This window comes from Bos javanicus, chromosome 20, assembly GCF_032452875.1.
Source record: "Bos javanicus breed banteng chromosome 20, ARS-OSU_banteng_1.0, whole genome shotgun sequence".
Lineage (NCBI taxonomy): Eukaryota > Metazoa > Chordata > Mammalia > Artiodactyla > Bovidae > Bos > Bos javanicus.
Genome location: NC_083887.1, coordinates 53043122 through 54196554, shown reverse-complemented (window position 1 = coordinate 54196554; position 1153433 = coordinate 53043122). Strand labels below are relative to the sequence as shown.

Sequence of the window (1153433 nt, the reverse complement as noted above, 5' to 3'; positions counted from 1 at the left end):
GTGCTTGTGTATTTGAAAAGTTGCATGTCTCATTGCTAAATGTATATAGATATCTATTTGCATTTTGTTCACTGGGTAATGATTGAGTATCAGGGTGTCAGGGAGGAAGAAATGTTCCTCTAGCCTTTTAGGTTCTCCTGACTGGCCTAAGAACTAAATTGATACGTGACAGATTAACAGCAGAAAATCAAGAAAATTTTTAATAACATGTATACATATGAGAGACTCAGGAAAATTGAGTAAGTCACCAAAATGACTGAAACTTTCCCCTTAAACACCATTTTCAAATATAAACAAGAAAGGTTGTTTGCAATAATGGTTTGGGGCTTCAAAGGTGAGATAGGGGAGAACAAGATGGCAGAGGAGTAGGTGGATGTGGAGTATATCTCTCTTCATGGATCCATCAGGAATACACCTTCAGACACAGAAGTGCATGGAGAACACCAGCTGAGAGTGGACAGGAGTACCTGACCAGTGGAAAAGAATATATAGAACTAGGCAAAATTTGGTAGAATGAAGGAACTAGGGGGAAAAACAGGAGTGTTAATAGGACTGGACGTGTCCTCAGGGGGTGGGGGAAACTGAAGTAGGGGTCTGATCTCCACATTGGGGCAATTGTTTGAGTCAGAGGAGAAACATTTAAGGCTGAGAGGGAAACAGCTGATCTGTGGCAGCCTAAATGGAATGAGAATCAGACAGTCCTTGCCTCAGCCATACACACCCCAGACAGGAATACTGGTCCCCTGGAAGGTGCAGCAGCTGGGAGCTGGACTTGAGGGATTATGGAACAATCCCAGGGCGAAGGCTGATGTTGAGTGCAGAAAGACGGATTGAGGGGATGTGAGGGAAGAGATTATGGTGTGAAATGCTGGTGAAGGAAAGCCAGGCAGCCATGGAAGCAAGGTAATATTGCTGAGTCACCCGTAGAGGGTGGAACATTACCATAGACTTTCTCTCCCCACACACCAGTGTTGGCAGCTGAACAATAGAGAGGATGGCCCATCAAATGCTTGATGCACTGAACTACAGAGTAGGACCCCACCCAGAGTGCCCCTTTAAGTGCCTGATGCACTGATCTACAGAGTAGGACCCAGCCAGGAGGGACCCTCTATGCTCCTGACGTGTAGAACAACAGAGACGGACTCCAGGCAAGGGAGCCCTCTAAGTGCCTGAACAGGCAGAGCTATAGAGCTATGGAGAAAAGACTAGCCAAAGAGGCCTTCTGGTTGCCAGCTATAAGGTGGTGGTTTAGTCACTAAGTCGTGTCCGACTCTTGCAACCCCATGGACTGTGGCCTGCCAGGCTTCTCTGTCCATGGGATTCTCCAGGCAAGAACACTGGAGCAGTTGCCATTTCCTTCTCCAGGGGATCTTCCAGATCCAGGAACTGAACCCAGGTCTCCTGCATTGCAAGCAGATTCTTTACCGACTGAGCTACAAGGGAAGAGCCAGCTACAAGAGGCTCAAAAAAGAACTCTGATAGGGTCATAATTCCTGAGGCAGAGGCAGTCCGTGTCCCTGCACACTTGGCATCACCAGAGTCCCCACAAACCAACAAGCTGCGCCACCGTCAGGCTCAACTCTCACTGGGGCAGAGCTGCCACAAGCAAAAAAAGTCTTGTATCTATGCAGAGAGGGTTGCTTCAGTCGTGTCTGACTCTTTGTAACTCTGTAGACTGACCTGCCAGGCTTCTCTGTCAGGGAAGGGTGGGTTCTCCAGGCAAGAACACTGGAGCCTATTGGCCAATCCTGGTTGCCATACCCTTCTAGAGCACTGTATTTCCTGCTGCCCTAGCCACCAACTCCCCTGAGTACCTGGTGCTGCCAGAACCCCTGTGACTCAAGCAGCTGCACCACCTCTACACCTGGCCCTCACAGGGGCAAACCCAAGTCCTCCAGGGCAGCCTCAGGAGTAAACCTCAGTGGACGACCCACATGTAGAGGTGGAAATAAAACCATAATTGAAACCCAAGGGCAGTGTGGGTAAGGAAGAAGATCCAAAACCTTCCCACAAGCTGTACAAGCTGCAGATTAAATCCACATGATCAACTAGGCAGACTCTGTGTCTATGGAATATATAAAAAGGTCATTGAGAGCTCCCACAAAAGACAACACACTAGTTCTGATAGCTGTGGACATGGGAGACAAGAACACACAGGAGTAGGGTCAGATTAGAGTCTGAGCTGCCCCCATAGCAGGTCTAGAGACCACAGCACAGTGTTGGAGGGCATCCTAGAGAGATGAGGTGGACTGTGACTCCCAGCGAGGGAAAAGACTCTGACAGCAGTGACTCAAGAAAAATATTTATTATTCTTATGTTTTGGCTTGTTATGTAGATTCTTTTGGATTTTTTTACCCTTTATTCTCACTCTGTTGTTGTTGTCAATTTTATTGGCACTATGAAATCCAGTTAAGCTTTTGAGCTTTTTTCTTTACTCAATCACATTTTTTATTGTTGTTATAAACCTCTGCCTCTACACTGGGCTTTTACAGTTCTGGGGAATTATCCTTTTTCTTTTTGTCTCTTTTTTTGATTTTAATTTTTTAAACCTATTATTATTTTTCTAATTTATTCCTTTGTTTGTTTTTCCTACTATTCTTTTCCCCTTGCAGTTAATGTTTAATGTATATAAATCTTCTTTATCTACCTCTATTTAACTTTGTATATCTATTCTTTCTTTTCTTTCTCTCCTTTCCTCTCAAAATATTTGTGAGTTTTTATTTTCATTGCTTTATTCTCTTCTTGGCACTTTGCTTTAGTTTTGTTTCCAGTTTCTGCTTTCATTAGTTTTGTTCTGATAGATACAATTTTTGTTTTCTTTTGTTTGCTGGGTCAATCTATTGTTCTTTATTTTTGTTGGACAGTTTTGATTTTGCTTATGGGTGTATATGCATATTTATTGTTGTTTTAAACCTCTACCTCTACGTTGGGCTTTTGGAGTTCTGAGGAGTTTTCTTTTTTTTTTCCTCTTTCTATAATTTTTATTTTTAATCTTTTAAAACCTATTATATTTTTTCTACATTTAATCCTTTGTTTGCTTCTCCTACTGTTTTTTTCTCCTTGCAGTTAATCTTTAATGTATATAGATATTCTTCATCTACCTCTATTTAAATTTGCATACATATTCTTTCTTTCTTTTCTTTTTTTCCTTTCCTCTTAACATATTTGGTAGTTTTATTTTCATTGCTTTGTTTCCCTTTATTTTGCTTTAGTTTTATTTTTCAGTGTGTGCTTTAGTTAGTTTTGTTCATAACTGGTAAATATAATTTTTGATTCCCTTTCTTCACCAGGTCAATCTACTGTACTTTATTTTTGTTGGACCAGTTTTACTTTGCTCATGGGTATATATGTATGTGCGTATATTCCATTACTTTAATTATCATTTGACTCATTTTATAACTGTCATTTGTCTGGAGTTCATCTTTGGTTTCTCCTTTTTGGATATTTGTTTTAATCTCACTTAATGTCATAACAAACCACTTGTGGAATCTTTTTCCCCACCAGAGATCAAGCCTTGAGCCTTTGGAGTGTGATCACTGACTCCAAGGCCCTAGACTACCAGAGAACTAACCCTGCTGCTGCTGCTGCTGCTAAGTTGCTTCAGTCGTGTCCAACTCTGTGTGACCCCACAGACGGCAGCCCACTAGGCTCCTCTGTCCCTGGGATTCTCCAGGCAAGAACACTGGACTAACCCTAGAGAGTATCAAATAGTGAGAACTCACCCAAAGTAAACCACTTGAATACAAGACCTACCATCACCCAGCCACCAGTAGCACCCTGTGCAGGACACCTCATCTAAACAACAACAACAACAATCATCAGCAGACAACATTACCACTTCACACAGCTTGCCCATCAGAGGAAAAACAAACAAACAAACAAAACTCAGCACAGCTCTCACTCTATAAGAAGCTTACACAAACCATTGGACCAACCTTAGAAGGGCAGAAATCAAAAGGAAGAAAGAATTCAACCTTCTTCAAGGAAAGGATTCAGCTTTCCTTGAAGCCTGGGAAAAGGAGACCTCAAACACAATAAGTTAAAAAAAAAAAAAAAAGCGAAGAGGTAAAGAAATACTGCACAAGTGAAGGAACAAGCTAGAACACAGAAGTCCAAATAAAATGAAGAGGAAATAGGCAAACTACCTGAAAAAGGATTCAGAATATGATAGTAAAGATGATTAAAAAAAACCTTGAAAACAAAATGGAGAAAATGCAAGAATCAATTTTTTAAAAAGACCTAGAAGAATTAAAGAATAAACATATAGAGACAAACAACACAATTACTGAAATTAAAAATAGTCTAGAAGGAATCAATAGCAGAATATCTGAAGCAGAAGACTGAATCAGTGAGCTGGAAGACAAAATGGTAGAAATAACTTCCAAAGAGCAGATTAAAGTAAAACGAATGAAAAGCCTTGAGAATAGTCTGAGAGACCTCTGGGACAATACCAATCACACCAACATTAGAATTATAGGAGTCCCAGAAGAAGAAGAGAAAAAGAAAGCATATGAGGAATTTTTTAAAAGAGATTATAGTTGAAAATTTCCCCAACATGGAAAAGGAATAGTCAATCAAGTTCAAGAGGCACAAAGAGTTCCATACAGGATAAATCGAAAGGATAAACATGCCAAGACACATACTAATCAAACTAACAAAGACTAAACACAAAGAAAGACTATTAAAAGCAGCAAGGGAGAAGCAACAAGTAACATACAAGGGAGAGCCCATATACTTAACAGCTGATCTTTCAGCAGAAACTCTGCAGACCAGAAGGGAATCTACAACAAAGATTATTGTACCCAGCGAGGATCTCATTCAAAATCGATGGAGAAATAAAAAGATTTTTAGACAGCAAAAGTTAAGAGAAGTCAGTACCACCAAATCAGCTTTACAACAAATGTTAAAGGGACTTATATGGTCAAGAAATATATGAGAAGAAAAAAAAATATATGGTCAAGAAATATATGAGAAGAAAAAAAAACCCTACAAAATAAACCCCAAAAAATTAAGAAATGACAATAGGAACATATATATCAATAATTATTTTAAATGTAAATTGATTAAATGCTGCAACCAAAACACACAGACTGACTGAATGGATACAAAACAAGACCCATGTATACACTGTCTACAAGAGACCCACTTCAGACATAAAGACACATATAGGCTGAAAGATGGAAAAATATAATCCATGCAAATGGGAAGCAAAAGAAAGCTTGAATAGCAATCCTCATATCAGACAAAATACATCTTAAAATAAAGAAGATTACAAAAGGTAAGGAAGGACACTACATAATGATCAAGGAATCAACCCAAGAGAAAGCTATAATTGTAAATATCTATTCGCTCAACATTGGATCACAGAAAAAAACAAGAGAGTTCCAGAAAAAAAAAATTGCTTTATTGACTACACCAAAGCCTTTAATTGTGTGGATCACAACAAACTGTGGAAAATTCTTCAAGAGATGGGAATACCAGAACACCTGACCTGCTTCCTGAGAAATCTGAATGAAGGTCAAGAAGCAACAGTTAGAACTGGACATGGAACAACACACTGGTTCCAAATCAGGAAAGGAGTACATCAAGGCTGTAAATAGCCACCCTGCTTATTTAACTTATATGCAAAGTACATCATGTGAAATGCCAGGCTGGATGAAGTACAAGCTGGAATCAGGACTGACGGGAGGAATATCTATGACCTCAGATTCACAGATGACACAACCCTTATGGCAGAAAGAGAAGAAGAACTAAAGAGTATCTTGATGAAAGTGAAATAGGAGAGTGAAAAAGTTGGGTTAAAACTTAACATTCAGAAAACTAAGATCATGGCATCTGATCCCTCACTTCATGACAAATAGATGGGGAAACAATGGAAACAGTGACAAACTTTATTTTTTGGGCTCCAAAATCACTGCAGATGGTGACTTCATCCATGAAATTAAAAGACACTTGCACCTTGGAAGGAAAGCTATGACCAATCTAGACAGCATATTAAAAAGCAGAAACATTACTTTACAATAAAAGGTCAGTCTAGTCAAAGCTATGGTTTTTCCAGTAGTCATGTATGGATGTAAGAGTTGGACTATAAAGAAAGCTGAACACTGAAGAATTGATGCTTTTGAACTGTGGTGTTGGAGAAGACTCTTGAGAGTCCCTTGAACTGCAAGGAGATCCAACCTGTCAATCCTTAAGGAAATCAGTCCTGAATATTCATTGGAAGGAATGGTGCTAAAGCTGAAACACCAATTCTTTGGCCATCTGATGCAAATTACTGACTTATTGGAAAAGACCCTGGTGCTGGGAAAGATTGAAGGCAGAAGGAGAAGGGGAAGAAGGAGAATGAGATAATTGGATGGCATTACCAATGTGATGGACATGAGTTTGAGTAGGCTCAGGCAGTTGGTGATGGACAGGGAAATCTGGTATGCTGCAGTCCATGGGGACACAAAGAGTCACACATGACTGAATGACTGAACTGAACTGAACTGAATGACTACTGAGCATCACAGCTGTCTAGATGCATAATAATAATTGGGGCAAACAAAAGCTGATGAAACACTTAACACTCTATCTGTGTACTGAGAGCTTTGAAAAGCTCTAACATAGACCAAGAAATCTAAAATATCACACACACATATGTAGAGTTCTGTGCATATCCAAGATTATCTTAAATATTTATAATCTACCATTTCTGGCTGATCATGAGGCTTTGCTCAAACAGGAAGAGAAAGCTAAGGCTGAGTTTTACAGTGCCCACAGAAGATTGAAGGTAAACTTTCATATAAACAAACATCTCCTGGACTAGGAATTGGCAACCCAAACCAGTATTCTTGCCTGGAAAATCCCATGGACAGAAGAGCTTAGTAGTCTACAGTCCATGGAGTCCGAAAACAGTTGGATACAATTTAGTGACTAAACAAACAAATATACAAAGTCCCCTCAGACAATTGCAAATCTGAGTTTGATTTCTAGAATTATGGAACAATTTTTGATGCTGATAATTTTTAGTATTGTTATTGCTTTTATGGAATGTTGGATATTCAAAGGTTCTTACTCTACTATTTGCAGTGGCATCATTCATTTCCTTTCCTTTTAAAAAGAAAACTGTTTTACTTGGTATTTTCTGTTACTGGTCTTTCTGACAATCTGACCCCATATAGACAGTTTTCAATACAATGCCCACACAGTTTCTTATCTTTGATCTCTCTCCTTTTTCAAACTTCACTAAAATATGTTTCTCCAATTGGTACTCTTAAAATGATTTTTTCTACCAAATAAGAATTCAATATCTGGGTTTGCTTTTTCTTTTCTTTCTTTCTTTCTTTTTTTTTTTTTTTGCTGTTAATAACCAAGAGCATTTATCAGTTCAAAAATAAAGTCACTGGGAAAAGTGCAGGCACTGGACCCTTTGGAAAGGATGGGAATCTGGGGTTTGTTACGACCCTAATCAGAAGTCTGATTTAAGAAATGAGGCAGATAATTAAGTCATTCTCTTTGTTCACCTAAAATCAAGTTACCATAAGAGTCAAATTTTGAAAGAAATTGTCTTAGCTCCTGTAGAATAGATGATGGTGAAGCCTGGCACTGCGACATGAAATGCCATTTTTGAAAGCGACTGGATAGTTTAAGGAGAACGACAACCCAGGAGCCTTGTATTCCTGGCTGAATACATACCAAAGCCCAGGGCCTTTCTTGGACAGTTCAAAAAGAATGTGTTAGCTGCAGCCACAGGCCTGAAATAGCCAAAAACAAAACATCAATTTTAATCAAAGGGTTAAGAATAAGAACATTTGAAGGCAGATTCTTATAGGAAAGTTGTGTGAAAATGAAAGCACATAAGAGATTCTTATAATAATCTTGCAGGTGTGGAAATAAGGCTGCTCTGAATGCCAACTTTCACTGTACTATTTGTGACAATCAAAGTCTCTCTACTGTCTACTTAAGGAGCCTGTTCCAAAACTGTCCCTTAATGAAAGCACCACAATGCCATTGAAAGGGGGAGTTCTCTTCCCTTTGCTCTGTCTCAACAATCTACAGGTGTCTCAATAATAAAGAATCCTCCTGGCAATGCATGAGATGCAAGAGACGCAGGTTCAATCCCTGGGTCTTGAAGATCTCCTGGAGTAGGAAATAACAACCCACTCCAGTATTCTGGCCTGGGAAATCTCACAGGTAGAGGAGCTTGGCTGGCCCATGGTGAGGCAAAGAGTTGGACACAACTGAGAACAATAGACAACCTTATTGGATTCTTTAGTAAAAATATTGGAGTATATTATTTATGGGCATCCTGGCACTAATTGCTGGACTGTGTCCTCTAGTAGTAGTAGATGTTGTTCAGTCACTCAGTTGTGCCCAACTCTTTGAAACCCCATGGACTGCATCATGCCAGGCTTCCGTGTCCTTCCCTGTCTCTGGGAGTTTGCTCAAACTCATGCCCATTGAGCCAGTGATGCCATCCAACCATCTCATCCTCTGTCGCCCCATTCTCCTACTGCCTTCAGTCTTTCCCAGCATCAGAGTTTTTCCCAATAAGTTGGCTCTTTGCATCAGGTGGCCAAAGTACTGGAGCTTCAGGTACAGCATTAATCCTTCCAATGAATATTCAAGGTTGTTTTCTTTTAGGATTGACTGGTTTGATCACTTTGCTTTTCAAAAGACTCTCAAGAGTCTTCTCAGTACCACAATTTGAAAATTCAGTAGACACTACTTTTGTGAAAATCTTCAGAAATACTTTGGTAAAAGTGACAGTATATTCTAATGGTTTGGAAGTTCAGCAGAGCGCATTGTGTTTGAGTTGGACTGTGACATTTCTGGGGATGATAGAGATCAAAACTTGTAAGAAGCAAGTCAGATAGAGTTATCATAGTGTGAATTTAGTATTGTATAACCAGCATAATTTTTTATGTTAAATAATACATTTTGCTATTTTGTTGCTTAGCCTCTAAGTCATGTCTGGCTCTTTGTGACCCCATGAACTGCAGCACGCCAGGCTTCTCTGTACCTCACAATCTCCTGGACTTCATGATCATTGAATCATTGATGTCATCCCAACTGTCTCATCCTCTGTTGCCCTCTTCTTCTTCTGCCTTCAATCTTTCCCAGCACAATGAGTATTCAGGGTTGATTTCCTTTAAGATGAACTGGTTTGATTTCCTTGCTCTCCAAGGGACTGTGAAGAGCCTTCTCCAGCACCACAGTTCAAACGTATCAATTCTTCAGTGTTCTGCCTTCTTTATGGTCCAGCTGTAACATGACTACTGGAAAAGCCATAGCCTTGACTGTGAAGACCTTTCTCAGCAAAGTGATTTCTTTGTTTTTTAATATACTGTCTAGGTTTGTCATAGCTTTCCTGCCAAGAAGCAATTGTCTTCTAATTTCATGGCTGCAGTCACCATCTGCAGTGATTATAGAGCCCAAGAAGAGGAAATATTTCACTGCTTCTTTTTCTCTTTCTGTTTGCCATGAAATGATGAGATCAGAGGCCACAATCTTAATTTTTTTAATTGAGTTTTAATCCAGCTTTTTCACTCTCTTCTTTCACCTTCGTCAAGAGGCTCTTTAGTTCCTCTTGTTTTCCACCATTAAGCAGTATTATCTGCATATCTGAGGTTGTTGGTATTTCTCTCAGCAATCTTGGTTCCAGCTTGTAACTCATCCAGTCCAGCATTTCATGCGATGTGCTCTGTGTATAAGTTAAATAAACAGAATATCAATAAACAGCCTCGTTGTACTCCTTTTTTCAATTGTAAGCCAGTCAGTTGTTCCATATAAAGTTCTAATTTTTGCTTTTTAACCCACATACAGGTTTCTCAGGAGACAGGTAAGATGATCTGGTATTCCCATGTCTTTAAGAGTTTTCCACAGCTGCTATCATCCATACAGGCAATGACTTTAGCATAGTCAATGAAACAGAGGTAGATGTTCTTCTGAAATTCCCTTGCTTTCTCTGTGATCCAGCAAATATTGGCAACGATGTGCAAAATTGGATAGGCTGCTTCCCAAAATTGACTGAATGAATGGAAAAGTGTCTAGACTTGATAGGGTTCCAAAAGAAAGAAGTTTATTTATTTAAAGTAGAAATGTATTCAGCTTTAAAACTCCATTCTTTGAGTTAGTAGATTCAATGTTGCAAGGTACATCTGAGGCAGAATAGCTTACTGTGTGGATCCTGTAATAAACCGTGAAACAAGATTTGTAAAAATAGTCCTCTATTATTTTATTCTAAAGCTATGCCTTTTTTGCAAGTAACTATTCTTCTTTGAGACATAACTCACAGAGTGCTAGCTTAGATAGATTCAATTGAAATAAATGTTGGGAAACAAGTAGCTATGAATATGAGTTGTCTGTCATGAAGTAGACTCTATCTTATATGAAAGTGAAAATGTTAAGCACTCAGTCATGTCCCACTGTTTGTGACTCCATGGACTGTAACCTGCCAGACTCCTCTATCCATAGGATTGATTCTCCAGGCTAGAATACTGGAGTGGGTTGCCATGCCCCTCTCCAGGGGATCTTCCCGACCCAGGAGCTGGATCTAGGTCTCCTTCATTGAAGGAAGTTTCTTTACCTTCTGAGCCCCCAGGAAACCCCCTATACCCATCCCCCAAATAATATATGGGCATTATATACAAGTCAAGTATTAGTGGCAGCTTGCCAAATCAAGTACTGGAGATGAGTTGTGGTTTTAGCCACCAGGCATCCTTTTGGTCAAATCTCTTAAACATCTAGGGCATTCATTTCAGGCATTGAAACATGTATGATATCATATAAGAAATGAATCGCCAGTCCAGGTTCGATACAGGATACAGGAAGCTTGGGGCTGGTGCACTGGGATGATCCAGAGGGATGGTATGGGGAGGGAGGTGGGAGGGGGGTTCAGGATTGGGAACATGTATACACCTGTGGCAGATTCATGTTGATGTATGGCAAAACCAATACAATATTGTAAAGTAATTAGCCTCTAATTAAAATAAATAAATTTAGTTAAAAAAAAAACAAAACAAATAGCTTGGGATGCTTTTACTATTATGGCTGCAGTCACCATCCACAGCAATTTTAGAGCCTAAGAAAATAAGCCAAGTTTATATCTAAATTTGGTGAAAGAAAGCATTCCAGTTAGAAAATCATGTAGGTTTATGAATGGAAGGAGAGAAGGAGAAAAAATCACAGAGTGTAGACAGAAATGTAAATATCAAGGCATATAATTCCCCCTGATGATAAACATTGACTTGACTGACTCTTCTGATTCAAACCAAGCTAAATTTGGGGATAAAATGTTGTCAGTTTCATCCAGTATTGACAAATATTAGTGATGTTTCATTGTCTTTTTTGTCTGAGCCATCTCATTATTTGTTATTCCTTGGAGCTTGCTGTGTTTTGCTTAGTTTTGAGAGATTTTACAGAAAATATTTACTCCATCATTTCTAAAATGTGCAGATGCTTTGACAGGGATAAAAGTGCTATTAAAAAGGCTGTAGCTATAATGCTATTGGAAGTAAAATAAATTAAACTGATGGAAAATGATTAAATGTGCCCATGTGAATGAAACAAATTATTCGGTAGGAAGTATTCTAAAGGACAAGAGATAAATAAAAGAGAACACAGAAACTTCTGTGAGTATATCATTGACAACAATCATCAAGACAAATGAATGATGAAAAGGAAAATATAAAATAAGAAAAAAATACTGTATGGTTAGACATATGTCCTAGAGTTTTACTAAACCAGACAAAACACCAAAAATATTGGCTACCCATTAAAACAATCAAATGGAGGCATAATACTGCAACTTTGCTCCAGGTGACTCTGGAGATATAAAACTTGTACTCTGCATAGTTTTTCTGTGTGTTATTGATAAAGATAAATATGCATGATCTTTACTTGGGTGAATTGATTCATCTCTATATGTATCATTTTTAACAACAGGTCACCCCCACGAGATAGATACTGTATGTTTTCTATGTTGCACCATCTTTTATGTTTAATGTCATCCATTAATTTCCTATATCAGATTTTCTTTATTCTACTTTTCCCATTTTATGTTAATCATTTTGATATTTGTATAACAATTGGAGTGATTTTATAATTTTTTCAAGTGGATTATCAACAGTCTTCATGCAGCTGACAAATGATATAGCCAGGATTTGAACCCAGGCCACTGGACTTGGTCTTGGTCAGTGTCTTGGTCTTTCTACATAAACAACACTTTGCAAGTGTATATATATATATATAGTAATCCATATTATCTTTCAGCACCCTTTGATGGTGTAGAGCTCATGTCTAAAATACTCTATTTTTTTTTTAATCATAAGGAAAATAACAGAAGAAAAGCTCCCTACTTGTTTTTAGGGAAAAAACAAATTCTCAGAATATTTGTTGTTGTTCAGCTGCTAAGTCATTTCCGACACTTTGTGACCCCATCAACTGTAGCACACTAGGCTTCCCTGTCCATCACTATCTCTCAGAGTTTGCTCAAACCCATATATATTGATTCGGTGATGTCATCCAACCATCTCATCCTTTGCTCTCCCTTTCTCCACTAGCCCTCCATCTTTCCCAGCAACAGGGTCCTTTCCAATGAGTCGGTTCTTCACATCTCAGACTCTATTTCTTCACTTTTCCTTTTATGTGTATTGATTATTTTTTCACATACTTAAATATTTTTTAAATAACTTTTATTTTGTACTTAACACTTTTTATTTTTAATGCAGAGTCTTCACTTTCCAATGAACAGTGTGGGTGAAGTGCCATTTGCTCATCTGTTGGCATGTGAAAACGAGCTTTCCTGTCTCAGAAGGCTATAGTCCATAGGGTCACAAAGACTTGGACATGATTGAGAAAGTACACACACCTTATTTCTACTATTAGAAATTAAATCAGCTTTGGAGTGTTCCATTTAAATAACACATTTGCCCTGAGTAGTGGGAGCTCCTCTAATGGATACATATGCCAAAGCTTTATTTCTACAATGTACACACAACTTTCCCCATATTTATTTCACATAACAGAACAGGCTTTAGTATATGAATTATGTCTACTGTTTAACTTTGATGTACATTTAAATTTAAGCTTCTTATTCTTTGTTGTCTTTAATGCATGTACTTCACTTATCACTTTTGGGAGAAATATTTAAATTTTCCTGAATCATATTATTTTTGGCTAAGTTGCTTCAGTTGTGTCCAACTCTTTGTGACCCTATGGACTGTACCCCACCAGGCTCCACTCTCCACAGGATTCTGCAGGCAAAACTGGAGTGGGTTTCCATTCCATTCTCCAGGGGATCATCCCAACCCAAGGATAAAACCAAGTCTCTTATGTCTCCTGCATTGACAGCCAGGTTCTTTACTACTAGCACCACCTAGGAAACCCAGTGTTTTAGAGAACCATGTAAAGGAAAGTTTCAGTTAAGGAGGGGATGGGATAATCATGTCCTTTAAATGCATGTGAATGCACATAATGTATACAAATTAATGCATGCAAATGTCTCATACTGTGATATAAAGCCCAAAATATAAGGAGGGGTCCCCACTCCTGAGACCTGCCTTAGGTACAGGAATTTATGATAATTATAAAGATAATGAACCCTATTACTAAGGAAATCTGGTGAGAAAAAACTGAACCCATCTAAACCTGCAGAATTAGAGTGATTTTGGTAAGGTCACTTTTTTTACTTTCATCTCTTACAATAACTCAGTGTCATGTTGACCCTCAAATTTGCCTTTAATTTTTAAAGATGTAGTCATGACTCTCTAGCACAGATCTTTATATGTTCCTTAACATATTCTGTCACCCAGTAGATGTTATAAATATGATATGTGTGTCCTAGTTGCTTTAGAAATGGGTAAATTAAAGAGACATTTTTCTGGGTTCTCAAGTGTGATTTTACTGAACATTCACAAAATATTTTAAATCTAATGAGAGAGATAGAAATAGAGATAAATAAAAATTCTAAGTATAGGGACTTCCTGATGGTCCAGTGGATAAGACTCTACACTCCGAATGAAAGAGCCCAGAGTTCAATCCCTGATCAGGGAACTAGATCCCACAGATTGTGACTAAAGAGCCCTTATTCCACAAGGAAGATCGAAGATCCCACATGAAAAAAAATTAAGAGCAGTGAAGTCAAATATATAAATACATATTTTAAAAGTAAATAAACTCTAAGTATAGAATAGTTCTACTCTGGGAGTTTAGAACAACTAAATGGTACAGTACTGGTTCAAATCTGGGAAAGGAGTATGTCAAGGCTGTATATAGTCACCCTGTTTATTTAACTTATATGAAGAGTACATCATGAAAAATGCCAGGTTGGATGAAGCACAAGCTGGAATCAAGACTGCTAGGAGAAATATCAATAACCTCAGATATGCAGATGACACCACCCTTATGGCAGAAAGTGAAGAGGAACTAAAAAGCCTCTTGATGAAAGTGAAAGAGAAGAGTGAAAAAGCTGGCTTAAAAATCAACATTCAAAAAACTAAGATCGTGGCATCTGGTCCCATCAGTTCATGGCAAACAAATGGAGAGAAAATGGAAACAGTGGCTGACTTTACTTTCTTGGGCTACAAAAACACTGCAGATGCAGACATGAAATTTAAAAAGATGCTTGCTCCTTGGAAGAAAAGCTATGACCTAGATAGCATATTAAAAATCAGAGGCATCACTTTGCCAACAAAGGTCCATCTACTCAAAGTTATGCCTTTTCCAGTTGTCATGTGTGGATGTGAGAGTTGGTCCATAAAGAAAGCTGAGCACCAAAGAACTGATGCTTTTGAACTGTTGTCTTGGAGAAGACTCTTGAGAGTCTCTTGGACTGCAAGGAGATCAAATCAGTCAATCTTAAAGGAAATCAACCCTGAATGAATATTCACTGGAAGGACTGATGCTGAAGCTGAAACTCCAATATGTTGGCCACCTGATACAAAGAATGGTTCATTGAAAAAGACCCTGATGCTGGGAAAGGCAGGAGGAGAAATGGATGACAGAGGACGAGCTGGTTGGATGCCATCACTTGATGGACACAGGTTTGAGCAAGCTCTGGGAGTTGGTGATAGACAGGGAAGCCTGGTGTGCTTCAGTCCATGGGGTCGCAAAAAGTCGGACATGAATGAATGATGAAATAGTACAGGAGGATTTTATTTTTAGAGATAATACCTGAGTTTTCTCCTGGTAGATAGATTGAATTTGAATATATGCCAGTACCAAATGACATTCCTTGTGGCTCAGTGGAAAAAGAATCCACCTGCAATGCAAGAGACAAGGGTTCAATCCCTGCATCAGGCAAGTCCTCTGGAGAAGGAAACGGCAAACCACTCCCTTATTTTTACCTGAGAAATCACATGTTCAGAGGAATCTGGCAGGTTAAAGTTCATGGGGTCAAAAAAAGTCAGACTGGAGTTAGTGACTAAACCACCATGCTGCTGCTGCTAAGTTGCTTCAGTTGTGTCCGACTCTGTGCGACCCCATAGACGGCAGCCCACCAGGCTCCTCGGTCCCTGAGATTCTCCAGGCAAGAACACTTGAGTGGGTTGCCATTTCCTTCTCCAATGCATGAAAGTGAAAAGTGAAAAGTGAAAGTGAAGATGCTCAGTCGTATCTGACTTTTAGCGACCCATGGACTGCAGCCTTCCAGGCTCCTCCATCCATGGGATTTTCCAGGCAAGAGTACTGGAGTGGGTTGCTATTGCCTTCTCCAATAACTAGTGTCAAATTAGACATTCCAAGTTGGTAAAGGGTTGATGACAATGAAAACAGTTTGTTTAGCATGCCTTATATTTTATCATTTCTTCGCTTATTCATTTTGCATTACATTAGACATAAACAGCTAAAATAGGTTCAGAGTTAGTGTACATAATATTAAAAATTGTATAATCTTCCATTGTGTAATTTTGTTTGTTTGTTTTTCACTTTTTATTTTGTTCTGGAGTATAGCTGATTAGGGCTTTTCTGGTTACTCAGACGGTAAAGAAGCCCCTTGCAATGCGGGAGGCCTGGGAAGATCCCCTGGAGGAGGGCATGGCAACACACTCCAGTATTCTTGCCTGAAGAATCCCCATGGACAGACGAGCCTGGCAGGCTACAGTCCATGGAGTCGCAGAGTTTGACATGAATGAGCGACTAAGCACACATAGCTGATTCATGATGTTGTGACGGTTTCAGGTGATCTAGAAGACCTCCTAGAACAATCATCCAAAAAAAAAAAAAGATGTTCTATTAATCATTGGGGATTGGAATGCAAAGGTAGAACATCAAGATGTACCTGGAATAATAGGCAAGTTTGGTCTTTGAGTACAAAATGAAAAAGGGCAAAGGCTAACTGAATTCTGCCAAGAGAATGCAAATACCCTTTTTCAGTAACACGAGACACAACTTTACATGTGTTCATCACCAAATGGTCAATACCAAAATCACATTGGTTTCATTCTTTGTAACTGAAGATGGAGAAGCTGTATACAGTCAGCATAAACAAGACCTGGAGTCGACTGTGGCTCAGATCATCAGCTTCTCATAGCAAAACTCAGGTTTAAATGAAAGAAAACTAGGGAAAACACTAGACCAGCCAGGTATGACTTTAATCAAATTCTGTATGAATTCGCAGTAGAGATAACAAATAGATTCAAGGGACTAGATCTAGTTAACAGTGTGCCTGAAAAATTATGGACAGAGGTCCATAACATTGTATAGAAGGTGGCAAACAAAACCATCCCAAGGAAAAAGAAAAGCAAGAAGGCAAAGTGGTTGTCTGAGGAAGCTTTACAAATAGCAGAAGAATGAAGAGAATTGAAAAGCAGAGAGAAGGAAAGATTCATCCAATTAAATGTAGAGTTTCAAAGAATAGCTAGGAGAGACATGAAGGCCTTCTTCAAGTAACAGTGCTTAATAATAGAAGAAACCAAAAAAAAAAAAAAAAAAAAAGTGGTGGGGGGGACGAATACTAGAGATCTCTTTAGGAAAATTGGAAATATCAAGGGAGCATTATGCCCAAAACTGGCACAATAGAGGATAAAAATGATAAAGACCTAGCAGATGCTGAAGAGATCAAGAAGAGATGGAAAGAATACACAGAAGAACTGTATAAAAAAGATCTTAATGAACCAGATTACTACGATGGTGTAGTTAGTCACCTAGAGCCAGACATTCTGGAGTGTGAAGTCAAGTGTGTCTTAAGAAGCACTGCTACTAATAAAGCTAGTGGATGCAATGAAATTACAGCTGTTGCTACTGCTGCTAAGTTGCTTCAGTCATGTCTGACTCTGTGCAACCCCATAAACGGCAGCCCACCAGGCTCCCCCGTCCCTGGGATTCTCCAGGCAAGAACACTGGAGTGGGTTGCCATTGCCTTCTCCAATGCATGAAAGTGAAGAGTGAAAGTGAAATTGCTCAGTCGTGTCTGACTCTTCGCGACCCCATGGAAGCAGCCTACCAGGCTCCTCCGTCCATGGGATTTTCCAGGCAAGATTACTGGAGTGGATTGCCATTGCCTTCTCCGGAAATTACAGCAGGACTATTCAAATCCCTAAAGGAGGGTGCCGCCAAGGTTTTGTATTCATTATGTTAGCAAATCCTGGAAGACCCAGCACGGACCACAGTACTGGAAAATGTCAATTGTTATCCCGATTACCAAAAATGGTAGTACCAAAGAACGTGCTAACCATCAGACAATTGCACACATCACCCATGCTAGTAAGATCATGCTTAAAATCTTGCATGCTAGCCATCAGCATTATGCAAACAAAGAGCATCCAGATGTCTAATCTGGGTTTAGAAAAGGAAGAGGAACTAGAGATCAAATTGCTGACATTCACTGGATTATAGAGAAAGCAAGGGAATTTCAGAAAAACAAACAAACAAACAAACAAACATGTATCTCTGTTTTATCAACTACGTTGAAGCCTTTGACTGTGTGGATCATGACAAACTGTCGAAAGCTCTTAGAGAGATGGGACTACCAGACCATCATACCTGTCTCCTGAGAAACCTGTATGCGGGTCAAGAAGCGACAGTTAGAACCCTCTATGGAACAACTGATTGGTTCACTATTGAGAAATGAGTATGACAGGGTTATCTGCTGTCACCCTGTTTGTTTCGTCTATATGCTGAACACATCATGAGAAATGCCCTACTGAATGAGCTACAAGTTGGAATCAAGGTAGACGTGAGAAACATCAACAACCTCAGATATGGGGGTGGCAGCATTCTAATGGCAGAAAGCGAAGAGCAACTAAAGAGCCTCTTGATGAGCATGAAGGAGGAGAGTGAAAGAACGGACTTAAGACTAAACAAACAAACAAACAACTAAGACCATGGCATCTGGCCCCATTACTGCATGGCAAACAGAAGGGAAAATGGTGGAAACAGTGACAGATTTCCTTTCTTGGGCTCCAAAATCACAGTGAATGGTGACTGTGGCCATGAAATTAGAAGACAATTACTAATTAGCAGGAAAGCAATGACAAACTTAGACAGTGTATTGCAAAGCAGAGATTTTACTCTACTGACAAAGGTCTGTGTACAATGCTATGGTCCTCCCAGTAGTCAAACAGAGTTTTGAGGACTGGACTGTAAAGAAGGCAAAATGCCAAAGAATTGATGACTCCTGTATGTCCCTTGGATAGCAAGGAGACCATACCAGTCAATCTTAAGGGATATCAACCCTGAATGTTCACGGAAACGACTGATGCTGAAGTTGAAGCTCCAGTATTTTGGTCATCTGATGCAAACAGACAACTCATTGGAAAAGTCCCTGATGCTTGGAAAGATGAAGGGCAGAAGGACAAGAGGATGAGATGGCTGGACAGCATCACTGATGCAATGAACATGAACTTGGGCAATCTGTAGGAGATGGTGAGGGACACGGAGGCCTGTGTGCTGTAGCTCATGGGGTTGCAAAGCGTCAGAAACGACTGAGTGACTGAGCAACAGCAATATAGCCAATTAATGATGCTGTGACAGTTTCAGATGAACAGCAAAGGGACTCAACCCTACCATTTGTGTAGTTTTAAAACACTTAAATGGTGTTCTATGTTCATATGTGCTTACCAATAATCATATTTTCTGAGAACAAACTGAAACTCTCATAACAAATAACCTTGAAAAATAATTATTTCATAATCAATCAGCTTATCCCACATGGTCAATTATTGTTTCTCTAGTCTATTTGATAATGAAGACTAATGGGTGCTTTGTTTTTAAGTTGTCCTTTCTTTTTTTATTCTTACCTATGAAAAATTACATGAAGGCAAATAGTTTATGGCATGTAACATTTGTCTGGGCCTATATCACATTTGAAATATAAATGTTGTCAATTTTAGATGGCAATTTGATGGTGATACTTTAAGGGTTAATGCCAGTGAAGAAAATAACAAAATGTAATTCATTCCCATCACTGTCACTGTTAAAAACACATCCTTGTAAATTCCATTGGAAAAAAAAAATTTGATGATCAAACCCTTAGAGGAAACTAGATTGTCTCCATTATAAGCAGTTCTGTGGAAACAAATTTGAAATGTACGCACTTTGTTCTACTGGGGCTTCGAATAACTCAACTGAATATTTCAGAAGAAGCCACGAGTGTGTTAAGAAAAGAAACTAATGCATGATAGAAGCCAGACTAATCAAGGGAAGCAGTGCTACAGCATATGTTGTTTTCTCTAGAAAAATCCAAATGGGACATTCAGATGACTGAGTCTGAAATTAATTTTATAGGCATTAACATTGTGGGTGTTTCACACACGCAAGTTCAGAACATTTCCCTTGATGGTAAAACAAAATGTGGGTATCAAGAGGGACATAAATTGAAACTCACAGCCCCTTACAATCAATCGAGTTTTACATCAACTTTGTTTTCATTGTTCTTAGAAAATTTATACTGTGCTTCTCTACCAAAATGTTAGTTAAAATAATGCTAAATATTTACAGACTAAATGGGTACTAATATAATATTTCTCAACCATATATTTAATTTCAAGAAGGGTCATACTGGCATACCTGAAAGAATTTGCTTTCCAGTCTCCAAATTTTCATACTGCTTTATAAAAGTAAAACATGAATCAATATTAAAAGATTTCCATAAATTTAAGAGGTTAAGAATTTAGTCTGAAAAAAATAACCATGAGATAAAATGAATCATACATCTTAAATGTTATTCAGTGTTCTATGTAATGATCAGTTAAGGAAAAAAAAACAAATAAAACATTGTTTATGAAAAACACTGTGAGTAACATCTTGAGCACTACAGTTAAAGCTCTGATTTAAAACCTATAATTCATGTCCATCATCAGAAGTCTTTGCTGAGTAGACAAGTAAATATCTGTAAAAAAAAATAATAATATGAGCAACTCTGCTAGAGATTCAGACACTTTTCCAGTCCTCTAAAATCCTTTTAAAATAAAATTTACGTGGCATTCCAATGGTTGACCTAATAGCGTGAACTATATTTAAGTAAGGTCCATCCTCGTGGGGCCATAAGTTTTGCAATGTATAATGTGTTGTGTACTTTGAATTAAGCAATAGAATTCATCTTAAAATTTCTTATAATTTATTTTATTGAAATTTCAAAAACATGACTGTTACTCCCCAAAATCCAGCCATAAATCACTTGCCTAAGCTATAATTGGACTAAGTGACATTGAAGGCAAATATATGAGGAAACAGTAGAAATAGTGTCAAGACTTTATGTCTTTGGGGTCCAAAATCACTGCAGATGGTGACTGCAGCCATGAAATTAAAAGACAATTGCTCCTTGAAAAAAAATTATGACCAACCTAGACAGCATATTAAAAAGCAGAGACTACTTTGCCAATAAAGGTCTGTCTAGTCAAAGCTATGGTTTTTCCAGTAGTCATATATGGATGTGAGAGTTGGACTATAAAGAAAGCTGAGCACCAAAGAATTGATGCTTTTAATTGTGGTGTTGGAGAACACTCTTGAGAGTCCCTTGGACTGCAAGGAGATCCAACCAGTCCATCCTAAAGGAAATCAGTCCTGAATATTCATTGGAAGGACTGATGCTGAAGCTGAGGCTCCAATACTCTGGCCACCTGATGCGAAGAACTGACTCATTTGAAAAGACCCTAATGCTGGGAAAGATTGAAGGCAGGAGGAAAAGGGGACAATAGAGGATAAGATTGTTGGATGTCATCACCAACTCAATGGACTTGAGTTTGAGTAAAGTGGAAGTTGGCAATGGACAGGGAGACCTGGCATGCTGTAGTCCATGGGTTCACAAAGAGTCAGACACGACTGAGTGACTGAACTGACTGACTGAAACTATAATTTGACTAAGTGACATTGAGGGTCTTTTATACTTGAGAATTTTGATAACATAGTGGACCTATTTTATAGAAATACATAATTACAACTTGATTTTAGTTTTAATTTAATTTAGTATTTTTTTTAAGCACAGAATACTTTTTTGATGTACCTATCCATATTTCCATGATGCTTTGTACTCACAAGATTTATTTCTGCTTCTAAACTTCCTTTTTCCCCTTAACATTTGAAGATACATATGAACAACCAAATATGGACTCAAGAAAAATATTGCAAATATTATATTATTAGGCCAAAAAAAATTGCTTGTCCAAAATAGAAGACCAAGATAACCTAATGACTGTCACAAATGTATTTTCCACATCAGAAGCTAAACCAATAGAGTCTAAGATTTTAAGAATGAGCATCATGGTGGTGAGAGACCACAGAATTTGAAAATACAAAAAAATGAAGAACAAGTTGTCTAGTGGAGCCAAGGTCAGTGCTCACCAGGTGTCAGCCAGTCAACCTTGGATTTAGGTCATCAGTTTTAGTTTAGTTTTAATATCCTATAAATATTGTTTCTTTTAGCTTATTTCATATTTCTTCCTATTTTATTCTCTTCTTTCTCTTTGTTTGTATTAGAATGTACAATACATTTTTACCTCTACTTGTTAAAAAATTATGCAGTCTGTTAAAAACACTTTATTTAGCCTATACATTTTAATAGGCTTATTTAGCATATGAGATGAAAAGGGATCATAATCTCTGGTATACCCAGATTACATCACCCAATTTAGAATACTTAAGCTTAGTTTCTTTCTTTCTGTAATATATATGCTGTTGTTGTGATGCATTTTAGCTGTATTCTGTTCTTTTTTTTATTTTATTTCATTTTTTAACTTTACAATATTGTATTGGTTTTGCCATATATCAACATGTGTTGTTTTTATGGTCAATGTTTGCTTAGAATTAGCCACATGCTACCATCTTCATTGTTTATCCTCTGTCTTGTAGAATTTCATGCCTAAAGAGTACTTTGAAATATTCTTAATTAGGCTTTATTTTTGGAAATCTCTGTCTATTTTTCTTCATTTTTGTCTACATATGCAATGTATGGAAACACCACTGAGACAAATATAATTCATAACATAAAACCAGAAAGGAATTCTTATCAGAGACAAGATATCGAACGTGAATAAAGTGTGAGGAAAGAAATATAGACCAATGAAATAAGACAGAGAGTCTAGAAACAGGTCAACAATGTATATCAACTTGTTTTTAACAAAGTACACAGGCATCATTGTAATTGAGGGTGTTAATAAGGTAGTTTTGGCTTATTTGATTATCCATGTCATTTGAGGTAGATTATATACTTACATGTTAAAGTAGAACAGTAAATCATCTAGCTAGAATTGAAGGGAAGTATATTTACAGTTTTGAGTAATAAATTCATAAATTCTCTTTAAGTTGAGGGCATTCATTTCCAATTGCTGTTGTAAAAATTATCATAAATGTAGAAGCTTAAAACAACACAAATATATTGTCTTATAATTCTGGAGGATAGAAGTCCTAAAATCAAGTTATAGAAAGGATTGTTATCTTTTGCCATATTCTAGGGAGGAAAATGTTTCCTTATATATTCTTGATTCTTGTGGCTATTTGTATTACTTGTCTGATGGGAACTCCGTCCATCTCCAAAATCACTAGAATAAAATTCTTCAACTAGTATCTCTTTTTCTGACCACTTGAATCCCTCTTATATGGTCACTGATTATTTTATTGTGCCCACCACATTATCTACAATGATTTCTCAATCTGAAGACACAATTTAATCACATCTGCATTTTTCTTTCTTTCTTTCTTTCTTTTTATGCATCATAAGGTAACATTCACAGCTTTGAAAACTTGAATGTGAACATTTTTGTTGATGACTTCTGGCACCTAAATATCTATACACATATAAAGTGTATTAAATCCATAACAATATCCTCAGAAGTTTCAACTCATTGGAGCACACACTCATAATCCAAGATTTCATTTAATATTCATCAGCTTAAAAGGCTTAGTTTAGTTCAGTTAAGTTCAGTCATTCAGTCGTGTCCGACTCTTTGCGACCCCATGAATCGCAGCACACCAGGCCTCCCTGTCCATCACCAACTCCCGGAGTTCACTCAAACTCATGTCCATCAAGTCGGTGATGCCATCCAGCCATCTCATCCTCTGTCGTCCCCTTCTCCTCCTGCCCCCAATCCCTCCCAGTATCAGGGTCTTTTCCAATGAGTCACCTCTTCACATGAAGTGGCCAAAGTATTGGAGTTACAGCTCCAGCATCAGTCCTTCCAATGAACAGCCAACACTGATCTCCTTTAGGATGGAATGGTTGGATCTCCTTGCAGTCCAAGGGACTCTCAAGAGTCTTCTCCAATACCAGAGTTCAAAAGCATCAATTCTTCGGTGTTCAACTTTCATCACCGTCCAACTCTCACAACCATACATGACCACTGGAAAAACCATAGCCTTGACTAGATGGGCCTTTGTTAGCAAAGTAATATCTCTGTTTTTCAATATGCTATCGAGGTTGGTCATAACTTTCCTTCCAAGGAGCAAGCATCTTTTAATTTCATGACTGCAATCACCATCTGCAGTGATCCTGGAGCCAAAAAAAATGAAGTCTGTCACTGTTTAAATTTTTTCCCCATCTATCAGTCATGAAGTGATGGGACTGGATGCCATGATCTTAGTTTTCTGAATGTTGAGCTTTAAGCCAAATTTTTCACTCTCCTCTTTCACTTTCATCAAGAGGCTTTATAGTTCCTCCTTGAGAGAGTCATTTCCTAGGCAGGTTGATAGGGAGTCTAGGGGTCCCCAAGGAGAGAGGGGTCTGGAATTCTCAAGGAGGAAGAAAGGACAAACTTTTTTTCTTTCTCCACATTCCTTAGGATTATATAACAATAATGTATCCTACCTAAGGACAGTCTTTGGATTCAACCTTCTGTTATCTAAAAATGTTAATTATGGGAGTAGACCTGGTCTTTACAAGGATGAATCTTGCCTGAGGACAGTGTTGTCTTAAAATGTAAATTATGGGAGTAGGTCTGATGAGGTCTTTACAACCTCCAGATATTCTTTGGATTATATAACTTCATTGTTAACACTAGCAAGCAGGTACTCTTTCTGCCCCCTTCTGATGCCTATGTCAGAAGCTTTCTCTATCTCCTTTATACTTTAATAAAACTTTATTACACAAAAGCTCTGAGCGATCAAGCCTCGTCTCTGGCCCCAGATTGAATTCTTCTCCTCCGGGGGCAAAGAATCCCGGTGTATTCGCGTGATTCAACAGCAACCTTTCAACTTTCTGCCATAAGGATGGTGTCATCTGCATATCGGAGATTATTGATATTTTTCCCGCAATCTTGATTTCAGCTTGTGCTTCTTCCAGCCCAAGGTTTCTCATGATGTTCTCTGCATATAAGTTAAATAAACAGGGTGACAATATACAGCCTTGATGTACTCCTTTTCTTATTTGGAAACAGTCTGTTGTTCCATATTCAGTTCTGTTGCTTCCTAACCTGCATACAGGTTTCTCAAGACGTAGGTCAGGTGGTCTGGTATTTCCATCTCTTTCAGAATTTTCCACATTTCATTGTGGTCCACACAGTCAAAGGCTTTGGCATAGTCAATAAAGCAGAAATAGATGTTTTTCTGGAACTTTCTTGCTTTTTCAATGACCCAACGAATGTTGGCAAGTTGATGTCTGCCTTTTCTAAAACCAGCTTGAACATCTGGAAGTTCACGATTCACATACTGTTGAAGCCTGGCTTGGAGAATTTTGAGCATTACTTTACTAGTGTGTGAGATGAGTGCAGTTGTGCAGTAGTTTGAGCATTCTTTGGTATTGCCTTTCTTTGGGATGGAATGAAAATTGACCTTTTCCAGTCCTGTGGCCACTGCTGAGTTTTCCAAATTTTCTGGCATATTGAGTGCAGCACTTTCTCAGCATCATATTTCAGGATTTGAAAGAGCTCAACTGGAATTCCATCTCCTCCACTAGCTTTGTTCATAGTGATGCTTTCTATGGCCCACTTGACTTCACATTTCAAGAAGTCTGGCTCTAGGTGAGTGATCACACCATCGTGATTATCTGGGTCTTGAAGATCTTTTTTGTACAGTTTTTCTGTGTATTCTTGCCACCTTTTCTTAATATCTTCTGCTTCTGTTAGGTCCATACCATTTCTGTCCTTTATTGAGCCCATGTTTGCATGAAATATTCCCTTCGTATCTCTAATTTTCTTGAAGAGATCTCTAGTCTTTCCCATTCTGTTGTTTTCCTCTATTTCTTTGCAATTGATTGCTGAGCAAGGCTTTCTTATGTCTCCTTGCTATTCTTTGGAACTCTGCATTCAGATGCTTATATCTTTCCTTCTCTGTTTTGCTTTTTACTTCTCTTCTTTTCACAGCTATTTGTAAGGTGTCCTCAGACAGCCATTTTGCTTTTTTGCATTTCTTTTCCATGGGGATGGTCTTGATCCCTGTCTCCTGTACAATGTCACAAACATCTATCCATAGTTCATTAGGCACTCTGTCTATCAGATCTAGTCCCTTAAATCTATTTGACACTTCCACTGTATACTCATAAGGGATTTGATTTAGGTCATACCTGAATGGTCTAGTGGTTTTCCCTACTGTCTTCAACTTAAGTCTGAATTTGGCAATAAGGAGTTCATAATCTGAGCCACAGTCAGCTCCCAGTCTTGTTTTTGCTGACTGTATAGAGTTTCTCCATTTTTGGCTGCAAAGAATATAATCAACTTGATTTCAGTGTTGACCATCTGGTGATGTCCATGTGTAGAGTCTTCTCTTGTGTTGTTGGAAGAGGGTGTTTGCTATGACCAGTGTGTTCTCTTGGCAAAACTCTATTAGCCTTTGCTCTGCTTCATTCCATAGTCCAAGGCCAAATTTGCCTGTTACTCCAGGTGTTTCTTGACTTCCTACTTTTGCATTCCAGTCCCCTATAATGAAAAGGACATCTTTTTTGGGTGTTAGTTCTAAAAGGTCTTGTAGGTCTTCATAGAACCATTCAACTTCAGCTTCTTCAGCGTTACTGATTGGGGCATAGACTTGGATTACCGTGATAATGAATGGATTGCCTTGGGAACGAACAGAGATCATTCTGTCGTTTTTGAGATTGCATCCATATACTGCATTTCAGACTCCTTTTTTAAAAATTTTATTATTATTATTATTATTATTTTACTTTACAATATTGTATTGGTTTTGCCATACATCAACATGTATCTGCCATGGGTGTACATGTGTTCCCCATCCTGAACCCCACTCCCACCTCCCTCCCCATACCATCCCTCAGGGTCATCTCAGTGCACCAGCCCCAAGCTTTCTGTATCCTGCATCGAACCTGGAGTGGTGATTTGTTTCTTTTATTGTATTATACATATTTTAATGCCATTCTCCTAAATCATCACCTCCCCGCCCCAGGGTCCAAAAGACTGTTCTATACGTCTGTGTCTCTTTTGCTGTCTCGCATACAGGGTTGCCGTTACCATCTTTCTAAATTCCATATATATGTGTTATTATACTATATTGGTGTTTTCCTTTCTGACTTACTTCACTCTGTATAATAGGCTCCAGTTTCATCCACCTCATTAGAACTGATTCAAATGTATTCTTTTTAGTGCCTGAGTAATACTCCATTGTATATATGTACCACAGCTTTCTTATCCATTCATCTGCTGATGGACATCTGGGTTGCTTCCATGTCCTGGCTATTATAAACAGTGCTGCGATGAACATTGGGGTACACGTGTCTCTTTCAGTTCTGGTTTCCTTCATGTGTATGTCCAGCAGTGGTATTGCTGGGTCATATGGCAGTTCTATTTCCAGTTTTTTAAGAAATCTTCACACTATTCTCCACAGTGGACTCTTATTTTGACCATCATGGCTACTCCATTTCTTCTAAGGGATTCCTGCCCACATTAGTAGATATAATGTTCATCTGAGTTAAATTCACCCATTCCATTCCATTTTAGTTCGCTGATTCCTAGAATGTCGACATTCACTCTTGCCATCTCCTGTTTGACCACTTCCAATTTTGCCTTGATTCATGGACCTGACATTCCAGGTTCCTATGCAATATTGCTATTTACAGCATCAGACCTTGCTTCTATCACCAGTCACATCCACAGCTGGGTATTGTTTTTGCTTTGGCTCCATCCCTTCATTCTTTCTGGAGTTATTTCTCCACTGATCTCCAGTAGCATATTGGGCACCTACTTACCTGGGGAATTCTTCTTTCAGTATCCTATCATTTTGCTTTTTCATAATGTTCATGGGGTTTTCAAGGCAAGAAAACTGAAGTGGTTTGCCATTCCCTTCTCCAGTGGACTACATCTGTCAGACCTCTTCACCATGACCTTCCCGTCTCGGGTGGCCCCACACAGCATGGCTTAGTTTCATTGAGTTAGACAAGGCTGTGGTCCTAGTGTGATTAGGTTGACTAGTTTTCTGTGATTATGTTTTCAGTGTGTCTGCCCTCTGATTCCCTCTTACAACACCTACCGTCTTACTTGGGTTTCTCTTACCTTGGACATGAAAGGCTTAGTTCAGTTCAGTTCAGTTGCTCAGTCTTGTCTGACTCTTTGTGACCCCATGAATTGCAGCACGCCAGGCCTCCCTGTCCATCACCAACTCCCGGAGTTCACTCAGACTCACGTCCATCGAGTTGGTGATGCAATCCAGCCATCTCATCCTCTGTCGTCCCCTTCTCCTCCCGCCCCCAATCCCTCCCAGCACCAGTGTCTTTTCCAATGAGTCAACTCTTCGCATGAGGTGGCCAAAGTACCGGAGTTTCAGCTTCAGCATCATTCCTTCCAAAGAAATCCCAGGGCTGATCTCCTTCAGAATGGACTGGTTAGATCTCCTTGCAGTCCAAGGGACTCTCAAGAGTCTTCTCCAACACCACAATTCAAAAGCATCAATTCTTCAGTGCTCAGCCTTTTTCACAGTCCAACTCTCACATCCATACATGACCATTGGAAAAACCATAGCCTTGACTAGACGAATCTTTGTTGGCAAAGTAACGTCTCTGCTTTTGAATATGCTATCTAGGTTGGTCATTACTTTCCTTCCAAGGAGTAAGCGTCTTTTAATTTCATGGCTGCAGTCACCATCTGCAGTGATTTTGGAGCCCCAAAAATAAAATCTGACACTGTTTCAACTGTTTCCCAATCTATTTCCCATGAAGTGATGGGACCGGATGCCATGATCTTTGTTTTCTGAATGTTGAGCTTTAAGCCAACTTTTTCACTCTCCACTTTCACTTTCATAAAGAGGCTTTTTAGTTCCTCTTCACTTTCTGCCATAAGGGTGGTGTCATCTGCATAGCTGAGGTTATTGATATTTCTCCCAGCAATCTTGATTCCAGCTTGTGTTTCTTCCAGCCCAGCGTTTCTCATGATGTACTCTGCATATAAATTAAATAAGCAGGGTGACAGTATACAGCCTTGACGTACTCCTTTTCCTATTTGGAACCAGTCTATTGTTCCATGTCCAGTTCTAACTGTTGCTTCCTGACCTGCATACAAATTTCTCAAGATGCAGATCAGTTGGTCTGGTATTCCCATCTCTTTCAGAATTTCCCACAGTTTATTGTGACCCACACACTCAAAGGCTCTGGCATAGTCAATAAAGCAGAAATAGATGTTTTTCTGGAACTCTCTTGCTTTTTCCATTACCCAGCAGATATTGGCAAGTTGATCTCTGGTTCCTCTGCCTTTTCTAAAACCAGCTTGAACATCAGGAAGTTCATGGTTCACATATTGCTGAAGCCTGGCTTGGAGAATTTTGAGCATTATTTTACTAGCGTGTGAGATGAGTGCAGTTGTGCAGTATTTTGAGCATTCTTTGGCATTGCCTTTCTTTGGGATTGGAATGAAAACTGACCTTTTCCAGTCCTGTGGCCACTGCTGAGTTTTCCAAATTTGCTGGCATATTGAGTGCAGTACTTTCACAGCATCATCTTTCAGGGTTTGAAATAGCTTAAGTATCATCTAAATCAGATGTGAATGAGACTCTGGTAAGATTGTCCCTGGGACAAAACTCCACTCCATCCGTGGGCTACAAAACTAAGGGAAAAATTCATATGTTCCCAAAATACAATGTTGGGCCAGGAATAGTAAACAAGGAATAGACAATGCCCTTTCTAAAGTGAAAACAATGAAAAATAAAAGGAGTCACTTGTCAAAACAATTTCAAATCAGTCTAGGCTAACAGAGTTAAACTTCAAGGTTTAATAATAATTTTCTATGTTTCATGGGTCCATGCTGTGACTCAAGGTTTCATTCTTAGAATCTCCTTCCTTTTTTATGAAGATAGCATGCATGTATACCAAAGAAATTTATTCACCTGTTTCCTTCCTGTAGAATTTTGTGAATCTTATAGCCTGCATTTGTTTTCCTTCTGTACCTTATAGTTCATGCTGGCAGTGTTTCTATTGGTGCAACATTTGCAATAACCCTGTAGGTTCCCTGTTTCAGGGGAATTCATTGCATTAGGCAAAGGCTCCTTCACAGATCTTTCCAGAATGATCCTACCTCCATTCTTGGTTTCTATGTTGATGTGGCTGAGGGAATCCATGAATCACATGTTTAATTTGTTCATGGAGCATTTCTGTAAATAAATAATCTTTTGACCTTTCTAAGATATTCAGTCATATCTCCAGCTTTCTGACTGTAATTGCCTAATTTTATTATTATTTATAGTGGCTTTCCTGGTAGCTCAGATGCTAAAGAATCCACCTGCAATGCAGGAGACCTGGGTTTGATCTCTGGATTGGGAAGATACCTGGAAAAGGGAGTGGCTACCCACTCCAGTATTCTGGCCTGGAGAATTTCTTGGACTGTATAGTCGATGAGGTCGCAATGAGTCGGACAGGACTGAATGATCTTACTAATCACTGCAGTTTGGCTAAACTGAGAATTTTCATTATCGTGAATTCATGGCTGCTTTTTACTTAACATTTCTTCCTTCCTATTCTATGTATGCAGCATTTTACTATAAGCAGCAACAAGAAATTACTACACACCCTTTACAATTTACTCGGAAATCTCCTCAGCTGGATATCCAAATTCATCATTTATAAGTTCTGCCTTTTATCCTTTAACTGCAGGAAGTAATTCAACTAAGTAAGATTTCTCCTACTGTATAATAAAGAATTATTTTCACCCAGTTTCCAATAACATATGCCTCATTTCCTTCTAAGTCCTCACCAAAACTTCCTCTAATATTCCCATTTCTACCAAAAGCTTGTCTATGCTGATGTAATTATTCCAGTATAGATTTTTTGCTAATTACTTCTTGAGTTCTCACTAGCAAGGTTCTTAATATTCATATTTTTGCTAAGAATCTGTTCAAGTAAAACTAGGCTTTTTCTATCATGCTCCTCAAAATTCCTCATGCTCTACACATTACACAGTCCTAACCCAAATTCCAAATGTTTAGATATTTATTATTTATTACTTCCAGGCACAAAAATATTTTCTATTACTGCTTAATAAATTACTACAAATACAGTAGCTTAAAAATTACAGCTTTGTTATCTTGCTACTCTAAGGGTCAGAAGTCTTCTAACCAGCATGTCAGCACAGCTGTTTTCCTTATGGAGGCAACAGGGAGAACTGAAACTCAGCATTTTTCAGTTCCTACAGGCTTCCTACAACTTTGACTCCTGGCTCCTTTCTACATTTTTAAGGCCAGCAACACAACATCATCACAGCTCTCACTTCTGTGGTCACATCGCCTTTTTCTGACTCTTACATTATGTCCTAACTTTATGATTTCATTTGATCCATCCAGACATCCCAAGATAATCTTCATGTTTCAAGACCTTTAAATTAACCTTTAAAATAACCACATCTGGAAAGTCTCTGCAAGTAAATGATATACGTTGCAAGGATTAGGTGTGATTTTTTGTGTGTGTGAGGAAAGCATTTTCTTCCTACCATACAGCCTAAGTATTAAAATAATTATGAGTAAGAAAGAATTGATACATTCAAATTTATTATAAGTAAGAATTATGTTGATCTAAAGACATCATAAAATGAATGAAAAAGAAAGAAACCAGAAAAATATATGTTAAATGAATATACCTTAGAGAGGATTCATATCCAGAGTACATAAAAAGTTCTCACAAATTAATAAGAAAATACACAGATTCTTCACAAAAGAATATTTTCAAATAAAAAATAAATAAATAAGAACCACTCAACATCATTATACATCAGGGAAATGCAATTTCCACTTTGAGATAACCTTGTATATGCACCAATCTAGCTAAAATTCAATGGCTTGATTGACAATATAAAATCTGAGGCTTTCATAGTTTGTCATTTTCTTCACTATGGGTATTTTTCAATAAATTTTCTTTTTTAAACATATTGTATTAAAATATCTTTGTTATCTTCATTGCTGAGTTATTTGGAGCCCCAGAGCTTCATTTCCACCTCTCTAATCCAATTCCTGATTTAAAGGACAAAACCGGACAAAACCAATCAATAGTAATAGAGGTCAGAATACTGGTTATATTTTGGGAAGGTGGTATTGATCAGGAAAAAGCCTTTGGGTGCTGGAATTATCTGTACCAGTACTGTGGGTGTTGGGTTTTGGGTGTATAACAATGAAAGAATTTGTCAAACTGTTCAATCTGCATACTAAACTAAATTTATGGGTCAAAATAAGTTAAAAAAGTCATTGGCAAGAAATCCCATCTAAGAAACTGATTATAAAAAAAAAATAGTTTGACAACCTTTCTCTTATTTTCAGTTATTTATTTTATAGCTCCAAAGAAGTTAATCAAAAATTTCATGTCTCCTATAAAAGAATACAATTATATTTTAGCTTACTGTTATACTGAGAAGGTAGAAATGTAATCATATTTCTGTGGGAGGTAATTTCTATTAGACTCCAAAATGTGTATGGACTCTGAAGTTTGTTTCATGTTCCATGCTTCTAACAAGATCGTGAAACTCAAAATTTCTTATGGTGAAAATTGACTTTAGTATTCTTCATGCTTTGTAATGTTATTGATCTCCTTTAGTTCTTGGCATCTAAGAAATTCTTACTTTCCTCACATTTTATTCCTGCATTTAAAAATAACTGAAAACCTGCACATCTATCTGATATGGACTGAATTGTGTCCCCTCAACACTCATATATGGAAGTTCTAATCCCCAGAACCTCAGAATGTGATTGCATTTGGAAAGAGATTTTTAAGAGTTAAATAAAGATGAATGAGTTCATATGGGTGGGTTCACAACCAATATCGCTGGTATTTCTTTAAGAAAATTAAGAGAGAGCAGGATTCTGTGCACGTAGAGAAAAGAGCCCCTGAGGACACACAGAGAGGAGAAATAACCAAGAGAAGCCATCCCTGCCAACACTTTGACCCTGGACTTCCAGCCTGCAGAACGGTGAGAAATAAATTTCTGTTGCTTAAGGGACCTAGTGTATGTATTTTGTTATATCAACTCTAGAAAATTAATACCACATTGTTTTTCATTCTTCTTAAAGAAAAGTGTTTTGACTATTCAAGTGCTGGACTTACGTGAAATTATGAAGTCTCCACTTTGATAGTAGATATTCACTAAGGCCTGTGCTATGACTGTGTTCAGTAAAGAAGCTATGGACACTCTCCAAGAGGATGAGGAAAGGAAAATATCATTCACTGACCACAGGTTGGAAATGTGTGAAGCTGTGTGTAAATGCAGTGTTAGACATTGCTCACTCTGTGATATGATTAATCATTAATGTTCCCCACAATAAACAGCAAGGCAATGATGGCAAGGTCCATTGATCAGGTATTTTATTTCCCCTCAGGCATATGAGTATATTTATAAAAGACTCATTTTACTATGCTTAAATAAAAATGAATAAATTTAACTCTATGTTCTCTTAAAGACTTACCTAGGTTGTTTCTTATTTTAATTCCTACCATGCTATAACAGCTAACAGAAAATATATTTTCTAACAGTGAAACTAAAAAGATAAAAGCTCAATCTCTGATTCCATTTTCCTCGGAGTGATCCAGATGCAAGATCATCTGAAGTAAATAAATTTAAAAAATCATAAACATATTTCAAGAAAAAAGAAAAAGGATAGAAGTGGTGATTGCTTGTCCATCAAATGGCAAACAATGTGTGAGAAACTGAAAGTGAACATGTCAGTTTTTAGTCTACTAAATGCCAGCAAACCATCATGTCTAACTTTATGTTATTTATTCTATTTTCAGAAGTAATCAATTCTTTCAAAATGTCTTAAGTTTTTGATCTATGAGATTAACTGTAAAGGTTTGGTTTCATAGAAACATGTAAACCAGAGCCTAAGGTCACAATAATATTTTGGTTTGTTTGTAGAAAGTAATTCTGTGTTATACAAGGAAACTAGAATTTTATCCTGTACCTAAATTAGTGGCTAGCTATGTAAACATGTGTCATTCTACACTATTTCATAACCCTTTTAGTTCATAAAAAATAATATAGAAAAGATTTTCCCTAATATTTACAAATATAACCATGAATTGGAAAGTATCTTGACACTATTGGAGGTAAAGTAACGATCAATTTGCAGAATAAAATATTAACATTAGATAGATAGGAACATTCATAGTTCCTTTAATAAAGTTACAGCCAAAAATGTTGTGACTGGATTAAAAATATTCTTAACATCACTAATCAAAATTACTAAGCTACAGAAAACTGACAATAACAATTTCTGGAACAACACAAACTCTCATTCATGTGGGTGGAATTGTAACATGGGACAGCTGGAAGACAGTTTGCCATTTTCTTGAAAGAGTTTTGATTTACTATATAATCCAGCAATCTCACTCCTAGGTATTTACCACATAAGCCAAAATCTTATGCTTATGCCAAAACCACCCAGAGGCAACCAATATAACTTTCATAAAGAGAATACACAGCATTAAACCTGTGCTATGGAATCCTATTATTCCATACATATAAATGAGCTTTTGATTCACACAACAACACTGACAAATACATTTTAATATAAATTTATTTATTTTAATTGGAGGCTAATTACTTTCCAATATTGTATTGGTTTTGCCATACATTGACATGAATCCACCGCTGGTATACATGTGTTCCCCATCCTGAATCCCACTCCCACCTCCCTCCCCATACCATCCCTCTGGGTTATCCCAGTGCACCAGCCCTGAGCATCCTGTATCATGCATCGAACCTGGATTGGCAATTCATTTCACATATGATAATATACATGTTTCAATGCCATTCTCCCAAATCATCCCACCCTCACCCTCTCCCACAGAATCCAAAAGACTGTGCTATACATCTGTGTCTCTTTGCTATCTCACACACAGTATTATCATTACAATCTTTCTAAATTCTATTTATATGTGTTATTATACTGTATTGGTGTTTTTCTTTCTGGCTTATTTCACTCTGAATAATAGGCTCCAGTTTCATCCACCTCATTAGAACTGATTCAAATGTATTCTTTTTAATGGCTGAGTAATATTCCCTTGGATTGCAAGGAGATCCAACCAGTCCATTCTGAAGGAGATCAGCCCTGGGATTTCTTTGGAAGGAATGATGCTAAGGCTGAAACTCCAGTACTTTGGCCACCTCATGCAAAGAGTTGACTCATTGGAAAAGACTCTGATGCTGAGAGGGATTGGGGGCAGGAGGGGAAGGGGACGACAGAGGATGAGATGGCTGGATGGCATCACCAACTCGATGGATGTGAGTCTGAGTGAATTCCAGGAGTTGGTGATGGACAGGGAGGCCTGGCATCTGCGATTCATGGGGTCGCAAAGAGTCAGACATGACTGAGTGACTGAACTGAATATTCCATTGTGTATATATACCAGAGCTTTCTTATCCATCCATCTCCTGATGGACATCTAGGTTGCTTTCATGTCCTGGCTATTATAAACAGTGCTGCAATGAACACTGGGGTACACGTGTCTCTTTCAATTCTGGTTTCCTCAGTGTGTATGCCCAGAAGTGGGATTGCTGGGTCGAATGGCAGTTCTATTTCCAGTTTTTTAAGGAATCTCCACACTGTTCTCCATAGTGGCTGTACTAGTTTGCATTCCCACCAGCAATGTAAGAGGGTTCCCTTTTCTCCACACTCTCTCCAGCATTTATTGCTTGTAGACTTTTGGATAGCAGCCATTCTGACTGTTATTAATGGTACCTCATTGTGGTTTTGATTTGCATTTCTCTGATAATGAGTGATGTTGAGCATCTTTTCATGTGTTTGTTAGCCGTATGTATTATTTTTCTGGAATTGAGATGCAGAAGTTACTTGTATATTTTTGAGATTAATTATTTGTCAGTTGCTTCATTTGCTATTATTTTCTCCCATTCTGAAGGCTGTCTTTTCACCTTGCTTATAGTTTCCTTTGTTGTACAGAAGCTTTTAAGTTTAATTAGGTCCCATTTGTTTAATTTTGCTTTTATTTCCAATATTCTGGGAGGTGGGTCATAGAGGATCCTGCTGTGATTTATGTCGGAGAGTGTTTTGCCTATATTCTCCTCTAGAAGTTTTATAGTTTCTGGTCTTACATTTAGATCTTTAATCCATTTTGAGTTTATTTTTGTGTTCTGTTGCTGATACAGCAAATATCGCAAAGTTACCATCATCTTAAAGCAACACAAAATTATAATCTTAAAGTCTAGGAGATCAGAAATTCTAAACAGTTCTCACCAGGGTAAAATCAACAAGCCATAAATGCTTTGGGGAAGAATACTCTCGCATTTTCCAGCTTGCAGAGGTTGATCACATTTCTTGAGATATGATTCCTTTTCCATCTTTGAAGGTAGACCTGGTATTTTAAAATCACGTTAGTTCTGTCACTATTCAAATTGATTCACTTTAAAATGAAGAAGGGCTTCCCAAGTGGTGTTAGAGGTAAAGAACTCACCTGCAGATGCATGAGACATAAGGGACACAGGTTCCATCTCTAGGTCAGGAAGATCCTCTGGAGCCAGGAAATGGCAACCCACTCCACTATTCTTGCCCAGAGAATTTCATGGACAGAGGAACCTAGCAGGCTACAGTCCAGAGGGTCGCTAGGAATCGGACAAGACTTAGCATGCACACAAGATTGAAACACAAGGGACCATCCAAACAAAACAAGATGATGAAGTCTACAGACTGGCAAAAATTTATATAATAATGACCACTCATGGTCACTTTCATTGCTATAAACATTTTCATTGGTACAAACATCTTTGAAGGGAACTTGCATGCTTAATAGCTCATTAGTTTCCCACTCTTTGCAACCCAATGGGCTGCAGCTAGCCAGGCTCCTCTGTCCAGGGGGATTCTCCAGGAAACAATACTGGAGTAGGTTGTCATACCATCTTCCAGGGGATCTTCCCAACCCAGGTATCGAACCCAGGTCTCCTGAATTGCAGGTGTATTCTTTACCCTCTGAGCTACCAGGGAAATCCCAAAATACTGGAGGGGTAGCATATCCCTTCACCAGGGGATCTTCCCCACCCAGGAATCAAACCAGGGTCTCCTGCATTGCAGGTGGGTTCTTTACCAGTTGAGCTATCAGGGAAACCCAAAGGGAACTTGGTAGTGCTAAAAGTCTTTAAAATAAGTTTAACTCTGTGTAAGAATTATATTGGCAAGGTGAGATTGCATATTACACAGCATTATGAAAGTGGTTGTCCTCCATTTAGCCATTAGTAGAGTTACTGGCATGAATGAATGGTTTGATTTATTTATTTCTCTCCCATATAGATATTCTGTTTTGCTGTTTTGGTCCCCAATTTTTTTTCAAGTTATTTTTTCTTTCTTTCTTTTTTCTTTTTTTGTAAGTTATAGTGTTCTCAGTAAGGTCTATTATGGAGCAGCAGTAAATACAGTGCATGCTGATGAAAACCTGTATAAATCTTTTGGTTAAAAATGTCTAAATATATGTGTCTTAGTTTCTCATGTCTATCATGCACCTCTGAATTCTTCTAGCCTCCACCCATTATCAGTTCTAAAGACATTTTAAGTATGTATTATAGCAGCATCCCAGTTGCTGTTACTAAAGATGAGGTAGCTTGAAAAACAAAAGAATTTTATTCTCTCAAGTTCTGAAAGGCAGATCTCAAACCAAAGTGTTGCGAGGCTGCATACCTTCCTGAGGCTCTCCGGGGGAATCCCTTCTTTTTATCTTCCTGGTTCTGTAGGCTGCTGACATTCCTGGGCTACAAGACACAACATCCCAATAACTGCCTCCAACTTCACAAAGCTTTCTTCTGTGTGAGTGTTAGCCTCACAGAGTTTGCCTTTGCGACCTGGCAACCCACTCCAATATTATTGCCTAGGAAATCCCATGGACATAGGAGTCTGGTGGGCTACAGTACATGAAGTCACAAAGAGTTGGACATGACTGAGAAAGTAACACTTTAGTTAGCTATTGATAATATAGGGGAAATTCCTACTCTCAAAAGTTTTAGTTTAGGTACATCTTTTCCATACAAAATCATCTTTACTCTCGTTCTAGATCAAATCAGTTCAGTTCAGTTCAGTTCAGTTGCTCAGTCATGTCCAACTCTTCGCGACCCCATGAATCGCAGATGCCAGGCCTCCCTATCCATCACCAACTCCCAGAATTCACTCAGACTCACGTCCATCGAGTTGGTGATGCCATCCAGCCATCTCATCCTCTGTCGTCCGCTTCTCCTCCTGCCCCCAATCCCTCCCAGCATCAGAGTCTTTTCCAATGAGTCAACCCTTTGTATGAGGTGGCCAAAGTACTGGAGTTTCAGCTTTAGCATCATTCCTTCCAAAGAAATCCCAGGGCTGATCTCCTTCAGAATGGACTGGTTGGATCTTCTGGCAGTCCAAGGGACTCTCAAGAGTCTTCTCCAACACCACAGTTCAAAATCATCAATTCTTCAGTGCTCAGCTTTCTTCACAGTCCAACTCTCACATCCATACATGACCACTATATCAGATACTATTTGCCAATTCTGAAGATTTGAATGTTGCCATATTTTGGGGGTTATGATTAAGCTAACTACACACATATATAGGCTTCCCTGATAACTCAGTTGGTAAAGAATCTGCCTGCAAAGCAAGAGACCCCAGTTTAATTCCTGGGTTGGGAAGAACTGCTGGAGAATGGATAGGCTACCCACTCCAGTATTCTCAGGCTTCCCTTGTGGCTCAGCTGGTAAAGAATCCGCCTGCAATGTGGGAGACCTGGGTTTAATCCCTGGGTTGGGAAGATCTTCTGGAGTGGGGAAATGTTACCCACTCCAGTATGCTGGCCTGGAGAATTCCATGAACTGTATAGTCCACGCGGTTGTAAAGATTTGGACATGAATGAGTGATTTTTGTTTTCACTTTCATATCTGTACATATATATATATGAGTAAATATAGTAAAAAACTAATAACTAGAATTTGCATTTTGCAATGAATTCATAACACTATGTATTTTTTTTTGACCCTGTGGCATGTGGGATTTTAGTTCCCTGACCAGTGTTTGAACCTACACCCCCTGTGTTAAAAGGGCAGGATCTTAACCACTGGACCTCCAGGGAAGTCCCATAGTCCTCATTTTTAATGCATTTTACTTTAATGTATTGAAAGTCAAGTGTAAAAATGAATTTATAATAATGAAGTATAATTATTTGTTGAATTTTGATTCATTGAAGTTATGCCAGAATTAATATTTTATTACCAGTTTAGAGAGCAAATATTTAATTGTTGAATTTGTTACAAAATCCAATCATTTTGCTGTGCACTTTTTAAGGGATGTAAAATAGTCACTATCATCCTTTGTTGTACTTCCAGCAGCAAGTTCTGATGTTACACCTCCAGCAGTAGTTCTCCACTGCTTCCTTATGGCTCTTGCCTGAGTAAACTGGCTTCATGGTCTCCACGTCTGATGTTCTTCTCAATATAACATTTTGTCACTTCCCAGAGGCGCAAGGCAGGCAATTTATTTTCATTTAAAATATTTATTCTGCTGCTGCTGCTGCTGCTGCTACTAAGTTGCTTCAGTCATGTCCGACTCTGTGCGACCCCATAAACAGCAGCCTACCAGGCTCCCCTGTCCCTGGGATTCTCCAGGCAAGAACACTGGAGTGGGTTGCCATGTCCTTCTCCAATGCATGAAAGTGAAAAGTGAAAGTGAAGTTGCTCAGTCATGTCCAACTCTTAGTGACCCCATGGACTGTAGCCTACCAGGCTCCTCTGTCCATGGAATTTTCCAGGCAAGAGTACTGGAGTGGGGTGCCATTGCCTTCTCCGAATATTTACTCTAAAAGGAGCCAAATACTTGTAACAAGTTGAAGGCAAAATGCAGAAGAGTGCTTTAAAAGTGTGACATGAGCCAGGTGGGCTAGATGGCATCATGAAAGAGCACAGGTTTTGAAGTCAGAAAGACCCTTAGCTGGGGACCCTTGGGCATATAGAGAACTCTCATGAGCTTCAGTTTTCACTGCTGTACAGTTGGTGTGGTTATCCAGACAATGCACATGATTGTTATAAGGAAACATTACAAATGCATGTCCTGAAGTAAATCGTTTATCATTAGGGAAATGAAGTGTAGAAATAGCTTAGCACAGGGTCTGGTGCATTTTTTAAATTTTTCCTAGTGTATTTTTCCAGTTTTATTGAGGTTTATATTTATATATAGTTGACACAAAGCACAGCATTAATGTTAAAGTATATAGCATAATGAATTGATTTATACATATGATAGCCATGATAAGTTTAGTTAATATCCTTTGTAGTATATCAAAACAAAAAGAAAAAAATATATTGTAATGAGAACTCTTAGGATCCATTCTTTCAACATCTTTCATACAGCAATGTTAAGTATGGGGCTTCTGAGGTGGTGCAGTGGTAAAGAATCTGCCTGCCAATGCAGGAAACTCAAGAGTAGCAGGTTTGATCCCTGAGTCAGGAAGATTCCTTGGAGTATGAAATGGCAACCCACTGCAGTATTCATGCCTGAAAAACTCAATGGCCAGAGAAACTTGGCAGACCTCAGTCCATGAGTTTACAAAGAGTTGGACGTGATTGAGAGACTGAGTACACATAATATGTTAACTATAGTTAGTCATCACACTGTACATTGCAACTCCAGTACTTATGTATTTTATGACTGGAAGTTTACACCTTTTGATCACCTTCACCCAGGAGTGGCAAGTGGGGGAACTGAATGAAGGAGATTTGTTAATAAGTAGTGTCTCTTACTTTATTAAGTATAGGGTAGGATATTCTTCCTTACATCATAACAGGCTATAGTAACAACTCTCAAATCTCAGGGATGTAGCAAAATGAAGGTAATCTCATTTTCATATTATAAGTCCACTGCAAAGAATCAAAATGGCTTTGCTCATTAAGATTAACTCTGGGACCTCAGGGACCCAGCTAGTTGGAAATTCAAATACGACTGATACAACTTTTGAGGCAGGGTGATGAGAATATAGTAACTTATTTTCTGGCTTTAAAATCTCCACTTTAAAATGACACATGTTATTTCCAATCTTGTTTTATTACCTGTACAGGTCACCAGAAGAATGCCTAACTTCAAAGAGGATCAGAAAGTACAGTCCTATCACACTTCAGGGAGAGAACAAAAATATTTGTCTCCTGCTCTTGTGATTAATTCCAAGAATATAAGTAAAGGACCTAGTGATTAAACTACGATTTCTTACTAATTAAATCCCAAATGTTTGTAAAATAGAAAAATGTTGAAGTGGAAATAACACAGTGGGGTTTACTAGAATATAACAGTAGTGACTTCATTAAATTTGTAAAATGCTCTGATATTTCCCCAACCTTTCAACCTCATTTTAATCAGTGGGAGATCTGACCAGAAATAAGTATGCACACATAATGAGAAGATACAAAGTTGTAAGTGTTAAAATGAAATTTCCAATGGATAAATTACTGATCTAGTAGGTATATATTTAGTAAATTATGAATTGAGCAACATCCAATCTAGTAGATAAAAAGGAACTCCAATAAGCTATACAAGACGAGAGATTTTTATAAACCAAACTGAACAGAAACAAGAAAAATATGCTGAGTATTTGCTAGCTGATTAAAAAATAAATAAATAAAAGGATACCTTCCTTACATGGAGCAAAGGGAAGTCTTGGAGCCAGGTCAGGTAACTTGTACTGAGCAGCCAAGCTCTGATTGGTTGATCTAGGGCTTCCTTTTCCAGGAGATTAGAACATAGTTATTTAGTTAAGTTTGAATAGCTGACATTGGGCTTGGCATGAGGGACTTCATCTTGAGGCTAATTTGGTTACTTTAGTAAAAGTGACAGACCAACAGCCACCTGAGAAACTAGCAGCCTGGCAGTGAAACCCAGAGAAAAACACTATAAAGTATTATGGAACAATTATATGTGCTGGGCATTGTCTTAGGGTGGTGTAAAGAGAGTAGTGAAAAAAGCAGACACAAAATTCTACTTCTCATATTTTAGATACATGTGTTAATGTTGGTTTTTAATATTAAAAAAAGAGTTTGTCTTTTTGTGGTATGGAAGACACATTCCAAACCAATTCCATGAAATTTTTCTTGTGATAAGAAGAGTATACCTTAAACTCTAGAGCTTTTGAATTTTGTGCGGAGGGAATAAATCTGATTTCATATTGGATTCATTTATTTTACTTTAACCTTTGTATTTTATTCTTTTTGCCACAAGTTAATCATTAAAGGGATGTGCCCTATAGCTTAAAGTACACATAATGGTCCATTTCTGGGAACTCTGCCTCCCATGCCTGAGTGTTAAGCTAAAATATCTTTGTTTAAGCTCATGGGAAATATCCTGACCAGGCCCCACTGTGAATAACTGCAGAAAATAAGAAATTAACACATGCCTTCTGGAGTCGAGCTGGAACAAGGAAATATTTACATCAACATATTGCCTTTTTTTACTTTACCTCCTCATCTTCCCCTCTTTGTTCTAAAAATAAAATAAAATAAAAATAAATAAATAAATAAAAATTAAATTGAGTAAAAACAAAGCGAAGCTTTCAAATCCTGTCAAGATGGTCCTTTGGGACACTAGTACACCATCTTTTCAGTCTGCTGGCTTTCCATATAAATACACTATTCCTTGCTCCAATGCCTCCTCTCTAGATTTATTGGCCTGCAATGTAGTAAGCAGCAGGAGCTTGGACTCAGTACCATTTTTCCTACAACCATGTCTCAGATGGCCTTACTGTGAATTGTATCTGAAAGGATATAGCCTTCCTGCGAAGGTACATAGAGATAAGATACAGAGCAGGCATACATAGGCTCTGGGACCAGGCTACCTGAAATCAGGGGCCTACACAGCTACTATGAGCTAAGAGGCCTTTGGTAAGTTACTTTACTGATCTCTGCTTTAGTTTCTTCAACTGCCAAGTTCATTCATTGAGGAGAGGGACATCTTCTTCACATTATAGTCTAATGTATGTGCAATTGCTGAGAAAAGCACCAGACATATAATATTATTAATTTTACTTCTTGGGTATTGGAGAGGATAGTGGATATGTAAAATATGAGCTTCTTATCCAGAAATAAGATGAACAGACTTCCATCACTCTCTCTTCAATTCACCGTAAAGACAATTTTCCATCATCCTTTAGGGTAATATATTGATAATGCAGGACTTCCCAGGTGGCTCCAATATAAAACAATCCATATGCCATTACAGAAGATATAGGAGATGCCTGTTCAATCCCTGAGTCAAAAAGATCACCTGGAGAAGGAAATGGCAACCCACTCCAGAATTATTTCCTGGAAAATCCCATGGACAGAGGTGCCTGGCAGGCTACAAACAGTCAGATATGACTAACACACAGTCACCTCATACTGATAAGGAGTGCATGTGTACTCAGTCATGTCTGACTCTTTATGACTCCAAGGAAATCTGCCATTCTCCTCTGTCCGCAGCATTTTTCAGGCAAGAATACTGGGGTGGGTTGCCATTTCCTCCTCCAGGAGATCCTTCTGACCCAGGAACTGAACCTGTGTCTCTTGCATTGGCAGGAGAATTCTTTACCACTGCAATACCTGGGAAGCAATGTTGATAATAGTTTGTTGATAATCACCAATAAAACTGGAAAAGGTCAGTTTTCTTTCCAATCCCAAAGAAAGGCAATGCCAAAGAATACTCAAACTACTGCACAATTGCACTCATCTCACACGCTAGCAAAATAATGCTCAAAATTCTCCAAGCCAGGTTTCAACAATACATGAACTGTAAACTTCCAGATGTTCAAGCTGGTTTTAGAAAAGTCAAAGGAACCAGAGACCAAATTGCCAACATCCGCTGGATCAATGAAAAAGCAAGAGAGTTCCAGAAAAACATCTATTTCTGCTTTATTGACTATGCCAAAGTTTTTGACTGGGTGGATCACAATAAACTGTGGAAAATCCTGAAAGAAATGGGAATACAAGACCACCTGACCTACCTCCTGAGAAATCTGTTTGCAGGTCAGGAAGCAACAGTTAGAACTGGACATGGAACAACAGACTGGTTCCAAATAGGAAAAGGAGTACATCAAGGCTGTATGTTGTCACCCTGTTCATTTAACTTATATGCAGAGTACATCATGAGAAACGCTGGGCTGGATGAAGCACAAGCTGGACTCAAGATTGCTGGGAGAAATATCAATAACCTCAGATATGCAGATGACACCACCCTTATGGCAGAAAGTGAAGAGGAACTAAAAAGCCTCTTCATGAAAGTGAAAGAGGAGAATGAAAAAGTTGTCTTAAAGCGCAACATTCAGAAAAGAAACATCATGGCTTCCGGCCCCATCACTTCATGGCAAATAGATGGATAAAGAGTGGAAACAGTGGTAGACTTTATTTTTGGGGGACTCCAAAATCACTGCATGTGATTTTGCAGTCACCACTGCAGCCATGAAAATAAAAGAAGCTTGCTCCTTGGAAGAAAAGTTATGACCAATGTAGACAGTATATTAAAGAGCAGAGACACTACTTTGTCAACAAAGTAAGTCTAGTCAAGGCTGTGATGTTTCCAGTAGTCATGTATGGGAGAGTTGGACTATAAAGAAAGTTGAGCACGGAAGAATTGATGCTTTTGAACTGTGGTATTGGAGAAGATTCTTGAGAGTCCCTTGGACTGAAAGGAGATCCAATGAGTTCATCCTAAAGAAATAAGTCCTGAATGTTCATTGGAAGAACTGATGCTAAAGCTGAGACTCCAATACTTTGGCCACCTGATGCAAAGACCTGACTCATTTGAAAAGACCCCCATGCTAGAAAAGACTGAGGGCAGGAGGACAAGGGGACAACAGGGGATGAGATGGTTGGATGGCATCACCAACTCAATGGACATGAGTTTGGTTAAACTCTGGGAATTGGTGATGGACAGGTAGGCCTGGCATGCTGCAGTCCATGGGGTCACAAAGAATCATACATGGCTGAGCAACTGAACTGTCTGTACTGAATCACCAGTAAAATTTGAAAACTTCCCAGAGATTCTATTGATATACTGATAATTTATTTTGAGGATGAAAACCAGTTCCTATTCCAGTGATAGTAGTTGAATTGATGCTCTGATATAATTTTTTTTCAGAAGCTGATTTTGTGTTATGTTTTACTTTATTAGTTTCCACATATCTTCTCCACTGGAATACAAGCTGTAGGAGAGCAAGAGTTTTAACATGTTTTCTTCTTTGTACTCAGAATCTGGAATGAGGTCCAACAGATATATGCTAATTAACATTTTAGATTAATGAATTAAGGACTGAACTAATCTTTCCACTTATCAGCCTCTTACAGAGACAGTGTGTCAGTAAAAATTATCTGGAAAATTTGCTTGACTTGAGAAATTCTTAATCTGACAATTGTCAGACTTTGGACTCCAAGTGATTATGATTTTTCTTCCTTTTTAAGATAGATAACCACCAATGCTAATGACACTTTAACTAAAAAAGAAAGCTGGATGCACAGGCAATTTACATTTTGTAAAAATAACCACACACATACACGTTTTCACCTGATTTAATTTTATTTCCTTCCTGAGAGTGGATATATATAATAAACTACACTTTTAACCCAAATTTAGGTTTGTAAAGTGAACCTAATAATCCACATACATTGAAATTAACTTTTAGATGTAGTTTTGACAAATGTATAAAGTGGATAACCATCACCATGACCAAAATGTAGAATATTTCCATCACTCCAAATTTCCTGTGTCCTTTTTTGTTCCATTTTTTCTTCCCACAGAAACCCTTAACCTCTAACCTTGTAGCTGTTCTCATAGTTTGCCTTTCAGTGTATCATAAAAATGGAATCAAACAGTATGTTCATTATATTTGCATTTTGACTCTTTTTGGACTTCTGATATTTGCTTTTTCCTATTAGTAGTTGATCATTTTGCATATGACTCCTTTGTATGTAACCCTGTATTATTTGATTTAGCAATCTATGACTAAAATATTTGAGGAAGAGAATGAAAAGTGAAAAATATAATGAACTTATATTTTTTTCTTGACATATAAAAAAATAAACAAAATGTTCCCAAGCCCTTCAACTCCCAATAATAAACTCCTTGCTATGTTAATCATTCTTGTTTACACAATCTTGCCTATTTTTTAGTGAACATTGACACCATTATCTTTCATGATCAATCATTTGCCATTATCATTCACCTTCACTTATTCCCAGAACTGTGGAAATATAATAGAAAATGTGTTTGTTTTGTTTTGTAATCTGCCCTTTTTCTGCTTAATGATACTGCTTAGTAAGTGGGATGATACAAGGAGAAAGAAATCAAATTACAACCGGTACAGTTACAAAGTGCCATTTTCTCTGCCACCATTCTAAATCTTCCCTGTTCTACTGTAAGGTTCCTAACTGGTTAATTCTTCTAATCTCCCCTTGCTCCAAATTTGTCCCTTGCCTAGCTCTTAGTTTTATCTTTGTAATACATAGTTCTAATCCTATTATTTCTCAGCAAAATTTTTCTCAATTGTCTCTCACCATGAACCTAATTAAACTCAGATTTCTTATCCTGCCACTTGCAAACTTCTCCAAGAATGCTGTAAAATTTTCTTTGTTTTATCTTTCCACTTCATCCCTATATAATCCTTATACTCGCTTTGCATTGTGTTTTGTGCTATTTTGGAATGAGCTCAAACTAATTTTGCCCTCACTTGGAAGGTCCTGACACAATTGTACTGCAAAGTAAATATTAGTGTACTTTAACAGACCAGGAGGAAAGCAAGCAGTATCAAATCTGCAATTTATATGCTGCTTTAGAGTTAAGAAATAAGTAAATATATCATTATTATTTATTTAGCTATAATAAATATAAGGCCACATTACAGCTAATTTTATTAAGCATTTCTTGTATGTCAGAAATTATGTTTGGTAAATTCTCATTGTTAACACTTTCAAACAATAATTAAAGTATTGTAAATATCATTATTTAGTGGACTGAATGTAAATAGCAATCATTTTAACGATAAACTACAAAAGAATTCTCTAATTATCAACACTTTGAGTCAGTTCAATAGCTCAGTCATGTCCAGCTGTTTATAACCCCATGGACTGCAGCATGCTATTGTCCATCACCAACTCCAGGAGCTTGATCAAAATCATATTCATTGAGTTGCTGATGCCATCCAACCACCCCATCCTCTGTTATCCCCTTTTCTTCCTGCCTCCAATCTTTCCCAACATCAGGGTCTTTTCAAATGAGTCAGTCCTTTGCATTACAGGGCAATGCAATACTTTGCAATACTTTGGTATTGGAGCTTCAGCTTCAGCATCAGTTCTTCCAATGAATATTCAGGACTAATTTCCTTTAGGATTGACTGGTTTGATCTCCTTGCAGTCCAAGGGACTCTCAAGAGTCTTCTCTAACACCACAATTCAAAAACATCAATTCTTTTGTGCTCAGCATTCTTTATAGTCCAACTCTCACATCCATATCTGACACTGGAAAAATCATAGCCTTGACTAGACAGACCTTTGTCAGCAAAATAATATCTCTGCTTTTTAATATGCTGTCTAGGTTTGTCATAGCTTTCCTTCCAAGGAGCAAGCTTCTTTTAATTTCATGGCTGCAGTCACCATCTGCAGTGATTTTGGAGCCCAGGAAAATAAATCTGTCACTGTTTCCATTGTTTCCCCATCTATTTGCCACAAGGTGATGGGACTGCATGCCACGATGTTTGTTTTCTGAATGTTGAGTTTTAAGCCAACTTTTTCACTCTCCTCTTTCACTTTCATCAAGCGGCTCTTCAGTTCCTCTTTACTTTCTGCCATTAGGATAGTGTTATCTGCATATCTGAGGTTATTTATATTTCTCCCAGCCATCTTGATTCCAGATTGTGCTTCATTCAGACAGGCATTTCTCATGATGTACTCTGCATATAGTTTAAACATGCAGGGTGACAAAAACAGCCTTGAGCCTTGAGGTACTCCTTTCCCAGTTTGGAACCAACCTGTCGTTCCATGTCTAGTTCTAACTTTTGCTTCTTGACCTGCATACAGATTTCTCAGAAGGCTGGTAAGGTGGTTTGGTATTTCCATCTCTTTAAGAATTTTCCACAGTTTTTTGTGATCCAAACAGTCAAAGATTTTGGTGGAGCCAATAAATCAGAAGTAGATATTAATGCTTTAAATTTATTTAAAACTAAGATTGGAAAAAAAGCAGGTCATCCAAAATTTTTTCATGAAAATTAATATATAGATCTAGCTCTTATTTTGTTAATAAAAAAGTACATGATAATTTAAAATGATGAAATCTAATGAGCCTCATTTTTTCCCCTCTCAAATGAACTAGTATATATACAAAACATGTATTTTAAAATTTTGCATATGGTGTTAGAGTATGTCTGCAGAAATTTAAGGTCATCCATGTGTGTGCTGTGCACTGATGAATTCCAAAATCCATGCAAAATATTATGCTAAGACCTCAAAATTGCTTTGCCGACAAAGCTATGGTTTTTCCAATCTAGTCAAAGCTATGGTTTTTCTAGTAGTCATGCAGAGATGTGAGAGTTCAACCATGAAGAAAACTGAGCAATGTAGAATTGATGCTTTTGAACTGTGGTATTGGAGAAGACTCTTAAGAGTCCCTTGGACTGCAAGGAGATCAAACCAGTCAATCCTAAAGGAAATGAGTCCTAAATATTTATTGGAAGGACTGATGCTGAATCTGAAACCACAATACCACAATCAGGCCAGGTGATGCAAAGAACTGACCCTTTAGAAAAAGACCCTGATGCTGGGAAAGATTGAAGGCATGAGGAGAAGGGGACAATAGAGGATGAGGTGTTTGGACAGCATTACCAACTCAATGGACATGAGTTTGAGTAAGTTCCGGGAGTTGGTGATGGACAGGGAAGCCTGGCATGTTGCAGTCCATAGAGTCGGAAAGAGTCAGACGTGACTCAGCTACTGAACTCAATTGAAAATCAAGAAGTCCTTAATTAATCACATATGTTATATAGTTAATTTCATAGTTGTTAAATTTAAACAAGTATAGCTATTTTTCTGAAACTAAAGAACATAAGGGCAATGAACTAATCTTCCATAATTTAAGGGAAAGAAAACAGATGTATTTCAAGTGAATGAATATATGCAATTTACAAAGCATTTTGTCTTCTCTCATTATTTATATATCTCTGCACACATGCCATGTCATTTCAGTAGTGTCCCACTCTCTGTGACGCTATGGACTATAGCCTGCCAGGCTATTATGTCTATGGGATTCTCCAGGCAAAAATATTGAAATAGGTTGCCATGCATTCCTCCAGGAGATCTGCTTTACCCAGGGATCAAACATACATCTTTTATATCTCCTGCATTTATATGAGGGTTCATTACCATTAGCACCACCTGGGAAACCCTTGCATATCTCTAGACTGAACTATAAATGCTCCTATGCAAGTGTGTCTGTGTGATTCAATAAAATATTCTTGCTCTGAAGAAATTTGCCAATTATTGTGAACATAAATATAGAAAGGGACAAATGTGTGCATAAGGTCAAATTAAATACTAATCCATTTATTATATTTTCCTCTAAATTTATATATCAAATATTTTTATTTCACTATTTATATATAGACATGTATATCTATATGATTGTGTACATGTTTGCATATGTATATGTATATATACTTGCATAATTTCACAGTGGATGTTACTGCTGCTTTAATGCTTTTGATTTAATTAGTCTGCTAAAGACCAAGGTGACATCAGTTTGAAACAGTGCACAGTAACGTGCATTCATATTTCACATCACTAACTTCCTTATAGTGAGTTGACTTAGAAACAGCATGCCAATTCACCAGGTGAAAAATCAGTTGTTCGTTTTTTGTTAAAATATACTGCTGTCCATGATATATCATATAAGCAATCACGTGGTGTCTGCATTGCTGGGTTCTTTTGCTTTAATATTCTGTGTTTAAATACTCATTTAGGGCAGTGCAGACTAATGGTTAAACATATTTGAATCTAATTGCCTAAGTTCAGTACTGGCTCCAACACTTACTAGTTGTATAACCATTAACAAGATACTTAAACCCTCTCTGCCTTAGTTTTTTCATAGTGTTTTATGAAGTCTAAATGAATTAAAATTTGCAGCAAGCTTAGATCAATGACTGACTCATAGTAGGCATTGTTACATATACAGTTAGTCATGTTGGGCTTCTCAGGTAGCAGAGCAGTAAAGAAACCACCTGCCAATGTAGGAGATGCAAGAGAATCCAGTTCAATCCCCAAATCAAAAAGATACCCTGGAGTAGAAAATGGCAACCCACTCCAGTTTTCTTGCTTGGAAAATTCCATTGACAGAGAAGCCTGATGGGCTACAGTCCACAGGGTCACAGAGTTAGACATGACTGAGCACACACACACACACATGCACACACACATATTACATATATATTTTTTTAATAAAATAAAATTATCCATTTTATTTGTTGTAGATGGAATGCTTATGGAACAGGTTGAAGTTTTTCTGTGCTAGCCATATAAATTATGGGATTAATTTTTTCTAACTCCTACACTTCTCCTTTTCCTTTAGCTAAAATTTCTTTTCTAATTGTCCCACTTAAAAGTAAAATAAATGTATACATTTAGAGACAGAAGACCTGACTATATTTGTTGTAATATTTAATTTCTTTGTGTACCTGTGACTAAGAGAGAGACAAATTTTTAAATCTGAAGCACTTGTATTCCCCAAATAAATGGAAATATTTCTCATTGAAAAAATGAAAAAAATCTCTAAAGTGCTCATTTGGTAGATATTTGTTGATACCCTATTCAATGCTTTCATGAGGAAGAGATAAATAATAAATAGAAACATAGTTCATGATTTTAAATAATTTAAATTCTAGATATTTTGTGTAATCTATTTAACGTGAAGGCATAAAATGAAATAACATCCCAGAAATTATTATATCAGTCTCATTTTATCTTTATTACTATTTAATGCATAACTTAAGGTACTATGTTGCTCTTAATTAAAAAAATAAAAATATAGCATTGCCAATTTTTTTCAAATTGAGTCATATAAAAATCAATGTGCCATTAGTATGACTTTACAGAAAGGTAATACAGCTTATGCGAGACAGCAAAAGAGACACAGATGTATAGACCAGTTTTTTGGACTCTGTGGGAGAGGGTGAGGGCGGGATGATTTGCAAGAATGGCATTGAAACATGTATAATATTATCTAAGAAATGTATCACCAGTCCAGGTTCGATGCAGGATACAGGATGCTTGGGGCTGGTGCACTGGGGTGACCCAGAGGGATGGTACCGGGAGGGAGGAGGGAGGGGGGTTCAGGATAGGGAACACATGTATACCTATGGTGGATTCATGTTTGGCAAAACCAATACAATATTGTAAAGTAATTAGCCTCCAATTAAAATATATAAATTTAAATTAAAGAATATATATAGCTTAATGAAATGACTGACATGAATTAAGAATAAATGGCAATAACAAAGTGGCAGTTCAGTTCAGTTCAGTCACTCAGTCATGTCTGAGTTTTTATGACCCCATAGAAAAGCAGCATGTCAGGCTTCCCTGTCCATCATCAACTCCCAGAGCTTGCTCAAACTCATGTTTATCGAGTCAGTGATACCATTCAACCATCTCATCCTCTGTTGTCCCTTTCTTCTCCTATCTTCAGTCTTTTCCCGCATCAGGCTCTTTTCTATGGAGTCAGTTCTTTGCATCAGGTGGCCATAGTATTGGAGCTTCAGGTTCAGCATCTGTCCTTCCAATGAATATTCAGGGCATAGTTCTTTTAGGAGTCGCTGGTTTGATCGTGTAGTCCAAGGGACTCCCAATAGTCTTCTCCAACACCACTGTTCAAAAGTATCAATTCTTCAACGGTCAGTTAAGAAACATCAATTTTAAAAAAAAAATCAAAATTGTGATAGAAGGCAGAGAAAGAGGTGATGCTTGAAGCTAGAGATTTGATGAAAGTCCAGATTCATGTGCTTATGGAGCAAGTAAAAGCAGGGGGCTAACCTAGTATCACTGAGATACAGAAAAGACAAGGAGTACACAATAGCAGTTAAATTTTCTATTTGCTTCTAACATAGAATTTTCTTCTTGCCTGTTCTTGCATCAACCCAAAGAAAAGAAAGCTGGTCAAGAAGCACCAAACCTGTAATCATAGCTAGCATAAGTCTGGTTAGTGCCATTTTCCAAGTAAGTAAACAAGATGGATCCACTTTGATTGATTCAGATAAAAATGACCAGTTCTTTGGAGACCTTAAATAAGTAAAATTTCAATTATCATATTTAATATAATGAAAACATTCATAAATAATCTGAGAATAATGAGAAAAACTTGGAAACTGAGAATTTTTATGCTCAGATTTAAAAATTCATTAATACCATTATAATATAATATTAACTTGCTATTAAGAGTGCCAAGATCACAGCTACCACCATCAGCAAAGGCAGAATTTTATAAAAGAATAAGAATAAAAAAGACAGTGGATTGTTCAGTAGGAACACTAGGTACTGAAAAACAATGGAAAGTTGATTTCAATTTTGAAGAATATTTTCAATGTAGAATAGGTATCCAAGAATATTAAGTGATTGTAAGTGCATAACAAAATGCTTTCATTAAGAGACTGCAACAATGTGACTTTAAAAAGAAATATTTTTTTTATTTTATTTTTAAACTTTACAATATTGTATTAGTTTTGCCAAATATTTTGAATCAGTGGTGTCAGTCTAAGAAAACCAATGAGGGAAATCAAGACACTAGCCTTAATGAATAGAGTAGGTGGCTCAAATTAAGGGATAGCATGAAGAGGAACTAAAAAGCCTCTTGATGAAAGTGAAAGTGGAGAGTGAAAAAGTTGGCTTAAAGCTCAACATTCAGAAAATGAAAATCATGGCATCTGGTCCCATCACTTCATGGGAAATAGATGGGGAAACAGTGGAAACAGTGTCAGACTTTATTTGGGGGGGCTCCAAAATCACTACAGATGGTGACTGCAGCCATGAAATTAAAGACGCTTACTCCTTGGAAGGAAAGTTATGACCAACCTGGATAGCATATTCAAAAGCAGAGACATTACTTTGCCAACAGAGGTCCATCTAGTCAAGGCTTCATGTATGGATGTGAGAGTTGGACTGTGAAGAAGGCTGAGCACCGAAGAATTGATGCATTTGAACTGTGGTGTTGGAGAAGACTCTTGAGAGTCCCTTGGACTGCAAGGAGATCCAACCAGTCTGTTCTAAAGGAGATCAGCCCTGGGATTTCTTTGGAAGGAATGATGCTAAAGCTGAACTTCCAGTACTTTGGCCACCTCATGCGAAGAGTTGACTCATTGGAAAAGACTCTGTTGCTGGGAGGGATTGGGGGCAGGAGGAGAAGGGGATGACAGAGGATGAAATGGCTGGATGGCATCACCAACTTGATGGATGTGAGTCTGAGTGAACTCCGGGAGTTGGTGATGGACAGGGAGGCCTGGTATGCTGCGATTCATGGGGTTGCAAAGAGTCGAATACGACTGAGCGACTGAACTGAACTGAGTGTGAGTAAAGATTGCTTAGAAGAGAACTGTTGTTCTTAGTAAGCACTTTATCCGTTCCTTTTAAAATTTGAAATCCTTTGTACCTACATCAGATTACAAAAGATCTACATCTTTTGCAATCTCTTCATTATAATTGGATACACAATTACCCATTAATATTATTCATAATAACTTCTCTCATCAAATTGTCTTTCTTATCATTTCTTGACTAGTATCTACTGAAAGATTAGGAATTAAACAAAAAATAAAGGATTTTCAATAATGATCTCAGTCTAAATAAAAATGATAATATGGAATTCACTTGCATTACATACTAAAAATAGGTATTTGTTGACTCACATACTATCACTGTTCTTAACAAATTACCACACATTTTGCAACTCAAACAGCATAAATTTATCATCTCAGAAGTCCAGGCAGGGATTAACTGGATCTTCTGCTCAGGCTGTCTCCAGGCAGAAGTCAATTTGTTGGTCAGGACTGTGGTCCCTTCTGAGCATCTCTATCAAGCTCATTAAAATTGTTGGCTGAATTCAGTCCCTGGCAGCTTTAGTACAGAAGTCTCATTGCTGTTGTCGATTTGTGGTCTATTGGCAGGGTTTTCCCTCAGTTCCTAGAAGCTACCTTCAGGTCTTAATCACAAGCCCTTCTCAAAACATGACAGCTTTTTTTTTTTTTTTTAAGCTAGAAGGAGAATCTCATTTGCTTCAAATCTCTACATCCAGTCTCCTAAATTGAAATCTGAGATAAGTTATTCAAGAGAGTGAAAATCCCATTATATTCACAAGTTCTGCCATTACTTAGGGAAGGAGACTATAACAGGATGTTTATACGGGTTCTTAAGAACCAGTTAGAAATTTGCCTGATAGAATTCAACAAATATGCCTGAATGTCAACAATATTTCAGTAATTAAAGACACATTGCTATTCAGTGTTAAGTCATGTCTATTTTGTGAACCCATAGACTGTAGCCTGCTAGGCTCCTCTGTCCATAGGATTTCCCAGGCAAGAATACTGGAGTGTGTTGCCATTTCCTTCTCCAGGGGATCTTTCCAACCCAGGGATCAAACCTGAGTCTCCTGTATTGATAGGTGATTCTTTACTGCTGAGCCCCCAGGGAAGCCCAAAAACCATATTAATACCTTTCTAGTAACCTTATTGGTTCTCAAATCTGGTTTCTATCTGAATTAAGTGTTAAGCTTTAAAATATAGAATTATGAGGCTCCAGACCATTTAAATTAGAATTTCTGTTATGTGGCCAGACTATGATATTTTTAATATTTATCAAGAGATTCTAACATTTAACTGGGGTCAAAAGCCACATTTCTTAATAGAAAAAAGCACATGAAAGTTTGTGTTAAGATGACTTACATAGCCCCATGAATCTTAAGTTTACTTTTTACAGGCATGCTTCAGAAATATTTCAGGTTTATTTCCAGACCACCCCAATAAAGCTTCCCTCATAGCTCAGTCAGTAAAGAATCTGCTTACAGTGTGGGAGACCTGGGTTCGATTCCTGGGTTGGGAAGTTACCCTGGAGAAGGAAATAGCAACCCACTCCAGTATTCTTGCCTGGAGAATCCCATGGGTAGAGGAGCCTGGCAGGCTACAGTCCATGGGGTCACAGAGTCGGACACGACTTAGTGACTAAACCACCACCACCATCACCAATAAAGCAAATATTGAAAGAAAGCAAGTCACACAAAGTTACTGGTTTCCCAGTGCAAATCAAAGTTATGTTTATACCACACTGTAGTCAAGTAAGTGTGCAATAGTACTATGTCTAAAATTTGCACACATCTTAGTGAAAAAAAAAAAACAAAAAAACTTTACTTGGAAAAATTTCCAGCCATCATCTGTCAACACAAGGTTTCCACAAACCTTCAATTTGTAAAACACATTGTCTGTTAAAGTGAAACTATGCTCGTATTGCATGTCTGCCTATCTGGAATTTAAAGTGCTTTATATGGTACAAATTACCCAGTTAGATTAAAAATTAACACAAAGATTGGTATTTATAAAAATAAATTACATACTTGCTGGATAAATAGCTAAAGAGTATTATTTAATTTATAGTAAGTTATTGGCATGTGGGCTTCCCAGGAGGCACCAGTAGTAAAAAACCCACTTGCCAAAGCAGGAGACTTAAAAGATGTGAGTTTGATCCCTGGATGGGGAAGATGCCCTGGAGGAGGGCATGACAACCCACTTGAGTATTCTTGCCTGGAGAATCCCATGGACAAAGAGCCTGGGGACTATGGTCCATAGGGTTGCAGAGAGTCAGACATGACCGAAGCAATTTAGGAAGCACAGAGCATATTGGAATGTGGTACAAGCCAATGGTGGTGGTTTAGTCACTAAGTCATGTCTGACTCTTATGACCCCATGGACTGTAGCCTGCCAGGCTCCTCTCTCCTGGGATTCTCCAGGCAAGAATTTTGGAGTGAATTGCCATTTTCTTCTCTAAGGGATCTTCCTGACCCAGGAATTGAACCCAGGTCTCCTGCATTGCAGGCAGATTCTTTACTGACTAAACTACAAGGGAAGCCACAAGCCAATGGATTTCATAATAATAAGAGGGTGAATTTATTTCCCATTACTTCATGGGAAATAGATGGGGAAACAGTGGAAACAGTGTCAGACTTTATTTTTGGGGGCTCCAAAATCACTGCAGATGGTGACTGCAGTCATGAAATTAAAAGACGCTTACTCCTTGGAAGGAAAGTTATGACCAACCTAGATAGCATATTCAAAAGCAGAGACATTAATTTGCTAACAAAGGTTCGTCTAGTCAAGGCTATGGTTTTTCCAGTGGTCATGTATGGATGTGATAGTTGGACTGTGAAGAAGGCTAAGCGCCGAAGAATTGATGCTTTTGAATTGTGGTGTTGGAGAAGACTCTTGAGAGTCCCTTGGACTGCAAGGAGATCCAACCAGTCCATTCTGAAGGAGATCAGCCCTAGGATTTCTGTGGAAGGAATGATGCTAAAGCTGAAACTCCAGAACCTTGGCCACCTCATGCGAAGAGTTGACTCACTGTTTCCAATTTTCATACCCTGATGCTGGGAGGGATTGGGGGCAGGAGAAGAAGGGGACGACAGAGGATGAGATGGCTGGATGGCATCACTGACTCAATGGACGTAAGTTTGAGTGAACTCCGGGAGTTGGTGATGGACAGGGAGGCCTGGCGTGCTGCGATTCATGGAGTCACAAAGAGTCGGACACGACTGAGTGACTGAACTGAACTGAAGAGTGTGAATAAGAAGAGGATAAGAATATTATTGAAATATGTGTGCATGTGTGTGTTATAATATTGGGAACACTCAATATAAAATAAACATCAAAATTAAATAATTAATTATTAGCTTCAACAAATGTGTACTATGACAGTTTTAGGAATTAAGTGTACTGCTCTGATCTTGTAATTAATGAAGGGTAGAGGGGTATTGAAACTGAAGGCTTTCCTATTGCAAAGCCTGTGGGTTTTGATACACTGGCCTTCATTGACCTTACATTATATGGGAAGTTATTCTCTGCTTTTCTACAATCCTTATGTACAGTTTGTTCTTTACTGCTTTGTTTCTACATTAGGTAAAAAAAAAATAAGCAACAGCTAATTTTGCTTTTCTGCTGAAGACTTGGTAGTATTAATGAAATAATGTGATTGGAATATGGATTTAAAATTGTATATATGAGTTCATGAATGGAAAGCAGAAGACATAATTTTTAATGTTTCAGAAAATATAGCACTTTATATTTTGAGAAAAAATATTACATTTCATGTTTCAGGAAATATAGCATTTTATGTTTCAGAACATGTAACAGGGAAATAAAAGTAGCTATAAAATCATCTACAGGTTGATGTTTAAGTTACAGGAGATATTACTACAGAATGTACAAATTCAAAATCTACATAAATTGAACTGAATGGTATCTCAAGATGTATAGGTGTGAAGTGAAGTGATGGGTGTGGGAGGTGTTAATTATTTTGTATGCATTGGTACCCTGTTCTGACTTGACTTTAGCCAACTGATAGCTAGGTTTGGGTATATCTTTTTATTGACTCAAAATAATCAGGTCCTTAAATACTGCAGTCTTATATTAAAAGGTATATAAGAATATTGTAGCTCAGAATCTAAATAAAATTCTGAAGTGACTTTCCAAGTATATCTTACCATTTTGGAGAAGGAAATGGCAACCCACTCAATTTTCTGCCTGGAAAATTCCATGTATAGAAGGCCTGGCAGGCTATAGTCCACAGGATCACAAAAGTTGGATACCACTGAGCATGCACACTTCATTATCACTTAGTTTCTAATGCAGGAAAGTAGGATGTAATTTACAGAAAGAGGTATAGTTTCCAGTCTGAAAACAGCATCCATCAGTAATAGTAAATATAGCTGCTTTTGGGGGGATTACTAATAATACAGAAAAGCAAAATGCCTGGAGGCAATCCATAAATTAAAATAATTTTATTTTATTTTTTTAAATTTTATTTTATTTTTAAACTTTACAATATTGTATTAGTTTTGCCAAATATCGAAATGAATCCGCCACAGGTACACCTGTGTTCCCCATCCTGAACCCTCCTCCCTCCTCCCTCCCCATACCATCTCTCTGGGTCGTCCCAGTGCACCAGCCCCAAGCATCCAGTATCGTGTATCGAACCTGGACTGGCGACTCATTTCATACATGATATTATACATGTTTCAATGCTATTCTCCCAAATCTCCCCACCCTCTCCCTCTCCCATAGAGTCCATAAGACTGATCTATACATCAGTGTCTCTTTTGCTGTCTCGTACACAGGGTTATTACCATCTTTCTAAATTCCATATATATGTGTTAGTATACTGTATTGGTGTTTTTCTTTCTGGCTTACTTCACTCTGTATAATAGGTTCCAGTTTCATCCATCTCATTAGAACTGATTCAAATGTATTCTTTTTAGTGGCTGAGTAATACTCCATTGTGTATATGTACCACGGCTTGCTTCCATGTCCTGGCTATTATAAACAGTGCTGCGATGAACACTGGGGTACACGTGTCTCTTTCCCTTCTGGTTTCCTCAGTGTGTATGCCCAGCAGTGGGACTGCTGGATCATAAGGCAGTTCTATTTCCAGTTTTTTAAGGAATCTCCACACTGTTCTCCATAGTGGCTGTACTAGTTTGCATTCCCACCAACAGTGCAAGAGAGTTCCCTTTTCTCCACACCCTCTCCAGCATTTATTGCTTGTAGACTTTTGGATCGCAGCCATTCTGACTGGCATGAAATGGTACCTCATAGTGGTTTTGATTTGCATTTCTCTGATAATGAGTGATGTTGAGCATCTTTTCATGTGTTTGTTAGCCATCTGCATGTCTTCTTTGGAGAAATGTCTATATAGTTCTTTGGCCCATTTTTTGATTGGGTCATTTATTTTTCTGGAGTTGAGCTGTAGGAGTTGCTTGTATATTTTTGAGATTAGTTGTTTGTCAGTTCTTCATTTGTTATTATTTTCTCCCATTCTGAAGGCTGCCTTTTCACCTTGCTAATAGTCTCCTTTGTTGTGCAGAAGCTTTTAAGTTTAATTAGGTCCCATTTGTTTATTTTTGCTTTTATTTCCAATATTCTGGGAGGTGGGTCTTAGAGGATCCTGCTGTGATGTATGTCAGAGAGTGTTTTGCCTCTGTTCTCCTCTAGGAGTTTTATAGTTTCTGGTCTTACATTGAGATCTTTAATCCATTTTGAGTTTATTTTTGTGTATGGTGTTAGAAAGTGTTTTAGTTTCATTCTTTTACAAGTGGTTGACCAGTTTTCCCAGCACCACTTGTTAAAGAGATTGTCTTTAATCCATTGTATATTCTTGCCTCCTTTGTCAAAGATAAGGTGTCCATATGTGCATGGATTTATCTCTAGGCTTTCTATTTTATTCCATTGATCAATATTTCTGTCTTTGTGCCAGTACCATACTGTCTTGATAACTGTGGCTTTGTAATAGAGCCTGAAGTCAGGTAGGTTGATTCCTCCAGTTCCATTCTTCTTTCTCAAGATAGCTTTGGCTATTCGAGGTTTTTTGTATTTCCATACAAATTGTGAAATTATTTGTTCTAGCTCTGTGAAGAATACCGTTGGTAGCTTGATAGGGATTACATTGAATCTATAAATTGCTTTGGGTAGTATACTCATTTTCACTATATTGATTCTTCCAATCCATGGAAGAATTCAACATCCATTTATGATAAGAACTCTCCAGAAAGCAGGAATAGAAGGAACATACCTCAACATAATAAAAGCTATATATGACAAACCCACAGCAAACGTTATCCTCAATGGTGAAAAATTGAAAGCATTTCCTCTAAAGTCAGGAACAAGACAAGGGTGCCCACTTTCACCATTACTATTCAACATAGTTTTGGAAGTTTTGGCCACAGCAATCAGAACAGAAAAAGAAATAAAAGGAATCCAACTGGAAAAGCGAAGTAAAACTCTCACTGTTTGAAGATGACATGATCCTCTACATAGAAAACCCTAAAGACTCCACCAGAAAATTACTAGAACTAATCAATGACTATAGTAAAGTTGCAGGATATAAAATCAACACACAGAAATCCCTTGCATTCCTATACACTAATAATGAGAAAACTGAAAGAGAAATTAAGGAAACAATTCCATTCACCATTGCAACGGAAAGAATAAAATACTTAGGAATAAAATAATTTTAGTAATTTAAAATTTTACCTATCAAAGGACATTTTAAGACTTTCAAGATATTAATTTCATATATCACATAATTTATTCATTGATAATTTTGAGTGGTAGTTGAAAACTGTATTAAGAGGATTGAATGTGACTGGTTAATATAAAAAAGACATCAGTATGATGCAAAAGTTTCATTGCTTAATAACTTATTTTTCCCAATTCACTAACATTTGTCGCTATTAAGTAATATCAGGTGAATGCAGAGTCCATTAAACAACTAAATTAAACAAACAGCCACAAAACACAGTAATTTGTACGTTCATTTTCCTTGTATTTCTTATATTGTGCTCACATTGGCCTTGAGCTTTGTCTTAGAAATGGTTTTTATGGAACCTACACTGTTTATTAAATCTTGTGCTTTTGTTCCTCAGAGCTTGGAAATTTCAAGTAGTTTTCCCTGTGTTTTAAAGGTAAAATCCTGTAGTACAGTGTTTATGTACTTATTAGGAAATTAACATGTTAAATTTTATTAGGGCTGGCTGTTTTGTTTTACTTTGCACCCTGGTTACAAATTTGCATCTTTTCTTTATTGGTCTTTTTCTAAGTCATATTTTCCCCATAAACCTTCCTCTTTTTACAGCAAATTATGCTGAATGCATCATTTATAGGAATTTTTATTTTGCATTCTGCCAGAAATGTTTTTATTTGATTTCCTGTTATGTACTGGACAAGTTTCATTAGAAAACACATTCTGACATTATGAAAAAGCAGATACAGATAAAAATGTGACATTTATTATTTACATGTTTGCAACTTTGTAAATTATCCAATTCACTAATAACTGCTTGCCAGAGCCTAATTTGTGCCAGTCACTGTATTATGTGGCAAGATTAAATTTTTGAAAAAAGAGGTTATATTCAGTCCTTGCCTTGTGAAATCTATATTTTGGTTGAGGAGATAGAGGTAGGAAGTTACAAAACAATACTATAAGGGGATCTCAGGAGTCATGCAATGTATTCAATGGAGTATAATAGAGTGATACACCCAGCCCTACATTTTGCATGATGTACTCTGCGAGGTTCTTACTGCAAGAACACTGGAGTGGTTTGCCGTTCCCTCCTCCACTGGACTACATTTTGTCAGAACTCTCTACTATGACTCATCAATCTTGAGTGGCCCTACATGGTATGGCTCATAGCTTCACTGAGTTACACAATCTCCTTTGCCACAACAATGCCAAGAGAATTATCAACAACGGCAGATATGCAGATGGTATCACTCTAATGGCAAAAAGTAAAAAAGAAATTAGGAGTCTTTTGATGAGGGTGAAAAAGGAGAGTGAAAAAGCTGGCTTAAAACTCAACATTCAAAAAACTAAAATCATGGTATTCAGTCCCACTACATTATGGCAAATTGAAGGGGAAAAATTGAAAGCAGGGACAGACTTTATTTTCCTGGGCTCCAAAATCACTGCTGACAGTGACTGAAGTCATGAAATTAAAAGACACTTGCATCATTGGAAGAAAATCTATGACAAACCTAGGCAGCATATTCAAAAGCAAAGGCATCACTTTGTCAACAAAGATCCTTATAGTCAAAGCTATGGTTTTTCCAGTAGTCATGTACAGATGTGACAGTTTGGCCATAAGGAAGGTTGAACACTGAAGAAATGATGCTTTTGAATTGTGATGCTAGGGAAGACTCTTGAAATTCCCTTGGATTGCAAGGATATCAAATCAGTCATTTCTAAAAGAAATCAGTCCTGAATATTCATTGGAAGGACTGATGCTGAAGCTGACGCCAACACTTTGGCCACCTGATGCAAAGAGCTGACTCACTGAAAATGACCCTAATGCTTGGAAAGATTGAAGAAGGCAAAAGGAGTAGTGGGCAGCAGAGGATGAGATGTTTAGATAACCTTACTGACTCAATAGATGCGAATTTGAGCAAACTCTGGGAGATAATGAAGGACAGGGAAGCCTGGCATGCTGCAGTCCATGAAGTCACAGAGTCAGATATAACTTAGCAACTGAACAACAACAAAGAGAGTTATGCTATTATTACTTTTGAACTAAAAATAATAAACTCACAACTAGGCACTTTTATGGAAGATACTTATTAAATGACCATTAAAGTTACTTGCATATTTTCAAGGAAATCCAAGAGGATCAAGTTTACCAGCTACACAGCCAAGAATGTTGACTAATTTGCATCACAGTCCTATTACACAGAAGACTTTTCAACTGTTTGTTCTGAGCACTGACATCCTTCAGAGTAGACACTGAATATGATAACACTGTTGCTATGGTCTTCAGAATAAGATTGGTGGAAGACTTGTTTCTATGTGACCCTTGGTTCTGAATAGAAGATCTATGAAGAAGTACTAACTGAAATGTTTCATATATCTGAGCCACAGCTAAATATTAGAAAAGTAACATCCTGGTTTCTGTTTTTGAACATCATAGGACTTCATAAATTAAACTTTGCCCAAACAGAAGTGAAGTCGGTCAGTCGTGTCTGACTCTTTGTGACCTCAGGGACTGTAGCCTACAAGGCTTCTCTGTCCATGGAATTTTCCAGGCAAGAGTACAGGAGTGGGTTGCCATTTCCTTCTCCAGAGGATCTTCGTGACCCAGGGACCCGGGTCTCCCGCATTGCAGGCAGAAGCTTTACCATCTGAGCCACCAGGGAAGCCCCAAACTTAGGCTTAACCATATACAAAACTCTTTCCTCAGGGTTCACTTTTCACAAACCTTATCACTTTTTGTACCCATTACTATGGTCTTCCATCCTAAAAAGCCACTTGTAAGTCAGGCTTACTTCCTTTACCCTTCTCAAAATGCAATTTCATTCCTCATACCCTTTTTACCGAAAACACACTTCCTACTTTCCCTTAAGCAACAAAGAACTGACTTTTATATTAGCATTTTATAGATTGGTGAGCATAAATTCTAATTTATGGTAATAAATAGAGATAATTTCTAAAACCTTTGTTTTCTTAGAAAGAAACAGAGGAAATGTGTATATATTTGTTGATCAACCAATACACTGACAGTTATCCAGTATAGATTTCACAAAGATAGAAACTAAATCTAACATCTTTTTTTTTTTTTTCAAAATTCTAATCTTGCCACACAATACATAGACTGGCACAAGTTAGGCTCTGGAAAATATTCATTAAATGAATTAGATTCATAGGTGACTCTAATGGAAGAACCCTCCTGCCTATGCAGGAAACATAAGACTTGGGTACAATTCATGGGTCGGGAAAATCCACTGGAAGAGGGCATTTCAACCCACTCCAGTATTCTTGCCAGGAGAATCCCATCGCCAGAGGAGCCTGCTGCTGCTGCCGCTAAGTCGCTTCAGTCGTGTCCAACTCTGTGCAACCCCAGAGACAGCAGCCCTCCAGGCTCCCCCGTCCCTGGGATTCTCCAGGCAAGAACACTGGAGTGAGTTGTGATTGCCTTCTCCGATGCATGAAAGTGAAAAGTGAAAGTTAAGTCGCTCAGTCCTGTCCGACTCCTAGCGAACCCATGGACTGCAGCCCACCGGGCTCCTCTGTCCACGGGATTTGCCAGGCAAGAGTACTGGAGTGGAGTGCCATTGCCCTCTCCACCTAGAAGGCTACAATCCATAGGGTTTCAATAAGTCAGACGTGACTGAAGCTTCTTAGCATGCACACAAGTTTTCAAAGACATGTAAGTAATAAATGTCACATTTTTATTTGTATTTGCTTCATCATAATGTCTGAATGTGTTTTCTAATGGATAATTACCTATCCAATATATAGTAGGAAGTTAAATTTAAAAATTCTGGTATACAATGGAGAAAAGACAATCTCTTTAGCAAGTCGTGCTGGGAAAACTGGTCAATCACTTGAAAAGAATGAAACTAGAACACTTTCTAACACCATACACAAAAATAAACTCAAAATGGATTAAAGATCTAAACATAAGACCAGAAACTATAAAACTCTTAGAGGAGAACATAGGCAAAACACTCTCCGACATACATCACAGCAGGATCCTCTATGACCCACCTCCCAGAATATTGGAAATAAAAGCAAAAATAAACAAATCGGATCTAATTAAAATTAAAAGCTTCTGCACAACAAAAGAAACTATAAGCAAGGTGAAAAAACAGGCTTCAGAAAGTCAGAATGGCTGCAATCCAAAAGTCTACAAGCAATAAATGCTGGAGAGGATGTGGAGAAAAGGGAACCCTCTTACACTGTTGGTGGGAATGCAAACTAGTACAGCCACTACGGAGAACAGTGTGGAGATGCCTTAAAAAACTGGAAATAGAACTGCCTTATGATCCAGCAATCCCACTGCTAGGCATATACACTGAGGAAACCAGAAGGGAAAGAGACACGTGTACCCCAATGTTCATCGCAGCACTGTTTATAATAGCCAGGACATGGAAGCAACCTAGATGCCCATCAGCAGATGAATGGATAAGAAAGCCGTGGTACATATATACAATGGAGTATTACTCAGCCATTAAAAAGAATACATTTGAATCAGTTCTAATGAGATGGATGAAACTGGAACCTATTATACAGAGTGAAGTAAGGCAGAAAGAAAAACACCAATACAGTATACTAATGCATATATATGGAATTTAGAAAGATGGTAATGACAACCCTGTATGTGAGACAGCAAAAGAGACACGGATGTATAGAACAGTCTTTTGGACTCTGTGGAAGAGGAAGGGGAGGTATGCTTTGGGAGAATGGCATTAAAACATGTATAATATTATCTAAGAAACAAATCGCCAGTCCAGGTTTGATGGATGATACAGGATGCTCGGGGCTGGTGCACTGGGATGATCCAGGGGGATGGTATGGGAAGGGAGGTGGGAGGGGGGTTCAGGATGGGGAACATGTGTACACCCGTGGTGGATGCATGTTGATGTATGGCAAAACCAATACAATATTGTAAAGTAGAAAAAAAAAAGTCAGAAAAAAAATTGTGGTAGAATGCAGTGTCATTTTTACTGCTGAATAGCTGTACTAGCTTCCATGGTGTTACAGCATATGAGTGTTTAATTGCTAAGTTATGTCCAACTCTTAGCAACCCCATGAACTGTAGCCCACCAGGGTCCTCTGTCCATGGCATTTCCCAGGCAAGAATACTGGAGTGGGTAGTTATTCCCTTCCCCAGGGGATCTTTCTAACCCAGGGATCAAAGTTGAGTCTCCTGCATTGGCAGGCAGATTTTTTACTACTGAGCCACATGGGAAACCCCTCATGCTATTGCAGTACAACTTCCTTAACTTTTGTTTCTCATTAGATTTGACAGTGCATGGAGTATTCTCAGCATTCTAGGTTTCCAAGCATTGTGATAACTCACACGTATTGTCATCATTTTGATGTCTGTTCATGCAAACTGTGCTATGGTATGAATACTTGTATCCTCCAAAATTCATATGTTGAAATCCTAATATCTGATGTAATGGTGTTAGGAGATGAAGTGTGTGGGAGATAATTAGGTAATTAAGGTGGAGCACTCATGAATGAGACTGGTCTGTTGTAAAACAGATCCCAGAGGTCTTTCTAGTCCCTTCCACAATTTGCGGATACAACTAGAAGGTGCCAGCTATGACCCAGGAAGAGGATCCTCATCAGAATGCAAAGATATGGTATCTTGTTCTTGGACTTCTCAGCCTCCAGAACTGCGGGAGATACATTTCTGTTTTTTTGTAAACCACTCAGTCTGCAGTGTTGTTTTTTTGTTTTTTTTTTTTGTTTGTTTTTTTTTTACATCAGTTTGAACAGACTAAGAGAGATAAATAAATATGTAGATAGATAGATAGGCATACAGATGGATAATTGCTGATTTTTTCTCCAGTGGCATAAGATGCTAAAATATCACTCTGAACTTCTCTGAGCCATTCTTTTGGTGGCATTATTTCTTCTGAGGAAAACTCTGCTTTTCAATTCAGTAAAGATTATAATGGAGTAAATATGATGTTAAATTTCTTGTATTAATTATAATACTTGGGGGACCATCCATATGTTCTGACTGTCAGAGAAATAAAGATATATATTACTTCTTGGTTCAGAATGTATTATTCATGCAGGACTTGACCTCAAACTTACAAGGATTTTTGAAATTTATTCCCATTTCATAAACCCAGCTTCATGTAGATGATATACGTGTTAAGATCAGCATATCCCAAAGAAATTACCTGTTTCCCAATTATCCACCACAAAAAAATATTTTAGAAATAATACAATATTGTAAAGTTTAAAAATAAAATAAAATTTAAAAAATAAAGAAAAGAAATAATAAAAGTTATGCATAAAGTGTGTAGTGATATGACATTTTTGTAATGAATGACATTATAGACAAATGCATAGGAGCAGAGAAGACAAAATCAAATTACAGCACAAGTACCTGTTTCATCATCTATGATGGACAGGCATCCGATGGGTCAACTGACTTCCATTAGCTACTGGTCCTATGATAGTGGGTAGCATGGCCTTGGCTGTTGGCAGTATTGGACACTCAACAGGACTGGTAGAGAGATCGTTATTGCTGAAAAAAAATATATATTGATGAGCACATAACAGCAAGGTCATGCTGTTTGCACATTCATTTTAAAGGCATTAAGGATAGGGGGAAAGATTCATTGATTTCTACAGGTTAGATTATCTTACTGATCTGATTTTTCAAACCCTTGTGTACAGCAGAAAGATTTAGACAGACATTCATATTCAGTCACACTTATTTTAAATTTGACTTCCTATGCCATTTTTTCTAAAAATGTCTTTTTAACTAATCTTATAATAGCTTTTGTTAAAAATTCCTAAACATTGACAAAACCATTAACCTTCCCTGATGACATTCCATAAATCTTCATTTCAGATTATCTTTTTCTCCAGACAAAGAGGATAAGTTGTATCCATTATCCTCCCCAATTGTCTACAGCTCCTCAAGTGAAACTACTACTGGTATAATGTCCAAAATTCACTTTTGCTTCGTCACCAAATTATGCAGAAACATCTTGTACCATTAACCACATTTAAAAACATGTTTAACCCAGTTAAATAATTACTTTAAAATACCAAAGTGGCTAAATGTATGTGCTTTGGCAGTGGGGACATCCTGATAGGAGTCAATACAGGACCTACAAGTTCATTACCTTAATTTTGCCTTCAGGTTACTGTCTTTTCCCCTCTCCATATATCACTTCAACCCAGTAATGAAATGCTGCTAATGATGCACTATTTTAGACCCTGATGGATGAGTAACACCAGATTCATGACGGGAAATTCAGTTCAAATGGTTACCTAATGTTCTTTGTCAATCATTCAGTCCTTCTATGCTCAGTTGCAAGACAAGAGCAGTTTCTCAAAATATCAACAGAATAGCTACTAAAACATGGCCTTCCTTTAAAAATAATAGGGTCCTCCACTATGTCTTTCTATTAATAACTTTTTAAGTGGAATATTCCAATATGGAAAAGCTAATAGGAACAGTTAGTATCAAGAGTCTATATATCAAGGATGCCAAACCAAACTATAGAAATGTTAAGGAGCACACACATACACACACACACATGGCTTCCATGTATCCTAAATGTGCATCATTGTGGGTCCCAGATCTTTCCTGGTAAAAGTTGAAACTGCTTCCTGTATGTGGAAGGCAAAGTGAGTCCAGAAAAAAGAGAATGACCACTCCAGATTGGTAGGCAGGGGCTATAAGAACTCAGGGGACTTACTTACAAGGCTTGTCTTGGGCCACTGCACAAGTAGATCCAAATACTTGCCAGCCAGAATCTTAAATTTATACAGAGGGCTTAATGGGATTCAGTTGACTATACCATCCATATAGTCTCCAAAACACATTGCTCTCTCAAGACTGCCTCCTTGAAAATGGCTCCCACTGTGGGAACAGTGGGCAGAGTGTACATTTCAAGGACAAGGGAGGGGGTGAAGAGCCTCTGACTGCCAGGGTCTGGATTGAGGGTCAAACTCAATGACCTCCTCCAACAATTACGTCTGTATTATACAAGCAAAGGCAAATATAATGTGAATACAATTGATGGATATAGTCACCTCCAACATTTCACCCCTCATAATCAGTTCTTACACTCTTAAATGCCATCCTTAGGCACACAAAGCGTAGAGTGGTCAGTAAGCGATTTCTTTACTGTGGAGGTGGCTTGTTTGGTAAGTATCTGGCTGTCATTGGAAGCAGATATTATAGTAATAATATGGGCACCTACAAGAGAAAACATTGCAAATTCCAGCAGATAATGCCTTTCCCAGGCATGCTGGGGCTTGATGTTCTCAGCTAGCAGCATATCATGATGATCCACCCTGAGAGTTGAAGCGATGGCTGTCTTCCCAATTCCATACCTTCCCAGTGCTGAGTATTTTGGCAGGGCTCTCCAGTCTGGCATATGGGGCAAAAAACCCTACTGGTTGATCATTCAAATGTATTAAAGCCTGGAATAGTACTTTGATTTACCAGTTCGTGATTTAATCTTCTGTTTTAGTATGCCATTCTTCCTTTCAATGTATTATTGAAAACATGAAGACTCCCTTCAGTGTCATGTTCTTTTGCCTAGCCTGCCATATTATGCCAATTGAAAAGGGTCTCTCTCCCCCAGTTACTGTCTATTTGATGAGAGTATTCCTACATGATACTCAGCTTCTCTAATTCTGGTGGCAACATGGTTTATTTGGTGACAAGGGAAAGCCTGGGTTAAGCCAGATGTGGTGTTCACACACACCAAGGCACATTTACAACTCTCTTTGGAAAGTTAGGGCCAATATAATTAATGTATTAATCCTTCACTGATTGAAAACTCAGGTGGATGACCTCAGATTTCTTTGGTATTCACCTTGTCCAACGTATTCACCTTGGACGTTGTTTAGAACACACAGGACATGATACTGCATTAACACAATCACTGTATTTCAAGAACAATCCTACATTCTTGGCAATATATCCTGAGGATTATAGGGGCTGCTCTTCCTTTGTACCCAACCTCCTGTATTTCCTGATGGGTCAGCTGCTAAGGCTCATGTGTGTGTGTCAGTCATTCAGTCATGTCCAACTCTGCGACCCCATGGACTGTAGCCCAACAGACTCCTCTGTCCAAGGGATTCTCCAGGCAAGAGTCCTGGAGTGGGTTGCCACTTCCATCTCCATGCTAAAGATCATACCGAAGTTAAAAAATATTCCTGTTTATCTGACGGTATCGGTGTCTTGGGGCTTCCCTTGTGGCTTAGCTGGTAAAGAATTCACATACAATGTGGGAGACCTGGGTTCAATCCCTGGTTTGGTAAGATCCTCTGGAGAAGGAAAAGCCTACCCACTTCAGTATTCTGGCCTGGATAATTTCATGGACTGTATGGTCCATGGGGTCACAAAGAGTTGTACATGACTGAACAACTTTCACTTCACTTCATCAGTGCCTTTAGGATATGAGGCAATGGAGACTGGCTCTGGACCTTACAGGAAAACCCAAATGTCTTTCCTTATATCCCAACTCCACAGGGCTTATTCATATATATTCACCCCCCAGCTTCCCATTGTCTGAGCTATAGGGCTCATCACATTAGAACAGCCTAACTGTCAGTGCAGAAGGATTAATGACCAGGGCTCCTGGATCAGTTCAGTTCAGTCACTCAGTCGTGTCCAACTCTTTTCGATTCCATGAACTGCAGCAAGCCAGGTCTCCCTGTCCATTGCCAACTCCTGGAGTTTACTCAAACTCATGTCCATTGGGTGGGTGATGCCATCCAACCATCTCATCCACTGTCATCCCCTTCTCCTCCTGCCTTCAATCTTTCCCAGCATCAGGGTATTTTCCAATGGCGGCCAAAGTATTGGAGTTTCAGCTTTAGCATCAGTCCTTCAAAAGAACACCCAGGACTGATCTCCTTTAGAATGGACTGGCTGGATCTCCTTGCAGTCCAGGGGACTCTCAAGAGTCTTCTCCAACACCACAGTTCAAAAGCATCAATTCTTCGGTGTCAGTATCAATATGTTATCTAGGTTGGTCATAACTTTTCTTCTAAGGAGCAAGCGTCTTTTATTTTGCATGGCTGCAGTTACCATCTACAGTGATTTTGGAGCCCCCCAAAAGAAAGTCTGTCACTGTTTCCACTGTGTTTCCCCATCTATTTGCCATGATCTGCCTCTTGAGAAATTTGTATGCAGGTCAGGAAGCAACAGTTAGAACTGGACATGGAACAACAGACTGGTTCCAAATAGGGAAAGGAGTTCGTCAAGGCTGTATATTGTCACCCTGTTTATTTAACTTATATGCAGAGTACATCATGAGAAACGCTTGACTGGAAGAAGCAAAAGCTGAAATCAAGGTTGCCGGGAGAAATATCAGTAACCTCAGATATGCAGATGATACCACCCTTATGGCAGAAAGTGAAGAGGAACTCAAAAGCCTCTTGATGAAAGTGAAAGTGGAGAGTGAAAAAAGTTGGCTTGAAGCTCAACATTTAGAAAACGAAGATCATGGCATCCAGTCCCACCACTTCATGGGAAATAGATGGGGAAACAGTGAAAACAGTGTTAGACTTTATTTTTCTGGGCTCCAAAATCACTACAGATGGTGACTGCAGCCATGAAATTAAAAGAGGCTTACTCCTTAGAAGGAAAGTTATGACCAACCTAGATAGCATATTCAAAAGCAGAGACATTACTTTGCCAACAAAGGTCCGTCTAGTAAAGGCTATGGTTTTTCCTGTGGTCATGTATGGTTGTGACAGTTGGACTGTGAAAAAGGCTGTGCGCTGAAGAATTGATGCTTTTGAACTGTGGTGCTGGAGAAGACTCTTGAGAGTCCCTTGGACTGCAAGGAGATCCAACCAGTCCATTCTGAAGGAGATCAGCCCTGGGATTTCTTTGGAAGGAATGATGCTAAAGCTGAAACTCCAGTACTTTGGCCACCTCATGCGAAGAGTTGACTCATTGGAAAAGACTCTGATGCTGGGAGGTATTGGGGGCAAGAGGACAAGGGGACGACAGAGGATGAGATGACTGGATTGCATCACTGACTCGATGGACGTGAGTCTCAGTGAACTCCGGGAGTTGGTGATGGACAGGGAGGCCTGGCGTGCTGCGATTCATGGGGTCGCAAAGAGTCGGACACGACTGAGCGACTGATCTGATCTGATCTAATAGGCTCATGGTTACCACCAACCAAACTGCTCCGGGTTTAGCTCACTGCCTGCTGTGGTTTCTTCCTGTTTTTGTCCAGATGGTGGCAGTGTTGAGCTGAATAAGGACTTTGTTCATGGGGACAGGTGGCCCTGACCAGACCCATGAGTGAAAATTTCCCCTCCTCCCTCTGCACATGCCACGGGGACTGTGAGAGGAATAAGGATGGTGTGAGAATTTGGAGGATCTACACATCCTATGAGGACTAGCTGCACCCACATTTCTAAGACAGAGGATAGAGTGCTCATCTGCAAGCAAGGTGACACGTCACTGACTGAAAGGGGGATTTGAGCTCTTGTGGAAGTGAATTCAGGGAAAATATTCTCAACATGTCACTTGATAGAAAGGAAAGTTCTTACTATGTCATTTGTTCCTTCTTTTTTCAACTACTTATGGTATTTTATGCCCCCAGGTTTGGGGGTAGAGGGAGTTCGTTGTTTAGCAATCTCCATAGAATCTAGGTATTTTCTTTCTCCAATTAATTGTTTCCCTCAGGAATATCCTGACAGCATATCATGTGTTAATAAGATCATCAGTGCATGGTTTTAATATTATTATAAGATATTTTCTCAAATATTCCCAGTTCTCCCTTTGTCAAACGACCCTGGATCTGAGAATTGAGTTGAGTTTGGAAAATGGAAGATCATTGCCTTTCTTTAAGGTAACTCAAATTTGCACCAGAGTTGTTTTCCTTATTAAGCAGATCTAGCATCACTATGTGGGGGTGGCATCATATTTGCAAACTAGGCACCTAATCATCCATTATCTACCCACCAGAGGTCTCAGCAGTGGTCAATCTGAATGTGGACACCACGCTCCTCATGCCTCTGACAGCTCAGTGCTGTCAGCTGGCCTCAACAGCTCAATAATCCCTTATCTTTGCTGAAATAAGAAACCCTGTTTCAACGACAATATCTTTTTCTTACAGAAAACAGCCACAGTGGCGCATTGCAAAGATGCTGTCACTCCTCTCGCCAATAAATTTATCAACTTTAAGGTTGAAATGGGACCTTCTGGACCTGTTTGAGAGATATATTAAGGACTGAGGTAACAAGGCTACATCCCTAAGCACTTAGATTCTTTCTTCTCCTCTCAGCAGGTAGGTTCTATCTTTCAACTTCATATGTAGGAGGCCACAGTTAAGTAGAGATTTCAGCTAATCACCCAAGCAAACAATTAGAACATCTGTCTATGTATTGAACTAGTGGATTGCAATCACAATCTTTGCTAAGTGCATTTGTGTTAAGTCAGATGCTCTGGAAGCAGTTTCTGAGATGGGGACTTATAAATATTTGATTTATTAAAGTAATATTCTTAGCAAAAATTGATAATGGAATGAGATAAGTAAGATGATAAAGGTAGAATCTATATTTCCATATACTATAAAAATGTAGCTTCAAATTCAATTTAGAACAATTCTGATGTAATCAACTTGCTGACCATGTCTTGCACACCTCTGTGATGTAGAGATGATTGGGAGCTCAGGTTTATTTTTCCTGGCAGATCAGAAATTCAGGAGAATTCATAGCTGGAACAGCCTTGGAGATCAACACTCTAATGAGCATTAGCATAAATTTGATGTCTCCTCACTGTGTACTCCATTGCCCAATCTGAGAGTCTGAGAGGTGACTGAGAAAAGAAACTTATGAACCTAATCAAATCATTCTGTCCACCACTCCCTGCTCCAGTGTAATTTTTTTTTTTCCACAGTGGGTGCCTTCTGGCATGCGTAACTGTGCAACACAAAAACACCTACAAGTTGTACATTCTTCCCTGTGTGCCATTCCCTTCTCCAGAGGATCTTCCTGACTCCAGGGACAGAATCCACATCTCTTGCATTCTCCTACATTGGCAGGTGGATTCTTCACCACTGAGCTACCTTGGAAGCCCACATTGTTCCATAGGTCTGTCTATATCATTATTTCCCAAACATCTGGCCCACAATTTTAAGTCTGGCTTCTTCCAGGTGAGAACTGGAGTATTATTTGCTATATCAGAAAACAAGGATGTCATAGTCATCAGTGATTCCAGCCCTCCAATGTGAGATGATGAGTCCCAAGGGCACTCTGGAAGGAGAAAAATACCTGTGATCTAGCAACCATCAGGTTACAGCCACTCCCTACAATGAGCCCCAAGGGACACAGGATCCTGGCCCAGGATAGCTGAGATGCATATGAAAAGAATGATCTCAGTAAGCCCAGCCTTTTGAATCTTCTCCTACATAGAAAAACACAGAATTCCTTAACTTGGATATCTGGTTTTATTTAATTCAATAATCTTTTGAAGTTCAGACTGTCTTTTGTTGCAAAACTTCTGTATAATCTGGCTCCTTCCATCCCCTCCTTGTAGCAGTTCTCTCAGGGTTACTTGAGATACTGTCTCCTGGGCTTGAAGTCCTAAAAATTCTCATTGAATAAAACATAAATCTTAACTTTTGTTATTCAGTTGCTAAGTCATGTTTGATTCTTTGCAATCCCTGGACTGTAGCACACCAGGCTTCTTTGTCCTTCATTATCTTATCTCCCAAAGTTTGCTTAAACTCAAGTCCATTGAGTCGGTGATGCTATCCAACCATTTCATCCTCTGTCTCCCACTTCTACTCCTTCTGTTCCTGCCTTCCATCTTTCCCAGAATCAGGTTTTTTTTTTTTTTTCTTCTTTTTCTCAACTTTAGGGGTTGTGACTATTTTGAGGGTCGACTCAGGTTCTTGATGAAGCAGTGGAGCAATTTGTAAATTCACACAAATCCATGTCCCTCCTAAACTCAGGACACTTCTCTGTACACAACAAGTGAGTGATCAGGTGTAGTCCCCAAATTTCCAACCACTAGAGAATAGAATAGCCCCAGTGGTTTTTAAGACTATATTCAAGCATGTCAGTAGCATAGCAGCAGATCCTTATCAGGCAAATCAATTCATTTAAAAATCATGTCTACAATAAACCGTGTTTATTCTATTCCCAGCTTTTATAAGTAATAGTCCATGAGTTCATTTTATTGCTGTTCAGTCACTAAATTTTGTCTGACTCTTTGTGAGCCCACTGATTGCAGCAGGCCAGGCTCCTCTGTCCTCCACTATCTCCCAGAGTTAGCTAAAATTCATATCCATTGAGTCGGTGATGCCATCTAACAATCTCATCCTCTGCTGCCCTCTTCTTCTACCTTCAGTCTTTCCCAGTATCAGGGTCTTTTCCAATGAGTCGACTCTTTGTATAAGTATTGGAGCTGTAGCTTCAGCATGCATCCTTCCAATGAATATTCAGGGGTGATTTCCTTTAAGATCAACTTGTATGCAGTCCAAAGAACTCTCAACAGTCTTCTCCAGGACCACAATTCAAAGGCATCAATTCTTCTACAGTTAGCCTTCTTTATGATCCAACTGTCACATCGGTACATGAGGTATGGCAATAGTGTTTGTACAACCATGTTCACTGACATGAGTATTTGAATTATCTGTTTAGATAGGTTACATATGTCTAGTGGCTTCCTTTGTGGTTCAGCTGGTAAAGAATCCATCTGCAATGCAGGAGACCTGGGTTCAGTCCCTGGGCTAGGAAGATCCCCTGGAGAAGGGCAAGGCTACCCACTCCAGTATCCTGGCCTGGAGAATTCCATGGACTGTATAGTTCAGACATGACTGAGTGACTTTATTTTATATGTCTAGTGCCAAGTATATGATTTTCATCTTATTCTGGATTCTACTATGCTGACTCAACTACTCAATGATGTGACAATTCTGAAAGGATAAGGCAATGGGATGAGAAATGATTTACAAAATAATTTGTAATCCATGGCCAGAGGCTCAGTTTCTACTAAGGTTCATCAACATGATGAAGTACCTTTGAATATTGTTTGGTTTTCTGTTGCAAGTGTTAATAGAATCCTGTAACTCTGCAGTGGGCTTCCTAGGTGTCTCAGTGGTAAAGACTGGTAAAGAAACCATCTGCCAATGTAGGAGACGTGGGTTGGATCTCTGGGTCCAGAAGACCCATTGGAGGAGGAAATGGCATCCCACTACTCCAGTATTCTTGTGTGGAACATCCCATGGACAGAGTAACCTGGTGAACTATGGGATTGCAAAGAGTCAGTTACGACTAAGCACAAATAGCTCTGCGTTAAAACACTTTTTGTGGATTGCCAGAGATACTTTATAAAAAGTTTCTCTACCACAGATACCTCTACTACTATGGTATCTGATAAATCATATGGCCTAAGTGACATTTTGCTTGCACTTTCATTGGATTCCACTGAAAATCTACAGACATTCATGTCACTTAATAAAATGATATGAGAGTATTTTTAATTGAGAATATACTGCCTCGGAACTGCAGAGATTGATATGTTTGTACTTCCTTTTTAGTGGTAAGGAGTTTAATTTCTGGTACTTTATCTTGGAAGAGACACCCTAAAGGCACCCAAGAATATTAGAACGCTAAAATATTCACCAATATGGCAAGCGACCAGAACTTCCTACTCAATCCACTGTATGTCATTGGCTAAAGCCTGAGGGGTGAAGGATTATAACTCCCAAAAGTCTTTAGACAGCATGGCTTGTATTTGCCTATGGGCAACATTTCAGAGAAGTGTGTACTTTTTATTCATTAATGTAGGCTGTCTGCTCCAGCATTGAAGTAAATATTTAGTCTAATCTAAAATTAGATTTTTGTTCCTGATTAAGCTTATTGGGAATTCATAAAATTTATACACATAAGTTCATATTTATGTGTACATTTCCTGGTAGGATTTTCACAAACATACACACAAGCATACATATAAATATATATAAGGAAATCTTTTACTTACTCTTTTTGTGAATAAGCTATCTTTTCATGGTCTTGACTTTGCAATTAGTCCCCAAGGACAAATTCTGGTCTTATTCTTATTATAGGTTCAGGAAAAATGAGACATTAGGGGGAGGTAAAATCAAGATATTTGGATTCTCCTTGTGAGTTAGCTGCCTCTGGTGTGATGAGTTCAGCATTCTAAAGCAATGTAGAAATGACTTTATCAAATGGCTAAAAGGATGAATGCACAGAACTGCTTTGGCTGGCAAAATATGATCAGTGGGGTTTCTGGATTTTTTCTTATGACCCCTGTCCAATGTTCAAGCTTCATCTTTACTGATAAGTGATTTCCCTTTCACGGACTAAATTCAGTGAGGCTGGAAATTCAGCTAATCTAATTTGGCAGCCCTCAAAGGCAATCCCTTAGTGTGATTGGCTATTTGAACACTATATCTAAAAGAGATAAGATTCTTTAAGAAAAGATATAATCTCTTTGACTTTTTTTTAGCAGATAATTAAGAATTCATGTTTTCTTTCTATTTATTTAACTTCTCTGTACAGTTAGAAATAGTTAATTCACCTTTCATTTTGAATTCTTCACATCCTTGATTCTATTCCTTGTCAGTTTATGTGTGGCTCCCAAAGTCTTACCCTCATTTTGCATATCATCTGAACACCATACGTGATAATTTAACTGCTAACTCCTTGAGATGGATTCATCATGTCCTTTTCTGTAATAAAAGCATGGTTTTCTTTGTATCACACAAGCAGGTCCAAAAAACAATTCTCCATTTCCTTTATTCTGGAAAGTCTTTTACCTGCATTATTCTTGGTACTAATTTATTTATTAGTCACTGTTCTCTACTGAAGACAAGATACATCATTTTATTCAAATTAGACCAAAATTATTTTTAAATATTTGTACTTAATGAATTTTTACATTGTCTCAAAAATCAAATAGAATGTTAATGAATTAAAAAGATTATTGCACCATAGACTGTTCTGCTGGTGACATATATATGCTGTCAAGGAACATGGGCATTAAAATTCCATTACTGGTACTGGACTCAACTTTGCCACTAATATTGCTGCTGCTGCTAAATATAAATGCTGAACATTCCTGCTGCTACCCCATCAGGAAGAAATCCCTATATGCCTATTTTATAGGTTCAATAACTTCTGAATTAGGTATATCTGACTGGCATAGTTACATGGGAGGCTGGGGAAGAACGAATTTCGGGTCCCAGTCTTGCAAAATTATTCACTCATAATATGAAATTTTCCAATATATGGGGAAATGTATTTAAAAAATGATTATTGACCAATGAGCATGCAAAATGGTCAATATGTTGGAAATGTAATCAGCATTTGTAAGTGCCTACAAGATGAATCTATCAAAGGTCATTCTCATTCATTTATAAGTAAAATATAAAGCAGAATGTATAAGGAGAAAGGAATAGTAAGTAAGAGGAGGAGAAATGAAAGTAGGTCAGAATAGCAGGAATATAGATGTATAAAGCATAATTATGGTGAATCTAGTTGGGGGAGGGTACCAGAACAAAGGATCAGACTGGGTAAAGCATCAACAACTAAATCAGGAGAGACTTTATAAGCCTTGTTAAGGCAATAGATTCCCAGCACTGGGTGGTATTGAGAATGATGAGTTGTCTGAAAATGTACCCCGCTTACAAGGTCAAGTCTCATAGATGCTGTTTTTGTGGATACTACTATAAAATACAAAATTTCTGAGACAGACATCTCTACTATTCACAGCAGTGACAGTAGTCAGAGTTATCACCATTTCTATGCTGTTTCCCTAAGCTTCAATTACCATAAAACTATGTAAAGTCCAGAAGACACCTACCCGTGTAGTGTGCTGAATTACAGAGGAGCAGTACTGAATTTAAAGGGGCAAAATGTTTTGTTTTGGGAGTAAGCTTGCCTGTTTTGCTCTGGAAGAAGACATTATCTTTATTTTACTAGCGTGCCTGTTTCCACCCCCTCCCCCAAAGGAGATATTATTTCTACCAAGCAATGGTTATTCACTACACAGATAACTTTGAAAAGAGTAAGACAAAGAGTATCTTGTTGGAAGGCATGAAGAAATGTGAAAGAGCCAGGGAGGATCATTAAATATTTCCCACTTAAAAATGCTGGATAGATACATCTTCTTCTCTTTTTTTTTTCATCACCACCTCCCTCCAAATTTGCTGTGGAATATGAAGAATGACTTGTAAGTTGTTGTTTTTGTTCAGTTGCTAAGTCATGTCTGATTCTTTGCAGTCCTGTGGACTGCAGCACAGTAGGCTTTCTTTGTCCTTCACTATCTCCCATGCTGCTAAGTGGCTTCAGTCGTGTCCGACTCTGTGCGACCCCATAAACGGCAGCCCACCAGGCTCCCCTGTCCCTGGGATTCTCCAGGAAAGAACACTGGAGTGGGTTGCCATTTCCTTCTCCAATGTATGAAAGTGAAAAGTGAAAGTGAAGTCCTCAGTCATGCCCAACTCCTAGCGACCCCATGGACTGCAGCCTACCAGGCTCCTCCATCCATGGGATTTTCCAGGCAAGAGTACTGGAGTGGGTTGCCATTGCCTTCTCCGACTATCTCCCATAGTTTGCTCAAATTCTTGTCCATTGAGTCAGTGATAGTATCTAACTATCTTATCCTCTGTCTCCCCCTTCTCCTCCTGCCTTCAGTCTTTCCCAGCATCAGGATCTTTTCCAATGAGATAGTTCTTCCCATCAGCTGGCCAAAGTATTGGAGCTTCAAATTCAGCATCAGTCCTTCCAATGAAAATTCCGTGTTGATTTCTTTGAGGATTAACTAGTTTGATCTCCATGCTGTCCAAGGGACTCTCAAATCTTCTCCAGCAGCACAATTCAAAAGCATCAACTCTTAGGCACTCAGCATTCTTTATGTCCAACTCTCACATCTGTATATAACTACTGGAAAAACCATAGCTTTGGCTATACAGACCTTTGTCAGCAAAGTGATGTCTCTGCTTTTTAATATGTTGTCTAGGTTTGTCATAGTTTTCTTTCAAGGGGCAAGCATTTTTAAGTTTGGGGGCTGCAGTCACAATCTGCAGTGATTTTTGGAGCCCCCCAAAAATATAATCTGTCACTGCTTCCCTTATTTCCCTTTCTATTTTGCATCAAGTAATGAGAAGAGATGCCATGATCTTAGGTTTTTGAATTTTGAGTTTGACTTGAGACTATCTTTCTCAAATAAAGTAAACGAGAGTACTAGATAACAACTTTTAAGAGAAGGGGTAGTTGCACATTGGGTCAAGAAAAACAAAGCACAGAACTGTATAGAAATGGAAGTATGGATAAAATTATACCCTGATATTTTACCTAGATATATGGAAGTTTGTTAATTACGTACAATAACATCTCTTTCTCACATGTATTCAATATATACTAATACCAAAAATGCAAAGACCTATTTGTATTATGTTAAAAAGTAATAAACACACACTGCCAAATATATAATACAGAAACTGCAAGTTTGTAAATAACACTAATGTATATCTATATGTAAATATATATCTGTATACATATATATAAACATATCTACATATATGTGTGTGAGTATGTATACTTTACAACTCTGTCTTTACTGGGGGAAAGAAACTTGGTTTAATTCATCTATATTGAGTTAAATGCTGTACAAAACATCTTATTTCACTGTGAATGAAACATAAGTGACTCGAGCATGCTGTACAATTATCTAACTTTATTTTGTACATCAGGTATTTCCAGGAGGAAATCAAGAAAACCAGCTCAGCTAAAGGTGCTTTCTTAAACTCTAAGATTTATTTTCTAGCCATTTCCACAATCACAGCTGAAGTTTTAACTATCACGGCTTCTGTGATGCTGATCTCTGGTGCTTTCTTCAAGTTCTTTGCTGTTATTAAAGTTATTGGTACTTCCCTTATTCTCTATGCTTCTTCTAAGGATGTTTATCTTATGTGTTAAAAATACAGATTTTTTTAAACAAACTAAATTTTAAAAAGTTTTAAAATATAGATCTTTTACACTCTCCACAGGGAAACTGAACAATTAATAGTTATGATCCCAAAAGCTCGGTTTCTCTGCACTGGTGCCAGATCGAATCTCAGAGAGAGTTTGGGGTGAAGTAGAAAAAAACTTTATTGCTTTTCCAGTCAAAGGGAGACAAGGTGAGCTCCTGCAAACAAAATCTATGTGTACCAACCCCAGAGAACTTGATGCAGATTTTATAATAGTGGTTTAGGGGTGAGGTCTCTGACAAACTCAGGCTTGCAGTCCTTTAACCTCCCCTCAGGTTGTCCTCCACTCTTGATGACTTTCTCTGGTCCTTCTAAACTTGCCTCAGATATTTCCTTGACTCTTCCTGCATTGATTAGCAATAGTTGGAATCTGCCCTTTGGAACTCAGGGAATATCATGGAGGCTGGGGTCTTGCCTAGAAGAAACAGGGGGCTAAAGGGCCTCTTGGCCAGGAGCCCCAAAAAAGCACCACTAGATTTCAGTCACATGAAAATAAATGTAAATTCTAAGTAAAACAGGAGGGAGAGGGACAGGGTACAAACTTTAAAAGGATGACATAGCCTGAGAAAATGACATAAATTGATTAGAATAAAATAGGTCCAAGATGGTGGACAAGTCAACCTCCACTAGACCTTGAGCCTCAGTATATGCTCAATGTAATACATCAGCAAGCTAAGTGACAGTCTTACCAGCTCCATGATAACTCTGAAGCCACTCATCAAAGATCCATGTATGAAACGAGATGCCAGTCCAGATTCAATGCATGATACTGGATGCTTGGGGCTAGTGCACTGGGACGACCCAGAGGGATGGTATGGGGAGGGAGGAGGGAGGAGGGTTCAGGATGGGGAGCACATGTATACCTGTGATGGATTCATTTTGATATTTGGCAAAACTAATACAATTATGTAAAGTTTAAAAATAAAATTAAAAAAAAAAAAAAAGATCCAAAAGTAGGCGGTGGCCCAATTCCTGGAAACCCTCACCCCTTCCCTAAAACAGCTGGAATACTCCTCCCACTTTTTAACATAGGGATTTATCCACCCCAATAAAAACTGACCCAATATCCAGGTACCACTATTATCTTCTAAGATGGCACACACTATGTTGGTGGAATGTGTTTCTCCCTAAATAAATCCACTATTTACCTATCACTTTCTCTCTCACTGAATTCTTTCTGCTATGAGATATCAAGGAACTGAGCTTCATTAAGTTTTGAAATAAGATGTGATCTTAGTAAAAAGACAGTTTTACTGAGTATTTGCTTTAAGTTTCAAGCTGAGTTACATGGTTTTATAAGTATTTCATTCATCCCAAGGTTTGGGAGTGCAACAAAGTGCATCTTTTTTTTTTTCTAATCCATGATTTTATTATTGTTATTTTTCTTGCCTCATTTGCTAACAAAGAATTAACAATGCATCAAAATCCTGAGACGAGTAAACCCAGGGTCATAGAATTCTACTTAAACATTTTCTATTTTCCTAATAACATATAAGAATTAATGCAGATATTTAAAACCTATGTTTCCTTTCTTAAATTTACTTTTTGATTGCCCTTTATTCTCAACACATCTATCATGCTTCTAAATGAAAACCTTGTTTTTATTAAATGGAACAATTTTCCTTAATGTTTATTTCAATGTTATAAATTCATTACATTGATAATTTATTTGAATCTTCTTTCTATTTTCTTGATAACTTAGGATGTTACTACTTACATACTTTGATTTACTTTTAGAAACAATGTGATATTTTTCAAATGTTGTATGTTCAAAAACATATGTTTATTTTACATGCTTGTTCTGGAACCAAGAATAAGACCTTTAAAATTAATATTCAAATGATAACACTTAAATAAGATGAAGTGTAGAGAATCCTACAAGTAATTTCTTAGGGCAGATGATATGACAAAGTTGTACATTATAATTAGCTTTCAGAAAGTTTTATTTAAAATTTTGAAGACTATAATATGTATGTCTGAGGTGCATATTTTAATCTAGAAATTCTTCTTTCTGGAAACCAACAAAAATAACTTTTTTTTTTTTCTAACCACAAAGGATCTTCAACTACTGAAATATTTTTAAACTATTACTTCACTGCAGTTGCTTTTTGGCAATGCCTTTTGCCTGAGCAGGAGGGAACATCTGAGTGAACTTGGTTGCCTCAAGCACTGAGCTGACACACAAAGTTACATGTCAGGTTACATAATTTAATTGGACCTGACTCCCCTTGGCTCAATTTGTCTTTGTCCTCCAGCTTTTTCCCCCCTTATTTTTAAAAGATGACACATATGTAACTAAAGTCAGAAATAAAACATCATACTTATTCAAATAATGTTTTAGGTATTTTTCTTAAACATAGTTTGCTTTTTAAACAGCAGACCTTAGGCAAATAGTGATATTTTACATGGTTTTTCCGGCCTTATATCTGCAGCATCGCTTCTCTTAGTAGGATCTAGCTATCCAGCTGGAAGGTTTGTCATTCCTAGGACATTAGTTGATATTACTTAAAATCTTCATACCCTCAGAAATTGTACAAATTGAATAGGACACTCGTAATAAACAGAGTCTGAAGACCAAGAACAGAGAATCATTCATAGTAAATAATCTGAACTAAAGAGCCTCTTGATGAGAGTGAAAGAGGGGAGTGAAAAAGCTGGCTTAAAACTCAACTTCAAAAAACTAAGATTATGACATCTGGTCCCATCATTTCATGGTAAATGGGGGAAACGTGGAAATAGTGACAGATTTTATTTTGGGGGGCTCCAAAATCACCATGGATGGTGACTGCAGTCATGAAATTAAAAGATGCTTGCTCCTTGGAAGAAAAACTATGACAAACCTAGACAGTGTATTAAAAAGCAGAGACATTACTTTGCCAACAAAGGTCCATCTCGTCAAAGCTATCGTTTTCCCAGTGGCCATGTATAGTTGTGAGAGTTGGACCATAAATAAGGCTGAGTGCCTAAGAATTGATACTTTTGACTTCTGCTGCTGGAAAAGATTCTTGTTAGTCCCTGGACAGTAAGGATATCAAATGAATCAATTCTAAAGGAAATCAGTCCTGAATATACCTTGGAAGGACTGATGCTGAAGCTGAAGCTTCAATACTTTGGCCATCAATGCCAAAAGCCTGCTCACTGAAAAAGACCCTGAGGCTGGGAAAGTTTGACAGCAGGAGGAGAAGGGGTGACAGATGATAAGATCGTTGGATGGCATCACCAAAACAATGAACATGAATTTGGAGAAACTCTGGGAGATAGTAAAGGACAGGGAAGCCTGGCATGCTGCAGTCCATGGGGTCACAAAGAGTCAGACACAACTTAGAGACTGAGCAACAAAAAAATAATCAGAGAAAATTGCAAGTAGTGATGATACATGGTAGAACTCTCTTCTTTAGGACTGGTAGATACTAATTTAATTTAAAAAGTAAAGTGGAAAATTAAACAAAAACCTCAATTAAATGGAGCTGAGAGACCAGCAGGGGGAGTTCTCATTCTCTGAAATACTAGCAGAGCCCAGCAAGAAGCATCAAGACTCCTCTTCTTTCCTTTCAAGGACTCAGCCAATGAAAAATCCTAGACTCACAATTTACTGTAGTCTTCCCAACTTCCTTTTCTCCCCTGCAGAAACATTCTCCTTCTCTTGCCTTGTGAAGACTTGCACATGGCCAAACCCAAACTGAAATTCTCTGATGATCCCAAATAAAACCATGTTGTGTTCTTTGGCTGGAGAAATGATTTGTAGTCTATCTATTTTAAACCAACATTTTGTTTGCCCATACAATGACCACAGAAGATGCTCAAAGGCTCCAGAGCTTGTGAAGAAACAGGTACAATAAGCACAGTTGGGCCCATTGAACCCATTGTTTTTCACACTGACCCATGAGTTTGAAGATATGTCTTTCTCCGAGATTCCAGTTTACTCTCTCTTTGCATTTGAAGTTCTCCAGGCTTTATTCAGGATATGCTTAAAGATTTTGTGTTTTCAACCTTGTCCTGTGTGTGAGTACTCATTTGGCACTTGGTCTGATTTTGAGGTGAGACTGTATTAGCTGAAAGTGGCTGGAAACCTTTAGACCGCTTCTTTGGGAACATGGCTCATTTCACTGAAAAGGTGATATTTTTCAGCAGCTGGTCCATTCCTTTGGAATAGGTGCTATACTATCAAAACTGGCTGAAAAGCCTTCAGCCATATCCTTTCAGACCAAGCCATTTCCTTGGAACTGGCTGGTATTAGACTTACAGGCTATTATAGTAGCAAACTGTTTGAGGTGTTTGAAAACTCTTTAAATTTGAGATGCAAGTTGCTTGAAAATTATTCTTTTATTCTGAAGAAAATCCTCTGATAAGTGGGATTCCTAGTTACTTAAATTTTTGAAGTCACTTCCCTCCACACACAATATCTCTGATCAATTTTCTGTTTAAAAACTGTAATTCTGCCTCATGTACATTTCTAACAATGGACTATCTGACCTAAGGCAATTTAAAATATCAGTGGCCATTATGGGTTATTTTTGAAATTCTCAACTAAATTAAAAAAGAAAAAAGAAAGATCTAACTGGACTACAGTAACCCTAAAAGTGTCCAGAAATAAATGGAATGCTTGTTATAATTGAAACTTTGAGGCTTCTCAATGTTGTCCAAAGCAAAAAATGAAGCTGAATTGTGAACCATAGTCAGAGACTTTTCCAAAGTAACATGATCCTCACAAATACGCTGAGGAAAGCAACACAGTCATTCAAACTTACTAGCTTGATTTTTGTGACATACCAGCTAGTTCATATGCTTGTTGGTGAAGATTAGGTTCAGTATTGGATGACAACAGCTAACTGACTGGAAATAATCAGATTTGAACTCAAAAATATGATGAACCCATTCACGACTGAAACAGTTGACTTCAGATTGTTTTTAAAGAACATTTTAGTCTTTCTTCAGATGTTGATTCTACCTGAGTTGTTTATTGAAAGGCTGAAGGTCCTTTTCCTTCTACTAAAAAGGACCAGAATAGAATGGGAAACAATGTCCACTCCAAAGTGGGTTATTCTGACAAACCAGCTTTGTCTCACTCAAGATGAGTCCCCTAAAAGGAAGACTACAAGAATTCTTAATTTTCAGCTTCAGCAACCAAAGGTTCCTAAACAAAACCAAAGCACTCCTAGTTTCTGCTATTACTGCAAACAGCCAGGTTGTTAGAAAAATGATTGTTAAAAATTAAGTGCTTCAGGTGCATTTAGCCCTTTAAACACCCTTTCCAATATCTCCCTAACTCACAATGACAGAGCTCTGAAGAACTACAGGAGATCTTCCAATTCTCCCTCTCAACTGGCTTGAGCAAACATTTCACTAGATTGAGAATGAATCTCTCCCATGCCTAACTGACACTGGAGCCACACTTTTGGTGTTCAACTTCACTACTATATGGCAGCTTCTTGCATGTGGAAGAGTAGTAAACTATTTCAGAGTACTAAAACAGTTCAAACAGTGGGGATCAATAATGACCCTTAAGAGAATCTTGTCTCTGAACCTATCTCCTATTTGTTTATGCCCTTTGGGAGATACACATGTTTTCTACATAGTTTCTCTGCCACTATCTACTTACTAGGTCAAGACTTCTTAGAAAAGTGTGTGTTGGAATTTATTTATTCCAAGAGAGAAATAATTCTAGAATTTGACAGCAGTTATCAAAGCAGACAACCAGATGATGTAAATGAATCTTGTCAACGTTTAGCTATCTGTTCCATCTATGATGTTACTAGACTTGGTTCTGGAAACACGGACCATTTGTCTCTATTGAAAAAGTTAATATCCTCATTATGGGCAAAATCTTTAAATGACATTGGCAAAATTCAGAGCACAGCCCTTGCCTGCATGTGTGTGCTGAGTTGCCTCAGTTGTGTCTGACTCATTGTGACCCTGTGCACTGTAGCCCACCAGCTCCTCTGGAGAATCCTACAGATTCTCCAGGCAAAAATACTAGAGTGGGTTGCCATGACATCCTCCAGGGGATCTTCCCAACTCAGGTATCGAACCCCCCTGTCTTACGTCTGCTGCATAGGCGGGCAGGTTCTTTACCACTAGCACCACGGGGGAAGACCAGCTCATGTCTAATTGAGTCAAACATCCCTCAAAACTTCTTTCTAGAGTTAGTATATATCCTGGAGGAAGCACAAGATGGAATCAAGATTGCCAGGAGAAATATCAATAACCTCAGATACACAGATGACACCACCCTTAAGGCAGAAGTGAAGAAGAACTAAAGAGACTCTTGATGAAAGTGAAAAAGGAGAGTGAAAAAGCTGGCTTAAAGCTCAACATTCAGAAAACGAAGATCATGGCATCTGTTTCCATCATTTCATGGCAAATAGATGGGGAAACAGTGGAAACAGTGTCAGACTTTATTTTTCTGGGCTCCAAAATCACTGCAGATGGTGACTGCAGCCATGAAATTAAAAGACATTTACTCCTTAGAAGGAAAGTTATGACCAATCTACACAGCATATTAAAAAGCAGAGACATTACTTTGTCAACAAAGGTCTGTCTAGTCAAGGCTATGGTTTTTCCAGTGGTCATGTATGGATGTGAGAGTTGGACTATAAAGAAAGCTGAGCACCAAAGAATTGATGCTTTTGAACTGTGATGTTGGAGAAGACTCTTGAGAGTCCCTTGGACTGCAAAGAGATCCAACTAGTCCATCCTAAAGGAGATCAGTCCTGGGTGTTCATTGGAAGGACTGATGTTGAAGCTGAAACTTCAATATTTTGGCCACCTGATGTGAAGAGCTGCCTCATTTGAAAAGACCATGATTCTGGGAAAGCTTGAGGGCAGGAGGAGAAGGGGACAGCAGAGGAAGAGATGGCTGGATGGCATCACCAACTCTGAGGACAGAGGAACCTAACGGGCTACAGTTCATGGGGTCACAAAGAGTCAGACCAACTGAGCATGCAGACACAGACATATAAAAAGGAAGACAATGCTCTTAGGGTATCGCACAGAGACCACCGTTGACCCATAGCGTATTATAACCAGAAACTGGACCCTGTGACATGAGGACCCCATCCTGTCTTAGAGTAATTATTGTCATTGACCTTTTGGTTAAGACCAGCTCCAATACTCTGGCCACCTGATGCAAAGAACTGACTCATTGGAAAAGACCCTGATCCTGGGAAAAATTCAAGGCAGGAGAAGAAGGGGATGCCAGAGAATGAGACGGTTGGATGGCATCACCAACTCGATGGACATAAGTTTGAGCAAGCTCCAGGAGTTGGTAATGGACACAGAAGCCTGGTGTGCTGCAGTCCATTGGGTCGCAAAGAGCTGGACACTACTGAGAGACTGAACTGACTGAGGAAGTCAGTGTGGGATCGCTTTTAAGCAAGTCTGTACTTCATGCCATAGAAGCACTCCTAAATTCTCATCACACATTTCTCATATAACTTTTCTTAGTCACCCACAAGATCCCTTACAAGTGCTTAATGCTGCCAGATTACCTCCTGACTTCTAATAATCTAGAGGAAACCCCTTTGGGTAATGCTAACTTCTGATGGCCTCTATTGAAAAGATACCAATAGCAAATATTGCATGATGTAAGCTATTTTAGTGCTTCCTTTGTGGCTCATCTAGTAAAGAATCCACCTTCAATGCAGGAGACCTGGGTTTGATCCCTGGGTTGGGAAGATCCCCTGGAGAAGGGAAGGGCTACACACTCCAGTATTCTGACCTGGAGAATTCCATGGACTGTATAGTCCATGAGGTCACAAAGAATCAGACATGACGGAGTGACTTTCATTGACTGGAAGCTATTTTAACTCCATTTGATCTTGCTAAGGCATTCCCTTTATTTATGGTTATTTCACTCTGACAGGCAGAATTATATGTTCTTACATGGGCTTGTACTTTTTCAAAGGACAAAACTACCAATAGGGGTGCAGTGTTAAATAAGCTGCCTGCAATACAAGACCCAGGTACGTTCCTTGGGTCTGAAAGATCCCCTGGAGAAGAAAATGACAACTCACTCCAGTGTTCTCGCCTGGGAAATCCCATGGACAGAGGAACCTGGTGGGCTACAGTCCATGGGGTCACAAAGGGTCAAATACAGCTGAGTAACTGAGGACACAGACATACTTTCAGATAGTTCATTATTTTGGAAGCAATGTGATTTCCAGAAGAAATAAAATAAAATGGACCCCTATGTTTATGACTTATTGGATACAATATTTCTACTTTAGCTATTATTAAGATTCTGGGACATTCCAAGCTTCTCTGGAAGCAAGGAGAAATCACCTTGCTGACATTTCACAAGTAATGCTTCCCTTAAAGGAACCATAAGCATCAAATATCTGTCTTAGTCCAAAAGGATATTTTCCCAAATGATTAGAAAAGCTGGCTAGATAAGCTCAACATTTGGCTTCAGGAAATTAAAAAAAAAAAAAAAAGATGGAAAATTAAACAAATGTTGATTTAATAAAAAGAAAAAGCTGTGATTAGGACCAAATAATAACCCAGTTCTACTAGAGAGTCTAAAATTTCCACTCTTCATCATAGTGCATGCTTGAAGTCAGTGGTCTACTGACAAAATAATACCCTTCCTTCATCTATATTGGTGGGAAAACTAATACAGCCAGAAAAAATATTTACCTTATTTTCTCATTTATCCAAAGTACAAACCAGGGAAGTCTGTTTGTACTGCTCCTAGACTTTTCAAACTGCCTAATGGATCATTCAAAATCTGGTAAGTAGATTTTATATAACTTAGTCCATCCTAAAAGAGATTGGTCCCGGGTCTTCATTGGAAGGACTGAAGTTGAAACTCCAATACTTTGGCTACCTGATGTGAAGAGCTGACTCACTTGAAAAGATCCTGATGCTGGGAAAGATTGAGGGCAGGAGGAGAAGGGGACAGCAGAGGATGAGATGGCTGGATGGCCTCACCGACTCAATGGACATGGGTTTGGGTAGACTCTGGGAGTTGGTGATGGACAGGGAGGCCTGGTGTGCTGCCGTTCATGGGGTCCCAAAGAGTCAGACACGACTGAGCGAATGAACTGAACTGAACTGAATTCAATCTTGTAGATGTTAATATACTTTACAGGAAAACTTGACTTGATCATCAGTACTTTCAGAGAAGTATCTTGATCAAAAGGGGAAAATGCAAAAAAAAAAAAAAAAAGATAGAAGCCTTAATTAAATGTGGTTGGGAAACTTGAAAAGTAAGCTCTCATTCACTCGCAATGTTATCAGAGACCAACAGGAAGAAGAAAGACTCCTCTATTTTCCTGGCAAGGATTTAGATGATGAAAAATCATGGATGTTTTGTTTACTATAGTCCTCCTAATTTTCTTTTCACCTCTGTAAAAGTGTTCCTTGTTCTTTTCATGCAGTAACTTGCATATGGCTTTTCATGGATGCAAACCTGAATTAAAATTTCAATTTTCTGCTGATCCTTGACCCGCCTTTTTTTCCTAGAGAAATAAATGGCTGGCTATTTGTCTTAAGTCAACACTTCAAACATTTTTTTTTTTTAAACACATATGACTACATTTATTCAGTAGCAATTTGATATGAAGTCAAAGCATTTTCTCTGGAATAGACTGTTAAACAAATGATTACAATAAAACAAACAAGTGGCATGAATAGTTGTGAAAACAACACAACTGACCTCTTTTAATCAAACTACTCAACTGGTGAAAGAAAAATATGCAGATAGCTGTAGAAAGCAGTCTACTAGCCACAAGTGTCCATTGTTCCATGGGTAAATACAATTATTTTCTTTCCTTCCTTCTTTCTTTCTTCTTTCCATTCTTTCTACTTTTATTTGTTTCTATTTTTCTTTTAGTAAGGCCTATATTTTAACCAAATTTTCAGTGAACAATACAGTTTTATTAACTATAGGCACAATGTTGTACAACATATCTCTAGAACTTATCCATTTTACATAAATATAACTTTATACCCATTGAATACTAGTTCCCTATTAACACTTATCACTAGTGGTAAAGAACCCACCTGTGACACAAGAGATGTGGTTTCAATCCTTGGGTTGGGAAGATTCTCTGGAGGAGGGCAAGGCAACCCACTCCAATATTAATGCCTAGAGAATCCCATGGACAGAGGAGTGTAGTGGGATACAGTTTATGGGATCACAAAGAATCTGACAAAACTGAAGCAACTTAGCATACATACAGCACACACAACCCTTATCCCCAGCTGCTGGCAACCATCATTCTGCACTCTGGTTCCATGAATTTAACTACTTTAGGTACTCCACATAAATGAGATAATGAAGCATTGTCTTTCTGTGACTGGTTTATTTGACTCATGCATGATGTCTTCCAGGTTTATCTATGTTGTTGCATATGACAGGATTTCCTTCCTCTTTAGGTAAAATAATATTACACTGCATGTATATACCACACTTTTTCTAATCCATGTATCCACTGACAGACATTTAGGTTATTTTCATTCCTTGTTTATTGTGAATGCTGATGCAATTAAAACCAGGGTCTCAAAAGATAACTGTAATCCCATATAAGTGTTTTTCAAAGAGAATGGATGGCAATAATTATTCAGTTGACTAAGAGACAGGCTAAGAAAACTGTGTCAAAGTCTTCAAAATATACTACTCAGTTCCTAGTGATCATTTCACAGGTTAACATAATAAAGAGTCTGCTCTACACAGTATTTCAGCACCTGACTTGAAGAGGTTTAAAATAAAATAGCCAGAAGAAGATTGCAGAATAAACTACACTCTAGATAGTTAAACATAAACAACCAATCCCCTCAAAACCAATTTTTTTAGAATGAGTTATTCTGGTTTAATCAGTGCTCACCAACACATTATAAAATATGAAGAATGTTAAGTGATTTAATAAATGGTGATTTAGACTCATACATTCATTTTAGTGTTGACTTAGAAACCTCAGGGACCTACATGGCTCCTATCACCTTCCTTCCATTCATCGTGCTGTGGCTACACGGGCTTCCAGCCTATTCCTTACATAAGAAAGATATCTTTTCCTTAATATTCCTTCTATGTGTGACTTCCCTCCTAACTCCCATAATATGGCTAATCTTCCCTATATACTTGGTCTTTGCTTTAATGTCTTAACCCTGTAATTTACATCCTCACTATCTTAGAGATACTTTTTATTTTTGATTAAGTTTCTTTTCTTTACTGTCTACTACTACTAGAAGTTATCCTCCATTAAAGCAATAGAGTTATATCCCCAGTGGCAAAACTAGTACACAGTAGAGCTTTGGAAATATTTCTTGAATGAAAAACCTATTCCTGATTTTTCCTATTATAGTCATAGTTCTGAAAGAAATTTTAGCTGATTATACCTATCTGATTTGTCTCACTTAAAAAAAATCACTATTTTAACTACATCTCCAAGGAGCGGTGGCTGTGCAGGCACATGAGGGCCTAGAGGAGCTATTCTATGTTCAAGGTCAGAAGGGGCAGTGGTGAGGAGATACCCCTCGTCCAAGGTAAGGAGCAATGGCTACACTTTGCTGGAGCAGCAGTGAAGAGATACCCCACATCCAAGGTAAGAGAAACCCAAGTAAGACGGTAGGTGTTGCAAGAGGGCATCAGAGGGCAGACACACTGAAACCATACTCACAGAAAACTAGTCAATCTAATCACACTAGGACCACAGCCTTGTATAACTCAATGAAACTAAGCCATGCCCGTGGGGCCACCCAAGATGGGTGGGTCATGGTGGAGAGGTCTGACAGAATGTGGTCCACTGGAGGAGGGAATGGCAAACCACTGCAGTATTCTTACCTTGAGAACCCAATGAACAGTATGAAAAGGCAAAATGATAGGATACTGAAAGAGGAACTCCCTAGGTCAGTAGGTGCCCAATATGCTACTGGAGATCAGTGGAGAAATAACTCCAGAAAGAATGAAGAAATGGAGCCAAAGCAAAAACAATACCCAGTTGTGGATGTGACTGGTGATAGAAGCAAGGTCCGATGCTGTAAAGAGCAATATTGCATAGGAACCTGGACTGTCAGGTCCATGAATCAAGGCAAATTGGAAGTGGTCAAACAAGAGATGGCAAGAGTAAACGTTGACATTCCAGGAATCAGTGAACTAAAATGGACTGGAATGGGTGAATTTAACTCAGATGACCATTATATCTACTACTGCGGGCAGGAATCCCTCAGAAGAAATGGAATAGCCAATTCATGGTCATTTCATAGCCATTTCATGGTCAACAAAAGAGTGCAAAATGCAGTACTTGGATGCAATCTCAAAAACGACACAATGATCTCTGTTCGTTTCCAAGGCAAACCATTCAATATCACAGTAATCCAAGTCTATGCCCCAACCAGTAACACTAAAGAAGCTGAAGTTGAGCGGTTCTATGAAGACCTACAAGACGTTTTAAAACTAAAGCCCAAGAAAGATGTCCTTTTCATTATAGGAGACTGAAATGCAAATGTAGGAAGTCAAGAAACACAAGGAGTAAAAGGCAAATTTGGCCTTGGAATACGGAATGAAGCAGGGCAAAGACTAATAGAGTTTTGCCAAGAAAATGCACTGGTCATAGCAAACACCCTCTTCCAACAACACAAGAGAAGACTCTACACATGGACATCACTAGATGGTCAAACCCGATTTCAGATTGATTATATTCTTTGCAGCCAAAGATGGAGAAGCTATATATAGTCTACAAAAACAAGACCAGGAGCTGACTGTGGCTCAGATCATGAACTCCTTATTGCCAAATTCAGACTTAAATTGAAGAAAGTACGGAAAACCACTAGACCATTCAGGTATGACCTAAATCAAATCCCTTATGATTATACAGTGGAAGTGAGAAATAGATTTAAGGGCCTAGATCTAACTGATGCTTTTGAACTGTGGTGTTGGAGAAGACTCTTGAGAGTCCCTTGGACTGCAAGGAGATCCAACCAGTCCATTCTGAAGGAGATCAGCCCTGGGATTTCTTTGGAAGGAATGATGCTAAAGCTGAAACTCCAGTACTTTGGCCACCTCATGTAAAGAGCTGACTCATTGGAAAGGACTCTGATGCTGGGAGAGATTGGGGACAAGAGGAGAAGGGGAGGACAGAGGATGAGATGGCTGGATGTCATCACTGACTCGATGGATGTGAGTCTCAGTGAACACCGGGAGTTGGTGATGGACAGGGAGGCCTGGTGTGCTGTGATTCATGGGGTCACAAAGAGTCGGACACGACTGAGCGACTGATCTGATCTAATCTGACCTGATAGATAGAGTGCCTGATGAACTATGGAATGAGGTTCGTGACATTGTACAGGAGACAGGGATCAAGACCATCCCCATGGAAAAGAAACACAAAAAAGCAAAATGGCTGTCTGGGGAGGCCTTACAAATAGCTGTGAAAAGAAGAGAAGCGAAAAGCAAAGGAGAAAAGGAAAGATATAAGCATCTGAATGCAGAGTTCCAAAGAATAGCAAGAAGAGATAAGAAAGCCTTCTTCAGCAATCAATGCAAAGAAATAGAGGAAAACAACAGAATGGGTTGTTTCTGAAGAGATCTCTTCAAGAAAATCAGACACCAAAGGAACATTTCATGCAAAGATGGGCTCGATAAAGGACAGAAATGGTATGGACCTAACAGAAGCAGAAGATATTAAGAAGAGATGGCAAGAATACACAGAACTCTACAAAAAAGATCTTCACGACCCAGATAATCACAATGGTGTGATCACTGACCTAGAGCCAGACATCCTGGAATGTGAAGTCAAGTGGGCCTTAGGAAGTATCACTACGAACAAAGCTAGTGGAGGTGATGGAATTCCAGTTGAGCTATTCCAAATCCTGAAAGATGATGCTGTGAAAGTGCTGCACTCAATATGCCAGCAAATTTGGAAAACTCAGCAGTGGCCACAGGACAGGAAAAGGTCAGTTTTCATTCCAATCCCAAAGAAAGGCAATGCCAAAGAATGCTCAAACTACTGCACAATTGCACTCATCTCACACGCTAGTAAAGTAATGCTCAAAATTCTCCAAGCCAGGCTTCAGCAATACGTGAACCGTGAACTTCCAGATGTTCAAGCTGGTTTTAGAAAAGGCAGAGGAACCAGAGATAAAATTGCCAACATCTGCTGGATCATTGTAAAAGCAAGAGAGTTCCAGAAAAACATTTATTTCTGCTTTATTGACTATGCCAAGCCTTTGACTGTGTGGATCACAATAAACTGTGGAAAATTCTGAAAGAGATGGGAATACCAGATCCCCTGACCTGCCTCTTGAGAAATTTGTATGCAGGTCAGGAAGCAACAGTTAAAACTGTTAGGACATGGAACAACAGACTGGTTCCAAATAGGACAAAGAGTACGTCAAGGCTGTATATTGTCACCCTGCTTATTTAACTTCTATGCAGAGTACATCATGAGAAACGCTGGGCTGGAAGAAGCACAAGCTGGAATCAAGATTGCCAGGAGAAATACCAATAATTTCACATATGCAGATGACACCACCCTTACGGCAGAAAATGAAGAGGAACTAAAAAGCCTCTTGATGAAGGTGAAAGAGGAGAGTGAAAAAGTTGGCTTAAAACTCAACATTCAGAAAACGAAGAACATGGCATCTATTCCTATTTCATAGGAAATAGATGGGGAAACAGTGGAAACAGTGTCAGACTTTATTTTTGGGGCTCCAAAATCACTGCAGATGGTGACTGCAGCCATGAAATTAAAAGACGCTTACTTCTTGGAAGAAAAGTTATGACCAACCTAGATAACATATTGAAAAGCAGAGACATTACTTTGCCAACAAAGGTCTGTCTAGTCAAGGCTATGGATTTTCTAGTGGTCATGTATGGATGTGAGAGTTGGACTGTGAAGAAGGCTGAGTGCTGAAGAATTGATGCTTTTGAACTGTAGTGCTGGAGAAGACTCTTTAGCGTCCCTTGGATTGCAAGGAGATCCAACCAGTCCATGCCAAAGGAGATAAGCCCTGGGATTTTTGGAAGGAATGATGCTAAAGCTGGAACTCTTGTACTTTGGCCACCTCATGTGAAGAGTTGACTCATTGGAAAAGACTTTGATGCTGGGAGGGATTGGGGGCAGGAGGAGAAGGGGACAACAGAGGATGAGATGGCTGGATGGCATCACTAACTCGATGGATGTGAGTCTGAGTGATCTCTGGGTTTTGGTGATGGACAGGGAGTCCTGGCGTGCTGCAGTTCATGGGGTCACAAAGAGTCGGACAAGACTGAGTGACTGAACAGAACTGAACTGAAGAGAATAATTATATTAATTATAATTATTATTATTCAATTTTACATAATTATGAGAAGAGATGAAAAGAATTATCACCTGCCTAATGTGTTCCAATAGTCTCCTTATTTGTTGAACTCATTGCACCTGAAGTACACAGTTCATTCTTCTACAATTTTCTAGTCAAATAAGTGAGTCAATTTTCTGTGGAAATAAAGTTCAGAAGTCTCTGACTAAATGAACTTCATAGAAAGGAAACATGAAGAGTGGACAACTAAATCTTCCAATTTTATCTCTTTCCTGTTGTCTTTAGCATTGTTCCATTTAGATTTTTTTTTTCCCTGTCTGGTTAGCTCATCAAAGGTTAAAAGGATAAAATCCTTGCTCTGTTACATTAGTGACTTTCTTGATTTTAGCATCATCAATCATGTTAAGTGAAAAAGAGCTGGCTTTATCACCACTAAATTCAGATAAAATGACCCAATAGATAATTGGGCTTTTGAAATTTTGAAAGAAGCATATTCTATACCTGGGAAGAATATTATAGTCCCTACACAAAATTATTAGCATTTGGCAAACTTCAATGAAATTCTCTGCAATAAAAAGGTTCAAACACAGTTTAAGCAGCCAGAAAACAATCCTGTTTTGTCCTTCAGGTGTTATGAAGTAACAGGTGTCTTAATACCAAGTGTGAAACATTTGTTAATAAGATTCTGCTAATAATTTCCAGTCTCTTTAATTTGTACAGAGACTTCTGGAAGGTACTAAATTCTACAAATATACAGTTAGCCACCATTTCTAGAATATTACCGACCCTTGATACAAACAGACTGTCTCAACAAAAGGTGCATTTGCCTGTTTGACTCAGAATGTATATCTTGCAATAAGATCAGTTTTTCCCAAGTTGTGCTGGGATCCAGAAAATTCCATTGTGAAATGGAAATAGATTGTTTAATCAAGTGCAAACTTCCGCTCCGAAGACCTTAACTAACTTCACAAAAAACCATGGCAAATCAGACTCTGGTCTACCTAAGCCCCTGGCTCCCTTTAGTTCTCATTTGTGAGACTTGTCACATAGTCATGAAGCATAGTTTACTCATGACACAGCTATCCTCCATAATGAAAGTAAATTATGAGTATGTTATTGAAACTGAGGGTCAAGGATTAAATAAAATATGTACTATTTTAGTAGAGAGAAATTTATTTTAAATTGACTGAAATTCATCTTGGGTTCAGGGAGTACTGCTAAGAGCCTCATTTTATTATAGGTTTAATGTGTCACCAATTACTAGAATATTAATGTTGGATAATCTATGAAAAAATATAATAACTTATTTTATATAATATGTATACATGCTAAATCACTTCACTCATGTCCAACTCTTTGTGATGCTATAGACTATAGATCACCAAGTTCCTCTGTCCATGGAATTCTCCAGGGAAGAAGACTAGACTGAGTTGCCATGCCCTCCTCGAGGGAATCTCCCTGACTCAAGGCTAGAACGCACATCTCTTATGTCTCCTGCATTGGCAGGCAGAGTCTTTACCATTAGAGCCACTTAGGAAGCCCATTTTATATTATATTCATAATATAATATAAAATCTTTTGGAATGAATCAGGTGATCAAGAATGCTTTGTCATCATTTCTTCTCTATCCTGCTGGATTCATTCTTGAACCATACCTTGAACATGAAGACATCAGGAAGGGACAGGATTCAAGAATTTATTTTAAAGATCTGTCCAAGAGCAGGGTCCATGGGCACTGAATTGCTATCATGTGCCCTGCCTGCACACTCTTGCATCACATGGTCTTGCACGTAAAGTTGATTTAGTGAACATTTTGAATTAGCAGAGTGTGATGCAATGCACAATTCTAGAAATTCATTGGCTATTTTTCACAGTCATTGCTTCCTGCCTATTTTAGTTCTAAAATCCCAAACTGCTATACTGTTTTTGGTCAAACTTCTTTTGATCATTCTCTTTCTAGATGCTTCCTCCTGCCTCCTTACAAGTGGTATCACAGGCAACTCTCTATTTTCTATCACTGTCTTAACAAAATAATAACTTTTCTTGGTTTGTATCTTTTCCAATTACATCATGCTCAAAGGAGCCTCACTAAAGAATTGTGGGGTTTTATTCATTTATTTTGTCTTGCTTTCTGAATAAAGAAGCAATTCATTCCCTCAGGGAAATTATTTTAGAATTTTACAATATTTTGCTCTTGACATTTGTATTCCAGGATATGAATGGAATGATACTGATATGGAAATTCAAAAAGATAAATTGTTGATTCATAAAGAAAATTGAAAAACCCTCTGTTAAAACTATATTGTAGATTTTGACTACACATTCTGACAAACAAAATGGCAGGCTATCTCACATTCACTGTCAATAAATATTGTTTATTGAAGCTGTTTAGTTTGAGTAGCCTCCTTAAAATGTTAAATGATCACTTCCATTGGAGCTTTATGAATGCACTGCTTATCTATTCTATGAGTACAAATGAAATAGCCAAGTTATTCATCAATGATGTGATTAACCAGGCTCTAAAATGCTTGTAATTATGTTTAGAAAATAATCAGAAAATTTTCTGTAGTGACGCAGAAGCTTTTATACATCTTTGTAACATTTGTAAGGTCATGGAATGGTAATAGTATGTGAGAAAGCTCTTCAAGTTGAATTTCATAACAATATGGTTTCTCGTGTTTAAGGTAAAGTAAGAAGGAGAATCTGAGAGAAAGAAATGCAGAAAGTGACACTAGGTATCTTTATGAGTGTTTCTAAAGCTGTAGGCAGGACTTCTCAGGTGGCTCAATGGTAAAGAATCTCCCTGCTAATGCAGGAGACTCAAAAAGGTCAGGTTTGATCCCTGGATTGGGAAGATCCCTGGAATAGGAGATGGTAACCTGCTCCAGTATTCTTGCCTGGAAAATTCCACGGACAGAGGAACCTGGAGGGCTACAATACATGGGGTCACAAAGAGTCAGACATGACTGAACAACTGAGTGTGCAAATACACACACACACACACACACATAAAGCTGTAGGAAAGGTAGGTTTCAATATTTACTTTTTGTTTCCTTTTAGTTCCTTTCCTTATTCCTTATCAAACTTACATGTAAAGTGGAATTTACATAATAAGAGAAAATTTGCCTTCCTGCTATTAAAAGAAAAGAGAAGCAGAGACTTTACTACTCAAGATCTGATTCACAAATGTTCATAAATTTGGGATACCAAAGATGCAAATATACATTTTTATTCATTTAAAATTCCAGTCTTAGTTTCTTTCCCTCCACTTATCCTGTAAACTAAAAGGAAAAGCAAATTAATAATACAATATATCGGTTTACCCAACCATCTTACCAATAATTTAACCCATCAATAAACATTTCAACTAAAGAAGTAGTTTTAGTTTTGTTTTCTTTTTTTTATATTGTGTGGAATGTATCAGAAATAAAACAATTTGCCCTAAATCTTATTTTTTAATGAATAAATCAATAAACAGACAACACCAGTGTGAGTTCTTACAGATCTCGTGAAAATTGCTGCTACACTCACAGAATAAGCCCATGTCAAGTAGTAAACCTTCAGAAAATGAAATACTGTTGCTTGAGGAGTGTAGTTAGCATTCTAACTGTCTATTTTGCTACAGTAAAGTGTTCTTTATTATAGCAAAATATCAAACAGAGGAAATTCATCTCAGAGCAAAGTTAACTGGAACTTTTTGCTGACTCTGGTTGGGAAATGCTTCTGCCTGAAATGGAACTGTTGCTATTTCTCCACCCAGACTAATAACCCAGGCTGCTCTCGGTTATCAACTGCTCTAGGCTTGCATGTCAGGATCCTTCAGGTTTGTCTCAGCTATGGCTGGGATAGCACATGCCAGAATTCCAGGGCTTCTTCATCACTGCTGGTAAGGTCCACTGGTTTCCAGACTAGCTTTGGTCTTCTTTGCAGATCTTCTTAACTCTTTGTCTCAATCTGGGACCAACTAGCATACAAACACTACAATTTCTATGGATTTTCTGATTCTTTGTTGTGTTTTGTGGAGTTTGGACTTTTGAATATCTTCTTTAAACAATTTTATCCCAGTTAAAGCAGTTTCCTCTGCACGAATTCCACCCACTCTTCTTGTGTTTAAAATCCCCAGTCTCTGGTAAAGATTGTCCACCTGTGGAATAAGAATTCCACTCACTGTAGCAGAAAGCAGACTGTTACAGCCATCAGCCACTATAGCTCACTCCCACTCTGAGGAGGGTGAGCCCTGAGGGAACCCAGGGTGGAAACAGGATGCCCAACAACCCATTCTCCCAGGCAGTGTACCCTGAGGAGACTCAGGATAAGAAAACTCTGGATGACTGGTCCAAGATAGCTGAGGTGCACACCAAAGGAATGCTTTCTGTGAACCCAGACACTTGCATCTTCCCATACATTTATTGTTCAGTCGCTCAGTAATGTTTGACTCCCTGTGACCCTGGATTACAGCACACCAGACTTCCCTGTTCTTCACTGTCTCCCACAGCTTGCTCAAATTCACATCCATTGAATCAGTAATGACATCCAACCATCTCATCCTTGGTCACCCACTTCTCCTGCCTTCAATCTTTCCCAGCATCAGAGTCTTTTCCAATGAATCAGCTCTTCGCAGCAGGTGACCATACCTATGTATAGCTAAAAGTGCTACATTCTTTAATGAAACCATGTAACTCAGATTGGGACTTGGACACAAAGTCATTTAACTGAGATCTCATCTGTCTCAGGATTTAACGAAACTCAGGTTCTTGGTGTCTCATCACAGAAAGAGTTCAGTGAGAGACAAAGAGATAGTAGGTAGTATATTTATTTAGAGAGAAATACACTCTACAGAGTGTGGGGCTACTCACAAGTTGAAAGCAGCACCAGGGTTTGGGGTTCTCAGTTTGTGTGTGTACTCATTTTTATCTATTTGTGTGCTCAGGCTTAATCATGTCTGACTCTTTGCAACCCCATAGACTGTAGCCCACCAAGCTCCTCTGTCCATGGGATTATCCAAGCAAGAAAACTGAAGTGAGTTGCCATTTTCTCCTCCAGGGTATCTTCCTGACCTAGGGATTGAGCCCATGCTTCCTGCATCAGTTGTTATAGGGATTGGTAATTTCATAGGCTAATAAGTGAGATGAGTATTCCAGAAATCTTGGGAAAGGAATGAAAATTTCCAGAAATTGAGCCATTACCCATTTTTTGACCTTTATGATCATCTTGGAACTGTAATGGTGTCTGTGGGTGTGTAATAGGAAGGAAAGTGGTAGGGCACAACTTTTGAAAGAATTATATAGCCCAAGGACACAACATAAAGTGATTAGAAACAAATGGGTCCAAGATGTCAGACAAGTTGACTTTGATTAGACCTTGAGCCTCAATCAGCAAGCTAAATGACACACCCAGAGGAGCCATGACAGTTCCAAGTCATTGTCAAAAGACCAAGGAGTGCTGTGGCCCAATTCCTGGAAATCTCCACCCCTTCCCAAAAATAGATGAAATAATCCTTCCACTCACTGTCATATGAAATTACCCAGCCCATAAAGACTAACCACATCACACTTTGTAGCCACACACGCCCTTTGTGATGGCCCACACTTTGTAGAGTGTGCTTCTCTCTGAATCCACTTCTTACCTATCACTTTTGGTGATATCTGGTTGTCTCTCACCGAATTTTTTCTGCGATGAGACATCAAGAACCTGAGCTTCATTAGGTCCTGAAACTAGGTACCATGGGTTTCAGCTGGGTCTGAATCCCAGCACATGGGTTCAAGTTCCAGTCTGAAGCAAATGGTTCAGGTGTGCCATTTAGCATGCTGATGTGTTACAGTGAAATTGTACGGAGGCTCAAAGTCTAGTGGAAGTCGACATATCCACCATCTTGGACCTATTTGGTTCTAATCAGTTTATGTTGTATCATTCTTTTAAAGGCTGCACCATGTCCCCTTCCCTCCTTTTTCATTGAGATGTCTGGTTTTCTTTAATTAAAAGAAATCTTTTGATGTCTGACTATCTGGTCTTTGTTGCAAAAACTGCTATATATCCTGGCTCTTCCCTTGCCTCTTTGGAGCATGATCTCAGAACTATCTGAGTGCTGTGTCCCAGGCATAAGTGCTCAGTCCACTGAAAAAAAATATAGCTCTCAACTTTCAGTTCATATACTTTTTCCAGTTGACACTTGCCATCCACTTTGCACTGAACTCCAGCTACATCTTATCTGGTGACTGTTTCCTGATGACACACTTAGAGTCTTTATTTGAGCTGTTTTAATTGCAAATCTTTCTTTTTAACCTTGGATAATGATGACCCAGATCTTCCTCATCAAAGTGAAGGTTTTTATCTCTAGTTGGGTCTTTAACCCAACCAAAATCTAGATTTGAACTTGAACCCATGGTCTTTTCATTAGAACCACTTACCTGGTGCCTGGATTTTCTGAGGCTCAGGTTCTTTGTGTCTTAGTACAGAAGGAATTCAGTGAGAGGCAAAGCAGTAGGCAAGCAGTAAATCAATTAATACAGGATACTTGTGAGGGAGGCAAGTGGGCAGGTGAGGGAGGTGTGTCCCCGGGATTAAGTAGGCTACATTTTTATAATTTTCCCCATTCTTTATGTAGATGTCAGGCTTACGTCACTAACTCCTTCCTTGTATCAGGTGGGAGAGTGTTTGACCCTGTGAGATCAAATTGAGACTGCAACAGCACTTATTCAAATCAGCACAAGGCTGATAACACATGCTAAAATATATTGAATCATCTTCAGTTCAGTTCAGTTCAGTTCAGTCACTCAGTCATGTCTGACTCTTTGTGACCCCATGAATCGCAGCATGCCAGTCCTCCCTGTCCATCACCAACTCGCAGAGTTCACTCAGACTTACATCCATCGAGTCGGTGATGCCATCCAGCCATCTCATCCTCTGTTGTCCCCTTCTCCTCCTGCCCCCAATCCCTCCCAGCATTAGAGTCTTTTCCAATGAGTTTGCTCTTCTCATGAGGTGGTCAAAGTACTGGAGTTTCAGCTTTAGCATCATCCCTTCCAAAGAACACCCAGGGCTGATCTCCTCTAGAATGGACTGGTTAGATCTTCTTCCAGTCCAAGGGACTCTCAAGACTCTTCTCCAACACCACTGTTCAAAAGCATCAATTCTTCGGCGCTCAGCTTTCTTCGCAGTCTAACTCTCACATCCATACATGACCACTGGAGAAACCATAGTCTTGAGTAGATGGACCTTTGTTGGCAAAGTAATGTCTCCACTTTTGAATATGCTATCTAGGTTGGTCATAACAAGGGTCTCCCACTTTGGAATGTTACACTTTCCTTAAAATCCTGTCTGTGGTCCTACGGATCATTTTCTTGCTGAACTCCACTAGAGAAATGCAGGAACCTCATCTTCCTCTCCCCACCCACTTTGACTTAATGACCTCGGGTATATCTAGTGCTTTTATTTATGACTTTATAGTTAAGCAAGCCTGCTTCCTTCTGTGATATTCCAATAGCTTTCCTGAGTGGTCATTTACTTACAAATTATCTTCCAAATTCCCCAGGTTTATTATCTATAATCCCCTACTGGGACTTCTACAACTACCTGTGCATGCATGCTCATCCACTCAATCATGTCTGATTCTTTGCAACCCCATGTACAATAGCCTACCAGGCTCCTTTGTCCATGGAATTTTCCAGGCAAGAATACTGGAGTCGGTTGCCATTTCCCTCTTCAGGGACAACTGCCTGTGCAAATGTCTTAGTCTACCCTTATCAACAGCAACCAAAAACCCATCTCGGCCCATTCTCACACCAGTCAAGGTCGGGCCCCAGTGCTCTAGCTTGTCATGCAAGTGAATTTGGATATGTGTTCTCTGTGCCAGAAGCATTTCCTGAAATAATGGGGCAAGTTTTCATTACTGCAGTCTGCACTTATCAGTTGCAACTAAATGGGGGTGTATCTGAGAATCTCAGTTATTGGAGATAAGCCTGAAGACTCTGACTCTGGGCTCACTTGAGCCCCTGGGCACTGTTGATAGGCTTATAGTGACACTACTGTGTTTTTATAACCCATTAATCAAGATGGAATTCACATACTATAAAATTCACCCATTTAGTGTAAATTCAGTGTTTTTTCATATATTCATAGAATTGGGCAATATCATCTGAATCAATTATAAAACATTTTCATCACTACCTTCTGCCAAAGGCCCTTATGCCTATTTTAGTCACTCCCTAGTTCCTTCCCACCCCTTCAGCCAACCACTAATCTTATTTGTCTCTACAGATTTGTCTATTGTGAATCTTTCATATACATGAAATTATATATATGTGTATATATATATATATATATATAATTTGTGACTAGTTACTTTAGATTAGTATATTGTCTTTAAAGTTCATATTGTAGCACAGAGTAGCATGAATCATGCCCTATTCCTCTTTATTGCCAAATAATATTCTAATATATGGACATACCATAATTTATTTATCCATTACTTGGTTGTTGGGCACTTGTTTTTCACTTTTTGGCTACTTTGCAAGACACTCCCATGTACATGAGTGTCCATGAACATCCATGTACAGGTTTCTGTTATGGGCATATATTTTCATTTCTTTTGAGTTGTATGGTAACTATGTTTAAGCCTTTGAGAAACTGCCAGACTATTCAAAGTGTCTTACTCTATTATTTTACATTCCCATTGGAGCTATATAAAGGTTCCAATTTCTCCACATCCTTACCAACAATTTTTACCATCAGTGTTTTTTTTTTTTTTTTTTTTGGTAGCTCTCCTCAAATGTGAAAGTGTTAGTCTCTCAGTTGTGTATGACTCTTTGTGACCCCACGGACTGTAGCCACCAGGTTCTTCCATGCTTGAAATTCTCCAGGCAAGAATACTGAAGTGGATAGCAATTCTCTTCTCCAGGGGATTTTTCCAACCCAGGGATTGAACCCAGATCTCCCTCTCTGCAGGCAGATTCTTTCCCATCTGAGGCACCAGGGAAGCCCTAGTGAGTATAAAGTGATAACTCATTCTGCTTCTGTTTGTATTCGTCTAATAACTATGCTGGGCTGGAAGAAGCACAAGCTGGAATCAAGATTGCAGGGGAGAAATATCAATAACCTCAGGTATGCAGATGACACCACCCTTATGGCAGAAAGTGAAGAGGAACTAAAAAGCCTCTTGATGAGAGTGAAAGAGGAGAGTGAAAAAGTTGGCTTAAAGCTCAACATTCAGACAACGAAGATCATGGCATCTGGTCCCACCACTTCATGGGAAATAGATGGGGAAACAGTGGAAACAGTGTCAGACTTTATTTTTTGGGGCTCCAAGATCACTGCAGATGGTGACTGCAGCCATGAAATTAAAAGACGCTTACTCCTTGGAAGGGAAGTTATGACCAACCTAGATAGCATATTCAAAAGCAAAGACATTACTTTGCCAACAAAGGTTCGTCTAGTAAAGGCTATGGTTTTTCCTGTGGTCATGTATGGATGTGAGAGTTGGACTGTGAAGAAAGCTGAGCGCCAAAGAATTGATGCTTTTGAACTGTGGTGTTGGAGAAGACTCTTGAGAGTCCCTTGGACTGCAAGGAGATCCAACCAGTCCATTCTGAAGGAGATCGAATGATGCTAAAGCTGAAACTGAAGTACTTTGGCCACCTCATGCGAAGAGTTGACTCATTGGAAAAGACTCTGATGCTGGGAGGGATTGGGGGCAGGAGGAGAATGGGACGACAGAGGATGAGATGGATGGATGGCATTACCGACTCAATGGACGCGAGTGTGAGTGAACTCTGGGAGATGGTGATGGATAGGGAGGCCAGGCGTGCTGCGATTCATGGGGTCACAAAGAGTCAGACATGACTGAGCGACTGATCTGATCTGATCTGATCTGAATGACTAATGATGTGAGCATCTTTTCAGGTGCTTTTTCACTATTTGCATATCTTTCTTGGGAAAATATCTATATGAATCATTTTTCTATTATTAAATTATATTAACTTTATTCATTTAGTTGTGCCAAGTCTCAGTTGCAGCAAGAGAGATCTTCGTTGCAGTGTGTGGGCTTCTCTCTAGTTGTGGTGTGGGAACTCCGGAGCACATGGGCTTGGTAGTTGTGGAACACAGGTTTAATTGTCCCTTTGCCTATGGGATCTTTGTTCCCCGACCAGGGATCAAACCTGTGTTCCCTGCCTTGGAAGGGGTATTCTTAACCATTAGACCACCAGGAAAGTCCCTATATTAACTTTTTCTTGGTGAATTATGTTTTTATATATTTTAGATACAAGTCTTTTATCAGATATATGATTTTCCTGAATTTTCTCCCATTTTATAGATTTCACTTCATTAATGGTATTTTTTGAGGCACAAAAGTTCAAACTTTGCGAGAAATTCATCTTTTTTTTTCCTTTTTGTTGTGCATATCATTGGTGTTCTTAGTGACTTTTCATGAAGATTGATGTTTCATTCTTTCTTTTTTTGCCTAAATGTTACCCTCTAATTAAAAGCAATCCTGAGGCAGTTGAAATAAATAAAAGGCTAAGTTCATGGCCCAGTGACTGTTCATCATCTTTTCTTATGCTTTTTGATTTATTTTTGTTTAATCTTGAACATGAAGAATCTAAATGTGTACAACTTCTTTGGAGGCATACAATTTATCTGAAATCCAAAGACAAACTTAAAACAAGATATCTGTGTATTATTTCTGGGCTTGTTTTAGAAATAAGCAGTTATTTTTCCCTTCATGCCTCATACTCACCATGATAGCTTGATCTCTCATTTGCTACTTCTAGGTCATTTTATGAGATCTCTAATTTCTCCTCACATTTATAGAATTATTTTTAACATATTCCAATTTCTTATTTTTTAAGGGAGATAACTATTACCGTATTCTTAACCTAGTTTTATAAGAAAAATGAAGACTATGACTTCTCTCCTCTAGTACGACTGGATTTTTTATGAGCTGCTCAATATGCATCATCAAATATGGGGTACTGTGAGATAAGATGAGGACTCTAGTGCGATCAGCCCCCACACTCATCATCAACAGATATTCAGAGGCATTTATACTAAGTTGTGGGAAGCTGAACTTTTCCTGTACCTTTTTTAGTCGCTACTCTTTCCACAGACATATACACTCTGTGCTTGTATGGATCCATGGTCTATGAGAGAAATACCATGTCACTCCAGGATACAGGTGAGCTAGGAAAAAAAAAATTACATAAAATAAGAAATAAGGTTTCATTTCATATTCTATACAGAAATCAGTGCAATCTAGATTATAACTTAAATCTTAAAAACTAAAATTTCAAATTTTTGATAAATAGTATGTTGAAATCTTTATAGTTTGATAAAAGGAAGGATGAGACACAAACATTATTAAGTATAAAAGAAAAAACTAAATTATTTTGACAAAGAGAAGGATGAGACACAAGCATTATTAAGTATAAAGGAAACAGTTAATTAAGTTTGACTATATTCAAATTTGAAAATGTGTTCATCTAACTATAACTTAGTGCAAATGGAAGAAAAGTGTTAATATACAGGATATAATCATGATAAAAAAAGGCAACAAAGGATTAGCAGGTATGATACATAAAGAAATACAACTTAATAAAAACCTGCAAACTGCTCTTTAAATTAGGAGATTGTCTACTTTGCTTGTTACAGTCTGTACTCTGGAGTTGAGGTTGCCAAATATGGAACATAAAAACACTAATTTAAATATGAATTTTAGATAAGTGGTTAATATTTTTTTTGCCTGAACTATCTCAAAAATATACAGGGCATACTTAAATGAATCATTAGTCAACTAAAATTTGAGTTTAACTGGGTGTCCTATGTTTTAACTGGAAACTTTAATTTTCAAATTTGTATTGAAAATAACATAAAGAGTCTACCCAAAGAGGAGTCTCTTCTCAAAGCCTAAGGAAACTAATGCATTACACAATTAAATTTAATGTACTGTTAGTATATTGCTATGCAGTTATAGATATTTTACCTAGTACCTGGGAAGAACACATGCTTTAGGATGAGACATTTGCTCAGTCACTCAGTTGTATCTGACTCCTTGCGGCTCCAGGGACTGCAGCCTGCCAGGCTCCTCTGTTCATGGAGTTCTTCAGGCAAGAATACTGCAGTGGGTAGCCACTTTCTACTCCAGGGTATCTTCCAAACCCAAGAATCATATGTCATCTGCATTGTCAAGCAGATTCTTTACCACTGGCACCACTTGGGAAGCCCAATGTAGATATTATAAAATAAAAAATATATTGTTCATTATATTTCTATGGGTAGCTATGTGAATTACTTTGAAAAGGTTAATAACTTTTAATAGAAATCTTAATGTTTTCATTTACTAAACAAAAGAATTATATGATGTTATTACAAGAGCTCACCTCTCTCTAAAGTGTGATTTCATGAAGCTCCAGTCTTACTGATTTAAGTTAAATCTGAAGATGGATGGTGTACACCATAGTACCAACCTGTAGTGACATAATGATTTCATTTCACATCTCTCTTCTCCCCACTTGTGCCCAGTGCCCCAAGACTACCAGCTGCCACCACATTAATGCTCTTGAGGTAGCCCTTTTTCATTAAAATAGTGACATATTAAAATGTATTGTAGATTAGATTCTTGTCATATAAAATACCAAATCCAAAGAGGTAACATAAAACAAGCTAGCTGCCTTATTCTTGGTGCAAAGTTGGTCTGCTTTGCATTCTAATAAAATGGGAAAGAATGACAAGTGACCTGTCAGAGAACAGAACTCATTTTACAGAGTTTGCAAATGAAGCAGAAGAATGTGAGAATGTACCTCATCAGCAAGTTAGCGGCCACTTGGCTATTATCACCACTCCTCATATTTCAGTTGGAATTTTTAAACCATAAATAGAATTAAATTCAACTGACTAGAAGTAAAATATCCAAATGTACGTTCTCCAGAACATATTCAATTTCAGTGTTTTATTTGTATTCGGGCAGATTAAAATGGAAATGATGTGAGGCAAAGAATTCATCATTTATTTCAGTTTCAGTGACTCAGCCATTTATTCTGAAAGTCACCTGCAATACCCCCTCCTTATATTCTTTTTGCTATAGATTTTTCACAGCTCTCCTGTGTTGTACCACGGGAAGACGGACTGAACCAACCCAGCTGGCTTCTAGGAGGCTGTTTTAGATTTTGCCAAAGGAATCCGATACAAATGTACAAAATAAGCATGACTGCATGTGTGAGAAAACACCTTTACATTTCTTTTTCTTTTCATCACATTAAAAAGAAACCTCAAAACCTTAAATTAAATTGTCTAAATTAAACCTAAAATAAACCTGTATTAGATCCACGAGGAAAGAGAATATGTTGAGTAAGGGAATAAACAATGATTACGTTAACTAAATTTTTTCAGTGTTGAAAGTGTTGTCTAAGAAGCCAGAAAATATAAAAGGCACTAAACTGAAATAAGGAACAATTTTGATAAATTACACATAGGTCACTTGAGACAATTAAATAATTGGTGTCGCTAATTTTTAAGATGTCTAAACTATTAACATTTCCTCTCCTGACATTGAGGATAAAATTATATTTAAGAAGTTATTAAAGAATGACAGACAGATGAGACTGCAATTGTCTCCAAAGCTTATGTTCTTAATATCTTACTTATCTTATATCTATATTTAAAATACACAGTTTTAACCCTTCAGTGAATATACCTGTACACTCATCATGTACCCATTCTGCCATTAATCTTCTCCTTTGATGTATTTATACACACATATGCATATAAAGTAAAAGCACACATAAAATTATAGCCCTTTTGTCCACTTTCCCTGTTTCACACCATTACTCTGTTCTCCAGGGGCAAACATTAGGATTCTGTTTTTCACTGTTCATTCACATATGTATTCATATATGAAAAACATAGTATTTATTCATAAGTGATTCAGTTTCCAGTAGTGTTGTTATCCACTTATTTGTTTCTCGTGTAACATCCTTGTGTGCTGAGTCATATCCTCACTGATATAGAATAGAGATAGATTCACACGTATATAATGATGTACCTATTTGCATACATAAATAAAGATATAAGTGTAGGTAGGTGTAGAGTTAGATGTAGACATGAACAAAAATGTATAAGCATGTTTTTATTAATGGGTCCAATATTATGACATACATTTATGACAAGCTTTCAGTATAGATTATTACCCTTGATTTAAAGTTGCATTAATTTCAATAATTTATATGTCAGACAAATATCTCCTGGTACAAACATACTAGTGTATTTGCTGAGTCAAAGAGAGGTTATATGATGTGTGATTAAAGACATGGCCTTCTGATCCCAGTCAGAATTATTCAATCCAATCTCTTAAACGTGGGTGGACTAATCTTGGGCAGATAAATAAGTTAATAAATCCTCAAGTTAGGTATTTCAGAAACACAGTTTTCTTCATTGATAGGAAATCCTTCAATGCATTTCAATATGAGATAAAATATTATACTTTTCATAAAATCAAAAAATAAATAATATTCAGAATACTTCAAGCTAGTAACTCTTAACAAGTTTGAAATAGAATAAAAAAAATCCTTGATGATAAATTATGTTATCAGAATCTATGTCAAAAATAGATTGTGAAAGTGAAATGTTAAATCCATATTCTTTAAATCTGGTAATGTGTCCAGGGAGTTGGCTATTATCTGGCATATATTTCCATATATGCCATATATGGCATATATGGAGCATGAAAATTAGAACATAAATAAAGTAATAACCATTGGAAAGAAAGAAATTAAATGTTCCTTATTTGAAGGTTATTAGACTGATTGTTGTTGTACCACTGTTAAGTCATGTCTGACTCTTTGCGGTCCCATAGCCTATAGCACACCAGACTCCTCTGTTCTCCACTATATCCAGGAGTTTGCTCAAATTCAGCGGGAGATCTTAAAGTTAAAAAATACATATTTTAAAATTAACAAAAATTATGTTCATCATAGGCAGCTAAGATAGATATGCAAAAGTCCATTGCATTTTTATAAACCAACAGATAGAAAGAACACAATACCTAGGAATACATCTAACAAAATTTTCCATCTTGTATATCATAAAATTATATAACTTCAGGGTCTTCCCTGATAGGTCAGTTGGTAAAGAATATGCTTGCAATGCAGGAGACCCCAGTTCAATTCCTGGATCCGGAAGATCCCCTGGGGAAGGGATAGGGTACCCCTTCCAGTTTTCCTGGGATTCCCTGGTGGCTCAGCTGGTAAAGAATCTGCCCGCAATGCGGGAGACCTGGGTTCAGTCCCTGGGTTGGGAAGATCCCCTGGAGAAGTTCATAAACAGCTTGGAGGAAGACTAGTGATTAGAAAGACATTCCATGTTCTTGGATAGGAAAACTCAAATTGCCTTTAATAATGCTCTGATGGCATCCCATTTCCATCTGAGGATTTTAAAGGGGAGGATATTCTACTCTTGCTCAAACTCTCTTGTCACACATCCTACTCTCAGCTGTCATGAAAGCCCAATAATGAAGCTTTTCCAGGAGTACCAGGTTTCAACAGAACAAAAGTTAAAACTAGCTAGAATCTGCTTTAATCAGTGATGTGTAGACAGACTTTTCATCTAAGAGTCTAGTCATCTTCTGTCAAGTATAACATATTTTATTTCATTTTTAATAAGAAATTATGGATACAAATATTACCAGCCTGCACTGAGAAACAGTTCTAAAACAAGATGCTTCATAGGCTACTAGTTGTAATAACATAAAATATTTTAAAATTAACATAATACTGATGTAATATGAAAGTGCTCAAGAAATTCGATTAAAGTTCACTTTTTTCCAAATTGTATCATCATCATAACATTTATTTCTACACAATGATTTTTTTTTTTTATTTTTTAAGTTACAATTGCAGACTTAAACATGACAAATTGAACATGGCTGAGTCAGCTTGGACTGGTTATTTTAAGTTACTCAAGTGCATTTACTCAATCTTTACTTATTTGGTATCAGATTAGTGTATTCGTTCATAACACTTATTGAATATATCCTAGTTCACTGATTTACAGAATAACATTAGACTGAGAACTAGAAGCAGTGATGGAATTCATTATTCGATTTCATATTCTTGTCTGACCAAATACAGTTTTGTTTTTTGTTGTCATTGCAGTTTTACAGGTTGACTTCTAAATGAAGTCCCTTAACAAGTTAATTTCTTTCTGTATATATATCCAAATCTATGTATTGAAGCATTGCCTCACAGCTAAATCTTCCTCCAGATGTCAACAACATTTTAGATTCATTCATACAGTGGCATTTATAACAAACAAACAAAAATTAGAAATGTGTGAATGAAGTTAGCATATATTGTAAGCTTCAGACTTAGAGTAATTGCCTGACATGCAAGGAGACTTCTTAAAATCAATTTCATATTGACTTCCTGGGTAACCATGCATAAAGAGGTGGCATCATGAAGACCATTAGACCATTGATGAATTTAACATTGTCATAAGGAGAACTAATAAATTAATGAATTTAAGATTGTCATAAGGAGAACTAATAAATTAATTCAGCATCGACCACAGCAATGTGTCAAAAATTAGTATATTGGCAGAAAAAGAGAAGCTTTTTGTTGGGTTGGCCCAAAAGTTCATTCAGTTTTTCCCTGTAAGAAGTTATGGGGAAACCCAAATGAACTTTTTGGCCAAGTCAATAAATACAGTTAAAAGTTCAGACAAGACCTACAGAAGAAGACTTTCCATGCATTTGTATATCTCAGTCAGTTATGTATATTCTTTCTTATGTCCACTTGCATATATTATTACCATCACTTTGCATTATCCTGGTGGTTAAAATGGTAAAGAATTTGCCTGCAATACAGGAGACCTGGGTTCAGTCCCTGGGTTGGGAAGATCCTCTGGAGAAGGAAATGACAACCCATTCCATTATTCTTGCCTAGAGAAGTCCATGGACAGAGGAGCTTGGAAGGCTACAGTCCATAGGGTAGCAAAGAGTTGGGCATGACTGAGCAACTAAGAACAGATACAGAGGCAATTCAAGGGCCAGTTATTAATGACCAACATTAATTATGGGAACTATAAAACAAAGTAAATGTTGCAAAATAGTTTTTGAAAATTCATGAGTCAAAGCATGAAGAAGATAGAAATATAGGCCATGTTCTGTTCTTGCTCACATTATCTCTTATAACCACAAAGTCATCACTGGAATGGTTGAACAGCTGGGCATGAGACAGATTGTTAAGCAGAGAAAATTCATGGCTGGCTTTATTTGCATAACTTAATGTATGTTAAAAACAAAATAATTTCTGCCATTTCTGTCTATTTCTTCTCTTTAGTTGTCAGCCTCTTGGTTCTTCTTGACAGCTCCTTATAGAGTTGGTCCTGATCTGTAACTTCAGTTTGGAAGACGTCTGGAAGGTTATTTGATTTTGTGCACAGTACATCATGTGAAATACCAGTCTGGATTAATCACAAGCTGGAATCTAGATGGCCAGGAGGGATATCAATAACCTCAGATATGCAGTTAACACCACCCTAATGACAGAAAGTGAAGAGGAACTAAAGAGCCTCTTGATGAAAGTGAAGAGGAGAGCAAAAAAGCTGGATTAAAACTCAGCGTTCAAAAAAACTAATATTATGGAATCCACTGCCATCACTTCATGGCAAATAGATGGGGAATCAATGACAGACTTTATTTTCTTGGGATTCAAAATCACTGTGAAAGGGACTGCAGCCATGAAATTAAAAGACACCTGCTTCTTAGAAGAAAAGCTATGATAAACCTAGACAGTGTATTAAAAAGCAGAGACCTCACTCTGCTGATGAATGTCCATATAGGCAAAGCTATGGTTTTTCCAGTAGTCATGTATGGATGAGAATTGGGCCATAAAGAAAGCTGAGCACTGAAGAATTGATATTTTTGAACTGTGGTGTTGGAGAAGACTCTTGAGAGTCCCTTGGACTGCAACAAGACCCAACCAGTCCATCCTGAAGGAGATCAGTCCTGAGTGTTCATTGGAAGGACTGATGTTGAAGCTCTAATACTTTGGCCACCTGATGCAAAGAGCTGACTCATTGGAAAACACCCTGATTCTGGGAAAGATTGAAGGCAGGAGGAGAAGGGGATTATGGAGGATGAGATGGTTAGATGGCATCACTGACTCAATGTACATGAGTTTGAGTAAATTCCAGGAGTTGGTGATGGACAGGGAGGCCTGGTATGCTGCAATTCTTAGGGTCACAAAGAGTCGGACACAACTGAGCGACTGAACTGAACTGATGGTTTTTCCAATAGTCATGTATGAATGTGAAAGTTGGACCATAAAGAAGGTTGAGCACCAAAGAATTGATGATTTCAAAATGTGGTGCTGGAGAAGACACTTCAGAGTCTCTTTGGAAGTAAGGAGATTAAACTAGTCAATCCTAAAGGAAATCAACACTGAATATTCATTGGAAGGACTGATGCTGAAGTTGAAGCTCCAATACTTTGATCATCTGATGCAAAGAGCTGACTCACTGGAGAAGACACTGATGCTGGGAAAGACTGAGGGCAGGGGGGAGAAGGGGCTGACTGAGAATAAGATGTTTGTATGGCATCATTTACTCAATGAACATGAGTTTAGCAAACCCAGAGAAACAGTGAAGGACTGGGAAGCCTTGCTTCCTGCAGTCCATGTGGTTGCAACAATTTCGACAACAGGACTGGGCAACTGAACAACAATCTACATAACTGTATCTGTTCATCCTTCTCAAGTACTTAAGCATTATGTGTCAGCTTATTGCTTTTCAGATTAATTTGAGTGGTTTATGGAAATGGAACTAAGTATCAGTTCAGTACAGTTCAGTCACTCAGTCATGTCTGACTCTTTGCGATCCCATGAATCACAGCATGGCAGGCCTCCCTGTCCATCTCCATCTCCCGGAGTTCACCCAAACTCATGTCCATTGAGACCGTGATGCCACCCAGCCATCTAAACCTTTGTCATCCCCTTCTCCTCCTGCCCCCAATCCTTCACAGCATCAGGGTCTTTTCCAATAAGTCAACTCTTCACATGAGGTGGCCAAAGTACTGGAGTTTCAGCCTCAGCATTAGTCCTTACAATGAACACCCAGGACTGATCTCCTTTAGGATGGACTGGTTGGATCTCCTTGCAGTCCAAGGGACTCTCAAGAGTCTTCTCCAACACCACAGTTCAAAATCATCAATTCTTTGGTGCTCAGCTTTCTTCAACAGTCCAACTCTCACATCCATACATGACCACTGGAAAAACCATAGCCTTGACTAGACAGACCTTTGTTGGCAAAGTAATGTCTGTTTTTGAACATGCTAATGAGGTTGGTCATAACTTTCCTTCCAAGGAGTAAGCGTCTTTTAATTTCATGGCTGCAGTCACCATCTGCAGTGGTTTTGGAGCCCCAAAAAATAAAGTCTGACACTGTTTCCACTGTTTCCCCATCTATTTCCCATGAAGTGATGGGATCAGATGCCATGATCTTAGTTTTCTGAATGTTGAACTTTAAGCCAACTTTTTTTTTTTTTCTTTTTTTTTTCTCTAATTTTATTTTATTTTTAAACTTTACATAATTGTATTAGTTTTGCCAAATATCAAAATGAATCCACCACAGGTAAGCCAACTTTTTCACTCTCCTCTTTCACTTTCATCAAAAGGCTTTTCATTCCTCTTCAGTTTCTACCATAAGGATGGTGTCATCTGCATATCTGAGGTTATTGATATTTTTCCCAGCAATCTTGATTCCAGCTTGTGCTTCTTCTAGCCTAGTGTCTCTCATGATGTACTCTGCATATAAGTTAAATAAGCGGGGTGACAATATACAGCCTTGATGTACTCCTTTTCCTATTTGGAACCAGTCTGTTGTTCCATGTCCAGTTCTAACTGTTGCCTCCTGACCTGCATATAGGTTTCTCAAGAGGCAAGTCAGGTGGTCTGATATTTCCATCTCTTTCAGAATTTTCCACAGTTTATTGTGATCCACATAGTCAAAGGCTTTGGCATAGTCAATAAAGCAGAAATAGATGTTTTTCTGGAACTCTCTTGCTTTTTTTTATGATCCAGCGGATGTTGGCAATTTGATTTCTGGTTCCTCTGCCTTTTCTAAAACCAGCTTGAACATCTGGAAGTTCACGGTTTACGTATTGTGAAGCCTGGCTTGGAGAATTTTGAGCATTACTTTACTAGCGTGTGAGATGAGTGCAAATGTGCGGTAGTTTAAACATTCTTTGGCATTGTCTTTCTTTGGGATTGGAATGAAAACTGACCTTTTCCAGTCCTGTGGCCACTGCTGAGTTTTCCAAATTTGCTGGCCTATTAAGTGCAGCACTTTCACAGCATCATCTTTCAGGATTTGAAATAGCTCAACTTGAATTACATCACCTCCACTAGCTTTGTTCATAGTGATGCTTTCTAAGGCCCACTAGACTTCACATTCCAGGATGTTTGGCTCTAAGTGAGTGATCACACCGTTGTGATTATCTGGGTCATGAAGCTCTTTTTTGTACAGTTGTTCTGTGTATTCTTGCCATCTCTTCTTAGTATCTTCTTCTGTTAGGTCCATACCATTTCTGTCTGTTATCAAGCCCATCTTTGCATAAAATGTTCCCTTGGTGTCTCTAATTTTCTTAAAAAGATCTCTAGTCTTTCCCTTTCTGTTTTTTTCTTCTATTTCTTTGCTTTGATTGCTGAGGAAGGCTTTCTTATCTCTCCCTGCTATTCTTTGGAACTCTACATTCAGATGCTTATGTTTCCTTTTCTCCTTTGCTTTTCACTTCTCTTCTTTTCACAGCTATTTGTAAGGCCTCCTCAGACAGCCATTTTGCTTTTTTGCATTTCTTTTCCATGGGGATGGTCTTGATCCCTGTCTCCTGTACAATGTCACGAACCTCTATCCATAGTTCATCAGGCACTCTGTCTATCAGATCTCATCCCTTAAATCTATTTCTCACTTCCACTGTATACTCATAAGGGATTTGATTTAGGTCATACCTGAATGATCTAGTGGTTCCCCTACCTTCAGTTTAAATCTGAATTTGGCAATAAGTAGTTCATGTTCTGGGTCACAATCAGCTCCCAGTCTTGTTTTTTCTGACTGTATAGAGCTTCTCCATCTTTGGCTACAAAGAATATAATCAACCTGATTTCGGTGTTGACCATCTGGTGATGTCCATGTGTAGAGTCTTTTCTTCTGTTTTTGGAAGAAGGTGCTTGCTATGACCAGTGTGTTCTCTTGGCAAAACTCTGTTAGCCTTTGCCCTGCTTCATTCCATACTCCAAGCCCAAATTTGCTTATTACTCCAGGTGTTTCTTGACTTCCTAGTTTTGCATTCCAGTCCCCTATAATGAAAAGGACGACTTTTTGGGTGTTAGTTATAAAAGGTCTTGTAGGTCTTCATAGAACTATTCAACTTCAGCTTCTTCAGTGTTACTGGTTGGGGGATAGGCTTGGATTACCTTAATATTGCATGTTTTGCCTTGGAAATGAAGAGAGATCATTCTGTCATTTTTGAGACTGCATCCAAGTACTGCATTTCGGATTCTTTTGTCGATCTTGATGGCTACTCCATTCTTCGAAGGGATTCCTGCCCACAGTGGTAGATATAATGGTCATCTGAGTTAAATTCACCCATTGCCATCCATTTTAGTTCTCTGATCCCTAGAATGTCGATGTTCACTCTTGCCATCTCCTGTTTGACCACTTCCAATTTGCCTTGATCGTGGACCTAACATTCCAGGTTCCTATGCAATATTGCTCTTTACATCAGACCTTGCATCAGACTTTGCTTCTATCACCAGTCCCATCTACAACTGGGTATTGTTTTGCTTTGACTCCATCCCTTCATTCTTCTGGAGTTATTTCTCCACTGATCTCCAGTAGCATATTGGGCACGTACCGACCTGGGGAGTTCCTCTTTCAGTATCCTATCATTTTGGCTTTACTCCATGAACAGTATGAAGAGGAGCTAAGTATAACTCTGATTAATTATAGGGCTAAAAATTTGATATTCTAATACCGGTTTTATCAGTGATCTAGAATATTTTTTCAAATTCACTTAGTATATTTCACAATCAATGAGATAACTTAGTAACACTCTTTGGAAGCATTGCTTTTACTGTGTGTGTGTGTGTGTGTTTCCTTTCCTTGACTATCCTTTATTTCTTACAAGAAATCAATCTTCTTATTTAATCAATAGAATGCAAATGCAAAAATATCTATATAATAATCTACCAGGATGTAAAAGATTTTAAAATTACAGAGAATCATACTTAAGATCTATTTCTTTCCCCAAAAGCCTGAGGCAGGAAAAAAAATATACCCCAAATGTCACAAAGAATATGTGATTTTAGCAGCTAAAGAGAAAAAAAAAATTCTTCTAGAAATGTGAGAAAAAAAATCTAACATAGTGTCAGCCAAGAGAAGAAAAGGTTCACGTCAGAGGATATGCCCTTTTTAACACAACATTTTTTCTTGGCTTAACCTCTGCAGGAAAATATTCTTCATGTATCTGACCCATCAAATGCTGTAATTCCGTTTCTGAATTGAAAGTCTGACATCAGTATGCCCAGCAGCAGAGCAAGGTTCTAAGGACTGTTATTTTTTATATGCAACTGCATAATCAATACAGGATAACATAGTTGTCGCAATTGATTCAATATGTTATTTTGGGATGTGGCATTTCTTTTTGCCCCTAGTACTTAAAAGGAAGAGCTTTGGGTATCAGCAGAATATTCTGTAATTAACTGTGGGTCTTACATCTTGTTATTTCATAGTGCTAGTCCATCTTCAAATCTATATACTCTCATCTGAATACATGTAACATTTGTTGTTGTTCAGTCATCCAGTTGCATCCGACTCTTTGAGACCCAATGGGCTGCAGCACACCAGGCTTCCCTGTCTTTCACCAACTCCTGGAGCTTGCTCAAACTCATGTCCATTGAGTTGGTGATGCCATCCAACCATCTAATCCTGTTGCCCGCCTCCCCTCCTGCCTTCAATCCTTCCCAGCATTAGGGTCATTTCCAATGAGTTGACTCTTCACATCAGGTGGCCAAAGTATTGGTGCTTCAGCTTCAGCATTAGTCCTTCCAATGAATATTCAGGACTGATTTCCTTTAGGATTGACTGGTTGGATCTCCTTGCAGTCCAAGAGACTCTCTTGAGTCTTCTCCAACACCACAGTTCAAAAGTATCAATTCTTTGGTGATCAGCATTCTTTAATCTATATGTGCAAGATTATTTTTTCTTTAAAACATTTTCATTGTGGCACTGTTTTGTCATGTATTTATGTTGTTGAGGAAATTCTGATTAGTAAATGCTTTTTTTTCTCACTTGTATGTGACATATTTTAGAATTTTTTGGCTAACTGAAGGTCTGATTTTTCAATTACATTTGAATTTCCTTATTTTATAAGTGTATGTAAGGGAAAAATGGAGTTTCTAACGAAGCATTCTTGAAAGCAGTGTTTTCTTCTTTTTGTATAATTTTGTTTTTCTTTTCCTAACTAGGGACACTACGTATACTTTCTTATCAGTTGGCTTTTATCCACAATTAGGTATCGATTTATATGTATAAAAATTTGGGTATATATATATATTTATATTGTCATATTTTTATCAGAATTAATTTTATTTATATCAAGCTTTAGCTCTATGTCTGAAATTCAATGTTCTACTGTATCTGTTCTGTTCCTTAAGGTTCCTAATTTTTATAATCTCTGGAATGTCCTTGGCCACTGAACTTGATTCCTGAGATCTGCTACTTGCTGTTTACTCCATTCCATTTATTATGTCTCATTTATTGTCTCATCTAATACTCTTAAGTTGCTCCATATCTTGATGCTGTGAGAAACTTCCTCCTCTAGTTCTGCTCCATTATCTTCTAGAATAAGTTTTTGCCTGTCTTTTGTATCTGTATATATGTATAGATAGATAGACAGTTTTACATTTTGTAAACTCTGTGTAATTATTCTCCCATCTTTATATGTAATCTCACTCACTCCACTCTGCTTGTAGAGGCCTGCCAGTCGCTTTGATATTGTGTTGGTAACTCTTTGACTCACCAGAAACCTGTTTATTTCACTGGTAAAAGTGAAAGTGAAGTCGCTCAGTCGTGTCCGACTCTTTGTGACCCCATGGACGGTAGCCCACCAGGCTCCTCCTTTCATAGGATTTTCCAGGCAAGAGTACTGGAGTGGGTTGCCATTTCCTTCTCCAGGGGATCTTCCCGACCCAAGAATCGAACCCTAGTCTCCTGAATTGTAGGCAGATTATTTACCATCTGAGCCAATAGGGAAGCCTAGGATAAATAAGTGCCAGAAAATAAAGAACTCTAATAATGTGTCTGAAAATCCTTTGCAAAGATACACTAAACAAAGGCTTTAGATCATTCCAAACACTAGTCCACTATTAATAACCAAGAAATTCTAATTAATTCCCTCAGAAAAATGTATAGAGATCAAAGCCAAGTAAAGTTGTACATCAGTGAGTTTTGCTTGGATGAAAAAATAATACAACTTTGCACCTCATTGTGTATGGACACAATACATTTATTACTCTTACAGTTTATTTTATATTTGTAAATGTTTGTACAGCTCAGATCAGAAAGAAGAGCTGACAAATATTTAACATGTAAGTTTAAAACAAATATATCCTGACAAGATAACTGAAGATACATTAATTATCATTAAAATGTTGAAGGAGAAACCAAACAGTGATTTTGCAGCAAAAGTACAAAGCACATAAAATATGCTGTGAGCAAGAAATGAAATTTTACACATCAAAAATTATTCTATATTAAAGTATGAATTTAATTTGTTTCTAATAAATATGCACCTATGGCTGGGGAAAATAGCAAGCTGATTCTAAAGATCTTGTGGAAACACAGGTAAACTATGAATGATGAGAAAAAATAGTCATGATCATAATGAGAAGAAGAAGACAGTGATGGACACTACATGTAAAGATATGGTAGTATACTATAAATTATATATTTACATTTGTAATATAAGTGATAAAAGTTGCTGCAAGAACATAAAACTTCTGAAAATATAAACAGATTTCACATGAAAAGATATGACTTTACATCAGTAGAGGTGAGGTGATTTGTATAGTAAAAGATTTGTAGCAAAACTAACTAATCAAAAATAATAAAGATGAAACAATAAACACTTTTTATCTCTTGCATCCAAATAAGTTGCATTTGGATCAGTATCTAAGTGAATGCTATTGAATAGTAGCATTAGAAAGGATAGAATACATGTGATTGTCTTTAAAAATACTTTCAGAGTTAGGAAAGATTATGTTTATTAAAAATTCCCAAAAGTCTTAAAAAATAAGAATAAATATACCTGCTATATAAATACACAACATTCTGCAAAGGAAAATTCAAACTCACCACTAACAAATTAAAAAAAAAATGGTATCAAAATAGGGGGAAATGTGTACACTACTTGTCATGGGAAAAAATGAATTAAAATTTAGTTTAAAACTAATTAAATTTTCTTTAAAGTAGAAATAGTACAAATAATTAAAAAGTAACATTTGATAGAAGAAAAAGGCAGTAAGCTCAATTGATTGAAAAAGGAAGTAAAATGTCTCTTCAAACATATAAAAATATTTCTAATATCAAAGTAAAATGTAAAAAATGTTTTTCACTTATTTGTAAAGGTCAGAAAATATAACACACTTTCCTGGTGAGGCTTTGAGAAAATGTATTTCCTGATGAGAGTTCTATCAAAAGAAATCAGATAATATCCATCTATTTAAACTGATAGCTTTTGATTATAACATTTCAATGTATCTCTATTATCCAAAAGATACAGTCAGATATGTGAAAAAATACATTTAAGTACATAGTATTAATTTTAAAGTTGGTAGTAGTAACACCATCTTAAGATTAAAGGGTAAGAAGATGAATGGTTTGTCTTAATTATTATTTACCTGTGCAATGAGACACAAAGGTCTTTTAAAAAGATTAAAGGAGTATCTTATCAAATAATAAGAAATATTTTTGACCTTCATTGTAAATAAAGGTAAAAGGAAGGAACAGGATAACATATATACTGTATACTGCTCTTTATGTAAAAATAAAAAAGAGACAGCTCAGGTTTCTTCCTTTTCTTATGAAAGTGAAGTGAAAGTGAAAGTCACTCAGTCATGTCCAACTCTTTGCGACCCCATGGACTATACAGTTCATGGAATTCTCCAGGCCAGAATACTGGAGTGGTTAGCCTTTCCCTTCTCCAGGGGATTTTCCCAACCCAGGGATCGAACCCAGGTTTCCCACATGGCAGGCAGCTTCTTTACCAACAGGGAAGCCCTTACTTCCTTTTCTTATAAGGACAATAATTCCTTAATGAGCTTCCCATCTCCATGATATCATCTAGGCCTATGTAGCTCTCAGAGGTCCTGTCTCCAGATACCATCACAGTGGGGATAAAGTATTCAACATTGAGCAGATATATTGAGTTCATAATAGCCTATAATACATTTGAAAAATACTCAGAATACTTAATGGTGTTTACTTCCACCCCAGTGAACTTGGAGAATAGTAGTAGTCATGGGAGGGGAATGTATAACTCACAAACTCTTTCATATAATTGGAATTTTGTACAACACTTTTACCACCAGTACATAAGATATTATTATTACTAAAATAATAATAGTGATAGTAATAAATGAAGCTCAAAATAATCTAAATTAAAAACAGGATTAAAAGAAGACAAAAATCCAGAAGTTCATAAATGGAAGAATTTTATAATATATATATATGTATATATATAAAATATATCAATTGCCAGTCATCCCAGGTACATATGTTCATTCTTGAAATAAGCACCTAATTCCAACTAAATCATGTGGACACAGACTTATAATGTTCTTTCAAAGTGTTTAAATAGGTATATTTTCCAATATTAATTAAAAAAAAAAAAAACCTACAAGGATCAGAAAAAGGGGACCAAATAGAGAAGAGAGAGTTAGAACTCAAATTCAGGGAGAGAAAAACAGAAGAATGGTGTATGAATCTTGCTGGCACTGGTATCAGCATCTCAGCTCAATCTTCAGTGCCTTTGCATAGCAAAAACCTCCCCACCTCTTTTGTACTAAGATCCCTTCTTGTCTGGTGACAAATAATCTCTTCTACTTTAAAACACCAATACAGTATACTAACACATATATAAGGAATTTAGAAAGATGGTAACAATAACCTGTGTACGAGACAGCAAAAGAGACACTGATGTATAGATCAGTCTTATAGACTCTGTGGGAGAGGGGGAGGGTGGGAAGATTTGGGAGAATGGCACTGAAACATGTATAATATCATGTATGAAACGAGTCGCCAGTCCAGGTTCAATGCACGATACTGGATGCTTGGGGCTGGTGCACTGGGATGACCCAGAGGGATGGTATGGGGAGTGAAGAGGGAGGAGGGTTCAGGATGGGGAACACATGTATACCTGTGGCGGATTCATTTCGATATTTGGCAAAACTAATACAATATTGTAAAGTTTAAAAATAAAATAAAATTTAAAAAAAAGAAAGAATAGACAAAAATTGTTATATTTTTAAATAGAGCTTAAAATATCAAATTACCATCTTAAAGAACTATCATAAAAAAAATAAAAAAAAGTAAAAAATTAGCTCCATATTATTTTTCTTACTTGCATACAATGAAAGCATCCCAACTAGTATGTATCAATTATGCAAATAATTTTCCTGCTGCTGAAATGAAATGTTATTTTTATAAGATATTAGTGTGAAATAAGGAAAATCAAAAGTTGAGGTACTTAGAGAATAAGATTATACATCAGATCAGATCAGATCAGTAGCTCAGTCGTGTCCGACTCTTTGCAACCCCATGAATCACAGCACGCCAGGCCTCCCTGTCCATCACCAACTCCCAGAGTTCACTCAAACTCACGTCCATCGAGTCAGTGATGCCATCCAGCCATCTCATCCTCTGTCGTCCCCTTCTCCTCTTGCCTCCAATACCTCCCAGCATCAGAGTCTTTTACAATGAGTCAACTCTTCGCATGAGGTGAGCAAAGTACTGGAGTTTCAGCTTTGGCATCATTCCTTCCAAAGAAATCCCAGGGCTGATCTCCTTCAGAATGGACTGGTTGGATCTCCTTGCAGTCCAAGGGACTCTCAAGAGTCTTCTCCAACACCACAGTTCAAAAGCATCAATTCTTCGGCGCTCAGCCTTCTTCACAGTCCAACTCTCACATCCATACATGACCACAGGAAAAACCATAGCCTTGACTAGACACACCTTTGTTGGCAAAGTAATGTCTCTGCTTTTGAATATGCTATCTAGGTTGGTCATAACTTTTCTTCCAAGGAGTAAGCATCTTTTAATTTCATGGCTGCAGTCACCATCTGTAGTGATTTTGGAGTCCAGAAAAATAAAGTCTGACACTGTTTCCACTGTTTCCACTCTTTCCCCATCTATTTCCCATGAAGTGGTGGGACCGGATGGCATGATCTTTGTTTTCTGAATGTTGAGCTTTAAGCCAACTTTTTCACTCTCCACTTTCACTTTCATCAAGAGGCTTTTGAGTTCCTCTTCACTTTCTGCCATAAGGGTGGTGTCATCTCCATATCTGAGGTTATTGATATTTCTCCCCTGCAATCTTGATTCCAGCTTGTGTTTCTTCCAGTCCAGCGTTTCTCATGATGTACTCTGCATATAAGTTAAATAAACAGGGTGATTATACATATTTACTTATTAAAATCAGGGCAATTATCGATGTTCAATTTAATTATGTACTTATCGGCATGCTCTATCATACTAACTTGTAAACTCCTTAAGTACAAGCTTCACATTCAGTCTGTTTTCACGTGACGCATATGCGTATCAGTGTGGCATTTGTGGACACTTTTATATACATAAAATGAATAAACATTTCAATAATAATGTACTCATTTCATAAATTTGGGTTCTTTTTAGTGATGCAAGAAAAATAAAAAGTAGCCTATAAGTAAGCAGAAATACTTACCTTTGTGAATTTGTGTGAACATCTAACATTTATTGATCATTAGAATTTATGCTGACAGATAAATATATTTATATATTATTTTACAGAAAATGTACCAACTCATACAACACATACATGAATGTTATTTAATATTATGCAGAAATTTTATATAAAATTATAATAAACTTATCAAAGCTAGCTTATAATTATAAGACATAATACTAAACTGCTTCAGGAGAAGATGTGTTTCATCCATAGCTTCAAACCATAATACTTCCCAGCTTGAGCTATTCTGCCTGCTCATTTCTCCCTTAATGCACGTGGCACTTAATGCACTTTAAATGGAACAGGGAAACAAATGGTTCATTTGTCTGTTGAAATTCAAGGCAATTTTTTCAAATAAACTTTTGCAAAATTTCCGTATCTTGAAACATTATATAAGAAACAAGACAAATGTAGCTGTGATGTGAGATGCTCTGGACAAGAATTAAGATCAAAGTCACCTCCAAAGATGTAAGGTTCAGGCTGTGCAAAGAGCTGAGTAAGGATGTCTTGGAGATTCTGCTGTATTTTTATCTGTATAATGATCTTGGCACAGCCATAAATCTATCATTACTATCCCTTGACCTGTCCTAAAAATGAAATATTGCTTCTTATGATATAAAATGTCAATGTCACATATGAATGCCTAAATGAAGCAGAAAAGAAGTTCTATGGCACAACTTTAACAAAAATTAAAATTCCCTGGGTAACTTTTTTACTGACTTTTGCAAGCTACTTTATTTCTTGTTAACTTATTTGTGTATATCCAAAACTCTGCAGGAGAAGGCAATGGCACCCCACTCCAGTACTCTTGCCTGGAAAATCCCATGGATGGAGGAGCCTGGTAGGCTGCAGTCCATGGGGTCGCTAAGAGTGGGACACGACTAAGTGCCTTCACTTTCACTTTTCACTTTCATGCATTGGAGGAGGAAATGGCAACCCACTCCAGTGTTCTTGCCTGGAGAATCCCAGGGACGGGGGAGCCTGGTGGGCTGCTGTCTATGGGGTCACACAGAGTCGGACACGACTGAAGTGACTTAGCAGTAGCAGCAGCAGCAAAACTCTGCAATGAATTGTATACCAATATGTTATATGTAGAGATGATATGGTAGATGGATAAAATAATATATTGATAAATTAACTGACTCTACTTATCCTAATGATAACATTTGAATGAACCTTGACTTTGACAGCTTTAAGTAAATTAATATACCTGACACTAAATTTATAATGCTTACATCATAAATGTCTGTATTTATTCAAATAAAACTCATATTACTGACTATACTAGGCTATCTTTGTTAATAGGTTTCTTCCTGGAAGTTTCACATTCACTATTTCTATTCAAATGTCTATTATGCTGTCATGACATTTTTCATACTAGTGCTTTTACACACAAAAAAGGATCTAAAGTAGACCCCAAATAAATATTTTTGTGTGTGCGTTAAAATACCTTTGAAAGTGAAAGTTGCTCAGTCATGTCTGAATCTTTGCGACCCCATGGACTGGTCCATGGAATTTTCTAGGCCAGAATACTGGCGTGGGTAGCCTTTCCCTTCTCCAGGGAATCTTCCTAACCCAGGGCTCGAACCCAGGCCTCCAGCTTTGCAGGCAGATTCTTTACCAATGAGCCACAGGGAAGCCCAAAATGCCTTTAAGGTGAAATAATCATGAGGATTTGACAACTTTTTATGCAAATCTGTTTACATTATAGCATTAACTTATTAAAATGATGAAAACCAATACAATATTGTAAAGTTAAAAAATTTTAAAAAAGAAAGCTAAAAAAATAAATAATTTTTAAATATTTAAAAATAAAAATTTAAATAAAATAAATTTTTTAAAAAATGATGAATTATTATTATTGTTACGTATTTTAGTGAACATTTTTATTTCAGTAAATTCAACTGTGCATTGTAACTATGAATGTGCAAAATGAAGTCTGTTTCCTTACAGTAAAGTCACTGATTTCTGTTTTCATTTCTGTGTGTGTTTTTCTTTGTGTTTAGTTTTTCCCCATGGCTTTCTAAAGAACTTTTATTTTAGTAATAAGGAAAAAGAGCATTGTATAATGAGCAACACAAGAAAAATATGCACTATTGTTTTCGTAGTTAAGAGTTGGATCATAAAGAAAGCTGAGCACCGAAGAACTGATACTTTCGAATTTTGGTGTTGGAAAAGACTCTTGAGAATCCCCTGGACTATAAGGAGATCAAATCAGTCAGTCCTAAAGGAAATCAACCCTGAATATTCATTGGAAGAACCCAACTCCAATACTTTGGCCACTTGACATGAAAAGCTGACTCATTAGGAAAAAACTCTGATACTGGGAAAGACTGAAGGCAGGAGGAGAAGGGAGTGGCAGAGGATGAGATGATTAGATAGCATTGCTGACTCAGTGGGCATGAATTTGAGAAAACTCCTGGAGAAAGTGAAAGACAGGGGACCCTAGCATGCTGTAGTCCATGGATTTGGCAAATGAGCAAAAACAAAATGAGTGAAAATCAAAAGATATATATTACAATAAACAATGATGTCATTCTGTATATGGCTGCACATTTATTGTCAATTACTAACATTCATCTGAGCCATAAAGTATTCCAGTTCAGAAGTCCCCTTTTCCCCTTACTCCTTTTCATAAAATCCACACTGTCAGTTCAATGCCACAGTAATATAGTAATCCTTCTAATAAGGAGTAATGGATCCATCTTTGAAATAACTGAAAAATAAAAATTGGAATAAAAGACAATGATCCAGAAGAAAATTTATTAGGAAATTATTTTAAAAATTTTGAAACTATTTTTCTTTTCCTACTGTCAGGCTGAAAAATATATCTTCATCTCAATGATTTAAATTTAATTTCTTTAAAAACCAAAAGCCTTACTTTCTTGGAGAATATAATGCAATGACACAGATAAACTGTGAGACAGGGGTCTGATATGACCTTCGAATAAGCCCGCCAGGAAATTAAGATTCACAATAAAGATGGAAAAATTACTTCTCCATTACATTATCTTGGGTTGGATTATCTATGTAAATCTCTCTTGGTGTGGGTCATGGACCACTACGATAAATATCATTTAAAGTTGGTTAAAAGTAAAAGTTCTCAGCCTTCTTCCAGAATTGCTGAATCTGAATCCCTGGCAGTAGGGTCCCAGTGCTCGTATTTAATTATCTCTCCAGGTGATTCTTTTTCTCTAAAATTGGACCCCGGGATAAAAGTACCTGTAAAAGTTGGTTTTGTTTGTTTGTTTTTAAGGAACTTCCACCAGAAGAAATCAGTAAGAGAGCATGGAAGACAGAATAGATTAGAGAAAGAAAGACACAAAGCAAAAGAACAGTTTCAGGTGAAGTTGCAGCCTTAGCCTGGACCTGGGAAGATCTTGAATAGAAGTAACACTTTATAGTTAGTCCCTCTGGGCTATCTAACAAGCACCACCCTTCACCTCTGCCCAGGCACCTTCAACTCTATGAATTCTTGGGGAAGCAGCTCCAGTAGCCCAAGTTCATTTCAGTTCAGCCGCTCAATTGTGTCCGACTCTTTGTGACCCCATGGACTGCAGCATGCCAGAATTCCCTGTCCATCACCAACTTCCAGAGTTTGCTCAAACTCATGTCCATCCAGTTAGTAATGCCGTCCAACCATCTCATCCTCTGTTGTCCCCTTCTCCTCCTACCTTCAATTTTGCCCAGCATCAGCATCTTTTCCAATGAATCAGCTCTTTGCATCAGGTGGCCAAAGTACTGGAGTTTCAGCTTCAGCATCAGTCGTTCCAATGAATATTCAGGACTGATTTCCTTTAGGATGGACTAGTTGGATCTCCTTACAGTCCAAGGGACTCACAAGAGTCTTCTCCAACACCACAGATCAAAAGCATCAGTTCTTCGGCCCTCAGCTTTCTTTATAGTCCAACTCTCACATTCATACATGACTACTGGAAAAACCATAGCTTTGGTTAAGTGGACTTTTGTTGGCAAAGTAATGTCTCTGTTTTTAATATGGTGTCTACATTGGTCATAGTTTTTTTGTTTGTTGTTTGTTTGTTTTTTCCCAAGGAGCAAGCATCTTTTAATTTCATGGCTGCAGTCACCATCTGCAGTGGTTTTGGGGCCCAAGAAAATGAAGTTTGTCATTGTCTCCACTGTTTCCCCATCTATTTGCCATGAAGTGATGGGACTGGATGCCATGATCTTAGTTTCTTCAATGCTGAGTTTTAAGCCAGCTTTTTCACTCTCCTCTTTCACTTTCATCGAGAGGCTCTTTAGTTCCACTTAACTTTCTGCCAAAAGGGTGGTGTCATTTGTATATCTGGAGTTATTGATATTTCTTCTGGCAATCTTGATTCCAGCTTGTGCTTCATCCAAGAGCAGCCCTCTAATGAATTATGCAGAATGAAGCTACTGGAAATAAAGTACCCAGAACTTGATGTATGAGGGTGCAGAACTGGCAAAAGCCACCCAAGGGACTATGATGGAAGAAATCATGGACTGGACTTGGACATATAGGGCTTTGGATCAAATCCTCACCGGGCCTTATTGCTTGCTTTTTAGTGCTGAATAAATTATGTGCTTATTTGAGCTCAAGTCCCATCATTACACCTGGAAAAATTGGGATAAGAATGTACCGTAGTTTTAAAAACTTAAATAAGATAATGCTTAGACAAGTAACTAAGCCAATAGACTTATGCATTGTAGGTATGTTTTAAATAGTGGGACTAAAATAGTTCAGATTTTTTTCTTTCCTCTGGAGATTTCTAAATGATTTGCTTCTGTTAACTCAATATAACTTAAAAGTAGTACAGTGAAATAAGCTGGAAATATTGATATTTTCTCAAATATCAAAGAGCCCAGTTAAACCCATTTTAATATGAAGACAATTCTTAATGATCCATGATATGACAACTCCATTTATTTTTTATATCAATAACATATTTAAATTATTGTTATATGGTCAATTAATAAACTTTCAAATGTAATTAAACTAGGTATAAAGAATATAGATATATATCCTACTCAACATTTGCATTTTTGAGGAAACCACTATATAATAGCTCAAAATACAGGACTGTTATTTTCTTTTGCTCTTCATATAATATTTTTGTTGCTATTCACATTAGAGAACATTGTGGAATATGAACAGTAGAATCAATGTTTCATGAAAATAAATGCATTTGTTTCATCACAGATAATTCTAATCCTTTGTGTGTGGAAGAAAAATTGCATGTCTCCAGGTTACTATTCTGTAGCTACTAGTCTATACTTTCATAGAAATGTTAGATGTAGTTTTCTCCTATTCACAGATTATGAAGTGAATTGCATTTTAAAAATTTGCTAGAAATCATAATGCAGAAGGAAATGGCAACCCACTCCAGTATTCTTGCCTAAAGAATCCTGTGGACAGAGGAGCCTTGTGGACTGCCATCCATAGGATTGCAGATTCAGACATGACTGAAGCAACTTAACATGTGTGCATTGGAGAAGGAAATGGCAACCTACTCCAGTATTCTTGCCTGGAGAATCCCAGAGACAGAGGAGCCTGGTGGGCAGCTGTCTATGGGGTCGTACAGAGTCAGACATGACTGAAGCGACTTAGCAGCAGTAGCAGTAGAAATCATAACATTTTATAATATGTGAAATAATTTGTCAGTTTTAAAGTTGTTTAATAACATTAAATACATTATACTATTATCAGTTCAGTTCAATTCAGTTGCTCAGTCGTGTCCAACTCTTTGTGATCCCATGAATCACAGCATGCCAGGCCTCCCTGTCCATCACCAACTCCCGGAGTTCACTCAAACTCCCGTCCATCGAGTCAGTGATGCCATCCAGCCATCTCATCCTCTGTCGTCCCCTTCTCCTCCTGCCCCCAATCCCTCCTAGCATCAGAGTCTTTTCCAATGAGTTAGCTCTTCGCATGAGGTGGCCAAAGTACTGGTGTTTCAGCTTTAGCATCATTCCTTCCAAAGAACACCCAGGGCTGATCTCCTTTAGAATGGACTGGTTGGATCTCCTTGCAGCCCAAGGGACTCTCAAGAGTCTTCAACACCACAGTTCAAAAGCATCAATTCTTTGGTGCTCAGCTCTCTTCACAGTCCAACTCTCGCATCCATAAATGACCACTAGAAAAACCATAGCCTTGACTAGACGGACCTTTGTTGGCAAAGTAATGCCTCTGCTTTTCAATATGTTATCTAGGTTGGTCATAAATTACCTTCCAAGGAGGTAATTAAAGCCACCTTTAATTCTGTGGCTGCAGTCACCATCTGCAGTGATCTTGGAGCCCCAAAAAATATAGTCTGACACTGTTTCCATTGTTTCCCCATCTATTTCCCATGAAGTGATTCCGGATGTCATGATCTTCATTTTCTGAATGTTGAGTTTTAAGCCAACTTTTTCACTCTCCTCTTTCACTTTCATCAAGAGGCTTTTTAGTTCCTCTTCACTTTCTGCCATAAGAGTGTTGTCATCTGCATATCTGAGGTTATTGATATTTCTCCTGGCAATCTTGATTCCAGCTTGTGCTTCTTCCAGCCCAGTGTTTCTCATGATGTACTCTGCATATAAGTTAAATGAGCAGGGTGACCATATACAGCCTTGACGTACTCCTTTTCCTATTTGGAACCAGTCCATTGTTCCATGTCCAGTTCTAACTGTTGCCTCCTGACCTGCATATAGTTTTCTCAAGAGGCAGGTCAGGTGGTCTGGTATTCCCGTCTCTTTCAGAATTTTCCACAGTTTATTGTGATCCACACAGTCAAAGGCTTTGGCATAGTCAAAAATGCAGAAGTAGATGTTTTTCTGGAACTCTCTTGCTTTTCTGATGATCCAGTGGATGTTGGCAATTTGACCCCTGATTCCTCTGTCTTTTCTAAAACCCGATTGAGCATCTGGAGGTTCATGGGTCACGTATTGCTGAAGCCTGGCTTGTAGAATTTTGAGCATTACTTTACTAGCATGTGAGATGAGTGCAACTGTGTGGTACTTTGAGCATTCTTTGGCATTGCCTTCCTTTGGGATTGGAATGAAAACTAAGGCTTTAAAAGCAAAGCAAAGGAAAAATCTCAAAGGAAAATCTTGTCACATTTTTGCTCTCCTCTTGTGCAAATGACACTCTAACACAGCCTATATAATAAAAATTAATGCCTAGTTTTATTCAGTGTCACCACTGCCAAAAAAAAATAATTCAGAGACTATAGTCAAGTTTGCAAGGTAAATAATAATAAATATGTCATTTTATATTAAATATCAACATAAGATTTAACATAATAATAATTAAAGAGGAATATATTTGAGCATTCATTTAGTCTAAAGTATCTTGTACACTAAATGAAATCTAAATGCAATTGGCAAAAAACACTGTACAAGTAGATTTTTTTAAAAAGTAGCCAAGTGTCTTTTAAATCAAACATTCAAACATGTATATAGGCATCTGTGGTGCTGTTATGCATTTTGTGCTCCTAAGGACCCATTACAAACACCAATTTAGGATTTGTGTATACATTTATTTGGCCGCTTCTGAAACTGACCTTCCCTGATACTCTAATATGCAGCATAACTCAGAGCAATTCTTTGATGGCTAGGAATGAAGTGGTACATGCTGACTCTAGCCCATGCATTATTTAGCATTTTTCATCCTAGCACATAAAGTCAGCATGTCTGAAGCAAATAAGCAGGACCTAACACTATCCTTATAGAAGCACAGAGCTACTGATGCATATAATTTTTTTGTTGTTCTTTAGTACACATTAAGTTCAAGTCTTCAAAGCCAAGATGACATAGGTTGTATGCCAAAGGAGTCTAATATGGGATAAATGGCTAATATCAGTTACTATTGTCTTTTACAACATAATTTTTTTCTCATTAAATTACATTTTCTGGTATAGTATAAAATTTATTTGTGAATTTTATAAGGAAATAATTTATTCCTTTAATTTGATCAGATCAGTTCAGTCGCTCAGTCATGTCCGACTCTTTGCGACCCCATGAATCGCAGCACACCAGGCCTCCTTGTCCATCACTAATTCCCAGACTTCACTGAGACTCATGTCCATCGAGTCAGTGAGGCCATCCAGCCATCTCATCCTCTGTAGTCCCCTTCTCCTCTTGCCCCCAATCCCTCCCAGCATCAGAGTCTTTTCCAATGAGTCAACTCTTTGCATGAGGTGGCCAAAGTACTGGAGTTTCAGCTTTAGCATCATTCGATCTCCTTCAGAATGGACTGGTTGGATCTCCTTGCAGTCCAAGGGACTCTCAAGAGTCTTCTCCAACACCACAGTTCAAAAGCATCAATTCTTCAGCACTCAGCTTTCTTCACAGTCCAACTCTCACATCCATACATGACCACAGGAAAAACCATAGCCTTTACTAGACGAACCTTTCTTGGCAAAGTAATGTCTCTGCTTTTGAATATGCTATCTAGGTTGGTCATAACTTTCCTTCCAAGGAGTAAGCGTCTTTGAATTTCATGGGCTGCAGTCACCATCTGCAATGATTTTGGAGCCCAGAAAAATAAATTCTGACACTGTTTCCACTGTTTCCCCATCTATTTGCCATGAAGTGATGGGACCGGATGGCATGATCTTCGTTTTCTGAATGTTGAGCTTTAAGCCAACTTTTTCACTCTCCACTTTCACTTTCATCAAGAGGCTTTTGAGTTCCTCTTCACTTTCTGCCATAAGGGTGTTGTCATCTGCATATCTGAAGTTATTGATATTTCTCCTGGCAATCTTGATTCCAGCTTATGTTTCTTCCAGTCCAGCATTTCTCATGATGTACTCTGCATATAAGTTAAATAAACAGGGTGACAATATACAGCCTTGACGAACTCCTTTTCCTATTTGGAACCAGTCTGTTGTTCCATGTCCAGTTCTAACTGTTGCTTCCTGACCTGCATATACAAATTTCTCAAGAGGCAGATCAGTGGTCTGGTATTCCCATCTCATTCAGAATTTTCCACAGTTTATTGTGATCCACACAGTCAAAGGCTTTGGCATAGTCAATAAAGCAAAAATAGATGTTTTTCTGGAACTCTCTTGCTTTTTCCATGATCCAGCAGATGTTTGCAATTTGATCTCTGGTTCCTCTGCCTTTTCTAAAACCAGCTTGAACCTCAGGAAGTTCACAGTTCACATATTGCTGAAGCCTGGCTTGGAGAATTTTGAGCATTACTTTGCTACCATGTGAGATGAGGGCAATTGTGCGGTAGTTTGAGCATTCTTTGGCATTGCCTTTCTTTGGGATTGGAATGAAAACTGACCCTTTCCTGTCCTGGGCCACTGCTGAGTTTTCCAAATTTGCTGGCATATTGAGTGCAGCACTTTCCCAGCATCATCTTTCAGGATTTAGAATAGCTCAACTGGAATTCCATCACCTCCACTAGCTTTGTTCATAGTGATGCTTTCTAAGGCCCACTTGACTTCACATTCCAGGATGTCTGGCTCTAGGTCAGTGATCACATCATCCTGATTATCTGGGTCGTGAAGATCTTTTTTGTACAGTTTTTCTGTGTATTCTTGCCATCTCTTCTTAATATCTTCTGCTTCTGTTAGGTCTATACCATTTCTGTCCTTTATCAAGCCCATCTTTGCATGAAATGTTCCTTTGGTATCTCTGATTTTCTTGAAGAGATCCCTAGTCTTTCCCATTCTGTTGTTTTCCTCTATTTCTTTGCATTGATCACTGAAGAAGGCTTTCTTATCTCTTCTTGCTATTCTTTGGAACTCTACATTCAGATGTTTATATCTGTCATTTTCTCCTTTGCTTTTCAATTCTCTTCTTTTCACAGCTATTTGTAAGCCCTCCCCAGACAGGCATTTTGCTTTTTTGCATTTCTTTTCCATGGGGATGGTCTTGATCCCTGTCTCCTGTACAATGTCATGAACCTCATTCCATAGTTCATCAGGCACTCTATGTATCAGATCTAGGCCCTTAAATCTATTTCTCACTTCCACTATATAATCATAAGGGATTTGATTTAGGTCATACCTGAATGGTCTAGTTGTTTTCCCTACTTTCTTCAATTTAAGTCTGAATTTGGCAATAAGGAGTTCATGGTCTGAGCCACAGTCAGCTCCTGGTCTTGTTTTTGTTGACTGTATATAGCTTCTTCATCTTTGGCTGCAAAGAATATAATCAATCTGATTTCGGTGTTGACCATCTGGTGATGTCCATGTATAGAGTCTTCTCTTGTGTTGTTGGAGGAGGGTGTGTATTATGACCAGTGCATTTTCTTGGCAAAACTCTATTAGTCTTTTCCCTGCTTCATTCCGTATTTCAAGGCCAAATTTGCCTGTTACTCCAGGTGTTTCTTGACTTCCTACTTTTACATTTCTGTCCCCTTTAATGAAAAGGACATCTTTTTTGGTGTTAGTTCTAAAAGGTCTTGTAGGTCTTCATAGAACCGTTCAACTTCAGCTTCTTCAGCATTACTGGTTGGGGTATAGACTTGCATTACTGTGATATTGAATGGTTTGCCTTGGAAACCAACAGAGATCGTTCTGTCATTTTTGAGATTGCATCCAAGTACTGCATTTCGGACTCTTTTGTTGACCATGATGGCCACTCCATTTCTTCTGTGGGATTCCTGCCCGCAGTAGTAGATATAATGGTCATCTGAGTTAAATTCACCCATTCCAGTCCATTTCAGTTCTCTGATTCCTTAATTTGATGTTCTTATCATTTAAAAAAGCCATAAAAATCAAAATCATCTTTACCTAATCCTGTATCTTCTAAGTAAAACTACATTTGGGGTATTTTCATTTTTATGCATAAGCTGTTATTTAAGTTTATCAATTTTAAAGCATTCATCTTCATTTTTTATTAAGGGATCTGTATTTTCTTAGTAGACTCTCCATTCTTTGAGGCCACATTCCATAAAAATTCCTCTTTAATTTTAGATGTATGAAATTGGAATATGTTGGCTTAATTCTTTATTTTTTCCTTTTATCTACTTTAGCAGTTTGAATATTTTTTACTATACATCACTCTTTATTATAGTTGAAAAGTCATTTGTTCCTACTCATTTCTGTCACCCGAGATGAAATGACCTGACTAGAAAATATACTTGAGTTAATAAGAAACTTTGATGTGACTAGACATAAAAGAGTCAGAAAACATTAACTATTCTCTATAGTTATTTAGTCACTAAATTGTGTCCAACTCTTTCGCGACCCCTGGGACTGTAGCCTGCAAGGCTCCTCTGTCTATGGGATAGAGGATTTTTCAGTAAAGAATACTGAAGCGGGTTGTGATTTCTCTTCTCCAGGGGATCCTCCTGATCCAGGGATCCAATCTTTTCTCCTTCATGACAAGGGGATTCTTTATCACTGAGTCAGCTGGTAAGCCCATTTCTATACTAATAGTAACCACATTAGCAACTAAACTAGAAAATGTCCAGGAATAAATTAAAAATAAAGGATATATATGACAATCCAAAGCAAACATCATGATTTAATTATGTAAATTGGTAGATGTATATTGGTATATACAATTATGTGTATTTTAAATTAAAATTTAAAAATGAGAGTATGTAAAGTTAATGATTATTCTCTTGTGATGTTGTACCAATTTTCTTTTACCAAATTTACTGTTGGCTGACTTTACAGTGGTAATAATGGTTGTGTACACAAAAAAGAAAAAGAGAAACAATAAATATATTTACTGACCTGATGAATGTTAATATCAAGATAAAGAAAGACTGTATAACTTAAATTTACTCTTCCATAATGGGGACTGACTAGATGCCCATCTTTCTATTTCCTCTTTCTCAGTGTAGGAGGACTGGAGCTGGGTTTGTACTGTTGAACATGGCTGATGAAATATCCTAAGTGATGTATGCTATTTTTCATGTTGGATTCTCCCGTGAGACTCTTGGCTCATTCTTTCTTTCTTAAAATGTAGCTGAATGCAGGATCCAGCAGAGGACACTGAGTAGGCACTTGGCGGAGGTGGAGCCACCAATTGGAAAAAACCACTGTTTCCTTAAGCACTGCTTGGTTGACTACTCATGAAATGTCAATCAGGTTATGATAGAAGTAGATCAGATCAGATCAGATCTGATCAGTCGCTCAGTCGTGTCCGACTCTTCATGACCCCATGAATCACAGCATGCCAGGCCTCCCTGTCCATCAGCACTCCTGGATAGAAGTAGAACTAACCTCAATCCCTTAAGCTACTAAACTTTTGGAGGTTTTTCTTTGCTTGTGTTTATCACCTATCCTAGCCTGATTAATATGGATATATGCAATGTGTCTATAATAAAATGTTTTCATTTCTTTTTTTTGAATGTTTCTTTTGATTTTAAAAGAGGAATTAATTGACAGCCTATATGCCCCATTTTCCTTTCTTCACATTATGCTTTCATCTCCAAAGGTTTCTTAGTCCATCCTTTCAACCACTATCTTAAAAATATGTTAAAATGAAGAAACCTCAAATGCAGATTTTTATAACTGTCAGTGGCTAATTTTGCCTGAATACTACTACATTATCGTATATCTCCAGCCAATGCATGATCCCATTTTCTGAATAGTCTTAAAATCTCCATTTTCCTCAAATTCCAAATCTACATCTTTACTTTGCCTTCAGAATATTGATTTGCCATGTAATGTCTTAAAAATTCCGAAGCCATTAACTCCCTCATCCTCCTTCTACCAGAACTGATATACATGTCTGCCTACATTTGTGTGTATATTTTCCCCATTGCCTCTTTATGTCTCCACTTCTTTCCTGCCATGGTAATTGTTAATTGTTTCCTCTGAATTGCATTTCCTTTTAGCTTTCTGGGAACCGTTCACCTCACAGAACATTGTCTCTCTTGTCACTTCTTATTGACACTCCTGCTTATGCACTGCCATTAACATTTTCTGTTAGTGATTTTTTTGTTTGATTTTACTTGGCTTACCCCCTAAAAACAAGTAGCTCAACCTAATTATTGACAAATTATGTTTCCCCCTATCTCAATCTTCTGTTTCTGTGACTTTAAATTTGTTCTTAGAAAAATTATTAATAATCACTATAGTAATTTATATAACACATTCAATTTATAATTGCTTTATCCCATAAGCAGCATTTCTTGATTTTGAACACTTACTTATAATAACACCTTCAAAGACTAAATCTAGTCATTTTCTATTCTTTACCTCTGGACATCTTTTCCAAATTATTTAACACTTCTTTCCTGTTTCTTACTCTTACATATTCAGAATCTTTAGGATTTGAAGTCCTCTTTACTTGCTACACTCTCTCCCTGAGATAGCACATCTTTTCACACAGCGATTTTCCATGATTTTGTCTCATGTTCCAGTTTTATTGGTAATCCAAATTTCTCTTTTATTTTTTAAATTAATTTATTTATTTTAATTGGAGGCCAATTACAATATTGTAGTGATTTTTGCCATACATTTACATGAATCAGCCATGGGTGTACATGTGTCCCCCATCCTGAACCGCCCTCCCACTGCCTTCCCCATCCCATCCCTCAGTGTTGTCCCAGTGCACTGGCTTTGAGTGCCCTGTTTCATGCTGCGAACTTGGACTGATAATCTATTTCACATATGGTAATATACAAGTTTCAATGCTGTTCTCTCAAATCATCCCACCCTTGCCTTCTCCCACACAGTCCAAAAGTCTGTTCTTTATATCTGTGTCTCTTTTGCTGTCTCACATACAGGCTCATCATTACCATCTTTCTAAATTCCATATATATGCATTAATATACTGTATTGGTGTTTTTCTTTCTGACTTATTTCACTCTGTATAATGGCTCTAGTTTCATCCACCTCATTAGAACTGATTCAAATGCATTATTTTTAATGATTGAGTAATATTCCATTGTGTATATCTACCACAGCTTTCTTATCCATTCATCTGCTGATGGACATCTAAGTTGCTTCCATGTCCTAGCTATTGTAAATAGTCCTGTGATGAACATTGGGGTACACGTGTCTCATTCAATTTTGGTTTCTTCAGTGTGTATGTCCAGTAGTGGGATTACTGGGTCATATGGTAGTTCTATTTCCAGTTTTTTTAAGGAATCTCCACACTGTTCTCCATAGTGGCTGTACTAGTTTGCATTCCCACCAACAGTGTAAGAGGGTTCCCTTTTCTCCACACCATCTCCAGCATTTATTGTTTGTAGAACTGTTGATAGCAACCATTCTGACCAGCGTGACATGGTACCTCTTTGTGGTTTTGATTTGCATTTCTCTGATAATGAGTGATGTTGAGCATCTTTTCATGTGTTAGCCATCTATGTCTTCTTTGGAGAAATGTCTGTTTAGTTCTTTGGCCCATTTTTTTTTTTTACCTTTATTTATTTATTTATTTTTTAAAACTTTACAATATTGTATTAGTTTTGCCAAATATCAAAATGAATCCACCACAGGTATACCCATTTTTTGATTGGGTCTTTTATTTTTCTGGAATTGAGGTGCATGAGCTGCTTGTATATTTTTGAGATTAATTCTTTGTCAGTTGCTTCACTTGCTATTATTTTCTCACATTCTAAAGGTTGTCTTTTCACCTTGTTTATAGTTTCCTTAATTGTGCAAAAGCTTTTAAGTTTAATTAGGTCCCATTTGTTTATTTTTGCTTTTATTTCCATTACTTTGGGAGATGGATCATAGCGGATCCTGCTGTGATTTATGTTAAAGAGTGTTTTGCCTATGTTTTGCTCTAGGAGTTTTATAGTTTCTGGTCTAACATTTAGATCTTTAATCCATTTTGGGTTTATTTTTGTGTATGGTGTTAGAAAGTGTTCTAGGTGGTTGACCAGTTTCCCCAGCACCACTTATTAAAGAGATTGTCTTTTCTCCATTGTATATTCTTGCCTCCTTTGTCAAAGATAAGGTGTCTATAGGTGAGTGGATTTATCTGTGGGCATTCTATATATCTTCCACTATTATTGTGTTACTGTGAATTTCATCTTTCATACTTGTTAGCATTTGCTTATGTATTGAGGTGCTCCCATGTTGGGTGCATATATATTTATAATTGTTATATCTTCTTCTTGGGTTGATCCTTTGATCATTATGTAGTATCCTTCTTTGTCTCTTTTCATGGTCTTTATTTCAAAAACTATTTTATCTGATATGAATATTGATACTCCTGTTTTCTTATGGCCTCCATTTGCATAAAATATCTTTTTCCAGCCCTTCACTTTCAGTATGTATGTGTCCCTTGATTTGAGGTGGATCTCTTGTAGACAGCATGTATAGGAGTCTTGTTTTTATATCCATTCAGCCAGTCTTTGTCTTTTGGTTGGGGCATTCAACCCATTTACATTTAAGGTAATTATTGATGAGTATGATCCCATTGCCATTTACTTTGTTGTTTTGAGTTCAATTTTATAAAGCTTTTCTGTATTTCTTGTCTAGAGAAGATCCTTTAGCATTTGTTGAAGAGCTGGTTTGGTGGTGCTGAATTCTCTCAGCTTTTGCTTGTCTATAAAGCTTTTGATTTCTCCTTCGTATTTGAATAAGATCCTTGCTGGGTATAGTAATCTGGGTTGTAGGTTTTTCTCTTTCATCACTTTAAGTATCTCCTGCCATTCCCTTTTGGCCTGAAGAGTTTCTATTGAAAGATCCTTATGTGGATCCCCTTGTGTGTTATTTGTTGCTTCTTCTTTGTTGCCTTTAATATTTGCTCTGTGTTTGATCTTAACTTTGATTAACATGTGTCTTGGGGTGTTTCACCTTGGGTTTATCCTGTTTGGGACTCTGGGTTTCTTGGACTTGGGTGTCTATTTCCCTCCCCATTTTAGATAAGTTTTCAACTTTTATCTCTTCAAATATTTTCTCATGCCTTTTCTTTTTGTCTTCTGTTTCTGGGACACCTATGATTCTGATGTTGGGGCATTTAATAATGTCCCAGAGGTCTTTGAGGTTGTCCTCATTTCTTTTAATTATTTTTTCTTTTTTCCTTTCAGCTTCATTTATTTCCACAAGTCTGTCTTCCACCTCACTTATTGTATCTTCTGCCTCATTCTACTGTTGGTCCCTACAAAGTGCTTTTGATCTCAGTTATTGCATTATTCCTTGTTGATTGAAGCGTCTTTATTTCTTTTAGGTCCTTGTTAAACATTTCTTGCATCTTCTCAATCTTTGTCTTTAGTCTATTTATCTGTAACTCCATTTTGTTTTCAAGATTTTGGATCATCTTTACTACCATTATTCTGAATTATTTTTCAGATAGACTCCCAATCTCCTCCTCTTTTGTTTGGTGTGGTGGATATTTATCATGTTCCTTTACCTGCTGAATATTTCTCTGTCTTTTCATTTTGTTTAGATTTCTGTGTTTGGGGTGGCCTTTCTGTAGGCTGGAAGTTTGTGGTTTCTTTTTTTGTGGAGGTTGCTCTCTGTGAATGGGATTGGACTAGTGACTTGTCAAGGATTCCTGGTTAGGGAAGCCTGTATCAGTGTTCTGGTGGGTAGAGCTGAATTTCTTCTCTCTGGAGTACAATGAAGTGTCCAGTAGTGAATTTTTGGGTGTCTATGGGTTTGGCATAACTTTGGGTAGCCTGTATTTTAATGCTCAATGCTGTGTTCCTGCATTGCTGGAGAATTAGCATGGTGTGTTTTGCTCTGGAACTTGTTGGCTCTTGGGTGGAGCTTGGGTTTCATTGTAGGCATGGAGGCCTTTGGATGTGCTCTTGTTGATCAATGTTCCCTGAAATCAAGAGTTTTCTGGTGTTCTCAAGTTTTGGATTTAAGCCTCCTGCCTCTGGCATTCAGTCTTATTATTACAGTATCCTCAAGACTTCTCTATCCATACAGCACTGATGAAAAAACATCTAGATTGATGGTGAAAATATTTTCCACAGAGAGGTCCACAGAGTTACATGGAGAAGAGAATAAGGAGGAAGGAGATAGAGGTGACCAGGAGGAGAGGCTGCTGCTGCTGCTAGGTTGCTTCAGTCGTGTCCGACTCTGTGTGACCCCATAGACAGCAGCCCAACAGGCTCCCCTGTCCTTGGGATTCTCCAGGCAAGAAAATTGGAGTGGGTTGCCATTTCCTTCTCCAATGCATGAAAGTGGAAAGTGAAAGTGAAGTCACTCAGTTGTGTCTGACTCTTCGCGACCCCATGGACTGTAGCCCACCAGGCTCCTCCGTCCATGGGATTTTCCAGGCAAGAGTACTGGAGTGGGGTGCTGAGGGGAAGTCAAAAAGAGAGAGAGAAATCTAGCCAGTATTCAGTTCCTTAAGTGTTCTCCGCAGCCTGGAACACCCAAAGAGATTCACAGAGTTAAGTAGAGAAGAGAAGGAGGGAGGAGAAAGAGTTGACCTGGGCAGAAAAGGGAGAGTCAAAAAGGGAGAGAGCAATCAAGCCAGTAATCACACCCCTAAGTGAAAATGGATACTGAAGATTTTATTCTTAAAGGTACAAAATTGAAAACAAATACCAAAAAGCAAAGATTAAAAGTCTAGAGTGGAGGTTAGACTCTCAAAAATGCAATATTAGAAATATAGTACAAAATCAATCACAAAAATTATAACATATTATATATAATTATATATTATAATATATAATTATATATTATATTATAATCAATATAATTATATAAATATAATTATGTAATATTATATTATGTTATATTATAATATTATATATTAAATAATATATATGATGTGTATAATATTATATATTATATAATATATTTATATAAACATACTTTATATTATATATTTATATTATATTTAATATAATATGCAATATATTATATATAATATATAAAACTTTATAAATATAATAAATAAATGTACATATTTATTTATATTTATATAAATATATTAATATATTATATATAATACATATTAATATGATATATATTTTATATAACAATTATAAAGACACATAATTATATAATTATAATAACATATATAAATTATGTTATATATATAACAATTATATATAATTATAAATATATACTGTATATATTCTATATTCCATATATATATAATTATATGATATATTATATTATATATATATGAAATTTGCTTTAAAACAGAGTTTTTTTTGGCAAGGTATAAATGAAAATTAATGGAGTAATAAAGAACTTAAAAATAAAAAAAATTAAAAATGTTAATAATAAAAATATATCTAAGAATTTCTCTAGAGCTGTTGTGGGCATTACAGGGGCAGTTCAGTTTCAGACAGTTCCTTTTTCAAGCTTGTACTTCTTCTTAAGGTCTATAGCCCCCTTCCAATGCTTAGTCATTGTTAACTACAGGGTTTTAATCTGTTCCACCTGTCACTTCCAGAGAAGTTCCCTCTTTGTTTATTTTGGCTGCCTCTGTTTGCAAGTCTCATCAGTGTCTAATTTCTGCCCTGACACAAGGAGACAAAGATGGTCACTTATTTAGGCTCACTTGTTCAGTTGTGTTGTGGGGAGGGATGGTGGTGGTTTAATCGCTAAGTCATATTCGACTCTTGTGACCCCTTGGACTGCAGCCTGCCAGGCTCCTCTGTCCATAGATTCTCTAGGCAAGAGTACTGGGGTGGGTTGCCATTTCCTTCTCCAGGGGATCTTCCTGACCCAGGAATCAAACCCGGGTCTCCTGTACTTCAGGCAGATTCTTTACCAGCTGAGCTCCAGGGAAACTCAGGGAGGAACACTGCAAACAAATATCTCTGGCGTATGTAAAGAGTCCTTTCAGTATATAGACCACACTGGGTTTGCCCCAGCTCACAGCAGTGTGGGCTTTCCCAACCTACACTGCTCAGGCTCCAGGTTGCTCTGCAAGGGTACTGTCCAAAGTGGGCCCTGCATTTTATGTACTTCCCAGGTCTGAGCTGCTCAGATTCGGGATCTTGGGTACTCCGCAAGGGCACAGACTCAGTTGGGCATGTGTTTTTTGCCTTTCCCAAGTCCAAGCAGCTCACATGAACAGGTGCTTGGCAAGCACGGTCCCAGGTGGGCCATGTGTCTTAGTCACCTCCCCGGGTGCACCGGGAGAGCATCATCTCAGGTGTGCTGTGTCTCCTCTGGGGAGCTGATCTCTGGCTGCGACCCTCTTGGCAGATGTGAACTGTCCAGGATCCCAGGAAGACTTGATTAGCAACTGGGAGCCTGCTCACAGTTTGGTGGAGGATGCCAGTCTCTGGGGCTGAGATTGCCCCTCACCTTCCAGATCTGGCTATCGCTCACCTGCCTCTCTGCCCCTGGCATGTGGAGGGGCCTGTACGCAGCCAGCTAGCTCTCCTTTGGTGTTTGCTTAATCCTTTGTTCTGTGAGCAGGCCAAGCTGTGTCTTAGGTTAGAGCTTTTCGCAGGAAAGTTCTCTCTCTCTTTTTTTCTCTCTCTCTGGTTATCCCACAGTTTGGGTTGCTAGCTCCTTCAGTTTGTCCTCAGGGTATTCAGGCCTGGTGCTTACCCTAAGAATGCAACCCGCACCTCCTTGTCCAGCTCTCTGGTGGATGCAAGCACCTGGGCTACTTGCCTGCTGGGAGTTGTGCTTAGGCACTTTTTTTTTTTTTCCCCTCCCAGTTATGTTGCCCTCTGAGATTCCAAAACTCCCCACAGACCTGCTGATTAGAGGGTTTCCTGATGTTTGGAAACTTCTCCTTCATGACTCCCTCCCCAGGATGAATCTCCATCCCCAAGTCTTTTGTCTCTCTTTTTGTTCTTTATAGTTTGTCCTACCTCTTTTCAAAGAGAATGAGCTGCCTTTCTGGGTGCCTGATGTCCTTCACCAGCATTCAGAAGTTGTTTTGTGGAAGTTGCTCAGCATTCAAAGAATCTTTTCATGAATTTGTGGAGGAGAAAGTGGTCTCCCTCTTATTCCTCTACCATCTTTGGACACCTCCCCCAATTTCTCTTTTAAAATAAAGCTATCTATATACTATAAAGAAATATAAACCCATTTCAGTATTCTTGCCTGGGAAATCCCATGGACAGAGGAGCCTGGTGGGCTATAGTCCATGGGGTTGCAAAAGAGTCAGATGACTTATCAAAAAATTAATATTAAAAGTATTTGAATTTAGCCATCTGTATGTCTTTTTTGGAGAAATGTCTATTTAGTTCTCTGGCCCATTTTTTGATTGGGTCGTTTATTTTTCTGGAGTTGAGCTGAAAAGATGCTCAACATCACTCATTATCAGAGAAATGCAAATCAAAACCACTATGAGGTACCATTTCACACCAGTCAGAATGGCTGCGATCCAAAAGTCTACAAATAATAAATGCTGGAGAGGGTGTGGAGAAAAAGGAACCCTCTTACACTGTTGGTGGGAATGCAAACTAGTACAGCCACTATGGAGAACAGTGTGGAGATTCCTTAAAAAACTGGAAATAGAACTGCCTTATGATCCAGCAACCCCACTGCTGGGCATACACACTGAGGAAACCAGAAGGGAAAGAGACACGTGTACCCCAATGTTCATCGCAGCACTGTTTATAATAGCCAAGACATGGAAGCAACCTAGATGTCCATCAGCAGATGAATGGATAAGAAAGCTGTGGTACATATACACAATGGAGTATTACTCAGCCATTAAAAAGAATACATTTGAATCAGTTCTAATGAGGTAGATGAAACTGGAGCCTATTATACAGAGTGAAGTAAGCCAGAAGGAAAAACATAAATACAGTATTCTAACGCATATATATGGAATTTAGAAAGATGGTAACAATAACCCGGTGTACAAGACAGCAAAAGAGACACTGATGTATAGAACAGTCTTATGGACTCTGTGGGAGAGGGAGAGGGTGGGAAGATTTGGGAGAATGGCAATGAAACATGTAAAATATCATGTAGGAAACGAGTTGCCAGTCCAGGTTCGATGCATGATGCTGGACGCTTGGGGCTGGTGCACTGGGACGGCCCAGAGGGATGGTATGGGGAGGGAGGAGGGAGGAGGGTTCGGGATGGGGAACACATGTATACCTGTGGCGGATTCATTTTGATATTTGGCAAAACTAATACAATTATGTAAAGTTTAAAAATAAAATAAAATTGGAAGAATAAAAAAAAAAAAAAGTATTTGAATTTAAATACTTTTGATGTACACCATGGAGGGTCTGGAAGAGTTTATCTCTCTTGTGAGTCAGGAAATGTAAGTTCTGATTTCTGCTTTATTTCAGTTCCCCTCCCCCCCATAACACACTTGCAAGTGAAACTTTTCAGTTTATTATTTTAAACCTCGTTTCACAAAGATATTTCACATTTGAATACTTTGTTGTTGGTGTCATTTTTAATTAATTTATTTCAATTGGAGAATAATTACAATATTGTGATTCTTTTTGCCATGCATTGACAACAAAACCAATGAAAATATAATTTTTTTCTCTACTCTTCCCCTTCTCAGTAAATGACATTACTCTCCACTGAACCATTAGAAACATTTTCTAGTCTCTTGATTTTTTTTTCTTTTTTTCATTCCCATGGACGTTTTATCAACAAGTCTTCATTTATAATTCCAAAATACATTTCAAATTTTCCAGCTCTCAAATTGCCATTGTCTCTACCCTATTCTAAGTCTCTCTTTTGTTTCCATGCATGAAAGTGAAGTCGCTCAGTCGTGTCCGACTCTTTGGGACCCCATGGACTGTAGCCTACCAGGCTCCTCTGTCCAAGGGATTTTCCAGGCAATAATACTGGAGTGGATTGCCATTTCCTTCTCCAGGGGATCTTCACGACCCAGAGATCGAACCTGGGTCTCCTGCATTGTAGACAGATGCTTTACTGTCTGAGCCACCAGGGAAGTAAGCATTTCCGTGCATAGCAGAGGCAAATTAAATCTGAAAGTCAAACTTGTCACTTTGATACTTAGTCTAGTCAATGCTTTCATTTTACTGAAAATGAAACCAACACTGCTTCAGTAGACCAAGAGGCTCTGTTTACTTGGGGTTTACCTCTCTGTGAAGCCTCACCTCACTCTCCATATTTACCTCTATGTATTTGCCCTATATGGTCCTTCTTTCAATTATTTAAAAATGCCAAACTTTTAAGTAGTGACTGCATTTTTCTGTGTCATTCCTCAGCTTGATCTGCTGTAGCATTGAAAAAATTTTCTAACAGTTAATCTCCGCCTTTTCAGATTTCTACTTAAAGGAAACTTTCTCAAAAAGAACTTTCATGAACACTTTTTTTATGAATCATGCTTCACTGATAAGTCTTGAACACTTTTTTAAAAATAAGAAATACTTACATGTTTTATTGTAGTTGTGTGTGGAGGGAGACTAGAGTGTTGGGTGTTATAATCTCCTCTAAATTTTAATATAAAAAAGCAAGTATCATGCCATTTTTCTAGTACTGTGAATACAGTACTGACAATAGTATTTGTCATTAAGTAGGTTTTGATAAATGTTGGTTGTATATAAGAATAATAGTAACAATATTATTATGAGTATAAATAAAACAAATTAATAATACAAATTTGTAAAACTAATGGGACTTCCCTGGTAGCTCAGTTGGTAATGAATCTGCCTGCAAGGCAGAAGGACCTGGTTCAATCCTTGGGTTGGGAAGATCCCCTGGAGGAGGGCACGGCAACCCACACTGGTATTCTTGCCTGGACAATTCACATGGACAGAGGAGCCTGATGGGCTACAGTCCATGGGGTCACAAAGAGTTGGACACGACTGAGAGACTAAGCACAAGCACGTAAAGAAAATAAAAACCTGACTAGGATCCTACGTTAAGTTCCTAAGTCTATCACTAAAGGTATTTCTATTTTAGCATAATGCGTCTCTTCAAATCACTATTTTCCAGATGATTATAGTTAGTTTATTTTACTTGTATGTCAGTTTCCTTCAAAGTTTTGCTTAAAAAGAGATATGTCTAATAATATTCTGCAACAATATATTGAGTCATTTAACTTCAATACAAAGACTAGAATATTACCCTGCTATAATGCTATTCACAGCAATACAGATGGACCTAGGGGTTGTCATACTGAGTGAATTGAGTCAGAAAGAAATAGGAATATTATATGGTATCACTTATATGAACAATTGAAAAAGAAATGATACAAGTTAACTTATTTACAAAACAGAAACAGACTCACAGACTTAGAGAATGAATTTACTGATACCAGGGGGAAGAATGGAGAGGAAGGATAGTTAAGAGTTTGGGATGGGCAAGTATATATTGTTATATTTAAAATATATGACCAGCAAAGAGCCACTGTATACCACAGGGAACTCTGCTCAATTTTATATAACAACCTAAGTGGGAAAATAATTTGAAAAAGAATAGACTCATGTATAACTGAATCACTTTGTTGCACATCTGAAGCTATCACAACATTGTTAATCAAGTGTAAGCTGATATAAAATAAAAAGTTAAATAAGAAAAGAAATAAAATGTTAGTAGAAATGACTATATTAAAAAGTAAATATATATATATATATATATATGTATTCTGTCATTCATATATGTCAACTTCATTTTGATTCATCTTATACATTAAATATTGATTTCATCTTTTTATGTTCATCACATATATGTGCATTCCTTTCACATTAACCTGTGTGCTTATGTTTTTACTCAGTTGGATCTTATTTAATATATGCATTGAATTCATACATTGAATATCTATTTGGAGTGATGCTATATATATATATATTTACATGTAGAAGTAAAATTTGGCACTTTTAAAATGAATCTTCTTATCTTTATTAAGATTATCATGTTTCTTATTCTTAGTGATTAACTTTTGTATATGTATATATATATATATAAATTTTCCATATTCTCTTTGATTATGGCTTATTATAGGATATTGAATATATTTCCCTATGTTATACTATAGGACCTGTTGTCTATCTTTTTTATATAAGGTAGTGTGTATATTTTAATCCCAACCTCCTAATTTACCCTTTCCCTCACCCTCTCCCCCCTTTAACCAAAAGTCTGCCTTCTAGGTCTGAGTCTATTTTTTGTTTTGTAAATAAGTTCATTTCTGTCATGTTTTAGATTTCACATATAAGTGATATCATATAGTATTTGTATTTACTTCACTTAGTATCATAATCTCTGTATCCATCCATGTTGCTGCAAATAGCATTATTTTATACTTTTAAATGGCTGAGTCGTATTTCACTGTGGTTATATATACCACATCTTCTTTATCTGTTCATCTGTCAGTGGATATTTAGCTTGTTTCCTTGTCTTAGGTATTGTAATCAGAAAAACTTATTTTTTTAATTGAAGTATAATTGACATACAATATTGGTTTAGTTTCACATATACAATATAGTGATTCAACATTTGTGTATATTGCAAAATGATCACCACAATAAATCCGGTTACCTTCTGTCACCATACAAAGTTAATACAATATCATTGACTGTATTCCCCATGCTCTGCATAATATCCCCATAATGAATTCTATAACCAGAAGTTTGTATCTCTTGATTTTCTTCACCTTTTTTGCTCCTCACCATCCTCTCTCCCTTCTAGCAACTATTGATCTATTCTTTGTATCTGAGTCTGAGTTTTGCTTTGTTTTGCGTATTTGTGTTGCTTATTTAGGTTCCACATGTGAGTGAACTCATGTGATGTCTGTCTTCGTCTATCTTTGAAGCCTATTCTTAATAAGATTGTCCTTTTGGCTCATTGGCTCCTGTGGTAGACATTTTCCCCCCAATACTAACTTTGTTCATGCCCATCCAAAATTACTTTGTGCTCCTAAAGCAGTTTTCAATCAAAAATGCTATCTTCTAGTCTACTGAAATTAGCAAATTCCTCTGGCAGTTCTACTTTTTATTTTAGTTTGTAAATCTGGTTTCCATGTCTTTTTTTCAGTCTTGGTTATTGCTCTTATTTTTAATATCAGAAAATGATCAAGATATTTTTAATTTAATGTGTTTTTTACTTATTTTTGTGGTAACTTTTTATTTTATTTTTTTTTATTTTTAGAATACTGATTTTCCAGAAACATACATCTAGCTATTAATTTTCTATTAAAGAATATTGAAATGAATGTCCATGGAGTTTTCCAGGTATGAATACTGGTGTCGGTAGCCATTCACTTCTCCACGGGTTCTTTCTAAACCAGGGATCAAACCTGTGTCTCTTGCATTGAAGGCAAGTTCTTTACAGTCTGAGCCACCAGGGAAACCCCTATAAAGTATCAGTAAGCTTCAAAAAGTCCTCAAATGTTAATTGGAATTTTTTTCTTTTAAGGCTAGAGTTCATCCTATAATGCTTCTGCCAGATAATTATCTTTTATCTGTTTAGATATCATGAAAGACCTCAGTTTCATGGTAGAATATAAATATTTCAATTGTTTTCCACATATTAAGGCTCAATCTTTCTCCCAATAAGTTGCTCTTTTGAGCTTCTTATTGTCTGTTTTTGTGTATGTGAAATTCCTTCAATTTTGAAGTCAATTTTCATGCCCACAATCCTGTTCTGGGAAACAAGTCATAGAAACATATGTCTCCTTTTTCATGTCATAAAAAAGGAACAAAAAAAAAATCACAAAAATTAAAAGGTGTAACTTTAAACTTATCACCAAATCTTTCTCAGGGACCAGGGACAATTACAAAATTGTTGACTCAAAGAATACTATAAAAAGCAATGATCAGCATTCTAGAACCATGTTTTAAACATTTTAAAGGTGCTTTAAAATAGGCCTTACGAAATAGAGTCTCTTTAGAAAAACTCAATTAAAAAGAATGTAGAATTCTTGTATATTTTGCTAAGATAAACAAACCAAGGCTCAGATAGAGCAGTGAGTTTGAGGACCGCCTTAAAAATGGATGTTCTCTAAGGAAAACTCCTGAAGATAAAAATAGAGAGCTGTCAGTAGGAAACTCAAGATTGATTCTAATTACATTTTGGATCACAGAAGAAGCTGATTTCTAGGATAACCTTAAGAAAGGAAGAGAAACAAAAAATAATACACACGTGTTTCCCCGGAGAGACAGAGAATAATAAGAAATAAAAGGTTGTGTCATTTAAACTATATGTAATACATGCATTTAGACATTCATAAAGCAAAATTAATCCTGGATGTAAATGGAGGAAAAGATGAAGAAAAAAAAAAAACAGGAAAATATTTTAAAAAGTAGAGATTTCTGTAACTTAAAAAAAAAAATGTTCAAACTGAACCTTGCCTGTGGATATTTATGGAGTATATGTTGGCTTTCATTCAAGGTCCTGCTCTTAGTTCCCCTAGGATCAATTCACTTCAAAATAAATTTAAAAGATGGCTCACATAGTATTTTAAAACATCTGTCAAAATGGAAGTTGAAGTTTTCATATGTCTTTACAATGCTGAGTATTGCAAGGTACATTCACAGTGCTTTTGCTTTTTTAAAAAAACATCTCAGGGTATTTATTTTATTTAATTTACACACATATTTTATTAAATGCATTTGTCAAGTTGGGGCTTCCCAGGTAGCTCAATGGTAGCAAATCTGCTTGCCAATGGAGGAGATGCAGGAGATGTGGGTTCAGTCCCTGGATTGGAAAGATCCCCAGAAGGAAATGGCAACCCACTCCAGTATTCTTGCCTAGAAACTCCCATGGACAGAGAAGCTTGTGGCCTACAGTCCATAGAGCTGCTGAGTTAGACATGACTGAGCTATTGACCTGGAGAAGGCAATGGCACCCCACTCCAGTACTCTTGCCTGGAAAATCCCATGGACGGAGGAGCCTGGTAGGCTGCAGACCATGGGATCTCGAAGAGTCAGACACGACTGAGCGACTTCACTTTCACTTTTCCCTTTCATGCACTGGAGAAGGAAATGGCAACCCACTCCAGGGTTCTTGCTTGGAGAATCCCAGGGACAGGGGACCCTGGTGGGCCGCCGTCTATGGGGTCGCACAGAGTTGGACACGACTAAAGCAACTTAGCAGCAGCAGCAGCAGCAGCAGAGCTACTGAGCACAATACATTCTTGAAATACCAGATGCATATTTAATTTTTCTCTCTCCCTTCCACCTATGTAACAAATATAAGCTATGCTAAAAAATGGCAAACATATTTTAAAGCACATTGGGAGAAAATAAACTCATGTATAACCAAATGGATTTATCTTTCATGTTCCTAGGGCATTTTTTTTTAATCCATCTTTTAGTCAAAGAATATCTATTCCTTGAAACTACCTTCTCTTTAATGACATCAGCAAGATCTGAAATATCCTCTATCCCTTCCTGGTTTAAATTGCTATAAAGGAATATAACATTAAAGATCAGATTAAATTATCATGGATCAAAAATATGTGTTTCATGTTGAATTGTTTACACTATAATGTAAATGGGACTTCATTATTGCTATTGACTTTATATCCTAACATAAAACAATATCAGTAAACCAATAAAGAACTTTTCTTTATTCTAATTCTCCATTTTTTCCCTCTAATCTATAGCATATCAACACAGGTTTGTGTGTCATTAAATGAGTATCTGTGACCGAGTATCTAATGATTATTTTTATTAATCAGTTGAAATAAACTAATAAGTTGTTTTGATACTCTATGTTCATTTATTAGCCAGTCTGTTTCTCATCAAGAAATAGTGTAGTATTATATTCTGTGATCATATAAATTTGGGAAAATCTTATTTCTTCTTTCCATGGTGCTTTTTTGTTTTAAGACAATAAGGACCTTTATCTTAAAGATATACATATTTAAAAACTTGTTTAATCTAGGGTTTCCTTAATTTATTTTCAGTGAAAAACAGATTATTTCATCATCTAAAGTTTTCCAAACTTGGGAAATGACATATTACAACTAATAAAGGCATAAGTTATTAATAAATTATTTATTAAATTAATAAAAACATATACTGTATAAAATGTGTGTATATATATATGGATATTTTAATAGTGTTTTATGAGTTAATGCACATGAATAGTGGATTAAGACCTCAGGAAAAAGAATCATATCTATATAGGAGAGAAAGTAAGACAGTAAAGATGGATAAATCCATAAGGTGAAAAGTTACTTTAACTAACGTTTTTATGTAATCCATTTTTGTGTGAAAGGCAGTGTTCTATGACTCAGTTCAGTTCAGTTCAGTTCAGTCGCTCAGTTGTGTCCAACTCTTTGTGACCCCATGAATCGCAGCATGCCAGGCCTCCCTATGCATCACCAACTCCTGGAGTTGACTCAGACTCATGTCCATCGAGTCAGTGATGCCATCCAGCCATCTCATCCTCTGTCGTCCCCTTCTCCTCCTGCCTCCAATCCCTCCCAGCTTCAGAGTCTTTTCCAATGAGTCAACTCTTTGCATGAGGTGGCCAAAGTACTGGAGTTTCAGCTTTAGCATCATTCCTTCCAAAAAAAATCCCAGGGCAGATGTCCTTCAGAATGGACTGGTTGGATCTCCTTGCAGTCCAAGGGACTCTCAAGAGTCTTCTCCAACACTACAGTTCAAAAGCATCAATTCTTCAGTGCTCAGCTTTCTTCAGAGTCCAACTCTCACATCTATACATGACCACTGGAAAAACCATAGCCTTGACTAGATGGACCTTTGTTGGCAAAGTAATGTCTCTGCTTTTCAATATGCTATCTAGGTTGGTCATAATTTTTCTTCCAAGGAGTAAGCGTCTTTTAATTTCATGGCTGCAGTCACCATCTGTAGTGATTTTGGAGCCCAGAAAAATAAATTCTGACACTGTTTCCACTGTTTCCCCATCTATTTCCCATGAAGTGATGGGACCAGATGGCATGGTCTTTGTTTTTTATGACTAATGGAAATATTAAATACATACACACATATACAGACACAAAGGGCTTTTATATATGATCATAGCTCAGTTGGAAAAGAATCCACCTGCAGTGCAGGAGACCCTGGTTCTATTCCTGCGTGGGGAAGATCCCCCAGAGAAGGGATAGGCTACCCACTTCAGTATTCTTGGGCTTGCCTTGTGATTCAGCTGGTAAAGAATCTCTCTGCAATGTGGGAGACCTGGGTTCGGTCCCTGGGTTGGAAAGATCCCCTGAAGAAAAGGCTACCCACTCCATATTTTGGCCTGGAGAATTCCATGAACAGTATAGTCCGCTGGGTCCCAAATAGTTGGACACCAATGAATGACTTTCATTTACCTATAGTAAGTGTCTTAGAATAGGGTAAGTCAGAAATGTATGTGTTTGAGTATGCCTGAGAGAGAGAGTTTTCCAAATCTGGGGGCATACTGAGAGCAGCACTTTCACAGCATCATCTCCCAAGATTTGAAATAGCTCAACTGGAATTCCATCACCTCCACTAGCTTTGTTCGTAGTGGTGCTTTCTAAGGCCCATTTGACTTCACATACCAGGATGTCTGGCTCTAGGTGAGTGATCACACCATTGTGATTATCTTGGTCATGAAGCAAATTTGGAAAAATCAGAAGTGGCTATAGGATTGGATAAAGTCAGTTTTCATTCCAATCCCAAAGAAAGGCAATGCCAAAGAATGCTCAAGCTACCACACAATTGCACTCATCTCACACGCTAGTAAAGTAATGCTCAAAATTCTCCAAGCCAGGCTTCAGCAATACGTGAGCCATGAACTTCCAGATGTTCAAGATGGTTTTAGAAAAAGCAGAGGAACCAGAGATCAAATTGCCAACATCCGCTGGATCATGGAAAAAGCAAGAGAGTTCCAGAAAAACATCTATTTCTGCTTTATTGACTATGCCAAAGCCTTTGACTGTGTGGATCACAATAAATTGTGGAAAATTCTGAAAGAGATGGGAATACCAGACCACCTCACCTGCTTCTTGAGAAACCTGTATGCAGGTCAGGAAGCAACAGTTAGAACTGGACATGGAACAGCAGACTGGTTCCAAATAGAAAAAGGAGTATGTCAAGGCTGTATATTGTCACCCTGCTTATTTAACTTATATGCAGAGTACATCATGAGAAACGCTGGGCTGGAAGAAGCACAAGCCAGATTCAAGATTGCCAGGAGAAATATCAATAACCTCAGATATGCAGATGACACCACCCTTATGGCAGAAAGTGAAGAGGAACTAAAAAACCTCTTGATGAAAGTGAAAGAGGAGAGTGAAAAAGTTGGCTTAAAGTTCAACATTCAGAAAACTAAGATCATGGCATCTGGTCCCATCACTTCATGGGAAATAGACGGGAAAACCATGTTAGACTTTATTTTGGGGGGCTCCAAAATGACTGCAGATGGTGACTGCAGCCATGAAATTAAAAGACGCTTACTCCTTGGAAGGGAAGTTATGACAAACCTAGATAGCATATTCAAAAGCAGAGACATTACTTTGCCAGCAAAAGTCCATCTAGTCAAGGCTATCGTTTTTCCAGTGGTCATGTATGGATATGAGAGTTGGACTGTGAAGAAAGCTGAGCACTGAAGAATTGATGCTTTTGAACTGTAGTGTTGGAGAAGACTCTTGAGAGTCCCTTGGACTGCAAGGAGATCCAACCAGTCCATTCTAAAGGAGATCAGTCCTGGGTGTTCTTTGGAAGAACTGATGCTAAAGCTGAAAGTCCAACTGAACTGACAGAGAGAGAGGAAGAGTGTATGTATGTTGTATATTTGTATATATGGCCCTGGAAGGAGCTTCCCTGCTGTCTGGGATGGTAAAAAAAAAATCTGCCTGCAATTCAGGAGACCCAGGTTCAATCCCTGGGTTGTGAAGATCCCCTAGAGAAGGGAATGGACCTTCTAGAAAAGGGTATACCTGGAAAGAGATCTTAATGATGGACAGAGAGTTGACAGATCAGTAAACCTGCCTCCTTGGTCTGGTTGTCCAGAGCAGCCACTGCCCCTTCTATTGTGTTTTTCTCCCCATATCTTTTACAGAATATCATCCCAGTGATGTTTTCTGAATTTTCTAGAATAAATCAGTTCAGTTCAGTCGCTCAGTCATGTCCGACTCTTTGCGACCCCATGAATCGCAGCACACCAGGCTTCCCTGTCCATCACCAACTCCCAGAGATCACTCAAACTCATGTCCATTGAGTCGGTGAAGCCATCCAGCCATCTCATCCTCTGTCATCCCCTTCTCCTCCTGCCCCCAATCCCTCCCAGCATCAGAGTCTTTTCCAATGAGTCAACTCTTCACATGAGGTGGCCAAAGTAAATTCCTTAGGGCAGTATTTTCTTATGTACAAAATTTATAGTGCATCCATGCTATATAGGTGGCTTCCCAAGTGGTACAGAAGGGGAAAAAATGGAAGCAGTGGCAGATTTCATTTTGGAGGACTCCAAAATCACTGTGATGTGGCTTCAGCCTTGAAAGTAAAAGATACCTGCTTTTTGGAAGGAAAGCTATGACAAACCTAGACAGTATATTAAAAAGCAGAGACATCACTTTGTCAAGAGAAGTCTATACAGTCAAAGCTGTAATTTTTTCAATAGTCATGTATGGATGCGAGAGCTGGATCATAAAGATTGAGCACCTAAGAGTTGATACTTTTCAACTGAAGTGCTGCAGCAGACTCTTGAGTCCCTTGGACTATAAGGAAATCAAACAAGGGAATTCTAAAGGAAATCAACCCTGAATATTTATTGGAAGGACTGATACTGAAACTGAAGCTCCAATATTTCGGCCACCTGATGTGAAGAGATGACTCAGTGAAAAAGACTCTGATGTTGAGAAAAATTGAAGGCAAAAGAAAAGGGAATGGCAGAGGATGAGTTGATTGGATAGTATCACCAATTAAATGGATATGAATTTGAGCAAACTCCTAGAGATAGTGGAGGACATATGAGCCTGGTGGTCTATAACCCATGGGGTTGCAAAAGTAGCCACTGAACAGCATCCTATACAATTTACCTAAGCCACTATTTCATTTAAGCTGTGTTTATTCTCACATTTTCTTTTTGTGTTATGACCATAGCTGGGTGGGTTTAAGTGACAGAGAAAAAGAAGTAATTAATCATCCCTTATTTCAGAATGGACATTTGGGTTCTGAGTATTTTATGTCGATCACAGATCTTAGGAAAACTTACCATCTATTGGATTGTACTTTCTGTTCTGAATTGTTCCTCAATCCTGATATGATTTGTCTTTTTCTTAAAGCTGGATCTTAAAATTTTAGGTTATATATATATTAATATTTATGTCCATACTTATATATACACATATATATGTTAGTGTGTAATGTGTAGTGAGTTGATCACATGATTTAGTTTCATCAATTAACTAATTATGCACATAAAATAATCAATTACAAGAGCTATTGATACCATGTTTTATTAGTATTTTGACACTTCTATTTGAAGCTAATCCTTCACTATGGCATTTTAATTCTTATTAATATTGATTGATATTCATTGACTATCAAGAGAATTTTTTTTCTGTTTGTGTCATCTACTTTTCTGATGCTTTACCTTATACGCTAAGACCAAACTAAATAGAAGATGTTTCATATGCCCCTAATATTGAATAAATTCTAACAGGCATCCCAGGAGATGTAATATGTTGTTTCTGCTTGAAACAACAATATTTCAAATATAGTAAAAAGAAAACAAATATAACTTTATTTGTATTTATTGAAAATATTTGAGTTCTTTAAAAATTCAAAATTGTTAAAGAAGAATGCATCCTTATCATATATATGATGTTAAAATTTTAAATATATATATTTTCAGAAATTAAATAAATTATTTAAAAGCAGTTTTCTCCCTCTTTCTCACCAAGTCTCTGTAGGGATTTATGTTCTTAAACAACATACTACCTTTTGCCAAAAGGAAAATCTATGACTTAAAGCATTAAACAAAATGGTTAGAAAACATGATTCTGAACTTATTCCTTTTTTTCTCAATTGATTTTGTACATTGCTTTGAAGTGTAATGTAAATTGTATGTTAATTTTAATTATCATTATTCAGTAGTGTTATTCTTAATTCCCATCATGAAATGCTGTGATAAAATTCATAGAAGACAAGCATAAACATAAGAGTCTCTCTGGGTGGCTCTTATATTTTTTGTACATAAAAAGAACAACTTCAGTTTTATCAATTTTTCTATCTTTCCCACCTTAAACATATCATATGAATTCAGCATCTTCTGATTCATAAGTTATTTTGCTCCCATCAACCTATGATGCAATGCCCCTCCAGCACAATGAAATATTAAACATTAAAATTGTATTAAATATGAACTATTATTCCATTACACAGATGGGAAAACTAACATCTAGGAAAGCTGAGTTGCGTCCTCAATGTTATATAGAATATCAATTTAGGAACTGAATGAAGAAAAGTATTGGAACTGTATATATCCTTTCTATTACTATTCCAGTGTTATCAGTAAAATAGAAGGGGTTTAGGATTTTATAAAATCTTCTGGGGACAAAGTCTATTTAAGCAGCATTGTGAGTTCATGTTGGTGCTTAGTAATTAAATTTAACGTGAACTTTAGAAAGCATATTTTATAGCATCATTTCCCAGAAAACTGCTTCAAGAAGCATAATAGTCCCTGAACCAGAATACAGAAAACATGGGTTCAGTTCTTAACTCTTTTTTTTTTTGGTTAATAAAATAAACTGTCATTTAGTAATGGCCTTCTATACCACATAGTGGCTATGCCTATCAAAACAAATCATGTGCTTGGAAATCTACTGAAAATTTTGAACCATTTATTTATATTTTTATATTAATTCTACTTTAAAGTTTTTTTTTTTTGTAGTTCTTTTTATCTTTTTGTTTGTTTGCTTTGATTAGATGTTGTGATGATAACAACTAGAGTCTCATTCTAATGCTGGAGCAATGATCATCTTTTCTAGTTGATACCAGGAGAGGCTTTAGAAATTTCATAGCTCCACAAGAAAAAATTGGACACCTTTCATTTTGTTCCATTGTACATATAAATTAGCCTATTTCCTATGCTCTTCAGATATTAGTGATTATTAATATACTAATCAGAGAAAGAAGAAGAAAACAAGAAGCAGAGGATCTGATGATGCATAAGTACATTAGGCATTTAAATTATGAAAACTGAGCTTTAGTATGTGAACTTGATCTCCCCAGGCATATGTGAGTGAAGAACACGAAGTTTAGAAGCAGGAGACTATTTGTTAAAACACTCCCTGCAAATGTACAACCTTGCCAAAATGTGGAATATTTCAACTAAAGGGTTTAGGCATTTTTCCAAAATAAGTTTAACAGTGACATCGTAGAGCTGAGTATTTGATGTAATGGACAGGAGATAAGTTGTGCTGACTAAGAAAGTGGAAAGAAAGAATCAAATCATCTAACATATATATGAATAAATATGTGGACAATGGAAAGGAGAAAAGAAGTTTCATTCTTTTTTCTATAGTATTATTAATTATCAGGAGAGTTGTAAGCAGCACTGAGGATTTTAAATATACAGAAAACCTGAGAGTGTTCCCTGACACAGGATGATGTGTGTAAGAACATGGTAATGAATTTTTAAACGTATATAAGCTTTCGCTCTCATGGTCGGCCAGTAATACTCTGATGTCACCCTAGGGTACATCACTTTCTCCTGTGGACTTGAAAGAACAATGAAAACAAATAGTTTCATTTCTGCCCTCCAGGAGTGGTTTGTATTCTGTTACTTTAGTATATGGTCTAATGATGGCCTGGGAGAACAGAGTTTTACCACTAAATCACTTGGATGAGTTTTGCTTTCTAGCTGCCCCAAAATAAATATGACAAAGAGAACCATTCTCCAAGTTACTTTTATATTGCACAGACTTTCTTGAATTAGCAACAAGCTGTAGATTACTTTTATCTATACTGACCTGGCAGAGAAGCAATGTTATTATACTTTATCAAATATATTATTTTTATTATCATTATAGAACTTGCACATACCTAATCACATCCCTTGAGTCAAAGGTTAAGTTGCTTCAGTTGTGTCCAACTCTTTGTTACTCTATGGACTGTACCCTGCCAGACTCCTCTGTCCATGACATTTTCCAGGCAAGAATACTGGAGTGGATTGCCATGCCCTCTTATATGGGATCTTCCTGATCCAGAAATCAAACCCAGTCTCTTACATCTTCTATATTGGCAGGCAGTTTCTTTACAATTAGCATTACTGGGGAAGGCCTTGAGTCAATTAATTGTGTGCAAGACACTTGTTCTTATCATGTTGACTAAGTATAACAATTTATAGCATTACATTCTAGTTCCTGGTCATCTGTAATTCAACTTAGCATCACATTTTAAGAAAATCTCCTGAGGAAAAATATTTTAATTAATTCTATATATGTACATGTGTGTGTTTATAAAAATCAAAGTAAAGAAATATGTTATTGTCAATATTATATACATTCTGTATGACTAGAAAGGCTTGGACCCATGGTGATTTTTGAACAACTTGTAATTTGAGGATAGTCAAAGGATTTTTTTTTCCTTCACATAGTGATCAATGGTGTTTTTAATGGATTGTAGTCAGTTAGCCTGATTTTACTGCTTTTTTATTTAAAATTGATTTCCTAGAAGTGGAGACTTATAAAACAATTAAATCAATAAAATTTTGTTTAAGGCCTGCCTTTGGAGATAAAGTATTTCTAAGCCTATATAAAATTGTCTTCATTTCAATTTGTCTTAGTTGCTGCTAAGGAAAAATGCTTTACCTAAGACATCAGTTCCAAAATATTTCCCTCAGCCAACCATTTCATATTTGTAAACTATGAGATAAACAAATATATATCACAAATGTTTTGAAGCTTAAATGAAATTATTTACATATAAACAGTGGTAAAGAATCTGCCTACCAAAGCAGAAGACACAGGATATGCAGATTTTGATCCCTCAGTCAGGAATATTCCTTGAAGAAAGAAAGGCAACCAACTCTATATTCTTACCTGGAAAATCTCATCAACAGAGGAGCCTCGTGGGCTAAAGTCCATGGGATCACAAACAATTGGACACGACTGAGCAACTGAGCAGGCACATAAGCGTGGTGGTGGTGATATCTAACATTAAATTCCTACAAATGAATTATTACCATATGAAATATCAGAATATTAAGTCATAAGTGATTGAAGTGTCAACTTATTTTTATAACTATTTCACATTAGATTTTATGGAAGTGTTAAAGATGCCATAGGAATAAAATATTTTGCTGACCCTAGCAGGACTCTTGGCTCCTTACCCTTCCTTCTCATCACTCTTGCTAAGCCTAGTTTGACTAACCAACTGATGCTAAAACCACAGCCTTGGTCTAGCAGACCCTCTATAAGGACCACCTGAGTTCTCTGTCCTCTAGAAATCTGAACAGTTAAAACTGAACTTTAGCTGAGCTTCCCCATCTACCATAAAAGGGCTTTGGGCTTTCTGAACTATCATTTGTAACTCTCTTCACATTGTTTGTAAAGTTATGACAAACCAAGACAGCATATTAAAAAGCAAAGACAGTTTTTAAGGAATCTCCACACTGTTCTCCATAGTGGCTGTACTAGTTTGCATTCCCATCAACAGTGTAAGAAGGTTCCCTTTTCTCCACACCTTCTCCAGCATTTATTGCTTGGTGTTGAAACATGTATAATATAATATATGAAACGAATCGCCAGTCCAGGTTCAATGCAGGATACAGGATGCTTGGAGCTGGTGCACTGGGATGACCCAGAGGGATGGTATGGGGAGAGAGGTGGGAGGGGGGTTCAGGATGGGGAACACGTGTACACCCATGGCGGATTCATGTTGATGTATGGCAAAAGCAATACTATATTGTAAAGTAATTAGCTTCCAATTAAAATAAATACATTTAAATTTTAAAAAAATTTAAAAAAATGATTTATTAAAAAAATAAAAAAGCAAAGACATTACTTTAACAACAAATGTCTATATAGTCAAAGCTATCATTTTTCCAGTAGTCATGTATAGATATGAAATTTGGACCATAAAGAAAGCTGAGTGTCAAAGAATTGATGCTTTTGAACTGTGGTATTGAAGAAGACTCTTGAGAGTTTTCTTGGGCAGCAAGGAGATCAAACCAGTCAATCCTAAAGGAGATCAGTGCTGAATATTCATTAGAAGGACTGATGCTGAATCTGAAGCTCCAATACTTTGGCCCCTGATGAGAAGAACTGACTGATTCCCTGATGCTGGGAAATATGGAAGGCAGGAGGAGAAGGGGTTGACAGAGGATGAGCTGGTTGGATGACATCACCAACTCTGTGGACATGAGTTTGAGCAAGCTCCAGGTTGCTGATGGACAGGGAAGCCTGCTGCAGTCCATGGAGTCACAAAGAGTCAGACACGACTGAGCAACTGAATTCATGCTGTAATATTTCTAATAAAGCCATCTGACTTCCACAGATGTTAACAAGTCCTCTTTTGCCACATTTCACAAGACAGCATTCTTCTAACTATCCAGAGGTAATTTTTCTGGGATAACAGACTTGAGAAACTAAAGTAACACCAGAAAGACCCATAGCTCCCTTTATTGTCGGCCAACCACATAACTCTGAAAAATGCAGTGAAGAAAAGTGAATCTATTACTTTAAATGTTAATAGACTGACACTCCTCGACACCTCAGTCATTTTTTAGCTGAACATAGAGATGTCCTTCATATATAGAGACAAAGTTCTCCACTCTGGATTAGTGGTTCTCAAATGTTGCATGCTGTGTGTGTGCTAAGTCACTTCAGTCATGTCCAACTCTTTATGACCCCATGGACTATAGCCTATCAGGCTTCTCTGCCCATGTGATTCTCCAAGCAATACTGGAGTGGGTAGTCATGCCCTCCTCCAGAGGATCTTCCCAACCCAGGGTTTGAACCCAGGTCTCCCACATTGCAGTCGTGTCTGATTCTTTGCAACCCTATGGACTGCAGCCCAGAAGACTCATCTTTCCATGGGATTCTCCAGCCAAGAACAATGAAGTGGATTGCCATTCTCTCTTTCAGGGAATCTTCCTGACCCAGAGATTGAACCCAAGTCTCCTCATTGCAGGCAGATTCCTTATCGCTACTGCTACCTAGCAAGTCCCAAACTACTTGCACTTGAATCCTAATATCAGGTTCTTTTTCTTAGGAAATTGATGCTAAACATGTTAAGTCCCTGAAGTCATGTCCAACTCTTTGAGACCCTATGGATTGTAGTCTGCCAGGCTCCCCTGTCCATGGATTCTCCAGGCAATAATACTGGAGTGGGTTGCCATTTCCTCCTACAGGCTATCTTCCCAACCCAGGAATCAAACCTGCTTCTCTTATGTCTCCTGCATTGTCAAGTGGGTTCTTAACCACTAGTGCCACCTGGGAAGCCCCTCTCAAATGTTAGCACACAGCTAAATCAGCTGGAGGGTTTCTCAACATCTCCAGAGCTTGTAATTTAGCATTTCTGGGGTTGAACCTGAGAATTTACACTCATAACAAGTTCCCAAGGGCTGTTGATGTAGGGGACACACTCACAACCACTGCCCTCAAGTATATTTTACTCCAGAGGAATGAAATGAACTGGAAGATTGGGATTCATATATACACTATCACATGTAAAATAGATTGCTATTGGGAACAGTCTGTATAATGCAGGAAGCTCAGCTCAGTGTTATGTGGTGACACAAAAATGTGGGGGAATGGGGAGATTGGGAGGGAGGGCAGAGAGGGAGGTGATATATGTATAGCTGATACACTCTGTTGTAGAGCAGAAACTAACACAACACTGAAAAGCAACTATACCCTAATAAAAACATAAAAAAAAAACTAGAGGAAATTTAGAATTTTCCCTTTTTTTTCTTAACCACCTTATCTGGGTTATTACTGACAAATAAAAGACTGTACATATTTAACATAAACATCTTGATGAATTTGAAGATCAATATACACGAATCTTTACCACAATCTATGCCATAAAGGTTCATCAGCTCCAAAAGTTTCTTCCCACTCTCTTTATTTCTGCTTCCTCCTTCATCTTCCCCCTCATTCTCCTCTTCTCCCCCTTTTCCTCCTCCTCTTTCTTCTCCTCTTTTTCTTTCCACTTAATAAAAGATCTACCATCATAGTAAGTTTTTATGTATACAATATAATGAAATATAAAGTATAAGCATTATGCTGTACACTAGATCTCTAGAATTTATTCGTCTTGCATGACCTAAGTTTTTTAACCTTTTTTGCTCTGTTTCAGAAATCTTACTTTAATGGAAAATTTGTATTATGTTCCTATTTTACACTGAGGCAGTAGTTAAAAGCTTAACACTTATACACGTGATCTGTGCCTCCAAAGAAGGATGAGGCATGAATATTTTGAGTAGATATTAATTACTTGAGTTTAGTTACCTTATTGTAAAATAGTGAAGAGAGTTTTAAAAATTTTTGATGATAATTGTTTTATGATGTGATTTTACATAGAAGCATCTTAATTGTATGTATCAACTCATGTTTCTAGCTAAAAAGGCCATCACTTATTTTCAAAATCAAAATCAAATAAATGCTATGCATCTGCAAAATAAAGCCATGTTATTTTCAGGGGGCAAACTAATGCTGATTTTACCATGTACAAGTAAAATATGTTGAATAAGTTAGCTTTATAAATATAATCAAATGTCAAAATAAGTAAGTGCTATATCAATGCAGACTCCTTTTCTTGATATTTAAATCACTTCTGGATCACTTAAAATATTTTTTATAATATATATTTTGTGTACCTGCTCATTTAAATCACCTCTTGGAAAATGCATTTACATAATTTTATATGGAATATGCAGAAACAGCCATCATTAACTGAATGAGGCTAAGTTTCTCTCACCTCTCACCTCGTGAGTGTGTAGCTCCACATTCTTAGTGAAAAGTTAGCCATGTATTTTACATGAGCTTGAGAGACTGTTGCCCATTCCTCACATACCCTGCTTTTTTCTTAAAGATGAATAAATAGCCTTTATTCTCATGAACATTTTATAAGACAAACATCTTTGAGTACATTATTCAGTTTAGTTCTCTTGCCCTGTTATACACAATATGAATATTCTATTTCCTAATGGATTTCATGCCAACCTTTCTTCCAGGGTATGCATGAGAGCCCCCAAACTATTCAACAGTGAAAATCAACATAATATTTTTTCTCAAAATATTATAATTGGAAAACTCTCCAAGACCTTATTATTTTACATATTATATAAAAAGAAGCAAGCTGCAGAAACTTTAAGTTATGCATTTTCTCAAACACACACAGCATGGTAATAACTTATACCAGACCATAATGCTCCTGCCTCAGGCTTTTTCCTGCTTCACTCCCCAGTCTATGATGGAACTAAGTATTTTTCCCTGAGAAAATACATGCAGCAGTTCTGTCAATTGGTAACAAACAAAAACAACAACAAAAACTTCAGCATTTTTTGCCACTCTATCCTGTAGAACGTACTAACACATATGATGATGATGTTAATGATGTACAAATTGTCATCACACAGGGAAATTGTAAACATTTAAAAGTTAGAATAGACCAAGCACAGTACGATTTAAACTCCAAAGAGAAAAATCTTTGTTCTATACTACAAACATATTTAAAATAAATGGTGTTACTATTTTATGAGTTTATCCAAATAGAACATTTCTATGAATCAGCTTCCATTTTTTCATGTGACACATTATGTATTAAGTAAAGATTAAATTCCTTGTCTCTCAATTCATTTTCATGTCTGTCCTACACAATATTTCCTATTAATATTACTTCATATAAGAATAAAGTAAATGTACTTTTCTCTATACCCCATAAAGTTTGAAGGTAAAATTGGTACCAAGTCTGCATGTTGCAGAGTCAGCTTGCTGTTTTCCTTATTGTTATAATTATTATTATTTAATACAACTGTTTCCAGGATGGGCTTCCAAATTTGGAGAGCTGACTAGAGGAATTTAACTTTAAAATGCAGAGTACATTTAACAACCTCTTGGGCTTCCCTGGTGACTCAAATGGTAAAAATCTGCCTGCAATGCAGGAGACCAGGGTTTGATCCCTGGATGAGGAAGATCCCCTGAAGAAGGGAATGGCAACCCACGAAAGTATTCTTGCCTGGGGAATCCCAGGGACAGAGAAGCCTGGCAGGCTGCAGTCCATGAGGTTGCAAAAAATCGGACACACCTGAGCAACTAACATTTTCACTCCATCCTATCAAGACACAATCTTTAAAGGGTTAACTGAACATGATTAATATTTGGAAAGCAAATTCATGTCTAAAAATATTTTTATAGATTATGTGTTTTCTCTAGGAGTTCAAATACTTTTCATGTGTGTGTGTACTAAGTTGCTTCAGTTGTGTCCGACTCTCTGCAACCCCATGGACTGTAGCTTGCCAGGCTCCTCTATGGGACTCTCTGAGCAAGAATACTTGAGTGGGTTGCTATGCCCTCCTCCAGGGGATCTTCCCGAACCAGGTACTGAGACCCTGTCTCTTACATCTCCTGCATTGGCACGCAGGTTCTTTACCAGTAGCACCACTTGGGAAGCCCCTCTTCATGTGATTGTGTATAAATCTAAACTCATTAAGATACCTCAGTAGCAATGCCTCTTTTGAATGGCAGACTTGACTGAAGTCTGTTTGTCTTCAGTAAAAAGATTCACGGCATGGACTTTCAAGGTGGGTCAGTGGTAAAGAATCTACCTGCCACTGCAGGACACACAGGTTCAATCCCTCATCCAGGAAGATCTCACAAGCCACAGAGCAACTAAACCCATGCACCACAACTGTTGCACCTGTGCTGTAAAACCCAGGAACCACAACTACTGAGCCCACATGCCGCATGCCGCAACTACTGAAGCCTGTGTGTCCTAGGCCTGTGCTCTGCAATAAGAGAAGCCACCACAGTGAGAAGCCCACACGTCGAAACGGAGAGTAGACTTCGCTCACCACAACTAGAGAAAAGCCCACACAGCAATGCAGACCTAGCACAGCCAAAATAAATAATACTACAAAAGAATCACTGCAGTGTATCTAGGATGCGTATTATATTATGGAAATAAGTGAAAACCACCCAAATGAGAACAAGCAAAGGCTATCTGTTCAGAGTTTGCTATAGTAAGAAGTTAGCCACTGTTATGCATTTGGCAGATATAGATAACAGGAAGCTAATGGGAAAGTTTTATTGTGGGGAAAAAAAAGAAAGACTTCAGGTGTGCTCTGATTTGGAGGCTGTTAGCACAGGGAAAGGGCGGGGGTGGTGGTGGGTGGTGCTTGTTAACTAGAACTGGGGAAGCTTGTGTGATTGGTTGGAGGAACACATTTGACTTTTCTGATTGGTCCTAAATTGGAAGTGGGGGTAAGAGGTAGACTAAAATGGATTCTATTCGGATCCTGGTGGTATTCTCTTCTTGTTTGAGATATAGATGTATTCCTGAAGATCTTTTTTTTTTTTTTTTTCATTTACTTCAGCCCCAAATTCTACATTGAACAATGACTAGTTGCATGTTCATTTCTGTTACTCTGTTAGTTTAATTAGAGCTCAGTGATAAAATATTTTCTTAGAAATCAACTTTATTTTTCATAGCATAGGTTGGCTTGTGAGTTTTCACAACTAGTTCTTATATAGGATATCAAACCCTTCTAGCAATCCAACTTAGGCTAGACTCTCAATTCTATTTCCCTCTTTAGTGCCGGTAGAAGACAATATCTCTTTTCTTGTGCAGCCATGAAGTCCTGTTCTTCAGGCTTTAGGGACTATATTTGTCTGTATCTTTCTGACTCTTGACAACTGGATATGTGTTAGGTGGATTTATTGTTCTGCCTATATATTTTTTTCCTCCATCTTTATTGAGTATTGGTGGTTTCTCTTTGTGTTTAATTTATTTGTGATAGTTGTAATTCAGCCACTAATTCATGTCTGACTCTTTGTGAGCCCATGGACTGTAGCTTACCAAGCTTCCTTGTCCTTCACTATCTCCTAGAGTTTGCTCAAGCTCATGTTTGTTGAGTCAGTGATAACTTCCAACCATGTCATCCTCTGTTACTCACTTCTCCCCCTGCCCTCAATCTTTCTTGCATCAGAGTCTTTTCCCACAGGTAGATTCTTTGAACCAGGTGGTCAAAGTATTGAAGCTCCAGATTCAGCATCAGTCCTTCCAATGAATATTCAGCATTGATTTTCTTTAGGAATGTGTGTGTAATTCACTCAGTTACCACTACAGATATGTCCACATCAACTCTGTGACTAATTCTATTTAAATATTTTACCTAAACCCCAGATCCCTTTCTGCACTATGTTTAAACCAAATTCAGTTCTGAAAGTCATATGCTATATTTACCTTCCTCTGATTGGCAATTTGGTTTATATTTGTGAAAAAAAATGAAGTTGCTCAGTCATGTCTGACTCTGTGAGCCCATGGACTGTAGCTTACTGCTGCTGCTGCTAAGTCGCTTCAGTTGTGTCCGACTCTGTGCGACCCCATAGACGGCAGCCCACCAGGCTCCACCGTCCCTGGGATTCTCTAGGCAAGAACACTGGAGTGGGTTGCCATTTCCTTCTCCAATGCAGGAAAGTGAAAAGCAAAAGTGAAGTCACACAGTCATGTCTGACTCTTCGCCAACCCCATGGACTGCAGCCTACCAGGCTCCTCCGCCCTAGGGATTTTCCAGGCAAGAGCACTGGAGTGGGTTGCCATTGCCTTCTCCAATAGCTTACTAGGCTCCTCAATCCATGCAATTTTCCAGGCAATAGTACTGGAGGGGATTGCCATTTCCTTCTCTAGGGGATCTTCTCGACACAGGGATCGAACCCAGGTCTCCCACATTGCAGGCAGATGCTTTACTGTCTGAGCCACCAGGGAAGCCCTTTGGTTCATACTGTGTTTATATTAACTTATTATTTATTATTAAATAGAGGGTCAGTCCTAACCAACAATTTGGGCCTTCTTTTCATACTGTAAGTTTCTGCTGGGAATTGGCAAAAATTGGCATTGTGTAGGTAATGGTGACGTTTCCAAAATGTCATGACATCTAAGTGAGACCGTGGGTTAGAATATGGGACTATGGGACAATTAAACATGACCAGAAGTGATGCATTTTATTCTTGATGGGCTAAATAAAATATTCTTTGGAATCCCCCATTTATCTTTTCCATTTTTTTAACTCACTGGATGTAAAGATTTGTTATGATTGAGATAAAAGTAGATTCATAACACAGAAGAACCTGAGTTCCTGAGTATCCACATGGAATAGATAGTAGATAGTTTCTACTCTGGGTCAGAAACTCTTCTATGAAACTGTGTGAGAGAGATATATTTTTATATTAAATTAGTAAGAACCCAAGGCTTATATTGTAAATTTTACACAACTTTAAATATTTCAAGTTATTTGATTCTGTGATGACACTTTCAAATTTTTAAGTCTCATGGGATTTGGAAAATAAATAGGAATTTTCACATTTCGTACTATTGGTTACTGAATTCATTCTTCTCTATTTTCCTGACTCTTCATTTCTTATATTTTTTGTTAATACTGATTGTTTTCTGCCACTGACTTATCTTTTTCTTACATAGAAGTGAGACTGAAGACCCAGAGCCTTGTCGTTTAGATCATTCTGTTCTACATGAGAGTACCTGCCATTAGAGACATTGCTTCTGAAACTATTGCTGAACTCTTGTTTCAAAATTTAAATTTTTATCTTCTATTTTAAACTATATATTATTTTCAACTGTATAATGCAACTGCATAGCATTCAAATCTAATTTGAATGCTAGAAATATGCACAGTTGGAAAACTGTCTTAAAACCAACATTCAGTATTTACCCACAAAATCACTTTGCCTTAGAAATACCCAATTCTGGTTTCCTTGGTGTGTATGCCCAGCAGTGGGATTGCTGGGTCATATGGCAGTTCTATTTCCAGTTTTTTAAGGAATCTGCACACTGTTCTCCATAGTGGCTGTACTAGTTTGCATTCCCACCAACAGTGTAAGAGGGTTCCCTTTTGTCCATATCCTCTCCAGCATTTATGGCTTGTAGACTTTTGGATCACAGCCATTCTGACTGGTATGAAATGGTACCTCATTGTGGTTTTGATTTGCATTTCTCTGATAATGAGTGATTATCAGGAATGCCATAACTACTGCAATAACTCATGCTAACAGTATCTAATCTAGCATTTGCTGCTGCTGCTGCTGCTAAGTCGCTTCAGTCGAGTCCGACTCTGTGCGACCCCATAGACGGCAGCCCACCAGGCTCCGCCATCCCTGGGATTCTCCAGGCAAGAACACTGGAGTGGGTTGCCATTTCCTTCTCCAATGCAGGAAAGTGAAAAGTGAAAGTGAAGTCACTCAGTCCTGTCCGACTCTTCGCGACCCCATGGACTGCAGCCTACCAGGCTCCTCCGTCCATGGGATTTTCCAGGCAAGAGTACTGGAGTGGGGTGCCAATGCCTTCTCCAAATCTAGCATTTACAAATATTCAATTAGAATTTCAAAATATTAATTCCATCATAATAATATGGTTTCAATCTGTGATTCTCTCTCCATTATCACTTAAGTATTTCAAACAAATTCCAAATTCAATATATATACAAGATGAATTCACACTTTGTCCATAATCATTATTATTCTTTCATTCTGTCTTCTGTTAATATGAACTGAATGATGGTACAACCAGTTTCCAAGTTGGTAACCTAGGAGTCACTTAGAACATTATATATTATTAATATGAAAAATCCAGGCAATCAGTGGAGCTCAATATTCTATATTTTAGAGTCTTTTGAACCTATCCACTTGACTCCATCTCCATCTGTGCAACAGAGTCTATTACTGTATTCATCATGCAGTATCGTGGTGTTTATTTACTGTGTGTGCTCTATGTAAGTTCTTTCAGGGTAGAGGCTGTAACTATTGTCAAAACCATTCTATTATCAGAACTTATCACATTGTCTCAAGTACAATCGGTCAGTTAACTCTTTGTTAAATTAATAAATAAATATATTTTCACTAGGGGTACTCTTTTTAAGGGCCATCTCTGATTTGAAAGAGTGTAATAGGTCGTACAAGTCTACAAATATCCACTAATAGGTCTACAAATATCCATTAACACATTCTGGGAAAGCCATATTGGTCAGGTAATTTGTCAGTGAAATTGGTCATGAGCACTATGATAATAGACAGAGGTTGTAAGAGGAGCAGTGTTGTGTGTAGAGCTACGCTCTTTTCTCTTTGCCTCCCTGTTGGCCATCTTTCAGATAAAAGCTGCTTCACCAGATGGGAAGTGGAAAGGAAAAAAATATATATATGGGACAAATCTGTGATAAAAATGAAGCATGAGAGAAAGAAGTTGTCAAAAGCCTTTGTTATTTATGAGATCGTTTGTATCCTCACCATGGCTATTCTAAGCTGACAGAGACAGTAGCTAATATGTTATGTATCAATATATCTTTTCAGTTTGAAGTTATCCTATTCCCATTCTAGTTTAATCTTTTTTCCTCTCTCTCTCTCTCTACACACACATACATGCACACACACACAAAGTTAAATGTCTTCTATTATAACCTATACACTTCAGATCAGAATATTATATAACAGTACAAAATACAATCCATAGCATAACCTATAATGACATTGATGTACAATTATTAAAATGTAAGAAATATTTATATATTTGCACATTATATATATATATTATCTACATACATGATCATTCAATGTAACTTTGTCACCAATAAGAATGATAAATACTGCTCTTATATATAGGTATCAAAACATGAAAATTATAGTAGTTATTAGACTGCCATAAAATCTTACTATTTCATACAGAATATTACTACTAAGGATTTTACCTATGCTACTGTTTTAAAAGAAAATGCTACTTCTCAGTTAGAGGGCAGTAAAACCAAGGAAAATAATTCTCACCCAAGTTTGAAGGAACTCGGAGTTCTTTCACACCCAAGGAGGTCTGTGGCCTAAATATAGAGGACTTCTGATATGATAAAAATTACACTATCAAGGAAAACACAATATACAGGCTATAAGCATAACTCTGAGGTTCATTTTTAGAACAGGAATCTCAAAAGACTGGTTGTGGTTTATCTTTCTTTATAATTATGCATAAATTAGAAAATATCCATTTTTTAAAATAATATTAAAAAGAGTAAGAAGAAACTACCTTAAAACTATTAAAATAATTTTCAGAACTTTTGAAATACTGCCAAATTAAGATGATAAAGTAGGTCTAATATTTAAAGTTTAAGAAAAAAAATTAAAAAGAAAATAAGGAATGAACATAACATTAATTTTTAAAAGTTGGCATATGGTCCTGAGACAGATTCAGTGCTGAACTCCTGTCTATTTCACAGCAGTATATTATTCATCAGCTCATGAAAGCACTAAGCCTTGCCATGATTCTATCACACCTAATACATTAAGAATATTGAACTGACTCTGTATTCGGCTTGGGGGCACTTCTAGTTTGAAGTGGCAACTGAATTCTTAGTTGGATCTGAAGAGTTATTAGGGAAAATACTGAAACTATTCCAAATTTTTCATTTTTATTTTCTGTCTTGAATGTCATACAACATATGATAGCATTATTATAAACTTCATCACTTTTTTCATACCTCTAATGAAGAAAACATATAACAATTAAAGTGTGGCACAATATTTTTTCTTTAATTATCTTCCCAGCCCACCATTGGTGTGAATTGCACTGATACAAAAGATCTTACTATTCCCTATGCTCTCAGTTGCATTTCATTTTATGAGCCAAGCAATCCTTTTGCAACCAGCTTGATTTATATGCTTGTATTTTCCATTCTTAGGTTCCACAAAACACTCAACTTATACTTTGCAAGGAATTAAGAAATTGCAGTCTTTCCTCCAACCATAAATATTTGTTTCAATAATGTCAAATTTGTGTCACTATCTTTGCTTCCAACACAGTGAGATTTTCCTCTAGTTTCCTGCTAGGAGAGATATAAAAGTCACATTTAGTTTTGTTTTCAAACTATTTTGTAATCTTTTTGAAAACATTTAAAGGTAATTAATTCCACACACATATGGTGTCAATAATGTGAATGAATTAACTGTAAAGACAACTACTTGAACAGCTATGACCCATTTGTATACTATCAGAAAATGACATCTTTGTCGTGATTGCTTTATGCCTGACGGCAATGAAATGATGGAATAAATTCAAAGCCCTGATGTCTCAGCAGGTAAAGAGTCTGCTGGCAACCCTTCCCTGGGTCAGGAAGATCCCCTAGAGAAGGGAATGGCAACCCACTCCAGTATCTTTTCCAGAGAATTCCATGGAAAGAGGAGCCTGGCAGGCTACAGTTCAATGGAGGTCACAAAGAGTCAGACACAACTGAGCAACTAACACTTCTCCTAATTTAATTTGTCTTCATTATTTATAAATTATATGACCTATGTTTGTTAAAGGCTTCAAGTTCCATGAAAATTAAATTCCTGAAGAATCGGAGAGTCTACTTTTAAAAGAGAAACAAAATACCCTTCTGAGACTGTGACAAACAGAAACCTAGGATACTATTTTTAATATTTTTCTTGTTAGATCTAAGTTGAAACACAAATACCTGAAAAGGAAAAAAGGTATATCTGTTTTTAGTACATATCTATTATCCGTTGACAGTTAATGTATTTTGAAAGAGGAAATTAAAAAAAAAAATCTGATGAAAAAGGCCAAAATTATTCCTCTGGCCATTCAGATAGCATTCGAAAGTTATCCTGTCAAAAGCATATCCCGTTTGTATAGTTTGTGCTGATTATTTAATTAGTTAAAGGAGGAAAGTTTGAACGAATAATCCTTAAATGCAGCAAGAGAGTTGGCTTTTATAATTGTCTATTTAAAAGCCTAACAAGAAAATACATACACTTTGGGGTTTAAAATAGAGGATGTGTGTTCTATAAGCTAATTAGGCAGCAATTCTCCATCTTTACTCCTTCGGAATTTGTGAGTTGTTTACATTCCCCAAATACTCTAGAAACAGGAAGAGTTTAGAGCTCAACAGGGCTTCCCTGGTGGTTCAGACAGTAAAGAATCTGCCTGCAATGAGGGAGACCTGGATTTGAGCCCTGAGTTGGGAAGATACCCTGGAAGAGGGCATGGCAACCCACTCCAGTATTCTTGCCTGGAGAATCCCCATGGACAGAGGAGCCTGGGTGGGCTACAGTCCATGGGGTCACTAAGAGTCAGACACAACAGAGCGACTAACCATGCACAGGGGGAAGAATGGAGGAAAGGATTTCTACCAGAAGGGAAAATGGAGCTTTTAAGACGCAAATAGTAGCTCTCTAAATTCGGAGAAGGCAATGGCACCCCACTCCAGTACTTTTCCTGGAAAATCCCATGGATGTAGGAACCTGGTAGGCTGCAGTCCATGGTGTCGCTAAGAGTTGGACACGACTGAGCAACTTCACTTTCACTTTTCACTTCCATGCATTGGAGAAGGAAATGGCAACCCACTCCAGTCTTCTTGCCTGGAGAATCCCGGGGACAGGGGAGCCTGGTGGCTGCCGTCAATGGGGTCGCACAGAGTCGGACACAACTGAAGTGACTTAGCAGCAATAGACCTAAACAAACACCACAAAATGTTTACTCATTTCACTTCTGATGATGAATACATTTTATTTCTTCTTCTTATAAACAATCAGCTGTGGGTACTTGTGTTTTCTTTTGTTTTTGTATTATTTCTGAAAGTAAAGTAGCTATGCCAATGAGAGCAAGGGTTTATGTATGATTTGTAAGTGTTTTATGAATAGTACCAAATTTATTTTCACAAATGATGAAATATTTTCTCATTTCCAAAGTGTCTTCTCATAGGTTTTGCTATTTTTATAGCAGCAGCATTTACAATAGCCAAGACATAAAAGCAATCTAAGTGCATGTCAACAGATAATTGGCATAAGATGGTTATATATATATACACACATACACATATATGTAATGAAATATTTCTCAGTCATAAAAGAGAATGAAATACTTCTATTTGCAGCAACATGAAGTAACCTAGAAAATTTCATGATTAGTGAAGAAAATCAGAAAGAGAAAAACAAATACTGTATGACAGCACTTGTATGTAGAATCCCCCAAAAATATACAAATGAATCTATCTACATACAAAAGAGGAACAGACACACAGACATAGAAAACAAGCTTATGATTATGGAAGGGTAAGCAAGAGGGGTGAACTAGGAGTATAGGATTAACAGATAAAAATTACTGTACATAAAGAAACAAGGATTTAATATATAGCATAGGAAATTATACTCAGTTATACTCAGGAGGGTATTATCATAACTTATAATGGAATACAATCTGAAAAAATAACTGAACCACCAGGCCATACACTTGAAACTAAAACAATATAATAAATAAATTATAGCACATGTAAAAAGATAAAAAAGAAGCAAAACCACAAAATGAATATAAATGAAAAAAGTGACTAAAAGTAACAATTCTAAATTGATTAGAAAGTAGACTTAAATATAGAACTTAAAACTGAGTTTTTATACTTGAGAAACAGCACTGACGTTTGTATGTTTCATGTGTCATGAAAAAGGTAAGAGTGGAAAAAAGATGAGAAAGCTAGCAGGGAAATACAATGTTTATGACCTGTGGGGACTTGTAAAGCAAATGCCAGCATTGAAAGGTTTTAAACAATTTCTTTCTGATTTGCAGATCATCCGGTTTTTAAGATGAGGAAAAACAATTTTCTTTAATGGAGTTTTTATTCAAACCAATTTTTAAAGAAAACTCAATTTTTAGAGAAATCTACAAAATAAATCAGCAAAAAATTTTAAACACTATTACTATATATTTAGAGTTATACAAAATAGTAATATTATTAGAACTACAATAATAGGTAAAAAAAAGTAAAATAATTATAAAGAAACATCTTTTTCAGTCACATGCTAATAATTTTGAACACCTGGAAAAGTTGACTAAAATTTCTTAAGAAAAGTTTAAGAAGTAACAATATTAACTGATTCAGGATTACTGCATAGATATGAAAGTCACTCAGTCCTGTCCAACACTTTGTGACCCCCATGGAATTCTCTAGGCCAGAATACTGAAGTGGGTAGTCTTTTCCCTTCTCCAGGGGAATCTTCCTAAACCAGGAATTGAACCCAGGTCTCTTACATGGCAGGTGGATTCTTTACCAGCTGAACCACAAGGGAAGCCCAAGAATACTGGAATGGATAACTATCTCTTTTCCAGCAGATCTTCCCCACCCAGGAATTCAGTCAATCCAACCTGGGTCTCCTGCATTGCAGGTGGATTCTTTACCAGCTGAGCCATCAGGGAAGCCCTATGTTTACAAAAGCAATGAGTTCTTGTGCAGCATTTCCTGAACTCAGGTCCAGATTTTCTACACAAGGCTATAGCATGAAAAAGTGTTGGTTAAAAAAAGAAAGGAGAAGTAGAATTCATAAAGCTTATAAAATTAGCCAAAATTTTTCAAAGATGTTAGTTTTTTTTTTAACCTGTGCTTTATTTAATTCTAAATAATATTTTAAAATTTATATTACAAGATGGAGAAACATTCCATTCCATTTTTATTTTTATTTTACAAATAAAGATCCTTAATGGGTATGGCAATTTTCTCAGGGCTACAGAGTTATAAATGATTGATTTATGTTTCGAATCATATTGTCTGACTCCAATATAGCAGGTAAATAAGGTAAAATAAAACCAAAAGGTACAATCGCAACTTATCTATGCAGGACAGTTTCAGAAGTGAAAAGGAGATACTGAACTTCACCTCAAAATATCTATCATCATTTAAATCCACATATTTATTAAAATGAAACTACTCATGCTCAAATAGTCACTTGATAAAAATATTTGAGAAGAGGAAGTTCATTCTCCTAAGCAATAGATATTAATAAAGAGAATGATTTTGTCATGTTCGTTAAGCTCCTTTAGGATTTTAGGGTTTAGGAAAGATCAAATATTAAGAAACTACCATTGGTATAACCTGGAGTTTGCACAGCTTTTCTCTCTCAAGAAATGTATTCATGAATGTGTATGAAATAATTGAATTTACTAACGATTACTTAAAAAAGAGAAGCAATTTTCAACAAATAAAGATAATCTCTTTATTTGCTCTATAATTCAATTTTATTTTACACACATGAAACAAGGTTGATTGCTCTTGAATTAGACTTCTCTTACAGTTCTAATATGTTATTAAGTATTTATAAACTTGAAAGATATCAACTAGGATTGCTTACCTTGCTTTAGGCTGGCATAATTAATGCCTACATTTTGTTTCCATGTAAAACAAACACTATTTATTTATTAAACACTATTTGATGATGCTCATTTAACCTATGTGTTTTAAAATTGTGCCATATATGACTTAATTAAATAGGAGTTCAAGAAGTCAGCCGTTTCATTATCTCAAAGGGAAACCTGTACAATATAATTTACACGTGCAAAGATGAGGGCAAATAGCTGAGTGCTTTAGGCCTGAAGATACTCATAATGCTGAAAATAAAATAACTTCAAGTTTGAAGTTATCTAAAAGATTTTCTTCTTTAATAACTCAACTGATTATCATGTACTTGCAAGATAGTTTGCCTAACAGGCATTCAGGCTACCCTAATATACAACGAGTAAAAGAAAACCGTTTTTTAATGATGCTATGGAATCTTCATAAAGCTCTCATTTTCCTTATTTTGAGCTGTATTTTTCTCCTAGAAAAGTGTTAAACTGTTGCCATATCTATCAGTTTGTGCATGCATGCTAGGTTGCTTCAGTCATGTCCAATTCTTTGCGACCCTATGGACAGGCTCCTCTGTCCATAGATGATATAAAATAATTTACTCTTTATGTTTTTAAATAAATACTGCTATCACAAGCTCCTAAATCTTGGTTTCCTGTCTTTAAGTCAGAGATTCTTTAGTTGCTCCTAATATAGCAAATAAATGTTTATTAAAAACACTATAGGCTTTTTTTTTTTTTAGTATTAGTCTTTTAAAATAAGTGAATTTTATCCAGTCGATCATATTATTTTCTTTTTTTTTTTTGGTTTCAAAACATTTTATTTTTTTTAATTTACTTATTTTAATTAGAGGCTGATTACTTTACAATATTATATTGGTTTTGCCATACATTAACATGAATCCACCACGGGTGTACACGTGTTCCCAATCCTGAATCCCCCTCCCACCTCCCTCCCCATACCATCCCTCTGGGTCATCCCAGTGCACCAGCCCCAAGCATCCTGTATCCTGCATCAAACCTCAGTAGGGCCAAAGTACCACAACCTATTTGTCATATCTCTCAAAAACATACAGACACTAGCCACCTTTCCCATTTTTTTTAAGCTTTTCTCCTATGCTCCCTGAGTGGCTCAGAAAGTAAAGCATCTGCCTGCAGTGCAGGAGACCTGGGCTCAATCCCTGGGTCAGGAAGATTCCCTGGAGAAGTAAATGGCAACCCACTCCAGTATTCTTGCCTGGAGAATTCTGTGGACAGAGGAGCCTGGTAGGCTACAGTCCACAGGATCTCAAAGAGTCAGACACAACTGAGCAACTTCACTTCACTTCTTCCTATGACCTTTAAAATAAATCATTGGCATTAAAAGGTATGAGGAATTTCTTTTTATAACAGAGCATATTTAAAAATTTTCAATGTCAACAGTATCTCCAATTTCTGGTAATTTATAAAAATAAATTCTGGGACCTGCTCCAACATATAACCTATGAAAACAGCATTACTAATCACTGATTTGACAGGTTAAAGGACCGGAATTTCTTTACAACCAAAGGACACGATGCCCAAGTTATTATACTTGAGAAACAGCACTGATGTTTGTATGTTTCATGTGTCATGAAAAAGGTAAGAGTGGAAAAAAGATGAGAAAGCTAGCAGGGAAATACAATGTTTATGACCTGTGGGGACTTGTAAAGCAAATGCCAGCATTGAAAGGTTTTAAACAATTTCTTTCTGATTTGCAGATCATCCGGTTTTTAAGATGAGGAAAAACAATTTTCTTTAATGGAGTTTTTATTCAAACCAATATGTGTTCATCTTAAATACATCTATAAAGTTTGGCAATGTAAAGCCACGGTAACTTTCCCCAGATTAAACTGGCTGTTCAGTATTTGTCTTCAGCTTATTCGTATGCTTTAATGCATTCCCCTTATTAAATATTGCTTTTAAATTTCACTTTACAAAGTTATTTCTACATATGCTTCAGTGGTGCCAGTTGTATGGCTTTGTTTAAACCACTCTCCTCTTTGTAGACACAGCCAGAACATAATTATAACCTATTAAGATCTCATATTTAACATGTGTCAACCATTGGTAAACAGCGAGCCTGGAGTGAGCCAGTGGGATGCTGACTTTTCATAAGAGACTCTCCTTCAGAAGTAAAATATATGAGAATTTTGTCAGGAAGCACTGCTAGAACAAAGTCTGCCCATTTGGAGGCAACGCTAATTTCTTCTTAACTTTTAAAATAAAAGACCAAAATGGTGGTATAGGAATTTCTAGTGTCCATCTCCTCCCAGAAACATTAATTTGAGTAATTAATCCTTTACAAGTCTAAGGACACCAGGTGAAGGGTTATAGCACCTGAGTGAAGCATAAAAATAAAAAAAAAAGATGCACTGAGGAGGGTAGGAAAGATAGATTCATATTGTGTCTGTCACTCCTCGCCCAAACCCAAGCAGCCTAGCCCTGAGACACCTGTCTGGTGGGAGGAGGATAGTGAAGTGAGCACCGTCCTTCAGCCCAGACCCTGACACTAAGCCTCCTCTCCAAGTAATAGTGGTTCCTGGAGGGCTTCCGTGAGCAATAGTCCCCATCACCCTCGGGTGCCTGCTAGGTTGCCTAATCCCAGTTGGCTCCTGTGACATTAGGTTCCTGGTACACTCCAATAACCCCAGTTCCAGTGGCCACAGACTTTTAGCTCATCCCAGTACTAGCCATCTCTCATGGCATCAGGTGACAAATGTGGCCCCACAGTCTTAGCAGTTTCCAGGAAGCCAGATCCCCAGCCAGACAAAGGCTGATTACCCCAGAACCAGGCTTTTCCTGTATTTCATCACCAGATTGACTTCTGCTGGTGGAAGCCCCTGGCACATTAAAATACAAGGGCAGCCCCTGCCATCTCAACCTCCTGCCTGGACCCCATGCTTTCACCCCAGTGCCAGATCTAATCATGAATCTGGTCCCTGAGCCCCCAGTTTACATGCTGACTCCTAGGGCCTAGGTGCCAGGTCACCCACATGGTCCCAGCTCTGAGGCTGAATTCAGGAAAGCCAGGCAGCAGCCCTCCCTAACGATAGGTTGGCCTTCACAGACCCAAACACCAGGCCCACCCAAGTTATTCATTTTATAACTTTTGCCATACGTGTGGTTTGCCATGTGTTTATATTTATAAAATTTTTTAAAGTTTGAAGAAAAAATAATATATGTAGAAAATTAAGTACTTATTGATACCTAAGTGAAAAAGTGAAAGTTGCTCAGTCATGTGTGACCATTTGCAACTTCATGGACTATACAGTCCATGGAATTCTCAGCCAGAATACTGGAGCAGGTGGCTTTTCCCTGCTCCAGGGCACCTTCCAACCCAGGGTTCGAACCCAGGTCTCCCACATTGCATGCGGATTTCTTACCAGCTGAGCCACAAGGGAAGCCTGAATTCATCAGACTTAAATTGAAGAAAGTAGGGAAAACCACTAGACCATTCAGGTATGACCTAAATCAAATCCCTTATGATTATACAGTGGAAGTGAGAAATCGATTTAAGGGCCAAGATCTGATAGATAGAGTGCCTGATGAACCATGGAATGAGGTTCGTGACATTGTACAGGAGACAGGGATCGAGATCATTCCCATAGAAAAGAAATGCAAAAAAGCAAAATGGCTGTCTGCGGAGGACTTACAAATAGCTGAGAAAAGAAGAGAAGCAAAAAGCAAAGGAGAAAAGGAAAGACATAAACATTTGAATGCAGAGTTTCAAAGAATAGCAAGAAGAGATAAGAAAGCCTTCTTCAGTGATTAATGCAAAGAAATAGAGGAAAACAACAGAATGGGAAAGACTAGAGATCTCTTCAGGAAAATCAGAGATACCAAAGGAACATTTTATGCAAAGATGAGCTCGATAAAGGACAGAAATGGTATGGACCTAACAGAAGCAGAAGATATTAAGAAGATATGGCAAGAATACACAGAAGAACTGTACAAAAAAGATCTTCATGACCCAGATAATCACGATGGTGTGATCACTCATCTAGAGCCAGACATCCTGGAATGTGAAGTCAAGCGGGCCTTAGAAAGCATCACTATGAACAAAGCTAGTGGAAGTGATGGAATTCCAGTTGAGCTATTTCAAATCCTGAAAGATGATGCTGTGAAAGTGCTGCACTCAATATGCCAGCAAATTTGGAAAACTCAGCAGTGGCCACAGGACTGGAAAAGGTCAGTTTTCATTCCAATCCCAAAGAAAGGTAATGCCAAAGAATGCTCAAACTACTGCACAGTTACACTCATCTCACACGCTAGTAAAGTAATGCTCAAAATTCTCCAAGCCAGGCTTCAGCACTACGTGAACCGTGAACTACCTGATGTTCAAGCTGGTTTTAGAAAAGGCAGAGGAACCAGAGATCAAATTGCCAACATCCGCTGGATCATGGAAAAAGCAACAGAGTTCCAGAAACACATCTATTTCTGCTTTATTGACTATGCCAAAGCCTTTGACTGTGTGGATCACAATAAACTGTGGAAAATTCTTCAAGAGATGAGAATACCTGACCACCTGATCTGCATCTTGAGAAATTTGTATGCAGGTCAGGAAGCAACAGTTAGAACTGGACGTGGAACAACAGACTGGTTCCAAATAGGAAAAGGAGTTCGTCAAGGCTGTATATTGTCACCCCGTTTATTTAACTTATATACAGAGTACATCATGAGAAACGCTGGGCTGGAAGAAACACAAACTGAAATCAAGATTGCTGGGAGAAATATTAATAACCTCAGATATGCAGATGACACCATCCTTATGGCAGAAAGTGAAGAGGAACTAAAAAGCCTCTTGATGAAAGTGAAAGTGGAGAGTGAAAAGTTGACTTAAAGCTCAACATTCATAAAACGAAGATCATGACATCCAGTCCCACCACTTCATGGGAAATAGATGGGGAAACAGTGGAAACGGTGTCAGACTTAATTTTTCTGGGCTCCAAAATCACTACAGATGGTGACTGCAGCCATGAAAGTAAAAGACGCTTACTCCTTGGAAGGAAAGTTATGACCAACCTAGATAGCATATTCAAAAGTAGAGACATTACTTTGCCAACAAAGGTGTGTCTAGTCAAGGCTATGGTTTTTCCTGTGGTCATGTATGGATGTGAGAATTGGACTGTGAAGAAGGCTGAGCGCCGAAGAATTGATGCTTTTGAACTGTGGTGTTGGAGAAGACTCTTGAGAGTCCCTTGGACTGCAAGGAGATCTATCCAGTCCATTCTGAAGGAGATCAGCCCTGGGATTTCTTTGGAAGGAATGATGCTAAAGCTGAAACTCCAGTACTTTGGCCACCTCATGCAAAGAGTTGACTCATTGGAAAAGACTCTGATGCTGGGAGGGATTGGGGGCAGGAGGAGAAGGGGACTACAGAGGATGAGATGGCTGGATGGCATCACTGACTCGATGGACGTGAGTCTCAGTGAACTCCGGGCATTGGTGACGGACAGGGAGGCCTGGCGTGCTGCAATTCATGGGGTCGCAAAGAGTTGGACGCGACTGAGCTACTGATCTGATCTGATCTGAAAAGAAGGAAACTAGTGGGGACTTCCTGGTAGCTCACTGCTTAAGATTCTGCACTCCTACTGCAGGGGGCGCAGTTTCAATTTCTGGTCAGGGATCTTAGATCACACATGCCACTCAGTACAGCTAAAAAATAAAAAAGAAGAAAACTAGATACATTTACTTTCTGTCCGTTTCAGTTTATTTATTAAATAAACCAAAAACTTCCTTATGTTTAATTAATATAATTGTCCTTTGTTTAATATTAATACTATGGTTAAATTTCATGTCTTGACTTTAAACCCTAAAACTTCAGATTCCTTAAAATATTTTTGTAGCCTGAGGTTGTTTCAGAATCAGTCAGTTCAGTTGCTCAGTTGTATCCAACTCTTTGAGACCCCATGAACCACAACATGCCAGGCCTCCTTGTCCATCACCAACTCCCGGAGTCCACCCAAACCCATGTCCATTGAGTCAATGATGCCATCCAACCATCTCATCCTCTTTTGTCCCCTTCTCCTCCTGCCCTCAATCTTTCCCAGCATCAGGGTCTTTTCAAGTGAGTCAGCTCTTCGCATCAGGTGGTCAAAATTTTGGAGTTTCAGCTTCAGCATCAGTGCTTCCAATGAACACCTAGGACTGATATCCTTTAGGATGGACTGGTTGGATCTCCTTGCAGTCCAAGGGACTCTCAAGAGTCTTCTCCAACACCACAGTTCAAAAGTTTCAATATATTTGCAGCGGGTTGAAATATGGCTACCCAGGAAATATGTTTACTTCCTCAACCATAGGGGCTCTGAATGTGACCTTGTTCAAATAAAGACCTTTTGAAGATATAATTAAATTAAGGACCTTGAGATGAATTCATCCTGCATTACCTGGGTGGGTCCTATACCCAATGTAGTGTCCTCAAAACAGAAGAGGAAAAGACACTGACCACAAAGGAGGAGGCTGTGTGGATGGAGGCAGAGACTGGAATTCCTTAGCCACAAACTAGGGAATGTTTGGAACCACCAGAGGCTGGGAGGGGTAAGAAAGGATCCTTCCTCACTTAGATCTTTTGAAAGAAAGATGCTAACTCCTTGATTTCAAACTACTGGCATCTAGAAATTAAAAAAACAAATTGCATGGTTTTAAGTTTGTTGCAAATGGTTACAGCAACCCTTAGGAAACCAGTACAATCCACTTGAAAAATAAACTATTTCATTCTTTTTGGTTGAAAATTACCTCAAATTTTTACTTTTGATGATGTTGGATTAGGGATTGCAGGAGAACAAATCTTCTGAGATCAATTTGAAAAATAGGGATAAATTATGTAACCAAGATCTCTTGAGGGAAGGAATTACAAAGAAATTAGATTAACATTTTGGGTAGCTTATCCCAGGAAACATGGATAGATTAGAAAAAGACATACTTGAGATATATCAATGTGTGGAGTCTTTTATCGCATCATATCTAGGGACAGACACTTGGAGTTCATCGTTGTTGTCCAGTCCCTCAGTCAAGCCCAACTCTATGTGAGTTGGGACTGTAGCATGCCAGACTCCTCTGTCCTCCACTGTCTCCTGGAGTTTGCTCAAATTCACATCCGTTGAGTTGGTGATGCTATTTCAGCCTGTATTTTTTCATTTAATCATTGTCAGTCAAAATAATAGGGCCCTACTATTTTGGTAAAGAATAGGCAAGTGGTAGTGATAAAGAATCCACCTGCCAATGCAGGAGACTCAAGAGACATGGGTTCGATCCCTGGGTTGGGAAGATCCCCTGGAACAGGAAATGACAACCCACTCCAGTATTTTTGTCTGGAAAATTCCATGGACAGAGGAACCTGGTGGGCTACAGTCTGTGGGGTTACAAAGAGTTGGATCCTATTGAGCAACTGAGCATGTACACATCCAAAATAATAAGGAATATGAAAACATAAGGTGATGGGAGAAGAAAACAAAGAAAGAGCAAAGACTAAAATCGATCTCTAAATAAATTTTGACAATGAAGTCACCTGACTTTTTAAAAACTATGCAGTTTTTATGCAGTCCAAAAAATAATATTAAGAATATCTGTACAGAAAATAACCAACATAAATTTTAGAATTTAAAAATGCAATTACCTAATTAAAAGCTTAATATATATGTTTAATAATTGACCAATTTATAGTAAAGAGGGGTTTCATGAACTGGAATTTAGGTCACATTAAAATATCTAGAATGGCCAAAAATTATTTTATGTATTCCAATTTCCCTTTGACGGGTGAATTATAATAATATCCATGTTTGGATTAGAAAGTTGAAAGAGTAAACAAGAGGTAAATTAAGGACCTCTGGAATGTTCAACATAGTTTATGTGGTGATTTCCCTTGTAACTCAGCTGGTAAAGAATCCCCCTGCTATGTGGTAGACCTGGGTTCGATCCCTGGATTGGGAAGATCCCCTGGAGAAGGGAAAATCTACCCAGAGCAGTAATCTGGCCTGGAGAATTCCATGGACTGTGTAATCCATGGGATCACAAAGAGTCGGATGTGACTGAGCAACTTTCACTTTACAGTTTTACTTTTATTAATTCTTTTAATATATCATTATTTAGCATACTATTCCTCATGAGTAATGATTCACTTTTCCAAAATTAAACTAGTCTTAAAAAATTCAATTCCCCTCTTTCCTCGTTCTTTTTTTAGCACTGTCCACATTTCCCTGTGCCCTCTAGAAACTCCTCTAAATCTCATGAACCCTTCCACAAACAGGATGGACTATGTAGAAATTAAAATAAGAGTTTATGTCTAACTGAGAATGGCTTCTAACCACTTAAACAACCAAGTCCAATGAAAGAAAGAAATCTGCTGTCACTTAAAGTCGCTAACTTATTACTTCAGCTAGATACCATCTTTCCATCAGTCTTTTCTTCTCTACAAATATAAACACAAACAAGTCAAGAGATGTGAAGACAATGAAATTTTACCCTACTGATGAGCAAAGAGATCAGTTTGTCACAGTTGCAAAGATACTGGCAGAAGACAAGAGACCTCTGGTTCAGAAACAATAGAGTTCATTGCTCACATCACAGCTGGAAGCCCGCCATCATATCTGCATTCCTTGGCTTTATTCTCCAGTTCCCATAGGAATGTTTCCCACAAAGCATTCAGGTGGATTTTTGCACAAACAGTACATTTGAACCACATCTGAGGAATCTCAAGCTCAGACAAAAAAAAGAAAAACTGTATGTGGGCAAATAAGTAAAAAATTTGAACTTTTTCCCTTGAGGAATATATTACCTTTCTTGTCTTGATATCTTGGTCAGGAAATGAATCTGTCCTCTGCCTTGAAGTAAACCCTACCGCTAATTCCCAAAGCTGATTTCTAGCCAAGTATCCTTGAAAATCTGGAGCAAAGACTTTTACAGGATGTATAGAAATCCCATGGAAAATTATTCTCCAACATAAATATACAGTATTCCTTCTCATCTTGTTTTTTTTTCTTTTCAGTCTCATCATGCATTTGAGAATAAATGTGTCATAAATTATTTGCAAATAATATTTCAAAGGTATATTTACAAAAATGTATCTTAATTATTTGTTAATATAATTCACTAGCATAAGTTAAAAAATCAATGTTAGTGTGTTAGTCACTCAGTCGTGTCTGACTCTTAGTGACCCCATGAACTGTAGCCTCCCAGACTCCCCTGTCCATAGGATTTTCCAGGCAAGAATACTAGAGTGGATTGCCATTACCTTCTGCAGGGGATCTTCCTGACCCAGGGATTGAACCTGGGTCTCCCACATTGCAGGCAGATCCTTTAATATCTAGGCCTACTACTTACAAAACCTTTTTCTTTTTAATTATTTTTAACAAGATTTCTAATAAAAATACATTCCTTAATTTAAAAAATTCTCTATTAGTAATTGTTTAATAGTTCAATAATGGAAAGAAATAATCTATTGTTATATGATTAAAGATTTTGGTCTTGAACTGCTTCAATAAACATCATTTTAGCTCATCTTCTCTGAATAAGTTATTGGATAAATATACCATAGATGTCATTACCAAAAACAAAAAGTAACAGTGCAGAGCACTGCTCTAAGCATGTTACATCCATGAACTCATTTAATGGAAAAGGTGCCATTGATGTATATAGAAGGAAACAAGACACGTGACTTACAAATTGCAGAACAGATTCAACCCTGAGTCCTCTAGTTTCATTGCTTGTGCTCATTGCACTGTGATATGCTGCCTTTACATAAACATTGTTCACTGAGGAGCCGAGTATTGTTGTTATTAACTTTTCTTTTTCTTAGACTTAATTTTGCTGAATTATTGCTTCCCTGGAATTTTCCATTTTATTAGTGTTCTGTATACCTTTTTCTCGGAGAAGGCAATGGCACCGCACTCCAGTACTCTTGCCTGGAAAATCCCATGGACGGAGAAGCCTGGTAGGCTGCAGTCCATGGGGTCGCTAGAGTCGGACACGACTGAGCGACTTCACTTTTACTTTTCACTTTCATGCATTGGAGAAGGAAATGGCAACCCACTCCAGTGTTCTTGCCTGGAGAATCCCGGGGATGGGGAAGCCTGGTGGGCTGCCATCTATGGGGTCGCACAGAGTCGGACAGGACTGAAACGACTTACAAGCAGCAGCAGCATACATTTTCCTATATTATTTTCAGGCTTACCAGGTAGCTCAGTGGTAAAGAATCTGCCTGACGGTGCAGGAGACATTGGTTCAGTCCCTGGGTCAGGTAAGAGCTCCTTGGGTAAGAAATGGCAACCTTTTCCAGTATACTTGCCTGGAAAATTCTATGGTGAGAGGAGCCTAGTGGACCTCATTTCATAGGGTCGCAAAGAGTCAGCCATGACTGAGTGACTGGGCACCACATTAATTTCACATTATGCTCTAGTAGACTTCTTGAAAATCTACTATGCAATTTTTTTTTTTTTTTTCTTGTAGACTTCTTCCTCACAGCCTCACAACTTTCTGGTTTTATCAGAACTCTTGACTCCTTGATTGAGTGGAGATTTAACTTATAATACTTTCCATGACTACTTGGCTGGGCTAAACCTCTTTATCTTCTTAATATATCCACTTATTCTTTTGCAGTATCATGACTTTGTGTGGGCACATTCTGGATGCTCTCCCTAATTGAAAATGATATGTGAGGTTATGAGATACTGGTGTGCTTTATAAATAAGACTGTATGGAGTACATTTCAAAGATCCACTATGTATCTTTTATGTGTGTGACATCTCTGTTCCCTGACTGTTTTTTAAATGTCTCTTTTGATTTCTAAACATAAACATGAACCATATATTTAGCTTGTTATTCTCCATTAAATATCTAACAATTAACTAAAGAAAATCTCACCTGAAAACAGATGCAGATTTGAAATATCTGGATGTTTTTCTGTTGAAAGATTATGAATTAAGGTGTCAGAAGAAAATAGAAAATATTTTATCATGTGCTTTTATTTGTGTTTTTGCCCATTGACTGATTCATCATTTGTCTTGTGACAAAAGCATCATGGAAACATAGAGAAATGAGAAATTACTTAATGTACTTCGGGTACTTTGTAAGAGACATTAAACTACCAGAGAAATGGAGCTATGTGAAGGTCAGAACAAACATCTTTCAATTTGATAATCTATTAATACTTACAGTGCTGGAAGAAACCATTAAATAAAGATATAAAAGTTTTTGAAAATGCCATTTGGTTTAGATGAAATTTCACTGACATATACTTCCAAGTGATACATGGACTCTTCTTCAAGAGATATTTATGAATGAGTTGTGAAATGTCATCATTTGCACACAAAGTTCTGTGCAATCTTTGAAGCGTTCAACTTTCCATTAAAATTAATTGGAATATCCAGACTTTACTTACAGGAATGGCAATATTTTCCATGCTATAGTTTTTTCACTCACTCCTTAGTTAATTTAAAAAAATGTTTTTTGACTTATTTTTATTTTTGTGCATGTGTGTGCTGAGTCTCCCAGTCATGTCCCACTCTGCGCAACACCCTGGACTGTAGTCTGCCAGGCTTCTCTGTCCGTGGAATCAGGAATGGCGTTTGAGAAGTGGACATTTTTTTTTTTTTTTGGTACTTTAGAAAATACTGTGTTTGTAGCATGGACATTAAATTTGAATTGTCTCATAGCCAATTAGTTTCTTAGAAAATATATGAAATACTTTTAAGTCTGTTTTCATTGAAGGTTTACCTTTATTTAAATAAAATATAAAAAATAATACTTTTCAGTGTCTTACTCAAACAAAGGCTTTATAAATATTCTAGTTTAATCTTCTCTACAACACTTGTCAATATGCATTATTGCCACTATTAAAAAAAAAGAACCCTGACATTCAGACTGAATAAGTAATTTACCAAATTCAAATACCAGATAAGCCAAGGAGGGAAAAATTAAAACATTTTCTCTCTAAATCCAATCCCATGCTGCTTTCATAATCCTACATAATGATAATATGTGATTTGAATGCCTCAAAAGATTTCACTTTTCAATGTTTAGCATGATGCTGTGACACAATTTCATTAAATGCACACTGATTGAAAGTCTGTCTTAAAAAGCAATTATTTTGAGATCTTAAGTGATTCAATGATATTCAGTACTTATGAACCAGGTACTGGTATTATTTAATCCTTATTATGTTTAATTTTTACATCAACCCTTAAAAGTTAGACTTTGTTTCTTATTTTATTTTTCAAGAAAGGAGGTCTGAAAATTTTAATACTTTAATTTACTCAATAAACAATATAAGTTCTGGATATTATGCTAAAACCTAGACATGTGTCTGGAAAAATGGGATGCTTTCTGCATATGAATCCTGTAGTCAAATGAAGAATTATTAAGTCATATGAATGTTTTAGAAGTCGTATGAATAATTTAAATGACTTATAGTCCTTCGAAGCAAATACCAAATAAACTTTAAACATTCATAATAGGGGATCTAAGCTAATTTAGGTACGTATACTAGGACTTCTGGTGGGCTGGTTTGATTTTTTCCTAATTGTCCAACTTCCTTTTTGTGTCCTTATTTCCCTGGTTCCCTCTCAAAATATGAAGTGTCTGATTCCTACAATAAAGCGCTTACTCCTTAGAACTGATTCCCTGATTGGATCCTGATACAAACATGCTATTTTATTTCTACAAGCTGTTATATTCCTACAGGTTACTTTCTAACACCAAAGTGAAAAATTTCTTCTCTCACTGAAATGACTCGGTCTTCTCCTTTTGTTTGTTTGTTTGTGTTTTACTTTTTATTTGCAAACTATTTTAGACATTCAGAACAATTGTAAACATGGTATGGAGAACTGTTATATACTGTTCACCCAGCTTCCTCTAATGCTAACATCTTATATAGGCGTATTAAAATGATTAAAACCAGGAAATTAAAATTGCTAGAGTACCAGTAACTGAAGTGCAGAAATTATTCAAATGTCACTACTTTCTCTCAAAAGTTGTTATTATTATTATTTTTTCAACAATCAAATCTGGGATCCCACATTGTAATCAGATGCCCTCTCTCCTTAGTCTCTTCCAGTATGTGGGGATTCCTCACTCTCTTCTTGACTTTTGTGACATTGATACTTAGAAGAGTTATTGTGAGGATGTCCTTCAATTTGGGTTCATTGTATGTTTTCTCATGTCAATCTCATCTCTTCTTCAGTGTATCATAGGTCTCACTCACTAACTTGACTCTACACAGCTCTTGCACTCTCTCTCTTGCACCCCTTTCCTAAGATCTCAAACACTTTCCTGTCCCTGGTATTCTGCAGTTGCTCTTCTGTTCTGTAGAATAGTCCCTTTGAAAGTCTTCAAATATCTAACTCCTTTTCATCTATCAGGTTTCACTGGAGATGCCGGCTTATAAAGAGAGTCCCTCCTTCACTTCTTTATCCAATATTTGTCCCCTCATCCCATTGCTTACTCACATTACATTTATTATTCATTTTCTTTCACAAACATTGCCATTAATGGTCATTCAGTTGGTTATGAGACATCTCATCTTGTAAAGAAAAAATTCTTCTCATACATCAAAATGGAAAGGAAGACTTTATGCAAGGCTATTACAGAAGACTATGCCAAGAAGAAATCAAGTAGATTCTGACTGGCCTTGAAGAAGCTAACTAAATTCCACATCGCAATCTATGGAGGACCAAAAAAGCTCTGGGGAACCTATGGGTGCTGATCGCTTCCCCAACTCCCTTACAGGTAATAAGAAAGCAAGGGCCTCAGTGTTACAGAAGCAATAACTGAATTCTGTCAATGACCTGAATGATCTTGGAAGCAAGCCTCAAATTTCAGATAAGAATCAACAACTGAGCTGATATCTTGACCAAAATCCTGTGAGATCTAAGATGAGAGCCTTCAAGAAGCTGTGACCAGACTTCTCACCTATAGAAACTGTGAGATAACAAATGGGTGCCATCTGAAGCCACTAAATTGTTGGAAATGTGCTATATAGCAGTAAGAAACTAGTACAAACACAAAACTCTCACTTTGATTTTCTTCCTCCATTTTTGGTCAAATTAGTTACCATTTTAAGTAACTATTGTTACAGAACTCAGTGCAAAGCTAAGTCCTTGCTTTTACATTGAATCATGTCTTTGCTTTGAATCGAACTGTAATCATTTCTTTTCATTTCCATCTTATTTCCTTGCTTATTTTCATCTGTAAAAATGAATTTGACAGATGGACAAACATCCTTTTTGGGTTTTTTGGGTTTTTTTGTTAATAGGATTACCCAGATAGCAAGTTAAAGACTTTTGATAACTTGCTTTCAGGAAGATTTTATGTTGTTCAAGCCACTGCAAATTTCCAACTCTCGGACTGACATCCTTCAGCTATGCCATCTCTTGTAGATGTTTAGTGTGAGGCAGATTCTCATTTTCAATCAACTCCAGGACACTGAAAAAAACAAACATTTAACTCAATTTTCAGGGCAGGAAGTTTAATGCCACCCTGTGTCAAATTGGCTAAATTTAATGTTGACTTGCAAGGCTTCTTCTTAGCTGTTTATATCAGTGGATACCACCTTCTGGAAAAATATGTGTCTTTCAAATAGCTGATGACTAAGATTCCTGTATCTATGTATCATCCAGTTTTGAAACACCATTTCCCTTAGCAGAGCAGATTATGGCTGCATTCAAAAAATATGAATTAAAGCTAAACTGGTCATTTAGTTTAATAGTTTAATATTTTTAAGAATTAGATTTTAAGTTTGCAATAACCAAAAAAATCCCACAAGATTGGAATTAGTGTATTTTACTCAGGAAACATATCTTCACATTTTGATAAAACCTTGGGTGTTGTTAGTTAAATATCTGTAGACTCTAGAGTTCTATAGTGTGTCTGAGGATTTTATTTTACTTATGTACAAAATCATTTTTGTTAAATACATTTGCTTTGTATTTGTTCATAGAATATATTTTCCAATAATGTATTTTCCTATGTTCCCTTCCTAAATTATAGGATTATCTAATAAAATTGCAAAATGTAGAGCCACCCTGCTTGACATTATTTTGCCTCAGCTACTAAAGATAATGCTGAATTATCTTGTTGAAATAGTGGTAACATTAAGATCAACAATGTTCATTGAGAGCCTTCTTTAATTAACTAACCAGATAGTGTTCTGCATAAATGACCATGGATAAATGGATAATTACAAATCCCTTTGAAGACTAGTGAGAAAGAGAGCAAGAGGAATTGTGTTTGGCTGTGAATGATGGTACGGGCTATGATGAAATTGAAGAAAAAGCAATGTGGAGACAGAAAGCCTGGAGGGCATAATTTTTGACAGAGAGGTCAGGCATCTCAATGAGAAGATGACATTTGAGTAAGGCTTCAAAGAGATGAGGGGGTGCACCACATGGGTTTTTGATGAAGAGCATTCCCAGAAAAGGGCATAAAAATGTAAGTATATATACCCTGACTGACAAGCCAGGTGAAGATTGTGGGAAAGGCGATCTCAAAGGTAACAGGAGCTAAATATCATAGGATTTTGTAGGTTATTGAAAACTCACAGGTATTTTACTGTGCGGAGGTGGGGGTCACTTAATGGTTTCTATGGTAGAAATGAATTGACAGGCTTCCCTTGTGGCTCAGCTGGTAAAGAATCTGCCTGAAATACCGGAGACCTGGATTAGATCCCTGGGTTGGGAAGATCTCCTGGAGAAGGGAAAGGCTACCCACTCCCATATTCTTTCCTGGAGAATTCATGGACTGTATACTCCATGGGGCCACAAAGAGTCGGACATGACCAACTTTCAAGTAAACACTGGCTACTCTGTGGAGATGATCCTGGAAGGGATTAGGGATCCCTCAGAAATTTACTGCAAGTACCCAGGAAAGAAAGAGATGATGGTTTGTGAACCGGGACATTTGTGCTAAAAGCTTTTGAATTTTGATTACTTGAATGCAGAATCAACAGTTTTGCTAATGCATTGAATACACGATAAAGGTAAAGAATGGCTTAGAAATGACTATATTTGATTCAAACCACTGAAAGGATCAGTGTGCCGTTTTTCTAACAATGTGGGAGGACCAAATTTTGAGGGCTGGAGAGAGAAAGAATTTAGTTTGGGACATTAAGTTTGCAATAATGGTTACATATCCTTCTGAGAATACAGAGAAGGAATTCAGTGTGAAATTCTCAGACAGAAATAGACATAAGAGAGTGATCAATCTAGAGAAGACATTTAAATTCAAATGAATGGATAAAATTGGCTAAAGAAGAGGTTCAGTATTTATGGAAGAGTTGACCCTAGACAGACACACCACACTGTGTGTCCCTGGTAACAGGAAGAGTGGCAGTTTATGGGCACAGATGTAGCTCACTGAATGGATGGGACAATGGGAAGTCTTGAACGTTATTTTCTGAAGCTTCGATTTACTCAAGGAAATAAAAGAAAAGGAGATTAGGTGGGCCTGAGCAAGGAGAGAATTTGTTGATGTTTGGAGGGAAGATAATTGACTAACAGCATGATTAATGACTCACTTGAGATAAATCGCCATTCAGTGGCACAGCAACCTTGATTGTATGCTATTTACTGATCAGATCCCACTATACTTAAGGAAGATGCAGAAAGATGGATTTAGCTAACACTGGAATTTTGCCATCGGAATACAATGAAATGAGAAAGAAGCAAAAGAGTTGGAACTCTATGCGTTTTGTTTTTTTTTAATTAAAAATTAACATTTGAATTAGGCCTGGTAAGAATCCCACAGGACGGGTCTCTTAACATTTGCCACCTGATAGGCGATGGGGGGGGAGAAGGCAATGGCACCCCACTCCAGTACTCTTGCCTGGAAAATCCCATGGACGGAGGAGCCTGGTAGGATGCAGTCCATGAGGTCGCTAAGAGTCGGACACGACTGAGCGATTTCACTTTGACTTTTCACTTTCATGCATTGGAGAAGGAAATGGCAACCCACTCCAGTGTTCTTGCCTGGAGAATCCCAAGGATGGGGGAGCCTGGTGTGCTGCTGTCTATGGGGTCGCACAGAGTCGGACACGACTGAAGCAACTTAGCAGAAGCAGCAGGCAATGGGGGTTTTCAACCAATCCTACAGTTTCACATAGTATGCATTAAGAACAAAACTTTCATTGAAGAAACTTCAAGTCAAGATCAACCAAAAAGAGAAAACTTGGGTCTTAGACTTTTATTTTTATCAGAAAAACTTAAGTAGGGGCTGTTGTTGTTCAGTTGTCACACTGTGTCTGACTCTTCATGACCCCACGGACTGCAGCACACCAGGCTTCCCTGATCCTAACCATCTCCCAGAGTTTGCCCAAATTCATGACCACTAAATTGGTCATCCATCTCATCCTCTGTTGCCCTCTTCTTTTGCCTTCAATTTTTCCCATCTTCAGGGTCTTTTCCAGTGAGTTGGCTGTTGGCATGGGGTGACCAAAATATTCGCGCTTCAGCTGCAGCATCAGTCCTTCCAATGAGTGTCCAGGATGGGCTTAAAGTATGCTTATGGACAAATAGCAGGGATTTGTATTCCAGAAAAATGGGCCCAGCCATTGGATCCTTTCCTTTATCATAGTTCAAAAAGCTAGCATCATTTTCAGTGTGGACAAATATATTGTCGAGGTAATATCAATCTTGATTTAGGTGACAGCTGTACTGCTTCTGTGAATTTAGGAGCTTGTCTGCAGTTGGATTTAGGTGCAGACAGGGGAGGGAGGTGGTCACGAGTCATATGGGAAGCTAGCTTTTCAGTGAGAATGGAAGTACTTCTAGCTAGCTATCCAAGCAATGCAGATATTTTTCCATAGCCATATTTGGGCAGCCCTGAATGTCATATCACACTAAAGAGTGAAATGAAGGGCTTCTTCAGTGTTCCAATGGTCAAAACTCCACACTCCCAATACAGGGGGCCTGGGTTTGATCCCTGGTCAGGGAACTAGATCCCACATGCCACAGCTAAAGACCTTCATGCTGCAGCAAAGATCGACAATCTCATGTACTGCAAATAAGACTCGGCACAGTCAAATAAATAAATAGTGAAGTTATACCATGACATATTAAAAAGACATGAGCTAAAAGGTCAAGACAGTACATATAGAATAAAATACTGTGAACTCATTTAATCACTTCAGTCAGTCAGTTCAATCGCTCAGGCATGTCTGACTCTTTGCAACCCCATGGACTGCAGCATGCCAGGCCTCCCTGTCCATCACCAACTCCCGGAGTTTACTCAAACCCATGTCCATTGAGTCGGTGAGGCCATCCAACCATCTCATCTTCTGTCGTCCCCTTCTCCTCCTGTCTGTAATCTTTCCCAGCATCAGTCTTTTCAAATGAGTCAGCTCTTCGCATCAGGGGGTCAAAGTATGGGAGTTCCAGCTTCACTGGAAGCATCACTGCCAATCACTTCAGTCCAGGATTTTTCCAGAGGTGATTCTGCATAAAAATAAATAAAAATTAATGATTAAAAATACACGGATCCTTTAATGCCTCTGTAAAAATTTTAAGCACTAGTGGTATTCACTATCTAAATAAATATGAACCAAACGTAACTGGCACACATGAAATAAAATGGAATAATATTGGGAAAGTTTCATATATATATATATATATATATATATATATATATATATAATTTGACACAGAGAAAATTTCCTGTAAAAGAAAATATTAAAAAATGTAGAGTAAATTGCAGTGGAAAACAGAATTAATGGTATTTAACAACCAAGAATAAACGAGAGCCTGGGCACACATGGTATCAAATTCTCAAAGGCTACTATAACTTTACAGCAAAATGAAATGATAAACTATAAAGCAAGGGATTTACAAGAAGGAATCATTTTCATTGATCTATTTCATTTTAATTTCAGAAAGAAGCTTTTTGATCTTTTTTACATTCCTCTTTGTGAAATATTTAACTGCACCCTGAGATATAAAGTTGATGTTCCAGAGGAGTCAGAAGAAACACAGTTCTGTTAAAGAAATATCAAAAACAATGGTGTTTGCTCTCTACTTCTATCTTTTTTCCCCTCCCTCCCTCCTTTCCTTTCTTCTTATGTTTCTTTAGCTTTGAAATGCTGTAATAAGACTTGCCTTTTTTTTTTTTTTTCCTAGCTATTGACAGATTTGTGTTCCCTATTCTGTTACAATCTTTAATCGGTGACTAAATGATAATGCAAGCTTTTTATTTTCAATAAAATTACAAAAAATAAGGCACTTTGATTATATCCTAACATCTTTGAATTGAAAGGTAATTGATTTAACAAAGTAAGTATAGTCATTTGAATTGGAAAGAAAAAAGACTTCAGAAAAAATATAAAACCTGGATTTAGTAAAGATAATAAATTATTTGTATTATGTAGGCTTTCACTTTTGTGTCCTCCATATTCAGACATCTAAGAAAGTAAATTGGACAGTGGCTTTAACATCTGAAGGAAAAATCCGGAAGAATTTTTGGCAAACCCAATCAATAATATTATTTGTTTCATGGAAAATGTTTACTTTAAAACTCATGTAAAACCTTTTAATCCAATCTATCCAGCCACTTGGTTCCTTAAAGGAGCTTTTCTTATGACTTATGATTTAAAATGAACTCATCAATAATTCTGTGAAGATAAGAAATCATCTGTATTGATACATTTAAACATTTCCCCTGTAGAATAATAAAGTAGGGCTCAGTAGGGTCAGCACTGACCAGCTGTAGGGACAGAGGCTCTGGCTACAGCAAGCCTGGGTCACCCAGCCTGTGAAATATGCCCTCTGAGAGGAGGTGGCTGACAGGCCCACCATAGTATTGTGGAGTAGTCAACACAAAAACCGCAGAAAAATTATACGAAGGAAATTCTTACACTGCTAAGAAAATCTAGGACCCACAACAGATTTCCCAACGTGGGGATCCAGCAAATAGACTGAGAACACCCAGGGAATTTGACTTTGGAGGCCAGTGGGACACTGAACCAGAATTGCCTATGAGTGTCAAGGAGTCTCCAATGGAGACATGGGCCAACAGTTTGACCTCAGGCCAAGCAATGGGGAGGGAACATTGCCGCACCCTTCCACAGAAAATTGGATTAAAGATTTACTGAGCATGGCCCCGCCCATCAAGATAAGATCCGCTTTATTCTACAGTCAGTATCTCCCACCAGGAAGCTTCTATAAGCCTCTTATCCTCATTCATCAGAGGGCAGACAGGAAGAAAACCACAATCACAGAAACCTAACCAAACCAATCACATGTACTGCAGCCCTGTCTAAGTTATGAGCCACACCATATAGGGACACCCAAGACTGATGGGTCATGGTGGAAAATTCTGACAAAAAGTGGTCCACTAGACAAGGGAATGGAACACCACTTCAGTATTCTTGCCTTGAGAACCCCATGAACAGTATGAAAAGGCAAAAAGATATGACACTGAAAGATGAACTCCCCAGTAGGTGCCCAATATGCTGCTGGAGAAGAGTAGAGAAATAACTCCACAAAGAATGAAGAGACAGAGCCAAAGCATAAACAACACCCAGTTGTGGATGTCACAGGTGATGGAAGTAAAGTCTGATGCTGTAAAGAACAATATTGCATAGGAACCTGGAGTCTTAAGTCCACGAATCAAGGTAAATTGGAAGCGGTCAAACAAGAGATGGCAAGAGTGAACATCAACATTTTAGGAATCAGTGAACTAAAATGGACTGAAAGGGTGAATTTAATACAAATGACCATTGTATCTACTACTGTGGGCAAGAATCCCTTAGAAGAAATGGAGTAGCCTTCATAGTCAACAAAAGAATCCAAAATACAGTACTTGGCGGCATTCTCAAAAATTACAGAATGATCTCTGTCCATTTCCAAGGCACACCATTCAATATCAGAGTAATCCAAGTCTATGCCTCAACAACTAATGCAGAATAAGCTGAAGTTGAACGATTCTAATGAAGACCCACAAGACCTTCTAGAACTAACACTCAAAAAAGATGTCCTTTTCTTCATAAGGGATTGGAAAGCAAAAGGAGGAAGTCAAGAGATACCTGAACTAACAAGTAAATTTGCCCTTGGAGTACAAAATGAAGCAGGAAAAAGGCTAACAGAGTTTTACCAAGAGAACACACTGGTCATAGCAAACATCCTCTTCCAACAACACAAGAGAAGACTCTAGACTTGGACATCACCAGATGGTCAACACTGAAATCAGATTGGTTACATTCTTTGCAGCTGAAGATGGAGAAGCTCTACACAGTCAGCAAAAACAAGACTGAGAGCTGACTATGGCTCAGATTTTGAGCTCCTTATTGCCAAATTCAGACTTAAATTGAAGAAAGTAGGAAAAAAACACTAGACCATTCAGGTATGACCTAAATCAAATCCCTTATGATTACACAGGAGAAGTAACAGATTCAAGGGATTAGATCTGATAGAGTGCTTGAAGAACTATAGACAGAGATTCTTGACATTGTACAGGATTCATTGATCAAGATCATCCCCAAGAAAAAAATTTAAAAAAGGCAAAATGCTTGTGTGAGGAGGCCTTACAAATAGCTGTGAAAAGAAGAGAAGTGAAAGGCAAAGAAAAAGGGAAATACATACCCATTCGAATGAAGAGTTCCAGAGAATAGCAAGGAGAGATAAGGAAGCCTTCCTCAGTGATCATGACAAAGAAATAGAGGAAAACAATAGGATGGGAAAGACTAGAGATCTCTTCAAGAAAATTAGGGATACCAAGGGAACATTTCATGCACAGATGGTCACAGTAAAGGACAGAAACAGTATGGACTTAACAGAAACAGATGATATTAAGAAGAGATGGCAAGAACACACAGTAGAGCTAAACAAAACCATGATGGTGTGATCACTCACCTAGAGCCAGACATCTTGGCATCTGAAGTCAGGTATCCCTTAGGAATTATCACTATGGACAAAGCTAGTGGAGTTGATGGAATTCCAGTTGAGCCATTTCAAATCCTAAAAGATGATGCTGTTGAAAGTGTTACACTCAATATGACAGCAAATTTGGAAAACTCGGTAGTGGCCACAGGACTGGAAAAGGTTAGTTTTCATTTCAATCCCAAAGAAAGGCAATGCCAAAGAATGTTCAAACTACCACACAATTGCACTCATCTCACATACTAATAAACTAATGCTCAAAATTCTGCAAGCCAGGCTTCATTAGTTCGTGAACCGTGAACTTCCAAGTGTCCAAACTGGATTTGGAAAAGGCAGAGGAACCAGAGATCAAATTGCCAACATCCATTGGATCATAGAAAAAGAGAATTCCAGAAAAACACCTACTTCTGCTTTATTGTGGATGCCACAATCTTAGTTTTTTGAATGCTGAGCTTTAAGCCAATTTTTTCATTCTCTCTCCTCCTTCACTTTCATCAAGAGGCTGTTTGCTTCCTCTTCACTTTCTGCCATAAGGGTGATATCACCTGCATATCTGAGGTTGATATTTCTCCTGGCAATTTTGATTTCAGCTTGTACTTCATCCAGCCTGGCATTTTGCAAGATGTACTCTGCATATAAGTTAAATAAGCAGGGTGACAACATACAGCCTTGATGTACTATTTTCCTAATTTGGAACCAGTCTGTTATTCCATGTCCAGTTCTAACTGTTGCTTTTTGACCTGTATACAGATTTTTCAGTAGACAGGTAAGGTGGTATGATATTCCCATCTCTTTAAGAATTTTTCACAGTTTGTTATGATATATACAGTGAAAGGCTTTGGCATAGTCAATTCATATACAATCCATTCTCCATTTTTAGCATGTATGAACTTTTTTTTTTTGCTTCATCTTTTTACATTTAATGAATTAGGCATTGCAATTAAATTTATCAATTTATGACTAATAGAATAGTCAAATTTACATTCTCAGTTTTAAAAGGCTTCTACCTTTTCTTTTTCCTTGACTTGAAGTTTTATATTTAACCCAAGGCTGAAGATCCAGGCAAAGTGGACTGTGTTTGTATTTCAAGGACATGATAAGCATTGACTTCAAAATTTCTCCTAGGCATATTTTTGTTTTCCCAGGGTCTGATAAAAGAGTTTTATCAAACTTTATTTCTGTAACTACATATGCAAAAACAATTCCATTTTTAGCATGTATGAACTTTTAAAATTAGTCATCTAATCATTTAGCCTTCTTGTATATTTTGATTATCTACCCAATGTAACAAAAGTCCTCAGTATAATTAAACGTGACTTACAATGTATTACTTGGAATGATTCTTGTTTAATTATCCAGCCTGACTCTTGTTTCTTTTTACAACATTCTCAACATTTGATTGAAGGTTGAGTGTATCACCATATCATGAGAGGAAAAGCACTCATGTATGTTGTCAACCTAGATACACTGTCACTCACTATCTCCACTGAGTGTCCAAATTAATACATGCATTTCTGAATTCTTGCCATTTGTATGGAAGCAAATTATTTTCTAATTAAAGCTCTTTACATAATATGTCTGAACTATCAGGAACACATGAAAATAAAGCAGGAGGTGTCAAGAAATATATGCATATGGTCAATAAATATTTGAAATTATTCTCAACCATTTTATACATTAAAAATGTAAATTAATACACAGAAAAAACTTTCAAACAGAAAATATTGGCAAAACTCTTCCAAAAAACAGAATGCACTGTTGGGAAGACATTAGAGGCAGAATTAGAAATGTCTGTTATTGCTGATGAGTATAAACTAATGCCAATTTTGAAAAATAATTGATGTGCATCCCTTAAATGTTATTTGCATTTTTTTTTAGTGTTTGGCAGAAGCAGAAGATATTAAGAAGAGGTGGCAAGAATGCACACAAAAGATCTTCACGACCCAGATAATCACGATGGTGTGATCACTCATCTAGAGCCAGACATCCTGGAATGTGAAGTCAAGTGGGCCTTAGAAAGCATCACTATGAACAAAGCTAGTGGAGGTGATGGAATTCAAGTTGAGCTATTTCAAATCCTGGAAGATGATGCTATGAAAGTGCTGCACTCAATATGCCAGCAAATTTGGAAAACTCAGCAGTGGCCACAGGACTGGAAAAGGTCAGTTTTCATTCCAATCCCAAAGAAAGGCAATGCCAAAGAATGCTCAAACTACCACACAATTGCACTCATCTCACACGCTAGTAAAGTAATGCTCAAAATTCTCCAAGCCAGGCTTCAGCAATATGTGAACCGTGAACTTCCTGATGTTCAAGCTGGTTTTAGAAAAGGCAGAGGAACCAGAGATCAAATTGCCAACATCCGCTGGATCATGGAAAAAGCAAGAGAGTTCCAGAAAAACATCTATTTCTGCTTTATTGACTATGCCAAAGCCTTTGACTGTGTGGATGACAATCAACTGTGGAAAATTCTGAAAGAGATGGGAATACCAGACCACCTGATCTGCCTCTTGAGAAATCTGTATGCAAGTCAGGAAGCAACAGTTAGAACTGGACATTGAACAACAGACTGGTTCCAAATAGGAAAAGGAGTACGTCAAGGCTGTATATTGTCACCCTGTGTATTTAACTTATATGCAGAGTACATCATGAGAAACGCTGGACTGGAAGAAACACAAGCTGGAATCAAGATTGCCGGGAGAAATATCAATAACCTCAGATATGCAGATGACACCACCCTTATGGCAGAAAGTGAAGAGGAACTAAAAAGCCTCTTGATGAAAGTGGAAGTGGAGGTGAAAAAGTTGGCTTAAAGCTCAACATTCAGAAAACGAAGATCATTGCATCTGGTCCGATCACTTCATGGGAAATAGATGGGGAAACGGGAAACAGTGGAAACAGTGTCAGACTTTATTTTTTTGAGCTCCAAAATCACTACAGATGGTGACTGCAGCCATGAAATTAAAAGACACTTACTCCTTGGAAGGAAAGTTATGACCAAACTAGATAGCATATTCAAAAGTAGAGACATTACTTTGCCAACAAAGGTCCATTTAGTCAAGGCTATGGTTTTTCCAGTGGTCATGTATGGATGTGAGAGTTGGACTGTGAAGAAGGCTGAGCACCGAAGAATTGATGCTTTTGAACTGTGGTGTTGGAGAAGACTCTTGAGAGTCCCTTGGACTGCCAGGAGATCCAACCAGTCCATTCTGGAGATCAGCCTTGGGATTACTTTGGAAGGACTGATGCTAAAGCTGAAACTCCAGTACTTTGGCCACTCATGTGAAGAGTTGACTCATTGGAAAATACTCTGATGCTGGGAGGAATTGGAGGCAGGAGGAGAAGGGGACGACTGAGGATGAGATGGCTGGATGGCAACACTGACTCGATGGACGTGAGTCTGAGTGAACTCCGGGAGTTGGTGATGGGCAGGGAGGCCTGGCATGCTGTGATTCATGGGGTCGCAAAGAGTCGGACACGACTGAGCAACTGAACTGAACTGAACTGAACTGAATTTCCTTTAGATATACTTATTTGATATAGACTAGAGCATAGCATGTATGCATAAATACAGTCAATGCAGCATTTTTACATAGCTAATTTGTGCAAAAAGCTAGTGCCTTCCCCAAGAAGAGTGATGACTTAAATCAATCATATCTATGCAATTGAATGTTAGGCAGGCATTGGAATAAGACAAGGCAGCTTATGTTTATTAGCCTAAAAATTTCTGTGTTAAATCTGGGAGGAGATAAGGCCAAATGTCAACCCTAAAGAATAATGTGATTACATTTTAGTAGCAAAATGTGTAAAACTTCTTGTGAAATGTGATTCACATTTTATATAGAATATATTCCTTTGCAAACAAATGTGTGTCTTGATAGATACATAAGCACAGGAATGAGTCAGGGAGAGTGGTTATTAACAGTATGTGACCATTTACTCTGCAGAATACATTAGAAATATTGCTACCTTTAAAAAAATAAAACTCTAATTTCACTTGGAGTATAGTTGATTAACAATGTAGTGATAGTTTCAAGTGTACAACAAAGCTGTTCAGTTACACATATACAGAAATCTATTCTTTTTCCAATTCTTTTCCCATTTAGATTGCTATATGATATTGAGCAGAGTTCCCTGTGCTGTAGAATATGTTGGTTGTCCACTTTAAATACAGCAGTGCACACATATCCTTTTAGAATTTCTGGTCCATGTTTTCATTAGAAAAACAGGATGTTGAAAAGGTGACTTATCCAGAAGAAGTTTCTCTTTAAGTCCTTGCTTTTAGTGAAGGGGGATGAGAGTAGACATTGTCCAGAACAAAATATTCATTTAATCAGCATATTTCCAGGGAAAATTAGAAAGAAGAAAATGTCATTTTAGCTTTAGTTTCTAAGCTCATAAAATTTTCCTCCTAGTGCCCTAGATGACCTTATCCCAACGTCTGGCCCATTGGTTAGGATCTGTAGAATGCAGAGTTCTTCTGGCTCTGTGAACTATAGCTCCTAAGCTTTAAACTTACTACTACAGCAGGACATTCTCCACAAACTCTTTGCTAATTACCCTTTGTGAGAGATGGAGACTAATTTGCATCCTTTTGAATCTTGGCTGAACTTAGAAACCTGAGTGAATATGGCATGACCCCTATGTAGTGTTGCAAGGAATATTCATTTGCATATTTTCCACAACTAAATAAATGACTGTTATCTTGGAAAGTTTTAAAATCTTAAGGCTAACTAACTAGGATTTTATTCTAATTTTCTCTACTTGTCATCTTTTCTAATGATATCATTACTAACTAAATATTCCTAGCTATCTGACCCTTCAAATATTCTCCCATGAGAATTCACTAAATACAGATTTCTTTCCCATCTGTGAAGTTCTAGCACTAAGATGCTCTAATACAATCAAGCACTAATTACCTTGTCCCTTGGTGTAATTTCCCTTCAGATTCTGTCAATGATGAACTAATCCTCTTCTTTATTTTCCCACTTTCCCAAATCACAGATTGATTTCTACTAAATAAATTAAGTCTCTATACACTTAGGAATTTGAATACTATAGTAATAATGATATCACATATATTTAACGGCCAAGAGTTAACAGATTACATTGCTTTTTAAATCCTGATAATATCTCTCAACATATGTTTAATTGATGAAACTGACATTCTGAAATTATGGTGAGAGTGGAGGAAAAAATGGACAAACACATGATAAAATAAAAGAAAATACAGATAATTCCACTTACTATACCTTTTAATGAGGGTTTGTATGAGATTGTAATGAGTTATATGAGCATAAATGAGATCAGACTCATGAGTCAATAGAATCCTCAGCTGATTTTAGCCCCAAGGATATTTAATAGCTGGAAGGAAAAACACATTCTTAATCTGACAGTTAATTCTATTGCTTTTCGTTACTTCTCTTGTTTAATATGGCTACACACCACAAATGAATAGCTTCATCTATTTCTCAAGCATACACACACACACACACATACACACACATACATTACATTCTATTTGATTAATACAGAAAACCTGGATGGATCAGATTTTCTGAATTATTTTAATCTAATGTGTTCATGGAGAGGGCAATGGCACCCCACTCCAGTACTCTTGCTTGGAAAATCCCATGGATGGAGGAGTCTGATAGGCTGCAGTCCTTGGGGTCGCTAAGAGTTGGACACGACTGAGCGACTTCACTTTCACTTTTCACTTTCATGCATTGGAGAAGGAAATGGCAACCTGCTCCAGTGTTCTTGCCTGGAGAATCCCAGGGACTGGGGAACCTGGTGGGCTGCCGTCTATGGGATTGCACAGAGTCGGACACGACTGAAGTGACTTAGCAGCAGCAGCAGCAGTGTGTTCATATTCAAGAATAGTTTCTATTATAGGTGATTTTCACTTCAAGAGTTGAATTCTGAAATGAAAGCTTATGTAAGATGTATTGGGCCTGATGAGCTGAGACAAGTGCACATAAGCCCTGCAACACAGAGGACAAGCTCAGGGGGCTGATAGAAGCCCACACACGTATCTGTGAACAGAGGACACAGTCAGGGAGTCGAGAAAAGATCCACACAAGCCCCTACCTAGCAAGATTTGGCCTGCAATGAAGGGTGGGACTAGGGAACAGAAGCACTGGCAAAGATCCCAGGGACAAGTTTTGGGCTGGCAGCAGTGAAAATATCCTGAGAGGGACACTTTGAAGTAGCTGTGGAAATAGACACGTCTAACACTGCCCAAAGACACACTGAACCCATAGACACCCCAAAACCTACTACTGGACACTGCCCAGCCCTTCATAGAGACGAGATCCAGCTCCATCAACCAGAACACAGGCATAAGCTGCCCCAACCAGGAAAACATCAAAGGACACCGAAAACATCACATAATCCAGTCTCATCCATGGGGGCAGACTCCACAAGCAAGAAGAACTATGACCTTTAAAAGTTTTTTTTTTTTTTTTTTTTTAATAAATCAGTGTGTTTTCCCTCTACATATTTCTACCTTCATGGTAGCCTTTTGCAGTGCTGTGGAGTTTTCCTTTTTGTTTTTGTCAATTTTTTTCTCTTTTTTTCTTTTTCACCATTTTGTGTGTGTGTGTGATTTTTTTCTGATTTTGTTTTTGATGTATTTTACTGCTTTTCTTATAGCTCTTTATTGGCTATAGCTATTCCTGAATATATGTAAATCTTTTTCATATATGTCTATTTATCTTTGCTTTGCTATTTTTTATTTTTCTCTCTCTCTTTTACCCTCTTTTCCACCCCTTTCTTCTCTCTTTTACCTCCCTTCTATTCTTTTTTCCTCTTTTTTTCTTCTCCCGTTTTTTCCTTCTTTGTTTTTTCACCGGGTAAGTTAAATTGTTGAACTCTCTTTGCTATATTCCCCAGCTGGCACACTGTACAGACTGTTTTCCAGATTGAGCATTAGCTAGCTCTGCTTTTTATTGGTTAATATCACTTTGGGTTTCCCTGTTCACCAAGTCAATTACCTGCACTCTTTTCTTGAGAATATTTTGGTTACAACTGTGTGTGGAAGTGTGTGTATGTGTCTCATTATTTCTGTAATTACTTGCTTGATCTCCTCCCACTAGAAACACAGGCACAAGTCACCCCCAACAAGAAGTAAAGACAAACTGTTCAACCAACCTTTCCCGCCAAGGACAAAAACCAAAAAGAAGAAGGAATATAACCCTAAATCCTGGGAAAAGGAGACCTCCAGGGGAGCAAGTTATGAAAAAAGAAATAAAGAAAAGACAGAGAAATACAGCACAAATGAAAGAACAAGGCAATAACTAACAAGACCAAATAAACAAAGACGAAATACGCAATCTACCTGAAAGAGAATTCAGAATAATGATAGTAAAGATGCTCCAAATACTTGGAAATTGAATGAAGAAAATTCACGAAACTATTAACACAGTTAATACAATCACTGAGGACATAGAAGAAATAATCATCAAACATAGTTAAATAATGCAATTACTGACATTAAAAATACTCTAGAAGGAACTGAGGCAGAGGAACAGAAAGCCAAGCACTGAAGAATTGATGCTTTTGAACTGTGGTGTTGGAGAAGACTCATGAGAGTCCCTTGGATGGCAAGGAGATCCAACCAGTCCATTCTAAAGGAAATCAGTCCTGAATATTCTTTGAAAGGACTGATGCTGAACTTGAAACTCCAATATTTTGGCCACCTGACCCGAAGAACTGATTCAGTGGAAAAGACCCTGAATGCTGGGAAAGATCGAAGGCAGGAGGAGAAAGGGACGACAGAGGATGAGATGGTTGAATGGCATCACCGACTTGATGGACATGAGGTTGAGTAAGTTCTGGGAGTTGGTGATGGACAGGGAAGCCTGGTGTGCTGCAGTCCATGGGGTCACAAAGTGTCAGACACGACTGAGCGACTGAACTGAACTGAACTGAACTACATTTTATTTAACTCAGAGTAGCTTTTACTTTGAGTTAAATACGTTGTCAGAGCCGGGTTGTTGAATAGAGAAGTGACATCATATGACTTAGGATCCTAAATCATCGTTTTTGTCGGGGAACAAGGATAAAAGCTGGAAAATCAGTTAGTAGTCATTGTAATTGTCTAGGTGAGAATTGATGATATCTTACATCGGGATGATTTTATAGCTAATGAGAAAAAGTCAGTATTTCATAACAAGAATAATTTCCATGTACGGAAGAACTTGTCTAGAGATAAGACTACTTGAATTGTGTTCTAAACTGCCCAAGCTGTTGAACAGGGATGAATTCTTGGTAAACTTTCAGGTAAAGCTGAGTCATGACTAGGCAGTTTTAGTAAGCTCGTGTATCAGATCATCAATGAACCTTAAGGAATAATTTATCTGGCCAATGAACAATGGGACTTGATTGAACTAAGCATGTAAAGACTATGGTACATTTTCAACCCCATCTAAACTGCAAACTTTTCAACTCTGATTAACAGAAACTTCATCTTCCTGTTTATAAAATTTTTGGCATTTCTCCCTTAGTGATACACTCAGTGAATCTCTTTATTGTTTCCTTGCCTGATAATTAAGCAAAGTCAGATTTAACTTTTAATTTTTCCATAAATTTATATGATACTTTATTCATATTTAGCTTTATAGTTATCTATTTACAACTATAGGAACATATTTTAAAAGCAGTGCTAAGAGGATTTCTTGATGAAATTGGATACAGTGTGAGGAAGATAGAGGAAATAAGATTTATGAGTTAGTTTTATTTTGTTTCAATATGCTTGCAACAAAAGCATAGTATAAAATAATTATATTTTTTATAAAATATAATATTTTATAAAAAATAAAAATATTTATATTTCAAGAGGGAAGCTTATGCATAAGGATGTAGGAATATATATTAATCAAAATCAGATATAACTCTAACAAAGCAAGGTGAGTTCAGACAAGTGAATATAAATATTTATTAAACAGGTTTGCTAATATTAATGAAAACAGCATTGTGCTCCTCATTTATGAATTCATCACTTCCTACCCATCCATCAAAAGTTTCTCCATATGGTATATTTTAGAGACTGAAATCATGGGCTCAGGAAGAGCCTTATTGCTATGACAGAGTGAATGTGTTGAAGCTGAAAATTCAGAAGAATGCAAATACAACTCAGATTTCTTAACCATAGAAAGGTCATAGTATTATGTATTGGTGGTTTGATGGTTTAGTCGCTAAGTCGTGTCCAACTCTTGGCACCCAATGGACTGTAGCCTGCCAGGCTCCTCTGTCCATGGGATTTCCCCAGGCAAGAATACTGGAGTGGGTTGCAAATTTCTTCTCTGGAGGATCTTCCCAAACCAGAGAGCAAACCCACATCTCCTGCATTGACAGGTGGATTCTTTAGAGGCTGAGCCACCTATGCTGTGCTGGGCTGTGCTTAGGCTCTCAATCATGTCCCATTCTTTGTGACCCCATGGACTGTAGCTTGCCAGTCAACTCTGTTCTTGGGGATTCTCCAGGCAAGAATACTGGAGTGGGTTGTCATGCTCTCCTCCAGGAGATCTTCCCAACCCAGGGATCAAACCAGGTCTTCCACATTGCAGGTAGATTCTTTACCAGGTGCACTACCAGGGAAACCAAGCCACCTATTACATAGATCTTATTTAAGTTATAATTTAAGAAATACACACACATACACAAAAAAAAACCTCTTAGACAGCTCTTAGCCAGCTTAATCCTTGTCATTGTCAAGAAACAACTAACTCATTTGATATTTATGATATTAAAAACGAATCAAACATCTAAAATCTTTAGGATTTTTTTTAATTTCAGAAGTAACATATTACTATTTAGAAATTTTATTTGAACTCATTTATGCCTTCACTTGCAAACCACCCCTACTATCGAAGGCTCTAGAATGTGCCCAAAGTGCCATAATACAGTTATTCTGAATAGTATCCCCAGAGACTTCTTCATTGTACACATTTTAGCAATCTTGTTTCATGCCTTTGGGTACTTCCTGACCATTATGATGGCTGTAAGTTGCTCAAGAATTTTTAGTGAAAAAAACTACCCTCCTCCATATATAAGCCTTCAGAGTGACTCACAGACTATTCTCCTGCAACAGAATTTCCCAGGCCTTGAGACACTGAAGCTCCATATTAAACTTCTTTTATTTCACTTTGGGACGTGAAATCAATAGTATGTAAGCATCCAGTACCATCATTTCATGGCAAATAGAAGGGGGGAAAGTGGAAACAGTGACAGACTTTAATTTCTTGGGCTCCAAAATCACTGTGGACAGTGACTGCAGCCTCAAAATTGAGACACTTGCTTCTTGGAAGGAAAGCTATGACAAACCCAGACAGTGTATTGAAAAGCAGAGACATTACTTTGACAACAAAGGTCTGTATAGTCAAGGCCATGGTTTTTCCAGTAGTCATGTAGATATGCGAGATTTGGTCCAAAAAGAAGGTTGACGGCCAAAGAATTGGTGCTTTAGAACTGTTGTGTTGGAGAAGACTGCAAGAAGATCAAACCAGTCCATCCTAAAGGACATCAACCCTGAATATTCATTGGAGGGACTGATGCTGAAGCTGAGGTTCCAATAATTTGACTACCTGATAAGAGTGAACTCATTGGAAAAGACTCTGATGCTAGGAAAGATTGAAGGGAAAAAGGAGAAGGGGGCAGTTTAGATGAGCTGTTTAGGTAGTATCACATACTCAGTGGACATGAGTTTGAGCAAACTCCGAAAGGTAGTGCTAGTGGTAAAGAATAGCCTGCCAAAGCAGGGGACCTAAGACAGGCAGGTTTGATCCCTGGGTAGGGAAAATCCCTTCCCCCTGGAGAAGGAAATGTAACCCACTCCAGCATTCTTGCTTGGAAAAATCCTATGGACAGAGGAGCCTGGAAGGCTACAGTCCATGGGTTTGCAGAGTTGAACATGACTAAAGCGACTTAGCATAAATGCACCAAGTGATGGTGAAGGACAGGGAGCCTGGCATGCTGCAAGTCATGGGGTCCCAAAGAGTCAGACACAACTTAGCAACTGAATAGCAACAAAGATGACACAACCGTCAGGTGTTTCTTGCTAAAATGTAAATTGAAATTACAAAAAATAGAGCCAAATCTGGCCCTTCTGCAGATCCCATCTCCAGGAGGACATGATATCTCTTACTTTCCATTCTTTATGAGATGCCTTAGTGCTGGTGGTTGAAAGTCCTCACCCAGACCTCTTGCTAGTCCTTTGGGATCAACTCACAAAGAGTCAGACACAACTGTGACTGAACAACAACAAAAAAAGTGAACTGCTGTAGAAATGTGTATAATTAATGGACAACAGTGCCATAATCATATGTGATAGACCCTGTTGAAGAACTAAGTTTCATTTCTTAACTGGATGAGATTCCCCTGATAAATTGGCAGTCAGCAAAATTTCCCAGACTTCAGACACTCATCTTAGCACTGGATGCCCTGGCAAAGAAATCAGCTTTGCCTGCAAATTTTTATAGATTTAAACCATTGCCGATGGTCTGGCTGTGTTAGTCTGTCTGGTCAGCTATATTTATTTCTTACCTAAGTTTGCAACCTGTGGGGTAGAGAATTCTGGAAATCTCTTGCCTTACAGATACACAATATCTAAATCTAGGTCACACAACTCTATACATTCTAACACAGCTATACAAGTCCTTATCAAGATGTCATTTATCCCCCTTGGAGTTCTAGGCATTTTTGATAGTCACTGAGCCACTCATTTAACTTTCCAAAATATACCATGGTGAGCTCTCAAATAAGGTAGTCAATATGACTTTCACCTCCTGTACTCACCTCAGGATCCCAGCCTCATAGAGTATCATAAGGGCTTAAATAAATGAGTTCAAATTCAATTAAATGAAACATGGCATCTTTCAACCTTTTATCAAACAATATGGGTTAATGCTAATCAATTGTCTAGTTCTACCATTAACGTTGGACTATTTACAGTTTCCAAGCCCCATCACTCCTCTTCCCCTTTTCTCCCACACATTTTGACAAGCTGATAAGAAAGTCTGGTGGGATTATTATTATTATTATTATTATTTTTTGGTGCTGGTGGGAATTTCACACCACAGAAGCCAAGATCCACATAAAGGGAAGCTTACTCTAATCTTATTCTAGTGTCACCACCCTAGAAACATAAAACCATAAGCTATCACCCCTTCCTGTTTTCTCAAGCTGTTTTTAGACAGGTTGGGGGCCTAGCCTGCTCTCCCCAGAAAGCCTTGCTATGTGGCTAATTTTAGGACTTATTCTTCATGTTCACTGCTGCCTAGGTCATCATGATGAGAATATTTCTTAATGATGATGATTATCTCAATGTGTACACTGTTCATTCCAAACCATCCTTCTTACGTTACCAGTTCAGAATTGAACCAGCATCATCATCTGGGAATAAAATGTTAACAATATCAAACAAAAATGAGGAGCAATTTTAGACTATGCTTATATATATATGAAATTATTTGATTAAGTAGAATAAATAATAGGAATTAACAGAGTTTTTATAGAAAAATTAAAAGTAAATATTAAATAGCCATAGGGCGTCCCTTGTAGCTCAGTAGGTAAAGAAGCCACCTGCAATGCAGGAATCCGTCTGCGATGCAGGCGACCTGGGTCTGATTCCTGGGTCTGGAAGATCCCCTGAAGAAGGATGGCAACCCACTCCAGTATTCTTGCCTGGAAAATCCCATGGACACAGGAGCCTGGCAGGCTACAGTCCATGAGGTCCCAAGAGTTGGACAGGACTTAGCGACTACACCACCACAAGTAGCCATAACATTTTTATATATTATTGTTTATCCTAAAGATTATATGTAAATATGTAACATTTTCAAGATATTCTTTTATTGGGAAGATGATAGAGTCACTGAACATTTTGGTTTTAGTGTTAACTCTATTATCTAGCTCAGTTTTAAAGAACATTAGTTGAAAAACTACCCAAATAACTTTTGGGGACATCATGAGAACATATAATAAAAATAAATGTCTCTTTCATAAGTTTTATTTTATTTCACAAACAAGGTAGTGACTTCTGAGAGCGTAAGTGGCATAGTTTATGTAGTTTATAACATATATTATAAATTTATATTTATTACATTTATTGTCAATAAAAATTACATTTAAAATGGCTTGCTCTTCTCATGATAAATTTTGTAATCATTGTCAAAGTCAAGAATATGTTTTTAATCATTCATTATGCTTTGCACTCAGTCATGTCTCAGTCTTTTTGACCCTTTTGACTGTAGTCTGCCAGGCTCCTTTGTCCATGGGATTTCCCAGGCAAGAATACTGGAGTGGGTTGCCATCCTTCTTCAGGGGATCTTCCAGACCCAGGAATCAACCTAGGTCGCCTGCATCGGAGGCGGATTGGGCTGCCACTTCCTCCTCTAGGGTATTTTCCTAACCCAGGGATCATTACTTATACATATACTAAACTAATAATTAATGTTAACCACAGCCTAGTGTATATTTTCAAATTTGTCATTAGATAAATATTTGAAATAAAACTCAAGACAAAATAATGCTAAAAATAGAATCCCAGAAATTAGGATGAAATGCTAACTCTGAGAATCTGTGTAAAATTATAACAATCCTTCAGCCTCCTCCATAACACCACAGTGCCCCGAAAATCATAAAGTACAAATCCAACAGAAGAGTGAAATTAAACCAATTTCAAAAATACTTTAGAATGCACAGGAATAACTTTGCTTCTATGGGTAATAAGAATTAATTCTATGATTGAAATGAAGAAGAACATTCATGGGCTTTGCTAGCAGTAGTGCAGTTTTCCACTGTAAAAGCTGAAAAACATAACACGTTGATCAAAATCATGCATTCATTCATTTATTTGTTCATTCTTGCATCTATTGTTTTAATAAATACTGAATGAGAATTTCTTAAATACAAGACTTAATTAAATACAGAGGATGAGATGGCTGGATGGCATCACTGACTTGATGGACGTGAGTCTGAGTGAACTCCGGGAGTTGGTGATGGACAGGGAGGCCTGGCGTGCTGCGATTCATGGGGTCGCAAACAGTCGGACACGACTGAGCGACTGAACTGAACTGAAATGAAGTGAGGAAAGTTTAAAAGGTGGAGAGGTTATAGATCTTTATCTCTAAGAAAAAACAAGCAAGTAAAAAAATATTTTACCATCGAATTGTTTTACAATCTACACATTCTTTTACAAAAATATTTCAGCTGTTGTAAGGGTTCTATCAATGCAGGGCTTCCCTTGTGGCGCGGCTGGTAAAGAATTCGCCTGCAATGCAGGAGACCTGAGTTCCATCCCTGGGTTGGGAAGATCCCCTGGAGAAGGGAAAGGCTACCAATTCCAGTATTCTGGCTTGGAAAATTCCATGGATTCTGTAGTCCACGGGTCGCGAAGTGTCGGACAGGACTGAGCGACTTTCACTTTCACTTTAATCAACGTAGGGTAGTTATTATTCTTCCCATTCTATATAAAATGAAACTGCAGCTCTTGCAAAAAGGGTCCCATGTATGAGTACACAAATAGTAGCAGCACTGAGAACCCCAAAACAATTTTTTAACACCATGATATCATACCACGGAGTCTCACTTAAACATTGCTTACATCAGGATCCCAGAGATTTGCAAAGAGATAAATTAAGCCTCTCGATAATTAAGGTATGCTTTGGCAGCCTCTCAATTAGTCAAACAAGGCAGACTTTGTAGAGAAGAAATAGTCCATAATGCCTTTACACCACACGATCTTGTTTACAATTTCATATCCAATATACTAATTCCTTACTTCATTTTATTGCAATCTGTAAATAAGGCCTTAAATATTAAAGTGCAACAATAGCTAGAAATGTAGTTAATATTCGCCATATGGATGCCAGCTCATTCTTCTTCTTGTCAGCATTGAATTAAACACCAAAGTAATGTATTATTTATAACCTAAGGGAAAATCTCATACTGCTATACTTTAGCAGTGTTTCCATTAACCAGCTAGGTGCTCTGTGGGATGATCTTGTGTGCAAACTCAACACCATAACACCTCCCTTGACACATTTAAAAAAAATTATTATTATTAATAATGAGACCCTATGAAAGAAAAAGCAAATATGTCCTGGAAGGACTCACTGATTTTTTTCAAAAGCATAGTGATTGATTTCTTAAATTGTTTCTAGCATTAATCCAGAGACCATTCAGTGAAAAGCATTTTGTTTCAAGAAATTTTCCTTTTCATGGAGTTAATTTGCAATAAAATTCTTTTAACTTATTACCACTAAGACTAATAAATATAAAACACATTTTGTTTATATTAACATTCCCAATTAATATAAGAACTATGATATGATTTGAGGATAAGTAAACTCATCCCCACTAGTAATTCAATGGCTTTATGTTCTTCCTGAAAGAATTAAAATATAGTAACAAAATAGTGTCTTATAATTTCTGAAGACCTACTCCACCAATGATCACATGGAGCATCCAGACCATCTTGTGAAAGATGAAGTAGTCACATAACTATGCTCAAAGATTTTCTGAATAGCATAATAAATAGCTGTCCAATATATTCCTAAAGATTGGTAATAATTGAACAGCTCTTTCTAGTTACTTTTTCTTCTACTTTTTTGTCCCTTGCTCTCTATGACCTGAGCCTCCTTTGTTGCAACCAACTTTTTGGGGGGATATTTTTTAAATTCAAGTAGAGTTGATTCACAATATTTCGGGTGTATAGTAAAATGATTGGTATGCATACATATGTATGTATATATATGTTGCTGCTGCTGCTGCTAAGTGGCTTCAGTCGTGTCCGACTCTGGGACCCCAGAGACGGCAGCCCACCACGCTCCCCCATCTCTGGGATTCTCCAGGCAAGAACACTGGAGTGGTTTGCCATTGCCTTGTCCGATGCATGAAAGTGAAAAGTGAAAATGAAGTCGTTCAGTCGTGTCCAACTCCTAGTGATCCCATGGACCGCAGCCTACCAGGCTCCTCTGTCCGTGGGATTTTCCAGGCAAGAGTACTGGAGTGGGGTGCCATTGCCTTCTCCAGTATATATATATGCATTCTTTTTCAAATTCTTTTCCATTATAAGTTATTACAAGATATTGAATATAGCTCTCTGTGCTATTCAGTAGGTTCTTATTTATCTTATAGACAGTAGTATGTATCTGTTAATCACAAATTCTTAATTTACCCCTTCTGTCTTTTTGTCCCTGGGTAACCATAAGTTTGTCTTTATGTCTGTGAGTCTATTTCTGTGTTGTAAATAAGTTCATTTAAATCATTTTGTTTATATTCCACATATGATATTTTCCTTTCTCTTTCTTTTTTTTTTTTTTTTTACCTTAGATGGTAATCTCTATAAATCTATCCATGTTATTACAAATGACATTATTTCATTTTTTATGACCGAGTGATATTCTATTGTTTGTATATATATACATATACACACATATATACATACCACATCTTCTTTATCTTCTCATCTGTTGATTGACACTGAGGTGCTTCCATGTCTTGGCTATTGTAAATAGTGCTACAATGAATGTTGGGATGTATGTATCTTTTTGGATTAGAGTTTTCATCTCTTCTGGATATATGCCTAGTAGTGGTCGCACCAATTTACATTCCACCAACAATGTAGGGGAGCTCTCTTTTCTCCACACCCTCTGTAGCATTTATTATTTGTAGACATTTTGATGATAGCCATTCTGACTGGTGTGAGGTGATACCTCATTGTAATTTTTATTTGCATTTCTCTATTAAGATACCAAGCATCTTTTCATGTACTTTTTGGTCATTTATCTGTCTTCATTGGAGAAATACCTATTTAGGTGTTCTTCCCATTTCCTTGATTTTTTTGTTTTTTATATTGAGCTATAAAAGTTGTTTGTATATTTTGGAAATTAATCCCCTTAAGCTTCTCCTTTTCTCATCCTTAGTTTTTTTTTTTCCCTGAAAGCTATTCTATGTGAATCGAACATTTCAAACTACTACCACCTCAAATTTATTTCTATTCATACAATGCCTCTTTTTATAAAAATGCATTTCTACAAATTCACATGTCCTGTTAATATTGTAACTGTACAAAGCTGTATTGGATATTTATTCCCAGGTATTAAATATTCTTGAAACCAAGTAAAAACAAAGAAAAATAACTGACAAATCACATAGTCTAGGGGCTAAGAAATATTATTAAATAAATTACTGAACAAATGTTCCTTTTTATTTGATATTTTGTTATGTTTATAATGGGGAAATCATGGTCTTATAAACATACATGACTTAGGTTATTTGATTAATTTATTATCCCAAACCAGATTTTGTTAAAATCTTTGTTTGGTGGCGTAGGCAACATCACTTTCTTTCTTTTTAGCCAGTGTCTTTAATATCCAACAATTCTTATTCACTTATCTATCAGGTTTACCATGGGTCAGACACTGAAGTCCTTGGTTACCAACTGTTACTAGAGAATAAACTGGTTTCTAGTATAAAATAAAAATGTAAATAATGTGAGTATATTTTTGTTATTTTGTATATCATGTTATTTTGAAGAGATATTCATCCAAAGAGATGAACTCTATATATATGTATTTTGGTATAGAACTCCCCTCATCTTTGTTTTTTCTTTTTTTTCCCCCTCCACTACAACTATCCAACACATCCTGACAGAAATGTTAAAAAACATATTTATTTATGAGACAAATTTTTAAATGCTAATATAGTGATTAATATTAAGCAAATATGTTAAATATCTTCTCCATTGTCATTTAAGTATAACTTACAATTGTTTTCTAGTCAATATCAGACGATGACATTGAGTGAAATTTCCCTCACCTTGTTCCTTTTATCACATACTATTTTTCATTTGCTTTGGAGTTTACTCTAGGTGAACTCTTTTCCTATGAAACCATGACCATAATAGTAATTGAAAGTGTAATGAAACCAGGTACACTAATATAAACATTATAATAAGATGCAAAAATGTGAATTTGAAATATGAAGTTGCAAAAGTGTCCTTGCTTTCATGATCTTTGTCGGTTTTATGATCATTGTGTGTTCTATAAACACCTTTGAATACATAGCCTTTTCTTGTGGAGGATGAAATAAAGTTATTTGTTTTTCAAGAGTCTTCCAGTTAATCCTCAAGTAAATATACAATCCAATAAAATCATTCTTACAATGAATATTTATTTGACAAGTGAGAAAAACTATTCCAGGTTTAGAGGAATAAATATATGAATGAAACAGAAAAACAAACAAACAAAAACTTACCTAAACTATTTCTTTGTAGGATGGAATAATGATATAAAATATTTAATTTAAATATTATATATTATTTTATTCAGTGGTAGTTGCTATGGGAACAAAATATAAGAAAAGGAGATGGAGACTGGGAGATCTGTAACTTTAAAGAAAAAATTTCAGGAAAAGTATCATTAGCAAAGAAGTAAGAGGTGAGGGAGCCACCCAGTGGCTATGGGATGAGATTATTCTGCAATGAGGGGCTAGAGACCAACAAGTGCAAAGGCATCAGAAAAAGATCATGTTTTCATGCCCAAGGCACAGCTTGAAGATCAGCCTGGCTGGTTGGGAGCAAGCCAATAGAAAAGTAGTAGATGAGTTTAGAGAGGTAATCTAGGGGACACATCGTTAAGCATTTTGAAGGCATTGGTTTTTATTCTGAGTGATATAGCATACTACTAGAAAGTTGAAGTAGAGGAATGGCATTATAGGTCTTAGTTTTTAATCAGAACCATTCTGGATGCTGCAGAGGGAGCTATGGGAGAACGCGACAGGCAAGTTAAAAGCTTGTTGCCACATTCCAGCTCTGAGAGTGGTCACCAAGGAAAGGGTGAACACTGAGTTCAATTCAGTTCAGTTGCTCAGTCGTGTCTGACTCTTTGTGACCCCATGAATTGCAGCATGCCAGGCCTCCCTGTCCATCACCAACTCCCGGAGTTCACTCAAACTCATGTCCATCGAGTCGGTGATGCCATCCAGCCGTCTCATCCTCTGCCGTCCCTTTCTCCTCCTGCCCCTAATCCCTCCCAGCATCTGAGTTTTTCCAATGAGTAGACTCCGCATGAGGTGGACAAAGTATTGGAGCACTGAGTAGAGATGTGTATACACAGAAAAGGCTCCACACTATGGTGACAGATTTTATGGGAGGGGAGAATGAGAGAATAGGAAGACTCGGAACATGTCCAATCTTGTTGGCCTAAGCAAATACAATGTTAGAATGGCCATTTTATGAAATGGGGAAATTGCAGGAGAAATAAATGTGGGACGTACATTTTAATGAGCATAGTGTTTGTGATGCCTTAGTGGTAATGGTAAGAGGGGATACAGAATATGGGCCAAGAGTTTAGAGGTGGTAACTAGATTGGTGAAAATATTGAGAGAGTAGTAAATGCTACTGATGCCTCAGCCATTTGCCTTATATTTACAATATGCAAGCAAATTCACCTAATTTCAGACTGTAGGCAGCCATGATTTTCTGCCTTCAGTTCTTTGGTGGCTGGAAGGAGAATATCTGACTGGTCAAAATTGCTGGGGAAAGAATATCCTCTTGGAGGAGCCCTACACTAAAGATTGTTCAAGGTGGATAAATATTCTTGTGTCTCACCCATTTGGTGGGACAACCCAGACATACGTTCTTCCCTGATTTTTGTGGTCCCTCAGTGTGATTTTAAGCTCTTATTTCTACTGATAACTTGTTTAATAACATTTATTTGCCTCCGTTAGTTTCCTGACTGGACTTCCCTGGTGGCTCAGATAGTAAAAAATCTGCTTGCAATGCAGGAGATCTGGGTTTCGTCTCTGGGTCGAGAAGATCCCCTGGAGGAAAGCATGGCAACCCACTCCAGTATTCTTGCCTGGAGAATCCCCATGGACAGAGGAGCCTGGTGGGTTACAGTCCATGGGATCACAAAGTGAAACACAACTGAGCAACCAAGCACACACAATTTCCTGACTAACTTTCCCTATTTGTCTAATAGTGTCGTGCAAGATTTTTTCTCCCAGATATACTACTTGCATGCATGCAGGCATGATGAGTCACTTCAGTCATGTATGACTCTTTGCAACCCTACGGACAGAGAAGACTCCACTGTCCATGGGATTCTCCAGGCAAGTGGAGTATTACTCAGCCATTAAAAAGAATACATTTGAATCAGTTCTAATGAGGTGGATGAAACTGGAGCCTATTATACAGAGTGAAGTAAGCCAGAAAGAAAAACACCAATACAGTATACTAACGCATATATATGGAATTTAGAAAGATGGTAACGATAACCCTGTATACGAGACAGCAAAAGAGACACTGATGTATAGAACAGGCTTATGGACTCTGTGGGAGAGGGAGAGGGTGGGAAGATTTGGGAGAATGGCATTGAAACATGTGAAATGTCATGTATGAAACGAGATGCCAGTTCAGGTTCAATGCACGATGCTGGATGCTTGGGGCTGGTGCACTGGGACGACCCAGAGGGATGGTATGGGGAGGGAGGAGAGAGGAGGGTTCAGGATGGGGAACACATGAGAAATAAAGGAATAAAAAATTAAAAAAAAAAAAAAGAATAATGAAGTGGATTGCCATAGTCTCTTCCAGGGAATCTTCCTGACTCAGAGATTGAACCCAGATCTCCTTCACTGCAGGCAGATTCTTTACCACTAGTGCTACTTGGGAAGTTCCAAACTACTTGCTCTTGAATCCTAACATCAGGTTCTCTTTCTTAGTGAACCAGTGCTAAGTATGCTATGTCCCTGAAGTTGTGTCTGACTCTTTGAGACGCTATGGACTATAGCTCACCAGGCTTCTCTGTCCGTGCATTCTCCAGGCAAGAATAGTGAAGTGGGCTGCCATTTCCTCCTCCAGGCGATCTTCCCGACCCAAGGATCAAACCTGCTTCTCTTTTGTCTCCTGTATTGGCAGGCGGATTCTTTACCACTAATTCCACCTGGGAAGCCATAAAGACACTGTCTACTGTAAAGACAGCATTAATACTAGGAGACTAAAGTAAAACCATTAAGTAATAAATGTATACAGGAAAAAAAAAATCAGTGTCTTAAATTTGAGGACTATAGAATTAAGTAGCTGAAAAAGTGAGGGTGAATCAGCAAAGGAGAGAGACTATTAGCCAGAAATAGTATCAGGAGTCTGTAATATCCAAGAAGCCAAATAAGAAAATTCTTCAAGATCAATGGAATTAGTTTTGAGACATGCATCTGGCTAGTCAAATAAGCTGAGGCCTGTAAGTTGCTGAATTTTACAGTTTGGATATTGAGAATCATTAGATTTGTTAGCATGTTAGAGGCAAAAGACAGTAACTAGGAGAATTCTAATCACTCAGTCATGTCTAACTCTTTGTGACCCTATGGACTGTAGCCTGCCAGGCTCCTCTGTCCATGGAATTCTCCAGGCAAGAATACTGGAGATCCCCTTCTCCAGGAGATCTTCACAACCAAGGAATTGAACCAGGGTCTCCTGCATTGCAAGTGGATTCTTTACCAGCTGAGCTACCAGGGAAGCCCAAAGAAAACAGGAGGAGAGGAATTGGAGACAGTGAACATACATAAAATGTGGAGGAGTTTGAATATTAAAGGAACTAAATAGATGGGGTTGGTGGCTGTAAGGGGTAGTGGAGACAGGAGAGTTTATTTTTAAGATAAGGCAAAATATTATCATTTTATGCTGTTGCAAATTAATGAGAAGAAAGAAAGAAATGAATCAGAAGAAAGAAATCAAGAAGAAATAAAATGTGTAATGAAATACAAAGCTCCTTGCTTCTCATCAGTATGGAAGACATAAGACTTAGTCTATAAGGAAATAGATTAGCCTTAGGTAGGAGGACACACATTTATCATAGAAGATACAGAAAATTATCTGGATACAGATGCTTATGGATGGGTAGGCATATGGGAGCATCTTGAAAAAATTCTCCTCTGAACTCATTATTTGGAGTTCTTGCTTTTAGGCATCATGTCATCTGTAAATAAGTTTAATGTTTTCCTCTTCAACCTGAATGTTTTTATTCACTTGTAGGCCTCATTGATGCAGCTAGAAACTTCTAGTACTTTGTTGAATAAGAATAGTGAAAGTGGATGTACTTGACTTGTTCTCAAGCATTCACTCTTTTCCTATTAAATGTGAGGTTAGTGTACTTTTTTATAGATGTTCTTTATTAATTTGAGTTAACTCCTCTCTGTTCTTAAATTGGTGAGTTTTTGTTTGTTTGTTTGTTTTTTCAGTAGGTGTTGAGCTTTGTCAGCTGATTTGTTTTTGAGATCATTCCTCATGTGAAGAGTTGACTCATTGGAAAAGACTCTGATGCTGGGAGGGATTGGGGGCAAGAAGAAGAGGGGATGACAGAGGATGAGATGGCTGGATGGCATCACTGACTGGATAGACGTGAGTCTGAGTGAACTCTGGGAGATGGTGATGGACAGGGAGGCCTGGCGTGCTGCGATTCATGGGGTCGCAGAGTCAGACATGACTGAGTGACTGAACTGAACTGATGCAATTGTATAATTTTTTTTCTTTAGTTTATTGATATGGTGAATTCCATTGATTTTTCAACTGTTAAACCAATCTTGCATCAAGGAGTAAATGCTACCCTATCATGCTATACAAACTTTATACATGACTGACTTCAGTGAGCTAGTTTGTTGAGAATTTTTACACCTATATTCATAAGGATGCTAAGCTCTAATTTTCTTTTGTCTGCCTTTGGCTGATTTTGGTATCTGGGTAATGCTGTCCACATAGAATGAATTGGGAAATGTTTATCCTCTTCTGGATTTTGGAAAAGTTTGTAATGAGCTGGTATTAAATTTTCTTGAAATATATCCAGAATACATCAGTAAAGTTATCTAGACCTGAATTTTCATCTATTGCAAATTTTGAGATTATGTTTCTTTCTGTCTCTAGTCATAACCATCCACCATCACTGGTTAAACAACCATTGATTTATATGGATGTAATTTTCTATTATTTCTCTATGTGTCTATTTATAAATAGTAAAATATTTATCAAAATGCCTCACTGATTTTTAGTTAAAATATTTATCTTACTTATCAATATTTGTTCTGGTTCTCTAATTACTTGTCTTTGTTTTGTAAATGTCACTTAAAATCTGTATTTAAGCATAAATATTTTTTCTTTATCTCCCACATTATGATTGCCTTTAATAAATTGTATTTTGTAATTGAGACATAAAATATATGTCATAAAATTCACCCTTTTAAAGTGTACAGTGTCAGTTATTTTAGTTTATTTACAAGATTGTGTGTTTGCTTGGATATCTTGGTAATAATGGCCTCATAGAATGACTTACTTCCTTATTTTTTCAAGCATTTGTGTGAATTGGTGTTGCTATTTATTAAAATGTTTGGTAGAATTCATCATCTATACTTGGGCTTTCCTCTGTGAGAGTGATGCCTATTTGCTCTCTATTATGAAAATCCATTTTCCTGTATGTAAATTGCTTTAAAAATAAAGTCTGTTAATTTTTAAAATAATTCTTGGAAATACACAAAATTCAAAAATTACAAAAAAGTTTTCAATGAAAGTTATAATTTCTTAATCTAGATACGTTGTTCTCGTCTTCAGAGGCAGACTGGGTATGATTTCTTTTTAAGCAGTTCTGAAGATCTCTGCAAGTAAAAATATATGTAGCTGCACATTTTTCACACAAAATGCTACCAACCTTGTTGTAAAGCTTGCTTTTCTATTTAGCTACATCCCTTGGAGGACAGTCCTCATCAGCATGTGTAGATCTACCTAATTTTAAATAGATGTGGCATGATTATTTGAACCAATTTCCTGTGCTTTTGCCAATTTTTGCTACTATAACTCTTAAGATTTAGTATTTGGGTAAGTTTCAGTATCAACATTAGAAAAGACATCTGTTCAGTGGTTACAAGTGCAGCCAGTGCTCCCTGGCTTTGGATCCTGCTTTTCCCACTTACTATTGAACTGTGTGGCTTTATCCAGTTCCTACCTGTCTTCATATTTCAATTTCCTTATCTGCAAGATACCACCTGTCTCATAGGAAGGATGTAAGCGTTAAATACCCCGTTATATAAAAATCTTATAGGCTATTGTCAGGTATCTGCATAGATCTGTGTGTATGTGGGTGTATTTTCTAGTTATAGCATCTAAAAAACATATATACGTGATTATTTTTCCTAAAGACTATCCCTGCATTGTTTGTTTGTTTGTTTGTTTGTTGACAAATCTTAATTGATTTAGAAGATGACTCTATTATGGAATACAGGTTTACACCTAGGTTGTTGTTTTTTTAAATTTGTTTCTTCTTTCTTTCTTCTTATTTTACTTGCTGCTTTTGTATAATGTTCTGGAGGAGAAAGAGAAAAATTGTGTTCAGGACACTTCATAAATATATATATATATAGTTATATATAGTTATATGTATAATATATTGTATATATGCAGGAGCCACAGGAGACACAGTTTCGATCCCTGGGTTGAGAAGATCCCCCGGAGGAGAGAGAGTATAGCAATCCACTCTAGTGTTCTTGCCTGGAGAATCCCATGGACAGTGGAGCCTAGTGGGCTACAGTCTATAGGGTTGCAAGGAGTCGGATACAATTGAAGCGACTTACCACACAAGCACCCATATACACATACACAAGTCCTTTTAAGGAATAAAATAAATTGGTATCAGTCATTACTTCATAACAAAAGATTGTGCTTTTATCTTGCATACCTTAATTAATTTAGAACACAGTTATCTTTTAATGAATATGAAGATCATTTGTATGTATATATTCATGCAAAACTACATCAATATTTATTAAATGTGGTTTATAAGGGCTAAAAATGGAAGCTATTATTACTACCTCTTTGTTGTGCACCTTTGGCCTTTTCAAACTTTAGTATAATTTTTACAATTATATATTACTTCTTGAAAATAGAGAGGAGAAAATTGATCATAAACTCAAATATCAACATTTGAAGGATTTTCTTATTTTCACTTGACTACTGTTAATCCAAATAGTTTTTTCTTTTTGGTTTGTTTGTTTGTTTTTTCTTTTTCTCCCTAACCCTAGTAAGATATATATACTAATAAGAAGTATATCCTTTGAAAACAGAAAGCACACCACTACCTCTCTTCTAAAGGGCTAGGGTTAGAAATAAGGTATTAATTTAGTGTTTTTCCCCTCTTATTATCTTGCCATGTTCTTCAACATCTGAACATAGTTTGAGTGAATGGTTTAACTTCATCTCACCATACAGTCAATTAATTATCAATTGACTATATAAAATAAAAACTTATTAATATAAGGCACAAGCTTATCCAAAGTACTTTGAAGACTAAAATCTTAGATAGTTTGAAAACTGTACTAATAAATTACTCTTGTTTCCAAATTAGTACCATATACTTACCAATGGATCTTAAGGTAACAAATGGAAAAATCTTGTTAACACAATTAATACTAAATAAGGGATATAAAAGTGTTTTGAGCTTTATAATAGGATGGCTTGATTAGAAAGAAAGAGAACCAACTAGGGTGGACTGGGGCAAAGGTTTCAGTCAAAGGAAAAAATTCTTCAAGGCAGTGAAGGTTTTCAAAGTGCATATATTTTAACTGATTTTTTGATTTACTTTAGACTAATAGCTTTCTTCTTTCTTCACTTGTAATTTTGACATAAGAAAGGACTGTAGTTTTGAACTCTTGAGGATAAAAAAATTGACCTTTAGGATTTATCTGATAGATACATAATCTGGTAGTAACTCTCATTTGTATAGTTATTACTTGCCTAACAAATGTCAAACATTGTAGCACATGTATGACTTAATTGTTCTTATTGTAGTTTAAAAGCTAAATCTAACATAAAGGAAAGTTTACTTTGAAGTATCCATTTTTTATCATTACATAAGAGTAAAAACTGGTTTAGAAAATAAATATTAGAAAAAGCTAAGGTTTTCCTTTTTTAAATTTAGGTTAAAATCATAAGAAATGTGTTTGGTTTGGGTATCAAATCTTTGGAAAAGTATGGCCAGATAATTTATTTAAGGAAGCCATTTATCTTAGTAGATTTAAGTCTGAAATGAAAGGGTTTTGAAATGTTTCATTCTAGTGCTATCTAGGTGGCAAAATGCTCGGTATCAGATTTCTTAATTTTTCTGGGGATTGCTTTTATAAAGTAAAATATATTTTTTCATTCAAAAGGAATAGCTTATTTTAATGTCATCTTACCGACTACCATCTTAACTTTATGATTAAGTTGTTGTTGTTCAGTCTTTAAGTCATGTCTGACATTTTGTGACCCTATGGACTGCAGCACTCCAGGATTCCCTGTCCTTCGCTATCTCCTGGAGTTTGCTCAAGTTCATCTCTGAGTCAGTAATGCCATCCAACCATTTAATACTCTGTCTTCCTCTTCTCCTCCTGCCTTCAATCTTTCCCAGTATCAGGGTCTTTTCCAATGAGTCAGTGCTTCACATCAGGTGACCAAAGTATTGGAGTTTCAGCTTCAGCTTCAGTCCTTCTAATGAATATTCAGGGTTGATTTCCTTCGGAGAAGGTAATGGCACCCCACTTCAGTACTCTTGCCTGGAAAATCCCACAGACAGAGGAGCCTGGTAGGCTGCAGTCCATGGGGTCGCTAAGAGTCGGACACGACTGAGCAACTTCCCTTTCACTTTCTACTTTCATGCATTGGAGAAGGAAATGGCAACCCACTCCAGTGTTCTTGCCTGGAGAATCCCAGGGACAGGGGAGCCTGGTGGGCTGCCATCTATGGGGTCACACAGAGTCGGACACAACTGACGTGACTTAGCAGCAGGTTTGATGTCCTTGCTGTCCAAGGGACTCTCAAGAGTCTTGTCAATCATCACAATTTGATAACAATTGGGAGGAATTGTAAAGAAGAAAAAAAATAGATAATTATGTTATTTCCAGTTCACTAAACACATGTACTTATGTTGAAATCTTGGGGAAAATTGAAGAGAATTTTTTGAGTAGCAAATAGCAAATAATAGGTTATCATTAATATACCTTTCAATTATTTAAATTAATTGTTTTATCTGACTAGCATTTAATTCACAAATTTTATATGTGTGCCTTTGAGTTAGAAAAGGAAGACTGAACACATATGATTATTCATTCTAAGCCCCTGGTAATCAGCTAAAATAGTAAATGAAAAGAATTACAAAGACCAGAAAACAGAATGAGAGGCTGTGGCAGATGAGACTTAAATATTTATCAGAATGAAAGATGATGAAAGAGTTAATCAGCAAGAAGAATGAAGTCACAATGGAAAATATCTGTAGAGAGAGGCTGTATAAGAAAAAGCTCCATTCTTCAGAACTCTGGAAAAAGTGAAACTCAACAGATAAGGGGGAAAGTGAAATGAAGAATTGCTATGATCACTAAATATTTAAAAGAACCAACATACATTTTCACAATATATTTTTGTTGATGTGATGTTCTTGGCATGGAGCATTGCTCTGAGCCAGTCTGCCATTGGTCAAAATGGGAAACCCTCTGTGGTATTCTCTGTTTCTTTCTCAAATTGATGCAGTACTCAAGTATTTTAAAAGTTTAGCTCTTTTAAAACGAGAAATAAATGCAGAAAGCTGAACTGTTTAATTCTTTTTAATGCTTGCCACTGCCTTCCCCCACTCTGCCATGTTAATAAAATAATCACAAATGGCAAATTGTATCAGTAGTAATTTCCACTGAACAAGCTCAGCATGCCGTTTAGAATAAATTAACTCCTGGATCGCTTGTTTCAGAAGTGTAAGAAAGTTAATTGCTAGGACTTTTTCTATTTTAAACCCATTTGAAAACTTAAAAAAACAATTAAAAACTATACAACTAATAATTCTTTTAAACACCAAAGTAATTTTGCTAGGAATTGAGCTTTCTCATGCCAAAATCTCCCACACTTACAAAATTGTAAAATATGTACTGACTTCAGCAATTGTAATTATGTATCATGAGGCTCAAAAATAAACTATATCGTTTCTTGATCTACGTTTAAGGTAATAATATGATTTTCATAATAAACTTTCATAATCAATTCTTATGCAAACTTGGTTTTGTTGTTCAGATGCTAAGTTGTGTCCAACTCTTTGCAACCCCAGGGACTGCTGCATGCCAGGCTCCTCTCTTCTGCACTATCTCTTGGAGTTTGCTCAGATTCATGTCCATTGAGTTGGTGATGCTATCTAATCATGTCATCCTCTGCCACCCCCTTTTCCTTTCGCCTTCGATCTTTTCCAACATCAGGGGCTTTTCCACTTAGTCAGCCCTTTGCATCACGTGGCCAAAGTACTGGAACTTCAACTTCAGTGTCAGTTCTTCCACTGAATATTCAGAGTTGATTTACGATTGACTGCTTTCTTCTCCTTGCATTTCAAGGGATTCTCAAGTCTTCTCCAACAACATAATTCAAAAGAATCAATTCTTTGGCACCCAGCCTTCTTTATGGTCCAACTCTCACATCTGTGTGTGACTACCAGGGAAACCATAACTTTGACTATATGAACTTTTGTCAGCAAAGAGATGTTTCTGTTCTTAATATGCTGGCTAGGATTGTCATAGCTTTCCTTCCAAGGAGAAAGCAAATAAGTGTTCCCAATTTTGTTATGAGAACCTTTTTTGATCTATTATTTATTGCAGGTTTTTTGTTTTGTTTTATTACAGCATTTAAAATTAGATGACTTTAATAAATATTTCATTAGAAATATCCAGTTCAGTTCAGTTCAGTCGTTCAGTCGTGTCTCACTCTTCACAACCCCATGAATCGCAGCACGCCAGGCCTCCCTGTCCATCACCAACTCCCGGAGTTCACTCAGACTCACGTCTATCCAGTCAGTGATGCCATCCAGCCATCTCATCCTCTGTCATCCCCTTCTCCTCCTGCCCCCAATCCCTCCCAGCATCAGAGTCTTTTCCAATGAGTCAACTCTTCGCATGAGGTGGCCAAAGTACTAGAGTTTCAGCTTTAGCATCATTCCTTCCAAAGAACACCCAGGGCTGATCTCCTTCAGAATGGACTGGTTGGATCTCCTTGCAGTCTAAGGGACTCTCAAGAGTCTTCTCCAACACCACAGTTCAAAAGCATCAATTCTTTGGCGCTCAGGTTTCTTCACAGTCCAACTCTCACATCCATACATGACCACTGGAAAAACCATAGCCTTGACTAGACAGACCTTTGTTGGCAAAGTGATGTCTCTGCTTTTCAATATGTTATCCAGGTTGGTCATAACTTTCCTTCCAAGGAGTAAGCATCTTTTAATTTCATGGCTGCAGTCCCCATCTGCAGTGATTTTGGAGCCCCCAAAATAAAGTCTGACACTGTTTCCACTGTTTCCCCATCTATTTCCCATGAAGTGATGGGACCAGATGTCATGATCTTCGTTTTCTGAATGTTGAGTTTTAAGCCAAGTTTTTCACTCTCCTTTTTCACCTTCATCAAGAGGCTTTTTAGTTCCTCTTCACTTTCTGCCATAAGGGTGGTGTCATCTGCATATCTGAGGTTATTGATCTTTCTCCCGGCAATCTTGGTTCCAGCTTGTGTTTCTTCCAGTCCAGCATTTCTCATGATGTACTCTGCATAGAAGTTAAATAAGCAGGATGACAATATACAGCCTTGATGTACTCCTTTTCCTATTTGGAACCAGTCTGTTGTTTCATGTCCAGTTCTAACTGTTGCTTCCTGACCTGCATACAAATTTCTCAAGCGGCAGGTCAGGTGGTCTGTTATTCCCATCTCTTTCAGAATTTTCCATAGTTTATTGTGATCCACACAGTCAAAGGCTTTGGCATAATCAATAAAGCAGAAATAGATGTTTTTCTGGAACTCTCTTGCTTTTTTGATCATCCAGCAGATGTAATTCTCTTTCATAACAACATCAGGTATCCTATAAGATTTACATTTTAATTATTTTATGAAAAATAATAATTATCAAAACATTCTAAAGAGGTGGCTCAATTTTGTTAAGTTCAAATGTCTTTACAAAGCAAAATATGCCATTCCACAGCCATTCTACATATATTTAAACTCAATTTTAAGTTTTGCATGCCTTTGCTGGAGGGTCACTGGATATCCTTGATACAGGAAATTTAGGCATCTTTTTCTAGTACAGTTGTCTCAAATTCTAAGTGCAAGACAAATGTTTTCAGATATACTATGTTGTTTTTCCAATTACCTCCCTTATTTCATGTTGTACTGATAAGGTAATTCCCACATATTTCAAAGATAGCAACTAGAAAATTACGTGTCTATGCCTAAACTTTCAAGAAAAAAAACTAGAGATGAAAATTATATATCACCCAACTTTTCAAATTTTTTAGAAAATCCCATTTGAAAGGTAGACATGGGGATACTAGAAAGGATTCACAGTTTACATGTCATGGTACTGATTTTTATAATGATTTAATCAATCTGTGGAGAAGGAAATGGCAATCCACTCCAGTAATCTTTGCTGGGAAATCCCATGGACAGAGGAGCCTGGTGGGCTACAGTCCATGGAATTGCAAGAGGCAGACACAGCTTAGCAACTGAACCATCACCGACACCAATTAATTTTAGTCTCTTTTGGAGTTTAAATTTGATAACATATTCCTCACATTCTTTTTCTCTTTCTCCTCTTTCTCTCGCTTCTGCCTTTTCCCAATCTCTCACATTTTAATGAAAGAGTAATATTGAAAAAAGATAAATATATTCATGTTAATACTGCATACTTTTACAATCTATTATGCCAAATAATTACTTCATATTCTTGAAAACTATGCAACTAATTAGTGGCAAAATTGAGAAGAAAAAAAAATCTATGAAATTGTAAAGATAATTTAAGTTCCCAATAAATAGAAAGTGCCACGCTTTGGTTAATAAAACAAGTTCTATGAATTTCATTTTCTGCATTTCTGCTAAATTTGTAAGTGTTTAAAAGCTCAAGTGAATCTTAGAATAGAAATAAATTAGCAATTGTTGCAGAGACCTGAATCCTATATCAGTTATAAGCTTGGGTGAAGTTTTAAGTTATATAAATTTGAATGACTAATGTGGGCTAGTTAACTGACTGACCTTATTCCCTTGCTAATGATGCAGCTGTGAAATGCATGTGATTCTACACCAACTCAATTAGGTTTTTTCTTGCTGCAGATTAAACTTTTTATTATATTCATCCATTTATATTTTTTTGTTTTCCTTGAGATTTGTGAAAATATTAATTCACTTTTCTTAAATTACTCCATCTATATAGACTAAATTTTGTAGGAAGTTTCTTTAGCATAGACTCTAAAATCCTGAGTGTAGAGATTAAAAAAAAAAAAACAACCAAAACTTGACAATCAAAGTATGTAATGACTTCATATGAGATGTTGTACATAGTGCAAATAACAAACTTATCTCTATTAAACTGTCTCAAATTGTGCTGTTATGTAAAATATCATTTACATCATAGTAGTAGTTCGTTTTCCTTATCACCCACATAACATTTGTATGTATAAATGAATAAAGACATTTTCACAGGACTAATAGTAGATTGCTTAAATATAAGATACCAAAGAAAAAACTCAATAAAATTGTCTTTATACAGACTTACATTGTATACAACAGTCTAATTTTTGGCAGTGGAAAAAAAAAAAAGGCAGCAAACCTAAAATGGTAACTTAAGATGGCTTTTAAAGGGACCATTTATAGAATTATGTACCAGCAAGGGTATCCTGTGGATAGTGCTTAACAGGAAGCCATTAATACAACCAAACCTGAAGGAGCAAGTGATGAAAGAGGTTACCAGAATCTGGAAGGACCTGCATGAAGAAGCACAGTTACTATGACTGTAATGGCCTGATAGGAGAAAGCATGGAAAACCTTCTCTCTCTTTTTTTCCCTCTCTATCATCTTCTAATCCCCTAGTAGTGCCTCCCGTTGGCCCAATCTAACTGAAAGCTAGACAGACATTGGGTGATACACTCTATAGGAGTCGGTCTACAGGATGCTGGACATTGACCAGAATGAACAAGAGTAGAGAGAGGATCTGAAAGAGTAAATAGAGATTACTTAACACAGTATTGATTTTAAAACATACATGAAGAAGACTGGCTTCTTTTTAAAGAGATTATTTGATATAAAATCTCCTATCAATAGTTTTATTGCCATACATTTTTGGAGTATGAACTACAATTCAAATGAGCTACAACTTCAGAGTTTTTATATATGTCAAGCAAGAAAGTAAATCCCTTAAACTCAGTTAATTCTTATGAGATTATTTTATATAAAAGGTATTTTGACAGAATCCACATACCCCACAATCTTCACAGCTATAATGAACAAGCTGAATTTGACAAGGTGAAATGTAACACGTAAATTCTGTTGGTCAGACTGAAGAAACTACAAGCTCAAAGCGCAGTAGGGTACTTAGCAGGAATAAAGGTAAGATATTCTCAGGAAGTTCTGCCCGTGGTCAGTCAGCAGCTGGGGATTCAACAAAAGCTTGTGGTTGTTTGATATGGAAATCAAGTCCAGGGTTAGAGGCAGTGTCTTGGGATATAGTGTTCCTCTTCATTTTGGCTTCATAGTGATATACCAAACATCCACTGTCCAGGTACTTCAGCTCTTTATATGATGACTTCTTCCAAATGTTAATTCTGTGAGTCTTAAAAAACATGGTGAAATAAACTTTTTGAAATTATAAATCACCTGATTCCCCAAGGATCTATTGAACAAGTGCCATAAATAAGTCACTGTACTAGAGAAAGTGAATATAAAAGTAGGTATTTATAGCTAACGCCTGTAGGTAATAGTGCAAAATTAATGACTGACATATGCTTAGAATGTACTCTGAATTAGAACTATCTTTAGCACATTTTGTATATTATGTAATTGTTGCAATGAGCCTAATAAATAGGTATTCTAGCATTCCCAGTGCTAGAAAATGGCCTAGAGAGGAAAGTACCTGGCTCAAAATCACAGATCTCACCAGGAATCTAGTATCAGAACCCATATTCTCACCACTATATTATACTGTACCCCACCAGGGCTAGTAATTCTAAAACAGATTAAGTCAAATTGTTGGTATGTTGGACTAGAAGTGCTTTCTGTGAGATTAGAATTCTAATATGATTTTTGAAATATGAAGTAGACAATGAGGGTCTTTTCCTGACTCTTCTACAATTCCTTCCCATACCATATTGTCTTGAAAACTCAGTCTTTCCACTGCTTTTATTTGGTGAGAGAAGAAAGTTCTACACTTTCCCTGGTTGTTCTGAACCCAAATCAGGTCATCGACAATGCAGTAAAAATCATTATCCTCAAATCTGTGTTTTCAGCCTAAGCTTAACTGCTGAGCTCCATGTTAAGACCCTCAGGACGCCACATTTTGATGTCTCAATAGTTCTTTGTTTTCAGCGTGTCTGGAACTGAAATACCAGCAGCTTCCTCAAACCTACTCATAATTCACAACTATAACAATGACTGCCACTATTACTACTCTTTATACAAGTAATAAAAAGGCATAGAGTAAAATTCTGTTAAATCAGAATCTGTGTCTATTAGTCTCATTTCTGTATTTATACCATTCAGCTTAGATCCTGAAATATATTCTGTATGTATTGAAAAACATTTACTGAAATAAAAATAGAAGAATGCATAAAAGATGAAAGAAACAGAATGTATGCCAATAATATTCATAACTAATATACATTTCACATACCTAATAAACAGTTTTACCACTCAAGTTTCTTCTTAGCAACCCATACAAGTCAACTGAGTACTCTGACTCACAACACCTCTTTTTAACCCCATGCCTGCTTAAAAATATGTGGTGTAGTTTGCTTTCTTGCTATACTGTACACAGATCAGTAACTTAGGAAGAGTTCAAAGAAGTCTGGATGAAGATGACACTTCTGGAACCTTTACACTTGACATATTGTCCACTTTGTCTTCAGTATCCCAAAGAAGCATTGAGATACTAGGAGACACAGGTGGCTGACAACACCAATGTAATGCCGTTCTGTTGGATATACCTTAATACAGAGTTTGGCATATCATTTAAAACCCAATTCTTGATAGGTAACTAATTTCATATGAATTTTTTTCTGATATTCAGTTGCTTATTATCTATCGGAGTCCAAGAACAAGCCAGAAGCAGTTTCTGAAAAGAACAGATCCTTTTTTTTTTCTTTTTTTAAATTAAAAAACAGTATTGCTTTTCTGCCAGAATGTAGGCACCTGAACTATGACTAGTCTGTTATTCTATTGCAATTTACTGCAGATTTCACACTTATACAACACAGCTCTTTGCCACATATAATTTGAGAATTGGATCTAATAGGTCATAAGAGGCAGTTAGTGATAAAGTTCTTTGTATTGTAGCCTTATATATTTAAATGCATTTTTATTACCCTGGGAACGATTCAACTCCTTAAATGGATTAGAGCTGCACAAACAAACATCATGAACATTCCTTTTAAAATCAGTGAGAATGATTCCTTTTTCTTAGTGGCAGGAGAGTCAGAGTACAAAGTGTTGCATCATGCTTTTAACTTTGGCTTGAGCATTCAGTCTCCAACTTGGTAGCAGGTCCATTCATGTTCTTGGGGTATACCTACATTATCTGTCATGCATGTCCCCAACCAAAGCAGCTGGAGAGTCTATTTTTTTTGCCTATTCTGCTCCAAGATGTCATCTGCAAAGGGAATCCTATGTTGTTCGGTTCAGTTGCTAAGTCATGCCCGACTTTTTGCAACCACGTGGACTGCACCACGCCAGGCTTCCCTGTCCTTCACTATCTTCTGGAATTTGCTCAAATTCATGCCCATTGAGTCAGTGATGCCACCCAACCATCTTGCCCTCTGTCATCCCCTTCTCTTTATGCCCTCAATCTTTCCCAGCATCACGGTATTTTCCAGTGTACGGAAAAGTTTGCTAAAAACCAAGTTCAATAAATATTAAAGAAAAAAAAAAAAAACCTGCCAAGATTAAGCACCTCAGAATATTGTTGCTGTCCAGTTATTCCTCACCACCTCTTCCACTGGATAACTGTGGTCTGGACACTTGCCACCTTCCTGCTGGGTTCCATTTCCCTTTGACACTTCGTGTTAGTCCATTAGACTCTCCATTCTGTTGATTCTGCTATCAAAAATATCTAAATGTCATCCTGTTTTTGCTTCATTTACTCAAGAAGCAGTCTTCACTGGTGGGACAGAGGGGCAATGTGACTGGTGAGTTTAGATTACTGGCTGCCAAAGGGAAAGGGAAGGGATTATCCACGTGTCTTCAGCTTCCATAGCAGATGGCTTGGTTGGCTTACACTTTTCTTGAGATTTCTCCCAAATCAAAAGGGTAGCCAAAACAGGAAAAAAAAAAATGTCCAATGAACCTGCTAAATAACATGTGAAAAATACAGGAGGTAAAAGATTGAAGTTAAACATAAAATTAGCAATGACTGAAATCTTTACTGAGCCAATGCCATCAATGTAGTATATTTTATGAATTAATTTTTTTTTAGTTTTAATATGACAATCATTTGTTTACTTTTTAATGGTTTATGCTATATATTTAAAATATGTTAACAGAAGTGATATTCTCCATGAATTTTGGTATATAACCAAGTAATAAACAAGGACAGGAAATCCTAGCTTTAGGATCTATGAGAATAAAGGATCTAATGAGGCCTTTATGCAACCAACAGTATATATCTGTTGGTTATATACATACAGTGCCAACAGCAAGTGAGTCCTTAGCACATTCTTGGTATAGTCAGTGGGTAAATGGGCACTATACTCATGATCCTCTCTAAAACTTGACAAGGTGTCTTGTTACAATTTAACTAATGAAAAGGTAAGTAAATCTGCATAAACTCACATAAAAGCGGGTAGATTAGAAACTGACTTTACTCTTTCAGATCCAAATGAAACTTTACCCTGATATATGTGCATATTTGATGACAATATTTGTCTAAACTACTTAATCCCCAATGTTTAGTGTTAGGATTCAGGAGACAGAGGAAGAATAATGCTACAACTAGTATTTCTTCACATTCTTCCTTTTTGGGGGACCTCAATGAAAGTGAAACAAAACTAATATAAAGATATGCTGCTGTTTTCAAATACGATGAATGGCAATTTTTACTTTTTAGAAAATATTATTAACTATTTTAGTGTATTTTTATTATGCCTACAAAAAAGGTAAGTTAGTGAGAAATCTTTTAGTATAAGCATAGAGAAGGATGTTACATCTTTCTACCACTATGATAAGATCTGTGTATCCAACTGAAGAAAAAGCCCAGTTTTGCCTTTACTTTCTCTGATTTGGTTGCATACAATAAAATTCTTGTGAAAAAGAAGAATAATTTTTGCAACATAAGAAAACCAAGTTTTATTAGGTGTTTGAAGTATTCTACTCCAAGCACAAATGATCTTGGAAGATAATTATCACCTAAGTATTAAATTTTAATAGTTGTAGCCTTAAAAATTTTTGCTTGATGAGACAAAAATCAAATTTGTTTATAAAAAGTATATAAGTGATAATATTCATAGAATCATTATATTAAAATAACAGAAGTTTGATTTAACAAACAGTAATTTAGAAAAACAGGTTCAACCAGAAATTAAAATTTGAGAAAATAAAATTTGATAAAATAAGAACAGTTATCTAAAAGAGGCATGAAAATAATAATGGCATGGACATATGCAGAAATAAATGAAGCTTTATTTACTCATTCATTAAAATTAATATTTATTCAGTGCTTGTTTTCCAGGAGATGCTACTCTGGGTGCTGGAGGTAAGGTGCTAAAATTCAGACAAAGACAGTCACTGACCTCAGTGAGCTTACATTCTCAGGTAGAATAAATTAAAAACCCAAGTAAGCGAACACAAAATTAAGCTAATTTCACATAAAAAATACTGAGACATAAATAAAGCTGGATATAGTAAGGGGCTTGTCAGGTGACTCAGCTATAAAGAATCCACGTGTAATATAGGAGATGTGGGTACAATCCCTGGGTCGGGAAGATCCCCTGGAGGAGGAAATGGCAAACCACTCCAATATTCTGGCCGGGAAAAATACATGGACAGAGGAGCCTGGTGGGCTTCAGTCCATGGGGTCACAGAGAGTCAGACACAACTGAGCACACATAGTTAAGAGAAAGACTTAAGAAAATTTGCAATTAGGAATAGGCAGCCATGAGGTGATTTAGAAGCAATACGTTGCATGTTCAGACAATGGTGGTTATAGTGATAATACATCCGTACTGGGTGTCAGGAATGAAGGTGAGTGGTGGGAGACAAGGTCGCTGAAGGAGAAAACCTCATATCCCATGTGATTGTGTAGGCAGGTTATGGTAAGACATTACAAATTCACTCTAATTATAAGGAAATCTTTGGCAAACTTGGTTCAGGGTATTCACAATCTAAATAAGTTACTTTGGCTGCTGTATGAAAACCCTGGTACTCAAGATGGACAGTAGAGTAAAAAGGAAAACCAGGAAGAAGACTACTCATGATACCCATGTGAGGTAGTGTCTTAATCCAGCATAACAGTTGTAGAGGTATTGGAATTCAGTCAAATGCTGTGAGACTTTGAGAAAAGAGATTTCTAGTCATTTATATATGAAAAGAAAGAAGGAAACAAACACCAATGGTTTTAAGCTGAGAAAAAATGTGATGCTATTACATGAGAAATACTGAAATAGAACAATTTTGGGAGTGAATCAAGACTTGGGGCTCTAATGTTTGGAACCTCTGGGATATCCAAGTGGACATATTATTCAAATATTTGGACATATAAGCCAGACAAGAGTATGTAACAGACATATTAATATTTTTATTAATTTAGGAATTGTTACTATGTACATATAGTTGAAGTCATGCAACTATACTAGAGATCACATAAATGTATGAGACACTGAGTTAAAAGTCTGAATTATATCCCCAGATATTATAGTATAGTTTGCTATTTTGTACAAGGTAACTATAATTCAGTTCAATTCAGTTCAGTTCAGTTGCTCAGTCATGTCTGACTCTTTGTGACCCCATGGACTGCAGCATGCCAGGCCCCCCTGTCCATCATCAACTTCCAGAGTTTACTCAAATTCATGTCCATTGAGTCGGTGTGATGCCATCCAACCATCTCATCCTCTGTCATCCCTTTCTCCTTTTATCTTCAATCTCTCCCAGCATCATGGTCTTTTCAAATGAGTCATTTCTTCGCATCAGGTGGCCAAAGTATTGGAGTTTCAGCTTCAACAATAATAATTCAGTGATGAGCAAACAAAAAATATAGTAAGTTTTACATATATTGAGAATTAATATAATTGCAACAAATTTCTATTTTTCCTCTGTAAATTTCAAGATTATATAATGTAACAGTTTTAAAGATCATTTTATATATGTGTATATATATATGTATATATATATGTATATATATATATATATATGGATGGACAGATAGATAGAGATAAAGCCCTATTTAGATTCAGTACAACATAAATGTCTATAATTGTCCAGAGGGAATGTTTTTTTCATTATCACATACTGAGATGCTATAATCCCTACATGTTACTGATTCATAATCCAGGGCTTCCCTGGTGGCCAGCTGGTAAAGAATCCACCTGCAATGTGGGAGACCTGGATATGATCCCTGGGTTGGGAAGATCCTCTGGAGACAAGAAAGGCTACCCACTTCAGTTTTCTGGCCTAGAGAACTTCATGGACTGTATAGTCCATGGAGTCGCAAGGAGTCGGACACCAGTGAGCAACTTTCACTTTCATACTTTTAATCCATCCAAACTGTGTCTGTGAAGTCCAACCAAAACAACAGGGGAGGACTCATACAAATGTAAATTCTGTTAGCACAAATTCTTAGGCTTAAAAATGATCTAGGAATCATCCAATTAAAGTATATCATTATACAATTTAAGCAGCTGAGATTCAGAGAAGAACTAACTTAAAAAAAAAAATACGGGGCTAAAAGGTGAGAATATAATGATGAGTAAAGAATGCCTGGGCTTCCCAGGTGGCACTACTGGTAAAGAACCTACCTGCCAATGCAGGAGACATAAGAGACAAGGGTTTGATCCCTGGGTCAGGAAGATCCCCTGGAGGAGGGCATGGCAACCCACTCTAGTATTGCCTGGAGAATCCCATGGACAAAGGAGCTTCGTGGGCTATGGTCCTTAGGGTCACAAAGATCAGACACAACAGAAGTGACTTAGCATGCATGCAAAGAGTAAGTCTGGCCTGGGATTGCACAAATAAGAGTCAAAGGAATTAAAACCCAGAACTCGGTGCACTCTGCATGTGTATTTTCAGTGTTATAACAGGTTTGTATTGCATTGTCCCCCTGCACTCCCCACAGTCTTTAGTTGGGTGGATCCTATCCCCAGTGCTCTTTGAAACTGCTTTGGTCCTCACGTCAATGTGACAGTCCTTATAGTTGCAAATGATGAAATGGAAACACTACCAACCAAGGAATTGTCAATCTATATGGGAATGGTGAAACTAGTATTGAAGGATTTTATTAAGTAGTTTTTTATTCATCTTAATTCATAGTTATAGAATGTACATGCCAAGTCGCTTCAGTCATGTCCAACTCTTTGTGACTCTGTGAACTGTAGCCTAGCAGGCTCCTCTCTTTTTGTGCGATTCTACAGGCAAGGACTCTGGAGTGGGTTGCCATGCCCTCCTCCAAGGGATCTTCTCAACCCAGGGAATGAACCCATGCCACTTACCTCTCCTGCATTGGTAGGTAGGTTCTTTATCACTAGGGCTACATGGGAAGCCCCAGTAATAGAACCTTTCCCCCCAGTTCCTCAATTGAAAAAGTTGCTGTTACATTTTCTTTGTCTTAGATGCCACCAACAATCTGACAGTATTATAGAATTTTCAAACACTTTCATCAGCATGTGGGCAAAGAATAGCTAAATGACATGATATACCATATATAGGTGTGTGTGTGTGTGTGTGTGTGTGTGTGTGTGTGTATTTATTGGACTTTTATTTGACAATCATAAAACAACACACAATGCCCAAATCTCTAGACAAGCACAGTAGCCCCTGTAAACAAGATGGTCTGTCAAGTATGAATTCTATAGGGCACATTGCCTGGATAAATGTTCAGAAACATCCTTTATAACCAGATCAAAGCATAGTAGATTCTTTATACAATGGCTTCTCTGTTTTCATTATGAAAATGGAATACTTACCCCAGTATAGTCTTATTTGTTGTCTCTCTGTACAACACTCACGTGAGAGGCAACTTTTAGTTTAGGAAATAGGAAAAGGAAATATGACTGTTCCATTTACATTGTGCTAAGGGATGCATATGTCTTTTAATTCAGAAAATTGTTCCACTCCAAAATTCTTTGCCCAGTGGATAACATATTTTACTAAAATCTACTACTTATGATTATATGCACTCTTTCTACTTCTTAAAGTAATATTTTAAAGCAGACACATAGTAGAAATGTAAAAACTAATTACACGAAATGAAGAATTTGATCTGTTATGAGGCACTGGTAATTATGAAAAGAAAAGCAAAGATTTTAAAGGTCAAGGAAGCAGCCATCTGCTTAACAACCTGACCATCTGTTAAAAATATTTCAAGGCCAGTTAAAAGCTCACATGGCTCTAACCGCCACCCAGAAAGATGTCTTCTATGTTCATCTGTATGTGAATTCATGTTATAAAGCACAGACTATGTGAGCACTAGTATCATTCATTTTTAAAATCAATTTAAATGTGCCTTGTTAATTATAGAGTACCTAGCTTCTTTTAATTAAATTCCTATGAAGAGGCATTAAAGTTAAGTGAAGAAATCATTTTAATTTGCACATTCATTGTGATGAAAAACAGTGTATACTATCTCTGATATTTTTTATTAAATTGGATGTTTTCAAATGTCTGCATTTCATTTCTATGCAATCCTGTCTTTTAATTTTCATTATTAAAATGTGTATAACACATTTTAAAAAGCACTTAAATGGAAACTGAATTATTCTGATAGCAAACTTTAAAAAATTACCTTTCATTCATTATTAAAATATATATTAATATAAGATACTTTTAAAGCATTAAAAGAAAAAACTGAGTTACTCTGCTAGATAAATTTTAAAAAGCAACACTCTCATTCATTCTGGATAAAGGAATGGCAACCCACCACAATATTCTTGCCTGGAGTATCCCATGAATAGAGGAAACTGCAGGTTACAGTCTGGGGTCGCAAAGAGTAGGACACAACTGAGCGACTAATACTACTCATTCATCCCCTCCCAGTATAATCTTTCAAAGAAAATAACAGTTTAAACTCTAATATATGTGTGTGTGTGTGTGTGTGTGTGTGGCTAGTATTGTGAATGGCTGGATTTGAAATTATAGATGGTTTTGAAACATCTTGAAAACTTTAAGAATTTTTATTCAAAAATAAGATTCAGTCATTCATTTATACATCTTTAAATTTTAATTAAAAATGCATTTCTACACATTTCCTAAATTGATTCCCAATATGTCTAAAGTTTATTTATCTCTTGCAAATATGACTTTTCTCCAATTATTTAGTCCAATTATTTATTGATGCTTTATGATATTTATGTTTCATTTGATGGTGAACTATTGTAATAAATAAGCTTATGAATTATTGCACAGTCGTTAGCTCCTAGGTGAATCTTAGATTTTGCAAACAACAGAATTACTCCATCTGAAAGTGTCTTTCAGCATGAGCAAGTTTTAAGCACTAAGTTGGCAATGGCTGAAGTTCTGGACTTTGAGGATGCAGGAGTGAGCAAAGGATGAGATTCTTGTTTGCATGGAAATTACATTCTAACATTAAAAATGTAGGAAACAGATTATTTTTTCAGAAATGACCTTACTATATCAACATTGTATATGTTTCAGAATTGTCTTATTAAGCTCCATGAATTACTGTGCTGTGGGCCCCATGGACTATATTGACTGCATTTACATTGAACACACAATGGGTGCATAGTTTCACGTTATATATTGTTCCTATTTATATATAATATGGCCTATGTCTCTCAAATTACATCTATTATAATGTATTTTGATAAAGGTTTATAATTTTATTTGATAGAAGTCTTACAACTTGCACTATATTCTAGCAAGTAAAACAAAATAGCAAGAAACATATCTCTGAAGTACTGATTTTATATATTTTGATTAAGTATTTGTCATACTTAATTTGTGAAAATCTTTGAATGTTTCTGTGGCAGATAGGTAGTGGTAGTAGGCAACTTAAATTTATATTTTATTTTCATGAAAGACTTTACGTAAAACTGTATATATTTAGATATAAAAATATATATAAGAAAATAATGAGGAACAAAGTTATTTTAATAAAATGTATTAGGAAAATGAAAGTCTACTGCCAGTTAAGTGTAGGAAATAAGTTATTCGGGAGAACATTACTTTAAATAAATAAATATTTGTTTATTTGTGCCAAGTCTCAGTTGCAGCATGTGGTATCTAGTTCCCTGACCACAGATTGAACCCAGATGCCCTGCAGTAGGAGCATGAAGTCTTAGTCACTGGACCGCCAGGGAAGTCCCAGAACATTAAGTTAAGGAAAAAAAAATGATATGCATCTGGGAATGTATAAACACACATTTATCTATTTTTGCATTATTAAAATGTATTAATTTGATGAAAAAATGTATAGGCATACATTTGAGATGATAATCTTGAGATGATAATCTCTAGATAATAATCTCAAGGCTCTTTGCAAAAAGTAAGTAACAGCTGACAAAGCATGTTTATGACCTAAGAGTGACACTGTCACAGGTGATTAAGACTTATAAGACGAGCTCATGCCTATAATTTGAAACTTCTTTGAGCATCAGATAGCTTTTATTTGTGTAGAACTGCTGAGAAGTAATTGGTTCTACTTATAGCAAAAGCAAGTTCAGCAGTTTGAGGTTTCTTGTTTGTTTTTTTCCCCCTTTCCCTAACTGATGTACAGTTTATCTCTGCTCAGCTGAGAGAAATGAAAAAAAGATCTGACTCAGCATGTGTGCTTAGATTCATTAGTGTTGTAAACTAAAAAGGGGGAAAATCCAAGCCTTTTCTCCTCTACTCTCCACTTAAAAATACAAATGATATAAAATAGGGATATTTCCAAAGTATGCTACAGGAAACCAGGAAAAAAAAAAAAGTAGTCTTTATTAAGCTAAATTCTTCCTAGAATTAATGCAGTGGTTTATAATAAGATCTCTTATTTCATTAAGATCTAGGTAATATTTGGGGAAATTTCAATTCATCTAGAAAGCATTTTAGAAAATACTATTCCTGGGGCAAGTCCTCAGAGATTATAGTTTAATTGGTCTGTTATGAGGACTGTATTTCTATGAACTGCCAATGCATTTCTACTGCATAGCCTAAGATCAGAACCATGATTTTTAACATATCCCCTCACTGTTCTGACTAATTTTGGAAGTCATTAATTTCCTTATGCCACTGGGGCATTAGAGTGAGCTGCAGATTATCTAAACCCACATGCCTAATCTCTGATAATGAATAAGTGAAAGACTATTTGTCTTTGGATTCAGAATTTGAGATTCCTATTCAAACAGAGACGTGAGAAAGAGCCTTTGTGTAAAAGCAATTGTATGATTGATCTAACTTCCAGTTCTGAATAAGTCTTACTGTCAGCAGTTTGAAACACACTTTGATGAGGAGAGGAAGCCATAGATCATCTATAAAATTGTTATCAGTCTTATTGAGCATACTTGCTCCCCAATGAGATCTGCTTTCCTTCTCATTCTGGGTAAAATGGAGTATGTGGGAGAAGAATCACCATTGTATCCCCTCTGCAGAATCACAATTTCCCCTGTATCATCTGTGTATTCTTCAGACAAGGTTAGCTGGATACAAGGAAAATGTTTAAAAGAACCTCAAATTCTGGGAATCCTAGAAGTATTGATAGAAATAGTATCCACATCAAGTGCTGAGAAACGACTACAAGAATATGATGAGAGAGAAAACATTTTCTCTTTTAAACTATAAAAAAGGCTTAGAAAACAAAGATAAGAGTATTTTCCTCTAAACATGATGGAAATGAGTATATTGTCTGGTATTTCTTGCATATTTCTGTACTCGTGTTGCAGTGGACATGGACAGTTCATTTTCCCAGAACCCAGCTTGAATATACAAATACAATTCAGAGAACACACAGATCTACATTGAAGTAGTTGTTTATCCCTTCCCTCCAGCCATGTGGGCTTATCAGGGACTTCCGGCCATACTGTATACTACAGTATTCTAGCCACATGGTCTAGGACCCAAACCAATGTGCTTAGAATTCTCTGGACTAACAGTAAGCAGTCAGGCACATGTAGGCAGGCTATTATTTCACTCCAGGGATTGCTAATCCCTAGGTATACTCTTGGCCTAGCTTGTGAGTTATCAACCATGATTCTATTACTTGATTCTATTATTTGCAACCCAAAGTTTCCTGACCACTGGGTACTAAAAATGCATGGTGCTATTTAATTCTACATTTACATCTATGATAAAGAGGATAAGAAAAAGAATCATGGCTTTGTCATTTACTAGCTGTAAGACTTTTCAGAAAGATGTTTATTAATAATTACTACTAAGCCTATATGACTCCATCTCTAGAATAGCAGTTGTATCAGCACTTTCTTCATGATATTATTGTGAGACTTAGATGGAATTCTGCACATAATGAACACAGACCAGCATATTAAAATATGTAAAAACATTAGTAATTTTATAATTCACAGATCTTTTAGTTCAGTAATATAGTCCTGATTTCACACACGAAAAGACACATTCAAAGAAGTTAAAGTAATTTGTCCAATGGTATAATAATGTATAAATGGTTAGAAATTAAAACTGTACTTGGCAAGTGCAATTTCAAAGTCTATACATTTTGCTTATAATTTGAACTAAAGCATGGATGTAGACAAATTGATGTAAACACATTGTTGTTCAGTCCCTAAGTCATGTCTCTTTGGGACCCCAAGGACTGCAACACACCAGGTTTCTCTGTCCTTTACTATAGTCAGTGATGCCATCCAACCATCTCACCTCTGTCGCCCCCTTCTCCTCTTGCCCTCAATCTTTCCCAGCTTCAGGGTTTTTTCAATGAGTCAGCTCTTCGCATCAGGTGGCCAAAGTATTGGAGTTTCAGCTTCAACATCAGTCCTTCCAATGAACACCCAGGACTGATTTCCTTTAGGATGGACTGGTTGGATCTCCCTGCTGTCTAAGGCACTCTCAAGAGTCTTCTCCAGCACAACAGTTTGAAAACATTAGTTCTTTGGTGCTTAGCCTTCTTTAGGGTCCAATTCTTACTTCCATACATATAGAAAGTAGCAAATCATTCGTGCCATTGTACACTAATACGCAGTAACAATTTCTAAATGTTTATGTCACTTCTTTCCCTATGAAGAGATAGAACAGTTCCAATTGCTTTATTTCCTCACCAACACTTGGGATTTTCAGCTCCCATCCCACCTCACCACACACATCACATGTTCCAACGATTGTGCAGGGACACACATGTTAAGTGTAACTTTTCTTCTCACTTGTTCATGGACATTTTAACTATCCTTGTTGGTGGAACACCATTTCAAGATTTTTGGCCCTTTCATGTAAGAAACATGTATTCCAAATTTTTTTTCACTCCTCATTGTTTACTTTTAATTTCCCTAACTGTAATTTTATGAACAGTAGTTCTTAATTTTAATATTCAAATTTATCTTTTTTTATTTTTGATGCCTTATTTAAGAAATCTTTGTCAGTTCTATAATCAGAAGGCATTCATTTTCTTTAAATATCTACAATTTATTATTTTATATTTGATATTTTGTCCCATGGTGTATTGGGTTTAATGTTTTCCGTCTATGTGTGTGCTGTGGCATCAAGTATCTTTGCATTAATATGGATTTATAATTAATATAGATACACTTATTGGTGAGATTATTCTTCTTCACAGTTGTTCAGTATCCCCTTTTTACAATAAGTCAAGGACTTACATCAGTATGGGTCTATTTATGAAGTAGTTAGTCTGACTTAAAAAAATATTTCACCTATTTTTGTGCCAATGTATACTCTCTTAATTACTGCTGATTTATATTGTCTTAATATATGTCAGTGTACATCATATCCAGCATGATTCTTCTTTAAAGACTTATCTAAGATATTATCCTGTGGATCATAACTAAATCTCTTCTACCTGCATAGGAAACCCTGGATCACAATATTAAATAGATACTGATTAGACTGATATAATTTAATTACCAGAACCAAAGACCTTCAGCATCATTAAACTCCTACAATAAGTCTAAAATATCAGAAGCACAAGCTGAGGGAGAAAACAAACACATTTTTCTTTAATTGCACTTTTAAAAATCCATGTCACTAAAATTAATTTTGTTTATCATATGATACATCAGAAATTTAATTTTTAGAAAGTGAAGGAAAGCTTTAATACTTTCACCTACCATAATTTGATATTTGAATTCCACAAGAGTAGATGCATTCTCTAGTTTACTCTGTATTTCATATGGTTACAGTGGAAAACAGAACAGGTGCTTTATAAATATTTGTTCAAAAATGAATAAACATCTAGTAAATTTTTAAAATATATTTTTTTCATTTCATTTATCTCCTTATGTATATAAAAACTTACCAAATGAATATGCAAAACTGCTGATTTATTTTATATATGTACAAGTGCTATTTAATGGGGAAGGCAATGGCACCCCACTCCAGTACTCTTGCCTAGAAAATCCCATGGACAGAGAAGCCTGGTGGGCTGCACTCCATGGGGTCCCTAAGAGTCGGACACAACTGAGTGACTTCACTTTCACTTTTCACTTTCATGCATTGGAGAAGGAAATGGCAACCCACTCCAGTGTTCTTGCCTGGAGAATCCCAAGGACAGGGGAGCTTGGTGGGCTGCCATCAATAGAGTCTCACGGAGTCAGACACAACTGAAGCAACTTAGCAGCAGCAGCAGCTATTTAATGACAAGAATTCTTACAGTACATAGCTCTAATAGTTATGTAACACAGTGTGTAGACTGAGTGAATGATTTCCCTGAGGCATATACAAGTATGATTGATACTCTGTAGGATGCTAACTTCAGTCTTTCTAGAGTGTATAATGAAATGCAGAAGATGCAAATTATAATTTCAATTACATCACCAGATAGGGGAAGGGGAGGGGACCCTAATTACAGTACATTTTGGTTTTAAAATGCTTGCATATATATGTGTGAGTGTGTGTGTGTGTGTATTGGCAGAAATGGTCCTCCCAAATATGTCCATAACTTAATTTCTGGAACATGTGAATAAATGACTTCTTTTGGCAAAGGTACTTTGAATGAACTTAAAAGACAGGATGCATTTACCCTGGATTATCCAGTTAGGCCCAGATTAAGTACATAATCTCTTAAAAGCAGAGAACTTTCTCCTTCTGGAGGCAAGAGAGATGATGCTGAAAGGAAATGACTTGCTGTTGCTAAACTCAAAGATGAAGGAGGCATGAATCAGGAAATCAAATAGTCTCTAAAAGTTGAAAATGACTCCCAGCAGACAGCCAGCAATGAAATAGAGACCTTGGTCCTACAACCCCTGCAACTGAATTCTGCCAACAATCTGAATTTTGTTGGAAGCAGATTCTTCTTTAGAGCTACTGGATAAGTGAAAGTGAAAGTGAAGGTCACTCAGTGTTGTCCGACTCGTTGCGATCCCATGAACTATACAGTCCATGGAATTCTCCAAGCCAGAATACTGAAGCAGGTAGCCTTTCCCTTCTCCAGGGGAATTTTCCCAACCCAGGGATCGAAACCAGGGTCTCCCGCATTGCAGGTGGATTCTTTACCAGCTGAGCCGCAAGGGAAACACTGGATAAAGCCTAGTCCAAATAATTATTCATATCAATCTTGAGAGATCCTGTCTGTGGAACTATGATAGTATAAGCTGACCTCATTTCATGAATTTTCATATTTTATATATTTAAAAATGTATCTTAGAATTGATTGCTTGCCAGAATTTAATTAATAGACTTAATTTCTTTCTTAGTAATAAATAAAACACTGGCATGGATCAAAATCAATGTTGTCTTAGACTTGATGTAACACAGTCCATGCATGAATGTGTGTTTTAATAGATGGTGAAGACATGCATTAAAATGTATATATACATACATGCCAGTCCTTGTGGCAGATACTTCACAGGAAGAATTAACACACATTGATAACATAGCAGAAGCATCTGCTTTCAGTTTTACCCCCAGTAACTCCCCCAGTACTACTTAACAAATGTAATAGAATGATCAAGGCCAAGGTTTTGGTGTTGTGGTAGTAGTTGTTTTTGCTCTAAGAAATATTCTCTTTAGCTGTCATTGGATTTATCCATTTCTAAACAAGTTGTTCATGTAGAGTGTTGGACAACATTCTGAGACAGAAGGAAGAGCTAGTCTTCCTATTACTGTAAAACATGCATCCACAAAGAGGCAATGATTAAACATTTGAACCCAACATAGTTTCTAGCTGAGAGGAGTAGAGATGCAGATAGTAAAGAACATAACCGAGAACTAAATCTTTAAGGAAGAGGAAGAGAAAGCCAATCAGGAGAAGAGCTAGTTGCAGTGTCTAAAAAGGAAAGCTGTGTAGTACCAGAGAAACCAAAAGAAATAGGAGTTTCTAAGGAGGAATGTCAATTATAAGTTATATTTGCATGCGTGCTAAGTCGCTTCATTCATGTCCGATTCTTTGTGACCCTATGGGCTGTAGCTTGCCAGGCTCCACTGTCCATGGGATTCTCCAGGCAAGCATACTGGAGTGAGTGGCCATTTCCTCCTCCAGGGGATCTTCCTGACCCACAGATCAAACCTGCATCTCTTATGTCTCCTGCATTGGCAGGCAGGTTCTTTACCACTAGTGGCACCTGGAAAGCCCAAAGCTATATTTAACTTGATTTATTCTTATTAATATCCTTAATTAGAAATCCAATATCAATTATCACTTATTTTTGTTAGGGACAAATGTCTGATAGAATTCTAATAGTTATTAATGCAATAAAACTTAATAAATGTACAAAATACATAAAAGCTTATAGCATTGACTTCTGAATGCTGTAGTTTCTGAAACTAAAATTGACAGCTTAAACAAGGAACACTAGTTTCAAGTTTCTAAAATATGTCATTTACTACAGGGAATAGAGTAACCCCAAAATGCTTTAGACAAAAATCTTTAACACAGTAATTTTGTTTAAATACATCATTTATCCATTAGGCTGTCAGACAACACTCCCACACACAATGAAATGCCTGCTTTTTGACAGTTGGGAGTTGTGTGGGAAGATCTCTGCACTGCACAAGCTAAAATACATGCCCTAAATATATCCTACAGAAGGTACTTTCAGTTAGGACAAACAATATGGGACTAATGTAAATAAACTCCACATCTGAACTTGTGGATGAAAAAAAATAATAATCATCTACTCTTAAGCAGCGTATGTATTAGTGAAAGAAAAAATCTAAGTCAGGATTAGATAGCAATAGAGTGGAAACTAATACAATTGAATAAATCCATAGCAAGTAGTTCAAATGAAAAGAGAAAGATATGATTTGATTAATTTCTCTACATAGGATTATTCAATTTAGAAACAAACATATAATTTATTTTGGTATACAGAACCACACTTTAAACATGTGGTAATAAAATGCAAATTAATTTTCTTATAAATCATATGTAATTCATTTCTGGCACAATTTTACAAGATAGCCATGCTGAAAAATATGAAAATGTGATCCACTATTAAAGAACTAATTTATAGAAAGAATGTTTCACCAATTATAGCCTCTTGAGCTCAAAGTAGCTGTGATAACCAAGAGCAACACCAGAAAACTATCACATATAAAATTGAGGCAACATGTCTCCATCATCAGCTACTTCCCATATAGAGTTGATAAATCTTGCCAAATATTTGCTAGGAAAATGTAGTTATTATTATCTAACAGATTAAATAACTGAGACTCAAAATGTTTAAATGATCTTCCCAATACCTCATAGTTTAAAAACAGATGGTTAGATACATTTAGTCAGATACATTTTATTCCATAGCCTAAGATCTTTCCACTCACATACATACTGTGCTTAATCATTCAGTTGAGTCCAACTCTTTGCACACCAGGCTCCTCTGTCCATGGGATTCTCCAGGCAAGAATATCAGAGTGGGTTGTTAGGCCTTCCTCCAGGGGATCTTCCCAACTCAGGGACTGAACCCAGGTCTCTCACATGGAAGGCAGATTCTTTACGGTCTGAGCCACATTAAAGATATATATGCATATATATGTTTCGTGCATTATATAAAATAGTACAGGCTTGGAATTGAAAAATTGCTTAAGGCCAGGCTATGAGATAATTTGTTAGGGTCCCCAGTGGCTCAGTGGTAAAGAATCCTCCTGCAATATGGGAAAGGCAGGAGATATAAATTCAATGCCTGAGTTGGGAAGATCCCCTGATTCAGGAAATGGCAACCAAATCCATTATTCTTGCCTGGGAAATCCCATGGACAGAAGGGCCTTGGCAGGTTACAGTCCAAGTGTTGTGAAGAATTGGACATGACTGAACATTCAAATAATACAATATGAGATAATTTGGTTATATTAAATATGTTGCCTATTTTCTCCAGGCTTTTCTCAACTGTAAATAAAGATGTAGAAATCACCCTCATTTAATTATTTTCTACCATTTTCTCTAAGTTCAAATGTAATAAACTGTCCATTCTTTCAGTCAATCATTGTTTTAAAATCATGTACTTTTTCAAAACTATAGGTGTTAAAGATTCTTGTTAAAAATAATAATCAAAAGCCTGGAGTCATTCAATTATAAATATATGAAATAAATAAATAGAGTAGTTATTATATTTATAATATTTATGTGTGCGCCACTAGCACCACCCGGGAAGCCCAGTGTTTGTATGTACATGAGCATATATTAATGATATCATATGTAATGATATACCCACCACATTTGTGAGATAAATAAAAACATGTTGTGTAACAGATTGTGATTGGTGGGAAGTATTTAAAGATATCCCAAAATGGCTTCTCTTAGGTGATGTTTAAATAAACTGTTAAGAAAGCAAGTGATACCCTGAAAAAGAACTGGAGAATATTGTCAAAGTCAAGAGAGCAACAAAGGGAAAATTTCTAATGCAAGAGTCAGTTCACTGTATTTTAGAATATGAAAGAAAACCTGTGTGACCTGATTGGAATGAACACCTGGAGGACTAGCCACCTCTCATCTATTCTACTGCAATCACCCAAGTCTGGACCAGTTTTTAATTTCCCTCTGATTTTGAAATAGGCATCCTCCCTCCCCCGCCCAGATCTTCCAACTTCCATTGACTCTCCACTCCGGCCAATTCTCTACGGATTAGCAACAGGGCTGTGTTCAATGGTCAAATCCTTTTCAAGATTTAAAAACTTTTAGTAGATTCCAATTATTATCAGAATAAAATATAGACTACTTAAAATGACCTAAAAGCCCCTATGTGTCTAGCTGTCATAGAACTTGCTGATGAGTAGGGTATGAAGTTAGCAATGTGTCAGAGAAGGTCCCCAGATTCTGACTATGCTAAGAAGTGATGAGGCCATTAACTGAGAAGTAGAAGATCAACAAAAACAATGTAGCAGAGAGTGTTAGGTACATAAGTCTGGACCTACTTCATAGGAATGCCTAACTGTAATTCAGGTGTGCTGGAGTCATCATGAAAAGACAGTAAATCAAAAGAGCAAATATTTTATGAAATAAATGAATTCTGGAAATATCATAGATTAGTGCAGCCATGAGAGAGAGTACACATATCATCTCATGTATACCCTTAAGGAGAGTAAAATCACTGGAGATAAATAATGTCCAGGAAGAAGCAATGCATTGTAAGAAATTTATGCCATCTTCAGCTACATGGAGAATAATATATATATATATATATATATATATATACACACACACACACACTCAGACACTTACACTTCAGAGAAAGGGAATGTGGAATAACTAGTTTCACTTAAAGCAAATCTTAAAGGGGGCTTAATAAAAGATATAGAGATAATGATAAGAATTTTAATTATAACAAAATTTAAGTCCAAGAAACCAGAAGGCAGTTGCTTGTTTGTTTTTTCACTGGGGAGAGTGTGCTGGGGTGGATGGTGTTAGATTGTATCAAACTAAGAAACATAACCCCTTCAAGGATCAAAGCCTTGTGGGCTTCATAACTCAATGAATCTATCAGCCGTGCCATGCAGAGTCACTCAAGACAGATGGGTCATAGTAAAGAATTCTGACAAAACTTGGTCCACTGGAGGAGAAAATGGCAACCCACTCCAGTATTCTTGCCATGAAAACACTATGAACCGTATGAAAAGGCAAAAAGATATAACACCGGAAGATGAGTCCCACAGACCAAAAAGTGAAACTGAGAGTCTTTCAGTCAAGTCTGCCTCTTTGCAACTCATGGACTGTAGCCCATCAACTACTTCTGTTCATGAAATTTTCCAGCAAGAATACTTAAGTGGGTTGTCATTCTCTTCTCCAGGTCATTTTCCTGATCAGTTCCAGGGACTTGATCCAAGTCTCCCCATCTATTTGCCATGAAGTGATGGGACTGGATGCCATGATCTTAGTTTTCTAAATGTTGAGCTTTAAGCCAGCTTTTACACTCTCCTCTTTCACTTTCATCAAGAGGCTCTTTAGTTCTTCGTCACTTTCTGCCCTAAGGGTGGTGTCATCTGCATATCTGAGGTTATTGATATTTCTCCCAGCAATCTTGAATGATGTACTCTGCCTATAAGTTAAATAAGCAGGGTGAAAATATACAGCTTTGATGTACTCCTTTTCCTATTTGGAACTAGTCTATTGTTACATGTCCAATTCTAACTATTTCTTCCTGTCCTGCATACAGGTTTCTCAAGAGGCAGGTCAAGTGGTCTGGTATTCCTATCTTTCAGAATGTTCCACAGTTTATTATGATCCACACAGTCGAAGGCTTTGGCATAGTCAATAAAGCAGAAATAGATGTTTTTCTGGAACTCTTTTGCTTTTTCGAAGGTCCAGTGGATGTTGGCAATTTGATCTCTGATTCCTCTGCCTTTTCTAAAACCAGCTTGAACACTTGGAAGTTCACGGTTCACATATTGCTGAAGCCTGGTTTGGAGAATTTTGAGCATTACTTTACTAGCATGTGAGATGAGTGCAATTGTGTGGTAGTTTGAGCATTCTTTGGCATTGCCTTTCTTTGGGATTGGAATGAAAACTGACCTTTTCCAGTCCTGTGGCCACTGCTGAGTTTTCCAAATTTGCTGGCATATTAAGTACAGCACCTTCACAGCATCATCTTTCAGGATTTGAAATAGCTCAACTGGAATTCCATCACCTCCACTAGCTTTGTTCGTAGTGATGCTTTCTAAGGCCCGCTTGACTTTACATTCCAGGATGTCTGGCTGTAGGTGAGTGTGAGTGATCACACCATCGTGATTATCTGGATCATAAAGATCTTTTTTGTACAGTTCTTCTGTGTATTTTTGCCGCCTTTTCTTAATATCTTCTGCTTCTGTTACGTCCATAACATTTCTGTCCTTTATTGAGCCCATCTTTGCATGAAATGTTTTATTGGTATCTCTAATTTTCTTGAAGAGATCTCTAGTCTTTCCCATTCTATTGTTTTCCTCTATTTCTTTGCATTGATCACTGAGGAAGGCTTTCTTATCTCTCCTTGCTATTCTTTGGAAGTCTGAATTCACATGGGTATATATTTCCTTTTCTCCTTTGCTTTTTGCTTCTCTGTTTTCACAGCTATTTGTAAGGCCTCCCCCAACAGCCATTTTTGTTTTTTGCATTTCTTTTTCTTTGGGATGGTCTTGACTCCTGTCTCCTGTACAATGTCACGAACCTCCATCCATAGTTCATCAGGCACTCTGTCTATCAGATCTCATCCCTTAAATCTATTTCTCACTTCCACAGTATACTCATAAGGGATTTGATTTAGGCCATACCTGAATGGTCTAGTGGTTCCTCTACCTTCTTCAATTTAAGTCTGAATTTGGCAATAAGGAGTTCATGTTCTGAGTCACAGTCAGCTCCCAGTGTTGTTTTTGCTGACTGTATATAGCTTCTACATCCTTGGCTGCAAAGAATATAATCCGTCTGATTTTGGTGTTGACCATCTGGTGATGTCCATATGTAGAGTCTTCTCTTGTGTTGTTGGAAGAAGGTGTTTGCTATGACCAGTGCATTATCTTGGCAGAACTCTATTAGCCTTTGCCCTGCTTCATTTTGTACTCCAAGGCCAAATTTGCCTGTTCCTCCAGGTACATCATAGTAATCCAAAGCTAATCCCCAATCACTGATGCCAAGGAAGCTAAAGTTGATCAGCTCTATCAAGACTTACAAGACCATCTAGAACTAACACCAAAAAAGATCACAGGGACTTGGTATGCAAAAGTAGGAAATCAAAAGATAAGAAATAGGCAAGTTTGGCCTTGGAGTTCAGAATAAAATAGGGCAAAGGCTAACAGATTTCTGTCAAGAGAATACACAGTCAGAGCAAACACCCTTTTACAGCAACACAAGAGATAACTCTACACATAGACATCACCAAATAGTCAATACTTAAATCAGATTGATTCTGTTCTTTGCAGTTGAAGATGGAGAAGCTTTATACAGTCAGCAAAAACAAGACCTGGAACTTATTGGTTCAGATCATGAGCTCCTTATTGCAAATTCAGACTTAAATGGAAGAAAATAGTGAAAATCACTAGACCATTCAGGTATGACATAAATCCCTTATGATTATACAGTTGGAGTGACAAAGAGATTCCAGGGACTAGATCTGGTAGAGAGAGTGCTTGAAGAACTATGGATGGAGGTTCATAATATTGTACAGGAAGCAGTGACCAAAATCTTCCCAAAGAAAAAATAATGCAAGAAGGCAAAGTGGTTGTCTGAGGAGGCTTTACAAGTAGTTGAGAAAAAAGAGGGGCTCAGTGGTAAAGACTCTTTCTGTCAACGCAGGAGGGTGAAAGTGGCTTAAAACTTAACATTAAAAAAAAGAAAGAAAAGAAAAAACAAAAACCTAAGATCTTGGCTTCCAGTCCCATCACTCCATGGCAAATAGGAGGGGAAAAAGTGAAAACAATGACAGTTTTATTTTCTTGGTCTCAAAAATTAATGTGAATGGAGACTGCAGCCATGAAATTCAAAGATGCTTGCTCCTTGGAAGGAAAGCTATGACAAACTAGACAACATATTAAAAAACAGAGACATCACTTTGTCAACAAAGGTCTATGTAGTCAAAGTTATGGTTTTCCAAGTAGTCATGTACAGATGTGAGAGCTGGACCTTAAAGAAAGCTGAGAACCAAAGAACTGATGCTTTGGAATTGTGTTGCTGGAGAAGACTTTTAAGAGTCCCTTGGACTGCAAGGCCATCAAACCAGTGAGTCCAAAAGGAAATCAACCCTGAATATTCATTAGAAGGACTGATGCTGAAGCTGAAGCTCCAATACTTTGGCCACTTTATGTGAAAAGTTCACACATAGGAAAAGACCCTGATGCTGGAAAAGATTGAGGGCAGGAGGAGAAGGGGATGGCAGAGGTTGGGATGGTTGGATGACATCACTGAATCAGTGGACATGAATTTAAGTAAACTCTGCAAGATATTGGAGGGCAGAGGAGCCTTGTGTGTTTCAGTCCATGGTGTCACAGAATCAGATACAAATTAAACACTGAACAACAACAAGAACAAAATACGTAATAGCTCTACAGGGAAAAATGTCTTGGATATCTGCTCAGAACTGTGTTAAATGAACATAGGTGTACTCTTGGGTTGAGTATTCCAGGGCATATCACACACTGTAGACTTCTTAGGAAGTTGACCTTTGGGTGGAAAGAGGGAGGGATAAGTATATAAAGACTTAACTGCATACCTAACTTTTTTTCCCCTCAGTTGTCCAAATTTCCTTTTCGTGGTATAAAAAAGAAATGTTTTTACTTCAATGAACCAACAATATATGGGCTTTTCAAGACAACCAGAAAATGTTGAAGGTGGAAATTAGCATTGACTCCAACCTGGTATTAGGTTTATAAATAGAATAAATGCATCTTTCAGTGTGAATTGAACTTTACATTTTTGTGCTTCTCTCTTTTGTGTATTTTTGTTACTATAGAAACTTCCTTCATGAGCCATATATCTATTTTAATCACGTCAAGTCTTTTCTGAGGTAAAAATGATCAACCATCTTAAAAAAAAAAAAAAAATCCAATGGAAAAAACTTCTAGTGTTACAAAGGAAGATCCAGTTAAGTGGGTATTCTCTCTCCAGTCACATTTACATGTTTTCCTATGCAACCACTATGTGGAAATGAACTGAGCACTCAATATTTTTATATGAAATGAGTACAGTAGTGATTTTCCTTTCTTTAAGTCATTTGTAACATGGGATTTTCAAAAGTTAGTTTAGTTTAGTGGCTGATTATGATGTGAGAAAACGTGCCAGAAAGGTAAGCATCTCTCTTTAAGTAAGATAAGTCAGCAATTTAGAATCCAGCATAGTTTACCAGTAGAAGCAGTACATTACAGAACCAGATCTCTTTGACTTGCCAATGGTGGGGTCATGGTCTTTACTCAATCTCTTTCTGCCTCAATGCTGTAATTAATAAAATTAATGTAGCAGTAATATCTACACCATAGGCTTAATGTGAGAGCTGATAAACATAAATCACTCAAGACTTAATTGTAATAATAAAATCTCAATAGTAATATTTGCCTTTACTGCAGATAGTATTCTATTTAAAAATATCTACAGTGATAATAGATAATTTTATCCTATATATAGAATAAAATGAATTTGAATATTTTAGCTGGGTTTCACAACAATAATGCACTAAAAATGCCATATTAAGAATACAGAATACTGCATCAAAGTCTGAAAAGAACCAAAAATGCATGGCATTTAATCATGTTCTGAATGAAAAGATAAGGCATGTGTAGTGAGCTACTTCTTTTTAAATTGTCAGATGGCAGTAAATTGAATATTTTTGGTAATACTGTGAGAGACACATCATTACCATTAAGAAGGAATCTAAAAATTAGATGAGCTGTCAAAGGCTGAATGAAATTCTGAAGTAACAATTTTAAAAATAATGCAGTTTTCCAGAAGTAAGTAACATAAAGAAAATGAGAGGGAGAAAAAGCAGTCACCAAAAGCTTATAAATAACTACAAAAATGATAGTAAATCTTCAACTACAGCTATTAATGTGGGCCAATGTGCTTTATCCATATTTTTCAGAAATTTTCTAATGTAATAGACCACAAGTTGAACATTAAATGTATAGTTATCCTTTTACTTAACAAGCCTTCCCAATGCTTGACCATTTACAGTCCAGGCTTGGGAAAGAAAGGTAAGAATGGGAAGTTTCATGTGACAACAAAAAGTCTTAGCAACCATATAACTCACTGGCTGCTGTGTTGTAAATATTATAGATGCCCATGGGGAATGTTTTCACTTTGAGATTGGATCTTTGATTTCTTAAACTGTGTCTTCTAAACCCGTTGAGTAAATACCAAAATGCACTCAATAGTAAAACAGAAAATCACTTTGCACTGTTAGAAATACAAAATTAAATGACTTGGGACATTATTAATTTTTAATCTTTCTGTTTGAAGATGAGACTGAAAAGAATGAAATACTTCTTCCACTTTGATGGAAAAACAGAGTCTCTGAGTTTGTTCTCTTGTTCACTGCCCTTTTCCCAGCACCTAGAACAATGATGAAACAAAATAAACAAGTTGGCTTAATACAATTTCTTGAAAGAAAGGAATAAAATAATTAAAATTTCAAAAGTATAAGAAAAAACATAGAGGAAGGAAGAAGGATTTCTTCTTCAAAACAGAACACACACAATTTTTCTAGCTTTCATGAAGTTCGAATACTATTGTCTAAGTCACAGCTTTTGAATCCAACCAGAGACCTAGGGAACATATCTGCCATGTAATCCTGGACGAACAACTTTGCTACACTTAATTCCTTCATCCCTAAAATGTAGTAGTTAATAAAAATACATAAATAAATCATAGTTGTACAAGTTTCATGATGTATGAAAGTCAAACCCTTAAGTGTGTACAGCACTGTAAATCAATTATATCTCAATAAAGCTGGAAAGAAAAAAAAAAGTAGTAAAATTCACTTATGTTTTTATATTTTAAATGCTCTTTAAAAACAAGAGCAATACCTATTTAAGATATTTTTATATTGCCTTATACAACCATATGCTGGCTGTTTTTTTTCATTGATTTTATTGTTATTTCATAATTTCTGTTTGCTGCTGCTAAGTTGCTTCAGTCGTGTCCGACTCTGTGTGACCCCATAGACGGCAGCCCACCAGGCTCACCGGTCCCTGGGATTCTCCAGGCAAGAACACTGGAGTGGGTTGCCATTTCCTTCTCCAATGCATGAAAGTGAAAAGTGAAAGTGAAGTTGCTCAGTCGTGTCCGACCCTCAGCGACCCCGTGGACTGCAGCCTTCCAGGCTCCTCCGTCCATGGGATTTTCCAAGCAAGAGTACTGGAGTGGTCACCATTGCCTTCTCTGAATTTCTGTTTAATGATAAAGTTTATTTTTTAGGTGTGATAAACTTAAGGGAATCAATCCAGTGCCTATCCCATCTCTGATTTGTCCATTAACACTAATATATCCCATAGTTTTGCCCCTAAAGCATCTATATGGGGTAGTAGGAGCAGCTGGAAAGCAGTGTTCAACATTAAGTAAAGATCTGGGTCAGCACGTTAATACAAATAGTGAATGTGCTGTTTCCTGTGCTTGCATTTGATCCATGATTGCCATAAGACAGCCCTGTGAGAATTCTATTGCAATTCATTCTTTTCACATAGCAAATCCTGAAATGCTTCATAAGCAAGAACATTTTTATATTGATGACTTTGCATTTGGTGACTGTTCTTTGTCATTATATGGATGAGAGAGTGATCATATGTGATTAATGATGCAATCATGAGAACAAATGAGCTTAGTACACTTTACAAAGGTATTTTTATTATAAGTTTCAGATTGCAGGTTTTCTATAATCACTCAAGTCAATGCCACTGAGCATACAAAATATTATATGTAGTGTTTATGTGTCTTAAAACACAAATATCCAGCCAGCATCCTTTATTCAAGGAATATACGGAATGTTAAAGTTTGTTCTAATTTATCACAAAGTAAATGGGAATTATGCTTGAGCAAAGCACAAGCATATGCTTTGATATGATAACATTCTAAGGTTTACAGAGGCCGTATAGTATCTGTAAAAGAAAAAAAATGTCTTTATTATTTAGAAAATGGAGTCTCATTGTTCTACTTTCCAAATGAACACATCCATATATCACTTGAATTTCACAATATTCAAGTTTCAATGGTAAATAAAAATGAGGTGGTATTAGAAGATGATTGTTGTTTTATAGTGACAAATGAAAGCTTTGTGAAATATGGTCCACTCAAACTGTATTGATATAGTGAATTATATATTATTTTTCTCCCATTATTTATTTCCATAGAAATATAGTACATTTAATTATTTCTTGAAGAGGAACTAAAAAGCCTCTTGATGAAAGTGAAAGAGAAGAGTGAAAAAGTTGGCTTAAAGCTCAACATTCAGAAAACTAAGATCATGGCATCTGATCCCATCACTTCATGGGAAATAGATGGGGAAACAGTGGAAACAGTGTCAGACTTTATTTTTGGGGGCTCCAAAATCACTGCAGATGGTGATTGCAGCCATGAAATTAAAAGACGCTTACTCTTTGGAAGGAAAGTTATGACCAACCTGCTGCTGCTGCTGCTAAGTCGCTTCAGTCGTGTCCGACTCTGTGTGACCCCAGAGATGGCAGCCCACCAGGCTCCCCTGTCCCTGGGATTCTCCAGGCAAGGACACTGGAGTGGGTTGCCATTTCCTTCTCCAATGCATGAAAGTGAAAAGTGAAAGTGAAGTCACTCAGTCGTGTCTGACTTTTACCGACCCCATGAACTGCAGCCCACCAGGCTCCTCCGTCCATGGGATTTTCCAGGCAAGAGTACTGGAGTGGGGTGCCATTGCCTTCTCTGATGACCAACTCAAGAGTCTTCTCCAACACCACAGTTCAAAAGCATCAATCCTCACATCCATACATGACTACTGGAAAAACTATAGCCTTGACTAGATGGACCTTTGTTGGCAAAGTAATGTCTCTGCTTTTTAATATGCTATGACCAACCTAGATAGCATATTCAAAAGCAGAGACATTACTTTGCCAACAAAGGTCTGTCTAGTCAAGGCTATGGTTTTTCCCATGCTCATGTATGGATGTGAGTGGACTGTGAAGAAAGCTGAGTGCCAAAGAATTGATGCTTTTGAAATGTGGTGTTGGAGAAGACTCTTGCAAGGAGATCCAACCAGTCCATCCTAAAGGAGATCAGTCCTGGGTGTTCACTGGGGGGACTGATACTGAAGTTGAAACTCTAGTACTTTGGCTACCTCATGCGAAGAGTTGACTCATTGTAAAAGACTCTGATGTTGGGAGGGATTGGGGACAGGAGGAAAAGGGGACGACAGAGGATGAGATGGCTGGATGGCATCACCGACTCAATGGACGTGAGTTTGAGTGAACTCTGGGAGTTGGTGATGGACAGGGAGGCCTGGAGTGCTGCAATTCATGGGGTCACAAAGAGTTGGACACTACTGAGCGACTGAACTGAACTGAACTACTAGAGTTAAATAGTAAAAGAAGCAAGTTTTCTGGTCACTAAAAATTTAGGTTTAGAGGTTGTTAAACAAAAATTTTGAGATTCAAATAACCAAAAATTAATATAAAATAAATTAAACACTCAAATATTTAATATAAGGAAATATTTTTTACTGTGAAAGTGAAAGCCGCTCAGTCGTGTCCGACTCTTTGAGACCCCATGGACTATACAGTCATACAGTTCTCTAGGTCAGATATTGGAGTGGGTCGCATTTTCCTTCTCCAGGGGATCTTCCCAACCCAGAGACTGAACCCTGGTCTCCCATAATGCAGGCAGATTCTTTATGAGCTGAGCCACCAGGGAAGCCCAAGAATACTGGAGTGGGTAGCTTATCCCTTCTCAACCAGATCTTCCTGACCCAGGAACTGAACTTGGTCTCCTGCATCACAGGTGGATTCTTTACCAACTGAGCTATCAGGGAAGCCTTTCTCTACTCTATGGACCAATTAATATTTAAATATTATAAACCTCTTTTGTAGTTTGATTAAACTATTTTAACAACTTTTTGTTATTTCCTGTTTTATGGTCAGTCTCCTCAGTTACTTGAATTTATTCTGTTATCTTACTTCATGATTACTAGATGACAATAGTAATTGCAGCATTATTCATAACAGCCAAGTTATGAAAACAACCTAAATGCCCATCAAGACATGACGGATAAAGAATATCTCTCTCACTCTGTCCCTCTGTCTCACACACAGACACATAGCCAGTCATGAAAGAGAAAAAACCAATCTGCCATTTGTGACAACATGGATGAATGTTGAAGACATTATGCTAAGTGAAATAACTCAGAGAAGGACAAATATTGTGTGATACCATAGCACATGTAGATTTGGGAGAATGGCATTGAAACATGTAAAATATCATGTATGAAACGAGATGCCAGTCCAGGTTCAATGCACGATACTGGATGCTTGGGGCTAGTGCACTGGGACGACCCAGAGGGACAGTATGGGGAGGGAGGAGGGTGGAGGGTTCAGGATGGGGAACACAGGTATACCTGTGGCGGATTCATTTTGATATTTGGCAAAACTAATACAATTATGTAAAGTTTAAAAATAAAATAAAATTAAAAAAAAAAAAAAACAGAGTAGTGTGGTGGTTACCAGGTGCTGACAGGTTGGGGAATTGGGAAGATGTTGATTAAAGAGTACAAAATTGCAGTTAGAAGATGAATAGGTTCTGGGGATCTGATCACAATATTGTGATTATAATTGATTCCATATTATATTGGGCTTCCCAGGTGACACTAGAGATAAAGAATACACCTGCCAATGCAGGAGACATAAGAGACATATGTTCAATTCCTGGATTGAGAAGATCCCATGGAGGAGGGCATGGCATTCCATTCCAGTTTTGCCTCGAGAATCCCATGAACAGAGAAGCCTAGCAGGCTGCAGTCCATGGGGTCACAAGGAGTTGGACACAACTGAAGTGACTTAACACACACATAATGTATTATATATGGGAAAGACTAAATATTAAGTGTCCTATCAATTATCACAAAAATTTTTAATTATGTAATATGATGGTGGTGTTAATTAATGCTATGGTTCATTGGAAAAGACCATCATGCTGGGAAAGTTTGAGGGCATGAGGAGAAGGGAGCAACAGAGGGTGAGATGGTTGGATGGCATCACCAAATCGAAGGACATGAGTCTGAGCAAACTCCAGAGATGGTGAAGGAAAGGGAAGCCTGGCGTGCTGCAGTCCATATGATCACAAAGAATTGGACACAACTTAGTGACTGAACAACAAGAACAATGGTAGAAATCATATGCAATGTAGAAGTGTATCAAATCAGCATGTTGTAACCATAAATTTACACAATGCTATATGCCAATTATATCTAAATAAGACAAAAGAATGGAAAAAATAAATAAAATAGTTCACAGCCAACTTCAGAAAGATTTTATCATGCTAATTTTTGCCAATTTTCTATCCTTGAATTCAGTTCAGTTCAGTTGCTCAGTCATGTCTGAGTTTTTGCAACCCAATGAGCCACAGCACACCAGGCCTCCCTGTCCATCAACAACTCCTGGAGTTTACCCAAACCCGTGTCCATCGAGTCAGTGATGTCATCCAACCATCTCATCCTCTGTCGTCCCCTTCTCCTCCTGCCCTCAATCTTTCCCAGCATCAGGGTCTTTTCAAATGAGTCAGCTCTTCACATCAGGTGAGCTATGACTGTTACTAAGAATGCTGTAAAAAAAAAAAAAAAAAAAAACAGTGAAGAGATGAAATAAAGGGTTTACTCCCAAGATAGTATGGAGCATAGAGTCTGAGAGCTAACAAAAGACATCATCAAAAGAAGAAAGAACTGCAAATAATCAGATAGTGCTTAGCATTTTGTAGCCTGGAAGCAAAGTGGTGGTTGAGGCAAAATGCATAAATCTCCCAAATATTATTCCAACAGGAGAGACCCACTTTCAAAGTCCAAGTATCGAGTTAGGTGCCTCTTCCATTATTGCTTCTTTTGTAAGTATCAATAGCTCATCAACTCTATCTATAAAGATACCTGTCCTATCATTTTTCTCAAGGAAAAGAGATTTGTGGACTTCCCTGGTGGCTCAGTGGTAAAGAATCAACCTACCAATGCGGGAGATGCAGGTTTGAAGATCTCTTGAAGATCTCCTGAAGATCTCCCCTGGGTCTAGAAGATCTCCTGAAGAAGGAAATGGCAAACCACTCCAGTATTCTTGCTGGGAAATACCATGGACAGAGGAGCCTGGCATGCTATAGTCTATGGGATCACAAAAGAGTCAGGCATGACTTAGTAACTAAAAAACAAGAGCAAAAGAGATTTGAATCCTGAAAAACTAAAACTAGTGATGGGAATTCACATGTGAATTCAGATGGGAATTCATATGTGGACCTGAAACTAATGCAGGCTGAATTAAAGATTCCTGAGACTTTCTGAACTGAGACAATGGTTGATGGCACCTCATCAGGGCTAAATATTGACTTATATGCCATTTTTCTGAAAGAATTCAAAGAAACTTCAAAAACCAATATAACTGGCATGATAAAATTAAGAATTATCTGGAGAAATTAAAATTAAGTCTGAAAAAATTAAGATGAATACAAGAAAGAGAAATACGCACAAAATTAATGAAGGTGTGAATAATAAAAATATCCAAAAGAACATACGAGCTGCAGTAAGGCTAGCTTTTACAAATTATCTCTGGCTTTTGGCTTATGTACATGTGAAGATATAAAATGTTAAATTATTATTAAAATCTGGGCAGTTACAGTTATACTTTATTCTTAATAAAGGTGTCTACTCATTTGAACATTTTTATGCCCTTTTATCTTTTGAATAAGAGTGTTCAGACATAAAATCACTGCGCAAAATTTGTTTCTAATAATAAATTCTCTTTTAACAAATCAAGAAATATCATCAAAAGTTGTGTTTTGTTAAAATACAAAATGAGTCAAGACCTACGTGGGCTCAAAACCTAACATGTGTATAAAGGATGTGATTTTTCACCTATTTTATTTCCAGCCCTTCTCTTGAATTTTCTTTATGAAAATTTTTGCCTCTACATTTCCTGTTCTTTTTTTCAGTAAGAAATTTTTCTAATTTAAATTGTTTAGTCTGAAATTGATGTCATTTTAATAATGATCATAAAAGTATATACAGCAACCACCTGCATGATTTTCATCAGAAATATTAATAGCATTCAGCACGGTGTAAGCATTTACTACTTTAAAATAATCCATATATAAAGTAAAATACAAAAAAATAGCAATAAAGCTTATGATTCTAGATAATCTTCATTAACTTAGTTTCATTTCCAATAAGAAAACCATATATGTTATTTACTATACTGTTATTTACAAAAGTTTAATTTGGAAACATCCAAATAGTCATGCAAATGAATCATTGTATAGCTTCAAGGTAGAATTTTATGAAGTCATTTGTGAGACATTGTTAGGGTGATTATTAGAGAAAGTTCTGGAGTGAGATAATATGGACTAAAACCTGGGATTTGCTACTTATATGTGACCTTGATGAATTGCACATCCTTTTTATGCCTCAGTCTCTTTGTCTTAAAATGAGAAGTACGCACTCTCACAGATGTTGCTAAAGGTTGCTTATTAGCAGTAGTGATGGTGGTAGTTAGTAGTAGTAGTAGTAGAAGTATTAGTAGTAGTGTTAGTCATAAAAATCATGTTATCACAGATTATTTAATGACAGAAGAAAATGCTCATGTGGGCATCCCTAGTGGCTCACTAATAGCTCAGTTAGTAAAGAATCCACCTGCAATGCAGGAGATCCCAGTTCAATTTGGGTCAGGAAGATCCGCTGGAGAAGGGATAGGCTACCCACTCCAGTATTCTTGGGCTTCCCTTTGTGGCTGGTAAAGAATCCACCTGTAATGTGGGAGACCTGAGTTTGATCCCTGGCTTGGGAAAATCCCCTGGAGAAGGGAAAGGCTACTCACTCTAGTATTGTGGCCTGGAGAATTCCATGGACTGTAAAGTCCTTGGGATCTCAGAGTTGGACACGACTGAGCAACTTTCACTTTCAGTTTTCAGTGGCTCACTGGTATAGAATCTGCCTGCCAATGCAGGAGACACGGGTTCCAGCCCTGCTCCTGAAAGATCCCACATGCCATGCAGCAACTAAGCCCATGTGCCACAACTATTGAGCCTGTGCTCTAGAGCCCAAAAGCCAGAAAAACTGAGCCCATATGCCCCAACCTGTGCTAGAGCTCATGTTCCACAAGAGAAGCCATCACAGTGAGAAGCTCACTCACTAAAACTAGAGAATAGCTCCTGGTTGTGGCAATGAGAGACACCCCTTCCAGCAACAAAGACCCAACCCAACCAAAAAGAAAGAAAGAAAGAAAAGAATTGCTCATGACAAACTGTTAGATGAAAATAACAGATAATGACACAGATTGCGATCGTGTCCAATTTCAGTAAGACTTAGTTCTTTAAACCAAGATATACTTCTTTGAATAGGGCTTCCCTTGTGGCTCAGCAGTAAAGAATCTGTCTGCAGTATAGGAGATGCAGGGAACGTGGGTTCGAATCCTGGGTGAGGAAGGCACCCTTGGGGCGGGCATGGCAACCCACTCCAGTACTCTTGCTAGAGAATCCCATGGACAGAGGAGCCTGGCGGGCTATAGTTCATAGAGTTGCTAGAAGTTGGACATGAATGAGTGCTCACAAACACACATACATGTATATGCATATATATCATATATACTATCATATATAAAATATAAATGTATAAATATATTTAAATATAATAAGGAAGCATAATTGAGAACATAGAAACCAAGCCCTTGAAGAGCTTGTGTGTTTATTTCCCTATTACCCAACATGTAGACATCACACATTTTTCAACCATCAATTAATGATAGGATTTGATCACATGTCTAAGCAATACAGTGCAACAAAGTATAGCTCATTATTTTTCCTAAATGTTTACTAGGAATTCACAGCCAAGCTTTTTGCTAACAGTTGGTTTTTGTAAATCATGTTTTGAGACCATTTACTACCTCCAGTGGGGCATAAACAGTGGACCACAGAGCCATCTAAAACCACAACTCTATTAAACCTCTTCAGGCAAGTTCAGTGGACAAATTACCCTATATTCTCAATGATAAAGGATAAATATAAAGAAGAATTTCTGGAAAAAGGTGTCATTTCACAAATATTATACAAACATTTCATTTAGTTAAATATATATAACAGTTCTGTACATGAGTTTGGGTGGGCACCGGGAGATGGTGTTGGACAGAGAGGCCTGGCATGCTGCAGCTCATGGGGTTGCAAAGAGTCGGACATGACTGAGCAACTGAACTGAACTGATATAACAGTTCATGTGATTTGTGTAATAATCACAGTTTTTAAAAAAACAAAAAACAACATGTTTTATACTCACCTTCTCCAAATTAAAAACCTGGTAAGTCTCATGGAAACTTCAGGGAGATTTGACAGGGAAATCATTATCTATATATGTAAACAACCGGAGAAGGAAATGGCAACCCACTCCAGTATTCTTGCCTGGAGAGTCCCATGGACAGAGGAGCCTGGTGAGTCAGACATAACTGAAGCGACTTAGCATGCAAACACTCATACATAAACAGAGACAGAAATACACCCAGGAATGTGGCATTTTTGTGATAGATGCAAAACTGAATACTTGGCTCAATTCAAAACTTTCATAATTCAAAGCTTATCTTAATAAAGTCTGTCAGATGTTTCTCTATTTCAACTTAAGTAGTGATATCATGTCTCAACAGTATAAAAACATTTTGCAATTTGTTAAGTCTGACAACTTCAAAATTATTTAGTTTTTGACAAAATTTTATTCTGTGTGGGGATTCATAGTATTTGGAACTTTATGCCTAGAAATGTGATTGATATTTTGTAATATATTCATGAAAACTGGCATGTTAATTTCTCATAAAATGCCCCTGGCATTGTGTATGAGCTTGACCAAAAGTAAAAGAGAAAATAAATTAACAATGGTTATATCTGGAAGATAGGCTTAAACATGGCTTCTATTTTTTATATAGCTTTTTATTTTCTTGAAGGGGGTTATTGTGTAAAATGTACATTAAGACATTTTCTTAAGTGTTGGCTGTATAGAAAGATAAAACTAATGGAATTTGAGAGTAGTATGACTAGGATATTCAATATATGATAATGTGTAAAATGCATACACACACATACACACACAGAAGCCAGCATGCAAGGAAAGATGAGTCAATTATCAATGATGATTTTGGAAATATTCATAAATCTACAATTATGATGTTCATACTTCACTTATGGTAAACATTGCAATCCTTAATATCTTTTGTATTAATACCTTTTGTAGGTCTCTGAAATATTTTCTCTACATCAGATTCCATATACACTGTCCTGTTTCCAAAGTAAGCAAGTTCTACCTGTGAATAACACTTCTAGTGTGAATGTCAATGGTAATTACATGCTACAATCTGAACATTTTAAGACAGGTGCTTCTTTTACCTCTTTCGTAGCTTTTTTTTTTTTTTTTAAGTTGAACACAATTAGAGAAGCTTTCCAGACATTCACAAATTCCTAGACCAAGACAAGTTTCTCCCTTTGATTCCCTCCTATCTGCAAACCTACACATCTACCCTACTTTCTCATAGTCCTATCCTGGACCAAACATCTATTCTGAATTAAATAACTTCTCTTTTGTTCTCCAATAATAAGGAGAACTTATTATATACTATATAATTATATTATATACTATATATTACTATATATACTATATATTTTATATATATATATACTATATATTAAATTATATAAGAAGTAGTCACTTTTTTCCCCCTTCCCAGAGGAAGCTCAATCCAATGGGCTGACAGGGGAGTTCTAGGATGAGAAGTACCTGGGTGTCCCTGGAACCAGAGGTCCCTCATCCCTGACTCTAGCCTGTAAAAAGTATGGGTCACATCACCTATCACACAAACTGCAATATTTCGGAAGTCCCATCCTGCCTCCACACGGCCCAGAAATCACAGTGTGGTGATTATTTTACATGGAATTAGAATTCTCCAATTATAGAAGTATGTTATAGCAGGGAGTTGGGAGGTGCTAGGAATAGATTCAGTTTCACAATGCTGGGGTTTCTTCTGCTGGTTTCATCAGTACTCAAAAGTTCAGCTTAAGACTTTCTGGTGGTACAGTGGATAAGAATCCAATGCAGGAGACATGGATTCCATCCCTCGTCCAGATTCCACATACCATGGGCAAATAAAGCCCATGGGCCACAACTATTTAAACAAGTTTATTTGGCTGTCAGATTTACTAAATCCTCAAGTTTCCTTTATACTCATCCTTGGACTGTTGTTGTTCAGACACTAAGTCGTGTTTGACTCTTTGCAACCCCATGGACTGCAACACACCAGGCTTGCCTGTCCTTCATCATCTCCCAGAGCTTGCTCAAACTCCTGCCAATACAGTTAGTGATGCTGTCCAACCATCTCATCTTCTGTCATCCCCTTCTCCTCCTGCCTTCAATCTTTCCCAACATTAGGTAGAAAGCCAAGAGATACTTGGAGTAACAGCAAATTTGGCCTTGGAGTACAAAATAAAGCGTGTGGCAAAGGCTAACAGAGTTTTGCCAAGAGAACGCACTGATCATAGCAAACACCCTCTTCCAAAAGCACAGAGGACTCTACACATGGACATCACCAGATGGCCAATACCAAAATCAGATTTATTATATTCTTTGCAGCCAAAGATGGAGAAGCTCTATACAGTCAGCAAAAAGGGGAAAAAACAACAACAACAACAACAACAAATATCAGGAGCTGACTGTGGCTCAGATCATAAACGCTTGATTCAAAAATTCAGATTTAAATTGAAGAAAGTAGAGAAAGCCACTAGACCATTCAGGCACGACCTAAATCAAATCCCCTACGATTATACAGTGGAAGTGACAAACAGATTCAAAGAATTTGATCTGATAGAATGCCTGAAGAACAATGGATGGAGGTTCGTGACTTTGTACAGGAGACAATTATCAAGACCATCACCAAGAAAAAGGAATGCAAAAAGGCAAAATGGTTGTCTGAGGAGGCCTTACAAATAGCTGAGAAAAGAAGAGAAGCTAAAGGCACAGGAGCAAAGGAAAGATATACCCACTTGAATGCAGAGTTCTAAAGTATAAAATATTAATCATATGTAAAGGTAGATATAAGTTAATAAAGTGCACTCACATGCATGCACACTGACAATAAAATTTATTTTATTTGCCTCTTTTTCTACTACACAGCAGCAACCAGAATTTGAAAAGGGTGCCCTTAATTGCAATGAATTCTTTACAGACAAAAGCTTTTCAGAACAGCATATGGCACTTTAATTCAAATTCACTACAAAGTAAGGAAAGTACTTCACAGTGGAGTATAATGGAAAATAAAGAGGTACCTAGGGGTTTTTAAGGCTAGAAAAAGACTTTCGGATAAGAAGATAAAGCTATACTTAAATACACCAGGCACATTGCATATCTTTTCCCCCTTGGGTAAAAGAATTCTAGGCATATTTTAGTTTACATTTAGCCTTCCTTCCTTTCCTCACCATTCTTTATTTCATTTTTTTTTTCCTTAATTCTTTCTCTGATTTTCCCTAGTAGCTCAGTGGTAAAGAATCAGCCGGCCAATGTGCGAAATATGAGTTAGATCCTTGGGTTGGGAAGATCCCCTGGAGAAAGAAATGGCAACCCAGTCATGTATTTTTGCTTGAGTAATCCCCTGGACAGAGGAGCCTGGCGGGCTATAGTCCATGGGGTCGTAAAGAGTCTGACACAACTTAGTGACTAAACAACAACAACATTTTTCTCTCTCTTTAGCTTTTGTTCTCCCTGGACATATTTCTAGGTGCTAGAGATATAGAAGCACCTACCCTCAGAAGGTATTTATTCTGTTAGCCAATAACAAAGATTTGTATAAAGTGAGTAATTTAAGACTTAAAACTACAGTAGTATCCTCTGTCCACGGGATTTTTCAGGCAAGAATGCCATTTTCTTCTCCAAGGAAGTGAGGTTATAAGTATGCTATTTAAAATTTTTATTAATTTTTTATATGGAAAATGAGGTTGGCCCCTGCCCTACCAACTGGAAAAACATCATTCTATATAAATATACTGTGGGTAACTAGAAGTTTAATATAAAAGTAATACGTTATAATCATAAATAGCTATGCAGCATGAAATACATCCCAAGCATTGTGCTAAAGGTCATAGGAAATGCAAAATTTTGTTCTTTCTTAGTCATTAAACTATGTCCGACTGTTTTGTAAACCCATGTACTGTAAAACGCTAGGTTCCTTTTCCATGGGATTTCCGAAGCAAGAACACTGGAGTGGGTTGCCATTTCCTTCTCCAGGAGATGTTCCTGACCCAGGAATGGAGCTCGAGTCTCCTGCATTGGCAGGCAGATTTTTTACCCCTGAGCCACCTGGGAAGCCCAAATGCAATACAGGGATGACTAGTTTCAATACAGTCAGGAAGAAAAATATAACCATATTAAGTTGAGAACTGTCACAAAAACATATAGAAAAAAATAAATTAGATCTATGAGAAACTATATCATCTGCATAAAAATCACCTGTTTTCTGGTTAAAATGCAGGTTCTTAGGCAATTCTAGATTTACAGAGTCAACATTACTAACAAGATCATCAATAGCCTTATGAATGAAGAACTGCTTTGTTAAATTCTAGGGGCTTCATAAATGTCCTAGGAGCTCTCATTGTGGAAAACAACCCTATGAATGACCTGTGAGGACTCACTTCACATCCCCCTTGTTCATTGTCAGAATTCACACTGGAAGAATTCACAGAATTCTCCAGGAAGCACCTTCCCTTTCAGTAATTGTCAGTCAGGACCTCGGCTGGACCCCTTACTGCATCCAGATAGGAAAGGGCAGGCCTTGATGGACCTGGGCTCCTAGCAGGTCAGCCTTTTCTTAGTGACTCATGTTCATTTCATCACCCTTTTTTCTCTTTTGCTCTGAGAGACACCTCTGCTCAGTCCTTCAGCAATGTCTTTCTATGGCTTGTGGATTAAATTTTCACTCCTCTATTCCTTCTGTAAACCTGTTGACAATTTTATAGGAACTTTCTTCTGCATCATCACAGTATAATTACTACCCTCAGGAATGTAATATTTACATTATCTGATAAATAACACACATTAGTATATTGTATTTATATTTATATGTGTGTGTGTGTGTGTGCGCGCGCTCATTCATGTCTGACTCTGCAACTTCCTAGACGGCAGCCTGCCAGCCTCCGCTCTCCATGGAATTCTCCTGGAAAGAGTACTGGATTGGGTTGCCATTTCCTTCTCCAATTATACAATACTACAATCTAATATGCAGTCTGAACTCAGATTTATCTAACTATAATAATGAACTTTGTAGCCTTGGCTTGTTTGATTCAGGAACTGAGCAAGGATTGCACATAATTTTTATTTGTCATGCCTTTTTATTCTCCTTGAGTAGAGATCAGTTCTTCAGCTTCTTTTTCCTTTTTTTCTTTCATGACAGTGACATTTCTGTAAAGTCTAGGTTCCTGTTTTGCTGAACAGTATGACTGAATTGTTTATTTAAAGTGCAGCTTGTCAGACGTGTGTAATCCTGTCAGCAGTGCCCTGAAGTGCATTGAGGTGGAGCAGCTGAGCAGGAGTTCTGGACAGTTAGGTGTAAGCAAGACTGTAATTTTACTGACTGCATATTATTGGGGGGAAAATGAAAGAGGAAGTTGGGCTCATCTTAGGCCTCCATGAGATGCAACCGTAGAATGTAAGCTGGTCAGGAGGAAAATGAGAACACAGGGCGTTGGTGGACAGGGCTAAGCTGATAGAAGACTTACCTGGCATTCTTCAGAAAATGAAAGAATTTAATATCAATTCCTTTTGTACTTGGGGATTTTTAAGACATTTCTGGTTAATTTATATTTTATGGTGCTTTACTTGCTAAGTAGTGTCTGACTCTTGAAACTCCACAGCCTGTAGCCAGTCAGGCTCCTCTGTCCATGGAATTTCCCAGGCAAGAATACTGGAGTGGGTTGCCATTTCCTTTTCCAGAGGATCTTCCCAAACCAGGGATAGAACCCTGGTCTACTGTATTGCTGGTGGATTCTTCACCATCTGAGCCACCAGGAAAGCCCTTATATTATACACACACACACACACACACACACACACACACACACTTATATGCTATGCTATGCTAAGTCACTTCAGTCGTGTCCAACTCTGTGTGACCCCATAGACGGCAGCCACCAGGCTCCCCGTCCCTGGGATTCTCCAGGCAAGAACACTGGAGTGGGTTGCCATTTCCTTCTCCAATGCATGAAAGTGAAAAGTGAAAGCAAAGCCGCTCAGTCATGTCCAACTCTTAGTGACCATGGACTGCAGCCTACCAGGCTTCTCCATCCATGGGATTTTCCAGGCAAGAGTACTGGAGTGGGGTGCCATTGCCTTCTCCAACACATTTATATAATTCTTGCCATTTAAATGAGATTTTTATACATAGTGATAATTCTATTGGATACATATTAGTAGTGGTGGTGGTGGTTTAGTCACTAAGTCGTCTCCGACTCTTGTGACCCCCATGGACTATAACCTGCCAGGGTCCTCTGTCCATGGGATTCTCCAGACAAGAATACTGGAGTGGGTTTCCATTTCCTTCTCCTAACTGAGCTACAAGGGAAACCCATATTAGTAGTAGTACTTTATTATTATTACCATTATAACTACTTGCAGTTGAGGATATGTGACTATTTCAATCATTTGACATTCCCAATAAAATATTTCAGCCCTCATAGCCCTGTTTTGGAACTATGTGAACTTTTTTTCCCTTTCATTGATTAATAAAATATTAAATCTCTACAAATAAACCAGGAAAATAGCAATCAGATTGGTAAGGATGTTTATGTTGTAATGCGAGCATCCATAGAAAATTGAGGTTAAAATAGTTACTCTCTGGCCTTCTGGCTATATATTGTCCTGGAACACATTTTTAATGGGTGCCTTAACACCTATCCTTGGTCAGGGAGCTGACCTTTAGGAGTATATGAGAAAAGAATATTGCCTGGAGAATTCCATGGACAGAGGAGTTTGGCAGGCTACAGTCCATGTAATCACAAAGAGCTGAACACAACTGAGTGGCTAACATACATACATACTAAAAGTGTTTAAGATTTAGCTAACCAAGTAGAAAGCATTAAAATATCAACTAGTGCCCAATCTGGCAACTTCTTCAGTTGGTTTGTCTCTTTAAGATATTTGCATAAAAGAGAAATATTTCCATACCATCAGCTAGTTTGGAGCACATGATAATATAAACTTTCAAATCAGCTGTCAGTAATTAAATTTCTTATTGTCTGAGCTTCAGGAAACAGCAATAAACATTATCTCTGGATTTTGTTACTGTTCACCATGGAACTTCCAAAAACTTTGTCATAGCTATTAATTATATTTTTCTTACTGACTGAGAAAGAGTTAGAGAGATGCTAGCAAGCACTGCTGCTGCTGCTGCTAAGTCGCTTCAGTCATGTCCGACTCTGTGCAACCCCATAGACGGCAGCCCACCAGGCTCCCCTGTCCCTGGGATTCTCCAGGCAAGAACACTGGAGTGGGTTGCCATTTCCTCCTCCAATGCATGAAAATGAAAAGTGAAAGTGAAGTCACTCAGTCGTGTCCGATTCTTCGTGACTCCATGGACTGCAGCCTACCAGGCTCCCCTGTCCTGGGATTTTCCGGGCAAGAGTAGTAGAGTGGGTTGCCATTTCCTTCTCCGGGCTAGCAAGCACAGTTGAATGCAATCATAATAATTTCTGCAAATTGATTTTATCTCTGCCACTGGACTTCATTCTTGGTACTTGAAGGCATATAGATATTTTCTCAGAAAGTAGAAACTCAGGAATATGCTGAAGCAGACATTCTACATAGTCACGGCCATGTAGAAGACAGCAATTAAGTGATCTTTCACCTAGTTCACATGTTTTATACACGTGATTTCAGAAAATTAAAAAAAAAAATCCTAATTTTTTTCTCTTTTCCAGGGGATCTTTTTCTCTTCTCTGCCAGAAGCCATCCTAGATGAAAACGAAAGTGACGGAAGACAGAAACTCTTGCTCTGCTGGAGTCTATCTTCTAGAAGAGGGGAGTGAATCAATAATTTAACTTCAAAAATATGGTGTTAATAATTTTTCATTATTAATAATGAAATGTTAATAATAAGATGTGGGTATGTGAGATGCAGCAAGGACCAGTACAGTGAGAGCTGAATAAGCCATGCAGCATAGAGTTTGACACACTTTAAGTTATCCTAACTGCGAAGGGGGCACATTTGATCCTGGTGTAGTGTTTTATGTTTTAGCAAATAAGTTGTAGTTCAGATGGTAAAGAATCTGTCTTCAATGCAGGAGACCCAAGTTCAATCCCTGAGCCTGGAAGATCCCATGAAAAAAGGAATGACTACCAACTTCAGTATTTTTGCCCGTAGAATCTCATGGACAGAGGAACCTGGTGGGCTACAGTCCATAAGGTCACAGAGAGTCAGACATAACTAACAATAACATGGAATTTCTCTTTCAAATAGACAAATATTGCTAGTTTTAAAAAGGGAAGATTATTGTGACACTATTTTTGCTATGTGTTAGCAAAGTAAGACACCCCACTCCAGTACTCTTGCCTGGAAAATCCCATGGGCAGAGGAGCCTGGTAGGCTGCAGTCCATGGGGTTGCTGAGGGTCGGACACGAATGAGCAACTTCACTTTCATTTTTCACTTTCATGCAGTGGAGAAGGAAATGGCAACCCACTCCAGTGTTCTTGCCTGGAGAATCCTAGGGATGGGGGAGTCTGGTGGGCTGCTGTCTATGGGGTCCCACAGAGTCGGGCATGACTGAAATGACTTAGCAGTAGCAGCAGCAGCAAAGTAAGAGCTGGATCTGTGTTCTTGGTTGGTAAATGTAGAATGCAATATAAGAAAACTATTGCAAGATAGATTATGGAGTTTTAAGCCAAAGGTATTTTTTCACTCTCTTTTTTCTTACCCTAGTTTATTTTTTTAACTTTTTATTTTATATTGGAGCATAGTTGATTAACTATGTAGTATGAGTTTCACCTGTACAGCTAAGTGCTTCAGTATATATATGCACGTACCTATTCATTTTCAAATTTGTGTTGTTAAGTAATATTGAGTAGAGCTCTCTGTGCTATAGGGTAGGTCACTGTTGGTTACTGGTTTTAAATATTGCAGTGTGAACACGTCAAATGTATTAGATATGGGTCTTAGAATGATTGGGGAGAGAGTGGAAACAAGAATTTCAGGTTTTAGGTAGAAAGCAACTGAATGTATAATCTTGCTACCAAAGAAACAGGAAATACTGGAATTTGAGGGAGGTATTTGGAGAAAGGAACCATACATCTGAGACCTGACTTCTCAGAAGAGATATTAATAGGAAATTAAAGAATAGTCTGGCAGATGGCTATATTAAATTAAAGCCATTGATATAGTATATGAAAAAATACATATGGTGTGTGTTATCTTTCTGGATATAAATAATTACATTAGAAAGATGACCTCTTACTCTGATATTATATTATACAAATACATTCCATCAAAACAAAAAGAAAGCCCTCCTTTCCCTTTATAATAGGGCAGCTATTGGCAAGAATTTCATCAGGCTGCCGGATTATGTGCTCAGCCCTAAACTGATCACAGAGGTGGAGGATGGAGTGATGACTCTTACACCTTGCTTGAGTGTTTGCAAGAAAAATGTCCTACTGAAGGAAGGTCTCCAATAAATAGATGGTGACATTATACCTGTAGTGATATGAGAGGAAAAAGTCTTGAGCATCCAAACAATGGCTGTGGTATTCAGTCAAGTTGACTCAATTTTTTCATCTTTAAGCCAATAATCTATCTCCACAGAGTTCACCAAGAAATTAAACTGTCAACCACCACTATTATTGGCTGAAATGGTGGATTACCTCAAAGAATAAATATCATATTAAAATTAGAAAAAGAAACACTTCACAGAGACAAAGCACTGCTTCCTCAGATAAGCACAGTAAGTGCATATTCATCTTGAGACTATTATTTTTAATAATAGGAAAGAATTCAAATAGAATGTAGAGGTGGAACCATATAGAAATGGCAGCAGAAAGCAGTATGTATAGCATGCCTGGAATAGAGTTAATTGTTCCAGAAAAGCTAAGATTAAGAACTCCATGACAGCATGGATCTAAATGAGTATATAGATACATATTGACTAGTAGTTCAATTTTAACTGTAGAAGGGATTGCTTAAATAGGACAGTAAAAGGGTTATACTTCCTGAGCCATTTAAAATGCTTTTGGAGTCACCAGGCAACACTGTACTCTGTATTTCCTAAAGGACAAGGCATTTGTTTGACAGAGGATCTTTAAGTCACAAAGCAGTTGCCAAAGTTAATAGACTGGCTTCAGAAACAAATCTGGAAAGTAGTAGTCTAAAAGTGGATAAGTAGATGGGGCCACCCACTCAGCAGTTCATTCACACTATACAATTCAATGTTTTTTCTTTCTAGAAGATAGATGGAAACATATAATTGAGGACAAAACATCTTTTTTTAAACTTTTAAAAGTCCATTATATTTGATTTACAATGTTGTGTTAGCTTCTTCTGTACATCAAAGTGATTCAGTTATACACACACACACACACACACACACACATATATATATATATATATATACACATTCTCTTCTCTATTCTTTTCCATTATAATTGAATATAGTTCCTTGTACTATACAGTACGGGAGCTTCCCAGATAGCACAGTGGTAAATAATCCACTTGCCAATGCAGGAGACTCAAGAGATTTAGGTTTAATCCCTGGGTGGCGAAGTTTCCCTGGAGTAGGAAATGGTAACCCACTCTAGTAGTCTTGCCTGGGAAAGTCTATGGACAGAGGAGTCTGGCAGGCTACAGTGCATGGGGTCACATAGAGTCAGGCACCATTAGGCACACACACATAAACACACACACACACACACACACACACACACACTATAGTAGGACCTTGTTGTTTATCCATTTTACTTGTAATGGTTTGCATCTACTAACCCCAAACTCCCAGTTCATTCCTTCCCTCCCACCTCCACCCTGGTGACCACAAATCTACTCTCCAAGTTTGTGAGTCTGTTTCTGTTCTATAGATTGGTTCGTGTCATATTTTTCATCCCACATATCAGTGATATTATATGGTATTTGTCTGTCTCCTTTGACTTCCTTCACTTAGCATGATAATCTCTAGCTGCATCCATGTTGTTGAAATTGCATTATTTCATTCTTTTTTATGACTCAGTAGAAATACTTCCTTTTTAATATCCAAAAATATATTGTATATAAAGTGGGTAATGCACATTAAAAGATATATTTCTATGGCTCTTAGTTTTAAGACTATTTTCTTTTGCTCTATTTGACCTTACATCTCACAGTCACAACATTGCCATGACTAGCAAATGGTCCTTCTTTATTGCTATAATCATTGAGGCTTTCTATACCATATGCTTTCTGAAGGATGAACATGAAAAAAGTAAAACTAATCATTTAAATTAGTTTCAGGGATACTGTTCTTGGCACAGAATAGAGTTTATGAATCTTTTGCAGCTATTTCAACTCACAATGTACCAGCTTCTGTAGATTTAACTCTCAACCTATCCTATATTTTCTTGACCTTGAACACTTATTAACGTTTTATGATTCTAGAATAGTCCTTACTCCATAATGGCCATATTCCTATGATCTATTACAATAATAGATTACACAATTATTTTACAGGATAATATATTCAAATCCCCTGAATTTTTAGAAAGCCTTTGAGCGAAATGTGAATAGGTCTAACAGGGTAAAAGAAATGACCTAGTTACATTCACTTAAACTCTGACTTACCTCTATAAAAGGAAAACCTGACTCAGCAAAATCCATCAGCAAGATCAAAGACTCCTTCTTCCTTCTATCTTCAGGCTGATAAGGGAATAGTTTCTCTATTTCTACAAAAACACAAACATTCCTTCTTATCTCTATTCTGATAATTAGCAGACAGATATAACACCAATATTACATTTTCTTTTGACAAACATTCCTTCTTATCTCTATTCTGATAATTAGCAGACAGATATAACACCAATATTACATTTTCTTTTGTTTTAAATATAAAGTTCATTTTGAAACAAATATCACAGCCTCATTACTATACTTAGCCATTTCATATTATATACTGCTTCTAATGGTGAATTTCAGTAGTCTCTTTGAAAGAAACATAAATCTTAGAAGTCAGATAAAATTCTTTTTGGCTTCATGGTTGGGTTTCAGGAAAGTGAAATGAAGTAGGTTCGAAGTCCTCTCTGGAGAAAACGGAGCAACACAGCTGTTAATCATGTTTGCGGCAAGCAGAAATGCAAAGCCTCTAAAATAATCAGGAGACTTACATCTAAATGAGCATAAAGATGAAATAGATAGAGGTGCATAAAATATTGCAGGGACTTTTTACTATTATGTTCATTAAAGTTCCAGCTTAATGCATGCTTTATTGCCCAGAAATTCATTTCATTTGCATTTTAACTGGGTTTTAGTCAAGTTAATCCTTTTTCTTCCCTTGCAAAGAAACTATTCAGCAACTACAGCAAAATACTGAAAGAGGAGAAATAAATTGGAATATTCTACTTATACTAAAATTTTAATCTGTCATAGTTTACTAAAGAAAAAGAATGTCTATACCAAGTTCACTAGATCACATTATTTTAACAGGAAAAAGTATCTATGTAACATCCAGTAAGCTCTATTAGATAACAAAAAGAAATGTATTCATTTATTCTAAAAATCTAACATTAAGGGAGATTCAGCAAAATCAACATCTTATTTTTACAGTAATGAAAAATGATAATCACCCATTTACAAGCATGCAATTAATTTTCATAAGAAACTAAAATATGTAATACCATGAATCATTTAAATGGTAGTGTAAATTAAATAGCAACTCAAGTTGTATTTTGAAAGTGTGAGCATTTAGCTTAGTAATATCTTAACCTAACAGAGAATGCTTTCTTTGTAATGAAGAAAAGTAAGTTTATTTCCTAAATCCTAGTGACTATAAGCTCCACATGAAAACAATTGAGATTTGGCTGTGGGTTAGTATTTTAAAAACGCAAACTGCTGATAGCCCTTAGTAAAATGGTCTCTTCAGGCAAACAGAAACCTTAGCAATTCTCGAAGAAAAAGAGGTGAGATGAAGGAATGAAAAAAATATGGGAACAAATAATGTCCTCAGACAAAAGGAAACTTTCTTCATTTTCTATTTTGAAATATTTAACATACATATGTATTGATAAAATACAGTATTTTGATCATAACCATTCAATATCTATTGAGACCTATCTCTAAATTTTCTTTTAGTAACGTGTCTTTTAAAAGTTTGTGCTCTTAGGAAAACCTGAACATTAAAAAAAAAAAATACTGGAGTATAGTTGCTTTGCAATACTGTGTTGTTTTCTGTTGTACAGCAAAGTGAAAGGTGTATATATATGTATATATAAATATATATATATATCCCCTCGTTTTGAATTTCCTACCCATTAAGGGCACCACAGAGCACTGGGCAGAGAGTTTCCTGCACTACACATTTCAGTTCTCATTAGTTATCTATATTATACATAGTAGTGTAAATTTGTCCATCCCAATCTCCCAATTAATCCCAGCTCCCTCTTTACCCTCTTTCTGTCCATGGGTTTGTCCTCTATACCTGTGTCTCTGCTCCTGCTTTGCAAATAGGTTTATTTATACCATTTTCTAGATTCCACACATTAGTGTTAATATACAATTTCTTTTCTTTCTGATTTCATGCTGTATGACAGTATGTGTAAGTGGCACAATGTTATTTCTTTTTATAGCTGAGTGATATTCCATTTTATATATGTGCCACATTTTCCCTCACTTACCATCTGGGACCTTTTTTTCATAAAGTGCCCTGATTACTCGTTTGCTCACCTAGGGCTGTGCTTAGCTGCCCAGTCACGTCCGACTCTTTGTGACTCCGTGGACTGTAGTCTGCCGGGCTCACCTGTTCATGGGGATTCTCCAGGCAACAATACTGGAGTGGGCTGCCATGGCTTCCTCCAGGATTACTCATATTACTGTAAGTCATATTTTCAAATTTGGGGTGACTTTTTGTGATGTTTGTTGATAGTCTATTTAGAAGATTTGCTGCTATGAACTACTATTTTTTTTTTAAAGCGTTTTAGTGTCAATTATTGGAAGTATTTAACAAGAAAGGTAAGGTGCAGGAAAAAGCCCTATGTTTGTTTCAAATATATCCTTGTCTAAAGAAAATTGAGAACAATGATTTGGAATAATTAACAGAAATTAAACAGAAAACCATGTTTTTTTTTAACCCATCTTCATTTCTGCTGATTAATGCTAGATATAAATACAAGGAATTTAAACAGAAAACCATGTTTTTTTTTTTACCCATCTTCATTTCTGCTGATTAATGCTAGATATAAATACAAGGAATTTAAAACAATCTTATCCACTAAGAGTTAGATGATCTTTATAATCAATTAAGTTCTAGCACATTCCTGCTTAAAAGGTAAGCATGTTCAGTCACTCAGTCATGTCCAACTCTTTGTGAACCTATGGACTGTAGCCCACCAACCTCCTCTGTCCATGGGATTCTTCAGACAAGAATACTTGGGTGGGCTGCCATTTCCTCCTCCAAAAGGTGAGACATAGTCCTTATTTTAGTTCTAGCTCTATTTCTACTGGTATGCTGATGGAAACATTTATTTTCCAAAACGGAAGTATCTCCAGTTTAATTTATGAAAGGATGGTCTTCTACAGATGAGTGATACAATTTATTATTTAAAAATCCTTTTTCCTCTGCTTTTGTTTCTGTGATACAGGAATGAGTTCCATGTACAAGCTGCATAATTGTCTTAGTCAATAAAGATATATTATCAATGTAATTATTATAAAATTCTGATTGAAGTACAGCCTATACTCTAATGATCAGTTCAAGCTGGTTCCATTTTAAAATGTTTTATCTATATAGTCTATACTATGGAAAATTCTGAAAGAGATGGGAATATCAGACCACCTGACCTGCCTCTTGAGAAACCTATTCAGGTCAGGAAGCAACAGTTAGAACTGGACATGGAACAACAGACTGGTTCCAAATAAGATAAGGAGTACATCAAGGCTGTATATTGTCACCCTGCTTATTTAACTTATATGCAGAGTACATCATGAGAAATGCTGAGGTGGAGAAAGCACAGGTTAGAATCAAGATTGCCAGGAGAAATATCAGTGACCTCAGATATGCAGATGACACCACCCTTATAGCAGAAAATGAAGAAGAACTAAAGAGCCTCCTAATGAAAGTGAAAGAGGAGAGTGAAAAAGTTAGCTTAAAGCTCAACATTCAGAAAACTAAGATTATGACATCCAGTCCCATCAATTCATGGCAGAAGATGGGGAAACAGTGGAAACGGTGGCTGACTTTATTTTTCTGGGCTCCAAAATCACTGCAGATGGTGACTGCAGCCATGAAATTAAAAGACGCTTACTCCTTGGTAGGAAAGTTATGACCAACCTAGATAGCATATTCAAAAGCAAAGACATTACTTTGCCAATAAAGGTCCGTCTAGTCAAGGCTATGGTTTTTCCAGTGGTCATGTATGGATGTGAGAGTTGGACTATAAAGAAAGCTGAGCACCGAAGATGCTTTTGAACTGTGGTGTTGGAGGAGACTCTTGAGAGTCCCTTGGATTGCAAGGAAATCCAACCAGTCCATCCTAAGGGAGATCAGTTCTAGGTGTTCTTTGGAAGGACTGATGTGGAAGCTGAAACTCCAATACTTTGGCCACCTGATGTGAAGAGCTGAGTCATTGGAAAAAACCTTGATGCTGGGAGATATTGAAGACAGGAGGAGAAGGGAATGACAGAGGATGAGATGGTTGGATGGCATCATTGACTGGATGGACATGGGTTTGGGTGGACTCTGGGAGTTGATGATGGACAGGGAGGCCTGGTGTGCTGAGGTTCATGGGCTCGCAAAGAGTCAGACATGACTGAGGGACTGAACTGAACTGATCTATACAGTCAGTCCTCCATACCCAAGGCTTTCACATCTGTGGATTCAAACAAGTGTGAATTAAAAATATTTAAGTAGATTTGAAAAAACCCAATGGAATGCTATACAACTCAGCCATCTGAAATAATGAAATTTTGGCACTTGTGATAACATGGATTAACTTAGGGGGTATTACACTAAGCAAAATAAGCCAAACAGAGAAAGACAAATACCTTATAATTTCATTTACATGTGAAATCTATAATATAGAACAAAGGATCAAACATAAAACAAAAATAGACTCACAGACACAGAGCACAAACTAATGATGACCAGCGGGGAGGAAGGAGAGGGAGTTTATGAAATAGATGAAAGACATTAAAAGGTACACATTTCCAGTTTCAAAAATGTGAAGAGGTAATCTTCAGCATAGGAAATATATTGAATAATACTGTAATAAATTTGTATTGTGGCAGATGGTAACAGCTTACTGTGGTAACCATTTTTGCAGAGTATATTAATGTTGAGTCACTATGTTGAAAGTCACTAACCAATAAAATATTGTAGATCAACTGTAATTCAATAAAAACATAAGTTTGGCTAGGAAATATGTATATATATCCTTTTGAAGTCTATAGCCTGAAAGAGACTTGCTGGTATTCTATCAGAAACAGAATTGCTGGGTTTTAGCAGTCTGTTTTGGTAATAGAGAGGAGATAGACAGCAGAAAGAAACGACAGTAGTCCCAGACAGGATCTAAATCTTGTTCAAAAATACTTCATTATTAAAAAAAAAAAAACAAACACTTCATTATTTGCCTAATTCTGTCCATCTCTGTGCCATACATGGGTGAGAAATGCAGTGTAGAAATATGGTTTCTTTACAAATTAAACAAAACATGCCTTGACATCTAGATAGTACTTAGTACAATCACATGTATAATCAAATTATTTTCTTATGTATTTAAATAATTAATTTCTCAATTTTTGTTTTTGTCTAGTTGCTAAGTCACTAGGTCATGTCTGATTCTCTTGTGACCCCAGGTACTGTAGCCCTCCAGGCCTCTCTGTTCATGGGATTTCCCAGGCAAGAATACTAGAGTGGATTGCCATTTCCTCCTCTAGAGAATCTTTCTCACCAAAAGATCAAGCCCACATTTCCTGTATTGCAGATGGGTTCTTTATGGCTGAGCCACTGGGGAAGCCCGTTTTCTCTAAACTCAGTGACTAAAAATTCAATGTGTATTTCAGTCAGGGAGTAACCCAATTCCTAGCAGAATGGGCTCAAATATTTTATAATAAAAATTAAGCAGTAGAAATGTGATAGTAAAATAATGATAATTTAGACAGAATCTACATCATAGGACCAACGAGTCCTCACATAGAAAATAATCTCATACTCTTGTGCAGTAGTTTTGCAGATACTTTTAATCTTCAATTTTTCTGTGCATCTTGGTGGCCTATGTTTCTCATCCCCTTTATAGCTAATGGGGCACTTGCCCAGTACCCACCGATGATACGCAAGAAAAATGAATTGTCTCATTTTTGTGAGGCAGTATTTGAGAAGAAATGTGAGCTCTCTCTATGTTCTTTCTTAGGCCTTGTAGGGTCTAAGAGTCCATGTGTTTTAGGTGGAGAAGCGTGGTGGAAGCAACTGATTTCCTGGAGTAACATATGGAAGACCACTCTCCAAAAAGTTAGGAAACTCAGGTTGTATTCAATATGAGCAAGAAGCACACACCTCTTCTAAATTTGGCCACTGATATCTGATTTTGCATCAGAACCTAGTCTTTCCTGACTAATCAAATGGGTCAATTCCAGAAGAGTTTACTTGCGTCTCACAATTTGTTTTGCACACTTGTGGGCCCCCAATTTGTTGAGCTTTAATATGTGGCAAGAAGCATTAATGCTGTTACTGAAAATATATTCTGCAAAGCACAGCCATCACAAAGGCAACTCTTTATAAAGGACAATGTTTATGATGAAACATCCAGAACAAATTATGGTCATGACATGGAGCTGTTTTCAGGTCTGTGGCCATGTCAGTACTTACTGAGAAATAATTTATTCCACAACCTTGAAGAGAATATCCTTCTCCATGCTTATATTTACTAGGATGGTTTCTGACCATTAATCATAAAAGGTTTCTACAATAGCAGCAGGCTAATATGATGATTTTAGTGATCCATGGCATGCAAATACCATGGAATGTTCAACAGATAAACTAGCTGAGGGATCTGTCTGTTACAGCTTTTGAGTCTATCAATCTCCTTCCATGTTATTTGCTCAGCTCTTGAAATCTCATCATCCATTACTTGTAGCAGATCTGCCTTCATAGGCAGAGAGAAGCACTTCTACTCATAGGATACCTCATCTAGTCTTAAAAACAGGATTCCTGATTTTTAGCCATTAGTGTAAAAACACACAAATCTGATTTGACAGTAACAAGTGTGCCTCTGTAAAGGATATTTTATCTCTGAAAAATCAGGAAGTTTGATATGGAATTTTAAAAGTGACTAAATGGTGGAAATATTCCGTGGTGAGAGCATTTCCAAATTTATCATGTTTAATACATACAGAACTTCTAGAGAAGCAGAGCTGTTGCTGGATAAATGTGCTGTTTTTCCAGGAAAGCTGAGAAGAACTTAGGCCAGAACATTGCTGTGAAGGTTTTATATTTTTGAAGAATGAGCATGTGTGCATGCACACAGGAGAGAGATAGAGATAGGAGTTTTTGGGAAAATATTTCTCACCATCTTTTGCCCTCAGCTGTAAGAAAAAACAATAATAATGACAAAAAGATGATCATTAGGAGCCCTGTAACTTAATGAACTCTGTGGCCTGTAAACTGGAGTTCTGAGATAAAGCATCAGATTTCACCTGAACTATTGAACGTTCCTTGCACAACTTACATGGACATAGTGGCCCTGTGTCAAAACAGAAATAGAATAAATTTCACATTTGCTCATCTTTGCCAACAGAAAGGGGCCCAAAAAGAAGGTGATAGTGCCATGATTCTGTGCCCTTACTGGACTGAAGTGGCATGGCTCAGTGCAGACAGGAAGGCCACTCAAACAGCCCGCATGGGGTTAATGGCACTAATCAATTTTGAGGCAAGTCAGCCCTAGGAGCCTAATGACCACAAAACATCCCATCATTTTGGGACAAGGAAGACAGGTACTCTAAACTGAGGACTTCTTGGAATTGTGCATGTGGTAGGATGTGATTCTTCTGTTTTGGTTAAGCCATCTAACTTCTGGGAAATGGGAGATAAAAATCTAGTTTAGAGTGACTAGCCTTGAACTGTTGGATCAGGGTGGCAAGAAGAACTGAATTAAGAAGATAGATTCAATTTCCCCATAAATTGAATGAGTTAGGAAATCAAACAAAAATTTTATAAGAAAATAGATATAGAGTATTAATATAACAAGGTCAGATATATTCATAGATCTTTGGAATAGTACATTTAAATCCAAACATTCCACAGTTTTAGGGAAAAATTTAAAAATAATCCTCAGAATTGATTCAAGATTGGTGCTGGGTAGGCAAGTCTTGAGTATGTAGTGAAAAGATCTTAATATTTGAAAGAACCAACTGATCAATTAAGGCTTTTCAAAATCTAGGTCATCAAAACTGACGGAAGTCCTATTTAGGTAAAGTAAGTCCCCAGATATGCAGTACATGAAATGAAAATTTCCAAAAGATACTAGATACTAGAGAAGAGGACATTTTTAGTAGCAAAATGAAATTGATACATTTCCTCAAGTTCCTAACTATGCCAGGAAACTAATGAGACATACCTATAAAACTAGGTTTATTTCATGACTCAATTTTGCTTGTATCTATTATTTGATAATTACATATAGTTTTAATTTACATCCTTCCTCATTATAAAATAGATTTTAAAGTGAATTGCAAAGACATATAAAATAAAATGGAATATCCTAAATTTAGGTGCAGGAAAATATGAGCAACTGAGAATTAGGGCAGTCTGAGTTAAAAAGATAATTTATAGATGATAGATGATCCAGGCACTTCAGTAGACTGATAACTTGTATCTTAGCTCTAGGCTTTCTAGCAAGTATCTCATAAATTTTATAATCCATACATTTCACCATATTCATAATATAAAAGTAAAATTATTTGCCCTATATCATTATGCTTAAACTAAGACTCAGAATGAATTTCTCACAAAAGTCTTCAAGTAGATATGAATAATGTAAGAAACAATGTGCTCAACTGACATGATAAGAAATGTGTTGATGGATTTTAAACATAAAGTGCCTTTATTCTATATAGGACCAGCATTAATCGTAGAAATGATACTATTCAAATAGAGCTGGTATGATCCAAACAAGTAGAATGTGTAATGCTGTCCTGATTTCCATTTTTTCTGAAGGATATGACATGTCTCCTTAAGGATAATTAATGAGGAAGAGATAACATATTTTCCTATCACATTTTTTGGGCCCCCACTAAAGGGTTTTCTATGACAGGAAACCCTTACATTTACTGTCCATTAAAATACAGGTAGGGCTTCCCAGGTGACCCAGTGGTGAAGAATCCACCTGCCAATGCAGGAAATGCAAGGGACATGGGTTTCAATGCCTGGGTTGGCAAGATCACTTGTAGTAGGAAATGGCTACCCACCCCAGTATTCTTGCCTGGAAACTCCTTGGGCAGAGAAGCCTGGCAAGCTACAGTCCATGGGGTTGCAAGAGTCAGAAATGACTGAGCACACACACACACACACACACACACACACAATATGGGTAGCTTGAAGTGTTTGATGCACAATATAAAATTTGATGCCAAACCAACCTGGCATTATCTGATGCTCTACAATAATAAAAAGTATATAGGGTTTCATCCAAGTTTTGGGGGGTTTAAAGCTTTTACATGCTTGGGATCTTATTTACACAAATATATTTTAAATGTCTCATTTTTAAAATTATAAAAATGTGGTCAAGTGAACCCGTTGCTAGAACACCACACAGGACTTTGGGAGAGGGTGATGAGGGTAAGGGTGAAGATCAAATTTTATTAGCTCTAGACTCATCCCCAAATTATATTAACAGTCGTTTTGACATTTTTGTCTTCAGAAACATATTCTGCTGTCTTTTCTTGTGATGAAGTTGTGGGGACTCAGAGGAGAAGGAAATGGTTGAAAAAATGATGTTGGTATTTTAATACAGATGTCAAAGGTTGAAGATGTTAGGTAAAAAATAAAAAGAAAAACAATAAAAGCCTGAATAAACTATGAGCTTTCATGAATAATAATATATCAATGTTGTTTTATTAATGGTAGCAAAATGGCCATACTAAGGCAGGGTGTTAAAAACAGAGAAAACAATTTGGAGGAATATGCAAACATATATGAGAACTCTCTGTACTGTCTGGTCAATTTTTCTATAAATCAACAACTTTCTAAAAAGCATAGTCTATTAATAAAAATATTAAAGTTACAGTCAATAATAAAAAGATAAATAAAATTAAATTTTAAAATGTCAAAGTGTCTGAATAGAAATTTCTCTAAAAATGTACAAAAGGCTATAAGTATGTGAAAAGTTATCTAATATTAGCAGGGATGATGAAGACAAAAATCACAATGATACATACTTCACAGTCACCAAAATGCCTATAACAAATGAATTTCTGTACTGCATCTACCAGAGATAATGTATGTCAGGAATTCAGTTTATAGATTATGAAGAGATTTAAGAAAAAATCAATGGCAGTTAGAATAAAAAGAAAGAATAACTGTGAATAACATTTAGCCAAAAAATAACTACTTGACAATGTGGAGCGAGTCAGAGGAAAGCAAAGGGGATAACCTTTATGTTTCTATCTTAAGCAGATCAGCTGAAAAGTGAAAGTAAAAGGCACTCAAACATGTTAGACTCTTTGGGACCCCATGAACTATACAGTCCGTGGAATTCTCCAGGCCTGAATAATGGAGTGGGTAGCCTTTTCCTTCTCCAGGGATCTTCCCATCCCAGGGATTCTTTACCAGCTGAACCACCAGCGAAGCCCAAGAACACTGGAGTTGTTAGCTTATAGTTTCTCCAGCAGATCTTCCAACTCAGGAATCGAACCAGAGTCTCCTGCATTGCAAGCAGATTCTTTACTCAGATCAGCAGAGGTTATATCATTAACAGACACAGCATACAAAAAAAGGACAAGCAAATGTGGTGGATTACCACTGTGGATATTTAGAAAACTGTAAAAATAAACGATTGAAATCAAAAGAGAAAAAACTCTCCATTGCAGATTGATGAAAGACTGTGATGCAGTGTTATGGTTTAAAGTGAATATGTTAAGATATAGAAAATTAATTTTTTCTGTATTCAATTTTCAAAAATTAACTTTGCAAGTATGAAAGTACTTTTCACTTGTTAAAAATTGGGCGAAGTGATGAAAAAGTGGGAGTGATTGTATTGAAGTGAATGAGAATATTGAAACTTTTATGAAAAATCAGATCTTCAAGTAAATAAACACACTTCTCTCCAACAAGCATTTTAACAAGTGAATTCTTTGTTTATTCTTTAAAGCATAAATAATGTGGATATTACACGATATAGTCTGTTTTGGCTATCTAGTGCTATGTGACAAAATACCCCAACATTTAGTGTCTTAAAGCAAGGGATGACAACCTATGCTCATGGGCCAAACCCTACCCCAGGGTTTTTCTTTGTTTGGCCTATGGGTGAAGAGTGGCATTTACATTTTCTAAAAGATTGTAAAAATTTCTTTAAAGTTTGAAAAAAAGTTGTATGTAGCTCATATATATATATATATATATATATCTTTACATAAATATTTGCTGATAGATGCCCTAAAATAGGGAGAAGGCAATGGCACCCCACTCCAGTACTCTTGCCTGGAAAATCCCATGGAGGGAGGAGCCTGGTGGGCTGCAGTCCATGGTGTCGCTAAGAGTCGGACACTACTGAGCGACTTCACTTTCTCTTTTCACTTTCATGCATTGGAGAAGGAAATGGCAACCCACTTCAGTGTTCTTGCCTGGAGAATCCCAGGGACAAAGTAGCCTGGCGGGCTGCCTTCTATGGGGTCTCACGGAGTCTGACACGACTGACGTAACTTAGCAGCAGCAGCCCTAAAATAATCTCAAGGCTTTGTCATGATTTTCCAGTTTAGGCAGGGCTGGACAGAAATGGCTCCTCACTGTTAGAAAAGTGTTGCCTGGAGTATTTTTCAAAGTGGCCTCAATCACGTGACCAGCAATTGATTCTTGATCTTGGAAGGGTGCTTAGCCAGAACTGCCAGCTGGAAAAACTGGAGACTGTGAGCTCATTTGTATCTGTCAGTTGAGATGGTATGTATATCTGGCCTCCTCTCTTTCCATGAGCTTTTAGGGTCTCTTCATGTTGCTGCTTGAACTTTCTTACAGCATGGTGTTGTTTAAAAAAAGCAGCATTCTAAGAGAACTGCCAGCAGAAGATGTAGGTCTCTAAAGATCCAACCTCAGAAGTTACAGAGCATCCTGTTAGGCCATTTCTATCAACTGAGGGCCTTCACATTAGCAGCGATCTTCAGGAGAAAGGGAAATAGAAACTACATTTTGATGGAAGAAATGGCAAAGGATATCCCTCTTTGATTTACTAGATAGTCCTCGGAATACAGCTACTATTGCAAACTCTCAAGTAGACCCTCACAAAATTTGAGAAAGAAAGGTGCAGTCTATTTTTTATGAGAAGAGTCAGAATGTGCAAGGGTAATTTGAATATTATGCTGTTATGTATTTCTAGACTTTCAAGCTTATTGTATATTTCTGATTCTAAACAAAGAATAAAAACTAACCCAGTATTTGAATTTATAAAATAATTTGCTTCAGCAATTTCTCCATTTATTTATTTATTTTTCTTATTTAATCTAATGCAATGCAAAGGTTAAACTGAAGTATTTGGAACTATAACTTTATATGGCGATAACAATGAGGTAATTCTATCAAGATTTGATATAACATTTGAGAGTTAAAACTATTTTAGGGGTGTGTGTTAGCTCAGGAATTAGTTCAGATAAAAAATATAAGTTTAAAAAAATTACCAGCATTTTGTAGTACAGGTTACAGAGATAATCACGTGAGACAAATTAATAAGGACAATTAAATATCCTTATAAAAATCAAAGTTTTAAAATTAAATTAATTTAGCAAGTTAATTTGTTAAATGTCTCTAGCAAATATATATATGTTGTTCATAGACTTTTCTGCTTTTCTTTAAAATATGTAATTTCTCTATTAATAGAAGTGGTGATATCCTTTGTAGAAAGGATATCATTTTATACTTGTGTGAGGTCTAATTTCTATTTCCTAGAGTTGTGGAGTAAAACACATTTTTAATCATATAATTTACTTTAAAAACATACATTGCAAACACACACACATCCATATACATCGCTAGAAGACATGAGTGCCTATGCACAAAAAAATAAAACGCCACATACAGAGTGTTAATGTATATTTCTTATTATGTTTCAATGGAGAGAAATTTACTGAGTTGCTTGGTAAACAATTAGACTGTCACAATTTCATAAATGTTAACAGAAGATTCAAGAATCTTAGGTAACAGACAAAGGGCTTTATTACTGTAACAGAGCAGGCACTGTGAGTTTTGCATTTATGTTTTGCTTCTTGCATCAGATATCCCATGGAGGTAGTGCAGGTGGGCCTAGATGGATGCTGCAAATGTGATTTGCACCACAACTGAAGAAACCTGAATTCAGGAAACACCAAGCTTTTATAATGAGATGCCAGCAAATCTGTCTAAACTTTGCCCAGTGGGAAGACATTATCTTTACTAAATTTAACACACCTGCCTTTTGCTCTGGAGGGAGACACTCTGTCTTGTAAGGCTATTCATTATGTGAACACTCTTAAAAAGATAGTCTAGAAGGCTATCAGTGTCTCTGGCAACCTGATGTGTAGAAATGCAAAAGGTTCATAGATAAATTTCTTCCAACATAAATTATTATTCCTCTTACTTTTCAGTTTAAAGTATGAAGTTTGTATGTTTGTGAAAATAAATACCTCATACAGTTGTAAAGATCTGATGAAGAATGGCAGCAGTATAACTCATTAATTTAAAAGCAACCCTGATACTGAACTTTTCACATTAAATTTTATTACCATAGAAATATAATTTTGGAATATCTACTCTGGATCACTATTATTTTTTTAAATCTTCCTTTATGAGTTGAATACCTCGAAACTCAATGAACTTTTTGTTGTGGGTTCATGAATTGGAAGTATATTGACTCTGAATATTTGATATGGAAGCTTTTAACAGAAATTAGGTTGCCAACAATAATGTTCTATTAATAGATCATGATTTGCAGGCAATTAAATCTAATAGTCACATAGACTAACTGAATTTCTGATTAGTGAATAAATATATGCATTTTGTATAGTTTGTTTCAATCTCTCTGTGGAAAATGTGCTTAAGGAAAAAGAAAATTGAGAGTTTGGAGAATGTTTATATGATTCTACATCTTTAAAAGAAGTATGACCACATAATTTATTATTCAAATCAAGCTATTTTGAGAATGCACAAGGATGCTATTAATTTTTTCACATGATAGCAAATATGAAGCTCGATTGTACAAGATCAACAAGGATGTATAGCCACCATTCTTATAATCCCCAAGTTTTATCACCATCCATAAGATTTGATTTTTTTCTTCTAAAGTATCATAGGCATATTGATGGATATTCAGTTCTTATTAGAGAAGGTTGGAAATGACAATGTTTTAAAGGATGTCCCATCTTCAGGAGTATTGAAGAGCTAGGTAGATTCAACATTTTCTTATTTCTCCCTGTCCAAGTTTATTTCATTACTTTTTTAATATTCATAGCTTATATCGTGAAGTTCCATATTTATTGTCCATTTTTTCCCCCAAGCACTGTGCTGTGAATTTTCCATCAATTATTTTATTTATTCTTCACCCCATTCTGTCCTATATGTTCCAATATTCTCACCATTTTATAGGTGAGAAAATTAAGCCTATGGAAATTATGACATGTGCAAATTCCCAGTCTGTATGGGGTGGAGTCAGGTTTTGAACCTGGCTAATCTGACTCTTTATTTGTAACAGCTGTGCCATTTGTGATTATATATAGATTTAGTATCAGCAGGTTAACTCTATTACTCAGCTATGTATTTGATTTGAGTTAGATAATCACTAGAGAAAAACACTAACAATTTTAGGAAACAATTACTGGGGGATGGGGAGATAGTTGGCAATTTAAAGCTGCTCACTTTGCACAAATGGAGAAGGAAATGGTAACCCACTCCAGTATTCTTGCCAGGAGAATCCCAGGGACAGAGGAGCCTGGTGAGCTGCCGTTTACAGGGTCACACAGAGTTGGACACGACTGAAATGACTTAGCAGCAGCAGCAGCAACTTTGCATAGAACAGGTAGTGACAAAAGATGACCTGTTCATGGATATCGATGAGCCAAAGTGAGTTGTTTGATTTCTTTAATCGATACAATTTTCCAAGATTCTGAAATACAATCTCATTATTTAGGTTTACCAACTGAACTATAATTTGATACTGAATATAGAAAATTTAGACAGTGATGAATGGATAAATTCTATCCTTGGGGGATATAAAAGTGAAATTCTCTTGAAATCACTCATAAGTTTCCTTCCCTTTCTATTATCCTGAAAGTGAGTTGCTCAATCGTGTCTAACTCTCTGTGACCCCATGGACTATAAAATCCATGGAACTATCTAGGCCGGAATACTGGAGTGGGTAGATGTTCCCTTCTCAAGGGAATCTTCCCAACCCAGGGATCAAACCCAGGTCTCCTGCATTGCAGGCAGATTCTTTACCACCTGAGTCACAAGGGAAGCCCTCTATTAAGATGACTTATACCTTAATCTGCTGCTGCTGCTAAGTCACTTCAGTCGTGTCCGACTCTGTGTGACCCCATAGATGGCAGCCCACCAGGCTCCCCCGTCCCTGGGATTCTCCAGGCAAGAACACTGGAGTGGGTTGCCATTTCCTTCTCCAATGCATGAAAGTGAAAAGTGAAAGTGAAGTCGCTCAGTTGTGTGTGACTCTTAGCGACCCCATGGACTGCAGCCTACTAAGCTACTCCATCCATGGGATTTTCCAGGCAAGAGTACTGGAGTGGGGTGCTATTGCCTTCTCCATCCTTAATCTGCTAGATGAGATCATAAAATGAGAATGTTTTCAGTTAAGCCATTCAGTCATGTGTGACTCTTTGTGACCACATGGACTGCAGCACACCAGACCTCCGTGTCCATCAGCAACTCCTGGAGCTTGCTAAAACTCATGACTATTAAGTCAGTGGTGCCATCCATCCATCTCATCCTCTGTTATCCCCTTCTTCTCCTGCCTTCAATCTTTCCAGGCCTCAGGGCCTTTTCCATGAGACAGTTCTTCCCATCAGGTGGCCAAATTATTGGAGTTCAGCTTCAGCATCAGTCCTTCCAGTGAATATTCAGGACTGATTTCCTTTAGGATGTACTGATTGGATCTCTTTGCAGTCCAAGAGACTCTTAAGAGTCTTCTTCAACACCACAGTTCAGAAGCATCAATTCTTCGTTGCTCAGTTTTCTTTATGGGGTCATATGAACTCACAAAACTGAGTTAGCTAAAGGGGAATTTTATGCATGTATCTCCTGCTCATTAGGGATGTGTCTAGAGAGTTAGTCTTTCATTTAGCCTTCAAATAGTTGAAAAGAAACCACAACAAAGACCAGTTCAGATGGCCTAATAGTTGATAAGAATACCAGCATAGAATTTAGTGGCAAGAAAATGCAAACAAACAAAAACATATTTATCAGGAGGACCTCCTATGTGGTGGGGGATAGGTGAGGAGTTAAAAGAAAATTTTTTTCTTCCTTATAGTCTTAAGTTTTGTTCAAATTAGTTCTATTAAGAATGCACACTGACTCATTGGGTCAAATTAGTGTCTGGTCAAGTGATCTGAGCATTTAGAATGCTCAATTTCATCAGGCTTAGAAAATGATAAAGGAAGAGTTATGAGTTGCCAGTCTTTGCAAAAGGCTCGTTCCCCTCTGAGCTCCACATAGACATCTATGTAGAGGTTAGACTGGAAACTAAATGAAATCATTATGATTCTGACATAAGAGAGAGGTGAAGTCACCAAGTCGAACCAAAGATCTACTGAGACATAACTTACTTTCTCAGAGGCATCCCTGTTAGTACAGACATAGCTGTAGAGAGGGGAACTGGAACAAACACGGTCATGGTACAGGTTTTACTCGGTCCTTATCAATGACACTTCTATTACTATTATCCCTTGAATCAGACACCTACTTTTAACATTTCCCACAATAGTCTATAATTCAAAACCGCTTGTACCATTCTCTTTTCCCATGACCTTTATCAGGTGTAATGCAGCATTTTAAAGCGATTTGGCACTGTATATTATTTCAAAGAAGAGTCTCATCTGAGGCAAGCATGGGACTTGCATATATAAAGGAGATGAGGACAGTCTCCACACTGAAGAGGATCCCGAGTCCTCAATAGAAAAGTTACTCAATGTTCATTGCAGCACTGTTTATAATAGCCAGGACATGGAAGCAACCTAGATGTCCATCAGCAGATGAATGGATAAGAAAGCTGTGGTACACATACACAATGGAGTATTACTCAGCCATTAAAAAGAATACATTTGAATCAGTTCTAATGAGGTGGATGAAACTGGAGCCTATTATACAGAGTGAAGTAAGCCAGAAGGAAAAACACCAATACAGTATACTAACGCATATATATGGAATTTAGAAAGATGATAACAATAACCCTGTGTACGAGACAGCAAAAGTGACGCTGATGTATGGAACAGTCTTATGGACTCTGTGGGAGAGGGAGAGGGTGGGAAGATTTGGGAGAATGGCATTGAAACATGTAAAATATCATGTATGAAACGAGATGCCAGTCCAGGTTCAATGCACGATACTGGATGCTTGGGGCTAGTGCACTGGGACGACCCAGAGGGATGGTATGGGGAGGGAGGAAGGAGGAGGGTTCAGGATGGGGACCACATGTATACCTGTGATGGATTCATTTTGATATTTGGCAAAACTAATACAATTATGTAAAGTTTAAAAATAAAATAAAATAAAAAAAAATTACTCAGAAATTGTGCCATTGCATAGTAAGTACTGTAATCATGTTCTGCATAGGATTGAGGGAACAGATGTGAAAGACTTCCCATGGGAGATATTTAAGCTGAATTTGAAAGGTGGTTTGGAGTTTTCCATATAGAATTGGGGAAAACCATTTTCTTAAATGGCAGTAGTATACGTATGCATGATACTAGAATGTAAGTTTTATAACATAGTAGGAATGTCTTTTATTTACTCAAGCATAGAAAATTGTCTGATGTGAAATAGGCATTTGATTGATATTTGTTGAATGAGTGACAGCATATGGTGAATTTGAACAACTGCAATTGGTTCAATACTGCTGAAGAAGAGAGATCCAGGACAAGAGCTAGCTCTTCTGTGTTCAGGCAGCAGTACAGTATTAGAATGCAGGGGGTGATGATGTGCAGAAAGTACCAGGTAAATATCCAAGGCTGTATTTTGTTACTAGGGCCAGGTAAACATCCAGAGGCAGTACTGGTTGCCTCTCTCTAAACTGTCAAATAAACTTGGCTGTGCAAATTAGAGGTGAAAAGTTAAAGATAAAGGGATTAAGACCAAAAAAAAAAAAAAATTCTTCTGCACTGTGATTCCACAGATTTGGAAATTTTTCTGAGTCCTCAATGCTTAGGCAAATTGTTCAAGTTTGGAAGAATCTTGAAGAAATCATGCTACTTCCATAATTTTAATTATGTCATTCTCTCTGCCTTATCTTTATTGAGATTACAAGGAACAATGGAGTTTTAGGGCTCTTCATTATTTAAGTATGTATTTTCCCTCTAATCTAAAGAATGAAGTGTCAAATATGCTATAGCAAGTTGTGTGAGCTCCGTTCTTATGAGCCATAGAATGATTTTAGACAGAGGGTAGGTATATTTAATTTTATACCCAAAGACAGTGAATCTAACTCCAGAGCAAAGGTGAATTTGAGGGGAATCTACATAGAAGAAATAGAGAGAAGTGTACTCATGCATCTTTTAGCCAATACTTGAACACAGATGTACGGAAGATTAAATGTTCGTGATCATCTGTGCCAGCCACAGGGATGCAGAGGAAAACAAGGCAAGCTCAAGCTCTGTCTTTGGAAGAGCTTATGTTCTAGAAGGACAGAGAAATACTGAGCTAGTAAGACTAAGTGTGATAAACGTTAAACCAAACGGAAGTAAGATATACAATAAGAGTGTTACAGAATAACCTAAAAACCCACATGCAGATATAAAATATGTGTACAGTAAAATGTAGATTTCAGCAGAAGTTAAGAAGGTGGGAAAGATGAAGGGTGTTCCAGACAAAGGAAGGCCTTAAGAAGAAACGTGAAGAACACTGACTGAATTGGAGTTTGAGAGGAGAATACCGAGGAATGAGACTGGAGAAATAGGCTAGGAAGGATGTAATTTTTTTTTTTTTCTGAAGTTGTTAAAAGCTCAGACTAATGTAGATAATGCTTATGTATGTCAGAAGTGATGGAAAAGAAGATGGTAGAGGATTTTTAGATATTTCATTGTTAGAATCAAAGAAATGGAAATTGGTGTTTGAAATAAGAATTTTTTTTTTTAATTTAACTTTTAAGTCTAGTCTACATTTGTCTGGCTCTAGAAGGTAGTTCTGAACTAGCTTTTTCACTTTTCATGATTGGGGATATCATATATTCTATTCTATAGGAATATATATCATAACCCCATATAATAGAAATATATTATGGAATATGTATATATATGTCTTTGTATTTAGGTTATTTTTGTCTGTGTATATATGTGTGTGTGTGTGTGTGTGTGTATAGAGAGAGAAACAGACAGACAGAAACAGAGATATTTTAAGAAATTGAGTCAAGCAATTACACAGGCGAGCAAGTTAAAAACTGCTCTGTAGCCAACAGGCTGTAGATTCAGGTAAGATTTGATGTCATCTTTTTTTTTTTTTTCTTAATTTAAAATAATTGTTTTGCTGTGCTGCATGGCATGTGGTATCTCTTCTCCCTAACCAGTGATCAAACTCACACTCCCTGCATTGGAAGCACAGAATCTTAACCACTGAACCTCCAGGAAATTGACTGTTATCTTAATTTTTTTTAACTTACTAGTTTATGTTTGGCTGTGCTAAGTCTTTGTTGCAGCCCAGGCTTTTCTCTAGTTGTGGTGAACAGGAGCTACTCTCGTCGCAGTGCCCAGGCTTTTCTTTGCAGTGGCTTCTCTTATTGCTGAGGGTGGGATGAAGAGCATGCAGGCTTCAGTTGTTGTGGTTCCTAGGCTCTTGATCACAGGCTCTATAATTGTGGTACACTTGCAGAGATACTTCGCAGCATGTGGGATCTTTCCAGACCAGGGAATGAACCCATGTCTCCTACACTGGCAGATAGATTCTTTACCAATGAGTCAACAGGGAAGGCCTATCTTAAATTTGAAGTCAGGAAATTCATACAAAATTTCTATTTGGCAGTCTGTACACAAACTTCCTTTTTCTTTGAGAAATGTTCTTTGGTTTGTATGATATCCACGTATATTATGGAGAGTAATCCATCTTTACTCAAAGTCAGCTGATTACCAGTGTTTTATCTACATCTACACAATACCTTTTGGAGAAGGCAATGGCACCCCACTCCAGTACTCTTGCCTGGAAAATCCCATGGATGGAGGAGCCTGGTAGACTGCAGTCCATGGGGTCACTAGGCATCAGACATGACTGTATAACTTTCAAGTAGACAACCTGAGCGACTTCACTTTCACTTTTCACTTTCATGCATTGGAGAAGGAAATGGCAAGCCACTCCTGTGTTCTTGCCTGGAGAATCCTAGGGATGGGGGAGCCTGGTGGACTGCCGTCTCTAGAGTCGCACAGAGTCGGACATGACTGAAGCGACTTAGCAGCAGCAGCAGCACACAATACCTTTACAGCAATGTAGAAACTGATGTTCTAAAGAAAATGTTGGACACCATAATCTAGGTAAGTTGACATGTAAAATTACCCATCACAAGGTATCATCATGTCATAATAAAAGGAAGAACTCGGTATCTTGGTCTCCAGTGGCTTTGCATTTTGGGAGGAGAGAGCGGTTGAAAGTGTAGAATAATTCTGAGAAATCAATCAATTAAAGTGCTAAAAGGCATCCTCTGAATTTATTTGTGCTACTGAGCAATAATAAGAACCTAGAAAACCAGGACAAAAAGCCTGATATAAGATGCCAACTAGGGAGCTGAACAGATTTGACAGAGTTTTTTGGTAGCACCCATGGGCTTTTAAGGTCTTTCCAGGTGGTGCTAGTGGTAAAGAACCTGCTTGCCAATGCAGGAGACATGAGAGATGTGAGTTCGATTCTTGGGTTGGGAAGATCCCCTGGAGGAGGATATGGCAACTCATTCAAGTATTCTTGCCTAGAGAACCTCTTGGACAGAGGAACCTGGTGTGCTGCAGTTCATATGGTTGCAAAGAGTCAGACACTATTGAAGCGACTTACACACATGCACGCATGCATACACACACACACACACACACACACACACACACACGGGCCTTTATAGGTTAATGGAAGCTGGTGATGGAGAAGAAACATCAGGGATAGTCCCCAGAACTAGCCTTGATCTGGAGAGTGAATGTCATTCAGTAAGCCTCAAATGCAGGAGGTAGACAGATGTGGGAATGTGGGGGTTAAATTATGTGTTCTGTTTGGAATATATCAAATTGTACCTATTTATGGGGTATGTAGTAGAGGACAACCAACTTTGGAAATTAGTGAGTTTAGACAGAGATCTTTTTTTTAGAGTATAAAAGAGAAAAGGAGAAAGATACTTCCTGGGGACAAAAAGCATTAAAGAATGGATAATGAAAGGATTGAGGAAAGTGGAGATAAGGGAGTGAAAATCCAGTTTTTCCTTCTGTACTGACATACTATACTAGGACTTTACAGGCATTTGATAAATTCAAGCCCGCATCATGCGGTAGATATATATCCATATCTGTACATACATTGAGCCTCTGAAATGATAAACCATTTGCTAAATCTCTGGTTAAAAGACAGAGATTAAAACATAGATGTTCCTTGCTCTAACTACCAGATTCTGAAGAATTATGTCAATTATGTCAATAATTTCAAGAAACAGGATATGGTAGGCAGAACAATGGCCTACCTTCTGATGGTCCATACTGTCATTTCTAGAACTTTTAAATATTCTGCTTTAAATGACAAGGTTAAGTTTACATATGGAATAGCATTTACCTTAAAATAGAAGGTTATCTTGAATTATTTGGTTAAATTCAATACAAGTAATCTCGGGCTCATAAACATGGAAGCAGAATACGGGAGAGTCAGTAAGAGAAACACAAGGATGGAAGAGGCAACAGAGATTGGAAGATGAAAATTCAGCTCACCATTGTGCATTAGAAGATGAAAAGGGGGCCACAAACAGAGGAATGTGGATGGCTTCAGAAGCTGTGAAGGCCTTGGCTTGATAGAGAGAAATAAAATCTGAATAGAGCCCTCAGGAATGAATATGTCACCTAGATTTTAGCTGGGTGATGCTATGTCAAGAAATACAGGTAATAAATATACATTGTTTTAAGCTGCTAAGTGGTAATTTGTTATGGCAGCAATAAAGCACTAATATATTTAGTATGTTTTTATAAATAATATGCATGCATGTGTGTGTACTAAGTTGCTTCAGTTGTGTCCGATCTTTGTGACCCCATGAACCAGAGCCCGCCAGTCTCCACTGTCCATGGGATTCTCCAAGCAAGAATACTGGAGTGAATTGCCATGCCCTCCTCCGGGCAATCTTCTTGACCCAGGGATCGAACCCGTGTCTCTTATGTCTCCTGCATTGGCAAGCAAGTTCTCTACCACTTCCACCACCTGAGAAGCACCAAATAATATGCATAATGGTATATTAAATGATAGAGTGAGGAAAATATTAATTAATATGCTAACACATTTTAAACAATCATTCTGCTCCTGCATTGCTTGTACTATGTATAATGATGAAAAGTGCATGTGAAAACAAAATTTTCTGAGTATAATCCATGTTGAACTTTATAATAGAAATGTTATTGAATAAAAAGAATGCATAATTATATTTCTCTGAAGTTTTAAAAAACAACCAAAACTATAGTCTTGATCATCGGGATAGCATGCCATGTCATAAAATTCTCACAAAATGAAATAGTGCAGCCAATTTCATTTTCTGGCAATAATAAGTTTTTGTTTTACCCCTGGGGTTCTTGGACCAAGGTAGATTGAAATGAACTTCTAGTCCTCAGATTCTTAGACCTATGATACCCAAATAATTTCCTATATATATCATATGTTGACCTTTTTTTCTTGCTTGCCCATTTTCTCTACTTTATATTATTTATATCATATTGTTCAAAATAGAGAATACTTTTTATTAGGAAAATAAATCATTGCTGAGAAGTTGATGTACAGATATTTAGCTCATTTTAGTTCATTTGTCTGTAATTATACTGTGAAACTGAACTCTGTGCAGATAGATTAGTTGAAGTTGGTCTTCACTGTAGCATTAATAGGACAAGAAATGGAACCAAATATTAATATTTTAGGCTCAGTGTGTTTTCACCACAGACTATGAAGTCAACATAATTTAGTTTTCACTTTATTTTTAAAACCACTAATAACTTCACACCATTTAAAACAAGCATTTCACTAGCTTGTGGAGAAAAGATTCTGTTATTTCTATTCTTTACAAATTCTATTTTCAATATATTTTTTTGTTGTTCTCATACTTTCAAAAATTTATTCTTTCTAGGTAGAAAAAACTCAGAATAATCCCATCTTTTATTTTTTCTAGCTTTTTATGAATTAAGACATGAGGATTTAATTTATATTTTAATAAAAGGGTAACTATCATCTATCTCACTCACTAACACAAAATTAAATAAAATTCTGGCTTCCCAAAATAGGCATAGAAATTGCCTTTTTATTTCTTCCCATAATCTCTGTAACACTACCCTACATAACCATACTGGATTCTTTGTTCAGAGTTGGTTTGACAAACCATTTAGTGAATTATAACTGATATGTTTATCAGTTATGTTTTCTGAGGTGAAAATAAAAACCGTAGGATAAGATCTCTCTCTCAAAAAATTTTGCCATCAAGATCAAATGAAAAGAGAAATACAGAGGAGGAAACTCCAAAGCTTTAAGTAATAAACATCAACATTATATTGCAGCTTTTCAGAGGAAGTTCACAAATAAAGGACAGAAAGGAATTGCTTTTAGCACTGTGTTCATGAAAGAAATGATAGTGCCCTTTATGATCTCCAGAAATTCATGGTTTCCAGGGCAAATCCTGACTTCCTGAAATTCTGCATTTTTCTACTACTTTTTACCTACCCAAAATCAGTTTAGAAACTTTTCTCTACTCTCTGACCATCCAAAACATCACCAGCAGCAGATGTATGCAAAGTCCCCTTCTGCTTCCACGTCTGTTGCTAGTTGAGCTAAATGACCACCTTCATCTGAGCCTCAAGATAGGTAAAAGAAAATTAAGACATTTAAGATGGCCAAGTGAGAAAGAAATTACAAATGGATCTCTCAGTAGGCAATATTAGCTCCTGCTAAAATAAAGACAGATGGGGGAAAAAAAAACACAATAATATTAAATTAAAATAATAGGAACTCTCTGAGAGCTTTGGAAATCCATTTCATAAGGATTATTTTGTTTGCACTGAAGGGAAAGAGGGTATGAGTACAAAATATAACTAGATCCTTTCTTTAGATCAAGGGTCACAAGTTTCTCAGTAATGAGCCAGATAGTACATAATTTGAGGATTCCCAGGTAGCACAGTGGTAAGCAATCTGCTTGCCAATGCAGGAGACACAGGTTCAATCCCTGGGTCAGGAAGAGTCCCTGGAGTAGGAAATGGTTACCCACTCCAGTATTCTTGCCTGGAGAATTCCATGGACAGAAGAGACTTGTGGGTTACAGTGTATGGAGTCACAAAAAGTCAGACATGACTGAGCAACTGAGCACAGCACAAAGTAAATAATTCAGCCTTTGCTGAACATTTAGACTCAGTTGTGACTATTTAAGGAAAACAGTAGACAATACAGAAAACATAGACAGCACAGAAGGAAGAATAATTCCTATGTTCCATAAAATTTTACACAAACAGGCAGTGGAAGATTTGACCTGTACTAGATGAATAAGAAATTATAGATTTGCACATTGTACTAGATGAACAAGAAATAAACATATCAGAGCCATGAAATCCCAGAAGAAAAAGCACTAGTGGTTTTAGTTCAGTTCAGTCGCTCAGTTGTGTCCGACTCTTTGCAACCCCATAAACATCAGCACACCAGGCCTCCCTGTCCATCACCAATTCCTGGAGTCCACCCAAACCCATAACCCATGTCCATTGAGTCAGTGTTGCCATCCAACCATCTTATCCTCTGTCGTCCCCTTCTCCTCCTACCCTCAATCTTCCCCAACATCAAGGTCTTTTCCAGTGAGTCAGCTCTTTGCATCAGGTGACCAAAATATTGGAGTTTCAGCTTCAACATCAGTCCTTCCAATGAACACCCAGGACTGATCTCCTTTAGGATGGACTGGTTGGATATCCTTGCAGTCCAAGGGACTCTCAAGAGTCTTCTCCAACACCACAGTTCAAAAGTATCAATTCCTTGGTACTCAGCTTTCTTTATAGCCCAACTCTCACATCCATACATGACCACTGGAAAAACCATAGCCTTGACTAGACGGACCTTTGTTGACAAAGTAATGTCTCTGCTTTTTGATATGCTGTCTAGGTTGGTCATAACTTTCCATCTAAGGAGTAAGCATCTTTTATTTTTTATTTATTTTTTATTTATTTTTAAATTTTATTTTATCTTTAAACTTTACAAAATTGTATTAGTTTTGCCAAATATCAAAATTAATCTGCCACAGGTATACATGTGTTCCCCATCCTGAACCCTCCACCCTCCTCCCTCCCCATACCATCCCTCTGGGTCGTCCCAGTGCACTAGCCCCAAGCATCCAGTATCGTGCATCGAACCTGGACTGGCAAGTCGTTTAATACATGATATTATACATGTTTCAATGCCATTCTCCCAAATCTTCCCACCCTCTCCCTCTCCCACAGAGTCCATAAGACTGTTCTATACACCAGTGTCTCTTTTGCTGTCTCGTACGCAGGGTTATTTTTACCAGCTTTCTAAACTCCATATATATGCATTAGTATACTGTATTGGTGTTTTTCTTTCTGGCTTACTTCACTCTGTATAACAGGCTCCAGTTTCATCCACCTCATTAGAACTGAATAGACATTTCTCCAAAGAAGACATACAGATGGCTAACAAGCACATGAAAAGATGCTCAACATCACTCATTATCAGAGAAATGCAAATCAAAACCACTATGAGGTGCCATTTCACACCAGTCAGAATGGCTGTGATCCAAAAGTCTACAAGTAATAAATGCTGGAGAGGGTGTGGAGAAAAGGGAACCCTCTTACACTGTTGGTGGGAATGCAAACTAGTACAGCCACTATGGAGAACAGTGTGGAGATTCCTTAAAAAACTGGAAATAGAACTGCCTTATGATCCAGCAATCCCACTGCTGGGCATACACACTGAGAAAACCAGAAGGGAAAAAGACATGTGTACCCCCAATGTTCATTGCAGCACTGTTTATAATAGCCAGGACACGGAAGCAACCTAGATGTCCATCAGCAGATGAGTGGATAAGAAAGCTGTGGTACATGTACACAATGGAGTATTACTCAGCCATTAAAAAGAATACATTTGAATCAGGAGTAAGCATCTTTTAATTTCATGGCTGCAATCACCACCTGCAGTGATTTTGGAATTCAGAATTAGTAAACCGTAACAAAAATGCGCAGGCGGCTGCGACCAGTGCACTAAAGCACGGCTGAGAGGAGCTATCCCACGTCCGAGGTCATGGGCAGAAGCCAGGAAGACCCCTTACCCGAAGGGAGGTGGCCAAGAGGAGTTACCCTACATCCGAGGTCAGGGGCAGCAGCTGAGTGCCGGGCTGCGATGGCGCAGGAAAGGCCAAGAGGAGCTACCCAAGTCCAAGGTCAGGGGCAGCTGCCGGGAGGAGCTACCCCACGCCCCCATGCCCGGGGCTAGGGACTGCGGCCAGGAGGAGCAACCCCAAGTCCAAGTCCAAGGAGCGGTGTCTGCCCAGGCACAGGAGAGCCTAGAGTAGCTATCCCACGTTGAAGGTCAGGAAGGGTGGTGGTGAAGAGATACCCCATACCCAAGGTAAGAGAAACCCAAGTAAGATGGTAGGTGTTGCAGGAGGGCATCAGAGGGCAGACACACTGAAACCATACTCACAGAAAACTAGTCAATCTAATCACACTAGGACCACAGCCTTGTCTAACTCAATGAAACTAAGCCATGCCCGTGGGGCAACCCAAGATAGGCTGGTCATGGTGGAGAGATCTGATAGAATGTGGTCCACTGGAGAAGGGAATGGCAAACCACTTCAGTATTCTTGCCTTGAGAACCCCATGAACAGTATGAAAAGGCAAAATGATAGGACACTGAAAGAGGAACTCCCCAGGTCAGTAGGTGCCCAATATACTACTGGAGATCAATGGAGAAATAACTCCAGAAAGAATGAAGAGATGGAACCAAAGCAAAAACAATACCCAGCTGTGGATGTAACTGGTGATAGAAGCAAGGTCTGATGCTGTAGAGAACAATATTGCATAGGAACCTGGAATGTCAGGTCCATGAATCAAGGCAAATTGGAAGTGGTCAAACAAGAGATGGCAAGAGTGAATGTCAAAATTCTAGGAAACAGCGAACTGAAATGGACTGGAATGGGTGAATTTAACTCAGATGACCATTATATCTACTACTGCGTGCAGGAATCCCTAAGAAGAAATGGAGTGGCCATCATGGTCAACAAAAGAGTCTGAAATGCAGTACTTGGATGCAATCTCAAAAACGACAAAATGATCTCTGTTCATTTCCAAGGCAAACCACTCAATATCACGGTAATCCGAGTCTATGCCCCAACCAGTAACGCTGAAGAAGCTGAAGTTGAACAGTTCTATGAAGATCTACTAGACCTTTTAAAACTAACACCCAAAAAAGATGTCCTTTTCATTATAGGGGACTGGAATGCAAAAGTAAGAAGTCAAGAAACACCTGGAGTAACATGCAAATTTGGCCTTGGAATATGGAATGAAGCAGGGCAAAGACTAATAGAGTTTTGCCAAGAAAATGCACTGGTCATAGCAAACACCCTTTTCGAACAACAGAACAGAAGATTGTACACATGGACATCACCAGATGGTCAACACTGAAATAAAATTGATTATATTCTTTGCAGCCAAAGATTGAGAAGCTCTAAACAGTCAACAAAACAAGACCAGGAGCTGACTGCAGCTCAGATCATGAACTCCTTATTGCCAAATTCAGACTTAAATTGAAGAAAGTAGGGAAAACCACTAGACCTAATTAACTAGACCTAATAAACTAGACACTAGATTTAGGTATGACCTAAATCAAATCCCTTATGATTATATAGTGGAAGTGAGAAATAGACATAAGGGCCTAGATCTGATAGATAGAGTGCCTGATGAACTATGGAATGAGGTTCGTGACATTGTACAGGAGACAGGGATCAAGACCATCCCCATGGAAAAGAAATGCAAAAAATCAAAATGGCTGTCTGGGGAGGCCTTACAAATAGCTGTGAAAAGAATAGAAACTAAAAGCAAAGGAGAAAAGGAAAGATATAAGCATCTGAATGCAGAGTTCCAAAGAATAGCAAGAAGAGATAAGAAAGCCATGCTCAGTGATCAATGCAAAGAAATAGAGGAAAACAACAGAATGGGAAAGAATAGAGATCTCTTCAAGAAAATTAAAGATACCAAGGGAACATTTCATGCAAAGATGGGCTTGATAAAAGACAGAAATTGTATGGACCTAACAGAAGCAGAAGATATCAGGAAGAGCTGGTAAGAATACACAGAAGAACTGTACAAAAAAGATCTTCATGTCCCACATAATCACAATGGTGTGATCACTGACCTAGAGCCAGACATCCTGGAATGTGAAGTCAAGTGGGCCTTAGAAAGCATCACTATGAACAAAGCTAGTGGAGGTGATGGAATTCCAGTGGAGCTATTCCAAATCCTGAAAGATGATGCTATGAAAGTGCGGCACTCAATATGCCAGCAAATTTGGAAAACTCAGCAGTGGCCACAGGACTGGAAAAGATCAGTTTTCATTCCAATCCCAAAGAAAGGCAATGCCAAAGAATGCTCAAATTAACACACAGTTGCACTCATCTCACATGCTAGTAAAGTAATGCTCAAAATTCTCCAAGCCATGCTTCAGCAATTTGTGAACCGTGAACTTCCTGATGTTCAAGCAGGTTTTAGAAAAGGCAGAGGAACCAGAGATCAAATTGCCAACATCCGCTGGATCATCGAAAAAGCAAGAGAGTTCCAGAAAAACATCTATTTCTGCTTTATTGACTATGCCAAAGCCTTTGACTGTGTGGATCACAATAAACTGTGGAAAATTCTGAAAGAGATGGGAATAACAGACCACCTGACCTGCCTCTTGAGAAACCTGTATGCAGGTCAGAAAGCAACAGTTAGAAATGGACATGGAACAACAGACTGGTTCCAAATAGGAAAAGGAGTTCGTCAAGGCTGTATATTGTCACCCTGTGTATTTAACTTATATGCAGAATACATCATGAGAAACGCTGGACTGGAAGAAATGCAAGCTGGAATCAAGATTGCCGGGAGAAATATCAATAACCTCAGCTATGCAGATGACACCACCCTTATGGCAGAAAGTGAAGAGGAACTCAAAAGCCTCTTGATGAAAGTGAAAGTGGAGAGTGAAAAGGTTGGCTTAAATTCAACATTCAGAAAACAAAGACCATGGCATCTAGTCCCATCACTTCATGGGAAATAGATGGGGAAACAGGGGAAACAGTGGAAACAGTGTCAGACTTTATTTTTTTTTGGCTCCAAAATCACTACAGATGGTGACTGCAGCCATGAAATTAAAAGACGCTTACTCCTTGAAAGGAAAGTTATGACCAACCTAGATAGCATATTCAAAAGCAGAGACATTACTTTGCCAACAAAGGTCCATCTAGTCAAGGCTATGGTTTCTCCTGTGGTCATGTATGGACGTGAGAGTTGGGTTGTGAAGAAGGCTGAGCGCTGAAGAATTGATGCTTTTGAACTGTGGTGTTGGAGAAGACTCTTGAGAGTTCCTTGGACTGCAAGGAGATCCAACCAGTCCATTCTGAAGGAGATCAGCCCTGGGTGTTCTTTGGAAGGAATGATGCTAAAGCTGAAACTCCAGTACTTTGGCCACCTGATGTGAAGAGTTGACTCATTGGAAAAGACTCTGATGCTGGGAGGGATTGGGGGCAGGAGGAGAAGGGGACGACAGAGGATGAGATGGCTGGACAGCATTGCTAACTCGATGGACGTGAGTCTCAGTGAACTCTGGGAGTTGGTGATGGACAGGGAGGCCTGGCGTGCTGCAATTCATGGAGTCGCAAAGAGTTGGACACGACTAAGCGACTGAACTGAACTGAACTGAACAAAATGAATTCCAGAAAATGGAGTAAAAGCCACCTCTGATACGAGTAGAATGCTTTTGTCTTGAGGCCTTGGTATGAAGATTGAATTTTTTAGTAACAATGGAATTTTGAGAGGAACAGAACATCTTCAACTAACTGATAATGAGGATAAAGAATTAACTTCCAAGCATCTTGTGCCCAATCCTGTGATTTTTTTTAAACAGAGTCTGCAACATAAGTGTGTCAGTTTCCTTGTACTGTCACAGTAAAATACCACAGAGTCTTGGTAATGTGAATGGAAACACAGAGAAAGAAAAATTAACTCAAAACTCTTTTTGGTAAGAACATGTGGAAGATGAACATTTTAAGTACCTCATTTTATGAGGTGATTGGAGGTGTGCTGGGGAGAGTAAAATAGGGGAAGTTATTATATATCTTTCTTTGCCTATACTATATAGTAATACATGTTACATTATGACCATTGGGAGTTGAGAGTAATATAAAAATCAGCAAGAAAGTTATAAAATAAATTACCAATATGATAAAATAAGGTAAATAGATAATATGGTAAATAGCAAGCTGATCAAATCAACAAAATAGGATATATTGGGCTTGACAAAAAATTCATTCAGTTTTTTTCTGTAAGATTTTATGAAAAACCCAATGGACCTTTTTGCTTACCCAATAATAACAAACAAACAAAAAAACAAACAGTGTAATAATGAGCCTAGAGTAGTGAAAGTGAAATTGTTAGTTGCTGAGTGGTGTCTGACTCTTTTTGACCCTATGGACTGTACCCACCAGGCTCCTCTGTCCATGGGATTCTTCAGGCAAGAATGCTGGAGTGTGTTGCCATGCCCTCCTTCTAGGGATCTTCAAAGTCAAATGTACTTGTAAAAATTCAATAATCAGTATCTTTGAAATTAGTTTAGTATAATTTTTTCCAATAGCATATAGTTCCCCAAATATTAAGGCTCATCCTTTCATATCAGACGTGTACTTAACAAAATGCCTGCCAAAAAAAGCTTGAAATTTTATGAATAGGTGTGGTCATATCACTATAGAGTGATCTCTTTATGTAAAACTAGTCATCATAAACAATTATTTTCATAAAGAATATTTGATGACCTCAAGTAGTATTTATGGCACGTGAATGACTTAGTTCTTTCAGACTCTTATAATGAATAGATTAGGTGATATGTAAACAACAGATATTTATGTTTTTTACATTTCTGGAAGCAGAAATGTCCAAGATAAGCTATCGTTACATTTTTTGTGTGGTGAGATGTCCTCACATGGAAAAAGGAGCTAAGGAACTCTGTGGGTCTCTTTTTTAAGGGCACTACTCTTCTTCATGTGAGCTCCATCCACATGATCGCTTCAACTTCCAGAAGACTCGCTTCCAAATACCATTACATTGGGAATTAGGTTTCAAGATGTGATTTTGGGAAACAAATATTTTGTTTCTATCAATGTATAAGCAAGTCAAGATGTGACATATCATTAATATTAGTGCTGTACTTGTTTCCTAAGGATTCCAAGATCAAGTATCATAAGTTCAGTTCAGTTCAGTCGCTCAGTTGAGTCTGACTCATTGTGACTCCATGAACTGCAGCACACCTGGCCTCCCTGTCGATCACCAAATCCTGGAGTTCACCCAAACACATTTCCATTGAGTCTGCGATGCCATCCAACCATCTAATCCTCTGTCATCCCCTTCTCCTGTTGCCCTCAATCTTTGCTATCATCAGGGTCTTTTCAAATGAGTCAGCTCTTTGCATCAGGTGGCCAAAATATTGGAGTTTCAGCTTCAACATCACTCCTTCCAATGAACACCCAGGACAGATCTCCTTTAGGATTGACTGGTTGGATCTTCTTGCAGTCCAAGGGACTCTCAAGAGTCTTCTCCAACACCACAGTTCAAAAGCATCAATTCTTTGGCACTCAGTTTTCTTTATAGTCCAACTCTCACATCCATACATGACCACAGGAAAAACCATATCCTTGACTAGACGGACCTTTGTTGGCAAAGTAATGTCTCTGCTTTTCAATATGCTGTCTAGGTTGGTCATAACTGTCCTTCCAAGGAGTAAGTGTCTTTTAATTTCATGGCTGCAATTACCATCTGCAGTGATTTTGAAGCCCAGAAAAATAAAGTCAGCCACTGTTTCTCCATCTATTTGCCATGAAGTGATGGGACCAGATTCCATGATCTTAGTTTTCTGAATGTTGGGCTTTAAGCCAACTTTTTCACTCCTCTTTCACTTTCTTTTCTTTTTTTTTTTTTTAAATTAAATTAATTAATTTTACTTTACAATATTGTATTGGTTTTGCCATATATTGACTGGAATCCACCATGATTGTACATGTGTTCCCCATCCTAAACCCCCTACCACCTCTCTCCCCATACCATCCTGCTGGGTCATCCCAGTGCACCAGCCCTGAGCACCCTGTATCATGCATCAAACCTGGACTAGTGATTCATTTCACATATGATATTTTACATGTTTCAATGACATTCTCCAATATCATCCCGCCCTTGTCCTCTTCCACAGAGTCCAAAAGACTGTTCAATACATCTGTGTTTCTTTTGCTGTCTCGCATACAGGGTTATAGTTACCTTCTTTCTAAATTCCATATATATGCGTTACTGTACTGTATTGGTGTTTTTACTTCTGGCTTACTTCACTCTGTATAATAGGTTCCAGTTTCATCCATCTCATTAGAACTGATTCAAATGTATTCATTTTAGTGGCTAAGTAATATTCCATTGTGTATATGTACCACAGCTTTCTTATCCATTCATCTGCTGATGGACATCTAGATTGCTTCCATGTCCTGGCTATTATAAACAGTGCTGCGATGAACATTGGGGTACATGTGTCTCTTTCCATTCTGGTTTCCTCTGTGTGTACGCCCTGCAATGGGACTGCTGGGTCATATGGCAGTTCTATTTCCAGTTTTTTAAGGAATCTCCACACTGTTCTCTATAGTGGCTGTACTAGTTTGCATTCCCACTAACAGTGTAAAAGGATTCCCTTTTCTCCACACCCTCTCCAGCATTTATTGCTTGTAGACTTTTGGATAGCATCCATTCTGACTGGCGTGAAATGGTACCTCATTGAGGTTTTGGTTTGCATTTCTCTGATAATGAGTGATGTTGAGCATCTTTTCATGTGTTTGTTAGCCATCTGTATGTCTTCTTTGGAGACATGTCTGTTTAGTTCTTTGGCCCACTTTTTGATTGGGTCTTTTATTTTTCTGGAATTGAGCTGCAGGAGTTTCTTATATATTTTTGAGATTAGTTGTTTGTCAGTTGCTTTATTTGCTATTATTTTCTCCTATTCTGAAGGCTGTCTTTTCACCTTGCTTATATTTTCCTTTGTAGTGCAGAAGCTTTTAATTTTAATTAGGTCCCATTTGTTTATTTTTGCTTTTATTTTTTATTTTTTTTAATTTTAGTTTATTTTTAAACTTTACATAATTGTATTAGTTTTGCCAAATATATTTCCAATATTCTGGGAGGTGGGTCATAGATGATCCTGCTGTGGTTTTTGTCGGAGAGTGTTTTGCCTATATTTTCCTCTAGGAGTTTCTGGTCTTACATTTAGATCTTTAATCCATTTTGAGTTTATTTTTGTGTATGATGTTAGAAAGTGTTCTAGTTTCATTCTTTTACAAGTGCTTGACTGGTTTTCCCTGCACCACTTGTTAAAGAGATTGTCTTTTCTCCATTGTATATTCTTGCCTCCTTTGTCTAAGATAAGGTGTCCATAGGTGCTTGGATTTATCTCTAGGCTTTCTATTTTGTTCCATTGATCTATATTTCTGTCTTTGCACCAGTACCATACTGTCTTGATGACTGTGGCTTTGTAGTAGAGCCTGAAGTCAAGCAAGTTGATTCCTCCAGTTTCGTTCTTCTTTCTCAAGATTGCTTTGGCTATTCGAGGTTTTTTGTATTTCCATACAAATTGTGAAATTATTTGTTCTAGTTCTCTGAAAAATACCATTGGTAGCTTAATAAGGACTGCATTGAATCTATAGATTGCTTTGGTAGTATACTCATTTTCACTATATTGATTCTTAGGATCCATGAACACTGTATATTTCTCCATCTATTAGTGTCCTCTTTGATTGCTTTTGCCAGTGTTTCATCAAGAGGCTCTTCAATTCTTCTTGACTTTCTGCCATAAGGGTGGTATCATCTGCATATCTGAGGTTATTCATATTTCTCCAGGCAATCTTGATTCCAGCTTATGCTTCTTCCAGCCCAGTGTTTCTCATGATGTACTCTGCATATAAGTTAAATTAGCATGGTGCTCTTTATATCATAAGTTAGGTGGCTTAAAAAATATAAACATTCTCTCTGATAGTTCTGTAGGCTAGAAATCTGAAATCAAACTCTCATCAGATCCACTTTCCCTCTATGGTTTAGGGAAAAATCCCTTCTTACCTCTTCCTAGCTTCTAGTGACTGCTAGCAATCCTTAGAATTCTTTGACTTGCAGATGCATCACTCCAATCTCTGCTCCCATCATCATAGAATGTTATCTCTCCATGCCTATGTGGGCTACCATAATTAAGGATGACCTCATGTTGTGTTATTTCTGACAGATGGAGATTATGGGTATTCCACATTATTTCTTTGAACATAATCATGATTTGTGAAAGGTCTTCAAGGAATATAAATTAAAATGAGAGTTCAAAATTACTGTTTAAAGACAAATTGAAAGGGGTCACATAGTATTATTTGAATATAACTCTTTAATCATGTATCATCAACTTGCCAAAGTCATATAAATTCTTTCAATATGAATAGATGTGATAGAAGTATATCCAATATGCAGTTAATCTACCTTATCAATTAGGTGTAGATAATTTACGTCTCCCATTAAAAAGAAGAAAATAAACCACAGTACCTAAATTTAACACAACCCATTTATATGGGAGATAATTCTTGCTTGCCTTGCTCATAAACTGATGAGCTGCAATGGGGATGATTTAGGGTCTATTTTCTAAGAATCTTTCTTTATGAAATAAGATGTTCTTACAAGTTGCCATTTTCTAAGGCACCTATATTTCTGCCTTGGGCATTTTTTCAAACTTTATTGTGTGACCAGAGTTAAAATTGTAAAACTGGACACAAAAACTGCTTTCCTTTTTGTGAAAATAAGTTCCATTTTTAAAGCCTCATATACAGATTTCCCAAACTTTGGCTTTTGAATATTTCTTGGATGATAAGTTATTTTAGTTCAAAGCAATTGTGTAATTTCTAAATCCTGGAGAGGCAAGCTGTCTTTTGTGTGTGTGTGTGTATGTTTTTTTGTTACATGATTTATCACTTTACTGTATTTAGATAATTTCAGTGAAAGAGAAGCAGTAAGAGAAGATAATTTAAGGGGATTAATAATTTTCAAAATGCCAGAGGACAAACTATAATCTAGTTTTTATACATTTTGTTAATTAACACTTGGAAATAGGCTTAATTTATGTGGAATTTAGAGTACTCTTAATAGGATAGACACATGTAATTGACTTGAGTACGTATAATCATCTTGATGCATAATTTGCATGGAATAGGATGAAGATAAATGATCTGGAAAAGGATTAGAATTCTAGAAATCTTGCAACATGTTCATATGATGTTCAAGTTCCTTGAAGAGCACTCCAATCTCTTACTTCATTTTTAAAAACATTGTAATTATTTATCAATAAGAGAAAGTAACCTTTTTGCTGTAATTGATGTCAACATCCTATTAAATCTACTTGTTATTTATAGAAAGCATTATAGATGAAAAATAAATTGCCTTCAGAAAAGTTTAACACGATCCTATTATGTTCAAAAAACTGTGGAGAAATGTAAAGCTCAATTGTTACTCTTAAAAGGTGTACTTGTAGTTGGTAACCTAAGATTCCTTTAAGAGAAATAAAATGTGTCCTAAGTCAATGAGACAAAGGATGAAAAACGATGAGCATAAAGAAACATTAGCTCTTTTATAACTACCTGGGAAAGTTATGGAGTATTATGTACTTGTATTGTTCTTTCTGGATACTCATTCAGTATCAGAAATATCACTTAATATTAAAATATCACCTCATTCGGAGGGTACCAAGAAGAAAATTCTAACCTAAAAGTTTCCATCCAAGGAATAAGCCACTCTAGTATATTCAATACAGCTTCATCCTCAGGGCAATGAGTGATATTCTCTTCATATGCTGTCATGCTTCTAACTCTTTCTTCTCCTTTTCATTTTAATAAGAACTGAGAAAGCCTCTAAGAAATATCTAGCCTGTTTCTATATTTCTCAGTTAACCTAAAAAAAAAAAAATTGTTAGTTTTAAACACTTTTTATAGAGTAACTTTACTCTGTTTAAAATTTCAACGCTTCCTTGTCCTCATCTGGAAACGAATGGAATCATGCCCCACTTTTTCAAAATTTTGCCATCCTTTTTCCTTTTTTTAACAACTGGTCTAGAATTGAACTGATCTCTACTTGGACCCTTGCTTCCCAAAATATTCAACCTTTACTACCCACTCTCTGCCTTCTTGGCCAGAATTAGAGTCTGGTGCTACATTATGTTGTTGGGATAAAATCCTCAGGTTAAATTTAAAACAGTATTTTCTCTGAGTTACCTCATGCCAGTGAGCAGAAAACAGATCCTGTTTTCTTCCCTTGGGAAAATAAATGGAGCTGGTGTACCTGACTTCTCTGCTACCCTCTTTTACATTAATTATTCTATCTACATTTCTGTAAAGAGAAGGGATATTGTGCTTTGGTTTTCTTCTGTTTTGTTCCAGGCTAGGCCAGGTACAGGGAAGCCTGGTGGGCTGCCATCTCTGGTGTTGCACAGAGTCAGACACGACTGAAGTGACTTAGCAACAGCAGCAGCAGGTCAGGTTAATATAGACGCCTTGCTTTCTGAAAAAGTTCCGCTCCTGTTCAGTGTGCAATTGTTATAATGGTCTTGGTCTGTAAAATAGATTTTTTTTTTTTTTTAACAAATGGAAATGCAAGAGATGGCCAGAAATTGTATAGATTCTCCAACACGTATTTATCTCTAGTCAAACCACATGGTCAGGAACTTAAGGCAGGTGAGTGAGATATTCATGCCTCCTCTGACCCTCCTCTTATCATTTAAAGTCACTACAGTTCATGTTGTTGTAAAGCAGAAACTAACAAAACAGTGTAAAGCAATTATCCTCCAATTTAAAACAAATATCTGATAATAAACCATTATGTAAAAGCATATTAAAAATAATATAGGTATATGTATAACCCCCTGCTTCATTCCGTATTCCAAGGCCAAATTTGCCTGTTACTCCAGGTGTTTCTTGATTTCCTACTTTTGCATTCCAGTCCCCTATAATGAAAAGGACATCTTTTTTGGGTGTTATTTCTAAAAGGTCTTGAAGGTCTTCATAGAACCGTTCAACTTCAGCTTCTTCAGCGTTACTGGTTGGAACATAGACATGGCCTTGGAATTTGGCCTTGGAATACAGAATGAAGCAGGGCAAAGACTAATGGAGTTTTGTCTAGAAAATGCACTAATCATAAAAAACACCGTCTTCCAACAACACAAGACAAGACTCTATACATGGACATCACCAGATGGTCAACACCGAAATTAGATTGATTATATTCTTTGCAGCCAAAGATGGAGAAGCTCTATACAGAAAGCAAAAACAAGACCAGGAGCTGACTGTGGCTCAGACCATGAACTCCTTATTGCCAAATTCAGACTTAAATTGAAGAAAGTAGGGAAAACCACTAGACCATTCAGGTATGACCTAAATCAAATCCCTTATGATTATACAGTGGAAGTGAGAAATAGATTTAAGGGCCTAGATCTGATAGATAGAGTGCCTGATGAACTATGGAATGAGGTTCGTGACATTGTACAGGAGACAGGGATCAAGACCATCCCCATGGAAAAGAAATGCAAAAAATCAAAATGGCTGTCTGGGGAGGGCTTACAAATAGCTGTGAAAACAAGAGAAGCGAAAGGCAAAGGAGAAAAGGAAAGATGTAAACATCTGAATGCAGAGTTCCAAAGAATAGCAAGAAGAGATAAGAAAGCCTTCTTCAGTGATCAATGCAAAGAAATAAAGGAAAACAACAGAATGGGAAAGACTAGGGATCTCTTCAAGAAAGTCAAAGATACCAAAGGAACATTTCATGCAAAGATGAGCTCGATTAAGGACAGAAATGGTATGGACCTAACAGAAGCAGAAGATATTAAGAAAAGGCGGCAAGAATACATAGAAGAACTGTACAAAAAAGATCTTCACGACCCAGATAATCATGATGGTGTGATCACTGACCTAGAGCCAAACATCCTGGAATGTGAAGTCAAGTGGGCCTTAGAAAGCATCACTATGAACAAAGCTAGTGGAGGTGATGGAATTCCAGTGGAGCTACTCCAAATCCTGAAAGATGATGCTATGAAAGTGCTGCACTCAATATGACAGCAAATTTGGAAAACTCAGCAGTGGCCACAGGACTGGAAAAGGTCAGTTTTCATTCCAATCCCAAAGAAAGGCAATGCCAAAGAATGCTCAAACTACCACACAATTGCACTCATCTCACACGCTAGTAAAGTAATGCTCAAAATTCTCCAAGCCATGCTTCAGCAATATGTGAACCGTGAACTTCCTGATGTTCAAGCTGGTTTTAGAAAAGACAGAGGAACCAGAGATCAAATTGCCAACATCCGCTGGATCATCGAAAAAGCAAGAGAGTTCCAGAAAAACATCTATTTCTGCTTTATTGACTATGCCAAAGCCTTTGACTATGTGGATCATAATCAACTGTGGAAAATCCTGAAAGAGATGGGAATACCAGACCACCTGATCTGCCTCTTGAGAAACCTGTATGCAGGTCAGGAAGCAACAGTTACAACTGGACATGGAACAACAGACTGGTTCCAAATAAGATAAGGAGTACATCAAGGCTGTATATTGTCACCCTGCTTATTTAACTTATATGCAGAGTACATCATGAGAAACCCTGGAGTGGAAGAAACACAAGCTGGAATCAAGATTGCCGGGAGAAATATCAGTAACCTCAGATATGCAGATGACACCACTCTTATGGCAGAAAGTGAAGAGGAACTCAAAAGCCTCTTGATGAAAGTGAAAGTGGAGAGTGAAAAAGTTGGCTTAAAGCTCAACATTCAGAAAACGAAGATCACAGCATCCATTCCCACCACTCCATGGGAAATAGATGGGGAAACAGTGGAAACAGTGTCATACTTTATTTTTCTGGGCTCCAAAATCACTACAGATGGTGACTGCAGCCATGAAATTAAAAGACGCTTACTCCTTGGAAGGAAAGTTATGACCAACCTAGATAGCATATTCGAAAGCAGAGACATTACTTTGCCAACAAAGGTTCGTCTAGTCAAGGCTATGGATGTGAGAGTTGGACTGTGAAGAAGGCTGAGCGCCGAAGAACTGATGCTTTTGAACTGTGGTGTTGGAGAAGACTCTTGAGAGTCCCTTGGACTGCAAGGAGATCCAATCAGTCCATTCTGAAGGAGACCAGCCCTGGGATTACTTTGGAAGGAATGATGCTAAAGTTGAAACTCCAGTACTTTGGCCACCTGATGCGAAGTGTTGACTCATTGGTAAAGACTCTGATGCTGGGAGGGATTGGGGGCAGGAGGAGAAGGGGACGACAGAGGATGAGATGGCTGGATGGCATCACTGACTCGATGGATGTGAGTCTGAGTGAACTCTGGGAGTTGGTGATGGACAGCGATACCTGGCGTGCTGCGATTCATGGGGTCACAAAGAGTCGGACACGACTGAACAACTGATCTGATCTGATATGTATAACCAAATCATTTTGTTGTGAAACAGGAATTATCAACATTGTGAATCCATGAAGCTGTCTAGGGGAGAAATTTCACCCTCAATGTGCAAAGACCATGTTTAGATTCTTGAGGTGTTCTCAGTAAAGACCCTGAATCATGAACTTAGAATGCAGAGGGTAGTATTTAATTATTTACTTGATATGGAATACTTGCACAAACAGAAGTATTAGTTTGACCATATGAACTTGCTGATATATAGTTCATATTGGCCAACTAATAACAAATTCTTAACAATTTAGTAGATCGAAAATGAAATAATTATTTAGAGTACCTCAGATGACAAAAACTTGAAAGTTGAGGAAATGTTTGCAGTTGGAATCCTAATCTTGCCAGAAATGTATTAGACCATAAAATCAAATATTATTTAAATTTCATTTAAAAGTTATGTTTAAATGTATGGGGAAAAAAGCATTTCCAAGCTTAGTTTAAAAGCCTATTAGGGAAGCTTTATTTTTCACTTCCCTGTACCAATTTTATTCTAGAGGAAGAAAGGATTATTCTATGAATCCAAATTAGACTAAGCAAAAACTACATGGGTGTCACTCTCTAACATCTGCTGGAAGACAGACATGCAAACATAATCTCAGGGCTTCTGATAGAGGCTGAGAACCCACTAAGCCATAGAGGTAGGCCTGGCTTCTTAAATGTTGACTTAATAATAACTTTGCTTTTATGAAAGACCTACTTTAGTATCCAATTTTCACCAAATTTCTTTCTTGGAAGAAATTCAAGAAGGATTTTCATTTTTACCAAAAAAAGGTGAAAAGGTATTTTTAGCATTCAGCATTTGTTCTGCAGAGACTAGTTATAAAAGGCAACAGTGTTGCCCCAAAGTGGCTCCTTCAAGCCACTTCATTGGACCCACTCTCAGCATCTCAGCCTCAAGCCACCACAGCTTTGATCTGTGTGACCAGCTATTTAATCTCAATTTAATTTTTGCATCCACTAGCAAGATGTGTCTAAATGTAACCACTTCTTTGTTTTATATCATATTGACTTAACGAAAGTTTTCATAGGAACACTCTGCTTTCAGATAGGTGGGTGGAAACACTATGAGAGGTTTGAAAGTGTTAATCACTCAGTCAGGTCCAACTCTTTGTGACTGCATGGACTGTAGCCTGCCAGGCTCCTCTGTCCATGGGATTCTCCAGGAAAGAATACTGGATGGGTTGCCATTTCCTTCTCCAGAGGATCTTTCTGACCCAGGAATTGAACCTAGGTCTCCTGTATTGTAGACGGATTCTTTACTGTTTCAGCTACCAAGAATGTTTACCTGCTTTTATTTTGTAATTGTTCCAGTTTCATATTTCTTTGTAGTAAGACCTTTCTTCCCCATTCTTTATGCAACCCCATCCAGCCAAACTATCTCTTTTTTTCTCCTCTTTAAGTAAGGTGGTAGATAGCTACTATTCTCCATTTCTTAGCACACCAAGACACCAAGTATATTTTCTTTATACCCACTGCTAATTTCTACAAGAAGTTATACCAAATGTTACGAGTCATTACGTAAATTATGAGACTCAAAAACATTCACTAAGTGGGAAATGATATAGACCTAATTATTTCTACTCCGTTGTAAATACCCATTTTTATTGGTGTCCATACATTTAAGTGTATCTACATGTAACATAGAACAGTCTTGCAGACAATAAAAAAATAGTCCATCAAAAGAGCCCTTGATAGCTTGCTCAAGTCACTACACTAGCTCCCACTGTGTCATAAAATAACCCAGCTCATACTTCCTTTGTGCTAAAAAATAACCCCAATAGAAGCAAAAAAAAAAAAAAAAGAAGAAGAAGAAGAAAAATCATTCTCAGAAAATAGTCCTGAGATTTTCAGTCTGTGTAAGCTAGTTGCCCACATTTTCAGAATGAAGTAGATAAAACTATATTAGTAATAGCAAGACATTATGACTAGCTGAGTTACTGGAGTGTGTATTTTCTTTCCATTTTATATAGGAAGGGGACATGACCTTAATTTAAAATTTTAATATGTGCTATTTATTCTCACAGCAGAAGCACAAAGTATAAAGATGTTTTAGGTTTTTACTTTTAAACTCCTGATATAATGTTACCTTCCAAATACAGAGATTGCCTTCATAAAATCTCCATAAAAGAGCATATGTAAACCAACGATTGTGCCATGTTCAGAAGGATCATGGTACTCCGCTTTACAAAGAACTTCAAATTCTTTGAAAGAATATTTTTCATATTTTCATTCTGAAACAAAGCTTGGACTTTGAGGGTAGAGTTAACTATCAGAACCCAACTTGATTTCAAGTGAATTTGGTGTGTCAAAGTGATATAAACAGTTTAAAATTTGACAATAAAACAAGTATCCTGATTTTTCCATAGTTTCTATGCTGAAAACTGACTCTGCTTCTATTTTCCAAATCTATACAACTTTATATGGACATTTTCTTATCATTCTAGGGTGGATAAATATTGCCATTTTTCATGAGCCACTGTTATTAAACCAATTTGGGGACAGTCATTTATCTATGTTCTATATTTCTTTGGCACAGTTGGTAAAGAATCCACCTGCTCAATGCAGAAGACACAAGAGATGTGAGTTCAACGTCTGCATTGGGAATATTCCCTGCAGGAGGAAATGGCAACCCACTTCAGTATTCTTGCCTAAAAAATTCCATGGACAAAGGAGCCTGGAGGGCTACAGCCCATGGGGTCACAAAGAGCCAGAGATGACTGAGCACAGCACGACACAGGACATATTCCATTGTCCAGTTCAGTTCAGCTACTCAGTCGTGTCTGACTCTTTGTGACCCCATAGACTACAGCATGCCAGGCTTCCCTGTCCATCACCAGCTCCCAGAACTTACTCAAGCTCATGTCCATTGAGTCAGTGATAACCGTTTTATCCTCTGTTGTCCCCTCTCCTCCTGCTATCAATCTTTCCCAGCAACAGAGTCTTTTCCAATGAGTCGATTCTTCGCATTAGGTAGCCTAAGTATTGGAGTTTCAGCTTCAGCATCAGTCCTTCCAATAAATATTCAGGACTGATTTCCTTTAGGGTTGATTGGTTGGATCTCCTTGCAGTCCAAGGGACTCTCAAGAGTCTTCTCCAACACCACAGTTCAAAAGCATCAATTCTCTGGTACTCAGTATTCTTTATAGTCCAACTCTCATATCCATACATGACCACTGGAAAAACTGTAGCTTTAACTAGAAGGACCTTTGTTGGCAAAGTAATGTCTCTGCTTTTTAATATGCTGTCTAGGTTGGTAAATAATCCACTTGCAATGTGGGAGATCTGGGTTAGATCCCTGGGTTGGGAAGATCCCCTGGAGAAGGGAAAGGCTACCCACTCCAGTATTCTGGCCTGGAGAATTCCATGGACTCTATAACCCATGGGGTCACAACCTTCCATTTGTTCTTTTATAGAATGAAATATTTCCAGCCTGAAATACTTTAAGTATCTTCCCTTGTCAGGCCTCAATGCATACTGCATGATCCAACACAAAATTACGTAAAAACACATATAAAACAAAAACTATTGAAAATCCTCACAAAATAACAAAAGCAATGAAGGAAAATGTTTTCCATATGGAAATCTGGGATTGTGAAGGTCACTGTGTGTGGCAGTGAATACTTGGGCAGGAGATGACTTATCCTCTGAAATTCACAGGCTAAGAAGACATAATGTGATAACTTGGAAGCAAGCAAAACAAACCAGAGATGCACAAACAGGAATCTTTTTGTTCATCATGGTTAGTAAGAAAAAAATACTTAGGTAACTTTGGAATTATTAAATATATATATATATATATATATATATATATATGTATGTATTTTTTTCATCACTTACCATTTTAAATTTTAAATTTCCCTAAAAGTTGCTATAGGCTAATAAATCTATCTCTTGTTAACCCACAGAGGGTAAAAAGTCACTCTTTTCTTGTTACTGTTACTAGTTTGATTTTAGCTAATAATGCAAGAAGATATCTTAATGTCTTCCAAGAATTACTCTATACTGGATCAGATATACTATTCATAGTAAAGACGGGACAAAGCTTCATCAGAGGTAATTGAATCAACCATGGTGTTTTAGTCACTATGTCATACACAACTGTCATACCCACCAGGCTCCTCTGTCCTTAGAATTTTACAGGCTTCATACTGGAGTGGTTTGCCATTTTAAAAACAATGTGTATACAATATAGAGTGCTTGCCTCAAGAATAGCAAAATTGAAAATACATATCCATTCCAAACTATCTTTGGATCATTTCAGATATATCAGTCACAACTTGGACGCTTAGAAAGCATATGGAAGTTAAAAAACAGGGTTATAACAATGCAAATATTTCATATATGTTTATTGATCCACTGTAATAGACATGTCAGGGGAAAACCATGATGAGTATATAGTTGGTGTTTTGTCTGTAGACAGTGAGTTGATGATTGCATAACTGTGGGGAAAAAATAATCACATGTTGTATTCATTTTCTAAGACATCAGCTAAAGTAAACTGGGTAGTTTAAGCAAAAACAGTGAACTGACTTATAGTTTTGGAGGCTGCAAATCCAAATCAGTGTGTTAGCAGGGTTATTTCTATTTGAGAAATGGATGTCTCTCTCTTAGTTTCTGGTGAGTTGCCGGCAATCTCTGGCCTCTTTGATCTGTAGCTACATTACCACCATCTTCACATGACCTGATGTTCACTTGAAATTCTCCCTGTCTGGGATTGTGCATGCACATTTGTTCCAAATTTCTCCTTTTTATAAGGATGCTAGTTACACTAGACTAGGGGCCTGTCCTACTCCAGTATGCCTTCAACTTAACTAATTACACCTTCAATGATACTACTGCTGTATAATATCGCATTTAGAGGTTCTGGGGTCAGGAGTTCAACATTTAAATTTGGGGTATTACAGATTAACCTGTAACAGATAGATAATTCTGAAATTAGGTTTACCTTTGGTTGTTCTAAAAAGTTTTTTTTTTTTTTAACTAATTTTTATTGAAGTATAGTTGATTTAAAATGTTGTGTTAGTTTCTGCTGCACCGTAAAGTAAATCAGTTATACACACACACACGCACACACACACACACACACACATATATATATATATATATATATATATATATATACACACTCATTTTTAGACTCTATTCCCATATAGGTCATTTCAATTTATTGAGTAGCATTCCCTGTGCTATGCAGTGGGTCCTTAATTGTTATCTATTTTATATATAGTAATATGTATGTGTCAATCCCAATCTTCCAATTTATCTCTACTTGCTTTACCCACTGGTAACTTTAAGTTTGGTTTCTGCATCTGTGGCTCTACTTCTGTTTTGTAAATAGACTGATTTGTGCCATTTTTTTTTTTTTTTTTAGAATCCACGTATAAACGATATCATATATTTTCTTTTTCTGTATGACTTACTTCATTCAGTATGACAATCTCTAGCCCATGTCACTGCAAATGACAGTTTGTTCTTTTTATGTCTGTGTAATATACCATTGCATATAGGTACCAAATCTTTGTCATCCATTCACCCATCATGGACATTTAATGTCACATAATCACTTCAACAATTTACATTCATAACATCATCAGTTCAGTTTAGTTTAGTTGCTCAGTCGCGTCCGACTCTTTGTGACCCCATGAATCGCAGCACGCCAGGCCTCCCTGTCCATCATCAACTTCCGGAGTTCACTCGAACTCACATACATTGAGTCAGTGATGCCATCCAGCCATCTCATCCTGTGTCATCCCCTTCTCCTCCTGCCCCCAATCCCTCCCAGCATTAGAGTGTTTTCCAATGAGTCAACTCTTCGCATGAGGTGGCCAAAGTACTGGAGTTTCAGCTTTAACATCATTCCTTTCAAGGAAATCACAGGACTGATCTCTTTCAGAATGGACTAGTTGGATCTTCTTGCAGTCCAAGGGACTCTCAAGAGTCTTCTTCAACACCACAGGTCAAAAGCATTAATTCTTTGGTGCTCAGCCTTCTTCACAGTCCAACCCTCACATCCATACATGACCACAGGAAAAACCATAGCCTTGACTAGACGGACCTTTGTTGGCAAAGTAATGTCTCTGCTTTTCAATATGCTATCTAGGTTGGTCATAACTTTCCTTCCAAGGAGAAAGCGTCTTTTAATTTCATGGCTGCAATCACCATCTACCTCAATTTTGGAGCCCCAAAAAATAAAGTCTGACACTGTTTCCACTGTTTCCCCATCTATTTCCCATGAAGTGATGGGACCAGATGTCATGATCTTCGTTTTCTGAATGTTGAGCTTTAAGCCAACTTTTTCACTCTCCACTTTCACTTTCATCAAGAGGCTTTTGAGTTCCTCTTCACTTTCTGCCATAAGGGTGGTGTCATCTGCATATCTGAGGTTATTGATATTTCTCCTGGCAATCTTGATTCCAGCTTGACATTAGAGTAAAATCCAGAAATTATAATATATTTTTAATTTCTAAGATAAGGTGCCTTAGAATAATGTAAAATCCCTCATAAATAACTCTGATTTTTTAAGGGGAAAGAGATTTGAGTTTGTTGTTAAAAAAATGTATTTTTTTCCATAGAATTATAGTTTTACTAAAAGATTTAAATGAAATTCTCTGTTTATTTCAGAAAGAATTTCAGGTGCTTTGAAATGGTGTATGATAATTATTAATGTCAAGATAACTAGAGTCATGTGAGAGTTTCTATAACAAATTTTATAAAGAAAAGTAAGAAAGCCCATTTGTAAAGTGGATGCAATCATATTTTATGCATGAATCAAATGTTCAACTGTGATCTTTCAAAATTCCCATCTAAACTGGAAAACTTACATAATGAATCATGCCCAGTGGGTAAAGACATTATTCTTAGTCTGAAATTCAGAAATTTGATCCTAGGATCTTCATATTACCTTCAAAAATATGTTTAGAGTTGACACAGGTAGTATTATATGACTATTCACTTACCAAGTCAAAAAATGTATTAAAAACCTACTATAAGAGATACACTATGCTGGGAGCTCATTACCATGAAGAACGCGATCAATAAAGGTTATTTATAGAACATGAAATTAGTCTAGCAGGCAAGGCTGAAATAAAACAGTCAACTGTAAAGCAGAGTCTCACTGAAGAAATATACCAGATAGCACTTAGTACAGGCTCATAGATTAGCTTTAAGGAGTCAGGGAAACTTCCCCAAGTAAATCACCTCCATGCTGTAGACTATGGGCTTTCCTGGTGGCTCAGCTGTAAAGAATCAGCCTGCAATGCAGGAGGTTCATCTTCCATTTCTGGAGAAGGAAATAGCTACCCACTCCACTATTCTTGCCTGGAAAATCCCATGGACAGAGAAGCCTGGTGGCTACAGTCTGTGGGGTCACAAAGAGTAGATTTGATTTAGCATTAAACAAAGTAACAAAGATGCTGTATCTAACACCATCACTATGTAAAGGAGTTTGGGATGTTTGGAGATTATCCTTGCATTGGGAACAACCAGAAGTTAGGAATTGCACTGTAGAGGAGATGGAGTTAGGTGATTTCTGTCATAGCTTTACCATTCCAAGCCATTCTCATGCAAATGAAATCTTCCTTGGTAGAAGAGATAATACCTTAGTAATTAAAGTAGATTGTGTTCAAAAGGGCTGTTCTTGAGGCACCTGTTTTAGTGTAGAACATTCATTGTTACAGATGCAGTTGGAATGCGAAACAGAGTTTAAGAATGAACATAATATTGAAACTGCAAGTAGAAATAAAATAATAAAAAAAAAATGTACTTTAGAGAATTAGTATGGGGCCTGAGTTGTGATAAAAATGGTAACCATGACCCATGTTCCAGCCAAGTGAGTATATCTCCTCTGTTAGCCCAAAAGCCCTGTGGTAAATGAGCATTTTGTAATAAAACTGAGCCCAGGGGTCAAGACTCCTTTTCCTCATTTTCCTTAAGCATTGCTTACTTGTTTATCACCAGGTTCTGCTGTAAGGAAATATAAAATCATCTGATTTCCAGTCACAGCCACCAGTTTGTGTCCAGGGGTTGGAAAATATTATTGGGATCCCAAAGGTCAGTTTCTACTTGTCTAAGACCATGAATTGTCAGCTCAAATGTATTGCCCAAGCACCTAACATTCGACTGTGGTTTTGGCTTTTAGCACCAATAAGACTGTGTAGTTACCTTCCTTAATAGTGAATATCTGCATACTACAACTCAGCGTGTGTGTGTGTGTGTGTAATTACTCTACTGTGATTACACATAAATACAGGATAAGGGTTTTGTATATGTACATTGAAGGTCCACAGTATAAAAATCTGAAGAATATTGTCACATTAATACCTCTACTTTTCTCTTTAAGTGGGAAAACCTGTCTTGTTCTCTATTTGGCAACTGCAAGGGGAGTGGATAAGAATGGCTTATCCCTTCTGGGAACAGGTTCATACTCTAGCTTTGGAGAGGAATAGCCAACATGTGGTTTACTAATGAAGCACATTATTTTTGCCTTCACATGTTTACACATTCAGCTTTTTTCAATAACATAAAACATGAAAAGTGACAGCTGCATCTGGTAAAATATTAAACAGTTAAAAATATAGAAATCAGTTTCCCATGGATGACAAATGGTCTTCACCAGCTCTTGAGAATATGTTCTGAAATGGTGTGTGTGTACATGCAGGAGCATGCCTGTGGGTGGACTATATGTAATAAAGATGTATAGTTTTAAAAACATCTTGTTTTTTTATGCACTGCCCCTTCAACTCTGTTTTGTGGCAATTATCTTTCTCCCTTTTCTACATGAATACCCCAGTAAGCTCCATTAGTCCCTGACTTATTCTTAGGAAATGAAATGTTATACAGTAACCTTAGGTCGTAGACGCAGTACCTAACGTGACCAACTGAAGTCATCAGTTCAAAAGTATGATCTCTGGAGTTTCCCTTACAAAACCACTCAACCCTTTTCCTTTATCCTTAACAGTAAATACAAATGCAAATTAAGAGTTTCAATTTGCCCTGTTGAAAATAAAAAAGGAGAGACTCCAACCCCACCCCATACTCCTGCTTTTATTAGGGCATTTGCTTTAGGAAACTTGTAATTGCAAGATTTTTCTCTATCTCTTCTAAATGTGTTGTGCTTAGTCACTCAGTTGTGACTGACTGTTTATGACCCCATGAGCTGTAGCCTGTGAGTCTCTTCTGTCCATGGGAATTCTCCAGGCAAAATTACTGGAGTGGGTTGCCATGTCCTCCTCCAGGGCATCTTCCCAAATGGGGGATCAAACCCAGGTCTCCCGTATTGCAGGCAGATTCTTTATCATCTGAGCCACCAGGAAAGACCAAGAATCCTGAAGTGGGTAGCCTATCCCTTCCCCAAGGGATTTTCCCAACTCAGGAATCAAACTGGGGTCTCCTGCATTGCCAGACCTGTTAGGTAATTGGCTTTATCAAAAGGAACACCAAATTTCACCTACCATTATGAGAGAAAATATGCTTGCAACCATGCTGCTGCTGCTGCTGCTGCTAAGTCGCTTCAGTCGTGTCCTACTCTGTGCGACCCCAGAGATGGCAGCCCAACAGGCTTCCCCTGTCCCTGGGATTCTCCAGGCAAGAACACTGGAGTGGGTTGCCATTTCCTTCTCCAATGCACGAGAGTGAAAAGTGAAAGTGAAGTCGCTCAGTCGTGTCCAACTCTTTGCGACCCCATGGACTGCATCCTACCAGGCTCCTCCGTCCATGGGATTTTCCAGGCAAGAGTACTGGAGTAGGGTGCCATCGCCTTCCCAACATAGAGCCATACTCCTGCAGTATTTAGATTTCTCTCATTCATAGGAATTGGGGCTCCATCTTCCTCGATAGCTTATGCTCCCATCACCTTTATGACCTGGAATGTTGTTATCAATAACTTGGCAATCAACTCTGAAATGTCACTAGCTCTCATAACCGTATGAAAAGTTTAGTGTTTCTTTGGATAAAGCAAATTAGCCAACAGGTGATCAATCATTGTGTGAACTGAAGATGAACTATGTGGGACAAACTTCTTTATCAGGTCACTATAACATGTGCACGTATTGTATCTGCTTGCCTATATAAACAGTATGATTTTAAGTTGATCTACACATTCTGGTTTAAGCCTTATTTACTAATGAAGCTACTATTTTTCTCTTCTACCTTTATGGAGAAGTCTTCCAGGGTGAGAGGAGATTTTGTTTCAAATTATGTTTTCCCAACAATATACACTGATCCTTTGCACAGGGGGAGATTAGTAAGTATTCTTTTCTCTGTAACCCAGCATTTTTCTCCTCCTGATTCAGCTGTTAACTGCAAGACAAAAGCAAGAGGGACTATATGCTGAATAAAAAGCTACTCCCTAGTGTTTCCATCAGGAAGATGGCCTTATACTCTCTGGTCTCAGCCAATGGTCAAGGCTTACTCTTTCTCTCAACTGGAAATCTTTAGTTATATTTGTCATAGGCCGTGTCTCTGGCTAGTCCTGCATTCTTCAGTCCTTATCTCCATTTATATTTAGCACCTACCATGTTTCTCACGGGGTTCTAGACACAGAGGATATAATAGTGAATGAAATAGTCAAAATCCTGCCTTGATGAACCTAAAATTCTACATTTAGATGCTAACCAGGCTTTAAAAAGATAAGCAGACACATACTAAAATTCTAAGCATTTGAGTAAAAATCTATTGGAACTGGGCAGAATCAAGCCAGAATTGGTTAGACAGGCTTTACCAACAGAATCCTGGGAAACGTTTTTATATAGGAAAGCCAGAGGCAAAGCAAGGAGGTTATTGATTGGCTATAGCTTAAAGCTTTGTTGGTTGTTTGTTTGTAAGTGGTTGCCCATAGGATTCAATTCTGTAACCTTGAGGCACGTACAGACTTTGATTGGTTAGCTTCTGTAAGCCACCAGTGCATTAGAACCACCTCAGTAAAATGACCTCTTTGCTTTATTAAGAGAGCTGAGAAAAAACATAATTATAACATAAGAGGAGGGATAGGTAAGTGGGGTCCTTTAAAATTTCTATCGGGCTAGATCTCACACTCCATCTGAGGAAGGTAGTATTCTACTTTGTACATTCCATGAGATTTCTTTTAATCAGCCACTTGTATTTAAATCAATTTAAGTAGAATCCTAGTGTTACAAATATTTAGTCACCTAACTAAGAATTAAGCCACATTGGTTGGTCCTATTAAGAACAAATGCAATGGAAGAGCAAGGGAGGGAGAAAACAATGGATGTTTCCTCTCAGGAAAGGTGATGTTTCCCTGAAGTAATATGCTTAATTAGGCAAGGAAGTTGTGAGCAATCAATGTTTTACATGCCTTAGGAAATAATCAAGATTATGAAAGTCTTATTACATGCTGTATCACTCCCATGTAGCATGGAGAAAATAATGGAAAAACAGAGCTGGAGGTACATGAACCTTTTGTTAGAGTTTCTATATTGAAACTTACTATTTCAGATTTGAGCTGGGTCCTGCACTGACAGTATCCTGGCTGTGAATCAAGGAGTAATAACTGAAGAACTGTGACCCAGGCGGAGAGCGAGGGGGGCTTTGGATGATATATTGGTTCGCTGCATAACAAAGCATCACAGAATGGGTGGCTTAACAACAGAAATCTACTTTCTCACAGTTCTGGAAGCCAGAAGCCCAAGATCAAGGTGACAGAGAGGCTCTGTTCCAAGTCTGTTTGGCTTGCAGATAAATGGCTGGCTCTCTTCTCTCTGTGCCTCCTCCATGTCTGAATGTTGTGACCTGGATTATGCCCCTTCTCCACATTCACAGGCTTCCCAGGTGGTGCTAGTGGTAAAGAATCTGCCCACCAATGCAAGAGATGCAGGACATGTGGGTTCTATCCCTGGATCGGGAAGATTCCTCAGAGGAGGGCATGGCAACCCACTCCAGTATTCTTGCCTGGAGAATTTTCCCTGGACCAAGGAGCCTGGCAGGCTATAGTACATGGGATTGCAAATGAGTCACAGAGGACTGAGTGACTGAGCACCACACACACATAGTCAAGGGCCCAAACTCCAGTGTAACTATTATTGAAGAAATGATACCTTTAAGGATAAAAATTTAAGGTAAAATGATGCCATAAGTTGGGACCCTTATCCAATAGCACTGGTGGAAAGAGGACGGGACACAGCTGTCTCCTAGGAAAGGCCCCGAGAGAACTCAGCAAGGGGACAACTGACTGACAATCAGACAGAGGCTGCATAACTGAAACAGGCCAGTTTCATAATTCTTGATATGCAAATTCAAGCTGCTAGAACTGTGAGAAAATAAATTTCTGTTGTTTAAGCCATCTAGCCTGTGGTATTCTGTCACGGCAACCAGAGCAATCTGAAACATGGCATTCTCCCTGTATGCGTGTCTGTGTCCCAAATTCTTCTTTGGAGACCCGTTGTACTGGATTTCAACCCACACCAATGACTTCATTGTAAATATATTTATATTCTGAGGTACTGGGATTTCAGATTTCAACATAAAACATTAGGGGGTGGGGACACAATTCAGACCATATGAGATGTTGATGAATGTTCTATTATGATTCACAAGGATGTTACTGTCTACATCCTGCCACGTTTGCATGTAACAGTGTGTTGCCAACTGACTTTAGCTATGGGACTTCCCTGACTGACAGAAGGCACGCAGAGGAAATATAGTTCATGGACACCAAAACAGAACCTTTCAATGCACTCATGTGCCTTCTGCCTTTGCTTCTTGAGATTCTGCCCTCTGCCACATCCGTATCGTATCTACAGGCATTCATTCTAGAATGATAAGGCAGGTGAAACCAAGCAATGTCAGGCTAACCCAGGTAAGCAGCATTGAATCTGCAGCCATCATTTAATGTGAATAATAAAAAATAAAAACATGTTTGTGTAAGTTATAGAATATTTCTGTTGTTTCCACAGCTAGGTCTGATTGAATTAGAAACGTATACAAAAACGGCACACTATCACAGCAAACCTTTGAAATATATGGCACACGCTTTGGTTCTGGATATAAATAGTGAGGAAAATGCTATCAAGGTTTGCAATCCCATTATGTATCAGAAAAAAATATGCGGTAGGCCTATCATCTCTAGTAACTTGGAAGGCACAAAATTTGTCAAAAAGAATTGTCTTTGGGAAATTAATTTTAACCCAAGAGAGACTATCAATATTCTGAAATGAGTATTATTAGCTGCATAGGACAAATATTGCAAAAATTAGATTAAGGAAAAAAGGCTTGTTTACAATCAGGGTAAAAAAAAAAGTGAGAGAATCCAGAATATTAGGATTATAAGGATTTAAAGAAACAGCTCCTCAATTCAGGCCAGTAAGAGAATCTCAGAAAGAAAGAATCAAGGATGTAGTCATCATATCTTTTTGAAAATATATGATTGGACTAATATTGCTTTCAGAAAATCTTTCAATTAAACTGAATGGATCTAGGAAAGAGAGCAAGAATATTATTCCATGGAAGCCTGAGAAATTCAAGGTAGATCTAATTAGAGAAAAGTGTGTGTTTATCAGTGGGCTGTGGAGCTGAATGGAATCAATCAGTAAAATATTTTTAGAAATCGAAGGGTGTTGAGCTTCCTAACACCTTATCAGTCTAGGTTAACACATATTGTGACTGTTAAATATGACTATTGGGATCCTAAATTACTAGGTACAAGAAACATTATTATAAAACTACTTAATTCCCCCAAGTGAATACTCTTCTTTCTCTTCAAAAGCATCCAAGGAAGTTAATAGAAAAACCTCCAAGAATAGAACCGAGACCCACAGAGAACAATGTTTCAGAGAGCTCATCCTTGGTTGAATAAGAACCTAATCAAGAAATATTTCATATATCAATAATTAAGGAACTTCACAACTTTTGTCTTATATTCAAAAATTCTATTGATCAGTGACTTTTATATGTTTATTCTTTCATCCTTTCCAAATGTAAAATTTACTCTTACTATTTACCGTTCCACCATTCTATGCTGTGTGTGTGAACGACTGTGTGTGTGTGTGTGTGTGTGTGTGTAATGAGAAGAAGTAATATTTTATCATTTCTGTTCACAGAGATTGGATCAATCAAAACCACATTCTGACTTGATGGGGACCACGAAGCCCCTAATTTTAAGTCTGATGAAATAACTGGATGAAGCATTTGAAGCCTCTTTAAGGGGTAAATTTAATTGCATTAAGGAGAAGGAAATGTTGACCAATGGTGTCAACTGCAATAGAATATTTTCACTGTCCAAGGTTTTTGTTCCCTCCCTACCCTCCCACTGTTTCACCAGAGGTTGACTATGCATTGCTGACTGCTCCTTCAACATATATTACACACAGGTAAGCAGATATAATTTTCTTTGCAACTGTGCATAAGCATTCAACACACTGGTGTTGATTTAGCTCTGTCTCATTTTGTTCCTGCACTCATTCATGAGAAAAGCACCTCCAAGATATGGGCAGCTTTTTTGGCCTGAATCCAAGGTTCGAGAATAATAACTTGCTATAGAACAGCAGAATCCAGAAAAGAGATAATTCATCTGCAATCGCAAAAAAAAAAAAAAAAAAAAAAAGCTGTGATGTTCAACTGTGTTTTTTGAGATTGTTACTTCAACAATAACAAAAAAATGATTAAAGCAGATGTATTATTCAAATAACTATTCAAGCACAAATGCAGTACGGTCCATATTATTTAAAGGAGAAAGAACGTTTTCAAAACCTAAGAAAGTGGGTAGCAGTGACCAAGTGATCCCACAATCTTGTCAATTAGGAGTACTTGACTTTTGTTTTGTCAGGTCTGTTTTTTCTTCAATTCTTGTCTCATGGTAGCAAAGAATTAAAACAGACTTATTACAGCTTAGGCAGGCGGTATTTATCACACATGCAGTAAACAGTAGGCTTCACTGGTGGCTCAGATGGTTAAGAACCTGCCTGCAATGCGGGAGACCTGGGCTCAATCCCTGGGTTGGGAAGATCCCCTGGAAGAGGACATGGCAACGGACTCCACTCTTCTTGCCTGGAGAATCCCCAAGAACAGAGGAGCCTGGCAGGCTATACAGTCTGGGGTCACAAAGAGTCGAACATAACTGAGTGACTAAGCACACAAACACCGCACAAACAACACACTCTCAAGACCTAAGAGTGGCCCAACCCTTGTAGGAGTGGCCCCACCCCATTTTAGGTTTCTCTTTCTATATCCTTTGTTTTTATTCCTAAGCAGTCCTCAGAGCCTGTTTGGCCCTGCCCCTGGAAAATACGGTTTGTACCTTCAACCAATCAGGGAAGGGAATGTAAATAGGGTATAAGCTCAAGGCCAGTCAGGGAAGGCGGTTTGTTGGGCACATTTCCCACAAGAGATTCTCAGTACAGTCTGTGGCTTTTCCCTTTTTCCCTTTTGCCAGATTTTTTTTTTTTTTCCCTTCTTTTGTCTGCCATCCATGTGGTTTTTCTAGTTGCTACTTCCTCTGACCACCAACTTGGACCCTATATCCCTATTCTTACTACCTAACAGTTTTATACCCAGATGCCATTAAAAAAAAAAAAAATGAGGAAAAGAATAAAGAGATTTATGCTTTGAAATATGCTAAAAGAATGCTATACAAAGTCACTGTGATGTGCGTGAAATGTGGGTGAGTGGATAGCCTCCCAATTTGAGATTAAAACACGTATTACAAGGTTCTTGGGTGATAGCAGAATCTCTATGGATTCTTTATAAATCCCTATTTAGATCAGTCTTAAGGCTTAAAAACATAAAAGCAATTACACTTTAGAGAGCAGGGTTCTGACTCTGGGTCTACAGGTCATCTTAAAAATTTACTGTTCAACTATTTTATGAATTCTGAAAATGTTATTTTTTGCACAAATGCATTATCTTCTATTACCTAGACTGTTAGTAATCTGACCCCTGTTTAAACATTGTATCAATGCACTGACTTTTTGCTGCTCTACAACATAGACCCTAAGTGACCAGTACTTTTCTCCCTAATGAACTATTAGTATCATTAGAGAAAACAATATGCTCAGTCCAAAAAGAAAGAGAGGAACATGCTCTTCAGCATTTGTATTTCACTATTTTCAAAGCATCATGCTTCCAATTTCACCTAAGTTGTTGAAAAAGTAGTTTAAATATTTAAAAAATTACTTGATAGTCCATTTTACGTGAAAATGTGGGGATAGCTGAGGCAAAAAGTAGTCGTAACAAGCATCAGCTTTCACAACAGAGTCCTTTCTCTTGAAAGCTCAAGGAAATGCTATTGGACCAATCTTTAAACATAGATTCTTTTGGAAGTACACTTTCTTATGAATTTCTTTGGTTTTGATAACCTGAGAGGCTTCCTTATCATGTGTGATCCTGGTGTGAAAACAACTACCAATGAAATACATTTTCATTGTATTTGAACAATAGATACGGGGAACAATAGATAAGAGATTATGAACAGAGTAAAGTGTCACAGTGGAAAAAATATCCATTGGGACAAATGATTTGGTTGAATGGAAAGAAAAGTAAGGAAAACTCAGGTTGATGGTAAAAATGTGGGAAATGGAGACAATGGCTTGACTGTGTTGATATGATGTTGAAGGGGAAGCTCTCACACAGGGTGAAAAGCCTACAAGACCAGAAGGGTGCCATGTGCTCAACTCCAAACTAAATGCAGCTGACAAGGTGAACTGATGTCCTTGAAATTAAATTTTCCTTTGATAACTGACAACTAGAACTAGTTATAGCAAAAAAAAAAATGGCTTATAGGAAATATAAGTATTAACATACCACAGCCTTCAGCAGAGATGAGGCTGTCTCCAGATAAAATTGAAAAGATTGTCTTAGATGGACTTAGTAAGCTGTATGTTATTCATTTCAGTTCAGTTCATTTAATTCGCTCAGTTGTGTCTGACTCTTTACGACCCCATGGACCGCAGCATGCCAGGCCTCCCTGTCCATCACACACTCCCAGAGTTTACTCAAACTCACGTACATTGAGTTGGTGATGCCATCCAACCAGCTCATCCTCTGTCATCCCCTTATCCTCCTGCCTTCAATCTTTCCCAGCATCAGGGTATTTTCAGATGAGTCAGTTCTTCGCATCAGGTGGCCAAAGTATTGGAGTTTCAGCTTCAGCATCACTCCTTCCAATGAATATTCAGGACTGATTTCCTTTAGGTTTGACTGGTTTGATCTCCCTGCAGTCCAAGGGACTCTCAAGAGTCTTCGCCAACACCACAGTTCAAAAGCGTCAATGTATGTAATTATGTAGCCATAAACTTCGGTGATGTGATAGGAACAAAGCCAGCTTCCTGTAGAAAAAGAATAAAAGAATGATGACAGCAAATAAATCATCTTTAAAGATATGTGATTGGGCATAAATGCAAATTTTTCTTTCTTTGATTTTTATTATTTTAACAATTACTACAATGAAGCAGAAGACTGCTTAAAATCTACTTTGTTATACATTAAAATACAAAAGCAAATTTAAGTATGTTAACAGGAAGATTTAAGTGAAATTTAAAGCTTTTATTTTTCCATATTTTTCAAACTAGTCATTAGTGTTTATTTGTAGTGGTAATGTTTTAATATTCATAAGTACAGTCCCATGAAAAATATTAAACCTTGAATGTTTTAGAACAAACATGTCTAACCAGAAGACTTATTGTTATATTTTTGAAGCTAATATTAAATTTTTATGATATTTTTCTTAAACTATAAAACAATTTTACTACTTAGTATGTTAAACTCCTTTAAATCTAAGGAAAATATATGTATGTAAAGTTTTATTGAAATATAATTTGCATAACATAAAATTTACCTGTTTTGAGTATACAATTCAATGTTTCATTATAGGCAGTTTTGCAACCATAAATACAAGTTCACTTAAAACATATTTATACCCCCAAATGAAATCTCATGCCAATTATCAGTCAGTCAGTTCAGTTCAGTCGCTCAGTCATATCTGACTCTTTGCAACCCCATGGACTGCAGCATGCCAGGCTTTCCTGTCCATCACCAACTCTCAGAGCTTGCTCAAACTCATATCCATCGAGTTGATGATACCATCCAACCATCTCATCCTCTGTCATCCTCTTTTCCTCCTGCCTTCAATGTTTCCCTGCATCATGTTCTTTTCCAACAAGTCAGGTCTTCACATCCGGTGGCCAAAGTATTGGGGTTTCAGCTTCAGAATCAGTCCTTCTAATTAATATTCATGGCTTATTTCCTTTAGGATTGACTGCCACCTTACAGTCCAAGGGACTCTCAAGAGTATTATCCAACACCACAGTTCAAAAGCATCAATTCTTCAATGTTGTTTTCTTTATGGTCCAACACTCACATCCATACATGACTACTGGAAAAACCATAGCTTTGACTAGATGGACCTTTGTCTGCAAAGTAATGTCTCTGCACTTTAATATGCTATCTAAGTTTGTCATAACTTTTCTTCCAAGGAGCAAGCATGCTTTAATTTCATGGCTGCAGTTACCATCTGCAGTGATTTTGGAGCCCAAGAAAATAAAGTCTCTCACTGTTTCCATCGTTTCCCCATGATCTAAAGTTTTTGAATGATGAGTTTTAAGCCAGTTTTTTTCACTCTCCTCTTTCACTTTCATCAAGAGGCTTTTTAGTTCTTCTTCACTTTCTGCCTTAAGGGTGGTATCATCTGTATATCTGAGGTTACTGATATTTCTCCAAGAAATCTTGATTCCGGCTTGTGCTTCATCCAGGCTGGAATTGTTCGTAATACACTCTGCATAGAAGTTAAATAAGCAGGGTGACAGTATACAGCCTTGATTTACTCCTTCCCCTATTTTGAACCAGTCCATTGTTTCATGTCAGGATTGAACTATCAGTCACTCCCTTTTCTCCTTGCTGCTGCTGCTGCTAAGTTGCTTCAGTCGTGTCCGACTCTGTGAGACCCCATAGACAGTAGCCCACCAGGCTCCCCCGTCCCTGGGATTCTCCAGGCAAGAACACTGGAGTGGGTTGCCATTTCCTTCTCCAATGCAGGAAAGTGAAAAGTGAAAGTGAAGTCGCTCAGTCCTGTCTAACTCTTAGCGACCCCATGGACTGCAGCCTACCAGGCTTCTCCATCCGTGGGATTTTCCAGGCAAGAGTACTGGAGTGGGGTGCCATGAACTTCTCCTCAATAGAGCTAAACAGTATGTAATATTCTGTGACCTGGCTCATTTCAAATGGCATAACTTTGTAGCATGTAGCAGTATAACATTTCTTTAGTGGTTGTTTAGTCACTAAATCCTATCAGATTATTTGCAAACCCATGGGTTTTAGGCTTCCAGACTCCTCTGTTCATGGGATTTTCCAGGAAAAAAATCCTGAAGTGGCTTGTCAGTTCCATTTCCAGGGGTCTTCTGATCTAGGAAGGAGTCTCCTGTTTGGCAAGTGGATCCTTTACCACTGGGCCTCATTGAGAAAGCCTCTATTTCTTTTATTTGTAGATAATATCCTATTTTATATATATAATCACATTATATTTATACATTCAAAGGTTGATGTATTTTGGATTATTTTATTTCTTAACAATTGAAAATGTTGCTATGAACATTCATGCACAATTTTTGTGAGAACATGTGTTTTTATTTCTCTTGAGTAGTATCTAGGAATGAAATTGCTAGCTCATACAGAAACTCTATATTTAACATAAGGATGGATTTTTATGACCAAATTTTCTTTCTGTAAAAATTATAGAAAAATGAACCCACTCTTCAAAAAATTCTACAGAATATGTTTTCCAAGAAACTTCATAGAACACTTTCATTCATAGCACTCAGTCATCATCTACTTTTGAAATTAAAAAAAGAAAGAAAGAAAATTAAAGAATCAATGCAGAAACTCTGTGTTTCAGACCTAAGATGGTGACTTTTGCCAAACACACATTTTGTCAGTATAGCATTTATACTTGCTGCTGTTCTCTGAAAACCTAAATGACGAAAACGATCATGTAAGGTAGTAATTTTGTAATTTTTTGGCTGAGTGGCCCTGAGTCTATTGGCACCCAACAGTGAGGAAAATTATTTATAAATAGCCACATCATATGCGAGGCCAAAGTTCTGTACTGCCTCAAACTTTAAAGGTGTTGCAAAAGTGTTAGTGTGACAAAGATTTTACAATGCTGATAAATTTTTACTAAACTAATTTAAAAATTAACTTTTTAAAATTAATGTCATTATGATGCTTACTATTATTTTTGTACATTATTATTGATGTCTTAGAGTCTCTTGTAGGGGTATATAAAAATATAGAAGACTGCTTATTTTTCAATATCTATACTTTAAAAGACATTTTACAGTAAGTCTCTAAAGGAAACTTAAATAAATATTTTTGCTTCTATAAATATTTGTAGTTTTTTTAAATGAAGAATTATAATTGTCCTCAAGAAATTTCAAAGCAGTGATTGTATAATCACAAATTGAGGTCATTACAGAGACAATCTATTAACCTATTTCTATCCATTCATTTTTGTGGTATAATCTCTCCCTTTAAAGTATAGCTCAGTTCAGTTGTTTAGTCATGTCTGACTCTTTGAGAGAAATGGGAATAGAGGAAAAATAATGTTTTCTTATTTTCTCCATGCTTTAGCCCTTATTTGTGAAATGTATTAAAATACATGGCACCTGGTCCCATCACTTCATGGGAAATAGATGGGGAAACAGTGGAAACACTGTCAGACTTTATTTTTGGGGTCCAAAATCACTGCAGATGGTGACTGCAGCCATGAAATTAAAAGATGCTTACTCCTTGGAAGAAAAGTTATGACCAACCTAGATAGCATATTGAAAAGCAGAGACATTACTTTGCCAACAAAGGTCCATCTAGTCAAGGCTATGGTTTTTCCATTGGTCATGTATGGATGTGAGAGTTGGACTGTGAAGAAGGCTGAGCGCCAAAGAACTGATGCTTTTGAATGGTGGTGTTGGAGAAGACGCCTCTTTTTTTTTTTTGCTGTTTTATTTTTTATTTTATTTTTTAACTTTAATTTTACAATATTATATTGGTTTTGCCACATATCAAAATGAATCTACCACAGGTATACATGTGTTCCCCATCCTGAACCCTCCTCCCTCCTCCCTCCCCATACCATCCCTCTCTTGAGAGTCCCTTGGACTGCAAGGAGAACCAACCAGTCCATTGTGAAGGAGATCAGCCCTGGGTGTTCTTTGGAAGGAATGATGCTAAAGCTGAAACTCCAGTACTTTGCCCACCTCATGTGAAGAGTTGACTCATTGGAAAAGACTTTGATACTGGGAGGGATTGGGGCCAGGAGGAGAAGGGGATGGCAGAAGATGAGATGGGTGGATGGCATCACTGACTCGATGCATGTGAGTGAGTGAACTCTAGGAGTTGGTGATGGACAGGGAGGCCTGGCGTGCTGCGATTCATGGGGTCATGAAGAATCGGACACGACTGAGCAACTAAACTGAACTGAACTGAAATTGATTTTCAGAAAACTACAAAGTTCAACTCACTGTTAATCTAGTTTTCCAAATGGGTAATATTTCCTATACAGAGAAGATAATCTTTCTTTCCTAATGTCACAGAACTGAAAACAAAACTAAAAATTTAATCCAAAAAGATCTAATATCAAAGCATGTATGTTTTTACCAGAAGTGTTTTCAATTAAATTCAAAATGTAGTAAACAAGTGTCTTGTCCAGGGAATGCATGGTTTTATGCTAGGTGCTGATATTGCAAAATGGAGTATCACAGTTTCTGTTGAAGAGTAGACTATCGTCAGCCGAGAGAAATGGAAGTAATAGTTTAATGTAATTACAGTAGAAAATAGGAAGCACTATAATTTAGGCTTGTATACTTGGAATATATACATGGAATTTAGGATGTACAGACTGGTTCCAGATCAGGAAAGGAGTATATCAAGATTGTATATTGTCACCCTGCTTATTTAACTTGTATGCTGGGTATATCATGTGAAATGCTGGGCTGGATGAAGCACAAGCTGAAATCAAGATTGCTGGGAGAAATATCAAAAACCTCAGATATGCAGATGGCACCACCCTTGTGACAGAAAGTGAAGAACTAAAGAGTCTCCTGATGAAAGTGAAAGAGGAAACTGAAAAAGTTGGTGTAAAACTCAACATTCAGAAAATTAAGATCATGGCATCTGGCCCCATCACTTCATGGCAAATAGATGGGGAAACAATGGAAACAGTGAGATACTTTATTTTCTTGGGCTCCAAAATCACTGCAGATGGTAACTGCAGCCATGAAATTAAAGGACACTTGCTCCTTGAAAGAAAAGTTATGACCAACCTAGACAGTATATTAAAAAGCAGAGGCATAACTTTGCCAACAAAGGTCCATCTAGTCAAAGCTATGGTTTTTTCAGCAGTCATGTATGGATGTGAGTGTTGGACCATAAAGAAAACAACATTGAAGAATTGATGCTTTTGAACTGTGGTGCTGGAGAAGACTCTTGAGAGTCCCTTAGACTGCAAGGAGATCCAACCAGTCCATCCTAAAGGATATCAGTCCTGAATATTCATTGAAAGCACTGATGCTGAAGATGAAACTTCAATACTTTGGCCACCTGATGTTAAGAACTGGTTCATTTGAAAAGACCCTGATGCTGGTAAAGATTGAAGGTGGGAGGAGAAGAGGACAACAGAAGATGAAATGGTTGGATGCCATCACCTAGTTGATGGATATGAGTTTGAGCAAGCTCCAAGATTTGGTGATGGACAGGGAAGCCTGATGTGCTACAGTCCATGAGGTCGCAAAGAGTTGTACACAACTGAGCAACTGAACTGAATTGAAGTGAACAACATCAGATAAAATGTGTGAATGAACATAATCACACGAAGGCTGAGGAGAATTCTTTTAGCAGAAATTGCTGCATGCTAAGAGAACTATGAGTGGAAAACAACAGAAAAGAACTTTAGAAGAAAACATGGAGCAAAAAATCATTATGTTGTATACAGACTAATAATAGGGAGTTCAGAATTAAGGAGCCATGCATTATAATATGATGTGATGCAAGCAATTAATCTGGAATGGCTAGCCTAAGCTAGATCACAGAGTTTCTTTTATGCTCACTGGAGAATTTTCACTTTTCCTCTGGACAAGTGAGTCCCTAGCGGTAAGAGGGGAAAGTAGTCTTGTGAAAATCTGCATATCAAAGATGGAATTTGTTGTAGGAGTTTGAAAATAAAATGAATTTTGCCCTAATGTTTATATGTTTGTATTTAAATGAGATATATGATTAAGTGTGAATTTCAAAAGTGATGAAAATAGGTCCAAGAATTATGTTTTTCAAATGGGAGGGAGAAATAAACAAGATTGAGGAGAAAACTCAATGACCTTTCAGGTTAAGGAACAAGTGGCTGAGAAGACATTTAGGAGGTAGCCAGGGAGAGGCATCTCAAAAGCAGAGATGTTGTTGACCAGGATGTAGGTGGTGAACAGCCCAAATTCAAATATAATCAGGCCAGGGTCATGGAGGCCACATATGGATGGAAAAAGCAGAAAATTGAATCCCATTCCTTGTTATATCTTCAAAAAACTCATCATAAAATCAATGCCTATTTACCTCCAAATTCATTGTCGTATACTTAAATATCTATAGTTTTTATGTATCAATTATATTACAGTAAATCAATTTACCATGTTAAAACAAAACTTCAATCTTTCTGATATTATTTTTTTATAAATTCATTGTGAATCACTTCATTAAATAAAAGGCAGATGGCTCAATGGATAAAGAATCTGCCTGTAATGCAGGAGATGCAAGAGATGCGGGTTTGATCCCTGGGTCAAAAAATCCCCCTGGAACAGGGAATGGCAACCCACTCCAATATTCTTGCCTAGAATATCCTCTGGGTAGAGGAGCCTGGAAGGCTACAGTCCAAAGGGTGGCAAGGAGTTGGGCACGACAGCACCACTAAGAACACACATTGATTACTAAAACCTTTCTTAAATGCTTCTTACTTTCTTCCTTTCACTCATGATTTATTCTCATCCTGTGCCTATGTTCTTCTTCTTCTTGATATTTACTTACTTCAAACCTCTTTATTTCAGCATTCAGTATTATGTTCTAACATGACTGCCAACATTTCTGGTTTATCCTTGAATCTAAAGCACCAACATTTTAATGATTTTAAATAGAATTTTTTACAGAAATAGCTGTAATATCATGAAATCATATGCCATATACATGGTTCATAGTGGATTTTATGAACATATGGTTTTTATATTACACATGAATAAGTTCCACTTGTTTCAAGGTTTAGGGTTAATTAGCCTTTACTACTTTTGACTCTCAATTCCTATTAGAGGTTTTTAATGTGTAATGCATTAATGATAATTACAGATATTAGGCTATTTTTTTACTCATCAATTTTTGTTTGCATGAACAAAGAGAAAACCAAATAAAGCCCCGACACTATAACAGATGTTCTACCCTTTGATACTTGAGGAGAGAATGTGAAAATAAATGGATGCTTTGAAATCATTTTCTGAATGTGTATTGTATTACCTTTGGAAAAGGTCTATCACTTTCATAAGATTTTCAAAGGGGGTTGTACACCAACCCTTTGATTCAATTTTGAGGAATTCCAGAAACCGTGCTGATTTATGTATTTTTCCTTCATTTATATACTTATGTAAAAAATAAATACACCAATTATGTTTAAACATCTAAAACTTTTAAAGTAATTCATTGCAAAATTCCTCAATATTTTTCTTTTAGAAAAAATTTAAGACTTTTATTTTAATGAAAACTAAATTCTTCCAACTTGCTTCTTCTTTCTTTGGTCTCTGTTGGAGTCTGGCAGTTATACTCAGATGTCATTGAGACTGCAGCAATTAGCCTTCTTTTATTGCAGAACAGATGTTCTAAGTGTTGGGTTCATTTGATGTGGGTTGGGATTGAGATATCACAGCTGTTATAACTTAATTCTGGTTAGGTCAAAAAGCTTCATCATTATCAGTTCAAAATATTCATAAAGCATCACAAAATTTTCACATATTTTCAATTAAGTTGAGTTTCGCTTAGTCATGGTACACTGTAAACTCTACAATTTCCCCATTCACATATGGTAGCATGGGCAATAGTTTGATAAGTCAGTATTCATTTCCATGATTGCAATCTGAGAAGTTTTATTTGTATACATAGCAATCATTATTGTTTGATTTTATTGTAATACTGAGCAGCTGATTGAAAACAGCAGGCCAGAAATATTCCTACATTACTGTCTTATTTCCAGACAATAGACACTTTGAGAACCTATCTACATAACCAAATTATCTGAATATTTTCCTGTTAACCACACAAAAAAAATAATTAACATTTCCAAAAACCTAGTGTGTTTGCCTATTTCCATTCTACTTTCTAAATCAGAGGAAAGTCAATCATCAATTTTGGACAATACCAACTTTCGTTCAAAAAGGCTATTAGCAAGATGAGCTTCCAGAAATGATTAATCTCCATCTCAAATAAAAATAATAGCAACAACTTTGAAATACATCATTCCTAACCTAAATAAGTTAGTGCAATCCAATTTAGTGATTAGGATTGTGAAAATAATTGAATTGACTTTGCAATTTTCATGTTATTTCCGTCTTAACCACTGAATCAGATCTGTATTGACATAATCAATTGGTGACAAGTGGCTTATTACTATAGCTAAAGGAACAGTTCTGTGTCTTTTAAGGAAGGGTCACTTTTATCATTTTAGAGAAGTTTTAGCTTTATAGTAGTAGGTCAATGTCCTTGCTTATATGATAGAAATATAAAAGTTAAAGGCAGAATGAAAATAGAAAATACAGCTGGGTCAAATATACTATTATTTAGGTTGATGCAAAAGTAACTGTGGTTTTACTTATTGAATTTTGCTGTTTGATATTGGAATACATTCTTAAATAAATGTGGCTATGTTACACATGATTTTAATGCACATTTCTCTTTTTATGTTTTTTGTTATTGACATTACTTGCTGTATATTTATTTTAGACTAGGGAAATGATGTTAGACAAAAAAATGAAATTTGATTGCCATGTGTAAAATAGGTAGCCAGTGGGAATTTGCTGTATGACACAGGGGACCCAAAGGCAGTGCTCTGTGACAATTTAGAGGAGTGGGAGACAGTTTCAAGAGGGAGGAGTCATATATATACCCATGTCTGATTCATGTTGATGTATGGCAGAAACCATCACAATATTGTAAATTAGTTATCTTCCAGTTAAAAATAAAATACATTTTTTTAAAAAAAATGCAATTTTGAGCACTTTTCTTATTTGTGTTCCAAATGGGTGATAAAGCAGTGGGGGCGACTTGAACATTAACAATGCATTTGATCCAAGAACTGCTAGTGAACTCACAGTGTAGTGTTGGTTCAAAAAGTTTTGCAAAGGAGACAAGAGTATTGAAGATGAGGAGAGTAGTGGCTGGCTGTAGGAAGTTGACCATGACCAGTTGAGAGGATCATCAAAGCTGATCCTCTGACAACTACGTGACAAGCTGCTGAAGAACACAGTGTCAATCGTTCTGTGTTCATTCAGCATTCGAAGCAAACTGGAAAGGTAAACAAGCTTGATAAGTGGGTGCTTCATGAACTGACCTCATGAATAAAAAAAAAATGTGTCATTTTGAAGTGTCATCTTCTCTTGTTCTCTGCAACAACAATGAGCCATTTTCTCTATTGCATTGTGACGTGTGACAAAAAAGTGGACTTTTTACAACTGGCAATGACCAGCTTAATGGTTGGACCAAAAAGAAGCTCCAAAGCACTTCCCAAAGCCAAACTTACACCAAAAAAGGGTCATGGTCACTGTTTGGTGGTTTGCTGATAGTCTGATCTACTAGAACTTTCTGAATCCTGGCGTAACCATTACATCTGGGAAGTATGCTCAGCAAATTGATAAGATTCTCCAAAAACTGCAATGCGTTCAGCTGGCATTGGTCAATAGAAAAGGCCCAATTCTTCTGCGTGATAATGTCTGACCACAAGTCACACAACAAATGCTTCAAACATTGAATAATTTAAGCTATGATGTTTTGCCTCATCCACCACATTGACCTGAACTCTTGCCAACTGAGTACCACTTCTTCAAACATCTCAACTTTTTTGTAGGGAAAGTGCTTCCACAACCACCAAGAGGCAAAAAAATGCTTTGCAAGAGTTTGTTGAATCCCAAAACACAGATTTTTATGCTACAGGAGAAACAAATTTATTTGTCACTAGAAAAGAGTGTTGATTGTAATGGTTCCTATGTTAATTAATAAAGATATGTTTGAGCATAGTTATAATGATTTAAAATTCACAGTCCAAACCTGCAATTACTTTTTTGCCAATCTAATATCGCATTTGAGTGCATCATTTGAATATTGTTCATTTTGACATTAAAGATAAGGGACATATCGTAAGAATTTGTTGTTGGTTTCCACGAGCTAAACTACTCAAAATGAAGGGTGATGTTATAACAGAATTACTTGGAAAGCATTCTAAAATATCTACCCTCTCTTTCACCTCCCTCCTTCTGATAAGTACGAGCTCTTCCAGATATATCAGTCGCGTTCGACTCTTTGAGATCCCATGAACTGTAGTCTTCCAGGCTTTTCTGTCCATGGAATTCTCGAGGCAAGAGCACTGGAGTGGCTTGCCAATTCCTTCTCCAGGGGATTTTCCCGACCCAGGGATTGAACTCAGGTCTCCTGCACTGTAGGCAGATTCTTTAGCATTTGAGCCACCAGGGAAGCCCCATACTGTAACATTAGACATTAATTGTTTTAGATATTAATTGGATTCTATGCACCCTACATTCATCTTCTTTTCTAATATTACTGAGATAATTTATGGGAAAGAGTCTCTGTAATTTGTGAAGACATGATTGATAAATAATTCCTGGTTTCTAACTCTCTGAGGGATGATAGGAAACACTGTTAGGTAGATTGGTGAGTAGATTCAACACCTTCTTCTGTAAAGGCCCTGAAATAGCCAGGAAATGGGCATATTTATCTTGAATCATAATCTTGTTACTTATATTGACTAAATTTCACCAATACCACCCTTTTGCAACCAACAACAATGTTATCACTGCCCACATACACATACGTGCTTGCACAGCTTTTGAGAACTGCTCCTTAGGGCTTCCCAGGTGACTCAGTGGTAAAGAACATGCCTACCAGTGAAACAGACACAAGTCTGATCCTTAGGTCAGGAATTTCCCCTGGAGAAGGAAATGGCAACCACTCCAGTGGTGGGCTACAGTCCATAGGGTTGCAAGAGCTGGATGTGACTTAACGACTAAAACAACAATAGCAATTTTCAATGTTTGACAATGCTCAAAAATCTTTCCATTTGCACCCATAACATTAATTTTTTTCTCTCAGTGATCTATTTCTCAAAGGAAAAAAAAAATTCATCTGTTAGCAACCTCGGGTTCCTGGAATTCATTAATTATCAATATTGACAATAAATATGTCCCTCTGAGGTCTGTATCAGAGAAGGCGATGGCACCCCACTCCAGTACTCTTGCCTGGAAAATCCCATGGATGCAGGAGCCTGGTGGGCTGCAGTTCATGGGGTCGTGAAGAGTTGGACATGACTGAGAGACTTCACTTTCACTTTTCACTTTCCTGCATTGGAGAAGGAAATGGCAACCCACTCCAGTGTTCTTGCCTGGAGAATCCCAGGGACAGGGGAGCCTGGGGGGCTGCCGTCTATGGGGTCACACAGAGTCAGACACGACTGAAGTGACTTAGCAGCAGCAGAGGTCTGTATAGTCAAAGCTGTGGTTTTTCAGTAGTTGTATATGGCTGTGAGTTGGACAATAAAAAAGACTGAAAGCCGAAGAATTGATGCCTTCAAAATATGGTGCTGGAGAAGACTCTTTTGGAGAAGGCAATGGCACCCCACCCCAGTACTCTTGCCTGGAAAATCCCATGGACAGAGGAACCTGGTGGGCTGCAGTCCATGGGGTCGTGAAGAGTCAGACATGACTGAGCGACTTCACTTTCACTTTTCACTTTAATGCTTTGGAGAAGAAAATGGCAACCCACTCCAGTGTTCTTGCCTGGAGAATCCCAGGGATGGGGGAGCCTGGTGGGCTGCAGTCCATGGGTTCACACAGAGTTGGACACGACTGAAGTGACTTAGCATAGCATAGAAGACTCTTGAGAGTTCCTTCGACTGCAAGGAGATCAAATCAATCAATTCTAAAGGATATCAGTCCTGAATATTCATTGGAAGGACTGATGCTGAAGCTGAAGCTCCAAAACTTTGGTCACTTGATTCATAGATCAGACACATTGGAAAAGACCCTGATGCTGGGAAAGACTGAAGGCAGGAGGAGAAGGGGATGACAGATGATGAGATGGTTGGGTGGCATCACTGACTCAGTGGACATGACTTGGACCAGGAGATGGTGAAGGACAAGGAAGCCTGGTGTGCTACAGTCTACGGATTCCAAAGAATCAGATACGACTGAGCGACTGAACAACAGCAAGATATTCTTTGAAAGATTACATTTATGCCCTCTCTAACTTTTTCCTGTTTGTGTAAGTTTTCCCTTTAACACATAAGTTCAGTTATTTCCCCTGTGTTGGAGACCTGTGAGGGGCATTCTAACTCTCGTACCACAAAGGTCTCTGTCATCTGAAAGCAATTCCTACTTTTATACTGAGTTTTCCTTCTTTCTCTGGGACTTGGCTTCTTTCTATCATGTATTCAATCAAGTTATCTCTGCCTAATAATCTTGTTTACCTCCCACCCAAGAAAAAAATATTCTTCCTAGGATTCTATCATTAAAACAAAATAATAATAATATAATTCTACCTCTTGACACTGAATTGATTTTTAACTTATACTCCATTTCTCTAGTTCCCTTCATTGGTAAATGTTTTGACAACATTGCACTCACATCTTCTAAATGTACCTTTTATTCATCTGTCCTTCACAGGCTGGACTTCACTAGTGATATATATATATTGGGCTTCCCTCACAGTTCATTGGTAAAACCTGCCTGCCAGTGAAGGAGATTTGAGTTTGATCCCTAGGTCAGAAGATCCCCTCAAGAAGGAAATGGCAATCTACTCCAGTACCTGGGAAATCCTATGGACAGAGGAACCTGGCTGCCCATAGTCCATGGTGCCGCAAAAGAGTTGAACACGACTTAACGATTAAAACAACAACATATTTTTTCTGTTTTGTTGCCAAATCAAGTGCAATTCCTCTCGTGTCACCCCATGAACTGTTAAAATAGCTATTCATGTATTCACCCACTCTTTCTTCTTGCAATGCTGGCTCTTGAATTCCCAGATACCTCAGGCTTCAGTTTTTCTCTTACAGGTGTGGTCATTTTTACTTTACCAGACCCTTTCATCATTTTCATATCTCATTTATATGCCTCAGATCTTTGCTTTCTTTTCTTTGTATTCTCTCTCCTTACATGAAATCTGCATCATATCACCTTAATCAACATGTTGTGTTGATGTTTTCTAAGATCATCTCTTCCACACAGACTTTTCTTTTGAGTCTCATTCCCATTGATCTGAATTCCTACTTGATAACTCTATGTGGATGTCTCTCATGCATTGTAAACATGTACCAAGCAGAAATCCTGGATTCTGTCTCCAAATCCATTCCTACTGGTGCTACCTTGTATTTGTGCCAGAATTTATCCAACTGTTCAGGCAAGAAAAGTTGGAGACATTTTGCTCTCTTTTCTCTCCCTCAGTTATATTTGAATCTTAAAACTTCTTAGATATTCAGTTCAGTTCAGTCGCTCAGTCCTGTCTGACTCTTTGCGACCCCATGGACTGCAACACGCCAGGCCTCCCTGTCCATCACCATCTCCCAGAGTTCACTCAAACTCACGTCCATCGAGTTGGTGATGCCATCCAGCCAGCTCATCCTGTCGTCCCCTTCTCTTCCTGCCCCCAATCCCTCACAGCATCAGAGTTATTTCCAATGAGTCAACACTTCGCATGAGGTGGCCAAAGTACTGGAGTTTCAGCTTTAGCATCACTCCTTCCAAACAACACCCAGGGCTGATCTCCTTTAGAATGGACTGGTTGGATCTCCTTGCAGTCCAAGGGACTCTCAAGAGTCTTGTCCAACACCACAGTTCAAAAGCATCAATTCTTCAATGCTCAGCTTTCTTTATAGTCTAACGCTCACGTCCATACACGACTACTGGAAAAACCATAGCCTTGACTAGACGGACTTTTGTTGGCAAAATAATGTCTCTTCCTTTTAATATTACATCTAGGTTGGCCATAACTTTCCTTCCAAGGAGTAAGCATCTTTTAATTTCATGGCTTCAATCACCATCTGTAGTGATTTTGGAGCCCAGAAAAATAAAGTCTGCCACTGTTTTCACTGTTTCCCCATCTATTTGCCATGAAGTGATGGGACCAAATGCGATGATATTAGTCTTCTGAATGTTGAGCTTTAAGCCAAACTTATCTTTAAAAACATTGAAAAAACATCTATATGTCCAATTTTCCTGATCCCTGTTGTCATCATTATGGTTGTTCTGTCAGATGAGCTATTGCAGTGGAATTCTAAATCATCCCTCAATGCCTGTCTTCATGCTTCCAATCCTTTATTCATAGAGGAATAAATATAATAATTTTACACTAAGAATTATATAATATTATTCTCAAATTCAGAGAAGGCAATGGCACCCCACTCCAGTACTCTTGCCTGGAAAATCCCATGGGCGGAGGAGCGTGGTAGGCTGCAGTCCATGGGGTCACAAAGAGTTGGACACGACTGAGCAACTTCACTTTCACTTTTCACTTTCATGCGTTGGAGAAGGAAATGGCAACCCACTCCAGTGTTCTTGCCTGGAGAATCCCAGGGATGGGGCAGCCTGATGGGCTGCCGCCTATGGGGTCGCACAGAGTTGGACTCTACTAAAGTGACTTAGCAGCAGCATTCTCAAATTAGATGCTTTCCCATTGCATTCAGAATAAAATGTGGACTCTACCTTATTCCATTTACTGCTTGCAGCTCATCTCAATAGCCCTCTCTTCAATTCTATTACACTCCAGGCAAACAGCCTTCTGTTACTCCAACATGCCAAAATTGTCTCATTATTTCACATTGTCCTTTTCCTTATATAGTCTCTCCCTACTCTGCCTACCATTACCATGTGCATAACAAGTTTTCTGGATGCAATTCTAACATAATTTAGATTTTCTGGATACAGTTTCAATGCAATTATTTAGCATGCCCCTTCTGACAAGCCATTGAAAAGCATTCTTTGATTTACAGTCTTAAACCTTATCTTGTTTTCTTTAAGTGGATATTTTAATTATCATTAATTTCATTAAATTGTTATATGAATGGAATACACAAAATTGTTTTATACACTGCTATGAAAGCAGCAACTTTTCTAAACTATGATGCGTTAGTTTTCTTTCAGTCAGCATCTTCATTTTAAGCTACCTGAAAGAATACTTTGAGTCTTTGTTATTCAACATTTATAATTTTTTACATATTAGAAATGCAATTATGGACAAAATAAATTGGTAAAGGTATCCCTATGTTTGAAATTCACAATTTAACTTTTCTAAGTTGTGTTCTGATTCATAATTATCACTGTTTATGTTTGCCATCAATATTGTACTACATGCTATTAAGAAAATTGACAAATGCAGAGAAAGAAAACAATATTCCTAAAATAAGGAACAATTATTTTATCTCATTGTTTCTTAGATTTTAAACTAAATCACTGGCACACACTTTGCAAGGTGTGGTATTGGCACTTTTTAACTTTCTGCAGAAGTTATCAATATACAGTGCTTCTGTTCCTTCTTCAAATAGTCTTGAAATATCTTGTTCAATGAAATGAAGATATGAGGGTCACTTTTCAGATCCACCACTAGCAGTAACAACTAGACAGGCTTATGCATGAAGTTATTCTGTATTTGGACACACCTGTGTCAGAGTACTCTTGCCTGGGAAATCCCATGGACGGAGGAGCCTGGAAGGCTACAGTCCATGGGGTCGCTGAGGGTCGGACACGACTGGGTGACTTCACTTTCACTTTTCACTTTCATGCATTGGAGAAGGAAATGGCAACCCACTCCATTGTTCTTGCCTGGAGAATCCCAGGGCCAGGGATGGGGAAGCCTGGTGGGCTGCGGTCTATGGGGTCGCACAGAGTCAGACACGACTGAAGTGACTCAGCAGCAGCAGTGTCAGAAGCAACCCTTAGCTGCATCATTAGTCTCACTTTCTATGAACTATTGACAGATCCCATCCATTCTCTTCCAATGAACCCTGCAGACACCTTCTCATCTTTTGTCATCATCTTGAATGGAAATCCCCTTTTTCTTAAGCTAACTAACTAATTAATTAGAGAAGCACTGCTATGTCTATGAATTCCTTTCTCCTGATGGACGTGAGTCTGAGTGAACTCCGGGAGTTGGTGATGGACAGGGAGGCTTGGCGTGCTGAGATTCATGGGGTCAAAAAGAGTCGGACATGACTGAGCGACTGATCTGATCTGATCTGAAGGGACTGAGACATTTTGTTCAACAAAGCATTGACTCCACTGATACAAAGACATGTGAACAGCAAGCTAAACGTGCTCACAGGCAGACAATGATTTCTAGGTAGAATACTCAATGGAGAAGGAAATGGCAACCCATTCCAATACTCTTGCCTGAAAAATCCCATGGACAGAGGAGCCTGGTAGGCTAAAGTCCCTGGGATTGCAAGGAGTTGGACATGACTGAGTGACTTGACCACTAGAATACTCAAAGACTAGCACCATGACAGCAAAAAGACACTATTAATCAGACAATGTTATTGTTACAAAACCCAAACCCATAATGCTTGCCAATAAATTGAGAGACAAGGTGTTGTGGCAAGGAATAGTGATTTTATTCCAAAAGTCAACAGACTGAGAAGATGGCTGACTTTTGTCCCAAAGCACCATCTTAACTGAGTTAGAATTTAGGCTTCTTTTATATTAAAAGAGGAAGAGGCAAGGCTGATTGCTGCAAACTTAGTGGGGGTTAGAACCTGGAGGGTTGTGATTATCTTTTGTTTTTGTAGCTGTCCATGTAGGTCTGGTCATGATGTTCCCGAAAACCTTCAACAAGACAAATGCTATTTTGTATCCTACAACTTTTTGTCTCTATATGAATCAAAAACTGTTATAGCTTTAAAGGTCAAGCCTAGGAGGCAGAACACTGTAAAAGAATGTATTTCAGACTATAGGCAACATTCTTTTACAAAGAAGCTGAGCCAACATGAGTAAGCACAGACAACACAGGACCAAGCTTGGAGCTAAAGGAATAGATCCAATATGGAGTCAGATTCGTTCTTCTTTGTTACACTATCAGTTCAGGGATGTTAAAGTGCAAAAAATGGTGCATTTTAGAATTAGTAAAATAAAGGATATCTTGTTTATGTCTTTCCTTGGCCCATTCTCCCTATACATGAAAGTTGCATGAGGTTGTGTCTACTTTGTCCACTACCTTTGAGATAGTCTGGGACTGGGGATACTTTACTGGAGTGCTTGCACTTGAACCTTGAACAAATCTGCTCTAACAACAGAATACAGACAAACTATAAAGGACTGAAAATTATTTCATGCATGCATGCTCAGTCATGGCAATTATGAACAAAAAATAAAATGCAAAAAGGCCACAAATCAGCTGCTATTTTGAGGTACCAGGAGCATAAGCAGAGTATTGCAGCTGATCCCTGTACACAGCACCACCAAGGGGGCAGACAGACCTTCTAAGCCACCCCTCTGGCAGAGCAGGCAGACCTCGTAAGCCAACCCTCTGGCCAAACCCACCAATCACCTTTACCCTCAACCCATTGAAGGAACCAGCCTGCTCTCCTCGGAGAGCAAGTGAGGGCACCTGTTACTTATTTTCACTTCTTTGTGATGCATCGTGAGTCCCAAAATCTTGTTGTATTTATCTTCTGGTCTCATCAATTTCTATTGATTATAGAGTCCAAGGACTGTGTTGGTAACACCTTGAACCAGAGGCCTAAGGTAGTGTCTGCTTCATGTTAATTGTTCCACACAGATTTGTTGAACGAATGTATAAATGAGACTACATAGCAGAAAACCTCTACAAACTGCTGCTTTATTTTATGTTGTGAGATTAGTGAAAAGTACATATTAAAATGAAACCATTTCAGTCTTAGGATTTCTAATCTTCTTATAAAAAGCATATGTTTTAAATGATAAGAGTTTGACATGAAAACCAAATAGTTAAGTCCCCCCCATATATATACACACACATATATATATAGTTATATACTTACATTTTATAGTGAAATATTACCAAATTGTCAAATATTGTATATAATAAAGTGTCATGCACAGGTGCACACACACACACACAACTTTTGTTATATTTGACTATAAAATATGTTCTTATATATGTATATTTAGATATGTAGATTAAAATATACTAAGAAAAAAAGATATATAATTCTATTTAACTTCATCATAGGACTTTCTTGATGATTCAGTGGTTATGAATCCATCTTGCCATGTGGAGGACACCAATTTGAGTCCTGGTTCAGGAAGATCCCTCATTCCATGGAGAAACTAAGGCCATGCACCCACCCTGAACCCATGCTCTAAAGCCCACAAGCCACAACTACTGAGCCCAAGTGCTGCGACTGCTGAAGCCTGCACATCTAGAGCCGGTGCTCCACAGCAAGAGAAATTACAGCAATGAGCAGCCTGCACACTGCAGTGAAGTGTAGCCCCAACTTGCCACAACTAAGAAATTCCACATGCAGCAACAAAGACCCACGACTGCCCTGAAATAAAATGAATAAATAATCTTAATAAACTTCATGTGTATTTCAATCAAAAATTGGAAATTTAACATGTACTGTTATAAACTATATTTACCTTCTCAACTGCCACACAGACACCTCTAAATTTTGCTCTGCACCACAACTGTCAGCAAGTAGAAAAATCCAGTCCTCTCATATAAAGAAATCAAAAACAGTATAAAATAATTGCTTTTTTCTCAGAAAAGTTTTGTGAATGTTTTGTGATTGCAATACACTGCTTTCTATTTAAAACTCTAATAGTGGTAGGCTTTGTTTAAAAAATTGGCAGTTATAATTTTACAACCTGTGAGGACCGGTGATCCTCACAAAAAGATGTGTTTTGTTGTGTGCGTAATGATACATCTTCTCTCACCTCACAGAAGAGAAACAGCAGGGCTTTACTCTGACAATGTCACAGCTGTTTCAAATTCCCTTACTTAGTCAGCTCCCAGCTTTTATAGCTGATGCAGCTGTCAGCAGCTATGGCTTTTTCTTTGTTAGGCAGGGATATGTCTAAACTTATAATTAGACCTCAGTTATGAAAATGTAACTAGTTAATCATAGCTTTCATGAGGGCTTTTTGCATTCCAAAAGGATTAGAAAGGAGTTGAAATGGTGGAATATACCAAAAAAAGCTGGCTTGAATCCTTTTATGATTTATTTTCCAGTTCACACAAACATATGATCCACAATAACAATCATCTAAACCAATATTTAATATATTTAGATGATATAAAATGTTTGCATCACCTATATCATCATTATTCAAACTTGACCCTTTTTTTGTTAAATTTATTTTAATGACATCACTGAGATATGGGTAAGCAAAACAATAACAATGATTTTCCCTGTATAACCATCACAACATTGTCATATTAATGAGCATACTCATATTAATGTACACAAACTACAAGAATAATGAATTTAAATTAAAATTATAATTTAATATAATAGCTTGTGTTGCTTAATTAAAGATAAATCATTATTTAGTTGTAGATTATTTTGAGTTAATTAAGTCTCATCTAATGTATGATTTCTCAATTTCCACTTATTTTCTCTACTGAATCTTTTGTGACACATATCATTGCAGCATGACCTTGTACCACTAGTATTTCATTCACTGAAGAATCTTCATTCATGAATTGTCTGATTTTTTTTTTTCATACCACTGCTATTTGCAGTTGCCAACATCCTGAAAGATGATGCTGTGAAAGTGCTGCACTCAATATGCCAGCACATTTGGAAAACTCAGCAGTGGCCACAGGACTGGAAAAGGTCAGTTTTCATTCCAATCCCAAAGAAAGGCAATGCCAAAGAATGCTCACACTACCACACAATTCCATTCATCTCAGACGCTAGTAAAGTAATGCTCAAAATTCTCCAAGCCAGGCTTCAGCAATATGTGAACCGTGAACTTCCTGATGTTCAAGCTTGTTTTAGAAAAGGCAGAGGAACCAGAGATCAAATTGCCAACATCTGCTGGATCATGGAAAAAGCAAGAGAGTTCCAGAAAAGCATCTATTTCTGCTTTATTGACTATGCCAAAGCCTTTGACTGTGTGGATCACAATCAACTGTGGAAAATCCTGAAAGAGATGGGAATACCAGACCACCTGACCTGCCTCTTGAGAAATTTGTATGCAGGTCAGGAAGCAACAGTTAGAACTGGACATGGAACAACAGGCTAGTTCCAAATAGGAAAAGGAGTTCATCAAGGCTGTATATTGTCACCCTGTTTATTTAACTTATATGCAGAGTACATCATGAGAAACGCTGGACTGGAAGAAACACAAGCTGGAATCAAGATTGCCGGGAGAAATATCAATAACCTCATATATGCAGGTGACACCACCCTTATGGCAGAAAGTGATGAGGAACTCAAAAGCCTCTTGATGAAACTGAAAGTGGAGAGTGAAAAAGTTGGCTTAAAGCTCAACATTCAGAAAACTAAGATCATGGCATCTGGTCCCATCACTTCATGGGAAATAGATGGGGAAACAGTGGAAACAGTGTCAGACTTTATCTTTTTGGGCTCCAAAATCACTGCAGATGGTGACTGCAGCCATGAAATTAAAAGATGCTTACTCCTTGGAAGGAAAGTTATGACCAACCTAGATAGCATATTCAAAAGCAGAGACATTACTTTGCCAACAAAGGTACATGTAGTCAAAGCTATGGTTTTTCCTGTGGTCATGTATGGATGTGAGAGTTGGACTGTGAAGAAGGCTGAGCACCGAAGAATTGATGGTTTTGAACTGTGGTGTTGGAGAAGACTCTTGAGAGTCCCTTGGACTGCAAGGAGATCCAACCAGTCCATTCTGAAGGAGATCAGCCCTGGGATTTCTTTGGAAGAATGGATGGTAACGCTGAAACTCCAGTACTTTGGCCACACCATGCAAAGAGTTGACTCATTGGAAAAGACTCTGATTCTGGGAGGTATTGGAAGCAAGAGGAGAAGGGGACAACAGAGGATGAGATGGCTGGATGACATCACTGACCCAATGGATGTTAGTCACAGTGAATTCCGGGAGCTGGTGATGGACAGGGAGGCCTGGCGTGCTGTGATTCATGGGTTCTCCAAGAGTCAGACACGACTGAGTGACTCATCTTATCTGATCAAAGGATGCAAAGATAGCTGGCTACTGGTGAAAAGATGCTTACTTAAATTATATAAAATATACTCAAGATAGTTCTTAAGTTATCCTCCAAATAAAAATGAATCAAAACATTTGCAGATAGCTTGTGGATGCTGGCAGGGACTGGGGGCAGGAGAAGAAGGGAATGACAATGGATGAGATGGCTGGATGGCATCACTAACTTGATACACATGAGTATGGATGAACTCCAGGAGTTGGTGATGGATAGGGAGGCCTGGCATGCCACAATTCATGGGGTTGCAAAGAGTTGGATACAGCTGAGTCACTGAACTGAACTGTGGGCCCCCAAGAATTTGTCTGTAAGCTACAAGTTTCCTTTTTGCTACTAGTTATCACCACTTGTTCTGCTTTTCTACTTTATGAATCAGTCCATTGACAGTCTACACTCATGCTTCTTTTGTTTAATTTCACGACTGAGGGACTGAACAACAATAGCAGCACTTTCTAACTGGAGGATAATTGCTTACAATATTGTGTTGGTTCTGCCATACATCAATATGAACCAGCCATTGTTACACATGTTCTCTCCCTCCTGAATTTCCCTCCCACCTCCCACCCCATCCCATCCCTCTAAGTTGTCACAGAGCACTGGGTTTGAGCTCCCTCAGCCGTACAACAAATTCCCACTGGCTATCTATTTCACATATGGTAATGTATATGTTTCAATGCTGCTCTCCTAATTCATCCCACCCTCTCCTTCCCAAACTGTGTCTAGGAGTCTGTTCTGTATGTCTGCATCTCCACTGCTGCCCTGCAAATAAGTTTATCAGTACCATCTTCATATATATATATATATAAAACTTATGCTTTTTAAAATCTCTTATTCTCCTGTAATTATTCTTACCAAATACACAAGATCAGTAGGTTGTTATGTCACCTAAATTACAGACATTATAGCAACATCAGAAAAAAGCCAACTTGTTAAAAAAAAAAAAAAAGTGCTAAAAAAATCCCATCAAGTAAATAGAGTTGAGAGCCCAGAAGGAGGATCTCTCATGCTCTTCAAAAGAAGAAGAAAGTCTTGTTTTTTGGCATGGGCTCAGCCAATTGAAAGCCACAAACTCTAAGTTTATCATAACCCTCTCATTTTCCTTTCTCCCTTTGTAACAGTATTTGCTCTCATTCTCTTGCTGTGTGACTGTGTGGGGACTTGCACATAGCTCACCATGGTTGGAGATCCTGAATTGCAATCTTCTATTGATCCTGAATAAACCCATCTTTGGATAATAAATGTCTGATAGTTTGTTTTAGGTCAACACCATCCCATCTTCATTTCACAAAACTACAAAAGAGCAACCTTGCCGAGGTCCAGCCCTGGCTGATCCAGGGTATTTGAAGCGGGGATGGCATCTGCGAGGATCAGGATACAATAGCTTCAATTAGATATTAATTAGAGATATAAAGAGTAATAGAATGAGGATAGCTCAGTAGAAAAATTCAGTGGAGAAAAGAGGCTGAGTAGCTTGGTTTATGCGGGAGACCAATAAAACTTCAAGACAAGAAGTTTGCACCACTTACGTAGGCCGCAGGCGTCCTTCCGTTCTCCCGAAGGAGAGGAGACACTGAGGCCTCCCTGGTCGGATCTTAGAAGCCCAGGCATAATTAGTAAGCATGGTGGGTTCCGTGCTCCCAATGGAGACTCAGCCAGAGTTTGAGAGAGAGAGATACATGGGGAGACCAGTCTTTCTAGGAACTGATCCCAATTCTTTATTTTCGATTGTCTACTTTTATACACTGAGATGTTATGCAAAAGTCACGCGGGGTCAGCAGTCCTGACTTTTATCAAAGTCAGGTCCTTCATACAAATGTATACAGAGGTCTTAGGGGTGTTACATCATCTTCTGGCCAGGGGGCCTGCTGACAATTTATGACCCTCTCCTTGTGACAACGGTCAGTCAACCAGGACACTTATTTCTCCAGGGGTGATTATTCTTAAAAAAGACTCCACTTTCCGAAGGTACCAGATAAAGTTATATTCCTATAGGATAAGGGTGTAGTGGGTTTTAATTAAGGAAAGAATTTACTTAGCCTAAGGTCTAACATGATTAATATCAAAGGTTAATACTTATTTCTTCTATATATTCATTAATGTGTGTAAGGGCAGGGGATGTGGCGACTCAGCAACAAACATTGGCTCAACAAATGAAAAACCCTTCACCAATACAATTTCTAATCAGCCCACTATACTTATACTAATGGTTTTCTAACTTTTCTAAGGAACCTATTTTTAGAAGGTTTAAAGCATCTCATGCCTCTCACAGTTGGGAGGCTGTGAGCAATCACATGTGGCTGGACAAGCCTGTCAGGCAGGCTAGAGAACCTTCAGAGCAGTTTGTAGGTTGAAACACTCCTATCACACCCAGGAATTATTATTAACTGGAGCTCTAAGTTAACTCCTTCTCTGAAAGAGGTGGTGGGGGACAGCCCCATGTAAAGTCAGAGGTGTAGATGAGAGCACAAAGTAGTGAAGTAGGCAGGCTCTGGTTATGGGGGTAGATGCTTGAGGATTTCCAGGGGGACTCCTGAGGTTCAATCCCGCCTTTGCTTATGTCGAGCCTCCTTCCTCATGACCTTTGCCACAGGCGGAGTGCCTCCCGCCGGCTCCCTGCACAACCTCACGGCTTCAATATTCTCTTCTCCTTTGTTCTTCTTCCATGAAAACAATGTTTGGCAAACTGGAGTCCAGGGGCCTAATATGGCCTGCCGTCTATTTTGAAAAATAGTCTTACTGGAGTGCAGCAGTGCTCATTTTTAACCTATTGTTCACATCTTCTTTCCCCCTAAAATGGCAAATTTGAATAGCTTTAGCGGAGACCATCTGTTCCTCAAAGTCTAAAGTACTTATATTTAACAGGAAAAGTTTGTCAAATATCCACTAAAGTAACCAATAATTCTCATTTAGTTCTGAACTTGCTTTAGACTTAATCTTCAATCTTCTCAAGAACTTTTAAAATTGATGGTATGTTTACTTTATATTTAGACTTTTTTTCAGATTGAATCCTTCCCTATTGCTTTTATTTATTTATTTAATTTATTTTATTTTTACTTTACAATATTATATTGGTTCTGCCACACGTGTGCCCCAATGTTCCTATTGCTTTTAAACGATCCTCAAATGTGTCCTATTAAAAAAAAAAAACAAAAAAAGAGTAAAAACAATCACCAACCAATTAGCCCTCAGCTATATATTCCCCTGTGTTATCATAATCATTTCCTCTCTCTTCATGCCAATATTCTTCAGATTGTCTTTCTGCCTGCAGCCATGTCATCCATTCCTATTAACTCCTCTGTTCAGTATAACCTGGGACTAATTTCCAGCCTCTTCACTGAGCACCTGTAAACTGAACCTGAAGGAGTAATTGAGAAAAGAAAGGGACTTTCAGTAATGCACTTGCTTTTGGTATATTTGGAAAATCACTTGAATGTCACAGAATAAATTTAGGACAAAGTTCTGATAAGAAAATAGATGACAAGGCACTTAAAGAAGCCAAGGTAGTGTAAGTCACTACTTCAGTCTACAGTCAGAAGCATTGTATTTATATATGGTACATATTATTTACAACACACATAATGTTTATGTCTTATGTATAAAGAATACACACTTAAATAATGAAAGGGTTTGATAGACGTATAATTTCTAACAGTAATCACTTTACTCAAATTGTCAACAGAGTTTTGAAGTGTGTGTGTGTATGTGTGAGCATGTGTAGAGCAAGAGATAAAAATATTTAAGCCTCAGTTCAGGACCAATGTAGATTGAGATGAGTGTACCACACTTGAAGTTGCTGCAAAGCCATAATGGGTCCATTGTTAAATAATTATCACCCCTATTTTCAAATGATCCATGAAGACTGGATGATAATTTGGATAATCTGTACTGAGTCTGGTCCCATTTAGTCTTGCTATTGTGTCTGGCAGCAGGTTTGGTGAGAACTGGCTGTTTGTATTTATTCTTGATTGATGACTCAACTCTCCTCCTTGTGATCCCTCAGCTGGCTGCTCTGGGCTTGGTCTCCAGGTGAAAGCAGAGGGATAAAGTAGAGAAGGAAAGTGTGAAAAAACTCATGAGACCTAGACCCAGAAGGCTCCCTGTAACTTCTGACACATTGTCTTGATAAAAGCAAATGAATTCTGTCAAGAAGTAGATTCCTCTCTTCACGAAGATCCCTGCAAACTTATATTTTAAAGAATGTGGAAATAATAAGACAATTTTCAAGCAAATAACACAATGTGGATTAGGAATTGTATCTATCATTATTATTAACTTATACAGAAAGTGGCTTCTGGTATTGGGCTTCCTATTGATGTTTCAAGAAAACTTAATTCTATTCATGGCCAGAAAGTTAATAGCCTCAAATTATCTATGGTGGAAGTATTTACATCAAAGAAATAACGAAATGTTACAAATCAAGGCTTTTTATTTGCTTACTTTTTATATTGGGTTGTTAAATATTCACCCGGAGAAGGCAATGACACTCCGCTCCAGTACTGTTGCCTGGGAAATCCCATGGATGGAGGAGCCTGGTAGGCTACAGTTTACAGGGCCGCTAAGAGTCAGACACGACTGAACAACTTCACTTTCACTTTTCACTTTCATGCATTGGAGAAGGAAATGGCAACCCACTCCAGTGTTCTTGCCTGGAGGATCCCAGGGACAGAGGAACCAGGTGGGCTTCTGTCTATGGGGTAGCACAGAGTCGGACATGACTGATGCGACTTAGCAGCAGCAAATATTCACCAACATACTACTGGGTTCATCCATTACCAAAACCTTAAATACATGTCATAGTACTTGAGAAATGAGACTCAAAAAATGAAATTGGAGTTTGAAAAAAAGCTGATACATGTTGAGAAATGGAAAAAAAAAAAAAAAAAGGTAAAACTGAAGCCTCCAGATCCTGATGAAGAGATTTCAAGCCTGAAAATAATAGTGTGCAGTGACTGTTATTGGTTATTACAAGACAGAATGAGTACAGATAAGAGTTGGCTAGTTTTTGAGCAATAATTGAAAAAACAAGTTTCCAGAGATGGAAGGTCTTAGAAGACTGGAATCAAATGCCTGTCTTGATCCATTAAACAAGGTGAGATAAAACTGAAAAATTTTTTAGGATCCAGTAAAATTTGTCTATAGAATAAGTGACTTAGCTTTGCAAACTTCAGTTGTCCTAAGAGTAAAGCCCAAGCTCTTTGTCATTAATACCCTTTGTCTTATGTCTCCTTCTTTTTGGTATATATATATATATATATTTTTTTTTTTTTTTTCCTTCCCCCTGTTTACCTTAACTTCAGTTCTTCCACGCTGATTTGAGTAAAGTGACCATTTATTAATTCCCAGCTTTTGAACTCTTAATTTTTCTCTTTGGAATGTCACCCTTTAATCTCTAAACTGTTAAAGCACAGTTATTCTGAGAACTGGGCTTCCCCTGTGGCTCAGCTGGTAAGGAATCTGCCTACAATGCAGGAGACCTGGGTTCAATCCTTGGGTTGGGAAGATCCCCTGGAGAAGGGAAAGTCTACCCACTCCAGTATTCTGGCCTGGAGAATCCCCATGGGCAGAGAAGCCTGGTGGGCTGCAGTCCATGGGGTCACAAAGAATAGGACATGACTGAGAGACTAAGCACAGCACAGCAGCAACATTGATATGAAATATTTCAAATCAGAAGTACATCAAAGATAAAGATATACTAACTTGGTAATCATTTATACATACCCAAATATATGAAAATATATGAAGTGTATATTACATACCTTCAACCAATCGTAAGTAAATATTCACATTTCATTACCATTTAACAATGAACAGTTTGAACGTATTGAATTTTGAGTTCATATATGTTAACTAAATTTCAATCAATAATGAACAGTAGGTTTTTAAATGCATTATCAGTCTGTAACAAATTTTTTCTTCTACATGTATGAATTTGTTCTCCTGCTCTACTTAACTGAGCTGAGCAGAAGAGAAAAGTTTTGCAGAAATACAAGTTCATTGAGTAGCAGTAATTGAGTTGCCTCTATGAATCTTCCACAGCAGATAACAAATCCACTGGAAATCTGATTCCATAAAGTTAAGCAATGTTTGCAGTGATTTTCATGTAAAATCCTTGCAGTGTTCAGCTGCTCCTTTTTTACTTTAATTTTGTAATTTGTTTCATAAGGCATTTGTGCTTCGTTTTCAACCAAATGTCAGTTCCCAAAACAGTGCTTTGAAATATCAACCTTAATGCAAATCCTGTTAGTTTTCAGGCTTTTCTTTGCCACACAAAGTTCTAGTCGAAGGAAAAAGAAAAGTGTGACTGCACGAAGGAATGACAGTATTCAGAAAGTATCTATATTTGATTTGTTTGTTTTGTTTCTTTAGTTGCTATACCATGTCTGACTCTCTTGTGACTCCATGAACTGTAGCCTTCCAGGTTCCTCTATCCATGGGACTCCCCAGGCAAGAATACTGGAGTGAGTTGCCATTTCCTTCTCCAGGGGATCTTCCCAATCCAGAGACTGAACCTTCATCTCCTGAATTGGCAGGCAGATAATTCACCACGGGCCACCAGCGAATTCCTATCTATATTTAATATCATATTTCAAATGATTCTGAGGATGTTTTGATCATTTGGAATTCTGTGGAAATTGAAGACATTTTCAGTCTATAATGCTGTTGTTATTCTGCCAAGAAATACACTACAGCTGCAAAAGAGGAAAAAATAGTTAATTTGTTAATATTTTTTACAAAGGGATCTGAGAATACAAAAACTTTTTGAACATTTTAAAATTAACATTGAGAAGTTTTTGATTTTTAAAGTTTTTTTTTCCTTTTAATAATAGAATATGCATATCTTTTTTGGAATCTAATTCAAATTATTCTAATAGATGCATAGACACACTCAGCTAAACAAATACACAGACTCCCATAGACACATGAACACGCACAGATACACATATTGACCTAAATACAGGTTGAAAGTGAAAGTGTTAGTTCCTCAGTCCTGTATGACTCTTTGTGATCCCATGGACTATAGCCTGCCAGGCTCCTCTGTCCATGAGATTTCCCAGACAAGAATACTGGAGTGGGTTGGCATTTCCTTCTCCAGAGGATCCTCCTGACCCAGGGATACATGTTTTATAAACAAAATGAGATGATGGTCTATACAATGGAAAATGTGAATTTGGCACCCAAAGTAATTTGTGACTGTACAAGTAGTCTAAAAACCACTCATTGTTTGTTTAAAAAAAAAGAAAAAGAAAACCTCAGGAAAACTCTTGCATTAATATTTTAAAATTCATGTCCTTACATTTTTCAGATTTTGTTGTAATATCTGGTCCGAATTGCCTCCTTCAAATTCCATGTTTTATTTATGTATCTAACAGTATGAGCTATGAGCATTCACTACATATATATTAATCCACAAGTGTAAATGTAGCATTGTGTTAAATTGATTATAAACATAAATACAGGATAGGGTCTCTGTAACCTACAGCCAGAAGTTGTTGAAACACTAAGACAATGTTTCATATTGGCTAGATTCCAGTATTTGTGGAGTTGTGCTTACTTAATACACGAGGCTGAGATCTTGAGTAAAATCACTATATATGTAAAAAGCCTTTCAGCCCAAAGCGGAGAGGTTTAACCTGAGACAGTGTACCCTGCCAGATTCGATTTGATGCCTTGTTCACCAAACCATCTGAAGTAATAGGTTGTCTATTTTAAATGGAATGAAACAGTACATTATCAAGTATGGAAGAATTCTTTGTTAGATGCTAATTCTGGATTTAAGACATCTGATTAAATCATGTTTAGCAAAAAGTGGAATTATGTAGAAGAGGTAAGAAATTTCCCCATAGCAGGGGACACTGATTAAAAGGAAACTTACACAGACTCAGTTAAAATAAACTATAAATGAAAATTTCAAAATGTAAAACAGAAAAAAGACAGCACTGCAGATAATCAATTTTGCTTACAGAATAGTTTTTGTTCAGGTTTATTTTTTCAAATAGACTAAAATAGCAGGATTATAATAAACTGCAAAACTCAAAGTCTTTCTGTTTATGGAGATACTTTTACATAAAAGTTTGAAACATTAAGCAAAGCATAAGCAGATATAGAATAACAGCTCAATTTTAGTACATAAAGCAGACAAGCATACATATATTCTATTCATCTAAACACATTTTCAATTGTTAGTATAATTATCTGGAATAATTTTATTGTATCACTTATGAATTAAACAATAATCATCTGAAAACTGTGAAGAAGTATGTTAATTTATAGAAGGGTAAACTGAATTCACAATCTACCTGTACGTTAGCAAAGAAATCAATATGGAATGTATATATAATCATAAAAAATTTTAATTTGACATTTTTAATACAAAAGTACTTTAATACAAAATCTATTTATTGCATCCAACTAAAAGCAGAGTTGTATTGAGAGGATATACAGAAAAAAAAAGTCTTACAAAGGAGGTCATGAAGATCAATTTCTGGATTTTAAGGTGTCAGTCTCTAGAAGCTTGAATGGAACAACCAGCAGAGAAACCAAAATCATTCAAAATATTTGATTCTTTGGCTATTGCTAGGCTTCCCTGGTGGCTTAGATGGTGAAGAATCTACCTGCAATGCATGAGATCCATGTTCAGTCCTTGGGTCAGGAAGATCCCCTGGAGTAGGAAACAGCAACCCACTCCAGTATTCCTCCCTGGAGAATTCCATGGACAGAGGAGCCTGGCAGGTTTCCATGGGGTTACAATGAGTGGACATGACTGAGAAGCTAACATTTTCAAACTTTGACTATAGCTTCCAGAAAGACGTATGCACATGAAGACTGTGCTGCATTTATTGGAAATAGAACGATTGATACTGAAGAGTGATCCCTGCTCTGCTGCTGCTGCTGCTGCTAAGTCGCTTCAGTCATGTCCAACTCTGTACTACCCCATAGACGGCAGTCCACCAGGCTACCCCATCCCTGGGATTCTCCAGACAAGATTACTGGAGTGGGTTGCCATTTCCTTCTCCAATGCATCAAAGTGAAAAGTGAAAGTGAAGTCGCTCAGTCGTGTCTGACTCTTAGCGACCCCATAGACTGCAGCCTACCAGGCTCCTCCATCCATGGGATTTTCCAGGCAAGAGTACTGGAGTGGGGTGCCATTACCTTCTTCAGATCCCTGCTCTAGATGACCTAAAGGTGGCAGAAATAGAGAAGGACCTTTGATTTGTGCTATTGGAACTGTTCTGTCATCATTGGGATAGGATAATACTTCAGAATTCCTTCCCCTGGGGAAAACATTTTGATGAAGAACAGAAAAAAAAAAAAATAGAGAAAATAAAATGCCTTTTTTCCTTTTCTTTAACATCATCTCATATGACTCCGACTAAAAAAGAATTCTGAGTTTTGGGCATCCTGATTTTTTTTTTCTCTCTCCTAGAGGATTGCTCATAACCCTTACAAGGGCTTCCCTGGTGGCTTAGATGGTAAGGAATCTGCCTCCAATACAGAAGACCCAGGTCTGATCCCTGGGTTGGGGAGAACCCCTGAAATAGGAAATGGCATCCCACTCCAGTATTCTTGCCTGGGAAATCTCAGGGACAGAAGCCTGGTGGGCTACAGTCCATGGGGTCACCAAGAGACGGACAGGACTGAGCAACTAACATTTTCACTTTGGTCAACCCTTAGTATCCAGGTAGGTAATTCTTAGTTGCTGACTTAGCAAAGTTATAGGTGAATATGCTTCCCTGTAAACTGAGAACAGAAAGACATTGTCTGTATTTCTCCTTTGGAATGTTTACTCACTGGATACCACTACAGAAGTCTTCCTAAAAGAATCCTACTTCTAGTCTTCTAAGATTGTCTTGAGAAATACGAATAATGTATGGAATGGACTAAGTACGGTAAAGTATGGAAAACAGATTTAGTTTTTTCCAATAACTGTTTTCCAATAGGTAAGGTATTTTAATCTTTCCCCAACCCTTGAATAGTTCTAGGATAGGCTTCAAATTTGTTTGGTCATTTTAACATGTTAGCTAAAGAATTATCTCATGTTGCCTGTGTCAATCTGTCTAAAAATCCTACCACACATCCAGTTTAAAGTAGTTTTTGGGAGTGCGTTCTCCAGTCCTGTGGACTGTCTTTTGCTTCACCAGTGGTTGGACCAAACACACCAAGAAACACCCCTTGCTCTAACCTCTGACCACCCTCCAAACTTTTCTGCCATTGCAACCATCTGAATCAGCCACTCAGCTGTCCTTCATCACTGAGAACAACCAACACCAATTTTTGAGCTTAATTTCTTATTAGCCATCATGAACTCTCAGTTTTGTCAGAATTATTTCACCGCAGTGGAGGCCACCATCAACCACTTGGTCAAGATGCATCTGCGGGTCCTCTATACCTACTTCTCACTGGACTTCTATTTTAACCTTGACAATATGGCTCTGCAGGTTGTAGGCCAATTTTTCTGTGAATTGACTGTGGAGAAACCAAGTGTCTCTTGAAAGTGCAAAACCAGTGCTGTGGCCATGCCTTCTTCCTTGATATGCAGAGACATCTCAGGATGAATGGGTAAAACCCAGGACACTGTGGAAGCCACCCTTGTCATGGGGAGGAATCTGAACCAGGCATTTTTGGATCTGCATGGCCTGGGTTCTGCCTGTTGCAGACTCCCACCTCTGTGACTTCCTGGAGCCGCTTCCTAGATGAGGAGGTGAAACTCATCAAGATGATGGGTGAGCCCTCTGACGAATCTCCACAGGTTGGTTGGTTCCCAGGCTGTGTTAGGCAAGGATCTCTTAAGAAAGCTCATCCTCAAGCATAAGTAGGAGCTTCTGGAGCCTGGGGACCTTTGAAGAGCCCCTGTGAATGTCAAGATTTCTGCCTGAAGCCTCTCGCTGCAGCTAATAGGCAGTTTTCTAACCACCCTGGAGACCTCTCTCAAGGTTTAGGCCAAATGGAAACAATACAACTTTTTGCAGAAAAACTTCCATTTCTCCAAACTCAGAGTCTAGCAGAGAAATTTTGTAAATAGTAAATTGAATTTAATATTGTAAGTCATATATGTATAATGGTATCATACACATATATAAAGGCTCCATTATGCCTTACCTAATTGGCCAAAAATTATTTACACAAACTCAATAGACTTTCAAAGAACATACTATAAACAAATATATTTATCAATAAGATGATACTTTACCAAGGTGAAATTTAGCATTAATACACTACAGACGGGCATTTTCTCTCATATGTTCCTATTATACAATACAGTAGAAAGAGCATTAATGTACCTACCCTAAATTCTGAGCTTTGTTGTGTTGTTTAGAAAATTAAATGATTGAACTTTCTTTGAATCTGGAAAGGTACTTAAAATAAAACTTGTTTTTAAATAGTATTTTTTCATTATACTTTATTTTAAATAAACAGTTGTTTCAGTTCAGTTCAGTTCAGTCGCTCAGTTGTGTCCAACTCTTTGCGACCCCATGAATCGCAGCACGCCAGGCCTCCCTGTCCATCACCATCTCCCAGAGTTCACTCAGACTCACGTCCATCGAGTCAGTGATGCCATCCAGCCATCTCATCCTCTGTCGTCCCCTTCTCCTCCTGCCCCCAATCCCTTCCAGCATCAGAGTCTTTTCCAATGAGTCAATTCTTCACATGAGGTGGCCAAAGTACTGGAGTTTCAGCTTTAGCATCATTCCTTTCAAAGAAATCCCAGGGCTGATCTCCTTCAGAATGGACTGGTTGTAAACAGCTGTTTATATGTAATATAATGTAAACAGTTGTTTACCATATATCTAATTTATTTTTGTGTCCATATATTTGAAAACTTTCCCTGTATTTTACTTCAGTGGTTGAGAATTTTTTCAATTGTATATTTGTGCATAGTTGATTAATAAGGTTGTATTAGTTGCAGGTGTACAACAAAGTGACTCAGTTATACATATATCTTTTCTTTTTCAAATTATTTTCCCATTTAGGTTATTACAAAATATTGAGCAGAGTTCCCTGGGCTCTACAGTAGTTCATTGTTGGTTATCTGTTTCAAATATAGTAGTCTATACATGTCAATGAGAAGGAAATGGCAACCCAGTCCAGTATTCTTGCCTGGAGAATCCCAGGGACAGGGGAGCCTGGTGGGCTGCTGTCTATGGAGTCGCAGAGATGGACACAACTGAAGTGACTTAGCAGCAGCAGCTTTCATGTCAATCCGTAACTCCCAGTCATTCCCTCCTCCCTACCCTTCCCATCTGGAAACAATAGTTCATTCTCAGATTCTGTGAGTCTATTTCTGTTTTGTAAATAAGTTAACTTGTACCATTTTTTTTTTGCTTCAACATATATGCAATGTCATGCAATATTGTCTTACATCAGTACTGTCTTCTCTTTGACTGACGTCACTTAGTGTGATAGTCTCCAGGTCCATCCACGTTACCGCAAAAAGCAGTATTTCATTCTTTTCAATGGCTGAGCAGTATTCCACTGTGTGTATGTACCACATAATCTTTATCCATCATCTGTTGACAGAAATGTAGGTTGCTTTCTTGTCCTGACTACTGTAAACAGCATTACAATGAACATCGTGGTTGACCTATCATTTAAAACCATGTTTTTCTTCAGATATATGTCCAGGATTGGGATTGCTGGATCATATGGTAGCTCTATCTTTATTTTTTTAAGAAAATCCCATACTGTTCTCCATAGTAGCTGTACCAATTATCATTCTCTAAAGTAGTCAGAGAGGGTTTCCTTTTCTACACACCCTCACCGGCATTTATTATTTTAGACTTTTTGATGATGGATATTCTGACTGGTATGTTGTAACATCTCATTGTAGTTTTGGTTTGCATTTCTCTAAGAATTGCAATGTTAAGCATCTATTCATGTGCTTCTTGGCCATCTTAATATCTCCTTTGTAGAAATGCCTATTTAGGTGTCCTGCCTATTTTTTGACTGAGTCATTTTTTTAGTTTGTTTGTTTGTTTGTTTGTTTAGATTGAGCTACATGAGCTGTTTGTAAATTTTGGAGATTAATCCTTGTTGGTAACCTCATTTCCAAATATTTTCTCCCATTTTGTGGGTTGTCTTTTCATTTTGTTTATGGCTTCCTTTGCTGAGCAAAAGCTTCTGAGTTTGATTATGTCCCACTTGTTTATTTTTGTGTTTATTTTCATTGCTGTGGGGGATGCACTGAAAAATATATTGCTGTGATTTATGTCAGAGAGTGTTCTGCCTATTTTTTCTTCTTTTTTTTTTTATAGTAACTGCTCTTACAATTGATCTTTAATACATTTTGAATTTATTTTTCTCTATGATGTTATAGAATGTTCTAATTTCTTTTTTTTTTTTACATGTAGTTGTCCATTTTTCCCAGCATGCTTTACTAAAGAGATTGTCTTTCTTGCATTGTATAGCCTTGTCTCCTTTGAGATAGATTAACTGGCCATAGGTGTGTGAGTTTGTTTCTGGGCTTTCTATCCTATTCCATTGATCTATATTTCTGCTTTTGTGACAGCACTGTACTCTTTTGATGATTGTAGCTTTGTTGTACAGTTCATAGTCAGGGATCCTGATTCTTCCAGCTCCATTTTTCTTTTTTAAGATTGGTTTCGCTGTTTGAGATCCTTTATATCTCCATACAAATTTTAAGAGTTTTTTTTTTTTTTTTAACCAATTACCATTGGTAATTTGATAGGGATTGCATGGAATCTATATATTGCCCATTTTGGCAATATTGATTTTTCCAACCCAAGAACATGGTATATCTTTCCATCTGTTTCTGCCATATTTGATTTCTTTCACCAGTGTCTTCTTAATAAGTAAAAGAGTACAGTTCTTTTGTCCCCTTAGGTGGGTTTATACCTAGATATTTTATTCTTTTTGATGTGATGGGGTTGGCCAAAGAGTTCCTTTGGCTTTTAAGTAAAAATAAAAGACACATAATTTTCACTAAAACTTTATTGAACAATATATTCACTCTTTTGTTCCATTACCTTCTTCAGGCTGCAAGGTCGTGGTTCTTGATCCTACTATCTGCCCACTGGTGGACTTGGTTGTCTAGGAGGCTTGAAAAGGTTTCTTTGTAGAAGCCTTCCTGGTAGAAGGGTCTGGTTCCTGCCTGATTGTGGGTGGAACTGAGACTTTTCCAATGGACCTTATCTCTCTAGTGGTCAGAGCTGTTTTCTCTGAAAGACTTTAAGCCACCTGTCTGCTGATGGATGGGGCTGTGTTCCTGACCTGTTTGTAATTTGGACTGAGGTGTTCCAGCATTAGAGCCGACAGGCTTCGGGGTAGGGATAGGACTTGGGGAAGGAATGACAGCCTCCTGGAGGGTTCTTGCCAATGAATACTTGCTGGAAATCCAACTGCCAGTGTCTCTGTTCCTTCAATGAGCCACTGCTGCCTTGCCTTCTCTGCAGACCCTCCAATACTAGCAGGTAAGTTTAGCCCAGGCTCTTATGAAGTCTCCACTTTCTTAGCTGGATCCTGGTGCACACTAGCCCTTGTGTGCACCTTCCAAGAGTGGAGCTTTGGTTTATCTCTGTAGAATTCCTGTGATTAAACTTTATTTATCTTTAAAGCCAGATTTCCTGGAGGTTCTTCCTCCTGTTGCCAGACCCACAGGCTGTGAATCCTGGCCTGGAGCTCAGGACTTTCACCCCTTGGGAGAACATTCATGGTATAATTATTTTCCAGTTTGTGGGTCACTAATTCAGGGAGTACAGGATTTGATTTTATCATGATTTCACTTCTCTTACCATCTTTCTGTGGCCTCCTCTTTGTCTCTGGGTGTAAGGTATCTCTCTTGGTAGTTTGCAGCCTTATTTTTTTGTCAATGGTTGTTCAGCAGTTAGTTGTGATTTTAGAATTTTTGTGTGTGTGTGTAAGAAGAAATGAGATCTTGTCCTTCTTTTCAACCTTTTTGCCAGCAAGTCCTAATTGTGAAGCTCCACCTGTGGTTCTGCACAACTTTGAGCACTGTCTGTGTCACCATCTCATCTCAGAGCAGAGCTCCTGTGTCTGCCACGAACTGCCATGAACAGATCTTACTTTTCATTGTCTCTCATTACTTCTTTGATTTCTTTTCCTGATTTTGAATCAATGCAACTGATGAAATGTCAAAAGAATCAAATATTTTCCATCCAAAGGAGTTCTTGAAATTTCTTCTAATAATCAAGAATCCCTCGTTTTCTGTCTTATTCATAGTGACATTGATAGAACATCTCCATGACTTGACTCCACCTCCTGACTCCCAGAGAGAGAATATTAGCAGTGCAGTTTTATTTTCATCTAAAGATGTTCCTGACAATGAATAATGTCAACTTCATTGAAAATGATAATACACTTATTTAAATGTAGGAAGTAAAGTGACTGGCAATGATCACCCTTTAATTCAAGTTTAACATCTAGTGACAAATTTGATGGGAATCAATACAGCAGAGAAGTCTTTCTTGATTTAGTTTTATCCCACTTTGCTGCAATTATATTGCATTTATAACCTTGCCTGTTTATACACTGTTAAGATTGTGTAGGAGAGTTTTGCCTGAAAACAAATGAGGATTTTTTTCTTTGCAATTTCCATTTTTAAGACCTTTGCATCAGCACATGGCTCATAATGTCCTGATCTAGAAGTAATAGTTTTATCATGTAAGAAATTCTCTGAGTAAATATTAAGAAACATACCTATAGCTACCTCTGGCAAGGCATAAGTGAATTAAATGAAATATACTATAATAACCTGGTCAGCAACTATAATTTCAAACAAAAAGTGAAGAATAAATACCTATGATCAAGATGAAACTAGAGAATATATATATTATATATATTATTTTTGGTTGATAGTTTTATGCCTTTCTATTTTCCATTTAATGAAATCTGAAACATGAAATTACCTTTAAAAATATTCAAGATAAAACTAGATTTGCATAACCAGTTATGACAAATAAGAAAACTATATGCATTCTTGATCATTCTTTAATTCAAACCACATAAAAATATATTGTGATTAAAACATGCAGAAGAATAATTTTTTTTTTAAGCTACAGCAAATAAAAGCCAAAATTAATCTAGTGGTTGCATATGCTAAATGAACCTGTACATTAAGTCCTAATTAATAGAATGGGATAGGCAAGATTTAAATCAAAATTGGAATGCTTTTTGTGCAGTAATATGCTAGCGGGAAGCATACATCCTTATTTGGTGGCTATATTATGAGAAATTAAGTCCCATTCTTTTTCTTTATAGGATTAGAATAGTAGTACCCATGATCAGACAAATTTCATTCCAAATCCCTATTTCAGCCAGTTAGTTTAATTTACATTAAGACAATGATCAAGACAATCAAATTAGGAAGTCTGTGGATCAGTTGTCTCTTGATTGTCTTCTCAGACAAGGAAATTACAGTGACTTAAAGTAAAGATAAAAGTATCAAAACAAAATTAACCCTGGAATGTCAATCCATTCTCTTATTACAAGGTCTCTTTTCAGTTCAGTTGCTCAGTCGGGTCTGACTCTATGTGACCCCATGGACTGCAGCCCACCAGGCCTCCCTGTCTATCACCAAATCCCGGAGTTTACTCAAACTCTTGTCCACTGAGCTGGTGATGTTATTCAACCATCTTATCCTCAGTAGTCCCCTTCTCCTCCTGCCTTCAATCTTTCACAGCATCAGGGTCTTTTCAAATGAGTCAGTTTTTCGCATCAGGTGGCCAAATTATTAGAGTTTCAGCTTCAGCATCAGTCCTTCCAATGAATATTCAGGACTGATTTCCTTTACAATGGACTGGTTGGATCTCCAAGGGACTCTCAAGAGTCTCCTCCAACACCACAGTTCAAAAGCATCAATTCTTTGGCGCTCAGCTTTCTTTATAGTCCACCTCTCACATCCATACATGACCTAGTGGTAAAACCATAACTTTGACTAGATGGACCTTTGTTGGCAATGTCTCTGCTTTTTAATAAGCTGTCTAGGTTGGTGATAGCTTTTCTTCCAAGGAGCAAGCGTCTTTTAATTTCATGGCTGTAGTCACCATCTGCAGTGATTTTGGAGCCCAAGAAAATAAAGTCTGACACTGTTTCCACTGTTTCCCCATCTATTTGCCATGAAGTGATGGGACCAGATGCCATGATTTTAGTTTTCTTAATGGTGAGCTTTAAGCTAACTTTTTCACTCTCCTCTTTCACTTTCATCAAGAGACTCTTTAGTTCTTCACTTTTGGCCATAAGTGTGGTATCATCTTCGTATCTGAGGTTATTGATACTTCTCCTGGCAATCTTGATTCCAGCTTGTATTTCATCCAGTCCAGCATTTCTTATGATGTACTCTGCATAGAAGTTAAATAAGCAGGGTGACAATATGCAACCTTGACGTACTCCTTTCCCTATTATTAGGGTTGCTTTTTAAAAATTTCTTTCTTTTTTTAGTCTTATTTTTTTTTAATTTATTCAAATAATATTCTTTTGAAAAGTTTTATTTTAAATAAGTCATCTAAAGCCACATAATATTTAGCTCTGTAATAAATTTTTAAGAAGCATTGGATTTGCATTATAATTTTCCAATTGATAGAAACTAAACATGTTGACAACATGTTTATTCTGCTAGATAAAGCACAAAGAAAAGTTTACACACATAGCTTAAGATATAAAATTTAAAATTGTTTTCCTAAATATTTTCCCCCATTTGGGAGCATTAGAGTTTTTTCTTCCTAATACAACTTCTTGATTTGAGGGAAATAAATATTTCACATCCATTTTTCTGAGTTCAGTGACTTTTCCACTCTTCTGGAGACTTTCCAGATTCTGCATGTCCTTAAACCCAAATAATCTTCAAGACAGAAGTTTTGCAGAAGAACTTTAGAATTCAGCATAGAATTTCAACTACTCTGTCTTTTTTTTTTTTTTTTTTTTTTGGAGTCATCTTTATCTTTGAGTTGACTAGAAGATAGTAGTTCTGCACTAGAGTAAATGGGGACTGCACTAGTACAAAACTACTATTTGAAAGGTTTTAACAACTCATTTACTTGAGATCTAGATATATATTCTTCCGTTTTATCAATATAAACATGATATTTTGTTTTCATTGTCCTGTCTCTTCTGCATTATTTCTTATAGTTTTTAGGTTATTTTACTGCTTTTGTCATTAAAAATTCCTGGATTGAATGATTTTAAGAGTTTTGTTGCTGTTTATTTGCTAAGGCATGTTTGACTCATTTGTGACCCCATGGACTATAGCTGCCAGGCTCCTCTGTCCATGGGATTTTCTAGGCAAGAAAACCAGAGTGGATTTTCATTTACTTCTCTGGGGAATCTTCCCAACCCAGGGACTGAGACCCAATCCTGGGTCTCCTGGATTCTTTACAACTGAGCCACCTGGGAAGCCCCATTTTTGAGAATTACCCACCTGCATACTTATCACTATGATTTGAAAATTTAAGTCTTACTTGTGTGTCAATTTTTATAAAGTTATTGCAAATATATTTTTAGAATTTTTCTAGTGCTATAAATAGATATTCTAACAGACAAATCATATTAATAGAATAATTATTAGACAGTTTACTCATATATAAATTATTTCATTGTGAGCTATTACAAAGTAGTATTTTGGGATTTGTCAACTCTGATTGTTAAACATGCTTAGTTTTTAACTAATTTCCTATCATTTATGTTATATTTGCAATATTCTCTAACACATGAAAAATCCAATCTATGCTTTTTAAGTAACATTTTCAAGGGATAAAATTTTTAACTTAATTTTCTGTACAAACTTTAAAAGGTTTAGTTGAATTCAATAATATATTTGTTTTTTTTTTCTTTATGCTTTCTTTCTTTCCTTCCTTATTTTCTTTTCTTTCATTTTTAAGAATGTTGGTTGACTGCCTATAATATCTTACATGCTGATGTAAGCAATTGAGATACAAAGATAAAAAAATAAAAAAGCTCCTGCTTTCTAGGATCCTTATTTCTAATTAAAAAAAAAATGGAAGGTCAGTTGATGTAGATTATGGAGGGTGTTGAATGCCTGAAGCTTGCTTGCCATGAGGTTACTGAGTATATCAAAAACAAGAGCCTAGTATTTGAAATCTTTAGTCATTATTAGCCCTACTTCACCTGCAAGGACCTGAGATTAAGAGTCTCCCTCAGTCATCCTGATGCTACTTCCCTGTACCCATGCCACCCTCTATGCCAGTTCCCACCACTGAGTTAAATCCCCTGAACAAAACCAGCCTTAACCAGAGAATGAGCACACGTGAACTTCTTCTTTGGGCTTCCCCTGTGGCTCAGCTAATAAAGAATCTGCCTACAGTGTGGGAGACCAGGGTTCGGTCCCTAGGTTGGGAAGATCCCCTGGAGAAGGGAAAGGCTACCCACTCCAGTATTCTGGCCTAGAGGACTCCATGGACTATATATAGTCCATGAGGTCACAAAGAGTCAACATGACTGAGAGACTTTCACTTCACTTCACTTTGGCTTGATATCTGTGAAGTGGAGCCTCTTGGAAAGTATGTCGTATCTGTGGTTGATTGTACAATAGGTTTGCCCTGCTAAAGGACAATTTTGCTTTATCAGAGCATCCAGCAAGAGATCATAGTGATAATTATCTAAGAGAAGAGCAATGAACTCCACTGGAAAGACATTCCCGAGCTCATGGTGGGCAGGATTAGGAATTACACTGAGTTGGATACAGCTAGAGTCAATGCCTTCCTCTCCTGAAAAGTTCTCTCTGCCAAGTACCTGAAATCTCCCCACAATTCTAGCAGGTGGGGCATCCTGAACAGTGTGTTGAGTCAGCCCTGTGAGGGTTACAACATTAGCTTCCTTGTTCAGTAATGACATCTGTTCAGATGGAGAATTTCCCTCTCACTTCAAAAACCTCAGCTCTCCATAAATAAATACATAAGCAATTAGGGGATAAAAACAAAAACAAAACAAAACAGAACAAGGCATACAAAAGTCTGAGACACTTAATCCACTCAACCCTTGAGATGGTATTATTATACCTATTTAATAGTCAAGCAAACTGATTCTCAGAGATATGGAAGCTAAGAATAACTAGCCTCAGGTAAGCAGCTACTGAGAGACTAGAAAGTGAAAATGGCTTTCAGAGACTCAAGAGTTTGCTCAAAACTGTCATGTTAAAGTGCTCCCCCACTTAGCCCAACTCACCAGCTCTGTAATCATAGAAAGAGAAAGACTGTAATGAAAGGGCCAAGAGAAGTACTAGTGAAGAGTATCGCTAAAGGTCTAAGTGTCAGACAGCACATCTGTGGTTGTCTTTTGTACAAGTGTCCTGGGAATTTTCAATATGAATCTGCTAAAAAGAGGGAGAAAGGAATTTTAAAGTAAGTCAAGACACTCAGAAGTACATGCTTGTCTGTGCTCACTGCCTTCCAAAGCATTTTATTTTACTGTCCAATCTCAATAAATGTTTAATGAGGTCTAGTACTGTACCAGATGCATTGTATTAAAGATAAATATAATGATATGAAGTACAGTCTCTACCCGTTTGAGGTGAACAATCTAAATACTTCTAAGGAATTTGCTAAGTTGTGTCTGACTCTTTTGAGAGTCCCTGGACTGTAGCCTGTCAGGTTCCCCTGTTCATGGTATTCACCAGGCAGGAATACTGGAGTGGGTTGACAGGCCTTCCTCCAGGGGATTTTCCCAACCCAGGAATGGAAACCACGATTTTGTTTTTTGTCTTTAATATAACTTTATTTATTTCAATTGGAGGCTAATACTTTACAATATTGTATTGGTTTTGCCATACATCCACATGAATCTGCCACGGATGTGCACGTGTTTCCCATCCTGAACCTCCCTCTCAATCTCCCTCCCCATACCATCCCTCTGGGTCATCCCAATGCACCAGCCCTGAGTGTCCTGTATCATGCATGTGACTGGTGATTCGTTTTGCATATGATATTGTACATGTTTCAACGCCATTCTCCCAAATCATTCCACCCTTGCCCTCTCCCACAGAGTCCAAAAGACTGTTCTATACATTTGTGTCTCTTTTGCTGTCTCGCATACAGGGTTATTGTTACCATCTTTCTAAATTCCATATATATGCGTTGCTGCTGCTACTGCTGCTAAGTCGCTTCAGTCATGTCCGACTCTGTGAGACCCCATAGATGGCAGCCCACCAGGCTCCTTCATCCCTGGGATTCTCCAGGCAGGAACACTGGAGTGGGTTGCCATTTCCTTCTCCAATGCATGAAAGTGAAAAGTGAAGTCTCTCAGTTGTGTCTGACTCTTAATGACACCATGGACTGCAGCCTACTAGGCTTCTCAATCCATGGGATTTTCCAGGCAAGAGTACTGGAGTGGGTTGCCATTGCCTTCTCTGATATATGCATTAGTATACTGTATTGATGTTTTTCTTTCCGGCTTACTTCACTCTGTATAATAGGCTCCAGTTTCATCCACCTCATTAGAACTGATTCAAATGATTCTTTTTTAATGGCTGAGTAATATTCCATTGTGTATATGTACCGCAGCTTTCTTATCCATTTGTCTGCTAATGGACATCTAGGTTGCTTCCATGTCCTGGTTATTATAAACAGTGCTGTGATGAACATTGTGGTACACGTCTCTTTCAATTCTGGTTTCCTCGGTGTGTATGGCACAGCAGTTTTTTATATCTCCTGCAATGACAGGCAGATTCTTTACCACTAGTGCCACCTGTGAAGCCCTGTGTTTGGGTTGAGTTAGGCAACTTGTATTTTCAGTTGAGTCATCTAAATCGGGAGAAACTTCATCTGGACCTGAAGTATATTAAAATCACCTGGACTTTGAACCTCATATTATGATTAGATTAGACTATTGGGGTTAATTTCCTGCAGAGGGAAATAATTATATTTTCATTTGGGAAAGAAATGAATATTTAAGACTAAGAAAGCAGACTGTCAAATCAGGTTTTTTCTGCAGTCATCTTCTCCTTCCTGCATTAGACTATTTTACTTCCTATCTTTGCCATGCCTTATTCTTGAGCTTGGCTATGTGTGCTTTTTATTTTCCCCCTTGGTAGATTATACATGTGTTTTAAGTCTTGAATGTGTCTCTGTAGATTGATCCAACTTTTTGCATCTTCAGCCATCAAAAGAGGTTTGCTTCTTTTACCTGAAATTCAGAATATGAAGACATAAAAGGTGGAACCAAATAAAGTCATTGCCAACTTGCAAAGTTGTGAATGAAAGATAAGTGTGACTATAACCATAAAGTCTGTTATTACAAAAACAGCTTTCTTATAGACCACTCTGTATGATGATATTTTTCTCTCATATTAGTTTGTAACTTTGTGTGTGTTCATTTTAGTTGTAGTTCTCATCCAGATTTATATTTACTTTTTTCTTTGTGTATTTCTTATTTTAACTATGATGCCCGCTAACCCACCCATTTCAACAAAGACGTGGACTACTATTCCTACTCTGATCCTAAAGCCTAGAATAACTAACTGTACAGTAGACATGCAAAAGTATTGTTAAAGTAATCATGATTGAAAGAATCTTCTATCTAACAGGGTTGTTTCTCATATACAAATACATATGATAAATATATACATAACTCAAAGAGAAGTTCACAGTATATTAAAACAAGCCATGAAAGCTAATCTTGCATTTTATTTCAATTTAGATGTGTTTAAACCTTATCTTCATATGTGGGGTTCAAGGTATTTAATGGCAGTGGCTATGAATCACATATCTGATATTGTTTGTATTTCCCAAACCTCATAATGTTTTAACAGTTTAGTCTTTTTGTTTTACTTTAAAAAGAAAGTTGAAACATGTGAAATGTCATGTATGAAACGAGATGCCAGTCCAGGTTCAATGCACGATGCTGGATGCTTGCCTGGTGCACTGGGATGACCCAGAGGGATGGTATGGGGAGGGAGGAGGGAGGAGGGTTCAGGATGGGGAACACATGTATACCTGTGGTGGATTCATTTTGATATTTGGCAAAACTAATACAATTATGTAAGGTTTAAAAATAAAATAAAATTAATTAAAAAAATTAAAAAAATTTAAAAAAAAAAGAAAGAAAGTTGACTAGTCTTTTTGATACTGGATGTCTACAAATGTTTTTTACAGGATTTCATTTTTTCTGGTCATCCTGTCTAGTATTTCCACTGGTATGAAAGCAATGCATCTCACTGAAGTGATTATGAAATGACATGAAGAAATATTACATCTATTCGCTGAAGCATTTTCTTCATGGCTTCAGTTGTTTCTTCTTTATCATCCAGTGTCATTCTGAGTCTTTGGGGCTTCCAATCACTCCATTATGGAATTCTAAATACTTCTTTCACTAGGATTTTAGCCCCTGTAGAGAAACAACCTGGTGGAATATGGGCTAGTTATGCTTTCCTATGATATAAAGCCACCGTTTATGGACTACATTATGCCCACATAGCAGATTAACTTTTATATTTTATATATTTCCTAGGGGTGGAAATACAATTTTTTTTCTCTGATAAGATTCAGTTAAATACTTTCAAATTTTCAAGTTAAACTGGTCTTATTCTTATATGAGCATATAATAATAGGTATACATTGTGAATAGTAAAATATACCACCATCCCTAAAATTGATATGTTTTTAGAGTTTCTAGCTTTGCACACATTTGTTCCTGTGGTCTCAACACATCTATTAGATAGTTCAGTCATGTCCAACTCTTTGCAACCTCATGGACTATAGCCTTCCAAGCTCCTTGATTGATGGAATTTCCTAGGCAAGAATACTGGAGTAGATTGCCACTTCCTTTTCCAGGGATCTTTCTGACACAGGGATTAAACCTTCATCTCCTATGTCTCCTGCATTGGCAGGTAGATTACCACAGAGACACAAGGTAAGCCAATTAGACAGATATAAGTAGCACCATTTCAGAAATAAGAAAATCAAGAATTACAGAATTTGTCAGGATTTTAAAACCATGCAAGATAGTTAGATAAATAGATAGAATGAATATATACAAGCTATTACCTAACTTCTGCTGCTGCTAAGTCACTTCACTCATGTCCGACTCTGTAGGAAATTACATATGAAAGGCAATGATGTTTTTATATCTACTTTGTGGCACTATTCACATTCTTTACTATAGAAAAATATTCATGGGAATCATTACAACCATCTTTTCTTAACAATAGGACAATAAAAGTTTCATTTTAACAAAGTACAAATATTTTGAACATTTTCTATAGTAATTTATCTGAAGCAGAATATTTCTACTCAGTTAAAAAAGCTATCATATGTTTCTCTCAGTGAAATTTATTCATCTCTGTTCAACTGACCATGTATTTTTTTTTTTTTTTGGTCAATGAAATATGTATGGTGGTAAGAAGCATCATGAACCACCTTGTGGATCACTGATTGTGTTCTCTTACAGATCAATGTCTCTGATCATGGAAACCTGAATTTACATTGAAGATCCCATCAGTACTGAATTTACAGTAAGGTCGCATCAACCTCAACCCTTACTGATTTCAGTAAGCTGCATCACTTTAAGCTTGGTCTCATATGACACAGTGATGGCACATAAAATATTGAAAACTAACTGAAATTTTTATTTATTTGGATTAAATCTAATTAAATGTGTAGCTGTAGGGTCTGGTATTGCCTACATTCTGAGAGTCAAATTGTAGGAAAGGGTTATTAATCTCAAGAATGGTAAAAATAGATTTAAAATATATTGATTTATAAAATAAACAAGTCATATCCTAAGGTCACTTCCTCATACATGCTAAATGCATTTTCATGAATGTTTTCTGATTTGTTATTTAAAAATTTTGACACTCTACATCCAAATTTCAGTCCAATGAAATGGGAGATATGTCTTTGTAAAATTTACTAAATTAAACTTTGCCAAAACAATATTTAAAATTTTCCAAAACACACAAACTCATTTCAAATAAAATATATCCAAAAATATAAAATGATTTAAATGAGATTCTCAACATGTCTCTTTAGATGGAAATGTTATAAACTTTATATATATATTTATATATATAAATTACTTTTCAATAGCTATTATTAATTTTTTTTAGATTTAAAATACATTCAGTTCAGTTCAGTCACTCAGTTGTGTCCAACTCTTTGCAACCCCATGAATCGCAGCATGCCAGGCCTCCCTGTCCATCACCAACTCCTGGAGTTTACTCAAACTCATGTCCATTGAGTCAGTGATGCCATCCAGCCATCTCATCCTCTGTCGTCCCCTGCTCCTCCAGTCCCCAATCCCTCCCAGCATCAGAATCTTTTCCAATGAGTCAACTCTTCGCATGAAATGGCCAAAGTATTGGAGTTTCAGCTTCAGCATCAGTCCTTCCAATGAATACTCAGGACTGATATCCTTTAGGATGGACTGTTTGGATCTCCTTGCAGTCCAAGGGACTCTCAAGAGGCTTCTCCAACACCACAGTTCAAAAGCATCAATTCTTTGGCTCCGAGCTTTCTTCACAGTCCAACTCTCACATCCATACATGACCACTGGAAAAACCATAGCCTTGACTAGACAGACCTTTGTTGGCAAAGTAATGTCTCTGCTTTTCAATATGCTATCTAGGTTGGTCATAACTTTCCTTCCAAGGAGTAGCATCTTTTAATTTCATGGCTGCAGTCACCATCTGCAGTGATCTTGGAGCCCAGAAAAATAAAGTCTGACACTGTTTCCCCATCTATTTCCCATGAAGTGGTGGGACCAGATGCCATAATCTTCGTTTTCTGAATGTTCAGCTTTAAGTCAACTTTTTCACTCTCCACTTTCACTTTCATCAAGAGGTATTTTAGTTCCTCTTCACTTTCTGCCATAAGAGTGGTGTCATCTGCATAGCTGAGGTTATTGATATTTCTCCCAGGAATCTTCATTCCAGTTCGTGCTTCTTTCAGCCCAGCATTTCTCATGATGTACTCTGCATATAAGTTAAATAAGCAGGGTGACAATATACAGCCTTGACGTACTCCTTTTCCTATTTGGAACCAGTCTGTTGTTCCATGTCCGGTTCTAACCTTTGCCTTGTCTCCTGACCTGCATATACGTTTCTCAAAAGGCAGGTCAGGTGGTCTGGTATTCCCATCTTTCAGAATTTTCCACAGTTTATTGTGATCCACACAGTCAAAGGCTTTGGCATAGTCAGTAAAGCAGAAATAGATGTTTTTCTGGAACTTTCTTGCTTTTTCCATGATCCATCAGATGCTGGTAATTTGATCTCTGGTTCCTCTGCCTTTGTAAAACAGCTTGAACATCTGGAAATTCACGGTTCACATACTGCTGAAGCCTGGCTTGGAGAATTTTGAGCGTTCCTTTACTAGCGTATGAGGTGAGTGCAATTGTGTGGTAGTTTGAACATTCTTTGGCATTGCCTTTCTTTGGGATTTAAATGAAAACTGACCTTTTCCAATCCTGTGGCCACTGCCGAGTTTTCCAAATATGCTGGCATATTGAGTGCAGCACTTTCACAGCATCATCTTTCAGGATTTGAAATAGCTTAACTGGAATTCCATCACCTCCACCATCTTTGTTCATAGTGATGCTTTCTCAGGCCTCCTTGCCTTCACATTCCAGGATGTCTGGCTCTAGGTGAGTGATCACACCATCGTGATAATCTTGGTCATGAAGATCTTTTTTGTACAGTTCTTCTATGTATTCTTTGAACCTCTTCTTAATATCTTCTGCTCTGTTAGGTCCATATTAGTAACATTCAAAAAAATTTTAAAAAAAGGTTTCTCTAAAATCACAAATGTGCTCTATAAAATGTATATAACTTTTGTTTGTGAAATATATCAACACGTCAATCATTTTTACCAGGCTTTATCTTTGTAAATTTTCCCAAATGAGTTTAGTCAATTGAAGAATAATGAGTTACAATTTTATAGGCAAATCAAATTTGACAAGGCCTGTGTTGCTTAATATCCTCAATAAAAATAGTTGCAACAAAAGACACTAGAAGTTATATTGCCTGCAGTGCCCCTGATCATTAACGTGTGGATCGTAGCAACAAATCAATATGATAGATGTGGTCTATTTGACAGGAGGCTAGAGAATTCCAAAAATATAAACACTATTATTAAAAAGATGCTTTGATATGAACATAGGCAAGTTAACTATTAATGAGATTTTTGTGAATAGATTAATTTACCTTAAATAGACACACTCCTCATAGTAAAAAAGTAAATTGATAGAAATAAAAATTCTACAGCATAGGCAAGTACTTCTGAAGTACATTTAAATTACATAAATATTGAACACAGCAGTGTTAGCTCCAGAAGAATTTGGAGCCATTTCATTAGCATTTAGGAAATAAGAAATGCTTTCTGCTTACTTTGTTGACCTGTATTTCTCTCAGAAAGCAATGTCTCAGGTAAGTATGGTGAACCTTTTTGTTTGCTCTTTTTCTTCTTTGAGACTGTCTAATTCAAGCCATATTATTGAATTCTGCTGCATCTGACACAAGTTCTGCTTTTTTCCCTTTTCACCAAAGAATTTAAAAGACTTTACCAGACGTATTTACAGACTTACACAAGTATTTTCAGTAGATTCATGAAAAGCCATGAAGTCTAACCAGTGCATTATTAGAGAAATCCTGAATGTATTGGTTTTAACTCATGTTCCATCCTGTCAGGCAACGGTTAATTGCTTGTCTGAAGTTTACAACCAGGCCAAAGATGCTTGGAATAACTCCAGATTTCCATTCTTGCAGTGCTAACATACAGAATATGCAAGCTGAAAAAATGAAATAATAATCATAAGTTTTTACATTGTTTTCAGAATTGTTTACTGGGACTCTTCTGGTCGAGGAATTGCAACTTCACTGGCAAAAATATTCTTAGCATGTATGCCAGTAGGAGATTGTGAAAAGCATGGTGTATAAAGAGATCTTGCAGAAGGAAATGGAAATCCACTCCACTATTCTTGCCTAGGAAATCCCATGAGCAGAGGACCCTAGTAGGCTACCGTCTGTGGGGTCACAAGAGTCAAACATGACTTAGCAACTAAATCACCAGCATCACCATAAAGAAGTCTAGAAGAAAGATATGATTTCCCTGAACTAAAGAGGTCTCACCCTCTTCAAATTTGTCTTTTTGACAGAGAGATGACCAGCAGAGTGAAGTCACTAGGAAACTGTGGTTGACATGTTGTGGGGTTTCCCAGGACAAATCTCCCCCTCCCCCCGAGTTGCTTTGTTTCTTTATACTGTCTCAGTTCAGTCACTCAGTCGTGTCCTACTCTTTGTGACCCCATGAACCAGGCACGTCAGGCCTCCCTGTCCATCACCAACTCCCAGAGTCTATCCAAACCCATGTCCATTGAGTCACTGATGCCATCCATCCATCTCATCCTCTGCCATCCCCTTCTCCCCCTGCCCTCAATCTTTCCCAGCATCAGGGTCTTTTCAAATGAGTCAGCTCTTTGCATCAGGTGGCCAAAGTATAAATGTAACTATACTGGTATAAGAGATTATCAATGAATCTTTTGGTCAATTCTAACTCTAGGTCCACTGATGTAGATTTGATGGGCCTGTATGAATTTTTAAATAACAGAGAGCATGCTCTCTCAAATATGTTTCCCTAGAGATGTCTTTCAATTTTTAATATTTTTAAGTCCATGCTTATAGTATTATGGATGTTTTCTTATATTTCCAAGATGAGTTAAATTACACAGCAGTACTATATTAGGATGCATTTATTATTTTCCAGATCTATGTTCCATCATAATGAAATTGTTCAGTCCAGAAATCTTGCTGAGATACTGAAAAGTGGTAGGGTTGGTTAAAGCCTGGATAAATCTGGTTCCCTTATCCTGAAATATAGCCTACAATATAAAGGGGTCAAGTCCTGGAGAAAGCTTCCTCAGAGATCAATGCAAAGAAATAGAGGGAAACAATAGAATGGGAAAGACTAGAGATTTCTTCAAGAAAATTAGAGATACCAAGGGAATATTTCATGCAAGGATGGGCACTATAAAGATAGAAATGATATGGGCAGGCCTAACAGAAACAGAAGATATTAAGAAGAGGTGGCAAGAATACACAGAAGAACTATACAAAAAAGATCTTCATGATCCAAATAATCATGATGGTATGATCACTCACCTAAAGCCAGACATCCTGAAATGTGAACGCAAGTGGGTCTTAGGAAGTATCTCTATGAACAAAGCTAGTGGAGGTGATAGAATTGCAGTTGAGCTATTTCAAATCCTAAAAGATGATGCTGTGAAAGTGCTGCACAAAATATGCCGGCAAATTTGGAAAATTCAGCAGTAGCCATAGGACTGGAAAAGGTCAGTTTTCATTCCAATCCAAAAGAAAGGCAGTGCCAAAGAATGCTCTGTGCTATGCTAAGTCACTTCAGTCGTGTCCGACTCTGTGTGACCCCATAGATGGCAGCCCACCAGGCTCCCCCATCCCTGGGATTCTCCAGGCAAGAACACTGGAGTGGGTTGCCATTTCCTTCTCCAATGCATGAAAGTGAAAAGTGAAAAGTGAAAGTGAAGTCCCTCAGTCGTGTCCGACTCTTAGTGACCCCATGGATTGCAGCCTAACAGGCTCCTCTGTCCATGGGATTTTCCAAGCAAGAGTACTGGAGTGGGGTGCCATTGCCACTACCGCAAAATTGCACTCATCTCACATGCTAGTAGAGTAATACTCAAAATTCTCCAAGCTAGCCTTCAACAGTACGTGAACCATGAACTTCCAGATGTTCAAGCAGATTTAGAAAAGGCAGAGGAACCAGAGATCAAATTGCAAACATCCATTGGATAATCAAAAAAACAAGAGAGTTCCATAAAAACATCTACTTCTGCTTTATTGACTGTGCCAAAGCCTTTGACTATGTGGACCACAACAAACTTTGGTAAATTCTTCAAGAGATGGGAATACCAGACCACCTGACCTGCCTCTTGAGAAATCTGCATGTGGGTCAGGAAGCAACAGTTAAAACTGGACATGGAACAACAGACTGGTTCCAAATTAGGAAAGGAGTACATCAACACTGCATATTGTCACCCTGTTTATTTAACTTACATCCAAAGTACATCATAAGAAACCGTGGGCTGGATGAAAGATTGCCAGGAGAAATATCAGTAACCTCAGAAATGCAGATGACACCACCCATATGGCATAAAGTGAAGAAGAACTAAAGAGCCTCTTGATGAAAGTGAAAGAGGAGAATGAAAAAGTTGGCTTAAAACTCAACATTCAGAAAAGTATGAATATGGCATCTGGTCCCATCAGTTCATGGCAAATGGGGAAAAAGTGGAAACAGTGGCATACTTTATTTTTTGGGGCTCCAAAATCACTGCAGATGGTGACTGCAGCCATGAAATTAAAAGACGCTTGCTTCTTGGAAGGAAAGTTATGAGCAAACTAGACAGCATATTAAAAAGCAGAGATATTACTTTGCCAACAAAGACCCATCTAGTCAAGACTATGGTTTTTCCAGTAGTCATGTATGGATGTGAGAGTTGGACTGTGAAGAAAGCTGATTACCAAAGAATTGATGCTTTTGAACTGTGGTGTTGGAGACGACCCTTGAGCGTCCCTTGGATTGCAAGGAGATTCAACCAGTCCATCCTAAACAAAATCAGTCCTGAATATTCATTGGAAGGACTGATGCTAAAGTTGAAATTCCAATACTTTGGCCACCTGATGCAAAGAGCTGACTCATTAGAAAAGACCCTGTTGCTGGGAAAGATTGAAGGCAAGAGGAGAGGGGAACGATAGTGGATGAGATGGATGGATGGCATCACCAACTCAATGGACATTAGTTTGAGTAAACTCCTGGAGTTGATGATGGACAGGGAATTCTGGCTTGCTGCAGCCCATGGGGTCACAAAGTGTCATAGATAACTGAGTGACTGCACTGAACTGACCTGTTCTGACAGTAAGATATGGAATGAAATGGTCTTTGTTCTTTAGAAAATAAAGGTACCATTACAGGTTTGTGGAAAATATACTTTGGAGAATCATATCTCATGAATATCTAGGGAGAGGGGGCACTAAGTAAAGAGAGGACAGCTAAGGGGTAGTGAAGGGAGAAATTGTAGTTCCAGTGGAAATATATCAAGAATCTCTAGAGAAAGAAGAGGAGACGTAAAGAGAGAAAAAGAACAAACGTTCAACTATTTCCTAAAATACTTTATTTTCCCTATGATTTTCCACGGGAAGAAGATTATAAAACACCTTTTACTCAGAACTGCCTGAATCTCTCTGTTTCTTGCAACTGAGGGAAGAAAAGTTCTTACCAGAAGAAAAAGCATCATTTTATGAAATACTTTTGTTTTGTTTTGGATTTTGAGAGTCCCAAGCAGAGAACCTCAAGTGAAAAAAAAAATGATATCAAAGGGAAATATTTATAATAGGACAATCCTTACTAAAACAATGCATGCCATTATTATTGGCACAGTGTTAATAAGAATTGATATTTTTGGCTTAGTAAAGAGACTTGTTTCTAAAATTCCTTTGCTTCCTGTTGCATCCTTGGTTTCTTTAAATATATGAAAATTGTAAAAGTGAGTATGTTTAGCTGTAGTTATTTCTTTATGCTTAATATCATGATAAATTGGTTATTGGTTATTACTTTATGTTTAAAATCATGATCATTTGGTAATTTCTATCTTGATAAATGTATGGTATTATTATTGTGGAGGATGCGATGAAATGATCTCATTTATTTTGATATGTGCAGAACTAGTACAGACTTATCAAATAGATGATGGTTCAATATTGATATAATAAATAAATCATTTGTTCTACTTGTAAATTTTCTGACACATTTTTATATATTCTCATTTCTATAGTATTTATTTCAAAATATAGCAGTTCAGTTCAGTTCATTTCAGTCACTCAGTCATGTCCAACTCTTTGCGACCCCATGTTGACAGCACGCCAGGCCTCCCTGTCCATCACCAATGCCCGGAGTTCACTAAGACTCACATCCATCGAGTCAGTGATACCATCCAGCCATCTCATCCTCTGTCATCCCCTTCTCCTCCTGCCCCTGATCCCTCCCAGCTCAGAGTCTTTTCCAATGAGTCAACTCTTCACATGAGGTGGCCAAAGTACTGGAGTTTCAGCTTTAGCATCATTCCTTCCAAAGAAATCCCAGGGCTGAGCTCCTTCAGAATGGACTGGTTGGATCTCCTTGCAGTCCAAGGGACTCTCAAGAGTCTTCTCCAACACCACAGTTCAAAAGCGTCAATTCTTCGGCGCTCAGCCTTCTTCACAGTCCAACTCTAACATCCATACATGACCACGGGAAAAACCATAGCCTTGATGAGATGGACCATTGTTGGCAAAGTAATGTCTCTGCTTTTCAATATGCTATCTAGGTTAGGCCCCTATAATGAAAAGGACATCTTTTTTGGGTGTTAGTACTAAAAGGTCTTGTAGGTCTTCATAGAACCATTCAACTTCAGCTTCTTCAGCGTTACTGGTTGGGGCATAGACTTGGATTACTGTGATTTGAATGGTTTGCCTTGGAAACGAACAGAGATCATTCTGTCGTTTTTGAGATTGCATCCAAGTACTGCATTTCAGACTCTTTTGTTGACCATTTTGTTGACTGGAATGCAAAAGTAGGAAGTCAAGAAACAGCTGAAGTAACAGGCAAATTTGGCCTTGGAATACACAACGAAGCAGGGCAAAGACTAATAGAGTTTTGCCAAGAAAATGCACTGGTCATAAAAAACACCCTCTTCCAACAACACTAGAGAAGACTCTATACATGGACATCACCAGATGGTCAACACTGAAATCAGACTGATTATATTCTTTGCAGCCAAAAATGGAGAAGCTCTATACAGTCAGCAAAAACAAGACCAGGAGCTGACTGTGGCTCAGACGATGAACTCCGTATTGCCAAATTCAGACTTAAATTGAAGAAAGTAGGGAAAACCACTAGACCATTCAGGTATGACCTAGATCAAATCCCTTATGATTATACAGTGGAAGTGAGAAATAGATTTAAGGGATGAGATCTGATAGATAGAGTGCCTGATGAACTATGGAATGAGGTTCGTGACATTGTACAGGAGACAGGGATCAAGACCATCCCCATGGAAAAGAAATGCAAAAAAGCAAAATGGCTGTCTGGGGAGGCCTTACAAATAGCTGTGAAAAGAAGAGAAGCGAAAAGGAAAGGAGAAAAGGAAAGATATAAACATGTGAATGCAGAGTTCCAAAGAATCGCAAGAAGAGATAAGAAAGCCTTCTTCAGCGATCAGTGCAAAGAAACAGAGGAAAACAACAGAATGGGAAAGACTAGAGATCTCTTCAAGAAAATCGGAGATACCAAAGGAACATTTCATGCAAAGATGGGCTCGCTAAAGGACAGAAATGGTATGGCTCTAACAAAAGCAGAAGATATTAAGAAAAGGCAAGAATACACAGAAGAACTGTACAAAAAAGACCTTCACAACCCAGATAATCATAATGGTGTGATCACTGACTTACAGCCAGACATCCTGGAATGTGAAGTCAAGTGGGCCTTAGAAAGCATCACTACAAACAAAGCTAGTGGAGGTGATAGAATTTCAGTTGAGCTATTTCAAATCCTAAAACATGATGCTGTGAAAGTGCTGCACTCAATATGCCAGCAAATTTGGAAAACTCAGCAGTGGCCACAGGACTGGAAAAGGTCAATATTCATTCCAATCCCAAAGAAAGACAATGCCAAAGAATGCTCAAACTACTGCACAATTGCACTCATCTCACACGTTAGTAAAGTAATGCTGAAAATTCTCCAAGCATTTCAGGCTTCAGCAATATGTGAACCCTGAACTTCCTGATGTTCAAGCTGGTTTTAGAAAAGGCAGAGGAACCAGAGATCAAATTGCCAACGTCCACTGGATCATGGAAAAAGCAAGAGAGTTCCAGAAAAGCATCTATTTCTGCTTTATTGACTATGCCTTTGACTGTGTGGATCACAATCAACTGTGGAAAATCCTGAAAGAGATGGGAATACCAGACCACCTGATCTGCCTCTTGAGAAATGTGTATGCAGGTCAGGAAGCAACAGTTAGAACTGGACATGGATCAACATACTGGTTCCAAATAGCAAAAGGAGTTCGTCAAGGCTGTATATTGTCACCCTGCTTATTTAACTTATATGCAGAGTACATCATGAGAAATGCTGGAGTGGAAGAAACACAAGCTGGAATCAAGATTGTCAGGAGAAATATCAGTAACCTCATATATGCAGATGACACCACCCTTATGGCAGAAAGTGACGAGGAACTAAAAAGCCTATTGATGAAAGTGAAAGTGGAGAGTGAAAAAGTTGGCTTAAAGCTCAACATTCAGAAAACGAAGGTCATGGCATCCGGTCCCACACTTCATGGGAAATAGATGGGGAAACAGGGGAAACTGTGTCAAACTTTATTTTTCTGGGCTCCAAAATCACTACAGATGGTGACTGCAGCCATGAAACTAAAAAACGCTTACTCCTTGAAAGGACAGTTATGACCAACCTAGATAGCATATTCAAAAGCAGAGACATCACTTTGCCAACAAAGGTTCGTCTAGTCAAGGCTATGGTTTTTCCTGTGGTCATATATGGATGTGAGAGTTGGACTGTGAAGAAGGCTGAGCACCGAAGAATTGATGCTTTTGAACAGTGATGTTGGAGAAGACTCTTGAGAGTCCCTTGGACTGCATGGAGATCCAACCAGTCCATTCTGAAGGAGATCAGCCCTGGGGTTTCTTTGGAAGGAATGATGCTAAAGCTGAAACTCCAGTACTTTGGCCACCTCATGTGAAGAGTTGACTTATTGGAAAAGACTCTGATGCTGGGAGGGATTGGGGGCAGGAGGAGAAAGGGACGACAGAGGATGAGACGGCTGGATGGCATCACTGACTTGATGGACGTGAGTTTGAGTGAACTCAGGGAGCTGGTGATGGACAGGGAGTCCTGGCGTTTTTCGATTCATGGGTTTGCAAAGAGTCGGACATGGCTGAGTGACTGATCTGATTTGATCTGATCTGATCTAGGTTGGTTATAACTTTTATTCCAAGGAAGAAGTGTCTTTTAATTTCATGGCTACAGTCATCATCTGCAGTGATTTTTGAGCCCCCCAAAATAAAGTCTGACACTGTTTCCACTGTTTCCCCATCTATTTCCCATGAAGTGATGGGACCAGATGCCATGATCTTTGTTTTCTGAATGCTGAGTTTTAAGCCAACTTTTTCACTCTCCTCTTTTCACCTTCATCAAGAGGCTTTTTAGTGCCTCTTCACTTTCTGCCATAAGGGTGGTGTCATCTGCATATCTGAGGTTATTGATATTTCTCCCGGCAATCTTGATTCTAGCTTGTGCTTCTTCCAGCCCTTCGTTTCTCATGATGTACTCTGCATATAAGTTAAATAAGCAGGGTGACAGTATACAGCCTTAACGTTCTCCTTTTCCTATTTGGAACCAGTCTGTTGTTCCATGTCCAGTTCTAACTGTTGCTTCCTGACCTGCATATAGGTTTCTGAAGAGGCAGGTCAGATGCTCTGTAACTCCCATCTTTTTCAGAATTTTCCACAGTTTTGTGATCCACACAGTCAAAGGCTTTGACATAGTCAATAAAACAGAAATAGATGTTTTTCTGGAACTCTCTTGCTTTTTCTATGATCCAGCGGATGTTGGCAATTCGATACAAATGGAAAAATATTGGTTATTATCCATTGAAACATAAGTGTGAAAAATGAATTGGGAAAGGAAACACATACCAGTACATTATTTATTTCTCACCCACTAGAAAACTTTGGCATTCGTACTTATATTTCACTCTCCATAGGAGAATATGTACTTTATTTCTTGTCTTTCTCCTCATTGTTCAACAAAAAATAGAGTTTATGTCAATCACTTCTTAATTGGAGATTTTTTGAATGTGTATGAGGAATATACGGAGAAGGCACTGGTGACCCACTCCAGTACTCTTGCCTGGAAAATCCCATGGATGGCGGAGCCTGGTAGGCTGCAGTCCAAGGCGTCGCTAAGAGTTGGACATGACTGAGCGACTTCATTTTCACTTTTCACTTTCATGCATTGAAGAAGGAAATGGCAACCCACTACAGTGTTCTTGCCTAGAGAATCCCAGGGATGGAAGAGCCTGGTGGCCTGCCGTCTATGGGGTCGCACAAAGTCAGACACGACTGAAGCAACTTAGCAGCAGCAGCATGAGGAATATAGTCATTAAAAAAAAAAAGTCCTCTAGATTAACTACTCTGTATGCTTATTTCAAGATGTAATGTAGAAAAAACTACAAAAAAAATTTTAGTGAAATTAATGTCAGTAGTTTTAGAATTTTCCCTACTACAAAATTTGAAGAAAATCAAGGAAAATTAGATCATTTTAAGTGATAACCTGGAAAAAATACTTCTTGTAGGGGAGAAGGGATTGTGTTGATTATTACACATCAGTAATTTTTTTTAGTAAGTATTTAGTTTAAAAAGTAGTGACCATTCAAGATATCATAATATAAATGCAACTCTAATTAGCAAAAATCTACTTTATTGTTATGCTAATTATATTAGACTAATTCTGTTTTATTCTCTTCTATCCCACTCTTCTATAATTATTTCTAAATTTAATAAACTTGGTAGTATTCTGTCTCAAAATCAAAAAATATATATAAGAAAAAACAAAAAAAAACAAAAATAGAAACAGGTAATAAAATTGTTGAAGCTCAGGACCAATATAAAAACATTTAAAATAAGATAAAATCATCTTAAAGTTAGAATAGAAGGTCATTAGGTACTTAAGACTCTTGAGAGTCTCTTAGACAGCAAGAAGATCAAATCAGTCAATTCTAAAGGAAATCAACCCTGAATATTCATTGGAAAGACTGGTGATGAAACTGAAGCTCCAATTTGTTGGCCACCTGATTCGAAGAGCCAGCTCATTGGAAAAGATCCTGATGCTTGGGAAGATTGAGGGCAGGAAAAGAAGGGGACAATAGAAAATGAGACAGTTGGATGGCATCATCAACTTAGTCAATGGACATGAGTTTGGGCAAACTTGGGGAGATAGTAAAGGACAGTATGCAGCCTGGCATACTGCAGTCTATGGGGTCACAAAGAGTCAGACACAACTAAGGAACTGAGCAACAACAATGGGACATAAAGATTGCCTGGTAATTATTTATGCTATGGAGATTTGACTACCCAGTTACTCTTAAAGCACGTACTTCCAAGTAATGTGAGAGTGAATCTAGCAGTTTTGCATTCTTAATACTTATTTTTCCTATGTTTCTTATACTTTCTCCCAAGAATGAAGTCAGGGCTTAATTGTTGTTGTCATTGCTCAGTCAGTCAGTTGTGTCCAACTATTTGTGACCACATGGAATGCATCCTTCCAGGCTTCCTTGTCCTTCACTATCTCCCTGAGTTTGCTCAAACTCATTTCCATTGAATTGGTGATACTATCCAACCATCTCATCTTCTGTCGTCCCCTTCTCCTCTTGCCTTCAATCTTTCCGAGCATTAGGGTCTTTTCCAATGAGTTGGAAAACTCTTCACATCTGTTGGTTAGAGCTTCAGTTTCATCATCAGTCCTTCAAATGAATATTCAAGGTTGATTTCCTTCAGGATTGACTGGTTTGATCTCCTTGCTGTCCAAGAGACTCTCAAAAGTCTTCTCCAGCACCACAGTTTGAAAGCATCAATTCTTTAGCACTCAGCCTTCTTTATGGTTCAACTCTCACATCTGTATATGACTACTGGAAAATCAGTAGCTTTGACTAGATAGATATTTGCTGGAAAAGTGATATATCTGCTTTTTAATACACTATCTAGCTTTTCTTCCAAGGAGCAAACTTCCATGGTGCAGTTACTGTCCACAGTGATTTTGGAGCCCGAGAAAACAAAGTCTTTCACCGTTTCCATTGTTTCTCAATCTATTTCCCAAGAGGTGATGGGACCACATGCTATGATCTTAGTTTTTTGAATGCTGAATTTTAAGCCAGCTTCTTCACCCTTCTCTTTCACCTTCATCAAGAGGCACTTTAGTTCCTCTTTGCTTTCTGCCATTACGGTGTTATCTGCTTATCTGAGATAATTGATATTTCCCCTGACAATCTTGACTCTAGATTGTGCTCCACTCAACCTGGCATTTCACATAATGTACTCTGCATATAAGTTAAATAAGCAGAGTGACAATATACAGCTTTGAGGTTCTCCTTTCCCAATTTGGAACCAGTCATTTGTATCATGTCCAGTTCTAACTGTTTCTTCTTGACCTGCATGCATGTTTCTCAGGAGGCAGGTAAGCTAGTCTAGTATTCCCACCCCTTTATGAAATTTTCAAAGTTTTTTTGTGATATACACAAAGACTTTAGCATAGTCAATGAAGCAGAGATAGAACCCCCTCAACCCACCCCGAAATTTCTTTTTTTTTAATGATCCAACGGTTGTTGGTAATTTGGTTCTTCTGCCTTTCCTAAATCCAGCTTATACATCTGGAAGTTCTCAGTTCATGTCCTATTGAAGCCTAGCTTGAAGGATTTGGAACATTAACTTTATAGCATATTAAATGAGTTCAATTTTGTGGTAGTTTGAATATTCTTTGGCATTGCTCTTCTTTGGGGTTGGAATGAAAACTGAACTTTTCCAATCCTTTGACCACTGCCGAGTTTCACGGTTCTCTGGGTCATTAAGACCTTTTTTTGTATAGTTTTTCTATGTATTCTTGCCACCTCATCTTAATATCTTCTGTTTCCCTTAGGTCCTTACCATTTCTGTCCTTTTTTGTGCCCATCTTTGCATGAACTTTTCCCTTGGTATGTCTAATTTTGTTGAAGAGATCTCTAATCTTTTCCATTCTGTTTTCCTCTATTTCTTTGTATTGTTCACTTAAGAAGGCTTTCAGTGTTTTACACTGTCTGTTTATTGGATGTAAGATACATATATGTAGTGTGCTGGTTAATTTAACCGGCTTTGGGAAAGGAAAAGCCATTATGTATAGTGTTTACCAATTTTCACCTTGTAAATTCTTGCCCTATTAAAGGATGAATTGTGTAGCTTCCAAAGATATGTTTCAGTCTGTATTTCAGTATCTTGGAAAGTACATTTTTTGGGAGATGAAGTATTAATAAAGGTAATCGAGTAAAAGTGAGGTAATTAAGGTAAACCCTAATTCAAAAACAATATTGATTCTCAGAAGTGAGATTACTAAGTCTAATGTTTAATAGATATATAATTTAATGAGACAATGCTAGATGGCTTCCCAAAACTACTTTAAAATTTGGACTCAGGGAGGGCATCATATCATGATTGAAATTATGCTTCCACAAGCCTAAGCTTTACTAGAGGTTTGGAGAGAATGTAATAGAACAAATCTGACTCCATATTAGATGTGTTTCTTTTACTTTAAGCTTATTCTATTGTTTTTGCTTCAAGTTAAGAATGGGTGACAGATTATGAAATGATTGGATGTCATTCACGACCCAATGGACATGAGACTGAGCAAACTCCAGGAGATAGTGATTGACAGGGAAGACTGGCATGCTGCTGCTCAAGGGGTAGCAAAGAGTTGGACAAACATAGCAACATAGCAACTGAACAAGAATGTTGCCTATAGTTCAAAATACACAGGATAGCCTATTCTTGAGGCTCTGATCCTTAAGGGTATAATATGTTCCCATTCATATAGAGACAAGAAGTTGCAGATCAGAGAATAACAATTTGTTTTATTAGACGTTTGCAGGGGCATCTTCCTGCATAGTTGCAAGAACAAAGGTTTCCTACACCAAGAAGTTTGCAACAATCAACCACAGGCTTCCCTCACCTTACCTTTAAAAATACTTTACTGGGCACTTCCCTGGTGGTCCAGTGATTAAGCTTCCTTTCCCAATGCAGGCAGCCCAGGTAGAGCCCACATGTTACAATGAAGACCTGCCACAGTCAAACAAAAATAAATGTTTCACTGAAACCCTTCAAGGAGTTCAGGGTTTGGGGGGCATGAGTCATCTATCTCCTTGTGTGCATGCTTAGTCTCTTAATCATGTCTGACTCTTTGTGACCCCATGGACTGCAATACACCTGGCTCCTCTGTCCAGCATCCTCCAGACAAGAATACTGGAGTGGGTTGCTGTTTCTTTCTCTAGAGGATCTTCCTGATCCAGAGATCAAACCTATATCACCTACGTCTCCTGAATTTGCAGGCAGGTTCTTTACAAGTAGTGCTATGTGTGAAGCCTCTGTCTCCTTACATGGCCCTGCAATAAACCTTTCTCTGCTTCAAACTCTGACACTTTGATATTCTTTGACCTCATTGTACATCATCTAGATGAACTTATGTTTGGTAACAAGAAGACTGGAAGGATTCCCTTCCAGTTCTTTTGGAGGAAGATGACTCTCTGTCTACTTCATCTCAGACTTCTTCTGAAACTGTGAGACCACAGATTTCTGTTGTTTAAACCTGTTAGTTTGTATTACTTCATTACCACAGCCTTAGAAATGAATACAGTCTTTCTGTCTGATTTCAAACTGCCAACATGGAATCCTGAAAATTTACCAATTAGCTTACTCTCATGACTCAAAACATTATGAGTCAGTTTCAAAACCCTTATAGACCATTACTATTTGCTTGTTAATAGCTTAAAAAAAATTTGTTTCACCTATTTCTCAAATACTTTTAAAAAGTATTTCTTTTAAAAATGATGAGTTATATAGAAAAATGTAAGTGAAGAGCCAATTCATCAGAAAAGATCCTGATGCTGGGAAAGATTGAAGGCAAAAGGAGAAGCGGTTGGTGGAAGATGAGATGGTTAGATATCATCACTGACTTGGTGAATTTTAAATTCAGTTTGCATATCTTATGAAAATTCATCTTTATGCACTTCAGTTCAGTCACTCAGTCGTGTCCAACTCTTTGCGACCCCATGAATCACAGCACACCAGGCCTCCCTGTCCATCACCATCTCCCGGAGTTCACTCAAACTCACGTCCATCAAGTTGGTGATGCCATCCAGCCATCTCATCTTCTGTCGTCCCCTTTTCCTCCTGCCCCCAATCCCTCCCAGCATCAGAGTCTTTTCCAATGAGTCAACTCTTCTCATGAGGTGGCCAAAGTACTGGAGTTTCAGCTTTAGCATCATTCCTTCCAAAGAACACCCAGGACTGATCTTGTTTAGAATGGACAGATTGGATCTCCTTGCATATATCTCTTGATGTACATTAAATATATAACCAAGTTTATTTCACCTTTTACAACCCCAGATTTGCTGTGTTAACTAAATAAATTATGTCCACAATTCAAAATATGAAAAGGGCTGTCATTAATAATTTTGAAACTCCCTGTTTGTCACTGTCTGATTGCATTCACCTACCATGAGTAGTAAACACTCCTTTTATTTTTTTCTTTATTTTTACCAAATATGTATCTATTCTTAAGCTTCATGTTGTTTAACTTTGAATGTTGTAAAAACTCACAATGACAAATTCATATTTTTCCCTGTTTAAGTGGTTTTGTCCAATTAAATTTTTAAAATATAAATTTATTTATTTTAATTGGAGGTTAATTACTTTACAATATTGTATTGGTTTTGCCATACATCAACATGAATCCGCCACAGGTATACACGTGTTCCCCATCCTGAACCCCCTCCCTCCTCCCTCCCCTTACCATCCCTCTGGGTCATCACAGTGCACCAGCCCCAAGCATCCAGTATCATGCATTGAACCTGGACTGGCGATTCATTTCATATATTATATTATACAAGTTTCAATGCCATTCTCCCAAATCATCCCACCCTCTCCCTCTCCCACAGAGTCCAAAAGACTGTTCTATACATCTGTGTCTCTTTTGCTGTCTCACATACAGGGTTATTGTTACCATCTTTCTAAATTCCATATATATGTGTTATTATACTGTATTGGTGTTTTTCTTTCTGGCTTACTTCACTCTGTATAATAGGCTCCAGTTTCATCCATCTCATTAGAACTGATTCAAATCTATTCTTTTTAATGGCTGAGTAATACTCCATTGTGTATATGTCCCACTGCTTTCTTATCCATTCATCTGCTGATGGACATCTAGGTTGCTTCCATGTCCTGGCTATTATTAACAGTGCTGCAATGAACATTGGGGTACATGTGTCTCTTTCAATTCTGGTTTCCTCAGTGTGTATGCCCAGCAGTGGGACTGCTGGTTCATAAGGCAGTTCTATTTCCAGTTTTTTAAGGAATCTCCACACTGTTCTCCATAGTGGCTGTACTAGTTTGCATTCCCACCAACAGTATAAGAGGGTTCCCTTTTCTCCACACCCTCTCCAGCATTTATTGCTTGTAGACTTTTGGATTGCAGCCATTCTGACTGGCATGAAATGGTACCTCATAGTGGTTTTGATTTGCATTTCTCTGATAATGAGTGATGTTGAGCATCTTTTCATGTGTTTGTTAGCCATCTGTATGTCTTCTTTGGAGAAATGTCTATTTAGTTCTTTGGCCCATTTTTTGATTACGTCATTTATTTTTCTGGAATTGAGCTACAGGAGTTGCTCATATATTTTTTAGATTAGTTGTTTGTCAGTTGCTTTATTTGCTATTATTTTCTCCCATTCTGAAGGCTGTCTTTTCACCTTGCTTATAGTTTCTTTTGTTGTGCAGAAGCTTTTAAGTTTAATTAGATCCCATTTGTTTATTTTTGCTTTTATTTCCAATATTCTGGGAGGTGGGTCATAGACGATCCTGCTGTGATGTATGTCGGAGAGTGTTTTTCTATGTGTGCTGTTACATCCAATATTTTATGAGTAGGGGACAATGTTCTTGGTTCAAGTGTTTTTTCTTATAAACAAAATTGCTAAGTTTATTCAAATACCTCACATCTGTGTGCAATGTGAATCTTCGGTTTTGATAGATTAGGGCAAATTGTTATCTACAATTATTGCTTTCCTGCTTCTGTGAAATTCTTGTTCATGTTTTTTTCCAGCTGGTAGATTTTCTCTTTAGCTCTCTATGTTTTATAAACCATTGTGTCCCACAATTTTTACTTTAAAAATTATATAAAGTTTCCAAATATCTAATTCTCTATATATTTATTGATTTATCTTGATACTTTTCAAGTTATTAATTACATTTAATTTAAATTATTGTTTCTATTTATTTTACTGTCTTCTTTTGGATTACACTATCTCTGGATTTAGTTTGAAATAGCATTTTGGGCATTTGTTCTACTAAACTCTTTATTATTAATTAGATGTTTCACTTTTAAAATTTTCTAATAGCTCCTGGCCTCTCTGTGGTATTTGGATCTGACTGAGAGCATCTTTGTTGGCTTTTTAAGGGAAGGTAAAAGACTCCCTTTCTGTATATGGTGGATCCTCATCACTCAGACGGGGCTTCCCTGGTGGCTCAGTGGTAAAGAAACTGCCTGCCAATGCAGGAAACTTGGATTGGATCCCTGGGTCAAGAAAAATCCCCTGAAGAAGGAAATGGCAACCCACCCTAGTGTTCTTGCCTGGAAAATCCCATGGACAGAGTAGCCGGCAAGCTACAGTCAATGGGGTCACAAAGAAGTTGAACACGACTGAGCAACTAAATAATAGCACTCAGAAAAAAAAATCCCATCACTCTCATCCCAGTACTCATAACTCACAGATCCCCTTTTTCTCTTGTTTCATTTTAACATTTTCTGCTATTCATTTTTAGAAATTTAAGTCAAATCTCAATTTCTTCATGAAGGCTTTCCTGATTATGCCATCTAGTATAAATTTCCCCCGCCAAATGTATAATCAAAGTGCATAATCTCTCCTACCTTTTATAGCATACTACATTCTATTCCTATGAATATTTCCATTTTCAATGTCTTATTTTCCCATTTTTAAAAGTTCTTCCCACACTTAAAATTGCATCTCAAAAGTTTTCATTTTCCATCATTTGATGTTGATGGTGGTTCAGCTCAGTTGCTCAGTCATGTTTGACTCTTTGCAACCCCATGAAAGGCAGTATGCCAGGCTTCCCTGTCCATCATCAACTCCCAGAGTTTACTCAAACTCATGAATGAAAAAATAGTGTACAACTTAGGCCAAGCCTATTGAATTAGTTTTAAAAGAAATATAGTGGAGCTTATTAAAATTTTTAAGAGTTTATCTAGTAAAAACCCAATAGTATCCAATCTAACAGGTAGAAAAGAATTTGGAGAGGCTCTACAAAATGAGAGTTTCATAAGCAGAAGGGAGCAGGAATAAGTTGTACAAGGCAAAAAGGGGAAGGGTTGTCATTGCAAGTTTGCTTTCTTTTAGAGTATGTCAGGGATCTAATAAGTAGGTTATTAACCTGGTTAACTAGTGCTAACCAGGTTATTCCTGACTGATTGGTTTAAGATTTCATTTCTGGGAGAGCTGAAACTGTCATCAGGTCTCAATTTGGTGATACAGGGGTTAGCATAAGTGACACCATTTTGAGCTGTTGTCTTGTTTCCCTCATTTGTGTATGACTCTTTATGGCCCCATGGACTATAACCTGCCAGTTTCCTCTGTCCATGGGATTTTCCAGATAAGAATACTGGAGTGGGTTGCCATTTCCTTCTTCAGGTGATCTTCCTGATCCAGGATCCAATACTGGTCTCCCACACTGCAGGCAGACTAAATAATCTGAGCTACCAGAGAAGCCCTTTTCAACCCTAGAAAGTTATATTTTTGGAGAAAAGTTGTTGCAAGAACTTTTGTATTCTTTTTACCTTCATTTTATTAAATATTTCATTTCTTTCTAACTATAAATTAAGGTCATTACTGAGATAAAAACATTATGAATTCTAATTTTCAATGAGGAAATTTAATAAAGAATTATTATAAAAAATAAAATGTACGTGGAAATTAAAGGTAACTGAAAATAACTGGTTGAAATGCACTTCTCCATTTTTTCCCTTATTCATCTTGCAGAGTTATTGCTTCATGCAGTGAGAAAATTGTGATTTTTTTGAAGTAACTTTCAAATGGTGATGAATTTTCCTCTCAAGCAAAATGGTTAAATGCAATTTATATTTTACTAAATTGATTTTCAAATTAGTTTTTTTTAAAAAAACCTCCTCAAATGTCAGTATATGATTAAATATTAATTTAAGTGAGAAGTGATTGTAAAATAACTAATTATTCGGAGAGATTTCTTTTTTCAAGTTAGTGTCTATTTTGTAAGTATGGCTTAGAAAGCAGAAGTGTGGATTTAATATCTTCTTGTATCTTATACAGTGGAAGTGAGAAATAGATTTCAGGGACTAGATCTGATAGACAGAGTGCTTGATGAACTATGGATGGAGGTTCATGACATTGTACAGGAGATGGGGATCAAGACTATCCCCATGGAAAAGAAATGCAAATAAAGCAAAATGGCTGTCTGAGGAGGCCTTACAAATAGCTGTCTTCCTTGGTGGCTCAGATGGTAAAGCGTCTGCCTGCAATGCGGGAGACCTGGGTTCGATCCTGGGTTGGGACGATCTCCTGGAGAAGGAAATGGCAACCCACTGCAGTACTCTTGCCTGGAGAATCCCACGGATGGAGGAGCCTGGTAGATTACAGTCCATGGGGTCGCAAAGAGTTGGACACAACTGAGCGACTTCACTACAAATAGCTATGAAAAGAAAAGAAGTGAAAAGCAAAGGAGAAAAGGAAATATATAAGCATCTGAATCCAGAGTTCCAAAGAATAGCAAGGAGAGATAAAAAAGCCTTCCTCAGCAATCAATGCAAAGAAATAGAGGAAAACAACAGAATGGGAAAGACTAGAGATCTCTTCAAGAAAATTAGAGATACCAAGGAACATTTCATGCAAAAATGGGCTCGATAAAGGACAGAAATGGTAGGGAACTAACAGAAGCAGAAGATATTAAGAAGAGATGGCAAGAATACACAGAAGAACTGTACCAAAAAGATCTTCATGATCCAGATAATCATGACGGTGTGCTCACTCACCTAGAGCCAGACATCCTGGAATGTAAAGTCAAGTGGGCCTTACAAAGAATCACTGCGAACAAAGCTAGTGGAGGTGATGGAATTGCAGTTGAACTATTTCAAATCCGGAAAGATAATGCTGTGAAAGTGCTGTACTCAATATGCCAGCAAATTTGGAAAACTCAGCAATGGCCACAGGACTGGAAAAGGTCAGTTTTCATTCCAATATCAAAGAAAGGCAATGCCACAGAATGCTCAAACTACCACACAGTTGCACTCATCTCACATGCAAGTAAAGAAATGCTCAAAATTTTCCAAGCCAGGGTTCAGCAATACATGAATTGTAAACTTCCACATGTTCAAGCTGGTTTTAGAAAAGGCAGAGGAACCAGAGACTAAATTGCCAACATCTGCTGGATAATTGAAAAAGCAAGAGAGTTCCAGAAAAGCATCTATTTCTTCTTTATTGACTATGGCAAAGCCTTTGACTGTGTGGATCACAATAAACTGTGGTAAATTCTTCAAGAGATTCAATACCCGACCACCTGACCTGCCTCTTGAGAAAGCTATATACAGGTGAGGAAGAAAAAGTTGGAATTGGACATGGAGCAACAGACTGGTTAAAAATAGGAAAAAGAGTACGTCAAGGCTGTATAATGTCACCCTGCTTATTTAAATTATATGCAGAGTACATCATGAGAAATGCTGGGCTGGAAGAACCACAAGCTGGAATCAAGATTGCCAGGAGAAATATCAATAACCTCAAATATGCAGATGACACCACCCTTATGGCAGAAAGTGAAGAGGCACTAAAAAGCCTCTTGATGAAGGTGAAAGAGGAGAGTGAAAAAGTTGGCTTAAAGCTCAACATTCAGAAAACTAAGATCATGACATCTGGTCCCATCACTTCATGGGAGATAGATGGGGAAACAGTGGAAACAGTGGCAGACTTTATTTTTTTGGTGCTCCAATATCACTACAGATGGTGATTGCAGCCATGAAATTAAAAGACGCTTACTCCTTGGAAGGAAAGTTATGACCACCCTAGATAGCACATTCAAAAGCAGAGACGTTACTTTGCCAACAAAGGTTCATCTAGTCAAGGCTATGGTTTTTCCTGTGGTCATGTATGGATGTGAGAGTTGGATTGTGAAGAAGGCTGAGCGCTGAAGAATTGATGCTTTTGAACTGTGGTGTTGGAGAAGACTCTTGTGAGTTTCTTGGACTGCATGGAGATCCAACCAGTCCATCCTAAAGGAGATCAGCCCTGGGTGTTCATTGGAAGGACTGATGCTGAAGCTGAAACTCCAATACTTTGGCCACCTCATGCGAAGATTTGACTCATTGGAAAAGACTCTGATGCTGGGAGGGATTGGGGGCAGGAGAAATGGACAACAGAGGTTGGATGGCATCACCGACTCCGTGGACATGAGTTTGAGTGAACTCCGAGAGCTGGTGATGGACAGGGAGGCCTGGTGTGCTGGGATTCATGGGGTCACAACGATTCGGACATGACTGAGAGACTGAACTGTAATTTTTACATTATGTTTTTTTTTAATCCATTTTTGATTAGGTGAAAAACAAAATACAACTTACAAATAAATATATCTTGTAGGAAATGTAAGCATAAAATAAACACATCTACAGGTTACCAAAATGGAATATAATAGAACAAATTAGTAATAAACAGAAATCAGAAAAGCTTTACCTTGTAGTTTTCCACATCATTAAGAATATCTCAAATAAAACAGTTGTGTTCTATCTTCTTGTGTATACAGTTGACTGACTTTTCTTTTCATTTATGTGTAGATGTGTTTTGTTTTTATTATAAATAACCTGAAGCTTTGGAAGAAGTAATAACCTGACTCTGTCAGGGTGTCATCTCATTGCATTCGTTTCCTTTTCTTGCCTTTAAGATACAGGACTTAAAGTTGGGTAGGAAATATTTTTAGTTTCTTATAGTTTCTGTTATCTTTAATGTCAGGAATTCATGTAATTTTAAAGGAGTCTTATACCCATTGGCTGAAGATGTTAGATAATATAATTAATGCTCCATTCATAAATGAGAACCTAGTTTCTCTATTTTGCATTCTTCAGACACTGTGAATCCACATACATCTCCACCATTATAACAGATAAAAGTCTCTCCAGTCTGTTTTTAGCTCTCCTTACAAAACTTTCACTCATTCCTGAATATCTCTTGGAAAGAACTCTGTTGGTCTTTGTTATTTATACCTTCTTGCATATTAAAACATATTCTTTTTATTATTATGAGAGAATGGAATTGCATCCTTAAACACATTGAAAGGGGTGATCCCTTTGGCATGGACGCTACAATAGAATTTAAGCCTAATTAATTCATCACCTTGACAACAGATTAAGGTGCATTGAACCACATGGACAAATGACCCAATATTCCAAGTATTGATATTGTACTGTAGCTTTGAGAACAATTCTTGCTTTAGGCAGGTTTTAAAGTGGCTACTATTTTGCTGAGGAGAGCTGGATTCAGGTCAATAACAAGCACCTTGAAGGCTTGAATGACAAGCACCTTGATGGCTTCAGGAACCTGAGTGATGAGGAGTGCCCTTTCCAATCACATGTGTACTAGGGAAAAAAAAGAAATATAGAAAACAAAAAGAAAGGCAAGAAGAAAGAGAAAAACACATTTTGACATACTGATTTTTGGAAAGACTATGGTTTTTGATTTAAGGAAGATAAATTGTATTGCTTCTACCACCACTGCTTAGCAGAAAACTGTCAAGCTGCAAATCTCTTTTTTCTTCCATTTTTAATTCATTAGACACTTAGAGAACAGAATGCAGAATACCTTACATTTTCCCCTCTAAACCTACCTTACCTCCTTTCCTCCCCCTTCTCCAGTCTGCTGTCTCTGCCCAGTGAGTCTGACCTGCATGCACTCTGTTGTCTCCTAGTTTCTGATTGTGTTTGGCAAAAGGGTAAACAAAGCAGGGAATGAAGCCAGGCTGTTTATCTGAACCTGTGTTTCCAGTTGCCACTGGCAGGCTGAGGCTCAACCCAAGTTCAAATTGACTCTTACACCTGTCTTTCCCCTTGTAATCATCCCTTCCCTCCAGTACCAGGGGATCTTATGTCTATTTTGCCGTGGCAGTCTGGGCATGTTTTGGAAAAGAATTTCCCCTTACACAAAGTAGTTTAGAACGGAGTGAGTTTATTGAGAACAGAGTAGAGATAATGAGAGGCACTGCAAATGCCCCTGGCCAAATTCTTGGCAGACCAGAAAGAGAGCTGAGGCTTTTCCTGGGCTATAGGTAAATTTATATAGCTTCAAGACAAAGAAAATTCCTGCTGGAAGGGTAACATTAGGCGATTGGTTAGGGTGCTGGGGTGGGTGCACGTTTTCCTGCTAAATTGCTTCAGTTATGTCCTATTCTATGTGACCCTATGGACTGTAGCCCACCAGGCTACTCTGTCCACCAGAATTCTCCAGACAAGAATACTGGAGTGGGTCGCCATGCCCTCCTCCCCAACCTGGGTGGGTATTTTTGTGCAATATGGGGTCAGGGAACTAGCCTCTAGAAATCAGAGAGACTTTTGACAATGGTTATAGTGGGGCTCAGTCAGCTCCAGAGGTGACCTTGGTTCTGGGCTCACTTCTGTGGTTTTCATACAAGGCCTCACACCTGTGACTTTGGTATAGGACTCCAAATACAATCATATAAATAGTGCTATGGCACCCCACTCCGGTACTCTTGCCTGGGAAATCCCATGGACGGAGGAGCCTGGTAGGCTGCAGTCCATGGTGTCGCTAAGAGTCGGACACGACTGAGCGACTTCACTTTCACTTTTCACTTTCATGCATTGGAGAAAGAAATGGCAACCCGCTTCAGTGTTCTTGCCTGGAGAATCCCGGGGACAGGGGAGCCTGGTGTGCTGCTGTCTATGGGGTCGCACAGAGTCGGACACGACTGAAGTGACTTAGTAACATGATATAATTCAGTAATTATTTGGGATATCATGTATATATATATAACTAAGACTCTGGTACATATTTTTGGAAATTTCACAATATAATCTCATAACCAAAACATGATATCTATTTAGGTATTGGGATATGCAATATAAAGTATGATTTTCTTTTAGTTACTAAACTGAAGAGATGGAACACAAACATTGAAGTAAAGAGAGAGAATTTTTTTTTAAACAATGAGAAATTCACTTTTGATTATCTAATTTGTATGCTGCTGAGTCACTTCAGTCGTGTCTGACTCTGAGCAACCCCATAGACAGCAGCCCATCAGGTTCCCCTGTCCCTAGGATTCCCCAGGCAAGAATACTGGAGTGGGTTGCCATTTCCTTCTCTAATTTGTATGATTTCCTCCTATTCAATAATGTTGTTAGCTGATATTTGAAGTTCAATACACTGGGCGACTGAACAACAGCAGATGTGAAAATCATGTGATATATGAATGATGTATAAGCCATTTTCTAACTTAGGAAAAAAGGGATGCTTTTTGAAATACATAAAATACTGCCTGATATTTTGAATATTATTTTTAATATATTTGATGATTGGTTGTATGATATGGATATATTACTATTGGAGAACTTTGAGTCATTGATTTTTTTAGATGCATAATAACCATAAAATATACACATATATTTAATTTATTGAGAATATTTCTGTCACTTAGAGCCTCATGATTTGTGTATTAATCTCAAGTTTTTTAGGTATTATAAATTATTCCAAATTTGATATGAAAAATGTGCCTGGCCCAGAAGTCAACTGAAAATCTATATTCACCAAGTCTACATTTTATATACATTTAATTCATGGATTTTATACTTTACAAAGCATAAAATTTTATTGTTTATGTTTTACAGCATGGATATTTGAAAGGTACCTCTAAGTTGTATGAAAATGACAGCCAACAGTCTGAATTTTACTCCAAGTTCTCAAGATACACTTTTCAAATATAATTCTTGACATCTCTCACTTGTTATAAATATATGCTGTACATGATTTATAGAGTTAAACATGTAAGCAGCTAGTTTTGCACTTTCTACTTTTAGCACTTTTTGAGAACTTTGTCCTTTGGAAAACGAAGTCTACTGGCTATCAAATGTATATAAATAAATATTTACAACAATGTGAAATCTGTGCCAAAATAGAGGTGAAATCTATGGGAATATATGCTAAGAAGCAGTAAATTTACAGTATTAAAATAATGTTTACAAAACAAAACTCCAAAAGTGAACTCAGGAACTGAAGTTTGGCTTACATGAAATCATTGGTTAATAACTTACAATCTACCAGAAGTAAAATAAGTAAAACAAAATAGAAATTATACCCTGTATTTAACTGAAATAACTCAACTAAGAGGTATTTCACTAGATTTGCACACCCAATAAGTATTGGAAAAAATGGTATGGTAATTTACTTGTGCGTGAACAAAGACTTAAAGGATGAACTAAAATTTCATGCTGAACAGAACAGTGAAGAATAATAAACCACATGAGCAAATACATAGGAGGATGGAACTGTATACTCTTTTAGGATGATATCAAGTAAAGTAAATTTTACGAGTGTGTGCATTACAAAGTGAGAGGCAAGGAGAAAGTTAGTATCTAGTACAATATAAAGCAAATTATGATATGTTAAATATATGTTAAATATTTTGATTATTTATGTCAAAGTATTACTATTAAGATTAAATTACATAGTATAAAACATTTCCCTTTGCTCTTAGTTTGCATTTGCCTAGAAGTAGATCTTGAGACAGGCTTCCCTGGAGGCTCAGCAGTAAATAATCTGCCTACAATGCAGGAGCCCTCGGTTCAATCCCTACGTCAGGAAGATCCCCTGGAAGAGGGCATGACAACCCACTCCAGTACTCTCACCTAGAGAATCCCATGGACAGAGAAGCCTGGTGGGCTACAGTCCATAGGGTCCCACAGAGTCAGACACAACCCATGCAACTAAGTGGTAGTAGCAACAGTTCTTGAGACAAAGATTCAAATGCAAGTAGTTTATTTTGAAGATGATCCCAAGAAACTTCGAAACAATAGAAGAAGGCTGGTGAAGTAAAAAGGAGATACAGACAGTCAATAATTATAGGCCATTGGGGAAATTACTCCTGTAAATTCCTGGAGCTTAATCCCACCAGAGAACAATGGTAGAAGATTTAGAAAATATGCTTTGGAGTTTTCTCAACCAACAAATAAGAAAAATAGGGATATTTTTCTGTCAATCTTAGGTTAAGTCATACTCAAGAAAAATTTCTTTTTCTAGCATTTCTGACCTCTTGCATGCCTACTTAGAAAGCAGAGATCTGCCACTAAAGGACGCCTTCAGGCAAAGAAATGCAGATGTTATATTTGGAAGTCAGTGCAATGAAACAGGAAGGACCAGTAGGGAGCATATGAGCAGTGCTCCACCAGTGCTGATTGGCTGTATCTTTTACTGTGTACATATGTAAGTATTCGCTACACATATACTATTTTAGAAATAGAGCAATCAAGTGCAGACAAAAATAATATGGCAAAACAGATATAACTGCAGATATTTTAATATGCCTTCTTAAAATTATCTTTAGTTTGAAGCTGTTATTTTATTTTCATTTTTTCACAACTATCTGAAGATATTCGAGTGAACTTTGTTATATCTTAACATATGTACTTCATTTCCTGGTGACTGTAAGTTAGATACCAGAAAGTTGACTTAAAGTCTTCAGAAAAAGAAAAAATATACATATAGTCTTACAGATATTTTTATGGTAATATTTTGTCTTTTTTTTTTTTTACTTTTAATTGAGATTATGTCTCTGCTATATCTCTTTGTAATAAAAATGTTTTCACTCATTTCCTAACTTAAAGAGTCAGACACGACTGAGCGACTGAACTGAACTGAACTATTTTTCACATTGAATATATTTTAACTTTTTATTTGTATCTATTCCCTCTGCATCTAGAATGCTTATTCTCATATTAATTCAAACATTTCACATGATTACATTATTGTATGGCTCAGACAGTAAAGAATCTGCCTGCCAATGCAGGAGAAGCAGGAGACATGGGTTCAATCCTTGGGTCTAGAAGATCTCTTGGAGAAGGAAATGGCTACCTACTCCAGTATTCTTGCCTGGAGGATTCCATCGAAAGAGGAGCCTGGTGGGCTACAGTCTATGGAGTCACAAGAGTCAGATATGACTGAGCAACTAACACTTATAAAGATTATACAATATAGACAATGTACCCATTCAGGAAATAGGAGTAATGAGTTGTAAATTATATTTTTTACATCCTTTTAGAAATTTCTAATCAGTTGCAATTTTAAGACAATTCAGTATGTTTTTCATCAAACAGGAAGTAGAAAAAAGCCAAATGATTCTTATATTTTATATGATGAGTATGTTTTCACTCAAAATTAATCATCATTTAAATATAGTTTTGCAGTTTTCAACATGACACAAGAAGTAGAATTTCCATATATATACATTTTTCTCTATATGTATGACTGAGCCCCTTTGCTGTCTACCTGAAGCTGTCACAGCATTGTTAATCATGTATAATCCAACAAAAAATCAAAGTTTAATGTGATTTTTTTTTCATAATAAACTCTAATCACAAAGTTTATAAGAGTATATGAGTTAAAGTTTTCTGTTGCAAACAATGGAAATTTACTTAGGTTAACTTGTTTGGAAAAATAATTGGATAGAAAATATCAATTATTTTATATAATTGAGAGGGAGAATAGAGAGCAAGGGTTAACAAAACTGTACATTATGTTCTTCTATGAGCCATGGATAAAAAATTACTCAACAATCCCACTAGGGAGCCTCAGCCATAAATAATGAGCTTCTGTTTTATTTGCTTCATCACTGAATCATACATCTTAAGATTGAAAATCCCAGGAGAATGAGTCAGATTGGTCTAATGTAAGTCTTTCATCCTTTGTCCAAGTAAAGGCACTAATTCCTTAGAAGAAATCAGGTTACTCTTTTCAAAATGGATACTGGGTCAGCAATAAATAGAAAATCTCAATTACATGGAAAACAACCTTGCTACCTCTTCCTAATCTCTTCTGTTTCTGTTAGGTCCCTACAGTTTCTGTCCTTTATCATGCCCATTCTTGCATAAAATACTCCCTTGATATCTTTAATTTTCTTGCAGAGATCTCTAGTCTTTCTCATTCTATTGTTTTCCTCTACTTCTTTGCATTGCTCATTTAAGACCTATTTACCTCCTCTTGCCATTCTTTGGACTTTGCATTCAGGTGGGTATATCTTTCCCTTTCTCCTTTGCTTTTTGCTTCTCTTCTCAGCTATTTGTAAAATCTCTTCAGACATTTAATTTGTCTTCTTGCATTTTTTTTTTCCTTTGGGATGGTTTTAATGTTATGAACCTCCATCTGTAGTTCTTCAAGCACTCTTTCTACAAACTCCTGGAGATGGTGAAGGACAGGGAAGCATGGTGTGCTGCAGTCTACAGCATTGCAAAGAGTCAGACACTACTGAATAACTGAACAACAACAATACCTGAATGGCCTAGTGAATTTCCCTACTTTCTTCAATTTAACCCTAAATTTTGAAATAAGGAGCTCATAATCTAACCAGTCAGCTCCAGTCTAGTTTTTACTGACTGTATAGATCTTCTCCATCTTTGGCTGCAAATTACATAATCAATCTGATTTTGGTGTTTACCATATGGTAAACATATACTCTATATGTACTCTATATAAAGAGTCATCTCTTGGACAAGTCATCTTGTTGGAAAAGAGTGTTGGCTATGACCAGTGTGTTCTCTTGACAAGACTTTGTTAGCCTTTGCTCTCCTTCATTTTGTACTCCAAGGCCAAACTTATCAATTATTCCAGGTATCTCTTAAATTCCTACTTTGCATACTATGATGAAAAGGACATCTTTTTTGGTGCTAGTTCTAGACGATCTTGTAGATCTTCATAGAACTGGTCAAATTCAGCTTCTTCAGCCTCAGTGGTTGGTGCACAGAGGCTTGTATTACTATGATGCTGAATGGTTTACCTTGGAAGTGAACTGAAATCATTCTGCTGTTTTTGAGACTGAACACAAATACTGTATTTCAGACTTTTTTTTTTTTTTTTTACTCAGGGCTACTCCTTTTTTTCTGAGGGATTCTTGTTCACAGTAGTAGATATAATGGTCATCTGAATTAAATTCCTTAATTTCTGTCCATTTTAGTTTACTGATTCTTAAGATTTGATGTTCAATCTTGCCATTTCCTGTTTTACAACCTCCAATTCACCTTGATTAATGTACCTAACATTCCAGGTTCCTTTGAAGTATTGATTTTTACAGCCTAAGATTTTACTTTCATGGCTAGACACATCCATAGATGTGTGTCATTTCCACTTTAGCCCAGTCTCTTCTTTATCTCTGGAGCTATCAGTAATTGCCTTCTGACTAAAATTTAGCATATTGGACACCTTCGGACCTGGGAAGCCTCATCTTCCAGTCTCACATCTTTTTTTTTTTAATACTGTTCATGGTGTTCTCTAGACTAAAATACTGAAATGGCTTGCCATTTCCTTATCCAATGGATACATTGGATACATCCTTAATAATAGTAATATTGATAGTAGTCATCAGTATTTGATTATCACCTATTGCATGTTATTTATGTCCAACTGTGTACCCCATGTAGAAAATTTAAAAAATAGAGGTTGGAGTTCCAATATTTCAGCAAAGGTTTTGGTAGATTTTTGAGAGGACAACTGTTACTTTTAGAGAGTTGATTAAGCCACTGTGAAAATTTGAAAGCATAATTTTGGCTAAACCCAAGTCTCCTGAATTGCAGGCAGATTCTTTACCATCTGAGCCATCAGGGAAGCCCCTGTACAACAAGCAGTATATAATAAAACACTGTTACTCATATTTTCTGAAGGTCAGTTGCTTAATCTATTATCTATTAAAAATCTAGTTCTAGATTAATTCTAACTAAGTCAAATTGAGTCTTGTGTGTGTGTGTGTGTGTGTGTGCGTGTGTGTGTCCAGGAGCATTTGTATGTATGCACCCATGCAAGCTCTTGTGTATTTTGTTAGTCAAAATTTAAAACCTATTGCAGTGGTAAGAAACAGCAGTACATTTTCTCATGGCTTTCTGTGGGAAATCTCTACTTCAGATTCCTTATCTTAAAAAAAACATACTTTATTTATTTGTCTCTGTCTTTATCAAAGGTCATGAGAATTAAAGTTATAAAAATACACACTTATAGCATGTATATGTATAGATATAAATATATTGATATAGCTAAAGATATATCTTAAAGAGCATTGTCATGGACTGTGGCAGTTTTAAAGGACAAACCAGTATCAAATACTATAGAAGCAATAGTTTAGATATTATATATGTATTTATAATGGCAAGTATTGTATATGATATCTAAATGGGCATTTCTGTATCTTTAGCCTACAGCTAAAAAAAGTGACATATTTATTGCTTACTAGGATAAATGCAGCTCAAATTTTTTTTGACAAAATTCAATCCTTTCCCACTCTTAGAGTAAATAACATTTATAAAGTTCATCCTATGTCCACAAGAATAACTGTCTCTGCCATCTTTGTAATGATAAATAGTAGAAAAAAATCAGTTTTGACTTACTGACCACTCCATTGTGAATAGTTAGGACCTGTACATGGGTAAAAAGTTTACCTTGCATTAAGCATGAAGAGAATCCAAGCTAGATAATAGCAAAGAGAATTAAGAAAGATTCTGATATGACAAGTTCAGAATTATGTTCTTCTATACTCGGTCATTGTTTTGGTAAATTACAGAAGGAAAAGGAGAAGTTCAGGGCAAGTCCAGGGTTCCAGGCACAATACCTCAGTATATGTAGGCACAGATACTTAAACTGCAATAGTGCATTATCTAGAAGGGCAGGTATTGCTTTTATATTTGTGCAAATGTGAGTTTGAGCTTACTGTGGATCAAAAAGAAAATACTAATAAAAAAGGTTAATCAACTTTTTTGTTCATGTCATTTTTCTGTGTCCTCCCATCACTACCACAGCTACAAACATAGAAGGTGAATAGGAAATATATATATATATATTTAGAATTGACGTCTGATAGAGATTAAATGGAGAAGGCAATGGCACCCCACTCCAGTACTCTTGCCTGGAAAATCCCATGGATGGAAGAGCCTGGAAGACTGCAGTCCATGGGGTCGCTGAGGGTTGGACACGACTGAGCGACTTCACTTTGACTTTTCACTTTCATGCACTGGAGAAGGAAATGGCAACCCACTCCAGTGTTCTTGCCTAGAGAATCCCAGGGACAGGGGAGCCTGGTGGGCTGCCGTCTATGGGGTCGCACAGAGTCAGACACGACTGAAGCGACTTAGCAGCAGCAGAGATTAAATATGATAAAATTATTGAATGGCGAACAGTGCCTGTTACTATAAACTCTTGGCCTTTGAGTCCAGAAACTAAACCATCAGTATGGCCAGAAATTTGAATTCTGAAAGAGGATGTGTGCTATAATGGGATATTAGGAAACTTACAGAGGAAAACACACCCTGAGAGATATTCCATTCATTTAGAAGAACCTGAACTGAGAAATCCACTTCCAGAACTGCATCTGAAAATTCCAAAGCTTCCCTCTTCTCTGAGGAGGGTGGTGGGCTGTTCTTGGGCACAAAGGCAGGAAGCACAGTGTTTCAGGGATTGAATTTTTCATATCACTTGGGAATGGTAGGCAAGGTCTCCCAGTGTAAAATATGGTTCAAAACATATTGAGCTATTGGAGATGACCATAAAATGACAAAGAAAAGAGAAAAGAAATTCTCATTCAAAAAAAAAAAAAAAAACAAGCTTTGCAAGAACATGCTTCTAAACAAAAGATGAAAAGAAATAGTCCCCCTAAATCAAGAAATCAGATAAATCATTTAATTATACAATGAAAATCTAGGGCATGTTAATAAAGACTTTAAAACATTTTTGTGAGATACATAAAGCGATCATAGAATAATAGTTTCCATAAAAGTAAAGAACAAGTTAAGCACCATAATTAGACAAATACAATTCAAGAATTAGATATAAAACATCAAATATTAAAATAAACTTTATGGAAACAAAAAAATTAAAAAAAAAAAAAACGGGCTATATCACCTTCTTTAGTTTTTCCCGAAATACAGTTTTCTTATTCATCAGATGCTGATATTGAGCCACTGAAGGTTAGGTGCTGTATTCAACACTATGCAAACAAAGAAGCAGAGGTAGACATCTAACTCAGATGTCACAGCCTAGATAATTTTTGAAGCTTTTACCTTCTAGTGGCATAAAATTAAGTTCACTTTTTAGGACTTGATCTTATACATACGTTCTTGATATATTTTGGAAAATACTGACAGCAGAATCTAGAAGATATACGATAAAAATGAAAAGAATTACTCATCTCTGTTCTCATAATACCTCTGCCAAATCACCCTATGCCAAGCTTCCAAAGGGAAGTAGGAATCATCTTGCATTTTTTTTCACTGTTCAGAAATTTTTGAGCTTTTCTCTATTCCATCCATGAGGCTAAACCCCAGAGGACAAGGTTGAACAAAATGGACAATCTTTATATGAGCCCAGGAGGAAGAAAGATATTAGTAAAATAAATTTAAGATACAGTTATAAATGTGGTAAGTATTAGATAAACCACAAGTTGTAACACAATGAATTAGAGTTAACTTCGTTGACCTCTAGAAGGTTTTATAGCAGGAAGTGTTCAATCTTGACACATTTGTGGTGGAAAAAGTAAACAGAGTTTCATAGACAGTATATTAGGAGGTCGAATCAAAATGACATTGATTAATAGTGTCCCCAAGACTTTATTAATAATGTAGCAATTGCAGGACATACCTAGCTCCCTCAGCATGGAAAGTAGAGTTATATATGCACGAAGGGCAAGAGATGATTAAACTTGTCTTGTCAGGTTAAGTCCAGAAAAATATTCCCACCTGGTACAGTTCAAATAATAGACTAAATTTCTAAGACTGAGCAAAGGAATGATACAGGGGTAAAAGTAGGGGCATTAAGAACAATGTGGATGTGGATGATGGAGCTTGTTTTGAGTAAATTCAGTATCATTTTTTTTTATAAGAGATTTAAATCATGAGTTCTCAGTAGGGAAGAATGCTATTATTAATGCAAAGAAGTGTTGTGTTTGTTGTTTTAAATTGTTATCCGGTAAAAATAAAAAGTGTTAGAAGTGCAACAGTAGCATATTATATTAAACACACACACAGAGAGATATAAACCAACTTAATATAAATGGAATACAGTAAGCCGATTTGAATAGGCAAGTGAGAGTATGAAATAGTTACTGTTGATTTTCTTTTGAAAAAAAAATACTTTTGGAAAGGAAAATTATTGGTTTTAGTCCAATGGTCTGATGGTGTCACAGACAGAAAGCAGAAAATGCAGAAAGAAAGAAGGGAGCCATATAATTTCATACAGTTTTTATCTTTGGTTAGAAATTTGCAAAGGTGGCTTTTAAGTAAAAGAAAAGTGTCCATTAAAGAACAGTGTAAATGACTAGGCATCTAAACAAATCTTTCCTAATGACATTTCACAGAGATTTAAAAGGAATAAATATTAACTTAGAAAAAATTTCACGAAAAAGTGTTTTTGCCAAATATATTTCCTTTCTTCTTCATTATTGTTCTTTTGTGCTTTCTCTCTCACATCATGTCCACATAATCAGACATGCTCACACCCCAAATGCACACATATTTGAAATTCATATTTTATCTTTTTTTTCTTAATAGTCCATGTAACATTTCCTAGTACAATTTTTCCTAAGAGTTAAGCCTTAAAGGATTATTTCATACTTTTAAGTCACATCATTATTAGAAGACCTGCAGTTTTCAAATAGTATAAACACTGTATTGATAAGTGCACATTTTCACTAAATGAGAATCTGTAACTAATGCTTCCTAATTGAAAGTTATCTTGAAACCATTTTTGTGGGCAGAACAATGCCTCCACTTCCAACATATCCATGGCTTAATCCCCAGAACCTGTGAATATCTTAGGTTAAATGACAACATTAAAGTAGGCTGCTAATTGGCCAACTCAAGATTCGGTGGTCTCAGATTTGCAGTTATGGCAAGAAGAGGGTGTGATAGGGATGTTGTGGTCCCTGTGGTCCCAGTGCCTTCTCACAGCCCCTCTGTCTTCCCATAGCCCATCTCAGGTAGAACAGCTGGTCCTGGAACTGGCCTGGAGAGTGGAGAAGTTGAACCTCAAAATGCAGACATTCAGGCTTGCTTGCATGCGTACTTAGTCACTCGATTGTGTTCAACTTTTAAAACCCCATGTGCGGCAACCTGCCAGGATTTTCTGTCCATGGAATGCTCCAGGTAGGAATACTGGAGTGGGTTGCCATTTCCTATTCCACAAAATGAAGACACCCAGCCTGAAACAGAAAGAGAGTCTGTTAAATAGAGTTGGGGGATATAGGATGGTGATGATACAGTAGTAGGCAGGTGCTGTCAGGGCTGGACTCCTGCCTTTGCAGTAGGTTGCTAAGAGGTGAGGATAGAGGGGTCACTAATGTAATTGAGCAGGACCCTACCGGGCCTTCCCCAAGCCATATCCTCTGCTTTAGCTCTTCTCTGAAGTACCCAGATGACAGTATCTGAAGTGCATTTCCTGAGTTGTTTTACAGATGTGAAAACCTCCACCACAAGGAAAACTTTAACTACTTGATGACCATAAGCACACAGCCCCAGGCCTCCTGGAGCCTAAGGACTGATAATGTAGACCCCTGTGACACCATCCTGCTACCCCACCATCAGTCAATCAGAGAGTTGTGCAGGAGCTGGCCACATATCCTGCGATCCCCTTTCCTCACCTGGCCTTTCAAAATGCTTTCCGGAAACCTTCACACTTTTCCAGCACTAGTTTCCCTGGACTCCTTGCTTGGAATCCTATAATAAACGCTGTGCTTTCCTTCACTGCAACCTGGCATCAGTAGATCAGCTTTACTACACACATGTAAGCAAACCCAGGTTTTGTCTGGTAACGCGAACCCTTTATTTTTCTCCAAGAAAGAGGAAGCTATGGGTGCACAGTGAAGGCACCGTCCTGTCCTGCGGAGGCAGCTGATATGTTCCTTGTATGGAAACTACAGGTCTCCATGGTTCTCAAGGCTGGTAAGGAGTGGAGAACTGGGTGATTCAGAATTGCCTGGTTTAATAGGGCTTCCCAGATAGCACTAATGATAAAGGATCTGCCTGCCATTGCAGGAGACATGAGACACAGGTTTGATCCCTGGATTAGGAAGATCCCCTGGAGAAGGAAATGGCAACCCACTCCAGTGTTCTTGCCTGGAGAATTCCATGGATAGAGGAGCCTGGCTAGTGACTTAGCATGCACACTTGTTTTACTGGAGTAGGAAGTGTCCAGGGAGTGACTAAAAGTCAGAGCTGCAGGGCTGGCAGGAGAAAGAGTTTGGCTCAGGGACAACTAGGGAGGCAAGTAGGGAGAAAGCCTGGGCCTCTCTGCAACAGAGAGCCCCGGTTAGACCTGGGGAGCCATGGGCCAGAGCCTGGCTGTCCTGGGCCAGCTTCTGAGAGGGTTAAAACTGCCTCATCTTGCTTGTGCCTTGGCTTTGTCTGCTGACCAGGGCTTCTCAGGTGGCGCTAGTGGTAAAGAATCCACGATATTCTTGCCTGGAGAATCCCACGGACAAGGGAGACTGGTGGGCTACAGTCCATGGGGTCGCAAAGAGTCAGACACAGCTGAAGCAACTTAGCACACATGCACACTGGACAGGGAGCTCCATCCCATTCCCCTAGCCCTTAGAGCAAAACAACCTGGGTTTGTAACTGGGAAGGGTTAATCTTTATTTCATCCTGGATCTGTTTCTGTGACTTTAAACCCTTATTTTTACGGAAATCAACTCTGAATATTCATTGGAAGGACTGATGCTGAAGCTGAAGCTCCAATCCTTTGGCCACCTGAGACGAAGAGCTGACTCTTTAGAAAAGACCCTGATGCTGGGAAATATTGAAGGCAGCAGGAGAAATGGAAAGCAGAGGATGAGATTTTTGGATGGCATCATGACTCGATGGACATGAGTTTGAGTACACTCTGGGAGTTAGTGAAGGTCAGGGAAACCTGATGTTCTGCAGTCCATGGGGTCTCAGAGATGGACACGACTGAATAACAACAGTGGCCTCCCTCAGTGAGATAATCTGAGCCTGCCCACCTGTGAAGGACTTTAAGGAAGTGAGACGAACGCATCCCCCTGCTTGAGGCTTGCCATTCTAAGAGATACTTGCAGGAATTAAGTGGTCTTTTTACTTTGTTTCCTCACCTCCCCCCATCTCTGATCCACAAAAGAACCTGGCATCCAGACCTCAACAAGATGGCTTATTTTGAGACACTAGTTTGCCATCTTCTCAGTCAGCTCACTTTTCGAATAAAGTCTTACTCCTTGCCTCAACACCCTGTATCCTGGATTTATCAGCCTATCTCATGGTGAGAACAGCCAGCTTGTACATGGTAACAGATTCAAATCCCAGATCTACGTTAGCAAATAAATGAGCTCTCTTTGTGATTTTAACTGGAGGGTGATGATAAACCCACCTTATGATTTTGAGAAGTAACTCTATTAATTTTACAAAGGGCTTAGGGTCTTGTGGGCAGAGTTACCTTGGCTGTTATTACTCAGATCTGATACTGGTACCTGTGTGTTTCACAGTAGCCCATTCAGCCCAGGTGCAGCCCATATTGGCCACCAGACAGGAGAGCCCACGTGTCTGTATGTCATGCCTAAGAGGGGGAGCTAAGGTCACCATGGACACTCCTGATGAAGAGGCTCGGTTCCATTTCTTTCAGCCTCTTTGCCATCTTGGGACACTCCTCCCCTATCCCCTCCCAGGTTTTGGGGTCCAGGGACACTTGGTCAGGCAGCTGCTCAGTGAATCTGGCGCCATGGCCATGAGGTACTTAGTGGCTGTCAGCCAAGCACCTGACCCCATTCTTACATTTAGAAGAGCTTCTATGATGAACTGAAGTGAATGTTCAGTGTGTGGTAGAAAGAACATTTTACTCAATCATTAGGATTAAATTAAGTAGCCATAGACATTAAAGATTAGTGGGGAAGCTATATAATTCTATGCTGGGGCTCACTTTTGAAAGGACGCCCTGTCAAATGGTATAGTGCTTTATGCCACTGTGTCCCACTGCCTTAATAAAACACCATTTTTTGATAAAAAAGAATAAAATAAAATAGGGAGATTATCATGGATTATCCTGGTGGGCCCCAAGTAATCACACTGGTTTTTTATAGTGCAGAGGGAGGCAGAAGTGTTCAAGTCAGAAAAGACAGGAGGACAGGAGCAGAGGTCAGAATGATACCCTGTCCTTTCCTGTTGATTCTGAAGTTGGAGGAGGAGGAGGGTCACTAGGCTTGGAATGGATGCGGTCTCTAAAAGCCAGAAAGGCCAAGAAAAGGCTTCTCCCCCAGAACTGCCAAAGTGGAACAAAGCCCTGCCAACATCTGGATTTCAGCCCAGTGAGTTTTTGAGCCTACAGAACTGTAAGATGCTACAAAGTTGGTGGTACTTTGTAGCAGCAGCAATAGGAAACTAGTCCAATCACCTAAGTTTATACCATTTTACAACACTATTAATCAAGATTAGTTACTCAGATTTATTAGCAAAATCTTATCATGATGCCCTCCTTAATTTTTCACTTATTAAATCCACAGTTAAGAATAAGCAAAAGATAGACTGAAACATATTTAAGGGACATATTTAATATTTTAGACATTTATAACCAATGATATTTTTAGGAAAAACTTAAAAGGGTCATGTTCTTTGTCTCAAAATATGCCAACTTTAATGACTGACTGGGTATTCTACTTGTAGTTCTTTGAAATAATTGCAATTTTAGAAAAAACTCCATGTATGTAACATAAGTGATTCTTGGACTGGAATCACAGGAGAGCTAAAATATCATGGTAAAAAGAATAACATATACAAATAAACCAAACAAAATTGACACAGTGCCTGCACCTGAACAGTCTTATGAAAATTTAAATCTGTCATTATGAGAGTTTTGTATCCCAATTCTAAGATCTTAGATTTTTAAGTAATATTTGTTTAAGAAATATTTATAAACAAATATAGTTACTTATTTGGCTGCATCAGCTCTTAGTTGAGGCACGTGGGATCTTTTTTCTGGTGCAGCATGTGAACTCTGAACTGCAGCATGTGGGATCTAGTTTCCTGACCAGGGATCAACCTAGCCTCCCTGCACTGGGAGTGTGGAGTCTTAGCTACTGGAGCACCAGGGAAGTCCCTGACCTTAGATCTCAAATTATAACAAACATCCTCACCGATACGGTCACTGTTCAGGCCCCACCCTCTAGGTCCAAGTGCATTCACACCCTGTGTCCTCTTGTGCTTATTAGAGTTTGTTATACATTTTCCATCCATTTTATTTCATCAAATGTTATAGTGGACTTAATATTCCCACAAATCTGATCATGAATATACTTTCATGTCCTCTGAGCTAGAAATAAAGCACTCGTGAAACTCAACTAAATTCGGTCTTAGGTCTTTCATCAGAAGCTTCAAGTTACTGTCCAGCAGCTCCAGGGTTATTCTGTGGTTTCTTTCAGAGAATGGCAAGAGGTGTGTGCCTGGGGAGGTGGTGAACAGGACTCAAATTAATATCTAAATGAATTACTCTACCACAAGTGAAATACATGATATTAAGAAAATCAGATACTTTTAGCAATACAACTGTGCCTTTGTGAATATCTGATATTGCCAAGAATAATAAAATTCCCTCAGCCTTTGAGAGATCAGGTCTGTTAAAAACAAAGACATGATGTGAATAGTTTATGCAATAGTGTTAACTTGCTACCTGTGAAACTTTGTAATCTAAACATCTGAAATTGACTTTTTTTCTTTTACAATAAAATTGTTACACATTTGACTAGATAAGCTACAAAAAAATCAATTTTATAAATATGAGAATATGTGAATGAGCCGTGTAATTCAGAGAAATTAATATTCAGTGTGTATTTAATTATTGTGGTAGGCAACCTCTATAATGATTCCGTGAAGATCACCATGTCCTGAATTTATGTCCTTGTGTAATATCTACCCCTTGAGTTTAGACAGATACTATTAGACTTATTTGACTAACTTTTAATAAAATAGAGTACCATGGAAATGATAGAATGTCATTGCTGAAACCAGAATTTTTTAAAAGACTGTGGCTTTTATCTTGGGAACACTCTCATTTGTATGGAAAGAGAGAATAGAAAATGGGCAAGAGAGAGTATTTAAAGATATAAATGATGGATAATTTACCAGATTTTTATATACAGACTAATTTTGGGTAGCATTGAAAATATAGTCACATCTAGACACTTTAATGAAATTGCAATTGTTGGAAAGAAAACATAATTTTAAGTTTGAAAATAAAAAGTTGAAACAAAAGAAACTGTATCAACCTAAAAATATCAGAGAAAGGAAGAGAACATTGGTGAATGCAAAATTTTAAAATAAAGACAATTGTAAGTAAATCAATCAACACCATGAATGTAATATTGTCTATTATAAATATAGTATACATTAGATGTAGTTTTCTCCAGTGACTCAGCGGTAAAGAAACTGCCTGCAATGCAGGAGAGGCGGGAGACACGGGTTCAGTCCTTGGGTTGGGAAGATCCCCTGGTGGAGGGTGTGGCATTCCACTCTAGTACTCTTGCCACAAAGTCCCATAGACAGAGGATCCCAGTGGGCTCTAGTCTCTGAGGTCGCAAAGACTCAGACACAACTGAAGTCACTGAGCATGCATGTGCATGCCATAGTTATATGTATGTATTTGTCTTTGTCTAATCTAGGCAGAGAATCTAAGATTGACTTACATATTTATGAGTTCAGTTCAGTTCAGTTGCTCACTCCTGACTGTTGCAACCTCATGGACTGCAGCACACCAGGCTTCCCTGTCCATCACCAATTCCCAGAGCTTGCTCAAAATCCAGTCCATGGAGTTATTGATGCCATCTAACCATTTCATCCTCTGTTGTCCCCTTCTAATCCTGCCTTCAATCTTTTCCTGCATCAGGGTCTTTTCCAATGAGTCAGTTCTTCACATCAGGTGGCCAAAGTATTGGAGCTTCAGCTTCAGCATCAGTCCTTCCAATGAATATTCAGGACTGATTTCCTTTAGGATTGACTGGTTTGATCTCCTAGCTGTCCAAGGGACTCTCAAGAGTCTTCTTCAACACCACAGTTCAAAAGCATCAATTCTTCGGCTCTCAGCTTTCTTTATGGTCCAACTCTCACATCCATACACGACTCCCAGAAAAACCACAGCTTTGACTAGACGGACCTTTGTTGGCAAAGTAATATCTCTGCTTTTTAATATGCTGTGTAGGTTTCTTACAATTTTCTTCCAAGGAGCAGTCAGCTCCTTTAGTTGCTCAGCTGTGTCTGACTCTGTGACCCCATGAACTGTGGGGTACACCAAGCTTCCCTGTCCATCAAGCATCTTTTAATTTCATGGCTGCAGTCACTATTTGCAGTGATTTTGGAGCCCAAGAAAATAAAGTCTGTCACTGTTTCCATTGTTTCCACATGTATTTGCCATGAAGTGATGAGACCAGATGCCATGATTTCAGTTTTTTGAATGTTGAGTTTTAAGCCAGATTTTTCACTCTCCTCTTTCACTTTCATCAAGAGATTCTTTAGTTCCTCTTAGCTTTCTGACATAAGGGTGGTGTCATCTGCATATCTGAGGTTATTGATATTTCTCCCAGCAATCTTAATTCCAGCTTGTGCTTCATCCAGTCTGACATTTCGCATAATGTACTCTGCATATAAATTAAATAAGCAGGGTGACAATATACAGCCTTGAGGTACTCCTTTCCCATTCAGAACCAGTCCATGGTTCCATGTCCAGTTTGAACTGTTGCTTTATAAGAGTACCAGCTCAAATTGTTTTCTACTGAATAATTCTCTTTTACTTTAAATCATAGGATGGATAAGAAAGCTATGGTACATATACACAATGGAGTATTACTCAGCCATTAAAAAGAATACATTTGAATCAATTCTAATGAGGTGGATGAAACTGGAGCCTATTATACAGAGTGAAGTAAGCCAGAAGGAAAAACACCAATACAGTATACTAACGCATATATATGGAATTTAGAAAGATGGTAACAATAACCCTGTGTACGAGACAGCAAAAGAGACACTGATGTATAGAACAGTCTTATGGACTCTGTGGGAGAGGGAGAGGGTGGGAAGATTTGGGAGAATGGCATTGAAACATGTAAAATATCATGTATGAAATGAGATGCCAGTCCAGGTTCGATGCACGATATTGGATGCTTGGGGCTGGTGCACTGGGATGACCCAGAGGGATGGTATGGGGAGGGAGGAGGGAGGAGGGCTCAGGATGGGGAACACATGTATACCTGTGGCGGATTCATTTTGATATTTGGCAAAACTAATACAATTATGTAAAGTTTAAAAATAAAGTAAAATTAATTAAAATAAATAAATAAATAAATCATAGGATCTAAAAGAAAGTAACTGAGGATGTTTTATACCATGAGAAATCTTTATTTTTCCATATTTTTCTCTCACAGTCTTTTTCTTTCTTGGGCATTTTTTAATTTTCTTACCCAGTCTCATTTGTTGGTGTTCTCTAATGCTAAAGCTGAAACTCCAGTACTTTGGCCACCTCATGCGAAGAGTTGACTCATTGGAAAAGACTCTGATGCTGGGAGGGATTGGGGGCAGGAGGAGAAGGGGATGACAGAGGATGAGGTGGCTGGATGGCATTGCTGACTCGATGGACATGAGTCTGAGTGAACTCTGGGAGTTGGTGATGGACAGGGAGGCCTACCTAGCATGCTGTGATTCATGGGGTTGCAAAGAGTCGGACACGACTGAGGGACTGAACTGAACTGAACTGAACTCTCTCTCTCTTACTCTACACAAGCACACACACACACTTATGCACGGATATATTTAGAAGCACATATTTAGTATTTCAAACATTTATTTACAATGGTATTTTTTAGTAAAAGTCTATAAGGGTCATGACCTTTTAATCCTTATTTTAAAAATTAAAGATAGAGAACTACAAATTTAGCAAAATAAAAGTCAAATAGAAATCAATCTTTGGAATATATAAATCTTATATAGAATAATAATTGGTTCTATTATTTTAAAGATAATTTATATTTATTTTTTATTAATAATAAACATAATATTAAGACAATCAGATACTTTTATTGATACAAGTGTGCCTTGTATAATATCATGATATTATTATTTATTTTTATTAATTTAAAAAATATTTTAAAAGAATTTATAACCTATATTAAAACAATATTTCACCTATATTAAGAAAAGCTATTTATTGTACAGATAATAAAAATCTCCAATGATATTAGTTAATGCTAAAACATGTTGAATAAATTCCAAAATCCACAATTATAAACAACAAACAAGGGAACAAATCCAAAGACTAATAATAGAAGCTACTTCCTTAAGGTGAGAACATATAACTGCCCCAAAATAACAACAAATGCTCCTCCTCATGATGAAATGCTAGTAACATTACCTTTGAAAGTGAGCATAAATAAACTTGCTTATGATCATCACCCAGTTTTCTTTTGTTAAATTTACTCTATATAGGGAGCAATACATAAAAGTAGGAACTGTGGTAATAAAGTTTAAGAAATATTAGTTTTCACAGACATAGGGACATAGATATAGAAAACAAATGTACGGATACCAAAGGAGGAAAGGTGAGGAGAAGTGGGATGAATTGGGAGATGAGGATTGACATATACAAACTACTGGTGCTATGTATAGAATATAGTTATCTAATGAGAACCTACTGTGTAGCTCAGGGACCTCTACTCAGTGCTCTGTGATTATCCAACTGGGATAGAGATTAAAAAAAAAAGGAGATATGTCCTTACATAGAGCTGATTCACCTTGCTGTATAGTAGAAACTAACACAACATTGTAAAGTATGTATACTTCAATAAAAATTACTTTTAAAAAAGAAACATTAGTTTTCAAACATATCAGAAAATGCAGTTAGAAGACAAACTGTGTGGATTTTTCCACTAAAAGTAGCGACTTAAAAAATCTAGATGTAACCCCAAAAAGAAATGGTTAGGGTTTTTATGAAGGCAATTGTACTTCCTCAATGTAAGCAGTAATCTTGTGTGTTTGTACGTGTGTGTGTGTGTGTATAGCTTCAGAGAAAGAGAGAGAGACAACACCAACAATATGATTGAGAAAGAAAATTAAAGAATATCCAAGAAAGAAAACTATTGCAAGAGAAAGATGTGCAAAAAGAAAAAAAGATGGCAGAGAAGAGAGCGAGAGAGAACATGAAAGAAAGGGGTGGAAAGAAAGTGGGTGGGCAATATTATGCAAAAGTGACAGGGAAGGTTCATGACTGGACAGATTCTTAAAATAAGATCTATTCAATTGAAAGAAGAGTTTTATATATTATTTGCAATAATATTCTGAATTTTTCAAATTTTGATATAAGTGTGCATCAATTTCTACAATTTAAAGACTTGAAAATTTTGTCAAATGCATCAAAGAATAGTTATATAAAATAAAATAAAAATAAATAAAACACAGCATAGGTTGAAAAACCTGAGTAGTGAGACTTACTTTAGTACATACATGACAGGAAATCAGAAGATTGTAGGAGTTTATAGGATGTGGTGTTTAGTTAGACAAACATTCTCTGAATGGTGGGCCAGGTTTTACTCTAGTTACATAATTAACTTACATAAGGAGGCAGAGGTGGAAATGAGCTTGCCCTGGTGGGTGTTTTCACCCAGAGCTGAAGACATTATTAAGCATAAACACATAAACACAGCTTCTCATCTGAAGCATCAGTTGGAGTTAATTTGGTTTATGGCTACGCTTTAGAGAAATGACAGTCTTCAAATAGAGATTAGATGCACCATAATAAGTAATTTAATACTTTCCAGGAGGACTTGAGTCCCCATTTGTATCATATGCAGGCTCTGTTTTCTAAGGTGTATGCAAGAGTTTTGTAAACAAGTTACTCCCACCCAGCTGGGACGTTTATAGGCACTTCAATGCTATAAGGGAAAGAGCATGTCTCTTCTCTAACACTGCTATACGTATTAATGTCTACTTCTAAGCTTTGTGGAATAATTCTAAACCTCAGAAAATATACAAATCTGAAATTACCACTGAGCAAAGCTATTCAATTCTCAATTCGAAGGAAGGGGAATAATATCAGTTGTTGTATTTCAAAACGTTAAAAATGCTTGGTGTCCAAGAATAATGTCTAATTGAGAAAATCCTGGCGGGGGTGCTCTTGGACTTGTCTCCCCATTACCTCTCTTCATTCATGTTCATTTGTAGGGTCTATTTAATCTGTGCTGCACATTCTTTAAAGTACTTGTATTAATATGCCTTCATGAGAAATTGATCCTTTATTACATATTCTTAATGGTTTTTTACAAAACTAGTCATACAATTATGACCTCTGAATGAGCTTCAAAGGTAAAAAGAAAAGGGGGAAAAAAAAGTGGAGGAAAAATGAGCAGTGGAAATCACTTTAGAAATGTTATATTTGAAATATCCAGAGGGAATTTCTGTTGGAAATGTCACAGACAAAGAAGTGCCCTGTGACTCAGTAAAGGAATCTGCTTGGAGTTCAGGATTCAATGTCAGCATGTATGAGTCATTGTTTTCCACTTTGTTTATTGGCTCCAAAATAACATATTGTGGGTCACTGTGAGGATGACTAAGATATTTTACACATGGCAAATTAAAGGGACTACTAATTTTAAAAGCCCTGAAAAGGGAATTATAGTGTAATACAGAGATTGTTGCATTTTGAGATGCAAGGCCTAACAGAGAAAATTAATGTCAAAATCCTCCATTCTGAATTTTACTATAATTTAGAAAATAATTCTTCACTATTTTGAGTGAGAAAAGGCAAACTTTACAAAAATAATTTAACTCCTCAGATATTGTTCAGTTTTGAATCTGTGTTTCCACCTGCACCTTTGGGCTCTGAGTTCTGTGAAATGCTACTCTTCTGCAAATGCCTGCACTGAAAATGAATTCTCTCCTCTTCTCCATTTCAGTTTCCTTAGAGCAAATGTTACAGGGAAGAGAGAGAGAAAAAGTCATGAGAGTGAGGAATATAGAAGGAGCTTAATTAAGAACCACAGAGGGTGGGAAGAGGGGTTAGCACTGAAATGAGAGACAGGAGCAATTTGTCTCATTGCACTTGGCCTGAGGACAATCTTGCTAATTTTTCGTGTGACCAAGCAAATAGTTAGAACTGGACGTGGAACAACAGACTGGTTCCAAACTAGGAAAGGAGTACATCAAGGCTGTATATTGTCACCTTGTTTATTTAATTGATATGCAGAGTACATCATGAGAAATGCTGGACTGGATGAAGCACAAGCTAGAATCAAGATTGCCGGGAGGAATATTAATAACCTCAGATATGCAGGTGTCATGGCCCTTAAGGCAGAAAGTGAAGAAGAACTAAAGAGTCTCTTGATGAAATTAAAAGAGGAGGGTGAAAAAGTTGGCCTAAACTCAACATTCAGAAAGGTAAGATCATGGCATCTGGTCCCATCACTTCATGGGAAATAGATGAGGAAACAGTGGAACTAGTGAGACACTTTATTTTGGGGGGCTCTAAACTCACTGCATATGGTGATTGCAATCACAAAATTGAAAGACGGTTGCTCCTTGGAAGAAAAGCTATGACCAACCTAGACAGCCTATTAAAACAGCAGAGACATTACTTTGCCAACAAAGGCTCATTTAGTCAAGGCTATGGTTTTTCCAGTAGTCATGTATGGATGTGAGAGATGGACTATAAAGAAAACAGCACTGAAGAATTGATGCTTTTGAACTGTGGTGTTCAAAAGAAGACTCTTGAGAGTACCTTGGCTAGCAAGAAGATCCAACCAGTATATCCTAAAGGAAATAAGTCCTGAATATTCATTGGAAGGACTGATGCTGAAGCTGAAACTCCAATGCTTTGGCCACCTGATGGGAAGAACTGACTCCTTGGGAAAGACCCTGATGCTGGGAAAGATTGAAGGCAGGAAGAGAAGGGGATGACAGAGGATGAGATGGTTGGATGGCATCACCAACTCAATGGACATGAGTTTGAGTAAACTGCAGGAGTTGGTGATGGACAAGGAAGCCTGGGTGCTGCAGTCCAGGGGGTCGTAAAGAGTCAGACTTGTCTGAGCCACTGAACTGAACTGAAGCAAACTAAAAATGTGTTTGCCATGCAGACCCAAGTTTTTACTATATATAGTTGTTAAAAATATACAGCCATTGTTAAAATGATAAAGAGAGATTTGAAACATTTTATATATGTGTAGTCTGCTTGGAGAAACTGAAAATGATAACACCACCTCTAAAATGAATATAGGTAAAATTTAGTCTTTGTTGTTCTTTACTCACTAAGTCCTGTCCAACTCTTTGTGACCCCATGGACTGTAGCCCACACAAGTGATCTTGTAAAGATCATAAAACATATAATGGTATATACGATGTGATAAATATAAAGAGCTGACAGAAAGCAAAATTATGCAACTCTAAAATTATACCTCCATTTTTTTTCAGTTTCATGTAAATTAAGGTTTATTCTTTTTTTTAATTTTATTTTATTTTTAAACTTTACAATATTGTGTCAGTGGAAAGACTGATGATGAAGCTTAAGCTCCAATGCTTTGGCCACTTGATGCAAATGGCTGACTCATTGGCCAAGATCCTCATGCTGGGAAAGATTGAAGGAAGGAGGAGATAGCGGTGGCAGAGGAAGGGATGTTTGGATGGCATCATGGAATCAATGGACACAAACTTGTTTAGACAAATTGAGAGAAAATGAGGGACTGGGAGACCTGGCATGCTGCAGTCCAGAGGGTAGCAAAGAGTTGGATGTGACTTAGTGGCTGAACAACAACAAGTAAGAAAAATGATATTCCATGTATAGAAAATAAATAAATGCAATATAGATGATGAAATCACAGCTTAAGGCCACCTGTGTTATGTGTGTGTCACTGCATATGGTCTGCTTCTCTTTAGAATGGATTTTACAGGACTCACTGGAAAAGACCCTGCAGTGATATTAGAGACCTAGAAAATAAAATTTTTCACCACTTTCCCTTTTATCATCTATTTGTCGTGAAATAATGGGACCAGATGCCGTGATCTTAGTTTTCTGAATGTTGAGTTTCAAGCCAGCTTTTTTACTCTCTTCTTTCCATCCTCATCAAGAGGCTCTTTAGTTCCTCTTCATTTTTTATCATTAGAGTGGTATAATCTGCATATCTCTGTTGATATTTTTCCTGGTAATCTTGATTACAGCTAGTGATTCATCCAACCTGACATTTGCATAATGTACTCTGAACATAAGTTAAATAAGCAGGGTGACACTATACAGCCTTGTTAAACTCCTTTTCCAATTTTGAACCAGTTAGTTTTCCATGTCCAGCTCAAACTGTTGCTGTAAATTTACCAATTTTTAAAACCATAGTCAAACTACTGCTCAATAGCACTCATCTCACACGCTAGTAAAGTAATGCTCAAATTTCTCTAAGCCAGGTTTCAGCAATGCATGAATCGTGAACTTCCAGATGTTCAAGCTGGTTTCAGAAAAGGCAGAGGAACCAGAGATCAAATTGCCAACATCTGCTGGACCATGGAAAAAGCAAGAGAGTTTCAGAAAAACATCTATTTCTGCTTTATTGACTATGCCAGAACCTTTGACTGTGTGGATCACAATAAACTATGCAAAATTCTGAAAGAGATGGGACGACCAGACCACTTGACCTGCCTCTTGAGAAACCTATATGCAGGTCAGGAAGCAACAGTTAGAACTGGACATGGAACAACAGACTGGTTCCAAATAGGAAAAGGAGTATGTCAAGGTTGCATATTGTCACCCTGCTTATTTAACTTATATGCAGAGTAAATCATGAGAAATGCTGGACTGGAGGAAGCAAAAGCTGGAATCAAGATTGCCAGGAGAAATATCAATAACCTCAGATATGCAGATGACACCACCCTTATTGCAGAAAGTGAAGAGAAACTAAAAAGCCTCTTGATGAAAGTGAAAGAGGAGAGTGAAAAGTTGGCTTAAAGCTCAACATTCCGAAAATGAAGATCATGGCATCTGGTCCCATCACTTCATGGGAAATAGATGGGGAAACAGTGGAAACAGTGTCAGACTTTATTTTGGGGGCTCCAAAATCACTGCAGATGGTGACTGCAGCCATGAAATTAAAAGATGCTTACTCCTTGGAAGGAAAGTTATGACCAACCTAGATAGCATATTAAAAAGCAGAGACATTACTTTGTCAATGAAGGCCCATCTAGTCAAGGCTATGGTTTTTCCAGTGGTCATGTATGGTTGTGAGAGTTGGACTGTTAACAGAGCCGAGTGCCAAATAATTGATGCCTTTGAACTGTGGTGTTGGAGAAGACTCTTGAGAGATACTTGAACTGCAAGGAGGTCCAACCAGTCCATCCTAAAGGAGATCAGTCCTGGGTGTTCATTGGAAGGACTGATGCTAAGGCTGAAACTCCAGTACTTTCGCCACCTGATGAGAAGAGATGACTCATTGGAAAAGACTCTGATGCTGGGAGGGATTGGGGGCAGGAGGAGAAGGGGATGACAGAGGATGAGATGGCTGGATGGCATCACCGACTCAATGGACATGAATTTGAGTCAACTCCAGGAGTTGGTGATGGACAGGGAGGCCTGGCATGCTGCGATTCATGGGGTTGCAAAGAATCAGACATGACTGAGCGATTGGACTGAACTGAACTGAAGATAATTTTATAGTCTTATAGTAAAGCCTAAATAATGAAGAATGTTTTTCATTATTATTAAATCATGTTTCAGTTCAGTTCAGTCACTCAGTCATGTCCAATTCTTTGCAATCCCATGAATCACAGCACGCCAAGCCTCCCTGTCCATCCCGAACTCCTGGAGTTCACCCAAACCCATGTCCATTGAATTGGTGATGCCATCCAACCACCTCATCCTCTGTCATCCCCTTCTCCTCCTTCCCCAATCCCTCCCAGCATCAGGGTGTTTTCCAATGAGTCAACTCTTCTCATCAGGTAGTGAAAGTACTGGAGTTTCAGCCTTAGCATCAGTCCTTCCAATGAACACCCAGGACTGATCTCCTTTAGGATGGACTGGTTGGACCTCCTTTCAGTTCAAGGGTCTCTCAAGAGTCTTTTCCAACACCACAGTTCAAAAGCATCAATTATTTGGTGCTTGGCTTTCTTCACAGTCCAACTCTCACATCCATACATGACCACTGGAAAAACCATAGCCTTTACTAGATGGACATTCGTTGACAAAGTAATGTCTCTGCTTTTCAATATGCTGTCTAGGCTTGTCATAACTTTCCTTCCAAGGAGTAAGCATATTTTAATTTCATGGCTACAATCACCATCTGCAGTGATTTTGGAGCCCTGAAAAATAAAGTCAGCCACTGTTTCCCCATCTATTTGCCATGAAGTGATGGGACTGGATGCCACGATCTTAGGTTTCTGAATGTTGAGCTTTAAGCCAACTTTTCCACTCTCTTCTTCCACTTTCATCAAGAGGCTGTTTAGTTCTTCACTTTCTGTCATAAGGGTGGTGTCATCAGCATATCTATGGTTATTGATATTTTTCCCGGCAATCTTGATTCCAGTCTGTCCTTCCTCCAGCCCAGTGTTTCTCATGCTGTACTCTGCATATAAATTAAGTAAGCTGGGTGACAATATACAACCTTAAGGTACTCCTTTTCCTTTTTTTGGAACCAGTCTGTTTTTCCGTGTGTTTAAGCAAATTAACAATTATTTCAATACTAATAAAAAGTTTTTGTAAAAGATACGGGATGCAGAATTCAAAATTAGATTCTAGGTTTTATGTAGATTTAATTTATAACGTTATGTTATTTTATTTCTATTAGAATAGTACTTTTGCTAAAAAAATGCTATACATCTGAAAAAAATGTGTTTAAAATTTTATTTCATATTGGAGAGAGATGAATGTAAATTGCATGAATGGCTAAACACTTTAAAAAAATCAACGGTATAGATTAAATATTAATGAAATAAAAGTGTGTGTTAGGGGATGTGAAATTTAGAAATAAGAGAATAAACCCAGACAGAGTAAAATACATATTTGACTATACAAAGTTTTACATTCTTTAAAATTATACTATATGTAGCTTCAAAGAAAGGTGATTAGCAAATATTTAATAGAAATAAAAAATTGATAATTTATATTGTCCAAACACCTGCTATGAATTAAGAGAAAAAATAGAGTCTGATAAAAAAAAAATGGCAAAGCAATTGAATATCCAAGGAGTCTCCAAGGTACCTGTAGACCACAGAAAAATTAGCCAGTCTAATAACTTTAGGGTTAGACACAAGGGTTCCCTTGTGTCTCAGATAGTAAAGAATCAGCCTGTATTCACGACCCTGCTTTGATCCCTTGCTGGAAAATACCCCTTGAGAAGGGAATGGCTACCCACTCCAGTATTCTTGTCTGAAAAATTCCATGGAGAAAGAAGCCTGACAAGGCTATAGTCCATGGGATTGCAAAGAGTCAGACATGACTGAGAGACTAACACTCAATATTAGAGGCTGTCAAAGAAATTTAATAAAAGAACAAATGTAATAGACTTTTTATCATGAAAAAATTGAATAAACAGCAGCTTTTGCAAGAATATTAAGAAAGCATCATTCTCACATACTGCTATTAGAACTGGGCATTGGTAAAGTAGTTCTTTAAAGCAATCTGATGATAGCTATTAAGCTTAAAGTATAAATCCTTTGCTTGCTTCTCAGGTGGTGCTGTTGGTAAAGAATCTGCCTGCCAGTGTAGGAGATGCAACAGACTCAGGTTTGATCCCTGGGTTGGGAAGATCCCATGGACTAGGAAATGGCAAACTACTCCATTATTTCAGCCTTGAAAATTACATGAGCGGAGGAGCATGGCAGGCTACGGTCCATGGGGTCGCAAAGAGTCAGACACAACTGAAGTAACTGAGCATGCATAAATCCATTACTCAAAAATCCCACTTTATACAAGAATCTAAAGATATTAAAATATCACTGTGTAAAAAATATACAGTGGATATTTTGGTATCTTTTGTAGCATCAGAAACCTGGGAACTTCGGGAATATCCATCAACAAGAACTGGTTAAGTAAACTGTGTACTTCTTAAAGAAGAAAATTATTCAACTTTTAAAAATTATTTTGGCAGGATGCTTAAAAGCATTTTCAGGATGTTTTTATAAGTGAGAGATATAAGAAAAAATAATATAGAATAATACTATGTTTGTTTCCAAATCTCCATTTACAAATAGAGAACTGTTGAAATTGTTTACCAAAAATATAGTGGCTTTAGTGAGGGAGAGTGTAAATTATCAAAGATGATAATTTTGGTGGTTCAGTGGTAAAGACTCTGCCTGCCAGTGCAGGAGACATGGGTTCAATCCCTGATCCAGGAAGATCCCACATGCTAAGGAGCAACCAAGCCTGGGTGTCACAGCTATTGAGCCTGTGCTCTTGTGCCCAAGAGCCACATCTACTGAGCCCAAGTACTGCACCTACTAAAGCCCAGGCACCCTAGGGTTTATGCTTCACAACAAGAGAAGTCACCGCAATGAGAAGCCTGCACGCTGCAACCAGAAAGTAGCCCCCACTTGCTGCAAGTGGAGAAAACACCGAGCAGCAATGAAGACCCAGTACAGCTAGAAACAAATAAGGAACAAAAATAAAATTTTAAAAAATTTAAAAAGAGATAATAGAGTAATTGATTACCTATCATTATGAAGTTCCAATAAATGTTTTTAAAAAATGCAGTAATTTCATGAAAGTATTGTAAATATAGAAACAATGTGTACTGAACATTGTCATTGACAAATGAAGTGGTTGACCACACAGAAAGAAACTCTACGTCATTTTCTGAATGCATTTCTGCTATTTCAAAGCAGTTTTGTATCATAGGATCAAAAGTAAGTAATAACTGTGAAATGCAAAGTGTGATTTGTTTCTGTCTTCAAGAAGGATGGAAGGGTTCCATTATAGCCTCTCAACACTTAAATGCCATGAAGGCAACTGTAGATGGGAAACCACATCTATTAATTATCCAAAGCTTGAAGAGGTAGCTAATATTCTGTGGAACTTACTAATCCATTATGTTAACAAAATACAGAAATACAGGGATAACGTTTTCACAGGGAAGTTTTGAATTGGTTTACTATCGGAATGTGACATTACAGGATTGCTTCCCAGGTGGCACTAGTGGTAAAGAACCTGCCTGCCAGTGCAGGAAATGTAAGAGATGTGGGTTTGATCCCTGGGTTAGAAAGATCTCCTGGAGAAGTGCATGACAACCCACTCCAGTATTCTTGCTGGAGAATCCCATGGACAGAGGAACCTGGCAGGCTACAGTCCATAGGGCTGCAAAGAGTTGGAAACAACTGAAGCAGTTGGAAACAACTTATTACGCACGCATCATACAATACTGGAAGGTGACATTACAGGATTAGAGTGATGGATGGATACTGTAGGGAAGACAGAGAGAATTAGAAATGGAGGTTGTGGGTCTGCACAAAGTGGGTTTGCTCAGCATGAATACTTGTAGTATAGATTTGTTGAAATCAGAGCAGTTTGTGGAAGGCACTTTTCCCAGATCATGTTTTTGCTGTCATTGGAAACCAGCTTTGGCATATCGTGCAAAATGACCCATGTCAGAGCACATCTCCAAGGTCAGTTGTTATTGGAGTGTACATTGAGTGAGCAGAGTAGCAAACTGCACACAGGACTCTGCCCAGTGGCTTTTCCCACATTGAAATCCTCTTCCCACCTTCCTTAGCAAGCCCTTGTATCCAAAAGCTTTGACTCAGAAGTTAACAAAATTTGTGAGTTTCTGCTTTGTGTAATTTCCATTTTTTTAAACTTTTATTGGTGTATGGTTACTTTACAACAGTATGTTATTTTCTGCTGTGCAACAAAGTGAATCAGCTATATGTACACATATATCCCTTCCCTCTTAGACCTTCCTTCCACCCTCCATCCCACCCCTCTAGGGGATTACAGAGCATGGAGCTGAGCTTCCTGTGCTATTCAGCAGCTTCCCACTAGCTGTCTGTTTTACACATGGTGGTGTATATGTGTCAGTCCCAATCTCCCAATTCATCTCATCTCTTACCTTCTCCTCCCATATCCACAAGTCTATTCTGTCTGTGCATGAGACTTCAATTCCCATCAAGATTTTGGCTTTCATCAGCAATAAAAATTGTTGTTTTCCAGAACACATGTCTTTGTGTTTGATTTCTAATGCTGATAAACACTTTGTTTCTCAAATGTTTATAGACATTTCAATAGAAATAGAGTCAGAGACATGGGATTGAAGAGTTCATCTTCACATTTTCACCAAGCCTTGTCTTCAATTCCAGAACTGTGAGTGAATAGATTTTTTTTTCAGGCCAGCAAGTTTGTGGTAATTGTTTATAGTGACCATCGAAAATAAATAGAGGTGATAAGTTAGAAATAGATAACTTTGACTCAGACAAACAAACAGGCTTGAAAGAATGAGTTCCTATTCCTTCTAAGGGAGATCCTCAAAACTGGAGCCTATTATACAGAGTGAAGTAAGCCAGAAGGAAAAACACCAATACAGTATACTAACGCATATATATGGAATTTAGAAAGATGGTAACAATAACCCTGTGTACGAGACAGCAAAAGAGACACTGATGTATAGAACAGTCTTATGGACTCTGTGGGAGAGGGAGAGGGGGGGAAGATTTGGGAGAATGGCATTGAAACATGTAAAATATCATGTATGAAACGAGTTGCCAGTCCAGGTTCGATTCACGATACTGGATGCTTGGGGCTAGTGCACTGGGACGACCCAGAGGGATGGTATGGGGAGGGAGGAGGGAGGAGGGTTCAGGATGGGGAACACATGTATACCTGTGGCGGATTCATTCTGATATTTGGCAAAACTAATACAATTATGTTAAGTTTAAAAATAAAATAAAATTAGAAAAAAAAAAAAAACAGCATTAGCTAATTAAAACAATACCAAGTGCAAACACAATCTGGACATCATCAGTATACAAAAAGGACAAATTCCATTTTGTAGCAATGACAAGATGTTTCATTGCCAGAGTTGATGCTGGAACTTTGGCAAAGATAAGGACATTTTCACATGTAGGTGCAATGTGAAGTAGTATTCATGCCTGTTGCTAAGATTTCAGTTCAAGGGAAATGCTTTGGGGAGAAAGATTTATCAAGTCTCATAAGATATCCGAATTTATTAGTTCAGATGAATTTAGAATGATTATTCTGCCTCCCAGGCTGATAATTTTCCTGCAAACAAAATCACAGCAGAGGCTTTTTCATAAGTGAATATTGACAACACAAATGCAAGTTTTAAGATGCAAGATTAAGCCCAGACAAAGAATACCACAGACTCCTGAGTCTGAGGTTATCAATTTGTATTCATATTGAAGACTGCTGCTTGACAGCTGATAGCTAGGAAGGGCAGTGAGACTACAAGACTGTGACTTCTCATATTGACAAAAATCTGTTAATGTAGCCAGAGTACATAGGGATGGTTCAACCCATGTCTCACCTTGTTGAACTGTCTTCAGCTGAATTTTTCACATCAGCTACTGCCAGTGTGTGCCTCAATCATGCATTGAATTTCTTATACTCAACAGCTTACATTTAGATCATTGCTGTTTTAGTCATTTGTGTTCTTCAAATATATTTCTGGCTCTCTATCTTCCATGTGCATGATCAGATTATACTTCCTTTCACTTTTGAAGTTTGATTTGACTAGGGGATTTGCTCTGACAAATGAAAGGTCAGCAGAAGTTCCTGGTATATTTCCCAGAAGGCACCTTGAGAATCCTCTGTTGAGTTGCCATGATTCCATTTTCCTGCCTAAGAAATCAAGGATGCATGGAATGTTAGGCACCCTGAGATTTGGTCCTTGAGGAATGAAGAGGTGAAGCAAAACCCCAAGCTAACCTTAAAGGAAATGTGTGAGAAACAAAAGGATAATAAGCTATTTTTTAATCCACTGAGACTTAGGTTTGTTCACTGCAGTAAAATAGCATCAGTTCAGTTCAGTTCAGTCACTCAGTCGTGTCTGACTCTTTGTGACCCCATGAATTGCAGCACGCCAGGCCTCCCTGCTCATCACCAACTCCAGGAGTTCACTCAGACTCAGGTCCATTGAGTCAATGATGCCATCCAGCCATCTCATCCTCTGTCGTCCCCTTCTCCTCCTGCCCCCAATTCCTCCCGGCATCAGAGTCTTCACCTCTTTGCATGAGGTGGCCAAATTACTGGAGTTTCAGCTTTAGCATCATTCCTTCCAAAGAACACCCAGGACTGATCTTTAGAATGGACTGGTTGGATCTCCTTGCAGTCCAAAGGACTCTCAAGAGTCTTCTCCAACACCACAGTTCAAAAGCATCAATTCTTCAGCGCTCAGCTTTCTTCACAGTCCAGCTCTCACATCCATACATGATCACTGGAAAAACCATAGCCTTGACTAGACGGACCTTTGTTGACCAAGTAATGGCTCTGCCTTTCAATATGCTATCTATGTTGGTCATAACTTTCCTTCCAAGGAGTAAGCGTCTTTTAATTTCATGATGATTAACTCACACTGTCAAACATTTTAATTTTTGGTTTTAAGCTATGATTCTAGATTAATACAATTATTTTACTTACAATCTTATAATTGCACTCAGAAAATATTCACTTCATATGCATATTCTGTTTTCAATCATGTTCTGTTTAATGAAATCATGGTTTATTTTTAGTTATCTGTTGAATATGATTAGATCTTTGTATTTTATAGGGTCCTCAATAATTAAAGGTGAAGCTTTGGAAATGCTTTCTTGAAATCAGTAGCACCATGCCTTTTAAAATGATTCACATCTATTTTCCACTTTTAATGAAAACAAAATATTAACTTTGTTCTAAGTAGTATACCTTTAGTTGGAGGTAACGTTTGGTAAAATTGCTTTTTATTTTATGCGTTGTATCATACAGTAGTGATATCAAAATAAATAACTTCTGCTTTACATTTATTTTTTATTTTCTCTGTCTCTGTTTCTCTTTTCATACAAACAACACACACACACCCCCAGGAACATACATACTCATATATACCTATATATTTATATAGATGGGTTCCCATATCTGATCAAAATATTATAAAAAAGAATCATAATGATGAAGTTCATCCCCCACTTGTTCACTATTTGATGTCAGTGTATTGTCCAGAGCGTAGAACAGGACAGAAAGAAAGGAGGAGGTAGGAGGGAGAGGAAGAGGTGGGAGATGGTGGGAGGCATGAAGAACTAGTTTGAACTCAATCCAGTTAGAGAAAAGTTAGAGTTCAGAGAAAAGTACAGTGGAAAGAAGATAGCTTGAGTGTGCCCAGGAGAATTTCATTTGACACACGCACATATATTTTTTCGAAGTGTTTTACTACTTTCTTTAAGTTATTCAACTATAGTTAGATCCAAATTACACAGCCTCTTAGATGACTTTAAAGACTCAGGACTGGTGTTTTGGGGAATGTGCTATGGTGTGACAAATTGGGTTTTACAAATAAGTTAACTCTTTTTGATTCAGTCACATTCGCACAAGTTTGTTTTGTTTTGTTTTGTTTTTAGTCTCTTTTTTTTATTTTTTTTTTTTACTTTACAATATTGTATTGGTTTTGCCATACATCAACATGCATCCGCCATGGGTGTACACGTGTTCCCCATCCTGAACCTAGAAGTAAAGTTAGAGAAAGATTATCCTGACAAATTCACCCTTACATAAATTCAAGCATTGCATGCAAAGGTAACCAAACAAATTATATGGGCCAAATATTAAAAATCTTGTACAATTTCTGGATTATAAAATCATTTTGACATTTTGACCTCCATTTTTTAAAATTTTTTTTATTTATTTTTATTTTTTTAAGTTTTTTTTTTTAATTTTTATTTTATTTTTAAACTTTACAATATTGTATTGGTTTTGCCAAATATCGAAATGAATCCACCACAGGTATACATGTGTTCCCCATCCTGAACCCTCCTCCCTCCTCCCTCCCCATACCATCCCTCTGGGTCATCCCAGTGCACCAGCCCCAAGCATCCAGTATCATGCATCGAACCTGGACTGGCGACTCGTTTCATACATGATATTATACATATTTCAATGTCATTCTCCCAAATCATCCCACCCTCTCCCTCTCCCACAGAGTCCAAAAGACTGTTCTGTACATCAGTGTCTCTTTTGCTGTCTCACATACAGGGTTATTGTAACCATCTTTCTAAATTCCATATATATGTGTTAGTATACTGTATTGGTATTTTTCTCTCTGGCTTACTTCACTCTGTATAATAGGCTCCAGTTTCATCCACCTCATTAGAACTGATTCAAATGTATTCTTCTTAATGGCTGAGTAATACTCCATTGTGTATATGTACCACAGCATTTTTTTTTTAAAATTTACCAAACAACTAGCCAATATCTTCTGCCTCTAGCTGTGTGCATGTGGGCTAAGTTGCTTCAGTCATTTTGACTCTTTGTGACCCTATGGACTGTAGCCTACCAGCCAGGCTCCTCTGTCCATGGGGATTCTTAAGGCAAGAATACTTGGATTGCCATGCCCTCCTCCAGGACAATCTCCCTGACCCAGGGATTGAACTCATGTCTCTTTTCGTCTGCATTGGCAGGTGTTCTTTACCAATAGTGCCATCTGGGAATCCCACATCTAGCTATACTATAGTAAAATAAAATACACTGATTAAGTGGTAACATAAATAATGTACATTGAATAACTGATGACTTAAAGAATACCTGTAACTAAACATCTGTTGGTGCTGTTTTAAAACATTGAAAAATAATTGTTTCGTTTAAATTCAAGAATATGTAATTTTTCAGCCGGTATGATACTGTTTTGAACTAAAGGTGGAACAGACTTAATATTCTTTGTGTACTGAACTGCTAGTCTAGAATAACTGAGTGATAGTAATCACCATGGTCATACAAATAGCTAAATAGAAAGGAATATTAGCTTTTATAGCAACACAATAAAAATTTTTTAAAAACTTGAAAAATGTTTTTTTTTGAAATATCAAAACATAATATTTTATTCATCTGTAGAGGGAAATTCTGATTCTCACAAATTGAAGCTCATTACAAATTGAAGCTCATTTCACATTTTGACATATTAAATGTATGTCATACATTATGTATTTCTAAATTACTTCAAGTCATTGTTCAATCAAAATGACATGATATGCATTTTTTAAAACCCTATTCTTGAAAAATAAAACTATCATGCATAAATCTAAAATTTGATACGCTAATCTTTTAAAATAAACTTTATATTTTCACTGAATAAAAGTATGATGGCACATTTACTAAATGTTTTCTAAGATAGCTTCCTATTCATACTGTGATTCAAGATGCTTTTCATTTAGCATGATTTCTTGGAGCTATTACACAAAGTTACATAGAAGGCTGTCTTATTCTACTTTAGAAATGCACAGTAATTTGTTCTTGTATACAAACAAAATAATTAATTGTTTGAATTAATGCTTTGTGGTTTGCATTTACAAGGCTGATGTGAAAATCACTATTCCTCCTTTTTCAATACTCAGATTTCCAATATGACTTTGTCCATACTTAATAGATCATTGCTCATGTTTCTATTTTTCAAATTTCCTGCATCATTTTGTTTTAGGTACATTTCTTATAGAGAAAAAAAATCAGATTTGTGATGTATTCAATCTGAACTGAAATTCAATAGGTGAATTAAACACATGTAAATTTATTGACATGACAATACATAAGTTTGATCTTAGTTCCTTTTAAACTTTTATACTATGTTTTATGTTTTTACGGTATTTTTAACCAATATTTTTCTAAATGAACATTTAGAAAAAGACTTTCTCAGACAAAAGAAAATTTAGAAAGCCAGAAGAATTCATTTTAAGAAGACAAACTAAATTATAAAAGATATTACAGACAATTCTTTAGGAAGGAAACATGTGATACCAGATAGAAATTAGTAGTTCTGAGAATAGTCTTAAAAATGAGTAAACATAGACTACATATTTTCTTATCTTTGCTGCTGCTAAGTTGCTTCAGTCTTGTCTGACTCTGTGTGACCCCATAGATGGCAGCCCACCAGGCTCCCCCATCTCTGGGATTATCCAGGCAAGAACACTGGAGTGGGTTGCCACATCCTTCTCCAGTGCATGAAAGTGAAAAGTGAAAGTGAAGTCTCTCAGTCGCGTCAGACTCTTAGGGACCCCATGGACTGCAGCCTACCAGGCTCCTCCACCCATGGGATTTTCCAGGCCAGGCAAGAGTACTGGAGTGGGGTGCCATTGCCTTCTCTGAACAAGTGAAGTGAAGTTGCTCAGTCGTGTCCGACTCTTTGTGACCCTGTAGACTGTAGCCTAACAGGCTCCTCAATCCAGAGAATTATCCAGGCAAGAATACTGGAGTGGGTTGCCATTTCCTTCTCCAGGGGATCTTCCTGACCCAGGGATCAAACCCAGGTCTCCTGCATTGCAGGCAGACGCTTTACCCTCTGAGCCTCCAGGGGAGCCTTTCTTATCTTTGCTGCTGCTGCTAAGTCGCTTCAGTAGTGTCTGACTCTGTGTGACCCCATTGATGGAAGCCAACCAGGCTCCCCCGTCCCTGGGATTCTCCAGGCAAGAACACTAGAGTGGGTTGCCATTTCCTTCTCCAGTGCATGAAAGTGAAAAGTGAAAGTGAAGTCACTCAGCCGTGTCCGACTGTTAGCAACCCCATGATCTGCAGCCTACCAGGCTCCGCCATCCAAGGGATTTTCCAGGCAAGAGTACTGGAGTGGGGTGCCATTGCCTTCTCCTTCTTATCTTTAGGTCTATGAAAATAATTGACTGTCTAAACAAAAAGAAATAACAATGTATTGTGTGACATTTAACATATGCAGACATAAACATGAATAAGAGTGCAATGATTGGAAAAGAAAATGAAAGTTTGCAATTGTAAGCTCCTTAAGCTAAATATGAGGTGTCATATCACTTGAAGTCAGACTGTGCCAAAGAAGGGAGATTGCAATCTGCAAAACTCAAAAACATTGTTAAAAAGAAAAAATACTTGAGTAAAAAAGTCAAGCATGGTATGAAATCACACACACACACATCCCCCAAGGAGAATAATGGTAAAGGGACAAGCATGTGAAATACTGCAAAACTTTAATTAATGTGAAGAATTAAAGTTGGTAGTAAGATTTAGCAATGAGGAAGTTATTGGCAACCTAGGTTAGGATTATTTCATGTACTAGTGGAGACAATTTTCAGAGTGGAGTGATCTGAAGAACAAATGTAAGGTGGGTATATACTACCCTTTTAAGAAAATGTAAAAGCTTTAAAGGAGAAACAAGAGACTGGGAATTACAGTGAGATGAATTGGAATCAAATAAAGTTTAATTCTTTTTGTTCTGATATGATGGAAGAGAGTAAGAATGATGAATGGTTTGAAGGTGATAAGGAAGTAGAAAATATGGTATACAGAGCAGAAGCCAATTAACCTTTTGCCTCAGTGGTAAAGAATCTTCCTGCCAATGCAGAAGCTGCAGGAGACACAGGTTCAATCCCTGGGTTGGGAAGATCCTCTGGAGAACATGGCAACCCACTTCAGCATTCTTCCTTGGGCAATCCCCTGGATAGAAGAGCTGCAGGCCATGGTCCATGGTGTCACAAAGAGTCAGATATGACTGAACAACAGAGCACTAAGCATGAAAGCACAAAGAGAGGGTTAAATTCATAGAAAGAGAAGCGGGCACAACTGAATGTGGATAAACATGTGAGATTTTAGTTTGTTTCTTTTTCTTTTGTTTCTTTTTGTTTTTGTTTTTTTTGTGACCTAGGTGTTGAAAAGATAACCGTCTTATTAGTGAGATTATGGATGGAAGTATGTATGTGAACAGGATGGTAAATACGCACAGAAGAGCAGAATCCACCTTCAACCAAGAATGAAGGGTCCGAGTTGATAATCTGAGACTTGATACATTTTTAAGAGATATCAAGGAAGATTAGAGACAGTAGGTGTATAGAAGGAAAGAAAGAGTCATTTGAGACTAAGGCAGATTGAATAAGGATCTCCTATAAAATGAATCAATGTATGAAGCTTCATTCACATATAAACAACATGCACCTATTTTATTCTCTGGTGGCTCAGATGGTGAAGAATCTGACTGCAATGTGGGAGACCTGGGTTTGATACCTGGGCTGGGAAGATAACCTTGAGAAGGGAATGGTCACCCACTCCGGTATTCTTGCCTGAAGGATTCCATGGACAGAGGATCCTGGCAGGCTACAGTCCTTGGTGTTGCAAGGAGTCGGACGTGACTGAGCAACTAATGATTTTCATACATAAATAAATGCAACTATTTTATTCTCTACTTATGATACATTACCTCATTAGCCATAGCCAGCCATAAGCAACAAAAAAGTTAGATTTTAAAACAGTAAATAATGATAACTTCATTTTAACATTTATCTCAAAGGTTTGCTTCATTTGTAATAATATTACTTTAGCATAGCATAGTTTATAGATGAATCCACAAATTAAAATTAAGTCTTTCACTTGGAAAAAAGTAAACAAGCTGTATCTCACAGAACTTAAGGAACAGATGACCCTCTATGGCTACCCTTTTGTAGTATTCTCCTATAAACTATAAGAAAGTGTTAAGGGAAACTATTGAAATCCTAGTTTTATTAATTGTTATCTTTGTTATAAATACATTATTCAAATACTCTTTACTTTTCTAACTTGTAAGATAATATCTATGTGGTAATGCTGCTGTCAAGGAAAAAAAAAAAAAAACAAAAAACTCACATAGGACTCTGGGCAAAGAATGGATTCTAAATGAAGATTAATTTTCTTTTCATTCCTTTATAGAAATAATGTGGGTTAATTTTTTTTCTTTTTTTTAAGGAACTCAGTCTCATTTTAACAATTTAGTACTGTTAAATAACAACAAAGAGGAGAGAAAGAGAAAACATATTGGATAAAAATGGGTCCCTTTTATCTCCCTCTGAAGTGTTCTACAACTATATTTTCTTTAATGTAATATAATCAAAGAAATACTATTAGTGATTTGAAATTTTGGCAATGCTATTTTGTATATGAGATGCTTCTTGGATCAAAGTATTAAATAAAGATAGTGATGCAGAATTTTTTTCTTTCCTAAATAAAATAACTCAAAACCATTTCTCTGCATCCGAGAAGATTCATTGAAGACATGTATGTACACCATTAAAATAAAATCATTTATGGATTAAGTATCACATTCTAATACCTACTTTGTTGAACTCATTAGAGCAATTTAAATTGTTTACTTCTCACCACATCCATGCATTTCCTTAATCTTTATCCTGGGACTCCTGCTTCAGCTTTTGTTCTTTCTAGCAAATCATTAGTGGATGTCATGCTAAGATTCCTGGCAGAGTGTGACAAGAAGCAGAGCTAAAGGGAGCCAGCATTTCAAAAATCAGCAAAATATACAAAAGTAACATTCTTTGCATTTTGGCAGTACAGAATGTAAGACCTAGATTTACCAAAACTATTACAAGGATATATCATTTTGAGCACTGTATTTAAAACAAATTTTTTCTGAAACAAGTTTCTTCCTAGGTGTTCCTGTTTATCAACAGAAAAATAGGAGACTTAGATAATACTGGAAAAATGTGCTACTATGCTTTTATAATTTAAAATAGTAAAAAATAAGCCAATAAAAATTTTAAAAATAAAAGCAATGAGCCTAAAAATAAAAATAATTAAGTCTGCTTTAATTATAGAACTGTTTTATAATTTATATTAGAATTTAACGTAATGAAGCTGAAACTCCAATATTTTGGCCACCTGATGCGAAGAGCTAACTCATTTGAAAAGCCCCTGATGTTGGGAAAGATTGAAGGCAGGAGGAGAAGGAGATTACAGATGAAATGGTTAGATGGCATCACCTACTCAATGGACATGAATTTGGGTAAACTCCGTGAGTTGGTGATGGATAGGGAGGCCTGGCGCGCTGCGGTTCACGGGGTCGCAAAGAGTTGGACATCACTGAGCGACTGAACTGAACTGAACCATTTACTTTTATAAACTTTAAATTATGCAGTTGACAAAATCTGTATTTAAGTATTGATTCTACCATTAAATAACTGTACAATATAGGTATCATTTCACCTCATTTCAATTAACTCAGTAATAAGATGTTAATATATAATTATCAATGTCATTATAAAATATAAAAAGTGTTAAATAAAGCTTTGCAAACTATAAGAATATTTACACATATTGTTGCTGTGCTCAGTTCAGTTAAGTCACTCATTCATCTCCAACTCTTTGCAACCCCATGAATCGCAGCATGCCAGGCCTCCCTGTCCATCACCAACTCCCAGAGTTCACTCAGACTCATATTCAATCGAGTCAGTGATGACATCCAGCCATCTCATCCTCTGTCGTCCTCTTCTCCTCCTGACCCCAATCCTTCCTGGCATCAGAGTCTTTTCCAATGAGTCAACTCTTTGCATGAGGTGGCCAAAGTACTGGAGTTTCAGCTTTAGCATCATTCCTTCCAAAGAACACCCAGGACTGATCTCCTTCAGAATGGACTAGTTGTATCTCCTTGGAGTCCAAGGGACTCTCAAGAGTCTTCTCCAGCACCACAGTTCAAAAGCATCAATTCTTTGGCGCTCAGCTTTCTTCACAGACCAACTCTCACATCCATACATGACCACTGGAAAAACCATAGCCTTGACTAGACGGACCTTTGTTGGCAAAGTAATGTCTCTGCTTTTAAATATCAAATAATAGCAAAGAGTGACAACACAGAGCATCTTAATAAGAGCAGTTTGAACTCCTTAGCTTGGATGAACACCAGTAATATAGTGAGGCTGTGGGTATCATTAAGGAAGATCCTATGAATATTGATTTCCTTGTTGCTAATAAAACAGAGTTTTGAATTCCTATAAAAAGATCCTGAGTACTCTAAGTAGGAACCCAGAGGTTAAAAAATTAGAAGACTATGGTGCTAAGTAGACCTTAGCATATCTGTCGCTAATGCCCACCTCCTGATATCCATAGTCTTGTCTATTCCCCTTGAGTGTAATCTGGACTTCTTCATAGCTAATAAAATATAGCAGAAGTGACATCATGCAACTTCTAGTATTAGGCTATAAAAATCCATTGTTTCATCTTGGTTTGTCTTTCTCATTCTCTTCTGGATTGTTTGCCCTGGTAGAAGCTAATTGCCGTGTTGTGGGATACTTTGTTGCCATGTTGTGAACAGCCTTGTGAAGGCACCCAGGTAACCAAAGACTGATGCCAGCCAACAGTCTTAACTGTAATCTCAGTGGCAGATACTTTCCCTACAGTCAATGTCTCAGGTAGATCCACATCACTTGCCAATGGTATAACTGCAAAACCATGAGACCTTGAGCCACAGGGAATCAACCAATTGACGCCTGGATTCTCACTCTCAGAAACAGTTGCTGTCTTTTAAGTTGTTACTAAATTGTGAGATGATTTTTTATGGAGCAATAGATAAGTAATATAACCTTCAATTAAAACAAAGATAGTTATTGATTTGTCAATTTAGGTGAAACTATGCTGATTTTCTTTTTGTTATTCTTAACTTTCACTTACTACCTCTCTGAAAAATAACTAGTGATTACGGGAACTTGTACAATGTAGTAGAGATCTAACATCATTATAGGACCAGAGGCTGTGCAGGAGGGAAAGCAGTGACTGTAGAGACAAGAAGGAAAGTGTCTCCGATAAGACAGGCAAAACAATTTATGCCACACTAGAGGCTATATGGCAGACATTATTCTCTGAGAATACATCTTGATATGCAAGAAGCATTATATACCTCTTGGCTTATCCTTACAAACTCAAATGTATTTTAAGATTATTAGGTGAAATTGACTTTTCATACTATTCATGGGGTTCTCAAGGCAAGAATGCTGAAGCAGTTTGCCATTGCCTTCTGGACAACCATGGAGATGTGGCCACTCACCTAGAGCAAGAATTCCTGGAGTGTGAAGTCAGCGGGTCTTAAGAAGTATCACTATGGACAAGGCTAGTGGAGGTGATGAAATTACAGTTGAGCTAGTTCAAATCCTAAAAGATGATGTTGTTAAATTGCTGCACTCAATATGCCAGCAAATTTGGAAAACTCAGCAGTGGCCACAAGACTGGAGAAGGTCAGTTTTCATTCCAGTCTCAAGAAGGGCGATGCCAAAGAATGTTCAAACTACCAGAAAATTGCACTCATTTCACATACTAGCAAGGTAATGCTTAAAATCCTCCAAGCTAGGCTTCAACAGTACATGAACTGAGAACTTCCAGATGTACAAATTGGATTTAGAAAAGGCAGAGGAACCAGAAATCGAATTGCCAACATCTGCTGGATCATAGCAAAAGCAAGGTAATTCTAGAAAAACAACTACTTCTGCTTCTTTGACTATGTTGAAGACTTTCACTTTGTGGATCACAAACTGTGGATAATTATTAATGAGATTTGAATACCACATCACCTTACTTGCCTTCTGAGAAATCTGTATGCAGATCAAGAAACAGCAGTTAAAATGAGACATGAAACAATGAGTGCATGCTAAGTCACTTCAATCATGTCCAACTCTTTGCGATGCCATGGACTGTAGTTTGCCAGGCTCCTCTGTCCATGGGATTCTCCAGGCAAGAACACTGGAGTGTGTTGCCATTCCCTTCTTCAGGGAATCTTCCCAAGACACGGATCGGGCCTGCGTCTACTGCATCTTCTGTGTTGCAGGTGGATTCTTTATCACTTAGCCACTGGGGAAGGCCATGAAACAGTGGACTGGTTCAAAATTGGAAAAGGAGTGCATCAAGTTTGTATATTGTCACCCTACTTATTTAACTTGTATGCAGAGTACATAATCTGAAATGTCCAGCAGGATGAATAACAAGCTGGAAACAGGATTGTCAGAAGAAATATCAACAATCTCAGACATGCAGATGACACCACTCTTATGGCAGAAAGTGAAGAAGAATTAAAAAGTCTCTTGATGAAGGTGAAAGAGGAGAGTGAAAAAGTAGGCTTAAAATTCAACATTCAGAAAACTAAGATCATGGCATATGGTACCATCTCTTCATGGCAAATAGATGGGGAAACAATGGAAACAGTGACAGATTTTATTTTCTTGGGTTTCAAAATCACTGCAGACTGTGACTGCAGCCATGAAATTAAAAGGTGCTTGCTCCTTGGCAGAAAAGAAAGTTTAGTCGCTCAGCTGTGTACTACTCTTTGTGACTCCATGGACTGTAGCCTACCAGGCTCCTCCATCCATGGGATTTTCCAGGCAAGACCACTGGAGTGGGTTGCCATTTCCTTCTCCAGGAGATCTTCCTGACCCAGGGATTGAACACAAGTCTCCCGCATTGTAGGCAGATGCTTTATGGTCTGAGCCACCATGGAAGGATTTTGGAAGAAAATCTATGACAAACTTAGACAGTGTATTAAAAAGCAAAGGCATCACTTTGCCAACAAAGTTTCATATAGTCAAAGCTATGATTTATCCTGTAGTCATGAACAGATGTGAGAATTGGACCATGAAGAAGATTTAGCACTGAAGAATTGATACTTTTGAACCTGGTGCTGGAAAAGACTCTTGAGAGTCCCTTGGGCAGTAAGAAGTTGAAACCAGTCAATTTTAAGGGAAATTAACATTGAATGTTCATTGAAAGGATTGATGCTGAAGCTGAAACTCCAATACTTTGGCTACCTGATGCAAAGAGCTGACTCCTTGGAAAAGACCCTGATACTGGAAGGACTGGGGGCAGTAGGAGAAGGGGGCAATAGAGGGTGAGGTGGATGGATGGCATCGTTGACTCAATGGGTGAGTTTGAGCAAACTCAGGGAGATAGTGAAGGACACAGAAGCCTGGCGTTTTGTAGTCCATGGGGTCACAAAGAGTTGGGTATTACTGAGTGACTGAACATCAGCAACAAGGTTAAATTAATATTGCTGACCAAAATGTCAAGGTGATTCATAAAACTCTTTATCCTCAAGGTTATTTTTTTTAAGTTTTCTCTTGATAACTTTTTTTTTCCCAAAAAATTGGCTGAAATTTTGCTATTTAAATGCAATAGTAGTATCTTTCAAGAGTACTGATTCAAGTTCAAAGTATGAAATAATTTAATAATCTCTTCTTGTACCATACTATGTTAATACTTTCTGCCTACTAATTATCATTATTTTCAGCTTCGTTTTGAAAAAAATATTGCTTTATATTACTTCTGTCAAAGTTAAAAAAATGTAACAATAAGGAAATTTTAAAAACCTACATATCAGCTCTCACAGAGTTACAGAATATTAATGCTGGATAGGAATGTCCAAGGCCACTTCTGACAAGGAACGCTTATGAGATGTTAATGAGCAATATTTTCATATATTTTGGATAACTCTGCTGATGATCACTTCTAAGTAAGTAATGTATTCCATTGTTATAATGTTACAATTTCCAATCACTAAAATCTTCTTTGTAATTTTTAGTTGGAAACTGCTTCTGTAAAACTTGCCTATTTTCCCCAAGAGGGTAATTAGGTCTAGTCTCTTTTCTTTACTTTTGGCTTCAGATATTTTAAGATAAGTCTTATTTTGAATACTTTTTCTACAAGTAAAATTGCAGTACTAGGAACTGAGAACAATACTGTTCACAAGAGTTGAAGACCACCAGAGATTTATCAAATTTTTATCTTTACATTACACTTTCAACAATGATGAGTCATTTTCAATTAGATAGGTTCTGTTTCTCAACACACTGTTGGCACATATTAGTTCTGACAAATTAGCTTGCCCAGCTTTTTATGTTTTATGTTTTACATAAATTATGTTTTACATAAATTACCATTGAGAAAACTTACAGTGTTCTTGAGCATGGGCAGTTTGTTTAAAAATTATAAACATATCTCTTATATTAACATGGTTATCAGTTCAGTTCAGTCTTTCAGTCATGTCTGACTCTTTGTGACCACATGAACTGCAGTGTGCCAGGCCTCCCTGTCCGTCACCAACTCCCAAAGCTTGTTCAAACTCATGTCCATCAAGAAGGTGATGCCATCCAACCATCTCATCCTCTGTCATCCCCTTCTACTCTTGCCATCAATCTTTCTCAGCATCAGGGTCTTTTCCAAGGAGTCAGTACTTCGTATCAGATGGCCAAAGTATTGGAGTTTCAGCCTCAACATCAGTTCTTCCAATGAATATTCAGGACTGATTTCCTTTAGGACTGGCTGGTTTGATTTCCCTGCAGTCCAATGGACTTTGAAGAGTCTTCTCCAATACCCACCATTGAAAAGCATCAATTATTTGCTGCTCAGCATTCTTTACAGTCCAACTCTCACATCCATATATTACTACTAGAAAAATGATAGCATTGACTAGATGGATATTTTTCAGTAAAGTAATATCTCTGATCTTCATGACCCAGATAATCACGATGGTGTGATCACTCACCTAGAGCCAGACGTCCTGGAATATGAAGTCAAGTGGGCCTTAGAAAGCATCACTATGAACAAAGCTAGTGGAGGTGATGGAATTCCAGTTGAGCTATTTCAAAACCTGAAAGATGATGCTGTGAAAGTGCTGCACTCAATATGCCAGCAAATTTGGAAAACTCAGCAGTAGCCATAGGACTAGAAAAGGTCAGTTTTCATCCCAATCCTAAAGAAAGATAATCCCAAAGAATGCTCAAACTACCACACAATTGCACTCGTTTCACACATTAGTAAAGTAATGCTTAAAATTCTCCAAGCCAGGCTTCAGCAATACGTGAAATGTGAACTTCCAGATGTTCAAGCTGGCTTTAGAAAAGGCAGAGGAAACAGATCAAATTTCCAAAATCCACTGGATCATTGAAAAAGCAAGAGAGTTCCAAAAAAACCTCTATTTCTGCTTTATTGATTATGCCAAAGACTTTAACTGTGTAGATCAAAATAAACTGTGGAAAATTCTGAAAGAGATGGGAATACCAGATCACCTGATCTGCCTCTTGAGAAATCTATATGCAGGTCAGGAAGACACAGTTAGAACTGGACATGGAACAACAGATTGGTTCCAAATTGGGAAAGGAGTACATCAATGCTGTATATTGTTACCCTGCTTATTTAACTTATACGCAGAGTACATCAGGAGAAAAGCTGGGCTGGAGGAAGCACAAGCTCAAATCAAGATTGCTGGGAGAAATATCTATAACCTCAGATATGCAGGCAAAAAGTGAAGAAAAACTAAAAAGAGCCTTTTGATGAAAGTGAAAGAAGACAGTGAAAAAGTTGGCTTAAAGCTCAACATTCAGGAAACTAAGATCATGGCATCCAGTCCCATACTTCATGGCAAATAGATGGGGAAACAGTGGAAGCAGTGGCTGACTTTATTTTTCTGGGCTCCAAAATCACTGCAGATGGTGATTGCAGCCATGAAATTAAAAGACAATTGCTCCTTGGAAGGAAAGTTGTGACCAACCTAGATAGCATATTCAAAAGCAGAGACATTACTTTGCCAACGAAGGTCCATCTAGTCAAGGCTATGATTTTTCCAGTGGTCATGTATGGATGTACATGGAGTTGGACTGTGAAGAAAGCCGAGCGCCAGATAATTGATGCTTTTGAACTGTGGTGTTGGAGTAGACTCTTGAGAGTCCCTTGGACTGCAAGGAAATCCAGCCAGTTCATCCTAAAGGAGATCAGTCCTGGGTGTTCATTGGAGGGACTGATGTTGAAGCTGAAACTCCAATACTTTCGCCATCTGATGCTAAGAGCTGACTCATTTTAAAATACCCTGATGCTGGGAAAGATTGAGGGCAGGAAGAGAAGGGGACAACAGAGGATGAGATGGTTGGATGGCATCACCGACTCGATGGACATGGGTTTGGGTGGACTCTGGGAGTTGGTGATGGACAGGCAGGCCTGGCATGCTGCGGTTCATGGGGTTGCAAAAAGTCGGGCATGGCTGAGCGACTGAACTGTACTGCATATCTGTTTTTTAATATGCTGTCTAGGTTTATCACAGCTTTGTCTCCAAGGAGCCAGCATCTTTTAATTTCATGGCACTCACCATCTGCAGTGATTTTGGAGCCCACGAAAATAAAATCTCTCACTGGTTCCACTGTTTCCCCATCTATTTACCATGAAGTGATGGGACCAGATGCCATGATCTTAGTTTTCTGAATGTTGAGCTTTAAGCCAATTTTTTCCCTCTCCTCTTTTTCTTTCATCAAGAAGCTCTTTAGTTCTTCTTCACTTTCTGCCATAAGGGTAGTGTCATCAGCGTATCTGAGGTTATTGATATTTCTCCCAGCAATCTTCATTCTAGCTTGTGCTTCATCCAGCCCACCATTCTGCATGATGTACTTTGTGTATTTATAAGTTAAGTAAGCAAAGTGACAATCTACACCCTTGGTGTATCCCTTTATCTAACTGTGCTTCTTGACCTGTGCATAGATTTCTCAGGAGGCAAGTAAGGTAGTCTGGTATTCACATCTCTTTAATAATTTTCCACAGTTATTTTTGTGATCTACACAGTCAAAGTCTTTGGTATAGTCAATAAAAGAAGTAGATATTTTTCTGGAACTCTCTTGCTTTTTCTATGATTAAACAGAGGTTGGCAATTTGATCTCTGGTTCCTCTATCTTTTCTGAATCCAGCTTGAACTACTGGAAGTTCACGGTTCACATACTGATATAAGGTGGCTATAGATTTACACTGAAACTTGAAATATGAGATTATGCAAATCAGTACTCAGATAAATCTCATAATACATCCCTGAAAGCTTTCAGCCATTAGTATTTTCATTCATAAAGGAAGCAAAAATATCCAGTAGAGAAAAAGACAATCTTTTCAACAAATGGTGCTGAGAAAACTGGTTAATTACATGTAAAGAATGAAATTAGAATACCTCCTAACACCATATACAGAAAACAAACTCAAAATGGATTAAAGAACTAAATGTAAGACCAGAAAGTATAAAACTCTTAAAGGAAAATATAAGTAGAACTCTCTCTGACATAAACAACAGCAAGATTGTCCATGACTCACCTCCTAGAATAATGGAAATAAAACAATAATAAACAAACAGGACCTAACAAACATAAATCCTTTTTCACAACAAAGGAAACTATCAGAAAGGTGAAAAGACAACTCATACCATGTGAGAAATTAACAACAAATGAAATATCTGACAAAGAATTAATATACAAGCAGCTTATGCAGTTCAATCCCAGAAAAAAAAAAAATTAAAAAGTGGACAGAAGACCTAAGCAGACATTTCTCCAAAGCAGACATACAGATAGCTAACAAACACATGGAAAGTTCAACATCACTCTTTATTAGAGGAATGCAAATAAAAACTACATGACGTATCATCTCACTCCAGTCAGAATGGCCATCATCCAAAAGTCTATCAACAATAAGTATTGGATAGGGTATGGAGATAAGGGAACCCTGTTACACTGTTGATGGGAATGCAAAATGATATAATCACTATGGAGAACAATATGGAGATTCACCACAAACTAGGAATAAAGCCACCATATGGCTCAGAAATCCTATTACTGTGCATGTAACCTGAGGAAACCAGAACTGAGAGAGACACATCAATGTTCATTGCATCACTATTTACAAGAGCTAGGATGTACAAGCAAGCTAGATATCCATCCACAGATGAATGGATAATGAAGTTGTGGTACATATACACAATGGAATACTGCTCAGCTATAAAAAGGAACCTGTGTGAGTCAATTTTACTGAGGTGGATGAACCTAGAGCCTATTACAAAGTGAAGTAAGTCAGAGAAAGACAAAGATTGTATATTAATATATATCTATGGAATATAGAAAAATAGTACTGATGATCTTTCTTGCAGGGCAGCAAAGGAGACATAGTTATTTTGGACACAGTGGGTGAAGGAGAGGGTGTGATGATATGAGAGAATATCATCGAAACATAGATATTACCACGTGTAAAATAGATAGCCAGTGGGAGGTGACATAGGACAGAGGGGACCAAAACTAGTGTCCTGTGACAACCTAGAGGAGTTGGATAGGGAGAAAGGTGGGAGGGGAGCTCAGGAGGAAGGGGGTATATATATACTTAAATTTGGAGAAGGCAATGGCACCCCAGTCCAGTACTCTTGCCTGGAAAATCCCATGGATGGAGGAGCCTGGTAGGCTGCAGTCCATGGGGTCGCTGAGGGTCGGAAACGACTGAGCGACTTCACTTTCACTTTTCCTTTCATGCATTGGAGAAGGAAATGACAACCCACTCCAATCCACTCTTGGCTAGAGAATCCCAGGGACGGGGGAGCCTCGTGGGCTGCTGTCTATGGGGTCGCACAGAGTCAGACACGACTGAAGTGACTTAGCAGCAGCAATGATGATTCATGTTCATATATGGCAAAACCATCAAAATATTGTAAAGTAATCATCCTCTATAAAATATTTTTAAAAATTATCATTCAAATTATAGTTTAAAATCTTGGGTGACATCCATGCCACAGTCCATGGCTGTTTATTCATAATAAATCCCTTTTTCTGACAATTTAAGTGTACAACCCATTCGAGTTTGAATATGCTATCAGTCTTGCTTACTTTTCAGTTGAAGACCCTGAAATCATACAAGGGCAAACTTAAGTGCCTACCTAGAATTGCACCCTGCAAGCATATCAGATTCTTTATTCAGGTAACTTTCATTGTATATCTTTATTCATGTGGCAACAAAACTAGAAGACATGCAGAATAAAATTCAATAGAGAATCATCAGATAGTAGTCTTGAAAGTAAAATTACGAGGCTGTAATTGCATAGTAAGACAAGGAAGTCAGCTTGCAAATCAGTGGGGTTACTATTAAAGAGCGTGTAAATGAAGTTCTTAGACATAAAAGGGAAATGGCAAATAGACGAAATAGATTTCTCTCAATTGCTTGGCCTGTGGAAAATGTCAGGGAAATTCTTATACATTGATCATTCCCTGAAATGGGCAATTAGCAATATTATACTGACGGGTGACGTGCTTTTGTCAGTAATTTATACTTCAACATGCATTAACCATTTATGTACTAAGTATGCTTAAATGCTCTTATCAAGCCATCAACTCTTTTTTGAAAATGTGTAATTCATATTATCTATTACTTGATATCATGTTTTACAACTAGAAGAAAATTCATTTAGATTATTTTTATTCCATTTCTGAGAGGTGAAATGTCATAGATGATGTGATCTGATTTCAAGATGAAAATGTGGGAGAAACGATATTAGTTCATTTAAAATTACAAATAAATGTCATTCTTTGTCATGAGTCATGTGATTACTTTTTGATTCTTCAATCATTTAAAAAATACACAAGATCATCATCAGTTCAGTTCAGTCACTCAGTCGTGTCTGACTCTTTGTGACCCCATGGACTGAAGCATACCAGGCTTCTCTGTACATCACCAAATCCCAGAAACAACTCAAATTCATGTCCGTTGAGTCAATGATGCCATCCAACCACCTCATCCTTTGTCATCCCCTTCTCCTGCCTTCAGTCTTTCCCAGCATCAGGGTCTCTTCAAATGAGTCAGCTCTTTGCATCAGGTGTCCAAAGTATTGGAGTTTCATCTTCAGCATCAGTCCTTCCAATGAATATTCAAGTCTGATTTCTTTTAGGATAGACTGGTTTGATCTCCTTGCAGTCCAAGGGACTAGATGATGGGACTGGGTGCCATGACCTTAGTTTTTTGAATGTTGAGTTTTAAGCCAGCTTTTTCACTCTCCTCTTTCACTTTCATCAAGAGGCTCTTTACTTCTTCACTTTTTATCATAAGGGTGGTGTCATCTGCGTATCTGAGGTTATTGATATTTCTCTTAGCTATCTTGATTCTAGCTTGTGCTTCATCGCATGATGTATTCTGCATATAAGTTAAATAAGCAGGGTGACATTATACAGCCCTGACATACTTCTTTCCCGATTTGGAATCAGTCTGTTGTTCCATGTCCAGTTCTAACTGTTGCTTCTTGACCTGTATACAGATTTCTCAGGAGGCAGATAAGGTGGTCTGGTACTCCCATCTCTTTAAGAGTTTTCCACAGTTTGTTGTGACAAATGATCATACTTGTTGGTAAAAAGAAATAAATGTCAAATTCTTTGTTCCCAATATAATTCTTATAGGATCTGTATTAATTTTCATGCTTTCCAGGTAAAACACATGTGACATTTGCAATAAAAGTAATCAGTGTTATTGATGGATATGTACTGAATTTTCCTGTTGAGAGACATTTTTTTTAAAAGATTTTGTTATGTGAACCATCTTTGAAGACTTTATTGAATTTGTTACAAAATTTATTTTTCCTTGTTTGTTTTTTACCAGTTTGGTTTCTTGGCCATGAAGCACTTGGGATTCTTCCCGAAAGGGACCAAACCTACACAGAAAGACAAAGTCCCAACCACTGGATGCCAGGGAAGTCTTGAGAGACAATCCTTAATGGATATCTTGCATTTCTGAAAATCTTGTGAAGAAACATTGATATAAGTTTTCAGATTATTTATTTCAAGGCTGTTTGCAGAGCAGCCTTGAAATATAGAGTATCTCCTTCTGGAACAGAGGATATATTTTTGTTTCCTGATCAAGATAACAAAATAATGCTTCTCTCCAGAGAAATAATGGGCAGATTTGCTGCTCAGTTCCGTTCAGTTTAGTTGCTCAGTCATGTCCGACTCTTTGCAACCTCATGAACTGCAGCATGCCAGACCTCCCTGTCCATCACCAACGCCTGGAGTTCACTCAAACTCACGTCCATCGAGTGGGTGACGCCACCCAGCCAGCTCATCCTTTGTCGTCCCCTTCTCCTCCTGCCCCCAATCCCTCCCAGCATCAGGGTCTTTTCCAATGAGTCAACCCTTTGCATGAAGTGGCCAAAGTACTGGAGTTTCAGCTTTAGCATCAGTCCTTCCAAAGAACATCCATGGCTGATCTCCTCTAGAATGGACTGGTTGGATCTCCTTGCAGTCCAAGGGACTCTCAAGAGTCTTCTCCAACACCACAGTTCAAAAGCGTCAATTCTTCGGCGCTCAGCCTTCTTCACAGTCCAACTCTCACATCCATACATGACCACAGGAAAAACCATAGCCTTGACTAGATGCTAGTCCCCTTATAAATTGGGGATTTCCTAAACCTGGGGATCATTCAGCTGTGACTCAATCCCATATCCTGCATTGGCAGGTGAGTTCTTTTCCTCTGGCACCACCTGGGAAGCCCAGCTGCAGAAATAGTTTTAATAAATAATTTAATTAATTTTCTCTTCCAAAGCCTGAGGAATATTATTACAAGTTTTTATAAGAAAAAAATGGGACTGAAAATTTAGCAACATCATAGTCAGGAACAATTAATAAATGCTATCTTTTGATCTTATGACATCTGATGGCTTATCTTCATATCCCCTGCATTTAAAAAATATCTCTATAAATTCTGGTAATGTACATGGAAAAGTTGTTAAATACATATAACCACCAAGGGATTCATGAGTACTTCTACAACCTACTGGGTATTTTGGAATTATTTAGCACTATTATCAGAACTATGCTATTTCTTGAAATAAATGATATTTATAAGTGAAATGTATTGTTAGAAAACAATGAAAATAATGTCTGTTAAATAACAAACAAATGAATTATATTATGATATTACTTACTATTTTGAAATGAATGACAGTATGAACATTATATTTTTTTAAATTTTTTTTATTTTAAACTTTACAAATTGTATTAGTTTTTTTAATTTTATTTTATTTTTAAACTTTACATAATTGTATTAGTTTTGCCAAATATCAAAATGAATCTGCCACAGGTATACATGTGTTCCCCATCCTGAACACTCCTCCCTCCTCCCTCCCCATACCATCCCTCTGGGTCGTCCCAGTGCACTAGCTCCAAGCATCCAGTATCGTGCATCGAACCTGGACTGGCATCTCGTTTCATACATGATATTTTACATGTTTCAATGCCATTCTCCCAAATATTCCCACCCTCTCCCTCTCCCACAGAGTCCATAAGACTGTTCTATACATCAGTGTCTCTTTTGCTGTCTCATACACAGGGTTATTGTTACCATCTTTCTAAATTCCATATATATGTGTTAGTATACTCTATTGGTGTTTTTCCTTCTGGCTGTTAGGAAAACTGGTGTTTTCCTACTTCACTCTGTATAATAGGCTCCAGTTTCATCCACCTCATTATAACTGATTCAAATGTATTCTTTTTAATGGCTGCGTAATACTCCATTGTGTATATGTACCACTGCTTTCTTATCCATTCATCTGCTGATGGACATCTAGGTTGCTTCCATGTCCTGGCTATTATAAATAGTGCTGCGATGAACATTGGGGTACACGTGTCTCTTTCCCTTCTGGTTTCCTCAGTGTGTATGCCCAGCAGTGGGATTGCTGGATCATAAGGCAGTTCTATTTCCAGTTTTTGGTAAGGAATCTCCACACTGTTCTCCATAGTGGCTGTACTAGTTTGCATTCCCACCAACAGTGTAAGAGGGTTCCCTTTTCTCCACACCCTCTCCAGCATTTATTGCTTGTAGACTTTTGGATCGCAGCCATTCTGACTGGTGTGAAATGGTACCTCATAGTGGTTTTGATTTGCATTTCTCTAATAATGAGTGATGTTGAGCATCTTTTCATGTGTTTGTTAGACATCTGTATGTCTTCTTTGGAGAAATGTCTATTTAGTTCTTTGGCCCATTTTTTGATTGGGTCATTTATTTTTCTGGAGTTGAGCTGTAGGAGTTGCTTGTATATTTTTGAGATTAGTTGTTTGTCAGCTGTTTCATTTGCTATTATTTTCTCCCATTCTGAAGGCTGCCTTTTCACTTTGCTAATAGTTTCATTTGATGTGCAGAAGCTTTTAAGTTTAATTAGGTCCCATTTGTTTATTTTTGCTTTTATTTCCAATATTCTGGGAGGTGGGTCATAGAGGATCCTGCTGTGATGTATGTCAGAGAGTGTTTTGCCTATGTTCTCCTCTAGAAGTTTTATAGTTTCTGGTCTTACGTTTAGATCTTTAATCCATTTTGAGTTTATTTGTGTATATGGGGTTAGAAAGTGTTCCAGTTTCATTCTTTTGCAAGTGGTTGACCAGATTTCCCAGCACCACTTGTTAAAGAGATTGTCTTTAATCCATTGTATATTCTTGCCTCCTTTGTCAAAGACAAGGTGTCCATATGTGTGTGGATTTATCTCTGGGCTTTCTATTTTGTTCCATTGATCAATATTTCTGTCTTTGTGCCAGTACCATACTGTCTTGATAACTGTGGCTTTGTAGTAGAGCCTGAAGTCAGGAGATTGATTCCTCCAGTTCCATTCTTCTTTCTCAAGATAGCTTTGGCTATTCGAGGTTTTTTGTATTTCCATACAAATTGTGAAATTATTTGTTCTAGCTCTGTGAAGAATACCATTGGTAGCTTGATAGGGATTGCGTTGAATCTATAAATTGCTTTGGGTAGTATACTCATTTTCACTATATTGATTCTTCCAATCCATGAACATGGTATATTTCTCCATCTATTAGTGTCCTCTTTGATTTCTTTCACCAGTGTTTTATAGTTTTCTATATATAGGTCTTTAGTTTCTTTAGGTAGATATATTCCTAAGTATTTTATTCTTTCCGTTGCAATGGTGAATGGAATTGTCTCCTTAATTTCTCTTTCTGTTTTCTCATTATTAGTGTATAGAAATGCAAGGGATTTCTGTGTGTTGATTTTATATCCTGCAACTTTACTATAGTCATTGATTAGTTCTAGTAATTTTCTGGTGGAGTCTTTAGGGTTTTCTATGTAGAGGATCATGTCATCTGCAAATAGTGAGAGTTTTACTTCTTCTTTTCCAATTTGGATTTCTTTTATTTCTTTTTCTGCTCTGATTGCTGTGGCCAAAACTTCCAAAACTATGTTGAATAGTAATGGTGAAAGTGGACACCCTTGTCTTGTTCCTGACTTTAGAGGGAATGCTTTCAATTTTTCACCATTGAAGATAATGTTTGCTGTGGGTTTGTCATATATAGCTTTTATTATGTTGAGGTATGTTCCTTCTATTCCTGCTTTCTGGAGAGTTTTTATCATAAATGGGTGTTGAATTTTGTCAAAGGCTTTCTCTGCATCTATTGAGATAATCATATGGTTTTTATTTTTCAATTTGTTAATGTGGTGTATTACATTGATTGATTTGCGGATATTGAAGAATCCTTGCATCCCTGGGATAAAGCCCACTTGGTCATGGTGTATGATCTTTTTAATGTGTTGTTGGATTCTGATTGCTAGAATTTTGTTAAGGATTTTTGCATCTATGTTCATCAGTGATATTGGCCTGTAGTTTTCTTTTTTGGTGGCATCTTTGTCAGGTTTTGGTATTAGGGTGATGGTGGCCTCATAGAATGAGTTTGGAAGTTTACCTTCCTCTGAAATTTTCTGGAAGAGTTTGAGCAGGATAGGTGTTAGCTCTTCTCTAAATTTTTGGTAGAATTCAGATGTGAAGCCGTCTGGACCTGGGCATTTATTTGCTGGAAGATTTTTGATTACAGTTTCAATTTCCGTGCTTGTGATGGACCTGTTAAGATTTTCTATTACTTCCTGGTCCAGGTTTGGAAAGTTGTACTTTTCTAGGAATTTGTCCGTTTCTTCCACGTTGTCCATTTTATTGCCATATAATTGTTGATAGTAATCTCTTATGATCCTTTGTATTTCTGTGTTGTCTGTTGTGATCTCTCCAGTTTCATTTCTAATTTTATTGATTTGGTTTTTCTCCCTTTGTTTCTTGATGAGTCTGGCTAACGGTTTGTCAATTTTATTTATCCTTTCAAAGAACCAGCTTTTGGCTTTGTTGATTTTTGCTATGGTCTCTTTTGTTTCTTTTGCATTTATTTCTGCCCTAATTTTTAAGATTTCTTTCCTTCTACTAACCCTGGGGTTCTTCATTTCTTCCTTTTCTAGTTGCTTTAGGTGTAGAGTTAGGTTATTTATTTGACTTGTTTCTTGAGGTATGCCTGTATTGCTATGAACTTTCCCCTTAGGACTGCTTTTACAGTGTCCCACAGGTTTTGGGTTGTTGTATTTTCATTTTCATTTGTTTCTATGCAAATTTTGATTTCTTTTTTGATTTCTTCTGTGATTTGGTGGTTATTCAGCAGCGTATTGTTCAGTCTCCATATGTTGGAATTTTTAATAGTTTTTCTCCTGTAGTTGAGATCTAATCTTACTGCATTGTGGTCAGAAAAGATGCTTGGAATGATTTCTATTTTTTTTGAATTTACCAAGGCTAGATTTATGGCCCAGGATGTGATCTATCCTGGAGAAGGTTCCATGTGTGCCTGAGAAAAAGGTGAAATTCATTGTTTTGGGATGAAATGTCCTATAGATATCAATTAGGTCTAACTGGTCTATTGTATCGTTTAAAGTTTGTGTTTCCTTGTTAATTTTCTGTTTAGTTGATCTATCCATAGGTGTGAATGGGGTATTAAAGTCTCCCACTATTATTGTGTTATTGTTAATTTCTCCTTTCATACTTGTTAGCATTGTCTTACATACTGCAGTGCTCCTGTGTAGGGTGCATATATATTTATAATTGTTTTATCTTCTTCTTGGATCGATCCTTTGATCATTATGTAGTGACTATCTTTGTCTCTTTTCACAGCCTTTGTTTTAAAGTCTATTTTATCTGATATGAGTATTGCTACTCCTGCTTTCTTTTGGTCCCTATTTGCATGGAAAATCTTTTTCCAGCCCTTCACTTTCAGTCTGTATGTGTCCCCTGTTTTGAGGTGGGTCTCTTGTAGACAACATATGTAGGGGTCTTGTTTTTGTATCCATTCAGCCAGTCGTTGTCTTTTGGTTGGGGCATTCAACCCATTTATGTTTAAGATAATTACTGATAAGTATGATCCCGTTGCCATTTACTTTATTGTTTTGGGTTCAAATTTATACACCATTTTTGTGTTTCCTGTCTAGAGAATATCCTTTAGTATTTGTTGGAGAGCTGGTTTGGTGGTGCAGAATTCTCTCAGCTTTTGCTTCTCTGAAAAGCTTTTGATTTCTCCTTCATACTTGAATGAGATCCTTGCTGGGTACAATAATCTGGGCTGTAGGTTATTTTCTTTCATCATTTTAAGTATGTTTTGCCATTCCCTCCTGGCTTGAAGAGTTTCTATTGAAAGATCAGCTATTATCCTTATGGGAATTCCCTTGTGTGTTATTTGTTGTTTTTCCCTTGCTGCTTTTAATATTTGTTCTTTGTGTTTGATCTTTGTTAATTTGATTAATATGTGTCTTGGGGTGTTTCTCCTTGGGTTTATCCTGTTTGGGACTCTCTGGGTTTCTTGGACTTGGGTGATTATTTCCTTCCCCATTTTAGGGAAGTTTTCATTTTCAACTATTATCTCCTCAAGTATTTTCTCATGGTCTTTCTTTTTGTCTTCTTCTGGAACCCCTATGATTCGAATGTTGTAGCGTTTAATATTGTCCTGGAGGTCTCTGAGATTATCCTCATTTATTTTAATTCGTTTTTCTTTTATCCTCTCTGATTCATTTATTTCTGCCATTCTATCTTCTAATTCACTAATCCTATCTTCTGCCTCTGTTATTCTACTATTTGTTGCCTCCAGAGTGTTTTTAATTTCATTTATTGCATTATTCATTATATATTGACTCTTTTTTATTTCTTCTAGGTCCTTGTTAAACCTTTCTTGCATCTTCTCAATCCTTGTCTCCAGGCTATTTATCTGTGATTCCATTTTGATTTCAAGATTTTGGGTCAATTTCACTATCATTATTCCAATTTCTTTATCAGGTAGATTCCCTATCTCTTCCTCTTTTGTTTGGTTTGGTGGGCATTTATCCTGTTCCTTTATCTGCTGGGTATTCCTCTGTCTCTTCATCTTGTTTAAATTGCTGATTTCGGGGTGTCCTTTCTGTATTCTGGCAGTTTGTGGAGTTCTCTTTATTGTGGCATTTCCTCACTGTGTGTGGGTTTGTACAGGTGGCTTGTCAAAGTTTCCTGGTTAGGGAAGCTTGTGTTGGTGTTCTGGTGAGTGGAGCTTTATTTCTTCTCTCTGGAGTGCAATGAAGTGTCCAGTAATGAGTTATGAGATGTCTATGGTTTTGGGGTGACTTTGGGCAGCCTGTATCTTGAAGCTCAGGGCTGTGTTCCTTTGTTGCTGGAGAATTTGCTTGGTATGTCTTGCCCTGGAGCTTTTTGGCCCTTGTGTGGTGCTTCGTTTCAGTGTAGGTATGGAGGCGTTTGATGAGCTCCTGTCAATTAATGTTCCTTGGGGTTGGGAGTTCCGTGGAGTCAGGGTTTGGATTTAAGCCTCCTGCTTCCAGGTATTGGTCTTATTTTTACAGTAGTTTCAAAACTTCTCCTTCTATATGGCACCATTGATAAAACATCTACATTAAAGATGAAAAGTTTCTCTCCTTTCGAAGACTTGGGTTGCTTTTCTGGGTGCCTGATATCCTCTACCGGCATTCAGAAGTTGTTTTGTGGAATTTACTCGGCTTTTAAATGCTCTTTTGATGAATTTGTGGGGGAGAAAGTGTTCTCCCCATCCTACTCCTCCGCCATCTTGGCTCCTCCTCCTCCTGAACACTGTATTTTAAAACTGGTGTGATATAAGTAAAACAGCACTTGAATCTTTTTTTTTTAATCTTTATGTAGAAAATTTAGAAAATAAGAAAGCATTAAAAGTAAAAGATCTGTAAGTTTACACAAGCAACAAGTTAACCCTTAGAAAATAGAGGAGGAAAAACTTATCATAGAAGAAATAAATAAAATACAGAAAATAGAATATGGAGGTAAGAGGAAAGGTAGAGAAAGAAGAGGAAAAGAAAGAGAAAGGAGGAACCAAATTTAGTTCTTTCAGAGGAGTAATAAGATTTTAAAACTTTAAGACAAATTCAAAAATAAAGTATGGTTGAAACAAATAATTTGGGGAATATAGTGCCACAGTTGGTAAAGAACCCTGCCTGCCAGTGCAGAGACATAAAAGATGATGGTTCGATCCCTGGTCAGAAAGATCCCTGGAGGGCATAGCGATCCATTCCAGTACTCACGCACAGCGAATCCTATAGACAGAGGAGACTGGTGGGCTACAGTCCACGTGGTTGCACAGAAGTATAATAATATGCCCAAGTTAAACTACTCATAAGGATAGCTAATAATTGTACTCAGACCTGCCTAATTTTAAATTGTATGCTTACTTATAACAGTCTTTATGATGTCATTATTCTTACTTTTATCCATAAGCAGTAAGCAATTCCATGTTTGTTTTATTTTTCTGTGTGTTTAGAGATTCTACAGTCCTGATAATTACCTTTCAAATATGTTTGGGGTATTTTTCACAATATTTTCATATTAAAATATCTATTTAAAGACTCTGGTCTTACACAAGTTGAAAATACTTTTCAAATTGAAACAGAAGCGAGATAGTTTGATAATTTCCATTGTCAGTTAACTGCTTCTTGCTCTGAACAGTTTTTGAAAGCATTAGGGAACCTTTACTAAGAATCAAATACAATTCTAATATCATCATTACTATACAATTTTGAGAAGCAGATAAGATTTATACATCTAATCTCCCTCAGATGACTTTAATTTTTTGTTATGACCTAAGAATCACATTAATAATATAATATTACCTTTAGTATATATTCATCTTTCTTTGCTTTCTGTCTGCAGGACTGGCATGAAATTGTATAATTCAGCATAGATATCTTACAGATATTTCTATAAAGTAAAAATCATGAATCAGGATTCTTAGGAATAGTCCATTAAAAAAATCAAGAAATCAAATGATATACGTGTAAACTAAGAAATAGATTTTCTTTCCAGTAGACATCTCCTTAAGCTGGGCAGTCATAGTTAAAACTGAGATATCACCACTCACCTGATGATTTCAATTATTTTCTGGCTGACAATGACTGAGAAAAATAGTTACTCTTACTGCCTCACTCTATTACAATAGTGCAACTGTAGAAACTGAACATGTGGATTGCTTTTCTGTTTTTAGGTTAGTGGCTGTGCCAAAGAGCAGTACATTCATATTTTCTTTTGAAATGAGATAAAGACAGGTGATTTTTACATATGCCCCTTGATGATTTGCCAGAGTGTGTAAGTTCAATCATTTTTGTTCCTTTTGGAGAAGCAGGTAAGTAAAAAGTCAATCTAAAGTCATCTTTGGAGATTAGAAAAAAAGTATTTGAAATTTTCCAGGCTTACATTCCATTGTGGCTTTTCATTTCCTTTCTTACATCAAGATTCAATGGTGGATATTTAGAAATACAAGCTTGAAAATAGCATTCTTATACTCCCTTTAATATGGGGATTTAAGGTTCATTTTAATGTTTTTCCTTATGGAGATAACCCATAAGTATTTGCTGAGGAAATCTGTTAAGTCCTCCCAGGGTCCACTTCTGTGAAATGGGTGAATAACACTCTACTCAGTGAGAAGTAACAGTTAGACCCTTCAGCTCTCATAAGTGGATTCAGTCAGTCATGCAACAAATATTTATTGAGTATGGACCATATGTCAGAGACACCATTCAGATCACTTGGATTACATGGTGAAGCAAACAGACAAAAAACATTTGCCCTTGTGAAGCCTATCAATAGGGTTACAGAGAGTTAAAACAAAACACAGGGTCTTGAAACACAAAAACCTTAACTTCCGGTATCTCCCAAAGCTCATATTCTCAAAAACAGAGCAATACAATATTCATCAAAAACATGGTAAAGAGAGGTAATGTATGTTTTAATTTGCTAAAGTGAAGTGTCAGTTACTCTATCGACTCAGATACTTTGCAACCCCATGGACTGTAACCTGCTGGGTTCCTCTTGTCCATGGGACTTCCCAAGCAAGAATATTGGAGTGGCATACCATTTCCTCCTTCAGGGGATCTTCCCGTCCCAGGGCTTGAAGCTCCGTCTCCTGCATTGCAGGCAGATTCTTTACCATGTGAGCCACCAAGGGGGAGCCCATTAGTTTGCCAGAACCACCACAAAGGAGGTGGTTTACACATCAGAAATGATCTCACATATTTGAAATCTAGAAGTATGAGATCAAGGTGTTAGCAGGATTGGTTTCCTGCTGGTAAAACTATCAACCCATCTGCCTCAGTTGTCACTTGGAGACAACTGTGTCTCCTCACATTGTCTCCCCCATGTGTATCTCCCTGTCCAAATCTCTCCTTCTTAGGACACCAGTCACACTGACTAGAGTCCACCCAGATGACATCACTTTAATTTGACTGATTTTTCCTGCAAAGACTCTATTTCAAAATAAGTTTACATTCTGAGTTACTGAGATTTAGAAGTTTAACATGAATTCTCTGGGATACATATAACTCATAACCATGTTTGCAGAAGAATATCTAGATTAAGGATTAAGACAAACTATCAGGCTTGTGTGGGCTTCTCTGAGAGCTCAGTTGGTAAAGAATCAGGCTTGTGTACCTGATTTATATAAAATGCCATCCTTCACATCTTTTGCTCCAACTATAAAAACAACTTTTGACTTCGTGGTATTATTCTATACTGAGGGATTTTAGACAAAAAATATACAAATCTTTCTCATATTTACTACAAGAGATTTATGGGTTAGTTACTAATTATACAATAATGTCTAAAGATGCAACTGAGGTTCCACCTAAACACTATTTAGATATCTCAGTATTAAGAATAATTGGGACATCAAAATAAATATTTGACTAATATTTTTTGCTTATGAAAATATAACTTAATAGCCTATGGTGATTTTTGTCTTTTACTTTGGATTTTGGAAACTACAATTATTTAATTGATTTGATGTTGAATTGTTTTACCATAATATATTAGCCATGGGTTACCATTTCTGTCTTTGTTCCACTGATGTCTTCTTTCATTGGTTCCTATTTGTTGAATTACTGTTAACTTGATATGGTGTCTGTATTTTGCACAATGTTTTTCTCTATTTGGTAGTGCTAGTGGCAAAGAACCTGCCTGCTAAAGCAGGAGACATAAAAAATGTGGGTTTTACCCCTGGGTTAGGAAGATTCCCTAGAAGAGAGCATGGCAACCCACTCCAGTATTCTTGCCCAGAGAATCCCATGGACAGAGGAGCCTGGTGGGCTCTGGTCCACAGAGTCACAAAGAGTTGGGCATGACTGAGCTGAGAGTAGCAGTACTGTTGGCCATGTATTACCATTTCTGTCTTTATTTCACAATGTCTTCCTTCATTGATTCTTAGGTGTTGAACTGTTTTTAACTTGATATAGTGTGTGTATTTTGCATAATGCTTTATCTCTATTTGGAAAAAAAAAGGTTTGTAAGCAATTATTCTAAATATAATCATAATTGAACTGATCATATGAGCAATAGATAATGTTTTACTTTTATTAACATATGAGAAGAAACATATTTTTCATTCATAAATTAGGTCTATTATCAAAATTTGATAAACTTTTTTATTCTATGACTGTTTTTCTATGTTAAATGTTTTTTCACTCATTGCTGAAATATGCCATTTATGTTTCAAATTTTTTCATGGTTTGGTTTACTATTAATCCAAATGTGTCTTTTATGAAGAGTGTGCTAAAACATAAATCTCTTTTGAATCAGTTCTAATGAGATAGATGAAACTGGAGCCTATTATACAGAGTGAAGTAAGCCAGAAGGAAAAACACCAATACAGTATACTAACGCATATATATGTAATTTAGAAACATGGTAACAATAACCCTGTGTACGAGACAGCAAAAGAGACACTGATGTATAGATCAGTCTTATGGACTCAGTGGGAGAGGGAGAGGGTGGGGAGATTTGGGAGAACGGCATTGAAACATGTAAAATATCATGTATGAAACGAGTTGCCAGTCCAGGTTCAATGCATGATACTGGATGCTTGGGGCTAGTGCACTGGGATGACCCAGAGGGATGGTATGGGGAGGGAGGAGGGAGGAGGGTTCCGGATGGGGAACACATGTATACCTGTGGCGGATTCATTTTGATATTTGGCAAAACTAATACAATTCTGTAAAGTTTAAAAATAAAATAAAATTGTAGTTGGAAAAAAAAATTTTTTTAATAAATAAATAAAAATAAAATTAAAAAAAAAAAAAAAAACTGCTGCTAAGTCGCTTCGTCGTGTCCGACTCTGTGCGACCCCAAGACAGCAGCGCACCAGGCTCTCCCATTCCTGGGATTCTCCAGGCAAGAACACTGGAGTGGGTTGCCATTTCCTTCTCCAGTGCATGAAAGTGAAAAGTGAAAGGGAAGTCATTCAGTCATGTCTGATCTTAGCAACCCCATGGACTGCAGCCTACCAGGCTCCTCCGTCCCTGGGATTTTCCAGGCAAGAGTACTGGAGTGGGGTGCCATTGCCCTCTCCTAATAGAAAACTACCTCCATTTAATTCACAGAACTATTTTTTCCAATAGTTTCCACCTTGCTTTATACCATTCAAGATCAATGAGATCAGTTCCTCCATCACTCAAAATCATTATAGTTGTCTACACATGTGAGTTAGAAGTATTTAAAAACATCATGACAGACTATTTCTCAGACTAACAAGTACAAAGAAGGACATGAGAGATACAAGAGTAAGCTTCCACTTGTGTCCTGCTTTTTATTTTAAATGAATAAACCCAAACTCAAAATGATATAATTACAGTCACATGAATGGACATTATTAGAATAGACCAGAAACTAAACAATAAATTCCAACAATTATGAATATCCTAAATATCTCTTTTGTTTAAATTAACTTTTTTTTTCAAATGAGAAAGTAAAATACACTGAGTGCTCATTGTAAAAACAAGAATAAAGTTGTTTCTAGAACAGAAATGGTACTCCTTGTCTTCCTTCTTTTTTTCTACAAGCAGTTTCAGTTCAGTTCAGTTGCTCAGTTGCATCCTCCTCTTTGGGACCCCATGGACTGCACCACACCAGGCTTCCCTGTCCATCACGATCTTCTGGAGCTTGCTTAAACTCATGTCCATCAAGTTGGTGATGCCATCCAACCATCTTACTCTCTGGTGTCCCCGTCTCCTCCTCCCTTCAGTCTTTCGCAGCATCAGGGTCTTTTCTAAGGAATCAGTTCTTCCCATCAGGTGGCCAAAGTATTGTAGCTTCAGCTTCAGCATCAGTCCTTCCAAGTAATATTCAGGACTGATTTACTTTTGAATTGAGAGGTTTGATCTCCTTGAAGTACAGGGGACTCTCAGGTGTCTTTTCCAACACCACAGTTCAAAAGCATCAATTCTTAGGATACTTAAATATTAAGCTTTATATTTCTTGTATTTATTTGTTTATATGTATTGGAATTTAATTGTCTAGATGAATGTCTATAAGTGTGAATGTCTCTATTTTTTTTTCCATAATACTAGTAGAGACATTCACACATATAGAACTACTAGGAGAAGGCAATGGCACCTCACTCCAGTACTCTTGCCTGGAAAATCCCATGGACGGAGGGGCCTTGTGGGCCTTAGTCCATGTGGTCACTAGGATTCGGACATGACTGAGTGACTTCACTTTCACTTTTCACTTTCATGCACTGGAGAAGGAAATGGCAACACACTCCAGTCTTCTTGCCTGGAGAATCCCAGGGACTGTGGAGCCTGGTGGGCTGCCGTCTATGGGGTCGAACAGAGTCGGACACGACTGAAGCGACTTAGCAGCAGCAGCAGAACTACTAATTGGCTTTTCAAGGAACAATATGGCATCATGGTGAATATCTCGTTTTAAAATACTCAGGTAAAACTACCCTTTTTTTTCATCTGTTGCATAGTTTCACTATCTTTTTGTTTAAGATAGACTTTTTTGAAACAGCATCTATCCTGATTATGCTTTCTTAGATTTTTGATTGTCATCTAATCAAAACAAAAACTTTTTAGGGCTCTCTTGATCTACTCACTCCAATCATTTCCTACTCAATATTGACTGTGCTTTTAGTACATAATATTCTTTTCTTGGGCTTCCCGGTTGGCTCTGACAGTAAAGAATCTGCCTGCAATGCAAGAGACCTGGGTTTGCAATGCAAGAGACCTGAGTTTGCAATGCAGGAGACCTGGGTTTGAATGGCTGGGTCGGGAAGCTCCCTTGGAGAAGGGAATGGTTACCCACTCTAGTAATCTTGCCTGGAGAATTCCATGGCCTATAGTCCATGGGCTCACAAAGAATTGGACACAACTGAATGACAAACACACATGACACATACTTTCCTTATTGTTACTATTCTCTTTTCCTTATTTTATTCTTGATCTAACAAGTGGTTTTAAAATATCTATGCCTCCTCCATTTCTAAAATGTGATAGACTTTAAATATTTATCAGAATGTCAAATTAAATAATGATCATACCTGTCAAGAAAATATTTTAGTAACTTTTACTTCCAAATCCTCATAGAACTTTTTCAGGTGTTAATATAGTTATTATATTTGTAAAATATTTGCAAGTTATTATATTTGTAAGCTAAAATTACATTTTAAATGTATCCTCTTTAATTCTTAGATTTCAGTTTAAACTCATATTGTATACTTTCATTAGGTTTAACTGAAAATACTCGTTTTGTTCACTGAAATGTTCCTGCCTCTCTTTAAGATCTTTTCTGATTTACTGTTATAGTAACTAGGTCCCCCCTTCCCCCTCAGTAATTTTTCTCACCCAGTCAGTTGTTTTCTTGGTCCTTCCATGTCTGAAATATTTTTAGTTGCCCTTCTCACATATGATAGAATAAAATACCACAAATGACATCTTTATGAAAGAGATTTTTGCCGACTGGGCAAAATTAACTGGCAGTAGAGTCTAGAGAGGGAAATTTATTGTACAGGAGAAAACAGGTTATCTAGGTATGATAAAAGAAATAAAATGAATTAAGATAGTAGATTCAAGAAAATTGGAAAAGTCAACAAAACCTTAACCAGAAAAGTGATAAGTGTAACACAATGAAATAAAGTCACAAAAGCACAAAGTAGGAGAAAAGAAAAGACCGCCCCAGTCTCACCTTGAATTTGTTAGGTAACCTAGGGACTCAACAGAAAATTTTCAGGTAAAACCATACATGTCCTCCCCACTCTTGATGGTGCATTATAAGAAAAAAGGGGGCTCAAATGCATTATGTATATACTTACAGTAATTTATATTGATCTGCCATTCCATTTTCAGTTGAGAAAACTGAAGTTTGAAAATTATTTAGCAGCTATCCCAAGTCATACATGTGAATAGAACACCAGCTATTCAAAGCAACAGTTCATTTGGAAAGGCAGAGGTAAAAATTGCTTTCCACAAGGTCAGATAATACAGTTTCAAACAACTGTTAACTTTCCATACTTTCTACTAAAAAGACAACATTTGATGAGAAATCCCTCAAATCACCCAGGAAGATCAGTAGCTTTCTGAAGAGTTGGAAGTTGGGGAAAATACTGCTATTAAAGGTAAGTAGCAATGTGTGATATAACATCAAACAAGATATAAAAGCTTGCTTGAAACAACCTCATTCAAAATAAGAGATGTTCGTGAAACTCTGCCTCTGGCTCAAAGAATTGCTTGAGGAAAAGCGCGGTGATGAAAAGCTATGTTCTCTACTCCTTCAGTTCTGTAAGGAAGGCTCAACGAGTTCAAATGTGAAGCGAAGTCATTCTTAACAGAGGTTTGAAACAAGGAGGATGTCATAAGTACTTGGATGCAATCCCCTATTCCCACCATCCTTTCTTCAATGAAAGTCTTTTATGGATGATCCAGATTCGAGGTGAGGAGGCTGGTGAACACTGCATCAAAAGGCTTCAAATGTAATACACTTGCTAATAACGCTCCGAATCTTGTCAGCCAAAGAAGCAACTTCAGGAGACTGTAATAAACACATGATTGATAACAAGTAATCATTTTCATGTAGACATGCTACTATTCCTATTTATCAGTATACATAAAACCATTGAGAAGGACATAAGATTTACATAACTATTTACACAACTAGTTAAACATAAGTTGCGTGCATGTGTTGTTTCTCCAGTCATGTCTGACTCTTTGTGATCCCATGGACTGTAGACCACCAAGTTCCTCTGTCCACGGAACTTTCCAAGCAGGAAAACTGGAATGGGTTGCCATGCCCTCCTCCAGGGTCTACCCAACCCAGGGATTAAACCTGCATCTCTTAAGGATAGTTTGATGTGATTAATGGTTAAAATAGTGAACTGTAATGTTAAGGTCTTTAACTGGGATTTTGGTGGGAGGAGAGCTGATATGAAAAGTGCCTGCATTTGGTAGCTAAGCCATGTCTGACTCTTTGCTACCTCATGGACTGTAGCTTGCAAAGTTCCTCTGTCCATGGGACTTCCCAGGTAAGAATACTAGAGTAGGCTGTCATTTCCTTCTCCAGGGGATCTTTCTGACCCAGGGATTGAACACTCATCTCCTGCATTGGCAGGTAAGTCCTTTACCACTGAGCTACCCCGGAAGGCTGATATGAGTAGTAGGTTATTTTTTTGCCTTTTTTTTTAAATTATAAATCAGATTCTGCTCAGTCAAGAAATGCCTCATTCCTACCGAAGAAGGAATTAAATTATTTCACAATTCAGGAAAGTTCAAGAATACAGAAGAAAAGTCAAGAGTGAAAGAAAAAGAGTTCATGAGAAGAGCCATAGAAAAAAGTAATTTCCATCCAAAAAGAGGAACCACATGTTTTATAGAATGCGGTTTCTCAAATACCAGTAAGATGTGTGCTGCAGAAAATGTTAATAAAAATTCACTCCTTGAGCAAGTAAGGATGGAAAAAATTCAGTCAGAAATGTCAGGAAAAAATCCTGACATTAATTCTGATGCAGATTGCTGCTGGAGGGAGTATTAAAGAGTGGAACAGAAGTTGATTGGTGCAGTCCAGAATGACTAAAATGGAGGAAAACACACACACATAATCAACACATCAAAACTTTAAAAATAAGTTTTGATACATCTCCATAAAGAGCATTTGGGAGTTAAAATTCAACCTACTTTACTATACCTGATGTACAATTATATTTTTGTTTTATCTTGTTTTAGCAATCTCTATCTGACGTCCACAATTTCTTTTCCTTATAAAACCCCTTGATTTATCATTTCTACACATATGCATTGAGCATTTATTATCCATTTGAAAGAGTAATTCTATGTTCTAGGCATAATAGACCAAAATTTATTATTTTATTAAGATTTTTATTAAGATTGTAATGCCCAGGATGAGAAAACTTTAGCAATGTCCTTGAGGAGGTGTTATCTTAAAACAGTTTACTTTTGTTCCCGTGGATAATATATTTATAGCATTTGAAAATCCCAGTTTAAGAGATACTGGAAGCATTTTCTCTCGTTTTAGATACTCAAGAACTTAAGTAAATTTCCGAAGCATCCACATAGTAAAATCCATGAGTGACCTTTTAATACTCTTTAAATCCCAATAAGTTTTAAAATCCTAAATGAATGCCTGGCAAAGGATGCTGTGTAATCATTTTAATAAGATGATTCGAATGCCTTAGGCTTTTTTTTTTCCCTCAATATAAAGCCCCAAATAGAAGTAAACCATTTCCTCCAGCATACTAGGAGAAAAACACTATCTTTTTAACTGCTCTGTGGTTTAAACTGAGGGAAAATGTTAGTCTCTAACATGTAATTTGACTTTTTTTTTTTTTTGGTACTTTTGCAGCAGTGAAAAGTAGCTGGGTCTAAATGTATATGGTTTCTTTTGCTTGTACTATGTAGATTGGTTAGACAAAATATTGCTTATTCAAAATGGAAGCAAATTTGACATTGATGTCTAAACCACCATCAGTTAAGCTGTGGTTAAACAAAGCCACTGATCTCAAAAGAGAGAAATCTGAGGAGTCATAGTGTTAGAAAACAACCATGTAAATGGATAGAGCAGAAACAAAGGTAAGCTGATTGGAATCAAGTTATAGGTAGTAGGGTGGTGTGGGAGTGGAGAAGAAATAATAAGATGTGAGCAGACAAATTTTATTAAAAACTTAGGTGCAACATGGTAAACTTATGGATCCTGAACTTTCATTGACCTCATTTATTTTTTTCCAAAATGGTTCTCTGCATATTAGAAACAATCAGATCAGATCAGTCACTCAGTCATGTCAGACTCTTCGCGACCCCATTAATCACAGCACGCCAGGCCTCCCTGTCCATCACCAACTCCCGGAGTTCACTCAGACTCACGTCCATTGACTCAGTGATGCCATCCAGCCATCTCATCCTCTGTCATCCCCTTCTCCTCCTGCCCCCACTCCCTCCCAGCATCAGAGTCTTTTCCAATGAGTCAACTATTCGCATGAGGTAGCCAAAGTTACTGGAGTTTCAGCTTTAGCATCATTCCTTCCAAAGAACACCCAGGGCTGATCTCCTTCAGAATGGACTGGTTGGATCTCCTTTCAGTCCAAGGGACTCTCAAGAGTCTTCTCCAACACCACAGTTCAAAAGCATCAATTCTTCAGCACTCAGCCTTCTTCACAGTCCAACTCTCACATCCATACATGACCACAGGAAAAACCATAGCCTTGACTAGACGAACCTTTGTTGGCAAAGTAATGTCTCTGCTTTTCAATATGCTATCTAGGTTGGTCATAACTGTCCTTCCAAGGAGTAAGCGTCTTTTAATTTCATGGCTGCAGTCACCATCTGTAGTGATTTCGGAGTCCAGAAAAATAAAGTCTGACACTGTTTCCACTGTTTCCCCACCTATTTCCCATGAAGTGCTGGGACCGGATGCCATGATCTTCATTTTCTGAATGTTGAGCTTTAAGCCAACTTTTTCACCCTCCACTTTCACTTTCATCAAGAGGCTTTTGAGTTCCTCTTCACTTTCTGCCATAAGGGTGGTGTCATCTGCATATCTGAGGTTATTGATATTTCTCCCGGCAATCTTGATTCCAACTTGTGTTTCTCCCAGTCCAGCATTTCTCATGATGTACTCTGCATATAAGCTAAATAAACAGGGTGACAATATACAGCCTTGACGAACTCCTTTTCCTATTTGGAACAAGTCTGTTGCTCCATGTCCAGTTCTAACTGTTGCTTCCTGACCTGCATACAAATTTCTCAAGAGGCAGGTCAGGTGGTCTGGTATTCCCATCTCTTTCAGGATTTTCCACAGTTGATCGTGATCCACACAGTCAAAGGCTTTGGCATAGTCAATAAAGCAGAAATAGATGCTTTTCTGGAACTCTCTTGCTTTTTCCATGATCCAGCGGATGTTGGAAATTTAATTTCTGGTTCCTCTGCCTTTTCTAAAACCAGCTTAAACATCAGGAAATTCATGGTTCAGGTATTGCTGAAGAGATCAAGTTATAAAAATAATTTACCATTACTGGATATTTTATCAAATGGGTCAGCTAGATGAGAAACTATTTTACCCCAAAATAGCCTCCAACTAAAACATCTAGGAAAAGTAACTCACCATGGACTAGCCAACATCATTTCTGCCTAATGCACAGAAATCTGATACACTCCTAAGTGAAAGAGTGCCAGTAATGGGTGTGTCTGAAATACACCATTTGATCCTCTTAGAAATATTTCCGACATTTGGGAACTACAAATAATAATTGTTTTGCTCATTTTGGAATGATAGAAGCATATTGTAAATTTTGCTTTTAAACTCCTATAACCCATGTGTAACTTACTTTTGTCTTACTAGGTCGATAGAGTGGAGGTAATTCTGAAGAAAAAGCATCCTGTAAACTGAATCTCTGGAATTCCAAAAAGGTTTATAGGAAAAATTAGTTAAATTCAATAGATTGTTGGTGGAACAACTGGTCTGAAATTCAGCTTTATGAATATGAACTAGGTCCGTCTAGTCAAGGCTATGGTTTTTCCTGTGGTCATGTATGGATGTGAGAGTTGGACTGTGAAGAAGGCTGAGCGCTGAAGAATTGATGCTTTTGAACTGTGGTGCTGGAGAAGACTCTTGAGAGTCCCTTGGACTGGAGATCCAACCAGTCCATTCTGAAGGAGATCAGCCCTGGGATTTCTTTGGAAGGAATGATGCTAAAGCTGAAAGTCCAGTACTTTGGCCACTTCATGCAAAGAGCTGACTCATTGGAAAAGACTCTGATGCTGGGAGGGAGTGGGGGCAGGAGGAGAAGGGGATGACAGAGGATGAGATGGCTGGATGGCATCACTGAGTCGATGGACGTGAGTCTGAGTGAACTCCAGGAGTTGGTGATGGACAGGGAGGCCTGGTGTGCTGTGATTCATGGGGTCGCAAAGAGTCAGACACGACTGAGCGACTGATCTCATCTGATCTGATCTGATGATTCTGATTAGATATTTTTCATATAAAGCCCATCCAGTTGAATAAGATCAGTTTCAAGAACTGTAAAACTGGCTGAGCATTACTCTGAAAGTCTTGAAAATTTTTTTTTTTCCCTTCTAAATTTGGCAGTGCCATTTGGAGTTTTACACTTGATATTCTGTAAAATAAAATGAAACATCTTTAACCATCTGGTAGTTTTGTGGATAATTTAGCATATATCCACTTGTGGCAGTTTATTTCAAAATAGTTCCCATTAAATACTGATCTTTAAGTATTGGAACTCCATTTTTAAGTACAAATTGTTGTAATTATGTATCTCTAGTTGTCCGTAGGCTTTACTATAATTGAGGTAATTACGTCAATAAAAAGATAATTTGAGACTCTTTATCATTATGGAACTGCTGCTGCCTACATGCGGTGGATAAAATATGGTTAACCAGTAGTTTCCCAGTTGCTGGAACCAGAGTGCTATTTGTGAGGAATACACAGAGATGGCTTATTCCACCTCCCTCCCGCCACCAAAGTTCTACTCAGTTTAAATTTGCTTTCTTCCTGGCGGGAAAGAAACAAAAACAAAAAATCTTCCAGGCTTTATAAATCCTCAAATCCTTTGATGATTCTAATAGAATATGGTAATTCTGAGACTATACCCAAAAAGTTCTAGTGAGATCATTCACAAGTAGGAGATGGCAAAGCCACTGTGACATGTATACTCATTTCTAGAATAAAAAATATTGAAAAGTAACAAGCAACAGAAACACATTTGCAATTTTAGCTAAAGAACTTAAAGAGATTATATTTTTTTCTTTAATACAGAGGGTTCAAAACTGGGAAAGGTGTACAACAAGGCTGTATATGTCGGCTTGCTTATTTAATTTCTATGCAGAGCACATCATGCAAAATGCCAGGCTGGATAACTCATGAGTTGGAAACAAGACTGCAGGAAGAAATAAATAACCTCAGATATGCAGATGACACCACTCTAATGGCAGAAAGCAAAGAGGAACTCAAAAGCCTCTTGATGAGGGTGAAAGGGGAAAGTGAAAAAGCTGGTTTAACACTCAACATTCATAAAATGAAGATCATGGCATCCGATCTCATCAAACAGATGAGGGAAGAAGTGGAAACAGTGACAGATTTTATTTTCTTGGACTCCAAAATCACTGCAGACAGTGACTGCAGCCCCAAAACTAAAAGATACTTGCTTTTTGGAAGAAAAGCTATGACAAACCTAGATAGCATGTTTAAAAGCAGAGACATCACTTTGTTGACAAAAGTCCATATAGTCAAAGCTATGTTTTTTCCAGTAATCAAATATGGATGTGAGAGTTGGACCATAAAGAAGACTGAGTACTGAAGAACTGAGGCTTTTGAATTATGGTGCTGAGGAAAGTGAAAATCGCTAAGTTATGTCTGACTCTTTTCGGACTTCATGGACTATAAGGTCCATGGACTCTCCAGACCAGAATATTGGAGTGGGTAGCCTTTCCCTTCTCTAGGGGATCTTTCCAACCCAGAGATTGAACCCAGGTCTCCTGCATTCCAGGTGGATTCTTTACCAGCTAAGCCACCAGGGAAGCCCAAGATATCTACTGGAGTGGATAACCTATCCCTTCTCCAGCAGATCTTCCCAACCCAGGAATGGAACCAGGGTCTCCCGCATTGCTGGTGAATTCTTTACCAGTTGAGCTAACAGGGAAGGAAGAATCTTGAAAGTCCCTTGGACTGCAAGGAGAACAAACCAGTCAATCCTAAAGGAAATCAACCCTGAATATTCCTTGGAAGCACTGATGATACAGCGGAAGCTCCAATCTTTTGGCCATCTGTTGCAAATAACTGACTCTGTAAAAGACCCTGATGCTGGGAAAGATTGCAGGCAGGATGAGAAGTGGACGACAGAGGATGAGGTGGTTGGAAGTCATCACCAACTCAACGGGCAAGAGTTTGAGCAAACTCCCAGAGATGGTGAAGGACAGGGAATCCTTGTGTGCTGCAGTTCATGAGATTGCCAAAAGTCAGACACAAATTAGCAAATGAACAACAAGACAGAGGGAATGATCCAAGGAAACAATAACTTCATTTTGAATTGCTCTAGTAGTCTAGCACAGTGGAGAGCAGAACCTAAAGCACTGGTTATAAACGATACCAAAGACGGCTGAGATAAATTTCTTCAGGTGACATTAGTTGTTGCTGTTTAGTTACTAAGAAATATTTCCTGCACTGGCAGGAGGATTCTTTTTCACTGAGCTACCAGGGGAAGAATTCCACATGGGAACATAGATTTGGTTCCAGAATCACAGTGCATCTTCCTTGTAGCGAGGATGGCTAAGGGAAATGATGGATATTAAAACTCGTTACTCTTACACCAAACACACAGAAAACAGTGAAGATATTTGGCTGACTCCTTCACATTTAATTTTAAATACCAGTATCTCAGTTGGTAAAGAATCCACTTGCAATGCAGTAGACCCCAGTTTGATCCCTGGATTGGGAAGATCAGTTGGAGATGGGATAGGCTACCCACTCCCGTATTCTTGGGCTTCCCTTATGGCTCAGCTGGTAAAGAATCTGCCTGCAATGCAGGAGACCCAGGTTCAATCCCTGGGTTAGGAAGATCCCTTGGAGAAGGGAAAGGCCACCCACTCCGGTATTCTGGCCTGGAGAATTCCATGGGAGTCACAAAAAGTCAGACACAACTGAGTGACTTTCACTTTCATTTTTCACTTTATTTTTAAGATGTTTTTCTGCAATGATGGTGCCTGTTTTAACCAACTTTTTGAAAAAATCAAGTAATAAATGTGTGTGTTCTGCTTATGGTTACATTTAAAAATGAAGGAGCATTAAAAATCAGCCTTGTTCTAAAGGCAAGATGCTAATTTAATTGATGTGTTTGGTAATTTCTATGCTGAGGTCCATCACAGAAGTTGAAAAGTTCCTCATTATAGAAAGAACATAATTACCTGAATTTTTCAAATGTCAAGTTCAGGAAATAATTTCTGCCAAAAAATAGAACAGAGTAAAAAGTATTTGATGAAATATATTCACAATTTGACTATGAATATAGACTAATAGTAAATTATGTGGTCTCGTTAGGTCACAGTTTGTTTTTTTTTTTCTCCTATTTTAATATGATGCTGAAACCCATGCTACAATCCTTAACACACAAAGAAACTCATGCTAATTCTTCTTTGCAAAAAGTTTGCCTAAATTGTGAATTAAGGACTGATCTATAATTCACATTTTAATTCTAAGTTAGCAAGCATTTATTATTTTGCTTTTGCAAGAGACAGAGATGTAAGAAACACAGGTTCAATCCCTGGTTCAGGAAGATCCCCTGGGAAAGGAAATGACAACTCACTCCAATATTCTTGCCTGGAAAATCCCATGGATAAAGGAGCGTGGTGGGTACAGCCTATGAGATCTCAAAGGGTCAGACACGAATGAAGTGACTTAGCATGTATGCAAGGGAAATACTGAAAACATGTAATCAAAGCCTTCCACTAAGTCAGAAATCTAAGTCTTAAACCTCACCTTTGCCAAGAAAAAGATGCAAGGTATGGGAATATTTTTTATCTAAGTATTAATACCTAACTCATCAAATTTAATGAGGATTCGGTGACATCATCTTCCTATGTCATTTAGCATTTATTTTTCTGAATGCTGACTGCTTCAAACGTCCCATCTAACCAGCAATATTTACAAATAAATTTTGGGACAGGATTATTTACTGTTCCTGGTTTCCCTGGTGGCTCAGACAGTAAAGAATCCACCTGCAGTACAGGAAACCTGGGTTCGATCCTTGGGTTGGGAAGATCCCCTCAAGAAGAAACCAAAACAATATTGTAAAGTAATAAGCCTCTAATTAAAGTAAATTTAAATTAAAAAAAAAAAAAAAGAAGAAGAGAATGACTACCCACCTTAGGATTCTGGCCTGGAGAATTCTAGGGACAGAGGATCTTGGTGAGTTACAGCCCAGGGTATCACAGAGTCAGACATGACTGAGCAACTTTCACTCTCACACACAATATTTACTGTCTTAGGATAGTGCATTCAGCCCCATTTAAAACAGTTAAAGAATGAGGCTGCTTTCCAATACTGGGAGCCAGTGCTGAGCTCTGTCAAAACTGAAATCCCACAATCACAATGCCACAGAGTTTAGCATTCTTTCTCTGGGGCCAGTAGACTTAGGCTACTTTCTATCATCACAGTGTTACCATTCAGAAATATTCAATTAATCAGATGTGGAAAACAAATAAATATATATCAAAATGTCCAAAGCATAAAACATAATATGTTTAGGTTTGAGATCTATAAAACAGGCACTGGCACATATATGAGTGATATTCACCTGCAACTACATCTAAAATACCTAAGATACAGTCTGAGTTATTAATGTTTTCCCAGACTTGAGAATGAAATTCAGTTCTGAAGTACACATGTAAACACAGAACATGCAATCATTTATCCAACAGCTAACTGATGCCTACCTAAAAACTGTACAAATGTTTGTATAAGTGTGAAAAACTGGAGTTGACTTCCTGTAGAAGGAAACATTTGTGCTGAAAACAAGAGCAACGTACTCCCAGTTGAGGAACAGTAAGCCCTTCATTAGTGTAATCAAGGTAAATTCAAGGGAAGACTGTGTTCAGCTCTCTCCTTATTAAAATTTATGTATTGCATTTTATTAAATAGCTCTGTTGAATGTTATCATGGAAGAATTTGTCAATATTTTTCATGTTCCTGTTTGTTCACATACTCCTTACATTTTTACACATTTCCCATGACTATCATGGAGTTTTGGAAAGTCTTTTTGGAATTTGGAAGTTCTGAGAAAATTTATATGGAATTCTCCAATTGGTACACAAAGTTTAGTTGATTGCTCTTGTAATGCAGTCAGGACGAATTTGGAACATTAGTAAGCATCACTTATTACTTCAAGGAGCTACACTTGACATTGGGTGGCACAGATGGCAAAAAGCAATTGATAATTTCCTGGCCTAATCTAAAAAGTACACACTGCTATATTTAAAATGGATAACTGACAAGGACCTACTGTACAGTGTGGGAACTCTGTTCAATATTATGTGACAGCAGGAATAGGAGGGAGTTTGGGGAAGAATGGATACATGTATATGCATGACTGAGTCCCTTTCCTGTACACCTGAAACTATCATTGTAACAAACATTAACATTTGTTAATAAGCTATCAGTTCAGTTCAGTTCAGTCACTCAGTCGTGTCCAACTCTTTGCAACCCCGTGAATCGCAGCACGCCAGGCCTCCCTGTCCATCACCAACTCCCGGAGTTCACTCAGACTCACGTCCATCGACTCAGTGATGCCATCCAGCCATCTCATCCTCTGTCGCCCCCTTCTCCTCCGGCCCCAATCCCTCCCAGCATCAGAGTCTTTTCCAATGAGTCAACTCTTCGCATCAGGTGGCCAAAGTACTGGAGTTTCAGCTTTAGCATCATTCCTTCCAAAGAAATCCCAGGGCTGATCTCCTTCAGAATGGACTAGTTGGATCTCCTTGCAGTCCAAGGGATTCTCAAGAGTCTCCTCCAACACCACAGTTCAAAAACATCAATTCTTCGGTGCTCAGCCTTCTTCACAGTCCAACTCTCACATCCATACATACCCCAATACAAAAAAAAAAAAAAGTTTAAGATTAAAAAAAAAGTAATCATATATACAAAAAATCACAAGCTATTTATGGCAAAATAAACTCAAAATTTCAGAACAGATTAATAGGTTTTAGCATGTAGGAATCCCAGACAAAATACCTGCTTCTGACTAGGGAGTGCAAACACTTGCTCAGAAAAATTAGTTTCAGGAAATATGGAAAGGGGCATGCTAATGAAAGAACTAAAGTTTCCAGGTATACATCCTTAGGAATATCCATTCTCTTTCATGATGACAATGATTAAATGCTAAAAATAATACACCTTAAATTGAGTGAAATCAGATAAGTAAATGAAAAATGAAAAAAAACATTAAATATTTAATTTTTGAGGTGTGTACAACTTAGTACATGTCGCAACTCCGCTTTACAGATGAATAGACTTACATGTGTAATACTGAGTCATGTCATGTCATCCAGCTTGTCTTCCGGGAGACAGTCCTTCATACAGTCTCCGTGCTTGTTTTCAGTTTGATACCTGTTCACTGCGTTACGCCACTTTCACATCATTGATTATTCGGCAAGATACTATCAGTTATTAGACATTCAGTCATTCATAGCATATGGCTGCTATTTATATTTGGAAGCTAGTTCAGTTCAGTTTGTCCCTCAGTCGTGTCTGACCCAGCGGACTGCAGCACGCCAGGCTTCCTTGTCCATCACCAATTCCTGGGGCTCGCTCAAACTCACATCCATCGAGTCGGTGATGCCACCCAACCACCTCATCCTCTGTCGTCCCCTTCTCCTCCTGCCTTCAATCTTTCTCAGCATCAGGATCTTTTCCAATGAGTCAGTTCTTCGAATCAGGTGGCCAAAGTATTGGAGCTTCAGCATCAGTCCTTCCAATGAATATTCAGGACTGATCTCCTTTAGGACTGACTGGTTTGATCTCCTTGGAAGCTAAGTTACGTTTAAATTGAATTAATGATACAGGGAATAGAGTCCCAGATATGAGAATGAAAACATTTCTCTCTAGCCCAATCCCTATTATATATATTTTTTATTCCTGACTTTCAGTTTCCTTTCTTATAAAATTGGAAAAAAATAATGTAATCAAAGATAATTTTACAAGTTGTAAGGGCCTAGACTAAATTTATCCTTAGCCATAATGAGGTTTGCTATAATGATAATATCACATTTCCTTAAGACCAGATATGCCAATGTATTTTAAAAATAATGGAAAAAGTAGCTGTAGTACTGGAAAGGCAAATGAATTATGTAATATTGTGAGACACCTTTAACACACACATCTATGACAATGTTAATGAATTGAATTAAATATGAGTCTACACACAATTCCAAAAGACATAACACTTCTCATTGTACACTACCACCCTAGTTTCATAAAATGAAATACCATTTTCCTTCAGAATGGCCATTTTCCAACACTTGTGGATTAATATTGTCACTGTCTCCTTGCGGGCACATAAAATGATATCTCCTTTTGGCAGGAAGCCAAGTTTCTTATTCTGTCATTTTTCAAGTGCCTTCAATTCCATTCTACAAATGCTTGGAGCATCAGCTAAACATGATGGGTGACTGTTTTTAAATGAAATTAGCATTGGTTGACAAGAGAATACTTTCTCTCTTCTCCGTGTAATGTGGTGATTTAGTACTTATTCTAAAGGTTAGATCTTAAAGATGAAATGGAATATTATTTATTGATATTATTTTCCATTGGTAATGGAGATATTAGTTACTTGTTCTATGTAAAATGTTAAGTTCTGAAATATCTGATTTCTTTAGCTTAGACTGTGTTTCTGTTAACTATGCAATTCAACACTAGTAGAGAATTTTGTCATTTTGACTCTAATAATGGCTTTAAAGATATCCACATATATCAATATTTATTAAAATAAAAATTTAAACATGTAAACTTTATTTTATGTTAATTGTGTATGCTCAGTTGCTCAGTCATGTCTGAGTCTTTGTGGCCCCATGGATTGTAGCCTGCCAGGCTCCTGTGTCCATGGAATTCTCCAGATAAGAATACTGGAGTGGGTAGCCATTCCCTTTTCCAGGGGATCTTCCTGACCCAGGGATTGAACCCCGTTCTCCTACATTGCAGGCAAATTCTTTACCATTTGAGCCAACATGGAAGCTCCACTGATTTATGTTAATTATGCCTTGATAAAATGGAATATTTAAACCAATTCTATAGCCATCTGTAACATGTGAATTTAAGATTCTCATGATGGTTATTTTGGTGTTGGTCAGTCATGAAGTCCTGTCTGACTCTTTGCCACCCCATTGACTGCAGCAGACCAGGCTTCCCTGTCCTTCACTATCTCCTGGAGTTTGTTCAAACTCATGTGCATTGAGTTGGTGATGACATCCAACATAGTTATTGTTAAGGGAAAATAAAGCAAAGCAAACAAACAAAAACCAGAACATTGCAATTTGTTTTACTTTACCCTCAGTGATTTCTTTGGGGCTTCCCACGTGGGTCAGTGGGGAAAGAAGCTGCATTTGATGCAGGAGACACCTAAGATGTTGGTATGATTCCCAGGTCAGGAAGATCCCCTGGAAGAGGGCACAGCAACCCACTCCAGTATTCTTTCCTGGAGAATCCGATGGACAGAGGAGCCTGACAGGCTACAGTTCCTAGGTCGCAAATAGTCAGACATGACTTAAGCAACTGAACACAGCACAATACAAAGGATTTCTTTAATTAATAGAATATCTGGAGATGCTATAAACATAAATTAGACTACCTTGTAAACCTAAAATGATTCACACATGGTATCATATTACTTATGCCTATTATGAAGAAAAGGAAGCATGGTGTATACTTATGCATTTTCCTAAATTTTAGGTTTGAGAGATTATCCAGATCTACATCATAGCTTGTTAAGCAGAGAGCAACACAGTAGCAAGGCCCAATCTTTGTATGCTCGTTAGTTGTTTTAGTGTAAGTCCTGTCCAACTCTTTTCCCACCCCGTGGACTGTCCGCCAGGCTCCCCTGTCCATGGGATACTCCAGGCAAGAATATTGGAATAGGTTGCCATGCCCTCCTCCAGGGGATCTTCCTGACTCAGGGATTGAACTTGCATTTCCTGCATTCTCTTTAACACTGAGCCACCAGGAAAACTCTTATATGCTCTAAATGAATCTTAAAAGGTTCTATTTTTTCGATAAAGAAAATTATTTTTGCCCTTAATGAATTTATTGGTTCACAGAATTCTTTTCAGTATATAAAGCACTGCATCCTTTGCACTCATATAAATACTCCACATATCCATGGAATATTTAAAAGAATATTTATCAGAACATTCTGTTACAATATTTTGAATATTGAAACATTAAAGTCATATTCCCATATTACAATATAATAAATTACAAATATAATAATAAAAAAGTGACCTAAAATATTAAATACTTAGAAGTTAAAAATACTTCTATTAATTATTTTTAATATGGATGAATATACTAATGCATTTATTTCTATAGTTTAGCAGGGATTCATGGTTGATAATTGTAGGGAATTCTAGTTTTGTGTGTGCGTATGTGTGGGCACATATTTTCAGCCAGTAAAGAAACTAAGTGGATAAAATAAGAGGAGGTACAAAGCTGAGCCTGCACCTTCCTTTTGGGAAAACAAAATTTATGTAGATTCTTAAGTAAAGAGAGTACTCCCAAGAGAAGTGTGCACTATGATAAGAATTTTCCCTGTGAAGTGATAGTGGTTAGCTGCTGCAAATTCAAATTGCTTCATGACCCCTGAATATCCTCACTAAATGAACATTCCAAAAAAAGAAAAAAGACAGAAGCAAGTGATGGCAATGAATATATTTTCAAGATAAAAATGATTGAACATAGTTCACTATTATCTTTTCACTTACATTTTGTTTATTATCAGGTTTAATATATTAACAACTGTTCTGTGTGTGTGTGTTTGAGATGTATCTGGTATGATTGGTTATTAGCCTTTAGAGAATTGTTCTGAAATAACTTTAAAAGTTATTTAAAAGAAGAGTGTAGAAATGCAAACCAATTCTCTTTCTGGCAGCAAAGGAATATGATGTGCTAAAAAACAAAAATGCTTCTTTGTGGAAAACACTTCAAATATTCCATAAAATAAAAAGACATATTTTTAAGACACCACTGAGCAGACAAATATATAAAGTGAATCTTCGCAGGTTCCAAACAATGCAAAAGCATGAATTCAGAAAGGAAAACAAGTTTTCTAGCCGGCAGTGGTCCCAAGGGCTTTCTGACCCAGAAATTGGATGATAGGGAGACAAAAGAAAAGGCTTATGGGCTCATGAAAGTGGGGACTTCAGATTAGAAATTTCCTCATAAGTCTAGGAGCAAGAAAAGTCAAACATCAATGAAAGTGAGAATTATAAAAATCACACTAGAGAAGGAAATGGAGAGAAAAACAGTCCATCACAGTTGGGGTCTGGATCTAAGAGGTCAAAGTAAGATAAACAATTTTCCTTTAAGAGATGATAAACACATTCTAGCCATGAAACAAGACTGAAAAAGGACTTCAAATACAAGTGTCATCAGATTATTTAGTTTGAGATAGTTGATAGTAATTCTAGTATTGGATAAGACAGCAACAACAAAAATCTCCCCTTAATCTACACATTCTAGTTTTTAATTAATTCATATGAATCACTTCAAAGTCAGTGTTTACTATAGCAACAATCATTTATTTTACTCCCAAAGCTGTAATTTGGGCAGAGTTTATGGTGAGAGCTTGTTGCCTCTAATCTTCATCACCAGGATCACCTGGAAGACTAGGATTCTGAAAATTTTAAAAAATACTAGTGAAAATAGATGCAATTAATATGTTGAACTAAACTAAAGGGCTGAAAAAATGCATGATAATAGAATGTGTATATTGAAAATGACCAGTTATTCTCAATCTCAGCCTCCACATATGAAAATTTTGGAACTCATTATTCCTATCCTTCCAAGAAGAAAAAAATAAACACTCAATAAATTAAAAATCAATGAATGTTTGGACCTATCAGAGAAATTAGGCCTTAGGAAAAACTGCCACACAGAAATCTAGAAATAAATGCAAATGCAGAGAATAACAGCCAACATTTGCTCACCTATATCGGAGGTCATTGGACTGAAACCTTAGTAAGAATGGTTAAATGGTAGTTTTGACAATTTTTTTGAATTCATTCTGGACTCGTGAAAAAATTCCTGGTACTCAGTTTGAGGGGGTCCAAAACACTTGTTGTGTTTTATTTACAGGAAATCCATCATATTCTTGTTCGAATTGCAAAGAAGGATTTCTTCCTGGCTCTGTCAAGGTGAGGAGAAATAAACAGGTTATATTCTGTGTAACAAGGCAAAAAAAAAAGGCCAGGAGCTGACTGTGGCTCAGATCATGAATTCCTTATTGCAAAATTCATACTTACATTGAAGAAAGGAGGGAAAACCACTAGACCATTCAGGTATGACCTAAATCAAATACCTTGTGATTATAGAGTGGACATGACAAATAGACTCAAGAGATTAGAGATTAGATATGATAGAGTGCCTGAAGAATTATGGACAGAGGTTCCTAACATTGTACGGAAGTGGTGATCAAAACTAAAATCAAGAAAAAGAAACAAAAAAATGTTGTCTGAGATCTTAAAAATAACTGAGAAAAGAAGAGAAGCAAAAGGAAAAGGAGAAAAGGAAAGATATATTCATCTGAATGCAGATTTCCAAAGAATAACAAGGAGAGATAAGAAAGTCTTCCTCAGTGATCAATGCAAAGAAATAGAGGAAAACAATAGAATGGGGAAGACTAAAAATCTCTTCAAGAAAATTGGAGATACAAAGGAAATATTTCATGCAAAAATGGGCACAATAAAGGGTAGAAACAGTGTAGACCTAAAATAAGCAGACAGTATTAAGAAGAGGTGAGAAGAGTACACAGAATACAAAAAGATCTTAATGACCCAGTTAACCATGATGCTGTGATCACTCATCTAGAGCCAGATATCTTGGAGTGTGAAATCAAGTGGGCCTTAGGAAGCATCTCTATGAACAAAGCTAGTGGAAGTGATGGAATTCCAGCTGAGCTTTTTCAAATTCTAAATGATGATGCTGTTAAAGTGTTGCAGTCAACATGCCAGCAAATTTGGAAAACTCAGCAGTGGCCATAGTACTGGAAAAGGTCAGTGTTCATTCCAATCCCAAAGAAAGGCAATGCCAAAAAATGCTCAAAGTCCCACACAATTGTACTCATCGCACATGCTAGGGAAGTAATGCTCAAAATTCTCCAAGTTAAGCTTCAACAGAATATCAATGGAGAAATTCCAGATGTTCAAGCTGGTTTTAGAAAAGGCAGAGGAACCAGAGATCAAATTGCCAACATCTGTTGGATCACAGAAAAAGCAAGAGAATTCTGGAAAAAAATATCTACTTCTGCTTCATTGACTACACTAAAGCCTTATATGGTGTGGATCCCAACAAACTGTGGCAAATTTTTAAAGAGATGGGCGTACCAGACCACCTGACCTGCCTCTTGAGAAATCTGTATACAGGACAAGAAGCAACAATTAGAATGGAATACAGGAGAACAGACTGCTTCCAAATTGGGAAAGGAGTACATCAAGGCTGTATATTGTCACCCTGCTTATTAAACTTATATGCAGAGTACATTATGCGAAATTATGGGCTGGATGAAGCACAGACTGGAATCAAGATTGCCAGGAGGAATATCAATAACCTCAGATATGCAGATATCACCACCCTTATGGCAGAAAGCGAAGAGGAACTAAGGAGCTTCTTGATGAAAGTGAAAGAGAATAAAAAAGCTGGCTTAAAACTCAACATCAAAAACAAAGATCATGGTATCTTGTCTCATCGTATCATGGTAAATAAATGGGGAAAAAATGAAAAAAACAGTGATAGACTTTAATTTCTTGGACTCCAAAATCACTGAAGATGGTGACTGCAGCCATAAAATTAAAAGACACTTGCTTCTTGGAAGAAAAGCTATGACAAATCTAGACTACATATTAAAAAGCAGGTACATTACTTTGCTGACAAATGTCTACATGGTCAAAGCTTTGCTTTTCCAGTAGTCATGTACAGAGGTGAGAGTTGGAACATAAAAAAGGTTGAATGCTGAAGAGTTGATGCTTTTGAACTGTGGTGTTGGAAAAGACTCTTGAGAGTCGTTTGGACTGCAAGGAGATCATATCAGGCAATTCTAAAGGAAATCAACCCTGAATATTCATTGGAAGGACTGAAGCTGAAGCTCCAATACTTTGGCCACCTGATACGAAGAACTGATTCACTGGAAAATACCCTGATGCTGGAAAAGATTGCAGGCAGGATGAGAAGGGGATAACAGAGGATGAGATGGTTGGATGGCATCACTGGCTCGATGGACATGAGTTTGAGCAAACTCTGGGAGATAGTGAAGGACAGGGAAGCCTGATGTGCTGCAGTCCATCGGTTCTCAAAGAGTCAGACAGGACTGAGCGACCTAACACCACCACCAACAAGGGAAACTGGGAAAGGTTTATCAGAGTCTATTCCACTTAAAAGAAATTATTCATCTCCAAGGTTAGACTTAAGAGAGGGTGTAAGCAAAGAAGCACTTGTGGGAAAAAAAATCACGTCTTAAGAAACCCAGGGAAGTGAAAATGCATAGATTTAATCATGGATTATATGGCACTTCCCCTTTCACACTTCTTATTACCATATCAACATGGGTACCATATGTTACAACCAAAACAGTGGATTACAACCAAAAGAGCTGCAAGGAGCAGACCATTTGAAGGGGAATTTGGGACATCAGGAAAGAAAAAACAAGGACAATAAAAGATTTTTAATTCTCTGACATATGCCTGTAGTACAAACATTAAACAATGTCCAAATTCTAACTAGAAGGTCATAAAGCCTCATAATGTACGCAAGCCCCACTTACCCAATTAACCATATCTGGCTTCCAAGCAGAAGTTACTAGACATATTAAAAGACAAGGACAAAATACACTCTGAAGAGACCAAGAAAGCACCAGAATTGAAGATGATTGTTTTCAGAATATAAAATAATTATAATTAATATGTTAAGGGCACTAATGCAAAATTAGAGAATACACAAGAAAAGAAAAATGATGTAAGCTGAGACCAAGTCGTGGATAAAGGACTATTGTAAACAGCTCAACAAATTAGATGAAATGAGCAGTTTCTTGAAAGTTAAACAACTGAAAGTGACACAAGGAGAAACAAATAATTTCAGCAGAAATTTAATCAATATTTAATAACCATCCAAAAAAGAAAGAACCAGAACCAGACGGTTTCACTGGTGAGTTCTACTGAATACTTGGGGACTAAATGATAGCACTTCTTGACAATATGTTTCAGAAAACAGTAGCAGTGGGAAAATTTCAGAACATATTTTATGAGGCCTGTATTACCTTAACACCAAAACCAGATATTTCAAGAAAGGAAAACTAGACTAAGCATAAATACAAGATTCTTCATCAAAAATTAGCAAATTGAATCTAGCATGGTTATATGTAATATTGTAATATAATTCTGTCATTAACTACCCAGAGTCAGCACAGACTCAAGCTAAAGGACACAGTTCCCAACAAGACTGCTCTCAATTCTAACACTGACCATAAGTTCAGAGGTTCCCACAAAATCTATCCTTCTGATCAAATGGCTGAAAATTCTAGGATTCCTGTAACTTGATCAGATTTTATAGTTTAGCAGTAGGACCAGCCACATGAAGAGACCTATAGGGAGAAGTCTAGGAGGATCTCAAAAGTATAGCCATTACACATCACATCATTCCCCTATTGAATCAGAACATATCACCCTTGTGACCCATCCATGTGTCTACCAATCAGGGAGCTCAAACAGCTTGATCTCCAGATATTGGGACACACTATGTGTCTAGTGTAGAGGACAGGGAAGCCTAGTGTGCTGCAGGCCACAGGGTCGCAAAGATTCAGACAGGGGTTAATGACTGAACAACAGTAACAACAACATGTGTACAATGGGTTGAATTATTGTCTTAGAGGCTGTGTTGTGTGTCAAAGTATAAGGTACTTTTAGAAGAGACTAGCATTTAAGTTGGTGAACTTTGGGTAGGCAGATTTCCCTCCACAGTGTGAGTGATCTCATTCAATCAGCTACAGACCTAAGTAGAATAGCAACAAGGAAAAAGCATCCTTCTAGAGTAAGAGGTAGTTCTTCAGCAGAATGTCTCTGGGCTTCACCTGGGCCATAGGCTCTCTTGACTCTACAACTTGCCACCCATGTGTCTCAGATGTTGGACTGGCTAACATCCACAACTGATTTCATCAATTCCTTATAACACACACACACACACACACACACACACACACATATATATATACATACACATACACACACACATGCACTGGACTTCCCACATGACTTAATGGTACAGAATCTACCTGCCAGTGCAGGAGACACAAGAGACACAGTTTTGATTCCTGGGTCAGGAAGACCCCTTGGAGGAGGAAATGGCAACCCACTCCATTATTCTTACCTGGAAAATCCAGTGGGCAGAGGAAACTGGTGGGCTATAGCCCACAGGGTTGCAAAGAGTTTGACATGTTTGATATCCAGATATTGGGATTCACTATGTATCTAGTGTAGAGGACAGGGAAGCCTAGCATACATACATATATTTGTATTTAAGACTTAGCACACATAAATATATTTATATGTACATCCTATTGGTTCTGCTTCTCTAGAGAACTCTAATACACCCATTTATGATAAATACCCTCAGCAAACTAGCAATACTTAGGAACTTTCTCGACTTAATGAAGACTATCTTTAACAAAACTCTCAATGTAACATAGATAATGGTGAGAAATTGGACACTTTTCCTCAAAAAACAAGGCAAGCTTGCAGAAAATAATTAGCCTAGTAAACCTAAAACTGCTTTTCTTACAAAGGAAAGCAGGATTTCCTTTGTAAATGATTTTGGCTAAAGGATTTGGCCTTTAGCTGGCATTTGAAAATTTAGATTTTAGGAGACTTCCCATTTCCCCTGAGAACCATGGTTTATGATACCTAAATGTGGAAAAACTATGTTAAAAAAAAAAAAAACAAACACAGAAAAATCTCCTTTACCTCTGAGTATCTGAAATTTTGACCTATGTAGGTAGAGGATGTGTATGTGACAAGTTTCCATTGAATACCTTGGGCATTGAACTCTAAAGCACTGCAATAGCCAGTGATGTTTCATACCTTTTCTTGCATCAAGATGAGGCATAGTACCAGGTCTCACCAAATAGTTTGTGTGTGAATCAGTCTGTCTTCCATGAGCAACTGGGGAAGAGGGTCCAGTATTTGTCTCCAAAACCTAGGGTATATCAGAGATATAAAATGAAAGGTGACTGTATTCATGGACCATGGCTTGGGGTAGACACAACTACATTTAAGGAATACTTACTTAGACTTTACCCCACTCCAGTGCTCTTGCCTGGAAAATCCCATGGACGGAGGAGCCTGGTGGGCTGAAGTCCATGGGGTCACTAGGAGTCGGACACGACTGAGCGACTTCACTTTCACTTTTCACTGTCATGCATTGGAGAAGGAAATGGCAACCCACTCCAGTGTTCTTGCCTGGAGAATCCCAAGGATGGGGGAGCCTGGTGGGCTGCCGTCTATGGGGTCGCACAGAGTCGGACACGACTGAAGTGACTTAGCAGCAGCAGAGCAAGAAATAAACTTCTACTCTGATGCCAATGTCATTTGGACTCTTGTCTATAACAGTACATACTATTGCTCTTATAAGTACAGATAGAACAGTGATAGGATGGGAGAGAGATTTGTATCTTGAAAAGATAATACTAGAAAATAAGAAAATCAGAATTTAAATTATTAGGTATCAAACTAAAAATGTTCAGTAAACATCAATTTACTGATGTAAATTGTAGAGTAAACATCTGACTTTTTGCAACCTCATGGACTATATAGTCCACGGAATTCTCCAGGCTAGAATACTGGAGTGGGTAGCTGTACCCATCTCCAGTAGATCTTTCCAACCCAGGGATTGGACCCAGGTCTCCTGCATTACAGACAGATTCTTTACCAGCTGAGCTACCAAAGAAGTGCAAACATCAGTTAGTAAAGTCAAATAAACTAGAAGGAATTTTAAAGAGCATAAAGTGGGAGCAGAAAGTAAGTAATATAAAGGAAACACTATAGAAAGAAATATGAAAATTCAAACTATTCATTAAAAGTTATGACATTGAAAAAATTCAAGTTTGATAAAAAGAAAATAACAGAGTAAGAAACATGTTTTAAAATAAAAAGGAGATAAATCCATATGCAGGAATAATTTTAAAGATATTAAGATAATATGAAAAAATCTTAAAATTTCAAAACTTTTTAAAAAAGATAAATATCTAGAAAAGTGTAGCTTTATTAAAACTAACTCAAGAAGAATTTAAAAACTGAATATTTCTGTATCATTAAGCAATTGAGTCAAGAATGAAGTCTTACTCTTCTCCAACATCCCCTCCCCCCATTATTGGCACAGATAATTTTAAGGATGACTTCTACTAAGTTTCCTAAAGGACAGGTGTCCCCAATCTAATATAAAATATTCCAGAAAATAAAAATATGGTCAAGTCCCTAATTTTTATTTGCATTCTAGAATAACTTTGACACCACAATTAGAAAAGGCAATTTGTGAAATTAAATAGCAAGCAAATTTCATTCATAAACATAGATATAGAAAATCAAAATAGTAGCAAATCAATTCCATCATCTTTCATAAAAAATAGTGTATACAATTTGTATCTCTTTTAGAAAGTTTAACATTAAGAAACTATTAATGAGCAGACTAGAGGAGGAGAACTCACATGGTTGATTCTGCTGATGATATCTAGCAGGATCCTCTTTACTGGTGAAAATGTAAAAGTGAAAGTGAAGTCACTCAGTCGTGTCTGACTCTTTGCAACCCCATGGAATGTAGCCAGCCAGGCTCCTCTGTCCATGTGATTTTCCAGGCAAGAATGCTGGTGAGTACACCTATTAAAAGCAGTTCTGAGTGCCTTGTATGCAGAAGTCTCACTGAGTGGTCAGGAACAGCCTGTCTGGGATATTCCTGAAAATTTTCCCTGAGCACCAAATCACAAATACCAGAGCACAAAAGCCAGGAACATTGGCTTCAAATGGGGACAATTCTATAGCATAATTTATATTCCAGAATCATCCCCCACATCAGAATTGAGGACAGTAATTTTGGCCAATAATAAACTATATGCTTTCAGAAACATATATTAGTAAGAGAAAATCAAAGAAATTATCCTTCAATTTAAATATTTCAAAAATACATATTTCTGAAGTTATAATTGTATATAATGCTCCTGGGTGTTCTTTGGAAAGACTGATACTAAAGCTGAAACTCCAATACTTTGGCCACCTCATGAGAAGAGTTGACTCATTGGAAAAGACTGATGTTGGGAGGGATTGGGGGCAGGAGGACAAGGGGATGACAGAGGATGTGATGGCTGGATAGCATTACTGACTCGATGTACATGAGTTAGGTGAACTCTGGGAGTTGTTGAACAGGGAGGCCTGGCGTGCTGTAATTTATGGGGTCTCAAAGAGTCGGACATGACTGAGCAACTGAACTGAACTGAACTGAATGCTCAGTCATGTCTGACTCTTTGTGGGCCCATGGACTGTAGCCCGTCAGGCTCCTCTGTCCATGGAATTTTCCAAACAAGAATATTGGAGTGGATTGTCACTTCCTACTCCAGGGGATCTTCTCAACCCAGGGACAGAAACTGCATCCCTTGAGACTCCTGCATTGTAGGGAGGATTCTTTACCATTAGAGCCACCATTATAAGAGAAAATAAAAAATCATGATAGTGGCTACCTCTTGGAGGGAAGAAGATAATGTAATTGGGCATATCCTCCTGGGAAACTTAAAAAAGACTATATTATTTATTTTTCTTTATCCATACATATATAAATGATTATTTATAAAATCTATGTATATTTCATGATAAAACATAAGTCATGAACTATTAAATCTGACTCTCCTCAATGATAACATACTTTTTTCCCCTTGTAGACAGTCTTTTTCTTGTTCTATAACAATTACATCAACTCAACATTCAGTAGCATTCATGCTCTAGGGTACTTGACTCTTTTGTAAAGTGAAAATACAAATATATGCATCTGGTAACTTCAGGGAGCCCAATGCAAATCTTGGAGCTCAGGAGAACTATACAGGCTCTATAAATATCACAACCCTACGTTAATACACAATGATTATTAAACACCCAGCTAAAAGAAACAGGGGCTTCTCTGGTGACTCAGATGGTAAAGAATCCACCTGTAATGTGGGAGACCTGGATTTGATCCCTGGGTTGAGACGATTTCTTGGAGGAGGACATGGCAACCCACTCCAGTATTCTTGCCTGGAGAGTCCAAATGGACAGAGGAGCCTGGCAGGCTGCGGTATATGGAGTCACAAAAAGTCAGGTCCATATAGTCAAAGCCGTGGTTTTTCCAGTAGTCATGTACGGATGTGAGAGTTGGACAGTAAAGAAAGCTGAGCGCCAAAGAATTGATGCTTTTGAGCTATGGTGTTGGAGAAGACTCCTGAGAGTCCGTTGGACTGCAAGGAGATCCAACCAGTCAATCCTAAAGGAAATCAGTCCTGGATATTGATTGGAAGGAATGATGCTGAAGCTGAAACTCCAATCCTTTGGCCATTTGATGCAAAGAACTGACTCCTTAGAAAAGACCCTGATGCTGGGCAAAATTGAAGGCAGGAGGAGAAGGGGACGACAGAAGATGAGATGATTGGATGGCATCACCGACTCAAAACATGAGTTTGAGTAAACTCCGGGAGTTGGTGAAGGACAGTGAAGCCTGGCATGTTGCAGTTCATGACTGCAACAAAGAGTCAGACTCGACAGAATGAATGAACTGAACTGGCCAGTTGCAGTTTATAAAATAATCTCTATTTACTTTCCTTTCCTGACAGTTTGCATCTGTACTATTTTAAGTTATACTATCAAAACGTTTATTTTGGAGATTAAAAAAATTCACTTCCCCTCTAATTTTTTCTTGTTCAAGATATTGAGTGCAACCTGGTTAGATTGTTAAGGAAAAAAAAAAAAAACACTAGTAAAGACGTGATTAAATGTGCCAGGGAGTAACACTCTTGAGATCTGTATAATTTCACCAACACTGAAAAAATTTTGGGTACATTGTTTTTGTTTGTTTATTTTTTGGAACTTCTTCAATGGTCTTTTTGTGCAAAGGCTGAAAGGAAATTTGAGAGGACAATTATTTAAGTAACTGACAGAATAATAAGTAGCTATGGATGTATACTTCAGGGGAATCTACAAAGAGTCCTAGATGTTAAATTTGTTTGCTGAAACAAAACAATATTTGGGAGAGAAAATGGGAATGTGGTAGAATTCTATTATTGACTCACTCAGGGATTTCTACCCTGTCAGTGAACAAGAAGAATACACTGAGATTTAACAGAGAGTCTGGTATGTGATTAGGATATTGAGAAGAACAGAAATTTTCTCAAAATGTATTATTGTTTCCAATAAGTCCTTTCTTAATACTATTAAATTATTGTGTGCTAATAAAGTTTACTGATGCATACTTCCTCAAAAGAAAGCTGTGTTTTATTGAAACAAGTGTATCTTTTCTCCTATATGTGAAATATGATTTTTATTGTCTGGCAGGTTAAGGATGAGCCCCTAAAGAAATCATTTTTATTTTGTTCAGTACTTCCTAAACCTGTAGCATTCTTCTCTGGTTGAAATTGGAGAATAGATTCCATTATCTATTGGAGATATAATTCCATCACAATTGATAACTTTTCAATTAAAATTAACACCCTGGTATTTTGGGGTTGTGGATAAATTGGAAGAAAAAGAGTTTGGAGGAAATGCCAAGTTTTGTTCTGGTTTTTTTTTTTTTTTTTTTTCTAGATACTGTAACCTATCTATTCTATTTAAGAATTTCCAAGCACTAGATGACATTTGAGTGTTTATTATATTTTGGTGTTTATTAATTATTATATTATAATACTATGCTATTATCCATGATAGGGTCCCTGTAATTTTTAAATGAAAAGTGCCCTCAGATATCATGGAAGTGTTTTCTTAGTCATGAAAAATGTGCTTCATGGCTATGCTAATGAGTTTTGTTTCTCTTGAATTTTTGGAGTTTTTATGAACCTCCAAATATCCTTGCTGTAAATATTTCAATTATATCTCTTCCCCAAAATCACAAAAAATACTTTTATTATTTTTGAAATAATTATATCAAGAGAAACTGATTTTTATTTTAAAAATATTCTGAAACACAGAAGTAAAGAGTAAGTATAATTTATAACACAATTCTAACTTATTCAGTTCAGTTCATTTCAGTTGCTCAGTTGTGTCCAAGTCTTTGTGACCCCATGGACTGCAGCATGCCAGGCTTCCCTGTCCATCACCAACTCCTGGAGCTTACCCAAACTCATATCCATCGAGTTGGTGATGCCATCCAATCATCTCATCCTCTGTCGTCCCCTTCTCCTCCTGCCTTCAATCTTTCCCAGCATCAGGGTCTTTTCTAATGAGTCAGTTCTTTGCATCAGATGGTCAACTAAATTATTAGTTTAATCTTATATTTAGAGTTTTATGTACTAAAGTTATTAAAGGAAATCTAAGACACATAGTGATACAGAGATTGCAATTTTATTTGTCCTCTACATGGTGAAAAGAAGGCTTCAATGTACTATAGTAGAATGGTCCTTTTCTTTGCCTGCACTGATGGGGACTGTATCACCGTGCTTAGTATGTATTGAAACTTTGTGCCTGTAATATACAGCCTATATCACAATTTTCTGAGGCCAGAAGTTGAGTTGAGGGAAGAAAATGAAACATAATAATAAAATTACTCAATTTTTCAAGAATTTGACTCATTTATGTGTTTCAAACACTAGATTTCATCTGATATTCATGGCAATTCTGTGAGGTAAATATAAAGATATTATTTCTGATTTAAATCAAAGAAGAAACCATATTTAAACTGACATTTAAATTTACAAAATTAGAGTCACAGATTCCGGACATATTTTCAATCCTAGATTTCAAATCCTAATTTTTTTCCCATTTTAATCTAGGTATACATATTTTCTGTTAGTATTTTCCAGTTTCATGTTTTAATACAAAATATTGATTAAGAATCAGGAAAGCTGAGTTGTGACCCTTTTTTTCAAGTTATTTACCCAATCAGGTCTTTCTTTTCCCTGGATTGCTCATTCTCTCAAACTAAATCTGAGGCAGCTGAGGAAAGGCAGGACAGTGAATTTAAGTCTGGGCAATGAAATGATAGGGCTTTCCTGGTGGTTCGGTGGTAAAGAATCTGCCTGCCAATGCAGGAGACCTACGTTCGATCCCTGGGTCAGGAAGATCTGCTGCAGAAGGGAATGGCCACCCATTCCAGTATTCCTGCCTGGGAAATCCCATGGACAGAGGAGCCTGGCGGGCTACAGTCCATAGGGTCCCAGAGAGTTGGACATGACTTAGGTACTGAACAACAACAGCAAAAACGAACAAAAGGAAAAGATAAATATTGATAAGAGGCAGGCAAAGAACGTTAATCTTTCCATACTTTGGAAATCATTTTCTGAGGGGAATTTAGTGAAACACAAATTGAAAGAAGCTTACCCTAAACTAGAATATATGATTAAAAGTAAATTTAAATAAAGTATTTTACTGATATGCTAACTTCCATTTATTGTCATTGTAGAATCAATGCAAAATTATGTGCAACTGAAGAGAAAAACATCACTTAGGTGATGAAATTTGGAAGCCTTATTCATAGTGTTAGTTTTTCTGAAAAAAACAATTTTCTAAAATTTCTTCAAAGTGATGGAAAAGGTATTCATAAAATTACACTGAATTTAAAAAAATTATACTTTAAACTTTTAAAACATGACATTAAAAATATTTTTAAAGTAGAAAGTACTATTTCATTTTCATTTTTAATTTCAATGGCTTGTGAAATGGATCATCCAAGCCATTTGAAACATTTGAGACACATTCATATGAACAAAAAATGACTTTCTCTCCAGCTATCTTTGAAAGAATGAAGACAGGATGACGTCCAGCAGATTGGAAATACACAGTACTGGCTATAAGAGCTAAAAATCCAAACCACATCTGGGAAGGGAACCTCAGGGCTCACAGGAAAGTGACTGTCACAGACTATTTTTCTGAATGCAGTTTTCTTTTATTACTTTTTGGTGAGGAAGAGCATGATTAGTGACAGAGGGAGAGAAAATGTGATGAAAATCTAAACCTTGAAAACAACATGATAACTGCCTTCTATGTCTGAAAAACATTTTCTTGAATTCATTCTGAAATACATGAGATATAGAAATTGCTCAAATATAGCAAGGGTTGTTTTCAAAAAGCAAGTAAATGTGAAAGAAAAAAAAGTGAGAAACAAGATTTAAAAGTGGGAATTTCTAAGAAATCTGCCTTTCTCATTGCATCTTCATGCTTATTATCATGATCACTTTTTGGAAACAAATCCAAATTCAAATCTTTGAATATAATGAAACACTAAATTACGTGACATAATTTTTGTTAAGTATTAAAAGTAACTCATGCAATTTTAATAAGGCATCAATTTGGTCTTTGGTTTTCAGACATTAAAATATTTTTATACCTAAAAAAATGACTATAGAGTTTGGACACATTTATCCATTTAAGAAAAAAATATTGTTCTTAAAAGTATCTCCTTTGCTCTCTTTCAAACTTATCTTTATTACAATGAGTGAATTTATAAAATTAAATGACTCCAACAATTAGGCCCCGAAATGTATATCACCTATGACTTTTTTTTACCTTCTTAATATACATTTTTAAAATCTTTTGGAAACAATTACAACAGTCTAATGGTCATCCCTGGTGGCTCAGAAAAATAGTCTAATATTCTTTCTGTAGGTACACGACTCTATGGTCTTTCTTTAAGATATCTCTATAAGAATCCACCTGCAATCCAGGAGACTGCCTGCAATCAGGAGACATGGGTTCAGTCCCTGAGATGGGAAGATCCCCTGGAGAAGGAAATGACAACCGATTCCAGTATTCTTGCCTGGAAAATTCCATGGACAGGGGAACCTCAAGGGCTACAATCCACAGGGTCACAAGAGTTGGACGCAACTAAGCGAGGAAACCACCAACGGCTAAACTACCACTGAATGGTAGACAGTAATGAAGGATTGAGTTTTTTAACGGAGAAGGCAATGGCACCCCACTCCAGTACTCTTGTCTGGAAAATCCCATGGACAGAGGAGCCTGGTGGGCCGCAGTCCATGGGGTCGCTAAGAGTCAGACAAGACTCAGTGACTTCACTTTCACTTTTTACTTTCATGCATTGGAGAAGGAAATGGCAACCCACTCCAGTGTTCTTGCCTGGAGAATCCCAGAGACAGGGGATTCTGTCTATGGGGTCGCAGAGAGTCAGATATGACTGAAGTGACTTAGCAGCAGCAGAGGTTTTTAAAAGAGATGTCTGGCCACAGTAATTTTTCTCTTTAGGAAAACAAAACAAAACAAAAATCAGTGACATTGATTAAAGCATAAATGACTTTGGGTCATCTTAAACCTAAATCTAACTTCTCCTAACATCTTATCTCTGATGCCCTGCATGAGTACTCTATTCCACATGAAATTACATAGCTTTGGACAATCATTTAAGTGGCTCACTCTGCACTGGTATCATTCTCCATGTTCTGTAGAAAACCTCAAGCTTGTACACCACTGACACAGTTTTTATGTGACCCTTCAACCTTTCCTAGCATATATATGAGTCTATTTCAGAACTTTTGCCACTTTTTGCTTTATATTTATTTATAGCTTTTTATGTGTAACTCTTAACTCTTGCCTGGCAAACCCCATGGACGGAGGAGCCTGGTGGGCTACAGTCCATGGGGTCGCTAAGAGTCGGACACAACTGAGTAACTTCACTTTCATGCATTGGAGAAGGAAATGGCAACCCACTCCAGTGTTCTTGCCTGGAGAATCCCAGGGACGGGGAGGCCTGGTAGGCTGCTGTCTATGGGGTCGCACAGAGTCGGACATGACTGAAGCAACTTAGCAGCAGCAGCAGCTTAACTCTCAAGCAAGACTCTTATTTCATTGATAACACCTATCACCAAAATACTTTTCATCTTTCACAGTGCCTGAAGTAGTATCTTATGTATAATGCATGTTTAGAAGAGCTTACTCAATAAATCACAATGTTAGATTATATGAATTTCTGCTTGAAACTAAGGCACGTGAAGTGGTACTGAAAAATGGCAATAAATGCTTTAGAATAAGAATTGGATGCACTTTGACACAAGAAAAATTGTCTTGATAAGATCATTAGGGTGACACTAACTAGCATAGCCATTTATTTATTTCCTAAGGTAATATTGTTGGGTCATAAGACAAAGCCATACGAAGAATCCACTTTTACCTCTAAATGGCACATGCCTTTCTCACAGCATATCATTTCAAGAGTCTTTGAATTCTTATCCCATTCATTTTCACTTTACTTTACTTTAAAGACAAATTATTTTGGTTTGATACCTCTGTAATGTTGAAGATCAAAAATCCTTCATTTCCATAGACTCAGCAAAGTGGATAAATACTCCAATATCCTAAAAGTTTTTTTTTTTTTTTTTGCATCAATGCCTCAAATAAGAACATTTTTTTTTCTTATTAAAACAAAAATAACACAAAACAGAAACAAATTCCTCACTACAAGCCGAGGGCAGAAACATCTTTCAACACGTTAAAAACTGTTGCTATTAATGTCTTCATTTTAAAATGCTGCATTTGTAACCTGAAAAAAAGAGTGGGTTCTGTGTTACTTTTATGTTCAAATGATGGTGAACTACTTTTGACTGTTGGGTTTATAATTTCTAATCTTTTATTTTAAAAAATTACCTTCTGCAGATGATGTAGAAAATAAAAGTTGAAGTGGTTTTGTTTTCTTCAGATAGTATTTAATTTGCCTTTAATCCTAAAGGATAAAAAAGAGAGATAATTTAAATTTGAGTCACATATCTTTCAAGAACAGTTCTGGGATTTGTTCTATTCTTGAAAGTGAAAGCCAAGTATATTAACTGAATGTTACCATACCTTGAAGCTAAGTACAATTTGAGTTTGAAAAATGGGACTCTTGCCTCTTTCCAGAATGATCAGCTTTAGAGTTCTGCTGTGTTGAATAACTAATTAAGCACTGCCCACACTAAAAAGCAGATAAAGGCTTAACCCAAAGTATTTGATCTCATGAATTCACCTCCTCATTGGGATGGGTTGTCTTTTTTATATATAATGTTATTTATTTTAAATAAATAATGTTATTTAAAAAAACAATGTTATTTATGCATGTCAGATGTGCCTATAATCATGCTCATTTAATCAGGACAGTTTTTGATGGTTGCTGACATGAACAAGTCTACCTGAATTTCTGTGTGTATTACCTGTATGTATATTCAGCTAAACCAAAAGGGAAATGGACTTAAGTATGGATCTAGGTCCACAGTAACAAATAAAATAATGACTAATTATTTATGTAACTTTCAGCATTGCTGAAAATGATTTAGTACATTGCCCTTCTTTGATCCAGACTTGTACACTGTAATACACTAAGAATCTAAGCCAAAGCACTTATTTGTATTTAATTGCCACAGTGTGTGCATTAAATCATCATTTCTAAAATCTTGATTTATCAATATTTGATCATTTTTTCTGCTCTATGAAATCACTTCTGTGAATTAGCTTCAATCTTGGCCAGTGCTGAAGCTTAGGCTGAGGCTAGACACACAATAAAAGCCCCCCAAAAATGTTCCTTAACTCCTTGCTGAATTTTCCATATGCTGGGTACTTAAATTTTGTATGCATATCATATTTAAATCATATCAATAGCTAAGTCACTATTTTGAGTAGTCTTTTACTCTATTCTTCATGAAGACATATATGGATGCATATGTGTATGTGATTGTGTGGTTACATGAATGCCATTTCTCAGAATACTTTCCTTCTTATACTTGATGATGGAAAAGTCATAACTTTATACAGAGCTTCATCTTAGGATAGTTTCTTCTTCAGTTTCCACTTTGAATCTGTATATGTACATAGTTATCATAGAAATAATTTAAAGTGATCAGTCTTTGGTAAATCCTGCAAGACCTATGTTTGCACAAAGGTAATTTGGAATTTATAGATTTTAATAAGAAAGACATTGAATAAAAAATAATAACGGTTTGTATTTCCTCTAACTTAGCAGCCACCACATTGTATAAGGTCTGTCTGTAGAAAATTCTTTTATTGGAAATAAGTAAATTGATTTCAAAGTTATATTTTAACTAGATCTATAAATATCATGGAGAAGGCAATGGCACCCCACTCCAGTACTCTTGCCTGGAAAATCCCGTGGACTAAGGAGCCTGGTGGGCTGCAGTCCATGGGGTCGATAAGAGTCGGACACGACTGAGCAACTTCACTTTCACTTTTCACTTTTATGCATTGGAGAAGGAAATGGCAACCCACCCCAGTATTCTTGCCTGGAGAATCCCAGGGACGGGGGAGCCTGGTGGGCTGCCGTCTATGGGGTTGCACAGAGTCGGACACAACTGAAGCGACTTAGCAGCAGCAGCAGCATAAATATCAATCAAGGCTGAAACACATTAGTGATTCCATGGTGGAATCCATAAGGAATCACATAGTCTATAACTGATTATCTGAGCCTAGAGAGGGCTCAAAGTATGTTCAAACTCTTTGCTCACTAAACTACTTGAGAATTATCTTTAAACACTGATAAGTTTAAATTTTTAAAACAAAGTGTTGAGTGTGGTGGCTCAGGTGGTAAAGAATTTACCTACAATGCAGGAGAACTTGGTTCAATTCCTTAGTTGGGAAGATCCCCTGGAAAAGGGAATGGCTACCCACTCCAATATCCTTGCTTGGAGAATGCCATGGACAGAGGATCCTGGAAGGCTGCAATCCATGGGGTCACAAGGAGTCAGACACAACTGAGTCCTAAATGACTCAGTTCATTGGCCGAACATTTTTAAATAATTTAGCCACTTCATTCAAAGAAGCACCTCATTGAAGAAGACTCTGATGTTGGGAAAGATTGAAGGCAAAAGGAGAAAAGGGCAGTAGAGGATAAGATGATTATCATCAACAACTCAATGGACATGAATTTGAGCAAACTCCAGGAGATAGTGAAGGACAGGGAAGCCTCGTGTGCTGCAGTGCATAGGGTGGCAAAGAGTTCAACATGACTTAGCAACTGAACAACAACACTTGTTTTTCAAACTCAGAGTAGCACAGTAAAAAATATGAGACCCAATCCATACTTATAATAGTTATATAATTGCCTCATTTTAGAATGTATATAAAAATAATATATGGAATGCTTTCCTTAACAAAATTCTGAAATAAATCAACATCAGAACATATTATTTCAATACTACAGAAGCTCAATTTTGCCTCTATATGAGATTTAATATCAGGGGCTGAGAAGCAATCCATTATCATTATAATGTGTGATTAAAAATGGATGAACCTAGGTGTTTTTCCACAAAATCAGAGGAATACTTCCAATATAACCATGTAGAGGACCTTCACTTTTAAGTTTGAATAGTTTGCCTTATACACACATTTTCATCTTTCAAGCCTTTGAAAGATTCATCTGGTAAAGCTTCCAGATGAATATTAAAAAAAGAAAAAACAAAAAAACTGTGAATAGTTTATCAAAATTATAAATCCAAAGGCCTACTTGACTTCCCAAATCTGGTTTCCCTGGTCCTCTTTGCATAGCAGTCCAAACACCAGTATCCACAGTCGTTCTTCAAAGGTGTATCCTTCTGTCAGGGTGAGTATAGTCCAGCATTCACATAACCAGTATGGATCTCCAGAGCTTGTTCCCCAAAGCCCCTGAGTGTCTCTTTTGATTTAACTTTATACTGGAATGTATACCACTATGAGATTAAAAAATGATCAAGCAGCATCGGGAAACCTAAAATGTTGTAAAACACATAAATTACATTTTATTCCTCAGGCTTCAAACACAAATTGAGAAATACTCAAATTAAATTTATTTACTTCCCATACCTCAAAACTGAAAAATAATAATAGCACAAGGCAGTTGCCAACAGAGGCAAAATTCAAAATTTTGCAATTGAGTAGAATCAGACAGAAAATGTCCTATAACTTTTGAGGACTCTCAACTATAATGACCTAAAGAGAAAAGGAAAACTTGCCCTTGGAATAAATTTTAATTTGAGGACTTCAAAATTCCAATTAATCTGAAACACATAGATATATTCAATTTTGCAGAATAGGCTCACTATGTTATGAATTTTTATTTCACAACCAATATCAACAGTAGTAAATTGTTATCTAAGCAATTTAGGGGGGAAAAACCAATAAATTCTGAAAAAAATATCAGATTATTTGGGGAAAATATCAAAAGAATTAAACTTTTATATATTCCGTTAGCAATTGCTTCACTGTTAAAAGTTTCATTAAATACTCCTAAGACTATTATTTCATTTACAAAGTATGTAACTATGTAATTATGAACCAATGGAATTAGACACTAGTGTGCGAGCCTTTACATAACAAACTACTTTGCAATTGGGAAAACATTTTTATAAATGCTTATTGATCTTCATATAAACTGTGAGATAGGCAGAAAAGTCTTTACCATCTCTATTTTCTAGTTTGGGACCCTAAAATTCAGTGACATTAGGAGACATGTCTGAGAATAATGTGTGAACCTCCAATTTTTTGCTACTAGACCTACATATTTTTTCTAAGTCCCAAACATAAAAGGCTAATCAGACAGTGCGATAGAGGGGAAGTCTGAGCCTCTGTGAGGAATAAAGGCAAGTCAACCAAAATCTATGAAGTTTATGTAAATTAGAGGATAATCTTTTCAGACTACATAGTTATCATGTAAGGTACACTTTTTTTTTTAATGACTGCCATGTTTAAGCAAATTACACAAGTATAAACCAATTATCAAATTTTTGACAACCAGTTTGAGGTACAAGAATGATCAGAATTGTTGATGTAAATGTCCTAAAACAAATGGAAAAGAAAAAGAATAGAGTTCCTCAATGTTTTATACAGGATAAGGTTTGCAGTTTGCTTTTTTTTTTTTTTTTTAATAAAATCTTTCCCTGACATATCAGATGGTCTGAGTATATCTTAAAACATTCATTCTATCCATTTAAAAAAGGGGGTTCTCCTGTTAAAGGGGCACAGGCAGGACAGAGACCACAGTCTCCATGATTCAGAACAGTGCACAACTGGTGCACAGAAGTTGCATACATCATAGTGCAAGCAGCAAATCCCCATGCTCCATCAATTCCATATGGAGAAAAGAAGTGGGGAGGGCAAAGGAAAATGGTACATACGAGTCCATGATGGAGTGGCCTGGTAGGCTGGAAATACCTCCTGTCATTTCAAGATGAGGCTAATGAGCTGTGTCATAATAGGGTGTGGATCTCAAGTCCACCCAAAAAGGTGGAAAAAGGTCATGATTACCTTCACCACCACATGATTATCAGTGTACCACCCCTAGAAATCAGAGTCACAAGTGATTTGGAAACTTTTTGTTTAGTTTTGCTTTTTGAAAAGAAATCACAAGATATTGAAACAAATATCATTGTTTGGCTTAATTCAGGTATTCTTCATTAAACAGTACACAGACTTTATTGAGCGATTGAAAATATACACAAGGAACAATAGCTTTTTCTCTGATTTTTTCTTTTTTTTAATTTGACTTTCTTCCCTTTAAATAACCCAGTTTTCAATCATGAAAAGGGCACTTGTTTCTACAGTAGCTGTGCTCTGCTTGTTCAGTTCCAAGTACTGTTTCCAAGCTTCCTCCTTGCCATTGCTGAGGTTACATCTCCATTTGCTCAGTAAGCAAATTCTAGAAGGTTGCAAGGATTGACCCCCTAAGTTGTTCTTTCAGATTCTATTTCTCCATAGAGTTCAGCTAATGTTTTAAACTCGGGCCCCCAGTCTCCAAGGTACTGATAATCCTGGTCTGACTGAGTAGTTGCTGAATCCAGGGAGCTGATGGATCCAGCTTCTGATCTCTGACCCTCGTAGGCGTAAGTCTGCAGAGAGTCATAAGGAGGGACGCTGGGGTCTAGGTCGGCTTCCGCTAGTCTTTGCTTAATAAATTCCTGAACATCTATACTTTCCAGGGTGGACAATGTCTGGTGCCTGGGGGTAAGTTTCACTTCCGGTCTGATATCTCTGCGGTACTTTAGCTCCTCAGCAGCAGATGGATTCCTCAAGGCGGTGATGTCAAAGGCCTCCGTGTCTTCCTCGCCGCCCCCCTCATCATCGTAGGTGACCACATTCTCCCGCACATCCTCCTCTGAAATGATCAGGGGCTCCTTTTTGCTGCGTCTCAGGGTGATGAAGAGTACAACAATCGCTAAGCAAAAACAGAAAGAGGATGAAGAGTTAGAAAAAACATTTTTGGAGATTGGACATCAGCAATTTCCAACTATTCTCATCAGCTTTGTTTCATTTGGGCTTACATTGTGATCTCTGCACTCTCTAAATACCACCGCAAGAATTTTTAATAGTCCGAAGAATGTAGAAAATGATTGTCCCTACAAAACAATGGGAATAGTTGATCTGGTGAACCCCATGATATTCTCATTTGCCAGGCTATGCTTTCAGGATTCCTGACTTGTGATTGTCTAACCACTCATTGTTTACACTGAGGGGAATAGATGATGGAAAAGCAATATGAAATTCTGACTGGAAAAATAATTGTGTGTGGAGGGGTCAATCTATAGATATTAATTCATCTAAAGATGCATACACTAAAAGCAGGGTATTTTAAGTTTTTGTAAAACAGGAAGAAGGAGCCCCTATCTTTAACCCTTTTTGATTCTGGGTAGGAATAAAAGCAGGGATATTTTACATGGTTCATCTCTTTTGTCCATTATCCTTTAGAATGATGTTATCAGGCTGTAATTATTGCATTTAACTATCAGATTTCAAAATATGTTATTTATTTTTATGTTCATGAAGAAATATTTCCATTTACACAATGTTCTTTACATAAAACTTTTATTTAATGCTCAAAATAGAGCTGGGATATCCTCACTTTTAAATTGAAAAAACTGAGACTCAGGAAAAATTACATGAGTAAATACTGTATAAGTTTAGGTCATACAAATGGTGGGTGGAAAAGCTGGGGCTCTAGTTTATTACTTTTCACATTAAAGGTGATGATATTTCCATTGCCATATTCAACTTTAGTATTTTAAAAATATAGAACATGAAAAAGTACATAGAACTGAGTGTCCTGTTGGATGTGTGTCTTAGGGAAATTTTTCCAAATACAGTGAATAGTTTCTTATTACCAGTAATGTAGCCACTGGGTAAATTGATAGAAATTTATCCTGGGTATTTTACTTTGGTTGTTCTTTCATTACTTTCAAATTATTCAGTTGGATGGTATTAAACCATTACTAAACAGAATTATCTCATTTTACTTTTTGTCATTAGGCCCAAGGTCTTTTACTTCATCTCTACAGACTGTGTTCTTCTTGGTTAGCTGATACTCTACATTTTATTATAACAAGTATTAGGTTCACTCTTATTTTAAATATCACAATATGATAATCAGAGAAGTAAATTCAAATGGAATGTAGGATTACTAGATTTAACGAATAATTCAGGACACCCAACTAAATGTGAATTTGAGATGGTAACAACAACGAAAATATACTATATGTATAACATGAGATGAAACAGCAAAAATACATGTATAATGTATGTATATGTGTACACATAAACAACATATATTATATAGTGTGTGTACATATATACATACATACATATATATATATATATATATATATATAATTATGTCCAAAGCAATATGGATATATTTTATGGAAACATTAAAAAATATATATAATATAGATTTATCTCACTATTATGCATGGGGCATATTTTTGCTTATAATTTAAGTATGAAAGTTAAAGTGTTAGGCACTCAATTATTTCTGACTGTTTGTCACCCCTATGGACTGTAGCCTGCCAGGCTCCTCTGTCCATGGGATTCTACAGGCAAGAATATTGGAGTGGGTTGCCATTCCCTTCTCCAGGGAATCTTTCTGCCCCAGGGATCAAATCTGGGTCTCCTGCATTGCAGGCAGATTCTTTACTGTCTGAACAATCAGGGAATATATATATATATCTCAATACAACTTTATATATATATATATATACTTATATATATACATGTACATATGCATACATATATGTGTATATGCATAGCATAAGTATGTCTTGTTTAATATAGCTGAAGGTGTGTAAGTGCATACATATACATACATGCATAAACACCTACAGATCTATAATTTTATACAAATTTCACACTTCTTTGCTGTATTTTGTCTATTTATCTATTTATTTATATATGTATATTATATTTTACTTGGAAATCCTGATTATATGTAAGCTTAAATAAATGATCATAAAGCAAACACCGGGTTAGCTATCCTCTGATAAAGAACATACCTGATACCCTAGAAACAACCCTTCTATACCTCCCTTCCCCTCTAAAAAGTAACTTCTATTCTTCATTTTTTTATTATTTCCTTGCTTGTCTTCATATAGTTTACCCCCTTTTTATGATAGCCCTAAACTAGATAAGTGTTGCTGAATTTGAACTATATATCATAGTGTGTACATGCTTTGAAGTCTTGAAAATATGGAGAGGAAAAAGAATAGGCATTCAAGCCAGAAGTGGATAGGATAATTACGAGAGAGAGGTCTACTATATGTGTAAAGAGAGGGTCACAATACTGGGAGGAGTCTAAATTTGAGGCAGGTGGAAGACTGTGGGAATGAAGAAAAAACAAAACAAAACAAAAAAAACATCTTTACAGAGAGTTAAGGAATCATCTGGAAATGTAAGGAGTAAAAGGATACTGACTGGGTAATGTGAAAATGCAATGGGGAAATTAGAGTTGACATGGTAAAGCTTTGATCACTGTGTTTGGAAGGGAGTGATCACAGAAAAGGCTGGAAATGAAATGCTGATTCTACATATGACCCCGCTTCATAAATGCTCTGTTACAGAGTACAATACTTTTCTATTCACATGACTTAATCTTTTAGCTGAATGCCGTCAGTATTTGATATCTCACTATTTATTTTAGTGTAAATTCAGCGTATAGCCTTTAAATTCAGTAGCCCAAGCAGAATCCTCAAGTAACATACTTCATTCTATCCAGAGGTTTATATTTATTATCCACCATATATTTCTGCTCATCATTATGGTTAAGTGAGGAGGCTGTTCTAGATTAAAATATCTACTGATAGTTCTACACACTGCCTAATTTATTATAATAAAATTTCTTAGTGTTTTCAATAAATTAAGCTATTTTTCCTTATGTTCAAATGGCTGATGATGGATGTCAAGGGACTTTATGTGATGTATAACAGGGAGAATGTGATCAATACTATTACTAAAGTATGGAAGTAATATACATCCCTTACTAATACTAGTATTCTATTTGCCTAATGTAACATATTTGATAATGCTGGATTTATTGTTATGATAGCTTCTGCTGCTGCTGCTGCTAAGTCGCTTCAGTCGTGTCCGTCTCTGTGCGACCCCAGAGACAGCAGCCCACCAGGCTCCACCGTCCCTGGGATTCTCCAGGCAAGAATGCTGGAGTAGGTTTGCCATTACCTTCTCCAATGCATGAAAGTGAAAAGTGAAAGTGAAATAACTCAGTCATGTTTGACTCTTTGCGACCCCATGGACTGCAGCCTACCAGGCTCCTCTGTCCATGGGATTTTCCAGGCAAGAGTACTGGAGTGGGTTGCCATTGCCTTCTCCATGATAGCTTCTAGTTGCTTAAAAAGGTATCCCTGACTTATATGGGTTGATTCAAAATATAGATGCTAGTTAAATTCGAATGTACAGTTTTACATCTATTTCTTTCTAGGCAAAGAGAGTTACTTGCCAGTGACAAATGATTCCTAGATTTGTTGCATACCTGTTTATTATAAAGATCAATATATAATTATCCATACAATCTGGAACACTTTTAAGGGTGTAAAGGGATTTCACTTATAATTACATCAGAATATCAGGACACATATGGATATACAGTCCCTTTGAAAGTGAAAGTGTGAGTCTCTCAGTCTTGTCTGACTCTTTGTTGACCCCATGAACTGTAGCTTGCCAGGCTCCTCTGTCCATGGAATTCTCCAGGCAAGAATACTGCTGTAGGTAGCCATCCCCTTCTCCAGGAGATCTTCCCTACCAGGGATGGAACCCAGGTCTCCTGCATTACAGGAAGATTCTTCACCGTCTGAGCCACACCGTACTAATTAGTGTGAAACCGTCACGTGTGCGTGTCAGCCGCTTCAGTCACGTCCAACTCTGTGAGACACTATGAACCGTAGCCCACCAGACTCCTCTGTCCATGGGGTTCTCCAGGCAAGAATACTTGAGTGGGCTGCCATGCCTTCCTCCAGGGGATCTTCCCCACCCGGGGATCGAACCCATGTCTCTCTACGTCTCCTGAATTGGCAGGCGGGTTCTTTAGCACTAGCGCCACCTGGGATAGTCAATGGCAAATTTAAATCAACTCAGAGAAGAATATGGATGCAGAGAAGAATGTGGAAGGTACATTCCTAATGTCTCTCTTTACACTCATGTTTGTTTAGTAGATGTTTCTGGAGCAGATGGCACACAGCAGATAATCCATAAACAATTCTTATGTGGATGAACAAAAATTTTTTTCTGAGAGTGACAATGTGACACTGGGTTAATTGAGTCTTCATGAATAGTAATTGTCTCACTAGGAAAATAATTTTTAAATATTTAAAAAATCAGCTTCATGTTCCTAAAAATTCCAAAGACCTAAGTTTGCTTGAAAGTATTTCTTAAAGTTTGAAAAACAAAATGCTTCCCTAAAATCGCAAGGCCAAATTTATTTAAAGAGAATGAGTGAAGATAATAATCATACTTGAAAGTTAAACCCAATTTTAAAACTGTCAGGCAAGTGATATATTTGAATTAATCCCTCACAGTATATCAAACTATAGACGTATAACAGGGTAGCACTTCTTTCAGTGTTTCATCTGAGAAAATATACTATGATAGAGCCACGGAATTGTTGAAAATGAGAAAGAGAAATACAGAGCTTGTCCTCTGTTCAAAATTATATTACAAATGATTTCTGGTATTTTGCAGCTTAGTTATATGAACTGGGGTGAAATGAATAAATTGTAGTATTTGAAGGAAATGGCAACCCACTCCAGTATTCTTCCCTAGAAAATCCTATGGACAGAGGAGCCTGGTGCAGGCTACTGTCCATGGGGTCACAAAGAGTTGGACACGACTGAGCGACTTCACTTTGACTTTTCACTTTCATGCATTGGAGAAGGAAATGGCAACCCACTCCAGTGTTCTTGCCTGGAGAATCTGGGGACGGGGGAGCCTGATGGGCTGCCATCTATGGGGTCGCACAGAGTCGAACACGACTGAAGCGACTTAGCAGTAGCAGCAGCATCCTGATGAATATTTTATTCTTGGTTAGTGTATTTCTTTTATTTTCATTAAGTGTGACCAGGATTTTAATCCTGCATGATTCATTTCAAAGAAAATTAAAATGAATTTACCATATCATTATTTTATTCATTAAGAGATTCAAATTTGTGGAAACAGTTTTCTCTTTGTTTTCTTCTATATTATATTTACTTACTCATATAATCTTTCCAATACCCAGAGTACTAAGGGGTTTTGAATTTTCATAACTTAACTGACATACAACTTACATTTGAATAAATTATGTATTTACTCCTAACATACCCCCCAAATACTTTTCATAGCAGATATTTTTACCCCTAAATATCACTGATTCCTTTTTTGTATCATCATATGTTAGCACTAAATTTGGTAGGATGAAGTGGCCCAAGTCAGGGAGATTATTTTATTAGGTTCTGTAGCCATAATTGGTAATGACACTTCTCACTGCAACTTATTTTTTCACACCCAGGGGAATCCATAAAGTCATTCATAGTAACTCTGATGACAAACAGGTTTGCCACTTATCTTCTCATCAATTTTACTTCCTCTCCTAGCCCCTCAGTCTCCTCTTACCACATCCACCTTGATTCCCATGCAGGAGGAAATTTACATCCCCAAATAGGAGCAAACAACTTGGTGAATTCACCTAAGTCAGCTGATTATATGTGATGTGTGTACTATGAAGGTAGCTGGAAGAAGTCCATTTTAGATCCTGATAAAATGATCTCTTGCCCTGGTTTGCTCTGTCCACAGTTCTGGAGCCTCTGACAAGTAATGCAGTGGGTTGGGAAAGAGATGTCAGATGCCCAGGAGAGGAAGGGAATTCCAAGAACCCCATCCTCTAGCACCAAAAGGATTGCATCATGACGGCTTACTGTAAATTCTTTCCTATCCATTCCTTAAAAGGGATCTGAAAAGTTAATCCTGACAAAACATAACTCACAAGGTGCACATTTGGCACTTAAAGTTAGGCCCTTTGGTTTTCAAGCACCATTTTCTAGTAATTGATGTATACATAGATGGGGTCTACCAAATTGCAAAATATTGAATAATATCTAGCCTACAATAAAACATAAATAAGCAACAAAAATTCTTACAGATGACTGTAAGGTTATTCTAGTTGAAACTTCATTTTCATAGATTCATAAATAGAAGCAAAAATACCGTGGTCTTGAGGTCACACAGTTAATTAGTGGCAAAAATAGGGCTGAATTTCCACAATGCCAGTCATGTTCACAAAGAGCTACTAACTGAAACATTTCAGTATCAAAATATTAGTTTCATGATTTATTTAGCTGTTGAGGTTGAATGCAAATTCAGAATTACAAGTTCTAAAATAAAGTATTGCTACTTCTGATATTGCTGATATTTTTCTGGCAGCCTGTGAACTCACATATTAGCCAACATTATTTCAAAATTTGCTGGCATATTGAGTGCAGCACTTTCACAGTGTTATCTTTCAGGATTTGAAATAGCTCAACTGGAATTCCATCACCTCCACTAGCTTTGTTTATAGTGATGCTTTCTAAGGCCCACTTGACTTCACATTCCAGGATGTCTGGCTCTAGGTCAGTGATCACACCATCGTGATTATCTGGGTTGTGAAGATCTTTTTGTACAGTTCTTCAGTTTATTCCTGCCACCTCTTCTTAATATCTTCTGCTTCTGTTAGGTCCATAACATTTCTGTCTTTATGGAGCCCATCTTTGCATGAAATGTTCCTTTGGTATCTCTAATTTTCTTGAAGAGATCTCTAGTGTTTCCCATTCTGTTGTTTTCCTCTATTTCTTTGCACTGATTGCTGAGGAAGGCTTTCTTATCTCTTCTTGCTATTCTTTGGAACTCTGCATTCAGATGATTATATCTTTCCTTTTCTCCTTTGCTTCTCGCTTCTCTTCTTTTCACAGCTATTTGTAAGGCCTCCCCAGACAGCCACTTTGCTTTTTTGCATTTCTTTTCCATGGGGATGGTCTTGATCCCCGTCTCCTGTACAATGTGACAAACCTCCGTCCATAGTTCATCAGGCACTCTATCTATCAGATCTAGTCCTTTAAATCTATTTCTCACTTCCGCTGTATAATCATAAGGGATTTGATTTAGGTCATACCTGAATGGTCTAATGGTTTTCCCTACTTTCTTCAATTTAGTCTGAATTTGGCAATAAGGAGTTCATGATCTGAGCCACAGTCAGCTTCTGTTGAAAGTGCTGCACTCAATATGCCAGCAAATTTGGAAAACTCAGCAGTGGCCACAGGACTGGAAAAGGTCAGTTTTCATTCCAATCCCAAAGAAAGGCAATGCCAAAGTGCTCAAACTACCACACAATTGCACTCATCTCACATGCTAGTAAAGTAATGCTCAAAATTCTCCAAGCCAGGCTTCAGCAATACGTGAACCGTGAACTTCCAGATGTTCAAGCTGGTTTTAAAAAAGGCAGAGGAATCAGAAATTAAATTTCCAACATCCACTGGATCATCGAAAAAGCAAGAGAGTTCCAGAAAAACATTTATTTCTGCTTTATTGACTATGCCAAAGCCTTTGACTGTGTGGATCACAATCAACTGTGGAAAATTCTGAAAGTGATAGGAATACCAGACCACCTGACTGACTCTTGAGAAATCCATATGCAGGTCAGGAAGCAACAGTTAGAACTGGACATGGAACAACTGGTTCCAAATAGGAAAAGGAGTTCATCAAGGCTGTATATTGTCACCCTGCTTATTTAACTTATATGCAGAGTACATCATGAGAAACGCTGGGCTGGAAGAAGCACAAGCTGGAATCAAGATTGCCAGGAGAAATATCAATAACCTCAGATAGGCAGATGAGACCACCCTTATGGCAGAAAGTGAAGAAGAACTAAAAGGCCTCTTGATGAAAGTGAAAGTGGAGAGTGAAAAAGTTGGCTTAAAGCTCAACATTCAGAAAATTAAGATCATGGCATCTGGTCCCACCACTTCATGGGAAATAGATGGGGAAACAGTGGAAACAGTGTCAGACTATTTTGGGGGGCTCAAAAATCACTGCAGATGGTGACTACAGCCATGAAATTAAAAGACGCTTACTCCTTGGAAGAAAGTTATGACCAACCTAGATAGCATATTGAAAAGCAGAGACATTACTTTGCCAACAAAGGTCCGTCTAGTCAAGGCTATGGTTTTTCCAGTGGTCATGTATGAATGTGAGAGTTGGCCTGTAAAGAAAGCTGAGCACCGAAGAATTTTGAACTGTGGTGTTGGAGAAGACTCTTGAGAGTCCCTTGGACTGTAAAGAGATCCAACCAGTCCATTCTGAAGGAGATCATCCCTGGGATTTCTTTGGAAGGAATGATGCTGAAGCTGAAACTCCAGTACTTTGGCCACCTCATGTGAAGAGTTGACTCACTGGAAAAGACTCTGATGCTGGGAGGGACTGCGGGCAGGAGGAGAAGGGGACGACAGAGGATGAGATGGCTGGATGGCATCACTGACTCGATGGACGTGAGTCTCAGTGAACTTCGGGAGTTGGTGATGGGCAGGAAGGCCTGGCATGCTGTGATTGATGGGGTTGCAAAGAGTCAGACATGACTGAATGACTGAACTGAACTGAACTGATTTCAAAATTACAAATGTCTATATTTCAAGTTTGTGGGCCAGATATTTTCTCTATAACAATATATGCCCTTAAAATGCCATGAAAAATATAAATTACATTACAAATAATTATTGCTTAAACCGAAGGTTAAGAAATTCTGCAACTTTTGAATTATAGTGTAAAGACATTTGATTTTCAATAAAAATTGAAGGAGCAAACATATCAAATGTAACCTTTGTTTCATTAGCCCTGATGTATAGCATAATTTTTAGAAATATTCTCTTATTTACCTCAAAGTGGGGGAAAAGGCCATTTTCATAAAATCAATTAAAGGAATGTATTGTTTCACGAAATAATGAAATGATTTTTTTATGTAATATAGGGGCTTTGCTTATAGCTCAGATGGTAACGAGTCCTCCTGTAATGTAGGAGACCCCAGTTCAAGTCCTAGGTCGGGAAGGTCCACTGGAGAAGGGATAGGCTACCCACTCCAGTATTCTTGGGCTTCCCTTGTAGCTCAGCTGGTAAAGAATATTATTTTATATAATATGCCTAAATGTACCTTACATTGATATCTGTCAGTTTTAAAGGTTTTAATCTTAGTATGCAAAATAATTTTCTGATGATAAATGAAAATAAAAGCCAAAGGTAACAGGTTCCACCACTGAAATATCTTTCAGAATAAGGACTTGGAAGAACTTATATTAATGTCAGAGTGTTCTTTTTTTTTTTTTTTTTTCTTTAATTGAAGTATAGTTGTCTTACAAAAAGTCACTGAGTTCTATTCTTTGTAGTTTCATTTAGGAAATCTAGAGGATTCAATGTTTGTAGCTGTTTATTCTTTGGGTTTTTTTTTTTTTTTTTGGTTGTTGCTTTTGAGAAATACCATATGATATCACTTATATGTGGACTATAAAATATGGCACAAATGGCCCTATCTACAAAACAGAAACAGACTCACAGACATGGAGAACAGACTTGTGGCTACCAAGAGAGAGGGGGTTGAGGGAGAGGGTGAGAGAGGAGTTTGGGATTAGGAGACATAAACTATTGTATATAGGATGGATAAAGCACAGGTCCTACTGTATAGCACAGGGAATAATATCCTATGCTAAATCATAATGGACGGGAACATGAAAAAAAGAATATATGTGTATAACTGAGTCACAACATTTCTTATAAACTATACTTTAAAAAATTAAATTAAAAAAGGGAAAAATCTGATTTTTCTGGTTGCCTTCACCACCATGCTTCTACTACAAAAGACTGTACTACAATGAAATAGCTCTTGTTATGAAGAGTTAAACCTCCATGCTTCAAATTGCCAAGTGCAATTGACACTTTTTGTTGCTCAAATTACTTAACTTTTAGGCAGTTTTTGCATGGTTGAATGCTCTGTCCTCCTTGATACACTTATTTTCTTTGATTTTAGGACATCACCCTTACTAATTCTGTTCCTTCTTCTGTGATTTCTGGTTTGCTTTCCCTGGTATTTCATCCTTCTTGACTTGGTGATCACACTGCAGTTTATCACAGCTGAGTCCTGGTCTATCCTTCTCTCTTCATCGTCTCTGGCTGTGGTGACATCAACAAAATGCATTTCTAGTGTCCCTCAGCTCTGGGAAGATCAATGAAGATCTTGAAGATTCACATTTAGCAAGAGATGAAAAGTCTCTGATACTGTTCTAACTCAGCTGCATATCTAGTTTATCCAAGATTGTTTTTGTTTGTTTGTTTGTTTGTTTTCTGTAATTTTTGGCTATTATACTCTTAGCCTTGGATACGTGTTTCTAGAAAAAACACCATATCATAAATATTAAATGTTTGCTTACTGATCTGAAATGGAGTGGGTAGCCTTTCCTTCCTAGAAAGGATCTTCCCAACCCAGGGATGGATCCCAGGTCTCCCACTTTGCAGGTGGATTCTTTACCAGCTGAGCCATGAGGGAATGTGCTGGTCCAAATTATGCTGTGTCTGAATGAGACAAATGTATTGTATTCCTAACTGATTTGCCTACCTACTCTCTTGTCATCATGAGATCTGCTATCCACTTCATTCATAGCTGTCTTTGTTAAGCATACAGATGTTATGATGGGACACGCCTACTTTAAACTTCTCCTTGGACTCTTAAAACCAAACCCACCTTTTTTTTTTTTTTTTTTCCATTTTACCCCATCCTTTCTACTCAGTCTCATGTCACCTTGATCTCCACTCCTCTGTAAAAGTAATTTGTCTTCTAACCCAGGAACAAAACAAGGGACAAGAATATCTCTGTCTCACCAAAGTATGTATTTTGTTTGTTTTTCTAACATATACACATAAGTACAGAGAACAGAGCAAAATATATGGTGCTATGAGAAATATAGAGGGTGAAGATACACTGGAAACATATATACATACCCATTTAAACTCTAAATCAAAAGATTCTTTACATCTACCTTTCTTATAAAAAAATATCTGAATTTGCTGTCTCACTTTGTATAGTAATTCTAAAGAGTTTATAATAATATTGGCTTCAAATGCAGTTGGTAAGGTTTTGACTTATCAAAGAGAACATAAAATTAGAGAAATTATCTTCTTTAAAAAAATGTAATTCAATAAATTAAAATACATTAGTTTTAATTTAATAATAATATCTGATATCTCTGAGACCAAAAATTATTTTAGACTTAGTCCTGTAAATTCAACTGAAGTTGATGACCAACTAATATTTTAGACTGATAGAAGTTTCTACAGGAAACTTATTCTTTTTAATTGGTGGTCAGATTCATTGTAAATAATGTCACTTATGTTCTTTGAAATAAATTGGAAAAGCCCTTTCAATATGGGATTCAGAATACTTAATACCATTTCTTTCTAAAGTAGATCTTTTCTAAAAAGATTTATCCTACCCTTTCTTCTCACATTTCAACTCTCATTACATTCGAACCAAATTATTTCAAGATTAACTATGGTATCAAGAAGGTTATTTAAAAGAAAATCAGTGCAGTCAAGTTTTGGTATTACATAAAGCATTCCTAGCTCTAAAGTCTTGTTAAAATGACTCTGTCTCTGTCTGTCTCTGTTTTTGAACGCACCGCTGTAGGGCACACTCAGAAATGCCATCATCCCTTAGGATTTAGAGTGACTTACCTAGGAGGATGACAACACACAGAAGAATAGCGATTAAGGCTCCTGTACTCAAACCAGCCGAGGACAGGAAGGCTTCGGCATGGCAGGTCCGCACGCGCCCATCTCTCTCGCATGCACAAACCCTGATGGTGAGGGTGCTGCTGCTGCTGAGAGAGGGGATTCCACCATCAGAGATCATAATGGGGAGATAATACACATCCTGAATAGTTCGACTAAATCTCCTCCGCCTTGTCAGAATGCTGGCTGTGTTATCTATGACAGACATAAGCAGAACAAAATGTACTTAGTAAAGCCGCCGTTAAAGAGTCACATTTCCTTTAAAGGATAACATGGGTATGTGTATTTTTTTTTTCTTTTATGAAATGGATAGAGGAACGTGAAGGGAGATTATTAACCAGTTACTAAAACTGGTTATTAAATGGAGAAAACTATGTGAAAAATTAATAAGGCCTGGACTAAAGGGGAGGGGAAATAGTGGATGACAGAGGAGGTAGAAGCAATAAACATTTGGCGTGTGGACACTTTAGCCAAAGGGTTGAAAGTGATTCATGGTCACCAAACTATGGGGTGAGCTAGTGTCCCTATCCCAAACCTGGTGACTCTGATAGAAACAGGTATCTATATGTTTAGCAAACTTCAAGTGAGGTTAATATACAAAAATGTTTAAGAACCATTGATACAGGTAATATATTTATGGAGACACCAGATAAACTGATACATTGTTTTACACTTGCAATTTGAAGAACTTTTGTTATAGTGCGAACACCATGGGGAAGTAAATGATGAATAAAATAGTTAATTCATATGGTAAATAATTGCATGATGACTTTTGTTTTTTTTTATTTATTTTAATTTTATTTTATTTTTAAACTTTACATAATTGTATTAGTTTTGCCAAACATCAAAATGAATCCGCCACAGGCATACATGTGTTCCCCATCCTGAACCCTCCTCCCTCCTCCCTCCTCCCTCCCCATACCATCCCTCTGGGTCGTCCCAGTGCACCAGCCCCAAGCATCCAGTATCGTGTATCGAACCTGGACTGGCAACTCGTTTCTTACATGATATTTTATATGTTTCAATGTCATTCTCCCAAATCTTCCCACCCTCTCCCTCTCCCACAGAGTCCATAAGACTGTTCTATACATCAGTGTCTCTTTTGCTGTCTCGTACACCGGGTCATTGTTACCATCTTTCTAAACTCCACATATATACGTTAGTATACTGTATTTATGTTTTTCCTTCTGGCTTACTTCACTCTGCATAATAGGCTCCAGTTTCATCCACCTCATTAGAACTGATTCAAATGTATTCTTTTTAATGGCTGAGTAATACTCCATTGTGTATATGTACCACTGCTTTCTTATCCATTCATCTGCTGATGGACATCTAGGTTGCTTCCATGTCCTGGCTATTATAAACAGTGCTGCGATGAACATTGGGGTACACGTGTCTCTTTCCCTTCTGGTTTCCTCAGTGTGTATGCCCACCAGTGGGATTGCTGGATCATAAGGCAGTTCTATTTCCAGTTTTTTAAGGAATCTCCACACTGTTCTCCATAGTGGCTGTACTAGTTTGCATTCCCACCAACAGTGTAAGAGGGTTCCCTTTTCTCCACACCCTCTCCAGCATTTATTGCTTGTAGACTTTTGGATCGCAGCCATTCTGACTGGTGTGAAATGGTACCTCATAGTGGTTTTGATTTGCATTTCTCTGATAATGAGTGATGTTGAGCATCTTTTCATGTGTTTGTTAGCCATCTGTATGTCTTCTTTGGAGAAATGTCTATTGAGTTCTTTGGCCCATTTTTTGATTGGGTCGTTTATTTTTCTGGAGTTGAGCTGTAGGAGTTGCTTGTATATTTTTGAGATTAGTTGTTTGTCAGTTGCTTCATTTGCTATTATTTTCTCCCATTCTGAAGGCTGTCTTTTCACCTTGCTAATAGTTTCCTTTGATGTGCAGAAGCTATGACTTTTGATCAATCCATACAACCATAAAAGGGAGAGGATGCCACATTCCTTACATTTTAGGGAAATTCATTTTCATTAGGAATAATACTTTTAACATGAATAACCTGAGTCCCATGGGGTAAAATGCCCCAAATCACAGAGCTAGACAATAATCAAGCTACGCCCCAATACATTCTAGAACCTGCTCAAAACCAGGATGCCATTTTACTGCCGCTTCTTCACCAGTTCACTGGCAGTTCATGTCGATGGCCTTGGATGCACTTAGGACATGTTTATTTCAGCATTGTTATTTCTCCTTCTGCATCTATTAGCTAAAGGATCCTTTAGGTGCACATTCGTATGTGCTGTTCAGAACTCCTGCATAGAGTGACTTGTTACCTGAACTGTAGATTGCTACCTGGCCCAAGGTCATATCCTTCTGGAGCAGCACATAATCAATGACTCATTAATTCAAGGTTATAACGATCAAGTCACTTCTGCTAAATGCAGAAAACCTTGAAGGGCAAGCTTAATTCCAGCTTTCCCATGGGGTCAGCCATAGACATGTTCGAATTTTATGGTCGCTTAATTGCTCACTCTGCCCTTTCTTCCACTCGCACTGTGGTCCATAACTGCTGATCTCGAAGGCAAACTGCAAGAAGCATCCTGTCCTCTAAGCTCCAGTCCAGAGCCTGCTTCCCAGAGAATCCAACGTTTGGCTACAGCTGCCAATTAATGATTTTTCACTATAAAGTTAGTAAATTGTTAGATAATTTAGGAATTCTTTTTCTCATATCAATTTCTATTATTCAGAAAATTGGAATTCTATTACTTATGAATATGCTTATGATAATTGATATAATATAGATATATTTTGATTGTATATTGCCAAACTAATCCAAAAAACAGGTAATATTTCAAACATTCAATGGAATACAGATAATAAAACACATGAGTGATTTATATATGTAAAACTTATATATAGATCTATATGAGTATATACATCTATATGAGTTGTTGAAGGTGTGTTATAGAATATAAATAATCTAATAAGTTACTACCAGTATTTTATTACTTGGGAGAAGAGAAATTTAAAGAAAAGTGTATTGATTGTCTACTCTGAAGCAGGTTTCAGAATGATGGAAAAAAAGAGGAGAAATTGCATCATATGTGTTTTTAAGAGTAAAACCATCACAAGTACACTCTCAGAAACCCAGACCTTTGATTAAGTACATCTATCAGGTGTAGGATGTTGCGTAGTGGTTAATATAAAATTGCCTCTATTCACAATTTCTTAATCTAAGAAAAAGATATGAACAGATACAGACACAAACATGTTTGAGGATCTCACAGTCAGTCCTCTGAAGAAAAGATGGAAGACACTGGTCCCTGATCCCAAGAAACCTCATAATATGTGAGGTTTTACACATTATGTGTGAATCACATGATAAGATATAAGGGTAGATGGGGACTCCCCTTTACGGCTCTAGGCTTGTGTGCACTTTACATTCTTCATCTGGTATCAAGATAATTATTGGAAATACAATCAGAAACATGATAAGAAATGAGAAGAAAGCCAGAATATGTTTCTAGGGCACTTTAAGTTCTCAAATAGAAAGCTCTCAGACACAGAGACATGACAATATTCTTTCATTTTCCCAGCTGAAGGTCTGACTTTTGAAAAGAAAGAAGATTCAGAAAGCAAAAGCTTCCTACCTAGAAAGGCTTAGCATAGCAGAATAATGAGCTCTTGACAAGGGATATTGTGTTCCTCTCTTGACCTGTAGAAAATGTACTTGGCAGTAGGCTCACTGAACTTGAACAAGCAAATTTTGAACTAAAATGAAAGAGATAAGAAGATACATATATATCTACATACATATAAATATAATTATGTATGAGAACAAACTTTATCTCACTTAAATTGCAATATTACATGACGAGCAATGCCTCTAAACTTGAAATATAAGATGTAAAAAGATAAGGTGTCCATAGGTGTGTGGGTTTATCTCTGGGCTTTCTATTTTGTTCCATTGATCTATATTTCTGTCTTTGTGCCAGTACCATACTGTCTTGATGACTGTGGCTTTGTAGTAGAGCCTGAAGTCAGGCAAGTGTTGCTGGGAAAACTGGTCAACCACTTGTAAATGAATGAAACTAGAACACTTTCTAACACCATACACAAAAATAAACTCAAAATGAATTAAAGATCTAAACATAAGACCAGAAACTATAAAACTCCTAGAGGAGAACATAGGCAAAACACTCTCTGACATACATCACAGCAGGATCCTCCATGACCCACCTCCCAGAATACTGGAAATAAAAGCAAAAATAAACAAATGGGACCTAATTAAACTTAAAAGCTTATGCACATCAAATGAAACTATAAGGTAAAAAGAGAGCCTTCAGAATGGGAGAAAATAATAGCAAATGAAGCAGCTGACAAACAACTAATCTCAAAAATAGACAAGCAACTCCTGCAGCTCAATTCCAGAAAAATAAATGACCCAATCAAAAAATGGGCCAAAGAACTCAATAGACATTTCTCCAAAGAAGACATACATATGGCTAACAAACACATGAAAAGATGCTCAACATCACTCATTATCAGAGAAACGCAAATCAAAACCACAATGAGGTACCATTTCATGCCAGTCAGAATGGCTGGGATCTAAAAGTCTACAAGCAATAAATGCTGGAGAGGATGTGGATAAAAGGGAACCCTCTTACACTGTTGGTGAGAATGCAAACTAGTATAGCCACTATGGAGAACAGTGTGGAGATTCCTTAAAAAACTGGAAATAGAACTGCCATACGAACCAGCAATCCCACTGCTGGGCATACACACCGAGGAAACCAGAATTGAATGTTCATCGCAGCACTGTTTATAATAGCCAGGACGTGGAAGCAACCTAGATGTCCATCAGCAGATGAATGGATAAGAGAGCTGTGGTACATGTATACAATGGAGTATTACTCAACCATTAAAAAGAATGCATTTGAATCAGTTCTAATGAGGTGGATGAAACTGGAGCCTATTATACAGAGTGAAGTAAGCCAGAAGGAAAAACATAAATACAGTATACTAACACATATATATGGAATTTAGAAAGATGGTAATGACAACACTGTATGCGAGACAGCAAAAGAGACACAGATGTATAGAACAGTCTTTTGGACTCTGTGGGGAGGGTGGGAATGATATGGGAGAATGACATTAAAACATGTATAATATCATATAAGAAACAAATTGCCAGTCCAGGTTCGATGCAAGATACACGAAGCTTGGGGCTGGTGCACTGGGATGACCCAGAGGGATGGTATGGGGAGGGAGGTGGGAGGGTGGTTCAGGATGGGGAACACATGTACACCGTGGTGAATGCATGTTGATGTATGGCAAAACCAATACAATATTGTAAAGTAAAAATAATAATAATAATGAAAAAAATTAAAAAAAATAAGATGTAAAAAGTAAACCAGTCCCAAGTATTGGGACTTCCCTGGTGGTCTAGTAGTTTAGACTCCTGGTGCTTCCACTGTTAGAGGCACGGGTTTGATCCCTGTTTTGGGAGCTAAGATCCCTCATGCTTTGTGATGCAGCCATTAAAGAAAAAAAAAAAAAAAGTATTACATATACACAATGGAGTATTACTCAGCCATTAAAAAGAATGCATTTGAATCAGTTCTAATGAGGTGGATGAAACTGGAGCCTATTATACAGAGTGATGTAAGCCAGAAAGAAAAACACCAATACAGTATACTAACGCATATATATGGAATTTAGAAAGATGGTAACAATTACCCTGTATACGAGACAGCAAAAGAGACACTGATGTATAGAACAGTCTTTTGGACTCTGTGGGAGAGGGAGAGGGTGGGATGATTTGGGAGAATGGCACTGAAATATGTATAATATCATATATGAAACGAGTTGCCAGTCCAGGTTTGATGCACGATACTGGATGCTTGGGGCTGGTGCACTGGGATGACCCAGAGGGATGGTATGTGGAGGGAGGAGGGAGGAGGGTTCAGGATGGGGAATACATGTATACCTGTGGCAGATTCATTTTGACATATGGCAAAACCAATACAATATTGTAAAGTTAAATAAAATAAAATTTAAAAAAAAGTATTACAGAAAGTCTAGAATAACTTTAAACCAGACAAAATTTAATATGAATTGAATAAATGGAAACCATACCAGGATGTTAAATCTGTGAATAAGAAGTGCTAATTTTCAATGCCAAGTAAAGGATAATCTCTAATAATGTGTACTCAATGTTGGTTCTTAATTCTAATTCTTAAGAATTTGGACGCTAATTACTTTGCAATGTAGTATTGGTTTTGCCATACATCAACATGAATTAGCCTCCAATTAAAATAAATTAATTTATATTAAAAATAAATAAAAATAAATAAAAGTCCCAATTAAATGACAGGAAAAAAAAAAAAGAATTTGGATGAAGACGGAGGATAATAGAATGGTTGGAAGCCAAGCTAATATAGCTAACCCTGGATTAGGATTCAAGGAGATTTTGAACAGCTAGCTAGTACAAAGAACTCAAACTCACAAGAAGACAGAAAATAAAGATGCATATTAGATGTAAAGTTTAAAGGGTATCATATGGGAGAGAACTTGAGTAATGTCTTTTGTTTTCAAATACATACACTATCTGAATGCAATAATGAAGCAATAGATCTGAAGCAGTCTCAGAAGCATTCAATAAAGCTGTGGAATTTTAAGGCAATCCTTCATTGGGAATATTCCATTACATACTGTCCATAAGTTTGGATCTACTGTCTTAAAACTGATATTTTTAACTCAATTTTGAAGTCCTTGACGTTGATAAAAGGTTTTGAAAAATATGTCATATGAAGAATCTTTGAAGCAAAGAGTGTCAGAATTCTACATGTCTTGTATGAGTTTAGGTGCCCAAAATGTCTTGGAAATTTTCCAGAAAATTTTGAGAAGCTCTGAGTAATTATTGTCTTTCTGAATACAATCAACATTTTCATGACATTCCCAGCAACTATATTTCAATGCAATGTCAAAAAAACCCTAAATGTGTTTTAATATTTCAAAGTAGATGACAGTACATTATTTATTTTGTCATATATCCCATTTCTTGTTCAGAAAAGGATGTGCAGACATATAGGAAGAAGCAGGGAGACTGCCATGCAAATATATCATAGTTGGCTCAAGTAGATATTTACAAATATCATTGTGATGACTGTGAAAGAAATGATACTTGAAGTCCTTTTTAAAAAATAATAATAATAATAACTTATTTTTGCAGCTATAAGAAGTCCAGGGATTTCATAATTGATAATTTTGGAAGGATCTTTCACACAAGATATTTACAGTAAAATGTAAGGTTGGATAGGAATAACTCCAACCTTTATATTTCTACAGGGACAGAAGGCTACAGAGTATAATAGTATAACATAAATAGCAAAGTGCTTCTAAAATTCAGATATAATTTTCTTAAATCAGTAGTATGTGCTCTACTATTTGTTTGGCCAACATCTTGAAAGATCTTGAATGTTTCCAATCTTTGTGCTACTTTCATAAATGGTAGTACAGTTTAAGTTAAAATGAGGCACGCTTTTAAAATACTCCCAAGGGCAAAAATGTCTTATATTAAAGCTCAAAATTACCTTTGATTTTGGAAAGTACTAAAACCATGCATTCCTCAAAACTCTTGAATTACTAGGTGCCCATGCAATCCCATTTGATCATGCAGGCATAAAGGTAAACTTCATCTCAAGCATAGTCAAGCAGACTATTAAAGTGATATTCCCAAATCTATTACAATAGCAGAAAAGTTTGAGATCTTTAATTAAAGAGGCATATCTCTTTAATTGGAATAAACTTTATTTTCTTTGTTTTTTTTTTTTTTTAATCTGAAAAAAAAAAAAAAACACTAGGAGATAGAACCTTATTTTCCACCAGAGAGATAAATATTCATGGATTCATTTCATTTTCATTTTTATCTGGTCTTCCAGCAGCAGTAAGATACATTCATAATTTAACTATTATCAGAGTCCATGCAGGAAACAATACTCTTTTGCTTTCCTGCAAAATACCCTTTCACATAACAGGTACTTGGTAAATAATGATTTGAACTACACTTGGCAGGAAATTGTCTTCTGTTATAGTTTCCTTATTATGTTATGTATTAAGAAATTAAAACCAAAATGAACTAATATATCTTGATCTCCTCATGGTCTCTGCTTAAGGTTCATTCTTATTCTTCTCCTGTTTCCTGACTTCCTATTCTTTTAATCCTAGAATTGCTTTAATCTCAGTTTCTGAGACTCTCGATTCTGCCCATTCATTTAAATTTGTAAACATCCTCCTGGCCTCACTGTGTTTCTGCCAAACCACAGAACTCTGATCCAATATGTCATTATGTTCCTATTTGCACCCTGGAATGTCACCCTTTTCACCATCTGCCACACTCCTTCTTGATAACTTTTACATCCCTGATAAACACAACCATCCACAGTCTAGAGATTCTGCTTTCAAATTCACAAATTTGCTGTTAAATAGTTATAGCCATCATAAATGACCCTAACAAGTATAGAGGGTAACACTGAGTATGTTCTCAATGGAGATGAATAACCGGTTTATTAAAATTAATATTTCATCAGATGCTATAGAGTAGCTATTCTAAGCTCATTTTGCCATTTTCTCTTGAGCCTCAATCCCCCATGCACAGTAGGAAAATATCTATTTCTGAAAAGAAGCTCCTATCTATTATCAACATATTAAAACCACATTTGAAAACTGCTCAACCCTTCCCTGCTACTAATAATGTCTATCTATGTATACAAGACTCTGTATACTATTCACTTTAAAAAGAACATGAATACATACGAAACAAAAATATGAATCTTGTAGAATATCAGCAAATTTGCTCATGAAAAGCACACATAAATTTGCATAAGAGTGTTAACTTAGGTGAATAGGGTGGTAAAGAAGAAAAACAGGAGCTTTTTAAAATAGAAACCCAAATCTAAAATAATTCATAAGCATATCACAATAATATAACTGCAGAAACTGTAGAACGACAGATAAGAGCAGCAGTTTATCCACTCCCCGCAAAAGGAATATGAATTGCAGCAGAAACCCTGTTGTCAATATTTATCACATACCTTTAAATTATGGTAGGAAATGAATGAATCAAGTATTCTACAGTAAACTATGTTTGGACACGGTATTTATAAACACTGAAGGAAACTGTTAAGATGAATTCTTACAGAGTTTAAAAAAGTGAACACATAATCCTGTTTAAAAATTATTTAAGATTCTATGTTTCAAGTTTCTTCTGCCTTAAGGCAGAGAGTAAAGTTGATGACTCCTGCAGCATTTTTTGCGATTCTGAGCAAGGAAGGAATTAAGGCAAGAGTGTAACCTACATTTTCGCAACAGGAAAACAAAGCAAAGTGGTGCTGAATAGCAAAATCAGTCATATTTTTATTGCTTAGAATACGTGTCAGCTGGTTTTTGTTTTGTTTTCCTTTTTTTTTGCTGACACTGTGAGTAGGTATATAAGAAGGTGATAAGGTGTAGGCTAACAAACTCATATATATATATATATATATGAAAATATATATATATATCTGAAAATAATATTAAGTATTTTGCTAAAAATGATAAAATTTATAAATAATATAACCTTCACTTTTAGAAGTAATATTATAAAGAAACAATACAAAGTACAGAATAGTACATATATACTCATATATGTATGTATTATATATATATACACACACATATATATACATATATATACGCTGTATATATACTATATATATATATATGAGTATACATGTATCAGATCAGATCAGTCGCTCAGTCGTGTCCGACTCTTTGCAAGCCCATGAATCGCAGCACGCCAGGCCTCCCTGTCCATCACCAACTACCGGAGTTCACTCAGACTCACGTCCATCGAGTCAGTGATGCCATCCAGCCATCTCATCACACACACACACACACACATATATATATATATATATATATATATATATATATATATATATATAAAAGTAAAAAAAAAATCAACAGGGGTTAAAATCACTAAAGAGAGAATAAAAGCATATTTTTCTATCTACAGCAGAAGATTCATTAAATCTTCTGTAAGTTACCCTTTCCCCTTTTAGAGTCATGATGGCTTACAGACTGTTTGCCTTCTCATTAGTCAAGATTTGAGTCTCTGCCTTCCTATGAAGGACAGTGTGAATCTGTCAGGTATGACTGAATAAGACTGAGACTTGCCTAGGAGGAGAAAGGAAATTCGTGGGTGAACAAAAACAATCTGTCTTGCGTATCAGCCTCATCACTGATGGTAGTGACTCGGGGCACAGCTGCGCCCACATCCACGAGAGGATTTCTGAGGCAACTATACTCTCAGGACAGACTATGCATGTGCTATTTTATTTAGGAATGGGAGGAAATGCTAAATGGTCTCTTGAAGCCCTGTGGATAAAAACAGAATTTTAAATGGTTATAATCTGCAGAGAAATTAAGCATATTACAACACCAGCTGTGAGTTCTCATTTGAAGGACAAAATAAATGATGGGAATATTGACTGCTTGGGATATGACAACGCCGAAGAAGTGTAAAATAAACATAAAATCTCTTATGGTTTCCAATATGTATCAAGGTAAATAACTGCATTTCACTACCAGTGGACTGTGAAATCTGAAAGAAAATGCCCCAAAAGATATTTTCTTCACAGCTCCTAGTCAAATTTGAAAACATCACATCTTAAAATCAATGCAATGTAAACTTATTCTTCATCAAATCTAAACAGCCACAAGGAAAAACAGTGTTTTCTGAAAATAATATTAAGTATTTTGCTAAAAATGATACAATTTATAAATAATATAGCCTTCACTTTTAGAAGTAATATTATAAAGAAACAATAAAAAGTAATAAAACCAAGGGGGAAAAGTCTTCAATATACTGCAACAAGTTGAAAATGACAGTCTATAGAATCTTTCATTTAACATGCTTTAAAGTGGTCATTTTCATTGCAGTTTAATCATTTTGTTAGAAAGAATGTGCTATTTGAAGTCATTCATTTTTAAAAAATGGAAGCATCTACAGAAGTGGGAAACATATATATAAAGGAGATAACCTAGAGGTAAATATGAGTAACAGATGTTCTTGATAGTAAATTATCAATAAAAAGTAAGATAAGAATTTTCAGTCTAAAAGGCACATGAAGTGTGATTTAGGAAACTGAATATAGAGATACAAACATACACATAGTTAAAAATGATCTCTTTCTCTACCAAAATCTTTAAGATTTACAAATGCACTTGATAATTGGAATTAAGCCTAGGAATTAGTCTGGCAAATCTCCTTGCATCAAATAAAGCCTAGTCCTCCCAGAGGCAATATAAAGATCATGAAGCAGAAAAGACTTGTAGACTAAGGATGATTTTATATTGGTGGATTAGGCTACACTTTGCTACTACAAGATGAATGAACAAAAGCATTGTACGTTCAGACCTTTGGGGTAAGCCTAGACTCCTAGATTTTAAGACATTACAGCTATGGTTCATTTGCTATAGATACTTAGTTAAGAAGTTGAAATTATACAGTGGATTTTTTTTTTTATGTCAAAAAGAAAAGTTTACCTATCACAATTTAAAGAGAAGATGGTTGTAGGAAAAACTACATTTTAATCAGAAAACATATCATGCTTTCATTGTTATTTTAAGGTTATAAAACCTTTAAATTCTAACTTAAAAATTATCATCTGAACTCTTGTTTTTCATTTTAAATAAAATTATGCTATTACCAGTATATTAATGATAAAAATAAGGTCATTATTTAAAAAATGTATTTACATTATATTTTTGCTGTATATGTTGTCAGAAAAATAAAAATCATCACTTGGCTATTTTCCAAATCAAAGAAGTTTTTTTTTTTTTAATAGCTAATGGTCATAACTTTCCAGATAAATGTTGAAGACTCGTGTTTAATAAAAATGTTTTTATCTATCACAATTTGGTACTAGAGCAAGTAAAGAATTAATGGCAGAATATCTTGTCTATTTCGGTGGGGGGAGCACAAAGTACAGCACAGTGTTTCATGCCTAGTGTTTTTAATAGTGAATTAAAATGCACATGTTTTTGCTTTGTCATCTCTTTGGCTAAATTCCTAAGACTAATGTCACATTCTGTCATCTCTATGCTGTCTTCATTCCCCATATCATTGAAAAATATTCTCTAATCTGCTCCAGCTAGGGGAACAAGACTCCATTCTGTAAAGGCAAATCACGTCCCACTTCTTTTAATGATATGACTTCCAGTCATCCCTCTAAAGAAACTCACATTTCACTGCCTTCAGCTGTGAGTTACATTCATATCATCTTTATTTTCCTAGGTAGGTGGAGAGTCCTTTGAAAGCAGAAGCTGTGTGTTTTATTTTCTTGCATTCTGAACAGCTTATATCATTGCCTCAAACACATCAGACAGTGCCTTGAAGACTGAATGGCAAGGGGGGAAAAAAAAAACAAAAACTAACTTAAGAGCTGACTATAGAATTTCTTTTAGAAGAAAACATTCTAAAAAAGAGAGTAAGAATGGTGGTGAATAGTAATACAGTGTAAGATTGGAGAAGAACATGCTGGACAGACCAGTGTGAAGTGTCAGGGGTGGGGATAAGGCTGAGTGTGTGTGTGTGCACGCGTGTGTGTGGGTGTGTGTGTGTGTATTTCAGGTGTTTTTCTATATTTTTAACTCTATGCAATACATGAGTACATTCTTACTGAAAATATTCAAAGTGTGTTGAAAAACATATCTTAAAAAGTATATTTTCTAACATATTAAATTATTACTTTTCCATGTGAATATATGTGGCACTTAAATCATTTCTATTTGATATTTAATCATATTGGTTTTTTTATTGTTTTATATTGTTTTTTTATATTGTTTGTTTTAAATTGTTTTTACTTTTCCAGAAATTTATTTTTATCTTATTCATTTGGCTGTTGTAGTTGCAAATATTTTATCAATAGGATTTTACTATGATTGACAAATAGTTTTTATATTTTCTGAGGCATTTAGCATTTTAAAATACCCTTCCTTAACTGTCACATGAACATTATCTTAGATAGGAAGAGATGTATTTGATTGTAGTTCTCTTTTTGAAATGTTATTAAAAGAAAGTCCATGAACTATTAGCTTGTAATTTTGCAAATGAATACTTCAGCATCATTTAATCTATTTACAATTTAAATTCATTTTCTGGAAATTTGTAAAATTATTTCTTATCTATTAAGTTAGGGAATTTCTCTGGGATTATATACATAATTTTTTAATCTTAAACTGATACATTCCTTCATGCATGTTCCTTCAGATATTTCATTGTCATTTTCCATGTATTTATTTATTTATTTCTTAGTTATTTTTAATGCACCCTTTAAAACATGCAGCATTTCGTACATGATCTCAAATTCTTTATATTTTGATCCCTCTTCATAAAAATGAAATAGGAATAAGGGTCTCTCTGTCTCCATTTGATGAAAGAGGAAACTGAGGCACACAGCACAAGAATATGGCTATGGCCTCACACATAATTATTTAGCAGAAGAAGCAGTTTTCAAATTGAGGCAACCTGTTTCCTGAGTAGAGCTCTGAAACATTCTTCTATGTTGCTTCCTTCACCTTCTTTTTCTTTTTTTAATTTAACAATTTAAAAAAAAATCTAAAATATCCTCTGTGTCTGGCTTTCTAGTAGGAGTTGAGTGAGTGAGTGAATGTCACTCAGCTGTGTCCAACTGTTTGTGACCCCATGGACTGTAACCTGCTTGGCTCCTTCTGTCCACGGAATGTCTCCAGGCAAGAACACTGGAGTGGGCAGCCATTCCCTTCTCAAAGGGATCTTGCTGACCCAGGGATCAAACCCAGGTCTCCTGCATTGCAGTTAGGAATAACAGTAACAAATAAGTCAGACAAAAATCCCTGCCTTCACAGAACTTATCATCTAAATGGGGAGAGCTCACATGTTGGAAGTAGTACAATGAAGGAGGTGCAGGGTATCAAACAACCACAGGTGTCATTTAAAGACATGAATCTGCTTTGGCATCCCTGTTGGGTGTTGAATGTTGGATGACGAATGTGCTGGCCAACTTGCTCTTTGGGGCATTGAATTTTTGCAGAGTTATGATTCTGAGTATGGACGGAGAAAGTGTTCCCAAGACTTTGACAAAAAAAGGGGAAGTGACTGGAGGTAAGTTGATGATAGGAGACATAGCAAAATGCCACAAGGCTCAAAGGACTAGAGAGAAGGTCCCCAAGGACACTGACTCCACTGATACTGCTGAAAACTAAATTAGTAAAAAGGAATCAGCAACTGCCCAAGAGAAACTGACCCTACTCTATCCCATTTCAATGTGTGTTCACCTCTGTCCTTCCACCTGCACGACCCTGCAGTGTTCTGTAATCATCCACTTAGGGAGATCCTTCAAGCTGATTCCCAGGGATTGCTCCAATAGGGTAAGATTTATTGGGTACAATTGGGTCAGTACCTAAACTTTCTTGGACCACTGCCTCGGAGGTGATTTTCAGGATCTATTCAGAGGTTTAATTTATTTAGCAGTATATGTGATCCCAGTAAAGAGTTGTTTTGTTTTTTAATATGAGTTTGACATAATTTTTAAGCTATAATTTCCTCATCTGTTATCCATTTCAGATATCTGCTAAGCTGGGCTGCTCTTTCCCTGCACTCTGTTTACCTTTAGTAAAAGTTTGTGCTTTGAGTACATAACAGGCATAGGGGAGTAGCAGGGAAAACAAGAGCCAGAGAAATAGGAGAAAACTGGTTAAATTGGTGAATGGCACAAAGAGTAACCATGTTGTATGATCTACTCTCATAATCCTCAGAATTTGCACAGAGATTCTTGGTTTTTCTCAGTACATAAGATGGGATTCTGAACCAGTTTTAATTATATTTTTAAGAACAAATATCTGTCCAATATTAATGAATAACCAGGCTGCCAGCATCTTAATGATAATTAGATTATTAATGAACTGTGTCCTTTCTTCTAAGACCTGTTTATATCCCAACTCTTTAATGAAACTAGCCAAATGGTTCTTGTGATATAATACACAGTCTGGATAAAATAGTAGTTTTTGACTAACCGATAACTAAGAAAAACCTGAAATCTTCAAGGAAATGTCTGTTTAATGACAATAGAGAGTTGCTGAGGCAAGGTAAGTAGAGGGATGAGATGCTTGAGAGGGCAAAAATGGGTAGAGTTGAACTGTGGATTACAATGTATTTGATTATACCAGGAGCTAACAAGAGGCTGTGGAGAAGACAATGGCAAGCCACTCCAGTACTCTTGCCTAGAAAATCCCACGGACGGAGGAGCCTGGTAGGCTGCAGTCCATGGGGTCGCGAAGAGTCGGATATGACTGAGCGACTTCTCTTTCACTTATCACTTTCACACATTGAAGAAGGAAATGGCAACCCACTCCAGTGTTCTTGCCTGGAGAATCCCAGGGACAGGGGAGCCTGGTGGGCTGCCGTCTATGGGGTTGCACAGAGTCGGACACGACTGAAGTGACTTAGCAGCAGCAGCAGCAACAAGAGGCTGGGATACCAAGCTAGGTACAGAGAAAAAAGAACTTTTAGAAATCTCCTGGGATTTAAAAAAAAAAAAAAAAAAAAGAAGTCTCCTGGGCACACAGTCATACTGAAAATTGAGAAGTCTTAATGTGGCTGATTCTCCCTAAAGACATTTGTTAAATTGAAAATTTAAATTGAAAGTTTAGTAGAGATTTAAAACTCTAAGTGGATATTGTAAAGTAAAAAATAAATAAATAAATAAAACTCAGTAAACGACAAAAAAAAAAAAAAAAACTGTAAGTGGAAAAGCAGAAAGAAGAGGCTTATTATTTTTATACCCCACCATCTCTTCCTGTTGAACAATGATTAAGAAGGGGACCAGGGTGAAGGCCCCAGTAAACAAAGAATCTTAGTTGAAAGCCATAGACGGTCATGCCTTAGGGATGAGAATAAATCAGAGAGAGACTGAATGTAAAGAAAACTACCTATTAGCCTTGACTTAGTTCAACCCTGATTGGATTAGTGTACATTGCATCAGTTCCTTCACTCAGTCATGTCCGACTCTTTGCGACCCCATGGACTGCAGCACTTCAGGCCTCCCTGTCCATCACCAACTCCCAGAACCTATCCACCTCATGTCCACTGAGTCAGTGATGCCATCAAATCTCTGTCGTCCCCTTTGCCTCCTGCCTTCAAACTTTCCCAGCATCAAGGTCTTTTCCAATGAGTCAGCTCTTCTCATAAGGCGGCCAAAGCATTGGAGTTTCAGATTCAACATCAGTCTTTCCAATGAATACTCAGGACTGATCTCCTTTAGGATGGACTGTTTGGATCTCAATGCAGTCCAAGGGACAGTCAAGAGTCTTCTCCAACACCACAGTTCAAAAGCATCAATTCTTTAGCGCTCAGCTTTCTTTATAGTCTAACTCTCACATCCATACATGACTACTGGAAAAACCATAGCCTTGACTAGACGGATCTTTGTTGGTAAAGCAGTTTCTCTGCTTTTTTAATATGCTGTCTAGGTTGATCATAACTTTTCTCCCAAGGAGTAAGAATCTTTTAATTTCATTGCTGCAGTCACCATCTGCAGTGATTTTGGAGCCCAAAAAAATTAATGCTGCCACTATTTCCACTGTTTCTCCATCTATTTGCCATGAAGTGATGGGACTGGATGCCATGATCTTCGTTTTCTGAATGTTGAGCTGTAAGCCAACTTTTTCACTCTTCTCTTTCACTTTCATCAAGAGGCTCTTTAGTTCTTCTTTGCTTTCTGCCATCAGGGTGGTGTCATCTGCATATCTGAGGTTACTGATATTTCTCCTGGCAATCTTGATTCCAGCTCATGCTTCATCTAGTCCAGCGTTTCTCATGATGTACTCTGCATAGAAATTAAATAAGCATGGTGATAATATACAGCCTTGACGTACTCCTTTTCCTATTTGGAACCAGTCTGTCATTCCATGTTCAGTTCTAACTGTTGCTTCTTGCCCTGCATACAGATTTCTCAAGAGTCAGGTCAGGTTGTCTGGTATTCCCATCTCTTTCAGAATTTTCCACAGTTTATTGTCATCCACACAGTCTATTGTGATCTACACAGTCAACGACTTTGGCAGAGTCAATAAAGCAGAAATAGATGTTTTTTCTAGAACTCCCTTCCTTTTTCGATGATTCAGTGGATGTTGGCAATTTGATCTCTGGTTCCTCTGCCTTTTATAAATCCAGCTTGGACATCTGGAATTTCACAGTTCACATACTGTTGAAGCCTGGCTTGGAGAATTTTGAACATTACTTTACTAGTGTGTGAGATGAGTGCAATTGTGTTGTAGTTTGAGCATTCTTTGGCATTGACTATCTTTGAGACTGGAATGAAAACTGACCTTTTCCAGTACTGTGGCCACTGCCAAGTTTTCCAAATATGCTGGCATATTGAGTGCAGCACTTTCACAGCATCATCTTTCAGGATTTGAAATAGTTCAACTGCAATTCCATTACCTCCACTAGCTTTGTTCATAGTGATACTTCTTAAGGCCCACTTGACTTCACATTCCAGCATGTCTGGCTTTAGGTGAGTGATCACACCATCGTGATTATCTGGGTCATGAAGAACTTTTTTGTACAGTTCTTCTGTGTGTTATTGCCACCTCTTCTTAATATCTTCTGCTACTGTCAGGCCCATACCATTTCTGTCCTTTATTGAGCACATCTTGGCATGGAATATTCCTTTAGTTCTCTAATTTTCTTGAAGAGATATCTAGTCTTTCCCATTCTGTTGTTTTACTCTATTTCTTTGCATTGATCACTGAGGAATGCTTTCTTATCTCTCCTTGTTATTCTTTGGAACTCTGCATTCAAATGAGTATATTTTTCTTTTTCTCCTTTGCTTTTGGCTTCTCTTCTTTTCACAGCTACTTCAGACAACCATTCTGCATTTTTGCATTTCTTTTCCATGGGGATGGTCTTGCTCCCTGTCTCCTGTACAGTGTCACGAACCTCTGTCCATAGTTCATCAGGCACTCTGTCTATCAGATCTAGTCCCTTTAATCTATTTCTCACCTCCACTGTATAATTGTAAGGGATTTGTTTTAGGATATACCTGAAAGGTCTAGTGGTTTTCTGCACTTTCTTCAATTTAAGTCTGAATTTGACAATAAGAAGTTCATGATCTGAGCTACAGTCAGCTCCCAGTCTTGTTTTGCTGACTGTATAGGGCTTCTCCCTCTTTGGCTGCAAAGAATACAACCAATCTGATTTTGGTGTTGTTCATCTGGTTATGTCCATGTGTAGAGTCTTCTCTTATGTTGTTGGAAGAGGTTGTTTACTATGACCAGTGCATTCTCTTGGCAAAATTCTATTAGCGTTTGTCCTGCTTTATTCAGTACTTGAAGGCCAAATTCATCTGTTACTCCAGGTGTTTCTTGACTTCCTACTTTTGCATTCCAATCCCATATAATGAAAAGGACATCTTTCTTGGGTTTTAATTCTAGAAGGTCTTGTAGGTCTTCATGGAACCTTTCAACTTCAGCTTCTTCAGCATTACTGGTCGGGGCATAAATGGATTGCCGTGATATTGAATGATTTGCCTTGGAATGAATAGAGATCATTTTGTCATTTTTGAGACTGCATCCAAGTACTGAATTTTGGACTCTCTTGTTGATCATGATGGCTACTCCATTTCTTCTAAGGGATTCCTGCCCACAGTAACAGATATAATGGTCATCTGAGTTAAATTCACCCATTCCAGTCCATCTTAGTTTGCAGATTCCTAAAATGTCCATGTTCACTCTTGCCATCTCCTGTTTGACCACTTCCAATTTGCCTTGATTCATGGACCTAACAATCCAGGTTCCTATGCAAGATTGCTTTTTACAGCATCAGACCTTGCTTCTATCACCAGTCACATCAACAACTGGGTGTTGCTTTTGCTTTGACTCCATCTATTTATTCTTTTTTGGAGTCATTTCTCCACTGATCTCCAGTAGCAAATTGGGCACCTAATGAACCGGGGAATTCATCTTTCAGTGTCCTATCTTTTTTCCTTTTCATATGGTTCATGGGGTTCTTAAGGCAAGAATACTGAAGTGGTTTGCCATTCCCTTCTCCAGTGGACCACATTTTGTCAGAACTCTCCACCATGACCTGCCCATCTTAGGTGGCCCTACATGACATAGCTCATAGTTTCACTGAGTTAGACAAGGCTGTGGTCCATGTGATTAAATTAGTTAGTTCTCTGTTATTGTGCTTTTCAGTCTGTCTGCCCTCTGATAGAGAATGATAAGAGGCTTATGGAGCAGCAAGCAGTGGCTGCGAGGTGCTGGACAGCCCCTGTGGAGATACCCCATGTCCAAAGTCAGAGAAACCCCAGTAAGAAGGTAGGCACTGGAGTGGCTGTGAGGAGATACCCCATGTCCAAGGGTAAAGGAGAAGCCCCAGCAAGATGGTAGGAGGGGCAAATTCGCCTTTAAAATCAAACCCCATTTCCACCAGAGATGCTCAGAGGGTTCAAACAAACCTTGTGAACACCAGGACTGAGAGATCCCCACAGAGACTGAGACAGAACTGTGTTTGAGTGTCTCCTATGGGTGTATGGGTTGTTGGAGGTATGGTCTGCTGCAGGGCCAGAGGCCCTGGGTGCAGCAGACTTGGGTATGGCATAAGCCCTCTTGGAGGAGGTTGCCATTACCCCACCATAGAGCTCCCAGTATTTACACAGGCCTGCGAAATAGACTCTCGGCGGGCAAAACAGAACCTTGTGCACCAGGACCCAGAAGAAAGGAGCAGTGACCCCACAGGAGACTGCCCCGGACTTGCCTGTGGGTGTCCAGGAGTCTCCGGGGGAGGCGTGGGTCAGTGGTGGCCTGCTGCAGAATTGGGGGCACTGAGTGTAGCAGTACATGCATGGGATCTTTTGAGGGAGGTCACCATTATCTTCATTACCTCCACCATAGTTTGGCCCCAGGTAAATAGCAGGGAGGAAACACAGCTCCACCCAACAACAGGAAATTAGATTAACGATTTACTGAGCATGGCCCAATCAGAACAAGACCCAGTTTCTCCCTCAGTCAGTCTCTCCCACCAGGAAGCTTCCATAAGCCTCTTATGTACAGGCATGCCCCCTTTAATCTTGCTTTGCTTTACTGTGTTTTGCAGACACTGTGTTTGTTTAAAAAATTGAAGTTTTTCAACAACTTGTGTCACACAAGTCTATTGGCACTATTTTTCCAACAGCCTTTGCTCACTTCCGGTCTCTGTGTCACATTTGAGTAATTCTCACAATATTTCAAACTTTTTCATTATTAGTATATTTGTTATGGTGATCTGTGATCAGGGGTCTTTGATGTTACTATTGCAAAAAATAGTATGACTCACTAATTACTCAGATGGTGATTATTGCTTTTAGCAATAAAATATTTTAATTAAATTATGCATATTTTTAGACCTAACATTATTTCATACTTAACAGATTAAAATGTACACACCACTTTTATATGCATTGGAAAAAATCATGGGACTCATTTTATTATAATTGATTTATTATGGTGGATAGGAACTAAACCCATGATGTCTCTGTGGTTCACCAGTAATAATGTCCCTCTCTAATTGTTCATCCAATAAAATGACAAACTCTCTCTGAAGAAATTTATTACCATTTCACATTCTTACAGTCAGGAATATTATTAAGTTATCTGTCTTATCTTGCAGTTCAGCTTTCATTGTGGTCAAAGGCAGAGGCCGAGAGTTTCTCAAGCTCTCTCTTTATGGATGAATTTAAAACATAAGAGCAGGAATTTAAAGTTGAGGAAAAGGAAAAAATAAAACAAACAAACAAGTCCAAGGTATCAGTTACTGAAATCATTCAAAAATCTCTAGAACAAAGGGAAATGGGGGAGTTGGCTTTTCACCTACCAGCGGCTGGCAACCTGTTTAGTCAAGACTTCCATCTTTGAAATGTGTGCCTCTTTGAAGTGGATTCTATCAATCAATCAAATTTTAGTCAGTTGCATTCCAAAAAGAAATTTAAAAAAAGAAAGAAAAGCCAGCAGTCAGGGCTCATATTGCCTTCATATTTTTATAATTGAAGAAGGAAATGGCAAGCCACTCTAGTACTCTTGCCTGGAGCATCCCATGGACAGAGGAGTCTGGCGGGCTATAGTCCATGGGGTCCCAAAGAGTCTGACAGGACTAAGGGGCTAAAACTTTCACTTTAGAGGAAATAAGGGATTATTCCTTGAGTCATATTTTGCTCAAGGCAGCAAGAGTCATATCAAGGCAAATACATCCATTCAAAAAGAAAGTGATCCAAATACTTACTGCTTTAGTTGGCAGCCATTTCTTACATACATAAATAGAGATGTAAATCTTTACCATCTTATAATATTTCAATACCTAGAGGGATATGTCCTCTTTCTCCTTCCTTTAACTTTATACTTCCTTCATCTTCCTTTACTACAGTTTTGCTTTTTCTCAGCCCATTACTGTTTGCATTTTATTCACAGATTATTAATTTCAGGTTATGATAAAAATTACATTTGTGTATGTTAATTGCTCAGTAGTGTCTGACTCTTTGAGATCCCATAGACTACAGTTCACCAGGCTCTTCTGTCCATGGAGTTCTCCATGAAGAATACTGGAGTGGGTGGCCATAGCTTTCTCTGGGGATCTTCCTGACCGAGGGATGGAACCTGTGACTCCTGCATTACAGGCAGACTGTGTACCTTCTGAGCCACGATGGAAGCCCCAGTTAAATTCAGTTTATGATAAGCTCAGTCAGTGTAGAATCTGTCTGCAATGGAGGAGACAGATTCAATCCCTGGGTCAGGGAATATACCCTGGAGAAGGAAATGGCAAACCACTCCAGTATTCTTGCCTTGAAAATCCCATGGACGCAGAAGCCTGGCAGGGTAGCCTGTAGAGTCCATGGGATGCAAGAGTCAGACATGACCTAGCGACTAAAACACCACTATATTTAATTTTCACATTAACATGGTAATTCTAGTGTTTTGATTTACTAATTGCATAAATACATTATTTTTCTGCTTTTTAAAAAAATATTTTCAGTAGCACTGCTTTTGATAATGGTGAACTTGGTCATTATTTATTGGACATTTTTCCTCATGATCTGAGAAGAATTTTGTTAATTTGTTTGACTTGTTTTTATCATTTTAAATTTACCAATGCTATTTATTCATATTTTTCATATAAAAAATCTAGACATTTGGGGCATTTATTTATGTTCCAAAATTTGTCAACAAGTCTTATTGTTTCTTAAGATGTTTCTGTGCTTGACTTTTCACAGAGGCAATTGCATCTCATTTGTTAACAATGATAATCTTGTGTTTTGTTTCTATTTATTATTGTTCTTTTGTTTTTGATTTATTTTTCTGGACTGAGAGGAATACTCAGTACAATGCTGATTAGCTAATTTCAATTAGTAGTGAGTGGTTGAAAGTATCCTAAGACCGAAATAACTGCCAGTTGAATGAACTCATAAGAAACTGCTAACTCTTAGAAATTCAAGGTAAATAAAGGAATGTGCTTTAAGAAAACAAGTTTGTGATTTGTTGTATTCTTCAGTTCAGTTCAGTCGCTCAGTCATGTCCGACTCTTTGTGACCCCATGAATCGCAGCACGCCAGGCCTCCCTGTCCATCACCAATTCCCCAGAGTTCACCCAAACTCATGTTCATCGAGTCCGTGATGCCATCCAGCCATCTCATCCTCTATCGTCCCCTTCTCCTCCTGCCCCCAATCCCTCCCAGCATCAGAGTCTTTTCCAATGAGTCAACTCTTTGCATGAGGTGGCCAAAGTACTGGAGTTTCAGCTTCTTATTCCAAAGAACACCCAGGACTGATATCCTTTAGAATGGACTGGTTGGATCTCCTTGCAGTCCAAAGAACTCTCAAGAGTCTTCTCCAACACCACAGTTCAAAAGCATCAATTATTCGGTGCTCAGTTTTCTTCACAGTCTAACTCTCACATCCATACATAACCACTGGAAAAACCATAGCCTTGACTAGACAGAACGTTTTGACAAAGTAATGTCTCTGCTTTTGAATATGATGCTTACTTTCCTTCCAAGGAGAAAGTGTCTTTTAATTTCATGGCTGCAATCATCATCTGCAGTGATTTTTGGAGCCCCCAAAAATAAAGTCTGACACTGTTTCCACTGTTTCTCCATCTATTTCCCATGAAATGATGGGACCAGATGCCATGATCTTAGTTTTCTGAATGTTGAGCTTTAAACCAACTTTTTTATTCAGCAATAGCTAAATATTCTACCTTTTTATATAAACTTCCAATCACATTTTGAATTTGATATATCTCTTGTAAGCAGCATATAACACTATATTTTAAAAATAAAATATCTTTAAGAATGATATTTAATCTGAGTGTGACTATCATATATTTAAACTACTTTCTACACAAAATATTGTCATTGTGTCTATTTGAATGTTTTATTCTACTTTCTGGCCTCTGTTCTATTGATAAAATAAGACTTACCTTTTTAAAAAACTGCTTTGCTTTGGAAATTATAAATTCTTATTCTATTAATTTAGTGTTAACTCTTCAAATTTCTTTATGTTAGAAATCCAATATCAATTATAAGCCTTTTTGGTATATTATTTCTTGCAGAGATCATGAAGGCAAAGATTAATATAATATTTGTCAAAACATCAGTAGCTAAAAATAAAAATTTTATTTTTTTATACACTGGAAAATGACTTTACTTACTGTCTTCCCTTAATTCCTGATTGTTTACCACTGTTAACTAAATATAGAAAAGGTTGACAATGGAAATTTTTTTCCTTTAGCAATTTGATTATATAATTGCTATCATTTCTGTCATATAGTTTTTCTAACAGGAATCAACTTTAGAGCTGAGCAAATTATTATTACTTTTAATGTATCCTCCCTTTTATTTTGATTAATATTTTTTATCTTTATTTTTGAGATTTAACACTTTTAAACTGGCATATTTAAGTATAGAATTGAATTTCTACTTCTTTTTGTTTTTCATGTTCATCATGAGGGTCTACATATTTTTAACTTTAAAAAACTGCTGTACAATTTAATCTATCTATATATTGCTTGTTGATATAATTTATTCCTAATTCTTCTGAATATATTATATTCCATATCTAAGTGTTCTCACAATATTTTAAAATTTTGACCTATTTGAACTTTGCTTGAATTAATGGAATTCCATCTGGCTTGTTAAATCTCTGTGTCCAGTCTAAAAGTAATGCTATTAATTTTTTTCCTATTGTTCTTTCTTTTGGTCTGTGTGTGTGTTTGTATATATACATATATATTTACATATCATTAAATTTTAAATATATGGATAATGTATATATGCTTAGTGTGTGTATATATATATATATCTAAATATAAATTTATAAATATAGCTTTTATACATTTTATATATTTAATACCTATATTTTAATATATATCGTATGTATACATGATATATTGGAGAAGGAAATGGCAGCCAACTCTTGTTTTCTTGCCTGGAGAATCCCATGGACAGAGGAGCTGGATGGTCTATAGTCCATGGGGTTGTAAGAATCGGACATATCTTAGCAACTGAGCATGCATGCATGCATACATGATATATACATGTGCATAGTATATATAAAACAAGAGTTTAACATCTACTTATAGGTTTATACAGTTATGTATATAACACTAAATATATATTTTCATATAACTTTATATACTTTTTTAACTATGAGAAAACTATAGCTTTATTTTGATAAATATTTTGAAATTATATTTATGCAAACATTTAATTTCATTGTCTCATTTCATATAACTTCTTAGTCTTTTTCAAAAGATGTCACTTTTTTAAAATTTTTAAAATGCTAAACATTAAAAACATTAATATTCACTTTTTTCTGTTCATTTATATATTTTGCATTATTCAGAGTTAATTCATTTTCTCATTATCTTATTATCTATTGACTATCTTAATATTTTGATTTTTCAGGCTTATCAATATAATGTATTTCTCTGTGTCTAACTTTGGAAACAGCTTTTTCTCTGCAATAAATCTTGGCCATAAACAGTTTTGGAGATGCCACTAAACTGATGACTTTCTGATCACTCATCCTGGCTTGGAGGCTCTGTCTGCTTTCTGTTGTTCCTCTCTGTTATAAACAGTGGGCACAGAAAATAATGCTATTAATTTTTTCTTCTAGATTTTTCTGTGTTTTGATGGCATGTAAATGTCTACTAACTCACAGAATGCAATGCTCAAGCTGTAGGCTTAGATTTGGCAACTCTTACTTTCTTTGTTTTTGTTCTGGTTGATGTCCTGAGAGCTGTTTATACACCCATGAATACATATGTGTGTGTGTGTGTGTATATATTTATATATATATATATATATATATTCATTTTGGTATGGGTATTCCAAGACTCTTAGAGTCCCTTGGACTGCCAGGAGATCAAATCAGTAAATCCTAAGGGAAGTCAACCCTGAATATTCATTGGAAGAACTGTCACTGAAGCTGAAGCTCCAATGCTTTGGACATATGATGCAAACAGCTGACTCATTGGAAAAGATCTAGTGCTGGGAAAGTTTGAGGGGAAGAGGAGAAGGGGAGACAGAGGATGAGATGGTTAGAGAGCATCACCTACTCAATGCACATGAAACTGAGCAAATTCCAGGACATAGTGGAGGACAGAGGAGCCTGACAGGCTACAGTCCATAGGTCACAAAGAGTTGGACATGACTTAGCTACTGTTCTGTCCGACTCTTTGTGACCCCATGGACTATACAGTCCATGAAATTCTCCAGGCCGGAACACTGGAGTTAATAGCTGTTCCCTTCTCCAGGGGATCTCCCCAATGCAGGGATCGGACCCAGGTCTCCCACATTGCAAGTGGATTCTTTACCAGCTGAGCCACAAGGGAAGCCCACAATAAACCCCATATTAAATTTCATCTTTATAAATTATTATCCATAACTGCTTTCTGTTTGGAGAAAAAGCCATCTTGACTGTAATCCTCTTACACACAGTGTCATTCATTCCCCAAAGCTACAAAGTAAATAATTCAAACCACAACTTAATGGATTTAAGAATAGGTTAAGAGAAGTTAGGTGGTTTGTCTTATCTAGCATAAACAAAACTGTTCAAGCACATGTATTTATTGCTGTATTAGCATCTCTTTTTTTTTTTCTTCTTCAGAATCTTGTTGCTTTTTCTGTCCAAAATAAATTATTGGTGCTATTTATAATTTCATAAACTCCCAAATATGTTTAAATAAATTAAATCCATTTAAAAATAAGTTAAAACATTTTTACCCCTACACAACTGTCTGTAGGTAACACATACTTGATATAGCATAGATGATTTAAAACATTCATATACATGGTTAAAATAAATTTTAAAACATTTACATCAGCATTATAAACATTTCAAAAGTGTATATGTATTTGAGTGGGATTTCTTCAGTTTGACTTACTAGAACTGGTAACATTGTCAAATAACGGAACTGTGGCCTTTTGAATATATCCATTAATTAAAATGAAAAATGTCAGATGTAATAATCTTGAGTAAAGGACTTTTAGTCACTAATGTGGGTTTAAACAAGTAATACTCTCTTATTTTTCTAAAATACTTTGGGAGTTATTTATATTAAATAGCTTGATTATAACATATCATTAAATCTAAGTCAATTTTTATTTATATCATCACATTAAAATTACTTTTAAAATGTATAATAAAATGTTATTGGAATGGAAAAATTCAACTGAAATATATATATGCTTTATAAATATGGGTTTCTAAATATGGTAGAATTCAATCTACTAAGGCAGAAAGTTGAATGTTCTCTAAATACGCAATTATTTGAATATGGACAATATGCATTTATTTTTACATATTTAGCATAGTTAATTGTAATAAATACATTTGGGATTTTTGGGTGAGATGTACATATGTAAACAAATATACAATAGTCAATTAATATGATTTGTCATACACAAACATGGATAAATATGTATTGCCATAAGTAGAGCTGACCACAGGGATATTTTAAATGAGAACAACAAACAAGTTTGGTATTTTTGGATGAATTTTGCAACAGCCACATGCACAATTTAGTACCTCTATTATAATAATTTAAAGAAGCTTGGGATAATGAGTAAACCGTTCACTGGGTTGTCAGGGATTTCTTCTGAATTTGAAAATGCTCCATGAGGAGTACAGAGAAGAAGTCAACTGTTTACTCCAAAATGTATGTGTCATTGTTTCTTTCACGGGATTCAGAGGCTATTGTTAAGTCTTAAATAATAGCATATTCAGATAAATGTGATCAAAAACATTTATGACAAGAAAGTTGATGCCAATCAGAACACTGTACATATTGAATAACTTGCTGCTTCCCTTCCATACAGAAGAATAGATTTTATCCAGCAAGGGATTCTAAATCTTGGTAAATCTTCTCTAGTTATTACGGGGTGTTATTTTTCCTCCACACAGTAGATAAGGTTAAACAAAAATAATTCAAAAATTCCACAATGCTCTGTAATTATGCATATGTATCTACCCATATTTTAGAAAAATATTCATAATAGCAAGAGGAAATATAATTTGTACATAACATCCTGATAGCCTGGCTAATGCAAGATGATTTCAAACATCGCATTTCCTTTCCTAAATCTCCCTAGGACATATTTTTCATTTTTCCTAATTTAAATTTTTTCTATCTCCTAGCAGTTATAGCAGCTCTCATAAACATGTTTGTCAGCTAAGATTTCTCTTAAAATTTGCCCAAGAGCATATTACATGTACGTTTCTGGTTTAAAGGGATGCTTCTGAATAAACTCAATGGAAGTTATTTGTACATATGGCTCAATTTTAAATACAAGCTATTCACAGATCATAACACATTAACGTCAAACTAACTTTGAATGTTGATTTGCAAGCTGTTCATGGGTATATCAGAATCAAGCAAAGCTGCTCAGTCCTACTCCATATCAAGTCAAAGCAGATACCAAAAAGACCAAAAAATATATGAATGCATGTTCACCTTCATTATCTTTCAGAGTGAAGTTTGGGTTTATAGACAGATGTTCATCAAGAAAGAAGTTAAACCTTGGTCCATTGGCAAAATCGTCTTTATCAGTGGCACTGATGGTATGAATAACCTAAAGAAAAAACAAAATTAAGAGTAAATTTAATTTAGCTCTTTCCTTGATTTCAATTATAACATTTCAATATCCAACTTGAGTGTTTTCAAATGCTTATTCTAATGACAGAATTAACTAATTTGCTCTCCATTGCATTAGACTTTAAGAAATGTAGTATGGCATACCTTACAATCATTCACATTTTTTTTTTCCAGAATGGCACAAATATTTAATGTGTGTGTGTGTGTGTTTTCCTTTATTATCCACAGTATCTTGAGGCCAATTAGTTGTAAGGTTTTGTGTGAACACCTGTTTGGGGAGACATGAAGTATTGTTTGTAAAAATACAAATATCCCAGTGTTGATGTAGAACAGCCTTTCAGTACATTTTGGGCTCAGTCAGAAAACACAAAGGCACTAGAGTCATAATTTTTGTTTCAGGAGACCTCTGAGATCATGATCTAGACCCTGAATTTTAGAGAGGAAGACTCTGAGTCCCAAAAGGAATGTGATGTGCCTCAAATCTGTAAAATAGTGACAGAAGTAAAACTAAATCACACAGAGCTTTATGATATATTTTTCATCCTGGTGTTTGAGAGAAAGCAATGCCAAAATTTGGACTTCATGTACTTTAAGGAACAGAGAAAGTTAGAATACATAAATTAAATATTCCAGGTAGCTTAAGAGCAATACACACATTCCAATATTTATACTCATCACAATCTTTAAAAACAATATTTGAAACGAATAAGATAATATTTTCCCTTTGAAAAAAAATGGTATCCTAAAGCTTAGGTATCCTCTTTACAGTGTTTCTGTAGAGAAACTGAAAACAGACAGAGGTGAAGAAGAGCCAGAAAAATAGCATTTTCTGCATGTGAAATATAGTACATGCATTTCAAAAACTGACATGGTTACTAAGAATATTTTACCCATTTTCATTCACTCCATTTCAATATTTTACAAGTAAAACAAACCACCAGTATGCATCAGAGTTAAAAGATAAATTCCTCTCCAAGTACTGAGCCCATTAGTTTGCAAGGGAGAAGTGAAGAAATATCGAAGTAGTGAGAATGAGTGGTCAGGGCAAGTAGGACCAGAAGGGGATGTGCTTTCATGAAGTGAACGTGAAGAAAGGGCCTCAAGATACAGACGTGATTAACTTCCCCCATGTAGTCCCTCGGAGAAGGCAATGGCACCCCACTCCAGTACTCTTGCCTGGAGAATCCCAGGGATGGGGGAGCCTGGTGGGCTGCCGTCTATGGGGTCGCACAGAGTCGGACATGACTGAAGCGACTTAGCAGCAGCATATAGTCCCAAGGGTCACTCTTTATATTCTTTTCCATCACCACTCAGCCAGTATTCTCTCAGCAAGAGATCCTGGTAAAAGACCCCCAGCCCCTCAAACACACACACACACACACACACACACACACACATTCTATCCTTCTCTTCATTATTTCACTCCATATTACCATATCATTTATATATGAACTGAACATTTACATAATTGCTGAATTTTTTCTCATTTAAAGTACAACTAGTCTCTGGACAGAATTTTGTTGTTGTTGTTATTGCCTTCTGACTATAAATAGAATAAATTGATGGATAATCAGAAGGAAACTTGATGACTTTTTTCGAGTGCAGGAAAAGTTCTATAGTTTATTGTTGATGTTCGGTCCTGTCATGTCTGACTCTTTGCAATTCCACTGACTGTAGCACGCCAGGCTTCCCTGTCCTTCACCATCTCCCAGAGTTGCTCAAACTCATGTTCATTGAGTCAGGAGTGCCATCTCGTCCTCTGTTGCCCTCTTCTCCTCCTGCCCTCAATCTTTTCCAGCATCAGGGTCTTTTTCAATGAATTGGCTCTTTGCATCAGGTGGTCAACATATTGGAGCTTCCGTTTAAGCATCAGTCCTTCCAGTGAATGTTCAAGGTTTATTTCCTTTAGGATCGACTAGTTTGATCTCCTTGCTTACCAAGGGGTTCTCAAAAGTCTTATCCAGCACCACAATTAGAAAACATCAATTATTCAGTGCTCAACCTACTTTATGGTAGAGCTCTCACATCCATACATGACTACTGTAAAAGCCATAGCTTTGACTATATGGACCTTTGTCCACAAAGTAATGTCTCTGTTTTTTTATTTTGTCTCTGCTTTTTAACATGCTGTGTAGGTTTGTCATGGTTTTTCTTCCGAGGAGCAAGCATCTTTTTTATTTTGTAGCTGCCGTTACATTCACTGTTCATACTGATTTTGGAGTTCAAGAAAATAAACTCGATCACTGTTTCCATTGTTTCCCAATCTATTTGCCATAAAGTGATAGGACCGAATACCATGATGTTAGTTTTTTGAATGTTGAGTTTTAAGTCAGCTTTTTCACTCTTCTCTTTCACCCTCATTAAGAGACTATTCCCTCTTTGCTTTCTGCCATTAGAGTGGTATCATCTGCATGTCTGAATTTACTGGTATTTCTCCTGGCAAGCTTACTTCCTGTTTGTGCTTCATCCAGTCCAGCATTTCACATGTTATGTTCTGCATATAGGTTAAATAAGCAGGGTGACAATATACAGCCTTGATGTACTCCGTTTCCAATTTGGAACCAGTCCATTGTTCCATGTCCAGTTCTAACTGTTTCTTCTTGACTGGCATACAGGTTTCTCAGGAGGCAGGTCAGGCAGTCTGGTATTTCCATCTCTTTAAGAATTTTTCACAGTCTGTTGTTATCCACACAGTTAAAGACTTTAGTGTAGTCAAGTTTAATTAGAATGTGCAGATTATAAAAACACAATTGCAGTTTCTACACATTAGTTACTTAGTATCAGATGGAAATAAAATATCACATTTTCAGGGATAAGTAAAACAAATACAGTCAACCCTTCATATCCATGGTTCTGAGTCTGTGGACTCAACCACCATGGACTAAAAATGTTTCTTAAAAATTCAGAAACTTCCAAAAAGTGAAACTTGAAACTGCCATGCAGTGGCAACTATTTAAATGGTCTTTATGTTGTAATTACAACTATTTACATGATATTTACATTGTATCATATATTGTAATTACCAGAGATGATTTTAAAATATATAGAAGGATGTGTGAAGTTTATATGCAAATACTACACCACTGATATAAAGGATTTGAGCATTTATGGATTTTGGTATCCCAGGGACAGAAGGGGGATGTTGGAACCAGTTTCCCACAGAAATTGTATAAATTTCTGCGGACAGCTGTGTAAATTTTTTGAGGGAAGAAATAAATATTTTCCCACCCCTATTTTTCATTCATTGTGATTCTCAAATGGGCAATATTATTTTCTCAATGATACCTCATAATATGCTGACATACTTGCAAGTTTATCTCTTATCTTAGAAAGCAATTTTGGAGGGGGTTGGTAAAGAACAATTAAATTAACTGAGCTATTATATGCTTATTGCTATCACTTCTTTGAAACAATTTTCTCCTTTCAAAGTTAATTTATAATTTATTTTAAATTTTCTTAATATTTTTACAAACATGACCCTATTCAATTTGTTAAACATTGGTATAATTCATATTCTATTATATTTACACTTTTTTTTTTCTATTAACTTTAAAATATAAATCTTCCCATTTTCTTGCAGGTAATTTCAAATCTCAGTTTACCAGAAAGTTCACATAGAGCACATCTGTTTTCCTCAGAAAGGGATCAAGGTCTCATCTACATAATAAATGATAATTTGGTTCACATATTTTGTTTAAGAGTGAACCATACATCTTGAACTTCTGTAGAATTGTTGGACATGCGTCTATACTTAAATATTTTTCCATAATACTTTTGAAAGATGCTTCCAAAAACCTAGTATGTTGGTCTTTTTTTAATCTACCACTGCTAGATATTCTCTTGATGAGAGAAGGCATATTTAATTTCTCTATTGGTTATTTTATTAACTTTTTATCTGTCAATAGGAAATGGGATATTCATTTGTTTCCTTAGACATTTTTTAGAAAACATACTTGAAAGTTAAACATGTTTCTGATTTTTAGGAGATTTACACTTCTGGCAGATATCTAGATAGTTGCTATGTTACTTTTATCAATATTTTCTACACTTTTCTCAGACTTACTGATTTATCTACTCTGTTTAGTTTTTGTGCTCTCTGCTTGTGCAACTGGTTGGTGATGTATGATCCATAAAACTTTATTTTCTGACTCTCATACCTTCTAACGGAGAAGGCAATGGCACCCCACTCCAGTACTCTTGCCTGGAAAATCCCATGGATGGAGGAGCCTGGTAGGCTGCAGTCCATGGGGTCGCTAAGAGTGGGACACGACTGAGCGACTTCACTTTCTCTTCTCACTTGCATGCATTGGAGAAGGAAATGGCAACCCACTCATGTTCTTGCCTGGAGAATCCCAGGGACAGGGGAGCCTGATAGGCTGCCGTCTATGGGGTCACACAGAATAGGACATGACTGAAGTTACTTAGCATAGCATAGCATACCTTCTAACTGAACTCAAATGTTTTTTATCACTTGCACATTATGTATTAAGTGTGTAAAGTCTTTAATTACTTTGAAAGACCTGAGATTTACTCTAACTAAAGGAGAAAAACTCAAATTGATGAGTTGTATTTATAAATACTTACTAGAATTTTTTGATAATGCCCATGAATAAGGATACACTTTTGGTAGAAACTAATTAAAACCAATTTTATATTTCTTTTATTAAATGTATCCCCTTGTTTGGGCTTCTCTAGTGGTTTAGATGGCAAAAATTCTGCCTGCAATGCAGGTAGACCTAGGTTCAATCCCTGGAGAAGGAAATGGCTAACCACTCCAGTATTCTTTCCTGAAGAATTCCATGGACAGAGGAGCCTGGTGGGCTATGGTCCATGGGGTCGAAAAGAGGTGGATATGACTGAGCAACAAACACTTCCACTTTCAATCCCCTTGTTTAAATATGTTTAAAGCATATTAAATCCATTACTTATAGAGTATTTTATTAGGAAAAATAGTGTAAGAAATTTATACAAATAACATAGTTTTCTATTTGGGAAATGTGCTAACTCCATCTAAGACTTAAATTAAAATGAAGAAAAAATTCTATGGAATGCATTGCATCTTCTTTAAAATTAATTGAGTTTGCTCTACAATATGATCTTAAATGATCATTGAAAATAATACCAACTTTTGTTACTTAGTTGAAGTTTAACTTTGACAAGTAGCTGGAGAATTGATGCTTTTGAACTGTGGTGTTGGAAAAGACTCTTGAGAGTCCCTTGGACTGCAAGGAGATCCAACCAGTCCATTCTGAAAGAGATCAGCCCCAGGATTTCTTTGGAAGGAATGATGCTAAAGCTGAAACTCCAGTACTTTCGCCACCTCATGCAAAGAGTTGACTCATTGGAAAAGACTCTGATGCTGGGAGGGATTGGGGGCAAGAGGAGAAGGGGACGACAGAGGATGAGGTGGCTGGATGGCATCACTGACTCGATGGACGTGAGTCTCAGTGAACTCCAGGAGTTGGTGATGGACAGGGAGGCCCGGTGTGCTGCAATTCATGGGGTCGCAAAGAGTCGGACACAACTGAGGGACTGATCTGATCTGATCTGATCTGTACTATTAATAATTGGATATTTTGTGGGCAGAGGTTGGTGTTATGTAGTGAAATATTTTCTTTTATGTTATGTTTTCTAAGTTTACTTATAAAAAATACAGAGGAAAAATTCAATATGAATAAGACAGAAAGAATTCCCTTTGCTATTTTTCAAACTTCCTAGTTATTGGCACATCTTAAGTATTTTGAATTCACTCTACTTGAGAAGTGATTTAAAATTTCATGCATGCATGATTTTCCTTTAAAATTTTTTCATAAAAACATATGCAAAAGATTTTTTCCAGAGTAGGAAAATATATTAATTCAGAGAAATATATTTTTGAAGTTTATATTGATACCTGCACCAACCAGAACTCTACGATTACATGTGGTTTGAACCTCTGCTTTCAGAAAAGACCAGTCTCTGTCATAGCCACATGCTGCTATATTTAAATGCACAACATCCATAATAGAAGTGTCGGCAATTCTAAAAGTAATTGTCATAGAAAGAGGAACTGTTGCAATACAAATACGCTTAGGAAAACCTATTTCACAAATCATTATTTGAATAGTTTCCTATTCCAACTCTGCCTCAAAATATACAGTTTCTCCAGAAATGGTATAACACTAAGATTAAATGAGCCAAAATCTGTAAAATTAAGTAACAGAAAGATTAAGACCATTTTTCTCTATAATGGGTTGCTCATAGAACTGAATGGGTAATGATTTGTTTAAATACAGGTGTAATAAACAATATGTAAACATGATGTTTTTATCCCCTCAGTGAAAAATCTAAATTCATTTTGGTAAAAGACTTCGAAAAATCTCAGATACAATAAAGAATATTTTCCTTATAGTGACAACTAAAATCATGTGATACTGTGATAGTAAAGACAGCAATTATATTAAATGTGAATATAGTGCTTAAAGAATGCAAAGTAATCACATAATTTAATTTAAATATATTAGAACATTATCCTTAATAGTGAAAAATTGAAAGCATTTCCCCTAAAGTCAGGAGCAAGACAAGGGTGCCCATTCTCACCACTACTATTCAACATAGTTTTGGCCACAACAATCAGTCAGAAAAAGAAATAAATGGAATCCAGATTGGAAAAGAAGTAAAACTCTCACGGTTTACAGATGACATGATACTCTACATAGAAAATCCTAAAGATTCCACCAGAAAATTACTAGAGCTAGTCAATGAATATAGTAAAATCAATGAATATAATATTTGCAGGATATAAAATTAACAAAGAAATCTCTTGCATTCCTATACACTAACAATGAGAAAACAGAAAGAGAAATTAGGGAAACAATTCCATTCACCACTGCAATGAAAAGAATAAAATACTTAGGAATGTATCTACCTAAAGAAAAAAGACTTATATATATAGAAAACTATAAAACAATGATGAAAGAAATCAAAGAGGACACAAATAGATGGAGAAATATACCATGTTCATAGATTGGAAGAATCAATATAGTGAAAATGGGTATATAACCCAAAGCAATCTATAGATGCAATGCAATCCTTATCAAGCTACCAATGGTATTTTTCACAGAACTAGAACAAATAATCTCACAATTTATATGGAAATACAAAAAACCTCAAATAGCCAAAGCAATCTTGAGAAAGAAGAATGAAACTGGAGGAATCAACCTGGTGGAATTCAAGCTCTACTACAAAACCACAGTCATCAAGACGGTATGGTACTGGCACAAAGACAGAAGTATAGATCAGTGAAACAAAATAGAAAGCCAGACATAAATCCACACACCTATGGACACCTTATCTTCAACAAATGAGGTAAGAATACACAATGGAGAAAAGATAATCTCTTTAACAAATGGTGCTGGGAAAACTGGTCAACCACTTGTAAATGAATGAAACTAGAACCCTTTCTAACACTATATACAAAAATAAACTCAAACTCGATTAAAGATCTAAACGTAAGACCAGAAACTATAAAACTCCTAGAGGAAAACATAGGCAAAACACCCTCTGACATAAATGACAACAGGATCCTCTATGACCCACCTCCCAGAATATTGGAAATAAAAGCAAAAATAAACAAATGGGACCTAATTAAAATTAAAAAGCTTCTGCACAACAAAGGAAACTATAAGCAAGGTGAAAAGACAGCCTTCAGAATGGGAAAAAATAATAGCAAATGAAGCAACTGACAAAGAATTAATCTCAAAAATATATGAGCAACTCCTGCAGCTCAATTCCAGAAAAATAAATGACCCAATCAAAAAATGGGCCCAAAGAACTAAACAGACATTTCTCAAAAAAAGACATACAGATGGCTAACAAACACATGAAAAGATGCTCAACATCACTCATTATCAGAGAAATGCAAATCAAAACCACAATGAGGTGCCATTTCATGCCAGTCAGAATGGCTGCTCTCCAAAAGTCTACAAGCAATAAATGCTGGAGAGGGTGTGGAGAAAAGGGAACCTTTTTACACTGTTGGTGAGAATGCAAACTAGTACAGCCACTATGGAGAACAGTGTGGAGTTTCCTTAAAAAACTGGAAATAGAACTGCCTTATGACCCAGCAATTCCACTACTGGGAATACGCACCAAGGAAACCAGAATTGAAAGAGACACGTGTACCCCAATGTTCATCGCAGCATTGTTTATAACAGCCAGGGCATGGAAGCAACCTAGATGTCCATCAGCAGACAAATTGATAAGAAAGATGTGGCACAGATACACAGTGGAATATTACTCAGCCATTAAAAATAATACATTTGAATCAGTTCTAATGAGGTGGATGAAACTGGAGCCTATTATACAGAGTGAAGTAAGCCAGAAAGAAAAACACCAATACAGTATCAGTTCAGTTCAGTCGCTCAGTTGTGTCCAACTCTTTGCTACCCCATGAATCACAGTGTGCCAAGCCTCCCTGTACAACACCAACTCCCGGAGTTCACCCAAACTCATGTCCATCGAGTCGGTGATGCTATCCAGCCATCTCATCCTCTGTCATCCCCTTTTCCTCCTGCCCCCAATCCCTCCCAGCATCAGAGTATTTTCCAGTGAGTCTACTCTTTGCATGAGGTGGCCAAAGTACAGGAGTTTCAGCTTTTAATTGCTGCTGCTAAGTCGCTTCAGTCGTGTCCGACTCTGTGTGACCCCATAGATGGCAGCTCACCAGGTTCCCCTGTCCCTGGGATTCTTCAGGCAAGAACACTGGAGTGGGTTGCCATTTCCTTCTCCAATGCATGAAAGTGAAAAAATAAAGTGAAGTCGCTCAGTCATATCTGACTCCTAGCGACCCCAAGGACTGCAGCCTACCAGGCCCCTCCATCCATGGGATTTTCCAGGCAAGAGTACTGGAGTGGGTTGCCATTGCCTCTCCACCAGTACAGTATACTAACGCATATATATGGAATCTAGAAAGATGGTAATGATAACCCTGTATGCGAGATAGCAAAAGTGACACAGATGTAGAGAACAGTCTTTTGGAGTCTGTGGGAGAGGGAGAGGGTGGGATGATTTGGAAGAATGGCATTGAAACATGTATATTACCGTATGTGAAACGAATCGCCTGTCCAGGTTCCATGCATGAGACAGGGTGCTCGGTGCTGGTGCATTGGGATGACCCAGAGGGATGGTATGCGGAGGGAGGTGGGAGGGGGGTTCAGGATGGGGAACACATGTACACTCATGGCGGATTCAATATATGGCAAAACCACTATAATATTGTAAAGTAATTAGCCTCCAATTAAAATAAATAAATTTATATTAAAAATATATATTAGAACTTTGGGGTTTCAAATCTAGCAATTACTTCTCAAAAATAATAACAGTTATATTTAAAAAAAAAGGCTTCCCAGGTGGCACTAGAGGTAGAGAATATGACTGCCAATGCAGGAGACATGAGACACAGGTTCAGTCCCCAGGTTGGGAAGATCCCCTGGAGAAGGAAATGGCTACCCACTCCAGTATTCTTGCCTAGGAAATCCCATGGACAGAGGAGCCTGGTGGGCTACAGTTCATGGGGTCACAAACAATAGCAATGTAGTGGTATCACCACTACTATTAGTAGCACTGCTATTAATAATGAGTATTTAACTTTATCAAAATATTTTGTTTCATCTATCAAAATTAGTTTTAATTTTTCTCCTTTCCAATTTAAAGTATTACTTTTTCTGGATTCTCTTTGACAATATTTTGTTTATGATATTTCTATGTTCATGAAAGAGAATATAATTCAAATTATATCCTTACAAGTTTTGATTTCAAACTTTTGTTATCACTGTAAAATGAGTAAAAAACTGATTGCCTTTTTTTTTTTCCTTTTTGATACAGTATATTTTGATTATAATTCCATGGAAATATTTTCAATTTTTATTACTTTATTGGCTCATGCTTATTTAGAAATGACTTAAATTTTGGTGGAGTTTTTCTAGTAATATTTTTGAATTAGTATCTAACATTATTTTATTGTAATAAGATGAAGTCAAATATTGACAATTACTAAAACTCTTTGTGCTGCTGAATATGGAAGAAATTTGGTCAATATCTATATAAAATTTTAACCAATGTAATTTAAATTTGTTCACTGCAATATTCTGTATGTGTTAAACAGTAATGCTTGGTTAATTGTGGTGCTCAAATTTTTAGTTTATTTACTAACATTTTATGTTATTATTCTATCAGTTTCTTGCAAAACCATACTAAAACTCACAATATAATAATGGACTTGTATATTTTTCTTTATTTAACTATACATTTTTACTTTATTTATTTTGAAGAAATTTTGATAAATATATAAAATTTAAAATTGTTTCTGTCTATTGCATTGACCCTTTTTATATCAATAAGTGTGCTTCTGTATATTACCAATATTTCCTTGGATAATTTGTATCTTTGTATGTGTGTATGTAGTTGGTGAGTATGTATGTGGCAATTATGCAAGTAATTTCTTGATTTTTCTTTCAAGCTTTTTACTATATTGACTATGGATCTCTTATAAACAACATTAAGTTGACATTTTTTCTTACCTATTATGAGAATAGATATTTTTAAAGTATTTTGGTTATGTCATTTTAATATAAATGCTGACATATACTTCTTTAAGTTTACATTATTTTATTTAATATTTATTTTTCTCCATTATAAGAAACACTGGGCTGGATGAAGCACAAGCTGGAATCAAGATTGCCAGGAGAAATATCAGTAATCTCAGATATGCAGATGACACCAACCTTATGGCAGAAAGCAAAGAAGAACTCAAAAGTCGCTTGATGAAAGTGAAAGAGGTGAGTGAAAAAGTTGGCTTAAAACTCAACATTCAGAAAACTAAGATCATAGCATCTGGTCCCATCATCCATGGCAAATAGATAGGGAAACAGTGGAAATAGAGACAGACTTTATTTTGGGGGTCTCGAAAAATCACTGTAGATGGTGACTGCACCCATGAAATTAAAAGACACTTGCTCCTTGGAAGAAAAGTTATGACCAAACTAAACAGCATATTAAAAAGCAGAGACATTACTTTGCCAACAAAGGTCTGTCTAGTCAAAGCTATGGTTTTAACAGTAGTCATGTATGAATGTGAGAATTGGACTATAAAGAAAGCTGAGAGCCAAAGTATTGATGCCTTTGAACTGTGGTGTTGGAGAAGACTCTTGAGAGTCCCTTGGATTGCAAGGAGATCCAACCAGTCCATCCTAAAGAAAATCAGTCCTGAATATTAATTAGAAGGACTGATGCTGAAGCTGAAACTCCAAAACCCTGGCCGCCTGATGCGAAGAACTCTCATTGAAAAGGACCCTGATGCTTGGAAAGATTGAAGGCAGGAGAAGTGGATAACAGAGAATGAGATGATTGGATGGCATCACTGACTCAATGGACATGAATTTGAGTAAACCCCAGGAGTTGGTGATGGACAGAGAGGCCTGGTGTGCTGCAGTCCATGGGGTTGCACAAAGTCAGACACGACTGAGCCACTAAACTAAACTGAACTCATTCTATATTTATTATCTTATTTATTATTTTTTAATTACCATGATTCTACCTAGCTATTATAATTTTATGTACTAAACCTTTCCCTTTTATTTTGCTATCTTGTGTTAAAAGACAAAACTATATCTTAAGGGCAAATATGAAAATGTGTAACTTTAGCTTTAAAAATTTTAAGCTTTAAAAATTTCACAGAATTTTCTGGGTTGTTTTGGAAATATTAACTTGGTTATATATTTTATTAGGATTACATCTTAGTTTTTAATATGCCCTTCTATAATCCTTTAAAATAGATCCTATATAAAAATAATTTCCCTGTATCTTTGTAGTGTAAAATATAAAGAAATCAAAATAAAGCCACATGCAACAGTATTGTCACTGTGTAAATTATTTAAATCAATGAATATTTTAATTAATATCAGTTCAGTTCAGTTGCTCAGTCATATCCAACTCTTTGCCACCCCATGGACTATAGCACGCCAGGCTTCCTTGTCCATCACCAACACCCAAAGCTTACTCAAACTCATGTCCATTTAGTGGGTGAGGCCATCCAACCATCTCATCCTCTGTCATCCCCTTCTCCTCCCACCTTCAATCTTTCCAAGCATCAGGGTCTTTTCCAATAAGTCAGTTCTTTGCATCATGTGGCCAAAGTATTGGAGTTTCAGCTTCAACATCAGTCCTTCCAATGAATATTCAGGACTGATTTCCTTTAGGATGGACTGGTTGGATCTTCTTGCTGTCCAAAGGACTCACAATAGTTTTCTCCAACAGCACAGTTCAAAAACATCAATTCTTCTGTGCTCAACTTTCTTTATAGTCCAACTTTCACATCCATACATGACTACTGGTAAAACCATAGCTTTGACTAGATGGACATTTATTAGCAAAGTAATATCTCTGCTTTTCATGGTTGCAGAAATTAAAAAGTCACTTTTTGGAGCCCAAAAAAATAAAGTCCATTTTTTCCCCATCTATTTGACATGAAGTGATGAGACCCGATGCCATGATCTTAGTTTTCTGAAAGCTGAATTTTAAGTCAACTTTTTCACTCTCCTCTTCACTTTCATAAAGAGGCTCTTTAGTCCTTAAATTTTAATTAATGTAATAAAGGTCAAAAATAAAACTTTAAGATCACTTTATTTAGGAATATTTTAAATTATAATTTCTATTATGTTAGTTACACAGACTTTTACTATTTTGTCACTTAAACTAAAGTTATAGGTTTTCTACAATCTATTATAATTTAGTAGTTTATCAATTACCCCAAATGTAAAGAGTTTTACAGGTGCTTTTCACTTATCAATAATTTAATGTTACCAATATAATTACAGATTGATTTGGTCTTTAAGAATTCTTGCTACTTCAAACTGCCAATTTGATTACCTGCCCTTCCCCTCCCCCCAAAAAAAATCATTAGTATGTTTATTATGGTAAGAAACTTTCTTTCTCTCTCTCTCTCTCTCTTTTTTTTTTTTTGGTCTAAATATGAACTTTTGTTATCTTTATTTTTGAGGAATATTTTTTGTAGGAAAATAATTTATGGTTGCCAGATATTATCTTCTGGCTCTTGGGAATTATCTTCCCCTAGGGAGGGATTTTATCTTCCTGATTAAATAATCAGCTTTTAAAATTGTCTTTTAGAAAGTTTTGAATATTCTTTTTATATTCTGCATGCTAATCCTTCATTGAATAAATGGTTTGGAAATATCTTTTTTTACTCTATGATTTTACTTCTCATCCTCTTAATGTTCTTTCAGAAAACAGAAATGCTTAATTTTGATCAAGTCAAATTTATTGACTTTTTGATTATGCTTTTGGTGTCATCTTAGGATTTCTGCCTGGCATTACATTCATTTTTCCTTAATAGTATAATGTCTCTTTTCACTTGATATTTTAAATTTTAAGTTTAACTTTATTTTTGAAATTTTATTTCAATTTATCTAGGTTAAGTTATTTTTATAAACAGTTGCTCAACTTTTTGTTTTTCTCTGTTTCTTGAATTCTTGATTTGATGTTTGCCAACACTATGGAAAACTTTTCAGTCATGATCGCTTCAAATATTACTTCTGCCCAGTTTTCCTTTTTAATATCCTTCTGAGAATTGGTTAATTTGTATATTAGATCTGCATGTTCTATGTTTTTCTTATTCTTATTTATACTTTTTACCTTCTTGTCTTTCCATTCTTTAACATGAATATTTTAATCGAATCTAATTTGCAGTTCTCTACTTTCACTATTTTCTCATCAGCTATGTCTAATCTGATGCTAGTAAAAATTGAAATCCCATGTTAAATGACTTTTTTTTAATCTACAATTTCTATTTGAATATTTAACATTTTCCTCTTCAATTGTATTTGTATAATATATGCTAAGAAAATAATTTTAGAGTGTGTGAATCCATTTCTAGCACTATTGAAGTGTGATTTGGTAAGTAAATCATTTTATATATGTACCACAAAACTCTGCTTTTTTTTCACATGGTGAAGTGGAAAAAAAAATTAAGCACCAGAAGTGATAACCTTAATATATTGCTAACAGTAAAACAGATAACCTGTTAATACCTAAAAATAATATAATTTTTAATCATTTTGTTCCTCACTTTCCTGTGAGGAATGGACATGAGAAAACTTTATGTAAGCTTTATATAAAGAGTCCTGCATTTATACATATGTAAATATGTCCTCTGGAGATATTAAAAACATATAAGCAGTGATTACTTTAACAAGCCATACCTGATTGTCCTTATACACAAAAACACAAGGCAATGTTTCTCACAACCATAATTTTATCATGTTTCAAAATGATTTAAAATAATTTTGTATGATATATTTACTCTGGTTTAACAAATCAGTGAAAGGGGTTATCTGACTGAACTAGATCCAGACCATTTTGACTTCTTTTGATTCATGTGACAGACAGACGTCAAGGTGTCCATCATGGAATCCATGCCTCATTGTGATCCCTTTCTTGAATTCTAGGTGTGTCTTGTTTCCTGCTTTTGACCAACAGAATATGGAAATATGATATATCACACTGGTAACACCACATTACATTATATGAAACCGTCAGACTCTTCAGAATGACTCTCTACTTATTTGAAGTGGCCATATTGGGAAAGCCTATATGACAAAAAGAAAAGAAAAACAAACACAAAATGAACAACAAACAAACAAGCAAAACCAACTGTGGTGGCCTCTCCGAACTCTGGGGAACACTGAAACTCTCAGGTCTGCAGCTGAGAGTAACTGAATGCTACCAACAGCCATGTGAGCATGGAAGAGTTCTCCCAGCCTCAGGTAAGAACACAGCTTGATTACATCTTGTGATATTCCTACAGAGACTGAGCTAAGCTGTGAGCAGAATTCTGACTGCAGAAACTATGGGATGCTAAATAGGTGTTTGAAGCTGCTAAGTTTGTGTAATTTGTTACACAGTAGAGAAGACAGAGGCACATCCCCTTCCCATAGCCCACTTGTTTTATGGGCATCAACAATACTAGTCTCCCTATGGAATCACCATGCTCCTTTATCTGGCTGCCACGCTACATCCAGATGCAGGTTCCAAGTTCCAGTTCTTCTGTCCATTCTTCATTCTCCCTACCTTCTCAAACATATACATTCTTCATGTTGAAACCTAATCACCTTCTTGTATCCATAGTACTCAATGGCCACTGTATGTTGCTCCCTCATTCCCTCCAAAATAGACCAGGCCATTCTCTTCTCCCCACTCTAGTTTATAAGCTTCCTCAGGGCAGGAAAGTTCACTGTTTCCTCCTCACTTAATGCAGGGCTGTATGCAAATCATTCAGTATAATTTTATTAACATAAAAAATACATGCATGATGGAGTTCATTTGTTGAATTACATTTGTGATCCAGAGAACATTTATTTTCTATGGTTCTCAAAAAATCTATTTGGTACTTAAAGCTTTATAAAATTATTTGTATTAAGCACAAAAATAACACTGAGGGATTTTTGAGGATTATACCTAAGAATAATAGAAACAGAGCTGCTTATTTTTCTTCCATTCAAATTATAGGAAGGAAACAATTAACTTACCTGACCAGGCTTAGAATTTTCACAGACAACAATATCATATTCCCTGGCAAGCTCGGGTGGATTGTCATTGACATCCAGAACTCTAATACCCACTGTGACATGGCTCAGCAAGCTCGGATTGTCTGCAAAACACATAGGGATGCATTTAGTATTTCCATGCACACTTTAGAGACTTGATTTAAAACCAATCTCCTTAATACTGTAGCTTGTCACTAGCCCCACATGCTGCTGCAGGACTTTTGGCAAAAGACAACTTTATGAAGGCACTCTTTGTTAGAACTCATTAACTTACAGAAAAATGAAAAATGTACACCATGGCATGACATGAATGCTAAAATGATACTTTGTCATATCAAGGAAATTACATGTTATTCAGGAACTGGAGTGGGAGAAAGTTGTCAGAACTCACTGTATGCTGTCAAAGTCCAAGAGATGAACAATTGGTTTCATCATTAATCTAAGAAAAGCACAGTAGTTGGAAAAAAATAAGATAATCTTTAAAACATTCAAGGTTTCAAGTCTAAATCAACTTGGAGAAAATAAAGTTCTTTACACAAGGATAAAATTCTTATAGGACAATATATGCAGTCTGCAGTGTCAAGTCATACTTGGGGAAAAATAAAAAGAATAATTTAAATTGGAACAGCATAGAATTCATATAAAACCCTGATAAATATCAATATATTAGAGTTACTATTTTAAAATATTTCTAAAGTGCAGTCTTACCATTTTTCAATAGGTTTATTAGTTATGAGATATAAGAAAAGAAATGTTTGGTTTATTTATATGTCAAAGCTAAAAATATAGAATTCATAATGGAAAAACTAATGAGAAGGCAAAAACAAAACATATTAGGAAAAAAGGATAAAATACATATAAATAAAATACTAAAGAAAATGGATATTTAAGTTATCCATTATTTAATTATCCATTAAGAAAATGGATGTATTACACATGACATAGGTGCTTTTAAAAAAGTAGGAAATCAGAGTGGTACTACAATAACTAAAGAAGATAAATTCTTAGGTTAAAAATAGTTTTCAAAGATAAAGTATCAGTCCTAGATAATTTTACTTAAAGAAAAAAAATATCTTCAATCTTATAAATCTTTTCCCCAGAAGACAAAGGATAAAATATGCTACAACTTGTTCTCTGTGGCCAGTAAAGTTTTACTATCAATATCAGATACTCCCACTCATGAGAGGTATTATCTGTCAGTGGATTAAACAAAATAATACCAAACCCATTATAGTGGTATATAAAAGAAAATCTATTATTTGTTTAGTTCCCGGAATGTTTCTTAGTTCATCATTAAAAAAGGAAACAAAGAAGGAAGGAGAGAGGGAGAGAAGAAATTAGGGATTTTTTTTTTTAAATATAAAAGTTATCTAAAAAGTCAAAGCATTAAAGGAGGAAGAAAAAACACAGGGATACTTCTCTTAATATACATAGCAAAAAGTAAGATATAAAATGTAATATCCATACATTCTAAACAAACAAACAAACAAACAAAAATGGACCTTAGGATGCATCACTGTGAACAAAGCTAGTGGAGGTGATGCAATTTCATCTGAGCTTGTTCCAAAACTTAAATGATAATGCTGTCAAAGTGCTGCATTCAATATGCCAGCAAATTTGGAAAACTCAGCATTGGCCACAGGACTGGAAAAAGTCAGTTTTCATTCCAATTCCAAGGAAGGAAATGCCAAAAAATGTTCAAACTACTGCAAAATAGCACTCATTTCACATGCTAGCAAAGAAATGCTCAAAATTCTCCAATCTAGGCTTCAACAATATGTGAACTGAGAACTTCCAGATACACAAGCTGGAATCAGAAAAGGCAGAGGTCCAAATATCAAATTGCCAACATCCGCTGGATCATAGAAAAAGCAAGAGAATTACAGAAAAAAAAAAAAAAAACCTACTTCTGTTTTATTGACTAAGCTAAAGCCTTTGACTGTGTAGATCACAACAAATTGTGGAAAATTCTTAAACAGATGGGAATACCAGACCACCTTATCTGCCTCCTGAGAAACCTGTATTCAGGTCAAGAAGCAACAGTTAGAACGGACATAGCCATGGAATTAAAAGACACTTGCTTCTTGGAAGGAAAGAAGTGACAAACCTAGGCAGCATACTAAAAAGCAGAGACATTACTTCGCCTACAAAGGTCCATGTAGTCAAAGCTATGCTTTTCCCAGAAGTCATGTACAGATGTGAGAGCTGGACAATAAAAAGGCTGAACACCGAAGAATTGATACCTTCAAAATGTGGCTCTGGAGAAGACTCTTGAGAGTCCCTTGGACAGCAAGGTGATCCAACAAGTCAATCCTAAAGGAAATCAGCCCTGATTATTCATTGGAAGGACTGATGCTGAAGATGAACCTCCAATATTTTGGCCACCTGATGAGAAGAGCTGACTCACCGGAAAAGAGCCTGATGCTGGGAAAGATTGAAGGCAGGAGGAGAAGGGGATGAAAGAGGATGAGATTGTTGGATGGCATCACTGACTCAGTGAACATGAATTTGAGCAAACTCAGGGATATAGTGAAGGACAGGGAAGCTTGGTGTGCCACAGTCCATGGGGTTGCAAAGATCTGGACATGACTGAGTGACTGTACACTGTACAACAACCAACAACTATGGATCAAACACCCTAGGATCAAACCTGTGTCTCCTGCCTTGGCATGCAGGTTCTTTACCATGGAGCCACCATGGAAACCTAAATATACAGAAAAAAGTTATAGAATATTAAAATTAATATATTGTATGAATAGCTTAATATAATGACTAATAGAATTGGCACTTATGATATTTTGTCAATGTAAAATAAAAGATAATGGGATGCTGATATATCGTATCAGTCAATTTTATATTATAAAGACAAATAGATCCATTATATTAAAGTTAGCCCGATGTTGATTAAAATATTTGCTTATTTAGAGTGACTTATTATGAAAAAGGGGCTTCCCAAGTGGTGTAGTGATGAAGAATCCACCTGCCAATGCAGGAGATACAAGAGACGTGTGTTTGATCCCTGGATTGGAAAGATATCCTAGAGTAGGAAATTGCAACCCACTCCAGTATTCTTGCCTGGAGAATCACATGGACTGAAGAGTCTGGAGGGCTACAGTCCATGGAGTAAAAAAAGAGTTGGATACAACTTACTGACTAAACAACAACAAAGTTAGAAGTCTATATATTTAACTCAATATCAACAAAGAAGATAGTGCAAAGCATAATAATAAATATATTTTATCATATCACTGTACTCAAGAACTAATATTATTAAGAAGGTTATACTCAACAATATACTATTTAATTTTGCAATGAATTATTTAGTTTTGCATGTGTTTTTTTTTTTTCATCTTTACAAAATACTACAATTTTAAATGCAGTCTTCTGAGAAATTTCTGAAAATACATATTTCAATTAGCATTTGGTTTCTAAGATTTTAACTATTGCTGTAGCTCTGCTGCTATTCTTCCTAAAGGAAATAAATTGTGAATATTCATTGGAAGGACTGATGCTGAAGTCCTGACTCATTTGAAAAGACCCTGATGCTGGGAAAAATGAAGGCGGGAGGAGAAGGGGAGGACAGAGGACGAGATGGTTGGATGACATCCCTGACTCAATGAACATGAGTTTGAGTAAACTCTGGAAGTTGGTGGTGGACAGGGAAGCCTGGAATGCTGCAATTCATGGGGTCGCAAAGATTTGGACATGACTGAGTGACTGAGCTGAACTGATGATATAAACTATCACATTTGTTACATCTATTCAGCCTTTGTTGGAAAGAGTCAGACACAGCTGAGCAATTAACAAGATAATATATTATGAAAAAAAGGCATTGCTAACACTCAAAAAAGATGTCTTTTTCATTATAGGGGACTGGAATGCAAAAGTAGGAAGTCAAGAAACACCTGGAGTAACAGGCAAATTTGGCCTTGGAATATGAAATGAAGCAGGGCAAAGACTGAGTTTTGCCAAGAAAATGCAGTGGTCATAACAAACACCCTCTTCCAACAACACAAAAGAAACTCTACACATGGACATCACCAGATGGTCAACACCGAAATCAGATTGATTATATTCTTTGCAGCCAAAGATGGAGAAGCTCTATAGAGTCAACAGAAACGAGACCAGGAGCTGACTGTGGCTCAGATCATGAACTCCTTATTGCCAAATTCAGACTTAAATTGAAGAAAGTAGGGGAAACCACTAGACCATTCAGGTATGACTTAAATCAAATCCCTTATGATTATACAGTAGAAGTGAGAAATAGATTTAAGGACCTAGATCTGATAAGATAGAGTGCCTGATGGACTATGGAATGAGGTTCATGACATTGTCCAGGAGACAGGGATCAAGACCATCCCCATGGAAAAGAAATGCAAAAAAGCAAAATGGCTGTCTGGGGAGGCCTTACAAATAGCTGTGAAAAGAAGAGAAGCGAAAAGCAAAGGAGAAAAGGAAAGATATAATCATCTGAATGCAGAGTTCCGAAGAATAGCAAGAAGAGATAAGAAAGCCTTCTTCAGTGATCAATGCAAAGAATTAGAGGAAAACAACAGAATGGGAAAGACTAGAGATCTATTCAAGAAAATTAGAGATACCAAGGGAACTTTTCATGCAAAGATGGGCTCGATAGAGGACAGAAATGATATGGACCTAACAGAAGCAGAAGATATTAAGAAGAGGTGGCAGGAATAAACTGAAGAACTGTACAAAAAGATCTTCACAACCCAGATAATCACGATGGTGTGATCACTGACCTAGAGCCAGACATCCTGGAATGTGAAGTCAAGTGGGCCTTAGAAAGCATCACTACGAACAAAGCTAGTGGAGGTGATGGAATTCCAGTTGAGCTATTTCAAATCCTGAAAGATAATGCTGTGAAAGTCCTGCACTTAATATGCTAGCAAATTTGGAAAACTCAGCAGTGGCCACAGGACTGGAAAAGGTCAGTTTTCATTCCAATCTCAAAGAAAGGCAATGCCAAAGAATGCTCAAACTACTGCACAATTGCACTCATCTCACACGCTAGCAAAGTAATGCTCAAAATTCTCCAAGCTAGGCTTCAGCAATATGTGAACTGTGAACTTCCTGATATTCAAGCTGGTTTTAGAAAAGGCAGAGGAACCAGAGTCAAATTGCCAACATCTGCTGGATCATGGAAAAAGCAAGAGAGTTCCAGAAAAACATCTATTTCTACTTTATTGACTATGCCAAAGCCTTTGACTGTGTGGATCATAATAAACTGTGGAAAATTCTGAAAGAGATGGGAATACCAGACCACCTGACGTGCCGCTTGAGAAATCTGTATGCAGGTCAGGAAGCAACAGATAGAACTGGACATGGAACAACAGACTGGTTCCAAATAGGAAAAGGAATATATCAAGGCTGTATATGTCACCCTGCTTATTTAACTTATATGCAGAGTACATCATGAGAAATGCTGGACTGGAAGAAACACAAGCTGGGATCAAGATTGCCGGGAGAAATATCAATAACCTCAGATATACAGATGACACCACCCTTATGGCAGAAAGTGAAGAGGAACTCAAAAGCCTCCTGATGAAAGTGAAAGTGGAGAGTGGAAAAGTTGGCTTAAAGCTCACCATTCAGAAAATGAAGATCATGGCATCTGGTCCCATCACTTCATGGGAAATAGATGGGAAAACAATGGAAACAGTGTCAGACTTTATTTTTCTGGGCTCCAAAATCACTGCAGATGGTGACTGCAGCCATGAAATTAAAAGACGCTTACTCCTTGGAAGGAAAGTTATGACCAACCTAGATAGCATATTCAAAAGCAGAGACATTGCTTTGCCAACAAAGGTCCGTCTAGTCAAGGCTATGGTTTTTCCTGTGGTCATGTATGGATGTGAGAGTTGGACTTTGAAGAAGGTTGAGTGCCGAAGAACTGATGCTTTTGAACTGTGGTGTTGGAGAAGACTCTTGAGAGTCCCTTGGACTGCAAGGAGATCCAACCAGTCCATTCTGAAGGAGATCAGCCCTGGGTGTTCTTTGGAAGGAATGATGATAAAGCTGAAACTCCAGTACTTTGGCCACCTCATGTGAAGAGTTGACTAATTGGAAAAGACTCTAATGCTGGGAGAGATTGGGGGCAGGAGGAAAAGGGGATGACAGGATGAGATGGCTGGATGGCACCATTGACTCGATGGACGTGAGTCTGGGCGAACTCTGGGAGTTGGTGATGGACAGGGAGGCCTGGTGTGCTGTGATTCATCAGGTCGCAAGGAGTTGGACACGACTGAGTGACTGAGTGAACTGAAATGAAGTTTTTTTGGAAGCTGATATTGATCATACTTGATCGTTTTATCATTTTAAAAATAAAAAAGAACATTCAGTATGAATTCTCATTTTGTAAATTACCAAAGTAAAACCGACATAGTTTAAATGACTTATCTTGACAAAGCCAGGGTTATGAATTACTTCTCAGACCTTATACAACTGCCACTGTATAAATGCTTTTTTTCTAACCATTGTATATATGCTAGTATATTTCTATATTTCTCAACCAGGTATTTGTTCACTTTTAAGAGCAGACAAAATAAATCTGTTCTATAAATCTGAGACAAGAATATCATTAATTTTAATCATTGGTATCAACAGTCTTAAAAGGCATCAAAATTCTCTGCTCCTTTTCTGAATGAGAAGAACTAGATGTTATTTTGTTGTATCAGAAAAATGTTTTCAGGAAAGACACATGTACCTCAATGTTCACTGTAGCACTATTTACAATAGGTAGAACATGGAAGCAACCTAGATGTCCATCAACAGATGAATGAATAAAGAAGCAGTGGTACATATATACAATGGAATACTACTCAGCCATAAAAAGGAATACATTTGAATCTGTTCTAATGAGGTGGATGAAACTACAGCCCATTATACAGAGTGAATTAAGTCAGAAAGAGAAATGCAAATATTATTTACACACACACACACACACATACATATATATATATATATATGCACACACATATATATATATATATATATATAAAATCTGAGAGATGGCACTGATGAATTTATCTTCAGGGCAGCAGTGTAGAAAGAGGCATAAAGAACAGACCTATGGACAAGGTGGGAAGAGAGGAGTGAGAAGGGGAGATGTATGGACAGAGTAACATAGAAATTTCTAATACCATGTGTAAAACAGATGGCCAATGGGAATTTGCTGTATGACTCAGAGAACTCAAACAGGAGCTGAAACAGGCTGAAGGGTGGGGTGGGGAGGGAGATGGGAGGGAGGTTTAGGAGGGAGGGGCCAAGGGTGTATATATGGCTGATTCTTGTTGATGTATGACAGAAAATCACAAAATTCTGTAAAGTAATTATCTTTCAATTAAAAAATTTAAAAAAAATTTTTTTAAGGAAAGGATTCTGGGAAGACTATGTCTTGAGGAAAGACTAGAATAAAAGAACGACTAAGCATTTGATTGTTTTCAAACACTACTTCTCACTGCCCTACCTCTGCATTGCTCATGCTGTCCTCTGGAATTGGCATAGCCTTGCCTGTACTCCATACTTGGGCACAGGAAACTAAATCCTCCTGGATGGAAACAGACTCTCTCCATGTCTCTCTAATGTTATATATTGTATCTCCAGTGTACAATTACTATTCTATCATGTAAGGATTAAAAGTACAGAGCTGGGATCAAACAGATACTTATTTGTAGGTAAGTGTACTATAATTTTCTGTTTTGTAGGGAACAGAATCTAACCTTATTGTGGATGCAACTAGTGATCTGTAGGGCATGCTTTGTCAGGGGAATCTCAAGAGATACTGATGAAGAGTCATGAAAAACAGTCTCAGAGTAAGCTTGATTCCAACACATGCAAATTAAATAATTGCTATTTCCTGAAATAGATGGGAAAACAGTGGAAACAGTGTCAGACTTTATTTTTCGGGCTCCAAAATCACTGCAGATGGTGACTGCAGCCATGAAATTAAAAGACACTTAGTTATGACCAACCTAGATAGCATATTGAAAAGCAGAGACATTACTTTGCCAACAAAGGTCCGTCTAGTCAAGGCTGTGGTTTTTCCAGTGGTCATGTATGGATGTGAGAGTTAGACTATGAGGAAAGCTGAGCTCATGGGGTCACAAGAGTCAGACATGACTGAGTGACTGACCTCAACTGAACTGAACTGAAAAGTAGGACGGTGTGTAAAAACTGTAACTTTAATTTCAGATAATTAGAGTGGAAAACTCACTATAGTTTTGTAACCAATTGTGGCTTACCTACACTCATTCTAGTATTTCTGCTCAATAATGAAATTAGCTAAATCTATATTAGTAAATTAGCAAGATTCTTTGGTATTTTTTTTTAATTTCCCTCAGCCTTAGTGTTAGTATTCTATTCTTTGAATACCAACCACTTTACCTATAAATGCAGACACATTTTTGTGTATGAGAAGCATTTTGTTGTGGTAAAAACTGGATAATGTCCAAGGAATTCTTAATGCACATTTCTGTCATTGTTACTATTAATTTCAGGCTCACATGCATTTCTCAAAATAAGCGTTCCGTCCTTTTGATGGCACAGTAAATAAAAATATACTGTCTTCAGCCAACTTATTCAGTAGGAGCCACTATCCATGTCCCTTAAGGAACATGAACTTTGGCAAGTTATTTTTTATTTCTATAACTTAATTATTTAATCTGTAAACAGGAATAAGAATGGTTCCATGGGCCAAACTGTACTTTTGAGACACAATTAAAGAAGTTGTGTAAACTTTAAAACACTGAGACTAGGAGAGAGCAGAATATTGAATTTAATCCTTTCCAAAAATCAAAATATAGGGCACACTAACAATCCTATACATGTGATTTTCAGTAGAAACTATACTATGTAAAATCATTCAGGCTTTATACAATAACAGTGTAACAAGGTGGATGAATCACAAACTGGAATCAAGATTGCCAGTGGAGAAATATCAACAACCTCTGATATGCAGATGATAGCACTCTAATGGCAGAAAGCAAAGAGGAACTAAAGAGCCTCTTAATGAGGGTGAAAGAAGAGAATGAAAAAGCTGGCTTAACACTCAACATTCAAAAAATTAAGATCATGACATACGGTCCCATCACTTCATAGTACATAGATGGGGAAAAAGTGGAAACAGTGACAGATTTTATTTTCTTGGGCTCTGAAATCACTGTGGATGGTGACTGTAGTCATGAAATTAAACGATGCTAGCTCCTTGGCAATGGCACCCCACTCCAGTACTCTTGCCTGGAAAATCCCATGGATGGAGGAGCCTGGTAGGCTGCAGTCCATGGGGTCGCTAAGAGTTGGAAATGACTGAACGGCTTCACTTTCCCTTTTCACTTTCTTGCATTGGAGAAGGAAATGGCAACTCACTCCAGTGTTCTTGCCTGGAGAATCCCAGGGACGGGGGAGCCTGGTGGGCTACTGTCTATGGGGTCGCACAGAGTCGGACATGACTGAAGCCACTTAGGAGCAGCAGCAGCAGCTCCTTGGAACAAAAGTTATGACGAACCTAGATATCATACTAAAAAGCAAAGACATCACTTTGCCAACAACTATCCATATATAGCCAAAGCTATGACTTTTCCAGTAGTCATGCATGGATGTGAGGAGATGACCTATAAAGAAGGCTTAGCACCAAAGAATTGATGCTTTTGAATTGTGGTGCTGGAGAAGACTCTTGAGAGTCCCTTGGACAGAAAGGAAATCAATCCAGTCAATCCTAAAGAAAATTAATCCTGGATATTCATTGGAAGAATTTTTGCTGAAGCTCCAGTACTTTGGCCACCTGATGCAGACTCGGAAAAGACCTTGATGCTGGGAAAGACTGAACATAGGAAGAGAAGGGGCCAACAGATGATGAGATGGTTGGATGGCATAACAGACTCAGTGGACATGAGTTTAAGCAAACTCCAGGAGATAGTGAAGGGCAGGTAGCCTGGCATGCTGCAGTTCATGGGGTCACAAAAAGTCGGACACGACATAGTGACTCAACAATAACCCAATCTTCTATACTTTTTGATTGCATTTATATGAAATTCTAGAAGTGGCAGCAATAAATAACAATATTGCTACCTCTGAGGGGTGAAGTGTAAAAGAATTCACTGTAGAGGAGAACTTCTCTGAGGTTACAGAAATGTCGAGTAGCTTGATAAGGATGTGATTACCATGGAAGTGTGCATTTGAAAGCCCACTGAAATGTGACAAGATCTGTACATCTTAGGACATTTCAATGTTATCCACATTTAAAAAAAAAAATCTTAGTTAAGGAGAATAGAATTCTCAGACATCCTAGAGAGAATCTGATTATGATTACTAACATACAGTTAATTATGGACATCTATTCAGTAAGTTTCATATAAAATCAATCACAGTTAAGAGAGTTTAATTAATGTATTTTTAACAGGGATCCAATTAAAAATTATATTTAAAATGTTGATAGAGGTACTTGAATAGTTTATCACTATATATAAAAAAATTATAAAAATGCATTTCCAATGCTACTTTCTAGTGGTTTCCAAAATGTAATTTTGTCTCAAGCCCCATGAAGATGTAACAAGTAATGACTGACACTGATTTAGCATATAGTTCATTCATATTTATGATAATGATAAAAGCTGTCATTTGTTATGACACCATATGCCAGACACTAGATGAAGTTATACTTCATTTAATTCCTAGTCTAATCCTTTGTTACAGATAAAAAAATGTGTAATATTTTAGTTAAATAATTTCCCCAAGTTCCAACTACTTATATTGAACATAAACAGAACCTAACTAGAGCCTGCCTTATTTTAGATTTAAATTTTACGCATTACTGCCTACTATGATAATGCAAGGATTTACTGATATTACAGTGATAATTAATTAGATCTAATCAATATCTTCCATAAACATAGAAGTAAAAATAGAAAAGTGTATGTAATGAAAACCATAAAAAAGCTAGAACAGTCCACATTTACTAAAACATCTTTAAAATGTGTTCCAATTGATATACGATATATTAGAATATCTTTTCTATAACCTTTAAATTCTTACAATTTTAAGTAGCCTGAAAGGTGAGACAGGACAGTTAATGTAATTCTGCAACTGAATACAAGCATATTTGAAAGTGGAATTTTTTTCTTTATAAAATGAAATATCTTGGTTCAAAGATATTTAGTTCACATATTAAATATATACCTTAATTTCTGAGTCAATCACTGAATATACTACATACTTTATAAAATACATGTTAAGCATTCTTTTTGAAAAACATTTGAGAATACTTCTAGAAATATATGCTCTTGGTAGGTGCACTCAATGTCGTATATGTAGAGAAGGTTTTTTACATTTGCAATGAGAAATAAGTTTAAAGCATTATATCAGCAATATTAATAATACCTGAAGCTATAGAAAATGAGAAAACAGCCCAAAGCCATTGGAAGTTACATGCATTAATTAAATTTTATTTATTTTTGTCATCATAGTAACAATGGATAAATTTCTGCTGTACTTTTCTGTATAGATGAATCGTTAAAACACAGAACCAAAAAAGAAATTACACAAAGTACATAGAATATTATGCCATTTAATTTACAATGCCCATGAGTTAATAAATATAAAGATGCAGTTATATATATAAGTGTATATAAACTGCTAAATTGTATTTGGTAAAACTATAAAGAAAACAAAGTTAATAGATAATATAAAATTCAATAGTGACGAGCTTTGGCTGGAATGGAGAGGAATGTCACAGTGAGGCACATGTAAAATTTATTTTTCACAGTAGGTGGTTTTTAAATTAGTGCTTATTTTATTATTTAAATGGAATATATACTTGATGTCAATATATCTGATATATCTTGTAATACCAATCCAAAAATAGTACAATTATTTTAATTTATCCATATATTAATAGATATATATGAATGTGTGCTCATGGCCAGTTGATAAGTTGTATCTGACCCTTTGAGACCCCATGGACTCATAGCCTATAGCTGTCAGGCTCCTCTGTCCATGGGATTTCCCATGCAAGAATACTGGAGTCGGTTGCCATTTGCTTCTCCAGGGGAATCTTCCTGACCCAGGGGACAAACCTATCACTCTTGTGTCTCCTGCACTGGCAGAAAATTCTTTACCACTGAGTGACCAGGAAAGCCCTATATGCATGCATACATGTACATATACACATCTTCATTCATTATCTCAAATTATGTTCTAACTACCACGTAAGCACAATTTTCATAGTTTTGTTTATCAGTATCATCCACTAAGGGATTTACAATTTGTGTTTTTATAAAACTTTCTCTATTTCAAAGTCGTAGTTATGTTTTCCTACTTTTCATTTAAGGTTTAATTTTCATCTTCCACAAACTGGAAATGCTTGTTGCTTATGGTTCGGAGGTAGATAAATTTTCATTTTGAGAGTTAGATGACATACCTCTGTTGAACTGTGTGTCCCTTCTCCCCACTAGCCTACAAATAACATTGACTTGTGACAATCTGATTGTGTGGTTTTCAAAGGATGGAATTTGTATAAACACATTTTTTTTGTGTGCCAAATTTCAATGTGCTTTCATATGTCATCAATGCTAGTATATTTTGCTTCATGTGTGTGAAAAATGATATGAATTTTTTTTTAAATTTACTGTACTCTATATAGTCAAATATGCGTTTTTCTTGTGTTCTTTGAAACACTTTTGTTATTACTAACTTTTTGGTCTGCTTCATATAATGTTTCTGAGAGAAATCCATTACCAGTTTTCTTCATGCTTAGGTTTTTGCTTATTTTTTAAGATCTTTTATTTTATTTTATTTTTTTAATTTTTAATTTTATTTTTAAACTTTACAATATTGTATTGGTTTTGCCAAATATTGAAATGAATCTGCCACAGGTATACATGTGTTCCCCATCCTGAACCTTCCTCCCTCCTCCCTCCACATACCATCCCTCTGGGTCATCCCAGTGCACTAGCCCCAAGCATCCAGTATTGTGCATCGAACCTGGACTGGCGACTTGTTTCATACATGATAGTATACATGTTTCAATGCCATTCTCAAAAATCTTCCCACCCTCTCCCTCTCCCACAGAGTCCATAAGACTGTTCTCTTTTGCTGTCTCGTATACAGGGTTTTTGTTACCATTTTTCTAAATTCCATATATATGTGTTAGTATACTGTATTGGTGTTTTTCTTTCTGGCTTACTTCACTCTGTATAATAGGCTCCAGTTTTATCCATCTCATTAGAACTGATTCAAATGAATTCTTTTAATGGCTGAGTAATACTCCATTGTATATATGTACCATGGCTTTCTTATCCTAAGATATTTCATTAGGTGCATACGAGCTCCATGTTACTTCACTCTGATAATACAAGGTAGTGGTTTAGTCACTAAGTCATTTCTGACTCTTGATACCCCATGAACTCCACCCTGCCAGACTCTTTCTCCATGGGATTCTCCAGGCAATAATACTGGAATGGGTTGCCATTTCCTTCTCCAGGGGATCTTTCTGATTCAGGAATCAAACCCAGGTTTCCTGCCTTGCAGGTAGATTCTTTACTGGCTAAGATAAGAGGGAAGATCCTGATGGCACAAAATACATGTTGATATGGGCTGACTTTCTTACCATCCTGCTAGCTAAATGATTTACAGTATATTTTTTTCTGACACTAACATAGTTCTGCCAGATTTATTTTGGTTATAACTGTCTATGATTTATTGTATCTTCTTATTTTAGAAACTTCTATATCTTTATATTTCATCATGTGCCTATTATGAGTAGCATAAAGATGATATATTTTTTATTTCACCATGGTATGGTAATGTTGTTTGTTTATCATATTTATGACACTTTGGTTATTTATATATATATATGTAATACATATATATTTACCATTTTATTATGCACTTCAAATTTGTCCTAATTTTTCTGTTTTTAGCTCTTTGCAATTTTACATTCCAGTAGATTGCTTAAGGTTTTATTCCTATTATATTTCCCCTCTAATTTTACATTTGTATGCTAATTTTTTAAAATCTGCAAACATTAACATGCTCATGTAACTCCAGAAAATCTAAAAACAATCAGAGTCTTTACTTTTTTCCCAAACATTTAAACAAATTTTAAATGATTTAATTCCAATCAGCTCACACAACTTTACACCTGTAAGTTATGGTAATGCTGTGATGATGCCTGTGATTTTGTTAATCCATAAAATTTGACATATTATGTTATTAAAGAGTCAGTGTTCTCATGTGTACCTTTGTCTTTGTTATTGTTTCTAATTGAGTCTTAGACCTTCCTTTTGAGATAATTTTCTTTCTAAAAAATTTCAAAATAACAACGTTAACCTACTTAACTTTAGTTATTTTAGTTTCCATATCTCACTTATCAGAGTCATTGAGGTTAAGGTGATCTGAAATGACATGTAAGAAGCATCACGTACACAGTTTCTGATGGGTAACACTTTCACTCCGTCTACCAAGAACTAAAGGTAAAACAGAAGATATATCCTATGTTTACCTTTTACTTATTTGACGCAATGTTAGTGTGTGTGTGTGTACTGGTACACCCTACATAAGTGTCATGTAGTGTAGCTTTAACTTCTTTGGGAGTATTTTATCATACTGAAAACAGAACTACATGATATACTCATGATTTAAAAGGAACACTGGCAGATGAAAGGAGGTGAGGGTTAAGTTCAAAGTACTATTTAGAAAGCTATTGCCATACTGTAGTGGGGAATGATGGTTGTTTGGACAGGGGTAGGAGTGATGGAAATGGGAAGAAGTTATTGCCTCATGGATATATTTTAAAGTTAAGCTAACCGTAGTGTTTGAGTCTCACCTGCAGAGGTACAGGTCAGCAGTGGCCTACTGCAGGAGAAGGGGCTCTGGGTGCAACAGACCAGGGTATGACATAAACCCTCTTGGAGGAGGTCACCATTAACCCTACCATAGAACCACCAGAACTTACACAGGCCTAGGGAAACAGACTCTTGGAGGGCACAAAGAAGACCTTGTGCACACCAGGACCCAGGAGAAACGAGCAGTGACACCATAAGAGACTGACCCAGACTTGCCTGTGAGTGTCCAGGAGTCTCTGGCAGAGGCGTGTGTCAGTGGTGGCCTGCTGCAGGGTCGGGGACACTGAGTATAGCAGTGCATGTATGGGACCTTTTGAAAGAGGTCACCATTATCTTCAGTAACTACATCATAGTTTGGTCTCAGGTCAAACAGGGAGGGAACACATCCCTACACATCAACAGAAAATTGGATTAAAGATTTACTGAGCATGGCCTGGCCCATCAGAAGAAGACCCAGTTTCCCCCTCAGTCAGTCTCTCCCATCAAGAAGCTTCCATAAGCCTCTTATCCCTATCCTTCTAAGGGCTGACAGAATGAAAATCACAATCATAGAAAACTAACCAAACTGATCACATGGACCACAGCCTAGTCTAACTCAATGAAACTATGAGCCATGTGGTAAAGGGCCACCCAAGATGGATGGGTCATGGTGGAGAGTTCTGACAAAATGTGGTCCACTGGAGAAGGGAATAGCAAACCACTTCAGTATTCTTGCCTTGAGAATCTCATGAACAGTATGAAAAGGCAAAAAGGGCACTAAAAGATGAAATCTCCCTGCCGGTAGGTGTGCAATATGCTACTGGAGATCAGTGGAGAAATAACTTCAGAAAGAATGAAGAGAGGAAGACAAAGCAAAACCAACACTCAGTGGTGGATGTGACTGGTTATGGAAGTAAAGTCTGATGATGTAAAGAGCAATATGTCACAGGAACCTGGAATGTTAGGTCCATAAATCAAGGCAAATTGGAAGTGGTCAAACAGGAGATCAGCAAGAGTCAACATTCACGTTTTAGGAATCAGTGAAATAAAATGGACTGGAATGGATGAATTTAACTCAGATGACCATTATATCTACTACTGTGGGCAAGAATCCCTTAGAAGAAATGGAGTAACCATTATAGTCAACAAAAGAGTCTGAAATGCAGCACTTCGATGCAATCTCATAAATGACAGAATGATCTCTGTTCATTTCCAAGGCAAACGATTCAGTATCACAATAATCCAAGTCTATACCCGCGACCAGTAATGCTGAAGAAGCTGAACGGTTCTATGAAGACCTATAAGACCTTCTAGAACTAACACCCCAAAAAGATGTCCTTTTCATTATTGGGGACTGGAATGCAAAAGTAGGAAGTCAAGAGATACCTGGAATAACAAGCAAATTGGGCCTTGGTGTACAAAATGAAGCAGGACAAAGACTAAAAGAGTTTTGCCAAAAGAACACACTGGTCATAGCAAACACCCCCTTCCAAGAACACAAGAGGACTCTACACATGGACATCACCAGATGGTCAATATTGAAATCAGATTGATAATATTCCTTGCAGCCAAAGATGGACAAGCTCTATACAGTCAGCAAAAACAAGACCAGGAGCTGACTCTGGCTCAGACCATGAACTCCTTATTGCTAAATTCAGACTTAAATTGAAGAAAGCAGGGAAAACCACTACACCATTCAGGTATGGCCTAAATGAAATCCCTTACGACTATAAAGTGGAAGTGACAAATAGATTCAAGGGATAAAATCTGATAGAGTGCCTGAAAAATTATTGAAAGAGGTTCCTGACATCATATAGAGGCAGTGATGAAGACCATCCCCAAGAAAAAGAAATGCAAAAATGCAAAATGGTTGTATGAGGAGGCCTTACAAATAGCTGAGAAAAGAAGAGAAGCAGAAGGCAAAAGAGAAAAAGAAAGATATATCCATTTGAATGCAGACTTCCAAAGAATATCAAGGAGAAATAAGAAAGCCTTCCTCTGTGATCAATGCAATAAAATAGAGGAAAACAATAGAATGAAAAAGACTAGAGATCTCTTCAAGAAAATTAGAAATACTAAGGGAACATTTAATGAAAGATGAGCACAATAAAGGACAGAAATAGTATGGACCTAACAGAAGCAGAAGGTATTAAGGAGAGGTGGCAAGAATACACAGAAGACCTATACAAAAAAGATCTTCATGACCCAGATAACCACCATGGTGTGATCACTCACCTACAGCAAGACATCCTGGAATGTGAAGTCAAGTGGGCCTTAGGAAGCATCTCTACTAGTAAAGCCAGTGGACGTGTGATAGAATTTCAGTTGATCTAGCTCAAATCCTAAAAGATGATGCTGTTAAAGTGCTGCATTCAATACGCCAGCAAATATGGGAAACTCAACAGTGGCCATAGTACTGGAAAAGGTCAGTTATCATTTCAATCCCAAAGAAAGGCAATGCCAAAAAATGTTCAAACTACTGCACAATTGCATTCATCTCACACACTAGCAAATTAATACTCAAAATTCTCTAAGCCAGCATTCCACAGTATAGTATATGAACCACAAACTTCCATATGTTCAAGGTGGATTTAGAAAAGGCAGAGGAACCAGAGATCAAATTGCCAACATCCATTGGATCATCAAAAAAGTAAGATGATTTCAGAAAAACATCTACTTCTGCTTTATTGACTATACCTTTGACTGTGTGGATCACAATAAACTATGTAAAATTCTGAAAGAGATGGGAATACCAGACCACCTGACCTGCCTCCCTGAGAAATCTGAGTGCAGGTCAAGAAGAAACAGTCAGAACTGGACATGGAACAACAGACTGGTTCCAAATCAGGAAAGGAGTACGTCAAGGCTGTATGTTATCACCCTGCTTATTTAACTTATATGCAGAGTACATCATTCGAAATATTGGACTGGATGAAGCACAAGCTGGAATCAAGATTGCCAAGAGAAATATTAATAACTTTAGATATGCAGATGTCACCACACTTATGGCAGAAAGTGAAGAAGAACTAAAGAGCTTCTTGATAAAAGTGAAAGACCAGAGTGTAAAAGTTGGCTTAAAGCTCAGCAATTCAGAAAACTAAGATCATGGCATCTGGTCCCATCACTTCATTGCAAATAGATGAGGAAACAATGGAAACAGTGAGACTTTATTTTCTTTGGGTCCAAAATCACTGCAGATGGTGACTGCAGCCATGAAATTAAGAAACACTTGCTCCTTGGAAGAAAATCTCTGACAAACCTAGACAGCATATTAAAGAGCAGAGACATTACTTTCCTGACAAAGTTTCCTCTAGTCAAAGCTATGGTTTTTCCAGTGGCCATGTATGGATGTGAGAGTTGGACTATAAGGAAAGCTGAACACTGAAGAATTGATGCTTTTGACCTTGGTGTTGGATGAGACTCTTGAGAGTCCCTTGGACTGTAAGGAGATTCAACTAGTCAATCCTAAATGAACTCAGTGCTGAATGTTCATTGGAAGGACTGATGTTGAAACTGAAACTCCAATACTTTGGCCACCAGATGCAAAGAACTGACTCACTGGAAAAACCCTGATGCTGGGAAAGACTGAAGGAAGGTGGAAAAGGGGACGACAGAGGATGAAATGGTTGGATGGCATCACCGACTTGATGGCCATGAGTTTGAGTAAGCTCTGGGAGTTGGTGATGGACAGGGAAGCCTGGTGTGCTGCAGTTCATGGGGTCTCAAAGAGTGGGACACGACTGAGTGACGGAACTGAACTGACCTGATATAATTGTTTGAGTTATTTGAGTTTCTCTTGAATAAACTAATATGTTCTACTTATTTTAGAATTTGATACTGAGTTTGGGATAGTGCAATTAGTAATGTCTCAGTGTATTGACATATTAGGTAAACAACAACAACAATAAAATGTATTAAATGTTATAATTGCTTGATGAGCCTCCTCCTTATATGTAGAATCCAAGAGATTTGAATGGGATTGACTGCAAGTGAAAATAAAAATGTGAATCTTGAAAGTCTTGAGCCAATACAAACAATTCCATACCTTTTGTCATACTAAGCAATTAAATTATGGGCACATTTCATGTACTAAACACAGTTTTTAAAGAAAGTGAATGGAGACTAGTTTAAATTAAATAAAGCAGCATCTTACTATCCAAAGTGACAATTTATTGCACCCTGAATGAGGCTGAGTGTGTACCAAATTAAGGTGGCATTCACCCTATTAACATACTAAAAGTTAACATAGTACTAGTTGCTTGTTACTATAATATAGCAACCTTAAGTCAAAATATGATAAAAGGGAATGCAGAAAAAAATACAATGAAATGGAGATAAGAGTCCTGATAAAGGTAAGTCTGAAGCTCAATTTATCTATGGAATATTCAGATAAATGAGTCAATAAATTTATTTTAAGTCTTAGAAAAAAATTGAACTACTTTTTGATATTTTGAAGTAATCTATCATATGGCTATAGGTAGCTAATACACTGACCCTTGCATGTATAAATAAAAATTTCAGAAAAGTATTTTATTGTATTACTTTTGATCATTGGTTAAAAGAGATGCCAATTTTTTTTATATGTTATCCTCTCTGTAGGCTAAGGTATAAAGTCTCATTATGAACCTTTATGTGCAAAAGGAAATTGCTAATATGAACACATTGTGGAAGACAACTTTTATGTATCAAAATAAGCACATTTACAACAACAAAAGAATGTGAAGTAACCAAAGGGACTTAAAACCACCCACTCTTCAGTAACAAGGCTTTATGTTGTTAGCTGCATCTGCTAACAAAAATTAACTTCAGATTAAAAGGAAACAAGGAATGAGTTCATAAAATCTAAATTTAATTTACATTGCCTGCAGTTAACAATTGGATTAAATTTGAAATTTGTGTATCCTAATCTTTGAATATGTTTGAATAAGAATTGAGGACAAAAAAAAACAAGAAATATTCAATGAATTAAAAAAAAAAAGTATACATTGGTTTCTGGACTGCAATTATGTACATAATGTGAGAGAAATGTGAAATAGGAAACATTGATAGGAAACTATCAATGTACAAATCATGCAGTTGCTTTTCTTGTTGCTTAAACTGTGAACTCTGGAGACATCAGAACCTTTGAACTCATTAGATATATGAATAAATAAGCATCTCCCTGAATTTGACTCTTTTGCAAATAACATCATCTTGCAAACAATTAATATTAAAAAAGAGTCCCATTTTGGTATATTGATCAGGTACAATGAATTCTCACATTTAATGAACAGAACAAGCAGAAATAGAATATTTTAGGTAAACTGGGAAATGCACAGTGATCATTGCAATGTGTAGTGAATGATGTAGTTGTTGCGTAATTAAGGTGGGCTGAGAAATGAAGACAAATAATATTCATGAACTTAACAAAATTTTATTAACCCAGTTTTATGTGTCAGGGAATTTACTAAGAATTTGGGAGTACTCTAATAAACAAAGATAAAATAGACCTGATTCTTAGATTTGAGATGTTCACAATGTAGTATAGGTGAACAATAATAGAATAAAATATAAGTGGTATATTTACAACTATGAGAGTATAAGTGATGAACATTATTTTAAGGTCTACATAGAGTATAGAAGATAAGGAGCTACAAAATATGCCTGAGAAACTGAGAAAGATTTCAAAGACTCGTGATTTTTGAAATAGTTCTTGAAAGAAAATAATTGTTTGTAAAGCAGCAAAAAATGAAAAGAAATATTTAAGAGATGAAAGAATTATAAAACTATTGAAAGGACATGGCCTACTTGAGGGTCTGTGGCTAAAATTGTGATATACATTTTTCAGAGGATTAAGCTGAGAGCAGACCAAATATTATAAACAAAAGCCACATAACAACAGCAAAATTCTGTAAAGCAATTATCCTCCAATAAAAAATAAATTAAAAAAAAAAAAGAGAGAGAAAGACACAAGGGGGGAAAAAAGCCACATATGCCCTGCTGCTGCTGCTAAGTTGCTTCAGTTGTGTCAGACTCTGTGAGACCCCATAGACGGCAGCCCACCAGGCTCCCCCGTCCCTGGGATTCTCCAGGCAAGAACACTAGAGTGGGTTGCCATTTCCTTCTCCAATGCATGAAAGTGAAAAGAGAAAGTGAAGTCGCTCAGTCGTGTCCGACTCCCAGCGACCCCATGGACCACAGCCCACCAGGTTCCTCCATCCATGGGATGTACTCCAGTACTCTTGTCTAGAAAGTAGGGTGCCATTGCCTTCTCCACATATGCCTTACATGAAGTTTATTTCTCCATCAGGATGTGTGTATGTATATGAGTGAGTGTGTGCATATGTGTATGCCCATGAGAGTAGTTCTTGATAGAACCATGATACAAATCAAATTGTTAAATACAACAATGCTTCTTGAATTTAATTTACATTAGAATCACAGAGGTCAGTGGTTCTCAAACATTAGTATGCATGAAAATCATCTAGAAGGCCTGATAAAACCCAAGACACTGGGCTGCAGTTTCTAATTCATGGAGGGCCCAGATATTTGGTCAAACATCATTCTGTGTGATTTTGTGAGGCTGTCTTTGTATAAGATTAGCATTTAAATTGTGAGACTGAGTAAAGTAGATTTGTTCTCATTATGTGAGTGGGCTTTGTCCAATCAGTTGAAGACCTGAATAGAACCAAAGGCTGACTTTCCCTCTAATAAGAGAGAATTATCTTGCCCAATGATCTTTGAGGCACTGGTTCTGGTTGTGGCAAGAAAGGTTGACATAGGACAGGGGATCTGAGGATTTTAGACTTGCCAACCTCAATAGCTGCATGAGCCAACATTAACCAATCCTCATAATAAATATCCTTTTTGGTTCTGATGGAGAAGGAAATGACAATCCACTCCAGTAGGCTTTCCTGGGAAATCCCATGGACAGAGGAGCCTGGTGGACTATAGTCCAAGAGGTCACAAGGGTCAGACATGACTTAGTGACTAAACAAGAACATGAAAACCCCAGAGCTTCCAAATATTAACTTTTATATTCAGCATCTGCATAGACTTACTTAACATACTTGGTTGCCTTATGGCCATCAGAATTCTTTCCTGCCCACCTGTCTTTAGTTTGCTTCCTGATATTTGTGGCTTGCCTCAACAATTCCCAACTTACTGTGACATTAGAACACTATTTCAGTGGGTTAATTCTATTTTATTAAAATTTAATGAGGGTAAATAGCATACTTACTTAATACATTATTGGGCTTCCCTTGTGGCTCAGCTGGTAAAGAATCTGCCTGCAATGCAGGAGACCTGGGTTTGATCCCTGGGTTGGGAAGATCCCCTGGAGAAGGGAAAGGCTACTCACTCCAGTATTCTGGCCTGGAAAATTCCATGGAGTGCATAATCCATGGGGTCACAAAGAGTCGGACACAACTGAGTGACTTTCACTTTGGTTCTGAATACTGTTTGTTCTGCTGTGCATAGTCACTTGGTCGTGTCCGACTCTGAGACCCCATGAACTATAGCCTGCCAGACTCCTCTGTCCATGGGAATTCTCCAGGCAAGAATACTGGAGTGGGTTGCCATACTCTCCTCCAGGGGATTTTCTCAAGCCAGGGATAGAACCCAGGTATCCTGCATCGGAGGCAGATTCTTTACCATCTGAGCCACTATTTTGAGAGCAGAATGCATGCTAACCTTTACTCATCCTTCATCTTCAGACTCAATCCAAGCATTCTACTCTCTATGAAATATTCCCTGGTCCTCATAAAGAGATTAAGCCACCACGTTTCCATGTTTCTCTAGTCCCTAGAAAAACTTATCCTCACAGTAATTATCCATAATGCAATTATTCAGCTACCTTGTCTTTTACATTAGACTCTTAAATTCCTCAAAGACAAAATAATCCCTCTATATGATTAGCCCCTAAAATACTACACTCCCTAGCAGGTATCATTTATTACTACATTCTGAGTGAGTCAGTTAATGTATTCTTTAGAACACAGATGATAAAGTACACCATTCCAAAGTACTAGAATGGCAGCCAAGGAAGTAGAACATTCCAAGAGGAAAGAAGATGATTAACACAGTCAGATATCACAAAGAAATCAGGGAGATAAGAAATGAAGACTATTCATTGAACTTCGCTATTACGAAGTGATGAACACAGTGGCGTTTCTGAAAAGCAGTTAGAATAAAAATATACATTATCCTGAACTGAGGCATTAACAAGGAAATCCAGGGAGGTGAGAGCTAGTCATTTGAAAAAACATGTTAAGAACTACTTATTGAGTGCCTACTAGTGCCTTTATTTCACTGAGGAATCATATAAAAGGAAAAGTAAGCCATGACATACAAATTAGAAAGAGTATTTATTATCCTATTAAAAAGTTCTCCCAAATTTTACAGACATTTTAGGGTCATGGGACACAGAATTCTAAAGATTCCAGCATATGATTCCTGTCCCTCGATCATTCAACTAGACGTTAACTTGGGTCCTGTTACGAAGGAATTCTGCAGATGTAACTGAAGTCTCAAGGCAGGTGACCTTAATGTACAAAGATTATTGGGGTAGGCCTGATTCAATCAGGTGAAAAACCACTGAAAGCAGAGACTTTCTCCAGATGGCAGCAGAAGAGACAATTAAAGAGATTCAGACATAAGAAGGACTTGTCACACTATTGCTTGCTTGAAGAAGAAATTCAGGCAGCTTCTAAAAGGAGAAAGCTCTCCCAGCTAAGATCCAGGAAAAAAAGTAGCCCTCCCACCTACATCCTCAATGAAGTGGATCCTGCCAGTGAGGGAAATGAGCATGAATTCAGATTCTTCCCTGGAGCCTTTAGATAAGAGACCACCAGCCCAGCTGACACAAAACTTCAGTCTTTCCAGATTTAAAGCAGAGGACTAAGTTGAACCCTCCTGGACTTCTGACCTACAGAAATCATGTGACTATTTGTTACACACCAACAGAAAAGCAATAGAAGTTACCAAATAGTTCTATTATGGATTACATTGTTAGCTGTAACAGAAATGTTCCACAGTTATTTATCAAGAAAGTCCTCTGCCCTGAGAACTGTGATACATGTAACGAGACACCACTTTCTATTCCCCTGACCAAAGACATATATATTGAACTTATTTGATTCCTAGTGTATTCTTTAAGACGGTGAAAATAGTCTTATGTCACAGAATGAATTTTCAAAATAATAAGATAAATCTCAACCAGTTAAAATACCTGATGAGTACTTGGGTTCAATGAACATCAGCTGACACAGAATGAACACAGATCTAGGAATAAAAATATTCAAATTTATATGAGTCTCTCTCTCTTTCTTTTTTTTTTATAAAGCAAGAATAATATGTTTGTTTGTTTTTTTTTTCTATTTCACAGAGATTGTTCTTAGAATGACTTGGCTGTAAAGCACAACATACAAGTGAAAATAGCTGCTACATATGTTTAGCTACAGCAGTAAACTGTTACTGAAGTTGAAGCTCCAATACTTCTGGCCACCTCTTTGAGGTCAAGAGCCAACTCATTGGAAAAGACCCTGATACTGGGAAAGATTGAGGGCACAAGGAGTTGGGGCAACAGGATGAGATGATTAGATAACACCACTGACTCAGTGGATATGAATTTCAGCAAACTCTGGGAGATAGTGGAGGGCAGGATTAAATGGTTGGGTGGCATCACTGACTAATGGACATGAGTTTGGGAAAGCTCTGGGAGATGGTGAGGGACAGGGAAGCCTGGTGTGTTGCAGTCCATGGGATCACAAAGAGTCGGACACAACTTAGGAACTGAACAACAAGTAAAAAAGATAATCATAGACCAGACCCAAGATTTCCTGCCTTTCTTGCATGACTGGGCAACTGAATAGTCACTGTGACCTACAAACCACAGGATGAAAGAAGGCAGATCAAACACCATGTAATTAACAGTTGCATTGCATCTGAGCCCCACCTGCATGCTCAATGGATGCCCAGCTGTGGCACCCTCAACCTCCACATGGTCTTCGAGCATAAGGCCTGTTCACCTGAAGAAAGAGGCAAGACTTTTGGAGTTGTTCCTTTTTTTTTCTTTTGCACAAAGGTGCTTTGCTCCTGTTCTCTCTTAAATCAAGTGCATCGCTTCATCTGCCCAGAGGAAGAACATTTCTCTTGCTGCCACAAGCCCCTAGGTAGTGGGTAGGCTATTTTAAAGCATTAACTTCTAATTATAGTTCCATAGAGCAACAGTCTCCTCAAAATTGTTACATTAAGATTTTTAAAAATTTGATTTCAGCTCTTGAAAGACAATGTCAAGAGAATGAGGAGATATGACAAAGTTTGGGAGAAAATATTTGCAAAAGACACATCTGATAAATTAGTTATCCAAAAAAAAAATGCCAAGAGTTCTTAAAATTAAATGTTAAGAAAACAAACAACATGATTAAAAAAATGGGCCAAAGATCTTAATAAATACTTCCCCAAAGAAAACACACACATGGTGTAACCGTATGAAAAGATGCCCCTCATATATAATATCAGAAAAAAAATGCAAGTTAAAACAATATGCCAATATGTATCCATTGGAGTGGTGCTAATCCAGGGAATAATGACACCACCAAATGCTAGTTAGAATGTGGAACAATGGGAACTCCTATTCATTCATACCTGGTGGGTATTCAAAATGGCACAGGCACTTCAAAAGACATTATTAATTTCTTATAAAATTAAACATACTCTAACCATATGATCCAGGGATTGCAAAGTTTGGTATTTACCCAAAGGAGCTGAAAACATCTGTCCACCCAAAAACCTACACATGTATATTTATAGCAGCATTATTTCATCATTGCCAAAACTTGGAGACGACCAAGATGTTCTTCCGTAGATAATGGGTAAACAAACTGGTGCAGGTTGACAATTTCATATTACTGAGTGCAAAAAGAAATGCATTATCAAAACTGGAACAGACATGGAAGATTTGAACAGACTTCAATCTATATTACTAAGTGAAAGAAGCCAACCTAAAAGTCCACGTACCATATGATTCCAACTATATAATGTTCTAGAAAAGGCAAAACTATGGAGTCAATAAAAAGATAGGTGGTTACCAGGGGTAGAGATGCGGAGAGATGAACAGATGGAGCACAGAACATTGCAGTGCAGCCAAAACATTCTATATGATATTATGTTAGTGGGTATGTGCCATTATGCATTTGTCCAAAACCATAGAATAATAAGAGTTAACCCTACAACAAACTGTAGACATTGGTTGATTATGATGTGTCAGTGCAGGCTCATCAGTTGTAACAAATGCATCACTCTGGTGGGGGATATTGATAGTGGAGGAAGCTAAGCATGTATAGGTGCGAAAGATACATAGGAAATTGTTGTCCATTTCTCTGAATTTTGCTAAACCTAAAATGCACTAACAAAAAGTACAGCCTTTTAAAAAGTCCTGTTGAAAAAGTATCCAATATGAAATATACCATAAAATACTTTTCTGACATCGCTCCTGTTAATGCTTACAAACAATTGTATGTTGAAGAGCTCTCAGCTCTATTTAATAGGCACTTAGGCCGAGCCATCAGTGAGTGAGTGTGCACTTTTCTAAACACAGTCTCCCAGTATAGCTATAAAATCTTAACTAGGGCCCATTCTTTCTACATACCTGTTTATGATTAGGATTAAATTATATTTTAGTAATGCTCATTGAGGTGTCTCTAAGGCTTCTTTATTACCAACTATAAAATTTATGATATTATGATTTACTGTACTGTTTTACTTAGTAGATGTGTATTAACTCATTTCCCACATGAAACCTACCAATTAGTAAAAAAAAAAAAAAAAAAGAAAGTACATACCTAAGATACTACTTTAGTAAAAATTAACATTTCCTTTGGTTTCGTTTGGTAATGATTGCAAATAATATACTTTTCATGATACACTTGAACTCATGTGTATTTACAAAGTAGTTTTGCCTTGATGCAAATATTATATGGGTTGAGATGAGATTTAAGTGAACGAAAGTAAAGTTTCTGATCAAAATACCTCTGGAGTTGAATTTGATGTTATTCTAAAATAAGTCCTTATTGTTTCTGACAAGCAAGTATTCTCTCCAGGGATTCTCCCCTTCCATCATCTATACATGGAGCCTGATCGCAAGAATAACTATACAATACTTTTGGAAACTTTTCAATATCTCCATCACATCTGCTTCAATTTATCAATCCATTTATTCCTTTATTTTTAAAACTAATTTTAAATGAGGCTTTATCATATGGCAGTTATTTTATTGTTCTTGGTAAGTAAGCACATGCAATTCTAGAACTATTCTGGCCATTTTGAAAATGAAAATTAACCAGAATGATAACAAATGAATCCACTTATGTATTATTTATAATGCTCATTTAAAAGTAATTAGCAAATCCTTATTTTCAAAGAGAAATGCTATATTGAAGAAATGATCTAAATGGAAACCACTTGAGTTGATTTTTGAGATGAACACATGAAAAATCAGGTAGAATAGAAAAGGCTGGAGCAGCTTTACTGTTTTGTGATATTATAAGACATTATAAAAGTGCATAAACCAACAATGAGCTATCACCTCACATCTAATAGAATGATCATGATCAAAAAAGTATGGAATATTAAATATTGGTAACAATATAGACTAACTAGGACACTCATATAGTGCCGCTGTGAATGTAAAATGTAGTCACTTTGGAAAACAGTCTGGCAATTCATCAAAGATTTAAACATAGTTTCTATATGACTCTGCAGTCCCACTCTTAGGGAAATACCCAAGAGAAATGAAAAGTCATTCACACAAAAACATCCATATCAATGCTTATGACAACATTCTTCAAATTAGGCAAAAAGTGGAAACAACCCAAATGTCTATCAAGTGGTGAATGGATACATAAAATCCAGTATATTCAAATAAAGGAAAGCTTTTTACCAGTAAGGAAGAATGAAACACTGATACATACAATGTAAATGAACTTTGAAAATAATGCAATAAGTGAAATAAGCCAGTCACAAAGAACTACATGTTATATGATTGTTTTATACTAGATGCCAATTAAAGGAAAAACTATTGCTGTAGACTGAATGTTTCCCATCCCCCTCCCTAAATTCAGAGTGAAACACTCATGAGGGAGATTAGATCCCTTATAAAAGAGATCGCAGAGAGATCCCTTGCTCTTGCAGCATGTGAGTACACCACCAGAAGACAGAAAGTGTGTTCTCACCAGGCACCAAATCTGTTGGCCCCTTGATCTTGGACTTCCAGCCTCCAGAATTGTGAGAAATAAATGTTTGCTGTTTAAGAACTAGGTTTATGACATACTGTTACAGCAGCCTAAACAGAAAAGGCATCTATAAAAACAGATGCTAGAGCAGTGGCTCCTTGGATTGAGGCATGGGCAAGAGGGATTAGAGCATGATGACTAAGGACACAGGATTTCTTTCTGAATTAGTCAATGCATTCTAAAATCCATTGTGACAACTGATGGATAACTGAATATACTAATAGTCATAGAGTATACACTATAAAAAGGTAAATCATATGGTATGTAAAGTATTTCTAAATGAAGCTTGAATATTTTGTAAAATTTCTTATATTTTCTGAGGGCAGAAGAAAGAGTATAATTTCATTTTATATGAGAGTTCCAAAAAAACATCTACTTCTGCTTTATTGACTATGCCAAAGCCTTTGACTGTGTGGATCACAATACACTGTAGAAAATTCTGAAAGAGATGGGAATACCAGAACACCTGACATGCCTCTTCAGAAATCTGTATGCAGGTCAGGAAGCAACAGTTAGAACTGGACATGGAACAATAAACTGGTTCCGAATATGAAAAGGAGTATGTCAAGGCTGTATATTGTCACTGTGCTTATTTAATTTGTATGCAGAGTACATCATGAGAAACGCTGTACTGTATGAAGCACAAGACGGAATCAAGATTGCCGGGAGAAATATCAGTAACCTCAGATATGCAGATGACACCACCCCTATGGCAGAAAACAAAGAACTAAAGAGCCTCTTGATGAAAGTGAAAGACAAGAGTGTAATAGTTGGCTTAAAACTCAACGTTCAGAAAACTAAGATCATGGCATCCAGTTCCATCACTTCATGGCAAATAAATGGGGAAACAGTGACAGACTTTATTTTTTTAGGCTCCAAAATTGGCGCAGATGGCGACTGCAGGCATGAAATTAAAAGACGCTTACTCCTCAGAAGGAAAGTTATGACCAACCTAAACAGCATATTAAAAAAGCAGAGACATTGCTTTGCCAACAAAGGTCCATCTAGTCAAGGCTATGGTTTTTCCAGTAGTCATGAGAGTTGGACTATAAAGAAAGCTGAGCGCCGAAGAATTGATGCTTTTGAACTGTGGTGTTGGAGAAGACTCTTGAGACTCCCTTGGACGGCAAGGAGATCCAACCGGTCCATCCTAAAGGAGGTCAGTCCTAAGTGCTGATTGGAAGGACTGATGTTGAAGCTGAAACTCCAATACTTTGGGCACCTGATGCAAAGAGTTGACTTATTTGAAAAGACCTTGATGCTGGGAAAGATTGAAGGCAGGAGGAGAAGTGGACAACAGAGGATGAGATGGTTGGATGGCATCACCAACTTGATGGACATAGTTTGTGTAAACTCTGGGAGTTGGTGATGGACAGGGAGGCCTGGCGTGCTGCAGTCCATGGGGTCGCAAAGAGTCAGACATAGCTGAGTGACTGAACTGAACTGTATACGATTTTCCAATATGAAGTATTCCTAAATTTTAATATTTATAGTTCTCTTGTGAATATATTGAAATCTTTTAAAAGGCATTGAAAGTTAGGCTTCTTAGGTGTCGCTAGTCATGAAGAAACTACCTGCCAATGCAGGATATGCCACAGACGCAGGTTTGATCCGTGTGTTGGGATGATCTCCAGAGAAGGAAAGGACAATCCACTTCAGTATTCTTGCTTGGGAAATCCCATGGAGAGGCACCTGGCAGGCTACAGTTCATGGGGTCACAAAGAGTCAGACACGACTGAGTGCACACACATACATATGATATATACAATACTGGGCTTCCCTGGTGGCTCAGATGGTAAAGAATCTGCCTGAAATACAGGAGACTCTCTACAATTCAGGAGATGCAGTTTCAATCACTGGGTCAGGAAGATCCCCTGGAGAAGGGAATGACATCCCCTTCTCCAGTATTCTCTCTTGGAAAATTCCTTGGACTGAGGAGTCTGCAGAGCTATAGTCCATGGGGTCACAAAAAGTCAGACATGATGGATCAACTAATGCTTTCACTTTGATATTTCATGTATAATAGTAAACTTGGGGCAGTTTATACCTTTGAATTCTTTCTCAACATGTCAATACATACTTCATATTTTTGATAGCAGATCCATTTTCCTAGAGCTTTATTCTAATTTAATTTGAAGACATTTATGCACATATTTTTGAACTTTGAGATAATTGTTGATATTTATACTTTTTTAAAAATGTGGTTATTTAGCACAATGCAATGTTCTGGATGAGGATCAAACAATAGCCTTCCTCAGTTGTATGGTGCTGTACATTTTTTAAAAATGACTTAGACCTGCTTGTTGAAATACCAAGAGTTATTCCGTTACTGTAAAATTTCTAAGAGTCAATTGAAGCTTGAAGAAAGGTGTTGTATCGATAAAGTCATTCAAGTAAAATGTTAAATTTTCTTTTCTTCTCTTTATTTTCCTAACTGCTTCACTGTATATGAAGCATTCTTCTACTTAAGTAAGGCATAAGCACAGGAGAAAACAAGTCTCACAATTAAGAAGAGAATTAGATATTTTGACTAAGTGATACAGACTAAGTACTCTGTGATATCAATTTTCTACCACTATGTAGAGATTATAGTAAAGGAAAAGATATAAGATTTACTAATCATATCTGACAATGAGTAATTGTGTCTAATACATTCTATGCACTCTGCTAGGTGCATTAAAATAAATAAAAATCATGAAAGCCCTGCTCTGGAGAAAATCTCAGCATAAATCTTCATGTTTAAGTGACATCTTTTCTATGGTACATAAAATAAAGAAGTTTACCATTTTCTGAAGCAGCAACTGTGATGTTGTACCATGGAGTTTCTTCTCTATCAAGAACCTTGGTAGTCTTAATGGTTCCAGTGTTGGCATCAATGTTAAAAAATCTATCATCTTCAGCATTGTAGTCAATGAAGTATCTAAAGGAAAAAACAAGACAAAACAAGGATAAATCTTTTACCTGGTGCTATGATAAAGAAAACTGAACCAAGGGGGGTATTAAATCTATTATACTCAAATATTGAAATATGAATTTTTACTTTCTGTATATGGCCCTCCATTTTGCCTTCCATTTTATATTTGCATAGGCTAATATTAATTATTTTCCTGTCTGTCCTTACTTAATATTCAATTTAATTACTAATTCAAAAAGTTAAAAAGTAAAACTTTAAACTCCATGAGTAGAATAGGAGGTAGTAGACGGCAAAACTGCAGTAATTAATAAGGGAAAGATTTAAAAAAGAAAAAAAAAAAACCTGTCTCTGTGAAGTTCATAGTACATTGGAAAAAAAAATGAACCTTTAATAAAACTTCTAATTGCTGTATGTACATTTTTTTTTTTTTTAGGATAACATGTCGGGGATTAATTTATCTTATAATTTCATCATAGCTGAAGTTTGAAGATATATACAAAATAAAAACCAAAACATTTTGATTAATAACCATCATGTCCACATCACCTAGCACCTTTTTTTAGTCAAATAATGATAAAATAAATAAACAGGAAGTAGGTTGCATTACCGGCCATAAATCTTCTTCCCTCACTAATTCATGTAATTTTGCAGGGTTCTCTTCCCTTAGGTTTGGCCTCCAGCTAACTTGGGCAATAGAATGAGTTGAAAGTGATGGTGTCCTATTCCACAGCTGGGTCTAGGTTTCCTCTTACGCTCTGCCACTGCCATAAGAAGAACATGCCAGGACTAGTCTACTGGTCCCCAGAAGAAAGGTGAACCCCACAGGCAGAGTTGTCAGGTTCCCTCCTAGAGCAGAGCTACCTAATAAACGAGCAGCTGCAGGATTGAATGTCCTGGAGGAGCACAGTTGGCAAACAGAAGCCAGCCAAGTTCAGCCAATCCTCAGTTAACTCACAGATACATACAATGTGGTTATACATGACATTTTTCTATAGCATTGAATTTGGAGGTTTTACATTATTCAGCAATATTTAATTAACATAAATATGAATACAAAATATAGTCAACAATCATCATATGTTCTCAAAATGTTCCAAACTATTCCTAAATAGATTTAAGGAGAGAATGCTTTCTTCTCCTTAAACCTCTAATACATCTTCCCTCTCATATCCATGTTAGCTTAAGTGACATTTCATCAACACCTGAAGAGAAAAAAGATGAACTACTATGTGAAACGTACAAGGGGAAAAAGACTCGGATATAACAGACTAAAGTCAAAGATCAAAATGAAGAAAAAGCTTGACTTGGTTGAAAAACAAATACATGCTTTAATGTAACTGGCAGAATGGAAGTGGATGGCTAGGGCATTAGGACAAGCAAGCCCTGTAGCATATGAAAGGCGTGGTCTTTAATTTTTTTTTTTTTTAAATGAAAGAAATGGGAAAACATTCTAAACAAAGGACATAGATTTATTTAGATTCTGGAAAAATTATAGTGGTTACTTTGAATCAGACTGTGGAATATTTTAACAAAATTCAGAAAAGAAATGATGTCATCATGGACAAATGTGAAAAAATAGAAGGAAATGGAACAATACATGAAATAGTACTATAAGCTGGCTACAAACTATACAGCTTTCTGTTGGAGTGGTATCAGTATAAAGAAGAAATTACAAATGACTCAATTTTTGTGTTGTTTCTTTGTATTTGACCCAGCATGTAATTGATAAGCCTGTTCATAGCATGGGATAAAGAGTTAGGAGAAAAAATTCCCGTTGGGAAAAAAAGAGTGGGAGAAATCAATGATTTTGCAATGTTATGTCTGAGATGCCAAAAAAATAAATGTGGAATAAAAACTAGAAAATTAGAAATGGTTGTAGAGTTCAAATATGCTTTCTAAATAAACAGAAAATACAAACTTGAGTTAGATCAGTCTAAATGTAAGGTAATGGGAACAATCTCATCTGGGAGAGAATTGTAAGGAAAACAGGAAGTAAAAGACTGAGCAGTAAAATTCCCAGTCTTTTGAGTCTAAGGAGTCCAGTCTCTGAATAGGAGAAGGTGTCAGAGAAAGGAGAACAGCCCTGGAGAGAAGGAAAACTGGGAGAGTAAGGATGCACTCTTAGATAGGAGGGTTCTAAGTGGACAGAAGAGCTGTCTACTTCTATCAAGAAGTTAAATTGGAATATAAAGGCTGAACTGGATTTGGCAGGATGGACATCCCTGGTTAACTTGAAAAGAGTAATTTCAATAAAATATGAAAGCATGGAAGTTTTACTGTGGTGGATTCAAAAGTCTATTGAATGTAAATCCATGGAGCCCATGAGTCTTCACAGTTTATTGGATACCATTACCTGAAATGAAGATACAAAAAATGGTGTCTTATGTCATCAGAGAAGAGGGTTCAAAAAATTAATATTTTCTGATACAGGAAATATTAAGTACTGTCTTTGCTGAAAAGAATGACAATTTGTAACGAGGGGAATATCTAAAAAGATGAAATTCATGAGAAGGTGAACAGACTGGGTTCCAGGCCACAAATATAGGGATTTCTATTGAAAGAAACAGAGAAACTCCTTCCATTTTAACATGAAGAAAATATCAAAAGATAGGCGATTGTGGTAATGGAAATATTACAAAATTTGTCATACTTTCTAGAACAGAGTATAATTGAAATACAACCCATGCCTAGCACAGGCATACTCTTTTAACAGGGTACCTAAAACATATTTCTAAGGTATAAACATCATAAAAACCTATGGACATAAATGCACAAACATGGTAGAAGACAGTACCACAGAGACCCAGGCTATAGAACATCCCAAGAAATCTAGGAGCTCACTAAATGAAAATAACATCAGAAAATAACAGAATAAATCACTTGGAACTGTATGATCAAGACAAAGAATTGGCCATTTTGGGCATTGATGGTTCTAATAGAAATTCTGTTACTTAAAGGAAATTCAACATGCAAAATCATTTAAACATGAAAATATAAAGGTATAAAAGAAATCTGATTGAAAGAAACATTAGATCCAGACTCCATAGAAAAGTGGTTAAGAGAGATATCACTGGGTTTTCCCAAAGCATTAGGCCATGGCATGTTGACACTGATTTACCTTCTTTTGACTTAAGATTATATCACAAAAATATCTTCTCATAATATCCTTCTCCAGAGGCCTGATATCAAGGATGAATGAGGATGAAGGCTGAATTGCTAAGGAGATGTGAGCAATCTTGTCACATGAAAAGAATAACATCCTTAAAATGTAATCAGTTGGCAATCTGGTTATTACATCATCCAAAGTAACCTGTCTTCAAGAAATTTTCCATTTTGGTTTACTTTAAGAACAACAGCTACTGGATTTGAAAGTTGGACCTGAAATTGAAAATATTATTCAACCTCAATGTTTCCCGCAGCAACTATCAGCAAAGTTCAGATTGCATTGTTATCAATACACCTCTATGAAATATAGCAGGACAAGCCCCATTTTAGAAATGTGATCACTTTAAAACTGTCAGTCTGGAACAAAATGTGTTTTCTTCTGCTTATAAGGTGAATTAAGACTCTGAAAATATGTAGTTCCTTTATCAGAACAATCTCCTCTCTTTTAGGCTCTTTACACAGAGCTTACTAAAAATAAGTACTAGAAATAGTGGCTAAACACTTTTAGGATAAATACATTTTTATCTGAAATTTAAAAAAAAATAGCTTACCTACGCTTAAATGGTAGGTATAATACGAGGCATGAATCCAGACTTATGGTATTTACTTCTTGATTTTCTATGTGACCTAATTCTCTTGGAAATCTACAACATACAGGCTAGACCTCAGACAGGTGCTTGGAGCCAAAGAATCTTATTCATGGGGTTGCAGTTGAATTTTGACTCAAGTAGAGCTAAATAGTTCTGCTTAACTACCCTTATGTTTCTACCCAGCCATAGTGATAAAAAGGCAGAAAAGGGAAAACAGAAATGTGACAGAAAAGAACTATGCAAAATTATTTTGGAGTGTTATAAGTGGAATCATTCAATGTTAATCATTTAAAATTATGAAGTGACTCAGATGTGATTGAGTGACTAACACTTTCACTTTCATAAAACCTGAGGGATTAGAATTTTGAGATTTTTTTTGCTTCCCTGATAGCCCAGTTGGTAAAGAATCTGCCTGCATTGCAGGAGACCCTGGTGTGATTCCTTGGAAGGGAAGATTATCTGGAGAAGTGATAGCTACCCATTCCAGTATTCTTGGGGTTCCCTTGTATCTCAGCTGATAAAGAATCCACCTGCAATGTGGGAGACCTGGGTTCGATCCCTGGGTTGGGAAGATAGGGAAAGGTTACCCACTCCAGTATTCTGGCCTGGAGAATTCCAAGGCCCATGGGGTTACAAAGAGTCAGACACAACTGAGTGACTTTCACTTTCACCTTACACAGTGTTACACTAGAAGTAAGAACTTACTTTAAAACAAAATATTCTTGGGTAAGGAATGAGTATTGATTCAGTAGTGTCATCAAATAAATTAATGAGAGAATGCTTAAGAGATAGATTAGAGGTGGTTGGTGGGGAAAATTCAACTCCCAGTGCATTTCTGCATAGGTTGGTTCTTGAAGATAAATAGAGTTGAGAAAAATGACAAGGGGATTTACCCAAAACAAATTTCCCAGTTTTCAGATATAGTGGTGGTTTAGTCATTCAGTCATGTCCCAATCTTGTGACCCCATGTACTGTAGCCTGCCAGGCTCTTTTGTCCCATAGTATTTTCCAGGCAAGAATACTGGAGTAGTTGCCATTTCCTTATCCAGGGGATCTTCCTGACCCAGGGATCAAATCCACATCTCCTGTGGCACATTCTTGACCACTAGGGCCACCTGGGAGGCCCATTTTCAGATATCAAAGAGGTACATCTACAGTCTTTTCCTCAGTGGTTAACAATCTGTAGATTCTGGCCTCGATTCATGCACAATGTAAATATGAATTTTATGGAAATTTGTTTCTAAAACGGATCTAGCATATGTGTTAAAATGGCACTGAGTAGTGCTAAGAGAATGAATAAGCTTCCCAGGTGGCTCAGTGGTCACGAATCTGCTTGTCAGTACCTACCAATGTCAGAGACACAGGTTCCTAATATTACCCTTTATACATATTCTCCAATTATGCTTGAAATTTGTCAGAATAATTTCAGAATAGACTTTATTTTTCACAGCCTGTGCTTAGTTTACACCTCTCTTTCATTGAGGGATATCTAAACACTGTCAAAAATGACAAATGTACACTTTTTACAGTATTTTATTTAGCTTATAGTTCTGGAACTAATTTTAAAATGTAATACAAGTATGATTTTTTTTTAATCAGTCACTTTTTTTAGACTTCAGTTTGAATTTAAGAAAAATGCAGTTTGTGGTACGTCTAGCTGACACTTTGGGCAAATCCACAGGTATACGTAGCAAAAACAGCATGGCTGTTCATTTGGGAGTTAGTTAGGGAGGAAATGTTTAGGCAGTTTCAAGGGCTACTCTGATATGATGATTGCATGCTGCTGCTGCTGCTGCTGCTAAGTCGCTTCAGTCGTGTCCGACTCTGTGCGACCCCCTAGATGGCAGCCCGCCAGGCTCCACCGTCCCTGGGATTCTCCAGGCAAGAACACTGGAGTGGGTTGCCATTTCTTTCTCCAATGCATGAAAGTGAAAAGTGAAAGTGAAGTCGCTCAGTCATGTCCGACTCTTAGCGACCCATGAACTGCAGCCTACCAGGTTCCTCCGTCCATGTGATTTTCCAGGCAAGAGTACTGGAGTGGGGTGCACTGCATGTGTGTGTGCTAAGTCACTTCAGTCCTGCTGACTTTTTGCAACGCTGTGGACTGTAGCCCTCCAGGCTCCTCTGCCAAGGGAATTCTCCAGGCAAGAATAATCGAGTGGGTTACAATTCCTCCTTCAGGGGATCTTCCCGACCCAGGGATTGAACCTGTGTTTCTTTTGTCTCCTGCGTTGGCAGGAGAGTTCTTTACCATTAGCGCCATCCTGGAAGCTTGATATGATTGTATATGTGTGCTTAGTCACTCAGTCATGTCCAACTCTTGCGATGCCATAGACTGTAGTCTCCTAGGCTCCTCTGTCCATAGGATTCTCCAGGCAAGAATACTGGAGTAGGTTGCCATTTCCTTCTCCAAATCACATTATAACTCAACCACCACTATAAGTTCACTGTATCCTTCATGAACTAGGTATCAGGATCATCTCTATGCTAAGTGCTACTTAGGAAGTTATATGATCAATGATCAACTGGATGTTGCCTCTGAGGGATTGGTGATCCCCTGGCTATAGACCAGAGGAAGTGCAATTAAGTTTGTGCTATCTCAGATTTGTCCAGTAGTTCCTTAGAGTGCTTTAACTGTTCAATTCCATATTCAATCCATGTCTAATTTCATGTTGGCTGAGAAATGGGTTCGTTTAACACTTGCAAAGTTGTATGTGTTTATAAACCTAGGTTATCATTTTTATTCCTACAACTACTCTCTGTTCTGCCATTCAATATATGCACCTTCATATTTCTAGTAAACATATTTTAATGTGATGAGCAAAGTGGAAAGAAAGTACATTGCATTGACATATGATAAAGTTTTATTCTTAAAAGTAGAATTTCTGGGCAAACAAATAGGCAAACAAGTTTTGGCCATAGGTAGCAGTCAATCTCAATAATGATTGCCTTTGTTCAAGAATTTTCTTCAACAGAAGCTACTTGAAACAAATTACCGAGTTCATCATTTGGTGCTCAATTTCCATTTGACTATATAGGCATAGATTCAAAATAATTATTAATCATGTTAAAGTACATTAGAAAAGTTATTTTTCACTTCAAAAACAAAATTTCAGTCCTCAGAGGCACTTATTATTTTTATTACAGTCTATCCATTTCACCATAAAAATTAATTTAAAACTTGTGTAATGGAAATCTATTTTTACAGTGATGTATTTGAAGAAACATTAGTTGGATAAAATAATAGAAGATGCCTTTCCATTGTCATACTTCTGATACTTGTACATACAGAATGTGAGTGGTGACGCTAATATACTTGAGATCTTCCCTCCCAAACAGCTGTTTTCATAAATTTTACTGACCATGATCAATAGATGGGATAAAGTGTAATCAATATACACCCTGTAGGATATTACAGCAGCTTGGCCTCATCTTTAATTTAACAAAAGGTCACACATCTGCAGTATAGCTCAGATTCCCTTAGCTCACTTTGGGGATGCAATTTATTCCACAAGTCACGCATCCAGAAAATAATCTTTCCAAAAGAAAAAAATAGAACATAAGGATCATTTGTCACTTGATAATGTACTGTGCTTAATAAAATGGGCAGCACATATAGCACATAGATATTTTAGAAAGCTTTTTAACTTCCTGTACTGAAACCTTGATCCAACAAAACAACAGCACCTAGAAATCTCTACACAAAAAATAAGTTTCCATCTGTTATTTATGCCCTTAAGTAACTAAGATTTTAAAAATTCCAGTAATCTTGAGTTCTGGAAATGCTCTGGCACCATTTTAACCATTGTCTTCTTTCTTTGTAAAATTCACATGAAAGCTATTTCAATGTTTTAGTCTCCAGTCAGTAGACTAATAGACATCACTAAGCAAGGATTTTGGAGAAGGCAGTGGCAACCCACTCCAGTACTCTTGCCTGGAAAATCCCATGGACAGAGGAACCTGGTAGGCTGCAGTCCATGTGGTCGCTAAAAGCCGGACACGACTGAGCGACTTCCTTTTCACTTTTCACTTTCATGCATTGGAGAAGGAAATGGCAACCCACTCTAGTGTTCTTGCCTGGAGAATCCCAGGGATGGGGGAGCCTGGTGGGCTGCCGTCTATGGTGTCACACAGAGTCGGACACGACTGAAGCAACTTAGCAAGCAAGGATTTAGGTATTCATTCCAGAGCTAAATTAATTGTACATGCCCAACCGGAACTTAGATTCTCCTTCTGGTGTCAGGACTCTGATCGGGAGTGGTTAACACCACATGCTAAACTCTTTGGTAAATCTGAGCCCCGAATTTAAAAATGTTCAGAGATCTTCTGTGTCTTTATTGAAGCATGGTAGAAGAGACCTCATTTTATCCAGTCTCTATGAGTTGTCAGTTGTGTGACCGGGCACTGATTTCCCAGCCATATTAGTCTACGATCTCTTCATCTCTATAAGAACAGATTTGTCTTGGACATCTTTAGGTCCCTTTACATTTGCAAATGCCATAGTCATGTCATTTAAGAGTAAAGGTATTGGTCTCTCTAAATGTACCTACTTGGCTATACGTAATGTGTTGAATCACAAAACAGGAGTCAAAGACAAACACTTCCAGTCTTAATGGAAGCATGCTTTCTATCTGCACACAGTTTGCATGAAATATCCTTAATGAGTTATCTCCTTTGTATCAGAAAACTATGACAGCTTTTATGAGGGTATATTAAGAGTTTCTATTAAAGGCTTAATTACAATATTGACTTTCACTAAATTTTTATAAATAGATTTGATCTATAGAATAAAAACTCACTTTAATATGAGTATATTTTGAAACACATTTTCTGAGTATCTTTGCCTTCTTTTCAGAAGTTTGAGTCCTATATTCAAATTTTTTAATCCAATTTTTAGTTTCTTTTTCAAGTTTGCTGTATGACCTTGTCATCATTTTGAAATCTCTCTCTCTCTCTTTTTTGTTAATTTAAAGAGGTATTTCTAACTGACATCTCATCATAAGCTATATGAAAATCTCAGGAATGTGTAAGAAATTAAGTACTCTAATAAGGATGCAGTGAACATCCTTCAAGCATTTGTTCTCTGAGGCTACAATTAAACTCAAAATCAACTAAGTAAACACTCCTAATGCTCTGCAACTATTCTTTTCCTAAAGATATTTTAGACAGATTTTTTTTTAATTTGACAGCTATTTCCAAACCTGATCACAATTTTATTTCTTATTTTAGCATATACATTGGCTATTGTTTCCTAAATAATGTTATGCTAAGCATTTAAAACAGTTACACAAGATATTTAATATTTCCTTCTAATGGCTTAAAGTTATCATACAAAGAAAATATTAAAATATTACCAATAAGTAAATATATAGATAAATTCAGATTATAAATCAGAGTAGAAAAGGGCAGATTTACTCATATAAATTCACACTAAAGCTCTTCACTGGATAAGAATCATTGATTGAGGACTTTAGTAATTTTCTTTATGTTGCAGTAAATCAAGTTATATGTTTTTGATTTTACAATATGGAGAAACTCTAATATTAAAAAGTTTTTTTCATGAGATGCTAGAATTAGAAATGGAACTCTTTTCAGCATATCTTTTCTCCAGAGTATGAAACACATCTGAACACAAAACATTCGTTTCCAACTACATGACATTTGACTTCTATAATACAATTTACACTGTTATTGTTTGAAATACATGAGAAGCAGTTCGGGGCTTTTAAAAAACAAGGGTTTTTTAGTGAAGCAAAATTGAATTTAAATTTTGGATCTGCCACTTTATCACTGTGTCAGTTCAGTTCATTTCAGTCGCTCAGTCGTATCCTACTCTTTGCGACCCCATGAATCGCAGCACGCCAGGCCTCCCTGTCCATCACCAACTCCTGGAGTTCACTCAAACTCACATCCATCGAGTCAGTGATGCCATCCAGCCATCTCATCCTCTGTCGTCCCCTTTTCCTCCTGCCCCCAATCCCTCCCATCATCAGAGTCTTTTCCAATGAGTCAGCTCTTCGCATGAGGTGGCGAAAGTACTGGAGTTTCAGCTTTAGCATCATTCCTTTCAAAGAACACCCAGGGCAATGCCAAAGAATGCTCAAACTACCGCACAATTGCACTCATCTCACATGCTAGTAAAGTAACGCTGAAAATTCTCCAAGCCAGGCTTCAGCAATACGTGAACCGTGAACTTCCAGATGTTCAAGCTGGTTTTAGAAAAGGCAGAGGAACCAGAGATCAAATTGCCAACATCCTCTGGATCACGGAAAAAGCAAGAGAGTTCCAGAAAAACATCTATTTCTGCTTTATTGACTATGCCAAAGCCTTTGACTGTGTGGATCACAATAAACTGTGGAAAATTCTGAAAGACATGGGAATACCAGACCACCTGACCTGCCTCTTGAGAAACCTATATGCAGGTCAGGAAGCAACAATTTATCACTGTGTAAACTTGGCCAAATTTCCTGTCTGCACCTTGACTATAGAATGGGACTAACACTGAAGCCTCATTAGGTTTGTTACAAAAATTTGGGGCATGTTATTACAACCCCCTGGCCCACAGATAGCAAGCAATAAATAGTCACATGATGCAGGATCACATTTCCAGAAAGCTCTCTAGCTTCTCTTATGCATCATAGGCGTGCTCATATGTCAGCAGCTACTGAGGAAATTCCTGAATTCCATTTGCAATATACCAGCAAGTGAGCACAGCCTTTTTAAACAAAGGTTTCTTCACTTTTGGTAAATAGCCCAGTTCTGATTTTTATTTTTAAGAGAGTTGATGGTGATATTGCTGCAAATTGCACATCCTTGTTTTGAGATAAAAGAGACAAAAGCGGGACATGGTCTGTTCTTAAAAATCTGAAAAATCTTACTAATAGTTTAGAAAATTGAAAATACAAAAGACAAGTCAGGAAGCTTTTCACAAATGCCTGTAAGGCTAAAACTCCCTTTCATTATCAATGCTACAGACTTGGAGTTAATTGCATTTCAGGGCACAAGGCAAGGTACATCTTTTCAGTGTGCACTTCCTTAATTAGTACAAACATTTGGTCCCTGGGAAAGGTAGAAGAATAAGGATTGCTTTTGTATTTGTTAATGTTTTCTGTTTTTTATTCCCTGTTAGCACCTAGAGGCCCATGTGAATGACACATTTTTATTAAAATCAAGAACAAATATTATGTAAATTATGCCCCCAAACACCAGCTATGCAGTCTGATTATTTTAAGACAGCTTTGGAAGGATTCATTTTAGTTGTCTAACCAAAACAAAGCTGAAAGAAAAATGTACATTCTAATGGATCTGTGCTTCTCAATATCTACATTTAGAGACATATACCCATCACTTTTGCATAGCAACAACTGGGCATATGTGTGTAACATACCTGGTGTTCAATTAAATGCCCTCAATAATATAGAGCAACTACAGAGGCAAACAGCACTATAAATGGAAGAATTATATAAATAATTTTTGCTAAATAAAATGCATATGTTGAAACATTCATATGAATATGCATATATGCAAAACACATATGCTGGTATGCATTGCCCCAAAATAGTTTTCAACATTTGCCATGAGTATAATTAGCACCCCAATTTTACCACCATACTACCCAGTTTGGTTTATTCTGTGTGAGGGTTTTTTGACCTGAGCACTATTGATATTCTGGACCAGAAAATTCTTTGTTGTGGGGACTCACTTGTGAGTTGTAAGATGTTCAGGACCACCCCTGACCTTTGCCTGCAAATGAGAATAATATTCTTCCCTCAGTTGTGACAACCAAACACTTCATCAGACATTGTCAAATGTCCCCAGGTAGGGGGTACTTTGGGGATTCCCAGGTGGCTCCGTGATAAAGAATCCGCCTGCCAATGCAGGAGACACAGATTCCACCCCTGGGTCAGGAAGATCCCCTGGAGAAGGAAATGGAACACACTCCAGTATTCTTGCCTGGGAAATCCCATTGGCAGAGAAGCCCAGTGGGCTACAGTCCCTGGGGTTTCAAAGGAACTGGATTCGACATGACTTAGTAACTAAATAACAAAAGCGGGGATTTTGCCCTTGGATGACTACTGTTTTATGTGGAATCAGTGTTTTTTGTTTGTTTGTTTGTTTATTGGGATATATAGAAGCAACACTGAGAGAAAGTCTGTCACTGACCTCAATATTTCCTCCTTTGGCCTATCTTTTGGGAACATACATTCCTCCCTTCACAGCATTTTGACATTTTAAAAATCCATTATTTATTTTGAAATGTACATTTTCCTATCACTCTGTTTATTAAACTCACTCATGCATCTCTGATTTCTCTTTTCCCCCCACTGACATTGCTGTCAGGATGAATTTCCAAGACATTAGCTTAGTGCAAAGCCTTTGTACAATCTCTCTTGAGCTCCTTTTTACAACCTCATTATTTGCCATTCCCACACAGGCAGCCTAAGCTCCTTGTGTACACAGCAAACTGCAGTTATTTTCCCTATTCTTCACCTGTCTAATCCTTAGCCTGGGTTTTGAACCTCAATTCAGTCTTCCTCAACTCATTCCCTTTAGAAGATATCAGGCACACTTGTTCCTTGCATTTGTATTAGATCTTTATTCTCTCTCTCCACTGGGCTTCAAGCTGCTCTGTGTGTGTGTGTGTGTGTGTGTGTGTGTTTAATTTCTTTATCATGAGGAATATTGTAATATTTGCATATGATATGGTACTTTAGATATCATTTTAAATTCCATGTACCTCCTGCTGCTTTTAACTACAAATATAGAATGTATCATTGATATCAAGCTTTAGTTTTAAAAAGAAAGTCTTACCCATCTTTATCAAATATTTTCACATTAAACTCACAGCATGAAATATTTTTATTCTCAAAACGTGTTGGCTCCTTTAGGTAAATGACCACTGATTTTTAAGTATCCTTTATAATGCTTGGAGAAGGAAATGGGAACCCACTCCAGTAGCTTTGCCTAGAGAATCTGATAGACAGCGGAGCCTGGTGCGCTACAGTCCATGGGGTCGTAAAGAGTCAGGCAAGTGAGTAACACTTCTACACTTTATAATGTTAGCTTTTAATGTAGTTAGTTCTAAAGACACATTTTCCTTATGAAATGCATATGGTCTTCTATGGAATGATGAAGCATAGTGGGTTTTCCTATGGTTGAACAAATAAGCACATCAACTTCTGTTTGTAACAATTAAAGATTAATGTTCACAACTGAGTTCTTTCATTTTGTTTTGTATACTTTGCCTATCCTGCTTCTAGCAATGTTGAGTTCTTGTTCTCAGTGTGACAGAAGGGTTATCAACTAACAGGATGATTTTTCTACATTCACAGATGAAACAGAATTATTAAATACATAACTTTGTGCTCTGAACATTGTTTCTCTCCATGTGTGAGTGTTCTGGTCATTTCTTTTAAACTTAAAAAGAATCATTTTTATATAACAGGAAATTGAAACCCTTTACATAGATTTCATAGATTCTGAGGAGACTATCATACTAGCTTTTGTTAGAATGGATGAGAACTAAAGAGAGTGAGAATATAACCTTGATGGGAAAAAGCAGACCGATTTGTTAAGGATTTCAGACCTTCTAGGGCCTTAGAATTATCCAAGAGTATATATACAAGGTAACTAAAGACTTTTATATATTTACATAGTTCTTTGATTTTTATCATAATTAAGATACAAATCTTGCTGATTATGCAAGGAAAGCTTTAATTATCTCTATGCATGACATGCCACAGTAATGTTAGTGGGCTCTTACTGTGTTAAGTACTTTCTGTCAATGTAATTTACTTCTGTCAACATATTCATGCAACATTATTATTTCTTATTCATTTACTTGATATTGAGATTTAGCGAGGTTAAATGACTGTATAAGATTACACAGCTAGTAAATCAGGTCACCAGAATTCTCACATTGGTCTTCCTGTCATTAGAGGTAAGTCTCTAACCCACCTTAAGTTCCAGAGGTTGGTGATGGGCAGGGAATCCTGGTGTGCTGCAGTCCATGGGGTTGCAGAGAGTCGGGCACGACTGAGCGACTGAACTGAAATGAACTGAACTGAACTGAACCTGCCTTGGACGAGTCAGCATTTATTGAGTGGCTATTAGGTGCAGGCCACTTGTCTTGGAACTTAGAGCACACTGCTTGATAAATAATCATAATAACTCTGAGAGATATATATTAGTGTTCTTCTTTTAGAAATAAGGGTAGATAATTTCCCAAAGGTTTACCACATTATGACAGAACAAGGACAGACTCAGAGATGAATGCTATTTCCAAACGCTCACCTTTTTTTCACTGTATTTATATTCCCTATTACCAAGGTACCAAAGAGTATCTAATATGTACTGAAATATTTCTCTATAAATTGTTTCAGTCAATAATGCCCCCATCTATTATCAAATGAAAAAACAATCATCTGTGCGGTCGCCAATATATTCATAAAGATAGCTACATGTCTGCTAAATTTGACAGAAACCCCTCTGTTATTTACTCAGTTAATGAAACAGATGATACTATGATTGAATTGCATTAATGGAAAATAACATGGAAAATAAACATTTTAAATATTACTCATCCATTTAAAATTATTATCAGAGACAATAAAATCTTTATATATCTAAAAGGAGAAAGTATACCATACCTTACTAAGCTATTAGCACTGTCAGGATCTTGGGCCAAAACTGTGCCAACAACTGTCCCGATCTTGGCATTTTCATAGACTTCCATGACATAGGAAGGCATGGAAAATAGTGGTGGTTCATCTACATCCCCAACAATGATCTTCAGCATGGTAGCATCTTTAAAAGGACCCAAGTGAGAAAAGCGAAAATCAAGGTGTGTATTAGCTCCTTCTATGTTGAGGGTATATGACTTCTTTTTCTCATAGTTCAGTGGCTGTGGGGAAAAAATAAGATTTCCAATGTTATGACTCCCATCACTTTTCAAACAAATATTCCCTTTTCCATTTTTGAAACAAACAAACATGGATATGTTTAGGTCGATCTATCCACTCATAAACAAACTATAAAGTTTGTCTTAGCAGTAATATCTACAGCAGAAATCATGGAAACTCAAGTCTGAAACAACAGTGATTTTTCACAGCCATAAATATGATGATAATTAGGGACAAAAGAGTATTTTCCGCAGTCAAGCTAATATTGCTTTTTGGGGAATCTCTTCAAGCAACTTTTTTCTATCTCCTCTTCGACTTAAATCATTAACTTTTTAAAATATTTGCTGTGTGGATGTTCAGTCTCTCAATTGTGTCCAACTCTTTGTGACCCCATGGGCTGGAACCCACCAGGCTCCTCTGTCCATGGGATTGTCCCAGTAAGAATACTGGAGTGTGTTGCCATTTCCACCTCCAGGGGATGTCCCCAACCCAGTGAGGGAACTCGAATCTTTTGTACCGCAGGTGGATTCTTTGCTCCTGAAGCAAAGCGGAAATGTTTTCTACCAATCTGCTAAATTGAAAAGGTACTTTTTTGTTTGTTTGTTTTGTACTTAATCTATCTTGTACCATTGATTTTTATCTATCATCATATTATTTTTACCTTGCTGGTCTTAAACTTGATATCTTATTTTAAAATCTGACACATTTTTAAGCTTTCAATTAACATTATCTTGAAATTTTAGCAAAAGGTTTTATACACACTTCTAAAGTTCACTTTTATAGTTTTAATTGTAATTATTTACTTTTTTTTGCTTGTAATACCATTTTGTATATTTATTTTGGTTTTCATTTCCTTTATTATGATATTTTTATCCACTTTGTTTTTTCAATTGTAGTATTCTGCTTGTTTATACCGTTTATCTTTTTAGCTTTGAATCGGCATTAATAGTTTCTCTGTATCTTTCTAGTTATTTTTTCTTACTTTAAAAAATAATCCAGATAATATTTATGTATCTTCTATTAATATATTTATTAGGAGCCATGAATTTGACTTCATATACAATAATGAAGAACTAGGTCAATCTTGGTGTTTTGTCCAAGAGAATATATGGTCTATTATAGGATATAAAATAGTAAACATTCATTTATAGCACTGGACACTTAGGGATATATGACATTGTAGGCATTATGAACAGCAACCTACTCCAGTATTCTTGTCTGGAAAAACCCATGGACACAGATCCTCATGGGCTACAGTTCATGGGGTTGCAAAGAGTAGGACATGACTTAGCAACTAAACATCAACATCAAGTGTTATGAAAATAATAAGGATGCAGACTTAGAAGCAAGAGTGTGTGAGTCAGTAGGTAGTATTTCCAAGAGGAAGTACCTTTATAGGTAATGACTGAAACATTTGAAAGTGTTAAACATGAGGGACATAACAGGTTCTGTGATCCAAAATGTGCTTAGTTATAGGATTAATCATGCTGAAAGTCTCCATGGTGATATTAGTGCAGGCAATGCATAAATCAACATTATATTTTGAGCCTGCAGAAGTACCTATAGATTAACATCTATAAGAAAAAACTATAGATATTTTTCCACCCCTATTTCTGCAATGGATTTTGCAGCAGTCTGCTTCAATCTTGCAGTCTTCTCTCCTGGCAGGATCAGAGAATGATCATTCCCTAGGGTGGACATCAGATATTTTCATTTACCCTAAGGCCCAAGGAGAAGCTATAGAGCACATTTAGTGGGATTTTATAAACCAAAAGTCAGTCCTACTGATTACTATTTCCCTTACTGTTTCTGAGTTGCCTTTAAAAATTAACCTACCCAGGGTTGGAGATTGTATAGGAGGAAAACAACCATTTAAAAAGACACTGGATCCTTGGAAGAAAAGCTATGACAAAACTACAAAGCATATTAAAAAGCAGAGACTTTACTTTGCTGACAAAGGTCCAGATAGTCAAAGCTATGGTTTTTCTAGTAGTCACGTATGGATGACTACTAGTAGTCAGGTATGGTGAGAGTTGGACCGTAAAGAAGGCTGAGTGCCAGAGAATGGATGCTTTTGAACTGTGGTGTTGGAAAAGACTCTTGAAAGTCCCTTGGACTGCAAGGAGATCCAACCAATCCATCCTAAAGGAAATCAGTCCTGAATATTCATTGGAAGGACTGATGCTGAAGCTCCAATAGTTTGGCCACCTGATGCGAAGAACTGACTCATTTGAAAAGATGCTGATGCTGGGAAAGATTTAACGCAGGAGGAGAGGGGGACAAGAGAGGATCAGATGGCTGGATGACATCATGGACTCGAGTATACTCCAGGAGTTGGTGATGGACAGGGAAGCCTGACGTGCTGCAGTCCATGGGGTCACAAAGAGTTGGACATGACTGAGTGAGTGAACTGAACTGCCTGAACTTCCAAACAAAATAATAACAACCTAGAACAAATAATAGTTCTCAGGAAGATAGATAAGACATTGTCATTACATTATTTTACAAGTGTTTATAAGACAAAATAAAATATTAAAAATGTTAAAAACTCAAATTCTTAACTGTGAACCAAATATACAATACATATACATTTATATATGGAAAAATATTATGCATTTTATATTTATATATTTTAAAGAAGAGAAACCAAAGTATCACTGGAAGGACTGATGCTGAAGCTCTAATACATTGGCCACTTGGTGCAAAGTGCTGGCTCCTTGGGAAAAACCCTGATGCTGGGAAAGACAGAAGGCAGGAGGAGAAGGGGATGACAGAGAATTAGATGGCAGGGTGGCATCATCGACTCAATGGACATGAGTTTGAGCAAGCTCCAGAAGAAAGTGAAGGACAGGGAAGCCTGGCAAGCTGCAGTCCATGGGGTTGCAAAGAATCGGACAGGACTGAGTGACAGAACAACAATTTTAAAGAAAGGCTAATTGATCTGCAGTTTATGACCCACCAAGTGGGAGTCATTTCCTTCTTAGAGAATTAAAGCTAGAAATGAATTGCCAGTGTATCTAATATCCATCTTGTTTGGGGACTTGCATGACTTTTAGTTGGACCCACATATTCACTGCACTTTTCTTTCCTTGACTCCTTTCTCCTTAAGAGTAGTAAGTAAGGATCTGTTTTGGAGTAATTCAATAAGTTTCATCCAAATTTAAATGACCTCTCCTCAAAATGGTACACAATTGCTACCTATCAAGAATTAGGTGCATGGATATGGTCCCCTTGGCACAGAGGAGCAGGGACTGTCAGAATCTAGATATTTGGCTCATGGAAAGCCGCCCTTGGCAGGTTTACTACTTTTTAAATATCAATGTAATTTTTTAGATGTAACCCACTGCATCTGGTAGACTTTATAATAACTAAGGTTCACTGAGAGTCAGAAAGACTTTCAATGCAACTTGTGGAAATAATTTTAGCCACCTCTATCTCATCAGATATTATTATCAAGCTGTGGATCCAATAAAACAGGCATCTCTCTTTCCATTTTTAGCAGATCCCCTGGCAAGTTTGATGTTATTTATCTCAACACTGGCCTACCTACTGCTAAGGTACAGGTTTTTATGTCAACACATGGTTTCATGTTTATGACTAACTCATATATATTTAAGTATCCCAAGAAAGAGATAATCATTTTAAAGGACTTGTTTTTCAGGTCTGGCAGATGGATGGATAGAACCCATCTCAAGTCACTAAGGAAAGAGAGGATATTTTGGATCAGGACAAAATTTCAGAAGCAGACAAACTAATAGCACACATGGAAATAGTTTTAGTAACCTCATTTATAAACAAAACACTGCAGTGCTAAATTGCAAATTAGAGAAACTGGAAATAAATCATGCTTTTGGAGGATTTCTTTTTGCAGGATTATGTATACAAAATAAAGTATGTTAATACTTGGTTTTATATTAAAACAAAGAATATACAACAGTATATAGAGAAAGAATTAGGATTATAATTTTTTTCCATTTACTGTAAATCCTGGTAATGCCGTCCAAGTGCATATTATTCACACACTGTAAGTAGATCACTCAGTAATTTCCTAATAATCTTTTGTTCCCAGGAAATTAGTTAGAACTCTGTCTAAGGGTATCAATTTTCATATCACAAGATTTTTATTTTTATTATGTGAAAGTAGTTTATCAAAAACAATAGACCAAGAACAGTGAAATCTATTCATCTAATACCTAGTTTTGATTAAAAGATGAAGGAAAAAAAATTTAAAACATACTCAGTTTATAAAAATACCAAAGAAAGCAAAAAAAAGAGACATGTTTAACTGAGAGTATACAAAACACACACTTTTCCTATCTTAAAACAAAACAGCAACCAAAAAAAAAAAAAGGATACAGAACAAGTTCATATGTGTGAGGCATAGTAGGAAATTGATTAGGGCAATTATAGAATGAAAGATTGTTTATGAGCATGATAAATAACCTTTTCCAGCTATACAATGTAAAAATTTCAACTGCCCATGCCTGCAGTTGTGGGGGGCAGGATTCTGACGTTTGAATTGGACAGATTAAAACAATCAACCCTTTTGAGCGACTTGACAACTCTTGGAAAGATGAGCCTCCAGTCTTTGATAAAGTTCACCATTATCTACTCCTAGATTTTGCCTCACCAAGATATTTGGTTTAAGGGGTTGGGGGGGGTGTCTATAATTTACATACAGTTTATCCCATTTGACAAAACATCAGACCCATGCCAAGTTTCTTTTTCCTTTCTTTCTTTTCAAAACTGTAAGTCTGGATTACCAGTTCAGTGTTTAAGATGAGAAGCAGGTGAGTCTAAGGAAAAGGTGTTCTGGAGATTACTAACATAATGTTTAAAGAGAAATATTCCAGGAACTCTATCAAACCCTGTTTTCGGGTTTTTTTTGTTTTTTTTTTTTTTGCCTTGGCCTTAATTCCCTGGATTGGTCTCAGTTGCAGTACAAATTCTTAGAGTCAGGAACCAAAACTACGTCATCACTGATGCTCACAGTTAACAAATGTATTCATTGGAAGGACTGATGCTGAAGCTAAAGTTTCAATACTTTGGCCACCTGATGCGAAGAACTGACTCATTGGAAAAGACCCTGATGCTGGGAAAGATTGAAGGCAGAAGGAGAAGGGGACAACAGAGGATGAGATGATTGGATGGCATCACCGACTCAATGGACATGAGTTTGAGCAAGCTCTGGGAGTTGGTGAAGGACAGGGAAAGCTGGTAGGCTGCAGTCCATGGAGTTGCAAAGAGTCAGACTGAGCGACTGAATTGAATTCAACTGATGACTATTATTGACAAATTTAGTAAATTAAAATAATTTTAATATCATATGTGTCAATTACCAAATAGGATATACTTATGACAGGAAACTGTCATTTATGAAATGAGAAATTAACTAGCTAACTTTAATTTTTTAAATTTTAGTATTTTATCTAGCTATGCTAAATATGATGCAATCATGATAATCATAATTAGTAATCAAATATACTAGCAATATATAATTACTAGGGACTATAACAAGGATATATACTGGCGTATTTATAAATATATATATATATATATATATATATATACTTGATATTTATTAATATTTTTACTGCTGCTGCTGCTAAGTCACTTCCGTCATGTCCGACTCTGTGCAACCCCATAGACGGCAGCCCACCAGGCTCCTCTGTCCCTGGGATTCTCCAGGCAAGATACTGGAGTGGGTTGCTATTTCCTTCTCCAATGCATGCATGGATGCTAAGTCGCTTCAGTCGTGTCTGACTCTGTGCGACCCCATGGACAGCAGCCCACCAGGCTCCTCTGTCCATAGAGTTCTCTAGGCAAGAATACTGGAGTGGGCTGCCATTTCCTTCTCCATAATATCCTTGATATCCTAATATAATTGATTTTCTGACACTGAACCATTTCTGGAAGAATTCAACTTGTGATGTGCTTTGTTTTACTAGAATGGTTCTACAGGTGACAAGAGGTTGCTTAACATTTCTATTATTTACTAGTTTTTGTATAACTGCCATTGCATTAGTTGCTGGGGGCTGCCATAACAGTAATCACTGAGGGGTTTAAAACAGCAAAAATGTATTCTCTTGCAGTTCTGGGAACATGGGAGTCTGAAATTTGGCAGTGCTCCGGTTTATAGGCCCTATAAATTGTCCCTCACAAATTGTTTTCCAGTTTTTGTGACTGCCCTGGCACACCTGGGAAAGAAGACACCCCAGCACAGTTGGGAATCCAGTTTGCATTCCAAGTTTGGTGTTACAAACTCTTAGCTTTATAGCTATTGGGTCATAAAGTTGTATTTCAGAGGAAACACAGAAAACTTCAAGTGACTCATGCAACAACTATTGTGGTCAGATCATGTTACGTATTCATAATATTTCCTCATTTTTAATGCTCAAAATTGTCTGTGATCTCCATATATGAAGGGCACTTCAATTGGGTATAGAGACTGGGACTCACGTTTACTTTCCTGAGTATATGGGAAGTATTCACGCATGCTTAACACAAATCTCGCATGAAAATATTTCCCTACTGTTCTCCACCTTTGAAGAATTGGCCCTCTTTTATCTGAGTGCTTATAACAACTTAAATAAACCTATACCATTAACATTTGACATCTTGTATTATAACAATGTATCATAGCTACTCAGTTTCCTCTAAGAGAGAGAATATTATCTAATTCATCTTTGCATTTTAATTATCTGGCATAATTCTTGATACATGGTGGGTGATTAATAGCCTCCCTCTACTTCAGTATAGCTTTGTTTAGAGTATGGAAAAGTGCTATTTTATAGTTTACACTTGAAGGATGAAGAACTCTATGTTATTTTTAAAATACGAAGTTAATTCCTATGTGTGAACATATGTAAACAATTAACATATATTAACTCATTTAATGATCACAACTCTTGTGAGTTACAATTGTTTCCATTTACAAATGAAGAAAACAAGTACATAAAAGTCAAGAAACTTATTCAGGGCAACAGCCTATAAGTGATATACTTAGGATTTGAACTCAGGTAGTGGGAACTCTATATGCTTTGTTCTTAAGCACTGTGATAGTTTGCCTGAAATCTAATTAGCATATAAAGAGTGTAATATAACATTCCAACTTGATAGCTAACAAGGAACAAATTTTTCAGTTCAGTTCAGTCAGTCAGTTGTGTCCGATTCTTTGTGACCCCATAGACTGCAGCACGCCAGGCCTCCCTGTCCATCACCAACTTCTGGAGTTTACTCAAACTCATGTCTGTTGAGTTGGTGATGCCATCCAACCATCTCATTCTCTGTTGTCTGCTTCTCCTCCTGCTTTCAGTCTTTCCAAGCAACAGGGTCTTTTCAAATGAGTTTCTTTGCATCAGGTGGTCAAAGTATTGGAGTTTCAGTTTCAGCTTCAGCAACAGTCCTTCCAATAAATATTCAGGACTGATTTCCTTTGGAATGGACTGGTTGGATCTCCCTGCAGTCCAAGGGACTCTCAAGAATCTTCTCCAACACCACAGAACAAAAGCATCAATTCTTCGGCACTCAGCTTTCTTTATAGTCCAACTCTAACATCCATACATGACCACTGAAGAGACCATAGCTTTGACTAGATGGACCTTTGTTGACAAAGTAATGTCTCTGCTTTTGAATATGCTGTCTAGGTTGGTCAAGCTTTCCTTCCAAGGAGCAAGTGTCTTTTAATTTCATGGCTGCAGTCACCATCTGCAGTGATTTTGGAGCCCCAAAAAATAAAGTCTGTCACTGTTTCCACTTTTTCCCCATCTTTTTGCCATGGAGTGATTGGAAAATATGCCATGATCTTAATTTTCTGAATGTTGAGCTTTAAGCCAACTTTTCCACTCTCCTCTTTCACTTTCATCAAGAGGCTCTTTAGCTCTTCTTCTTCACTTTCTGCCAGATTTTTAGTGAAATAAAATTCCCTCACTATTAAAGGATACATTCTTGCCTCTTCCATTGAACATGAACTATTAACTTCATTAATTCTGGCTACCAAAACTCTTAGTACTTTTATAATTCCTTAATTCAGACTCACAAAGCTAAAAAATTGAAACACTTGAAATTCTTTTCTTGCAAAATCTTCTGCAACCTCTGTGACAGTTAGAGCTGTTTATTATGGTGTAATTCTAACTTCCCCAGGCAGTGGGGCTTTGCTTACTTTTATTCAGTTACTTTTCAATGTTCTAATGCAGTTCACTGTCGCTGATTGGTTCCAATTTTCATCTTAAGTTTTCATTTCTTAATTTTATCATATTACTCCTAGTAATTACTTTCACATATCATTGCTCTTTCTTACTTATAAAATCAAACTTTTCCCTCTTTAATAAGAACACATTTCATATTCCTCTAGATAAGTTATCATCTTCCCCATCAATCATTTTCTAGCCAGCTCTACATATTTGGAACATTTTAATTGTTTCTCATTAATCACTTCTACTATTCATTAAATCACACTAATATATTCCTCCTCTGGAACTATGCAACCATCATAAATAGATACATACCAAAAACAGCATTTAGCCAAGTTGTTCTAATACTCACTTCTTCATGGACTCTAAGAAGATCCTAAAATTCTGTTTTCCTACATAATAAAAGTGACTCATAGGACCTCTCCTTGATCCAGTTATTATATTGCATCATGATCCATGTGTTTCATCACTGAAATGGGATGGTAATAATGATATTGATACCAATATTTAAATAAAAAATGGAACTACAATTGTGCAAAATATGGCCAAGTCCTGGAATTTTATGAAAAAAAGCATATTCTGTTATTTGGTTATTTTGAAATTTTACTTTTGTATTGGGGTATAGTCAATTTTGTGATGGTTTCAGGTGAACAGCAAAACAATTCAGTTATACATGTATCCATTCTCTTGCAATCCCCTTCCTACCCAGGTTGCCACATAACATTGAGTGGAGTTCCTTGTGTTATACAGTAGGAACTTGTTGGTTATCCATTTTAAATATAGCAGTGTGTATTGTACATAACCTTGCCAAACTCCCTAATTATCCCTTCCCTCTTGGAAACCATGTTTGTTCTCTAACTCTATGAGTCTCTCTCTGTTTTGTAGGTTGATTTGTGCCATTTCATTTTAGATTCCACATATAAGGTATGTCATACAATATTTCTCCTTCCCTGTCTGAGTTACTTCACTCAGAATGAAACTCTCTAGGTCCATCCATGTTTCTGTAAATTACATCATTTCATTCTTTTCAATGGCTGAGTAATATTCCATTGTATATATGTACTATAACTTCTTTATCCATTCCTCTATCAGTGGATATTTAGGTTGTTTCTATGTCTTGACTATTATAAACAGTGCTGCAATGAAAATTGGGGTGCATGTATCTTTTCAGATCATGTTTTCCTCCACATATATGCCTAGAAGTGGGATTGCAGGGTCTTATGGTAGCTCTACTTTGAGTTTTTTTTAAGTTGTGCATCTTGTCCCATCACTTCATGGGAAATAGATGGGGAAACAGTGGAAACAGTGTCAAACTATTTTTTCGGGCTCGAAAATCACTGCAGATGGTGACTTCAGCCATGAAATTAAAAGACGTTTACTCCTTGGAAGAAAAGTTATGACCAACCTAGATAGCATATTGAAAAGCAGAGACATTACTTTACCAACAAAGGTCCGTCTAGTCAAGGCTATGGTTTTTCCAGTAGTCACATATGGATGCGAGAGTTGGACTATGAAGAAGGCTGAGCACCAAAGAATTGATGCTTTTGAGCTGTGGTGTTGGAGAAGACTCTTGAGAGTCCAGTGGACTGCAAGGAGATGCAACCAGTCCATTCTAGAGGAGATCAGCCCTGGGTGTTCTTTGGAAGGAATGATGCTAAAGCTGAAACTCCAGTACTTTGGCCACCTCACGTGAAGACTTGACTCATTGGAAAAGACTCTGATGCTGGGAGAGATTGGGGGCAGGAGGAGAAGGGGACAATAGAAGATGAGATGGCTGGATGGCATCACCTACTCGACGGACATGAGTTTGGGTGAACTCCGGGAGTTGGTGATGGACAGGGAGGCCTGGTGTGCTGCGATTCATGGGATCGAAAAGAGTTGGACATGATTGAGCGACTGAACTGTTGTGGATAGCTCAACTTATCAGGCTGTTTCAACAAATCATTAATTTCCAACTAGTATACTAAATAGTATTACAATGCTGAGTGCTCAGTCTTTTCAGTTGTGTCTGACTGTTTGTGACCTCATGGACTGTAGCCCCCAGGCTCCTTAGGATTTCCCAGGCAAGAATACTGGAGTGGGTTGCTGAACCCTACTCTACAGGATCTTCCCAGACCAAGGTATGGAACCTGAATCTCCTGTATTGCAGGCAGATTCTTTACCACTGAGCCACTTCTGCTGCTGCTGTTGCTAAGTCGCTTCAGTCGTGTCTGACTCTGTGCAACCCCATAGACAGCAGCCCAACAGGCTCCCCCATCCCTGGGATTCTCCAGGCAAGAATACTGGAGTGGGTTGCCATTTCCTTCTCCAATGCTTGAAAGTGAAAAGTGAAAGTGAAGTCGCTCAGTCGTGTCTGACTCCTAGCGACCCCATGGAGTGCAGCCCACCAGGCTCCTCCATCCATGGGATTTTCCAGGCAAGAGTACTGGAGTAGGGTGCCATTGCCTTCTCCTGGGGAAGCCCAAATAATATTACTGGAATAGTGGGGGGAGAGGGTGTGATGATTTGGAAGAATGGCATTGAAACATGTATAATATCATATATGAAACGAATCACCAGTCCAGGTCGATGCAGGATACAGGATGCTTGGGGCTGGTGCACTGGGATGACCCAGAGGGATGGTACGGGGAGGGATGTGGGAGGGGGGTTCAGGATGGGGAACACGTGCACACCTGTGGCGGATTCATGTTGATGTATGGCAAAACCAATACAATATTGTAATTGGCCTCCAATTAAAATACATTTAAATTTTAAAAAAGTGTTAATTAATGTCAAAGTAGTTTCAATGAATCTATCACTCCATAGCCATGCCTATGGATGAAGAATCAGAACTAAAGTTGCCACAAAGCAGTCCTCTGTCAAAGCTATTTTAAATACAGTGGTAGATTTCACTGAATTGAACTTTCGTCTCTTCAGTTTCTGGCTGAACATGAGGACCACTTCCAAGATACTTAAATCTTATAAGAATAAAAATAATAGCTTGATTTTTAAATACAATCTCTAAGCAATGTTTTATTTCAATAGTTCATTAGTATTAGAAACCAATTTCTTATTATGTATGAAGTGTATGCGTTTGTAATAAGTTGGTATACCATATTTCTATTGCACTTCGTGGCTCACAGGCTCATAACTTCACAATCTGATGGCAAAGAACATCCTGATTATTATTCTGTCACTCAATGCAAGACGAAGAAATGATACAGAAAAATTCAGTAAATACAATCCACTAACAATTTAAAAATGTGATTATTTTGAATGGGTGTAGTATGGATAAGGAAATGGCAACCCACTCCAGTGTTCTTGCCTGGAGAATCCCAGGGGTGGGGGAGGCTGGTGGGCTGCCGTCTATGGGGTTGCACAGAGTTGGACACGACTGAAGCGACTTAGCAGCAGCAGCAGTATGGTTTTAGTTGGAAACACTTCCTATTTTTTCTCAGGGTTAATTTAAACTTAAATACTTTTTTAACTTTTTATGTTACTCTCACTATCCACCTCTGATTCTTTATTAAATAAAATGGTATAAATGATATATAGTATAAAATTAAAGGGGAAGTAGATTGCCAAAAGCCGTGAATGACAGTTCATGTTGTGCTGTGCTTAGTGGCTCAGTCGTGTCCAGCTCTGCTACCCATGGACTGTAACCTGCCAGGTTCCTCTATCCATAGGATTTCCCAGGCAGGAAAACTGGAGTGGGTTGCCATTTCCTCCTCCAGGAGATCTTCCCAACCCAGAGATCCAACCCAAGTCTCCCACATTGCAGGAAGACTCTGCCATCTGAGGCACCAGGGTGTCTATGCATGCGATACCAAAGGGGAGGAGGGAGGAGGAGGGATAAATTAGGAAGATGGCATTAATATATACACACTACTATGTATAACTAGGTAACCAACAAGAACCTACTTTATAGCACAGGCAGCTATACGCAATATTTTGTAATATCCTCTGAGGGAAAAATCCACAGAAGATAGACAGATAGATAGATTGATCGATCTATCTATCTAACTGTCTATAGAAATCACTGTGCTGTACACCTGAAAATAATCTGACATTGTAAATCAGCTATGCTTCAATGAGAAAATATTGGTATCATTCACAAAAGTATACATAGGATGTGCTATTCTTTATGTGATTATAGGTAATTTAGATAACGTGAAATAAAGGAAGGCAGTAAGATAAGCTCATGGAGTTTTCTGGAAAGTGTAGTTAACACTCAGTGCAAATAGATGAAGAAAGAAAGAAAAGAAGAAATGCAGGTATTGAAGTATCACTGTGCTTATTAGCCAGGCACAACTTAGAGCACTATTTTACTTCATTTATCTCTCGTAACAATCACTTTGTAGAACATTAAAATTAAGAAAACTGAAGATTAGAGATTTGTGATAATGTCATACATCTCTTACATGGCAAGACCAAAATTTATTTTTCATCAAACAGTAAAAATGGTATTTTCCACCATCCTTCACTGACTAAAAAACCAAGTTAAAATTTTAGGCTTAAAATAATAGGCATTGCTTTTGCAATTAAGTGTACTTGAAGAAGGCGATAGCACCCCACTCCAGTACTCTTGCCTGGAAAATCCTATGCAGGGAGGAGCCTGGAAGGCTGCAGTCCATGGGGTCACTGAGGGTTGGACACGACTGAGCGACTTCACTTTCACTTTTCACTTTCACACATTGGAGAAGGAAATGGCAACCCACTCCAGAGTTCTGTTTTATAGAGCAGGGCTGATTTTGATCTTTGGGAAGATTAGCTGTTCTGCCTTGCTGGCTCAAGTGAGCTGCCTTTGAGATTAAATAAGGAACAAGTTCGAAAGGACTGTTTTATCTATTTCCTGCCATCTGTATGAGTGCCTCTTGAAGGTTAAAATCCAGAGTTACATGGCTTAATTTTCAAATTGCAGTAGTTTGTAACATTATATATATATTATCCATTTTAGAGATATTCCATTGAGATATGGGATAACTCTAAAATGGATAATCCTAATCTGAAGGATTAAGAAATTAAATAAATGCACACATTGGATTTTAGAGGAAGTACCAGAGAAGGCGATGGCACCCCACTCCAGTACTCTTGCCTAGAAAATCCCATGGACGGAGGAGCCTGGTGGGCTGCAGTCCATGGGGTCGCTAAGAGTCGGACACAACTGAGCGACTTCACTTTCACTTTTCACTTTCCTGCATTGGAGAAGGAAATGGCAACCCACTCCAGAGTTCTTGCCTGAAGAATCCCAGGGACGGGGGAGCCTGATGGGCTGCCATCTCTGGGGTTGCACAGCGTCAGACATGACTGAAGCGACTTTTTAGCAGCATAGACTATATTAAAAAAATAAATTCAGGAAAAAAAGTGAAAGATAATTTGGACTCATTAAATATCAAGGTTATATTTAGTATTAACATTATCACTTAACACAATTACAACACTTACCTTGAAAATACCTATTGTGTATGTGCATGTGTGTATGCAGTATCAAACAGAGAGTGTTAATTACATATAGGTGCACACTCATGCACACACATGATTTTGGCTTCATTTTTCACAAGGAACTTAAAATTAATTGAGGCCATGAAGGGTGGTAAGATCCCCATTGTTCTTACTCACACAATATATACTTGTATTTTATATTATGTGTGTATTCACACCATCCACCACTTCCCTCACGTTTTGTAAAGATAATAAAGCTTCCTAGTTTATATAGACAGTAGTTCTCAATTGACAAGGATCCTCTGTTTCCCATTCCCCCGCATATATTCCAGCTAGATCACTACAAACTTATCTGCAAACATTAAATTCTCCCTCCTATTTGATTCTGTCAAAGAAGGAGGCATATTATCATAAATTCTTTCTTTTCATCTGCAATCAATATATCAAACAGGGTCATCTCTACCTCAGAGGATCTTTCTAATTCAATTACCCTCTCTTTAGTATCCTCAGTTTCTTGTCTCTTGACTTTTTATCCATCTGCTATAAACATACTTTCCATCTCCCAACTTACAATTAAAATCTTCATTTTATGATGTTCTCATTTATTTGCCTCCCTGGCCTTACTACAAAGCTTCTTAAAGAGGATGGTGTGTTTAAACTTTTTTCTCCCATTTCTTTGCCTCCCATATATAGTCTCTACACTACAATAAATTTGTTCTTCTCTTCATTGTAGCAGATGTTTCCTTCATGTTTCCTTTCAACTAGGTAATACAAGTAACTTTTGATATTCTAAACGGACAAACTCCTGAGCCAAATTTTCCATCATCAATTTCTGTTGTTTTATTCGGTAAGTCATGTCTGACGTTTTTGCAACCCCATGGATAGCAGCCTGCCAGGCTCCTCTGTTCATCTGATTTTCCAAGCAAGAAAACTGGAGTGGGTTGCCATTTCCTTCAACAGGGAATCTTCCTGACCCAGGCATCGAACCACATCTCCTGCTTTGGCAGGTGGATTCTTTACCACTGAGCCACCAGGAAAGCCCACACAACATTCTAGTTAGGTTTAAAGGAATAGTAAAGGTGTGCCTGTGTGCTCAGTCGCTCAGTTGTGTCCAACTCTGAATCTTTACAGCCTATGGACTATAGCCCACCAGGCTCCTCTGTCCATGGAATTTTCCAGACAAGAATACTGGAGTGGGTTGCTATTTTCTACTACAGGGGATCTTCCGAACCTGAAGATCATACCTGAGTCTCCTGCGACTCCTGCATTGACAGGTAGACTCTTTACCACTCAACCACCAGGGAAGCTCCATAATGGGTGTACCAGCTCAATAAAGATTTGGGAATAAGCTCTTAAAACCCTTCCTGACACAGAGGAAACACTCAACAAATGTGATGTTACTATCTGTTGTGATGAAAATGAGATGCTGATGTTGAGCTGAATTAACTTTTATAATCCTAAATGGTTTCATAGATTAGAATCCTTCGTATTTTTAATGACTATATTCCTCCTATTCAGCCTCCTTTGGGAATTTTCACTGAAAAAATTCTTTTTATTTTGATATTTTCTTCAAAGACTCTCTTTCCTGCCTTCTGCTTGTTTCTTAAAAGCTAGTGTTCCCTAGGGTTTAGGATTCATCTTTCAGAAAGAATTATTCATCCACTTACCTGTATTTACTTGAGAGAAGAAGCCATCCAACGAATGAAAAGCAGACATTCCTTGTTTCATTTTTCAGTGTATAGTATTGTGTTGGCCAAAAAGTCCATTTGAGATTTTCTTAACATTTTATAGAAAGCCCCAAACAAAATTTTTTGGCCAATTCAATATATCCATTCATTATGCTAGTGCTTATTGAATGCCTATTCAGTGTCAGAAAACACGCTAGACATTGGGAATGCAGCAACAAATTAAAAAAATAATCTTGTTCTCTTGTAGCTTATATTAAAATTTCATTAGAAATAGAGACATCAAATGAGACCTTGTCACTTCCTGCTTAGATAGCTCCAGTGGCTTTCCATTGGGTAAAATATAACAATATTCTATGTGTTTTCCTATGCACTAGCTTCTTCATTCTCTCTGCTCCAGAATCAAGGATGTTATTTAGGCTTTCACTGTGCTACATTCAACCCCACTCAGCTTCTCACTGTGTTTTCTTTCCTCTTCCTTTAATTCTCTCATCTAATTACCTCAAAATGCCAACATCTGCTGGATCATCGAAAAAGCAAGAGAGTTCCAGAAAAACATCTATTTCTGCTTTATTGACTATGCCAAAGCCTTTGACTGTGTGGATCACAATAAACTGTGGAAAATTCTGAAAGAGATGGGAATACCAGACCACCTGACCTGCCTCTTGAGAAATCTGTATGCAGGTCAGGAAGCAATAGTTAGAACTGGACATGGAACAACAGACTGGTTAAAAATAGGAAAAGGAGTACATCAAGGCTATATATTGTCACCCTGCTTATATAAGTTCTATGCAGCATTCCATTCCAGAAATGCTGGGCTGGAAGAAGCACAAGCTGGAATCAAGATTGCCAGGAGAAAGATCAATAACCTCAGATACGCAGACGACACCACCCTTATGGCAGAAAGTGAAGAGGAACTAAAAAGCCTCTTGATGAAAGTGAAAGTGGAGAGTGAAAAAGTTGGCTTAAAGCTCAACATTCAGAAAACAAAGATCATGGCATCTGGTCCCATCACTTCATGGGAAATAGATGGAGAAACAGTGGAAACAGTGTCAGGCTTTATTTTTGGGGCTCCAAAATCACTGCAGATGATGATTGCAGCCATGAAATTAAAAGACGCTTACTCCTTGGAAGGAAAGTTATGATCAACCTAGATAGCATATTCAAAAGCAGAGACATTACTTTGCCAACAAAGGTCTGTCTAGTCAAGGCTATGGTTTTCCCTGTGTTCATGTATGGATGTGTGAGTTGGACTGTGAAGAAAGCTGAGTGCAGAAGAATTGATGCTTTTGAACTGTGGTGTTGGAGAAGACTCTTGAGAGTCCCTTGGACTGCAAGGAGATCCAACCAGTGCATTCTGAAGGAGATCAGCCCTGGGATTTCTTTGGAAGGAATGCTGCTAAAGCTGAAACTCCAATACTTTGGCCACCTCATGCGAAGATTTGACTCATTGGAAAAGACTCTGATGCTGGGAGGGATTGGGGGCAGAAGGAGAAGGGAACGACAGAGGATGAGATGGCTGGATGGCATCACCAACTTGATGGACATGAGTTTGGGTGAACGGGAGTTCATGATGGACATGGAGGCCTGGCATGCTGCAATTCATGGGGTCGCAACGAGTCAGACATGACTGAGCGACTGAACTGAACTGAACTGAAGTAGGTTTTAATTCTCTGTTCAACTGCTGCTAACTAATCAGACAGGATTAAACACCCTAAATTTTGCCTTCCCAATAGCACTGTTTAACTCTGTCATAGATCTCTTTTATTATCCATCTAAGAATGCATGTGATACTTGATTGGTGTCTCTCCACTTCCATAGGTGGGAAGCTCTAAGCAGGCTGAGAATGACTTTTCCTTGGCTCAGGGTTTTATGGCTCATGTAGAACACAATTACTGGCACATAAGAGACACTTAAAACTCAATATTTGTTAAAATAAAGATGTGGAAATTAACTCTTTTTATCAACACTTTTTTTTATCCCCGTTTGGCAATTTCAGAAAGATTAAAATGAGAAGATATTTAGGTGAAGAATCAATATCATATATAGACCAGTGATGACTATTTTGTAAGTATTTGCACACTTTAAACTCTGCTTCTCAGGCCCCTTTTGTGACATACAAAAAACATATTAATCTTCAATTTTAAATCAATATAAAATTATGATCATTAGAAGAATAAATGAGATTTTACATAGTACAAATATAAATATATATACAAAACCAGACAGATATCTAGACAGATATCTAGATAATACAATAAATGACAACTAGATTCAAATAGATAAATAGATGATTGATAGACTGACATATTGATTGATTCAGTTCACTATTACAGTGTGTGTGCTTAGCTGTTCAGCTGTGTCTGACTCTTTGAGACCCCATGGACTTTGACCTGTCAGGCTCCTTTGTTCATGGGGATTCTCTAGGCAAGAATACTGGAATGGGTTGCCATGCCCTCTTCCAGGGGATCTTCCCAATTCAGGATAGAACCCAGGTCTCCCACACTGCAGGCAGATTCTTTACCGTTTGAGCCATCAGAATATAATTTTTCAGCCTTTGTTCTCAACATACCATACAGTAGAATCATCCAGAGTACTTGTTAAAAAGACTAATTCCCCACTCCCACTCCAGCCTTTCTGAATCAAAATATAATGAAGGTAAGGTCTAGGGACTTGCATGTTACAAGATTTTCAAGCTGAAATTGTTAAACATTTAAATACTGAGGCATACTTCTTTGGAAGTTACGTTTAAATTCTCCTTTGATAATTGCCTGTGTTCTACTTCATTCTTACAAAGGCAAGAGCATAGTGTTCTCTTAAAAGCAAAAGGCAATAGGTTTAGTCTGGTGACAAATTCTTAGGAATAAAACAGAATGAGGGTAATGAGAAGTAAATGGCTTCACTAAAAGGTCCATGATCATCAAGCAGGAAAGTCTTATAATGCTACTTTGATTAGCATAACATAAAATAATGATATTAATAGAACTGGAATTCATGATAACTATGCTATCTGAAAATAAAAATAAGGGAATACATTCATAGTGTTTTCTACATCTGATCTTCCCACCATACTAAAACACTTAGGGCTTCCCTGGTGGCTCAGATAGTAAAGAATCTGCCTGCAGGAAGATACTCTGGAGGAGGAAATGGCAACCCACTCCAGTATTCTGGACTGGAGAATCCCATGGATGGAGAAGCCCTGGTGGGCTATAGTCCATGGGGTCATGGAGTTGGATACAACTCAGCAACTAACACAAGAAATGATTTAAACAGTTAGACATAATCATAATTCAAATGTAATTACATATTAAAGAGGAAATACTTTGTCATTTTAATGACTTGAAAATATACATTATTAATATCTTGCCAAATTTGCTTTAATAGGAAAATGAGTGAATTGCCTAGCTTACTAACAGTACTTTTTTTTCACCTTTTTTAAGGAAAGGATCCCTTCTCTTGTTTCTTTGTCAGTAGAGATGGAGAATATGCCAACACCGTCACCATTAATGATGGAGTATGTCATGTCCGCATTTGAGCCAGTGTCTGCATCATTTGCCTTGATTTTCCCAACAGCTGAACCAACTTGAGCTGACTCAGGAACATACAGCTGATAGTGCTCTGAAAAAAATATTTTATATTAAAATTATTTGATATAATAATGGTCATAAAACAATAATCATTTCATAAAAAGACACTGAAATATTTAGGCCACACATCTATTAATGTTTACATCTATTTCAACAATGTTCACATTTCCCTATAGGCACTTATGATAGATATTAAGCATAATATACATGTTGTCACTAATTGTTTTATTGAGAAGTTAGAAACATCTATTACAGTGATTGATTGATTTATTATATAAAGCTTCAAATAACTATAAATAACAGAAACCTTTAATTAAAATGTAATTTTATAAAAATTTCAACCAAGGTTACATTAATGAGATGTAATACTATACATAAATACAATTAGGCCATATAGATAGGTGAATGTTAAACATCTATAAAAATAACTTCTGAGTTAATACTTTTTTTAGTTTTGGTATGATACTTCATTTTTTTGGTTAGTGCATCTGTAAGTGTGTGGAGTATTCTAATTTTCTTCTGGTAAAATTGCATGTTTTAAAGTGCTATATGTTGTTGTTGTTCAGTCATTAAGTCATGTTCAACTCTTTACAACTCCATGGACTACAGCGTGCCAGGCTTCCCTGTCCTTCAGTATCTCCCAGAGATTGCTCAAGTTCATGTCCATTGAATTGGTGATGCCTTCCAACCATCTCATTCTCTGTCAATCGTTCTCCTCCTGATTTCAATCTTTCCAAACATCAGGGTCTAATCCAATGTGTTGGCTCATTGCATCACATGGCCAAAGTATTGGTCCTCAGCTTCAGCATCAGTCCTTCCAATGAATATTCAGGGTTGATTTCATTTAGATTGACTGGTTTGATCTCTTTGATGTCCAACAGGCTCTCAAGAGTCTTTTCCAGCACCTACATGAAGATACTGAAAACTGACTTTTATATGTGTATTTGTACGTGTCTGCTTGTTATGCAACAAAGATTTTTCCCAGTTCTATAAATTTGTTTACACTATACTTGACTTCAAATATTATTTTTATAGTTCAACAGCCCTCACCAACATAACAGTTCATGAGTAGAGCACCTTCTGCGAAACATGATCCCCTGATCTTAATCATGTGCTTTGACCAGGATCTGTCAGATTGCTAAAGGCACCATATTCCTCTTAACAAAGTTATTTGACCTGGGAAAAGCATGAAACCCACAATTTTATAGGACTCCACCATTCTTCTCACAGTTGATGAATGCAAGGATAGGCAGGTGATTCACAAGGAGATTCCATTCCCCAAAATGTTCAAACTGGAGCTCATCTCTCTTCGCTGTGATACACTGAAAGAAGCTTCTGACAATGCATGTGCTTCCAAAATTCATGTTGGAATAACTAATCTAAGGTCTGTAATAAAGTTTTAGAATCCTTAAAAATGTTACAATATTCGGGAAAGTGAAAGTGTTAGTCATTCGGTTGTATCCGACTCTTTGCAACCCGTGGACTGTAGCCTGCCAGGCTCCTTTGTCCATGGGATTTTCCAGGCAAGAATACTGAAGTGGGAACCATTTCCTTCTCCAGGAGATCTTCCTGACCCAGGGATTGAACCTGAGTCTCCTGTTTTGCATACAGATTTTCTTTACCATCTGAGCTACCAGGGAAGCTCCAGGAAGTTACATATAAAATAGGACAGTGTTCTGATGAAAAACATATAGAAAAGTTGTAAAATAAATTAGAATCTATTGCCCAAAACTTTTTGAGATAGGCTAGGAAGTCAACTTCCTGGTTGCGAAAGACTGTAAGTTCCAGCTATACTATAACTTTCTATAATTCAATAAGCCACCTAAAGGATTTTTGACTAGTGAAAATTAGGGTGATGACACTTGTAAAAAAAAGCCTTTTTACACAGAAATAAATAAGTAAATCACATAATTATTATGATGGTATTATTACAAAGCACATCGTTTTAACAAAGGAAGTTGAAAAAATAGTACCAGAGGGTCATAAAAGAGGCATGGCTCAGAAAACCTTTAGGCATACTCTTTCAAGAAGAAGCCTATCCTGGAAGAAGAAGATTCAGTGCAAAGAAAGAATGGATATTTGTTGCTAGACAGACCTTTGTTGACAAAGTAATATCTCTGCTTTTTAATATGCTATCTAGATTGGTCATAACTTTTCTTCCAAGGAGCAACTGTCTTTTAATTTCATGGCTGCAGTTACCATCTGCAGTGATATCAATGCCCTTAAGTAATTCCCTTTCCTCAAATGTTGGCTAAATATGGGGACTCACTTCTAATAAATTGAATATAGCAAAATTAATGAGGTATCACTTCCAAGATAAGGTTATGAAAGCGCTGTGGTTTCTTTCATGAGTACTATTTTTCAAGCTCCCTTAGATTGCTTCCCTGGGGGAAACTATCTACGATGTTGTATTGAAGCCCTATGGAGTGTACCACATGACAAAAGACTGAAAACTGGCAACAGTGATGTTAGTAAGCTGGAAGCAAAAACCATCCCTGCCTCCCCCAGGAAAGTTTCTGAATAAGATCACAACCCCTACTGCCAAACATACGGGGATCTAATAAACCTGAACCTGAAGTACCCAGCTAAGTCAAACCTATATTCCTGATCTCCAGAAATCATGAGGTAATAAATATTGGTTGTTTAAGCTCCTCAATTGGATGATTTACAATACACCAATAGATCATTCATATACAGCAGCCTTGGAGTTGTCAGTGATTTGACAAATACAAGGGACCCTGTTTAGTTCTTTCCTTTCTGTGGTGCTTTGCCTAATGATTGGGGAAATTAAAAGCAAAATTGAAACAAAAATCCAAACAAGCAAACAAAACATGATAAGCAGTTATTCTTGGAGCCAAGTTTTCAAATGCCTTTTAATCTCCCAATTTTATTTTGTAAATAAATAAATAAATAAATTATTGCTGTTATATCCAGTTATAATCAAATTCTCAGCTCGGCCTCCTAACAGTGGTCCCCAACCTTCTTAGCACCAGACACCCATTTCATGGAAAACAATTTTCCCATGGACTGGTGGTGGAGGTTGGTGTGGGGATTCAAGCACGTTACACTTATTGAGCACTTGATTTCTAATGCTACTGCTAATCTGCCTGGAGGTACTGGTCCTCTGGCTAGAGGTTGGGGACCGCTGGGTTAGAGGATACCATGAAGTAGGTACATGCTTAGTCATGTCTAACTCTTTGAAACCCCATGGACTGTATTCTGCCAAGGTCTTCTTTCCATGGGATTCCTAGGCAAGAATACTGGAGTGGGTTGCCATTTCCTTCTCCAGAGGATCTTCCCAACCCAGGGACTGAACACATGCTGCCTGCTGCTCCTGCACTGCAGACAAATTCTTTACCACTGAGCCACCTTGGAAGCCCCTAGAAGACACCAGACATTCAGTAATTACACTCTTTGCTTTTTTTTTTTTTTTTTACCAAACGGAGTTGAAAATTTCTTTCCACATAAAAACCTACACATGGACTTTTATAGCATCTTTATTCATCACAGATAAAACCTGGAAACCATCATTTATTTTTGCTTTTATTGCCTATGTTTTGTGCCATATTCATGAAATTTTTGCCAAGACCAATGTCAAGAATCCTTTTCCCTCTGAGTTCAATGGATGTAAAATTTCAGTCATACTCTCTCTTGTGTGTGCTCAGTCATGTACAATTATTTGGGACCAGATGAATTGTATCCCATGATGCTCCTCTGTCCATAGGATTATCCCAGCAAGAATACTGGAGTGGGTTGTCATTTCCCACTTCAGGGTATCTTCCTGAGGATTGAACCCATGTCTCCTGCATTTTCTGGTGGATTCTTTACCACTGAGCCACATGGGAAGCTGACTCAATTATATCAGATGATTTAATAATTCTAGAGACCTGCTGTATGACATGGTGCCTACAGTTAACACTGTAGTGTTGTGGTCTTCAAAATATGGGACTACAGCAAACTAAAAGAGTTCTGCACAGCAAAGCAGATAATCAACCAAATTAAAAGGCAATGCAGAGGATGCATGGAAATATTTGCAAACTTGCAAAACATATAAATAACTCCTACAACTCAAGCAAAACAAAACAGAAACAATAACGATTTTAAAAATGCACAAATGATTTGAGCAGAAATTTCTCCAAAAAAAGACATAAAAATAGGCAACAGTTATATGAAAATATGCTCAACATCATTAACTATCAGGGAAACGCAAATTAACACTCTAGTGAGAGATAACCTGAAAACTGTTAGGCTGGCTATTGTTGGCAAAATAGAAAATAAAAAGTGTTGGCATAGTTTTGGAGAAACTGAAATCCTTGGACACTCTTGGTGGGAAAGTAAATGGTGTAGCAGCTACATAAAAGAGTATGGAGTTCCTTGAAAAGAGTAAATATAGAACTACAACATGATCCAGAAATCCTACTTCAGGGTACATACTCCAAGGAATTGAAATTACAATCTCCAAGAGATGTCTGTGTCCTTATGGTATCTGCAGCACTATTCACAATGGCCAAGATAACAGAAACAAGCCATGTCTATTTTATTCATCACATCAGATCAGTTGCTCAATCGTGTCCGACTCTTTGCGACCCATGAATTGCAGCACACCAGGCCTGCCTGTCCATCACCAACTCCTGGAGTTCACTGAGACTCACGTCCATCGAGTCAGTGATGCCATCCAGCCATCTCATCCTCTGTCGTCCCCTTCTCCTCCTGCCCCCAAGCCCTCCCAGCATCAGAATCTTTTCCAATGAGTCAACTCTTCCCATGAGGTGGCCAAAGTACTGGAGTTTCAGCTTTAGCATCATTCCTTCCAAAGAAATCCTTGGGCTGATCTCCTTCAGAATGGACTGCTTGGATCTCCTTGCAGTCCAAGGGACTCTCAAGAGTCTTCTCCAACACCACAGTCCAAAAGCATCAATTCTTCAGCACTCAGCCTTCTTCACAGTCCAACTCTCACATCCATACATGACCACAGGAAAAACCATAGCCTTGACTAGACAAAACTTTGTTGGCAAAGTAATGTCTCTGCTTTTGAATATGCTATCTAGGTTGGTCGTAACCTTCCTTCCAAGGAGTAAGCGTCTTTTAACAAAAATAATGAATAAATTGTCCAATAAGATAAAAATATCAGCAATTTGGGAAACATAACTATTGAATGTATAGTGGGTATGTGTGTGTATATGAAATTCTAGTGAGATAATTATAGAATTAATAGAAGAAAAAATTTAAAATAAAACAGATATTATGATAAATGGATATGAACTCAATGAACTTTTGAAGTCTCTGACAACAAAGATCACTAAGAATATAAAAATAAAGTTACTAGAATTTAAATGGTTTCAAGGAAACCAAGGTCTTTGGGATCCAGATGCTTTTAGAGTAGAAAGCATATTCTAAAAAGAGCCCAGTGCACTTAATGCTCAAATATTTTATTAATAGTTCTGTTAAACATAAATATTCACACGTTCCTTTGAAATTTTAATCCTAAATATATTTTTTATGTTTTATCACATTTTAAAATACTATGATTAACCTTGGGAGGAAATATCTAAAATTATCCTAAAATAACAAAAGATTTTAGAGAAAACTTTATAGACTAGTTATAACAAAATCATGCCATGATCAATTATGAAGACATACAGCATGCAGAGTCACCTTTAAGAATTCTGACAACTGAGGGTCAACAGTCCCAAAATAATTAGGTTATTATCATCTTTGAATAATAATGATAATACATGAATTTTCATTTGCCTGTTATTTTATGAAAATTGGAATTCCCTTTAGAAATAAAAACACTTGGGAGAATCTTTAAAGGATATAGTTCAAATGTATTTAGAAGTCTTTGACCTGTGGTCTAAAGTTTTGGCTTTCCTATTCGTGATATAATTCAATCACATGGAAAGAGTCAGTTTATGATTTAGAAAGAAATGCACTCTTATTTAAATAAGATTAGCAAAGGTCAAAACTCTCAGAATCTTGGTACACACGGTAAATGATCTCTTGCCTTTCTGTGTTATTTTTACTCAGTAATTGCTCTCTCTGGGAAAAAGAAAAAAGATTTTATCTTGGATAATTTTACAGTACAGTCTAATAGGCATTTCTGTAATTGCCAAAAAACTCCCTCAGTGTACTCTGCTTGAGTTCACAGAAAGGTTATACATTGTAGGAGTGTTATGCAACTTTCAAGAGGAGTAAGGTGGACTAAAAAAATACATTGAGATTTTATTTCTCACAGACACATATAAACACACACACACAAACATATCATATGGATTGTGTTTTTTTACTATCATCATGTATATGTTAGCTTGAGAGAGAGATCATGTATTAATTTTACAGAAATAAATTTTATAATTGGGTTCATAAGGAAAAACACAAATTTAAAACAACAGACTTGGTTCTTCATTTTCCCTGTTAAAATTAAGGGGAGAGGTTTCTTTCTCCCCCAGTTTCCTTTCTTTTCTCAGAGCATTTACAAGAGAAAACTTGTCATGTGTATGACTATATATGTAAAATATTTATATATATATTGCATAGTTAGAAAATATTTACTTTAAAATATCATAATGTCATAGATACAATCATAGATCTAGTTGATATAACAAAGGAATTGATTAAAAATATCTTTTATATAATAGGTTATGCACTAAAAAAATAAAATCCCAATAATTTAGATATTTTTTAAAATGAAGAAATTTATTTTACACATTTTTTGGTATATAAAACAGTCAACTTGTTCTTTACCTGTAGCCTGGCTTTTGTAAAAAATAGTCATATTTAATAATTGTGCTATTCCAGTACACTCATAATTAATAACTTGGTTGTCATATACACAAGCTACAACAGAACAGCCCTGGTTATTGTTTTGATAGTCATCAGTTCTGAATTGTGTAGCAATAAAGAATCACTAAAAAAAAAAAAAAGCTTTCATAGCAAAGCAAATGTTTGTTTTGTTTAAGGCTGAAGGATTTAATGACTTGCAAAAATGTGATGCGAAAACTGTCCCAAACTAACCAGAGTTTCCATATTTGTACCACTACATGTTGTGAGGAGATGAGCTATAGTTGATGAAAATTACAACCAGACAGCCTACTTAATGCTGTGAGGTAAGCTCTTTTCCTGTATCCATAATTTTTGTATGTATTTTGGTCTTTATAATACACAAATATCACCAGGATATGTTTAAATCTGGGTGGTGTCTAATACAATTATGTAAAGTTTAAAAATAAAATAAAATTATAAAAAAAAAATAAACATGCCACAAAAGAAAAAAAAAAAACACATGTTGAGTTGCTTTAATCTGAGTTTCTTTTTTCCCAGTCCTAAAATTTTTCTTTCCAAACATTTATTTTCTGTTGTTGTTTTTGAAGGGATGTTTACATTCATAGATTTTTCTCTCTGTCCTCTCCTGCAAATAAAATACTATTGTGCTTATTGCATAAAGATTTTTCTCTTTTTTTCTCATTTTTATATAATTGTTTTCATATGATCATTGGTTCTTTTGATTTGTATTGCTTTCTTTTTTTTTCACTGTTTCTTTTCTTTTCTTTTTTTACTTTACAATATTGTATTGGTTTTGCCATACATCATGGGAACACGTGATTTGTATTGCTTTCGAGTCTGATCTTCACTGAGCATTTTCAATTTTCTAGAACTCCTAATTTATTTCCTACATCTTCTTTTACACATCGTCAGGGTGCTGAACAAAAATTTATTTATATCAGAAACTTCAAGCCTTCCTTACTTATTATATTGAAACTATTTCTGTTTCTATTTTGTTAAAAATGATGATTAGCTTTCAAACAAGAAAACTCGTTACCTATACTTGGTTTATCTTCAGATCTCTGGACATCTGTAATATCACCTTCTCTTTTATTATAGTAATTGTACATACTCCTAACTTTTATGATTTTGTAATACAAAAAGATTTTTAAAATCTTCTAATATCATCTATTATATATAATTATTATGAGTATTATGTTTTAAAAATACAAAGCAGTTTATATTTTCCCTATGTTTATATCTTTTGTGTAAAGAAATATAATGCTTATGTAGTAATATTGATCAATCACTTTGTGTTTAATATCTTTCTCTTTTAATCTTCCCCTTTTCTAATGCCATAAAATAACCTAATATTTTCCTTTAAAGTATAAATAACATATGTTTTTAATCACTTTGGTAAACCTTTAAGATGTTGAGTTATCTACTTTTACAAGGATGACCACTGGTGCCTGTGCCTTTCATTATCTGATGTGTATTTTATCTGCAACTCCAACTTGGACATATACCAAGTCCTGGGGTACACATTTTATGGCTTCCTAAGGGCTTCACAAAGTCCACTAGATTTACTTTTCAAACCAAGCGGACGTTGATATCTGTTTTATCAACTCCCCTTCAATTATTTTCCTTTAAAAGTTCTTGATTATTTATGAATATGTACCCTTTCACTTGACATTTTGGATCAGTCTAGATTATTGACTCATGCACTAAATGTCACTTACCTTGTGCCAGCATAATTTCAGGTACTGTGCATATGTGCTAAGTCACTTCAGTTGTCTGACTCTTTGCGATGCCATGGACTGTAGCCTGCCAGGCTCCTCTGTCCATGGGTACTCCAGACAAGAAAACTGGAGTGGGTTGTCATGCCCTCCTCCAGGGATCTTCCTGAACCAGGGACTGAACCCACATCCCTTAAGTCTCAGTTCTTTACCACTAGTACCACCTGGGAAGTCCCAGTTTCAAGTACTAAGTATACAGTAAACAAAACAGACCAAAATCCTTATCCTTTTGGAGTGCACATTCTTATGGGCAAGATATATGATAAAACTTTACAGTATATTATGAAGTGATAATGCTAAAGATAACAGATTTTTATTATCGGTTTATATGTTGATTAATCACCAAAATATCTCAGACAACAGCAAATATTTAATTCTATCTTGCATAGGCTAAGAACTATGACTGAGTTATAACTGCTGGGTTAGGCTCAGTTCAAAGTGAATTTTCATTCCAGAATATGAGCTGAAAAGATAGTCATCAGGAAGGGCAAGATGAGGAACAAAGGATGAAACCACTGAAGGGCATTTAAGGTGCCGTGTGGCATGTCTATTCATATACAGCTGGCAAAACAGCCTTTGACACAAAGTTAAGTAGCAGGAGCATATACACCGTTTATAGGAAAACATAAGGGAGGGAAAGAAATAAATGATTGTGGAAAAATAATATAACCTGTACACAGTCTACTCTCTGGACTCAAATAACTCTAGTTTACTCTCTAGAGTCTAAGGGACTATGTGTTGCTTAGAGTTAAAAAATACTTACCAGTTCCCTGACATTCCCAAATCTCTTTAAATGAAGTACCATCTTGATTTTAAGATCTTTCGATATAATCATATACAACATAGATTTTCTTGTTCCAGAGACTACTGAATTAGGACACATTATTTGCCCACCACAAATTCAACATATAATTGGGGATAAAGGCAATGGCAACCCATTCCAGTGCTCTTGCCTGGAGGATCCCATGGGCGGAGGAGCCTGGTGGGCTGCAGTCCATGGGGTTGCTGAGGGTTGGCCATGACTGAGCGACTTCAGTTTCACTTTCCTGCATTGGAGAAGGAAATGGCAACCCACTCCAGTGTTCTTGCCTGGAGAATCCCAGGGACGGGGAAGCCTGGTGGGCTCCCGACTATGGGGTCGCACAGAGTCGGACACGACTGAAGTGACTTAGCAGCAGCAAGGACAAAATTATTGAAATAAAAATCCCATTTAGATGGAAAAAAATGTTAGTGGCTCATACAGCAATTCAAAAATGATTCTATGCAATCATTACAAGGATTTCTGTTCTTAAGACTTTGAGGCTAATTTATTTGTTGAACTCTTTACATTTACATTTTAGCCATAAAAGTTATGAAATTTTTGTTTCTTCCTCTTCTTTTTCATGTCTGTTACAAAATATACTGGTATTTTTTTCTCCTGACCTCATCTCTTTTTTGTAGTATATTATCAAATGCAGCCAATAGTAATCAATTCATACACTTTCTCATTTAAAATCTCTTCTCCTAAAGCCATGGGTACATTAGGTACATTTTCTGCCCTCCAAGTTATTCTAGGAAAATATTTATCAAAGCAAAATACAGTCACCTTATAGCATCCTATAAGCATTACTTAGTGCTTTGCTCTTCTTCAGACACAAATCCACATATTTTATTGTTGTTGCCTTAGTCAAATTAATTGATGAATCCTAAATTCAATGGGAGAATAACTTTCGCTAATAGGAAAGTACAGCAGAGACAGGAAGAGAACATTTACATCTACCAGGGCAGGTAAGAGAGATACCAAGTATTTGAGGATAGGAAGTCAGTAAAATGCTGTTACAAACATAATTCTCTGAGGAAGTGAGACAAATGAGAATGAATGTTGTATAATGATTGCAGTCCCTGACCCAAAGATCTTAAGTAGTTTGTCAGTGAGTTTGAATAATGAACTCACTGAATGCACTTTTTGTTTTCATGCATCTTTATATCATCTTTTAAAAATGCAATTTAGCATGTTAATGTTTCTCTGAGAAACAGTTTTTCCTCTTTTTCCTCAATTTTGAAGCCACTTCTCTATCATTCTTTGTACTCTACTTTTGTTGAAAAGTTCATGGTAAGTTAATTGCTTTCTTTTTGGTTTTGTAATGCTAAACTTCACCATAACACATCTAGGTGATAATAATTTTGACCCTGTTTGGAGCTTCTTATAATTTTTTATCTAAGGATTCATGTCTCTATTTATTCTTGAAAAATCTTAGTCTAGGTTTGTTTGTTTGTTTGTTTTGAATACTGCCTCACCATTTTCTTTGGTGTCTTCATATGAAAGTCATTTGATTGTACATTTGAAACTTTATTTTCCTTTTGTACATAATTATTTCTCTCTTTAATCTTGAGCCTCTCAGATGAATTCTGGCTAATTTTCTTCACATATGTCTTCCAGTTTACTTTCTTTGTGTTCAGTTGTGTCTAACTCTTTTCCTTAATTTACTTGAGTTCTTAACATCAATGCCTGTGCTTTCTTCTGTTGATTGACAGGTGAAGTTTTTTCCTTTTTTTTTTTTTTTAAATTTCAGAGAAAACCCTGGTTTCATGCCATACACCTAGTTTTAGTAACATTTCCCTGAATTCCTGGGATTGTATACTCCCTCTTTCCTCCATGGCTCACAAGCTAAGATGCCAAGCCAGATCCTGCCTTATAGTTGCTCTGAGCTCCCACAACATCAACTTGAAAATTTCTCACTTGAAGTACCAATGCACTCAAACTACTATGACCATGTGAGAATATGAAGTCTACTGAGGGAAAACTTATATCAGTGGTAGAATGCTCATAAACTCCTAAATTCTTATTATTCCAGAGTATCACACTTAGGCTTTACAGAACTCTACAACAGATCTCTGGTAGAAAGGAACTCCTACATGTTCTTTATATTTTCACGGTCAGAAGACAGCACTGCAATACCTAGGCAAATATGCAAGAGTATATGCTCCATAGCCAAAGATGTGGCTGTATTGAGAAAAAAAGGAGTCTCTGAGTTCTATAGCTAATGCCAGCTTATAGATTCTAATACTAACTCATATCTATTGAATTGTTTGTGGTTTTTTTTTTTTTTTTAACAATGGAATCAATATTCAGATTGTCTGCAACTTTTCCCCCTCATTCCTCTAAATTTAAGTTCCTTTTTATAATAGCTACCTAACTGCTGTAAAAGCAAAATATCAATAATTTATACACTACATTTATTTTCCTGTAAAGATCATGAAGGTTGGTTTACTCTTAGCAGTTATAAGATATAGCTCAGCAGTGGCCATAGGACTGGGAAAAGTAAGTTTTCATTCCAACCCCAAAGAAGGGCAATGCCAAAGAATGTTCAAACTACCATACAATTACACTTATGTCACATACTAGCAAGGTATGCTCAAAATCCTTTGAGCTAGGCTCTAACAGTATGTGAAAGGAAAATTTCCAGAAGTACAAGCTGAACTGAAGAAAAGGCAGAGGAACCAGAGATCAAATTGTCAACATCTGTTGGACTGTTGAAAAAGCAAGAGAAATCCAGAAAAACATCTACTTCTGCTTCATTGACTATGCTAAAACCTTTGACATGTGGATCACAATAAACAGTGAAAAATTCTTAAGAGATGGGAATATCAGACCACCATACCTGCCTCCTAAGAAACCTGTTTGCAGGTCAAGAAGCAACAGTTAGAACCAGACATGAAACAATGAACTGTTTCAATATTAGGAAAAGAGTACATCCAGGCTGCATATTGTTACCTTGCATATTTACTTTATATGCAGAATACATCATGCAAAATGTGGGGCTGGATGAATCACAAGTTGGAATCAAGATTGCTGGAGAAATATCAAAAGACTAAGATATGCAAACGGTGCTACTCTAATGGCAAAAAGTTAAGAACTAAAGAGCCTCTTGATGAGGGGGAAAGAGGAGACTGAAAAAGCTGGCTTAAAACCCAACATTTGAAAAACTAAGATTATGGCATCCAGTCCCATCATTTCATGCAAACAGACGGGTAAAAATGGAAACAGTGACAAACTTTATTTTTGTGGGCTCCAAGATCACGGTGAATGGTAACTGTAGCCATGAAATTAAAAGACAATAACTCCTTGGAAGAAAAGCAATGACAAACCTAGACAGCATGTTAAAAAGCAGAGACATCAGTTTGCCAGTAAAGATTGGTATAGCCAGAGCTATCGTTTCTCCAGTAGTCATGTACGGGAGTATGAGTTGGACCCTAAGGAAGGCTGAGCACCAAAGAATTGATGCTTTCTTATTGTAGTGTTGGAGAAGACTCTTGAGAGTCCCTTGGACTGAAAGGAGGTTAAACCAGTCAACTCCAAAGGAAATCAACCCTGAATGGACTGATATTGAAGCTGGAGCTCCAATACTTTGGTCACCTGATGCAAAAAGCCAACTCACTGGGAAGTACCATGTCTGATGCTGGGAAAGATTAAGGGTAGGATGAGAAGGGAGCAACAGATAATGAGATGGTTAGATGGCATCACCTTATCAATGGATACGACTTTGCACAAACTCCAAAATTTTTCTCTTAATGAAATGTCTATTACACCAAATGTCTACTACACAATCTATAACATTTTTGATGCCTTAAATTACTTTATGGTAGAATTTATTCTTTTTTAGGAAAGTTAAATATATTGGAACACTTAGGATTAATCCTGGATATGAAGCTTAGACTGGCTGAACTAGGAGGTGGCAGAATGTGCATTATTGAATTTTAGGTACCATATTATTTATAGCACATTACTAATGTCCTTTTATCTTAGTTTGAATATATGTGTATTACATCTAAGTAATGATCTGCCTCATTAGCAAGTTTTAAAGATAACTTTAAATAATATTACCTATTTTGGTGTTGACTACATAATTTTACATGTCATAGAGATACAGATATCATTTCATATTTTATTTCTGAATGTACCATAATTTCATATGTCATATGTGATCCTTTTCAAATAATTTCTTAGAGTCTATCATAAAATGCTAATGATTAGCTGAAGCACATTTAAGAAAGGAAGAGTTGATGGGAACAACAAAAGAGCATTTGATTCATTGAAGCTTGTCCCTTTTAATACACTTTTTTCCCAGGATAGTCTTGATTCTAATTGCTTTTTAAAAGACTTTGTGTCTATGCTTCAATAACTTTGCAAGGTGAGCAAATAAGTCATTCCCTATGATTAAGCCCATGCCCTAGCATGTAAGAACTGCAATCAACTAATCATTACATTTATGCAAACTAATTAATATATTTTTACATGAATGACATTTACTTGGGACAGTGCCTTTAATAACATATATATATATATATTTATAGAAGATTTTGAGAGATAGAAATTTGATTGAAATATAAGTGGTATAGATATTGTGATATATGACTTACCAGGATATCTGATATCATAAATTAACCATAGAGTTTTAAAATCTCTATATTAACTTGCTTTATGCATATACAGTATACATTAGAAATGTTAATTTCAAATTAAAAACAGAAAAAAGATTTTCCTGAATCTAAGACACTTTTATTGAATACTAATCATTAAACATTATGTTAAGCTCTGCCTACAATATTTTTAATACATGAATAAAATAAATTACTAGTTCTATGGCTATTTGAATTCCATACATCAGAAGGACAATTGACCTACATCAGAATATTCACTGTAATCAGGACTAATATCTTTAAAATCGCTTAGTCTACTTCTGCATTATCATGTGTCAACACGCACTATTGCAAAGCTGATTCTCCTGTACAAGATGTGCTTTTCCTCAAAGCAATGATACAAGGGGGCCACTTTTCTTTTTAACATCCCCTCATTTATAATCATAAACATGATTCATAAAAAACTGAAAGAATGTTTAGAACTTCCCTGGTGGTCCAAAGGTAAAGAACCTGCCTTCCATTGCAGGGGATATGAGTTTGACCCCTGGTTGGGGAGCTAAGACCCACATGCCAAAGGGCAACTAAGCCAGTGAGTTACAACTACAGAAGACTACACACAACACAGTAGAAAAAAAGTGAAATGATAAATACTAACTGAAAACCTTTCCTACTTTTTGTTCAGGGTTCAATGAAGAATTAGAAATTGATTTGTAAAGACTAATAACAATCAAATCATCTCTAAGAAATAAATGCCCATGACCATGAACACATATATCTATACAAGATAAACAGAACAAGTAAAAATGAGTAAATTAATAAATCAGTCTACAACTCTGCCATATACAACCAAACAGACCAAAAACAAATCATAAAATAATTCACATTATAACTGATCAGTTTCCAAATTATTCCAAAATGTAATTTCAAATTATTCTAATTTCAAATTATGTAATTTCAAATTATTCCAAAATACACAACTTCAAAATTAAAATAATTCCACAAACTTATTAAATTTAGCTGTTACCTTGTCTGAGAGACTTTTCTCTTCAGGTATATGTATCTTGTTTTATAGAATAAATATATAAAATACCTTTTCAATTTTTTATTTTATATATTAAATCATAATATAGATAAATGTATTTTGTGTTTAATAGGGTTGAATGAAAAACTATTTTTAATACATTCCCAACTTTCTTTCAAAATGTATACTTTCAATTTAGCTAGGTTAAATATCAAATTGATATACTGTTTTTCCAAGTACTTTCCCTGACTTGCAACTTAAATAAGTGGAGTGGTCTTTCCAATCTGGACTTGATTGAATGGTATATATCTAACTATGCTGTGGGCTTAGTTTTTCAGTCATGTGTCTGACCCTTTGCAACCCTATGGACTATAGCTCATCAGGCTCCTTTGTCCATGGGGATTCTCAAGGCAAGAATACTGGAGTGGGTTACCATGCCCTCTTCCAGGGGATCTTCCCAACCCAGAGATCAAACCCAGGTCTCCCACATTGCAGGTGGATTCTTTACCGTCTGAGTCACCAGGGAACCCCATATCTAACTATCTCTCCCATCAAAAATACAAGTATACAAGCTGTACAACATACATAAAATGACTGTCATTGAAAAGCATTCAATGCAGAAAGGTTTGGATGAGGTATAGTCCTTGAGGGAAAGGAAGCACATGAGATGAGTTTTATATTCTCAGGGACTCAGAGCATTTTTCAATATAATGTGCTAAAGAGAAGACCCTAACAGAAATTATGTACTTTGTGAGACCAAGGTTGGGATTAAAGGGCTGCCATAGTAGCTGAAAGGAGAATGAAGGCACACATAAGAAACTGGAGAAATGAACCCCAAAGACTGAATATCTTTCTGTATGGTAATTATAGATATATGCACTACAGTTGCACATGTAGAGACTCAAGTAAACTGAAATAAAGGAAAGCTGAAAGACATAAAGAGCTACACAGATATTTCAGAAGGTATGAGGCCCCAGGAATCAGAATTAGTAAACGCTTTTGACTTCAGCTGATATTAGAGAAAAATTAGTTCTTAGGAGTAAGAGCTTATTTCCCAGGAGTAAGGGAAAAGATGAAATATACCAGTTTTAGCAGAGTTTAACTGTGCTAATATAGGATATTAACTCTATATTGTATACAACTCTATATGAATTACCTAAATTTGTAAATTTGAGCAAATTCAGGGAGATAGTAACAGACAGGGAAGACTGGCATGTTGCAGGCTGTGGAGTTGCAACGAGTCAGATATGACTGAGCAACTGAATGACAATAACATACTCTAAATTTAATCTACAAGAAAACAGCAAATCTCTGTGGATAAAGGTAACATAGTCAGGAACTTCTACAGTTGCTTACATACAATGTTCAACCAATAATGATAAGATACACTTGAAAATGAAATATGACAAAAATCAAAAAGGAACCAGTCCTTAAAATGACCCATAGATGATGTTGATTTGGGAATTATTAGGAAAGGATTTTTAAATACCTAAAAGGTCCGTCTAGTCATGTTATGATTTTTCCAGTGGTCATGTATGGATGTGAGAGTTGGACTATGAAGAAAGCTGAGCACAGAAGAATTTATGCTTTCGAACTGTGGTGTTGGAGAAGACTCTTGAGAGTCCCTTGGACTGCAAGGAGATCCAACCAGTCCATCCTAAAGGAGATCAGTCCTGGGTGTTCATTGGAAGGACTGATGCTGAAGCTGAAACTCCAATACTTTGGCCACCTCATGCAAAGAATTGACTCATTGGAAAAGACTCTGATGCTGGGAGGTATTGGGGGCAGGGGAAGAAGGGGACGACAGAGGATGAGATGGCTGGATGGCATCACTGGCTCGATGGACGTGAGTCTGAGTGAACTCCGGGAGTTGGTGATGGACAGGGAGGCCTGGCGTGCTGTGATTCATGGGGTCGCAAAGTGTCAGACATGACTGAGCGACTGAACTGAACTGAACTGAAAATCTATGCTTAAAAACATATAGAAAACTATTAATGCTATAGAAGTAAAGTAGAAAATAAAGAATAAATAGCACCAGAAAGATAAATTATAATTGACTTAAAGCACAAATCTTTAATAAGAAAATGGCAATTCCATATAATGCTAAATATGAGAACAAAAGTAGTAAAACTCAAAGAGGCTCAAAGAGTTTAAAGTTGTTCCATTATTTCAAGTGATAAATTATATCTTAAGGTAGAATGAAATAAACTGTAATATCTAAAGCAAACATTAAAGAAAATAGAAGAAAGTAAAATAAAACTGATGGAGGATAAAATGAACAAAATTAAATACATGAATAATTCATAGAAAGTAAGGAAGGAGAGAATAGAAAAAAACAAACAAAAGAAACAAGTACCAAGATAATGACTTAAATAGAAATGTATCAGTAATTGTTTACGAATCTATCAGTAAAGTATTTAGGCCATTAGAATAGGAAAAAAGAGTCCAAAATATTGGTGGCTAAAAGACAAAGGAAGGGAAAAGCCCATGAAAATAGAACAAAGGAAGGTCCAAGGACCAGAGTTAGAACCTCGAGTGAAACAAACAGCCCTCCTGGCTAGCCCAATTTACAGAGAGCAGACTCAGAGGGAAGAGAAAAAAACATATAAAAAGAGGAGTGAAAATTGAGCCACTCGCCTCTTTTGGGTTGGCCTGCCCTCATGCCTTGAGGATGTATTTTTCCTTTGCTTGCCAAATAAAACTGAACTGTAACCAAGCAGTAACATTGGTCTGCCATTGCAAATTTTTGCTGTGGTGAGACAGAACTGAGGAACTTACACACTTCCCCATTACAAGTTAAAAATAAACAACAAAATGTGAAGCCAGATGAAAACAAATGAACAAAAATTTAGTTTAGTGGCTTACGTAAAACATTTTAAAAATAAGAAAATACAGTGAATAAGAAAATAATGAAAAACATTGTTCTAGCCAACTGATAAATTAAAAAAAGGAAAAGAAAAATCTTGAGTAATTATATTAATATCAGATAAACTGGACTTTAAGTTATAAATCATTGTTAAAGAGAGATGCTGCAAAAGGAAATATTTTCAAACTAAGAGGAAGACATTATGCCTTAAATCTGGGTACATCCAGTAACATGATTTCAAACTATATTTAACCAAAATTAAAACAAAATAAATAAATAGAAAAATCCAGTATCTTAATGGCATACGTTAACATACATCTCTCAGTAGCTGACAAATAAAACTTCTGTTTGGCTATAGAAAATTGGACTGACATATTGAATAAACCTACAGCCCTGGGGAGTTCATCTTTCACCACAAAAAGATGTAATTTTCATTATTGGGGAATGGAATACAAAAGTACAAAGTCAAGAAATACCTGGAGTAACAGGCAAATTTGGTCTTGGAATACAGAGTGAAGCAGGGCAAAGGGTAACAGAGTTTTGGGAAGAGACTGTATTGATCATAGCAGAAACCCTCTTCCAGCAATACAAGAGAATACTCTACACATGGACATCACCAGATAGTCATTACTGAAATTGGATTGATTATAATCTCTGAAGCCAAAGATGGATAAGCTATCAGTTCAGTTCAGTTCAGTTCAGTCCAGTTGCTCAGTTGTGTCCGACTCTTTGCAACCACATGAATTGCAGCAAGCCAGGGCTACCTGTCCATCACCAAGTCCTGGAGTTCACTCAAACTCATGTCCATCGAGTCAGTGATGCCATCCAGCCATCTCATCCTCTGTCGCCCCCTTCTTTTCCTGCCCCCAATCCCTCCCAGCATCAGGGATAAGCTATATAGTCAGCAAAAACACGACCAGGAGCTGACTATGTCTCAGATCATTAACTCCTTATTGCCAAATTCAGATTAACTTTAAGAAAGTAGGGAAAACCACCAGACCATTCAGGTATGACATAAATCAAACTGCTTACAACTATACAGTGGAAGTGACAAACAGATTCAAGGGATTAGATCTGATAGACAGAGTGCCTAAAGAATTATGGATGGAGATTCATGACATTGTACAGGAGGCAGTGATCAAGACCATCCCCAAGAAAAAGAGATGCAAAAAGGCCAAATGACTGTCTTAGAGACCTTAAAAACAGCTATAAAAAGAAGAGAAGCAAAAGGCAAAGGAGAAAAGGAAAAATACACCCATTTAATGCAGAGTTTCAAAGAATAGCAAGGAGAGATAAGAAAGCCTTCCTCAGTGATCAGTGCAAAGAGATAGAGGAAAACAATAGAATGGGAAAGAGTAGAGATCTCTTCAAGAAATTAGAGATCAAGGGAATATTTCTTGGAAAGATGGGCACAATAAAGGACAATAAAGGACAGAAATAGTATGGCCCTAACAGAAGAAGATATTAAGAAGAGGTGGAAAGAATATGCAAAAGAACTATCCAAAAAATATCTTCACAACCCAGATGATCATGATGGTGTGATCACTCACCTAGAGCCAGACATGTTGCAATGCGAAGTAAGTGGGTCTTAGGAGGCATCACTACAAACAAAGCTAGTAGAGGTGATGGAATTCCAGTTGAGCTATTTCAAATCCTAAAAGATGATGCTTTAAAAGTGCTGCACTCAATATGCCAGCAAATTTGGAAAACTCAGCAGTGGCCACAGGACTGGAAAAAGTCAGTTTTCATTTCAATCCCAAAGAAAGGCAATGTTGAAGACTGCTCAAACTACTGCACAATTGTACTCATCTCACAAAATAGCAAGTAATGCTTAAAATTCTCCAAGCCAGGCTTCAATAGGACATGAACTGTGAAACTCCAGATGTTAAATCTGGATTTAGAAAATGGAGAGGAAGCAGAGATAAAATTGCCAACATCTGTTGGATCATTAAAAAAGCAAAAAAAAAAAAAAAAAAGCAAAAGAGTTCCAGAAACACATCTACTTCTGCTTTATTGATAATGCCAAAGCTTTTGACTGTGTGGATCAACTCCAGATGTTCAATCTGGATTTAGAAAATGGAGAGGAAGCAGAGATAAAATTGCCAACATCTGTTGGATCATCAAAAAAGCAAAAAAAAAAGCAAAAGAGTTCCAGAAACACAACTACTTCTGCTTTATTGATAATGCCAAAGCTTTTGACTGTGTGGATCACCACAAACTGTGAAAATTCTTCAAGAGATGGGAATACCAGACCATCTGATCTACCTCCTGAGAAATCTGTATGCACGTCAAGAATCAACTGTTAGAACTGGACAGGGAAAAGCAGACTGGTTTAAAATTGGGAAAGGAGTATGACAAGGTTGTATATTGTCACCCTATTTATTTAACTTACATGCAGAGTACATCGTGAGAAATGCTGAACTGGATGAAGTACAAGCTGGAATCAAGTTTTCCAGGAGAAATATCAATAACCTCAGATATGCAGATGACACCACACTTATGGCAGAAAGCAAAGAACTAAAGAGCCTCCTGATGAAAGTGAAAGAGGAGAGTGAAAAAGTTGGCTTAAAACTCAACATTCAGAAAACTAAGATCATGGTATCTGGTGCCATCACTTCACAGCAAATAGATGGGGAAACAGTGACAGATTTTATTTTTTTGGTCTCCAAAATCACTGCAGATGGTGACTGCAGACTTGAAATTAAAAGATGCTTGCTCCTTGGAAGGAAAGTTATGACCAACTTAGATAACTTTTTAAAATGCAGAGACATTGTTTTTCCAACAAAGATCCATCTAGTTAAAGCTATGGTTTTTCCAGTAGTCATGTATGTGTGTGAGAGTTGGACTATAAAGAAAGCTGAATAGTGAAGAATTGATGCTTTTGAACTGTGGTGTTGGAGAAGACCCCTGAGTGTCCCTTGGAGTGCAAGGAGATCCAACTAATCCATCCTAATGGAAATCCATCCTGAATATCCATTGGAAGGTCTGATCCTAAAGCTGAAATCCAACCCTTTGGCCACCTGATGTGAAGAACTGACTCATTTGAAAAGACTCTGATGCTGGGAAAGACTGAAGGTGGGGGAAGGGAATGAATGACAGAGGATGAGATGGTTGGATGGCATCACTGACTCTGTGGACATGAATTTGAGTAAACTCTGGGAGTTGGTGATGGAGAGGGGGGCCTGCCATGCTACAGTCCATGGGGTCACAAAGAGTTAGACTGGACTGAGTGACTGAACTGATTGAATAAACCTGAACTAATTTATATATGTAGGAAACAAACCATGAAGTTGGTTCACCTTCTTTTAAATCAAGTACATGTTGACATTTAAGGAAACTCTCAAGAAGTTTCAAAATACATGTCTTAACCATAATAAACTAGGTATCTTTTCTAAAGTATATGAGAAAAACTTCCACTTGCTAGTAATTAAAACATACAGTTCACATTCTGAAGGATTGAGGAGAAGCTTGATTGCTTGTTTCACAACGATTTCAAATAAAATATTAATGTTGAATTTATTATATGTCATTTATATTTGTTTTCATAAAAACTAAACTAATAAAAACAATAATCCTTCACTGAAATATTTTGCTATTGACAAAGATCATATCAATATTAATGTATTAATCAGTGATGTTTCCTTTTTCACTAACATTAAAATTTACCCATATCAGTTATAATTTTATAATTAGAATTATGGGAAATACTGCCATCTATTTAACTTTTAGGACCTGATCCTCCCAACATTACATTTCACTATATCAACTGGACTCATAAGTGGACCACTTAACAATTTTGCAATCATTTCAAGTTCTTAGGGTAGTTTTGTTAAATAATCAAATATCTATTCTTTTATTGTGATTATTTGACATGCATTATTCTTATTTCCCTAGATTGGTTACTTACCCTACAACTTCAATTCAGTTCAGTCACTCAGTCATGTCCGACTCTTTGCAACCCCGTGAACCACAGCAGGCCAGGCCTCCCTGTCCATCACCAACTCCCGGAGTTAACCCAAACTCATGTCCATTGTGTCGAGGATGCCATCCAGCCATCTCATCCTCTGTCTTCAGCTTCTCCTCCTGCCCCCAATCCCTCCCAGCCTCAGGTTCTTTTCAGATGAATCAGCTCTTTGCAGCAGGTGGCCAAAGTATTGGAGTTTCAGCTCAACATCAGTCCCTCCAATGAACACCCAGGACTAATCTCCTTTAGGATGGACTGGTTGGATCTCTTTGCAGTCCAAGGGACTCTCAAGAGTCTTCTCCAACAACACAGTTCAAAAGCATCAATTCTTCTGTATTCAGCTTTCTTTATAGTCCAACTCTCACATCCATACATGACTTAATGGAAAAACTATATCTTTGACTAGATGGACCTTTGTTGACAAAGTAATGTCTCTGTTTTTAAAAATGCTGTCTAGGTTGGTCATAACTTTCCTTCCATGGAGTAAGCCTCTTTTAATTTCATGGCTGCAATCAACATCCGCAGTGATTTTGGAGCCCCCCAAAATAAAGTCTGACACTGTTTCCACTGTTTCCCCATCTATTTATCATGAAGTGATGGGACAGGATGCCATAATCTTAGTTTTCTTAATGTTGAGCTTTAAGCCAACTTTTTCACTCTCCTCTTTCACATTCATCAAGAGGCTCTTTAATTTGTCTTCACTTTCTGCCATAAGGGTAGTGTCATCTGCATATCTGAGGTTGTTGATATTTCTACAGGCAATCTTGCCTCCAGCTTGTGCTTCAGAGTGGCGGCTGTGCAGCACAAGAACGGCCAAGAGAAGATATCCCATGTCCAGGGTAAGGAGCGGCAGCTGTGCTTTGCTGGAGCAGCCGTGAAGAGATACCCCACATCCAAGGTACGAGAAACCCAAGTAAAACGGTAGGCACTAAGAGAGGGCATCAGAAAGCAGCCAGGCTGAAACCACAATCACAGAAAAGTAACCAATCTGATCACATGGACCACAGCCTTGTCTAACTCAATGAAACTAAGCCATGCTGTGTGGGGCCATCCAAGATGGACAGGTTATGGTGGAGAGGCCTGACAGAATGTGGTCCACTGGAGAAGGGAATGGCAAACCACTTCAGTATTCTTGCCTTGAGAATCCCATGAACAGTATGAAAAGGCAAAAAGACAGGACACTGAAAGATGAACTCCCCAGGTTGGTAGGTGCCCAATATGCTACTGGAGATCAGTGAAGAAATAATTCCAGAAAGAATGAAGGGATGGAGCCAAAGCGAAAACTCTACAAAGGCAAATCTCAAACTACAGCTCCCTTTAGGGTTCAAGTTTACTTTATAAACTTTCATGTTCATAAGGCATTGATATTATATGCATATTCTTTATACAGAATAATAGAGGTCAGTGATTTTTACCTGCCTGAGAATAAATTTAAAAATGACTAGAATATAGTTAAAACCAGAGAAGGAAATAACAAAAATCTTAAAGAATAAATTCCTTTCAACAGAAAGGATAATATTGAGGAATTTATACCTTGAGATATTTTTTTCTGAAGAAGAACTGGGCAACTTTTGTGTCCTTGGAGTAAGGATTCAAGCCACAGATATATTGATTTGTTCTCTTACACTGCAAGTCTTGCAAGTAGCTCCCATTCCTAATACTTTCCTGCCCACATATAGGCATTACTAGAATTGAGCAGTGGCTGTCCTCTTAGCTGTATATGTACCTTCCCATCTCTGTTCTCCCCTGTAACCTCCCTGACACTCGCAGACAGCCTGCTTTCACTTGGACCTTTGTTTGTCTTGTATTCCAGGCCACTGAGTTTGTATCTCCCTAGTGCAGAGTCTTTGTAAAGCAAATTATTAATCTAGTCCCCTCTCTTACTCTCAAATGCTTACTCAAAACCTAGGCAGCTTAAATTAAGATAAAGTAGATAGACCTAGAGTCTGTCATACAGAGTGAAGTAAGCCAGAAAAAGATAAACAAACATATTAACACATACATGTGGAATCTAGAAAAATGGTACACCTGAACCTATTTGCAGGGCAGGAATAGAGAAGCAGATGTAGAGATCGGACATATGGACATGGGATGGGGGGGGCGGTGAATTGGGAGAGCTGGACTGACATATATACGCTACCACATGTAAAATAAATAGCCAGTGGGAACCTGATATATAGCACAGGGAGCTCAGCTCAGTGCTCTGTGATATCCTAATGAGGTGGTATGGGATGGAGGATGGCAGGGAATCTCAAATGGAAGGCCACAGCAGAAGCCAAAAGAATACTGTAAAGTGATTATACTCTAATTTAGAAAAGATACAGTGATAGCTTTCAATTGAGATATAAGAGGTAAGAAATTGATTCCATTGTAAATTAATAGAAGAAAGAAAAATGCATTGTTAAAAATATGTGCTAGATATTTACGCGAGAGTCAGTCACAGTCTTGCTGTAACATGGCTTTCACAGCTGAAGAGGGAAAAAAAAAGTCAGAAGAAATGTAAAAGAAACAAGAACATCTTAAGAAAAACAATTAGATTACTGGGTCTATTTAATGCCTGGATAAGATAGAGTGCCTAATGAACTATGGACAGAGGTTCGTGATGTTGTACAGGAAACAGGGATCAAGACCATCCCCATGGAAAAGAAATGCAAAAAAGCAAAATGGCTGTCTGAGGAGGCCTTACAAATAGCTGTGAAAAGAAGAGAAGCAAAAAGCAAGGGAGAAAAGGAAAGATATAAGCATCTGAATACAGAGTTCCAAAGAATAGCAAGAAGAGATAGGAAAGCCTTCCTCAGCAATCAATGCAAAGAAATAGAGGAAAACAACAGAATAGGAAAGACTAGAGATCTCTTCAAGAAAATTAGAGATACCAAGGGCACATTTCATGCAAAGATGGGCTTGATAAAGGACAGAAATGGTATGGACCTAACAGAAGCAGAAGATATTAAGATGAGGTGGCAAGAATACACAGAAGAACTGTACAAAAAAGATCTTCATGACCAAGATAATCACGATGGTGTGATCACTCACCTAGAGCCAGACATCCTGAAATGTGAAGTCAGGTGGGCCTTAGGAAGCATCACTACAAACAAAGCTAGTGGAGGTGATGGAATTCCAGTTGAGCTATTTGAAATCCTGAAAGATGATGCTGTGAAAGTGCTGCACTCAATATGCCAGCAAAATTGGAAAACTCAGCAGTGGCCACAGGACTGGAAAAGGTCAGGTTTCATTCCAATCCCAAAGAAAGGTAGTACCAAAGAATGTTCAAACAAAGGCACAATTTGCACTCATCTCACATGCTAGCAAAGTAATGCTCAAAATTCTCCAAGACAGGCTTCAGCAATATGTGAACGGTGAACTTCCAGATGTTCAAGCTGGTTTTAGAAAAGGCAGAGGAACCAGAGATCAAATTGCCAACATCCGCTGGATCATGGAAAAAGCAAGAGAGTTCCAGAAAAACATCTATTTCTGCTTTATTGACTATGCCAAAGCCTTTGACTGTGTGGATCACAATCAACTGTGGAAAATTCTGAAAGAGATGGGAATACCAGACCACCTGACCTCCTTCTTGAGAAACCTATATGCAGGTCAGGAAGCAACAGTTAGAACTGGACATGGAACAACAGACTGGTTCCAAATAGGAAAAGGAGTACATCAAGGCTGTATATTGTCACCCTGCTTATTTAACTTATATGCAGTATATGTTTCATGAGAAACACTGGGCTGGAAGAAGCAAAAGCTGGAATCAAGATTGCCAGGAGAAATATCAATAACCTCAGATATGCAGATGACACCTCCCTATGGCAGAAAGTGAAGAGGAAATAAAAAGCCTCTTGATGAATGTGAAAGAGGAGAATGAAAAAGTTGGCTTTAAGCTCAACATTCAGAAAATGAAGATCATGGCATCTGGTCCCATCACTTCATGGGAAATATATGGGGAAACAGTGGAAACAGGGTCAGACTTTATTTTTGGGGGCTCCAAAATCACTGCAGATGGTGACTGCAGCCATGAAATTAAAAGACACTTACTCCTTGGAAGGAAAGTTACGACCAACCTAGAAAGCATATTAAAATGCAGAGACATTACTTTGCCACCAATGATCCGTCTAGTCAAGGCTATAGTTTTTCCAGTGGTCATGTATGGATGAGAGAGTTGGACTGTGAAGAAAGCTGAATGCAGAAGAATTGATGCTTTTGAACTGTGGTGTTGGAGAAGACTCTTGAGAGTCCCTTGGACTGCAAGGAGATCCAACCAGTCCTTTCTAAAGGAGATCAGCCCTGGGATTTCTTTGGAAGGAATGATGCTAAAGCTGAAACTCCAGTACTTTGGCCACCTCATGCAAAGAATTGACTCTTTGGAAAAGACTCTGATGCTGGAAGGGATTGGGGGGCAGGAGGAAAAGGGGATGACAGAGGATGAGATGGCTGGATGGCATCACCCACTAGATGGACGTGAGTTTGAATGAACTCTGCGAGCTGGTGTTGGACAGGGAGGCCTGGCATGCTGCAGTTCAAGAAGTTGCAAAGAGTTGGACATGACTGCGCACCTGAACTGAACTGAACTGAAATAAGAACTTTATAGGATTTGAACTGTGTTTAGATTTGTGCATTTCATGGTGCTTTATGTATGCAAGTCTTAATAATATATATGATTGTTTTTTCTTCAAGCAATTTGCAAAGTTTCCCAAGGTATAGTTTGTCATTTTTTTTTTTTTTCATTTGATGAGTTATAATGCTTTGGGGATAATTAAAGAATACTGCAAGCTACTCTTATTGTGGTGACACCAAATCATTCTGAGAGCAACAATGTGCTTAGAGCAGTATGGGTGCAAAATAAAATATCTTTTAAACAAATCGGAGTGTGAAGTTCTGGGTGTGTACTGCCTTTGTTTCAACACACTAAGAGCATATCACCATGGGGCAGGATTGACAGTTGTCAGTCATTCTGGGGAGACTGAAGATATATAGATCCCTTTAGTGATTAATGTAATGAGTTCACTCAAAGAGTATTCATTTATCCTTTTTCAAGTTAAACAATTGTTTCACTATGAACTGATGCTTCAGCAACAATCATAGATCAGAGTAAAGTTAGGGATACATTTTTCTTTATTCATCACCAGTTTCTGATTTTCTAGTGATTTCTAAAATAAGTTTTAATGGACTTGTCAGGTTAAAATCAGTTTATTAAGCCCCCTGCATAAATTTTTCACTCTATTATAATAAGGGTTATAATATTAATATACATCTTAAAAATAGTGGTGATAGAATCTACTTAAATAACATAGGTTGAAAATGAGGTTGGTGTTGTAATTATAATAACGTTTATATTCAGCTTAATTCAGCATTATCATTCATTACCTCTTAAAAAAAAAAATCTTTGAACTTTAGTCTCTGGTGGCTCAGTAGGAAAGATTCTGCCTGGAGATGAGAGTTTGATCCCTGGATCAGGAAGATCCTCCGGAGAAGGAAATGAAACTCACTCCAGTAATTTTGCCTGGGAAATCCAATGGGCAGAGGAACGAGGCACGCTACAGTCCATGGGGTCACAAAAGAGTCGGGGATGACTTAGTGACTAAATCAACCAATGAACTCCTTACTCTATAAAAGGGTTTTGTTGTTGTTTAGTCCAACACTTTGCCACCCTGTTGACTGCAGTATACCTGGCTCCCCTGTCCTTCACTATCTCCCAGAGTCTGATCAACTCATGTGCATTGAATTGATGATGCCATCCAACAATCTCATCCTCATCCTTCTCCTCCGGCCTTCAATCTTTCCCAGCATCAGGGTCTTTTCCAATGAGTTGGCTCTTCACATATAGGTGGCCAAATTTTTGGAGTTTCAGCATCAGTCTTTATAATGAATATTCAAGGTTAATTTCCTTTAGGATTGACCTGTTTGAGCTACTTGCAGTCCAAGGGATTCTCAAGAGTCCTCTCCAGCACCACAGTTCAAAAGCATCAGTTCTTCAGCACTCAGGCTTCTTTATGGTCCCACTTTCACATTCGTACATGACTACTGGAAAACCAAATCGTTGACAATATGGACCTTTGTCAGTAAAGTGATGTCTCTGCTTTTTAATATACTGTCTAAGTTTGTCATAGCTTTTCTTCCAAGGAGCAAGCATCTTTTAATTTCACAGCTACAGTCACCATCCGATTACACTAGTCTCATAATGAAACATGTGTATATGCATATTGTGTGGAATAAGGGGTTAAATGAATACAAAAATACACTGCAATTTTGTAAAATGACTGGGAATTTAATTATACTTCATAGTTTAATAATATGTACTTATCTATGACATAATTTTCTTTCAAATATGTTTTCTTCATAGAGCAAAAGCCACTTGAAAGAACCAAGTCACATAATCTTGTCCTTAGAATTGATATTTTAAAGGAACTTTGCCTAACCATGAATTCAACTTGCCTGTCTTTATCCATAGTCTTTTAATAATAATATTTTTACAGAGTATTTAAATTAAACTCATTTACTCATTCATTTTGTAACCATTTATCCAGAGCTAGGCACCAATCTAAACACTTAATGCTACAAAGACAAATCAAGCATCATTCTTACTTAGAGGGACCCACAGTGTAGGGGAGATTTGCACCTATGGAGATAAATATAGCATAAAAGCACATTGGAAAGTGCCATGTTACAGAAACCAAGGGTTAATTAACTGCTAATTCTGTGATGGAGTTCAGAGAAACTTTTAGGAGGGCTTTTAAACAAAGGAATGTGGTAGTCCTGGTGGCTCAGATGGTAAATGCCTTCAATACAGGAGACCCAGCTTTGATCTCTGTTTAGGAAGATCCCCTGGAGAAGAGAATGACAACCCAATCCAGTATTCTTGCCTAGAAAATTCCATGGACAGAGGAGCCTGGAGGACTATAGTTCATGGGGTCACAAAGAGTTGGACACAACTGAATGACTATTACAAACAAAGGAATGTGAGTGAAAAATTCTAGACTGATTTAAGGATATGCATATTCTTGCTGTGTTTTCAGAACAGGCAGTATTCCATTGAGTACTGAGAGCAATACTGGGAGATAAGGCTGGGTAAGCCTTTCACACTGACACGTGGAGAGCATTGTTGACTTGCCACAATGTCTACTTTGTTACAGAGTTTATTTTCTTCCTCACCCCAGATTTATTGAAGTTGAAATGTATTCCTTGGACTATAAATACAAACAGGCAAAATATTTTACCTCTGAAATTTCTGTTGTCCTTAAAACTCATTATTTACCAATAACCATCAAAATTGTCCATTACTTGTTTTTATTTCAAATATGCCTCTGCAAATTTTTCTAAAAATCACTGCAGCAGCTACTTCTCTGTAACTTTTTGATGATATTTGCTAAGCTGTTTTTTCAAAGACGAACCTAGCAGGTCTTTTTAAAAAAATTATTGGAGTAGAGTTGCTTTGAAATATTATGTTATTTTCTGCTTTACAGTAAAGTGAATCATCCATCAGTCAGTTCAGTTCAGTTGCTCAGTCCTGTCCGACTCTTTGCGACCCCATGAATTGCAGCACGTCAGGCCTCCCTGTCCATCACCAACTGCTGGAGTTCACTCAGACTCACATCCATTGAGTCAGTAATGCCATCCAGCCATCTCATCCTCTGTCGTCCCCTTCCCCTCCTGCCCTCAATCCCTCCCAGCATCAGAGTCTTTTCCAGTGAGTCAACTCTTCGCATGAGGTGGCCAAAGTACTGGAGTTTCAGCTTTAGCATCATTCCTTCCAAAGAAATCCAGGGCTGATCTCCTTCAGAATGGACTGGTTGGATCTCCTTGGAGTCCAAGGGACTCTCAAGAGTCTTCTTCAACACCACAGTTCAAAAGTTTCAATTCTTCGGCCACGTTAGAAATACTCAAATATGTTTCCTTCCCTTTCTGAAGGTGTCATAAACAGTATTTCATTCTGAACTCACAGAACTGATACTCTCTCCTTGAATCACCTGATGGGCTCTCCACTCAGAAGGTTCATATTCTACTCTGAGATTGTAGTTTATTATGTTTGTGATACCTTGCCATTGGATGGTGTGCTTCTGTGTGTATGTGAAGAGCATTCATTCCTAATAGGAAGAATTAAAAAAAAAATCATCCCACAAAGAGTACATATTCAATAGTTTTACAAGAGTAGAATGTCCATATCAAAATGTTTATTCTGGATACCTCCAGGAATTCCTTCAGTTCAGTTTAGTTCAGTCGCTCTAATACATAAATACTTCAGCAAATACAAAGCATCAATTCTTAGTACTAGTATCTCATTTTTAGTATTTAACTGTGATGTCAATTGAAATGGATATCTTAAACACAGTGACACCTATCTACCAAGTTCAGGAGACAACAGATGGGGTGATTTCCTTAGTCTTGTGTATAAAAGGAAGACTGTACAAACACGATCTTTCCATTTAAGAGAATAGTCACATGACATTATATGTCCAAGTACAGTTGACCTTGAACAATGTGGGAGTTAGGAGCATCCAACCTCTACACTGTCCATACATATAACTTATAGTCAGCCCTCTGTATCCAGGTTCCTCAGTATCTGCAGATACACCCAACCACTGATCTGGTCATGTAGTCCTATAGTACTTGCTACTGAGAAAAATGAATATGTGGACTCTTGCATCTCAAGTCCATATTGTTCAAGGCTTAGCTGTATTTCAGTTTGTCTTACAGAAATGAATAGTGATAAGTGCAGATCAAAAGAAACATGTACTTACTCTGAGGAAACCTTGGGGGGTTGTCATTGACATCTGTCAGGGTGATGTTGACTGTGGTGGATCCTGAAAGCCCTCCAACTTGGCCAGCCATGTCTTTGGCTTGAATGACCACTGAGTAATGTTCTCTGGCTTCTCTGTCCATATTATGTAAGGCAGTTCTAATAACTCCTGTAATACATGTTTTAAACAGAATAGCATGGATTATACATTAAATGAAAAGCAATATAGCTATATATCTCTCTTTATTTTCATTTTAAGAAAAGTAGGTCTTTTAATGTTTTTATTGGAATATAATTGCTCAGCAATGTTGTATTAGTTTGTGCTACTCAACGTCATGAATTTGCCATATGTATACATTTATCCCCTCCCTCTTGAGCCTCCCTTCCCTGCCCCCAATTCCACCCATTTGGTTAATCACAGAGTACTAGATGGGCTTTCTGAGTTATACAGCAGCTTCCCACTAGCTAGCTATTTTACATATGGTAGCATATATATGTTAATGTTAGTCTCTCAATAATCCTCCCTCTCAGTCCCCACGAGTCCATTTTCTATGTCTGCACCTCTATTCCTGCTCTACAAATAGGTTCATCTGCACCATTTAAGAAAAGTAGTTTTAAATGAAATGCTTTTAGGAGAAAGTTGGGCTTTAGAGACAAACAGTACCTGCCCATGTTATTAAAACTGTCTCATGGAAATATTTGTTTACAACCATAGATTCCAAGGGAATCTATAGATAATAAGGGACAAATGAAGGTATCCCATCTCTTGGCGCTCCTTGGGGTGACAGGCCTGTAAGAGGCAGACCTGCAGTCCCTGCTCTTTCCTTCTGCTGGTGACCTGAATATTTCATGACTTGTGCTCATCCTAAGTGTCGTTCAGATGATTTGAGCAGAGGTTAATTTTTCTCTTTACACAACAATTTACATAGTTTGCTGACAGGGTTGTCAAATTTTGATGATGAAAACACTGGCAGAGTGTAGACACTTGAAAAAGATTATAGGCAGGTAGTACTTTAACATTTATCAAGACTAGGAAACTGACTACTTTTTGTCAGGAAATAACAACTATAATAAAACCTAGATCTAAGTACATGAGCAAAATAAAGAAAGCGATGAGACTGTTCAAAAAATTATATGTAAAGTCACATTATTTGTCTTGCAGTGACATGTAATATGCTTTGTCTTGCAGTGACATTCAATAGATACAAATGCTATATGTCATATGTAATTATATGCAGGTAAACACACCACACACAGATGCACACACACACACAGACAAACACACACACACACATAGCTCTGTCAATAGACTCTTACATTTAAAACTGACACAAATTTTGCAATGGGTCAACGTTTATATAAGAACTACCAAATATGTCTCCAGTTCAGTCACTCAGTCGAGTCAGACTCTTTGCAACCCCATGGTCTGTAGCATGCCAGGCCTCCCTGTCCATCACCAGCTCCTTTAATTTACTCAAACTCATGTCCACTGAGTTGGTGATGACATCCAACCATCTCATCCTCTATCATTCCCTTCTCCTCCCGCCTTCCATCTTTCTCAGCATCAGGGTCTTTCCTGTGAGTCAGTCTTTTGCATCAGGTAGCCAAAGGATTGGAGTTTCAGCTTCAGGATCAGTCCTTCTAATGAATATTCAGGATGGATTTCCTTTAGGATGGACTGCTTGGATCTCCTTGCAGTCCAAGGGACTCTCAAGAGTCTTCTCCAATATCAAGTTCAAAAGCATCAATTATTCAGCATTCAGCTTTCTTTATAGTCCACCTCTCATGTCCATACACGACTACCGGGAAAACCATAGCTTTGGCTAGATGGGACTGTTGGCAAAGTAATGTCTCTGCTTTTTAAAATGTTGTCTAGGTTGGTCATAACTTTTCTTCCAAGGAGTAAGTGTCTTTTAATTTCATTGCTGCAGTCAACATCTGCAGTGATTTTGTAGCCCCCCAAAATAAAGTCTCTCACTGTTTCCATTGTTTCCCTATCTATTGCCATGAAGTGATGTGACCAGATGCCATGATCTTAGTTTTCTGAATGTTGAGCTTTAAGCCAACTTTTTCACTCTCCTCTTTCACTCTCATCAAAAGGCTCTTTAGTTCTTCTTTGCTTTCTGCCATAAGGGTGGTGTCATCTGCATATCTGAGGTCACTGATATTTCTCCCAGAATTCTTGATTCCAGCTTGTGCTTCTTCCAGCCCAGCATTTCTCATGATGTACTCTGCATATAAATAGGCAGGGTGACAATATACAGCCTTGACGTATTCCTTTTCCTATTTGGAACCAGTCTGTTGTTCTACATCCAGTTCTAACTGTTGCTTCCTGACCTGCATACAGATTTCTCAAGAGGCAGGTCAGGTGGTCTGGTATTCCATCTCTCGAAGAATTTTCCACAGTTTATTGTGATCCTTACCATCAAAGGCTTTGGCATAGTCAATAAAGCAGAAATAGATCTTTTTCTCTGGAACTCTTGTGTTTTTTTTGATGATCCAATGAAGAGGCAAGAATATACAGAAGAACTATACTCAAAAGATCTTCACGACCCAGATAATCACGATGTTGTGATTACTCACCTAGAGCCAGACATCCTGGAATGTGAAGTCAAGTGGGCCTTAGAAAGCACCACTGTGAACAAAACTAGTGGAGGTGATGGAATTGGAGCTGAGCTATTTCAAATCCTAACAGATGATGCTGTGAAAGTGCTGCACTCAATATGCCAGCAAATTTGGAAAATGCAGTAGTGGTCACAGGACTGGAAAAGTTCAGTTTTCATTTCAATTCCAAAGAAAGACAATGCCTAAGAATTCTCAAACTGCTGCACAATTGCACTCATCTCACACACTAGTAAAGTAATGCTTAAAATTCTTCAACCCAGGCTTCAACAATACATGAAATGTGAACTTCCAGATGTTCAAGCTGGTTTTAGAAAAGGCAGAGGAGCCAGAGATAAAATTGCCAACATCCACTGGATCATTGAAAAAGCAAGAGAGTTCCAGAGTATAAGACACTTAACCACTATGTTTTTTTTTCTTTACTGACATGATTGCACATGTAATGACTTTGAGTAAGAGCCACAGGCCCCAGGAAAATAGAATTCCAACTTTTAATACTTGTGGACATATAATGGAGGAAGTTTAGGAGAACTTTCCTGAAGCTAAACAGGAATGAAAATTATTCATATCAAAATGAATTATAATAATATGATAATAAATGATTCATCTAAACCATGCATATGAAAAAGCCTCAAGCATTCTTATTAAAAAGAACAATGTTTTTTTCCCATATAATAATTATATAAGAAAAAAGTTGCAGAAAACTGATGCAGAGGGGAACAAGTTAAGAGTTTATGAAAACATTAAATGAAAGAAATTTATACTTTCTAATATTAAAAAAAAAAAACGATACCATTCTGAAAAAAAAAGGGACTTACCTCTGATATGTAGAAGTATGAGATTACTATCCAGAATCTTTTACAATGAAATCATTACAGTAATATTTGTAGAATATACAAATATGAAAATAAAATCTTTTTTAAAATATTTATTTTTTGATTGAAGGATAATTGCTTTACAGAATTTTGTTTTGTTCTGTCAAACATAAACATGAGTCAGCCATAGGTGTATACACGTCACCTCCCTCTTGAAACTCCCTCCCATCTATCACCAAAGTGAATGACAGATATTTTATGCAATCTGAATGTCATTCATTTAAAAGGATCAGAGAAGAAGAATTAACACAAACCCTGTTTTATAGCACAGACTTTAATAATTTCATTATATCCCTTCTTTTATAATAGTGTCACTGTGACATGAAACAGGAAGAAATTTATCAAAGAAATTTGCTTATGGAAAGAAAAGAGCATATCTAGAATTGACACATATTTCTCAGAAATGATTGTCTAAGGAATCATTTAAACATTCAATTCTCCTGAGAATGGCTTATTTGCATGTTCTTAGCTATGACCTTGCCTGAGGGTACACAGGTTACTAAGCAAATTGCCATTGCCTCATGATCCCCTTATACAAAATATGATTCCAACATATAGCCCTGATGTGCCTGAGTGGGATAGTCTAGAACGTAGCTGGTGCACAGTTACTTTAGTTTTTTCCTTTTCAGTAGAATTTTTTTCAGAGTAGTTTTAGGTCCACAGTAAAATTAAGAAAATATAGTTGTCATGTACCTTTTTTCTCCAGACTGTACACCACCTCCCCAACTAGCCACATTGTGTACTAAAATAATTCATTTGTTACAATTGATAAACATACATTATTAGCACATCATTATCACCATGGCACCTGGTCCCATCACTTCATGAGAAATAGATGGGGACACAGTGGAAACAGTGGCTGACTTTATTTTGGGGGCTCCAAAATCACTGCAGATGGTGATTGCAGCCATGAAATTAAAAGATGCTTACTCCTTGGAAGGAAAGTTATGACCAACCTAGATAGCATATTGAAAAGCAGAGACATCACTTTGCTAACAAAGGTCTGTCTAGTCAAGGCTATGGTTTTTCCAGTGGTCATGTATGGGTGTGAGAGTTCGACTGTGAAGAAAGCTGAGCACAGAAGAATTGATGCTTTTGAACTGTGGTGCTGGAGAAGACTCTTGAAAGTCCCTTGGACTGCAAGGAGATCCAATCAGTCCATTCTAAAGGAGATCAGTCCTGGGTGTTGTTTGGAAGGACTGATGCTCAACCTGAAACTTCAGTACTTTGGCCACCTCATGCGAAGAGTTGACTCATTGGAAAAGACTCTGATGCTGGGAGGGATTGGGAGCAGGAGGAGAAGGGGATGGCAGAGGATGAGATGGCTGGATGGCATCACCCACTCAATGGACATGAGTTTGAGTGAACTCTGAGAGTTGGTGATGGACAGGGGCGTGCTGCAATTCATGGGGTTGCAAAGAGTCGGACACGACTGAGCAACTGAACTGAACTGATCACCCAAAGTATATAATTTACATTAGAGATCCCGCTTGGTGTTGCATATTCTATGGGTTTGGATCCATGTATAATGACATGTATTCATTACAGTATAACATAGAATACTTTAACTGCCCTAAAAATCCTCTCTTTTCCACATATTCATTCCCTCCCTCTCCTCAGCCTTTGACAATCACTGATCATTTTACTGTGTTCTTAATTTTGCTTTTTCCAAAATGTCATATAATTGGAGCCCTACAGTTTGCGATCTTTTCAAATTGACGTCTTCAATTAGTAATGGGCATTTAAGGATCTTCCATGTCTATCCATGGCTTGATAGTTCCTTTGTTTCTAAAACTGTTGTATGTGCTTAGTAATGTCTCACTCTTTACAGCCCCATGAACTGTAGCCCACCAGGCTCCTCTGTCCTTGGAATTTTACAGGAAAGAACACTGGAGTGGGTTGCAATGTTCTTTTCTAGCTTTCACCTAAAAACTGTAAAATAGGTTTGTCAATACCTATAAAAAAATATCTGGGATTTGACTGGTATCCCACTGAATGTACTGATAACATTAAGCAGAATTAACATCATGATAACATTGAGTCTTGCCTATCCTTGCACGTAACATATATCTCCATTTATTTACTTCTTATTTGTTTCTTTATTGAGACTTTTATAGTTTTCCTCATATAGATTTCATACCTTTTATCATTAAATTTACCCCCAAGTATCTCTTTTTAGGGGAAGCTAACCTAAATGGCATTGTATTTTTAAATCAAAGTCTACTTCTTTATTGCTCATAAATAGGAAAGAGGTTGACTTTTATGTATCAACCTTATATCCTGAAACCTTTCTCTCTAAAGACTGTGTCCTTGGACATAGCTCCCACTCTGGGAAATGTTAGCAGAAAAATTATTCCAAGGGCAGAGAAGTGGGTGAGGAGCCTCTGATTACGTGGTTTCAGCTTGTTAGTCAACTGGCATTCATGTCCTCTGAATGACCTCCCCTGACATTAACAACAACTATAGGTGAGTCCAGCGTAAGTAGGTCAAAAGTATGAAAAGTCACAATTAGAAGGATGAAATTCTGCCATTGTTTTCATACATTTCTTCATTTTTTATCACCATCTTGTCATATCAAAATACATGTGGAATCACACACATGAAAACAACCAATAATATTCAATTATAATAAACATTTTTCAAAACTATGAAGCCTAAACTCCTATACAAGACTAGGATAAAATATATTTGTATAGGCCAAATAATAACTGATATTTTGGTTTTTTGTTTGGCTTTTCTATCACGTATCCATGGATCCAGTAATTGTATTTTAACTTATTTTTTTCTTTCAAATAAACCTAATAATAAAGACATCACCTGGCCTTTTTATTTGGTAAATTTGTAAAGAAAACAATGCAGAGTAGCTAAATTAATCACCTTAAATTAGTGCGGTGTTTGCATAAGGACAAAGGAACCGTTCCACTTTTCAATATATGCTAGGTAACTACTACTAGCATATTCTGAATGTTTGTCTGACTTGCTTCACTAGCAATGTTTATTTCAAAATTTTTAACAGAAATTGTTGCCTTTTATTTGCCTGTGATGCTGTGTTGAATCAACAGAAAGTGATTACTTTTGTATCATTTTGTTTTGTTTCTTCTTTCCTGGTAAACGATCACATGTGCCCCACTGCCTGCAAATTACCTTCTGACTACGGCTTCCCAATCACCTTGATATGTAGGGGCTTGTAACTGGGAATGACTCTTTGCTGAATACAAGCTCATAACATTGGAACTCATCTGCAGTTATAAACATTACTCACTGAACCTGACTCACTAGATCACCATGTGTTTTTTTCCTTGACTGGTGATATTCATATAGAGCAATAGATCCTCCAAAATGGTTTCTTGTATTTTAGCCACTAAAAAGAATTTAAGATGGAAATATACAAATCAAGTTTATTAGGTAATACCACAGAAGACTGAAAAATAAAATCTCTAAAAGGGTGGAACAAATAAACAGGCATGACATTCAAATTGTTAAAAACATTTTCAAGTGCATATGTGGATTTATAAGAAGAGCTGGTAAATTTTCTTCCATATCTTAACTACATATATTCATTTGGGCTCAGTTGCTTATTTTCTTTCTTAATTTTTTCAATTGTTCATTCATTCATTTGAACTCTCATATAATTATGTAACGCCTATTACAAGATATCAGGGCTTCCCTGGTGGCTCAGACAGTAAAGCGTCTGCCTGCAATGCTCGAGGCCCAGGCTCGATCCCTGGGTTGGGAAGATCCCCTGGAGAAGGAAATGGCAACCCACTCCAGTATTCTTGCCTGGAGAATTCCATGGACAGAGAAGCCTAGTGCAGGCTACAGTCCATGTGTTGCAAAGAGATGGACACGACTGAGCGACTTCACTTTCTATTACAAGATATGGGCCTGTATAAGAGTGTGTTCAGCCATGTCTGACTTTTAGTGACCCAATGGACTTTGTCCATGGAATTTTCCAGGCAAGAATACTAGACTCGATTGCCACTTCCTACTCCAGGGTATCTTCCTGACTCAAGGATCAAACTCACATCTCCCACATTGACAGGTGGAAATTCTTTCCCACTGTACTTCCTGGGAAGCCCCAAAATGTGCTGGAGTCCTACTGTTTTTCTAATGGGGCACAGTTCAGTCACTCAGTCATGTCAGACTCTTTGTGACCCCATGAATTGCAGCACGCCAGGCCTCCCTGTCCATCACCAACTCCTGGAGTTCACTCAGACTCATGTCCATTGAGTCAGTGATGCCATCCAGCCATGTCATCCTCTGTTGTCCCCTTGTCCTCCTGCCCTCAATCCCTCCCAGCATCAGGGTCTTTTCCAATGAGTCAACATTTCGCAAGAGGTGGCCAAAGTACTGGAGTTTCAGGTTTAACATCAGTCCTTCCAAAGAATACCCAGGACTGATCTCCTTTAGAATGGACTGATTGTATCTCCTTGCAGTCCAAGGGACTCTGAAGAGTCTTCTCCAACACCACAGTTCAAAAGTGTCAATTCTTCTGTGCTCAGCTTTCTTCACAGTCCAACTCTCACATCCATACATGACCACTGGAAAAACCATAGCCTTGACTAGACGGACTTTTGTTTGTAAAGCAATGTCTCTGCTTTTTAGCATGCTATCTAGGTTGGTCCTAACTTTCCTTCCAAGGAGTAAGCATCTTTTAATTTCATGGCTGCAGTCACCATCTGCATTGATTTTGGATCCCCTCAAAATAAAATCAGTCACTGTTTCCACTGTTTCCCCATCTATTTCCCATGAAGTGATTGGATCAGAAGCCAAATGGGGCATAAGGGTTACTTAAAAACAAAATTATGTGAAGTTACAATTATAATGCAACTTCAAGGACACCATTCTAGACCTACTGAATGAAAATTTAGGGAAGTGGGCCCATCATCAGTATTTGTGACAAACCTCTTCTGTGGTTCCCATGAATGGTCTAATCTGAGATATTCACCTGCAGTTGAGGACATATGATATCTGGCCTCCAAGTGCTCATATTTCATTGGAGTACCTGATCATTTAAAACAATTAGGAAAACATTAAGAGGTTTATATATATTTAAAAGTTTCATTAACCAGTTCCTACACAATGATATTTAACATCTTGCAGTAATAATTTATCCTTCCAACTGCCTGAAAATGATGATCTAGGTACCTGGGAGATTTTTTATGTTAGCTAACGAAGTGCTATTTGTTTCAACATTTAGTATATTATATGGTACTTCTATTTAACTACACATTATGAATTTTTCCTACTGATTTTGTAAAGATAATGTGACTTTCATAAATTCCCATCTACATTGAAATCAAAAACACTGAGACATTAAATCATCACCACAGTTTCAGAAATCTGTTTTTTTCATTCACCACCAACCCAATGTATATTGAATGTGTCTCTGCTCTATTTAAAATGTGGAGTACTGGGACATTAACAATAGGGCTTATGATTTTAGAAGGTCATGATTAGAGTCTTTACTGACAGGGGAATAAATATGAAAGTATGGAAAGTTAAGTGTTAGTCACTCAGTCGTGTCTGACTTTTTCAGATCTCATGGACTATAGCCAGCCAGGCACCTCTGTCCATTAAATTCTCCAGGCAAGAATACTGGAGCGGGTAGTCATTCCCTTCTCCAGAGGATCTTCCCAACCCAGGGATTGAACTTAGGTCTCCTGCATTGTAGACAGATTCTTTACCATATGAGCCATCAGGGAAGCGCCAATACTACAAATAGATTTTGTTAAACGAATAGGCAAAACCCAGACTTTGAAGGCCGTAGTTATCCATATGCATGAGCATGACAAAGGAGTACTTCATGAGACAACAACACGTTTGTAGGATATAGAAAGAAGAATGGAGAAGCAAGGAACCCTTGGAAAGGGGATCTGTCATCAACAAAGGGGCAGATACAGAATGTACATGGATCCATTGCCAAGATTGGCTGCATTGGAAAAGTACTGTGGGAAATAGTAGAGATTTAGGTACTCATTAATACTCTGAATATTTCTATGGTTTCTTCCTCAAGTGACTGAAAGTTTGAAGAGCTCTGCTGCCACCCCTATGGAAAGTCATCACTGACTAAACATTACTACCAGTCAGTTGTCAGAGGCTGTGGTTCGGCAGATACATGGTTATATCTACAGCTACATTTGACACATTTCAAACTCTAAACTAGTTTAATAACTAATTAAACTTCATAATTTTATTTATGTTTTCATTATATGATGCATTTTATTTTTAAAGAAAATTTATATTGTATGAAACACTGGCATCTCAGAATTAAAAATAAACATATTTAGCTTCAAGCTATGACTCATCGAATTAATCATCATAAATTCAGGAATGTAGACATTTATATGTTTTAAGAGGAAGATTCAATTTTTCCTCTTCTACAAGTTTTTTCTTCCTACCCTCAAAATTGATGATGAAGCATTTTATTTCTGGTGAGGAGAAAAGAATGGTGAATTTATACATTTTAAGTATGAACTGTGACTCAGGCACTCTCTTCAGGTGTATTATTTTCCCACATGTTCTTCATGGGAGAGAAAGCTCAAAGTTTAAGTAACGCTCTCCAGATGAGAAATCAGCAGAAGCCAAAATGTAACCAAGGGCTTCCTGACAGAGTGCCACCGTGCTATTAGTTCAAGTAATGAAGTCCTCGGACCTTGTGGGCTCTTAGGAGAGGCTTGTGATATTGGGAGGGGTCTGGGGTGGTGGACAGAGAAAGAGAGAGACAGGGAGGAGGAGAGGAGAGGAGGAGGTGGAGAGAGGAACAGAATTATAAAAATAAGTATTACCTTCTCTATGGATTTGGGGGCACAGATCAAACAGATTCAAAGAGAAGGTGGTTGTGTTTATACATTGTCAAATGTGCTTCTGACTTAGAAGGTTTTATTTTATTTCCATGTTTCTTTCTCTCTCTCTTTTTATTGTTTTTGCATTTGCTTATGGCTTATATCTATTTCTAGTGTTTCAATGTAATCTACAATTTCAAGAGACCCATCTTTCTGTGTTGTGTGTGTGTGTGTGTGTGTGTGTGTGTGTGTGTGAACTTAGTAGCTCAGTCATGTTCGACCCTTTGAAACCTCATGAAATGTAGCTGGTCAGGCTCCTCTGTCCATGGAATTTTCTAGGCAAGAATATTGGAGTGGATTGCCATTTCCTACTCCAGGGGATCATCCCAACTGAGGGATCAAACTTGTATCTTTTCTGTCTCCTGCATTGAAAGGTGGATTCTTTATTACTATGCTACATGGGAAGCCCCAGTGTTTCTAGTCAATATATTTAATAACCACACTGATAATCATAGCTTTTCCAGGGCGTTTGTGAAGACCAAATATTATATGGATTTTTAGGCTTTCAGCTTAACGACTCCATTCAGAAAAAATGTACTGCAACAGCATGGTAGGGAGAAAAATAAAGTATAAACTTCAAAATAAGACTTATCTGGGGGATGAAATTCCAATGGTGATGATGTTCCTGATAATAGAACTATTGACAGTTATTTAGTATTTATTGAGCATAATGAGGAATGCTTTAGGTTAAATCACTAATCCTCACACTAAATCCTCACATCGACTGACTATGGAAGTTATTTATATTATCCCCCTTTTTTAAACAAAGAGCGATTTCAAGAACAGAAACGTTAAGAAGTTTGCCCAAGGACAGATAGGTATGATAGAGTCAGTATTTAATCTATGAATTAGAATTCAGAGTCTGCTGTCATGATCACTACTGAGCTTCTGATTCCTTGCAAGTAAATTGAGGAATATACTGCCAAAGAGCCTGAAATTGATTTTGGGAGAATGTCTGCTTCTTGATAGTGTGGTATCAGAAAAAAATCACTTTCTCTTGAACAGTTTAGGTTCTAATAGCACTGGAAGCAAAGTTCTTACAATGATCAAGAAGAGGTCAGAAAGATGGTAGATAATCACAGGTTATAAAAGTGTTAAATGTTCAGTCATGTCCGACTCTTCACAACCCCATGGACTATAGCCTGCCAGGCTCCTCTGACCATGGGATTCTCCAGGCAAGAATACCAGGGTGGGTAGGCATTTCCTTCTCCAGGGGATCTTCTAGACCCAGGGATGAAACCTGGTTGTCATGCATTCAGGCTTCCCTGGTGGCTCACATGGTAAAGAATGTGCCTGCAATGCAGGAGAACTGGGTTTGATCCTTGGGGATGATCAACTGGGAGAAGGAAATGGCTACTCACTCCAGTGTTCTTGCCTGGAGAATTCCATGGACAGAGGAGCCTGGTGGGCTACAGTCCATTGGGTCGCAAAGAGTTGGACACAACTAAGTGACTAACACTTTCACTTTCAACCATAGGTAACCAAATGATCTTACTTTAATAGCTGAGGATTCAGTATTTTGTCCAAAAGAATAAACAGTGAGAAACAGAAACCTGAGTTTATCTTGATGCAAGTGGTCATTAGCTGGTTATGGTCTTTTTGCAGGGTATCAAATATCAATGCCATTATCCATGGCTGATCTATGACTTCTTTGACCAATATAGTACAGTAGAAGTGACAGTATATCAATTTCTTCACTGGACTTAAGAGGACTGGAATCTTCTGCGTTAGTATATATGAGCTCTGAGCTTTCAGGTAAGTGGTCTAATTACCATGATAGAGACCACATAGAGATGCTCTGAGATGGAATGTGCTTTGGATGTGTCTGAGCCCAGTTCCACAGCTCTTCTCATTGAGGCACTGGGCATATGAGTGGACTCATTTTTGAATGATTCCACTTGCCCGATGAATGCTACCAGGTAACCAAGTTAGAGTCACATGGATCAAGAAAGTGTCAGATTTTTGCTCAACTACTTTCCTTCCAAAATCACTGTTGTTTTGAAAGCTCTTTGTTGGGGAAGTTTGCAATGACATTCGAATTTGGAGTACACATATACAGAAACAGATAAATATGTGCACACACACACACACACACACATATATATTCAGACACACATACATACATACATACATTCATAAATACATATGAATAAACACACATACATGTTTATTTCTCACAGGGAAATATAAGATGGTTGGCTTTCTAAATTTACCCCTAACACCATTAAATTTAGATTATACATCTCCAGCAAGATGTCCATCAGCACCTGACATAGGTCTTGAGAAGTTGAATGTTGGGAGTGGGATTCCCCACACTGGGGATGTTGGGAGTGGCATTCCCCATACTGAATTGAAAGTCTTTCTTTAAAGCAGGCGTGTATCTGTGTCTATGCCAGGTGATGTAGTTTGTTTCCCTCCACTGAAGTTGTAAGCAACAGTATACGTTTTCATGTTCTCTTCCCTTCAATAGTTCTCATATTGCCAGGTCCAATAGATAATGTTTATTTTCATTTCATCAGCAGCAAATTGACCACAGTGTCCTGTTCTTACCTTTCCCAAAGACTCCATTTGCCTCTCTCTCTTATGTTTCATATTGTCATCACACGAATTTCCTTATTGTCATTATCTAAATTTATTTATAGTTTTTGGCAACTGTTTGTTCTTTTCCACTAAAATAAAACCTTCACAAAGCCAAAGATCTTTGTTGTATTTTCATTGCTATATGCTCATTGCCTAAAACAATCCCTGGTCCATAGTTGCTCTCAATGAATATTTGTTAAATGAATGAAGTGCCACAAAACCCACATGAATTCATCATAGTGTTGAGTTTTGTTTTAGAATAAAATTAACATTAGTTTCTAAAATAAACAAGTTATGACATTCCATTTATTTTCTTTGGATATAAAAGAAATCTGTTATCTGTAATAAAGTACCACATACTGGGTGGCTTAAAATGAGTTTATTGTCTCATAGTTCTGGAAAATAAAAGGTCTGAAATCAAGGTTTTGGTAGGATTGGCTTCTCCTGAGGGCTGTGAGAGATGGATCTCTTCCAGATCTCTCTCTTTGGCTTGTAGATAACTATTTTTATGCCCACATCACATTCTCGCTGTATTATCAAATCATCTTTCCTCTGTAGTATCTCCATGTATACACTTCTCCTTGTTATAAAGAAATCAGTCATATTGTATTAAGGGTCACCCTATGGTGCTCAGTTGCTCAAACATATCCTACTCTTTGCAACCCCACAAACTGTAGCCTGTCAGGTTCCTCTGTCCATGAAATCTTCCAGGCAAGAATACTGGAGTAGGTTGACAGTTATTAATCCAGGGGATTGTCCCAATACAGGGATCAAACCCACATCCTTCATCTCCTATATAGGCAGGTGGATTCTTTACCACTAAAAATTCATTTTAGCTTGATTTATTCTTCAAAGACCCTATCTCCAAATAAGGTCACACTATCAGATCCTGGGGCTAGGAATTCAACCTATGAATTGGGGGTGGGGGATACACTGACCCATGACACAAAGTAAAATAATTCATCTCAGTTCAGTTCAGTCACTCAGGCATATCCAACTCTTTGTGACCCCATGGACTGCAGCTTACCAGGCCTCCCTGTCCATCACCAACTCCCAGAGCTAGTTCAAACTCATGCCCATCAAGTCAGTGCTGCCATCCAACCATCTCATCTTCTATCATCCCCTTCTCTTCCTGCCTTCAATCTTTCCCAGCATCAGGGTCTTTTCAAATGAGTCAGTTATTTGCATCAGGTGGCCCAAGTATTAGAGTTTCAGCTTCAGCATCAGTCCTTCCAGTAAATATTCAGGACTGATTTCCTTTAGGATGGACTGGTTTGATCTCCTTGCAGTCCAAGAGACTCTCAAGAGTCTTCAACACCACCGTTCAAAAGCATCAGTTCTTCAGTGCTCAGCTTTCTTTATAGCCCAACTCTCACATCCATACATGACTACTGGAAAAATCATAGCTTTGACCAGAAGGACCTTTGTCAGCAAAGTAATGTCTCTGCTTTTTAATATGCCGTCTAAGTTGGTCATAGCTTTTCTTCCAAAAGGAGCAAGCATCTTTTAATTTCATGGCTGAAGTCACTATCTGCAGTTATTTTGGGCTCAAATAAAACCCTGTGTGCACTAGGACTCAGAGATCTCCACAGAGACTGAGCCATATCTGTCTTTGAGTGTTTGAGTATCTCCTGTGGAAGCATGGGTCAGCGGTGGTCTTCTGCAGGGGCAGGGGCTCTGGGTACAGCTGACCTGCGTCACACAGCATGTGTCATTAGCCTTCTTGGAGGAGGTCACCATTAACCCCACAATAGAGCCACTGAGCAGATGACCCACAAACTGCAGAAAAATTATACCAAATAAGTTATTGCACTGTTAGGAAAGTTCTAGGACCCACAGTAGATTCTCCAACCTGGGGATCTGGCAAATGGACTGAGATCCCCAGGGAATTTGACTTTGGAGGTCAGTGGGATTTGATTACAGAACTTCCACAGGAGTGGGGAAACAGACTCTTGGAGGGAACAAACAAATGTCCTAATGTGGTTGCTTTTCTAGCTTGTTTCAGTGAAATCTGTGAAGGCAATATCTCTACAGCAAAAAGAACAAGAAAAAGAGGAGACAAGATCAGAATGACATCATAGACCTACATCATTACATTTACAGGCATGTAAGTTATTGAGACATTACTTTGCCAACAAAGGTCCTTCTAGTCAAGGGTATGGTTTTTCCAGTGGTCATGTATGGATGTGAGAGTTGGACTGTGAAGAAAGCTGAGTGCCGAAGAATTGATGCTTTTGAACTGTGGTGTTGGAGAAGACTCTTGAGAGTCCCTTGGACTGCATGGAGATCCAACCAGTCCATTCTGAAGGATATCAGCCCTGGGATTTCTTTGGAAGGAATGATGCTAAAGCTAAAACTCCAGTACTTTGTCCACCTGATGCGAAGAGTTGACTCATTGGAAAAGACTCTGATTCTGAGAGGGATTGGGGGCAGGAGGAGAATGGAACGACAGAGGATGAGATGGCTGGATGGCATCACTGACTCGATGGACGTGAGTCTGAGTGAACTCCAGGAGTTGGTGATGGTCAGAGAGGCCTAGCGTGCTGCGATTCATGAGGTCGCAAAGAGTCGTACATGACTGAGTGACTGAACCGAACTGAACTGAAATTATTGTAGAGTTTTTTATTTTGGTGACAACAGGAAGCCATTGGCAGGTTTTCAGCAAAGAATGATGTGATCTGACATATTTTAACATGATTGCAAGAATTCCCTGTTGGTCTAGAAGTCGGAACTCCATATTCCCACTGCTGAGGGTCTGGGTTTAATCCCTGGCCAGGGATCTACAAAGCTGTGTTGCTGTTGTTTAGTCACTAAGTTTTGTTTGACTTTTTTTGGACCCTATGGTCTGTAGCCTGCTAGGCTCCTCTGTCCAAGAGATTTACAGGCAAGAATACTGGAGTGGGTTGCCACTTCTGACTCCAGGAGATCTTTCCCACCCAGGGATCGAAACTGAGCCACTAGGGAAGCCCAAGAAGCTGTGTGCAGGGCCTTAAAAAAATAATGCTTTGGCTGCTGTGTTGGGAATAGACTAGGTAGAATTAAGGAAATAGGTTAAGAGATAATAAAGATTTTTTAAAACAGAAGCAAGGAGATGTGTCTGGAAAGCAGTGCTTGCTGATGAAATAGATGTGTTGTATTAAAGAAAAAAGAAATGGAGTGTGATCCAAGGTTTTTGCACTGAGACATAGAAGAGTGTGAGAAGAACTATTTGGGGGAGGTGGGTGAAGTTACAGAAAGCAGTTTTGAACGAACTCTGTGATAAGTATCTTCAGTCCCCCAGGCAGAGATGTTTGGTTGACATACAGTAAGCTGGTATTCAGGGGGCTTCCCTGATAGCTCATTTGGTAAAGAATCCACCTGCAATGCAGGAGACCCCAGTTTGATTCCTGGGTCAGGAACTGAAGACCCCTTCTCCGCTAGATAAGGGAACAGATACCCATTCCAGTATTCTGGGGCTTCCCTTGCGGCTTAGCTGCTAAAGAATCTGCCTGCAATGCGGAATACCTGGGTTCAACACCTGAGTTGGGAAGATACCCTGGAGAAGGGAATGGCTACCCACTCCAGTAGTCTGGCCTGGAGAATTCCATGGACTGTATAGTTCATGGGATCACAAAGAGTTGCGACAAGACTGAGCAACTTTCACTTTCATATTCCAGTGTTCAGAGAACACTAGTTCAGACTCTCATTGTAATGTGTTCAGCATAAAGATAATATCTAAAGCCATTAAGACTGATGATATCAGCCAAAAGAATAAGGGTATAAAAGACGCTCAGTTAGTGAACATTGCAACATGCCAGTGAGTTTAGGAGAAAATGCAGAAGCAACACAGAAACAGTGATTATTGTGAAAGGGAGAAAACCAAGAGGGTGTGGCATCCTGAAAAAAAGTATTTCAAGGAAGAGAAAGGGATCCAGTGTGGCAAATGCTGTGGCTAAGTCAAGTACAATGTCAGGGACATCATAATGTGAAATGTGACAGCGAGATCTAAACTCAACAGTAGATACAAAATGAAGAAAAGGATATGTAAGGAATTTTGGAGTACATTTGTAAGGACCAGATGATTGATGGAAAGTAGGGTGGGAGGGAAAGGAAATGATTCACATAGTGCTCAGGCTTTTAGCTTAAGAACTTGGCCAGCGGGGGGAAGCCCTCTACAAGATGAGGAGTATAAGACAAAGATCTGTGAAGAGAGTTAATTCACGGTTATTTTGACTTTTATGTGCTTGAGAGCTGTCTACGTGAAAAAGAGTAGTTGAACACATGGCGTTTGTAGAAAGGTCTGGGTTGGTGAGTCAAGATAATAATGATACTTATAAAGAGATGGATGGATATAAACTCGCTCTTGCCCAACATAATGAAGAGAGTGCCACTTACAATTAATGGCCTAAATTGTTTTCTATTGAATCTTTATTCCTTGTATCCTGTATTAATCTTAAAATTTATCAGTCATGACAGAAAGTTTACTTAAAAGGCAAGTGAGATAAAATCAATGTATCTAACCCTTAGTGAATATAAAACAATAAATAACTATTTTGACTGAAAATGTCATGACTGTTTTTCCATCTATAAAATGACTACTGAATGGACATAATTACCTGAATTACTCCTTTATGTTAACAGGTTATAATCAGAGAGGACTATAACAACTTGATTACACTGAATTTTCCTCAGGAAAATTTGAAGGATTTTTCTTACACAATATAAAGATTATTTTAGGACACTTAGAAAAGTAGGCTACATGCCCCAAAATGGGAAGAAAAGGATTTACAGGAAAAAAATAATGTAAGAAAGAGGAAGTAGATTTAATATTTTTTTTAGTCACTAAATTGTCTATCCACATCCTTCTTCAGTCATTATTAATTAGCTATCAATGTGGTCCTTCATTTGTGAAGCTATATCCCACAAGGTATCTGGCAACTAGAACTAATAAAAAATATTTGAAAGTCTGCCCTATTGAAGCTTTATATTCTTAATGTCATTTCTACATTCCCTAAAGTAGCATTCAGGCTTAATCAGAATCACTGTTTTGGGTTTTGTGCATATCTATGTGTTCTCTCATTTTGAAGTTATGGATGCTTGTGTTCTGTGAGGCGGACCAGGTTCTTACAGCTTGGGAGTGGCTGCTTTCTAATTTTCCTACTGAAGTCTTTTTTTTTTTTTTTTTTAATTGAAGCACTTGCCATTTGACACGTTCTCCTTTTGTTTCTTACTAGGACAACCAGGAAGAAAGAGAACTCTCAGGTGGCCTATGGAATAAGTAGAACAAATACTGTGTTAATTAATGTAATATATTGGAAGATTGAATGTGACAGTCTGGTTTGCTGGAAATATTTGAGAATACTTCATATAGCTATTTAGAATTTGAAGAATAAGTTATATTAGAGAACAAGAAAATAATCAGACAGGATTATGGAACAAGGATTGAACCAGGAAAAGCATTAATATGGCAAATAATGGTGAGGAAGGAAGGCTAAATGAGGCATTGATTTAGTTATTTACAGACTTTTTTCTATTAAAATAAACCCAGAAATCATATCACTTTTGTTGATTTAGCACTTTTCACTGCTTATTTTAACGCTGTTCACTCTTACAGTTCCAGAGAACCTATAAATGTCTCCCTAGTACCTCAAGTGCCATTTATCAAAGTTACTGCCTGCACTCACCAAGCAAGGGTTTATACATCTTACTTTGCAGTATTTCCCTTTCAAAAATAATTCTGAAAGAAATTAACTAAACAGCACCAAATGTGAGTAGAGGTGAGTCAAAAGCCTGAGATATTTCATGCATATGGACAATTGAAAAGGTGTATTAAGGGGAATTCTGACATATTTTGACATCAATTCAGAAGAAGTAGCAGAATATATATGTGTGTATATATATATATATATATATATAAAACTCTTTTCAATTTTACTCCATTTAGTAATTTGAGATGCAAACTGATCCTCAATCTGTCCATTTTTGCATTGCTTTGTAACAGAAATTTGTTTACATGAGCCCTTAATTTAAAACATACATTTTTACTTCTTAATCTATCCTTTGTGGAACCTTTGGCAAGGTCACTGAATCAGCCATTTCTCAAACTCTGAGGCTATTTTCAAGCAGGCTGGGTCAAGGGATTTTACTACATACCACAAAAGTATTCAGTGCTTTTTTGAAGGGCTTATGAACTGTCTTAAGAAACTTACTCACATTTTATTCACAAAAATTGAAGATTATATTGTCTTTTTGAAGCACTGAAGAAATATAGCTAACTATCATCCAATACTACAGTTAAAAATCATTGAGAGGTAATAGGTACTGTATACTATTACCATTATTAAAATGTATATTTGGAATGGACTGTTTTAAAAATATCTCTTATTCATCCATAAGAAAATAATAAAACCTTATGATTTGTGATAACATAGATGGATACTGAAAATGTTTTGCCAAGATAAATTAGACAGAGAAAGGCAAATGCAATGGCACCCCACTCCAGTACTCTTGCCTGGAAAATCCCATGGACGGGGGAGCCTGGTGGGCTGCAGTCCATGGAGTCGCTGAGGGTCTGATACGACTGAGCGACTTCACTTTCACTTTCATGCATTGGAGAAGGAAATGGTGACTCACTCCAGTGTTCTTGCCTGGATAATCCCAGGGATGAGGGAGCCTGGTGGGCTGCCTTCTATGGGGTCGCACAGAGTTGGACACAACTGAAGCGACTTAGCAGCAACAGCAGTAAATCTCATATATACGTATGTGGAGCATAAACAAACATTCCTCTCCCCAAAGAAAATCCTCAGATACAGAGAATAAGACACAGGGTGTTGAGGGCTAGGTGGTGGGCAAAATGGGTGAAGGGAATCAAAAAGTACAAAACTTTGGTTATAAAATAAATAAGTCATGAGGATACTATGTACAACATGGTAATTATAGTTTATAATCTTACTTTGGCAACAAAGGTCCGTCTAGTCAAGGCTATGGTTTTTCTAGTAGTTGTATATGGATGTGAGACTTGGACTATAAAGAAAGCTGAGCACCGAAGAATTGATGCTTTTGAACTGTGGTGTTGGAGAAGACTCTTGAGAGTCCCTGGGACTGCAAGAAGATCCAACCAGTCCTGGTTCACTGGGACGACCCAGAGGGATAGTACGGGGAGGGAGGCTGGAGGAGGGTTCAGGATGGGGAACACATGTATACATGTGGCGGATTCATGTTGATATATGGCAAAACCAATACAATATTGTAAAGTTAAAAAAAAAAAAAAAAAAATGCAAAAAAAAAAAAAAAAGATCCAACCAGTCCATCCTAAAGGAGATCAGTCCTGGGTGTTCATTGGAAGGACTGATGTTGAAGCTGAAACTCCAATACTTTGGCCACCTGATGCGAGAGCTGACTCATTTGAGAAGACTTTGATGCTGGGAAAGATTTGAGGGTGGGAGGAGAGGGGGCGACAGAGGATGAGATGGTGGGTGGCATCACTGACTCAATGGACATGGGTTTGGGTGGACTCCGAGAGTTGGTGATGGACAGGGAGGCCTGGCGTGCTGTGGTTCATGGGGTCACAAAGAGTCAGACATGACTGGGTGACTGAACTGAACTGAACTGAATCCTGTATGGCATATTTGAAAGTTGCTAAGAGAGTAGAGAGAGTTCTCATCACAAGAAAAAAAACATTGCAACTATGTACAGTGACAGCTGTTAGAATTATTGAGATGATCATTTTGTAATACATACAAATATTGAAGCATCTTGTATACCTAAAACTAATATGTCAATTATATTTCAATACAAATAAAAATTTCTCTTATTCTACATAAATGTTTTGAAGGATTTACTTTATTTTTTTGTCTATTTCCTCAGCTGCACATGGAAAAAACTAATACTACATATTTTACTTTATTAATGTGAAATTACATTAGTTAATTCAGGAAAACATTTAGGAAAGCACATGTCACGTAGAAATGCTAAATAAAGGTATCATCTGCTTTGACAGAATTTCTGTTTTTCCTTTTTATTCAAAATGGTTTTATATATTTTCAAGCCAAATATGCAAGTCAGAAGCTTTAAAAAACTGAATTGTTCTCTAATTTTTTTTTTCCCTAGTGAATTTAGAATGGTGATTTATTTGTTTTGTTTGCATAGATATCAGCAAAATCTGTAATTGCAGAATTTAGCATTTTTCTGTTTGTAATTTCAATTAGAAATGCATTTTCTAATCATATTTTTTACAGGTTGACTGCACCAAATTTTTCTCTTCCAAATATACAATTTGCTGTTGTTCAGTCATCCAGTCATGTCCAACTCTGCACCCATGGACTGTAGCACTACAGGCTTGCCTGTTCTCCACTATCTCCTGGAGCTTGTTCAAACTCATACCCATAGAGCCAGTGATGTTATCCAACCATCTTGTCCTTTGTCATCCCCTTTTTCTCTTGCCTTCAATCCTTCCCAGCATCAGAGTCTTTTCCAGTGAGTTGACTCTACGCGTCAGTTGGTCAAATTATTGGAGCTTCAGAATCAGTTCTTCCAATGATTATACAGGGTTTATTCCCTTTACTATTGAGTAGTTTGATCTCCCTTCAGTTCAAGTGACTCTCAAGAATCTTCTTCAACACCACAATTAGAAACATCAATTCTTCATTGCTCAGCTGTCTTTATGGTTCAACTCTCACATCCATACATGACTACTGAAAAAACCATTGCTTGGACTATATGGATCTTTGTCTGTATAGTAATGTCTCTGCTTTTTAATATACTGTCTAGGTTTGTCATAGCTTTTCTTCCAAGTAGTAAAGATTCTTTTAATTTCATGGCTGCAGTCACCATTTGTGGTGATTTTGGAGCCCAAAAAATAAAGTCTATTACTGTTTCCATTGTTTCCCAATCTATTTGCCATGAAGTGAGTGAAGCAGGGCAATGGCTAATACAGTTTTGCCAAGAGAACACACTAGTCATAGCAAACACCCTCTTCCAACAACAAAAAAGAAAACTCTACACATGGACATCACCAGATGGCCAACACCAAAATCAGATTGATTATATTCTTTGCAGCCAAAGATGGAGAAGCTCTATACAGTCAACAAAAACAAGACCAGGAGCTGACTGTGGCTCAGATCATAAGCCCCTTATTGCCAAATTCAGACTTAAATTGAAGAAAGTAGGGAAAACCACTAGACTTTTCATGTATGACCTAAACCAAATCCATTATGATTATACAGTGGAAGTGAGAAATAGATTTAAGGGACTAGATCTGATAAACAGAGTGCCTGATGAACTATGGACAGAGGTCCGTGATATTGTACAGGAGACAGGGATCAAGACCATCTTCATGGAAAAGAAATGGATAAAAGCAAAATGGCTGTCTGAGGAGGCCTTACAAATAGCTGTGAAAAGAAGAGAAGCGAAAAGCAAAGGAGAAAAGGAAAGATATAATCATCTGAATGCAGAGTTCCAAAGAATACCAAGGAAAGATAAGAAAGCATTCCTCAGTGATCAATGCAAAGAAATACAGGAAAACAACGAGTGGGAAAGACTAGAGATCTCTTCAAGAAAAGTAGAGATAGCAAGGGAACATTTCATGAAATGATGGGCTCGATAAAAGACAGAAATGGTATGGACCTGAGAAGCAGAAGATATTAAGAAGAGGTGGCAAGAATACACAGAAGAACTCAACAAAAAAGATCTTCATAACCAAGATAATCACGATGGTGTGATCACTCACCTAGAGCTGGACATTCTGGAATGTGAAGTCAAGTGGGCCTTAGAAAGTATCACTATGGACAAAGCTAGTGGAGGTGACAGAATTCCAGTTGAGCTATTTCAAATCCTAACAGATGATGCTGTGAAAGTGCTGCACTCAATATGTCAGTAAATTTGGGAAACTCAGCAGTGGCCACAGGACTGGAAAAGGTCAGTTTTCATTCCAATCCCAAAAAAAGGCAATGCCAAGAAGAATGCTCAAACTACTGCACAATTGCACTCATTTCACATGCTAGTAAAATAATGGTCAGAATTCTCCAAGCCAGGCTTCAGCAATACGTGAACCATGAACTTGCAGTTGTTCAAGCTGGTTTTAGAAAAGGCAGAGGAACCAGAGATCAAATTGCCAACATACCCTGGATCATGGAAAAAGCAAGAGAGTTCCAGAAAAGCATCTATTTCTGCTTTATTGACTATGCCAAAGCCTTTGACTGTGTGGATCAAAATAAACTGTGGAAAATTCTGAAAGAGATGGGAATACCAGACCACCTGACCTGCCTCTTGAGAAACCTGTAGGCAGGTAAGGAAACAACAGTTAGAACTGGGCACGGAACAACAGACTGGTTCCAAATAGGAAAAGGATTACGTCAAGGCTGTATATTGTCACCCTGCTTATTTAGCTTATATGCAGAGTACATCATGAAAAATGCTGGGCTGAAAGAAGCACAAGCTGGAATCAAGATTGCCAGGAGAAATATCAATAACCTCAGATATGCAGATGACACCACCCTTATGGCAGAAAGTGAAGAGGAATTAAAAAGCCTCTTGATGAAAGTGAAAGAGGAGAGTGGAAAAGTTGGCTTAAAGCTCAATATTCAGAATACTAAGATCATGGCACCTGGTCCCATCACTTCATGGGAAATAGATGGAGAAACAGTGGAAACAGTGTCAGACTTTATTTTGGGGGGCTCCAAAATCACTGCAGATAGTGACTGCAGACATGAAATTAAAAGACACTGCTTTGAAGGAAAGTTATGACCAACCTAGATAGCATATTAAAAAGCAGAGACATTACTTTGCCAACAAAGATCCGTTTAGTCAAGGCTATGGTTTTTCCAGTGGTCATGTATGGATGTGAGAGTTGGACTGTGAAGAAAGCTGAGTGCCGAAGAATTGTTGCTTTTGAACTGTGGTGTTGGAGAAGACTCTTGAGAGTCCCTTGGACTGCAAGGAGATCCAACCAGTGCATTATAAAGGAAATCGGTCCTGGGTGTTCATTGGAAAGACTGATGCTAAAGCTGAAACTCCAATACTTTGGCCACCTGATGCGAAGAGTTGACTCGTTGGAAAATACTCTGATGCTGGGAGGGATTTTGGGCAGGAGGAGAAGGGGATGACAGAGGATGAGATGGCTGGATGGCATCACTGACTTGATGGACATGAGTTTGTGTGAACTCTGGGAATTGGTGATGGACAGGGAGGCCTGGCCTGCTGCAATTCATGGGGTTGCAAAGAGTCGGACATTACTGAGGGACTGAACTGAACTTAGTGACTGGATGCCATGATCTTAATTTTTTGAATGTCAAGTTTTAAGCCAGTTTTTTTACTCTCTTCTTTCACCTCCACCGAGAGGCTCTTTAGTTCCTCTTTGCATACTGCCGTGTGGTTTCATCTGAATATCTGAGATTGTTGGTATTTTTCCCAGCAATCTTAATTCTGGCTTGTGCTTCATCTAGCCCAGGATTCCACATGATGTACTCCGCATAGAAGATAAATAAGCTGGGTGACGATATACAGCTTTGACACACTCCTTTCCCAATTGGGAACCAGTCCATTGCTACAGATTTTGCAAGAGGCAAGTAAGGTCTGGTATTCCCATCTGATTAAGAATTTTCCACAGTTTGTTGTGATCCACACAGTCAATGAAGCAGAATTAGATGTTTTTCTGGAATTCTCTTGCTTTCTATGATCTAATGGATATTGGCAACTTGATCTCTGGCTTCTCTGCCTTTTCTAAATTCAGCTTGAACATATGGAAGTTATCTGTTCATGTACTGTTGAAGCCTTGCTTGGAGGATTTTGAGAATTACCTTGCTAGCACGTGAAATGAGTGTAACTGTGCAGTAGTTTGAGCATTCTCTGGCATTGCCCTTCTTTAGAATTGGAATGAAAATGACCTTTTCAGATGCTGTGGCCACTGCTGAGTTTCCCATGTTTGCTGGCATACTGAATGCAGCACTTTCACAGGATCATCTTTTAGGATGAAATAACTCAACTAGAATTCCAACACCATCACTAGCTTTAAAAGTTGGCTTAAAGCTCAGCATTCAGAAAATGAAGATCATGGCATCCGGTCCCAACACTTCATGGGAAATACACAGGGAAACAGTGGAAAGAGTGTCAGACTTTATTTTTGGGGCTCCAAAATCACTGCAGATAGTGACTGCAGCCATGAAATTAAAAGACGCTTACTCCTTGGAAGGAAAGTTATGACCAACTTAGACGGCATATTCAAAAGCAGAGACATTACTTTGCCAACAAAGGTTTATCTAGTCAAGGCTATGGTTTTTCCTGTGGTCATGTATGGATGTGAGAGTTGGACTGTGAAGAAGGCTGAGCGCCAAAGAATTGATGCTTTTGAACTGTGGTGTTGTAGAAGACTCTGGAGAGTCCCTTGGACTGCAAGGAGATCCAACCAGTCCATTCTGAAGGAAATCAGCCCTGGGATTTCTTTGGAAGGAATGATGTTAAAGCTGAAAGTCCAGTACTTTGGCCACCTCATGCAAAGAGTTGACTCATTGGAAAAGACTCTGATGCTGGGAGGGATTGGGGGCAAGAGGAGAAGGGGACGACAGAGGATGAGATGGCTGGATGGCATCACTGACTCGATGGACGTGAGTCTGAGTGAACTCCGGGAGTTGGTGATGGACAGGGAGGCCTGGCATGCTGCAATTCATGGGGTCGCAAAGAGTCGGACACGAATGAGCTTCTGAACTGAACTGAATGCTTCCTAAGGCCCACTTGACTTCACATTCCAGCATGTCTGGCTGTAAGTGAGTGATCACACCATCACAGTTTTCTGGGTCATTAACATCTTTTTTTTCATAGTTCTTCTGTGTATTTTTGCCACCTCTTCTTAACTATCTTCTGCTTCTGTTAAGTTCATATCATTTTTGTCCTTTAGTGTGCCCATCTTTGCATGAACTATTCCTTAAATATAAAATTACTTTCCCTTCAAACTTTCTAATTTTCTTCCTGCTGATTCTAAAGCATCTGTGTTACTCCCAAAGCCAAGATTGTCTCTTTTCTAAAAAAAAAAAAAAAAAAAAAGAGTTTCCTGAAATCCTGGTTATATTAGCGAGCTTTTACTATATGCTATTATGATGGTCATTATCTCTCACTATTTGTTTGTGAGTATCTTATGTGCTCATTTCTGCCTCTTTTTGACCCCTTGGACTGTAGCCCACTGTGCTCTTCTGTTGATGGGATTTCCCAGACAAGAATACTGAAGCGGGTTGCCATTTCCTTCTTCAGGGGATCTTCCTGACTCAGGGATTAATCCCACATCTCCTGCATTGTAGTCGGATTCCTTACCATCTCAGTTACCAGGGAAGCCCCTCACTATGTGTATATATACATAATTATGAAATCTTTACATGTGCTATGAATATGATAAATGTAACCTTGCAGCTATTTCACATAATTATCCTTGTGATCCCAGTTCCTACTTATCAAGGCTTAAATTTTTATAAATTGCTTTCTATCTTTTCTCTTTACCTGGGCACCTCATTCAGGTGAAGAAGATGAAGTTTCCTGCTGGTGTGCCTCCCGCCCTATGTTCTGTAGGTACATGTCTTCCACTAAAACATCACACCCATGTTTTTGCATGCATTCTCCAACTTCCTGCTGTCTCTCTCCACTTCACTGAAGGTTGCAAAGGTTGCTTTGACTGCTGGAGACCTCTAAGTAGAGAAGATAGTGTGATGTTGTACGTTGTGGCTCATGCAGTGTATTCATTTACATTGCAGAATTACTTAACTAGCTCCTTACTGTAAATAGAGACAATCACAAAATTTCTGTATATCTGGGTCCCTGTAATGTCTCTCTTCTCTATAGTAGATTTATTATAAACTGTCTTCAGATTTTACTTTGCAGGCCTGTCATTAAATAGAATTAATAAGGAAGCAAAGACATCAGCCTAATTTCCATATGTCAACAGATATTAAACACAGTCGATTTCCTTCTATTACATTTTGCATGTTAAAAGAACAAAATTCTGACAAATTGGAAATCACCAAAATAATTCAGTTACTTTGTATAATGAAGTAATTAATTCTGTGAGGGTTGACTGCGTTATTACATACTAAGTGTTCAGAATACAAAGGGGTACGGCAAACAGACCCCAAGATCATGTGCTTACAGATTAAAGAGAACGACGTTTTTATTAATGTTGAATAACTAAGTTAGTTTAGCCTGGATTATATCAAACATTTTTTAAAAATTTATTTAGAGAATGAGGCAATGAGGGATGGGACTATCTGCTAATTAATATTAAATTATTTACCAGCTAAAGATATGCTGTGGTGAGAAATGAGTGAGCTCTTAGATGGAATTATGCTGCTCCAGTAACTTCTCACTTGTCTTTTGGGAACATTAATCAAATTCAAGACAAATTCCTTTTCCCTGAAGTATACTTGTAATGTCATGTGGGAATTTAAGTTAAACTTCCTATTCTTTCATCTAACATCATATCAGGCTATTTCGGAGGAACTTTTTTTTTTTTTTAATGTGTGAATGAAAAGGCTGAAATAACTATATTTTGATATACAACAATTTTGTTGTTATTGTTTAGTCGTTTAAGTTTTGTGATTCTTTGAAACCCCATGGACTGTAGTCTGCCAGGCTCCTCTGTCCATGGGATTTTTCCAAGCAAGAATACTAGAGTGGATCGACATTTCTTTCTCCAGGGGATCTTCCCAACCCAGGGATCTAACACAAGTCTCCTGCATTGACAGGTGGGTTATTTACCACTGAGCCACCTGGGAAACCCTAATACTGTTATTTAATAGAACAAACTGATGGTTCTTTTCATTCCCACACTAGAAATAGAGACAGTACTGAAAATACCGTATAGATTAATAACATAGGCTCTGCAGATGGGCCAATGGAATTCAATTCCTATTCTCACTAATGAACACTGTGCCTTTAAGAAAATCCCTTCTTTGTCACTCAGTTTCCTCCTTGTCACTCAGTTTCCTCCTTTCCTCATGACGAGAGTTCTCATATTGTCATGAGACTATTATAATGATTAAATAAAATAGAATGTGCACAGCATGCAAAACTGCACAGAAAAGCACCAGCAAAATCACATGGAAAATTTACCATTGTTATCATTTTTATATAGTACCATGTGTCAGGGAAACCAAATAAATAAATAAATAGTTTAGTGGGAAATATTCTCTCAGAGAATATGCTAGATGAACATTGTTCTCATAATTCTTATAGCATTTCAAAATCACATAACTTAGTCTAATTTTCTACTCCATATAGTTCTATAAGGTGGCCAGACACAATGTTTATACATTACTCTTAACTTATTGAGGAGGAGAAAGGCACAAAATGTCAAATAACTCATCCAGATTAGCTGATAATGTTTAGCAATGTTTTATTGATCATTGATGCCAGATTTGCTTTCCCAGAGCAATGAATGTAGTATTCTCCTTACATAGAACCAGAGTTGCCTATGGGAGTTCTTTATATTTTACTGTAGGCAGCTTTTTTGACATAAGTATATACTTGATAACTTTATTGAAACTTGATCATTAGGTGATTTTGATCATTATGTAAGCCTTAAATTACATGAAATATAAATTTACATATATACATATGGAAAATCCACAAATTGTCTTTTTGTGGTTTAATTTTAAAATCAAAGGTGTTGCTATTGAGAATTATTTTGGAACTATGTATCTGACTGTAAATAATCTACCTGCAATGTGGTTGACCTAGGTTTCATTCCTGGGATGGGAAGAACCCCTGGAGAAGGGAATGGCTACACACTCCAGTATTCTTGCCTGGATAATTCCATGTGCAGAAGAGTCTAGGGGCCTGCCGTCCACGGGGTCACAAAGAGTTGGACTCAACTGAGAGACTAACACTTTTGGTTTCCTGGAAGACCAGAAGAAATATGAAATGATTGCTTTGGAAACCCTTAATGACAAATCCTTCATCTGCTTAAGCTTCATTAATAGTTAGAAATATAAGTAGCAACTTAATGCTAAATCTAATTAATAAGTGGTTAAAGTAAATGAATATGATGTGTTTGGGCCAAAAAAAAAGAAGGTATAAATCCTGAGAAAGCAGACTGTATGTAGGCATCTATCTTTCTGTCTTCTGTTTTACTTTTCTGTTTTCTATTCCATACTGTCTTTGAATATGGTTTTGCAAAGGTATGTTTAACAAGTTTGACATGATTGTATAGAATATAATTCTCCAAAGTGGTTGCCTTCAAGATTTACAATCATTTTTATGTGCTTTGGCAGAGGAAAAAATAGACATTCCCATTAATTTTCAGTCAAAATGTATATTTATTATAGGTGATGGCAGCAAGAGAATGTTTCCTAAAAGTAAATTGGGATTTTTCTCTTAGCAAAGTGCCAATGAATTGTGAAATATTACCCATAAAACCACTATTTGCTGAAATAGGCTTGGTTCAATCGATGATTTTCAATTACTAAGTTAAAAACAATCCTCCCTTGATTTTTGTATAGTCTGATTCACTTAAGGCAATAAATACCACAGAAAAGGATTATAAGCTGTGGATTTACAAATATACCTGGTTTTGAAGATTAATTAATAAATATTATTCACATTTTTAATAGTTCAAATGCCATAAACAAACATTTCCATTTAAAGATGATTGATATTTTTATTACAAATGATTTTGTAGGGAAAATATTTTAATTTATTTCTGTGTTCATAAATGTTTTGTTCACTCGATGTATCTTGAGGGTATGAAGAAATTTATTTTTGATTTAAGTTTTAATTATTTTACTTTTAAAACATTTGACTATTAATTTTCACATACACTGTTACTTCTAAACTAAAGAAGTATAAAAGTTATTTATATTGATAACATCTTTAGATGTTATCAATATAAATGTTGTCAATTAGATAAAGATGTTATGTTAAGATGTTATCAATGTAAATTAAATTCAAACTAATATTTTCATTTATATTGTAAATAATACAAACTCTGTATACAAAATTGTGGAATCAGCATAGTCATTATTTTTAAAAATCCACTACTCTGTACTCTATGTACTCCTTTATTTTTTGTCTGGATTTTTTCATACTATGTTCTAGTTATTCACATATTAGTATATTATTCAGATAGTAAAAACAACGAAAACAACGACTGAAATCATGACAATGTTCATTTTTAGCCAAATCTCTGCTCCTATTGACATTTTGTAAGCATGTATTTTCTTTTGTATCTTATTTCTGTAACTGTGAATTTACCTTTTCTAAGCAATATGACTCAGCCAGAAATGACAGAATAAATGCCATCGCCTCTCAAGCAAAACTGAGAGAAAAGACTGAATCAAAGCCATCTGTGCCTCTTTCCTTAATAGAGTTTTGCTCCTCTGGGGAAAACGAAGGTAGAGGCTTTGGGAATCTACAAATTGCAGATAGATTTTTATCCTCTTCAGATTGGACATACTAATATCCATGCCAACACCCGGATCCCTTATTTAATACCAAACCTTGTTTTGTTCTAGTCTGCACACTTCTAACCCCTTTGTTCTGATTGCTCTTCTTATCCTATAGCAGTTACCAGCTTCTTACATTCTATGTAATTTTATTTTTATTCCATTTTTATTGTTCATTGTCTGTTCTCTCTTCACCACCCTCAACAACTATAATGGAAGCCCCATGGTCATAGATTGGAAAATCAAATGATAGGAAAATTCTTAGGGATGAAGTGTATATTATCTTTCCTAATGCCACACTGTGGCATGTGTCACAGGAAACACAAAAACACCATCTAAGCTTTCCTTCACCAACATACCCAAATGAGTAAGGGCTATAAGAGATGAAAGCAATATGTTCAAAACCTGTTTCTTGTGCTGTGTATCTAAATCATTCTGAGTCACTTATGTCTGGAAGCCCAGGGCTAGGAGAGCCACAATAAACAGAGAGCAGACGACTCATTAGAGACTGCTCTTCCTTTTCCCATGCAGTGGAGTTCAAGGTTCTCTGACACTGGATCATAGCTAAGAAGTTATTATTATTATTCATGATTTAATTATTATTAGATCCTTATTGTTATATATGATCTACTTATTCCATGGAAGTTGTAATAAGCTAGACACTGAAATGCTTATTTTCTTTATGTAGATCCTCCAAAGAATTACATAAATTTTAAAAAAATAGAAAAAAAAATATATGAAAATAGGAACAGTGAACAGAATGCCTGTTTCCTTTGCCAGGGTTTGGTATGGCCGGAACAGCATCTTGGCTTTTCTAAATCTGCTGAACCTCTGAAATAATATTGGCAGGTTACATCACACCAGCTTTCAACTTCTGATCTTGGCAAGGAATCGCAATAGCTTCTAGATGAATAGTGTGTAGCCCCAAGGAGAAGTCATCCACACACTTGAGACAACTGCAGGCTGGCTTAGTTTACTGGCTAAGAGCCTGTTCTCTAAAATGAGAATGCACAGGTTTGTTACAGGCTTTTTCACTTAATTCTTTATGAATGTGGACAAATTACTTAACCTCTTTGTCCTTCAGTTTCCTAACCTGTAAAATAAGATAATAGCAGTACCTTTTTCATAGTACTACTGAGAAGATAAGATGAGATGAGACACAGAAAAGACTTAGAACAGTGCTTCCATGTGGTAACTACACAATAAATGCTATCCATTGTATGGTTGTTTTTAAAGATGTAAGCAATAGGTTTGTGAAGACAAATAATGCAGGGTATGAAACACAAAGTCACTCTCTTTGAATAATTTACTGAGTGGTTAGAAAAGACCTTTATGAAAGGTGAGAGCTAAATTGAGGGAGGGAATGACTCACACATTTTGTTTTTTAAAGCCTTTCAGGCAGAACTGAAAGTAAATGCATACCATGCAAAATGAGAGGGATCTGGAGGAGTCCAGGAACATTAGTACTCAGGCTGAATCAGAGTTCATACAGGAATCAGAGCAGAGAGGTAGAGACATTAAATCACGGAAGGCCCTATAGGCAGGCCCTCAAAAGGGTATGGTCTTCCATTTTGCAGCAAGCACTGGTCAGTTTTGGTAGGGAAGGTAGAGGACTCTACCTGGATAGGCTGAGCTGTGACATAAACTTCAAGGACTTATTTCTTGTTCACATTGCACATCCATGGATATAGGTCAGCTATGACTTTCCTCTGTGTCCTTCCATTCTGGGCACCATGCTGAACAACCATGCCCCAAGGAAGGTGGGAAGAGCAAGAAAGATGGATTTACTTCTGCTGAGAACTGGCCCAGATCACTGCTCTTACATCAAATTACTCCCCAAGTCACTATGACATCAGGATGTGTACTCTTCCTCCTAAGAATCCCAATGTAACAGGTATAGAGAATACACACCCAAGAAAAAGGAAGAATCAGGTGATTGTAAAGAGTAATACCATTTTTTAAGTTAGCATGATTGAGTGAGTTTTAAAAGGACACTTCAGTCGTTGCTTTGTGGAGAATGCATTACATGGGAACGAGAATAGAATCGGGAGATGAATGTGAAAGAGTGAAAGTTGCTCATTTGTGTCCAATTCTTTGTGGCCCCATAGATTGTAGCTCACCAGGCTCCTCTGTCCATGGAATTCTCCAGACAAGAGTACTTGAGTGGGTGTCCATTAGATCAAATTATATATAAAATGATAATGCCTCTTTCTAAGATACAAGAAGTAGAGGAGAAATGAAGTGATTGAACTGAGGATATAAATTGAAAGTAGAGTCGATGGCATTTGCTGATGGATGGGCTATAAGGTGTGGGAGAAAGGCAAAACTCAGGATGACTTTCTGCTTTGTTGTTTGCTGTGAACAACCAGAAAAACAAATTTGTCATTTACTGAGATGGAGAAACTGAAATATAAACTAAAATATGGCCTATATGAGAAAAATTACATTTAAAAACCCACAAAATTTATTTCTGAATTTAAATTAAAAATTTAGTAGCAATAAAATACAGCATCAGCACTGAAAAATTTAAACAAATGATGTAGAAAACATCTTGACACTTTCTCACAGAGAAGAGCAAAAAAAGAAGGGAATAAGAGAAAAGCCAACATAGGGGATAGATTCCAGCATTGAATAAATGGCAACAAAGTCATTAAAATGATAAAATATAATACATGCAATGATCAAAGATAGAAGAGAGGGTGGGGTCAAAAAGACAGATGAGGATAAGGTCAAGGAGTAAAATTTCTGACTGAAAGATGACAAGATTTCAGGTCAAACATACTCATTGTTAAGAGTGAGAATTATAATAAAAGGGAGTAGCATTGAACAGCACTGATGCAAGGATTTTTTTTTTTCAAGGTTAATTGCAGATTTGGGCATATTTACACCCCAACGCCCAAGAAAAGAAGTGTGGTCTCACAAGATAAAGTTAGAGGAGTTACGGTTTTCACTGACATTCCTAACTGAAGGGCAAGAAATGCATAATTTTGAACCCCTTAGGCAATTAGAGATTGTGCAATTTAAGAAAGCCTTTTGTAGTGAGTCCCAGAGGCCAGCCCTGAGCAGGCAGAAACAATTTAGAAGCAGCAATCTCCTCTCTGCAGCAATACTTACACAGGGAACAGTTTCAAGAAATTGGACGGCCAGTGTTCCTGAAGGCCAGCTCACCCAAGCCTCAGATGGACCATTGAACAGCACTTCATCTGCTACTGCGTTCTCTTCTGCTAGCTTTGCATTGATGGGGACATGTCATCAGGAAAGTAGAGGGTTCAGCTATCATTTTTGAAAACCCTAAGTTCCCTAATCAGTATAAGTGAAAAAATCAGTAAAGTATTCTTAATTAGTTTTACGTGTGGATTCTTATGGTTTCAGTTCAGTTCAGTTCAGTTCAGTCGCTCAGTCATGTCAGACTCTTTGCGACCCCATGAATCGCAGCACTCCAGGCCTCCCTGTCCATCACCAACTTATGCTTTAGGTGTTCATTTATAATTGAGAATATCTAAAATCCCAAATATTCAAAAACAGAGCTATGCAGGCAGGAAAAAAATGATACGATATGCTTTAAAGATACTTGAGAATAGAACTATCAAGCTATCCATTGGCATAGAGTCTTGATTACAAGAACCAGATCTAAAGAGATTTCAGCTTGTACACGTACATGTCTTGTATGTTCAATGTCAATAAAATGGGAAGAAAGATTAGACATTCTGGAATGTCTCATGAGTAGCTAAATATTACTCATACATTTCCAATTTTATTTTGTTACTTATTTTCAGAATCAATTTTTGAACAAAATTCCAGTCTCTGCCTTATTAAGTCTTCCTCTTTTTTAAATTTTTTAATACAAATTTATTTATTTTAATTAGAGGCTAATTACTTTACAATATTGTATTGGTTTTGCCATACATCAACATGAATCCTCCACGGGTATACACGTGTTCCCTTAGCTATCCAACTGGTGCTCACATCATTTTGCACTTGAAATCTCTCTCTTTGATGATGAATTATTTTATAATCAGATGTTGATTTCTCCCAATAATTTTAATGATGAATTAAAGAAAGAAAAACCTTAGTTTTGAATTTATATAGCACTTTTAGTTTATGACTCCAAATCTTCTCTTTTTCCTCACAACAAATAACATTTTGTACGTGGAGGGATATTTTTCTATTTAAATTAGAATATATATGTATATTTATTTATAATGAAAAAAATTGCCTTATTTTGTGACCCTGGTATATATTATTAACATGTTAGCATATTTTGCTTAGTCTTACAGCAAGGATAATTTTATGGCAGAAGCTAAATAAAGAATTCATAGTGAATTACTACTTACCTCTACCTTAGGATACTTCCTTAATATACACATTTGTTTAAGAGTTTTCCATTAAGGCAGGAAGAAATAGTACATGGCATGGAAATCTATAAACCACTTGTTCTAACCCACACATTAAAAAATCCACATAATAAATCCTAATACTGAATCAGCTTCTTAGAAATCTATGAGTATCCATATAGAAAAACCCTTGCTTAGCAATAGGTTTGTAATTGTAAAACAACCAAGTTTTCCAACTAAGATACAGTAAAAATCAACATTAACTGATATATGTGAAGCTCTCTTTTGTTTTATCCCTATATTATATACTTCCTAAGTCAACGTGGGAAGAATGAATAAATGAAGGAAATATTTTCCAGATAATATAGGAATAAAGTTGCCAAAACATATCTCTGGGTTTTTTTTTTTTTAAGTATTTCAATAGAATTGCTTATCAAAGGCATTTTTTCATAGCTAGTTGTAAATCTAAAAATATACTTAAAATATTGAGACATGAAGACCTGGGCCTCAGCATCAGCATCATAAACCTTTAGAGGTCAGAACAGCCCATCAGAAGCAGCAACAGAAGAATTTAAGTTCTATCAAAACCGTGTTAAAGGAAAAAAGAAATATTTTACCAGACAGAGGATTTGATCTAAAAGACTCCAAAATGAGGATTCATTGTGAGTCTCATCAAAACGATAAGACAGAACTCTCTCCCGCCTCCCTTCTCTGTTAAATACACTTAGGAACCAAGCTAAAATTATCAACTTGCTTTTCTGTTTTTATTTAAAGGGATGCATATTTACAGTTAGCAGATATAATAAAAACAAGAATTATGGGTCGTCAGGATTATTTTGTGAAAACTAAAAGTCAACTGAAAGAATTTCAGAATCAGGAATAGGGTTAGCACTCTATCTTGCTCTTTTATTACCTCTGTGAATTTACTTAATCTCTCAAAACAGCAGTTTTCTCATATAAGAATGGAAAAAATAAGAATAAGCTACAGTTTTTTTAAAGTTTAATTAACTTATATGATATTCTCTGTAGAGTTATAAAACTTACCTGGGATTAAGTAAGCCCTTAATAAGTAATAACTATCCATGCCATTCATATTACTGCTAACATTTTATACACATTTTGTGCTAAGTCACTTCAGTCGTGTCCATCTCTGTGTGACCTTATGGACTGCAGCCTGCTAGGCTCCTCTGTCCATGGGATTCTCCAGACAAGAATACTGAAGTGAGTTGCCATGCTCTCCTCCAGGGGATTTTCCCAAACCCAGGGGTTGAACCTACATCTCTTATGTCTCCTGCATCAGCAGGTAGGTTTTTTTACCACCAGTGCCACAAGGGAAGCCCCATAATAAAAGATACTGGCCTCTTATTTGGTTGGCATGATACACCATTAATTCTATTATTTATATTTCATTTCACATGTAACATTTTTATTACACTCACATGATGGTGGAAGCTAATCATTAGTATATCGTTTTCTTCTTTTTCTTTCTTTTCCATTATAGTTTATTACAAGACATTGAGTGTAGTTCCCTGTTCGTGCATGCCTGCTCAATCATATCCAACTCTTTGCAATCCCATAGACTGTAGTCTGCCAGGCTCCTCTGTTTATGGTATTCTCCAGGCAAGAATTCAGGAGTGGGTTGCCATTTCCTATTCCAACAGTTTCCAATTTATCCCTCCCCTATACATATCTTATTCTTATAGGCAAAACTCAGAAAAATAATAATAATAATAATAACAATGTTATTTTTTCTAAATAAGTCTACAAAGTTGATGTAATTGTATTTGATTAAAGTATCAACAGAAATTTGCTTTTTATAACCTGATAAGCTGATCTTAAAGCTGAAGTAAAGCAAGTAGATGGAAATAGCCAGAAAAGTTCTAAATAATATAGAAGATTAGACGTGAGGTGTTGACTAGACTTGTCAGTATTTATAAGCTGTAGTAAGCAGAGAAATTCACTAAGAGCAGGGCTTTCTGTAGAAGTCATGTTACTGGCAATTTTTATGTTATTAGCAGTATCTATTTAATTTACTACTTCCTCATGACAGACCTTCAGTATCCTTGTCTGCAAAATTCCATGGGCAGAGGAGCCTGGTGGGCTGCAGTCCATGGGGTTTCAGAGCAGGACGCAACTGAGCATGCATACCTGACAGATCTAATGCAATGACAGAAATTTGTGGGAGGTTACGTAGCAGGATAGAGAGATTTAGCTCAGAGTGAAAGCTGTAAAAAAAAAAAAAAAAACTAGAAAGGGCCTTTAAGGAAATCACTAGTTAGAAGTGCCTCTGAGACTAATTTTTATGGCAAAGAAGATGTTAGTCAGGCTTAAAAAAATGGCGGAAGGGGTCAGGCAGTGATACTGGCATTTAATAAAGAGATATGGAGACATCACATTTTTGAGGAAATACTGGAGCAAAAGGAGTTTATGCACTGATGATAAACATGACCCTTGAAAGTCAAAATAAGAGACAGATCAAAAAAGGGGCTGATATGTGTTGTAAAAAAAAAATAATAAAAAGAAAGAAAAGAATGGCTTTTATTCTGAAGGTGTTGGGGGAACTGAGATATATGAAGCAAAAACTCAAATGACTGGATTCTAATTTTTTTGAATATTAATACCAGACTGGAGAAAGTGTTGCATATAGACTGATAATTCTGAGACCACAGGTGGCAAAACCATTTAGAACAACAATGATGGCATAATGGTATATGAACTAAGGGAGTATCAGGGGTGGCCAAGGAGGGACAAATTATATACACATATTATTAAGGTGGAAAATAAATGTTTTCTTTGTGCTGTGCTTAGTTGCTCTCATGTCAGATTCTTTGCAACACCATGGACTGTAGCCCACCAGGCTCCTCTGTCCATTGGGATTCTCCAGGCAAGAATACTGGAATGGGTTGCCATGCCCTCCTCCAGAGGATTGTCCCAATACAGGGATCAAACCCAGGTCTCCTGCATTGCAGGCAGATTGTTTATCATCTGAACCACCAAAGTTTTCTTTAAGTTTAGATAAAAGGATGTATTTCTCTACAAGTGGAGTTACTAGATATGGAAATGATTTCCTACATTTGAACACTGGAGTTTTCAAAGAACTTGATTTGGCTTGTAATGAGAAACCAACCTATTTTTATTTCTACCTTTACATCTGCTTTGTGGTCTAATCCTTCTATTAATGCTCCAGGATAAAACTTTAGACAAGCCCTCAAGCTTTTCAGGCACTCCATAAATATACAATATAAATAGTTCCTTGCTTCTGCATAAACATTCCAGACAGGATGTTCATTATATAACAACAACCTAGTTCAGAGCAGCAGACCCAAAACATGGATCTGCTGAAGCCCTGCCAGCCTCTAGTGGAAGATGAACTAGTTGGTTCCTTCTTTAGGTATCTTTTTTGAACTACTCCCTACTTAGCAGAAATTTTTTTAATGTTTTTAAAAATTTCTATTGGAGTATAGTTACTTTAAAATGTTATGTTAGCTTCTGCTGTATAGCAAAATGAATTAGCTGTAATATACATATTCCCCTCTTTTTTGGATTTTCTTCCCATTTAGGTCACTATAGAGCAAAAATAACACCCAGTTGTGGATGTGACTGGTGATGGAAGTAAAGTTCAATGCTGTAAAGAGCAATATTGCATAGGAACCTGGAATGTTAGGTCCATGAATCAAGGCAAATTCAGTTCAGTTCAGTTCAGTTATTCAGTCATGTCCAACTCTTCATGACCCCATGAATCACAGCACGCCAGGCCTTCCTGTCCATCACCAACTCCTGGAGTTCACTCAGACTCATGTCCATCGAGTCAGTGATGCCATGCAGCCATCTAATCCTCTGTCGTCCCTTTCTCCTCCTGCCCCCAACCCCCCCAGCATCAGAGTCTTTTCTAATGAGTCAACTCTTCGCATGAGGTGGCCAAAGTACTGCATTTTCAGCTTTAGCATCATTCCCTCCAAAGAAATCCCAGGGCTGATCTCCTTCAAAATGGACTTGTTGGATTTCCTTGCAGTCCAGGGGACTCTGAATAGTCTTCTCCAACACCACAGTTCAAAAGCATCAATTTTATGGCACTCAGCCTTCTTCACAATCCAACTCTCACATCCATACATGATCACAGGAAAAATCATAGCCTTGACTAGACGGACCTTTGTTGGCAAAGCAAATTGGAAGTGGTCAAATAGGAGATGGAAAGAGTGAACATCGACACTTTAGGAATCAGTGAACTAAAATGGACTGGAATGGGTGAATTTAACTCAGATGACCATTACATCTACTACTGTGGGCAAGAATTCCTTAGAAGAAATGGAGTAGCCATCATAGTCAACAAAATAGTCTGAAATGCAGTACTTGGATGCAATCTCAAAAATGACAGAATGATCTCTGTTCATTTCCAAGGAAAACCATTCAATATCACAGTAATCCAAATCTATGCTCCAAATCTATGCTTCAACCAGTAACGCTGAAGAAGCTGAAGTTGAATGGTTCTATGAAGACCTACAAGACCTTCTAGAACAAACACCCAAAACTGATTTCCTTTTCATTATACGGGACTGGAATGCAAAAGTAGGAAGTCAAGAGATACCTGGAATAACAGGCAAATTTGGCCTTGGAGTACAAAACAAAGTAGGGCAAAGGCTAACCAAGTTTTGCCAAGAAAATGCACTGGTCATAGCAAACACCCTCTTCCAACAACACAAGATGGACATCACCAGATGGTGAACACCAAAATCACATTGATTATATTTTTTTGCAGCCAAATAGGAAAAAGCTCTATATAATCAGTAAAAACAAGATCAGGAGCTGACCGTGGCTCAGATCATGAACTCCTTATTGCCAAATTCAGACTTAAATTGAAGAAAGCAGGGAAAACCACCAGACCATTCAGGTATGATCTAAATGAAATCCCTTATGATTATACAGTAGAAGTGACAAATAGATTCAAGGAATTAGATCTGATAGACAGAGTGCCTGAGGAACTATGGATGGAAGTTTGTGACATTGTATCAGTGGCAGTGATCAAGACCATCCCCAAGAAAAGGAAAGGCAAAAAGGAAAAATGGTTGTCTGAGGAGGCCTTACAGATAGTTGAGAAAAGAAGAGAAGCTAAAGGCAAAGGAGAAAAGGAAAGATATACCCATTTGAATGCAGAGTTCCAAAAAAAAAAAAAAATAGCAAGGAGAGATAAGAAAGCCTTCCTCAGTGATCAATGCAAAGAAATAGAGGAAAACAATAGAATGGGAAAGACTAGAGATCTCTTCAAGAAAATCAGAAATACCAAGGGAATATTTCATGCAAAGATGAGCACAGTAAAGGACAGAAATGGTATGGACCAAACAAGAATATATTAAGATGAGGTGGCAACAATACATAGAAAACTATACAAAAAAGATCTTCAAGACCCAAATAATCATGATGGTCTGATCACTCACCTAGATCCAGACATCCTGGAATGCAAAGTCAAGTGGCCTTAGGAAACATCACTGTTAACAAAGCTTTTGGAGGTAATGGAATTCAAGGTGAGCTATTTCAAATCCTAAAAGATGATGCTGTGAAAGTGCTGTGCTCAATATGCCAGCAAATTTGGAAAAGTCTGCAGTTTCCACAGGACTGGAAAAGGACAGTTTTCATTCCAATCCCAAAGAAAGGCAATGCCAAAGAATGCTCAAACTACCACACAATTGCACTCATCTCACATGCTAGCAAAGTAATACTCAAAATTCTCTAAGCTAATTGGTGATGGACAAGGAAGCCTGGCGTGCTGCAGTCCATGGGGTCGCAAAGTGTTGGACACAACCAAGTGACTGAACTGAACTGAACTGAACTGATAGAGCATTGAATAGAGTTCCTTGTGCTATACAGTATGTTTCATTAGTTATGTATTTCATAGATAGCAACGCAGTCCAGTATTCTTGCCTGGAGAATCTCCATGGACAGAGGAGCCTGACAGGCTATAGTCCATGGGGTTGCAAGGAGTCGGACACAACTCAGCACAGAGAGAGAGAGTGTGTGTGTGTATATATATATATATATATATATCAATCCCAATCTCCCAATTCATTCCACCCTTCCCTTCCTCCCTTTGTGTCCATGTTTGTTCTCTACATCTATGTCTCTCTTTCTGCTTTGAAAATAAATTCAACTGTACCATTTTTATAGATTCCACATACATGTGTTAATATGATTTTTTTCTCTTTTTAATAGCTGAAATTTAAAACCACTTCCAGAATCTGACCCAAAAGAAGGTAGGATTTGCTGAAAGCAACGTGATCATATGAGACAGAGTGACTTGAGATCTGTGTTAGTGTCCTCTCCATCACTGAGGCATCCTCACTGTATCTTTCTCAGTGTCAATTTTTTGTGGACCTGCATTGGCAATAGCCTTGATATAGACAAGATCCAAAACTGCTCTGTCACCTTACTTAGCATTTCTAATCCTTTGGGTCAAGGGAAGCTGAGACTGTCATCGAGGGTTATTTTAAACCGAATATACTCACTTGTGCAGAATCCCCATGGTTGTCTTACTTTTCTCTCTGTAGGGCACATTCATCTTGCCAGAAGTATAGGCTTGGCTTTCTCTCTCTTCCACCTTAGCTATATATATATATATTTTTTTTAATTTTATTTTATTTTTAAACTTTACAATATTGCATTAGTTTTGCCAAATATAGAAATGAATCCGCCACAGGTATACATGTGTTCCCCATCCTGAACTCTCCTCCCTCCTCCCTCCCCATACCCTCCCTCTGGGTCATCCCAGTGCACCAGCCCCAAGCATCCAGTATCGTGCATTGAACCTGGACTGGCAACTCGGTTCATACACAATATTATATATGTTTCAATGCCATTCTCCCAGATCTCCCCACCCTCTCCCTCTCCCACTGAGTCCATAAGACTGATCTATACATCAGTGTCTCTTTTGCTGTCTCATACACAGGGTTATTGTTACCATCTTTCTAAATTCCATATACATGTGTTAGTATACTGTATTGGTGTTTTTCCTTCTGGCTTACTTCACTCTGTATAATAGGCTCCAGTTTCATCCACCTCATTAGAAATGATTCGAACGTGTTCTTTTTAATGGCTGAGTAATACTCCATTGTGTATATGTACCACAGCTTTCTTATCCATTCATCTGCTGATGGGCATCTAGGTTGCTTCCATGTCCTGGCTATTATAAACAGTGCTGCGATGAACATTGGGCTACACGTGTCTCTTTCCCTTCTGGTTTCCTCATACACTGTTGGTGGGAATGCAAACTAGTACAGCCACTATGGAGAACAGTGTGGAGATTCCTTAAAAAACTGGAAATAGAACTGCCTTATGATCCAGCAATCCCACTGCTGGGCATACACACTGAGGAAACCAGAAGGGAAAGAGACACGTGTACCCCAATGTTCACCTTAGCTATATTTTTGTATCCTCTCCTGCTGGCCCCTGGGGTCTTCAAGTCCCAGTGAAGAGATGACATACTCTTGCTGTGCTTACCTTCAAACCTCCTTGACTTGGCTTAAGATGAAGGGAAGAATTCCATGTCTTTGCTCACGAAGGGGCTGGCGGAAGTGGTTGATGGGCAAGATGCTTCAATTTTTCTATTAAGGTCCCATCTGCCACATTTTTGACCACTACCTCACTTAGCAGAGGCAGGTGCTTGACTGTTTCGTGTTTCCCAAAGGACACTTGAGTCATTCCTTTTGGAATTAATGATAGACAACTCCTACTTCTCCTGAGAGGGAGATGAAAGGGCCCTATTGTTTTTCTTCCTCAGCCTTTCTCAGAGTCCTCAGTGGAATTGTTAAAATAATAGGAGAGGCTAACTTGCAATCTGTAACACAGGCCTTTAAAAATAGAACGTGTGTATTTTAATCTTGGTTTTGATTCCCATGAGGGTATTTTTGGAGATGGTGGAGGCATAAGTGAGAGGAGGAAAAGAAGTTACAAAACATCTCTAATGTTCTGGGGTTTTTTGGTCTTGTGAAGATTTAAAAAACTCCCCCTTACATCCTATGTATTTGAAAATACTTTATAATATTTAAATGACATGTGCATGTATGAAACTAATCACAGGCATATCTCATCCTAGTGTGCTTTGCTCTCTTGGGCTTCTCAGATATAAAGGCTCGTGGCCACCCTGAGTAGAGCAAGTCTATGGACGTCATTTTTCCAAAAGGGTTTGCTCTCTTCATGTCCCTGTGTCACATTTGGTAATTCACACAACATTTAAAACTTTTTATTATTATTATACTTGCTATGCTGCTCTGTGATCTTTAATTTTACCACTGTGACTCACTGAGGGGCTTTCCTGCTAGCTCAGTGGTAAAGAATCTGCCTGTAATTTTGGAAATGCTGGTTTGATCTCTGAGACAAGATCATCCTCTGGAGAAGGAATTGGCAACCCATTCCAGTATTCTTGCCTGGAGAATTCCATGGACAGAGGAGACTGGAGGGCTACAGTCCATGGGGTCACAAAGAGTTTGACATGACTTAGCAACTAAACAACAACACTATGACTCACTGAAGGCTTAGAAGATGATTAGCATTTTTAGCAATTAAAAAGTATTTTTAAATTAAAGTGAAAGTGAATTTATTCAGACATGCCTGACTCTTTGTGACCCTGTGGACTGTAGTCTACCAGGCTCCTAGGTCCATGGGATTTTCCAAGCAAGAGTACTAGATTGGGCTGCCATTTCCTTCTCCAGGGGATCTTCCCAATCCAGGGACTGAACTCAGGTCTCCCACATTGTAGGCAAATGCTTTAACGTCTGAGCCACTAGGGGAGTCCCTTAATTTTTAAATTAAGGTTTAAACATTTTTTAGACATAATGCTATTTCACACTTGTTGTTCAGTCACTAAGTTGTGTCCAGCTCTTTGCAACCCCATGGACTGAAGCACACAAGGCCTCCTCTTTCACCATCTCTCAGTTTGCTCAAACTCATGTCCACTGAGTCAAGGATGCCATCCACCCATCTCGGCCTGTGTGTCCCCCCACTGTTCCTGCCCTCAATCAGTCCCAGCATCAGGGTCTTTTAAGACTATAATACACTGTAAATATGATTCTTATGTATACTGCAGTTTATTGTGGTATTTGTTTTATTGTAGTTGTCTAAAACTGAACCTCAATATCTCTGATGTATGACTGTACGTGTATATGTGCATATATAAATGTCAATATACATGCATGTGTATAAATGTTTCAATGTATACTAATCAGATCAGATCAGATCAGATCAGTCGCTCAGTTGTGTCCGACTCTTTGCAACCCGATGAATCGCAGCACGCCAGGCCTCCCTGTCCATCACCAACTCCCGGAGTTCACTCAGAATCACGTCCATCGAGTCAGTGATGCCATGCAGCCATCTCATCCTCTGTCGTCCCCTTCTCCTCCTTCTCCCAATCCCTTCTGGCATCAGAGTCTTTTCCAATGAGTCAACTCTTCGCATGAGGTGGCCAAAGTACTGGAGTTTGAGCTTTAGCATTATTCCTTCCAAAGAAATCCCAGGGCTGATCTCCTTCAGAATGGGCTGGTTGGATCTCCTTGTAGTCCAAGGGACTCTCAAGAGTCTTTTCCAACACCACAGTTCAAAAGCATCAATTCTTCAGTGCTCAGCCTTCTTCACAGTCCAACTCTCACATCCATACATGACCACAGGAAAAATCATAGCCTTGACTAGACAGACCTTTCTTGGCAAAGTAATGTCTCTGCTTTTGAATATGCTATCTAAGTTGGTCATAATTGTCCTTCCAAGGAGTAAGCGTCTTTTAATTTCATGGCTGCAGTCACCATCTGCAGTGATTTTGGAGCCCAGAAAAATAAAGTCTGACACTGTTTCCACTGTTTCCCCATCTATTTCCCATGAAGTGATGGGACTGGATGCCATGATCTTCGTTTTCTGAATGTTGAGTTTAAGCCAACTTTTTCACTCTCCTCTTTCACCAAGAGGCTTTTGAGTTCCTCTTCACTTTCTGCCATAAGGGTGGTGTCATCTGCATATCTGAGGTTATTGATATTTCTCCCAGCAATCTTGATTCCAGCTTGTGTTTCTTCGAGTCCAGCGTTTCTCATGATGTACTCTGCATATAAGTTAAATAAACAGGGTGACAATATACAGCCTTGACGCACTTCTTTTCCTATTTACAACCAGTCTGTTGTTCCATGTCCAGTTCTAACTGTTGCTTCCTGACCTGCATACAAATTTCTCAAGAGGCAAATCAGGTGGTCTGGTATTCCCATCTCTTGAAGAATTTTCCACAGTTTATTGTGATCCACACAGTCAAAGGCTTTGGCATAGTCATTAAAGCAGAGATAAATGTTTTTCTGGAACTCTCTTGTTTTTTCCATGATCCAGCAGATGTTGGCAATTTGATCTCTGGTTCCTCTGCCTTTTCTAAAACCAGCTTGAACATCAAGAAGTTCACGGTTCACATATTGCTGAAGCCTGGATTGGAGAATTTTGAGCATTACTTTACTAGCGTGTGAGATGAGTGCAATTCTGCGGTAGTTTGAGTATTCTTTGGCATTGCCTTTCTTTGGGATTGGAGTGAAAACTGACCCTTTCCCGTCCTGTGGCCACTGCTGAGTTTTCCAAATGTGCTGGCATATTGAGTGCAGCACTTTCACAGCATCATCTTTCAGGATTTGGAATAGCTCAACTGGAATTCCATCATCTCCACTAGCTTTGTTCGTAGTGATGCTTTCTAAGGCCCACTCGACTTCACATTCCAGGATGTCTGGCTCTAGGTCAGTGATCACACCGTTGTGATTATCTGGGTCATGAAGATCTTTTTTGTACAGTTCTTCTGTGTATTCTTGCCATCTCTTCTTAATATCTTCTGCTTCTGTTAGGTCCATACCATTTCTGTCCTTTATCGAGCTCATCTTTGCATGAAATATTCCTTTGGTACCTCTGATTTTCTTGAAGAGATCTCTAGTCTTTCCCATTCTGTTGTTTTTCTGTATTTCTTTGCATTGATCGCTGAAGAAGGCTTTCTTCATAGCTATTTGTAAGGCCTCCCCAGACAGCCATTTTGCTTTTTTGCATTTCTTTTCCATGGGGATGGTCTTGATCCCTGTCTCCTGAACAATGTCACGAACCTCATTCCATAGTTTATCAAGCACTCTATCAGATCTAGGCCCTTAAATCTATTTCTCACTTCCACTGTATAATCATAAGGGATTTGATTTAGGTCATAGGACAGGGAGGCCTGGCGTGCTGCGATTCATGGGGTCACAAAGAGTCGGCCACGACTGAGCGACTGATCTGGTCTGATCTGAATGGTCTAGTGGTTTTCCCTACTTTCTTCAATTTAAGTCTGAATTTAGCAATAAGGAGTTCATGGTCTGAGCCACAGTCAGCTCCTGGTCTTGTTTTTGCTCACTCTATAGAGCTTCTCCATCTTTGGCTGCAAAGAATGTAATCAATCTGATTTCGGTGTTGACCATCTGGTGATGTTCATGTATAGAGTCTTCCTTGTGTTGTTGGAAGAGGGTGTTTGTTATGACCAGTGCATTTTCTTGGCAAAACTCTATTAGTCTTTGCCCTGCTTCATTCCATATTCCAAGGCCAAATTTGCCTGTTACTCCAGGTGTTCTTGATTTCCTACTTTTGCATTCCAGTCCCCTATAATGAAAAGGACATCTTTTTTGGGTTTTAGTTCTAAAAGGTCTTGTAGGTCTTCATAGAACTGTTCAACATCAGCTTCGTCAGCATTACTGGTTGGGGCATAGACTTGCAACCGGTGCGCTAAGCGCAGGCGGCTGCGACCCCTGCGCTAAGCCCAGCTGAGAGGAGCCACCCCACGTCCGAGGTCAGGGTCAGAAGCCGGGAGGACCCCATACCCAAAGGGCGGCGGCCAAGAGGAGTTACCCCACGTCCAAGGTCAGGGGCAGCGGCCGTGAGTACCAGACTGCGAGGTCAGGGGCAGCGGCCAAGAGTGCCAGATGGTGACAGCGCAGGAACCGCTGAGTGGAGCTACCCCACATTCGAGGTCAGGGCGGGGCGGGGAGCCGCCGAGAGGAGATACCCAGTGTCCGAGGTTAGGGGTGGGGATGAGAGGAGTTACCCTGCATCCGAGATCAGGGGCGGCGGCCGGGAGGAGATACCCCACACCCCTAAGCCCGAGGCTAGGGGCGGCGGGCAGGAGGAGCTACCCCATGCCCCTAAGCCCAAAGCCAGGGGTGGTGGCCAGGAGGAACAACCTCACGTCCAAGGAGCCGTGGCTGCGCGGGCGCAGAAGGGCCTAGAGGAGCTATCCCAGGTTGAAGGTCAGGAAGGGTGGCGGTGAGGAGATACCCTTCGTCCAGGGTAAGGAGCAATGGCTGCGCTTTGCTGGAGCAGCCATGAAGAGATACCCCACACCCAAGGTAAGAGAAACCCACGTAAGATGGTAGGTGTTGCAAGAGGGCATCAGAGGGCAAACACACTGAAACCATACTCACAGAAAACTAGTCAATCTAATCACACTAGGACCACAGCCTTGTCTAACTCAATGAAACTAAGCCATGTCCCTGGGGCAACCCAAGATGGGTGGGTCATGGTGGAGAGAGCTGACAGAATGTGGTCCACTGGAGAAGGGAATGGCAAAACACTTCAGTATTCTTGCCTTGAGAACCCCATGAACAGTATGAAAAGGCAAAATGATAGGATACTGAAAGAGGAACTCCCCAGGTCAGTCAGTAGGTGCCCAATATGCTACTGGAGATCAGTGGAGAAATAAATCCAGAAAGAATGAAGGGATGGAGCCACAGCAAAAACAATACCCAGCTGTGGATGTGACTGGTGATAGAAGCAAGGTCCGATGCTGTAAAGAGCAATACTGCATAGGAACCTGGAATGTCAGGTCCATGAATAAGGTAAATTGGAAGTGGTCAAACAAGAAATGGCGAGAGTGAATGTCAACATTCTAGGAATCAGCGAACTGAAATGGACTGGAATGGGTGAATTTAACTCAGATGACCATTATATCTACTACTGTGGGCAGGAATCCCTCAGAAGAAATGGAGTAGCCATCATGGCCAACAAAAGAGTCCAAAATGCAGTACTTGGATGCAATCTCAAAAATGACAGAATGATCTCTGTTCGTTTCCCAGGCAAACCACTCAATATCACAGTAATCCAAGTCTATGTATACTAATAAAGTATATAAAAACATGTGTATGTGCTCAGTCTCTTCAGTTGGGTCCATCTTTTTGAGAACCTATGGATTATAGCCCACGAGGCTGTTTGGTCCGTGGGGTTTTCCAGGCATGAATACTGGAGTGGGTTGCCATTTCTCCTCCAGGGAATCTTTCTGATCCAGTGATCAAATCCATATCTCCTGCATTGAGGACAGATTCTTTACTGCTGAGCCACTGGGGAATCCCTTACAAAACATATGCCTATGTCCACCGTACTGTCTTATGTATTATATACCTCACACATTTTCTGTGTACTTATCCCTCACAAATACCCTGTGAAGTTCGCAAGCTGTATATTAGTTACTCAAGAAGAATTCCATGTAGTTTTCCAAAATCAAGCACTGTATTTGATAACTGTATACCAAATATGCATATATGCATTTTTATGTTATAAATGCTAAAGTTGATGCATCAGGGAACACATATATTTCTAAATAAGAGAGTGTCTCTCTAAATTGTCTTTTTCTTAAACTGAGTTTTAATTAAGGTTTTTGGAGTACATTATTTTATCCTTTAATATATTTGCTAGTATTTAAATCTTGCAATTATATTTAAGTCAACATTTCCTTTCTTATATATTTAATCAAATAATTCTTTGTAAAGCATCTGTATGTGAGCAATGGCAGTTGGATATATCATATTAATTAAGTACCACAATAGATATTTCCTTTCAGACTATCCTCCCTCTAATTTGATATAAACCTTTTAAACTGCAGGAAAAAGTGACAACAACCCCCAGAGCTCTGCTAGGTGATTGAGAGAATCAGTTATCCCAGTGTCACTGGAAGCAAAATCAATTCATGTGTTCTGTCATCCTTAGAAAGTACTCTCTAACATGCTGTCAGCAATAAATTTTACAGGATTTCCCCAAAGTCAATTGCTCCTTCTATTTGGGATTACGATGAAAGCAAATTGATTCTTCCCATACATAGAAGAAGCACAAGAGAAGACATACTTTTAGTCTACTCACTTATTTATTTATTTATTTTACTGACAGATTTCTCTTGGCTCACTAATGTAAGGTCCTTAGTAATTGAAATTCTGACTGTGAAATATATTCAGGCATAACCAACAGGAATGCAATTTCCCTTAAAGCTACCTTCATGCAAGTAGGCAGGAAATTTATTTTTGAGTAACTTATCTCTGAGTATGTTAAAAAAAAAAAAAGGCAACTCTTTCTAACATTTTAACCACAGTTAATGCCAGGATATCATATTTAATTTCAATTTACTATACCTTCCATAATCTAGTGATGGTCACATTTTTATTTTTCTTTGATTGAACAACAGCATTTTAAACCTTCTAATAAACCTTTAATTAACATATATTTAAATAGAAAAGATATGTTAAAATCAAGCTAAAGCCACTGCTAAACAAAACAACTACAGGGGGATCATGCTGCCATTTGAACAAGTTCTATTGAGGCTGACTATAAGGAAAGTGTGGAGAGAAAAAAAGGCATACATTTTTTCCCTCCTTTTGAACAGTATTGATATATAGCTGCATTTAAGAGAATTATTTCAAGTCTATTAGAATTTGCTGACAATACATAATGGCTCAGTGTTACAGAATCCACCTGCCAACGCAGGACAAACAGGTTTCAATCCCTGAGTCAGGAAGATCCCCTGAAGGGATCTTTCCTTTCTGGAGAAGGAAATGGCAACCCACTCCAGTATTCTCACCTGGGAAATTCCATGGAGAGAGAGCCTGGCAGGCACAGTTCATGGGGTTGGAAAAAAGTTGACATGACTTAGCAACTAAACAACAACCACAAAGATATATAAATGCGTACACTGCCAGGCTGGAATGACTAAATGATAACAAGGAAGAAAAGGAACAAGCAATCAAACAAAAACAGAAACATGAAATATTCATTTCTGTTGACAAATATTCACATGAGAGCTGACCACTTTTGATATTTGTACAGAAAATAACAAATGGAATTAACTTCTGTACACATTAGGGAGTCCCCAGTGCTAGGTCAGGTTCCAAGCAGAACACCAGTATCTCAACTAAAGATGCTGGAGTGACATCAGCAACAATACTAAGACATCATCATAGACAGCATCCATCCTCAACAACAAAGATTTGGCATCCATCCTCAGACAAAAATGCCTTAGTGGGAGCTATGGGGTCCACATCTGGGAGGATCTGGGAGGAGTCTCACCTACCCACGCATGGGGGAATAGGCACACAGATCTCAGTCACAACTGTAGGTCGGGTCCTACAGTCTCCACCCCTGTCAGCACCTGTCTTGGGAGGCCCTGGGAGAAGAAGGTCTTATATGATCACCCATGGCTGAGAGTCTATGTGGAAATCAAGGTTTCCAGCAGAGAAGTTCCAGTACATCACTGGGATAAAAACACCTGGGACTGAATACATTGAAGCGGGTAAGAGGGCCTGTTTGACTTTACCTGGGTCATTCCCTTCCCTGAGGTGGCCAAGCTTAGTGCCAAGTGAGACCTTTTCAAGACATGAGTTACCCTTGCGGAGAAGTGAGATCAGGTGGGTAAATGCCTGGTTGTCCCAGTTGTGTGGGACTTAGCCAAAGAAGCGCAAGTATCTCTCGCCCCACCTAAAGCACTGAGAAGTGAGCTCTATGAATGGGGGCCCTGGAAAAGACCTGGAAAGCAGCAAGGAGGACCATTAAAGAGCATTCAAGGGACATGGATCCTACCAGTGGTATCACAGCCTCCATCAAGAGTCAGTCCATGAGGCTCTGAGGATGCCCCGCCTCCTGGTTCCTTCACATAGCTCCCCGCCACTCCCAGCATGATACACCCTTCACCCCTCTACGCACCCCACCCTGTGGATGGCTCTTTGCACATGCATAAAACTGTCCTATGGCAAATGGCTGTTGACCACTTGCAGAAAATCAGCCCATGTGGCCCAGGAAGAGATCACAGAGCTTAACTTTAGGGCACTCTGGAGAAAGCAAAGAGAGGCTGTCAGCACTTGCCTTTAAGTGTTGCATGATTAAGGGAAGGCATACAAATCTAAGAATGTTGCCACAAGAGGGAGCAAGAAATTGTGAAGCAGACATATCCACAGAAAGTCTGTAAAAACCTCAGCATCCCTACCAGGGCTGGTAGAGGATATTTCTCTCCCAAAGTCAGTCCATAAAGACTAGAAAGTGTTAGTCGCTCAGTTGTGTCCAACTCTTTGGGACCCCATGGACTGTAGCATGCCAAGCTCCTCTGTTCCCAGTATTCTCCAGGCAAAAATACTGGAGCGGTTTGCATTTCCTTTTCTCAGGGGGTGTTCCTGATACAGGGATTGAATCCGGGTTTCCTGCATTGCAGGTGGAGTCTTTACATCTGGGCCACCATGAAAGTCCCCAAAGATTGCAGGATGTAGATAACAACAGATAACAGCATCTCAAGACTTCAAGAAATCGAAAAAAATCAAGAAAACTTGGCTCCACTAATGGATCACAATTATTGTCCCTAAATACATTGACATAGAATTAAAAATAGCTATTCTAAAGAAGTAAAAATAGCTAGAAGAAAATACAGAAAGATAGTTTAATGGAATTAAGAATATAATACCTGAATAAAATGAGAAGTTTAACAAAGAGATTTCATAAGAAACGAAATTCTGGAGCTAAAAATGAATAGATTAAATAAAAAATAAAATAGAGAAAAATCAACAACAGAAGAGATCAATAGGAATTTTAAAATCTGTGAATTAGAGGACAAGAACTTTGAAATTGTCCAGTAAAAGGAGAACAAAGGAAAAAGAATGGAAGAATGGAAGTGTAAGTGATGTCTTGAATAACCTCAAAAAGAAACAAACATCAAAGTATTGGAGACTTAAAAGGAGAAGAGAGGAAGAAGGGGGAGGAACACTTATTTAAAGAAATAAAGGGTGAGAACTTCTCAAATATATGGAGAGATCTGCATATCCAAGTTCAGGAAGGTCACAGGTCACCAAAAAATGCAAGTTAGAGATTTTTTCAAGACACACTATAATAAAATGTGGTTAAAAATGAAAAGCAAGGGGAATCTTAAGAAAAAGAAACAAGTTACAATTCAAAAAGAAAATACCGTAAGACTATCAACAGATTTCTCACATGATGCTTCAGGCCATGAGAGAGTATGATACGGGGTCAACATTTAAAATATTAAGGAATTCATACAACTCAATATCCAAAAGAAATCTAAAAGGGAAAGGTGAGACATTCTTCTAAAGAAGACATGTAAACAGTCATCAGGTATGTGGAAAGATGTGTAACATCACTAATCATCAAAAATGCAAATTAAACCCACAGTAATATATCACCTCATATCTATTAGAATGGCTACCACCAACAAGACAACAGATAACAAGCAACTGGTGAGGGTGTGGATTAAAGGGAAATCTTATGCACCGTTGATGGGAATATATTGTGGAACAGATGAAAGTTCCTCAAAAAAATAAAAAAGGAAAGACCAACAATTTCAAATTCTGAATTTCAACAAATTCTACAATTTCAATGACCTGACAATTTCACTTCTGGGTACATATCCAAATGAAAGTAAATCAGGATCTCAGGAGATATCTACACCCCCATGTTTGAGACAACATGATTCACAATAGTCAAAAAACGGAAACAACCTATCTACCTATAGATGAATAGTTAAAGAAGATGTGGTATGTATATACATGAACACAATGGAGTATTATTCAACCCTGAGAAAGCAGGAAATTCTGGCATTTGTAACAGTAGGGCTGAACCTTGGGGACATTATATTATACTAAGTGAAACAAGCTAGATAGAGAAGACAAATACTCTATGGTATTATGTTCTTGTAAATCTAAAAACACCAAACTCATAGAAACAGAGAGTAGATGGGTATTTGCCAGAAAATGGGGGGTGGGAGGTTGTGTGGGAAGATGCCAGCCAAAAGGGTACCAAATTCCCTCTTTTAAGATTAATATATCTGGAGATCTAATGTACAGCTTGGGTGACTATATTTAACAATATGGTATTGTATATTTAACTGTTGCTAAGACAATAGATCATGAGTGATTTCACCACAAAAATGAAATGATAACTATTTGAGATGATGAAGTTATTAACTAACCCTTCTCTGATAATCATTTTTCAGTATGAGTATCAATGCATCACATTGTACACCTTACACTTTACACAATATTATATGTCAATTATCTCAGTAAAGCTAAAAAATGGTAGATGCCAATTTAACCTCTGTGTGGCTATTTATTCATACAAGTATCTTAGAGCAAGTAGTGCTAAGATGATTACAATAACAGAAATATAAACAACAGCCTTCCAATGAATATTCAGCCTTCTTTATGGTCCAACTCTCACATCACTACATGATTCCTGGAAAGACCATAGCTTTGGCTATATGGACTTATGTCCACAAAGTGTCAGTCATGTCCAACTCTTTGTGACCCCCTGGACTGTAACCCACCAGGCTCCTCTGCCCATGGGATTTCCCAGGCAAGAATACTAGAGTGGGTTGCCATTTCCTTCTCCAAGGGATCATCCCAATCCAGGGATCAAACCAGAGTCTCCTGCATTAACATGTTTCAAGCAGAGCCTTTACCTCTGAGCCACCAGGGAAGCCCCACTGACAGGTGTAGTTACAGTGCAAGTAGAGTTGTGAAGTTGAAAAAGATTTGATAAAAGAGATATTTTGTTGCTGGAGTTGAAAAGCACGGGGGCATCTTCAGCGGAGAGACCTGAGAGCAGCGGCTCAGGGATGAGAGTATCCACCTCCACCTCAGAGCTGCAAGAAAACTGGGATCTCAGTTCTACAAAAGCCTGGGACTACATTCTGCCAACAAGCTGAAAGAGCTCCCCCACAGAGCCCCAGAACCTCAGGATAAAAATAAAAATGGAATCAGCTAGCACCTTGATTTCAGCTTGTGAGACTCCCAGCAGACAATCTGGTATAGCCCAGCTGAAAAACTGTGACAACACAGTGCTACTCTTTCAAGCCTCTTAGTTTGTGTAATTTGTTACACAGCTGTAGAAACTAATGCTAAAACAGGGGACTGAATGCAAACCTCATTTCCTGTGGGAGGGCAAAAAAATTCAAACACAAACCAAAACATTGGGAAGTGTGATAAGCATATTGACTATATAATTATCCTTTAGGCTTTGAAAGGAAAGTTACTATTATATTTGCATATCTATTTAAATTTGAACAGTACTTATTTCTAATCTTTTAAATTTCTGTTTCCTTTTTACTTTCCAATTAAATACCCCAAACATATATTTTAGAATCAGAAAAGAATTGAGGTTCTTGGGCAAATGTTATTTCTTAAAGTACTTTTGTAAAAAAGGCAAAGACTGATAACTTATGGCATCCTTTAATCTATTTGCTGGCCAAAAAAAAAGAAATCAGTTATATATTTGAAAAGTAGTTCATAAAAGAGGATATTTCTTTTAAAATAAAATAATATTAAAGTTTCTTCTACTTTTTTACTTCCCTGGTTGCTCAGACCATAAAGAATCTGCCTACAATATGGGAGACTAGAGTTCAACCTCTGGGTTGGGAAGATCCCCTGGAGAAGGGAATGCAATCCACTCCAGTATACTTGCCTAGACAATTTCAGGGGCAGAGTAGCTTAGAGGGTTGTAGTCGGGGGGTCCCAAAGAGTCTGACATGACTGAGTGACTAACACTTCTACTTTTTACTTTATTTCCCTTCAATAAGACTAGTGAGAGAATAGACTTAAAAATTTAATTGTAAAGTGAGATTCAAATACAACATCTCATGTTAGTCATTACATTTTTGGAAATACTTTACAAAACATGATAAAAATATCAAAAAAATACACAGAATGACCTGTAGGTAGAATGGAGCTTGGAAGAGAAGGGTTTTATCAAGCATAATGCCATAATTTGGAGATAAGGAGGATTTTGCAAGGAGAAATAAGAACTTTCTAAGAGCCTGACTCATATACATTCAAGCACAGATGGATAGTGAGTACTGAACTTGCCCTCGTCTGTGAGTCGAGTTTCAGTTCAGTCACTCAGTCGTGTCTGACTCTTTGCAACCCCATGAATCGCAGCACGCCTGGCCTCCATGTCTATCACCAACTCCCGGAGTTCACTCAGACTCACGTCCATCAAGTCAGTAATGCCATCCAGCCATCGCATCCTCTGTCGTCCCCTTCTCCTCCTGCCCCCAATCCCTCCCAGCATCAGAGTCTTTTCCAGTGAGTCAGCTCTTCGCATGAGGTGGCCAAAGTACTGGAGTTTCAGCTTCATCATCATTCCCTCCAAAGAAATCCCAGGGCTGATCTCCTTCAGAATGGACTGGTTGGATCTCCTTGCAGTCCAAGGGACTCTCAAGAGTCTTCTCCAACACTACAGATCAAAGCATCAATTCTTTGCTGCTCAGCTTTCTTTATAGTTCAACTCTCACATCCATACATGACTACAGGAAAAATCAGTATCAGGAAACAGTGTCAGACTTTATTTTTTTGGGCTCCAAAATCACTGCAGATGGTGACTGCAGCCATGAAATTAAAAGACGCTTACTTCTTGGAAGGAAAGTTATGTCCAACCTAGATAGCATATTCAAAAGCAGAGACATTACTTTCGCAACAAAGTCCATCTAGTCAAGGCTATGGTTTTTCCTGTGGTCATGTATGCATGTGAGAGTTGGACTGTGAAGAAGGCTGAGTGCCGAAGAGTTGATGCTTTTGAACTGTGGTGTTGGAAAAGACTCGTGCGAGTCCCTTGGACTGCAAGGAGATCCAACCAGTCCATTCTGAAGGAGATCAGCCCTGGGATTTCTTTGGAGGGAATGATGATGAAGCTGAAACTCTAGTACTTTGGCCACCTCATTCGAAGAGTTGACTCATTGGAAAAGACTCTGATGCTGGGAAGGATTGGGGGCAGGAGGAGAAGGGGATGACAGAGGATGAGATGGCTGCATGGCATCACTGACTCGATGGACATGAGTCTGAGTGAACTCCGGGAGTTGATGATGGACAGGGAGGCCAGGCGTGCTGCGATTTATGGGGTCGCGAAGAGTCGGACACGACTGAGCGACTGAACTGAACTGAACTGAACTGAACAGTTGAGTATCCAGAGTGAGTATAATAGTCACCCTAGACATGTCCATCTCAGGTTTAAGGTCCTTGGGGAACCAGGGAAGGCAGGTTCAGAGGGCTGGGGGAGCAGGAGTTTAACTCAATTATTTATTTTAAACCCTTGTAAATTCAGGTGATTCAATGCTCAAAAGACACAAGTGAGTGAGTAATGAAACATCTACCTTCTGTTATGGTTCCTCTACTCAAGCAACTGGTGTTAGCAGTTTCATATGTATGGCTGCTTAGTTTTCCACCCCATGAATATGTGGACATGACAAGCTCTCAGTTGATGAATATCAAGTTGCTTCTAATCTTTTCCTAATACAACTGTGGTGCAATGAATAACCTTTAATATATGTCATTTCATATATATATATATATATATATATATATATGTCAATAAATCTATGAAATAAATTCATAAGTAAAAATGTTAGGTTAAAGGATACATTCATTTGTAATTTTAATAGATTTTGTCAGCTGTCTTCCATAGAAATATCGCTATAAACTTCCCTCAATAATATATGACGACTTCCAGTTTCACATGTAGGGAGCTTAGAAGTCACCACTCCATCCTAACAATGAGTAAAAAGCTGACAGATAGAAAAATAAAAAATTGAGGACACAGATCAGAAAGACAATTTAATATAGGGAGTCACAGTTTATCAGAGCAGAGACTCCTGCCTAAGCAGAAAATGAACTAGAAATCAGTGTCTGGGTAGGAGAACCTGAACTGTAATTGTGAATTGCTGGAGCCTCAACATGGGCAAGTCTGAGAGTTAAAAACTCCAGGCAACAGAGTCATAGGGGAGCCCACAGCAAATATATGAGAAAAATCCCTTCATGTTTCCAGCATGAGGATGGAAAAAGGAACCAGTTTGAAATATGCCATATCATTCTGTTCTTTTTGTCAAGACCCGCCATCAGGGAAAACTGTTTAACCAGAGCCTAATCTGAGATATCAGAGCCTACTGGGGGGTGGGGGGTGGGAGGGTAAGGAGGGAAGGGAAATGCTCAATTTCAGCTCCCTCTAGCCATCCTGCCTCACCCAAGAGGCGAGGAAAAAAACTGAGATTCTCATGAAACTCACAGTCCAGTGGCATAGGCTCACTGAAAGACTGAGACCTAACCATAGGACTATGTTTTCCCTCCCCTGACACCTTACTAGCATAGTTCTAAAAGTCTCCTTACAACAGTTCCTTTTACCTAGCATATCATGTCTGGTTATCAAGGAAAAATTACAAGGTATACTAAATGGCACAAAACACACTTTGAACACATAGAGCTAGAATCAGAATGGAATATGTAAGCAGAGAGATGAAAATCCTGAGAAAGAATGAAAAATAAATACTAAAGATCAAAAACACTATAACAGAAATAAAGAATGCCTTTAATCAACTTAACAGTGGGTTAGACGTGACCAAAGAGATAATCTTTGAGCTTGAGGATATAGCAATAGAAGCTTCTAAAACTGAAAAGAAAAGAGAAAAACCTGCAAAAATGGAACAGAATATCCAAGGACTGTAGTACAACCACAGAAGCTATAATGTATGTGTGATCGGATTATTAGGAGACTAAAGAGAAAGTACCAGAGGACATATTTAAAATAATAAAGACTAATAATTTCCCCAAACTAATGTCAGACACCAAATCACAGATCCAGGAACTCAAATAACATCAAGCAGGATGAATGCCAAGAAACTTTTTTTTTTTTATGAATTATAGAAGCATCAAAGACAAAGAAAAAATTCTGAAAGAAACCAGAGTAGGGGAAAACCTTATCTATAAAAAAAACAAAGATTAGTTATATCCAACTTCTCCCAAGAAACCAAACAAGCAAAAGCAAATGGAAAGAAATACTTCAAGCATTAAGAGTAAAAAATAACAGCTTAGAATTCTGTACCCTACAAAAATGGAGAAATACTTTATCAGATAAACAAAAATTGAGAAATTTGCTGCTAGTAGATCTGCACTACAAAAAAAAAAAAAATTAAAGAAGTTATTTAGAGAGAAGAAAAATCAGGTAGGGCAGAAATTCAGATCTACATTAAGAAAGGGAGATCATCAGAGAAAGAATATGGAAGAATTAAAAATTTTTTTCTTCATTGATTTAATAGGAAAACATTTTGCTCAAAATAACACCAACAATGTGTTTAGTTATGTGTGTGTGTATGCTTATGTATAAGTACAATGAATAACAAAATGATACAAAAGGTGGGAGGAGGGATCAGGATTATTTTGTTATGGTACTCCCACTACCTAAAACGTGTTTACAGTATTGTATGAAAGTGGACTTGGATGTAAATGTGTATTCCAAACTCTAAAGCAATCATGAAAACCAAAATTTTTAAGTATAACTGGTATACTAAGAAAGAAAAAAGACCACATTCCTTGTGGTCTAGTGGTTAGGACTCCACACTCCCACTGTCAAGGGCCTGGGTTCAATCCCTGGTCAGGGAACTAAGATCCCAATGGCCCTACAGTGCAGCCAGAGAGAGAGAGAATGGAATCATATGAAATACCCAATTAAAACAATGTATGAGAATGCCTGTGTTTTTCCACATTCTCACAAAATGGTATCATATTCCATTTTTTTTTCACTGTAAGGAAACAGTATCACAGTATTGAGTTTTAAGCCAACTTTTTCACTCTCCTCTTTCACCTTTATCAAGAGGCTCTTTAGTTCTTCTTCACTTTCTGCCATAAGGATGTTGTCATCTGCATATATGAGGTTACTGATATTTCTCGTAGCAATCTGTATACAATGTGTATGTGTGTATTAAGTTGCTTCAGTTGTGTCTGTTTGTGATCCTATGGACTGTAGTTGCCAGGCTCTTCTGTCCATGGGATTCTCCAAGCCAGAATACCTGAGTGGGTTGTCATTTCCTACTCTGCAGGATCTTCCTGACCCAGGGATCAAACCCGAGTCTTCAGTGTCTCCTACAGTGGCAGGCGAGTTCTTTACCTCTAGCGTCACCTACAATAGGTTCTGATTTTAGAAGCTAGAGCAAGACTGCATATTTGTGTGAAGTGAAACCCAAAGAGGATGATGCAAGTCAGCTTTTACATTTACTTCACCTTGGGAGAACAAAATAATTCATGATAAGCATGCCTCAGTTCAAACTCATGTTTTTTGAGATTACAATGCCCATTGGGTAATTGAAAATATGTGGGAGCTAATAAAATGCAGTCACTGCTTTGGCTTACTTTTTTCACTTTTAAAAATAAACTGACTTTTTAAAAACATACAATTTATTTAAAGATGTTTTAAATGCTTTAAAATCTCATACAAGGGAGTATGCTCTTTTTATAAACTGGTGTTTCTTTTACACATGAAAATATATGTAAGTACATACCCAGAATGTTCAAGATGTTATTCCGTGTTTAGAATTTATCATGATATTCTGGCATTTATTTCAAGCTAGCATGTGCCACTCATTTGAACAGTGGTGCTGATGAAATGCCACATAGATATTTTGAGGGAATAAAAAAGAACAAATGGATCATCTAATCTTCCAATGTACCGTTTCTTACTGTGCGTGAAAGTGAAAGTGCTAGTTGTTCAGTCTTGTCTGACTCTTTGCAACACCATGGTCTGTCTGTAGGCAAGAATACTAGAGTGGATGGCCATTCCCTTCGCCAGGGGATCTTCCTGACTCACGGATTGAACTCCTGCATTGCAGGTAGATTCTTTACCATCTCAGCCACAAGTAGTTGCTTACCAGTAGTTACTGTGTGTAGAAGAGGGAAATATCACCATATAAGAATTCTTGCTGTGACTTTATGTTTCAGTTCCATAGGTACGTAGTTTTATCCCCTGAAAACTACGTAATTGCACAGCTTGTATTATCTCCATACTTTAGTTCTAGAAGCTTATGGTGCTTTAGTTGGTAAGTCGTGTCTGACTCTTGCGACCCTGTGCAAGCTTGAGGTCTGCCATCCTGTTTAATAAAACATTTAAAATGTATTTTCTATTATGTATCTATTCCAACTTTCCTATACAATTTATAGCAGTTTGATCAGCTGTAAATAGCATACTATTTTATCTGTCCTATTTTTCACTATCCATGCATTTCTTATGAATTTTTGTTTTACTCAGGACATGTAGAGGGTGTGAAATTAATGTGAAATGTGAAAAAAAAAAACAGATTTAAAATTATAGCACAACACACCTATACTTTCATTTCCAAAATGAATAAAGTACTATGTATGTGAGAATAATAAGTAGGTAGGCTTATATGGTTGTACAATTTTAAAAACAATGCAAAATGAACAAAGACAACTTGGGGAAATAGGTAGAAAAATTAGGGGAATGAATTTATCTACTGTAATTCCCTATCTTGTTATAACATTGATGAGAAAAGGTCACATAAAACTCTGAAAATTACACTAAAGCTGAAAATTACACTACTCAGCTAACAGTTTTCAGGGATTTTTTTTGCAGATATTTAAATATTACAATAATGCAGCCATGTGTTAAAACTAACAAAATTAATGCTTTCAAAATCATTTCCTTTTATATGGCTAATGGCCATTTGGGCATTTTGGGAAACTTTCAAATAATGACAGGAATTTATCAGGGGAAAATGCCTTAGTGAGGAAATAAAATGATTTTATCTTCCTGCAAAAGATAAGTGAAAGGAGAGTGAAAAGGCTGGCTTAAAGCTCAATACTCAAAAAAACAAAGATCATGGCACCCGGTCCCATCACTTTATGGCAAATAGATGGGGAAACAATACAAACAGTGACAGACATTATTTTCTTGGGCTCCAAAATCACTGCAGATGGTGACTGCAGCCATGAAATTAAAAGACACTTGTTACTTGGAATAAAAGCTATGACCAACCTAGACAGCATATTAAAAAGCAGAGAAATTACTTTGCCAACAAAGGTCCATCTAACCAAACCTATGGTTTTTCCAGTAGTCATGTATGGATGTGAGAATTGGACCATAAAGAAGGATAAGAACCAAAGACTGATGCTTTTGTACTGGGGGCGACATTGGGGAGATACGAGCTATAGGGTCAGGGTCTCAAATATCAGATTTGCTGACTTATTCTTGGAAAAGCAAGAAAAGGCTATGTGTCTGTATATACACAGCAGTGTCTCACTCCACACTTCAGAAAGCACTCTTTTCATGTCTTTGCTATTAAAATGAGGCAATGATTATTAGGATATTTTGCTCCATTGTGCCTTTTTTTTTTTTTTTTTTTTTAGTTACTCATGAAATGAAAATGAAGCACTATTTTTTCCACAGCTTATTGCGATCCAGACAGTCAAAGGCTATGGCATAGTCAATAAAGCAGAAGTAGATGTTTTTTCTGGAATTCTCTTGCTTTTTCATAGATTCAACAGATGTTGGCAATTTGATCTCTGGTTTCTCTGCCTTTTCTAAATCCAGCTTGTACGTCTGGAAGTTCTCAGTTCATGTACTATTGAAGCCTCGCTTGGAGAATTTTGAGCATTACTTTGCTAGCTTGTGAAATGAGTGCAAATGTGCATTAGCTTGAACATTCTTTGGAGAAGGCAATGGCACCCCACTCCAGTACTCTTGCCTGGAAAATCCAATGGGCAGAGAAGCTTGGTAGGCTGCAGTCCATGGGGTTGCTACAACTGAGCGACTTCACTTTCACTTTTCTTTTTTTTTTTTTAATTTTTTTTTCTAATTTTATTTTATTTTTAAACTTTACATAATTGTATTAGTTTTGCCAAATATCAAAATGAATCCGCCACAGGTATACATGTGTTCCCCATCCTGAACCCTCCTCCCTCCTCCCTCCCCATACCATCCCTCTGGGCCACCACTTTTCACTTTCATGCGTTGGAGAAGGAAATGGCAACCCACTCCAGTGTTTTGCCTGGAGAATCCCAGGGACGGCCAAGCCTGGTGGGCTTCCGTCTATGGGGTCACACAGAGTCGGACACGACTGAAGTGACTTAGCAGTAGCAGTTGAACATTCTTTGGCATTGCCTTTCTTTGGGATTGGAATGAAAACTGACCTTTTCCAGTCCTGTGGTCACTGCTGAGTTTTCCAAATTTGCTGGAGTATTGAGAATATCATCTTTTAGGATTTGAAATAGCTCCGCTGGAATTCCATCACCTCCACTAGCTTTGTTCATAGTGATGCTTCCTAAGGCCCACCTGACTTCACATTTCAGGATGTCTGGCTCTAGGTGAGTGATCACAACATCATGATTATCTGGGTCATTAATATCTTTTTTGTACAGTTCTGTGTGTTCTTGTCACCCTTTTTAAAATACCTTCTGCTTCTGTTAGGTCCACACCATTTCTGTCCTTTATTGTGTCATCTTTGCATGAAATGTCCCCTTGGTATTTCCAATTTCCTGAACAGATTTCTATTTTTTCCCATTCTACTGTTTTCCTCAATTTCTTTGCATTGATCACTGAGGAAGGCTTCCTTTCTTTCCTTGCCTTTTTTTTTTTTTAACTCTGAGTTCATATGGGTATACCTTTCCTTTTCTCCTTTGCCTTTAGATTCTCTTTTTTCTCAGTTATTAGTTAAGCCTCCTCAGACAACCATTTTGCCTTTTTGCATTTCTTTTTCTTGGGGATGGTCTTGATCACTGCCTTCTGTACAATGTCACAAACCTCCATCCATAGTTCTTCAGGCACACTGTCTATTAAATCTAATCCCTTGAAACTATTTGTCACTTCTAGTGTATAATCATAAGAAATTTGATTTAAGTCATACCTGAATTGAAGAAAGTAGGGAAAACTACTAGATCATTCAAGTATGACCTAAATCAAACCCTTTACATTACATACTAAACACTTTAATGAATTTTGCACTGAACAAACCTAACAAACTCCAATTCTCAATTTACTTGACCGGTGAACATTTTTTAAATTTATCCATTTTCAATCAGTGTATTAATATTTCACATGAAATATTTTGAGAGTTGAAATTCTGTCACAGGATGGAATTCTTTCTTAGAGTTTTTCTTCAGCTTTGAATAGCAGAAACTTTCAAAACAAAAGAAAATGTTAGATACTCCACTATTCCTAACTTTTGAACATAGTTCTTTAGAGAGGGGGAAAAAATGAACATTTAGAAGTTATAAGTATTTTTAATTAATATATTGAGAAATATATTTCCTGAAATGGATTCTACAAAATTAATGCCAAACAGTAGAATAAAATTTTCAAGAAATGGTATGCAATAATTTTGAAGAAGTACATTTATCTCTGTGAAACAATGTGCATTCAGCAACAAGTCAGGGCTTGTTAATCAAATTACAATATAACCAGGGACCTTAAGAAAATATATGATGACTTTGATCATAATGTTTTTGACATGATCACTCTATTAGCCTTCAATTAAAAAAGAAAAAGCCATCCAGAGAAATTAATTTTGGGGGACACTCAAAATATCCTAAATTTATCTCCCATGATCAAATTTTCTTACGGTAAAATTAGTATGAGACTCAAGATAAATTAGTAGCATTTAGATGTCCTTTAGAGCATTCATCAGTCCTGAAAATTTATTATTGTATTCATGATCAATACGTTCACACAAATGGAAAACTGATCAAATGTGTATACTATGTAAAATTGAAAAAAAAAAAAAACCCTCTAGGTTCATTAAATCAAATTCCAATCTAGGTAGAAATCTTTACTGTATATGAAAGGATGAAAAATAATGTGAAATTCTAAACCTAATATTAAAAAATAAACTGCATATTTTAAAATCAGCCCCAATATATGTGAAAAAATATTAAGAATGCTTATTTAAATATATGTTTAAAATGAGTCTCATCTATTATGTGTTCATGAAAAAGCATGATGGCATCACAGGCTGCACTGAAATAAGCTAGCATTTTTTCACCATATCGTATGTGTGAGACACAATATTTTACCCTTCAGACATTAAATCAGTTAATTTTCAAAACAATCCATTACCTCCAATTTACAGCTCTTAAAACCAAGGCAAGAAAAATTTCTGTATTTTTCCTTGAGCATGAGAATTATATCAGTTTTATTTTTTCTGTATATCTGTATGTAGAAGAATGTATGACATAGAGTTGGATATCCATAAATATGTTTGGAAAATGAATGGCTTGAGGAAATCTAGGCATGAGCAAGAAGACCTCCACAGGTTAGGCAACAACTGTAAGTAATAACTGGAAGAGTGTTTCCATAAAAATTTTCTTTATGTATTTCTAAAGATAAACATTAAAAAAAAGAAGAAAACCTCAGACCTATATTGTCATTTAGGAATGTTATAGAAAAAATTTATAAAAAATTATTTTATTATAGTAATTACTATTCATATTCATGTCATGTTATGAGGTATACATTAAAACATTATATAAACTATCTCAAAAATAAATGAAAGCAATTATAGACATTTTTAATTATTACTTTTGTTTTCTGGAGTAAAAGTTTTTTATACATAAGTAATAAACTGGGGAATGAATTGTCAAATAATCTAATATATCAATATTTATATTTATTGACTATGGTAAGTCACTTCAGTCGTGTCCGACTCTGTGCGACCCCATAGACGGCAGCCCACCAGGCTCCCCTGTCCCTGGGATTCTCCAGGCAAGAACACTGGAGTGGGTTGCCATTTTCTTTTCCATATTTATTGACTAAAAAGACATAAATTTTAAATTCTTAATATTCATATAGGCTTCCCAGGTGGCACTAGTGGTAAAGAACCTGCCTGCCACTGCAGGAGACATAAGAGATGAGGGTTCAGTCCCTGGGTTGGGAAGATCCCCTGGAGGAGGCAATGGCAATCCACTCCAGTATTTTTGTCTGGAGAACTCCATGGACAGAGGAGCCTGATGAGCTATAGTTCATAGGGTTGCAAAGAGTCGGACATGACTGAAGCAACTTGGCATGCATGCAATATTCATATAGCTGTTATGTGCTCAGTGTTTTTCTTTGCAGGATGAAGACTAAAAGACACCTGATAATGTATTAACTGCTTCTTCTTATCAGCAACTTTCAGTTATGTTGTTTATGCAATAGCATACGTGAATACAATTCTGCACTACTGATTAAGTCAGTATAGGTTTTCATTTAAAAAGGTAAATTGTTTTGATCTTTAAATTCTAGAAACTCAGGAAACATGTAAGTTATGAATGGAAAGAGAATGGATCAGGATATGAACGTGATAAAATAGGTATTCTTCTGAAAATAGGAATCATTTGTACATGGAAATGCAGTGTTGGGTTAGGGAATAGAGAGAAAGTTAACCTAAGAAAGAAGTGTGATTATACAATAGAAAGAGCTATCGTTATGTTCAGTACAGTTCAGTTCCATGGCTCAGTTGTGTCCGACTCTGCGACTCCATGAATCACAGCACACCAGGCCTCCCTGTCCATCACCAACTCCCGGAGTTCACTCAAACTCATGTCCATCGAGTCAGTGATGCCATCCAGCCATCTCATCCTCTGTCGTCCCCTTCTCCTCCTGCCCCCAACCCCTCCCAGCATCAGAGTCTTTTCCAATGAGTCATCTCTTTGCATGAGGTGGCAATATTGTATTGCAGTTTCAGCTTTGGCATCAGTCAAATGGAGTCTCTTAAATCTCCTACACTGTCAGGCAGGTTCTTTACCTCTAGTGCTACCTGGGAAGCCCAAGTTCTATAATATCAAGACATTATTTAAACTGTTGACAGTTTAAATATTATCATAGAACTTATTATTTAAATATAGAATATTATTTAAATGGTCGCTTATTAGTTCCATGTTCCTTACCAGGACCTCCAGTTGTAAAACAACTCATGCAAATGGTTACTATGGTGCCTGGCCCGGGTGGGCGATTTCAATCAGTGTGCTTCCCCTAACAATTCAATATATGCATCCCAAAGTTTACCATAGTACTGTTTACAACAGCCAGAACATGGACGCAACCTAAATGTCCATCAACAGAGGAATATGTAAAGAAGATGCAGTACACATATACAATGGAATATTACAAAGGAAAGAAACTGGGCCACTTGCAGAAACATGGATGGACCTAGGGACTCATCAACAGTAAAGTAAGTCAGATAGAGAAAATCAAATATTGTTTAATATTGCTTACATGTGGAATCTAAAAGAAGGTACAGATGAACTTATCTACAAAAAGAAATAGTTACAGATGTAGAAAATAAAATTCTGATTATCAGAGGGTAAGGGGGTGAGGCATAAGTAGGGAAATTGGGACACACAGCTATACATAAAATAGATAAATAATCAGGACTTAGTGAAGCACAGGGAATTCTCTCAGTATTCTGTAATGGAATATATGGGGACATAATCTATAAAACAGTGGGTATGTGTATAACTAATTCACGTTGTGCATTTAGAACTAACAACATTGTAAATTAACTATCAGTTCAGTTCAGCTCAGTCACTGAGTCATGTCCAACTCTTTGTGACCCCATGGACCACAGCATGCCAAGCCTCCCTGTCCATCACCAACTCCTGGAGTTTACCCAAACTCATGTCCATTGAGTTAGTGGTGCCATCCACCCATCTAATCCTCTGTCATCCCCTTCTCCGCCTGCCTTCAATCTTTCCCAGCATCAGGGTCTTTACAAATGAGTCAGCTCTTTGCATCAGGTGGCCAAAATATTGGAGTTTCAGCTTCAACATCAGTCCTTCCAATGAACACTCAGGACTGATCTCCTAAAAGATGGACTAGTTGGATCTCCTTGCAGTCCAAGGGACTCTCAAGAGTCTTCTCCAACACCACAGTTCAAAAGCATTAATTATTCGGCGCTCAGCTTTCTTCACAGTCCAACTCTCACATCCATACATTACTACTGGAAAAACCATAACCTTGGCTAGACGGACCTTTGTTAGCCAGGTAATGTCTCTGCTTTTGAATATGCTATGTAGGTTGGTCATAACTTTCCTTCCAAGGAGTAAGTGTCTTTTAATTTCATGGCTGCAATCACCGTCTAGTGATTTTGGAGCCCCCCAAAATTAAGTCACTACTGTTTCCCTATCTATTTGTCATGAAGTGATGGGACCAGATGCCATGATCTTAGTTTTCTGAATGTTGAGCTTTAAGCCAAGTTTTTCACTCTCCACTTTCACTTTCATCAAGAGGCTCTTTAGTTCTTCACTTTCTGCCATAAAGTTGGTATCATCTGCATATCTGAGGTTATTCCAGCTTGTGCTTCATCCAGCCCAGCGTTTCTCATGATGTACTCTGCATTTAAGTTAAATAAGCAGGGTGACAATATATAGCCTTGACATACTCCTTTTCCTATTTGGAAGCACTCTGTTGTTTCATGTTCAGTTCTAACTGTTCCTTCCCAATTTGCATACAGATTTCTCAAGAGGCAAGTCAGGTGGTCTGGTATTCCCATCTCTTTCAGAATTTTCCATAGTTTATTGTGATCCACACAGTCAAAGGCTTTAGCATAGTCAGTAAAGCAAAAGTAGATGTTTTTCTGGAACTCTCTTGCTTTCAATGATCCAGCGGTTATTGGCAATTTGATCTCTGATTCCTCTGCCTTTTCTAAAACCAGCTTGAACATCTGGAAGTTCACCATTCACATATTGTTGAAACCTGGCTTGGAGAATTTTGAGCATGACTTTACTAGAGTGTTTGATGAGTGCAATTGTGTGGTAGTTTGAGCATTCTTTACTCCAATAAAATTAAAATAAAATAAAATATGATAAGGATTGACACAAATATGTTTTCTTAAATGTTGAAATAATATTTTAATTAATCTGCTATGTTTGAATAAAATATTTTCCTTTTTAAATTAGCAATTAAAATTTGCTGAGAAAATAATTTTGTTCATACACCAAATTGATAAAAATAAGGAAATTCCATGTATGCAGGTCAAGTTGATGATGTTTCAAGCATCTAATACTTTATCTGTACAGAATAGACCAAACTATTTCTTACTATATAAATAACGGTTTGATGAATTAAACTTTCAATTATTTATAGTCAATATTATTTTATACTTGTGAATTAATATATTTAATATTTAATCAGTTAGTTATTATAATAGATTATGGACTTTTTAAATCCTAAAACCATAAAAGCATCTTTCAGTATTTTATAATCTAACATTTTTCATGATTCTTATAACCATAATGTATGTTGGTTAGGTAATAGCGCATATAAACTAGCTTGCTAGTTCATACATAAACTAGCTTGCTAATTCTGAGTGACACAAATTTCTGTTGTTGCTGTTCAGTCACTAAGTCATGTACAACTCTTTGCAACCCCATGGACTGCATCACGCTAGACTTCCCTATCCTTCACTATCTCCCAGAGATAGATACAGATATAGGAGTCATATTAAAAGTAATTAAACAGACTATTTAAGCATCATTTATCACAGATAATGTGGGCTTCTCTGGTGACTCAGACAGTAAAGAATTTGCCTGCAGTGTGGGAGACCCAGATTCGATCCCTGGGTTAGGAAAATACCCTGGAGAAGGGAATGGCTACCCACACCAGTATTCTTGCCTGGAGAATTCCAAGGACAGAGGAACCTGGCAGACTACAGTCCATAGGGTCGCAAAGTGTCAGATATGACTGAGTAACTAACACAACAACAACAATGACAACATGTATCATATATAGTAATATTTGCCATTTCAAGCAATGGTTAAATTTACATATGTATTTAAATTTTTTTTCAAAGGATCTAAATATATTTTTACTCAAATGTAAAGTTTATGGGTTATTTTAACCATGTATTAAAATCCAATTGATATTTGTTCTCACCTTAATGTGGCTGATATACCAAACAAATGTCATTTACAATAGGAATCTACTTTTGATGCTACAGAACCATTTTAGTTGTATCTTTTGCTTCCTAATTAGTCATGTGATATGTCTCATGACAAAAAGAATGATTAAACATATTTTGGGGTATTTAGTTTTGCCAATAATAATAAAGGTAATCAAAAATTATAAAATACTCTTTCACTTTCTCCTAAAATTATGGCTGGTTTATTGATTTCTTTGATGTAAAGACAAGGACTTTCTTAATGCAAAAATATGAATTTGAATACTTAAAATGAGGCAAATTATCTGAAATGACTGCCTGGATAGTAACAAATTAAAAACTTTAATATGCAATTACATATTTTCCTATCCATTTGTGAATGAGACAATACTAGAATATTCTTTGTGAATCTATGTGTGTGGCCTTTGCATGCACTTACGAAAGCATCTGAATATGTACTGTTAATTTTTCAGACACACTTTCAAGTTACCATAAAGCTCTCATTAATATTCTATTAGTTTCTATGTTCTCATTATATTCAAAAAAACAAATAAGATGATAATGACCTTCCACTTATTTTAAATATATTTCTATTCTTCTAGGGCATTAGACCACTATCATAAAAGAACTGCTATAGTAATTTAAAATGTAAATGGTATCCATTTAATTAATAAGAGATAACTGTCTATCAAGAATGTTTGCAGAGAATTAAAGTCACTATTATATAAAATAATAAAAGACTTATCAGCTTGGCTCAGTTCTGAATAAAATAAGCGAAAGTCAAAGAGCTCAGTGTGGTTTAAAAGATGTATGAATGGAAGAGATATTTTTAAAATAATTGAACATAGTCTTGTAATGAATGATGTTTCTTGACTGTCAAAAATAAGATATGAAGGTCACTACATGGTCAGTACGTTCCCTAACTAGATGACACCTCAGTCTTGAAATATTCATATCAGGAAAAACATGTGTTTCCTTGTGTTTACCCTGCATTCATATAAATACATATTTCAGTAATCTCAATTACAGTAAAAACTAATATATTTTGCTGTACTAAACCATAATTGTCTGTGAGGCTATATTTAAATAGGAATAAAATAATATACAAAACACTGAAATACTAAATACGATTTCATTTTCAGCCAGTTTTTCACAATTTTTGAATGTAACACGCTGTGTTTATACAGATATCCAAAGAGTAAAATTAATTTTCAGAACAGAATATTATGCCAAGCTTGATCTGTGCATTCTTTATAATGGTCACTTTGCCTGAGAAAAGTAGAGGAAAATACGTATTACTGGAAAATTCAGTAGATCTCAATAATGTATGTATAGATATATGTACATGTATGTATATATATAGAGAGAGAGGTATTTGAATATAAGACACAAAGAGTCAGACATGACAGTGGCTAAATAGCAACACAAGTATATCTACATATGTATATTTATCTATTTATCAATCTATCAAGGGAGAGACTTAGGGAGGAGAGGAAGAGTCCAGCATAATGAGATCCTAGAATAAGAATCACTGCAGATGGTGACTGCAGCCATGACATTAAAAGACTCTTACTTCTTGGAAGGAAAGTTATGACCAACCTAGATAGCATATTAAAAAAGCAGAGACATTACCTTGCCAACAAAGGTCCATCTAGTCAAGGTTATGATTTTTCCAGTAGTCATGTATGGATGTGAGAGTGGGACTATAAAGAAAGCTGAGCATCGAAGACCTGATGCTTTTGAACTGTGGTGTTGGAGAAGACTCTTGAGAGTCCTTTGAACTGCAAGGAGATCCAACCAGTCCATCCTAAAGGAGATCAGTGTTGGCTGTTCATTGGAAGGACTGATGCTGGAGCTGTAACTCCAATACTTTGGCCACCTGATGGAAAGAGCTGACTCTTTTGAAAAAACCCTGATGCTGGGAAAGATTGAAGGCAGGTGGAGAAGGGGATGACAGAGGATGAGGTGATTGGATGGCATCACCAACTCAATGGACATGAGTTTGGGTAAAGTCCAGGAGTTGGTGATGGACAGGGAGGCCTGGCATGCTGCAGTCCATGGGGTCACAAAGAGTTGGACACGACTGAGCAGCTGAACTGAACTGAGAATAAGAAAGGCAAGGGAAAAAACAGAAAAGATTTTACATGTGCATTCATTATTCAGTAAATATTTACCCAATGCCATACCTTAGGAGTCTCCAACCTCTGAGGTCTAATGTCTGATGATCTGAGGTGGAGCTGATGTAATAATAATAGAAATAGTGTGCACAATGAGTGTAATACACTTGAATCATCCCCAAAGCATTCTTCCACCCCTGGTCAATGGAGAAATTGTCTTCTCTGAAACCAGTCCCTGGTGCCAAAAAGGATGGGGACCACTGATGTACCTTGTATAAGTAAAATATAATGGTTAATAACAACAACCACCACCAAAAACAAAACAATCAGTTCCTATTTTCTGGATCATAGTGTCTTGGTATTTGTGGGGTCTGAGTGTGGCTTGAGAATGTGCATGTCTCGTGAGTTCTCAGGCAATGCTGATTCTTCCGGTTCAGTATTTTCTGAAGTACTGAAGTGGGAACCTGAGCACAATTGGAGTCACCTTTGAAATGAGATTGGAAAGAAGAGTGGGAGTAAACTAGGGAAAGAGGGTAGGGATGGATTCCTCCGTAGGTCTGGAGAACAAAACTCACAGAGGAAATTCTGTACCGACGACAGCAGGGAATGACAGAGAAGCTTATGTTGGTAACCTTCATACCGATAATGCCTTTCATTAAAAACTGCTAGTTTCTTCAGATACAATATGGAAATGTCTTAATGGTTTAAGGTATTTAAAATGGTGCAAACTAGTTATGCTTTCAGTATAGATAGTTTAAGTGATAGCAAATTCAGTTAGTGAGAAGAGGAAAGCACATTAAAGGAAAAAAAAAACAGTATTGTCTGCATAAATTTTAAGGAATATAAACACTTATTATGAGGGAGGGTGAAAAAGGAAAGTCAAAAGTTTGTGTTACTGCACTGAAGGATAGTCAGATGTGTGACTAAAGATTGAATTAAGATTTGAACACAGACAGGCTTTTGTGACATTTAGGACAATTTCAACTTTTATTTCTAAGGACTGGAAGATATTGAAGAATTGTAAGTAGGCTCATAACATGGTAAGATATACATTAAAAGCTCATTCTTGCTCTGTGTGGATATGAAGAAGTCTATGGTTGGGGTGAAAATAGCAATATCTACAAGAAGTTTCAAGATTTTCACATATTTTCTGAAGCTCCGTACAGAATTTCTGCTCAACATGTCTGAGAGAATCCGGGAAGCAAACACAGGAAAGGGCAGACCAGTTGGGGCACTTTGTAACACTTTTGAGGAAAATGACAAATGGTAACTAATGTATCACTTATGAGAATAAAGAAGAGTTGACAGTATCAAAATATATTGCAGAGAATTTATCAAAATTCCATAAAGATAGTTTGACTATAAAGAGATGTAGTAAATGGAGATTTCTAGAAGAATGTCTAGGTTACTATCTGGCTAAGCCAAATGAGTGAGTAGAAAGAGAAGAAAAGAAACAGAACATTTATAAGTAGATAAAACAGGTTGTAGTGCTAGTGTATATCTAAGTCGAAATACCTGGCAGGTACTTAAATACACCAGTTTGAAATTCATTTGAGATTTATGAGCAAAGGGTAAAGTTTTGCATTAAACTTTTGCTTTAAAAAAGAAGAGTAAATTATTTTACTCATGCAATTTATCAATGTAAGAAGCAGATAAAGTTCAGGGCCTGAACAGTCAGTCAAAGAGAAAGCTGTTAAGAATTAATGTGCTTTCAGGTCACAACTTTCTGTGCTTGTTTCATCAGATCTAAGATTTAGCTTTATTTACTTAGCAGATCTTTTTAACATCCTAACATTTTGTTGGAGTACTGAAAGGTTAACATCAGGTTAGTTGTGCTTTTCACATCTGATTCCTCTGTGGTCCCATTCAGAATTATGAAAGAGGGCAAAGTTTACCTGATGAAAATTGGTGAATCTTATGTTCTAAATGTTAGGTTGCATAATGTTGACATGGGATCCTGTCTTAAATAATCTTTTAAGTAAGTCGATTTATATTTAAGTAACTCAATTTCAAGATTTGTCTTGGTTTATAACAGAATATTATGTGATATATAAATGATCATGATAACAGAGAACAAGAATAAAGTGTGGAACAGAGTCAAGGCAGAATAATTATGTGTACAATGGAGAAATCTAATGTTTACCCTAAATGCAGGTAAATGGAAGCATATTTGTGTCTAGCTCAATCCCAGAGGCAGGTCAAGAGCATGACTTGAACAGACCCTAATGCACATGCATGATGATTGATTTATATCACAAAGAGTCACCACTGAGGATGGAAGAATCTTGGTATATAGAAACAATTCCTGGATATTTTGTAGTAAACACATCCAGATAAAGAATTATTGTATATTGTACTCCTAGGTTTTCTCCCATCAAAAATGAAACAATATGATATTTTGGGAAAGACAGAAATATAAAACATTTGTTAAGAACTCAGGACTCCAACAAAGCCACTGGAGAATCTGATTCCACAGCTGCATTGAGATACACAGAAAACTCTTAGGCTGATAGAACAGCAACATCAAGTACTAGTAAAGGACTAGCCTGCAGAATTTGAACCACATTTTCACTACTGACTACCCATGTGTCCTTTGGGAAATGTTCACTTTCCTGTGCTCCATTTTACACATCTATAAAATTTAAATAATATTGTAGCATTTATAGTTTATACCATGGCATTGAGATATATATATATATATATGTGTGTGTGTGTGTGTGTGTGTGTGTGTGTGTGTTACTGTAGCATTTATATATTTATCATTATATTTATATATATATATTTATAACTGATATGCAGAATACATCATGGGAAATGGATGAATCACAAGCTAGAATCAAAATTTCCGGAAGAAACACCAAGAACCTCAGATATGCAGATGATAGCACTTTAATGGCAGAAAACAAAGAGCAACTAAAGAGCCTCTTGATGAAGGTAAAAGAGGAGAGTGAAAAAGCTGGCTTAAAGCTCACCATTCAAAAAATGAAAATAATGGTATCCAGTACCATCACTTCATGTCAAATAGATGAGGTAAATGTGGAAATGGTGGCAGAGTTTATTTCTTGGACTCCAAAATCACTGTGGATAGTGACTGAAGCCACAAAACCAAACCAAACCAAACCAAAACAAAACAAAACACTTGCTTCTTGGAAGAAAAGCTATGACAAAACTAGACAGTATATTAAAAAGCAGAGACATTACTCTGCTGACAAAGATCCATATAGTCAAAGCTATGGCTTCTCTAGCAATCAAGTATGGATGTGAGAATTGAACCATAAAGAAGGTTGAGTGCTGAAGAACCGATGTTTTTTTAAACTGTAGTGGTGCTGGAGAAGATTACTGAGAGTCCCTTAGACTGCAAGGAGATCAAACCAGTCCATCCTAAAGGACATTAACCTGAATATTCATTGGAAGGACTGATGCTGAAACTCCAATATTTGGCCACCTGATGCCAAGAGCCAACTTATTTGCAAAGACCCTGATGCTGGGGAAGATTGAGGGCAGGAGGAGAAGGGGTGAAAGAGGATCAGATGGTTGGATGGCCTCGTTGACTCAATGGACATGAGTTTAAGTGAACTCAGGGAGATAGTAAAGGACAGAGAAGCCTGGAGTGCTGCAGTTCATGGGGTTTCAAAGAGTGTGAAACAACTTAGTAACTGAACAACAAAAACAGCATTTATAAAATTGTTGTGCGAATTATGTGAAGTCAAGTGGGCCTTAGAAAGCATCACTACGAACAAAGCTAGTGGAGGTGATGGAATTCCAGTTCAGCTATTCCAAATCCTGAAAGATGATGCTGTGAAAGTGCTGCCCTCAATATGCCAGCACAGTTGGAAAACTCAGCAGTGGCCACAGGACTGGAAAAGGTCAGTTTTCATTCCAATCCCAAAGAAAGGCAATGCCAAAGAATGCTCAAACTACCACACAATTGCACTCATCTCACATGCTAGTAAAGTAATGCTCAAAATTCTCCAAGCCAGGCTTCAGCAATACATGAACCGTGAACTTCCTGATGTTCAAGCTGGATTTATAAAAGGCAGAGGAACCAGAGATCAAATTGCGAACATCTGCTGGATCATGGAAAAAGCAAGAGAGTTCCAGAAACACATCTATCTCTGCTTTATTGACTATGCCAAAGCCTTTGACTGTGTGGATCACAAAAAACTGTGGAAAATTCTTCAAGAGATGGGAATACCAGACCACCTGATCTGCCTCTTGAGAAATCTGTATGCAGGTCAGTAAGCAACAGTTAGAACTGGACACGGAACAACAGACTGGTTCCAAATAGGAAAAGGAGTACATCAAGGCTGTATATTGTCACCCTGTTTATTTAACTCATATGCAGAGTACATCATGAGAAACGCTGGACTGGAAGAAGCACAAGCTGGCATCAAGATTGCCGGGAGAAATATCAATAACCTCAGATACACAGATGACACCACCCTTATGGCAGAAAGTGAAGAGGAACTAAAAAGCCTCTTGATGAAAGTGAAAGTGGAGAGTGAAAAAGTTGGCTTAAAGCTCAACATTCAGAAAACGAAGATCATGGCATCCGGTCCCATCACTTCATGGGAAATAGATGGGGAAAAAGTGGAAACAGTGTCAAACTTTATTTTTCTGGGCTCCAAAATCACTGCAGATGGTGACTGCAGCCATGAAATTAAAAGACGCTTACTCCTTGGAAGGAAAGTGATGACCAACCTAGATAGCATATTCAAAAGCAGAGACATTACTTTGCCAACAAAGGTTCATCTAGTCAAGGCTATGGTGTTTCCTGTGGTCATGTATGGATGTGAGAGTTGGACTGTGAAGAAGGCTGAGTGCCGAAGAGTTGATGCTTTTGAACTGTGGTGTTGGAGAAGACTCTTGAGAGTCCCTTAGACTGCAAGGAGATCCAACCAGTCCATTCTGAAGATCAGCCCTAGGATTTCTTTGGAAGGAATGATGCTAAAGCTGAAACTCCAGTACTTTGGCCATCTCATGCGAAGAGTTGACTCATTGGAAAAGACTCTGATGCTGAGAGGGATTGAGGGCAAGAGGAGAAGGGGACGACAGAGGATGAGATGGCTGGATGGCATCACTGACTCGATGTACATGAGTCTCAGTGAACTCCGGGAGTTGGTGATGGACAGGGAGGCCTGGCATGCTGTGATTCATGGGGTTGCAAAGAGTCGGACATGACTGAGCGACTGATATGATCTTTCTGATCTGTGGGAATTATGTGAATGCACTCAAAGAGTGCTTACTAAATAAATGATTATTTCTTTTACTCAGAGGACTGGACAATTTCTCTTATGTTATCCTACTGAAGGCTTTGGTATCGAGAAGGTTCTCTTAAGAAAAGTAACCATAACTCTTCATTTTCTCTGAAATAAAGTTATACATGCTCACCATTTTTCTCTATATGATTCCCATAAGCATTTTTTTTAATTGGAGTATAGTTGACTTATAACATTGTCTTAGTTTCTGTTGCACAGTAAAGTCATTCAGTTATAAGTACATATGTATCTTCTCTTTTTTAGATTCTTTTCCCACTATAGGCCATTACAGAGTATTGGGTACAGTTTCCTGTACAGAGGAACATTCAAATGAAAGAAATACAGAAGGGAAGATATGGGAAAAGTCACCAGGCTTCCATGGTCCTTGGAGAGCAGAGTTCAGTTCAGTTCAGGTGCTCAGTCATGTCCGACTCTTTGTGACCCCATGAATCGCAGCACACCAAGCTTCCCTGTCCATCACCAACTCCCAGAGTTCCATCAAACTAACGCCCATTGAGTCAGTGATGCCATCCAGCCATCTCATCCTCTGTTGTCCCCTTCTCCTCCTGCTCCAAATCCCTCAAAGCATCAGAGTCTTTTCCAATGAGTCAACTCTCCCCTATATTTACACATGTTCAGTAGCATGGAAGCTCTCCACACTCAGACCTTTTGGATTTTTATGGAGGCTTCATTACAGAGACATAATTTATTAAATCATATACAATTGATTCAACCTCCAGTCCCTCTCCCTTCCCTGGAGACCAGGGTGTGGTACTATAAGTTCTAACCTCTAATCTCATGGTTGGGTCTCTTAACAACCAGTTCCCATCCTTAGGTGTGGTTCAAAAGTTACCTAACATCAACTTAACAAAAGACACTTTTATGACCCTACTCAACTAGGAAATTCCAAACGTTTTAAAAGCTCTGTGCCATAAACAGAGATGAAAATCAAATATATGTCTTTTTATGATAAATTATAATATCAAATGATCTCATTATTAAAGTGGTATTTTTTAAACAGTTATAGTTATGTCATATTTATACCCGTAAATTTTTATTAATGATAGTTCAGTTCAGTTACTCAGTCGTGTTTGACTCTTTGTGACCTTAGGGAGTGCACCACAACAGACTTCCTTGCCCATCACCAACTCTTGGAACTTGTTCAAACTCAAGTCCATTGAGTATGTAATGCCATCCAACCATCTCATCCTATGTCATCTCCATCTCCTCTTGCCTTGAATCTTTCCCAACATCAGAGTCTTTTCCAATGAATCAGCTCTTCTCATCAGGTAGCCAAAGTATTAGAGCTTCAGCATCAGTCCTTCCAGTGAATATTCAGGGTTGATTTCCTTTAGGATTGACTGGTTGGATCTCCTTGCAATCCAAGGGACTCTCAAGAGTCTACTCCAAGGGCCTTATTAGTTATCTACTTTATATATAGTAGTGTGTACAAGGCAATGGCAGCCCACTCCAATACTCTTGCCTGGAAGATCCCATAGATGGAGGAGCCTGGAGGGCTGCAGTCCATGGGGTCGCTGAGGGTCAAACACAACTGAGCGACTTCACTTTCACTTTTCACTTTCATGCATTGGAGAAGGAAATGCCAGCCTACTCCAGTGTTCTTGCCTGGAGAATCCCAGGGAAGGTGGAGCCTGGTGGGCTGCCATCTCTGGGGTCGCACATAGTTGGACACAACTGAAGTGACTTAGCAGCAGCAGTGTGTACATGTCAGTCCCAATTTCCCAGTTTATCCCTTCCCTTGCCTTGAAGGAAAGGCATCACCATCACCAGCTCTGGTGATGATAAGCTTGTTTTTTACATCTGTGGCTCAATTTCTGTTTTGAAAATAAGTTCATTTGTATAATTATTTTAGCTTTCACACATAAGTGGTGTCATATGATATTCATCTTTCTCTGTCTGACTGACTTCACTTAGTAAGATAATCTCTAGGTACATCCATGACACTATGAATGGCAATTTTTCATTCTTTTTTATGACTGTGTAATGATTCCTATAACCATTTTAATCATTAGAAATGTTAATAAAAGACCAATTAATTAGTACAGTTTTCTTTACAGGTTGATTGCATCAATCCCCTTAAAGTTCAAGAGAGCTTACTTTGAAAGACCAATCCCATAGGAATAGTGATGTGAGTGAAAAAAAAAATGATAAAAATATAGGGGTTACCTGATAGAAAGATAAGAAGCTGTAAGCAATATGCTGTCAATACTTGTATTGAAAACCAAAAGTATAACATTATTGGGGATGGGGTTATTGTCAGTGATAATATTGGATGGTCATATTTGTTTATAATCTGTTAGTCAGGGAGTATTTTAAAAGCCAAGATTTTTAGACTCATACCCTATTATTTAGACAATATACAATAAAGAGTGCTCAACACAGTTATTTTCAGAAATGACTTTTCTTGAATTAAATGAGTAATTTTTTTAGATAATCCTCATTCATATTCTGCCAAGAATAGTAATGGTTTATTTTATTTAACATTAAACAGTACTCAGCCACTCTAGTGAAATATTTTTTCCAATATGAGATGCCAAGGAAACAAGAGCTAGTTAGTAGACGGTTGTCCTTTCTCTGTGCCCTGCTCTTTCCTCTTTGTTTTGCTTCTTCTTAGACTGCTGGGAATTGCTAGACATTCTCAGGTTCAGTATCATTAGATCAAATATCAGAAACCAAAAGATTACCAAGGAGTAATATTGTATCACTTATGAAATATTTTAAGCCATAATTATCTTTTGAAGTATATTTACATATTTTTAGCTATTTATTTCAGCAGTTAAACTATATTTTCTTGATAAAACCAGGTGATTACAACATAGATATGCTTTAGTTCTCTATTATATCCAGAAGTTTGGAAATTTTAAGCCTTTCTTAACCCGCATATGAACCTATATAATCCAGAATTTGGGGAAGAAATATAAGTTTCCATATATTTATTGTGGTTGTTCATTGGAAAAGTGAAAGTAAAAGTTGCTCAATCCTGTCTGACTCTTTGTGAGCCCATGGACTATATAGTCCATGGAATTCTCTAGGCCAAGATACTGGAGTGGGTAGCCTTTCCCTTCTCTAGGGGATCTTTCCAACCCAGGGATCAAACCCGGGTCTCCCTCATTGCAGGTGGATTCTTTAGCAGCTGAGCCATAAGGAAAATCCAAAGTTCACTGGAAAATGAATCTAAATATCTCTAAAAATGCATTACTGAAATACTTCTTTTTATTAATTCACATAACTTCAATTAGTTTTCTGTATTCTACTGTTTCATTGTTTCACAAATCTATCTTACTTCTATAATTGGCATAGAATGCATAAAAGAACACTTTGATGGTTTTTGCACAATGAACTCTACAATTACTGGGCTGGCCAAAACTTTTGTTCAAGTTTTCCCATAACATGAAAAGACCAAATGAACTTTTCGGCTAACCCAATATAAAGATGTGTCACTGTTTAAGGCTGTGAGAGAGTTGCTGATATAATCTCTATTTAGGAGACTTGGCCAAGTTTCATATAGACAAACAGGGTCCAGGCAGTCTGACCTCTCAACCATTATAAAAATCACATCTCTAACAAAGAAACTCATTTACACAAATCAAGTTTCACAAGACCCTTACAAACTGATTAGGAAATGAAGAGGGAAAAGAACAATTTTCCAGATTACAGCTTCTGTGTATTTTTCTGACATGGCAGCAGAAGAGATAATATTAAACTCATAAGTTTGCATCGCAGTGAATTTGGTAAGGAACAGAGGGCTCGACTTAATAGGAAGAAAATAAGACATGCTCCTCTCAAGGGTTTGCAAGCTGGAGAGTTCAGCACATTTAAAAGGTGATTTTGCAAAATGAAGGAACTATGTAAAAACTGAATTTCACTTAAGGATTTAATTTTAAAAATCCAAACACTGTTGCAAAAAAAAAAAAATCCAAATAAAGAGAATAAAAAAGAAATAATAAATAAATAAATAATAATAAATAAAAAAGAGTGGTAGGTGCCCACTCATAATTTAAAATTTTGACTTCTATAAGAAACCAGCTTTTTGTTCTTTATCTACCTTTTTTTTTTGAATAGTGTTCAGGATTTTTTTTCTCCATTCCTGTCCCCCTCTCCGCCTTGGAGGTTTCTATCATTTGTATCTGAATGTCTTCACTGTAACTGCACTTTCTGATGTTGCTTTGGTTCTTTGGAACTTCCAGAATTAGCCTGTGTATCTCTCAAAGTAATCGCCCCAGTAAGGCAGCATCATTCATATCTCCATGAGGTCCCTCTTCCAGGCTTCTGAGATGCCAATAGCACCCAGACAATGCCTCTTCTTCAGAGACCTGCCTCCCCATTCCAGGGTACCATAGTTACCTGGGTCCCTTTCTCTAAACTTTTGTGTCCCATTGACTCTTATCTCTCTTTTGTTACCCAGCCCTAGATGCGGAGGGGTAGAGAGTGGCTGCTTCCTGCAGTTACTAACTGGCAGTTATTCAGAGTCCTTTTCTTTCTTTCTTTTTTTTTCTGTCTTTATTGTTCTTTAACACATATTTGAAAGATTCCTTATCTCATTTCTTCTCTGTTAAAATAACCGGCAGAATAACTTCTTTTTTGACAAGATAATGAACTATAAATTGATAATATCAAATTTCATTATACAAGCAGGATATGAGGTGTTAGGTTTATCAAGCACTCTTGAGCAGTATCATGTTAACTCAATTGATAGGTGAAAGGATTGTAATTTTACAGATAAAAAAGAATAACGTATTTTATTACTACAGAAGTTACTTATATATATTTATTACTTGTCATACCTTGCAATACTTTAATGCTTAGAAAGCTCTTTCCCTTTCAGATATTTGAATAATACTCATATATTTTATTGTATTTTATAAAGTTATTTTTCATATACATGTGACCCTTCAATTCTTCGGGGATTTGCTGTTGATCAGAAATGTGACCACTATTATATCCATAATATATCCATAATAGTGGTCATGTTTCTAAAGGACCCAGCATGTACTAGGAAAACAATATATGAAAAATCTTGTTTAACTACTATGGTACAATTTCTGATTTTGTAGAATACAGAGTATATATAACTGCTAAGAAAATATTAATATAAATGTGATTGTTCTATGGTGAGGATGGAGTTGGGGGAGAAAAGATAGTAGAATGTCATACTAGTTAACAGCATGGGCCTTTGAATGTTAGAGATTATTTTAGAATGCCAGTTTTCAATCTTGCTAGATGATGGTCTTAACAGGTCATTTTAAACTCTAACTCTTGGTTTCTTTAACAATAATCTGAACATTATCTCATAGAGTTTCTATTAATATTAAATGAAATTAGTGTTTAGTAGTGAAGTGGGATATTTTAGGAACACAACAGGTGGTAGCTATCAAAATTATTTGTCATTTTTGGAACTCATTCAGCTTGATCTTCCATGTCTCTACTCAAAGTATATCATCTGTAAGAAGATCTTCCTGATATACAAACTCACTAAAACTTTACTTGGGCACATTTTCTAATCTTACTCAAAGAGGGTTCAAATTCCTCCCTCTGAGCATTTTCCACTGCTTTACTATTGCTTAATTTAGGTGCGTGAATGCTCAGTCATGTCCCAATCTACAGTCCCCTGGATTGTTTGCCCGCCAAGCTCCTCTGTCCATGGGTTTTTTCAGGCAAGAATACTGGAGTGGCTTGCCATTCCCTTCTCCAGAGGATCTTCCCAACTCAGAGATTTAGCCCTTATCCCCTGCTTCACCCTGCATTGTCAGGAGGATTCTTTACCTCTGAGCCACATGGGAAGCCCACTATTGCTTAACCACTCTGCATTTCATCTGTGGAATGCCTACATTCCCAAGTAGCCTTGAGCTCCCAAGAGCTGAGAATAGCACATAGTGAATGAGGGAGGAAGGAGAAAGTACTGCCTAAGATCTAGAGAGCTGTTTTATACTTTTGTTATCATTTCCTTTTCTACCAACTTCACTGTGCCAAAACTTTACTAGTTTTCTTTTTTAGATCACTTTCACTTATAGGTGAGAAACTCTTCCGATTACTTCTGGAAAAATTATAAATCCATGGTCTATAGCATTTGCTTAGCAGGAAAAATTAAGAAAGCAAAATAGCTGACATTTTATACAGATGTCAGTTTATAATTGTAAAAATACTGCTAAATATATAATTTTACACAAAAATAGCAACAACTGAGTCTGCAAACAAATTTTTCTACCAAGGAAATAATAAGTGATGCATGGAAATATTATTTAAATATATATTTTGTTATTTTCTGTATCAAATCACTAGTGAATCATTTATTTTTGTAAATAGAAATTTGTATCTCTGAATCTCCTTCACTTGTTCCTCTCATCCCACCATCCAGTGTATTAATGTCTATGAATAAATATATAGTGCATGTGTATGTGCTATGTCATATCGGTCTTATCCATCTTTTTTGTGACCCCATGGACTGTAGCTCATCAGGCTCCTCTGTCCATGGAATTCTCCAGGGAAGAATACTGGAGGGGATTACCATGACCTCCTCAAGGGATCTTCCTGACCCAGGGATTGATTCCAAGTCTCTTTAGTCTCCTGCATTGGCAAATGGGTTCTTTACCACTAGCGACACCTGTGAAGCCTCAAATATATGTTGATAAAGGTGTTATTTAAAAATATTGAGAAAAAAGAAAACTTCATTAATGAATGAATGAAATGTTTTAATATAATAAAGTATAAGTATTATTCAGTTATAGAATTAATTACATGTATTATATATATTTAGATATACTCATTTGAATGCAATGTTCTAAAGAAGAGCAAGGAGAAATAAGAAAGCCTTGCTCAGTGACCAACGGAATGAAATAGAGGAAAAAAACAGAATGGGAAAGACTATAGATCTCTTCAAGAAAATTAGAGATAACAAGGGAACATTTCATACAAAGATGGGCAAAATAAAGGACAGAAATGTTATGGACCTAAAAGAGACAAAAGATATTAAGAAGGGGTGGCAACAATACAAGGAACTATACAAAAAAAGATCTTCATGACCCAGAAAACCACAATGGTGTGACCACTGACCTAGAGCCAGACCTCCTGGAATGCAAAGTCCAGTTGGGCCTTAGGAAGCACCACTATGAATAAAGCTAGTGGAGGTGATGGAATTCCAGTTGAGCTATTTCAAATCCTGAAAGATGATGCTGTGAAAGTGCTGCACTCAATATGCCAGCAAACTTGGAAAACTCAGCAGTGGCCACAGGACTGGAAAAGGTCAGTTTTCATTCCAATCCCAAAGAAAGGTAATGCCAAAGAATGTTCAAACTAATGCACAATTGCACTCATCTCACACGCTAGCAAAGTAATGCTCAAAATTCTCCAAATCAGGCTTCAACAGTATATGAATCATGAACTTCCAGATGCTCAAGTTAGATTTAGAAAAGACAGGAATCAGAGATCAAATTGCCAACATCTTTTGGATCTACAGCAAAGCAAGAGAATTCCACAAAAACATCTATTTCTGCTTTATTGACTATGCCAAAGCTTTTGACTGTGTGGATCACAACAAACTGTGGAAAATTTTTAAGAGATGGGAGTACCAGATGACCTTACTTGCCTATTGAGAAATCTGTATGCAGGTCAAGAAGCAAGAGTTAGAAATGGACCTGGAACAATGGACTGGTTCCAAATTGGGAAAGGAGTACGACAAGGCTGTATATTGTCACCCTGCTTGCTTAACTTATATGCAGAGTACATGATGCAAAATTCTGGGCTGAATGAAGCATAAGCTGGAGTCAAGATTGCAGAGAGAAATATCAATAACCTCAGATATACAGAGTGAAGAGGAACTAAAGAGCCTCTTGATTAAAGCAAAAGAGGAGAGTGGAAAAGTTGGCTTAAAACTCAACATTCAGAAAACTAAGATCATGGCATCCAGTTCCATCACTTCATGGCAAATAGATGGGGAATCAATGTAAGCACTGAGAGACTTTATTTTCTTGGGCTCCAAAATCACTGCAGATAGTGACTGAAGCAATGAAATTAAATGATGCTTGCTTCTTGGAAGAAAAGTTATGACCAACCTAGACAGCATATTAAAAAGTGGAGACATTACTTTGCTGACAAAGGCCTGTATAGTCAAAGCTGTGGGTTTTCCAGTAGTCATGTATGGGTGTGAGAGTTGGACCATAAAGAAAGCTGAGTGCTAAAGAATCAATGCCTTTGAACTGTGGTGTTGGAGAAGACTCTTGAGAGTCCCTTGGACTGCAAGGATATCAAATCAGTCAATCCTAAAGGAAATCAGTCCTGAATATTCATTAGAAGGACTGATGCTGAAGCTGAAACTCCAATTCTTTGGCTACCTAATGTGAAGAACTGACTCATTGGAAAAGACCCTGATGCTGGGAAACATTGAAGTCAGGAGGAGAAGAGTACGACAGAGAATGAGATGGTTAAATGGCATCACTGACTCGATAGACATGAGGTTGAGCAATCTCCAGGAGTTGGTGATTGACAGGGAAGCCTGGCATGTTGTAGTCCTTGGGGTCGCAAAGAGTCAGACATGGCTGAGTGACTGAACTGAACTGTGGTTCATAAGAATAATAAAAATCTCTACGTAAATTAGAGATTTGTATATACGTAAAAACATACATTTTTAATGTATGTATGTATGTAAAAACTATGTAAATTATAGTTTTTTTTCTAGATGGGGAAAAATAATCAGAAAGTTGTTAGTTACATAGTAAATTACAAATTAGGAACCTAATGAAAACTGTTTACACCTACTAAATGCTTAAAAAATACAATACTGCAGTAAATATAGTACTTTTCCTTGAAAAAACCTGATGTTTGCACATGAAAGTGGGTGTTGGAAGAGTTGCAATTTGATTACAGTGAAATGATGAAAAGACGGTTCTCTGAAATCAGATGGTAAAGTTGTAACATGTGATGTGGGTACGGGGTTCATTATAAATGCTGTAGGTAGCTGGTAGATGTCTGCAATGTGCATAAGTGCACGTTTTATGGATGCAGTTGGGTGCAGTACTTTGTATTCACCTGGTGTTTCTGGTGGATAAAACAGTGCATGTATGTTAGCTGCTCAGTCAAGTCCGGCTCTTTGCAACCCCATGTACCGTCGCCTGCCAGGCCCCTTTGTCTATGGAATTCTCCAGGCAAGAACACTGGAGTTGGTTGCCATTTCCTTCTTTAAAAATAGTGCATAAACAAACGCAAAATTGCTATTATGTGAAAATTACCACATTGGAATATATTTGTGTCTAGAAAACAAGCTTTATAGCAGAATTCACTGTATTTCAAATTCACTAAATCACTATTATTGTCATTGTTTCAAAAAATGATAGGGGGCTTAAAATTACAACCAGAAATATCATAAATGTTTTCTCCACCAAGAATACCCAATCAAGAATCACCTCAACTCAGATATAAGAATCTGTGGAGAAAATTGGTGGTGGATTAAAAGTATTATAACAAAAATGAAGAAAAATAAATAATACTGTCTAGAAAATAATGTGTATTTAATTAAGCCATTATTGTAGATATATTAAACAAAGTAGTAATAACTTGGTACTAATTTAATTTGGAAAAAAAAAATAGAAGGCCTTGTCCATTTCAGTTCATCAAAGAGAATTCATCTAAGATTGAAAAGTGATTCAATATCCACAAAAGGAGGCTTCCTCGGTAGCTCAGCTGGTAAAGAATCTGCCTGCAATGCAGGAGACCCCTCTTTGATTCCTTGGTCTGGAAGATCCCCTCAGGAAGGATAGCAGCTATCCATTCCAGTATTCGTGGGCTTCCCTAGTGGCTCAGATGTAAAGAATCTGCCTACAGTGTGGGAGACCTGGGTTCCATCCCTAGTTTGGGAAGATGCCGTGGAGGAGGGCATGGCAACCCACTCCAGTGTTCTTGTCCAGAGAATCCCCAGGAACAAAGGATCCTGGTGATCCTGGTGGGCTCATGGACAGAGGTCCATGGCGTCACAAAGAGTCAGACATGACTGAGCAACTAAGCACACACACATACACAAAAGTAGCTTCTGTGTTGATACAATTTGGTTAAGGGAAGAGATTATACCTGTAGTATCAAAAAGCTGATGATTATAAGATCTCAAGTATTACAGATTCTAAGTTTGTATCTACATTTTTGAACTTCAGATTGCTTTATTAATCATTCATATAAAATTTGTTGGAAATAGAATGTGTTCAAAGAAACAAGGGTACTATAAAACATTTGAATCATCTATGAAGTTCAGAGTGTTTATAAGCAACATTTTTAAAATCAAGTTTCAAAACATATAATTATTTCCATAACAATTCTTTTACTTTTTTTTAAATTCATACTAACTCTAAAACTCCACTTTCAGAGTCAGTAAAAGGTAAACCATATTTTTCCATTTCAAGCAATAAATATTCTTAGAAATTGTGTAAGATAATTGAAATCAACTTTATATTTTTAAAAATTAAAAAAAATAGTTAAAACTTTTGAAACCATATAAAGTGCATTTTTCTTGGGATTTCTAATTGGAAAATATTTTATTATTTCCATATAATTCGTAATCTGTACCTCCCTCCATATTCTTTCTTGGTATCTGAATTCAGTATTTCATTTAAATCTTTCCCAAACTATAATTTTGTTTCAAAATATTGGTCATATGTAATTAAAAATATCAATGGATGATGTCTGTAAGAAATGTTACCAGGAAAGGTGAAGCTGAGAAATCTGGGTCAAATTTTGGTTCAATTTTTTTCTAATCCATTTCATATTTAAGACAGTTGCCTATTTTACTTTTTTGCACATTTTGCATTCATAAGCATGTGCATACAAACACACATTTACAAAAGCTGACACACAAACACAACTCAGTCTTCAGGACTGAGAATGAATTTTCACATCAGTAGGCCCAGTCTCCTCAATATGTAAGGACACAGTTAAGTTTCTCAAGCTATTTTTTTTCAAGCTGTGCATTCTCCCCACATTATCTGCTATTTTAAATTTTATTCTGAGCAATGGTGACTGAACAGTATAGAGAGGGTAACCAAACTCTCTTAAGGAAACTGAATAAAATATTTGATAATAAAATTAAATAATGGAAAGTGATAACCAAGAGTACCTTCTCCATATGCCCATCATTATGATTTTGTAACCTATCTGGAAAGACAATAATAAAAAATAATTGGGGCATACTTTAAAGCAGATATAGAAAGTTTTAAAGACAAAATACAAACTTTCATAAATATCAATAGATATTTACTATTCTTGAGTCTGTATTTCACTAGCTTAGCAATTATATTGAGGAAAGAGATGTCCCTCTCTCTGCATGGTGAGCAACTGGAGTTCATTTTCTGTGAATAGGAACTCTAAAATATCAATAGCAGGACAATTCAGAGAGGAGGCTGGGCCCTGCCCAGATAAGAGACCACATATTTCTCACTCTCAAAGTCAAAGGAACTTTCCCAACTAGAAAGCTCATTAGAGTTCCAAAGGAGAGTGATGTCAAGTTTACCCATAGAGCTCTTTTCTGGAATCCATCGTGATGGACAGATGTGCACACACACACCTGGGAGGATCCTAAGATATATTAAACACGGACTCAGAATCAGATCAAAATGATGGGCCAAAGGAAACCCAGAAGAAATGCCCCATAAAAGTGATTTAAACTAACTATTATGAGGGTGTTACTCTCTCTCTGAGTCCACCCATGTGTCTATCTATAGATATTATACCTTTTCTCCTAATAAACACTTATTTCCCGACTTGCTGTCTTTGTGGAAATTCTTTTCTACAAAGCCAAAGGGACAGGGCCTTGTCACTGACCACTGGTCTAGTGGTTAGGACTGATTCTCTCACTGCCATGATCTGACCTCAATATTTGGCTGGGAACTGAAATCCAGTGACTTCAAGCCACTAGAGTCCAGGTTCACCCCAGAATAATATTGCTGCAATATCCAATACATAGATTCTTGAATTAATTTATAATTAATCTCTTTGTGCGCATGTGTATGGTTGGGGGGTGGTAATCTTCACCTTTATTTCTATTGCCTACTGGAGTCTCTGACACTTTGTGGGAGATGATTGTTAGTGAGTGTTTATTGAATATTAATGAATGTTTGTTGAATAAATGAATGACATAGTCAACTATGTACAGTGGAGGACATAATGTAATAAGGTCAGAAGACTTAGGCAACACTTCAAGAAGTATATCAAGAGAAATTATATCAAGGAAAAAGAGGACTTCCCCCCAAAAACAAACAAACAAAAAAAAACCAAACGGAAGACGATGGTGCTAGTGGTAAAGAAACTATTTGTCAATGCAGGAGATTATAAAAGACACAGGTTCAATCCCTGGGTCAGGAAGATCCCCTGGAAGAGGGTGGCGACCCACTCCAGTATTATTGCCTGGAGAATCCCCATGGACAGAGGAGCCTGGCGGACTACAGTCCATGGGGTCACAAAGAGTCACACTCAACTGAAGCGACTTAGCACAACAATGCCTGGTAGTCCAGTAGATAAGAATCTGCCGGCTAATCCTGGAGACATGGGTTCAATCCCTGGTCCAGGAAGATTCCACGTGCCACAGGTCAGCTAGACCTACGTGCCACAACTACCAAAGCCCATGGACCTAATGCTTGTGCTTCACAGCAAGAGAAGAGACTGCGATAAGAAGCCCATACACTGAAACTAGAGAGTTGTCTCCACTCTCTGCAACTAGAGAAAGCCCTTGTGCAGCAACAAAGACCCAGGACAGCCCAAAATATAAAGAAAGAAAATTTTAAAAAACAAGAGGAGAGGCAATCTTGCTACATTTGGGAACAGTATATAACAGCACTTAGGACAGAGCCTGAAACAGAGCAGGGCTCAGGTAATTTGTACTGATTGAACCCAGAGCTTTGTGCTTTATTCCACTTGATTGCCTGTGGTACAACAAAATACCTCTTTCCTAGTGTGTGACTGTGTGCACACATACTCATGCACGCATGTGTGAAATGGACGGGTGATAGAATTATATCTCCAGGGCTGTGTGTGTGTGCATACAGAACAGTGCTGCAATTTGCAAGAAGGATACACTCATAATTATTTTCTTTTTCTGCATTGACCTTCTGTCTCCAAACTAATGATTTTTCTATTGAACAAGTACACATTAGGGGCATAAATTGTGGTCATGTTGTATGTTTGCTACAAAGGATACTTTTAAAAATATCACTGCAGTGTTAACTCTAAGGATCCAAGGCTCTTCCTTGTTAAATATTATCTTGCTATTCAAAACGGAACAAATGAATGATCATTGATGTGCTTATATAACAGAAATAGCCTGTCTACTCCCTGTAAAATTTAGAATATACTGAAAGCCTAAAAATGTGACACTTTTTTTTACCTGACAATCAGTTATACAAATAGTCATAAAATTGCAATTATTGTTCCTTCCTTGACAATAACACATGGGCTTGCCCATAACACAGGTTTTTTCATGGCAATCAGCATCCTGGGGCTGTAATCAGGACCAAGTAAGTGCTCCCTGAATTGACATTTTGGATAACTTCAACTCCAAGAATCAAAGTCAGAATTTATTGCAAGTGCCATGTAGAGCTCCCTGTAACTTCAAATGCAGCCAAAGTTGAATTCTCTTATGTGAGGCAGATAAACACCTTGAAGAAGTGAGTTCACCTTCAACATTACTAATCAAAAGCTTTAGTACAACCTCAAACATAGAAGTCAAAATAGGGTTGATTGCACAGCTGTTTACCTGCGGTCAAATAAGAGTACCTATTTCCACACATTTATTTAGAACACACATTGCACCACTGCTTTAATGCAATGTAATGATGTAATAATGATAATTCCTTAGAACACATAAAGTTATACATGTGTAGGAACCTGCATGTGTGTGTCCATATGTGTAAGATTTTTAGTATCCGCATCCATCCTGATAGCAAATGAAGACAGGCATTTTTATTCCTATTTCAAAGGCAAGAAAATTGAAGCTAAGGGTCAAGAAATGATTTAATTGGTCACATGAGGAGTTTATGCCAGAGAAGAAATACAACCCTATCATTAGAATATGGGCCCACTTATGTAAAATCTGTTTCTCACAGCTCACCAGTCATTTGTTTTCTTTTTTTCAGATCATGTCTGGATTTCAAAGAACATGCAATGCTACATCTCATTCAAATAACTGGCTCTTTAAATTGGAGATCTGGAAGCAAATTAAAACCTAGAATTTTGATTGAAATTTGAGGGAGTTTTGTTAACCAGTATAGTTTTACATGTCCCCACAGAAAAGACTAATTACTAAAGCAAATCAATTGTTTTATTTCATAGATTTCAAAAATTAGGTAACTGTAGACTATTTGTGTTTCCGTTAACTGTAGAATTTTTATCCATGGGGTAACCATATTCTTAGTGCATTACAAATATCTTATGGGACAAATAAGTCTCATTACTGCTTCATTATGGTCTGAAAATGGTTTAATAGGCTATGGTAGTCATGATTCCATAGAATTTAATTAATTTTTAATAAAGACCATTAGCTTAAGCGTAGATTTCTCCATCCCTCTAAAGCTTTCATGTAAATAATCCTCTAAACACTATTTTTAAAACTTGTATCTTGATTTGGAGGTTAAAATGTATTTATGATAAATAGATTTTAAGTGTCAATGTACTTTATGGGCAAAGATATGCTACACAGAATGCAGGCATAGTGCATCATCAACAGAAGCTTTAGTGACAGAGAGCTGAATGTTTCTAAATGCTGTCACCACTGACAACATTTTTCAGTTGAATCTGGTTTTGACATGATTTATCCTCTACAAAGAGATCACAGGAGACACCCAGTTGTTCTCAATAAGACTGAACATATTTACTATTCATAAAAGTGACTTCAAATAAGATTGAACATATTTGTCTCATTCTACAGGGAAAATATGATGGGCATTGTTAATATAAATAACTCTGAGCACCAGTTTGGAAGTTTTGTTTTTGTTTCCTGGTAATATTTTATGAAAATCAGAGAAAGAAGATGTTGTCAGCAATTTAAACCCTGAATTTATTCCATTAACTGAATAAATTAAATGAACAAAAGCTAACATTTTAGAGTCTTGCACATACAGGGCAAGCAAGAAATACTGACTGAATGAATGAATTAGTTGAAATGAATCTTATGAGTGATTTTGCTTTTATTCGACTTGTAGAAATAATTGGAAGTTTTAGTTGAAACAAGTATTATTTTTAAAAAGAAGAAGATATGCAGGAAAGTAGAAAATAATACTTGTTTTATGTTCAAAAAATGTAATTTCCCTCCTGCATATATCCCAGTATTGGGCAATTGCTCCAGGTGATTCTTTTTTTCAGATACAAAGGGAAATTAAATCTCATGTAATTTATTGGAATGAGAATGATCAGCTATAGATCAATCTCAGTTGTATATTTCACATAATTCAAGTTAATAGAACATAAAACTGATATATTATTTAAATTGTATCCCAAATGCAAAATTGTGTATTAAATATGTATTCATTTTGACTGTAGGCATATTGGTTATCTTAAGTGGTTTATATCTGAATTCTTAATGTATGACTTTAAAAATTTTATTCTCCTAGTCAGGGTATTAACAAGCTATAAAACATAGCTTATTTTATTGAGGGTTTATTTACAAATCTGACAATATCTTCTTATGCTACTATGGAAAATCATCAGAAGAAAACTGACTCAGTGGTATGAATGGTTACTCCTGAGAAAAGGCCCTAGTTTCAAGATATTAGTTTTTGGTGTTGCACATGTCTAATGTGACTCAATAAATAATAAGATATTTTCAAAAGTTATCTTTAAATATTTATATGTTTGAAATTATTACATGAGTCAAAAATTACCATAAATCCAAAGTCATTGTATGAGGAGAATATTGTAAATAGAAAGCAGTATAGTACAACTTGGAAGTAGGCATAATTTCCATCCATGAAAAAAAATTTTTTTAATTTTATTTTATTTTTTAACTTTACAATATTGTATTGGTTTTGCCATATATCAACATGAAAGATTTTAACAGTTTTCGATAACTGTGAAATTAAAATAAAACAATGTATCTATATAAACAACAATTGTTGGAAAAGAGGGGAGACGGAGAGACATAGAATTCTAAATGTGTTTGTTTCAATGTTTTTGGAAGGGTTCATGATTGGTGACTGTACCCTTTGGACTTTAGAAGAGTGCTCACCAACTAGGGTTTGACTTGAAGGTGAACTATCAGAACATGATCAGGAAATGAATGTTCTTGGAATAGGATATAATCATAGTTTCCATCATATATATTCCTTAAGACAGTCATGTCAGTCTGTTTCTCTTTCTTTAGGGTTCCAAACATAATTGACTCTTCTCTACAGAACTCCCAGAATAAGTGAGACCCTCTCCTTTTCAACAATTGCCAAGTAGAACACTAGCTGGACCCTAATAAACATTCCCTCTGTCCTGAAATACTGCATGAGTTCTATCCCACCAGATAACCTTTGTTTTTCTAATATATAAATATTTCAGTGTTCAGGGATTTTATTTAACAGGTTAATTCAACCTCTATTCAGTACAGATGTATGTATGCATGGGCATATTCACTGATTATGCAGATATCTTCAATCTCTTAACACACTCATGTTTTGTATTGGACTGTATATTCTCACTGATGCTGTCTTACTCAAAATATCCTGCACGTGGGTCTGTGAAAGACTTAATGATATTTCCAAATTATACTGCCAAAAAATAAGTAAAATCAGGAGCCAGACCTTAGTTTGCTGACTCCAGGTCTTTCCACTAAGGAGCACACTCCATATCCTGGAGATATACCATATATATTTATTGAAATATAGTTGATTTACAATGTTGTGTTAATTTCTGCTATGTAGAACATCGACTCAGTTATACATATACATTCTTTTCTATTTGTTTCCATTCCAGGATATTTAATGTAGTTCCGTGGTCTATACAGCAGGACCGTGTTCATATATTCTGTATGTAATGGCTTGCATCTGTGAACCTGAAACTCCCAGTCCATTTCTCCCCTACCTTCCCCTACCTTGGTAACCACAAGTCTGATCTCTATGTCAGTGAATCTACCTCTATTTTGTAGATAGGTTAATTTGCCCCATATTGTAGATTCCATGTTTAAGTGATATCATATGGTATTTGTCTTTCTCTTTCTGACTTACTTCACTTAGTATGATGATCTTTAGTTGCATCTATGTTGCTGCAATGGTATTATTTCTTTCTTTCTTTCTTTCTTTTTTAAATAGGTGAATGGTATCTTTTTCTGGAGAAGGAAATAGCAGCTCACTCCAGTATTCTTGCCTGGATAATTCCATGGACACAGGAGCCTGGTGGACTACAGTCCATGTGGTCACAGAGAGTCAGACATGACTGAGTGACTACACAGTAGCAATCCATTGTATATATGCACCACGTCTTCCTCATCCATTCACCTGTTGAGGGACAATCAGGTTGTTTCCACATCTTGGCTACTGTGAGTAGTGCTGCTATGAACATATGAGCTGCACGCACTTTTTGTATTAATTGTGTTCTAGATACATGCCCAGGAGTTGGACTGCTGAATTATATGTTAATTCTATTTTAGGATTTCTGAGGAACTCTCATACTGTTTTCCATAGTGGCTACACCAACTTCCAGTGTAGGAAGATTTCCTTTCCTGCACATCCTCTCCAGTATCTGTGGTTATATTTGTAGACCGTTTAGTGATTCTGACTCATGTTAGGTGGTACATTATGGCAGTTTTTATTTGCATTTCTCTAATAATTAGCAGTACTGAACATTTTTTCATGTGTCTATTGCCCATCTGTATATCTTCTTTGGAGAAAAGTCTAGGTCTTCTACCCATTTCTCAACTGAGTTGTTTGTGTTTTGTTGTTGAGTTGTATGAGTTGTTTATATATTTTGGAAATTAAGCACTTTTTACTTATATCATTTTCAAATATTTTCTCCCATTTTGTAGGCTGCTTTTTTTTTTTTTTTTTTGCTTTATAATGGTTTCCTTTGCTATGCAAAAGCTGGTAAGTTTGATTAGGTCCTATTGGTTTAATTTTTTATTCTATATCTATTGCCTTGGCAGACAGACCTAAAAAAAAATTGGTACAATTTATGTCAGAGTATCCTTCGTCTATGATTTCTTCTAGGAGTTTTATAGTGTCTTCTTTTATATTTAAGTCTTTAAGCCATTTTGAGTTTATTTTTGTGTATGTTGTGGGTCTGTACTTTAACTATAATCTAACTTCACTGAATTTGCATGGGCTGTCCAACTTTCCCAGCACGACTTTCTGAAGAAACCATTTTTTCCCCATTGTGTATTCCTGCCTTCTTTGTGGAAGATTAATTGACCAGAGGTTTGTGGGTTTATTTCTTGATTCTACATTCTGTTGTATTAATGTCTATTTCTGTGTCATTACCATGCTGTTTTGATCACTCTAGGTTTGCAGTGTTTTCTAAGTCTAGGAGGGCTATGCTTCCTGCTTTGTTCTTTTTGTTCAGGATTGTTTTGGCAATTCTGGGTCTTTTATGTTTCCATCTGTATTTTAGAATTACTGGTACTAGATCTGTGGAAAATGTCATGGGCAATTTGATAGGGATTACATTAAAACTATAGATTGCTTTGGATAGTATTGCCATCTAAACAACATTATTTCAATCTGAGAGCATGAAATATCATTTTATTTCTTTTAATCATCTTTAATGTCCCTTATTGATGTTTTATGTTTCTCAGCATATAAGTCTTTCACCTTCTTACTCAGGTTTATTTCTTTTTTTAATTTTTTTAAATTTTATTTTTAAACTTTACAATATTGTATTAGTTTTGCCAAATATCAAAATGAATCCACCACAGGTATACATGTGTTCCCCATCCTGAACCCTCCTTCCTCCTCCCTCCCCATACCTTCCCTCTGGGTCGTCCCAGTGCACCAGCCCCAAGCATCCAGTATCGTGCATCGAACCTGGACTGGCGACTCGTTTCATACATGAGTTTATTTCTAAGTATTTCAATTTTTGGTGCAATTTAAAAAATTTGTTTATAGTCTTTTTCTGCTATTTCATGGTTAGTATAAAGAAATTCACTGATTTCTTTATATTAATCTCATATCCTATCCTTCCGAATTCATTTCTCAGTTCTAGTACTTTGTGTGTGGAATCCCTAGGGTTTCTATATAGAGTATCATGTCATCTGCATATAGTGACAATTTTACTTCTGCCCTTCCAATTGGAAACACTTTCTCTTGTCTGACTGCTGTGGCTACTTCTTCCCTCTTCTTCAGTATTTTTTTTTAAATTTAAATTTATTTATTTTAATTGGAGGCTAATTACTTTACAATATTTTATTGGTTTTGCCATACATCAACATGAATTCACCATGGGTGTACACATGTTCCCAATCCTGAACCTCCCTCCCACCTCACTCCCCGTACCATCCCTCTGGTTCATCCCAGTGCACCAGCCCCAAGCATCCTGTATCCTGTATCAAACCTGGACTGGTGATCCATTTCTTATATGATATTATACATGTTTCAATGCCATTCTCCCAAATCATCCCGCCCTCTCCCTCTCCCACAGAATCCAAAATACTGTTCTATACATCTGTGTCTCAATTGTTTCTTCAGTCTTTTGGAAGAGTTTGAGAGGGATTAGCAAAATTTATTCTTTATATTTTGTATGAAGATAAGATTTTAGGCCAAAAACATTTTGCATGTTAAATCTGTTCTAGCTATTGATTGATGTACTCTTACAACATTTTTTCCTGGCGATATCCCTGTCCTATTTACCTCTGGAAAAAAGAGATTTATGTTTTTTTCCTAAAGCAATCATTAAATTATGCCCCATCAAAATTACTTAGCTTCTGAGTGTATAATACTGCATAACTTATCCTATGGATGGGAGTTACAAATAAACTCCACTTGCTTGCTTAGAACATCTGTGCTGCAGTTGCATGGAGAAAACAACACCAGTGCTATTCAATAGCACATATATGAAAAATTGGAAAGTGGTATCAAAGGTAAGAAACATTTTAAAGAGATGAGAAAATTAAATTTAAAGCAACAGATATTTGTTTCCTTTTTATGGTAAAACACATAACACAAGGTGGCAAAAGACATGTTCTAGACACAATGTCGTTTGCTAGGAGGTGTGAATAAACAAAAGCAAGATAGGTATGTTTCTTTCAAGAATAATATAGTGTATTCATATATAGAATATAAAATATAAATAATAGCTACATTCATCAAAATGGATATATAAATGATAACTGCAAGCAAATATTAGGAGTTATCCAGGATATTGGGAATGTATTTCCTCTCATCTCTAAAGTAATCATGTAAGGTAATCATTGGTTTGTTCATTTTAAAGATGATGAAATAGAGGCTCAGAGAGAATAAATTACTTTTCTGAAGCCACAGCCATTAACTCTTTCCACTGTGTCATGCTACTTTTCATATACAAATGTAGTTATTGAAAGTCATGATTTGATTGCAGTAGCCCACAAATAGTATATTGGAATAGTTCAAAGAGAAAGAGATGACAAAAGAAATTAAAAATTTTAGCTTTCATGTATCAGTAAGTTATTCTTATTGAGTATTGGATTCTTCTGCCCTACTCACCAATGCTTTCTCTTTTTCATCCACTGAGAATGACCATTTTTAATATCCCCAAAGAGAATACATTATAAATATGAGTACTAAAAGATGTTGAGGCAACATAAAGATTGAGAATGGCAGCTACAGATAAAAAGCTATAGACTTAAGCAGCAATCTTACTCCTGGGCATATACCTAGAGAAAAACCATAATTCAAAAAGATAACATGTACCTCAGTGTTCATAGCAGCCCTATTTACAGTAGCCAGGACACGGAAGCAACCTAAATGTCCACTGACAAAGAAATGGATAAAGAATTGATAGATATATACAATGCAGTGTTACTTATCAATCGAAGGGGGGAAAATGGGTCATTTGCAGATGTGAGTGAATCTAGAGCGTGTCATACAAAGTGAAGTAAATCATAAAGAGAAAAACAAACATCATATATTAATTCATGAATGTGAAATCTAGAAAAATGGTATAGATGATCTTATCTGCAAAGCAAAAATAGAGACACAGAGGTAGGGAACAAATATATTGATAATGAGGGTGAAAGGAGGGTGATGGGAGGAAATGCGAGATCGGGATTTACACATACAGTACTGATGAAAAGTGAAAGTTAAAGTCGCTCAGTCATGTCTGACTCTTTGTGACCCCAAGGTCTACACAGTCCTTGGAATTCTCCAGGCCAGAATATTGGAGTGGGTAGCCTTTTCCTTCTCTGGGGATCTTCCCAACCCAGGGATCAAACGAGGTCTCCTGCATTGCAGGTGGATTCTTGACCAGCTGGGTCACAAGAGAAGCCCAAGAATCCTGGATTGATACTATGTATAGAAGAGATAACTAATGAAAACATACTCTGTAATACAGGGAACTTTACTAAATGCACTCTGGTGACTTGAATGCGAAGGAAATACCAAAGGGAGAGGATATATGTATATGAATGGCTGATATATTTTACTATACAGTAGAAACTAAGACAATATTGTAAAGCAACTATACTCCAGTACATATTAATTTTAAAAAAGAAGTATTGAGTAGAGAACAATTAATTTTGAAAATCAAATAGGTTTCCATGAGTCATTCCACTTGCATGGCTCTTAAATAAACTCTGAGAAGCCCAGAGCATTAATATTATTGATTTTATTTACATATGGTTATCAAGTGCCTTAAACAAAGAATTATTCCTTTGGGTCAATCACCCCTAGAAACCAGCTACATCTAGCAGTCAATCAAGCATACAGCTGGAGAGAGCAGTTCACCAGTGTTCGGCAGGACTTAGGGATGTGAAAAACAGTGAACCATCTTGACAGGCATACTACTGTTCCTGGATTTGTTTTCAAGTGGTGCTATCAGAGGAACTGAGCATTTTGAGTGTGTAGAGTCTATGTCAGTAAAACCATAAGTAAAACTACAAATGCTCAGCTAGCAGAGGAAATGCCACCTATAATGCATCATAAACATTTATTCACACAATGACTATATGAATAAATGCTTCAAGAATGTGAAACAAATTTCAGTTGTTGATGATAACTGTGTCTAATGCTGACACACACACATATAATATTTTTACTAATTATGTCATAATTTCTAATATGTATAATATTATCAGTAGATAAATAGATAGTAGAGAGCTTTTCAAAGCTGTTTATGCTTTCATTTTCTTTTATTTTAGTTTGCATATAGTTTCTTCACAGAGAAGGATTGGGACCACAAAGCCCTCATCTCTTAACATCAAACTTACTTCTGTTTTGGATGAATGCTTCACAAACTAGGGACGACAGTCTCTGATGAGTCTTTTGCAAACGTGGGTGTGCCCACAGGAAAGCTTGTCCGTCAGTACTTTTTGGTGGATTCGCAGAGCTGCCCATATATTCGTGTACCTGATCCTTCCCAATAGGAAGGGCTTTTATTATTTTCTCCCAAGAAAAGTGCATGGGTTTTGTTGAGATCATCAGATCAGATCAGATCAGTTACTCAGTCATGTCCGACTCTTTGTGACCCCATGAATCGCAGTACGCCAGGCCTCCCTGTCCATCACCAACTCCCGGAGTTCACTCAGACTCATATCCATTGAGTCAGTGATGCCATCCAGCCATCTCATCCTCTGTCGTCCCCTTCTTCTCCTGCCCACAATCTCTCCCAGCATCAGAGTCTTTTCCAATGAGTCAACTCTTGGCATGAGGTGGCCAAAGTACTGGAGTTTCAGCTTTAGCATCATTCCTTCCAAAGAAATCCCAGGGCTGATCTCCTTCAGAATGGACTGCTTGGATATCCTTGCAGTCCAAGGGACTCTCACGAGTCTTTTCCAACACCACAGTTCAAAAGCATCAATTCTTTGGCACTCAGCCTTCTTCACAGTCCAAATCTCACATCCATACACGACCACAGGAAAAACCATAGCCTTGACTAGACGAACCTTTGTTGGCAAAGTAGTCTCTGCTTTTGAATATGCTATCTAGGTTGGTCATAATTGTCCTTCCAAGGAGTAAGCATCTTTTAATTTCATGGCTGCAGTCACCATCTGTAGTGATTTTGGAGCCCAGAAAAATAAAGTTTGACACTGTTTCCACTGTTTCCCCATCTATTTCCCATGAAGTGGTGGGACCGGATGCCATGATCTTCATTTTCTGAATGTTGAGCTTTAAGCCAAATTTTTCACTCTCCACTTTCACTTTCATCAAGAGGTTTTTGAGTTCCTCTTCACTTTCTGCCATAAGGGTGGTGTCATCTGCATATCTGAGGTTATTGATGTTTCTCCCAGCAATCTTGATTCCAGCTTGTGTTTCTTCCAGTCCAGTGTTTCCCATGATGTACTCTGCATATAAGTTAAATAAACAGGGTGACAATATACAGCCTTGACAAACTCCTTTTCCTATTTGGAACCAGTCTGTTGTTCCATGTCCAGTTCTAACTGTTGCTTCCTGACCTGCATACAAATTTCTCAAGAGGCAGATCAGGTGGTCTGGTATTCCCATCTCTTGAAGAATTTTCCACAGTTTTTTGTGATTCACACAGTCAAAGGCTTTGGCATAGTCAATAAAGCAGAAATAGATGTTTTTTCTGGAACTCTCTTGCTTTTTCCATGATCCAGCACATGTTGGAAATTTGATCTCTGGTTCCTCTGCCTTTTCTAAAACCAGCTTGAACATCAGGAGGTTCACGGTTCACATATTGGTGAAGCCTGGCTTGGAGAATTTTGAGCATTACTTTACTAGCGTGTGAGATGAGTGCACTTGTGTGGTAGTTTGAGCATTCTTTGGCATTGCCTTTCTTTGGGATTGGAATGAAAACTGACCTTTTCCAGTCCTGTGGCCACTGCTGAGTTTTCCAAATTTGCTGGCATATTGAGTGCAGCACTTTCACAGCATCATCTTTCAGGATTTGGAATAGCTCAACTGGAATTCCATCACCTCCACTAGCTTTGTTCGTAGTGATGCTTTCTAAGGCCCACTTGACTTCACATTCCAGGATGTCTGGCTCTAGGTCAGTGATCACACCATCGTGATTATCTGGGTCCTGAAGATCTTTTTGTACAGTTCTTCTGTGTATTCTTGCCATCTCTTCTTAATATCTTCTGCTTCTGTTAGGTCCATATCATTTATGTCCTTTATCGAGCTCATCTTTGCATGAAATGTTCCTTTGGTATCTCTAATTTTCTTGAAGAGATCCCTGCTGCTGCTGCTAAGTTGCTTCAGTCGTGTCCGACTCTGTGCGACCCCTGAGATGGCAGCCAAGCAGGCTCCCTCATCCCCGGGATTCTCCAGGCAAGAACACTGGAATGGGTTGCCATTTCCTTCTCTAATGCATGAAAGTGGAAAGTCGTGTCCGACTCTGAGCGACCCATAGACTGCAGCCTACCAGGCTCCTCTGCCCATGGGATTTTCCAGGCAAGAGTACTGGAGTGGGGTGCCATTGCCTTCTCCGGAAGAGATCCCTAGTCTTTCCCATTCTGTTGTTTTCCTCTATTTCTTTGCATTGATCGCTGAAGAAGGCTTTCTTATCTCTTCTTGCTATTCTTTGGAATTCTGCATTCAGATGTTTATATCTTTCCTTTTCTCCTTTGCTTTTTGCTTCTCTTCTTTTCACAGCTATTTGTAAGGCCTCCCCAGAGATCATAGCAGTTTCTTTATAATTCTCATTCTGTGAAACTCTTTAGTTAACACCAGATTAAGAGAAAAATTTACAAAATCCTTTTTAAATAAAAGCATATGAAATTTTACTGACTGAAGTGGAGCAATCCAGTGAGGGGAAAAATGAAAAAAGTGAAGAACGAAACAAGCAAGGATCAAGAAATACAAAGAGGACAAATAATGATTGTAGTGAGTAAATTATTGTAAATAAAAATAACTGGTAGTAGATACAGAAAAGGATGAGAAATATTGCTAAGATAATAAAAGGTCTAAGCCATGCATATTTGGTGAAATATTTCTTTAACAAAATGGGAAATGCATATGTTTTAAAAGAAGGCTAACACATGTCTCTGTGAGAGAAGGACAGTGTCTTCTCTTAGAAATTTTCTGTCTTCTGTTTTATTCTCTTTTGTGTGTGTGTGTGTGTGTGTGTGTGTGTGTGTGTGTCTTGGACTGCAAGGAGATTTAACCAGTCCATACTAAGGGAAATCAGTACTGAATATTCAATGGAAGGACTGATGCTGAAGCTGAAACTCCAATACTTTGGCCACCTGATCCGAACAACTGACTCAATGGAAAAGACACTGATGCTGGGCAAGTTTGAAGGCGGGAGGAGAAGGGGACGACAGAGGATGAGATGGCTAGATAGCATCACAGAGTTTCTGGACAGGAGTTTGAGCAAGCTTCGGGAGTTGGTGATGGACAAGGAAGCCTGGCGTGCTGCAGTCCATGGGGTCACAATGACTCAGACAGGACTGAGTGACTGACCTGACTGACTGATCGTGGTCTGCATGCACTCTGTTGTGTTCAACTCTTTGTGACTCCATGAACTGTAGCCCACCAGGCTGCTCTGTCCATTCAATTTCCCAGGCAAGAATACTGGAGTGGGTAGCCATTCCCTTCATCAGTGAATGTTTCCAACCCAGGATCAACCTGCATCTTCTCTTAGAAGAAAACAATCCATATTGTATTGGTACTTTGAGAAGGGGTAGACCTCCTTGTGGGTGTCAGATGAACAAAAGTGTAAAAAAAAGAAAGATCTGTATTTATCTGCATAATTAAAAAAAATCTTATTTCTGTGGAACATTCAAAGGTATTGAGAAGATGGAAACAAATAAACAACAACAACAGAAAAAACGGCTCAAAGAGTGAGGGAGATGCGGCTCCTTTGAAATAAAATTGCAGTTGAAATTTCCAATGAGACAGATTAATGAAGAATTTGGAATATTTATTTTTCTGTTTCAAGTTGATTTCTTTTTACATGAGTCATAATTACCTCCCACACTTCCTCAACCTTCAAAAAATTCTAGTTCCTCCAGGATCCTATGTCAGCAGATTTTGGGTAATGAAGAAGTGGTGATTTTGTTCTCCAGTAGAAGTAGACTGAAGACAGTAGCCCTAAGAACTAAAACTGGAGTTAGGACCTAGAAATCAGAGAAGAGGCTTCTTCCCTGCTTCTATTTGAAACTTCAGAAGAATACCGGGGACAGCAGTTTTCTTCCCACTCTGCAGGGAATGGCAGCTTTAGCCATTTATCTCACATTTAAAAGACAGGTTTATTGAAAAAGGTTGGAAGAAGTAGGCACATAAGATCAAAGGAAAAGAAAATGAGAGAAAGAAAAAAAAACAGAAAAAAAATGAATATTAAAGACCATAATTTAATTATTCTTTTCTGATCCAGATGTTCAACCTGTCTAAATTCAATAAGTGAAAGAGAAGAACATTTTAGAAAAATAAAATAATTATGTTAAATTATGGTAATAACATACAATGAGAGTTACATAGAAACTCGGGTTATTTTGGAAACCATACTTCATGAATCATATTTCTATAAATACAGTGTTGTCATGTACTTGTTACACGACACGCGAATCATTTGTGCATTTTTGTGCATAGTTGCTCAGCAATGTCTGACTCTTTGCAACCTCCCGGACTGCAGCCAGCCAGTTTCCTCTGCCCATAGGATTTTCCCAGCAAGTATACCAAAGCAGTTGCCATATCCTCCTCCAGGGGATCTTCCCGATCCAGGGATCGAACCTGTGTATCCTTCAGTTCCTGCATTGGCAGGTGGATTCTTTACCACTGAGACACCTGGGAATCCTGCTAGAATCATTATGGAAGACATAAAGATGAGTAATGGAAATTATCAAGGAGTTTCAATTTTAGGAATTCATTTTTCAACTATATACATGTAAAACATGTTTTCATTTCACAGGAATAATTTTCTCTGTTATTTTGCAACTCACTAATGATTTTTTTTATGGTGATGCCCTCAAATACTTGGTCTTCTAACAGCAGTTACAATAGTTTTCTAACAGCAGCTACATATTCATTCCTGAGATACAATCTCATTCCTGAGATTCCTTTGAAAAGGATCATAAACTAGAAGGTTACCTGACTGACAGGAATAGAAAAAAATAATAATAAAAAGGTGTTTATAGAAGACCAAAGATGGAGCATATGTTAGGAAATATAATAAAAATAATAATAATTACAAAAAATTAAATTTGTAATTGTTTTACATATTACATGATGCTCAGTCATGTCCAACTCTTTGTGACCCCATGGATTATACAGCCCATGGAGTTTTCCAGGCCAGAATACTGGAGTGGGTAGCCTTTCCCTTCTCCAGGAGGATCTTCCTAACCCAGGGATTGAACCCAGGACTCCCACATTGCAGGCGGATTCTTTACCAGCTGAGCCACAAGGAAAGCCCAAGAATACTGGAGTGGGTAGCCTATGCTCTCTCCAGTGGATTTCCCTAACCCAGGAATCGAACTGGGGTCTCCTGCATTGTAGACAGATTCTTTACCAACTGAACTATCAGGGAAGCCCAATAATTACCACAGAAATCAAATTTCTAATAAAAATAGATCATTTTTCTACCAAATTTTTATAAACTTAATTTATAGTTAAAGTTAGATATTTCCTCAGTAAAGATATTAGAAACATATTTCCAAGAATAAGGCACTATGTGGGATCTGGTTTGGAGAGCAACAAAAACATGGTCATGTCCACACATTAAAAGAGCTGTTATGATATCATTTATGTGTAAAATTTAAAAACATGGAATTTGTAAAAGACAGAGAGTAAAGCGGTGGTCACCAGGGGATGGGGGAGTGGAGGGGATAAGAGTGATCATCTTTAAGAGTACAAATTTATACCAAGTAGTAAATAAATAAGCCCTGGAGAATGCAAGGCACAGGATACTGAATATAGATACCATAGCACCATATTTACGTAATGTGACAAATATCACTGTATTACAATCATATTACAATAGGTAAATGTATCAAAGTGACACAATGTATATCTTTAACTTACACAGTTTTACATCTCGAATTTATTAGATTTATAAAAAGGGAGCTCTCAAAGTAGAGGAAAAGTAATACGTGAGCAGAAGTTATATTTTTCATCTTTTATGAGATCTACAAAGAGGGAGTGTAAAGATCAAAGAAGTTAGTTCTGACTAGAGAGTACAGGGAACCAACCAGAATTGGAGGAGTCTGCCTTGGAAGGATTAGCCTGAAGGGAATAATAGTCTAACTCGAAAAAAATGCACAAATCGTACTTGGCTGAAATACAGAGGTTGATGGGAGATAGATACATAGACAGACAGAAGACAGAAATAATATTATCCTAAGGCAGTCTAGATTTCATTTTAAATATCTAAGATATTTGATTAGGGGAAAATCTTAAGGGAGTCAGTGGAATGGTAGTATATTTCTGGGGAATAAATAGCCTCTTAGAATAGATATAAATATATGGATGAAAATTGAATTGCTTGGTGATTGTTCTCCACAGATGATGCTTATTTAGGTTCACAGTCTAAACAAAACAACTGGAATACTTTCTGTCAACCATCTATTCAATGTTCAAAACTTAATTATCATGGAGCTAATAGGACTCGAGATACCAATATATTAATTTCTGACCTTTTCTGCAACAGTCACTATTGAGAAGCAGCATACACAGAGTGAAGTACAAAAGAAGATAAATCTGTGTGATTTTTTTTTAAACAGGAAGAAATGGTATAAAACATGCTTTAATTAACCAACACGGATTCCTATCATTTCCTATTATTTACATTTGATAGTCAATGAGATTATTTTCCCCCTTCCTGGTAATAGCTGGTAAATTTTGTTACAAGAAGTTAATAATTGTGAAAAAGCATATTCAATTCATTTCTTTGTCTGCTTGTTTAGCTTTATTTAAGTTTAATTTACATACCATGAAATTTACTTAAGTGTTCAATTTAAGCCAGTTCAATTATATAGATCCATCTAAGGCTACAACAAACAGTTCAACTGACTAACACAGAACACTAATCTATGACTTTTTCCAAGAGAACTGTACACAAAGCAGTTCATCTGAACAGATGTTATTAATTTTATTCATGTCAATAGGATATGATGATATCATTGCTACTGAGAAGGAGAGTTATCAGACCTGTCTCTTGAGAAACCTGTATGCAGGTCAGGAAGCAACAGTTAGAACTGGAACAATAGACTGGTTCCAAATGGGAAAAGGAGTCCATCAAGGCTGTATATTGTCACCTTGCTTATTTAACTTATGTGCATAGTACATCATGAGAAATGCTGGGCTAGAAGAAGCACAAGCTGGAATCAAGATTGCTGGGAGAAACATCAATAACCTCAGATATGCAGATGACTCCACCCTTATGGCAGAAAGTGAAGAAGAACTAAAGAGCCTCTTGATAAAAGTGAAAGAGTAGAGTAAAAAAGTTGGCTTAAAGCTCAACATTCAGAAAACTAAGATCATGGCGTCTGCTCCCATCACTTCATGGCAAATAGATGGGAAAACAGTGGAAACAGTGGCTGACTGTATTTTTTCTTGGCTCCAAAATCACTGCAAATGGTGATTTGCAGCCATGAAATTAAAAGACACTTACTCCTTGGAAGGAGTGTAGTTTGTGTACATATGTGTACACGTATTTACGTATTTGATCTTGTGTAAATATGTGTAGTTTACACAGCATATTAAAAAGCAGAGACATTACTTTGTCAACAAAGGTCCATCTAGTCAAGGCTATGGTTTTTCCAGTGGTCATGTATAGACATGAGAATTGGACTATAAAGAAAGTTGAGCACTGAAGAATTGATACTTTTGAACTGTGATCTTGGAGAAGACTCTTGAGAGTCCCTTGGACTGCAAGGAGATCCAACCAGTCCATCCTAAAGGAGATCAGTCCTGGGTGTCCATTGGTAGGACTGATGTTGAAGCTGAAACTCCAATACTTTGGCCACCTGATGCGAACAACTGACTTATTGGAAAAGCCCCTGATGCTGGGAAAGACTGAGGGCAGGAGGAGAAGGGGATGACAGAAGATGAGATGGTTGGATGGCATCAGCGAATCAATGGATATGGGTTTGGGTGGACTCCAGGAGTTGGTGATGGACAGGGAGGCCTGGTGTGCTGCGGTTTATGGGGTCACAAAATGTCGGACATGACTGAGCAACTGAACTAAACTGAACCGATAGTTCAGTTTTTTTTTTTTTTAAACAGGAAGATCTTGCAACTTCAAGATGATAGTAATTTTGTTTTTCAAATATGCATTCCCAATGGAGTATAAAAGAAAACTACCTCTGGTTCCATTCTCTGATCTCATAAATATCAACAATTAGTATAACTTTTGATATTAAGTCAGCATGACAAATTTCCTTTTCCAGTTTAGCACTGGTTCTCAAACTGTAAAATGGCTACTCATATACAGAGAACAATATGCTTTCTGTGGATCATGGATTTTGGATTGAGAGGAATAAAAGTCTTCTTGGGGAACCTGCTCTACACCTCCCTGGGCAGTGCATTGTGCTGTCAAGCTGATTTATCATCCTGCAAAGCACATTTCATGATGATCAACTACCAGAATTGTATGGGCCTATACATAAAAATAACCTAACCAGAGTGACTACCCTGCCAACCTATTACTCAGCAATCTTTTGCGTGTGATTTTCACCTTGTGTACTTGTTGCATGATCACAAAATAACTACTGTACTGCCAACGATTAGCTATGTGCTTAAATCTAGAAGATGCAAAGGCTGAAAGAGGAACCCCTGGCACATGTATAGAGATATCAAAACCTTCCTAGTACCTCCTGGTGGTCTTTGCTTTTTGTCTCACTGACCAGAACTAGGTCACAGAAGCTGAAGGCAGGCTGGGAAATGTAACTTTTTAACTGAGTTATGTTAACTCAGCTATACTGAGAAAATCAGGATTCTGATAGGATCAGCAAAATAAGAAATTAATATTGAGTGGACAACCACTTGTGTCTACCATAGTGCATTAACTCTTTCCTAAATGCTTTATAAATGGCCTGCATGTTTTGTTAAATACCATAGAGTCTGCTGAAATTCAGGCAATATTTAGAATTCTTCCCTATAGAAGACAAATAGGACAATATTTCTTTCAGTAATTTGATAATATGGCACAGTTTTGAATGAGTATATTATATTTTTCTCTAAGAGTAGCATATTATCTATCATTGGGATTACCAAATAATATTTTGGGGCATTATGTACTCAATCATAGCAAAATGATTTGAAAATATATCTAGAATAATTTGTACATGCTTATTATCATTATTTGACTTAGGGATGTTACAAAGGAAAAAAAATGATAAAACATATTATACTGCAGAATAGTCTATGTTCTGTAGATATTGTGAAGCATAACTTAAATATTTTAACTTCTTAGTTATTAATAAATATAGAATATTTCATTGGGAAAAAACCATATTCAAGTAGGTTTCTTATAGAATTATGAAAAATGGGGCTTCCATGTGGCACTAGTGGTAAAGAATCTGCCTGTGAATGCAGGAGAAGTAAGTGATACGGTTGGATCCTTGAGTAGGGAAGATCCCCTGGAGGAGGGCATGGCAACCTATTTCAATATTCTATCCTGGAGAATCCCACATACATAGGAGCCTGGCAGCCTACAGTCCATAGGGTCACAAAGAGGCAGACGAGACTGAAGCAACCTAGTCCATGCACACAGAATATTTAAGAGGCTTTACCTCTTTTATCCAAGCATACATAATACCTTCCTACAAACATTTTATTTGTTCATTTGTGAAATGAGATAAATTTGAAGTTAAATATAGAGACTAAATAGGATGAAAATTGTTGATGTAATTATATCATACAGACTGAAGAATGTTATAAATCTTGTTTTCAGTTACATTCTAGGAAAATTATTGAGGCCCTCCACTAAGTGCTTTTTTTTTTTATAGCTGATTGATTTCTGATATAAGAAGTTAAGAAAAGGTCATTTTTGAGAATCAAAGCTATTGTTCATTAAGACCTATGTGTTAGTGATAATTATTTCATAGAACGTGTGACACTTTGCCTCATCTAGAGACACTATTCTGCATTGGGACAGTCATATCTAAAGTTAAAAGACTAGTTACTTTGTCTAACTTATTCCTCTTTAAATTGTTGTTCAGTCGCCCAGTCATGACCGACTCTTCATGACCTCATGGACTGCAGCACACTAGGCTTCCCCATCCCTCACAATCTCCTGGAGTTGCCCAAGTTCCTGTCCATTGCATCAGTGATATCATCTAACCATCTCAACCTCTGTCGTCTCCTTCTCCTTCTGCCTTCGATCTTTCCCAGCATTATTATCTTTTTTCAGTGAGTCAGCTCTTCACAGTATGTGGCCAGAGTATTGGAGATTCAGCTTCACCATCAATCCTTCTAATGAATATTCAGGGTTGATTTCCTTTAAGATTGACTGTTTTGATCTTCTTGCTGTCCAAAGGAATCTCAAGAGTCTTCTCCAGCACCACAATTGGAAAGCATCAATTCTTCAGCACTCTGCCTTCTTTATGGTCCATCTCTCACAACCGTGCATGACTACTGACAAGACCATGGCCTTGACTATACAGACCTTTGTTGGCAGAGTGATATCTTTGTTTTTAACACACTGTCTAGGTTTGTCATAGCCTTCCTGCCAAGAAACACTCATTTTCTAATTTCAAGGCTGCAGTCACCATCTGCAGTGACTTTAGGGCCCAAGAAGAGGAAATCTGTCACTGTTTACACCATTTCCCATTCTATTTGCCATGAAGTAATGGGACCAGATGCCATGATCTTACTTAAAAAAAAAAATTAGTTTTAAGTTGGCTTTTTCACTCTCCTCCTTCACCCTCATCAAGAGGTTCTTTAGTTTCTCTCTACTTTCTGGCATTAGAGTGGTATCATCTGCATATCTGAGGTTGTTGATATTTTTCCTGGCAATTTTGATTCCAACTTATAACTCATCCAGCCTGGTATTTCACATTATGTGCTCTTTGTATAAGTTAAATAAACAGGGTGACAATAAACAGGCATGTCCTTTCTCAATCCTGAACCACTTAGTTGTTCCATACATGGTTCTAACTGTTGCTTCTTGACTGGCATACTGGTTTCTTGGAAGACAGGTAAGATAATCTGGTACTCCCATCTCTGTAAGAGTTTTCCACAGTTTGTTATGACCCACACACAGTCAAAGGCTTTAGCATAGTTAATTAAACAGAGGTAGATTTTTTTTTTTTTTTTGAATTCCCTTGTTTTCTCTGTGATCCACCAAAAGTTGGCAATTTGATCTTTGATTCCTTCGCCTTTTCTAAACCCAGCTTGAACATCTGAAAGTTCTTGGTTCACGTAATGCTGAAACCTAGCATACAGGATTTTGAGCATAACCTACTAGCATGGGAGATGAATGCAACTGTCTGATGGTTTGAATATTTTTAATAATGCCCTTCTTGGGAATTGAGATGAAGATTGACCTTTTCCAGTCCTGTGGCCACTGCTGGGTCTTCCAAATTTGCTGTCATATTGAGCGCAGCACTTTGATAGTATCATCTTTTAAGAATTTGAATGGCGCTGCTGGAATCCCATCACCTCCACAGGCTTTTTTGGCAGCAGTTCTTCCTAAAGGCCCACCTGACTTCACACTTCAGAATGTCTAGTTCTGGGTAACTAACCACACAATCCTGATTATTCAGGTCATTAAGATCTTTTTTGTGCTTATTCTTTCCATCTTTTGTGTGCTCTTTCCATCTCATCTTGAGCCTTTCTGCTACTATTAGGTCTTTACCATTTCTGTCCTTTACTGTGCAGATCTTTGGATGAAACTTTCCTTGGATATTTCCAATTTTCTTGAAAAGATTTCTTTCCCCTTCTGAGAAGTCTTTCCCCTTCTGTTGTTTTCCTCTAATTCTTTGCATAGCTAAATGGCTAGCTTTAAATTACCATTCCACATTTTCTAAAAGTATATTTCTTCTATTAATAATATTCATATAAATAATCTTCCTTGAAATTTTGGAAAGAAATTTAAAGACATAAAATTTAATAGTAGAACACTCTTTTAGTGGAACACTTTTACAATTTTGTATAGTTATTTGGAGTAAAAAATATTCCATATGAAACCATTTTTTTTCCTGTTTCAGATAAGACTCAAATTCATTACAGTGAGCTTTGTAGTAATTTTGGAAATTCTCCCCAATATTAAAGGGAGAAAAATGAGAGAACTTTACTGAGTAATGATGCTTTTCCAGTGTCTGGATTAACTGAGAGCACTGTATTACTTTCCTAGCTGGAACAGGTATTATCATTACCGGTACATAGATACAAGTAAATGGGAGCATAAAATTTATGTAGACTGATCAATTTACTATGACACTAAGTACATCCTAGGATTTGACCAGGAAGTATTTCCAAGCAATTTGGGAATAAACTTTGATATTTTGGAAAACAAATAAATATGTGTTACTTCTCTATATAAACTAAACTATAAGATAACTTTTTTTTTTCCAGAGGAAGGCCAGTTACATCTTTATTTTTTTTTTTTCATCTTTATTTTTTCATGTCTTTTTTTTTTTAGCACACTGCACAGCATGTGGGAATCTCAGTTACCTGACCAGGGATCGAACCTGCATTCCCTGCACTGGAACCACAGAGTCTTAACTACTGTAAAGCCAGGATGTCCCTCTTACTTTATTAAATTTACAATAATGCCTTTTAAAAATAAATAATGATATTATGTGTGCCTTCAGAACCAATAGCCATCACTAGGTGTAGTAGTGCATTTTACTTGATGTCAACTGCTTTGTTCCCTGTGGAATGGATGTCATTAATTCAGAAAGGTTTGACTGACAAGAGATTTGAAACCCAACGTCCGTCCTTTTTTAACATCATGTCACAGAAATGTTCAAGTACAAAAATGAGCTAGAAGTGTTGAAAAAATCTAGTATGCTCTATGTATATAACTAAAAGGTAGTCTTTCTAGTCTTTCTACTGTATGTACCTAAAAAATTAGAAGTAGCATTTATCAACAGCGATATTTAAAGTAACTATATTTTCTAATTAAATATTCATTATAACAAGAAAAATTCATAAATGTTGTATGAAAATTATTCACAATTTAAAGTATAGCTGATCTATATACTATAATGCATAAATGTCTCAATAGTCTTTATTTTAGTTGTGTGGCGAAAAACCACTGTAAGTACCATTTATGCAGACTCCTTCATTGACAATCACTGATTTATGGTTCATGTTAATAGTCAAAAGAGCTGGTAGTCATCATTGCTAGCACTGTAAGCAACTGTGGTAAAACTTAAATTGGATTTTGTAAACTACATATCCCTGTTTTCCTGATATCATATTTTAATCCAGGTTTTCATGTTTCCTAAATTGACCATAAGGAAGATTCAACACATTTCTCTGTAAACAGGCACAGACATAATTTAATATATATGAACCAGCTTTTAAAAAAGCGAGAAATAATTCATAAGTTATTGACAATGAAACAGCTAGTGGAAAAAATCAAGTGGCTACTAATACTATGATTATTTAGAGATGTGCATTCTCAATTAAAAACCTCATACCTGCCCTTTGTGAATCCTTCATTCTAAGACCCTGGAAAGAGACATGATAGATTCTTGGTTTTGTCTTTGACCTAAGTCAAGGGAACTAATCTTTTGTAGTAACTCAATTATTAAGCTTCCACTACAACCATCTGACATAAATTTGATACTTTGTAAAGATGTGAAGAATCTTTGAACATATTGATTTATTTTTAATGTAGTTGGCACTATATTAATTTGAATAGGAATGATATTTGAGTTGTGTCATTAAACAAGTCACAGTCACAGACCAGGAGCTGACTGTGGCACAGACCATGAACTCCTTATTGCCAAATTCAGACTTAAATTGAAAAAAGTCGGCAAAACCACTGGACCATTCAGGTATGACCTAAATCAAATCTCTTACAATTATACAGTGGAAGCAAAAAATAGATTCAAGGGATTAGATATGATAGAGTGCATGAAAAACTGTGGAAGGAGGTTCCTGACACTGTAAAAGAGGCAGAGATCAAGATCATCTCCAAGGAAAAGAAATGCAAAAAGGCAAAACGGTTGTCTGAGGAGGTCTTGCAAATAGATGTGAATAGAAGAGAAATGAAAGGCAAATGATAAAAGGAAAGATATACCCATATGAATGCAGAGTTCTAAAGAATAGCAAGGAGTGATAAAGACTTCCTCAGTGATCAATGCAAAGAAACAGAGGAAAACAATAGAATTGGAAAGTCTAGATAGCTATAAAGAAAATGAGAGATACCAAGGGAACATTTCATGCAAAGATGGGCACAGTAAATGACAGAAATGGTATGGACCTAACAGAAGAAGAAGATATTAAGAGGTGGCAAGAATACACAGAAGAACTATACAAAAAAAAAAAAAAAAAATCTTCATGACTCAGATAATCACGATGGTGTGATCACTCACCTAGAGCCAGACATCCTGGAATGTGAAGTCAAGTGGGCCTTAAGAGGCATCACTACGAACAAAGCTAGTGAAGGTGATGGAATTCAAGTTGAGCTTTTTCAAATCCTAAAAGATGAGGCTGTGAAAGTGCTGCACTCAATATGCCAACAAATTTGGAAAACTCAGCAGTGGCCACAGGACTGAAAAAGGGCAGTTTTCATTCCAATCCCAAAGAAAGACAATGCCAAAGAATGTTCAAATGACCACACGACGGCATTCATCTCACACACTAGTAAAGTAATGCTCAAAATTCTCCAAGCCAGGCTTCAACAGTATGTGAACTGTGAACTTCCAGATATTCAATTAGAATAGATATTCAATTAGAATAGATATTCAAATAGAATATTCAATTGGAATTAGAAAAGGCAGAGGAACCAGAGGTCAAATTGCCAACATCCATTGGATCATCGTAAAAGCAAGAGAGTTCCAGAAAACCATCTATTTCTGCTTTATTGACTATGCTGAAGTCTTTGTGTGGATCGCAAAAAACTGTGAAAATTCTTAAAGAGATGGGAATACCAGACCACCTGACCTGCCTCCTGAGAAATCTGTATACAGGTCAGGAAGCAACAGTTAGAACCGAACATGGAACAACAGTCTGGTTCCAAATAGGAAAAGGAGTACGTCAAGGCTGTGTATTGTCACCCTGCTTATTTAACTTATATGCAGAGTACATCATGAGAAACACTAGGCTAGATAAAGCACAAGCTGGAATCAAGAATGCTGGGAGAAATATTAATAACTTCAGATATGCAGATAACACAACCCTTAGGGCAGAACGTGAAGAAGTGCTAAAGAGCCTCTTGATGAAAATGAAAGAGGAGAGTGAAAAAGTTGGCTTAAAGCTCAACATTCAGAAAACTAAGATCACGGCATCTGGTCCCATCACTTCATGGCAAGTAGACTGGGAAATGGTGGAAACAGTGACAGACTTTATTTTTTGGGGGGGCTCCAAAATTACTGCAGATGGTAAATGCAGCCTGGAAGAAAAGTTATAACCAATCTAGACTGCATATTAAAAGGCAGAGACATTACTTTGCCAACAAAGCTCCATCTAGTCAAAGCTATGGTTTTTCCAGTAGTCATGTGTGGATGTGAGAGTTGGACTATAAAGAATGTTGAGCACTGAAGAATTGATGCCTTTGAACTGTGGTGTTGGAGAAGACTCTTGAGAGTCCCTTGGACTGCAAGGAGATGCAAACAGTCCATCCTAAAAGAAATCAGTTCTGAATATTCATTGGAAGGACTGATGCTGAAGCTGAAACTCCAATACTCTGGGAACCTGATGTGAACAACTGACTCATTTGAAAAGAAGCTGTTTCTGGGAACAATTGAAGGCAGAAGGAGAAGGAGACAACAGAGAATGAGATGGTTGGATGGCATCACTGACTCAATGGACGTGAATTTCAGCAAACTTCGGGAGTTGGTGATGGACAGGGAGGCCTGGCGTGCCACAGTCCATGGGGCTGCAAAGAGTTGGATACAGCTGAGCGACTGAACTGAACTGAACCTAATAAACAAGCATTAGCCAAAATGTCTCTTTACTTTAGTTCTCTGAGCACTTAATATGGCTTTCTTACTCAGCTGCCTTCTTCATAATACTCAGTTTAGGGTTAGGACTTTTCATAAGCATTAAAACAGTTCTTCATATAATAACTCTAAAAGTTTTCTTTGCTGAATTAAATGAAAATGTTTAAGTAGAATGCTTCCCTTGTAGTTCAGTCAGTAAAGAATCTGCCTGCAATGCAGGAGACCTGGGTTCGGTTCCTGGGTTGGGAAGATCCCCTGGAGAAGGAAATGGCAACCCACTCCAGTATTCTTGCCTGGAGAATCCCATAGACAAAGGAGCCTGGCAAGCCATATTCCACGGGGTTGCAAGAGTCTGACATGACTTAATGACTATACCACCACCACCATCCTCATAAATGGGGCTTCTCTGGTAGCTCGTCAATAAAGAATCCTCTTGGAATGCAGGAGACATGGGTTCAATATCTGGATTGGGAAGATCCCTTGGAGAAGGAAATGGCTACCCACTCCAGTATTGTTGCCTGGGAAATCTCATGGACAGAGGAGCCTAGCAGGGAGCCTAACAGGAGCCTAACAGTCCATGGGGTGGCAAAGAGTCAGACTTGACTTAGCAATGAAAAAACAACAACATCTTCATAAAGCCTACATTAACACAATTTCTACATATATGTGGCTAGAAATATTATATGTTTTTTACAATTCATTGTCATCTTTGTTAATTTTTCAGTTTTCTGATCTTTCAAACAGTAGTTAATATTAAATCAATCATTAAGAAGTATTCTCCTGTTGTTGTTCCATATTAAGCAAGCAATATGAAATAACAAAAACAAAACTTATTTGAAGCAATAAATTATTCACAAGATTTATGTTTCATCATGTTGATTAACGAGATTCAGTAGAAAACAATGCATACCTTATTAAACAAATTATCTATAGTATAATAATTCAAGAGCCACGAATCTTAACCATAAGCACTCACAGCTCTATTTGAATACAAAAGTTCTGCTGCATTATAATTAGTCTTCGTTGAAAGGACTAACTAGAAATGTCATAATATAAGATGAAGTGAAAGTTGCTCAGTCGTGTCCAACTCTTTGTAACCCCATGGACTACATAGCCCAAGGAATTCTCCAGGCCAGAATACCGGTACAGGTAAGCCTTTCCTTTCTCCAGGAAATCTTCCCAACCCAGGGATCGAACTCAGGTCTCCTGCATTGCAGGCAGATTTCTTAGCAGCTGAGTCACCAGGGAAGCCAATATACCTTTTAACACAATGGAAATAAGGCAATCCAAAGTTCTGATCTTAACCATAAGCACTCACAACTCTATTTGAATACAAAAGTTCAGCTGCATTATAATTATTCTTCTTTGAATGGACTAACTGAAAATGTTATAATCATGCTAAATGAGAGGATAGAATTAAAGTATTACTATTAAACTGTACATTTTAAAGTAACTACTCATCCAATTTTCTTATATAATATCTCATTTATAACAACTGATTCTTTACTTTTAAGGATGTTTGTATGTGTTTTATTCCAGTTATTTAAGGAACAATTTCCACCAAATTCATTAGTTCTAAGGATGTGTAATTGCATTGTAATAGATCTCTTAAGCTTAAATTACCAAAAACATCTTAGCTTTGAAGAGAACACTGAGCATTTTGTTTTATAATCCCTCTTAGCACTTTGTGAAGACAACCAGTCCAAGAGATTTGCATATTTAAACAATCTTGATAGCAGAAGACATATGCATAGACTTCCCTGATGTTTCAGCCAATACAATATTGAAATTAAAACATATCAATATGGAGGCATACATTTCATTCAATAAATATTTTTTTTAAATAAAAGAGCAAAAATTATAAGAGCAAGGATCATTTCAATAGAGCAGAACCTTAATAGCAGCCTATTTATATCTCAGATAATCATTTTTGTTTCCTGAAGGACTTAATTAATCCATAATAAATATGTACAACCAAATGCAACTTTTATTTGAATTCTGTGTTTGATATATTTGCTTCACTAAAAAACAAGCAACAGAAGAGTTCAACACTGGTCAGCTTTTATCCACATTGGCCTGCTTTCTTTGTCCAAAGTAAACATGCACACACCACACACACACACACCCCCATATACATATCTGCATATACTCACACCAACACAGGCAGACATTCAGACAGATATTCAGATGTATACAAGCACACAGAATTATTATTTGGTTTTAAAGAAGTTCAAGTGTGTGGTAAGTTTTAAAATCCATATAAGATGTCTATAGTCTAGAAATACTCTATTAAGTAAATATAACATGTATATATAAATAAACATTCAGCTCTCTAAAAGGACAGTTAATGGAATAAACTGTATGTGTGCACATGTATGCATGCATACATGTGTGTTTGTGTGTGTGTAAGCCTCAGACAAGGTAACTGGAACATAGTCTCCTTGATTCCTTCCTCCAGGATGATGCATATTTAAAGTGAGAAATACACATCTTTTATATATAAAACAATCATGGTTACTGGGAAATTACCACAAAATGAGAAACACTATTGTCAAATAATGAGTTGGCTTAAAAATGTTTATCACTACATGTCAATCATATTACAATACAGGCATGCATTAAGTCAGCATGCTGTACCCTTTTAATTACACAGCGTTTACACTTCAAATATATCTCAGTAAAAAATATTTTCTATCAATTCTGAAGTATCCTATCAGAACAAAATAAATATATGTATATAATTTTGTCCCAGAATTTTGATTACTAGGCTGATAAACATATTTACTTCTAAATATTTAGTAGTACCTTGGTACTATTAACATAAGAGCTTGCATGCTCACTCTAGGTCACATTATATTATTTATTTTTATTATATCCCAATTTTTATTTATCTCATTTATTTTATAATTATAATGCATATAATATGTGGATATATACACAGGTATATATGTGCAATTCTTCATTTACATATCTGTATCTTTACACCTTCTTCACTGTTTTCTTCTTAAGTTATGGGAATTTAAAGGGTTAAGACAGGGTGTCTGAGGTCTCCTCCTGCCCAGTGTACTTTGTGTGGGAGCACACCAGGGAAAGAAAGAAGGCACCTTCCTGCAAACGTGACAATGACAATCCTCCTAGCAATCTAATGGCATTAACCATTGTAGTAAGCTTGTCCATAGCATCTCTTCAGTTAATGTACCTCACTGTCTGAGACAATGGTTAATAAACTGTAATGTGCACTTATTGAGCAGTGTTCCCTGAAAAATGTGTTGTATGCTATGTAACTGTATGATGATAAGGAGATATTTATGATCAAATATTACCCCTGCATTAGTTATCTGGCGATGACCTTTACTTAAAGATCCCACATGTTAACTAGATTCAGAATGGATCTCACATTACCAGAAAGGATCCAGGAAGTTGTTGGAGCATCTTAGACCTCTCTCTGGTCCATCCTGATTATGTATATTCTTGAAGCTGATTATCAAACTTGAACCATTTCATACTGAACATTTGGCTACTTTTAAAAATGGGTTTATATGTATCTTTAGCCAAATTTCTATTCACAAACTCTTTACTGATAAGACCATGAATTTTTGTGGTTTATAGATTATGCTGCTAGAACATAGCCCTACACTGAATTATTGAGTATCCTTCATTACTATTTTGGCATCACATAATATAGTATGATATGACTATTTTGGCTACAAAAAAAAACAGAAGAAATAGAGCAGAATTCATATAATTTTTTAACAAATGCTTATATGTCTTTGGCTTTATTCTCAGTTAATTTCATTTACATAACACACTACTTTAAGACTGAAGTGTTATGTAATCTCTGTTTTAAACAGCATTTATCTAAATGTCACAGAAAGATTCAAAAATGAAAAGTTTTTACTGGTATGGATATAAATGATGGATAATCAGGTATTAAGGAGGACAGTTAATTTATCTTCAATTATTTAATCACACTGTCCTGGAGAAACTGAGGGCATTTTTAAAGTTCTAAAATAACAATGTCTAATGTAGAAGAGCACGCAGACATGAAGATACTGCTTTCTTTTTTTGTAGCATGCATCTGTACATCAATTATTCATAAAAGTACTAACCTGTTTTAGGGTCTACGGAGAAGTAGGGCTGTCCCTGGAGAATACTGTAAACCACTCGAGCACTGTTTCCATAGGTAGGGTCATCTGCATCAGTGGCTGTCACCTGTAGAACAGAGGTACCTGTGCATTCAGGAAAACAAATGATTAAGCACATGATTAATTTGTACCCAGAAATAAAAGGTTTATGCTGAAACATCTGTGGAAAGTAATAATTTCCTATATTTCTTAAATCATCCTTCAAACATGGTACTCGGTTTCTTTCTGTGCAACCAATTATCCTAAATGAGAGCCCAAGATGGAGCATTGGGTTTCAGTTATTTTAATGTGATTCTTTATGTGATGATACCATTATGAAGGGTCTGTTTTAACCTTCATGTAATCCGAGTGGGTTGGGTCAATTCTCAAGAATCAAATTGGTGTTAACTGGCAGGGGAGGGGAATAAAATCAAAAGTATTTTGAGGATGTACAGTTGAGTCTTGAACAATGTGGGGTTACTGACAATTTTTAAATTTTAATAATTCAGTCAATGATTTAGGTCCATGGGGAACACATGTATACCTGTGGTGGATTCATTTTGATATTTGGCAAAACTAATACAATTATGTAAAGTTTAAAAATAAAATTAAAAAAAAAATAAAACCTGGAAAAAAAAAAAAAAGAATCTAACATCTGCTTAACTACAAAGTTTTACTTTCGTGTTGAAGTTCAGACACGACTTTAAGCAAAACTAGTTCTGTAGCTTCAAAAGATCCTAGAAATAGATCCTCTGAAAATATAGATCTAGTTAATACAGAATGCCAAGTTCATCTCACAATCCTTATTAGCAGATCATATATGTACAGTTGGCCCTCCATATATATGACTACTCATATATATGACTAACCCTAACAGGAGAAGAAGGGGGTGAGAGGATGAGATGGTTGGATGGCATCACTGACTCAATGGACATGAGTTTGAGCAAATTCCAGGAGACAGTGAAGGACAGGGAGGCCTGGAGTGCTTCAGTCCATGGAGTTTCAAAGAGTGGGACATGACTGAGAGACTGAACAACAATATTTGGTTCCACATCCATGAATGTAACCAAATGCTGATCATGTTCTATCTTCTGATCTGCAGTGGTTGAATTTCCAGATATAGGACCATGGATATGGATATTGAGGGCCAACTAAAGGACCTGAGCATCTATGGGTATCCATGGCGGTGCTTCAGATACTGAGGGATAACTGTATATATAGACTTTTAGTAAAATGCCATGATTTGGGCCTCTAAATAGAATTTTTACATTGAGATGCTAAGTAAAAATATAACTAGTAATTATGCACACTCAGAAGAAAAGGACTGTTATATACCTAAAAGAAACTCTTAATTGTGGATAATAAAACATAATAATAGTGACACCAAATTCTGGTGAGAACTTAGGCCACTCACACACAGCTGGTGGAAATGTAAATTTAGCAAATTCTTAAATAAACATACATGTACCATGTAGCAGCAGCAAATTGTACTCTTGGGCATTTATGCTAAAGTCATGAAAATGTATGTTCACATAAAACCCTGTTTTACAAATATTCATGTATGTTCACATAAAAATCTGTTTTACAAATATTCAGAGATATTATTTCTAGTAGCACCAGACTAGAAACAGCTCAAATACCCTTCAATGGGAAAATGATTAAACAAACTATGGTACAATATTATTGAGGAATACTACTCAGCAATACAAATGAAAAGAATCTTAACATAAACATCACCTTGGATAAATCTTCAGGAAATCATGCCTAGAGGGTGGAAAAAGACAACCCCCAAAGACTATATACTGTATGAGTCCATGTATTTAACATTCTTTAAGTGATGCAATCTTCGAAATGGATGACAGATTAGTAGTTGCTAGAATCTGGGGGAGAAAGGTATGGATTTGGTTATAAAAGGGCAACATGAGGGATCCAGATAAAGCTGTTACTGTTCAGTATTTTGATTATGGATACACAAGAACTAAATACATGCATACACCACAGGTAAAACTAGGGACATGTAAGTAAGATTGGTAAATCATTTCAATAACCTGATTATGATATTGCTTTATAGTTTTTCAGGATGCTAGCATTGGGTAAAATGGGTAAGGATAAGAAATCTATATTATTTCTCATGACAGCATGTGAATCTATGCTGATACCAAATTTTAAAGGTTAAAAAATATATCTTCTTGCTTTACTGCTATTCCATTCTTAGAGCCCTATTTGGATTTGGATGTGTACTGTATATATACACACACACACACACACATATATATATATTTATTTATTTATTTTTTACTATAGCACTACAGTATCTGGCTTGATAAACTTTCCAGAGCTAGTCACATGTAGATGATCTCTTCCATCATTAAGTATAATAATTACTACTGTGCAATATTAAAGACTTTTGCTATGAGTTTCAATACCTGCTCAATACCTATATTCATCTCTCCAAATTGGTCAGAGAAAACCAGTAGGTAGGCATTTGTCCAAAACATTGGTATAGGAGGGAGGTATTTTCATTTAGTAACTCCTTAAATTGCAAAAATTAAAATCTATAGTAGGTACCTGGGTCAGACTAAAAAGGTAAAAAGCCTATCCTGTGTCCAAAATATTGCAAAATTATACCAGCCAAATCTTTGATCTTATAGGAAAAATGGTGATCATACTGGGCATATAGGAATTATTTAATACTAGGAGTCAGAAAAAAAAAGATGTATAGATAGAAAGCTGTAAAATAATGGCTATCTTTTAAGAAACCACACTTACAAAATTCTCAGGTTTTAAAACTTGCTCTGGCCTTACAATACTGCTTTAGGTCTAAATAATGTTAATGTCTTAAAAGCATCCCCAAAGGAACCATTCCATTGGAAAAACTGGTTAAGGCAAATTTTTCAAGATTATGCCTCATTTACTGTGATAGGCTGGACCACCACAGGAAAGAAAAAGAGTGTTCTGCTCAGCTTGAGCTGTCTTTAAAAGCTCAGGCTTGTTAGGTGAAAGCTGAGACACATGAATGGAGTGACAGGTGAGAGAACAATGAGAAAAGGAGAAATAAAAGAAGTCAAAGTAGCCTAGTGGTGTTGACTAAGTGATGGTTGAAAGTACCAAAAAAAGAAGTGGGCAGAGCAGAAAAGAGATCCAGGGGAAAGAAAGAAAATATACTAACTCTCTACCCTAGTTCTAAAAATACTGCAATTATCAACTACAGACACCTTGGAACAGTTGGTCTCATGGGTTTCAGGCAATCCTAGTTGTGCATGAAGCAAAGGACAGTAACTGTCCTCTAACATTGTTCTTTGGGGGCATCTGAAGGTAGCAGCCTGCTGCTTTGAGTAAACAGATGGCTGGTTGAGGGAACATAGGCATATCTACAGCACAGCTCACCCAAAAGTCAGCCTGCCCTGAACACATCAAGAGTAGAGTTAAATAGCAGGGGTGAAAAATAAATCCTGAGTTTACTCAGTTGTTCAAAGATTCCCTACCAAGAGCTTTTAGACCAAAAGGAAAACATATACTTATTTTATTTTCTCATTTATTTGGAAGTTTGATGGGAACATTTTAAGAACTATTGTTACTTTTGGAAGGTTTTTTTTTTTTAATATATAAAGAATAAAAACATAGACTGCTTTAGTGTGTGTGTTATGAGTTGAATGATTTTCCCTCTAAGTTCACGTTACATTTTTAAACTCTAGTTGCTTAAACGGTGACAGTGGTGATGCTCCATCGTGACTGACTCTTTGAGACACTAAAGACTATAGACTATAGCCAGCCAGGCTCCTCTGTCCATGGAATTTTCCAGGCAAGAATACTGGATGGGGTACCATTTACTACTCCAGGGGAATCTTCCAACCCAGGAATCAAATCCATGTCTGTTGCCTCTCCTGAGTTGGCAGGTAGATTCTTTACCACTAGCACCGCCTGGGAACCATATAAAACTGAACCTCATAAATATTTCCCCTATTTCCTTCATAAAATTTCAGAAAATGAACTGAGACAATTTTTCATCTTAGTCATCAGCTCTCTTTTTTCACAATAGATTGTTCACCTGGGTAAGGAGTTTGCTTATCACGCAGCAGTTTATTTATCATGGTTCACTTTACCCAATCTCTCTCCATCTGTCTCTGGCCTGCATGAATGCTCAGTCATGTCTGACTCTTTCGACCCCATGGACTTTGTAACTCACCAGGCTCCTCTGTCCATAGGATTCTCCAGGCAAGAATAGTGGAATAGATTGCCATTTCCTACTCTGGGACATCTTCCTGATCCAGGGATCCAACCTGCATCTGTCTTACCTCCTGTATCGACAGGCAGATTCTTTACCATTGTGCCACTTAATAGGTGAAATAGGGTCAATATAGATGTAATTAAGATAAAGTCATACTGCAATAGTTTGGGCTACTAATCTAGTATGACTGCTGTCCTTATAAAAATAAGACACTTGGAAAAGATGGATACACACACACACACACACACACACACACACACGAGAAGTACATTATGTGAAGATGAAGGCAGAGATCGAGATGATATTTCCACATGACAGATTGCCAGCAAAGCACTAGAAGCTGGAGGTGGGGCTTGAAAAGACCCTCCCCCAGTTCTTTAAGAGGGAATATGGCCCTGCTAATAATACCTAGACTGTAGACATCTAACTTCAGGAACAGTGATAACAGTAAAGGCTTATTTTTTAAGTTTGTAGTCCTTTGGTTTAGAAGTCCTAGCAAACTGATACATTGTGTTATAGCTGCAGCGGGAGGAAATGACATTTATTCTCAGAATTTGCAGTTGTTCTTTGACTCTGGATAAGAGTCTGAAGTTAAAAGCCAAGAAAAAATGATAATATCCTCTTTGATGCCAGATACATCATAAATGAGATCAAATCAAAAGTTAATTTCACAAATAGAATTAGGTAGAAGTGAATGTTATTTGATTTTTTGAAATATTAGGCATTACTAGTGATCCAACCATTGGCCTTTCTAAGTAAATTAATTAGCTATATTGGTTATTTTAATGAAGACTTTTTATTCCTGGTTGAAAAGTTTAAATGAAAAAAAAATCCATATGTTATATCTATGTCTTAAAAAAGTATTCCACGTTGGACCATTCAATTCTTTTGTTCCTGCTATCGGCCCTAACTGTATACATAATAGAAAAGGATTATTATTCTCTACAGTGCTAGATCTCCACAGAAAAATACAGGAAATAAGCCCATTATTCTACTAGAATATTAAAATAAGTATCTAATTTTCTCTGGAAATTATTATATGGGCTTGGTCAATAGATATTAAACTCACAGTCCCTTCCCTAAACAACTGGCTTCCAATCAAAGAAAACTTTAAACAGTGCTACATAAGTGTCTTTCATTTTTACAACTGTTTTCATTAAAAACAATAACCACAGAAACATTGCATTTTAAAGTTTCATCAGCTATTTAGTGTACTATTTATTTTATTTTCACATTAAATATTTCCTACCATGCACATTTAGGTAATCCCATGCTAGGGATTATAGCTTCTTAGTTGATTTTTGAAACAAAGCTGAAAAGATTCAAGTACATAAAAAAGCTTTCAAGATCTCTTTTCTACAATAAAATTCAAGTCTTGTTTTCTTTGGGGACTGCCCTGTGTCATTCTTTTCATGTGGTTTCCTCTTGTACTGCTGTTTTACAAATAGCACACACTTTGTAACATTACATATCAATGAGAAACAGAGTGGACTTTCCCAAAAACCTCTAAAGACCAATTTGAAATATTTAATAAGGCATTTTAATACCAAGCAAATATTCTCTGAGATTGCAAATCGTTATGCATGACTTGTCAGAGCTCACAGCTCTGTTAAAATCTCAAGTGAATTAACATTGAGCAAGAACTTTGAGTAAAAATAAGCTGGAGATTTATGAAGGCTGAGAGTAGCTCTCTGAAGGAATCTCTTAGGGCTTAATTCTGAGAAGATTTTTTTTCCAGGGACTGTGAAAAAGTAATAATCATCAAGATACAACTTAAATTTCATTCTACACAGGAGGACTGTAATTTCACCAACAGAGAAATAACATAGTATTCCAGCCATATTGTAATTTTATAAAGCTTCCAGTAGTCACTCAAGAGTCATTGGATTAAAAAAAATCCTCTGTGAGCACACTTATGAAACATCTGGGTAACAAAGCAAAATTCACTATTATAATCATATGTTTTCAGTCATGGCTATTGCTAGTTTTTATATAGTCTCTTATTTTTAAGATTTTTATAACGACATGGCTGAATTTTTTTAAGTTTTTGTTGAATGTGCTACAATATTTTTGGCTATTTGGCCAGGGGGCAGGTAGGACCTTAACTCCCTGGCCAAGGACTGAAACTGCACCCTCTGCATTGGAAGGTGAAGTGTTAACCACTGGACTGCCAGGGAAGTCCCCTGTACTTCAAGTAGAGATTCAGGTAGATTTGGTTAGATCTTTTGTATGGAACTACCTAATGGGAGATTCAGGAATACGTGAACTGTGAACTTCCAGATGTCCAAGCTGGTTTCAGAAAAGGCAGAGGAATCAGATATCAAATTGCCAACATCCACTGGATCATGGAAAAAGCAAGAGAGTTCCAGAAAAACATCTATTTCTGCTTTATTGATATGCCAAAGCCTTTGAATGTGTGGATCACAATAAACTGTGGAAAATTCTTCAAGAGATGGGAATACCAGACCAGCTGACCTGCCTCTTGAGAAATCTGTATGCAGGTAAGGAAGCAACAGTTAGAGATGGACATGGAACAACAGACTGGTTCCAAATACGAAAAGGAGTAGTTCAAGGCTGTGTATTGTCACCTTGCTTATTTAACTTCTATGCAGAGCACATCATGAGAAACGGTGGGCTGGAAGAAGCACAAGCTGGAATCAAGATTGCCGGGAGAAAGATCAATAAACTCAGATATGCAGATGACACCACCCTTATGGCAGAAAGTGAAGAGGAACTCAAAAGCCTCTTGATGAAAGTGAAAGAGGAGAGTGAAAAAGTTGGCTTAAAGCTCAACATTCAGAAAATGAAGATCATGGCATCCGGTCCCATCACTTCATGGGAAATAGATGGGGAAACAGTGGAAACAGTATCAGACTTTATTGTTTTGGACTCCAAAATCACTGCAGATGGTGATTGAAGCCATGAAATTAAAAGATGCTTACTCCTTGGAAGGAAAGTTATGACCAACCTAGATAGCATATTCAAAAGCAGAGACATTACTTTGCCAACAAAGGTCCATCTAGTCAAGGCTATGGTCTTTCCAGTGGTCATGTATAGATGTGAGAGTTGGACTGTGAAGAAAGCTGAGAGCCGAAGAATTGATGCTTTTGAACTGTGCTGTTGGAGGAGAGTCTTGAGAGTCCCTTGGATTGCAAGGAGGTCCAACCAGTCTGCTCCAAAAGAGATCAGTCCTGGGTGTTCTTTGGAAGGACTGATGCTAATGCTGAAACTCCAATAATTTTGCCACCTCATGCGAAGAGTTGACTCATTGGAAAAGACTCTGATGCTGGGAGGGATTGGGGGCAGTAGGAGAAGGGGACAGCAGAGGATGAGATGGCTGGATGGCATCACCGACTCGATGGACATGAGTTTGAGTAAACTCCAGGAGTTGGTGATGGACCAGGAGGCCTGGCGTGCTGCGATTCATGGGGTCGCAAAGAGTCGGACATGACTGAGTGACTGAACTGAAAACTAAACTGAATGTGAGATTTGATATTACTCAAGTAAACTTTTAATCATATACCATAAATGAAAAAAATAAGGAAATAATATGTACATAGTGCCAAGGATATGGGATCTCTCTGCTATATGTCATTTAATATAATAATAAGATGCATCTATTGAGAAAATTACATTCAATGCCATTTTACAGATGGGATCGTTGAGGTTCATAAAGATAATATAGTTGACAATTTGAGAAGGCAGAATTCAAGCTGGTCTTACTGTTTTCCTATGTGATATTCTTTTCCATACTCCATTGCCCCATCCAGTAATAGGTGGATATAGTTACAAAAACTAGTTGATAATATCTAGTTGATAATACAATATCTAGTTGATAATAGTTATAACATCTGCTACCTTTTTCTTGTCTGTTTGCTTTGTGAAATGTAATGGCTGTCCAGATCCATCTACTAAGAGAGGTGGCATTATACCTTACCCTCACTCCCACCCAAACTATAGCCAAAGTCCAAGTCAGTAAATATATATTGTCAGGTGAAGGTCTGTGTAAAATACTTAGGAAGAAGCAACCTCCAGGTACCAACGATAGTGTCATCTTCTGTAGCCTTACAGAATGCTCACAATTTTCTTGATTTCTGTACAGAGTAAATGGTTGCAGTAAAAAGTGACTAACTCCCGTAACCCCACCAGCTTTATGTATCTTCTGAATGCATCTGCATGCTGTGCTCACATTACTTTCCAACCCTGTTCTGCTCTGCAGAAACCTAACATCCATCAGTAATTAGTGTTTGCCACGTTTGTGCATTAAAGCACAGCTGCTGGGGCCAGGGAACATCACCCTCCCAGCCTTACTGATGCCTGACTCCTTCACTTGGTTGTCTCACAGTCCACTATTTGGTTTTTGCTTCTCTTACCATTTTCTTAACTTGTTCCACCAATCCAGTCCCTTTTATTGAGCTAAATGACAGAGGATCTGATTTTTCCTGATTAAACTCTAATGCAGACAGAAGGTATTAACAGGTTTCTCCCCAACTACCCTTTATTTCTTTTCTAAATAATGATGATACCAAATATTATGATTAGGTTCTGTATTTGATTCTTCTATAGTTACTACTTTCAAATAGGAATCTAGGTAGGTAGGGGTGTGTGTGTGTGTGTGTGTGTGTGTGTGTGTGTGTGTTTACATTCAATAACTAGAAATTACTTAACATATTGGAATCTGACAAATACATCATTTGGAGAGCTGCCTGTGTGTGTTTTCTCAGTCATGTCCAAGTCTTTCTGACCCCATGGACTGTATCCTTCCAGGTTCCTCTATCCATAGAATTTTCCAGGTAAGAATACTGAAGCAGGTTGCCATTTCCTTCTCCAGAGAATCTTCCCGACCCAGGGATCGAATCTGAGTCTCTTGTGTCTCCTGCACTGGCAGGTGGATTCCTTACCATTGTGCCACCTGGGAAGCCTAGAAAGCTGCCTTCTGTGTGCAAAATAGACTTTAGGATAGAATGCTTTTTAACCTGGAGGAAAATAGATATGTATATATAGTTTGTCTATTTATCTATTTAAATAGCACAGAACACTTTAATACTTAATTCCCTAGTTTAGCATATATGATAATTAAGTCCATTTCATTTGCTGATTTTACATCAACTTCTCATCAAAAAATAAATTTGTATCTATAAGTTGCTTTAATTTCCACTCAGGAAAAGAATTTCATTTAAAAAATAAAAGTTGTTAACAAATTCAGCATTATTCTGAACAATACCTTGTATTTCAGCTAAACTTCCATTCAACAAAAACAAGAAAAAAATAAAATCAAAATCAATAAACAACAAAACTCTACTATAGACTAGAATACCAGAGACAGAATTATTTTGTCCTTCTTTGCTCACCAAAAATTGGTAATAATGTTTCAGAAGAATTTAATAAAAGACAATATATATGCTATTACTATATATTATGTAAGGTACATATTTAAAGTTGACATTGATTTCAATTATTGAGGAAATGACTCCAACCAGTTAGCTGAAAAATTAATTTTAAACATTATAATAGCCCAGTGTATATATTTTACAGTAACAAAAAATAAAAAATAACAATACAGATATAAAATTAAAATCCTCCTTAATGAGTTCTAAGTTGCTTCAGTTATGCCTGACTCTTTGCAACCCTATGGACTCTAGCCCCCAGGCTCCTCTATCCATAGGAATTCTCCAGGCTAGAGTGGGTTGCCATGCCCTCCTCCATGGGATCTTCCCAACGCAGGGACTGAAACTGCATCTCTTTTGTCTCTTGCATAAGAAACATGTATATATAGGAAGACTGAAAATTAGACTTGGTGGCAGAGACTTATGAAATGCTGCTTGGAATCAACAACTTTTCTTTGACTCTGTCAGTTGCTATCTCACTAGCTGCTTTATTCACACAGACTATGAGCCAGAGTGTAAATTTATTTACAAAGCAGCAAAGCAGTTCCCAAACAGGTGCTGTTACACCTCTTTACTCAAAGGACAATACAGAAAATTCCTGCTCAATCAATCTCTTTTATTAATTGCATTTATCTTACAGAATGTCTTCAAGAAGTCAAATATGATCTTAGTAAGAAAAATACAACTCCTTTAACCACTCCCCTTAAGAAAAGCAATGTTAGAAATGTCTTACGTGTCTTTTCATAACTGTCTCCACTCATTCAAAGGTCTATCTTGTATTTGTGTACATATTAAACAGAACTCTATACAACTTTTTCTGTAATAACAGAACATGTCATGGACATTTCCATGCCAGCTAGGTAAATACAATTTTCATAGTCATATTATATTCCATATAGTTTACTGATGTGCATTTAGATTCTTCTAGTTGAGTTTCTTTTTGTTTCTGATAACAACTGACCACAAACAATTGGGTAAAACAAAAAGTATATATTCTTATATTTGTGTTTGCCTTTCCCTTGTCATGTATACATTTCATGCTGTGATAAACTTCTATAGAAGGAGCATAAATTTTGCAGTGTTCCATGGTGCTATGTGAAACAGCAGTGAAAGATTTAATGAGACCATTTAGTCAGACATACACTAATCAACACATCAGTGAGAATGGGGAAACATTCCATTGTGATGGCCTCAGGTAAATGGAATCATAGCTTATATGGTTCCTTTGCCAACTATTGTTCAGTGCACTACCAAAAATTCAATACTAATTTTCTTCCATGAAGAAGCTCAATAGCAAAGTCAGATTAGGATCGGTTTGCTAAAATTTAATAGCAGATTTCTACCAGAGTCCAGATCAAGATAGCAGAGGATAAAAATTCTAAGCTCACCTTCTCTGACAGACAAACTAAAATTACAGTTTCATATAGAACAACTGTCTTCCCAGGTGGCTCAGTGGTAAACAATCTGCCTTCCAAGCAGGAGAGAGCAGTTCAATCCCTGGGTTGGGAAGATCCCCTGGAGAAGGGAAAGGCTACCCATTCCAATATTCTGGCCTGGAGAATTCCATGGACTGTATAGTCCATGGGGTTGCAAAGAGTTGGACAGGACTGAGTGACTTCCACTTTCACTGAAGACTAGCAGAACAGATTTTCTACAATTAAGGACTTAAGAAAAGTCCATATGGAGACCATAGGAGGAATAGAGATGCAATCTAGTCAAATCTACACCCCAGTGCGGCAGTCCACAAGTGAAAGGAATATCATGACTTCATAAACTTTCCTGAGGCATGAGCCCCACAGTATGCTCCCCAGTCTGGGAGATGTTCATGGAGAAGATAGGCTTTCATAATGTCTGGGTTTGAAAACCAGTGGGGCTTACGTCTAGGAGAGCCAGAGGAAACTGAGACATCACTACCGAAAAGCCTACATACAAACTCACCCCAAGTCCTAGTGCAGAGGCAGCAGCTTAAAATGTTCCTGGGTCATGTGAGGAGGAGATTCATTGACTAATTTTAGGACAGGTACTGAGAAGGTATGGAGGAGGTGGAACTTTCTCTAGGGACACAAATACTGGTGGGCATCATTTTTTTTTTTTTAACTCTCCTTTCATCTAGCTGGCCCAGCATTGGTGGGCACCCTTTCTGTCACTCTCCACTAAACTAGTTAATATCATGGACCCTGCACCATCACCCCTCCAAAGTACTTCTCACTCTACTCTATCAAGTGTGTGTCTCCAGCTCTGCCAAATACTTTCCAACACAGCTCACACTGTGGGGTCTAGCCTAGGACATCAGCAATCACTGTGAGGCCTCGCAGCCAGTCATGGTGGGGCCAGTCCCATGCATCACAACCCTTGAAGCAGTGGTGATGAGAGTGGCAATGCGCCTCTCAGTCAGCCAAGCTTGGGGTCAGTACTGCCCAACAGCATGCCTACAGAAGTCATGACTGGGTCTCACAAACAGCCAGGCAAATTAGAAAAATAATGTTCTAAAGTCTAGCAGACCCAGCAAAAGCAGGTCAAAGAGGGAAGTTTGTATCAATAAAGATCTATCTCAGGAAACAAGAAAATTCTCAAATAAACAACATAACCTTACACTATAGGAACTATAAAAAGAAGAAAAATAAAGCCCAAAGTTAGTACAAGGAAGAAAATATTCAGATGAGAGAAGAAATAAATGAAATATAGACTAGAAAAACAATAGAAAATATCAATAAAACTAAGACCAGATTCTTTGAAAAGATAAATAAAATTGATAAACATTTAGCCAGACTCATCAAGGAAAAGACTCAAAAGAAAACACCCAGATAAATAAAGCCAGAAATGGAAAAGGAGACATTACAACCAATACCACAGGGATAGAAAGCATCATAAGAGAATATTATGTTATAAACCAACAAATTGAACACCTTGAAGATAAATTCCTACAAATATCCAATCTTGCAAGACTGAATCAAGAAAAATACAAAATATGAACAAGTCAAACATGAGTAACAAAATTGAATTAATAATAATAATAATAAAAGTCCAGGACTAGATAGTTTGAAAGGTAAATTCTATCAAACATGTAAATAAAAATTAATGTCTATCATTCTCAAACTATTCCAAAAAATTGAAGATGAAGGAATATTTCTGAACTCATTGTACTAGGTCAACATCACTCTGACACCAAAACCAGAGAGGAAAACTATAACACAAACATTCACACAAATATAGACCAATATGAATATCACTGATGAACATAGATGCAAAAATCCTCAAGAGAATAAGCAAATCAAATTCAACAATACATTAAAAAAGTCATATATTGTGATCAAGTGGGATTTATTCCAGGAACACAAAGATAGTTCAATATTTGCAAATCAGTTAATGAGATAAACCACATTAACACTTTGGAGAATAAAAATCAAATAAGCAGGTGCAGAAAAGGCATTTAACAAATTCAACACTACTTCATCTTTAAAAAACCTGAACAAAGTACATGTAAAGAGAACATCAGTTCGGTTCAGTTGCTCAGTCATGTCCGACTCTTTGTGACCCCATGAATTGCAGCACGCCAGGCCTCCTTGTCCATCACCAACTCCCGGAGTTCACTCAGACTCAAGTCCATCAAGTCAGTGATGCCATCCAGCCATCTCAGCCTCTGTCGTCCACTTCTCCTCCTGTACCCAACCCCTCCCAGCATCAGAGTCTTTTCCAATGAGTCAGCTCTTCGAGTGAGGTAGCCAAAGTACTGGAGTTTCAGCTTTAGCATCATTCCTTCCAAAGAAATCCCAGGGCTGATCTCCTTCAGAATGGACTGGTTGGATCTCCTTGTAGTCCAAGGGACTCTCAAGAGTCTTCTCCAACACCACAGTTCAAAAGCATCAATTCTTCCGTGCTCAGCATTCTTCACAGTCCAACTCTCACATCCGTACATGACCACTGGAAAAACCATAGCCTTGACCAGATGAACCTTTGTTGGCAAAGTAATGTCTCTGCTTTTGAATATGCTATCTAGGTTGGTCATCACTTTCCTTCCAAGGAGTAAGTATCTTTTAATTTCATGGCTGCAGTCACCATCTGCAGTGATTTTGGAGCCCAGAAAAATAAAGTCTGACACTGTTTCCACTGTTTCCCCACCTATTTCCCATGAAGTGATAGGACCGGATGCCATGATCTTTGTTTTTTGAATGTTGAGCTTTAAGCCAACTTTTTCACTCTCCTCTTTCACTTTCATCAAGAGGCTTTTGAGTTTCTCTTCACTTTCTGTCATAAGGGTGGTGTCATCTGCATATCTGAGGTTATTGATATTTCTCCCGGCAATCTACATTCCAGCTTGTGTTTCTTCCAGTCCAGCGTTTCTCATGAGGTACTCTGTATATAAGTTAAATAAACAGGGTGACAATATACAGCCTTGACATACTCCTTTTCCTATTTGGAACCAGCCTGTTGTTCCATGTCCAGTTCTAACTGTTGCTTCCTGACCTGCATACAAATTTCTCAAGAGGCAGATCAGGTGATCTGGTATTCCCATCTCTTGAAGAATTTTCCACAGTTTATTGTGATCCACACAGTCAAAGGCTTTGGCATAGTCAATATAGCAGAAATAGATGCTTTTCTGGAACTCTCTTGCTTTTTCCATGATCCAGCAGATGTTCGCAATTTGATCTCTGGTTCCTCTGCCTTTTCTAAAACCAGCTTGAACATTCAGGAAGTTCACGGTTCACATATTGCTGAAGCCTGGCTTGGAGAATTTTGAGCGTTACTTTACTAGCATGTGAGATGAGTGCACTTGTGCGGTAGTTTGAGCATTCTTTGGCATTGCCTTTCTTTGGGATTGGCATAAAAACTGACCTTTTCCAGTCCTGTGGCCACTGCTGAGTTTTCCAAATTTGCTGGCATATTGAGTGCAGCACTTTCACAGCATCATCTTTCAGGATTTGGAATAGCTCAACTGGAGTTCCATCACCTCCACTAGCTTTGTTCGTAGTGATGCTTTCTAAGGCCCACTTGACTTCACATTCCAGGATGTCTGGCTCTAGGTCAGTGATCACACCATCGTGATTATCTGTGTCATGAAGATGTTTTTTGTACAGTTCTTCTGTGTATTCTTGCCATCTCTTCTTAATATCTTCTGCTTCTGTTAGGTCCATACCATTTCTGTCCTTTACTGAGCCCATCTTTGCAAAGGACTTGCGATTAAGACCAAGAACAGGCAACTATGACCATCATGGACTGAGGCCTGAAAACCAGCGGGAACAAAGACACCCAGTAAACAGCAGAAATCTATGTGGTCACTATGGCTTCTCTAGCTTTGATCGCTGTATAATCACCGTATACCTGCTTTCTGGGCACCGGGTGTTTATTCTGGATCTCTTTGCTGGCATTTTCTCAATGCCTCATGCTGAACCTTCTGTGATTACCTGAACAATGAACATTCACCTAATTCCTAATCACTGTGCCTTTACTCTACAGCTGATTACTATTCTTTCACTCTATACCCAACACCTAGAAAATGGCAAAACCACTCCAAAGTGACTCAAAAAAACGTTGAGTTTCCGAATATAATTAGAAATCAAATTCAATTAAAGGTTAGGTTAAATGTCCTGCACATGAGTTTTTAGAATGAAATTTCAGTGTTATATGTCCTAATACTATAATTTCACACTTAAAATATTTTTATTTTATAATATTCCATAGTAATGTCCATTTATGAACTTTTATTAAAATATAGGAGCAATAGAATAGACTAATTAATACTACACATGGTAGTTGAGTAGCGTCCAGTGTCTAACATGAGTTTTTTGTTTTGGTGAATTTCTCCAGAAAGGAAAGAATGAAGAAAGGAGAGGAAGAAAAACAATAAAGTGGCCATAATCATGATACATTTATATAATATGTTAGTAAATGTTTCCAAATGTTAAGAATAATTTTGACAAGGAAATTCATAAATATGTTTATGTGATAAAAATACAGAAAAAAAAATCACATGGAATAATAGCTCTTAACCTCTATAAAACATTATAATTTGTCTTTATTCCATATAGATTTTAAATGTCTATTAACTACCATGTTGTGATAGTTCGTTAGGTGCACATGACACAGAAATAAAATAATAAAAAAGTGAGGTGTCTACAAATCAGTAAAATATAAGTTCACATTAATGTGTAATATAAAGCACATACACATGTGCTCAGTTGCTAAGTCATGTCTGACTCTTTGAGAACACGTAGTCTATACTCTGCCAGGTTCCTCTGTCCACAGAATTTTCCAGGCAAGAATACTGGACTGAGTTGCCATTTCCTTCTGTGGGGGATCTTTCCATTCCAAGAATTGAACCCACATCCCCTGTGTCTCCTACACTGGCAATGGATGTTTTATCATAGAGCCACCTGGGAAGCCCATAATATAAGGTAGTAAGTAATAAAACAATAAGCCCAGGATGCTCTAAGTTCAGTTGTAGTAAAAATTTAAGCTGCATTTTTAAAAAACCTTATCTCCATGAAGACAGCATTTAGTTCCAAGGCTAATTTATACACCAGAATGTTCCTTTATCCATTATGAAAATTTCACCCTTGACATTTTTTACAATTACTTGAAGGCAAGTGGAATCTAGAATTGCCAAAACTGATTGGTTTACCTTGTATTTGCATTTCCTATACTGAGGTGAATACATCTGAAAATCATTTGGGGATATATTTTTAAAAACATAATATGCAGCTTTAGTTTTTATAAACTGTGTCCAGCTTATGGTCAAATAATTTATCTATTCCAGTGAAGTACTTTCTATAATGAACTGAACAGTTTTATTGGGGAATTCCAAGTCTAGTCTATGTTCATAAAAAGTAAATGGAGAAACAAAGGAATCTGAAACAGCATAAAATGCAATCTGGTAGATCATATCAACCACTGGATAAAAGTGAGAAAATAAATTGGTTTTGGGGTCTTTCCTGAAACACAAGTGCAATTATTTATATGCAAATAAATGAATAATTGCTCCATAAAGTAATAAAACTTTTTTTTTTAAACCAGATATCAGAACAATGATGTTTTAAACATTAAGGAGGTTTATTTTTACAAACTCTTTTCTCCAGACATAAGTGTAGGTAGAAAAGACTGGCTCATAATTATTCAATAAATATTCACAGAACATTGTTTCAAGTGATTTACAGTAATAGAATACAGCAAAAGTAGAGTAGAGGAAGTTCTGAGCCTTGTCTTCAAAAACATCTGAAGCTTCTGCCCTCAATCTCCTGAAATCCTACCCTAAGAATAAATATGAAGTATTTCCCCCACTTCACAGGTTGCCTTTTCTTTGTGTTGATGGTTTCCTTTGCTCTGCAGAAACTCTTTTAAAGCCTCACTTGTTTATTTGTGCTTTTAGTATTGAATTGAAAAAGCCCATTACTAAGATTAATGTCAAGTTTACCCACTATGTGTTCTTCTAGTTTTTAGTTGTGTCTCACATTCAACTTGTCTTTAATTATTTTCAAGTTGATTTTTGTGTTTGATGTAAGACAGGGATTCAGTCTTGCATATAGCTATCCATTTTGCCTGACACCAGAAGGGAATGGCAAACCACAACAGTATTCTTGCCCGGAGAATCCCATGGACAGAGGAGCCTGGTGGGTTACAGTGCTTGGGGTCACAAAGAGTTGGAAAGGACTGAGTGACTAACATCAGTTCAGTTCAGTCTCTCTGTCGTGTCCGACTCTTTGCGACCCCATGAATCGCAGCACTCCAGGCCTCCCTGTCCATCACCAGCTCCCGGAGATCACTCAGACTCACGTCCATCAAGTCAGTGATGCCATCCAGCCATCTCAGCCTCTGTCGTCCCCTTCTCCTTCTGCCCCCAACCCCTCCCACCATCAGAGTCTTTTCCAATGAGTCAACTCTTCGCATGAGGTGGTCAAAGTACTGGAGTTTCAGCTTTAGCATCATTCCTTCCAAAGAAATCCCAGGGCTGATCTCCTTCAGAATGGACTGGTTGGATCTCCTTGCACTCCAAGGGACTCTGAAGAGTCTTCTCCAACACCACAGTTCAAAAGCATCAATTCTTTGGCACTCAGCCTTCTTCACAGTCCAGCTCTCACATCTATACATGACCAGTGGAAAAACCATAGCCTTGACTAGACGGACCTTTGTTGGCAAAGTAATGTCTCTGCTTATACTTTCCCTCACTATATATTCTTTGTCCTTTTGTCAACAATTCATCAACCATATATGAATGGGTACTTCTGAGCTCTTTATTCTGTTCCATTGATCTGTGTCTGTTTTTATGCCAATGCTGTACCGTTTTTATCACTACAGCCTTATAATATGGTTTGAAGTCAGGAGTGTGATGCCTCTACATTTATTCTTTTTCATGACTGCTTTGGCTATTTGGAGCCTCTTGAGGATCAATACAAATTTTAGGATTGCTTTTTTCTATTTCTATGGAAAACAATATTGAGGTTTTCATAGGGATTTTGTTAAATCTGTAGATTACTTTAGGAAGTATGGACATTTTAATAAAATTCTTACAATCTGTGAAAATGGAATACTTTTCTATTTATTTGGTCTCCTTCAATTTCTTTCTTCAATATCTTATAATTTTCATTGTACAGATCTTTGACTTCCTCTAGTATATTTACTCCTAAATATTTTATTCTTTTTGATGTTATTTTAAATGGAAGTATTTTCTTAATTTCTCTTTATAATGTAAAATGAATGACATTCTGAGCCATAAATTCTGATGTGGTTTGTTACAAAAGAAAAGCTAACTGATAGAGAAGAAAAGTTATGAGAAGGAAGTTAAGAAGGAAATTTTTCTCCAATATATGATTCATCACTTGTCCTGTGTAATTGTTCATATTCACTCTGACCTACCATGTGGAATTGTAATGTCAGCTTCACTTTACTGAAATTATCTGATCCTGAAGTTATGCCCCAGGGTAATAATTTTAAAATGGCTATAGAATCCTGGAAGATATCCAGGTGAAGCTCCCAAGATATTTGGGCAGAACTAAATCAGTTCCCCAACAAGCAGCACAATAAAATAAGCACAGCTGGTGTCTCTTCTTGTTGCTTTGCAACAAAGAACGCAGCTGCAAATGGAAATAGGTCTGGGGTTTAGAGATTGGAAGGGGACAAAAAAACATGAAAAGGATTAGAGATGTTTTACTACATCTACGAAGACAAGGGACCTTATAGAATATAAGGGTCATGTGGTAAAATTTCATATCCTCTCCTTACATGCCAAATTAAGTTTTAGTACTCCACTGAATTAGAGTTCATAAATATCATATTCATAATTTTATAAAATATTTTGTTCTCCCTCCAATGAACTGAAAACAGTTATTCCTAAAATGTGTTACAATTTTAAAATGCTTTCAAGTAAGGTTTATTAGCATACAGAAGAGAATAGGTAGAAATTTATTTATTTCCTTATAGATAAATTTCTGTGAAAAACAAAGATGTAAAATTTATTTCCAAGATTGTGATTTCGTATGGTTTTCTTTGAAATAATTTCTATATATAAAGCATATTTTAAATTTAAGGTGATTACAATGCAACAAAATTAATGCTTTAAACTTTGTACTAAAATCTTCTGATTCCAGGTAAAATTAAGACCAGAACTGCAAAAATGTGGGTATACTTACATAAAAAAGAGACAAATGTATGTGTTTTTTTTTTTTTTAAAGAGATTTACCAATACACACAATTAAAAAAAAGACCCTTACTAATTTTGTGATAATAATATATGCTATTGTAACATCACTAAATATCTTAAAACAGATGCCATTCCATCTGAGAGTGGCAATGCCATTTACAAATAAGATTTATCCATTCTCTCTTGATTTCCCAAAGTCACACATGAACCTGAACATTGACTCCAAAAACAAGAAGTTTCATCTCAGGTTTTTTTCCCTCTTTATTTGCAATGACAATCAGTAATATTAACTTTTCATCATTTCATATTTTTAGGACTCAGTTCTGAGCAACTAGACTTTTAATAAACTTATAGAAAATCAAATTAAAAAGTGCTTCTATAGAATAATGGATTGGAGATGGTAAAATCATCAAGACTGGAATGATAATAAACCACATACCACAGAAAAAAAGAACAAAAAATATGTTAAATGTATACTGATAAAATGTATACAAGCCTCATCATAGTCCTCTCAGGTTACATTTTCCCTCTATGGTATTATAATGTCATTCTGTCCACATAAGTTCATTTTGTTGAAGGCAACCACATTTTTAGCTAAGTTTAAGAGAAAGCAAAATGATAGCCAATAGCTTACTAGACACCGATTATAATCCAAAGGGTCTTTTTTAAATCAATGCTATAAAAACAGGCTTTTTTTTTTTAAATGACAGCCACAATGACTCTCATGCAACCACACTGTTACTCTTTCTATAAGCACAAATACTTTAACTTTACGCAGTGGTTTTCCTTGCTATTTTCATAAAGGTATCTATTCAAATATGACAGTTAACATCTAAACATGAAAACTGCTTACCCGGCAGAAAGAATTGGTTTCGGTCACAAGTATATAGCATGAGAGAGAAGGAAATGGCAACCCGCTCCAGTGTTCTTGCTTGGAGAATCACAGGGACAGGGGAGCCTGGTGGGCTGCCGTCTATGGGGCCGCACAGAGTCAGACATGACTGAAGTGACTTAGCAGCAGCAGCAGCAGCATATAGCATGAGCATTTTAACACTATGGGATTTTCTTTGACAAGTATTATTTTTAATAAGTATTTCTCCCATTCATGTTTCTACTTTTAAATTGTTTTATTATTTTCTCTTGCATGTTTCTTGGGAGAGTGATTCTCAGCTGTGAGCAATTTTGGCCTCCAGAGATCTTCAAGCAATATCTGAAGACATCACAATATGGCAGCAAGAGGAGAGATGCTATTGGAATCTAACCAGTAGAGAGACCAGGGATACTGCTAAACATCCTGCAATGCACAGGACAGTCCCCCACAACAAAGAATTATCCAGTCCAAAATGTTAGTATTGGCAATGCTGAAAAACTCTGTTTTGGAAGGATATGATTCCCTAGATAATAGTTGAAATTACGTGGTGTATGTAAATGCAAGAGATAAAGAAAAACCTTATATTAGAACATGCATCAAAAAGCACTTCAGTTTATTTTGCATCTTTATTAAAACACCTAGAATGTCAAGACTTTGTCTGCTGATTATTACTCACTGACAAGACATATATAACCAAATCATGCTTTTCTCACAGGCAATACAACACAGCAATTACTGGGAGGGCTCCACAATATTTCTTAGCACTGTTGATCTACAAGAAACAACAATCTGATAAAAACGTGCACGCATGAGAAGTCCCTGGAGCTGCTTTCTCTTGCTTCCTCTGTTTTCTCAGAGCACATTTTGCAAAGCTCTACAGGGAACTCATCCGTTTTATGATGATTCTGCTTATTTCTCCTTAACCACACAGATACACACACATACTCAAACTCTAAGCTATACAATTCTGCTTATATAGAAGAGAGAGGAATGTTTTTCATGATGTGTCCTTTATGCAAAATGCATTTATTTTTTCTCCTCACCTAAGCCAAAAAAACCCCAAAAAGTCCATGTTTTATATAAGATTCAGAGTATATCTTCTCTGTCTGCAAGCAGGGCTCTCAGTCCAACTGTACTGTTCCTCTATTTTTTGCTTATCAAATGCCATATTGAAAATTTGTTTACACATCTGCAACCTGCTCAAATGTAGGCACTTGTCTTTTTTTTTTTTTTTTTACTGTTTTATTACTAGCCCATATCACAGTTCTAAGCATACTGAGTTCCTTCCCTCTTTCTCCTTTGCAGAATAATTAGACAACTTAAAGAATAAAGTATTTTTTAAGGACTGGATGATCCAAAACTCAGTTAATGTGCATATGGTAAAACCAATGATCTTATTAGGCACCTTCTATTGTGAAAATTTTGTTGTCAACTATCCCACTCTTGTAAGCTATTATTAGTATTGGAAATTGATATAGCTTTAAATGTGAATGCTATTACTTTTTATGATCATATATCACTTTTTATTATTTCATAAATAACATATATATATATATATATATCAGTTTAATAAAGAAGAATCATGACATACTTCTGTTATACCAAATGAAACTGCAGCCTTTTTTAGAAGGAATTGCTTTCACCGATGTGTGTGGTCTCCATATGTTTCTATGTGTGCCTTCATATTCAGGAACACATATTCATTAAAAAAAAAAAAGGATGCTATTTCACACAGATTTCTGAAAATATTCTCACTAAAATACTCTGGATCTTTGAATGTCAGCATACACAGTTTAAATTCATTCATTTTAAGCCTGCCTAGGGTATCACTATATGAAGAATAATTTGAGAACTTCACTATAAGTATATTTTCTACTTTTCACCTCTGTGAACAATACTACAACATATGACTTTAGATATCAATGTCAGTATATCTATAAAAGAGTCTTCTATAATAAACTTATGTTCTTTTAAAAATTTTGATAGATATTGCCAAACTACCCTCCAAAAAACTATGGAAATCAACATTTCTGCTAATAGTTCTGCACACTAATAATTTTGTGAATTATCAAATTTGCATACTGGATAGGCAAACACTGCTTTCTCTTTCTCCTTTGTGGTTTTTAAATTCCTAGTGAAATTTGAAATGTTTTAATACAATTAACATTAATTTTCCTATGAATCTCCTGCTAATGTAATTTCCCCATGCTCATTTGATTGTAGTGCATTTTTCTTATTATTGAAACAGTTCCTTTTATTATACTCAGTTGCTCATTCGTGTCTGACTCTGTGTGACCCAATGGACTGTAGCCCACCAGACTCTTCTGTCCATGGGGATTCTCCAAGCAAGAATACTAAAGTGGGTTGCCATGTCCTCCTCCAGGGGATCTTCCCAAGCCAGGGACCGAACCCAGTTCTCCCACATTATAGGGGAATTCTTTACCTTCTGAGATACCAGGAAAGCCTGAAACAGTTTCTTATGTAAGGAAAATTAGTACTTTGTCTGCCTTATGTGTTTGTATTTTAGTTTATTATCTTTCATCTTATTAAACATAATTATTTGATATATTTATTTTCAACTGTTTATTCATTTAAATTCATATCTTATTTCTTACTATTGGATTCATATCTTACATTAAAAATCCTTCATCACATTTGTTTGTTTTACTTTTAAGTGGTTGCATTTTTATAAGCATATTGAATGTTTCAGTTTTATATACCTTAATTGCGGATTTATTTACCATTTATATTGTTCTTAAGTGTTGGGGAAAACACTGTTTCACATCACCAAACACTGTAACCATACCTGATCTGAACTCCACTCCTTAGCTTAGTTCATACAGATATTTTCCACTCCAGAAAGTGGCCCTGGACTAGTCCATTCACCTCACTGTCCACACCATCTGGGTTATCAAGGTTTTTCAGCTACCTGGAGCTTTTTCTTTCTCCACACTATTTCTTTCTCCACACTGTCTCTGATGCATGTATTTTGCGGTTGTGAGAGGGATTTGTATTAAAAAAGCATTTCCTTATTGGACCCCCTAGGGATTAGATTCTGGTATAAATTAATAGCTATTCCTTTATTTCCAGGCAATATGGGATGAATTTTCCTTTGTATGGTATGTTGATGTTTAGTCGGTAAGTTGTGTGTGATTCTTTGTAACCCCATGGACTGTAGGCTCCTCTCTCCATGGGATTTCCCAGGCAAGTATACTGGAGTGGGTTGCCATTTTCTTCTCTATGTGATGTTCTCAACCCAGGGATTGTAACCATCACAAAATGCTATCTCTTGAACAAGAGGAACATTATAATAATATCAAATCTATTCCAATGAATTAAGGGGACCCTTACCTTTGGCCCAGTAAACTGTATGGATCCTGGAATATACTTTTCCTTGTTATAATTATTCCACAAATAGCTTGATCTAGATTTTGTGTTTTTTTAACTGTATTGAAAATGGGAACTCAAAAGCTGAAGCTTAGACATCTCTTCCATTTGCACTTCTTACTAACCCTGTGATCTTGGGAAAATTAATTAATTCTATATTATTAGTTTTATCCTCTGTAAAACAAGAATAATTTGTAATGCTGACCTCAAGATGATACAAGCATGGGATTATTATGAACGACATACAATGTCAGATACATAGTAAGTGCTCAATAAATATTCCTTGGAGTTGTTTTCAATGATCCTTATCATAACTGCTGTGGTCTCATGTGGTCTCATACTTCAACAAACTTAACTGGATATTTTATAGTAATCAACTTTTGATTTTCTGCAAATCTCAAAGTCAGCATTCAAAACCTCAATCTCTTTTGATCCACTGATCAAAACTTTATGGAGCCAATCAGTTCTGTAGTTGATCAGAAGCAAGATATAGTTATCTGAAATCAACTATTAGCTTCACCACTGCTAAGTCACTTCAGTTGTGTCCAAATCTGTGCGACCCCATAGACAGAAGCCCACCAGGCTTCCCCATCCCTGGGATTCTCCAGGCAAGAACACTGGAGTGGGGTGACATTTCCTTCTCCAATGCATGAAAGTGAAAAGTGAAAGTGAAGTCGCTCTGTCATGTCTGACCCTCAGCGACCCCATGGACTGCAGCCTTCCAGGCTCCTCTGTCCATGGGATTCTCCAGGCAAGAACACTGGAGTGGGGTGCCATTGCCTTCTCCACCACAGACAGAAAGAAAACTGCTGCCCCAGCAAAATCATCTAGCATGACAATTATACAAGTAGAGATGGTAAACAGGAATGATTTTATGTATCATCCCCAAATCAAGCAACTTAATACAACTATATTGTATTAACAACATCACTGTTGTTCTGTGATGCTACAATCTTTCTTGCCATTCCTTTGTATTCAGTATTAGATTCAATTCTTTGGTTACTGCGCTGTGTGCTGTGTGCTGTGCTTAGTTGCTCAGTTGGGTCTGACTCTTTGCAACACCATGGACTGCAGCCTGCCAGGCTCCTGGCTTCAGGTTAAAACCGAGAATTTGTCTGAGTACCAATTCAGACTGAATACAGCTGCGTGCATCTGAAATCCAACTCGGTAACATAAAAAGACGAGATTTACTTTCCTAAGGAAGCTCTTGGGATTCACAGACCAGGTCTGGAGCATCAGTTCTGAGATGGATCATCCTTCCGGGCCCTTTTATCTTTCTGATCCATCTCACTTAGCAACAGGCTTTCATCTTTATGGTTTCAAGTGGCTGCTGTATTTTGAGACCACATCTGCTTTAGGCAACAAGGAAAATGGCAATGGGTAAAATATCCGTGCCAGGTGTGTCTTTTTGGCAGAAAGCCTGTGTCTTTCCTGAAAGTTCCACCTACTGGCCTCCACTTAACATCCTACTATTTAGAATTACATCACATGGTCATTTTTAGGTGAAAAAAAATTGTAATAAGTGAACATTTAATTCTGAATAGTGTCAACCTGAGCAAACTATAGGGAAAGAGAGGCTGAATAGTAGATAACTAACATCATTTACCTACAGGGAAGAAGCATGATTCTATTGTTTGTGTCAAATGGCATATTGTTTAAATTTTCATTTTTAATTAGAGGATAATTACTTTATAATATTGTGATGGTTTCTGCCATACATCAACATTAGTCAGCATCAGGTATTCATATGTCCGCTACCTCTTGAACCTCCCTCCTACTTCCCTCCCCATCCCACTCTTCTAGTTTGTTGAAGAGTACCAGCTTTGGGTGCCCAGCGTCAAACAGCAAATCCCCACTGACTATTTTACATATGACAATATGTATGTTTCAATGCTATTCTCTCAAATCACCCTACCCTCTCCTTGCAGCAAAGGCCATATCTATCAAGAGAATTAGAGAACAACACTATCTTCTAATCACTCTTCCTGCCTCCAAGCTCATTCCTTAAAACCTCTTACATTAGAGACTGGCAAACTTTTCCTATAATAAGCAACACAGGAAATGTTTCAGGCTCTGTGAGCCATAATGTTAGCTGCAACTATAGCTCTGCTACCACAGTACCTAGACTATCATAGGCAAGATCTACATGAATGGGTACAGATTTGTTCTAGTAAAATTTTGTTTACAAAAACAGACAGTGAGAACCTACTGTATAGCACAGGGGAAAAAAAAAAAAAGGTAGAATCTGTTTGGAAAACATATATTAAATTAATCTTAAAAATGCATTCCAATATACATTAGGTACACACACATACTATTTGATTTCATTTTTATGAGGTACCTAGAATTGTCAAATTCATAGACTCAGAAAGTACATTGGTAGATGCCAGGGGCTGGGTGCAGGAGTCAGGCAGGCAAATGGGGAATTAGTGTCTAATGAGGACACAGTTCCAGTTTTGCCTCTGTGCTCCGTCTTGTCTGACTCTTTGTGATCCCCAAGACTGTAGCCCTCCAGGCTCCTCTGTCCATAGGGTTTCCAAGGCAAGAATACTGGAGGCGGCTGTCATTTCCCCCTCCAGCGGATCTTCCCCACTCAGGGATTGAACCCTCGTTTCTCATGTCTCTTGCATTGCGAGGTGTGCATTCTTTACCACTGAGCCACCTGGGAAGCCCCACGTTCCAGTTTAGGAAGGTAATAAAGTCAAGGGATGCATGATGGTGAGTGCTGCACAACGATGTGACTGCACTTATTGCCTCTGAACTGTACAATTAAATATGGTTATAATAGTATGTTTTATATTATGTGACTTTTACCACAACAAAATAGAAAAAAAACAAAAAACCAGCAGCCTGGATTTGTGTCCACTGTCATGGTTTGCTGGTCCCTCTTGTACCATATTACTAGCTATTTTGTGGTTATTTGTGTATTTTTTATTTCTAAAATCAAAGGCAGTGCAAATATCCCTTATTCTTAGCCCACAATGTAAAGCAAATTCTTTACTATGCTAACATCCATATCACTTTCTATATGTTCATATTACAGTGTGCAATAGATGCTATTATGATGTTTTATGTGTTTATTTTTCCACGATGAGTTCAAAAACACACACATACACACACAATATGATTTCCAATATTCAGCCTATAGCTTGCCAGACTGTTTCACCAGAAATCACGCCTGGACCCACAGTACAAGACAGACTGAAAGCCTACTCTGCTTTGTCCTTTTTCTCCAGTACTTTCAGACATTAAATTTTCTCCTTCAACAAGGCTTGTCTCTGTAAAAGAACTTAAAAATATAGTTGATCTTGGAACAATTTGGGGATTTAAGACACCAACTTCCCTCCTGCAGTCAAAATGCATATGTGACTTGTTACAGTTGGCCCTCGTATAGAAGGTTCCTATAAGGGGACTCGCACAGTTCACACCTGTGTCGCTCAAGGGTCAGCTATACTAGTATTGCCCATTTCTACCCTTCTGTCTGAGTCTTAGATGAGGGCTGAAATGTTTTGGCTTGCTCCTAAGTCCTTCAGCCTTAGATGCAATGATTTCTTTAGGCTTCATGATTCCTAAAAGCCCAGTATCACTCAACATGCTCTCATGTACTCACTTAGCTTTAACTGTGTTCACACATAGGTATATAGTTTAGATTGCACTTATAATAACTTTTTTCTCCCCTTATTATTTTCTTTGGCTTTTTGATCTCTGTTTTGATTGATTTCAACTATTTTCTATGTCAACTATTTTCCCAAGCATTTCTCTAGATAAAGTTGGAGGATGATACAGACTACCCTGGTGAGTCAATGGTTAAAACTTCACACTTCCAGTGCAGGAGACGTGGGTTTGATCCCTGGTCAGGGAACTAAGATCTCCTATGCTGTGTGGTGCCGCCAAAGAAATTCTTAAAAAGGTAGAAGGATGATATACTTTCTGGATTCCTTTCTAAATATTTCTTTCATGCTAACAGATATATCATGTTTTTGATTGAGTGAAGGATTTGGTGTTCTGCCTTTTCTCTGAAGGCTGACAATGGTATTAAATTATTAACCACAATCCAGTATTTCAAGTGACAAATATGATGTGAAAATATCTTTTCCTAGTAAGTAACTTTTAAAAATCTGAAGTCTATACCATTTTTTCTTCATTCATAGGCTTTAGGAAAACTTTTCCAGCATCCAACTAAGTTTGATGCTTTTCCAATTAATCCTTCCTGCAATTCAGAAAGTTTATTCAAGTTGTAAATTCTGTATATTCTACACCTAGATGTTTTTAAAAAAATGTTACTGTTCCTCTCCTTCATCTGCTGTTTCTTGCATTCTGGGAATATATGTTATTCCCACACTATGTGTATTTAATATATCCTCTAAGTCTCATCTATTTCTCACAATTTCCATATATTTGTATTTTTGTTCTCTGATTTTTAGCTCCTTCTTCCAGTCTTGGAAGTTCTTAAGTTCCAGGAAAACAATTTGGGTCTTATCACTGACACTATGTGCCTCAATGTGCATATTGATTTTCTGTTGTTTACTTATTGTAGAAAACATGGCTTTTAGGAATCTCTCTGCAGTGTCCTTAAAACAAGAGTGCTCTGATTACCTAGTGTTGAGTACTATTTTTTGGTAATGACTTCTGTGCCTGTTTTCTTTGGTGCTTTGCCTCCCAGAGTGATGGTCAGTTTCCAGGGTGCTCCCTGGGGTTCTTATGTGGCCCCTGGCAATACCTTATCAGTGACTCTCACAAGTGATGGAGTCACAGAGCTCTTTGCTTCTGTAAGGAGATGATCGGCAAATGTGCTGTCAGTCCCTTGACAAGGTTCCAGAAGAAAGTCTCTTCTGGAGTTTTTACACAAATTTTCACCTGCCAGAAATAATGGTGTTGAGTCTCTTAGCTTTGTGTGTGTGTGTTGTGGGGGCGGGGGAGGTGGGGGCGAGGTATTCCTTGCGGCTTGTGGGATCTTAACTCACCAACCAGCAACTGAACTTAAGCTCTTGGTAATTAAAGTGTGGAGTTCTAATGATTGTACCACCAGGGAATTCTCTTCAACTTTCTTAAGAGACCGAGGAGCCTGAGTGTCTTCGGGGCCTTTCCACTGGCTGTCTCAGACTAGACCCTGCATTCTACTCTGGTCTCTGGGGAGTCCATTTGGCAATTGCTTTCTCCCTGGAGATTCTGTTTAAGAAGGAAAACTGAGTCTCTCTTTCTAAACTGATTCCCTCACAACTTAAGGAGCTATCTGCTTATCTCAGGAGAATTAAAATAGACTGGATTTGGGAAAACAAAAGAAATTGCAATCTCCTATTAAAAACCTTATATATATGAGACAAAGGATGTTAACAAAACATATTGCATTAACCATTTCAAAACAGATGTAAGTTAAGCCATGTTGTTCATCTTCAATTCATAAGTGCCGCATTATCAATTATATCACAATAAAACTGTATTTTCAAAATTTATATATATCCATTTGTACAGAGTGATTTGGTTAGTGACTATAATAACCTAATTCAATACCCATATATATAAACTTAAGTATATAAAACATGTACTCAAAATATATTTTCTAAATCCAAACTTAGGGCCTTGCAGAGGTAATGAAAATATTTTCATCATAGTTGAACTTTATTTTAATTATATTTAGGAAATTCATCTTAGATAAAAATAAAATAAAATAGCTAGGTTTTAGAAATCACCAGAAGATTGGAAATCTCTATCATGACTTATCAAATACAGTGTAGGCTCTATATTCAGGAGAGACTGGGGTCAATTTCTTCATGGCAATTCAGAAAAGAACTTGGGAAAATCACTTACATACTGTATATCAGTTTGTATAGCTTTAATGTGGCATTTAAAATATTTCACATGGTTATCATATATTTTAAAATAAAGGATGCAAATGCTTAAGGGTTTCTGCAAATTTTGTTGATTAATGTAACTATTGCTTGGACTATCAGTCCTATTATAATTTAATCATAACTTGAAAGTTGAAAACACATAGCAATAGATTTCCAACATTCTACTGTATGTGTTGACACAAACTGTCACTAATTGTGTTGGTATGGTAAAAAAAAAAAAAATTACACCAATTAAGCAAGAATTGCAAGTATTTTATCATGTATGAATGGTTTTTCCTTGAGATCAAGTTGTTACTTACACTAACAACTCCAGAAATTTGTTTTAATAAATACTAGGACAGCTAGCAGAAATATTCCTGAAAACTTTAGGCTATAGGCAATTATTAAAATATTTGGAATTTCTTCAAATTTCTTCACACCCCCCAAATATTTAAATATTAGTCTTCAAAATATTATTTTATATCTTCAAAAATATATTAACTTCCAAAATATAAAAATGATTTATCTTACCCATATCCGACATTTCAGGCACAGTTACAATGTATGGTCCATCTGTGAACTTTGGAGCATTGTCATTGATGTCTTGCACTTTGATGATAAACTCAGATTCAGGCTCAAGGGGCTTGTTTGTTCGTCTGTCAATAGCCTGTGCGTGAAGTACATAGTGGGTCTTCTGCTCCCTGTCTAGGCTTTTTGTTGAGTGGATGTCGCCAGTGGTATCATCAATGATAAAAATAGTCCCAGCACCTTCTCCAGTAAGGATGTACTTGACAGACCCATCACCTTTGTCAGAATTGGAGTGCAGCTGTAGACAAAGACGGAAAAATTTAAGATAATATTATATTCCAACCTTAAATGGTGTTCTCTGAAAATTGCCTATCTATAATTTAATACTTAGTTTGGTTATGACCATTTTCTTCTCTCCAATGTCCCAGGTGTTGCTAAAATCATGTTTATCTGCAGTTTTTCTCTACTTGGTATAAATAGGGATATTTTATTATGTTCTAAGAGATTTAATTATTGAAGAAAAATTAATGAGCAATACTTATTAAAAGCATAACCCTTGCTGTCATTATACTAAATCAATGTTTTGTTACCTATACAGAATAAAATTGTAAAAGAAACTACCAGTAAATCACAGTTGTCTTCCCTATTTCCACAGGGAATTAAAAAAAAAACAAAACTAAGAATTAACTGCTTGCCATTATATTTCAATATTAAAATTTTAAAAATACTACAGTAAAATTTGAGATTCAAATTATTTATTAAAATTTCCACAAAATTGACACTTATTTATTACAGGAATGTTAATTTTATAATTTGGAAAAACAAATATCTTCCAGATTGCTAAATTAAAAAAAAAAAAAAAAAAAAACCTTGTGATGGAATATTCTCTTTCTTGAAAAATTATGAAACTTTACACTCTAAATGGCAATATAGATTTAATCAGTAAGTAGGCCCTGATTTTTAATTGAGATACACTAATAAATCTCACTTGTAAAACTAAAATGATTGAATTTTGTTTGAATAGACATTATAGGAGTAATATTTCAGCAGAGGTCTTCAATAAGAAATATATTGTACATTAAGATAATTTAAAAACTTTTTATCATTTAAATATTAGCAAATGCTTTTAAACTGCATATAATTCACACAATGAATTATAACATCAAAGTTCAGTTAATATTTCTATGAATAGCATTGCTATATTTCTAGCTGAGAACATCCACAGTATTTTCTTAAATCTCAAACACATACTTGAAAAATTGTTTCTCCCAAGAGATCTGAACAGTTATCCTTCACACGAAACCTTTTTGGTCACATAACCACAACTACTCACCTTTGCACATTTCTGACACTCTGAAACACTGAAAATATATAACCTTGTTCACATAGCATTTTGGTTTCTAGCCAAGGTAAAAAATTTCAAGGTTTATGTTAAAGTCTCTGAACTCTTAGAAGACATTTTTAAAGATAAAATATAGAAAAAAGATAATATAAGGAAAGGACTATTTCAACGGGAAAATGAAGGGGTCCGAAACATAAATAACAGTACATCAGGAAAAACTGTACTTATTTCTTGAAAACACATAAGACATAATTAGGGATAAAATTTTGATAGGCATCACTCAGATTCAACAAATTAAATACTTTCCAAACTGATTTTTTTGGAGTTTTTCTAAAAAGGAATAAAACTACATTAGCAGAATATAAAAAACACAGCTTTCAAAGATTCACACTTCATTAGTAAATTAACTACTAAAAGAAGCAGTAGAATGAGTTGTGTGGAGACAGTTGTAGGCATGCATGAAAATGAATTTATTCATTTATTTATATCTCCTTACATCATTTTAGCACCTACAAGAAGAGATTTAACATTTATGCAACAGACGTCTACAAAATATCGATTGAGCAGTCTGTTTCATATTCTCCAATTTTGCATTTATCCATGATGAAAACACAGCAAAGTAAAGGACCAAATTCTCTGAACAAACGTTTTTAAAACCTTTTCTGGAACATGCATGTTATTAAATTAACCAAAAGGTGAAGTCATTTTAGTAGCTATTGCTATATTCTGTATGGATTATAAATCTATATATAATAAATATGACTAATTAAAAACACTGACAGAAACAGTTAAACCTTCTAACAACTAACTATTGAAAGATATGACAATGGTGAAAATTGACTCTTGAGGATATTATCATATACTATTACATTTTTAGAGTGGCTAATTTGAAATTATTTAGTTTTGGATGAAAGGATCACACTGCAGTTAACTATATGTATTTTTTGAATAGGCATATGGATATAGACCAGCAACAGAAGTATGTAAAAGTAGTAAAGTTGTCAATCTAAAGCATCTGTTAAAATTTTATATGCTCTATGCTTTATATGGATTATGATAAATTATTCAATTAAAGATAAATGCCAGCAAATTTATGGCTTTAGATTTTAACACTTGAATCTAACTCCACATTTTTAAAGTTTTGAGAATTAACATAGCACTTAGCATAAGTGTTTCAGAAGTTATGTCTAACTAGATAGTAAATGTGCAGTGTGTGCTAAGTTGCTTTAGCCGTGTCTTATTCCTTGGGACCCTATGGACTGTGGTCCACCAGGCTCCTCCGTCCATGGGATTCTACAGGCAATAAAACTGGAGTGGGTTGCCATACCCTTCTCCAGGGGGTCTTCATGACCCAGAGATCAAACCTGCATCTCTTAGTCTCTTGCATTGGCATGTGGGTTCTTCACCACTAGCGCCACCTGGGAAACCCCCATAATCTGCAGGAGCCAGTGAATTATAACTTCAGTTCAGTTTAGTTGCTTAGTAGTTTCCGATTCTTTGAAACCCCATAGACTGCAACACTCCAGGCTCCCCTGTCCATCACCAACTCCTGGAGCTTGCTCAAACTCGTGTCCATTGAGTTGGGTGATGCCATCCAACCATCTCACCCTCTGCTGTCCCCTTCTCCTCTAACCTTCAAATTTTCCCAACATCAGGGTCTTTTACAAGGAGTCAGATCTTCGCATCAGGTGGCCAAAGTTTTGGAGTTTCAGCTTCAGCATCAGTCCTTCCAATGAATATTCAGGACTGATTTCCTTACTTAACAGTATTGATATTGTTGTACAACACAGTCAAGGTACAATGAAATATTATAATAATACATTTGGATTACATAAATTGTTGTAAATATTTAGCTTGAGTATTTTATTTTTCTTTAATTATTGTTATTTTTTTGAGTATAGTTGATTTACCAGACCACCTGACCTGCCTCTTGAGAAACCTGTATGCAGGTCAGAAAGCAATAATTATACCTGGACATAAAACAACAGACTGGTTCAAAATAGGAAAAGGAGTACGTCAAGGCTGTGCATTGTCACCCTGTTTATTTAACTTATATGCAGAGTACATCATGAGAAACGCTGGGTTGGAGGAAGCATAAGCTGGAATCAAGATTGCCAGGAGAAATATCAATAACCTCAGAAATGCAGGTGACACCACCCTTATGGCAGAAAGTGAAGAAGAACTAAAAAGGCTGTTGATGAAAGGGTATATATATCCCCTTGTTTTTACATTCTATTTCAATATAAGTCATTACAGATCATTGAGTAGAGTTTCCTGTTTTATAAAGTAGGGTCTTACTAGTTATCTATTTTATATATAGTTCAGTTCAGTTCAGTCTCTCAGTCGTGTCCAACTCTTTGAGACCCAGTGAATCACAGCACGTGAGGCCTCCATGTCCATCACCAACTCCCGGAGTTCACTCAAACTCAGGTCCATTGAGTCAGTGATGCCATCCAGCCATCGCATCCTCTGTCGTCCCCTTCTCATCTTGCCCCCAATCCCTCCCAGCATCAGAGTCTTTTCCAATGAGTCAACTCTATGCTCGAGGTGGCCAAACTACTGGAATTTCAGCTTTAGCATCATTCCTTCCAAAGAAAACCCAGGGCTGATCTCCTTTAGAATGGACTGGTTGGATCTCTTTGCAGTCCAAGGGACTCTCAAGAGTCTTCTCCAACACCACAGTTCAAAAGCATCAATTCTTCGGTGCTCAGCTTTATTCACAGTCCAATTCTCACATCCATACATGACCACTGGAAAAACCCTAGCCTTGACTAGACGGACCTTTGTTGGTAAAGTAATGTCTCTGCTTTTCAGTATGCTATCTAGGTTGGTCATAACTTTCCTTCCAAGGAGTAAACGTCTTTTAATTTCATGGCTGCAATCACCATGTGCAGTGATTTTGGAGCCCCCCATAAATAAAGTCTGACACTGTTTTCACTGTTTCCCCATCTATTTGCCATGAAGTGATGGGACCAGATGCCATGATCTTAGTTTTCTGAATGTTGAGCTTTAAGCCAACTTTTTCACTCTCCTCTTTTACTTTCATCAAGAAGCTTTTTATTTCCTCTTCACTTTCTGCCATAAGGGTGCTGTTATCTGCATATCTGATGTTTTTGATATTTCTCCCGGCAATCTTGATTCCAGCTTGTGCTTCTTCCAGCCCAGCATTTCTCATGATGTACTCTGCATAGAAGTTAAACAAGCAGGGTGACAATATACAGGCTTGAGTTATTCCTTTTCCTATTTGGAACCAGTCTGTTGTTCCATGTCCAGTTCTAACTGCTGCTTCCTTACCCGCATACAGATTTCTCAAGAGGCAGGTCAGGTGGTCTGGTATTCCCATCTCTTTCAGAATTTTCCACAGTTTGTTGTGATCCACACAGTCAAAGGCTTTGGCATAGTCAATAAAGCAGAAATAGATGTTTTTCAGGAACTCTCTTGTTTTTTCAATGATCCAGCAGATGTTGGCAATTTGATCTCTGGTTCTTCTGCCTTTTCTTTCTTTTTTTCTGTTTTGCTGAGGTCAGCATGTATTTTCCATCGTTTTCTATCATTAACAATTGTTTTTGGCTTTATCTTTTTTTAAATTTTATTAATTAACTTTACAATATTGTATTGGTTTTGCCATATATCAACATGGATCCGCCACAGGTATACATGTGTTCCCCATCCTGAACCCTCCTCCCTCCTCCCTCCCTGTACCATCCCTCTGGGTTGTCCCAGTGCACCAGCCCCAAGCATCCAGTATCTTGCATTGAACCTGGACTGGCGACTCATTTCATACATGATATTATACATGTTTCTTCTGCCTTTTCTAAAACCAGCTTGAACATCTAGAAGTTCACCATTCACGTATTGCTGAAGCTTGACTTGGAGAATTTTGAGCATTACTTTACTAGCCTGTGAGATGAGTGCACTTGTGCGGTAGTTTGAGCATTCTTTGGCATTGCCTTTCTTTGGGATTGGAATGAAAACTGACCTTTTCCAGTCCTGTGGCCACTGCTGAGTTTTCCAAATTTGCTGGCATATTGAGTGCAGCACTTTCTCAGCATCATCTTTCAGGATTTGGAATAGCTCCACTGGAATTATATTACCTCCACTAGCTTTGTTCGTAGTGATGCTTTCTAAGGCCGACTTGACTTCACATTCCAGGATGTCTGGCTCTAGGTCAGTGATCACACCATCGTGATTATCTGGGTTGTGAAGGTCTTTTTTGTACAGTTCTTCTGTGTATTCTTGCCACCTCTTCTTAATATCTTCTGCTTCTGTTAGGTCCATACCATTTCTGTGCTTTATCAAGCCCATCTTTGCATGAAATGTTCCCTTGGTATCTCTAATGTTCTTGAAGAGATCTCTAGTCTTTCCCATTCTGTTGTTTTCCTCTATTTCTTTGCATTGATTGCTGAAGAAGGATTTCTTATCTCTTCTTGCTATTCTTTGGAACTCTGCATTCAGATGCTTATATCTTTCCTCTTCTCCTTTGCTTTTCGCTTCTCTTCTTTTTTTTTTTTTTTTTGTTTTTACTTTTTTTTAATTTAAATTTATTTTAATTGGAGGCTAATTAGTTTACAATATTGTATTGGTTTTGCCATATATAAACATTAATCTGCCATGGGTGTACACATGTTTCCAATCCTGAACCCCCTCCCACCTCCCTCCCCATACCATCCCTCTGGATCATCCCAGTGCAGCAGCCCCAAGTATCCTGTATCAAACCTGGACTGGTGATACATTTCTTATATGATATTATACATATTACAATACCATTCTCCCAATTTGCTTCTCTTCTTTTCACAGCTATTTGTAAGGCCTCCCCAGACAGCCATTTTGCTTTTTTGCATTTCTTTTCCATGGGGATGGTCTTGATCCCTGTCTCCTGTACAATGTCATGGACCTCAGTCCATAGTTCATCAGGCACTCTATCTATCAGATCTAGTCCCTTAAATCTATTTCTGACTTCAACTGTATAATCACAAGGGATTTGATTTAGGTCATACCTGAATGGTCTAGTGGTTTTCCCTACTTTCTTCATTTAACTCTGAATTTGGCAGTAAGGAGCTCATGATCTGAGCCACAGTCAGCTCCCGGTCTTGTTTTTGCTGACTGTATAGAGCTTCTCCATCTTTGGCCTATATATAGTAGTGTATGTCAATTCCATTCTCCTAATTTATCCCTCCCCTGTTTATTCCCTGGTAAACATAAATTTGCTTTCTATATCTGTGACCCTATATATTTTTTTAAAATAAATCTAGTTTGAGTGTTTTACTAATGGAGATGATCACTTATTCAATGGATTTTTAAAATTTCTCATCTGGCCTTGAAATAATAGTTTCCATGTAACACTAATGGAAATCCATCACAGTAGCAGTAGGTCAATCAATAAATACTTTTCAAGACTATGATGAGAATTATTTGTGAACCCACAAAGTGATCCACCCTCAGGATTACCTCTTCTCTATTCAACCTATTCTTAAAAATTCATTTTCCTTTACAACATACACTCCAACAGAAATTAGGGGACACACTGCTTACATTGTCTTGTTTTGCTTAACAAGTAGGCTTTAAGATTCTGGAAGAACACAGGTTTTATATTAGGTTTTATAAGGCAAAAAACAATGAATGAATGAATGAATATTTTGAATGAAATGGCTGAAGAGTAATGATTGTAGAAGAGGTAGAAATCTTAAGTCATAAAGAGAGGCTCTTAGATACAGATGATTAGGTTACGCTGATAATCAGAATAGAAATGTGTTATCTTTGAGGGTGGGCAGCAATGAGACATCAAATGAAAGGAACTGGGAAAAGAGTCATAAAGTAGGAATGCTCTGGATGCTTCCCTGGTGGCTCAGATGGTAAAAAAATCTGCCTGCAATGCAGGAGAACTGAGTTTGATCCATGGGTCGGGAAGATCCCCTGGAAAAGGCAATTGCAACCCACTCTAGCATTCTTGCCTGGAAAATTGCATGGACAGGGGAGCCTGGCAGGCTACAGTCTAGGGGATCATAAAGAACTGGATATGACTGAGCAACTACCACTTTTTTTGAAATATTGCATTGTAAGTTTAGCTAGCTACTATATTGAGAGATTTCCATCTTTTTTCCGTTAAAATATTTTTTAAAAATTGGAAAATAAAGTTGATTTTAGTCACACATAGTTCATTAATCCTACAAAGAGAATAGTAGAAGGGTCTTACATAACCCATAGTGATGGGGATATACTTATAGAATCATGAGATTTTGCAAAGTGAGTGATATTTTTATGCTAAAAGAGAGCTATTATTCTGTCCTAAAGCAAGAATTGGAGAAGGCAATGGCACCCCACTCTAGTACTCTTGCCTGGAAAATCCCATGGATGGCGGAGCCTGGTAGGCTGCAGTCCATGGGGTCGCTAAGAGTTGGACACGACTGAGCGACTTCCCTTTCACTTTTCACTTTCATTTATTGGAGAAGGAAATGGCAACTCACTCCAGTACTCTTGCCTGGAGAATCCCAGGGTTGGGGGAGCCTAGTGGGCTTCCATCTGTGGGGTCACATAGAGTCGGACACGACTGATACGACTTAGCAGCAAAGCAAGAATAAAATATCCTGTGTATCTGATCACATAATAACATAGAGTTAATTAGTTGTTCTTTAAAGAACAGTAAAAGGACAAGAAGGAAGAAAGAAAAGAAAACACAATCACCCAAGTGAAGCAAAATGAACTCTTCTCTGGTATTCCTTTAATAAATTGTCTCTTCCTTAGTATTAAGGAGTAACCTATGTCACTTAGAAAGCTAACATGAGTCACATGAGTTGCTCACAGAAACTATTTATTTACCCTGGACCACACTTGAATCGGACCTAAAAATTTATAACTTTCTTTCTAATGCAGAGTTCCTCAGTGAGATAATATTCTATCCTTTGGGGAAAAATAAATTTAAAAGGTTAAGAAGATAGTGTTAGAGCAATTAATTTTGAAAGTGACTTCTAGTTAGGACTTCAAGCTATGTTTTAAAGTTAGGCCACTGACTTAAAATGTGATATTTTGGACTATATAATTTATGCATTTTTATGAATAGGAAGTTTGTATTTATAATATTCCAGTAGAAATCAGAAAGAGTCAGAAATATTATATAGTGATTTCATTATAATCATTTTTCCAACACGTAAAATACAGGTGATATAAAGTTAGAGCTACGTGAGGATCACAGGAAAGACATGTCATTAAAACTTACTGTGTATCTCTCATTCCAGTAAATGTTATATTTATTTTAAACCATAAGCAGATAAAACAAAAATCAATTGAACTCTTAATAAGTAATTGATGCAAAGAAAAATATATCAAATATATTTTTACCATACATATTAATTACTGTTGGTAATTAACACATCATTCTCTTCATGCAAAAACAACAAAAAAAAGAATACATAATCATCATATTTAATCATTCACCAATTCATATGTAAAAGGTTCTGCTAAATGCAGTGTCAGTAAAGTATTTTGTTCAACCAAAAAGCTAGTGTTTATCAATTAAATGTTAAGAAATTCGATGAGGGTAAGAAAATAAGGATTGCCTTTGTTTAACTAGAAACATCCAAGGTCCTTGCATACACACAAGGGTTTCATGATTGAATTATTAGTATTCTTAGGAAAGAAAACCAGTAAATGAAAAAGAGGAGGAGGAAAGGAGCAAAAAGGAACATATGTTTTAACTATTATATCCCCTCCCCCTGAATCTCTAAACAAATACTGCTATAGACTGGGGGTCAGAAGAGAAAAAGAGAGTGACTCCCAATGAGTATGAGGTTTCTTTTTAGGGGTAATGCAAATATTCTGGAGTTAGAGAGTTGTGATGGTTGTACACATTTGCATATATATTAAGAGACAAAGAATTGTGCTTTTTCATAAGGATGGATATTATATTTTGTGAATATCACAATAAAAACTAATAAACTACATAAATGTACTAAATACACCAAATAAAAGGCAGAAATTTTAGATGAAATTAAAAAAAAATAAGACCCAGCTACATGCTGTCTGCACTAATGTACTTTAAATGAAAATACATAAAAAGGCTGAGAGTAAAAGAGGAAAAATGATATATAGGCTAATTATAAGTATATAAAAGCAAAGCTTATGAATATCAGACAAATTATACTTCAATACAAAGTACATTACAAGAGACAAAAGAGACCATTTCATGATTCATCAAGAGCAAATAAAAAATCCAAAATATGCATAAACCTAATTAAAGAACACAAAAATTCATGCAGCAAAAATTGACATAATTAACAGGAGGAATAGGGTAATACAATTAAAGGTGGTATATTTAACACCTCACTCTCAATAACTGATATAACAAATACACAAAATTACAAAGGAGAGAGAAAACTTTGGTTGTGCCATCAATCAAGCTAACCAAACTGACTACAAAACACTGCTTAAGAACTGTGTAAAACATATTCTTGTCAAGCTGACAAAGAATGTTCTCCAAGAGAGAATCATATGCTTGATTATATAAGTAACAATAAATTTCAAAAGGATATAAACTTATAGATTATGCTAAGTGATAAAAATGGAAAAATACAAATGAATGAAAATAAGATATAGAGAAAAAAATATTCAGAGTTGAATAACACATCTCTAAATAAACCAGAAGTCAAAAGATTTAACGTAGTAAATAAAGGGGACTATATCATGGTAAAAAGCTTTTATACAATCAATAAAACTATCAAGAAAATGCAAAGTCCATCTACTGAATGGGATAAAATATTTGCAAACTATTCAATATATACCTAATAAGGGTTTGATATCCAAAATACATAAATAACTCATTCTATTTAACATCAAAAAAACCCACTTATTAAAAAGGGCAGAGGCTCTCAATACACATTTTTTCAAAGAAGACATAGAAATGGCCAACAGCTAAACAAAAAGATGTTCAATATCACTAAGCATCAGGTAAACAGACGTCAAAACCACAATGAATACAACCTCACACCTGTTAGAATAACTGTGATCAAAAGCACAACAAATATTGGCAAGAATTAGAAAGTGGAAACTTCATGCCCTGTTGGTGGGAATGTAAATTGGAGCAGCCACTATGAAAACAATATAGAGGTTCCTGAAAAAATTAAAAATAGAATTATCATGTCATCCAGCTTTTCCAATCCTGGGTATTTATCTGAAGAAAATGAAAGCATTAACTTAAAAAGATGTATGCAACCTTATATTCACAGTATTATTTATAACATCCAAGTTACGGAAACCACCCAAATGCCTATCTATTGATGAATGGATAAAGGAGACGTGGTGTGTATACACACGCACAATGGAATATTAGTCATAAAAAAAGAATGAAATATTGTCATGGGAAGCAACGGGGATGCAATTGAGGATATTATGCTAAGTGAAATAAACGAGACCAAAAGAAAAAAATACTGCATGATTTCACTATATGTGGAATGTAAAAAACATCAAATAAACAAAAATAACAGAAGCAGATTTGTAGATACAGAGAACAAACATGTGGCTGCCAGAGGGGAAATGGTGGGTGAAGGAAAGAAGATAAATGAGGGAGGGGGATTAAGAAGCATAAACTTCCACGTGAGAAATAAATGAGTCACAGGTATAAAATCTACACTGTGGGGAATAGGGTCACTAACTACGTAATATGTTTGCATGGTGACATATAACTAGAGTCATCATGATGAATATTTTGAAATGTATAGGACTATTGAACCTCTATGTGCATACTAGAAACTAACATAGTGTTGAAAGTTAATTATACTTCAGAGAAAACAAAGAAAAGAACAAAATCTTAATGCTGTACTTATTTGTTGTTGTTCAGTCATGTCCAGCTCTTTGCGATCCCATGAATGGCAGCATGCCAGGCTTCCCCATCCTTCACTATCTCCTGGGGTTTGCTCAAACTCATGTCCATTGAGTCTGTGACACCATCCAACCAGATCATCCTCTGTTGCCCCCTTCTCCTCCTGCTCTGATTCTTTCCCAGCATCACGGCCTATTCCAGTGAATTGGCTCTTCGCATCAGGTAGGCAAATTATTGGAACTTCAGTTTCAGCACCTGTCTTTCCAGTGAATATTCAGGGTTGATTTCCTTTAGGAAGGACTGCTTTGATCTCCTTGCTCTCCAAGGGACTCTTAAGAGTCTTCTTCAACATCACAGTTTGAAAGCATTAATTCTTTGGTGCTAAGCCTTCTTCCTGGTCCAGCTCTCACATCTGTACATGCCTACTGGAAAAACCATAGCTTTGACTAGATGGACCTTTGTCGGCAAAGTGACAGCTCTGTTTTTTATTAGGCTTTCTAGGTTTGTCATAGCTTTTCTTCTAAGCGGCAAGTGTCTTTTAATTTTGTGGCTACCGTGATTGTCTGCAGTGATTTTGGAACTCAAGAAAATAGTCTTTCACTGTTTCCATTTTTTCCCTATATATTTGCCATGAAGTAATGAGACTGGATGCCATGATCTTACTATTTTCAACGTTGAGTTTTAAGGCAGCTTTTTCATTCTCCTCTTTCACCTTCATCAAGAAACTCTTTAGTTCCTCTTCTCTTTCGGCCATTAAGGTGGTGTCCTCTGCTATACATATACAGTGTGGTATACCAATTATATCTCAATAAAACTAGAAGAAAAACAGGGGAACTAACAAAATGTTGACCAAAATATAAGGAAAACACAATATATTGAAAAGTATGGCATACAACTAAAGCTATGTTTTGAGAGAAGTGTATGGTTTAATATATAGGAACACAAGTGATTTCTGTGTATTGATTTTGTACCCTGAAGCTTTACTAAACTCACTGATCAGCTCTAGTAATTTTCTGGTACTATCTTAGGGTGTTCTATGCACAACATCATGTTTTGCAGAGTGAGTTTTACATCTTCCTTTCCAATCTGGATTCCTTTTATTTACTTATTTATTTATTCTTCTCTGATTGCCATAGCTAGGACTTCCAAAACTATGTTGAGTAACAGTGGTGAGAGTGGGCACCCTTGTCTTGTTCCTGATCTTAGAGGGAACGAGAAATGTATGGTTTAAATGTATATACAACTGACCCTTGAACAACGTGGAGATCAGGGGTGCTGACTCTTCACACAGTTGAAAATTCAGATAACTTTACAGTTGACCTTTCATTTCCATGATCCTACATCTACAGTTTCAGCCATGTGTTATGTAATGCTGTATGAGTATTTATTGAAAAAAAAAATCTATGTATAAATGCACCTATGGAATTCAACCCATGTTGTTCAAGGATCAACTGCATTTAAAAAGGGCCCAAAAACAGTGATTTAAATTTCTACATCAAGAAGATAGAGAAAAAAAAGAAAATTAAACTTTAGGAATGTAGACTAAAAAAGCAAAATAAATAAATAAATAAATAAATAAATAAATACAGTCAAGAGGAGAGTTTTTAAAACAAAACAAAACAAAAAAGACAAATGACTATTTTAAAAGCCAAAATTTAGTTATCACAAAAATTTCTTAAATCTATAAAATCTTAGCATGACAAAAACAAAACATTTTTAAAACAAAGAAAAAAAGAATTTACCAATAGCCGGAATATATAAAGAATCCCATGACAGATAACACAAGCATTAAAATGTCAATAAGGAAAAAAAACAAGCTTTGGCCAAAAATGTTAGCTCATTTAAAATGGACAAATTTCTTAAAAGCACAATTCATCAAAACTGACTAAAAGTAGAAAAAAAGGTAAATAGCTTATTATATTTTAAAGCAACTGTTTTTATAATCTACATCCTTGGCATAAAGAAAACTCTAAGCCAATATTACACAGACTAATACTTTTGATGAGTTAGACCACATCACTCTTTACTGAGGGAGCCCGTACTGCATGTTTTGCTGTTGGATGTTGACTGGAATTTGTAGCCTATACCCAGTTTGTGCCAGTAGCATTTTCTCCCGGTCTCTAGACATTTCCAAATGTCACCTGAGAAGCAAAATTACCACCACTTGAGATCACCTGCTTGAGCCACAGTTTCACCAGTGAATGTTTTTATACATTTAGGCAAGAGAAAATACCAAAACGGCATAGCCCCTTCCCCAAAATAGAGATTGCTTCCAAATATATTACTTGAAAACAATATTATTCTGATATCAAACCAGGAAGCTATGAGTCCAGTACCCCTTATAAAAATACATGTACTATTCTTCATTATGTATTAATTAGCAAATGCAATAAAAAATTACATGAAATGAATAGCATGCCATGATAAAGTGAAGTCTATCATTTTATTGATAGCACAAGCTGGAATCAAGATTGCCAGGAGAAATATCAATAACCTCAGATATGCAGATGACACCACCCCTATGGCAGAAAGTGAAGAGGAACTCAAAAGCCTCTTGATGAAAGTGAAAGTGGAGAGTCAAAAAGTTGGCTTAAAGCTCAACATTCAGAAAACAAAGATCATGGATTCCGGTCCCATCACTTCATGGGAAATAGATGGAGAAACAGTGGAAACAGGGTCAGACTTTATTTTTTTTGGCTCCAAAATCACTGAAGATAGTGACTGCAGCCATGAAATTAAAAGACGCTTACTCCTTGGAAGGAAAGTTATGACCAACCTAGATAGCATACTGAAAAGCAGAGACATTACTTTGCCAACAAAGTTCTGTCTGGTCAAGGCTATGTTTTTTCCAGTGGTCATGTATGGATGTGAGTGTTGGACTGTGAAGAAGGCTGAGCACGGAAGAATTGATGCTTTTGAACTGTGGTGTTGGAGAAGATTCTTGAGAGTCCCTTGGACTGCAAGGAGATCCAAGCAGTCCATTCTGAAGGAGATCAGCCCTGGGATTTCTTTGGAAGGAATGATGCTAAAGCTGAAACTCCTGTACTTTGGCCACCTCATGCAAAGAGTTGACTCATTGGAAAAGACCCTGATGCTGGGAGGGATTGGGGGCAGGAGGAGAAAGGGACAACAGAGGCTGAGATGGCTGGATGGCATCACTGACTCGATGGATGTGAGTTTGGGTGAACTCCGGGAGTTGGTGTTGGACCGGGAGGCCTGGCGTGCTGTGATTCATGGGGTTGCAAAGAGTTGGACACGACTGAGCGACTGAACTGACTGACTGACTGATGTTATTGAAGAGTTTTACATTCAAAAACCAAACAATGAAATTAACCACTTTACCATAATTAAGGAGTATAATTAGATGGTTCTTATTAATGCATAAAAGGCATTTAATAGAAGTCAGTGTGCATTCATGACACACTCAACACACTAGAAATACAAGGAAACTCTCAATCTCATAATCTGCACTTAAAGAGGTAAAACTAACTATCAGACTTGGTCACGAAAGACAAATATCCAAAAGCCTTTCCTGCTAGGATTAAGAAGAAAGTAACTATATGCATTTGTACTACTTATATTCAGAATTGTACTGAACCCTTTAGAGATTACAATAAAACAAAAGAAACATAAGGAAAATTATACAGATTAAAAAGAAGTAAACCTCCCTGTACACACAGATAATATGCTCATCAGTCTGTAAAATACTAAGGAATTTTTTATATAGACACACACACACACACAGTAACTACACTTTGGTAAGTTTAACAAATTCAGAGGATTCAAGGACAATATTTTAAAAATGAATGTATTTTTACACACTGACGCTGCTACTGCTGCTAAGTCACTTCAGTAGTGTCCGACTATGTGCGACCCCATAGACTGCAGCCCACCAGGCTCCCCATCCCTGGGATTTTCCAGGCAAGAACACTGGAGTGGGTTGCCATTTCCTTCTCCAATGCATGAAAGTGAAAAGTGAAAGTGAAGTCACTCAGTCGTGTCCAACTCTTTGCGACCCCATGGACTGCAGCCCACCAGGCTCCTCTGTCCACGGGATTTTCCAGGCAAGAGTACTGGAGTGGGATGCCATTGCCTTCTCCATTTACACACTAGCAATAAGCAAAATTAAGGCATTAATAAAACCACTAAACACAAAAAGGCTAAATATTAAGGGAAACATTTTGAAAAAGATACATGAGATCTCTTTCCTGAAAACTACAAATTACTGCTAATTTTTAAAATCAAAATAAAAAGATCTAGCATATCCATAGATTGAAAGTTGTCTATAATAACTGTATTATAGACAATATAATATAAATAAATATTCATATAAATTTTATATATAAAAAATAAATAAAAATATAATAATTTTTTTCTAAAATTGTTCTATAGGGTATATGAAATTCTAATCAATACTACTATGGACTTTTTTTTTTTTAAGAAATTGACAAGCAGATTCTTAAAAGAAAAAGGAGATGGCCAATGACTTATGATAGTCAAAGTCAAAGTAGTTTTGGAAAAGAGAAATATAGCCTAATTGGAAGATTCTGAGAAAGTTAACTTAGGTTGATAAGGAGTCCAAGCCTAAGGTCTCTTTAAGGAAGAGGTGTACATTCTTTCTTTTTCACATTCTTTTTTCTTAGACACATAGGCCTTGTAGGTATCTCTTGTTCAAGGACATGGCTTTTTTGAGCTCAAAGTGTATGTTATGAGAGAAGATCTGGGTAAAACTTCCACAGCCTTGAGCTCTGGGTTAACCCATTCTTTCTAGCTAATCTTGTGCTGATGTTTTCTCAGGATGTATGTTACAGGAAAGGGTCCAGGCAAAACTTTCACAGCCTTGAGGTGTTTTTTTTCTTATTTTCTATTCTCTACAGCAGGCAGAAAAGTATATAATTCTCTATTTAAAACTAGCAAGGCAGTTAATCTCTCTACCCGCTTCTGATGTCTAAGTCAGAAGCTTTTTTCTGTCACTATCACTTTAATAAAATCTCTACTACATGGAGTTCTGAGTGACTGAGACCGCTTTTGGTCCTGGAGTTAAATATTCTCATTCTCATTTGGAGACCACGAATCATGCAGAACACCGTAAGCTTCCATCTATCATCTTGGGGGCTCATCTGGAATCCCAAGACAAGGTATAAGCTATCAATTCCCACTATTTGATATCAGATCTCAAAACAAAAATGCATTGGTGTAAATACAGATATACAGATTAAAGGGACAGCATAGAGAGTAAAAGAATAGACCCTACATATATATTTAGGAGAGTTTGAATTTCAACAAAGGTTATAACATCATAATTTAATGAAAAGTATAATTTAACACAGATATTTCTTCAAAAATTCAAGGAAAAGAAGCTGATGGATGTCCAAACTTCTAATAGCAAGATGTCAGCTAAGAGAAAAACCCATCTCACACACATTCTAACTTTTGTTCAAGAAGAGGAATAATGACATAGTCTGAGGAAAAAAAAAATCCTGAGGGTCGTATCACACACACACACACACACACAAATATATATATATATATATATATATATATATATATATATATATATATATATATATAATTTAGGAATTTCTAGTATCTGCCTGAAAAAATTTCAAGTTTGCTATGGACCAGTAACTCATCGCATCTCTAACTTTGTTCTTTCTAAATACATATTTGTTTTCTTATGCCTGTCCCATCATTGTATGTGTGGTGGGTAAATGAAATCTTTAGATTTTTACAGGATGGCAAATCAAGAGGCATTGTACCAGAGGATATGTACTTACAGGTCCAAAGAGCCTCATCCATAGCTGGATTTGAACTGGGTGATGAAATTCTGGATGTTGAGCTAACACTATAACAGGATGACCCTTGTCGGGACCTTGGGTGGAAATGAGTGTACTTTGTAGGAAAAACACACATCACCAGGGCTTCAGAGAGCAGACTGCAGCAGGCAGCTAATGGAATGACCCATAGTAATTACAATCTCCTGCTGTTCACACACTTATGTAATTCTCATCCTGAATTATAAGTGGGACATAGTAAGCCTTTCTAAGTAGGTAAAAGTGATCAGATGTCATTTTGAAAAATATTTATAAAAAGACTGGTTTTTTTCATACATGCCCATTCTTGCCATGTATTACTCTTTGTTGCTTTCTCTCTTTCTTACAGCCCTAAGGATAGCATGTTATCATGTATGAGAATCCATACAGAAAAGCTTACGCAGCAAAAAGCTGATATTTCTGGCCAGTAGACAGCATCGACCTGAGGTCTGCTAGCAGACATGTGAATGAACTTGGATGTGGATTTTCTGCAAACTTTTCCCTTCAGATAACTGCAACCTCAGCAGACAACCTGATCGTAGCCTTACGGAAGATTTTGAGTCAGAGGCACCCAGAGAAACTAAGTCTGAATTCCTGACTTGCAGAAACTATAACAATTCTTTGTTGTTTTTAAGCCACTGAGTCCTTGGGAAATAATTAATCCACCAGTAAAGCATAAGGCTGTATATCAAAATAGTGTGCTGAATAAAATGATCCAAACACACAAAAAAAGCACATACATTTTTTCACTGTATAAAAGTATAGACACGACTGAAGTGACTTAACACACATAGATTAGATAAAACTAAGTTATTTTAGATAGATGAGTGGATGTCAGGATAAGGTGTGTAAATGCTTGAGTACAATGTTTTCATTATCTTGACGGTAATGGTTCAGAAAGTTTTCAAAGGACTTCAAAGTATGAATTTATCATATGCCCATGAATTTCATGTAAAGTGTACTTTTTATTATTAACAATTATAAAAATGCATTAAGCATCAAGAATATACTGCAATGTTTACTACATAAAAACATAATTATTGACATAACATCCCTGCCATTGACTTTACAATCTCATATGAAATACAAGAATGTAGTGAGCCTACCTCAAAATTTCCTTAACCTGTGTTGTGTGTGTGCTCAGTCACTATTCTTAGCAACCCCATAGACTGTAACCTGCCAGAGTTCTTGTCCATGGGATTTTTCAGGCAAGAATAATTTTTCAGGCAAGAATATTATATCGTGTTGCCATTTACTCCCACAGGGAATCTTCCAGACCCAGGGATCGAATCTACATCTCCTGAATTGCAGACAGATTCTTCACCACTGAGCCATCAGTGAAGCCCACTCTCAACTTATTAAGTGGTTATTTTGGCAAATGAATGAGGTAAAATGACCTATCATTTCAGGTGCAATGTTAATAAAGCTTTGAAAAGGATTCATTTCACGTGTACTCAACTATTTCTCTCAATTATATTAGTCTTGGCAAAAAAAAAAGAAATAGAAATTTGAGAAAAATAATCTCAAATTGTCTTGAAGGACTTAAAGCCTGAAAATAAAATGTCTATCTTCAAATATAAAATTTTACAATTTTTCTATAGCTTCCTAGACAAAGAAATGTACAGATTCTTTTTCCATTCTGTATTCTTCTTGTGGAATCTATGTAAAGAATCTGCCTTTAAAATGTTGCTCCTAAGCTCTTCTAAAGCTATGGTCCTACAACTAATTAATTAGTATCTGGAGTCAACTTTAGAGTGATAGAACTTACTGTCACACATTTTTCCTACAAACAATAAGAAACTACATTTACCTTACACTTACTATACCCTCCAAATGTCCATGTCCTATTAATATTGTTTTACATGAAAAAAAATTTGCTGATGTAAACTTAAGGGAAGACAGTCCTGGATTATCCCTGAGTGCCCAGTGTAACAAGTGTTCTTGAAGGAAAAAAGCAGGAGAGTCAAATAAAATATATGACGACAGAAGCAGAAGTCAGTGGGAGACAGAGACACGTGGAGAGAAAGAGTTGAAGATGTTACACTGCTTGGCTTAAAGATCTCAGAATGGGCTACAAGCCAAGGGAAGCAGGCAGCTTCTCAAAGCTTAAAAAGAAACAGATTTTCCCCTGAAGCCTCCAAAAGGAAGGCAGCCATATTGCTACCTTGATTTTAAGACTTGTGATTTCCAGAACTGTGAAATAATAAATATCTGTTATTTAACCACTAAGTTTGTGATATTTTGTTACAGCAGTGGTAGGAAAATTATACCATTGCATGTGTCACATATCCTGTTAAAAGATTAACATATATTTTCTTATAGTATCTTTTTAATTTTTAATTTTTTTAATTTATTTTAATTGGAGACAATCACTTCACAACACTGCCACTCATCAACATGCATCAACCACAGGTGCACATGTGCACCACCCCCATACTGAAACCCCTCCCACCTCCTTCCCCACCCCATCCCTCTGGATTGTCCCAGAGTAGTGGCCTACTTCATGCATTGAAGTTTCACTGGTCAGCTATTTTACATACGGTGATATACATATTTCAATGCTATTCTCTTGTATCATCCCACCCTTGCCTTCTTCCACATGGTTCAATAGTCTGTTCTTTACATCTGCGTCTCTTTTGCTGACTTGTATATAGGATCGCCGTTACCAACTTCTTAAATACCATATATATGTGTTAATACACTGTATTGCTGTTTCTCTTTCTGACTTACTTCACTCTGCATTAGAGGCTCCAGTTTTATCCACCTCATTAGAACTGACTCAAATGTATTTTTTTTTATAGCTGAGTAATAGTCCATTGGAAAATTCTGAAAGAGATGGGAATACCAAACCACCTGACCTGCCTCTTGAGAAATCTGTATGCAGGTCAGGAAGCAACAGTTAGAACTGGACATGGAACAACAGACTGGTTCCAAATAGAAAAAGGAGTACGTCAAGGCTGTATATTGTCACCCTGCTTATTTAACTTATATGCAGAGTACATCATGAGAAACGCTGGACTGGAAGAAACACAAGCTGGAATCAAGATTGCCGGGAGAAATATCAATAACCTCAGATATGCAGATGACACCACCCTTATGGTAGAAAGTGAAGAGGAACTCAAAAGCCTTTTGATAAAAGTGAAAGTGGAGAGTCAAAAAGTTGGCTTAAAGCTCAACATTCAGAAAATGAAGATCATGGCATCTGGTCCCATCACTTCATGGGAAATAGATGGAGAAACAGTGGAAACAGTGTCAGACTTTATTTTTTTAGCTCCAAAATCACTGCAGATGGTGACTGCAGCCATGAAATTAAAAGACACTTACTCTTTGGAAAGAAAGTTATGTCCAACCTAGATAGCATATTCAAAAGCAGGGACATTACTTTGCCAACAAAGGTCTGTCTAGTCAAGGCTATGGTTTTTCCTGTGGTCATGTATGGATGTGAGAGTTGGACTGTGAAGAAGGCTGAGCGCCGAAGAATTGATGCTTTTGGACTGAGGTGTTGCAGAAGACTCTTGAGAGTCCCTTGGACTGCAAGAGATCCAAGCAGTCCATTCTGAAGGAGATCAGCCCTGGGATTTCTTTGGAAGGAATGATGCTAAAGCTGAAACTCCAGTACTTTGGCCACCTCATGCGAAGAGCTGACTCATTGGAAAAGACTCTGATGCTGGGAGGGGTTGGGTGCAGGAGGAGAAGGGGACGACAGAGGATGAGATGGCTGCATGGCATCACTGACTCGATGGACATGAGTCTGAGTGAACTCCGGGAGTTGGTGATAGACAGGGAGGCCTGACGTGCTTTGATTCATGGGGTCACAAAGAGTCGGACACGACTGAGCAACTGAACTGAACTGAACTGAACTGAACTGAATAGTCCATTATGTACATGTACCACAACTTCCTTATGCATTAATCTGCTGATGGACATCTAGGTTCTTTCCATGTTCTAGCTATTGTAAACAGTGCTTCAATGAACATCGGGGTGCTTGTGTCTGTTTCAATTCTGGTTTCCTTGGTGTGTTTGTCCAGCAGTGGGATTGTTGGGTCATATGGCAGTTCTACTTCCAGTTTTTTAAGGGATCTCCACACTGTTCTCCATAGTGGTTGTTCTAGTTTGCATTGCTACCAACAGTGGAAGAGGGTTCCCTCTTCTCCACACCCTCTCCAGCATTTATTATTTGTAGTTTTTTGATAGCAGCCATTTTGACCTGTGTGAGATGATACCTCATTGTAGTTTTGATTTGCATTTCTCTAATAATGAGTGATATTGAGCATCTTTTCATGTGTTTATTAGCCATCTGTATGTCTTCTTTGGAGAAATGTCTGTTTAGTTCTTTGGCCAACTTTTTTTTAATATAAATTTATTTATTTTAATTGTAGGTTGGCCAACTTTTTCATTGGGTTGTTCATTTTTCTGGTATTGAGCTGCAAGAGCTGTGTGTATATTTTGGAGATTAATTATTGTCAATTGTTTCACTTGCTATTATTTTCTCCCATTCTGAAGGCTGTCTTTTCACCTTGCTTAGAGTTTCTTTTGTTGTGCATAAGCTTTTACATTTAATTGGGTCCTATATGTTTGTTTTTTCTTTTATTTCCATTACTCTTGGAGGTGGGTCATAGAAGATCTTGCTGTGATTTATGTCAGAGAGTGTTCTGCCTATGATTTCCTCTAAGAGATTTATAGTTTCTGATCTTACATTTAGATCTTTAATACATTGTCAGTTTATTTTTGTGTATGGTGTTAGTGTTCTAGTTTCATTCTTTTACATGTGTTGAGCAGTTTTCCCAGCACCACTTGTTAAAGAGATTGCCGTATCTCCACTGTATATTTTTGCCCCCTTTGTCAAAGATGAGGTGTACATAGATGCATGGATTTATCTCTAGGCTTTCTATTTTGTCACATTGATCTATATTTTCTTATAGTATCTTGAGTTAAATATTATTACCTCCATATTTTTAAATAAATAAACTGAATAATGCTGCTATTAGCTAATCTGCCCAAGCTACAAAGCTATTAAGTAAGATAATTTAGATTTGAACATCTTGACTTCATAACTTGGACTCTTACACTATAATAGCCCCCAAATTACTGTACACACACACACACACACACAGAGTTAGTGAAAAACTCTGAATGTACTAAAGTATATATACATTTTCACATCTTCTGCAAGAGTCATACACTAAATATCAAATTTAAGTTTAAACATTAGTTATACGGCTCCTCTTAACAAATGTAAACAGTCAAAGGCTGATGAACTGCTGCACAATATTTCTATTATATTTTTCTTCTGATATGCTGTATACTTTATGTAGATCACATATATATACATGATTGGAGGGTACATTAAAGTGATCTCTTGTGTATGTGTTATATGTCAGCAGTTATATATTGAATACTTACTAAGCCCCAACTAATGAACTATAAAAGAACAGGAAATATAAAAGTAAGAACAAACTCAAGGACAAATAAAATGGCATCCATGCTTAAGTTCCAGAGTCTACAAGACAAGATCAGATTAGATCTGAAAAGGTTGGTAGGGCTCAGATTCTTCAAGGATGTCAAGGAGTTTAAAGCCTTTTATTGAAAAGAGAAGAAAACCTAAGCAAATATGTTGATCCTGAAAGGTAGGGGTGTGTATGTGTGTGTGGTTGCATGCTCAGTCATCTCTGACACTTTCTGATTCCATGGACTACATAGCATGCCATGGATGGTAATTAAATCCAGCAAACAGGTAAGAAAGCCAAAAACACTTCTAAACACGTGAAAATAAATCCATTTTTAAGGAAAAAGCAGGCAAACACTCACCCCGCTCTGCACACACATATATATTAAAAGACAAAGAAAGAAATTCCTTTTGTGGAACGCTTACTTTACTTAACAAGATCCAGAGTATAAACCATTGAGAGATACTGCTGGTATTCAAGGACCCCTTCAGAACAAGAATTTAGGATGCGAGGGAGGCAATGAGAAGCTAAGCAGGCAAATGCATATATTTCAGAACCCAACACCCAGGACTCAAATTCATTGCAATCTCTGGGCACCAGAAAGGTACTCAGAGCCAAGATGGCAGATGCTGGAAGGCAGGGCAGGAACAGCAGTAGATGGGGGAAGTCAGTAGCCAGAGGGGCAAGGATTCAGACTTCAACAACTAGGCTGTGAAGATGAAGTTGACTGGAATGGATTCTGTACCAGGTCCCTGAAGGAATTACAGGGAGTGAGTTGAGTTGAAGCAGTCCAGGAACAGGAGAAGATGAAATAGATGCACATGCTCTAGAGAAGAAAGGTTCACTAAGTGGAGCCCACGGGAACACTACCCAGTGAAACTAAGTATGTATTCAGAACAACAAATACATGAAAAGGCATCTGGATGAGCACAAATAAGAAATGAAGTTGAGAAACAGCTGAATTTTAATGATCAAAAACTGCAGATGTACAATCAGACAAGATAGAGATTATACTGAACACAAAATGATTATAGGAATAAAGGAGTTAATTACAAAGATGCTTGAATAACAAGAAACCGTTAAGAATGAACAGATATTTAAAAACATACTATCTGTAAATAAAAAAATAGTATAGGAATCAAAGTCTTAGTGGATTAATTAACAGTAGCGTGGCACATATGGTTAAAAACTCTGTCTTTAATGCAGGAGACACAGATTTGATTCCTGGGTTGGGAAGATTCCCTGGAGAAGGGCACAGCAACCAACTCCAGTATTCTTGCCTGGAGAATCCCATGGACAGAGGAGCCTGGCAGGCATGCAGGGAGAGAGAAGGGAGGGGGTAAGGGGAAAATTCATACATGGCACAGTGATAATACTATGCTCAAATTAAAATGGAAGAAAAATGGAGTAATGAGCAGTGCCATATATTGTCCATGAGATATTTTAGAAAATGAGAAGATTTAGAACAAGTAGGATATATTTACATTAAGCACATAGACGTTACTCTTACATAGTAATAACAAGCTGTTATTCTTCATGATTAAGTGACAGCATATTAAAATATGACTATATAAGCTGGTGTTTACAGGGTGTGATATCCTTTCAGTACTTAACAATGGAAATATTCTGTAGTTTCCATTTTCTCACTTAAAAAGTATAAACAATAATAACAATCAAGATAATCATAAAGTGTCATGAGATGCCAGTAAAGTATCATAATGCCTAGTAATAAAAAAACAAGTCTCTCTAAAGTAGATAATATTAATAAAATATTATGTAACATATCATAGTCATCCCTTGGTATCCACATGGGATTGGTTCTAGGACTCACTTCATATACCAAAATCCACAGGAAACACATCCCAGAGTCAGGCGCTCCTATCTGTGGTTTCACAGACCTAAATTCAAGCAACCATGGGTCTTACAGTACAGCATCACAGTTGCTTGAATCTTCTCCTGAGGATATGGAGGGCCTGACTGTATATTTGCTGAAAAGAATCCACATGGCAGTAGACCTGAGCAGCTCAAATATGTGTTGTTCAAGGGTCAACTGTACTTAAATATTCACATTTCTATCCAAGTGTTGAAAAAAAATGCAAGTATTCGTAAACAGGTTTATTTGGAAACCTTTGCTTTTATTCTCTCTACATAATGCAAATTAAAAGTATGAAAAAGAATAAAAGAAACCTCATTTAAAATGGAGTTGAGTGCTGTACCATTTTTTCTAGATTCCATATATATGTGTTAATATACAATATTTGTTTTTCACTTTCTGAGTTACTTCACTACATAGGACATACTCTAGGTTCATTCACATCTCTAAAAATGGGCCAATTTCATTCTTTTTTATGGCTGAGTAATATTTCATGGTATAGACGTACTGCATCTTATTTATCCATTCATCTGTCAGTGGACACCAGGTGGAAAGAGGAGAGTGGCACAAATTGGGAGATTAGGGTTGATATGTTTACACTACCATGTATAAAATAGATAGCTAGTGGGAACCTGCTATAAAACACAGGAAGCTCAGCCTGGTGTTCTATGATGACCTAGAGTAGTGGGATTGGGGTGGAGGAAGGAAGTCCAAGAGGAAGGGAATATATTCACTCGATTGTACAGCAGAAACTAACACAACATCATAAAGCAATCATACTTCAATTTAAAAAAATAAAATGGGACCATGTAATGTTCTAGGGGGAGCTCTCCCACACATCACACTGCTACTGCTACTGCTAAGTCACTTCAGTCGTGTCCAACTCTGTGCGACCCCACAGACGGCAGCCCACCAGGCTCCCCCATCCCCGGGATTCTCCAGGCAAGAACACTGGAGTGGGTTACCATTTCCTCCTCCAATGCTTGAAAGTGAAAAGTGAAAGTGAAGTCACTCAGTCGTGTCCGACCCTCAGCGACCCCATGGACTGCAGCCTTCCAGGCTCCTATATCCATGGGATTTTCCAGGCAGGAGTACTGGAGTGGGGTATCATTGCCTTCTCCAACACATCACACTACAACTTGCAAATCCCATGAGAAAAAAAAAAAAAAAAAAAACAGCCGCCCACTTGCCTGCAGCCAATGAAGAACCACAACAGTCCTCCCCAAGCTCTCTCTTTCCTGCAGAAGCGTAGCCCCTCTCCTCTGTTCACAGATCAGCCTATGTTTCAACAGAGTTTGCTTGTCCCAAATTGTAGTTCTCTGCTATTCCCAAGTGAACTAATTTTGCTGTTAAAATAACTGGCCATTTGGTTTTAAGTGAACATAGAGTTCACTTAAAACCAATGATTTTAATGGTTTAAAATTTAAATTAAAATTTAAAATCAGGAACCAATGATTCCCTGAACTGTGAGTTTCCCACTTGAACACTTAGTGCTCTCAGTTTATTTGTGGTCTTTTTTCCTTTCTGCTTGGTCAGTGTCTCATTAGGTTTGAGCTCCCTCCTTTTATTTGAGCTCTGATTTTACTCATGATCTGTTTAAAGGTTTCATCTTTTCTGATAAGTACTCATTTACTCTTTTTGAACCTATAGTTTTGACTCATGGGATCACAATCTGCTAATTTCACTCATGAGAATTCTCCTTCTGGAAACCTGGCCAGTTTTATTTTTAAAACCTTAGGTCCTTCCTCTTGCACATTTTTAAATTAATTGGACCAACCTACCCCAAAATCACTTAAAGCTCTAATGGCCATTATGGGGAAAGTGTGAGCTCCCCAAACTTTTCATAAAACCAAATTAGAAGACTGTAGCTCTAAAATAAAATCAGCTGAAAGGGAAGACTATTTCAATCGGTATCTTAAGGCTTCTAAGCCTATATAGGGCTGTAGAATGGGCTTCTTAAAGGGCTTCTTAAATATTTCTCTTTAAGAAATCCACTTATAAATTAACTGGCATCAACAGACAATTGAAAGAAAATAAAGCAAAGCAAAACATCTAAGGCCTCTTTTTCTCCTCCCCAATCTTCAATCTCCATCCTCACAGCCTTCATACTCTGCCTCTCTCCAAACTTTTCTCTGCTCTTAATGTCTTTGAACCCATTAGAGCCTGACCCTTTAAAATACCCTGTGAGGATTGTAATACTAAAATCTCATGTCCTCAGAACTAAGCCAAAGTAGGAGCCATACACTAAGGTGTTTTTGTTTGTTTGTTTGTTTTTTGAATTATACTGAAATCTCTCTGAACCTGCAAAGGAGAGACCAGCACCAATCCTTGTTAAATGATTAGGCTCAGCAGTCACTGCCTCACTTCACCTGGAAATCCCTGGGACTTTCCCAAAACCTGTTAACAGAAGTAAGATTCATGCTTATCCCTACAGGCCCAATGACGGCATCCCTTGTAGCTCAGTTGGTAAAGAATCTGCCTGCAGTGCAGGAGACCTGGGTTCGATCCCTGGTTCAGGAAGATCCCCTGGAGAAGGAAATAGCAACCCACTCCAGTATTCTTCCCTGGAAAAATCTCATGGACAGAGGAGCCTGGTGGGCTGCAGTCCATGGGGTCACAAAGAGTCAGGCACAACTGAGTGACTAAAACTTAACACTTACACCCAATTCCAAATTATTTTTAAGGTAAATTCTGGCTTTGCTTCGGGTTTTGAATCCACTCATGTAGTCTTCAACTCACTGTTCATTAAATGGCAGAAACTAAATCTTTCCCATCTAGTTAAAAGGACCGAAATAAAATGGGAAACAGTATTCCCTCCAGCTTGACTTAGTAAAGCAAATTGGCTCACCCACACCCTGGATGATTCAACCCAAAGGAATATCATTAAAATCCTTAATTTTAAACTGCAATAATAGAGGTTCCCAAACAAAATCAAACCCCTCTTGGGGTTTGGCATTATTACAGAAAGTCATCAGGAATAAGACTGTTACAAACTTAACTTTGTCCCAGGTACTTTCTGCTCTCTAATCAGCCTTTCCAAATGCCCTCTTATTTCCCAATTATAGAACTCTGAGGCTTCCCTGATAGCTCAGTTGCTGAAGAATCTGCCTGCAATGCAGGAGACAGGGTTCAATTCCTGGGCTGGGAAGATCCTCTGAAGGGATAGGTTACCCATTCCAGTATTCTTGGGTTTCCCTGGTAGCTCAGCTGGTAAAAAGTCCACCTGCAATGTGGGAGACCTGGGTTCCACCCCTAGGTTGGGAAAATCCCCTGGAGAAGGCAACAGCTACCCACTCCAGTATTATGGCCTAGAGAATTCCACAGACTATATAATCCACGGGATCACAGAGAGTCAGACATGGCTGAGTGACTTTCACATAGAACTCTGAGGAACTACAGGTACTTTCCCCAATCCTTCCTCTTAACTAGCTAGAAGAAACAACTCTCCAGGTGGGAATGAAACTCTCTTTGTCCTTGTTGACACCAAAGCTGCACTCTTGGTGCTCAATACTGCTATTCAATAGCCCCTGACTTGGGGTGTATCCCTAACATGATATATAATCTTTAACAAGTTCATGCATGTATGCATTCTCAGTCATGTCTGACTCTTTGTGACCACAAGGACTGTAGCTCTCCAGTTCCACAGGATTCTCCAGGCAAGAATACCAGAGTGGGTTTGCCATTTCCTCCCCCAGGGGATCTTCCCTACCCAAGGATTGATTCCACATCTTCCATATCTCCTGCATTGGCAGGCAGATTCTTTACCACCGAGCTACCTGGGAAGCCCTTTATTTTTATTTTTTTTAACAGTTTTCTGTATTAATCCTATTCCCTTTGCTTTAGACACTCTGAGAAATATTCATCCTTTTCTCCTTAGTTTCTCTGTCCCTGTTCATTTATTGGGCCAAGATTTCTTAGACAGCAATCAAAGCCAGAATTGCTTTCTCATAAAAGGAGAGAAAATTCTAGAAATTGATAGTTGAAAGCAAGATATTCAACCAGATGAATCAAATAATCATTAAACATATTTTATTTGTTCTGTCTCTGACAGTAGAACTAATTTTAAGGATGCAAGCTAAAATTCTTTGTGACCCTATAGACTATAGCCCACCAGGTTCCTCTGTCCATGGGGATTCTCCAGGCAAGAATACTGGAGTGGGTTACCATGCCCTTCTCCAGGGAATCTTCCTGATCCAGGGAAGCCCAATTTTATGTCTCCTGCATAATTTTATGGCTCCTGACAACAGTTTCTTTACTTCCAGTGTCACCTGGGAAGCCCAATTTTAAGAAAATTAACCTTAAAATTTTTGCCATTTGCACTTATTAGATCAGTTGCAAGCCATCAAGTCTATAACAGAAAATCTGTAATTTGTTCAAACTCACATTCAATAGTTGGGGCACCTGATCTCAGAAAAATGGCTATATTTAGATTCAAACAGGCTTTCTGATATCCCCAAATTCCCCAAACCCAAAACTAAAAGCCTTTCATAAAGTTTTGCCAGGGCTAGCTGGCTGTTGTCAAAGCCAGATTCTAAACTTCCCTCTATGGCCCAAACTTTATCTGTGTTACTAAAACATAGCAAACTTGACCCTATTATTCAAGATCAGGATAATTTAACCTTTAAAGTTTTAAAGGAAGCCTTGATCAATTTCCTTGTCCTTTGTTGTTCAGTCGCTAAGTTGTGTCTGACTCTTTATGACCTCATGGACTGCAGCACCACCGGGCTTCCCAGACCCTCACTGTCTCCCGGAGTTTGCTCAAATGCATGTCCCTTAAGTCGGTGATGCCATTCAACCATCTCATTCTCTGTCACCCTCTTTTTCTCCTGGCCTTAATCTTTCCCAGCACTACGGTCTTTTCCAGTGAGTCAGCTCTTCTTATAAGGTTGCTGCACTTGGATACTTCAATGATCAACTTCCCATTCTACTTTTTGTATCTGAAAAGAAAAGCAATGCCCTTGGATTACTCATTCAAAACCATGGAGACTACCATTGACTCTTAAGGTATTATAGCCAACAGCTAGACACTGTGAAATGAGAATTCACCTGTGTCTCTGAGTCATTTCTGCCACTGCCTCCTTAGTCAAAGCTACCAACAAGAAAGTCATAGGATAACCATCTTTACATCTCAAGCAGTAGAAGCCTTCCTGAATTTTTATCACATTCAACAGTTTTCAGCCAATTGTCTCACCACACATGAAATCCTCTTGCTAACTGCTCTTTGTATAGCTTTCTTAACTGTGATAATCTTAACGCTTCCACCCTTCTCTCTTCTATGGATAATATCCCTCATGACAGTCTGGCTGTCACCTCATGACCCATGATAAACTAACAGGAAAATCCTTTGGATAATGCTAACTTTTCATGGTTTACTGATGGTTCTCATTTTTAGAGAGAAAATGATAAATATTATCCTGGGTATAGTATTGAAACTCCTTTTGGAGTCACTGTGCAGCATCCTCTGGCATCTCCAGCTAACAGCTTGGGTTGTACACTTACTTGGGCCAGCATTTCAGATAAGGGAAAAACTGTACATATCTATACTGAAGGTAAGTATGCCTTTGGAGTAGCTTATGACTTTGTTTGATCAAAGGAACCAGCAACCAAACCACTACTATGGTAGAAAGAAATGTTTCCCTAAATGATAATCTAGAAACGCTGACTAGAGATGTGCAGTAATCATTCACAGAAAAGGTAAAACAATACTGAAAGTAGAATAACTCTTGGTTCAATAAAGAGAGAACTTTGGAATGGGCCAGATAATAATCCAGTTCTGCAAGAGATGCTAAAATTCACATCACTAACCTACCATACATGCACTGCATCACTGGCTTACTGATAAAATAAACTTTATGAACCAGTACCGGTGGAGAAATATTAACAGGCCCACAATCAATGTGTACTTTATTTGCCTTGCTTATATAAAACATAATTCAGGAAAATCTGTCCACACTGTTCTCAGACACTTTAAATTAACCAACGGACTGTGCAAGGTTTGGCAAATGGATTTTATTCAGTGTCTCCAATCTCAAGGATTTGGTAATAGCTTGGATGTTTTCTCACTGGACTGAAGTCTTGTATCAGGCTACTGCTATTGTTGTGGATCATTTCCACTTGAGGAATCCTTCCTCAAACTTCACAGTGACCAGGAAACTCATTTTACCAATCAAGTGCTTCAACAGATCTTTGCTGTTTGGCCAGTTTTATAACACTTTCATTTGCTTACAAACTTCAATCCTCAAAGTTAATTGACTAGTTAACCCACTAGGGCAAGTTTGGAGAGACCCTTAAAATAACCCATCCAAAGGCATTGGCATAAGACCTTCTAAATCTCAAGTCTTGGAACCTATAAACTCTCACCCTTTGAGATAATTGCAGGATACTTAATGCATTTGGCTCCTGCTTCTTTTGATTCACAGATGGTAAAAGGAAGATATACTTCAATAGTGCTTCTGTTAAGAGCAACTAAAGTGTCAGTCGCACAGTTGTGTCCTACTCTTTGTGACTCCATAGACTATAGCCTGCCAGGCTCCTCCTTCCATGGGATTTTCCAGGCAAGAATATTGGAGAGGATTGCCATTTCCTTCTCCAGGGGATCTTCCCAACCCAGGGATCAAAGCCAGGTCTCCCACATTGCAGGAAGACTCTACCATCCAAGCTACCAGAGAAGCCCTTAAGAACTACTACACTGTCACCAAAGGGGAAAGGAGGGCCAGGGATAAATTGTGAATATGAAATTAACAGACAAAAACCACCATACATAATTTACATAAGCAACAAGGATTTACTGTATAGCATAGAAAACTATGGGCTTTCCTTATAGCTAAGTTGGTAAATAATCCTGCTGCAATGCAGGAGACCCAGTTCGATTTGTGGATTGGGAATATCTTCTGGAGAAGGGATAGGCTACCCACTCCAGTATTCTTGAACTTCCCATGTGGCTCAGCTGATAAAGAATCCACGTGCAGTGCAGGAGACCTGGGTTCAATCCATGGGTTGGGAAGATCCCCTGGAGAAGGGAAAGGCTACCCATTGCAGTATTCTGCCCTGGAGAATTCCATAGAATGTATAGTCCATGGGGTTGCAAAGAGTCAGACTGAGCAACTTTCACTTTCACTTCACTCTTCACAGGAAATTGTAGTCTTCACTGGTGGCTCAGTGGTCAAGAATTTGCTTGCAATGCAGGAAATGCTGGGTTGGGAAGATCTCCTGTAGAAGGAAATAGTGACCCACTCCAGTATTCTTGCTTGCAGAATTCCATGGACAGAGGAGCCTTGTGGATTAGAGTCCATGGGATCTAAAAGAGTCAGATATGATTTAGCAACTAAACAACAACAAGGGCCTATATACTATATCTTGTAATAACCTATAATGGAAAATAATCTATAAAAAATATATAACCATATCATGATGCTGTATACCTGAAACTAATACAATATTGTAAATCAACTATACTTCAGTTAAAAAAGAAAACATGCTTTAGAAGAGCGATCTTTTTTCAGCATGTTCCTGGGAGTCAGAAATCTTAAATATCACACCTGTCATCCTAGGGATTTCATCTGTTAGAAAAGGTATCTCTACCTTTTGAAGAGAAAGTAATTCTTTAACCCCACTGGGAAAAAACGCTTATCATGTACTGTTAACCAACTCTTGTGCTACCAAACTCCAAGGAAGGCTTTTGGATCCACATGTTATATCAAAAGAAAGCACCAGACCCTGACTGGAACTGCAACACCAACTGATGACCTGAAGATAAAGATTTTCATGACTTTAACAGATGACAGCTGAAGAAGAGAGTTTTCTCAAAATGACAGTACCACTCACTATACTTTTTTTCTGTTACTTATTTCCTCCCTCTTTTTTTTTTGGCTCAACCTATTGAAAAGGGTGAAACCTTGCTGACTATTGCATCTGTTGCCAAAGACTCTGATCATTCTTGAAGCTGAAAATACCTTGGTCTTACCCATAACCCATTTCTCTCTCTTTGCAAATAGATGGGGAAACAATGGAAACAGTGACAGACTTTATTTTCTTGGGCTCCAAAATCACTGCAGATGGTGACTGCAGACATGAAATTAAAAGACACTTGCTCCTTGGAAGAAAAGCTATGAAACACCTAGACAGCACATTAAAAAGCAGAGACATGACTTTGCTGACAAAGGTCCATCGAGCCAAAGCTGTGGTTTTTCCAGTAGTCATGTATGAATGTGAGTTGGACCACAAAGAAAGTTGAATGGAGAAGAGATGATGCTTTTGAATGGTGGTGTTGGAGAAGACTCTTGAGAGTCCCCTGGACTTCAAGGAGATCAAATCCGTCAATCCTAAAGGAAATCAGTTCTGAATATTCATTGGAAGGACTGATACTGAAGCTGAAACTCCAATACTTTGGCCACCTGATGCAAAGAACTGACTCATTGGAAAATATTCTGATGTTGGGAAAGATTGAAGGCAGGAGAAGGGAACGACAGAGGATGAGTTGGTTGGATGGCATCACTCACTCAATGGACATGAGTCTGGGTAAATTCCAGGAGTTAGTGATTGACAGGGAGGCTTGGCGTGCTGAGGTCCATGGGGTGGCAAAGTGTCAGACAAGACTGAGTGACTGAACTGAACTGAACTGAATATGAACAAGTTTTTGTCAATAAATTCAACTGCTAAATGAAGTTAACAAATTTCTTGAAGATACAAATTATCATATCTCACTCAAAAAGATTGATAATACAAATATCCCAGTACCTATTAAAAATTGAAATTGTAGTTTAAATTTTTCCCAAAACAGAATCTTCTTCGGGCTAAGAGGGTTTGATTGGTAAACTCAATCAAAGTTTTTTTTTTTTTTTTTTTTTTTAAGCCATTCTACCTAAACACTTCCTGAAAATTGAAAAAGATGAATGAAAGTACTTCTGACATCATTCTGTTATTCCATCTGATTCCTAAATAAGACAAAAATATTACAACAGAAGTACAGGTAAATATCACTCATGAATACAGATAAATTCTTAAGAAATATTAGCAAATCAAATCCTACGATGCATGAAAATGCTAAGGCATTATGACCAAATTGAGAGTATCACAAGAACGCAGTGCAGTTTAACATTTTTAAAAATGAATGCAATTTGCCATTTTAATCTGAAAATAACAACAAAAACACAAACATTTCAATAGACAAAATACTGGCAAAATCCAATACACATTACTGTCAAAACAAAGCAAATAACAATAAGAAAACTAATGACAAACTAAAAGATAAAGATGCATATTAAACTTCTAAAGGCCATCTATGAAAAACTTACATCTAAAACTTCCTGATTGAAAATGAAATATGGAACACTTTCCTCCCTAACATTAGGTGCATAACAGAAGTGTATAATATCATCACCTGTATTTTACATTCATTGGAAGTTTTATTCTAAAAAAAATATTTTATAAAAAGATAAATAAAAGTTCCCTGGATTAGAGAGAAAAAAGTAAAATTGTGAATTCACAGACATTATTATTATCTATGTAAAAACTCCTTTGAATCTACAAAAATGTTAGAATGTATGTTTCTGCATGGTTTACATACAGGAGTTTTTACATAGATAAAAAAAATGTTAATTCACAATTTTACTTTCTTCTCTCAGTACACAAAAATCAATTTTATCTCTTTATACAAGTTACCAATAACTAAAATAAAAAATACTATTTAAATAGTATAAAACTATTGTATAGGAAAAATGTTTAAAAAGTACATGTACATTTTTAAGACAAATTACACGTGACAAAGAAAAAAGTAAGTAGAATCTGATTAAAAGGAGAAATAATTGTATATGGGTCAGAAGACTCTATATTTTTAAGTTGTCTAGCCTACAAAATTAATCCATAGGTTTGAAATAATCTCATTCAAACTCCCAGGAGGCTTTTGTTTTTCTATAAATCAACAACTGTTTCTAAATTTCATATGGCAATACAAAGAACTGAGAACAGCTAAAATCATATGGAAAAAGAAAAAAAAATAAACAATTGGAGAATTAACATTATCCCATTACAAGACTATTTAAAAATATTTCATACTCAAGACAGTGAGATATTGCACAAAGACAGACAGATACATTAGAGAAAAGCAACAGTGAGATCCTGAATAGATCCATAAATACATGGCCAATTGATTTTCAACAAATATGCAAAAGCAATGCAGGGGAGAATTGATATTCCTTTCAGCAAATGAGGCAGAAACTATTGATGTACATGCATAATTAAGTAAACTTCCTTCCATAACTCACATCTATAAACAAATTAACTCAAAATAGACACAGTGTCAATACTAATGGTGACTCTAAAACTGTAAAACTTTGGGAAAATATTAAAAAGAAAAACATTTGTGACCTTCAGTTAGGCAAAAGAAAAAAATCATTTTGATATCGCAACCAAAGTATGATCCAATTAGCGGTATATTGATAACCTGAACTTAATCAAAATTTTTAAAATTATTTTTTGAATGATAATGTTAAGAGAATTAAGAGACAAGTTGTATCCTGGGTGAAATTATGTTTGTCTCATAATTCATAAAGGACTTTTCTCCAAAATATTTAAGAAACTAAATCAATAATAATAAATAACCTATAAAATATATAAGTAAAATATTTGACGAAACAATTCACCAGAGGAGATGGAATATAAGCACGAGAGAAAACACTTAAGATTATTGGCCATTAGATGAATTCAACTAAAAATGCCATGAGAGAGCACAACAAACGTCCGTAATCGTAATAAATCCTGACCATGCCAGATGTTGAAAAGGATGCAAAGGAACACCGTGATTCACCTACATTACCGGTGGGAATGTGAAATGCACAGTTGTCTCTTTCTTAGAAAAATTAACAAACAGCTACTCTATGATCCAGCTTGGACACTCTTTTAACTGTTTTTCTAAGAGGAAGGAAAGCATGTGTCCATATAAAGATTTGTCCATACATGTTCTTGGCAGTTTGTTATAGCCAAAAACATGATATAGCTCACTTCTCTCCATTAACCGGTGGAAGAATAAACATATCATGTTATATACACACTGTCAAATCATTTGCAGCAAGAACAAACAAACAAAATTTATAACTATTTATATATACTAGAACATGGATAAATCTCAAAGCAATTATGCTGCTTAAAAGAAATCAGACCCCTGGGGCCTCTCATAATGTGCCATGCCAGATCATACTGGCCCCAAACCATTGCCTGGCCTGTGCCCATGTACTACAGGCACTGAAGTGGGTTACACAGTGGAAAAAAATAAAAGAAACCAGCCAAAATAGAGCCCTTCCTTCATGATGCTATTTATACCAAACACAGGAAAATGCAATTTATCTACAGAAAATATGGGGCAGGTGACAAGGATTCTCAAGTGGCATAAGGAAAGTTTGAGGTCGTGGATATCCTGATTTTTTTATTGTTTATTTGTGTGACAAACCTTACAAATAACATGCTTAATTGAGCTTATCACATGTCACTTACACCTTGACAAAATGCAAAAGAGCAACAGAAGTGTCCATGAGGTGACAAACTCCTATTAAAAAAACTATGTATGGCAAAACCAATACAATATTGTAAAGTAAAAAAATTAATTAATTAATTTAAAAAAACTATGTAAACAACACCTTGATCAATCATTCATCCATCTATTTAATCAGTCATAGTTTTCCCATTCTTTTACTTACTTATTCATACATTTAATAATCACTCATTTGTTACTTATTTATCCATTCAAAAATATTATTGAGAGTTCTCTCTGAAGTTACCTATTTTCTGAGCATATGATATTGAACAAATAAGCAAAATCTAGGTTAACGTTAGCTACTCACACTTAAAAGCAAACATAAGATTACGTAACAGTAGTCCTTTTTTGAGTAACTGCTATTCCAGGTTCTGCAATATGTAGCAGCAAGCTGACAAAGGTCTGTATAGACAAAGCCGTGGTTTCTCAAGTAGTCATGTACAGAAATGAGAGTTGGACCATAAGAAGGCTGAAGAATTGGTGCTTTCAACCTATGGTGCCGGATATGACTCTTGAGGGTCCCTTGGACTGAAGGTCCCTTGGACTGCAAGGAGATCAAACCAGTCATTCCTAAAGGAAATCAGCCCTGAAGATTCACTGGGAGAACTGATGCTAAAGTTGAAGTTCCGATATTTTGGCCACCTGATGTGAAGAGACTACTCATTGGACAAGACCTTGATGCTGGGAAAGATTGAGGCCAGGAGGAGAAGGGGGCAACAGAAGATGAGATGGCTGGATGGCATCACTGACTCAAGGGACGTGAGTTTTAGCAAACTCTGGGAGATAGTGATTGGAGAAGGAAATGGCAACCCACTCCAGTGTTCTTGCCTGGAGAATCCCAGGGATGGGGGAGCCTGGTGGGCTGCTGTCTATGGGGTCGCACAGAGTCAGACACAACTGAAGCGACTTAGCAGCAGCAGCAGCAGCAGCAGCAGCAGGGAGATAGTGAAGGACAGGGAAGCCTGATGTGCTGTAGTCCAGGCTGTCACAAAGAGTCCAACACAATTTGGCAATGGAAAAACAACAACAAAAGGTATTATTAATAGTTGAACCTGTGTGAGACTGGCTTTGCCTGGGAAACCTCTGGTTTTACTGCATGCCAGTCTTAAAGCAGAGTCAGGAAACTCTCTCTATAAAGAATCCCAGGGATGGGGGAGCCTGGTGGGCTGCCATCTCTGGGGTCGCACATAGTTGGACACGACTGAAGCGACTTAGCAGCAGCAGCAGCAGCCTTTAGTGTACAGAGTCAAACTTATAAGCACTTTTGAATGGAAACCCAAAAGACAGTACATACAACTAAACACAGAAACAAAAATATTTTTCCCCTGTTTCCCAAAAGTCCTTTATGGACTCTGTAGCCAATAGGATACTGTTTTCTCTTACTAGTATCTTGTCTCCAGCCAGTGGATTTTAGGAAACAGCCCAGTTCCTCTTTTTCTACTTGTGTTACGTAAAGATCCATCCTCTTTCCACTGAACCCAGGGCCATCTTTTACTGTTCACAAAGCATATTCAGTAGTCTTTTTCAAAAATTTTGTCTGTGCATATACAAAAGATGTTCTCACTTTTGGCTAGGAAAAATACTTAAAGTTCATATTTTACAGTAATTTTACTATATATGGGCATATTTTAACAGTAATTTTATGAGGTAGGCATTATACCATTTAATAGAGGACACTGAGACTATGGAAAGTTAATCTGACCCAAGTAAAGGAACAAATAAATAGCTAAGACAGATTCATACAAAGGCTTATACAATACTAAAATCCATAATCTTAACACTCATAGGATAATAATCACCAAAAAGTTTAATGATGCCATTGGTTATTTTAATTATCACATCACTACTAAAATTTGTTTTTACCTCTTTTGTCTAATGTGGGAACCTAGTAACAGAGAGATTAAGAAACTTGCTTAAAGTCATTCTTTTGAGTAGCAAATAAATTACTGTAACAGAGATAAACTACAATACCAGAGCAATTCTTTGTCTTATTGAGTCCACAGCTAAGCAATCTATTTCTAGCACGGCAACTCTGACATCCTCAGTTCATGTCTGTGTTAAAAATTCTCATTTCTGCATTCGCATGTCCCAGCCCAAAGAGGAAAAAAAGAGCAAATGGGAAACACGCATGTAGTTTTCTGCTTAAGAATCTGTAGGAAAGATGCATATACCACTTGGACTAACATCCAACATACTAAAACATAATCATGGCCAAAGAATGATGATTAAGATATCCCTTAGATGGCAGACATATGTTATAAAAGGGACATTTATATCATTGAAATGTACAACAGGCAATCAGACATTAGGGTACAACTATCAGTCTATCTGCATCATCATATAGCCAAAAATGTGTGACTCACAGAATTAAACACTTTGATTTCAAAACCAGAGTTCTTTTTGACTCACAATATGACAATGACTATGAAGTTTAGTTCTGTGCACAGCATACCAAGATCTAGAAGGTTCCATAAAAACATGGCAACTTATGAATCACATACATCCCAAGAACTCAGGCATTCTTAGGAAAGATATAGAAGGAAACTGTTAATGTCCCTTCTTATATAATTTTCTTAATAAATGTAACCTTCTTGGCAGCTTACCAGTTTAAGAGGTGGGAACTGGTCAGTATCTGTTAAGTATTATATAAAGGTCTCCCTCTAGAAAGGAACTTCTGGAGTGTGCATTTGACATTTGAAAGTAAGATCAGGAGGGTAAGGCTTCATGTCTCCAACTCTGCGTTAACCTCAACCCCTAAGATTTATTTGAAGTTCTCTTTTGCTAGCAACTTGGAACCTTCACTCTCATATAGTGGAAATGTGAGTCAGTGGGAATTACCTTGAGGTTGCTGCTACATAATCACCAAGCTAGGAAGGTAAGAGTTGCATTTCTTCATTATGTCTAAGGTATCATTTATTCATGTACCCAGGTATCTACTATTCAGTAAATACTATCATTGTCATCACCTGCCTTCTAATTGTCAATGTGTAACTAAAGTTTTTATTTTTAACCACTAAAACTTTCCATGTATTCATGAATAACTGACACTTTCACAAATACAGAATATTTTCATCATTTAACTGAATATAGTTACAGATGCCAAGTTCACCTGTTATATTAGGTCTGAAGGTTAATCGTACATGGGTAATTGGCTTAAAGCTCAACATTCAGAAAACTAAGATCATGGCATCTGGTCCCATCATTTCATGGGAAATAAATGGGGAAACAGTGGAAACAGTGTCAGGCCTTATTTTTGGGGGCTCCAAAATGACTGCAGATGGTGATTACAGCCATGAAATTAAAAGACACTTACTCCTTGGAAGGAAAGTTATGACCAACCTAGATAGCATATTCAAAAGCAGAGACATTACTTTGCCAACAAAGTTCTGTCTAGTCAAGGCTATGGTTTTTCCAGTGGTCAGGTATGGATGTGAGAGTTGGACTGTGAAGAAAGCTGAGTACCGAAGAATTAATGCTTTTTTTTTTTTTTGCATTGATTGATTTTATTTTTAAACTTTACATAATTGTATTAGTTTGAACTGTGGTGTTGGAGAAGACTCTTGAGAGTCCCTTGGACTGCAAGGAGATCCAACCAGTCCATCCTAAAGAAGATCAGTCCTGGGTGTGCACTGGAAGGACTGATGCTGAAGCTGAAACTCCAGTACTTTGGCCACCTCATGCGAAGAGTTGACTCATTGGAAAAGACTCTGATGCTGGGAGGTATTGGGGGCAGAAGGAGAAGGGGACGACAGAGGACGAGATGGCCGGATGGCATCACTGACTTTATGGACGTGAGTTTGGGTAAACTCCGGGAGTTGGTGATGGACAGGGAGGCCTGGTGTGCTGCAATTCATGGGGTTGCAAAGAGTCGGACAGACTGAGCAACTGAAGTGAACTGAATATCTAAGTTTTTGTCAATAAAACGTGACAATGAATCCCTATGATGCCAGTAATTTTCATGATGCAATTTTTGCATTCTTCATGAATCAACAATGTCTCTTTTTCATGAACTACTTTTGTTCTGATTTCCTCAATACATTAAATTATGTTATCACTCTATCTTCTACATTAATTTTCACAACATATCTAAATATTTTTGTTTATCTTACAAATAAAAAAAAAAATCTGTCTTGAAAACACAAGCCTTATCCTGCTTGTAGATACATTTCCCCCTCCCTCTTGGCTATCTAATCTACCAAAGAACAGAACATCACAACCTGGTCCTTTTTTTTTTTTTTTTCATTTCTGCTTCAATATCTTCCCTGAAGAGTGAAATGATTTTCCATCACTAGCAGAAAACTCACTGGAGACAAATTTACTTATATTCTCTGTAGCCTTATTGTGAATTCTATGTTTATTTCTATATGGCCACACTTTTCTAGATTGTTAGTAATGCCTCCTAAATTAAAATGTGGGCTATAGTTACCTTCAAGTCAGATTTTCTACTGGCTTTGGACAAAGGTTTGGTCATGGGAACTAATGGCATAAGTGTTGAGAAACTTATACTTTTTATAAGAGAACAAATGTTTTCAATGATCAAATTAGGGCTTTTGAGTGCTTTTCTTATTGAATGATATAGAATTAAATCAAGCAAATTAAAGACTTAAAATGCTTTTAAAAAGAAAAGCTCACAAATAAATGTGTTATTCCAAGGCACATATCAGAAAAGTGTTTAAAATTGACAGATGATTATGTAAAGTTTAAAAATAAAATAAAATTAGAAAAAAAAATTGACAGATGAGAGGAAAAATAGCTACCATCAACTCTATATAAGCTACTGAAAAATAGAAATGTATCTATGACCTAGAACTTTCATGAAGAATTAATTATGATCATTATTTTTTAAGTAATAAAAAGATAGATAATGTGAGCAGTACCAAAATTCTCTGAAACAAGGCTCTATACAAATGTCAAGGGAATTGATGGATTTGCTGCTGTTGTTCCATTGCTAAGCAGTGTCTAACTTTTTGTGAACCTGTGGACTGCAGCACTCCAGGCTCCTCTGTCCTCCACTGTCTCCTAGAGTTTACTCAGATCTACATCCATCAAGTCAGTGATGGTATCTGATCATCTCATACTCTGCTGCCCTTCTTCTTTTGCCTTCAATCTTTCCCAGCATCAAGGTCTTTTTCAATGAGTCAACTCTTCACATCAGGTGGCCAAAGCATTAGAGCTTCAGCTTCAGCATTAGTCCTTCCACTGAATCATCAGGGTTGATTTCCTTTAGGACCGACTGGTTTGATCTTGCTGTCCAAGGACTCTCAGGACTCTCCTCCAGCACCACAATTTGAAAGCATCAATTTTCTGGTGCTCAGCCTTCTTTATGGTCTGACTCTTACATTCGTACATGACTACTGGAAAAACCATAGCTTTGAATATACAAACCTTTGTTGGTGACGTGATGTCTCTGGTTTTTATAGACTTATGAATATATTTTAACTAATTGTTGGATTATTTATCTTTTACTCTTAAAATTAGATTTTACTGAAACTGCTTCAAGAAAACTTGTCTTATAGAGTATAGAATGATTATTAAATGATTTAATAACTTCACATTTTTCAACATTAGGATTTCTATCAAATAAATTAAAAACTCATAATAGACTTAGTTCTGAGAGAAATATAGGTAAAAATGGAAAACACATGTGAGCAGAATCTTTCCTTTTAATTAAAAAGTGAGAAGTAGCATTAAATTCTCCATATCTGTAATTTGGGGGGGTATTTTCTGCATGGTTTCACTACATCTCGGGCATCCTACATTAATAAACAGTGATACCAAAACTCTACTAACAAGAAAAGGTATTTCTCTTTAAAATTAAAATCAGCTAAATTATTTTCTGCAAAGAAAATATATATTCTGGCCTAAAATCTGTTTTCATTTCAAGTATTATGACTTCCCTGGTGGCTCAAATGGTAAAGAATCTGCCTGTAATGTGGGAGAATAGGGTTCGATCCCTGGGTTGAGAAGATCCTATGGAGAAGGGAATAACAACCCACTCCAGTATTCTTGCCTGGAGAATTCCATGGACAGAAGAGCCTGGCAGGCTCTTCCATGGGCTCGCAAAGAGTTGGACAAGATTCAGTGATTAACATTTGACAACTTAGAGGAAACATGAGTGAAATAGAAGATAAGAGTATGAGTATAGTCAAAGCTATGGTTTTACCAGGAGTCATTTACAGATGTGAGAGTTGGACCCTAAATTCTGCTGAGCACCAGAAAATTTATGCTTTCAAATTGTGGTGCTGGAGAAGACTCTGGAGAGAGTCCCTTGGACTGTGAGGAGATCAGACCAGTCAATCCCAAAAGAAATCAACCCTGAATATTCATTTGAAGGACTGATACTGAAGCTGAGGCTCCAATACTTGTGGCTACCTGATACAAAGTGCAGACTCACTGGAAAAGACCCTGATGGTGGGGAAGACTGAAGGCAAAGGGAGAAGGGGGCAGAAGAGAATGAGATGGTTTGATAGCATCACTGGCTCAATGGACATGAATTTGAGCAAATTCTGGGAGATAGTGAAGGACAGGGATGCCTGGTGTGCTGTAGCCCATAGGGTGGCAAAGTCAGACACCACTTAGGGACTGTGCACTCACACACATCAAGCAACAATGTATCAATATTTGTTTGTATAAAGTATTAGTATTCAATTTCAGTAAATGCCCCTCTTTTCTTGAGAGAAGTTCAGTATTTTCTGTAGTCTGAGACTTGTGAACATGACATATGATTCACAAATGTCAAATTATTTGAATAAAATTCTTTGCTGCTCTAATCTGCATTGATTTTGTCTCTGCCTAATTAATAGGGACACATACTGATAAAACCTTTTTTGAAAAATTTACTGGTTTATGTATTAGAATTATAAATTAATCTGCACACTCCCATACAAAGCACTAAGGTAGGAGTCAACAGTGGAAAGAGCATGAGCTTATGTTCACATCCTGACTCCCATTTATTAGTAAAGCACACTTATATAAGAAGTCTTTTAACCTCTCTGAAATGGATTCTATAGAGAGCTATGGCAATGGCACCCCATTCCAGTACTCTTGCCTGGAAAATCCCATGGATGGAGGAGCCTGGTGGGCTGCAGTCCATGGGGTCACGAAGAGTCAGACACAACTGAACGACTTCACTTTCACTTTTCACTTTCATGCATTGGAGGAGGAAATGGCAATCCATTCCAGTATTCTTGCCTGGAGAGTCCCAGGGACAGCGGAGTCTGGTGGGCTGCCGTCTATGGGGTCGCACAGAGTAGAACACGACTGAAGCGATTTAGCAGCAGCAGCAGCAGAGAGCTATGGATGTGGAAATAACTGACCAGAAGAAATAAAATCTTGAAAACCACAAATTTATATTGATAAATATCATATATACATGTTATTGCATCATTTCAACTTTCAAAGCAGCAAGAGTTTGTGGAGATGGAACATGCCTAGATTTTAAATCATCATACTTCATAACCCATGTGCACTGACCGATGCTTTTACATTCCAAACTAAATACCATTTCAATTAGGAGTCTCTGGATGATAAAGATAAACATTTCTTTTGTCACTGAAAGCTCACTTACCAGTTTGGGCTACATGCACTTCTATAATCTCTGCTCCTTCCCTCTGCCTCCTCCAATACTTTTAGGAATATTTCTATTTCATTTGCTGAGTATCTTATCTCCATATATCATTATTACCTTGGGAAAATGTGTAATGTCATGACACTGAGTGCAAATGATTAAAACTTATTTGAATTATACAAGAAGACATTTACTAGGGGATTTTATAATGATACAACTTTTTGGTGATAAATGTGCCTTTCATGCATTTCACATGATTTTTACATTACTAATATTAAAATATTCTGTACTATTTGTTAAGTACCTACTCTAACAGATATAATCTGGTGTCCTTTACATACAATAATCATACAGGTAGCTATTATTTTCTTCATTTTATAGTGAAGTAAAAACATATTTCTGGGGTTGTATTAAACAAGTATACTCATTTATTAATTCAAAATTTACTTAAATTATGTGCCATGTGCATAATATGGTGCAAGTTTTTTTTTAACAAATTTGTTTTTTTTTTTTAATGCATAGCCTGTCAACCAAGACTGAGCAACTTCACTTTCACTTTTCCCTTTCATGCATTGAAGAAGGAAATGGCAACCCACTCCAGTGTTCTTGCCTGGAGAATCCCAGGGACGGGAGAGCCTGGTGGGCTGCCGTCTATGGGGTCGCAGACAGTCGGACACGACTGAAGCAACTTAGCAGCAGCTGCAGCAGCAGCCTGTATTTAGTAAAGATTACAATATCTTTAAATGTAAAATAATATACACATGAAGTATATTTCAGTGTACATTTTTCAGAAGTGCTAGAATTTTCCAAAATTTATGTCAGACAATAATTAAGAATCATACAGAAAGGTCATTGATTTTCATTCTCTACAAACTAGGGATTCAGCTTACAATTTTCTGACAAAGGAACTCATGTGTAGATGTATAACAGAAATTCAAATACTTAGGGAGTTGTGGGCCGTAATTGGTAGACACTGTGGATTTAGTGATATCTAATGATTCACCATCAGTAATCACAAAATAATTACATAGTGCCAATTTAAATATTCTGTATTTTAGCATTTCATAAGTGAATTATGTACTTGAAGTTAAAAATGATTAAATTAAGGTGAAACTGTTTTTAGGTATAGGAAAATACATCCCTTGATCAACAGGTTTGGAGGAAAGTGCATAAAATTAACATCTTCCGGAGAGCTAAAAGTCTGGCATATAATGTATGATGATGAAATGTTTGTAAACAAATACTTGATCTTGAGTGATGGAGTAAATCCATACACTGTTTGACAAGACAGAGGACATACAATAATTTTATATTCTTTAGGAATCAAGAGAATAAAATATAATGTAATATTTCCCTAACTTATTTTCAGACATGCATCAATATATGTATATAACATGTCACATGTGTAGCACTTTTCAAAATTTACTTTGTTATCTTTTTATCTATTTTAGATCTCTAGGAAATATTTTGTATACATATTTAATAACCAAATATCTCCCTTCAACCTGAATTATTTTTGTAATTCAAAGAGAAACTAGTATTTACAACTATACATTTGTGCAGGAATCCCTGGTGGTTCAGCAGTAAAGAATCTGCCTGCAGTGCAGGAGATTTGGATTCGATCCCTGGGTCAGGAAGATACACTGAAGAAGGAAATGACAACCTACTCCAGTATTCTTGCCTAGGAAATTCCATGGACAGAGAAGGCTGGCAGGCTACAGTCTGTGGGGTAGCAAAATTTGATGTCCATTTAGCAATTAAACCACCACCACCACATATGTATGTGCATACATAATGAATTTATATGCAACATATAATGCATATTATCTGTTATATATACAATGTATATGAGTTAATATATATAAAGCTCATTTCATGCTTTTAAAATGTATTTAGATGTGTAAACTACATAGTTTATATATATAGATAAGTAATGTATTTAAAGATATATTCAATATTATATACATATATGGGAGAATGTACTTAGTTAAAGTTATGTTCTTATGCTTACTTAATTTTTTAAGATGAAATACCATAGATGTATACAAAGGTCGAGATAATATAATGGCCACATTTGAATCTGCTGTTCAATTTTAACAAATGAAATGTCTTTCCATATACAGTGGCGATCAATTTTTAAGATTATACTTCCTGAATCAAAATATATTCAGCCTTCTTACGAGTGTTTTATGACTTTTTTCTATATAAATACGTATGTATCCATAAGTGAAATATAGTACTTTTTTCTCATGATCAAATATTCTTATAAAACAACATCATTCTCCATGTACCTTCCTGTAACTAGAAATTTTCAGTTATCATTATATTCTGATGATTTATCTTGTTGAGACAAGTAAATAAGATTATTTGATATTAATAGGCCTTTTATATGATATGACAGGTCTTTTATATAGTATTCCATCACACAAGATTCTCACATTTTTAAATATTTCTCTCTTGCTTTAGATTGTCTCCTTTTTTTTTTTTAGCTATTTAACAATGCTCAAAAGCACCCAGTTGCACTTGTAGCAAGAATAATTTCTTCCTCTGGCCAGCCTGCATTTGATGCCTGCCACCAGGGAAGATTATAGGAATGGTTTCTGAGCACCCACCCAGCTGAAATTGTATGCTGAGCCCCTTCCTTGGATCAGACACTGAACTGTGAGGATCACATGATGAAATCAGACATGGAGCCTTCAAGGAAAATATAGTGTAATACAAGATGAGTAAGAGAGAGGCACAGTGGTAAAGAATCTGCCTTCCAATGCAGGAGATGCAAGAGAGGCAGGTTCGATCCCTGGGTCAGGAAGATCCCCTGGAAGAGGAAATGGCAACCTGCTCCAGTATTCTTGCCTGGAAAATCCCATGGACAGATGAGCCTGGTGGGCTACAGTCCATGATGTTGCAGAATAGGACATGACTGAGCAACTGAGCACACACACAAGAGAGAGCAGTTGAAGAGATGAATGGGGCATCATCAAGGCTCAAAGAGGGACAGATCATATATTCACAATATCCAAGATACAGAAACAACTTAAGTGTTCATCAATAAATGGCTGAAGGAGTGAAGATTATGTCATATATGTATATATACATATGCAGGTGTGTGTGTGTGTGTGTGTGTATATACTTTCTTTTCTTTTTCCAGTAGGAGAAAGAATAAAAGCCATTTGCAGTAGTATGGATGAATCTTGAGGGCATTATGCTAAGGAAATAAATCACACAGAGAAAGATAACATGTACAATATCATTTACATGTGAAATCTACAACAGCTGAACTCATAGGAACAGAAAGTAGTAGGTAATGGCTTGAGAGTGGGGGAAATAAGCAGATGTTTTTCAAAGAACATGAAGTTTCGTGACGTGGGATAAATAAATTCCAGAGTTCTAAAGTAACTATAGTTAATAATACTGAAATTTATTGAGAGCAGATCTTAAATGTTCTCACCACCAAAAAAGAAATCGTAATTATGTGAGGTCAAGGAGGTGCTGGTCAACACTATGGTGACAATCATATTGTAATATATCAATGTATCAAATCAATACTTTGCACACCTTAAATTCACACAATGTTATATGCCATTACATCCCAATAAAGCTGGAAAGAGAGAAGCTGATAACCAAAAATAAATATTTATATTAGTAATTTTAGAATTATATTATAATAAAATAATATTTATATTACAGTAATAAATTAATTTATATTAAGAAATTAATAAATACACTAATATTTGTACATTTAATCTGTTCACATATGACTTTTCCTTCCAAATGTGTTACAACACTTTATGAAATACTGCCAAAAGTGAAAACCAAAGTGATTTCTCAATTTACATTCCTTATATATAACCTAATGAAATATGATAATTCCATTTATCATACCATTGACAAATCTATTTATTGTACAATTTTGTGTTAAGTATGAAAAAATATGAAAGACTTTAGTAATCTGAGGTCATATTTACTTTTCTGCATCTATGGTCACCATCTATGTGATAAAAGTGGCTTCTCCTTTTTGGTCTGTATTTTAAACTTTGCAACTACTGTTCCACAGCATTACTTTTTCTTTCTTTGAACATCCCTTTTTTTTTTTTTTTTCCCTTTCCCACCAGCCATTGGAGATCTTAAACTGTGAAATTAACAATTTTAAAAATGAAAGCTCCCAGCCAAATTATAGAACTTAGGTGGGCGTGACTTCCCATAACTTCCAACAATGACTTATATAATCTAATTCTTCACAGCCTCACTAATCTAATTTTCTATCAGTTCACACCTCCCTCGCAGGAAACTTGCCTACCTCGAGACTTTTGCATGTTCCACTGGTACACTTACAATACTCTCATGAAATGTATGACTCCCTCTCCACTGTCTGGCCTCTGTACCAAGGTCATGCTTTAGAGAATTCCTCTCTGATCAACGGAATTAAACATAGCACCCTGACCCTAGAACTCTGTGTCCCTCTACCTTACTTTATATTTTTCCATATCAATTACCATTATATGTCACACTATTCTTGCTACAGTAGTTAACAGTAGTAAACAAAATATAGGATGTCTTTATGAAACTTACCTTAGACTAAGTGCATTTCTGTTTACTGCTGAAGCAACCACAGCAAGAATAGTACCCTATCATAGAGTAGGCCATAAGTTAAATTTTTTCAAATGACTGACTGTGTCCAGCTTTCATAACTGAATGATCACATATCACATTTTTCAAGTTGGGGAACATAAAGTTTATTGCATATTTAGCATAGTTCCTGGCATGTGGCAACTGCTTAAAATAACACATATGTTTAATAAATAGCCATGAAAAGGTACAAGTTTTTGGAGTAATATGCATTTATATCAGAATATGTTGAACCCAAAGAAGTTTTTAAAAAGCAAAGTGAAGATATCCAGGTCACTAATAAGTACAAACAAGGAATTAACCCTAGATTGCTGTTAAGAAATGGCCCGGGGTAATACTCCATTGTGTATATGTACCATAGCTTTCTTATCCATTCATCTGCTGATGGGCATCTAGGTTGCTTCCATGTCCTGGCTATTATAAACAGTGCTGCGATGAACATTGGGGTACACGTGTCTCTTTCCCTTCTGGTTTCCTCAGTGTGTATGCCCAGCAAAAGAGACACCGATGTATAGATCAGTTTTATGGACTCTGTGGGAGAGGGAGAGGGTGGGGAGATTTGGGAGAATAGCATTGAAACATGTATAATATCATATATGAAACGAGTCGCCAGTCCAGGTTCAATGCATGGTACTGGATGCTTGGGGCTGGTGCACTGGGACAACCCAGAGGGAGGGTAGGGGAGGGAGGAGGGAGGAGGGTTCAGGATGGGAAACGCGGGTATACCTGTGGTGGATTCATTTCGATATTTGGCAAAATTAATACAATATTGTAAAGTTTAAAAATAAAATTAAAAAAAAAAAAAAAAGAAATGGCCCTGGGCTCTAAGTACTCATATTTGGGGAAAGACTTTCTAAATTTCTCCCATTATGCCATCTTACTTCTTCCTATATTTCCTGGGTTTTACCTGGGTACATGGTGATTTAGGCAAAGTCTGAAAGAAGTAGGTCCTCAACACTGTTATCTCAAGACTCAGCTTTCTTATAAGGTCCCCAGCTTATCCCAGATGGAATGACCCAAGAGAACTGAGAGGAAATTGCACAGTTATGCTGACCAGGCCTCAGAAATCACACAGCATCACCCTCACCACTTATATTAGTCATAAGTGAGTCACTGAGGCCACCTGAGAATTAAGACTGAGTCACTGAGGCCAGCATAACATCAACACTGAGTGAGTCACCAAAGGCGGCCTAGAATCATCTCTTAAAGAACATCCAAGCATTGTCAGACTTATTTTAAAACTTCCATAGTCACAATTTGTGTGTGCATATATGTATTTGTCGTTGTTATTGCTATTTTGCCTGTTTACTTATTTTCCGACTTACTACTCCATTAACTCAGAATATTCTTCTTTGTCTCTGTGTTATCTCCAACTTCCATCAGAACATGAAATGAAGCACAAAATGGTAATCATCATGTGGATTTAGTGACCAAATGAAACACAAATATTACTACTGGACTTTGTTCATCTATAAAATGCAGAATAGAGATATCCTATTGTTTACATGAAGGTTAAATGAGTTGATACATGTAACAAACTGTGTGCCTATACACATAAAAATACCTTAGCCTAGGCTTTACTATATGGTATACACATATGTGTGTATACACATATTAATACCTTAGCCTAGGCTTTACTATATGGTATACACATATGTGCGTATACACATATTAATACCTTAGCCTAGGCTTTACTATATGGTAGTTATTGCAAAAATCGTTAAACTCCAAACCTGTTTTGATATAGTGAGGGCTGAATAAATTTTGTTGTATTACTGGACTACTAAGAGACATGGAAATTCAGCCAAATATTGAACTCAAGCAGCAGTACGAATGCTCCTTTGGAAACAGAAGAAGCAGGCATGGTGTCTGAAATTGACAGCTCATGGAGGGACTAGTGAGGAATAAAATCTTACCTGGAATTTCCAAGTTTAATCATTAAAATTATTGTTATCATCAACTATAACGTGAAATGTTGAAAGTGAGAAATATTGTCTCAGCCCACATGCCACCTTTTTTTTGACCCAAGTCAAACCTTTTATATTTTTTCCCTAAGTCACTTCAGCTAAGTTAAATAAGCCAGACACAGAAGTAGAAATACTATGTGCTTCCATTTAGATGAGAAATTGAAAACTGAGAAATTCACAGAAGCAGAGGGGAGAATGGTAGTTACCAGGAGTGGAGGTGTGAGGGGGCACAGGGAAGTACTGGTTAAAGGTACAAAGATTGAATTATCCAAGGTGAATAAGTCCTAGAGATCTACCATATAGCATCATGTCTAAAGTTAACAATAAATGTATGCTGAAAAAATTGCTAAGAAGGTAGGTTTTAAGTACACATCATACATGCAAAAATACACAAAGAGGTCTTGAGGAAACTTCTGGAGCTGGCGTGTTGTGTTTATGGTATTGCTTATGATATACTTATTTCCAGTCTCTGAAAATTGTATACATTAAATGTGTACAGCTTTTTTATGTCCCTTACAAGTCAATGAAAGTGCGAAAGAGTTAGTTGCTCAGTCATATGCGACTCTTTATGATCCCATGGACTGTAGCCCGCTAGGCCCCTCTGTCCATTGAATTCTCCAGGCAAGAATATTGGAGTAGGTTGCCATTTCTTTCTCAAACAAGTCAATAAAGTGGTTTTAATAAAGATACTGAAGGTATGAAAAATTTTACATCAATTGCTACTGTTCAATCGTTCAGTCGTGTCTGACTCTGCAACCCCATGGACTGCAGCACACCAGGCTTCACTATCCTTCAGTGTCCTTCACATCTCCCAGAGCTTGCTCAAACTCATACCCACTAAGTTGGTGTTCCCAATGGGTAGGTTTTGCCAATGGGTAAGTGATGCCAATGGATAGATTTTATATCAATACTGAAATTAAATATGAAAACAACATATCAAATCTGCTTCAAGAATAAACAGAAAGATATTTTAAAAAGAAACTGATTTAATCTGAAACCCTTGTGTGCATACTCAGTCACTCAGTTGTGTTCAACTGTTTGTGATCTCCCATGGACTTCAAAGAGATTCAACCAGCCCATCCTAAAGGAAATCAATCTTGAATATTCACTGGAAGGACTGATGTGGAAGCTGAAACTCCAATACTTTGGCCACCTGATGCAAAAAACTGACTCATTTGAAAAGACCCTGATGCTGGAAAAGATTGAGGGCAGGAGGAGAAGGGGACGACAGAGGATGAGATGGTTAGATGGCATCACTGACTCGATGGATATGAGTTTGAGTAGGCTCTGGAAGTTGATGATGGACAGGGAAACCTGGTGTGCTGCAATTGCAAAGAGTTACAAAGAGCTGCACATGACTGAGCAACTGAACTGAACTGATGCTATGTTATTAATATTAATAAAAGCTTTGAGGACTCAGCATTGGTACAATATCTTTTCTCTCCAAATATATATATCTATATACACACACACATATGTATGTATGCATAAATAATAGGTAATTATGTAATATATTATATATTAATAATATATAATTATGTAAATATGCAATTGGAGAAGGAAATGGCAACCCATTCCAGTATTCTTGCCTGGAGAATCCCCACGGACAGAGGATCCTGTCAGGCTATAGTCCATGGGGTTGCAAAGAGTCAGACATGACTAAGCGGCTAACACACACACACACACGCACACACACAATATATGTAATAGAGCTTCCCTTGTGGCTCAGCTGGTAAAGAATCCACCCACAATGCGGGAGACCTGGGTTCTATCCCTGGGTTGGGAAGATCACCTGGAAAAGGGTAAGGCTCCCCACTCCAGAATTCTGTCCTGGAGAATTCCATGGACTCTATAGTCCATAGGGTTTCAAAGAGTCAGAAGTGACTGAGTGACTTTCACATTACATGTAATATATAAATTTTATATATTTATAAATCCAAATAAAAATATCTGATATTCACACAAAAATATAAAGACCTAAAACATTTGGGAAAAAGGAAAGACCAAATTTGAGGTTCTTGGAAATCAGGACCACCTGACTTCTAGATTTAATTTTAAACTGCACTAATGATATATACGTCAATGAACTAGGATAAGAGAGTTCATTAAAAAGACACACAAGTGTTCACTTAATTTAGACAAATTTAATGGAGAAGATGTTCCTTAAACAAGTGATGACATAACAGCTAGATATTTGTCTAGAAAAAACTGAACAAAATCTGATACAAAACTCAATTCAAACTGGATCATAGACTTAAAAACAAAAACATCAACCATCTAAAAAATATATGGTTTGGGTTCTATAAGTCAAATAATTCTGAAAACAGACCCCTCTAAAAAAAAAAAAAAAGAAAAGTAAAACCACTAGCCACATAAACAAAATTATATATAAATTAGATGTTATAAAATTTAAAAACATTCTCTTCAGATGTCTTTATTAAGATGAAAATATGAACCTCATCCTAAGAGAAAATATTTTAAATGTTTACATCTTACAAAGATCTCATATCCAGAATATATCAAGGATTTTTGTAATTCAAAATAACAAGGCAAACCTCTTAACAAAAAAATGTGCAAAATATGTGAACAGTCCTTTCATAAAAGATATATACAAAATGTGTACCAGAAAAGATGGCAGTGAAGAAATTACCACCACAATGTACCTACTTCCTCACACCTGTTAACAGAGCTAACATAAAATATTGACAATTCCACATGAGGATGCAGAACAATAAGAATTGTACTACCTCACTGTGAGAAGGTAAAGTGTTCAACCTTTTAGAAAATAGTTTGGCAGTTTGTTATAAAGTTAGACATACACTTAACCATATGACTTAGAAATTTCACTTTGCTCAAAGGAAAGCCATATGTCCATAAAGACATCTGTATGACCATAGCAGCTATATTCATATGGGTTCAAACTGGAATAAACTCAAATGCTCATGAGCAGGTAAACTGATAAAAACAATAATATATTCATGCTGCTGCTGCTGCTAAGTCACTTCAGTCGTGTCCGACTCTGTGCGACCCCATAGACGGCAGCCCACCAGGCTCCCCCATCCCCAGGATTCTCAAGGCAAGAACACTGGAGTGGGTTGCCATTTCCTTCTCCAATGCATGAAAGTGAAAAGTGAAAGTGAAGTCACTCAGTCGTGTCCGACTCCCAGCGACCCCATGGACTGTAGTCCACCAAGCTCCTCCATCCATGGGATTCTCCAGGCAAGATGGACACAAATAACAATAGGGATAAAAATGTGGAAAAACTGAGTTAAATAATCTCAACATAACAGAGTATGTATATCATGATTTCATTTATATGACATACTAGAATAGGAAAGCATTTAGGACTTCATTCATACCTCAGTCAGTAAAGAATCTGCTTGCAATGCAGGAGACTGGGGTTCTATCCCTGGGTCAGGAAGATCCCCTGGAGAAAGAAATGGCAACCCACCCCAGTATTCTTGCCTGGAGAAGCCCATGGACAGAGAAGCCTGGTGGGTTACAGTCCATAGGATCACAAAGAGTTGGCCCTGACTGAATGACTAAATGACTAGAATAGAAAAAAAAATCTATAGTGACAGAAATCAGGTCAGTGCTTTTCAGGGAGAAGGGAGAAAGACATTTGGGAAGGTAGAAAACATCTCTATCATGCTTCCCAAGTAGTGAAGTAGTAAAGGATCTGCCTGCCAATGCAGAAGACACAAGAGATGTGGGTTCAATCCCTGAGTTGGGATGATGCCCTGGAGTTGGAAATGGCATCTCGCTCCAGTATTTTTGCCTGGAAAATCTCATAGACAGAGGAGCCTGGTGGGCTACAGTCCATGGGGGATTTTAAAGAGCTGGGTAGGACTGAGCACATGCATACACACACAAGATGAAACATTAATATAATGTAGGCAACAAATGCAATTTAATACATACATTAATCACTTAAAAAGTGTAAGAAACAAATTAATTTCATTTTAACAATACAGTTACTATATCTTATTATACATAAAATGCTATCTGTTTCTGCAATCACAAATTAAAAAAAATATTTACTTGATAAGTAAGTGTTTTTTAACATTAAATCTTCAAAAATTTGATACATATTTTATATTACAGAATATTTCAATTTGAACTAGCAACACCAGCTGTTCAGTTGACACCTGTGGCTACAGTTTTGAACATGCCACTCTGTTCTTCAGAGGGGTATAAACATCCATCAAAATTTATTGATCTTTGTTATTAACTATGTGAATATAATATATACAAACTACTTAGCAATTATCAGTAAGTGGATAAAACATCGTGATATTTGATACCATTGAAAAACTAGAAGGAAAAATGCCCAGTGGAGTAGAATAAAGATGTATATGAGAGAGAATTTAAATTTTGAAAGTGGAATTTCAAATTAGTGGTGGAGGGGAGGATAGCTGCTTAAAATTGGTGCCAAAAAATTAAATGTTCCTTCCATGGAAAAATACACATAAGACTCTTCAAAAAATAGTCAAAACAGAATCCCACTGAATTAAAACTTTTAAAATAAATATTAAGGAGCTAAAAGAGATATTGATGGTTTGGAACTGGTCTTTTACAAGTAATTTGCACTCTCTAAAGAAAATAACATAGGGAAATATTGATGATGACCCTGTATTACTAAATACCTTTACATTAAATAACAAGTATGACTAAAAGAGACAAACAAATAAGCTGAGGCATAAAAACCATAGATTTTACTTTTAAATGGTAGATTTATTTTATTTAATAATTATTTAAATTATATAATTTATATATAATTATATAAATTTAATATATTTAATAATTATAAGAGGAAAAAAACTGACATACAAGCCTATAGAAAAGTGGCAGATATTTCAGGAAGAACACATATAAATAAGTCATGGGGTTATAATGTACAGCAAGGTGACTATAGTTTATACTGTATCACATATTTGAATTAATGCTTTTGAGCTGTGGTGGTGAAGACTCTTCCAAGTCCCTTGCAGTCCAAGGAGATCCAACCAGTCCATCCTAAAGGAAATAAGTCCTGAATACTCACTGGAAGGACTGATGTTGAAGCTGAAGCTCCAATACTTTGGACACCTCATATGAAGAGTTGACTCATTGGAAAATATCCTGATGCTGGGAAAGATTGAAGACAGGACGAGAAGGGGATGACAGAGGATGAGATGGTTGGATGGCATCACCATCTCAATGGACATGACTTCGAGCAAGTTCCAGGAGTTGGTGATGGACAGGGAAGCCTGGAGTGCTACAGTCCATAGGGTCACAAAGAGTCGGACACGACTGAGTGACTGAACTGAACTGAAATGATTAATATCACTAGACATCATGAGGATAAATTAACATGGATAAAAAGCTCAATAACTTGCCCAAGGTCACACAATTAGTCAATTATTCTTGTATAAAAGACATGACTCCTGAATCTGCACTCTCAAAATCACTGACACCTGTATTAGGTCATAAAACAATGCTTGCCATTTAGGAAGTATCAATTGAAAACAAAATTAAACAAAAGGTCAGTTACAATATTGGGTATACAATGAGGTTCAATGCAACATTCTATATAATAGTGAATCATTGAAAACAAACACAATGTTGAATAATAGGTAACTCGCTAGATAAATTATGGTATATTTGGAAGTGGAATATTAGCTAGCAATTAAGAATGCTATCATTTCAATGTATTAATAATTACTGATGGAAACTTATTATATACACTTTCAAATGTAAGGGCAGGAATGACCCTATCTTTTTCAGCAGAAGTATATATCATAGGTACCGAAAAAGCTCAACAATAGCACAAAATATGTTAATGGGAAATATTTCTACAATATAGTATAAAGAGTAATTTTAAAATGATTCTTTACCTTTTGTCTGCATTTTCAATGTTCCTACAATGAATACACTTATTGCTTATTTATTTTTATTCATTTATTTCACAAGTAATAAGTGTATTCATTGTAGGAACATTGAAAATGAAGACAAAAAGTAAAGAATCATTTTAAAACTACTCTTCACACTATATTGTAGAAATATTTCCCATTAACATTTTTGTGCTATTGTTGAGCTTTTTCTGTACCGATGATATATACTTATGCTGAAAAAGATAGGGTCATTCCTGCCCTTATATTTGAAAATATATATAATAAGTTTCCATCAGTAATTATTAATACATTGAAATGATAACATTCTTAATTGCTAGATAATATTCCACTTCCAAATCTTTATTTTTTGGGGCTCCAAAATCACTGCAGATTTTGGCTGCAGCCATGAAATTAAAAGACGTTTACTCCTGGGAAGGAAAGTTATGACCAACCTAGATAGCATAGTCAAAAGCAGAGACATTACTTTGCCAACAAAGGTCCATCTAGTCAAGGCTATGGTTTTCCCAGTGGTCATGTTGGATGTGAGAGTTGGACTGTGAAGAAGGCTGAGTGCTGAAGAATTGATGCTTTTGAACTGTGGTGCTGGAGAAGACTCTTGAGAGTCCCTTGGACTGCAAGGAGATCCAACGAGTCCATTCTAAAGGAGATCAGCCCTGGATGTTCTTTGGAAGGACTGATACTAAAGCTGAAACTCCAGTACTTTGGCCACCTAATGCAAAGAGTTGACTCATTGGAAAAGATTCTGATGCAGGGACGGGTTGGGGGCAGGAGGAAAAGGGGATGACAGAGGATGAGATGACTGGATGGCGTCACCGACTTGATGGACGTGAGTTTGAGTGGACTTTGGGAGATAGTGATGGACAGGAAGGCCTGACGTGCTGTGATTCACGGGGTTGCAAAGAGTCGAACACGACTGAGTGACTGAACTGAACTGAAGTGAAACTGAACTGAAACATTCAATACTGTTTTCAATTTTCAAAAAAGCAGTATGAAATACAGTGAAGCATGGAATGTACACTTGGCATATTTATAAGTAGAGAACTGCTCTTAAACATTGTAATTTGGAACAAATTCAGAAGAGAAAATTGTACAGCATTCAGAGATTGTCAAATAGTGCTTTTTTAAATTGTTTTTTTATAACCATACCACCACAACAACAATAAAAACAATGGAAAAAAAGAAAATGAAAAAAAATAACTTTAGGTCCCAGCTTTTCATGGTACACTTTTATGAATACAAATATATTAGTCTAGAGTAATCAATTAAGAAAAACAAAAAAGAAAAGTCAATAAAGCCTGTGCTAAAAATAATGTAATAGGCCCTCAATTATTTCTAAATTAAAATGGCCCTGCCGTTACAACATTGATGTAAAAATGTCAGCCTGACAGACTTCTTAGTATGAACTGACTGCTTTCTTCAATCTCCAATATTGCTATATAATACATTAGGTTACTTTGTATTTGATTTTGGAGAAAGAGAGTAATTGCTTCACCTGCATATTTTAAAGCAGATCTATTAAAGAGAGAGCAACATTTTCTGGTTTGTTAGTGAGGTTTGGGCTCACTTTATCAGTGTGGTTCTATTGTTTATAGAAGATATTGACCTGTGTTTCTAATTAGTGTCCATAAGAAAGGTTAAATAACCAAAAATTAAATTCAAGTGAGGGGAAAGGCTAACATGGTACAAGCTAACGGTTCTAAAACAATCTCCCATCAACGCTCCTGAAGACTTGAACTCCAGCTCTCCTGTGTCCTCACTGTACTCTGTATGAACACTCAGCATATCACTGAACCACACATTACACAACTAGAGCTAACCTTAGCATCTCAGTAGGTTACCATGAGAAAGGTATATTTCCAGCTCACGGAAAGTCTAGCCTCTGTATAGCAACAGTTGGGGTCAGATGGGACTGGGTTATATTCTAGCTCCTTCTACCTTGCAGGTCTGACACAACCCGCTGCTGGATACTCTGCATCCCACAGGCAAAAGAAGGAAAAGAAAGGGTACAGATCCCCTGCAGACAGGGTGTGAATTTATCCCTTCCATTCTTACTCTCTATGAGTGAAAATAGACACAAATGGGAGTAGCACTGGGAAATGTAGGTGTGAGGCAGTACCTCTACAGAGAGAAAGCAAGAACTTTGTGGGTAACTAGCGAATTCTGGCATACACCTTTCACAGATCTAAGATTTTTTTCACCTTGGACTGACCTCCTTGAGAGACTTTTTTTTTTTTTGCAAATACCAAATTAGGACGGTATGTGGCAAAGCTTACAAAATTTGTTTGATGAATAAGTGAATCCTGGAATGAAAAAGAGCATTATTCTGATTAGTTGTCAAAATTATGGGTATCTGTCTACTATTGCTTACTCTGATTTGGGTAGACACCGATTGAGATCATTGGAAAATATCAGATTACTGCCTAGTACAATTTACAGCTATAGGTTTTCAAAAATTCAATGTTTATTCAATGGCAGAATTGAAATTACTTTTTTGCATGTTATTATCTCACAGAGAGATTTATAGTCACATCAAGGGCAATTTTCAAAAATAAGCATGCTACACAATTGTATGTAGAATTAATTGTCATCACAAAAAATAGGCACCAAAATAAAATTTATACAAAAAGTTTTTTTTTTTTAATTTAAGGATTAAATAATGAGGAAGAAAACATTTTGTCACTAAGGTAAATTGTGTAAACAGAACCACAAGGCTAACTTTTTTCCTCAGTTATCTTTTTGTATTTATAACCCTGAATGCACAATCTCTCAGAATAATTAGAAACAACAACATTAAAGGCTAAAACAAAAAAGAAAAAAATCTGTGAAATACTGAAAGAAACAATATTTATAAAATCTGAATTAACAAGTCAATGAAGCATTTTAAAAGTATATGTATATAAAATATAAACTATATCTTGAGTCAAATGTTTCTAGAATTTTTAAAATATTCTCAGAAATAATGTGTAGGGTAAGCAATAGTAAACAATGGAAGAACAATTTTCAAAATAGACAAATATCTTGCTTAAGAAAAACCTACAGAGTAAAAAATGCATATTTTTATAAATGCAAATTGTGATGAGTATTATGATGATAACACATAATGTTTGTTAAGTTTTACAATGTTAACAGACAGAATAATCTAAGAAAGAGTAGTCATAGAATATTATAGTTCCCAATGATAGAAATAATTAAGAAAAACAAACCTAAGATTGTAAAGAGGAATCTCTCATATGAGATAGTTATAATCCCTGAAAAGTTCAAAGATCATATAACACACACTACATTAATCTCTACTACTCTCCATGTATTTGGTCTCTGCTATGTTTATTTTTTAAATTTCACTACAATTTTTTTTGTTCCAATATGGCAATTATTGTATCACTTTAAATGATATGATGCTCTCTGGTGATTCAATATGCAAAAATGCTAAAGTCTTTCTTCAAATATTAACACAGAAAAGAGCAAAATTCTAATACATATATTGCCAGATAATTGAAATATAGCATATTTTATAAATTATTATTACAAATTCTCTTATGCAATTAATCTAGTGTTTTTACAACAGTAAAATTATAAACACATGATTTTGTATATTTACAAAAATATCTTGTATATTTTCTGAAAGGATTTCAACAATCATTACCTTAGTATAGTTGAAAATCAAAACAATATATTACATACAAAAATGTTGGTATCAAATCTTCCATACATTATATTATTAACATTTAAAAGTAAAAATGTATCTATTCTGTGACATCCTACTTTGTACTTCATCATATTTTGTATTTTAACAGTATTTTCTGTTCTTTTTGTAGTTGCTGTTTAAAATAACTTATCCCAAATTCCTGAATGATACCACTTCTGGATAATGACAATGCCTGTAAGAGTGAAATAAAGCTAAAAGTGGAAAAAAAAACAAATGAAGAGATCTAAGATCATGTGACAAAACAGAAAAGATGAAAGTCTAACATGAGACCTTCAAAAAACAACAAGAAAAAAAAAATCTAGCATGAGAGGAGAGAAAGAGCAAGTAAAATAGCAAACATCAGACAGAGAAGTTCAAGGTAAAATGACAAATTAAATTAATTTAAAGATAGCCCCCAAATCATCTAATGAATAGCAGTAACTTCCATTAAAATTATTTTTAAAACCAATATAAAACTTGAAATTTCCAAAGTTAGGTCAGATAAGCAATATTTATTTTATTGGATGAAACACTTAGCAATATTTACCAGTTTGTGGAATTTGTCTCTCTCTCTCTAGCTCCTTTGCATTCTCATTGAATTTCTACCACTCATTAACTATACCGCTCATACCACTATAATTAACTGATGGGAATGGAAAAACTGTTTGATTGTGCTTACCAGTTTGCTTATAATAAGTATGGGAAAAGCAGCAGAAAAATTGAACCTTTTTGTTATTTTCAAAACCTCAAAAATTCTATGTTACTTTCTGGATGCTGAAAACTGGTAACCAAGCAACTATAGCAGAAGCTGGAATGTGTCTACTTTAGACACATAGATCTTTCAAGAAATCTATAACTGAGACAATCTGAGATTAAAAGGGAGATCTCATTCTTCCAAAAGACTTGTTGAAATTTGTGTCAGTTAATTCATTTATATTATTAGATTCTCCATAATAAAAATAAAATCTTCATTTCAAGTGCATAATGAGAAAGAAACGTAAATAAATACATGTAACCAGTAGAATGTGTTGTTCTTCAAACATTTTAACCTAAGAATATATTCTGAGTAAAGTTCTAAATTCTCACTTGGTGTGAAATACATCTTGTTAATTTACCAGAGTTCATATCCATTCAAACTTACACCAAGCGTCTCCACCTTGCTCACTACATTGGTTTTAGCAAAATGAACTTCGTACTAGATTATATATTAGTGCTTTGTAATTGAAAAGGCACTTAAGTGACATAAGACATATAATCTTGTACAATCAAATATGGACACTATTCAATGCAATATGGGGGATCATGCACCTCCTTCACAGTAGTACTCTAAGTTCTGATATATTTTGTGCTCAGTCGCTATGTTGCGTCCATCACTTTGTGACCCCATGGACTGTAGTCCACCAGCTCCTCTGCTTTTTTAACTTATATGCCAAGTACATCATCCAAAATGCCGGGCTGGATGAATCACAAGCTGAAATCAAGATTGCTGGAAGAAATATAAACAATCTCAGACATGCAGATGATAACACCCTAATGGCAAAAAAGGAAGAGAAACTAAAGAGCCTCTTGATGAGGGTGAAGGAGGAGAGTGAAAAAGCTGGCTTAAAACTCAACATTCAAAAAATGAAGATCATGGCATCAGGTCCCATCACCTCAAGGCAAATAGATGGGGAAAAAGTGAAAATAGTGACAGATTTTATTTTGTTGGACTCCAAAATCACTGTGGATGGTGACTGCAGCCACAAAATTAAAAGACACTTGCTCCTTGGAAGAAAATCTATGACAAACCTAGACAGTGTATAAAAACAGAAGATACATCCCTTTGCCGACAAAGGCTCTTCTAGTCAAAACTATGGTTTTTCAGTAGACATGTACAGATGTGACTGTTGGACCATAGAGAAGGCTGAGCACCAAAGAATTGATGGTTTTGAATTGTGGTACCAGAGAAGACTCTTGAGGGTCTCTTGGGCTACAAGGAGATAAAACCCATCAATACTATAGGAAATCAAGCCTAAATATCATTAAGAAGGACTGATGCTGAAGCTCCAATTCTTTGGCCATCTGATGCAAAGAGCTGACTCATGGGAAAAGATTCTGATGCTGGGCAAGACTGAGGGCAAGAGGAGAAGGGGACAACAGAGAATGAGATGATTGGATGGCATCATCAACTTAAGGGACATGAGTTTGAGCAAACTCCAGGAGATAGTGAAGAACAGGGAAGCCTGACATGTTACAGTCCATGGGATCACACAGGCACAATTTAGCAACTGAACGACAACAAGACTCCTCTGTCCATCAAATTTTCCAGGCAAGAATACTGGAGTGGGTTGCCATTTCCTCCTTAAGGAATCTTCCCAGCCCAGGGATCTAACATACGTCTCCTGTGCCTCCTGCATTGGTAGGTAGATTCTCTACCACTGCACAACCTGGTATTTTAGTCTTCATGTGAAACCATGATTTGTTGTTAATGGAGAAGTTTAAACTCTTTGGAATCAACTTGGCATTAACCGTGGCCTTTCTCTCCTGTCTCCCCACACTGGGGTTTTGACTGTTTCTTGCCTGCTTAGCTAATGATAAGAGTGTCAATCAGTTAGCAATCAAAGATAAAAATTACCTAGATCTGAACCACGTATGTCATCTTCTCTATCTCCCAGTGTTTTGAGTGAGCTCTGGTATCTAAGGGAGCTCCAGACTCCCTTAGTAGTAGTCTCCCTTAGTCCAGTAGACTCCCTTAGTCCAGACTGCTGGACTACTCTAACATTAAAAGGAGAGCTTGCTTCCCCCAGTTGCCATTAAGCAGTGGCTTTTACAAATATTAATATCTCAGGATTCTGAAGCCAGACCACATCTTCAAATATTGACTATTCTAATTGCTGATGATAGGATCTTGGGAAAGTTACTTAACTCACTGCATTTCAGTTGTTTTATCTCTAAAGTGAAAACAATGATTCTACCTCATTTAGAGTATTGCAATGAGGTCAACAGGAGTTAGTGATATATAAAGCATTTAGAATAATACTTGACATTAATAATTACTTGAAAAATATTAGACACTGTAATTGTGTGTAAATAATACATTTATAATTCCAGCTCATTTATGTTCTTCTGTAGTCAATTAAGATGTCAGTTAGAAAGTTGTCAACTCAGTAGTCAATTAGAAAGCAAAGGACTGAGGGGAATTTAAAAAGAAACAACTTTGCAACTTCTTATATGCAAAACACAGTAAAATTGCTTAGAGCGTATATTTTTAAATGTTTTGTTAAAAAATTAAATTAAAAAAGCATGAGAACCAAAGAAAGCTAATAGAAGGAGAGGGAGAGTGGACTAAAATTTGGGTTATATTGTGTTGTTTTTTTGTAAATCTGTGAAAAATGTTTAAAATTTTAAAAGAAATCATATATATAAAGTCTTACATATAATGTTTTCAAAAATCTTGAGTAAAATATATGCATATATTCAATATACATGAGTGTTACTAAGGTATACTGTATAATGGATATGTTGCATATATGGATGTATATGTATGTTTATGTACAATATATGCAATTGTAAAATACATTGACATATAGATATATATAGTATATAAATATGTTTGCAATTGCTATTGTTGCTTATTATTTTTACTAATGTTGCTACTTAACAATAATAGAACTATGAAAAGCAGTCCGCAGGAAAATACCAATTCTAAGACAATAAGTTCAGCAGTTGAAGGAATGGGAAAAGGCCAGCCAGTATGTGCTTTTTCTGAAATTTTCCCATATGTTCATTTGGGAGGAATTTATATTGTTCTTCACTCATTACTAATCAATCTTCAGAGTATTATTAACACCTCTCATATTTTTTACTGTAATCAAAAAGATGTTACTTATGTTCTATGATCCTTTTAACATACTACCAAATTCAGTTGCTAATATTTTGTTAAGAGATTCTGTATCCAAGTTCATTAGACTGTAAATTTACTTGCTTGTGTAGTCCCTCTGTTAATGGTATCAGCTGATGCTAGATTCATACAAAGAGTTTGGGATGCAAGGATGGTTCAACATAGGCAAATCAATCAGTGTGATGCACCTCATTAACAGAATGAGAATCACTTGATCATCAATAGATGCAGATAAAAGCAGTCTTGGCAACATTATATATTATTAGCATTATTATCATGACTCTTCTGTATATGTAACATATATACCATACCAAAAATGTCAACACCACCAAGTAATCGCACCATTTTGAGTCAACCAGATAGCAGATTTTTCATTGGCTTGAATATCTGATCAGAATATCCCTATTATGCCTTAAATCCTCTTTACTCTCTTCCCAAGCATCCCTATTTTTCAAAGATAAGCTTCGCAAGAAAGTGAAGGGCAGGGAAGCCTGGTGTACTGAAGTTCATTGGGTCACAAGGAGTCAGACACGACTTAGCAACTGAATAACAACAACAAATGTTCCAATTCTGGTTCTTCCTTTTACTCTATGTGTGATTTCTAAAAATATTCTTCCTTCAGCTTTCCTTTATTCAATGATTATAGACTATCAACTATAAACCAACTCTTGGCCCTCTGCTGCATCCAGAGATACATGGTGAGTAAAAGAAACATACCCTTAAGAAGTTAAGAACCTAATGATAAAGCCAGCTATTAATACAATGATAATTAAAATTAAGGCATTCCAATTTGGTAAGTTATAAAATTGAACAATAGAAGTAGCTATGAAAGGAGATAAAAAGCAAGGGTAGTTGAGAGTTCTCCAGGACAAGCAGCAACAGACAATTCTGGGAATCCATCCAGAGGTCAGATCATGCCATTCTTTTTGTGTTACAGATTTGGGATTTAATCTAAATTCCCTAAGAAGCCACAGAAGGATTTTAAACCCTAGAATGATGGGACCAGATTTCTGTTTGTAAAGGATCCCTGTGGCAGCCTGACTGGGGAATTCAGATGGCACCAGAAAGAGAGTTGGGTACTAATTAGGTGGCCTCTGCAGGGTTTATGGTGAGAGACAATGGCAGAATAAATTAGAGAGGAGCAGGGTGGAATGAAGAGAACCAGACAGATGTGAGTTTCATTTTAGATAAGGAGCTGACAGGACTCACTAACAGACTGGGTTGAGGGAGAGGTGAGTGTGAAAGAGGTGTCAAGAATGATTCTCAGGTGTCTTGCTTCAACACTGGAGCAGATGGAGGTGTAATTACTGAACAGAGGATTCTGCAGGGAAATGAAGGATGAGCCAAAGGGAGGAGAGAGACTCAGAGTTGAATTTGGTAGCAGTTAATTTTTGAGATGCCAGCAAAGCCTGAAAATATATATGTTAAATGTACGTTACCTACAGGAATCTGATGCTCAGAAAGGAGGGTGCAGTTAGGAATGTTAATCACTATATCATCACCCATGTCCTCATTTGAAAATGAAGGTGGCACTGTGTGAGACAATAAACATGAACATGTACAAAATGCCAGGCACATAACACTGGGCCGAGACAGTGGGTGTGTGAGCCTATGGATACTCGTGAACCTTCAAACATACAAACATGGGCTTCCCAGGTGGCGCTAGTAGTAAGGAATCTGTCTGCCAATGCAGGAGATGCAAGAGACTTGAGTTCAATCCCTGGGTCAGGAAGATTCCCTGGAGTAGGAAGTGGCAACCCAGTCCAGTATCCTTGCCTGGAGAACCCCATGGAGCCTGGTAGACTACAGTCCACGGGGTCACAAAGAGTTGGACATGACTGAGTGACTGAGCACACATACACGCAGACATACATGCATGTGTACTTATATATTCGAGGTTCAACATACATTTAGTAGGGGCAGAAAAATAATTACCTTAATAAAAGTTGAATTATTGGTTCTTTATATTCAAAATAAGATATATACTGCACAAATAATATTTATATTATGTGAAAACACATCGGTGGTGGTGGTTTAGTTGCTAAGTCGTGTCTGACTCTTGCATCCCCATGGACTGGAGCCCACCAGGCTCCTCTGTGAGATTTATCAGGCAAGAAAACTAGAGTGGGTTGCCATCTCGTATCTTTCCTTAAACAGCTCCCCCATCACTTGTACCTGAATAAGCTAGGGCACTCAGCCTCACTCGGGAGAAGGCAATGGCAACCCACTCCAGTACTCTTGCCTGAAAAATCCCATGGACAGAGGAGCCTGGTAGGCTGCAGTCCATGGGGTCTCAAAGAGTTGGACATGACTGAGCGACTTCACTTTCACTTTCCTGCATTGGAGAAGGAAATGGCAACCCACTCCAGTACTCTTGCCTGGAGAATCCCAGGGATGGCAGAGCCTGGTGGGCTGCCATCTACGGGGTTGCACAGAGTCAGACAGGACTGAAGAGACTTAGCAGCAGCAGCAGCAGCAGCAGCCTCACTCAGCAGAGAGGTAACTGGCAGAGTTATCACTCAAATCTTGTGGCTGCACATGACAGAATTTCTGTTTCACAGGAACAAAAACACAGTTTCAATCCCAACTGGCTTCCAGTTACAGAATTCTGAAAGTAATTATCTGACACAGCAGAAGCCAAACAGTGCTCTATTTTTATTTTCCATTTCAAACTCCGAATGTGAATCAGATTCTCACCAGAAATGTGACAGAAACAGGAGGGGAAGAAATAGATTTACTTATTCATTTACAGCAGTCGAAAGCAGAGTCAGTACTCTGAAAAATTCAGTAAGACGTTGCCCACTTTTCCACAGCCCTTGTTCTGTCACGTTATTTTGTGGGGTTCTACACCAGACTACTTTGCAGGAACATTAAGGAATGTGACTGTGTATATTTCTTTTTAACCACATAGGACAGGTAAACAATAATTTGTTAGGCAGGATTATTTGGTTTTTAAACCTTAGTTAACAGGACCTAAAGATAGTTTTCTGTCTCAGGCTTTTTATTTATTTATTAGAAATACAAAGCACCCCTTGTTCGTTTTTTTATTCATTTTTGGCCAGGTGGCACGCAAGATTTTAATTCACCCATCAGTGATCAAACTAATGTCCCCTGCAATGGAAATACTGACTCTTAACCACTGGACCACTAGGGATGTCCAGGTCCTAGACTTTTTAGAAGTATTGTCACTAAACCAAGGCAAATTGGGTCACAATTGCATAATGAAATAGAACTTTATTTGTTAAATATCTATAAAATAAGTAGATCAGTAATTTATTATAACCACTGGACCACTAGGGATGTCCAGGTCATAGAATTTTTAGAAACATTGTCACTAAACCAAGGCAAACTGGGTCACAATTGCATAATGAAATAGAACTTTTTGTTAAATATCTATAAAATAAGTAGATCAGTAATTTATTATATGAGTTTTATATAATTGGATGTAATGTGCTGAGTGTTTTAAGTCATTTTAGCAATATAATTAGGACTGCATAAAAAATGAGTATTTGCTGTCCTAGAGCTAAGGTGATGTTAAAATTCATCATCAGGGATTTCCCTGATGGTCCAGTGGTTGAGAATTCACCTGCCAATTCAGGGCATATGGGTTTGATCCCTGGCCTGGGAAGATCCCACATGACAGGAAGCAGCTAAGCCAATGTGCCACAACTATTGAAACCCAAGCACCTAGAGCCTGTGCTCTGAAACAAGAGAAGCCACTGCAATGAGTAGCACACGCATCACAACTCGAGTCGTCCCTGCTCACTGCAAAGAGAGAAAGCCCATGCACAGCAATGAAGAACCAGCCCAGCCAAATAAATAAATAAATAATTTTTACAAATAGATGTTTGGCTTTCAATATTAAAAAATAGAATTCATCATCAAGTGTTCCCTATGTTTCATTTTGGGAAAGCACATGTAAACCAGACCCCACAGGGTTAAAACAGAACCATGGCTGACTTAGAACAATCCTAGTTGTTTTTACCTGTTGCATTCATTGTGAATTTTTCTGGTACCAGGAACAGGAAAATAAAGAATTTATTGAGTGAAAGTTAAGGTTAGGATGAGAGGAGAACAGACATAATTTGTCTGTATTTTAGCCTTTAAAGAGAGAGAGAGTAAAACAAATGAAAACCAGGGTCTTGGTGCTATATTCTTGAAAGTCAGGAGAGGGTCTGAGGGAGCAGGTTATAGAAAGAGGTTTGGTAACCCAGCTCTGACCTGGATGTATTCTGGAAGGTGGTAAAGCTTCACTTTAATACATTTTGAGGAAAAGGACTAGAGATAACTCTGAACACATGAAAAGCAATCACATAAATAGGAAATGGGTCAGGAAGATCCCCCTGGAGAAAAGAATGGCAACCCACTCCAGTATTCTTGCTTGGAGAATTCCAGGGACAGTGGAGCCTAGTCGCAAATAGTTGGACACAACTGAGTGACTAACACATTCACTTTCACATTCAAATAGGAAACGGTAAGTTTGGGAATACTTTATCCCCTATCTTAAATAAGTTTCAATTTGACACTACACCTGGAAACATGGCCCAGATTCAAACATTTATATTCTTGGAAAACATCTGAATATTTATGTATGACAACAGAATGTTATCTTTCAAAATCCAAATGAAATTACCAAGATTCAGCCACAAACCAATGGATTCTGTTTTGTTTGAAATAGTGTTTTCAATGACAGTACATCATGAAATAGGCTTCACTATAGTTAAAGCAGATTTAATATTATATGTTAATTACATTTACTGCTTTAAAAACACATTCATGAAACATACTGACAGAACAAGTTGATAACTAAGGTAGCAGTCAGTCAGTTCAGTCACTCAGTCATGTCCCACTCTTTGCAACCCCATGGACTGTAGCAAGCCAGGCTTCCCTGTCCATCATCAACTGCCGGATCCTACTTGAACTCACGTCCATTGAGTTGGGTGATGACATCCAGCCATCTCATCCTCTCTCATCTCCTTCTCATCCTGCCTTCAATCTTTCCCGGCATCAGGGTCTTTTCCAGTGAGCCAGTTCTTTGCATCAGGTGGACAAAGTATTGGAGTTTCAGCTTCAACATCAGTCTTTCCAATGTGTATTCAGGACTGATTTCCTTTAGGATACATGGTTTGATCTCCTAGTTGTCCAACAGACTCTCAAGAGTCTTATCCAACACCACAGTTCAAAAGCATAAATTCTTCAGCACTCAGCTGTCTTTATAGTCCAACTCTCTCATCCATACATGACTACTAGGAAAACCATAGCTTCCATTAGACAGACATTTGTTTGTAAAGTAATGTCTCTGCTTTTTAATATGCTGTTGAGGTTGGTTATCAGAGAAGGCAATGGCAACGCACTCCAGTACTCCTGCCTAGAAAATCCCATGGACAGAGGAGCCTGGTAGGCTGAAGTCCAAGAAGTCGCTAAGAGTAGGACACGACTGAGTGACTTCACATTCACTTTTCACTTTCATGCACTGGAGAAGGAAATGGCAACCCACTCCAGTGTTCTTGCTTGCAGAATCCCAGGGACGGCGGAGCCTGGTGGGCTGCTGTCTATGGGGTCACACAGAGTTGGACACGACTGAAGTGACTTAGCAGCAGCAGCAGGTTGGTCATAGGTTGGTCATAGCTTTTCTTCTAAGGAGCAGTTGTCTTTTAATTTTATGGCTGCAATCACCATCTGCAGTGATTTTGGAGCCCCAGAAAAATAAAGTCTCTCACTGTTTCCCCATTTATTTGCCATGAAGTGATGGGACTAGATGCCAAGATCTTAGTTTTCTGAATGTTGAGTTTTAAGCCAACTTTTTCACTCTCCTCTTTCACATTCATTAAGAAGCTCTTTTAGTTCTTCTTCACTTTCTGCCATAAGGGTGGTGTCATCTGTGTATCTGAGGTTATTGATATTTCTCCCAGAAATCTTGATTCCAGCTTGTGCTTCATCCTTTCTGGCATTTCTCATGAAATACTCCAAATCTAAGTTAAATAAGCAGGGTGACAATATACAGCCTTGATGTACTCCTTTTCCTATTTCGAACCAGTCTGTCGTTCCATGTCCGGTTCTAACTGTTGCTTCTTGACCTATATACAGATTTCTCAGGAGGCTGGTCAGGTTGTCTGGTATTCCCATCTCTTTATGAATTTTCCACAGTTTGTTGTGATCCACACAATCAAAGACTTTGCATAGTCAGTAAAGCAGAAGTAGATGTTTTTCTGGAACTCTCTTGCTTTTTTGATGATCCAGTGGATGTTAGCAATTTGATCTCTGGTTCTGGCAGTTTAGACTCTGATGCTGGGAGGGATTGGGGGCAGGAGAGGAAGGGGACGACAGAGGATGAGATGGCTGGATGGCATCACTGACTCGATGGACACGAGTCTGAGTGAGCTCCGGGAGTTGGTGATGGACAGGGAGACCTGGCGTGATGCGATTCATGGGGTCGCAAAGAGTTGGACATGACTGAGCGACTGAACTGAACTGAACTGAAGGTACTCACAGTGGTAAATAAAGTGATTTGATGTATTTAGACTTCTAGTACAGAAAAGATTGTGTATACCTAATTTTCTTATTCCTGCCACATAAGTACAAGTACTGACTCTGAAAATGGCACTGAGAATAATCATCAGTGAATCTGAAAGGAGGAGAGCTTGTCCATAATGATAGGTCTGGAAGAACAGGACAGAAACTGGGTGCCTTGTACCCTCCAATCGAAGAGGAAGAAGCTATCCACACCTGCTGTTTCCTGACTCCCAACCCTGAGAACAGCTGTCTAGTAGGCTTATTTTTCCCTGGATCAAACAGAAGTCCCTGTGACAACATCAGATGAGCAGACAACTCTGTTAAAGAGGACTACTTGGGAGAGCCATCAAGAATAAAGAGCCAAAGGAAGCATTCTGCTTTTTCGTAGAATGTGAGACTCCCCTTTTTCACCAAGAGCTACTGAAACAGGGGGCAGAGTTGCTGGAGAGACCCACTACTAGCCAGTCTGGTCCAGGAGATCTCTTTGACTTTATGGTCATGACATTCTCCATCCCTGTCCAAGGATGTAGAGGAAGCTGGAGGTCAAGGGTAGAGGAATTCTACCATACCATTCTATTAAGAGACATACTCAACAGACTTGACTATGGCAAACTCACTTGCCCTCACAAGAGACTATTTGGGAATTCTGGGGACCCAGGGACTTCAGATGAGCTAAGCAGACCAAAATAATATCACAAAGACACAGAACATTTACGGCCATTTGAACCATAGTCCATAAAATTAATCCAAAACCCACATGCTAAACCTAAACTAGGTGGCTGCCTATTTAAATACTCCCTGTAAAAAGGAAAGGCTACCCACTCCAGTATTCTGGCCTGGAGAAGTCCACGGACTGTATAGTTCACAGGGTTGCAAAGAGTTGGACATGACTGAGTGACTTTCACTTTCACATATTTAAATAGATCTCAGAGTCTCCTACAATTATAAGAAAACAAATGTCTTGGAAATAATATAAGCTCACCCATTATACCAAGAATTAAGAAAATCACAACTTGAATAATGAAAGGCAACCAAATGATGCCAATACAAAGATGAATCAAGTGTTGGAATGACCTGACCAGGATTTTAAAGTAGCTTTTATAAAAATGCTTCAATAATACATTACAAATTATCTTGAAACAAATCATTAATAGAAAAGAAAAAAAATTGATAATCTCAGAAAAGGAAGTTACTTTAAAAAATGGCCAAATGGAAATTATGTAATTTCACAACACAATAACAGAAGGAAAAAAAAAAGGATCACTGTATAGGCATAATAGTAGAGTAGAGATGACAGCAGACAGAATCAATTAACATGAGGACACAGTGAAATTCACTCAGTCTGAAAACCAGTGAAAATTGTCTGGAAAAAATAATAAACAGAGCTTCAGGGACCCAAGGGGCACTAACAAAATAATAAATAGATATATTACTAGAATTCTAAGAGGATAGGTACAAAGACAGAAGGTGGAAGAATTATGAAGAAATAATGATTGAAAACTTCCCAGATTTGGTTAAAAACACACCAAACATATCCAAGAAGCTGAGAAAAACCCAGATAAGTTAAAGGCAAAGAAATCCACACTGTGATTTATTATATTTAGCCACTGAAGATAAAAGATAAAAAGTTTTGAAAGCAACCAGAGAGAAATGATACATTGCCTATAGAGGAAAAAAAAAAAGAAACAATTTAAATGACAATGGATTTCTCCTATGAAATAAGGGAGAGTAGATGGAAGTGGTACAGTATTTTGCAAGTTTGAAAGAAAAGCACAGTAGGCTATGAACTCAACATTGCAGAAATATCCTTCAAGAATGAAAGGAAATACAAACATCCTCAGATGAATGAAAATCAGAAGAATCTGTTGCTATTAGACCTAATCTTACAGATTGGCTGAGCTTACCCATAGCTCAGTTGATAAAGAATCCTCCTGCAATGCAAGGACCGTGCTTTGTTTCCTGGGTTGGGAAGATCCCCTGGAGAAGGGATAGTCTACCCACTCCAATATTATTGGGCTTCCCGTGTGGCTCAGCTGGTAAGGAATCCACCTGCAATGCGGGAGACTGGGTTCAATCTCTGGGTTGGGAAGATCCCCTGGAGAAGAGAAAGGCTACAATAGAGAAAACAGATTGAACAATGGAATACTTTAAGCTGCTTATAAAAAACTCAATTCAAATCCAATGATATATGCAGATTTTGAACATAAATGGGAGAGACATACCATGAAATCATTATTTTATTTGTAAAAAAATGAGTGGCAATTTTAATGTCTGACCAAATAGGCTTTATAACAAAGGAAAGTACTACAGAAAACATAATGATAAAAGGACCAATCCATCAGGAATGCATTACATTCTAAATAGGTATGCACAAATAGCTTCAAAATATACGAAAGAAAAGCTGATAGAGTTGAAAAGAGAAATAGACAAATCCACAAATATATTTGGGAACTTCAGCACCCTCTTCTCATTAAATGATAGAGAAAGAACACAAGAAATGATACATATGTGAACTAAAGGAAAAAGCAAAAGGATCTGATTGGCTCATATAGAACACTATTTTTAAATAACATTATAACATGAATAAAATGCTTTTCAAGAACCCATGGAACATTCACCAAGATAAATCATATCATGGGCCACAAAACAATACTCAAAACTTTAAAAAATTATATATGTGTCATCTGATTTTAATGGAATAAAATTAAAAATGAACAACAGAAGACAACAGAGACATATTTAAATACATGGAAATTTTAAAAGATATTTAAAAAATATCCATGGGTCAAAGATAAAGTCTCAAAGGAAATAAGAAATATATTTATAACTAAATGAAAATACACCATATCAAAATATGTGGAACATAACTAAATTTGATGCTAGAAGGAAATTTATAGCTATTTGTTTATATTAGGAATGAAATAAGGCCTCATACCAATAACTTAAGTTCTTACTTCAACACCTAGGAAAAAAACGAAATACAAATTCAAGTACATAGGAGGAAGGAAACAATAAAGATGCGATGATAAGTCAATAAAATTGAAAATAAAAAAAAATAGAAAAATTTGATGAAACAAAATTCTGATTCTTCAAAAAATCAATTAAATTGATAAAACTTTAGGAAGACTGATAAATGCTTTTTTTCAAGAAAGGAAGAAGACAAAAATCACTAATTCAGTATCAAAGATGGAACAATACTATAGAGATTGAAGCCTTTAAAAAGATACTTAGGGGATCCTACAAAAAACTTCATGCTCATACATTTGAAATCTTAAAAGAAACAGATCAATTTCTTGAAAATCACAAAATCCCACAGTGAAAAGGATCATTTGAATTGTCTATAACCATGAAAGAAACTGCATTTACAATTAAAAGTTCCAGATGGTAGTATTTTGTTGGAAGTTTAGTTTTCATTAGATAATTCTATGAAATATTTAATATCAATATTAATGTCAATGTTACAAAATATCCTTCAGGAAATATAAGAAGAGGGAATATTTTCTAAATAATTTAATAAGCCAATATTGCTCTGATGCCAAAACAAAAGTAATATAAACATAAACAATCTACCTATCAATATCTCTCATGATATCAAATGCATTGATCCTCAACAAAATACTAATAAATTAAATCATCAATGTATAAAAGGATGCAAAGGTCCAGGTATGCAATAATTCAGGTATTTGAGGCTATTTCAACTTTTGAAAATCAATAAATGTAGTCCACCATGTAAAGGCAAAAACATGGTCATATCAATAGATGCACAAAAGCATCTGTAAAAGCTCCAACTATCTATTCATGAAAAAAACTCTCAGCAAGTTTGAAATGGCACTTCTGAGGTGGCATTCAGTTCAGTTCAGTTGCTCAGTCATGTCCGACTCTGCGACCCCATGAACCGCAGCACGCCAGGCCTCCCTGTCCATCACCAACTCCCGGAGTTCACTCAAACTCAGGTGCATTGAGTCAGTGATGCCATCCAGCCATCTCATCCTCTGTCGTCCCCTTCTCCTCCTGCCCCCAATCCCTCCCAGTATCAGGGTTTTTCTAATGAGTCAACTCTTCACATGAGGTGGCCAAAGTATTGGAGTTTCAGCCTCAGCATCAGTCCTTCCAATGAACACCCAGGACTGGTCTCCTTTAGGATGGACTGGTTGGATCTCTTTGCAGTCCAAGGGACTCGCAAGTCTTCTCCAGCACCACAGTTCAAAAGCATCTATTCTTCAGCGCTCAGCTTTATTCCCCCAGTCCAATTCTCACACCCATACATGACCACTGGAAAAACCATAGACTTGACTAGACAGACCTTTGTTGGCAAAGTAATATCTCTGCTTTTTAATATGGTAAACAATCCATCTGCCAATGGAGGAAACCCAGGAGATGCGGGTCTGATCCCTGGGTTTGGAAGATCCCCTGGAGGAAGAAATGACACCCCAAGCCAGTATTTTTGCCTGGGAAATTTCATGGACGGAGGAGACTGGTGGGCTACAGTCCATGGGGTCACAAAGATGACAGTTTTTCAGGTAGTAATGTACAGAGTTGGGCCATAAAGAAGGTTGAGCCCTGAAGAGTTGATGCTTTTGAATTGTGCTGCTGGAGAAGACTCTTGAGAGTCCTCTGGACAAAAAGATCAAACCAGTCAATCCTAAAGGAAATCAACCCTGAGTATTTATTGGAAGGACTGGTTCTGATGCTGAAGCTCCAATTCTTTGGCCACCTGATACAAAGAGCCCTAGAAAAGATTCTAATGCTGGGAAAGATTGAAGGAAAAAGGAGAAGGGGGTAACTGAAGCTGTGTTGGTTGGGTAGCATCACCAACTCAATGAACATGAGTTTGAGCAAACTCTGGGAGGTAGTAAAGGACAGGGAAACTTAGAACACTACAGTCCATGGGGTCACAGATTTTAGACACAACGACTGAACAAGAAAGTTAGAAATAGAGAGGAATTAACTCAGCTTGATGATCATCTATATAATAAACCAACAATTAAAATCAGATTCATATCACGGATACTTTTCCACTAAGATAAGAAACCAGGCAAAAATGTCATCTACCACTCATATTCAACATAGTATTTTATTTTCTAGCCAGTGTAGCACTAAGGCAAGAAAAGGAAATAAAAATGCATACAGATCAAAGAGTAGAATTAAAATTCTCCTTGTTTGTAGAGAACACCATTATTTATGCAGAAAAACCTATAAAATAAGCAAATGGAATAAAAAGAAAGCTCTACAATAAGTGAGTTTAGCATGTTTGCAAGATAGAAGAGGAGCAAACAGAAATCAACAGTAACAATGAATATGCAGAAATTAAAATTAAAACACAATACCATTTATAATCACTCCAAAGATTTTCCAAAGAAAATCCCAAATTGAATAAATTGCATAATAGTAAAATGTGCACAAGGTGTCTTCTGTATCATATGCTGAAAATTGCAAAATGCCAAAGACTACATAAATGAAGATATCATGTTCCTGAATTGGAATGCTTAACATAGTAAACTGTCAATTCCTCCCAAATTCTTCTGTAAGTTTAATACATTGTCTATAAAAAATTCAGAAAGATATTTTATAGACATAAACAAGTTTATTCCAAACTTTCTATGGGAAGACACAGGCTCTTAATTAGTTAAAACAGTCTTGACAAAGAAGTTACTTTTCTCTCTTTGATATCAATGCTGGCCATATAGCACCTTTGTTTGTAATTGGCATGGGAGGAGGGGCATGAACAAAAAGAGTCTCTGCTTACATGAATAAAGTCCAATTCTTCATCACAAGTCATATCTTAAAGTAACTTTAGAAGAAATGTCTAACGATCATTAAATTGGTCTCCATGCTTTTATCAAAATAGAGTATAAACTGTATCAGACATTGGGAATCAATTTACACTCATTCTGAACCCAACAGATAAGTCTTGGTATCTTTTAAAGCTCTATTTCTGCTAATTTTTTAAGCACAGATGTTAATTAAATTATACAATTATGATGCTCAGATAAATACATTATAATGTATACATGAAATGATAAGTTATTATTAAAAGTCAAAAAATGGGGAGAATAGAGAGTTATCACATAGCATTAGTGAACCTAACTATTTGCTGATGTCAAAATGTAGGTCAATATCTTAATTACTCCATTACTATCCCAGGGGAGTTTTTTTTTCCTCTGGTCTAAGATCTAACATAATGAGGATCAATGAAGTCAATACGTTAAAATTGGTGACTATTTAGCTGGCTTTGATAACAATGCTGGTGTTATATGTATCTTTAACACATTTGTATAGCCCCAATATTTAGCACATGTAAAGTCTGTAAATCACCTATCATTTTCAAGGAACATGACAGCACAAGCAATACATATTTTCCTTTATGTGAGGTTTCCTAAAATAGTTCTTCTTAAGATGGGGTTTGAGATAAAATGTTTTATTTCTTCTCCTTGGAGTCTCATTAAACTATAAGAAGTATTTAAAAAATTGAAATATTTTGCAAATTAAAGATGGTAAGTTTTGCTCCCAACAGAAAAGATATTTCAGTAAGCTCCTCAAAGACAAATTAGGAATGAAACAATGATGAGTAAAATAGAAGGACAAAAGAAACTATATATTTAAACATGTGTGGAAGGGAATAGGCATGCAGGATTTTGCCATGTCTTGCATTATTTCCTCAAAAGCTTAGGAGTCAAAAATGCCAAGTATAATGGAGACTGGGGATGAGATTTAATTCTAAAACATAAAGGTAAGTGGACAAATTATAGAAAAAGTACGTCTCCAAGCAGAACTCTCAACAGCCAGTCATTCTCCTCTCTGAATAAACGTGCACATTCTTGGAAAAATTAGGTGTAATTTTTTTTTAGGAAAAAATTAAGATGTCTGAGACAACTAACACAGGGAGATAGTGATGAAATTAGCTCAAACTCTCATCATCTGTCTCAATGTTCTGAAGACAATGGTAGGGATTTCTGTACCTTCATTCTAAAAGGTGGAAAGCAATTACAGCCTATCTAGAGTTAGCAAGAGTAGGAATAATCATCAGTATTATACATATTTAAAAAAGACAACTTAGGGAGGAACAATGTAATTAATGAAAAAGTATGGGAAAAGGGGAAAAGGAGGTAGGGTCATTAAACAAGTAGACCCTCATATTCTATAGCAGGAAATCAAGATAAAGTCTGCTGCTGCTGCTGCTAAGTTGCTTCAGTCGTGTCCAACTCTGTGTGACCCCATAGATGGCAGCCTACCAGGCTCCGCCGTCCCTGGGATTCTCCAGGCAAGAACACTGGAGTGAGTTGCCATTTCCTTCTCCAATGTATGAAAGTGAAAAGTGAAAGTGAAGTTGCTCAGTCGTGTCCAACCCTCAGTGACCCCATGGACTGCAGCCTTCCAGGCTCCTCCATCCATGGGATTTTCCAGGCAAGAGTACTGGAGTTGGGTGCCATTGCCTTATCCAAAGATAAAGTCTAGTCATGTTAAGATAAAAGAACTAAAATATCACAGGTTGTTTTTTTTATCTGTAAGAAAAGCTGCGAGAAGGAAGTGGAAGGGGAAAAGAGGAATATCGGTTTTGTGATAGCTGTTTGTACCATTTGCTTTTTTTCCCTATCTGCATGTATTATATGTATCAGTACAAATAAAGATGTTTGAAACATATACATAGAGAAAAAAATACTTGATCTCATTTATCAATATATTTTAAAAGAGAAATTATTCCAGACCATGAGATTTAGCATTTATATGTTACATTAAAATGATCATTATTTCACAGATGTCTATTATTAAAACAAAGCAACCATTTCTAACACAAAGATTCTTGCCATTTTATTCAAGGTATCCTCATGTATCACTAGTAAAATGAAGCTAAAGACAAGTGGCTCTAAAAGATACTTAATTTAGGATCATTTTGGTAGCTTGAAAAATGGATATCAGAGTTCTATTTTCAGATTTTCTGACTTATTCAATTGGATGCACAGGCTGGACTTGAGGATCTTTAAAAACTTCCCATGTAATTCTAACATTCAAAGAAGGTTGAAAACTAAGGTATCTACCTTGTGAATATTTGTCTCCTGGTAATATATACCCAATCAAAACCTTTGTTTTTAATGTATTAACCCAAATGTAGCATTTTATCTTTATTCTTGTTATTTTCACATTGTTTACAGACACTGAGAGAAATGCAGCTGCAAAATGCAGAATGGAAATAACTTCTATGCAAATTAACAGCTCTCTAGAGAGCGTCTTTAGTCCCCACAGCTGCACTGTACTGATGCTCCACCCCCCAAACATAAATATTTACTTAGTGTTATTGGTGCTGATAATTGATGTGTAATTAGGTATTATTTTACCCTTCCTCATCTCAATGTTTATAAAAATAGTAATAAAACTGAAAAATGTTCATAGTCAATTTAATTCAATGGAATAATAATAACAGGGTTCAAAGAACAACAGCAGCAGTGCCTGGAGAAGAAAGAAAGCGTAAGGCCATAACATAAGTCATATTTAAGAGGGAAATGTAATTTCAATTGAAATATATATGTCTCTCTTACAGCACTTCCTCTCTGCATAGCATCCTCTTACTTTAATTAAAAGTAGTTTATATTGCCTTGAATACTACAGATGTATTTAATAGTTCTCATAATTTTGAAATAACAATAGAAGGAACCCATGCATGCAAAGGAGCTAATGAACTGAACAAGCAATTACTGAGCATACACGATGTTCCAGAACAAGTTTATGAACCACTATTTTTAGCTTTACACACACACACACACACACACACACACATGCACATATGCATTAATACAACATACATACACAAAGTTGGATATTGAAATAAATTCAGAAAAAGAAAGAGCGGCCTGCAATTTTTCTGAGTCTCTATTTTAAAATAAGATGAATGATATGTGACATACTAGGTAAAATAACATACTGAAGTAAAACAAAAATCAAACATATGAAACTTTTCCACACAGTTAAGAATTATATTAAACTATATGCTGGGCCGGAGAAGGCAATGGCACGCCACTCCAGTACTCTTGCCTGGAAAATCCCATGGGCAGAGGAGCCTGGTAGGCTGTAGTCCATGGGGTCGCTAAGAGTCGGACACCACTGAGCGACTTCCCTTTCACTTTTCACTTTCATGCATTGGAGAAGGAAATGGCAACCCACTCCAGTGTTCTTGCCTGGAGAATCCCAGGGACAGGGGAGCCTGGTGGGCTTCTGTCTATGGGGTCGCACAGAGTCGGACACTACTGAAGCGATTTAGCAGCAGCATATGCTGGGCATGTGTCAGTGTATCTTTTAGGGAACCCCATCTTATGGCAAAACTAATACAATATTGTAAAGTAATTAACCTCCAATTAAAATAAATAAATTAATATTTAAAAAAATTGATATCCCATTATAAGACTTTGGTAGAAGATAATGTGGCCTCAATTATAGAAACTTCCGGAATGAGACTCTGCATCTTACCCACTTGGGCAGTTAGACTACTGACAGTTGACTTAGGCTGAAGCAACATATGCTTTCTTGTCTGGACCTTTGAAATGTGACTAGTTGATACAAAGACCAAAGAATAGATTTGCTACTATTTGTAGCTATGTTATCAAGAACAGTGGCAGAAGTGTCACTGGCAATCTTCTGACTTAATCATTTCTGGGGTATCAACCTGGCTGCATTTATAGCTACTCAACCTCTCTTGGTTCCTGCTTTATTCCAACACTGACTCACTGGCCTCTCTGCCAATTCCATAATCTAGCCAATATCCATCTGTAAAGTTACTTTTATGCTGAAGTTAGTCATATTCTGTTGCAGTCAAGAAGGTGACTTACTAAATCATGCCTACGAGTGCAACACCCCCCTCACACCTCCACACATACAAATAACGTGAACAGTAACAAATTATTATGATGCTTTAAACAAAGGGAAAGAGAGCTGGGATTGATCCTCTCAGTTTTCATAAACTTCTTTACATATTAGAGTCAAACTTTTAGATCCACAGTGTTTAACGTCATTCCGTCTGCCTATAATTTTATGTGACCTTTACAGACTCATTGTTGTTGAGTCACTCAGTCATGTCTGACTCTTTGTGACCCCACGGACTGCAGAATGCCAGGCCTTCCTTCACCATCTCCCGGAGCTTGCTCAAACTCATGTCCATTGAATTGGTGATATCATCCAACCATCTCATCTTCTGTCCTTCCCTTCTCCTGTCTTCTATCTTTCCCAGCATCAGGGTCTTTTCCAAGGAGTTGGCTCTTCACATCAGGTGGCCAAAGTATTCGAGCTTCAGTTTTAGCATCAGTCCTTCCAATGAATATTCAGGGTTGATTTCTTTTAGAATTGACTGGTTTGATCTCCTTGCGGTTCAAGGGGCTCTCAAAAGTCTTCTCCAAAATTACAGACTTGTACATTTGTATATATTATGCACATAATGCTAGATTCCCTACCTATTATTCTGTCCATCCAATATTGGAGCCAAAACTACAAGTAGCTATTTAAATTAATAAAACAAACATTCAGAACCTTAATTGCAATAGCTGAAACTCAAATATTCAAATATCGATTAAAAGGAAGCTAGTTGGTTGCTTTTTTTTTTTTCTGAAACAAACTTATTTTTTTGTGGCCAGTAGCTTCCAATGGAGAAGGCAATGGCAACCCACTGCAGTACTCTTGCCTGGAAAATCCCATGGACGGAGGAGCCTGGTAGGCTGCAGTCCATGGGGTTGTGAAGAGTGGAACTCGACTGAGCAACTTCACTTTCACTTTTCCTTTTCATGCATTGGAAAAGGAAATGGCAACCCGATCCAGTGTTCGTGCCTGGAGAATCCCAGGGATGGGGGAGCCTGGTGGGCTGCCCTCTCTGGGTTTGCCCAGAGTCGGACACAAATGAAGCAACTTAGCAGCAGCAGCAGCAGTAACTTCCAAAATGGCAGTGCAGATATAAAACAAGACTATAATTACAGAAAGTTCTACTAGAAAGCTCTGGTCTAAACACGTAATGATAATTCAATTTTCCCCATGGTTAAATCAGAAATCTAGACTTCAGTTATTCAACACAGGTTGACTATCATTAATGCAGCATGTGCTTGAACAGGAGTCCAATAAGACTCAAAGAAAGTATGCCTTTACCATAAAATTACTATTTTACTTTATATTTATATATATATTTTGTTTGTTAACCAATGAGTTTTTGTTTTTTTTTTTCCCCAACAACAAGACTCTCATTGTTTGAGAAACTAGTATCTATATATGGGAGTTTTTAAAGGACAGACCCTTAAATGTGGATTTGAAAAATCTGTGGGCACTTGAAACCATCTAGCTGCAAGCAAAGAAATTCCTTTTTTATTTTTATTTTTTTATAACAGAACATAGAAACAGATTGAACTGTTGCCTACAAATGTTGGGACTTGGGCTTCACATGCTTTCTGAGTTTGCAGCTGTAGGCAATTGGCTAGGATCCTAATCGCACCATTTGTATCACTGATTGTTTACTTGCCTGGAGTCTGTTCTACTCCTCAGGTATGAAGTTAGTAAATCACTTCCCATTAAACTAGCTTCATATAGTTTCCTTCAACAGCCAGCAGGATATTACCAACCAATACAAACATTGTGTCAATCACTAGGCAGATGAGAACAGTTCAGGATGAGCAGCATATAGAGGAACATCTAAATTTTTAGATGCTATGGATTACTAATTGTTAGCAGGCAACAATTCGGAGAAGGCAATGGCATCCCACTCCAGTACTTTTGTCTGGAAAATCCCATGGATGGAGGAGCCTGGGAGGCTGCAGTCCATGGGGCCGCTAAGAGTCGGACACGACTGAGCGAATTCCCTTTCACTTTTCACTTTCATGCATTGGAGAAGGAAATGGCAACCCACTCCAGTGTTCTTGCCTGGAGAATCCCAGGGACGGCCGAGCCTGGTGGGCTGCCGTCTGTGGGGTCACACAGAGTCAGACACGACTGAAGTGACGCAGCAGAAGCAGCAGGCAACAATTAGAAGGGCTGAGGAGGATGAATAGTTCCATTACAAATAAGTGAAGATGCCATAGTGTTAAAAACTGTGAGTTGCTCAGTCATGTCTGACTCTTTGTTACCCCATAGACTAGAGCCTGCCAGACTCCTCTATCCATAGCATTTTTCAGGCAAGAATACTGGACTGGGTTGCCATTTCCTTCTCCAGGGGATCTTCTTGACCCAGGGATCGAATCCAGGTCTCCTTCATTGCAGGCAGATATTTACCATCTGAGCCTCCAAGGAAACCCCTCAAAGACTCCACAGATTCATATTCAATCACAGCCCCCTCTATCACTATTCAGTCCTCTTGAACATGAGTCAAGTTGCTGTAAATAGTAAGGCTCTTCAGAGAAAATGGTGGCTCAGACGGCAAAGAATCTACCAGCAATGTGTGAGACCTGGGTTCGATCCCTAGGTCGGGAAGATCCCCTGGAGAAGGGAATGGCTACCCACTCCAGTATACTTGCCTGGAGAATTCCATGAACAGAGGAGCCTGACAGGCTACAGTCGATGGGGTTGCAAAGAGTGGGACACAACTGAGTCACTTCAGTTTCTCTTCCACTTTTCAGAGAAAATAGCTTCCTGGGTAAAACAAATAGCTGTAGAAAATATAAGTCCCAATTTTAAAATATTTTATTGTTACCATTTTCTTTTTAAAGCCACTTTACTGAGGTATGATTAAACACAGAACACTATACATATTTATACATGTATATAGATCGATGAGTTTGGCGATGAGTATACAACCATCACAAATCTATGCCATAAACATAAATATAAACATCACCTCTAAAAGTTTTATCCTGCCCTCTCTTGTTGTTATTTGTGACAAGAACACAACATAAACTCTACCCTCTTAGCAATCTTTTAAGTATACAATACAGTGCTATTGTATTCTCACTCATGCTTCAAATTTTGTTGATCACTTGCTCCTTGAGATTTTCTCCTTATTTATCAACTCTGATTCCATTTCTATTCTATTAAGTCCTTTGTTGAATTTCACTTGCCAACTCTTTACACAGACCTAGTTTTCTCTTTTCCATTATAACTTTTCTGCACTACAGATTTATATTCTGAGCCAGGAGTCAATGTACATTTCTCTAAATTTTTATCCATGGCTTCAATCACCAATAGCCTACATCCTTTCCCCAGCTCTGCATCTCTCCATAATTTCCCACCTGCATGGCCACAAAGCACCCAGGATATAGACTCTCCAAACCTAGCTCCATCACCCTCACTTCCAGATATGTTTCTCCTCCTTTACTTGCTAGAATGCATGTGAAGTAGCTACAGTCATGTCCGACTCTTTGCAGCCCTATGGACTATAGCCCACCAGGCTCCTCTGACCATGGCATTCTCTGGGTAAGAATACTGGAGTGGCTTTCCATGCCCTTCTCCAGGGGTCTTCCCAACGGAGGGATCAAACCTGTGTCTCTAATGTCTCCTGCATTGGCAAGCAGGCTCTTTACCACTAGCACCACCTGGAAAGGCCCTCTCTAGAATCCCTCCACAATTTAAGGAGCCTGCTCAACATCTTCAAATGGCCCTTTCTCACCCTCAATGGACCCAAAATCTTGTCAATTCTATATTATAAAGTTTTTAAAAAGTTTTAATCTATTTACTCCCTTCAATTCTTTTGAAATTTACAAGTTCAAGTCTAGATTTGTGCAATGGTTCATTGCACATTTGTGCAATGTCCTCTCTGCCTTTGAACTTGTTCTTTATGTCTCATGTCACTTCACATTTGAAAATCCTTCAATTCATTCCCAAACACCTGGAGGTAAACTATATTCTCCTGTGAGTCTCATACAAAGACTGGTCCTCAGTGGCCAGTCATACTGTCTGGCTTCATCCCCAGTCCCACTTTTCAGCATGTGATCTGTTCTCCAGCTGCTGCATTTATATGTTATTAATTATTACTTAGATTCTTTTGATATGGCATTCCTGCCATTCCAGAGCAGGTCTGTCTTAACCAATGTGCTTTACCTGTCTCATTTTCTATTGCTAGAAACAGATTAGTTCAAGCTCTCACTCTTCTGAGGAGCCTTCTTTAAACTGATATGAGTCAAGTATATTTCTCCTCCCCTAGAACCATCATCCCCTATGTTTAGCACTTCTATAGCATCACTAGCACTGTGATGCTATCACTTGTTCTCAAAACCACCTCCTTTTCTTGCCTTCATTAATTATGGAGATTGTATATTTCATTAGTATAATCTCCACATCCAGCACAATATATGACATGCTGTTAGTTTCTCTTAACAGTTGAATTTATGTTGAAACAGTAACTTTCAAAGTGAAACAGGATTCTTGCAATCATCTTATTCATTCACTTCTTTGATGTGCATAATAAAGCCTTGTTCTGAAAGTCTGGGAGAGGGAGAGGGTCGGAAGATTTGGGAGAATGGCATTGAAACATGTAAAATATCATGTATGAAACGAGATGCCAGTCCAGGTTCAATGCACGATACTGGATGCGAAAAAAAGAAAGTCTGGATTTACTCAGGTCAAAAGATAATATAGTATAAAAATCAAGGCTACCTGTCCAATGTTCCCTCCCCTGTTTCCTGTTACTTATATATATATATGTTACAAGTATTTCTCAGCTGATATGGTTCATAAGTATAAGATCCCTTAAATCATTATGGAACAGGAAATAAGCCAACTATTACCCTCTTTTTTTATAATGTATTAGCTGCTTTACAGAAACTAACATACTTCTGATTGTTGTGAAATTCTTCCCTGAGATTCTGTTGCTCATAAAGAAGAGTGATTGTGTGTGTGTTAGTTGCTCAGTCCTGTCCAACTCTTTGCAACCACGTGGACTATAGCCCACCAGGCTCCTCTGTCCATGGGATTTTCCAGGCCAGAATACTGGAGTGGGTAGCCTTTCCCTTCTCCAAGGGATCTCCCCATCCCAGGGACTGATCCAGGTCTCCCACCTTGCAAGTGGATTCTTTACCAGCTGAGCCACAAGGGAAGCCCAGAAGAGTGATTGCTTAGCAATAAAATGTCAAATATATTGATGCCACATCCTTTTCTTCTTAAAATCAACAATGTCTTCACATTTCTCTAAATATGAAGTCCACAGCTATTTACCCCAGAGCCACTGTAATATCTATGTCTTATTGTGCCTAATCTCATCTCTCTACTTCTCATGCCCTAAATTGGAGTTACCGAGTCTTTCTTGGAAGAAGAATGCAGTCAAACATGCTGCTGCTGCTAAATCGCTTCAGTCGTGTCCGACTCTGTGCGACCCCATAGACGGCAGCCCACCAGGCTCCCCCGTCCCTGGGATTCTCCAGGCAAGAACACTGGAGTGGGTTGCCATTTCCTTCTCCAATGCATGAAAGTGAAAAGTGAAAGGGAAGTCGCTCAGTCGTGTCCGACTCTTCACGACCCCATGTACTGCAGCCTACCAGACTCCTCTGCTCATGGGATTTTCCAGGCAAGAGTACTAGAGTGGGTTGCCATTGCATGCAGATTGCTTCAAATCTCAAGAGCTTTATATGTGTTACTCCTTCACCATGGACATTGCCCCAAGCTCAAAAGTCACATACAAGCATATGTGATGGTCAATTTGGTGGAATTAGTCCTGATTTATTTTTAGATACTGGCCTGTTCTTCCTCAGAGAGTTCTTTTCTCACCCCCAATCTAGGTTTAACACTACACCCAAGTACAACATTCTTTAATAATCCTCATCACACTTTATAGCTGAATATTTATTTGTATGACTGTTGCCTTAATGTCAATGTCTCCCAAAATACCTGTGTCATTCACCACAATATAAACAATGCCTAACACAGTGACCAGAACTGAGGAGGTATTTGATAAATTTTGAATGAATATGACCTAGTCTTCAGCCTTTGTCAAAATAAACACAGCTGACAAATATCATATGATATTGCTTGTATATGGAAAAAAGGGTACCCATGAACTTAACAAAACAGAGTCACAGATGTAGAAAATAAAGTTATGGTTACTGGTGGTAAGTAAGGGGATAAATTTGAAGATTGGGATTAACATATACACACTACTATACATAAATTGGGGCTTCCCTCATATTTCAGTTGGTAATACATAAATTAGATAACTAATAAGGACCTACTATACAGCACAGAGGTCTCTAATACTCTGATAGCCTTTAAGAGAGAAGAATTTATAAAAGAGTATGTATAACTGATTCATTTTGCTGTATACCTGAAACTAACACAATATTGCAAATCAACTATTCTACACTAAATATTAAAAAAAAATTAAAATAAAGCTGTGGTTATATATAATGAAAACCAAAGAGAAGACTATGATAAGTTACTATATTTTAATGATTTATATTTTATATTATTTTTTATTGTAGAATAGGACTGCATACAGTATACCTTTCTAATGTCTATAAATATAGTGACAAATAAGCTATTTAGAGGAAACAAATAATCCTAGAGGAAAAAAAAATTGATGATATTTCACTGTGTGATTATTATAACAAATGCCTGGTGTTTTCTTTATGAAATTTAGAAAAAGTAAAAACTGGATGTATTTGAAGACCCTCTAGGCTTAACTTCCAACTAAATGCTTTTATTATGTGAAGTGTGATGCAATTAAATGTTCACTGGATTAAAACAAATCAATAAAATTATGGAACAGATTTACTGAATAATACCTATGTTGAAAATGATTCATTTTCTTAGGGCCAATATGTGTTGAAAGAAAACAGTCCATAATTAATTATGAACTGCGATAGATTTTTCAGAATGTATATATTTTTTTCATATTTTGGAGAATATTTAGATTTTTATTTCTACCTCTGCATGAAAATATTGAATCATGGTAAAAGAATACTATTATATTATAGAAAATATATTAACAAAATTATCTAATCCAAAGCTTGTTTTGTGTAAAGAAAAACCTGCAGTAAGATATGACCATAAAAATGGCAGACAAAGTTAATAAAGACATCTCTTACTATAAACAATTGTAAGTGTAAAGTGCAATATAATAAAAAACATTCACTGTAATTCACTAAATGGTAATTCAGTGAAAGGTAATTTACTGGAGAAAGGAAGGAAGAGATATTCACCAGGAAAGTTATTTCCAACTGGCAGATAGTCAGATGACTTTGGGGGAAATTAAACTGGATACAGGCCATGAGCACCAAGATTAAATTTTCCATCTCCTGAAGATTAGAAACTATGACTTTCAGTCCCATCAAGGTATACAATTAGAAAGGAGATGTCTGAACAAAGCAAGACTACTTGAAAACAAACTCTATGAAATGAAAATTGGACTATCTATCCACTAGCTTAAAAAAAGTAGCAAAGAAGCTTGTGGCTGGTTAACAGCTCTTGGTAGAAAAAAACTATCCCTATGATAAACTGAAATTCAAACTAGCAGACTAGAAGAAAGGTATCAGTTCAGTTCAGTTCAGTCGCTCAGTCTTGTCTGACTCTTTGAGACCCCATGAAGCACAGCATGCCAAGCCTCTCTGTACATACCAGATTTATTTTTGTGCTGCTAGTGTTCTTTCATTGTTGTTTTCATTAAAAAGTATGGATTTGAATCAATAGTTAAAAATTAAAATTTAATATATATTTAACTGAATCACTTCTGTAAACCTGAAATTAACATGATGTTATAAATCAAATATACTTTACTTAACAAAAAGAAAACAAATTAAAAACAAAAATAAAATGTATTAAGATTTATGAAACCAATGGGTTGTCAGCAAACAAAAAAATAAATGACTCTCTATGGATGTCCCTCAAGCTATATTTTAGAGGAATTCCATCAAAATCCTCATTCCCACTTATCACATACTATTGAAGACAAGTGAATATAAAATTTTTAAAGGCATACTAGGATCAAATTTCCATGACAGTGGATAGAAAAAAGAAATGGCAAATTAACCAAGCAGAAATGAATAACACAATTTGATCAAGATTTTTAAACAGTTGGTTTGCAATACTTAAATATTTAAGAAAAGAAACTGGTCAAAATAAAAAAGGTATATATAAAAAGGAGAAAAGGAATCAATGTAAAGCAAAAATTTTAAAATGTGTTCAACCTAATATTCATATTTAAGTCAAGTGGTTGTTGCTCAGTCATGTTCGACTCTTTGCAACCCCATGGACTGCAGCCTGCCAGGCTCCTCTGTCCATGGAATTCTCCAGGAAAGAATATTAAAGTGGGTTTCCGCTCCCTTCTCCAGGGGATCTTCCCAATCCAGAGATCGAACCTGGATCTCCTGCATGGCAGGCAGATTCTCTACCATCTGAGCCACAATTTAAATCAAAAAATATATTAATACTCAACATCAATAACCTCAGATATGCAGATGAGACCACCCTTGTGGCAGAAAGTAAAGAGAAACTAAAAGGCTTCTTGATGAAAGTGAAAGAGGAGAGTGAAAAAGTTGGCTTAAAGCTCAACATTCAGAAAACTAAGATCATGGCATCTGGTCCCATCACTTCATGGGAGATATATGGGGAAACAGTGCAAACAGTGTCAGACTTTATTTTTGGGGGGCTCCAAAATCACTGCAGATGGTGATTGCAGCCATGAAATTAAAAGACGCTTACTCCTTGGAAGGAAAGTTATGACCAACCTACATAGCATATTCAAAAGCAGAGACATTACCTGGCTAACAAAGGTCCGTCTAGCCAAGGTTATGGTTTTTCCAGTAGTAATGTATGGATGTGAGAGTTGGACTGTGAAGAAAGCTGAGCGCCGAATAATTAATGCTTTTGAACTGTGGTGTTGGAGAAGACTCTTGAGAGTCCCTTGGACTGCAAGGAGATCCAACCAGTCCATTCTGAAGGAGATCAGTCCTGGGTGTTCTTTGGAAGTAATGATGCTAAAGCTGAAACTCCAATACTTTGGCCACCTCATGCAAAGAGTTAACTCATTGGAAAAGACCCTGATGCTGGGAGGGATTGGGGGCAAGAGGAGAAGGGGACAACAGAGGATGAGATGGCTGAATGGCATCACTGACTCAATGGACGTGGGTTTGAGTGAACTCCGGGAGTTGGTGGTGGACAGGGAGGCCTGGCATGCTGCGATTCATGGGGTCACAAAGAGTCGGACATGACTGAGCAACTGAACTGAACTGAACTGATTCAACTTAGTTGAAGAAAGTATTAGAATCCTAAAAGTGAATCTCAGAAAAATTATACCAGATATAAGTTTCAGAATAAAACAATAAATGAGGGAGAAGAAAATTCAAAGAAATAATAGATGCTGTATTTCTATAAAGTATAAATATCCTAATAACTACAAAAATATATTGATTTCAGTCTATTATGGGTTGAATTTTAAACCAATAAAATTCGCATGTTGATGTTCTAACACCAGTACATTATTTGAGATAGAGTCTTTATAGAGGACTAATGTCCTAAAGAAAAAAGGAAATCTGGACACAGATACTCATATAGTGAGAATGCCATGTGAATGTGAAGACAGCAATCTACGAGCCAGGAAGGATGGCTTGGTAAAGATCCTTCCATCATAAAAATCAAGTCCTCATTATAACTTCCAGAGAAGGCAATGGCAACCCACTCCAGTACTCTTGCCTGGAATATCCCATGGTCAGAGGAACCCAATAGGCTGCAGTCCATGGGGTCGCCAAGAGTCGGAAATGACTGAGCGACTTCACTTGCACGCATTGGAGAAGGAAATGGCAACCCAGTCCAGTGTTCTTGCCTGGAGAATCCCAGGGACAGAGGAGCCTGGTGGGCTGCCATCTATGGGGTTGCACAGAGTCAGACACGACTGAAGTGACTTAGCAGCAGCAGCAGCAGCATTATAACTTTCAGAGACCCTTGGCCATTCTGCCTTTGTGGGCCTTTTTCTTTTTTCAACTAAAATGATAAATTCTATTTGCAATTGTATTGATATAAAGACTAATATAGACAATTATATTCATGTTCATATTTTATTCTGATTTGAAAGCACATTAAGACATTTTCCTGAACTCTTTCAGTATTTGCGGCCATAATGATTATGCCATCTTAAACTAATAGACATTGTAGCAGAGGTGAAAAATATGTCTATACATTGCCAAATGCCCCTGAGGGTTAAAGTCACTTTCAGTTTAGCACCACTGATACACTCAAGAACAAATACACACACATTAACATACAGGTGGTTATGTTTGTATAGCAATACCAAGTATACATGGTGAACAAATTCATAGATTGTGCCCATAGTACCGCTTTATACTGATGATGTTTAAAAATTTTCCAACACAGCACTAAGAAACACTATATATTTTGAGTGCTAATGCTATTAATGTCAACATTTTTAGATAGTTCAAACATACTGTCACTTTTCTCTAAAACTAAAGTGAAACTTAGTGAAATCTGATTTCTTTTAAAAAAGATATAACAGGTTCTATATCACTACAAATTAAATGAAGTATATGCCAAATCAAATTTCTCTTTTGTGCACCCAATTTCTTTTAGGACTGGACCTAAATAGTTAAGTTTCCAGGATGACTATTGAGAAATTTCTATATCCATATGCACCTGCACACCATGAGTTAATTTCATATGACATCATGTCATCACACTGTCACTTGTACAAAATTAAAATGTCATGTTTTCATACAAGAAGTTTTCCATTTTAAAGAAGTTATGGTTAAAAAAAAAACTTTCATAAAATCATCATCTTGAAAATAAGATGACAATCGGAAGCTTTTCTTGCTGTTCATTTAATTTTTAATTCAGAGTTCATGCTGACATTAAAGCTATCTTTTTTTTTTTTCTTTTTTGAAAAAGGAATGGGAATCTTCCCATTTCCTTTTACATGATTTATTCTCTCTTGAACCTCAAAATCATTTATTTAATTTGAAGTTATAGTACTTCATATTAAAAGAGATTTGAAGGCTCTCTTTTTAAAGACAGAAAAAATAGAGAATAATGGAAGTAATGGTGATGATGAGAGGGGAATTTCATGCACTATATACTAGAAACTGATTTTCATTAAAGAATTAGATATCTTACAACTTGTTCTTTGGCACTGCCATAACTAATCCCCCTTCCCATGAAGAGATCACTTAACTGTTTCAAGCATTGTTGGTTTCCATTATTTGAGGAATTTGACAAGATGATTTCTTAATTCCTTTATGCCACCAGAATTCTTTTCTTACTCTCTATATGCTTGCTGTGGTTGTTTTTGTTTTGTTTTGTTTTAATAAAGCAAGTTTAGAATAATTGCCTAGAGTCTACAGTTTACTCACACATATTGCCATTGTTTAGTCAGTAAGTTGTGTCAGACTTTTTGCAACCCCATGGACTGTAGCCCACCAGGCACCTCCGTCCATGGGATTTCCCAGGCAAAAATGCTGGAGTGGGTTGCCATTTGCTTCTCCAGGAGATCTTCCTGACCCAGGGATCAAACTTTTGTCTCCTGCATTGGCTGGTGGATTCTTTACCACTGACTCACACACATAGGACATGGGAAAAGAGGGGAGTTAGAGGTAGAATTTTAGTAACTAAACTCTTTATGGAAGCAAGCAATAGTTTCTACATGATACAGTTTTTAATCTGGAAAAAAAAATCCTAACAGTCATAAGAACATACACTATAAGATGAAGAGAAGTGAATATGGGGAATGTAATACATTTGTTCATCCTGAAAAAAGTCTAGTCTCATTAACTTTTATTATCAAAGATATGTTTAATGTTAATAAGGCCCAAATCCTAATGCTATATTGTTAACAGACTAGATATCTTAGCCTAAAACATGCTAATACAGAGAAACAGTTTTTGGTCTTACCTTTAATTTGATTTGATTCTATTCTGTTCTATCATATGTTTTATTCTAGTCTTTCTTTTTAACTACCAGATAATACAATATAGATAATATACACTTAAAGATACACTGAAGTAAACATAACGTCTTTTATCTCTCATGTAAGAGTTTTGGTCAGTTAAACAAGTCATCTTTCCTATTTTTGAAGTGAAAATTTTCTTATTACACATATGATACATATTTTTTATATATTTATGGAGCAGGACACCTAGCTAATCACAGCAATTACCACTTTAAATACATGAAGCTCACTGTCAGTGGTTGTACAGTAAGAAACATTATTTCCAATATGTATCCTTAGTTAAATTCTAAAAGTTACACATATTTAAATAGTCCTAGAATATACCAGGAAGAGTCAGTATACTTTCAACTACAACCTGCACACTAATGTATTCTATTGGTAAATATGAGACATATATGCAATACAGTCAATAGCTAATGATCAAACTATGATATCATACATATTCTAAATTATAGCTTTTGATCTCCAAAGCAAACAATTCTACTTTTACACAATGTTTTTTTATTCCATAAGCAACATTTTTTAAAATATGTGATAAACTGTAGGTATTAAGACATGAAGAATGCATTTTTAATCTCCTGGCACGAATTCTGAACACCAATATTTCAAATTTCAAAAAAATTCAAATCAAATAAAAGTGTTGTTTCAATTAAAAGAATGCAAAAAATGATTAAAATAATACATTTCTATAAAGCCAAACTTATAAACAAAGTCAAAGAGTAAATTGCAACTGTGAAAAAATTATTGGTAATATTGCTGGCAAAGATTTATTGCATCTATTATGTAATTATTGACTAGTACTGATAAGTTTAAAAGAGTAACAAAATGGCCTAAAGAGTCAGTTAGTAAAAAAAGGAATATTCATATCCCCTCAACTACAAAAATGTGATCAATTTCATTCATAATAAGACAAAAATATACTGAGAATACATAGAGATGCAATTTTTCACCTACTTACAAAATCCCAGGTCTTACAATCCCATTTGTTGGCATTGCTATAGAGAAATATATATTCTTACACATCACTGACAGAGGTGTGAAGTGCACTACCACCTATGGAGGAGGATAGGTAACATCTACCCAAATTAAAGATTTTTTATTTTTGAACCAGAATTCCACTCTGGAAACCTCTTCCTTCAGGGACATCCAAACCTTTGCTGAATGATGTATGTACAAAGACATTCATTACAGTACTGCCTACAATGCAACTAAACAGCAATAACAACAAAAACACCAAGAGCGAATAAACATTCATTAAAACAACCTTGGGAGAGGGCATGCCAGTGAAAGAGGTGAATTAAAGACGTCTGTAAATTCACACTTCCATAAAAGAAATGTTTGATGACAGAGATTTTTGTTTCAATAATTTCAAATAATTATTACAACCATTAACAGGACTACAAAAAGCTATAATTTATAAAACCCTTACCAGTGAATTACCACATTTGAGCATTACAATAGGCACTGAGATAGAGTTCTGTGTAAATGAAGATGAAACAGCCCCATAACCTGCTTCCAGAGTGTTCAGTCTACGAGGTAAGGCAGGAACCTTGAAAAGGGGTTCCAAATATTTTCTGTAAATGGTCATCAGTAAATACTTTAGACTTTGTGGTTCTTAATTTCTTTCACTGGTTCTCAATTTTACCATCGTAGCTTGATAACAGCTACATTCAATACATAAATGTGAATCTAGTTATATTAAAAAAGACATCATGTTTAGAAACTGAATTTGGTTTTGTTATTTCTGTGTATCACCAATAATACTTAATTTTTTCAATAGTTTTTATTATCTATTATGCAAGCAATGTCAGCACAACCACAGACAGTGGTTTAACTGACAATCTAAACTATAAACCAAATTTTATAACACACTTGAATTATAACTATGAAACAGTATTTCTTAGTGTTACATGTAAGGAAATCAAAGACACTCACCAGTTGTAATACAGATAAAAAGAAGCCCTGACTCAGACTCTGCTGTTTACTTAGAAATTCTCATTATCTCATGAAAGCAATGAGTCTACTCTAATGATGGGTGTCATACACAGCCTGCATTTTAGTATGTGTGTGATATTTTATATAAAATTAAATTCTGAGTTATAATGGGATTCATTTAACTCTGTTTAATTTTTGAAAAATAAAAGACAATGATCTATATTATTTATTATATAATTTTTGGAAAAGAGAGAACACTTTTGTTGTAAAGCTATAATTACATTACCATATAGGTTTTTTTCTGGGAAGAAAGGACTTACTTACTAACAAATGTGCTATTATGGCTTCCTGACCCTAAACTTTCAAGTATTTAAAAAGATCTTTAATAAATCAATGAGATCAAATTCAAGATAGATATATATAGATATATATAAATACATAGACACATGCTACACATAATAGTTTTGGTATTTAATCTCCTATAGCTTTTACATTCTGAAAAAAGTATGAATTGTCAATTACACATACCTGTATATATGTATAATTGCATATATTTCAGATGTAGATGCTGTATACATAATATATGTGTATATATATATATATATATATATTATTTACCATTAGAAATTTCCTTAGCCTTATTAAAAAAAAAAAAACTCTTAGTAGTGAGTAATGTGTATTGCCCAGTGTCAATAAAATAAGTTCCCTCATAATAAATCCAATCATTGACTAAGAAAACTGGAAGAAAATTTTAAAAAATATAAAAGAAGTTGGTAAGTGTCAAACAGTTTGGCTTCAACTCTTACAAGAAGTTTCAGATGTTTTGTAATGTGAAATATAGCAACAGATATACAAAATTATAACCCAGAGCTTAAGGATGATGGAAACTAACTTATAATGTAGAAAATATATTAATAACAGAACTGTATTGTATGATTATTATTTTATTTTTGTTGACAAAAATCCTGTGGACATTTCTGTGTCAGAGAAGGGTAAAGGAGATAATTTTCAGATCTTTGGATGTTTTCCCTTCTCATGCTTATAGAAACTGTAATGATTTTATCTTCTACTCAGGATATATGGTTGGCTCATTATTAATGTATTTATATATATATATGTAATAATGTATTTCAGAGAAGGCAATGGCACCCCACTCCAGTACTCTTGCTTGAAAATCCCATGGACGGAGGAGCCTGGTAGGCTGCAGTCCATGGGGTTGCAAAGAGTCGTACATGACTGCACGACTTCACTTCCACTTTTCATTTTCATGCATTGGAGAAGAAAATGGCAACCCACTCCAGTGTTCTTGCCTGGAGAATCCCAGGGATGGGGGAGCCTGGTGGGCTGCCGTCTATGGGGTCGCACAGAGTCAGACACGACTGAAGCGACTCAGCAGCAGCAGCAATAATGTATTTATTTTATTTAAATATAAATTATTTTCTTTAATAAGAATAATGGGGCAGGATCATGTGTATTGTTGGACATTAAAAGTTTTTTTTTTTTTTTTAATTTTCACAATCATGTATGTATGTATATATGTTTGTAGGGGGTGATGTATGAGGGTATGAGGAGAATGAGCCTGTAAAATCAAGTTAGAATTGCTCACAAAGGCAGATGACTATTGAGAAAGGAGATTATGAGTAAAGGGATACAAGTCAGATAGAGAACAAGAGGATCATACCTTAGGGTGTGACCCTTTAATTTGTCTGTTAATACTACAACTAGAATGGACCCCGATTTCTGCAGAACCTTCACAAAGGAACAGTTTCCCGGCCCTCACCACCTCCTGGTGGCTAACAAGCTCTCAACCATATGTTCACTGGTGCCCAAGCCCAGAAAGATTATTTGTGACTAAACTACTGATTGAGATTTCAACTTTTACTAAAACTAGATAAACCATCAAAAACTGAGAAGCTATCTGATCTTTCCCTTCTTCTTTCTAGCAAATTTGATTTTGATTTTTAATTAAACTAAAATGACAAAAAGTAAACATATTTTAATAATATATATATATTTTTTTCCTTTTGGAATACTCCAAAAAAGAAACATTTTTATGTTCCTTCTCCCACCCCCCTCCTTTTCAAGGAGTGAAAGGGTTATAGAAAAAAGATTTTGAAGTTCATAACAAAATAAATTTATAGTAATTCAATATATTATGTTTTTACTTTTAGTATACTTATTTACATTTACTATATGGAATACACCATAGGGAAAACACATAGGATGAAGATAAGGGGCTTTTCTTCTTATTTTGATATACATGTCAGAGAATGATAGAATTTTTCCAGATGGTTTAGTGCTTCATATTCTGACTCCATAGCTCCTGCCTTGTATGGAAAACACAGCTGCAACTCAGTTCCTGTTGGATGAGAGGTGGAACAGATGGCTGTGCTCCTGCACTGCCTACACATTAGGGAAGCACCCTGGCTTTGGATGGAGTACTATTTTTTTTTTTTTTTTTTTAGCACTAACAGTGCTAAAGTGAAAATAAATAGGCAAGCAGGGAGATAGAAGTCACAGAGCCTGGTGATTTGTTTCACATAGTCCAGGTTCAATGCATGATACAGGATGCTCGGGGATGGTGCACTGGGATGACCCAGAGGGATGGTATGGGGAGGAAGGTGGGAGCGGGGTTCAGGATGGGGAACATGTGTACACCCGTGGCGGATTCATGTTGATGTATGGCAAAACCAATACAATATTGTAAAGTAATTAGCCTCCAGTTAAAATAAATAAATAAATATATATATATATATATATATATATATATATATATATATAAAAATAAATAAAGAAGAAGTCATGGAGCCTGTAGTCATGAAGATTCTACTGCTGTACTTGCTTCTTTTCCCATAGGTACTGAACCAACCTGAGTGTGGCTGCTTGCCAGCCATTAGTAATTTATCAGAAGACGGTCTCCCCACTTCCCATGTTCTTCTTTACCCTGGAACCTCAATGACACGTGCTTAAACTGCCCCTTATTACTGAGCACACAATTTCCTAAAGGGTTTGACCAGCCATTAAAATGTCTTGTCTGTATGTCTGAGAGAAAGGAAAGTTAGTGTGAAGTTCCTTATCATTTTAACAGCTTCATTCTTTGGGGATTTTAACAAAACCTGTACATTGAGTATATATTTAATCTATATTTAAAATATATTACTATGTGTATGGAAATTAATTTGGGGGTTTGATAAATATCCATGTGCTTATAAATGCTGACAAATTCAACTACAACCTTTGTAACAATTAAAAACACTATATTAGAAGTCATAGATTTAGCTTTATGTACAACAGCAGTAGATTAAAAAAAAAAATCTGTATAGATCAGTCTTATGGACTCTGTGGGAGAGGGAGAGGGTGGGGAGATTTGGGAGAATAGCATTGAAACATGTATAATATCATGTATGAAACGAGTCGCCAGTCCAGGTTCGATGCACGGTACTGGATGCTTGGGGCTGGTGCACTGGGACGACCCAGGGGGAGGGTAGGGGAGGGAGGAGGGAGGAGGGTTCAGGATGGGGAACGCGGGTATACCTGTGGTGGATTCATTTCGATATTTGGCAAAACTAATACAATATTGTAAAGTTTAAAAATAAAATTAAATTAAAAAAAAAAACACTCAAAAAAAAAAAAATCTGTAAATATCAATGTGCCAAGAAATGACACGGTGAATTCTAATACACCTTCACAGTACTAAAGACAAAATTACTGAATTGTGTGTTTAAAGTGTTTACATTTTACGTGAGAGAAAGAAGGAGTGATACGCTGGTAAAGAAAATTCAGTCTAGTACATACGAACTGATGTTTATGGAGATGTGACATGCTTGGTCACATTCATTTTTTATAATCATTATTTCAAAATGTTCAGAATAAGAAATAACATTCTGTAACATAATTCACTTAAGTTCCATTCTCTTCAAATGCAACTCCAGCTCCACCCTTATCACACCCCACAATTTCCCAGGAGAGAAAAAACAAACAATAAACAAAAACTTACTTTTCCAACATACTGTGGATCTGGTCCCATATGTTCTTCTAAAACAAAGAACTGATTCCAAACCCATCCCCTTTTGGGACGGTGGTGGACTTCGGTTTCGCCTTCGATGTGTTTGGTTTGGTTTCTGGTCCCCCTGATGGAGCCGTGGTGAGTGGTCCCATAACACCTCTGCACAAAGCAGAGACACACCAGGACTGGGCAGATGCAGGAGGTACTCGTAATTTTCATTGTAAGATAACTTTCCAGTTCACAGCCTTCTTGCTTTTCCTTGTCAGCTACAAATGCCTAGTGAGCATTCGAGAGAGAAGCCAAAGCATCTTCTGGAATGACAGTCCGAAGAAAATTGTTTAGCATGTCCATGATTTAACAGCCCATCAGGGAAAGGTCAGGCTACATTTACATCCTGAAACACTTAGAGAACCGAAGCTGTAGTTGTGTGATTCTAAGTCTTCACAGCAGGTGAACAGGGGCAACCATTTTCTACCTGATAGAAAGAGAGAAAATTATATACATTACAAAATATGGCAATTTTAAGTATTTGCTCAGAATACAAATTATACTGTTTTGCAGGGTGATGCTGATAGGCAAAGAATATGTTCAAGTTCTTTTGGAAATAAACACAAACATACACAGTCATGCTTAAGACTGTACATGGTATTTTTACACAGGCATACATATTTGTATTTTAAATCCCAACTTTATATATATATATATGTATTTAATTATTTAAAACAATATAAATGCAGTCCTAGAGAGCTTAAACATTGACCATGAATATGTGCCTTACAAAATGTGACCTATTAGGGACTCCACACTAAGTGCAAATTTTTAATTTGGTTTTTGTGTTTATCTTGCTTTTGTTAGATGTAATACAACTTAATATAGATCAATCACCTATTACATGTGACTCACAGAACTTTATGGAATATTCCCTCAGATTGAAAATATTTCACAAACCATCACAGCAATCAAGCAGGTACTTAAAATCTTTGGTAAGCAAAATAAAAGAAAGAAGATAGCTGAAAAATATGCATGCTATTGAAAGCCACTCCACATCTGGGATAAGATTAGCACAACTGAACAAGTAAGAATATCAATGACTGAATACTAGCTTACTTGGGTTTTAGTAGGCCTGTAGATTAGAATGTGGTCTTCAGCTTCAGATTCAAGCTTAGAATGACACTACACATAATTCTAGCAGCTATGCAAAGAGAGGTACGGAAAAAAAAAGGATGGTGGCAAAAAGAACAGAGTGGGAAATACTTTGCTTTTCAAATAAGGAAAGCTGAGGACTTGAAATTAAAAGGCTTCTCTGGTGGCTCAGATGGTAAAGCATCTGCCTGCAATGCGGGAGACCTGGGTTCGATTCCTGGGTTGGGACGATTCCCTGGAGAAGGAAATGGCAATCCACTCCAGCACTCTTGCCTGGAAAATCCCATGGACAGAAGAGCCTGATAGGCTACAGTTAAAAGGAATGAAATTAAAAGACGCTTGCTCCTTGGAAGAAAAGCTATGACCAACCTAGGCAGCATATTTAAAAGCAGAGACATTACTTTACCAACAAAAGTCCGTCTAGTCAAAGCTATGGTTTTTCCAGTAGTCATGGATGGATGTGACAGTTGGACTATAAAGAAAGCTGAGCACCAAAGAACTGAGGCTTTTGAACTGTGGTGTTGGAGAAGATTCTTGAGGGTCCCCTGGAGTGCAAAGAGATCCAACCAGTCAATCCTACAGGAAACCAGTTCTGAATATTCATTGGAAAGACTGATGCTGAAGCTGAAACTCCAATACGTTAGCCCCCTGATGTGAAGAACCAACTCACTGGAAAAAAACTCTGATGCTTGGAAATATTGAAAGCAGGAGAAGGGGATGACAGAGGATGAGATGGTTGGATGGCATCACTGACACGATGGAAATGAGTTCAAGTAAGCTCTGTGAGTTGGTGATGGACAGGGGAGGCTGGTGCTGCAGTCCATGGGGTTGCAAAGAGTCGGACATGACTGAGCAATGAAATTGAACTGAACTGAGGATTGAACTTTGGTTTTAGTACAACTAGACAATAAAACTTCAGAAACATTTTGGAAAACAAAAGACAGGATTTGGGATGGAAAAGGTTGAGTAAAATTATTAGCTTATTGAAACCACATTAAACTGTGTAGCATGTTTTTCTCTTTTTGTATATATGTGTGTTTCAAGATGTGTTTAGAAAGTGAAAGTGAAGTCTCTTAGTCATGTCCAACTCTTTTCAACCCCATAGACTGTAGTCTACCAGGCTCCTCTGTCCATGGGATTTTCCAGGCAAGAGTACTGGAGAGGGTTGCCATTTCCTTTTCCAGAGGATCTTCCCAACCCAGGGATCGAATCCGGGTCTTCCACATTGTAGGCAGACGCTTTACTGTCTGAGCCATCATGTGTTTAGGAAAAGCAAACTATTTACTCAAGATTACAGCTATTTCATCTAGTAAAAAACATTAGATGTTTCACTTTCTCACTCCATAAAGTTCACCCTTGCAAATCAGAGCAAACCGAAATGTAGATCTAAACGAATTACAAGGTGGTTGACATGAAAATATAAATGATTTAAAAAACTGAGTATAAGTAATCAATCATCACATAATTCTTTTTCTCAATTGGGAAAAATGTTGACACTATGTCAGGGAATGAAAAAAATTACAAGGCCCAGAGCAAGGTGCTTTTTTCTATCAGTATCTCTCCCCATGGGCTTCCCTGGTGGCTCAGATGATAAAATAATCTGCCTAAAGGGAGACCTGGGTTTTATGCCTGGGTTGTGGAGATCCACTAAAGGAGGGCATGGCAAAACACTCTGGTATTTTTGCCTGGAGAATCCCCATGGACAAAGGAGTCTGGTGGGTTACAGACCACAGGGTCACAAAGAGTTAAACACAATTGAGAGACTAAGCACACCTATCTCTTCCCATAATTAGAGTTAATACTTTAACTTATCTTCAGAGTACATCTTGAGAAACACTGGGCTGGAAGAAGCACAAGCTGGAATCAAGATTGCCGGGAGAAATATCAATAACCTCAGATATGCAGATGACACCACCCTTATGGCAGAAACTGAAGAGGAACTCAAAAGCCTCTTGATGAAGGTGAAAGAGGAGAGTGAAAAAGCTGGCTTAAAACTCAACATTCAGAAAACGAAGATCATGGCATCTGGTCCCATCACTTCATGGGAAATGGAGAAAGAGTGGAAACAGTGTCAGACTTTATTTTTCTGGGCTCCAAAATCCCTGCAGATGGTGACTGCAGCCATGAAATTAAAAGACGCTTACTCCGTGGAAGGAAAGTTATGACCAACCTAGATAGAATATTCAAAAGCAGAGACATTACTTTGCCAACAAAGGTCCATCTAGTCAGGGCTATAGTTTTTCCTGTGGTCATGAATGGATGTGAGAGTTGGACTGTGAAGAAAGCTGAGCGCCAAAGAATTGATGCTTTTGAACTGTGGTGTTGGAGAAGACTCTTGAGAGTCCCTTGGACTGCAAGGAGATCCAATCAGTCCATTCTGAAGATCAGCCCTGGGATTTCTTTGGAAGGAATGATGCTAAAGCTGAAACTCCAGTACTTTGGCCACCTCCTGCGAAGAGTTGACTCATTGGAAAAGACTCTGATGCTGGGAGGGATTGGGGGCAGGAGGAGAAGGGGACAACAGAGGATGAGATGGCTGGATGGCATCACTGACTTGATGGACGTGGGTCTGAGTGAACTCTGGGAGTTGGTGGTGGACAGGGAGGCCTGGCGTGCTGCGATTCACGGGGTCTCAAAGAGTCGGACACGACTGAGCGACTAAACTGAACTGAACTGAAAGATTCTTACTTCACCAATTGTGCAGGAATTATACTGAATTTGAATTGAAATTTTATTTTAGTTGCTAGAAAATATACATTGAAATCTGCAATATTGTCAAGGGCAAAGACACATTTTGATTGATTTAAATTAAAATGATTCAAAAACGCTTCTAACACATTAAAAAAAAAAAAAAAAGAGCAATACCACTCTAACTCCAACATGGTAAGAGCAATGGAAAGAAAGTCCAAAAACAGAGATTTTCTCTCTTTTTTTTTTTTTTGACAACGTATTTAAAATGTGCACTCACATGAAACATCTAATTTTGAGTCTCAATTTTCTCATTTGTGACTTGAATAATTGATTTGAATAGTCTTCCAGTTCATCTAATAAGTTATTTGGATCGTTTTTAACTTTAATTTATCAACAGTTTCTTAATTTGGGGGACTTTTCTGGTGGTCCAGTGGCTACCACTCCACACTCCCACTGCAGGGGGCCTGTGTTCCATCCTTGGTCAGGAAACTAGATCCTGAATGCCATAACTAAGCCTCAGTGCAGCCAAATAAATAAATATATATTTTAAAAAACTTTCTTAATTTCCAACTCATGTATCTCAAAAAAAGAGACTTTCTTCTTAGAAGTCATGTTGATTAATATATAGAACGTGTTGCTTTCTTAATGTCTTCACACCATTTGGTGTGATTTTTAAGTGAAATTAACATCTCTGCCCTTTATGCCAAGTTGTTTAACAAAGCATAATTCATGAGTAGAAGGTGAAGAAAGTGGCTTTTGTAAGGCATTACAGATACATAAAATGACTGATTTCTTTGCAATAATTTATCTCATATGGCACCCCCAAATTACACAAAAGCAATTTAATGTACCTATGTATTGTTTCTGAATCTCTATTATGACAATTATGAGAAGCAGTAAGTGAGGCCCCACTGAACAAAAGAGCAAATGTAAACATCACAACTGTACTTGTGAAAGTAACTTCATTTACTACACAATGAGAGGACAGAAATCCAAATGTGAAAATTGACTGTCCTATTTCAAGAAATCTGCCCCTGTGTAGCTTAGAATTAAAATGTGAATAATAAAAAATAAACCACTGGTTGAAAACAACACATTAGAAATACTTTACAGCCATTCGCTATTTTGTTGTTGCTTTTTAACTAAGCAGTATTCAAATACATTTCCTACTTGCCTGGAACTCTCCAATATATGAAACGTGATAAACAGAACCCTAAGCATAACACCTAAAGGGACCAGATGCCTCCTTCTTCTAATCTCTTAGTTAGAACTTGCATCGATGGCATGTGCATATTAATGACAGGCTGCAATAACCTGGAGCAGATGATTGATGGATATAGGGACAGATGATGCATTTTTCATAGCAGTGGTAAATGACTTAAGGGCCAGATGCAGACATGGTGAACTTAGCAGCCATTATGGAAAGAGTTTGGTGGCAGTTGCATGAATTAAGGGCCACTTTTTCCCATTAAGTGATGGGACCAGATGCCATGATCTTTGTTTTCTGAATGTTGAGCTGTAAGCCAACTTTTTCACTCTCCACTTTCACTTTCATCAGGAGGCTTTTTAGTTTCTCTTCACTTTCAGCCATAAGGGTGGTGTCATCTGCATATCTGACGTTACTGATATTTCTCCTGGCAATCTTGATTCCAGCTTGTGTTTCTTCCAGTCCAGCGTTTCTCATGATGTACTCTGCATATAAGTCAAATAAACAGGATGACAATATACAGCCTTGACAAACTCCTTTTTCTATTTGAAACCAGTCTGTTGTTCCATGTCCAGTTCTAACTGTTGCTTCCTGACCTCCATAAAGATTTCTCAAGAGGCAGGTCAGGTGGTCTGGTATTCCCATCTCTTTCAGAATTTTCCACAGTTTATTGTGATCCACACAGTCAAAGGCTTTGGCATAGTCAATAAAGCAGAAATAGATGTTTTTCTGGAACTCTCTTGCTTTTTCCATGATCCAGCGGATGTTGGCAATTTGATCTCTGGTTCCTCTGCCTTTTCTAAAACCAGCTTGAACATCAGGAAGTACACAGTTCACATATTGCTGAATCAGCAGTGGAAACAGTGTCAGACTTTATTTTTCTGGACTCCAAAATCACTACAGATGGTGACTGCAGCCATGAAATTAAAAGACGCTTAGTTCTTGGAAGGAAAGTTATGACCAACCTAGATAGAATATTCAAAAGCAGAGACATTACTTTGCCAACAAAGGTTCGCCTAGTCCACATGGTTTTTCCTGTGGTCATGTATGGATGTGAGAGTTGGACTATGAAGAAGGCTGAGCACGGAAGAATTGATGCTTTTGAACTGTGGTGTTGGAGAAGACTCTTGAGAGTCCCTTGGACTGCAAAGAGATCCAACCAGTCCATTCTAAAGGAGATCAGCCCTGGGTGTTCTTTGGAAAGAATGATACTAAAGCTGAAACTCCAGTACTTTGGCCACCTCATGCGAAGAGTTGACTCATTGGAAAAGACTCTGATGCTGGGAGGGATTGGTGGCAAGAGCAGAAGGGGACGACAGAGGATGAGATGGCTGGATGGCATCACTGACTCAGTGGACGTGAGTCTCAGTGAACTTTGGGAGTTGGTGATGGACAGGGAGGCCTGGCGTGCTGCGATTTATGGGGTTGCAAAGAGTTGGACACGACTGAGCGACTGATCTGATCTGATCTTGGCTGCGTAGTTTCAGTGGCGAGTACCAGTAAGAAACGTTGCTTCTTACTGCCTAACTTCTATTGATTCCTGTACTATCTGGTGCCTTAATGGCTCAGTTGTGTCTGACTCTCTATGATCCCATAGGCTGTAGCCCACCAGGCTCCCCTGTCCATGGGGATTCCCCAAGCAAGAATACAGGAGTGAGTCGCCATGCCCTCTTCCAGGGAATCTTCCCAACCCAGGGATCGAACCCAGGTCTCCCGTATTGCAGACCGATTCTTTACCATCTGAGTCACCAGTTAAGTGCATAAATACTGGAATGGGTAGCCTATCCCTTCTCTAGGGGATCTTCCCAACCCAGGAATCGAACGGGGGTCCCCTGCATTGCAGGCAAATTCTTTACCAGCTGAGCTACCAGGGAAGTCCCTATTGGTTCCTCCTGCTGCTGCTGCTGCTAAGTCACTTCAGTCGTGTCCGACTCTGTGCGACCCCATAGACGGCAGCCCACCAGGCTCCCCCGTCCCTGGGATTCTCCAGGCAAGACTACTTCTTGCCAAACCTGATTTTTAAGGCCTTGCACCAATTTTGATGGCTACATAATATTCTTCCAATAAACCACTTTGTTGCTTTCCTTGGTCAGAGTTGGTTTTTGCTGTTTGATCACTCCACTCCAGTACTCTTGCCTGGAGAATCCCATGGATGGAGGAGCCTGGTGGGCTTCAAGTCCATGGGGTCACTGGGAGTCAGACACGACTGAGCGACTTCACTTTCACTTTTCACTTTCATGCATTGGAGAAGGAAATGGCAACCCACTCCGGTGTTCTTGCCTGGAGAATCCCAGGGACGGGGGAGCCTGGTGGGCTGCCGTCTATGGGGGTCGCACAGAGTCGGACATGACTGAAGCGACTTAGCAGCAGCAGCAGCAATGAAAACATTCTCTGATAAATGTCATAATACTGTCAGAATCCCCTAAACATGAATACAGCATTACCTGCACTAATGTGAAATGCAGACTTCTCACCCCACTGCAGTATCTAATTGAGGTGATTCAACGCTGCCTCCAGAAACTAGTACCCTTGCTTCCGTAACTATTCTTTCTTCTGTAGTTAAGTTCTGTACTGAGTCATGACCTCTGTACTGAGTCATGACCTCAAATGCTTATTCTGTAGAAAACTATCTGTTTATGAGCAGTTTATTCTCTGAGCTTCACATCTGTCATTTATGAATAAAAACTTTCATTGAATCATCTTTAAGCATGCTCAGCTAAATATTTGAATTTATGATTTAATCGCTGAGTATCACTTAAGACTTTTCTTATGCTGACTTTCATGAGCATCACCCAAGATTCAGTAATGAGCCATTTACAGATTTTAAGTATAATCATTCCATCAAAGGGCTTGGGGGCAGAGCCATTCTCAAAGAGAAATACTACCACATTTACTCAACATGTATTGCTTTTAACTTGGGCCTTTGACTGGACTTTCTTTTCTGTTCATTCTCAATTTATAAATCTGGAAACCCAAAGAAGTCCAAAGAATACCTTCTGTTTATTTTTTTTTTTTTTAAGATTTCTTTGGTATTTTTCTTTTTTTGGAAACATCTGTAAAATATACAGTGTCAACCTTATTTTATGAATGCATCTTTCTATTTTCTGTATGTGTGGAGTAATGTAAGATACTATTTCACATGTTCAAAAAGCCTAGAATTATAATTGCTACCAAATTCTAAGCTTTAGCATCACATATTACTGGCAGTAATTGATCTGACTTCGCATATTTAAGGAGAAAATGTCAAAGAAGATAAAGCGTGATTGAAAGTTTGTAATTTCTGGATTTTTTTCATTGCAAATATACAAGGACATCTTAGGTGGAGAAATACAATTTAATGCTAATATGATGTCCAGTGGACAGAAGGGGATCTTCTCACCTGTCAAACCTACAAACCCATTGGATGAGAAGGCTGTTCTTCATAAGAATGTGATGCATCTTGAACATGATGTAATTTAACTTTTCAATGGTAAATTATTAAAATCCATACTGCCAGACAGATTTAAACATAAGGAAATTTATATTTGAATTCTGGGGTGCTTATATAAAGCAAACATTACAAAAACTGAACAAAACCTATGTTTCAGTTTAATAAAAATAAATGCGCTACTATCTATCTTTGTGTATGTGCATTTATACGTATGTATGTATTTACTTACCTATCTACATTCAGGATATTGTGTTCTATGCGTGCTTAGTCTCTTAGTCATGCCCGACTCTTGCGATACCATAGGTTGTAGCCTGCCAGGCTCCTCTGCCCATGGGATTCTCCAGGCAAGAATACTGGAGTGTGTAGCTATTTGCTTCTCCAGAGTGTCTTCCCAACCCAGGAATTGAACCCAGGTCTCCTCCATTGCATATGGATTTTAAACCAATTGAGCTACAGCCTTAAGTTATCTGTTGGGTTAGTATTTACAGGCAAAATGGCTGTTGCTGGTAAGATGCATTCTCAGATGTATATCTGACCCTTTGAACTGTGGTTTCCATCATTTTCAGAACAAGTGATGAATAATATCAGTAGCGGTCTCTTGTTCTAAGCCTAGTTCTGAATTTCCAGTGATTCTGGCTTCTGAATTTTGGTTTTACCTACCTGTCCTCTAGAAATAGCAATCCACTCCAGTATTCTTGCCTAGAAAATTCCATGGACCGAGGAGTCTGGCAGACTACATTCGATGGGGTTGCAAAGAGTCGGACACGACTTAGCAACTAAAACATCACTGCCATTTTCAATTTTACTATTTTTTCCATTAGTGTTTTAATCTTCCTTAATTGATAAGTTACCTGATTAGTAATTAATTTTAATTGTCTCCTTCAGTGTCAGCTTAAACAGCTCTTGTTTATAGTTAAAATGCAAATACTCATAGGTGACATGATATTGTAGAGAACTTCACCTAAATTAGTTGTAAGTTTTATTTCCAGGTTGGCTCCCAAATCAATATTTTCAATTTCAATCTGTTCATTTCAGGATATAGTCCTTCACAGTCCCAAGATTTGTGTATGATCAACTGCATTTACTTAAAACATATATATTTATTTTATAGTTAACATATATGTATTTCAGAGGTAAAGAATAGACTTTTGGCTTAGTGGGAGAAGGAGAGGGTGGCATGATTTGAGAGAATAGAATTGAAACATATATATTACCATATGTAAAATAGGTTACTAGTGAGAGTTTGATATATGACACAGGGCACCCAAATGAGTGCTCTGGGACAACCTGGAGGGATAGGGTGGGGAGGGAGGTGGGAGGCTCTTTCAGGATGGAGGAGATACATGTAAGCCTATGGTCGATTCATAATGATGCTTGGCAAAATAATAATAATAATAATAATAAATCACAATATTATTAAGTACTTATCCTTCAATTGAATAAATAGATTGAAAAAATAAAATATGTATATTTAATTTTAAAATGGGCTTTCCTGGTGGCTCAGGTGATAAAGAATCTGCCTGCAATATAGGAGACCCAGGTTCGATCCCTGGGTTGGGAAAATCTGGAGAAGGGAATAGCAACCCACTTCAGTATCACTGTCTGGAGAATTCCATGGACAGAGGAGCTTGGCGTGCTGCAGTTTATGGGGTCACAAAGAGTTGGACATGACTGACTAAGCACACAAATATAAATTACATTTTAAATAGTCTTAAAATGTGAAATATTAATTTAAGTTTCATAGATGTGGTGATAAACCCACTACACACTTGCAGGCATTACTTTCTCACATGGTTAATTCAATTTTCTTTGCTGTAAAAGCCTTATTCCCCAAACCCCATTTAGTAAAACCTATCTTTTGTAGCCTGGATTAAAGGGTGTTTCTTTATAAAGACTTCTCTATTTGAAGAGACAATTCTCTTTGGGTCTTTTGTGTTTCTGCACATTTTCTGAGCAAGAGGCATTGACAGCTTTGTTTCATTCTATTTTTTCAAGGATGTTATATAGCAAATAGTCTTCGAATAGACAGAACCTTCTTTGGGGGAAGCAGGTAGATTTATTTTCTGACAATTATAAATACCATGTCTTTATCTAGGTAAAAGGTTGGAGAGGTGTGTTACTAGATCCTTTAGGAGACAGGGGATCCCAAAATTCAGGGGTCCTTAGCTGTGACCCAAATACACTAAGTGTGCATTATATATCTGGCGGCTTCCTGTTCCCCAGTGGCATGCAAGGACAATGGAAACTCATGCTTTCTGCTGTGCTGTAATAAAGCCTTCAGTCCAGAGATTTTGTGTTCTGCCAGCATCTATAAAACTGTGGCAACCTAACTTATTAACTTGAAAATACAGTAACATCTCAAATTCTTCACTTGAAAGTCAAGTGATATATCATGCTATTCTAAGTCACTTCAGTTGTGTCCAGCTCTGTGCGACCCCATAGATGGCAGCCCACGAGGCTTCTCCGTCCCTGGGATTCTCCAGGCAAGAACACTGGAATGGGCTGCCATTTCGTTCTCCAATGCATGAAAGTGAAAAGTGAAAGTGAAGTCGCTCAGTTGTGTCCAACTCTTAGCGACCCCATGGATTGCAGCCTAACAGGCTCCTCCGTCCATGGGATTTTCCAAGCAAGAGTACTGGAGTGGGGTGCCATTGCCTTCTCCGAATGCAACAGTCTAGTTTAATGTAATCACTTGCTCCTCTGAATTTCTATAACATTTATCTAATTCTTTCTTACTTTTGCAAACCACTATTCTATTTATGTAGGTGCTATTTAATTTTTCCTTTGAATCAGATTTTTTATAGTTCAAACACTGTGTTGTATGTATTTTGTATTTTCCATCTCCTATACTGGCTAGTGAAGTACCTTACATATTGTAGCCAATAAGTAATTATTTGTTGAGTGAAGTAATAAATACATGGGAAACAGACAAATTAGTTCAGGGTTTGTACAGCAAGAATGGTGTTAAAATTCCAAGTTTCAACTTAGAACATTTAATTGTAATAATGTGTTACAAAAGAAAAAACATATTTTTTAAAAAGCATGCTATGATGTGGTTGACATACTTTGTTTCTTACTTAAAACTTGTCACAATCAAGGAAGTGAAAGTACTGTACTGGATAACAAAGTTTCATTTCATCAATCAAATCCTGATTTCTCACTGAGTTAAACAGAGGAAATTAAGGAAGTCATTCACAGAGGAAATTAAGGAAATCATTCAAATATGGAACTAAATGTGCATGAGTAAACGTTGCAAAGGCATATACTCTATGCCACTATGAGCAATATTTTATTCACTATATGTAGAGTAAAAATGTATATGAACATTCCTACTATGTTGGCATACACACACACATATATACATATTGGAGATCATTCACATTGTTGCTATTCTTCTCTCTCAAGATACACTTCATTATTTTTAAATTAATGCAAACATGTTTATATAGGGTTTTATTATTTCATACATTCCAGAAATTATGCATAGAAGTAGGAAGAGCAATGTCCTGAAAGGATATGCATAAGTAAAATGATACTGACAATATTGTTTGATTTGGCTGCTACAGTTAATATCATAGAATTATCCCCAGTTTTCAGGTTTCTGATTCTAATCTTCATAATACATAGCAAAGTTATTCAAAAAATTAGAAAACAACAATAGAAGAAAGAAAATGGTATCCAATGCAATATTTCCTGGCTTATCTGTATTTGTCAGAGTGATGAATATTTTGATTTTCTTCACGTCTTCGAAAAGTACTTCTACCTGTCATACTATTTTTTTGTGTTTTATGTTCTTGTATGTATGTGTGCATTTCACATAATAGTGTTTCATGAAATTAATTTTAAAATGATTATTTGGTTTGATTTAAAGCATCAAAAAATACTAAAGGAATCCTACTGGCACAGAGACTCAGAGTGGCTTCACTATCTTATGCCAGACTTAAGTCTCTTAACTTCACTTCCCTGGAAAAAAAAGACTATATTTCTTAGCCTCACTGGTAGCTGAGTAGGGTCCAATTCCTGAATTCTAGCCAACGGAATATAGGGACAAGTACTCTGTTAACTTTCTAGGAAATTTCCCTAGAAGGCTGTTGATCTATTCTACCCAATCCCTCCATCTCGATACAAGAATCCTGATTGTGATGTCTGGAGCCCCCAATTGGATCATGAAAGTGAAAGCCATTGCCTAGAGACAGAGGAACCAAGCAACTTTATCTCAGAGAGCACTGAAAAGCAAACTGCCATGTGAGCCCTGGGCTGCCTCTCTGAGCTCAGTTAAGAGAGAAAGTATTTCAGTCTGTGTAAAGCCACAACTATTTCATGTTTCTGTTACACAGAGCTGACCATAACTCTGATTTAACAACTGTTGAGCTGAAATGGTGTATTCTCCATGGCTTTGGAGATGGAGGGTTTGGGAAATAAAATACAGAGGAAGGAGAGAAAGGAAAGGAAAATAAGAATAAAAGCATGGGAAGATGATGCATGACAGTCTATTCTAAACGCCAGAGAACTTATTTTTTGGAGGAAATCTTCTCTGCATTTTTTAATCACAAGTATGAAAATGTGCAGGTCTTGATTTTCACTCTTTTCCCTCTGAAGTCAGAAGGCATATCTTATGCCTTCACAGTGTCATTCCCAGCGTATAGCACTACGTGATGCAAACAGGAGTGACAAAGGGCTCCCTTAACGCCTCTCCCTTTGAAATCTACCCTCCAGCTATATTTCATCTCCTCAAACTCTTGCTTGAAATTCCTTCATGCCTTTGCTTCACCTGCAGAATAGAAAAAAAGAAAAAAAACCCACAAGAAATTCATGACTTGCCAATATCGGAGGCAGTTCCACTTCTCTTCTCATCTTTACTGCCTGCCCTGGAAAACCCACAACCCATCCATATTTTACCATGCTCACCATATCATAGCAGCTCAGCAGTAAAGAACCTGTCTGCAATGCAAGAGAGGCAAGAGACCTGGGTTTGATCCCTGGGTTGGCAAGATTCCTTTGAGGAGGAAATGGCAACACACTCCAGTATTCTTCCCTGGAAAATCCCATGGACAGAGGAGCCTGGTGGGCTACAGTCCATGGGGTCACAAGAGTCAGACATGACTTAGTGACTAAACCACCATCTCCTGACTAGGCTGCACTCCTGCTAGCTTTATGCCTCTGTATGTGCTGTTTCTTCTAAATGAAAAGTCCACGACATTGTTTTAATAACCAGCAAATCACCAGTTTCCAAGTGAGTTTTCAGAGACCATCACCATGTTCCTAAGGTCCCCTGTTCTCTTTACAGTCATAAAAAAGTTAAGAATTTGCCACTCCATTTTGACATTTCTTTTTTTATTATTTTATTATTTAACTTTACAAATAATGTATTGGTTTTGCCATATATCAACATGAATCCGCCGCAGGTATACACGTGTTCCCCATCCTGAACCCTCCTCCCCTCTCCCTCCCCGTACCAAAAAAAAAAAAAAAAGAAATGTCAAAAGGAAAAAACAAAACAAAAGATAAAAGCAAAATTTCTTGAACTAAATAACAATGAAAATACAACATATCAATTTTTAAAATTATATGGGAAAAATAAATAAATAAATAACATGGATACTAAAAAAGAAAAAGAATTTGCCACTCCAAAATATGCCACTCAGGCATACAGATTAAGTTAAAGGCACTTGAAAATCACCAGATGCAAAAAGCATACCCTGACTTTCCTAAAAGTAGGAGGTAAAACTCAAATAGAAGAGGTGCCCTCTTTAATATAGAAGAAACATTCTCACCAAACTGGGAAGTGGACACCAAGAGAAATCTGTATAAAGAAGGCTTGCTAAATTAACTCATAGCTTTCTAGTCACTTCTCTACCTAATTCACTAAGTAGCCCAAGCAGCCTTTGCCTTGTCACTTTTTCACAATTTCTTATTCTTTGTCCAACTCAGTATATAAATATCGGCTCAAACTGCTTCTTTGGATCTTAATTTCCTTAAGAGGACTCCCATCTCACAAAAAAAAAAAAAAAAAAACCTTATATTAAATAAATGTGTATGTTTTTCTCTTATTAATTGCTCTTATTTCAAGAGCCCCAGTCAAGAATCTAAAAGGTATATGGAAAAAACGTTTTTCTTCCCCTAGAGTCATATTAGTCATTTATTACATGACTTACACATTTCCGGTCTTCCAAAAAAGACTAGAACTTGCTATCAGGTGCAGGCAGTCAAGACTCAGTTTAGTCAATGAACAAACAATCAAATGAATAAACAAAGCCAGGTTTGTGCTTCTATCAGTTTTGAGTGTCTCATGTACTACTCATGTGTCTTTAGCCCAATATTCTCATATGTAAAATAGGTCCAATAACTCACAAAAGCTCTGTGAGAATTAATCAAAGCTGTGAACACAGTCAAGAATACACGGAAGACGCAGCCAAAATCTACCACCACTTCTAGGAAAATAAAGTATATGGTTCAGTAGCATATTCCTTATATGATATAATACATGTAATTTGCAGGTATTATTGGAATTATTTGCTATGATTCAGATAACAATGAAATATTTTAATTATAATTTGGATTTTGTATTTTGGGGAAAGAAATTAAAGCTAAACACCAAGAAACAAGAGTGCTTGCATACTGACTTGATAATGAATATTTAATACTTGTGTGCCTTTTCTTAGAGCTCTGGTTTTCTATTCATATAATATATGGTATATGTGTAATTTTAAAAAAGTGCTTCCCATATGTTCTGAAAAACTTTTTTGAAAGCATACATTCCACAAAGTAACTACATAAATGTTTCAAACTGATGCACACCCAAAAAGATACTTAATGATGGGTAAAATATAACCGGCAATGAAATTGAAAGAATTTAACTTTGTTCTAGATCATGGAAAAAGCAAGAGAGTTCCAGAAAAACATCTATTTCTCCTTTATTGACTATGCCAAAGCCCTTGACTGTGTGGATCACAATAAACTGTGGAAAATTCTGAAAGAGATGGGTATACCAGACCACCTGATCTGCCTCTTGAGAAATCTTTATGCAGGTCAGGAAGCAACAGTTAGAACTGGACATGGAACAACAGACTGGTTCCAAATAGGAAAAGGAGTATGTCAAGGCTGTATATTGCCACCCTGCTTATTTAACTTATATGCAGAGTACATCATGAGAAACGCTGGACTGGAAGAAACACAAGCTGGAATCAAAATCGCCGGGAGAAAGATCAATAACCTCAGATATGCAGATGACACCACCCTTATGGCAGAAAGTGAAGAGGAACTCAAAAGCCTCTTGGTGAAAGTGCAAGTGCAGAGTGAAAAAGTTGGCTTAAAGCTCAACATTCAGAAAATGAAGATCATGGCATCCGGTCCAATCACTTCATGGGAAATAGATGGGGAAACATGGAAACAGTGTCAGACTTTATTTTGGGGGGCTCCAAAATCACTACAGATGGTGACTGCAGCCATGAAATTAAAAGATGCTTACCCCTTGGAAGGAAAGTTATGACCAACCTAGATAGCATATTCAAAAGCAGAGACATTACTTTGCCAACAAAGGTCCGTCTAGTCAAGGCTATGGTTTTTCCAGTGGTCATGTATGGATGTGAGAGTTGGACTGTGAAGAATGCTGAGCACGGAAGAATTGATGCTTTTGAACTGTGGTGTTGGAGAAGACTCTTGAGAGTCCCTTGGACTACAAGGAGATCCAACCAGTCCATTCTGAAGGAGATCAGCCCTGGGATTTCTTTGGAAGGAATGATGCTAAAGCTGAAACTCCAGTACTTTGGCCACCTCATGCGAAGAGTTGACTCATTGGAAAAGACTCTGATGCTGGCAGGGATTGTGGGCAAGAGGAGAAGGGGACGATGGAGGATGAGATGGCCGATGGCATCACTGACTCGATGGACGTGAGTCTGAGTGAACCCCGGGAGTTGGTGATGGACAGGGAGGCCTGGCCTGCTGCGATTCATGGGGTCGCAAAGAGTCAGACATGACTGAGCAACTGAACTGAACTGAACTGAACTGATGAACCTCCCTTCTTTGGAATATTTCAATGTCTTTAATTTACATGAACGTGTGTTGCTTTAATTAAAATACAGTATATAACATCTTGTTTCCAGTTTGTAAGAAAATAGAGTTAAAATTTTTAGCATGCCATATTACTGACTCAATGGACGTGAGTCTCAGTCAACTCTGGGAGTTGGTGATGGACAGGGAGGCCTGGTGTGCTGCGATTCATGGGTCGCAAAGAGTCGGACACAACTGAGCTACTGATCTGATCTGATATACATCAAATTTCCATGTAAAATATGGAGTCAAATGAACTTTGGATTTAAAACTGAATTACACATAGCTTTCTTTAGAAAATATAAATCTATAGGAGCCATAATATTGCTTAACTCTGAGATATTAACACCTCTGAATTCTAAGTAGTGAGAAAATGTGATAAAATGTCCTGAAAAGAAAAAGACGTGTGCTACATTTTTATATACACATAAGATCTTATGTTCAGAGGGTCTGATAATTAAAATAGTTTATATTTATATTCAGGTTCAAGTTTACCTTCTCAGTCATAATCTTATCAACACAGCCAACTTTTACATCAAATCACAAGCCTGTTGTATCTACTAAGTGACAGTTCATAGTTGTTTAGTCGCTAAGTCGTGTCTGACTCTCTCGGGACCCCATGGACGGTAGCGGGTCAGACCCTCTGTCCATGGCGTTTCCCAGGCAAGAATACTAAAGTGGGTTGCCATTTCCTTCTCCAGGGGACCTTCCCAACCCAGAGATCCTCCCACAGCTCCTGCCTTGGCAGGTGGGTTCATCACTGCTGAGCCACCAGGGAAGGTTTAGGAGACACTGTAACCCAAGGCTACCCCATATATGCTACCTGCATGTGTACTGGTGTCAGCAGAGATTCAGTCTCCAACCCTAAATGGTTCTCAGTGTTCCTTTATCCTCTTGCATGCCATAAATCATGTTATCCATATGAGTTTTCTAATTATAACCCAATTGTCAGTTTTCACACCCTACACTTAAACTGCTTAACAGATCAAGAAGGCACTTTCTCATAAGTCACACCCACTAAAACTCTATAATCTATATGGTTAATTATAGTAGTTTGAATGTGCAATGCTTGCCCACATACTTTTGGAAGCTTTAACAACTTTAGCACTCAAAAATTTTATATGCATCCTTTAAACACAAGCAGTATTCTGTCTCTGTCTCTGTTTCCTCAAGTTGCAATTCTTACCACTGTGCATGGCTTAGGCACTTCCTTTTCCCTGCACCCACACATAACACACTGCAAACAACTTTTCTTTTACTATAAAATTTATCACATCTTCTTGTTTCTTCACACTAGACTGTCAACTTTCAAAAACAAGGATATCCACTTTCATTTCTCAAATATTTGGAGCAGGGTGGTCATAAAGAAACAGGATTAAATGAATTTCTAAATCATATGATGACAGATATCAACTTAATCTGTTGCTGTTGTTGTTGTTCAGTTGCTACATCATGTATGACTCTTTGCCACCCCACGGTCTGTGGCATGCCCAGAGTTTGTTCAAATTCATGTTCATTGTGTCTGTTTTGTATTCAGTAAAAAATTTTAATCAACTTTCAATACATGAAAATTATTGTACTGTGGTTTTTCAGGATAGCAAAATTTAAAAGTTGAAACTGAAGATAGTCCATAAAGCAACCAAAGACTGGTAAGATAAACAGAGCATGTATAAATAAGCTCAAATTCCACATTGCTGAAAAGAGTTGTATGCTACATTATAATGCACAAGTTCATTCTCATATTCTTTATTATTTGATTTTCACAATAATCTTGTAAGGTAACTGGAAAGTCATAAGGTATTTAAAAATGTGTGAATAACATGCAAAAAGAGTTGAGATGAGAAACAGCATCCTCCATATTTGAAAGACTTAAGGAAGTTTTATGAGAGGATACCATTTCATGTGGGTTTCAAGGGTTTCACTTATGGATTTTGATTTTAAATATTAAATTCCTTTAATCAGTCATTTATTTTATTTAATATTCAGCAAAGATATTGACCTTCCATTACTTTTCACTGCTCTAAAGCTGGAGATGTTAATTTACTAAAAAAGATTGTTATTATATTATGCTTAAAAAGTAAACACATAATAGTTTTTATATATAAATATATAGTATGGCGGGAAAACCACACGAAAAACAATAGGGTGTTTTAAGGCAAGTGAGTTTAGCAGGTTTAGGCAAGAAGTTCGAAATGAATGGTCAGAAAGAAGATCTTTCCTGTAGGCCTGACATTTGAGAATAGACCAGAATCACTTAAAAAAAAAAAAAAAAGGAAAATCATTCCAGACCAAGAAAACAGTGGACACCAAGGTCCTTAATTGGAGATGAGTGTATAATGAACAAAAATGTGAAACTCAGCTGTGCTCAAAGGTAGAGGAGCTGAGACTGGAAAGAAATGAGCACAGCATCAGAGACTGACAGAAGGAAGAGCACCGAGGACCTTTAAGATATTGAAATTCTTAGATCTATTTATTTAACTTTCTGAGGCAGAGTAGACTGGTCATTAAGAACATGGGGCTTATTATTATTGTAAAGCACACAAACACTAGCTCTCCCTCTTATCAAATTTTAACCATAGAGAAATGTTCCTGTAGGTACAATACTATACAGAGTTCTAGAACTTTCCACTTTTCGTGACTGAAATCTTTTAGTCATCAGACAACAGCTCTCCATTTCCCCTTCCTCAAGACCCTGACATCCACCATTTCTTTCTTTTTTTTTTTTCCTGGATTTGTTTGACTGCTTTGAAAAGTGAAAAACTGCAAGTCTCTTGCTAAGTCATGTCTTATTCTTTGTGACCCCATGGACTGTAGCTCACCCGACTTCTCTGTCCATGGAATTTCCCAGGTAAGAATACTGGATTGGGTTGTCATTTCCTCCTCCAAGGGATATTTCCAACCCAGGGATCGAACCTGCACCTTCTGCATTGGCAGAGCCACCAGGGAAAACCTTTCATAACAAGAGTTTGTTTCCACCTCTTGGCTAATGTGAATAATGCTGCAGTCAACATGGAAATGCAGATATCTCTTTCTGATACTGTTTCCATTTCTGTTGGACATATACCCAGAAAGGAGACTGCTGTATCATATAGGGGTTCTATCTTTAATTTTTTGAGAAATCTGTGTATTGTTCTCAATAGCACCTGGACCAATTTACATGCCCAGATGGTCATAAGGGGCCCCTTTCTCCACATCTTTGCCAACACTGACTATTTCTTGACATTTGATAACACCCATTCAAACAGGTGTGAAGTGATATTTCACTCTGGTTTTGATTTGCATTCTCTGATGATTAAGGATGTTGAGCACTTTTTAATATGCCTGTTGACCATCTGTATGTTTTCTTTGGAAAAATGTCTATTCAGTTTCTCTGCCCATTTTTTTAATTTGATTCTTTTGCTAGATTTTTGTGCTTTTAAAATATATTTTGGATATTAAAGCTTTATCAGATTTGTAATTTTCAAATGTATTTTCTCATCCCATTTGTGACCTTTTCGTTTTGTTGTAAGCTGTTCAGAAATTTTCCAGCTTGATGTAGTCTCACTTGTGTATTTGTACTTTTGCTGCCTTTACTTGTGGTGTCATACCCCACCCCCCAAAAAAAAAGTCCTTGCCAAGAATGATGTCAAGGAGTTTACCTGGTATATTTTCTCCTAGGAGGTTTAGTTTAAGGTCTTACATTTAGGTCTTTAAGTCATTTGAGTTGATGCTTTGTATGGTGCAAGACAAAGATCCAATACCATTGTTTCCTTGTACATATTCAGTTTTCCCTGCATGATTTGTTAAAGAGACTACCTTTTCTCCAGTGCGCACCTTTGGTACTCTGGAAGTTTAGCTGAGTTTATTTTTGCATTCTCAATTCTGTTCCATTGGTTTATATACCTGTTTTTATGTGAGGACTGTGCTGTTTTGATTAGTAATGTTTTGTAACATTTTGAAATCAGATACTGTGATACCTCCAGCTCTATTCTTCTTTCTCAAGACTGTTTAGACTATCAGAATTCATTTTAATTCCATATGAATTTTAGGATTATTCTTCCCATCTATATAAAAAAAAAAGCATGTACAGTGATTGCATTGAACCTATGGATTGTTTTAGGTGATATGGATATTTTAACAGTATGAAGAGAATATTAATTTAAAATTTAATTATTTAATGTATATTAAATAACATATTTTATGTATTAAACTTATATATAAATAACAATTTAATATTAATTAATAATATTAATCCAATGTATGAACGTGGCACGTCTTTCCAATTTGTGTCTAATTTTCTTTCAGGAGTGTTTTATAGTTTTCAATGTAGAAGTCTTTCATCTCCTTGGTTAAATTTATTCCTAAGTATCTTATTCCTTTTGATGTTATTGTAAACAAGAGGGTTTTCTTAATTTCCTTTCTAGATTGTACCTTTTTGTTATATGGCAGTGCAACCGATTTCTGTAGGTTGATTTTATGTTCTTCAACTATTAACTTTGTTTTTCAGTTCTAACAGGGTTTTTTTTTTTTTTTGGTCCCCCCCATAAGATCATGTCATCTATGATTAGAAAAACTGCATGTTTTTCTTTATAATTTGGGTGTCTTTTTCTTGTCGAGTTGCTCTGACTAGGACTTCCAGTACTAAGTTGAATAGACGTGGTGAGAGTGGACAGTATCTTGGGTCCTGTCAAGATTCCAATACAGAAGATGGGGCCATTCTCCTAAACAGTGCTCTAAAAAATTTAGAAAGAAAAACATATGGTCTAGTCTTTTCTGACCTTCCCCAGAGAGAAGCCGGGAGGTTATAGCTTCCTCCCAATGCATGCATGGTGCTGTTCCAGGAGGAGGGATTATGGTGAAAGGGTGCCACAAGTTTTCCTACTGACCTTTATATGTCTGGCTTAACACTTGGAACGCAGAAGCCTTGTAACTAGTTTCTGAATTTCTCACAAAGGGAGTTTTTCTGTATATTGCTGTTGAATCAGTGTCTATTTGAGAAAGAGAAAGATCTGGGGCTTCCTATTCTGCCATCTTACTGACATCCCTCAGGACATTTGAAATTTTGCTAATTGAAATGAAAAGATACTGGAACATTTTGAGGAATATGTAACATCAACTAAAGTAAAAGAACACTCTAGAATTCATGGGGAGAATGGAATATAAGGAAACCAGGAAGATTAAAAACTGAGTCTGAAACCTACTTCAGAGTGCAGACTAAAGATGATAGTAGCTCCCCCAGAAAAAATAAAAAATAGACAATCCAGCATATTTGAATCCATATGCTAGATACATATGATCCAGCAAGCCCACTCCTGGGCATATATCCAGACAAAGCTATAATTCACAAAGATGCATGCTCCACTATGTTCACAGCAATGCTATTCACAGCAGCCAAGACATAGAAAGAACCTAAATGTCCATCGCTGGATGAATGGATGAAGAAAATGTGACATACATACATAAAGGAATAGTACTCAGTTATAACAAAACAAAATAATGCCATCTGTGGCAACATGGATGCAACTAGAGATTATTATACTAGTGAAAGAAGTCAGAAAGAGAAAGACAAATTCTATATGACATCAAATATGTGGAATCTAAAATATGACACCAATGCACCCATCTATGATAGAGAAACCCAATCACAGACATAGAGAACAAACTGGTGGTTACCAGGGGGAGACATGGACAGGGAGTCATGGACAGGGCAGTTGGGGTTAGCTTTTATATAGAGAGTGGATACACGACAAGGTCCCTCTGTATACCACATAGAACTATATTCCGTATCCTATGATAAACCATAAGGGAAAAGAATATTAAAAAAGAATGTATATACATGTATAATTGAATCACTTTGCTGTATAGCAGTAACTATCACTTCATGGGAAATAGATGGGGAAACGCTGGAAACAGTGTCAGACTTTGTTTTTTGGGGCTCCAAAATCACTGCAGATGGTGACTGCAGCCATGAAATTAAAAGATGTTTACTCCTTGGAAGGAATGTTATGACCAACCTAGATAACATATTAAAAAGCAGAGATATTATTTTGCCAACAGAGGTCCATCTAGTCAAAGCTATGGTTTTTCCAGTGGTCACATATGGATGTGAGAGTTGTACTATGAAGAAAGCTAAGTGCTGAAGAATTGATGCTTTTGAACTGTGGTATTGGAGAAGACTCTTCAGAGTCCCTTGGACTGCAAGGAGATCCAACTAGTCCATCCTAAAGGAGACCAGTCCTGGGTGTTCATTGGAAGGATGCTAAAGCTGAAACTCCAGTACTTTGGCCACCTCATGAGAAGAGTTGACTCATTGGAAAAGACTCTGACGATGGGAGGGATTGAGGGCAGGAGGAGAAGGGGATGACAGAGGATGAGATGGTTGGATGGCATCACCAACTAGATGGACATGAGTTTGAGTGAACCCGGGGAGTTGGTGATGGACAGGGAGGCCTGGTGTGCTGAGATTCATGGGTTTGCAAAGAGTCAGAACCGACTGAGTGACTGAACCGAACACTACATTGTAAATCAGTTATACTTCAATTGAAAAACTATTTAAAAGAAGAAAAAATAAAATAGATAAAATTAAAATACTCCCTTAAAAAATTAAAGATGAGAGTAGCTAAGAATAAGGTACAACAAAGAGGGCATAAACATAGACAGACAGATAAGCTGTGTTTCAGACTTTATGATTGTTGGAAGAGAAGATAAAATTCAAAAAGAATTAAAAGTGGTAGACAGTAACAAGGAGGGGATGACATTTTTTGTCTGTACACTTGGTATCTGCTACCTGTGAGTCATCTGAAAGATGAGGCATCTAAACTAAACTAGTACGTAGCTCAGTGGAGAGATCAAGACTTAAGGTATTAGCACAAGAGACAGCATGATACGAAGGTAAGTTAAAGCCACTGAGTAATAAAGTCATGTTGGAAGAAATTAAAATGGATAAGAGCGTGCAGCATAGGTCTCCATATTGGGTGTTCAATATTTAGAGCTAAAATCAGAAGATTGGGCTCCTGTATAAGAAATGGGGGAAATATGCAGGCTGATAGTAGTGGTAGTATGGGGCAGAACCCTAGAACCCTAAAGTATTTTAGAGGAGGAAGACTTACACATGGAGTATAAAGTATTTTAGAGAAGGAAGAATTACACAACTATTTAAAATAATATCTTAAAAAAATAAATAAAAATAAAAAAATAACATAAAATATTATCTTTATGGAAGACTCAAACATCATCAACCCACCTTAATAATAAATTTAAGTACATATTTCTACCTTGACATTAAATTCTATATTTGTAAAATTTATATTAATAAAGTATAGAAATTAGCATCTACTAATATGCTATATAGTACTATATAATGGGCTATATGTTAAAGCCATTACCTAATTTAATTAAATTGCTTCATGATCATTTTCTAGTTGAAGATACTAAGCCTCAGAAGAGCTTACTTGAGAAATGAGATTTGAAACCAGTTCTATTTGAGTTCAATGTCTTCCTCTAACATTGGATTTAAATAGATATAGGTCCAACTCATTATGCTCTGTCTTTTTGCCTTTGGCCCTTGAGATGAGAATTATGCAACATTTCAAAGCTTCAGTTTCCTGGCTGTTGAATGAGTAGCACAGTAGGATCTATTTCATAGACTGTAGTTAGTATTATATGAGCCAAAAGAAGATAAAGGATTGAGAACTCTTTCTAATTCATAATAAACCCTTGAAATGTGTTAGCAATGTTATCATTTTTTGTTATACAGATATCCCATTGAAGCATTTGACTCACATTTATTTTTATTACATGTTACTTTTTCTATCCAAAAAAATTAAATATAAAGATAAGGAAGGCCTTTTCTTTTTTATATCTAGCATACGATCCTAAAATTAAACAGTAAATGTATGCAGTCTGATACTCAACTACACACAATGTTTAGGATAAAAGTAAGTTTTCTCACATATATATATATATGTATATATATATATATATATATATCTACTGACTTAGAAAAATGAAAGTGATACATATTCAAGAGTCTTCTAATAGCTTCAATAAGATAAGATGCTTATGGTTTAAATGGATCTTACTCTCCTATCCTTGCAAATGAGGATAAACTCGAGGAACAATCTCTATGTAGGTAGGTTTGCCGTCAATGGTAGGAAAATTTTCTTTTGAGATGTCGATTTACAGTAAATAAAAGCACATAGGTAAATTATGGAAGACTTTCATCATCTATACTGTTATTGATCTCTCAAACCTGTAAGAGAAAAATTAACCCAAATATTTTTGAAGCATTAGTAAATGTTCAACTATTAATAGAATAAGATATATTAAATATTCATTTTTTTGAGAGAGCTTAGAAAGTAAAGGGTTTTACATTTACTATCAGAGTCCTTACCTGCAATTTGGTGTTCATATCTCTAGTTATTGTGTTTGCCTGTGTATGCTGTTTTACAGCTTTTAGCAATTAGAGAATCAAGCAGGTAATAAGTTTGTATAATAAAATTATTCAAGAGACAGAATATAAGGAAGGATCCCCTAAATGGAATAAAGTCACTGTGGTCATCCAGGTCAATTCTTGTTGGTACTAAAGTATATCTTAGCTGAACTATAGTAAAAACAAAACAACAAAACTGTATAAAGTTCTCCAGGGTATTATTAGGTAACTCACTGATAGGTTTACATGGAGAATTTACCACATTACTAATATAATTGCTATCTTGTGGCCCCTTAAAAATACTTCTTAACTGACATATCTTTACTGGAAATATTTAGAAGATGTTTACATACATGTTCCAAATAATTAAAAGCATATTCTCTAGATCTAGATTTTTATCCTGGAGACATTTATTATGATGATGATTTTCTTATTTGCTTTTATTATAAAAGTTTTACCTTCTTAAAGTAAGAAAATAAGTGAATAAAAACAGTACAACTAGGTAGTATAAATAAAAAATTTAAAAAAAGCAAAAACAAAACAAAAAACTAACCCTTCCCCAAAAAACCCCTCTTCCTTCTCCTGATTCTAAGTTCTACTTTCCATATATAAAAATTACTATCCATATATAGTCCTGAAGATAAATCATAATAATTAATAGCTATAGCATCATGGGATAAATGAAAGAAGAAAACTAAGCTGATTTTTTATACTGAATCATGTTATATTAATATTTTATAATGCTTTTTACCCAAATAAGCAATGTAGTTGATGTTTACTATAGCCCTAATATTTTTATCTATCACATATCAGAATTCTGAGTGCTCATTAATTTAAATATTTACTTATTGATACACATACAAATACTGAAGTCTTAAAAATAATATGCTTTTTCAAATCAGGAGACAACAATCACTTTTCTTTCCAAAGATGTAAAATTCTAAAGAAAAATTTAGGCTTTCAGTTTATTGATTGATAGAATATTCTATACTACTGATTAAAAAAATAAAGTAACCTGCTTATGCCATGTGTCTTTATTAGCATGGTTTTGCAAATGTGGTTAACTAAGCTCATTTAATATATGGTTAAATGAGAAACAAAGGATTGTCCACAATTTTTTTACCCACATTATGTTAAACTTGTAAATTATCAAAACAGACAGCAAATTTTCATGACGCACTTTGTCCTTAGACTCTCTGGATTAACCAATTGGTGGTCTCAAACAGCAAGGGCTTTGAAATCATGGTGATTTGAATTTGAGTCTTAGCTCTGCCCTTCATCCGGAGAAGGCAATGGCACCCCACTCCAGTACTCTTGCCTGGAAAATCCCATGGATGGAGGAGCCTGGTGGGCTTCAGTCCATGGGGTCGCTAAGAGTTGGACTGAAACTTCAATTTCACTTTCACTTTCTGCCATTCATCATTAGTAAACTAGATTAACTAAGAAAGCTAATTTTTCACTAATGCTGAGTTCACATGCTTGAAGTGAATATAAAAACAATGTTCAGTATGAATAATACAATTCATATAGTATATGATACTATACAATTAATATACAAGATCATATCTCCAAGAGCTTGGCATGTAGAAATCTCTCAACTGTAAATAGTAACACTATCACTGTTGCCAATAAAACAATGAAAATTAAAACCAGTTGTGAAACATCTGCTTCAGAGCTGGATGGTGTGGATTTACGTATGAGCCACATACATCCAAATAGGAGGGACATGTGCTCCTGTAGTTCTTTTGTTTCACATTTGCTCTAATAACTACATTGAGACTGATATATTCTCTAATTCTCATTATCTGTCTTAGAATGTAACCTTCTGGTACTGTTCAGTTCATGCATAAGAGAAAGGAGGTAGAGAGAAGAGCTGTCTGGTGTTTACTGTTATAAGGACAGTAATTCTATCACGTCACTACCATGACCTCACTTAAGCTTAATGACTTCCTGGCTCCTTATACAGCCACACTGATGGTTGGGGCCTCAACATGTGAATTTGGGGACACACTAATGCTCACTCCTTAACAACATTTAATACCTAGAATCTAAACTATACATAAAAGGTTTCCCATAACTATTGGAATTAACCAAAGGACTTTCCAAGAGCTACATGGAAGGGGGCAGAGGCAAGGAACAGAACTGTCCACAGAGACTGCAGAAACAAGTGGAATCATTAGTAATAAATCTCAGCAGAAATAAACATTTGGAGGATGCACAGCCTGGAGTAACACTTTATCTTCAACAGGACCTTGACTGGGGGAAGGAATTGTCAGGTTGGTAGAAAATCCCTCCTGGACTCAGTATGGCCCAGTAAAGCAGTGGAAGCAGGGAAGCACCCAGAATAATAAAAATAGCAGACTTTCTGAGAGTAGTCTGTCTCTAGGGAGAACTGACATCTTGAACTAGTCACAGGAGCCAATTAATCTTGATAACTGTAGTGCTAGCACCATAAATACTGTATCAGGCTCTAATGTGGGAAGCCTCTTTATTTTCTCCCCACATGAACTCTTTAAAAAAAAAAAAGTTTACAAAACAAATTATAATGAATGTTGTAGAGGGTGTGGAGACAAGTGAACCTTCCTACACTGTTGGTGGGAATGTAAGATGGTGTAACCACTATGGATAACAGTAGAGAGGTTCCTCAGAAAACTAGGAATTACTACATGATCTAGAATCCCAGGTATATTCAGGGCATATACCTGGACAAAACTATAACCCAAAAGACACATGCATGGACACAGTGAAGGAAGAAGAGGGTAGGGCAAACAGAGGGTAGCAAGAAAGTAGCATGGGCATATATACACTGCTGCTGCTGCTAAGTCACTTCAGTCGTGTCCGATCTGTGCAACCCCATAGATGGCAGCCCATCAGGCTCCCCTGTCCCTGGGATTCTCCAGGCAAGAACACTGGAGTGGGTTGCCATTTCCTTCTCCAACGCATGAAAGGGAAAAGTGAAAGTGAAGTCGCTCAGTCGTGTCCGACTCTTAGCGACCCCATGGACTGCAGCCTACCAGGCTCCTCCATCCATGGGATTTTCCAGGCAAGAGTACTGGAGTGGGGTGCCATTGCCTTCTCCTACCATGTGTAAAATAGATCCCTAGTGGGAGGCTGCTGTATAGGCACAGGAAGCTCAATCCAGTGGGTGCTCTGTGACAACCTGCAGGAGTGGGTTGGGGTAGGATGTAGGGGGGAGGTTCAAGAGAAAGGGGCCATATATATACTTATGGCTAATTCAGTAGTTATATGCAGAAGCCAACACAATATTGTAAAGCAATTATCCTTTGATCAAAAAAAAAAAAAAGATCCATGCACTGCTACATTCATAGCAGCAGTATTCACAACAGCCAAAACATGGAAAGTATATAAATGTCCATTGACAAATAAATGGATACATATGGAGTACATATATACAATGGAATAAATAAATGGATACATATGGAGTACATATATACAATGGAATATTACTCAGCCAGAAAAAGTAATGAAATAATGATGTCTGCAACATGGATTCAATTAGAGGTTATCATACTAAATGAATTAAGTCAGAAAAAGAAATACCATGTGATGTCACTTATATCTAGAAACAAAAATATGTCAAAATGAATCTATCTACAGAACAGAAACTAACTCACAGACATAAAAATCAGGTATATGGCTGCCGAGGTTGGGTGAGGAGGGAGAGGAGTGGACTGGGAATTTGGGGTTGGTAGATGCAAACTATTACATTTAGAATGGATGAACAACAAGGTCCTACTGTATAACACAAGGAACTCTACCCAAACCATAACGGGAAATGATATAAAATAAGTGTATATATATACATATATACACACACACACATAGCTGAATCACTTTGCTGTACAGCAGAGATTGGCACAGCATTGAAATCAACTACACTTCAATAAGAAACCAAGTAAAATAAAAATTAAAGGAAACAAATTTGTAAAAATTGAAATGCATGGCCTGAACATAACAAGCAGATGAGGTAAAATGCTCCATAATCCCATCTCCTCAAACTGGGAAAGGGACATAATGGACAATTCCCAGGAAGAAAACATAAGAAACCTTTCAAATGTGTTAAGAAAATAATCAACCTCACTTATAATAAGAGACTTGGGAATTAAAACTATGAAACTACATTGACATCCACTTTCCCACGCATTAGATTGTAAAAAATAAATCCAAGTGTTGCTAACTCCTTTGGTAAGACTGTGGGAGGAGGTGTGCACTCTGACACATTGCTTATGGTTATATAAAAACAGGCTCATCCTTTTCAGGATAGTCATCAATTTCTACAAAAATTATAAAGCTGATTTCTGAGTAGTAAATTCACTCTAGTAATTTCCTACAGATTGTTAAAACATGTCATTTAAAATTGAAAAGAAGAATAAAGGGGAGTCAGCAGATTCTTTTTGTGCTGTATGAAGAACACTTTGTATCAGATTTAATCACATACCCAGGAAATGATCTATGTAAAACTTATGCAGTGTTTAACACCATGGTAAAAGGAAATGTTTCCTTACAATGAAAGTTCACCTGTTAACATGTTCTTGTTAATGTCTCTCTACAGATGACTAGTTGAGGGATTATGAGAGGCTCCTGCAATGTAATACTATGTATCTCCTTATGTAGTGATATGGAGAAATGTCCAAGATATATTGGAAAAGGAGGAAGATTTCAGAATAGTGTGTATAGTGTGCTATTGCCTCTTTTAAAAATGAAATAAAACATGCTTCTATATTTACTTCCTCATGCAATTCTTTTTCTTTGTTTGTTTTTTAATTTTATTTTATTTTTAAACTTTACATAATTGTATTAGTTTTGCCAAATATCAAAATGAATCTGCCACAGGTATACATGTGTTCCCCATCCTGAACCCTCCTCCCTCCCCATACCATCCCTCTGGGTCGTCCCAGTGCACCAGCCCCAAGCATCCAGTATCGTGCATGAAACTTGGACTGGCAACTCGTTTCTTACATGATATTTTACATGTTTCAATGTCATTCTCCCAAATCTTCCCACCCTCTCCCTCTCCCACAGAGTCCATAAGACTGTTCTATACATCAGTGTCTCTTTTGCTGTCTCATACACCAGGTTATTGTTACCATCTTTCTAAATTCCATATATATGCGTTAGTATACTGTATTGGTGTTTTTCCTTCTGGCTTACTTCACTCTGTATAATAGGCTCCAGTTTCATCCACCTCATTAGAACTGATTCAAATGTATTCTTTTTAATGGCTGAGTAATACTCCATTGTGTATATGTACCACTGCTTTCTTATCCATTCATCTGCTGATGGACATCTAGGTTGCTTCCATGTCCTGGCTATCATAAACAGTGCTGCGATGAACATTGGGGTACACGTGTCTCTTTCCCTTCTGGTTTCCTCAGTGTGTATGCCCAGCAGTGGGAGTGCTGGATCATAAGGCAGTTCTATTTCCAGTTTTTTAAGGAGTCTCCACACTGTTCTCCATAGTGGCTGTACTAGTTTGCATTCCCACCAACAGTGTAAGAGGGTTCCGTTTTCTCCACACCCTCTCCAGCATTTATTATTTGTAGACTTTTGGATCGCAGCCATTCTGACTGGTGTGAAATGGTACCTCATAGTGGTTTTGATTTGCATTTCTCTGATAATGAGTGATGTTGAGCATCTTTTCATGTGTTTGTTAGCCATCTGTATGTCTTCTTTGGAGAAATGTCTATTTAGTTCTTTGGCCCATTTTTTGATTGGGTCGTTTATTTTTCTGGAGTTGAGCTGTAGGAGTTGCTTGTATATTTTTGAGATTAGTTGTTTGTCAGTTGCTTCATTTGCTATTATTTTCTCCCATTCTGAAGGCTGTCTTTTCACCTTGCTAATAGTTTCCTTTGATGTGCAGAAGCTTTTAAGGTTAATTAGGTCCCATTTGTTTATTTTTGATTTTATTTCCAATATTCTGGGAGGTGGGTCATAGAGGATCCTGCTGTGATGTATGTCAGAGAGTGTTTTGCCTATGTTCTCCTCTAGGAGTTTATAGTCTCCTCATGCAATTCTTAAAAAAAAAAATGTGATGAATTACAGTACTTCCTATTTGGAGAAGAGTAGAGACCAGGTGGAATGTACCGGATAAAAAGGACATTTTCTTGTGTATATTTTATTTTTCCTTTTTATGTTAAGTTATATAAATAGATTATCTAGAAAAAATTAATAAATGTTGCAGTAATACAGATGCTTGGTACCTCCCCATGCTTCTGTCAACCATTCATGTGAGCAGATAATTCTAAACCAATGACAGCAAATGGAGCATCTGGTGCTGCAGGTAGCATGCAGCTCCCAGCTGTGCTTGACCCTCAAAATGCAATGTTTTCTAGTAGTAATGTTTTAATAATTACCATTTTAGCTACAACAGATAAAAATGAATGTTGATTTAATGCCACTAAGATAAGAGCTTTTACTGGCAATAAATCAACATTTCAGGGAACATTTCATGCAAAGATAGGCACAATAAAAGACACGAATGGTATGAACCTAACAGAAGCAGAAGATATTAAGAAGAGGTGGCAAGAATGCACAGAAGAACTATATGAAAAAGATCTCAATGAACCTGTTAACCATGAAGGAGTGATCACTCACCTAGAGCCAGACAACCTGGAGTGTCTGGAAGTCAATGGGCCTTACGGAGCATCACTATGAAAAAAGGTAGTGGAAGTGATGGAATTCCAGCTGAGCTATTTCAAATCCTAATAGTTGATGTTATCAAAGTGATACACTCAATATGCCAGCAAATTTGGAAAACTCAGCAGTGGTCACAGGACTGGAAAAGGTCAGTTTAATTCCAGTCCCAAAGAGGGGCAATGCCAAAGAATGTTCAAACTACCACACAATTGCACTCATTTTACATGCTAACAAGGTCATGCTGAAAATCCTCCAAGCTAGGCTTCAATAGTACATGAACCAAGAACTTCCAGAGGTTCAAGCTTGATCTAAAAAAGGCAGAGGAACCAGAGATCAAATTGCCAAAATCTGATGGATCATAGAAAGAGCAAGAGAGTTCCAGAAAAACATAAACTTCTGCTTTATTGACTATGACAAAGCCTTTGACTGTGTGGATCACAACAAACTGCCAGTCAGTTCAGTCACTCAGTTGTGTTTGACTCTTTGAGACCTCATGGACTGCATCACACCAGGCTTCCCTAGCCATCCCATTCCCAGATTCCACAACAAACTGTGGAACATTCTTAAAGAGATGGAAGTACCAGACCACTTCAAATGCAACCACCTCAAATGTATGCAGGGCAAGAAGTGACAGAACTGAACATGGAACAAAGGACTGGTTCAAAATTGGGAAAGGAGTGCATCAAGGCTCTATATTGTCACCCTGCTTATTTAACTTATATGCAGAGTACATCATGCAAAATGCCAGGCTGGATGAAGCACAAGCTGGGATCCAGATTGTGGGGAGAAATGGCAATAACCTCAGATATGAAGATGACCCCAGTCTTATGGCAGAAAGCGAAGAGAAACCAAAGAACATCTTGATGAAGGTGAAAGAGGAGAGTGAAAAAGCTGGCTTAAAACTCAACGTTCAAAAAATGAAGATCATGGCATCCAGTCCCATTACTTCATTGCATGCAGATGGGGAAGCAATGGAAACAATGAAAGACTTTATTTTCTTGGACTCCAAAATCACTACAAATGATGACTACAGCATTAAAAGATGCTTGCTTCCTGGAAGAAAAACTATGATAAGCCTATACAGTGTATTCAAAACCAGAGACATTACTTTGTGGACAAAGATCCATATAGCTGAACCTATGGTTTTTCTAATAGTCATGTATGGATGTGAGAGTTGGACCATAAAGAAGGCTGAGTGCCAAATAATGGAAGCTTTCATATTGTGGTGCTGGAGAAGAGACTTGAGAGTCCCGTGGACTGCAAGGAGACCAAACCAGTCAATCCTAAAGGAAATTAACCCCAAATATTCACTGGAAGAACTGATACTGAAGCTGAAGCTCCAATTCTTTGGCCACCTAATATGAAAAGCCAAATCAGTCCATTCTGAAGGAGATCAGCCCTGGGATTTCTTTGGAAGGAATGATGCTAAAGCTGAAACTCCAGTACTTTGGCCACCTCATGTGAAGAGTTGACTCACTGGAAAAGACTCTGATGCTGGGAGGGATTGGGGGCAAGAGGAGAAGGGGACGACAGAGGATGAGATGGCTGGATGGCATCACTGACTTGATGGACGTGAGTCTCAGTGAACTCCAGGAGTTGGTGATGGACAGGGAGGCTTGGTGTGCTGCGATTCATGGGGTTGCAAAGAGTGGGACATGACTGAGCAACTGATCTGATCTGATCTGATCTGAACTCATTGGAAAATATACTGATGTTGGGAAAAATAGAAGGCGGGAAGAGAAGGGAATGACAGAGGACAAGATGTATGGATGGTATCACCGATTCAATGGACATGAGTTTGAGAAGCTCTGGGAGATGGTGAAGGACAGGGAAGCCTAGCATACTGCAGTCCATGGGGTTGCAAAGAGCTGGTCACTTCTCAGCCACTGAACAACAGCAAAAAAATAAAAATAAAATAAGAGCTTACCATCTAGTATGTAGATTAAGAAGTTGCCATATTTGGGATGCCAGATTTAAACAAGAAAAAAAAAAAGTCAACTACTACCTCATTTAAGATATTTTCAAGGTGATTTTTAATTGAATTTTATCCTAAAAATGATTATTATATAAATTATTATTTTAGTACCTTTGTAGTATGTTAGCTTATTATATTTATACTACTTATAAATTATTATTGCAATATTGATATTACAAATTAGAGGAGAAAATGTCAACCCACTCCAGTATCCTTGCCAGTACAATTCCATGGACAGAGGAGCTGGGTGGGCTACAATCCATGGTGTTTCAAAGAGTCAGAAATGACTGAGTTATGGAGCAAACATGCACATAATTAAAAATAAACATTCATTTAAGACAAGACTGGAAAGACATGTAAAATTTAAATAGGTATGTTTAGAATTAGGTTACAGAATTTTTTTTCTATTTTTAAAATTTCTTCAATGCAGTTATGTTTATTGTATACAAATGTATCAAGACAAAGAAATTAATAAGCGAGACTTCACTTAAGACAATATATTTTCATGTTATTTTAGGAAAACATTCTAATTCAGTTCCAGTAAATTTTAAAGTCAATTTTTCAAATTTTACATATGATTTTATTTTTTTAAATTTTATATTGGAGTATAGCTGACTAGCAATGATGTGATATTTCATGTAAGACAGCAAAGGGACTTAGCCATACATATACAAGTATCCATTCTTCCCCAAGCTGTCCCCTATCCAGGCTGTCACATAACATTGAATAGAGTCCTGTGCTATATTGTCCTTGTTGGTTATCCATTTTAAATATAGCAGTGTGTACATTTTGAGGGCTTTGTGGGTAGTGACAGTGGTAAAGTACCTGCCTGCCAATGCAACAGATGCAAGAGATGCAGGTTCAATATCCGGGTCTGGAAGATTTCCTGGAGAAGGGCATGGCAACCCACTCCAGTTCTTTCCTGGAGAATCCCATGGACAGAAGAGCCTGGCAGGCTATAGTCCATAGCGTTGCAAAGAGTCAGATATGACTGAAGCAACTGAGCAAGCATGCATGTACGTATAGGTCTCAAACTTTAAAATGATTTTTAGACAAATAGGATTTAGAGATAATAGTGGAGGAAGCAAAGCTATTCTTTTCTTTATTGGAAGGCACTGCATTTGCTTAGGTAATGCCAAAAGAATAACAGTAAAAGACTTTCTAATAGTCTGAAGCTTTCACTTTCTTTTAATAAACATGCTAAATGAATTAATGACATTTTCCTGAATCATTGTTCATGTCTTAGAATTTTGGTATTTAAATCACATTCTGTACACAAATAGCATCAGTTTCAACTAGGAGCTGACTAGATTATAAATTGGCTAGTAGATCTTGATGAAAACTAAAAACTGGTTCCATCTGAAATTAGGGCTAAGATTTTATTCCAATTTACATACATTTGTGATATAAAAAACTAATTTATAAAGCATTATTTCATAATATAAAACACCATAATACCAAAAAAATAGATGTACTCTGCTATAGATCGCTATTAAAATCTTTGCACAGAGAGAACCTAGATTCTTAGCAGCTAAGGGTCTCCGTGCCTCTCACACTTCTTGATAAAGCTGCAAATAGTAGTAATTGATTCCCATTTGACAGTGAGATTCTGGGCATAAATTATCTAGATGTTGGAAGAGGTAAGGGGCTTCTCTGATGGCTCAAGTGGTAAAGAATCTTCTTGTAATGCAGTCACTCAGGAGATGTGGGTTGTATCCTTGGGTCAGGAAGATCCTCTGGAGGAGGAAATAGCAATCCACTCCAGTATTTTTTTTCCTGGAAAACCCCATAGACGGAGGAGCCTGGTGGGTTAAAGTCCATAGGGTCACAAAGAGTTGGACATGATGGAGCATGTGATGGATGGATGGATAGATGGATAGATGGATGGATGAATGGATGGATGAAGGAGGTAAGCATGCTTATTATAGAAAATGTGAGGGAAGAGAATCAGGGTTAGGACTAGACTGGCCTCATGACCCTGAGTTTGTTTCCAGGAATAGGAAGGTGGCTGATGAGTAAGGAGTGAAGTTGGAGAGGTGAAGGAGGGGCAGATGCTGTAAGGATCCCTATAAAAAGTGTACTTTGAATCTGAGTGAAGTGTGCTTAAAGCAAAAGAAGGACTTGATTTGTTCTTCTTCAGGAAACTTTTGGCCACTCTGTTGATAACAGACTGTATAGGGACAAAGGTAGAAGTCTGGGGACCAGAGGCCAAGGAGAGATGAGAGTACCTTGGACTGGAGATGGTGAGAAGGGATCAGATTTTGGGTATATTTTGAAGGTCAAGCCAAGAGATATCATTGATAAATTATAATATGGGCAGTTAAAAAATTAAAAAGAGGGAACTCTAAGATAAATCCAATACCTTTCATCTAAACAACTGGAAATGTCATGTTCATATTTACAAAATGTTTACATTTACTGGAAAATGTCTAAGAAGGCAAGATTTTTTAATGGTGCGTGGGAGGAAATATTAAAATATCAGTTTGATACCTTTGGGGCTTCCCTAGTGGTTCAGATGGTAAAGAATGTGCCTGCAATGCAGGAGACCTGGGTTCAATACCTAGGTCAGGAAGATCCCCTGGAGAAGGAAATAGTTACCCACACCAATATTCTTGCCTGGACAGAGGAACTGGGGAGGCTACAGTCTATTGGGTCACAGAGTCAGACATGACTGAGAAACTAACACACTTTCCACCTTTAGAATTGTGGTGCTTATTTGATCAGCTCTTCACAATGATTAATGAGCAGAATGGTGTTCAAGCTCAGAGTTCTGGGCTGTGGATCATCAGAATAAAGATGATAATTGAATCCCAGGTGATGCCAGTGGTAAAGAACACTCTTGCCAGTGCAGGAGATGTAGGAGACATCGAGGGTCGATCCCTGGGTCAGGAAGATCCCCTGGAGGAGGGCATGGCAACCCATGACAGTATTCTTGCCTGGAGAATTCCATGGACAGAGGATCCTGGCAGGCTACAGTCCGTAGGGTTGCAAAGAGTCAGATACAACTGAAGTGACTTAGCATGCAATCACACAAGCTGAATAACATCATCCGTGGAATAAGTACACATAGGAATGGGTCCCAGGAACTAACCCTTGGATCCATCAATATTTAGATGAATATGAAATTGAAAAGTACCATCAAAGAAGCTTGAGGAGGAGACACTAGTGAGGTAAGAAGAAAGGTGTAGAATATGGTGGCCAAAAAGCCCTGTGAAGAGCATGCCCCTGGAAGAAAAGAACACTGTTTCAAATGCGGATAGTAATCTGATAATCTAAGACTAAATAATTACTACATATTTAAAAGGAAATAAGTAATAGAATCACTCAAAATAATCAAATTTTTAGAATAAATCTTTTTCTAGGTACTGAGAAAGTATCTGATACTGCCGGGTATCACAAAGTCTTTTGTATTGTATTTTATTATCTCAAACATACAACTTTATGTATATAGAAGAAGAAAGCTGTGAAATAAATTTAAACTTTACTTATTCATATTTTACAGAAAGCCAAGAAAAATTTAAACATAAAAATCTCTGCCCTTTGGCATCCTCTCCCCCCCTCTCCCTGCATTGCGTGTCTGCTTTATGCATCATCCAAACCTCCCCATCAGCAAGAATACCCACTTTAAATGAAAAGCAACATTCTCCCAGCATCAACAAGACAACTCCTCAAATACAGCATTCCTTCTTCATCTTGTAAGGAGATATCATAATGCCACTTAGATTTGACTATGTAAAGTGTCAATAAAACATCATTTGATTTACAGATGCATATGTATATATACAGATAAATGTATATGTATATACTTGCATCAGCTTCCCAGGTGGTGCTAATGGTAAAGAGCCTGCCTGCCAGTGCAGGAGACTTTAGAGATGCAGGTCTGATCCCTGGGTCAAGAAGATCCCCTGGAGGAGGGCACAACAACCCACTCCAGTATTCTTTCCAGGAGAATCCCATGGACAGAGGAGCCTTATGGGTTATGGTCCATAGGGTCACAAAGAGTCAGACATGACTAAAGCGACTTAGCACAGCACAGCATAGCATAACTGTCTACATTTACAAAGTGTATATAACTCTGCCTCCTCTTCCAATGGGTGGAACAGTTCTCAGAGCTTTCTGAGATACTCTTCCCAGACTATAGTCTTCAAATCCCTGGCTTGTTCTGAGGTTCTGAGCTATCTGTGGCCCCAAAACATTTCTATTTTTAAGGAAATGTATTTATTTAATCCACTAATATATTCATTCATTTGGAGAAGAAAATGGCAACCCACTCCAGTATTTTTGCTGGGAAATTCCATGGACAGAGGACCCTGGTGGGCTAGTCCAAGGGGTCGCAGAAGTGGGGTATGACTTTGTGACAAGCCACCACCATTCATTTAACATACTAGAATCTGCTTGGTTCCTGTGTGTTCTTTATCTCAATACCACATCCTAAATTTACTCCCTAAACTCACATTATTTAACAGTCTCTTGGGTGGTTAGTTGGTACTTCAGTTTCTCAGGCAAAGTGGTGTAAATGGAACAAGAATCCAAAGTTTACAGAGAGAAAATGAGCCATAATGTTGGGGCCAGTGTGAGAAAAGCAAGAGAGATTCCATCTTGAAGCCTATCATGTCTTAAAGACAAGATATGAACTGGGCATGAACCTTGTCCAAGAGTGAGGAAACTTGCTAATGAAAACCAGGTCTCCTGAAGACTTCCCTCCCAACAATGATGAATGGAGATTGTAGGAGAAGGCAATGGCACCCCACTCCAGTACTCTTGCCTGGGAAATCCCAAGGATGGAGGAGCCTGGTAGGCTGCAGTCTATGGGTTGCAAAGAGTCGGACACGACTTCTTTCACTTTCACTTTTCGCTTTCATGCATTGGAGAAGGAAATGGCAACCCACTCCAGTGTTCTTGCCTGGAGAATCCCAGGGATGGGGGAGCCTGGTGGGCTGCTGTCCATTGGGTCGCACAGAGTCAGACACGACTGAAGCGACTTAGTAGTAGTAGTAGTAGCAGTTGAGGTCAGGCTGCCTGTGTTAGATTAACGTTACATGGAGACATCCTCCCCTTGATGTATAATCATTGTCCCCCAACCCTTAACCTTAATTGTTTATTTTCCTAGCACCTATTTGTTATAAAACTCAGTCATATACAACAAAGAGGTTGCTAACATGTAACCTGTCATGTAGGGGGGCATAAAACTGGGCCTCTCAGAAACATCTAGGGTCCTTGTTGGGAACTGATTCCCTTTGGACCCACTGGTGTAATAAACTGTACTCCACTGTCTTCAGCATCCTCTGAGGTGTGTTTTGTGACTATGGATTCCACAACACTGCCACTTAACAGATGTAACTTTAAGAAGCTTAACCTACTTCTAACAGTTTTCCTAATGCAGGATTTGCTACATAGTGGCAGGGCCCATTGTAAAATGAAAATGGAACCAGTGGGTATTTTAAAATGTACCTGTGATTTTTGCTTTTATTCAGGTCTATGAAGTTGATAGATCAGGAGATGACTGCCTCTGAAAAGATAATTTATTACCATATTTAAGAGTGGGAAAATAGTAGCTCAGATGGTAAAGAATCTGCCTGCAATACAGGAGACCTGGGTTCAAGCCCTTGGTTGAAGATTCGCTGAAGAATCTGGAATGGCTACCCACTCCAGTATTTTTGCCTGGAGAATTCCATGGACAGAGGAGCCTGGCGGGCTACAGTCCATGGGGTGGTAAAGAGTTGGACAATATTGAATGACTAACACTTTCATGACACACAGGACAATAGGAGAGAATGTGGAGGCTGGAGGGTGGGTGAGAGAGAGGAAGGCAGGGAACTGCCAGTTTCTGGAGAAATAATGGGTAAGACAGGGAAAGTAGGCTAAGTAGGTTTGCTTTGAAAGAATTCAGCAGATTCCTAGTTGAAGAATTCACCCCAGCATGATTTGGGCAGGAGAATCAATACCTCCTTGCATTAGAAGAACTAGATTAGGCAGGTGGGAGATGGGAGGTGGTGAACTTTTGATCATTTTGCACATGAAAAGCAGAGAGTCCTTATCTTTCTTTAAGAATGCACTGACCTTGGGAGGCGAAGTCTTTTTTTCCACCTCAAGATCCAAATCATCAAAACATCAAAGAAAATGCAGTGAATACAGTGGGGAAGGCAAATCTCCATTCCCAACCCTCTGAAGATGGTAAATCTCAAAGGATTTCCCTCTCTTCCAAACAAAGAAGAGGTCTTGTAAAAACTCCTCCTCTTCTATCCCTCTTCTGAGATACATTTGCCTGGGTTCGAGGCATTTAGGAGAGCTGAGTCTCTTTTCAAATATCCCATCTACGGACACTGAGCCACAGAAAGAACGGCCACTGCCTTGTGCCCTCCCAGAATACATGGAGTGAGCCTGACTCTGAATCTCCCTGGGCTCAGGCTCCCACTGGGACAGAGGGCAACAACAAAGTTGCCCTTCTTTTATCTACACACATAACTGGGTCACTGCCCTAGGAAGAAGCAGCCAGAGTCTCAGGATGGAAAAGAGGGTTATTAAGCCTGGTGGGGCCAGGAGGACCAGAGAGAAGGAAGTAGTCAGCCACCAATCAAGCAGCCAAAAATATAGCGACACAAAAGTAGAGACACCAAGGGAACATTTCATGCAGAGATGGGCACAATAAAGAATAGAAATGGTATGGGCCTAACAGAAGCAAAAGATATTAAGAAGAGGTGGCAAGAATACACAGAAGAACTATTAAAAAAAGATCTTCATGACCCAGATAACCACGATGGTGTGATCACTCACCTAGAGCCAGACATCCTGGAATGTGAAGTCAAGGGGACCTTAGGAAGCATCACTATGAGCAAAGCTAGTGGAGGTGATGAAATTCCCGTTGAGCTGTTTCAAATCCTATAAGATGATGCTGTGAAAGTGCTGCATTCAATATGCCAGCAGGTTTGGAAAACTCAGCAGTGGCCACAGGACTGGAAAAGGTCAGTTTTCATTCCAATCCAAAAGAAAGACAATGCCAAAAAATGTTCAAACTATCACACAATTGCACTCAACTCACCCACTACCAAAATAATGCTCAAAATTCTCCAAGCCAGGCTTCAACAGTACATGAACTATGAACTAAGCTGGATTTAGAAACGGCAGAAGAACCGGAGATCAAATTGCCAACATCCACTGGATCATCGATAAAGCAACAGAGTTCCAGAAAAATATACTTTTGCTTTACTGACTATGCCAAAGCCTTTGACTGTGTGAATCACAAGAAATTGTGAAGAATTCTTAAAGAAATGGGAATACCAGACCACCTGACCTGCCTCTTGAGAAATCTGTATGCAGGTCAAGAAGCAACAGTTAGAACCAAACATGGAACAACAGACTGGTTACAAATCGGGAAAGGAGAATGTCAAGGCTGTTATAGTGTCACCCCGCTTATTTACTTTATATACAGAGTATATCATGAGAAGTGCTGGGCTGGTTGAAGCACAAGATGGAATCAAAGTTGCTGGGAGAATTATCAATAACCTCAGATATGCAGATGACACCACCCTAATGGCAGAAAGTGAAGAAGAACTAAAGAGCCTCTTGATTAAAGTGAAGGAGGAGAGTGAAAAAGTTGACTTAAAACTCAACATTCAGAAAACTAAGATCATGGCATTTGGTCCCATCACTTCATGGCAAATAGATGGAGAAACAATGCAAGCAGTGAGAGACTATTTTCTTGAGCTCCAAAATTACTGCAGATGGTGACTGCAGCCATTAAATTAAAAGATGCTTGCTTCTTGGAAGAAAAGCTATGACTAACCTAGACCGCATATTAAAAAGCAGAGACATTACTTTGCCAATAAAGGTCCCTCTAGTCAAAACTTTGGTTTGTCCAGTAGTCATATATGGATGTGAAAATTGGATTATAAAGAAAACTGAGTACCAATGAATTTATCCTTTTGAACTGTGGTGTTGGAGAAGACTTTTAAGAGTCCCTTGGACTGAAAGGAGACCCAACCAGTCCATCCTAAAGGGAATCAGTCCTGAATATTCATTGGAAGGACTGATGCTGAAGCTGAAACTCCAATACTTTGGCCACCTGATGCGAAGAGCTGACTCATTGGAAAAGACTCTGATGCTGGGAAAGATTGAAGGCAGGAGGAAAAGGGGATGACAGAGGATGAGATGGTTGGATGGCATCACTGACTCAATGGACATGAGTTTGAGTAAGCTCCAGGAGTTGGTGATGGACAGGGAAGCCTGGCGTGCTACAGTCCATGGGGTCACAAAGATTCTGACATGACTGAGCAACTGAACTGACTGTAGCCCACCAGGCTTTTGTGTCCATAGGATTCTCCAGGCAAGAATACTGGACTGATTTACCATTTCCTTCTCCAGAGGATCTTCCTGAGCCAGGAATCAATTCCCAGTCTCCTGCATTGTAGTCAAGTGGGCGTTTGGCCCAATTCCTGGAATTCCTTACCACTTCCTCCAAATTGTTAGAATACTCCTCCCACTCATTAACCTATGAAACTGACAACCCCATACTCTGAGGCTGCTCTGACCTTCTGAGATGGCCCACACTCTATTTGTAAACATGTTTCTCTCTAAATAAATCTCTGTATGTATGAGTGCTAAGTCGCTTGTTGTGACTATGTGCGACTCTATGGGCTATAGCCAGGCTTCTCTGTCCCTGGGATTCTCCAGGCAAGAATACTGGAGTGGGTTGCCATGCCTTCCTGCAAGGGATCTTCCCAACTCACGACCAAACCCAAGTCTCTTAGGTCTCCTGCATTGGCAGGCAGTTTCTTTACCACTAGCACGACCAGGAAAGCCCCTGCTTCTTAGCTATCACTTTTTGTCTCACTGAGTTCTTTCTGCAAGGAGACATCAAGAATCTGAGCCTCATTAAGTTCTAGTGTATGATTTCAGTTAAAAGACTGTGGATTCAAGTCCCAATCTGAGTTACATGGTTTCAGTGCGATATTCCAAGTCCCAAATGGGTGCATTATTGCCCCATCAGACTTCACTTAGAAAATACAAACTCAAAGTTAACATTCACAAGAATTTCACAGAGCATTAATCCCCCAGTGCAGGCCCCTTCTGAACACAGGGCATGATTGCTCTGGTTGTATACTCCTGAAGTCAGCTCTAGATCTATGGAATGAATTTTAAGTCATATTTTGATCCTCCATATGTACATGCTCAGTCCCTTCAGTCCTGTCTGACTCTTTGTGACCCCTCTGCCAGGTTCCTCTGTCCGTGAAATTCCCCAGGAAAGAATACTGGAGTGGATAGCCATTTCCTCCTCCAGGAAATCTTCCTGAACCAGGGATTGAACCCGAGTCTCCTGTAGCTCCTGTATTGCAAACAGATTCTTTACTGCTGAGCTATTCTGGCTCTTGTGTGCAACCAGCTGTAGATGTTTAGCATATACCGTATTTTTTTTTTTTTTTTAACCCCAGGATATCTTGCTAATTTTGCACACAGACACTAAGGGAACCAACTCAGCCATTCTGCCACACACAAATTTTGAAGTGCCAGGGTATGAACAATCAAAGAGGAAATGTTAACTGATAGGCAAATATTCCTGTTTTGGGGCCCCATTTTAGGCCGCTGAGTCAGAAGCACTTTCTCCACATCCCCCAGATGGATCAAGCCTTAGCTGTCCACAACGACCATCTCCAGAGGACAAGGTGCGCTAGCTTTCCATCCACAGCTCACATGTGTTCCTTAGGATGTCATCACAAAATAAACCATCTCCTTACAAGCCTTTGAATAAAGATACTTTTTTTTTGCAAGAACTCTGAATAAGACTCTAAGCATAAGAGTTATTTTGCAGGATGCATGAGATTATATATGCAAAATATGAAACACGGGACCTGGCCAATTACAGCTACTTAGTGTCTTTGAGTTCTTGATCCTCTCTCTCTATTTGAAAAGCCGCTTGATGTATAATCTACAGCCAGATGTCCAAAATGTAGCTTTTGTTACTTAAACACAAAAACTCAATCTCTATTTCAATATTGAATTTAGTCAAATCCTAAGGAATTCTGTCTATGCAAATGAAAGCTGTCTTTTCTGGATTTCTGGATTTTATCCTTTTCAAGGTGACAGGTGGAGATGGTGGAGGAGGATTGAGTGTCAGGGAGGGGCAGCCATCTTGGCTTGTTCCAACAGAGAACACTATGGTCTCAGTGGGTCTCTGATCTTTCTTCTCAAGGGACTCCTCATGTCCTCAGTGTCTCTCAATGCTCATCAGTATCTCAGGATTACCACTTTGCTCCTTTCAAGGATATGGGAAATTTGGGATCATCTCTGACATCACCCTGGTTGTTCAGATGGTAAAGAATCTGCCTGTAATATAGGAGACCCTGATTGTAATGGGAAGATCTCCTGGAAAAGGGAATGGCAACCCACTCATGTATTCCTGCCTGGAGAATTCCATGGACAGAAGAGCCTGGCAGGCTATAGTCCATGGGCTGCAGACACAATTGAGTGACTAAAACACAGACACACACACATACTGACATCAGAGAAGGGCTGCAGGAGGTGGGGGAGAGTGGGTTTGACTCACATCCTTTTTGTCACATTTACATTGTACTGTCACTAAGGCATGTTGGTATTTAATAGAAACAGAACTTATTTCCCCAGGATTCAACCAGTAAACAGGTTAAGTTCCCTCCATCTTTAAGATGTGTTCATCTCTTTCAGCTACCTCTTTCCTAGACCATGTTCACGGATAACACAGATCATAACAACTTTTCAGTTAGTTAGTGTTAGTTGCTCAGTCGCGTCTGACTCTTTGCAACCTTGAGGACTGGACCCACCAGGCTCCTCTGTCCATGAGATTCTCCAGGCAAGAATACTGGGTGGGTTGCCAACTTCACATTTCCTCATTTGCTTTTCTCCCTTCCACAGCCAGAGGCATCATTGCCAAATCTGGGTATGTGGGAAAACAAAACCAAAACCTTTCTCACTGTTTAAGGCATAAACTTGTGGATTAGAGTTCTCCAGTTTTGCTCTCGAAAACAGAAACCAAGTCTCTTAAAACACATAAATCATTTTCTCTCCACAAAATGAAATATGCCTCGAGGCGTTTCTATAATAAAACTCAGAGCAATCAGTGTGGAATGGGGATTGTGCGTGAAGAACACATAATCAGTATAATCAAATTATTATCCTGTCAAGAAGGAAATGTGTTCTTACAAACCTCAGCATAGAGGAAAATCCAGGAAGCATTTAGTGACTGCTCAGTTCAGTCTGGATAGGGAGGAAAGGCAGTCTTGTGCCTGAGGGCACCGGAAGGGGAAGGAGCACAGAAGCAGTAGAATACTCAAGGAAGTTTTGTCCAATAATGAACCAAAGGAGGAGGGTACGTCAGGTGCAAGTCAAGATCAATGAAACACAAAGGTGTGAGGAACCTATCCAGTATCAAGTCATCAGAGCAGCATTTAAGATGCCAGAGGAGGAACTTCCCTGATGGTCCACTAGCTAAGGCTCCGAGCTCCCAATGCAGACCAGCTGGCTGGACCCCTGGTTAAGAAACTAGATTCCACAAGCCACAGCCAGGAGTTCACATACCATAAGTAAAGATTCTGCCTACTTTAATTAAGACAGAGTCCAGCCAAATAAATAAAAATAAATATTTTTTAAAAGATGTCAGAAGACAGATGCAGGAAAGAACATATTATTTTTGGTGCTGGATTTCTCAGTAAGGTAGCCATATCCTAGACTGCCCTGGAAGATCTCATTTTATCCTTGTCATCTTGACAGGAGTATTAGTGTTTTATACTTTTCATACTTCAAAGTGTCTGAGTTTGGGTAGTGAATTACAGAGTCTTTCTACTCTATAGACAATCCAAGCAAGTACATAGCACATAAAAAGTACACTCTTAGACAACTCTCCACCATCCCCTCGAGGAAAACATTTCCATGATGTAATTTGATACATAATAATTCTTAACATGTATCGGAATTGATATCATAGAAAACTTCAGATTCATACTTCATGTCACTCACTTGACTCACTTAACTTTTGTTTTTAATAGTAACACATAGGAGTGGTTGCTGCTGCTGCTGCTAAGTCACTTCAGTCGTGTCCAACTCTGTGGGACCCCATAGATGGCAGCCCACCAGGCTCCCCCGTCCCTGGGATTCTCCAGGTGAGAACACTGGAGCGGGTTGCCATTTCCTTCTCCAATGCATGAAAGTGAAAAGTGAAAGTGAAGTCACTCAGTCCTGTCCAACTCCTAGCGACCCCACAGACTGCAGCCCATCAGCCTCCCCCGTCCATGGGACCCTCCAGGCAAGAGTACTGGAGTGGGGTGCCATTAGGAGTAGTTAGGAGGAAGTAAATAATCTCCTCTTCATAATATGACCCTGCAAGGGATATATCTAACAGAAAATTTGGTTGGATTGAATGTGATTAAATATACAGATATAAGGTAATAATTAGAAAGTAAAGAAACATAAAATGAAGTGAGAAAAAAAAAGATTTAATATCTACATAAACATCTATTAAGCCATTATTTTACATCTTCTGGAAAATTTCTGATGTTATTAATAGCATATTACTCTATTAATGCGATTTACTTCTATACCAGAAGTCTGGTCTTATATACCAGACACTAAATATATATATGTGTATATATATACACATATATAATACATAGATATATGTATTATATATATACACACACATATACAGAAATATACATGTGATATAGCTAAAACATATTTACTGGTTGCAAATAATCAGTTTATCTAAATATATATTTAGAGTATGCTATATTATTTATTTTATAGATTATTATATTTAAAGTAATATTGGAGGAACAAAAATTAATGAGAAATTAACAGCATTTTCTATCTCTGGGTAGATCCAGCTCTTGGGTTTTATTTACAATTACTTGGACATTGACCCAAGTGGAGAGAACTAGAGAAGTCAGGAGGATTAGTATTTTAACAAGCAGAAAATCTCCTTTCAGAGATATATGATAAAAATCTGTCAGAATCCAAGCTTTCAGACATGAGAACTAGATACACACACGTAGGACTAACTTCTCTATACTTTATTCTGGGGTTATATCACTTGTCCATAGTACACTGATGTAAACAAAATTGTAGGACAATGTCAGGCAGAAACCTAACACCTCAAGAAAAACATGCATATCACATGACTAGAATCCTCTGATGGAGACAGACTGAAGAAGAACAAAGTGAGAAAATTCCTCCAACACAAAAATATATGCTCATTTCCATAAAATGAGCACTATCTCCTTCAACATTCCTCCCTAAAACCAATCTTGGAGGCCCGAGTCTAAAAAGGGGATAATGACTGCACCTCAGCCCTTTCAGTCAAATAATGAGGGTTCATATCAGGCACTATTGGGACTGCAGGTATGGAGGGGAAAGGGAAGAAATAAGAGGGACAAGAGTGGTGTAAAGATAGAAATGGATTAAACTGGATTTTGAATTTAGTAATCTCTACTGGACTTAATGAAGAAGGCAATGGCACCCCACTCCAGTACTCTTGCCTGGAAAATCCTATGGACGGGGGAGCCTGGTAGGCTGCAGTCCATGGGGTTGCTAAGAGTTGGACACGACTGAGCGACTTCCCTTTCACTTTTCACTTTCATGCATTGGAGAAGGAAATGGCAACTCGCTCCAGTGTTCTTGCCTGGAGAATCTCAGGGACGGGGGAGCCTGGTGGGCTGCCATCTATGGGGTCACACAGAGTCGGACACGACTGAAGTGACTTAGCAGCAGCAGCAGAGTCACCTCAGAAGTACTTAAAACTTACCAGTGTCACCCTATTTCTAAGGAGTAAACACAGCATCATGCCAGTTTAAAAAAAATTATCTGTGTAGTGGGAATTACAAGATATGTCTTGGATCTTTTATTAATACTTTACTCAATACAATCATGGTAGGTCGTATCCTTTATCATTCCATGTTGCTTTCATTCTACATACACTGGAGGATCAATGGTTAATCATCAGCAACTTACAATTTCACCTGTTGCGATGGTCCACCCAAATGAATATTTTAGGCCACTTTTGATTATAATTACAATGTACAAAGAGAGTTATTCTGTATCTTCTCAGTGAAAAACTATCACTTTTCCTTTGTAACATATATTTTTCCTCTGATTTTAATGGTAATAACTGTATCCAGAATTGCTAAAGCTTTCAATCTCACTTAATACTTTAGCAGAGTTATCTAAAAATGTGAGTTTAGATGGAACTTCCTATCAGCAACTTCAAACACCTTGATCTGCAAAATATAAATATAGTTTTGACTAATCATAGTTCCCTGATAGCTCAGTTGGTAAAGAATCCGCCTGCAACACAGGAGACCCTAGTTCACTTCCTGGGTGAACTTAAGTCCTTAGAGGATGCCATGGAGATTGAACAAAATAATCAATCTCAGAAGCTACAAAAGTAATTTACATATAAATATATGACATTATTGGGCTTCCCAGGTGGTGCTAGTGGTAAAGAACCCAGCTGCCAACGCAGTAGACATGAGAGGAGGGTTTGATCCTGGCTCTGGAAGATTCCCCTGGAGGAGGAGGAATACTAGATCCATTCCAGCATTCTTGCCTGGAGAATTTCGTGGACATAGGAGCCTGGCAGGTTACAATCCATGGGGTCACAGAGATTGACACGACTGAAGCGCCTTAGCATGCCCATATGACATTAGTGTTATTGTAGTGTTGTCGCTCAGTCATGTCCAATTCTTTGTGATCCTACAGATGGTTGCCTGCCAGGCTCCTCTGTCCATGGAATTCTCCAGGCCAGAATGCTGGAGTGGGTAGCCTTTCCCTTCTCCAGGGGATCTTCCCAACCCAGGGATCAAACCCACATCTTCCACATTGCAGGCAGAGTCTTTACCAGCTGAGCCACAAGGGAAGCCCAAGAAGAGTGGATTGAGTGCCCATCCCTTCTCCAGCAGATCTTCCTAACCCAGGAAGTGAACTAGGGTCTCCTGTGTTGCAGGCGGATTCTTTACCAACTGAGCTATCAGGGAACTATGATTAGTCAAAACTATATTTATATTTTGCAGATCAAGGTGTTTGAAGTTGCTGATAGGAAGTTCCATCTAAACTCACATTTTTAGATAACTCTGCTATATAATCTCCCCAGTTTTTAATGAGCAAATAAATATCTGACCACTTTTCATATTGATTCACATTGACTGACATGATTTGCTAAAGTAAGTAATGTATCAGTATTACTATTTAAAGTTAAAATAATTTTTAGTGTTTTTTACATTGAATTTTTCATGTGGGAAAGTCCTTCTTCATACTTTAAACAGCACACAAAATATTTTATCATTAAGCTCCAGTATTCTAAATAAAAGTTTACAGGTTTGTATGTGCCTTTTGATAAATCAAATGAAACACCAATACTAGTAACACAAAAATATGTCTTACCTGTACAAGCATGTGGAATCTTAAGTAGTTAAGTATGTCAGTTTTTTGATAACCAATACACATCATGCTCTAACTGGGAGTTGGTTTCATAACTCTGTGAAGAATGTCAACATTATTTCAGTCCCTTAGAGTATGTGTATGTGTGCATGCTCAGTTGCTCAGTCGTATCTGACTCTTTGCGACTCGATGGACTATAACCCACCAGGCTCCTCTGACCATGGGGGTTTTCAGGCAAGAATACTCCAGTGGGTTGCCATTTCCTTCTCCAGGGGATTTTCCCTACCCGAGGATCTAAGTCGAGTCTCCTGCATTTGCAGGTGGATTCTGTACCACTGAGCCACCTGGGAAGCCCTAATAGTTGTTGTTAAAAGGTCCAGTGGATTTTCACTGTCCAAATAAATGTAATTAATGGTAGATGGAGGATATGCTTTGTTGCTTTTAAACTTTGTATATTTTATGCTATTCTGATGTGATTTGAGGAGAAAAACGTTTTTCTAGATATTCGAAAATTAGAGGTTGATTTTTTTTGATGATATAAGATGTTTAGCTAGGGTAAATTTTTATTTTCCTGTATGATATTCTGTTAGCTCAGCTTTGGAGTATTGCAGTGTTATAAGATTCTGAGAGTTCCTCAGTTGTGCATACAAGATAACATTTCTTCAAATAAAGTCATATCTTCCCCTGACCATCTTTATGTTTTCACTGTGCTAGAAGTCTAGGCACTAAGTGAAAACCGTTCATCACTTCTAGCTTCAAGATTAATGACTCAAAATGCTTAAATGCCCAGGCAGATACAGTAAAACAAGTACACAATGTGAGTATGGACTCTGGTAGGCTACATGTGGCACAGACCAACAGTTCGGTCCACTGTTTCCTGTATAAGTCCAGAAATAAGGTTAGACAGCAATATGCATCAGCGGGTCAGATTGATTGCTGACTCACCACAAGTTTGTTATCAAAATTTCACATTTTAGTAAGCTTTTCTTTGTATGCTTCTTTCACAGAGCACTAAATTTCATATTTGGGACTCATTATCATTATTATTATTGTTATTATCATCATCCTTCCCATCATTATTTTCTTTAGCTGACATTTATTGATCATTATATTATATGCAGGGTACTAAGCATTCAGGATGAATTATTTCTTCTTACCTTTATAACAGTCTTATGAGATGAGTACTAGAATATCATCCACAGACTTGGCAAGGTTAAACGACTTACCCAAGCTCTGTAATTTGTTAGTGAAGGAATCGTCATTCTAGCTCAGGATCACATGGCTCAAAAAGTCAAAACCAGGTTCCAAAGCATTTTTTTTTCCTTATTTTTTTATTGTTGTGAAAGCCACATGATATAAAATCTACTACTTTAAACCATATGTAACTTGACAGTTCAGTGGCACTAAGTGTACAAACATTGTGTTCAACTCTCATCATCATCCATCTCCCAGATTTCTTACCTTCCTAAACTGAAACTGCCCCCATTAAACACTAACTCCCCTTCTCCCTCCCCACCCCTCATCTGGTCCCTGGCATCTACCAATCTACTTTCTGACTATGAATTTGACTATTCTAGGTTCCTCATAAAAGTGGAATCAAACGGTACTTGTCTGTACCTACTGCATATTGAAATGTGTTTTTAAGGTTAACTTAATAAATGTCTTACAAACATCTGGTACCCAACACTGATGAGAAAGATACCATGTTTGTATTCTCAGAACCTAAAGCACTGCTGGTGTATAATGGGCATGCACGAAACACTGGAAAAGGCAATGGCACCCCACTCCAGTGCTCGTGCCTGGAAAATCCCACGGACGGAGAAGCCTGGTAGGCCGCAGTCCATGGAGTTGCTATGAGTCAGACACGACTGAGTGACTTCGTTTTCACTTTTCACTTTCATACACTGGAGAAGGAAATGGCAACCCACTCCAGTGTTCTTGCCTGGAGAATCCCAGGGACGGGGGAACCTGGTGGGCTGCTGTCTATGGGGTAGCACAGAGTTGGACACGACTGAAGCAACTTAGCAGCAGCAGCAGTAAATATTATAATAACTAATCAAGATCTGGTCCCATGCCTAGTTTAGCTTAACACTTCTGTAGTTCAGTTCATATAATACTCTGAAGATTATTTTCTATCTGTTCATAAAGTAATCATATTTTTATATCTATAAAACTCTGTTTATGACCTCTTCATTTTCTCACCACAAAGACAATATAACTCAAGGAAGGGAGACAGAGCATAACAATTGAATGTTGACTCAAGAAAATTTGGATTCCAAACTCATTTATAGGACATAATGTATTCTAGGACATAAAGCATGGATATATTTTGTAACCTCTTTACATTTACAATGTGAGAAGTTACTATATTGGGTTTTTATAAAAGTAAAAGGAGCTAGGACATATGTTACCGAAATTTTGCCCCCAATTAGAAACCGGTGAGCTAAATCCTTTCAGTTATTGGAAAGTTGCTTATTTTCATAGAGTATATGTGAATAATTCATTATTTATTTGATTCCCACACTATATCATAAGGGCTTCCCTGCTGGCTCAGTGGGTAAAGAATCCACCTGCAATGCAGGAGACATAGGAGATGCAGGCTTGATCCATGAGTTGGGAAGATCCCCTGAAGGAGTGCATGGCAACACAGTCCAATATTCTTGCCTGGAGAATCCAATGGAAAGAGGAGCCTGGCAGGCTACAGTTCAAAAGGTCACAAAGAGTCACGTGTTTATATGTCTAATTCAAATATAAATAGAACAGTATATTATAGCTGATTAAGATTCTCTACCCTTATGGCAGAAAGTGAAGAAGAACTAAAGAGCCTCTTGATGAAAGTGAAAGAGGAGAGTGAAAAAGCTGGCTTAAAGCTCAACATTCAGAAAACTAAGATCATGGCATCCAGTCCCATAACTTCATGACAAACAGATGGGGAAACTGGAAACAGTGGCTGACTTTATTTTTTGGGGCTCCAAAATCACTGCAGATGGTGATTGCAGCCATGAAATTAAAAGACGCTTACTCCTTGGAAGGAAAGTTATGACCAACCTAGATAGCATATTCAAAAGCAGAGACATTACTTTGCCAACAAAGGTCCGTCCAGTCCAGGCTATGGTTTTTCCTGTGGTCATGTATGGATGTGAGAGTTGGACTGTGAAGAAGGCTGAGTGCCGAAGAATTGATGCTTTTGAACTGTGGTGTTGGAGAAGACTCTTGAGAGTCCCTTGGACTGCAAGGAGATCTAACCAGTCCATCCTAAAGGAGATCAGTCCTGAGTGTTCATTGGAAGGACTGATGTTAAAGCTGAAACTCCAATATTTGGCCACCTGATGCGAAGAGCTGACTCATTTGAAAAGACCCTGATGCTGGGAAAGATTGAGGGCAGGAGGAGAAGGGGACGACAGAGGATAAGATGGTTGGATGGCATCACCGACTCAATGGACATGGGTTTGGGTGGACTTCGGGAGTTGGTGATGGACAGGGAGGCCTGGTGTGCTACGGTTCATGGGGTCTCAAAGAGTCAGACATGACTGAGTGACTGAACTGAACTGAAGAGCCTCTACTGAGTTTCTATTGGCAGTAAAGTCAGTCTTCAACTGTATTAATACTTTCAGGTAGAACTCAGAGTCTCCCTGTTGCAGACAGACCTTCAGGCAACCCCGTTGGGTCATACACTTATATCATCTTTTCCCCTGGAATACAGGCACAATCTGTGACTTGGTTCTAGGCAGTAAATTATGACAAATGTTCATTTACATAGTAAAAGTTAAAGGATTTTTCAAATTTAATTGAAGTCCCTAATAAGTTGGATGCTTTCTAATTCAAGTCTCTTGAGAGTCTCTTGGACTGCAAGGGGATCAAACCAATAAAACCTAAAGGAAATCAACCCTGACTGTTCATTGGAAGGACTGTTGCTGAAGGTGAAGCTCCAATACTTTGGCCACCTGATGCAAAGAGTCTTTTCTTTGCAAATGACTGAAGGCAAAATGAGAAGGGGGTGGCTAGGATGAGATGGTCAGATAGCATTAACGACTCAAAGGATATGAATTTGAGCAAACTCCAGGAGATAGTGTAAGACAGAGGAGCCGGCCATGCCACAATCCATGGGGTTGCAAAGCATCAGACATGACTTAGTGACTGAACAACAACAAAAATCAATTGACTTGAGGTAATCAAAAGGCAGATTAGCCTGAGTGGGACTGTTTTTAATCAAATAAAAGGAGAGGCAGGACCCTCATGAGGTGAGAAAACTATTCTACTGACTTTGAGGAAACAAGCCATGCATTTCTACATCCAGAGGAAAATTAATTCTGCCAATGACTTGAATGAGCTTGCAAGTAGATTCTTTCCCAGTCAAGCTTTCCAATGAGAATGCTTTAACTAGGCTGGTAACTTGACTGCAGTGTTTTGAGCCCCTGAGCAGAGACCTAGTTAAGTGGTGCCTGACCTCTTCTGCACAGAAACTAACAGCCAAATCGTAAGTTTGATAAGTGCCTAAAAGTATGTTGATTAGTTATAAGAAATATAAAATTAATACATGCCCTCTCCCATAAGTACACAGGTCCAGAGTAACTCTCTGGAGGTAAATCATATTTCTGTATTACAGCTTCCCTCTGCCATGGACCTGCTAGCTTCCAAAGACATGACCACATATCTGAAAGAACTGGATGGATGTGGATGAAATAAAATTTCATTAAAGGACAAACTTTTCAAAAAAAATAATAAAATAAAAAACATGAGGGGGACATCTGTCTCAGGCACTTAAGGTAAGGACTAATTTTTATGTTCCTGGAGATAAGCAGTCATTCTAATATTTATTTATTGTTTATGCATTAATTTATTTGCTTGTTCATTTCTTATTTTCTATGTATTTAGATGTGCTGGCCCTTAATTGAGGCACACAGATCTTCAATCTTTGTTGCAGCCTGTGGGGGCTTTAGTTGAGTCATGTGGGATCTAGTTCCCTGACCAGGAATCAACTTGGGCCCCTTGTATAGGGATCACAGAGCCTTAGCCACTGGATCACCAGGGAAGTCCCAGAAGAGGTCATTCTGGTTATAGGTCACAGTGGATTTTGATTATCAATCCAAGCATCATGTTACTCCATAGGAATTTAGAGGAAAAGCCCATGTGTATACATGCAGAGGACTTAGATTTTAAGCAGTAATTCTGTTAAAACCAAACACACAAACCTCAGCATGCCTCAGAGAGAAGGAAAACATAATTTTCCTTCTCAGAGAGAAGGAAACAAAATTGCCCCTCATCTTAAAGTACCATCATGTCCTGATCTACATATCTCATTGAAAATCTACACGGGGCCTGTGTAAATGATAACTCATCACTGGTGGTAGCAGCAAAGAGAAGGAAAGCACTACAGTTTGCGGGCACAGTCATTGGGAGACACACTCCTTTGGGAACACAGAATTTTCAGAGTTCTCAGGGACACAGGATACCTTGAGATGACTGGACCATGTTCAACTTTACTTCCCATCCAGCAGTAAGATGCTTGTGTTCTAGGCGATAGAGTCTCACAGGTGCAGCTCTCTAGCATCTGCTACTGTGGGATATGGGCTGAGGATGCAGTTATGGGCACACTGAGAAATCCCAGAAATCTTTTATAGGTGTAATCATTCCAGAATCTGAACTTCCTATTCAAAATATGGATGGAACCTCTGCAACCGAGGGTTGTATGTAAATGTAATTACACATGTACTTATCAACTTGAGATGCCAGAAGAATATCTGAGTTCACATTACCATAAAATACAACAGACCAAAATTGAAATGGGAACACTGTGCAAATTTGCTGTATGACTCAGGGAGCTCAAACTGATGCTCTATGACAAGCCAGAGGAGTGTGATAGGGTGGGACAGAGGTTCAAGAGGGAGGGTACATATCTATATTTATGGCTGATGTATGTTGATATTTGGCAGAAACCAACAGAATATTGTAAAACAATTATCCTTCAATTAAAAATAAATACATTTTAAAAATGGAATGATCAATTAAAGGAGACATAGGGAAAACAAAATATCGAAACCAAGAACTTTCAGAAATTGTAATTGGAAATGGCTACACGTTTCCTGATAGCTAACCAAAATTTGAAGCTGCTGCTGCTGCTGCTAAGTCACTTCAGTCGTGTCCGACTCTGTGTGACCCCATAGACGGAAGCCCACCAGATTCCCCCGTCCCTGGGATTTTCCAAGCAAGAACACTGGGGTAGCTTGCCATTTCTTCTCCAGTGTATGAAAGTGAAAAGTGAAAGGGAAATCGCTCAGTCGTGTCCGACTCTTAGCAACCCCATGGACTGCAGCCTACCAGGCTCCTCCGTCCATGGGATTTTCCAAGCAAGAATACTGGAGTGGGGTGCCACTGCCTTCTCCGAAAATTTGAAGACAAGGTCTTAAAAACCCTTTGTGTACCCAAGTTCAAAAGGATTCATTTCCACTTTTTGTATTTCATAGTTTAAAAACAGAAACAAATTATTTTCCTGGTACAAAACTCAAAAATAATTATTTTTAATTTGCATAAAAATATGATGCAATGCACAGTTTATAAACGAGTGGATATTCTCGGGCATATTCTCACTCAGAAGCATGTCATTTTTCCAATGCAATGGCATGAATTATAATTTACTTTAAAATAGTAAAGCACTTAGAGATTTTACTTAAAAATACAAATTTCTAACTTCTTTCAAAAAACTTGGAGATCTGTTGAAATTTGATGTCTACTCAGTTTGGTAACAGTCTCTGTAAGATGATAGATAGATGCTCATTTTAAAGTGTCCCATCATCTCCAGGTTATCATAGTCTTATCTACTCCACTTGCCTTCCCATCCAGCCCTAATTGCTCAAGTTGTGCCTGCTGCCTTTAGGCTACTGAGTTTGGGATCTTTTAATGACTTTAATTATATCCTCCACATCTTTATGAAAATACAACAAAGCATTCTACATGTTTCTATCGTAACAATCACAATGTAACTAACCATACTTTTCTTTTAATCTTAGCTCAAATAAAGATAAGAATGAAATATTTCTCAATCAGATAATCTATATTTACTGTTATAGTTAATAGAATAGCTTTTTTTCTGTGTCTTGATCTTTCCTTTAGATTTGTTCCATATTATCTATATATTTATAGACATTCCAGAGGAAAAGGGCAGATTTGACATAAAGTGAAGTACAAGCATGCTTGTTGAATTGAATTTGATTATATATAAACATGTGTATATATATGCATTTTAGATTATGTATCTGCTTACCAAATACCTGCAAGACCTTCTCTGCTGTCACTTATTTACAGGAATATTTATCTTAATAATGTGCACAGGACATAATGCATGTAAAAAAAGCTGCACTCAGTTCTTACATGCTTGACTATTTACTGTTGTAATTTAGAAAGATGCTCTGGACAAGATAGGGTGGGGAGGGGTGTGTATTATTTAATATATTGTAACTTCCCCTAGAGGATCTCATTAGACCAGTGATACTCAACCTTTAGCTCCCATCAGAATCACCCAGAAGGCTTGTTAAAAACAGATTGCTGGTGGAGCCTGAGACTGTTTGTCTAATGAGTTCACAGGTGATCCTGAACATCTGTCCATCAGAGAAATATCATCTGATAACCATTATATCCAACTATAATTCTCTTAAGGTAGATGTGTGTCATTTATTATTGAATTCCCCTTAAATCACACCATTTCTCACATATGGGAGATGCTTAATGCATAACTATTGAAGGAATTTAGGGTTTGGCATTGTGACATAATAGTATTTGGCTAATAGGGTTTGATGGGGCCTCAATTAGCAAGAGGTTCAGCTACAGAAAGAGAAATGCATTACTTCATTTGTCGATTTTGCTTTTTTTCTAATGTAACTGGGGAATCCCAGGATAGTACTTGAAAATACATTGTGCTTTTTCTTCCATGAAGGAGATATATATATATATATATAATCATAATTTTGTTCCTTTTTAAAGGCAAGTAACCAAAATAGAATTAGATACATCAGGTTGTTAAATTGACGATGAAGAATATGTTTAACTTTTAATTTATTTGGTATATATATGTAAATATATTTCAACTCCTTGTATTTTTAAAATTTTCCAGTCAAATGATAGTTTTGAATCACTTTCATTGAAAAAAAAACATCATGAAGATGCATTTTTCCTATTAACTTTTCTTTTTATTCCTTAGGAAAATAAATTTTTAAAAAAGAACAATACTGTATCTTCATCTTTGTTCTTATTCAGACTATGTCCCAACTTCAACAAGGCAGCTAAAATTAAAGTTATCCCTTACAGTGTTTATCGCTTCCAAGCAGTTAAACAACAGGCTTATGTTTACCAACAGTTTCTCTTTCCTCCTTGATATTCAACTGTGTTACATCTCTTTCCCTTCCCTACGATCTAGCCAAAACTGTATGGCTGAACATGGTAAAACCTACAGCTAGGCCTGGCCCATGAGAGATGTCAAAAGCATTCTACATCCTTAGAGTAGGGTAAGATAGTCAAGAAAGAAGGATCCTGGTCTCAGATGTGGAACAGAAATCCCTTTAGTCCCGATTTATTTTTATTTGAGCTGAATATAAACTTCTATTTTGTTAAACTGCTAGCATTGTGGGATCTGTCTATTCAAGCTTCTAGTATTCCTCCAGCCAATATCAAAATTAGTATTAGCACCTTGTAGTTGGGTCCTGTATCATGTTATGAAGTAGCATTTTTTTTTTCAAATTATCATCTGCGATAACTTATAAGGCTGACAGTATGCTAAGTGACAAATCAACTGGACTCTGATGGCTATTAATGACTGTGCAGTGGTAAAGAAGCCACCTGCCAATGCAGGAGACACAGGTTCGATTCCTGTGTCAGGAAGATCCACTGGAGAAGGGAATGGCTACATGGACAGAGGAGCCTGGTGGGCTACAGTCCATGGGGTCACCAAGACAGACACTTTTACTTTCACTTTCCATGAAAATACTATGATAATGAGATTATCACAGTATTTCTTTGTATTTAAGCAGAAAGAGACAAAAGGAAACAGAGATAGTCCAAAGTTTTAAAAGTGTGTAAAAGCTGACTGCAGTGTGGACCCCAACAACTGAAAGGTAGGTTTGAAAAGACTTTGAATTAAAAAAAAAAGAAAAGAAGAAACACTTGTTAAGAAGAGTCAGTTGAACAAAATGATGTGGTTTAAACAATTAGATTAAGAATTTCACCTCTACACTCAACTCTGATTCTAGATCATCTCTAGATCTGAGAAGGGAAGGGGCATAGAGGTGAAACATAAGGAAAGAAAAGAGAGCTTAAATTTTGTCTAGCTAATAGTTTTCTGTTACTGATATATGGAAATAATTACAGTTGATCAGAAGTCGCCAATTATTGAGGAAACCTTGTTGTTAAATAAGCAAAGAGCTCAGAATGTTTTGTGACTTTGAGACTCAAATCAACCTTTGGACCCTGAGGTAGCAGGTTGTGAGAGGAATTCCTCAGGTGAAGAGATGAGCTCATCAGTGTCTGCTTCTGATGAAGACAGGAAAGAAGGAAGAGAAGGAAATGCCATTTATAAAGGGCTTCTCTTGTGGCTCAGATGGTAAAGAACTGACCTGCAATGCAGGAGACTCAGGTTCAATCCCTGGGTAGGGAAGATCTCCCAGAGAAGGCAATGGCAACCATTCCACTATTCTTGCCTGGAGAATTCCATGGACAGAGGAGCCTGCCAGGCTACACTCCATAGGGTTACAAAGAGTCAGACACAATGGAGACTAACACTTTCATTTTCATTGTATGATTAAAGGGCTTCCCAGGTGGCTCAGCAGTAAAGAATTCATTTGCCATTACAGAAGACACAGGAGATGCAGATTTGATCCCTGGGTTGGGAAGATACCCTAGAGAAGGTAATGGCTACCCACTCCATTGCTCTTGCCTGGGAAATCCCATGGACAGAGGAGCATGGTGGGCTACAATCCAAAGGATTGCAAAGAGTCAGAGAAAGACTGAGCAACTAAGCACATACATATGATTGAAAGTGGGGGAAATCATCACCCTCACCTTTCACTACTATGAAAGCAATACTGGGACCGTCTTTCTAGGTAACAGTACCACATGCTTTGACTGAGCAATAGTAGTTGTGGATTTTCTTCCAAAGAAGAAACATTTAAACAAATTACGCAACAATGCAAACAGAAGGAGTTTCATAGAAGTGGAGTTGATAAGGACAGGAAAGAGTAAATCGAAAGGGACTAAACATAACTGCTTCACAGCATGTGTCCAAAAAGTAATACAATACTGACATTATTTTGTATATTTTCTTTTTATTTTTCAATTGACTTGTCCAAAACTGCCTATGTGCAGTTTGTAGTAGCACAGACTGAAGAAATAGATAATTCCCTTTCCTTCTGGAACACTATAGCCTTGATGTAAGACCTAAAACAAGTAAACAGATTAATGCTGATGATCCCAACAGGAGATTTCACTGTCAAATGAAGCCCCAAAGTAGGAAATTAGGAGCATGGTTTTTGGTCTAAGAAGCAAGTTTTGGTGGATATGTTCTGCTGCCTACTTCATATGAAATCTAGGACAAGATGCTTTCCTGGAAATGAAAATAATAACTATTTTCAAAATCATTTTGAATACCTTTATAATACATGCAAAGTGTTGCATACAGTATCTGACAGAAAATTATTAATAAGGTTGTTATCATGATGATTAATTACCACTTTCATTGCTGACATGAAAACACTATATACTCATTTCTTAGGTGTATAAAGGTAGTTATCGAGCACTGTGTAAAGTATATTTCTGTTTTTGAAAACTAAGGTGGATAGGATGGATAAAAGGACATTTTCCAAAATACTCTTCCCTTTTGTATTTAAAATTTGGGAGGATTTCAACTTAAAAAATATAATTTTAATTGTTAAATTGATCAATAATTGCCAATGTCTATGAAAAAGAGAGAAAAATAGAGAATCAAAATTTGATTAGATTGCTAATACGCATTAAACACACAAAATGGCAATGCTTCAACCATAATTCATAACATACTAATTACAGATACTTATATAGTGAACTTATGTTTCATAAAATGTCACAATGGAAAAATGGGATATGGGAAAATATTACAAAGAATTCAGGCAACAAAGCTTTTCACGGTCCCATTATTGGAAGAAACAGCTATGAATATTCAATACTTCCCAACTTATTTCTGTAGATAATGGAAAGGAAAAAGTTAATAGACCCAACCAATAATGAGTTACTGTGAGACAATTTATATTAATTCTCTCATTTGGTTTTGCAGTTATTCAAAGAAGAAGATATAAAATACACACATTTTATCCATGAAAATTAAAAAAAAAAAATCAAGGCTCAGAAACATTAAGAAACTTAACTATAATTATATCTCTTATAAATACAGCAGATGTAATAAATAAGAACTTATTTTATTTAAGAATCTATGATAAGTATTGTCTTGTACCTAAAAAAAACATGAAAAACATTTCTTGTGGCATAATGTAGGAATTAAATTTTTTTTTTTTTTTTTTAGGAATTAAATTTTAGTCCCCCCAAAACAAATTATCTCTTTAAATTTTCAAATTATCTAAAATTTTAAATAAGTACTGTCAAAGATCTGACACAATGAAAAATTATGTCTCCAGTTTATTACTCTGAATCATTTCTTCATGCATTCAAATATCTACCATTATAGGTATTCTCATTTTGATAAACTAAAAAAATAGAACTTGGATATGATATCAAAATTCCTTTTGGGATCAACTGATAATATTCTAATTTAATCTTTTTAACTATAATTGGCTTATTTGGCTCAATACTTTAGTATTTTAATCTAAGCAGAGTCAACTGGAAAAAATTATATATCTATCAAGTGCAATGTTGTAAAGAGAGATTTTTATAGGGTGGTAAGAATGCCCTATTTAAAAAATTGTATGAATTCTTAATGTAAGAAGACTTTTAACTCTTTAAAAATGTACCAACTAGCTTATTTTTCTTAACTCAAGTGGAAGATTATCAAAAACTGATCTTGTAAGAATTGACATATTTGTAAGGATAATGATGAAATAGAAAAAAGATGGGCCTAAAAGTTCCAAGTTACTATTTAAAACTCAGTTCTGCCATTTATTAACTATGTGATAGTGAGTTAATGTCTTGAAATATCTACTTTGCTATTTACTCAGTTGTGATAAAATCATAAATCTAAAACATGGGATTGCTGTTGAGTGTTAGTAAAAGAGCAGACATAAAGTATTTATGGTAAATACTGGAGCAATGCTGCGGCTGCAGGAAACATTTGGTAAATGTTAGTTGAAACATTCAGAAAAAAAACCCAGAATATTAAACTTTTTAAAAGGTGATGGAATGTGTGTGCATCAGAGAGATCAGACAGATGTTTAAGAAATTTATTTGATTTGTTCAATTAGATGTTTCTTTTAAAAAACCTAGTTGGAGCTCCTTATTTGGGTCTGAATGATGGTCTCTTTTCAGTGTTTGATTTGACCTCATGATTATTTACATCTTACATAAAGATTTAAAGACTTATTCATATATTTTAAGAGCATATATTTATCTATTTACCCTCATAGCTCAGTCCGTAAAGAATCTGCCTGCAATGTGGGAGACTTGGGTTCCATTCCTGGGTGGGAAAGATCCCCTGGAGAAGGAAATGGAAACCTACTCCAGTATTCTCACCTGGGAATTCCATGGACAGGGAGACTGGTGGGTTACTGCTGCTGCTGCTGCTAAGTCGCTTCAGTCGTGTCCGACTCTGTGCCACCCCATAGACGGTAATCCACCAGGCCCCGCTGTCCCTGTGATTCTCCAGGCAAGAACACTGGAGTGGGTTGCCATTTCCTTCTCCAACGCATGAAATTGAAAAGTGAAAGTGAAGTCACTCAGTCGTGTCCGACTCTTAGCCACCCCATGGACTGCAGCCTAACAGGTTCCTCCGTCCATGGGATTTTCCAGGCAAGAGTACTGGAGTGGGGTGCCATTGCCTTCTCCTGACTGGTGGGTTACAGTCCATGAATTCGCAAGAGTCTGACACTACATAGCGACTAAACCACCACTAAAACAATATTATAAATTGTTTGCTTGGAGCCCCATTATTTGGAGCCCCATGTTATACCAAGTGACTTAGTGAAAATAATCCACATAAAACCAAATCCTAAGGCATGGCCTCAGGGAGTGTCAAAGGGGCAAAGTTCCTATTTGGGAAGGTGAAACAAATTGTCTCCTTCAGATTAACTTCTATGTATATTTCTATCTCTTTTCTTTTCTACACTTTAATTGCCCTATGAACCAGACACTTAATCTCTATTCTGTAGAAACAAGAGATGAAATAATTCAGAAGTTAAAAGAAAAAAGAAAAGAAAAGAAAAAAAAATCCAGGGCATCACAAGCAGAATCTTTGCTATATGCAGTTCAGTTCAGTTCAGCCGCTCAGTCGTGTCTGACTCTGTGACCCCATGAATGGCAGCACGCCAGGCCTCCCTGTCCATCACCAACTCCTGCAGTTCACCCAGACTCACATCCATTGAGTCAGTGATGCCATCCAGCCATCTCATCCTCTGTTGTCCACTTCTCCTCCTGCCCCCAATCCCTCCCAGCATCAGAGTCTTTTTCAATGAGTCAACTCTTCGCATGGGTGGCCAAAGTACTGGAGTTTCAGCTTTAGCATCAGACCTTCCAAAGAAATCCCAGGGCTGATCTCCTTCAGAATGGACTGGCTGGAGTCCAAGGGACTCTCAAGAGTCTTCTCCAACACCACAGTTCAAAAGCATAAATTCTTCAGCACTCAGCTTTCTTCACAGTCCAACTCTCACATCCATACATGACCACTAGAAAAACCATAGCCTTGACTAGATGGACCTTTGTTGGCAAAGTAACATCTCTGCTTTTCAATATGCTGTCTAGGTTGATCATAACTTTCGTTCCAAGCAGTAAGCGTCTTTTTAATTTCATGGCTGTAGTCACCATATGCAGTGATTGTGGAGCCCAAAGAAATAAAGTCTGACACTGTTTCCACTGTTTCCCCATCTATTTCCCATGAAGTGATGGGACCAGATGCCATGATCTTCGTTTTCTGAATGTTGAGCTTTAAGCCAACTTTTTCACTCTCCACTTTCACTTTCATCAAGAGGCTTTTTAAAGTTTTTGCTATATTTGGCACTTAAATATACTAAATTAGATTTTATTTAATTTAGGCTCCCAAACAACAAATAACATCCACACAGTACTGAGGTGAATGCAAATTGAGTCATTTTAAACAAGAAGAAGCATTTTTAGAATTCCTAAAATGAAGAGTAATTACACTCATTTAGGTAACCATCAAATCTATAGGATTCAGCTTTCAAGTGAATTAAGCATTGAAGAAGGACAGATTTATCTGACAGTTTGTTGAAGATCTCCTCTGAATTGCAATGTTTTTGGTTGATATGCATGTGTACAAGACCAACTACTTTGAAAATGAAGTGCTGCGAAAAATGTCAAGAGATCAATTTGGTATAATCACTGCTCTGGACTTAAGCACCATGGTATGAAGTACAGTAAATTATTGAAGTGTCTCATTCTGAAGGGCACATTAAATAGCATTTAATTATATCTGTTCAAAACATGAAGGCATTTCTAATGCAACATCCAAAATGTCTAAAATTAGAATGAAAAGTCTGTTTGAAACATTTGTATGCTCACAGAGAGCACTAAGACTCTCAGAATTTCTGAAATAAAAATTCCATTAACTCTCAAAAGAAATATTTCCTATTTAGTGGCTTATCTATTGCTAATCTTACCTCTAAATCCTTATTGACTATGCCTGCTCTAATTGTTGACATCTCAAACAATTTCTATTTACTCTTACTTAGCGTGATGCCTATAGCCCTACAGGGAGTCCCTTTGAATTCACACACTTAATTACTTCCTTCTCTCCAGGGAAGTATTATTCTGGCAAAGGGAGAGGGGAAGAGTTTATTAAATGATGCCATAAACTAGACAGTAATATTATAGAAGAGATGTGTATACAAGGAGAGGCCAGAAGAAATAGTAAGAAAAATTATCCAAAACTTGGAAATAAGGCAACAGGAAGATGGCATGTCCTATCAAAGCCTTATTTTAATAGAGTGCTCAAAAATTATCTAATATCAAGAATATCTCTTCATCTTATGGACTCTCTACTGTTGATTAAAGGTCAATATTCTGTATGTTACAAGATAACATGGAGTTTTTTGGTCAGATAAAATTCAGACAGTCATCCATTAGAAAAAATAATATCTAAAGTTATCATTTTGAAGTTTTATATCTAGCCAAGGATTCTTTTTTTTAGTCCAATATTCAATTTTTAAATGCTGATAAATACCCAAAGCTTCAAGTGGCCTTTGAATCACCTTTGTTTTTCCACTGTATTCCTCTTTGATGAGCTTAATCAAGTTTTATACATGCTCATTTTATATTATATATAGTCAAGGTGGACTGTACCCTAGCAAGCAAATGAAGGTGAATAAATTTTTGGTACTGATGAAACTAAACTGGTATATTCTTACTAACTAGTAATATATCAAATATGTAAATTTAGGAGATGCCATATCCTAAGGTGGTTATTAAAATTCTTTATGGCACATAATCATTGTGACTATCTTTTTTCTCTCCTTCCATTAATACATGATTAAGTTTTATGTGAAATTCACCTTACATAAGTCATATTTTACTCACCTGTGAGAACATAATTGCACATTCAAAAGTGATACACACAATTTTGTTGTTCTTTTGAATATGCTTTATGAATTCACTTTGAAAATATTTTGGGAATTTCCCATTATTTTCCATCCTCCATTGTACATAACATTAGCGTAGGAGCACATTCATTAATAAATATATTTTCAAGACAAAATGTATGCATAAAGTATAAACCAACTTCTCCTAAGCATGTTTTACTTCAAAAGTTACATCAAAAGTTTAATTTTCATAGGATAATTAAGTAAAGTAAACCATCCAAGATAAAGAAACTCATATATATTTTAAATATGTTATGTATTTTGATTACTTTGTGAACTAGAATGATATATTGGATTATTGATGTAGAGGGCATAAGTAGACATTATATACTAAACATACAAAATGCAAAGATTCATTTCATAGTTTTATTTCAACTTAAAAAATAGTTTGTATCTTAACTCCCCAAATTATTAATGCCTTGACAGCATGGCATCAATATGTACTCACTTTGATAAAAGTGAAGGTAAGACAAGGAAAGAAGTAACAAAAATTTTTTCATTATTATGTGATCTTGCAATCTTAGAAATAAAGCCCTATGACAATTTCAGAAGAAAATATACATATTCATAATTATGGAGGAGATTTTTATTATATATAAGCCCTCTTTACTAAAGGAGAGAAGGGAAGAGTGTGAAATTTGACTCAGTTACAAAGATATCATTGGATGCATTTCATTATCTTTACAAAACTACAAACATTCATATACTTAGTGTTTTCACATTGATAATAGTAGTAACACGCTGTTGAATGCATTTAATCCTAAAAAGCAACTGTGTGCTTGGATTCGTTGATTTTCAAGGTAGTTTAACCTTTAAGTACAAAAGACAAACAACAACAACAAAGAATACTATAAACAAGCTGTGCTTACAAAATGCTTCAGATGGCCCAAAATGCATATTCTAGAGCCCCAATCTACACTTACAGAATCACAATCTTTGGGCATGATCTGAAACTACATTCTAAATAAAGTCTTCAGCTAATTCTTAAGAACATGTGGAATCTAAGGCTTGAAAAGTAATGTTTACAGTTGTTGGTCTTGATCAATGAAATAAAAAAGTTACTTAAAGGGAGGTTTGAGATCTAACTGTGGAAAATGCTGCTACATTGTTAAAGTGTTCAAGGATATTTAAAACAAACAAACAAAAAAGAGCAGTTTATACTCTAAAACCATGTCATGGGCATTGAGGACCACACATAATGACTATCTACTGATCGTCTACTACACCAACAAATTCCTCTTTTTTTCCCTTAGGTATTTAAAATTTATTTGATTTCTAAGTCTGACTTTGGCACTTATATCTCTTCAGATTTAGACAAAGGGTTATAGATGTTTTGTCCAGTATTACATGTTCAGTTATTCATTGCCTCTTTTAGAATTTACAGGAATTTTACTATGTCTAATGACAGACATAGTCCATAAAGATTGACACAAACATCCAGGTACCATTATTACTCAAATTATTTCTTTGGAATCGATCATTTTTGTTTGTTTCACAATGTTGCATAGCTTTAAAAAAATTCACTTTTATATGGTCAATATCATATTTTTATATAAAGATTGCAATTTGAATACTACCTAGGGTTTGAAAATACCATATGAACTGGAATCTTAAAAATTACAGGTTTAATATTCAGTTTTTAAGATCAAAAATATATTGTAACCATTTTACTTCTAAATGTAAAAATAAATATCAACCTGTAGTTATATAAGACTAAATTGGTGAATTTACTGAAGGAATGTGCTTACTCTTTAAAATATTAAAGTAATTATACTGCTTAGTATTATGCTATATCATTATAATATATAGTATTAAGCTATTGTTTATGTCATCATTTTTTAAATTTCATTTGCCTTTCTAAGACATGATTCAAGGAATACAACTTGTTCTACAGGCTTTATAGTCCATCAAGTGTTTATTTTCTTTTCAATATGTGATTATTTTTATGTGCAGTAAAGCATGGGTTGTCAGCAAATATGTTCAAATGTATAATCTTTAAACCTTTTATGGAGAATTCTGCAAACAGCACATCTTTTCCTATATTTATGACTGACAGTCACTGGGAAGTTAAAATTATAGCTACAGTTGGAGGCCATGTTCTACTAAAAACTCAAAATAAATTCTGTCACAAGGTTGCCTGCTTCAGATTATCCCTTGTTATAAAAAGACTAACAAAATAGTTTTCACTCAACGTTTTATGATGTTAGCAGTTGAGCCACTGAGGTAAACTTTAAACCTATTAACGGAACAGAGACCAATGAAAGGAAAATTAAACAGTCCTGAAAAATTAGAAAATTGGAAAAGTTGTTAAATACTGCCTAACATAGCAACTGTTTTCCTTTAAGGCTTGCTCTCATTTTAACTTGACATTTCATTTTCTTTCTTACTACTGGGAGATCCTATACAAAATATTAAAATCATATCATAAATCCATCATAGAGAGAACATAAAACCATCTAGAGAAAACAAAGCACATTGCACATGATTAATATTTTATATTAGTTAATGATATATACATAAGATCTAGAGGAGAAAACCACTAGACCATTCAGGTATGACCTAAATCAAATCCCTTATGACTATAGAGTGGAAGTGAGAAATAGATTTAGGGGACTAGATCTGATAGACAGAGTGCCTGATGAACTACGGATGGAGGTATGTAACATTGTACAGGAGACAGGGATCAAGACCATCACCAAGAAAAAGAAATGCAAAAAAGCAAAATGGCTGTCTGAGGAGGCCTTATAAATAGCTATAAAAAGACTGGAAGCTAAAAACAAAGGAGAAAAGGAAAGATACACCCATTTGAATGCAGAGTTCCAAAGAATAGAAAAGAGAGATAAGAAAGCCTTCCTCAGCGATCAATGCAAAGAAATGGAGTAAAACAATAAAATGGGAAAGACTAGAGATCTCTTCAAGAAAATTAGAGATACCAAGGGAACATTTCATGCAAAGATGGGCTCAATAAAGGACAGAAATGGTAGGGACCTAACAGAAGCAGAAGATATTAAGAAGAGATGGCAAGAATACACAGAAGAACTGTACAAAAAAGATCTTCATGACCCAGATAATCACGATGGTGTGATCACTCACCTAGAGCCAGACATCCTGGAATGTGAAGTCAAGTGGGCCTTAGGAAGCATCACTACGAACAAAGTTAGTGGAGGTAATGGAATTCCAGTTGAGCTAATTCAAATTCTGAAAGATGATGCTGTGAAAGTGTTGCACTCAATATGCCAGCAAATTTGGAAAACTCAGCAGTGGCCACAGGACTGGAAAAGGTCAGTTTTCATGCCAATCCCAAGGCAATGCCAAAGAATGCTCAAACTACCTCACAATTACACTCATTTCACATGCTAGTAAAGTAATGCTCAAAATTCTCCAAGTCAGGCTTCAGCAATATGTGAACCGTGAATTTCCTGATGTTCAAGCTGGTTTCAGAAAAGGCAGAGGAACCAGAGATCAAATAGCCAACATCCGCTGGGTCATCAAAAAAGCAAGAGAGTTCCAGAAAAATATCTATTTCTGCTTTATTGACTATGCCAAAGCCTTTGACTGTGTAGATCACAATAAACTGTGGAAAATTCTGAAAGAGATGGAATATCAGACCACCTGACGTGCCTCTTGAGAAATCTGTATGCAGGTCACGAAGCAACAGTTAGAACTGGACATGGAACAACAGACTGGTTCCAAATAGGAAAAGGAGTACGTCAAGGCTGTATATTGTCACCATGCTTATTTAACTTATATGCAGAGTACATCATGAGAAACGCTGGGCTGGATGAAGCACAAGCTGGAATCAAGATTGCCGGGAGAAATATCAATAACCTCAGATATGTAGATGACACCACCCTTATGGCAGAAAGTGAAGAAGAACTAAAGAGCCTCTTGATTAAAGTGAAAGAGGAAAGTGAAAAAGTTGGCTTAAAGTTCAACATTCAGAAAACTAAGATCATGGCATCTGGTCCCATCACTTCATGAGAAATAGATGGGGAAACAGTGGAAACAGTGTCAGACTTTATTTTTCTGGGCTTCAAAATCACTGCAGGTGGTGACTGAAACCATGAAATTAAAAGACGCTTACTCCTTGGAAGGAAAGTTATGATCAACCTAGATAGCATATTCAAAAGCAGAGACATTACTTTGTCAACAAAGTTCCATCTAATCAAGGCTGTGGTTTTTCCAGTTGTCATGTATGGATGTGAGAGTTGGACTATAAAGAAAGCTGAATGCCGAAGAATTGATGCTTTTGAACTGTGATTTTGGAGAAGACTCTTGAGAGTCCCTTGGACTGCAAGGAGATCCAACCAGTCCATCCTAAAGGAGATCAGTCCTGGGTGTTCATTAAAAGGACTGATGTTGAAGCTGAAACTCCAATACTTTGGCCACCTGATGCGAAGAGCTGACTCATTTGAAAAGACCCTGATGCTGGGAAAGATTGAGGGCAGGAGGAGAAGGGGACGACAGAGAATGAGATGGCTGGATGGCATCACTGACTCGATGGACATGGGTTTGGTTAGACTCTTGGAGTTAGTGATGGACAGGGAGGCCTGGTGTGCTGTGGTTCATGGGGTCACAAAGAGTCAGACATGACTGAGTGACTGAACTGAACTGAGCTGAACATAAGATCAAAAAAGATACATGGGAAAGGAATAACGTAAATAAAAAAGAAGATATATAGGAAAGGAATAATGTAAATAAACCACTCACCTAATTTAAAAAACATTTATGACAACTTTCTGTTTAATAAAACATTATCTGTGTTAGTGACTTTACATGTTATTTTATTATTTTATCATCAGTTGAAAGGAGAGAGTGCTGGTTTGGGCAAAACTGATAAAAGTGATCAGAAGGTACAAATTTTAGTTATAAAATAAGTCCTGGGAATGTCATGTACCACATGGTGACTAGGTAATAAGGAACTGTATATTTGAAAGTTGTTGACAGAGTAGATCTTAAAAGTTCTCATCACAAGAAAAAGATTTGTCAAGTGTGATAATGAATGTTAACTAGACATTGTGATAATCATTTTGTAGTTTATACAAATATTGAATCACTATGTTGTATACCTCAAACTAATATAATGTTATATGCCACCTATATCTCAAACTTTAAAAAAATAAAACTTACAGATGTTATTTTTAGAAATGAATATAAACCTAATTCCCATATTTGACAAAATTATAACATAGACAAAACAGCAAAAACAAGCCTAAACTAACACTTGGGGAAAAAAAAAAAAAAGATTTATCTAAGTAAAAATCTAGCAGAGGTAAACCAAGAATACTGACCCCAATACCAAGGTTCTGAGGTAGTTCACCATTAAAAAAGGAAGGAAGGAAGGAAGGGAAAAAGAAAGAAGAAAGAAATGGAGAGAAAGAGGAAGGGAGGAAGGGAGGAAGTGGGAGGGGAGGAGAGGAGATGGGGTTATTCTCAGGAAGTTTCATTAAGAAATTTCAAACTTTTTTGAATTCTAACATCTTCCCCCTCTACCCCTCTGCTCCTCCTCCCTCCCTCTCTCTCTCTTTCAACAGATTTTTACCACTAAAGCAGTTCAATATAACTAAATATAGCACTACAATGTTATTGATCATCATCATTTATAGACAACTGACCATTAAAGCAAACTGAGAGAGTGACACAAGAAAAATAAATAAATAAAGAAGGATACTATGGTAAAGATTCTGCCTATCATGCAGGAGACCAGTGTTTGATCCCTGGGTAGAGAATATTCCCTGGAGAAGGAAATATCAACCCACCCCAGTGTTCTTGCCTGGTGAATTCCATGTATAAAAGAGCCTGGTAGGCTATAGTCCACAGAGTTGTAAAGAGTCAGACAAAGCTGAGCAACTATCACTCACTCATATAATGATAAAGAAGATAAAGACAACAAGATGATGTCACACTTGTCACCATGCTTGCACCCAGTGTAGAAGCCCCTAAGCACATAAAGCAAATACTAACAGAAATAAAGGGAGAAACTGACAGAACTACAGTAACAGTAGGACACTTCCATACCCCATTGACACCAAAAAACAGATCCTCCAGACAGAAAATCAGCAAGGCAACAGAGATCTGAAGTGACACAATAGAACAGTTGGACTTAATTGATAAAGAGTCCACTACATCCAAAATAAGACGAAATACATCTTCTTTTTGAGTGTACATGGAACATACTCTAGGACAGACCATGTATTAGGATATGAAACAAATCTCAGTAGATTTAAGAGGACAGTTTATTTTAAGCATCTTTTCTGACAACAACATGGAAGTAGATATAAACCACAGAATCAGTAATGAGGGGGAAAAATGATTGCATGGAGGCTAAACAGCATGCTACTAAAAAACCAATGGGTTAAAGATGAAATCAAAGAGGGAATTTAAAAATACTTCAGGACAAACAAAAATGGGAAAATAGCCATACAAAATCTATGGGATGCAGCAAAAGCAGTCCTAAGAGAGAAGTTTATAGCAATATAGGCCCTCCTCAAAAACAAGAAAAATTCCAAATAAACAACCTAATATGCCACCTGAAATAATTTTAAAAAGAACAAACAAAATGTATGGTTAGCCTAAGGAAGGAAATATCAATAATAAAGATCAGAGAAGAAATGGAGATTTTTAAAAACAATTGAAATCAATTAGTAAAACCAAGAGCTAGGTTTCTGAAAACCAGCAATGTGAGAAATTAAAGAGGATAAATAACAACTGATACAGCATAAATTAAAAAAAAATCATTAGAACATTATGAACAGTTATATGCCAACAAAATGGACAACCTAAAAGAAATGGACAAGTTCCTAGAAACATGAAACCTGCCAAAAGCTAATCAAAAAGAAACAGATAGTCTGAACAGACTAATTGCTTGAAGTGAAATAGACTCTGTATTTAAAAACAAACAAAAACCCCAAAAAACAACAACCAAAAAAAGTAAATAAAATAGGTTCTTGCAAACAAAAATCCAGAACCAGGTGGCTTCACTAGGCGATTGTATCAAACATAGAAAGAACTTATACCTATCCTTCTCAAACTTTTCCAAAAAACTGAAGAGGAGGAAATGATCCCAAGCTCATTCTATGAACCTACTGCTACACTGATACTAAAGTCAAAGACACTACCAAAATAGAAAATTACAGACCACTATCTCTGAAAAACACAGATGTAAAAATCCTCAACAAAATATTAGCAAGTCAAATCTAACAATTCGTAAAAAGTAGTACCATACGCCATGAGCAAGTTGGATTCATTTCAGGATCACAAGGGTGATTCAACATATGCAAACCAGATAAGGTGATATACCACATCAACAAAAGAAAAGATGAAAACCCACATAATCATCTCAATAGATGCAAGAAAGATATTGTAAAAAGATTCAGCATCCATTCATGATAAAAACTCTTACCAAAATGGGTAGAGAATAGACAGAATATATCTCAACATAATAAAAGCTACTTATAACAAGCCCACAGCCAACATATTACTAAACAGGAAAAATCTTCAAGCCTTCCTGCCAAATTCTGGAGCAACACAAGGATGCTCATTATGTTCTATTCACTCCATCCTAAAGGAGATTAGTCCTGGGTGTTCATTGGAAGGACTGATGTTGAAGATGAAACTCCAATACTGTGGCCACCTGATGTGAAGAGCTGACTCGTTTGAAAAGACCCTGATGCTGGGAAAGATTGAGGGCAGGAGGAGAAGAGGATGACAGAGGATAAGATGGTTGGATGGCATCACCGACTCAATGGAAATGAGTTTGGGTGAACTCCTGGAGTTGGTGATGGACAGGGAGGCCTGGTGTGCTGCAGTCCATGGAGCACCAGAGTCGGACACGACTGAGTGACTGAACTGAACAACCTACTACTGGCAGTCCTAGCCACAGCAATCAGAGAAGGAAAGGAAATACAAGGTATCCAAATCAGAAAGGAAGAGGTAAAATTGCCATTATATTCAGGTTACATGATACTCTATCTAGAAAACCCTAAAGACTCTACACAAAAACTATTAGAACTTATAAACTAACCAGCAAATCAGCAGGATGCACAATATACAAAAATCTGTTGAATTTTTTAAACTGACAATAAAACATAAGTATAAAAACGTGTTTTAAAATTGAATCAAAGAAAAATAGAGAAAGAAAAATAATTAGGAATAAATCTGACCAAGGAAGTAAAAAAGTTATACCTGATGAGTTCTACAAAATAATGATAAAGGAATTCAAAGCTGTTTCAAGGAAATGGAAAGAACACTATTTCATGCTCTTGGATTCGAAGACTTAGTACTGTTAAAATGGCCATACTACCCAAAGCAATCTACATACTTAATGAGATCCCTTTCAGATTACCCATGACATTTTCCCCAGAACTAGAACAAATTATCCTAAATTTCAGGGAACCACAGAATGATGACCCAGAATTGCCAAAGCAATCCTGAGAAAAAAGAACAATACTAGATGCATAGCCCTTACAGACTTCAGACAATAGCCAAAGATTTAGTAATAAAAATAGCATGGTATTGGCAAAAAAAAAAAAAAAAAAAATATATATATATATATATATATATATATACACACACACACACATATAGGTCAATGGAACAGAATAGGGACACCAGAAACAAATCCATGCACCTATGGTCAAATAGAATTCAACAAAGGAGGCAAGAATACACAATGGAGAAAAGATGGTCTCTTTAGAAAGTGGTGATGGGAAAGTTGGACAACCACATGTATATACAAAAGGCTAGAACACTCTCACACCACACACAAACATAAACTCAAAATGGCATAAAGACTTAAATACAAAATATGACACACTAAAACACATAAAAGAGAATATAGGCAAAACATTCTCTGACATAAACTATACCAGTATTTTCTTAGGTCAGTCTCCTAAGTCAATAAAAATAAAAGTAAAAATAAACAAACAAGACCTAATCAAACTTAAAAGTTTTGCACAGCAAAAGAAGATGTAAAACAAAAAGACAACTTACAGGTTGGGAGAACATATTTGCAAAGGATGTAACTAACAAAGGCTTAATTTCTAAAATATACAAATAGCTCATACAACTCAATCACAAAATGGGCAAAAGACCTAAAAAGACATTTATCCAAAAAAGACATACAGATGACCAGTAGTCACATGGAAAGATGCTCAACACTGCTCCTGAGGTACCACATCATACCAGTAAGAATGGCCATTGTCAAAAAGTACACAAATAAATTCTAGGGAGAGTGTTGAGAAAAGGGAAGCCTCCTACACTATTGGTAGGACTCTAAATTGGTGTAGCCACTACAGGAAACACTATGGAGTTTCCTTTGACTTCTCTTGTGGCTTAGCTGGTAAAGAATCTGCCCACAATACAGGAGACCTGGGTTCAACCCCTGGGTTGGGAAGATCCTCTGGAGAAGGGAAAGGCTACCCACTCCAGTATTCTGAGAATTCCATAGACCATATAGTCCATGGGGTTGCAAAGAGTCGGACAAGACTGAGTGAATTTTGCTTACTCGCTTACTTATGGTGGTTCCTTAAAAAAAAAAAAAAAAAAACAGTAGAGCTACCATATGATCTAAAAATCCCATTCTTGGGCATAAATCAAGGAAACTCTAATTTGAAAGGATGCATGCACCTCAGTGTTCATAGCAGCACTAGTTAGAGTAGTCAAGACATGGAAACAGCCTAAATGTTCATTAACAGATGAATGGACAAAGATGTGATACACATACACACACACACACACACACACATATGTATGGGATTACTACTCAGCCATAGAAAGAATTAACTAATAAATATTGAAATAAGAATCAATTTTCTGTACACCTGAAACACTACATTATAAATCAACTACACTTCAATAAAATAAATAAAATCAAACTGGGGAAAGGAATAATTTGCAATAATGATACTCTACACTATCAAGACATCGTGCATTTTCCCTGTGTGATTTTGATATTCTGATAAATAATAGATCAAATAAAATGTCACTAAAGAGTTATACATTTATACTGTGTTTCTGCCTTCTTTTCCCACCTTCTACAATATTATAGGTGAACAAAGAAATTATAACTCAGTGGTTAAGTGAATGAACTCTGGTGCTAGAATATGTAAATTCTAGCTCTACCCTCACCTGCCTCTCTTTTGGAGACCAAGTGGCTGAGTCTCTACTTCCTTCATATTTACTTGTAAAATGTATATAAACACATATGTTCTTTGGCAGGTTGTTGTGAACATTAAATCAGAATGGCATCCAGTTCATTATAAGTGCTTGTTAAAGTATTAGTTATCATGAAACAAATTAGAATTGCATATGGAGGATGGCTAAGAAGGACAGTGAATCTGCCTTTTATACACTTTTATGAGTCCAAGAAAGATACAGAATTCGAATCATTATTGACCTTCACTGCTGCTGCTGCTGCTGCTGCTAAGTCACTTCAGTCGTGTCCAACTCTGTGCGACCCCATAGACGGCAGCCCATCAGGCTTCCCCGTCCCTGGGATTCTCCAGGCAAGAACACTGAAGTGGGTTGCCATTTCCTTCTCCAATGCATGAAAGTGAAAAGTGAAGGTGAAGTCGCTCAGTCTTGTCTGACTCTAGAGACCCCATGGACTGCAGCCTACCAGGCTCCTCTGTCCATGGGATTTTCCAGGCAAGAGTACTGGAGTGGGGTGCCATTGCCTTCTCTGTGACCTTCACTAGATTAAATTAAATATGTTAGATTCTACCTTAGAGTAAAGCATGACAGTTAAGAAAACACACTAACATTCATTACGTTATAACTGCCAAACAAAGATAGTATTTCAACACCAATTAAAAGGGCTCTGGCATTAGAATGCATGCACGCATGCTAAGTCACTTGAGTCATGTCCAATTCTTAGCAACCCTATGAACTATATAGCCCAGCAAGCTCTTCTGTCTATGGAATTCTCCAGGCAAGAATACTGGAGTGGGTTGCCATGCCCTAATCCAGGGGATCATCCTGACCCAGGGATCAAACACCCCATCTCCTGCAGCTCCTGCACTGCAGGTGGATTCTTTAACACTGAACCACCAGGGAAAGCCTGGCATTAGAATAACTGAGTTCATAATTCTATTCTTCTACTGACTAGATGTGTTATCTTAAGCTAGTAATACTATTGTCCAAGTTTCTACACTTATAAAAAGGAAACAAATTGGAACTTAACTCATAGATCTGTTGTGAGTTAATCTGTGTAAAACAAGTACAAAAAAAAAAACTGAGATGCAGTGAATGTGCAATGAAAGAAATATTCTATTGAAAGTGTTATTGTTATAAGTAGTTGTAAATAATTTCATATTATCTCATGTCTTCTTCAAAACCATTTCCCAGTAATTGTGTGAGGTAGTTACTGAACCATCCAACAGATGAAAAAAAAAAAAAATATATATATATATATGGTTTAGAAAGCTATAACTGGTTCAACTGGAATTTGAACTTGAGTCTACTTGGTCCCCAAAATATCCTCCTTCCAGCACATCTGCAAGTTTTGTTCTGGATGCTGGAGACTCTTTCAAGGCATCTGGGAGATCAAAATATTTCTATAAAATGTTACCTTTCTTTTACACTTTCATTACCTCTTGAGTGTACTGTGGAGTTTTTCAGATTGCAACATATGTGGTATTGCAACAGATTGAAAACATAAAGAGATATGTGAAAATGAATTAGCCTCTATTAAGTCAGACATTGTTGGCTTAAAGCTCAACATTTAGAAAACGAAGATCATGGCATCCGGTCCCATTACTTCATGGGAAATAGATGGGGAAACAGTGGAAAGAGTGTCAGACTTTATTTTTGGGGCTCCAAAATTACTGCAGATGGTGACTGCAGCCATGAAATTAAAAGACGCTTACTCCTTGGAAGGAAAGTTACGACCAACCTAGACAGCATATTGAAAAGCAGAGACATTACTTTGCAAACAAAGGTCCGTCTAGTCAAGACTATGGTTTTTCCTGTGGTCATGTATGGATGTGAGAGTTGGACTGTGAAGAAGGCTGAGCGCGAAGAATTGATGCTTTTGAACTGTGGTGTTGGAGAAGACTCTTGAGAGTCCCTTGGACTGCAAGGAGATCCAACCAGTCCATTCTGAAGGAGATCAGCCCTGGGATTTCTTTGGAAGGAATGATGCTAAAGCTGAAACTCCAGTACTTTGGCCACCTCATGAGAAGAGTTGACTCATTGGAAAAGACTCTGATGCTGGGAGGGATTGAGGGCAGGAGGAGAAGGGGACGACAGAGGATGAGATGGCTGGATGGCATCACTGACTCGATGGACGTGAGTCTGAGTGAACCCCGGGAGTTGGTGATGGACAGGGAGGCCTGGAGTGCTGCGATTCATGAGGTTGCAAAGAGTCGGACATGACTGAGCAACTGAACTGAACTGAACTGAACTGAAGTCAGACATTTAATAAATATGCTAAAATGTGAACAATGCCACTCTTTTTACTCTTCTTTGGTTTTTGAAAATATAGTTATTTTTCATAAAATCAGTGACAACCTAATAATATGCAATGAATTATTTTATATAAGTAAATTAAATATTTTATAATTTCTTGCTGTTAATTTCTTATATGGAAAATATTGATAGATATAATCTCTGTGAATAATAGCATTGAGGTATCAATAAATTAAGACTGGATGAGAACAAAATGTTTGAGAACCACAGTATCTGCCATTTAGCAAGTGTAATAGATATTTCGATTAATTCTTCCAATTATATATTTCTTCCCAAAAGAAAAAAATATCAACATTGCTAATTCACATACCTTGGTGGAAGACTCTAATTATCACACAATTTAATAGTCATTACCTAAGACTGGGTCCAAGACAGGTACCTGAATCAAGCTGGCAAAACATACTATCTCCTGGGAATCTAGAATGTAGTCTCTGATTGATGAAGTATATTAGGTGACTGCAGGTACTTACAGTGAAAATTGGCCTAGTATATAATCTAACATCAGTGGTGTGGTGAACCAAAGTGACCCACAAGTACCAAAATTATGCAGAAGTGAAATTACTAATAGCATGACTAAGCAAGAGAAAAAGGGCTTCCCTGGTGGCTCAGCTGGTAAAGAATCCGCCTACAATGCAGGAGACCTGGGCTCCATCCCTGGGTTGGGAAGAACCCCTGGAGAAGTGAAAAGCTACCCACTCCAGTATTCTGGCCTGGAGAATTCCATGGACTGTATAGTCCATGGATCACAAAGAGTCTGACACAACTGAGCGACTTTCACTTTCACAAGCAAAAAAAGCTAGCTGGCATAAAGGATCAAAATGATGGAGAGGTCATGGAGAGAGAAAGAGAGACAAGAGGCAATCATTACAGCTGCCAAAGAGGAAGATGCAACCTTGATTGCTAACAGGCAGTTCCAGTCTCCATGGACCAATTAAACTTTATTTTCTGATTTAGGATGTTTTTAAGAGTGGCTTTGTTTCCTTGCAGCCAGTCTTTCTATTTTAGATATTTGCAATAGTTTGAAACTGTATCCATTTCTGTAATACATTTCATTGAATACAGCACACATGTAGCATGGCATATACACTTTAAAATACATATTAATGATGTTTACAAAGTAAAAGCATTTTTGTAGTCACCACCTAGCTAAAAAATTAAAACTTTTTTTTTAATTTTATTTTATTTTTAAACTTTACATAATTGTATTAGTTTTGCCAAATATCAAAATGAATCCACCACAGGTATACATGTGTTCCCCATCCTGAACCCTCCTCCCTCCTCCCTCCCCATACCATCCCTCTGGGTCGTCCCAATGGCTTGCACATGCCCCCTTATCATCGATTCCCTACCAAAAAGTAATCTTTAACTTTCATCTGAATAGATTTCCTTGGCTGCATAGGAACTTGAAATAATTTAATGGTCTAAGATGCTAACTTTTGTGTGAGACTTCTTTTACTTAAATATATATATATATATGTTTTATATCTATATATATATGGTTCTTTCACTTCATAATGTATAGCAGTAGTTCAGTCATTTCAATGGTATACAGTATTACTGTGATATAATATAAATATATATATATGCCAATCTTTAAAAGACTCTGATGCTGGGAGGGAATGGGGGCAAGAGGAGAAGGGGACGACAGAGGATGAGATGGCTGGATGGCATCACTGACTCGATAGACATGAGTCTGAGTGAACTCTGGGAGTTGGTGATGGACAGGGAGGCCTGGCGTGCTGCGATTCATGGGGTTGCAAAGAGTCAGACACGACTGAGTGACTGATCTGATCTGATCTGATTAATGCACTTTGTGCTGCTTCTATATGAAGACTATAGTGAATGCATTATAAACATACATGTCTCATCTTTATATATAAACCCTATTGGTTTTGTTTCTGGAGAAACAAGGCTTATAAGGGAATATTTTTATTATGTTACCAGTAATATGCTTAAATACTCTATCTGATAAAATAAATCTCTCATCTCTCTAGTTTGCTATGGATTTTACCATGAATCAATATTAAATTTTATTTAATTTTTATCTATTGAAAAGAACATAATATTTTTTCTCATATAATCTATAAAAATATTGCCATGAATTGAGTTTCAAATTTAACCAACCATGTTTATCTGAAACAAACTCAATCTTGGTATTTTTATATGTCATTTGATTCAATTTGATACTAGTTTTAGAATTTTGGCATTCACATTTAAAGAAGAAATTGACTTATGTTTTCCTTTTGTTGTAATATAATTGACATGTGGCCTCAATAAACCATTCTTATTTTTCTATTCTCTAGGGAAATTTATCTAACAGTGTTGCTATTAAAAATTTCAATACTTGGAAGGATTCACAACTGTTGCCAACAGGCCTAAAAGTTTCTTATGGGAAGATTTTAATGATATCTGTTGTTTTTACAAACTTCAAACTTTAAATTTTATATTGGGGTATAGCCAATTAGCAATTTTGTGGCAGTTTCAGGTAAACAGTGAAGGAACTCAGCCATACATATACATGTATCCATTCTCCCCCAAACCCTCCATCCCATGGTATTAAAAATATCTCTAAGATTAAAAAAAAAGTTACTGTGATTTTAACATGCACACATAAAACATAGATTTTAATAAAAAATGAATGTGAGACAACAGACTGTCCAAAAACCCTTACTCTATTCCCCAGAAGAAAATTACTTGTGATATCATATATATATATATATGAGTATCATCTAAGAGTCTTTGAAAGATGAATTGCTGTATCAATTTCCATTTACTGCTGTAACAAATTATCACACACTTGATGGCTTAAATCACCACATGATTATTATTTAACAGTTCTGGAGATATGGAGCCCAAGTTTAGTCTTACCGGCTAAAATCAATTTATTGGCAGAGCTATATTCATCCTGGAAACTGGGGAAAATCTTCTCCCTTGCTCTTTCCAGCTGCTAGAAGCTGCCTGAATTCCTTGGCTTGTGGCATCTTCCTCCATCTCAAGACTCATTGATCCAACCTCTGCTTCTAGTCTCACGTCTTCTGACTTTGATCTGTCTTAAATGGACCTGTATGACTAAATCAATCCCAACTGAATATTACAGGATATTCTCCCCATTTTAAGATTCCTAAACACATTTCTATTGGAGAAGGAAATGGCAACCCACTCCAGTATTCTTGCCTGGAGAATCCCAGGGACAGGGAAGCCTGGTGGGCTGCCGTCTATGGGGTCACACAGAGTTGGACACGACTGAAGCGACTTAGCAGCAGCAGCAAACACATTTCTAAAGTCTTATATGCTATATGGGCTTCCCTGGTGGCTCAGATGGTAAAGAATCTGCCTGCAGTGTGGTAGACCTGGGTTCTAAACCTGGGTCAAGAAGATCCCCTGGAGAAGGGAATGGCAACCCACTCCAGTATTCTTGCCTGGAGAATCCCATGGACAAAAGAAGGGAAGCTGCAGTCCACGGGGTCACAAAGAGTTGGATACGACTGAGAGAGTAACACATACAGACACACACACACACACACACACACACACACACACTCAATATAGTAATGTGTTTACACATGCAGGGGTTTAGAACACGGACATCTTTGGAAAACACTATTCAGCCTCCAATGATGAACTTGTTAAATACATTAATGTTCAGAGGCTAAGCTCAGTTCAAAGGGAGTTGCCTCACTAAGAAATGACCATTTTGGCATTACACAGAAAATGTCACCATCTCACATTAATTAAACTCAGCATAGCGTTAGTCCAGAGCACTGATTTATGTACTTAAAATATTATATAAATTACAATACTTTTTTTTCCAGTATAACTACTACAGTCATTTCTTAGAGATGTATCTATACAAAACCAGTTTAAAAATCATAGTTTATGAGAAAGTCTGGAATTAGATAAAGATTTAATTACATGAGAGAAAGCTTTACTATTAATGGAAAAACAGTGAACCATCTATTTTCACAAAAGTGGAGAGCATCTTTAATAAGACCACAATGCATGCTAAGTCATTTCACTCATGCCTGACTCCTTGTGACCCCATGGACTGTAGTCTGCCAGGCTCCTCTGTACATGGGATTCTCCAGGCAAGAATACTGGAGTGTGTTGCTGTGCCATCCACCAGGGGTGTGTCTCTTATATCTCCTGCATTGGCTGGCAGGTTCTTTACCACTAGCGCCACCTGGGAAGCCCAAGACCACAATATCCAAGCTTACAGAAGATTCTTTCTGCCTCCTAAATGTCTAACGTGGTCACTGGCAGACATTGCCTTTGAAATCTGCTCTCTGCATCATTCTCTTACCTCTTTTAAATCATAGTCTTCAATATGTTAGTGCCTACAGGGCCATGAACCCTTCTATCTCATTAAAGTGACAGTACAGTTTCATTATGAGATGTGTGATTTTTATAGTTTCCCTTTGTTATGGGATTCCCTGGTAGCTCAGTTAGTAAAGAATCCACCTGCAATGTGGGAGACCGGGGTTCGATCCCTGGTTTGGGAAGCTCCCTTGGAGAAGCTACCTACTTCAGTATTCTGACCTGGAGAATTCCATGGACTGTATAGTCCACGGAGTCACAAAAAGTTGGACATGACTGAATGACTTTCACTTTCTTTTCACTATCCTTTATAATGGCAATATAATTTATTTCTATTTTTTTTTTCACAATTCTTCGCTGGAATGACAGAGGAATCGGGGTAGATCTGAAGGATAGGAGGGAACTTTCCTGAATCAAAGATACAGGATCAGGAGTATAATCCCAATTTATGAAGAACAGTCATAAAAACTAAAGACATCCAATCTGAATTGGCATGGGTTTAAGTCAATGTTATACATACAAATGAAAAATTATTTACATACACTGAAAAATATAATTCTAAAACTCAGAATAAGGAAGAATTCACAAAACAACTTATTCAAGTTTCCCTCATGGAAAATGAAATTCCCTGTATTACGTTCTCTCTAACACTGGCTGGCTTATATTTGGCAGAAGGATGATAGAGAAGATTCTAGCATCAGACTTGTGTGAGCTTCATATAACCTTTGAATTTCTCCCAAAGCTCAGATGCTTTGTTTTCAGACTAGAAATATCAGCTTCAGAAAAGATAAAGCTCCAGCCTGGGTAGATCTGATCTCCTTATTGTATTTAAACTTGCTTTCTACTATAATCGACTTACACATTCACCAACAGAATGGGATGTAATTATACATTTCATTTTTAAAAGGGTTTCCTAGGTGCAAAGTAGGAGAGAGGGACTCTTAGTAAGAGAGGAGAAAGAAAATGAGTTACCACAGGTGAAATGCCTTAAAGGGCACTGCTCTGCTAACACTTTATTTGGCTGTTTCCAGCTGACTTCTCTCTCAGTTCTAGCACTTTGTGGGAAATGAGCCTGAGTTAAAAATTCACAATTCGGTAGATATCAGAAAGTATAAGTGAAAGTGTTAGTTGCTTAAGAATACTGGAGTGGATAGCCATTCCCTTTTCCAAAGGATCTTCTCAGCCTAGGGTTCAAATGTATCACCTACATTGCAGGCAGATTCTTTACCATCTGAACCACCCTAGTTCTAGCACTTTGTGGGAAATCAGGATGAGCAGAAAACGCACACTTGAGTAGTTATCACAGAGTATAATCTGCAAAATAAAAGCTAGATTTAATTTGTACATTTGAGATAATAGTCAATAAAGGAGAATTAACTCTAAGCAAAAGTTAGAAGATACAGCCTGACTCATTTTAGACACTGCTAAAAATAATCATAGAACTATAAGTCTACTTACTTAGAGATACAAGGGACAAGAGTAGCTTTAGAGTCTTGTAGTTAGTATTAGTTTGGGGTTCCCAGATGGCGCTAGTGGTAAAGAACCACCCTGCTCATGCAGGAGACATAAGAGATGTGGGTTCGATCCTTAAGTCTGGAGGATCCCCTGGAGGAGGGCATGGCAACCCACTCCAGTATTCTTGCCTGGAGAATCCCATGGACAGAAGAACCTGATGGGCTATAGTCCACGGGTCACAAAGAATTGGACACAATCGAAGCTACTCTGTACACACACATGAAGTTAACATTAGTTTACCCTTAGTAAGGAAATACAATGCCGTGATATACAGTATCACTACTTTCTGGTGTATTTCCATAGTAAATAATAATAACATTTAAATGTACTTTCTAAGGATGTAAAGTGGTTGAAAACAAACATCTGTGAAGGGCACATTCTTTGTAATGCTATTATCCTTAACAATTGTCTATTCAGTTCACTTCAGTCACTCAGTCCTGTCTGAATCTTTGCGACCCCATGAATCACAGCACACCAGGCCTCCCTGTCCATCACCATCTCCCAGAGTTCACTCAGACTCACATCCATCGAGTCGGTGATGCCATCCAGCCATCTCATCCTCTGTCACCCCCTCTTCCCCCTGCCCCCAATCCCTCCCAGCATCAGAGTCTTTTCCAATGAGTCAACTCTTCGCATGAGGTGGCCAAAGTACTGGAGTTTCAGCTTTAGCATCATTCCTTCCAAAGAACACCCAGGGCTGATCTCCTTCAGAATGGACTGGTTGGATCTCCTTGCAGTCCAAGGGACTCTCAAGAGTCTTATCCAACACCACAGCTCAAAAGCATCAGTTCTTCGGCGCTCAGCTTCCTTCACAGTCCAACTCTCACATCCATACATGACCACTGGAAAAACCATAGCCTTGACTAGACGGACCTTTGTTTGCAAAGTAATATCTCTGCTTTTCAATATGCCTTCTAGGTTGGTCATAACTTTTCTTCCAAGGAGTAAGCATCTTTTAATTTCATGGCTGCAGTCACGATCTTAAATTCCTAACAGAATTGGCCATTTGAGCTACGATATTGTCTGAAATGATCTATGACCTCCATGCATCTTGTCTCCTGGTATTTATGTACCTGTGTATTTCCTTCTGACACTGAGCAGGGTCAAACTGTATAAATAGTAAAGATATTGTAGAAATTATGGAACGTGACTTTCAAGAAAGCTTCTACCTCGTGTTCTCTTGCATTATCCACTCCAGAGCAGGTCAACTACTGTATCATGCCAACACTCATGCAAAAGTTCAGACAGGAAGAAACTGTGGCCTCCAGCCAAGCATTAGCAGGGTGTAGATAAGCATCTTTCAGACACAGTCAAGATTTCAGAAGATGGTCGTCCCTGCCAGCATTTCTTGAAGGCAACCTCATCGGAGAATCTGAGCCAAACCACATAATTTAGTTGCTCTTGATTTTTTCAACACACAAAAATTACATGGGGTATTAAGTATTGATATGTATTGTTATTTAAGCTGTTAATGTTTGGAGTTATTTGTTTTTAGCAATTTGAATTTGATAACATAATTTTTGTAAATATTCATGTAAATTATGGTAATCAGTTTATGGAGTTAGTACCTTAGTGAGAAAATTCTTCCCTGAATAGCCCTTGCAAGAATCCACACTATTCCTAGATACCACAAATGACTGAATCTCACACAAGTACTTTAAAGAGTTTAACTATATATCTTGAGCCACACAGACTGACATAATTTAATAGTGGTTATTTAAAAGTATCCTTAGTTTATAAGCAAAGACAGAGTAAAGGAACAAAGTAAGTGATTAAATAGTTAATCCCACTAGGGGATTGTAAGTAAAAAAATACAAGAGACCCATGGAAGTTAATGATTACTCCAGAAAGCACATTTACTTAACCATGAAACCAAGCAGGCTTGCTTAGCAACAAAATCCTGCAAAAGAAGAATGAGACATGCCCCTAACAACTGAACAATGGTAGCATGAGACCCACATCCTGCCCAGTGAGCTCAGTAAGTTAATGATCCCTAGGATATGCTCTCTGCATAATAATTTATGGAAAGGTGCTCACTGTATAGAGACCTGAAGTAATTTTTACAGTTCTAGCTTGACCATAAAGGGGAAAATAAAACTCCCCTGCCTAACCTGAAGGAGGAGCTGATGCTAGAAGCATGACATCTACTCAAGAATGAAGAAGAAAGAGGTCTTTCCCCCCTTCCCACTTTTCCTTTGATTATAAAACTGTAGCCCACTAAGTTCTCAGAGTGGGGCACCCTCTCCTCCACCTGCTTGCAACCTTCACAAGCATGGTATTCTAATAAATCACTTCTTAGCTATCACTTTGCCTCTTGCTGAATTCTTTCTGTGCTGAGACATAAAGGACCAGCATTCCTTGGAGCCCCCAGAAACACCACCTAGCAATTTCACCCGTACACTCACACATGCTCGTGCGCGTGCACACACACACACACATACACACAACACATATTATTTCAGTCTCACATTACAAGTTCATGGAAAAATGAGCAAGAGGACAAATGTAAAGAAACTTGTTTAGCTGCAAAGTCATGTCCAATTCTTTTGGGAACCCATGGACTGTAACCCACCATGTTCCTCTGCCTATGGGATTTCCCAGGCAAAAATGCTAGAGTAGGTTGCTGGAGTGGGTTGCCATTTCCTTCTCCAGGGGATCTTCACAACCCAGGCATCACAACTGTGTCTTCTGCATTGGCAGGCAGATTCTTTACCACTGAGCCACCAGGGAAGCCCAACCCAAAGGAACTTCAGTCTTGCTTATTCTTAGTTAGAAAACAGAAAATATTCATGACAAAGAATTCCCCTGCAATGTGGGAGGCCTGGGTTCGATCCCCAGTTGGGAAGATCCCTCGGAGAAGGGAAAGGCTCCCCACTCCAATATTCTGGCCTGGAGAATTCCATGGACTTTATAGCCCATAAGGTTGCAAAGAGTTTGATGACTGAGCGACTTTCACTTTGTTGAAGTTATAATCCTTCAACACATGCTTGGCTGAGTTCTGTTTCAGGGAGTTTACAATGTTGAAATTTAGTAAGGAATGACTTGTAGTTAAAACACATATTTAGCCTCTTTGTACTTTTAATTCATTATTTCAGAGTGAAAACCTCTACAATAAGGGTCAGAGGTGAAAAAATATTCTCTTATTTTACAGCAGAAACTAGAATCGTGAAGATTTTCAGTTAGTGTTGTATAACTACTATTTTAAATTTCTTGTAGTTTTAAAAATGATTTTGAAATAGACCACTTGTACTGATTATGGGGAAAGATTTTATCTTTATTTTTATAAAAAGAGAAATGCAAGGAATCTCTAATTAATAATCATCCTAAAGCATATTAATACAAAATTCAGAAATCACTAAAGAAAATCCACTGATATGTTCAAATTGGATCTATTTAGTTTTTACTAAAAAAAAATTTACTAACCTCTTTTTTGAAGCAAAAGAATGATAGATCTCAATGTATGCACATAAAATTATAAATTAGTAACTAATATATAATTATTAAACAAAACTGGTTTTATATGAATATAGGTAATAAGTTTAAGACACTTTAATAAATTAAGTATATTTGATATCTGTTTATTATTCTAATTACCTATTTAATAAGAAAAATAGATTTATTAAAAATGACATAGTATTAAGAAGAATTACAAAATATTAGGTCTCTACGATTAAGTACATGGCTTGTTGTTAAGTGGCTAAGTAGTATCTGAATCTGACTCGTTGTGACCCCATGGACTATGTAGCCTGCCAGGCTCCTCTGACTATGGGATTTCCTAGGCAAGAATACTGGAGTGGGTTGCCATTCCCTTCTCCAGGGGATCTTCCTGACCCAGGCATCAAACCTGAGTCTCCTGCTGGCAGGTAGATTCTTTACTACTGAGCTACCTGGGAAGCTTGTCCACACCCACAAAAATGGAGGTAAGGAATTCAATGTGTATAACTTAAGTCTTTTAATTATTAAAACACAGATGTTTAAATTCTCATATGGCAACTTATTTTTTTATACTTACTATGGAGGTATTTTCCATTATTAGATAAAATTAAGAAACCATATATGCATTGTCAGCTGTAAAATATTTTGGAATTTTGTGTGTGTGTGTGTTGTACATTTTCAAAATGAATTCCCATTTATTTTCACAACTGTTCATACAAACACTTGGGAGCCAGAAAGTCAGTACACATTTGACCTCTGAATATTTCTATCTTCTCTCAGACTTGCCCAATACCAGTAAACACCAAAAAGCAATTTATCACTATGTCACACTTGCCTGAAGAATTTCTTAGGGGCTCAAGAAGAATGATGAGGTTAGTCTTTTAGCCCTGAAAGTTCCTGAAGGTGAATTTTTCTTTTTGATGTGTACAGATAATTCTTTGTTGAAGATTTGCTTCTGGATCTTTCTTCTCATTAACAACATTTAGGCTTTAGTTAGCCCACTTAATATCTTCATTTTAATGGACACTTAGGTCAGTTTGTCCATTTACAAATCATTCTTTGCAGTAGATATTTCGGCTTCAGTCTAGATTGTGTTCACGTTCAGAGTAGAGGCATGCCAGATGAACTTGTGGGAAACATGTAACAGAAGTGGCAATGGGAGAATAAAAAGGAGATTCTCCTGGAGAAGGAATTTCATTTGCAATGGATAGATTTTTCACAGAATATCATGCAAACTCATACCCACTCCCCCACAGTAAAAAAAAAAAAAAAAAGGTGTGTTTGCAGGGAATCTAAAGGAAATTTCTTGGGAAAAGAAGGCATAAATGCTGAACTTGATCTTCTTAAGGTCATGATTTGTATAAGAAAGTAGGTGGCTTCTCGGGTAGTGCTAGTGGTAAAGAATCCATCTGCCAATGCAGTAAAATAAGAAACACAGGTTCGATCCCTGGGTGGGGAAGATGCCCTGGAGGAGGGTATGGCAACCCACTCCAGTATTTTTGCCTGGAGAATCCCATAGACAGAGGAGCCTGGCGGGTTACAGTCCATAGGGTCGCAAAAGTCTGACACGACTAAAGCGACTGAGCAGCACCAGCAGCAGGTGGCGCTAGTGGTAAAGAACCTGCCTGCCAATGCAGAAGCCACAGGTTGAGTTCCTGGGTCGGGAAGATGCCCTGGAGAAGGAAATGGCTGCTGCTACTGCTAAGTCACTCCAGTCGTGTCCGACTCTGTGCGACCCCATAGACGGCAGCCCACCAGGCTCCCCTGCCCCTGGGATTCTACAGGCAAGAACACTGGAGTGGTTGCCATTACCTTCTCCAACGCATGAAAGTGAAAAGTGAAAAGTGAAAGGGAAGTCGCTCAGTCATGTCTGACTCTTAGCGACCCCATGGACTGCAGCCCACCAGGCTCCCCGGTCCATGTGATTTTCCAGGAAGAGTACTGGAGTGGGGTGCCATTGCCTTCTCCTAAGGAAATAGCAATCCATTCCAATATTCTTGCCGGGAGAATCTCACGGACATAGGAGCCGGGCAGGCTACGGTGCATAGGGTTGCAAAGAGTTGGACACGACTGAGCGACTTAGCACACATTATCTAAGAAAAATATTACATATATTTGAATTTCTTTCTGCTCTAAAACTGTGAATGTGAAGACGCCCAAGATTTTAAATGACAGAGTTCTAAACCTCCAGCAGTTCCAAACCACCTGGTAATTACATTCCTGGGCACTGATCCCAGAGAAATGCAACTTATGTTCACACAACTAAATACCGGTAAACACATGTTGTTAGCAGGGATGCTTGTCATAGACTAGAACTGGAAAACAACACAGATTTCTTTAAATGGGTGAATTGTTACACCACCTGTCGTACATCTATAGCATGGAAAACTATTCAGTTAAAAGGACAGGATGTTGATAAACACAACACTTGCATGGATCTCCAGGAAACTAAGCTGAATGAAAAAAGCCAATCCCCAAAGTCATACAGTATATGATTCCACTCATATACCATTACCAAATTGAGAAAAATAGAGAGATGGAGAACAGACTTGTCACAGATTAGGGAGACGGGTTGTAATGGATGAGACAGAGGCAGAGTTGTTTCACTAAGAACTATTAATAAAAAAAATAGGAGAATATTTTCATGACTTTAGGGTATGCAGAATCTTTTTAAACATAACACATCCAAGTTATTTGTAAGAAATATATTAAACAAAATACATTAAAATTAAGAAACAGACGATGTCATTTAAAAAACACCAATAAGAGAAAGACTTCCAGTGTGGAGGAATATTTGCCATGTAGTATGTGATAAATTATTTCTATATAAAGAGTTGCTACAAAATAAATAAAAAGTTACTATGAAAAAAGAAATGGGCAGAAACAGAATGCATTCACAAGAGAGTATATCCAAATGACCAATGAGTATTAAATGATGATTAAATTATATGCATTATGATAAAGTAATTTCACTCATATTTATGCATCTAACAAAAATGAGTACGTATATTCACCCAAAGATACATACACATGATAAGTGCAATATGAGTCATAAAATTCTAAACTCTAAATAACATAAAGTTCTTTTGTGCTTAAATAATAAAATGTTTATATAATTAAGTTTTTGCTAATATTACAGAGCAAAAACTACAAAATAATTACAACTATATATACTATCATGAATAAATCACTCAAAAAGAACATACAAGGAAAAAAAGTTACATGGAATACATAATAATCAATTATATTTCTACAAATTTTAAAATATGGTAAATTAGGTCATGGAACTAAAAGATAAGAACTAGTTATTTTGAAGAGGGTGGGCAGTGCTTAGAAGGAGCAGAACATTATTTTGGAATTTTGATGCAATTCTTTTTTGTTTATTTCAATCTGTGTGAAGGGAACAGGACTAGTTTATACCCAATTAAAATTCATTGAGCTGAGTACTTAAGATTTTTGCTCTTTTCTCTCTCTCTCAATTACTGTTGCTATTGTAAAATAAAATTATATATATAATTTAATATATATTAAATAATGTAATATTTAATTATATTAAATAAATAACATATATTTAATTTAATATAAAGTGTGGTATCTATCTATATATAAATTTTAAAATAAAATGCTATTTTTCTGTGCTTTCTTTTCTATATGAACTTTAGTGTCAGAAAACATACAAAAGGAATAGCACTAAATTTATAGACTCCAGAATTGTTTTTATCCTTGTTATTCTATATAATAGCATCCAGAAATATGCTATATATTTGTATTTATTCATTATTTAATCCCTTCTGAAAAGATTTTTGGATTTTCTTTTCTTTTTAATGTCATGCACATTTTTCATGAGATGACTTTAATTTTACATGTATATCAATCACTGTTGCTATTGTAAGGGAAAATGTTTCAATTTTTCACATTTTCTAATTGATTAATAATAAAATGTAGGAAATATATTTCCAATTTCAGAATATATTCTATAAAACCAATCAAGGAGTATATAAATGCAGGGTTTTATACAGATTCACCCTAGAGCTGCTAACTGAAAATTTAGGGAAAATGATAGCTAATAAATGGTTGCTTAAATACAATGGGTACAGCCCATTTTATGAGCCAATAAAAATGATGTGATGTATGAACATTTAATTATGTGGAAAATGAGGAGAAATCATTGCTACATGAAATAGCATGTTATAAATGTTATGTGTGGGGTGAGTCAAATTACATCATTGAACAAAATCTGAATGGACACATACTAATTATTGACAATAGTAGTATATTACTGTTGTGATTATGATACTATTATTTAATTCCTTTTACCTGTTCTCCTGAGTTTAAAAATATACACTTTAGTACAGGGGTCCCTTTGGGGATCAGTTCCAGGTTACCTCTCAGATACCAAATTCATCAGATGCTCAAGTCTCTTATATAAAACAGTGTTTTTGTGTATAACCCATCCACACCCTCCTGACTACTTTAAACGGTCTCTGGATAACTTATAGTAACTACTACAATGTAAATACTGTGTAAATGGTCACCAGAGTACAACTAATTCAAGTTTTGTTTTTTCGAGCCTTCTGGAAAGCTGTTTTTCCAAATATTTTCCAGCTGTGGTTGGTTGAATCTGAGGATTCAGAACTCATAGATTCAAAGGGCCAACTATACTGATTTTACAGGCAATTAGTTTTTAGTGCAAGTATGCCTTTTCCCCCTCTGAGAATAATACATTCATTAAATATCAGTAAAATCTTCCAAAAATTTCATCTGAGTAAGTGGAGGAATCAAAACAAACTCTCAAAGCAGGTTAAAAGTCCTGACTTGGTATTTATGAACCTGCAACTTTGGAAATTGACTTAACTCCTGGAAGACAATTTCCTCTATAAAATTTATAAAATAAGTTTATATGATTTGCTGAGTATACTATTATTTCATCTTAAATAAATGATAGTTATATGATTACTGTTATTATTATTAATACCCTGGAGAAACCCTTGGGCATTATATTTTGATTCACGGTTGATCATTTTCTCTAATTAAAGTCAACACATCATATTTCTAAAAGTGGAAATTTTACTTTGTTCTTATATAATTACTTTTTAAACTGTTTATCATTTAAGAAAGAAGAAATTTATACACTTACAATAAAAAATACATAATTATGCAATTTTATTTTTGTTAATCATTTCAGTTCATTCATTTCAAGAAATCTTTCTTCATCTTAACTTGAGCCAAACTAATTATCCTTCAAATTATCTACTTATATTTGAATCCCTTACATTAATTGTATCAGAAGCAAAGTAAGCTTCTGAGATAAGTGTTAAATCTGTTGTGGTTAATTTCAAGTTTCAGTAAATCTGGACTTCTCATTGAATTTTGAGCAAATAACTATTCATGTATGAAGCAGTAAGTGTTTGATATATAATCAACATTTTAAAAATTCATATAAAAAGCATTACAATATTCATGAAACCTAAACTCAGAATATTTTGTCTGATATAATTTAAAATAGTAGATGCAGATAATTTATAAATAAAGTGTTAGACTCAAGAAATCTGTTTTGACATTTTCTGTAGCTAATATTATGGCATTTTGTAAAATAAATAGTAACTGGCCATTATCACTCAATCACTGAATAAGTATTTTTTTTTAAATATGGTGTTTAAAGCATAAAATAATTGATGTCTGCATTCCAGTATCTCAACCAAAAGACAAATAAATAGTGTGATTTTAAATAATTAGTCTCTGTCTCAAAATAATATCATGATACTTTAATTTTTAACACATATATCATTGCCTTGAAACACGAATAGTTCATTCATCATAGCATTGATTCATTTCTAGTCCTTATCTAGGTAGCTGAAACACTTTAAAAGAATGATTATGGTGTTGCTGACTAATTTGGGTTAGTGTTCCCTAGGATATATTTCATGGTATATTGTATTTCCTCCATAAATGTAAATAACACCAATTTGTAAGCAGCACTTTTATATTTCCCCATTATTACATCCTATTTTGGCCACAGTTACTGAGCAACATGGGGATTGATCTATTTCCTGAGAAGAAAATAAACTATCCATGGGTGAAGGTTAACTGATACATTAACAGGGGAGAAAAATCTCTTTTGTGAACCCCTGAAGTATCTTTGACATAGCAAGAATGAACTCACAGATGGAATTGAAGTCCATGCTGATGTATACATCAAAATGGCCTACAACTTAACATACGCATTTCCAGCTTTAAATAGTAGTAATTATCCCCAAAAGGAAAACAAAAGAGAGCAGTAGGCCTCCTCATACCGTACTTATTTTGTTGGGATTACTGAATGCATTCTATATTTCCTGCCCCAACCTGTATAGATAGAGAGGGCGGGTGGATATATCTGCTAGGAGTCATACAGACTGATGGTAATTGGAGATAATGTTTGTCTTCTGTTACAATAATTGCTTAAATGAAGGGAAATTAAAAATATTGACCAAAGAAAGGCATTCTGTTTTACCAGATTTTTTTTTCCCCCTCAAAGCTAATGTAAATGATGGACTATTATGGACAGATAATAACATGCATTTTTTTTCTTGTTTTTGCCATTTCACCCACCATCAACTTTGACATCATATTTCTAGTGCAGTAATAACTAAAAATAACATTCCTCAAAGAGTTCCAAGATAACTCAAATGTGTGTATGTGTGCCATGTCACTTCAGTCATGTCCAACTCTTAGTGACCCCATGGACTGTAACCCTCCAGGATCTTTTGTCCATGGGATTCTTCAGACAAGCATACTGGAGTGGGTTGCCATGCCCTTTTCCAGGGAATCTTCCTGACTCATGGATTGAATGCACTTTTTTTGTGTCTTCTGCATTGCCAGGCAGGTCATTCTTTATGACTAGTGCCACCTGGGAAGCCCTAACTGGAAACAAACAAACAAAACCAAAATGAAATGTAGGAAACCTTTTTTTTTTTTTTGCTTGTTTTATTTATTTAAGTGACTGAGATGCTTTTTAAAAGGTTGTAGAACTGCTGACTCGGAGAAGGCAATGGCAACCCACTCCAGCACTCTTGCCTGGAAAATCACATGGACGGAGGAACCTGGTAGGCTGCAGTCCAAGGGGTCGCTAAGAGTCGGACATGACTGAGCGACTTCACTTTCACTTTTCACTTTCTTGCATTGGTGAAGGAAATGGCAACCCACTCCAGTGTTCTTGCCTGGAGAATCCCAGGGACAGGGGAGCCTGGTGGGCTGCTGTCTATGGGGTCGCACAGAGTCAGACAGGACTGAAGCAACTTAGCAGCAGCAGCAGCAGAACTGCTGACTAATAGATCTTATTAGTCGACTGGGATAGATGCTGTCATATGCAATCTTCTGTCAATACATGTAGAAAACACCAATTTCTCTTCATACTACTATGATTCTCATTTGGTGTTTAATAAAGCTGAAGTTTCTGAGGTGAGATGTGCCCAAAATAACAACCTAAGGTTGAGACAAACCCGAGCCAGGCTGTGAACCTGACCAACTGACATCAAAGACTGTTCTTATACACTGTACTGATCTGCCTCTTAGCATAAATGTTCAATCTAATAACTAGATGTGAATATTTTTATTTCATTTTGGACTTGAAACATGCTCTCAAGCGAGCATATTTTAATATTAGATTCTGTGTTAACATTCAGGGCTGATAAAATATAATTAAATTTACCACTCTAGATGATAGTCCCTATGCCACTGCTGACTTGGGAAAAATGGACATCTCAGCTCAGATAGAAAGAGGTCATACAACTAACCACTGGTTGCCAATGTCTTCAACGTACATAAACATTGCACTCAATCAGAAAGAGCTGTCAATAATCTGGAAAGACATGAATACATTTAAGAATTACAAAAAATATATTTCAATATCCCTCAACTGTTAGAAAGCAAGGTTCCTAAGATTTTATAAATTTATTTTAGAAGAATATATTTTTAGAAAATGTTAATGTTCTTTAAAACCATTTTAGATTCAATTGTGTCTGCTGCTGTCGCTGCTAAGTCACTTCAGTCGTGTCCAACTCTGTGCGACCCCATAGACGGCAGCCCACCAGGCTTCCCGTCCCTGGGATTCTCCGGGCAGAGCATTGGAGTGGGTTGCCATTTCCTTCTCCTACATTTAACTTAATATGCAACTAGCATATATAATAAATATAACTTTTCCTCCTGACTTCTCATAGTACACACATAACTTTAGGTTAAGATTATGGAAGATGTTTATACCATTGGAGAACATTTGCCATTAAAGTTTTTATGTGTAAACCTAAGATTCATTGTTACTGTTCTAATGAGTTCTAATATGGACAATCTTGCTTTGAAATGTATAAGCATTTGATTTTCACCTTCCATTGAACATTTAGTCACATTACTTCTGTTAGCTTTTATTCCCAGCAAAATAAGTTAAATGAGTGATCAGGTATTTCTGGCAATTTTTATAATGATAGTAAATAAGCCTTGTGAACCAAGATCTTTTTATTTCCTTATCAAGAAGAGCAGAATAGGAAGAAAAGACTAGCCTACATTGTTGCTAGGATACATCATTGAGAAATACAAAAGGCAAATTTGAATTAGTAAACCATTTCTGATTAACTCTTCCTTATCTGCAATCAGAGACTTTAAAGCAAATGTATCAAGTTGCAAAGTATAGGATGTTATTTTATTTTCAGTATAAAATATAATATATTACTTTTAAATGTTGAATAAGTAGTTATTGAAAATGATATCTATGAAGCTCAAGAAAGTAATCCTTGAATTGAATGAATTTACTAAGCAAATTAAAGTAAAATACAATGATACAATTGTATAGCAATTCATTTTGAAAATATGTTTTTCTTAATTTTTATATCAATTGGCTATAATAAAGAAACAAAGAAAATAATCAGAAATCACAGTACAACAATATGAGTAAAATACATTTATCATCATGATTTCTTAACTTTATAATGTTATTATAATTTTTAAAATGCTATAATTTCTAACCAAAATGCAAAGTATACTGTTTTCAATCTACAGAAGTGGGTGGAGCAAATAGGATTTCTCAACATACATGGCTATGGATTTCTTTTTTTTTTTTTTAATGGAGCTGTCTTGCTGTACTGGTATTTTTAAAAGCCTGTTAGGGGAAGGTTGACACAAAGACCAGTAAGAGTCTATCTTTGAATTAATGGACAGTTTTGAGCAGCAATCACTCTCTTTTTAAATTTCAGGCATACAATGGTAGACAAACCACTGTTAATTTATCATTAATCATTAAGCATTGAAATTTTCCTTTTTCATTGAAGTCTATAAAGTGATATATATGTGATATGTTTTATTTACCACCTTCAGACAGCTCATGTATATGATAGCTTAGAGAGATAGAGAGAGACTGACGTGGGCAGATGATTGTCAGTTTTTGGTAAGTTGTTGGTTAATCTGTAATTGCTTTGGTCAAAACATCAATATATTTATATTTCCAAATATTCTATCTTTAATATTGATCTTGCAATGACATAATATTAACCATAAAATTTTGCAGTGGGTATGCTGTCAAGATACATAATGTCTCATTAATATTTATGCTTACAGAATTATCTTTAATATGGCAAACAATTATTTTATATATTTTCTTTATATATAGATATAAATGTAGATATGCATATAGATAAATTTAGTTTAATAAGTTACAAATTTGTCTTGAGGTACTTTACAAGAAACTTTTAACTTTTAACGTATATTCCCTGGTGGCTCAGATAGCGAAGAATCTGCCTGCAATGCAGGAGACGCCTATTTGATCCCTGGGTTGGGAAGATCCCCTGGAGAAGGGAATGGCCACCCACTCCGGTATTCTTACCTGCAGAATTCCATGTACAGAGGAGCTGGGCAAGCTTCAGTCTACAGGGTTTGCAAAGAGTAGGACACAACTGAGAGAACTCACACTTTTTAACTCATTTAAACTTAATGGGAAGGATAAAGAGAGAGAATTTATTTGAAGATTTTTTTTTTTTAATTATGAGACCAATATTGTTAATGCCTGTGGATCAAGTTTATTAGTCCTGTGAAGTCCCTGCTGTCATAGAGTTTGTACTGTTTCATTAATTATTTTTCCATCTCATATCACTAGGTATGAGAACTATTGACATCCAGTTTTCATTTTTGGATCCTTAACTGTTCTTTAATTAATGAAAACTTTTTTCCATGAGCTCTAGGGGACTATTAAATTGAAGTTTAATTTCTGAAAACACACATTGTTGAGGAGTATATTAATGACTAAAGGAAAAAATACATAGTTCACTAATTCTTATAGATATGTGTAATAGCTTCAGGATGTATTTGTTCAAAAATATAAGTTGTATTATTAAGGATGAATAGTCTTAGTGCTTACGTTTTGAGTTTCTCATTGTTTGGAAAAAAATTAAAGAGTACCAATTGCAGTAAACATTATATAAATCTCTTGCTCATTAATATTTTTAGGTTCTCTGCCAGCCATCATTTTTCATAATTCATGAGCTCTGTTCATTTTAATACAGTTGTCTCATGGCCTGAGATCCAGTTGTTCTGGGCTGACAGTTCCCACTACCTAACAAACTTATCTTAAAAAGTTTAAAAAAGTATATAGAAACTAAGAAATTATCAAGTTTTTTAGCTTTCCTATAGCTAGTATTGAGCAATCATTTTTGACAAAGATGAACAGAAAATGTTCAAAACTTGCTATTATACTAAACTGCAAATTATAAATGTACTTAGAACTTCCGTAAATTTATTTTAAATATATTATAGTTCTAATATACTCTTTCCTTGTTCTATGTCCAAAAATTTTAAGGAACTATTAATGAAAATAAAGAATTAGAAGTCATTTCCAAATTGCAACCAGGTTATGCTCTACAAGTTCATTTGTAAGGCCACTGTTAAAATTTGGAACATATTTCCCCATAAAACCTGGGTGATGAATGTGGTTAGGACACAAAGCCAACCTGCAAGATTCTACCTAAATCAAAATGTAATTAAAATGTACCATCAGTATTATTATAGAACCTGGCCATTATTTATCCAGCTGCTTCTTTGGGAAACAGTTTCCAATTTCTAATTTTGAAACTGGAGCACTTGAGCTTCATCTTTCTTCCTCATATCTCAATTGTTTGCACAATTTTACTTGCCTTTCTCCAGCCTCAGCATACAGAAGCTCCCTCTTCAGTAATATAAATTGAGGTCTTTTATCAGTATGGAGAAACGTCTCTCAGCGAGAAACCGTTTGCAGTTACAAGATCTTCATAAATCCTATAGTTATCTCTCAGGCTTGCCTTTAATGCCGCATTCTGTTTTGTGGTCCTTTTGTGTTTCTGCATTTTTCAAGAAAGCAGATCCTCAACTGTCATCACTCAAAGGAATTAAAGACTCCCTCCACAATACATTTTTTTTTATATATAAATTCAGGAAAGCAATTCAATACCTAGATCATAATCAAAGTAAGTCTTTGGGTATCAAAATATGTAGAATTGATCATAGGAATATATTTCAAGATAACAAATTGAAAAATAGTTTCTTCAGATGGGGAAAGCAAGTCAAAAAGCAGTGCTCAATTGGATAAATAGCCAATTAACTCAAGTACAGCTGGGGTGAAACACAGACCAGTGATGGGGTGTCACATTATCTGAAAATTTAGTATAAATAAATCTGGGGACTTTTTCCCTCTATTAATATTTTCCTAAAATAGATGTATACATGTATATCTTCAAGTACCTGCCCAGATTCTCAGTTCTAATAGGTTTTGACAATTTGAGATCACATCTATAAATCCTATGATCCAGCAATCCCACTGCTGGGCATACACACTGAGGAAACCAGAAGGGAAAGAGACACGTGTACCCCAATGTTCATCGCAGCACTGTTTATAATAGCCAGGACATGGAAGCAACCTAGATGTCCATCAGCAGATGAATGGATAAGAAAGCAGTGGTACATATACACAATGGAGTATTACTCAGACATTAAAAAGAATACATTTGAATCAGTTCTTTTTCTATATGTTGTTAGATTATTCCCTTTATGGAGTAGTCTTTCATATGAAATGGAACCGTTAAATTATCTAGCACAAAAAGCAATTCGAGAATCAGGTGTTTCAATTGTCCTATTCAGCAAGTAACAAAAATAAAAAATACTTAGAACACTTGTAACTTTTTTTTGGATCACGGCCCATTTGATCAGTGTGCAGTTTGGAAGGAACCCACTGTCTTTTCTGCAGTAATGGGAGGAATGAGGACATCCTTTGCTTCTTAGAGACAAGCATAATCTTCTACAGACGCTTGACTGAATGCTGCCCATGTATTGCAAAATTTATTCAGATGATTTAAATACACAGTCCTTCAAAACAAACAACCTGCCCTCTGACCACCGTCCCCTCATACACACACACCAATAATATAAACTTTGCTTGAATTATCAAAAAAAAAAAAAAACTAACATGAGGGTTGAGCTCCTGGTTACATCTTGAAAATTTTTCTAATGTGTCATTATTTTGAGCATTAACTATCGAAAGAGTGTTATATGCTGCTCTGTTTATAATAGGATTTCCCTGGTGGCTTAGATGGTAAAGAATCTGCCAGCAATGCAGGAGACCCTTTAGTATCTGGAGTAGGAAATGACAAAACACTCCAATATTCTTTGGACAAAGGAGAAATCTGTGGACAAAGAAGCCTGGCGGGCTAGAGTCAGACATGGCTGAGCAACTAACACACTGTTTATAATGATAAGACATATAAACTTTTGTTTTTAATCTACATTTTCTAAACTATTTAGAAACTAGGAGTTAAAAAAAAAAAAGCACACTCTTTTCTCAGCATTATTTGGAAGGGCATGGAGAGAAAGGGTGCTATTCCAAGTGTAAAGTTAAGCACTGCCAAAATAAAAATTCTAACCTCCAGATGTTAGAAATTCTGAAGTTATAAACCTTATGATAATACTTTCCCCTTTACTTTTAACTGAAAAAATGTCTAATACTTAACCATGATGTGGAGATGTTTTACACCCTATGTTTGGATTCGTAGCTATTTTTCAGCTTGTCTAATTTTTGTGCAGGTCTGGAAGATATATTTGTTGTTGTTCAGGTTCTAAGCCTTGTCTGACATTTTATGACCCCATGGACTGCAGTATGCCAGGTTTCCCTGTCCTTCACTATCTCCAGGAGTTTGCTCAAATTCATGTCCATTGAGTCAGTGATGCCATCCAACCATCTAAACATCTGTAATCCCTTCTCCTCTTGCCCTCAATCTTCCCAAATCATTGTTGGGTAAAGCTGTTGTGAAACGATACTCAAATTATTTCAATTAAATTCTTTATTTCCTCGATGTTACATATTTTAACATAAAATAAATTATTTGAAAGAATAAATACTAATGCAGATAAAATTATAATATATACTATCTATTTGCGGGCAAGAAGAGAAGGAGGTGGCAGAGGATGAGATGGTTGGATAACATCACCAACTCAATGGACATGAGTTTGAGCAAGCTTCAGGCAATGGTGAAGAACAGGGAAGACTGGTGTTCTCCATTCCATGGGGTCACAGAGTTGGACAAGACAGCAACTAAACAACATACTATTTATTATTTTCTGTATGCTCATCTGCTTGATTAATACAGGATGCTTGATATGAGTTAAACATCAGAACTACTCTGCAAGATACAAATTAATAAATCCTGGATTTGAGAAAAGGAAACTAAAGTTGAGGGACAGAGTAACATCTGTGTCATCTGGGCATCCAGGCAGTGATATGACCAAACTCTGTATTCTTCCTGCATATATTAGCTTTCCTCTAACTTGGTAGGTTAAGACAACAATTATGATCTCTCCCAATTTCTAAGGACCTGGAATTTGGGAGTGACATAATTGGGTGATTTTAGCTCAGGGTCTCTCTCAAGATGACATTTGGCTGGGCATCCATTTATCTCAAGGCTTGATTGGGGCTGGAGAATCCACTTCCATGGTCACACACAGAGTCATTTGCAGGCTTTGATTCCTCTCTGTTTGTTGGACTGAGGTCCCCAAAACATTGACACATGGGATTCTCTTTAAGGCGGCTTATGCCATGACATCTGAATTTCCCAAGAATGAATGGTCCAGAAGGGAGAGATGGAGAAAGGAAGAAAGACCCAGAATGAAAGCTGCAGTCTTCTTGTCGTGATCTCAGAAATGATATGTCAGCAATCTCACCATATTCTATTACTAGATCTCAGTCACTGAGACTAGCCTGCACTCAAGTAGTGGGAAATCAATCTTCATCATCTTGATAAGGGAGCATTAGAAAAAGTGTGGTTTTATTTTTTAAACCACCACACAACTCTTGTAGACTGTTTCCATCTCTGTTTTGTCACATGTAAGGTGCCACATTTTTTTCATGGAGGATTATGAATATAAAATTGAAGTCAGGAATCTGATTATACCCTGTTAATGTATCAGTTTACCTTCACAAAGTGGATAGTTTATTTTTTTCTCAGGAAATAAATCAGTCTCCATGTTGCTCAGTAACTGTGGCCAAAATAGAATGTAATAAGGGGGAAATATAAAAAGTGCTGCTTGCAAATTGGTGTAATTTACATTTATTGAGGAAATACAATATAGCGTGAAATATATCCTAGTGAACCAGAACCCAAATTAGTCAGCAACACCATAACCATTGTTTTAAAGTGTTTCAGCTACCTACACAAAGCAACTCTGTACAGATTTAGATTACCCCAGAGTGCAAACAAACACATTTTCCTTACGGACACAGTGGCAGGAGCCTGTGCTCCATTAAGCTCTGTAATATGAACTGACGTGATGGGGATTTATGTGCTTTCCCTATATTTAGAATTTGACTCACTGTTGCATTCTTGTATGTATGTTCACTTATTATGGATTCACAAATGGATATGGTCAGAGATATTTCTAGGCAATCAATCGATACTCCTTTACTTGTATTAATAATTAACTAAACTTTGTAAGCATGGTGGGAAGGAAACTGGGAGAAAAAATAAGTATTCTAAGAATGTGCTGTACTACAAAAGTTAAATAAAAGTACAAATATGCCTGAAGGCACTACACGATATAATTGTTTATTCAAAACTATTATATTTAAGCAACATCCATTAAGTGCCCTAAAAATTGGAAGTAGAAAATGAATCAAATAAAGACCCAGGTCTTTGGTATCTAAAGCCAAGATGGTGGGGTGAGGATAGATAATAACCCAATAACCATGTAATCAATTATTGCCCTACTGCTGCTAAGTCGCTTCAGTGGTGTCGGACTCTGTGCAACCCCATAGACGGCAAGCCTCCAGGCTCCTCTGTCCCTGGGATTCTCCAGGCAAGAATACTGGAGTGAGTTGCCATTTCCTTCTCCAATTATTGCGCTAAAATACTCTAAATTCTAGAAAGAAGGCCTGGGATAAGATATCTATCCAGAAACAGAAATGATTATCTAAACTGATACACAGGTAGCTACTAAGCAAACAGACTAGAAGCAGAGGCAAAGTTTCAGGCTGAAGACAGAGAAACTTCAAATGCCTGCAAGAATAAAGAAACTGAAAGAAGATCATTGTGGCTGCCTCTTGAGAGAGCAAATAGTCAGGGAGGGGTGAGTCAGTTGCAAATAGAAGCTAGAGACCTAAGTGGGTGTCAGCTCCAGATGAGACTCTGAATTCTTATCCCAAAAAAGTGAGACATATGGAAAGGAATTTGGTAGCTGAGTGTCATGATTAGATTTGCATTGTTTAAAAAAAAAAAAAAAATCTGTTTTCTTACAGCAAGAAATAGGGAGGGGATTGAGTCCAGATAAAGCAGTATAGTGATTTGAACAAGGCTGCTGATGGTAAATACAGAGAAGGGTTAGTATATTCATTATGGACTAAATGTTTGTGTGCCTCCAAAATTCATCCCTTAAAGCTTTAACTCCAATTGTAATAATATTTGGAAGTGATACTTCAGGATATAAATTGTTTAGATGAGATCAGGAGGATGGGGCCCTCATGATGAGATTAGAGTTGCTATAAGAAGAAGAGACAGACACCAGAGTTTGCTTGGTCTCTTGACTTGTGAGGATACAGTGAGAAGGCAGATGTCTGTAATCCAGGAGGACTCTGATCAGGAACAGAGTCTGTGGCTCTTTGACTGTAGACATCCTAGTCACTGGAGCTTTAAGAAGTAAATATCTATTGTTTAAGCTATTGAATCTATAATGTGTTTTTATGGGAACCTGAGGGGGTCGCTGAGGGTCAGACACAACTGAGCGACTTCACTTTCACTTTTCACTTTCATGCATTGGAGAAGGAAATGGCAACCCACTCCAGTGTTCTTGCCTGGAGAACCCCAGGGACGGGGGCGCCTGGTGGGCTGCTGTCTACGGGGTCACACAGAGTCGGACACGACTGAAGCAACTTAGCAGCAGCAGCAGCAGAGCTAAAATAATAGTCATAGAAGAGGTGAACTGAATATATAGGAAGAGGGAGTGAGTTGTCAAGGTTATTTTTAGATGACATGCTTCTGCAGTAGATACCACAAAGGAAGAAAGTCAAGGAAGAGCCTGTGTTTAGGTTGGTGGGTCTCAGGCAGTAACTATACATTCAGATGGAGAAGAACTCGAGCTGTCTTTGAAGTTTTAAGTCGGTGGGGTCATCTAAGCAGCTAGACTTACAGCCCTGGAAATCAGAGATGGCATCTGGGTTAGAGATACTCTTTGGGAGTCATTGATTCTAGATAAATAAAGGCATGTGTGAAAATACTCAAGAAGGGAACACAAAGTAAGAAAAAAAGAGACCAAGACTGCCTACGTATTAAAGACCATTAATGTTTAAAAGCTTTGTTTTCAAAGGAACAGCTGTAGGGCAAGGGGTGAGTGAGGGTGCTGTGCAGCAACTTCATATCCATTTTTCTTGAAGGAAGAGAGAAACACGTGGGTGTCAGCCTCTGAAAGATGGAGGGATAAGAAAACTGTAGAGTTTGGATTTAGTCAATAGAGGAGGACATGGTCATCTTAAATAGAATCACCATAGTGTAGGAAGGAGGCCAGATATAAACTGGAGTGGGGAAGGGATAGTGTCAAACTCGCAGAATAAATTTAAATGATTTCTGATTTAACCTAACTTAAAGATCATGTTCTGGCTTTTCTATGTCAATGTTCTCCTTCATTCCAGAAATGTTATCCCATTTACAAGTGAGGAAATAAATGCATTATTTTGCTAATAACCAATCTGTGTTATGAATTCACAGGCAGCAGATGTGGTGGAAAGATAAAATCTTTGAGTGGAAGAATGCTGGAAAATGGTATGAAGACTCACTTGTCTGTGCTGAGTCTAAAGAACCAAAGGCATCGAGGACAGTGTGGTGGGTGAGAGGCTGACTAACAATGCTCAGGGTAGGAGGACAGACATTTCCGACAATAAGAAGACACTAAGGCACGAGAATTCCTCAAATGGAAGACTGAACCCCGAGCCTGAGGAAGCAAATAGCAGTCAAAGGGTTTTAGAATTTCTTAGAGTGAGAAGCTTTCGAAACATTTGGTCAGGCAAGTGGCAGGAAGAAAACAAGCATTTTAAAGAAAACCAATTTCTTTTGCCCATCACTGTGGAAAGAAGGAACTGAGTGAAATGACAGAAAAGAGGCACAGATTTCTTAAAGGCAAAAATTTATGTACAGAGTACACAAGATACTTCTATATTTTATACTGGAACAGAATCAGGTTTTCATTTTGTTAGTCATTATTACAAGGATATGTAAAAATATGAATAATTGAAATGAAATAGTAAGATTAAAGGGAAGGCTAATGCTTGTCATTCTCCATATGAAAATTCTGATTCTAAAAAGAGGAAAAAATAAAAATGTATCCACTGAAATAATTATCACTCTTATGTTTTTGAGAAAGGATTATGAGAAAGAGAGGGGAAGGCAGGACATAAAAGAGGGGAAGAAAGAAAGAAACAAACATTAAACTTGCAACAGAAGAATTAGAAAGACTTACTGAAAATACTAATGACTTTCCAGGATTCTGGATTTTCAGTGTCCTTGACTTTGCCCAGATTCTGGTCATTAAAAGAGATCAAAACACAATAACAAAAAACCAATGACAAAAGAAAACAAATAAACCGAAAAGCCTTCTACCATGTCAGCAACATGGATCTGAAATTACAGAACTGGTGTCAATGGCAGTGAGAAAAGGTATGAGGAAGTTAGGAGTATGAGCCTATAAGATTAGAAAGTGATTCTCAAGAGGTATTTATACATAGATAGATTAAACATGATGTCCATCTAAAAGCAAATGGATGCTGAGCTAAGACAGAGAGGAGTTCAGTTCAGTTCAGTTGCTCAGTCATGTCTGACTCTTTGTGACCCCATGGACTGCAGCAAGCCAGTCCTCCCTATCCATCACCAACTCCTGGAGTTTACTCAAACTCACGTCCATTGAGTCAGTGATGCCATCTAACCATGTCATCCTCTGTCGTCCCCTTCTCCTCCTACCTTCAATCATTCCCAGAATCGGGGTCTTTTCAAATGAGTCAGAGAGGAAACCAGCAATATAAATCTGAAATTCTAGAGAAGCAGCTGACTTAACATGTTCATTACTTTTTCCCATTCCAGTACAAGGAAACTACGCCATCACCTTCGTTGGTGGCTCTTCCTGCTCCTGAATTATATTAGGAGTTTGTAGATTTAGAGTAGGTATGGGGAATGAACTGATTGGGCTGGAGAAGGGATGATGCTGCTGCTGCTAAGCCGCTTCAGTCATGTCCGACTCTGTTCGACCCCATAGACGGCAGCCCACCAGGCTCCCCCATCCCTGGGATTCTCCAGGCAAGAACACTGGAGTGGACTGCCATTTCCTTCTCCAATGCATGAAAGTGAAAAGTGAAAGTGAAGTCGCTCAGTCATGTCCGACTCTAGCGACCCCATGGACTGCAGCCCACCAGGCTCCTCCATCCATGGGATTTTCCAGGCAAGAGTAACTGGAGTGGGGTGCCATTGCCTTCTCCAGGAGAAGGGATAGAAAAAAAAAAAAAGAAAAACCAAAACAAAACTACCTGCATATGTACTGGAAAAAGTAGGGTAGGAAATGACACAGGGACAATTTAAACTTGTTAAAATATAGTTCTCAAAATACCAAGAACACTTCTATCATATAATAGATTATAAAATTGTGTCAAAATTTAGTAAACTCAGGAATGAGGGAAACAGATGACTAAATCAATTCAAAAGAGATGCAAAATAACATGGAATTGTATAGTTTGAAGGGAAGAAAGGAATACTGTGACACACTTCTAAGGTAAAATATCTGGTCCCAAATCAATTATATAAAGCTCTGTACTCTACCGAGTCATGCCTCATGCTCCCAAGAAAATGCAATTATCCTGATATTGATATGTTTGCTTATTTTCATATTTATATATTTTCATCTATCTAAATACATCTACATGCACAGTACTAAATCTTTTGGCATTTTTTGTGTGATTTGTTGTTGTCAAAAGCAGTTAACAACATAGATAGCTATGTTGTTAGCTATCTCCAGTACGACAGTGGAGAGTATCAGAAACAATAAAAGCAATTTGAATTTTACGCTTATTTGAGCACATAGCAATACAGGATTCCTTAGGGTTCAGGAAACACTTTTTGCCACAAGAAACAACAAATAGCAAGTCAATATTTCATAATAGCTGGAGAGAAACAATGATGCACACAAACACAATCCCATTTTCTGCCAAAAATGAGTACTACAGTAGTTGAAGATGGTCACTTAATTTTTTTCATGGTAATATTGCTGAAATTAGTTTTCTCTATTACAGTTTTAATTGCTCTTTTTTTTCCTATTTGAAGGAACTAATAAAAATCACTTATATGACCTACGTAATAGAGTTCCATAAGGAAAGAAGCATCTGTTCCTATTAGGACAGTAAATATCCTCTTAGAAAATTAGTGGTAGAGAAGAGCTTTGATGCTGCTCTAAAACATATTTTCTCTTAAGGAAAAAATAAAAACTGATATTTATTTTTTTACTCAAGTCTGCCTTTGACTTCCTAGTCACTTTAGGGACTCCTTTATTTTCTTTTGAAAATTCCACTGGTCTTTCCCATCATATTTCAGTTATTGCTCTTTTCTCTCCCTCTATATCCCCCTCATTAGAATTTTGGAATTAGAATTTTGGGGAGATTGGAACTGATGTCTATTCACTACTATGTATAAACTAGAAGACTAATGAGAACCTACTGTGTAGCACAGAAAACTGGACTCAGTGCTCTGTCATGACCTAAACGTGAAGAAAATCCAAAAAGGAGGGGATATGAGTATATGTACAACTGATTCACTTCTCTGTACAGCGAAAACTAACACAACGCCGTACAGCAACCACGAGGACACGCTCAGTTACTTCAATCGTGTCTGACTGTTCGACTCTAAAGCAACTATGCATGCATGATCAGATGCTTCAGTCTTGTCCAATTCTGTGTGAGCCTACAGACTGTTGGCAATTTGAGCTCTGGTTCCTCTGCCTTTTCTAAAACCAGCTTGAACATCTGAAGTTCATGGTTCACGTATTGCTGAAGCCTGGCTTGGAGAATTTTGAGCATTACTTTACTAGCGTGTGAGATGAGTGCAATTGTGCCGTAGTTTGAACATTCTTTGGCATTGCCTTTCTTTGGGATTGGAATGAAAACTGACCTTTTCCAGTCCTGTGGCCACTGCCGAGTTTTCCAAATATGCTGGCATATTGAGTGCAGCACTTTCACAGCATCATCTTTCAGGATTTGGAATAGCTCAACTGGAATTCCATCACCTCCACCAGCTTTGTTTGATTAAGATGATTTTCTTTTTTTTTTTAATTTTATTTTATTTTTAAACTTAACAATATTGTATTAGTTTTGCCAAATATCGAAATGAATCTGCCACAGGTATACCTGTATTCCCCATCCTGAGCCCTCCTCCCTCCTCCCTCCCCATACCCTCCCTCTGGGTGTAGTGATGCTTTCTAAGGCCCATTTGACTTCACATTCCAGGATATCTGGCTTTAGGTGAGTGATCACACCATCGTCATTATCTTGGTCGTGAAGATCTTTTAGGAAAAGGAGTACATCAATGCTGTATATTGTCACCCTGATTATTTAACTTATATGCAGAGTACATCATGAGAAACGCACGGCTGGAAGAAGCACAAGTTGGAATCAAGATTGGCAGGAGAAATATCAATAACCTCAGATATGTAGATGGCACCACCCTTATGGCAGAAAGTGAAGAGTAACTAAAAAGTCTCTTGATGAAAGTGAAAGAGGAGAGTGAAAAAGTTGGCTTAAAGCTCAACATTCAGAAAACTAAGTTTATGGCATCTGGCCCCATCACTTCATGGGAAATAGATGGGGAAACAGTGGAAACAGTGGAAACAGTGTCAGACTTTATATTTTTGGGCTCCAAAATCACTGCAGATGGTGACTGCAGCCATGAAATTAAGACGCTTACTCCTTTGAAGGAAAGTTATGACCAACCTAGATAGCATATTCAAAAGCAGAGACATTACTTTGCCAACAAAGGTTCGTCTAGTCAAGGCTATGGTTTTTCCAGTAGTCATGTATGGATGTGAGAGTTGGACTGTGAAGAAAGCTGAGCACCAAAGAATTGATGCTTTTGAACTGTGGTGTTGGAGAAGACTCTTGAGCATCCCATGGACTGCAAGGAGATCCAACCAGTCCATTCTAAAGGATAGCAGTCCTGGGTATTCTTTGGAAGGAATGATGCTAAAGCTGAAACTCCAGTACTTTGGCCACCTCATATAACGAAGTGACTCATTGGAAAAGACTCTGATGCTGGGAGGGATTGGGAGCAGGAAGAGAAGGGGATGACAGAAGATGAGATGGCTGGATGGCATCACCGACTCGATGGACGTGGGTTTGGGTGAACTCCGGTAGTTTGTGATGAACAGGGAGGTCGGGCATGCTGTGATTCATGAGGTCGCAAAGAGTCAGACACGACTGAGTGATTGAATTGAACTGAACTGTAGCCCACTAGCCTCCTCAGTTCACGGGAGTCTCCAGACAGGAATACTGGAGTGGGTTGCCTACCCTTCTCCAGGGGATCTTCCCCACCCAGGGATTGAATCTGCATCTCCTTCATTGCCAGCAGATTCTTTAACCTCTGAGCCCCTGGGGAAGCCCAAAGCAACTATACTCCAATATAAATTAATTAAAAAATAATTTTGAATTTGTTTTTCTACAAAATCTGAGGCCCCAGGCTGCTTCCCTTCTATTTGCACAAGATCCACTTCATTCTTTCCTTTTTAGCAACTAAACTTGACCTTTTGAGGAACTGAAATTGCCCAAAATATCGTCCTCCCTTCCTGCCCTTTTTGTTTCCCAAACTTTGTTCCTGGAACTGTCAAATGGCAAATACTGCAGTCTTTTAAATATGTGATACCTTCTGTTAGAATTGAAACAGAACTGAGACTTTTAATCGTTCTTATTAATGGGTCTGATGGTGGTTGTCAATGGTAAAATGAAATTCAAAGTGGAGGTAAAGGGTCTCAGCTTCTGGCCATGAAAAGAGGCTGCTTAAGTTGTGCCAAGGAGAAAAGGGGGATCAGGGCTGATCTATGTAGACTACACACAGTTCAAATTTTAATTTGAAAAAGGTTGACTGTGAGTTCCCAGATTATTTTCCAAATTGTTATAGTCGTGGAATATACAAAGTACTGAATACCAGTGATAGAACTTTACCAATGTAGTATAAAACTCTCTCTCAGATGAATTATCCTCTATTTAACATCTTTAAGAGTGGCATTCAATATCTGATGGGGCACTTCAAATTTTCACTGTTCCCCACTGCAACCCAGGCCATTTCTATTGGGGTGCCACTATTTATAGATATCCCAGATCTGCTTTAAATAACATCCACCCTAATAACATTTGAAAAATTGAACTTATTTTGCATTTCAATTGTTTTAAGACAGTTAACATGACTATAAGAATTATTTTATCCATATGGGTATATGGTTTATATATGCATAGCCATGTATATACAGCTACGTAAATGTCATTTTCTTTTAACTTTCTTTCATGGATTTTTGTTTTTTCATTGGATATACTTTTAACCAAAGGAGATATTATTTAGCTGTCTGAATCAACACCTAGATTGTAGTTAGGGTTTAATAAGCATCTATTCCCTATTTCATCTATGAACAACATTTTTGTCTTTGGCTTTCATTAAGCTTACAAGTAGTAAAATGTCTTGATTTTACTCCACAAATCACTCTTTCTGTATGTTAATCTTGTGAATGATTTTATAGATGTATCCATGCTTCCCCTGTGGCTTACTTAGCTGATAAAGAATCTGCCTGCAATGTGGGAGACCTGGGTTCGATCCCTGGGTTGGGAAGATTCCTTGGAGAAGGGAAAGGCTACTCACTCCAGTATTCTGGCCTAGAGAATTCCATGGGGTCGCAAAGAGTCGGACATGACTGAGCGACTTCCACTCACTCCATATTTAATCCTTCAAGTTGCTCAGGCTAATGTACTGGAGGGAGGGGGCCTTGAATAATCTCTCTCTCATATCTTCCATTAGCTTCCTAACTATTCTCCTGCTTTCACTGTGTCCAGTCTGGTCTAATCTTCACAGAGCAGCACAGGGATCCCTTTAAATCCTAAATTCTAAGGATCACTCCTTAGCTGAAAACCATCAGAAGCCAAATGTCCTTTACGCTGGCCCACTGGGCACTACAGCATCTGAGTTCCAGTTACTTCACTGATCTTCTGTCTTGCTACAGTCCCCTTATACATCCTGGGACTCAGATCTATGTTCCTTCTCTTAAGCCCCACTTTAGGTCTTCCTCTTTTGGAAATATTTATTTTTGGATAACCACATGAATTATTTCTTCCTCTTGTCCAAACTGTTACTCAATGCCTATCTTCTTAGTGAGATTCCTCTTGCCTCTGGTATTTAATAGTTCAGCCTACAGTTCCAGAGTCACCCCTGGACTAATCCTCTTCCCCCATAATCTTCTTCACATTTCATCCTTGCACTATCACTTTTAAAATAGTGTATGATATTTTCATTGTTATTTTCTGTTTCTTCCAGGTAGAAAAGCAGACTCACAGTTCATGAATGTAGGGACCACTGTCCCTGTATATTACTAATGTGACCAACCTCCCTGACATAGTGTCTGAAGCTTAGACAAACAATAGCTTTTTTTTTTTTTTTCTAATCCAGATTTCACATTTATTCTTATACAATTTTATTTTGGTTAAGTTCTTGCAGTCATTCAAGTTTGTGTAGGGCATATGATTTTTTGACCTTATCATCCAATATATAAGACAAACCTAGCAATGCTCCTTGTTTAACTTGTATATTTTACATACAGAAATTTGCTGCTAAGAATTCTGTTTCTCACAGCCAAGGCCAAGTATAGCGCTGTGTACCATGCACATGTTAATCAAGATGGCACTGTTCCTATAAACAATTTTAATGAATATTCTATTAAAATAAAATATTTAATGATCAGTGCAATCACAGTCCACATTTCCCTAAAATATCCCTAAATTATTTTGAGACAATCCATCAGCTACATGACTGAACTCAACATGTATTATATCTGCATTTTAATTTAATTTTACTAGGCCCATGATAACATTTATTTTTTCAGTTTGATACAATTGAATCATAGTAGCATCTAACAATTATCACTGCTTTTATTTTTAAGAGCTCACAAATGCACTGGGCATTAAGGGAAAAAAAAAAAACAACTTTTGAAACACAGTGACTAGGATTCACTTTATGTGCTTTAGAAAACAGGGAATCTTATGTCAAATTCTGGGATTTTTTTTTTCATTCTTATTTTTTCATCATTATTTGCATGTTTTTCTCATTTCACTTTTCTTTCAGTAAGGATTTAAAAATCATATTGGCACTTTCTTTAAGAACCATGATCCTGAAGATTTAAACTACACTAAGCAAATGAAAGGCTCAGCTCCCTAACTGTGAGCTAGTCACTCAGTCATGTCTGACTCTTTGTGATCCCATGGACTGCAGCCAGGCTCCTCTGCCCATAGAATTATTGATTCAAGAATATAGGAGTGGGTAGCCATTCCCTTCTCCAGGGGATCTTCTTGACCCAGGAATTTAATCCACGTCTCCTGCACTGCAGGAAGATTCTTTACCATCTGAGTGAGCTAGTCTAGAACAGAAAAGACTTTATCTTAAGACTTTAAAACATTTGTTTTGCATTTCCGTGTGCACGCCTAATGGCAATGAGTGTTGGAAAATGTCTCTGAGTTGCAACTTCTTTTATAAAAGACAGTCATTCAGTTTCTCTCTCATAGGTTAATAAGAGCCAATGGATACAAATGCACATTAATATATATCAGATTAAGGCAAGAACTTAGTATTATAAGTGCTTTCAAGGAAAGGTCTTATATTATTTATAGTCGCATTTCCTAATTATCTGAAAATTATACAAGCAGGTAATCTAAAAACATTGGCCTAACTATAACACATCACATAATATGGTCACAATTCCATTTTTATTGTTATATCTTTGTTGCCACTCAACAAATTTGAATGAAGCCTCTATGATGGGCAAGTACTAATAACATTAATCCTTGGGTAGTAGAGAAAGAGAAGTAGATGTGAAAGAAAGACTAGTATGAGAAATTCTTCAGGAGCTTACAATTGTATAGGAAAGTAGGCAGTATCATTATTCTAGCATCATCTTTCAAAAACAGAGAACTTTATATACTAATGAAAATGTGTATATGTCTGAGGGCACACATACATTCTGCCAAAATATGCTGGTGTCACCCTGACTGCCTGATTTTAAAAATTACAACTTCAGAAAATTAATAACTTCCAGTGTGTCAATGATTTGGCTGTTGCTAGTTGATACACTCCTAGATACTATGAATCCACATCTACTCTTAAACATGACTCAGCATTTACTGATTAGATATTATTGCAATCTGTCATCACAGTTAAATACTTCATATATAAGAATTAAGGGTTTAAAACTGTTTTCGTACACAAAAACTTTGAAATAATTCATGTCACAATGATTTCTCTATAAAATAGTAAATATAATTTATCATGACATGCTTAAGTCTTACTCTAATGTATCAAGACTCACAGTCATATATCACACAGATACCAGGACTGGGATGGAAATGATGGAATAGAAGGACTTGGAGCTCACCTCCTCCCACAAATACAGACATCGTATTTGTTTGCTTAGTTGTGCATTAACAACTGCACTATATGCCTCCCGTGAAATATCAACTCCCCCCAAAATGATGGGAAATGAAAAAAATTTATGATTAAATAACTGGGCTGTGAAATTTTAGTTCTTTTTCTTTTTTATAACTACTTCATTGAAATCAGATCATTCCTTTAAAAAGTTTAAAAATACCTCAAAAGTATTATTAGTTAAGTTTCTGTCTGTGTGTTAAGCCAGTTATCCTACTTAAATTTTTGCAGATGTTAAATGGTTTGCTGGAAAATAAGACATTCATTTCTACTTTAACTATATGACTGAAGTTCTGATGCAATATGTGAAGAAAAAAAAAGTGGTATGAATATAAATATTATTACAAAGTATGATCTTATTACTGATACTCTGGATTATGTTTTCTAACACAGAAATGGAAACAAACAAATGAACAAAGAAGTGAAAGAAGAAATAGGCCTACCAAGGACTAAGCATGTTTAAGTGCTTCTATGGTAATTATCTTCCTTTTTCTAATACATTGAGAGAATTAGCTGTTACTATATTATAAGGGAACAATAAGACTTTTTTGAATGCAGAGTTCCAAAGAATAGCAAGGAGAGATAAGAAAGCCTTCCTCAGTGATCAATGCAAAGAAACAGAGGAAAATAATAGAATGGGAAAGACGAGAGATCTCTCTTCAAGAAAAGTATAGATACCAAGTGAACATTTCATGCAAAGATGGGCACAATAGAGGACAGAAATTGTCTGGACCTAACAGAAGCAGAAGATATTAAGAAGAGGTGGCAAGAATACACAGAAGAACTATACAAAAAAAGATCTTTATAACCCAGATAACCATGATGGCCTGACATCCTGGAATGTGAAGTCAAGTGGGCCTTAGGAAGCATCACTATGAACAAAGCTAATGGAGGTAATGGCATTTAAGGTGAGCTATTTCAAATCCTAAAAGATGAAAGTGCTGCACTCAATATGACAGTAAATTTTGAGAATTCAGCAGTGGCCCCAGGACTGGAAAAGGTCAGTTTTCATTCCAATGCCAAAGAAAGTCAATGCCAAACAATGTTCAAACTAACATACAATTGCAATCATCTCACACGTTAGCAAAGTAATGCTGAAAATTCTCCAAGCCAGGCTTCAATAGTGCATGAACTCTGAACTTCCAGATATTCAAGCCAGTTTTAGAAACAGCAGAGGAACCAAGGATCAAATTGCAAATATCTGTCGGATCATCAAAAAAGCAAGAGAGTTCCAGAAAAACATCTACTTCTGCTTTATTGACTATGCCAAAGCCTTTGACTGTGTGGATCACCACAAACTGTGGGAAATACTTCAAGTGATGGGAATACAAGACCACCTTACCTGCCTCCTGAGAAAACTATATTCAGATCAAGAAGCAACAGTTAGAACTGGACATGGAATAACAGACTGGTTCCAAATCGGGAAAGGAATACGTCAAGGCTGTATATTGTCACCCTGCTTATGTAACTTATTTGCAGGGTACATCATGAGAAATGCCAGGCTGTATGAAGCAAAAGCTGGAATCGAGATTGCTGGGAGTAATATCAATAACCTCAGATATGCAGATTATGCAACTCTTATGGCAGAAAGCAAAGAAGAACTAAATTAGAGGCTCTTGATGAAAGTGAAAGAGGAAAGTGAAAAAGTTGGCTTAAAACTTAACATTCAGAAAACTAAGAATATGGCATCTGGTCCCATCACTTTATGGCAAATACATGGGGAAACAATGGAAACAATGAGAGACTTTATTTTGGGGGGCTCCAAAATCACTGCAGATGGTGACTGCAGCCATGAAATTAAAAGACACTTGCTCCTTGGAGGAAATGCTATGACCAACCTAGACAGCATATTAAAAAGCAGAGACAGGATGCTGCCAACAGAGGTCCATCTAGTCAAAGCTTTGGTTTTTCCAGAAGTCATGTATAGGTGTGAGATTTGGACTATAAAAAAATCTGAGTGCCAACGAATTGATACTTTTGAACTGTGGTGTTGGAGAAGACTCTTGAGAGTCTCTTGGACTGCAAGGAGATCAAACCAGTCCATCCTAAGGGAAATCAGTCCTGAATATTCATTGGAAGGACTGATGCTGAAGCTTAAACTCCAATACTTGGACACCTGATGCAGAGAACTGACTCATTGGAAAAGTTCCCCATGCTGGGAAACATTGAAGGCAGGAAGAGAAGGGGATGACAGAGGATGAGATGGTTGGATGGCATCACTGACTCGATGGACATGAATTTGAGAAAGCTTCAGGAGCTGGTGATGTGCAGAGAGGCCTGGCATACTGCAGTCCATGGGGTCGCAAAAAGTCGGACAGGACTGAACGATTGAACTGATATTGATATTTATTTTTATTACATTCTGAGAATAGTTGTTACTATAGTACAAGGAAACAATAAGGCTTAATAGAAAATACTGCGTTGGCAGATCACTTTATGATTCTATTGATAGTTTCTCCAAACTCATTCTAAAGTAATTACAGACACAAAATCAGAAAATATTTTCTATACCATGATATCTGCAAGTACCATACTATAATTCTCTGGTTAAATATCTTGCTGTTTTGAAATTTGAAAGTTATGATTCATGATATCCTATTGAAAATCCTATTTTCTCTTTGATCTTCATTACATAATTGAAATATCAAGAATTGCAAGCAAACTAATAATTTAATTTAAACCATTTTGAATATTCATAAATAGAAAGAGATGACTATTGAGTACCATGGAACAAGTACAGTTTATATACTGGATATTAAAAAGTATGTTTTGGACTCAGCTGTACAGTGGACTCAGCTATCACTACCACTGCTTCCTGTAAAATCACCGTTCATCCAGGGTGTATTCACAAAAATTTGTCTTTATCAAATAATACATCTTAGACAAGATATATAGCCATATTTTTCTCATCTCTGAAATTACATGGAAGAGAACAGTGCAAACACATACACACACAATCATAAGGGGATTTAGTGCAAGACTAACATATCATTTCCAAAGAAGGGGGAAGAAAAGATAAATCACTTCCAAATAATGCTTTGATAATTGGTTAGTCATCTAGTAAAGAATAAGGTTACTACCTCAAGCATGATACAAAAATAAATTCTGTAGAGATCAAAAAATTTTGTTGTTGTTGTATAGTCTCTTAAGTCATGTCCAACTCTTGTGACTCCATGGACTGTAACCCATCAGGCTCTTCTGTCAATGGGATTCTCCAGGCAAGAATACTGGAATGGGTTGCATATCCTTCTCCAGAGGATCCTTCCAACCCAGGGATTGAACCCGTGTCTGTCTCCTGCATTGGCATGTGGATTCTTTACCATGGAGCCAACAGTCCAAACAAAAATTTACACATATATAGAAAGTGCACTTGACAAAACAACAGGAGGAATTTTTGTAGCTCAAGGTCAGAAATAACATAATAAATATAAACTCAAAAATATGAATGAAAATGCTGATAAATCCAAGTATATAAAAAATAAATATGCATAAAAGCAACAACAAAATAAAGTGAAAGAAAAAACACAAACCAGAGAAACATTTGCAGCTCATCTCATGGAGAAAATGTTAATTATCTTAAAACATATAAAATTCCTGGAAAAGTAAGGAAAAATTCAAAACTCAATGTAAAATTACACAAAGAATACAAAGATTTCACCACAAAATACATGCACAATCTTATGAAAAGGCATGGAACCTCAGTCATCATTAGAATAATTCAAAATTAAAATTACAGGAGATTTTACACTTATTAAACTGTCAAATAAATTTTTAAAACTATGTTTGTAATAAAGTAGGAACTCCAGGAGACAGTGAAGGACAGGGAAGCCTAGCATACTGCAATCCATTGGATCTTGAAGAGTCAGACATCAATGAGCTACTGAACAACAAAATATGAAGAGAAAAATTCTCAGATAAAAATTTCTCAGTTTTACATGGAACACTGCTCAGTGTTGTATACTAGCCTGGATGGGAGTGGGGTTTTGGGGAGAATGCTGCTGCTGCTAAGTCGCTTCAGTCGTGTCCGACTCTGTGCGACCCCATAGACGGCAGCCCACCAGGCTCCACCGTCCCTGGGATTCTCCAGGCAAGAACACTGGAGTGGGCTGCCATTTCCTTCTCCATCTGGGGAGAATAGATACATGTATTTGTATGGCTGAGTCTCTTCACTGTTCACCTAAAACTACTACAACATTGTTAATCAGCTTTACCTCAATACAAAATCATTTTTGGTGTTAAAAAAATTAAAATAGATAAAAGAAATTCCTCAGTCTTAATTTTTAACAGGAGAAATATCAGCAGATAAGGTCCATACAATGAAAAATTCTTTAGAACCTTTAATAATTTTTAGAAGTATAAAAAGATCCTAAAACCTTAACATTTAAAAACTACTGGCTAGAGTAAAGGAAGGCCCATCGCATTTATCTCTGGAGCTTGTTAAGGACAAAGATAACATCAATGATTGGTCATTTTTAGGAGTGTGTAGGTAGAAGGGGTGGATGATGGTGAGTATTGCTGAAATAACTTTTATAAATGAACTATTTTTCTCTCAGTGAATTGTCACTAGTCTCACTTTGCAAGGAGAGTGTGTCTTTTTTTTCCCCAGAATAATTAATCTCATTTGTCTAATATAAAACTGCCAACGGAAATAGCTCAACAGGGGAGTATAAACAAAAACATTTCTTGTTCTGTTCATTTTTCATGTGTATTCTGCCTTAGCTCGGTCAACTGAAGCACTATTAATACTTCTCTCCATCAAGTTGTGATATGGTTAAATGAGCTTGAAATTACTACAAAATGGTGCTTTTAAAAATGATCGAAATGTTCACAAATGCTAAATTTAAAAGCACCAAACTTTTTTTCAGTTAGAGAATTTTGTGGCTATTACTGGAGATCAAGCCTGTCATAAGAATCAAATGCTATCAAGCAGCTTAGTATTATATCTTTGATCCTGGCAGATCTATGTTTTTGACATAAAAATCAAGCCAAACCTCCTCCCTTTGTCTGTTCACAAGATCCTTGTTGACTTGTGATGAAAAAAAAAAAAAAAAAGCAAAATCACTGAGATGCTGTGTACTACTTTGGTGAATTTACTTTTCATCTTACTTCTATACCTGGGAATTGTTCTTTCATCCCAGAGAAATCTGCTTAAACTCTTCAAACTCCCTGTGTTTAATTTTACTAGCCTTTGAAATATTTGTTTTGCTATTATTCTTCTAAAGAATACATGAATAATTATTAAGGAATCAAAATTTTGAGCAAAAAAAAAGTGTTATACATCTTTTTCTTTGTATCATTAAAAATATCCAAGATGCTCCTGCATTGTGAGATGGTTTTAGAAGAATAAAAAATCAATTTACCCCAAATTAATTATAAATTGTTATATTCTGAGCCATTGGTAAGCTGTTGCTGATTAGTCACTAAGCCATGTCCAACTCTTTGAGACCCCATGGACTGTAACCCACTTGTCTCCTCTGTCCATGGAATTTCCCAGGCAAGAATACTGGAGTGGGTTGCCACTTCCTCTTCCAGGGGATCTTCCCAACCCACAGATTGTACCTGCGTTTCTGGTGTCTCTGATATCTCTTGCACTGGAAGGTGGATTCTTTACTACTGAGCCATCTTGGTAACTCTATTGGTAATCTATCCTTTTTCACTTTTTATTTAGATGAGTGGCAGTTTTAATATGAGTTCTGTTGCAGTTCTTCACTAGAAAAGTACTCTTCATTTGGCTCTGGATAGACTGTGGTTGCTTTGACTAATAGGGTACAGTGGAAGTTATAAGCAAGTCTAGTTCTGAGAAGCCTAAGATACTTCCTCTCTGCTCTTTGAGTCCTGTGATGTTTTATAAATCCTTAGACTGCCACGTTGTAAGGAAGCCCAAGGCATATGACAAAGTACAAGCATTACAACTGACTCAAGGCCCAAATGAAACCAGCCTATGAATCTAGACTCTGGATTCTAATGAAAATCTAAGACTACAATTATGAAAAAGCTGGATCATCTTTGCTCCCTACCCTTTATCATGTATCTCCAACTTAGCTCAAAGAACTGAACTGGATAGTATATAAACTGACAATGCAGTTATTTGTAACGTCCTAATTATTATGCACAAAACTCTTTAAAAATCTGAAACCATACTTAAAAGATGTCCTATTCTATCACAATGTATTCTTCTTAAAAGGACAGCTTGGGAAAGCTTCTGATTTAGACTGCTGAAATTTTGATAAGTGCCTAAAGCTATTGTTCACCTCTGGTGGAAACACAGCTGAAGATCAAGTGCCACAGCAGCCCCGAGTCATACACAGGAACCGTAAGAGTTATGTTTCGTGCTGAACAAGCAAGAAGAGTGTGTTTTAAATGAAACTCTAAAATGATTATTTTCTTGGGGCCATTGCCATAGTGGTTTTACATTTTATTGTATGGAATGTAACTTTCATACACTGAGTGAAGCTATGAATACAATGCATTTTCAATCATGAATTTATATCATTTATTAACAGTAAGCTGACTTCCCTTGTGTCTCAGATGGTAAAGAATTTGTATTTTGGGAGACCTGGGTTTGCTACCAAGGTGGGGAAGATCCCTTGGAGAAGGGAATGGCAACCCACTCCAGTATTCTTGCCTGAAAATTTTCATGGACAGAGGAGCCTGGTGGGCTATAATCCATGGGGTCATAAAGATTTGGACAAGACTGAGTGACTAACACTTTCACTTTCATTCAGAGTAAAAAATATCTTTAGTTGATGAAACTCCAATACTTTGGCCACCTCGTGTGAAGAACTGACTCATTGGAAAAGACTCTGATGCTGGGAGGGATTAGGGGCAGGAGGAGAAGGGGATGACAGAGGATGAGATGGCTGGATGGCATTACCGACTTGATGGACATGAGTTTGGGTGAACTCCGGGAGTTGGTGATGGACAGGGAGGCCTGGCGTGCTGCGATTCATGGGGTCGCAAAGAGTTGGACATGACTGAGCTACTGAACTGAACTGAACTGAAACCATTACAGGAGAGGTAAGTTCCTAAGGTATGCTCTTTGACACTGGATTCTTTTTCCTAAATCACCAATCCGGCATATATTCTTTCCGTTCTCCCCCTACTCAGGTTTACTCTCTGTTTTCAAAATATCCCCTGGCATTGTTTACTTCCCCACCCCAACATTCTTAAAGTGAGAGCACTTTAAATTCTATCGACTGCTGCTGCTGCTACTAAGTCGCTTCAGTCGTGTCCGACTCTGTGAGACCCCATAGACGGCAACCCACCAGGCCCCTCTGTCCCTGGGATTCTCCAGGCAAGAATACTGGAGTGGGTTGCCATTTCCTTCTCCATTATTGACTGCTATGAATCATCTAATACAAGGTTAAAATCCAGCTAAATATAGGAAACAAGCAACATAGATGATAGCAGCTGGGTGAGCATAAGAGAACAGAGGAGGTGACTGAAGAGAACTGAGGAGCTCTTACAGAACCTAAGAAGCTAAAAGCAAGCGGATCCAACACTCCTCACAGGGAATGCATCTCGAAAACTTGCCATATGCTCTACTTGGCTCTCTCTATTCAAAATGTATTCTGCCAAAACTTGGAGAAGCTCTAAGGACTCAGTAAATCTTTGCTCTTCATTTCATCTGAAAGATAGCTTAAATAATTTTTAAAACTACCATAAAAATACAATGTCAAAATATATTTTATACTAAGTTAGACTGAGGGCAACCATTAATTCACTGTAAATTAATTCCAAGTAAACTGACTTTTGTGCTGGCCTCAGAATAAAGCTGCTTCAACCATTCCCATTTAATTGAAAAGAATCCTGAGTTTGCTAAGTATGATCTTAAAACTTTGATGACAGGTTTGGTAATTACAATTAGCCATGTTTGGTAATCACAATTTTCTCAGTTTTGCAAAAATAGAATAAAGCAAAGTAAAAGGATACTTTGGAGCCTGAAGTTAATATAAGATAAACATTTTTGTTTATAAACTCTAGTTTTTAACTTTCTTATCAATCAAGAGTTTCATTTTTCTAATTGAATGACTATACAGATTATAGGTAATAAAACTGACTCTCAAGTATGATTTCATTGCTTTCATTTATTTTCTATACAATGAATCTACAAAAGACTTGGTATAGCATAAGGTTTGCCTTGGCTACCAAAATGAAAATAAGTAATTCAATTTCAAATTTTTATTTCTTTTCTTAATACTTTTGTTTGTGTGTTTTTCTTCTGGGGAAGAGATGTCTAGGGATTTCAAATTTTCATGGCTAGGAATAAAATTAATTCTTTTAAAATGATATAAAAGTAAAATTTATTTTCAAATAGAAAACATATGCGTAAGTAAGGCCATATTTAAATAAAGGAAGCCAATGGCTAGACTATAATCTGATTAACCTAAAAACTGTTTCATTCATTAAAGAAAAACAAATATTAAATAGATTGCTACAGGATTATTTTAGTCAATTGGCATATTATTGGTCTTGAGAGTGCTCAAAATTTTAGCTTGGCATTTTATATTGAGTACTTATTGTTTAATGGCTTCTTTACAGTATATAATAATAGCAATGATTACTAGTGATTATTGAGTGCTAACCATGTAATCAATAACTGAAGAGCTTAAGATTTCACACTGCTTGTAGGCTAAATCAGGGACTTCCCAGGTGACTCAGTGGTAAAGAATCCACCTGCCAATGCAGGAGACACAGGAGATTCGGGTTTAATCCCTGGGGATGGTAAATCCCCTAGAGAAGGAAATGGCAACCCACTCCAGTATTCTTGCCTGGGAAATCCCAGGGACAAAAGAGTCTGGAAAGCTACAGTTCATGGGGTAACAAAAGAGTCAGATAAGACTTTGCCACTAAATAAAAACAAAGCTAAATTAACCTACTTAAGAGTTTTTATAAAGGGTGGCATATGACATGGAATTCCTAACTCAGATGCAAGGCATTATTACTCAGCAGATGGCATCAGCTTCATGTTCACATTAGTTCTTACCCCACAGATGCCATGGGACCATGTATTTGCTGCACATACATACATACACTAAGGGACCTCAAGTTTAGAAAACCCCAGTCTTTTAAAGATTCTAGTTCCTAGGAGCGGAGAAGGCAATGGCACCCCACTCCAGTACTTTTGCCTGGAGAATCCCATGGACGGAGGAGCCTGGTGGGCTGCAGTCCATGGGTCGCTAGAGTCGGACACGACTGAGAGACTTCACTTTCACTTTTCACTTTCATGCATTGGAGAAGGAAAGGCAACCCACTCCAGTGTTCTTGCCTGGACAATGAAAGGGACGGGGAAGCCTGGTCGGCTGCTGTCTATGGGGTCGCACAGAGTCGGACACGACTGAATCAACTTAGCAGCAGCCACAGCAGTTCCTAGGAGACACTGTCAGTCTTTCCCCAGGATGGAGATATCATCTTTATTATACTGCTCAGGAAATAAATCTCTTATTTGAAGAGAGATTCGGTTCTCTCTATTTTATCTCTGGTCTGTGGTTTTTATGTCGATGTCAAAGCTTTCTTGCTCAGAAGATGTAGAGAAACCCAGGAGACTCAAAGAAAATTATTTCCCCAAGTATGTTCAAGGTTGCATGCAAAACAGTTGACATGTGATAACTCAGTTCATCCCCACAAAACTGTATAACAGTTTTGACTCTTGTCCTCACTTTACAGAAAAGATTAAGTAACTTGCCCAAATCAAAAGGCTTGGTAGAGTTCAAGTTCAAGATGGGAAGTCTCTCCAGATATTAAACTCTTAACTTATATTGACTCTTTAAATACATAAATGCAGCCAATACCTTAGCAATAAAGTATTGCCTTTAACATTAAAGATACATGATTGTAAAACACAATATGAAAACGGATATAAGAAAAATTACTGACACATATTATTTTAGTAAAATCATATGTTGATGAATACCACAGCAGGATAGCTGTTTTCTAATGAAGGACAGCAATTTTGTCAAGACTGGGTGTAAAAAAGTTTTTTTCAAGGGAAAAATTACAAGTCTGATATGGGTGAAGAAATGCTTAAGACATTTATCCCTAGAATACTGAATAATTTATATGATATATACATTTTTCTATTGAGCATGTAAATATATTGTAAGCCTCTGCCCTGTCTCTGACATAGGAAACATCATGCCTTTTCTAAATTCTGCTTTATTGTGAATCTGAGCCTTTGAATAGAGAATTTGGCCACTAAGCCTATAAGAGATTTCATGTCTATTAAATCGATTCTATTTTATTGTGTTTGTTTTGAGATGAAACTATTTATTTACACAACTTTCTTTTTGCTCATGCAGAGCTCCTAAGGACACAGCACAACAGGCTCTATGTTGCATGATTTATTTCCATGGAGAAGCTCAAGCAATACTCAAACACTGTGAGGAGGACAAAAGCTTGTCCAGATTACTTGTAAAGAACCCCTGTGGCTTTCAGTGGCTGCAGTCCAAAGACACTTAGACTGAATTAAATTGTGCCCAAACATTTACAACAGATATTACTGAAACTGGATTTTACTAAATATGCTGCACACCAAGAGTTTTTCGTTTGAGTTTTTTTATTTGTTTTGCTTTTTTTTTCAGCACTAGAAATTATTGATATAAATGAATTAATGTTGGTAAATACTTAGAGCCTGGCCTGCTGCAGTCTGTGGGGTCGCAAAGAGTTGGACACAACTGAGCGACTGAACAACAAATACTTAGAACAGAGCCTGGCACAGAAAGCTTTATGTAAAAACGATATGAGTTTGTCAAACATAATGAAAGACGGGCATCCTAGACATGGTCAAGGCTATTTTCTTTTGCATTTGGTTTAGAAATTGCCAAACACTGTATAAATTTCACATGGAAAAAATGAACTTTTTTCCTAAATGTTCTGTAGAACATGGAATAGAGTGAGCCCAGATACACGTTACTTGCATGCAAGTGATAGAATAGTTTTTAAGGAAGAAATGAATAATGGCTAAGCATAGCAAAAGAGCAAAACACTGGGAAGAGATGCAGCACTGGGCCTGGGAAGATAAGAGCCTGAAGCTGGTGTTGCAATGAATCATCTATCAGCTGAACAGAAACCTTCCACTCAGGATCTGTTAATAAACTTACTGACTATTCACTGAGCTGCCAGGCTCTGCAGAGCTCTTCCATGAGTTCCCTGTTTAATCCTCACCACTGCCTTGTGGGTGGCACTAATGATTAAAAAAAAAAAAAAAAACCTGCCTGCCCATGCAGGGGACATAAGAGATGTAGGTTTGATCCTTGGGTAGGGAAGATCCCCTGGAGAATGGCATTGCAACTCATTCCAGTATTTTTGCCTGGAGAATCTCATAGACAGAGGAGCCTGGCAGGCTACAGTCCATAAAGTCACACAAAGTCAGACATGACTGAAGCAACTTAGCATGCACGCACTGCCCTGTGGGTGGGAATGACTCTCCCAACTGTTTAGCAGAAGATATGTAGTCACTGGCAATTTCAGAAACTGTGTTGAAAGAGAGCCCAGCACTTGTCTTCTATTGCTTTTCAGATTTCAGTCTCACATACACCAGGAGTCCATCCTTAATGATATAGTAGAAGTGAGTATCCATAACATTCCTTGGAATGTCATTCAGCATTCTAAAGATGTTTTCTAACTCTTTATAATCAGTGGGAGTGCCTAGGCTGGCTAAGGTCACACACATTCATATTTTCTATGATCCATGGAAAAGAAAAAAAAAAACAAAAAACCTTTTCTGTCTTGTGACAAACACTCTCATAAGTTACCAATTTGTCTTATCAGTACTTGACAACTCAAAATACAGGTCTATGAATCAAGTTATTTACACATTTAGCTTAGTTTGGCATCAGACACAGCTCTCAATAGCACCTAAATGCTCCACGCTACATATGATCAGAGGAAGCTCCGGTATACATAGACACAATAGGTGTCAAGAAAGATGACTCACACAACTGGCTCATATATTTTCTGTGGAAATAGGAACAAATGATATGAAAGGAGATAAAGTGTTAATTGTTCAGCTGTATCCAACTCTTTGCAAACCCCATGGAATGTAGCCTTCTCCAGGCAAGAATACTGGAGTAGGTTGGTATTTCATTTTCTAAAGAAAGGACATATATTTGTATAAAAGGGATCCTTGAGCATCTGTAACAAGAGGTACTGAGAGTGGAGATGAATATTTAGTTGACACCAGCCTAAAGTAGAAAGGAAGCATTACGAATGCCATTTGGCATTTTTGGGCATTCACAATTTGCTTCCCTGAACATTTTTTAATTTTTGCACATATATGTTAGCTCTCCACAAGTACACATAGGTTACTCTGTTGCAGGGAATCTATTTTTCTATCTAACTCCACTAGAGTAGGTATGTATGAGTTGCTTGCCTTTGTGTATGTGCTCAGTTGCTCAGTCATGTCCAGCTTTTTGTGACTGTAGCCCAACAGGCTCCTCTGTCCATGGGATTCTCCAGGCAAGAATCCTGGGGTGGATTGCTATTTCCTCCTGCAGGGGATCTTCCTGACCCAGGGACTGAGCCTGCATCTCTGGTGTTTCCTGCATTGGCAGGTGGACTCTCTACCACGGAGCCACCTGGGAATCCCTACAAGTTGCTTACAAAATGAATGAATGGATGAATCCATTAATTAACAAATGACTGTCTTGCCTAGTACTCAGCACTATTCTCTTCAGATTCTCAAACTTGGAAATTGGGAATCATTTGCATGGTATATAAATGTATGGTTTGCAAAGACTTTTAAATAAAGAAAGGTCCTGATATATCTGAGCTTTACATGCTGATGTGTTAATGTCACAACCTTGCAGCTGAGTTTTGTAGCCTAAGCTCGACCTCTTATTTTCATTCTTCTTATAAATCTGGAATCAGCCAAACTTATTTGTATAGGTTGAATTTTCATATTACCTCCATACATGAATGCACACTGTAGAACCAGAGTGACAACACAGGAGTAAAAGAAAAGGCAAAAATAACAGAGAGTAGGGGATACTCAAGAGTAAAAACAACAAATTCCCCCCTCCTCCAATCTGTGGAAATGTGAAAACGATAGAGAATACCTCCTTACATTTTCTGCAGTAATATTTCCAGTACTATCAGTCAGTTCAGTTCAGTTCAGTCGCTCAGTCATGTCCGACCCTTTGCGACCCCATGAATCGCAGCACGCCAGGCCTCCCTGCCCATCACCAACTCCTGGAGTTCACTCAGACTCATGTCCATCAAGTCGGTGATGCCATCCAGCCATCTCATCCTCTGTCATCCCCTTCTTCGCCTTCCCCCAATCCCTCCCAGCATCAGAGTCTTTTCCAATGAGTCAACTCTTTGCATGAGGTGGCCAAAGTATTGGAGTTTCAGCTTTAGCATCGGTCCTTCCAAAGAACACCCAGGTCTATAGTCGTAATCAATTAAGGAAGAACTATGACCATTTGAGGGACTCCATAAATCTCCTGGGGATGTTTGTGTTTGAGAAGAGAAATAAAAGGGTAAGGTAGTAGGTGCAAATAGTTTGGAGCAGCTTGATATCAAGAGGTTTAGAGGATTGGCCATGGGAAGAAACCTCATGGAAACCAATCATGAGTCTACCACAAAACTCCTAAAACAGGCCTTGCTTCTATCATGTCAAGATCCATCATATAGTTAAAGCCCCAGCCATCATTTTTTTTTTTTAAGTTAAACAACTCAAAAACAAAAACCAACAAAAAATCCAGACCTAAGGGGTTTCTCTCGGAGAAGGCAATGGCAACCCATTCCAGTACTCTTTCCTGGCAAATCCCATGGACAGAGGAGCCTGGTAGGCTGCAGTCCATGGGGTCGCGAAGAGTCAGACACGACTGAGCGACTTCATTTTCACTTTTCACTTTCATGCATTGGAGAAGGAAATGGCAACCCACTCTAGTGTTCTTGCCTGGAGAATCCCAGGGAGGGGGGAGCCTGGTGGGCTGCTGTCTATGGGGTCACACAGAGTCGGACATGACTGAAGCGACTTAGCAGCAGCATTATTAAACTATTCTCTAGTTTAATAACATAAACAATTCAAAACACATAAAATAGACAAATATATCTGAAAAAAAAAAAGCTAAGAATGAAAACCATATCTGAGGAGGAAAGACATATGATTAAGGCTGTTCATGTACTACATCTCAACAGATTCTGCATTCGCAAAAACTGAAATGTTAAGTAGACAAATATTATTAGACATAGCCTGGCAACAAACTCAGTTGGGGTATGGCATTTAGATAAATTACATTGCTAACGTTGTTACATTTAAGAATGATTTTACAATATCATAATTCTTCACATAATGATTCCTGTTAGTTCAAATACAAGATTCTTCAATGATAATTTTATGTCTTCTCAATCTAATCTCAGTTGTGATTTCAGCTGTCAAAATAACGTCAACTTTAGTTAAAATGCTAACACACATCTACAGTCAAGTTTTATTCTCCCAGTTTTACAGGTCTGGAGTGGAAGAGGAAGAAAAAACACTCCTTTCTGATGCCTCTCTTGATTCTTAACATTATGAGGAAGACTAGTTTTTAGACCTCTTTAATTTTTTATCATCTGGGAAAAAGATCTTATGTATTCTCTTGACTTTAAGGAACAAACATATACTATTACTTCACATTTTTTTTTATCTCAAGTGTAGATCTATCCTTAAATGTTCAATTTCCAACATGTCATTTCTATAGGTATATAAAGTAATATCTTTGACTTTGATCTTCCTCACCTCACTTCCCAAGCCTGCTAATCTCACTTTCTTCTCTATCTAACTAAGTAGTGGATTTTAAACATGTAATTCCAATTATTTCCATGAGAGCAGGGACTATTTCCCTTACTGTTAAACTCTAATCCATAGGATGTGTATGTGTATGTGTGTGTGTGTGTGTGTGTGTGTGTGTGTGTGTGCGTGCTTAGTCACAGTGGTGTCTGACTCTGCAACCCCATGGACAATAGCCTGTCAGGAAAGTAGCCCGCCCGTCCTATCCATTCCTGTCCATGAAAATTTTTAGGCAAGAATACTGGAGCAGGTTGCCATTTCCTAATCCAGTGGATCTCCCTACCCAGGGATCAAATTAGTGTCTTTTGCATCTCCTGCATTGGCAGGAAGATTCTTTACCAGTGCACCACCTGAGAAGCATTGATTTTAAAAGAATGTGCTAAAAGGATGAACAAATAAAAGAATGAATTTAAAAAAGAATGAATGAGTGATTTTAGGGATATCATTTAGATTATAAAGAGTTCAGTGTGTTGGACTATTTTTCCATCCTTTGTGGTGGTACAATAAGTCTGAGTTTATGTACAAACTTTAGAATGCACTTCAGATTTCTTGACTTAAACATCCCTCTTCCAAGGATGAGTTTTAACCCAGTGAGTGCCTTTTTCACTTTTCCTAAATGTTTCTATATATTTTTGCACTAGCCTTCACTTTCTAACAGGTATTGGAAAATCATTTGCAAACAGATAGCTCCCTAAAGAATCTTTGCTAACAGTGAAGCTGGAAATATGCCAGAGGAAATGGTTAAGCATTTTTTTAACTGCCTGTTTTTACTTCCACTTCATAATAACTGAAAACGGACTTTTGCATGCACTGAAAATACACACTGGAGAGACGCTGATTAGAGAAAATGTGACTGTGGATTTGATGTATGGATACAGAGGAATCATAGGCGCCCCCTCAACAGCATTTGGTAGCCACACACAGGATGCTTTTATTTACATAGGCACTGATTTTTTTCTCTAAAAAACAAATGCTTAGACCATGGAGACCATGAATTTTATTTTACTTAAGTATTTTTAACTTTGCACAGAATAATGTTAGGATGAAAAAGCTTCAGCCCCTTTAAAGTGGGTAAGTTTAGATCTTTCCTATTATATGTTATCCCAAGACAAAGGTTTTTTCTTAAAATAATCCCAAATAAGAAGTGGGGAGGGCTTTCCAGGTGGTGTTTGTGATAAAGAACCTGCCTGCTAACACAGGAAATATAAAAGATGCAGATTTTATCCTTGGGACAGGAAGATCCCCTGGAAGAGGGCATGGCAACCCACTCCCATCTTCTTGCTTGGAGAATTCCATGGACATCTCATGTACAGAGGAGCCTGGTGAGCTACAGTCCATGAGGTTGCAGAGTCCGACACAACTGAAGGGACTTAGCACAAACACACGCAAGGAGTGGGGGAGAAAACAACAGGATCTATATTTTCATCATGAACTTACAGCATGTTTTCCCATGCATAAAGAACTTTGAAGACACAGGTAATGTGTCTGAGTAGGCCTTTGAGTAGGTCTTTATCTGTAAACATCACTTGAAGTCGAGAAGCAGAAATGATGTCGTTATGCTAGGGAGTGTCCTTTTTCTATTCTTTGCCTCCAGAAGGGAACACCCTTCAGAAAAACTTTAAAAGCTCTCATAGTTCATTGGCAGAGAGGTGGTGCTGTTTAGCTCCTAAGTCATGTCCGACTCTGTGCGACCCCATAGACGGCAGCCCACCAGGCTCCCCCATCCCTGCGATTCTCTAGGCAAGAACACTGGAGTGGGTTGCCATTTCCTTCTCCAATGCATGCAAGTGAAAAGTGAAAGTGAAGTCGCTCAGTCATGTCCGACTCTTAGCGACCCCATGGACTGCATCCTACCAGGCTCCTCCGCCCATGGGATTTTCCAGGCAAGAGTTAGGCTACTTAGAGAGTATATTCAACTAAGTAAAGGAAAGAATATTAATCTATTTGCTATTCCTAAACACTGAGCTAGATTTTAAGGAAAGTCAAGAACTCTCTTTATGGATGTCTTCTCTGGACTTGTCTCTGTCGATGACTTTTTCCCCTTCTGATTGGTTTCATTTGATTGTTTAATCATGTCTGTTACCATTGCTATTCTAAATGGTATAATTGGGAGAGTTATTATTTTCCATTTTCTATAGATCACATATATCTTACATAATCACTGTGATGGAAACTCATATTTAGATGATCAATATGTACTTAGTGTGATACTACATAGTATGTCAAACCTATGACACGTTCAACTCTAGTTATGTTATTTTAAGTAACTCCCCCAAATTGCTTTTGTTCTCCATGTCAGGCAGTTCATTCAAGTTTTGCTTTAAATTTGTTTTGAGTCATTTGTTGCCTTGCTAGTTTTAAACATCTCCCCTTAGGCATAAAAACAGCAACAGATTCTTTTCCTTGTTTTTTTTTTTTTTTAGCTTTGTTTTTCAACAAGAAATTCCAGCCAAGTGAAAGTTAAAGGGCATTTCTTTTATTTTTTAAAGGAATGAATTATATATGAGGTTTGTTTCTCTGGCTAAAAATTTGTACAAAATGTTGAAGAAAGCAATTGGGAAAATTCATACAGAAACTCTTTTAGCCTAAACTGCTGTATGAATTTTGTTTTTTAACACTATATCCCCTTATCTAAAAGTGTGGAAGTAATACAAAAACATGATTAATAAAAACATGCTTGTCAAATAGCTACTTTAATATTTTCAGTATGATGAAGTTAATCAGTACTACACATATGCCACATATTGGATATTGCTCATTGGATATTTTATTAAGAAAAATGGGGCTCTGGAATAATATAGATCTTTGCATTTTGGGTAAAATTGTGGGATTCTTAATGGAGTCCTTGAAATTATAAATGAAATGGCACTTAAACCACCTTTAATGCACTCCCTATTGAAATCTCCACATATATATGTTGAGTTTACTTAGCATGTAAAAGCAAAATTCCTTTCATGTTAAAAGATTTAAAAATAAAACACAGAAGCTATCAAATATGTCATCTATAACATGTTACCAATGAATACAGACATAATAATAATTGTATACAGAGACTGTGATTATTGTGATTTACCTTCAAATATACGTTTCAGAGGGTAGTGTACTCTAGGTATCAATAACACCATGTATGCCATTTTCAAGTAATTAAATAAACTGCAGTGGATAGCCTATCACTTCTCCAGTGGTTCTTCCCGACCCAGGAATTGAACCAGGGTCTCTTGTATTGCAGGCAGATTCTTTACCAGCTGAGCTACCAGGGAAGCCCAAAATATATTGGTATTTTACTATAAAGTGATAATTCTTTGAAAACTAAAATATCAAAATATTTTTTGGATTACTTGGTTAGTTTAAAACATCTTAGAACTTTAGAAGACCAAGGTTCTAAATGTCCACAGACTGTTGAGGAACAGAAATTTGAAGAATTAAGTATTAGGAAGAGTCTTCTGTAATAATATAATTATAGTTACAGAAAAAGGTTAGTTCTGGACACTTATTGCTCATTTACTTGGTTACACAGTAGTTTTCACTCTGTTTTATAATTTCCCTTGAGCACTTTCAAAGTACTAAGGACTGGCATTCTTAAAAAGAAATTAGCATGGAAGTGTGAAGGGGGCAGTGAAGTTATGATTTATCTACAAGTTTGATGTGCGTGAGGAACGATGAGTGAATGGAGTTAAACTGAATACTAATAAAAGAAAGAGAGAGTCTGAATAATGTAAGGGGCTTCCCAGGTTGGGAAGAATTTGCCTATCAATGCAGGAGACACAAAAGACATGGGTTCAGTCCCTGGGTCGGGAAGATGGCAACCCATTGCAGTAAGAAATGGAAACCCTGGAAAATTTCTTGCCTAGAAAATTTCATGGACAGAGGGGCCTGGAGTCCAATATAGGCAATATATAAATGCATATTAGAATACTGCTTTTTAATTATTTTGGTTGCAAATATGATTCTATATAGCAAGATAATATGCATAAACATAAAATCATATGTGCATGCACACTGACTGACACACACACACACACTGACTGACACGCACATACTCCAGAACACATGCCCATCAAACTTCAAGGAAAATATAACCAAATCATACCTATCTTAGGGCACACTGCTTATTCTATTTTATTTTTTTTTTAAAGAGGAGTTAGAGAAATAAGACTATTTGAGATGTTATGGTTCTGAAGAACAAGAAAGTTCCAGCAGCTTTCTACATTTAAACACTGGATGCTAGACCTTAATTTGGTTAGTCACTGTTTAAAAATAATTCAATGTATAGAGCATATACCATGAAGCACTGAAACACAGGTAATGTGGAACACCATGGAACACTATGACAAAAGGAAGAAAGATGTCTGAGGGACTGCCGACCAAGTAATGCTCAGTTACAGAGAACTTACTCTGTTGCCATGGTTTACTTTTATTTAGGTCGGTTGGACTGTATCCTTTCTGACTGAGAAATCAAATCTAGCTTAATAATTATTAGTAACATTATTACATCCACTATCTTAGATTAAATGTTTAATAAAAATGCCAAATTCCACTAGCTACATGCATTATCACACAATGTACTCTATGTCATAAAATATACATAATTTTATAATTCCATTTTAAGATTTAAAAAATTAAATAAAAATTAGTGAAATAAACTGCAAAAATTATTTTAAAATTATGAATATTCCCTTCTACTATTCTTGTAGAATATATTTTTAAGATACCATTTTCAATACTTTAGAAAACTGAATTTTCATATAATACTTTTTTCTGAAATCATTCTCAGGGCATGGAGTGTATATCTAGGTGTCCTTAGATGGTACTGATCAAAATTTTCACGAAAAAATAAATAATCTTGTCTATTATATGCCTTTTAAATTTATAAAGATACTCTATATAAGAACATATTCTCATACAAAATTCACCAATAGATAGAAAAGATGAATTTGATTTTAATGTATTTAAATGCATTTTGAGCATGCCTTCTTTATACATTTTTAAAAAGTCAGAATTAGAATTTAAATGGGACAGCTTCTTGCTGTATATCAAGAAAGTAAATTTGTAAAGTTATTAATATTATTTTCAGGTAAAAACAAGTTCACTTAATAACTAATAATGGCAAAACCAATACAATATTGTAAAGTTAAAAAATAAAATAAAAAAAGAAAAGAAAACTGGAAAAAATCATATTTTTTTGCAATGAAAATCAAAATATTTGCTAGTACAATTTATTTGAAAAAAGTTTTTGAACAAGAATCCAAAAGTTAATTTTTCCTCTTCCCTGCTTCAGATCTACTAGCAATAGATATCATAGCTTTAAATATGATCCATGAAATAAACATCACTCATGAAATTTAATAAAAATATTAACTTTCTTAAAATTATAAGTAACCAATAAAACCACTCTGTTTATTATATTTTTGTATTTAATTTGGATAGATACATCTATTTTCTTAGTTTATAACCCAGAATAACTTAGCTTCAAATCTGCCTTTACCACTGCATCAGTGATGAAAAAGTATCTAATTTTTAAAAAATTATTACTAAGCATACTGAAGTGGAGGCTTAATTTTTCATAGAATCCCCCCCAATTATATTTGTAACTGTATATGCACTAATTATAAAATAAAGTAATGAGGCTAGAAAAGCACTCTGTCTTTTAAAAAGAGACTGGAACTAACATATTTTCTTTCCATCCCTGGGAAAGAATACTAATTTATATACTGAAAAGCAAAGCTGTAAAATTCAAATTATGGAATGGTATACTATTAATGATCACTTTGGTTAAATTTAGGACTATGGGGAAAAAAAAAAAAACTCACAATCTCAAACTTTCCATTAATTTGTGAACCAGAAATACTCCTATCCAGATAAAGAGGAATTTTAATAACATGAACTACTTATATTGCATTTTTCTATGATATAAAAATATATTGATTTACATCTAGTAATTTCTTCTTCTACTTATATTATATACTCCTGTTGTAGTGGCAAAAAGAATAGCTCCCAGATTTTTAACAAGTTTTGAGTGACTATGCAACAAATGCCAAAAAGTTTTTGACAGCTCCATTGTCATTTATTAAGCTGGCAATTTTCAAAATTTATTAATATGGAGGCTAGTAATCTTTGCTTTAACTTTATATAAAATAATTTTTAAAAAGGATATTATTATAAATAGCTCTTGAGGATGAAAGCTCTCATTCATATGATATCCAATCAAATTAAACATGAAGCAAATATAGTAAATGATAGTAATATGTGGTGGTGGTGGTGGTTTACTCGCTAAGTCATGTCTGACGCTTGTGACCCCACCAACTATAGCTGGACAGGCTCCTCTGTCCATCGAATTCTCCAGGCAAGAATACTGGAGTGGGTTGCCATTTCCTTCTCCAGATTTTATATATATATATATATATATATATATATAGTAAGTAGTATAAATATAGTAGCTAGTAGTGAAGACCTACAAATCTTCTAACACCAAAAAAAGAAAAAAAGTTGTCCTTTTCTTCATAGGGGACTGGAATGCAAAAATAGGAAGTCAAGAGACATCTGGAGAAACAGGCAAGCATGACCTTTGAGTACAAAGTGAAGCAGGGCAAAGGCTAGCAGAATTTTGCAAGAGAACACACTGGTCATAGCAAACACCCTCTTCCAACAACACAAGAGGAGACTCTACACATGGCCATCACCAGATGATCAATACCAAAATCAGATTGATTATATTCTTTTCAGCCAAAAATGGAGAAGCTCTAATGAGTCAGCACAAACAAGACCAGGGGCTTACTGTGGCTCAGATGATGAACTCCTTATTGAAAAATTCAGACTTAAATTGAAGAACGTAGGAAAAACAACTAGGCCATTCAAGTATGACCTAAATCAAATTCCTTATGATTATACAGTGGTGGAAGTGACAAATATATTCAAGGAATTAGATCTGATAGACACGGTGCCTGAACAACTATGGACACAGGTTCATAACATTGTATAGAAGGCAGTGATCAAAACCATCCCCAAGAAAAAGAAATGCAAAAAGGCAAAATAGTTGTCTGAGTTGTATCTTTACAAATAGCAGATAAAAGAAGGGAAAGGCAAAGAGAAAAGGAAAAGTGAAGTCACTCAGTCGTGTCCAGCTCTTTGCGACCCTATGGACTGTAGCCCACCAGGCTCCTCTATCCATGGGATTGTCCAGGCAACAGTACTGGAGTGGCTTGCCATTTCCTTCTCCAGGGATCTTCCCGACCCAGGGATCAAACCCAGGTCTCCTTCATTGTGGGCAGATGCCTTACCATCTGAGCCACCAGGGAAGCCCCAGAAAAGGAAAGATATACCCATCTGAATGCAGAGTTCCAGAAAATAGCAAGATGAGATAAGAAAGGCTTTTTAAGTGAACATTGCAAAGAAACAGAGAGGAAAAAATATAATGGGAAAAACTAGAGATATCTTAAAGAAAATTAAAGATACCAAGAGAACATTTCATGGAAAGATGGGTTCAATAAAGGACTGAAACCGTATGGTCATAACAGAAACAGAAGATACTAAGAAGAGGTGGCAAGAATACGAAGAAGAACCATACAAAAATATTTTAGTGACACAGGAAATGACAATGACCAACCTAGACATCATATTAAATATGCTACATATGACCAAGCTAGACAACATATTAAAAAATCAGAGATATTACTTTGCCAACAAACATCTGTTTAGCCAAAGCTACGGTTTTTCCAGTAGTCATGTATGGACGTGAGAGTTGGACTATAAAGAAAGCTGAGTGTCAAAAAATTCATGTTTTTTAATTGTAGTGTTAGAGAAGACTCTTGACAGTCCCTTGGACTGCAAGGAGATCAAACCAGTCCATCCTAAAGGAAATCAGTCCTTAATATTCATTGGAAGGACTGATGCTGAAGCTGAAACTCCAATACTTTGGCCATCTGATGTGAAGAATTCACTCATTAGAAAAGATTCTGATGATGGGAAAGATTGAAGGCCGGAGGAGAAGGGGATGACAGAGGATGAGATGATTAGATGGTATCTCTGAGTCAATGGACATGAGTTCGAGTAAGCTCCGGGAGTTGGTGATGGACAGGGAAGTCTGACGTGCTGCAGTCCATGGGGTCGCAAAGAGTCAGACATGACTGAGCGACTGAACTGAGCCGAAACACAATGGTGTTATCACTTATCTAGAGTCAGACATCCTGGAGTGAGAAGCCTCCTGGAGTGAGAAGTCAACTGAGCCTTAGGAAACATCACTACAAACAAAGCTAGTGAATTCCAGCTGAGCTAATACAAATCCTAAAAGATGATGCTGTGAAAGTGCTGTATTCAATATGCCAGCAAAATTGGAAACCTCATCAGTGGCCACAGGACTGGAAAAAGTCAGTTTAATTTCAATACCAAAGAAGGGCAATGCCAAAGAATGCTCAAACTACTGTACAATTGCACTCATTTCACACGCTAATAAAGTAATGCTCAAAATCCAGCAAGTCAGGCTTTAACAGTATGTGAAGTGAAAACATCCAGATGTTCAAGCTGGTTTTAGAAAAGGCAGAGGAACCAGAGATCAAACTGCCAACATCTGCTGGATCATAGACAAAGCAAGAGTATTCCAGAAAAAGCATGTATTTCTTCTTTATTGACTATGCTAAAGCCTTTGACCATGTGGATCACACTAAACTGAAAATTCTTAAAGATATGGGAATGCCAGACCACCTCACTTGCCTCCTGAGAAACTTGTACGCAGGTCAAGAAGCAACACTTAGAATCAAACATGGAACAACGGACTGGTTCCAAATTGGGAAAGGAGTATAGCAAGGCTATAGATTGTCACCCTGCTTATTTAACTTATATGCAGAGTACATCATGCAAAATGCCAGGGCTGGGTAAAGCATAAGTTGAAATCAAGACTGTGGAGAGAAGTATAGGAGATTCAGATATGCAGATGACACTACCCTTATGGCAGAAATCGAAGAGCAACTAAACAGCCTCTTGATGATGGTGAAAGAGGAGACTGAAAAAGCTGGTTTAAAGTTTAGCAACCATAAAATGAATACTATGGTATCTGGTCTGATCACTTCATGGCAGATATATGGGGAAAAAAAGGAAATAGCAACATAATTTATTTTTCGGGGTTTCAAAATCACTCCAGAAGTGATAGAAGCCACGAAATTAAAAGACACAGGCTCCTTAGAAGAAGAGCAATGACAAATCTAGAGAGTGCATAAAAAAACTGAGACACTACTTTGTCTACAAACATGTGTATAGTCAAAGTTATGGTTTTTGCAGTAGTCTTGTATTGATGTGAGATCTGGACAATAAAAACACTGAGTACCAAAGATGTGATGCCTTCAAACTATGGTGCTGTAGAAGACTCTTGAAAGTACCTTGGATAGCAAGGAGATCAAACCAGTCAATCCTAAAGGAAATCAAACTCTGAATATTCAGTGGAAGAACTGATGCTGAAGCTGATGCTCTAATACTTTGGCCACCGTATGCAAAGAGCTGACTTGTTAGAAATGGCCCTGATGCCACGAAAGATTGAAGGTGGAGGATAAGGGGATGACAGAGGACAAGATGGCTGGATGGCAGCCATGAAATTAAAAGATATTTGCTCCTTGGAAGAAAAGCTATGGCCAATCTAGGGAGCGTATTAAAAAGCAGAGACATTACTTTGTCAACAGAGTTCCATCTCATCAAAGCTATGCTTTTTCCAGTAGTCATGTATGGATGTGAGAGACTATAAGGAAAACCGAGCCCCAAAGAATTGATGCTTTTGAACTGTGGTGTTGGAGAAGACACTTGAGAGTCCCTTGGAGTAGAAGGAAATCCAACCAGTCAATCCTAAAGGAAATCAGTCCTGAATATTTATTGGAAAGACTGATGCTGAAGCAGAAACTCCAATACTTTGGCCACCTGATGCAAAGAACTGAATCATTGGAAAAGACACTGATGCTGGGAAAGATTGAAAGCAGAAGGAGAAGCGGATGAGAGAGGGTGAGATGGTTGGATGGCATCACCAACTCAATGGACATGAGTTTGGGCAAGCTCTGGGAGTTGGTGATGGATATGGAAGCCTGGCCTGCTGTCCATGGGGTCACAAAGAGTTGAACACAACTGAGCGATTCACCTGACCTGACCTGAACTGAACCTGACTAAAGATGTTATCAGATCAGATCAGTCCCTCAGTCGTGTCCGACTCTTTGCGACCCCATGAATCACAGCACGCCAGGCCTCCCTGTCCATCACCAACTCCTGGAGTTCACTGAGACTCACATCCATCGAGTCAGTGATGCCATCCAGCCATCTCATCCTCTGTCGTCCCCTTCTCCTCCTGCCCCCAATCCCTCCCAGCATCAGGGTCTTTTCCAATGAGTCAACTCTTCTCATGAGGTGGCCAAAGTACTGGAGTTCCAGCTTTAGCATCATTCCTTCCAAAGAAATCCCAGGGCTGATCTCCTTCAGAATGGACTGGTTGGATCTCCTTGCAGTCCAAGGGACTCTCAAGAGTCTTCTCCAACACCACAGTTCAAAAGCATCAATTCTTCAGCACTCAGCCTTCTTCACAGTCCAACTCTCACATCCATACATGACCACAGGAAAAACCATAGCTTTAACTAGATGAACCTTTGTTGGCAAAGTAATGTCTCTGCTTTTGAATATGCTATCTAGGTTGGTCATAACTTTCCTTCCAAGGAGTAAGCATCTTTTAATTTCATGGTTGCAGTCACCATCTGCAGGGATTTTGGAGCCCAGAAAAATAAAGTCTGACACTGTTTCCACTGTTTCCCCATCTATTTCCCATGAAGTGGTGGGACCAGATGCCATGATCTTCGTTTTCTGAATGTTGAGCTTTAAGCCAACTTTTTCACTCTCCACTTTCACTTTCATCAAGAGGCTTTTGAGTTCCTCTTCACTTTCTGCCATAAGGGTGGTGTCATCTGCACATCTGAGGTTATTGATATTTCTCCCAGCAATCTTGATTCCAGTTTGTGTTTCTTCCAGTCCAGTATTTCTCATGATGTACTCTGCATATAAGTTAAATAAACAGGGTGACAATATACAGCCTTAATGAACTCCTTTTCCTATTTGGAACCAGTCTGTTGTTCCACATCCAGTTCTAACTGTTCCTTCCTGACCTGCATACAAATTTCTCAAGATGTAGATCAGGTGGTCTGGTATTCCCATCTCTTTCAGAATTTCCCACAGTTTATTGTGATCCACACAGTCAAAGGCTTTGGCATAGTCAATAAAGCAGAAATAGATGTTTTTCTGGAACTCTCTTTCTTTTTTTATGATTCACAGGATGTTGGCAATTTGACCTCTGGTTCCTCTGCCTTTTCTAAATCCAGCTTGAACATCAGGAAGTTCACGGTTCACGTATTGCTGAAGCCTGGCTTGGAGAATTTTGAGCATTACTTTACTAGCGTGTGAGATGAGTGCAATTGTGCCGTAGTTTGAACATTCTTTGGCATTGCCTTTCTTTGGGATTGGAATGAAAACTGACCTTTTCCAGTCCTGTGGCCACTGCTGAGTTTTCCAAATTTGCTGGCATATTGAGTGCAGCACTTTCACAGCATCATCTTTCAGGATTTGGAATAGCTCAACTGGAATTCCATCACCTCCACTAGCTTTGTTCGTAGTGATGCTTTCTAAGGCCCACTTGACTTCACATTCCAGGATGTCTGGCTCTAGGTCAGTGATCACACCATTTTGATTATCTGGGTCGTGAAGATCTTTTTTGTACAGTTCTTCTGTGTATTCTTGCCTTCTCCTCTTAATATCTTCTGCTTCTGTTAGGTCCATACCATTTCTGTCCTTTATTGAGCTCATCTTTGCATGAAATGTTCCTTTGGTATCTCTGATTTTCTTGAAGAGATCCCTACTCTTTCCCATTCTGTTGTTTTCCTCTATTTCTTTGCATTGATCACTGAAGAAGGCTTTCTTATCTCTTCTTGCTATTCTTTGGAACTCTGCATTCAGATGTTTATATCTTTCCTTTTCTCCTTTGCTTTTCACTTCTCTTCTTTTCACAGCTATTTGTAAGGGATCCCCAGACAGCCATTTTGCTTTTTGCATTTCCTTTCCATGGGAATGGTCTTGATCCCTGTCTCCTGTACAATGTCACGAACCTCATTCCATAGGTCATCCGGCACTCTGTCTATCAGATCTAGGTGCTTAAATCTATTTCTCACTTCCACTGTATAATCATAAGGGATTTGATTTAGGTCATACCTGAATGGTCTAGTGGTTTTCCCTACTTTCTTCAATTTAAGTCTGAATTTGGCAATAAGGAGTTCATGGTCTGAGCCACAGTCAGCTCCTGGTTTTGTTTTTGTTGACTGTATAGAGCTTCTCCATCTTCGGCTGCAAAGAATATAATCAATCTGATTTCGGTGTTGACCATCTGGTGATGTCCATGTATAGAGTCTTCTCTTGTGTTGTTGGAAGAGGGTGTTTGTTATGACCAGTGCATTTTCTTGGCAAAACTCTATTATTTGCCCTGCTTCATTCCATATTCCAAGGCTAAATTTGCCTGTTACTCCAAATGTTTCTTGACTTCCTACATTTGCGTTCCAGTCCCCTATAATGAAAAGGACATCGTTTTTGGATGTTAGTTCTAAAAGGTCTTGTACTTCTTCATAGAACTGTTCAACTTCAGCTTCTTCAGCATTACTGGTTGGGGCATTACTTGGATTACTGTGATATTGAATGGTTTGCCTTGGAAACGAACAGAGATCATTCTGTCATTTTTGAGATTGCATCCAAGTACTGCATTTCAGACTCTTTTGTTGACCATGATGGCCACTCCATTTCTTCTGAGGGATTCCTGACCGCAGTAGTAGATATAATGGTCATCTGAGTTAAATTTACCCATTCCAGTCCATTTCAGTTTGCTGATTCCTAGAATGTCGACGTTCACTCTTGCCATCTCTTGTTTGACCACTTCCAATTTGCCTTGATTCATGGACCTGACATTCCACGTTCCTATGCAGTATTGCTCTTTACAGCATCGGACCTTGCTTATATCACCAGTCATATCCACAGCTGGGTATTGTTTTTGCTTTGGCTCCATCCCTTCATTCTTTCTGGAGTTATTTCTCCACTGATCTCCAGTAGCATATTGGGCACCTACTGACCTGGGGAGTTTCTCTTTCAGTATCCTATCATTTTGCCTTTTCATACTGTTCATGGGGTTCTCAAGGCAAGAATACTGAAGTGGTTTGCCATTCCCTTCTCCAGTGGACCACATTCTGTCAAATCTCTCCACCATGACCCACCTGTCTTGGGTTAGGTCATCAGATATTGCCCCCATTCCAATCTCTGCACATCAACAAGACCACTATTTTATGTGCCTGTCAAATTGTCTCACAAGTCTTTTCATGGAAGGACTTATTCACTATTTGGCTTGCATAGCTCTATACAAGTGGCTCAGTCGTAAAGAACCCATCTGCCAGTGCAGGAATTACAGGTTTGATCTCTGACTTCAGAAGATCCCCTGGAGAAGGAAATGGCAACCCACTCCAGTATTCTTGACTGGGATATCCCATGGACAGAGGAGACTGGTGGGCCAAAGTCTATGGAGTCGCAAAAGATTCAGACATGACTTAGTGACTGAACATGAGATCTGTATAAACCAATTTCCATATACAACTCCAAATTGCTCTTATTATTTGTACCACATTCATGAAGTTTTTTTGTTTGCTTTTTAATTTCCTCAAAATGAGCAAGACTCTTATTGAAATGCACACTTACTGGCCTATGACTCTAGAAAAGCCTTTCTCTTGTTTCTTCCCAGTCTGCCTGGTGTCCCAGACTGTCTCAGAGAGGTATTCTCCTACTCCAGTGCTTAGACTGAGACCTCTCCTCCAGCACCTTTTCCTTAAGAACCCGTTTATTTTCATCATAACATTTACCAACAACAAATAATCTAGAACTATTTTCTACTGCTTGCTTATCTTTCTACAAGTAGAATTCAAGATCCAGAATGTAGGGGCTATTTTTTTTTAATTGTCTGATCACTTTTATATTTATTTTATTTATTTTCATATATCTAATGCTTAGTGTGGGATCATTATATTAATTATATTCTCAGTATATTATTCCCATAATAAAAGGGTATAAAACTGAAATTTAAAGTGAGTAAAAAATTTGACTAAGGCCATACAATAAGCATTTGGTTGAGACAGGATTAAACACAGATGGTCTCACTTCATGGCTCTTGGTCTGAACATCAACTCTGGACTGTCCCTTAATTATGTTGAAGAACTCCCTCAGCCATCCTGGCTAACTCCTCTGTCTTTCAAGTGAGGAATGAGGGTGAGTCATTGGTGTACTTGCCTAAGAATGTGTATCCAGCTTGCTGAGAAACTGCGAGTGATATGAATGACATGTCTCCCCAGTCATGCTTATTCATACCCTGTGCTGTTTCACTTCAGCCTGAACCCCTGGAGCTCCATGCCGACCTAGACATGACAGTTGTGTTTAGGTCCAAGGCATGAGGTCATGACGAGGGAAGTGGATTTCAAATGAGAAGACTTAGAAGTCAGTTAAAGAATGGTTCAGCATTAAGAATTAGGGCAGGGATCAAGACTGTAGGACTTCCCTGGTGGCTCAGAGGGTAAAGCATCTGCCCACATTGTAGGAGACCCAGGTTCAAACCCTGGGTTGGGAATATCTCCTGGAGAAGGAAATGGCAACCCACTCCAGTATTCTTGCCTGGAAAATCCCATGGAGGGAGGAGCCTGATAGACTATACAGTCCAGGAGGTCACAAAGAGTTGGACACGACTGAGCGACTTCACTTTCACTTTTCACTGTTAATATTCGTTCAATGGTCAGAGCTCCCATGCGCCTACAGTAGTGAAATATCAGAGGGAAACACAGCTTTTTTTTGGAAGAAGAATTTGCAGAATTCAGTGAGGCCCTTTCCTCTGAATTGAGTCAAACATGATTCTCCTTCAAGGTATTCTCATCCTTACCTGAAGTAAACTAAATCAGCCTCAAACTGCTTAAAACCTTGGCCCTTGGAAATAAGTACAATCTACTTCAGCCACTGAATCACTGACAGCCAAGAAAAACAATGCTGCCATTGAGAAGTGACCTTTGGGTCCTGGATTTATAAAGTATCTTTCTTTATTTTATGAGCTACTTTTCGATAAAGTACTCAAATTTACTACAGAAGACACATCCATTCTAAAGATCTCTAGAGGGTGACTTTGATCCTTGACTTCTGGCTTTCAATCTACCATTTTACTAATATTTTCCTGAAGCAAGTCAAATCATAAGTTGAAACCTTCCAAATGGATTCCACAAGGCTGAGAGTTATCTGCCTTTTTTTGGCCTTCTTTTTGCCTCCTTTGACCTGCCCTCCTTGAAGCCTGCTGGACACAGATTTAGGAATAACACTTTGGTTTGATATTAGGTCAAAAGCCAGGGCAAAGTTTGAGCAGAAAATAGATGTCAAGGCAGAAGGATGGGGCAAAGCACAATTGCACAGACAGGATCAAAGGAAAGCCTTGACCCTTAGGCAGCAGTAAAGGCAGAAGTTGGACCAGAAATTCTTGCTACTGATGGGTATTAATTACTAGCTCCCACCAAATTCAGGATTTGAAGATGGGACTGTGAGATCCATATCACTGATGGTAACAGTGGCTTCTGACACAATCTCTGCCAGGCGACACTATGCCTCTACAGGCTTATTTTTGGATAACTACAAGCTTATGGTAAGGAGCGCCAGACAACTGATGTTTCAAATTACAGAGTTAGAGAAACTCTTGAGAGTCCTTTGGACTGCAAGAAGATCAAATCTTTAATCCTAAAGGAAATAAATCCTGAATATTCATTGGAAGGACTGATGCTAAAGCTGAAGCTCCAATACTTTGACCACCTGATAAAAAGAGCAGACTTACTGGTAAAGATGGTAAGGCTGGGGAAGATTGAAGGCAGGAGGAGAAGGGAGGTGACAGAGGATGAGATGATTGGATGGCATTACCCCCTCAATGGACATGAGTTTGAGCAAACTCCAAGAGATAGTGAAGGATAGGGAAGCCTGGTGTGCTGCAGTCCATGGAGATGCAAAAGACTTCAACTTCACTTAGTGACTGAACAAAACAACAAGGGTAAGGAGATGCTTTTACAAACAATAATGATACCACAATAATTTATACAGTATGTTTACATCATCTCAGGTCATCTTTATCCTCACAAGTCCATGAAGTACACAGGGCAAGAATGATTGTAGATCTCATTTTTCACTTATGGAATGTAAGAGTAGGGGAGGTGAAAAGATTTGGCGTGCATATTTGGTTGCTAAACGGTAAAGTTCAGGTTCAAAATGTTGTGTCTTGAATCCCAATGGCATTTTCATTCCACTATACCATATCAATCTAAGTAAGTCAGTTCTCCAAGTGAACTGAAAGGAAATGGAAAGCTAAATGTAATATTTCAAGGAGATATAGAACAGATCCAAACATATGAATCCAGAGATAGAGCTCAGATTGTAAATAACCAGTCTTGTCAAGATATGAAGCCATTCCAAACTCTAAACTGAGATATGACTTAAATGTCATATTTGAATAACAGTCCTGTGATCCATCATCTGTCATAAGTTTTAAGATCCAATTTTATAGAAAATGAAAACAAACAGATTAATCCTTTTTTTCATGCCAACATACAAAAACTATGTAATATCCTATGATTCTTTGAGAATCAGGACCTAAAGTTTCCAGTGAATATATTTTAAAACATTTTCGTTTATTGGTGCCTGACACTTCAGAGCATTACAGAGCTATATCTGTAATTAAATATTAATATGAAAATAATATCAAAACAAATATTTAAACCTTTATCTTAAATAAAAATATCTAATGCCATGCTATTTGTAGAAATCTTACTACTTGTTAACTTATAAAAAATAAATTCTTCAAGAAATTAAATACAGGCACTTTTTCCTAATAGCTATTCTGTATTTCTGAGAAGCAGTGTTTGCATGCATTTATTCTGACTTCAAACACTCCAACTACCACTAGGTTGTCATCAAATTTGGTTAACTAATTCTATCAGTAAAATAGAACAAAATAACATTCATTTATAATTTAAAGGTCTGAGTTGAAGTGGGGATGAAAAGACCTCTTGACATCTTTTCCTTTTCTCCTTTTCTATTTTAACATATTTCTTACAGTCATGAGATGATTGTTCTGTTCTCACACTAAATCTAATAAGTAATGAAATTTCCAATATCACATTTGTTATCAAGTCTTTATTTATTTATTTTCCTGAAAGCCTAACTGTGTCATATGTTGGTTAATGTAATGATATTTGGCTAGAAATCAAAATATCCAAAGTCCACTCATTCAAAATTAAAATTGGGAGGGGGATAACAAAATCTATACTTAATAAAATATACAACTCAGAAAAATCTGAGTCACTAAAGTCTGCATATAATTTAATAATAGTAATAGACATCATTTCTAATACTAAGATTTTGCTTTTACTGATGGCTGCTTAGTATGACTGGTTTAGCATACAGAAATATATGAATCTCAATCTCTTTCAATATTGTATAGATCTGGAAAAACATTATACTTTATGATTGTATAGTACTGTGTTTGTATAGTTCATCTTTCTGTCTTCTTCACATTTCTCTCAATATCTTTGTTAAAAATTAAATATGTATTGAAAATTAGAATATCTTTGTTGTTAAGTCTAATGGATAGTTGTATGTTAAGCTGGTGAGTTTGCTAATTCATATACAAACATGGTATATCTGTTTCTTCAATAAATATGATATATGCCAGGTCAGAAGATACATATTAACTTTTCCTGAGTACATTTTAAATTCAACTAAATAGTCAGGAATTATTCCAAAAGATAAATACAAAAGGACTCTGATGGCTAGAAAGACAAATGTGCTTGACTAGTGACTTTAAAAGTCAAGGAGTAACTAGTCATAGTGAGCTGTCTGAGTATTCTTTTTATCTACCATTAATCCAGGCTTGGGCACTAGCTGCTGCTGCTGCTGCTGCTGCTGCTGCTGCTGCTGCTGCTAAGTCGCTTCAGTCGTGTCCGATTCTGTGAGACCCCATAGATGGCACTAGAGAGGCCTACAACTTGGAACCAACAGCAACAAATCCAGGAGTCTACCTCTCTGATCAAATGGCCAGGAAGGAAAAGCCCAATAAAAACCAAGGAGGGCGAACTCAGTCCCTTTCCACATCCTAGGCAGTGGAGCCCATCCTATCACAGTGACAGTAAGAGCCTGGTATCTTTGGGTCTCCATCTAGAGGTTGAAGGTGACCCAGGCTCAGCATCTGCCAGCCTTCTACCAGTGAAAGAGAGTGTGGTGACTTCTCCCTACACTCTGCTACCTGCAGCAGGTAGGGTAGGGCTACACCCTGTTCATGCTCCTGCCTGCATTATCACAATCGATCTAGAGATCTAGCAGCACCAGATAAATAAACAAATAATAAAATATTACAAGGGGCTTAAAAATTAAACTAGAACCATTACTTTGACCATAAAGAAGGCCAGAGCATACATTTTAAGCCTGAAAGAGAGACCGCTAAAATATTAGATTTAAATAGGATGGAGTTTCCTAACATAACATTCAAAATATCCAACATAAAATGCAATCTCTCACATCATCCCAAGCAAAAAAATAAAGATTTGATGAGAAAAGACAATCAATTAACACTAGTACTGAGGTGAATCAGATCTTAAAATTAATGACAAGAATTTTAAAGCAGCAGTCATAAAAATGTTTCAACAATCATTTCTGAATTCTCTTGAAATAAATGAAAGGGGAAAAAATCTCAGCAAATAACTAACCAGTGGAAAAAAAGCATCAAGTGGCAAAAAAACTGAAAAACATAAACTCATAAAACTGAAATACATACTATCACCACCACCACCATTCTAGATGGACTGAAAAGTAGACCTAAATAAAAAATTGCAAAGTCGCCTAAAAACACACACTGAGCACTCTTGGTTCCCCTTACTCCACTATTTTCCCATAGGCCTTATCACATTCTAATATATTATAGAATTTACTTAATCATCTGGTTTATTGTCTTTCTCTCTTAATAGTATGTAATCCTCGACTGATTTTTTCACTGACACAATCCTAGTGTCTGTAACTCAGCCTAGAACACAGATGAAGCTCAATAAATATTTGTTGAATTATTTGATGAATAAATAAATATCACAAAAAATAGTAGAGTCAAAATCACAAAAGATAGAATTGGTGAATTTTAGAACAGGTCAAAAGAATTTAATTAACATAGAGAAAGCAGCCTAAACAAAGTTAATAGAGTTCCAAGAATCTGTGGGACGATATGAAAAGATCTAATATCCATGGCATTGCAGTGGCCAAAGAGAGGAAGAAGACTGTAGGACTGAAAAATTGCTTGAATAAATAACACTGAAAACTCTCAAAATATGTAATACATAAACTTATAGATTCAAGAATCTTAGGATAAACTCACATAAGATAAATTAAAAAAAAAAATCTATACAAAGACATCAGGATCAACCAAACAAGAACTAAGAACAAGAAAGAAGGATCTTAAAAGCAATTAGAGAAAAGTGACCTCTACCTATACAAAATACCAATATGAATGACAACAGTTATCTGAAAATCATAAGGGTTTGAAGAAAGTGGCATAACATATTTTAACTGCAAAAAAGAAAGAAATGTCAACCGTGAATTCAATATTCAGTGAAACTGTCCTTTCAGAGCAAAAGAGAAAGAAACCTTCTCAGGAAGGTAAACTAAGAATTTCACAAACCACATATCTCACAAAGGATTTGTATATAAAATATCTAAAGAACTCTCAAGTTGCAAGGGTAAACAAAACAAAGCAAAATCTATCCAATTAGAAAATGGGCAACAGAAACAAACAGACTTCTCACTGAGGAAGATACATGTAAAAAATATAAGCACTTAAATTACACCCAATATCATTAGCCATTAAGGAAAGGTAAATTAAAACCACAATACAATATCACAAAACACCTCTTAGAATGACTAAGAAAAACAGGCTGACCAGGATGTGGAGAACCTTGATCCCTCAATCGTTGCTAATGTTAACATAAAGTGGTACAGTCACTCATGAAAACAGGTTTACTGTTCATGAAAACATTTACCATACAAAGCAGCAATTTCACTCATGAGCAGTAATCCCTGAGTAATGAACATCTTTGTTCATGCAAAAATCTATACACAAATATTCATAGCAACGATTCATAATAATAAAAAAAGGGAAAATAACTCAAATGTCCTTTGATCCATGAACAGTTAAACAAACTGAGTTATCCATACCATGGAATACAACTCAGCAACAAAAGGTGATGAAATATTGACAAATGCAAACATTTGGAAAGACAATGCAGATACATAGCATTCTCGAAATAAAGCCATTCAGTCAGTGGTGTTGGAGAAGAAAACATATCATTGGTTGTCATATATATGAGTTTGTATTTGCAGAGTGGCTAAAACTGTAGCACTAGAGAGCCTGGATAATTGGACAGTTTTGCATCTTGACTGTTGACTGATTGATAACATTGCACAGATACACAACAGACACAGCATACACACACATGCAAGTGAATGCATGTATCACTGCTGACTCTGAATCTACTTTGTGGATTGTACAAATGTAAATTTCTTGATGTATTCTATTTATGCAAGCTGTTAAATTTGAGGGAGAACTGTGAAGAATCTATGGGACCTCCCTGTACTTTTTCAACTTTCTCTGAATCTAAAATTATTTCTAAATAAAGGTGTAAAGAAAATGTAGTGCCTGTGCCAAAAGTTTGCTCAAGAACTCAAGCAAGTTCAAGAAAGCAAGCAGACTATGGAATGTTTAATCCGAGTTAAAGTAGTCAACACTGCCCTTCTACATAGTACTAATTCCGAAGCAATGCATCAATGTAAGCTTTCCATCTTTACATATGATTGAATGACTGACCTACATTGTAAGCATAAGTAGGTTATGTTTAACAAATAAAAGCAAGCATAGTTACAAATGCATAATCAAAGATGACATTGGCCATAATTGTCAAATTACATTTTCTCAAGATGTCTCTCCCCTAAGCATTAAAACACACACACACACACACACACACACACACACTAAGTCTGTTCTTAACAACTCCCCAAAATCTCTGCCTCAGAGTGAGTTTTCCTTAGTTTGTCCTTAGATCTGAGTCTTGTATTTAGAAAAAAGAAAAGTTTTGAGGCATATGTATTATCTTCCCTTTCAAGGCTCCATAACAGAAACCCAAATAAGTATTTGACAGATGAGAGTTTATAGCCACATCCACACTTTCTGACAAAATCTCTAACACAGAGGCATATATATGTGATGTCTCAGTCCTACTTAAAGTCCTTAACAATACATAAGCTAGACCTGCACCTTCAGAGCTTAATAACAGCTCAATCTTGTCTTGGAAATCATGTGTAAGTTTTGGAGTTAGACAATAATAATATTCCCCCCAAATTCCAAAACAGAATATAAGCAAGTGAGTCAAAGTATCTTTTTTCTTTAAGAATTTAGGTTGGAAATAAAATATTTAAAAACTGGCACACTATTCCTTTGTAAATGGGATTACTTTAATTTTATTGGGAAATAGAAAAAAATTATTATAAGTTTTTGGCTAAACCAGAATACATCAACTTTGCTTAATGGACAAAATAATGGGCAAAATATGGTCACATATTAATCAGTTTTAGGCTACCAACTGACGCCAGCTATGAAAGAAAAAAAAAACAGATTTACAATAATTTTGAAAAATAATATCAAGATAATTCTATTTCCTGATGTGTATAAACTATAATTGTGACCAGAACTGTTCTCCTTGCTAATGTAATTATTATCTTAAATCTAAGTTATCAGATATCCCATACAAAGTAATATCAAGAAATAATTTAGTGTTTTCAATCATAAAATTAAGAACTCTACCACAAATAGCTACCAAAAATAACAAATATTTTATATTTAATGCATTCTTTTACACTGCATATAAATATTAATAAATGGAAAGCAAATATTACTTTTATCATAAGGCTCAAAACAATTATCAAAAGTTTTCCAGCCCACAGACAAATATTTCTAAACCAACACTTCTCCACTAAAATCGTATCACCATTCACTAAATAAAATGAGCAAGATACATTTTCTTTGCTTGGCTTAGGTTATTTATTGCTTTGCTTCAGTGACAGTGATTGGTTATTTTAAGAATGAATCCGTTTAACTCATGCTCCTGTGCACCCAGTATATTTGATTAGATCTGGGGTGGATAGGTTTCTATTTCAGCATCTGCTTCTTTCAATTGGCTGTGGCAGCCTTGAGTACAATTTTGAGAAGAAATGTGAGGCTCAATGGGAAAGATTCAAGATATCTTCCAAGAGTGTGAGACTGTGTGTGTGCCAAGTGTCATGGCACAACAGCTAAGTATTTTTCTCTTTGGGTGAGACACGTAAATGCTATAAATATAAATGAGGATGAAAGTGTGTGTATCTTTTCCATAGTAAACCTCATCTTACTTAAAAGTAAAAGGCATAAAAACTGGAGCAAGTGCCTCTTTTAAAAACTTGCTGCAGAAGCTCCAGTCTTTGAATTTTCTCTAGTATTTATTGATGTTTTCTCTTTAAAAATACATATTGCTAATTGACAACACATTTGAAATTAAGCACCTTAATTTTAATATTATTCTCAAGAATTTAAAAAAAATGTTGTGAAGCTTAATATAGAGCTTGTTTTGTTCGCCTTGAACAACACAGGTTTGAATTATGCTGTGCAGGTCCTCTCATACGCAAATTCTTTTCAATAGTAAACACTACAGTACTGCAGGCATCACTGTTGGTTGAATCCTTGGAAGCAGACTGTGGTTATCCGCTATAAAGTTATACCGGAATTCTCCACTTCAAAGGGCTGAGCACATCTAACTCCAACTTTGTTCAAGATTCAACTGTAAAGGTAATTGGGGATTTGATAACATCAAACTGAGTTTATAATGTTACTATATCTTACACTGTGTTGAACTCTGAATTAATACATGATTCTCTCCTAGAAGTGCTAAAATTACTGCATTGTAAGGACATTTTGATACTGCATAAGTGTTTATATATCTGCATTTTAGGATACTCATTGTTTTTCAATTATGTAGTGGGGGTGGGGACGGTGAGAGGCAAAGTTCCAGCTGTTTGTTGTTTTCCTACTTTGCTTTCTCACCATTCCGAAGTATCCAGATGGTTATAAATATTTAGGAATCTGAGGCATTTCAAAGTCATGAAATCTGTTACATTCTAAATACAAAAGAAACTCACTAATTCTCAGCTTGCATATTTTAAAATCAAGAACCACAGAAGCAATATACACACACATATATGGTCATTTAGTTACTAAGTTGTGTCCAACTCTTGTGACCCCATGAGCTGTAGCCTGTCAGGCTCCACTGTCCATGGGATTTTCCAGGCAAGAATATTGGAGTGGGTTGCCATTTCCTTCTCCAGGGACCTTCCCAACCCATGGACTGAACCCACATCTACTATATATAATCTATAACTACCTACCTATAATGACAGAAGCAATATATATACCTATGCCTACATCAATATCTATCTGAAAAAAACTTTTCTTATTGTCCTATATGATCATCTTGATGATTCAGTTTCAAACTGCAACAGAGGCTGAAATGTAGCATAGTAACTATACCTCCGAGATTAGCCTTCCAAGACTTCTGTTTTACTGAATCCTTTTGTGTATCCACCACCCTGCTAAGAATCTGAAGACAAATCACATACAAGATGCACAAACACACATCATCCCAATACATTATATGGCTCTCTCCATAATAGTCTTCATTCATTATAGTACATGCAATCTCTTTGGTTTATTTCATAGAATCAGTTCAGTTCAGTTCAGTCGCTCAGTCGTGTCCAACTCTTTGAGACCCCATGAATTGCAGCACGCCAGGCCTCCCTGTCCATTACCAACTCCCAGAGTTCACTCAAACTCATGTCCATCGAGTCGGTGGTGCCATCCAGCCATCTCATCCTCTGTCGTCCCCTTTTCCTCCTGCCCCAATCCCTCCCAGCATCAGTCTTTTCCAATGAGTCATTCATAGAATAGGCAAATGTTAATGTAAGTACCTCAAAACAAAAAGCATTTCACTGAAACAATTTGTGAAGTTGTATTTTACAGCTTGTAGTGCACTTCATTTTTAAGCTGTCAGCACTTTTGCAATATATAAAACTGACCAGCACACTGCAAAGTTAGCAATTTCATGTTATATTCACAGCCCATTAATAGATTTAGCTACAAGGGAGAAAATGTTGTGGGGCGGGGGCAAGGGGGTGTTCTGACATAGAGAAATGAAGATCTGTCACAACAGTGAAATTTAATTATAAGGTTGTTCAGTTGCTTGAAATTACAAGCTGCAAGACAGAAAATACATCTATACACATTTCACCATCTAAATTGAGTCACAAATACTTATTTTTCCATTTTCACTTATCTGACAAGGAAATAATATTGGTGAACACATATTTACCTAGGTTACTAAAGAAAGCAATTACTTGGGTAACATTTCTAAAGAGTCATCCTCTATGAAAGTCTTTGATCTAAGCTGCTGTACTCATAAGATCTGTTGTTGGTTTCCGTGTCAGAAAGGTATACACAGTACTCACAGATTACTTTAAAAGAACATAGAATCTCAGCTGTTATTAATAATTCTAAGTTCCTACAATACTTATGATTAAACACATTCAAGAATGCCCTATAGCTTATTCAGAGAGTATAGTTAAATTTAACAAAAATACAGGAAGTATATTCACAAAATATTGTGTATACTAAGATCTGAGAATAAATGGGTTTAAAACCCAAGTAAGGAAAGACTCATTAATTAATTAACTAATTAATCAGAGTATTATTTGTAATCTTGCTATTACATTATTTTGTTAAAAAAAAATGGATAGTAGCAATTCTAGAATTTCCCTGGTTTTTTAATTAAGCTTCTAAATTTTTATCATAGTTCATTGATAGGCCTTGTTAGTAGGCAGAAAATTTCAACTTAAAAAGGCAAAATGATAACAGCTTAAAAACAATTACAGACAGCACCATGACTAATGAATACTGCACAGTTTTCTTTGTCAGAAAAATGAATCCACTTTGCTGTTCATCCTTAGCCTTGACATAGTGATATATAGCTTGTTTCCTGAAGTAGATTTAATGGTGTAGATTATTTTGCAGACTTGAAAATAGCATGGAAAATCAGTATATTGCTTCATGTCATACTGACATGGCTTTATGTCTTGCCACCAAAGCAGAATTGGAGCATTAGAGTATAGTCAAAATATGGAGATGCTTGACTCCTTTGATTTTTGTCTCTATGGTAAGTGCAGTTGGGTAGGGTGTGAGGGGGGGTAAATGGAAAACAAGCAATATAATTACTGGAGTTCTAATTATTCTTAGGAAAAGGAAAATCTTTTAAACAAAACAAGCTGAAGACGGTTTTAAAAGTAAAAAAAAATTGAAATAATAGCTGTCACTTTAAAGTCTCTTTTTTTAGGAGAGGATAATCAATGAATTCATAGAATTTGACTCTACCACATCCTTGCATTCATTTCAGGCTCTACTACATTATCTGCACTTAGTAAACAGACTAAATATACCACCTAAAACTAGCATTTGAATCATTTGTGATTCTGAATGGATGTATATATATAAAAGAAATATATTGCTTTTCAAATAACTATCAATCGTTATTTACTACACTGGTTATTTCTTAATATAATAAATTTTAGAAAAATAAGAGGTGAAAAGGCTGGAAACAGAAATAAACTGATTTGTTTTTGTTTGTATAGTTCCATGGGTATATGTATTAGTGCTATGAAGAGAGCAGCAATTAAGATTAAAGTCCTAAAAATGTGTATCTGATATGAAAACTGAGAGAAAAGCGAGACATTTTGATCCATAATTGGGAGATGAAAGTTTATAACAGGATACAATAGAATTATGTTACATTGGGCTGTCATATTTAGCAGACAGTCCAGCACAACCATAGATAAAATTCTAGAGGTTTATACTGAATACATCCTTAATTTATAAACATGTTGGAACAACACAAAATAAGTTTGATGAATGAAACAGCACACTCAGAGCTGGTGCACTGGGACAACCCTGTGGGATGGGATGGGGAGGCAGGGGGGGTGGTTCAGGATGGGGGACACATGTACACCCATGGCTGATTCATGTCAATGTATGGCAAAAACCACTACAATATTGTAATTAGCCTCCAATTAAAATAAATAAGTTAATTAAAAAATAAAGAAAAAATATAGCAGAAAGAAGACACTAAGATGGTCAATCTGAATAGATTTATAGAAATCAAATAGAATATATTCTAAATTCATATATATTTTTTCAATTTAAAAAAAAAATTTAACACACACACACATTTGAAAATTGTATCAACTAAAAGAGGGAGGGTATGGGGAGGAAGGAGGGAGGAGGGTTCAGGATGGGGAACACAGGTATACCTGTGGCGGATTCATTTTGATATTTGGCAAAACTAATACAATATTGTAAAGTTTAAAAATAAAATAAAATTAAAAAAAAAAACAAAAATTGTATCAACTAAAACAAGAAGCATCTATTAGGAAAAGTAGTAATCTCCATAAAAGGAACTTTGAAACTTAAAGGTATTACTGTAATATGCAGACAAGTGACGTTTACAGGGATAGTGAGCAAAATGGCTCCTTATGCCATGATAGTGTCAAGATGGCAAGAAATGGGGGTATCAAAACTGACTGGAACATCATGGAAAGAAACAACAGAAGACCAAAATGCAAAACAAAATGCCTATTCAATAATTGTAATGATTTTAACAATCTCATTGTTGGGTGAAACCGGTGAGATAGTTTAAATTTTATCCACCTCTGTACTAAGAATTAATTTTAATCTGTGCTTGTGTTGATTTTATATCTATTTTAAAAATTCTAAGAGGATGGGTAAAAACGTAAGTCTTGCTCTTTTTTTTTTTTTTTTTTTTTTTAGTCTTGCTCTTAAATTTAAATATGATAGCGTGGCCAGGTGAGCCTGAACACAAGAGAAGTGGCAACACATATTTTATTATGTATAATGAAATTTACCAGTTACTAAAGAACTTAACAGAAATATAGATGGTAGGAACAAAGTTGAAAAATTAGAGTAGAATAAGAGAAAATTTAAGAATTAACAGAAAAAAACAACAAGACGCAAATGTCTAAAAATCCCTGAGAAGTAGCTGTATTGCAAGTAGTGCACACAGGGTCCTGGATCTGTTCATCTAGTAAATAAATTTGCTGACCAGGATCAGTTCATTTTAGTCACTCAGTCATGTCTGACTCTCTGTGACTCCAAGGACTGCAGCACACCAGGCCTCCCTGTCCATCACCCAGTCCCAGAGTTTACTCAAACTCATGTCCACTGAGTTGGTGATGCCATCCAACCATCTCATCCTCTGTTATCCCCTTCTTCTTCTGCCTTCAGCCTTTCCCAGCATCAGGGTCTTTTCCAGTGAGTTAACCATTCACATCAGGTGGCCAAAGTGTTGGAGTTTCAACTTCAGCATCAGTCCTCTCAATGAATATTCAGGACTGATTTCCTTTAGGATTGACTGGTTTTATCTCCTTGCAGTCCAAGGGACTCTCAAGAGTCTTCTCCAACACCACAAGGTGCTGAACTTTTTTATGGTCCGACTCTCACATCCATACATGACTACTGGAAAAATCATAGCTATGATTATACAGACCTTTGTCAGTAAAGTGATGTCTCTGTTTTTTAATATGCTGTCTAGGTTTCTCACAGCTTTTCTTCCAAGTAGCAAGCGTCTTTTAATTTCATGGTGGCAGTCACCACCTACAGTGATTCTGGAGCCCAAGAAAATAAAGTCTGTCACTATTTCCATTGTTTCCCCATCTATTTGCCATGAAGTGATGGGACTGGAGGCCATAATCTTAGTTTTTGAATGTTGGGTTTTAAGCCAACTTTTTCACTCTCCTCTTTTACTTTCATCAAGAGGCTCTTCAGATCCTCTTTGCTTTCTGCCATAAGGTTGGTATCATTTGCATATCTGAGGTTATTGATATTTCTTCCTGAAATCTTGATTCCAGCTTGTGCTTCATCCAGTCTGGCATTTGGCATGATGTACTCTGAATATAACTTAAATAAAAAAGGTGACAATATACAGCCTTGATGTACTCCTTTCCCAGTTTGGAACCAGTCCATTGTTCCATGTCCAGTTCTAACTGTTGCTTCTAAACTTCCATACAGATTTCTCAGGAGGCAGGTAAGGTAGTCTCATATTCCCATCTCTTTAAGAATTTTCCGCAGTTTGTTGTGGTCCACAGAGTAAAAGGCTTTAGAGTAGTCAATGAAGCAGAAATAGATGTTTTTTCCTGGAACTCTCTTGCTTTCTTGATAATCCAACAGATGTTGGCAATTTGATCTCTGGTTCCTCTGCCTTTTCCAAATACAGCTTGAACGTCTGGAAGTTCTCGGTTCATGTACTGTTGAAGCCTATCTTAGAGAATTTTGAGCATTACTTCTCCAGTGTATGATATGAGTGCAATTGTGAGGCACTATGAACATTCTTTGGCATTGCCTTTCTTTGGTATTGGAATGAAAACTGATCTTTTCTAGTCCTATGGCCACTGCTGAATTTTCCAAATTTGCTGGCATAACATTCTCCAAACAACAATATGCCGGTGGTAAAGATATATTTTTCTTTTTTTTTTTTATTTTATTTTATTTTTAAACTTTACAATATTGTATTCACTACAAGTGGTTAAGATATACATTTCACTACAAGAACATATGAAGCTTCAGATACCAAAGCATGGATATTCTTATTAATTTTTCTCAAAATATCAAATTCTGAACACATTAAGGGGCATTTTTACAATTAAAAACTGTGTACTCAAGCAGCATGCTATACCAGTTGAAAAATGGTTATATAATATCTTTACTTACATTACTGAGGTATACTTGTAAGGAAAAATAAGCTTTTATAAACTAGGTTTTATTTAAACTGAGAGAAAAGTATCAAAAGATATTCTTGGAAATATAGATTTCTTTCTTCAGCTGAAAGATAATCGTATGTGAGATTTAGATACCAAACTAAAATGAACCTTAGCTAACTCTTTCCATACTTACTAATATTCAGAAGGTAAAGAATCAGCCTGCAGCGAAAGAGCTGCTATTGCTGATAAGTCGCTTCAGTCGTGTCCGACTTTGTGCGTCCCCATAGACGGCAGCCTAACAGGCTCCCTGTCCCTGGGATTCTCCAGGCAAGAACACTGGAGTGGGTTGCCATTTCCTTCTCCAATGCATGAAAGTGAAAAGTGAAAGTGAAGTTGCTCAGTCATGTCCAACTCTTAGCAACCCCATAGACTGCAGCCTACCAGGTCCCTCCATCCATGGGATTTTCCAGGCAAGAGTACTGGAGTGGGGTGCCATTGCCTTCTCCGGCAGTGAAAGAGAGGGGGATTCAATTCCTGGGTCAAGAAGATCCCCTGGAGAAGGGAATGGCAATCCACTCCAGTATTCTTGCCTTGGAAGTCCACAGGCAGAGGATTCTGGCAGGACTATAGTCTGCCAGACTGTAAGCCTCCCTGTAAATTTCTGCACAGGATCTCCAGTAAAAGTGTCCTGCAATATTTAGTGATGGTTTATATTCGGTATTGATTGGATTTCAAGTTAAGGATACTAAGAAATCATTTGATATTAAATTATTCTCCCTTTGAACTCCTTATCAACTAGTTAACAACGTGTTTAACAAGTATTTTATAGTAGGAATAAGGAATAATTATTGTGTAATTATTTAGTGTTTAGTATAAAATATGGCATATTTTGTACTTCCTTTTAGTAGAATATTTATGATTATAAGGAAGAAATATATATGTATATAATTTCTTTTTTTCTTCTGTGTAACCAATATATTAAAAAACTTTCAACAGTAGCTTCAACATAACAGAAAGACCAGATGCAGATATTGTTGAGTTAATCAAACAACAGCAAATTATTCAGTAGTACAAGAGGAAGTCAGGGCAGTCAGGATGCCTAGCAGAATGGTTAGTGATATTCCTCAGGACACTATTGCAAATGACCTGACAAAGTGATGCCACACGCATACTGTTTTAGAAATTTAAACAATCTTCATAAAATGCAGCAACAAAACATAGTATAATATAGAACATCACCCATAATTTTATGTTTAATTTGTTATTCTCAGTCTCCCCAAACCTACACAAGCTAATTCAAGTAAACTCCATTAAGAGTTGAGAGTACAAGTGCCTTTTTTTTTCTTTTTATTGGAGCATAATTGTGTTACAATGTTGTGTTGGTTTCTGCTGTAAAACTAAGTGAATCAGCTATGCATATACACATATCCCGTCCCTCTTAAACCTCCCTCCAGTTCCCCTCATCCCACCCCCTAGGTCATCAAAGAGCACCAAGCTCAGCTCCCTGTAGTATTACAGCTTCCCACTAATTATCTGTAATATTTTACACATGGTAGTGTCTACATGTTAACCCTGCTGCTGCTGCTGCTGCTAGGTCACTTCAGTCGTGTCCGACTCTGTGCGACCCCATGGACTGCAGACTACCAGGCTTCTCCGTCCATGGGATTCTCCAGGCAAGAACACTGGAGTGGGTTGCCATTTCCTTCTCCAATGCATGAAAGTGGAAAGTGAAAGTGAAATCGCTCAGTCGTGTCCAACTCTTAGTGACCCCATGGACTGCAGCCTACCAGACTCCTCCATCCATGGGATTTTCCAGGCAAGAGTACTGGAGTGGGGTGCCACTGCCTTCTCTGCATGTTAGCCCTACTCACTTAATTTGTCCCACTCTCCCCTCCTCTGCTGTGTTCACATGTCCATTCTCTACATCTGTGTCTCTATTCCTGCCCTGGAAATAAGTTTTTGTGTACCATTTTTATTGATTCCATATATATGTTAATGGGGATTCCTAGGATCATCCTAACAGGCTCTCAATATGTTATATGCACTATTTTTGTTTCTTCTACATGTTTGTCATTTTTTAATGTATTTATTCAGCTAACAAGTTCCTGGCATGTGTCAGCCATTAAGGACACAAGGGTAGCATTAAAGACCTAATCCCTAGCCTCAGGGAACTTTCAGTCTCTCTTTGAAACTTCCTGATGAAAGTTAGTAGAGCCCTTGTATTTCATTTGCAGTGCAATAGAGACCAATGCTGACAAGATATTGGGAAGTTTTTCCATATATGGAAGTGAACCATTTTTGTCATTAAACATCATAGAGCTTCCTAACTTTAACAAATATGATAAATATTGACATAGATTTGAGAATATTGTGCAGCTTTATCCTTAGATTGTTCATGGGTATTAATTCTTCTCAGAGATTTTCACGCTTCAACTCTTCTTGTTTTGAGTTGTCATATATAATTCATTTAAGAATTTCAAGGGCAGAAAACTGTGCACTAACAATACCTTAGTAAAATCTCAAGGAATAAAGGTGGATAAAAATCTGACTTATTTGTAAAGTACATTTTACATGTATATATAGTTAACTGTACTACCCCTTTTAATTAGGTCTATTTCTACCCTAATAAGTATCTGGAATATTCTGGGTAAAAATAAAATCTGTTCCTCAGTTTGGCAAAATGTTGAGAAGTCTCTTTCTGTGTTTCACATGCTGCAGAAATCAAGTATATTTAACTCTTTTCATGGACCATTTTAAGGAGATATCAGCACTAAAGAATCTGAATTTAACTTGATGAAGATGGAAAAGAGACTCATTGAAAATTATTTTTGTACTTTCCTAGTGATTCATACCTCTGGGAATATATATTTGTGAAACACAGCAATATATGAAATACACACATGAAACAAATACAAAATATGTGAACCATGGTATTCTATGTGAAACATGTATATACAAAAATACTTTAATGTTGGTAATTAATTTTTCTGAAACTGGACCCTTGATGTGAAGAGCTGACTCATTAAAAAGACCTGATACTGGGAAAGATTGAAGGCAAAAGGAGAAGGGGTGGCAGAGGATGAGATGGTTAGTTAGCATCACAGACTCAATTAACACGAGTTTGAGCAAACTCCAGGAGATAGTGAAGGACAGGGGAGCCTGGAGTGCTACAGCCCATGGTGTCATAAAGAGTCAAATATGACTTAGTGACTGAAGAACAACACTTTATCTGTTACAAACACTTTCTTTATATGTGTTTATTTATATATATGTGTGTATGTGTATATATATATATATATGGCTCGATAAAGGACAGAAATGGTATGGACCGAACAGAAGCAGAAGATATTAAGAAGAGATGGCAAGAATACACAGAAGAACTGTACAAAAAAATCTTCACAACCCAGCTAATCACGATGATGTGATCACTGACCTAGAGCCAGACATCCTGGAATGTGAAGTCAAGTGGGCCTTAGAAAGCATCACTATGAACAAAGCTAGTGGACGTGATAGAATTCCAGTTGAGCTGTTCCAAATCCTGAAAGATGATGCTGTGAAAGTGCTGCACTCAATAAGCCAGCAAATTTGGAAATCTCAGCAGTGGCCACAGGACTAGAAAAGGTCAGTTTTCATTCCAATCCCAGAGAAAGGCAATGCCAAAGAATGCTCAAACTACCGCACAATTGCACTCATCTCACATGCTAGTAAAGTAATGCTCAAAATTCTCCAAGCCAGGCTTCAGCAATATGTGAACTGTAAACTGCCTGATGTTCAAGATGGTTTTAGAAAAGGCAGGGGAAACACAGATCAAATTGCCAACATCCGTTGGATCATGGAAAAAGCAAGAGAGTTCCAGAAAAGCATCTATTTCTGCTTTATTGACTATGCCAAAGCCTTTGACTATGTGGATCACAATAAACTCTGGAAAATTCTGAAAGAGATGGGAATACCAGACAACCTGATCTGCCTCTTGAGAAATTTGTATGCACGTCAGGAAGCAACAGTTAGAACTGGACATGGAACAACAGGCTGGTTCCAAATAGGAAAAGGAATTCGTCATGGCTGTATATTGTCACCCTGTTTATTTAACTTATGTGCAGAGTACACCATGAGAAACGCTGGACTGGAAGAAACACAAGCTGGAATCAAGATTGCCGGGAGAAATATCAATAACCTCAGATATGCAGATGACACCACCCTTATGGCAGAAAGTGAAGAGGAACTCAAAAGCCTCTTGATGAAAGTGAAAGTGGAGAGTGAAAAAGTTGGCTTAAAGCTCAACATTCAGAAAACTAAGATCATGGCATCTGGTCCCATCACTTCATGGGAAATAGATGGGGAAACAGTGGAAACAGTGTCAGACTTTATCTTTATGGGCTCCAAAATCACTACAGATGGTGACTGCAGCCTTGAAATTAAAAGACGCTTACTCCTTAGAAGGAAAGTTATGACCAACCTAGATAGCATATTCAAAAGCAGAGACATTACTTTGCCAACAAAGGTTCGTCTAGTTAAAGCTATGGTTTTTCCTGTGGTCATGTATGGATGTAGAGTTGGACTGTGAGGAAGGCTGAGCGCCAAAGAATTGATGCTTTTGAACTGTGGTGTTGGAGAAGACTCATGAGAGTCCCTTGGACTGCAAGGAGATCCAACCAGTCCATTCTGAAGATCAGCCCTGGGATTTCTTTGGAAGGAATGATGCTAAAGCTGAAACTCCAGTACTTTGGCCACCTCATGAGAAGAGTTGACTCATTGGAAAAGACCCTGATGCTGGGAGGGATTGGGGGCAGGAAGAGAACGGGACGACAGAGGATGAGATGGCTGGATGGCATCACTGACTCGATCAACGTGAGTCTGAGTGAACTCCGGGAGTTGGTGATGGACAGGGAGGCCTGGTGTGCTGCAGTTCATGGGGTCGCAAAGAGTTGGACATGAGTGAGTGACTGATCTGATCTGATCTGATCATGGCTTATTTAAAATCTTGACATAACTTTGCATACCCTTTTAAAAGTTTTAAATGAAGATGTCCTTTGTAGCCAGCTAAGAATTATATGTTCTTATTTAGATATAATGGGTTGTTTTAGTTATCTTTTTTTTTTAATTTGGATATCAAAGATTGGCTATACACAAAAATAGTTAACAAAACATCAATAATCCAGTATTTGATTTTTAGATAAAATCATACCTGTAATGTATTTAAGAGGTGACATCCTTATTACTTTATGCATTTGAAAATGACTATTTGTTTTTTCTTTTCTTCCATCATCTTATATAGTAAAGTGAAAGTTGCTCAGTCGTGGGATTCTTTGCGACCCCATGGACTATACAGTCCATGGAATTCTCCAGACCAGAATACTGGAGTGGGTAGCCTTTCCCTTCTCCAGGGGATCTTCCCAACCCAGGGATCCAACCTGGGTCTCCTGAATTGTAGGCTGATTCTTTACCAGCCTAGCCACAAGGGATGTCCTCTATTGTATAGAAGACTACTTATTTCCAGAGTTAAATGATATGATTTATCTGAGAAAATATAATCTTTGCTTTTATTAAGGAGATATTTTGTATTATAATGTGATCTGTGGCTAACTGAAACTGAAAAAATATTTATCAATGATTATGAGGCTTAAGCTTGTCCTTGATTAATCCATTTTAAGATAAAGGATAGTAGACATATTTTTGGTGGTAGTTTAATTACTAAATCACGTCTGACTCTTGTGGCGCTTTGCACTATAGCCTGGCAGGCTTCTCTGCCCATGGAATTTCTAAGTCAAGAATATTGCCGTGGGTTGCCATTTCCTTTTCCAGGGAATCTTCCTGACCCAGGGATTGAACCCTCAATTCCTGCATTATAGGTGGATTTTTTTTTACCACTGAGGCAGCAAGGTAGCCATAGTAGATATATAAGTCTTCATAAAAATCTTTTATAAATAAGTCTTATTCTGCTTTTCCTGGGCTCACAACTAAACTATTTTTGTCAGCTTTCTTTGCATTTAGAAATGGCCATATGATAATTTGCCAGCCCACTGCATTTTCTGTTTGGGAATATTTAATACTGTTTCTTTTCTGCTGGCTGGATAAAGACATCCAAGATGAATGAAGTCTTATGTTGACTGTGACAGAGCTTCAGGTAAGCTGAATCTCTAAATGACCAGACCAGAACAGATACTTCACCTGCTGCTGCTGCTGCTGCTAAGTCGCTTCAGTCGTGTCCAACTCTGTGTGACCCCAGAGACGACAGCCCACCAGGCTCCCCCGTCCCTGGGATTCTCCAGGCAAGAACACTGGAGTGGGTTGCCGTTTCCTTCTCCAGATACTTCACCGAGTGACCTGGAATTATGTGGAGCTATTGAATAAAGACCCTAGGTATTTACCCCTGTGACTCATGACCTATCACGGGTAAGCTTCAAAGCTGGACTGTAAGCTATCTGAGGTGAGGGTTTAGGTCTTTCCAGTCTTACTCACATGCTCTTACTGCCAGACACATACCAGAAACTTGACTGGCACCAAGAAATACTAACCGAATGAATAAAAAAGAACTATGGAGGGAGGTTCATAACACTGTACAGGCGGTGGTGACCAAAACCATCCCAAAGGAAAAAAAAATGCAACAAGGCAAAATGGTTGTCTGACGAGGCCTTACAAGTAGCTGAGAAAAGAGGAGAAGTGAAAGGCAAAGGAGAAAAGGAACGATATACCCAACTGAATGCAGAGTTCCAAAGAATAGCAAGAGAGATAACAAAGCCTTCTTAAATGACCAGTGCAAAGAAATAGAGGAAAACAATATAATTACAAAGACTAGAGAACTCTTCTAGAAAATTAGAGGTATCAAGGGAACATTTCATGCAAGGATGGACACAAAAAAGGACAGAAACAGTGAGGACCTAACAGAAGCAGAAGAGATTAAGAAGAGATAGCAATAATATACAGAAGAACTATATAAAAAAGATCTTAATGACTCAGATAACCATGATGGTGTGGTCACTCAAGTAGAGCCAGATATCCTGGAGTATGAAGTTAGGTGGCCTTGGGAAGTATTATTACGAACAAAGCTACGATGAAATTCAGACTGAGCTATTTCAAATCCAAAAAGCTGATGCTGTCAAGTGCTGCATTCAAAATGCTAGCAAATTTGGAAAACTCAACAGTGGCACAGGACTGGTCTGGACTGGATTTTCCAGGACTGGAAAATGTCAGTCTTCATTCCAGTTTCAAAGAAGGGTAATGCCAAAGAATACTCAAAATACTACACAATTGAGCTCATTTCACATACTAGCAAGGTAATGCTCAAAAGCCTTCAAGCCAGGCTTCAACAATACATGAACCAAGAACTTACAGATATTCAAGATGGATTTAGAAAAGGCAGAGAAACCAGAGATCAAATTGCTACCCTTCACGGGATCATATGTTTAACAAGATAATTCCAGGAATACATCTACTTCCCACTTCATTGACTACACTAAAGCCTTTGACTGTGTGGATCCTGACAAACTGTGGAAAATTCTTAAAATGACAGGAATACCAAACCACATTATCTGCCTCCTGAGAAGTCTGTTTGCAAGTTTAGAAGCAACATTTAGAACTGGACATGGAAAAACGGATTAGTTCAAAATGGGAAAGGAGTATGTCAAGACTGTTTATTGTCACCCTGCTTATTTAATTTCTATGCGGAGTACATCATGCAAAATGCCAGGCTGAATAAATCACAGGCAGGAATCAAGATTTCCAGGAGAAATATCAACAATCCCAGATATGAAGATGACACTACCATAATGGCAAAAGGGATGAAAAACTAAAGAGCTTATTGGTGAAGGTGAAAGAGGAGAGGGGAAAAGCTGGCTTAAAACCCAGCTTTCAGAAAACTAAGAGTATGGCATCCAGTTCCATCACTTAATGACATTGATGGGGGGAAAATAGAAACAGAGATTTTATTTTCTTGGTCTCCAAAATCACTGTGGATGGTGACTGCAGCCAAGAAATTAAAAGGCAATTGTTCCTTGGAAGAAAAGTTGTAGCAAAGCTAGCCAGTATATTAAAAAGCAGACATCACTTTGCCGACAAAGGTCCATCTAGTCAAAACTATGGTTTTTCCAGTAATCATGTATGAATGTGAATATGGACTATAAAGAAGGCTGAGCACCAAAGAATCGATGCTTTCAAATTGTGGTGCTGGAGAAATTCTTGAGTCCCTTGGACAGCAAGGAGACCAAATCAGTCAACCCTAAAGGAAATTAGTCCTGAATATTCATTGGAAGGACTGATCCTGAAGCTGAAACTCCAACACTGTGGCTACCTGATGTGAAAAGCTGAATCACTGGAAAAAAACCTAATTCTGGGAAAGGTTGAGGGCAGAAGGAGAAGGGGGCAACAAAGAAGGAGATGGTTGGATGGAGTCATTGATTGAATGCATCTGAGTTTGCCCAAACTCCAGAAGATAGTGAAGGACAGAGAATGCTGTCCATGGAGTCACAATGAGTCAGACACGACTGAGTGACTGAACAACAACAAATTATACTCTATTTAAAATTTGCAAATATTAATTTCCCCATGTATTTTTCTGTTTGTAATGTAAGAAACCTACTTTTGAATGTGATGAAACATTTTATCTAACATTTATTTAAACAATGTGAAATAAATGTAGATTATTTTAATTGTTTAGTTATTGTAATTGCATGTGCCTTAAACATATTTTCCATATTTAGGGCAGTTTCTTGGAGATGGATTTCTAGAAGTGGAGAGGATGAATAAAGAATATATGCACTGAATCACTTTTATCACATTTTGTGAAACTGCCTTCTAAATGGTTAAAACCAACAGAAAGTGCCATTATAAGAGGGTGGCCACTTCAACATATGGGTCTTCCCTGGTAAGAACCTCAGATGGTAAGAACCTGCCTGCCATGAGAAGACCAGGTTTGATTCTTTGGTTGGGAAGATCCCCTCAGAAAGGGAATGGCCATCCACTCAAGTATTCTTGCCTGGAGAATTCCATGGACAGAGGAGCCTGGAGAGCTACAGTCAATGGGATCACACAGAGTCAAACGTGACTGAGCAACTAACACACACACTTTAAGACAATGCAACTAGAGCTGGATTTTGTTTCAAATTTAAACTTGGAGAAATGATATCTCATCTTGGTATAATTTTATACCATCAATTATATGCAAGAATAGAATTCATAGTGGTTACATTCTTTGCAATTATATTCTGTTTTACTTGTTTCCTACTGTCTTTTTGATTCATTTAATATTTCTACACATTATTTATATAATAAAGTCATTTTATAATAATGATTATAGATTATGAGGTTTTCCATTTTTTTAATGATAGCATAATAAAATCGTCGGCCCTTCATTAAGACTGTAGTAAATATTTTATTAGTCTCATGTATTAATCCCTTTGAGAGTTGTTTATAGTTTTTCAAACACAACCAATCTTTTTACTCAGCAACATTTTTCTCTACAAATTTTGTTTAATTTCCCTCCCATGGTATTATAAATATTCCATTATAATTCCATTCAGTGTTCTATGATCTATCCTTTTTGTAATTAATTCCCAGTATATTATTATTTTGTTTGAAGAGGTAAGATTTTGATTTCTCCAATACTGTCATAATTCTAGGATATACACTTTAACTTTGAATGTGAAGTCTCCTTTATTGTATGATAAATGCTATATGTGAGATTATTTATTTACATTATTTACTTATGAAATATTCTGTTACCTTTATCTGGGCTTCCCTGGTGGCTCAGAGGTTAAAGCGTCTGCCTGCAATGTGGGAGACCTGGGTTTAATCCCTGGGTTGGGAAGATTCCCTGGAGAAGGAAATGGCAATCCACTCCAGTACTCTTGCCTGGAGAATCCCATGGACAGAGGAGCCTGGTGGGCTACAGTCCACGGGCTTGCAAAGAGTCGGACATGACTGAGCGACTTCACTTCACTTTATCTGTCTCTGTGTCTTACACATAAGCATCAGATTCTAGTTTTTAAAGACGGAAATATATTTTCAAGTCACATTTGCTATTTATAAACATTTCATAAATTAATTTGAAAAGAGCATATCATATAAACCCACTTGATAATATGTATTTAATGGATAAATTAATTATACATAATTAGTAAATAGTAAATCTAGGAAATGGTAAATGCATAAGTTACAAAAAGCAAACAAAATTCATACAATTCATTTTTAAAGATTATTTGATAAATTTATTCTGGTGGTATCAAACTCTATGTCAAATCTTATTACTGTATATTTTCCAAGAACATCTTAAGGAGATTCCATGTAATCTGTAAGTCTCAGAGAAACACTATTTAAAGTATCCATCATACATGATCCATTCAAAATGAAATGACTTCTCCTAAATTTACCAAGGAAAGATATTCTTGAGCTTTTTATCCTCTTCCTTTTATGATTCACTATAATCACAAAGGAACACATTGTATTTCCTTGGATATTAGATTTTTACCATTTATTTTTTAAGCTTAAATTTGACCCAGATTTACTGCTATTAAGAGCTATGAAAAGAGAAAAAGAACAGAGACAGCAAAAATAAGCCTTAAAAAGCACAGTTCATGTGGACAGATCAATCCCTACATTCTTGTTCATTCACTTAGATCACATAATTCTTTGCATAAAACCATGAGTTTATGTTCATTTATGAAATTTTTAACAAACCAGTTTGTTTCTTGCACTTCTACAACATATTTTCATATGTTATTCTATGCATTTTAAAAAATAGGAGAGTAAAAATCATTAAGTGGTTTTTATTTTAATCTAATCTTTCACTTTAAGGTATAAAAGAAAGACACTGCTTGTATGAAAGACAAAGGCAGAAAGTAGTTCCCAGGATTTTTAAGTGATTATGAAGTCTATTTTTGACTAACATTTTTTAGAGCTGTATTACAGAATATCAAAAGAGAACATATCAAGAATATTTCCATATGTTGTTTTAGAAAATGTATTCAGCCAGTTCAGTAGTTAATGACAGCACAGAATTATTTAGTCATGCAGACAAGTTGAAATTAACTTGAAAAAAATTTGTTAAGTATAATCTAGAACTATATAGATGCTTTTGAACTGTGGTGTTGGAGAAGACTCTTGAGAGTCCCTTGGACTGCAAGGAGATCCAACCAGTCCATTCTAAAGGAGATCAGTCATGGGTGGTCATTGGAGGGACTGATGCAAAAGCTGAAACTTCAATACTTTGGCCACCTCATGAGAAGAGTTGACTCATTGGAAAAGACTCTGATGCTGAGAGGGATTGGGAGCAGGAGGAGAAGGGGATGACAGAGGATGAGATGGCTGGATGGCATCACTGACTCGATGGACGTGAGTCTCAGTGAACTCCAGGGGTTGGTGATGGACAGGGAGGCCTGGTGTGCTGCGATTCATGGGGTCGCAAAGAGTCGGACACGACTGAGTGACTGAACTGAACTGAACTGCAGAACTATATATTTAAATCCTAAAAAATGTTGATGTGTTTTGGGTAATTTCATTATAGGAATTAAGCCAGCGAAATAACTAGAAATGCAAAAAAAAGATGAACAAAAATGACCAAAACAATTTTGTCAATAGCAATAAACTAAAGATCCAGACATAGTAGCTTGGATAAATGCATTTTCATATATCTCTGCAATAGACAAACACATTTAATTACATTATTTTGAAATATTTAAGGCTATTTAGAACATCGAATGATGTATTATTTGGTGCCAAAGTACTTAAAACACATGTCAATGTGCAATATGGAACATAATAAAGTCATTTTACTTATATGTTCTTTGAAGAATACTTACATTGTTCATAGAAATTATCTTTGAGTGGTGGGCTCATAGTGCATTTTCTACACTTACCTTAAAAAATAAAGTTGTATTACTTTACATAAAGTTAAATATAAGTGAATAAGGTAAGCATACTTTAATGCTATATTCTATAAAAATTGAAACTTAAATCCTTTGAAAATTTACAAAAAATAACAAGTCCTATTTCAATATACGTGCTGCTACTGCTAAGTCGATTCAGTCGTGTCTGACTCTGTGCAACCCCATAGACAGAAGCCCACCAAGCTCCCCCGTCCCTGGGATTCTCCAGGCAAGAACACTGGAGTGGGTTGCCATTTCCTCCTCAAATGCACGAAAGTGAAAATTGAAAGGGAAGTCGCTCAGTCGTGTCCAACATTTAGTGACCCCATGCACTACAGCCTACCAGACTCCTCCATCCATGGGATTTTCCAAGCAAGAGTACTGGAGTGGGGTGCCATTGCCTTCTCCGTCAATATACATGAACAAGTGTAAAAATACCTATGTATCTTTGTGGGCATATAAGGTGGGCTGACACAATGGATTTTCTCCACAATTCTGACAAGCAAGAGAAACTGTTAAACAATTAGATCTCAAGTAAACAACCTAACCTCTAGGAACTAGAAAAAGAAGAACAAATTAAGCCTAACATTAGCAAAGGGAAGGAAGTAATAAAGATCGGAGTAGAAATAAATACAAGAGATCAGATAATAATAATAGAAAGGATCAGTAGAATTAATAATTGGTTTTCAAAAAGATAAATTGACAAATTTTAACTAGACTAAGGGAAAAAAATAGAAGTTTCAAAGAAGTAAAGTTAGAAATTCAACAACAGACATTACAGCTGACTCTATAGACATATACAGGATCATAAGCAATTACTATGAACCATCGTATATCAACGAATGGGACAAAGTAGAAGTGTTCAAATTTCCAGAAGCAAAATCTTTTAAGACTGAATCTGGAAGAAATTCTGAACCAACCAATAAGGAGTAAAGAGAGTCAGTAATGAAAACCTTCCAATACAGAAACAAAAACAACCCCCCCCAGGACCAGCTTTACTGGCTAATTGAACTTGCCATGTACACAACTTTTTTAGATTGTTTGTGGTTTTAGTATATATTTCAAATCTTATAGCAAATTCTCCTAATACAGATGAACACAATAAAAATAATTTTAATGAGACTAAAATAAACAGCACTATATACAGTAGCAGGTACTTCTCTTGTGGTTCAGATGGTAAAGAGACCGCCTGCAATGTGGGAGACCTGGGTTCAATCCCTGGGTTGGGAAGATCCCCTGGAGAAGGGAAAGGCTACCCACTCCAATATTCTGGCCTAGAGATTTCCATGGACTGTGTAGCCCATGACTCTCAAAGAGTCAGACACAACTGCGTGACTTTCACTTTCACTTTCATATAGCAGCAAAGGGCCTACTGAAGTTGAATCCCTGAGCTAGAATTATAGGATTGACTTTTTAGATCATTTTTACTAAGCAGATTGGTTAGTCTGTATAGGTTAGCTATACAGGTTATCACCAATTGCACTGTTCCATAGGCTGTATTTCCCCATGTGGTTAAGTTTACAGAGAGGAAGGAAAAGAGTAAATGGCTAGAAAAAGGGAAAGGGGCTACACAGCTGTGGGGAAGGGAACATTACTAGATAAAACAGAATTTCCAAATGACTTGTCTCTTCATGTCAATTAAGAGCAATATCCACCTCTGTGACATTTACACGATAGAGAAGGTGTGAGCACAGTACATGGAATACAGGGCTTTGTTTCCTTTTTGTACAATGACAGCTGCTAAGTAGCTTCAGTCGTGTCCAACTCTATGCGACCCCAGAGACGGCAGCCCACCAGGCTCCCCCATCCTTGGGATTCTCCAAGCAAGAACACTGGAGTGGGTTGCCATTTCCTTCTCCAATGCATGAAAGTGAAAAAGTGAAAGTGAAGTCAATCAGTCATGTCTGACTCTTAGCGACCCCACGACTGCAGCCTACCAGGCTCATCCACCCATGGGATTTTCCAGGCAAGAGTACTGGAGTGGGTTGCCATTGCCTTCTCCTACAATGACAGCAACCAATAGTAAATACTGAACAGATGGTATGTGGCTATCATAAAAAAAAGCAATGCATTTTCAGGAAGGAAAATAATTTTGTTTTGTGACTTTGAACTACTACATGTTCTTTGACTTATATGTTAAAGGAACATAAAGGGAAGTTGCTCAGTCGTGTCCGACTCTTAGTGACCCCATGTACTACAGCCTACCAGGCTCCTCCATCCATGGGATTTTCCAGTCAAGAGTACTGGAATGGGGTGTCATTGCCTTCTCTGATATTTAAGTTATAAAGATATATATTTAAGTTATTAAGATATGAAAATGATAAAGATATTTAAGTTATAAAGATGGGCTTCCCTGATAGTTCATTTGGTAAAGAATCTGCCTGCAACGCAAGAGACACCGGTTCAACTCCTGGGCCGGGAAGATACGTGGGGAAGGGATAGGCTTCCCACTCCAGTATTCTTATGCCTCCCTTGTGGCTCAGCTAATAAAGAATCCACCTGCAATGCAGGAGACCTAGGTTTGATCCCTAGGTTGGGAAGATCCCCTGGAGAAGGCAAAGGCTTTTCACTCCAGTATTCTGGCACTTGGACACAACTGAGTGACTTTCAGTCTAAAGATAAATCAAAACTCTTGGACCACAAAAGAGGCATCCTAGTTTATAAATTAATTCCCTGTAGACTATTCTAAGTCTTTAAAAGTCTAAGTGTGTTAGATACCTAATTAGTTTGAGAGAAAGGCCCAGATTATCTGGGGGAGAAAGTCTGTTCATTGCTGGATGTAAAAGATCAGATCAAAGGTTAAAGGACAGAGTTAGATACATGGGGACATAAAATTACATGAGTGATACCCATGAAAGTTGATGAGCTGAACAAGGGACTGAGAAGACAGAAGCAAATGGTCAGTAAAAGAGCACTGGGGCACCTGAGATCCTACAGATTCAAACTGACAAGAGTTAAAGGGACTCAAAATGAGGTAGATAGGAAAAAGCAAATCAATGAACAAATAATATCGTAAACTATAAATAAGTAACAAAACCTCACAAAAGTGAAAAAGTATTTCCCTACAAATTAGTAATGTTACTATAGTCCAACAGACTTTATACTTAGAATGAATTAATAATAAATATGCATTAGAAACTGCCATTAAATTTACCAGTAAGATAGGATGTTCTTCTGTCCCAAGATATGCTTTTCCATAAGCAGTTTCATTTAATATCATAAGTGAGAAGAAAATCCAAATTTTAAAATATAATCAAGTAAATTGGCATATAGTACAGGAAATCCTCTAATATTATCTCAAGTTTTAAATAAGTAATATACTATTTTGCCATTTAAAATGTTATGTAATTTTGTGGATAAAATGAAGCCAGCCATAAAAGAGTTAAGTGAATGAAAATTAAAACACTAAGCTCACGAGGCTCATGGGAATACACTTCATAATAAAATTTTATGAGATTCTTAGCAAGGAAAATAGTTTTTAATATTTATTTGCACTTAAAAATTTGTTTACACTGGAAATATATATTAGCATGTTAAAAATATTATTTGCATGGCCACATAAGATCAATTTGATAATTTAAAGTAGAATGAATATAGCCCGATTAGAGTTTCCAGTGATGATAACTTGATACATACACATAAAAGAGACAACTTTTATACTGAAGAGTTAGATACACTAAACATGGATTTTTAGTGATTCTATTTTATAAGAAAATGAAACTGTTTATTAAGTTTTTACAGTGATGCCATATTCATTACTAACTGCTAGAACATAAGTCTTCCCTATTTTAACATGACAATTTTAAGATAACTCATCAAATTGAAACAAAGCATGTTTACTAATTAGATGAGTTTATCAGACACAAATAAAATATTTGGCATTCAGCATGTATAACACAACAAATATGGAAAGTGCTTATTCATAAGTAAATACCTTACAAACAAATGTTTCCTACTATAGGTACTAAACCAGTATTTCACAAGAATGGTTTGTAGTTTTTCATTTATTCCACGGCTGCTGTATAGGGATTAATTATACACATTACTCATAATCAGGGAAAGAAAAAAAGAAAAACAGTATCTGGTTGGAAGCAGAGTTTAAATATAGTCTCAGAACTTCCTTCATAAGAAAGTGTGGAAAGACTACTTGGTTGTGCCCAATATTCCAGAAGTATTACAAAAGAAAATTTTAAAGGTGAAAAGAAATGCAAATATGTGCCTTTTGCATCCAAACTACCATGTTTTGGTGGTAAATAACTATCCCTATACTCATTAATAAGGGATGATACAAAGAAAAGTGTTATTTATTCCTCTTGTGTCCCTATGGTGGCATTATCTACAGACAGCATTTCAAGACTGATTCATGTTTTAAAGATGATGAACAAAATGAATGAGATTGCTTATTTTTAGCATGGTCTTTGTTCTTATAATTTATACATTATCCTCACAAGTTGCAAAGCATAATTTGTTTTTCTAGCATCCTAAATATATAGCATACTGTATTTATACTTCACCTACTTGGAAAATTGTCAAGAAAATGTTCATAGATTATCAAAATGTCCAAATCTATAAATTCAGAAAGCGTTTCTGTTTTCTATCATTAAAGGTCTGCATCTAATGCTTAGAAATTATTTTCAAATATTTAGGAAAATAAAGATGGTTAGTCATCAATAAACAAATATAGCAAGTGAAACAACTGATGAATTCACTTGTAGGACACAAATGTTAAATGCATTATTCTTTTGCCTGTACTGTAGTTTTAAGTATTAAAAATATAGCTTGAGGTAAAACACAATGAGAATTCCCTATGTGTATGCCAGCATGTCTAAAATTAACAAGGCTAACAGTAACATTAATAAATATCATAGAATGATGCAGATGTATAAATTAGTACAACCACTTTGGAAAAGTATTTGGCTGTATTCATTAGTGGTAAACATATGCATATCCTAAAACACAGCATTCTCTATCCTGTATATACCCAATAATAGGGCACACACATGGTCTCCATAAGTCAACTATGGGGATATTCATTGCTCTTTGTTAATAGTTAATCATTGGAAACAGTCTAAATGTCCTTGAATGGTAGAATGGATAATATGATCAATGCATACAATGGAATAATCTACAGCCAAAACTTAGTAAACTATTGATTCACTCAAAAAAATGGATGTTTTTTCACAAAAGTAATGTTGAGAAAAAGCTGGTTTAAAACTCAACATTCAAAAATGAAGATCATGGCATCCGGTCCCATCACTTCAAGGCAAATAGATGGGAAAAAAAGGAAACAGTGTCAGGCTTTATTTTCTTGTGCTACAAAATCACTGCAGAAGGTGACTGCATCCATGAAATTAAAATATACTTACTCCTTGTAAGCAAAGCTATGACCAACCTAGACACTGTATTAAAAAGTAGAGACATTACTTTGCTGAAAAAGGTCCATCTAGTCAAACCTATGGTTTTTCCAGTAGTCTTGTATGGATATGAGAGTTTGACTATAAAGAAAGCTGAGTACTGAAGAATTGATGTTTTAAACTGTGGTGTTGGAGAAGACTCTTGAGAGTCCCTTAGACTGCAAGGAGATCAATCCTAAAGGAAATCAGACCTGAATATTCATTGACAGGACTGATGCTGAAGCTGAAGCTCCAGTACTTTGGCCACCTGATGCAAAAAAAAATGGACTCATTGGAAAAGACTCTGATGCAGGGAAAGTTTGAAGGCAAGAGAAGGGAACAACAGAGAATGAAATGGTTGGATGGCATCACCAACTTGATGGATATGAGTTTGAGCTGGCTCTGGGAGTTGGTGATGGACAGGGAAGCCAGTCGTGCTACAGTCCATGGGGTCACAAAGAGTCAGACATGACTGAGCGAGGAACTACATTGAATGTTGAGAAGTCAAACACAATGGAATAGTACTGTGGATTTTACTTATAGAATCATGAATAGAACACATTTTTTTAATGTTAGATATATTATTATCATATCTATTTATAGAATCATAACTAGATAAAACAGACAAATTTAATCTATATTATAAGAAGTCATAAAAAATGAGGCTACATCTGCGAATGAGGAAGGACCATGACAGTACACTAGGCTGGCTTCTGGAATGTACATAATATTCTGTTTTATTTTTGGGGGGTAATAAATGAAGTCAACTTTATCTTTTAGACTAAATTATACTGACTCAATTTATTCTGTTTTATATAGGTAGTAGTTACCTGGATATGTTCGATTATAGCTAGCTATCTGTACATCAATTATAGTTAGTTATCTGTACACTTGGAGAAGGGCTTGGCAATCCACTCCAGTATTCATGCCTAGAGAATTCCATGGACAGAGGAGCCTGGTGGGCTACATTTCATGGGGTTGCAAAGAGTTGGACATGACTGACAAACACACAGACATCTGTACACTTATTGCTTGTATAATATTACCTCTATATGTTATATCTCAATTAATTTTCAAGCCATTTATTTTTTATAAGTCTAACTTGTTTCAATTTTAGTCTATGAATATATGTATCTTACATTTTCTTGGATATATTCTGGGCTATATGCCAGGCAATATTTTAAACACTGGGAATGCAAAGGTGAATGAGCAGAAAATTCTGTCACTAAAGTAGGGTTTACAGTCCAGTTGGAGGTGAGAAAAAAAGACAAACTCATAATATTATCATTGAGGAGCATGAGAAAATAGGCTGGCAGGACAGAGAGCTACTTTAGGGACGAGAGCATTGCTTTTAATAGGATGAGATTAAGCATGACAGATAAAGAGGGAGTGGTAAAAAAATATGAGGGAAGGACATTTCAGACAAAAGGAATAACAATACATTCAAAGGTCCTGAAGAAGGCTCAGCAGAGAAGGAAATGGCAACCCACTTCAGTATTCTTTCCTGGAGAATCCCCGTGGACAGAAGAGCTTGGCAGGCTACAGTTCATGGGGTCAGAAAGAGTCGGACACAACTAAAGCGACTGAGTGCACACGCATGAAGAAGGTTCCGAATACTTGAGGAGGGAAACACATGAAAGAGTAGCTTGGATGTAGAGGTGGGATCAAGCAGGAGAGGCTGGATGAGATCACATAGGATTGTAGAGACCATGGCAAAAGCTTGGTCTTTTATTATACTTAAAATTGGGATTCACTGAAAGATTTTGAAAACAAAAAATGACATCTACAGATTAATATTTCTAAGAAGTTCCTGCCAGTTGGTATCTAATTAATGATTTGAGAAGGACATTTGCTGATGCCAGCAGACCAGAGGAAACCACTCCAGATGAGATCAAGTTGATTTGAACTAGTGTGGTGGCAGCAGAGATGAAAGTAGCACACGCATTTTAAACCTGTTTTAGGAGAAGAAACCATAGAACTTGGTAGTGATGTGAAGGGCAGGGATGTGGAAAGTGGAATGGAGCTCTGTCAGTTCTGATTTGTGGAAATGGTGGTATCATTTGCTGAGATGACTGGAGTAGTTACATCCGAGCAGAGTGCAGGGTCCTGGGATGTTTTTTGAAAGATGAGAGTCACATGCATGGGAAGACCCATTAGGAAGGGGTCATTTGATGGTGCAGCCAATTAAGGGGAGAAGTTGGGAGGGTCTGGGAAAGGAATCCTGAGAGCGAGGTGTGGGTAACAGCAGGACTTTTCCAGTATTATAATTTCAGCAGAGTAAAGTGACTGGAATATAGATACCATTTCATGTACAGATTTGGTGGGAGAGACTTGAGATAAAAACTGTCCTACAGATTTCAGAAATTCTAGAAGTACAATGTTAGGCAAGACAATCAGCTAAGATTAAGGGTCAAGGGGGTATTGAGGCTGGTTGGTAAAGAGGCCTGACAGATGGAAGGGGACACTCCACTCTGATTCAAAGGCTGGCTGCAAAGGCTGCTCTGTTGGGCAAGTTTGTGAAGTTGTGTGACATCAGATTACTCTTATATGAAACAAAGTTAAAAATATCTGCTCAATCTCCAGAGCTTTCAGAGAAGATTTCCAGTTAACACAACTATGCACATATAAATAAATTATGAATGGTAAATTATATAATTGAAATACATCAATAATTAAAATCTGAGCTCAAAGTATACATTAGATAATTTCTCTGAAATGCCATTTTATCTATGAAAATTATATTAAATTTGTTCTTTTTGGTCACTGAGATGTATATACCAAAATATACTCTTATGGTCTGTTATTTTTCTGATTCTCTTATCTTATAATTTATTAATTACAGAAAATGTACTAGTATTGCTGCTGCTGCTTAGTCACTGAGCTGTGTCTGGCTCTTTGCAGCTTCATGGACTTGTAGCCCATGAAGCTCCTCTGTCCATGGAATTTTCCAGGCAAGAATACTGAAATGGGTTGTCATTTCCTACTCCAGGGGATCTTCCTGACCCAGGGATAGAACCCACATCTCTTGTGTTTCCTGCACTGGCAGACAGATTCTTTACCACTAGGACTATCTGGGAAGCCTGTCTTGGTATTAGATGAAAACTTAATATGCAGAAAAGCAAACTGTGGATTTTCCAGGAGAATGTGTACTCTGATAAACATCTGAAGGTCAGGCTCTGAGTTGAGTATTTAGATACAGCAGAGAAATCAATAACAACTAAATACAATCTGATTTGAAGCAATTGTTATTGTAAATATCATGTGTCCAGGAAAGTAAAGTTTCTTCAAAGAATGTTTTGTTGTGAATGGAGACATTAGCATGTATTAGCTAAGAATAAACTATTCTTGTAGAGTTTATTGATTTGAACAATCTAGTCTTTTCATTGAGTTAATGTGTTGCCTTTTCACTTTAAAAGGTTGGCATTTCTTTCAGTAAAAGAATGGATATATGGATGCCAACAGAGTATCCTAGTTTACTTCTTTCTGAAAGCCAGGATTTTACCCTCAGAAGAGTCAACACTTCCAGGATACTAATACCAGAATTGTGTTAAAATGTGCTTAGTCACTCAGTCATGTCCGACTCTTTGTGAACCCATGGACTGTAGCCCACCAGGCTCCTCTGTCTGTGGCTGTTCTCCAGGAAAGAATACTGGAGTGGGTTACCTTGCTCTCCTCCAGGGGATCTTCTCAACCCAGGGATTGAATCCACGTCTCCTGCGTTGCAGGAGATTCTTTACCATCTGAACCACCAGTGTGTTAAAAATACTTTCTGCATACACCTGAAATCCTCCTTACATTGGTCTGGAAATGGAGTGAGATGCTTTCTCAGAGAAACCAGCTATTCCTAACTGTGACATATCTCCATAGTCACACATGAGCCTCCTTTGAAGTCAGTGAGAGCATTTCATCTAAAAGGATGACTCATGCTTCAGCAATTTCAAACCAGGGATATTCACGTACTATGGATTCTTGCCATTTTATAATTCTTCCCTTTTATTACCAAGAAAGTACTAAATGGCTCAAAGTAATTTTTTCTTAATGCAACTTGCACAAATCCTGTTTAAAAAAATGGTTTTAAGTTTTATGTATTCTATAAATCAAGGGAAAATGGTCTTGAGATATCACAGACAAGGCAAAAGGTAAAATATCACAGTTATGTAATTACAGGAAGAATAATTAAGAAAAAATAACTCATTTTTTATAATAATATATATATATATACACATACATACATATAGGATTGGCCAGAAAGTTCATTTGGGTTTTTTCACTTGGGTTTTCTTTCAAATGAATGTTTTTGCCAACCTAATATTATTCTATTATTCTACATATAAACATTTATATAATTTCTACATTCTAAAATATGTTGTTCCATCAATTTATAGTACATTGTGAACACAGTAGTCCTGCAATAGTCATGACCTTTAAACTACCTTGAATAACCAGCTCAGGTGATAATTGTTGTGAAATGAAATAGAGATGCTGCTTCCTGGGCTCGAGTCCTAAAATTCTAACCAAGTAAAACCTAACTCTCAGCATTTAGGCTGTGCTTTTTTTTTTTTTTTTTCCAGTTGACACTGCCATCAGAAACATTTCAGGAAAGGAGTGTAGACTAAGTCTATAGTACTGGAGAATTTCAAAAAATGCTATAGTATTCAGATATATTCTTTAATGGTCACATAAGGTGACCTGGAGGAGAAGGCAATGGCACCCCACTCCAGTACTCTTGCCTGGAAAATCCCATAGATGGAGGAGCCTGAAAGGCTGAAGTCCATGGGGTCCCTGAGGGTCGGACATCACCGAGTAACTTCACTTTCACTTTTTACTTCCATGCATTGGAGAAGGAAATGGCAACCCACTCCAGTGTTCTTGCCTGGAGAATCCCAGGGATGGGGCAGCCTGATGGGCTGCTGTCTATGGGTCACACAGAGTTGGACACGACTGAAGTGACTTAGCAGCAGCAGCAGCAGCAAGATGACCTGGAGAAAGAGGTAAATGAGAATTGTAGGGGACCTGAGGAGTGAATGGTAGAGTCAGGCATTGCAGAGGGAAGAAGCAGGATGTTTGAAGTGAAGTGTTAGTTGCTCAATCATGTCCGACTGTTTGTCACCCCATGGACTGTAGCCCACCAGGCTCCTCTGTCCATGGGATTCTCCAGGCAAGAATACTGGAGTGGGTTGCCATTTCCTTCTCCAGGGGATCTTCCTGACACAGGGACTGAACCCAGGTCTCCTGCATTGGAGGCAGGTTCCTTACTATTTGAGCCACCTGTGAATCCCTAGTAGAATGTTTAGAAATATAATAATATTTAATAGTTGAAAATAGGAAAACAGAAGAAGGAGCTTCTGTGGTATGAATTGTGTGCTCCAAAAACTCTTATGTTGAAGCCCAAACCCTTAACAAAAAAGTATTTAGAAATGGGGCCCTTGGAAGGTAATTCTGTTTAAATGAGCTCATGAGAGTGAGGACTTCATGATGGGAGTAGTGACCTTGTAAGAAGAGACACCAGAGAGCTCACATGCTAGCTTGTACCTGCTCTATTCCTTTCTCTCCCTCCCTCCTTCCCTAGAAAAGTGAGGACACATCAAGAAAGTGGCAATCTGTAAGTCAGGAAGAGTAAACCAAGCATTCAGCAAGGAATTGAATGGGCTAACACCCTGATTTTGGACTCCCTAGCCTCTAAAACTGAAAGAAGCAAATTTCTATTGCTTAAGACACACAGTCCATGAATTTTGTTATGACTGCCTGAGTTAATTAATATAGGAACAAATACAAATTAGAAGGAACAAGACTGAAGATTGACAAGAGATGCAATGGGGCAGGAAATAAGAAGCAGAGCTGAAACAAACACTAAAGACAAGGGAGAATCAGATTGTTGGATTGATTTGTAGAGATTGTAATGATCTAAGGGTTAGTCGCTCAGCCACGTCTGACTGTTTGTGACCACATGGACTGCAACCCACCAGGCTCCTCTGTCCACAGGGATTCTCCAGGCAAAAATACTGGCGTGGGTTGCCATTTCCTCCACTAGTGGATCTTCCCAGCCCAGGGATCATACCTGGGTCTCCTGCTTTTCAGGTAGATTCTTTATCTTTTAGCCACTGGGGAAGCCCCTTTAATGATCTACTATCAAGTAAAAAGGTATTGTACATATGTCAGTGTGTATGTCTTATAGGTGTATAGAGGAAGTATAGATGCATAGAGAATTATAATTTTTTGATACATCAGCTGAGTAGAGATTGAAGAAAGCAACATGGTAGTCATAAATCTTGGTCACTTCATTGGTTACGTGGAGTACCCACCACTAAAGGAACTAAAAGAATGAATATAATGAATCAGAGAAACAAAAGACACAAAAGGAAATGTCACCTGATTATGTGACAGGGCTAGACATGTAACTCAGAGTAGCTCCTTCCTCTGGGTGCCTTTGGGAGCAGATCAGGGAACTGGGATCCAGAATTTGGAAGCTCAGAAGGACAATTTTTATTCCATGCCTCCAACATCACCAACTGCCCAGATTAGGGGAGGCTTGGCGTGCAATATGGGGCTTCCTTCCTAGCTCGGTTGGTAAAGAATCTGGCTGCAATACAGGAGACCCTGGTTCAATTCCTAGGTGGGGAATATATGCTGGAGAAGAGATAAGCTACCCACTCCAGTATTCTTGGGCTTCCCTGATGGCTCAACTGGTAAAGAATCCACCTGCAATGTGGGAGTTAAGGTTCTCCCCCTGCCCTGGTGTGGCTCCTGAGCCCCGTCATACTGCTGCTATTAGAACCACATGTTAAAGAGGGCTTCTGTAAACTGATGTGAGCAAATGATATCCATGGACATTTTAAAGACTGAAATAAGACTGTAATCCACCAAATATTATCAGGTGATTTGCTTTACTTCATTTATTTTCTATATATTTGAAATTTGTTCAACAGTATTCTATGAACATTTACATAAATGTTATGCTTTAAACATGAGAAAGAGCCATTCAAATTGGGAAGATACTTTTTCCCTATATAACAGTTCTGAAAAGGGTAAGCAACATCCACTTACTTAAAAAGTAGATCAGAAGACCACAGGTTTCTTTTCTTTTTTTTTTCATTTTAAATCCATCCTTGTTAATTGTACCATGTTGTATCTTTTACCTTCTAAGCTATAGATTGTTCTACCTTAATTAACTTTGCCTTTTTTAAATTGCTAAACAGTTTAGTAAATATTTCCCATACTGCAAAAGTAAAAATGGGAGACGGTCATTTATCTTGCTGTAGAGTCTACATTTTACTCTATTTGTACATTTTTGTACAAAAAACATATAGTTTTTGCACTGGGTGCTAGGTAATACTTTTAAAACCATATCTGGACACAGGAATGCAAAGTCCAGTAATCTCATATTAACAGAAGCACAACATACTTACTGGGGACAAGAAAGTATATACTTAGTTGGATACATTATTTTCTTACAAGAGGGTTCAGGATAGGGAACACATGTATACCTGTGGCGAATTCATTTCAATGTTTGGCAAAACTAATACAATATTTTAAAGTTTAAAAATAAAATAAAATTTAAAAAATAAATAAATAAAGAATTTTCACTCTTAAATTTTGTTTTAAGAAACATACTTCACGTTCAATTTCATGATCATTTAATTAGTTTAATATTGAACAGTATACTAACCTCAAATTAATAGTATCAATATTACATATTCAGTAATATTATATATCTTCATTCTCTAAAAAATTTGCATGATGGGTCATTTACAAAAGGCGCAACTTAATATCCCTTCTAAGGTTAGCTGTATTAATTTCCTACTGGTTCTATAACAAATTAGCACCAACTTGTTGGCTTCTAACAAGAAAGTTACTATCTTACAGTTCTATAGGTCAGAAGTCTGATAAAGGTCGGGTCAGGAGTCTGAAATGAGCCACAACCAAGCTAAAACTAAGGTTTCAATGTGGCTGCATTCCTCTCCAGAGGCTGTAAAGGAGAATCCTTGTGTTTTCCAGTCTCTAGACAATTCCCAAATCACTCTGTACTTGGTCTTCCTTCTCCTTGTTCCAACGAGCAATATCAGATTGATTCCTTTTCACATGTTGTCATTCTGACCTCCTGTCTGCCTACTTCTTTCTCTTTCACATTCTTTTAGGATGACATTGGGCCTACCTGATCATGATAAACCAAGATTATCTCCTTATTTTAGCACAGTTTAATTTAATTGTCCATCCTAATTTCATCTGTACGCCTCACCCTCCTTTGACATGTCATAACATACACACAGATTCCAGGAATTAGGACCTTCACTTTTTGGGGACCATTGTTCTATCATCACATTAGCCTTCAGTGTAGTCACGTACAGCCCTTACACATCATTTAAACTGTTTCATGCATTGTTGCAACTTCTCTTATAAAACTGTTGCAGAAGTTATTGTTGTTCAGTCACCAAGTCCTGTCTGGCTCTTTGTGACCCCATGACTGCAGCACCCCAGACTTCCCTGTCCCTTACCACCTTCCAGAGATTGCTCAAGTCCATGTCCACTGAATCTGTGATGCCATCCAACCATCTCATCTTCTGTCATCCTCTTCTCCTACTGCCTTCAGTCTTTCCCAGCATCAGGGTCTTTTCCAATCAATCAGCTGTTTGCATTAGGTGGCCAGAGTATTGGACCTTCAGCTTCAGCATCAGCTCTTCCAAAGAGTATTCAGGGTTTCAGAAGCTACCTCACTTAATTTAGCTGAGATCATAAACATTCTAAGTGGAACTTGGTTGATAAAGTGCTAGTTAATCTAAACAAATGATCAGTTTGATTAAGAAACAGAATGTGATCCTAAAGTTATGAAGTTGTGTTTGTGTGTGTTTGTTGGAATAGCTATGTGAAAGAATGCTTTAACTGGCGTCATCATCATTGATATAATCACTAATACAGTCATCTTGCATTTTTGCTTAAAGATCAGTTTCACAACATTATAGTCACCTCATACCTGCAGCTGAAACCAAAGATTTATACCTTAGCTCTTAATATATTTCTCCCACACTTCAAAAGCTGGACATATATTACTAGTAAGATGGCAAAGTAAAAACACAGTTTCTTAATTGGAATATCAGCCACAGGAAACCCTTCATATCTATTCTTTTGTATCTCAATTTAGAATAATTTGAGTTTTCAAGAAGTAACATTTCTAGTTATCATTAGGTGAGATACATTTTATGTTGCAAATTTATCAGGTCCTGAAAGAACGCAACTCTAATATCAAAATTAAGTAAAGTGAAAGTTGCTCAGTTATGTCCGACTCTTTGCGACCCCATGGATGACACAGTCCATGGAATTCCCCAGGCCAGAATACTGGAGTAAGTAGGTGTTCCCTTCTCCAGGGGAACTTCCCAACCCAGGGATTAACCTAGGTCTCTCACATTGCAGGCGGACTCTACCAGCTAAGCCACAGGGAAGCCCAAAATTAAGTAAGGCTAATGAAAATATTAGAAGGACTATATTGATGAATAAAATCCACAGATAATTAAACCAATAAATTTGTGTCAATATTTGCTTTTGTGACACCAAGAAACTTTCTCCAGTTGTTTCTAACATCAGGTTCACATTGAACCTAAAATGACGCCTATAAATAGATAACTGAAAAAAGTAAACTGCTATAATTAATAAGGACTTTCAAAGAAAAACATTTTGTTTTCATTAAGGAAATGAATTCTTTATTTCTAAAATAAAACTATCCAAATGAAAAAGTTAGATTTGTGCCTATATGTGCCTGGAAGTTTATATTTCAATAATTTAAAATGTTTTCCAAAACAGTCTCTTCCTTGAAGTACATCTTCTGGATTTCAAGACCCTTTACACATGGGACTCTCTTCCTTCATCTCCAGCTACTGGTCCTCAAATACTTGTGCTGGGTTTTCTTCATTTCTCCAGCCTATCGGTGTGGGGCTGCTCCACCTCCTGGTCTGTGTTTTTCATCTTTTCATCCACCTTTAGTCTCTCCACTTTAAACGCTGTCAGTGGACTCACAACTCTTGGTTTCCTACCTGAGGAGATAGATCTCTGAACTCCACACCAGTGTATTCAACTGACTCCAGGACATATCCACTTGTGCATTTCAACCTAAAAATGTATAAAACTCAGCTCTTCCTATCTGCTGTCTGCCCTCCTTCCTCCACACAAATCTGTTCCGCCCATTCTTTTCCTTCTTAAGAGACAACTCCAGCCTCCTTATAGCTCAGGATATAGCAAATCAAATTTATCCTCACTGTCCACCTCCACATCTTATATAATATCAAGTCCCATTAGTTTCAATTTCAAGGTAAATCTGGAATCCAACCTCTCCTCTCCTCTTGACCTCTACTGTTACCACTCTGCTGCAAGTCATCATCTTCTCTCTTCCAATGACTGAAATAGCCCCACAACTGCCCTACTTCTATCGTGCTCCCCTGTAGCCTGACTCCAATACAGCAGCATGTCTTCCTGAAATGCAGCTGATGAGTAACCTTAATCCCACCCTCACTTTTAATCCTTATTTGCCAAACAATGTAATAAACTCATCAGATCATGTTACTTTTCTGATCAGGGATATTTAATGCCAGCCAAATCTCCCAGGAAAAACCCGAGGAACTTATACCAACCCATATGATTTATGTAGAAATTCTGGTTTCCCATCTCTCTGACCAGTATCTCCTCCTCTGCTCCATTTCTGTGACTTCCCTTCTGTTATGCTGGCCTTCTTGCTATTCTGTCAATGGGTCAGGCAGGTTCCTGTCCCAGGACTTCTGTTTTTTGCTTCTCACCCTCTCTGGAATATTGTTTGTTCATATCCATATGAGAGTTGGACCATAAAAAAAGCTGAGGCCCAAAAAATTGATGCTTTCAGAATTGTACTACTGGAGAAGACTCTTGAGAGTCCCTTATCAAACCAGTCAATCCTAAAGGAAGTCAACCCTGAATTGGAAGGACTGAGGCTGAAGCTGAAGCTCCAATCCTTTGACCACCTGATGCAAAGAGCTGACTCACTGGAAAAGATCCTGATGCTGGGAAAGATTGAGGGCAGGAATTGAAGGGGGTGACAGAAGATGAGATGGTTGGATGGCATCACTGACTCAATGAACACAAGTTTGAGCAAACTGTGGGAGACAGTGAAGGACAGGGAAGCCTGGTGTGCTGCAGTCCTTGGGGTCGCAGAGTCAGACATGACGTAGTGACTAAACAACGATTACTTCTTCCAAGGCTTTATTCAAAGTCACCTTCTCAGTAAGGAAGGGATTCTTAGCCATTACAGCTAAAATATCAAACAACCACTCACTCATCTCTTCAAAAATTTCATTCCTCATTCCACTTCCCTCTTTCCCCTTAACAATAATCATGTTCCAGAAGTAATATAAAATACAAGTTCCCTTGTTTATCATCTCTCTTCTCAAATAGAATATAATCTCCACAAATAAATTTAATATAGTAAAAATGGAATTGAATTTGAGCTGTTTTTTTTTTTTTTGCTTTAAAGATATGATAAACCTTTAAAATACAGTATTCCAGTCATCAGAATTGAAAATCCCTATTAAACAGACATTCAGAAATGGTTTAATTTTCAATCAGTACCACAAAGCTTTCTCAACTATGGTTAAGTTAAATTGTTTCACTCAGCCAATAAAAACAGATTCTACAAAAAAAAAACAACACAACTGCATGGAACCAAAATAGCTTTTGTTTATATTTCCATGGTTTGTTCAAATTATATTGTGCATTGCAGCTGGAAGGTACTAATTACATATAATTTTTAAAATATAGATAATATAAACAATACAGAAAAGTCCAAGGGATATACATTACTGTCTTAATACAGCATCCAACTAAATGGATTTTTTTGAAATCCCTTTAAAAATCAGGATGCACATAAAATTTTGTATCTAGTTTAATATTACGTGGGTTTCCATAAACAAATCATTATTTAGATGTATTCACATTCTTAAATTACTTTTAACCTCTTGACGGATTTTTTCATTTGGGGATAGTTTGGTTCATTTGGTTCATTTGCTTCCAGAAGGTGCATGCAAGAGAATCTGCATTTTCCTTTTACTGTCAAAGGATTGCAAATTGTTTTCAAGACCGTTGTATAATCTTCACTTACACTAGGAATAACTATAAATAAGAATTTTTATCATGTGCTTGCCAGCACTGGGTTCAAAAATTTTTGTAATATGATGATTCAATAGGTTAAAATGGCATCCTGTCTTCTTTTAAATCCCATGGATAACTGTGAGTTTAATCTTCATGTACTAATTTGTTTCCACCGTGTCTGACTCTTTGTGACCCTGTGGACCATAACCTGCTAGACTCCTCTGTCCATGGGATTTTCAGGCATGAATACTTAAGTGGGTTGCCATTTCCTGCTCTAGAGGATCTTTCTGACCCAGGAATTGAATCTGCATCTCTTCCATCTCCTACATTTACCACTAGTACCATCTAGATATTTTTATTTAAAATACTGTTGGCATCAGGTAGACTGAAATAATTAGATCAAGTGAAATTTCCAGTCACCTGGGATTGTACATAATCACATACAAGTCATATATTAATCCTAAAGGCCAAAATATGACAATAAATATCTATCTGAAGATACTTATGATCAGCTATACATAAAATGAATGGGAATCACAGTTGAATTCCTCTTTTCAGGGGAGGCATTTGCAAAGCCCAAATTCATTTTAATAGCAATTCATCTATCATATTCCATGCAGTGCAAATAAAATATTAAATAATACAGTCCTGGGGAGCTCAGATAAGTGAAATATTTTCTTTTTCAAACATTTCAGTGAAGTACTTTTAGGGATCAAGTTTTGTTCATTTTATTCTCAGATTACAAACAAGTTTCTTAAATTGATGTAGTCTAGCAGTGTAGAAGTTTATATATCAGAATATTTTCTGATATCTATAGAAGCGACACCTGGGCGTGTGACAGTACAAAAGGCCAAATGTTCCTCTTCTATTAATTCCTGCTCCAACATTTCCCCGCTGTCCACTTAATTCCCCTGAAATCTGTTCTTAGAAGATGTACTGAACATAAAAGTCAAAAACTCACTAACAGCAGGATAGCAATACCAAGTTATTTAATTTGTGTTGGCTCTCTCTTTATTCTTCTCTTAAAAATAGTTATGAACTCATTGCTGAAATGAATGATACTTCATCTATGCCATAATATGCAATAGTTACAATGAATAAAAATCAATATGGCAGGAATATCAACCAGTCTGAAATTCTCCCAACCTAATAGACAAGAAAGCTGTCCACCCATGTGTATGCCTAACATTGAACTAGATTTAAACATGAGGTCTGTACACAATGGTACTCTTGTTAAATACTTATGAATTCTCTATATACTCACATGCAAGAGACAGGCTATAAAATTAGTTGGGTATTATATAAACTGTGTTTATTGTATCTAAACATATATTTTTGTACATATGCTTATACGAGTGTCTGCATCTCTATACAACTACCCTCAACTTTAAATCTGTATTAATTTCTTAATTACATATAGACATTATGTTAATCTATTCATTTAAAAATCACTTAAAATATATTTCAAACTGGTAATAACAGTATCATTGAAGAGTGGATTTCAAGGTGTATTCTATGTTTTTATATTTCTGTATTTTTAAACAAATTATAAATGTGGATTATTTAGGGAAGCCAGAAGTGCTTGTCCGACTCTTTGAGAACCCATGGTCTGTAGCCCACCAGGGTTCTTTGTCCATGGAATTCTCCAGGCAAGATTACTAGAGTAGGTTGCCATTCCTTTCTCCAGGAGTTCTTCCCCACCCATGGAACAAACCCAGTCTCCTGCACTGTAAGCAGATTCTTTACCATGTGAGCCACCAGGGAAGCCCTATATGTAAGAGAGGAAATTGAGGTTTATCCATAATATAAGTCACATATTTCAAAATGGAGATGTTCTATTTCATCCATGAAAAAAAATTCTAAGAGCTAATACCACCATTTTGTACAGATGATTTTAACTACTCTGGAATAGCCAGAAGATTTAGTGTGCTGAGTCAGTGCTCAACAAATAACATCACAGAAGAAATTGAAAGGATGATAATTTACCAACATTGATGCACACCTTCATAAATTACAACCCATTTTGATACTTTGTATTATTTAGTTTCCATGCCTATTCATATACCCTTTTGCAGATGAGGAAAAATGGCCTCTATGCAGGGGACATGTGACATGAGTAATCCATGCCAGGATCTAATCTTTGCCATGTCTTCAGATCCTCATGCCTGGTACTTCTTTCCATCATGTTAAATGTATACCACCACCAGTGAAGAACTATGTTCTTCAAACCAAAATGCTTTCCTTTTACTTCCAGATCTTTGAGCATTATAAACTAACTCGAAGCACATGGACTTACTAGGGTAAAAACCCCCTCCTGACAGCCCAGCATACAGGTATTCAAAATACTCATCTAAAAGAAGCGAATTTAAATGAAATGTGTCTTTAAACTCAATATCTACTTCCTTTTCTCAGCTTTTATTTCTTCCTATTCCCACAAATGTTAGCATATGACAGAGAATACAACCTAGATACTCAGTTCACAGAAAATAGATAATAATACTGATAAGCTCTTCCACAGTTTTCTGTTAGGGACCCAACAAAACACCTACAAGCTGAAATCTGTTCAGAGCAAGAGAAGGATCATTGTAGAACACATAAACTGAACTATACATGGACAATTCCAATGCAAGAGGAGTGCAGTTTTGCCCCCTACTCCAGGGCAACTTCTTGAGATATTTTTGGTTGCCACAGTTTGGGGGTGCTGCTACTGGCAAACAATCTGGGGGTGCTGCTACTGGCATCTAGTGGCTAGAAAACAGAGATACTACTAGGCATTCTACAATACACAAGAAAACTCTTCCATGTTAAAATTGCATAGGCTCAAATATCAATAGCACCAGGGTTAAGAAGCTCTCATAGACATGTGTAATACAACTACAAGAAAGGCACATAATTAAGCAAACCAAGGAGTCAAAAGTCCTCTACTTATTTTTTTTTTTTAAAAGAAAGGACACTTTACACATGCTCTATCTTAAATCTCTCAATTTCTTTCTCTCACTTTTTACTCAACTACACTGCATCAGATACATGCACTTGAGATTAGTAAATTTTTCCAGGTCAGTAAGTTCAATGTGCTCTCCTAGTTCTGCTGAAGTGTACATGCATGTTTAGATTCTAAAGGACAGTTATATCAGGTTGCAAAATAGGTATACTTCAGTCTTCTAATCATCAAGTCAAATATAGGACAAGTGGGGCACACAAACTTGTGAACACGTGGCTTATATTTTACAGACCATAAAATGAACAAAAGCATAAGAATGATGTTTGTAAAAGCCAAATGAACAGTATTTTATATTTACTATATATAACACCCGTCACATAAAGAATTTATAAACTTGAACCAAGTGATTCATTCATTCTCATGCTTCCAATTTATCCATCCAAACAAATAGCACATCAAAAGGAATAATAATTTTCAATATGTTTTATGTATAGATTTTGATCAAGCACTGGTGGCTATCAATCATGCTTACAGTTGTTGTAGCTAATTACTTTTAACATTCCCTGAATAGAGTTTCCTGTTAGCTACTTTTACTCTACAATTATATTCCCTTTGCTACTGGGTTATCTTTAAGTGGGCATTTTTGTTGCATCTAAAATAGCAAATCCTCATTTTTCTACCTCCCATCATTGTCAACATAGAAAATCAAACTTGGCCATTGGTATCATTTTATGTTTTCCTCCCCTTTAAGTTAGCTACCTCTGTGAAAAAGCATCATCACTATGTTTTATGGCATATTCCTCTAACAAGGTCCATTAAATGAATGCCTTATTAACTGAAGAAATGGGTTGAGCTGTACTAGGTTAATTTATCTTCAGGAAGTCTGAAATTTAACCTATAACAGAAGGCTTGAAAGAAACCAGTGATGATTGGTTCCTGAAACAGAGCATTAGACTATAGAACTAATTCTCTTCCAACGTCACATCCTGCCTCTCTCCTCTCAACAAGGTACATACAAGATCTAGTCTGGACCTCTAACTCTTGATTCAGAATTATGTATTTTCTCTGATAAGTCCACTGAAACAGAGGCAGACAATTACTGCATAAGGAAAGCCCCCTGCTTTGAAAAATCTGTGGGTGATCCCAGAGTGGAAAATAAAGGTTCCAAAACACAATCAGAGCCTGTAGGATTTTTTTTTTTTGGCTGCATAATAAAATCTTTCTGTGATCTGTCTCTCTCAGCTCGAAGCAGTGATGCCATCACCTGAGCAAACCAAAAACCAGAATAATTTTAGCTAAGATTTTCACTTTAGTATTTCTACATTTTTAGCAGGGAAATAGCAAGGAGATGTACTCTTGATTAATCTGAAGTTCTTTAAATACAGCAGGCATGGATATAAGGAAATACTTTAATAATTAGCCAATACAATTTTATCTTTCACCTGTTACATGACTGATTTTCCTAGTTCCACATCTGCACGCACCACACACACACACACTCACATGCAAACGTGCATAGGGCATAATTTTACCTGGTTTTTAAGACATGAACGTTAACACGAAATAATTGTTATTTCCAAACTCAAACAAGTCAGGTTCAGGAAGTTAAGAAATGAATCAGAGTTAACAAACAAAAGGGCATGTACTAAATAAAGTGTTTTGCTGAGCACAGGAGCCTACCTAATTCCTTTTCATGCATCATTTATAGTGCCCTTTAAAAGAAAAAAGTTTCATCTTAAGCTTTAATAAGCATTTATGGAAGCATTTCATGGGGGGGGGGGGGGGCGGGACGCGAGGGGGGGAAATAAAAGAGAGAAAAGAGAAAATGAGCTTTGCCCTGCTGCAGCTTCAGTGCTTAGATACTGTGTAATTTTAGAGGATACTGGAAAGGCAATAATTAAGAAGCACTATGGAAATTTCAATTTCAACGTCCCTGTTTCCGTTCTGACAACGCTTTCCCTCACTTTTACAGACAGACATAAATGACAGCTTATTCTAATATCATCACGATTCAAATGAGCCCTGCGAAGTATCCTTCCAACTTCTTCAGGGGCAAGACAGATAACAGCACATCATCCACAGATAAACATAAACACAGACCCAGCTGGGTTATCACGCTCACATCCCATAGATAGGCTTTATGGCAACGCTCCTGGTTAAGGGGCAAAAAAAAAAAAAAATTGTTTTTTTCAAATGTATACTAGCGCTAAGGCTCAGGAAGCATCATCTCCAACTTTCCCATTCGCGGCAGATCCTGTGAAAGCAACCCGGAGAGGAAGATTTCACCAAATATTGTATGGACTCAGCCCCACTGCACAAAAATCTTAATGTCACTCCATGGTAAAGTGTCATTCACGGAAGCCTTACCTTGGCTGACTTTGCCCTAAGTGGTGGAAAGGAACTTAATTTACGAGCATCATAGAGGGGACTTTGCCGGTGCTCGCGCTCGCCGCGCTGGTCCTCGGAGAGCCCCGGGCTGGCTCCGCGCTCCTGCGAGCCAGGCTCCGCGGCTCCGCGGCTGCAGCTTCCGAGCGCGCCTCTGATTGGCTGGCACAGCCTGTCCGCCTGATGCTCGGCTTCCCAGTCTCTCCTCCTTCCTCTCCTCCCAGGCTCTCGCGACCGCTGCCTTTCCCTCTGCCTCTTTTTTTATTTTTTTCCCTCCCATCGTGCATACTTTGGGGGCTGCAGAAATTCCACAGCACACAGATCGGACACCCTTCAGCCCCCTCGTAGCAAGGTCGTGCGGAAAGCAGCGCATTCATGAAATAGTTAATATATATATATATGTATTTTTTTAAAAAATATCCTGGACCGGCGGCATCAGCTTCAGTTCCACTGCTCTTGAAAAATGACGGCCAGGACTCCGTGACAGTTTAGACCCTCAGTTCTCCGCGGGGGAGGGGAAGTGTGGGACCAGAAGGGGTTTGACTGTCAGATGGAGTGGGAGTAGACATTGGGAGGGAACGAGAGGAAAAGCGGGCAGGGCAGGCACGGACGTGGCAGGCTGGTAATAAATTCTCCTATTTCCGTGCAAAGTCGTCACAGCTTGCTAAACATTCAACTGCTGGCTCATTCATCGGTGATCCCTAGTCCGGTGGTAGCCGTGAAATTGAGCTTGAGTGATGCCCTTTAACGCCTTACCCCAAACTACCCAAGGCGTGGAGGGTTTATATGAGTGAGAGCTTTCCCTTGGAGGTCAGCAGTATATTTGTGAAGACGAATAGGAACCGCAATCCCTTTCCTACTCTCCTTGCTTGTACCAGGAAACACACACACACACACACACACACACACACACACACAACTTCTCACCTCCCATTACTCCAGAATAAATGTAAATGATTTGTAATGTACATAGCTTTTGATAACAAGGATTTCAGGCCTGATGGGAAATTATTTCAGCCCTTTCTTCCAACACAAAGTCACCCACACTCACTCATTAAGAACATCAAGCAGCCCCATTTAAAGCCGTGTAGTAAATAAGTGTAGAAGTTTATCTAAATGGAGGGATCATTTGGCAGATACATTCATTCAGAATTACACAAGACCCTCAGTCATTCCAGCCACAAAGAGAACAGCATTACTTGCTCTGGTTAGCTGATACTATAAATGCTCCCAAGCCAGATATGTGTTAGAGGGAACAGGCCCTCTACAGGCCTGAAAACGTGGATTCAAATTCTGTCTCAGACTGTTAGGTATGTCAGAATCTGTCTAAGCTGTTTCAATTCTCTGAGACTACAGCACTTTCTCTTTAAAATCTGGAGAAAAATGCCCACTTTAGAGGATCTCTGCAAAGATTAAATAAAATCTGTGCAATTGTATTTTATTATTTATTTATTACATTTTGGCACCCCTATGCAGCATGTGGGATCTTAGTTCCCAGACCAGGAATGGAACCTGAGCCCCCTGCAGTGGAGACACAGAGTCCAAACCATTGGACCACTAGGGAAGTCAGAAAATGTGTGCAATTTGAAGAGAGGATGTTTTGAATCAACTAGTGTTATATTTGACTACCTTTATTTGGCTTGACTGATGTGGAATGTGGAGGGATTTAATTTGTTTTGGGGCTTGGGTACAATTAAACAAACCAACAGAAACCATGAAAGCAGCACTCGGATTGGATTATCTCTAATTGTGAAAAAATTGCACATTTAAGTGCATTGTTGAGCCTAAGGAAGATGTTAGGAGTCAATTAGAATTTGAAAAACTCCAAAAATCTAAACTCTCAGGGAAAAGTTGTAGGGAAACAATAGCATCAGAAATAATGAGCCAAAGTTGTATTATGTTTTGTATATTCTCTCTCATGCAGTTTCTGATTTAAATGAGATTTCCCTGGCATAGACATAAAATTGTATTCATTTGTGGTTATTGAAAAGGATCCACTTCAAATCTTCCTGTGTTGATGAAGGCCGGGGAGGACAAAGAAAGGAATAGTTATGAAAGATAAAGAGGATAGAAAGATGAACTTTTGGTCTGTGTGGGGTCATGTAGTTTAATTTAAAAATTCCATGTGACATTCTCTAGGGAAGCCTAACTCTTTTATTTGGCTGCATCTGTGCTTGGTCATATCCAACTCTTTACAACCCCATGGACTGTAGCTCGCCAGGCTCCTCTGTCCATGTGATTTTTCAGACAAGAATACTGGAGCAGGTTGCAATTTCTTCCTCCAGGAGATCTTCCTGACCCAGAGATTGAACCTCTATTTCCTGAAGCTTCTACATTGAAGATTTTTTATCATTGAGCCATCTGGGAAGCCTTTAGCTACCTTCAGTTGAATACAATAGAATGTTTATCAGTTTGCTACAAAAGCTTTTCCTAAGACACCAGCACTGAGCATCCTAGGGACACACTTGAAACTGATGTGTTTTTGTTAGCCTTCCTTGGTGGTTTTCCCTGGATAAGATCATAAGGAGCACATTGAGTGAGCAGTCATAATGGAAGCCAACAGGTACTTGGTCCTGAATGGGAAGACATGGAGAAGGATCTGTGAGCTTCACCAAAAAATACAAAATATTTCCAGGAAAAGAACCCATTCCCCGAGGGAGGATTTATATCCATGAGACAGCACTCAGATTAAAGGCTTCAGTCAGACTCTCCACAAACCCAATGATGAAACGTACAAGGGATTGAAATGGCTTCTGAAGTTTGCTATTCTCTAGCCCTAGAAAAGCCAGCCCATCAGCCACTTAGTGTGTCTCTTCTGTTTTCAGGTTAAAAAGCAGAAAGTACATGAACTTGTGTGGAACATGCTGCTTGGGGAAAGCCAGGTGGTAGGCAGGTGCTTATTTCCTCCTTATGTCAAAGATAACTTCAAGAAATTGGACAATGCATCAGTCAGCAGAATTTATTACAGAGTTAATCTCTGAAACCGAAAGCATGGACGTTTCTGATTCCGCGTCCCCACTTATGTTACCTTGGGAGAGTTATAAGAATCACTTTCGCTAGTGACAGGGAAGCATCTAACATGAGATTGATGCTAGTCAGACTAGAGAAACTCAAAAGATAAAATTGTAATGCTAAACTGTGGTGGTTCTCAGAGAGTCAGACTCAGGAAACTGTCTCCTTAGATGCCATATCATGTTTAGTTTTACCCTGGAAATTCAGGAGGCTGTGCGAAGTTTTCAAACATAAATAAAGAAGGAATGTAAATGAAATGCATAAATATCCCTTGGTATAATTCAGTGCTTAGGACAATTAACTACACAAACATGGTGCTATGATTGAATTTTAATTGAAATGATTATTGAAATTACAATAATAACGAGAAAGTGATCAGATTTCTGTGTAAAGAAAAACAGCTGGTAAAACATGAAGCAATACAGGATTTCCTTTGCAGCTATTTATTTTATGTGCTTAGGTGACTAATAGTGCATTACCTATTTTTTTAAAGAATAAAGAAAATTTACATTGATAAAAAATAGTACCTCTACAAATATACTTTAAGATGACCTAATAAAGTTAACCTTTATTCATTCAGATTATAAATTGCAAAGCACTGGGGAAATACTGATGCAAAAAAATTAAAAAGAGATCAACAATATTTCAAAGTTAACTATATGTGTAATTAATTTTAAAAAAGTAGTGCCTTCCTTACTCAAAATAATATTTAAATTGATAAAAACACCTTTTTAAAGTTTTCTTCAGTGCATGTAACTATCAAAATAATGAACGTGATTTGATCCCATGCTGCTGCTGCTGCTAAGTCCCTTCAGTCCTGTCTGACTCTGTGCGACCCCATGACGGCAGCCCATCAGGCTTCCCCGTCCCTGGGATTCTCCAGGCAAGAACACTGGAGTGGGTTGCCATTTCCTTCTCCAATGCATGAAAGTGAAAAGTGAAAGTGAAGTCATTCAGTCATGTCTCACTCTTAGCGACCCCATGGACCACAGCCTACCAAGCTCCTCCATCCATGGGATTTTCCAAGCAAGAATACTGGAGTGGGGTGCCATTGCCTTCTCCAATTTGATCTCATGGGCAGTGTTAAAACCCTTATGAAAAAAAGTAACTACTTCAAGCTAGGGTCCACTAGTTAGTATATTTTCACTTATCTTTGAACCCAGTGTCCTTATTCTATCACTTATATAGCAACAAGTATCTATTTTATGGAACTCAGACATATATACTATAGAAACTAAGGTGTTTTACTTTTCCCTTTGTCAGTTTTTAACACTGATTTGATCTCATGGGCAGTGTTAAAAACTGACAAAGGGAACAGTAAAACACCTTAGTTTCTATAGTATGTACATCTGAGTTCCATAAAATAGATACTTGTTGCTATATAAGTGATAGAATAAGGACACTGGGTTCAAAGATAAGTGAAAATATACTAACTAGTGGACCCTAGCTTGAAGTAGTTACTTTTTTTCATAAGGGTCACACAAAGAATATGCCAGGATTTTTTAAAATAGCTGAAATAATGTCAGTAAACTTGGACAATTTGGTAAAAATAAAATAGTGCAGTAAGACAAGAGATAAGAAAATATTTTCCCAACTCGCAAAAGCAGATTGAACATGGAGTCTCCAAATTTGAAATTACTGAACCAATGTGAAACCTGGCCAAGTTATAAGGTTACTTATTAAAGAGATGAATGGACTAGTAAGGCAAGAAAACAGTTAGGTCACCTGAGTCTGTATCACATTCACATAAAAGTCATTTCAAAATAACCTACTGCTTTCTATGACAGACATGTTAGGCAGGAACTCGGGGAAGGCCACATGACATGGTCTGTCTATATGTCATCATCTCTCACGATTTCATTAAAGCCCACATGGAGAATTTAGTTGTGGTCATGGTTCAGTTGCTATGTCATTTCTGACTCTTTGTGACCACATGGACTGCAGCACACTAGGCCTCCCTGTCCTTCAAAATCTCCTGGAGCTTGCTCAAACTCATGTCCATTGAGTTGGTGATGCCATTCAACCATCTCATCCTCTGTCGCCCTTTTTTCCCCTTGCCCTCAATCTTGCCTAGCATCAGGATCTTGTCCAATGAATCAGCTCTTCACATCAGGTAGACAAAGTATTGGAGCTTCAGCATCAGTCCTTCCAATGAATATTCAGACTGATTTCCTTTAGGATTGACTGGTTGGATCTCCTTGCTGTCCAAGGGGCTCTCAAGAATCTTCTCCAGCACAGTTCGAAAGTATTGATTCTTCAGTGTTCAGCCTTCTTTATGGTCCACTCTCACATCCATACATGACTACTGGAAAAACCATAGCTTTGACTATATGGACCTCTGTCAGCAAAGCAATGTCTCCTCTTCAATATGCTGTCTAGCTTTGTCATAGATTTTCTTCCAAAGAGAAAGTGTCATTTAATTTCATAGCTTCAGTCACCATGCACAGTGTTTTTGGAGTCCAAGAAAATAAAATCTCTCACTGCTTCCATTTTTTTCCCATGTACATGAAGAATTTTAATACAATTATTTGGTGTAGCAACAGGCTAAGCCTCATTCTCACACATTTAGAAATGTGTGAGAGGAAAGTATCTGGTAGTAAGCTCAGAACTCTACCTGTAAACAGGATAGTGGCTTTTATCAATGGTCTGAACACTGTCATCAGCCATAGAAATTTTATACCTGAAGCTAGTGCATTTGGATCAAGAATTGGTCTTGGAAAACTTAAATGCTATCTCAAATCTAACAAAGAAGAAATACAAATATGGATCCAGATGTAGGGGTCTCTTAAAAATATGGTCGTGGAGACAATTCTTTGACTTGTGAGTAAGACTTAAGATATTTCTACTGGTGATAATTTCAGTAGAAATCAACTGCATGATATGGTCATCAAAAATGTAAACAAGCATCCTTAGAAAAAGCAAAGCCTCTATATGAGGGTGGTAAGGATCTTAACTGTAAAATATTGAGAATGTACCTGGAATTTTGCATTTTAAGAAAGCTTGGCTAACTGGAGTACTTTTAAGTTGTCCTTATTTTGTGAGCTGTATCATGATACATTGATTTAGTTGACAGAACCACTATATCTACTCTCTCTCTCCCTCAGCCCTAGGATAGCGTTCATTTCTTTCTTTCCCTGCTTCCCTGGTGGCTCAGATAGTAAAAAATCTGCCTGCAATGTGGGAGACCCAGGTTCGATCCCTGGGTCAGGAAGACCTCCTGGAGAAGGAAATGACAACCCACTCCAGTATTCTTGTTTGGAGAATTCAATGAACTGAGGAGTCTGGCAGGCTACAGTCCATGGGGTCGCTACCAGTCGGACGCGACTGAGCGACTTCACTTTCACTTTTCACTTTCACACAATGGAGAAGGCAATGACAACCCACTCCAGTGTTCTTGCCTGGAGAATCCCAGGGACGGCAGAGCCCGGTGGGCTGCCGTCTATGGGGTCGCACAGAGTCAGACACGACTGAAGCGACTTAGCAGCAGTAGCAGCAGCAGTTTCAGGGGTTCAGTAAAGTAATTTAGTTCGGCTACCTCTTAAACTTACTATTATCAATGTTTTCCCTAAGAACACCTCATGAGACACTTCGAAAATTGAATCATATATCTTATCTTTTAAATTTTAATATTCCAGAATTTTCTAATTAAAAGGACTTATTAAATATTTTCAATACAATGCCAGTGTTATTTACAAAGCATAACCTTCTTTCGGTCATTGAAGATTGATGCTGTTTCCAAGTTTGCAATATTACAAATTATGCTTCTATGAATGCTTCTTTCCTTGGGTCTCTGACTAAGGCAACTGAATAGACATCTGCACATAGAACTACTAAGCACATTTTGTGAATATTTCTTAAAACACATGATAATGTTATTGCTCCCAAGAACCATTAAGAAGAGTAAAAGATTAATTGGTTCCTCGCTACTCTTGAGCAAGAATATCTCTTTTTCAATTTGCTTACTCAGTGGCTTAAATTATGTCATTGTTTTAATTTTTATTTGTGTGATTACTAGAATATTTATTGACTGCTTCTTTATATTCTTCTCATAACTTTCTGACCATATCTATTCTCCTAGTATGTTATTGCTAATTGAGAATATAACGGACTTAAGTTGTTTTAATGATTGGAAGACATTCAGAAAATTGAGTTCAATATGAGTTTCTATGCCAAAAAAAGTCTGTGTGTACATACTTATGGACTTCTCAGATGAATCAGTGGTAAAGAATCCAGCTGCCAAAGTAGGAGACATGGATTCAATCCCTTGAACAAGGAAATGGCAACCCAAGCCACTGTTCTTGCATGGAAAATCCCATGGACAGAGGAGTCTGGTGGGCTACAATTGTGTGGGGCTGCGAGAGCCAGATGAGACTTAGTGAGTAGACTACTACCATCATGTCTATGAACGTTAAGTGCTTGTGTGACTGGCCTGATACCATACGGAACACATTGCGTGGGGCTGCAAGAGTCAGACATGACTTAGTCAGTGAGCACACATACATGTATGTGTTTATAAATTTATATATTTAAAACTTTGTGTTTATATATAAATATAATAGATGTATACATACACACATATGTATATTTTTGTTGTTGTTATTTAGTCCCTAAATTCATTTGACAGTTTGTGATCCCATAGGCTCTAGCCTGCTGGGCTCCTTTGTCCATGGGATTTTCAGGCAAGAATACTGGAGTGGTTTGTCATTTCCTTTTTGAAGAGATCTTCCTGACCCAGGGATCAAACCTATATCTCCTGCACTGGCAGGGGGATTCTTTATCACTGAGCCACCTGGGAAGGCCACGTATGCATATACACAAATGCAAATATATAAATGTTCATGTGTGCATGAAGAGATTCATTCAGAAAATACATACAGAGTATCATATAGCAAGTACTGATGTAAGTTCCACTGACAGATTATAAAGAAGTAAGGCAGATTTTCTGGCTTTAGGGAAAAAAAAAAAAAGAAAGAAATCATTAAACTGCAATGCAACATCATAGATCCTATAAGCTATGTATGTATGGACAACATTTTTCACATATTAAGAAATTGGTAAATTATTTTCATAACCTCTTTGGAATGAGGTTAGAGAATAGAATTGATAACATGTATACACACACACACACACACACACACACACACACACAGCTGTCCTAATAGAATCCTGATATTAGCTTTGATGTTTGTCCTCACATCATGACCAGCTGCACAATTTGAGGAAGGGTGAAGAATGAACATATCGGGATTTGTTAGAAAATATGGGGATTTGTTAAACATTAAGATTTTCAAGATGGCCATGACAACATTTAGCCAAACATGGGGCCAATCTGAATGTGGAAGCGTGTGGGATTATAGCACCTGTATGTTCATGAAGCAGCCTGCCTCATCACTACCATCAATCCAATAGATCAAGTTCAATTCATCTTACTTTATTAATAATTCACAAACCATTCACTGAACCCTATCTCAAGTTCTTCCTTTTTAAAACCTGCCATATTCCACCATCATCCCTTGCCTACACTTTTGTTATTTACACAGAAGGATGATTGTCAGTCACCATGAGTTCTGAATTTCCATGGTAGATGATGGCTTTTGCAATTTAACTGTCAAAGTACAGAGATCAAAGCAAGTGCTCACTGTTAGGAAGGAGCTGGTCTGGCAGGGACTCTTGCCCACACTTTCAAAGACTTAATAGATAACCAAAATATATTGGCTGAATATGAGGTGGTTGATTATACCTCTGCATGCTGACTTGCAAGATGATAAAGCTTTTGGACATTTATAGCTATAATCCATAAAGATATAGTGAATGTCTTTAATTTGGTAGAAGAATGGAAAAGAGAAAGGTACATGTAATTTATTTAGAGAAATAATTAACTATACCATAATGGAGCTCAGACGGTAAAGAATCTGCCTTCAATGCAGGACACCCAGGTTCAATCCTGGGGTGGGAAAATTCCTGGAGAAGGAAATGGCAACCCACTCCAGTATCTTGCATGGAGAATTCCATAGACAGAGGAGCCTGACAAGCTACAGTCTATGGGGTCCCAAAGAGTAGGACAGGACTGAGCAACTAACATTTTCACTTTCACTTTCACTAATGGAGCTAGGAATGAATCAGAGTTTTCAAGCTTAGTCCTGAAGAAAAAATGATGCTGTTATTAGTACGAAGAAGAAAGAAAACAGTACCTGGGTAGCAAATTATATAGACTCAGATTGAAATGATGCTGATGTTGAGGTCTTAGCTAGACACCATGAAGAGTTATACAAGAGTCACTAGACATCATCAAACTGCAGTTTGGGAAATAGCTTTAAGCAAGAGATATAATTTTTGAATCTTCTTCAGACAATATCACTAATGATAAAAGTTGTTGCAGCCCCTAAAAGACAAGAGAAAAGTTTCTGCAGGACCAATGATAAATACATACTAGGTGGTGAGAGAAGTAGAGAGAAAAGGAGAAAGAAGGAAGGGATTGGAAAAGAGAGAAAAGAGAGATTGTATTTAAAAGGAGGCTGAAGAGATGATTAGAAAACACCAGTAAATCATAACGTGATGATTTAAAAAATCACTCTTAAATAAACAACTTATCCTTGTACCTAAAGGAACTAGAAAAAGAAGAGAAAGCAAAATCTCAAATTAGTACAAAGAAACAAATCACAAAGATCAAAACAGAATTAAACAAAATTTTATATTGATGATTGATGGACATTTCTCACACAATGTACAGAAGCTGGCAATGTAAAAATTGGAAACTCAAAGGTAATGTGGTCACTATGAAAAAAATGTCCAATTAAAAATAGACCACTATAACTCAGGAGAGATTTGCATAGTCCACAGCTTGCAAAACTGGATTTTTTTTTACTTTATTTTAATGTTTGAGAAGCTTGCTCTTCATTTGGAAATGTCTGATTAGTTATACTTTACCATTTCTTTGCTTATTCAGAGTTGTTTATAAAAGAATTTCCAAGTAGGATGCATGTATAATTAATCATAAAGTTAGAGAGTGTATTGAAAGCAATACATTGAAATGTGAATTCTATCATCTTCTCTTACCCTGAAGTGTAGGTGTATATGTGTTTGACTGCACAATAGTAAAGAGGCTGATATACAATAAAGTTTTTCTATACTGCTACTTTGAGAGAAAACTTAGATTATCACAGAAAGTCTGATTATGTTTATATGTTTATAATATTTATAGAGGCCATCAACTCCATAAAGAACAGAACAAGCTAGAAGGAGAAAAGAGTCTCTGAAGTATTGACTACAAAATGGTGTCCTAAATAAATTTCATGTAAGAGAAGTCTCTCAGTCATGTCCGACTCTTTGGATCTGCATGGACTATAGCCTTCCAGACTCCTCCATCCATGGAATTTTCCTGGTGAGCGTACTGGAGTGGGTTGCCATTTCCTTCTCCAGAGCATCTTCCCAACCCAGGAATCAATTCCTGGTCTCCTGCACTGCAGACAGACTCTTTACCATCTAAGACACCGTGGAAGCCTAATTTCGTATGGCCAGTGTTAATTCGGGACTCTAGGAAGACTGGTTAGATCAAAAGAGATTTCATTTTCCTGAATCTCAGTGTGCCTTATTATTCTTCTCAATTTCTACTGCAAATCAATGTTGTGTGATATGCTCAAACAATTTCTGTATAGGTCTCTTGTGCTGTGTAAGTCCAGTGTCTTGGTTACCATAGGTTGTGAGAATCACAGGACAGACTAAAGACAGCACTGAAAATCCAAGCTTTAAGTTCATTGCTTTACTCAGTGTTTGGCCCTTAAGGTAGCCACATCAAACTGTAAGTACTATTTTTATCAGAATATTGCATTCCTACTACAACATAAATATACACCACAAGTCATTGCCAGAAAGGAACTGTCATTGTGTTCCCTTGCCTATCTAAAGATTTCTTAAGCTGCTAATACTCAATAGTTGGCAGGTTTACACATATTGTCAATAAACACATGTTCTGCCCATCATTGCTAACTAGGCATTGACATTGATGGTTTTCTTACCACATTCTTTAAATCAGGATGTCTCCTTTCTAAAGTACCCTAAATCTTTCTAGAGCATTTTGACTATGCTTAGAATTTTACTTTTCACATAAAAGAAACCCAATGATAGAAGTTTTGTATTGAAATATTGACCTCATTTAATGAACTATTTATGAATGTCCCCTAGAACCTTATTGAATATATTGCACTGTAGTTGTTCTTGCTGCTGCTGCTGTTAAGTCCCTTCAGTCGTGTCCGAATCTGTGCGACCCCATAGATGGCAGCCCACCAAGCTCCCCCATCTCTGGGATTCTCCAGGCAAGAACACTGGATTGGGTTGCCATTTCCTTCTTCAATGCATGAAAGTGAAAAGCCAAAGTGAAGTCGTTAGTGTAAAATATTTATGCAATTCTTTTTTTTTTTTTCAAAAAAGCATAATTTTCTTGAAAACAAATGCTTAGATTTTAGATAGAGACCAACGGGTCAAATTCTGGCATTACCTATTATTTAGTGTGTTGACATTGATAAGCACTCATTCTCAGCATATCTTTTGATGGTAAAATAGCTCATTTCTGGAGGAGAAATTGTGGTGAATACATATGTTGAAGGAGATAATTTGTGTAATTCACCTATTACAGTATCTGATAACATAGTATATACTCAATTAGCTATAAAATTAGACACAACCTTTCAGTCACTATTATCATTCTACCAAAGTCTATGCATATAAATGTCATCTTCCTAAACATTACTAAGTTAAAAGTAACTGCAACAGGAAGAAAAAAGTTACAAAAGAAAAACAGGGTATGATCTGGGGTGATAGCAATAGGGTTCACTTGTTGACATCTTGTGCTATTGAGATGCCCTGTATCTTTGAAAAGTGAAAGACACGACTAAAGAAGGGATCTGCTGCCATCCACAATCTGTTCAGAGAAGATATAGATTTTCTCTATTTCAAATTTCCAGAGGACAAAAATCGGAGCCTGGAGATAAAGGGGATTGGTTTGCCAATCACAGAACCTGTAGAGCACAACAGTGAGTATGTGAAACAGACAAAAAGTCAGAAAAGGAACTCAAGCAAAAAGAAGCAATTCACTTATTGGGTGTGTTTCCTGCAAAGTTATTGCTACTTACATTGAAATTGATTATTGTGAACTTAATTATTTTAGGACATAATCTGTGTTGCTTCTGCCTAATTATGACTGAGTCATTTTGTCCAAAAATAAGTTTTAACAACTATACATCAGGAGGTGGAAAGAAAGATGAATGCACATTAACACCTCTGTAAAGGATTCAAATTTTTAATGTTTAAGAAGTGAAAAGGTGCCTTACGACTGCAAAAGTCATGTAAATCTGCAAACTTTTATGGAAATTACAACATATGTAAACATCAGTTAGTGGCCTTCCTTGTGTGTCTGTGTGAATGGAGGGTTGTGAGGTAGAAGAAGAAAATAAGAATTTTATAGCTTTAATCTGTTGGAGAAATATCAGACTGCTTTATAGATTATTCTGACTTTAAAACACAAATTTCAAGTGGATAAATGACTTTACAACTACAGTAACTGTACTGTATTTCCAAACTGTTTCTTTAAAATATTCTATGATGACTATTTCTAAACATTTCATCTTTTCTTTCAGTTCAGTTCAGTTCAGTCACTCAGTTGTGTCTGAATCTTTGCGAACCCATGAATTGCAGCACACCAGGTCTCCCTGTCCATCACCAAACTGGGAGTTTACACAAACTTATGTCCATTGAGTTGGTAATGCCATCCAACCATCTCATTCTCTGTCGTCCCCTTCTCCTCCTGCCCTCAATCTTTCCCAACATCAGGGTCTTTTCAAATGAGTCAGCTCTATGCATCAGGTGGCCAAAATATTGGAGTTTCAGCTTCAACATCAGTCCTTCCAGAAACACCCAGGAATGATTTCCTTTAGGAAGGACTGGTTGGATCTTCCTGCAGTCCAGGGGACTCTCAAGAGTCTTCTCCAACACCACAGTTCAAAAGCATCAATTCTTCAGCACTCAGCTTTCTTTTTAGTTCAACTCTCACATCCATACATGACTACTGGAAAAACCATAGTCTTGACTAGACGGACCTTTGTGGGCAAAGTAATGTCTCTGCTTTTTAATATGCTATCTAGCTTCATCATAACTTTCCTTCCAAGGAGTAAGCATCTTTTAATTTCATGGCTGCAATCACCATCAGCAGTGATTTTGGAGCCCAAATAAATAAATTCTGACACTGTTTCCACTGTTTTCCCATCTATTTGCTATGAAGTGATGGGACCGGAGGCCATGATCTTAGTTTTGTGAATGTTGAGCTTTAAGCCAACTTTTTCACTCTCCTGTTTCACTATCATCAAGAGGCTCTTTAGTTCTTCTTCACTTTCTGCCATAAGAGTGATGTCATCTACATATCTGAGGTTATTGATATTTCCCCTGGCAATCTTGATTCCAGCTTGTGTTTCATCGAGCCCAGCATTTCTCATGATGTACTCTCCAGACAAGTTAAATAAGCAGGATGACAATATACAGCCTTGACATACTCCTTTTCCTATTTGGAACCAGTCTGTTGTTCCATGTCCAGTTCTAACTGTTGCTTCCTGACCTGCATTCAGGTTTCTCAAGAGGCAGATCTGGTGGTCTGGTATTCCCATCTCTTTCAGAATTTTCCACAGTTTATTGTGGTCCACACATTCAAAAGCTTTGGCATAGTTAATAAGGCAGAAATAGATGTTTTTCTCGAACTCTCTTCCTTTTTCCATGATCCAGCAGATGTTGGCAACTTTATCCCTGGTTCCTCTGCCTTTCTAAAACCAGCTTGAACATCTGGAAGTTCATGGTTCACATATTGCTTAAGCCTGGCTTGGAGAATTTTGAGCATTATTTTACTAGCATGTGAGATTAGTACAGTTGTGTGGTAGTTTGAGCATTCTTTGGCATTGCCTTTCTTTGGGGTTGAAATGAAAACTGACTTTATCCAGTCCTGTTGACACTGCTGATAAGGCCAATGTTTCAAATTTGCTAACATATTGAGTGCAGCACTTTAACAGCATCATCTTTCAGGATTTGAAATAGCTCAACTGGAATTGCATCACCTCCACTAGCTTTGTTCGTAGTGAAAATTCCTAAGGCCCACTTGACTTCACATTCCAGGATGTCTGGCTCTAGGTGAGTGACCACACCCACACATTATCTGGGTCATGAAGATCTTTTTTTTTTATAGTTCTTCTGTGTATTCTTGCCACCTCTTCTTAATGTCTTCTGCTTCTGTTAGGTCCATACCATTTCTGTCCTTTATCGAGCCCATCTTTGCATGAAATGTTCCCTTGGTATCTCTAATGTTCTTGAAGAGATCTCTAGTCTTTCCTATTCTATTGTTTTCCTCTATTTCTTTGCATTGATCACTGAGGAAGGCATTCTTATCTCTCCTTGCTATTCTTTGAAACTCTGTATTCAAATGGGTATATCTTTCATTTTCTCCTTTGCTTTTCACTTCTCTTCTTTTTACAGCTATTTGTAAGGCCTCCCCAGACAGCCATTTTGCTTTTTTGTCTTTCTTTTTCTTGAGGATGGTCTTGATCTCTGTCTCCTGTACAATGTCACAAACCTCTGTCCATAGTTCATCAGGTACTCTGTCTAACATATCTAGTTTCTTAAATCTATTTCTCACTTCCACTGAATAATCATAACCAATGTGATTTAGGTCATACCTGAATGGTCTAGTGGTTTTCCCTACTTTCTTCGATTTAAGTCTGAATTTGGCAATAAGGAGTTCATGATCTGAGCCACAGTCAGCTCACAGTCTTGTTTTTGCTGACTGTATAGAGCTTCTCCATCTTCCGCTGCAAAGAAAATACTCAATCTGATTTCGGTGTTGACCATCTGGTGATGTCCATGTGTAGAGTCTTCTCTAGTGTTGTTGGAAGAGAGTGTTTGCTATGGCCAGTGCATTCTCTTGGCAAAACTCTATTAGCCTTTACCCTTCTTCATTCTGTATTCCAAGGCCAAATTTGGCTATTACTCCAGGTATTTCTTGACTTCCCACTTTTGCATTCCAGTCCCCTATAATGAATAGGACATCTTTTTTTGGGTGTTAGTTCTAGAAGGTCTTGTAGGTCTTCATACAATCATTCAACTTCAGCTTCTTCACAGTTACTAGTCAGGGCCTAGACTTGGATTATCATGAAATTAAATGGTTTGCCTTGGAAACAAATAGAGATCATTCTGTCGTTTTTGAGATCACATCCAAGTACTGAATTTTGGACTCTTTCACTGACAATGATGGCTACTTGATTTCTTCTAAGGGATTCTTGCCCACAGCAGTAGATATAATGGTCATCTGAGTTAAATTCACCCTTTCTAGTCCATCTTAGTTCGCTGATTCCTAGAATGTATATTAACTCTTGCCATCTCCTGTTTGACTACTTCCAATTTGCCTTGATTGATGGACCTAACATTCCTGGTTCCTATGCAATATTGCTCTTTATAGCATTGGACCTTGCTTCTATCACCAGTCACATACACAACTGGGTGTTATTTTTGCTTTGGCTCCATCCCTTCATTCTTTCTGGAGTTATTTCTCCACTGATCTCCAGTAGCATATTGGACACCTACCGACCTGGGGAGTTCACCTTTCAGTGTCCTATCAATTCAGTATCCTATCATACTGTTCATGGGGTTCTTAAGGCAATAATACTGGAGTGGATTGCCATTCCCTTTTCCATCCACTAGAGAAGGTAATGGCAATCCACTTTAGTACTCATAAAACTAAGTTACTGATGAAAGAAACTGAAGACCAAACAAACAGATGGAAAGGTATACCATGCTCATCGATTAGAAGAATATTATTAAAATGACCATACAAGAAAGGCAATCTATAGATCCAATTCAATCTCTATCAAAATACCAGAGGCATTTTTTATGGGGCTAGAGCAAATAGTTTTAAAATGTTTATGGAAACACAAAAGTCCCTGAATAATCAGAACAATCTTGAGATAGAAGAACAGACCTAGAGGTTTCATGCACTCTGATTTCAAACTATATAATACAAACTAGAGTAGTCAAAACGGTATGATACTGGCACAGAAACAGACACACAGATCAGTGGAACACTACAGACAACCCAGATATGAATCAACCACTTGTGGTCAGACCTGTGTGCATGCTCAGTTGTGTCTGCTCTTTGCAACACCATGGATTGTAACCTGATAGCAGGCCCTTCTGTCCAAGGGATTCACCAAGAAAGAATACTGGAGTAGTTACCATTTTCTTCTTCAGGGGATCTTCTTAACCCAGGAATTGAACGTGTGTCTCTTATCTCCTGCATTGGCAAGGAGATTCTTTATCAACTGTGAGCTATGATCAAAGAGACAAGAATATACAATGGAGAGAAAAGACAGCCTCTTTAATAAATGATTCTTTTGTGTGTAGATATTCAGTTTTCCTGATACCAAACTGGACTATTCTCTTGCTGCAAACACAAAAATAAATTCAAAATGGATTAAAGACTTAAGTGTGCTGCTGCTGCTGCTGCTAAGTCGCTTCAGTCGTGTCCGACTCTGTGTGACCCCATAGACGGAAGCCTACCAGGCTCCCCCGTCCCTGAGATTCTCCAGGCAAGAACACTGGAGTGGGTTGCCATTTCCTTCTCCAATGCATGAAAGTGAAAAGAGAAAGTGAAGTCACTCAGTCGTGTCCGACTCTTAGCGACCCCATGGACTGCAGCCTACCAGGCTCCTCTGTCCGTGGGATTTTCCAGGCAAGAGTACTGGACTGGGGTGCCATTGCCTTCTCCGAAAGACTTAAGTGTAATACCTGAAATTTAAAAACTTCTTAGAAGAAAGCAGGCAATATACTCTTTGACATTGGTCTTAGCATTTTTTTTTTTTTTTTTTTGGATATATCTACTCAGGCAAGGAAAGTGAAGTGAAAGTTGCTCAGTTGTGTCCGACTCTTTGTGACCCATGGGCCATACAGTCCAAGGAATTCTCCAGGCCAGAATACTGGAGTGGGTAGCCTTTCCCTTCTCCAGGGTATCTTCCCAACCCAGGGATCAAACCCAAGTCTTCCACATAGCAGGAAGTTTCTTTACCAGTTGAGCCACAAACCAAATCCAAAATAAATCAATGGCACCACATCAAACTAAAAAAAGGTTCTGGGCAATGAAGGAAACTATCAACAGAACAAAAAAGCCAGCTACTTAATGGAAAATATTTACAAATAATAGACCTGATAAGGGATTAATATCCAAAATACACAAAGAACTCATACAACTTAACATCAAAAAAACCATTAACAAATGAGCAGAGGACCTGAATAGACATTTTTTTTTTTTCAAAGAAGATATTCAGATGGCTAACAGGCATGTGATAAAATGTTCAGTATCACTAACCACCAGAGAAATGCAAATTAATCACAATGAGATTTACCTCATGCTTGTCAGAGTGGCTACAAAAGAGAAAATAAATAAGTGTTAGTGAGGATGTGGAGAAAAGGAAACACTCATGCACTGTTGAAGGGAATGTAACTCAGTTAAGCCACTGTGGAAAACAGTATGCATGTTCCTCACAAAATTAAAAATAGACTACCATACAAATTCAGCAATTCCACTCATAGATATTTTTCCAAAGAAATAAAGACACTAATTAGGAAAGACACAGGCACCCCTATATTCATTTCAATGTTATTTGTATATAATACCCAAGATATGAAGGAAACCTAGTTGGCTATTAATAAATGAACAAATAAGATGTGATACCCACCCCCCACCAACACAACTAAATAGTAATCAACCATAAAACAAGCATGAAATCTTGCCACTTGTGATAACATGGATCGACTTGGTATTATGCTAAATGAAATAAGTCAGGCAGAGAAAGACAAATACTGCATGATTTCACTTATATGTGGGATCTAAAAACTGAAGCAAATAATCAAACAAGAGACATATTTTTACATACAGGGACTAAACAAGTAGCTGCCAGAATGGAGAGGGGTGGGAGAACTAGAGAAATGAATGAGGGAGATTAAGAGGTACAAACTTCCAAGTGCAAAACAGATGAATCACAGGGATGAAATGTATAGCATGCGGAATGTAGTCAAAACATTTTCAATATCTTTGTATGGTGACAGTTGGTAAATAGGCTTATCATAGTAATCATTTTGAAAGTTATGGAAATATTGAACCACTCTCTTGTGTACCAGGGACTAATAGTGTTATAGGTCAATTATACTTCAAAACAAACCAACCCACAAAAAACAGGTTAGATTTGTAGTTACTAGAGATGGAGGTGGGGGACGACAGAATTGGATGAAGGAAGGTATTCAAGAGGTATAAACTTTCAGTTATAATATAAGTAAATATAGGGATGATCTATGGCATAAATATAATACTGTTGCATGTTATATAGGAAAGTCAAGAGAGCAAATCCTAAGAGTTCTCATGACAAAGAAAAATATATTTCTTACAGTTCTTTAATTTTTTAGCTATATGAGATGATGGATATTCAGTAACCCACTGTCGTAATCATTGCAAGATGTGTGTCAGAAAATCATTGTCATACAACTTCAGCTCATGCAGTGCCATATGTCAATTATATCTCAATAAAACTGGAAGAAAAATTCTAACTGAAAACAGTGTTTAAAAATGGACAGGAAAATTTCTGGTGAAATTTCAAAATTCCAAACTAAAGAGAAAATTCTAAAGATTTCCAGATTGAAAAAGACAATAAGGTGGATTATCTATTAATGACTGAAAATATGACTGAAATTAGATTCTTCACCAGAAACAAATATCAGCAGCCAGAAGAGCCTATTTGAAACATGTTTGAATCTAGCATTCCATAACTGGCCATATTATCACAGATAATGACAAGATAAATATATTTGAATGTGAAAAAGTGAAAAAATTTTATCCACACCTGTATATTTTAAGATCATACTATAAATAATGAAAAAAAAAAGAATGACAAATTAATAAATACACAAAAGGAAGACACTGACCGAGAAATCAAGAAATACTGGTTACAGAGTAGATGCAAAGTAAACATTTAGTTGAGCTTTCACAATTTTAAGACTAAACTTGGGACTCCCTATATCACTTAAATGAGATTCCTCAAGGTAGGTACCTAGCCATCTGAATATTTAATAAGCTTCCATTAGTGTATTCAGGCTTCCCTAGTAGCTCAGCTGATAAAGAATCTGCCTGCAGTCTAGGAGACCCCAGTTCGATTCCTGGGTTGGGAAGATCCCCTGGAGAAGGGGTTAGGCTACCCACTCCAGTATTCTTAGACTTCCCTGGTGGGTCAGCTGGTAAAGAATTCACCTGCAACATGGGAGACCTGTGTTCAATCCCTGGGGGGGGCAAGATCCCCAGGTTAGGAAGATCCCCTGGAGAAGGGAATGGCTACCCACTCCATGGACTGTATAGACCATGGGCTGCAAACAGTCAGTCACAACTGAGCGACTTTCACTCACTTATTAGTTTATCATGATTAGACAAATTTCAGAAATTACTATTAGACTTTGACACTTGGAAGATGGTTCTTTGAGAAACAGTTTCAAAGGTACAGGATTTCACAAATGGACTGAAATTGTTTTGTCCTTCTAATAAATACACAAAGCATAGAAAAAGTGGATGCTAAATCAATGTATATCCAAGTAACTTATACATAAAAATAGTAATATGACTAACAAAATTGGAGAGGCAAGATGAAAGGTGGATTAATGTGTGAATTCTTTACAAAGAGCAAGACATAAACAGATACAATCTAGATTTGGGAAATCGAGGAAATTTAATTTTTTTAAGATATAAAGCACTGACTAGCTTTATCTAAAGGAAGAAATAGGTGGTTTAAGTGTGTTAAGTCCCTTATCTCTTAGCACTGGGGAGAGGACAGGTAAATGTTTTCAGTTGTGAATATAAAATATATAATGATATCTGTTTACTAGAAAAATTAAAAATAGGGAAGTCTCTGGGGAGTGGGACTTGGAGGAAGAGCTTTTCATCCTAAACATTTTGAGCTATTAGAATTTTTTAACCATGAAAATATCTATAATTTCCCTACTAACAGCAACTAAAATATCCATTAAAATAACGTTGGAAGCAAAAAGAGTTAATACATTGATGAAATATGCATTTACTTTTAATTTCTCTTCTCCTACTTCACTGTTTCTATATATTCCTCAATTAGGACATAGTATTTTATAATTGAAAAATAATTTTTTAAATTGTCTTTTTAATCATTACCATGACTTTAAAACCATAGAGTTGTTTTAGACATACTCCAAGAACACAGTACTTGGCTGCTGTATGCATGATAAATCTGTTGCATTAATGAATAATTTCATGAACACTGTACATTTAAGTACAAACATAAAATAAAATGCATTAAACAATTTTCTTTCAAAATTTCAACAAAAATATTTCATAGCTTAAAGTCAACTAAGAACAAAGCACGCCACATTTATAAAAATAAATTTAAAATTATTTAAAAGGATATAAAATATACACTTTTGATGAAAAATTAAATATGTCAATTCTCAGTTAAACATTTTGAAAACTTTATACAACTGCAACCAAATTTTGAATGGAATTTTTTTTAAATCTACAGATGGTATCAGTTTCATTTTGATTGATTCACTGGAGGTACCAAGACAGTTTTGAAAAATATGTCATATTGACCTATAAACAAATACATTTTGAGTGTAAATTTTAAATATAGTTTATATATAGGTAAATGATTCAATGCAGCCAAAGCAATGTGAGAAATATATACAAGATATAGAAATTAACTATATAGCCAGGTGCCATTGAAAGTTAGGAAGTCATAAGGGTCATTCAATTAATTAAAAGGGTCAGTTGTCTAACCACTTGGGAAAAACAAAAATCCTGATTCTCATCTGATATATATCAACAACTATTTCTAGGAGTAAATACTTAAAATCAGAGTGCTGATTTAGATTTCTTTTCATGAGAATACAGTATATCAGTACTAAACTGATCTGTGCATGACAAATTTGTTGAATAAATATATGATTCTATAAAAAATTGAACATATTAAAATGCTGATAAAAATACCTCTAAATATCCACAAAACTTTTGAATGTGGGAGGAATTTTTAAACATGACTCAAGATTGAGAAACAATAAAGTACGTGTTCATAGATGAAAAGAAATACTAAAGTGAATAGATCAGAATAAGCAAGCCAAAAAATGTCAGGAGCTGAGATCAAAGATGCTTATTGAATATTTGGATTGAAGTACCTAAGTGGAAATAGTGGTGTGTTTGTAGATTATTAGTCTACAAACTAAGGCTTATAAGAGAAGTTAAGACTTTCACATACTTTTGCATGGTGTGTAGACTAATATTTATTTTAAGTTTTTAAATGGTTAAGAAAAATCAAATAAAGAATATTTAGTGAAATGAGACTATATAAAATTCAAATATCAGCATTGATAAATAAAGATATATTGAAACACAGACATGGCCATTTGATTACAGTCTTTGGCTGCTTTCCTCTTAGAACAGAATAGAGCAGTTTTGACAGAGACCATATGGCCCAGAAAGCTGAAAATATTTACTATCTGGCCCATTTCAAAAACAAATTTGGCTTATCCCTAATGTAGATATGTCTTCTGTGGGTTTTGCAGTCCATACCACGTTCCATCAACTTGATAAGCAAAATTTGACTAATTTGAGTATCTAAATAGTACTTTAAACTTTATATGAATTTTGGGTATACATCTTCTGTGATGAAAACACCAGTTTGCTTTGAGAACTGTGCAATATACAAGCATAACTATATTTGCTTATTAGAAAAATATGTACATGTAGAAAACCAGTGTACATGCCTTTGAGATACATAACCACATTTGCCACTTTGGAGGTTACACTGAATTTCAGAGAACAAGCTTTATTTTCCATTTTAATTAAGCTAAACATTTAATTACATTTCCAGTATTCTGTCAGCAGAACCAAATCTATAAATGTAGAGTGAAAAATTATGAGAGCTGGTCTTTAATACCCCATCACAAACAGAGCATGTTATGGGCAATCTGTTCTTTGAGGCTACATAACAACCATGCTTCCCATGAATGTTTATTTCACTAAAGCATTCAACTACAGTTTGTAACTTTTCATTTTTAGCCAATATCAGTTAAAATGAAAAATCTTGAAAGTATATCATGTTTATAATAATATCTTACCTCTCATGGTTTTAATTTTCAGCACAAGATAATTCAATAAGTAAATGGATAGGACTTATCAAATATAAAGTCTGCTGCCAAGCAAATAATGCTCTGCTCAATTTCATAGCAATAAAATTATATAAACATTTAAAATTTTTATTGTATTTTCAGTAGTCAATATGTCTAGAGCAATTTGCTAGGTGCTATGGAAAATAAATGATATCTACCTACAATTTACTTATAATAATACATTAAATGAAGACTTGAAAGTGTAAAAAATGAAATAAAAAACTCACATCCAATGAGAGACGTTATTATAGAGAAGTAAATGTCATAGAATATTTTTCTGTTATAAGCTATCCTGGAGGACTACACTTCAGTATATTATATGGATTCCAGAATTTCTCCCTTCGTTTGCATACAAAGAAATCTGATTCTGTAATCAACCAAGAACAAGTCAATTTCTCAAGACCAACCTGCCATTAACCAAGTTCACAAGACTGATGTATGAAATGAGATGGGTTCATCTATAAACAGAACTATCACTGCTTAAGACCCAAATAGCAAGTCCTTACATGAATGTATCATCTCTCTTTTGAGAAATGAAAAAGTCAAATTATAATGTAATGATGGCTTTGTGAGACCAGAAGAAGGAAAAGAAATTAATAATATCACTCAAATACTTCAGATCAGATCAGATCAGTTGCTCAGTTGTGTCCGACTCTTTGCGACCCCATGAATCGCAGCACGCCAGGCCTCCCTGTCCATCACCAACCCCCGGAGTTCACTGAGACTCACGTCCATCGAGTCAGTGATGTCATCCAGCCATCTCATCCTTTGTCATCCCCTTCTCCTCTTGCCCCCAATCCTTCCCAGCATCAGAGTCTTTTCCAATGAGTCAACTCTTCGCATGAGGTGGCCAAAGAACTGGAGTTTCAGCTTTAGCATCATTCCTTCCAAAGAAATCCCAGGGCTGAGCTCCTTCAGAATGGACTGGTTGGATCTCCTTGCAGTCGAAGGGACACTCAAGAGTCTTCTCCAACACCACAGTTCAAAAGCATCAATTCTTCAGCGCTCAGCCTTCTTCACAGTCCAACTCTCAATGGCATCCAATTAGATAAATTGATCTTTATTCAAAATATGGCAATACCTGGCCAGACCTCTTTATGAATGGATAATGCTGATATTTGCTCCTTATTCTTTGTTTCTGTGGCTTTTAATAGCTCATTTTCAAAGTTGTGTTATTTATTTTTTTTAATTTAATGAATTTATTATGGTTATATTTACATTTTTTGGGGCTGAGAACCGTTCTGTCCTCTTCTTGGGTGATGTGTCACAGAACCCTTAGATGCTTACATAAATGTAAGTTATATAACATACTTACATAAATAATTGAACAGATTGTATCCTCCACTTAACCACATAGGTTGGAAACATATACACACCAAAAAGAGTATTATAGACCTAAACAATAATCACCTTATACTCTAAATCTGGCCTTCTCCCTGTATGCTCCTGTTTTAATGGAAGATACCATTATTGATCTAGTCACACATTTCAAGGATTCAGGAACCACCTTTTATTTCTTCCTCATCTCACCCCCTTCCTGGCTTCCCTAATAGCTCAGTTGGTAAAGAATCCGCCTGCAATGGAGGAGACTGTGGTTCAATTTCTGGGTTGGGAAAATCAGCTGGAGAAGGGATAGGCTATACACTCCAGTATTCTTGTGCTTCCCTTGTGGCTCACGTGGTAAAGAATCCACCCAAAGTACGGGAGACCTGGGTTCGATACCTGGGTTGGGAAGATCCCCTGGAGAAGGGAAAGGCTACCCATTCCAGTATTCTGGCCTGGAGAATTCCATGGACTGTATAATCCATGGGGTCACAAAGAGTCGGACACAACTGGCCGACTTTTATTTTCACTTTTTTTCACCTCCTCCAAACATCAAGTGTATCCTCATACACTAGCATTTTTCCTCACAGATATCATTTCTATTGCATTCACTGCCTTCCATTTCAACAGAGATCTTTTTTGTCCTGTTTACCATTATCTCTCCTCTAAATTACAGAAATGGCTTCTTAACTGGCTTCTGTATACTGACTGTTATCCCCTTCAAACCATGCTGCTGCTGCTGCTGCTAAGTCGCTTCACTCGTGTCGGACTCTGTGTGACCCCATAGACGGCAGCCCACCAGGCTCCCCCGTCCCTGGGATTCTCCAGGCAAGAACACTGGAGTGGGTTGCCATTTCCTTCTCCAATGCATGAAAGTGAAAAGTGAAAGTGAAGTCGCTCAGTCGTGTCTGACTCTTAGCGACCCCATGGACTGTAGCCCGCCAGGCTCCTCCATCCATGGGATTTTCCAGGCAAGAGTACTGGAGTGGGGTGCCATTGCCTTCTCCGCTTCAAACCATGAGTTATTTTCAAATATAAGCCTGATACTTTTTTTCACCTCATTAACAATGAAGAGGAAAGTCCTTATCTTGACATTTAAGATAAAGTACCATTATTTAGTTATTATTTAAGAATCAAAAATGTGCTTAGGACAGTGAAAGTAAATATTTATAATTGTTTCATAAACATTAAAATCTGTCTCAGTGATATACCTTCAGAAAAGAGGATCTGTCCATCTAGTCAAAGATGTTTTTTCCAGTAGTCATGTATGATGTGAGAGTTGGACTATGAAGAAAGCTGAGAGCTAAAGAATTGATGCTTTTGAACTGTGGTGTTGGAGAAGGCTCTTGAGAAGCCCTTGGACTGCAAGGAGATCCAACCAGTCCATCTTAAAGGAGATCAGTCCTGGGTGTTCATTGGAAGGACTGATGTTGAAGCTGAAACTCCAATACTTTGACCACCTGATGAGAAGAACTGATTCCCTGGAAAAGACCCTGATGTTGGGAAAGATTGAGAGCAGGAGGAGAAGGGGACGACAGAGGATGAGATGGGTGGATGGCATCACCGACTCCATGGACATGAGCTGTGCAAGCTTCGGGAGTTGGTGATAGACAGGGAAGCCTGGTGTGCTGCAATCTGTGGGGTCACAAAGAGTCGGAGATGACTGAACGACTGTACTGAACTGATAACTACCCTGATGAAGTGAAAAAGTGAAACGTGAAAGTGTTAATTACTCAGTCATATCCGACTCTTTGCAACCCCCATAGAACTGTACCCTGCGGGCTCCTCAGTCCATGGAATTCTCCAGGCAAGTGTAACACCATGGCTAGCCATTCCCTTCTCCAAGGGATCTTTCAGACCCAGGGTTCAAACCTGGCTCTCCTGCATTGCAGGTAGATTCTTTACCACCTGAGCCACCAGGGAAGCCCTTAGTACTAAATAATGGAATCCAAAAATACTTCGAAGAAAACTTGACATAGGAAGTATTAGGAAAATATTGTTATGAAAAGCAGTAGGAGAGGATATTCTAGTCTAAGCAGGGAAACATATCAAAACTACAGTTAGCATAGGTAAATGTTTTGTTTCAACTAGGAGGGATCAAAATTGGGCATGACAACAGGAGAGTCACATTTGTAAGGTTCTTATCCTAATCATTTTCATGGTTGTCAGCAAAGCACTCCTCCTTGAAGCTAATTATTTTTGTTGCTTTGTAATGACATAACAAAATCCCTCTGTAGTGTCGATTTAGATCTCAGAATAATGGGCAAAGTAAAAAGAATTTACTTCATTCTTTTACTTGGAGGACACACCAACAGGCTTCCCAGGGAAATTAAAATCAATTCTAAACTTCTAATTTGTGTCTTCTCCTGTAAGAGCATCTATTAACAACTCTCAGAGTAGCATTAAAGTAGATAAAAATACTTGAGTAAATACTTAATTAAAACAATGTCACAATGACAACTAAATATTTCTGGTAGTTGTAAGAAATATCCTACAGTCTTAAAAACATACATTAAGTGCCATATTAAGTACTTTATTTCTTGTCTATGTCACTGAAGCTACACTCCAAGAGAAAAATATCTGTAATTCCTGTGAAGTTTAAGAGTGTTTGAACACTTAACTGAAATTTCAATGTTTCCAGCACCATCCATATTTGTAGAAAAAATTATTTGAAAAAGATTTTTACTGTTATTCATATTCCTTTTATCTAAGAAGATAAGGCTTGCCTTTTCTAAACAGATACAATGCAGATAAGAATTCATTCTGAATTACTTAGAAGTCTGGAGGTACCCCCTGTCAAATAAAACATTGATGTCTTAAAAAACAATCTGGAGATAATGCAAATTTAAAATTAAGTCATTAGAACTGCTATTTAAAAACACTAACCATGAGACTTAAAAAACATCAATTCTGATTTCAGATTGATTATATTCTTCATAGCCGAAGATGGAGAGGCTCTATACAGTCAGCAAAAACAAGAATGGGAGCTGTCTCTGGCTCAGATCATGAACTCTTTGCTGCCAAATTCAGATGTAAATTGAAGAAAGTAGGGGAAACCACTAGACCGTTCAGGTATGACCTAAATCAAATCCTTTATGATTATACAGTGGAAGAGACAAATAGATTCAACTGGTTAGATCTGATGGACAGAGTGCCTAAAGAAGGGACAGAGGTTTGTAAAACCATACAGGAGGAGTAGATCAAAACTATCCCCGAGAAAAAGAAACGCACAAAGGCAAATTGGCCGTGTGAGGAGGCCTTATAAGTAGCTGAGAAACAAAGAGAAGCGAAAGGCAAAGGAGAAAAGAAAGGCTATATCCATCTGAATGCAGAGTTCCAAAGAATAGCAAGAAGAGATAAGAAAGCCTTCCTCAGTGATCAGTGCAAAGAAATAGAGGAAAAGAATAGAATGAGAAAGATTAGAGACTTCTTCATGAAAATTAGAGATACCAAGGGGACATTTCATGCAAAGATGGTCACAATAAAGGACAGGAATAATACGGACCTAACAGAAGGAAAAGATATTAAGAAGAGGTGGCAAGAATACACAGAAGAAATATACAAAACAGATCTTCATGATGCAGGTAAACATGATGGTGTGATCACTCGCCTAGAGCCAGATGTCTTGGAGTAGAGTTAAGTGGGCCTTAGGAAGCATACTATGAACAAAGCTAATGGAGGTGATGAAATTCCAGCTGAGCTATTTAAAATCCTAAAAGATGATGCTGTGAAAGTGTTCTACTCAATATGCCAGCAAATTTGGAAAATTCAGCAGTGGCCACAGGACTGGAAAATGTCAGTTTTCATTCCAATCCAAAAGAAAGGCAATGCCAAATAATATTCAAACTACCTCACAATTGCATTCATCTCACATGTTAGCAAAGTAATGCTCAAAATTCTCTAAGTGAGGCTTCAACAATAGGTGAACCAAGAACTTCCAGATGTTCAAGCTGGGTTTAGAAAAGGCAGAGGAACCAGAGATCAAAGGCCCACATCCCGTGGATCATACAAAACGCAAGAACATTCCAGAAAAGCATCTACTTCTGCTTTTGACTACACTAAATCCTGTGACTTTGTGGATCACAACAAACTGTGGAAAATTCTTAAAGAGACCACTGACCTGCCTCCTGAGAAACCTGTATACAGGCCAAGCAGCAACAGTTAGAATGGGACATGGGACAACAGGCTGGTTACAAATTGGGAAAGGAGTACGTCAAGGCTATATATTGTCACCCTGATTATTTAACTTATATGCAGAGTACATCACGCTAAATGCCAGGCTGGATGAAACACAAGCTGGAATAAAGATTACCAGGAGAAATATCAATAACCTCAGATATGCAGATGGAAACATTCTGATGGCACAAAGCAAAGAGGAACTAAAGATCCTCTTCGTGAAAGTGAAAGAAGAGAGTGAAAAAGCTGGCTTAAATCTCAACATTCCTAAAACAATGATTAGGGCATCTGGTCTTACCACTTCACGGTAAATAGATGGGGAAACAATGGAAACAGTGACAGACTTTATTTTCTTGGGCTCCAAATTCACTGTAGATGGTGACTGCAGCCATGAAATTAAAAGATGTTTACTCCTTGGAAGAAAATGAGAAACCTAGACAGCATGTTTAAAAGCAGAAACAGGATTTTGTCAATATAAGTCTGTATAGTCAATGCTATGGTTTTTCCAGTAGTCATGTATGGATGTGATAATTGGACCATAAAAAATTTGAGAGCAGAAGAATTGATACTTTTGAACTGTGGTGTTGGAGAAGACTCTTGAGAGTCTCTTGGACTGTAAGGATATCCAACCAATCCATCTTACAGAAATTAGTCCTGAATATTCATTGGAAGGACTGATGCTGAAGCTGAACCTCCAATACTTTGGTCACCTGAAGCAAAGAACTGACTCATTGGAAAAGACCCTGATGCTTGGAAAGATTGAAGGCAGGAGAAGGGGAAAACAGAGGATGAAATGTTTGAATGGCATCACCAACTCAATGGACATGAGTCTGAGCAAGCCCCAGAAGTTGATGATGGACATGGAAGCCTGGCATGCTGCACTCCACAGGGTCCCAAGGAGTCGGACATGACCAAACAACTGAACTGAACTGATCAAAGATCTACTATCAGTCAGTTGTACCTTCTTCTGTTTATGCTGTGTGATATGTGTGTGTGTGTGTGTGTGTGTGTGTGTGTTTGGAAGTGCTTTATAAGGAGATGACACATTATTTTGGGGCAACAAAATCAACAACAACAAAAAACTGAAAAATCACCATTGATCATCCTACTGTCTGAAGAATGTTGACATAATATTAGTTGTTTTGTTTCCATTCTTCAAAATGACCGTTAATTCTCAATGCTGTTGATACTGTTCCCATAAAGATTGTTTATGACGTGAATGTTTTATATAATTAGAAAATAATAATCATTTGGAACTGCTTCTGTAGTATTCAGTTTTTTATTTTATATCACTTATCTGAATGAGTTGAATCTGAGCAAACTCCAGGAGACCATAAATGACAGGGATATCTGGTGTGCTACAGTCCATGGAGTAGCAAAGTCAGATATGACTTAGCGATTGACCAACAGCAATCCGAATGAAAGGGCTAAAATGCCAAATAGCTTTTGAGAATTTCTAAAAATTTTCTATGCCCATAACATTTTATAATGACACTCAAATGTATTAATATTTACTACTACTGTCATTTTTATAAATAGATATTAAAATGGAAAACTTTAATAACTTGTCAAATTTCATATGCTGATCTTAACTTATGAGCATGTATATTATATATTGTATATTATATATTATGAATTTACTTGTAAATTGTGAAATTATAATACTGTTACTATTTCAAAAGCAATCTATGTGGGTGCAGCTCAAATGCAGTAGAGTAAGTCACTGGAATCCCTGGTTCAATATGGGGAATGCTCTTCCTATTCCTGTATCTCATTGGGCTCCTTTCTTAAACGAGGTCACAGTGTTTCACTGATTTGTAGTGATTCACTACAGTGTTTCTGTAGTTCTAAAGACACTTATATTAATGAGTTGGCAGTTATGACCCTGGTAAGTTATGTATTGAAGCTTAATAATAGGGCTTAACATATTAAATTGATGACCAACAAATTTAGAATGTCTTTAGATTCTTTTTTGTCCAGACATTAGGGATAAGAACAATTATTTGTAATGCTTTTTGGTATCTGATTCTCTATCTTTATATATTTGTATTAGAATGTTTAATATCATGATGTGTTTATAGGTGCCATCCATATCAATAATAGTTAAGACTTCTAGTCATCATTTCCTTAAATTACACAGATCTTACACAATTACCCAGATCTTACAAATAAGCCTCAGAGTACAAAAAAGATACTTAAAATTTACACCTATCAAAGTATTTTTACATACCAAATCTTAAGGGAACCAAAAATTCCTTTTGTAACTTCCTTATTATAACCATATTTTGAGACTAAAATTAGACTGTCACTTTGTTTTATGCAGCCGAGTATATTTTTGATGTGCTTTCCTCAAGTGCTGTTAACAGTAAGGAAAGTTGCTTATGGTGTGATCCAAAACATTTTTAGATTATTTATTTAACTCAACAGTCACCCTGCTGCTTCATGTACCATTTTAGAGAATGTATTGCACTCTGGATGTACAAAAATACCAATGGCAGAATATTCACAAAATGTTTTCTGATACTTTGAGAGAACTGGATGTTCTCTAAATATTCCACAGAGGCAGAACCCTACCGCACTTTCAAATTAATGAGTTCAGTCAAGTCCAGTTGTGAATATTCAATTGCATTTCAACATATTCACAAGGGAAGGCTCTCTGCAAACTCTTGCCTATAATTTTAGGATGGAAAGAAGGAAAACCCATAGTCTCTGCATCCACACCATCTATGGTGTATTGGAGAAGAGAGAGAAACAGATGGTGGAGGTTTAATACTGGCAACGTGGTAAGTATTGCTATGATGGGGATAAAGTCAAGATGAGAACTCTCCAGGAAATGGCATCAAATCCAGTCTGAGAGGAATGAGAAAATCATCCCAGAGAAGATACACTATGCTGACACCTGAAGGGTGGATGAGAGATGATTATGTAACAAGGGCATGAGACAGCCAGTCTTCCAAAGCAAACAACTCAGTCTAAGTTTTCACTCCTGTAATAAGAAAGTAAAGATACAAATATTTGTTTGTGTAGTTTAAAAGTCAAAGACTAAGCATAAGAAAGGTTTAGCTGTCTTCTTATGGAGTCATTTTTCTCTAACACTAGACAAGATTAAAAATGTTATGGATGTGGATATGGAGAAGTAGTGGTGTGAATCCAGGCAGCTAGAGTCTCAGTCTGAGTAAGCACCATTTAGAAAGAGCACCAGTGTGCCAGGTAGAGGCATGTAAGCATCTCATTATTTGCTTTCTAGCCAACTAAAGAAGTATTTGATGACTGTAAACTATTCAACTATTGATCTTTCTGTCTGGAAATAAACTTGTCTGAGTTCTGATGTCTCCTTTTCATGTAGAGATTATTCCTCAATGACCCAGGAGGTATACATATTCTTCTAATGTAAAGGGAGGAATTCTAGACTTTTATAGAATTGGAGATAAGATGAAAAGAAGGAATGTGTTCTGTATGAAGAGCATCAACAAGAATAAGCACAGACTCATGTAAACTGGGGACAGTAGAAGAATGAACCAGAGCTTTTGATGGAACTTCTAAGAATGTCTCAGAATGATAGACTTGCACTTCGTGTTGGTTACAAACTCTGGTTCAGAGATGGAGATAATGCATATTTAGCCATGACATAATAGATGGTTTACCTGGATCAAGGTTCCTAGATATCCCAAACTGATAAAAGGGTGATTCAAGATTTATTCTGTGCTCTGAACTAGACAAACGAGCAAGAAACAGAACAGGCATATCTCGCAGAAGACAGAGTAATTGGGCATACACCATGGTACAAAGAACATATACTAAGCATCGAGAGCATACAAGAAGGACATCTCAGAGTAGTGAGAGAGCATATGAGTCAAAACAGAAGCCTGGTCAACAACTGAGGTTCTAGATATAGGACAAGATAGAAAGGTTGATATCGTGCCTACACGTGTGGCAAAGAAAAATGAGGATTTAGAGTTAAATTAGGGTACTACTTCTTTGAATATCTCCAGTATTCATTGGAGATAATGAGTTTTCATTTCAACAACAGAATGATAGTTTTACTAATCAATATGTAGGTCTTTTGCCTATTTGGTGTGGTGAAAAGACAAGAGAGCAAAGGAGTTGGTAAAACTGAATGAAATTATAAGTGAATGAGGTCTTTACTCCATAAGGAGAGAGCACAGATAAGAAGGGAAGCTATTAAATAAGGGAAGATGGAAATGTGGAGGCAAAAACTGGTAGAAGTATAAAGAGAAGATACTGAACTCTCCCTGTTTAACTAAGGTTTTCTGAAAACAGATTCTTTACTTCAAATAAAACTCAACACTACTTATATTTACAGTCACTCAGAATGCTGGTTTAAGACATTAAAAGATGTAGAGACATATTTCCATTGTCCCATTTTAAGTGAACCTAGCTAGTACTGTACCCTGCCTTTGTTCCAGAAAGTATGTGTTAGTGTTATCTTTGACTTTTTGTAAATCTCTAGTCAGGGATACAGTCTGCATTAACTGATAAGCTCTACTGGTTTCTTGAATACAAATTTCCCTCTAAAGACCAGGGCCCAGTGGCTAGTAGTTTGTATGTAGTTTCCAGTTCATATTAGAATTGCCTACTGGAAAGTGAAAGTGAAAATGAAGAGTGAGTGAGAGTGTTAGATACTCAGTCATGTCCAACTCATTTGCTAACCCATGGACTGTACCCCTCCAGGCTCCTCTGTCCATGGGATTTCCTAGGCAAGAATAACTGGAGTGGGTTGTCATTTCCTACTCCAGGGGATCGTCCCAACCCAGGGATTGAACCTGGGCCTCCTGCATTGCAGGCAGATTCTTTATCATCTGAGCCACCAGGGAAACCCAATTGCAACACAGAAGACAGTAATTAATAGCTTATATGTATTATAAATCTAGGGCTTCCCTGGTGGCTCAGTGGATAAAGAATCCACCTGCAATGCAAGAGGCCCAGATTCAATCCCTGGGTTGGGAAGACCCCTGGAGTAGGAAATGGCAACTCACTCCAGTATTCTGGCCTGGAAAATTCCACGGACAGGATAGTCCTTGGAGTCGCAGAGTCGGACACAACTGTGCAACTTTCACTTTCATCACACTTTCATTTTAATCATAAATATAAATTTTAATAATAATGCCCTTTATTTGGTATTCTCTTTCCCACTGTCCTTTTTTCAGTTAAATGGTATTATCATACAAGACTGTCCAGATTGTCAATAATTTTCAAAATTCTTTGGGGAAAGAACTTACAGATTTTTTAAAATTAAATTTTAAATAAAGATCCTTACAATATCAAATAATATTTGTGTGCTCGATGTCATTATTTTTGAAGGATTAAGTATGTACTGAAAAACTCTCAAATATTTTAGGATGCTTTTCCCTTAGAAAGTTAGCTCTTGTTAAACAAGAGGTATATTTTTCCTTAAATTCATGTATTTATATTCCCAGCTTGCTAAATTCTCTATTCTATTCAATTCAATAAAAACAGTTAATTTTGCTATTTTTGGATTGATATGCTGTTCCCTTTATTTTTTCCATTGAGACAAATGCTATTTTTATGCATAATATTAGACTAATGTCTCAATAAACCATTTGCAAAATTATTAAAAGATGAAATTTCTTTAGTGGAAAGAAAAAAATGTCACAAAAAACCTAAAATTGGGAAAATCTGCACAATATAAAGATTAAAATGTCCATTACATTTAGCAATAATTAGTAAACTTTCCATATCTTTTATAGTTTTAAGTCATTAGATTATCTTAAAATCATCTGAAAACTGTAGAGAGAGAACTAGGTGTCACATCAGTGGCTAGCAATTGGTGCAACATTTTGGAAGAACCAGTACTTTCCATATAAAAAGACTGGCAAAGAAACCACAGCTAAGAAATGCAGTTTGGAAAAAAGTGAATAAGCAAAAACAAAGTATAATTTCTTGAGTCTTAAAGCAAGAATTGGGCATCTCTCAGTAGACCTTATAATGTAAGTAAGAAAAATAAAGCAGAATAGGATATCAAGTACTGGAGAAGGAAATGGCAACCCACTCCAGTATCCTTGCCTGGAAAATCCCATGGACAGAAGAGCCTGAGAGGCCATAGTCCTTGGGATCACAAAGAGTTGGACACAACTGAGCGACTAACACACAAAACAGGATATCAGTGGATAGAAACTTTTAAATACACTGTTAAGGATTATCACTTTCCTTAGTGAACTGGAACTGGGCTCCATATGTTATCCTTTAGGGTTAGTTATATAAAAGGATATCTAGTAAATACAGGTACAGGTCTTCAGTCCCTATATCAGTTCAATGTCCTCAAGAAGATCTTGACTACAAGGACTCATTCTAAGTCAAGAGAGAGAGAAAAAGATTTAGGGGGTGAAGAGAGAGAAAAAGAGAGAGTCTTAACTAACAAGTAATGCTTATGTGTGTTTACTGTGTCAGAATATTACTAAACATTTAGAAAATTTAACATCTGATTTTCATAACAACAAGGTAAGGAAGAAACTATTATTATCCTTTGTTGTGGCTTCAACTGAGGCATTGGGTAACTGAGTAACACTGTGCCAGTGTCGCACAGATGTGATCCTTAGTACCCAATGAAGGCATTCTAGCCCCAAGTCTATTCACAGAAACACTTATCCTTTTGCGTCCATGTCAAAATGACACAGGTAGAAATTCAAGGATATTTATAAGTGAAGTAAGCCCCAATATCCAACTGAAATAGACATAGAGCTTTTAGACTCCATGGCATGACTTTTTAAAATAAAACTCTGCTGTCTGAAGTAGAATAAATAGGCAAAGCATTTGCCACTTGGAGAATTTATCCTTACTGAACCTTGCTTTTGAGTAGGATGATACAGAATATAAGTATATAAAATAAAATAAAACATTTTGCCTTATAATCAATTTTTAATATTTGGGTATGAGGGTTCTTAAGAAAATAAAAAGGGATATTAATAATACATACTTTTTTTATAGAGTAGGTTTCCTAAAGCAATACTATAACATAATAGATACAATTAATAAAACACTGAATGTGAGAAGAACCAAGAGTTTTCTTTCAGAAAACGAAAATGAAGAACCAGAACATTCAGATCATGCAGAAACAAAGTTTCAGCATCTTAGAAGATCATTAAGTGAGTCATCTAAGGATAAGGCATGGGTAATGAACTTGAAGAGGGGAACAATGCCTTGGCATTTTCATGGTATTCAGCACCAAGAAAATATCACTAAACAAGGAATGAGTATTGTACTGATTATATCGAGACAATAAAATAAGAATGATAATGCCATTTGAAGCACAAAGCAGAGTAAAATTAAAGAATGTTTGCTTAAAAATGACATAGAGGGATGACTCCTAAATGAATGGAGTTTATATACTTTTTAACTGATGACATATGGTAATGTATAATAGAGTAGTTATAACACCATCTCTATAAACACTTTAATTGGATGAGAATATTGGGGAGTGACATCAACTATCACTCATGGGCATTTGAAAACTCTTTTTTTTTTTTTTTTTTAGTAAGCAGTTGATAAACATTTGCCTGATAAAAATAGTGTAGTTAAGGGGATTTTATCCCCAGAAAACAACTCTTTTAGGGATATTACAAGGCAATTGATTTTTTGATACATTACATAAAGGGCAACTCTATTTTGCAAAGGAGTAACCACCAGGTGTCTATTATTTTATTTTTATTATTTATGTCTTCCTCTATTACTCACCTGTAATCTGTGCTTCTCTGAAAATCCTCTATTTTAATAACTTAAACACCACAAAGCATGCTGAATATTGACTACTCCCTTGAGTTCATATTTACAAAGGACTTGTTTCTCTGTTGCTACAATACATGTTTTCCATGTGCTAGTTTTAGTAGAATGATTTTATGATAATAACAAAGTAGTAGATAAGTCTGGGAGATAATTTGCCAGCATAAGGATTATGAAATTCATCAAATTTATAAAATCTGATAAAACTGATTTTGTTTCTACTTCAGTGTTTAGATAAATTATATTACCATCTGTTCTTGAGGAGACTCTCTGATGCACATTTTAAAAAGTATTTAATCAAGGTTTTAAATAAATATACAAGATCTGACAATAAGAATAGGACAAAAGCAAAAGATATTTCTTTTCCACATATTTTAAATAGATCCCCTTTAACCTTTACTGTAAAGGGTCCATTAGCTAACTCATCCATTCTAAATTTTTCACTTAAATTGATTTTATCATATGGAGCTAACTGTTGGAAGAAATTTTTTAAAGGATTTTTAAAAATTGTTTTAAAAAACAAATTTTAATTGTTCATTTGAAAAGAGTTATAACAATTTATAACCCCATGAACAGTATGAAAAGGCAAAATGATAGGATACTGAAAGAGGAACTCCCCAGGTCAGTAGGTGCCCAATATGCCACTGGAGATCAGTGGAGAAACAATTCCAGAAAGAATGAAGGGATGGAGCTAAAGCAAAAACAATACCCAGTTGTAGATGTGACTGGTGATAGAAGCAAGGTCCGATGCTGTAAAGAGCAATATTGCATAGGAACCTGGACTGTCAGGTCTATGAATCAAGGCAAATTGGAAGTGGTCAAAAAGGAGATGGCAAGAGTGAACGTCAACATGCTAGGAATCAGCAAACTAAAATGGACTGGAATCGGTGAATTTAACTCAGATGACAATTATATCTACTACTGTGGGCAGGAATCCCTCAGAAGAAATGGAGTAGCCATCATGGTCAACAAGAGAGTCTAAAATGCAGTATTTGGATGCAATCTCAAAAATGACAGAATGATCTCTGTTTGTTTCCAAGGCAAACTATTCAATATCACAGTAATCCAAGCCTATGCCCCAACCAGTAACACTGAAGAAGGTGAAGTTGAATGGTTCTATGAAGACCTAAAGACCTTTTAGAACTAACACCCAAAAAAAGATATCTTTTTCATTATAAGGGACTGGAATGCAAAAGTAGGAGTCAAGAAACACTTGGAGTAACAGGCAAATTTGGCCTTGGAATATGCAATGAAGCAGGACAAAGGCTAAGAGTTTTGCCAAGAGAATGCACTGATCATAGCAAACACCCTCTTCCAACAACACAAGAGAAGACTCTACACATGGACATCACCAGATGGTAAACATCAAAATCAGATTGATTATATTTTTTGCAGCCAAAGATGCAGAACTTCTACACAGTCAGCAAAAACAAGACCGGGAGCTGACTGTGGCTCAGATCATGAACATCTTATTGCCAAATTTAGACTTAAATTGAAGAAAGTAGGGAAAACCACTACACCATTCAGGTATGACCTAAATAAAATCCCTTATGATTATACAGTGGAAGTGAAAAATAGATTTAAGGGCCTAGATCTGATAGAGTACCTTATGCACTTTGGACGGAGGTTCATGACATTGTACAGGAGAAAGGGATCAAGACCATTCCCATGGAAAAGAAATGCAAAAAAGCAAAACGGCTGTCTGAGGAGGCCTTACAAATAGCTGTGAAAAGAAGAAAACAGAAAACCAAAGGAGAAAAGAAAAGTATAAGCATCTGAATGCAGAGTTCCAAAGAATAGCAAGGAGATATAAGAAAGTCTTCTTCAGGGATCAATGCAAAGGAATAGAGGAAAACAACAGAATGGGAAAGACTAGAGATCTCTTCAAGAAAATTAAAGATACCAAGAGAATATTTCATCCAAAGATGGGCTTGATAAAGGACAGAAATGGTATGGACCCAACAGAAGCAGAAGACATTAAGAAGAGGTGGCAAGAATACACAGAAGAACTGTACAAAAAAGATCTTCACGACCCAGATAATCACAATGGTGTGATCACTGACCTACAGCCAGACATCCTGGAATGTGAAGTCAAGTGGGCTTTAGAAAGCATCACTACAAACAAAGCTAGTGGATGTGATGGAATTCCAGTTGACCTATTTCAAATCCTGAAAGATGATGCTGTGAAAGTGCTGTACTCATTAGGCCAGAAAATTTGGAAAACTCAGCAGTGGCCACAGGACTGGAAAAGGTCAGTTTTCATTCCAATCTCAAAGAAAGGCAATGCCAAAGAATGTTCAAATTACCACACAATTGCACTCATCTTACATGCTAGTAAAGTAATGCTCAAAATTCTCCAAGCCAGGCTTCAGCAATATGTGAACCATGAACTTCCAGATGTTCCAGCTGGTTTTAGAAAAGGCAGAGGAACAAGAGATCAAATTGCCAACATCCACTGGATTGAAAAAGCAAGAGAATTCCAGAAAAAAATCTATTTCTGCTTTATTGACTATGCCAAAGCCTTTGACTGTGTGGATCACAATAAACTGTGGAAAATTCTGAAAGAGATGGGAATACCAGACCACCTGATCTGCCTCTTGAGAAACCTATATGCAGGTCAGGAAGCAACAGTTAGAACTGGACATGGAACAACAGACGGGTTCCAAATAGGAAAAGGAGTTCGTCAAGGGTGTATATTGTCACCCTGATTATTTAACTTCTATGCAGAGTACTTTATGAGAAACGCTGGGCTGGAAGAAGCACAAGCTGGAATCAAGATTGCTGGGAGAAATATCAATAACCTCAGATATGCAGATGACACGACCCTTATGGCAGAAAGGGAAGAGGAACTAAAAAGTCTCTTGATGAAAGCTTAAGAGGTGAGTGAAAAAGTTGGCTTAAAGCTCAACATTCAGAAAACTAAGATCATGGCATCTGGTCCCATCACTTCATGGCAAATAGATGGGGAAACAGTGGAAACAATGTCAGACTTTATTTTTCTGGGCTCCAAAATTGCTGCAGATGGTGATTGCAGCCATGAATTAAAAGACGTTTACTCCTTGGAAGGAAAGTTATGACCAACCTAGATAGCATATTCAAAAACAGAGATATTACTTTGCCACCAAAGTCCATCCAGTTAAGGCTATTGTTTTTCTAGGTGTCATGTATGGATGTGAGAGTTGGACTGTGAAGAAAGCTGAGCACCGAAAAATTGATGCTTTTGAACTGTGGTGCTGGAGAAGACTCTTGAGAGTCCCTTGGACTGCAAGGAGACCCAACCAGTCCATTCTAAAGGAGATCAGCCCTGGGTGGTCCTTGGAGGGACTGATGCTAAAGCTGAAACTCCAATACTTTGGCCACCTCATGTGCAGAGTTGAATCATTGGAAAAGACCCTGATGCTAGGAGGGATTGGGGGCAGGAAGAGAAAGGGATGACAGTGGATGAGATGGCTGGATGGAATCACTGACTCTATGGACATGAGTTTGAGTAAACTCCTGGAGTTGGTGATGGACAGGGAGGCCTGGCGTGCTGTGATTCATGGGGTCACAAAGAGTTGGACATGACTGAGAGACTGAACTGAACTGAACTGAACTGATAACAGTTTAAATGAGACCTGAAAGAAAAAGGTTAAAAGATAAAAATTAAGAATTTAAAAAAAGAGCTCCAAAGATTTATACCAGGGATAATTTAATATATTTTATGTAGTTTGTAATATAGGAGAACTCTATGCAAGACTAATTTGAAATTAGAAAGGAAAAAATTACCATACATATGTAATCGGCTGCTTTTTCCAATGGTCTGTATTTCTACTCAGGTATTTAAAATTGCTACCTTTTAACAACTTTCATAGAGTTTTCAATGTAGAAATGTTTGTAGAGAGTAAATTTATAGGAGATAGCTAAAGGATCATTTTCAACCTCTGTGGAAATAACCAAATTTTCTTCCACAGAATCTATCGTTAATATCTGTTATACATTATTCCCTATTTTTTAACTTTAAAATACACCCCACCTAACAAAGTACATTTTGCCCAAATATCTGCTCCCACTTGGAATTACTTTTTTTATAAATGACATCATTCTAATCAAACATCTTCTTTTACTTCCTTTCTCCACTTTCAGTTAATCTGTAAGTCACACCTCTACTTCAGAGATGTCTCTCTAATCATGGTCTAACACCCACAGCCCTCAGCTCATCGCATCTCAACTGTGAGTAACTCTATGCACCATATAGTTTCTCTACCAATCTAATTTAATTGTTTATGTTGTTCCTTGGCCAAATTTCTTAGTCAGAGAAATATAAATCCATTATAACTAATTAAAGAAGAAAGGGACTTATTACACAGATGACACCACCATTACGGCAGAAAGTGAAGAACTAAGGAGCCTCTTGATGAAAGTAGAAGAGGAAAGTTTTTAAAAAGCTCATTTAAAACTCACCACTCAAAAAGCTAAGATCATGGCATCTGGTCCCATCACTTCATGGCAAATAGATAGGGAAACAATGGAAACAGTGACAGACTTTTTTGGGGGGGGCTTCAAAATCACTGCAGATGGTGACTGCAGCCATGACATTAAAAGACTTGCTCCTTGGAAGAAAAGCTATGACCACCCTAGACAGCATATTAAAAAGCAGTGACAATTACTTGGCTACAAAGGTCCATCTAGTCAAAGCTATGGTTTCTCCAGTAGTCATGTATGGATATGAGAGTTGGACCATAAAGAAAGCTGAGAGCCGACGAATTGATGCTTTTGAACTGTGGTGTTGGAGAAGACTCTTGAGAGCCCCTTGGACAGCAAGGAGATTCAACCAGTCAGTCCTAAAGGAAAACAGTCCTGAATATTTATTGGAAGGACTGATGTTGAAGCTTAAGCTCCAATACTTTGGCCATCTGATGTGAAGAACTGATTCATGGGAAAAGACCCTGATGCTGAAAAGATTGAAGTCAGGAGGAGAAGGGGCCGATGGAGGATGAGATGGTTGGATGGCATCACTGACTTGATGGACATGAGTTTGGGCAAGCTCCAGGAGTTGGTGATGGACAGGGAAGTCTGGCGTGTTATAGTCCATGAGGTCGCAAAGAGTAGGACATGACTGAGTGACTGAAATGAACTGAACTGAAGCTGTACATATAATTCAAAGAATCTTTAATGGGACTAAAAACAAGAGACTGTGCTGAGCTTCCATTCTCAAAATTGTCACAGAATTGGGCTGTCAAATGAGTAACTTTAACATGAGTATGACAGTAACCACTCCAGAATGATACTGTCCCTCATCTGAGACAACCACACACTTTGTCTTTCTCCCAATTTGTCACAACCTCCCATTAGTTCACTGATTAGAAAGTTTAATGTTCCAACTGGAACTCATAATGGAATCTGGAAAATGCAGTTTTTAGTTTTCCAATCATGATAAACCATACAAGGTGGAGACCCAGGTTTAAATGTTCAACAAATGAATTTACAACCTCCATCACATGTTGCAAACAAAATTATACTTATAAAAGCCTAATTTTATCATGAAATGACCATTCTGCCAAAATATTTTGATTAACCTATATCCAAAGGTTAAAATTCAAATGCATTACTATTTCTTTCCATAGTCATTTATGTGCTCAAAAACTTGCTTTAGAGCCCAATTTTGCTTAGTCTTCTTCTAGGCCCTTATTCTAAGAAATACAATAGGGATCCTTGCTCTTAAAGAATTTAAGTCATACGTAGGGTGCTAGATAAAATATATAATAAGAAAAGTGAGCTAGGATGCTGTAATAGTGTTGAGTAAAATGTCCTATGAAACCTGAAAAAACTAAGGTGAGCTTAAAAAGGGAGAGGTGAGGAAACTGTTCACAAAGCAAGTTTTGAAACATAAAAATGAATTTTTTTTCTGGTGGTCATGTGACCAGGGTTTAGACAAAGGAAGAGAAAATTTTATAGACTTTGTATAATGGAATATGAATGTGGAGTATGCAAGAAAATGAAAAAGTTAGAGAATGTAAGTTTTCAGGAATAATTAAAATTTTTGTTCTCTATGTTGACATGATGAGGCGATAAGCAGATGAAAAGAAAAACGAAAAAAACCTCTCATTTGCCCTAATAAAGGGTTTGTGTCCTGTAAGTGACTGAAGACTTCCCAGGTAGTGCTAGTGATGAAGAATCTGCTTGCCAGTGCAGGAGAAGGAAGGGACGTGGGTTCGATCCCTGGGTGGGGAAGATCCCCTGGAGTAGGAAATGGCAACCCATTCATGTATTCTTGCCTGAAAAATTCTATGGGCAGAGGAGCCTGGTGCACTACCATCCATGGGGTCACAAAGAGTCAGGCAGGACTGAGCAACTGAGAATGTGATTGAGAGCTTCTGAGGGAGTCTGAAACATAGTGGTGAATTTAAGGTTTTTCCTGTTGGTATGATGGGCATTAGAATGAAAAAGGACTTCCCTGATGGCTCAGATGGTTAAGAATCTGCCTGCAGTGTGAGAGATCCAGGTTCAGTCCCTTGGTCAGGAAGATCTCCTGGAGAAGAGAATGGCAAGCCACTCCAGTATTCTTATCTGGGAAATTCCATGGACAGAGGAGTCTGGTAGGCTATAGTCCATGGGTTCACAAAGATTTGGCCAGGACTGAGCGATTAACACTTTCATTTTTCTTTTAGGCTGAAAAATGGTAAGGCTAAACCATGAAGAACACTTAGAAGCAATTATTCTAGGGTCGGATTCAAATTCAGACAGTGACATTGAGCATTAATAGGAGACAGTGCTTTGTAAGCTAATGAGGATATATTAACATCATGACTCAGCTTGATTGTCTTTAATATTGTGGTTTATTCACTAATAATTTCCTCTATCCCCTAAGTGATTCTGAACCCGTCAGCTTTTCTTGGGCCACATTTATTGTTTCACACCTTTGTACATTCTTCTTCTCTCTGCTCAGTTTTCTATCTAAAATGATCCACCTCAAAAGGGCTTTGCTTGTGAAAATCTCCCTTCACACATTGAGTGTGTGATGGAAATTCCTTCTTTCCTGAATGGAGAATTCTGCCTTCTGTCCTAAATAAAAGTACAGATTTTATTATACTGTGTTAGTTTGTGGTCTATATTCCCACATGGCTATGTCAAAGAGATATAGACTGCGTCTTAACTTGTGGAATGTCATAGATTTGAAAAATGCAGAGAATTCATATAAATTAAGGTAAGGTGTATACATTTTCCTATGATACAAAGGGAAGCCTAAGAAAAACACCCAGATAATTGACAGTCTGAAAATGTTTCCAACTTCTCCATTCTTTTTTTATACTTAATTGGTCATGTTTCCATTTAGAGGCTATGGATAGAAACACATAAAATAGATTCATGAATTTTCAAACTAGTGGGTGCAAAAATGACCACAGTTTAATCATCTGGTTAACTAGCAAGGCAAACAGCATTTATTTTAGTCCTTGGCCAAACCTAACCAGTTTACATTTCTTAATCTGATTTTTCTTTGTGGCTCAGATGGCAAAGAGTTCACTTGCAATGCAGGGGACCCAAGTTCGATCTCTGGATCAGGAAGATCCCCTGGAGGAGGAAATGGCCAACCACTCCAGCATTCTTGCCTAAAAAATCCCATGGACAGAGACGTCTGGCGGGCTACAGTCCATGGAGCTGCAAAGAGTCAGGCTCCACTGAGCAACTAACACTTTGACTTTTCAACAAAACAGTGTCTAGTGAAGGCCCAGGTCATTTTTAACTACTGTAATTCCTTCTTAATTAGTTTCCTTGTCCTAGGCCCCATTTTCTTTTAATCAGTTCAGCCATTCCCCATTGTTAGTAGCAGTTCAAAATTATAACATCTAAGCTTGTTTTCTAAGGTAGGCACTCAGCAAATTCTTTCATACCACAACTTTCGTCATATGCTGTGTTTCTTCCATTGCCATCCATTTGTTACTTGGTCCCTTTTCCAAAGTAATAAATTGTGCTAGGATATATGTCTTAATAAATATCCACCAATTATCCGAAACAAACCTTATTTTTGAATCATTTCCTTCATAAAAGGAAGTCAAAAAATATTCTAAAAATTCTGGGGTTTATATTCTTACACACAAATTAAGTATACTTGTGCACCATTCCTTCTTAAGTTATTTAATATTTTTGGTTCATGGTGGTAACCTAGGGTTGTTATAAGAAAAATATTATATGAACATGGTGCCTTCCTGTAATAGGAGAATACTGATGATCTTGTATGAAAATATGTGAAGGAAGAATTTGTGATCTGGCAGATCTGATCTTTGGTGAAATCCTAATTTTACAAATTAGGTTTCTCTGTGACCACTGACAAACTACTAACAGCCTAAGCTTTAGTTTTCTCAAATCTGAAGAAAAATTGATAGTATCTTTCTTATAGAATTTCTGAGTGGTTTAGAAATAAATTAACTAAGCCTAGAAACTGTTGTCTGCAAACATTTATTGAACATAAAGCCTAAGCAATAATATACAATATTTAAAACTGTATGTACATAAGTATAGTGGTCCTAGCTTTCAATGAGGCAGCAATATATAAATGTCTTTGTTTTGTAGCTTGGGACTCTTCTTATAACATATTTATGTAAAAAACAAACACATGTTTAAACACTTTTAAATGTTTAAAAAGTAAAAGCCAGGTCGACATTGAAAATAAAAAGAAAGTTCTAGCTAAAAAAAAAAAAAAATTAGCTGTATGTAATAGAAATTGGTCCTAAACATAAGAATCAACAAAACAAAATTTTCTCTACGGAAAATAATGCTAATTATCACCAGTTGTGTTTATAAATGAATGCATGCTAAGCCATGTCAGTCGTGTTCCGTTCTTTGAGACCCAATGAACTGTAGCCTGCCAGATTTCTCTATCCATGGGATTCTCCAGGCAAGAATACTGGAGTGGGTAGTCATTCCCTACTCCAGGGAATCTTCCCCACCCAGGGATCGAGTGTGCATCTCTTCCTTCTGTTGCACTGGCACGCGGGTCCTTTACCACTAGTGCCACCTTGGAAGCCTTATAAATGAAGATTCCCTTGTAGCTTAGATAGTAAACCATCTGCCTGCAATGTGGGAGACCTGGGCCAGATCCCTCGGTTAGGAAGATCTCCTGGAGGAGGGCATGACAACCCACTCCACTATTCTTGCCTGGAGAATCCCCATGGACAGAGGAGCCTAGCAGGCTCCAGTCCATGGGGCCGCAAACAGTAGGACACAACCGAGCAACTAAGCACCCACATATATTTTTATGTATGTTTAAATAATACGTTTAAGTATGAAAATAACTTCCTAATGTTCACTTGGTAGACTTTTGGATTAATATGTAATATAGAATGAGAAACAAATGTGATTAAACTACACTATTACACATACACATGTAATCTGGTAACTTGAATACATCTTGATGAAGGGTTGAATGTTTCAAGTACATTTAATAAAAAAGAAATGTTTAATGAAAAATAAAGATCAGTGGGAAATTTAGCATTTATTGAGAAATTTTACATGTCACATCTGGTGCTGGATGACTTGGATGACTTCACCTATATTATAATTGATTGGCTCTACTGAAGCAGATACCAATTCCTCTAGTTTATACAGGAGGATGGAAGCTCTGTAAAATGAAGAAAGTTATTTCTGGCAATGTGGCATAGTTGTGGTGAAACAGATTTGACCTTGGCTGCTGGACTCCATTACATAACTCAATTTCCCTGTCATGTGGGAATTCGACTTAACTTTTATAACTTACAATGTCACTTTTAATTTTCATGTTATTGTCTTGAAAGAAAACTCAGTGGACCATCCTGACTTAAGATAGGGTTGCTAAGCATCAGGAAATATGTAAATTATATAATTAAACTTGCTTTCTCCTTTTGGGGACAGCTGGATTAATAATGGTGTACTCTTATTTTGTCAAATATTTGTATAACTAATAGACATCTATTTCAAATGTTAACAATTACTAGTTAACATTGCTTGGTCTACCTAGAAGTATTTTGAGATGCTGTAATAAACAAACAATTTTTAAAACCTTAATTTATTTTATACAAGTCATATGTGTGTGTGTGTGTGTGTGTGTGTGTGTGTGTTAGTGGCTCATTGTGTCCAACTCTTTGTGACTCCATGGACTGTAGCCTGTCAGTCTCCTCAGTCCATGAAATTCTCCAGGCAAGAATACTGGAGTGGGTTGCCAAGCCCTTCTCCAGGGGATCTTCCCAATTCAGGGATTGAACCTGGGTCTCCTGCATTGCAGGTAGATTCTTTACCATCTGAGCCATCAGGGAATATATATATATATATATATATATATATATATATACACACACACACACACACACATATATATTTACTAAGCCTAGTGAAAACTTAATACCAATAAATTGCTGCTGCTGCTGCTAAGTCACTTCAGTTGTGTCCGACTCTGTGGGACCCCATAGATGGCAACCCACAAGGCCCCCCTGTCCCTGGGATTCTCTAGGCAAAAACACTGGAGTGGGTTGCCATTTCCTTCTTCAATGCATGAAAGTGAAAAGTGAAAGTGAAGTCGCTCAGTCATGTCTGACTCTTAGTGACCTCATGGACTGCAGCCTACCAGGCTCCTCCGTCCATGGGATTTTCCAGGCAAGAGTACTGGAGTGGCTTGCCATTGCCTTCTCCACCAATAAATTAAGAGGGTAATATACATGTCTTTTATTTCTGGGGAATAATCCTTCAACTCTGTTATTAGAAGACCATTTAGCTTTTTCCAGAAACATTACATAGACAATAGAATATTTAAATTAATAGAGGTAACCTAGAAATTCCATGCACCCTTTCCACTATTTTATAATTTGAGTTAATCGAATATATATGTATGTAACTCAGAAAGTAGTTTTACTATTGACTTCATATATCTACAACTTTGACTAATTTAAAATGATCTTAAATATTTATATTTAAAGAATCTGAATGGTCAGTTCAATGTCCAGTCAAGAATAACAATAGTTCTATAGCTGAGAGTGAGTTGTAAACTGCTAAACAAGAGATCTTTTTGGTGTTTCAATAATGGAATAAATGTATCAGTTTAAATTTAAGTGAAGAAGCTCTTATTTACCTGTAACATTCTTTTCAAAAAACCATATTTTGGATCCAAATAATAGTCATTTGTTTCATTCACATATGACACTAATTTGTATGGTTTGTGGATTATATCTTGAAATCCCAAACCTCTCACCAATAACTTTTCAACACCTCAAGCATCACTAATAGTGTAGATTTGTCTGAAGGGGAAAAAAAAATGCTGTATAAACAATAGGTTGTATCAGTTTATATTGGTACCCTTCATGGGAGGTGGTTATTGCTAAGAGAACCTTAGTGGTGAGAGGCAGATAAATGTGTACAGAAGTGCCTACCTTTAAAAGAAGCAGGATCAGAAATGTTATCCTATGTCTACGTAGATAACTGTACATTTTTTATAATGCCACTAATTAATCTCATTCCTTTGTAACATTCTCATTAGATCATATAAGATGCTTGGCCATCCTACCAGAAGTGTTCCTATATCTAAGGTCTTGCTTTTTCATTTATGTTCAAATTTCAAAGATTACAGCAAAATGATTGAAGTTTTGCTTTGATGCTTACTTAAAACAAGAAGGTTCCACATGTGTATGAGATTTTCAGTGCTAATTATTTGTTGAAAAATGATTAATGACTAACTTTTAAAATTACTTTTCTCTGAAACAGAATATGAATTTTATAGTTTATTTTCTGGAGAGTTCAAGAAGAATAGGTTTTCTAAGTGTATCATTTCCAAACCATGAAAGAATATGACTGTTAGTTTCTATTGCTAGGTAACAAGGAACCACAACTTAGGGCTATAAAACAACACAGTTATGTAGATAAAGAATCACATTTGTGGCCTGATAGTTCTCTACTGAAAGTATCACAAGACTGAAATCAAGGTGTCTGATGGTATGAGTTCACATATGGAACCCCTGGGGAAAAATCGCTCCCAAGTTCATTATGGTTGTATCAGAATTTAGTTCTGTGCAGTTAGAGAATTGAGATCTCTTTTTCCTCGATGCCGGTCAGCTGGGAGCTATTTTGCCTTCCTAGAAGCTGCCTACACCTTCTGCCACATGCCCCTCTCCATCTTCAGGACAGTAACAGCACACTGAATCCTTCTCTTGCTTCAAATCTATGACTTTGTCTTCTGTTCCCGGCTCAAAAAAGTCTTTATTTTAAAGGGCCTATGTAATTCGGTCAGGTCCACCTGCATTATCTCCCCACCTTATGGTCAGCCACGTTTCATAACATAACCAGATCACAGGAGCAAAATCCATCATCTTCATATTCCCATGTATTACACTGCACCAAGTGCAACAAAGGGATGGAAATGCTACTTCTGAGAATGAGTCATAGAGCTTCTCAACTTCCACAGCTTCTTTAAAATGAGGCTTTATAATGATGCCATTTTAAAGATAAATCACTAGTGTGAGTCATTCATAAAATATATCAGTTTTGAAACTCTTTAAAAATTCCAACATAGAGTAGCATGGAAATTTACAATACCATATGTAAAATAGATACCTAATGGGAATTTGCTGTTTGACTCAGGGAACGAAAACAGGGGCTCTGTGACAATCTAGAAGGGTGGGATGGGGAGGGAGATGGGAGGGAGTTTCTATAGGGAGGGGATATGAGTGTACCTATGGCTGATTCATGTTGATGTTTGACAGAAAATAACAAAATTCTGTAAAGCAATTATCCTTTAATTGAAAGATAAGTAAATTTTTAAAATTCCAAATGGAGATGATCATGATGATGATGATGATGTGTGTGTGTGTGTGTTCCACCTATATCTTTACGTGAATTTTTAATCATTGTGCAAAGAGGTACATAATTTTGGGACTTCCCTGATAGTCCAGTGGTTAAAATTCCACATTTCCACTGCACGGATCTCAAGTTTGATCCCTGGGTGAGGAACTAAGATACAGCATGCTATGGGGTGTAGTCAAAAAAATTGAATATAAAAAATAAATTAAAAAACTTAAAAAGCAGGACATAATGTTAAAAATAAAATAAACACCAAAATAAAAAGTGCACATTTGTTCTGTCTTCTTAACACTTTTTAATACATTTCTAACTGAATGCTTCAATGAAATAAAAACAAAGAATGAATAACATTTTTTATTTTTTCCACTCTGATAGATTTTTTTTGGTAAGAATATATGTGGTCCTATAAATATATAAAGATATGTTTTTAAAAACAATTTTTTTAATTTTTGCTTTTTTATTTAAGATCTCTATTTATCATCTGACTTTACAAGCCATTACATAATAGGGACCGTGACAAAGCTCTGGGTGAAAGACTTTTCCATTCTAACAGGAGGTGCCAGACAATGACTGGCAATTAAAGAAGTCCTCTGTTGGGTAGAAATGACTAGGCTCCTGTCTCACATCCGTACTCTGCCATTGGTTAAGGGCCAACCAAGGAGGGTATGATAGTTCAAAAAATGAAGCACACCATTTAGTTTATAATAATAGCCAACAAAGGTCCGTCTAGTCAAGGCTATGGTTTTTCCTATGGCCATGTATGGACGTGAGAGTTGGACTGTGAAGAAGGCTGAGCACCGAAGAATTGATGCTTTTGAACTGTGGTGTTGGAGAAGACTCTTGAGTGTCCCTTGGACTGCAAGGAGATCCAACCAGTCCATTCTGAAGGAGATCAGACCTGGGATTTTTTTGGAAGGAATGATGCTAAAGCTGAAACTCCAGTACTTTGGCCACCTCATGCGAAGAGTTGACTCATTGGAAAAGACTCTGATGCTGGGAGGGATTGGGGGCAGGAGGAGAAGGGGATGACAGAGGATGAGATGGCTGGATGGCATCACTGACTCGATGGACGTGAGTCTGAGTGAACTCCGGGAGTTGGTGATGGACAGGGAGGCCTGGCGCGCTGCGATTCATGGGGTCGCAAAGAGTCGGACATGATTGAGTGACTGAATTGAACTGAACTGAATAGCTGGAGACTGTCAGCTAAATCCACTCCATAGCAAGCCTTCTGAGAGGTAGGCGATCTCAGTATGTGTCACACTCAGAGAACAAAAGTCTAACTTCCACGTACTGTGTTTACCCTAAGGCTATCTTCATAAAAGCTTTTGGACAAGAATGTAATGAGATCTGTGAAAACAGAAGCATGATCATAAGATACATACATTTGATTGCCTAGAGTTTTTTTTGTATCCCCAATAAATATTTTCTTTAGGATCAAGAGAAAATCAATACTTTAGTAAATTAAAAGAGAAGCTGGTATATTAAGCCATGTTACATTGTGAGGAAGGTGGAAAGAAGTCCTGGATCAATAGGAAAAAAGAAAAGTTGACTTACATTGTATTAATACAAACTTGTACTTAATGGATATCAGTTAAGGCTACAAGGAATACATATGTACCGTGATGTTACTGGTCAATAGAAGAGATGGAGATAGTTTTTCATATCCCAATGAAAGCTGAATAATATTAGGGACTAGGAAATGGACTCTATTAAGTGTTCAAGACAACCTGAACACTGAATCAGCTTACAGCTACATAGACACTTAGAAAAGTAGTTATAAGAAAGTTGTATAAAAATTGTGAAATGACAAGGCTAATGTAATATAATCATGTTCTCTCTGTCAGAAGAAATATTGCTGGCAGTGTGAAGAATTATTTGAATGGAAAATTTCACACCTGACATTGGGAACCTCTATCTCCTTAATACAGTGGACATGAGTGCCTATGTATATTTCCTTTAATTACTCTAAGAGTCACAGAAGCCCACGAGAATAAAGAAGGGGCCTCAACTAAATCATCATTGTTACCTGTGTTTGAACTGCCTGAGTTTGCTCAAAGAATATTTATAGATTAAATAGTTCTGGAATTTGTAAGCTGCTCTGACCTTTATTCATTCTGGTTTATGTTGGACTTAATTTTATCTATAAAATAAAGTTCACTACAGTTGAATTACTAGGAAGACAATGACCAGAAAGATTACTTACTTATAACAAGAAGAAAAGAAGGATTTGGAAAACTAATGGTTTAAAATGCTTGTGTATTAACAAGCTTTAGAAGAGACTCTTTCATCACAGATCTCTAGGTATGGTGTCAGGCATAACAGATTGGCAAATCTAAAGTGGCAGGTAACAAAGAAGTAAGAATTCCCCAGTGATCTCATGCAATTTCTGAGAGCACTAGGGAGTTGGCTAACGACCTCACTTACACCTCATAAACTGAGACCTCAGTTTCACCCCTGCTGATCCCTTTGCTCTTGTTTCTATTTTCTTTAATTAGAAAGTCAAGTAGTGACACTGACTGTAGAGGAAATCCAAGATACTGATGCATAAACACCTCTGCTTTTTAAAACCAAAACAAAACAATGAAAAAACCCTAGAGCAACAAGTCTCTTTAACCTGTATTTGATATTTGTAGAGAAATAAGATTAGGGTAATTATTTAAGGCAGAAAATATTTCTATTCCACTATTCACAACTATCTTTGCACAGAAGCAAGTGACACTGAAGGATGAGTTAGGGAAGTATATTTTTAGATACCATAGAAGAGAGATGGAGTGAATTCACTTTCCACCAAAAAATTAGACAGGTAGGGCTCATCTGCTGCTGCTGCTGCTGCTGCTACTAAGTCGCTTCAGTCGTGTCTGACTCTGTGCAACCCCATAGATGGCAGCCCACCAGGCTCCCCCATCCCTGGGATTCTCCAGGCAAGAACACTGGAGTGGGTTGCCATTTCCTTCTCCAATGCATGAAAGTGAAAAGTGAAAGTGAAGCCGCTCAGTCGTGTCTGACTCTTAGCGACCCCATGGACTGCAGACCACCAGGCTCCTCCGTCCATGGGATTTTCCAGGCAAGAGTACACTGCCAAGTGAATAGAGTGATCAACATCTGTGGGAAGGCAAGATGATGTGTGGGGAGGGTGGGTGGATGTTATTGAGAGTCGGAAAGAAAGACAGGGCAAGGCCAACCCATCAATCCACATAATGGAAGCCATTTCCCTGAGTGCTAAACTGGGAATATGAGCCCCTCCTCTCCCACCATCATTTTTTTTTTTCTTTAAAGAAAATCCTTACTTTTGGATCTTTAAGGAAAGGAAATGTGAATGTAGTACTTAAGGAAACCTAGTAAGTCAAATGGCTTTAGACATATACATAAAAACAAAAGTCAGGAAAGAAGAACTCAATGAATGATTTGGACAAGAGGTTCTATTGTCTTTTTCAGAAAGAATGGACAACATAGGTTTTGCAGAGGAGGTAGGGACAATACTAGCCCTAAAGAGAGGATAGAGAATTCTAACAAGCAGAGAACAAGGGAATAGTGAGTGTGATGAACAGAATAATGACCTTTCCTAAATGTTGGGCTTCACTGGTGGCTCAGACAGTAAAGAATCTGCCTGTCATATGGGAGACCCGAGTTCTATCCCAGGGTTGGGAAGATCCCCTGGAAAAGGGAATGGCAACCCACTCCAGTATTTTTGCCTGGAGAAATCCATGGACAGAGGAGCCTGGCAGGCTACAGTCCATGGGGTCGCAAGGAGTCGGACATGACTGAGAGACGAACACTTTCACTTTACCTTTACTCTCAAAACATCCATATCCTAATCTCCTAGTTAACAAATCTGTTTATGTTGAGTGTTACATTTGCTTACATATGTAAATACCCACTTCTACCCCAATCCAGCCATGTGCAAATAGTACATATAAACTCTCCAAACTTTGGTTTCTTATCAACAAGTTCCCAAGTCAGTATTTGAACCTAGGTGTGTGTGACTTCCAATCTGATCACTTTGCTGTCTTATTACCTTTATTGAATGTGCCATTTGCTGTACTGTCAATAAATATTTAAATGATCTGGTTTGTTCCACACTATACATTTACAGCTATACATAGTTCATTTTAGGTCAGAGACTAAAACTGCACCCTCTGAGGGAATTAGATTATTAAATTTGACAATCTACTTTGAAATACAAGACTTCGGTGATGTTCTTTTCTCAGAAAAATGGTTTCTTTCATTTCACCAGAATCTTAAAAGACTTCCATCTTTCAAAAGATTTTTTTTTAAATTATATAACACCTTTATCTTATGCATAGAAGAGAAATGCATTACTTTATCTGGGTCATATAACACATTAGTGGTAAATCTGTAAAAGAGTCAGAGTTTCCTAAATCATTCTTTGGTTGTCTCTTCATTTTGTGGTATCAGTATGCTGCGATGTATTAAATAAATTTAGATGTCTAGAAAGTACCAAGGTTGAGAGGTTGGAAGGAAAAAGAGCACAAATGACATTTTCTCTTGATATTTTCCTTGCACAAGGTCTTGGAGAACAAACCTGTCACCTTTACTCAGCTCCAAAGCAGCCTTCATTTTACATTCAATGTGTGTTCAGTAACAAATTCAGAAAGAGGAAGCGATTAATGATATTTCTGTTAGTGACACAACTCTGCATCCGTCTCTTTCTGAAAAAGTGTTTCCGCTTCTACAAAGTTGATGGTTGAGGTTAAGCTAGGCAATCTCTAAAACTTTGTTATCTGAAATATCTTTGTATTGTGGACCACAGCTCTCAGAAAATATTGAAAAATTTGAAGAACAGGTGCATTTCTGATCAACCAAACTCAGACATAACCACTGGGTCTAGCTCTACCAAAATATCCAGCCCATTGCAAAATAGATTTGGGAGAATCAAATGAGATGGCAAGAATGGCTCCCCAGGAAGAAAGCCAACTGTCTGAAATCTATACTATCAGTATCTCTCTCTTTGGAATGAAATGACTTCAACACTTTGATTTTAGCGTTGTTTATTCATAATGTTGCTATAGTGTTCTTTTATTTTTTCTATCCAATTTGAAGAGTTAAATCCCTTATTTTAGAAAGATGGAATATCAAAAGTCACAAAAAATGTTTTTTTGCAATATGACAATTTCTACTGGCAATCAGATACTTTATATTTTGCCATGTTTATGAGTATTTCAGTTCACATACAGACTAATCTATCACATTACTATTAATAATGCTTGTGCAACTGAAGTGTAGTCATGTAGGTTGTCCTTGGCTTGTAGACACGACTTTCTGTGAAGGTACATCTAAAGTATTGACTTTGGAATTCTGAGCTCTTCATAATGATTAGGTGTCATTCTAATGAAAATATAAACATCAGTGCAGCATAAAATTTTATGTATATTCATTTTAAAACCCTTTGATCCTAGAATGGCACTATATAAAGGAAAAGATTCCTCATACAAGAACAACACAATTCTCAGAAATTATATGAAATTGAAAAGGATTTTCAGTAAAACAGATGGCTGCAGAATCAGCTGTGTGAATACCATTTCTGAAGTGTGTTAGACACATATGTGGATGGGAATGTGGAGTGTGTAGAGGGAAGAATTGTGACTGCAAATGAAAATAAGAAATTGGTGGAATTTGGGATTTTCTACCATGAGATTAAAACATGAGAGTCAGAGATTTATTTACTTTCAAGTACCTTCCTAACCATAAAATGAAGGGGAGACTTTACTCCTTTAAAAAAAACTTTTAAAATAGACTATAACACCATTCCTTTAACTGTTTATCTGAAAGCATTGTGTTGTCCAGATAATTTTGGAGTCCTGGTTTGTGATGGCTAAATTTATGATTCAATTTGACCTAGTCAAGGTGCCCTGAAAATGACTTAAATGTTATATCTGGATGCATCAGTGTGGATGTTCTGCCAGATTCTCCTTGAGCTGTATTACTGACTTTTTTCTGCCTTCTGACTTGACTGGAACTAGACCATCAGCTCCCCTGGATCTGGACTTCTCTGACTCCATAATCATGTGAACCATTACATCTAATAATGAACCTCTTTATATAACATATAATATATATAACACATATGTATATCTGTATGTGTGTGTATGAAAATGTTAGTTGCTCAATCATGACTGACTCTTTGTGATCTCAGGGACTGTAGCCTACCAGGCTCCTTTGTCCATGAAATTCTGCAAGCAAGAATATTCGAGTGGGTTGCCATTTTCTTCTCCAGGAGATATTCCCAAACCAGGGATTGAACTCATGTCTCTTGCATTTCCTTCATTGGCAGGCAGATTCTTGACTACTAGCACCATCTGGGAAGCCCAAATATATGTATATATAAATATACACATACACATCCATTGTTTATTTATCTTTTGGAAACACCTAATACATGGTTTAACAAGTATTCTTCCTCCTTTTAGGGATTTTGTAGTAAATTTAGGAAATCAAACAAGCCACATAAGGTTGATTTGAACGGCCAATGAATGTAAGTACAATACTTGCATCATGTGGAAACCTTAAAATCTGTCACATGGTTGTGCATAACTTTTTTTTTTTTTTTTTTCCCTATGTAAGTCATTGAACAAGCATATAGAAAGAGCTCCTGATCTGGTGGAATTTTCAGGGATGGTCAAGACTAAAAGCCCCCTACCAACTCACCTTAGGCACAAGGTTAGTCAGACATAAACTTGTGCAGTGTTAGCCCAGTAAATTTGGGAGGATTTAATGCCAGGTGGTGCTAGTGGTAAAGAATCAGCCTGCCAATACAGGAGATATAAGAGATATGGGTTTGATCCCTAGGTCCAAAGATACTCTGAAGTAGGAAATGGCAACACACTCCAGTATGCTTGCCTGGAGAATCCCATGGACAGAGGAGGTTGGTGGGCTATGGTCCACAGGGTCACAAAGATCTGGACATGACTGAAGCAACTTAGCACACACAAGAACTGCATAGAGTAGCCTATGTAGACTGCTACTTTCCTAGCATGCTTGAGTCATCTATTATATGCTGACTTTTATTTATTTTTAATAATAACCATTCAGGCATTGCATTGTTCAGAGCTTTGCAGATATTTGAACATAATTTTTATAAAGCAAATAAATCTCAGAAATGTTAAAACTTACTGAGGGCACCAAACTCAGGTTTGTCTTAAGCCTTAATTTGCCCTAATAAGTACTGTGTTATTTTTGCTCTTTCTTTTGGTTTCATTTTCGAACAGGACTGAATTCTGTGGTTGATGATCTTTTTAAAATTTTTTGTGGTTATAGTTATTTTTGTTGAGGTTTGAGATGTGAAGAGTATTTAGTAACTTGACCCTCAAGACAGTGTATTAGAAAGTCACTAAGGCTTTGGCAAAGTCATTCATAAAATCACTATGAATATAGTAGAAAGATGTGGGCTAAGAAAGTGCAGAAAGCTAAATGCACAACAGTTTACAAAGTGTGTGCCCAAAAGTTGCTAGTCTACAACTTTCTACCTGGTGAAGTACATGATCTTTAGTGTCAAACACCCTGGGGCTGGGGAAAATGATCATCTCTCTGTATATCCACCTCTTGGTTTGCACAGCGGGAAACTGTAACTAACATGTCTATTGGTTGTGAGGATTAAATAAGATAATGTAGCGCAACTATTCAGCCCCACAGACAATACACCTTCAATAAATTATGAAATTATAGCCTAGAAAGAAGAAGAGGAGGAAAAAGGTGGAAGAGTGGGAGGAACCAAAGCTCTGTCACTGGAACTGCCTTTTTCAAAGCTCTTAAATGACTAGACAGGACCCTCAAGGTGAGTCACATTATTTTGAGATGATTCCCAAATATGCACACATGTAATTTTTTAAACAACATTTCTCTACATATTCAACTTAATAAGGATCAAAAGGAGGCATGGCTCAGAAAAACAAAAGAAAGCATAACAAAACCAAGTGAAAACAATAACTAAATATAGCATGCTGAAAGCATTGAAAAGCCCAGAGGCAGGGAAACAAAGGCACTGATATTGGGCTTCTGATAGCACAACTAAAATACTGCCGTATTTGAAAGGAGCTTTGAATCATAAAGCAAGTGGGCATGTAGCATTTTGGAATTTGTCATGAAGAAGGAACTAGAGATGTTTAATTTCAAAACATACTGAGAAAAGCTTCGAATTGAGCATGAATGTGGTTTTTCAAAGCATAAAAGAGATCCTGAAGAAAAGATTTTATTTCTAGCTCCAATGAACAAAAACATTTAGAAAAGTTGTTTATTGTTCATTCAAAGGGAAGATTTCTTAAATGTTGTTGTTCAGTCACTAAGTCATGTCCAACTCTTTGTGACCCCATGGACTGCAGCACATCAGGCTTCTCTGTCCTTCACAAGCTTCTTGAGTCTGCTCAAACTCATGTGCACTGAGTCAGTGATACTATCCAACTATCTCATCATCTGTTGTCCCCTTCTCCTCCTACCCTCAATCTCTCCCAGCATCAGGGTCTTTTCTAGTGAATCAGCTCTTCACATCAAGTGGCCAAATTAGAGTTATCTAAATGGAACCCCATGAAATACTTATTGTGAAATAGGTGGCCTCATGTCATGATAAATTACTTGTCAAGGTCAGGGTTAGCAGTTGCTCTTCTGCCCAAAAAGAGATTAGAGTCCACTGGAACACTGGGCAAGTTGATCTCTAAGGATCTTTCAAGCTATGAAATCACAAGAACAGCTATCTCTGTTCAACATTACTCATAAACTCAAGTATTAACAAAATATTATGATCTAGTCTTCTATATTCCTTCTCATTTGATTTATAAAAAAGACAATATTATCTTTTAAAACAAAGGAAAAGTGAGGTGTAGAGAATCACCAGCTATGAAATGTGGAAGTTGGTATAACACCCAAGCAACTGTATTCTAAAATTTGCATTTTCCAGTTCATTTTCTTCTAAATTGTAAATAGTATATAAAACGTTCAGTGTTTCATCAGAAACACTGAAAGTTCTCTAGCATGGTAATGCAGTGTTACATCATATTGTTGAGTCGTTATCACATGACACACCATTGGGACATAATACATATCTCTGATTCAGTGTGCCTTAGTTATTAGTATTGTATTGCCACTCTTTCTATCTTTAGGAAACCCAAGTATGAGAATTTGAGTTACTAATCTGACCTGTGAAGAAAGCTGAACGCTGAAGAATTGATGCTTTTGAACTGTGGTGTTGGAGAAGACTCTTGAGAGTCCCTTGGACTGCAAGGAGATCCAACCAGTCCATTCTGAAGGAGATCACTCTTGGGTGTTCTTTGGAAACAATGATGCTAAAGCTGAAACTCCAGTACTTTGGCCACTTCATTCGAAGAGTTGACTCATTGGAAAAGACTCTGATGCTGGGAAGGATTGGGGGCAGGAGGAAAAGGGGACAACAGAGGATGAGATGGCTGGATGACATCACCGACTTGATGGACGTGAGTTTGAGTTAACTCTGGGAGTTGGTGATGGACAGGGAGGCCTGACTGTGCTGCAATTCATGGGATTGCAAAGAGTCGGACACGACTGAGCGACTGAACTGAACTGAACTGAATCTGACCTAGGGTTTAGGAGACTTTGTTTTCAGCATCAGTAGTTATGTCTCAAAGATTGCTAACATTTCATATTACATTCCTTTCCTGTAATTACTCAAAATTACTCAAAAATATAATTTGCCTTAAGCAATGACTAAGGCACTTCCCTTGTGGCTCAGTGGTAAAGAATCTGCCTGCAATGCAGGAGATGTGGGTTTGATCCCTGGGTTGGGATGATTCCCTGGAGGATGAAATTACAGTCCACTCCAGTAATCTTGCCTGGAGAATCCCATGGACAGAGGAACCTAGTGGGCTACAGTCTGTAGGGTCCCAAAGTGAAAGTCACTCAGTCGTGTCTGACTCTTTGTGACCAGTTGGACTATATAGTCCATGGAATTTTCCAGGCCAGAATACTGTAGTGGATAGCCTTTCCCTTCTGCAGGGGATCTTCCCAACCCAGGTCTCCTGCATTGTAGGCAGATTCTTTACCAGCTGAGCCACAAGGGTCCCAAAGAGTCAGACATGACTGAAGCGACCGAGAACACATGCATGCACAAGGACCAAACACTTTAGGACGTGATTTTCTTCCACTTTTCTGAGAAAGAAAAATGTACTGAATCCTCTTGGCTTATGTGATGAAAACAATGCAGATAATGTTCCTATGGAAAGGTGGAAAATGAGAACGTGAAAGTGAGGGATCCAGTGATGATGATATTGGCACTTTGGTACTGTCTAAATGCACCATTAAAAATTTGAAAGAACTCATTATTTTGTTTTAAACAGCAAATCTTTCTTCACTGCTAGCATAATGCTGTCATATCCTTTCTGATGAGTCAGCAGTTCCACGCCAGCGCATTAAATGGCATTTTGCTGATGAAAGAGGCAGAATAATAATTCTGTTCAACAAACCTATGTAAGCAGTATAATGCTTGGGAACAGATCATTTGTATTATTTAGAACTAAGGATTATAAAACTTATAATCTGCCCTTGCTATTAAAACAGCAGAAAATACACTATGCATTTTAGAAATACAAATACTTAGAAATATCCAGAGTACACAGTTCTGGAGGTCTCATCTGCATTTATATATGAGTGAAGCTGTGAACCAGGTTAGCCAGGGTTCAAGACACTTGAGCATACCTCACACTTCCCTGATCCAAGGCTAAGTTAGGCTCCCTCTGGCCATGATTTTTTTTTTTTTTTTTTTTTTTTTAGTTTTGCTTAATGATCCTGATGCTTGGAAAGATTGAGGGCAGGAAGAGAAGGGAGAGAATGAGATGGTTGGATGACATCACCAACTTAATGGACATCGTTTTGGGCGGACTCTGGGAGTTGGTGATGGACAGGGAGGCCTGGCGTGCTGCGGTTCATGGGGTCACAAAGAGTTCGACATGACTGAGCAACTGAACTGAACTGAATGATCCAGCATGAGGAGCATCCTCTTACTAAATGAAAATGAATGAAAATAAATGAAAATGAAATGAATAATAAGTGAAACTTGGGGTCAAACTGAAATAAACGGATTTTCCACAAAACTCTTATTTTAACATACATTTTGTTTATGTAGCAGACTGAACATCTTTGGATGGCATCAGTTGTGACTTTTGTATTTAGAACTTCAGAGGTCATGAAAGAGTTTTCAGTAACAATTTTATATAAATAATGAATGAAACAACAAATCAAGGGAAAATTCTCCCGTGATTTAGATTTCTTATTTGTGCAGCAATCTTGGAAAATGGCATACTTCAAACTAGATAAACCCAATGACTTTTTGAGAAAGGAAAATTTTGGAATCAGGAGACATTTCTTTTTTCTTTCAAGTAAATAAAACATTACATGGCAATTTATTGAATAGCATGAAACAATGGCTAATAAAATATTTAATTTTCTGGAAGAATAACACATCAGAC

The 1153433-nt window shown here is 37.2% G+C and overlaps 1 protein-coding gene and 1 pseudogene across 5 annotated transcripts; one reads left to right on the top strand and one right to left on the bottom strand.

Annotated features, from left to right (window-relative positions):
- The first annotated feature begins 364637 nt into the window (after positions 1–364637).
- LOC133233383 (ferritin light chain-like) lies at positions 364638–365342 on the top strand (annotated as a pseudogene).
- A 138200-nt stretch (positions 365343–503542) lies between these two features.
- CDH18 (cadherin 18) lies at positions 503543–1093848 on the bottom strand. Of its 5 annotated transcripts, none has more exons than XM_061393832.1 (12): positions 1093651–1093825; positions 902525–903008; positions 804819–805113; positions 774938–775057; positions 656744–656911; positions 626046–626233; positions 607066–607319; positions 592531–592667; positions 561625–561746; positions 545903–546020; positions 517822–518073; positions 503543–505978 (listed from the first exon to the last, which is right to left on the bottom strand). In XM_061393832.1, exons 2-12 carry the CDS (start codon positions 902750–902752, stop codon positions 505488–505490), a joined length of 2373 nt encoding a protein of 790 aa, XP_061249816.1. In that variant the 5' UTR covers positions 902753–903008; positions 1093651–1093825; the 3' UTR covers positions 503543–505487. The 5 variants fall into 5 exon arrangements, with proteins under 5 accessions (XP_061249816.1, XP_061249817.1, XP_061249819.1 ...); XM_061393835.1 differs by having other exon boundaries at positions 505893–505978; positions 517822–517964; positions 1093651–1093839; XM_061393834.1 differs by having other exon boundaries at positions 505893–505978; positions 517822–517967; positions 1093651–1093838.
- Between the last annotated feature and the right edge of the window lie 59585 nt (positions 1093849–1153433).

What these genes read in the sequence shown, in the direction of transcription:
- CDH18 (XM_061393832.1), bottom strand. Translation starts at nt 902,752, where the DNA reads ATGAAAATTACGAGTACCTCCTGCATCTGCCCAGTCCTGGTGTGTCTC. An exon ending in GCCTGAAATGTCGGATATGG is followed by an intron (nt 775,058 to 804,818) that starts GTAAGATAAATC and finishes CTGAATGCACAG; the next exon opens with GTACCTCTGTTCTACAGGTG. An exon ending in CCCCCCAAGGTTTCCTCAGA is followed by an intron (nt 626,234 to 656,743) that starts GTAAGTACATGT and finishes TATTTTTTTCAG; the next exon opens with AGCACTATCAGCTGTATGTT.